Consider the following 1,153,433-nt stretch of genomic DNA (forward strand, 5'->3'; position numbering starts at 1 on the left):
ATAGGAATTGGCTTACAGGATGATTGAAGCCAAAAAATTCCTCTCCATCTGCCAGCTGGATAAGCAAGAAAGCTGATGGTGTAATTCAGTCCAGAGACCTGAGAAATGAGGGGTCAGATATGCGAGAGGCAGTGGTATAAGTTCTATTTTGTGCTCAAAGGCCCAAGAGCCTGGAGTGCTTATGTCTGAGGTCAGGAGAAGATAGATGAGCCTGCTTAAAGAGAGTTGAATTTGCCTGTCCTTCGGATGATGACCATTCGTACTAGTGAGAGCCATCTTCTTTGCTCAGTCTAAGGAATAAGTGTTAATCTCTTCTTGGAAACATCCTCACAGACACAGCCAGATACAATGTTTGACCAAATATCCCGGCATCACCTAGCCCAGTCACGTTGACACGTAAAATTAAACATCATACTCAGCAGAAACCACCCAGCTCATGGATATCCATTAGGAGTCCAGGGTAACTGAGCAGCCACTATCTCAAATGTTACCCTTTTTTTTTTTTCCATTTATTTTTATTAGTTGGAGGCTAATTACTTTACATCATTGCAGTGGTTTTTGTCATACATTTAAATGAATTAGCCATGGATTTTTTTTTAATAAAGAGAATAGAATGCTGCAGAATATTGCTAAATTCTCAGTGCAGAAGTGACATGTCATTTCTATTCATAGTTCTTTGTACAGAAGTGGGCATGTGACTCCACTCAACCATCGGAAGCCATGAGGTGAGATTCAAACATAGAACAGGAGGAAGGGTGAGTTATGTGGTAAGCAGGAATAGTAAGTATAAAACAATAGAAAATATAAAACAAATATAAAAATGTAACTCAGAATTGCCTTCAAGCTTCTTTATTGGCAATGTTAGCTATTTGGAGTTCAAATAATATCTTAATAATGTTAGTAAGTAACAGAAAGACACATGGATGGAGTGAGTCTGCAAGAAAAGTAACATATATGTCTCTTTTGGTCCCTATGATAATGCCTCCAAGACAGCACTAGCACTGTTCTTGGGAACAGACTGGGACAGATGCTTTGATCCATATGCTCAGGAAGGATCTTATGCACACAGAAGGCTAAAAAGAGCAAGAAAAATCAGTAGTAATTGCTCACTTCCCCAAACTCTTCTTTTTCACTCTATCAGCTTTGTATCTATGAAATTTTATTAATCTTTACTTGTGATGTTTTAGGTATACTTGTTATTAATTTTATCTCTATCTTACATACTATTTACTACATAATATATTTATATTATATATTATATACACACAGATCAAGGCCCTTTCCCATCTGTTCTCATTGCTGGACCGAACGCCTAGCAAGTAGCTTGCTGTTTGAAGAAAAAGACCTCTCCAAGAAAAAGTCCAAATACACAGATTATGTGCACTTCTAGCAATGTATTTCCTTACACATTGCAATATTCCTGAACTCAAGACTTATAGTTATATTTTCAACATCCTTTTACAGCCTCCTTTTCAAGATTATGACATAAAATATATTGCTGTTTGTGCCTCTCTTGAAATTAGAAAATACAGTTATGTTGATGCTACTGAGAAATCACTGATGGCAGCTAATCTGAATAATGACATATAGATTCTAAGAAACAACAAAGTTTGAAAATGTTGAAATGTGAATATAGCCTTACAAAAGTTTTATAAGATCAACTCCCATATGTGTTTTTATTTGCTTAATACTTTAAATCCAGCAATAAACATGAAATATTTATGTCATAAGTCCCTTCCTCAACTTGTATGTAAAGAATTGTTTTCATACTCAGAACTCTAAGATTCAGACAGCTGTACTCAAATTCTCATATGCAATACTAACATTGGCCAATAGATGCCCTAAGAGATCTCCTAAACACAGGAACTCTGAAAATTAAGATCAGCTATTTGAGTATTGGTAAGTTCTTATACTTAATTTTCATAGTTCAATTACACCAATGAAGTGGCATAATATTTTTAGATTCCAAAGACTCTTAAGATTACCAAATATCAAATTACGTCCCCAAATACTGATTATTAAAATGACAGAAGAAAGAGAAACTTTTCCAAAATTGACTTTAAACACTACAGTGACATCAGTGATAATCTGTTCCACTTAAGTTTGTTGTTTCTAATTTCAATAAATATGGCCAATATTCTAGTGAGTAAACATAACTCTAAGGTTAATCTAATCATAGAAGAAAAATCAGGTTGGATTCTAAAGCATCTGCTAGTATTACCTCACATGTTTGTATGTTTCTGATTTTCCTAAAATCTCTATCACTTTTGTAACAGTTATTAGCATAGTGTTCATCAAGATCTGCCCATTGGAGTTACTTTAATTATAATTCTCTTCTTTTAAATTTTTCGCATTAAAGTCTCTTTGTAGGAAAAATATTACTCAGATACATTTGTTATATAGAACTGGGAAAATAATACTATGTTGTTTTATCTCCAGTTTATAAAAATTACTCAATTACTTCTAGGTTAAATTTTAGTGGGGTCAAGGACTAAATGATTTTATTCTAAGCTTATATCCTTATGTGTCATGCTCCTAAGGAAGTTAGTGAAAAGCATAGACATGTGGCTACATAAAAATAATTTTCAACTTACTATAAAATTGTTTCCTCAGTCCATTATTTCATTTGATACTCTCCTTTAGAGAGCAGTGCATTTTGACACTGTCTTTGTGTGCCTGAGAATTCTGTTATTGGACATATTGTACTGCTCTTAGTCGCTCAGTCATGTCCGACTCTGCGATCCCATGGACTGTAGCCCCCAGGCTCCCCGGTCCATGGGGATTCTCCAGGCAAGAATACTGGAGTGGGTTGCCGTGCCCTCCTCCAGGGGATCTTCCCAACCCAGCGATCGAACCTAGGTCTCCCACACTGCAGGCGGTTTCTTTACTGACTTGAGCCACCACGGAAGCCCAAGAATACTAGAGTGTATAGTCCATCCCTTCTCCATGGGATCTTCCCGACCCAGGAATCAAACTGTGGTCTCCTGCATTATAGGTGGATTCTTTACCAGCTGAGCTGCCAGAGAAACCCATGGGCATAATGGTCGATGACAATTCTTGTTAAGAACTTATTCTCACTGTTTTAGGGCTAAGTCAGACAAAGGACTGTTTGATCATGCCAAAAACCATAAAGAAAACTATAGATCTGGGAGGAACTCATAGTAATATCCTTTGGGAGTCAGAGGGAGTATGTCTATAAAGGAATTATTAAATGAGGAAGATAAAAATGCATGAAGGCTTGAAAACTAGAGTAGATAACACAAACCTGAGTTTGGCATATCTGTCAATGTTCATTTCCCTTGATATGGCCATGTGAACAACCAGTTTTATTTTCCCTTCAGTTTAGAAGATAAAACTTAAAAAGTCAAGGATCCATGTGTATCGTGAGAGAAATATTAGGTTTACAGGTTTTTCCACACTCAGCATCCCTGGCACATGCCTTTCCTATTGGGCTACAATGATCTTTTCAATATCCATCAGTATTCAGTACTTGAATTTGATCTCAAATTATTGATGATAATTATTGCTAATAAGAACCTTAAATTATTACTGATGGTGAGCAAATCTATTTCTTTAAACAACATAGATTGTTCTGTTAAATACTCTAGATTTTAGTTTTTTAGATTAGAAGCATTTTTTGAACCATGTTCTATCCTTTTCCTGTTTAATATTACCTCAATCTAGATTGATGTCAACCAGTTTACTTAATTTGTAGCTTTTGTGTTATACACTTGCATAAGTTCATGTGGAGTCTGAAAGGCCCATTTACATAGGGAATTAGAGGACTCATAAGTGCATTGTTCTGAGAGTTTAAGGGATAACATGTCATATACAAGTTTTAGTATAATATTTCTGAAAAAGTGATCTCTGATAATTTATGAAATGCATCATTTTGGTGGTAAGTTCATGAATAAAAATTGTAAAAATAGTCTTTCTTAGTGTATCTTCCTGGGTGTTAAAGTTAATACTAGTAAGAAAAAAACTAATTTTCATTTTACTCATGATAAAAGTAAAAATCTTATATTCAAAAACACAATGCTTTCACTATGGTAGAGAATGAAAATAAAAAATTAAACACAATCTCAATTTTTAATATATAATGAGAGAGTTTTATTAACTAAGGTAATATAATCACATGAAAATTACATAGTTGATCAAAAATACCACTTGGGTAGAAAATGTGTACATGTACTCAAGTGTTATTCAGTCTTTAGCTTTATATATTAGCATTAAATTTTGATTCTTACATGCAACCCATTTTATGTCTACATTTTAAATGAAATATATTTGAAAATTCCCTTCAGCACATGCTTTCCCTTCCACATCTTTTATACAAAGTGCATTTAAGTTCACAATCTAAGTTAGATAAGCAATTTAGATATAAATACACCGTATCAATATTTCATTCCAAAGCACAATATTATATTTAAACATAACACAACAGACATATCACTATTAAATGTCTTATTAATGAAATTATAGATACGTTTATACAGAGAAAGGCTCTAAGGGAGCAAGAGTTAGGAAAGAGGAGGGAAGGAAATTGCAGATGTGAAGAAGAAAAACAAAAGAGGAAGTAATATATTCAGGTGTAAAATCTTCAAATAATACTGTAAGACACTGAGTATTTAGCATTTGGGATTCCATTAAAAGACAGACATGTAAGGGTAAATTTCAGAAATTATTTTTTTCTGAAAACTAATTATTAAATGCAGCATCCACTCTTTAAACCTAGACAGCATATTAAAAAGCAGAGACATCATTTTGCTGGCAAAGTCTTTCTGAGTTTTTTAGTAGTCATGTATGGATATGAGAGTTGGACTATAAAGAAGGCTGAGCACTGAAGAACCGATGCTCTTTACTTGTGGTGCTGGAGAAGACTCTTGTGAGTCTCTTGGACTGTAATGAGATCAAACCAGTAAATACTAAAGGAAATTAACCATGAATATTCATTGGAATGACTGTTGCTGAAGCTGAAATTTCAAAACCTTAGCCACCTGATGTGAAGAGCCAACTCATTGGAAAAGACTCTGACGCTGAGAAAGGTTGAAGGCAAAAGGAGACAAGAGCAACAGAAGATGAGATGGTTAGGTGACATCACTGACTAAATGCACATGAATTTGAGCAAACTCTGAGACAGTGAAGGACAGGGGGACTTAGTGCGCTGTCATCCATGGGGTCTCAGAGTCAGACATGATTTAGCAACTGAACAACAACACTATTTACAATATATATCAGGAGAAAGCACAATCATACCCAAGTCCATATTGCAGGAGATTCGAGGTCTCTAAATAGACATATTTTGTGCTTATGTTGTAAGCTCATTGCTCTCTTTAATTAAGGAATGCTTGGTCATTATGACTATGATTATTTTCCTGTCCCTTTTTTTTTTGATATCCCAAAATTAAGAGAGAAAATGATCTATCACAAGGTAGTGAATCTTTGCTCTTCAAAATATGCATGTTCTTAATTCTTAGCTGACCTTCTCATAATTTAGTCAAAATAAAAATTAACAATATCTACACTGCTATTATCTTTAGAGTATTTATAATTTTAATATACTATAAATACATTAAAATAATTATAATTTGAATAGGAGCTTGTAAAATTTGATGACACTACAGGAGTGTAAGAATAGAGAAGTGAGAAGAATTATGATTAAAAGGTAGATCTGTCATAAATACACACAAGATGACACACAAGACAGCACATAAAAACACACAAGACAACATAATGAACTTCATGATGTCTGTTTCCTACATTTAAACGCATGAGTGCTCAGTTGCTGAGTCCTATGTCCGACTCTTTGCAACCCCATGGACTGTAGCCTTCCAGATTCCTTTGTCTGAGAGATTTTCCAGGTGGGTTTCCATTTCCTCCTCCATTTTAATATGTTCACATAAATGTTGGTCATTCAGCCCTAAAGACATTTTCCTTTAGCCTATTTACTTAAGATTTTAGTCATCTTTCCAGTGACGATTACAACTAACAATTCATCTAATGACTTTGTGCATGACTTTCATAGTGTAATATCGCTTATATAAAAGTGACTACTTTAACAGACCCATTCAGTCCTCTCTCAGTTTCATCTTGGATAGGTTAAAATTCATTTTCTGACCTCTTAGTCTCATCATTGGTCCCCTTTCCGCACTTCCCAAACTACCACCCTAAGGTACCATTTCCATAGTTTTAATAAAAGATGTCATTTTTTTCCCATCTAAGGGGAAAGCTCTTTAGATATTGAATTCCAATATGAAAATTTCTGAAGTTTTTGAACCAATGTGGAATCCCATTAATGCAGATATGTAAAGGACTTTAACCTTAACTTAGTAGAATCCCAAAATTCTACAAGTCATAAGTATGATGAAAGGATGACTTGCTATTGATCACATAGCCAATTAAAACAGAAGAAAAGCTAAAATCCTCTGGAAGGGTACAGTCCTCCCCTTCATTTTCTGTATGATGCATTTCTGTGCAAGCATGCAGAAATAGTTGTATTTATTTTGCTTTTTTTTTTTTTTCTGTTTCTTTCTCTCTCTTTTGAAGACAGTGAAAAAAATGGTCTTGTTTTTTCTTTCCACATTTAAAATATAGGTTTGTTTTCCAGTTTTATTCCCTTAGATTTTTGCATAATATTATGCTTGCCTTAATTGAATCCATAGCCCCAAACAATATGATTACTGAAATGATCTGAAAAATAGTGTCTGTTAAACAATATATGACACAGACTTTTGTGGAATTGTGTAGGAATTTTTATAATGTTCTCTATATATTTCCATAGTGAACTTTTAAATCTTCTCTTACATTTTGGCAGGTTGGCAGGAAGCAGACCAAAATATGTCATGTGACATTTCCAAAGAAGAAAAACACATGTGCTTTGATCAGCCTAAAAAGAGGTTATTCAATTGCTCCATGGTAATTACAACTGTAGAATGGCCATCTGCCTCCAAATGTCATCTTTCATGCTCTACTGTGGTGTTAGAAGCCATTATTAAAATCACTTTGTGAATTGAGGGGCTTTCAGAATACGTGTGTTTATGTGAATGTGAGTGTGTTTGTAGTGAGCAGTGCAAAAAGATACAGCACTGGTTATTTATGTATTTACATAAAATCTATAGTGGCTATAAGAAAACAAAATGTTGCAGATTACCTGGAATACAAACATGGTCTAGATGTGTTGGAAGGATATTCCCAAGAACTTCAATATTTGATAAAGAAACTGACAAAATTGGGAATAATGCTGAAAAAACAAGGTTCATATGGATACAAAACAGAAAAAAGAAAAGTCCCTCAGAAACAAAAATAATATGCTTTTTTTCCTCTCAGTGTCACTCCTGTTTAAGTAACAATTAAGAAGGTTTTTGTGTATATATGACCACAAATTAAATATGCTCCTTGAAATAATTTCTTAAAAATTGCAGAAAATCAAAATTATTATTCATTTTCTCTGATAGGAAAATAAACAAGTGAATTCATTCCATCAGAGTCCCTGAAAGCACTCATGAATGAATTCAGTGCAAAATAATTTTAGACTTTAGGAATAAGATGACACATATCAATATGTATGCATTTTTCATGAAAATATGATATATTGAATGCTATGAAATTTCTTGAATAAACAATTTTCTATGAAAAATGTTTTATCCAACTGAGAAAATTTAGGCTTATTTTACTTGCCCATTTCTTTGTACAAGTAAGTCCTGATGACTGTAGGCAGCAGTTGAGGTTAGTATGTGGATACTGACGCTTTGGGATGATTGATCTTTTCTGTTCACTAAAAATGTTTGTCTACAAGGAATCTGACAGGGCAGCCCCCTTTCTCTTGCTGTCAAGGGACTTAGAGCCTCACTGGGACAAGGAACATCACATATACTGAAAGAATTGCTAAAGGCTATGAAATGCTTCCAGCCTACCCCATCTTTCAGAGAACTGATATATTAGACATAATAAATATTGCATAACCTTCAGGATTTTGGCAATGAAAGCTGAACTTGGGAACTCTCACTTTTTTCATTGTTAAATGATGTTTTTTAACCCTGGAACCACCAAATCCACTTAACTTGACAATGTATTTAAATCACAAGAATGAAGCTCCACAGATTTTATAGGAACACACTAAGTCAGAGATATGCTACGCAGTACTCATATAAACAAAATTAAGACAATATTGTTTACAAGTGACAAGTATTGCAAGCTTTCACATTTTCTCCCAGTACTCAAAGCGTTTTTTCTTCTCCAGAACAAGTTTCTGCTGCAGTGAGTCCCTCTAGCAGTTTCGTGAACCTAGGAAAAGGAACGAAGACCAAACACATTCTTTCCAGTAAACAAATGGCAGGGCGAAGCAGGGAAGTTTGAAGGGAAAGATCAAAAGGATTTTTTTAATCTTCTGAGCGGCTGCTTGAATTCCTTCTGTCCCCCGATCCGCGGTCCTTCACCCACCCAGCCACCCTGCCTCCGCTCCCCGAGCATCCCTCTGCTCCGCTGCCCCTCTGCTCCGCTGCCCCTCTGCCCCTTCTGTCAAAGCTGTCAGCTGAGGTTTCCGGGGCGCACAGGAGCCAGGGTCCCCGCGAAGGCAAAGCTCCAGCTGCCCCGAGAGCGTTCGGCTTCTTCAGGGCTGGTTTTGCTGGAGCCTGAAGTCCAATGATGCCCACGTTGATACTCGGGCTGGATTCCGTCGCCTCCACTGCCTCAGCTGACCCCAGCAGAAGCCCAGTCCAGGGGGCGGCCCCGCACCTCGCTAGGAGCTGAAATGCAAAATCGTTACGTCAGATGGCAGGGGCGGGGCGCGCCCGGGATGAGTGGCAGCAGCCCTCGCTCCGGGAGGAGGCGCGAGAATCAGCCTGGTTCCGTGACTGAGACAAACTGGTGGGGAGACGAGCGGGTGCTGTCCACTGCGCTGTCGGTGCTGAACCTGGGACGCCAGCGGACCGGCTGCTCCCGCCGCTCCAGGCAACGCCCTCTCCCACCCGCTGTGCCCGGCCAGACCCTCTTCACTAGCTGGACCCCATCAACTTGATAAAGGAGTGTGCTATCGGACGTGGGAGAGAGTCCTCCGGTTGCCACCTGGGCGCCCATTCAGGCGTGACTTCGGGGATTTCTATAGTTTTAGACCAAACTATTTCCCTCTTTTCCCAACTAAGATCATTTTTTAGTTTTTTTTAAAAATTATTTTTATTTTTGTGATTTACATATCCACACTGTTTAGGAACCTTTCTGGGAGACTTTTTGACTCTGGAAATAAGGTAAGAAAAAGAATATTATTATACATTTTTACAAATGGGGGAGCAATGCCATACAAATATTTAAGAGCAGGTTATGATTATTTTTATAATTTGAAACGGGATAGTTGGTATTAATTGAAACAGCTATTTATTACGAGAATGTCTGTTGGTGATTAGGCACTGAATTCAAGAGAGGAAGTTGAGGGCTTTGTTTTTTATTTTTGTGAACTTAATGTCATTGCGTTACATCTTGCTTTATAAATATAAATTTTGTAGAGAAACACTTCTAGCATAGCTCAAAGGACAGGAAACATTTGATGCAAGTCTTCAAATATGTTAGTAAATTATGTTAAATAAACCATCCAACAAGTTGTTTAAAACAAATACAACCTTAAAAAATATGTGAGTGGACTAATCTCTGATTAATCAATATTGCCTATGGTATCTAAATCATAGACTGCAAAGTGCAGAGCTTTCTTCACATTATTTTGTAGAGGAAGTGGCTAGAAGAGGAGCATTTATACCGTGCTGGGTTCATTTAGATGTGTTGTTATGCAGTAGATCCATATAAAACTTGTGAAACTTGGTTTCAGAATTGTGCACCCCAAGGTCATGTGTATTTCCAATTTGGGGGCTGTTTATTCTCCTATTGACTAGTGAATGTCGTACCCCTCCGCCCTCTCAGGTTAGAGGTGGATGTAAATGGGAAGCTCTGATTTAATAATACAGTATTAGCTTGTATTATAGTCGCTACTGCTGTTGGTAATTTGAATGGAACTGGGAAGCGTGGGCTGGGAAAATGTCTCGCTATTTCAGCAATGTTTAACCTCTTGCATGCTTAACAGAGAGCTTTTCTCTACTTAGGAGATTTTCTTTTGAAGCTACATTCCTTTTGTGAATTGACAGTGTGTTTTGGGTGTTTATGGAGGAAGAATTCAGTGCAGAAAACCACTCAACAGTACTTCTCATAGTGAAGAATTATTAAATGATAGAAGTTAGCTGATGTTCTGTGTGTTTCTATTACTATTCTTGACTTTTTTGCTAAGCATGATGATTTGTCTGATAAGTAATATTATGTCCTTTCATTTATGTCATTAATGACATTAGATCAACTATAAATGATGACTGGCAAAACATGGGAAGAAGGTTTTTTACATTTCAGGAAGAGAGTTCCAGTGGCAACTAGATGTCCTCTATTAATAGGAATGGGTAAAATATGAGTTGTTTCAGATGATAAATTTTGTTCAACTCACTAAGGCTATGTTTTTCAGCAACTAAAAAGTACACTAAGTTAAAAAATTTGTATGGTTTAATTATCATAAAAATTTCTACTCTAGTTGTATTATGTGTCCAAGATAAACTTTAGGTTTAGAGTTTATTATTTAAAGTAATTTCTTTGGGTAGATTTTTCATTTTATTAACAGCACAGTCCTACGTGAGAGTGATTGTTATAAGAAATGGATATTATTTCAAGCACTAGAGGTCAAATGTAAATCCTTTAGCTGTTTTCAGGTTTTACCTAAGCAGATGTTTTTTGTAAGATTCCTATCAGTCATGCTATCGTACATTAAAGTGGTAGAAAATTTTAAGAACTAAGCAGTTAGAAAATCAAACTATGATCTCTGGAACACTGGGCCATGAAGCTTATACCAAACAGCCTCTTTTAATTACATAGAGTATCATTCTTCTCTTCTGTACATTTTGAAATTCTCTTTTTTAAAGCTTGGTATAAATATTCAGACAGTGTAATTTTAAACAGAATAATGGCTTTAACTTTTTTTTAGTTTTACTTATTGCACTGAAGCATAAACATATTTTTTAATTTTATAACAGTTTAAAAGTAGCAACATATACAAACACCATATTCACCCAAGTAAGTATCTCATTGACTTATTTTTCCATAAAGTTTTCCAAGATGTATGTCTTTGTTTGGGTAGAAATAGTAAAGCTTGAACTGCCAGTGTCTAGCATTCTTTTAGATGAAGTTTAGAGTTGTCACAATGAGATGATGAAACACTAAAATCAAAATGTGTTATTGGCAATAATGAGACTACTGGGGTAGGTTCAGTGAGACTGCAAATTTAAAATATGAGAAACATTTTGTACTGATTTTCTTACATTTAGCTTTTATATATTCTGAAGTGAGGTAAAATTAGCTGACCATAATAAGCCCCAAATTAGCGCAAAAGAGATACCATTTGGATACAGAATGCAGTTCTAACTGTAAACAAGTAAAATTGTCAACTTTGAGGACTTCTATTAAAAATAATCACATGTGGTGGTCCTTCAATAAATATTTGCTCCATAAAGAAATGACCATATTTTGGAATTAAAACCTGTCCATATGAAAGTCAAGGGGCTAGTCAATACCATAACAACAGATTCTCTGTTAGTCATTAATTCATTTCATCTCATAGATATTGCAAATGTATAAAGAGCTTTCTACTTCAAGATAATGGCCTTTTACAAATTATAGAAAGTGTGCAAATTATTGAAATAGTTTAATGTCACGTGATATGTTCAAATAGTTGCCTTTCTTGTTTTTCAATTTCTTAAAGCAAATTGATCTAGATAAAAAGTAAACAAATAATATTGCCAGATAGATGTCTTTTTTCCTTGCAAATATGATTAATAACTATGTATGTTTGGGGGAATTCAAGACAATTGTGAAATAATTTGGATTTAATCAAGGCTACATATTATTTTTCTTAAAAAGTTATTGACACGTACAATAGACAAATAAAAAAGTAGTAAATCTGAAGTATGATATAAAGTTTAGATAATTGACTTCTTAAAAGTAACATAAACTATTAAGTAACTTATGAATTTAATTAATTTGGTAGTTTATTGAAAATTTTCTTTCTGTGATGGCCAGATTGCATGTTAAATACTCTTTCATCTATGAAACCAAATACTTTAAGTAATATGCTCCTTTTAATCCTTCATATTTGCCCCAAATTAGCATACTATCTCTAGTATATTTTAACTTACTATGTAATAGACTTTATATACATAATGTAGTATGCTTGATAACATATATATATTATACCCTGTAATAAGTTCATAAGACTCTTAAGAACTAATAAGCTACTAAAGTACTTCCTGTTGTTAACATCATTCTAACAGCCATGTGACCAATTATTTTGTACGAAATGAACTTAATCACCTTCTCCAACACCTCCAAAATCCTTCAGGCTTAGTCTACTTAAGGTGAGCTATAGGGTCCCTTGTGGAAAATCCCAGTTTGCTCGTTAAATTGATCACCACACAACAAAACAATTGGTCTCTTTCTTCCTTAATCACCTTGGTATTGAAGCAGTTGATATTTTCTATTATGAGATAAACTATGAGATAAGATAGTATTTTGATACAATCAGAATTCTAATGAGTTTTAATATGGATTTTCTGAAACAAGAATGAAGCAATCATATAACACTCTTAATGAGTATATGCATGTTATATACATGTGCTATATATTTGTATATATGTGTATATATAAATATGTTATTGATCTATCTGTCTAGGTAAAGTCTGCTGTACCATAAACCAGTGGGACTGATCTGGAACTTGCAAACTCAAGAAATGCTACTTAATATAAAAATAATTTACATACTAAGCTACAATGCAACATATACTTTTTGGTGACAAAACTAGTTTCTAATTATTGTTATTTTAAAAATTTATTTAGGCTAGTAAGCTTGAGCACACACAAGTTTTGTTTTGCTTTGTTTTTGCCATGAACATGTCTTTCGGAAGCTCTCCGAATGACCGATTGGCAAGGGAAAGAACAATTGGAAGCAAAACTTTGCCAAGGATAAGTAGCAGAATGAATGCGTACATAATGAAGATATTATTGTGCTGCACTGATTCTGCACAAAGTATGGTTAATGATAAGTGATTTGCAAATTATAATCTCTAGAAGAGACATATGAGGTTCACTTAGTATACATCTACAGGTAATAAGCCTTGCACTTCTAAGGAACAGAGCCTGAATAGCCCTACAGCTGAAATATTTTTGTTATTTATTTATCAATGTTTTCATACACAGATTTGGTAAAATGTGGGAAGAAGAACACCTTAACTTGAACTTTCTTTCTTTAAAACCAAATAATTAATATTAATTTAATGTGACTTTCGGTATCAAATTATGTAAATCTCTAAAGCAAAGTATTTGCCTAGTGTGTTCATTTGCACAATATAGAGGAATATTATTCCAACTCAAATTGGTTCATAGCACTTTTAACAATTCTAAAACATAATGCAGAAGAGTTGAAAACACTTTTTGTTCATTGAGTTTTATTTAAATATATTCATCATAATTGACAATTAAGAGAAACTTACTTCAGTGATATATTTTTTCTGCTCAAGTAACACCAAGGTACCAATTAAAACACGCAGAGTAGCAATTAAAACATGTCTGAATTGTATTCCCCAAAGATGATGATGAAATGAAAATAATTTTCCTTTCCACTTTCACCAAAAACACTAGACAGTGTTTTAATGACCAGCAAGGCCTTGTTTTTTCTAGTTTCTAAAGTCTTCAAAGTAAAAGTCCTTATACACATAAAGTGACAGATGCCCCCTGCCCTTTGGAATTATGTGCCCCTTTTTCTCAAAGCCACAGGTTTTGTTGTGATCTTGGAGTCAACTGAACTATGGATTACCTCATTTAAGAGTAAGGAAGTGGTCCCATTAATCTTTCTAAAGAAAGAGGGCCAGTGAGCTACTACTAGTAAGCACTTTTTGCTGCTCGTGATAAACAACTTATTGATACCTGAGCATATGGTCTGTGAACCTTGATTTGCCTGTACAAGAAGAGGAATAATATAGAAAAAAGATGCTATTTAAGGTATTAATATGTATAAATACACATTTTATTCATATTAGGTTAATTTATCCATATTAAGTCATTTTCCATTTACATGACTATGAAGATTTTCTATTATCTTCATTTTAGATAAGAGAAAGCAGACACTCAGGTCAAAACTTTCTACTTCTTCAGCCCATAGTCACACAATTAAGAATAGATGGATTAGGCAACTGAGCTTAGCTCACCCATTTTGCATCTACTGTCCACTTTTATCACCTCTGTTTAAGTCAGGTATTCAAATGGGTGTGTCATTTAAACCTAGACTTTTTTTTCTGTTACTTTCTTTACTAAATGTGAATGCTAATTTTCCCTCTTGACCCATCTTTCCCTTAATTATTAAGTTTTGTTGAAATAATTTTATGTCATATATTCTTTGGGTTTCCCAGGTGGCACTAGCAGTAAAGAACCTGTTTGCCAATGCAGGAGATGTAAAAGACATGAGTTCGATCCCTGGGTTGGGAAGATCCCCTGGAGGAGGGCATGGCAACCCACTCCAGTATTCTTGCCTGGAAAAATCCCATGGACAGAGGAGCCCAGTGGGATACAATTCATAGGTCACAAAGAGTTGGACACGACTGAAACTAGTTAGCATAGCATAGCGCATATATTCTTTAGTATACAAACTTTAGAATTTATATCAAAAATCTTAGGAAGCTTTTCCTTTGTATTTAATGTTAGAGGTGCTACATTGTTTAATCGCATAGACCATAATATTAGGAAACAATATTTCCCTTTATATTTCAAATAGAATAAGAAACAGTATAACAGAGTAATTTCCAAAGAATTCATGTTTTTTGCTTTATTTGTTTCATTCTCTAAAAAGTCCTCCTAGATATCAAGTTCAATTCCAAATACATCTTGAGCTAAACTTCAAGCAATGCAACTTGTGTTATAAAACACTGCTCACATTTAAACCTTCAGGTTAGTTAGCTGCTAATATTTCAGTCTATGAGATGAAATAATCAAAATAATATTAGTAGTTTCAAAGCACAATACAAAGAGAGGTAGTTTAAGTGGGCTTTTGAAAACTTAGGAAACAGTCAGTACTTTATTCTATTGTTTCTTCTATTTGAGGATTAATACAAAGGGAAGTGTTGGCTCGTAATTAATGTTCTTTGCTTTCACATGACATTTAGGTTGACTGAGTAGAAGAGGTGAGAGCTGGTGGCGGTAATAATAACACAGCTCCCAGGAGAGCCACACAGTTGCATCAGAGCCCCTGGTGAATCCTCATTATCTGAGTTTTGGGTTGTCCTTATTAAGTGGATCCCAAAGGAGATAGAAAAGTTTGATTTGTGGAAAAGTTTAACTTGAATGTGGAAAAGTTTAACTTGAAAGTGGAAAAATTTGTAGGGCTTTTATTAAATATTTTACATGTTGATTAACAATACTCAGAATTTTACTTTTGAAATGAAGCCTGGTGTAAAAGTTTTTAATCTTGAAATTTCTGCACCATTTTGCATAGTGTTCACTGTTCCTCATTCTTACTAGAGCCCTGCAGGAAGCTCATTCATTATAACAGCTATAGTCATTCTCCCTTCATAGATAACTTCCAAATCCATAACTCTGGCCCACATTTGAACTCCACAAATGTATTTACAAAGTGTCTGCTAGACATTTTAACTCTGATTTTATGGTGACAGGACAAACTCCCCAAACTCATCATCTCATCCGCACCATGGTCCACGAGTCTATTTCTACCTGTCAGTTAGTGACACAGTTTTTCCATTCACCTAGGCCTGGGATTTCGTACACCTTTTAAACTTGCATCATTATTGTTATATTGTGGGTCTCCATGTTTTGACTATTTTTTCCCCCCTTTGGCATGTAACTTTATCTAATTCTCAATTTTCTATTCTTTTTTCACTTTTACCTTGACCCAGCCTGTCCCATGTCAACCAGAATTTTATTTTTACATTTTCTACATTGATCTTACTAATTCCTGGTTCTTCCTGTAGTGATAACAATTCATGATTATAATGGCAAAGTAACATTTTTGATGACTCGTAGCATGCTGTGCATTTGTTAAGTATTTATAAACATCATTCTATTTTATATTCACAACAGCTTATCAGGTAGATATTGAGAGACCAAAGCTTTAGGAGTTATGCAGCCCATGGAGCTGGGACTCAGACCAAGTTCTGTCTGAAGCAGCTGCATGATCATAACCATTATCCTCTGCAGATACAGACTTCTTACCTCTTTGAGATTCCTCTTGATTAAAGTAAGCCCTCAAATGTCGCTGCATTCTGAAATCATCAGTGGATCTCTGATTTTTACTGTACTAAGTTGAAATTCTCTGTTTTTAAGATTCTTCTAATTGACTCTATACTCTGCAAGCAAAACTGATTTTCAGTTTTCTCATACGTGCAATGCATATTTGTAAAACAGAGATAGGTCAACATATAAAGCATGGGCCTTACCTGGACTATTGTATTTTCAAAATTCCAGGTTTCAGAATTCCCACTCCTGTATCCAGCCAAATTTTCTCATGATCTAAGAGTGTATTATGCTCATGTGTACTTTTCAGTCTCTGGTTTTTGTTGTAACAAATGGCTTGTCACTGTCACCCTGGATATCACTAAGATTCTCTCAAAGCCTCCATGTGTCACAAGTCTGGATACAGGCGAGCTGGGTCTTTTGATTAGGATCTCACATCAAGTTTTCATCCAGGGCTGGACTCTTATTTGAGGCTCAGCTTCCTCCTCCAGGCTGTAGGTTGGATTTATTTCTTTGCAGCTCAGAACTCATGGAAGATGGTTTCTTCAAAGCCAGAAAAGAACTCACTGACTTTTTGGTCTGACCTCCAGAATTGCTTTTCTTTAAAAGAAAGCTCATTAGATCAGGTTCAGTGAGAATAATCTGCATTTTTTTAAAAGACTAATCTCCTTTTCGACATACATAAAGTGAACTGATTTAAAACCTTACTTGCTTAAGATCTGTTCTCTTTACCATAGATGTAACAACCAAAAGAGCACTATCACATAACCTTTGTCATATTCTGTTGGTCAAAATCATGATAAAGGTTGTGCTTACACATAAGTTGAGGTGCTTATACACAAATGTGGGTCACTGGGATTCATGTTAGATTTCTGTCTACTGTATTGGGTTAAAGTTTGAATTGAACTTCAGCATCTTTTTTCATCACTATAGTGCCTCTGAGTCGTTCTTTCTCCTCTCCAGCATTTATGACCTAGATTTTATGCAGTGTACAGTTTGGCTTTCTGTCCAATTAACTTCAATCTATTTTTAAAGGAAGAAGCTTAGGAGTTCCTTCCATGTGTATAAAACTTTGTGGTTTACAATTATTTCATATACATATTATTATTTAATGTTCATTGAAATTAATACATTTTTATATTTGCTTCAGTTAGGTAGTGCTTTCATACATGTAAGATTATAATAAATTTGTAGAGTATTTTGTACGTGTAAAACTGTTAAAGAATTATGCTCATGGATTAGTTAATGTTTTTAGATTTTAGATTTTGGTAATCTGCTTTGTATTAATGTTTTTGTATTTGATCCTTGACTACTTGGAAAACCACACAAAGGATTTTTTATTATTATCCTTTTTCATGCAACATCAAACATAGGCCTTCCCATGAAAATAAGGAATTTATATTTAATATTATGCTCTATGGATGATAATGACCTTATGTAAAAGGTGAAAATATGTAAGCTTTCTATTTAGAAAAAAATACAAGAAATATATTTTATCTTCAGTTTGAGAGAGAAATTTCACAATTTAAGAGAATGTCATTTTAAAAGAATGTCACACGTATGATATCATTAATTTTGTTTTTGCTTATTTGGTCTAATTATAGGTAAATAATTGCACAGTTACTTTTACTATCATTAATTATACAGAAACATTTCATTGAATTTATACCTTTTATAGTTTATATACAATTAAGGTAATTTTATTTTGACAAAAGCTAAAAAAAACTTGTGTATAAATTCAGCTTTTAATTTTAATATAATTCTTTTTTAAATAGATCATATATATTATAAAATAAACTATTAATTAAGTATGTTCAAAGTTCCTACTGTGTTTCAGATTTCTTTTCAGCTGCTAGAGGTTAAGCAGAAATGAGAGAGAAAGAGTTCCCAACTCTTTTCTTTCTGTGGGAAGATAGATGATAGCCAAACCAATAAAGACAAAGGCTAATCTCTGGCATTGGTTAGTGTTATGGTAAAAGGGAGACTAGGGAAAGGATTGCTAAGGGGTGAGAGTGCTGCCTAAAACAGGGGTCATCATAGGAGCCGACTCTGCTGTTCTAAGGTATTCATTAAGAAGTTTCTTACAAGTTGACACTGCTTAAGGCTATTGTGAGTAATACTGCAATGAACATGGGTGTACACATATATTTTTCAATTATTTTAGATAAGTGCCCAGAAATAGGATTGTTGTGTCGTGGGATTTTATTTAAAAATTTTTAAGAAGACTCCAGATTGCTTTTCAAAGTGACTGCACCAATTTTAATTTTTCTCAACAGTGCACAAGGGTTAACCATTTCTCCACATCCTCCTTAGAACCCGTTATTTGTACTCTTTTTGATAGTAGCTATGAGAGAAGGTGTGAGGTAATTTCCTTATGGTTTTGATTGCATCTCCCTGGTGATTAGTGATGTTGAGCATCTCATCTATGTATGTACCTCTTGGTCATTTAAGTATCTTCTTTGGAATATCTTTCATTTTTTAAAGTTGAAATATAGTTAATTTACAATGATGTATTAGTTTCAGACATACAATGATTCATATATATGTGTATATACATATATACACACACATATATATGTATATATATTCTTTCTCAGATACTCTCCCCCTACAGGTTTAATACAAAATATTGAGCGTAGTTTCCTGTGCTATATAGTAGGAACGTTCTGTTTATCCATTTTACATATATCAGTGTGAATATGGTAATCCCTAACTCCTAATTTATCTCTCCCCTCTTTTTCCCTTTGTATTTTCTATGTCTGTGTTTTAATGTTTTGTAAGTGATTTCATTTGTATCTTTTTCCTTAGATTACATATAAGTGATATCATATGGTATTTATCTTTGTCTGTCTGACTTACTTCATTTAGTATGACAGTCTCTAGGTTTATGCATGTTGCTACCAGTGGCATGATTTCCCTGTTTTTTTTGTTATGGCTGACTAATATTCCATTTTATACATGTGTCATATCTTCTTTATCCAGTCATCTGTCAATGGATATTTAGGTTGCTACCATTCCTTGGCTATTTGAGATAGTGCTGCCGTGTGCAATGGGGTGCATGTCCTTCCAAATTATACTTTTTTTCTTTTTGGATATGTGCCCAGGAATGCGATTGCAGGACCACATGGTAACTCTTCTTTTAGTTTTTAAGGAACTGCTATACAGTTCTCTATAGCGGCTACATCAGTTTACATTCCCACCAATAACTTAGGTGGGAGGGTTCCTTTCTCATTCTTAATGTCATAGGCAAAAACCCAAAGATTGACATCCTGAAAAAAATTGTATTCTTTTTATTTGTGATTTTCTTATTAATGAAAATTAGTCTCCCCCTATTTCGTACTACCATATATTTAAACTGTCACATAGATTAATTTTTCTTTCCACTTTTAAACATGTTATGCAGAATGTGTTGCATCTAAATTCTAGACTTTAAGTTGATTCAAAACTTGGTTTGTATTCTCTGTGCGTTGTATGGTTTATTTGTTCAAAATTTCACGTGCTTTCATAGGAAACTTAAGTGTTGTGAAATCTGTGTTCCTTTGAAGCAGTGATCCAGTGGGCTGGTATTTCTATCAAATGATCCTTTATCCCAGACACTATGGCATTATTAAAGAAAGAGACATGCTTACAATGCCTTTGGGGTTTGTGCACATGCTTGAGAAACCACAGTATTTATTAGTTATTATGTAATTGTGCTCTTTCTACCAAAAAGTGTGACATCATGGAACCATGTAAGGAAAAAGCAAAAGAAAATAAATGCAATAAAAACACACATATAACTTAATAAAATAAATGCAACAATTAGATGCAGAATATCTCAATTCTATAGCAGAATCGCAAAAAATAGTATATTTACAAAAAAGTAAGGCTTAAGAGAACTTGCACAAACTGCACCAATGCTTTGCTTGACTTATTTTCTTTGGTGAGATTGCTCATGAAGCTGTGATTAATTGAGCTAAACAAAGTAAAGAGGAAAGTTTCTAGAAAATGCTTTGCATTTTAATTTTACATAGTTACAATTCATGGCAACTGCAATTTCAAATAATTATCCTCTACCTGGGTTTATTTTCTTTTGGTAAATGTCCTCTTTCCCAGGTTTCCTGAAGCATGAGTAAGGGAAAAGTCTTTCAGAGCTTGTTTCCCTGTCTTTGCACAAATAGTACAGCTTAATTGGTAATGTCTGGAGTAGAAGTGTGTACCCAGCTGTGAAAATGGCTCCGGATGCTAGCACTCAACTGGACATCTCGTTAATTATATATGTTTTGTTGAACATTTTAGTTAGGTTAACAACTGTCTGAAAATCAGCAGAGGGAGCTCAAGAAGGCGTTAAGGAGATTTTGATATTAATTTTCTAATGTCATTGTGTACACTCAGTCACTCAGCTGTGTCCCACTCTTTGCAACCCCATGGATTGTAGCCCACTGTTTCCACTGTCCATGGAATTTTCCAGACAAGAGGACTGGAGTGGGTTGCCATTTCCTACTCCAGGGAATCTTCTGGACCCTGGATTGAAATCATGTCTCTGGAGGCTTCTGCATTGGCAGGCAGATTCTTTATCACTGTGCCACCTGGGAAGCTATGGTTTTCTTCAAAACAGTCTTCTTCACATTTGGGAAATAAAGACAGTTTTAAGTGCAGAGCAATCGTTTTGAAGTTGGGAAGTTTACAGTTATTTAAATAATTAAATTAAAAAAATTTCTCTCTAAATTTTTTTTGTTACATAAGGTTAATTGGTATGATTTCTAAAATACTGGAACATAGTGAGAACCCTGACTTCATCTCCAGGCTTTTACTGCATCAAGTTGTAGATCTTAGTTCAGGAGTCTTGACCCAGGAACAAGAATATGGACACTAGAGGCCTAGTTTTCAAGGGACTGTTATAAAACACATAGTCTTAAATTAAATCTGTAATAGTCCTATGAATATGGCAGGCATTATCCTACAATTTTACTGGTTTTCTTAAATATACTGGACTTTGTTCCAACCCAGCACTTGTAACATCATCCTCCCGAACGTGTAAAAACTGGCACGAAGTTAAAGGACATGGGTATCCAGAAAAACTTAAAACAGATCTGATATTTTCAGTTAGCAAATTCATACCAAGAGACATGCCCCATATTTATGTATTTTATAAATTTGATAGTAGAAAGTATTTCAGACTGTTTTTGAGTGGGACTACTTTAGATGATATTTCAAAGTTATGCTGAAATATAAAAATGTCTAATTTAAGTTTTTTTTTAATTAGAATTCAATATTTTCTATGCATCAAAGAGTATTAAATATACCCCAAGGCTTAAGTTGGAAACCTACCATGTTGTAAGAATGAGCTATTACATAGAAGCATTCTTAAACAAATAGCAGCATTATATTAAAATTCTACTCTATTAAAGCAACACTCTATTGACCTGGTGTGCTGCAGTCCTTGGGGCTGCAAAGAGGCAGACACGGCTGAGGGACTGAACTGAACTGAACTGAAATAAAATTCCTGATTTAATACTAAATTGATATATTCTTTCATTGTCTTATGACATTTTATTAGCTAATTGCCTTATTCTATAGGATATTTAAATTTACTAGTAGCCTATATAAAATTATTAAATTTGCTATTTACTACTTATAAATTAACAATTTTCTTTTCTTGTCATGCAATTTTTATAGGAACATTAAATAATCTATAAACTCTTGATATGTATGTTTGAAACCCATCAAAATATTTTATTGTTATAAAATTTCCCCTGAGTTTAAATTACTTGATCATTCTTGAGATTAGAGATATCTATGCCATTATATTTTCTAAAATAATTACATCAATACATTTAGGCTAGTAATGTTTGGGATATTTAACCATAGTGGTGTGTGTTATGATTTTCTTAAATTAATAGTGAAAATTGAGTTTTCCAGATTTTTATTTACAGTTGCTTATTAATTCATGTGATTTAATATGTTTCTTAGAAATAATCCTACCATTGTAAATCTTCCTGTATGGTGAAAGTGGAGTGAAAGTCACTCTGTTGTGTCCAACTTTTTGTGACATCATGGACTATACAGTCCATGGAATTCTCTAGGCCAGAATACTGGAGTGGGTAGCCTTTCCCTTCTCCAGGGGATCTTTCCAACCCAGGGATCAAACCCAGGTCTCCCACATTGCAGGTGGATTCTTTACCAGCTGAGCCACAAGGGAAGTCCTGTATGGTAAATGATCATTAATCAAAGATAAACTTGATTTTATAGAATCTGTGAAAATTGGATTCTATGAAAGAATACTACTAATAATTTATTGAGCAATTATTGGTGGGTTTCAGGCACAATTTTAGATACCATATAATTTATTTTACTAAAGCTTTAGAAAAAATTTGTAAGGTAAAATTGAAGCTGAGCCCAAGCATTCTGGGTAGGTTAAAAGTCCAATGTCTCTGTATGAAGAACACTGCAGTTTTATTGTCATATTTTCTATGCAAGCCGAGTTTTGTTGTTCAGTTGCTCAGTTGTGTCTGACCCTTTGTGACCACATGGACTGCAGCATGCCAGGCTTTTCTGTCCTTCAGCATCTCCTGGAGATTGCTCAAACTCATGTCCATTGAGTCAGTGATGCCATCCAGCCATTTCATCCCCTGTGGTTCCTTTCTCCTCCTCCCTTTAATCTTTCCCTGAATCAAGGGTTTTTTCAAAGAGTCAGCTCTTCACATCAGGTGGGCAAAGTATTGGAGGTTCAGCTTCAGGCTTAGTCCTTCAAATGAATATTCAGTGTTGATTTCCTTTTAGGATTGACCGGCTTGATCTCCTTGCTGTCCAAGGGAACTCCCGCGTCTTCTCCAGCACCACAGTTCAAAGGTATCAGTTCTTCGGTGCTCAGCCTTTTTTATTGTCCAGCTCTAACATCCATACATGACTACTGGAGAAACCATAGCTTTGACTAGACGGACCTTTATTGGCAAAGTAATATCTCTGTTTTTTAATACACTGTCTAGGTTTGTCATTGCTTTCCTTCCAAGGAGCAAGCATCTTTTAATTTCATGGCTACAGTCACACTTCACAGTGATTTTGGAGCCCAAGGAAAAAAAAAGTCTCTCACTGTTTCCAATGTTTCCCCATCTATTTGCCATGAAGTGATGGGACTGGATGCCATGATCTTCATATTTTGAATGTTGAGCTTTAAGCCAGCTTTTTTCACTCTGCTCTTTCACTTTCATTGAGAGGCTCTATAATTCCTCTTCACTTTCTGTCATTAGGTGGTATCGTTTGCATATCTGAGGTTATTGATATTTCTCACAGTAATCTTGATTCCAGCTTGTTCTTCAGCCAGTCCAACATTTCACATGATGTACTCTGCATATAAGGTAAATAAGCAGGGTAACAATATGCAGCCTTGTCATACTCCTTTCCCAATTTGGAACCAGCCTGTTGTCCCATGTCTGGTTCTCACTGTTGCTTTTTGACCTGTGTAAAGGTTTCTCAGGAGGCAGGTCAGGTGGTCTAATATTCCCATCTCTTGAAGAATTTTACACAGTTTTTTGTGATCTACACAGTCAAAGACTTTAGTGTAGTCAATGAAACAGAAGTAGATGATTTTCTGAAATTCTCTTGCTTTCTCTGTGTTCCAATGGGTATTGGCAATTTGATATCTGGTTCTTCTGTCTTTTCAGAATCCAGATTGTGCATATGAAAGTTTTCAGTTCACATATTGCTGAGGGCTAGCTTGAAGGATTTTGAGCATTACTTTGCCAGTGTGTGAAATGAGTGCAACTATGTGGTAATTTAAACATTCTTTGGCATTGCCCTTCCTTGAATTGAAATGAAAACTGACTTTTTCCAGTCCTGTGGCCACTGCTGAGTAGTCCATATTTGCTAGCATATTGAGTGCAGCACTTTCACAGCATCATCTTTTAGAATTTGAAATAGCTCAGCTTGAATTCCATCAACTCCACTAGCTTTGTTCATACTGATATTTCCTAAGGCCCACTTGACTTCCCACTCCAAGATATTTGGCTCTAGGTGAGTGATCATACCATCGTGGTTATCTGGGTCATTAAGATCTTTTTGTTCAGCTCTTCTTTGTATTCTTGCCACCTCTTCTTAATATCTTCCACTTCTGTTAGCTCCGTATCATATCTGTCCTTTATTGTGCCCATCATGCATGAAATGTTTCCTTGATGGCTTTCCTTTTCTCCTTTGCCTTGGCTTCTCTTCTTTTATCAGGTATTTGTAAAATATCCTCAGGCAACCGTTTGCCTTTTTGCATTTATTTTTGCTGGGCAAGATTTTGATCACCATCTCCTATGCAATATTATGAATCTCCATCAATAGTTCTTCAGCTTTTATTCGGTGTTATTGTCTTCCTTAAAAATGCACCAGGTTCATAGATGTCCATCAACACATGGATGGATGAAGAGTTGTGGTACATCTATACAATCGAATATTAATTGGCCATTAAAAGGAAAAAATCAAATCAGTTCTAGTAAGGTGAGTGAACATAGAACCTGTTACATAGATTGAAGTATGTCAAAAGGAGTAAAACATATATTATATGTCATCATATATATATGGAATTTAGAAAAGGTAACACTGGTGAACCTATATTCAGGGCAGCAATAGAGACACAGACATAGATAATAGACTTGTGAACACAGTGGGAGAAGGAGAGGGCTGGATGGGTTGAGAGAGTACCATTGAGATATATACACAACCATGTGTAAAAATAGATATAGTCAGTGGGGATTTGCTATATGACACAGGGAACTCAACCCAGTGCTCTGTCAGCCTAGGGGGTGGGATGGGGTGAAGGGTGGGATGAAGATTCAAGAGGGAGGGGACACATGTACACGTACATCTGATTCATGTTGATGTATGGCAGAAACCAAGACAACATTGTAAAGCAGTTATCCTCCAATTAAAAAATAAAGAAATAAATGCACCAGGTTCAGCATGCTTTTCTAGAAAGTGCTTGGATTTCTCAAGTATAGAATGATTTCCATTCCAAGAGTGCATCTGAAGTCCAATTTTTTCTTCAATCCAACAAATTTAGCCTAGGTACTGTACCAACGCAGCTGGCTATGTCGTACTGTACTGTAGTAGGTTTATACTACGTTTCACGCAAACAATACTTAAGAAATGCAGAAAATAAAGCATTTCTAATCTTATAGTACAGCACCTTGAAAAGTACTGTAGTACAGTACAACAGCTGACATACTGGGGCTGGCATCAAATGAACATGCAGGAAGAGCAGGGAAGAAAGTGACTGCAGGAGGGAGAGTAGGAGGAAGGTATAGAACCGAAGGATCCTCAGCAATAGGAGACGGAGGGCAAGCTGCAATTTTATTCATTCCTGACAATAATGGCACAGGTTCTGGTTCCTTGTTGGATTCAGTTCTGTCTATCCTCTTGAAAAAGACAGTCCAGTGATGTCTGGGTAGTAGCTCTTTTTTCTTATCATAGATGACACGGAAGCACCAACTGAACTCTGAACAGCTGTTGCCACCTCTGTTTAACATTCTATATTTAGGTCCTATGCCTCACAAACTAATGGTGTCTCCTCAAGTAAAGAAAATCCTCTTGCCACTTCCTGCATCGTGAATGTCTTCAGTTGTTCAGTTACTACTTCTTCCTCTTGGCTCTGTTCATCCTGTCTCTGGGCCTCCAGTTCCATTAGGTCTTTAGTAGTGAGCTCCTTGGGTTGCACAAGGATTTCAATGAAGTCATCCTCTTGCAACTGTAGCTTGAAATAAAGGCACTGTACTACTTACTGTACTCTTTACAGAGATATACAGTAAGGGGCACAAAAGCACAACCACTTTAGAGGATGCATACACGTGACAATGTACACCAGACGTGCAAACTAACTTACGTGAAGTAACACACATGATATTGAACTCGTGAATGCACATTCTCATCTTTGAAAGTTCACAGCTTGAAGACTGATATGTATGGGACCAACAATACATAAATATTTTTTTCTGGACAAATTGTCTCTTACATGTCTAAAATTCTTCATAAAGATATTTTATTCCAATGCAATCCTGATTATTCCTTATTTTTCATTGAGAAATTCTAAATTGTTAGCAAAAAGCAAAAGCACCATGAATTAAAACTTTCCCTAATTTTCGGGGAAAACAAAACTAATTTTACGAGTACAATTTTATCTCAGTTTTTCAGTCAAGTCTTATCAGTAAATGGTGGAATACACAATTTCTATTTCTTGCACATAGTGTATCTGAGAAACAGATGACAAACTGAGCATGGTATTGAAACTGATTTACAAATTAAGTAAAGTAACAGGGCAGCATTTTCATCAGGGAGCAAAAAATATTTAAAAATTAGTTCTATTTATGATAAAATTAAATCTATTTACATATTAATATAAGTATAAATGTATAGACTTTTGCACTGAATCTACATTGAGTTTTCAGTGACAGAATCTTTATTTTCATCAGATTCAATAATGAGAAAAATAAGATTAAGCCATTTTATTTTAATTGGAATTGGACTCTATTATGTATAGGTCTCATTCATTCACTCCATACATCCAGATTCTTGTGTATAATCCTGGTATACATTCAGACACATTTAGCCACCTAATTTGGGGGGATTGTTATCTTTTGAATGCTACAACTCTATTTATAAGCTTCATAGCTATGATCATATGGTGAAGGATATAAGCAAAAGGATTTGATTCTGAATTTGCAATATTTTTCCTTACACAAAACTTTGATAGTGTAATATCAAACATTGCTTTGTTTGACTGCTTTCCTCTTTTTAGGTAGATTCTTTTCACACTGAACGCTAAATGTGGCACTTCTCATTTACCCCTTTGTAATAATTATAGCACTTAAATTCATTTCAAATTACATAAGCTGCATTCATTTATACAATAGTTTGATGGATCATTCCTTTTGAAATGCAAGTTAATAATGTCTGACTTAGTACACCAAAGTTTATGGTAATAAATCACATGTACTTTAAGAAGTTTGTAATCATCATTTTGAGTTACATTGTTTAATACTTTTTTTTAAATTTAGTACTTTTTATTATTATCAGGTTTGTAGTTGTTATCATTAGTATTGTCTACATTGGATCATAGTGGGGATATTGTTGAAAAGGTGTCGAAGAGGTAAGGAAAGACGAATTTTAGAGGTTATTGCATAGATTTAGGAGTTTTTTGGCACATGAATTTATTTTCATTTATTTTTATTAGTTAGAGGTTAATTACTTTACAATATTGTAGTGGTTTTTGTCATACATTGACATGAATCAGCCATGGGTTTACATGTATTTCCCCATCCCGATCCCCCCTCCCACCTCCCTCTCCACCCGATTCCTCTGGGTATTCCCAGTGCACCAGGCCCGAGCACTTGTCTCATGCATCCAACCTGGGCTGGTGATCTGTTTCACCCTTGATAATATACATGTTTCAATGCTGTTCTTTCGAAACATCCCACCCTCGCCTTCTCCCACAGAGTCCAAAAGTCTGTTCTGTACATCTGTGTCTCTTTTTCTGTTCTGCATATAGGGTTATTGTTACCATCTTTCTAAATTCCATATATATGCGTTAGTATGCTGTATTGGTCTTTATCTTTCTGGCTTACTTCACTCTGTATAATGGGCTCCAGTTTCATCCATCTCATTAGAACTGATTCAAATGAATTCTTTTTAATGGCTGAGTAATATTCCATGGTGTATATGTACCATAGCTTCCTTATCCATTCGTCTGCTGTTGGGCATCTAGGTTGCTTCCATGTCCTGGCTATTATAAACAGTGCTGCGATGAACATTGGGGTGCACGTGTCTCTATCAGATCTGGTTTCCTCAGTGTGTATGCCCAGAAGTGGGATTGCTGGGTCATATGGCAGTTCTATTTCCAGTTTTTAAAGAAATCTCCACACTGTTCTCCATAGCGGCTATACTAGTTTGCATTCCCACCAACAGTGTAAGAGGGTTCCCTTTTCTCCACACCCTCTCCAGCATTTATTGCTTGTAGACTTTTGGATAGCAGCCATCCTGACTGGCGTGTAATGGTACCTGATTGTGGTTTTGATTTGCATTTCTCTGATAATGAGTGATGTTGAGCATCTTTTCATGTGTTTGTTAGCCATCTGTATGTCTTCTTTGGAGAAATGTCTGTTTAGTTCTTTGGCCCATTTTTTGATTGGGTCATTTATTTTTCTGGAGTTGAGCTGCAGGAGTTGCTTGTATATTTTTGAGATTAATCCTTTGTCTGTTGCTTCGTTTGCTATTATCTTCTCCCAATCTGAGGGTTGTCTTCGCACCTTGCTTATAGTTTCCTTTGTTGTGCAAAAGCTTTTAAGTTTCATTAGGTCCCATTTGTTTATTTTTGCTTTTGTTTCTAATATTCTGGGATGTGGGTCATAGAGGATCCTGCTGTGATTTATGTCAGAGAGTGTTTTGCCTATGTTCTCCTCTAGGAGTTTTATAGTTTCTGGTCTTACATTTAGATCTTTAATCCATTTTGAGTTTATTTTTGTGTGTGGTGTTAGAAAGTGTTCTAGTTTCATTCTTTTACAAGTGGTTGACCAGTTTTCCCAGCACCACTTGTTAAAGAGGTTGTCTTTTTTCCATTGTATATTCTTGCCTCCTTTGTCGAAGACAAAGGTGTCCATAGGTTTGTGGATTTATCTCTGGGCTTTCTATTCTGTTCCATTGATCTATATTTCTGTCTTTGTGCCAGTACCATACTGTCTTGATGACTGTGGCTTTGTAGTGTAGTCTGAAGTCAGGCAGGCTGATTCCTCCAGTTCCATTCTTCTTTCTCAAGATTACTTTGGCTATTCGAGGTTTTTTGTATTTCCATACAAATTGTGAAATTATTTGTTCTAGTTCTGTGAAAAATACCATTGGTAGCTTGATAGGGATTGCATTGGATCTATAGATTGCTTTGGGTAGTATAGCCATTTTGACAATATTTATTCTTCCAATCCATGAACATGGTATATTTCTCCATCTGTTTATGTCCTCTTTGATTTCTTTCATCAGTGTTTTATAGTTTTCTATGTATAGGTCTTTTGTTTCTTTAGGTAGATATACTCCTAAGTATTTTATTCTTTTTATTGCAATGGTGAATGGTATTGTTTCCTTAATTTCTCTTTCTGTTTTCTCATTGTTAGTGTATAGGAATGCAAGGGATTTCTGTGTGTTAATTTTATATCCTGCAACTTTACTATATTCGTTGATTAGCTCTAATAATTTTCTCATAGAGTCTTTAGGGTTTTCTATGTAGAGGATCATGTCATCTGCTAACTGCGAGAGTTTCACTTCTTCTTTTCCTATCTGGATTCCTTTTACTTCTTTTTCTGCTCTGATTGCTGTGGCCAAAACTTCCAACACTATGTTGAATAGTAGTGGCGAGAATGGGTACACTTGTCTTGTTCCTGATTTCAGGGGAAATGCTTTCAATTTTTCACCATTGAGGATAATGCTTGCTGTGGGTTTATCACATATAGCTTATACTATGTTGAGGTATGTTCCTTCTATTCCTGCTTTCTGGAGAGTTTTAATCATAAATGGATGTTGAATTTTGTCAAAGGCTTTTTCTGCATCTATTGAGATAACCATATGGTTTTTATCTTTCAATTTGTTAATGGGGTATATTACATTGATTGATTTGTGGATATTAAAGAATCTTTGCATTCCTGGGATAAAGCCCACTTGGTCATGATGTATGATTTTTTTAATATATTGTTGGATTCTATTTGCCAGAATTTTGTTAAGGATTTTTGCATCTATGTTCATCAGTGATATTGGTCTGTAGTTTTCTTTTTTTGTGGCATCTTTGTCTGGTTTTGGAATTAGGGTGATGGTGGCCTCATAGAATGAGTTTGGAAGTTTAACTTCTGCAATTTTCTGGAAGAGTTTGAGTGAGATCGGTGTTAGCTCTTCTCTAAATTTTTGGTAGAATTCAACTGTTTAGTACTTTTTACATGTTTAAGATAAACATGATTGCCTTTTTGGGAGTGAACTGCATGAATGATAGTTTATTACTGACAGTGGATACTCTCATGTTTAATTTGAAATAAGTAATATTCTATTTTTTATAAAATATATATCATCTAAAACTCTCATATCAGTTGGAATTTTATAGCTTATTAAAATGTAGATAGCCACATTTTCTATTAGACTATCATGCTGACATGTTAAAAGTTGAAGATTAGTTAGAATCATTCATATACTAGACAGAATGGTTGAAGTTGCAATGAAATGCCAAATTCCAGACAGAGCAGAATATACACAGAACAATAATTAACACACTTAAAAAAATATCAATAGTGCCTTTGATCTCACATTAATTCAAATTTTGCTGGGGGAATTTTAATGATAGACTAGTTGTGGGTATTAGAGGGAGGAACTGATCACTCAGTAGGGAATAGTATAATTTGTTCACAAACTCATTTAATATGGAAAGGCTCTGATAGGGTCTATTTAGTGGCTTTATATATTATACTTCAGTACATGTTCACAAATAGCATGTTAAGTTCTAGGTAACTCAGATTGTTATTCAGATAATGAAAATAGACCAGTCATTTATGCCTGTCATATACCTAAGCAAGTAGACAAACTCAGAAAATGATACAAACAAAAAATGTTTCTAGAAAGCTTCTTCAGAGAAAGATTAGCGAATCGATCTCAAGTAGAATTTTAACTAAAATAATGTGAAAAAATGGGAATTCAATTTGGATTTATCACTCTATTTTGTATTTTCTCACAATAATAGAATGTCTAATTCTGTATGACAAAGAAACCTTACAGCTTTTATTATAAGACACACTTGGAAATAACAAGCATCAAAGAAGTGTTGTAGATTTAAAATTCCATTTTTACCTGTTGTGAAAACAGCTTCCTGTGAAATGCTTCCTGAAGTTGGACTTGACTGGCCTTATTTAAAAAGCAACATTTCTGTGTTAAGCTAGGGAGAGTGATCTAAAAAGAAATAGATATGTTTAGAAACTAAGTCCTGATAAGAATATTGACAAGATTCTGAAAAGATTCACAACCAAGATCACATTTAAGAGGAATCTGTAGCTTCCCTGGTGGCTCAGATGGTGAAGGATCCGCCTGCGATATGGGAGACCTGGGCTTGATCCCTGTGTTGGGAAAATACCCTGGAGAAGGGAATGGCTACCCACTCCAGTATTCTGGCCTGGAGAATTCCATGGACAGAGGAACCTGGCAGGCTACAGACCATGGGGTCACAAAGAGTTGGACATGACTGAGTGACTTTCACTGTCACTGTAGGTTCTGTAGAATGAGACAACCCAATTAATGGGATATCCTTAATGAAATAATTGGAAAAGAAAAAGGTTATTAGGTAAAACTAAAGAACTCAGACTGCAGCCATGAAATTAAAAGACGCTTACTCCTTGGAAGGAAAGTTATGACCAACCTAGATAGCATATTAAAAAGCAGAAACATTACTTTGCCAACAAAGGTCCGTCTGGTCAAGGCTATGGTTTTTCCAGTGGTCATGTATCGATGTGAGAGTTGGACTATATAGAAAGCTGAGTGCCGAAGAATTGATGTTTTTGAACTGTGGTGTTGGATTGAGAGTCCCTTGGACTGCAAGGAGATCCAACCGGTCCATCCTAGAGGAGATCAGTCCTGGGTGTTCATTGGAAGGACTGATGTTGAAGCTGAAACTCCAATACTTTGGCCACCTCATGCGAAGAGTTGACTCATTGGAAAAGACTCTGATCCTGGGAGGGATCGGGGGCAGGAGGAGAAGGGGCCGACAGAGGATGAGATGGCTGGATGGCATCACCGACTCGATGGGCATGAGTTTGAGTAAACTCCGGGAGTTTGTGATGGACAGGGAGGCCTGGTGTGCTGAGATTCATGGGGTCACAAAGAGTCAGACATGACTGAGTGACTGAACTGAATGGAACTGAACTGAAAGAACTCAGAATAAAGTACAGACTTTAATTACTAATAGCACTTTGGTACTGATTCAATAATTATGACAAATATACAAATCAGAGGTTAACAGTGGGGATACTAGGTGTTAGTTACATGATTATCACTTAGTGCACTATATGCACTATGTTTGCAACTTTTCTGTGAATCTAAAACATAGAAACTATAAAAATCTTTTAAATGAGCTAAAAGAAAGAAAATGTGATAGGAAGCCTAGTAAATCTATAGATTTGGTTATTTATTCTTGAATAATCAGTGATTTTGTACTATATAGAAATCCATAGATTTGATTGTATTTAATTACTCCTCTGGGAGTGTAAAAATTGTGACAGAAAGTCATTATTAAGGAATTTATCCTAGAAAGGAAATTCTATATTTGATCTATTATAATTGATTCACCCCAACATTTCACTGGTATTTCAATTAAAGAAATATTCTTTTTTCTAGAGAGATAGATGATAGATGAATACATAAATAGGTAGATCCATAGAGATAAAGATACATAGATGTTATTAGGTATGTAGACATTCTTGCCTAAGGGTTTGGAAGAAAATAATACTGGGTGCTTATGGGTTAAAGTCTGGGTTCCAAAAATTCACTATCATTCCCTTCCCTATCAAGCTATATGAATAAGAAATTACTATAATTAGACACATTTAATAATAATAAAACATTAAAATTTTAATTTCTAAAGTTCAATTGTGGAATACTTTTAGTCTATTTAATTGCCCTAAAATTAAAATATAGCATAAACTACTCTTCAAGCTATGTTCATATACATTTAGTGCAAAAATGTCCCACTTTAAAAAAAAAAACACTTTAAAAAGTTTGAGAAATTCAATACAATCTTAAAGAATCATAATACACATTTAAATATTATAAGCATTATGATATGAAAGGTCCTAGAGTGTGGTAGAAATGACTGTGTTTGTGCTAGTTGCTGAGTCTTGTCCGCCTCTGTTACCCCATGGACTGTAGACTGCCAGGCTCCTCTGCTCATGGAATGTTCCAGGCAGGAATACTGGAATGGGCTGCCATTTCCTTCTCCAGGAGATCTTCCTGACCCAGGGATAGAAACTGCATCTGAGGTGTCTCCTGCTTTGGTAGGCAGATTCTTTATGACTGTGCCACCTGGGAAGGTTGTGGTAGAAATGATTACTTCTCACCGTTTTGTTGTTCTCTTCACCGTCTGAAGACAAACTGCGTGATCTTATCCCCTTAAAGTGAGGTGTGTTCTTGTGCCTTGAGGGTAGGCACAGCCGGGTCACCTCTCTCCAGAGGCAATGAAAAGCTGGCGCCTCATTCTCTTTGTTTCCTTCCCCTTTATGGCAAAATTATTATTGTTCATGATTTTGTGTGACATGTATTTTTTGTGAATATCTGTTGTCTAGAACAAGCTTCACATACTAAAATATACACCTCTATGAACATTTTATAAGGAAATTCCAAAACAAAAATAAATTTAAAAAATATCCATTAAACATGGTCAGATCAAAATAATATCTGTATTGGAATTTTTAAAGAAATATTTTTATATGAACCATTTTTAAAGTCTTTATTGAATGTGTTACAATATTGCTTTTGTTTTATGTTTTGTTATTTTGGCCCCAAGACATGTTGGATTTTCCCTCGTGGCTGAGCTGGTAAAGAATCCACGTTCTATGCAGGAGACCTGGATTCAATCCCTGGGTTGGGAAGATCTGCTGGAGAAGGGAAAGACTACCCACTCCAGTATTCTGACCTGGAGAATTCCATGGACTGCATAGTCCATGGGATTGCAAAGAGTTGGGCATGACTGAGTGACTTTCACTTTCACTTTCATGTTGGATCTTATCTCCTTGACCAGGGATCCAGTCTGCACCCCTTGCACTCGAAGGAAAAGTCTTTACCACTGGACCACCAGGGAAGTCTGTGTGTGTATCAGGTTTTACTTAACAATTTTTGCTTTTCTGTTACTGGATCCTTAATATAATATAAATTTACTTTTTTTTTCCTTAATGATTATTGTATCTGTTTAATCAAAATTTCAAAACAATCTCGATGTTCTTGATGTTTGCACCCTCATCACAAGAAAATACAACTTTAGATCTTTTGTTATCCTCCACAGCTGACAAAGTTACTTAAAAATTAAGTTGAGTTTGATTCCATACTAATCACACACTCTGAGTGATCATATGCCACATAGCATACCCTGACGTTTGATTATAATGAATGGAATACAGCCCAAATAGTAACCGAGAAAGAGATTTCCACTTGGAATAGCCTTGTGGGAAAAAAAGTTCAAATTAAATCCTCTTAGTGCATTAAAATGCAAATATAAGAAGGCAATCCCATTGAGTTACATCGATAATAGCACATATAACACAAATGGAAATTCCTCCCAAATAATTAAGTTATAGCTATATAAATCACTGATGTGTGCATTTGAATTTTGTTCTTTCCATGCGTGCTTGAAAGTTCATTAACTTTGGATCACATTAGAATACGTTTTGTTTATCTCCTGCAGACCAGTCACTAGACAGGTTTTTTCTTTTCCCTTCTGAAGCCAATGAAGGCCCTTCAATTCTCTTCATTGCATTCAAATATTATAAATAAAGCTTTCAACTTTGCTGGCAGGTTTTGTTTCCAATATAATTATGAAAACTGGGCTGTCACCCTGGGAATGTCAATGTCTTGAATTTCTCATTAAATCATTTTGACTCTGAAACATGCAATATCTTGAGAACAGTAATGTTCACACTCCAATTGTGCAATCTTGAAAGAAAACAAAAAGCTTTTGAGAAAATTCTGCTTATAAACTGTGAAAGCATGCATCTCCTTTTGTGTGTGTGTGTTAAAAGTCAAATATAATGTCGCTGTAGCTGTTGGAATTTTCAAGTGTATGAGATGATGTCGGTACTGAAAAAATGTGCAACTTATCGCAATTGTGAAAGCCAAGAAATATTTGCAGTAAAGAGAAAAATGGGAAGAAAATAATCTGCTTTGGGCTTTTAAATTAGTAATGATCTCAATTATATATCCAGTTAGTAAGGAGCATTAACTATTATATTGACCACTAAAGATAGGCAAGAATGTCTGTGCTCAGATTTAAATTCTATAAGCACATTCATAAGTGATAATGTGAATTCATAATCAGGATTTTAAAGTAAAATACAATTAATTAATTGAATTTTATTTGATTTAAATTTAGCAAGCATATACAGATGCCTTAATACAGATCAAGCTACAGTTAATAAGTTTTGAAATTAATTTTTTTGGACATTATAGTTCAGTATCTATATGAGAAGCAGGATGACCCTATTAAGTATAAATTGTAGTTGTTATTAATGAAAAGAAGTGTAAGTATTGTTTGAGATAATATTTCTAATGCTATCTACCAGTGGATATGAATGGGTTTTTTTCTTAACAGAATATATTCTCTTTTAAGAAATTGTTAAACAACTATAGACATTATATTTGATACTTCAAATGATGATAACAAATAGAACTCTTTCAAGGATTAAGAAGTTGATTTTCTCATTTAAAAATAAGATTACTAATTGCTGTCATTATTTGATAGCCTAATTGTCCTATTTGAAAGCAAATTATTAGGTGTTATACATACATTATGTACATTATCTTAATTCATACAACAGCCTCACAAGAAGGAATGATTGCACAGGTGAATGAATTCAACCTTAAATGAATTGACTAAAATCCCTTTGTTAATAATTGACAGAAATCACAATAAAATCCCTGCAGGTATACATCCTATGTATAGACTATGTAGTTCTGTCATCTTCTACTTAAAGTAAACAAAACAAAAAAAAGATTTTGGATTTTCTCTGACTTACTTTATTCTGTATGATACTCTCTTGGTCCATCCTCATATATTAACACATATATGTAGAATCTCGAAAAATGATGTCAATGATCTTGTTTGCAAAGCAGAAATAGAGACACTAATATAGAGAATAAGTATATGGATACCATGGGGAAATAGTGGGGTGGGACAAAATGGGAGGTTGGGGCTGACGTATATTCACTACTAGTGCTATGTATAAAATATATAACTAGTGAGAACATACTGTGTAGTTCACACTGTGTACACAGTAGAACATACTGTGTAGTTCACACTGTGTACACAGTAGAACATACTGTGTAGTGAGTCCACACACTCAGTACACTGTGGTGACCTAAATAGGATGGAAATCCAATAAAGAGTGGATAAATATATTCACTTTGCTGTAAAACAGAAACTAGCACAACATTGTAAAGCAGCTATACTCCCCCCCCAAAAATTAATTTAAAATGAAAAAACAACAGCAACAAAAAAACCAAACCTTTGGACATCAATTGTGTCTTATCTTCTCTTAACTACTTAAGGGCACTGCCCCAAGTGTTTTCTCCCTTTTCTACCCCACTGATTGGTTCTGCTCTACTGGATTATTTTCATCACCAGAAAGGCTGTCCTTTTCCCATCTTTAAACTCAACAAACAAGCACAGCCCTTTTGACCATAATTATTCTTCATCTATCACTCTATTTCTCTCCTTTATTTTGTTTGAAATTCTTCAAAAAGCAATCTCTATCCACTCTTCCAAATTTCTTTCTTCAAATATATCCTCACCTGCACTGGCCTCAGCAGTCCCTAAATAAGATCTATGCTGAGATCAGCAGCAGTGCATACATTATTCAGCTTTTATTAATAGTTCTCTGTTTGTTTGAACTGTTAGATAATTTGCTATATTCTATCCCTGCAAACATTTTCTTTAGTCCCCAATTTCCCCACCTGGGCCATATCTCATATATCTTAGCTCCTTTTTCTTCCATATGCAATTTAAAATCAACTTACCAGGTTCTATAAAGAACCCATTTAGGATTCAGATTGGAATTGCACTGATTAGATTGCTCATTTGGGAGAATATATTGATAGAAAATTCTTTCCAAAAAACAGTCAGTGTCACCATATATTTAAAATTATGTAATGTTTTCATTAAAATATTTTATTTTATGAAGGGTTTCTATGTATTTTTATTGAAATTCTAAATATTATATAAAAATACATATTCTAACTGAATATTTTGTCCTAAAGAATTATAGTTGTGTTACAGGTCAACTTCTTGTTTTGATTCAGTCACCCTTATTTATTCTAATAACAAAACCACATTTGGAACTTTCTATATAGACAATCTTGTCATAAAAAAATAGTTTTGCTTAACTTTCAAATAATAGATTTTATTTTATTAATTTTATTTTTATTATATTTTTAATTTAATTTAATTTTTTACACTGATTAAGACTTTAGTACAACCCTAAATAGAATTGATAATATCAAACTTTTTTTATTGCTGATCTTATTAAAGGTTATAAGTGTGTTGGTCTTAATATTTTTTTCTTTTAATTTTTTAAATTAGATGTCCTTTTTAAGGTTAAGTGGTTCCTGTCTATTCTTTCTTTGCTAAGAGTTATTAATCATGCATTATCTTAAATGCAATTAAGGGAATTATATCTGCATGTAGCATAATGAGTTCTTGTATTAGTATCCCTGTCCTTTAATCTGAAAATGGAGTAAGTTACAATAAATACTAATCAAATTAATTAATTCAGCTAATTACTTAATTGAAGTTTCTCTAAACCTGAAGTGTTATTCTATACCACTGTGCTTTCTCAAAAAGCTGTTTCATATTTGGATTAGAATTGAATTGTCAAACTACATATATTAGTACATTTTAAAAAGAGAGGTTTATATTTTCTTTATTCATATGTGTATCGACTCCACTGTGCATTTATATGTATATCTAGTCTTCACTCTTTATATAGGAACTTTGGTAGACTGTGACACAGACCATGCCTGATAGAGATTCAGTATTCCTGATAGAGATTCAGTATTCCTGAACAATTAAATATACATATTGAAATTGGGGGGCACATACTGTAATTATTCATTATGTAGGAAATATCCATTAACTTTTCTTTATTTTTGCTGGGGAGAACTATGATGATAACTATTGATTTTTAAGCAATGTAGAAAAGCTAATATACTTTACACATTTATTCATTGTTTATTATACTGCAATTTTTAAAATCATGCTTTACTTAGTACTCAGTATATGCAACTGAGTTGTCTGCAACTATTTTTGTCAGCCTGTTTTAAAGTTTCTTCATAAATCTATTTATTCCTTAATATGTTCTTATTTTAAAAAATAAAAATTGCTGTTAAATATATATATACTTTAATTTTTTTTTATATTGTAGTATTGTATTGTATTGTATTAACAATGCTGCATTAGTTTCAGATGTATAGCAGAATGATTTGGTTATACATGTACAAATATTTTTGTTTATATATTAATTTTTATTTTTAATTGGAAGATAATTGCTTTGCAATGTTGTGTTGGTTTCTGCCATAGAGCACCATGAATCAACCATAGATATACACGTCTCCTCCCTCTTGAAACTCCCTCCCATCTCAAACCCTGTCCCACCTCTCTAGGTTGTCACAGAGCAATTTTTTGTTTATTTTAGCTTGTTTTCATAGAATATATTTATTGTATTTATGATCTATGTGTTAGTATACTGTAATGGTCTTTATCTTTCTGGCTTACTTCGCTCTGTATAATGGGCTCCAGTTTCATCCATCTCATTAGAAGTGATTCAAATGAATTCTTTTTAATGGCTGAGTAATATTCCATGGTGTATATGTACCACAGCTTCCTCATCCATTCGTCTGCTGATGGGCATCTGGGTTGCTTCCATGTCCTGGCTATTATAATCCCACTTCTGGGCATACACACCAAGGAAACCAGATCTGAAAGAGCCACATGCACCCCAATGTTCATCGCAGCACTGTTTATAATAGCCAGTTTTTATTTTAAAATGGAGTATAGTTGATCAACAATGTTCTGATAGTTTCAGGTGCGCAGCAAAGTGATTTATTTGTCCATATCCACGTGTCTATCTTTTTAAAGTTCTTCTCCCATTTAGGTTATTACACAGGATAGGTCAGAATTCCTTGTTCTATATACTAGGTCTTTGTTGGTTGTCTATTTTAAATATAGCAGTGTGTCCATGTTATTTCCAAACCCCCAATCTATCCATCCCCCAACCCTTCCCCTTGATAACTATAAGTTCACTGTGTAAGTCTGTGAATCTGTTTAGCATTGTTTACAATAGCCAAGATGTGGAGTCAACCTAAATGTCTCCTGACAGGAAAATGGAAAAATAAGATGCAGTACATATATACAATGAAATATTACTCAGCCTTTAAAAAGAGTTAAATTATGCCATTTGCAGCAATATAGATGACTTGGAGACTATCATACTAAGTGAAATAAGTCTGAAAGAGAAAGACAAACATCATATGATGTTGCTTATATGTAGAATCTAAAAATATGATAGAAATGAATCAATTTACAATTCAGAAACAGACTCACAGACTTAGAGAATGGACTATGTATGGCTGTTAAGTATATTTAAGAAACCCTGCATACTACAGCTTCTGGTTGGAGTTTCTAATACACATTATCATACTGGAGTGTCTGAAAATTTTTTCACAAAATTATTTTTTATTCCAGCTTTCTAATTATATTTGACCATTCATTCTATGTATACCCAACTAGTATATCACTAGCGTTCTGCAGGATACATTTTGAAGAATATCATTTTAGGTAAGAAATATATAAGTTTGCAATAATATTTTAAATGAAAGACTTTCTTTTGGTATAGAAGTAGCTATAGTCATGGACTCGACTTTCTGTTACAGAGAAAGTCTTTTTCTAACTAGTTTGGCTTCTTAATCTAGTCTACTTCTATGGAGTTCTGTCTAGGTTTCATAGTTAATACTTAACCAAGTCTCTCTGAATTCCAATCCATTTCACAGGAGCCCTTATGTTAACACTTCCCCAACTATGTGATCGAAAACCTAAATTGACCCACTCTAGTAAATGGTTTAGTTTGCTGTTACATTTACCTTAAAAGTAATCATCATGGTCATGTTATTCTTCCAGATTGTCCTCAGTTTCTCTATTTTATCACCTACACCTGGGGTCTCATCATTCCCCACAGTCAAGCCCATTTTAGTAGGACTATTTCTGAAGACCTCACCAAGAAATAAATTTATATTGGAAGAAGTGAAAGAGTAATTATTTTGGCTCAAGACATGTTTCTTCTGAGATATGTATGTATCAAAATAGAAAACAACAGTATACCGTCACATGTAGATAGAATCTGGGAAGAGAAGATCTAAAATGAATTATGATTTAGGAAAGATAACCACTCAGATGGCAGCTGGAAAAACAAGAGTGTCTGGAGAGTCAGGTGGATCAAGAAAGATGAAGATATAGAACAAAAAGTCACTAGCATTAAATGTAGCAAGGGACAAGAGAAAAATAAAAGGGATTTTGAACACCCCTTTTACACAATAGTGGAGAATTGACAAATTTTATTTGCATTAATTAAAATGAGATATTGCTAAAATATAAAGGACATGACCATTTATTCAGCAAAATATCTAAAGAGCCATACCATATGCCAGGCAGTGAGCTAGTACTGCAAAGATAAACAAGACAGTTACCATCCCTGATCTCAGAGAGCCTTAAGTATGTAATATTTAATTACTGATGAAAATCCAAGGCAGATAAGACATTTAGAGACTTTTTATTAAATTTAAAAGCAATGAAGATACAAATGACTCGGTGAGATAACCTTTTGTGGAATAGTGGGAGAAGAAACCACATCGAAATGGGCTGAACTATACTGTGAGATATTTATTTTAGATTGTATGCATAAGAAAAACACTTAAATGCACCAAAATATTAAGCATCATTGACTCTGGATTGAGGAGTTACAAGTAATTTTTATTGTATTTTTCTCATCTGTATTTATAAATGCCTACAAATGAAGATAGATCCTTTTTATTATAAAAATATATTATTAAAAGGGAAAATTAATTACTTTATTCTAATTATTATGAATTTCATTTTAAATATAAGTGAAATGGAAATATAACATTTATCTGAATAATAATGTGATAAACACAAAGAGCTTAATAAAATGATTCAAAGAAATACTAATGGTAGCAAAACCTGAGTATATATATTTTGAATACTTCATTATTTTGATTGGGTCCAGATGATCTGATTATGTAGATAATCGCCAAAACTCAACTTTCTTTATGCTGATAACACTCATCCACCAAAAAACTAGAGCTGCTTGAGGTGCTAGAAAAGTTTTTAAAAAGTAGAAAGCAGAGCATTAATTTATGCAGCTACAAAGTCTGCACATGCTAATGCTCTCAAAATGTAGAATGACTTCAATTCCCACCAGTTTAGCAGCCGACATGATTATGCACATGAATCCTCTAGGAAATTGAGGAAACAGTAATAACAAGCCCAGTTAGCAAGAGAAGAAAAGGACTGCCTAGCTGGCTGGCTAAGTTCCCTATGTTAACACTGATTATAAACATCAGTGGTGGTAAACACAGCCATTCCATGAGATTGAGCTGTGAGCATTTATGGGAAAATGAGATCAGCAGTCATGATTCTGTTCTATTAAAACAACTCCTCTGAGACCTTTGTAGGATAACACAGTTGTTGTTCTGCCTACCCTCTAGCATGTACAAAGGGACTATGGAATCACAATTTCCAGGGGCAAAATCAGAAGGGGTTAAATTCTTAATTTCTTCCAATGTTATTGCATTCTTAAATAATACACCTTGGAAATCAGTGAACAACAAAGTCCATTTTTTTTTTAAATCCTTTCAGTTACCTTTGCAAACAAATGAAAACATTTCCAAAATATTCTCAGGTGGTCTCCCATGCCATTTAACAGAAAATAGTGTGTAATTGCTAGCCTAAAGCCCATCAACCAATTACAGATTAAAATATACCTTGTAAAATGGGAAACTTCAGGGACAGTATAATCACATATTTTAAAATGATTACACTTTTAAGTCACCTGATGAAAATTATTCTCCCCAGCACAATTCCATGAAGCCTCCGTGGCCTGTGATGCCACTGTGCCTAAAATTTCCAGGATTATTTTTATTTATCAACATTTTACAATGCAACAGCCTAGAGGCAGATGTGAAATGAAATGAATTGCATGCAGGGAAGGGAAGAATAATGTAAATTATGAATTATAAATCAGAATTTTGAGCTTTAAAGAACCATGAAGATCAGTCATTCTTTCATTCAAGTTCCCCTGAGCACAAAAAACAAACAAACAAACCCAACCCATACTTATTAACCAACATTACACAAAATTGCAGCCAGACCACAAGTTCCCCAGATCTCAAGATTAGGTGCACTTCTGATGCAAACACAATGAATACATTTCCTTTAGAGAGAGACAAAAAGTCAGAGTCTTGTAGAACCCAGGGTGGCAGTGGTGAAACTTGGTAAAAAGGAGCCCCGACTGACAAGAAGTGGGTACATATGTGTTGTGACATCTGTCCTTTGTGTTTTAAACTTGCTTACTTGATGTTCCTTAAAAGTAGAAAAAGAATAAAGGAAGCATCTCTTTTTATGGCACCAATTAGCACATATTTAGGAAGATTCGTAATTTCAAGGCAACTCTTCTGATAGAGCTTTATGTCTTCGCTTTTCAAACATTAATTGAATCTGCCATGTGCTGTGCACCATCTGAAGTACTGACCTAACTTGAGATGAAGGCTTCATTTTAAAGTATCCAAATGTAGCTAGTACATATAGTAAAATAAGATGTTACAGGGATGGCCTGAAAAAAGGAAAAGATTATGGTAAGAAGATGGAAGAATAAGAGGGGGAAAAAGCACAGGGACTTGAAGACAAAACCATCAGTGAACAGTATAATTGTTTGGTGCAGAAAATATGAGATGACCTTTCAACTTTATCTCCATGTGACCTTGGAAAGGATGCTTACCTGCTCTGCCACAGTTGCTTAATTGTGTGCTGCAGACCAGACTTTCATTCCTTCCTTACTTGCAAGGCTTTTGAGAACCACAAATAATTGTTAAAAGCTCAAATGCATTTGAAAATACTTAGATTAACCTCAACATGCTATGCTTCTGGATGGCTATGAGAATTATATTACTATCTCCTCTTTGCTACATATAGGAGAGGTTTTGATTTATTTCTAGTATTTAAGCAAGAGCCAAATTTTAAAATAATTAGAATAACTTAATAGCATCCAAGAGTTCACAGGTTGACGATCTTTAGGGACCAATTTCCTCCCCTAGAAGATGAGATGGAATTAGTTCTTCCTAGAGAGCAGATAGCAAAATCCCCAAGAGAATATAAATGCCTGCAATTTTCTGGTTTGCAAAGTTTTTCATGCTTCTGAAGATGCCCTTACATATCACATCAATTATAAAGATGCCCTATTGTCAGACTGTGAGGAGCAAATTGTGAGGTAGGTATTTTTAATGCCACTAACACATTCATTGCAGGGTGGAAGGATTCAATTTTTTTAAATTCTAAAATGTGCAATCTATTGCTTCTGATGGTGCACCATATATTTTCTGGCCCTATACTTATAAGTGAGGGTACTTATGATACATAGATGCAATTCTGCTGCTATTAGAAAAGAACAAAACCAGTGTTCAGGCACTGAAATCCCATGCTCATCTTAATCAAAGCAAATAATTCCCCACAGATATTTTGCTAGACCTTGGTATAAAAGTTGGGTTGACGTGCTTTGAGGTTAATCTTTTTCTTATGTGAGTACAGCAGATAGTGCGGGGCTTCCTGAGTCTGGGGTTTGCTGCCCCAGTCCTGGAGCTGATTTCGGGTGGCCTTGGCCACACCGTGGTGAGAAGCAGGATTTCGGTTCCTAGCCGGCGATCAAAGTCAGGCTGCCTCAGTAAGAGTGCCAAATGCCAGTCACCCTATTACTAGGGACAGTGGCCAGTGAGAAGGCCCTGGCCTGTCAGCTTGTAGAAATATATTTCTACCAAGAGATAGAATGTAGTCAAAAAAGTAAAGTGTTTATTAGGAGGAAAAGAATACATGTGCATAGATTTCACTCAGGAAGGCTCAGAGTGAAAATCGTGTTCTCCTGGTAGTGAATCACTTACTTAGGGAATTTCTTTTGGGTTTCCTTCTGGCCAATCACCTTGCTTTGCCTGGCTCAGAGTCCCTGTTTGGTTTAACTCAGGGTCCTTTCCTGTGCGCCCAAGTAGATGGATTCTAGAGGCCTATGGGTAGGTTGACATCATTTACAATGGGTTGGTGCCTTCTCCCTTTAAAAAAATATTTATTTTAAGTGAAGGCTAATTACCTTACAATATTGTAGTGGTTTTTGCCATACGTAGACATGAATCAGCCATGGGAGTTCATGCGTCCCTCATCCTGAACCCCTCTCCCATCTCCCTCCCCATCCCATCCTTCAGGGTTGTCCCAGAGCACTGGCTTTGAGTGCTATGTTTCATGCATCAAACTTGGACTGGTGTATATCACATATCGTAATATACATGTTTCAATGCTATTCTCACAAATCATCGCACCCTCACCTTCTCCCACAAAGTCCAAAAGTCTACTTTATATCTGTGTCTCTCTCTTTTTTTTTTATCTGTGTCTCTTTTGCTATCTTGCATATAGGGTCATCATTACCATCTTTCTAAATTCCATATATATGCGTTAATATACTGTATTGGTGTTTTCCTTTCTGATTTACTTCACTCTGTGTAATAGTCTCCACAAGGAGTCTTTCTGCACATGTGTAGATGGGACGGTCTCCTTGCTCTGGAGAACGAGAAACATGTGGTCTCTTTGTCTTTTATCGGGGCAGGGCTCAACTCCTCTTATTAAATTCCTGCTATTATATTCATCTTGGAGTATCCGTGCACAGGGGACAGACTCCAGCTGCTCAGCCTGGGGCTTCAGAGTTATCTGTGATGCCTGCTTAAAATGCAGATCCTTGGATTTCATCTGAAAGCCCTGAAATCAGAATGTCTTTGGTTGAACCTAGGGAGTTTTAACAGACGCTCTTTTTTGCCTTAGGAACAGTGTCAGGTCTGCCGGCCTCAGTGCAGAGAAAGCAAAGGCAGGAAAGAAGGGAAAGTCAAGGAGGTAAAAGAGGCGCAAAGCAGTGTCACCACTGGGCCCTCTTCTGTGCTGAAGCTTCGCCTTTCATTCCAGTTCAGCTTGCGTCCGTCTAGCCCAGGGAATCTTCTCAGCGAGAAGCCACTGCGTTAGCAGGAAATGTCCAATTCCATGGAATAATTTTATATCATTGTGACATTTGATTACTGTCATCTCTGTAAAGAGAGTTGAATGGCTTAGCCACATCCTCCAGAGAACAGAGTGAATCTTTTGAAACGTGACTTTTCATTAGAAATGAGGCCAGCAGATGGCCAGTTTGAGAGAAGATCAATGAACTTGTTCCTAAGTGACCAAAGAATCCTCACATTCTAAAATTTAGAATTTGATTTTTGATATCAACCATTGTGACCTTGTTATAACCACAATCCATTCTTTTTTTAACTGTGTGAATGCTAACAAATATTGTAGTGGATTCATTTGTTTAGTATAAAATATTAATAGAGCTCTATTAGCCCATAAATACTGAACATTATAAAGTATTTCCAATGAGAAATCATAGCCCATGATCACTCAAATTACCCGAATGATATCTAACTCTATTTTTAATTTAAGAGGTAACTGTGGGGACTTCCCTGGTTGTCCAGTGGTTAAGACTCTGTACTTCCACTGCAGGGAGTGCCAGTTAGATCTCTGGTAGAGAAATTGAATAAGCATAGGAATTGAATAAGCGTGTTCAACTCATAATCACTGTGACTTCATGTCACATCTATATTATGGAAATATTGATAAGGTGAGCTAATATTTTTCTATCACTTGCTGTTTGCATTATATTGTTTTAATTCTGTAGGCCTTGACACATCTAGGAGAGCTGTTTCTATAGTTCTCTTTTAGTTAATGCAGCTTATATAAGTACAAAAAACTGGAAAGGAAAAAGAAACATATTCACTTGGAAATTTTCTTATTTAACATTGCTATCAGTCATTTGAAAAAGTGTGATTGTAGGATAATAAGCTCCTGTTTACATAGTCTGAGATATTTTGCTCATACCCTTTCCTAATCAGTTGCATAGAAAGTGCTTACAATGTTCAGGCTTGATTGAGCTTATTTTAAAAGGCTATAATTTTCAAACCCATGCACCTATTTATTGCACACTTGATGAGGGGTGAATTTATAGTTAAGAATGAACATTTTATACAGGTAATACTGAACTCATGGATCTTGGAATACTCCTCCTTCCTAAGAGTGGATGCATATAGACCGTGAAAACAGAAAACAAATTTACGGTTTTTCAAAAACCAGACACAGATGATTTTTTCCTAAACTCTTTGTCAACCCTTCACGGATAGCAGAATAAAGACATTTTACAAGACCTTCAGTTTGTTGCTTAAAATGGCAGGGTAATTTCAGAAAATGAAAAATGTTCAGTACCTGTGTGGATTTTATGCCTCTAGGTTCTCTAGAATTCTACTGCTTCATATTGGTAATCTCACTGTATTATCTTCGTAAAATATATTTATAGTGCTAGCATGTTGCCTCTTAAAGAATGGAACATTTTAAATCTTGTGATGAACAAATCTAAAAGGATTTGATGGTTTTGTTTGATTAAGCTCTTCCTCTCTTCAATTCATAGCAGATATATTTCTGAGTATTATCTGTAAGGCTATAAAATTTGGGATAATGTGCTTTATTATTTATTTAAACAATAATTGCCTAAAATATTCATCTAAAATAGATTTTTAGCTTGCATTAAATTAATATTTGAGTCATATATAAGAGGGATTTTGTTGTTTTGACTTGTCACTTTATTTTTTCTCCACATGGGGTTGAGATATGCCTGCTCTTATTAATACTTCCATGATACAGCTCAATGCCAATTTTGAAAGTTTTCACAATTATACAGCATTGTGTTAACACTCTTCTTATGAGAAGAATGTAAATAATGTCTTCTTGATATTTTCAATTATTATGTGATTTTTTATTATTATGCTTTAAGAATTTATAAAATCAACTGTACTATCAAATTTTTTTTTCACATATTATTTTTGTAATGAATATCAAAACTTGCAGAGTTAATTTGGGAAAAAAAATTAAATGAATTAAATTCCAACTGTGTTCCCTGGAATAAATTTTAAAATTTAAAATACAATACACTACAATATTCAAAGCATTCTACTTCATGTAAGATGTGGATTTCACCAAACAAATGAATTAATTAAATATAAAAATAAAGTGTCAAGCAGTGAGGTACCCAAGTTAAATTTAACCTGGAGGTAACACACTGCCATGACGTGACCAGTTTTTTGGATATCAAGTCATTTTTTGCAAGGTGAAAAAGATGCTATTTACACACTGTTACAGAAGTATGCATATTAAATAAACAAACACATCATTATATCAGGACAAATAAAATATGAGTAATTTTTGTTATCTTACTCTAATAGCTTTCTTTGACATATTTCATATTAGGATAATCACATGAAGGAATTCCATTAGAATCTTCAGTAAAACTTGAAAAGAATTCTATGTATTAGGAAATTTTATGTCTAGACATATTCTTATACATGTGCCTAGAAGTATTCCAGACATATTACTAGAAATAATTAGCTAAGTATCAGCAGACTCCAGCTCATTATACTGATTCTTATTCTTCATATGTGAGGCTGACTTGGACTACATGAATTTTAAGATGTCTTTTAAGTGTAGAATTATAATTTTTATAAAATTTTATAAAATTCATGTTTAATTCATCTTGGCATTAAGTTAAATTTAGTTATATTAATTACTTGTTCTTGTGATTTTGGAAAATTATTACAAATAGATGAATATTTTTTAAAATGTGTAAAAATCTCCTTAGATCATCCTTTGAATTATTTCCAGGGTTATAGATCTAATAAATTAATAACTTCCAAATGTTACTATTTACTCCACCCAAATATTTCTGTTAATGAATTAAATATTAATATGTCAGTTTTTTATGATTATTAATAAAAGACTCCATGTTCAGGTTGATATTTTGTAGTTTTCTCCAGATTTTTACAGTGGAGGTCCAGATATATCCTAGCAGTATATATTTTAGCATTTGTACCTACATGTGTATTTTTAAAGAGCTTATAACTGAAAACAACATTATCCACTTTTATCATGAAAAAGCTAATGAAAATGCTATTAATTTATCTAAGTAAACTCAGAAAACAATTGTATGCTCATTAAATGACTAGCAAATGGTATTTCCTTGAGGTCCACTATTTTTTGAATTCCTAGCAACACAAATTTGCTTATTTTTTGATCTCAAAAAATAGTTACTATTTGGTCCATCTTTGCAAGTCTGATTGATGTGTGAGCACCCCTCTGCTGATTCATTCCCAAAAGCAAAACTTGTTTCCTTACTTATTCTTTGAGGCTATTCCTAAGCATAAAACAACAGCAACAACAACAACAATAATAATAATAATGCTGCTGCAGCTGCTAAGTCACATCAGTCGTGTTCAATTCTGTGCGACCCCGTAGACGGCAGCCCACCAGGCTCCCCCGTCCCTGGGATTCTCCAGGCAAGAACACTGGAGTGGGTTGCCATTTCCTTCTCCAGTGCATGAAAGTGAGAAGTGAAAGTGAAGTCGCTCAGTCGTGTCCGATTCTTTGCGACTGCATGGACTTCAGCCTACCAGGCTCCTCCGTCCATGGGATTTTCCTGGCAAGAGTACTGGAGTGGGTTGCCATTGCCTTCTCCAATAAATAATAATATAAAACATAAAAGGGAAAATCAAAGAGCATGACTTTGTAGGGAGGCAGGAAGAGTTGGTGGTAAGAGAAAGGACATACAGAGAAGCAGGTAAGGCTGCCTGGAAAATTAGTTACTTGAGGTTAATGAGATGGGGCTTCCCTGGTGGCTCAGAGGTTAAGGCGTCTGCCTGCAATGCGGTAGACCTGGATTCGATCCCAGGGTCTGGAAGATCCCCTGGCGAAGGAAATGGCAACCCACTCCAGTATTCTTGCCTGGAGAATCCCATGGACGGAGGAGCCTGGTGGGCGACAGTCCACAGGGTCGCAAAGAGTCAGACACGACTGAGCGACTTCACTATCACTAATGAGATAGAGAACTTTCCATGCAAATTCATGAGAGTCGCCAGAATCAAACTGAATCCAGTGACTTAAAGAGTATTGATTTGAGATGGAGATAACAGACTGGTCATTGCTGAGACTTAAAGTATTGTGTAGATAGTGATGATTACCTAAAAGAAAAAAATTATTGTGATCAGGTAAAGTTAACTACAAGCTTGATGAGTGAGTCTGCAATGCTTTCAGAAGAGTAACATGGCAGAAGTCCAAAACTGCCAATTTAAGACCTGGAAGGAAAGATGAAACACAAACACCCACCCCAAACCCATCCTGCCTTAAGCACCCATGCACACACACAGCCACTGATACTACAAATACATAAGCAAATACATAATTGATGATGATATGTTCCAGAAGAAATTAAAGAAAAATTCTGGAAAAAATTTAAATTAATATGTTCAGTTCAGTCACTCAGTCGTGTCCGACTCTTTGCAATCCCATGAATCGAAGCATGCCAGGCCTCCCTGTCTATCACCAACTACCAGAGTTTACTCAAACTCATGCCCATTGAGTAGGTGATGCCATCCAGCCATCTCATCCTCTGTCACCCCCTTCTCCTCCTGCCCCCAATCCCTCCCAGCATCAGGGTCTTTTCCAATGAGTCAACTCTTCGCATGAGGTGGCCAAAGTACTGGAGTTTCAGCTTCAGCATTAAGGATCATCAAATCAGTAAAAGAAGGTATAGTGTCCAAAAATAAGACAGTATGAAATGAAGTGGAATAAATTAAATAAAAATAAATTAAATTAAATAAATCAAATAAAAATACTAAGCAGTGAAATTTTGACAAAATACCTGTAGACATTTAAATAAAAGTTAAATGGATAAACAACAAGGTCCTATTGTACGGACAGGGAATTATATTCAATATCTTGAATATACTGAATAAATCATAATAAAAATATGAAAAATTATACATATATATATATGTGTGTGTATGTGTCTGTATGTGTGCATGTGGGTGCTTGCACTCTTTGCCAGTATTCAACTCTTTGCGACCTCATGGGCTGCAGCCCACCAGGCTCCTCTGTCCATGGAATTTTCCAGACAAGAGTACTGGAGTGGTTTGCCATTTTCTACTCTAGGAGATCTTCCTGACCCAGGGATCAAAACCCACATCTTTTGTGTCTCCTGCATTGGCAGGCAGATTCTTTACCAACTACACCACTTGGGAAGCCATATGTGTGTGTGTGTGTTTGTGTAACTGAATCACCAGAAAATAGAATAACGTATGTCAACTATACTTTGAAAAAAAATTCAGAGGACAGATTACACATTAGATTATAGATAAAAATAAAGAAATGATGAATTGTAAAATATTACAGAGAAAGAAAGTTCTAGAAGACAAAAGACAAATTAACAAGGAGAGTTTTAAAAACTACCAAGGAAGAACACATTGCCTACAAAGGCATGACAAATAGATTAACAGATGGCTTCTCATCAAAGTAGCACATGCCATAGACATTTGAAAGTGTTGTATAGGAAACTATAATCTAGAATTAATAGCTTTTTAAAAATGTGATTTGAGTAAAAACAAGGCAAAGACATTTTAAGACACAAAATGAATATGATTTGCTTCTTATTGACTCATACTGAAAAATTATAGAAAGGTTTACTTCAACATAAAAGAAAATCATTAGAAATGTATGACAAAAATTAATAAATTTTAACAAAAATTAAAGATAATTTTTTATTTTAAATATAATAATTGTCTTTCAAAGGCAGAACAAATATTCTCATTAATTTCATGTTAGCTCTTTTTTCAAAAGATAAAAGTTTTCAAAAGTTAAAAGCTCAAACTTTTTTTCTTGTTCAGAAAAAAGGATCATCTATTCAATATTTTAGACAGTAAAACACATCTTAAGTTTCTAATTGAGAAAAAAAAAAGAAAATGTATGGAAAATGCATCTGTCCAACTGTATGTGTGAAAGGAAAGAAAACAATCAAAAGTACACAATGGCCAAAGATCAACAATACACACATGACAAAACTTATTGTAGAAGTATGTTGAAATATATCTTCAGTCTTAATAAATGGTCTTAATAAATGTGGAAAAAAAGGTTATATTCACCTATAAAGGACAGCTTTTCATGGTCTAAAATTTTCATAAGCTGCTTATATAGTAAACATCTAAACTAAATTGCATGGAAGGATTAAAAGTGAATGGAAATTACACATGAACCAAAACAAACTCCAATAAAGAAATTTATGTGCTCAATCTAAAATAAATATGCCAAAGGAAAAGACCAAAGCATTTCCTTACAGAATGTCAAGAATTATTATCAAGCTCTAATGATTACAATCTGTGATATCTGTCAAGGTAGAGATAAGTTAATGGAATAAAATAGAGAATTTAAAAACATAACCACAGATACAGAGAATCCCAACATTTAGCCAAGATAGAACTTGAAATCCGGTATGTACTTCCCGGGTTGACCAGTGTTAGGACTCAGCCCTTTGGCAGTAGGGGGCTGAGAGTTTGGTCACAGGTCAGGCAGCTAAGATCCTGCATGTCACATGGTGCAACCAAAAGGAAAAAAAAAAAAAGAAAAGAAAATCCAATACATTTTCTTAAAAACTGTAGTCAAATAAAATAAAAATGGACTAAAAATAAAATGCAAGTAAAATATAATAAAATCTTTTAAGCATTCAATAGCCTAAACTAAGAACAGATCAAATAAAAATTAACATAAAAAAGCTAAAATGAAAATATTTTTTGTGCAGGGGAGGTGTTCTTTAAAACCTTACAGCTTTATCACAAATTATTAAACAATTCAATGAATCAAATAAAAATTGTATACATTATAATTTAAAAAGTGAAAATAGAATGTAATTAAAAATGTATTTTCAAAAAAGAAGTTCAGAAGCCAAATTTGAGGGCAGACTGGGTCCCCTGTGTTAGCATCCTTGCATGCTTTATAGGCAGCTCTATGGGGTCGCACAGAGTCGGACACGGCAGAAGCAACTTAGCAGCAGCAGCTGCCTTGTAAAGGCTTCTCTGGTGGCCCAGCAACAAATAATCTGTCTGCAATGCAGGAAATGCAAGACAGAAGTTCAATCCTTGGGTCAGGAATATTCCTTGGAGAAGGAAATGGCAACCCACTCCAGTATTCTTCCCAGGAAAATCCCATGGGCAGAGGAGCTGGCGGGCTATAGCCCATAAGATCACAAAGAGTTGGACACAACTAAGCGTGCATGCACCACCCTCTAAGGTTGGACTCACCTAATTTTGTGTTTGCTGTACTGCGCTTAGTTGCTCAGTCCTGTCCGACTCTTTGAGATTCCATCCATGAACTGTAGCTCACCAGGCTCTTCTGTCCATGGGAATTCTCCAGGCAAGAATACTGGAGTGGGTTGCCATGCCCTCCTCCAGGGGATCTTCCCAACCCAGGGATCTAACCCAGGTCTCCCACACTGCAGGCAGATTCTTAACCCTCTGACACCAGGGGCCTGAGAGTACTGGAGTGGGTAGCCTATCCCTTCTCCAGGGGATCTTCCCCACCCTGGAATCAAATGGAAGTCTCCTGCATTGCAGGCAGATTCTTTACCAGCTGAGCTACCAGGGAAACCCAATTTGGTGTTTACTGTAGGACAGTCAGTGGGTTGAGTTGAGCTTGTAGCTTGCTTTTTCAAGAAAAGAAATGAAATAAAAGAAGCATTCAAGTGAGCTTGAGGGAAGTTTGGATAAATATTCCACTTTCACTCTGTATTTCCTTGGCTCTCTGAGTGTTCAAAGATCCATTTTGCAATAGATTCCCTTACTTAAAAACTTGAGAGGCCTTTCTCTCAGCAGCCAGCTGCAAGGAATCATTATGGTCATTTCTGGTTCTAATTCCAGGAGAATAGAGGAAGAGAAATACATTTTACTAGATCTTGAGTCAACCAGTTTTGTTGCAAGTTTTATATCCTTTAGTCAGAAAAGAAGAGAAATTGGAGAAATGAAATCCCTTAAAAAAAGAGGGAGAGAGATTGGTTGTCAGGGTAACTGCAGATTTTGCAGAATTACAAGGGTCCTGAAGCAGGCCATCTGTGGGTTGGATGATGCTACTAAATTTTTGTTAGCTGACTTCAGACTAAGGCAGTATCTTGATGGAGTTGCAAGTTAGCTCCAATTCCATGTAGTTCAATTTCATATATATAGTATTTGTTTCTAAATCTAATTAGAATGACTCATTTCCAAAGACCACAGATGTGAGAGTCTCAGAAAATTTACCAGTACCTGTGTCTTGCCTTTATTTTCCTCTACGAACGAGCATTTGCTTTTCGATTATATATGCTAGTAAATCGCTGTGAATATGTTGACTGGACTCACATATCTGTTCTACCGAAATTAGCATATTTTGTGTTGATCACTATCAAAAATGCAAAAGCACATAGTGTACTTGTGCCTGGACTAAATATCCAAAGAGTACTTTTTATTTTTAAATTATAACTGACTTTCTTTTTCATCATTTTCCAGTTTTCTTTCTTTTCCACTCTGATAAACTATGTTTTTAAAAAATTCAAACTACTTGAAGACATAGAGAACAGACTTGTGGTTGCCAAGGGGCAGGGGTTAGTGGAAGGATGGATTGGAACTTCGAGATTAGCAGTTGTAAACTATTACATATAGGATGAATAAGCAGCAAGATCCTACTGCATAGCATAGGGAATCATTTTCAGTGTTCTGTGATAAACCATAATGAAAGGAATATTAAAAATTAATGTATGCAGATGTAAAACATCCAAGCTTTTATCGATAGTTTATTTGTGAATTTTGAAAAATACTGATATAAAATAAAATGCAAGCTCTCTTGTGTAGCTTGCTGAAAACCAGCTTACCAGCTTGACTTTTTTGCTGCAATTTTGCTAATAACTTTTGTTTTGATAACTGGTTATCATTGGCCACATAACTAGCTACTACAGTTCCTGTTAACTCCTGTAAGGAGTTTCTTGGAAAGTTTCCACTCCCCTTGTCTACTTTGATTCAGATCACTAGGAATGTGCTCATCCTCAACTGACTAAACTGAAGTTGGTCTGTATGTCAGCTTTACTCTGTTTTTCATATCTCCCGTGAAAACATAGATGTTTTGACTTGAGTAATTGTGACAAGCCTCCCGCTGGATCTAGAAGTAATTCAAGTCTTTCCTTTTGGGGCGGCATGAGGTCATCCTGGTAAATGTCTCCCAGTGACTTTTACTACTGACTCTGGGCTCCATCCTTGGACTCTCCCCACAGTTTTCTGCATATGAACTAGAATACCTCTGAGATTCAGCTGACCTGAATGAATGAGTTTTCCCCATAGTATTTCAGCTTTAAATACGGAGGAAATTAAGTTGTTCCCTATGCAGCACTTCATTGCTAACCTGTGACAGCTTTTTTTTTTTTCCTTATACACTAAATGTAGTCCCAGATTTAAAGAATGTAGGCTTCTAGAAAGTTTGGTACAAAATAGTTTGAATTTAGAATGTCTGACATTGACAAAATTGCAAGGATTTTTTTTTAATAGCAAATAAAATCTTAACATAGTACCTTTGGGATTTTAGGCACAGTCAATCCTAAGAGCTGTATTCTTCCTTAATTTACATTTTAAGTGCTCATCAAAGTAGAAGGCAATGAATTCAGAAGACAGAGTTTATAATGATGTTCTCTTCTCTTGAACCAGGACATATTTTCAAGGTCATATAATATATTATTATTTTAAAAAATTAAAACCATTTTTACATATTAGTCAAACTTATTTCAGCTGATATACAAATAAAGAGAATAGGTCTTTCACACCAAACATATATGCAGTTGCTAATCTTTAGGTAATATTTTGCAAAGTTCAAGGTTTTATCTATTGTATTTAGGACAAAAAAAGAGAAAAACCAAGATCATTGTGTTTGATTTGTTTTTGCTTGCTCCCATCCAGTTGGTACTTAGTTTGAAAAGAATGAAAGTGTATTTTTTGATAACTTTTAGTGTATATGTCTATGACATATAAATGCTGTTCCTTAATATTCTAAATATATTATTTAAAATAATGGACAGGTTCACATTGCTATACTTAAAATAGATAACCAACATGGACTTATTGTATAGCACAATCTGCTAAATGTTGTGTGGCAATGTGGATGGGAGGGGAGCAGGAGGATGGATACATGTGTATGTATGACTGAATTCCTTTGCTCTCCACTTGAAATTATCACAGTGTTTGTAATCAGCCATACTCCAATATAAAATAAAAAGTCAAAGGAAAAATGAACTTTATTATTCTGATTATTGTTTTCATTTTGGAACTTCACATAAAGCTGGCCTATCAGCTTTAAGAGATCAGGTGAATGAAGAAAAAGAGATGGGGAAAGAGACTACAAAATCAAGGTTAGAAAGGTGAAATGAAATCATGTGAATGTTGTGTGATGAAAGTGGAAAAGTCAATAAAGAGCTCACTTCTGGAGGCAGTTTCAGTGGACTAGTGGGGAAACACCTTTGGTTGAGAACTGTAAAGAAGTGTTAAGAAAATAGTTTATAAACACAGCTAAAAGTAGAGTCCAGCTCTTTTGACTTTTCAGTTCAGTTCAGTTGCTCAGTCATGTCTGACTCTTTGCAACTTCATGTACTACAGCACACTAGGCTTCCCTGTCCATCACCAGCTCCTGGAGCCTACCCAAACTCACGTCCATTGGGTCAGTGATGCCATCCAACCATTTTATCCTCTGTCATCCCCTTCTCCTCCCACCTTCAATCTTTCCCAGCACTGGGGTCTTTTCCAACGAGTCAGTTCTTCAAATCAGCTGCCAAAGTATTGGAGTTTCAGCTTCAACATCAGTCCTTCCAGTGAATACTCAGGACTGATTTCCTTTAGGATGGACTGATTGGATCTCTTTGCAGTCCAAGGGACTCTCAAGAGTTTTCTCCAACACCACAGTTCAAAAGTATCAATTCTTCGGTGCTCAACTTTTTGACATTTAGCCTCCTGTTATTTCCACTACATAGCATGCTACTGCTCAGCATTGAAAGGACATTTATAAAGTTTGTAGAAATAAATATCCTCAGTTTATTACCCATGAGAAGACAAAAATGCCTGTTTGATGTCAGACTTCTGGGAAAATACTAAATCTTAGCAATTTAACATGTGTAATAAACTGTATACAAAATAGAGATATTTTGTATGCAATTAATTTTTTGCATACATACAATATCATTTGCAATGATATTGCATTGGCTTCTTATTTTGAACTAGTTATACAAAAGGCAGGTGAGATAGAGTAGAGAAAAGCTAAGAGCAACAGATGAGTTGGGTCACATTGCCTTGGCTGTATTAGGACAGGACTGTGACCCGTCATGTTTTGCCACGTAATGGACCATAGCTCTCAGCAAGTTGAACTGATGGTCTATGATATGCACATACTAACATATATAATCCAGGATATTATGAGCATCGTGAAGAATAATCTGACACCACATGATTTAATAACTGAACAAAAGAAGCAAATAAAGATTTTTTAAAAGTATTGTCTACTGAAGTCATTATAAGAATAGACACAGTGAGTAAATTTGGCTTCAGGCTACACGTGATACACCTTTTGACTATTGAATCATTAATGTATTATAAAGTCCGAAGACTTTTTTTGGGAGATTGAAAATGTGTCACTGAAGGTCGTATTGTTTATTTCAGCCTAAATTTGAGGTGCTGGTGCAGACAATTGAAAGTCCAGCCTATTGTAAGGTTGTACAATTTGAAACATTTCCTGGGTTAAGTCAGCTAGACTCAAAGTTCATTCTTTAAAAATATATGTGTCCTGTATTATACATACCATCTATGTATAATGTAAACATCTACATGGTTATATAACTATATATATGTTATATATATTTATAGTTTACACACACACATATGCACATATATGTGTGTGTGTGTGTGTGTGTGTGTGTATGCATGTGTGCTAAATCACTTGTGTCCGACTCTGTGTGACCCCATGGACTGCAGCGCACTAGGCTCCTCTGTCCATGGGATTCTCCAGGCAAGAATCCTGGAGTGGGTTGCTGTGCCCTCCTTCAGGGGGTCGCCAGGGGATCTTCCCGACCTGGGGATCAAACCTGTGTCTCTTAAATCTAACCTGCATTGGCAGGCAGGTTCTTTACTATTAGCGACACCTGGGAAGCCTATATCTGAGGCCACCTGGTGACCTAGGCAATGTATGATGCCTACTTTAGTTGGCATGTTAGCTGCTTTTAAAAGTTGGAGTATAAGCAGGATGTTAGTCATGGGATAGCCTTTAGTAGATAGGAGCCCTTATTCCCTCCAAATGGCAGCATGTGAATGTATGATGTGGAACACATATTTAGGTCAGTGTATATATTTGCTCTCTTGTTAGCTGCGAGGGTAAGGGCTCTAGTTAGTGCAATGAATTCTGCTTCTTAGGAAGAGGTTCTTGATTAGCAAATATATATATACATAAATCTGCTGTGTAATTTCAGTTTATATGAGGACAATTATAAACATCTCTCTATATATTTTAACTGTAACTGCATATAACCATCTTTCCAATGAAGATCATTGTATAGAACAAATGTACAACCAAAAAGTTTTCCTAAAATTCTGCTTAAGCAACTGGATTCTGTAGAGATGGCGACTCATGTCTTGTAAGTTGACTTTTAGAAGGTCTGGCCAATAGCAAATATCAGAATGCTGGGGCTCACATAAATGCAATTTCTAAACAAATTCTCATTTGTTTCCTTCCTTCCATAATGAATGAATTCTAATCAGGTGTGTTGTAGTATTAAAAAACATACCTGTGTACTTGGAATCAGCTGTATTCCAAGTCCACTTCTTTCCTTATAGGCAAACCTTATTCTCACTGGGTCTCTGTTCCTCACAAATAAAGAGTTTACACTAGGTTTCTAATAAGTTTTTCATTTCTGTTATCTGTAATATGTTGTACTTGAATATTTTATTTAAAAGATTGTTTAATGCACTAGGATAGTTAATATAGCTTCAGTATAAATAACTGTGTAAAGCAAAGATGGTTTTGAAAAACAATATTTATGACCTAGCATGCTTTTCATAATGTGGGACTTTCATTTGCTTGAAGATGAGTAATAGACAGTTTTTAATTCAATGGAATTTAGTGTGAATACTTTCTCCTAGTGCAAGTTTAAATTATTATACATTTTATACTGTGATTTTAAAATGGCAAAGAATATATTTTATCTATATTTAGCTTCTTTCAGCAAACTACAAAAGTTTTTGAAAGGTATAATTGATTAGAAACTGGACAATTTTCTTCATCTGAATTAATGACTCAGATGTCATTACAATACAAATTCTACCTTCTTTGAAAGAGTGAAATTAATTTAATGATCATAATTCTCATTATTTAATATGTAATTCTATTCTTATCCCAGATGTTTAGAAAAATGTATTGCACTTGTTAGAATCTTTCAGCATAAAGCATTGCATTTAAAATTTTTAGACGCTTTCACAATATGATTAAGGATTAAGAATACAGAAAGTTCCATGTTTGCTAGTATTTCCATATAGATTTGAATCACACTTACCCACGTAGTCTGGACACAGAAGTCACATATCTACTACTCTCAAATTGTAGCTGCATCTGCTTAAGTCTTCATTTACATTGATCCAAAGCAAATGGAAGTGGAAGATCTCTCTTAACACGACCTCTCTCCACAATTATTCATATGCAGTATGAATAGTCATTTTTTTCCCTCTATGGTTACTTCTTGTAGAGGTTATCTTGTTATATCTGCAATATTATGTCTGTCTTTGTTTTAATTGGAATTCAGTTGCATTACAATGTTGTGCTATTTTCTGTTGTACAGCAAAATGAATCAGCCACATGTATGTATATACCCCCTCTTTGTCATCACAAAGCTCTGAGTAGAGTTCCTTGTAATCTGCAGTAGGTTCTCATTGGTTATCTGTTTTATACATGGTGGTGTGTATATGTCAATCCTAATCTCTCAATTCACCCCACTCCCTTCCCCCTTGGTATCCATAATTTTGCTCTCTACCTCTGTGTCTCTATTTCATCTCTGCAATTAGGTTCACCTATACCATTTTTCTAGATTCCTCATATATGCATTAATGATTTATATAGTAGAACTGATGGTCAAATTTGATGAGTAATTTTTAAACACTAACGTGAGAAATTTCTTTCTATTTCTATATTCATTCAATATAAGCAATGATAACTATCAGAATATATTTTTGGATAGTTGTAAATATATAATAGGTACCATCCCAATGTGTCTAGCTGGAAGTACATGATTTGATTTTCTTTTGCTGCTTTCCTCTGTGTTTATTTAATTCTTAGCTATTTTCTAGTTGGTTTTGTTTGTGTTCAAATGATGCTTATTAGAATGAGTATTTGAACACTGTACATTAATTGGGATCATTGCTCTGATAGAATTCATGGATGGGTGGGGAGAGTCCACTGTCCATATAAAAATGAATTCTTTGGATAACGTTTCCTCCTAAGAGAAATATCAAATTGAAACTCAACCTCAGAATTCATAGTTGTGGGTATCATGGTAAAGTGGATCAAGAAATGAAAACAGTTGCTGCAACAGACAAGCCTGAGAGATGTATACATGAGGTGTAAGAGAATCTGGCTGGTGTTTCCAATTCCAATTAAGTCATAAAATGAAAAGATTGTCTGTTATTGAGAAGTGAGGCTTTTTCAGAGGAACTTCCCATTGAAAGCTAAATTCAAAGGTTTTAATAAAGGGGAAATAGAAAAGTTTTTTTATGCTAAGCTAAATGCAACTCAATCTAGATTTCATAATTTATTTTAGTAACTAGTGTTGACCACATGAAGAATATTAAGACTCATTTATTTATATCCACTATTTCAAATTAATTGTTAGTAGATATTATTTAATTGATTAATTAATAAAAATAATTTGTTGAGTTTGTGATGTGTGCTGTGTACTGCTCTGATTCACGTAAATGATTATTGAAACCCTGTACTTATGTAGCTGGCAATCTGGTTGTATACAGAGAACACACAAGCAAACCAGTGAAACTACAGGCTGTCAGATAATAAGGGCTGTGAGTTCTAGTCATTCCATTCCAATGGAAATTGCTATCTATCATTTTTCTAAAATTGCCATTTCACTTTTTTCAATTTTTCCACCTCATCACAGCATTTAACCCCTCTATTTCAACTAAATCTGCCTGAAGACTTAGTCTTTGAATTTTTTGTCCTCTCTAATCTCTTCTCATCTCATACCTAAGGCAGAAGACGTACAAATGTTCACAATCCCAAACAGTTATCTCTAGCCTCTACCTCTTTGCTGAGTTCCAGATTCAATATCCCAATATCTATTTAATATCTCTAATAAGACTGCAAAAGGCACTTCAAGAAAATAAATCATATTTTTTTCCCTCTCAAACCTATTCTTCCCTATATCCTCTCCTGATTAATAAATCAACTCAGTAGGAATAGTTTGGTATAGGTGCTAGATTTTATATGCTCATAAATTTCCTCTTACATATGGAGTACAAGTTAGACACTTGTTTTTTTTTGCTCAGGTTTTCCAGGACTACAAGGTAGTCTAGAAGCTGTTTTCTCCATCTCACTGAATTATAAAATGTCAAAATGCACAGATACTTGTGTCCAGGTAGTGTTCACCTCCCTGACACTGAATAAAGACAGGTCTGGGGAAGTTAAGAAACGTGTTAAATTGTGACCAGTCAGTTCAATGTACTTCCTTCTATATCTGTACAAGGATGTTTATTGTTGTTGTACAGTCATTCAGTTGTGTCCAACCCTTTGTGACCCCAAGGACTGCAGCACACCAGGCTTCCCCGTCCTTCACTATCACCCATAGTTTATGCGTGTCCGTTGTCAGTGATGCCTTCCAACCATCTCATCCTCTATCGCCTCCTCCTGCCATCAATCTTTCCCAGCATCAAGGTCTTTTCCAATTAGCTGGCTCTTCTCATCAAGTGGCCCAAGTACTGGAGCCTCAGCTTCAGCATCAGTTCTTCCAGTGAGTATTTAGGACTAAGTTCCTTTAGGATTGACTGGTTTGATCTCCTTGCTGTCCAAGGGACTCTCAAGAGTTTTCTCCAGCATCACAACTTGAAAGCATCAGTTTTTCTGCACTCAGCCTTCTTTACAGTGCAATTTTCACATTCATACACGACTACTGGAAAAATCATATGTTTGACTAGCTGGACTTTTATCAGCAAAGTGACATCTTTGCCTTTTTAATATGCTGTCTAGGTTTGTCATAGCTTTACTTCCAAGGAGCAGTCATCTTAATTTCATGGCTGCAGTCACCCACTGCAGTGATTTTGGAGCCCAGGAATACAAAATCTGCCATTGTTTCCTTTTTTCTACCATCTATGTGCCATGAAGTGATGGGACTGGATGCCATGATCTTAATTTTTTTTTAATTTTTATTTTTTTTAAACCAAAAACATTTTGTGTTGGGGTACAGCCGCTTAACAATGTGATAGTTTCAGGTGAATAGCAAAAGGACTCAGCCATACATACACATGTATCCATTCTTTACCAAACTCCCTCCCATACAGGTTGGTACATAATATTGAACAGAGTTCCACGTGCTATACTATAGGTTTTTGCTGGTTATCCATTTTATACATAGCAGTGTGTACAGGACCATCCCAAAGTCTTTAAATATCCCTTCCCCTCACTGGCAACCATGAGCTCTTTTTCTAAGTATGTGTCTCTCTTTCTGTTTTGTAAGTTAGTTCATTTGTATCTTTTCTTTTTAGATTCCACATGTAAGAGATGGCCATGATCTTAGTTTTTTGAACATTGAGTTTTAAGCCAGCTTTTTCACTCTTCTTTTTTACCCTCATCAAGAGGCTCTTTAGTTCCTCTTTGCTTTCTACCATTAGAATACCATCTTCATATCTGAGGTTATTGATAATTCTCCCAAAATTTTGATTCCAGATTGCAATTCATCCAGCCAGCATTTTGCATGATGAACTCTGAATATAAGTTAAACAGGGTGACAGTATATAGCCTTGTATTCCTTTCCCAGTTAAGAACAAGTCTGTTGTCCCAAGTCCAGTTCTAACTGTTGCTTCTTGACCTGCATATAAGTTTCTCAGGAGGTAGGTAAGGTAGACTGGTATTTCCATTTCTCTAGGAATTTTCCACAGTTTGTTGTTATCCACACAGTCAAAGGCTTTAGTGTAGTCAATAAAGCAGAAGTAGATTTTTGTTCTGGAATTCCCTTGCTTTCTCTATGATCAAATCAATTTAGTTCAGTTCAGTTCAGTTGCTCAGTTGTGTCTGACTCTTTGTGACCCAATGGACTGCAGCACACCAGGCTTCCCTGTCCATCACCAGCTTCTGGAGCTTACTCAAACTCGTCCATTGAGCTGGTGATGCCGTCCAACCATCTCATCCTCTGTCATCCCCTTCTTCTCCTGCCTTCAATCTTTCCCAACATCAGGGTCTTTTCCAATAAGTCAGTTCTTCAAATCAGGTGGCCAAAGTATTGGAGTTTCAGCTTCATCAACAGTCCTTCCAATGAGTATCAGGACTGATTTCCTTTAGGATGGACTGATTGGATCTCCTTGCAGTCCAAGGGGCTCTCAAGAGTCTTCTCCAACTCCACAATTCAAAAGCATCAATTCTTCAGCGCTCAGCTTTCTTTCTTTATAGTCCCACTCTTATATCCATACTGGAAAAACCATAGCTTTGACTAGATGGACTTTTGTTGGCAAAATGATGTCTCTGCTTTTTAATATGCCGTCTAGGTTGGTCATAGCTTTTTTTCCAGTGAGCAAGCGTCTTTTAATTTCTTTGCTTCAGTCACCACCTGCGATGATTTTGGAGTCCCCCAAAATAAAGTTTCTCACTGTTTCCATAATTTCCCCATCTATATGCCACGAAGTGATAGAACCGATGCCATGATCTTAGTTTTCTGAATGTTGAGTTTTAAGCCATATTTTTCACTCTCCTCTTTCACTTTCATCAAGAGGCTCTTTAGTTCTTCTTCACTTTCTGCCATAAGGGTGGTGTCACCTGCATATCTGAGGTTATTGATATTTCTTCCGGCAGTCTTGATTCCGATGGATGTCAGCAATTTTATCTCAGTCTCCTCTGCATTTTGTAAATCCAACTTGTAATTCCAGAGCTGAGGGAAACAGACTCTTGGAAGGCACAAACAAAATCTTGCACACACGAGGATCCAGGGAAAGGGAGCAGTGAGCCCATAAGAGACTGAGTCAAACTTACCTCTGAGTGCTTGAAAATCTCTTGTGGAAAGGTGGGTCAACAGCGACATGCTACAGGGGCAGGAGCACTGATAGCAGCAGTCTGGGGAGGTGCATGTTGGCATATGTCTTTTTGTAGTTCACCTTTAGCCCTACCATAGAGCCTGTAGACTCCAGAACTGGGCTGTCTCAGGCCAAAAAACTAAATGGGAGGGAGCATAACCCTACCCATTAACATAAATGGTGGATTAAGTATTTGTTGAATATGCCCCTGTGCACCAGAGAAAAACCGTTTTCCCTATTGCCAGTCCCTCCCATCAGAAAGCTTATGTAAGCCTCTTATTTTCATCCATCAGAAGGCAGACAGAAGAAATAAGAATTACAGTCCCACAGCCTCCAGAATGAAAACTACAGTCACAGAAAGCTAATCAAAATGATCACATGGATCACGGCCTTGTGTAACTCAGTGATGTTATGAGCCATGTGATGTAGGGCCAACCAAGAAAGACAGGTCATCCTGAAGAGTTCTGACAACAAAACGTGGTTCACTTGAGAAGGGAATGGCAAACCACTTCAGTATTCTTGCCTTGAGAATCCCATGATACGATCTTCCAGGGTCATATCTTATGTAAAGGCAAAAAGATATGATCCTGGCAGATTACCCTCCCCGCCCACCCCAGGTGGGTACATGTCCAATGTGATACTGGGGAAGAGCAGAGAAATACCTCCAGAAAGAATGAAGAGGCTGGACCAAAGCATAAATAATGCTCAGTTGTGGATGTGACTGGTGGTGAAAGTAAAGTCTGATGCTGTAAATAACAAGGATGATCACCTTTCTTAAATCAATAACCACAGTAAAAAGTTATGTAAGGCATACACTTAAAGATTGCGGCAGAGAGCAGTCAAATTTATGTGTGACTGGCAGGGATGTTTTCATAAAGGAGGTAGCCTGGAGCTATCTCTTGAAAAACCTTTTGTAGCTTTCTAAGATGGAATGAGATGCAGTGAGGGTACTCCAGGTAAAACTCAGGATACTTGACTGCTCTAAAACACTTGCTAATCATGGGGATTTGCTTCACTCTGACATAGTTTTCATTCATAGGCATGCTAGCAAAGTTGTCTTCTCTATCTCAAATGCTGCATTTTGTTCCTAAGGCAATACTTTATCACTTTTATCTTCCAAATGATTAGACGTTAGATTATAATGTGTGAGCAAATCAGATTCCCTCAGTTTAAATCTACTGAATGATGTAAATCCTATTCTTTAAATCCTACTGCCATAACCAGCATGGCCTGTTATGTCATGTGGTGAAAAAAATTTGTGTTATTCAGAGAAAAATATTACTTTTTGAAGAAGAGAAAGAAACCTCTGTCCATCCCCCTTGTCTTTTTCAAGTACAACTTTGTTAGCTATGATATTATGCAGATACCTTTTGGTGCACATGCATTTTCTCTAACTTAATAGTGAGATTGTTTTCTGATACTTCCATATCAATGCTGAGGTTACAAGGAAAAGTCATAAGATCATTATCACACCATCTGCTCCAGCTGGTTTGTTTTCAACACATGCTTTTCTGTGCTCTTACTGAGCTGTCAACAAACTGCCAATTAATTATGAAAACCTAACAGATTGTCAGAGGTTAGGATACTGAGAAAGTGAGATCATGAGTCAGTATATCATGGAATCAATTATTCTTGATTTACGATTTCAAGAACACCTTCTGTAGACAAGTGAACTTTTAGAAATATAATAATGACATCTTTGGATCCTGTAGGCGAAGAGAGGTAAGAAGCTGATAATTATTTTCTAAGCATCCAATGAGAAGAGCCATCTTTATGTTTAGGTTGCCATTTGATAATATACAATTGAATTCAGGTATTTTTTTTAGTGATATTTCAATGGAGGAGAATATCATGTGGTGTCATTCACAGAAGAGAAGCCCAGACACTAGTTTTTGTCCTTCGTTTAACATTTAGCTGCTGACCTTAAATACCTATCTGGAATAAAAATCAGTTATTCCCCCAAAAAGTTATCTGAATTTTAATACCAGTTCTGTTTTACTCTATCTGTGCATGAGTGCTCAGTTGCTCAGTCATGTCTGATTCTTTGCAACCCCATGGCAAGAATACTGGAGTGGGTTGCCATTTCATCCTCCAGGGGACCTTCCTGACCCAGGGATCGAACCCACATCTCCTGTATCTCCTGCATTGGCAGGAGGATTCTTTACCACTGAGCCACCTGGGAAACCTATTCTATCTGTAATACCAAGTAAATCACTGCAGTTGTATGATAGCTTTTACTGAAACAAAGCATTTTTATTTTTGTATAACATTATTTTTAAGAAATTTTAGACTTGAAAATCATAAAACTTGCAATGGAAAAAATAATCATGGTTAAGAGTATCAAGGAAGTAGATTTAAATAGTATAAATAGGTTGCATGTACTATACTGAAGATTTACATGCTGACATTTTTCTCAAGTTTTAGCAAAATTTCTTAAAGTAGATATTTCTATCCTGTTGCCTGATGGCTGAAAATATGCTTAGCAGATTGTTGATCTAATTATCAATGTGTATAAGTTTACTCACCCAAGATTGATGAGATACTTATTCACCCATTAAAATTAATTAATTGTTCATTGGTTTTATATTTTAGAGTAGATGAACTATTTTCCATGTGCGTGTGTGTGCACAAAAAGTAGAGAAAGAGAGGAAGGTTAGGGTTAAGAGGAAAAAGGCAGAGAAAGACAAACCCTTACGTGAGCACTTTTAGGAAATGTATGACCTCACCTTCACATAGCATTGACTAGTACAGGATTGTTGCCATGCCCCTTTCCTCCCTCTCCTGGTTCACAACAGAAATAACATAGTATTCAGAGCTCGGGAAAAATACTCCTTCACCCTTTTCCCAAACTGTTTGCTTTATTCTCAATCTCTGTCTTGAATTTAAAATATTCTGTCCAGTTGTCTTATAAACAAATATTTACCTCTGGGAGAAGGATTAGACTATACATCAAAATGACAGCAAAACGATGGATTGCAAATGAAAATATTTAGTTTCCCAGGTTAGCTTTCAGATGTTTCATAGAAGTAGTGGAAATAGGAATTGCATTCAGAATTGTCAGAATGCAGGAAAACATGCTCTTTCTTGTTTCCCTCACATGCAAGATGACATTCGTTTATGCGTTCATTTATTGCATGTCCAGCAGGTACCAGACAACTTGGAAGGCCCAGGCGATGTAATGCTGGAGAAAAAGCAAACCAACAAATTCCAGCAGTCATGATGTTTAAAGGAGACAGATAAATATTCTAGTGAGGAAAACCAACGTTTTGAAGTAATCAAATTAATTATGTATAATTACAAGGAGAAGCTCTGAAACAAAGAAAAACTGATCTATCAACAGAGTAAACGAGAAACATAACAGTTTTGGCATTATGGGGAAGGATTCCAAGGGATATTTTTGACGTGAGATGATCTTTGGGTGATAAATGAGAAAAATGCATTTCATTTGGAGGAAATAGTGTGCAAAATCCTTATAGTAGGAATGTTCAAAATTCAAACAACTACACAAAATTAGTCTGGCTAGGGGACAATTATTTAAAGAGAAAGACATGCAGAGCCAAGATGCTGTGGAAACTTGTATGAACCAGTGATTTAGTTTTTATCTCAAGAATAAATGAATAGTGTATATCTGAAAGTTACTAGCAAATGCACTAACATCATGATGTTTGGATTGACCATGATTGCTCAGGTTGTTGTGTGGAGAAGAGATTGAAAGTGCATTAGTGTGAAAGGTAAGGAAGGACAGAGTTGGGGCATTTGAAGGGGAAAGTGGTTGTCTCAGGGTTGTTACAATAGATTTGAAAAGAAACTGATGTTTTAGAGGTATACATGAAGCTAGAACTAATGGAACTTAGGGATGAGTTTAATATGAAGAATAAGGGAGACAAAGATATCAAAAATGTCTCTTTTGTTTTTGACTTGAGTAAAAGGATGAATGAAAAAGTCTCTAAAAGCATGACTTTATGTTAGCATATGTATACTATGAGGAGTTACTTTTGAAACATGTAAGCAGAAGCTGTGAAGGGGGTTAATCATAAAAACCTGAAGATTGAATGAGAAGCATTGCATATTAATACAACCATAGGCTACTTGAATGTTTGGCTGAGTGAATGGGGTAGGATACATGGCTAATGGGATTAAATAATGTTTAATGGAAAGAAAAAGGTGTAGGATGAACTTGTAAAAGGACTAAGAAGGTGTTTTTACAAATTCTACAGAAATAGAAGAGACGGATATTGTAGACTTCAAGGTGACCATTTCTTGTGAAAAAAAAAAGAGAAAGAAATGGTATGTTGATAGAGTGATGAAAACAGAATCATGATTGGTCAGAAAATGGATAGATTGAGACACATAGTTCTTTCTAAAAATTCAGAGAGTAGAGGAGAGAAATTATCTTAAAAATTCATGATTTGAGCATATTGAAAGATGGAAGAAAATCATTGAGAGACAGAGTTTGAATACACTTAATAACAGAATTAATAAATTGACTAAATTTCTCAAGAACTCAGATGGCCAGATTGGATTAGACAGGAGGACAAAAAGCTCCTCAAAATGAGTCAGGAGTGTAGCTCAGTCGGTAAAGAATCTGCCTGCAACGCAGGAGACCCAGGTTTGATTCCTGGGCCGGGAAGATCCCCTGGAGAAGGAAATGGCAACCCATTCCAGTATTCTTGACTGGAGAATCCCATGGACAGAGGAGCCTGGTGGGCTACAGTCCATGCAGTTGCAAAGACTCGGACACAACTGAGCAACTTCACTTCACTACGGTCACAATAAGGACTAAGAAGCGTTCTCAAAGTGGTAAAGAGGAATATAGTGGAGTTCAACACATAGATTTGTTTGTTTGGAAGAGGTTTTAGGGAATTTATATGGTTATAGATTCATTCATTTTTACAATTTCTCTGGTATATTCAAAAACACAGAGTTGTGGAAAGAATCATATGACTTTTAGTTTAAAGCACTTAAAAAAAGCAGCTTTAAAAAAAAGGAAATGTCCTTTTGAGTGCTACTGAAAAAATATACTCATAAGTCAGTATAACCCAATGGCATAATTTCTGTTGTAACCTCAGTTTATTAAGAATTTATCATAGTACAGGGGTCCTCAATCCCTAGGCGTTAGACTGGCACCGGTGCACAGCTTCTTAGGCATGGGCCACATGGCAGGACGTAAGCAGTTGGTGAGCAAGCAAAGCTTCATCTGCTGCTCCCATTGCTCCCCATTGCTTGTATTATTACCTGGACCACCCCGCTGCACCCCCATGGAAATTCTATTCCAGGAAACTGGTCCCTGGTGCCAGAAAGGTTGGGAATTGTCGCCATAGAAGACTATCTCATCAACGTTTCACTGATATTTACCAGTAAATTATAATAGCTATAGTTTTATTAAGCATTTTTCATCAGATATACTCAAAAGAGGACTTTGAGATTTTATACATGTGTCCTGTATGGATAATTAGAAAATTAATCATGGTTTAATGTTTTCTCTCTTTTGAAAAAAATTTCTTTCAGCTTGTGTTTATTTTACCTCAATATTTTTATTGGCCCCTATTCAATGTTACATAAAGCTGTATATGTGAAAAAAAAACAGTATTTCTTATATCAAGAAGATTATAATCTTTATTCGAAGATGCTTACCTATTATGGATTCAGTTGGCAACTGCTGCTGAGTTTTGATTAATTTTATGGAGAATTCTATTTGTTACTGAATATTTTTTATATATTTCTTCAATTTAGAATGTGTTTTCTGATTATTTGCAATGTTAATTTTCACAGGTGAAAAGCAATAAGGATGTTTAAGTGCTGGTCAGCTGTTTTGATTATTGGATTCATTTTTCTGGAGTCTGAAGGAAGGCCAACCAAAGAAGCAGGATATGGCCTTAAATCCTACCAACCTCTAATAAGATTGCGACACAAGGTACCTTATCATTCTGGGCTTGCTCATAATGAACTAAACTGCTGGTTCTCTGGTTTACTACTAACTTATTGCAGAATATACTTAAAGAGTATAATTTATATTTATTTTAAAAAGCCTTTAGAAACAATTTGGGGGATTACTTTTGACAAAGTATAGAGATGGACTATTTAAAAAAAATCATTAAAACTTCACATGAAGAAACAAGATAGGACTTATAAAAGTATGTCAAGACCTAATCACCCAGATAACTTCTATTATTTCCATATTAATTTTAAGTTTATAACTTCAAACTAAACCAAAAGTGTTATGTTCTTGAATTTGCCATTAAGATAAACAAAAAAGGATGCCTATACCATCTAGGGATATATAGTTTGGCAAAGTTTTTGTTCTTTTAAAAATCATTAGACATTTTAATTTCACAAAAATCATAATAATTTCAGGTTGTCTAATAGGAAATCTTTTATTGATGTTAAATATTTTCAAGAATTAAATAAATTGACATTAGGATTTTTATAAATTCCATAGATTATATACTTACAATAAATTAAGCTAGTGCTTTTAGTAACACATCATGATACTGCAAGTAAAATAGTTAAACAACATTTTATTCAATCAAATAAAAGTTTATAATACATTTTGGTTTTCCTAGAGAGTGGAAAAAAGACAAAAATGCTGAATTTGAAAAGAACATATACATTTTAAGATTTTTATGCTACTTGTCTTTTAAAAATCACTTGAAATAAACAAACATAACTATTGACTTTCTCCTTTACAGTCACTACAATGTGATAGTAGCATTTACACTGCATATATTTTTGCTGAAATTCTTTCATAATAGTATAGTATTTTGACAAAATCGCTAACCTTTTCTGGGATTTTTAAGTGCCAGACATTAAGCTAAGCTGTTAAATTTACTGTTTTATTTAATTTTCAAACCAAACTTATGAAAGTGTATCTATTTTCATCCTATAGATGATAAATAAGAAAATTCTTAGCATGTTAAGGAATTTTTTGAACACATGCATTTATTAAATATTTCAATAAACTAAGGTATAGCATGCAGAATAGATATGACAGGTATAAAAGAGAAAATAAGTAGAATAGAAACTATACTTCAAAGTAAAAAAATATTATAGAAGTTTAATTACATTTAAAAGTAAATAAGCTATTAAAATGTTCATTCTAGATAAATGCAATTGGAGAATTGGCCTTATCTCACTATCTTTCTATTATCATTTATTTCCCCTACTTCATGGACTAACAATAAGTTTGTCCCAGCTCCAAACTTAGATATAATAACTCCTTTATAAATGCTCTGAAAACACATTATTAATTCAACATACTGACTCATACTATTACAGACCCAGTGAATATTTATTCCATGCTGTGTGACTGCCCTATGTTATGTGTCTTGAGGTCTAAAACTGTGCCTATCTAATTCTTTTTATTCCTAGTGCCATGAATATAGTAGATACTATGTAATTGAATCGATGGCAGAAAAATAGCAGGTAGAATGCCTGACTAAAAGTTTTGATTGTTCCTCTGTTAAATGTAACATCACAGATTGTAATGTATTATTTATAAATAATTTTGAATTAAATTTGGACATTGCAGATAAATCACTTACCATGCATTGCTGTGTAGTTTAAGAAACCTTTAAAAAATTGAAACAACACAATGAGTTAAACCAGTTTTAGAAACACTAATACTCACCCAAAATGATCAAAGTCACCTCCCAATCCTTTCCTTCTCTGTGAATCCTTACCTCTACATAGTTAGAAATAGTACATGACTGCTGGTATTTAGGAGCAGAGAGGCAGAGAATGTTATGACAATACCTAACTTCCAAATGACTTGAGACAGAGGTGACATTAAGCTATAAAAATAATTCTGTGACTCTGTGTGTGTGTGAAAGTGTGTATCTGACAGGAATTAAGAAGCTCCTTGAGGTGTGTAAGTTCCTGCAAATCCTTGGTAGATACTTTCCACTCATCAACCCCAATCCAGCCACTGGGATGTACTTTTCCTTCTCCAAGACCTTGAAGACTAATTTCATTATAGCATTTATTTATTTTTGAATTAGTCACTATTTGAATCCAAAGAATACCTGATTGTCTTTCTCTCACTTTTTTCCACTCCAGTTAAGCTCACATGCTACTTTATTGGAGAGGTTTTCCCGAACCACAACTGAAAATGGAACAAACATAGACATTCCCTTGATCCCCCTGTTAATGTTCACTCTAGAATACCATTATTTGTCAAAATATGTATTTCACTTATTTATTAGTTTTCTGGATGTTTATTTTCATTATGATGTATGCTACTATTCATCATTGGCTTCCCTGGCGACTCAGCGGTAAACAATCCTCCTGCATTGTAGATATGAGTTTGATCTCTGGGTCTGGTAGATCCCCTGGAGAAGGAAATGGCAACCCACTTCAGTATCTCATGGACAGAGGAGCCTGGCGGGCTACAGTCCATGGGGTCCCAAAATAGTCACAACATAGTGACTAAACACACACACTATTCATCTTGCTATAGCACAGCACCTAGAACAGTAAAAAGAAACAAATATATTTGTAATGAATGATTCCATCACTGATCAGAATAAGGCTTAAATCAAGATAATATATATGTGTATAATTATATCATATTATAATTAATAATACAGTAAAAGTAATTTCCTTTTCTATCATTTTTGTTAGAGTAAAATCAACTGAGCTATACTTAATAAATTTTTTAAAAATACATTATTTAATAGCATTGTATAAATTTATTTCCTCACATTTGTTATTTTTAACTTGCATAATTTTATTTAAATAAAAAAAGACTATAAACATCTATAAATCTGTTAGACTTAGGGAATGCATAAGGAGATTTTCTACTTGGATAGGTCTCATTAGCATAAATATTAGTTGCTAACTACAAAACACTAAAATATATAATAAATACACTAGATTTTGAGTTTTGATTAACCACTTTCCACATATTCCCAAGAGAGGTGTCAGTTCTTTGAGTCTGAACAAATGTATGTATAGAATGGAATTTTCTCAAATATTTGTGTGTCAATTGTATAATGAATCTCCTTTTGGTAGCAAAAACTGAAATGTGCGATTTACTTGTCAGATTACACAGTGAAAGTGAAAGTGAAAAGGTTAGTCACTGAGTCATGTCTGACTCTTTGTGACCCCTCGGAATGTAGCCCGCCAGGCTCCTCTGTCCATGGAATTCTCCAGGAAAGAATATTGGAATGCATTGCCATTCCCTTCTCCAGGGGATCTTCCCACCATTGAATCAACCTGAGTCTCCTGCATTGCAGGCAGATTCTTAACTATCTGAGTAACTAGGGAAGACCATACATAGCGTAGTGTAGTATAGATATAAACATATATGTACATAGTTATATCATTTATAACTCTGTATACACATGTATGTTTGCAAATATATATTCTGTGTCTCAAGATAAAAATGAGTAACATAAATCCATCATGTTAATTATAGAAATCCTAATTATAGTCCATAATATGTATCTAAGGGGGTTAATCCTGTGTTTCATCCAATGTGCTTACCCAAAAAGCATTTATTGAATTTGATGATATGAAATTCATTAGCAATACAAAATTGTAAAACACAATTAAAAAATGCAAATACAAATAGCACTCTTTTATTATTATTTTTAAGTAAATATTGTATACCTATATTTTGCTACATACTTTAGTATACATTAATGGTTGCAATTTAATTCCACAATAATCCTTGGATATAGGGAATATGTTTCCTGCTTATCCAAATGACATTATTAAAACCCGAGAGGAAAAGTAACTTTCTCAAGGGAAAGAGAGAGGATCAGACAGAAAAATGAGATTAGTAAGAAGCCCATAAAAGCATAGGTAGAACACAGATGGAGAAGGATCAGAAAGAATAAAGATGATAATGCTAGTAAAGCAAAGTGACACTGACTTCAAGGAGAAACATCTAATGTCTTTTCATGTTCCTTCTTCCCTTCCATAAGCACAATCCTGGTGTTTCCATGTATGTTTTCTGGGCTAGACTGAAATGAATGTCTTCTCCTAATAAGGTGGCATAAAGTTGAATAAGGCTGAAGTGACTTAGCATACAAATGTTGCTGTAGCTTTAGCTTAGGTCAATCTCCCAATGAAGACTCACTCGGAAGCAATAGTCGCCACCCTAACTGCTGGTCTGTCACTAGGAATTTTGGTTTTGAGCATAGTAGTTATACAGGGGGCTCCCAGGTGGCTCAGAAATAAAGAATTCACCTTCCAGTGAGCAGGAGACACAGGAGAGGAGGGCTCGATCCCTGGGTTGGAAAGATCTCTGAAGTAGGAAATGGTTCATTTCAGTCGTTCAGTTGTGTCTGACTCTTTACAAACCCATGGACTGCAGCACACCAGGCTTCCCTGTCCATCACCTACTCCTGGAGTTTACTCAGACTCATGTGCGTTGAGTTGATGATGCCATCCAACCACCTCATCCCTGCCATCCCCTTCTCCTCCTGCCTTCAATCTTTCCCAGCATCAGGGTGTTTTCAAATGAGTCAGTTCTTCGCGTCAGGTGGCCGAAGAATTGGAGTTTCAGCTTCAGCATCAGTCCTTCCAATGAATATTCAGGGTTAATTTCTTTTATGATGGACTGGTTGTATCTTCTTGCAGTCCAAGGGATTCTCAAGAATCTTCTCCAGTTCCACAATTCAAAAGCATCCATTCTTCAGTGCTCACTTTTCTTTATAGTCCAACTCTCACATCCATTCATGACTACTGGAAAAACCATAACTTTGACTAGGTGGAGTTTTGTTGGCAAAGTAATGCCTCTGCTTTTTAATATGCTGTCTAGGTTGGTCATAACTTTTCTTCCAAGGAGCAAGTGCTTTTTAATTTCATGGCAGCAGTCACCATCTGAAGTGATTTTAGAGCTCAAAAAAATAAAGTCTGTCACTGTTTCCATCATTTCCCCATCTATTTGCCATGAAGTGATGGGACTGGATGCCAAGATCTTAGTTTTCTGAATGTTGAGTTTTAAGCCAGCTTTTTTACTCTCCTCTTTCACTTTCATCAAGAGGCTCTTTAGTTCTTCTTCGCTTTCTGCCATAAGAGTGGTGTCGTCTACATATCTGAGGTTATTGATATTTCTTCTGGCAATCCTGATTCCAGTTTGTGCTTCATCCAGGAAATGGTAACCCATTCCATTTTTCTTGCCTAGAAAAATCACATGGACAAAGGAACCTGATGGGCTACACAGTCCATGGTGTCGCAGAATCAGACATGATTGAGCAGATACTCGCACAGGTCACACACAGTAGCTATTGGTTACTATGAGCATTTGTGAGAAATTCCCTGAATTTGATCCATCTCCAGAATTAATGTATTCAGAGCAGGTAACACAGAACTTAGTATCACAGGGCATTTACTGTATACTAGGTACTCTGTTAGTTTTATTCTGTACATTGGTTTAATTATATGAAGATTCTTGTAAGTGCTTTTATTACTGTGTGATAGAAGAGAAAACCAGGTTTCACAAATGCTTAGTAGTTGTTTAATACAACACACTTAAAATGTTGGGATGCAGGATTGGGATTTAATATAAAGCCTGTGTACTTTAATAATCACTCCACCGTGAGTACTTTTGTGTTAATTTAGCCTGTGTGCCACATATTTCCTATTCTCCCTGCATTCTGATCACATGTTAGTCCCTTTGTGCTTAAAGTGACTATGTGTCTAGTTCTGGCTAGTAAGTTTTAAGAAGTACCATGGAATGCCTCTGGGCTGCACATTTGATCCGAATTGTAAAACCTCCCTGAATTATCTTTTTTCTTCTAACATGTCAAACAGCATCTGCTCAAGGGAGTGCCTGCTTAATCATGCCAAGTGTCTAAATCAACTAGGATGACTAGAACTCCCTGGCAATTAGTGATTATCTTGAAATGAGAAACGAGGGGAAGGTCTTCTGTTTTAAACCACTGAGATTTGGAAGATGTCTGATATTTTGGAATTATCATTCTCTGTCCTAGAGAACTAGAATGTAAATTCTTATCACCTAACCAAAAATTCTGTACACTTTTTCCTATACTACCTTGGTTTCTTTTTTCATTTCTATTCCAAGGCTTTTTGTCTTCTCTTTCATCCAATATTTCTTTCTGTATTCTTCTGGCTCAGAATTTCCTATTAAAAGATGCTTGCTCCTTGGAAGAAAAGCTATGACCAATTTAGACAGCATACTAAAAAGCAGAGACATAACTTTGCCAACAAAGGTCCGTATAGTCAAAGCTATGGTTTTTCCAGTTGTCATGCATGGATGTGAGAGTTGGACTATAAAGAGAGCTGAGCACCGAAGGATTGATGCTTTTGAACTGTGGTGTTGGAGAAGACCTTTGAGAGTCCCTTGAACTGCAAGGAAATACAACCAATCCATCCTCAAGGAGATCATCCTGGATGTTCATTGGAAGGACTGATGCTGAAGCTGAAATGGCAATACTTTGGCCACCTGATTTGAAGAACTGACTCATTTGAAAAGACTTTGATGCTGGGAAAGATATTGAAGGAGAGAGGAGAAGGGGATGATGGAAGATGATGTGGTTGGATGGCATCACTGACTCAATGGACATGAGTTTGAGTAAACTCCAGGAGTTAGTGATGGACAGGGAGGCCTGGCATGCTTCAGTCCATGGGTTCGCAGAGTTGGACATGACTGAGCGACTGAACTGATTATTTCCTATCACAATGAAACCTGTTGTAGTTGTGCATGCATGCTCAATCACTTGGCTGTATCTGACTCTTTTTGACACCATGGACTGTAGCCTGTCTGGCTGCTCTGTCCATCGAATTTTCCAGGCAAGAATACTGGAGTGGATTGCCAGTTCCAACTCTGGGGGATCTTTCTGACCCAGGGATTGAACCCATGCCTCTTGCATCTCCTGCATTGGCAGGTGGATTCTTTACCACTGTGCCACCTGGGAGGTCTGCCCTGTTGTAGTCACAATCATACAATATGAATGTACTATTATTTCAGCATATTGTCCTGTACCCTATCAGTTCACTGTAAAATTCTTTAGATTCGGTGTCTTATCTTACTTCCCTTTTCTTACAGCACTGATCACACTGCTACAGTGTTTGCTGATACTGATTATCAAAGCCAAGCTTGAGGGAAGATTATGAGGACAGTAAGGAGTGCCCTTTGAGTATACCTAGTGGGACCACTGAAAAATCTTAAAATGCTTATAACTTTCTGTGACCAGAGGATGCAATGTTCAGATTTATATACAGAGCAAATCAAAATTGCATCATGATTCCTTTACTTACAAAATCAAAATGTTTGTCTCTGAAACTAGTTACTAGTGCAAATGGGGCAAAGTGTTTGTATAATTTAATAAGTCCAGAGAGCGTTGCTATGCATAGCAGTACAATATAATTCAAAGAAGCCATTTGTAGGAGGTTGTGCTTTACTTTTAGTATTAAAAGAATGATAGATGCGGGTTCGTGAAGAGTGGCAAGAAAGAACTCTAGGGAAGGAGAAAAAAATTAAATAGCACATCAAAACCATGACTGCTGAGAGGATAGAAACCTTCAGGCAAACCCAGGAGCATTATTTCCTGGCTGATGAAAAATTGTGCCATTCCATCTGAAATATCTGACTGCTTCCAGCATGTTCAAGGGAAGACCCTTTAAAATGTTAATGTATTTTTCAGAGGTCAAGAAGCAATCTGGACCATTATCTAATAGGAAAAATAGTTATGAAGAAGGAAGTGAAGACATTATGGCCATTAATTAAGTAAATGTTAAGGAATATATGTGGCTGAATAATGTTAATACATTTCAAATGCATTAAAATGTATTAGTAATACATTTTTAAAGTTTTCATTGAAGTATAATTGATTTAAAAATTTGTGTTAGTTTTAGGTGCACAGCAGTTATTCACACATATAGATACATTTTTTAATATTATTTTCTTATATAAGTTATTATGAAATATTGTGTATAGTTCCCTGTGCTATATAGTAGGCACTTGTTTATATATTTCATATATATATTAGTGCATCTGTGTTAATCCCAAACTCCTCATTTGTCTGTCCTCTTCTTCCCCCACTGGTAACTATAAGTTAGTTTTCTGTGTATGTGTGTCTATTTCATTTTTGCATATACATTTATTTGTCTCATTTGTTTTCTATACTCCACATATAAGCAATATCATATGATATTTATTCCTCTCTGTCTGGCTCACTTCACTTATTATGATAATCTCTAGGTCCATCCATGTTGCTGAGAATGACATTATTTCATTCTTTTTTATGGCTGAGTAATGTTCCCTTGTGTATATGTACCACATCTCATTTATCCATTCATCTGTCAATATACATTTAAGTTACTTCCATGTCTTGGTTATGTAAATAGTGCTACTTGAACATTGGGGTGTATGCATCTTTTCAAATTATGGTTCTCTCTAGATACATGCCCAGGAGTGGGATTGCAGGATCATATGATTTTATTAGGTTTATTAAGGAACTTCCATGCAGTTCTCTGTCGTGGCTGTACTTATTTACTTTCCCACCAACAGTGTAGGAGTGTTCCTATTTTCTCTGCAACCTCTCTAGTGTTTATTATTTATAAAATTTTGATGATGGCCATTCTGACCAATGTGAATGTGATACCTGATTATAGTATTGATCTGCATTTCTTCTCTTTTCTCAGAGTTTGAACAAAAATTTTTAAAATTTGTATAGAAACACAAAGACCTGGAATAGCCAAAGTAATCTTGTGAAAAAGGGAGCCGAGTTGGAGTTGTCATATTTCCTGACTTTAAATTATCCTGCAAAGCCATAGTAATCATAACAGTATGGCACTGGCACAAAAACATAAATATAGATCAGTGGAATAGGACATAATGCCCAGAAAAAAACCCACACACCTATGGTCAATTAATCTACACAAAGGAGGCAAGAATATACAATAGAGAAAAGACAGTCCTTTCAAAAAGTGGTGCTGATAAAACTTGGCAGCTATATGTAAAAGGATGTAGTTAGAACATCTCTAACACCATACACAAAAAAATTAACTCAAAATGTATTAAAGACCTAATGTAAGACCAGATACTATAAAACTCAAGGAAACGTAGATAGGATGCTCTTTGACATTAATCACGGCAATATTTTTATGAATTTGTCTCAGAGAGTAATGGGAATAAAAACAAAAATGAACAAATTGGACCTAATTAAACTTAAAAGCTTTTGCATAGCAAAGCAAACAAATAAAACAAAAAGCCTACAGAATGGGAGAAAATATTCGCAAATAATGTGGCTGACAAGTAATTAATTTCCACAATATAGAAATAGCTCTTACAGATCAATATAAAAAATGAAATAAAAAATGGACAGCAGATCTAAATAGACATTTCTCCAAAGAAGATATACAGATGGCAAAAAGGCTTATGAAAAGATGCTCAGTATTACTAATTGTTACGTAAATGCAAATCTGATTTTTTCATCAAAAAGTAACGTTTGAAAAAGAAGACATTAATTTTTTTTCCCTGAGAAATGAAATTCTACCCTTAATTGAGCTAGTGCCTGAAGTTCGGTTTCCAGAGAGCCAGTTTATACCAGCACACACCATAAGATGTAGAAGATCTGTGAGTTAAGGAAACCACATGGACCATAATCCTTCCTGTTCATTGCACCAAAGGAAGAAATTATCTTTAGGATACTGAACAGTCCGTAGTCCTTCCCTTTGCTCAAATTGTAGATACAATCTCTGTCTTCTAAGGCTTTCCGTACACTTGCTGTTTGCTCTGGAAGGGAACATTATCTTTGTGTTACAGAAGCTCTGTAACTGTTCAAATATTCTTGAATAGATCACAGGCAAATGGCAGTCGGTGTCTTTATTCATAAGATATGCAAAAACATTATGGGTTCTTAGAGGATTGTCTCCCAAAACACATTGGTAGTACTACTGGTGTCAGGAAATCAGTCATCATCAGGAATATCCAAGGCCTAACCTGATGCTGTATGTGCTTCAAAACTGATTTGCAAACCAAGTACATAGTTACAATTTCATTGTACTTGTTGCTGGTTAATTTTGTCCTTTCTAGAACTTTAAGGAAAAAAATGTTTTGTTGACCTTTGAATGTGTTGCTTGCAAGTTTATTTATTTAAGCTGGAATATATTTGCTAATCTGGGGAAGATTTGGCATGTGGTGGACTGGATCATTTTGCTAGGCAAAATTAAGTCAGTAAAGAAATATATCTGACCTCTAAGATTATCAAGATAAGAACGTACTAGTCATTTGATCTTTTTGAGAACAAATTATCAAAGCAGTAACTAACATTACAGATGTGTAGGATGGTGTGCATAAAGTCTGTTCCTTAACATCTCAATGACCCTACCTTATTTTGTAAAGTTTTAAAAGTAGTTGTTATAAACTTGAAAAAATAGAGCTGTTTTCATTTGAAGGTTTTAAGTTGTGAAATATTAAAAATGGGATACATTATCCTTCTACTTACATATATTCAACAATATGTAACAAACTAGTCAAATAAAGTCAAATTCATATAGTATATAAAACCGAGCTTGTCCATATTCCAGAAAACTCCATTTATGCACTAGTCTTGAGCATTTAAGATTTTTTTACTACCCTAGAATGAATTTTCAAGTGACCTAAGCTACAATGCTTCCTCTTACCCAACACACATATATAGATTTAGACATAGATGATAGATATAGATATATAACCTTCTAAGGTGGCACAGTTCTAAAGAGTCCAGTTCAGTTCAGTTCAGTCGCTCAGTCGTGTCAGACTCTTTGGGATCCAGTGGACTGAAGCACACCAGACTTCCCCGTCCATCACCAACTCCCCGAGCTTGCTCAAACATGTCCATCAAGTCGGTGATGCCATCCAACCATCTCATCCTCTGTCATCTCCTTCTTCTCCTGCCTTCAATCTTTCCCAGCATCAGGGTATTTTCCAATGAGTCAGTTCTTCACGTCAGGTGGCCGAAGTATTGGAGTTTCAGTTTCAGCAGCAGCCCTTCCAATGAATATTCAGGACTGATTTCCTTTAGGATGGACTGGTTGGATCTCCTTGCAGTCCAAGAGACTCTCAAGAGTCTTCTCCAACACCACAGTTCAAAAGCATCAATTCTTTGGTGCTCAGCTTTCTTTATGGTCCAACTCTCACATCCATACATGACTACTGGAAAAACCATAGCTTTGACTAGACAGACCTTTGTCAGCAAAGTAATGTCTCTGTTTTTTAATATGCTGTCTAGGTTGTTCATAGCTTTTCTTCCAGGGAGCAGGTACCTTTTAATTTCATGGCTGCAGTCACCATCTGCAGTGATTTTGGAGCCCAAGAAAATAGTCTGTCACTGTTTCCATTGTTTTCCCATCTCCATCTATCTGACATTCTTTACAGTTGTAAAGAATCTGCCTGCAATACAGGAGATGCAAGATACATGGGTTTGATCCCTGGACTGGCAAGATCCCCTGGAGTAGAAAATGGCAATCCACAGCCTGGCAGGCTATAGTCCACAAGGTCACGAAGAGTCAGATACAACTGAACATACACACATGTGCATACCACCCCTATATATATATATATATATATATATAAAGATAGACAGTTGAAAAACTTGACTTACCCTTGTTTCCCTGAACAGTAATTGATCCTTTTACTGATCAAGAAACACCAGCATATTAGGACCTAGGTGCAGTTAAACAGGTTTTTTCATTACTGTTCGTTTCCTTTTGACTGACTTCCAAAACTTTCTTACCTTTACATCTAGTTGTGTTTTTCTCCTCGTTTCTGTCAAGAAAATAATGCTAGTTCACATCAATTTACTAGAACAATCTATTCATACACCCAGATCTACCACTAATTAAGTACATTATACTACCTATTATTCAAAATAATATAGATATCAATGTTTGTAACAGGGTTCATTGTGGTTACTTTAAATTTGTACATGTAGGAAAAAGGGTTATGAGTTAAGAACAGGCAAATGAGATAAATTAATATTAATAAACCACAAGCTAGCATTTATATTCACTTCTTCAATGTGAAAATTAATCATAAATTGATTTGTACATCTTTCATTATTAAAATTCTATTGAGAATTCAATTAGAAAAGCTCTGTATTATAAATGAGAAGAAATATTCTTATTTATGAGCTTGACATTCAACATGTTTAAGAGATAAAATTCTTATAGTATATAGATTTCTATTGAAATGAATAGGATTATTTTAAACTAATATTAATCACTGCTTGTTTCTGGCATCAGATTCCTAGTATATGAGGAAGTGGTTTTAGATCTATAAGACAATAGAAAATATTCAGTCCATCTTTGCACACATATCATACTAATGGGAAAAGTAAGTGCCTGAGAGGCAAAGGTCTTTGCTAAAGATCACATAGCTAGGTGCTGCTCAGTTGAGAACCCATATTTCCTGTTGTCCGTAAGTTCCATTTTCCTTTAACACATGCGTGCATGCTAAGTTGTTTCAGTCATTTCTGACTTTTTGCAACTCTATGGACTGTAGCCCACCAGGCTTTCTGTCCATGGGATTCTCCAGGCAAGAATACTGGAGTGGGTTGCTGTGCCCTCTTCCAGGGGATCTTCCCCACCCAAGGGTGGAACCTGCTCCTATTACATCTCCTGAATAGAAGGTGGGTTCTTTACCACTAACGCCATCTGAGAAGCCCAACTGGTAGACCCATCCAGCAAAAAAAAAGTATTTTTTAAACATCTTTGTCAAAAGGTTGCTTCCATATGTGGTCAACAATGCTGCAATGTGGTTCTACTATTTCCTAAGAAAAGTGCTTCTTTTTGCTTTCTCAATATTTAATAGAATTTATTTTTTCTTGCAGTTTTAGGTTCAGAGCAAAATTGAGTATAGAATGTAAAGCATGCCCATATACCGCCTGGAACCCCACCTTTAAGCCTCCCCCACATCAATATCCTGCACCAGATGGTGCATTTGTTACAATTCATAAACCTACATTGATAAATCGTTACTATCCAAGGGCCATGGTTTACCTTAGGTTCCACTCTCAATGTTCTACACTTTATTTCAACATGTGCAATAAGCTGTGACCACCACTGTAGCATCTATCATACAGAATAATTTTATCATCATAAAAATACTCTGTATTCTGCTTGTTTATCTCACCTTCTATAACCTCTGATAATCACTGATCATTTATTGACTCCACGGTTTCACCTCTTCCAAAATGTCATGTTGTTGGGATGATATACAATGTACCCCATGTAGATTGACTACTTTCACTTAGTACTATGTACTTAAGATTCCTCCATATCTTTTCATGTCTTAATAGCTTGTTTCTTTTTAGTGCTGAATAGTATTCCATTGACTGGATGTGCCACAACTTAACTTACTGAAGGATATATTGGTTATTTGATTTGATAATTAAAAATAAAATTGCTCTAAACATCTATGTGCAGGCTTTTGTGTAAAAATAAGTTTTCAACACATTTGGGGAAATTCCAAGGAGTGTGATTACTCAATTATATGGAAGAGTATGATCAGTTTTAAAAGAAAGTGTTATACTGTCTTCCAAAGTAGCTGCACCGTTTTAGAACCTCACCAGCAATGAGAGCTGTTCCACATTCTTGTTGCTGTTTGGTGTGGTCAACTTTTTTTTAATTTTAACCATTCTGATATACATATAGTTGTATATCAGTGAGGTTTTAAGTTCAGTTCAGTCAGTCAGTTCAGTCAGTCAGTTCAGTCAGTCAGTTCAGTCGCTCAGTCGTGTCCGACTCTTTGCGACCCATGAACCGCAGCATGCCAGGCCTCCCTGTCCATCACCAACTACCAGAGTTTACTCAAACTCATGCTCATTGAGTCAGTGATGCCATCCAGCCATCTCATCCTCTGTTGTCCCCTTCTCTGCCTGCTCCCAATCCCTCCCATCATGAGGGTCTTTTCCAAAGAGTCAACTGTTCACATGAGGTGGCCAAAGTACTGGAGTTTCAACTTCCAATGAACACCCTTTAGGATGGACTGGTTGGATCTCCTTGCAGGCCAAGGGACTCTCAAGTCTTCTTCAACACCACAGTTCAAAAGCATAAATTTTTCAGTGTTCAGCTTTCTTCACAGTCCAACTCTCACATCCATACATGACCACTGGAAAAACCATAGCCTTGACTAGACGGACTTTTGTTGGCAAAGTAATGTCTCTGCTTTTTAATATGCTGTCTAGATTGGTCATAACTTTCCTTCCAAGGAGTAAGCATCTTTTAATTTCATGGCTGCAATCACCATCTGTGGTGATTTTGGAGCCAAGAAAAATAAAGTCAGCCACTGTTTTCACTGTTTTCCCATCTACTTGCCATGAAGTGATGGGACCAGATACTATGATCTCAGTTTTCTGAATGTTGAGGTTTAAGCCAACTTTTTCACTCTCCTCTTTCACTTTGATCAAGAGGCTTTTTAGTTCTTCTTAACTTTCTGCTATAAGGGTGGTGTCATCTGCATATCTGAGGTTATTGATATTTCTCCCGGCAATCTTGATTCCAGGTTGTGCTTCCTTCAGCCCAGCGTTTCTCATGATGTCCTCTGCATGTAAGTTAAATAAGTAGGGTGATAATATACAGATAGTCACTAAAGATATGTATGACTTTTAATATACCTATATATTTATTTGCCATCTGTATATTTTCTCTGGTGTAGGTGTCTGCTCACATTGATTAAATTGGGTTATTAGTTTTCTTATCATTGAATTTTGCTGGTTCATTGTATATTTTGAATAAGAGTCAGTTGTGCTATTTGAAAATATTTTCTTCCTGACTGTAGCTTGGTTTCTTATACCCTTGACATTGTCTTTCACAGAGAAGACATTTTTAATTTTAATGAAGCTCAGCCTACCAATTATTTTTTCATGCATCATGCCTTTATTTTAAAACTCATTTCCATACTCAAGGTCATTTACATTTTCTCCTTTGTTGTCTTTCAGGAGATTTATATTTCTTTAATATTTAAGCCTGTGATTCATTTTGGGTTAATTTTGCCAAGGGCTTAAAGTTTGTGTCTAGATCCATCTTCTTTTTTTCTTTTTTTAATTTGTGGGGTGTTCAGTTTTTCCAGCACCATCTGTTGAAAAGGGTACCTTTGTTTCATTGTGTTGCATTACTCTTTCATCAAAGGTCAGTTGATTAAATTATCCTGGGTCTCCTCTGGACTCTACTCTGTTCCACATTGATCTTTTTGTATTTTTCCACCAATACATTCTTGGTTACTATAGACTTATAGTAAGTCCCAAGTCCATTAGTATCAGTCCTCCCATATTATTCTTTTTTTCAACATTGTATGAATTTTATATGTCTTTTGCCTTTTAAAATAAGCTTTAGAATAGCATTTAAACATATATATTATCAAGTGTGAAACAGATCGCTAGCCCAGGTTGGATGCATGAGACAAGTGCTCAGGGCTGGTGCACTGGGAAGACCCAGAGGGATGGGATGGGGAGGGAGGTGGGAGGGGGGATTGGGATGGGGAACACATGTAAATCCATGGCTGATTCATGCTAATGTATGGCAAAAACCATTAAAATATTGTAAAGTAATTAGCCTCCAACTAATAAAAATAAATGAAAAAAAAAAAAAACCCTTTAGAATCAGTTATCAATATCTAAACAAATAAGCTGTTGAGATTTTGACTAGGATGGCATTGGATCTATGGGTCAAATTGGGAACAGTTGGCAATGTGACAGTATTGAACCTTTTTATCCATTGACATGGACTATCTCTCCACTTATTTAGTTATTTGATTTTGTTCATCTGAGTCTTATAGTTGTCTTTATATAGATCTTATAATTATTGTGTGAAGTTTATATCCAAGTATTTAATATTTCTGGGAAAATTTACCACTGGGTCACCTAGGAAGCCTATATATCATTAGCTAGAGTTAAATATTTATTTAGAATTTTTTTTAAAAAATTGAAATACATTTTCAATACTATAGAAAACCCAGATCTTATGTCTTTATTTTCTGAGTTTGGACAATGTTTACCTTTGTGAAACAGGCATGAAGATTTAGGTGGTGCAAGATTGAAATTTCATCATTTCCCAAGAAAATTTTTTCATGCCTCTACCTAGGCAGTCTCTGCCCTTGTTCCTTCCGATGCAACTAATGTCCTGATATTTTTCACTATAATATAGTTTTACTTGTTCTGAAATTTCATGTTAAAAAGATCTTCTAAATGTGTGGATTTATGTAATTCTTTTATGATATTAATGTTATTGAGACATATCTATGTTATTGTGTCTCAACAAGATATTTAGTTTTATTGTTGAATAGTTTTCCAGAATATGAATATACTACAGTGTTTTGTTTTAAATCCATTTCCTGTTGATGAAAACCTGGTTGGAATTCTTAAAAATAAAGCTTCCTAGGACATTCCTATGCAAATCCTTTTTGGCTGTATGTTTTCATTTCCCTTTGGTCAATAGCCAGCCATGAATTCCTCTTTTGTAAGGTAGGTACATTTCTTTGAATAGGAAACTACTAAACTTTTTCTAACATAGATGTGCAATTTTACATACTCAAGGTTAATGCATAAAATTTTCAGTTACTTCACATTTTGGCAATATTTGCTTTTTTCTGTACCTTAAATTTAATCCATTCTGAGGAGTCTTATTCATTATATAATATAATATATAATTTAAGTTTTCTTGATGAAATTGAGCATCTTTTCATTTTATGTATGGGTCATTCTAGAATTTTATTTTTTAAAATTTGTTCAAATCTTTTTGCTATTGTTTGTGATATATTTTTATATTTGGTTATATCATTCATAAATATTTCAAAGACTACAAATTATGAAAGTATTTATATTATCTTAAAATTTCAAGCTCAGTAAAGCTACTGTTATCTTCTTTAGTGTGATTTCATTGAAAAAAATGGGAGACATTAAAAAGGGTCTACATTTGGGGAGAAGTTTTAAATATTTAGCTAAATAAGAATTAAAAGTTGTAACTATTAACACAAATTAGCTGTAATGAAAATAATGCTATATTTTATTAAAGTGCATGTGAATATATATGTACATATTTATATATGTATATTAATATATATCTATATATTTATAATCATATAATAATACAAAGTACATAAATATTATGAATATATATTTAAAATTATATATAATAATACCCTTTCATGGGTCACAGCCTTGTTGTGGTGAAGGGGCTTGAGTAACTAAATGAAACTATAAGCCATGCCATGCAGGGCCACCCAAGACCAACAGATCATACTGAAGGTTCTGACAAAATGTGGTCCACTGGAGGAGGAAATGGCAACCTGCTCCAGTATTCTTGAGAAGAGAACCTTGAACCATATAAAAAAGGAAAAAGATATGACACCAAAAGATAAGCCTCCCAGCTCGGAAGCTGTCTAGTATACTGAGAAAGAGCAGAGGGCGATGACTAATACCTCCAGAAAGAATGAGGAGGCTAGTCAAAAATGGAAATGATGCTCAGTTGTGGATGTGTCTGGTGGTAAAAGAAAAGTTCAGTGCTGTGAAAAACAATATTGCATAGGAACCTGGATTGTTAGGTTGATGAACAAGGTAAATTGGACATGGTCAAGCAGGAGATGGCAAGAGTAAACATCAACATCTTGGGAATCAGTAGATTAAAATGGATGTGAATGGGCAAATTCACTTCAGATGACTATTATATCTACTACAGTGGGCAAGGATCCCTTAGGAGAAATGGAGTAGTCATCATAGTCAACAAAAGGGTATGAAATGTGGCAATAGGATTTAATCTCATAAATGAGAGAATGATATTGATTCTCTTCCAAGGCAAACCATTCAACATCACAGAAATCCAAGTCTATGCCCTAATCACTGATGCTAAAGATGCTGAAGTTGAGGGGTTCTATGCAGACCTACAAGACCTTCAAGAACTAATACCAAAAAAAAAAAAAAATAAAATAAAATTCCTTTCATCATAGTGGATTGGAATGCAAAAGTAGGAAGTAAAAAAATACCCAGAATAACAGGCAAGTTTGGTCTTGGGGTACAAAATGAAGGCAAGCAAAAGCTAACAGAGTTCTGTCAAGCAAACACTCTGGTCATAGCAAACACCCTCTTCCAACAGCTCAAGAGATGAATTTAGACATGGACATCCCCAGATGCTCAGTATCATAATAAGATTGATTATTTGCATCCAAAGATGAAGAAACTCTATACAGTCAGCAAAAACAAGACCTGTAGCTGACTATGGCTCAAATCATGAGCTCCTTGTTACAAAATGTAGGCTTAAATTGAAGAAAGTAGGGGAAACCCTAGGCCATTCAGGTATAATTAAATCAAATAACTTGATTATACAGTAGAAGTGATGAATAGATGCAAGGGGTAAGATCTGGTAGTCAGAGTGCCTGAAGAACTATGAATTAAGATTCATAACTCTGTGCAGGAGGCAATGACCAAAACAATTGCAAAGAAAAAGTAAAGCAGGAAGGTAAAGAGGATATCTGAGGAAATGTTACAAAATAGCAACAAATAGCTGAGGAAAGAAGGGAAGTTAAAGCAAGGGAAACAGGGAAAGGAATACTCAACTGAATGAAGAGTTCCAGAGAATAGCAAGGACAGCTAAGAAGGTCTTCTTAAATGACCAATGCAAATAAATAGAGGTAAACAATAGAATTGGAAAGACTATGAAGAAAATGGGACCTATCAAGGGAACATTTCATGCAAGGTTGGACACAATTCAGAAATGGTAAGGACTTAACAGACACAGTAGAGACTAAGAAGTGGGAAGAATACACAGAAGAATTATACAGGAAAGGTCTTAATGCACCAAATAACCACAATGGTGTGGTCACTCAACTATAGCTGGATATACTGCAGGGTGAAGTCACATGGGCCTTAGGAAGCATTCTAGTGGCAATGATGGAATTCTACCTGAGCTCTTTGAAATCTGAGAAGATGTTACTGTTAAAGTGCTACACTCAATATGTCAGTAACTGAGGAAATCTCAACAGTGGCCGCAGGACTGGGATGTCAGTTTTCACTCCAATCCCGAAGAAAGACAATGTCAACGCATGTTCAAACTGATGCACAGATTTCACATGCCAGCAAGGTTATGCTCAAAACCCTGCAAGTGAGGCTTCAAAAGCATGTGAATCAAAAACTTCCAGATGTACAAGCTGGGTGCAGAAAAGGCATAGGAACAAGAGACCAAATTGCCAACAGCCAATGCAACATAGAAAAAGCAATGGAATTCCAAAAAATAAACATCCACTTCTGCTTCGTTGACTACACTAAAGCCTTTGACTGTGGGAATCACAACAAACTATGGGAAATTCTTAAAGAGATAGGAATACCAGAGCACCTTACCTGCCCCTTGACAGTCCTGTATGCTGGTCAAGAAGCAACAGTTAGAATCAGATACCCAATGGTGGAGTCGTTCAAATTTGGGAAAGGAGTACATCAAGGCTGTATATTACCCTGCTTATGTAACTTCTATGCAGAGTACATCATGTGAAATGCTGGACAGGATGAAGCACAAGCTGAAATCAAGATTACCAGGATAAATATAAACAACCTCAGATACGCAGAGATGACACCATCCTAATTACAGAAAGCAAAGAGGAACTAAAGAGTCTCTTGGTGAAGGAAAAAGAGTGAGAAAGTTAGCTTAAAACTCAACATGCGAAAAGAATGGAGACCACGGCACCCAGTCCCATCACTTCATGGCAAATGGATGCGGAAAAAAATGGGAACAGTGAAAGTTTTTATTTTCATGGGTTCCAAAATCACTGTGGATGGTGATGACAGACATGAAATTAAAAGACACTTTCTCCTTGGAAAAAAATCTATGATAAACCTAGAAAGCATATTCAAAAGCAGAGACATCACTTTGATGACAAAAGTCCATATAGACAAAGCTATGGTTTTTGCAGTAGTCATGTATGAATGTAAGAGTTGGATCATCAAGAAGGCTGAGCACCAAAGAATTGATACTTTCAAACTGTAGTGCTGGAGAAGACTCTTGAGTGTCCCTTTGGCAGCAAGGAGATCAAACCATCAATCCTGAAGGAAATCAACCCTGAATATTTATTGAAAGGACTGATGCTAAAGCTGAAGCTCTTATACTTTGGCTTCCTGATACAAAGAACTGACTCATTGGAAAATATCCTGATCCTGGCGATGGTTTGAGGGCAGGAGGAGAAGGGGGTGACAGAGGATCAAATGTTTGGATGGCATCTCCAGCAATCTCTGGGAGATAGTGAAGGACAGGGAAGCCTGGTGTGCTGCAGTCCATGGGGTCACAAACAGTCAGACATCACTGAACAACTGAACAACAACAACAAGTCTTCAGTTCAGTTCAGCTCAGTCACTCAGTCATGTCTGACTCTTTGCGACCCCATGGACTGCAGCTTGCCAATCTTCTCTGTCCTTCACTATCTCCTAGAGATTGCTGGAGATGCCATCCAAACATTTGGATCCAACAGCAACTCCTAGAGTTTGCTCAAACTCACGTCCATCCAGTTGGTGATGCCATCCAACCATCTCATCCTCTGTCATCTCTTTCTCCTCCTGCCTTCAATCTTTCCCAGCATCAGGATCTTTTTCAATGAGTCAGCTCTTCACATCGGGAAGACTATTCAGGGTTTATTTCCTTTAGGATTGACTGGTTTGATCTCCTTGCTGTCCAAGGGACTCTCAAGAGCTTTATCCAACTCCACAGTTCAAAATCACCAATTCTTTGGTGCTCAGCTTTCTTTAAGGTCCAACTCTCACATCCACACATGACTACTGGAAAAACCATAGCTTTGACTAGATGCACCTTTGTCGGCAAAGCAGCAATGTCTCTGCTTTAATATTGCGTGTAGGTTGGTCATATGCAGATCTTTTATATAAACTTTTCTTCCAAGGAGCAAGTGTCTTTTGATTTCACGGCTGCAGTCACCATCTGCAGTATTTTGGAGCTCAAGAAAACAAGACTTCAGCAGAATATTAAATGACAATTTTCAGATGCACAAGCTGGAATTAGAAAAGACAGATGAACCAAAGATCTATTGCCAAAATTATTTGGATCATGGATTAAGCAAGGGCTTTCTGCAAAGCATCTACCTCTGCTTCATTGATAATACCAAATCCTTTGACTATGTGGGTTACAGCAACTGTTGAAAATTTTTAAAGAGATGGGAGTACAGACCATCTTACCTGTCTCCTGAGAAACCTGTATGTGGGTCAAGAAGCAATCATTAGAACTGGACATGGAAAAATGGACTGGTTCAAAATTGGGAAAGGAGTACAAAAAGGCAGTATGTTACCACCCTGCTTATTTAACTTCTATGCAGAGTGTATCATGAAAAATGTCTGGCTGGATGACTCACAGTCTGGAATCTAGATTGTCAGGAGAAATAACAACTTAAAATATGCAGATGATACCACTCTAGTGGCAGAAAGTGAAAGGAAACTACAGAGCCTCTTGAGGGTGAAGAGGAGAATGAAAAAGCTGACTTGAAACCCACCATTCAAAAAACTAAGTTCATGGTATTCTGTCCCATCACTTCATAGGATATAGGAGGGGAAAAAGCAGAAGCAGTGACAAGTTTTATTTTCTTGAGTTTCAAAATCACTGTGAATGGTGACTGTGGCCATGAAATTAAAAGATGAAAGTTCATCTGTAGGAAAGCTATAACAAACCTAGACAGTGTGTTAGAAAGCAGAGACATCACGTAGCTGAATAAGGTCTGTATAGTCAAAACTATGGTTTTTCCTGTAGCCATATATGACTGTAAGAACTGGAGCATAAAGAAGGCTGAGAGCAGAAGAACTGATGTGTTTGAATTGTGGTGCTGAAGATAACTCCTGAGAGTTCCTTGGACAGCAAGGAAATTAAACCAGTTAATTCTAAAATAGATCAACCCTGAATATTCTTCAGAAGGAGTGGTGCTGAAGCTGAAGCTCCAATACTTTGGCTACCTGGTGCAAAGAGTCAACTCATTGAAAAGACCCTGATGCTGGGAAAGATTGAAGGCAAAAGGTGAAGGGGGCACAGAGGTTGAGCTAGTTAGATAGCATCACCAACTCAATAGACATGAATTTGAGCAAAATTAGGGAGACAGTGGAGTAGGGAGAAGTGTTGCATGCTGCAGTCCAAGGGGTCACAAAGAGTTGGACAAAATATAGCGACTGAACAACAACAACAATAATAAGATGACTGCATATTTCCTATACTATGTAAGTATATGTAAAATTCTAAAGCATAGATGAAAGTCAAAGTTGCTCAGTTGTGTCTGACTCTTTGCAACTCCATGGACTATACAGTCCATGGAATTCTCCAGGCCAGAATACTGGAGTGGGTAGCTGTTCCCTTCTCCAGGGTATCTTCCCAACCCAAGGATTGAACCCATGTCTCCTGCATTGCAAGTGTATTCTTTTCCAGCTGAGCTACCAGAGAAGTCCAAGAATACTGGAGTGGGTGGCCTATCCCTTCTCCAGCAGATCTTCCTGACCCAGGAATTGAACCAGAGTTCCCTGCATTGAAAATGGATTCTTTATCAACTGAGCTATCCTTCTCAGTCAGTCTCTCCTGTTTGGAAGCTTCCACAAGCCTCTTATCCTTCTCCATCAGAGGCAGACAGACTGAAAACCACAATCACAGAAAACTAATCAGTCTGATCACATGGACCACAGCCTTGTCTAACTAACTCAATGAAACTATGAGTCATGCCATGTAGAGCCACCCAAGATGGATGGGGAGTTCTGACAAAACGTGGTCCACTGGAGAAGGGAATGGCAAACCACTTCAGTATTCTTGCTTTGAGATCCCCATGAAGAGTATGGAAAGGCAAAATGATAGGACACTGAAAGATGAACTCCCCAGGTTGGTAGGTGTCAAATATGCTACTGGAAATAAGTGGAGAACTAACTCCAGAAAGAATGAAGGGACAGAGCCAAAGTAAAAGCAACACCCAGCTGTGGATGTGACTGGTGATGGAAGTAAAGTCCAATGCTGTAAAGAGCAGTGTTGCATAGGGACCTGGAATGTTAGGTCCATGAATCAAGGCAAATTGGAAGTGGTCAACCAGGAGATGGCAAGAGTGAATATTAACATTTTAGGAATCGGCAAACTAAAATGGACTGGAACGGGTGAATTTAACTCAAATGACCATTATATCTACTACTGTGGGCAAGAACCCCTTAGAAGAAATGGAGTAGCCATCATAGTCAACAAAAGAGTCCAAAATGCAGTACTTGGATTCAATCTCAAAAACGACAGAATGATCTCTCTTTGTTTCCAAGGCAAATCATTAAATCAGAGTAATCCAAGTCTGTGCCCTGACCAATCATATTGAAGCAGCTGAAGTTGAATGGTTCTATGAAGACCTACAAAACCTTCTAGAACTAACACCCAGAAAAGATGTCCTTTTTATTATAGGGAACTAGAATGCAAAAGTAGGAAGTCAAGAAACACCTGGAGTAACAGGCAAATTTGGCCTTGGAGTATGGAATGAAGCAGGGCAAAGGCTAATAGAGTTTCATGAAGAGAACACACTGGTCATAGCAAACACCCTCTTCCAACAACGCAAGAGAAGACTTTACACATGGACATCACCAGCTGGTCAACACCAAAATCAGATTGGTTATATTCTTTGCAGCCAAAGATGGAGAAGCTCTATACAGTCAGCAAAAACAAGACTGGGAGCTGACTGTGGCTCAGATCATGAACTCCTTATTGCCAAATTCAGACTTAAATTGAAGAATGTAGGGAAAACCACTAGACCATTCAGGTATGACCTAAATCAAATCCCTGGTGATGATACAATGGAAGTGAGAAATAGATTTAAGGGATTAGATCTGATAGACAGTGTGCCAGGAGGAACTATGGATGGTGGTTTGGGACATTGTACAGGAGGTAGGGATCAAGACCATCCCCAAGAAAAAGAAATTTAAAAAAGGCAAAATGGCTGTCTGTAGAGGGCTTACAAATAGCTGTGAATAGAAGAGAAGCAAAAGGCAAAGGGGAAAAGGAAAGATACACCCATTTGAATGCAGAGTTACAAAGAGTAGCAATGAGAGATAAGAAAGCTTTCCTCAGTGACCAATGCAAAGAAATAGAGGAAAACAATATAAAGAGAAAGGTTAGCGATCTCTGCAAGAAAATTAGAGTTACCAAGGGAACATTTCATGCAAAGATGGGTACAATAAAAGACAGAAATGGTATGGACCTAACAGAAGTTGAAGATATTAAGAAGAGGTAGCAAGAATACACAGAAGAACTATGCAAAAAGATCTTCATGACCCAGATAACCACTATGGTGTGGTCACTCACTATAGCCAGACATCCTGGAGTGCTAAGTCAAGTGAGCCTTAGGAAGCATCACTATGAACAAAGCTAGTGGTGGTGATAGAATTCCAGTTGAGCTATTTCAAATCCTAAAAGATGATGCTGTGAAAATGCTGCACTCAATATGCCAGCAAATTTGGGAAATTCAGCAGTGGCCACAGGACTGGAAAAGGTCAGTTTTCATTCCAATCCCAAAGAAAGGCAATGCCAAAGAATGCTCACACTACCAGACAATTGCACTCATCTCACATGCTAGTAAAGTAATAATCAAAATTTTCTAAGCCAGGCTTTAACAGTACATAAACTGTGAACTTCCAGATGTTCAAGTTGCATTTAGAAAAGGCAGAGGAACCAGAGATCAAATTGTCAACATCCGTTGGATCATTGAAAAAGCAAGAGAGTTCCAGAAAAGCATCTATTTCTGTTTTATTGACTATGCCAAAGCCTTTGACTGTGTGCATCACAAGAAACTGTGGAAAAATCTTAAAGAGATAGGAATACCAGACCACCTTTCCTGTCTCCTGAGAAATCTGTATGCAGGTCAGGAAGCAGCATTTATAACTGGACATAGAACAACAGACTGGTTCCAAATCAGGAAAGGAGTATGTCAAGGCTATATATTGTCACCCTGCTTATTTAACATATATGCAGAGTACATCATGAGAAATGCTGGGCTGGATTAAGCACAAGCTGGAATCAAAATTGCTGGGAGAAATATCAATAACCTCAGAAATGCAGATGAAACCACCCTTATGGCAGAAAGAGAAGATCTAGAAAGCCTTTTGTTGAAAGTGAAAGAGGAGAGTGAAAAAGTTGGCTTAAAGCTCAACATTCAGAACACTAAGATCATGGCATCTGGTCCCATCACTTCATGGCAAATAGATAGGGAAATTATGGAAACAGTGAGGGACTTTTTTTTTTTTTTTTTTTAGCTCCAAAATCACTGCAGACGGTGACTGCAGCCAGGAAATTAAAAGACGCTTGCTCCTTGGAAGGAAATTTATGAGCAACCAAGAGTGCATATTAAAAAGCAGAGACATTGTTTTCCCAACAAAGTTTCATGTAGTCAAAGCTCTGTTTTTTCCAGTAGTCATGTATGGATGTGAGAATTTTACTATAAAGAAATCTGAGTGCTGAAGAATTGATGCTTTTGAACTGTGGTGTTGGAGAAGGCTCTTGAGAGTCCTTTGGACAGCCAGGAGATCCAACCAGTGCATCCTAAAGGAAATCAGTCCTGAATATTCATTGGAAGGACTGATGCTGAAGCTGAAACTCCAATACTTTGGCCACCTGATGAGATGAACTGACTCCTTTGAAAAGACCCTGATGCTGGGAAAGATTGAAGGCTGGAGAAGAAGGGGATGACAGAGGATGAGATAGTTGGGTGGCATCACTGACTCAATGGACATCGGTTTGAGTCAATTCCAGGAGTTGGTGACAGACAGCGAGGCCAGGAATGCTGCAGTCTATGGGGTCGCAAAGATTCAGACATGACTGAGCAACTGAAATATACTGAACTGAGCTATCATTCATTGTTAAAAAAATTTTAGGAATTCATCTGTTGCAGTTAGTTTATGAGTCACTTAAATGAATCAGTCACACCCAATTTAAAGCCTAAAAAGTATTTCCCTAGTATATAATCTCTATAAGTCTCTTCTCTGAGAAGATTAATGATAGGCAAACAAGAAATAGCAGCTATATCATTGATTAAAACTCTAGTTAAGGAAAGAAAGCATAACAGAGCATGTAACTGTTTTAATGAGGAAATGTCTCTTCTTTTATCACATTATACTGAATTTTTGACACATTTTATAAATGAACTATTATTTAATAATTAAAAGGGTATGTAAAAACAAAATAATTAAAAGGATATGTAAGTAAAAGATATTTAGCCCTACTGAGGTCTACCTTTAACCTTTGAGTGTGATAGGCATGTGGCAAGTGTTAATAAAGCTCAACATTATGTCATTCATTGTATCAATTTTATTCCATCTATTGAAAGCTGTTGACTTTCACTTTTTGTATTTATCCTGTAAGTTTTAGATTTATACATATTTGATATATATGTGAATGAACTATATATATATAAATTAAGGACAATTCTGAAAGCTATTTTCCAAGAGAAAAAAAATTAAATTTTTGAAACCTAATTATATTTATTTACACATAAGTTAATATTGCTAAAAGTTGAAATTGAAATGTGTTTTATCTGACTACTATTCTAGTACCTTCGTCTGGTTAATGAAAAATTCAGCCCCTAATTGTTTCATGTACAAGTTGCTAAAATCAATTAATGAAAGATTTGCAAATACAATTATGATCTTCTTCCTTTCTAAATTTGATTTAAATTTTATTTTTGACTGCATTGTGTGGGTTTCTCTTGTAGTTGTGCACCGACTCGTAATTACAGTGAACAGGCTTCTCTCTATGTGTGGCATGTGGATTTTAAATCACTGACCGTGGATCAAATACATGTTTCTTGCAATGGAAGGAGGATTCATAACCACTGGACTACCAGGAAAGTCCAAAATTTCTGACTTTCTAACAAAGAGTAGGTAGAGACACTACACATTTGTGATATCTTTTCTAATGCTTTTTAAAGAAACTCTGTCATAGCACTTACATACATGAAGCCTAGGTGTAGTATTGCTATATAAATATTTCCATCTATAAGGTAATAACATTTCCATCAATTCTATTCAATTTTCAGTTCCCATATAGAAACATTTTCTTCAAAACTTGGGATTCCAATTATGTGTTCTTCCCAAAGAAATGCAATTCCTTTTAATTTTCCCTGTGAAAATCAGTCGTTTAAGTCCATCCTTATAATAAACCCTTTTAAAAGGTAAATATAATTGAGCTATGCATTATAGATTAAAACTTCTTACTGTAAAACCTCTTGCTGTGTTCACTGTCCCCCTCTCTGGAAAATTGTTCCTGAAGATCTTAGGATTTTTCCTTTTGATTGATATAATAAAATTCCTTATTCACCTCCCAGCAGTCTTCATTTATTGCCCTTGAGAACATTATTTCTGTGAAATGTTCTGCTGAAAATGGATTCTAATGACCAAGTCATTTGGAGAAAACGGCATATAATGCTTCTGTGAAAATCCACAATGCACAAGAGCATATTAAAGCCTGAGAAATATTCTAAACTTTGCTTAACCTAGAATTTCCCAACTAAATGAACTATAGAAAGATTTGAATACCTTCTGATTTTCTGGGAAACACAATTTAGGTAACTCCGATCTAGTGGCTTTTAGAACTAATTACTGCTATACACATCAACTGATTTTGCCATCTCTTGAAACTAACAGTGTTCAAGCTTTGGCTTAATATTTTTTGTAGTAACAAAGTAATATTTATACATTGTCTATTTTAGGATATTTTGTCCTAGAAAGAGAATGCCGATGCTGTGCTAAGAATTATCAGACAGGATTTAAATTACAAACTGTTTATGTATGAAGCATTATTTATGAAAACATTGCTATCAGTAACTAGACTGTTGTTGAAAAAATATTGAAATACGCCAACTTTTAATTTGAGGTAGTCAGATACAGCAATGTACATAGGTCATCACTGCACATTTAAATAAATGTTAATATACATATCCACCCACAGAGCTATCACTCAGATTATAATGCAAATATTTCCTGCAGTCCAGAAAGTTCCTCTTGCCACTTTTAATCCATACTGTCTTTTGAAGGTAATAACTATTCCACATTGTTCACTATTTCTGTAATTTGTTTTGCTTTTGAACTTTATATTAATAGAATCCTACTATAGGAACTTTTATGTATTCATTTCTTTCTTGCTAAACACTGTATCAGTAATATTTATCCACATTGTTGAATATGCAAGAATTTCATTGTTCATATTAATTTAAAGTGCCCTGTCACATGAAATTCACATTTTTTATGCATTCTGCTAGTGATGAGTATTTGAATTGTTTCCAGTTTGGGGCTATCAAGGCGTTCTCACATTTGCCTTTTTCTGGACATCTGTACTCATTTCTCTTGGAGTGTAATTGTAAGGTGACAGGGTCAGCATACATTTAGTTTTAATAGATCATTCTGAAGAGTTTTCAAAGTGATTGTACCAACGTATTTATTTTTGTAAAATATTTCAGAATGACTCTTAGGAATTATTTTAATACTAGATCTTTTATTTGTCTACCTAGTTGGGAAAAAATGAGATGTGAACAGATGTTATATTATGGCTGCTGCTGACGAATGTAGAACAAAACAATTATAGAGTGATTAAGAGACTGAATGTTCATCCTTCGAGAAAAAAAAAGTACTAAAATTGAAGCTCCAAAATTTCTTGTTAAGTCTCTTTTTGAAAGTTTAGTATGATGTGAATTAGTATGCAATATCTGACTCAGGAAAAGTCATACTACAACTATGAATTTAACTTAATGATAAACAAATCACAGAACTTTATAATTAAAAATCTTCTTAGGGGTATTTATCTCTTTTGACATTTTAGAAAACTTGGTGATTATGAATTTAAACTTCTTAGAGCTTTTGCACATAGTATAAACATCAGAGTGTTTAACATTATTATTTAATTATTTCATATAAAATATTCTCTAGGTATGGTATTTCATATTACACACTTTAAAAGAAGGGATTTGAAGAAGCTTCCATCTCTCCTTAAACTTTAGTAGGATTGATTGACCTCAACATTTTATTCTTTCAGTGTTCACTAATAACCAGTAAAATCAGGTTTTACCATAGAAAACTATATTCCCCTGAAAGAGTGCTTCCACTGAAAAGCATAAGAATTTTTATATTCATTTTGTGACTATCTTTTTTGGTAATATTATTACTATTAACAGTAGAGACTTGTTGAACATGGAATCTTATTGAAATTGTCTAAGATTATAATATGTAAAATGCTACACCACCAGAAGGCATAAACTCAGCTATTTTTTTGAATTATGTGTCAACTGGTAAAATTACTGAGCTTCTAAATGAAGCTACTATAGTTTATTTCTTTTTTACTTATGAAATTGTTGGAAAATAATTTTCTTAATTGGTTCAGGCTGCTATAATAAAAATACCATAGACTGGGTGGTTTAAAAGACATTTATTTATCACAACTGTGAAGACTTGAAAGTTTAACATCAAGATGACAGCAGGTCTGTTGTTTGCTGAGAGCTCTCTTACTGATTCAGTGACAACAGTTTTCTCATTATATAATCTCACGGAAAAGACTCAGAGAGAGGTTGAGAAAGAGAGAGAGGAAGCCAACTGTCTTACGTTTATTCATGTAAGGGCACTAATCCCGATTATGAGGGCTCCACCTTCAGGACCTAATTGCTTCCCTCAATCTATATCGCCAACTATCAGCATGTTGGATGTTAGACATCAAGATACTAATTTGAGAGAAATAAAAACATTCAACCCATGGCAATAATCTCAAAATTAATTCCATTGTTGTGTTAATGCTGCTATCAGGAGTGTAGGACAAGAGAACTTATTTCTGGCAGGAAAATGATAATCTGTTGGGGATTTTAACCTGTTGCCAATTATGAATAATAACATATATTACTGACTCTCAATAGAAACTTTATATTTGGTATCATCATGGTGAAACATTACACAAACCTGCAAGAAAAAGATTCTATATTTGTCAAAGTTGTTTCCTTTTTAATGGTTTAAGCATATTTTGAGGATTACAGGGGTAGACTGACTCTTAGGGCCTCTAAAGCAGAAGCTGTTAATCTTGATTGCATGTTAGGATCACCTAGGAGCATATAAAAATACAGATGTCTGGTCTGTTCCTTTGAATCAGAGCTTCTGAGATTGGGTGCCAGACGTGAATATTTATAAAGGTTCCTAGATAATTCTGACGGAGAAGGTGATGGCACCCCACTCCAGTACTCTTGCCGGGAAAATCCCATGGACAGAGGAGCCTGGTGGGCTGCAGTCCATGGAGTCGCTAAGAGTCGGACACGACTGAGCGACTTCACTTTCACTTTTCACTTCCATGCATTGGAGAAGGAAATGACAACCCACTCCAGTGTTCTTGCCTGGAGAATCCCAGGGACGGGGGAGCCTTGGTGGGCTGCTATCTGTGGTGTCGCACAGAGTCGACACGACTGAAGCAACTTAGCAACAGCAGCAGCAGATAATTCCGAAGTGCACTCAGGGTAGATAATCATTACAGTAATTTGCTAGAATTCTGTATCAAAGAATTGAATATAAAAAACAATGAGAACATTTTTGTTTAAAAAGCAATATTAAGCTTTTTAAACTTTATGAATAGATCGGGATGGGGAATACATGTAAATCCATGGCTGATTCATGCCAATGTATGACAAAAACCACTACAATATTGTAAAGTAATTAGCCTCCAACTAATAAAAATAAATGAAAACAAAACAAAACAAATACTAACTCTATGGAAAAAAAAAACTTTATGAATAATACATAACAGTTCATTTAATAAAACATAGGGAGAATACACAGAATAAATTCAAATTGGGTATATAATACAGTCTATGTGTGTGTTTTGCCAAAAGTTTCCACTTTTGTCTGAGGTTCAAAGGATTTGTTAACAAAATAAGCCACTCATTATATACAAATAAATAATAGCAATTTTTATTAGACAATGATCTATCTTACTTTCAATATACTAGCATTAAAAGAAAAGAGAAATAGAAACAGTAGAGGATTCATCACCAAATTGGGTTTTGACCAATTTCCAGACTCAAAACAGCACTGGGAAGTCCCATGTCACAGTACAATTGAAGTCCCTATTGGGAAAAGGTCTGGTCCCAGGGAGCAGGTGTCCTCTGTGGGTGAGACTTCAAAAGATTGTAGTTTGGGGGTCCACTCTCCCACCCCCATTTATAATTCCAAGAGGCAAACTGGTATCATCATCAATCTGTGAGCAAATAGCAGCACTGGTTTCATGTTAATGTTGCTTGTTTTGTCTTGTAAAACTTGGAATGTTGTTAGGCCTGGAACTTGGTTGGCCAGACCCCCTCCGGGGGCTCAACAATCTCAGTTCAGTTCAGTTCAGTTCAGTCACTCAGTTGTGTCTGACTCTTTGCGACCCCATGAACCGCAGCACGCCAGGCCTCCCTGTCTATCACCAACTCCCGGAGTCCACCCAAACCCATGTCCACTGAGTCGGTGATATCATCCAACCATCTCATCCTCTGTCGTCCCCTTCTCCTCCTGCCCTCAATCTTTCCCAGCATCAGGGTCTTTCCCAATAAGTCAGCTCTTTGCATCAGGTGGCCAAAGTACTGGAGTTTCAGCTTCAGCATCAGGCCTTCCAATCAAGACTGTCTCATCTATGGTGCAGCAGGTTTTGCACTCACAGCAGGCAGCCACTCCCAGTCACCCACAGTTAGGGCAGAATCCAGGCAGTTTAGAAGCAAGGTCAGAGGCCTGTTCTGTTTTGCCTCTGAAGCCTAAGCAAGACTATTTATTTAATTTCCCTAACAGCCTGCATGCATGCTATTGCTTCAGTGCTGTCTCTCTACTACACTATGGGCTGTAGCACGCTAGGCTCCTCTGTCCATGGGATTCTCCAGGCAAGAATACTGGAGTGGATTGCCATTTCCTTCTCCATATAGTCTATTGCAGTCTATAACATCTATTGCTAGAGTATATGTATTCTAGAAAAATACATTCTAGAAAGAATATATATTCTAGAAAGATTATGTACAGAATTTTTTATATGTATAAATTAAAATATATGAGTAAGTATAAGATATATATGTTTATACATACTATATATAACTTGAATATAAGTAACAAAGACAAATGATTTCCTAAAGAAAGAAACCCACTTTAGTGAAAACAGTGCAGGCGGCAGAAATTGTATTTACTGCTGCAGGTTTTGTAAGAACACAGAATATAATAATACAATTACATTAAACAGAGAGGATGCGAATGTGTATTGCCTAGGGTGGGTGCTTGACATGATATTAGCAGAGGAAAATCAAACCTATAATCTTTCAAGCCATAATCAAGGCCTGGGAGAGTGAACTCCAAACAAATAATAAGGACAGAACTTCCACAGGGAATGTTTGGATCATCTCCTTAATTAGCATCTTTTAATTGCCAAGTTGGCTGGGGAAAGATGCTTGGAAACTTTTAATGACAATTTATGGTGAGAGAAATCCCCAAAGGAGACAACACCTTTGTTCAGGCCAGGGTGACTGTTCATAATTAAGAAAATATCTGTGGTTTAAGCCACAACTGACAGCCGTTGAAAATTATGAAGCAAGATGCCTATAACGCTTAGATATTTAAAATCTTCCAATGTTAACATACTTTAAGCATACACTGTGCAGAAATTTCAACAATATATAGTACTTACACATTTAGAGAGGTAATTTAAAAGCGAAAGCTTGATTTAACTCTGTTCAATGTATGACAAAAACCATTGCAATGATGTAAAGTAATTAGCCTCCAACTAATAAAAATAAATGAAAAAAAAAAAAAACCTCTGGGGAGCTATTGATATGCATTAGGTAGGCATTGAAACTGGTTTTGAGGGGTTTGGGTAAGTGAAGAAACAACATAACTGATATCTGAAAAAGAATGTTAGTGTTACACAGCAAAAAGAAGGGATAAAATTGTTCTAAGCAGCAGGAAAGCTGTTATCTATTCAAACTCTGAGAATTACTTCTTTATTTTCAAGGATTAAAAGTATCCAGTTTATAGGCAAATAGAGTTAGTGACAAAGTTTAGAGAGTTAAGGAGCAGAGAGCTAATAGAGAATACTGCAAACAATAATAAAGTGTTTGGATCTTAGTTTGGGAATGAGAGGGTTTAGCATAAAGGGATAATATAAAGTTAGTGATCTTACATAGCTTAAAAGTTAAAAATAGTTTGATAATTTTTAATGATGCATAATTTTGTGCAGAAGCTAACCATTATCATGCTTCAACATGATAAACATAATTTGGAAAGGCTAGCCATTCTGAACAATAACCTGGAGTTCAGATTGCACTGCTATTTAGGTACTCTTAACTTGCTTGAAAGTTAGTGATAATACTAGAAACCCACTTCCTCAAGGCAGAGGTTCAGAAAAGTGTGGTCCCAGAATCAACCACACCAGCATCCCTTAAGAACTTGTTAGAAATGTTAATTCTCAGATACCACCCAGATTTTGACATCGGATTACCTGGTAATTCTGACTCAGGTTAAAATCTGAGAATGACTGGGAAAAACCTAAGTCAAAATGTTCCAGTTTTCTTAACAAAAGAAAATATCTCCCCTTTTCTCCCAAATAAAATTAAAATTTCTAAGAAGTATATAAGGATTTAAACCATAATTATTCCTTCTCTAACATGAGATAGTTCACTTACAGTATGTTACATATTTTGGAGGTGTTAAAAATCATCATTTATCAGATGATTATTCTTTTATTGATCAAATAATCTCAAAAATACATTTTAAATATTCATTCAGCTTATAGTAAGTTACTCTGAATAACATACAACCCTTTATAAGTGGATGAAACTTCTCATTGTGACTTGAAAATATTTTTAAGTAAAATAAAAATATTTTTTAGTAAAATCATTTTAAGTAAACTTTTTAGTAAATCTTTTTACTCTTCTTAAGTAAAATCTATCTCCTTGTAGCTTTTGATTACTGGTGCTAATTCAGCACTGTGATTTTTTTTCAGAGAATACCTAATATTCTTTCCACAGATAAGCCCTGGAAATATTTGAGCATGGCTGTTGTATTCTCTGTTATGCTCTATTCCTAAAGCAAAATTTTTAGTTCTATTCATTATTATTCATATGAGTCATCATTTAACTTTGCTGAATACACTCAATTTTATCCCTTTCCTGTTAAGTGAGGTGCTTAGAATACAACCCAATTCTCTAGGTATGATTTTCTATCAACTAAACTCAAGCTTCCTTCTGGATGCAACACTTATATCAAAATAATCGTGTGTGTGTGTGTATGTGCTCAGTCACGCCCAACTCTTTGAGACCCATGACCGGCAGCCCACCAGACTCCTCTGTTCATGAATTTTCTAGGCAACAATACTGGAGTGGGTTGCATCCTACTCCAGGAGATCTTCTCAACCTAGGGATTGAACTTGCATTTTTGGCCTCCTCTGCATTGACAGGCAGATTCTTTACCTCTGCGCCACCTGGGAAGCCCATCAAAAGAATTAAATAATTAATAATGAACTAGTTGTTTCTTTTCTTTTATTCCATCTGATAAAAGTCCCTTCCCAGGTGGCACTAGTGGCAAAGAACCCACCTGCCATTGCAGGAGACCAGAGAGACCTGGTCCCTGGGTTGGGAAGATCCCTGGAGGAGGACAACCCACTCCAGTATTCTTGCCGAGAGAATCCCATAAACAGAGGAGTCTGGTGCGCTACAGTCCCTAGGGTTGCAAAGAGCTGGACATGACTGAAGGGACTTAGCTTGCATGCATTAATGATGATACACATTAGTTATTTTAAAATCTACTATATGGAACCTAATTTTATGCTTTTTCTGTATGTGTGTGGGAGAGATTTTTTCTTCCTATCATTGTTAAATCAGACTATTTAGCTGTGAATTTGGAAGACTCTGTAATGAGAGTTAAACTAGTATCTTAGTTTTATTTTTGTCAAAATCAAGAATCTCTGTTTTATTTATTTTTCCACTTAGATTCCTGTTATCCTCAGACCAATATATTATTTTATATATACCTAAGACAGTACCTGCAACTTAGAAAATGTTAGATATAGCTATATAAGTTATAAGTTATAAGCTACATAAGTTATATAGCTATAAAAGTTAGATAAAACTTAGAAAATGTTGATATAGCTGTTGGTATAGAAAATGTGAACAATTATTCAGATAGATGCAAGGGCACTTGATCCAGAATCAATCTATGTAACTAAGTATCCCATAATGTATTCAGTACTTGGCTGAAGTGAAAATATATTCTCTCTCTCTTTGTGATAACTTTCAAAAGAGAACATTAAAAATTTAGTCTATGATGACTTTTACTTAATCATCAGACTCTCAACTTCTAGGTGTACTGAGTGTGATGTTGTTCAGTAATTGCTTTTGAAAACTTGTTTTAAAATTAAAATTCTTCTGTCTATGATTTGGTAAATTTGCTTTTGTTCTTTTTTGTTTTGTTTTTATAAATTTGGGGGAATAAGAAGGAAGAAATTTCATTTAGACCTTGAAATTTGAATCTGATTGAAGCAGAAATATTTAATATTTATAATCCCTTTAATTTTCCTGGGCTTTTATCTTTTACCAATGTTTTTCTAAGGTTTCATTCTCTTGATTGCATTTAAAATGAAGCAAAAACAAACTGAAGGTTTTTCTTTCTTGCATGGCAATCATGAGAAAACAAGAAACCTGCTATTTGCTTGATTTTCCCTCAATACAAGTAAAATTATAAACCAATAAACAGTCACGCAGATTTTTGTTCAACTTAACTTTCATTAATTGGAATAGTCTTTTATAAGCTACTCTGTAGGAAATTATTATTGCCATGTTTCATTTGGGCAGAATTGGAATTGCTTTTTCTCTTTCTCTTATTCAAAGAAAATAAAAGTTTGATTTATTTCCTCTGAGCAGAGATATAGTAGTTATGATGATGAAGAACACAGGAAATCTCAAGAGGGTTCTAAAACTTCCAAATTGCTGTGTTTTATACACTCACACTACTTCATATTCTCATAGATTTCCTCAGATATGGTGCATCAGTAAATTGTCTTTATAGATACAAATAAAATGATTTTCCATCAGAAACAAGTTATCACTATAATATATCCAAATAATAGCTATCTTGAGACAAAGGATAATTTGTAATGTGAATGCATTATTTACACTTGGGTTTAACCAAATATTGAGATACATTTTATTTCATTTTTAAAAATTATAGAACACTGCTAAAATATTAACTTCATCTTTCAAACTCTAAAATTATGTTATTATTTTTCGAAATGAAAGTGTCCACTGAGTACATAGGAATTAACCTTTGACCTCTTTGCTATTGTTGCTGTCTAGCCATTCAGTTGTGATGAACTCTGAAAAAAAATGTTAAAATTCTATAGTTCTCAGATCAATAACCATTTTGAAAAACATAGGGAAACCAAAAGTGGGAAAAATAACACTCCCCATAGGAAAAATACATTTGGAATAAACCACAAACATTGTCATAAATTCACCATTAAATTAATAAAAAGGGAATTACATTTTAGATGGTGTCAATTTTCAAAAGTATCCTACAGCAATATAAGCTGCAATTCCATTGGAATAATAATGGTAATGATAATAATAATAATAGTGTGCCACATACCCATTATGCCAGAACTGAAAGTTATAGGGACTCCCAAATATTGTTCATGTTCACAGTAGAGTACCAGTTCAGGACATAACTGAGAAAACAACATGAATTATCAAGATTGAAGTTTGAGAAAGAATAGCAAAATCGATGGGGAGAGGTCAAGAAGTGGAGGTAAGAGAAAGATTATACAAAAGCAAAGGCAATAATACATGCAGTGGAAATGATGTAAAGGAAAGGAAAAAATGTGAATATATTTCCCCTAATCTGTGTTACGGAAGTTTTGGATTCTGCCTGGTGCATTATGAAATTAGCTGGTGCATTATGAAAATAAAGCATATATTTTGAAAATGATTGAGTTAAGAACACATTAAATCCATCAAATGTTAAGGGAGAGAGCAAAAACAAATAAATATTGCATCTGTTGCCTACATTGACAGCTTCCTGAGTCTAATAACATATTCAGTCTCAGAGACCACCTTCTAACATGCTGTATTTTTGTTTAAATGCTGATTATGTTGACTTTTTTTTTAACCTTGCTTCAAAAGCCCTGCTTAATGTAACTCTAACAGTTTGTTATGTAACTTAAATTGTGAAATGTTGTGAAACAAAACCCCATAGCAGATGAGTTGAGTATCATTGGTATCAATTCCAAAGCCTTGCATTTTAGTATCCAGGTAGAGTGAACCATCATCCAATGACAGAACTATTCAATGGCAGGCCACCATAACTAGACCAGAATTCTGGGCCCCTCCTTGTACACCACACAAGCGCTTTATCTGTCTTTTCTACACCAATCTCTGATAATATTTCTTATTCATGAGCCTGATGTTTCAGTGCCTGACTGGTGATTATATATGACATATTGGATATATACTATATATCAGATATATAGAGTATATGTATACTGTCTAGTATATTGTAAAAACTAAGAAATATCATATATTTGACTTTTTTCCAAAATCATTAAAATCAATATATTTTGCAAATTCCTTTATACTGAAGCTGAAAATCTCATTGCTATTTGTGCTATTATCATTATTTATTTTAAGTAACATTAGAGTTTTTGATATACTTATTGGATACTTGAATTTTCTTTGTTCTTTCTAGCTGTAGGTATTTTAAGTTTATTAGTATATGATTACTTGATGGGCTTCCCAGGTGGTGCTAATGGTAAAGAACCTGCTTGCTGTGCAGGAGACTTGACAGGCACACATGTTTTATCTTTGAGTCAGGAAGATCTCCTGGAGAAGGATATGACAACCCACTCCAGTATTCTTGCCTGGAGAATCCCATGGACAGGAAATCTGACAGGCTATAGTCCATAGGTTTGCAAAGAGTAGGACATGACTGAGTGACTGATCAACGACAACTCTCATATTGTAGTCATCATGACAACTATTATTTGTTATTTTTTTCCAATGCTAACATACATGTAAATCATTAATCTAAAATACTTATTCTAGAATTAATATGGTTACATGGTTTAAATTTTATTTTAAAGTATATATATACATTCCAAAAAGATTAAAATACATTTTGTTATTGTTCTTATTTTGACTTTGGGGTCAGAAATATTTATTCTTCTTCAGATTGTTACCCTGCTTTTTGAATATGATTAATGTGATTAATATTTTCTAACTTCTTAAAATGCTAGTTAGTCAAAAAAGCTAAACTGCAAAATCAACATAAGTCTAGAAGATGATATTCAAATATATAACAATAAGCATGGTGATGGGCATTGATCTGTCAGAAGGACTATTGTAATGCAATCTGTCCCACAAAATTCTGTCTATAGTTTATAATTTATACTATTAATGTATCTGTTCACTCTGGCATAAGTTCAACAGTTTTATTTACTGTAGCTTTATGATATTCTTTAATCCTGAGTGGGCATACATGACCCTTGTTAATATTCATTTTTCAGAACTCTTTCTACTTATTGGCACTTTCTTCCATGAACACTATGGAACAATTTAGTTAAAGTATAGGATTATTTATTAATGCACTGCACTAAACATATTAATTAATTTGTTCTACATCAAAAATTTTTGACTGTCTTGTGAGTCAATTTTACCTTGAGAAGAACCAGCATCTTATAATAATGAGTTTAACTTTTTCCATAGAGGAGAAAAATATATCAATTAACTTTCCCTTGATATCTCTTACTAATGTTTCTTAGTTCTCCTGATATTAGTGTTGCATGTTTTTCATTTATTTCTAAGAGTTTCACATGTCCTGCTATTGTAAATGGATTTGTTTTGATAATATTTTAAGTGTTAAAAGCGCTATACTTTATTCCTTGCAACTCTATGAAAGTGAAAGTGAAGTCGCTCAGTCGTGTCCGACTCTTTGTGACCTCATGGACTGTAGCCTACCAGGCTCCTCCGTCTGTGGGACTTTCCAGGCAAGAGTACTGGAGTGGGTTGCCATTTCCTTCTCCAGGGGATCTTCCCAAACCAGGAATCGAACCCAGGTCTCCTGCATTGCAGGCAGACGTTTTACCCTCTGAGCCACCAGGGACACACTGCAACTGTATAAAGATGATCTAAATTTTTATAATTAATTTTGTTCTTAGAAATTCTATTGGTTCTCATGTATTCTATTAGTTCTTAAGATCTTTCGTTTTCTAGGGAGAAAAACTCTTTCAAAAAGTTGTGATTTTTCTACATTAATTCATTAATTACTTTCAATAAAGCTCTGCTATCTTGCACAAGCTGCTTGAATAAAAATACATGTTTATCTGACACCAAACTGTACTCTTAAAGAGTGGCAATATTTTATAAAGCTGAACTATCTTAGTTTGTATCATACATGGAATGAAGTGGGGTATGTAACATTTATTCCCTGAGGGAATTAAAGCATGCCCTGTAGTAATGACTGCTCACTGCTTTTCATGAATTCAACATTATAAAGACTTTCATTACACTTGCTTAGCCATTACATCTAAAGCAATTATCAAGCTAAGTCTTCTCTCCAAGTAACTGTTCAACTTCTAAACTACCTCACTTGAGAAACCAAATAATGCCAAGGCACTAAAATAATTCCAGTTTTTTCCTTGAGAAATAACTCATTTTATCTTTTTTATTGAAGTATAGTTGATTTACAATTTGTTAGTTTTTGCTGTGCAGGAAAATGGATCAGTTATGCTTATACATACATCCCCTCTTTCTTAGATTCTTTATCCATATAGAGTATTGAGTAAAGTTCCCTGTGCTATACACTAGGTCCTTATTAGTTATGTATTTTATATATAGTAGTGTGTATGTTATATCTATCCTAATCTCCCAACTTATCCCCCTACACCTCATTATTCTTGAAGTACTTAACTCCAGCAAGTTTTAAATGTTGGAAATAATTCAAATTTTATAAAACTTTCTGAGATCAATATAACTTTCCAGAAAATACTGGCATATTGTTTGAAATGTCCTGACACTAGGACCGAGGGCTGCATATTGGTCACTGAACTCAGTTTAGAAATCTATGAAGTGTATTTTCTTGTCAGTTTTTCTCCCTGAGAAAACGTGTGTGTGTGTGTGTGTTTGTGGAGAGAGAGAAATGAGAGGAAGAGGAGAGAGACTTCAGTGATTTTCTTCCTGGTTCTGTTTTCATATTATTCATCTTTTTTTCCTTGTTATCTATGGACAAGATGCTGTACTAGAAGTGAGCCCTTGTTTGCCAAATTCTTAAATTGGCTCCCTGGTGTTGTCAAGCAGTAAATGGGCTATGTTTTCAGTGGCCTCCTCAGAAATAAAAGAGTAATCTAACTTCCCTGAGACAAACCTTAGTTTTGCTTCCCACCTGTACCTGTTTTAAAGCCTTCGGGAGGGCAAAGAGAAAAGATTGAGTTTCATTTTCTGTATCTTGTTTGATTTATCTGGGTTCTGTTCACCGATAAAAAGAATTAGTTTACAAATTGGCCTTTGGCTAAACAAATGCCAGGCCAGCAATAAATGAGTTAAATCATTCTGACTGGACATCTGCCTCTGAGCTGCTTCATTATGGAGGGCCCTCCCCAAGGGGCCCTGTGAACCCCGCTTCATCGATCCATTATATATGTCCTGTCCCTTGTGACCTATGCTGATGGAGACTTGCCCGTTAAGTGTATTTTGGTGCCAGTGACCCAGGAAAACTCATTTTGTGTAAACTCCAATACTGCTAGATCTTGAGATGAGTGATTAAACATTCATTTGTAAAAAGTTAGAATGCTTCCCACAGTGAAGATTATTTACAAGGCAGACATACAAAATTTGCTAAGATTACTTTTTCACCTTAATAAATTTAACAATATATTTCAACCTTGAAATTTCAACTGCTATATTGGAAAAAATAAATACCATGTACATAATTTGTACAGAATAATGTTGTCTAAAACAACAAGGCTTATTTATGCTTAGTTCACATCAATGCTGTTAAATTTAGGCAATTTAAATACCCTAGGGTGCTTTTAGTCAATTTATTTAGGACTCGAGAGTTAAATTATGTTTAGAAGTCCCTATATGTAATCTATTGCACAAAGTTTGTCAAATTTACATTATGAAGTTTAATAACAAAAAAATTAGCAAATTTGGAATCATAGGGGATTTTGGTTTCAATTTCAAATTATTGATACTCAAATTGAAAAGTAGTGATTAGGAGACAAGATAATGAAATGAACCATACCATACAAAGCAAATTAGTAAAACTGAAAAATGGATTATTTTATGATTAATTTAATGGAATATGCTAACATGTGTTACATGTATAGAAAGTATACTTTGTAACACTTTACAAAAATGTTAAGAATGAAGGTTTCCTTCTCTAGAATTTTCCAGATTGGTGTCTTACTTCAGTACCAATGATGCAGTAATGAACAATAGATTCTCCCCCACACCCTCTGCCTTTTAATTTGTCATTACAGTACTGTGCACAGAGGGAAAATTCTTCCTTAAAGCCCTCTAGCAATTTGCTTATGCCCTGCAGCATGAGATTTAATTATTCATGTCAGTTTCTGGACATGCGTTAAATATATTAATTTGGAAAAAAGTCCTTACAAAATTTGTCATAGGAAAGTAAATATAATAAAAATATGAGTAAAATCACCCTTAAAGGTGATTGAAATAAATTCTATCTATGGGGCATGGGGAATACAACACACATAAATGATCCCAGTACTATGTTGTTTCAAGAGGTATTTCTCAGCAAATGATAAACAACACAAATATTTAAAGGTTCATGTGAAACAGCACAAAATGCATTGTTGTAGAGAAGGGCATGTAGCTTTCCCGACTGCAATTTCTATCATTTTACTTTGGGGAAAAGTTGTGGTACCTTCTGGAATGTACACATTGTCTTTTCTATCAACTAATATTTTTGGTCTGCTACAGTCTTTTAAGTATTATCTTCCTGAAGTGTATACTGTACTCTTTCTTTATCTCTTCAACAAATCTAATGTGCTCCTAAAACTGACAGTAAAATTTTTATCTTCATACTGTACACTAACATTGCAACAAACCTAAAGTACATTTTATTATCTTAAAATTTATTCTCATTTTGATTATATTGCACATTCTTCTTGGGCAATTTTTTCTTTTATTCTTTTAATTTCCTTAAATGAAGCAAACCTTCCTAATTCCTGATCCAATTCTCATTTATTTCACTGTCCCTTTGAACTATAGAATGTTTCAAGGTTGTCCTGCTCCTATCCTAAAAAAAAAAAAAAAAAAAGCGAATTAAAGGGTAAATGTCACCATATCCAAATATTTGCACATGCAAGTATGCAAGTTTAGGGAAAAATAAGCATGACTACAATATTATCATATTTTTTGTTTTATTTAATTTTCAAAGCTTTTAAACATATAGCATAGTTCAGAAAAATAGCACAAAAGAAACTGATGTCTTACAGCCATATAAAGAGATATTAACATTTTTCGATGTTGTTTTCCTATTTCTTTTTGTAAAATTAAAGTATATAAGAAAGACACACCAAATGACCTTCTCTTCATTCCTCTCTACTTCTTGTCTCCATCTTCAGAAGTCATTTTCCCTGTACAGTAATGCAATCACCTATCTCAAACACTAGACTATATACCCAGAAGAAGACTATTTGTTGTGGAATACAAATTGGAATTATGTTCATTGCATTAATTCAGTCATAATTTCAATTTGATATGCTCTAAACTGAAAACTAAATTAGAAAGTCAACCACTACCTATATACCATATGTAAAACCACAGGAGAAAGGCAGGTTACTAGAGAATAAAGGGAGAAAACACGGGTGGTTTCTATAATCTGTGAGTAACTGATCCAATATTATAGTTGGTGTTTTTAACATCTTTACTCTACCATCAATTTCATGTTTTCTGGATCCCTAGGCAATTTCTCAGTCATTAGAGTTCTTTCCCTAGTAGGTTGGCCTCAAATTTCTCTCCTGAAGGTCTTGAGTCTTTATGATTGTTTCAGTGTCAGGTTGTTATAACCTCCTATTCTTTTATCAATGTTTACCAATGTATGTGAAAATATCACGAGTTAGTCCAAAGTATTTTCTGATTTCCAGACAGCTGCCTTGTGCCTGAAACTCTGTTCCCTTGATAATCATAATCAGGTTCCCTGTTTTCTTCTTATGTCAACTGCATGAAGTTATATATTCATCATGTAAATTTAGACATAAAATTAAGTGGAAGAACTTTTTGTGCCTTAGTGGGAATATTGCTTTCTGGATTACTAAAGTGACATTCCTCAAAGATGGAGATAGAGTGAACAAAATATTGAGAATAAGCTAGTAAGTTTAATACTAAGAAATACTTCTCCTACTTGTATCCTTGTGTTCCTTGGTCTTCTAGGATATGGAAGAACTGCATCACATGTTGGTTACCCATTTATATTATTGATCTCATCTTGTGCTACTAATTTACCAGCATTTCTTTCCTCCTAGCTAAGAACATAACTGAGTCCTCAAAAAAATAAACCATCATAACTATCTGTAAAGCCAGCTGCTTATGGGTATTGGGATTCATGGGAAAGCTCAGTGAATTTCATAATCATGTTGATCACTTCTCTTACTTGAAAATACCTGTTTGGTCCAGAAGCAATATTGTGTGGGGTAAATAACAGTAAATAAGGGATTTGGTGAGTCTAAAGAAGGTGATGACTTCAGAAATATTGTGCATAGAAAAGGTAAATCTGTATGCAAAACTGTCTATTCCAGTGAGAAAAATATCTACCAACTCCATGACGCAATATGACCAATGTAAACAGCCTGCTCAGGTAATTTGCTGGTCCCTCAGTGTGATAGGGAACATTGTACAGGTGCCACATCAAAGATTTAGCAATGACTTCTGCTGTTGTCATAAACAGTACTTTTCACGGGTGCTGGTGATCAATTCACCTATGCCTATATAAAGATTTCACTCTGTCTTAGGGGACACTGAAGATCCTGAATATGTAGTTTAAGATAAGTCTATTTTAACTTTACGTTCATTTTCAGTGCTTTATTTATTTAATATTTTGAACTGTATCAAAGGAGCTTAGGACTCTCAACTTGTTCAATATAAGGCACTGATGAGTATTGTAGTTTTGGTCAATAAATCAAGCAAATGTCATATTCTGATTCCAGCCTAGGAAGTCCAAAATACTCATAATTACATTCATATTGATAAATATGACAAAAATTTATTTATTTCCTATATAGTTCATTGTTCTTAGAATTTATCACCACATGTTATCCAGACTTTTGCCTATATCTACATCTAGTAAGTATTTGCATTAATTAATTCCTCCTCAGGCAGGTTTTATTTTGTTCCCTCTGGGACACCTGGATCTGAAGCTCAGGGAGAGAAAGGGTCAGAAAAAATATTGGCATGCCATTATAAGGTAAATATTTCAAATGAAGTTGCTATTGATGTATTTATATATATTAAAATGACAGAGAAGCAGTTTGATTAGACATATAGATAGAGTTGACTGTGCAAGCAGTGGTTTTGTAGGTTATATCAGAACAGGTTCATTCTAATTTTCAAAGTCCTACCTCCAAGTTGGTACATTAATGCTTATTTAAGAGACATAGAGAAGCTAAAAAGGCAATTTATGTTGTAAATCAACAATCTATAAGATTAGATTCTATAAGCATCAGCCTTGTTAGGTCTAAAGAGATATAAAATACAATTTTAGGGCAGTTACATGATTTTGTTGGTCCTCTCACGTGAGAGTAGGAAGCCCTTAGCTTATAATTTTCACTATTTATTCCAGGGCAGAAACAGTCAGTGCTCCAACTGCACCTTTGTATTGCCCTTTTCTGCCACCATGTTGTATCCCAATAACCACTTCATCCACAGAAGACTTGTTTTCAAGTGGCACCTAATTCCGTATGATCTCAGGTGATTTAAGTAATCCTTTGTCACTATATGCTTGTGAGTTTGTCTCACAGCTATGGAATGCAAAGGTTAGAGAGTCTGCATGTTTTATAATGAGCTACAACAAACCTACTGAAGCTTAACCTAAAGATAACAAGCTATGTATATATATGTATATATATATATATATATATATATATGTATATATATATATATATATATATATATATGTATATATATATATGTATATATGTATATAGATATATATGAAAGAAAATAATCCTGCCATCTACTCTGAATAGAAATAGTATCCCTAAATCCCAAACCAATGGAATATACAAACATTCTTGACAATATGGTTTGGAAGAAGAAGAGAGATGCTGCTTTACTTTCAAGATGTGCAGAAACACAGCGACCAAGGAAGAACACTGTCTCACGACATTGAGATTTTAGCTACAGCAACATGTTCCTGAACTTAATTATCCAACTGTGTCTTCAGACTCTTCCTCTTTCAGACCTCCCAGTTACTGCATAATCACATAATCATCTAATACCTACCATATATACAATATTTGTACTAGAATAACCAAGAATGTTTTCTGCTTTCTGTCTGCTACAGTATATGTCTTAAGTTCTTTTCTTGGAAACAGAAGCTGGGATGGAGATTTGTGTGCAGATGTTCTATTGTGGAATACTTCGAAGAAAACCACTTTTAAGTAACGAAGGATTGGACAGAGTAATAAATTAAACTGCTAGTGTTGCAGCAGAGACCCCAGCCAGTCCCACAGGGAGCTTAGGAGCTAGGATGGTCTTTCAGGCATGGCCCAATCTGAGACAAGGGTGACCATCTTTGTAACCCTGTTATTAACCAGTCTCCACATGTGGTTGCACCTAAGGAGGGCATGCAGGACATGCACAGATATCTATCTATTCCCCTGTGTGTTCGTGCTGCTGTATTAAGTTGCTTCAGTCATGCCCCACTCTTTGTGATCCCATGAACTGTAGCCCACAAGGCTCCTCTGTCCATGGGATTCTGCAGGTAAAGATACTGGAGTGATTGTTATGCCTGCTTCCAGGGATCTTCTTGAGCCAGGGATGGAACCCAAGTCTCTTAAGTTTCCCGCATTGGCAGGTTCTTTACCACCAGCACCACCTAGGAAGCCCCTATCTGTCCTCCTAGAGGAATGTAAGCAGGAAGAGGACTCAGCATGAATTGGTTTGTGCTTTCTGCTCTGCCATTAGTAATGAAGTAGTTTGCCTATGATGCCCTCATGTCTTCTGACTGCATCAACAAAACTGGGGCATATTAACTGGTTACTGCAAGTCATATAAATTCTCAGATCCTTCACAGTTCTTCACATCAATAAGCCATTGGTGCTGCTGCTATAGCTGACTCTCCTGCTCATAAACCTGACAACCAGATACTAGAAGGTGGCATCTCTTTTTTGTCCCTGCCTCAGACCCTCATGGAGATGATAACTGGAGTCTGGCCACCTCAACTCTGTCTAACACTTAGCATCACCACATTTTTCCTGGAGGCAATGATATCAGGAAGATGGCCTCTGCTTCAGTGATTGTATTCCAAATCTCATGCTGGTACATCTAACAGGGAACACCCAACTTATATCCAAATGCTCATGGAAAAGGATGTTTAGGAAATATAAATTTCATATTTTCTCTCTATCCAGCCAAAAATATGAATACAAGATTGGAAGATGAGGAGACTGACAGATGTAACTTATGGTGCATATCGTAGTTTGTGTCTCTCTGGCAAGCTTTTGCTTTTCATTCGACTTAGCAATATATCCAGCCAGGACCAAATATTATGTTGATAACTTCCAGTATTTTCCTATAGCACAGATATTGCATATGTAAAACCTATCCTGGTGGGATTGTGATTATTATTGTGTTTTCAGAGATTTCGCTGATTCCCCAGAAATAAATCAAAGCTAGTTCCTTCCTTTTCTTCTTGCTCTGGTGGATATATATATATATTTATCTTTTACATAGTTCAGAATTTCATTAAAGGAACAGATCATGGAAGGTGTAGATTTTTTGCAGTCATCACAGATATAAGCCAGTTTTTGGAAGCCCATGTCTTCATCTCCTGCTTAATGTATGTAATATATTTCAAGCCTCAGAATTACTATATCAGCAGTTTATAAAATGTGCAGTTTCCTTTTGACTCTTGAAGCTTGATTTTCATTTTCCTATCTGTTTCTAGTACCTTTCTTTCTTTCTTTCTCAAAAACTCCAGGATGCATTTAAAAGAAAATTTGTTATACTTTTTCCAGAATTTTTAGATGTTCTTGGAGGCTGTGTGTGTGTATGCTTCTAACAGATTTCTGAAGCTAGTAGCCAAATGATTCTTATTATAATCATTTCATACCACTAAAGGTTGCCTGGCATATTTCTTTCTTCTTATTATTTACAGACACCTTTATTAATATAATGAGAATTTGGTAATTCTCCTCTTAGCTCTCTCCTTTAAGTAGTTTTCTTAATTTTGTTACTAGATCATTTGATATTAGCATCCAGAAAAAAAATTCTTAATCAATTTTGGACAATTTTCATAGAGATATGGGCCAAATCAAGGGAAGGCAGTGATCAAACTCTGAAAAATCTTACTGGGAACATGAATCCTTGGAAATGTTGTGTTGAGATAATTTTCCATATACCTAAAGATGAAAATAATTGCTCCTTTTGATTAAATTAATATGAAAGTATTGGATTGGCCAAAAAATCTACTTGAGTTTTTCTGTAACAAAGAAACCAAACTTTTTGGTCAACCCAATACATCTTTGATGCTGGTCATTTTTCCATGAGTAAAAGGATAAAAGAAAAAATATATGGAATTTTCTATAGGAAGTTCACATAGTGGTAAGATACATACTAATTCCAAAGATTGTAAACAGAAGTGCATAGTAGGAGGACCAATTCAGTCTGTCATATTTTGTTTTTAGCATATTAATAATTAAGGTAACATATATGCATTAAATGTCAGTTCAGCAGGTGTTCATTAAGCCTGCAATATGTAGTGCCCTTGGTATTCCATATTGAAGTTTGCAGTCTTATGAAAAAAATGTTCTTTGCTCACAGTTGTAATATCTATATGGATAAACTTAGGAAGGAACCGAAGACTCAAATTAAAGATAAGGAAAATGTAGTAAGCATTAAGAATACTATCAGTTAATAAATATTCAAAAGAAATTGCACAACTCATAATTATAGAAATAATAAATGTAGTTGGCAGAAAAAAGTTTGTAAACCTTCTTAGGAAAAGGGAAATAAGTCTGTAAATTACCAAGTGGTGAGCAAATACTTGTGCCTGGAGAATCACTTAAAGTCACCGAAGGCAATAATTTAGAATCACTTAAAATTGGAAATTAGCTGTGCACAATCCATCTGATTTTGTGAAGGGCTAATTGTGCTGAACTAATCTTATTTCCTTTTTTGGTAAAATAAGAATTTTCAAAGGCATAGAACCACTTGAGAGATGTAGAAATGCAAGTTAAAAAGGTAAATTTTAGTGTATAAGACTCATCACTGACAGGCTAACAAATATAACAGGCATTGTTCAGTATATTTTTAAAACTCATTGGCTTGAGAATCTCAAAATTCTCTAAAGAGAGTGTCTGTATTGCTTTGGCAAAAGTTGCAGACACTAAAAACATTGCCTGATTTATCTTACCTTATTTCTGTAGAAGAGGACTACAGCAGGAATATTCAATTTTACACACAAGGGTATTAGACTAAGTAGTTTTTGTTTATACCCATTAATTCCCTGTAATTTTACCCTGTATTTAATATCCCAGCAAAAATTAATTCACCAAAGGAAACTGTAATACAAACAAATATTCATGTTTTACCCTTGCTATTTTAGTCAAGTGTCATCTATATACTTCTTAATCAGAAGCATATTTTCTAAGTACGGTTGTTTAGGTCTTATGCTTTCTTGCTTCTTGAGATATTTCCTGATGTAGAATATTTCTATTTTTGCAAAGATTAAAGGTATAATACAAACAAATATGCCACAATTTGCCTTAATGTAAAGAGTTTTACTGTTATATATGTAATTTAATCAATCAGATCCTTGGTCTAAAGGAAACAAACAGACAAAAGGATTGAAAAATAAGCTTCCTAAAATTGTCAATATAAAATAAGTTATTATTTTTTAATAAAAATTATCCTTCTATTGAGTTTACATAAAAAAATACACACAGACAAACAGAGTAGTATGGAGATTAACAGCAGTTTATTAATAACAAATATTTTTACATTCTGTATTAGTCAGGCTTCTCCGAAGAAACTGAAGCAATAGGATGTATATGTATTGTTTTGTTTTATTTTGTTTACATTGAACATATTTATTGTATGTGTTAAGTTTTATTTTACAATAGAGCACAGTTGGTTAACAATGTTGTGATGGTTTCAGGCATACAGAGGAGTGATTCAGCTGTACATATATCTGTATCTATTATTTTTTAATTCTTTTCCCATTTAGGTTATTACAGAATATTGAGCAAAGTTCCCTATGCTTTACAGTAGGACCTTACTGGTTATCTATTTCAAATACAGCTGTGTGTATGTGTCAATCTCAAACTCTCCATCTATATACGTATATTTTGAAAGAGAGTTCTTACTAGGAATTGACTTAAATGCTTATGGAGGAGGATAATAATCAAGCTCTGAATGATGGTGAGTCAGCAAACTGGAGACTTGGGAGACTGATGATGTAGTTCCAGCCTGGAGGCTGGCAGGCTTAGGAACCAGGATGAGCCAAAGTTTTAGTTCAAGTCCAGAGGCAGGAAAAAATATAAAACAAAACAACATCTTAGATTTAAGGGACTCAAGCAGGAAGAATTCTGTTTCTTGAAGAGAGTCAGCATTTTGTTCTATTTAGTCCTTTAACTGCTTGGATGAGGACCACCCACATTAGAGAGGGCAATCTGGGTTATTGGCTTTACTTATTTAAAAATTTGGTTTCCCCAAAAACCATCTTCACAGAAACACACAGAATAGTGTTGGACCAAATATCTGGACACTCCCAACACAGTCTAGTTGACTTGTCAACTATGTAGTAATTGAATATATCTTAGATTCCAATTATATTCCACTATACACAGCCAGTGTTTGCTGTTGTATTAGAATGCAGTAATACTGTTAAAATTGTTTCACTATATTTTCTATGTAACTATAAAACTTGATTTTGTTTAAAGAACTAATTTCATACTTAGAAACAAAATCATGTAGTATATTTATTCACTAAGTTAATAGTAAATGAATATATTTACTGTTGAATATGTATATATTCAATAGTAAATGAATATATTTATTCATTAAGTTAATAGTAAATAAGTAATTCAAAGTAAATAAATTTGAATTCATTTGTTAGATAGAAGTGCTATCCCTTTTTGATTTCTTACAGATTTCAGAACAAGGTTATCCTCTTTTATAATTAATTGTATATTCCATTTCAACATTTAAAACAGACTTTATCTCTACATTTTGGAAAATTAACAATAATTAGAATTATTTTAGTAAGATTTTATCCTTATTCTCTGTATATTGTTAATAGAAAAAAAGGATATACTTTAATAAATAAGCACTGACACTTTAACTTTTTAGATGTGAAGTAATACAATGAACTCTGGTTAGGTATCCCTTCCTTTTTAGCTATGCATTGTTTAATCTGTTAACCTAATGTCAATTAAACTGATATTATTAAAAAAAAGTTACAGATACAGGCTATTTAAGATTCCTGCACATTTCTTCCTTCTATTAAGACTCCTTTGTATCAACATATCCCTGATCACTTGATATTGATGTTATGCAATACCAAGAGCATATATAATATCTAAGCATCTATGCCAATTCATCATAACTGAGGCCATTTCTCACCTGGTTTTTGGTGGATGACTATATCAATGGAGAAAACAGCTGAATATCTAACACAAAGAAAATATAGAAAATGTAATTATGGCAAACTCTGGGCAAGAGAAAAGGGAAGAAAATGGATTTCTTAATTTCTCAGTCTATTTTTCATTGAGAATACAGAATGAAAGGTGGTTTAAAAAAGTTTATACAAGTCTCTGGGAAGAAGAGCACATGGCAGAAAAAACACTTTCAAGGAAAGCTTAGTTTTTAAAAATTCACTTCACAAGTAATAAGAATAACTTTGAAGAAAAGTCTCATGAAATGGGAAACTTGGTTAATTCCATTGAGTGAATTAAAGAAGCATAATTGTTCAAATTCAAATGTTTCTGAGTAAGGCATGTATCATTTTAAAAGAGCACCAGCCCAGGTTGGGTGCATGAGACAAGTGCTCGGGCCTGGTGCACTGGGAAGACCCAGAGGGATCGGGTGGAGAGGGAGGTGGGAGGGGGGATCGGGATGGGGAATACACGTAAATCCATGGCTGATTCATGTCAGTGTATGACAAAAACCACTACAATATTGTAAAGTAATTAGCCTCCAACTAATAAAAATAAATGAATAAATAAATAAATAAATAAATAAATAAATAAATAAAAAGCAGAGACATTACTTTGCCAACAAAGGTCAAAAAAGAAAAAAAAAATAAATAAATAAAAAGAGAAAAGAAAAGCACAGAAACTGATATTTTAAAAGTAATAGCAGTTAGTTGTAATAAATATTACAACACTAAGTGTTTAGAAACACAAAGAAATTCAATGACTTAACTGTTCAGATCAAATTTATGATAGCTAATTTTCATATATAATAATACATATCACCTTTCTTTTAGGAATTAGCATCTGATTTCAGCATTTTTACTGTGTAGTATAAGATTTGGAAGGGTGGTTTTACTGTGTTCTTTCATTTCAATACAGGGTTTTACTTGACACAGTACATTGATCAATACAGGCTATCAATAAAACTCAGGAAGCCATTAAAGCAGGACTTTTAAATTTTAAATGCAATCATTGTTTTATATGTGGAAAACATGAATATGAACATTTTCTTATATAAATAAGTTTATAGCAACTGCATGATTTTCTATTTAAGGATAAGCATTTTAAGGATAAAAACAGAAAACAAGGTTTTCAAATAATGGTTTATAATTGCAGATAAGAAAAAGGAGAAGAATGGGGAGAACAAGAGAATAAGAGAACAAGACAACGAAAGCAAATAATAATCACAAGGTAGTTAAAAAAAACTTCAGAAGAGTTAAGGACACATGAGTGATTAAGTAAAGTTGAGAAGTAACAAAGAAATTGGAGGTGTCAATAGGGCCACAAGAGAGGGTGATCAGGAAATATGTAAAAAGAAAAGGAAAAAAATTTTAAATAGTGGCATATAATACAAATTATCAATACATACAAATATAAGACAAGCTATTATCATAAGAAACTGGAGAGAATTGAACAGGGCAAACTTTTGTTTATGGAGGAACTTGGTTTGAGGACCATTTGCAAATTTATAAGAGAATCACATGACTATTATTGCTATTGTTCTATTTATAGAAAACAGAAAATGTTCAGTGTAAGCAAAAAAGCTTCATTATTCAACTAAGCTGTGTAAGTTAAAATATCTTAAAAAATATTCTTTAAGTAAACTTTATTGTAACCTACCTTTAAATTGCAAAGGAGAACATGAGGATGACAAACATATTATTTAATATTTAATTGTAACAATTATTAATCAATGCCCACCTGATTTCTTGCTTAGAAGTTGAATGTCAGTCCATATGAAATGAGTGTCAGGCTCATGCTTAGTTGGTTAGTCATGTCCAACTCTGGACTCCATTGACTGTAGCCCACCAGGCTCCTCTGTCTATAGGATTTTTCCAGGCAGGCAGATTCTATATAGCTGAGCCATTAGGAAGACTGAAGTGGCGATAGGGAATGTCAAATTTGAGAATGTAAATTGTTCCAAGAAGAAGCATAAAAGAGAAAACAATGTAAAAGAGAAAACAAGATAATACATACATGTATTATCTGCACTGAGGCAGGTAAAGCAGGTGCTGAGAAAATTTCAATCTATTTTAGAAAACTGTAGCAGGAATTGAACTAAACAAAAAGCAACATAAATATTCTGACTCTCTGAACAGGCAGGAGTGTTAAGAATTCCTCATTTTGTTTGTAAAACTACCTTGCTAGTATTTATAAATTGACACTTGAAATTAGACTACTCAGCTTCTATTTAGAAATCCACATCAAGGAGAACAGTAAATCCATGGTAAGAGAAAATTTACACTTAATGTGAGTAATTTATAATGAAAATATCACCAATTTTTTATTAATGGTGCTAATCAAAATTGTATATACCATATATAAATGAGGAAGATGTTTTGACTTCATGCACTGTGTTCTAATAGAATTTAGAAACCACTTCTTGATCATTTTAATAAAAAAAAAAACTCTGAAAAGTAAGTTGTCAAACTAGTGAGTTATTTATTTGTTTAAAAGTTTGAAATATATTGTTGAGTTGGATGTGTGCATGTGTTAGTAACTCAGTTGTGTCCAACACTTTGTGACCTCATGGACTGAAGCCCATCAGGCACCTCTGTCCATGGAATTCTCCAGGCAAACATACTGGAGTGGGTTGCCATGCCCTTCTCCAGGAGATCTTCCCAACCCAGGGACTGAACCTGGGTTCAGGTTCAATGCAACCTCTTGCATTGCAGGCAGATTCTTTACCATCTGCACCACTAGGGAAGTCCATTGAGTTGAATACTGTTAGCATAGTCACCATTTTAATTTTTAAGTCTGTTAAACTCAGAAAACTAAAATTTTGAATAGCTATTTAGTAAATTGAGGAATGACAGGAAACCAATTACATATTTAACCATAATCTCATTAGTTTAATAATACTATTTTATGTCAGTTGCTACTCTGTCTGCTTCTGCATGAATTGTATCCAGGTAGGTAAGGTTTTATTGACATGTGACATGTGCAGTTGAGTGAGGCCCCATGCTTAGTAGGATGCATGTTTATGTTGTCATTATATTGAAATCTTTCATAATTTTTGAACAAAGGACCATGTGTTTTCATGTTGTATCAGTTCAGTTCAGTCGCTCAGTCATGTCCGACTCTTTGCAACCCCATGAATCACAGGCCTCCAGACCTCCCTGTTCATCACCAACTCCCGCAGTTTACTCAAACTCATGCCCATCGAGTCGGTGATGCCATCCAGCCATCTCATCCTCTGTCGTCCCCTTCTCCTCCTGCCCCCAATCCCTCCCAGCATCAGGGTCTTTTCCAATGCGTCAATTCTTTGCATGAGGTGGCCAAAGTACTGGAGTTTCAGCTTCAGCATCAGTCCCTCCAATGAACACCCAGGACTGATCTCCTTTAGGGTTAGGAACCCTGCAAATTACGTGGCTGATCCTTTCTCAGAGCCAAAAATGCTTCCTTCATTTTTTTTTTTTTTTTTCAGGGAGTCATAGGGATGTAGCACCTCTTGTGTATGGTCTCTGCTACTTTTGCCTTTCCAGGAAGGTACAAATGGCAGAAGGAAGGATATAATTTATGAAGCTGCTTCCCACATCAGCTTCCAACACTCGGGGTGCCTAAGACTTCTTGTCTGTTGAGTGGAACCTGAAACGAAGAGAATGAGTCCTTGTAATGGTCATGTATGCTCCGAAGCAGAGCCTCAGAAAATCACTCCTCAAAGCTACATCTTTAACTTCATCATTCCCTTTGTTTTTTCCTGGGGGCTGGATAGCCACATGGCTTCACTCACATTTCCTCCATCATCTCAGCCACTTCTTTCTCATTTTATTTTCCTCATTGTGTGTGTTTAATTTTTTTAAATGTTTTTCTTTCTCTTTTGTCATAACATCTTATTGTCTTTTATTTTTTAATATTTTAAAAAAATTATTTATTTTTATTTGAAGGATAATTGCTTTACAAAATTTTGTTGCTTTCTGTCAAATCTCAACATGAATCAGCCATAGATATACTTTTATCCGCTCCCTCTTGAACCTTCCTCCCATCTCCCTCCCCATCCCACCTCTCTAGGTTGATACAGAGCTCTTGTTTGCATTTCCTGAAACATGCAGCAAATTCTGGTTGGCTATCTATTTTACATATGGTAATGTAAATTTCCATGTTACTCTCCATACATCTCACCCTCTCCTCCCGCTCCCTGTGTCCATAATTCTGTTCTCTGTCTGTTTCTCCATTGTCACCCTGCACATAAATTCTTCAGTGCCATCTTTCTAGATTCCATATATATGCATTAGTATATGATATTTATCTTTCTCTTTCTGACTTACTTCACTCTGTATAATAGGTTTTAGGTTCATCCAACTAATTATAACTGACTCAAATGTGTTCCTTTTTACGGCTGAGTAATATGCTATTGGGTATATGTACCACAGCTTCTTTATCCATTCATCTGCTGATGGGTATATAGGTTGCTTCCATGTTCTAGCTATTTTAAATAGTGCTGCAATGAACATTGGGGTACATGTGCCTTTTTCAATTTTGGTTTCCTCAGGCTATATGCCCAGGAGTGGGATCGTTAATTTTTAAAGGAATCTGCATACTGTCTTCCATAGTGGCTTTATCAATTTACATTCCCACCAACAGTGCAAGAGTGTTCCCTTTTCTCCACGCCCTCTGCAGCATTTGTTGCTTGTAGACTTTTTGATGATGGCCATTCTGACCAGTGTGAGGTGATATATCATTTTTAGTTTTGAATAGCATTTCTCTAATAATGAGCAACATTGAGAACCTGTTCATGTTTGTTCAGCTCAGTTCAGTCACTCAGTTGTGTCTGATTCTTGCGACCCCATGAATTACAGCACGCCAGGCCTCCCTGTCCATCACCAACTCCGAAGTTTACTCAAACTCATGTCCATGAGTCGGTGATACCATCCAGCCATCTCATCCTCTGTCATCCCTTCTCCTCTCGCCCTCAATCCCTCCCAGCATCCGGGTCTTTACCAATGAGTCACCTCTTCGCATGAGGTGGCCAAAGTATTGGAGTTTCAGCTTCAGCATCAGTCCTTCCAATGAACACTCAGGACTGATCTCCTTTAGGCGATCTCCTTTAGGAGATCAGTGTGTTTGTTAGTCATCTGTATGTCTTCTTTGGAGAAATGTCTGTTTAGGTCTTTTCCCCACTTTTTGATTGGGTTGTTTGTTTTTCTGGTATTGAGTTGTATGAGCTGCTTGTACATTTTGGAAATTAATCCTTTATCCATTGTCTAATTTGCTATGATTTTCTCCCATTCTGAGGGCTGCCTTTTCACATTGCTTATAGTTTCCTTTGCTGTGCAAAAGCTTTTAGGTTTAATCAGGGCCCATTTGCTTACTTTTGTTTTTATTTCAATTACTCTAGGAGATGGGTCATAGAGGATCTTGATTTGATTTATGTCATCGAGTGTTCTTCCTATGTTTTCCTCTAAGAGTTTTACAGTTTCTTGTCTTGCATTTAGGTCTTTAATCCATTTTGAGTTTATCTTTGTGTTTGGTGTTAGAAAGTGTTCTAATTTCATTCTTCTACATGTAGCTGTCCAGTTTTCCCAGCACCACTTGTTGAAGAGACTGTCTTTGCCCTATTGTATATTCTTGCCTCCTTTGTCACAAATAAGGTACTCATAGGTGCATGGGCTTATTTCTGGGCTTTCTGTCTTGTTCCATTGATCTATATTTCTGTTTTTGTGCCTGTACCATACTGTCTTGATGACTGTAGCTTTGTAGTATAGTCTGAAGTCAGGAAGGTTGATTCCTCCAGCTCCCTTCTTCTTTCTCTACTGCTTTGGCTATTCAGGGCCTTATATGTTTCCATATGAATTCTGAAATTTTTATTCTAGTTCTGTACAAAATGCCATTGGTAATTTGATGGGGATTATTTTGAATCTGTAGATTACAGTTGGTAATATAGTCATTTTCACAGTATTGTTTCTATCCAAGAACATGGAATATCTCTCCATCTGTTTATGTCATCTTTGATTTCTCTCATCAGTGTCTTATACTTTTCTGTATACAGTTCTTTTGTCTCCTTACATAGCTTTATTCCTAGATATTTAATTCTTTTTTTTTTTTGCAATGGTGAATGGGATTGATTCCTTAATTTCTCCTTCTGATTTTTCATTGTTAGTATAAAGAAATACAAGTGATTTCTGTGTATTAATTTTGTGTTCTGTGAATTTGCTAAATTCATTCATTAGCTCTAGTAATTTTCTGATAGTATCTTTAGGGTGTTTTAAATGTATAGTATCATGTCATCTGCAAGCAGTGAGAGCTTAACTTCTTCTTTTCTGACCTGGGTTCTTTTTCTTTTTCTTCTCTGATTGCTGTAGCTAGGACTTACAAAACTATATTGAATAGTAGTGGCTGAACAAGAGTGGATATCCTTGTCTTGTTCCTGATCTTAGGGGGAATGCTTTCAGTTTTTTAGCATTGAGAATAATGTTTGCTGTGGGCTTATCACATATAGCCTTTACTGTGTTGAGGTAGGTTCCTTCTATGCCCATTATTTGAAGAGTTTTAATCATAAATGGGTGCTGAATTTTGTCAAAGTATTTTTCTGCACCTATTGAGATTATCATATGGTTTTTATCTTTCAATTTGTTAATATGGTGTATCACATTGATTTGCATATATTGAAGAATCCTTGCATCCCTAGAATAAACTCAACTTGATCATGGTGTATGAGCTTTTTAAAGTGTTGCTGAATTCTGTTTGCTAGAATTCTGTTGAGGATTTTTGCATCTGTGTTCATCAGTGATATTGGCCTGTAGTTTTCTTTTTCTGTGTTGTCTTTGTCTGGTTTTGGTATTAGGGTGATGGTAGCCTCATAGAATGAGTTCTGAAGTGTTCCTTCCTCTGCAATTTTTTGAAAGAGTTTTAGAAGGATAGGCATTAGCTCTTCTCTACATGTTTGATAGAATTCACCTGTGAAGCCATAGAGAAATCAAAAAAATTCTTATAAACAAGTTACAATGAAAACATGACAGCTCAAAACCTACGGGATGCACCTGAAAGCAATTCTAAGAAGGAAGTTTATAGCAATATGGTCCTACCTCAGGAAACAAAAACATTAACTAGACAACCTAACTTTACACCTAAACCAACTGGAAAAAGAAGAACAAAAAAGGTCCAAAATTAGCAGAAGGAAAGAAGTAATAAAAATCAGTGCAGAAATAACTGAAGAAGAAATGAAATAAACAATAGCAAAGATTAATAAAACTAAAAGCTGGTTCTTTGAAAAGTTAAACAAAATTGACAAACGTTTAGCCAAGAAAGAGAGAAGAATCAAATTAACAAAATTAGAAATGAAAAAGGATAGGTTACAACAAATGATGAAAAAATACAAAGGTTTATAAGAGACTATTATGAACAACTATATGGCAATAAAATGGATAACCTGGGAGAAATGGACAGACTCTTAGAAAAGTTCAATCTTTCAAGACCAAACCAGGGAGAAATAGAAATTATGAACAACGCAATTATAAGCACTCAAATCAAAACTGTTTTTTAATATTTTTATAGAAGGTTACTTTCCATTTATAGTAGTCATTCAAGTCTCTAGGTTGTGTCTGACTGTGAGTCCATGGACTGCAGCATGCCAGACTTCCCTGTCCTTCACTGTCCCCCAGAGTTTGCTCAGATTCATGTGCCTTGAGTTGATGATGTCATCCAATCATCATCCTCTGTCACTCCCTTTTCCTCCTGACTTCAGTCTTTCACAGCATCAGAGTCTTTTCCAATGAGCCAGCTCTTTGCATCAGGTGGCCAAAGTATTGGCGCTTCAGCTTCAACATCAGTCCTTCCAATGAATATTCAGGATTGATTTCCTTTAGGATTGATTGGTTGGATCTCCATGTAGTCCAAGGGACTCTCATGAGTCTGATCCAACACCAGTTGAAAAGCATTAATTCTTCAGCACTCAACCTTCTTTATGGTCCAACCCTCACATCCATACATGTCTTCTGGAAAAACCATAGCTTCAACTATGTGGACCTTTGTTGGCAAGGTGATATCTCTGTTTTTTAATATACTGTCTAGGTTTGTCATAGCTTTTCTTCCAAGGAGCATCTGTCTTTTAGTTTTATGGCTATAGTCACCATCCACAGTGATTTTGGAGCCCCAGAAAAAAAAAAATCTGCCACTGTTTACATTTTTTCCCCATCTATTTGCCATGAAGTGATGGGACCAGATGCCATGATATTCATTTTTTGAATGTTGAGCTTTAATCCAGCCTTTTCACTCTCCTCTTTCACCTTCATCAACAGACTTTTTAGTTCCTCTTCACTTTCTGCCATTAGGATGGTAGTGCACATTATAACATTGTATTTATAGCTGTTACAAAATGTTAACTATATCCCGTATATATCATTGAGCCTATCTTACACCCAGTACTCTGTATTTTCCACTCCACCACCACTGTCTTACAAACCTTATCACAGCCCCCATAACCACTAATGTGTTCACTGTATCTGTGAGTCTGTTTCTTTTTTTTTTATTTGTTAATTTGTTGTAGTTTTTATTTCCACATATAAATGAAGTAGTATATCAGTATTTATCTTTCTCTATCTGACTTACTTCACTTAGCATAATATCCTCCAAGTCCATCCATGTTGCTACAATGGCGATATTCTGTTCTTTTTAGTGGCTGATTAATATTCTATTGTTGATGAACACTTTAGTTGCTTCCATGTATTGTCTGTTATAAAAAGCACTCTTATGAACATTGTGCTTCATGTATTTTTCCAAATTTTTGGATTTTTTAAAATATATATCCAGGTGTGGAATTTGACATCAGGTAAATGCAAATAAAACCACAGTGAAATACCACCTCACACCTGTCAGAATGGCTATCATCAAAAAGTATACAAATAACAAATGTTGATGGGAATGTGGAGAAAAGGGAGCCTTTGTACACTGTCAGTGGGAATGTAAGTTGGTGCAGTCACTGTTGAAAATAGTATAGGGGTTTCTCAAAAAATTAAAATTAAAATTTTCTTTTTAACTTGTATAGGAACCCATCATTTTACTTCCAGCAAATTAAAAAAAAATGGAAGCAAAGTAACAATTCAAAATAACAAAAGTATATAAACTTATGTAAAATAGATGTTTAGAAGCGGAGGCACATTGCTCCAGGCTTCAAAAATTCTCAAGACCAAATTCAATCACTGAAAAGTTACTTTGCTACAGAGTCATAAATGGAACTTTTAAGTGTTTCCCTAGATAAACATAAAACAATACTTAGCTTATGAGTGTTTGAAATAGGAATGTGTCAACTCTCAATAATAAGCCAGAAAGGTTTTGCTTTTTCCTGTAACATTATATTGGTAACACACAATAGATTTCACTCAAATAAACACATATTGCACTTGATAAAAAATTATCATAAGTTATATCAGTATACTAGGACCACCGTAACAAAATACCACAAACTTGGTGGCTTAAAACAACAGAAATGTATTGTCTAACAGTTTTGGAGGCTAGTGGACTAAGATCCACAGGGCTTTTTCTTCTGAGAGCCATGAAAGAAGATCTATTCCATGCCTTTCTTCTTTCTCTGGATCATTTTTCGCAATCTTTTGCATTTCTTATAGATAGCATTTTCTCTGTAGCTTCATAACGTATTTCCTCTGTATATGTCTGTCCATATCCAAATTTCCCCTTTTTATAAGGACACCAATCATATTGCATTAGGGCCCATAATGATCCCATTTAACTTAATTAATAATTATGAATTAAATTGAAATGATTACATTTAACTTTTAACTCTGTCAAGACACTATTTCCAAATGTAACATTCTGAGGTACTGGGGGTTAGGCCTTTGACACATATCACTAGGGGGGATCTAGTTTAGTCTATTACATATGCCCACATAAAGGGAAAAGAGTGAAAGGAAAATAGGAATGAAATAGGGGAACAGACTATATTGTGATGTGATCTGACCCTTATTTTAAAATAAATCATTAATAGAAAAATCATAAGTTTGCAAATATAAAGTGAAATATTTTATTCTTTCTAGCATCTGATGCATAATTTAGATTCTGAGAAATTGGTTATGACTTTCTTGAGGCAAGACTATCTTTCAAATTTCAGTGCATGTAGATAATTCTAATTTCATCAATAAAAGTGCTTATCTCTCATAATGTTAAAGTATGGTCAGATATGTTGAAAAAGGTTGTTAAATAAATCAATAAATCTTTTCAAAGGTATGTCAAAGGTTTTAGACAAGATGCATTATATATCTTGATGAAGCTTTATAAGTGAGAAAAACAGGCAATAATCCATTATTAAAAAGCAAAACTAATAAAAAATCTAATGTCAATCTAGAGAATTTCAATAATAAAATAGGAAGAAAGCCTGTAGATTAAACAAGAACAAAAGTAGCATCCAGAGCTCTCATAGTCTGAGAAGAAAAGCTAGGACAGAAACTGGCTTAAGAAATAATAAGAGAATAATGTGCTAGCTGATAAACTCCAAGATCAGGAAGAATTTCTAATCAGAAGTGAAATTAGCCAAGATTGAATAGAGTGGAAAACTTCTGTAGCACATGGTGACAGGTTTTATTTTTGTTTTGTTTGAGATGTTGAAAACCAGTGGCTCAAAACAATTATTTTATAGCTATCAGTTAGAAATAAAGTCACTTCATACCCAGCAGGAAGAAACATCATAACTAATTATCACATTTCTGATATTGATACTGTAAAAGGAGGATTTCAGTCCAGTATGTTTTAGAAAAAGTGGCCATAAAGGGTATTTTCTCTGCATTGTAGGAATTTTTAGAGTTCCATATCTCAATGTGGCTGAACATGGGATACTAGCCAGTTGGAAATGTGTTTTATGATTGAATATTCCACATGGGCATTCATAGAATCTCTTACAGTCATTTTCTGACTTAAAATGTCATGGTGTTACATATCTTTGCTGACAGTCTGTACCATCTCGTCTTTATGGAGAGAGGACATCTCTGAGCAATAATGTATGTTGAAACCTGACACGATGTCAGATATCATTCAGATCTGTAAGGGACAAATAGCACAGTATAAGAACAGAAGAGGGTTATCTTAAAAAATGGGGTTAGTTAAAAAGATTTAATAATGAATTTAGAAGATTTGTACATAATAAAACTAACTTTATTTTATCAGAAACTAAGCAAAGTGCTCTGAAATTGTATTAGAGAAATCCAATCACCATTCCAAAACTTGAAGATTTCAAGTATAGAGGTCTTCTGTAGTATGATGTTTAGTTTCAGCCATTGATCCACAGATTTGAATATCAATCTAGTATGAGGTGAAGGACTTCCCTGGTGTTTCAGCAGTAAAGAGGAGGAGATGAGATGTAGGAGTTGTGATTTCAATCTCTGAGTTAGGAAGATCCCCTGGAGAAGGGCATGGCAACCCACTCCACTATCCTTCCTGAAGAATCCCATGGACAGAGGAGCCTGGTGGGCTATAGTACATGGAGCCTCAGAGTTAGATGCAACTGAGGACTGAGTGCATACAGCACTAGTGTGAGATCACCGTTCCAAAATTTTACAACAAATTTTTTCAACTACAGTGTTTAAGAAAGCTATAGAATGAAAAATATGTAGGGACAAGTAAGAGATAATAGGACTGAATATAAGGAATTAATTGAATCCCTCAAGAAACACAAACAAACTGAGTGTAATCTTCTATTCTGATGTACTTTTTCTGGCATTTCCAATATAATTTTGGGAGAAATTATAAGAAAATGCCTCCTTAAGGAATTTATTTTAAAGATATGTTAGACAAAGCTTATTGAATCAATTCACCTCTCTTAACGTGGAATCCAAGGAAGTCTTTAAAAAGCTCCCCAGTGATTCTGATGCACACCATGATTTGAGAAATGTGAAACTTTTTGCAGACCTGTGACCTTTATCAAGGATTCAGACATCTGTGTATATGTTTCTGATCTCTTAACCTTGATCTTTTTTGCAGTTCACCTTTTTCTACAGTACACTTAAATTTTGAGCATGATCTTGCCCTGTTTTCCTCACGTTTATAGACATAACCATTTCTCATTTGTCTGAGTTATAGATTATGCTATTTACAGGCTATTATTAGCTTTCCCATTTCACTGTGACTCTTGACTTTTCCTGACCTTTGTGATTGTTTGTGCCCTGACTTGGCAGACAAATATGATATTAACGGACATCTGAGACAGAATGTGGTTTTCACATTATACTGAGAATACTGATATCGGTATACAGACCTAATAAAGAAACAATAACTGGTATTATGTTTATTTCAATTTTATTTTCAAGTTCCAATTGAGGTTAAAATTTAAAGTGTTGAATCAAAAGAGATTATTCCATTATAGCTTATTATTATTTATTTTTGAATTTGAAATTTGAATGTTTTACCTTAACCACAATACTAATACTTAAGAATGTATGACTTCTACTATGAGTGATGTTCTTTGGCTATTTCAGTTCTGAAAAACTGAAACTTTTAAACTATCAATAAGTATGAGAAAGTAACACGTGACTCTTAGGTTTTCCCTTTCTCCCTTTTGTTGTATCTGAAGTATTAGCTACTCAGCACCTGTTGGGGATTATATATTAAATAATTTTAGATTGTTTCAGAGTTTAATGCTGTCTCAGGCTTTCAGAAGTTTTCACTATTAATTAAAATATATGCATATAGTTACAGAACTAATAAATTTAGATGTTTTAAGAACTCTATTTTAAAAAGAGTTTCATATCTTTTTCTCCTTTGCCTTTCACTTCTCTTCTCTTCTCAGCTATTTTTAAGGCCTCCTCAGACACCATTTGGTCTATTTGCATTTCTTTTTCTTGGGGATAGTTTTGATCACCACTTCCTGCACAATGTTATGAACCTTCATCCACAGTTCTTTAGGCACTCTGTCTATCAGATTTAATCTCTTGAATCTATTTGTCACTTCTACTGTATAATCATAAGGAATTTGATCTAGGTCACACCTGAATGGCCTAGTGGTTTTCCCTACTTTCTTCAAGTTAAGTCTGAATTTTTCACTAAGAAGTTCATGATTTGAGGCACAGTCAGCTCCTGGTCTTGTTTTAGCTGACAGGTCTTATTTTAGCTGACCGTATAGAGCTTCTCTGTCTATAGACCTGTATAGACCTCTTTCACAGGACTGGAAAAAGTCAATTTTCATTCCAATCCCAAAGAAGGGCAGTGCCAAAGAATGGGCAAGCTACAGCACAGTTACATTCACTTCACATGCAAGCAAAGTAATGCTCAAAATTCTCAAAGCCAGACTTCAACAGTACATGAACCAAGAAACCCCAGATATTCAAGCTGGATCTAGAAAAGGCAGAGGAACCAGGGATCAACTTGGCAACATCTGTTGGATCATAGACAAAGCAAGAGAATTCCAGAAAAACATCTACCTCTGCTTCTTTGACTATGCTAAAGCCCTTGTGTGGATTACAACAAACTGTGGAAAATTCTTCAAGAGATGGGAACACCAGACTACCTTACTTGTCTCCTGAAAAACCTATATTCAGATCAAGAAGCAATAGCTAGAACTGGACATGGAAAACAGACTAGTTCAAAATTGGGAAAGGAATACATCAAGGCTGTATATTGTCACCCTGCTTATTTAACTTACATGTAGAGTACATGAAAGGTTGGATGAAACTAAGGCTGGAATCAAAGTTGTTGGGAGAAAAATCAATAGCCTCAGATATGCAGATAACACCAATCTTCTGGCACAAAGCAAGGAGAAACTAAAGAACCTGTTGATGAAGGTGAAAGAGGAGAGTGAAAAAACTGGCTTAAAACTCAACATTCACAAAAGATGATGACATCTGGTCCCATCACTTCATGGCAAATAGATGGGGAAATGATGGAAACAGTGACATATTTTATTTTCTTGGGCTCCCAAATCACTGTGGATGGTGACTTGCAGCCATGGAATTAAAAGGTGCTTGCTCTTTTGAAGAAAAGATATGATAAACCTAGAGAGTGTATTAAAAAACAGAGACATTACTTTGCCAACAAAGGTCCATCTAGTCAAAGCTATCACTTTTCTGTAGTGATGTATGGATGTAAGAGTTGGCATAAAGAAAGCTCAACACCAAATAATTGATGCTTTTGAACTGTGGTGTTGGAGAAGACTCTTGAGGTTCCCTTGTACTGCAAGAAGATCAAACCAGTCAGTCCTAAAGGAAATCAATCCTGAATAGTCACTTGAAGGACTGGTGCTGAAGCTAAAGCTCCAGTAGTTTGGCCACCTGATGGGAAGAGCCAACTCATTGTAAAAGACCCTGATGCTGGGAAAGATTGAAGGCAGGAGGAGAAGGGGACGGCAGAGAATGAGATAGTGGGAACTCAGTGGATATGGATTTGAGCAAAGTCCAGGAGATAGTAAGGATAGGGAAGCCTGGAGTGCTACAATCCATGCAGTTGCAAAGAATTGGACATGACTGAGCAACTGAAAAACAACAACTTTATGACTTTCAATGGGCTCAATTAAGAATGCTTGCACATGTGTAATAGGCTAAATGCTAACACTCCTCATATTACACAACTTCAGAATATGTTTGTGGCATACTATCCTATCATTGGCCATACCCTAGCATTATATCTTCCAGATGTAAAAACATATTGAACATAAAATGAAATTAAAACTGACACTTAAAAAGCAATGTTAACAATGTTTAATAAACTCATGGGTGCATTTTTATTATTATTTCTTTAAGCAAAATTGAATCAGTAGTTGTAAATATATTTAACTTTGCACACTGGTCTATGTTACACATAAGGCAAAAATATTAAAAATAATAGAACATTTTTAATTCTTAAATCTTTTAAATTTTAGTTTTTAATAGCATGAATAATTTATAAATTACTCCCTAAATACTTTTTTTCCTTTATGCTTAGCTCTAGGGAGTTTTCTTCCCCTGACAGTCCCTCCACCCCACCGGCCCCAACTCCATTAACACAGTCGCAGAGGCTATGGAGAGTTTATCAGGTTAGTAACCATCTACGAGCAGAGGTCTTGAGGGAAATCCAGATTAAAAAGGAATAAGCAGAGGGAAAGCTTTTTCAGTCCTACTAGAAAGCTATGATTTAGTGAAATGAGGTTCCTGGAATTTAAAGATTAGATAAAAATAGAAACTGCTTGTCAGCTCCTTTCAGCCCCGATGCTAATCGGGCAGGTGGGCCCCACGTTCCAGCTGGGTTGCTCCAGCCCCTCAGGACCTATTTGCAACCTGCTGCACATGTCTTTTTATATTAAGCAGCAGTTTAAATCATATGCCTGTGCAGGCACACGATATCAAATGGCTCCTTGTATCAACACATTTTTCTCTATGATAGTGAAATTAACAGCATATGTTGTAAGTTGTCTATTTTATTTTAGCTTTTGTGAAACTTGACATTTAGATATTTTATTTTCCTATAACTTATTAGAAAACATTTCTGATATATAATTGCATATTAAATAATTTAGTAAACCCTTATGAATCCAACACTAAAGTAAGAAATAAACTATTGAAAACATTATTTAAATCCCTCTGTTTCTCTTTTGAGCCATATTCTTTATTTGACCACCTCTTTTAGAGAAGATATCCTTCTCAAATTTTCTGTTAAACACTCTCATTATAATCTTTTAAAATATACAGATATATATTGTTTGTATATATTCTTTTTTTTTTCATTTATTTTTATTAGTTGGAGGCTAATTACAATATTGTAGTGGTTTTTGTCATACATTGACATGAATATTGTTTGTATATATTCTTTTAATATTTTTGGATACATTGGTAAAATAGTAATGCTACATATTTACAAATGTTAGAAAATTTTATTTATAAATTATAAATATTATACAATTTTGTTTATTCATAATGATTTTGATAGCTTCAATTTACTTATTTCCTCTATATTTAATACTTCACTTGTAAATATGTTTCCCTTGCCATGTGAAGGATGCTGTTTCCAATTTTCATTATTACAAACAGTGCTGCTCAGTATCATTCTTAAATATTTTCCCAAATACACAAATGCATAAATTACTCTAGGATACATTATCAAAAGTGGGTTTACCATCTCATAGTATATCTGCATATCCAAATGTCAAATGTGGCGGATATTCATGAATGACTCTAGAAATTCCCCCAAAGAGTAGTATTTCTGGCCTTCTGGTGATAATAACCTGCACTGATTCCAGGTTCTTTGGCTGACATAATCAGATTTGTCTTCCAGTTCAGTTATTTAGCTTGGTGCTATTCAACTTGTTAACTACTTGGTTAATTTGAACTAACTTAGTTGTGCATTTAAAAGGGTCCCATACCTTACTTATATGTTCATAGTTCTCTGCATCTCTATAAGTATTTTCATCTCCCCATTTCATATTTTTAATTTTATCTTTAATGGAAGGATAATTGCTTTACAATATTGTGGTTTATGCTATACATCAACATGAATCAGCTACAGGTATATAAATGTCCCCTCCCTCTTTAATCTCCCTCTCACTTGCCTCCCCATCTCACCCATTTAGGTTGTCACAGAGCGTCAGCTTTGGGTTCCCTGTGTGAGACAGCAAATTCTCACTGACTATCCACTTTACATATGGTAATTTATGTGTTACAATGCTACTCTCTCCAATCATTCCACCTTCTCTCTCCTCCACTGTGTCTAAAAGTCTGTTCTCTATGTCTGCATCTCCATTGCTGCCCTGTACGTAGGTTTATCAATACCATCTTTTTCGATCCCATGTGTGATTATTTGTCTTTCTCTGACTTACTTCACTTTGTATAATAGGCTCTAGTTTTGTCTATCTCATTAGAACCAGCTCAAATGCTTTCCTTTATGTAGCTGAATAATATTCCATTGGGTATATGTAGCACATCTTCTTTATCCATTCATCTGTCTATGGATAGCTAGATTGCTTCCACATCCTAGCTATTTTAAATAGCTCTGCAATGAACTTTGGGGTACATGTGTCTTTTTCAATTATGGCTTCCTTGGGGAATAGGCCCAGTAGTGAAATTGCTGGGTCATATGGTAGTCTTATTCCTAGTTTTTTAAAAGGAATCTCCATACTGTTCTCCATAATGGCTATATAAATTTCCATTCTCATCAATAGTATCAGAGTGTTTCCTTTTTTCCACACCATCTCCAGCACTTATTGTTTGTAGCCTTTATGATGATCATTCTGATTGGTGGGAGATGGTACCTCACTGTGGTTTTGATTCTCATTTCTCTAATTATGAGTGATGTTGAGCATCTTTTCATGTGTTTATTAGCTGTCTGCATGTCTTTGGAGAAATGTCTGTTTAAGTTTTCTGTTCACTTTTTGATTTGGTTGTTTGTTTTCCTGGTATTGAGTTTCATGAGTTGCTTCAATATTTTGGAGATTAGTTCTTTGTCAGTTATTTCATTTGCTATTATTTTCTCCCATTCTAGAGGTTGTCTATTCACCGTGCTTATAGTTTCCTTTGATGTGCAAAAACTTTTTAGTTTAATTAGGTCCCATTTCTTCATTTTTGTTTTTATTTACATTACTCTATGAGGTGGGTCATAGAGGATCTTGCTATGGTTTATGTCAAAGAGTGTTCTGCCTATGGTTTCCTCTAAGAGTTTTATACTTTCTGGTCTTACATTTAGATCTTTAATCCATTTTGAGTTTATTTTTATGTATAGTGTTAGGAAGCATTCTAATGTCATTCTTTCATATGTAGTTTCCCAATTTTCCGAGTACCGTTATTGAAGAGACTGCCTTTTCTCCATTATGTATTTTTGTCTCCTTGGTCAAAGATAAGGTGGCCATTGGTGTATGAGCTTATCTCCAGGTTTTTTCTTGTTCCACTGGTCTATATTCCATTTTGGTGCTAGTACCATGCTATCTTGATGACTGTACTTTATAGTAAATTCTGAAGTCAGAAAGGTTGATTCCTCCAGATCCACTTTTCTTTCTCAAGATTTCTTTAGCTATTCAGAGGTTTTTGTGTTTCCATATAAATTGTGAAGTTATTTGTTCTAGTTCTGTGAAAAATACCTACTGGTGTTTGATAGGGATTGCGTTGAATCTATATATTGCTTTGGGTAGTATAGTCATTTTCACAATATTGATTCATCCAATCCAAGAACATGGCATCTCTCTCTATTTGTTTACGTTGTCTTTGATTTCTTTCATCAGTGTCTTACTGTTTTCTGCATACTGGTCTTTTGTCTCCTTGGGTAACTTTATTCCTAAGTATTTTATTCATTTTGTTGCAATGGTTAATGGGATTGCTTCCTTAATTTCTCTTTTTGATTTTTCATTGTTTGTGTATTAAAAATGCAAGGGATTTCTGTGTATTAATTTTATATCCTGCAACTTTAATATACTCATTGATTAGATCTAGTAACTTTCTGGTGGAATCTTTATGGTTTTCTATGTAGAGAATCACGTCATCTATAAACAGTGAGAGTTTTTCTTTGCCAATCTGGAATCTTTTAATTTCTTTTTCTTCTCTGATTGATGTGGGTAAGAGTTCCAAAACTATTTTGAATAATAGTGGTGAGAGTGGGCACTCATCTTGTTACTTATCTTAGAAAAATGCTTTCAATTTTTCACCATTGAGAATAATGTTTTCTCTGTGTTTGTCATATATGGCCTTTATTATGTTTAGGTATGTTGCTTCTATACCTACTTTCTGGATAGTTTTTTATTTTTATTCTTTTATCATAAACGGGTGTTGAAATTTGTCAAAAGCTTTCTCTGCATCTTTTGAGATGATCATATGGTTTTCATTTTTCAATTTGTTAATATGGTGTATCACACTGATTGATTTGTGTATATTGAAGAATCTTTGCATCCCTGGGAATAAAGCCCACTTGATCATGATGCATGATCATTTTAATGTGCTATTAGATTTTGTTTGCTAGAATTTTGCTGAGAATTTTTGCATCTACGTTCATCATTACAGATATTGGCTTGTGATTTTCTTTGTGGGTTATCTTTGTCTAGTTTTGGCATCAGGGTGATGGTGGCCTTGTAGAATGAACTTGGGAGTTTTCCTGCTTCTACAGTTTTGGAAGAGATTGAGCAGGATAGGTGTTAGCTCTTCTTTTAACTTTTGGTAGAATTTGCCAGTGAAGTCATCTGGTCCTGAGCTTTTATTTTTGGAAGACTTTTGTTTACACTTTCAATTTCCATGTTTGTGATTGTTCTGTTCATATTTTCTATTTCTTCCTGGTTCAGCTTTGGAAGGTTATACTTTTCTAAGAATTTGTCCATTTCTTCTAGGAGGTCCATTTTTTGGCATAAAATTGCTCATAGTAGTCTCTTATGACCCTTTGTATTTCTTTATTGTCTATTGTAACTTCTTTTTCATTTCTAATTTTATTGATTTGAGTCTTATCTCTTTTTTCTTGATAAGGCTAGTTAACAGATTGTCAATTTTGTTTATCTTCTTAAAGAACCAGCTTTTAGTTTTATTGATGTTTGCATTGTTTCCTTCTATTCTTTTTCATTTATTTCTGTTCTGGTCTTTATGATATCTTTCCTTCTACTAACTTTGGGGTTTTTTTTGCATGTGTTTATTTTTCTAGTCATTTTAGGTATAAGGTGAGATTGCTTATTTGATGTCTCTCTTGTTACTTGAATTAGGCTCAGGTTACTATAAACTTCCCTCTTAGTATTGTCTAACTGCATCTCACAGGTTTTGAGTTGTTGTGTTTCATTGTCATTTGTTTCTAGGCATATTTTGATTTCCTTTTTGATTTATTCAGTGATCTGTTGATTATTCAGAAGTGTGTTGCTTATCCTCCTTGTGTTTGAGTTTTTTTTTAAATTTTTTTCTGTATTTTTTCTATATTTTCTAATCTTACAGCATTGTGGTCAGAGAAGATGCTTGAAAGATTTCAATCTTTTAAAATTGATAAAGGCTTGATTGTGGCCCAAAATGTCATCTATCCTGGGGAATGTTTTATGTGAACTTGATAAAAAAGTGAAAGTTACTGTTTGTAGATAAAATGCCCTATAAATATCAGTTAGGTCCATCTGGTCAAATGTATCATTTAAAGCTTGTTTTTCCTTATTAATTTTCTGTATGGATGATCTGTTCATTGCTGTGAGTGAGGTATAAAAGACCCTCACTACTACTGCATTTCTGTCAAGTTCCCCTTGAATAGAATTGACCCCTTGATCAATATGTAGTGTCCTTCTTTGTCTCTTGTACCAGTCTTCATTTTAAAGTCTATTTTATATGATACGAGTATTGCTACTCTTGCTTTATTTTGACTTCCATTTGTATAGAATATCTTTTTCTAGCCCCTCATTTTCATCCTGCATGCATCCCTATGCCTGAGGTGGTTTTCTTCTAGACAGCATATCTAGGGGTCTTGCTTTTGTATCCATCTAGCCAATCTGTGATTTTTGGTTGGAGCCTCTAGTGGAAGCTATGATTTCTCCAGTAGTCATGTATGGATGTGAGAGTTGGACTATAAAGAAAGCTGAGTGCCAAAGGATTGATGCTTTTGAACTGTGGTGTTGCAGAAGACTCTTGAGAGTCCCTTGGACTGCAAGGAGATCCAACCAGCCCATCCTAAAGCAGATCAATCCTGGGTGTTATTTGGAAGGACTGATGCTGAAGCTGAAACTCCAATACTTTGGCCACTTGATGTGAAGAGTTGACTCATTTGAAAAAACCTGATGCTAGGAAAGATTGAGGGCAGGAGGAAAAGGGGACAACAGGATGAGATGGGTGGATGGCATCGCCGACTCAATGGACATTGATTTGGGTGGACTCCGGGAGTTGGTGATGGACAGAGAGGCCTTGTGTGCTGTGGTTCATGGGGTCATGAAGAGTTGGACACGACTGAGTGACTGAACTGAACTGAACTGATGGTCTATTTACATTTAAGGTAATAGTTTTATGTATGATCCTATTATCATTTAATTCATTGTCTGGGATTTGTTTCTGTTGGCTGATTCTTTTTGTGTTTCCAGCCTAGAAAATTTCCTTTTGCATTTGTTGAAGAGCTGGTTCACTGGTGTTGAACTTTCTTAATTTTTGCTTGTCTGTAAAGTTTTCCTTCAAACTTGAATGAGATTCTTGCTGGATAGAGTCATCTTGGTTGTAAGATTTTTCTCTTTCATCACTTTAAGTATGTCCTGTCCTTCCCTTCTCGACTGTAGGTGTTAGTCTTGTGGGGATCCTCTTGTACATAATTTGTTGCTTTTCCTTTGCTGCTTTTAATATTTGTTTTTTTGTGTGTGTGCTTAATATTTGTTAGTTTGTTTAATATGTGTCTTAGAATGTTTCTCCTTGAGTTTATCCTTCATGGGACTCTCCGAGCTTCCTAGAGTTGAATAGATTTTTCCTTTCCCATTTCAGGAAATTTTTCAACTGTAACTTCCTCAAATATTTACTCATGGCCTTTCCTTTTGTCTTCTTTTTCTGGAACCCCTATGATTAGAATGTTGTACTTTTAATGCTGTCCTAGAGGTCTCTGAGACTGTCCTCATTACTTTTTTATTCTTTTAGCTTTATTATGCTCTGTTTCAGTTATTTCCATTGTTCTGTCTTATAGATCACTTATCTGTTCTTCTGCCTGTTACTCTACTGTTGGTTCTTTACCAGTTGAGCTACCAGGGAAGCGCTGGTTTCCTCCAGTGTGTTTTTAATCTCAGTTATTTTGTTGTTAATTGTTGATTGTTTATTCTTTAATTCTTCAAGGTCCTTGTTAAACATTTGTTGCATCTGACTCTTTGAAACCCCATGGACTGTAGCCCACTAGTCTCCTCTGTTCATGGAATTTTCCAGTCAAGAATACTGGTGTGAGTTGTTATTTCCTACCCCAGGGGAATCTTCCTGGCCCAGGGATTGAACCTACATATTGTGCATCTCTTTCATTGGCAGGCAGATCCTTTGCCACTGTGCCACATGGGTAGCACTTCTAGTCTATTTATCCATGCCTCAATTTTATTTTCAAGACTTTGAATCATCTTTACCATCATTACTCTAAATTGTTTTTTGGGTAGATTGCCTATTTCCTTTTCATTTCTTCATTGTGAGTTTTTACCACATTTCTTCATCTGCCGTGTGTGTCTTTGTCTTTTCATTTTATTTAATTTACTCTGTTTGGGTTTCCTTTCTACAGCCTGGAAGGTTGTAGTTCCTCTTAACTGTAGAGTCTGCCTTCCAGGATGAGGTTGGACCAATTCCTCTTGGAGTTTCCTGGTTGGGTGGGATTTGTGCCAGTGTTCTGGTGGATGGATGTAGATCTTGTCTGTCTGAAGGGTGGTGCCATGTCCAGTATGTGTTTGGAGTGTATATGGGTTTGGTATGGCTCTGGGCATCCTGTTTGCTAATGTTCATGGTGTGGTCCTATTTTGCTGAAGGATTGGCATAGGGCATTCAGCACTGGAGCTTTCTGTTTTTTTGTGGGGCTTGGTTTTAGTGTTGAGATGGAGACCTTTAAGGGGGGCTCTCATTTTAGGGGAGTTCTCTAGTGCTTCAAAGTTCTGGCATTGTGTCTCTTGTCTCTAGGTTCAGGCCTGACCACTTTCTGCTGCATCAAGATTTCACTGTCCATGTAGCATAGAAGACAAAACCCCTAGACTAATGGTGACATAATTCTCAACAACCAATATCACCCAAAGAGATTCACACAATTATATAGAGATGAAAAGAGGGGAAAAGATGAAAAAGATTAGAGAGTAAAAAGAGAAGAGAGTAATTATGCCAATAATCAAGGCCCTAAATGAAAATGGATACTAAAAATTATTAATAGATTGTCAAAAATACAAAACCAAAAACAAAAGAAAACCTCATTAGGATCATATGAGAAGAAAAAATATAAATAAAATGGAGGGAGAAAGAGAGGGCATATATGTAGACTAATGGTGATAGCAATGTCTAAGTAATTTCTCCATTTTCCAGCCCAAGTTGATTTGCCTTCTCAGAAATTCCTCGTATACATCTAGGAAGGTCTGTGCATCTGTTGTGGGCAGTGTGGGGTCTGCGCAGACTCTGGTATTGTCATGCTCCAGCTCGTACTTGTTCTCAAAGTCTACAGTTGCCCCTAAAGCACAGTTTCAGGCTAAATGCTGGAATTTAAACCACCACAGCTATAAATTCTGGGAAAATTTCCTCTTCTTTCCATTGTTCTTGCAACCGCTGGAGTTCCACTTTGGCTTAGGGCCTGCCTTTGCTTTTAAGTCTCTCTGCCACCTCTGTTCACCCCCCAGACAGAAGGTAGTGAAAGTAGCCGCTTCTCTTGGTTTACTTGTTCAGCTGTGCTGGGGAGAGGGTGGGCTTCAGCAGATGGCACTGGGATGTATGGGGAGTGCTCGCCTTGACTGGGCCACAGAGGGGGGTCACCACAGTTAAAGGTGAGCCATGTGTTTCCCCATTCTATAGACAGTAAGCTCATTCTATATACATTTCAGTGTTGGAAATGTGGGGCAGCAAAGGTGGTCTATTGTTGATCCCACTGATGTTCGTGTGTGTTATAACTGACATTTTGGCTTCAAGTTGATTATAGTTTTTAAAATTTCTGCCTTTGAGAACCTTTTAAATCATGAGTTGAGAACACAGATCTCCAGATATGAAAATCTCTTTGCTTTAAATGACCTTAAAGCACTAACAAAGTACAAACATTCAAGTATTTCTTACGTTTTTATGGTCTTCTCTGAGACATAAATCTGCACTCTAAATCCTTATGGGGATATGCTTGTGGTTACAGACAAGGAAGAAATTACCTTCTTTCTAACTAGAACTCAGAAATGGCACATTCTCTTGTTTCTATTTGCCAAAAAATATTATTTTTGAAAAATTATGTATATATATATATGTATATGTATCTCTCTAATTTGAATTCCATATGAGACAGTTGATTAAGGCATGTTAAGTGCCTGTTATCATCATCTGGTGAAATGAGTTATCTATTCTCTCTTTATCAATGTGTATGTGTGTTTATGAATGTATGTATATATATGTGTGTGTGTGTGTATATATATATGTATATATATATATATATAATCTATGCATCTACCCATCATTTATCCACTTATCCATTTATCCATTCCATCAATCTCTCTATATTTTTAACCTCATTCTCCTTCTATTATTTCAACCATTTTAATTTGAAGACTAGGTTTTATGTGCATATATACTTTATTTCCATTTATTTTTATTAGTTGGAGGCTAATTACTTTACAATATTGTAGTGGTTTTTGCCATACGTTGACATGAATCAGCCATGGATTTACATGTATTCCCCATCCCAATCCCCCCTCCCACCACCCTCTCCACCTGATCTCTCTGGTTCTTCCCAGTGAACCAGCCTTGACCACTTGTCTCATGCATCCAACCTGGGCTAGTGATCTGTTTCACCCTTGATAATATACATGTTTTGATGCTGTTCTCTCAAAACATCCCAACCTCGCCTTCTCCCAAGACTGCAAATATCTGTTCCGTACATCTGTATCTCTTTTTCTGTTTTGCATATAAGGTTATCGTTACCATTTTTCTAAATTCCATATATATGTGTTAGTATACTGTATTGGTCTTTAATTTTCTGGCTTACTTCACTCTGTATAATGGGCTCCAGTTTCATACATCTCATTAGAACTGATTCAAAGGAATTCTTTTTAATGGCTGAGTAATATTCCATGGTGTATATGTACCACAGCTTCCTTATTCATTCGTCTGCTGATGGGCATCTAGGTTGCTTCCATGTCCTGGCTACTATAAACAGTGCTGTGATGAACATTGGGGTGCACGTGTCTCTTTCAGATCTGGTTTCCTCAGTGTGTATGCCCAGGAGTGGGATTGCTGGGTCATATGGCAGTTATATTTCCAGTTTTTTAAGGAATCTCCATACTGCTCTCCATAGTGGCTATACTAGTTTGCATTCCCACCAACAGTGTAAGAGGGTTCCCTTTACTCCATACCCTCTCCAGCATTTATTGCTTGTAGACTTTTGGATAGCAGCCATCCTGACTGGCGTGTAATGGTACCTCATTGTGGTTTTGATTTGCATTTCTCTGATAATGAGTGATGTTGAGCATCTTTTCATGTGTTTGTTAGCCACCTGTATGTCTTCTTTGGAGAAATGTCTGTTTAGATCTTTGGCCCATTTTTTTTGATTGGGTCATTTATTTTTCTGGAATTGAGCTGCAGGAGTTACTTGTATATTTTTGAGATTAATCCTTTGTCTGTTGCTTCGTTTGCTATTATTTTCTTCCATTCTGAAGGCTGTCTTTTCACCTTGCTTATAGTCTCCTTTGTTGTGCAAAAGCTTTTAAGTTTCATTAGGTCCCATTTGTTTATTTTTGCTTTTATTTCCAATATTCTGGGAGGTGGGTCATAGAGGATCCTGCTGTGATTTATGTCAGTGTTTTGCCTATGTTCTCCTCTAGGAATTTTATAGTTTCTGGTCTTATATTTAGATCTTTAATCCATTTTGAGTTTATTTTTGTGTATGGTGTTAGAAAGTGTTCTAGTTTCATTCTTTTACAAGTGGTTGACCAGTTTTCCCAGCACCACTTGTTAAAGAGGTTGTCTTTGTTTCATTGTATATCCTTGCCTCCTTTGTCAAAGATAAGGTGTCCATAGGTACGTGGATTTATCTCTGAGATTTCTATTTTGTTCCATTGATCTATATTTCTGTCTTTGTGCCAGTACCATACTGTCTTGATGACTGTGGCTTTTTAGTAGAGCCTGAAGTCAGGCAGGTTGATTCCTCCAGTTCCATTCTTCTTTATCGAGATTGTTTTGGCTATTTGAGGTTTTTTGTATTTCCATACAAATTGTGAAATTAATTTTTCGAGTTCTGTGAAGAATACCGTTGGTAGCTTGATAGGGATTGCATTGATTCTATAGATTGCTTTGGGTAGTATAGCCATTTTGACAATATTGATTCTTCCAATCCATGAACACAGTATATTTCTCCATCTGTTTGTGTCCTCTTTGATTTCTTTCATCAGTGTTTTATAGTTTTCTATGTATAGGTCTTTTGTTTCTTTAGGTAGATATACTCCTAAGTATTTTATTCTTTTTGTTGCAATGGTGAATGGTATTGTTTCCTTATTTTCTCTTTCTGTTTTCTCATTGTTAGTGTATAGGAATGCAAGGGATTTCTGTGTGTTAATTATATATCTTGCAACTTTACTATATTCATTGATTAGCTCTAGTGATTTTCTGGTAGAGTCTTTAAGGTTTTCTATGTAGACGATCATGTCATCTGCAAACAGAGTTTCACCTCTTCTTTTCCTATCTGGATTCCTTTTACTTCTTTTTCTGCTCTGATTGCTGTGGCCAAAACTTCCAAAACTCTGTTGAATAGTAGTGGTGAGAGTGGGCACCCTTGTCTTATTCCTGATTTTAGGGGAAATGCTTTCAATTTTTCACCTTTGTGGGTAATGCTTGCTGTGGGTTTGTCATATATAGCTTTTATTATGTTGAGGTATGTTCCTTCTATTCCTGCTTTCTGGAGAGTTTTAATCATAAATGGGTGTTGAATTTTGTCAAAGGCTTTCTCTGCATCTGTTGAGATAATCATATGGTTTTTATCTTTCAATTTGTTAATGTGGTGTATTACATTGGTTGATTTGTGGATATTAAAGAATCCTTGCATTCCTGGAATAAAGCCCACTTGGTCATGGTGTATGATTTTTTTTAATATGTTGTTGGATTCTTTTTGCTAGAATTTTGTTAAGGATTTTTGCATCTGTGTTCATCAGTGATATTGGCCTGTAGTTTTCTTTTTTTGTGGCATCTTTGGTTTTGGAATTAGGGTGATGGTGGCCTCATAGAACGAGTTTGGAAGTTTACTTTCTGCAATTTTCTGGAAGAGTTTGAGTAAGATAGGTGTTACCTCTTCTCTAAATTTTTGGTAGAATTCAGCTGTGAAACCATGTGGTCCTGGGCTTTTGTTTGCTGGAAGATTTCTGATTACAGTTTCGATTTCCTTGCTTGTGATGGGTCTGTTAAGATCTTCTATTTCTTCCTGGTTCAGTTTTGGAAAGTTATACTTTTCTAAGAATTTGTCCATTTCTTCCAAGTTGTCCATTTTGTTGGCATCGAGCTGCTGGTGGTAGTCTGTTATGATCCTTTGTATTTCAGTGTTGTCTGTTGTGATCTCTCCATTTTCATTTCTAATTTTGTTAATTTAGTTCTTGTCCCTTTGTTTCTTAATGAGTCTTGCTAACAGTTTGTCAATTTTATTTTTTTTTTTAAAACAGCTTTTAGCTTTGTTGATTTTTGCTATAGTCTCTTTAGTTTCTTTTGCATTTATTTCTGCCCTAATTTTTAAGATTTCTTTCCTTCTACTAACCCTGCAGTTCTTCATTTCTTCCTTCTCTAGTTGCTTTAGGTGTAGAGTTAGGTTATTTATTTGACATTTTTCTTGTTTCTTGAGGTAGGCCTGTAATGCTATGAATCTTCCCCTTAGCACTGCTTTTACAGTGTCCCATAGGTTTTGGGTTGTTATGTTTTCATTTTCATTCATTTCTATGCATATTTTGATTTCTTTTTTATTTCTTCTATGATTTGTTGGTTATCCAGAAGCGTGTTGTTTAGCCTCCATATGTTTGAATTTTTAATAATTTTTTTTCCTGTAATTGAGATCTAATCTTACTGCACTGTGGTCAGAAAAGATGACTGGAATAATTTCAATGTTTTTGAATTTCTCAAGGCTAGATTTATGGCCCAGGATGTGATCTATTCTGGAGAAGTTTCCGTGTGCACTTAAGAAAAAGGTGATATTGATTGTTTTGTGGTGAAATGTCCTATAGATATCAATTAGGTCTAGCCGGTCCATTGTGTCATTTAAAGTTTGTGTTTCCTTGTTAATTTTCTGTTTAGTAGATCTATCCATAGTTGTGAGTGGGGTATTAAAGTCTCCCACTATTATTGTATTACTGTCAATTTCCCCTTTCATACTCGTTAGCATTTGCTTTACATTTTGCAGTGCGTCTATGTTGGGTGCATATATATTTATAATTGTTATATCTTCTTCTTGGATTGATCCTTTGATCATTATGTAGTGTCCTTCTTTGTCTCTTTTCACAGCCTTTATTTGAAAGTCTATTTTATCTGATATGAGTATTGTGACTCCTGCTTTCTTTTGGTCTCCATTTGTGTGAAATATTTTTTTCTAGCCCTTCACTTTCAGTCTGTATGTGTCCCTTGTTTTGAGGTGGGTCTCTTGTAGACAGCATATATAGGGATCTTGTTTTTGTATCCATTCAGCCAGTCTTTGTCTTTTGGTTGGAGCATTCAACCCATTAACATTTAAGGTAATTACTGATAGGTATGTTCCCATTGCCATTTACTTTGTTGTTTTGGGTTTGAGTTTATACAACCTTTCTGTGTTTCCTGTCTAGAGAAGATCCTTTAGCATTTGTTGAAGAGCTGGTTTGGTGGTGCTGAATTCTCTCAGCTTTTGCTTGTCTGTTAAGCTTTTGAATTCTCTTTCATATCTTAATGAGATCCTTGCTGGGTAGAGTAATCTAGGTTATAGGTTATTCTCTTTCATTACTTAAAGTATGTCCTGCCATTCCCTTCTGGCCTGAAGGCTTTCTATTGATAGATCAGCTGTTATCCTTATGTAATCCCCTTGTGTGTTATTTGTTGTTTCTCCCTTGCTGCTTTTAATATTTGTTCTTTGTGTTTGATTTTTGTTAATTTGATTAATATGTGTCTTGGGGTGTTTCACTTTGGGTGTATCCTGTTTGGGACTCGCTGGGTTTCTTGGACCTGTGTAACTATTTCCTTCCCCATTTTAGGGAAGTTTTCAGCTATTATCTCCTCGAGTATTTTCTCGTGACCTTTCTTTTTGTCTTCTTCTTCTGAGACTCCTATGATTCAAATGTTGGGGCGTTTCACATTGTCCCAGAGGTCCCTGAGGTTGTCCTCATTTCTTTGGATTCTTTTTTCCTCTCTGCTTCATTTATTTCCACCATTTTATCTTCTGCCTCACTTATCTTATCTTCTGTCTCTGTTATTCTACTCTTGGTTCCCTCCAGAGTGTTTTTTATCTCATTCATTGCATTATTCATTTTTAATTGACTCTTTTTTATTTCTTCTAGATCCTTATGAAACATTTCTTGCATCTTCTCAATCTTTGTCTCCAGGCTATTTATCTGTATCTCCATTTTGTTTTCAAGATTTTGGATAATTTTTATTATCATTATTCTGAATTCTTTTTCAGGTAGATCCCCTATCTCCTCTTTTGTTTGACTTGGTGGGCATTTTTCATGTTCCTTTACCTTCTGGGTATTTCTCTGCCTTTTCATCTTGTTTAGTTTGCTGTGTCTGGAGTGGGCTTTCTGTATTCTGGTGGTCTGTGATTCCTTTTTACTGTGGAGCTTTCTCCCAGTGGGTGGGGTTGGATGATTGGCTTGTCAAGGTTTCCTGGTTAGGGAAGCTTGCATCAGTGTTATGGTGTGTGGAGCTGGATTTCTTCTCTCTGAGTACAATGGAGTGTCCAGTAGTGAGTTTTGAGATGGGTCTATGTGTTAGGTGTGGCTTTGGGCAGCCTGTATGTTGACACTCTGGGCTATGTTCCTGCATTGCTGGAGAATTTGCATGGTATGTCTCACTCTGGAACTTATTGGCTCTTGGGTGGTGGTTGGTTTCAGTGTAGATATGGTGGCTTTTGGATGATCTCTTATTACTTAATGTTCCCTATAGTCAGGAGTTTTCTGATGTTCTCAGGTTTTGGGCTTAAGTCTCTTGCCTCTGGATTTCAGTCTTATTCTTCCAGTAGCCTCAAGACTTCTCCAACTATACAGCACTGATAATAAAACTTCTAGGTTAATGGTGAAAAGATTCTCCCCCGTGAGGGACACCCAGAGAGGTTCACAGAGTTACATGAAGAAGAGGAGAGGGAGGAGGGAGATAGAGATGAGCAGAAGGAGCAAAAGGGGGACTCAAGAGGAGAGAGACAGATCTACGCAGTTCTCTGTTCCCTAAGTGTTCTCCGTAGCCTAGACACCCACAGAGAGTCACAGAATTGGATAGGGAAGAGAAGGGGGAGAGAGGAAATAGAGGTGTTCTGAGGTAGAAAACAGAGAGTCAAAAGTGGGATAGAGTAATCAACACACTCCTGAGTAAAAATGGGTACTGAATACTGGATTCTTAAATGTCCAAAATTGATATCAAATACTGAAAAACAAAGATTAAAAATCTAGAGTAGAGGTTAGACTCTTAAAAATACAATATTAAAAACAAAAACAAAAGCACAAAAAATTTAAGAAATATATATGAGGTGCAGTTTAAAAATAGAGCCTCTTTTTTTTTTCAAGGTTATAGTGAAATGAAAATGAAAATTAAGGAGTAATAGAGGAATAATAGAGGACTTTAAAAGAAAATAAGAGAAAAAAAAGAAAAAAATTTTAATTAAAAAAATAGTAAAACTATATAAAAATGAAAATGAAAGTTAAGGAGTAATAAAGGAGTAATAGGGAATTTTAAAAGAAAATAAAAGAGAAAAAATTTAAAAGAAAAAGAAAGAAAAGTAAAAATATATCTAGGAATTTCTCTGGAGCTGTTGTGGTCAGCGTGGGTTCGCTTCAGTTTCAGACGTCTCCTTGTTCCAGCTTACACTTTTCAATATCTATAGGCCCCTTCTGGTGTAGTCGGTGTCACCTACAGGTATTTTAATCTGTTGCACTGGTCACTGCTGAAGCAGTTCCCTTTGTTTATTTGGCTTTTGTTTGCTGGTCTCTTCAGTGTCTAATTTCTGCCCTGACACAAGCAGGCGGAGGTGGTCTCTTGCTCAGGTTCGCCTGTTCAGTGGTGCTGCGGGGACGGAGGGACACTGCAGACAAATGTCACTGGCGTGTGTGGGGAGGACTCGCAGTGTTCCGGCCACACTGGCTTTGCCCCCACTCCCGGCACGTGTGCTCCACTACTCAGGCTCCAGGCTGCTCTATAGGGAGCGGGCCCTGAGTCGGGTGTGGTTCCAGGTTTCGGGTCCTCCACAAAAGCGCAGACTCGGTTGCGCCTGCGTTTTGTGCCTTCCCCTGGCTGAAGCAGCTCAGGCAGCCAGGAGCTTGACGGGCACACTCTCCCCGGGTGTGACGCGCCTTCTCCCTTCTGCGGCCCCAGCCTCAGTTTCTGCGCGCGCCCGTCTGGTGCGCCTTGTGTCTGTTCTGGGGAACTGGTCTCTAGGTGCGACCCTCCCGGTGGATGTCGACCATCGAGAATCTCAGGAAGTCTTTGGTTAGAAACTGGAGGCCTGTTTACCGTTTGGTAGGGGGTGCCATCCCTGGGGCCGAGTTTGCCCCTTTCCCCTCCCCCCTGCCTCCTGCCTCCGGCGGGGGATGGGCCGGTCTGCAGCCGGCTAGCTCTTCTCTGGAATTGCTCAGTTCTTCCTTTGTTCTGCAAACGGGCCCTGCAGTGTGTTCGGGCCGGTTCATTTTCTCTCTCTCTCTTGCTATCCCACAGTTTAAGTTGCTATCTCACGTTAGCTCCCTCAGGGCATTCAGGCCTGGTCCTTACCCTAAGCAATGTCACCTGCTCCCCTCCGTTCCGCCCCCACTTGCTGGTGGCGGATGCGGGCGTCTAGGGTACTTTTCTGCTGGGAGTTGCTTTTAGGCATGTAATCTCTGGGTTTTATTTATTTTTCCTCCCAGTTAGGTTGCCCTCCGAGATTCAAAAACTTCCCCCAGACCCGCCAGTGAGAGGGTTTCCTGGTGTTTGGAAACTTCCTCTATTACAACTCCCTTCCCGGGATGGGTCTCCATCCCTAGCTCTTTTGTCTCTCTTTTTATCTTTTATATTTTGTCCTACCTCCTTTTGAAGATGATGGGATGCTTTTCTGGGCGCCTGATGTCCTCTGCTAGCGATCAGTTGTTTTGTGAAGTTTGCTCAGTGTTCAAATGTTCTTTCGATGAATTTGTAGGGGAGAAAGTGGTCTCCCCGTTTTATTCCTCTGCCATCTTAGGTCCTCCTCCTAGGTTTTATGTGTATATATACTTATAAATGGAGAAGGCAATGGCACCCCACTCCAGTACTCTTGCATGGATGGAGGAGCCTGGTAGGTTGTGGTCCATGGTGTCGCTAAGAGTCAAACGCGACTGAGCGATTTCACTTTCACTTTTCCCTTTCAGGCATTGGAGAAGGAAATGGCAATCCACTCCAGTGTTCTTGCCTGGAGAATCCCAGGGACAGGGGAGCCTGGTGGGCTGATGTCTATGGGGTTGCACAGAGTTGGACACGACTGAAGTGACTTAGCGGCAGCATGTTGCTAAATCTTATCTTTTGACCCATCAGAGTTTTAAATGGCAAATTTAAACAGTTTACAGCTATTATTACTATTCTTGCATTGGTTTTATTTCCACCATCTCCCATTTATATTTCATATGAGTTTTACTGCATTTTTATGTTCTTGTTTTTTGTTTTACTTGTTTCTTCTTTTCATTGTATATTTTCCTTTAATTGGCTTAAATGTTATGGTTTTATCACGATCACAGAAAATGTATATTTAAAACTGAAACCCAGGTTTACATTCTATTTATTGATTTACTAATTTTCTTAACATTTTTATCTTCTCAAAGGACAACACATATTTCATGTAGATTAAGCTCAGTTCCCTTTGGTTTCTACTGTCTCTCCTCCCAAAACACAAGTTAGTAGGCTACATCTCTCCATTTACCCTAACAGGGAACTAGCTTTTATTTTCTTTTTGTCCTTGTTATTTAGGCAATATACATTAATTTTTTTTTTTTTTTTTTTATCAAATTCTTCTGGCATCCTTGGGGTACTGGACCTAATTCCCTGCAGATACCAATTGATGACTTGAAATTTGCTAAGAGATTTTAAACATTTTCACCACATCCAAAAAGAATCGACCATGTACTGTTATAAATGTATTAATTATCTTGTTTTTGGTAATCATTCCATACTGTGTATGTCTTTGAGAATATTTATAACATCATTAGGATGTATACCTTGCATGTGTATGCACTAAGTCCTTCAGTCATGTCAGACTCTTTGCAACCCCATGGACTGACTATAGCCTGCCAGGCTCCTCTGTCCATGGGGATTCTCCAGGCAAGAATACTGGAGAGGGTTACCATGATCTCTTTCTGGGGATCTTCCTGACCCAGGGATCCAACTTGTGTCTCTTACATCTCCTGCATTTGCAGGTGGGTTCTTTTACCACTAACACCACCTGGGAATCCCTCTATAACTTAAATATATAGAATTATTTTCATCAGTTATTCCTCAATAAAGTTGAAAAAAAAATTGTAAGCATAATGCCATAGGTGTCACTTTTTGCTGAAAATTAAATTGATATTACAACAACTGTTACTACCTATCTGTCTAAGCATTAATGAAAATCATATCAAATATTCTACCTATTCTAGGGAGATCCCAGCTGGGAAGCTTGTTTTTTTATAATGGAAATTTAACTCCTGATCCAGGCTTCAGTCTCATGTAATCACATTTGCTTGAAAATCCTTTTGTACATGTCGTGATCATCACCCCTAGAGAACGTCATGAACCCACTGGTTGAGAATGCAAGTAGGAGAAGCTAGAGATGACTTTTGCTCACTTCAAGTGAGATAAAACATGTCAAGAACTTAAAAATTGCTTGCCACTTAGACTGATATGAGTGCTTTAATCTCTCCTTCTCTTCCTCCTCCCCCTTCTCCTCCTCTCCATATTCTTAAACCTCAGTCTTCTTTCCATTGACACTTAGAACCAATCTCTCTGCCTAATGAGAGGGCAATGAATGTGCTGGTGCTTAGTCTCTAAGCTTCTGACTCCCTTGTGCTTATCTTCCCCATCAAGTTTCTTGGATGCCTGCACCTAGAGTATCTTATCTTAGTTTTGATTTACCTGCATCCTGACTATAAGTGTTTGCAGTTTCTTCATTGCAGAATACAATTTATTGACAATTATGTTCTCAATAATAAATGCTATTTATTGGCAGTCTCTGTAAATTTTATTGCTATATAACTAAAAACACTATATTCCAGATCACTGGAAATGTAAAAATATCAAATTATTAGATTCCTATAACATTTACTGTTATGGGCCTTTTATAGACAATAAATTACTAATCCAAATTCAAATGTCTTCAATTTAAATCAACTTCACTAATTTCTAAGTCAAAATCATTAATTAGTGATTTATATTTCTATTTATTCCAAATCATTTAACTAGTGATTTATGTTAGGAAAATTGTCATTATTGTTCACACTCCAAAAACACACTGTAAAACCTGCTGTAGTGTTATAATAATTGATGTGTTTATTTAATGTAATTCCTATGACTCTTTATCAAATAACTTCAACTATATTAAGAGGGCATAAATTTTCCTCTGAACATAGGGAAAAACTCCCTTGAATATATTTTTATACTTTCCTCATGTTTAAAGAAATATAGAGTTAAGTTATGATTAATTATTCACACTTCTTCCAAAAGAATTAAATAGTTTTCAATTCTGTGTCTTTACACAGCTTTATGATCTTTTTCCTGGCAAATTATTTTGCCATTCTTTAAGTCTCAGCTCAAGCAGCACTTTCACAAAGAACTCTCTCTTTGCATAGAAAACTGAACCCATCCTTTCTTTTTAACACATCATCTTGTAAATGTTTTATGATTGTTTTGTAATAAGAGTTACCATACTCTCCAAAGAGAATGTTAACTTTTGAGATCAGAATTTGATTGTTATCTGTAGTTAATCCCTGTCTGAAAGCATGAGGCTGGTAATATAGATTCAAAATAAGTCTATATTTAAAGAATGAGTAGTTTGGTATGTCAATACCTTATTAAAATGGAATATAAAGAGATGAATATTTTTCAATCACTTCTCAAATTTATTTACACAAAAATAAGATAAATACATAGTTCAGTTCAGTCACTCAGTCATGTCCGACTCTTTGCGACCCCATGAACCGCAGTGCACCAGGCCTCCCTGTCCACCACCAACTCCCGGAATCCATCCAAACCCATGTCCACTGAGTCAATGATACCATCCAACCTTCTCATCCTCTATCATGCCCTTCTCCTCCTGCCCTCAATCTTACCCAGCATCAGGATTTTTTCCAATAAGTCAGCCTCTTGGCATCAGGTGGCCAAAGTATTGGAGTTTCAGCTTCAACATCAGTCCTTCCAATGAACACCCAGGACTGATCTCCCTTAGGATGGACTGGCTGGATCTCCTTGCAGTCCAAGGGACTCTCAAGAGTCTTCTCCAACACCACAGTTCAAAAGCATCAATTCTTTGGTGCTCGACTTTCTTTATAGTCCAACTCTCATATCCATACATGACCACTGGAAAAACCATAGCCTTGACTAGACAGACCTTTGTTGGCAAAGTCATGTCTCTGCTTTTTAATATGCTGTCTAGGTTGGTCATAACTTTCCTTCCAAGGAGTAAGTGTCTTTTAATTTCATGGCTGCAGTCACCATCTGTAGTGATTTTGGAGCCCAGAAAATAAAGTCAGCCACTGTTTCCCCATATTTCCCATGAAGTGATGGGACCGGATGCCATGATCTTAGTTTTCTGAATGTTGAGCTTTAAGCCAACTTTTTCACTCTCCTCGTTCACATTCATCAAGAGGCTCTTTAGTTCTTCTTCACTTTCTGCCATAAGGGTGGTGTCATCTGCATATCTGAGGTTATTGATATTTCTCCTGGCAATCTTGATTCCAGCTTGTGCTTCTTCCAGGCTAGCGTTTCTCATGATGTTCTCTTCATATAAGTTAAATAATGGACCCAAAAACCATTTGAATATGTTTTATCAATTAAAAATTTAATTTCCACTATTTTCTTTTTAGAATAAAATAAATAGTATGTATCTTTAAAATGTTTCCAAATTTGCTGTGGATATGATTCACAATGGGCTGTTGTTTACTGCATATAATTACTATTATCAAAATTAATTTTGGTTTGTTTTCTATTTCAAATGTATATCCTCAAAAAAAGTGACCTACGAACATATATTAATTTTTCCTCCATATCTTAATCAAGTCTAATGGTGTAAAACAATGATGCTCTAATAATGGTCTATAGACTTATCATTTTAGGTTAGATAATAGAATATTTTCTTTCCTCTAGAATTTTCTTAATATCCTCTGATCTTTATTCATTGTAAACTGAATGAATAATCTTGTACTTTAATGTAGAAAGGAAAGTTCATATATGTTTTTAGCATGTATAGTCTTTTTGGTGCATAAAAATTTCCTTTTGATTATTTTAACTGACTGCTGCACTTACGAGTCTTTGTGTTGTTTCCTATCTAAAACATCTCATTACCTAATTCCTAATTTCCACATGCTACTTTTCCTGCCCTGAATACTTGCAATTCACCTAGTTAAATACTTATCTTTGAATATCTAGTTTGCTTATATCTTTTATAAGTCAATCAACCAAAGATGTCCTTTATGACACTTTGGGCAAATTGTTATGGATTATATTTGACATCTATACGTAGTGATTGTTTATTCATACCTTATATACTTAATTTGAGCACACACATACAAGTAATCAAATATAAAGTTTTTCTGATGTTTATAATTACACAATGCAAGAATGTAATTCATTATATTTATCACAATAATCATTGATTTCATTTTAAATATAAATACAAATAAATTTCCATCATGTTAAAAAAATTTCTAAACTTATGGACTTCAGAATATGAAGTAACATTGAAACTATTCATTAATCCATTATACATTAACTTCTCTTTATCTTTTCTTCATTAAAGTGTAGTATGAATCTATAATAAGAAGCAATGACAATTTTGACTTTGGAATTAATGTCACACCAACATATTAAGCCAAAAGAGAAGCACCTGTAGATTGACATTCTATAGCTTTTACAGATTGTATTTTGAATGTTTAAATAGAGCTAGATCTCTATCTCTGTCTACAAGAGATAAATATATATATATAATAGCAAATATTTTAATCAAATTTTATGTATGTTAATCTATGCTAGACTATTAATATAGCTAATATTTCTTTTAAAAATTAAGAAAATTACTTTCACTTGATAAAGAGCTGAAACTTATTAGTTGCCCAACTCTATTTAATGTTTACCATCCCAACTCTACCTTACCACAGTCTGTAGTTTTGCAGTCCTACCACGCAGTCTCATAGATCCTTAACTTTATTTGTGCTGTATCTACTGCGGAAAATCCTCCCTTTCATTTCACTGTAGAGCTCAGCTACTTTTTATTAAAACATCATCTTTTCTGTATATTCCTCAGTTCTCCACATTCACAAAGCTTCCATTCATCAGCCTAAAAGAGAACGCATTACTCCCTTAACCATGCCCTCTAGATTTTATATATAATTCCATTATTGAACGTCACATTTTATTTCACATGCTTTTTGGATTTTGCCTGTCCCTCCACTGGGATGTTAAATTCTAGAATTCAGACACTGTATTAGCAATGGTGCCATTTGTGGATACTATTCTAGACACTGTGTATATTCCAGTTAAGTCATGAGTAACATAGATTCCAGTAAATGGAACACATCATGTGCAAATAAATCCTTTTATTATCACAGAAAGTAATAACTTCTGTGAGTAGTGAACAAAAAGCTAAAAAATCAGATGTTTAGTAATGGAGGTACAGTTTTAGATAGAATGCTCAGGAATTGAAGCTTGTTGAAGAGGCGATATTAAATAGAAACACGATGCAAATTCCAACAGGAGTGATCTCAAATAAAAGAAAGGAAGATTGTGATTAAACTTAGTAAGACTGAAAATTCACCATTATAACTTATTAAAATTACACTGATAAACCTAAGATTTAGGAGACCAGATGCACTGCTTTATGATTGCTGGTATCTCTTATTTTCCAGACATTTTAAAATTAAATTGCCACTGAGAAAATATGTTTAAGGAAAAGTATGTACATATGTTTGTGCATGTGTATGTGTTGTGCATATGTGTGTATTGAAGGCCTCGGGGAGGGAGCTTGTGTGTTCATGGGTATGCATGCATCGTAAGAGCATAGCAGAGATTTGTTACAAAATTGCAGTGGGCTGACTCCACTGAAATGGTCTCCTATTCCCAGTCTCCTTGAATTTACAATCCATATTATTGAATAGCTCTAATGAATGTTTTTGAGAACATTTAATTTTTTATATTTTTACCACTTAGCACATCAAAATGATAAATAAATATGTGTTGAACATCAGTACTCTACTGCAAATTATCAACTCCCAAATTGTGTTTGTTGCATTTGTCTGGGAGGCAATTATTTTTTATATCAAAGAGTAGGCAAGAGTTCTGAGAAAGAATTTAAATTAGCTAGACTTCAACCATTAATAAATCTTTGTATGTGTTTGCCATGAACATTTATATTGACATTTCTTGACTATTTTCACAATTAGGATCTATTGGTATTTGGCCATGATTTTAAATTTGCATACATTTGTCTGAGCTTCTATAGCACTACTGTATATACACATAAAGCCCCCTTTTGTGAATGATGACATTAATTACTTCAAGAATAAGTGTGGATCATAGGAACTGGGAGCTAAATTACTCCACCTAGAATGCATCACTTTTGAGTACTACAGACATTGTTTTATCTTTTGTTACTTTTTAATTTTGAGTTTAGTTGATTCATTATGGACTTTATTTAATACACCAGTAAAACTCTTCTATACATTTGAATTTTCTTAAATTTCATGTCAGATTTTTTTTTCTTTAGCACATGATCAACCTAAGCACAATTTGAGTGTGTCCTTCATTACAAACTATAGGCAAAGAAAAATAAATAAATAAAAATGCATTTGCTTCGTCCTAACTTTATTTTATTACTATTGGGGGGTGGGGTGAGTCCCCTGCAAGTGACATCTTAGTTCTCCAACCAAGGGTGGAAGCTGCACCCTCTCCAGTGGGAGCATGGAGTCTTAACCTTCTCACCTTTAAGAGGTGAAGTTTATCACCTCTCAATCTATGCCATCCATTCAACTTAAGAAGAAAACAATTTTCTAATATTATCATGTTAATGATATAGTTAGCATGGACTTACCATAAGCTTTCTATTTTTAAAAATAGTTATTTAATTAGATTGTACCAGTTCTTAGTTGTGGCATGCAGGGTCTAGTTCCCTGACAAGGGATTGAACCCTTGCATTAGGAGATCAGAGTCATAGACCCTGGACCACCAGGGAAGTCCCACCATAAACTTTCATATAATAGTCAAATGCGAACTGAGTCATGTGGGACTGAGAAAAAACAAAAGCAAATTAGAAAACTTTTCTTTATCATTCTTGAAGTGATGAAAAGAGGAGATGCTTGTCTTTTACACTCTTGCTGAGTCCTACTTCTATCATGTAGTTATACACTGGTTATCATCATGTATATCCAATGAAAGATTTAGTACAGGATCTCAAACTCAGAGAGATAATTGGTATGCTTTCATAAGGAGCCAATTCACTTCTACCTGCACTTGTCTCATTCTTATATCCCTCTATGTGCAGAGAAGCCTGTGGGAGTCCTGATACTGATCAAAGGATGCATAAGTAATCTCATTAATAGAGTATCATACATATACAAATTTTAAAAAAGATTATCCATGGATAAAACCTGTATAGTGTTCACAACTTTTCCTTAAAGTGTTTTAAGCTTTATAATATGGAAGATGAAGACCATTTATTGATAGTCCAATGATTATAACTCAATGCTCTTATGATGAACTTGATGCTTTCACCATTAAATGGTTTCTTCTCTTCCCAGAGGGCATGTGATTCACAACAAAAAGGGAGAAATTGGATAAATTGTGTTGGGAGATGCTGTGGTCAGATATATAGTTTTAGTGTTTGATCATAAGACATTATTTAGGGTATAAGCATCATCAGATATTAGTAAATGTTCATACCAAAATTCAAACACTAGAAAGGAAACATTCTTAATTATACCTTCTAGATATATAGATATATCTTTTAGGTATCTAGATATATATCTATGTAGATATATAGAAGATATATAGATATATATGTTCTAGATATCTTCTAGAGTTATAACATTCTGCTTACTATTGTGTGTTGATGTTATTCGGCTATACTTCAGTTTTAATAGATATTTTAGGACCACCATATCTCATTTGAAAAACTACAGCTTGAAAATTTGTTTCCAGCTTGAAAATTTTACCCTGGCTTAGCTATGATCCACTCATTATGTTGTATTTTGTTTAATATTGAAGAAATTGTATCTTTCAATCATGTATTACTTCTGAATCCTTACTTCCACCCTGATTGTCTTTTCTAATCTTTAACACACTGTCTGCAAGGATCTATTTGCCCATTTCCACCACTGAGCTGAATTTCATGGAGTCTATTTATAAATGAAAGATAGCACTTTGGGTTTCTTCCAAGAAATGATGTGGAACAAAGTAATACATGAATTGTTTGCCATTATTTAGCTTTGATACATGGCCAAATATGTATTTCTTATTTTAAGATAAGATCACATTGGCAGAAAATCTTTTGGAAGAATATTACAATTCAGTTATACTAAGAGAATGGCATTTCTTCTATTATGTATAAGACCTAAATTTTCATAATGTCAGAATGTTTCTCAAATGTATCATGAAGAAAGAATAACAAATCTTTCTGACCTCTCATTGCATAATTAAATGGCTACAGTTTTCTTCTCAACAGTTCCACATTTAAAAATTAGCATTTAAAATCTGAATTAATAGTTTGTGAAATAAAACTGTGAAAAATACATATTGCCAAGTGAACAATGTGATATTTTCATCATAAAAATAAATTGGAACAGTTATTACCTTGAAAATGCTAAAGTATATATATGTATATATATATTTCTGCACACACACACATGCATATATATATATATATATATATATATATATTTAAACTGACAGAGTTCTAATACAAGTTTAAGAATAATCTAGATTATCCTTTTAATCCTCCTACATTACAAGTCTGTTCCTATTATTCCTAGCTCAAATTAATTAGTAATTTATCTTCTATAAATTTAGACTTCTTACAAATTTCCCATTTGTAGACTATTTAAGGATATTTTACTGGTAATTTATCAGTATAATTATATAGAATTGTGCAAAATAGAGAATTGGTATTCATGAAAATAATAAATAAAATGCAATGTCAGTGAGTATTAAGCTTATTTGATTGCAGTTAAAACATTTTAAATCAGTATCACTGTATATTTTTGATGCCAAAAATCAACTAGGGCTTCAGAAACCAAGGCTGTTTTACTCAACTAGTCTCATAAAATAAAATAGTGCATTTAAAATTTAGTCTCTCCTCAAATTTCTGACAAACCATTCTCCTTCACCACTCAGTGGACTTTCCTTCAGCTACATAAAGAAAATAAATCATCATAAATTGAGGATGTTTGCTTTCTATACCAAACCTACACACTTCTTGCGTCTATAACCATGTCTTCCTGTGCCCACTGGTTATATTAGAGGAACTGGTTGTCTTTCTAACTAAAATTTTCCCCCACTTATGTTTTCTATCACATCTACCCTTTTAGTAGCCTTGTAAACTTAGTCTAATCATCTCTCCCTTTTGTCTTAATCTTCTCTGTTTCTACTCTGTACCTCTCATCATTTAAACATTGTCAATTCTCACTGACTGATATAAATAATGTATTATAAATGTACAAAAATAAAACAAAAGACAAAAGAGCAAAAACAAACACAATGCCTCTCTGGATTTCCCTTCATCCTTCAGCTACAGACCATCCTGGACTTTTCTTTCCTGATTACATTTCTCCCATTCTACTTTTACCCCTTCATATACTTGTCAATTATCATCTCCTTCCTTGAATAACTTAAAATGTACCTCCAAGCCAAGAATGTGTTTTTTTTTAAGTCAATGTTTTCACCTATGTCAGTTGATCCGGTGGATATTGTCAAAATAACTGCCTGATTTGACTTTATTTATTTCTTGAATTGTTTACAATATTCAGTTCTATATTATTAAACTCTTTTTTAAAATTCATCTCATATATTCTCTGAATGATGACTTATATATAGACTGGTGATTTATAAATTTATACATCTTACTAAAATATCTCCTCTGAATTCCAGACACTTTGACTATCATCCTACATTGCATCATCAGAGTGATATTCAAAATAAAATCAGAGTTGAATATCAAACCCATAAAATTTCAGGGTTTTTGCTCTTAAGAAACAGCATTATTTTAAGTGTCTAAACAACTAGAAGGATGAAGAGATGAAGAAGATGAGAAAGATAATCGAAGACATAAGGGAACATGAAAAGTTTAATTTTAGACATGATAAGTGGGCTGTTATTAGATATTCATGTAGAGATGTCAAAAATAAAGCTGAATATTTGAATCTGAAATTCAATGCTAAGGATTAGCTGGAGATACAAATTTGAGAGTCTTCAGGAAAAATATGGCACCTAAGACCAGAAGACTAGGTAAGGTGAGCAAAGGAATAAGGTATACAGAAGAAAGATAAGGATTCAATACCTAGGAAACTAGTGGTTAGAAATTGAGGTGACATGAAAGAATCAGTAAAGAAGATAGAAAAGCAGCAGCCAGACAAAGGAAAAATGCAAAGCAGGACAGCACCAGAAGGCAAGCCAGAAAAGGACAAAAGTGCTTCTAACTTGGCCATCTTCCTTATGTTAGAGATACCACCATACTTCCAGTGGCTCAGACCCTTGAGATATTCCTCATCAGTTCTGTGTCTCACATCAGCACTTATTCTATCCACAAACCTTTTTAGTTTTAACTAGTTTTTCAACTCCACTGGTACCACACCGTTCTGAGCCATCACCTCCCATCAGGATTACTGCAATACTGTCTCTATTGGTCACTCTAATTTTGTCCTATCCTTGTTCAAACAATTCTCTATAGGCAAAATGAGTCTGTTTAAATGTAATTCACATGGTGTTACTCCTCTGAGAAGAAACTCTCAATGTGTTTTTCAGCTCTCTCAGTGCAAAAACAAAAGCACTAACCTCAGTGCTAGTCTGTCTACAACTCTTGTTTTCTTGACTGAACTTTGTATTAAATTCCTCTTACTCAGCCTGCCCAGTTACACATGTGTCCCTGGTATCTTTGACAGTGGCAAGACCTGCTGTATCACAGGGAGTTTGCAATTGTTTTTTCTCTCTCAAAACATGTTTTCCCCAGATATATGCTTGGATCATCCTCTCATTCCCCTCAAAATTTTATTCAAAATTATTTATCATTGTAGACCTGTATAAAATTATAGTCACTCCAAACCACACCTTGTATGGTATATCTGTGCTAAATAGAATTTATTGCCATTTATGTAATAATCATTGTTCAGGAGGACATATTTTTGTTTGTTTTGTTCATCATTTATCACTTAGAGCAGTGTCTGGCACATAGAAGTGATCAATACACATTTGCTAAAAGAATGAATGATGAAATGAATGAAAAAGTGTCAAAATAGGAGAGAAATAGAGATTTTTTTTTCATTAGTAACCATTTGGAAAATTTACATCAACTTGTCCTATAATTATGAAATAATAATGTACTTTTAAAGTATGTATTATTTATTTATAAATATATATAATTTGTATTAGAATTTTAGTTTAAATAAGCAACATATACTCTAAGTTAAAAGTACATGATAATTAAAAAACAATTAATTAACAGTACAGTTCAGAATTTAAACACAAAGTCTGGATGAGCTAAGATAAGAGATTTAGAATACAAAACATTAGCTTAATAGAATCATGCATTTGGTTAGCATGTTTCAATGAATATACATCAAGAATGAATTTTTTAAAATTTTACAATTCATTTACACACTAGCAATGGTTATCTTCAAATGTTATCACACTAGCTGTGCTATCATTTCTCAAGGTTGATCAGATACCTAGAGTCACAGACACTTCCCACACAAGATCATCATATGAATCAGACCTGGTTTATCATCAGCATTTACAAAACCAGATCTAGGTAAAGAACTAGGTCTGGGGACACAAGCGTGATCTTACTATAGGCAATGTTTAGCCTGTCAATATGCATTTTTATTCTCAATCTGACTGGGATGAATATTTGCAGCAAAATAACTTTTCATATTTCTACTATGTTTATAAATGCTATCAAAATTTATTGACATTTATATATATCTGCATATCTGTGTGTGACTTTTAGTTAGAAACATATTTCAAAATTATTTTTAGTTTGAGAACCTGAAAGCTTTAAGCAAAGTAAACTGTGCCTTAGTATTAATCGAGAAGTTATAGAGTTCACAATTTCTACTTAAAAACTCAAAAGCAAACAAACTCTTCTGGGGTTGCCTGGTAACTATAAGGAGTATGTCAACCTGAAAGACCTGTCTGACTGAAGCAGCTTTGAATAAATAATAGAACTGTTGTCAAATTTAGCTTCAGAGAAGCAAGATAGGGAACAATTTTAAACTAAACTGAAGGAAAGACATTTGAAATATCTTTTGTGTGTGTGTGTGTGTTTTAGTGAATTCTCCACTGCTTGCCATTAAACTTTTTCCTCACCAAAAACATAGAATTAACATAAAGACACTAAAAGAAAATTATGAAGATATGATTTAATATCTGTTGGGATTAAATAAAATAGACCAGACATTTTAGAGACACAATAATGTACTTATTATTCATTAAGTATTTATTTATAAAGTCATTTGTGCAATGTATTGGTTTCTTAGAAACATTTATGTACACTAAGAATGATTACTGCTCTGATAAGAGATTTGACATGTGTTTTTAAAGTGAGAATTGTGTTACAATGACTCCTGGATATATGTACAGTAAAATATTTTGATAAGACTTTAGTTAAAGTGAAACTTTATATCACACTGTTGATAAAATGCTTACAAACTTTGAACTATGTTTGTTTTATTTCCAGCAGGAAAAAAGTCAAGAACGTTCAAGAATCAAAGGTAAGTCATGACAATTTTAAGATCATAGTTTTATACAAAATTGAGTAAGTATATAAGAAAAAAAATTGATGCTACCTTGAAAATATAATTGAAATGAGAAAAACAATAAAACTTCAAAATTTTCAACATGATTTTAAAGTCATTGTGAATACTTTGGGAACTCTCCAAGGCAATTGAAGTTTGTCAAGATTTCCTTTCTTCATACAGTGTTTTTGGAAAATTCAACACAACTTTCTGTTCATTGCCTGAGATGTTTTCATTTAATTCCTCCACCAACCATTGTCCATAAGAGTAGGTATTCTGTCACATCTATAATTTAGGAGATGACCCGTTTAAAACTATGCTTTTGGAGAACCAACTATTTAGTCACTGCCATCTCACTTTATCTTCTCTGAAAGAGCAAGAAAATATATATTTATATATTAGAAGTTGGTGATAATTTTTTCTATGGCGTAGTATATCTTAGTCTGACATAGGAAGTTTCTTTACTCCATAAAGAGAATCTTATTTGAAATGTATTAATTGAGATAATATTATTATAAGTACCTTGGCATACGTCAACAAAAAGTTTCCATTAGTGTGTGCTTCTACTGATTGTAATGATAGAAATTTCACAGATTTTTCCAGGTTTAATCCTTCTGGCCTGTCCATTCTTATTTTATGTTGTGGTCATCCTTGACCACTTATTCCTTCCCCAAAGTGTAGTAGTCCCAAATCTGATAATGGAGCAAAACACAATTGCTCTGTGTTTATTTATTTATTTATTTTATTGAAGTATAGTTGATTTATAATATTGTGCTAATTTCTGCTGTATAGCACAGTGATTTCACATATATGTGTGTGTGTGTGCATTCTTTATTTTATTCCATATATCACAGTTTATCACAGAATATAGAATATGGTTCCCTGCGCCACACTGTAGGACCCTGTTGTTTATCTATTTTGTTTATAGTTTGGGATAGTCAGCTAATCCCAAACTCCTAATTTATCCCTCCACCCACCCATCTTTGCCTTGGTAGCCACAATTCTGTTTCGGTTTTGTAGATAAGTTAATTTGTGTCATATTTTACATTCCACATATAAGTGATATCCTATGATATTTGTCTTTCTCTATCTTACTTCACCTAGCATGATAATCTCTAGGTCCATCCATGTTGTGGCAAATAATGAAATAGCTTTATTTCATTCATTTTATGGCTGAGTACATATATTTGTTATATATATTCTTTATCCACTCATCTGTCTATGTACATTTATGTTGTTCCCATATCTTGGCAATTGCAAATAGTGCTATTAACATAGGGGTTCATGTATCACTTTGAATTATGATGCTCCATATGCCCAGCAGTAGGATTGCTGGATTATAGAGCAACTATATTTTTATTTTTATTTTTTTGACCTCCATAGTGTTTTCCATAGTGGCTGCACCAATTTACATTCCCACCAACCATATAGGAAGTTTCCCTTTTCTACACACCCTGGAAACATTTGTTATTTGTATACTTTTTAATGTTTGCTCTTCTGATTGGTATAAGATCATTGTAGCTTTGATTTGTGTTTCTTTAATTATTAGCAGTTTTGTGCAACTTTTCATGTGCCTGTTGACAACTGTCATGCTTTATTCCATCCTTTTTGCACAGGAAAATATTTTTTTAGAGCTTTTTTGGAGTTTTACACAAATAAATTAAAAAAAATATAACTGTGGAGAAGTTACAAAGATTACATGTGTTCCTGAAATGATAAAAGGATAGTTACATTTTTGAGGGTGGCTAGATTGATGTTACCAATTTTGCTTACTTAAGTCCAAATATGATCTCCTCTGAGCATTTTCTCACAACTGACTAATTTTCATAATGTTTTTCTTGTTTGATCATCTGTGTGATTATATTACAGAAAAATATGAAAAGACATACTTTTAAAATGTTTGCTATGTTTATTTTGTTCAAATGAATTAGGTAAGACTATCCTTCCAGGGATTCCCAAACTGTGTTCTTTTTCAGCAAACTTAAGTATGTCTTGTTATTTTATACATGAATTCATTATATTTATTTACCCTCAAAACACTCATATTAACTCAAAGTTTTGTACTTTGTGTTGCAAAAGGAAATTTCTATTCCAAGAGGTGCTATGTGATGTTCATTTGAGTGATGCATGCATTTTAATCATATTGACTGCACATCTTTTCTTATAAAGGGGCCTAGTGTTTCAGATTAACCTTAAATCATATTTATAATTCCATTATAGTTGAAATAAATTCAGTATAGTTTTCCTTTTGATGCTTTATTGCCTTGGAGTACATAAATTAAATCATCTGAAGTAGAAGAAATTATGCTTTTTCAACTATTTTCTGGGAACATGTTTTCTTTTATAATGTAATAAAAATTTCAAGATGATGCTTGTCACTTCTGTCATTGTTATTGGCTGACACATGGTTCAGAATCTTCACATAATGTCTGCTAGACTATCAAATTGTAAGTAAAATAAATCAGAGATATATGGTTACATCAAGAATTGCTGTCTAGCTCTACTTAGAGGAACTCTACATTTTTTCTTGAAGAGTTATGGGAATCACCTTACCATATTATTTTACTGGAACTTATGAATGGTCATTTAAAATATTTTAAAATCAATATTAAGAAGAAAAATATTAAGTCACAAAAGCAATGTCTTACCCATTATTAGATAACAAAATTCTGAAAATCAAATATTGTACCTTTCTTGGTCACTAATACTTGAAATGAGGACTATGGCCTCATATGATCTTAGTAAACATTTCTCAACTAGTAATTCTCTGGACTTCCTGATTAATCTTATTTGCTGGAATATGTTTATTACATTGCCAAGAATGTATGCAGTCTTTAATCTTTTAATTCCTTGCATTTGGTGCCTATTAATACTTGAAACACCAGTCCCAACCTGATGATATCAGTGACCTGAAATTACATTAATTCACATAGCAATGAAAATCCAATGAAAAGAAATTCCTATTTCTTCTGTGTATACATATATTGAAATGTTTGGAAACTTGCAATTCTATCTTTAATTGATTATTTGACATTCACATGCTCTTATTCTAATATTATTTTGGAAAGTCATATTAATCCATATTTTCAAACTCTAGAATTATATTTCAATGAAATTCAACTGACAAGATGTGTCTTGGTTCAATAGTGAGTATGGATTCTCAACTAATTTTCCTCTGTATATGGTCTGTTGTTATATGAGACAAAGACTACTCTATTGAGCACACAATTTTGAGGTTTCCAGTTGTTTAAGAGGTCCTTCCTTACAGCTACATTAAAGAATATAGCAGAGAAATAAAGAGTCCCATGGGTTTGAAAGAGTGATCAAAACTTTTCAGGAAACGATTTTTCACACTGTTCTTCAGTGACTTAAAAGCTGAGTTAAAATACAGCACATTATGCGTTAAAACCCAATGAGAATTTTGTAAATATGATCCAGAAGTAATGTTTTCTATAAAGATCACAGCAAATCAATCTGCAGTATTTCTCAGGGGAGTATTTTAATAGTTTTTGAGGAAAATTTAAATCAACCATGCTTTACAAATAGCTTAGAAACTCTGTCAACTTCATTGAGTTTTTACTTTTCCAAAATGGTGAGAAGTTTTGCTACTGTCAGAAGGATATAATCTCTGTGGACAGCTGTGTGCGGTTATGCTGTGGCATGCTCCTCAGTATTGGCTTCAGTCTCTTCTGTCAATAAAAGAATGTTTGTCCATTCCCCAAAGTGATCCAATTGTCTTTATCATAGATCTTCCCTCCTCTCTTCTTATGTGGATATCTTGGCTCTTCCCATTCAGAAGTGTTAAAAATAAAGCATGCTCTCTTTTCATGGCTAGTTATATTTTGTCAAGACTGAACATTTGGGGACAATGAGGACTAAATTAAATTACCTAATAATCATTTATAGGCTGTAGTATTAATATCTCTCTTTTGTTAAGTGTCTAACAGATGTCAGACACTGTGCTGAGCTTTTTACATATATTATCTTATTTTAATCCTCAAACACACATTATTTGTAAGAATTAGCATCCAAATATATCTGCATTTTGAGAAATCACATTTAAAGTAATTCCGATCAATATTATCATTCTTTTTCTATTAAAAGGGATCATAGTTTGTTTAGCCAATCCCCAATTGTACAGTAGGTAAATTTAGCATGCTGTTATTCTCCACTTTTTTTCATGTTCATAAATTTGATATCTATGGATTTTTCTATTCACATATTATTTTCTTTAATGTCATGGTGCATATATTTTTCCTACTGCTAATTTATATAAAAAGTGTTCAGTACTTTGTAAGCTTAAGAAAAAAAATAGAAAATGGCAAATGTAACAGTGCTATTTTGAGGGACATATGTAAGAATTATGCCAACTTGTTCACCAAATACTAGTGACTTAAACCCTCCAGAGGTAATTCCTCTTCTATGGTAAATATTACCATAACATAACATGTGACATAAAAAATCCTTTACATGTCTGAAATGCTAAGACTTATACTTCTATAAGAACATTGAACAATGTCATTGTACTATTAAAAGACATATGCAAAAGTCTGATTCTAAATAGGTTCTGTATGGCAAATATTATGTCATATACATTTGTGTATATCAAAAACGTAAGCTGCACAATGCCTCCTCCTATGGTACATACCTTCTTCACTATTGAGCAATAACAGAAAACATTATGTCTAGACCATACTTGATTTGATTAAAAGAGTGTATTTGGGAAAATAAATGCCATTAAAGAATGATGCCTGCAGTCTTTATGCACATAAATGCACATACAAACTATTTTCTATTTATTTTTAAACACTCATGAGTTCAAATTCTCCTTTATTTCCCACATCACAAAATTAGCAACTGGAAACACTAAAAATTATCTAATATATAATCTGAAATAGACAGGAATATATTTCTCAATGAGCCTAAGGAGCATTGCTATGAGTTTGAAATTCTAAATTCTTAATTTACATTTCCTGAATATCCAAATATCCTTCATTAGAATAATCTCACAGAGGTCCTGAGATCAGCTAACTTCTTCAAGTTCAGGTAGCTTGTCAGGAACAATGAGTATGGAGAGATTGATCTTCAAATCTTTATTCATAAAGGCCACTGAATATATTACATTAACAAATGAAAATGTCATGTAAAATTGTAAGGTGATAACTTATATACATGAGCCCTTTATGAGATTCTTTTGTCTAATTGTTGCATTTCTTTATGTTCAGGAAACAAAATGTAGCCAGCACAATTAGTAATACCTGATATGGAGATTCTTACCATTACCTGAAGTTCAGAGTCACTATATTTCTAATGGATTACAATATCATACATACTGAACACTAGGCTCTTTGATACTCAATTTAGAAAACTATCGCTGATAGAAATAATGATTTGTAGCTATTTATGAAAACTGTGGGTTTGTTTTGTCAATCGTAATCAATAGTTACAATCCTTAGAAAGTCCAAGTACCGAAAGACAGGAAAACTCACCTCTAAAATTGTTAACTGAAAGATGGATAGATTTATTTATTTCTTTGTTTTTGGCAAATAATGCTGTATAAATGCCAGACAGGTGTTCTTCTGACAATAATTCTTAAAAAAAATAATTAAATGTTGTAAAAGAATGTGAAGAAATATAGTTCTTTTACACAATCCACTCCAGCATTCTTGCCTGGAGAATTCCATGGATGTTGGGGTCCTTTAATGGACTGGAACCTGGTGGTACGGAGTCAATGATAAGAAAGTAAAAGAGAGAAAGAGGCTGATATTCCCTGGTTTATGCAGAGGACCAATAAAGCCCTTGACACAGGACTTGCATCACTCACGAAGGCACCAGGCGCCCTCTCAAGGGGGTCTTAGAAGCCCGGGCAGGAAAGTGAGCACGATAGGTCTCCACACTCCAGAGAGTCAGCCAGAAAAAGACAGAGAGAGAGAGAGAAACAAAAAAGACACAGGGACCTAAGCTCTGATGGAGCAAAGGTGCTTTAATGATTTTTCTATGAGTATATATAGGCTGTGGTACAAGAAACTTGTTTCAGGAATGATAGAGATCAGAAAACCAAACATACAGCAACCGTTACCAAGGGAACAAAGGGTAACATTAGTCACAAGGTCAGGGCACAATCCATATCTCAAGAAAGGGGAACGAGACTAAGCAGTTTTGTCCTAAAGAGAATGTTTACTAAAGGAGACCCAAGCCTGGCTCACACAATGACCTCAGTCCCTGGGAGCAGCGTGCTGTTCCGCTTGAAGAGGGACAAAGGACTCATGAGAAACAGCACGTCGGAATCCTCCCGTCAAACATTCCCTGACCATGGACAGAGGAGCCTGGCAAGCTACAGTCCATAGAGTTGCAAAGAGTCAAACGCAACTGAGTGACTGTCACACCCACTATGCTATAAGCTATTGCATTATATCAGATCAATTCTATTTGCACTGTATTTGTTTTCATAAATGCACTTTTGAAATTAATTGGAGGCAAAGTGTATCCTCATGAGTAATTATTGGTTACCTTGAAGCAATATATCAATGTCATATATGCAGAACTTAATAGTATATGACTGACTAGGAACTTTTTAATAGTATAAGCACTTCAAATATTTTAATTCACTTCATTTTAAATATAACTTAACAGTACAAATACAAATTGATTGCTGAATAATGAATCAATAAAATGCAATTTCTAATTATAGTGAACACATTGGGAGAATTTCTGATTTCATTAGCTGAAATTTGCTCTATAGAAATAGATCTTTCACTATTAAAAACAGTGATCACATCTCTTTATGTGGGTGATATTTTGTGAGTTTTCATGTTAAAGTGAATGAGTTTGGAAACAAAAATGATAATACATAGATGCAAATTCTGGAAGTTATTATAAACATAAAATAGTAATTGGTACTTTGACAAACTTTCAAACATATAACAACTTAAGTTCTAATGTGTAACTCTATAGAAGAAAAATAAATTATTGGAAATATACTCCCTACAAGTAATATAAATGATGCCTCAAACCATCTTCTTACATAACTTTTTAGTGGTAAACATTTCAATGTAAGTAGTAACTTTTCCCTCAGAATGAATATTCATCCTGCATTCTTAAAAAAAATTCATTTCAACAACTTGGTCTAATTTTAGATGATCTCTTTTTAAACTTAAAGATGTAATTTATTTTTTAATTGTTGGTACATCTTTCACTTCTCATAATTACAATTTGTTGTAGGTCTTATGGTGAGAATAATTAAGACTTACCCTCTTTGCAACTTTCAATATATGATAGTGTTATTAACTTTAGTCAGTATGTTACACATTAGATTCCAAGGATTTATTCATCATAAAGCTCAAAGTTTAGATTTAGATTACTTCCATATCTTGGCTATTATGAATAATGCTGTGATAAGCATGAGAGTACATATGCTTTTAATATTTTATTTTCATTTCTTTTGGGTAATGCCCAGAAGTAGAATTGCTGGATCATATTGTAATTCCATTTTTAATTTTTTGAGGTACCTTTCCTGTAATGGCTGAACCAATTTGCATTCCCACCAATAGTGCACAAGTGCTCCCTGTTCTTCAACCAATTTTAGATGATCCTGATGCATGCTCTCCTGTCACAACAGCAAGAAGACAAGCATCCTTCTTTACCTATTGATGTTCTCATCAACCAAGAGAAGCTTCAAAATGTATCTGATTGTGTTTCTCATTTATGCCAAAAATCACTCAATTTATATTATGCTAAACACATTATCTTTCCCCTTCCATTTGCATACATTCTCTAGTTTTCTGAAGGATATTTATAAATCATCTCATTCAATGGGTCATTTATTTTGGTTTCAGGATGATTAATTTTGAGGGCATTTTGTCCACCAGGAAGCAATGCTATCTAAAAGAAATCAAGGTGTAATAGGTCTGATGATGGGAAAAATCCCACAATAACTAGATTTATTTACTATAAATAATGATTTAATACTTCATAGGATATCAAATGAATATTGTTTAGGCTTTTCCTTGCATAATCTTTAAATTATTACTTTTCCCTGCAAAGTAACATCCTAGCACTGATCTTCCCTTCAATCACCAATACAAAATATCCTTATTTTATACTTTTAACAAAACAGAAATGCCACATAGTGTTTCTTGAAAGAGTTAAAAGTCATTTTCTGAGAAATGACAATATTAACCAAACTGTGCTTGAAGACTTAATTTATTTAACTTGAAACAGTAACTTTGCTTACTTGTAATGGTTAGTCTTCATGAAAGAGCTGTTAAAAAACAGTCATATGAACATCACTTTTTTTTTTCTGAAAAAGATATCTTCTAGTGAAAAACTATATGGTCTATCAGTTTTTCCTTTTGGTTTTGGGAGACCCTGCTAGGGGAGAAACAAAAGTTTCTTTTATTTAATAAAGCATATTTATTATACTTGGGTTTTAAAATATATATTTCTTCTTTATAGCCCAGGGTCCTAACCTAACATTTAATGTATTAGTATTTAAATATTGGTAAGTTACTTGATCCCCTTCATAGATCCCAGCCTTATCATGGCAAAGGGGCTTGTGTAACTCAATGAGCTATGAGACAAACCTTTCAGGGGCATCCAAGATAGATGGGTCATAGTGAAGTGTTCTTATAGGACATGGTCCACTGGAGAAGGGAATGTCAGCCCACTCCAATATTCTTGTTGTGAGAACCCCATAAATAATACAAAAAGGAAAAAGATATGGCACCGGAAGATGAGCCCTCTCAGGTTGGAAAGTGTCCAATGCTCTATTAGGATGTGTGGAGGGCAATTACTAATAGCGCCGGAAAAATTAAGTAGCTGGTCCAAAGCAGAAAAAATGCTCAGTTGTGGATGTGTCTGGTGGTAAAAATAAAGTTCCATGTTGTAAATAACAATGTTGCATAGGAATCTAGAATGTTAGGTCCATGAATCAAGGTAAATTGGGCATGGTCAAGGCAGAGTGAACATCAGAATCTTAGGAATCAGTGAACTAAAATGGATGGGGACGGCAAATTTAAATCAGGTGAACACTAAATCGCCCACTGTGGGCAAGAATCCCTTATCAAAAATAGAGTAATACTCACAGTCAACTAAAGTTTCTGAAATGCAGTAATTCAGTGCAATCTAAAAAACAACAGAATGATCTCAGTTTGTTTCCAAGGCAAACTGTTCAACATCACAGCAATCCAAATCTACACTGAACAACTAATGCTGAGGAAGCTGAAGTTGAATGGCTCTATGAAGACCTACATGACCTTCTAGACCTAATGCCCCCCCTCCTCAAAAAAAAAATGTTCTATTCATAAAGGAGATTGAAATGATGCAAAAGTAAGAGTCAAGAGATACGTGGAGTAACAGGCAAGTTTGGCCTTGGAGTATAAAATGAAGCAGGTCAAAGACTAGCAGATTTTTATCAAGAGAACTCATTGGTTATAGCAAACACTATTTTCTACAACACAAGAAACAACTCTACACATGTACGTCACCAGATGGTCAATGTTGAAATCAGATTGATTATATCCTTTGCAGCAGAAGATGGAGAAGCTCTATACATTCAGCGAAAACAAGACCTGGAGCTGACTGTGGCTCATATCATGAGTTTTTTATTGAAAAGAAAGAAAGAAAGTGAAGTTGTTCAGTTGTGTCTGACTCTTTTGACCCCATGGACTGTAGCCTACCAGGCTCCTACGTCAATGGGATTCTCCAGGTAGGGAATACTGGAGTCAGTTGCCATTTCCTTTTCCAGGGGATCTTCCCGACCCAGGGATTGAACCCAGGTCTCTTGCATTGCAAGCAGACGCTTTACCCTCTGAGCTACCAGGGAAGCAAATTTCAGGCTTAAATTAAAGAAAGTAGGGAAAACCATTAAGCCATTCATGTATGACTTAAATCATATCTCTTATGATTATACAATGGAGGTGATAAGTAGATTCAAGGAGTTAGATCTGGTAGACAGGATGCATAAAGACTATGGATGGAAGTTCATAACATTGGAAAAGAGGTAGTGACCAGAAGCATCCCAAAGAAAAAGAAATACAAGAAGGCAAAGTGGGTGTCTGAGGAGTCTTTACAAATAGCTGAGAAAACAAGCGAAGTGAAAAGCAAGGGAGAAAGGGAAAGATATCCATTCAGTTGGGTGACTGAATGAAGAGTTCCAGAGAATAGCAAGTAGAAATAAGAAGACCTTCTCAAATGAACAATGCAAAGAAATAGATGAAAACAACAGAATGGGAAAGACTGGATATCTCTTCAAGAAAATTAAAGGTATCAAGGGAATATTTCATGCAGGATGGACATGAAAAAGGGTAGAAATATTTAGGACCTAACAGAAGCAGAAGAGATTTAGAAGAGCTGGCAAGAATACATAGAAGAATTGTACAAAAAAGGTCTCAATGACCCAGATAACCAAAATGGTGTGGTCACTCACCTAGAGACAGACAGCCTGGAATGTGAATTCAAGTGAGCCTTAGGAAGCGTTACTATCAATAAAGCTGGTGGAAGTGATGGAATTCTAGCTGAGTTATTGAAAATTCTAAAAGATGATGATATTAAAGTGTTTCACTCAATATGTCAGTAAATTTGGAAAACTCAGCAGTGGCCAGAGGACTGGAAAGGATCACTTTCATTACAATCCCAGAGAAGAAGAATGTCAAAGAATGCTCAAACCACTGTACATTTGCACTCATTTCACAAGCTAGTAAAGGTTATGTTCAAAATTCTTCAAGCTAGGCTTTAGCAGAACATGAACAGAGAACTTCCAAATGTACAATCTGGTTTTTGAAAAGACAGAGGAATAAGAGATCAAATTGCCAACATTCATTGGATCATAAAGAAAGCAAGGGAATTCCAGAAAATCATGTTTCATTGACTACACTGCAGCGTTTGACTGTGTGGATCACATCAAACTGTGGAAAATTCTTAAAAAGATGGGAATACCAGACCACCTAACCTTTCTCATGAGAAACATGTAAGTAGGCAAAGAAACAACTGTTAAAATCAGTCATGAAACAACTGACTGGTTTCAAACTGAGAAAGGAATATGACAAGGATTTATATAGTCACCCTGTTTATTTAACTTATATGAAGAGCATAGCCTATGAAATGTCAGGCTGGAAGCATCACAAGCTGGAATCACGATTGTCAGAAGAGTATCAAAAACCTCAGATATGTAGATGATAGCACTCTAATAGCAGAAAATTAGTAACCAAAGAGCCTTTTGATGATGGTGAAAGAGGCGAGGAGGGTGAAAGAGGAGAGTGACTTAAAATTCAACATTCAGAAAACTAAGATCATGGCATCTGGTCTGATCACTTCATAGCAAACAGAAGGGGGAAAAGTGGAAGCAAAGACAGATTTAATTTTCTTGGGCTCCTAAATCACTGCAGATGTTGACTGTAGTCATGGAATTAAAAGATCCTCCTTGGAATAAAAACTTTGACAAACCTCGACAATGTATTAAAAAGCAGAGACATCACTTTGCTGACAAAGGTCACTATAGTCAAAGCTAATTTTCTTCAGTAGCCTTGTATGAATGTGAGGGTTGGACCACAAAAAAGGCTGAACATTAAAGAATTGATACTTTTGAATTGTGGTTCTGGAAGAGACTGTTGAGATTTCCTTGGACAGCAAGGAGATCAAACCAGTCAATCTTAAAGGAAATCAACCCTGAATATTCTTTGGAATGACTGATGCTGAAGCTGACACTCCAATACTTTGGCCATCTAATGTCAAAGTAGACTCATTGGAAATGACCCTGATGCTGGGGAAGATGAAAACAAAAGGAGAAATGGGCAGCAGAGGATGGGATAGAGAACATCACTGATTCAATGGAAATTAATTTGGGTGAACTCTGGGAGATTCTGGAGGACAGAGGAGCCTGATGTACTGTAGTCAATTGGATAGTAAAGAGTCAGACATGACTTAGAGACCAAACAACAACAAAGTTACTTGAATTTTTGGATTATGAAAGATATACATATTATTTAAAAATAATATATAACTCTATGATATTATACTCAGTGGCTTCTATGAGACAAATCACACATACATTTTTTTGTCTAACTGTGATGGATTAGTTAATTTGGGGTTGTACATATTATGTCAAGCACCAAATAATATCACTTCTAAATATTTTAAAGCTGTATTTCATAGTTTTAATTCACTTGCTGTTGTTTATTTGATTAGTTCTGTCTGACCATTTTGGGACTGTAGCCCACCAGACTCTTCTATCCATGAAATTTCTGAAGCAAGACTATTGGAGTGGGTTGCCATTTCCTTCTCCAGGGGATCTTCCTGACCCAGGGTTGCCCTTCTGCTTCTGTATTGGCAGGCAAATTCTTTACCACTGAGTCACCAGGGAAGCCCTTTTTATTTATTTATATATTTATATAAGCCCATTATATATTTAATAATAATTGCTTAGATAAAAGATGTAAATGTTTTCTCTGTAAAATAATGCATATCATTCTACTATAATTACTGTTTCTTAAACTGGTGAATGAATTCCTCATCCACTGAACATTGGAAAACAGAAAAAAACTCTTTTCACATATGCCATGTTATATTGTGAAATTTTTACATAATCATTTAGTGATGCTTAGATTGTTTAATTAAGCATTTTCATTGTATTTGATCAAGGATCTCTTTTCCCCCATCAGCCAACTGTCAGTCAGTAATGGCTGTTATCATTCAAAGACTAGAGTTAGGAGAACCACATTCTGAGAAGCATTGATTTATATAGCACATTTTAGGATATATCATGGAGTTTAGACTCAGCATGCTGCTGCTGCTGCTGTCACTTCAGTCGTGTCCGACTCTGTCTGACCCCATAGACGGCAGCCCACCAGGCTCCCCCGTCCCTGGGATTCTCCAGGCAAGAATACAGGAGTGGGTTGCCATTTCCTTCTCCAATGTGTGAAAATGAAGAGTGAAAGGGAAGGTGCTCAGTCGTGTCCAACTCCTAGCAATCCCATGGACTGCAGCCTACCAGGCTACTCCGTCCATGGGATTTTCCAGGCAAGAGTACTGGAGTGGGGTGCCATTGCCTTCTCTGAAAGTGAAGTCGCTCAGTCGTGTCCGACTCTTTGCGACCCTATGGACTGTAGCCCCCCAGGCGTCTCTGTCCATGGGATTCTCCAGGCAAGAATACTGGAGTGGGTGTCCATTTCCTTCTCCATAGATTCAGCATAATTCAGCTCAATTATTTAGCCCCCACTTAAGGACTCCTAATCTTCTTTTCTTACCTGTAATATATGTATAATATACCACATAGTGCTGTTTTAAGGATTAAATAGGGTGAAGTATAGAACCTTTTGAATGGAATGAAAAGCTCTTGATTTATGTGAATTTTTACTTCAATGTTTTGAAACGTCTATAATCATTTTTTAATCCAATAGTGGTAGACACATATATGAAAAAAATAAGCTTCAATTCAATTGCATGAAATGCTAAGATTAGAGGTCAAGACACATTAAATTTACTTCGCTTCATTTTTTTACACCATTTTAAATTATAATCCACAGGTTCTTCATATTTGAGACATATGATCTACTGCTATAAAATAATCTCTAGGTGTCATTTAATCAGGTTCCTATCATGAGGTATTCAGCTCCATGGAAGTGCAGTGCACCCTGCTTTGAACATAAACATATATACAATATAACTTATATAGACAATTATTCTTTAGGAAGTAAAGAATTATTCTCTAAGAGTATTAATTTGATATCTTAATGGGTTATACTAAGTTTGAAGAAATCTATTAGAAATTTAAAAAAAACCCACTGATTTTTAACCCACTGATCTATAAGTTAACTATTGCTTCATTTAGAAAGTGTTTCTTTAGGTCACAAAATTTATGGTAATGTTAACCTGCTTAAAGAATTTAGAAAAGAAGACATAAGTTCAGCCGCATTTGACAATTAATATTATTTCAACAAATATTTATGAATTTAAACATTAGAAACACAGTCAAGTGCCAGGGAAATTAAGGATAAAATTTTGAAGCAAGTGATGCTGGCCTGAGTTTGGGAGATATGACCTAGGGCAGATAAATACAGTCACCATAAAAAAGGCAATGTATTCATTGTAAGAAAAGAACAGAATGCTCACAAGCATGCGTGTAAGGTGCAGTATATTGAGGGGCAGTCTAGGAATGGAGACACATCTTTTCATAGGGAGAAAAGATCTTGTCTAGAAGAGCAGCTGAGGAGAAGAGAGGTGAAGAATGAGGCAGCAGTACTCCAGGTCTTAGTGAATTATGCAGGTTTACATATCAATTGAGGCTGATGAGAAGCAAAGGAGAAATCAGTACAGAGAGGAGTGGATTCATAGAGTAATTTCAAACTAGGACAATATCAGTAGCAAACTGGATGGCAGGAATAATGCTAGTGTGATGAGAGTGCCCAGGATAAACAGAAGGCTGATGTTGATTAATAAGTACAGCATTGAGAAATATTGGATACAGGCTAAGCAGTTTTCTAATTTGACAAGTAGCTAGTTTTGATTCCATTTTATGAAATTATCATTCCAATTTTTCCCTTTCAACAAACAGAACAAAACCCTGAAACCAATAGCGTGATGATTGTAAAATCAGTTTTGCTTGGTGGTTTAGCACTCAGACCCTAGAACCAGAGTAAGTTTCAATCCCGAGTCTACCACTATGAAAAATGACCTGACCTTGGTGGACTAACATCCCCACCTGTAAATGTGAGTAATGATGGTTCCTTCTTGATAGGTTGTTTTGATGATTAAACAAGTTATTATGTATAGAGCACTTATCAAAATCAGTATGAGATGCTACCCTCTTCAAAACCTACAAGTGAGCCTCAAGATTCTGGCCCTTGTCAGAGGCTCTTTCTTTCTCACGGCCACAGCAATAGTCAGAGTGCCAGCCCTTGTGTTGGTTCCCAGGGCAAGAAGAAGGTATGATGCCTGTACACACAATGGTTTGTCTTATAAAAGCAGACCACTCCCTCTGCCCGCCCGACTTAGGAAACTCAAATATTTTATAATGGATAGGAAGCACATTTGACATCGGGCTGTAGAGAGACCTTTTGTTACATTTGATAAGTAAGCATCCTTCTCCTATTCCCAAAGGGAGTTGCTTTTTTTATTTTCTAAAGATACCGACTATACAACATCCCTGAAAAGAAAGGTCTGGAGTAGAATATAGTCAGTATTTCTTCTTTCAAGACATGCAGAAATGCAAGACCAGTAGTGAATTGTCTTTAAGAGCACTTAGAGCAGTAAGGTCACAGGAAACCTACTTCATCAGTCAGTCAGTTCAGTCACTCAGCTGTGTCTGACTCTTTGCGACCCCATGGACTACAGCACACCAGGCTTCCCTGTCCATCACCAACTTCCAGAGATTACTCAAACTCATGTCCATTGAGTAGGTGATGCCATCCAACCATGTCATCCTTTGTCATCCCCTTCTCCTCCCGCCTTCAATCTTTCCCAGCATCAGGGTCTTTTCAAATGAGTCAGTTCTTCTCATCACGTGGCCAAAGTATTGGAGTTTCAGCTTCAGCATCAGTGCTTCCAATGAATATTCTGGATGATTTCCTTTAGGGTGGACTGATTGGATCTCCTTACTGTCTGAGGGACTCTTAAGAGTCTTCTCTAACACCACAGTTCAAATCATCAATTCTTCGACACTCAACTTTCACTATAAATGCCAACACTACCACACCATCATCATTCAGGGAGTAGTTCTTACCATTTTATTTTTTTGGTTACCCTCTGGGGTGCAAGTGAATGTAGATAGATGCATGCATGTCTGTATGTGCTAAGTTGTTTCAGTCATGTCTGACTCTTTGAGACCCCATGAACTGTAGGCTAATCTGTCCTTGGGATTCTCCAGGCAAGAATATTAGAGTGAGTTGTCATGCCCTCCTCCAGAGGATCTTCCCAACCTATGTCTCCTGCATTACATGCTGAATCTTTAGCCATTGAGCCACCTGGGAAGCCCAGATAAATGCATAGAGAAATGCAAATATCATTTTTCTCTCCACAATATTAATGTGTGGTTATTTTAAAAGTCAAATTTAGGATGTGTTTTGCAGAAAGTTTTCACTTTTGTCTCAGATTCAAAGGATTTGATAACAAAATAAGCCACTTATTATATGTAAATAAATAATATCAATATTTATTAGAGGTTTATCTAGCTTTAATTCTCATATACAAATAGCAAAAGAAAAGGGAAATTGAAACAGCAGAAAATACACCACCAAATCAGGTTTTGACCAAGCATCAGACTCAAACAGTGCTGGGAAGTCCCGTGACACAGCACATTGGAGTCCCAATTGGGAAAAGGTCCCAGGCAGAACATCTGCTCCATGTGTGAGGCTTCAAAAATTTCAGTCCAGTTTCCCGCTTATAATCCCAGGATACAAATTGATATAGCCATCAATCTGTGAGCAAATTGCAACTCTGGTTTCACGTTAATGCTACTTATTTTATTGAGTAAAACTTGGAATATTGCTAAACCTGGAGCTTGGTTGGCCAGACTCCCTCTAGGAACTCAACCATTTCGAGATTCCTCCTCTGTCATGGTGCAGCAACGCTTGCGCTCACAACAAGAGGTCACTCACAGTCAGGGTAGTATCCAGGCAGGTAAGAAGCAAGGTCAGAGGCTTGCTCTGCTCTGTCTCTGAAGCCTACACAAGACTTACTTTCCCTAACAGAATGTTAAAAATAATGATTATAGTAATTTACACTTTCTGTGTAATTATTAATAGTGTCAGGCCCTATGTTCCTATGGAATGTACTTCAGTTGCTTTATCTTGATGCATATGTTTATATATATGTTATATATAAACATATGCATATAGGACTAGCTAACATTTATGAGTACATTATTGCCAAGTTTACTGTTCAGTACTTTTCATATATTATCTTATATAATCCTCAGAAGAATATTATATACTAACAGGAGGGTGAATTTTATTGCAATCTATCTATAAAAAAATCACCATCAATCAGCACTTTGGTATATGTGAACTCAGAATTTTTTTATATATGCACATATTTCTGCAAAATCTTAAAGTCCTCTTCTCTTGGAAGTGCTTGTGTATAGCTTTGTTGCTCAAATGTTTGCAACCACTTTGTGAGAATACTGTAAATTGGCTCTCTCAGCACCCAATAGCATGCTTTCTTTCTATAGGTTTTTTTTTTTTTTTTTTTTCTAACAGAGTCTAGTAAATGAAAAGCTACATTTCCCAGATTCCCTTGCAGTTAGCCTTCTGGATACATTTGAGGTTTCTATGATCAGATTCAGGCAAGTATGACATTTTATGGGATTCTTGTTGGAAAATAAACACATTTGGGGGAAAATAAATTTTCCTGTCACAGGTAATGGCAAAGGCAGTATACTTCTGAACCCAGTAGCTAGGGTCCTGGAGAAGACTCATGAGAATCCCTTGACAACAAGGAGATCTAACCAGTCAATCCTATATGAAATCAATCCTGAACATTCATTGGAAGGACTGATGGCTGAGGCTGAAACTCCAATACTTTGGCCACTTGATGCAAAGAATTGACTCACTGGAAAAAAAACCTGATGCTGGGAAAGATTGAGGGCAAGAGGAGAAGGGGATGACAGAGGATGAGATGGTTGGATAGCATCACCAACTTAATGAACATGCATTTGAGAGATATCACTATCTCTGGGAGATAGTGAAGGACACGGAAGCCTGGCATCCTGCAGTCCATGCGATTGTAAAGAGTCAGACATGATTTAGCAACTGAACAGCAACAACAAGCTAGAGTAATATCTTCCCTATATGGTTAGTCTTGATTATGGTAAAGGAAATAATCTTTTGATATTTCAGTTCTATATGGATTCTAGAAAGTTATTTTTAGCAGTTTATTATACAACCTTTTTCTTTAGATCTGTGAGCAATTTTCTATACCCTTTCTTAAATATTTTTAACTTAAATTAGTGTAGGTTCTGTTGCCTGTAACAAAGTGTCTTGACCAAATGTGAAAATCTATTGACTTAAAAAAAAAGATACACCATCTAATAGTTTAGAGTTATGATTTTTGGTCAGGCACTCTGAGGACTAAAGCCTGGGATACAATCTCTCAGACAGCACTGTGAGACTGTTTGAAAGAGGTAAAGGAGGAGTTGAGGCATTTAGAAGCTTTTGCAACAAAGGACAAGGTGGTTGGAACATCAAAAGGTCACTGTTAATTAAAGAAAGCCAGGTATCTCAAGTTAAAGAATTTAGTGCTTTTCCATCTATGGGGAAATGCAAGGGTCTGGGCTCACTGATACCATTCATTTGACGTGCACCTCAGTCATCTGAGGCCAGCATCCTGTGCTTTCTCATCCTGAGTCTCCTAGGCAAGCACCATGGGGAAGGGGGTGGCTGCAAAGGCTGACTGTTTGATACTGGGCACCCCTGTTCCTAGCCTAAGTTCCCTTAGAGCTCACCATCTGGGTAGCTGTAATGAGGTGGTTTAAGGGCTGCAACATCCTTTGTTTACTGATATAGCAGGCAATGTTTTTTCACTGACAAATCTATTCTAGGACTACAACTAGGGATCTGGTATGGAAAAAGTAGCCAAGGGATTATCAGAGGTCTATTTACCAGAACTTCAGAAAAGATTCTAGGTGCCAACCTGACTGTAAAGTGATACAGGCAACGACAGCCAGGAGGCAAAGGCTGTTAAAATCAAATCACAGAGCAAACACATACATTATTCAGGCGAATGTAAAGCCAGGTGGTCATATCTAACTGGCAAACATACCAGTAGAACATTCTTAAGCCAGATAAAATGATGGCTCATACAGTCACTTATTGAAACTTTTTATCTGGTGACACAGTGGTAAAGAATCCACCTGCCAATGCAGGAGGTGCAGGAGACACAGGTTTGATCCTGGGTTGAGAAGATTCCCTGGAGAAGAGAATGGCAACCCACTCCAGTATTCTTGCCTGAAAAATCCCATGGCCAGAGGCGCTTGGTAGGCTACAGTTCGTGGGGTCGCAAAGTCAGATGCCACCTAGAACTCACACACAAATATCAACTACGTACCACATCAGTCCGGCTCTGGAGATACAAAAGTGGACAAAAAAGGACACACATCCTGTCCTCCTGGATCTTAGCCTGCAGCTCCTAGGAAATCAGCCCTGGCCATGGGAAGGATACTTGCTATTTTCACACAAAAAGTCTAAAATCTCATGTAAAGTACAGGCATTCAATGAAAGGATAAACTCCATCCTTGAGCATTTAAACTACTGCTACCTAGAAATTATCTCCCCACCAAAGCTACAAAACTTACATTAGATATTGTTTCTGATTCTGCAAAGCATGTGAATCTTAATCTTGCCCCCAAATCTCTCCCCAGTGGTTCTAAATCATGGGAATTAAATGGTGATTTTCCTCATATAGTTCTCATGAATTCATAAAAGAATAAGACTCTACATCATTTCTTGGCCTTGTTTGGTCTTCATTAATTTATTTTCTCAGGGAAATAAAGTAGTGGTGCTTTGACAAGATGACTTGGAACACACAGGCTTATAGGTCACCCTAGAAATATAAACACATTTCTTGGTCTTCTATGTGCTAATCATTCTGCTTTATTATGCATATACCTCTCATCTCACAATCATTGATCAAACATTAATATCTCATTAATTTTTAATTAAATGTTTTAAGTTTCTCCTTAAAAAGTCTTAGTATGGAGGATATTATATATAATTTTATATATAATATTAATGAATGGCTACCCACTCCAATATTCTTGCCTGGAGAATTCCATGGACAGAGGAGCCTTGCAGGCTATAGTCATCTAGGGCTCACAAAGAGTCAGACAAGACTGTGACTAACCCTTTTGCTTTGGGCTTCCCCTCTGGCTCAGGTGGTAAAGAACCTGCCTGCAATGCAGGAGACACAGGTTCTATCCCTCAGTCGGGAAGATCTCCTGGAGAAGGGAATGGCTCCTCACTCCAGTGTTCTTGCCTGGAGAATTCCATGGGTAGAGCTGCCTTGTGGGCTAAAAGTCCATGGGGTTGCAAAGAGTCAGACACGACAGAGCAACTAACTCCCCACCTCCTAATGCTATTTCATTCCACTAGGGGTTAGGATTTCAGCATATTAATTTGGAAGGGGTCACAAAAATTCAGAACATAATACCAATTTAGCCATTTGTTAAGTTTTAACTCCTTGATCACAACTTTGAAACTTTACAGACATTTAGAATATCTGTTAAAATTTATTATAGGCTCAGGTATTTTTAGATCATGTCTCGCATTCCTAAGGGCCTCCCAGATGGTGCGGTGGTAAAGAATCCATCTACCAAGCAGGAGATGCGGATTTGATCCTGGGTTGGGAAGATCCCCTGGATAAGAAATGGCAACCCACTCCAATAATCTTGCCTGAAGAATTCCATGCATAGAGGAGCCTGGTGGCCTACAGTCTATGGGGTCCCAAAGAGTCAGACACGACTGAACAACTAATACATACACCCAATATAAAATGTTAAGTTTCACATATATAACTAATATGCAACATTATAAATTAGCTGATTTATATTATAGATGATATAACATAAATTTTATTTAAATAATATCATTGATACAATCATATTAATATATAATTCATGTAAATAATATTAATATAAATAATATAGTATTATCATAGATGTCATTTATTTTGCTTGTGTATTTGTTTTGTTGCATTTGTTGTAAAGCTTTAGAAGGAGAGCTAATACATATCAATCTCTTAACCATGTACCACATGTCTATTCATATATTGATTTCTTTAGCTTGTTATATCAAAAGGCCCTGAGAAGTTGACACATGTATATATGTAAGAAAAATGAATCTTGAAAGTTAAATAACTGTTGAAAAATTATACAGCTAATAAGTACTTAAAGATTCATTTAAAGTAAGCCTACTGCTTCAACTGAGAATTTCCTTCTTACAATTATCCTGAAGCATCCTTAACTATTTGCTAACCCACGGACTGGAGCCTGGCAGGCTCCTTTGTCCACAGAATTCTTCAGGCAAGAATATTGTAGTGGATAGCCATTCCCTTCTCCAGGAGATCTTCCCAACCCAAGGATAGAACCTGTGTCTCCTGCATTGCAGGCAGATTCTTTACCATCTGAGCCACCAGGGAAATCCTTAACAATTTCACTGCTTTTACTCAAGATTGTAATGCTTACAATTATCCTGAAGCATCCTTCTAAATGTGTAATAAGTCTAAATCTGAGAATGTGTTCATCATCTGAAACTGCAGAGTAATCAATATAAACTACATTGTGTCCACTGTAAGACAGAAAAACCCCATCCGCTTAAAAACTGAATAGATGGGTTATTTAGACATCAAAATCCAAGTGCTTTATAGCCAATAATAAATGTAAGCAGACTGAACTAATTAGATAGGAGTTTAAATTTTACCACACACTAAAAAAATTGTTCAGTGATTTAAACAAGTGAAAGATTAATTTCATTTACTTAAAATTCAATTAAAAATAAATAAAATGAAAATATTAAATAAAATATTAAATTATCTCTTATGAGAAGTCTGATAAAGCAAATAGTCATTTGGGTCAATCAGGAAACAGCACATGATATACATGTGTTGAAAAAACACAATTTTATTTGAAATGCTTTTTTGTTTGTTCTTTGAGTTGTTTTGGTTTAAATTGAGTGTGAAGTGACTTAATCCTCTTCTGCCTGGTTAAGCAGAATCAGATCATTGTGCTGCGTGATCAAGAGTCAGATGCATGGGTTGGATCCTGGCCTGGGCGTTCATTTGTCATGAGACTGCAGACAAGTCACCTCATCATCCTAAACCTCGACCTTCTTGGCCCTAAATGACAGACAACCAATAGCACACACTTGTTTTGCTGTGAGCATTAGCTATGATTGCTTATAGAAGTTTTTGGAACAGTTTCAGCTTATACTTAATACTCAAGAACTGTTGGCTGAAATACTATTATTATAGTTTATTGAGTGATTTGCCATATGAACTATATTGCAAAGAGTCAGACACAACAGAGCAACTAACTCCATATGAACTAAGTTTTGAAGAATTGTTTAAGAACTAAATATCGTGAGTTACCTTGAGTGGGAGCAGAAAATATCTGTTGTAAGGAGCATCAGTATTGTTCACAACCCTGAACTTAATCATTTATTTTTCTAAACACTGGATTAATTTTGACTAAAAAGATATGCTTTAAATTTGTATTTTCAATAACTTAAGTAATTAGTTTTACTCACAGTTTGAGTTTATCCATAAGACTTGTTTCCCGTGACCCTGGTTAATTAAGAGATCAGTATCCAGTGTTATTTATTCAAGTAAAATAAATCTGTTTAAATTCCACATTTTTTTATTTCTCTTTACATTTTCTCACTTATAATTTGGGATTTTTAAAAAGGCTTTTACTAGTAGGGCTGAATAAGATAATGAATCTAACAATATATGTGAAAAGTCCTTAGCACATTACCTGGGATCTTATAGGTATTCAAATAACAGTTATTAAATATAAATCAAATTACAGTTTATAAGTACAGGTATATATGTACATATACATATGTTCATATTATATATAGTATTAAATATCATATGCAATTCATAGTAATTTCTCTGTTTATTTATAAATAAAATATATTTAAAATAAATTCATATATCTTTATACCTAAATAGATAAATAAAAATAGAAAATTAAATCACTTCTCACCTTTAGAAAAGCTATTATGTATTATTACACACAGACACACACACCCACCCACACACACAGTACTAGTTTCTTTATGTTTAAATTCAGGACTTACCCAGATTTATATCTCTCTTAAAATCTTGACAGTGTGTTCTTCATAAAATTAATTCAGAAAATATCTGTGAATAAGTGATGAATGCATTAGAAGATACATTCAGTTACAAATGTCAGTATACTTTCACATAAATGCATTTAATGCAATCTATGATGAACTATTTAGTCTATTTCTATACAGCCTTTTTCAGATTCTTTTCCATTACAGGTTATTATATAGTTCCCTGTGATATAGAGTAGGTCTTGCTGTTTATCTATTTTATATATAATAGTGTACTTTTGTTAATTCCCAAATTCTAATTTATCCCTTCTCTCTCTTCTTTGGTAACCATACATGTGTTTTCTGTGTCTGTGAATCTGTGTTTGTTTCTATGCTTGTGAACCTATATTTGTTTTTGTAAATAATTTCATATTTTTAGGTAAGTTTGGATAAATGATTTTATGATATTTGTCTTTCTTTGTCTGACTTACTTCACTTAGTACAATGATCTCTAGGGCCATTTGTGTTGCTGCAAATAATGATATCTCATTCTTTTTGTGGCTAACACTCCATTGTATATATGTACCACATCTTTTTTATTCATTCATCTGTTGATGGACACAAGTTATTTTAATGTCTTGGCTGTGGTAAATAGTGCTGTTATGAAAATAGCAGTGGATGTATCTTTCTGAATTAGAGTTTTGGTCTTTCCAAGATTTAAATACATTTTAAGCAGGCTCAATTCTAACATTTTTGGGTCCTGGACCAACAGTGCAAATAGAACACGTCACCCACTACCCACATACTTCTCTTCTCTCACACCTACCTGCTTGACCATTCCACTTGTTTACTTCTTTTGAAAATTAAGAAAAACAAGACAAACAGTCTGCCCTGGGCAGGTTCAGGATGCAAGATCAAGGTCACGGTTAAGGAATCCTAGAGACCAATCACCCTGCAAAAGGTCCAAAAGGTAGCAAGGGACCTTTGTTTGAACTTTTAGCCAAGAGTGCTCTAGAGCATTCTCCAAAGCCAGGGGCTCAAAAGAGGAGCCCAGATGCCTAGCCTCAGTCAATATTGCTTGAGTGAGTGTGATGAGCTGAAAAATACCACTCAAGGAAGCTATAATGAGTAGGCAGATTTGCATTAGGAGGAGCTAAGAAAAGGGACTGTATTTAGAAGAACAATGGTTTTACATGAGATACAATCATGTTTTGTAAAACCTGAATTTCATGAAATTTTCAAATATTTATATATTAAAGTGTCATTCACCATTGTCTCTTCTCTAACATATTCTGCAGTTCTTGCTGACCCTATCTTCTGTTGAGCCAGTGATGCTGACTTAGTAAGTGGCCTGTTTGGAGTCTGAAAATAAACAAACACTTGAAAACTGCAGAAAATCAGGTGCTTTCCAGCAGACTACTGGTACAGATATTATAAGATTTGCCTGTTTCAAGCTGCTCTTCAAAATGACCATGGAAATTATATATTGCATCTCAGTGCCTCCCCTGTATGTTCAACACAACTTTCCCTTTATATGGCTTTGTCTTCAGTAACTGATATTTTTTATAATGATTTTAGTATGATGTAATGGATTTTGAAAATATCAGGAGACTGCTTGTTAGAGAAAAAGTTTCACTTTTGTTTTAGGGCTCTGAACCTTTAGTGAACTGATCTGGGGGAAAAAATAAAGCAAGGACAAGGTCAAATAGAGATTGAAAGATGTCGTAGAGAGTCATGCTACTTTCTGGTCATTCTGGAAAGAACAAGCAGGCAGATAATCTACAAGATGATAGCATTCAACCCATCTGGTGTGTGGTCTGTGCACCACAGGTCCTATGATCAAAATCACAGCGGGAGGAACTCATTCCGGGTAACTATACAGGCACCTGCATAAACTGATTTGAAGTGAGATTTACTAGAGCATAAGAATGGAGAGAATGTCCACCCTCTCCATCTAGGTTTTTTAAAACTGACTTTTAAACCATTTAGGTAAATTACTAAGTCTATGTTCAATCAGTAAGGTGAGTATCATCCTTGGAATTTATTAGCACAGTTATAAGACTTAATGAAGTTGCAAACTCAGCATCTACCAGAGCTATTAATGTTCTGATGGCTAATGTAGATGCTGCCCCAGACGGTGCTGAAATGGATCAGAAAGAATAGTTTCACCTCTAAGACTACTCCCTTCAAATCTGAAAATCTATCCCAATTCTTTTTCACTTCTCAACTTAAGCACAGCCATGTTATGAACTATATTTCATCCAAAATTCCATATTGAGATTATACAACTTTTGAAAGACACTCTAAAAATGCCAAGAAGATAGAAATAACTCAAATACAGTTATGGATATCAAATACAGTTATAGATTCTTATCTGAAGCCTGAGGAAGTCATTAAAGAAATTTAATCAGAAGAATAAATCCCTGTGTCTATTAAAACTCCAAAGACACTAGAGGCCAAAGGGATTAAAACTCAAAATTAATCATGCAGCTCCTTTAAATCTAAAGAAAATAGATTTTCCCCCATTTATTTTCCTGATCAATTTGAGTCTGGCTTGGACACAGCCTCTCGTTGCAGCCAGGTTATCCATAACCATGGGGTTTGGGTGGTTCTCCCCCAAATCAGAATATTCATTAGATCTGTATCAAGTCTGATGTGCTGCTCTTTTAGAGAGTCCTTAGATTACCAACAACTGCATTCTCAGCCAAGAGATTTCATAAAGAAGCTCATTTCTGGAACCCAAAGTTATTCCATTCATAGTGATGTTTTCAGAACCTAGGATTCAGGTTTTGGCAAAGACCAAAACAGAACCTCAGTGTTATCTGAGAAAAGGAAGCAATCGAGTGAAAATGGGCTTTGCTTCAGCCACTCCAGGACATCTGTTACTCCACAAACTTTGAAGGTAATTTCAACCGGAAGACTTTTATCAAGAGGTTAACTATGGTGCAGCATTTACCTGTATTTGGAGAAAAGTAATCTCTTATGAACACTCTGTTTTCTTAGATAATGACTGTTGTAACGTGATCAACTTCTTTTAGAGTCTGGAAATATATAATAAAACAGCTTTGGCAACTGTTAATTTATGCAGTTTTCTTTCTCATCCAGCATATTAAAAATCTTTTCATTTCCTCTCTTAACTGAATTTCCCCTAAAAGCAAACCTTTTGGAAAGTCCTGTGTGTTGATGTTTTATGGTGAGCATATCCCGAGGGATTGAGAGGGAAAGAATAATGTAGAAAGAAAGAGAGCATTGGAGAATCATGGATGCAGTGCTCTTAAAAGCTGCCCTTTATGACAAGCAGGTTAGTTGGTCTCACAGAACGTTTCTGGTGAAACAGTATGAAGCTTCTCCACTTGCAAATGGTCCATCTGTAGGAAAGAAGGGAGAATGATTTCTCTGAATTCATTGATAACCTCCATATCTGTATGTCAAACTTGGCAGACAACCACTGGGGTCATCAGGCACACATGTTGGGCTGCATCTGGGGCCTCCCTTCGCAGTGTGTGAAATGTGTCCGGGAACGTGGGAGGTGAGAGTTGCCGAGTCTAAATGAAGGCAGTGGCAACTGGCTCCATGACTCAGGAAATAGTCAGGTGGTTTGAACCATTTATTCAAGAAACAAATCAAGTAGGCAAATTAGGAGTAATGAATAAAATTGAATCCAGGACTCTGCATTTTTTCTTGAGCCTGGTGTTTGTGGGTGACCAACGCCCCAATGAAGGTGCTTCTTTTCAGTGGACAAGCCTCCATCCTTTCTTGGGCACTAACATTTACAGTGTCCGGCCACATGAAAGGCTCATTGCGGTGCCTGTTACTGCCTCCTGGAGAAAGTGTTGCTCTTCTTCTGGTTCTAACATCCCTCTGAGATTTCTGACTTTCACCTGACATGAATGCTACAGAAAATTTGTACTAAGGACACAGTGCAAGCCAAGAAATTTTCAAATCGCTATACTCTTCAGTTTTGAATGTTTTAGACATCTTTATTATTATAGCTGATTGACAATGTTACATTAGTTTCAGCTGTACACCCTAGTCATTAAATATTTTTATAGATTATACACCATTTAAAGTTATTATAAAATGCCTGTTAACTGTATCCTGTGTGGTGTACATTATATCCTTGTAACTTAGTTGTTTTATACATAGTACTCTGTACCTCTTAATCCTCTATTCCTACTTTGCCCCTCCCCATGCCTTCTCTCTGCAAGTAACCTCTAGCTTATTCTGTGTTTCTCTATGAGCCTGTTTTTCTTCCATTAAATTAATTTGCTTGTTTTATGTTTTAGATTCCACTTATAAGTGAAAACATAGCATATTTGTCTTTCTCTAACTTAACTTATTTCACTTGGCATGATGCTCTCCAGGACCGTCCATGTTGCTGCAAATGGCAAAATTCCATTCTTTTCTATGACTGAGTAGTAATAGACCACATCTTCTTTATGGATCTTGAGTGGTCTTTCTAGCAGACATTTTTCACGCAATAATGAAAGACACCTTCTGTTGTTTTATTTTTCTACTGTTTTTAGAAAAGCCATTGTGACCTATTTTTTAGGTTGGTCTGTTTCCTTCTCCACTGTGTAAAGAGAGAATAGTTTCCTGGATCCAAATACCTTGGTCCTTTTACATTCCTTGCTTTTCCATCCAGAGTATTTTTCTCAAGATCTTAGCTTGTTTGTTCTAAATCTGCCAAATGCATCCACTGTTCAAACAAACCTTGTACACCTTCATTTTCTTGGCTTAGACCATCCCACCCAGGAGATACTGCTATCCAACCACAGCATGGTCTGAATTTATCTTCATCCCATCTGCCTTCCTCTCACATGCCTCTTTTTTGCTATGCTTTCTTTTATTGTCTCAGTTCCACACATTTATCATAAATGTTCTCTCAAAGCAGAGCAAATTCCTGGATAGCTAACTAAATGTCACATCGTTACCTAACATTGTTTATTACTTTTCAAATCTCAGACTTGTGGATTAATTCCATGACTTCATGCTTAGTTCTTCCACAGTTCCTCTTTAGCCTTGAATGAAATATGACATTTGAAGCACCAAACCTCAACCTGAAAATAATAAGTTAAAAACTGAACTTCTTTAGTGCTATGCAGTATGCTTGGAATCCGGCTGCCTTGCTTTACAAAAAGTCATTCCCTGTAGACAGGCTAGAAAACATTGTACAAATGGGAATGATTGCTCTGCTCTGTAAAGTTTAAATGGCAGATGTGTAGAAAGATTCCCTTTTCTGTACAGTTGAGCCCTTGCCTCAGTTAAATCTGATTATCTGCACCTCTTTAGCCCATGAGGGAGAAGGCAATGGGACCCCACTCCAGTTCTCTTGCCTGGGAAATCCCATGGACGGAGAAGCCTTCGTGGGGTCCATGGGGTATGGTCTATGGTGTCCATGGGGTCACGAAGAGTCAGACATGACTGAGCTACTTCACTTTCACTTTTTACTTTCAGGCACTGGAGAAGGAAATGGCAACTTACTCCAGTATTCTTGCCTGGAGAATCCCAGGGATGGGAGCCTAGTGGGCTGCCATCTATGGGGTTGCACAGAGTCAGGCCTGACTGACGTGACTTAGCAGCAGCAGCAGCAGGAGCCCATGACAGCATCTACCAAGGCACTGCTATCTTCATACAGGCGCAAAGGGCATTGCAATCAAGCTGCCATGGACACTTAGAGCCAGGATGCACTTTTATGCCCCACATACAGTACCCTTTGGTTGGTGAAATCTGTAGGGCTTCTATTTTGCTTGAATCCAGGATGCCCAGTGTCTTTATCAAGGACAAGCCTCTTTACTTAAGACATGCTATTTGCACATATGTTATTTTTGTATATTTTTTAATATATTTTACATATATTTTTGTTATTTTTTTGAAGTATAGTTGATTTATGATGGTGTGTTAGTTTCAAGTGTACAGCAAAGTGATTCAGTTACTCTTTGCGACCCATGGACTGTAGCCCACCAGGCTCCTCTGTCCGTGGAATTCTCCAGGCATGAATACTGGAGTGGGTCACCATTCCTTTCTCAGGGGATCTTCGCCACACAGAGATCTAACCCAGGTCCACTACATTGCAGGCAGATCCTTTACTATTTGAGTCACCAGGGAAGCCCTATACATATACGTGTGTGTGGTGTGTATTCTTTTTCAGATTATCTTCCATTATAGGCTATTGCAAGATATTGAGTATCGTTCCCTGTGCTACACAGTAGATCCTTGTTGATGATCTATTCTATACATAGTAGTATATATGTCAATCCCAAACTTCTAATTTGTCTCTCCTGGACCCTGTATGTCCCTGCATTGGGACCTTCTCCTGGTAAGTCTTTATATTTCTTTTCAAAGTTGCCCATGGACATTCTTCATAATCTACAATGACCAGCCCCAGGAGAAATTCACAAATGTCTTATTTAAGGCTGTTGACAACTTAAAATTCACTTATCTAATCTAATCTAAGCCTCTACAAAAATAAACATAAGAAACACAAGACTTTTGTTGACTGATGTAGTGCTCTATTTGCAGGTTACAAGATGAGTCCAACTTGCAAAGCCTAACTTATAGATAGTAAAGAATAACCTTGCCCCCCCAAATAGGATCTAAATAGAACGAGTTCAGCTTTTTCTCAAATTCAACTGTCCCTTAAGTCCTGCTTTCTCTTAAGGGACAGAGGCAAGAAAAGAGAAAGAAACCAGGATTAGTATGTGTTATGTTAATAGGATTCCTCCCAGAGAAAGGGACCTCACGGAAGGTATAACCTCTCACTTCGTCATCTCCATTCTCTGGTCCTCAGCACTGTCTTTCTCCAAATCTCAGAGGAAAAGACTGAATAATGAAGTGGTCCCAGGGAATGTTTGAACTATAATAGACTTTTGTGAAACTCTTCTGAGAGATCGCAATTTTAAGAAAAGCATTTCATAATAATATGTAATTCAAATAGTCTAGTAAAATATAATATCATACAGAGGAAGGGGATGAAAACATGATTCTCCATCCATTCTAAGTTACCAATTTAATATTAGTAACAGCTAAGATATTTGATATTCACTTGAAATATGTTTGATATATTTAAAATTTTCCTATATAATTTAACTAAGAGTTAAACTTTTCAATGAAACTTTCAAATTTTGTCAAAAGGGGGTTTTTCTACCAAAATTTATTAGCAGGGTAGAGATTAAATTTTACATGCTTGGGACTGTTTCCTTTTAATTGGTTTTTTGCCAGATTTTGTTGATTGAAGACATAATTTGAATGTTTTGAGTTTGATTGAAATTAAATTTGGATTATTTAAATTTTTAACTGATTTTCTCTTTTGCTAATAATCCATGATCATTTGAAGAATTTGTAATTCTGTTCAGATATCTCAGATTGAATCAAGGCAGGAGAATTTTGTTTTGATATTTGGAAGTGCTGAGATAATACTTGTTAAAATTCAATATTTTTACCCCTGGCAAATCATTAAGATTTCTGTGCATGTTCTTCAGGATAATATATATTTCCCTATCCTGACTGGAAAGATGATATTGGAAGGCAACAGAGTGAAGTGAGACATAAATTCCAATATCACCTTCTGGTTAGGGTAGGAAAATATATATTCTTTTACTAATAAGAAAGAAATCATACATCTTAAGTCCCAATTTTATTTGTTGCTTTAAGTGGCTAAATAATAAACCAATGCTTTTTTTTGTTATTTTACCATAAACTATTTTTCCAAGTATATTTCCTGCTTTGAAAATTATTCAATTCCTATGGACTCTATTAAGTATCATGGTTTTCTATTTTTGTGGTAAAACTATTAATTGCTCAATCATGTCTGACTCTTTGCTCAACACCATGGATTGTAGCCCACCAGGTTCCTTTGTCCGTGGAATTCTCCAGGCAAGAATACTGGAATGAGTAATCATTTCCTTCTCCAGGGCATCTTCCTGACCCAGGGATCAAACATGAGTCTCCTGCATTGCAGGCAGATTCTTTACTCTCTGGGCCACCAGGAAAATCTATTTTTGTGGTAGAATTTTTCAAATAACACAATGGTAAAAACAGTGAAATAGTCTCATGACTCTGAGAAGGGATTGCTCAATTTTAAACTATAACATCATTAAATGTCATTTTAAAACTAAAAAGAAAAGAAAGAAAGAAAGAGAAAAGAAATAGATATATATGTCATCTGCTAAGATCAAAAGTCAGTCCTTAGTGTATTTTGACACTCTGATAGAAAACCTGCAAGTTGTATATCAACACATGAAAGGCCCTAGGCAATACAATCCTGGCATCACACAGGGATTTAGAATCTATATGTGTATTAAACATCAGAGTATGTGAAAATATTACCCTAGATACATCAATGATGCAAACTCATGAACTATTTCACCTGTCTTCCAGAAGCTTGTCATCTACTAGATAAGTCAAAAAATGCACACACAGGGGGAGAAATATCATAATAGAATAAATAGGACTGTAGAGAGAAATAACAAATAGCAGATTTTAGGAAGGCTTTTGGAAGAGCAAAATTTGATGCAGTGCTTGAAAAATGCTCAAGGCTTGACAAACATTCGTAAAAGGGACCCATTTTTCAAGCAAACAGCACAACTTACAGTAAACATAAGTTAAAAAAGTAGAATGGCAAGCACAAGTTCACTCGAGGGCTATATGGAGAGAAGGGTGGCAATGAAGGAGGAATTATATCTCCAGATTTTTAGGAAACTATGATTTTTTAAAAAATATTCTGTCCTGCTGTTAGCCCATATGTCAACCACATGTTCTGATTTTACTTTGGAAATCTGGTCTCTGGACTAGGAGCCAATTTGTGGGGAGATTACTCCAGAAAAAGTCAAGTCAGATCTTTGGCATGCAACTCAGGTATGTCAGACTGAGGATGGAGATCTTAAATGTTCAATGATTAAAAAAAAAATATCATCAGCAGAAGAGTGGCATTGAATATCTGGCTTGAGAGTTCCTCCAACTCTGAACCCCAGTCTTCCAGGCATCATTGGCCCCTACTTCTCACTGTCATGAATACTTCATAATATGAAAACCAAGAAAGAAGTCAGTGAAACAGATGTGTCCTTTCTTCCTGGGGGGATATATAAACTGCTCTGGTGTTTCTGGCTTTTATTGTACTATATAGAATTGCTTAAAATCTAATTAGCCTAAACAGAGAGTTACCATATGGTCTAACAAAGCAATTGTGGGGTATATATCCAAGAGAAATAAAAACGTACTTCAAATACCCATCAACTGAGGCACAGATGAACAGATTTGGTATACGTTTATGGAATAGTATTCTGTAATAAAAAAGGAATGGATTACTAGTACATACTACAATATGGATGAATGAATCCTAACAATTTTATACTAATCAAAGAAGCTATACACAAAAAGCTTATGTGGTTGCATTTATATGAAATGGCCAGATTGGCAAATTCTAAATATTAGTGGTTGAGAAGACAGGAGAGGTAAGGGGAAAGATGAAGAATGACTGCTAATGAATGTGTGACTTCTTTTTGGGGTGATGAAAATATTCTAAGGTTAGATCATAGTGATTTTTGTACAACCTTGTGACTACAGTAAATTGTGCAATTTAAGTGGGTGAGCTGTATGGTATATGAATTGTTGCTCACATGTTCCTCTTTCATTTTTCTTCCTGACAATGACAAGCATATTGTTATTCAGGCCTATATATCCTATATAATTTGCCTACGACCTTTAGAAATAACACTCCAGGGTGTTTTGACAAATTTATAATTTTATTGGTATACAAGTGCATTAGAAAATGAAAGAAAAAGATTTGAAATATGTTGCATGATTCAACCTTGTTATCTTGAAATAGTGTTGTCTGCTAACTCTTAAGTTCAGTGTGTTGAACTTTATAAAAGGCAAATTAACCCACGAGTAGGAACAAAGCATCAAGAAATGACTCAGAATCTCACTACTTATGCTTATATTCTGTACCAGTAAAAATGATATGAAAATCATCAAAAGATGTAATGGGTTCAATATCTTAAAACAAAATAAAAAAAAAAAACACCAGAAAAACTGTTCAAAGTTTCACATCAAAAACAGAACATCAAAAATAGAATGCTACTTTTCATCTTTATAGGTTGCTACTTCTACACCTAATTCATAGAAAACTGGTCAGAAATATGTTGAGTTGAAGGATTATTTATGTAATATACATAGGAAGAAACACAAAATACTAAATGATATTGAAATTTTTATGCACACACAGAATAATGGAGGAATAAAGTAATAATCCTTATTTTCTGTGTATAGCAGTTTTATGATTTTTATTTTTATGCCACCTATTACCTTCAAGTCTATGAGTTAATGCTTTTAAATGTTATTAATTATATATTAAGATATATTATTTTCTCTTATATTGTCTACTGGTAATTTAAAGGGCAATCAGAGCTCATGTAACCTTGAAATATGAATCCAAAGAGTACTTTTTCATGTGGCATGTTTTATAATGGTAGCCTTTTGCATTATGCAGGTTCTTACTGAAACAATTATATCACTTTGTGCTGTTCCCTTTTCAAGGAACTGCTGCGTTTCATTGACAATTAAGGTCATGTTCCAGTTCACTCCAAGTCCCCTTCTTTGCTGCTATCCTAGATCCAAGCTTGCTATGAGTAGTGCCAGCTCTGGTTAACGTTTCCATCAGACTTGAGAGGAGATATTACAGGGAAGTGCAAATTAAAGCCTGCTAAAATGCTGCTGCTGACAATTACACTGGGGCACAAGTACATTTTTCATTTATTTCAGTGGGTCAGATTAACAAGGCTGCATGCCACATTATCATAAAAGGTGGATCAGGCTGTCAGTTCTGATTACTGTTAAAGCAATGGCATTTTCAAAGAAGACTTTGCCAAAGGAGACACATCTATTGCTAACTAGTAGTTTAAATGTATGTAATTATTGCCCACTTTTTGTAGGATATTAGAAGCTTCTGTCAATCAAAAGTCAATTTTTTTATGTTCCCCCTTTTATTTTGTTCAATTAATTTCTCTACAAAATCAAATTGCTTTATGTAAGGTAAATAAAGGAGAAAAAAATATTGCATTTAATAGCTTCCTGAATAAGTAAGTTTGTTTAGCTTAAAATACTACAATGCAAATGACTATCCTAGAGGAATGTGTAAGTCAAGTCTAAGTTGAGGCAATTTATCCTCAATATTAAATATTAAAAAAAGGAATAGCTTAAAGTCATGCTAAAAAATAGCAAAGCCCAGCATTTTTTTCTACTTATTTCATTGTCTTTAGGGTAATAGTGGCTATCTCCTGGAACACAAATGAAAATCATATTTAATAACTCTTTGTTCATGCCTGTGTAATGTGAGCAAACATCACAGTGATTATGCCATTGTTTCTACAGGACTGGAACATCAAATAAGACATTTCTGCCCCTGTCAGGAGAATAGTGCGTGAGTTACAAGCCATCTCTAGAATTATTAAAAATGTGAAAGGTGACTTTCCTACTGAACCATCCTTAATCAAACAGCCATCCTTTATCAAAGAGTACTCTTTTTACCAAAATTAGGTGAACTTGAATATTCTAAAGCATTAAAAGATGCTAATGGAAAATAAGCCATGGAACTGACTCATTTAACTGTTCTTCAGCCCAGTCCTGGCACTACTGTTCTTTGAGCATTTGATCGTTATCACCACGTAGAACACCTGTATTTGCTAAATTTTTGGGCTTCCAAGGTGACACTACTGGTAAGCCTGTCTGTCAATGCAGGAGACAGACATGGGTTGAGTCCCTGGGTTGGAAAGTGGCCCTAGAGAAAGACATGGGACTCACTCCAGTATTCTTGCCTGGAGAATCCCATGAACAGAGGAGCCTGGTAGGTTACAGTCCATAGGGTCGCAAAGAGTTGGACATGACTGAAATGACTTAGCGCACTTACTAAATATTTTAGCTTTGTAAAATGTGTAGTTTTGTAAAAGTCATAGTGTGGATCAGATGGCAAGATTGTTGTCTCATTCATGGTCACTATATGAACACAGATGATCAGAGTATACATTTCAGAATGCTTAACAATACACTAGTACTATTTCTATTATACATCTTTAAAAATAATGCTTTAGGATACTATAATTCACATAAGTAAATAAACAAATTACAAGCATATGATGTACTCGGTGTATACCATATCACTAAACTGAGTGATACCAAACCCTCTGGAGTTTCTTCCTCTCATGCCAATCATAGCCCAGTCACTAGCAACTTCATAATTTCTCCATGATGGTGACGTCTGAAAATTAGTTTAATTTATCTGATTTAATGATATATAAATGAAAAAATTTAAATCTTTTGTGTTCAATGTTTTAAGACATTTATAACAGGTTTCTTGAAGCTGTTATTTGTTCATTTTTATAATTACATACTATCCCATTGTATGAATATTCTCCAATTCAGTTACCCCTGGGCTGTAAATCAGTGGCTAATACAGGGCATGAAGTCAGTCCCAGTTTGGCCAGTCTTTTAGCCTGTACTATTTCTACTACACTTCATTTTCTACTACACTTCATTTCTACTATACTTTATTTTTCAAAACAACTAGAATAGGGTGAACTATAGTGTTCCTGGCATCACAAAGTTAACATATGGAGATATATAACAACAATACAAAATTTACCCAACCATATAAAATGTTTTAGTCCTTATATTTTTCATAAAAGTAAGTAATCAAAAAGCAAGTGTTTTCTACACATTTTTATTGTACATGCCCTTATAGCACAATTTTTGAATTAATTTTCATTGGAGTATAGATAATTTACAGTTGTATTAGCTTCTGCTGTACCGCAAAGTGAATCACTTACACATATACACATATCCACTCTTTTCTGATCCTTCTCCCATATAGGTCATTACAGAGAATTGAGTAGAGTTGCCTGTGATATAGAGTAGGTTCTTATATGTTATCTACTTTATACATAGTATTATATGTATATGTCACACCATTACATATAGGATATGCAACTAATAAGAACCTAGTCTATACTGCAATTTATATTTGAAAAATGCACTTTCTTGATTTTAAAATATTTCAGTATGTATGCTGTTTCTGGGCTTCTCTGGTGGCTCAGTGGTAAAGAATCCACCAGCCATTGCAGGAGACATGGGTTCAACCCCTGGTTCAGGAAGACCCCCTGGAGAAGGAAATGGCAATTCACTCCAGTATTCTTATCTGGGAAATTCCGCGGACAGAGGAGCCTGGTGGGCTACAGTCTATAGGGTTGCAAAAGATTCAGACACGACTGAGCGAGTAAACAACAATGTTGCCTCTATATACCGTGGGTCTTTATAGTTCTTCATATTAATAACTTCAGAATCTTGAATGTTAAACTTATCTTATTTCCTTTGTTGGAAGGAAACATGGTTATATCAGTGAACTCCATTAGTATGAGATCACTGCCATTATCCTTTGCTGTGAAATGGGTTTCCTGATCAGAAACAACAATTTGTTGAAAACCATGATTCTGTAAGTTCACTGATGGTCGTTGGGTAGATGCATTGCATGGAGAAAAGGCAAATTCTTCTCTGAAGTAAGTGGCTATTCTACTAAGAACAAAATGCTGTCCCTACTGTGATGGAAGTGGTACAATGTAACCAACCTCACCAGGTAGGTGGCTGATCACCCCAGGGAAAGTTACCATACAGGGGTTTAGTGTTGGTCTTTGTGTCGAAGGTTGGGTACTCACTCAGCTGTGGTTACACAAGTCAGACTTGATGATTGGAAGTCCATGTGGCTGAGTTCATGCATCACCTCCAACCCTGCCACCATGACCACCTTAGACTTTGTTCAGAACCCTTTGGACAATGACAGAGATGACTGAGGAAATTAGTATCCACAGCATGGGTCATTTTTTCCACTTAATTATGAAAATCCTCTTCTGAGGATTTTAATCCTCTACCCTTTAGTCAGCAGGGCTTCCCTGGTGGCTCAGAGGTTAAAGGGTCTGCCTGTATGTGGGAGACCCATGTTCGATCCCTGGTTTGGGAAGATCCCCTGGAGAAGGAAATGGCAACCTACTCTAGTATTCTTGCCTGGAGAATCCCATGGAGGGAGGAGCCTGGTGGGCTACAGTTCATGGGATCGCAAAGAGTCAAACACAACTGAGCGACTTCACTTTCACTTTTAGTCAGCATTTACGTGGGACATAAATACATACCTTCACTTTTCTGCCCATTCAGAGAAGTTCATCCACATATTATTCTTGCCATTTTTTGGCCACCAGTTTTTTAATCATAATACTTCTAAGTCTCTAACCATTCAACTAAACAGTTGGCCACAGTCCATGGAGCCGCTCTATGATCAGCTGCCATATAATTATGTACACCTTGCCTTTGGCAGCTGAGTGCTGCCACTTGGCCCATGTCATCCCAGTGATCAATTACTCCTTGTATTTGGTTTCTCAGCCCAATGACTGCAGTTCCCACTGTGAGGTCTATTCTACAAAGAAGACTAATCACAGACCTCTTCAAGGAGACTCCCCTCACAAATGGATTACTCTCAGTATCTGTGAAGAGTTCTGCCTTTCGGACCCTCTCCATTGTAGCATTTCAGTTTCTTTTAGCCTGAATCCCTTCATCTAAATTGAACTAAGGCATGTCCAGCATTTCCAGTTCACTCACTGTGGGCCACATTTTGGTTCATGTTTCAGCCAATCAACCAAACTTAGATCTAAAACCCTTTCCAGTTCTGTTACAGTTGCAGCATTAAATGCCCAGTCTCTTCTTGGTGAGTCCATAGCAATAAATCTAGCCATATCCAAATGTATGTGCATTCCACCACTATCCCACACCCTTAATATTCATTCTTCCATGTATTTCCCAGATATTTTTCTGTATAAATTAGGAGACTGAAGTTTTGATTTTGAAGTGTAGCATCTTTCCTTGTGGGTTATACTTCGTGCCTCACCTTGAAATACCTGCTGGGACATGAGTCTATTTATAGGTCTAGAATCAAGGAGTGTGTTGGGGTGGGTACTAAGGAGAATTAGCATTGTTTTTTGTTTGCAATGTCCTCAGGGGAAGATAGCAGAGTTTTCTAAGGCAATACAGGGTTAATCTCCACATAAGGAGGTGGAAAAGACAATGCCACCAGGGGTGGGTATGCTACTGCCCCTGTGGGCGGAGAAACCTCTTCCACCAGCCAAAATTTTAGGGACTTAATATTCCCAGCTTCATCAAAGTCTCCCCATATGTCCCCATCTTGACTTATGGGATCCTATTCTTTCTCAGTCAATGCCCTCACTTTAGCACTAGATACCAAGGCTGAGAGTTCAACTTGCACTTGAATCCAGTCATTCATAGGATAAGGTTCTGTCATTGATTTTTAACAATTTTAGCCCTGAAGGTATAGGACACAAAGGTTTCCTTCAGTGGTGCCCTTGTGAAAGCCCTTAGATTATTCACATGGTGCTTGATCTCAGAATTCTAAACCCTAAAGTCATCTTTTTCTTTCACCACTGTACTAAGTGACATTAAGAGCAAGCATCAATATCATTATATTCATCAGTTTTTCAAAAGCATCATAGCCAATTTAGCTCCATGTTTCCTATATTGGCTCAGATGGTAAGGCGCCTGCCTGCAGTGTGGGAGACCCGGGTTCGATCCCTGGGTTGAGAAGATCCCCTGGAGGGGTCAATAAAGGACAAAAATGGTATGGACCTAACAGAAGCAGAAGATATTAAGAAGAGGTGGCAAAAATACACAGAAGAATTATATGAAAAAGATCTTCATGACTCAGATAATCATGATGGTGTGGTCACACACCTAGAGCCAGACATCCTGGAATGCGAAGCCTAATACACCTTAATAAGCATCACTATCAACAAAGCTAGTGGAGGTGATGGAATTCCAGTTGAGCTATTTCAAATCCTAAAAGATGATGCCCTGAAAGTGCTTCACTCAATATGCTGGCAAATTTGGAAAACTCAGCAGTGGCCATGGAATTGGAAAAGGTCGGTTTTCATTCCAATCCCAAAGAAAGGCAATGACAAAGAATGCTTAAACCACTGCGCAATTGCACTCATGTCACATGCAAGTGAAGTAATGCTCAAAATTCTCCAAGCCAGGCTTCAGCAATACATGAACCATGAACTTCCAGATGTTCAAGCTGGATTTAGAAAAGGCAGAGGAACAATAGATCAAATTGCCAACATCCATTGGATCATTGAAAAAGTGAGAGAGTTCCAGAAAAACATCTACTTCTGTTTTATTGACTACGCCAAAGCCTTTGACTGTGTGGATCACAATAAACTGTGGAAAATTTTGAAAGAGATGGGAATACCAGACCACCTGACCTGCCTCTTGAGAAATCTGTATGCAGGTCAGGAAGCAACAGTTAGAACTGGACATGGAACAACAGACTGGTTCCAAATCGGGAAAGGAGTACATCAAGGCTGTATATTGTCACCCTGCTTTATTTAACTCATACACAGTGCATATCATGAAAAACACTGGGCTGGATGAAGCACAAGCTGGAATCAAATTGCTAGGAAAAATATCAATAACCTCAGATATGCAGATGACAACACCCTTATGGTAGAAAGCAGAGAAGAACTAAAGAGCCTCTTGATGAAAGTGAAAGAGGAGAGTGAAAATGTTGGCTTAAAACTCAGAATTCAGAAAACTAAGACCATGGCATCTGGTCCCATCACTTCATGGTAAATAGATGGGAAAACAATGCAAACAGTGAGAGATTTTATTTGGTGGTGGGGGGGCTCCAAAATCACTGCAGATGGTGACTGCAGCAATGAAATTAAAAGACACTTGCTTCTTGGAAGAGAAATTATGGCCAACCTAAATAGCATATTAAAAAGCATAGACATTACTTTGCCAACAAAGGTCCATCTAGTCAAACCTTTGGCTTTTCCAGTAGTCATGTATGGATGTGAGAGCGGAACTATAAAGAAAACTGAACACTGAAGAATTGATGCTTTTGAACTGTGCTGCTGGAGAAAACTCTTGAGAGTCCCTTGGACTGCAAGGAGATCCCACCAGTCCATCCTAAAGGAGATCAGTCTTGAATATTCATTGGACAGACTGATGTTGAAGCTAAGCTCCAATACTTTAGCCACCTGATGAGAAGAACTGACTCATTTGAAAAGACCCTGATGCTGGGAAAGATTGAAGGTGGGAGGAAAAGGGGATGACAGGATGAGATGGTTGGATGGCATCACCAACTCAATGGACATGAACTTGAGTAAACTCTGGGAGTTGGTGATGGGTAGGGAAACCAGGTTTGCTGCAGTCCATGGGGTTACAAAGAGTTGGACATGACTGAGCAACTGAACTGAACTGAATTTATTCTGTATCCAAAGGCTTTAGAGTCAGAGGAGATGAGGTGTAAATCCCAGCCCAAGGGCAGGAGATGAAATGAGATGACCTAGCCTAAACAGTGTATTCTATGTCTCTTCAGTCATGTCCTGCTCTTTGCTACCCTAGACGGTAGCCTGCCAGCCTCTACTGTCCATGGGATTCTCCAGGCAAGAATGCTGAAGTGGGTTGCCCTTTCCTTCTCCAGGGATCTTTCTGACCCAGGGATTGAGCCTGGGTCTCCTGAGTCTTCTGTATTGGCAGGTGACTTCTTTACCACTAGCGCCACCTGGGAAAGCCTAAACAGTAAGGTAGTACTCCTTCTGTCTTTTCTCTCTCTTTTCCTCTTTTTTCTACTTAGGTCTTCAACAAATTGGATGATGCCCACTCACCTTGGGGAAGGCAGTCTACTTTATTGAGTCCAACAGATGCAAATTCTAATATCACCCAGAAACATCTCAGGGGCACACTTCAAAATAATGTTTAATTTGATGCCACATGGTTACTCATGCTGACACATAAAATGAGCCATCACAAGTTCACCTCAAATAGTGATATATTCCACAAAAAACAATATAAGCTATGCCATTTAATACAAATTTTGGAAAGAAGAGGCAGATGTGTGATAATTTCAGAAATGTGTTCTGATAATGTGTAATGGACCTGACAGTATTCTCTGGTGGCTCAGAAGTAAAGAATCCACTTGCAGTGCAGGAGACCCCGGTTTGCTCTCTGGTTCAGGAAGAGTCCCTGGAGAAGAAAATGACAGCACATTCTAGTATTTTTGCCTGGGAAAGCCCATAGACAGAGATGTCTGATGGGCTACAGTCCAATCCACAGGGTCTCAAGGAGTCAGACACAACTTAATGACTAAATAACAACAAACAATTGACAAATAGCTAGGGAAAGGCCATGCCATATGGATTGGCAAAATGCTAAAAGCCCTAGGTAGGAATAAACTTAACATGTTAAAAAAAAAAAAAGAAAAAGAGGTAGACACATGTGACTGGGTCATTGTGAGTGAAGTGGAGGTATGTATGAGGTCCAGGGAGTGAGCAGAGATGATTACACTTGAGTTGTGATAGTGGTCACAAAAATAGTTTTCAGTGGCTGATTTGAGAGAATAGTGGAAGAGGAATCATTTGGATTTACTGATGGACAATTATCAATAATGAGAGAAAATAAATTATGAATACTTTTTAGAATTCTGACTAAAGAAACAAATGTCCATTTCTGTGGTGGGCAACTGGGAAAGAGAATTAGATTCAGAAACAAGAATGCAAGTTTTCTTTGGGATGTGTAAAGTTATGCTGTATATATACCAGTGAATAAACTTGTCAAGCAAGTGAGCTTGATCCATGGGTCTCAAGTTTAGAAGAAATAGTAAGGTTCATCCTGTAAGTGGAAGAACACAAAATATGGAGAGGTTACTTACTTTACTGAATAATGCCTCTTAAGTTATATGGAAAGGATAAAACAATATTTACCTGACTTTTTAATTAGATCTACTGCTGTTCTTGATTTTGCTTCCAAGCTGTTTCCAGAAGATTTACTTCATCTATTTGAGAGTATTCTCATCTGAAAAATAATCACAATAATACATTAACTACCTACATCCATAGGATTTATGGGACTAGAGTAAAAAAAAAAATGAAGCAATATGTGAAATGACACTTGATTCATATAAAATTTTAAATGGCTAAAATATTACATATAATTTGGATACATATCATTTAATAAGATATTTTATTAACTTATGCATATTAGTATATATTTGCATATATATTAAATAGGCCATTTCTATGGATTGTAACACTCCATTTATTTTGTTTTTATCACTTAGTTTATTGTACATTAAATATTATTCTTTGCTCCCTATCTTCCTTTCTGACTCATTAATTCCTTTCCTTTCTTCTTTTCTTATTGTCTTTGTTTCTTTGTTTTCCTTCCTGTCTTCTCTAAGTATCATTTACTTGGTACCAAATCTGCTAGGAAAACATTCTAGAATGATAGAGAGTTCAAATCTCAAAGCCAATCATCTGAACATAATTTCTGAATGACTTTGGTCATCATATTAATTTCCAAACTCTGAAGTGGAAATGGCAGTTCCTACGTTAGAGTGTTGTTGGCAAATAGAATCAGTAAAGTGCATAAACTGAACACATCTGGCCCTCAGTAAATGTAAATGTAACATTCTGTTATTCTTTGCCAGATACTGTAATAGATGAGACAAGATGATCAATGAACCCTGCTAATAACCCTTAATAAACCAAGAACTATGGAAGCAAAAGCAGAGTTAGATATGAAAAGAAATAACTGTAATAATAATGTTATATCTGATTACCAATGTAGTAAAATACGGCAGTAAGATAGAAGAAAACTCTGAAAGCTTCACATAAAATAAATATAGTTAAGTCTTTGTGGTAGATTGACAGTATTTTATCTGATTTTATTAAGTCTTTTTGTGTATAGAACTAGAATTTGATCTTCTCCTAGGTGATGACCATAGCCTGCAATAAAACACAATACATTGGATTTTTGCATTTGTAGCCATTGTTTACTCAATAGGATCTTCAACAAAGTACATATCACTTCACAATGAACAAACTGAAAATAACAACTGCAACTGAATAATCAACAGGACAAGACAACATGAAATGGACACCCAAGCAAGAGTCTCTGCCCCACAAAGCCCTGTGCTGTGGTTGGATTCACGGAGGGTTTACTAGTAAAAACAGCCCCTAAACCGATACCTGATATAGGAGCACAAATTAACCACAGGATGTAAGGCTGGATTGGGGGAAATAATTTTGTTGATTTTTAAATTTGATCTTTTCATCTGAAATTGTTTTGACACAGTGTTTCTGTGTTAGCGAGCTAATTAAATCTGTGCAATGAAGCAGATATTTGTTATAAAAGTTGCACATAAAATCACAAACTATCACTGTCTTTGGGTTTCTACTGTAGTTGGTTCAAATGTGAATTTTTATATGTCAGTTTAGGTACAATATTTCTATATGAAATGCTAAATGTCTAATTAAATTGATCAAACCAAACAATAATAACATTTTAAAGAAAACAGTAGTCAATTTCAATTTTATCTTGCAACCTTATAATATTACGATTACCTTTGTAATCTGAAAACATTGCCTATACTTGTTGGAACTGTCACAATGTCTGAAAAAAACCTTTAATTGGGTTGGGAGTTTTAAATAAAAATAACAGTAAAAGAGAATAAATCCTTTTTCTTCATCTCTGTCAAAGCAGCAACCAAAGAAACTTGTGGTTTTGGCACTAATGCAGGGAAAACATGAGTTTTGGTGTGAAAATAACCCTGAGCTTGAATGCTGGTGACAGAAAGAACATTATCATTTCTGAAGTCATAAACAGATATACCCATAATATCTGCATAGTACACAGGCTAATGCATATGTATGAGCTGTACACGGGCACACATACAGGCATGTACCCTTCTCAGAAGGGGCCTCGTGTGTGCTATCCAACAGACAGCTCACAACATGTGAATATGTTTACTACCAGACCCTTCAGGTTTCCCAGGTGGTGCTAGTGGTAAAGAACCTGCCTGCCAATGCAGGAGATATAAGCGATGTGAGTTCGATCCCTGGGTCAGGAAGATCCCCTGGAGGAGGGCATGGCAACCCACTCCAGCATTTTCGCCTGGAGAATCACACGGACAGAGGAGCCTGGTGGGCTACAGTCCATAGCGTCACAGAGTTGACCCAACTGAAGCGACTTTGCACACAGGCATGCACCAGACTCCATGTACAGTGAGGAAAACTAAAACACAGAGAAACAATGCAATGTGTCTATAGTCTAATGGCCAGCAAGTGACTTAGTTGTGATTCAAATTTCTGACCATATGACTCAACTTCTCTTCAATGATGCCTTCTTTTTACAGTTGTTTGTTGTTTTTTAGTTGCTAAGTTGTATATGACTCTTTTGTGACCCCCATGAACTGGACTGTAGCCCATTAGGCTCACCTGTCCACAGGATTTCCCAGGTAAGAATACTGGAGTGATTTGCCATTTCCTTCTCCAGGGGATCTTCCAGAACCAGGGACTGAACCAGCATCTCCTTCAGTGACAGGCAGATTCTTTACTAGTGAGCCATGAGGGAAGAAATTCACAGTCCTTACTAGTTGCTAAATATCTCCTCAGTTCCACCCCATATATATGTATATAGCTCTTCATCTATATGAGAGAGTGATATCAACTGCCTGCCTTATAAACATGTTATTGAAACTAATGTGATAAGCAGACAAACACATTTATAAAATACTGACTTTTTCTCCCTAAAGTGTATGCAACATCTTCAATATCTTACCTGGTTTGCCATCTTGCAATGCATACAATATGCTTAAGGATTTGCTGAGGAGTTTCCCTCTTAAACATCTGAATGTGATAAAGATATAAATATAGTACAGTAGGGGACTCCTTTGGTGGTCCAGTGGTTAAGGATATGCCTTCCAATGTAGGGAATTTGGGTTCAATCCTTACCTGGGGAACTAAGATGGCACATTCCCTGAAGCAGAAGATCCAGCACCATAACAAGGGCATAGCCTGTTTAACAAACTGAGGAGCCTGCTCATCACAGTGAAACATCCTGAGTGCTGCAAACTAAGACCCAAGGCAGCTAAAAATACACGAACAAAGAAATAGTTATTAAAAATATAGTATAGCAGTCGCCCCTTATCTGAGGTTTGCTTTTCATGGTTTCAGTTACTCAGGGTCAACAGGGGTCCAAAAATATTAAACGGAAACTTCCAGAATGCACAATTCATAAGTTTTCAATTCCATGCCATTCTCAGAAATCTCACATCCACTTGCTCTATCCCTCTGAGATCATGAATCATCCCTTTTATTGTACAAGGCATTCACCCTGTACAATTTCTACACCAATGATAATGGGGAAAGGTGCAGTAAATGAAGGGTTCAGTACTATGTGCAGTTTCAGGCATCACTGGGGATCTTGGAACAAATTCTCATGGATGGGGGGAGGAGCTACTTTATTCAGTTCCTGGTCCAAGGCATGTAGAAAATAATTGCTATCTTATAATTCTTATATGTTACTATGGAATTAAATCAAAGTCACAAAATGTCAGGGCTTCTTGTTTCTGTTATTCTCTGGATACTTTTGGAAATCAAATTTAAACTTGTGCTTGTTGATCCACTTATAATTTCTAATAGGTCTGAATTCACAGGTTATGCAGTTTCCTTGTTCATACATAATTGTTTGGTATTTCTAGCACTTAACGGTTCTAATACCTTGCCAAACATTCCTAGTCATACTCTCTCTCTTTCTGTTTATTTTGCTTCTTCCTTATTTTTGTATCAAGAACTGATATTCCTGGGATTCCTATTTCACATCTACTTTCACAGTCCCTGTAAAAGAGTTTCTAATTATGACCTCTTTAGAAAATAATAGCAATAGTGTTATTTTAGTAACACAATTTAGATGGTGAAAAGTTTAGATTAGAAAAGTCATTGAACAGAGGTGATTTTGCCCAGACATCCAAGAATGCTACCTTAGCTTTGCTGTTTTATTACACAGAAGTTTAATTTTTTTTTAAGAAAACAGTGCAAGAAATATAGCATCTTGAGTTCTTGTAAGTCTGTAAGTGGTACAATAGAGGAAAATATTCGTTCCTCAATTTTAAAGCATGAACTGTTCAACCTTATGGATACTTGAGTCTTTTGCCTGGCAGGCATGAGTGTAAGGACAGAGATTTAGGCTGATGCTGCCAGAAGTCAAACCTCTTGACATCTGTTCTCCTGATAGCCCCTAAGCAAAAAAATCTTCAAATTCAATATCTCAGATCAACTCATCAGAACCATTTTAAATCTTCAGTCATTTAGTACAGGCTGACCTTAAGATGTCTGAAGAATTCAGAGAAAATGGTTACTTGTGTTTAAAAATCTACTTATGTTTTACCTGTGAAATCAGAGCTGAATTTTACCTCAAAAACCTTTTCTCACTTTTGACTAGACTTAGAGATGACTTTGATGGTTTTCATGTGAGTTGTCTCAGGAAGAATGACAAAGAATGTGCTTTTTATATCCTTATTTTATGTAGGTTATTAAATTTGTAAGACTTATGGATTATACTTTAATCTTTCATTTCTAAAATTAAGATATAATTGAGGCATAAATGAGATTTGTTGGCTATCATGATGGTAATTCAACCACATTAAAGTGTCTTATCCAAGATCATTTGTACATGCATAACACATTGTCATTTTCCCAGAAGGGGGTGATTCTTTTCTTATTAGATATTTTTAGGCAATCTATTTGCTGATGAGCACACAGATCTTAGAGACACCATGAAGTGTTTAGTATACTTAGTTAATTAGAAAGAGGAGATGGTTTCAGAGGGACCTTGTTTTCTCATAAATATCAACTTATGTTACCAGATTAAAGTTAATATTTCATTTTCAATGTTTAGCTTTACTTTCAGGAGACTGTTGGTTATTTATTTTTTGTCAGTATTTTAAATGGAATAAATATTTTATAACTTATGACCTATGTTGGAGAAGGGAATGGCAATCTACTCCAGTATTCTTGCCTGGAGAATCCATGGATGGAGAAATCTGGTGGGCTACAGTCCATAGTGTTGCAAAGAAGTCGGACACGACTGAACAACTAACACACAAGACCTATGTGGCATAAGTGAAAGTGAAAAGTGAAGCCGCTCAGTAGTGTCCGAATCTTTGCGACCCCGTGGGCTGTAGCCTGGCAGGCTCCTTCGCCCATGGGATTCTCCAGGCAAGAATACTGGAGTGGGTTGCCATTTCCTTCTCCAGGGGATTTTCTTGACCCAGGGATCGAACCCAGGTCTCCTGCATTGCAGGCAGATGCTTTAACCTCTGAGCCAGCAGGGAAGCCCAGTTATGTTATGTGGCATAACATGTGTCCATATAGATATAATAGTCTTTATTAAGGTATATAATCTTTATCTTAAATAGCTAATTTCACATTTCTTTGAATGTAGAAGTAAAATAATGTCTTTGTAAACAATCTTTGTGAAATCTTGAACAGGTCTAAAGACTTGAAATATAATAAAATTTGTTACTGATAGCTTAGAATTCTCATAGTTCATTTTGATCAATATATATCCACTTACTATTTTGCCAGTAATATTAAGATCACATATGCTTCTTGAAATTCTCTTTCGGCACATTTTATATGCATTCTTTTTTTTTAGCTTCTTAATGAATTCAATGATCTTGACTCTTTTCCATCTTTCACATTATACCAGGCATTTCTGAAAACATTATTTTTCTTTTTTTTAAAATTAATTAATTTATTTATTTTACTTTACAACATTGTATTGGTTTTGCCATACATTGACTTGAATCCGCCATGGGTGTACATGTCATTTGAACAATATTTTCAGCCCATGTTAATTTTTTACTCCAAGATCTAGAATAACTTGCTCAGCTAGAAGGACTAATTCCTTTAATGAAGGTAGTATATGGTTACACAGTCGTCACATTCTGCGTCATCCCATATGGTTACCAGTCACGTGCTGGTTTATACCACGTGTAACTTGGGTTATTTCAGATTCTAAAGATTTTTCTCAAACAATCCATATCTGCTTTGCATCAGATATATCAGGTTATATTTTATTCTTATTGCCATGCTTTTGAAAATTTTTAAATTTTTCCCCCCAAATTAAAGTGGTCAGAAGGAACAGCATATTTGAACTTTTTGCATGTAAGTGATTATTTAAACGCCTGTCTTGGAGAGATTATGTGGCCTATTGGAAGTTCCATCTAATTATATAATGTTGTGGTAATACACTTGTACACCAGACTAGAGGTCACAAAATCCTATCACTTATGAGACACTATACTTAAAAATAGATTAATTCACAGAAAAAAATTGACGATGTTTGACAGAACAAAGGGGGGAAAAACAAAGTCAACATTCAAAAACAAAGATCATGGCATCTGGCCCCATCACTTCATGGCAAACAGACAGGGAAAAAATGGAAACAGTGACAGATTTTATTTTCTTGGACTCCAAATCACTGTGGATGGTGACTGCAGCTAAAAATTAAAAGATGCTTGCTCCTTGGAAGAAAAGCTATGACAAAACTAGACAAGTTTTTAAAAAGCAGAGACATCATTTTGCCAACAAATTTCCATATGGTCAAAGCTATATTTTTCCTATAGTCATGTATGAATATGAGTGTTGGACCTTAAAGAAGATTGACCACTGAAAAATTGATGCTTTTGAATTGTGGTGCTGGAGAAGACTCTTGAGAGTCCCATGAACTGCAAGGAGATCAAACCAGTCAATCCTAAAGGAAATCAACCCTGAATATTCGTTGGAAGGATTGTTGCTGAAGCTGAATCTCCAATACTTTGGGAACCTGATGTGAAGAGCTGAGTCATCAGAAAGACCCTGATACTGGGAAACATTGAGGGCAGGAGAAAGGGGTAACACAGAATGAGGTGGCTGGCTGCCATCACTGACTCAATGGACATGAGTTTGAGCAAACTGAGGGAGATGGTGAAGGACAGGAAAGCCTGGATAGAGCGACTGAACAACAACATGAGTAAAGCCAGGATCAAGGTTCAAAATGCCATAGATCATTCACTGTTATCTAAATAATAATTTTATTTGTTTAATTTATTTTCAACAAATATTTTATTTTTAACCATTTTAAAGGTTACCTTTTATTTAGTTATTACAAAATAGTTACTGTATTCTCCATGTTGTGCATTCTTGAGTGTATTTTACACCCATAAGTTTGTCCTTCCCATTTCCCCATCCTGATTTTGCTCCTCCCCCCAGTTGTAACCACTAGCTTGTTCTATCTGTGAGCTGGTCTCTTTTTGTTATATTCATGAGTCTATTGTATTTTTCAGATATCACATGTAAGTGGTATCACACAGTATTTTCTCTTTGACTTATTTCACTTAACATAATACTCTCCAAGTCCATGCATGTATTGAAATAGCAAAATTTGATTCTTTTTTTGGCCTAGTAGTATTCCTTTTTTTTGTGTGTGTGTATCACATCTTCTTTATCAGTTCATTTGCTGATGGACACTTAGGTTCCTTGCATATCTTGGCAATAAATAATGCTGCTATGAACATTGGGGTACATGTGTCTTGTTGAATTAGGATTTTTTGAATGTATACCCAGGACTAGAGATAGGTCATAATATAGTTCTATTATGGTAGATCATAATATAGTTGGTAGGTCATAATATAGTTATATTTTCAGTTTTTAGAGAAACTTTTATACCTTTTTCCACAGTGGCTTATCAGTTTACACCATCTCATAATTTTTAGGTCTTTTGTCTCCTCAACTGGCTTGTTCGTGGGTATTTTATTCTGTTTGATATGATGGTAAATGGTATAGTTTCCTTAATTTCTCTTTCTGATATTTCATTGTTAGTGTACAGAAATGCAACAGATTTCTGTATATTAGTTTTTTTATACTGCAACCTTACCAAATTCATTGCTGTGCTCTAGTAGTTTTCTGGTGGTGTCCTTAGGATTTTCTATATACAGTTTCATGTCATCTACAAGCAATGACAATTTTACTTCTTCCTTGTTCAATGGGGTTCTCATTATTTCTTTTCTTTCCTCTGACTCCTGTGGCTGGAACGTTGATAACTATATTGAATAAAATGGCACAAGTGGGTGTCCTTGTCTTGCTATTGATCTTAAAGGAAATGCTTTCAACTTTCCACCATTGAGTATGAGGTTATCTGTGGTTTTGTCATATATGGCCTTTATTATGTTGATGTTTTTATCATCAATTGGTGTTGAAACTCATCAAATGCTTTTAATGCAACTATTGAGATAACCATATGAATTTTATTCTTTAGTTTGTTAATGTGTTGTTTTAAATCATACACTTGACACTTGGAGTAAGAAATATTTTTAGGTATATATACTTAAAAGTAAATTCACTGTAAAATAAAGCAAGATTTATTTCAAAATTTATCTATAAAATAGGAGCAATATAAATATAAATTTAGAATTTAATATGTTATTATAAACATTTCCCAGTTTTCCCAGTTACATTGTTATGAATTCTTTCCTTTACTAATATACTAAAAAGCACTTATTTCACTTATGTTGGTAAAGTGTCAATCACAAAATATATTCTAGTATATCACTCCTTCAGCATTTACCTTCTAACGTGAAGACCAGTTGCATAATATTTGAAAGTATCTCTTGAGCTTTGAAAGAAATATAATATTGTTCTAGAGCACTTGCTTAGGTTTAGTAACTGGAACAATTGGTAAATAATTTTAAAACAATTTCTTTATTTATGGCTTAGATAGGTATTCGATGCTGAGTGGGCTTGTTAGTTGCAAGCAGTGGCTGCTCTTAGTTGTAGTGCGTGGCCTTCTCATTGCTACGGCTCCTGTTGTTGCAGATCATGGGCTGCAGGCATGCAGGCTTCAGGAGCTGTGGCACATGGGCTCAGCTGTTGCAGTTCCCGGGGCTGTGGAGCGCTGACTCAGTATTCGCTCTGCAGCATGTGGGATCTTCATGGATCAGGGATCGAACCTGTGTCTCCTGTCTCCTGTTTTGACAGGCAGATTCTTCACTAGGGAAGCTCTGATAAATTATTTTTAAATCTTTATATTCCTTTGTAAGAAAACTTTTTAATATATTAATAGCCAGGGATCAAATCCACATCTCTATTGCTCCTGCACTAGCAGGCCAGTTATTTACCACTAGAACCACTTGGAAGCCCATAAACACAATAGTAAATATATTTATTTTTCCAGGACAAGAAATGCATATCTACACATGACTTAACTAGTTTACCCTCTGAAAACAAATTTATTATTAAATCTTTCAATGCAATTCCTTTTGTATAGAGCAGAAAGCCAGTGACCTTACTATTTAAGGTCTCCTTTGTATAAACGAATCTATTGACTGAATTGGCTGCTTATTTTAGCCAAAAGTGATTCAATCAAATTATTTCATCTATATAGCTTGCATATTTACATTAAAGAAAAATTGCAATGGATACTTGTTAAAAAGTGCCAAGCCTCTATTCCAGATTATTTCAATAGTGGCCAAGACTATTGCAATAAATGAGAGAGACTGAAAATTCCACCGATAAGCAAAAGGATTTCAAATGATGGAGTGAGGTAATGGAAAAGTACATGAGGCTGAGAGATGAAGAGACATTTTTGATGACTCCATTTTAAAGAGATGATTCCTAGGTCCTCAGGGAAGACATAAATGGGTTGTAGGTCTACATCTCAAAATGGAAGAGAAGGAATTTATAATTATAATCTTTCTAAAGTAAATACAGTTAGAAAAAGGAATTTGGAGACCTATATGCAGAAAAAAAATCTGTCTAAAATTTTTCATGCTGTCAGGAATGCATCTTGTTCACAAAGATGCATGAAACATTGTGGAAATTCTTACTCAAAAATTAGAATCTCTTCCTTTGAGTAGCTTTAGATGAAGAATTGTTACAGTTATCCAGCTCTGTTTCTTATATAGTTGTAATTAGAGGTCTTTGTGTTCAGTTTAGACTGTTTCGGGGTGATACAGACCCTTAACATGTGTATGCGCACACGTGTTCCCACACATGCATATACATGCATGTTAAATAAAGAGGCTTAAAAAACTTTGTCATTTGTACTAAGGTATATTTGACTTGCCTTCAATTAAAGGATATTTCTATTTTAAGGAGCAGATATATAGTAACTCTATTATCTTTATCTACAGTACTGTTGATTCAGTGGTAAAAGAATCTGCCTGCCAAGCAAGAGACACAGGTTTGATTCCTGAGTCAGGAAGATCCCCAGGAGAAGGAAATGGCTACCCAGTATTCTTGCCCGGGAAATCTAAGGATAGAGAAGCCTGACAGGCTATATTCCATGGGATCATAAAGAGTTGGACATGATCCGGTGACTGAACATGCACATACACATGCATTGCTTTACATGCGGAAGACATTTAATAATTTTACAAAGGCTACATAAATCTTTAGGGATATGTGTTCATCAACCATTCCCTTCTCAATGATTCCTATAAGCTATTCTTTGTCAACTGTATCAATTTACGCTACACATCTTAAGATATATCCTAAAAGTAAGGAAAAAAATCTATTAAAACACAGAACTCTTTTATGAAAATTTTAATTGTGTTTAACTCAACAAAGAAATTCCATGATGAATATTATATTTCTAAATATATTTATTTTTGAATCTCTGAGGACCTTATTAGTTCAAAATAATCCTAAAAAATTAATATAGCTACTTCATTTGCTCCTCACCGAGGTAATAATAAAAAGTTGGAAGACTGTAAAACTGTAAAATAAAAACACAATATACATCTGTCTGACTCATCTCATAAAGGATCTAATTAGCATGTGTTTTGACTGTACTCACATAAATTTTATTGGAGTGGTGATTTCACACTTTAAAAATAAGTGCTTACTAAAATGTGGTACATATTTTTAACTATAAAAATAAGATTCCCCTGTCATAACATCTACCCCAAGAGAGTGATTTTTGCAATGTTAAATATATTTTCTAATTAGCAATAGATATGCTTCTTAAAGTAAAGATGGATTCCTGTTTTATAATCAAACCTTCAAAATTGAGTGATAAAGGGCAATAACTGTAGGAAGAAAATAAAGGTGGCATATTTATCAAACCATAATCTGGGCCAATAGTTCCAAAGTGGAGATAGCACACACCAGGGGGTACAAATAGGATGCATTTGGAGGCAAGGGAAAAGCACAATGCTGAAGGCAAAGGCTATTAAATTATTTTTAATATGACTATTTTTATATGTTAGAATACATCAGTAGCTGTGTAGAGCATGGGCTACACAAACAAGACAAGGAAGGCAGGTGAAAAGGAAGTTGTGTGAAATATGGATGCCTAAATTATGGCAATAGTAATGAAGTTTGAGCAGAGGGAGAGAGTTGAAGATTGATGAAGGAGTTAGAGTCAAAAGTGAATAACTGGATTTGAGAGGACAGAGAGAGCTGCTGTAGATGACTTATAGGTGCCTGGGTATTTGCCATGCTTTGTGACGACGGATGCAGGAAAGCAAGTTCTGGAGGGTAATGTCATTGAGGTGTCACTGGCGAGTAGCCTGAGTTAAAGGCTCCTGCAGGCCGGTCACTGGTGTCAGATAGTTCATGGTTAAAATGCGGCTTGGTCATATGCAGGATCTATTACCTGGGGCAACATATTTAATATCTTTGAGTCTTGTTTTCCTTGACATATAAAGGAGATGGTAATCACCAATTCATACGGTTGTCCTCAGGACTGAATTCAGTAGCAAAAGATACCTTTTCCCAGGCACCAGTCTTTACCTCTCTAGTGTTATGGGGCTTTGATTTGCAAATATTGTTACTGCATTAATTCTCATGTACTTATATCTTGCTAAGAAAGTAGTTTTATATCTTGTGAGGTGACTGTGTAGCAGACAGTCATCTGGGGAGAGCAATAGGCCTTAGAATCTGAGATGATCTGAAGAGTGATATGGGTCTCCAGAGAGTTCTCGTTAGCTCTGAGAAACAGTATGGTTTCAACCACAGAAAAAAAGCAGATGTATAAAAAAAAATGTATATGTTAATATACATTTTGGGAAACTCCAATGTATTTAGAGAACTATTAAGAGAATATTAATTAATAATTCATTAACAGCATAATGGTCTGTATCCTAACATATATTTTTGATGTGATACACTATCTTTTCCACAAAAGTACTGATCAGAGAGCTAATTATTGCATTCTAGGTGCTGACAAGAGAATAACCCTGGTCTGTCTCCTTAGGACTGATAAGAACAATCTTCCCTTTTGGTACTAAGAAAGCATTTGTTCAGGGAAGTTCAGTACATAAAGAGTGTAGGTGATACATAAAGATTTGTCACGTTAATAGCAAGTCAAGTACAGGCTCTAGTGATAGACTGTCTGATTTGGAATACTGATTTCATTGCTTGCTCACACTGCATCTGGGCAAGTCACTTATTTTTTTTTCTTTGCAAAAGGAAATCATTTCAAACTTATCTGGTGCAGTGTTTATAAGCAAAGTGTGCTAAGATTCCTTATCTACTTAGCTATGGTTATTGTCAATAAGGCTGCAATGAACATATGAGTTCACATATCTTTTTAAAATTTGTGTCATTTTTTTCCCTTTGGGGAAATACCCAGAAGTGGAATTGCTGGATAATGTGGAAATTCTAAAAGTGTTAGTTGCTCAGTAGTGTCCAACACTTTTTGATTCTTCATACAGTTTTTCATAGTGGCTGCACAAATTTACATTCCCACCAACAGTGTCCAACTGTTCCCTCTTCTTCACATCATTATCTACCCTTGCTATTTGTTATCTTTTTGATGATAACCATTCTGACAGCTGGGAGATTTTGATTTGCATTTCCCTAATGATTAATGACATTGAGCATCTATCTGTTGACAATCAGTACATTTTTTTTTTAAATGTCCATTCAGGTATTTTGCTCATTTTAAAGTGGGTTGTTTGTTTATTTATTTTTGATGTTGAGTTACCTGAGTTCCTCTTATATTTTAGATATTAATGCTATATTACATATATCATATGCAAATATATTCTCCCAATCACAGGGGTCTTTTTTTTCTTTTTGTTGATTCCTTCATTGTAGAAAATCCTTTCAGTTTAATTAGGTCCCATCTGTTTAATTTTGCTTTTATTTTCCTTTTCTAGGAGACATATCCAAAATAAGATTGGTAAGATCAATGTAAAAATGTGTACTGCCTATGTTTTCTGCCAAGAATGGTGTTTTATGGTTTCAGGTCTTACATTTACTCCTTTAAGCCATTTAGAGTTTACTTTTGTATATGGTATGAGAAAATAGTTTAATTTTATTCTTTTAATTATAGCTGCCCTGGTGTTCCAAGACAATTTACTGAAGAGGCAGTTTTTTTCCTCCATTGTGTCTTCTTGCATCCTTTGTCTTTTTTTTTTTTGCATCCTTTGTCTTAAATTAATTTAGAGTCTAACTAGTTCATTTCTGCGTACATGCTCCATCCCTTCAGTCACGTCTGACTCTTTGCAACTGTATGGACTGGAGCCCTCTAAGCTCCTCTGTCCATGGGATTCTCCAAGCAAGAATAGTGGCCTGGGTTGCCATGCCCTTCTCCAGGGGATCTTCCCCATCCAGGGATCAAACCCTGGCCCCCTGTGTCTTCTGCGTCGCAGGAAGATTATTTTACTGCTGAGCCACCAGGGAAGCCCAGTTCATTTCTAGTCTCATAATTCTGTTCCATTGATCTATGTGTCTATTTTGGAACTAGTACCATACTCTTTTGATTACTGTAACCATGTTGTTTAGCCTGAAGTTAAAGAAATGTGATACCTGAAGTTTTTGTTCTTTCTCAATATTGTTTTCATTACTCAGACTCTTTTTGTCCCCATATGTGTTTTAGAATTCTTTGCTCTAGTTTTGCTAAAATTACTACTGATATTTTGATAGGGCATGCTTTAAATGTGTAGACTGCTTTAGGGATTAAGATCATTTGAACAATATTAATTCTTCCAATCCATGAGTTCAGTATATCTTTCCATTTATGTCATCTTCAGTTTATTTCGCCAATATGGTGATCATTTTCTGAATTCATGTCTGTAACTCCTTGGTTATATTTTTTCCTATGTATTTTATTCTTGTTTGAATTGATTGTAAGTGGAATTATTTTCATAATTTTCCTTTCTGGTAGTTCATGTTGGTGTATAGAAAGGAACAGATTTCTGTATATTAATTTTGCATACTGAAATGTTACTGAATTCAATTATTAATTCTAGCAGCATTTTGGTAGTTCTATGTTTAATGTTGTCCCAGTGGTCTGTTAAGTTATCCCCATTTTTTTTAAGTTATTTTCTTCTCATTCTGTTCAGTTTGGATGATATCCACCACTGTCTTTCTGTGTACTGATCCATTTTTATGCACCATACAGTCTACTGTTGATCCTTCCTACTGTATTTTTTATTTAGGTATTCAGGTCTGTGTTTTTCTTTTTAAAAATTTTTTTGGACTATAGCTGCTTTACAGTGCTGTGCTAGTTTCTGTTGTACATCGAAACAATTCAGTTATATGTATACATAGATCCACTCTTTTTTATATTTCCTTGCCATTTGGGCAGACAAGAGTTCCATGTGCTATAGAGTGGGTTCTCCATAGCTATCTATTTTATAAGATAGTAAGTGTAGTATGTCAATCTTGAGTCTCCCAATTCATCGCATCCACCTGGTTCTTCTTTATATTTCCTAAATCTTTATTAAAATGTTCAATGCATTCATTATTCTGCCAAGTTTGAGCATCTTTATGGCCAACTCCTTGAACTCTTTATCTGGTTGGGTTCTTATGTCTCTTTTGCTTATCTTTTCTGAAGCTTTGCTTGATTCCTTCATTTGGAGCATATTCATCTACCTTCTCATTTTGCCTAATTCTTAGTGTTTGTTTCTATGTGTAGAGTACATTAGTTATGTTTCCCAATCTTGGTGAAGTAACCTTGTTTAAGATGTGTCCTATGGGGCCAGGTAGCACACTCCCCTCTGATCCTGAGAACTATATGCTCAAGAGGCGCCTTTTACATTGACTCTGCAGGCCATTCCATTGTGGTGGGGCTAACTACCATGGGGACACTGGCCTGGTTGAGAGTCGGGCCCTGTCATCTTTGCTGGCTTCCAGCCCATTGGTGAATGGGGCCCTGTCTAGCAGGCTGGCTACATGACCTAGGGAGTCCCAGAGCTGGTGCTGGCCAGCTGGTGGTTACAGGGCCCTTGGGCTCCTTAGGTTGATATAGCTCTTTGTTTGGGCAGATGAGCCCCAGCACTTAGGGGCTAGAGGAAGCACTCTAAAATGGCATTTTCAAATACCAATATCCTAGTGGGAGAACGAGCTCCAAAAATAGTTGCTTCCAGAGTCTGTGTCCATAGGAAGAGTCCCAGTTGTCTCCTGCATCTCTGGTAGGCTCTCCAAGATAAGCCAGTGTGTCTGACATAATTTCCTTTCCAATCACAGCCTCTGCACTCCGACTTGGAGCATATGAAATTTTTCATTCTCCCTTTAACAACAAGGTCTCCATTTCCTACAGGCTCCCCTACCCCTCACTCCAGCTCCCAAGCACCAGCTCCACTGGTCTTCAAAACCAGACATTCTAGGAACGCATTTTCCTGGTACATGTCCTCTAATCTGTGGAGCCTGATATGGGGCTTGGACCCAGAACCTATGTAATTATGAGTATCCTCTTGTTTGTGCATTGCCTACGTGAGGGTGTGATTCTTAGCCATATGTGATCACTTTCAGCCCCACCCATGTCATTATCATTTCTTCCTTATGTCTTCAGTTGTGGAAAGTGTTTTCTGATAGACTTAATGTCACTTTCATTGCTCTGTAATAATTGTAATTTTGCTGTGCCTATGTGGGGAAGGAGCTCAGTTTTCCTATTCCACCATCTAGGCCACATATAATAACCTGTAATCTTACTATGAAGTGAAGTCACTCAGTTGTGTCCGACTATTTGTGACCCCGTAGACTGTAAACTACCAGGCTCCTCTGTCCATGGAATTTTCCAGGCAAGAATACTGGAGTGGGTTGCCATTTCCTTCTCCAGGGGATCTTCCCAATCCTGGGATCGAACCCAGGTCTCTGCATTGCAGGCAGACACTTTACCATCTGAGCCACCAGGGAAGCCATAATTTTACTATACAAGTTGTTAATTTGTTGCTGTTGTTCAGTTGCTAAGTCATGTCTGACTCTTTGCAACCACATGGACTATAGTATGCCAGGCTTCTCTGTCCTCCTGATCTTTGTTTTTTTAATGTTGAGTTTCAAGCCAGCTTTTTCACTCACCTCTTTCACTCTCATCAAGAGGCTCTTTAGGTCCTCTTCACTTTCTGCAATTATGGTGGTGTTACCTGCTTAGTAAGTTATTCATATTTGAATCAATTGTATATTCCAAATAAAACAACTATCTTACACACAAGCATGTTCATGCCATGAATGTGCACACACACACACACATGCTCACAGAAACTGAAAACCAGGTGAAAGTCATTTTAGTGTTGTGTAGTTTTATTTACTATCATTCACCCCTTGTCACAAAAAGGCATTCTACTAAGGTATTGTTTTATTTTTCTTTTTATTATTATTATTATTATTTTTGCCACACTGTGCAGCATGCATTATCTTATTTCTCTGGCCAGAAATTGGACCCGTGCCCCCTGCAGTGGACACATAGACCAACAGGGAAGTCTCCCTTAAGTTAGTCTTAATTCAAAAGCCAGATTCCTTGAAAAGAGTTGTCCTTTGGTAAGCTTATAATAAGGTGTGAGAAAGTCTTATAATCACACAGCTTTGATTTCAGTCTTCAGTCACACAGTCTTGATTTCAATATGCACCAAGAGCAAAAAAAAAAAAAAGGCATACTATTTTTTCCATTTACTTTTAGTAATTTTCATTATGGTTAAAACTTATGCAAAGGTAAATTCATTTTATACTTTTGAAAAAGACACCATTTCCCAGTTATAAATTATATTTCAAGGAAAGCATAAAATGTATGCTATGTCCCATATGCAACCTAAATTGTTTTCTAGTTCTTTCTCAGTTGATCTTGTTGCTATTCAATAATAAAATTAAGTTGTAAATCATTTATTTTTGAAACATAATCTACTAAAGGCTTTTGGAAATTAACTCATTTATGAGTGTCATGATTTTTTCAAGTTTTATACCAACTATATCACATATTATTGAAAAATAATTATTGACAATTTTTTTGAAATCTTGGTTGACATTTGATAGTCAAGCCATGGTGTTACCACTTAGTATCAAATAAAGCTGTTTATTTCTATAAAACAAAAGTAAACACACACACATCCCTCTTATGAGACACATTGAAACAAATCTCTACATGAATGTCTGAAAGCATCTCAAATTTATCCAACCCAGAATACTTTTTCTCGGCATCTCTCCTCTCAATAAGCTACTCCTTCCTTCTATATGCTCAGTCAAATCTTGCATCAACTTGGACTCCTCTCTTTCACTGGGTTGCACTCTCAGGAAAGATAAGACTCTATCCAGAATTCAAAGCTCTAAGATGCCCCATAGTTCTGACTCTACTGCTTTTATCCAAGCCACTATTTTCTCTGCTTAGAAGTTTATCCCAATTACTCACTTTCTGCCTGCACTATCTTCCCTTCAAACTCTTCTCAGTCCAACACCCAGGAGGATTCAGTTAGAATCACTCTGGTTAAGCCACCTTTTTGGCTTTCTAACTGCATGAAGGCCAGGTACCTAAATTAACTCACAAAATCCCGAGAGATGTGTTCCTACTCTCTGAGCTCAGTCAGTAGCACTTCTTTCCATTCATTTTGTTCCCATCTCACTGCTGACTTGCTGCTTCTTGACAAGAACATATCAGGCCGTCTCTTCCTGCGGTCCTCATACTTCCTCCTCCCTCTTTCTGAGATCCTCTTTCCTAGTTGTCCACGTGGTTTATTCTTTTCTATCACTGACGTCTATCTGTGCTTAAAAACCACCTTCTCCATGAGTTCTACTCTGGCTCTTCTTTTAAAAACTGAAGCTTCCCATCTTTTTTCTCCTCTAACTGCTCTGTCCTTGGCTGTGGCCTTACCACCATTCAACAGATTGTATCTTTTATTTGTTTATCCTGTTAATGTCTGCCTCTTTCACTAAAACCTGAATTACCTGAGGACAGGGATTCCTTTGGTGACTGCTCTCTACCCTAACTATAGAATATTAGTATATAATAGATATTTGCTAAATATTTTAAAGAGTTCATCATGTGGGGGCTTGACTTTTACTTCCATCTTAACCTATTTGATAGAATACATGTAATTATTTCTCCAAACAATTACCTTCCTGCACATATCTTGACCTAGTGAGAGATAGGATGCATGGAGTTTAGGGTAGTTTGTGAGGAAGCCACCAAAATAGGTTCACAACTTAGATACTCTAACTTTCCAGGAGCTCTTTTATCTGTTTTCTCAAAGACCAATTATCCTAATTACAAGGTTAGATGCAGATTATGGAATGGCATTGGTTATTCAGTAGGTAATAGAGAAACCAATGCATTATGTGAATTAAATTACATTAAAATAAAGCATAATATGAAATTAAAATGTGATATTTCCAATTTGAATATATTAATAGCTGTATTTTTGTGCCTTGAGTATATTTCCAAATTAATAACAGTGTAAAAATTTTTGTTGGGAAATTAGCTTTGGCAACTGGATCCACATCCAGAGAATTTTTTTTATTACAAAATCTATTTTTATTTATTCACTTTTGGAACTCTATTGCTAAAATCTGCTAGTGGCTTCTATTTTCTGATCTCCAGGTGAGTGGAGACAGCAAGTTTGAGCATGTACATCTAGCACCTAGCTAGAGAGAATAATTATTTGGTAGCCATGATTCCATTTAAAATTTTATGTGTTATGTCTCATATATTTCATTCACTAGAAAGGATTCAGGTGTGAATGTTGATTCAATTCATTTTTAACTTAGGTTATGATGATTCATAGGGAATTAAGCTAAAAATGTTTACTCAGGAAAACAATAAGATTATACTTTAAGATAAAAGCTAAATGGTATTTTAGTGAGGTACTTATCATTCTATGAATTTTCATATCTATTTGTTTTACTTAATAAATTGGAATAAAGGAAATTTACATAGCAGGAATATAACTTACATGTATATAAACTAATGTTAGATTTATGAAAGCTGAATTGACATATTTTAATAACATTTTATTATGCATATGTTCTTAATAATTTGTTACTTAATAATTTATTCATGTGTAAAAGTTTTTAAAATTTAAGCAGCTTTATTGATCATGTTTTGTAGCACCATTTTCTTTGAAAATATCTTGAAAGGCCCTACAAATAGACAAAATTAAGTACCAATAATTTTGTTTCAAAAGTTTTGATAAGGAAGCCATTTTGTATATAGTCCAATATAGCTTTGTAACCAAAACGTCAGCATTTTATAATTTTATTATGATATGAGGGTCAAATAGAAGCTGCTTTAAGGTTGTTTATATAGTCTAAGTTTTTAAAACAGTTGAATAATAAAGACCCAGTATCACTAGTTTGAATAGAATTCACAAGACTGTGGTCTCTTAATTTCATCTTTTTTATTTTGAATATTTAAACTTGAGTTTAATGTAAAATTCTGGAAATAGCTTCTTCAAAGTTATTGCCTGTACATCTAAATTTATTTAATATATATTTTTAAAATGTATGGAAGTATAACTCAATTATAGGTGTTGTATAGAGTTCTTTTTAATGATATATATCCAGCATTAAAGTACCATACAGAGTATTTTCACTACCCTAAAATCCCTTTATGCTCTGCCTCTTCATTCATCATTACCCTCTAACCCTTGACAACACTGATTTTTTTAGTGTGTCTACAGTTTTGACTTTTTCAGGTTTATATAGTCAGACTCATACAGTATGTACCATTTTGAGATTGATTTCCTCTATTTAGTAATATGTATTTAAATTTATTCCATGTTTTTTCATGGCTTGACAGTTCTTTCTAGTGCTGAATAATATTCCATTATCTACATGTACCACATTTTATTCATCCATGAACTTATTGAATGACATATAGATTGCTTCCCAGCCATGGGAATTAAGAATAAAGCTGCAGTAAACATCTGCTTGCAGGTTTTATTCTGTGACTTTGACAACATAGTCACATATACACCATTATCAATGTAATCAAAAGATGTAGGTATAGATACCTATGTATATACGTATATCAATATTCCTACCTATCACTTTATCAACACACATATATGAAATTTATTATCTCCTATTTTCATGCACAGATTTATGAGTTTTAAGACCTTTTTGTGCTCAGTCACTCAGTCATGTCTGATTCTTTGTGGCCCAATGGACTGTAGCCCACCAGGCTCCTCTGCCCGTTTTTCAGGCAAGAGTATTGGAGCGAATCGCCATTTCCTACTCCAGGTTTAAGACCTTTTTGTGCTCAATCAGTCGCTTCAGTCATGTCCAATTTTTTGTGACCCCATGAACTGTAGCCCACCAGGCTCCTCCGTCCATGGGATTTCCCAGGCAAGAATACTGGAGCGGGTTGCCATTTCCTTCTCCAGGGGAATCTTCCCAACCCAGGGATTGAACCCATGTCTCTTATGTCTCCTGCATTGGCAGGCAGGTTCTTTAGCACTAGTGCCACCTAGGAAGCATCTTGTAATTACTGCCAAAATCAAGCTACTGGACAGATCCATCAACCTATAGTACTCTGTAGGGCTTTTCCTCCAGAGTCAAACTTCCCCTATGATTTGATTTTTGTCCCTATATTTCACTTTTCCCAGAGTAACATATGAAGGAAATCATGCAATTTGTAACTTTTTGACAATGGATTGGCATCTGTATCTAATGTATTTAATATTTCAATAAGGAGGTATTTGGTTTAACTTGTTAGAGTACATGTATAAAGGCCAGTGTATAGTTAGCCATATTTTTTAAGCTTTGTTTCTATGGCTATGCTATTACTGGTATTTGGAGCATGTTAAGTCTATGTTCAGGTAATGTAAAACATATAATATTTTTAACAATATTTTGATTGAAAGGTGCTAGAATATTTTCCTCCATGAAACTATAAATACTTCAAGCATATTAAATATTATAGTTCCAGAATATATTGATTATTTAGTATGCAACTGACTGAACTCTTCTAGTCTCTTCCCAGTTGATTCAGAGGGAGAAAGTTTTTCATGTGCTGGTTTGTATTTTTGAGAAGTCAGTTGCAATCTTAGGCTTTCTTGGCTTGGATCTCCTAAGAAACATTATGAGACTCGAGGCCTGTTTATTTCTTCCAAGCCTTTATTGTACTGGCAGAGATTGCCTTTTCCCAGATGTCTATTTTGTTTCTCAAGTTGTGGAAACTGTTTAAAGGTTAGCAGAAACAGAGATTCAAATGGAATACATCCTTGGCATAGGGAGCGTGAAGGTCATTGCCACATTCCACAAAATGATTATAGTTTCCCATCAGACAGTTTTCAATCTGATCCACTTGCTATCAGAAAAGTCAATATTTGCATTCTATTGAATATGCATGACCACTAGTGTTTGAAGAAAGGGCTACTTGATATGTGCACTTCTATGATTATCTTGTTTGCATTCACAAGAAATTATCTGAAAATCCTCTAATGATTCAAAGACTTGCTGGAAGGGGTTATTTCATTATTAGAATTAGTTCTGCTGCAACTTTAAGTTAAACTGACTTAGCATTTTGCATCATTTAATTTAAAATAAATTGCCAGAAAAGGGAAAAAAATTAAAATATCTAAGAAATAGCTTCTTTGTTCATAAAATGTTAGATGTATATGTGAGAACTATTTTTTAATATTTTCATCATAGTCCTGACTTTGTTAATCTCAAAAGTGTATGCATTGAAGGGAGTTTGTTTTCCTGGGTGTTTCTTATATTTTAATAAAGCCAACTATCTTTCATTGAAAATTATAATATGGCAGTTTTTAATTGATAAATAATTTTCAAGCTTTATATTCTATAGAATTGTCTTCTTTTTGAGATTCAGCATCTCTTTGAAAAGGATTGGCTATCCTTTTAAAATCTTATTATAAACAATAATTTATTTACACATTTTCTGGACTTTCTGTCTTTGTTTTACTCAGATTCACCTTTTGTAATGATCCGTCCTCTATTTTCAGTGATTCCACCGCCTTAAATACATTGGGGGCACCTTTGTCTGCTTGGCTATCAGTGATTTCCCTATTTTAAACACAACATTTTGTGGTCTGTAGGCTGTAAAAACAGAGAAATCTTGTTCATTACCTCATGAGACCAAACCACTCTACCTTCTCTAAATTCTGTTTACATTTCCAATTCTGTGAAATCAAAGAAATGCTACTGTTTATCTGATACTGGAAGCATCTTTCAACTCTCATGAGTTTTCTCAGTTGCTCTTTTGTGGTTTTTAATTCAATCAAGTAGTCTCAACAAAATTTATAGTAACTTCTTTGTACCATTAGTTTAAAATTTCATACTGAAATAACTTAGAGTAACTTTCTTTATGTCTCTGAAAATCACTTTTTAGGTCTGTAAAGTGATGAAGTTGAACTAGAAAACCTTAAATTTTATTATGACTAGTAGTCTGGGCCTTATTGATCTCTCAAAGCCCAGCTAAAGGTAGTGCATCTCTTTCACAGGGATCATTTAAATCGAAGGTGTGCTCAGGTATGGAGTCCTTCACTGAGAACTTTTAGAATGCAAATTATAATCTGTTGGACCCATTGCACAGGAATATTCCTCCTGACTTTGCCTTCTTCTATTAGGCTTGGTAAACTCACTGAATTCACATATTATTTAATCTGCTACTTAAGAATTACAAGCTTACCCTTGTATTTAGGGGCTTCCCTGATAAAAATTTTCTCATTTTCCTACCATTTCAAAGTGTCTTTCTCACTACATTGTTGCTTTTTTTCAAAACCCACTAGAAGAGATACATTCATTTGGGTTATAGAAGTGATTTTGTGGAGACAAATAAAATCAATCATCACCACACAAAACCTCTATGTGCAAAAACAGAATTATAGAAATAATTTTAAAAAAGGAGCTGGGATTGTTTTAAGCCAGATTTCCTTTACATGACAGTTAACGGGTTAAGTTTAATAGGGAAAAACTAGGGGTGTGGGAGGGGAGAGGCTGGGTCTGGAGGGACTTAAGTCTCACCTAGAATCACTGCAGGTCTCAGGTCCTCCTTCCTCTGGTCATTAAAGCCAATATCACAACTTAGTTTTCAAATATATTTGTAGTTCTCTGTTAAAGCTTATGATTGATTTGGGGTTACATTCCTCAAATTCCTAGTGCTAACTAAACCTGACTCTTAGAAGTTATCTAAACAGAAACAGCTAAAGACAGATTGAAGCCATGCATGTCATACATGGTACCTGCAAACACCCTGCTTCCTGGGTTCCACATCTCCATTACCTCATGCCTACTTTTCAGAAAGCTTTTGAGGGGAAAAATCTGGCTTCCACTCTCCATTCAATCTTCTCATTCTGAAACTAAGGTCTAAACAAAGATGGTTCCACATTGGAAACAGTTCTGAAATCCCCCAGTTATTGATTTTCAAAATTCATTTAATCTGTACACTTGTTTCTCTAAATTCATTCACCAACCATTCTTTAAACAAATGTTTGTTTAGTGTTTATAATAGCATGATCTTCATTAAATACCAAGATTACAGCTGACAGGGCTTCTAATTGCTACTTGCAGACACCTCATACTCTAGGAGAAAGAGACAAGAAAAATCATAACTTTGAGGTATCTATGTCGTTGTTGTTCAGTCACTGTTATGTCTAGCTCTTTGCAACCCCATGGAATGCAGCATACTAGGCTGTCCTTCACCATCTCCTGGAGTTTGCCCAAACTCATATCCATTGAGTTGGTGATGCCGTCCAACCACCTCATCTTCTGTCTCCCCCTTTTCCTCCTGACTTCAATCTTTCCTATCATCAGGGTCTTTACCATTGAGTTGGCTCTTTGCATCAGGTGGTTAAAGTATTAGAGTTTCAGCTTCAGCATCAGTCCTTCCAACGAATATTCAGGGTTTATTTCCTTTAGGATTGACTGATTTGATCTTGGAGTCCAAGGGACTCACAAGAGTCTTCTGCAGCACTGCAGTTTAAAGGCATCAATTCTTCGAACCTCAGCCTTCTTTATGGTTCAACTCTCACATCAGTACAGGCCTACTGGAAAAACCATAGCTTTGACTAAATGGAGCTCTGTCTGCAAAGTGATGCCTCTGCTTTTTAATATGCTGTCTAGGTTTATCATAGCCTTCTCTAGTGTCTCAGATGGTAAAATATCTGCCTGTAATTCAGGAGACTCAGATTCAATCCTTGGTGGAAGATACTCTGGAGTAGGAAATGACAACCTACCAATATTCCTACTTGGAGATTTTTATGGGCAGAGGAGGCGAACAGGCTACAGTCCACGGGCTGCAAAGAGTCGAACATGACTGAATGACTCTGCAGTCACCATCCCCAGTGATTTTGAAGACCAAGTTAATAAAGACTGTCACTGTTTCCAGTTTTTCTCATCTATTTGCCATAAAGTGATGGAACTGGATGCCATGATCATAGTTTTTTGAATGTTTAATTTTAAGCCAACTTTTCCACTCTCCTCTTTCATCTTCATCAAAAGGCTTTTTAGTTCCTCTTAGCTTTCTGCCATAGGGTGGTGTCATCTGCCTATCTGAGGTTGTTGATATTTCACCCATCAATCTTGATTCCAGCTTGTGAGTCATCCAACCTGGCATTTTGGATGATGTACTCTGCATATAAGTTAAATAAGCAGGGTGAAAATGTACAGCCTTGACATACTTTTTTCAAATTTTGAACTAGACCATCTTTTCACGTCTGGTTCTAACTGTTGGTGATCTGCATACAGGTTTCTCAGGAGGCAAGTAAGGTCATCTGGTATTCCTATCTCTTTATGAATTTCCCACAGTTTGTTGTGATCCACACAGTCAAAGGCTTTACAGCCAATGAGGCAAGCAATGTTTTTTTCTGAAATTTCCTTGCTTTTTCTATGATCCAGGAGATGTTGGCAGTTTGATCTCTGGTTTCTCTACATTTTCTAAATCCAGCTTGTGCATCTGGAAGTTGTTGATTCATGTAATACTGAAGCCTAACTTGAAGAATTTTGTGCATTGATGTGTAGCTAGCATGTGAAATGAGCAGAATTTATAGAGTTTTATATAAATTAATTGTGTTCACAGTATTTTTATAAATATTCAATTTAAATATATAAAAAGCATATTAATTGATAATTTTAATTTCAATACTTAGAATATATGTAAAAATTAAGAATTTAAATTTGTCACACCTTTTCAAGGTAAAGAAAATATCTAAACACTAAAATACCAAGTTGAAGATCAATTCCAAATAACTGAGAAGGAAAATCCAAATCTATATTTACTACTAAGTATTATCAGGATGAACTAGACATGTGCTCTGAGGTGAGACTGTAATTACATATCATTATGGAAATAACAAGAAGTATAATGGCATATGACGAGGATAAAGAGGAAAATATGCAGAAAATATGATGTGTATATATGATGTGACATTTTACAACAGCTACCTATACCTCCTGAATCAAATAAGTAATTCTGAATTAAGCAACTTCCTGAAGATGTGAAAATTTATGTTATTTTGTTTTAGAAAGAACTTTGCTAAGTAATCTGTGTATGTTTTTTGCACCACTCTGATTTCTTATTGGAAAGTTAATATAAAATGCAAGATCATCATTATAACAGTAAAACATTTTCATTATCTTTTAATGGATCTAACTTCCGGTTTAGAGTGTGTGCTGTTCATGATAGCGAATTTCAATCAAGGATGCTAGGATTTTATATCTGTATTTTAGTAAAGAAGTAACACACGTGATTTACCTGGTTCTCTCATCAATTCTTTTTCTACACTGACTTCTCAGAAAATATGTATCTTAAAGCTATGTGCATTATTTTTCTCTTGGCAGAAAAAGGAGCAGACTTTTTATACATGCTAAGTTTTTCAAAAATTACTTGAAGAAAGTAAAACTATGTTGTGCTTATTATTAAATTCCTTTTATGCTTCTTTTGTAAGAGAAGGGATGGGTGTATTGAATAGATAAGTTTAGAGAACAAGTTAAAGTGTAAAAATACTGCTCATATTTCTATAGTTTCCATATGATACAGATGACAAATGAAATACAAAAGATTAAATGGAAGACTATAAGGGAAAAAAGAGAAGGTAGAGAAGATGAAAATGTAGAAAGAGAGTTATAATGAGCAAAGAAAGAAACAAATGGGAGAGGAAAACCTGCCATGCTTAGGAGTAAAGACAACAAAGGAACAGGTGCTTGTGGACATCACTCGTCATTTGTTTTTTGGTCTTAAGCAGCTGCTGCTTCTTTCCCAGTGTTTGCTGTCAAATCTATCTGTCTCACTGTAATTTATTCAGCTCCTTACACTTTCTTCTTTCTTTTCCTTTTTTGGTGGGAAATGATTGAAGTCTATATCTTCAGAAAAAGTCTGGCCTGACATATAAATAATGTGTAATTTTGGATTTGCATTTGAGGTATCTATATGAAATGATGAATTGAAGCCATACATATATATGGCTTCCCTGATAGCTCAGTTGGTAAAGAATCTAACTGCAATGCAGGAGACCCCAGTTTGATTCCTGGGTTGGGAAGATCCACTGGAGAAGGGATAAGGTACCCGCTCCAGTATTCTTGGGCTTCTCTTGTGGCTCAGCTGGCAAAGAATCCACCTGCAATGCAGGGGACCTGGATTCAATCCCTGGGTGGGGAAGATCCCCTGGAGAAGGGAAAAGCTGCCCACTCCAGTATTCTGGCCTGGAGAATTCTATGTACTATATAGTCCATGGGGTCTCAAAGAGTCAGACATGACTGAGCTACTTTCACTTACTCACTTATGTGTGTGTGTGTGTACACATATACACACATATTCCTTAGCTTTGTCCTCCTACAGGACTAGAAGCAATCATAAATAGTAAGACTGAAAATGCATAGCACCCATATTTTGATTTTTAAGTACCATTCCCAACTAACTTGGATCAGAGATCCTTGAGAAGTGGGTGATCCCATGTCTGGGCAGCAGTGAATATGTTCTTACTGCAGAAAGCAAAGAAGTGCTCAGAGACAACAGGGCCATATCCAAATAACATAATAGTTTTAAGGATGCTCCCTTGTAAAGTTTCATATAATTTAAAAGTAATGCTTAAATAAATTACAGCCAATTGAATAAGTAAATGGATTCCACAAAGACTCTTAGGAAAACAAAGAGAAAGGGAGAGGGAGATTTATTTGAGACAAGCTAATAAATGAGGGAAAGAAAAAACAGAGAAATATTATTTTTCAAGACTCAACATTGCTAAATCAAGTAAATATCATCTTTGCATGCTATATTTCACTCATACAAAGTCTTATGTTGTAGCATGTACAAAAAACATTTACTTATTCTTCCTGTGTAGTTACTCCAGGCTGCATATTGGGTTCAGATAAACCCCATGAGATTTTTCTTTCTCCTGGACCAGTGGTTGCTCAAGTCAGATTCTTCTCATGGTGTACAAAGGCAGGAGTACCAAAGAATAAGGTCATGGAGCAAGGACAGTGGGCATGATTTCGTCACTTCCATTGACACCTTTGTGGCCAAAGTATGACCAAGTATGGATCCATAAAGAAGCAATGAATAACTCTCCCATGATTTAATTTATCACAGATTAGGTGGATGCAACTAATTGATGGTCTGAAAGTTTGTTGATCATCATGGTACTCGTACCCAAATATTAACTACAGATTATTTTTTGGTTCAGAGATAAAATAATAAGCCTATTGAATGATAAGATACTGCAGGCACCTTTTAAACTGAAATAAGACAACCAAAATTCACAAACAACTCTTGAAACTTAATATCATCAAAACAAACAACCCAGTCAAAAAATGCGTAGTAGACCTAAATGAACATTTATCCAAAGAAGGCATACAGAAGACCAAAAGAAAAAACACATGAAAAGATGTTAAACATCACTAATTATTACAGAAATGCAAATCAAAACTCCAATGAGATATCAACTCGCATCAATCAAAATGACTATCATCAAAAAATCCACAAACATTAAATGCTAGAGAGCATATAGAGAGAGGGGAACCCTCCTACACTGTTGGTGGAAATGTAATTTGGTGCAGCCACTACGGAAAACATTATGGATGTTCCTTTTAAAAACTAAAAATAGAGCTTCTATATGATCTTGCAGTTTTACTCTGGGGCATGTTGTTGTTCAGTTGAACGGGCATGTCAAACTCTTTGCAGCCCCGTGGGCTGGAGCACTCTAGTTGAGCTACCAGGGAAGCCCACTTTTGTGCATATATCTTAAGAAAACCAGAATTCAAAAGCATACACGCTTACCAGTGTTCACTGAAGTGCTATTTACAATAGTCGGGTCATGGAAACAACCCAAATGTCCATCAATAGATGAATGGATGAAGATGTGGCACATATATACAGCGAAACATTACTCAGTCATTAAAAAAGAATGAAATACTGCTATTTGCAGCAACATGAACAAACCTAGAGAATGTCATTCTGAGTGAAGTCAGACAGAAAAAGACAAACACTGTATGATAACGCTTATAAGTGGAATCTAAAAAGAAATGATAAAAATGAACTTAAAACAAAAACTTTCACAGACTTAGAGAACAAACTTATACTTACCAGGAGGAAGGAATATTTAGGAGAGTTTGGGGCTGTCATATACACACTGCTATATTTAAAATGGATACTCAAGGACCTACTGTATAGCACATGGAATTCTGCTTAATATTATGTTAACAAACTCAGTGGGAAAATAATTTGAAATATAATAGATATATGTATATGCATACCTGGATCACTTTGCTGTACATCTGGAACTATAATAACATTTTTAGTTAACTATATTTCAACATAAAGTAAAGTAGCTAAAAAAGAGATTAAACAAATGATCAGTCATTACAAACAGTATGATGTTGTGTATCTCCTAAAGTGATGCAGTAAGTGCACAATATCACCTGCATAGGAATATTACCCAAAAAATAAATTTAAATTTACCTATGAGAAAATAGGCAAATATGGATATAAAATATTCTAGAAGACAAGTGACATATACTCTACTCTTCAAAACAAATACTGAGTCAGTCATCCTCTTCTACAGAAAAGACAAAGAAACAAAGTTATATGATCACATGCAAGGTATAAAGATTTATTAGATTCTAGTTTAAAAAATGGATAAATTAGAAACAAATAGAGACTATATATTATATAGTAATATTAAATTAATATCAATTAATATCTGTCATTCTTAGGAGTGCCATTTTATATAGAAGTGCCAAAATATTTAGAGGTAAAGCTCATAACATCTGTGGCTTACCTTCAAATGCATAGGTAGAATAGATGGATGGATTTATGGTAGATAAATACATGAACAGAACAAAGAATTGTTGAAGTTTAAATTGTTCTGATATTGAGTATAATAAATATGATGCATTTTTTGCATGAAAATAAAAACAACAATCAGCTTAATGTGATTGAGACAAAAAAAGAATAAATATTTCTGAATAGCTGTAAGTGTTCAAAAAGTTTTGTTTTTTTTTTAAACTGAGGATTATTTTAACACTTTAGAAAATATTAACATTTTATAATCAATAGCTTCACAAGATAGATTATATGCATGTAAATATATAAGTGAATATTTGGTATTCTAATGTATTTTAATGAGGCATGAATAACATAATTTATGTCTAGCAAACTATCAAGATTTGTGTATTGTTAATAAGATCTCATTAACCATTATTTTCAATGGCTGTTATGCAAAATTACATTAAACAGGCACAGCAGGTTGCCTTTGGATGTTTACAATTTAAGTAAAATTGGAAAGGCCACACTATTAGTTTCATTTTGATACTGTTAGCACAATAACATCAGTAATTAATGGATTCTGTATTTTTATGAAAGCATCAAGATAACTGATAGAATTTTATGGTAGTTCTTTGTGAGAACAGATATATAAGCACTATGGGTTCTCAATCCATGATTAAGATATGGATTAATAAAGAATATTATATCAATGCAAACTTCTAGTCTGTCTAGATCTGCTTTGGTGAATCATGGTTCACTACAAAGGAATGATGGGTTCACTTATAATTGAGACAGTATAACTTTAGAACTTTACAATTGACCCTCTTGGAATGAATAGAATAAAGATAGCCATAAGAGTCACCAATGAATACCAAAAAGATGGTGTTTTTTCCCACAGAAAATTCATTATCTTCATTTTAGTAAAGGCTGAATCATGGAAATTTAGTGTTGGGTTAATCTGTAATTTTCATACATCTCAAAGACCTTTTTATTCTGCTCTATGGTCCCTTAAGTTTAACTAAGCTCATGAAAATTTCTTAAACCTACCTACACCTTAAAATTACCTGGTAATCATGAAAAAATCTACTCATACCTTGGTCCTATACCAACAAATTTATTTGTTAGTATTGGGAGAAACAGTTTATCCCTTTTTTTCCTGTCCCAGCATCTATACCTAATTTGAATTAGCCACTCTAGACAAAGGCCATCAAAGAGAGTCCTCCATGATTGGATGTATTTTCTCATGTTTGTTCCAAGATAATCTTTTCATGGCCTGAGGCTTTTCACTTAAAGGGAATGTTCGTGAAGAAGAATTGCTCAGATGTGATCATTAAGTCATTTCGGTTTGGCCCCTGTCTTTCTCGGATTGTTCGTGGTAGAAAGAAAGTGAAAGTGAAGTTGCTTAGTCCTGTCTGACTCTTTGCCACCCCATGGACTGTAGCCTACCAGGCTCCTCCCTCCATGGGACTGTCCAGGCAAGAGTACTGGACTGGGTTGCCATTTTCTTCTCCAAGGGATCTTCTCCAGCCAGGGATCGAACCCGGGTCGCCCATATTGCAGGCAGATGCTTTATCTTCTGAGCCACGAGGGAATACAACACACACAGTTACAACTTTCCCCCACTCTTGTTATCAGAATTGGAGGGAATGTTCCTCCTCGGTGCTCTAAGCACCCTAACCCTGTGGGACTTGGGAGTCCTGTGTGGACGTGCGCGCGCGCGCGCGTGTGTGTGTGTATGTGTGTGTGTGTGTGTGTGTGCATGCTAAGTCTCTTCAGTTGTGTCTGACTCTTTGCAAGTCAGACTGCCAGGCTTCTCTGTCCATGAGACTTTCCAGGAAAAAAAACTGGATTGGGTTTCCACGCCCACCTCCAAGGGATCTTCCTGATCAGCGATCAAACTGCATGTCTTATGTCTTCTGCATTGGTAGGTGGGTTCTTTACCACTAGCACTACTGAGAAGCCCTACGAGTGCTTTGCACTGTACGTTATTGTATTTTTGAACACTTTAAAAGCGTCTTTGAATATTTACTCTGTAGTAAGCATAAAACTAAGTGACTTCCATACACAAACTCGTTTAATCTTGGATATGTTCTTGTTGTCGTTTTGGTCACTAAGCCATGTCTGACTCTTTTGTGACTCCATAGGCTGTAGCCTGCCAGGCAACTCTACAGGATTTCCTAGGCAAGAATACTGGAGTAGGTTGGCATTTGTTTCTTCAGGGGTTCTTCCCAAACCAGGGATTGAACTTGGGTCCCTTGCATTGGAAGGCAGGTTCCTTACCACTGAGCTGCTTGGAAAGCTGCATAACCTTTTGGGTTATAGGTAAATATAACATACAATATTGTTTATATTGTTAATGAAGAATTCCTCCTTGCCAGTGAAGAAACTGAAGCACAAGATATTTAATAGAATTCCCTGTGATGTACAGCAGGCCCTTGTTTATTTGTTAATATTTTATACATCATAAGTATGAGTATGTTAACCTCAATTCCCTTCTCCTTATTTACCCCTCCCCCTGCCACTTACGAACCTTTAGTAACCATTTGTTTTCTATGTCTGAGTCTGTTTCTGCTTTATAAATAAATTGTATCATTTCTTTTAGGTTCCAGGTATGTGATATCACATGATATTTATCTTTGTCTGACTTTATTTAGGATGATAATTTCTAGATCCATTCATGTTGCTGCAAATGGCATTATTTAATTATTTTTATGACTGTGTAATATTCTTTTGCATATATATGTATATATATACAATGTATAACATATAATGCATTTATACATGTTATATATTACATACATCATATCTTCTTTATCCATTCACTTATCAGTGTGCATTTGGTTGCTTTCCAACATTTCTATTCTTAAGAATCAAGTCACAACTTCTTCCTAAACAGGCGGGTGGTGGGGTGGAGGGCAGACAGGAGGAATTATTTGAGTGAGTGAACATCAGCAGGTAGGGATAACTATGGACCACCTTGGGATCTGTACACCAACATAACACAGGAAGATGATTGAGATAATTAGAAAATATAATCAACTTAATAACAGGTTGGATAAGATAAGGGGTGAAAGAATGATTTCAAGAACACTTAACAATCAATTGAAGGAAAGATATTCATATTTTTGAGATATAAATCAATGTTTATTTATATTATTACTTAGGCTTTTTGTCTGAGACATGCACAGCTTATAATAGGATTTTTTGCATCATTTATGTCAAACAACAGACTATGACTGATGCCTTTTGTGTTCTCATATTTAATCTCAGGGGGTCTTCCTTTGTGGTCCAGTGGTTAAGACTCCATTCTTCTACTGCAGAGGGCGCAGGCTGGATCCCTGGTCAGAGAACTAAGATCCTGCATGGCTCTCAAAGTGGGCAAAAAATTAAAAGGAAGATTTAAAAAAAAGTCTCAGGAAATTTATAGTTTTCAAAGAGGAAGTACATATTATTAATTTAAATATTTTCCCCAAGAATGTTGAGACAATTACAATTCTCATTCCATGTTTTTGTCTACCTCTTAATAGTTATTCTATTCTATTCTAATATTCTATTAAAACTATGAGGATAGTTCTCTGGGTTTCTTAGGGAGAAGAGTTGTGAATGTAATTAATAGGTACATCTTAAATCATCCAGAATTCTTAAAAAGTAGTTTAGGAATATTTTTATGGAATTCTAAAAATTAATTTATCATATCTTAAAATAGAACTATATTAATTTTCTGATATTTCATAATTTAGAACCTATTAAAAATAGCAGTTTACATGGTTCAATGTGACACTGCATTATCAGAAGTGACTGACAATCTGTTATCAAATCTGTTATCTGATCTGAGAACACCACTATATTTATCTTGTTAAATCTCGAGTCTGAGTCATTTTATATAAATGAAGATAAACATAAATAAGCATTTAAATATTTGCTATTACTAATACAATATTATGGCAGCAATTGACACATGCATTAGTAGGAAATTATTATTGTTTCCCAGTAAAATAATTCACAGACTCAGATGGAAAAGTCATTTCTTAATAATGAACCAGCTCCCTTTTTATGTGATTACATTGCTTACAGAGAGTACACAATGAAATAGAATCTATACCAGGTATTAACTTGAATTTCTGTATGATTCACTTGAATTTCATTGTACAAATATAACTGATACCATCAGAGTTGCTTAGAATATAAATTAATTTCCAATCATCCATTGCAGTCATATTATTCTATTTGCATTTCAGAGGTTATTTTTGAATATTTTCATGCTTTAACATTGGGACTTTATTTCTAATATTCTGTTTTAATGTCCTCTTTCTTAAACCAGGATTATAATATTGTGCCTTTTAGAAAACTTTCTGCTCAGTGTTCCAGCCTGAAAGATTATTTGTGCAGGATGGAAAAATCTGGTTTTTTGCTGCACAGATGCCTTCCCCATAAGGCAATATTTTGCTTTTTCCTTTTAGTTCAATCTGGGCACCAGATTTCTGAAAAATTAAATAATGTAATTTTGTATGAATTAAGTATTCCTAAAAATTTTTGTCTTGATGTAAATGTAATGTACCCTAGTGAAACTTCATTTGTCATGGAAGTGTTATATTTCAAAATATGATAGCTCATAAAATAGTATTATTCTCATTGCTCTTTCTTCCTAAATCCAAACTCATAAGTATTCAGATTCAATTAAGGTATTTCCATACTGCAAAGGGTTTCTTACAGTCCTGGAAAACACTAATGATATAGCCAAGATCAAACTGCTAAAATACAGAATAGACTGTGAGCGTAAATTCTCAGTGTTATGAAAATCTTCTCTTAACCTTTTTATTCCTATTACCAAGATCTTGCCTCGGGTCCTTGTTGTATCCATCTGGACTATTTTCATAGTGGAAAACAGTCTTTTATTTTACTATTTCCTACTCAAAAATATGTTCCACATTAATGCAACTCTTCCTATTATTTTGATCACATACTTTCCCTGATTACCATCAAATCCAGCTCAGATTTCTTAGCCTAGAAAACAAGAGTCTGGCTCACACTAACCTTTTCAGCTTATAGCCTCTCTCTCTGCATTGAAGTTATATTGAATGAATAATAAACTAATTGCAGTTTTTCAGGCATATACCATCCTCTTCATCTCCTCTAATTTTCCATCGTTTCTTCTGTACATATTAACATCACCCAATTCAGTTTTTAGGGTTTTGTTGTTGTTTGTTTTTGTTTTTGAGCCTGAACTTATGAATCAGTCCCGCAACAAAAAGTCCTTACTCATCCTGAGACTTCTATCTCCCTATAGTATGACAGCCTACATTACATCTATAATAGCAAGTGTTATCTATCTTCATTGCACTGGAAACAAATGTTTTTCATTGTCATATACCTGGTTGCATTTAGATTCAAGGAAATAGAGAAATAAGTTGTCTTAGAGTTTGAGAATGCCTTAGGCTACCTAGTGGCTCAGACAGTTAAGAATCTGCTTGCATTGCGGGAGACCTGGGTTTGTTACTTAGCTTGGGGAGACCCCTGAAGAAGGGACTGGCTACCCACTCCAGTATTCTTGCCTGGAGAATTCCAAGGACAGAGGAGCCTGGCAGACTATAGTCCATGGGGTCACAAAGAGCCAGATACAACTGAGCAACTAATACTTTCACTTTTCACTTTGTATCTTTGTATTTTTCTCCCCTCAGGCCTAATTTCCCACTCAGTGGGAAGTATAATAACTTGGTTTTTCCTGAAATGAAATACTTAAATTGACGTTTTGATCGCTATGTGCTCCCTAACAAATTCTGTGGTTTAACAATTCTTCTACAAACTTAATTCTTTTATGTGATTCTATAGATAGATTTCTGCTCTCACTTATAGAGTCTTCACCTTCATTTTGACCTATCCCTAAAAACTGAAAATAACAAGTATGGTTGGTTGGTCTTTTCTTTTGATTTTTTTATTATTATTATTTTTTTATGGGAGGAAATTGCTTTACAATGTTGTGTTGGTCTCTGTGGTACAATAGAAATCAATCATAATTTTATATATATATATGTATATATATATATCTTCCCTCCTTTTTAGGCTCCCTTCCTGACGATCCCACCCCTCTATGATGACACAGATAGCCAGATTGGGCTCCCTGTGCTATATAACAGCTTCCTGTTAGCTATCTATTTTACACATGAGCACTCATATATGCAATGCTACTTTTTCAATTTGTCCTATCCTCTCCTCCCCTCACTGTATCCACGAGTCCATTCTCTTCATCTGCATCTCTATTTGTTCTCTGTAAGTAAGTTCATCAATACTATATTTTTTAGATTCCATATATATATTTGTGAAAAATATACAATATTTTTCTCTTTCCGACTTACTTGACTCTGTGAAACAGGCTTGAGGCTCATCTACCTCACTTACAACTGACTCAAAGTCTTTTATTGATTGTTCATTTATTTTGGGATGGGAACCTATTGTTTTCACCTTATTCTTTGCCTTTTGAACACACTGCAGTATAGACAGTTAACATAATCTTAATTATTATCAATTTACTCTATCATTGACTCATCACTGCTCTAAGATAAACTTTGTTATTAGAAAGAAGATATTCATAATTCACTGCAGATGGTGACTGCAGCCATGAAATTAAAAGACACTTGCTCCTTGGAAGAAAAGCTATGACCAGCCTAGACAGCACATTAAAAAGCAGAGAGATTACTTTGCCAACAAAGTTCCATTTAGCCAAAGCTGTGGTTCTCCAGTAGTCATGTATGGATGTGAGAGTTGGACTATAAAGAAAGCAGAGCACCAAAGAATGCGTGCTTTTGAACTGTGATGTTGTAGGAGACTCTTGAGAGTCCCCTGGACAGCAAGGAGATCCCACCAGTCCATCCTGAAGGAAATTATTCCTGAATATTCATTGGAAGGACTGATGCTGAAACTGTAACTTTAATACTTTGACCACCTGATGAGAAGAACTGACTCATCTGCACAGACCCTGATGCTGGGAAAGATTGAAGGCAGGAGGAGAAGGGAACGACAGAGAATGTGATGGTTGGATGGCATCACCAACTCTGTGGACATGAGTTTGAGTAAGATCTGGGAGTCAGTGATGGATAGGGAAGCCTACTGTGCTGTAGTCCATGGGGTCACAAAGAGTCGGACATGACTGAGCGACTGAACTGACCTGATTCATAAGGTCATGTGATCATTTTCTCAAACTTTGCTTAGACCAGGTCACCAATGACTCTATCAGCAGTGCCCCTATCCCAGATTTTCCTCTTTATCTCCTTAACCATTTGCTATGGTTATGAAGCATATCCTCTGTGTCAATGTTATTTTTTTGTTTCTGAGGGGCTGAGTGTGAAAGTGAAAGTGTTAGTCATTCAGTTGTGCCCAATACTTTGTAACCCCATGCACTGTAGCCCACCAGGCTCCTCTGTCTTTGAAATTCTCCAGTCAAAAATACTGGAGTGAGTTGCCATTTCTTTCTCCAGGGGATCTTCCCAACCCAGGGATTGAACTGGGGTCTCCCACATTACAGGCAGACTCTTTACCGACTAAGCCACCAGGGAAGTCACCTGAGGTGCTGAGTATCATGAAAGAACTAACTGTGACATTCAATTATTGTTGTTGTTCATGATGCTAAGTTGTGTCTGACTTTTTGTGATCCAATGTACTGCAAGATGCCAGTGTTCCCTGTCCTTCCCTATCTCCTGGAGTTTGCTCAAACTCATATCCATTGAGTACTGTGATGCCATACAACCATCTCATCCTCTGTAGCCCTCTTCTCCTCTTACCCCCATCTTTCCCGGCATCAGGGTTTTTTCCAGTGAGTCAGCTCTTGCACATCAGGTAGGCAGAATATTGGAGCATCAGTTCATTATCAGTCTTTCCAGTGAATATTCAGGTTGATTTCCTTTAGGATTGACTGGTTTGATCTCTTTGCAGTCCAAGGGACTGAAGATTCTTCTCCAGCATTGCAGTTTGAAAGCATATGCAGTCTAGGTTTGTCATAGCTTTTCTTCCAAGGAGCAAGCATCTTTTAATTTTGTGGCTGCAGTCACTGTCCACAGTGATTTTGAGCCAAGAAAATGAAATCTGTCACTATTTCCACTTTTTCCCCATCTATTTACCATGAAGTGATGGGACCAGATTCTGTGATCTTAGTTTTTTGAATGCTGAGTTTTAAGCCAGCTTTATCACTCTCTTCTTTTACCTTCATTAACAGGCTCTTTAGTTCCTCTTCACTTTCTCTCATTAAAGTGGTATCATCTGCATACATATCTGAGGTTGTTGACATTTCTCTAGGCAATCTTGATTCCAGCTTGTGAGTCATCAGCCTGGATTTTCGCATGATATGCCTGCTGCATATAAATTGCATTAACAGGGTGCAATATAAACCTTGACATAATTCTTCCCCATTTTTGAACCAGTCTGCTGTTCCATATCTGGTTCTAATTGTTGCTCCTTGTGCTACATAAAACTTTCTCAGGAGGCAGGTAAGGTGGTAAAGGTTTTAGTATAGTCAATGAAGCAGAAATAGATGTTTGTTTGTTTGTTTGTTTTTGAATTCTCTTTAGTTGATATTCAATTATATAACTTCTATATTTATGACTTTAATCCACCTCTCCCAATGATGAATATGTCCAAAATATATTAAAATAGTATCTTTATTAATTCATTTCTTGCAAATAAAGACAAAATAAAGGGTATTTAGGTGTTTGTGACTCTTATTTTATCTTTTGGATAACAGAAGAAGTGCTTGTCATAAAATTTTGATAGAAACCAAAGTGAATATTTGGTAATCTCAAGCTTCTCCACATCTTGGCAAAGAACTTAGTAAAATGAGCTAAAATATGTTGGTTTCAATATTAGGATAGAAAAAAGAGCTTGAGAAAAATAGGGGAGAGAAATAGAACACTGAAATATCAGAAAAAAATAAGAATTAAATACTTGTTTGTATTAATAGGTCATATGGCAGAATTGATGAATTGATAACTGAATGCTAATCAGAACTCAACATGGAATGTGCTATTTCACATATAAGTGGGACTATACTTCCAAATAATAAAGCCCCTCATCACTGCCCCCACTTTGAAATTTATACAGAGAATGTATAAAAAGTTTCTCAGACAACTAGTAAGTTTATGGCCCTTTAATAATTCTCTGGAAGAAGAGAAAGTCTTATGCCTGTGTGTGTTTGTGCTTTGTGTATTATGGGTATTAGTGGGAAGCATAATAATTGTCTTTGCTTATTTAAAGTCTGTTATGACAGGAGGGATTTTTCCTCTTTTAATGTCCACTAGGATTAATAAGTAGAGGCTAAAATGAATGTGTTTGGCTCTACATAAGCCAAATATTAGCTTTGAATAATGGAGATACTAGCTAAGTCTTGGCAGGCAGTATGTGGTGATGCTTGTCACAACAGGTGTTCAAACATAGATGGAATGACTCCTCAGCTGAAATGCTTTTGAGGAGATTAAAATATCAAATGAAGAATGGTTGCCTTAGAATGTCTCAGAGAACCCTTCTAAACCCCAGATTACCTATTTTTGATATCTTCCTTCTCAAATGACTAGTGCAAATATTCAGTGTGAAATTTCTGTTCTAAATATCTGGTAAGAGAAGAGTCACATATCTTTGTTTATATTTTTCCATATAAAAAATATGTGGTGCTGCATGTATAAAATAATGTTACTATTTGATTTATAAATATCCTGCTTTTCAGCTATGTGTGTTTTATCTCTTTTATAGGCTATCAAACATATTTCAAGGATAAGAATTATACATTTTCAAAAAGATTGCATTTATATTTTACACTTAGATTTCATTTTCTTCACTTAGTTAACTAATAATAAGGGTATATTTTCTCTTAAAACTTCCTTTGTATAACATTTGCCTCAGACACTAAACTTTATTTGCATCATATATTTAACTTTAAAAACAGTACATCTTACAAATAATAAAATTGATATGCAGGGAAAAAAAATAATTTTTCAGTTCAGTTCAGTTCAGTCACTCGGTCCTGTCTCTCTCTTTGCGACTTCATGGAATGGAGCATGCCAGGCCTGCCTGTCCATCATCAACTCCTGGGGTTTACTAAAACTCAAGTCCATTTAGTCGGTGATGCCATCCAACCATCTCATCCTCTGTCATCCCCTTTTCCTCCCGCCTTCAATCTTTCTCATCATTAGGGTCTTTTCAAATAAGACAGTTTTTCGCATCAGGTGGCCAAAGTATTAGAGATTCAGCTTCAGCATCAGTCCTTCTAATGAATATTTGGGACTGATTTCCTTTAGGATGGACTGGTGGGATCTCCTTGCAGTCCAAGGGACTCTCAAGAGTCTTCTCTAACACCACAGTTCAAAAGCATCAGCTCTTCAGTGCTCAGCTTTCTTGATAGTCCAACTCACACATCCATACATGACTGCTGGAAAAACCATAACTTTGACTAGACAGACCTTTGTTGGCAAAGTAATGTCTCTGCATCTTTAATATGCTGTCTAGGTTGGTCATAACTTTTCTTCCAAGGAGCAAGTGTCTTTTAATTTCATGGCTGCAGTCACCATCTGCAGTGATTTTGGAGCCCAAAAAATAATCTGTCACTGTTTCCATTGTTTCCCCATCTATTTTCCATGAAGTGAAGGGACCAGATGCCATGATCTTAGTTTTCTGAATGTTGAGTTTTAGCCAACTTTTTCACTCTCCTCTTTCACATTCATCAAGAGGTTCTTTGGTTTTACTTCACTTTCTGCCATAAGGGTGGTGTCATCTGCATATCTGAGGTTATTGATATTTCTCCCAGCAATCTTGATACCAGCTTGTGTTTCATCCAGCCCAGCATTTCTCATGATGTTCTCTGCATATAAGTTAAATAAGCAGAGTGACAATATACAGTCTTGATATACACCTTTCCATTTAATAGAGAGAAATAAAGTTTTTATTTTTATTAGAAATACATCAAACCCATATCCTCTTCAACTACAATATATTTCAAATAGAGAGCAACAAAAAATGAACTTTTTTTTTTCCCTCCTGAAGCATTCCTAAATATAGACAATTTTAAAGAAAAACTCTTTCTTGGAAAAAATTCCTTGTTTTGAGCATAAACTGGCCTCATTATGAAGAGTTGTCTGGAAGAAGGCATTTCTTTAAATTTAATAATTTTTTTTTCTAAATAGGCATTTAAATCAGGAGTCTTTTTGAAACAACTACTTCCAATGATCAATTTTTTTTAAGTAGATATCACAAGAAGATATGTTCCAAAATATTAGTGTGAGCATGTTTTTTTGTCTGTCATGTCTCATGTTATGTCTGTCTATCTGCAAGTTGTGGTTGTCTCATATCTACACATCATTGAACAAATTAACAAATGCAGTTAGTCTCTGTAATTAAACTTGTTTCCCTTTTCCTTAGATCTAGGACCATCCTGCTTTTTAACTTTCTCTCCTTAACGTTTCTCTTTTTTTCAGTCCTTCCTTAAATTTCTTTCTTTTCCTTTTACTCTTCCTCTCCTTCCTGTCTCTTTCTTGTCTTTTTTTTTTTGGTGGGGGGGAAAGTCCTGACTAAGTTGAGGGGATCTAGAAGCAGGCTATTTGCCTTATTTCTCACTCCATAATCTCAAGATTATTCAAAAGTAAATTTCATAAAGTGACCTTCCAACAGTACATGACAAGTATGTGTCAAATGTTCTTTTACTGCTATGACCATCACCCAGAAAATTTCAAGATGAATGTAATGATTGATTATCTCAGCTATTCTAAACAAAACTAAAATGTTTACTTCAAATCTTATACCATAACCCTGTATACTGAAATGCACATTTTTTTGTGAAATATAAATCCCCAGTCACTAAATAGTCAACTTTGTATGAAAATGCTCTTTATAATAATTAAAAATTGCGAAATGGTTAAGCACTGGCTTTAGTTTAAATATAGCTTATCCATGTCACTTGCAGAGGAGCTAATAGTCTGTTTTGAAGCTTGAAATAAGATGAAAATGTTTGTGTATAAAATAATGTTTTTCTTATTCATTAAAGAATTTAATTTGTTATCAGACATTCAAATAGAAGTCAAAAATGATGTACCAGAACAACTATTTTATTTTGCTTTAATGAGATAATTATTGATCTTTAGAGAGCAGTTTCTAGTTTTTCACCAACAGCATTTTGAACTTGTAAGGCTTAGCTGGTCACCGATTATGCTTACATAGCCAAAACCTATATAGAAAACGAATCCATTTCTATTTCATTATTTTTATATGTAGAGGTTTAGCAGGTTTATTATGGTCAAGGTAGCTTCTGACTAAGTCCATCCAGTATAAATATTTCCACTGCCAAGGGTAAGGTTTCCATAGGTGTGTGGATTTATCTCCAGACTTTCTATTTTGTTTCATTGATCTGTATCTCTGTCTTTGTGCTAGTACCATCGTGGTTTGATGACTATTCAGTTCAGTTCAGTCACTCAGTCATGTCTGACTCTTTGTGACTCCATAGACTGTAGCATGCCATGTTTCCCTGTTGTCACCAGCTCCTGGAACTTGCTCAAAATTGATGATGGTAGCTTTGTAGTATAGTCTGAAGTCAGGAAGATTGATTCTTCCAGTTCCATTCTTCTTTCTCAAGATTGCTTTGGCTATCTGGGTCTTTGGTGTTTCCATATAAATTGTGACTTTTTTGTTCTAGTTCTGATTTTTCATTGTTAGCATATAGGAATGCAAGGGATTGCTAAGTATTGATTTTATATCCTACAACTTTACCATATTCTTTGATTAGCTCTAGTAATTTTCTGGTGTCATCTTTGGGCTTTCTATGTAGGCAAAAACATACAATGGGGAAAAGACAGTGTCTTCAACAAGTGCTGCTGGTCAGTGTAGAAAGCGCTGGAAAACTGGTCAACTATGTGTAAAAGAATGAAACTAAAACACTTTCTAACACCATACACAAAAATAAACTCAAAATGGATTAAAGACCTAAATGTAAGACCAGAAACTATAAAACTCTTAGAGAAAAACACAGGCAGAACACTCTCCAACATACATCACAACAAATTTCTCTATGACCACCTCCTAGAATAATGGAAATAAAATCAAAATTAAAGTGGGACCTAATTAAACTTAAAATCTTTTGCATAAGGAAGGAAACTATAGCCAAGATGAAAAGACAGCCTTCAGAAAGGGACAAAATAATAGCAAATGAAGCAATTGACAAAGATTTAGTTTCCAAAATACACAAGTACCCCATGCAGTTCAATACCAGAAAAATTAATAACTCAATTGAAAAGTGGGTAGAAGACCTAAACAGATACTTCTCCAAAAGAAGACATACAGATGGCTAATAAACACATGGAAAAATGCTCAACATCACTCATTATTAAAAAAAAATACAAATCCAAACCACAATGAGGTATCTTCTCACACCAGGCAGAATGGGCATCATCAAAAAGTCTATAAACAATAAATGCTAGAGGGGTGTGGAGAATAGTGAACCCTCTTATACTGTTGGTGGGAATGCAAACTAGTACAGTGAATATGGAGAACAGTGTGGAGATTCCTTAAAAAAATCTGGGAGTAGAATTGCCATACAACCCAGAAATCCCGCTGCTGGGCATATATCTTGAGGAAATCAGAATTGAAAGAAACACATGTACCCCATTGTTCATTGTAGCATTATTTACAATAGCTAGGACATGGAGGGAACCTAGATGTCCATCAACAGATGAATGGATAAAGAAGCTGTGGTACACATGCACAAAGGAATATTCAGTTCAGTTCAGTCGCTCAGTCGTGTCCGCCTCTTTGCGACCCCATGAATCGCAGCACACCAGGCCTCCCTGTCCATCACCAACTCCTGGAATTTACTCAAACTCATGACCATCGAGTCAGTGATGCCATCCAGCCATCTCATCCTCTGTCATCCCCTTCTCCTCCTGCCCCCAATCCCTCCCAGCATCAGGGTCTTTTCCAATGAGTCAACTCTTCGCATGAGGTGGCCAAAGTATTGGAGTTTCAGCTTCAGCATCAGTCCTTCCAATGAACACCCAGGACTGATCTCCTTTAGGATGGACTGGTTGGATCTCCTTGCAGTCCAAGGAACTCCCAAGAGTCTTCTCCAACACCACAGTTCAAAAGCATAAATTTTTCGGTGCTCAGCTTTCTTCACAGTCCAACTCTCACATCCATATATGACCACTGGAAAAACCATAGCCTTGACCAGACGGACCTTTGTTGGCAAAGTATATTACTCAGCTATAAAAAGGAATGTATTTGAGCCAGTTCTAATGAGGCAGATGAACCTAGAGCCTATTTTACAGAGTGAAGTAGGTCAGAAAGAGAAAGACAAATACAGTATATTAACTCACATATATGAAATTTAGAAAGTTGTACCGATGATCCTACATGCAGGGCAGCAAAGAGACACAGATGTAAAGGACAGACTTTTGTATTCAGTGGGAGGAGGAGAAAGTGGTATGATTTGAGAGAATAGCATTGAAACATATATATTACCATATGTAATACGTAATTACCATATGTATTAGCAGTGTGAGTTCAGTGCCTGAAGCAGGGTACCCAAAGCCAGTGCTTGGGACAGCCTGAAAGGATGGGGTAGGAAGAGGGTGTTAAGACAGTTCAGGATGGGGGGGGGCACATATGTACCTATGTCCGTTTCATGTTGATGTATGGCAGAAACCATCACAAACTGTAAGTAATTATCCTCCAATTAGAATAAATAAAGAAAAAGAAAAACAATTTCCACTGTAAGATCTAAATTTTTGGCATGCCAAGGAAGCAGTTTACCATTCATTTGAATTAACTAAAGCATTATTTTATGAAAATGGAATAGATATACCCAAGTGGGATGATGATGACAAAATAAAAAAGTTCTACATTAATTTGCTGGGGGTCCCATTGCAAAGTACCACAGACTAGGTGAATTGAACACCAAAAATTTATGTTTTTTGTAGTTCTGGAGACTTCCTTCTGAAATCCATGATGGAAAAATCTGTTCTGGGGATCTCTCCTTGACTTACAGATGGCCACTTCCTTATGTTTTCACATAGGTTTCCCTTTGTTCATCATGTGTCCAAATTTCCTTTTCTTAAAAGGACACCAGTCATATTGGATAGGGATGTACCTGATGACCTCATTTTGAATTAATCACCTTTGGAAAGATTCTATTTATAAATAAGATCACATTCTGGATATTAAGGGTCACCTTTGGAAAGATTCTATTTATAAATAAGATCACATTCTGGATATTAAGGGTCAAGATTTCAGCATATTAATTTTGCAGAGAGACAAGATTTAGCTAATAACCACCTCTTTTAGATATTTCCTTAAATGCTTATAAAATTGTCTTTAAAGAAAATTACCTGAATAGCATATTTTTTTTAATATATATATATATATATATATATATATATATATCTAGCTACACAAAGGGACAAATTTAAATGAAACCTAGAATGGACAATTTGAAATCAACAAAATCAGGATAGATGTTTTCAAACTGTAGCATTATAAACCAAAAAGCATAGAAACTGAAATTTAGGTTTCCACAACCTCATTCATTTGCTTAGTTTGAATCAAAGAAAATATATGTGTTTTCCTTTTATAATTTCATATTTCCAACCACAAGATTTTATGGCAACTCACTTATCTCTGTGACAATAAAAATATAGTACATGCATACAAGCTTACATATGAAATAATAAATTTGTACATAAATAAGATGTATAATTTTTATACCAAATTTATTAAATTCTGGCTGTTTTGTATATCAGCTACCTAATCTGGTTATTCAGTAGTCCTTAAATGGGTGGGAATTTTTTAAGCGGTAATATATTATCCATAGATTACTGATAATAATGGAAAAAGAATCATTGTTTTTAAGGCATCCAAGTTGAACTTCTTAATATTCTTACCAACAGAAAATGACGATCCCCATCATCTCCCCCACCCCTCTTAAATGCCCCAGCTCAACACTGTCTAAACAAGGGCCTGAGAAGTGCTTTGTTTCATGTTAAGCAAGCTGTGATGATCATTTTCTGATATATTTAAATAAACCTTCTAAGGAAAATGGGAAGTAAAAGAAAAAAAAGTCATGGCCTCTAAAATAGAAATGTAGTTTGCATCCCTTCCAGATTTATTTCTACTGGGCATAGGAAACTCCTGTTTTAAGACAAATCTGATCTGGTCTTCCTAGAGATTTGCTCACAAAATTATAATTAAATGAGTTATTAAGTATATTAAATGTAAAAGATAAGAAATATAATTCAATATTCACTCCCTCTTTAGTCCAGATAAAAATTCCATTTATTATTTCAGAGTGAAATCACCGAAAGTCTTTGAGTCTTCTTGGGCTCAAAATGAAATTGCTAGAAGTTCTAACTCCCTAAAATATATAAGGGTAGACTCATTCTCTAGTTCAACAAATTGTGGCACTTAAAAAAAGTGTCTAGAGACTGATCATGGGCCTGAGATTCAGAATATACTTTTAAAAGGGACATGCATGTTTCATGAAAGTTATGGTCAAGTAAGAAGGTGAGTGGGTGATTAGATATATGAAGGATTAACATGTAATATAAAATTCAACATTCACATGAATAACATGTCTTTTAGAAAAAAATATTCTAAAAATTAATGGATGTTAACTCAATCAGTTCTCAGCTGTTAATGTTTTAGAAGATATCTTAACAGTTTTATAAATATCAACTCAATAATTTTCTTATTAATTAGATAAATATTATCCTGCTCTAAAATTAAATGAAGCAAGATAATGATAAGCCAACAATTAAAGAGGATCTTATTTGTTACAAAGAAATTATTATGCTTTTATTGGAGCTCAGGAAAAATGATTCTAAAAAATTGTGACCATATGTGTTTATGAAGTGTTTTATTCCAAAATGTAGTAGTTGTAACTAGAAGTAAAAAATCATGTTTCACAAATTTCTAATATTCTCATGCTGTGTCCTAGAAGGCAAACACAGAAAGCTATTAATATTTATAGACTAAAAATGAAGCAAACCTTATAAATTAAATATTACCTGTTTTCATAGAAGAGCACAGTAAATGGACCCAAAATCCAGCAGATGATTTCCTGTGGTAACAGAAAAAGGAAAACCAACAGGGGGTCTTTAAAATAGTTAACCTTTGATGTTATTAAGTCTCCCACTTTATTATATGCAAGAGCCTGAGATTTCTTGAGGTAAATAATAAATAGCCACTCCTTAGCATTTTAGCTGAGACTTTGTGTTCTTTAACTCATCAAAATGTAGGTTGATTGTCCTATGTGGTTTTGAGAGGAAAACCTCTCAAAAAACAATCTAAATATAATTTGCAAATCATGTTTTAGGAGCTGCTGCAAAGCTCTGTAGAATTATTAAGAGAATTTGATAAACTGGTTGTTAATTAAATAATCAAAAACCAATATCAGTGAGCTGAAGTGTGAAGATGTCATTTTCTGCTAGAGGTGAAATCTGACTTGGATTTTCCACCTCAGTCAGATAACTGTTGATCCAGAACACACGCTCAGTGATAGTCTTCAAATGACAAGAACGACCACCTTCCATGCAGTGTCTTTATTCACAGTTATCATATTCCAGGGTCACATTAGAATTCAACAGGGGCCCACATCACTGCAAATGTGAAGAGTTAGTATTTATTATTCATAAAGTTTAGGTGAAAAAATAGAGAAAAAACATATTACTTAAATTATTCTTTCTTATTTTATTGAAATCCTTTGTCCCAGTAATACAAACCTGTATAAAATTCAGAATTCATGGAGATACATTGCTAAATATGAGTACAATTATAAGATCACTACGATGACCAATTACCAAACTGTTTTGGTAGTTTTAAAATTACTTAAATCACTGCTCAGTGTATTTTAAGACTGGACACATGTCAGGTGTGAACAGGAAAAAGACCTTTTGAATTTGTTCAACATAGCATCAGTTCTGTTCAGTTCAGTCGCTCAGTCGTGTCCGACTCTTTGCGACCTCATGAATCGCAGCACACCAGGCCTCCCTGCCCATCACAAACTCCCGGCATAGCATAGTACCATGTTAATATTTAGACAAGGCCATTCATTGCTAATGAAAATTATGTATATTATGTTGAAAACAAGAATAGTTGGAAAAACTATTGTAAAAAAGTAAACCTAAGGAACTCTATCAAGTGACATTAATCTGTCACAAAAAACTAGATGTTAGAAATGGACAAATCATAGAATATGGTTTAAATAAATCCTGTAATTTACTATGATTTCTTTTATGTGCGTGTTTAAGTATTTAACCTAATTGCTACTTTCATATGCTTGAGTCTTTTTAAGTTGGAAATATATTAGAGGGGAATTAAATATATTAGAGGGGAATTAAATTATCTAAGGGGGAACCTGGTCACTGTAGTATATCAGTTTTACAAGCATTATGCCCAATAAATAGCCCTGCAAATGAGGAAACTAGCTGTGAATGCCTTAATTGTTTTGATTTATTTCTTAAAATTTCAGAACCATCTTTTTAAAACTACTCTTCAGGCAAGTATATATAATATGTGGGGGATTAAAATGTATCATTTTAATAACATTTTTGTGTATTTACAGTGACAAATGAATTTGCTAGAATGAAGGGCTACTTTCCACTTTCTAATTACTTAAAATCCATTTCAAGGAAGTTCAAGGAAGAAATAATGAAAGCTGTCATGTATTGTATTCAGGTGTTCTGCATAATATTGCTTAAATAATTTCATTCAGATTCACAGGAGATCTGTGAAACAGTTATTGTATTCCCTCTCTAATAGAAATAAGTTATCACTAAAGAAAACACAGATAGCAAGTGGCATGGCTGGAATTCAAACTTACTTTTAACCCCAAATTCTTTGCTACCCTTTCATAACAAGACCCACCTTTTCAAAATACAGTATACACCAACACAGGCTTTCCAGGTGGCCCTGACAGTATAGGACTTGACAGTATAGGAGGCATAAGAGAGCAAGTTCGATACTTGGGTCAGGAAGATTCCCTGAAGAGGACATGGCAACTCACTCCAGTATTTTTGCCTGGAGAATCCCATGGACAGAGGTGCCTGGTGGGCTACAGTCCATTATGTCACAAAGAATCAGACATGACTGAAGTGACTTAACATGCACGCATACATACACCAACACACACACACACACACACACACACACTAATTTCCTCCCTTAAAATATCCTTGCAAATTGAAATATCCCTTTACTGTGTTCTAAATATTTTGATAGCAAAATTAATTATATGCAAACAGTATTGCAAATAATTGTTTGTAAATATTAATCAATCAATGCTTATTAATTACTATATATATTCACTCATGAAAATACATATTATTGTTATTGCTAAGACTCAGTTGTCAGAGGAATAGCCACTTTATCCCAACTAATTGGGAGACATGATAATGGATTCTGAACTGAAAATCACAAGTCTAGCACATAGATTTTTATATCAATTTTCCCTAACTGAGAAGTGAATATGTTTAAATGATAGTCTGTCAAGTGCCCTGAGAAATAAAAGTTCTTTAGTTCTATGAACATGTCTGAAACTGCACTTAGTGATTATCTAAATTGTGGTTTCAAGAGTAATAAGGGCTCAGTTAATAAGCTGTCTCAGTGACAAAATTAAATTTAATTTATGGTGCATGCCCTAGAGGAACTTAAAGGACAGGGCATCAACTTATGAAAGCTAAATGACAGATAATCAACAGTAAAGGTGATAATAGAAGATGCTATTATACAATGCTCATAATTCCATTTTCAAAGAGCAATATGGACAATTATTCCTCTGAGTTCATAGGAAGGTACAAATTAGTGTTCTGGAGTGTTATGTTAGAGGAAAAGAGATTTATTAGATCCCTAAAAAGGAGCAGTCTTGGCAAGAATAGCAAGCAGAAAATAATTTATATAAAAATACTTACATATTGAGAACAATGCTAGGTTCTGAGGTAAAGTATTTGAAAGAGTAAGTGGAACTTTATTCTCATGGGGCTTACAATCTGAGTTTCTATAAGTGATCAATTTTTTCTTTAAGATTCTTAATATTTTCAATAATATTGTAAAAAGGTTTTACACTTGAGAGTTGGGTGCACACATACCTAAGTACACAGTTTATTAAATTTTACTCTAATATTCAGGTATTAACTGTATTTTACAACTTAAAAAAAAAAACTATGTAACAATTTTGAACTTTAGATATATTCCCATTGTTATGTAATGGAGAAACCTATTGCTAACAATTATTCTGGGAGATGAAAACAGAATTCCCTAGATTAAGAAAATTTTAATTCAAAATGAAATAATGTTAATTGTATATATATTTTTTCTCTCAAGGTAAATTGAAGTATATTATATTATATATTTGCTCATTATCTTTTTGGGTACAAGTATTCCTGTTCCGGGCTTCCCTAGTCACTCAGGTAACCCAGAAAAAAGAAAACAAAAACCCAGCTGCAATGCAAGAGATGCAGGCTCGATCCCTAGGTCTGGAAGATCCCCATGGGAAAGGAAATGACAAGCCATTTTTGCCTGGGAAATCCCATGGAAAGAGGTACAGTCCATGGGGTAATCTTTCTTTGAATTTAAAATTCAAAAATCTATTATAACCAAAGTTAACTCTTTGCTTTTCATTTGAAAATAAAAAGCACAATAGAACAAATTAAAAGACTGCATAATCAAAAAAGGTATACATCAGGTAACTTCACTAAATATATTTAATGAGATATAAATGTATAACAATAATTTCAAATAAAAAGTTTAAATTTCAAATAATTTCAAATAAAAAGTTTAAATTTCAAATAATTTCAAATAAAAAGTTTAAATTTCAAATAAAAAGTTCAAATTCATTCACTTACAAATGAACTCACTGCATCCCCTGATTTATTTTTATTGGGGCTTATGACTCTTTCCTATATTAAATTTTTAACTTAATTTTCCCATTCAGATCAAAATCTTCTAAAATTATTTTTGCCCTGAACTATTTTCTCAGAATCTTCTTACCATTTTAGTGTAATATCAGGCTTGCATTTTGTGGAAAGCCGAAATTTAGCAGGAGGTTCACTTCTGTCATGTAATAAATACATTGATATATACAAGAAGAGCATTATAGTTAAGTAATTTAGAATAAATTATTATAGCTAGTTATATAATGAAGATATTTCTACTTAATGATTAAACACATTAGCAAAAACTATCTTATCACTAAATTTTAGTAGTGAATATGTATATATTCACTATGAAAATATATATACCTATATATATTTAATTACATTGCAGATAATGAATTTTTATTTGCTTTACTTACCTTGATACTGTGTTTCAGTATTTGGCAATATTAGCTTTCTCATGCTGAGCATGTAAGAAGTCAGAACTACTCCTCTGTGTAAACTGTTCCCTGTATATAAATGGAAGGCATTGTTCATTTTTCTAGGCAACCAGAACATCACTTTGTGAATATTTGTGTCAAAGGATAATTCAATAGCACACCTCTGAGTGAATGCCCTCAGACAGTTGATTCTCACCCAATGAATTCTCACCCAACTCTGAAGGGTAGAAACATAACTGAAAAAAAAATAAATAAATAATTAAAATCACCAAAACCATTTCTATTCCAAAAAACATATCTAATCTAAATATATGTTTCTCACACATATATGATACTTTTTGTTAATTTAGCTAGAAATTGTTGATATTATTAAGATACATTAATTTAAATGATAGAATTTCTACTGTTGTTAGTTGAACTTCTGTTATGTAAGAGTTAAATATTTTTAACATGAAAATATATTGTACAATTCATAAGCATTAAGTAAATAAGTATTTACCCAAAGTGTGTATTAAATAGACATCACTTTGCCAACAAAGATCCACCTAGTCAAAGCTATGGTTTTTCCAGTAGTCATGTACGGATGTGTGAGTGGCACCATAAAGAAAGCTGAGCTCTGAAGAATTGATGCTTTTGACCTGTGGTGCTGGAGAAGACTCTTGAGAGTTCCTTGGACCGCAAGGAAACCAGTAATCCTAAAGGAAATCAACCCTGAATATTCATTGGAAGGGCTGATGCTGAAGCCGAAGCTCCAATAGTCTGGCCACCTGATGTAAAGAACTGACTCACTGGAAAAGAACCTGATGCTGGGCAATTGAGGGCAGGGGAGAAGAGGGAAACAAAGGATGAGATGGTTGGATGGCATCACTGATTCAATGGACATGAGTTTGAGCAAACTCAAGGAAATACTGAAGGACAGGGAAGCAAGGCATGCTGCAGCTCATCGAGTCGCAAAGAGTTGGAAATGACTTAGTGAATGAATAATAACAACAAGGTGTGTAAACTATCTGAGGTAACAAATTACATGGAGTTTAGAATACCATTAGTTGTAAGGCTTTATTTTACTACTACAAAGGAAAAATAAAATTCTGTTATTTAAATCATTGCAATGGAATATTACTCAGCCATTAAAAAGAATTCATTTGAATCAGTTCTAATGAGATGGATGAAACTGGAGCCCATTATACAGAGTGAAGTAACTCAGAAAGATAAAGACCATTACAGTATACTAACACATATATATGGAATTTAGCAAGATGGTAATGATAACCCTATATGCAAAACAGAAAAAGAGACACAGATGTACAGAACAGACTTTTGGACTCTGTGGGAGAAGGCGAGGGTGGGATGTTTCAAGAGAACAGCATCAAAAACATGTATATTATCAAGGGTGAAACAGATCACCAGCCCAGGTTGGATGCATGAGACAAGTGCTTGGACCTGGTGCACTGGGAAGACCCAGAGGGATCGGGTGGAGAGGGAGGTGGGAGGGGGGACCGGGATGGGTAATACATGAAAATCTATGGCTGATTCATGTCAATGTATGACAAAAACCACTGCAATGTTGTAAAGTAATTAGCCTCCAACTAATAAAAATAAATGGAAAAAAATTTTAAAAAATCATTGCATATATGCTACAATGTGGAAAAATATGCATCTTAGAACAATGAAATGGATAAATTTATTTAAAAGTTGTAAGTCAGGACATATTAAGAGAGTAGCATTGAAATATATGCATTACCATATGTAAAATAGATACATAATGAGAATTTAAAACATCTACATCTATTTCATTGACTATGCTAAAGCTTTCGACTGTGTGGATCACAACAAACCATGGAAAATTCTTAAAAAGATGAGAATTCCAGACCACCTTACCTGCCTCCTGCGAAACCTGTATTCAGGTCAAGAAGCAACAGTTAGAACCGAACATGAAATAATGGACTGGTTCCAAATTGGGGAAGAACATCAAGGCTCTATATTGTCACCCTGCTTATTTACTTATATACAGAGTACATAAGGAGAAATGCCAGGCTGGATGAAGCACAAGCTGGAATCAAGATTGCTAGGAGAAATATCAATAACCTCAGATATGCAGATGACACCAGCATCTGCCATCATTTATGGCAGAAAGCGAAGAGAAAGTGAAGAGCCTCTTGCTGAAAATGAAAGAGGAGGCTGAAAAAACCATCTTAAAAATTAACATTTGAACAACTAAGATCATGGCATCCAGTCTCATTACTTCATGGCAAATAGATGAGGAAACAATGGAAACAGTGACAGACTTTATTTTCTTGGGCTTCAAAATCACTGCAGATGGTGACTAAAGCCATTAAATTAAAAGATGCTTGCTCCTTGGAAGAAAAGCTATGACCAACCTAGACATATTAAAAAGCTGAGACATTGATGACAATGGTCCAGCTAGTCAAAGCTATGGTTTTTCCAGTAGTCATGTATAGATATGAGAGTTGGACCACAAAGAAGGCTGAGCACTGAAGAATTGATGCTTTTGAACTGTGGTGTTGGAGAAGACTTTTGAGAGTCCCTTGGATTGCAAGATCAAACGAGTCAGTCTTAAAGGAAATCAATCCTGAATATCACTTGACAGACTGATACTGAAGTTGAAGCTCCAATATTTTTTGCCACCTGAAGCAAAGAGCTGGCTCATTAGAAAAGGCCCTGATGCTGGGAAAGATTGAAGGCAGGAGGAGAAGGGGAACAGAGGAGGAGACGGTTGGATGGTATCACTGACTCAGTGGACATGATTTTGAGAAAGTGCTGGGAGATGTTGAAGAACAGAGCAGCTTGGAGTGTTGTAATCCATGGGATCGCAAGGAGTCAGACTTGATTGAGCAGCTGAACAATAATAATGAGACGCTGCTGTATACACAGGGAGCTCAGCCTGGTGCTCTGTGACAACCTAGAGGGTTGGGATGGGGAGGGGGACAGGAAATCAACAGTGTGAGTTACCCCTGCTGGAGGTCATAGGCAGGGGAGTTTCTGCATCAAGGCATGGGAGAGGGTGCTTAGAAAGTAAACTGAGGGAGCAGAGCTTGATTTGGGGGAGGCTGACACAAATAGATTTTAAAGAACAAAGTACTGAAAAAAAGAAAACTGCAGATAGAAACAAATATCTGAACCTCTAGACATCTCTAGAAATTCTGTACTAGGACTATTTCTTAGTCCATCATCCAAGATAGAGTACTTCACAATTCAAAAAGTGAAGCATTGGGTATAGTAGTCAGAGCCTTGACTAAGGCATGAGTCAAGTCTAACACTAGGTTAAATACTGATCTGATCTCTATTATGAAAGCTTAAAAAGAAGTTAAAAAAATGATCAAACTGTTTCTAGGTAATGTAATTTCATCGCAGAAAAAAGCTCAGTAATCTTAATCAGTTCAGTTCAGTTCATTCACTCAGTCATTTCCAACTCTTTGCGACCCCATGAATTACAGCACGCCAGGCCTCCCTGTCCATCACCAACGCCTGGAGTCTACCCAAACCCATTTCCATCAAGTCGGCGATGCCATCCAGCCATCTCATCCTCTGTTGTGCCCTTCTCCTCCTGCCCCCAATCCCTCCCAGCATCAGGGTCTTTTCCAATGAATCAACTCTTCCCATGAGGTGGCCTAAGTATTGGAGTTTCAGCTTCAGCATCAGTCCTTCCAATGAACACCCAGGACTGATCTCCTTTAGGATGGACTGGTTGGATCTCCTTGCAGTCCAAGGGACTCTCAAGAATCTTCTCCAACACCACAGTTCAAAAGCATCAATTTTTCGGTGCTCAGCTTTCTTCACAGTCCAACTCTCACATCCATACATGATCCCTGGAAAAACCGTAGCCTTGACCAGATGGACCTTTGGTGGCAAAGTAATGTCTCTGCTTTTTAATATGCTATCCAGGCTGGTCGTAACTTTCGTTCCAAGGAGTAAGTGTCTTTTAATTTCATGGCTGCAGTCATCATCTGCAGTGATTTTGGAGCAAAAAAAAAAAAAAAATAATAAAGTCTGACACTGTTTCCACTGTCTCCCCATCTATTTCCCATGAGGTGATGGGACCAGATGCCATGATCTTAGTTTTCTGAATGTTAAGCTTTAAGTCAACTTTTTCACTCTCCTCTTTCACTTTCATCAAGAGGCTTTTTAGTTCCTCTTCACTTTCTGCCATAAGGGTGGTGTCATCTGCATATCTGAGGTTATTGATATTTCTCCCAGCAATCTTGATTCCAGTTTGAGCTTCTTCCAGGCCAGCGTTTCTCATGATGTACTCTGCATGTAAGTTAAATAAGCAGGGTGACGTACAGCCTTGACGTACTCCTTTTCCTATTTGGAACCATTCTGTTGTTCCATGTCCAGTTATATCTGTTGCTTCCTGACCTGCATACTTAACAGGAATACAAAAATATCAAACTCTAAGATGATAAACTTCACGATGTCTTCTAGTCAATAAAAGATGTAAAGAATCAAGAGAAAATTATACACAGTGAGAAGAAATACCAATCAATTAAAACCAGCCTATGACAGAGAAGATAAAATTAACAGATAAGGACATTAAAAGAGATGTTATAACTGTATTCCATAAGTTTGGGAAACTAGAGGAAAATTTACTGTATTAATTAGAAATAAGGAAGTTATAACTAAAACTCAAATTAAATTTCCAAAATTGAAAATCACAAAGTCTAATGTGAAAAATGTAGTGGAAAAATTAACATCAAATCAGATACTGCAGAAGAAAAGATTGCTGAAATTGGAAGCATATCAATAAAAATTATCCAAACATAATAAAAAATAGAAATGAGTTAAAATTAAAAGCACATCAGTGAACTCTGTGACAACTTGAAGAAGCCTAATATATGTTTAACTGAACCATATAATTTGGTTGGTTGATTGTTTTTATTGTTATTTTTAATAACTGGACTTTTTGTATTAGTTCTATTTACTTTTGGAGTTGATTTAGTTTTCTTTTACTATTTGTTCCTTACTTTTAGCTTATTCTTTTGGTCACTTGTAACTTAAGTCTTATGCAGATTTAAATGAATAAGAGAGTTTATTTTTATTTCTTTATTGTAGCAATGTAGGTAACTGGTACAACTTTAGTATGGCATCATTTCTTCAAGCATTTTTTTCTTTCTTTCTCTTCTGTCTTCAGAATGTTATTCTCATTCTTATAATTTCAAGGTTTCTACACCTCCAAGAGGCTCTCTGGGTTTTAAGAAAAAATAAGAGTAAAGAACAAGAATCTATTTTACTGGTCAAAATATTTAATCTTCATATATTTCTCTGTCATTATTAATCAAAACTGTGTCACATGACCTCTTAGCTGTGGGGATTACAGATGCTGAATATATTTTGGACTCACACTTATTATTCACTCCAAATGCACTCTCTATTTGCAGAAAGCAGATCAATCCTTCTTAGCTAAAAACCTTCTTAGTTAGAAGATTGTCTGTCTTCTGCTGGTTGGCTGTCTTATGGAGATTCTCTTGTTTTTTTTTTTTTTGTTGTTGTTGTTGTTATTGTTGTTGTTGCTCTGTTTTGATTTCTCATAGTAAGCATTTAAGTTTACTTGTTTCAATGTTTCTGTGTACTATTAGTGCATGTAAGGGTGGATATATTCCTTTTTGTGGTATTTCTGTATCTTCCAAGTGTAGCTATACATTTTGTTGCTTTCCACTAAATTTTAAATTTTTATTTTTGTTTAATACAAAATTTATTTAAAACAAGTTTTTTGAAAATTTATATTATTTATTTGGGAATTATCTTTAATTATTTATTTTGTTATTACTTTGAGGTCATATAATATAGTATGGTAGAGTTTTACCTTCTGGGATTAGTTAGGCTTTCTTCTGTGTTTAGGTACCTAATCAATTTTTTAAACTGTTTCTTGGATATAAAAGAAGTTGCAGAGAGAAAAGTGGAGAGAAAATGTTTAAAAGTCACTGGGAAAATTCCTCTGTATGATAACTACAGGGTTTGAGATACACAAAGTGAAATGCTTTTGTCATTGCTCACTTCGGATTTAAAATACTTTTGCTAAACTTTTGAAAAGATTTATTTGGCATATCTGTAGTGACTTAAAGTTGTGCAATTTTATTAAAATAACAAAATGATTGTTATTTGACTCTATGAAAGCAAAATTAACCTACCTAAGGAAGTATGTTAGTTCCATAATATAAGACCAATTGTGGATTGAATTTACAAGGACAAATACAGCTTAGAAGTTAGCAATGTCTTTTATATACAATCTATTTGTATAAAATAAATGTATTAGCACAAAATGTGTTTTTCTATATTTCATAATGATTTTCAAATTATGCATAACTTGTTGCAAGTTAATGAAATATATTGTCAAAATTCAAAGTTATAAATGTAACAGTTTCAGAATATTTTATATTTTATAGTCATCTAATTATACTAAGGTTTTTAAAATTTGTTTTAACTGGAGGATAATTACTTTACAATATCATGATGGATTTTGCCATACATCAGTATGAATCAGCCATAGGTACATAGGTGTCCCCTCCATCTTGAGCCCACTTCTCCCCTGCCTCCCACCCTATCCCTCCAGACTGTCACAGAGCACCAGCTCCAGGTGCCTGCATCATTCATCAAGCTTGCACTGGTTATCTGTTTGACATACAGTAATGTATATATTTCAATGCTATTCTCTCAAATCCTGCTACCATCTCCTTCTCCAGCTGAGTCCAAAAGTCTTTTCTTTATAAGTTTCCTTTGCTGCCTTGCATGTAGGATCAATGGTAACATCTTTCTAGATTCCATATATATGCATTAATATATGGTATTTGCCTTTCTCATTATGACTTACTTTACTCTATATAATAGGATCTAGGTTCATTCACCTCATTAGAACTGACTCAAATGTGTTCCTTTTAACAGCTGAGTAAATATTCCATTGTGTATATGTACCACTTATTCCTTATCCATTCAACTATCAGTGAGCCTCTAGGTTGCGTCCATGTCCTCGCTGTTATAAATAGTGCTGCAATGATCACTGGGGTATATGTGTCTTTTTTCAGTTCTGGTTTCCTCAGAGTATATGCTCAATATGGGATTGCTGGGTTGTATAATAATTTTATTCATAGTTCTTAAAGAAATCTCCACACTGTTTTGCATAGTGGTTTTACCAGCCTGCATTCCTACCAACAGTGTAAGAGGGTTCCCTTTTCTCCACACCCTCTCCCGCATAGATTCAATGCAATGCTTATCAAACTACCAATGGTATTTTTCAAAGAAATAGGTATTTTTCACAATTTGTATAGGGAAGAAAAAGACCCCAAATAGCCAAAGAAATCTTGAGAAAGAAGAATGGAACTGCTGGAGGAATCAATCTTCTCAACTTCAGACTATACTATAAAGCCACAATCATCAAGACAGTATCATACTGGCACAAAGACAAAAATATAGATCAGTAGAACAAAATAGAAAATCCAAAGATAAATTCACACACCTACAGACAATTTATTCTTGACAAAAGAGGCAAAAATATGCAATGGAGAAAAGACAGTCTCTTCAACAAGTGCCGCTGGGAAAACTAGTCAACTATATGTGAAATAATGAAACCAGAACACTTTCTAACACTATACACAGAAAACAAACTCAAAATGGATTAAACACCTAAATGTAAGACAAGAAACTACAAAACTCATAGAAGAAAACATAGGCAGAACACTTTGTGACATAAATCACTGTAAGTTTCTCTAAGACCCACCTCCCAGAGTAATGGAAATAAAAATAAACAAATGGGACCTAATTAAACTTAAAAATTTTTGCACAAAGAAGGAAACTATAAGCAAGATGAAAAGACAGCCCTCAGAAATGGAAAAAATAAGGGCAAATGAAACAACTGACAAAGAATTAATCTCCAAAATATATAAGCAGCTCACTCAGCTCACTAGAGAAGGCAATCGCAACCCACTCCAGTATTCTTGCCTGGACATGACTGAGCAACTTACATGTGCAGCTCAACAAGAGAAAAACAAATAACCCAATCAAAAAGTGGGCAGACGACCTAAACAGACATTTCTCCTGTCTAAGAAGACACAGATGGCTAATAAACACATGAAAAGATGCTCAACATCACTCATTAATAGAGAAATTCAAATCAAAATCACAAATGATGTATCATCTCACACCCTTCAGAAAGTACTAAGATTTAAATGGGTTAATTGTAAAACTATCAGAATGACTTAGGCTACTATTCTTGAAGTTGTGTATTTGAAATCACAGGCTCACACATTATACTGTAATTTAGAATACAACTCTACTGAATTTAGAGAACAAACAGCTATATTTTTAAAGTATTCTCTGAAGGACCTACTCAGGTTGCCTGTGATAATACATTCTTAAGGAGTGAAAGAGAACTAAAGTAATTCTTTGATCAGCCATCTATCTTCAGGGCCTTCAGGCAGTTAAATGTCTAAATCACTTCTTAGAGTTGTGTCTTGTATTCATAAAGATAAAAAACTTTGCCCTGAGCCAATGTTAAATGGTCATTTAATTTAATGTAGGCTTAGTTCTCTATAAACCCATCACCTTTTTGTACATGGTTATGTTTTTAATAAAATGATAATTTTTAAAGTTATTATCATAATGGGAATTTGAGTTATACAACTATATTTTCAGAAGCAGTTAACATTTGATAGAAACAAAAACATATCTATTTACACCCTGATCATTTTTTTCCTAGCATAGTATCATGTCTAGGTTTCTTATATATTTACCAAATAAATGAATGGATTTATTTTATTAAATTTTAAATTGAACATATAAGACCTTGATAATGTTATCTTCAAAGCCAGATGGGATCCCTTTATTGCATAAGAATATCTAAATCCAAAGATAAGATGACTTCTTATGCTAAGTAGCTATCTGAAATCTAAAACAAAGCTTAGGTAGACATTTCAGATTTTTTTCCAAGGCTTTGGCTAAAAGCTACACACAGTATTTTTTTCCTTCTTATTATATGATGGGTTAAACGATTTTCCAATGACCTCAAATCTCTCTGTAATAATCCCTTGAAAACCATTGCATTATATCTTATCTTGTCTCCTTTGTCTGGATTTTTATCTTCTCTCTCACTTTCCATCTCTAGGTCCCCTGAGGCATATTTTTCAATAAGGTCAAAAGTAGAACTATTGATTGAGTCTGAAAAATGTCAAAATTCTTTTCTACCAAAAAGAAAGATGAGAAAAGTACCTGAGTGTCTTATTAAAGCAAGTGAGATGAACAGTGTCACATTAAAAAAAAAAGATCCATTATTTAGCCAATTTCAACCCTTAAACACCCTTAGTTATTTGTCAAGTTATATTTCTTTAAATCTTTTTTCCCCACAGATTATTTTTAATTTAAAGCTTTGTCGAGGGGCTTATGTTTTCATTAATTCAAAGAGTAAACATATAATACCTTGAGGGCTATATATTTAAACTAAATAAGATATAAGTAAATTTAATTATAGCTACATCTAAATCATTTTCTACTCACATAATTAAGTTTAGAATTATGGTAATTAAGACATATCTATGAAAATGTCTTTATTTCCCACTGCTATTTTTATAAAAACCACACAATTCTCTATTAAAAATAAAACTGCATTCCCATGTAAGGATACAACAGTATATGAAGCTTTATAGGCACAAAATAGATAAATTTAAATATTAAATATTTTTAAATATCTTTCAATAATTTGTAGAAAAAAAGTGCTCTTAGATACTTTAGTCAAAAGTTCTGGAGCTTAATACATTGTGGTATTTGACTTTTAAAATTTATTTATACTGTATTTTCTAATGTACCTAATAAAATTATTTAAATATTATTAGCTAAGTTAAAATTGATGATATACCTTCAGCTCAGGATTAGTTAGTATACATTTCATGTCAAACATTGCAGACTTCTACTTTGAAATAAGATAAAAATAATGCTTTCACTGTAATAATGAGAAAAAGCCAGATACCTGACAAAAATCATAATTTTAAAAGTCCATCAGAGATATGAGGATGTATTCAGAAATCTTAGTAAACTAAAACCCATGAAGTGATAAGTTTCTCATAGAAGAGAAGAGAGCTAACTAAGTCTGCTTCTCTTCTTGGTGGAGTGGATGAAGGAGAAACTGACCTTAAAGAGAACAAAGTCAAGATGAAAATATATTACGTGATATAATAATAGTAATGGCCAAGTGCTATCTACCATGATGGTTTGAATCCTGAAGGGATCCAACCTCCAACGCAGTCTCCACGACCTGCCAGCTCTACCCAAAGCCTTCACTGAGAACAGGAGTTGTAGACAAAAGGCAAAAGAGCAGAACTGTGGCTCGAGAGCTTTCTGAGGCCCGTGGGATCCCACTGAAGTCTGAGGGCAGGATAATTGAGAGAAACCTAACCGAGGCATTCTGTCCCTCCAATGACTAGGAGGGTACAGATGCTGAACTGTGAAGCGGGGACAGAACTGTTCAGACACACTCCTTTTAGGAAAACAATCCAGTCCCTGGATAACACGGCATGGCTGCTACAGGCTGTGTGGCAGATGATCTGAAGATGATGCTACTGAAATCCACTGTGTCTTCTCAGAGTCTGAAGCCTTGCAACTCAGCATAGGAGAGTGGAGAGAAATGTTCCCAAGACTTCTCAGGCTTTCACTGATTGTTGGGCCAAGAGAGACAGGGTGAATTCATAAGGCCAGAAACAGGAGTAGGAAGCAAATAATTTCGTTAACATCCCAAATAGCAGAGTGCCAAATATCCCATGGTTTAATGTGTTGGGACTGTGCTAAAAATCAGAAAGTGATCTTTACAGGGTCCTCAGTACTAAGAGCCCAAGCCTAGTTAAGGAGACTGTGCTCATCTGTACTGAATTCAACCTAACCAAAGCATCAGGCTCACCTAGAACTTCTCAACAATAGATTTATTGACTCAGAGACTTATATTACCATTCTAAGAGAGAAAAGGTGTATCATTTAATAATCCATGGCTAATTCAATGTATGACAAAAACCACTGCAATGCTGTAAAGTAATTAGCCTCCAACTAATAAAAATAAATGGGGAAAAAAAGAAAGAAAAAAAGAAAAAAAAAAAAAAAAGGTAATATTATCTCATGTTTGCATTAATTGCATAAAATTATGAAATATGAGAAGGAGTCATAAATGTAACATCCTTAAGAGATGAAACTGTTAGTAGAGGTTAATGTTGAGATGGACTAGGTATTAGAAATATCAGAGAATTTTTTAAAAATGTGATAAATATGTTAAAAGATACAGCAGAAAAATAAATAACTTGAGTGATCAGATGAAGAATTGAAGCAGAGAACATCAAGTACTAAAATTTAAGTTGAAATGTTTAGGAAAAACTCACCATGGGAACTAGAAAAATGGACATAGGAGAGGAAAGGATCAGTGAACTTGAATATCGATTTAAAAAATTATCCAAACTAAAATATATGTAAAAAATACAGAATAATAATACAGACAAAATATTTGCAATCCATGTGAAAATAGAAGTGTTCTAAGCACATATAAACTGCAGTCTGGTGCAGAATCCACAGTTCTAAAGCAAGGGATCTGGATTGCTGGTTCACTGATCAGGGAACAAGTATCATGCATGCTGTGTGGTATGGCAAGAAGCAAAGCAAACCAAACAAACAGAAAACCAAGTGCAAGAAGGAAAAAGACACTGGAACAGGGGGGAAAAAAAATGGAAGACATAATAGCTGAGATTTTCAAAATGTCATAAAAATACATTAGTCCATAGACTCAACAGTCTTAGCAAACATTATGCAGAGGAAAAAAAATAAATAAATAAAGTCATACCCAGGTATATCGAAGTCAAACTAAAGAAAATCAAATATAAAGGGGGAAAAAAAAAGAAAATAAACTGTATAGACTGGATAGTAGCTCCACAAAAATATCCACATCCTCATCTCCAGGACCTGTCGGTATGGTGCCTTACACGGCAAAATAAACTTTGCTGATGTGATTAATCCTGAGAGGTATGTGGTTATGGAAGACTAGTCTGGATGATGCAGGTGACCTCAATATCATCACAAAGACCCTCAAGAGGGAGAAGAGACATACTGGTAAGAGCCAGAGAAAGACAGCAGAGAGCAAAGAGGAAGTTGGGAACAGAGAGGAGGGACGTTTGAAGATGCTGTGTTGCTGGAATGAAGGTGGAAGAAGGAGCCACAAGCCAAGGAATGCAGACACCTCCAGAGGCTACGAGGGGCAGATTCTCCTCTAGAACCTCTAGAAGGGACACAGTACTGCCAACGGCTTAATTTTAGCCCACCAAGACCATTTTCGCCGTCTAATATCCTCAATTTTAGGAGAATTAGCTTGTCTTTGTTTAAAACACCTAATTTGGGACTTTCCTGGTGGCCCAGTGGCTAAGACTCCGAGCTCCCAATGCAGGGGCTCTGGGTTCGATCCCTGCTCAGGGAACCAGATCCCAGGTGCCACAACTAAGACTTCACACTAAGATCCCACATGCTGCAGCTAAGACCTGGTACAGCCAAATAAATAAATATTAAAAAAAAACAAACAAAAAAAAACCCACCTAATTTGTAGTGATTTGCCACAGCAGTATAAGCTACAAGAGGAAAATATCATGTGAAACACTGAAAAACAGCAAGAAATGTGGCTTCGTTTTGATTGGAAAGAATTATGCATCTTTGAAGGCTAACTTAAAAATAAATGTGTGAAATTTAATAATTAAAATGTCACTTAGAATTCAATTTCTAGAAAAAATGTGCCTCAAAAAAATTGAAGGTGATGAAGTGAAAGTCGCTCAGTCGTGTCTGACACTTCGTGACCCCATGGAACTCTCCAGGCCAGAATACTGGAATGGGTAGCCTTTCCCTTCTCAAGGGATCTTCCCAACCCAGGGAACAAACCCAGGTCTCCTGCATTGCAGGCAGATTCTTTACCAGCTGAGCCACAAGGGAAGCCCCAAAATACTGAAGTGGGTAGCCTATCCCTTCTCCAGTGGATCTTCCCGACCCAGGAATCAAACTGGGGTCTCCTGCATTGCAGGCAGATTCTTTACCAACTGAGCTCTCACAGAAGCCTGAAGGTGATAAAAAGCACTTTGAAAAGGACAACAACCAAAAACATTCTTCCCCAGCAGAAGGACACTTTAGGAATTATTAAAACAGCCAACAACAGCAAAGTTATACAGGCTGAAGGGTAATTATATTATATCAGAAATTTAGATTTTCAGAAACAAAATATCAAAGAGGATTAATCAATATCCTTCTATTTCTTTCTATATTGGAAATAAAGTAAAATAGTATCACTGACTCAATGGACATGAACCTGGGCAAACTTTGGGAGATAGTGAGGGACAGGGAGGCCTGGTGTACTGCAGTTAGAGGAGTCGCAAAGAGTTGGACACAAACTCAGCAACTGAACAACAACAACAAAATAACATTAAATATAGTTTTCACTTCAAATAACTAAACATAAGTCTAACCAATCCAACAAAATCATCTTTATGGAAAGCCTGAATAAAGAAGAGACATATCAAACTGATGGGTTAGAAAACACAATATTGTTATGGTATTCTTCTTCCCAAATTGATCTACAGAGTTATATAAAATTCAATCAAACCTCAGAAGACATGCTTTTGTAGAAATTTCAATATGAATCTGAATCATATAAGGAAACTCATCACACTTAGGCTGAGCAAAGTTATTTGAGGGGAAAAAAAATGGACAGAAAGAAAGGAAGGAAGGCAGATAGATGAAGAAAAGAGATAAAGGAAATGATGTAGACTTCACATCACCCCACAATTTTGGCATAGGTACACAGAAGGTAAAACCCAAAAATAAAATAAGAAAAATAACTAGGACTTTATAAAAAATAAAATGTCAGCTCATTAAAAGTTTCCATTAAAGAAATTAATAGACATCAGTAGGTCATATAATATACACACACAAAATACATAACTGCCAAAGGTGTATATATTGAACTTCTAAAAATTAGTATATAATGATATACATGCATGTGTGCTAGGTCACTTCAATCATGTCCAGCTCTTCCCTAGACTTGTAGCCCACCAGCTCTTTGTAGTCTGCCAGGTTTCTCTGTCCATGGGATTCTTCAGGCAGGAATACTGGAATAGGTTGCCATGGAATCTTCCTGATCTAGGGATCAAACCTGCATCTCCTGCATTGAAGCAAGTTCCTTACCCATGCAGCCACCTTGGGAGCCATAAATGTCTAATAAGTATGTTTAAATATGGTCAATATCATTATTCATCAGGAAAATTAAAATTAAAAAAACAAACAATGAAATACCATCCTACAGGCCCTAGAATGGCTAAAATTAGGAAGTTACAAGAAAATGATCTAACAAAGATGTAGCACATGGAAGTTACATGTGAGAGTGTAAAAAAATGTCACTTCAAATAATAATTTGCCGGTATTTTATAAAATTAAACATACTGTGATTAAGAAATTCCATCACTAAATATCTACCTCAGAAATTAAAACATTTTTCCACAGAAGTATTTGTCTGCAAATGTGCATTGCACCTTTTCTCATAATGGCCTCATAGAGAGTCATCCACTAGTGAACAGGATAGCAAATATCCATATATTCAGATAGTGAAATACTAATCAGCATTAAAAATGGAAAAAAATCTTATACACAGTAAAAGGGGTAATTCTCAGAAAAATTATTTAGAATGAAATGTGATAGACACAAAAGAGTATAGTCTATATGACCGATTCCATTTACATGAGGTTCAAAATGGGCAAAACATTTCTGTGGGGCTAGAAATCAGGGTTATGTTATGACACTGTGGACACTAAGAGCGTCTTCTTTGATGGGCTCCTGCCTTTATGCAAAAAAACAAAAAACATGTGTATGTGTGTGTGTGTGTGTAAAATTCTTTATGACTCTCCTGGAATATTGAATAATAATATAGAACATTCACTTCTACTTGGAATTTACTTTGCCTTTCTCTTTTAAAATAAGTTAAAACATTTCCAGGGGCCCCTGAGAGTTATAAGTCCTAGGTAGTTTGTTCAGACAGAAATCAGAATGAGGCTTCTCTCTAGAGTGGGGAGTTGAGCTTTGAAATTGACAGGAAAACCAGAAGTGAACTTGATGTGGTGGTGGGATATTATACATTCTGATATGGGTAGTGTTCATACTGAGAGTATAAGATTGTCAAAATTGAATGCTTGATATATATACCTTTACTAATATATAGAGTCTATCTCAAAATAAACTAAATATATATGCAAATGTATCACATTCTTAAAGAACAATAAAATACTGAGTGAGATTAGGAATTAATCCTTGCCTTCCTAAAAGATGATTTTATTCCTCATTCTGATTATTCAAGATCATTAAAAGAAAATGTGATACCTTTTTTTTTTTTTTCCTGCCCTGTAATATGTGTTTTTGGAAGTTCCCTTTAGTCCGCTAAAGCTACTTTAGCAACCTGCACATGCTTTACTGTAAAGAATGCATTCACCCTTCCTGACCTGTGAGATTACCTCTCTTTAATCCAGAAATGGGTTTGCAATCCAATTAAGGCCAGTTAGAAAATTTTTTAAGGCTCTGATAGCCCAGAGGGTGTCATCTATCTTCTACTGAGATAAATGCTAATTGAGTAAAGTGTTAGTTGCATCTGACTCAGTTGCATCTGACTCTTTGCAACCCCATGGACTCTAGCCTACCAGACTCCTCTGTCCATGGAATTCTTCAGGCAAAAGTACTGGAGTGGGCAGCTATTCCCTTCTCCAGGGGACCTTTCCAATCCAGGGATTGAACCTGGGTCTCCAACATTGCAAGCAGATTCTTTGTCTGAGCTTTAACATGAGCTCCATGTAAATCCAGAGCACCCTGGGAAAATCACTGCTGGTGAGTGGAAGGATATTGCAGCAGTTGAGGCCACCAAGAAGCAGTTTGAGAGTAAAGGTAATTCATGATGACATTGATGAGTACCTGGAAAGGGCTACTTCTAAAATAAAAATCAAACCTGGGCTTTGAGCCCCAAGGGCCATAACCTCTCTTTAGTGTAGAGCTAGTGGTGAGTGTGGTTTATGTCAGTACCAAGTAAAAGCAGTCTGACTAATTCTAGCTATATTCATAACCCACAGGGACACCTCCCAAAAGCCATTCTATGTATTCTTGAATGTCCTGGCAACTCCCTCCATCTGTGGGGTCCTTTTTATGCCATTGTCTCACACATGTCTTGGCCATCTTCCCTTTCCCCATGCTTTTCTTCTTGTCATTGGTAACTTGAGCATCCCTCCCCCTACATGCATGCCTATAAGCACAAGCTCTGTTCTAAAGGAAGAGAGAAAGGTGAGAAATAGAAAGGGGAGAGCAAGAAAGCCATGAACCTTTCCACAATAATCTTTTTTTTTTATAATTATCAGTATCTATTTATAATAAGTTCAGTGTTAAAATAAGAAGAGCACACAATATAATATGTATTAAAATTTAATTTTGAGAAAAATAAATGTAAGAATACTGATGTTTACATATTTTCTGTATATTTATGTACATTTATGTCAGTATGAATAGATGACATCTAAAGCTAAGATGCATTAACACAGTTGTTATCTATGTATTGCTTAAAAATTAATGTAAACTTTTCTCTGAATAAAAAAAAAGTGCATTTTAAGGTTTCAATATATCCTAAATCATGGCAATGTCTTTTATGAACTCTGCAGGTAATTTTTTTTTTAAACAACATAAGGCAAAGCTGAACAATCACATAGGAATATTGGCAGAAGTTAACATGTTTGGCTGCACATTATACAGCCAAATCACAACAGCATAGACAGAAAGGCTAAAAGGTGATGCATGAATCCTGAGCATCCCTGTGAGTGTACTGCAATTCAAAATCCATTATTTCTGTGCAGGAGTAGGACATGAACCTTTTCTCTTCACTTATACTGCATATCCCTGTGGGTACATTGAACTCAAGAAACGTTTCAAATATCTAAACTGATTATACATGATTGATACCATGTATAAACTAGATAACTAATGAGAACCTACTGTGCAGCTCAGGATATTCAGTCCTCTGTGGTGAACTAAATGGGAAAGAAAACCAAAAAAATGTGGATATATGTATATGAATAGCTGGTTCACTGCTGTAGAGTGGAAACTAACAACATTGTAAACAAATATAGTCCAACAAAAATTAATTATAAAACAAAATCTTTTAAAAAATAAAGTGTATGATCAAAAATTGTACCCTCCAGAGTTGCATTGATATAACTTTTGTTTATTTATCATTGCTTTTATAAGAACAGAATTGTTCTCAAATTGTCTTAAATAGTAATACAGTGAAAGTTAGGTTGCTCAGTCATGTCTGACTCTTTGTGACCCCCAGGACTGTAGCCTACCAGGCTCCTCCATCCATGGAATTTTCCAAGCAAGAATACTGGAGTTAGTTGCCATTTCCTTCTCCAGGGGATCTTCCTGACCCAGGGATCGAACCTCGGTCTCCCATATTGCAGGCAGACTCTTTACCATCTGAACCACTAGGGAAGCCCTAAATAATAATAAGAACAAGAGAATTTAGAATTGAGTTTGTCTCATAAAGTCTGCAAAGGCATGGTTTAGAACTGTGCCTAATCTTCAGGTAGGGGCAGGCACCAGGATCCATAGCCATTGTATAAACAGGTAGCATTTTCTTCCCCATGTCTATTCCCTCAGAAGGAAGCTGACCACACTCTGTACAGAAGCACTAATGGCCCCACATTGTCCAATTCTCCATGTTAGAGTTCTTCAACCACCCACCAAAACCATCTGATAGTCTCTTGCTTCCAATTCCAAATTAGAAGCAGAGAAAAATCTAAATAACTGAGTTTGGGTTAGGCTCTTTTAATCCAAGAAGGCAATGGAACCCACTCCAGTACTCTTGCCTGGAAAATCCCATGGACGGAGGAGCCTGGTAGGCTGCAGTCCATGGGGTCACTAAGAGTCGGACACAACTGAGCAACTTCACTTTCACTTTCATGCATTGTAGAAGGAAATGGCAACCCACTCCAGTGTTCTTGCCTGGAGAATCCCAGGGACGGGGGCAGGGGGGGGCGGGGGGGGGGGGGAGCCTTGTCGGACACAACTGAAGTGACTTAGCAGTAGCAGCTTCTCCTAATCCATTAAATTAGCTATAATTAAGGTGTAAACATTCTTATTTGAAAGACTTGCTAAAACTTTAAGCACCCACTGCTCTTAAAGGACATTCTACTGACTAGATCATATGTACTAAAACAAAACAAAAAACCAACAGCAAAATAATTCTATTTTCTGTTTTGGCTGAGTTCTGAATTTTAGTTCAACTCTAAGGGTTCCTTCAAATGTGGAGTTCAGGACTCAAAGATTATTTACAACTGTATGTAAACAGCATCATCAAAACACTTGTTCTTGTTTGCAGACGTGCGTAGTAAACACTAACAGGCTAGCAGATGAAATGACTCATGGATTTCTACTTTGATGAGGATTTCACAGAACATGATTCATAGTCAACTATGATAATTTTTTAATCATTGGTGTTGAAAATTTTCAATCAGTAGTATTCAGAGTCAGTCAATAGTTTAGAGTCAAAACAGAATCAAAGATCAAAGGATGGATCCTAGTCATTTGAATGACTTGATCTATCATATTCCATTCAAAATTATCAAATTAAAACAAGACATCATTCAGTTATAATTACAATATTTCAAAAAGGCACAACTAATTTGAACTCACAGTCTGATTTCATCATAATAGTTGAATCCAACAAATATCCTGTAACATAATTCACTTTTAAAAAAGCACAGTGTCATTTAGGAGAGTGGCATAAAATCACAGTAGTAGTGCTTTGAAGTGGAGAAAAGAAAACAACTTTTCCTCTACCCTCTTAATTTTCATACCTGGGCCCTACAAATTAAACTGACAAAAGCAAGATTGACAATAGGAAAAGGTTTATATGTATGCATGAATACACTGTGGGGCCAATGAAAGAAGTAGCTGGCTGGTTAAATAATCAAAGTTAGACATCTGAAAATCTAGAGTAGTAGTGAAAAGGGAAGGGAGAAAAAAGACTCTAACAGGAAGGACAGAAAAGTTCTTTTAGAAAGACACATGGGCTTTTAGAATACAGGTGAGATAAAGTTTGCATACTGCTTGTCACAGGGTGAGTGAGCTTCCCATTTTCTTAAGGGGTTAATGGTAGGCTTATTCTTATTCTTCCTCAGGGGAGTAGACTTGCCTTGAAGAGAGGTTTTATGGCAGCCTCATTTCCCAGAAGTTGTGGGATTGAACCCTTGTCTCCTGCATTGCAGGGAGACTCCTTATCATCTGAACCACCAGGGAAATCCATGGAATTAGGAAATGGGAAAGAAATGTGGGTAGAATTCTTCCCCATAAAAATGAACTCTAAAAACTAGCAAGTTTGGTGTTTGACCATGGTAGATTCTAGGAGGAAAATATTCCAAATCTGCATATGTTTGACTTTGGAGCAGAATGTAACTGTTAACATCCTTTGATTAGTCAGAAACCTTCAGTCTTTGCTAGATTATTTTTACAGCAACAACAAATATTTTCATGAAAAATAAACTAAATTTTTCCTAATGAACAAAGGAAAGCATCACCTGAGAGAAACAACATGAAAAGACAGACCTGCTCTTGATTCCACAATTATACTCCTGAGTGTTTGAGAACTTACTGCTGATACCTAGCATGCACAGACATTCTTGTTTCCTTATCTACTTTGATCCCCAAATGGTAAAACTAAGAAACAAATGAGTAAATAAGCAAGGGAAGAGGAGGAAAAATAAATCTCCATCTAAACTTCTTGGTTCCTGGCTGAGACTCCCTTATAATAGAAGACAAATAGGAGAAAACCCTGTATACATGGAGGGGACCCCAGAAAACTGAATAACTCCCTGAAATGACCCAAGTCATTACCTTAATTACCATCTCCAGCTAAAGAGAGAGAAAGATGTTGGGTCAGTTCTGGGGGGTGACCAGGAAAACTCATAAAAGAAGGATAATATCATTTTCCAGATTTAAGTCATTATCTTCACTGATAGTTTCTAGAGATTTAGAGTCATCCTCTTTATACAGAAAGGGACGCATCCTACAAATAGAGATTTACCTTAAAAATGCAAATGTATCTTACAAAGGATAACTCCTACTCAGTTTCCATAGTTATTGTCTCCTGTTGTTTATTTAAGATAACTATCTCAAAATAACCAATATGTCCAAGAGGCATATTTTGAGGTAGTATATTTTGACCTCCAGAAGCAAAGATAAACACTTTCTTTTGTAAAACATAAACTTTTATCTTTTACCTATCCTATAGCACAGATGATAAACATAGGTAATTTAAATTAAAATAATTTAGGAAGAGGGTCTGAGAAAAGACCTCAGTTCAGTTCAGTTCAGTCATCTCTTTGTGACCCAATGGAATGCAGCACACCAGGCTTCCCTGTCCATCACCAACTCCCAGAGCTTACTCATACTCATGTCCATCAAGTCAGTGATGCCATCCAAACATCTCAGGGAATACTAAATATTATATAAAGAAAAATTCATAGATGTATCTATATAACATACATTAAGTATAAAATATAAAATATCATACTCTGTTTTTCATTTGACTGATACAATCTAGATGTAGAAGTTGGCACTTAGAAATGTATTATCTGTCTGATTTCTCATGCTGTTGGCTCATTGGATTATGCTCTTCACACTAAGATCCTTTTTGCCTTTATTGTTTATTCTTTGTCAGAAAAATAAACTTCAAAATTAATTTTTTTCTCACTTTTAATTAGGTAATTTTTCCTCTATTCTAATTCTCCTTCACTGAATTTTGTGTTCTGATCTAGGAAATAGCTGTATAGAAAGTCATTATTATGTATCATGGAGATGAACACCTTATAAGGGAAGGAGAATTCCCCTTTACACTTTTAGGTTCTCTGGCTGAGGCCAAGAGTTAAATTTTTATAAATAGATTGGCAGAATAAAAATCATACAATCTTCCTTAAATTTGTACCTGTATGTAAGGCCTTTCATAAAAAATGAAGATTTGAAGAAGAGACCAGAGCAGAAAATTTCTGCATATTTTAGACAAAGGAACAATATATATTTGAAGAAACATTTTAGGACAAAGATTTTGGGGTTAGAAGCAATAAATAATAGAGATGTGATCAGGAACTCTAAGGGGGACTGTAGTGGCAAATAAGGGCTATTTTAGTTTGTTTCTACAGACCCATTTCGGCATTGACAGAAATTCATTTGACCATTGAATCTCTGGTCAAGAAGATATTCTCTTTCTGCTACAGAAAGTGACTTCCTCATGAGAAATTTTGTGGCCTGTTTTATGTAGAGAATGGTAAGTCAGAGAACTCTTCTGTTTCTCAAGTGCCTTTGGCTCAAAATAATCAACATCCCAAAGTGGCATATTTTGGGGCGGCAGGTCCCAAACTCCTTCAACCTTTGACTACAAATGACTGTCAATGTTTCCAACTTAGAGGCATTATGGTAATATTTATATGGACACATTTAGTGTAAACATACATGCCACCCTGATGGAATGCTCTAGGGAGAATCTACAGCAATCGCTACATGCAGTCCATCCTTACATTAAATACATTTTGATAGAAGTTTTAACTGTTCTAAAATTTAATATAAAACAAATAACATGTTTTCACAAAGCAACTTTCCTATCACTCGATGCATGTGGAAAGATTAACTCACAAATAATTAACCTGATATGAAGTACAAATAGTAAAATTATAGATGGCCTCAACTTACAATGATCTGATGTTTACATTTTTTGAATTTATAATGGTGTGAAAACAATAGTCATTGACTAGAAATCACAGTTTAGATTTTGACCTTTTCCTGAACCACTGACCTGTAAAACACTACTGACCTGTCCCCTGTGGCAACAGCCCCAACTCCAGCCCCGTGATTGCAGGGGTAAACAATTCTCACACTCACGAACTATCCTGGCTCCAGACAGGAATTCTGTTTTATACTTTCAGTACTATATTCAACAAATTGTATGAGCTGTTCCACACATTATTTCAGAGTAGCCTTTGTGTTAGATGATTTCAACCAATTGTAGGCTGATGGAAATATCCTGAGAACATTTAAGGTCAGCTGGGCTAAGTTGTGATGTTCAGTAGGTTAGGTGTGTTAAATGCATTTTTGACTTATGATGTTTTGAATTTACAATGGTTTTATTGGGATGTAACCCCTATCATAAATTTAGGAAAATATGTAGTCTAAAAAGGGCATGAAAAAAGGGCATAGCAGGATATAAAGGGCATAGCAGGATATAAAGAATGTTTTCCCCTTATGTGACTGATGACCAGAGCAAAGAAAGCTAAAATAAGTAATATTGCAGATGCAATATTACTTTTTACTTACTTTTTACCTTTAACCTATTTACTGCAATCTGAGATTATAATATATGTAGTGTATAAATCCTTCAATTAGCACATTATACCTGAGATTACCCAACTCTTAAATTTCTTTAGGTGGGTTTTCTAGAACTGAAAATAAAATATGAACATTGCTTTACATTTAATATAATTAAAGAGAGGATCTTCCTGATTGTAAATAGCCATTTAAATATTTTGTCTTAGTATACATCCATGATTAGTTATAAGCTTTACATATTGATAATTACTTTATATTTGTTAATATAAAACCTAGACACTATTACAAACTAAATACTATCAAACTATAAAGTTGGTATCAAATTTTAATGTAACTTAACAGATATATTTCTAAAACTAAATAATCATGTTCAGTGTATATATGATACATACCACTATGATGATTACAAGTTTAAAATATATAGATGTACTTTGTTATGGAAATGTTTTCACCATTTCTTTATATATATGATGTTATAATGCTTACTATTATAGCATGAAGTGACATCATTTGGACTTGCTTCATTAAAATACATGTATTCTTTGTATCTGTTCCTATCCTGTCCTAATTAGCCAGCATCAATTATTTAATTAACTTAATCTTTGTACTATTTTCATGATGTTTCATTTTTTGAAATAACATAATAAAGTGTAGTTTTCTAAACTCTCTTCCAATATTTAATTTTATGCATAAAAAAGGCACTTGTCTTTTATACTGGCAAAAATATTTTGACTTGAGTCCTGGGGCCAACACATAAAATCACTGGCAGTTGACATTAGGATATATTGGTATAATGATAAGCATCATTAAATGCTAGAATCTTACAAAATAGTAATATTATATTATTATCAAAAGCAACCTCTAGCCATGACTATAGGAATTTCAGATGAAATACGAGTTGATGATGGTCAACCCAACAGTATTTGATAACCAGATAGAAGTTAGAAGTTGAGCATTAGTATTGCAAAGAAATAAGCAATTAATATGCACTTTGAAATGTTGGAAACTGGAAACCATAACATTGCAGACCAGAGACTTAAGTTGCTCTTCTTCTTCTTAAAAGAGAACCAGAAATCTCCAAAATTTCACTCATCAGTTCTCGGAAGTAGAAAAAACAAAGCCAGCTATCTGTCTGAGGAGTTGATGGAAAGGAAGAGAAAGTCCGTTTCCTTTTTTTTTTTTTTTTTTGGTGTTTCTGTGGAAGGATGGACCCTTAGGGTTTCCTGTTCCACTGCTATTGCTGATATTACCTAGCACAAAACTCTAAAATTAGCCTTTCTGATTCACTATTTTCCTCATGTTACAGCTTGTTCCACAATTGTACCACCTTATTTCTTGTCAAATGGAGCCAAACTCTCCAAACCAGCAATAAGAAGAGTTTTACATTTCCCTTTTATAAGTAGCAAAAACCAACTCCTCTTACAGTTATTCTCATTACATGGTCATTTTCATGCCTGAGTTATGAAGTATGTCAACCAGCTTAATGATCCTGCATGCAAACTAGATGAGAATCAGCTACTGGTCATAAAAGAAGAAAAGTTACTGAAACCATTGACTGAATAGCCCTAAAATAGAATTGAATCTTATCTTGATCATTTGGAATCTAAAAATATCATAAAAAATAATATATCTACAGTAAAAATTGCTCCTCTTATTACAATATTTCTCATTTAACTGCAAATTTTAAGTGCACTAATGTTAATAAGAATATGTATTTTAGAAATTCATTATGATTCCTGAACCCTATTTCAATTTAATACACAGCAACATCATTTTCTTATATTTATTATGAGCAAATAAAATAAATTTATTTTCAGATTCATCCTTCTTATTATTAAATATTTCAACAACTTTCTGCCCTAATATAAAAATGGCAGCACTTTGTACAATATAATAATTAAATTATTTCACCAACATCTTTTGCAGCTCTTAGATGACGTGATTAAGGGTCTCAGTTAACACTAGGAAAGTGTTATACAATGTTCACTGTCATTCCTTTTTCCTGTGCCTACAATTTCTTAATATACTCCTATGTTGTGAACTGTTCCCTTTGTTGATAACTGGAATAGCAAATATAAATTCACAAATTATTGATTCAAGTTAAAATTAACTACTGGAAAACTTTTTCTATAACTTACATCACCAGTTAGAGAAACAAGTTTTAGAATAACCTATTCGTAGGACTTCCCTGGTGATCGGGCAGCTAAGACTTCACAATCCCAATGGATGGGGCCTGAGTGTGATCCATGATCAGGGAACTAGATCTCACAGGATGCAACTGAGAGTTCATATGCTGCCAATAAGACCAGCATTGCCAAATAAATAAAGATAAATATGGAAAAAGAATAACGTGTACATTATAGATCAAATATTTTAAGATAACACTAAGAACTATTAAATTATTAAAGGATATTACATCTAAAGTTAAGCCAAATGGAGATCAAGAACTAACATTTTGATATGTACTATACATTGTGATATTTTGTTAGTTATGTCAAATTTCTGTCACCCCTATTTAATCAATTTATTATATTTCAAAATTGGATATTGTACTACTCTAAACTACCAGTGGTACATTTTAATCACTCATGGTACACAAAAGATAAAGATGTGTACTAGTATTTCATATGCCCTATTTTCTCATATAATAATTCCTGGGCTCTATCCCTGGGTCAGGAATAGACCTTGGAGAAGGAAATGGCAACCTACTCCAGTATTCTTGCCTGAAAAATCCCATGAACAGAGGAGCCTGGCATGGGGTTGGAAATAGTCAGACACACCTGGGGTGACTAACACACATACAATTCTCCTAGATAAAATCTGTGCCCAATTTATGGAATTTTAAAAGAATCAGTTTTGCTAAATATCACTTTTTAAAGTGATATTCAGCAGAAATACCTTTTTTTAAATGGTAATGGTATATATGAATGAGTGAGTGAAGTTGCTCAGTTGTGTCCAACTCTTTGCAACCCCATGGACTGTAGCCTACCAGGCTCTTCCATATATATACATATACATGTTCATGTATTCTTGTGTGCATCTTCACAATGTAGTACCATCTGATGGTGCATTTTGACCATTCTATATTCAACAGAGTATCAATAGTGCATTAAGAATTCACATTTACTTAATCAAGATTTACTAGAGAATCTGCCATTCCCCGAGGAGAAGCTGTTGAACTAACACACACCTGTTCTCTCTTGGAACCCAGATTTATTGAGACATAGACATTAAACAAATATTAAAATATATTTATTTGAATATTAAACAAATTCCAAATATTATAATATTCAAATATTTTTCTCTATAACATCTTTTTCTAGGTGTTATAGAGAAATAACACAGTTCTCCAAAAGTGCGTGGACACTTCAGTAGTAAAATGGTGTAAGGAAGGATGAAAGAAGAGGGTGAGTGAAGCCTCTTAAGATGGGAAGACACATCATAGGAGACCTACAATGAGCGGGAGTTAGAGAACAGGAGTGTAGGCGAGGAGGGGAGATCAGACCAGTCACGACACTGGGATGCTTTTAAGACCTGGGAGCTTGTCATCGGTAGGGCACCGGCAGAGCGTAGCAGTGAGCCAGGCGCCAAAGTACAGAGGACCCATGGGCAGAGAGATAGGTCTGAGTATTTTTGGGTCTAAGTTTCACATTCTCTACCTCCAACTCTCAGGAGTCTGCCCAAGCAGAAATACCTCTCCGGAGAGGAAGAAGTGTCCTCGGGAGCAGGACTTGAAGGAGAGCGACAGCACAAACGTTTCCTTTCAGAATTCTGTGCTGCTCTGTGACCTTGGGGCTTTTCCTGTTGCTATTGAGAGGTCAGAAGCGATTCTGATTCCTAATCCATTTTGTGTGCTTGAACATTTTCTTTCTTTCTTTTTTTTTTTTTTGTTCAAAAGCCTGTAGAAAATTCCTTTTCTCAATATTTTAAAGTTTCATGATGTGTCATGGCACGAATCTATTCTAATTTACTTTAGTGAGCTCTGGGATGAGCTCTCTCAATTTGGCAATTCACCCTTCAGTTCTGGGAAATAGTTTAATAGTTTTATTAATTATTTCTTACCATCTGTTTTTCTTCCTTCTCCATCTGGACATTCCAGTATTTGTACTTTGGAATTCTGGAAGTGATATCTATGTTGTTATATATTTTTCTATGTGTTATCATTTTTTTCTATTTATTTTCTGTAAGATTTTTTTAATTTTATTTTTAGACTGTCTCTTGATTTTTTTTTTAATAATCAGGTTTTTAATTCCAATAGCTCTTTTGGTTTTATAAAGTTTATTCTTACTCTCAATTCAGGGATACATTATTATCTGTTATTTCTATGAGGATATAAATTATAGGTTTTGCTTTGTTTTGTGACATTTTTTCCTCTGTAATCTCATTCCATATTGATGAATCTGTTTATTTTGGTCTTATTTTCCATGTTAGACAGTTTACTCAGATGTCCAGTTAATACTGGCTTCCTTCTTTTGATTAAGAGAGGGATATCATAAAGCTGATTTGGAAAAATAAACAAAAGAATTATTTATTTATTTTTTAAACTGATTTTGAATTTCTGAGCACTGGGTAAAATTTTCAACCATAAACTTCACCATGGGTAACCTAGATGGATCAGTTATATGGATCTCCCATTATGAAGTTAAAGATTTTGCAGAATAGTCTCTGAGTCCCTGGTCTGAAGTCTGTGCCCATGAGTGTTGGTATTTGCTCAGGTACTGGAGCAGGGACACTGGGGCAGAGAATAGCCTTCACTGGTCTTCACACTCCCTGTGTTTGTATCCTGCGTGACTTATCCTCCAATTTTCTACCAGGGATGTGAAGTGGAGGGCATTGTAATTTAAAAAACTTCTCAAACAATTTTCAGTAGGTCTTCATATTTTTATATAACTGATACTTTCATTTCCAGAGGTACTTGATATTACCAAGTTTATATACTTTTTTTCAGAGATCTGTGGAATAAATAAGATTTTACCCACTACAAGATTGGGATTCAACTCCCTTAGAACAACTGAGTCCCACTTACTACATGTTTTCAAACTTCCAGTATTTGCCTGTGGTTTTTCTCCAGTTCCCCTTATCCTCATCATTTAAAACAATTTATTTTAAGTGATTTTGAAGGCTTTAAAGAGGAAGCAAAATGATATTTGTGTGTTCAATATGCCATAGTAAATCAGAAATGCACTTAAGAGGAAAATATATGTATGATACTATGTATCTATGTATGCACACACCGACTCAGATTATACATATTGCATGTATGTATATAAAATATAAAATAAATTTCATTGCTTTCTTAATTTCCACAACTCCCTAAAGTAATAATCATCAAGAAACTTTAATTTGTATTTCATTAAAGGAAATTCTATGTTGGTAAAAATAGTTCCAGTTTTTTGTTTGTTTGGTTGCTTGCTTGCCTGTTTGCTTGCTTGATTGTTCAATAAAAGGTTCAGAAGAGCATCTTTAAGTCCATGCATTTCTCATAAGACTATTTGTGAAGGATGTGTAGATTTATTCTATTGGCTGCCATCAGGCCCACAAAGAAACCTAGGAAGAAAATCCACTACTTGGGCCTGATTGGATAAAAGCTGAATATATGGATCTGACATAGGGCCAAAAAGAATGAGAATCAGAGAAAACAGAGATACACACAAAGGAAGAAGTAGAACGTGATACTCTAAAGTTTGGAGAAAAGCCATCTTCTCCAGAAGAGTTCCATGAAGTCTTGCCAAAATCCAACTTCTGGTTTCCTCTTCCTGGTGATTAAGGAAATTGCTCTGTGTAGCCTTAGATGTCAATCAGAATTTTCATAAAAGAGATGCATTCAGTAATACCAACTGCCTTAGGTCTATTAGGACAGTCATTGGTAAGCAGATGAATATGAAGCAGAGTAGGATGGCCTTTTCAGGAAGGCATTGTGGAACAGTTGATCTCATTGAGGAAAGGCAGGGAGTTCTGTACTGTTGATGTTTTGGACCCAAGACCACAGAGTGAACTGAAGACAAAGATTGTCTGGGAATCGAATAAGAAAAATAGCTGGTCTCCATAGTTTTCTCTCCCTACTATCTTAATGTTCTTGTCCTTCTTTTTATGATACCTTACAAATACCAGCCAAACCAAAACTCCTGTGCCAAACAGAATCACTAAGTAGGAACTGGAGTTCTTATTTCCATTACTTGATATGTTGACAATGTGGACAGGAAATTTCCTACAAGAGAAAAAGTATGGTCATGGGATCCAAAGTTGAATTGCTTGCCACATTTGGTTTAAGAACATGTTAAACTTAATATTTTCTATAATATTGTCAAGATGGCCAATACTATTGAATCCTTGATAGTTAAGTTCACGGACTAACCTAGCATCCTATTTTTTTTTTTTTTTTTTGTATTTTTAGTATTTTTTCAATGAGTATTAAAAACCACATAAACACTGGGTTGTAACTTCTTTGAAAATTGCCTACTAATTTGGTTATTTTAGAATGAAATAACATAGCAAGATGATTAGTGTAGTTAGCATCACTGATTCAATGAACATGAGTTTTTAGCAAAATCTAGGAAATGGTAAAAGAGAGGGAAAGGCAAGTCCATGGGGTTGCAAAGACTCAGACATGACTTAGTGACTGACCAGCATCAAGAACATAACAGCGTAATAATGGCAGTGATAATATGAATGTTAATAATAGATAACATTAATCCATTTATTATCTGACAGGTACTAGTTAATGGGCTTTATATTCACAAAATTACAGTAATTTAATAAGATCATTTCCATTACTGATGATAAAACAAAGCAAAAAGAAACTAAAAAAATTTCTAAGATTTTAAGAACCAGTTACTGATGGAGCCAGGTTTCAAACCTAGGCCTAAGATTATGGCCCAAGGCTCCCAACCACTACTGAGAAAGTGAGCCTTTTTAAAGTAACCAGTTCTTTCATGATGGAGTGTGAAGGTATCCCCAGTCCTTTTGAAAAATTTCTGAAGTCCAGGTTCAGATATTTCCAACTGTCCCTTCTCCGCGTGTGCTGATGTGCTCATTTGTGGCTGACTCTTTGTGGGCCCATGGACTGTTACCCGCCAGGTTCCTCTGTCCATGGAATTTTCCAGGCAAAAATACTGGAGTGGGCTGCCATTTCCTTCTCCAATCCCTCTTCATAAACTTTTATTTATTTATTTTTTTACAATATGCTCATTCATAGCTTAACCTATCATTTTTTATAGACAATTGGTTTCCTTTTTGGCATGAGGGACTAGGTTCATGGAAGACAATTCTTCCACAGATTTGGGGGGGTGGGGTGGGCATTTCAGGCAGTAATGTGAGAGATGGGAAGAGGAGCAGATGAAGCTTCCCTGGCTTTCCTACCACTCACCTCCTGTTGGGCAGCCCAGTTCCTAACCAGCCATGGATTGGTACTCCTGATTTCGATGGTTGGTTGTCAGTTCAGATTCCTGTTTTTTGCTAAGATCAAGGTTCCATTTCAAGTGGCCTAACTTATCTCCTATATATTCTACCAGAATCATATAAATCAATAGGAAAAACACCCAGGAAGAATCACATAACTTTTACTAATTCAAATAGACACAAGTTTGAAGCTCGGTGCCTATATTCACAATTGTGTGACCTAGGATATGAAGAGTAATCACTTTGAATTAGTTTCTTCTCTATTTATAAGACAGGAAAAAATAACACATTTCCTAGGATTGTTACAAAGGAAGAAAAAGGCTTACAAAAGCGTTTTAGTTAGTATACAAAATGGTAGTTATTGGAAGGGTAACTTGGTTTAAGAAGTTTTCCTTTGTCTTTGCTACTTCAGAGCTACCATTCAAAGAATTAAATATATAGGAAAAGCTACATTGTTGCTTATTTTTATATAATTTCTAAAAACATATTGGAAATTAATTATTTAAAAATAAACTAGGAAGAGATATAGTAGATTTTGCTAGTTGTGCTTTGTTGGGTCAATAATAAATGATGGGCTTGTCAGTTTAGGAAATTATCGCTCTGAAGTAACAGGTAAGGGTAATATAAAAATGAGAGTAGGATCAAGTTTTGTTGATATAGGATATTGCTTTTTTGTCTTCCTCTGTGCTTCCTTTTCCTACCCATTTCCATCTGTCAAAAGCCTAGCCATTTTTTAAACCCCTGTCAAATCTGAATTTTATGAGTAAGCTATTATTACTTTCCCTCAAAAGAACTGTCTTTCTCCCCTAAAATTTTATATCAGTTTGTATCTCCCATGTAATAAATTTTTTACCTAATAAAATATTTATGTGTTAGTTATAGCATATCCCTAATAAAATATAAGGTACATGTAAGCCTAAGCACGCAGTAGAGATCTTAGTCTACTTCCCAGTATTAGGGCATTACCTTTATGTAGAGAGTTCTATAACAGAGCCTCTATACCCAGGAAGGATAGGATGGGCAGAGGAAAGAAACAGGGATAGTCACCAAGTTATAAACATCATACAATATCAGTTCAGTGGGATCCTGTGAAAGATGAGAGAAACCCCTGGAAAAGAGCATAAGTGCCAAATCTGTTGGCAGAGTCGGGCAAAAGACAAGCCAGGTCATAAAATATCTTCTAAGTTTACACTAAACCTGCCATATCTGTCTGCCAACAATGTGAAACAGAAAAACATTACTATCTAAGCAAATTATACATGATATGAAGATGTGCATGCAGATTTTCAAATTAAAACATTTATAATAAGAAAGCATGTTTCTTTACTGTATTTAGTATAATGTTTTGTTTTGCTGTATAACTTGTAGAGAGTTTATCAATGGAGGCTAAGAAAACAATCCAATTAACTAACAAAATTAATAAAATAATCTTTAAAAGCAACTGAAAAACTTTTGGTTAAATGTTGAATTTTAAAAATATTGTCTTGGCTTTGTGGAAAAGCAAAGGTTACAAATATGCAGAAAGCAGAAACATTTGAAACTTATTCCATATTGAAAACGTGGAATAAGTTTTAAAAACAAGCTGATTTTTTCAGAAAGTGAAAAATAGTAAAGAGTAATATGGGGCAAAATCAAAATATTTACAGTGTTACAGAATAAAGATAAACAAGTAAGACTTAAAGACCTACATATTACAGTAGTACTAACACTAAATGGGATTTTAAATACTAATATATTAACAATCTGATCCCATCACTTCATGGCAAATGCATAGAAAAACAGTGGAAACAGTGTCAGACTTTATTTTTTGGGGCTCCAAAATCACTGCAGATGGTGACTGCAGCCATGAAATTAAAAGACACTTACTCCTTGGGAGGAAAGTTATGACCAACCTAGACAGCATATTAAAAAGCAGAGACATTGCTTTGCCAACAAAGGTCTGTCTAGTCATGCTATGGTATTTCCAGTGGTCATGTATGGATGGGAGAGTTGGACTGTGAAGAAAGCTGAGTGCTGAAGAACTGATGCTCTTGAACTGTGGTGTTGGAGAAGACTCTTGAGAGTCCCTTGGACTGCAAGGAGATCCAACCAGTCCATCCTAAAGGAGATCAGTCCTGGGTGTTCATTGGAAGGACTGATGCTGAAGCTGAAAATCCAGTACTTTGGCCACCTCATGCGAAAAGCTGACTCATTGGAAAAGACCCTGCTGCTGGGAGGGGTTGGGGGCAGGAGGAGAAGGGGATGACAGAGGATGAGATGGCTGGATGGCATCACCGACTTGATGGACATGAGTTTGTGTAAACTCTGGGAGCTGGTGATGGGCAGGGAGGCCTGGTGTGCTGTGATTCATGGGGTCGCAAAGAGTTGGACACGACTGAGTGACTGAACTGAACTGAAATTAACCATTTTATGTAAAATTATTTTTATTGTTAGGGTAATTAGTCTTAATATACTTATGAATAAATCATGTTTTTTACTATGTAGAGCTTAATTTTAGACACATGAGAACAACAGGTAGGTATCAGAGCTTAGGAACACAAAGGTGGTAATAAACAGTATCTTGAAAAAAAAAAAGGTTTAAGATCTTGCCAATTTTACATGTAAAAAGTCTCCTGTTACTAGAGTAGGTGAAAGAAGAATTTCTTGCTTTCATATGTATTAGAGAAACTTCGAGATATTGCCATTTCAGCTGAAAAGATCATGTTGAACCTAATTCTTTGACTATAAGTGATATTAAAGTAGAAAACAATTTACCAAGCAAGAATTTAGGTAACTGCCTTGTTTCCCTTATTTTATCCTGTTCTTTGTAACCTGTATGCAGTATTTTGGGTTCCATCTCGTTCATCAAATCCTTCCACAACATGGAACATGTAAGACCCTGCGCTCAATAATACCATAGTCTTACCTCTCCACTCTTCCATGTGACATGACTGGAGATGGATGAAAAATAACATGACTTTGCAGATTAGTGCAATTAAGTGTATTTGGCCTCCACCTTCAGTTGTGTCATTTTCATCCACAGCTAATTACTGTTCTTGTACTTTCTGTGTTTATTATTATTGAGGAATATTAAAAATATTGCTTAATAATTACTTTGACTGCTGGCAATGTTATTTATTTATTTATTTATTTATTTATTTTCTGATGGAGCAAAGGTGTTCTAATAAACATGGCTTGGGCATATATACTGTAGTTATTCTCAGAAAAGATAAAGATTAAAATTCCAGACTTACAAAACATAAGAGGATCCCTATTAAAGAGAGAGGTGCAAACAATCACCTTTTATGATTGACTCATAAAAAGGAAGAGGATACTTATCACTGTAATGAGAAATGCCTGGATTCCTCAGCCCCGGGAAAGGCCTGCCTCTCCTCTTAATTCCTGAATGTTCAGGAATCAATGAGGGCCAGAGGGTTCCTGACAGATCCAAAACAGCACACAGGAAGCCTCTGGTTAAATGCTTCCTGACAATTCCCCCTATTTTATTATATTTGTAAAAAAAAAAAAAAAGGTCCTGACCAAATGAGTTTGGTTAGTATTAACCAACCTTATAGAAAGGTGATGATAAACAACAAATACAATTATCAAGACAATCACCAGTTACAGTTCTAGACCCGATGCTGTGGGTAATACTTTGAAACCATCCTTGTGGGTCTAGCCCAGATAATTTGTTTAGCTAAAGTTTCTAAATTAGTGGAAGAGGGCAGACGTTTAGAAAAAGTTTCAAAGATTTCCTTTTGCAGTAATTGTACATTCAGAGAGGCATTATCAAGTAAATGAAATTTGATTTGTTCCTAGTAGTAGGTATTATGATTGAATTAAACAGGAGTAACACAAAATTGGAAATTAATACAAGTTACAGATCAAGTTGTAAGTTTCTTATGGCTGTAACAAAAGGAAGTGGGACACAGGCCTGTATAACACATGACTGATTATAGTGAAAGAAATAGTTACTGTGACCACGACTGGTCCCTGTGAAATGTCTGGTCCGAGTCCCAAGTTCTTTGGTGCTGGCAGCAAGATTCCATATGTTTTATATGTCTATAGTTCAGGCCCAATTTTTTTATCGAGGATGATTCAAGGAGGAGGATGAGGGTGTCATTCCACTGTCAAGCCAGCCAAGAAGTCCTTTGTCACAGTAATGTTTCAACATAATGTTAGTAACCTTTTACATAATGTGCTTTGTTCTTTCCCTAACTCTTTCCCTAAAGTTTCAGTAGTAAACATGGTTCACAGACAGAAAAAGGGCAGCAATGTCCGCAAGTCTTCTTTTGGAGGCAGGATGAAAGCCCAAGTTTGTCGGCCGACGTTTATGCATAATTTTGCTGGGTCCATACACAAAGGACTTCATAACCTAAAGAAATGTCAATTAGTTTTCCCTTCTCCCCAGGGTGTGAGTGTTCCAGGGAGGGGGCATGTGGGTGGAGTCATTGGTTGATAGGATCTATAGGTCTTTTCTCCATCTATTTTATGACCCAGAAGAAGTTCAAGGGAAGCTGTGATGCTCACAGCCCTTGAAGGAGTCCACATGGGATGAAGAAGTACTGTGGGAAGTCTATTAGTAACCACCATGTCTTGCGTCCTCCGGACGATCTGCATTGAAGAACATCACTGGTCATCCTCTAGATCATCTAAAAGAAACCGAACTGAAAACCCGCCGTTTTGCACATGGAGCTCTCCCCTCCCACCCCACCCCCACCCCAAGTCCTCTGAGATGGACCTCCTGGCAATGTTATTTAAACAATTATCATTATTTATAACCACCCTTGATTCCTTCCTTTATGTTCAAAGCTACACTTTTTGCTTCCTCTCTTTCTAACTGATTCCATGTTGCTCTAAAAATTGATTTCCTTATAGTTATCTCCTTGTTTTGACACATTGTTTTCACACAAACTAGGGTGGTAGCTTAACTCATACTATTTCTCTTCTATCCTCTATGTATGCTCCTTTTTAAGTCTATTAAATGCTAACTTCCAAAACCTCAGTAACATAGCTGTTAAGGCTACTATTATCATTTCCCTAATTCATTAACCACATCTTCTAAGAATCCTGCCCATAATCTCTATACTTTGGCAACAAGTAATCATTTTGTTCACAAATTCACACCTTTACCCCAAATCTCCTTTCATGATTCTCTTCTCTCCGTGACTAATTCCTATACAGTGCCAACATTTTTTTCCTCTGGAATCTTTTTTCCTTTCAGAACCTCACTAGACTGGATTATGTGTTTTTTCACTATGGTGGGTACTTGCTATGTTTCAAATAGCATTCTATCATCCATGCTTGTGTGCTAAGTCACTTCAGTTGATCTGACTCTTTGCAATCCTATGGACTGTAGTCCACCAGGCTTCTCTGTCTATAGGATTCTCCAGGCAAGAATACTGGAGTGGGTTGCCATGCCCTCCTCCAGGAGATCTTCCTAAACAGGGATCAAACCTACATCACTTATGTCTCCTGCATTGTCAGCAGGTTCTTTACCACTAGCATCACCTGGGAAGCAAGAAAGTATTAATAAGTTCAGTTCAATTCATTCACTCAATTATGTCTGACTTTTTGCAACCCCATGAATTGCAGCACACCAGGCCTCTGTGCCCATCACCAACTCCCAGAGTTTACCCAAACTCATGTCCATCGAGTCGGTGATGCCATCCAGCCATCTCATCCTCTGTCATCCCCTTCTCCTCCTGCCCCCAGTCCCTCCCAGCATGAGGGTCTTTTCCAATGAGTCAACTCTTCGCATGAGATGGCCAAAGTACTGGACTTTCAGCTTAAACATCAATCCTTCCAATAAACATTCAGGACTGATCTCTAAAACCAGTTCATCCTAAACTGGATCATCCTAAACCAGTTCATTTTTAGGATGAACTGGTTGCATCTCCTTGCAGTCCAAGGGACTCTGAAGAGTTCTTCACCACAGTTCAAAAGCATCAATTTCTCAGCTTTATTCACAGTCCAACTCTCACATCCATACATGACCACTGGAAAAACCATAGCCTTGACTAGAAAGTATTGATAGTTGTCTATTATTAGAGTCTCTAAGCACATTCATATATGCATACTTATTCTATAGCTGTAATCATTTTATTTCTGAACAATACTATTTGAGAGTACATCAGTGAGGAATCTAATATGATTCATTCATTTGAAGACATGAGCAAGAGTAGAACTTAACCTTTATCCAGTTCAGTCAGTAGGTTGAATCCGTGTCTGTTACCTCAAGGAAGGTAAACACCTAAAAAGCCAGACACACACACACACACACACACACACAAATAAACAGACAAACAAACAAAAAACAACTGCTTTTTTTCCAGAAACCTAAGCTGGGGGAATTGACAGAATTCAGAAGATGAGTAAATTAAAGTTTTTGGACAAATTAGATATGAAATAGATTTAAACCACAGATGATGGAGAAGAGAAAAAGGAGACTGAAGGAAATGTGTTGATGAATGTAGAGATAGTGTTTTTCATCCTAATTTTCTTTAATGTTCAAAGAACTTGATTGACCATGGGAATAAAAGCTAGAATTGTATCAATAATGAATTGTGTATTCTGAACCTTAGATCAATGTTTCTACCATGCCTTGCTATTTCAGTAAACCCTCTCTAACACTGGCCCAAGCCCTCAAAGAGAGAAAAAAAAAAAGATTAAAGAATGAGATTAAAGATTTATACCTTATTTATAGAAGTATAGTGTTTCAGATACAGATATAATTACATTCTTAGCAAATATATAATGCTCACATTTTTGCAAATAGTAGATGTTCAAGTTGGTTGATGGTGGTGAAAGATATGTGTTTTTAGAAGGAGTAGATACATAGGAACTCTGCACATTGAATTTTTTTCTAATTCTTTCATGGTTAAAAACACACAACATAAAATCTGGTATCTTAACTGTTTTATGTGTATTTCTGCTGCTTAGTTGCTCAGCGGTGTCCAGTTCAATGGTTTTAAGTTATTCATACTGTTGAGCTACCATCACCAACATTCATCTCCAGAACTCTTTTTATCTTGCAAAACTGAAATCCCTATTAGACAGTAATTCCTCATTCCCCTCTCCCCTCATTCCTGTCAGGTTACCATTTTACTCTATGATTTTGATTACTCTAAGAAGCACATATAAGTGAGATCATATGGTACTTGTCTTTTTTGGAACTGATTTAAGAAACTTTCTGTACTTTGCACTCAATTTTGCTGTGAACCTAAAAACACTCTAAAAATTAAGTTCCTTGATTACAAGCACAAAATCAAATAATAAATCATCTTTATTTCTTTATAAATAATGATATTTCAAAATAAGTTTTTGATGTGAGTTTTGAAATGAAACCATTTAAATTCCAAAAGCAAAGTTCTTTTAGAAGGCTTTAATTCCTATAGTTATAATAGAAACTGCTGTGTCTATTTCTCCCTCAATTCTCTATTAGCCATATGGTTGATCATACTCTAAAAATTAGCATTATAATGAATCTAAAGATTATCTACTCAAATATACCCTTTTATTATAAAATTTGATCTTCACTTAGAATTTTTGATTTTACAATTTGATATTTTTCACCACTGTGTGAAAACATGTACATTATTTGAGAATTATCTATCTAATGCCTTAAATCTTCATAAGAAATAATGATGTTTTAAATTTGGGCTTTATTCCAGAGCCTGAAGTAAATTTAGTTTCACAGATGATTTAGCATATATCTTTATTTTCATTGCATAGTCTTATATAAATACTTGTCTGTTATGTTCATGAATTAATTTATTTCCTTGTTTATTATATTAGGCAGCATCATAAAGGAGAATGGCACCTAACGATTTAGCAAAATAAATACATTTCTGTTGTTGTTTAGTTGCTAAGTTATACCCAACTCTTTGCAACTCCATGGACTACAGCATGCCAGGCTCCTCTGTCCTGCACTGTGTCCCAGAGATTGCTCAAATTCATATCTATTGAGTTGGTGATACCATCTAACCATCTCATCCTCTTCCACCCCTTCTCCTCTTGCCTTCGATCTTTCCCAGCATCAAGGTCTTTTCCAATGTGTTGGCTCTTTGTATCAGGTGGCCAAAGTATTGGAGCTTCAGCAACAGTGCTTCAAATGAATATTCAGGGTTGATTTCCTTTAGGATTGATTAGTTTGATCTCCTTACAGTCCAAGGGACTCTTAAGAGTCTTCTCCAGCACCTTATTTATGGTCCAACTCTCACATCCATACATGACTACTGGAAAAATCTTAGCTTTGACCATACAGACATTTGTCAGCAAAGAGATATCTCTGCTTTTCAATATGCTTTCTAGGTTTATCATAGGTTTGTCACTCAAAATCTTTCCTAACATTTGCTTTTAAATATCATAATTATCAAAAAGAAAATATTAAATATCTAATTTTTGCCTCTGATTTATCTGTCTCTCTTTCTTTCACTCTTTATCTGTCAACTATCTATCTGTCATGCCAAAATATTTCTAGCTACCAATCGAAGCTATCATAGCAGATTTCTTTAGCTTCTAACCCATTTTTGTGATCTAAATAAATATCATGATGATGAAAAAATATTTTTATCTGGTCAAGTATTTATCAAAAATACTACTCTAAGTTCTCAATTGACTAGAGATGATATTAAGAGAAAAATACAGGCTCTTAGATGGGACTTGGAAAGGATAAAATTCATGATAAAAACTATTTGGCACTTTGTTATCAAGATCACAAGTTGAAGTCAGAGGTTTGAGAGTGTTGCTTAAACTCTTTCAGTGTTCTGCTGCTATAATCACAGTGCAGACATGAAATAAGAACTCTTGTCATTTTATTTAGTTACCTTAAATCTTCTAACTTCTTGAAATGATACACCAAAACTCATTTGCACTGGCAAAAACTAATTTGTGTTAAACAGGAACTATAATTTGGATGGATGCAATAAAACTGAATCCCCAGCATTTTCTGTATTTACCTTTATTTCTTCAAATGTATTTCTTTTAAAATACATTTGAATGCAGAATTACATGAAGGTGCTTGCAGAAGTCCAATGGATTGTCTGAAATAAGATGGTATTGAAAGTTCCAAATTTGTTGAGCTGTAGAGATGTGACCATTCAAACTGTTTCTTAGTAGTGGTGCCCCAGGCAAACTTATGGTCAAGCAGCCTTGTTTCAAGCAACTTTACAAAATAGTAACAGGAAATAAATATTCCAGTCATTAAGTTCATGAAAAGATCCCACTATGTTCAATCTTCTGTAGGTTTGGAATATTTACTTGAATTATCACTTGCATGAAGTTTGTGAGGATCACATGTGTTTTGTTAGAGTTTACAGTGTGAAACAGAAAATTTTATTTTGGACTTATTGAAGTGATTCACTATTTTTCCATACATGGAAAATTAATGTTACCATTTAAAAAATATATATATTTAAATCAAACTATCTAATGAACAAATGTGAGTTTACTTTTTCTTTACATATGAGGAAACTATTATCTAGTGGATACTGTTGAAAATTTTAGGTGCATTATTTGAAAACACACTTTTAAACCCTCCAATAAATACATTTCCAAGAGCTATAATAATAACTAATGTTGTGAAAGTCTGTTCTTTATCTGTTCCAATGATTCTAAGCCAATATATGTTGCATGCCAAATCCATAGTTAATGATAATTCTTTAAAACTGTATTTATTAAAATATACACTATGCCAGGAACTTTCTGTACCTCATTTCACTTAATCCTCTCAACAACCATATGTTGCTATGATTACTATTATTACCTCCATTTTATATATTCATTTAAATAATGCAGTTTCTTTTATCTTCTAGTTATATGGGGAAATTGAGGTGCAGTGAATTTAACTTGCCTAAAACCACACTTGTACTGAAAGTTGGAATCCAAATAAAGGACTTTGATCTTAGAGTCCATTTTTATAAGTACTAACAGTGCAAGGAAAAAAAAATAATGAGAAAATTTTAGGAAAAAGACAATTTAGCAAGTCTAAGCTAAAAATAATTTTTCATCTTGTACAGTTGATGCTTTCTATCAGTTCAGTTCAGTCGCTCAGTCAGGTCCAACTCTGTGCGTCCCCATAGACTGCAGCACTGGAGAAGGAAATGGCAACCCACTCCAGTATTCTTGCCTGGGGAGTCCTGTGGATGGGGGAGCCTGGTGGGCTCCTGTCCATGCGGCCACACAGAGTTGGACACGACTGAAACGACTTAGCATGCACACATGCATTGGAGAAGGAAATGACAGCCCACTCCAGTGTTCTTGCCTGGAGAGTCCCAGGGACAGAGGAGCCTGGTGGGCTGCTGTCTATGGGGTCACACAGAGTTGGACACGACTGAAGCGACTTAGCAGCAGCAGCAGCAGACTGCAGCACACCAGGCTTTCCTGTCCATCCTGGAGATTTTTCATACTCATGTCCATGGAGTCAGTGTTGCCATCCAACCATCTCATACTCTGTCATCCCCTGTCATCCCCTTCTCCTCCTACCTTCAATCTTTCCCACTATCAGGGTTTTTTCCAGTGAGTCAGTTCTTCACATCAGGGGGCCAAAGTATTGGAGTTTCAGCTTCAACATCAGTCCTTCCAATGAATTTTCAGGACTGATTTCCTCTAGGATTGACTGCTTTGATCCCCTTGCAGTCCAAGGGACTCTCGAGAGTCTTCTCCAACACCACAGTTTAAAAACTTCTGTTCTTCGGCACTCAACTTTCTTCAAGGTCCAACCTGCACATCCATACATAACTATTGGAAAAACCATAGCTTTAACTAGATGGACATTTGTTGGCAAAGTAATGTCTCTGCTTTTTAATATGCTGTCTAGGTTAGTCATAGCTTTTCTTCCAAGGAGCTAGTGTCTTTTAATTTCATGGCTGCCGTCACCATCTGCAGTGATTTTGGAGCCCACGAAAATAAAGTCTGTCACTGTTTCCACTGTTTCCCCATCTATTTGCCATGAAGTGATGGGACTGGATGCCATGATCTTTGTTTTTTGAATGTTGAGTTTTAAGTCAGCCTTTCACTCTCTCTTTCACTTTCATCAAGAGGCTCTTCAGTTCCTCTATGCTTTCTGCCATAAGGGTGGTATTATCTGCATATCTTAGATTATTGACATTTCTAAATATATTTAGAGAAAGATTACTAAATATATTTCTCACATTACCTTTTATTAGAAACTGCTTTGCCAAGGATTGTTAAATGACATAATTTGTTTGATGAGAGTAAATCTAAAAATGTTTGTTTCCTCTTATCTTACCATTTGAATATCTAGCTCAAGAAGATTGCTGCCTGGCTGAGGTCAGATTAATAGCAAAGAAAAGCCCCCAAATCTATTGTTCTTTTTTAACAAATCACAGTTAGCATAATACTTGCATTTTTACTATAACATTATGCACTTTGATGAGGCAATTGATACCTCGAATAACTTGGCGCTCTAAAACAGTTTTGCTTATGGGATAGTTAGCTCACCAAAATTTGTTTCTTTTTTCCTCCTGTTATTACTGCTTTAAGTCTAGCATTAAACTTTATTCATACTCTGTGTATCCCTTCCATCTCTTTTGAGCTCCTAATCCATTCTTCAAATATAACCTCAACTATGCCATGACATAATATATGTGAGCTCTTACCTGATATTACCCATCTCACATACCTTTTTGTCTCTAAATATGCCCCCAAATTGTTACCTCTCTCCTGAGGCCCAAATCCTGTTTTACGTCCTTTGTCAGCAACTAGCAAAAAATATCTATGTCTGCTCTTTTGATCTATTCTGTAGCATCTAATATAGTACCTTTGCACATGAAAATAACATATTTTACTAAAGTTTATTTCAACCTAGACCTGCTTTACTTAAGTACCTATTTGATAAAATGTATATTATGTTAAACAATTGAAGAAAATTGCATCATAATTGAGATCATATTTAGAATTATGTACAATGATTTTGCTTTACATGTGGTATTTTTGTGTTTTGTTTCAGTTCTGTTTATTTCAAAACTGAGAAATTATTGTAATGCCCTGAGGGCATAGAAGATATAAAATAATGTGCTTGCTAAATATACAAGATTTTTTGGGGAACAAATGCTATTCTATTAAGTTGTGAGATGGCAGGATATAAGTACTTGAGTAAAATTCATTTAGTATGCTATCTGACAGAGTATACTTAAAAGAAATCTTTGACATGTTGATCAGATTAAATTGATTTAATCTCAGCTGATACTTAAGTTCAACATTAGTCATGGATAATTACTCTCAGAAAGGATATGTTCTAGCTATTCATTTACATAATGTGAGCTTTCTTTTGAATTGCATATGAATTAATTAAATTTCCTTTAATTGTAGCAGCAATATGCAACACACAGCTTCTAGCTAGTGTAAGACAGTTCATTAACTTCTAGAAAATGGCCTATTGGCCATTCTAATACAAATCTCTGAACTGGAGTATAGGCAAAAAGGAAAAAATTGAAGAGGGAGAATCAAGGAAAGAGACTCATTGACCTAAATATATCATAAATGACCTCATTTATAGCGGAACATTCCTTCTTCTTTGGAAACTGTACTGGTTGGATAGTCACCTCAGTTTGTGACCAAAATGCAAAATATTATCTTGATCCTGTTGACCTTAAACTTATTTTTAGGGTTTTTTTTTTGCAAAGGAAATAAAACATTTTATTGGTAAATTATAAACTATTTCATAGCAAAAAAAAATTGTTAGTAAGATAGTAAATAAATAAAGAAAATATAAGTTATAAAACTATAAAAATACAACTACATAAGTCAAATACCCGTGTTATAATGACAACCCCATTTGGACCCTAAAAGCTTGACAGTAGGCCTAAGTACTGGTAGGAGTATAAGGTAAAAAATTTTCCAAAATGAAATTGCTCATTATTTTACACAATTATAGGTTTTCTTTTTTTTTAATGTGTTACATTGAACAATAAAAAAGCAATTATGTAAAATTAGAAAAATTTGGCCAATATTATACCCAATTACCTAATCCATTGTGTTCATTTTATCATATGATATCTGGTTTTAATCACAACCAAAGACATCCCAAAGAAAAAGAAATCCAAGGCAAAGTGGTTGTCTGAGGAGGCTTTACAAATAGCTGAAGAAAGAAGCAAAGCAAAAGGCAAGAGTGAAAGATATAGCCAAGTGATTGCAGACTTCCAGAGAATAGAAGGGAGAGATAAGATGTTCTTAAATGAACAATGCAAAGAAATAGAGAAAACTAGAATGGAAAAGACTAGAGATATCTTCAAGAAAACTGGAGATATCAAGGCAACATTTCATGCAATAAAAGACAGAAATTGTAAGGACCTAACAGAAGCAGAAGAGATTAAGAAGAGGTGGCAAGAATACACAGAAGATCTATACCAGAAAAGTTTTAATGACCAGGATAACCATGATGGTTTGGTCAGACAGCTAAGCTGGACATCGTGGAGTGTGAAGTCAAGTGGATCTTAGGAAGCATTACTATGAACAAAGCTAGTGAAGCTGATAGAATTCCAGTTGACCTATTTAAAATTTTTAAAACTGATGCTGTTAAAGTATTGCACTCAATCTGTCAGCAATTTTGGAAAACTCAGCAGTGGCCTCAGGACTAAAAAAGAGCAGTTTTCGTTCCAATCCCAAAGAAGAACAATGCCAAAGGATGTTCAGACTACCCTGCAATTGTGCTCATTTCTCATATTAGCAACATTATGATAACAATTCTTCAAGCTAGGGTTTAGCAGTCATGAAGTGAGAAATTCCTGATGCACAAGCTGGGTTTTGAAGAGTTAGAGGAACCAAAGATCAGATTGTCAGTTTTCATTCAATCTTGGAGAACGCAAGGTAATTCCAGAAAAACATCTACTTCTATTTTATTGATTATGTTAAACTCCTTAACTGTGTAGATCACAGCAAACTGTGGAAAATTCTTAGAGATGAGAGTACCAGACTACTGTGTCCTGACAAACCTGTTTGTGGGTCAAGAAGTAACAGAATAGAAAACTAAATGCTTTAAAATTGGGAAAGGAGTAAGACAAGGCTGTATATTGTCAGTCAGTTTATTTAATTTATATCCAGAATGCATCATGCAAAATTCTGGGCTGGAAGAATCATGAGCTGGTATAAAGATTGCTGGGAGAAATATCAGCTACCTCAGATATGTAGATGATACCATTTTAATGGCAGAAAGGAAAGAGGAACTAAAGAGCCTCTTGATGAGGGTCAAAGAGGAGAGTGAAAATTCTGGCTTGAAACTCAACATCCCAAAAACTAAGATCACAAAATCTGGTCCCATCGTGTCTTTGCAAATAGAAGTGGAAAATGTGGGTGCAATGACTGATTTTATTTTCTTTGGCTCCAAAATAATTGTGGACAATAACTGCACCCATGGAATTAAAAAGATACTTACTCCATGGAAGAAAAGCTATGACAAACCTAGAGACGGTATTAAAAAATAGAGACATCACTTTGCCAGCAATGTCCCATATAGTTAAAGCTATAGTTTTTCCAGTAGTCATGTACAGATGTGAAAGTTGGGCCATAAAGAAAGCTGAGTGCTGGAGAACTAATGATGCCAAATTGTGGTGTTGGAGAAGATTCTTGAGAGTCTCTTGGACAGCAAGGAGATCAAACCCATCAATCTTAAAGGAAATCAACCCTGAATATTCATTGGAAGGAATGATGCTGAAGCCAGAGCTCCAATAATTTGGCCACCTGGTGCAAAGAGCTGACTCATTGGAAAAGACCCTGATACTGGAAAAGATTGAAGGCAAAAGAGGAAAGGGGTGTCAGAGGATGAAATGATTAGATAACACCACTGACTCAATGAACATGAATTTGAGCAAACCCCAGGAGAGAGAGGAGGAGAGAGGAGCTTGGCATGCTACAGTCCATGCAGTTGCAAAAAGTGAGACACGACTTAGAGACTGAACATCAACAACGATAATGACATAAACTTCCCATTTTTAAACTTAAGGACATTCCATAAGTGTTTTCTTAGTATTTTTGTTTTCATTTATTTTATCTAGCAAATAGGGTTTCATTAAGTCAAAGACCCAAAAATGTGGTCACAGAAACAAAATTATCATCACCTGAAAATTAGAAATATAAATTTGGGGTTCAATTCCATATCTATTTAGTCAGAAACCCTAAACTCAAGGTTTGGTCTATTCTACAAAACTTCTCTAGGCCATTACAAGATGCCAAACTTCAAGAAGTATGATTTTAAATTTATTTTCCAAAATATACTAAATATTTCAGAGCCATAAATTATTTAAAATAATATTATATTGGAAAGCTTGGTTCAATAAATTCTATTTTTCTTATCTTTTGTTATAAATGTCTTTGAATATTTTCTCAAAAATTTTAGTGTGTTATTAGAATATAATTAATATAAAGTTACTTTCAAGATTTGTTCCAATTTACTCTGGTATCAAAAATATAATTTCTCAAATTATGCTTCTGATAGTGTTGGCCCTTTTTTAATTTTAATTTTTCTAAACTCCATTAACAATTATTTCTATTATGAAAATAAGTATACTTGAAGCTTTTATTTATAAAAACTAATTAATTGATGATTTAAATGCTTATTTGTATATCTCTTCTTGTGAATATTAGTTTTTTAAAAATAGTAAATTATCTAACTTTTAAAAGGAGTTTTACATATGCTGAGACTGTTTTCAAATGAAATACACTTGAGTTGCAATGCTATATTAGTTTCAGGTGCACAGCATTGTGAAATTTATATTTTCATATTTATTTATATCAAGGTATTATCTAATTTACTCTCTGATGGTGCTGTCTTTAAATATAATGTCTATACATATGTATTCCAACTCTTTTAATCTGTCTTACTCCTTGAAAGGAAAGTTATGACCAACCTAGACAGCATATTAAAAACTAGAGATATTACTTTGTCAGCAAAGGTCCCTCTAGTCAAGGCTATGATTTTTCCAGTGGTCATGTATAGATGTGGACTATAAAGAAAGCTGAGCGCTGAAGAATTGATGCTTTTGAACTGTGGTGTTGGAGAAGACTCTTGAGAGTCCCTTGGACTAGAAGGAGATCCAACCAGTCCATCCTAAAGGAGATCAGTCCTGGGTGTTCATTGGAAGGACCGATGTTGAGGCTGAAACTCCCAATACTTTGGCCACCTGATGCAAAGAGCTGACTCATTGGAAAAGACCCTGATGCTGGGAGGGATTGGGGGCAGGAGGAGAAGGGGATGACAGAGGATGAGATGGTTGGATGGCATCACCGACTCGATGGACATGAGTTTGAGTAAACTCCGGGAGTTGGTGATGAACAGGGAGGCCTGGCATGCAATGGTTCATTGTGTCGTAAAAAGACAGACACAGCTGAATGACTGAACTGAATGTCATTGTTTTCTTATTAGTTTTCTGTATGGATGGTCTGTCCATTGATAAAGGGTTGATAAAATATAAAGTCCCCTATAATTATTTTATTGTTGTCAATTTCTTCCTTTATTCCTGTTTATTGCTGCTTTATATATTTAAACACTCTTATATTAGTTGAATTTATATTTTAAAATGCTATAGCTTCTTATTGTATTGATTCCTTTATCCTTATACGTCTTTCTTTGTCTTTTATTATAAACTTTGTTTAAAACCACTTTAAAATAGAAAGCCTATCCAGCATATTTTTATTTCCATTTCCATGGAATATATTTTTCCATACTTCACTTTCAGTTTTTTGTGTGTCTTTAGCTGTAAATTGATTATCTTGTAAGCAGCATAGATGGGTCTTGTTTTTGCTGTTGTTGTCCTTTTTTTAACTCAATCTGCTCTTCTTTATATTTTGATTGGATCATTTAGTCGACATTAAAAGTGATTATTGATATGCATGTAATTACTGTCATTTTGTTATTTATTTTCTGAATTTTGCTTTTGCTTTAGTTCTTTTTTTCCCCTTTGTTTCTTCTCTGTTGTTTGATGTTTTTCCTCTGTGTTACATTAGTGTTCTATTCTGTCTAGTTTTTGTATATTTATTTTTTATGTGTATTTATTTACTGTAGGTTTTTGTTTTGTGATTACCATAAAGCTCATATATGTTGACCTATAACTATATTTACTTGATTTACCCTGATATTCTTTTAAATATAAATATTTTCTTAAATTTGTATACTTTTTATTCCCTACATACAAGTTATACTTTTTGAGTTCATAGTTTACTTCTTAATGTCTATCCCTAACTGTTTATTGTATCTATAGTTGATTTTATAACTTTGGTCTTTTATCTTTTATACTACATTATTTAAATGCTAGATCCACAGTCTTTACTATGTACTTGAATTTTCTACTGGGGATTTTACCACCCTATAATTTCTTATTGCCTTTTCTTTTTCACTTAAAGGAGACTTCAGTACTTCTTGTAAGGTCAGTTTAATATTGATCAATTCTTTTAGCATTTGCGTGTCTAAGAAGTTCTTTACCTCTCCTTCAATTCTGAATGATAACCTTGCTGGGTAGAGCATCTTGGGTTTTTCCTTTCACCACTTTGAATATATGCCATTCCATTCTTGCCTGAAAAGTTTCTGCAGAGATATAAGCTGATAACCTTATGAGGCTCCCCTTCTTTGGGACTCTCTGCATTTCTCTTTGCCATTTATGATATATCTCTGTGGGTATTTTTGGGTTCATCTTGTTTTGGGCCCCCTGTGCTTCCTGATCTGGATAACCTGTCTGTTTCCTCAGGTTCAGAAAGTTTTCAGCCATAAGTACATCAAATAGTGTAGGGCTGAATTTGGTGAGCCCAAACCAGAGGCAGATGCAAGTCAGGGCATCTTCTTTGCTCAATAACTGTTACTGTCCTGATTGGGGCAATGTTACGACCCAACAGGCTGAAGCAGGAGCTCTGAGGGATCTGGTTTCCCTGGGTCCACTTTGATTTGGGATATGATCCGTACCTGAGGGCTTAGGGTTGCACTTCTGTGTCGACGTCACTTTTTCCCAGGATGCACACTTTTTTAGAGGCTGGCTTGGGGTTACAAAGGTGATACCACACCACTGAACTGACCCTGTCCCCTCTCAGGTATGCATAGGCTGGCATGAGACTCATGAACTGGCAATGACTGCTTTCACACTGGTCAGAGGCGGGGCTGGAGTCTGAACTGGATCCTTTCCCTCCAACTGTTTGCACTTTCATTGCTTAGTGGGGAATAGGAACAAGATGGGCTAGAGCAGGAGGCCATGCAGGCTGGGGATGGGCAGGAGAAGCCTTGGCAGGCTGACCAGAACCTCAGGGAGTTTCAATCTGCTGCCTCCATGTAACCAGGAGTAAGTCTGTGTGTATATTCTTTAAGTGGGGAGTCTTAGTTTCTGACAGCCCTCTGGTAAGCCCCACTGATTTTCAAACAAGCTAAGAGAGCTAACCTTCCTGTTGGACCCCTGGGCTGGGGTACCTAATATGTGGCTTGAATCCCTTGATCCCCAGGGAGAATTCCCCAAACCTGTGATATCCATTCTTCTTCTGTATTCTCAGATAGGGATGTGGGTTCATGACTGATCCCTGCTTCTCCCTTCCTATCAGATGCTTTGTGGATCTTTGTTTATAGCCTGGGTGTAGAGGAGATCTTCTGCTAGTCCCAGGTAGATTTCAGCAAAAGCCTTTCTAAAGTATATTTAGTTTGATGTGTTTGTGGTGGATGTGAGCCCAGGTGCCTCCTAATCTGCTATCTTGATCTGTCTGCTATCTTGATCTGTCCCTCACAAGCCCTTTAATCTCGATAACCCTTTGAGGATATACTATAATCCTCATTTTTCAGATGAGGAAACCAAGTTATAGATGTGTTAGGTACCCAACCAAGGTATGGTTCCATGGAGTGTAGACTCCCAGACTCCTCTGTTCACTGGATTTTTCCAGGCAAGAATACTGGAATGGTTTGCAATTTCCTCCTCCAGGGGACGTTCCTGATCCAGGGATTGAAACTACATCTCCTTAATTTCAGGCAGATACTCTACCATTGAGTCACAGGGCTTACAACCTCTCAAAACTTTTTTTTTTTTGCCATATATGTGTCAGCAGTGGTAACTATATCTACACACATTTACACATGTATATATGTGAATATATATTATTCCTTGATATATATATATTTTCCTCTCTTTCTATATATATTTATATAGATAGAACATAGACATATATGTACACTTTACTTTTTTTTTTTCAGTCACATAATGTTCTCAGATTTACCTATAAAAGCCTAAGAATGAAATTGCTTAGTTTGGTTTTACTGCAAGACTGCTAGATTCTCCTGTTTTTTTTTAAATTTTTTTTATTTTTTAAATTTTTTTTGATTCTCCTGTTTTTGAGGCAGATATAGATTGTTAGATTAAACAAGTAACAACATAATAAAATTCTTCATGATTTGTTCATTGAGTCATGAAATGCATCAGTGATTGCCAAGTGGCAAAGGTCAAAACAAGAAAAGATCAGATGTTAGAACCCAAAAAGTTTTCAAGACACTTTTTCTCATTCCTATTCTCTCCTATTTCCTACTTTACATACATATGTTTCCTTTCTCCCACCAGGATTCTGCTAAAGTAAAAGTTGGCATTTGTTAAATATTTCTTATATGTCAGGACTGTGTCCTGTGGATCAGTATATGTACTACTTACAACTCTAGGAGATGGTCTATACTATCAACCTTGTATTATAGATGAGATAATTTAGCACAGGGAAGTAATTTTTCCAAGTGCATAAAGCTAATAATTTGCGGAAAATTTGAGTTCAGCACTTTAAATTTAAAGCCCTGTCCCTAAGGACTGTAATTCTCATTGAGTAAGGAGGTGAGAGCTCAAGGAGAAAAGTGAAACAAGGGGACAATGTCAAGGGTTTTTTTTTTTTTTTTTTTTGGGTCTGATTCTGATAAAAATCCCTTCTCTTAAGAATAACTGAATCCTAATTATATTATATTTCTCTTGGACTTATTTTTTTATAATCCCTTGAAACTTTGATATCAGCATATTATTTGGATACATAAATTTATAAATCCAAGTGATTTTGTCTTTTTATTTATTTTTTGTCTACAGGGATCCTGATTCAGGATGGCTCTTTGGGATCTTGTGAAAACAAATACTGTGGTTTGGGAAGGCACTGTGTTCTCAGCAGAGAGACAGGGCAGGCAGAATGTGTCTGTATGGACCTCTGCAATCGGCACTACAAACCTGTGTGTGGATCTGATGGGGAGTTCTATGAAAACCACTGTGAGGTGCACAGAGCTGCTTGCCTGAAGAAACACAAGATTACCATTGTCCACAATGAAGACTGCTTCTTCAAAGGTAAAGGCAGGGTGAGCCTAAAGTGCCACCTTTCTCTATTTCTTCCTTCTTCTTAACTAGTGCCCTTAAATTTAAATTCTAGCATCACTAACTGAAAGTCTCTAAAAAAGGAGAGAAATATGGGCTTAAAGACACTTGTGATTAGTAAGCAAATAAAAATTTGTATGGATACAATTCTGAATCTGTTATGGGAACAAAGCTGGCCAAAATATGACTCAAAATTTAATATAGCTTATAGCATTGCACCATATGGCTTCCCAATCATGGCAGTTTTCTTAGGGACACAGAGTGGCCAGTTCAGTCAACAAGCCAATTCCACCCAGTGAAATTCACCTGGAGTGAAATTGAGAGAAGAGTGAATGCCAAACCATCCTGTGATAACATCTCATTTCATCCTGATTAAAAATGATGCCTTCAGCATGCACCACCTAATTCAGACTACACAGAACTGGTAAATGCCCACTGAAATAACTATGAAGAACTCATGCTAAACCCAATTAGTAAATCTGAGATGACAATAATTTAAAATTAAAAGTTAGCAGTATTTACTTCCATGGTACTAAAAATCATTGGGAACTATTTATGGAAAAGTACTGCCGAATTAGTAATTTGACAAATTATTTTAACATGCTAGATATTTAATCATTAAATATCTTTAATGCCTTTCATTTATCTATAAATATATTTCTTGTTTATTTATTTATACTAGAAAGAATATTTATTTATTAATAGTCATAACCCAGACTGAAATTTTGAAATGTGAAGTAAATAGAACTTCCATCATTCAAAAAGGTCAGTGATCAGTTTGATTTCTAATCTTAAATGCATTCCACATCCCAAACTCTCAGAGTGCTGCCAAAGTAATTTTACACTTAAAAGCTTGTGTGATATTTTAATTATTAACTTAAATTTATAGTATCACACAATGTTGCTCATGTACCCATGGATAAGTTTTTTTCTTTACAAACTTCAGTGAATAAGTGTTCAAATGCATTAAGATGGAAGGGTCTGTAGTCATTGTGCTACTAGGAGTCCTTTCATATAAATGAGGTAAATTGTAAGAATAGTTTCTTTACCATAGTGAACTCTGTGCATTTTGAATACACAATTGATGACATTAGATTATCTTCTTTTACAGAAAGAATATCTAATCTATTTTATAGAGAGCTAAAATGAATTGTATTAATATTTTGCTTTAATCTTCATAAGAGTTTTTTTCTGTCAGTTTGAATTGAAATGAAAGTGAAAATTTTACGATTCCACAGACACATGATACAGAGCTGTGTAAATAATATGCAATTAACTTAGAATCATTCTAACATTGAAGTTTTGTCTGACAACCAGCAATTGATAATATGGAAACAAATAAAATGAAATATCATGAGGTGAGAAAAAAATCTGCTATTTTAATATTCTGCTTTATTACTGGAAGCTTAGACATAATACTACACAATATGTAAATCAACATATAAATAAATGAACTGGATATAACCAGGAATGTTGCCTTCCTTATGAGTTACTTTGTTAAACAATGGTTTGAAAAGCTTTTGTTCTTCAGACTTATACTAAGCATATTTATTGAATCTATGATTGCTTCAAAATTTATTGTCATCATACTTAGTATTACAGTTTAATTTATATTAACTGGGTGAGTTACCAGGGGTTAATACATTACCTAGGTCTCAGAATTTGTCAGTCTTCTGTTTGTTGATTTGTTTTGGTGTTTTGCCTTTTATATATATATATATATACATACATATATATATATAAAACTCATAATATAACTTTATTTCAACAGAAAAGAAGTAAATAATCTATAATAAAACAATTTGCTTGTGTTATTAGTATGCAATTGACCAAACTTTGGACATAAGAAAGATTCCATGGAGCTGGAGGCCTAATACCATGATGACTAAAATTAATTCTTATAATTGTGGATTATACTTTCTGTGCAATTTCAGCAATTTATATTGTTTCAAATAATGACCTAAAGGAAGGAGCAAGTCAAATATTATATTCAAGGACTGTTAACAATTCATATTTAATTATTTTCAAATAGAAAAATATCAAAACAAAATTTCTCCTTAAAATATTTATTGCTTTTATTTTTTTAATATATTTTTTATTGAAAGATACTTGCTTTACAGAATATTATTGTTTTCTGTCAAACCTCAACATGAATCAGCCATAGGTATACATATATCTCCTCCCTTTTGAGCCTCCTTCCCATCTTCCGCCCCATCCCACCCCTCTGGATTGATACTCAATTGAACTCAAACCCTGTTTGAGTTTCCTGAGCCATATAGCAAATTCCCATTGGCTATCTATTTTACATATGGTAATGTAAGTTTCCATGTTATTTTTTCCATACATCTCACCCTCTCCTCCCCTCTCCCCATTTCCACAAGTCTATTCTCTATGTCTGTTTCTTCATTGCTTCCCTGAAAATAAATAAATTCCTCAGTACAATTTTTCTAGATTCTGTATGTGTACATTAGAATATGATATTTATCTGTCATTTTATGACTCACTTCACTCTGTATAATAGGCTTTAGATTCATTAGAACTGATTCAAATGCATTCCATTCTATGGATGAGTAATATTCCATTGTGTATATGTACCAAAACTTCTTTATCCATTCATCTGTTGATGTGCATCTAGGTTGATTCCATGTTCTAGCTATTGTAAATGGATATCTGTGTTTCCTGTCTAGAGGAAAATTGGTCAACCACTTGTAAAAGAATGAAACTAGAACACTTTCTGACACCATACACAAAAGTAAACTTAAAATGGATTAAAGATCTAAATGTAAGACCAGAAACTATAAAACTCCTAGAGGAAAACATAGGCAAGACCCTCTCCGACATAAACCACAGCAGGATCCTCTATGATCCACCTTGCAGAATATTGGAAATAAAAGCAAAAGTAAACAAATGGGACCTAATTAAAATTAAAAGCTTCTGCACAACAAAGGAAACTATAAGCAAGGTGAAAAGACAGCCTTCAGAATGGGAGAAAATAATATCAAATGAAGCAATGGACAAAGAATTAATCTCAAAAATACACAAGCAACTTCTGCAGCTCAATTCCAGAAAAATAAACGACCCAATCAAAAAGTGGGCCAAAGAACTAAACAGACATTTCTCCAAAGAAGAATGGCTAGCAAAGAAGAATACAGATGGCTAGCAAACACATGAAAAGATGCTCAACATCACTCATTATCAGAGAAATGCAAATCAAAACCACAACGAGGTACCATTACATGCCAGTCAGGATGGCTGCTATCCAAAAGTCTACAAGCAATAAATGCTGGAGAGGGTGTGGAGAAAAGGGAACCCTCTTACACTGTTGGTGGGAATGCAAACTAGTACAGCCACTATGGAAAACAGTGTGGAGATTTCTTAAAAAACTGGTAATAGAACTGCCATATGACACAGCAATGCCACTGCTGGGCATACACACCGAGGAAAGCAGAATTGAAAGAGACACTCGCATCCCACTGTTCATCACAGCACTGTTTATAATAGCCAGGACATGGAAGCAACCTAGATGCCCATCAGCAGATGAATGGATAAGAAAGCTATGGTACATATACACCATGGAATATTACTCAGTCATTAAAAAGAATACATTTGAATCAGTTCTAATGAGGTGGATGAAACTGGAGCCTATTATACAGAGTGAAGTAAGCCAGAAAGAAAAACACCAATACAGTATACTAACGCATATATATGGAATTTAGAAACATGGTAACGATAACGCTGTATGCGCGACAGCAAGAGAGACACAGATGTATTGAACGGTCTTTTGGACTCTGTGGGAGAGGGCGAGGGCAGGGTGATATGGGAGAATGGCATTGAAACATGTAAATTATCATATGTGAAATGAATCGCCAGTGCAGGTTCAATGCATGATACAGGATGCTCAGGGCTGGTGCACTGGGAGGACCCAGAGGGATGGGCTGGGGAGGGAGTTGGGAGGGGGGTTCAGGATGGGGAACACAGGTACACCCGCGGCAGAGTCAAGTCAATGTACGGCAAAACCAATACAATGTTGTAAAGTAAAATAAATCAATAATTAAAATAAATTTTCAAAAAAACTCAAAAAAAAATAAAAAGTACTGAAAAGTAATAGCAAAAACTTTGTAAGAAGTTAAATAAAGGACGGTTTGCATTATTAACAAATTATTTGAACTTTAAGCAAAGTCATTTCACATATTGAATTTATCAAATTCATGTTGGCATTTGCATTTATGCCTGTATATTTATTAAATATTTTAAATCTAAGGTTCAAGTCCATATTAAGAAACATTCATATCTATATTTATATCTCTGGGTCAATACATATAAAAGTGAAAGTGTTAGCTGCTCAGTCATGTCTGACTTTTTGATGCCACATAGACTCTAGCCTGCCAGGCTCCTCTGTTCATGGGATTCTCCATTTAAGAATACTGGAGTGGGTAACCCATTCCCTCCTCCAGGGGATCTTCCCCACGCAGGGATTGAACCCAGTCTCCAGCATTGCAGGCAGATTCTTCACCTTCTGAGCTACCGGAGAAGCACCGTCTAAACTATATCTACATGTATATATTATTCCCATTGTTTGTTTTAAATGTTTAAATGCCTCATTGGTATACTCAGTGTTACTACTGACTGGTAAATATATACATGAACTCACAGAGAATTTTCTTTAGTGCTTTATGATTTTTGAAACTAGATAAAACAGACATCTGTGAATTTTTCTATTTTATTTCTACTCAGTTTTTTGATTATGAAGAAACTATCTATAATAGGATATAGAACATTGTAGTGATATTGAAAGTCGCTCAGTCATGTCTGATTCTTTGCAACCCCATGGACTGCACAGTCCATGGAATTCTCCAAGCCAGAATACTGGAGTGAGTAGCCATTCCTTTCTCCAGAAGACCCCATCCCAGTTCTCCCGGAATTGCAGGCGTTTTCTTTACCATCTGAGCCGCCGGGGAATATTGGCATCAAATTCTTTTATGATGATGCTAACTATAGAACTGAACATGCCATTTTATATAATGCCCACTAATAACTGTCATGAGAGTTTTGCCTTACTTTCCCATCCCCCACCCCCAAATGGTTTTCTAACTGCTGCAATACACATGTCTGCACATAACAAAAACTCCCCTCACTTCAATACCAGATCAGTCTGGCATACTAAGCAGAATTTACACATTCAGAATATAGTGGTAAGTTGGAGTGAGAAACTCAAGATATAACCTATGCTAAGAAGAGTACAGAATTAACCTTTTATGAGAAAATCAATCGAACAGAAACTCTTTTGCCATTTACTCTCCGAGAATAAAACTGCCATAAAGGCAAATGTTCTGTGCACTTAAATGTGCATCACAAACAATAACAACTTGGGAAATATGCTTTTTTATACCTCTGTGTGCGCGATTTGAATGAAATCTGACATGGTGTCTTTTTCTTTGCTATAATCTAGAGAGACATTCACATTTCATTTGGCTAACTGATTAATTGGTCGATTATCGTACCTGATTATTATTATTTTTAAGGCAGAAATTAGAGAACTGAGGCTAGAAAACTAGGCTGCCAGAGATATTTTAAAATATATAAGTAAATGGCCTGTGTTAATATACGTGGGCTTTTAGATTTCCTTTTTTTAGAGGGAGGGATAGGGCATCTGTGTAAAGGTTTAGTTTTAAATTCAAACAGGCTTGTATGCCATTTCTTGAAAAATAATTATGTTGATGAATATATCAACTTTTGGAAAAGAGTACCCAGATGTTGGTTTGTTTGCTCTGTTCTGTTCTTTGCTTTTAGTCAGTATTAGCTAAATGAAATTACAGATTGATGGTGAAATTAATAACTTGGACAAAATACTGACACTCAGAAGCTCCAATTCCTCTGAATGAATCCTGTACCACAACCTCAAAACCAATTTTATTAATCCCCTGAAATTCCGTAGGTGTATATTAAAATTTTCTGATTTGATGACAAAATCAATTGAGCTTCCTATTTTGCATTGAACTTTAATCAATGTTAAGAATATGATTTTGTGTCACTCTCCTCCCTAATTAAACTGTGAACTGCAGAATCCTATGTATAAGCCAATATATAACATATATTAGGAATCATAAGGTGTACACTCATAAATTCACTATTTGTTAATAAAATTATACTTTTTCTCCTCTCATTTTTGAAAGCTCTGTAAAGGATTTTGTAGACATTAAACATTATATGTGTTTATCTTCCACTTATAGATAATAGATATGTGATAGATTTTACATAAACATGAAAACTGCCCCAAAAGAGTGGGATTTAATATTAGGACCATCCATCAAATGTATTAAAATATTATCAGTGAAAAAAAATAAAATAAAATATTATCAGTGAGAAATGAGAAATATCAGGTATTGTGTCAAAACACTTTCACACCTTTTAGATTATTAATTCATTTTAATAACAAACCAGAAGGCACAAACCTAAGATTTTAAAAATGGCTGCTAACACTCAACACGGTAAGTTAAGGCAGGGATCAAGGACTCGGGGCTCTCTTTTAATACACAAATACTTCAAAGATTTCTATTTGAGTCTATAATACTATAATAGCTTACTTCTCTTTGCTTTTTAAAAATTTACTTTCTATAGTAATTTGTATTTGAATATTTTACATTTTGAGAATCAGTAATTCTCACTGTGGTATTTGTAAGGATTAAATAATGCATTTAACACAGTTCCTGGGCAATAGAAGAACTCAATAAGAGATAATTACTGTGTTTAAGACTGAAACTTCAACAACTGTTAACATTTGATTGCAATACATTTTCACACTTGAATCTAGAAAGCCACACATACTTTCTTTTAGGTTTATATTGGGTTATAGTGTTGCATGAAAAACCTCTGGTCAAGTTATCACAGATCCAAATTTGCCAGATCATAATATGATAGACAAATTGATGGTAATGTTTCCCAATTGTAGATAAGACTACTTAAAGAAAAAAAAAATAACTATCTCAAGTTTAGAAACATATTTATTATCAGTTTCTTGATTGTAATTGAAAATTGATCCAGTCATCTTTCTCACTGACTTACTATAAGCTTATTTTGCTTAAAGTACATGATAAATAAAATGTAATTTTACTCTTCTACTCTCCATGAGAACATATTATTAGTTCAAATAGTTTTGCTTCCATCTGTGGCTGTTTAAATATGTTGGTTATTACCTGTCATTGGTACCTTCAGTTATGGTGTTTATTTTCTTAATATACAATTCTCAAATGTTAAATGTGCTGTTTCTGCAAGTTACAAAGTGAAGAACATTTTTGCAGCTTTTATGTTTCAATGTAACTGATTTTTCATTCTTGATATTTCTTTACAAAAACCAGATGGTGAAAAACTTTCCATTGATTACATTCAGCATATGTAATCGGGGATAAAATGTTCTATAAAATGCAGTTGAAATTTTTTCTCCATTAGTCTGATCTATGTTTCACTTTTAAAAATCCTCTCTGAGAGAGTGCTTATGGATAGTTCAGAGAACATTTGAAAGCTTATTAATAATAAAAATTTTAAAACCAATTGGGAAAAGTGAGAAGTTTGAATGTGATTAGCATCTAGATAGTTATGTAAAAACAAATTTGGAGAAAATTACATTGAATAAAAAAGACTTACCTTTTTTCAGAACAATGAAAATGGCATAGAAATTAGCCATATTGTTCTTTTGATATTGATTAAACAAAGTGTAAAGAAATTCTTCAACTCGAATATTAAATACTTAAGTTAATTTGATGCAATAATAAGCAAATCTAATAATTTTGATTTTTACTTAAGATATCACATCATCCAGCTCTAAATTATGTATCAACTTCATGTTTGTTATAAAACTTAGTTTAGCAAGTGCTGTGTGTTCAGGCAGCTATGACAGATTTCATGTGTCCCCTTATGTTTTTCTCATCAATGTATAAATTTCTTTTTGTTTGTATCATGCTTTTCTAAAGGTACATCTTGAAATCAAGACATGAATTGTGATTACATTTTGTTAGTACTTTGTCTTCTTGACATATCTAAAGAATTCACAAATGGATTCCTAAGTTTTTGAATGGATTTAACCAGCAGACCACGCTGAACTGAAGTCCACAATGTGTAGAAAGGCTACTGAACTAAAATTTACTATTATAGATAATATTCAGATAATAAATAAATTATGGATAAACAACAAAGTCACCACATAGCACAGGTAATTATACTCAATATACTATGGTAAACCATAATGGAGAAAATATGAAAAAGAATGTGTATGTATAATTGAATTATTTTGGTGAATAGAAGAAATTAACACAACTATGTAAATCAACTATACATCAACAAAATAGAGTTTAAAATAATAATAAATAAATAAATTTTGTATATGTCTTAGATAAGATATTCATCTCCAGATTTTTTTAGAATTAAAATTAAAAAAAGGAAAAACATAAATAAAAGCCAGCCACAGATTGGCCTAAACATACAACATTGTGGTAATACTAGATTTCTAAATGGAAATTTTCACTTGGCATATTTCTACCATAAATCAGTAGTTATTTTCAAAAATTTATAAGTTTAACACAATGATATAAAAGGCGACAATATATAAATTCAAATGCCCATTGCTGTTTTGACAGTTTCTTTCCAATGATTCAGGATGTTAGGTACTAAATAGTTCTTCCTTTGATGAGCATCATTTATTTTAACAGTATTCCATTGACTCAAATGTACACAGGTGGATGTGTGGAAATATATTTGAGTCACACTTAAGGGTGAAGGTAACACCTTGGTTACTGTTAGGTGACAGGACCAGGAGGAAGATCAAAATTTGGCAGGGAGCCAAATCAAAATTTACAGTTGAGTTCAGAATAATGAATTAAGAATATCGGTGGATTCATATAAAAATAAGTAAAATAGTTTCATTTCTACAACAGTTAAGTAGAAAATATTTTTCAAGATTGGATATAAAATGGTCCAGTGTTTTAGATTAGATTAGAAAGAACCCATCTGCCAGTGTAGGAGCTGTTGGAGGTGTGGGTTCTATCTTTGGGTCGGGAAGATATCTATGAGGATGAGGAACTGGCAACCCACTTCATATTCTTGCCTTGAGAATCCCAGGGGCAGAGGAGCCCAGCAGGCTACAGTCCAGAGGGTCTCACAGAGTAGGATACAACTCAGCATACACCCAGGATTCATTATTGTGGAGAAGCAAGGTGGAAGTTAGGAGGTCAATTAGGACCTTACCACAGTGGTCCAGGAGAGATGATAGTCATTTGAATCAAGATGAGAGAAGTGCCAGTGGTTAAAGGTATCAGACTGTCTGAAATAATTTGTAGTGGATTGGACATAGGATTTACGGAAATTAAAGAAATAAGCTAAGCAAACAATTTGAAAAGTCATTTACTGAAATGTAAAACACTGGGGACTCAAATTTGGAAACGTACGTGAGCAGTGCAAACACACACACACACACACACATGCACACACACACATTTAAAGACAAGTAAATTTGAATTCCTTTTAGACAGCAAGGGAAAATGCCATTTATGCAATTGGTTATAAATCTGCAAACCAAGGAAGATTTTAGATCACTAGCCATACATTTAAGAATCATAAGTGACAAGACCAAACAACTTTATAGTAGGGATAAACTAGACAATGAATGAGCACACACAGGGAAGCAAGAGAACTGAGGTCAGAACCTAGTTGTATTTCAACCTTCAAACAAGTCAGAAAGTAAAGAAAAACAAAGGAGACAAATACACAGCCAGTGGCAATGCAGGAGGAAAACCTAAAGGGTGCAGATACACAGAAGCTAAGTAAGAACAATTTTTGTGGAGGCCAGAATGGTGAGCTGAATTACATGTGGCTGAGATCAAGGCTAATGAGGATTGGTAAATGACCACAGGTTTGGAAAGAATAAAGCCATGGTCGAATTTGGTAAGAATTGATAAGAGAGAAATAGGAGCTGCAAAAGTGATAGTGCAAATACAGAAGCTCACTGAAAAAGTGAGCTTTTCTCTACAGAGGAAAAGAGATATCAGAAATCCATGTAGAAATTCTCTATTTCTCTGTCTCTAACATCTACCGATGATGACTGAGGAGACATGTCAGTGGGGTAGTGAAATGTAGAGGGAAATTTACAGGGCAAGAGGAAGAGGGGTGATTGCCAGAGTAGAGCCCTTGGATCAGTTGGAGAGAATAGGACCCAGAGATACATGAGAGCATGGATTCTTTATCCATTAACCAGAATGAATGGAAGAACAGACCTTTCTGGGGCAGGTAGCTGGACTTATTTCATACTATAGAAGTGTGTGGATCTCATCTGGTTGCTTATAATTTCTTAATGAAATAAGTGAGGCATCAATTAAAATAGACAAGGAAGAAGGTTTTAGAGTTTGAGAACAAAGAAAAACAAAGCTGTGAATAAACAAGGAAAGAGAGAAAAGACCAGGGGATATCAGAGGATATCCAGTAGTGCTAACTCTTGTGATATATTTGCTCATAAATTTAAAGTGAGATTATTCTTTCATGGCTGTGCATTTTTCTGCAGATATAGCTAGCTGTTAGAGTGGGCACTGAGAAGATAAGGAATTGGGTTAAACCATGATTTTAATTTTCCAGGGAAAGAATTATATAGGAGGGAAGAGTCTGAAGCCATATTTCCCCCTCTCTCAGGGGCAATATGATGATATTATCTGTGTTTTATTGTGCATACCCAGCCCAGTATCCAGAGCTCTCCCAGTGAGTGTCTTTTGCCTCCACTTATGTTTGGACCAAAATGGGTTCTCAACTATCTCTACATCCTGGAAAATGCATTTACATATTTTGAGTTAACTTCTTAATGCTAACATTTGGTATACATCTGTGCTTCTTAGTTAAAACTTCCAGTGATTGAATCTGTTTAGACTAGTTAGCCAAGATACACCTTTCCAAAGTATTTGGAAAGCATATAAGTCTACAATAGCCATTTTACTTCAATGGCTATCCATCTTTCTGGTAATTAGCAGCCACCAGGATGGAAACATTACACAAATTTTTTTTTTAGGAAAAAAGAACTATTGACAGATAACTCTTAAAAATAGACAATAGTGGGCAATCATCTTGACATACATTTAAGATAATAACATTTTGTTATTAATTCCATAGGCAAGCTGTGAGTCAATGTTATTGAGAACAGTACATTGTGCCAAGGACGTACTTTGACAAATGAAATTGCTTTATTTGGCTAAGCAAATTATTTGAAACTTTTAGATAACGTGGACATTTTCTATCTATATGCCTTTATTTAAACATTTCCTTTATTCTAGATGTTTTAATCAATCTGTCTCCCAATCATGTTGGAATATAGCTTGACTCAATGTGGATGTTTCCAGGATTTTTGGCATTTAACTCATTTTTTGAAACAATTTTTTTTCCTGAAGAAAGGACTAATAAAAATAGAGAAAGATGCACAAGCATTTGATTAATATAAGTAAACTTTAATTGAATGGCACAATATTACATATGCTTGATTAAATTTATAAATGTTCACAGTGTCAAATGTCAAAAGGCTTCAGATAATAATTAATGAAAATATTTATAGAAATAAGATCCTTGCCTATGTATAGATAGGTTTACATGAGCAAATACCATTTTTGGACCATTTGCTGATGACCATTTATTGTCATCTAATCCTGTGGCTGACCCATTTTAAAGGCACTATGCAAAGATGAAGATGACACAGTTCTTACTTTTGCCAACTGAGCTGAGTGGTTAGGTTATTCAATAAATGCCTAACAATTTTTTTAAAACAATTTTGTTTTTCCCATTGCCAAAAGAAATCTTATCATATTATGTTAGATTAGCATCTGTACTTGATAGTCAGATACATTGAAATCATTCTGTGTCAAAATACACCTATGTAACTTTTAAATTATTCTATTTTTATATATGTGTTACCTTACATCCAAACATTATTTATGGACATATGTATTATTTTCTCTTGGTAGTTTATTGTTACTGGGTATGGGGTCCAAATTAAGAGGACAGGAAGGATACTTAGAACAATGTTCAAAAAGAAATGACAATCACATTCAGAAAACAGTAACAGGGAAATTATACCTCAGAAGATATTTTTTAAGAACGAATTCCACCTTCTCATTCAGCACGTTAAGTCATTCAGCTTTGAAAGTCATTGCCTATTGTTTTAATGAGGATGGAGTGGCCCTTTGTAAGAATTCACCATCTTCAGCCTTATTCTGTTCACTTCTTCATCCTTGGAGATACTGGTTCACCTGACTTTCAGATGAGAACCAATAAAAGTGTAGTGATGTAGCAGGTGTTGAAGCTCATGCATGCATGCACAAACCCAGACAATCTAATGTCCTCTGTGTATTGCATGGCCTGTTTTGACTAAAGGAATATTACAAGGAGGAGAATGATATTTGTATCTACTCATTTGCATTGTATCTATCTGGTCATTGGACATCCATCTACCCAAAACAAGCACAGAACGTTTGCCTTAGAGCTCTATCTTTGAGTGGAGTTTTTATGCCTTATCAAAATTAATAATTCATTTTTGGATCCCCAGATTTACTTATTTTCAAAAATATATATATATATCGGTGTAAGTTAATATAGAGACAATAAAACTTAACAATTGCTTAATTTTCACTTGAGAGATACTAACAGATCCACATCGACTGACTGCACTTTTGGCAATATAAAAATGAACACGTAAGTTGGTGTTAGTTGTGTTTTCCAGTACTCAGAATAATGGCATTTAGCTATGATGACAGTATGTAAAGCTTATGAGTGGGGTGTAAGGTTTAATTAAATTTATGTCAAAATTACTTTCAAATCTCAGAGGAAAATATGCTCAAATAATATAATACATATTTTGGCCTTTAAAAATCTTAGCAAGTAGAAACATTTACATGATACATTGGCACAATCTCCAGGAGCTCAGAAACAGCCCGTACACAACATAGCAACAGCTTTGCTGGTTAATTCCGCAGTAAACCTGCACGCCGACTCCCGTGTTAATTTGTCACTGTTGCATGTTAATTTATCACTGTTGTGTCTACATCTACAGGAAGCAGCAGGTGTGGTGTTTCATTTAAGCATATCTTTAAATATATGAGAGCAGGATGATGCCATGCCCTTCTATGGCATTCCAAATATTTCACCATCAGAATACTATGCAAAATAAATTAATAACTAATCAAAAATCTTATCTGGACATCCAGGCATTAGCTCACAAGCAGTAGAGAGGTAGAGAGCAGAATGTTGGTGTATTTGACTCCAGGGCCATTCTAAACTATTAGGCATTTTACTTGCAGATACAGAAAATGGTTTGCTACTCAGAGGCAAAGTCTCTTTTACCTCACCCCTCTCCCAGCCCTCTGTCCTCTGTCCCCTGCCCCAGCACAGATCAGCGCATTGCTCTCTGAGGCTGGATAGCAATGGCCTTAATAGCAATAAGTCATTACCCTGTGGCTTTCAGAAAAGGCCAAGGCATCACCCCCATTTACAACCCAAAAACCTCTTGATCTTGTTTCTTTCTTTCTTTTTTTTTAATTTATTTTGCTTTTTTTTTTAATTGTAGGAAAATTGCTTTACAATGTTATGTTGGTTTCTGCCATACAACAACGGGAATCAGTCCTAATTATACATATGTTCCTTCCTGCTTTAGCCTCCCTGCCCTTCTCCCACCTTGCCCCTCTAGGTTGTCACAAAGTTTCAGGTTGAGCTCCCTGAATCATATAGCAACTTCCCATTAGCTATCTATTTTTCATATGATAATGTATATGTTTCAGTGCTACTGTCTCAATTCATCCCATCCTCTTCTTCCCCTGCTGTGTCCACAAGCTCATTCTCTATGTCTGATTCTTAAGAAAAGTCCAAGAGGACCAAACTGTCACGTGCATAAAAAGCAGGCTCTGTTTCAACTTATTTCCAATCAAACTAGGTGAATAAATCAACCTGAGCTAGAGCCTTTTACTTCATCAAAAACTCATATTCTTTTCACTAAAGCACTTGACCCAAATGGCTTTGTCTTTGTCTTCTCCTGCTATGCTTTTCCCACTTTTGAAAGCTGGGCAGTCCTCTCATGGAACCACCAGCAACTAGTAATAAAGAAGGAACCCTGATTGTTATGAATGATATCAGTGAGCATTCATAGGATTTTGCTCTGGTTGATTTTGTGCCATTTCTTTGGGTACTTAGATATGCCTAGTAATCAGAACACTTGGATCCCTTTTCCCTTCTTCTATTAAAAAAAATCTTTTATATGAACCTAGAAGTCTGGAAGTTTCGACTCTTCGATCTTACCACAGGTTACACAGGTTGGGCACTGATTTCAGAGTTCATGTGCAAAAATCATAGGTTAAAACGTTGTCCAAAAGTGGGTCTCCCAGAAGGTTCCAGGCTCAGCTGCATTCTGTGTCTGGAGAAACTTGTCCATTCTCCTTCTTTTCTGTTTGGTTGCACTTTGGTTACTCCGTGTTTCCTCTGGTCAGCGAACCTTAGCCAGGACTCTGCTAGCCCACCGCACACTGTTTTCCTCATTTTGAGCACTGGGGCAAAAATTAAAAGCTTCATTTCTACCCACCAGTGCATCCCCAGAGCCTTCACATCAATACAAAAAATAGCATCTTGTCGGTATTTTTTTACTTATCTAAGTCATACATATTCAAGAATTTTCATCATAATCTTCTCTCAAAGTATATGTGTCTTATTTGCTTTATACTCATATTATACAAAGAGGTAATTCAAGGGACTCTTTCCAGGGCATGGAACATCTGGGATGTGGAATAATATTTCTAGGAAAACATGGAGATTTCAGTTATTCCTGACCAAGCACCCCATGAACACAAAGAGATGCATTGTAGGTATATTTTATTGTCCATCAAAATTTCCATATGTATGTCTAATATAAATTCTTAAAAAACTTTATAAAGAACTACTAAGTGAAGGAACATATCCTGTAAATGAAAATCACATAATAAAAGGGTAATTTATTTCACAATTAAAAAAGTGAATTTTTATATATTGAGTTTATTAAGTCACAATACCACTTTACTGCTTGTTCCTGTCATAAGTGTCGTGTCTGACTCTTTGTGACCCCCTGGACTATACATTCCATGGAATTATCCAGGCCAGAATACTGGAGTGGGAACCTTTCCCTTCTTCAGGGAATTTTTTCAACCCAGGGATCAAACCCAGGTCTCCTGGATTGCAGGCAGATTCTTTACCAGCTGAGCCACAAGGGAAATCCAAGAATACTGGAGTGGGTAGCCTACCCCTTCTCCAGGGGAATCTTCCCAACCCAGGAATTGAACCGTGGTCTCCTGCATTGCAGGTGGATTCTTTACCAACTGAACAATCAGGAAAGCCTGTTCCTGTCATAGGCCTATGATAATTTCATAATAGTAGGTAAGAACTAAGTAATTAAGCTGCACATTAGAGATACTAACATATATGTATATATACATACACATGGAAGCATCACTATGAACAAAGCTAGTGGAGGTGATGGAATTCCAGCTAAGCTATTTCAAATCCTAAAAGATGATGCTGTGAAAGTGCTGCACTCAATATGCCAGCAAATTTGAAAAACTCAACAGTGGCCACAGGACTGGAAAAGTTCAGCTTTCATTCCAGTTCCAAAGAAGGGCAATGACAAATAATGTTCAAACTACTGCACAATCGCACTCCTTTCACATGCTAGCAAAGTAATGCACAAAGTTCTTCAAGCTAGGCTTCAATATAATATGAATCAAGAACTTCCAGATATTCAAGCTGGATTTAGCAAAGGCAGAGGATCCAGAGATCAAATTGCCAACATCCATTGGACCATAAAAAAAGCAAGAGAATTCCAGAAAAATATCTACTTCTGCTATGCTAAAGCCTTTGACTGTGTGGATCCCAACAAACTGTGGAAAATTCTTCAAGAGTTGGGAATACCAGACCACCTTACCTGTCGTCTGAGAAACCTGTATAAGAAACAACAGTTAGAATAAGATATGAAACCATGGACTGGTTCAAAAGTGGGAAAGGAGAATGTCAAGGCTGTATATTGTCACCCTGTTTATTTAATTTAAATGCAGAGTACATCATGCAAAATGCCAAGCTGGATGAACAAACTGGAATCAAGATTGCTGGGACAAATATCAATAAATTCAGATATGCAGATTATACCACCCTTATGGCAGAAAGCAAAGAGGAATAAAAAACTTCTTGATGAAGGTGAAAGAAGAGAGTAAATAAACTAGGTTAAAGCCCAACATTAAAAAAACTGAAATCATGGCATCTGGTCCCATCACTTCATTGGAAATAGATTAGCAAACAATGAAAACAGTGGCAGACTTTATCTTTGGGGGGCTCCAAAATCACTGCAGATGGTGACTGCAGCCATGAAATTAAATGGCACTCCTTGGAAGAAAAGCTATGACAAACTTAGACAGCATATTAAAAAACAGAGCCGTTACTTTGCTGACAGAGCTCAGTCTAGTCAAAGCTATGGTTTTTCCAGTTGTCATGTATGGATGTGAGAGTTGAACCATAAAAGAAGTCTGAGCACTGAAGAATTGATGCTTTTGAACTGTGATGTTGGAGAAGACTCTTGAGAGTCCTTTGGATTGCAAGGAGATCAAACCAGTCAATCCTAAAGAAATCAACCTCATTGGAAGGACTGAGGCTGAAGTCAAAGCTCCAATTCTTTTGTCACCTGATGTGAAGAGCCAACTGATTAGAAAAGACCCTGATACTGGGAAAGATTGATGTCAGGAGGAGAAGGAGATGACAGAGGATGAGATGGTTGGATGGCATCACCAACTCAATGGACATGAGTTTGAGCAAGCTCCAGGAGAGGGTGAAGGACCCGGAAGCTTGGCATACTGTAGTCCATGGGTTTGCAAAGAGTTGGACTTGACTGAGCAACTAAAGAATAATACATAAACATGTTAATATACATAACATTTATAGTTATTAACTAATCTATATTTTCCCACATATTTTAATATTAAAACAATGATTTTTTTAAAAAAAGATTGGCATTAGTGTGTATAGATATACCTCAACACTTAACTGAGGATTCATTGATTTTTAACATAAAATAACAAAATATACAGGTATATTAATATTGGTATGAAATCACTATAACTTTTAACATTTTTTGTATTAAGTGAAATTGTGTGTGCTTTGTGGATTTTTTTTTTTTGGGTTTTGGTTTTGGTTTTTCTAAGGATACTATGAAGAGCATCTTTTATGGCCTAGTTTCTGGTGCACACCTAATATATCCTTACTCTTTAAAAAGAAAAACGTACATAAATTGAACGCTATCAGTATTTTTGTATAAATAATTTAGATTAAAACAAAAACTTCAACAAAAAATTTTGTTTTCTGCAAAAAAGTTCAATGGGATATTTAAAATGAGTGGCTCTCATTACTAGTCAAGGATGGATTGGATTTTGAGAAAACAGATTCCAATTTCTAATTATCCAATCTTAAAGCATTTGAATAAACTTGTTATTGCTCTTGATTCCTTAATTTTCTTAAGCCACAGCATTACCACATTCATGTTGTGCACCTCAAGTGCCAAGGTTTGTGAGTTTGGAAGTGACAGAATTCATGGGAATTGTGTTTGCTGTGAGTACCTAAGGAAACAATCTGGAAGTCCTAGTGCCAGTTGAGAAAAATATATATCTTCAAGTTTTAGAATTTGTGATTAAAGAAAAAGGAGAGGATTTTTTTTTCATCATGAGATTATTCTAATGTATTTTAGAATATACAAGGAAATTTTTCTTTGTACTGATTTTTTCCCCCACAAACTTGTTTCATTTTTTCATACTTTAAATATACTTTGGAAAATCCACATACTATATCCCCAAAAGGGAATTATTCTTTATAACTGAGCACTAAAGATGCTCCAGGGACCCTCAGTAAATGTTGATTCTAATTTCTATGAAAATTCTATGTGACTTCAATAATTGAACTATTTGGCTCTAGATAAAAATTATTTTTTAAAATAAGTCTTGAGATATCTAAGGTTTATGTTGTAGGACAGCGATTGTTAAAACATACATTTCACTAAAATTCTAATACAGTTATAACAAGGATGTTTTAATAATTTATACTTTCAAAAGAGTAGTGGTAGAGAAAAAAAATGAAATGACTTTTCAAGTAATTAAAAATGAGAAAATAAATGAAAAAAGTGTTTCTCATTTTTCTTATTTTTATGAGACAAAGGTGTAATGACTTTTGAGGGGTCTAGAAAAGAAAGTTTTTTTGTTTAATTATCTCTTTATGCCTAAGGAAATGAAAATTATATTTGAATAGAACACTTGGGGCTAGTCACAGCAATAGCATTTTTTAAACTTCATTAAAAGTGATGGCACATAGATTGAGAAAAAAACTATAGATAACAATAACCTGATCAAACAAAATGAATGATATTTGTGAAAAAGGAAGTGTTAGATCTTGGGATTTGATCTCTTGTAGGAATAACACCTATTAAAAAATCTAACACCAAAATTCCAAGAAAGGTGTTTAATATAGTCTACTGTCAACTTTTGTAAGGGTGAGGGGCCTGACTTTGATGGTTAATTAGATGTCACCCTTCAAACACCTAAAAGCAGCTATCAAAACCAATATTAATGGGCAAGTTAGCAGAAGATAAGATAGTAGATACTAGAATAACAAGGATTAAATAAATCCACAAAAATATTCTTTTGGAAATTGAAAAAGCTTTGTATCTTAATCCTTTCATCCTCATTTTAACTAATGACATAAACTCACTGAAGATGAAAATAAACAAAAAATACTGCTGTATTCAAATTTAGCCCTATTGCCTTTTTTCTGTTATTTATATATGTATAGGTTCCCTTGCCTGATCATTTACAATATTATGTAATGAAAATGCAAATATTTTCTTTATAACTGTAGTAAAGAGAAAAAAAATGCTCTGGCTAAAGATTATTAGTATATTAAACAGGTCAATGGGTGATTGGTTCAAGATGAGAACAGACTTGTGGACACAGTGGGGGAATAGAGAAAGTAGCATTGAAAATACACATTAACATATGTAAAATAGATAGCTAGTGGGTGTTTACTGTATGATGCAGGGAGCTCAAATTTGGTGCTCTGTGGAAACCTAGAGGATGCATTGGTGAGGGAGATGGGAGAGAGATACAGGAAGAAGGGGACATACATATGCTTATGGATTATTCATGTTAATGTATGGCAGAAACCCACATAATAGTGTAAAACAATTATCCTCCAATTAAAAAAAAAAGAAACAGATACAGAGTAGAAGGATGTGTGCTCATCTTATCCTGCTAGTGCACCAAAGTCACAACTATCTGTTGAACAACCATCCACAGGAGGATACTGGGACTTGCAAAAAGAAAAAAAAAAAAAGATGCCCCACTTCAAAAGACCAAGAAGTAGCTGCCATGAGACAGTAGGAAGGGTACCATCACAATAAAATCTAATCCTGTGCTACTGGGTGGGCTACCTACAAACTGGAGAAGAAAAATACCAAAGAAGTTCTCTCACTGTTGTAAAGGTTCTAAGCTCCACATTAGGCTTCCCAGCCTGGGGGATCTAGCAAAGGGACCAGAAACCCCCAGGGAATCTAACTTTTAAGCTCAGCAGGATTTGATTGCAAGACTTCCACAGGACTGGGGAAAATAGAGACTCCACTGTTGGGGAGCACACAAAAATCTTGTGTGCACCAGGACCCAGGCAAAAGAACCAGTGGCCACACAGGAGACTGAACCAGACCTACCTGTTAGGGTTGGAGGGTCTCTTGCAGAGAGAGGTGTGGGTCAGCAGTGGCTCACCACAGGGACCGGCGCGCTGGCAACAGCAGTCCTGGGAGGTGTCCCTTGATGTGAGCCCTCAGAGAGGTCAGCATTGTGTGTGTGTGTGTGTGTGTGTGTGTGTGTGTGTGTTAGTTGCTCAGTCACGTCCGGCTGTTTGTGAACACATGGACTGTAAGCCACCAGCTTCCACTGTCCATGGAATTCTTAAGGCAAGAATACTGGAGTGGACAGTCATTTCCTTCTCCAGGGGATCTTCCTGACCCAACAATTGAATCTGGGTCTCTTATGACCTCCACTGATAGGCAGGTTCTTTACTACTAACACCACCAGGGACATCCATAACATATGTAATAACCTCATACAATATAATATATATATATATATATATATACATAAAATAAAAACAGTCTAAAGAAATAAGTTATCAAGCCATAAAAAGACATAAAGAAAGCTTAAATGCATGTTAATCAAGAAAGGCAGTCTGAAAACACTCTTATGATTCCAACTATATGATATTCTGGAAAGGTAGAAACTGTTGAGACAATATAAGGATTAGGTTTCTCAGTTTTAGAGATGGAAAGAGGGATGAATGAGTGAACTGTAGAGGATTTTTAGTGCTCTAAAGCTATTCATTCTGTGTGATATTGTCATTTACCAAAACCCATAAAACTGTCTTGATACAAAGAGTAAACCTTAATATAAGTATACACTTCAGTATGTAATAGTGTCATAATAATGTGTCACTGAAAAATGAAAATGAAGTTGCTCAGTCATGTCCGAATCTTTGCAACCCCATGGAATGTAGCCTACCAGGCTTCTCCATCCATGGACTTTTCCAGGCAAGAGTACCAACTGGGTTGCCTTTTCCTTCTCCACGGGATCTTCCAGATCCAGGGATTGAACCCAGGTCTCCCACATTGCAGGCAGACGCTTTACCCTCTGAGCCACCACTATCAGCTTATTAATTGCAAAAACTGCACCATGCTAAGGCAAAGTGTTATTAATAACAGGGAATGTGGGAAATGATGTGTAGATGAACTTCTCTGCACTATGTGCTCACTTTTTCTGTGAACATACATTTCTACATATTAGCTTGGTAATGAAAAAGAAAAAGTTTTTCCCTAAAACAAGTATGGTAGTCTTGCCAGTTAGAAAGCTTAAATATCTGATGGATAGATATAAATAAATGAATTCCTTGCAAATATAGAATGAAAAGTGTAATTTATTCTTTAAGATTTTTATTTCATAAGGAGTATAATGCAGCTGAATGTTTGGGTCTTACTTTAAAAATATAAAATATTAATATGTTTATTATTTTTAAAAATATACATATGCTATTACTATATTTAAAAGTATACATATGCTATTTTTAAATATATATATATAATGTATATATACTTTTTAAAATACATTTCACAGAGTGTATGACTGACTGATTTATGCTTTCCCATGGAAAATAAAAATGTAGAATGTAAGTATACAATATAAAATTCTCTATAGTCCAGAAAATCTTGTGGAATAAAAATAAATTTTTAATTTACATAAAATTCACCTCATGAAATTATGTAAACATCTAATTACCTAATTTGAAAAATAGTTTTTTGGGTTTAAGTTATTAAAAATTTTCATGTTTTATCAGCTTTTTCAGATACAGCATTATTAGATATAAATTTAATTATATATATTATAACCATTAATATGTATTAATGAATTAGAACTAATTACTAATATTTTATAAAACAACATGGAAGACATGAATTTTTGTCTAATATTGTCTAATTTGTGTGTGTGTGTGTGTGTGTGTGTGTATGTGTGTGGTGGAGAGGTAAATATCTCTCCAGCATTTATATTAAAAATTTCACAAAGCATTAATAGATTGGTGGAGGAAAGTTAAAGCAAATATTACTTGATAGCAATGTTTAGCATAAATATTATGGAAAATAAAATATTATCAGTTTGAAACACTAGAAATTTCTAATATTTCATCATTTTACCTACAAAATAGTTTTGTATATTTCAATCATTGAAAATCAAAATAAATTTCCATGTAATTCAATAATTACAAAGCATGTGATATATAAATTTTACCATTAATCAAGGAAAGAAATAGTTCAGGTAGCAAAACAGAGAAGATATCAAAAAAATGCTTATAATTTTATTGGCAGTATTTTTGAGAATTTAGAATCATTATGGAATTCAGAGGTCATGAAAACATATCAAAAAGATTAAGGCTAAACTAATGCTTGGGGAAGTAATTAACTAGACAAATACTATATGTCAACTGTATATTTCCATAACCATATAGGTGGAAGAAGAAACTATTACTCTCTGTGGTCCAGGTGGCATTGGTAAAACCCACTAGTGTCATATATCTTAGGGAAAATAGCATAAAAAGGAAACCAGCAGAAATTCTCCTCTGTATTCTTGTTTGCAATTACTGGAAAGTACAACCTCTGAAAGTCCAGAATAGTTGCCATAAATCCCACCACTGCCACCTAAAAGCCAGTGATTCTCTGGTCAATGACTAGGATGTACGAAAAATACTGACATGTGAAAGTAATCTTAATAGACTTAAGTGAGAATTAAACAACATGATTTGTAAAAACCTTTTCTTTTATCATAGTGACTTTCACAAATATAAGTGTACTCCGAAGTAAATTAAAATAGTTAACTTTAGTATGGTATTTGCTGCTTCTTGCTTCTCTAAACTATTGTATATAACATCACATTTACAACAGCATGGATAGTTGCTCAGGCAAAAAAAAAAAAAATCTGTATAAGTTCAGCATCATATATCTCTAGTTGAAATAGCTCTTGACAAAATCAGAAGATTGGCTTAATTTCTGTCTTTGCTATTCACTAATGTGTGGAAAATCTTCCTATTTAATTGAGCTCCTCAGTTAACTGTGAATCATGTTTCATTTAAAGCTGTTTCCAAATAAAAGGACATGAGGTATAATAGCCTTTTTCTTTAAAGTAATGCTTCTTTGAAAGGTAGAAAGAGCAATAACAATAGATTTTTTCTTATTCATGTAGAAGAAATGGCATTTCTAGTGTAATAATGAGATACAGTGTGGCCAAGTGATTTAAAGAACAGTCATTGGAGTCAAGATTATATCTGCATATTTGCTTCTGCAACTTATTATCTATGAGACCTTGGGAATGTTAGTCAAACTTTCAAGTCTGAATTTTCTTATCTGCAAAAGGGACATAAAAACAATACCTACCCCAGAGGGTTATTGTGCAGATTGAACACTATGACGAGCATAATTGTAACTTTCAAAACATGACGCCTTTCTTATGGAATCCAAGCTTCTATTGCTCCCTGCACTACAGGCCAATATGTCAAGAGACAAGATGTGGGCACAAGGAATAGCAATTTTATTTGCAAAGCCAGTGGACCAAGAAGACGGTGGGTTAGTGTTCCAAAGAAACGTAATCCCCTCGTTAGAATTCAGACTTCTTTTATGTTAAGAGGAGAATCCTAGTTCCAGCCAGACTCTGGAAGGGAGGTGTTAGTTTCTTCCTTCCTGCAGCTATTTACAAGTAGGTCTGGCCAGGATGTTTCCTATGAGTTAAATAACAGTATTTTAGCTTAATGCTCACTATCTAGAAGCAGAGTTCCCAAAGGTGGGTCATTATAGAAGCTTACAGACAACTTCCCTTTAGTGAATAGCTTGTAATAGATCAAATGAGATTGGGTGCATTCAGGGTGATATGGTCATAGACTAACTTGTAATAATATAGAAAGGTTCTTCCCTGTTACACCTTTCACATAGTAAATGCCCTGTGTATTTGAGCTAGTATTATGTATGATTCCTCTAAGCTCTGATTTACTTTTGACAGGCACTGATAGAGCCAAGAGAGCTTTACTAAATAATGAGCACACTCTCGAAAATGAATTTCTGCCTTGTAGAAACTTCACATCCAATATGAGATATAGTATAAATATGCACCATACATGCGTGTCTCAGTTCAGTCGCTCAGTTGTCTGACTCTTTAAAACCCTGTGGATCACAGCACACCAGGCCTCCCTGTCCATCACCAGCTCCCAGAGTTTACTCAAACTCAACTCCATTGAGTTGGTGATACCATCCAACCATCTCGTCCTCTGTCATCCCCTTCTCCTCCTGCCTTCAATCTCTCCCAGCATCAGTTCATTTCAGTTCAGTTGCTCAGTCATGTCCAACTCTTCGCGACCCCATGAACTGCAGCACGCCAGGCCTCCCTGTCCATCACCAACCAACTGCCGGAGTTTACCCAAACCTATCTCCATTGAATTGATGATGCCATCCAATCATCTCATCCCCTGTTGTCCCTTTCTCCTCCTGCCCTCAATCTTTCCCAGCATCAGGGTCTCTTCAAATGAGTCAGCTCTTTGCATCAGGTGGCCAAAGTATTGGAGCTTCTAGTTCAGCATCGGGCCTTCCAATGAATATTCAGGGTACATTTCCTTTAGAATTGACTGTTTTGATCTCCTTGCAGCACAGTGGACTCATAATAGTCTTCGCCACCACCACAGTTCAAAAGCAACAGTTCATTGGTGCTCAGCCTTCTTTGTGGTCCAGCTCTCACATCCATACATGACTACTGGAAAAACCATAGTCTTGACTAGTTGGACCTTTGCTGGCAATGTAATGTCTCTGCTTTTTAATACGCTGTCTAGTTTGGTCATAACTTTCCTTCCAAGGAGTAGGCATTTTTTAATTTCACGGCTGTAGTCACCATCTGCAGTGATTTTGGAGCCCCCAAAAATAAAGTCTGACACTGTTTCCACTGTTCACCCATCTATTTCCCATGAAGTGATGTGACCGGATGCCATGATCTTAGTTTTCTGAATGTTGAGCTTTAAGCCAACTTTTTCACTCTCCTCTTTCACTTTCATCAAGAGGCTCTTCAGTTCTTCTTCACTTTCTGCCATAAGGGTGGTGTCATCTGCATATCTGAGGTTATTGATATTTCTCCTGGCAATCTTGATTCCAGCTTGTGCTTCCTCCAGCCCAGTGTTTCTCATGACATACTCTGCATGTAAGTTAAATAAGCAGGATGACACTATACAGCCTTGACATACTCCTTTTCCTATTTGGAACTAGTCTGTTGTTCCATGTTCAGTTCTAACTGTTGCTTCCTGATCTGCATACAGGTTTCTCAAGAGGCAGGTCAGGTGGTTTGGTATTCCCGTGTCTTTCAGAATTTTCCACAGTTTATTGTGATCCACACACAACTCCATTTGGAAAAATCACATATTTCTTTGTTCACAGGCAGATACATTAAAATTAACAAAACAGTTCTTTGTTTGTATGAATTGATCATATATACATTAAAATGGGTGTAGGTGGTAGTCTGGTAGTTACAAGAATTTGTCAAAGAGACTTGAGTTTTTTCTAAAGCTAGGACTAATAGGTTCATAGTGTAACAGAAAGGAAGTGGGTCTCTAGAGTTAATACAGTAACCTATGTTTCAACTCTTACTGTGCAAATTCATCCAAACACTCATCTCAGACTTACATTTCTTCATATGTGAACACACGGTTGAGTTAAATGAATAGCAATACCCTCTTCATGTAAAATTCTGAAGCTGAAAACTGTATATTAGCCCCTAGCCTGGATGATTTTATAATATAGCCTTGAGATATAAGAGTAAAACACATCTCTATTTTTCTACAACAGATAGAATTTACTCTCTGCAGGCATTCCCTAGCAAAGTCTGGCTAATGTTTAAGTATGCAGAAATGAAAAGCTAATTTTCCCCTCTAATCTGGAACATGATTAAAATATTTTGGCATCAAGACTATAGAGTCTTTAGAGATAAGAAAAAATACCAATTAATAAAAATTGCTGATTTCAATATGAGCTCTGAAAATTCTTAGGGATGATATCTAAGAAATTACTGCTGATACTACAAATCAGTCAAAAGTATATTATGCTCATGTGTTCTACTTTACTAGACCTTATAAAGCTACTTAGGAATTACACTGTTAACAGAATGCATAATAAATATCCAATGTTAGAAATAGTTTCAAATTATGTAAGAAAACAAAAGCATATGTCTGCTCATCCTTTTTGCTAAGCCAAATATATTTAGTGATTTTTTTTTTTACTGTGTATTTAATTGGAAATTGTATGAAAGCATTCTGATAATACAGTGGTTTAACTGTTGAGGATTATGTGATGCCTTTAACTTATATTGATAGCAACATTAGAAGAAGCAAAATCATAATCAAAGAATCATTGTAAGATGAGAAGTTAAAACTGTTAGAATGGGAGACAGAACTTGAAAACAATCTTTCCAATGTTAAAAACCAATTATGACTCAGGAGTTCTATTATCTGTCTTAAATTTAAAACAACTGCTAAATGGTTCATTTCTTTGTTATTTAGCTATTTGAGCTCCTCTTTGATAAAGGGCCTTGCCATCCAAACGGAACATAAAGATTTGATTAGTCTCTAATGATGCCAACCACAGCTGTACAATCATCATTTTAGAGTCCAAGCACTGCCTGCTCTTAGATCTGCTGTTGCTTGATCCCAATTGCAGGAGTATCTTTAAGTGTATTTGCTTAACCAGATGGCAAATGGCTGTATAGGGATTACATCCATCTTTGTTACTGTGTGACTAAGTGTTAAAACAGAAATGTTAGCTAGGGTGAGAAAACATAGACTTGTACAAGATTAAAAATAATTTGTCTTTGTTTATCACAAGAAACAGATAAAAATATATGCAGCATGAGAATACAACATTATGGCAAACAGTTAATAATATGTACTTAAATACATGATTAATACTGATAATTAAAAGTTAAGCAAAGCATAAAATATTGGCATAATATTGTGTGATTCCTGATATATTTTTCAAAAGAAAACTTGAAGAATTTCTATTTGCTATATTCTCCTGTAACTTATTAGTTAAGTGTTAGAAATATAGCTTTAGAAAATCATGATATTTATAAGTATTTTAATTTGCTATATATGATTAACAATATTTCACATGTAAAAAAATAGTAAATGAGTTTATAATGGGATATATTTATTAGAAGTCATCTGAAATATTATGAGTTAATTTTAGGTGAATTTTTCACATTTTAAAAGCTGTGGAGAATATTTACATGTATTCAATAAATATTTGAACCTATAGATTTATATATTCATAGACAGACTTAAAATTTCTGTGGCAAAGAGAAAAACACTTTGGTAAGGTCCCTAGAGTAATGAGTATAAAATGAAAACTATAAAATATTCAACAAACTTGCAAAATTTTGTTCCAGTTTTTTGAAGCCAGAACAAATAAAAATATAGAATACTGGAAAAGAATCAATGTATTTTAAATTATTTTAGTGACTGAAATAATGTGACTAATGATTTTTATTCTTGCACAGCAAAATGAATATTCAGCTTGTTTAGGACTATCACTTGAAAGGGAAGCAAATTAAAGCAGATTTAAGTTGAAAAGTTATTAGAAAATGAGAAAGTTACTGGTCACATAATTGTCTAAGCTGGTAGCTGTTCAAATAATGACATAATTGAAATGAAAATACAGGGATTTTGAAGCACATGTTACTGGAGTATAAGATATTTGAGAACAAGCCTACACAAGGACCACAAAATTCTAGATGCACCCATGAACATGGACAGTTGATTTGACCTAAAAGTAAAACTTTGCAGATATGTGAAGGTCAAAGAAAATTGAAGCTACACTGTCATTTATAGCTGGTCTTTCACATAAGCTTCTCTAAGGCAGAAACTTGTGAGGAAGGCTAAGACTGATAACATAATCCTTCTCCTTGTAGGTAAATAGGAGAAGGTATAATCCCTGTTTCCTTCTTGTTGGACATAAAAAGTTTCGTTATCATTAATGCAAAGGTTCGTTATCATTAATGCACATCTGTATCATTACCAAACATATTGTTTTAAAAGTTGGACATAATTAAATCACAGACTGGATAAGCTGTGCAATATTTGTTGGTGTTTAGTCCATAAGTCATGTCCGACTCTCTGTGACTCTGTGGATTGTAGCTCGCCAGACCCTTCTGTCTGTGATTTCCTGGGTAAAAATTCTGTAGTGGGTTGCCATTTCTTTCTCTAGGGTATCTTCCTGACCCTTGGATCAAACCTGCATCTCTTGCATTGCAGGTGGATTCTTTACTGCTAAGTCACCTAGGAAGCCTCTATCCTGCTATTTCAATCATAACATGAGTAGTATAAGGAAGGCTTTTTTTTTTTTAATTTTTACCCCCAAAACTTAGACACGTCTATAATTTGTTGATTTTTAACTATATGCCATCAAATGTGACTTTGCCTAAAAGTCAAAACATCATCATAAATGGGGATATTTTTACTTACGAAAAGCTATATTCCATTCATAAAAGATCAATTGCTTAGAAAAAGTCACCAGGTAGTAACTAAATAGAGAAATGGACATTTGAAACCAAATTTGTAAATCATCTTTTATTATTATTATTATTGCTCTGGCAGCTTTTTATCTTTGCAACTAAGTTTTTCTCTTCTGATCTTGCCCTGATATTCCTGCAAATAGAATAACATTTTATCTTTAAAGAAAAGAGCAGAACTTTCTGACTGTTCTTAATTCTATTCTGGGTGTGTAAAAGAACAATAGCAAAACTAAGAAAATAAAATTCTTAAGTAAGGAATGAAATGTTCAGCAGTGATGCAAAGAAACAATGAATGAGTTGAAAAGAAAAATTTTTGGCTAAATTAAACAAATGAGGATCAAAAGAGTACAAATAAAAAGTGAATACTAAGTACTTCAGAAGCAGTGAGGAACAGAATTGACCATCAGAAAATGCAAAAACTGATAGATTCATATTTATGAAGATAAGAAATAAATTGATTAGAGTAGTTACAAAGCTATAGTATTCTAGATTGATGCAAATATTAGGTTCTAGGAGAGGAAGCATCAGCTGTTTTATCCATAAACTCAACATTATCTCAGTCCTTAGTTGACACCAATGGATTTGCAGTCATAAATACAACATATGATTTCATTGTTTAACCAAAGGAGAGAGAAAGAAAAGACAGAAGGTCACAGAGAATACTTATTAATGTTTCTTCTAACTTGAGTTAATTTTAATAACTAAGTTATATAAATAATTTTACTGTTTCCAAATATTTCCACAGATAAATTTTTTTTCATTTCACTAAAAATAACATGACATAAAAGAACAGATATGTTATTCTTAAAAGATGATTTATCTCACATTAGTAATCAATAGAGAAATAGGACTTATACCAGGATCCATTCAAGCATGAATCTGTGATATTCAACATCACCTTACATCTATGGCTAAAAAATGGCTGACCGGGCAAATTGTGGCATATGAACTTCCTTAGGTTTATACATTAATTAAATTAATCAGAAGTTATTTTAAATATATTGTGTAAATGAATTTATTTCCATTTACTAACACAGAGAGCAAAGAAGAATGGAAATGGAGAAATATTAATTTTGTAAATCTTACATGATTCAAAAGAGTATCAGACAAATGAAAATTTCCCCTTTCATATCTGTGTCTGTTGGACTGAAAGGAGATCCAATCAGTCCATCCCAAAGGAATTAGTCCTGAATATTCACTGGTAGGACTGATGCTGATGCTGAAATTCCAATATTTTGGCCAGCTGATGCGAAGAACTGACTCATTTGAAAAGACCCTGATGCTGGGAAAGATTGAAGGTGGGAGGAGTAGGGGACGACAGAGGATGAGATGGTTGGATGATGTCACTACTTCAATAGACATGAATTTGAGTAAACTCTGAGAGTTGGTGATGCACAGGGAGGCCTGGCTTTCTGCAGTCTGTGGGGTTGCAAAGAGTCAGACACAACTGAGAGACTGAACTGAACTTACTGATCTGTGTTTTTGGCACTGATTTTTTTATGTGCTAATGTTTTTATTTTTTCAAAATTATGATATTAGATTATAAAATATGAATCTTCTTTATAATGAAGACAACCAATTAAGTTTTTAATTTCCTTTTGTTAAAAAATCTTATGATTATTTGGAGTAGCAGCGTGGAAAGTCTATTAGAGAAAGCAGTAGTAAGCATGGAAAATCATATTTTTTACTGGCTGGACTACAGTGATTCACATCACAAACAGGACCAGGAAAAGTGTATTTACATCTTCAATAAGGTTATCATTATCCTCTTAAATACATGTTTATTTCATGCTTCGCCAGGACATTCCATGATAAGCATATGAAAGAGCATATCATCATCCTGGACTTCTCCAACCAAATAATATCTAAATGAATCTGTTGTATTATAATAAAGTAGAATCTTCTTTTAATGAAACCAAATATTTCTTAGAGAAGAACACTCAGAACATAGTTCATTAATTATGATGTATAATCATAAGTTACTATTTGAGATCTTGCTAATTTTCAGCAACGTGGATGGACCCAGTTATTATGCCAAGCAAAGTAAGTCAGAAATGGAAAGATAAAGACCATATGATATCACTTATTTGTGAAATCTAAAATAAGTCACAAATGAACCTATCAACACAACAGAAAACAGACTCAAAAACATGATATCAGACTTGTGGTTGGCAAGGGGGAGAGAGTGGAAGAGGGATAGAATGGGAGTTTGGAATTAGCACATGTAATCTATTAGGTGTAGAATGGATAAACAACAGGGTCTTACTGTATGGCCCCAGGAACTATATTAAATATCCTGGAAAATAATATGAAAAATAAATGCATATGCATGTATAATTGAATTAATTTTCTGTACAGCAGCAATTAATACAACTTTGAAAATCAACTATATTTCATTAAAATTTAAAAAAATAAAGTTTTGCCAAACATAGATAAAAACATTTAAAAATACAGTTTTATTCTTCTCAGTTATAATATACTCAGACATTTTGTATGTGCATCCATAAATACATTTTTAATTACTAGTGCAACTAATTTTAGAAATCCAAATAACCCTATCAGTTATAACAAGCACATCTCTCCATGAAGGGTTTGTTAAAATATTAAAAAATAAGATAATATGCTGTATACATAGAAGACTCCTAAAATAATCTTGACTTATGTTTAAAGAAAATATGAACCATCAATGATCTAATGTTATAAAATTAGTAATTGTTTCCTAGTATTTATGGCTTGCTAACAATTTATCTTACTGTGTTCCTTCAATAAAGGATATAATGCTTGAAATATATAAAGATAATGTCTACAGAGAAATGTATGTATATTATTCATGTATATTTAGGACTCTACTTTGTCAGAATAAACAAGATAGAAGATAACAAAGTGACATAACATGTCAAGTCAAAAGCATTTACTAGGACTGTCTAGATATTTTGTGCATTGCTGTTTGCTTACAGTCATAAAATGAGTCAGAGAGTAAATGAAATCACTACTATTTCTTAATCACATGTTTAAATTATGAAAATTGATTACCAAAATCCAAATATACATTAAATACAATTTCACATTTCTGTCGCCCATCATCCATTAGAATATTTATTATTTTTGAACAAAGAGAGCATTTGCTTTAACGCAGACTTTGGTAAAATATCTGACAAAATCCTCTTCTAAAAATCAAGGGCAAAACTGAAAAGTTACCCACATGCAATATCAATGCATGTTTATTAGGCAGATATGCTACTTCCTGTAAGAAACAATTCCTAAAGCAGTTGTGATGTAACATGGTGAAATGTGATTTCTTCCACCTGCTATAGGTCAATGTCTGTTTTTAGGTTTGCATAGGTCTGCTCCATGCTGTCATCAGACACTAGCTTCTTCCATCATAGGATTTGCTCTATAGCTAGGTTTCTAGGTTCTCTCCATTCAGCCAGGGAGTGAAGAAAAACACAAGAACCACACCTACAAGATTTTAATTGGCCATGATGAAAGAGAAACATATTCCTCTACCACACTTGCATTGACCAGAACTCAGTCACTTGGCTGTACCTTGCTTCATGGGAGAGTGGGAAAGCAGCGTGGTTGTATGTATAGAAGAAAAAGAAGTGGGTTTGATGAATGTTGGTTAATCTCCACTGGCACAGCTATATAGCATCATCTACTGAATATTTTACTGGAAAATTTACATCTGGATTTTGGTAAAGTCAGTGGGTTAGTGGGGGCAAAACAGAGATAAAGAAAGAATAAACTTGAGTGGATATTGGTACATAGGGGCTACATGAATTTTAATAGCTTGACAAGATAGTATTCTTTCTAGACTTAGGTGTCCTCCTCTGTAAGATGAATAAATTAAACTGTGTATGGTTCCCACCAAACATTTAACTGTGTAAGATCAACTATATGTAATCTGTCTTATGAGTCTAGTCCTAAGGATAAAGTGACTAAATTTGAAGATTTACAGTTGAATATGAGTGAATATTTGATCAAAAATAAAAGTTCTCATCAATTTTGCTCACATGTGTTTTAAAACAGAAAAAAATACTGGAGTAAATCTTAGAAAAAGTTAGAAGAATCTAAAAAATTTATAAAAGATGCTATAGGTATACCAGGATATCATATTACAAGATGAAAAATCTGAAACAACATTTAAATGGGAAAATAGACAGACTCAATAGTATAGGATAGACAGATAGATAAGATGACAGCTAAATAGATGATGACTATGACCAGCTTAACCTTAACTTCACCTGGTAAAATTTAAATTCCAATTTTCATTCATCTTTGCATCTCTCAAGTATAAAAGTAATTTAAAATCAAAAGGGAACATAACACAAATTTTACTTTCAATTTCTACCTGATACTTTAAAAGGCAAAGCACGTGTCTTTATACTTTTATTTTGTAGAATGATTACTTAATGTGTAGTTTTCACATGGTACTATTTCTCTGTCAATAAAAAAGTTGTTAGTAACCTGAAGAGAGATAGGAGGAAGACTTTTGCTAACATTTTAATATTTTCAGAATGCTCTTGTCATAGGTATCATAATTTCCTACTTTTGTACAGTACAGGATATGGAGTTGACTTAAGGTAATTGTGACATAATGAACAGTCTAGAGATTTTTAATTGAAATGGAAAAAAATAGCTTTGGAAAAATGTAGCATTATCTAAATACCAAAATGATACTTTTATTTAAAATGTATTTTATGTATGAATAAAAATCTGATTTCTGAAATATTAGACATTATTTAGATAAAACATGTAAACAAAATACCAGTTTAATTAGGTGGCATTTTATAAGTTTAAGCGAAGCAAGCATATAAATTATATGTCTCATCTCTTCTTACTCTGAATAGAAGGCGAGCTCCACTTTATATTGCATTTCACTGCACTTTACATCCAAATTTCTCAGGAAACATGGGGTAGAGAAAGAAAGAAGACACAGCTTTGAAACTCACAGCAATCATATAACGTGGCTTTCTCACTTGAATATTTCACATTCACTGTCTTATCTCATCCTCCAAATATTCCTACCAATGTATATGGAATGGTTTGAATTCTGGAGGTCAATCCTTGCACTAAGTTCCTCAACTAATAAATATCAAGTTTAAACTAACATCCTTGCCCACAGACAGTTAATCAGGCTTGTTTTCCCTATCTTTCCATTGTAGTTGACACCATACTGTTTCCAGTGGAGAAAGAATTACTCCTAACTGGAGCTGCTTAAATAGAGGTAAACAATCAGAAGTTTAAATGAATTTCTAATATTCTGCACATGTTTTTACAGAAAAATGGAGTGCATTCTGGAAATATGTAAAATTTTCTTCTATAAATATTGAGCAAATCTCTTGGAAAAACATTTAAAAATGTAAGGATAAATTTTATGATAAAGAACAAATAATAAGTCATCTAGGAGTCTCCTGCTTTACTGGCAACCGCATTAGTTAACTTCTGGGAGAATCTTAGGCACATGAAATTCTGTCTCGACTTCATGAGCTTAATAATGCTCTGTGCTCCTAGCAACTGCTTTTGATCTCTCAATTAACTTTATATCACTTTACTCCAATCATTAGTAATTGGTTCCTGGTAAAGTTTGACTTCAACAAAACTCTAACAAAGTTCATGATTTTAAATCTGAGATCACTCATACTGAAATATTTTTAATTTCCCAGAGGACCACCTTTGTTTCCCCTACTCATCACAGTAGAAATCAGGGAAGTTTTAATTCAAATTTTAAATTATTTAGCAAACAGCTGCCCAAGACTAATATAAAACCGATAGCAATGGCAGTTAATATGGCATTGAGAAATTAGATGGATAATTTAAATTAGGCATTTAAGGAATACTTTGTTACTGACTATTAAGTGATTGGGGCTTATTCAACTGATAGTTCTTGATTGTATTCAGATCAATGACAGTTTCCTCAGGAAGATGAATTTATGGACTAGAGTTTAAAGTACTGCTGGTAACTATATTTAATGCTGGTATTTTCTTAACAGTATTTTTCAGAGCATTTTTAGTTTCACAGCAAAATTGAGTCAAGAGTACTGAGAATGTCAGTGTACCTCTTGGCACTACACATGCATAGCCTCTCTAACAATATATTTCACCTGATGGCATATTTCTTACAATCCATGAACCTACACTGACACTTCTCTATCACCCAAAGTCCATTGTTCACCTTAGGGTCTACTCTCTGTGTTTTATAGTTTATGAATTTTGACACATGCATAATAATGTGTATCCATCATTGTATTATCATGTAGAATAGTTTCATTGTCCTAAAAATCCTGTGCTCTGCCCGTTTATTTTTCTCTCTCCCAACCCCTGGCAACCACTGATCTTTTTTCTGTCTCCATAGATTTGACTTTTCCAGGATGCCATATAGTTGGCATCATACAGAATTTTGCCTTTTCAAATTTGCTTCTTTTAGTTGGTAATATACATTTAATATTTCTCCTTTATTTTCATGGCTTAACTATAGCACAATTATTTTTGCACTTCACTTTTTATTTTTATTAGCAGAATTTTTTCCTATTCTATACTGTGACAGGAATGCATCAGGTATCTATTTTTAGCACCAAATAATATTCCCTTGTCTTGATCTATCACAACATATCAATCCATTCACCTATTGAATAATATCTTAGTTGCTTACAAACGTTGACAATTGTAAATAAAGTTGTATAAATATCTATGTGCAAGGTTTTTGTGGACCTAAATTTTGAGCTCCTTTGTGTGGATAACAACAAGTCAAATGACTGGATTGTATGATAGGAATATATTGGAATTTGTAAGAGGAATACTGAACTGTCTTTCAAAGTGTTTACATCATTTAGCTTTCCTTCCAGAGTTGAATGACAGTTCCTGTTGCATCCTCACCAGAGTTGGTGTCAGTGTTTTCAAACAGAGTGTTGAGGTTTCCTGTTGTTTTATTTTGCATCTCCTTAATGACATCTGATATTGAGCATCTTTTCATATGATTATTTGCCATCTGTATATCTTCTTTGGTGATATGGTTGTTAAGGTATTTGACTCATTTTTTTAAAATCAGATTTTTGTGTTCCTCTTGTTAGGTTTTACAAATTCTTTGTATATTTTGGGTAACAGTTTTTAATCAGATATATCTTTTCCAGATATTTTCTTCCAGTTTGTACCTCTTATTCTCTTTACATTGCATTTTCAGAGCAAAAGTCTGTAATTTTAATGAAACAGCTTCTCAATTATTTCTTTCATGGGTCATGCCCTTTGTGTTATAACTAATAATTATTGCTATACCCAAGATCATCTAGGTTTTCTGGTGTTAGAACTAATATATGAATGCAGTAAACTGTCAGGATACAAAATAAGCTGTGCTTCTATATACAAACAGTGAACTATCAGAAAGAAAAATAATCTAATTTGTAGCAGCATTGAAAACAATAAAATGCTTAGCACTAAATTTAGCCAAGGTGGTGAAAGAGCTGTATGCTCAAAAATGTAAAGCATGGATGAGAAAATATGGAAGAGGATACAAGTAAGTGTAAAAATTCCCCATGTTCACATACCAAAGGAAATAATACTGTTAACATATACATACTATCCAATGGCAATTCTAGATTCAGTGCAATCCACATCAAAATTCCAGTATATTTCTCACAGGAATGGAAAAAAAAATCTAAAATTTGCATGGAACTATAAAAGATGTCAAATAGCCAGAAGCAACTTTAAAAATAAGGGACATAGCTGGAGGTATCACACTTCCTGATTTTAAACTATATTGTAAAGTTGTAAGAGTCAGAAGAAGATAGCATTTCCATGAGCACAGAAACTTTGGCTAATGGGACAGATTTAAATAAATCCATGTGCAAACAGTCAAGTAATATTTGCTATGACGTCCAAGGATATTCAATGGGGGAAGGATAGTCTCTTTAATAAATGATGCTGGGAAAACTTGTATCCACACACAGAAGAATGAAATTGGACCCCTGTCTTACACCACTCACAAAAATAAACTCAAACTGAATTAAAGATTTAAATATAAAACATTAAACCATAAAACTGCTAAAAGAAAACATAGGGGAAAAGCTCCTTGACATCATTGTGGCAACAGTTTATAAACAGGATAACAAAAGCAGAAGCAAAAGAAAATAAATAAATAAGAAAGTGGAAATGCATCAAATCAAAAAGCTTCTACACAGTAAACGAAACAAGCAACAAGATGAAGAGGAATCTTAAGGAATGGGGAAAATATTTGCAAATCAAGTATCAGATAATTAATTAATATCCAAAATATAAAAGAAACTGATACAACTTATAAATGAAAAATTAATCATCTAACCTTTAAATGGGCAGAACATTTAAATAGACATTATTCCAAAGAAGACATACAGAAGGCCAACAGATACATGAAAACATGCTCAACATCATTAATCATCAGGGAAATGAAAATCAAAACCACAAGATCTCATCTCACACCTGTTAGAATGTACATCACCAAAAAGATAAGAGATAATAAGTGTTTGCAAGGATATGGATAAAAGAACCCTTGCGCTGTTGGTAGGAATATAAATTGTTACAGTCACTGTGGAGAAGTATATGGAGGTTTCTCAAAAATAATTAAAATAAAATAGAACTACTGTATGATCCAGCAATCCTATTCCTGTGTATAAATCCAAAGAAAATAAAATCACTCACTGTCTTGAAGAGATATCTCCATTCCAAAGCTAATTACAGAGCCATTTAAAATAACCCAAATATAGAAATAAACTAATTGTGCATTAATAGATGAATTAATTATATATATACACATTTTCTTTATTAAACTATGAGAAAGAAAGAAACCCTGCCATTTATGACAACCTGGAAGGACCCTGATGACACTATGCTTAGTGAAATGTCAGAGAAAAAAAAACACTGTGTGACATCACTTATATGTGGAACCTATGTAAAATAAAAGTCTTAGAAAACAGAGCAGATGATGGCTTCCAGGGGCTGGGAACAGGGAAGTGTAAATTGGAAGATGATACTCAAATGTTACATACTTCCATCTATAAAATGGATTAGTTCTGTGGATCTAATTTACAACATGGTGACTGTAGCTAACATCATTTTACATTGCCCCGTAAACTTATACAATGTTATATGTCGAATATATCTCCATAAAGCTGGGAGAGGATCCCTCAAAGCACTTTTTTAATTGCATCCCAAACATTTTGACAAGTTGTGTTTTCACTTTTGTTTAGTGCAAAATATTTGTCAATTTGTTTTGAGATTTCCACTTTTACTCATGTTTGTTACATAGTTAATCTCTCTCTATCTCTCCTAGGAAATATATAGTCAGGTCATGTTTTATGATCTTGTCTAATAATTAGTATCTTTAAATTGGCACATTTGATCCCTTGATATATCAGCTGATTTTGATATATTTGGATTTCATATTCACCATATTTGATATTGTTATCATTTGTTACTCTTGTTCTTTGTTCTTTTGTCTTTCACTTTTTTGTGATTTTAATTAAGCATTGTATGTAATTTCACTCATGCTTATTTTTAATATTTGTTATATTATCCATTTTTTTACTTTTTGTAGTGGTTACACTAGAGTTAGCGATATACAATCTAAGTGTTCATTCAAATAATGTGTATCATTTCACGTAGTTTAAGTTATAATAATAAAATCATCCTAATTCCTCACTCTCATACTTTGCATTATTGCTGTCATTTATTCCCTTATATATCAGCATATATACATTTTATCCATAAGCATATGATATATGTATCTAAACATACCCAATCAAATGCTGTATTGGTATTATTATTTTGAACAAACTGCTATCTGTTAGATAAAACAATAATAAAAAGACTTTCACATTTTGTTTTTTTATTCCTTCTTTGAAACTTTTCTTTCTCTTTGTAGATTCTTTAAACCTGTATTATGTTCCTTGTCTCTAAATAGCTTATTGTAACATTTCTTGCAAAACAGGTCTAATGGTAACAAATTTCTTTAAATTTTGTTTGTATAAGAAAGTCTTTATTTCTCTTTCACTTTTGAAAGATAATTTTGCAAGGTACATAATTCTAGGTTGGTTTATATTTTTTCTCACTTCTTTAAATTTCTCATTTGATCTCTTCTCGCTTGCATGGTTTCTGAGGCACATGACATGTAATTCTTATCTTTGTCTCTCTGTAGGTAAGTTGTTTATTCTCCCTCTGGCTTCTCTCAGGATTTTCCCTTTATCTTTGATTTCCTGTAGTTTGAAAATGATGTCTACATGTGTTTTTTGTTTTGTTTTGTTTTGTTTTGCATGTTTGTTTTGTTTTAGCTTTTGTTTATGAGTTATCTTCCTTGGTGTTCACTGAGTTTCTGTAACTTTGTATCTGTCATTGATTCCGTGAGATTTCGGTTGTTTATTATTTCAAATATTCTATTCATTTCTTTTTCTTCTATATCTGGTATTCCCATTGCATGGACATTACACCTTTTGCAGTTGCCCCAGTCTTGGACTGTCTCTCTAACTTAGAGATTCTTTTCCCAGCCTTGACCAGTATAACAATAAACCCAAAAAAGCCAGTCTTTATTTTTGTTAGTGTTTTTCATCTTCAGAATGTAGTTTAGTTTCTTTCTTATAATTTTCATCTCTCTGTTTACATTACCTATCTGTTCTTTCATGCCATCTACTTTATCCATTAGCATCTTTAGCATATTCACTATACATGTTTGAAATTCCTGCTCTGATAATTCCAATATTCCTGCCATGTGTGATTATAATACTTGCTCTATCTCATAAAATAGTGGGTCTATTTTGTATTTGAGAATCGTGTAATATTTTTTTCTTGATAGCTAGACATGATATACCAGGTGAAAGGAACTGCTGAGATTAGATTTTTAGTAATGCAGTAGTGAGGTCTGGAGGGAAGAAAATATTCTATTGTCCTGTGATTGAGTCTAGGTGTTTTTTTGTTGTTTTTGTTTTTGTTTTTGTTTTTTTTTCATTTATTTTTATTAGTTGGAGGCTAATTACTTTACAATATTGTAGTGGTTTTTGTCATACATTGACATGAATCAGCCATGGATTTACATGCATTCCCCATCCTGATCCCCCCTCCCACCTCCCTCTCTACGCGGTCCCTCTGGGTCTTCCCAGTGCACCAGATGCACTTGTCTCATGCATCCAACCTGGGCTGGTGATCTGTTTCATCCTAGATAATATACATGTTTCGATGCTGTTCTCTTGAAACATCCCACCCTCACCTTCTCCCACAGACTCCAAAAGTCTGTTCTATACATCTGTGTCTCTTTTTCTGTTTTGCATATAGGGTTATCATTACCATCTTTCTAAATTCCATATATATGTCTTAGTATACTGTAATGGTCTTTATCTTTCTGGCTTACTTCACTCTGTATAATGGGCTCCAGTTTCATCCATCTCATGAATCAGTTCTATGATTCAAATGCAATCCCACTTCTGGGCGTACACACCAAGGAAACCAGATCTGAAAGAGACACATGTACCCCAGTGTTCATCACAGCACTGTTTATAATTGCCAGGACATGGAAGCAACCTAGATGCCCATCAGCAGACGAATGGATAAGGAAGCTATGGTACATATACACCATGGAATATTACTCAGCCATTAAAAAGAGTCTAGGTGTTCTAATGCACCTACGTCTCAACTGTAAACTTCACATGTGTTTCTGTATCCTTTCCCCTCCCTTATTTGGAACAGGATGACTATAGCTGACAAGAGTTGGGCATTTCCTTTCCTCCAGGTTAATTAAGCTCTGATAAAATACCAGCAGGTTAGATTCTTCTTAAAAATTGCCCCTGTGGCAGGTCTCCTTAAGGAAAAGTGCTAGTTCACATTTTAAAGTGACTTATTTCCCATTCTCCCAGCTGGAAGTGTGAAGGGAATTTTCTCTGATATTTACTGCAAGAATCTGGTAAAACTCCTGGAAGTAAAACTCATAAAAGTATGGGGGGGGTCCCCCTATTATTGGGTATCTCTGAAGTTTTCAACACTCAGACTTGTCCACACTGAGCCTTGGTAATTCATAGAGTTCAGGTTTTTCTTTCCAGCACCAGTCCCCAGGGTAGTTCCCAGTGGTGGTGAGTTTCTGCTTTGGTAAACCGTATCTCCTAGTCTTTACCTGTCTCTCCCATATGGAGGGAGCAGTGTAGCAGTTTGCTCTGTATCTCTGATGGATTGAAGAGGTTTTTTTTTTTTTTTTAATCCATTCAGCTTTTTACTTGTCATTAAAACAGAGTGGTAACTTCTACATGAGGAACTAGAAGCCAGAAGTCCATATACACTGTTTACAATTTATTTTTTAATTCTTGTTTTCAAACTGCAATACTGTGTTTTAGACAGGAAAGAAATCAACCTCCCCTAAATACTATATACTTTTTTAAACATCTAAAGTATATCTTTAATGAACTTTACTAATAACTAGAGGAGATATATCCCTCAGCAATGATCTCATTGAAAATCAATAATTCACTATTGACCCAAATGGGTATTTTGGTGGAATGTCTTTTGGAGGTTAAAAAGAAACTGAGCCATTTATACATTTCAATGAGCCATTTAGCAATAAGCCTCAGACTTGGATGATCAGAGAATTCTATTGATACTGCTGCCTGTTCTACCAAGTAAAGTGTCTATGACTCTTTCTTCAACTGGAAAGATAATTTGGATTTTGTAAAATGATTATCCCACTCTAAATGGAAATGGAAGTGTGTAGAGGAATTAAATAAAGATAAAGCATATTTTAAAATCATTTTTATTTTCAATTAGCATTTTTTATCTATCTAAAAAAGAAATAGTATCCTTTTTCACCACTATTTAGTTTTTATATTTCCTTAACAAAGAACTATCATGATCACTTTGGATTTATAGATAATATCATTGGGTTGAAATGATTACTCTTATTTTTTAATAATACTGTTAGGGTAAACAAGTATAAAATAGCAAACGGATAAGAAAAGAAATTCTTTAGTTAAAAGAGATGCCAAAAGCTGTATGAATGTTTTTCACTTTCCAAGTAATACAATTTTGCCTTGGTACAATAGATGAGGTTTCCGGATAATCCGATGTCAGGAATTAGTTGAGGATTTATGGTTTTCAAGTAGCAGGTCACTGGTGATTTGAGAAAATTCTGAATTAGAAAGAAGCAATTTAAGATAAGACAGGTGATCAGCTTAAAGTCCTTTACTGTTGGCTTAGGTCTTTTAAGAGGAAAAAGGTATTACTGGTACTCACAGTATCTGGAAAAGGTTGGACAGAGGATGAGGGTAAAGGAAAGCTGTAAAAGAAGGACTTTTATCTAACTTAATACACTTAATCAAATATAAAAAAAATTCAGGTACTATTTTGATCATTTGTAAGGCCATTTTATCAATATATTTTTGTCTTAAAATTTCCTGATCAAATAGGAATTTTAAATGATCAGAAAGGAAAATGTCTGACCTATGTAAGAACTAGCATCAGTTATTAGCTTGAGGACATTTTATAAAGTTCCGTAGGTGCCTGATCAAATGTATAATAAATAATCTTTGAGGGTTAATTAAAGTTAGCATTTAAGAAATTCCTGTATTCAGAATTGAGGAATCATGCACATCATTACTGTAATGAGCCAGATGGCCTGAGATAAGCCTGTGTAAGAGGATATGCTTTTTGTTTCTGTTTTTGTTTTTTATAAAATGAAAGCAACACCCCTCCCCAAAGGTAGTCATCTAAGTCCATTCCTGCTATTAGTAAAATGACAGGACTTGTGCATGTTTTTCCCCCACTAGTGTGTTTAGAGCAATGGGACAGGCTGTCCCAAAAAGCAACTGACAATCAGCAAGAAATATGCCAGAGTTCAAATGTCTGGAGCAGAAAATCTTATCATTAGTTCAAAAAGTGATTTCTAAAATGTAAATATGATTGAGTGGTATAGTTGTTTGTATACCTGTATCTTGAATCTCTGAGTCTTAATGTTTAATAATAATACTTTAGTATGCATATTACCCTACTATGAAAAAATATGAAAACATTATGTGTATGTAGTGAATAGATGACAAAATGTTGATTTGAAATACAGTTATCAAACTGTGGACTGAATAAGTTAAATTGTTAAATCATTTGCTTATAACCAATCAGTTGTTAAAATTAAGTTTAGTCCCTTAGCAATATCACCATTTACTATGTTATGGAACACTGTAAAGTGATAATCTAAAAATTTGTAGAGTTTTAGTTACCTTTATCATCTCTTTGGTGTACAGTGCCATGAGTTTTAACACATGGGCAGACTGTAACACCTTCACAGTCAAGGTAAAGAGAAGTTATCTTACCTCCCTCAAAATTCCCTCTGTTGAATATTTGCAGTAATATACTCTCCCTACTTCTACCAGAGAACAGCCACTTAATTTCATATTTTTCTCTGTAGTTTTGCCTTTTCCAGAATGTTATATTCATGGAATCATACCATATGGGACCATTTGAAACTGGCTTATTTCACTCAGCATAATAACTCTGTGGTTCATTTACATTAGGTAATGGATTGTTTATTTATTTTTATTGCTGAGTAGTATTCTGTCACATGATTACTTCAGTTTGTTTATCCACTCACCTTTTAAAAGAGAGATTGTTTCCAGTTTGGGGCAAATAATAATTATGCAGCTATAAACATCTGTGCTCAGATTGAATGAATATATGACTTTTTATGTCTCCAAGATAAATACCTAGGAATGGATTTGTTAGGTCATATTATGTGTTTAAATTATTAAGAAAAAAGCCAAATTGTTTCCCAGAGTGATTGTGCCATTTTACAATTTAACAATGTATAGATGTTAGCTTAATATGTATTTTTTTTTTAAGACAAGGATTAGACAGTTCTGGGTTTCCCTGATAGCTCAGTTGGTAAAGAGTCTGCCTGCAATGCAGGAGACCCCAGTTCGATTCCTGGGTTGGAAAGATCCGCTGGAGGAGGGAAATGTTACCCACTCCAGTACTCTTGGGCTTCCCTTGTGGCTCAACTGGCAAAGAATCCTCCTGCAATGTGGGAGACCTGGGTTTCATCCCTGGGTTGGGAAGATCCCCTGGAGAAGAGAAAGGCTACCCACTCCAGTATTCTGGCCTGGAGAATTCCATGGACTATATAGTTCATGAGATCGCAGAGTCAGACATGACTGAGCAGCTTTCACTTTCACTATATTTCATATTTATATTTTGTGTTTAATTAATATAGCAGAAAGAATAACGGCCCTCCAAAAGATGTTCAGAACCTAATATAGGAGAAGTTTGACTTTACTATAGACAGAAAAATGGTCTTTGCTGATGTGATTAATGATCTTGAGAAGGGTGTCTGGTGACATGGGTTAATAATCTTTAAGGCTAATGAAAATTAACACTTAAGAAATTGCTGTATTCATAATTAGAGAACCAGGCAGGAGAAACTGTTCCATTGCTTCCATGAGATTAACATTCTAGTTGTAGAGAGCAGAGAATAAGGGAATAAAAAAATTTTAAATATAATAGTGATAAGTGTAAGCAAGAATGACAGATAAGGGAGGATCTCAAGATTGAAGGAAGAATGCAACTTTTAGAAGTTTTTTGGATGTTTCCTCTCATAGGATATTTGAGCAGAGAACTGAATGAAGTGAGGTGTGCTAACCACGTGACCATACAGAAAAAGAAAGTTCAAGGCAAAATGTAAAGCGATTGGAAAGGTACTGGGCCAAAAGCAGACTGCGTGTCTTCAGGAGGTTATTCGCTGAATTACTGAGATGGTGTCGGAGGCAGCCTGAGATGAGTTTTTGCAGGGACTTGTATACTTTGTTAAGAAGTCTGGCATTATCCATAATGGGAGGCACTGCAACACTGCCCAGGGTACTATTATGAACAGATTTACATTTTAAAATAATCACTCTAGCTCCTGTACAGAAAAGAGGGGTCCAGGTAGAAGGCTGTAAGTGGTTAGAAACAAAGTGACAGATGTTGCTGTCTTAAACCACACTGATAGTATTCATTGTAATGTCAACCAAGCTAGAAAGGGAAGGGAAAAAAATAACTCATGTTACTGTTGATTATAGAATTATAAATAGATTGATAAGTCTGTATAAGTATGTATAGAAATGTTTAAATAAAAATATATGTGCACTTAAAAATGACCTTCAGATTAAATTTTTGGTAAGTTACTAAAAAATGCTATTAATACATTTTTTTAAAAAGTAGTGGAGGTATACAACATTTAAATGTTTATATTAAAGAAGATAGAATTATTCTCTCACTAACTGAGTAAATATATATTTATCTAACATTTTAAAAATATATCTAAATATAAAAAGCATCACATTTCTTATTTATAATACATATTACTGCTTTTGCAGTAGCATACAGAAGGAGTGGTGATGGTTTTATTGTAAAATTTAATACAATAAATAACTCTGGTTTTGAAAATATTTAAATTACCAAAAAATGAACATTTGATTACTAGCCATTTAAACAAAAACAATAAATTTTAACTCTGTATTGTGGCATAACATATTTTTGGTTTCTATATGAAGAGAGATAATTATTCATCAAAAATAAAAAAGTGATGGAAAGGCATACACTACTACCCTAATCATCACTTGAAATCTTCTCTTTTTAAATTTTCTTCATTGATCAAGCATACTGTAAGATGTCCTCCTGATGATAACCTAGAAAATGTGTGCAAAAATATTTAAATGAGGTGTATGTATTCTATGAAATATTAAAAACAGAGCCATAAAGCTTGCCTAGAAAAATGTCATTAAGAATGTTTTTGACATCTTATTTAATAATACAAGGCCCAGATTTTACATTTTATATGTCATTCAAGGATCAGCACATTTTTGCTTGAATTTATGTATACAATTTTGTCTTTTTTATTAAAACATTTAATTTGCAACAAATTAATCATAAATTTCATATCTTCACAGTTTTATGAGTAGTGCTATACTAGAAATAAGAAGATATGCATAAACTGAACATTTTCTAAAATAGAAAAAGAATGACTTCCAGTTGTAATTGTACCATGCAATAAATAACATAAACCATAAACCATTATCCAAATGGAAACATAATGCCACCAAATGTCATGTAAAGCTCGAAACACTTTAGTAAATTAATCAGTTAAATGGGGAAAAAATCTTCATAAGTCAAAAGTAAATTAATAGTGGGAATCCAACATTATATAACAACATAAAATGACCTTGAAATTACCAACTGATCAGCAAGAACTGGCCAAACATAATCATATTGAGCTTGAATATTTTCAGCAAAAATTTTATGTAAAAGGAGAACCTGATAGAATAGCCTTATCTAACACTGAGACTTTCAAATGCATAACCTCCATGAAATAGATATATCTACTTCTAGAGGAAAGTGTTAGTAGCTTGGTCATGTCTGACTCTTTGCAACCCCATAGACTGTAGCCCGCTAAGCGCCTCTCTCCATGGAATTCTCCAGGCAAGAACACTAGAGTGAGTTGTCGTGCCCTTCTGCAGGGGATCTTCCTGATTCAGGGGTCAAACCCGGGTCTCTTGCATTGCAGATAGATTCCTTACTATCTCAGCCACCAGGGAAGCCCACTGCTAGAGGAAGCCATAACTATCCATCTCAATCTTGGCAGTAGGAGGGTAGGAAGAAAATACTCTTAAAAATAATAATTGCAAATATCTCTCCTCAGATAGTGGCTTTAGTTCACATGATATTCACAATATGTAAAACCTCACATAGTGATTTTATTTAAAATGGTATTTGTGTGATAGCATGCCACTAGGCACCAGGAAAAAGCAAGCAGCACAAAGGTTAACCTTAAGTCTCTATGTAGTCCCACTGGAAAGAAGAACTTTTTTTTTATCAAATACAACTCCAAATAAAAATATATGTATTTTTACATAATGACAAGAGAAATGAGTGAGAACCAAGAAAACAAGAGCAAATAATCATAACAATAGACATATTAAATAATGTTTTTAATATATATAAATATTCTAATGTATTGCATTTATTAATGATTATATTAATAATTTCTTTTATATATAAAATACATGTTATTAAACATGTGATAAAACACCTATACACTAAACATGCAGTCCTTAAATTTAAATAAAAATTATAGAACTGATACAGAATTTAGAAACATTCATTGCTTATGTCACTGCACTTCACTTTATTGTGCTTCACAGATACTGCATTTTGTATAAATTGAAGGTTTGTGGTAATCCTGCATCAAGAAAATCTATCAACACCATTTTACCAGCAGCATTTACTCACTTTAAGTCTCTGTGTCACTTTTTGGTAATTCTTCCCATATTTACAGCTATTTCATGATTATTATATTTGTTATGGTGACCTGATATCAGTGATTTCTTATGTCACTATTCTGTTTGTTTTAGAGGCATCAACAACTGCACCCATATAAGTTGGAAAATGCAACCAATAAATGTTTTGTGTGTTCTGAATATTCCACCAACCAGCTCTTACTCCATCCCTCCCCTTCAACTCAGGCCTCCCTATTTCCTAAGATAAAGAAATATTGAAATTGACCCTGTTAGTAACTCTAACCTTGCCTCTAAGTGATCAAGTGAAAGAATTGCAAGTTTCTCATTTTACATCAAAAGATAGGAATAATTAAGATTAGCGAAGGAGGCATAACGGAATCCAAGTTAGGCAAAAAGCTAGGCTTCTTGTGCCAAACAGTAAGGAATTTAAAATTGTTACTCCAGTGAACATACAAATGGTAACAAAGCAAAACATTGTTATTACAGATAAGGAGAAAGTTTAGTGGTCTGAATAGAAATTCTCAAAAGTAGCAACATTCCCTTAGTTCAGTCCTTGACTCATGCCCAACTCTTTGCAACCCCATGGACTGCAGCACGCCAGGATTCCATGTCCATCACCAACTCCTGGAGCTTGCTCAAGCTCATGTCCATTGAACTGGTGATGCCATCCAACCATCTCATCCTCTGTCATTCCGTTCTCCTCCTGCCTTCAATGTTTGCCAGCATCAGGGTCTTTACCAATGAGTCAGTTCTCATTAACTTACGCCAGTTCTCATTAACATTCCCTGAAGCCACAGCTTCATTCAGAGCAAAACTCATCAATTCTGTGACAGCTGAGAGTGGTGAGGAAGTTATGCTGAAGAAACTTTTGAAGCTAGCGGAAGTTGGTCCATGAGGTTTAAGCAAAGAAGTCATCTCTATAACCAAAAAGAGAAACGTGAAGCAGCAAGTCCTGATGTAGATGCTGCATCAAGTTATCCAGAGTATCTATGATAATTGATGATGGTGGCTACGTTAAACAACAAATTTTTATTGCAGAAGAAACAGCCTTCTATTGGAATAAGATAGGACTTTCATAGCAAGAGAAGAAGAGTCAATTCCTGGCTTCAAACCTTCAAAGGGTGGGCTTACTCTTGTTAAGAGCTAATGCAGCTGGTGACTTTAATTTGAAGTCAATACTTTTTCCATTCTGAAAATCCTAGGGATCTTAAGATTCATGCTAACTTTACTCTGCCTGTGCTCAATATTTTAAGAGCAAAACCAGCACATCTGTTTACAACAAGGTTCACTGAGGATTTAAAGCCCACTACTGAGACCTGCTGCTCAGCAAAAAAGATTCTTTTCAAAATATTAGTGCTCCTTGACAGTGCACTTAGTCACCCAAGAGCGCTTATGAAAACGTATGACAAGATGAGCATTGTTTTCATGCCTGTTACTAAAGTATCCATTCTGCAGTCTATGACTAAATGAATAACTTCAAAAGTTAAGTTTTATTATTTAAGAAATACATTTAATAAAACTCATGCTGTGTAGGGTGACCCAAGATGGACAGTTAAGTTCATGGTGGAGAGTTTTGATTTAATGTGGTCCACTGAAGATGGCAAACCACTTCAGTACTCTTGCCATGAGAACCCCATGAACAGTATGAAAAGGTAGAAAGATAGGACACTGAAAGATGAATTCCCCAGGTCAGTAGGTGCCCAATATGCTACTGGAGATCAGTGGAGAAATAACTCCAGAAACAATGAAGAGATGGAGCCAAAGAAAGCAACACCCAGTTGTGGATGTGACTGGTGATGGAGATAAAGTCTGATGCTATAAAGAGCAATACTGCATAGGAACCTGGAATGTTAGGTTCATGAATCAAGGCAAATTGGAAGTGGTCAAACAGGAAATGGCAAGAGTGAACATCGACATTTTAGGAATCAGCAAACTAAAATGGACTGGAATGGGTGACTTTAACTCAGATGACCATTATATCTACTACTATGGGCAAGAATCCCTTTGAAGAAATGGAGTAGCCATCATAGTCAACAAAAGAGTCCAAAATGCAGTACTTGGATGCAATCTCAAAAACGACAGACTGATCTCTGTTCGTTTCCAAAGCAAATCATTCAATATTACAGTAATCCAAGTCTAGGCCCTGATCAATAATGCTGAAGAAGCAGAGTTGAACTGTTCTATGAAGACCTAGAAGACATAGAACTGATACCCAAAAAAGATGTCCTTTTCATTATAGGGGACTGGAATGCAAAAGTAGGAAGTCAATAGATACCCTGAGTAACAGGAAAATTTGGCCTTGGAGTACAAAATATAGCAGGTCAAAAGCTAACAGAGATTTGCTAAGAGAATGTACTGGTCATAGCAACCTTCCTCTTCCAACAACACAAGAGAAGACTCTACACGTGGGCATCACCAGATGGTCAATACTGAAATCAGATTGATTATATTATTTGCAGCCAAAGATGGACAAGCTGTATATAATCAGCAGAAACAAGACTGGGAGCTGATTGTGGCTCAAATCATGAACTCCTTTTTGCCAAATTCAGACTTAAATTGAAGAAAGTGGGGAAAACCACTAGACCATTCAGGTATGACCTAAATCAAATCCCTTATGATTATACAGTGGAAGTGACAAATAGACTCAAGGGATTAGATCTGATAGACAGAGTGCCTGAAGAACTATGGGCAGAGGTTCGTGACATTGTACAGGAGGCAAGACCATCCCCAAGAAAAAGAAATGCCAAAAGGCAAAATGGTTGTCTGCAGAGACCTTACAAATAGCTGAGAAAGGAAGAGAAGCAAAAAGCAAAGGAAAAAAGGAAAGATATACCCATTTGAATACAGAGTTCCAAAGAATCGCTAGGTGAGATGAAGCCTTCCTCAGTGATCAAAGAAATAGAGAAAGAGATAGAAGAAAAGAAAACGAGAATGCAAAGAAATAGAGTAAAACAATAGAATGGGAAAGACTAGATACCTCTTCAAGAAAATTAGAGATACCAAGGAAACATTTCATGCAAAAATGGGCACAATAAAGGACAGGAATGGTATGGATCTAACAGAAGCAGACGATATTAAGAACATGTGGCAAGAACACAGAACTGTACAAAAAATATCTTCATGACCTTATCTCCATAATAACCATGATGGTGTGATCACTCAACTAGAGCCAGACATCCTGGACTGCAAACTCAAGTGGGCCTTAGGAAGCATCATGATGAACAAACCTAGTGGAGCTGATGAAATTTTAGTTGAGCTAGTTCAAATCTTGAAAGATGATGCTATTAAAGTGCTTCTCTCAATATGCCTGCAAATTTGGAAAACAGCAGTGGCCACAGGACTGGAAAAGGTCAGTTTTCATTCCAATCCAAAGAAAGGCAATGCCAAAGAATGCTCAAACTACTGCACAATTGCACTCATCTCACATGCTAGCAAATGAATGCTCAAAATTCTCTAAGCCAGGCTTCAACAGTACATGAATCATGAACTTACAGATGTTCAAGCTGGATTTAGAAAAGGCAGAAGAACCAGAGATCAAATTGCCAACATCCGTTGGATCATTGAAAAAGCACGAGAGTTCCAGAAAAAAAACATCTACTTCTGCTTTATTGACTATGCCAAAGCCTTTGACTGTGTGGATCACAACAAAGTGTGGAAAATTCTTCAAGAAGTGGTAATATTAGACCACCTGTCCTGGCTCCTGAGAAATCTGTATGCAGGTAAATGAGAAACAGAACTGGACGTGGAACAGACTGATTCCAAATCAGGAAATGAGTACATCAAAACTGTATATTGCCACTCTGTTTTTTTTTAACTTTTATGCAGAGTACATCATGAGACATGCTGGGCTGGATGAAGCACAAGCTGGAATCAAGATTGCTAAGAGAAATATCAATAACCTCAGATATGCAGATGACATCACTCTTATGGCAGAAAGATAAGAACTAAAGAGCCTCTAGATGAAAGTGAAAGAGAAGAGTGAAAAAGGTGGCTTAAAACTCAACATTCAGAAAACTAAGATCATGACATCTGGTCCCATCACTTCATGGCAAATAGATGGGGAAACAATGGAAAAAGAGACATACTTTATTTTCTTGGGTTCCAAAATCAATGCAGATAGTGACTGCAGCCATGAAATTAAAAGATGCTTGCTCCTGGCAGAAAAGCTATGACCAACCTAGACAGCATATTAAAAACTAAAGACATTACTTTGCCAACAAAGGTACATGTAGTCAAAGCTATGATTTTTCCAGTAGGCATGTATTGATGTGAGAGTTGGACTATGAAGAAAGCTAAGCACTGAATAATTGATGCTTTTGAACTGTGTTGTTAAGGAATACTCCTGAGAGTCCTTTGGACTGCAAGGAGATCCAACTAGTCAATCCTAAAGGCCATCAGTCCTGAATATTCAATGGAAGGATTGATGCTGAAGCTGAAACCCCAATACTTTGGCCACCTGATGTGAAGAACTGACTTATTGGAATAGACCCTGATGCTGGAATGATTGTAGGTGGGAGAAGAAGGGGATGACAGAAGATGAGATGGTTGGATGGCATCATGGGCTCAATGAACATGAGTTTGAGTAAGGTCCAGGAATTGCTGTTGGACAGGGAAGCCTGGCATGCTGCAGTACATGGGGTTGCAAAGTGTCAGACATGACTGAGCGACTGAACTGAACTGAGCTGAATAGCTGCCATATAGTAATTGTTTAGATTGATCTGACCAAAAGAAATTGAGAGCCTTCTGCAAGGAATTAACCATTTTAGATGCCATTAATAACATTTCTGATTCATAGGAAAAGATAAAAATATCAACATTCACTAGAGTGTGGAAGTTGACTCCATCCCTTGTGAATGATTTGAAAGGTTTAAGACTTCAATGGATGAAATAACTGTGGATGCAGTGAAATAGCAAGAGAACTAGAATTAGAAGAGAAGACTAACAATGTGACTGATAAAAATTTAAAAGATAAGGCTTTGTTTTTTATGGAGGAGCAAAGAAAGTAGATTTCATGAGATAGAATCTACTCCTGGTAAAGAAGTTGTGAAGATTATTGAAATGACAACAAAGAATTTATAATATTGTATAAACATTAAAAGTAATAAAGCTATGGCAAAGTTTGGGAATTGACTCTTTTTTTGAAAGACATGCTACTGTGGGTAAAATGCTATCAAACAGTATTCCATGCTACAGAGAACTAGCCTCTGAAAGGAAGAGTCACTCCATGTAGCAAACTTGTTTTTTTTTTTTATTTTAGAAATTTGCCACAGCCACCCCAACCTTCAGCAACCACTAACCTGATCAGCCAGCAGGCACCAGCATCAAGGCAATAGTTTCCACCAGTGAAAAGACTACAAGTCGCCGAAGGCTCAGATAATAGCTAGCTTTTTCTTTCTTGCTCATCATTCAGTCACTAAATCACGTCTGACTCTTTGCAACCCCATGGACTGTAGCACTCCAGGTTTTCCTGTCCTTCACTATCTCCTGGAGTTTGCTGCTATTCAGACAATGCACTAGAGTAACTTTTATATGCGCTGGGAACCCCCAAAATTGGTGTGAGTTACTTTATTTGCAGTATTCACTTTACTGCAAGTGGCTGTCTGGAATCAAACCCACAGTATCTCCAAGGAATGCCTGGTTGAATAGTATGCATACATACATGTATTGAATAGTGCATAGACTTGCTTAGACTTTCTGAATCTTTTCTGATTTTTTGAAAAAGGAGATCAGGTACCTGGAATTTTACAAAGATCTTGAAGGGAAACATTCTTTTTTTTTTCCCTGTGGTCTTTTTTTTTTTTTTCCATTTATTTTTATTAGTTGGAGGCTAATTACTTTACATCATTGCAGTGGTTTTTGTCATACATTGAAATGAATTAGCCATTCTTAAGACATCACATTAGGCTATGAAAGATGTTTCTGGAAATCAATGAACTTTGTTTTTCTGCTAAGCAATATAGTTAGGTGTGAATTAAATAATGTAGTTGTAAAATGTATAAACCATACCAGGTTAGTGGCTAAAATTAATTTTTTATATGAACATTAATGAAATGATCATTATGAGATGATGATTATTGGAGCAGTAATAGTTTTCATGACTGCATAGTTTTGATGTGCCAGATGCTTCTCTTTGTGCTTTCATTGAATCAAAGGACTAGTTTCATGCAAACACTTTGGGTGACAGTATGATTATTCCCATTCTACCACCTGAGAAATGAGGTCAGTGATGTTAGTAACCTGTCCAAACTTGCACTGTTAATAGAACCAAAAACTATGATTCAAACTTGTTGCTTGGTCATAATTTCAATTTTCATATTCATTATATTAACAATAAATTGATTTGGAAAATGAACTCTTGTGCTTAGTGACTCAGTCGTGTCCAACTTGTTGAGACCCAATGGACTGTAGCCCACCAAGGCTCCTGTGTCCATGGGGATTCTCCAGGCAAGAACAGTGGAGTGGGTTGCCGTGCCCTCCTCCCAACCCAGGGATTGAACCCAGGTCTCCTGCATCGCAGGCAGATTCTTTACCATCTGAGCCACCAGGAAAGCCCAAGAATGTTGGAGTGGGCAACCTATCCTTTCTCCAAGGGAACTTCCTGGCCCAGGAATCGAACCTGGTTCTCCTGCATTACAGGCAGATTCTTTACCAGCTGAACTACCTAGGAAGCCCATGAACTCCCTGCATAGGGTCAAATGAGCTTTAAACCACCATTTGTTAAGCAAACATTTGTTATCTGTCTCTTTTCATTTCAACTGTAGAATATTAATTCTTGTGTACGTTGCACTGTGAAATGTCATGACAATTACATTTGGAAATATATGCATGACTGTTTCACACAACATATTAGGCAATTGTCTATTGCTTTTACTGTGCTACATTTTGAAAATTGTGGCAAATTTATAATCTTGATTTCAGTTATTCTTCTAATAGATTTTAAAATTTGTAAGTAAAAAATTTTAAATACCAAATTTTCTAAGAATTTCCTAGTCTGTAAAACAAACAAAACTTTTTCTCGAGTTCTGAAAATTGAAGGTACTTAAGTCTATGGAAAATTAATAACAATGCAAAGATATACAGACTAGTTGTCTAGCACTATGTTATGTTTTATATTCACTATGTAAGGTAAATCTGTATTAATACCTGTAGTATGTGTGAATGAATGTCATTATAAAATTTTATAAGACCAAACAATTATAATTCATTCAAAAAGTATTTGCTTTTATAGATCAGATAGTTGTGCATAGCTTGTTTAAAAGAGTAATCAGATGTTCACATAATAGTCAATTCTAACTTGGAAAAGTAATGTGAAAACAATATTTCTTTACTAAGACTATGGCTTTCAAAAAGTGGCTATATTTTTTAAAATATGTATTAAATTATAATTTATGTTTAAGTGAAACTTCTGATTTAAAACAAATCTCCACATTATTAAGGCATCTTAACAGATCGAGGTTTACTTTCTTCTGTGTCTGTTGTTCTTTTGAGGCTTATTTATATTATGTGACCTTTAATTACTATCCAGCTGTCTGAGATGTTTCTCTACCAGATAACTGTTTCAAAAAGTAGAGACAGAAAGGAAGTAATGTATACTGAGCACCTGTGACCAACATATAACTTATTTTAATTGCATCCTAATAAAACCTATAGATAAGTATTATTTAGCCCTATTTTATAGAAATTATTGTGGCTCAGAAAGATTAGCGATAGTTATTCAGTCACTGAGAATTTATTGAGAGTCAAGTATACGCCAGACATTTTTTTCTTCCAGGCACTTGGAATATACTGCTATATGGCTTAACAGAAGAAAAAAAAATCCTTGATGTTAAACAGACAGAACAAACTTTGGAAGCCAGATATTTGTGTGTGTGTGTGTGTGTGTGTGTGCGCGCGTGTGCATGTGCGCATGTGTATATCTTCTAATCAGATTATATGTATGATTGAGCAAATAATATTTTATATTTATAATGAAAAAATATTCTTCATTGTTTTGTGAAAAGACAAGCATAAAACCAAGGTAATTAAACAGTTAGTTGCCATTCATATGTCAATTAGAACGTGCCAGATGCTGCACTATGCACTGGATGGTGAATGCATTGTATGGCCTCTTCTAGAGACAGAGTAGAAACTGGAGGAAAAGAAATAAGTAGAGGGGGAAGAAAGACTAGTGATGAGTGGAGAGGTTGGACAGGGTGAGATGGAGACTCCACATTTAAACACAACTTTCTACATTTAAGAACAAGTATATCAACTTGAGCCATACACTGTACGTATGTGCTCAGTTGTGTCCAACTCTTTGTGACCCCATGCACTGTAGCCTGACAGGCTTCTCTGTCCATGAGATTTTTCAGGTGAGAATACTGGTTTGGGTTGCCGTTTCCTCCCCCAGGGGATCTTCCAGAGCCAGGGATCAAACTTGCATCTCCTGCTTTGGAAGGCAGATTCTTTACCATTGAGTCTTCTGGGAAGCACATGCTAGACTGATACTTAGCTGTGGGAGAATGCCACAGGCTGATGTCTTAAAATTGGCTTAGTGTCTGGGATATACATGACTGGTTATTAGACCAAAGTTTCTCAATTTGACTCTATTGATTCTTTGAGTCAGATCATTCTTTGTTCTGGAGGGTTTTCAGTGCACTGTATGATGTTTATCCACATTCTTGATTTCTACTTCTTAAACACTAGTAACACTCTCAACCTGTGAAGACCAATGGTCTTAAGACATTGCTGACAATTCCCCAAAAGGTAAAATCACTCAGGACTGAGAGCTGGGAAATTAGGTGGGATGGGAGTCAGCCATAGTCACAACAAGGGTATTGTTCCTATTTTGCTGATAAAAAAAGTTTAATAAAAACTGAGACTCATAGATTAAGAAGCTTGTGATTATCACGCAACAAGTAATCTGTGATCTGCCTGAGTGTTAAGCCAATATTCAAATAACTTCTATATATTAATACTTCTTTTCTGTAATAGTTAATTAATGCACTGAATATCTGTTTTACATTTTAAAATATCTGCACACATTACTACATCCTCCCTCAGAGCTTTTCAGTGAAATCAACACTATTTATTGTCTTTTAGCAATGAAATAGTTTCTGCATTACATGACTCATAATACAAGGGTAGCACTGTCAATATCTGTCCAGGAGATTCAAAGAAGATTGCTAAAGGAGGTGATAGTTTCTGAGAACAGATGAATAAGTATGTCTGGGATAGATACAAAGGCTTGTCCATACAGGGGACACCAAGAAGGGAGTCTAGTGTTTACAAATGAACACACTCATAGAGAGTGCGGCATTGAGAAATTATAGCAATTTGTTTTATTTTAAGTAAGGTATTTGAAGAGGCAGAATATAAACCACTTAATCATGCTAATGGGTTTATATAGTTGCCCAGTTAATGATACAGAGTCATTGAAAAAATATGACCAAAAAAATAATAATCACACCAAGTTATTAGAAAATCACTTTGATAATATCATGGAAATTAAAGTTTTGAAGGAAGTGGAACATACATAAGAATGTTAGATAAGCAGGTTCAGACACAACTGGGTGAAAGCTGATAAGAAGATAAACTAAAACAATATCCATGATTTTGAAGAAAAGATCAAGTTCTAGAGAGATTTACACATTAAATCTACAAGACATATAAACATATGAAATAGTAAAAGAAGGTAAAGGTGGAGCTTGTGTTTTTGGTTTGACCAACTCATTGATATTGATAAATGAATACCAGAAGAGTTAAAAAAAGAGAGAGAGAGAAAGAGAACAAGATGGATTGAAGGTGGGGGTCGAAGGTGGGGGTCAAAGTTGGAGGTCTTTGATGACTAGAATAAGAAAAATGGAAGACTAGCTTCATGATGTTTTCCTCGTTTCATTTCAAGCACTATCTTTTTATAAATATCTCTAACTTGAAGAAAAAAGCCTATTTTAGTTAAAATAGTGCTATTTTAAAAATATATATACTTGATTTAATTTTGGATTGGTTAACTTCAACCTCTTTTGATGCAGTTTTTATTTATATAATGCAGTTGTGAGCACACTATAAACAGAATTTGTACTGTTTCTTTCACTTTGTATTATATTATATGAAAATATCTGTTTTTCAACTTTTAATTTTCTCTAAATTTTGCACTTAAAAATTCCTGGAGTATACATCTTATAGTGTGACTATTTATTTTTTCCTGTATTTTGAATTCATTCCTAAGGTTATGGTTTCATTACTTGCTTTAAACAAGAGTTTGTGGACATCCGATGCTCCTATCACATATAGGTTGTTTTCTTTCGTAAGCAATTTTGCTAAATTATTTTCAAACAGTAATATTTGAGTATGCCATTCACTTTTACATTGTTAAACATTAACTGTTTTAGTTTCATTTTTTATAAAATATCCAAATATTTATACTTAAAACATATACACACATATATGTATAATTTTGAATATATTTGATAACTTTGAAAGTTGAACATAATTTCTAAACATATTTAAAATATTTGCAAACCTTCACTTTTAAATTGCCTGCATAATTTGCTCAAATATGTGAGTCTGTCACATTGAAAGTTCTCATTAAATTAATGATTTGAGATATTGGCAAATTAAGTATATTAATACTTTATATTACTAAGAGTGTTAATTTTAAGTGCATGATCTACATAGGGAAATGTATTATAATTAAAATATAATTTCAAGATTTCAAGTAGCATGCAAATAAATGATACTGAATAGAATGCACAATGCATATATACACAAATATCAAATGTTCATGTATGGAACTGAGGAGCTTCAATAAATGCCCTCAAATGATAAAACAAGGGGTCAGGTTTGAAACTGTAGCCCAGAGTACAATGTTCTATTTCTGTCTCTCTTCTTCTGAATTAAATATAAACTTAAATATTTCCAGAGGCAAGCAAGAGAGAGAAGTCATTTTATTAGCCTCCTATAAATCACATTTGACACCTGCTTTCATGATCTTCTCTTCCAGAAAGACCTTAAAGATAAAGTGCAAAATGTAAAATTCATTATTTCCTTGGACTTCTTTTTGTTCCTTTATTTCCTTATCTGCACTACATTGCAAAATGACTTGATACTGTATTAGTACAAATGGCAGAAAATAACAACTTGATCTTAGAAAGTTAGAGAAAACACTTTCAGGAAAAAAAATGTAAATGTAACTAAAGACATTTTAGATATTAATTTGTTCACTACATTTTAGTATCCAAAATATTATTTCATTAAATCACAACTGACGTTACAGCTATTCTGAATAATGCACTCATTTTTTTAAATAATAAGTGCTGAGTGTCAATATTTTGATCAGGCCCAGTCTCAGTCTTAAGAAACTGATACTACAGAAAGAATATGAGGCAATAGATTTGACAAATGGAAACAAAACACCTTCAAAACAATGTACGTGAACTGGGCTAATAAGTTTGCATTAAAGTTGTAGAAATGGGCAAGGACAAAGCCATTAAGAGTCTGATAGATCAGGGAAATAATTTAAAATATTGTCCTGAGTGTAATCAGCAAAGACTAAAATATTTTCAATGAGAAAATTGATTTTTTCCTTTTTTTAAAGAAAGATCACTCTAATATTAGGTTGCAGAAGAGGTTTGTTAAAATCTATTGAAGACAAAGGAAGAGATTATGGAGATTTGAAGTAGGTATTGACACTGCAGATAGAGATCAGAGATGACAGAACTCTGATTCGAGGTAAAAATAAGAAGGGGAGAAAATAAGTAAAACTCCATAACTTCTCTGATGTGCAAATAAGAATGTGATATCTGTTACTGAAATTGAAATATATCAAGTGTTCAGTTTTAAACACCATGTAACATCCAAATGGAATAGCAGCTATAACATCTAGGTCTGGAGAGAGAAGAGAAAAATCAGAAAAGGCATGTATCACAGATGCCAGAGAAAAATGAGTTTTAAGAAGGCAGGATGTTTTGTGTTTATTATTTTTTTAATGAACTGTTCTGGTAAATTTCCAGAAAGAAAATCCACAAAAATTACCTGACATCCTGGAGAAAATAGTGTTGGGGATGTTGGAGTCATATTACATTTGGAACTTGAAAAGATCCAGGATGTAATTTTTAGAAAGTGAAGTTGCTCAGTTGTGTCCGACTCTTTGTGACCTCATGAACTGTAGCCCACCAGGCTCCTCTGTCCATGGGATCTTCCAGGCAAGAGTACTGGAGTGGGTTGCCATTCCCTTCTTCAGGAGATCTTCCCGAGCCAGGAATCGAACCCAGGTCTCCAGCATGGTAGGCAGACACTTTACCCTCTGAGCCACCAGGGAAGTCCAGGAGCCATCATTCTGGGAATAAACTAATCTTAACTCCATAATCTTTAGGTTCTGTATGAATTAGAAGGACATGTTTATTCCAACAGCCAGCATTTCTGAAAGTATTTAGAATACCCAAAGAAATTTGCCCCAGTGAGCAGCTCATGCTCTTTTTTTTAACTAAATTATTTTCTCTGAATTATACATTGTGGGAGAAAGTCTCTTTCACATGGTGGGCCAGAAGAGAGAGACCCATGCAGTAGTTAAAAGTAAGCCTCCATCAACTCTTCTTGGGAAAATTTTCCTATTCATATTCAATGTGTTTCAGTGAATAGCAGCAAAAGAACTTGAGTTTAAAAACTATTGTTGGGAGATGTTAAGTTTCAATTTAGTATAGCAACTAGAGAGAAAGTGCATTCTTATAGGTCAAAAGACACTTTTTTCCCACTTATTTAAATTAGAACAAAATGGGTTCATAATGCTTGAAAGACTACGGAAATAGCTTCTCAAGAAAACAAATTATGGTATTGCAGCATTGCAATAATTAGGCAATCTTTCATTAATTCTGTGTTTTATCAAGGATCTTGACAACCTGATATATTATCATAAAATATGCTTTAAAGTGATTTATTGAGGTTATCATTAGATTAGTGAATGAAGAAAAAATGTGCTTTTGTACATATCATTGAATGCATGCTTTTATTTACTTTCATACATAATTTACAGTGTTGTTATTGTTTAACCTATGATTTCACCAAATAATTTTGTAGCTCTCTTACAAATTGTCTGATAATCTTTAGAACAACAATTAACTTTAAATTCTACGAAGGATATTAAACCTTCACAGTGCTTACCATGATAGCTCTTGCTAAGATATTTAAAAGCTATTGACCAGTTTTTTTTTTAATTGAAGTATAGTTGATTTATAAATGTTGTGTTAGTTTCAGGTGTACACCAACATGATTTAGTTATTTATCTTATATATATATATATATATATATATATATATTAGACTATTTCCCTTTATAAGTTATTACAAAATAGTAAATGTAGTTCCATGTACTGTACAGTTGGTCATCATAGATTATCTGTTTTATATATAGAAATGTGAATAGTGTATATATACTAATTCTAAACTCCTAATGTATTCCTCTTCCCTAGCTTTCCCCTTTGATAACTATAAATTTGTTTTCTATGTCTACGAATCTGTTTCTGTTTTGTATATAAGTTCATTTGTATCACTGATCACCTTATTGTATCGATACTCATTCATCTTATTTTGCTTGAATATGTTGCTCTGTGGTTCTGTTCTGAGCTGTTTGTTGCTATTGTTTCTGACTTCTCTTTCTTGCTTCTCACACGCTAAGTGCGTCTTCTCCGGGGAGCAATGTTAACTCTTATCTCATTTTGTGCTCTTTTCCTTGGTTCACTTATGTAAAACAATAGATTTTATTCCCATCTTTGTGCATCTCTGGATATCTGTGGTTCCTGTGAAATTACATCATTTACCCTTTGTCTCATTGCTGGAAATCTTTTCTGAGCAATTTCACAAATATTACAAACATAGTACCACTGAAACTGAACTTGCTATTCGCCCTTGCTAAAACTTCTAAAATATTTTCACTCTTATTTATTGCAAATGCTTCCTAAATTTGCTCCAACTTTAAGCATGACACCTTCTACTCATTACTAATCATTCTCTTTAATTTACATGCCTGGACTCTGTGCTGCACTTATGCCATTTAACCCTAACAGTAACCTGTAAGCCAATAGATCCCCATTACATAGATGGGTAAACTGAGCTTCACATGTCTTAGATCAGTGGTCCCCAACTTTGTGGTACCGGGGACAAAATTTCATGGAAGACAATTTTTCCACAGACTGGTGGGGACATGATTTTGGAGTGATTCAAATGCATTACATTTACTGTGCACTTTCTTTCTGTTATTATTACATCAGTTCCACTTCAGATCATCAGCCATTAGATCCCAGAGGTTGGGGATCTAATGGCTGCTTTAAATGGCTTATCTGTAGCCACACTGTTAGTGAGAGTCAGGGATGGGATTTGAAGTCTGGTTCACATGACTCCAAAGCTGGTGAATAACTCTGAATCTTGATTGCCACCACATACTGCTGTCAGAATGAACCTGGAATGCATGTTGCTTCTCTTCATAACATGGTTCAGTGACTTTGAGTGCCCCCAGGATTCCACATCACTTTAAAGGTATTTCAGGATTTAGAGTGAAGTTGTCTATTTCTGAAAGACAGTATGAAGTACTTTGTTCACTATCAAGATGACCTACAGAAATGTAAAAGTTGATATTTCTCTTGGGGTCTTCAGTGGGTCCACCCAAATAGGACTCATTTCCTGACTTGGGTCATAAAAAAATTTCAACAACAACAACAAAAAAAGAGGGTGTTTTTTCCCCACCACTGATAAAATCAAGGTTGAAGGACTTGGCTTTATGTTTGTGAGCCTGGTGGTCTTAAAAATCCTCACCACAGAATGAGCCAGCCCCATGCTGGCAGAATCCGTGCTCCTGCAGGAGAAAGAAGGCAGGCTTTCTCTGTAAAATGAGTGGTGCTGTGAAGAGGCTGTTGAGTTACACTTGATAAATTCACAAACAAGGTAAAGAACTCACACCTCAAGACCAGAGAGGTAAAAGTGAGAGAGGATGAGGAAAATGACTTCTCATTAAAATCAAGGACCAGAGAATGTCCTCTCATCCCATGTATCTGGGCTGAATTTTTCCACACCCTCTTAGTTTTGCTTGTATCACATCCAGTCTGCCCATTCTGCTGCTGCTACCTGCTTCTCGCATCCATCCAGTCTCTCAGCAATTCTGATTTCTGTTTGTAACTATTGTAACATCCTCTAACTTGTTCTCCTGCATCTTCAGTTTATCTGTGTTGACTCCCCCCATCACTTAAAGACAAATGTTCATCCTTCTGTGCAGTTTTGATGGTGCAACTTCTTGATAACGCAAACCTGATCTGGTATCACATGGAGTAAAAATCAGTCTACAATCCAGGGTCTTCTGTCTTCTGACATAAATTGTGTCATGAAGTTGAATAAGTCATTATTCACTGCTTACATCTAACAAGATCATTTATTTATCCCTAAACAGAACCATCCATTTCCAGCTGTCTTTTATTGTTCTCTTATATATGTATAACAATATATGGAATTATATTTCCATTAAAATAGGAATGCTGAAGTGATAATTGACAGAAAAGCAAGAGACTGCTTTGTTACAGATGAGGAATAGGAACTTTCATAAAATAAGCTTTATATGCATTTAGGGATTATGACATTTGAGAACCAGTTGAAAGCAAAAGTGAAATGGCACTCCTTAAAAAAATAATATATTTTATAAATTTACCAAAGACACATTTCTATACATAATCAAGTGAGTTATTCAAAATGTTTTCTACAGTATTTATCAAATGGGAAGTATTTGCATAAAGAATGTATTCCCTTTGAGAGGTAATATGGTTTCTGTATTACAGTTCCTCCTAAAGAAGAAAATTCAATTCCGTTGCATATGCTGTGTCAGTTTTACCAGGTGAGAAAAGACTAATGATGTTAGATTACTTTTCAGTGGGATAGAATGAACTAAATTTGCATCAAGGGAGAAATGATTTCTTAGCCACAGACACATGCATTGATCAGATTGTCTGTGAGTAGTTTATTCTATGTATTTATATATTTTCTTTCCATCTTGCTGTCAACTATTATTATACCACATTTATCATCAGAGAATTAAAGTGAGAAAGCAACTTTCAGAGACTGCTTGAGACGAATTGAAGTTTGTCCACTAAATCCTTCACCCACTTCTTCAATAAGGGTCCAGAAGGAAGAGTCAACCTCTACCCATGAAAAATATAACACTAAATGAATTTTTTTTCCTCTAAAGAAAATTGGGCCTGCTGAATTTTTGGTACCATACTTGAATGAGAATCAATGAGAATAATTCTAACTTGAGCAACGCCATCCAACTATCATTTAGCATTTCTCACCAGAAAAGAGAATACACTCTAGCAGAACCAGTAAAATGGAAGATTTCTTAGCAACACAAATATTTATAAATGTAACACATGATACACTGAACAAAGAAATAATGCTTAAGCATATTTGGTTGTGATATTGACTTAGATGTATTTCTCAGAAATATACTGTGATTTTTGGTAGTAATATGTATAATATCCATCAAGGTCTCTTGGGCTTGAAGTAAGAACTTGTATTCTCGGTGTGTGGCTGAGCATTTATTCATTGCTAAACAATACTCTATCAGCATTTCTTGTAGTGTGAACCACATAAACATAGTGTTATGAGATGTTCTTTGGGAAAAAAATGAAGGCAAATATGTGTAAGAAATGTTTTACACTTTATTCACTTCTTAGAGATTCACCAGGCAGAATATAAATGCACAAAACTAGGGGAATGGTTAAGATAATTTTTATATATCCACAGGGTAGAGTATTTTAGAGGCCCATTGCCTCTACTCTGATTTATGCTGCTATCACTTTTTACATGAATGCCTCTTAATTCAGCTCTCTGCCTGCATTTTACACCTCTGGACTTTCTCTCTTCCCTGAAGTCTGTGTAGAGACTGACTGATATAAAAAGTCAAATCTAACCCTATTATTTCTTAATTCTTCAAATCTCCCCATGCTTTCTTTATAATATATAGGCTTCTTAACATGGCAACAATAAGCTAGTTACTTGTTCAACCTCATTTGTCACCCCAACTCCACCTCTAGATCTGCACTTCACCAAACCAGATTTTACATTCTATACATACTTGTTAACATCTCAAAAAAACATTACCTACATTGTTGCTTCCTCACTGCCATCTCTCTTTTGTTTAAGATATCCTTCTCATCCTATAGCTCTTCATGTAATTGGTATTTCATCTACAAAGCCTTCTTTAGCACCCCATTTAACCCCTCACTCTGGGTACCATTTCCTTCTACATGATCCTTGGCCCTCACAATTGTATATAATAATATTTAATTGATGGTATATAAGTATCTGCTCCTTCAAATGGTCTATGAGTCTAGTAATGGTAAGGAACATGCCACCTCCTTTATTGTTTTATTCCAGACAGTTCATCTATGCCTTTAAAATAGCTAGTGGCTATCTTCCTTGGTTGTTTAGACTGTAAAGAATCAGCTTGCAATGTGGGAGACCCAGTTTCCATCCTTGAGTTGGGAAAATCCTCTAGAGAAGGAAATGGCAAGCCACTCCAGTATTCTTGCCTGGGAAATCCCATGGACAGAGGAATCTGATGGGCTCCAGCCCATGGGCTCGCAAAGAGTCAGACACAACTGAGCAACTAACACTTGCAATTTACTTAACATAGCTGACTTCTTGATTGGAGTTCATTTCCCAAGTTTTCAAAATTGAAGAAGTATAATTTTGCATAAAAAATGCAAAGTATTTGGGAAAAAACAAAAGCCTTATGAATTGGGAGTTTGGCCACCTGATGTGAAGAACTGACTCATTGGAAAAACCCTGATGCTGGGAAAGATTGAAGGTGGGAGGAGAAGGGGATGACAGAGGATGAGATGGTTGGATGACATCACCAGCTCAGTGGACATGAGTTTGAGTAAACTGCGAGAGTTGGTGATGGACAAGGAGGCCTGGAGTGCTGCAGTCCATGGGGTCGCAAAGAGTCGGACAAGACGGAGTGACTGAACTGAACGGAACTGAGGTCTAAAGTTGCAGAAAACAACATTAGATAGTTAATGTGAAGTTAGGTTGAAGTGAAGTGAAAGTAGCTCAGTTGTGTTTGATTCTTTGCAGCCCCATGGACTATACAGTCCATGGAATTCTCCAAGCCGGAATGCTGGAGTGGGTTGCCATTTCCTTCTCCAGGGGATCTTCCCAACCCAGGGATTGAACTCCAGTCTCCTGCATTGCAGGCAGATTCTTTACCAGCTGAAACATCAGGGAAGCCCAAGAATGCTGGAGTGGGTAACCTATCCCTTCGCCAGGGGATCTTCCTGACCAATCAAACCAGGGTCTCCTGCATTGCAAGCAGATTCTTTACCAACTGAGCTACCAGGGATTTAGGTTACAGAGTTTTAAGTAAACAGATGAGAAGATTGAGAAAGTTACTAAAAGCTTGAAGAAATATCTGAAAGCTTTTACACATGGAAGGAACTCAATGACATATATTTTCCTAAGATTAATCTCATAATACAAAGTGTTATGAATCAAGGAGAAATGTTCAACAGCAGAGAAAACATTCCTGAGGTTTGTAAATTAACAATTGTGTGAATCATAAGAATGGTAATAGAATGTGAGAAATTCCCACTCATTCCTGTAGGGTAGAAATGTAGGGGAAGTGACAGTTTGTGGCTCTGGGTAAATGTGCTGGCACCTGAGCAGTAAGTTAAGGCTTTTACTTTTGACAGACCGAATGTTCCAAAAACGCAAAGCAATATCATCTGCCAAGAGACCAGGAAACAATGTTAAGAAAGATTCCTGGAGAGAGTGGAAATGAGAGAAACCTGACAAAGGCCACATAGTGTGTCCATTGAACATTGTTCCCAATGGAGATAGGAAACCACAAGTTTGCAAAGCCACTAATTAAAGCCTTTATGGGATTTTCTCTTTCAAAGTTCATCTGCTGTCATAGAATTGGAGATGGAAAGATACATAAATATATTCCAGATTAAGATTTACCAAGCACGTGTGGCTAAAGCAGAGTTGAAGGAGATAAAACTTAAGGAAACAGAGAAGTCCCAGGGGTTATCAAGTGGAAAACTTGGGAGTAAACCCAGGAGCAAAGCTGTCTTCTAGGGTAAAAGCCAAAACCAAGAGTTAGGTGTCTCAATGTGTTGGCTGAGCAGGACCAGCAGAACAAAAATGGTGGGGGGCTCAGATTTACGGTCTGGGAATCAGGATTGGAAGTACAATTTCAGAAGTGGAGCAGCTCAGGGCAGTGTCTGTGGTAGAGTAGCTAACATGGATTTGAGGTCAGGGAATTTTATGGGATTGTAAATTTTTATGGGATTTATTAGGTAAATTGTTATGGGATTGTGAATTTTATGGGATTCATTAGTATCTGTCTCCTCCTGCAGACCTTAATTTGTCTGACACATTCTCTAAATACAGACACAGGTTTGATCCCTGGGTCAGGAAAATCCCCTGGAGGAGGAAATGGCAACCCTCTTCAATATTCTAGATGGAAAAATCCTATGGAGAGTGGAGCCTGGTGGGCTATAGTCCATGGGGTCACCAAAAGTCAGACATGAGCCTATACATGAGCAACTGAGCAGATACACACACACACACTCTAACCATACCTTTTATGAAAATGATTTATGCAAGTAAGTTAAGAGTATGAATGATTGGCCAGGATTTTGAATTTGATAGTTGACTAAAAGTAGGCTAAAAGCCCCCTGCTCCCAACACTTGACTGATTGGTGGTTGACAGGAAAAAGAAGAAATAAAGGTGATAGAAAAAGACAGCAGGAGCTCCCATACAGAAGACTGGAAAAAATTAGGAGAGACAGGAAAGAGAATTGCTTTTCACTCAATGAATATTTATTGACATTGCACTGTCTGCAAGGTCTTAGGATGGAGAAGAGTCTGTGACTGTAACTGACACATATTCTGCTTTTCTGGAGCTTTCATATTGGGGGTGGAAACCTTAAATTATTAAGCTAAAAATTAAGTAATTAAAATTGAGATAAATATATTAAAAGATATGTAGTCTTGCAGAGACATAATCTCTAAGAAGATATTGAGTAATAAATAACAGGTAGCAGAATGACAGTTAGATTGATGGTGGGCTGGGAGGGCAGCCTTCCAGGCAGATGAGTATAATGCAGCAGTGAAGGTTAACTTCACTTGAATGAATTAACATTATAAGTAATTGCTCCCCAATCATTGTTTTTAAGATTTGTTAGAAAAATAATTCTAAATGGATCAAAATATATTTAATGAGAAAATAGTGTTTATTCCACAAGCCAGTCATTGAATTCTCAATAGTGTTTAGGGTGAATTCCAAACTTCACTAATCTACCAGAATGGTACATCAGGTTTCTCCATCCATCTTGGCCCTCATCTCATCTGTGCCCAAGTCTATTCTGCTTGAGTCCACGTGACCTGTTTTTCCCTTCTATCAGGACACAAAGCTCCTCCTGGCCCCGGGGCCTAGGTTTCTTGATTACCCTGCCTAAGTCCTCTCCCCTTAGGTCTTCCAAACCTCATTTCTGTTCATAGTTCAAGTCTTGAGATGCATTAATGTTTTAAGTCTTTAACTCTTATCCAAACTTTCTATGCATCCACCTGGATTTTATTCTATTTTATTATTTTAATGTTTTGTTTTATACTGGAATATAGCTGATAAACAATGTTGTGATAGTTTCCGGTGGACAGCAAAGGGACTCAGCCATACTTACACATGTATCCGTTCTCCCCCAATTCCTCTCCCCTCTAGGCTGCCACAAAACATTGAGCAGACTTCCCTGTGCTATGTAATAGGGCCTTGTTGGTTATCCATTTAAAATATAGCAGTGTGTACATGTCCACCCCAAACCCTCTAACTAGCCCTTGTTCTCTAAGTCTGTGGGTCAGTTTCTGTTTTGTAGATAAGTTTAGTTATAAAATTTCTTTTCAGATTCTGCATATATGGGATAACATGCAATACTTCTCTTTGTCTGACTTACTTCACTCAATATGTCAATCTCTAGGTCCACCCATGTTGATGCAAATGGAATTATCTCATTATTCTATTGTTGTCAAGCCACTAAATCATATCTGACTGTGGCTTCATGGACTACAGCACGCCAGGCTTCCCTGTCTTCCACTGTCTCCTGGAATTTGCTAAAACTCATGTCCACTGAGTTGGTGATGCTATCTAACCATCTCAGCCTCTGCCGTTTTCTTTTGCTTTTCCCTTCAATCTTTCCCATCAGCAGTGTTTTTCCAATGAGTCAGCTTTTCACATCATTGTATATGTGTATATATTGTATCCATTCTCTGTCAATGGATATACAGGTTGCTTTCATGTCTTGGCTATTGTAAATAGTGCTGGGTTTTATTTTTAAGGATACTTTATTAATGTTTGAATTCACATTGCCTATTTATTTTCTTTCCTGAGTAGGTATAGACGCATGCATAGATCACAGGCAAATAAATAATGGAGGGACTGGTATAATTAGAAATTCTCTTTCTTCCCTGTTAGAATATAAGTTCCATAAAGAGGGACAAAAATCTGGCTGTCTTGTTCACTCTTGTTTCTCTGCCTGCACGAGTGCTAAGGCGCTTCAGCTGTGTCTGTCTCTTTGTGACCCTATGGACTGTATATAGCCTACCAGGCTCCTCTGTCCTTGGGATTCTCCAGGCAGGAATGCTGGAGTGGGTTGACATGCCCTCCTCCAGGGGATCTTCCTGACCCAGGGGAGCTTCTGCCGCTCCTGCGCTGCAAGCAGTTTCTTTTCCTTTGAGCCAGGGGGAAAGCCCCTTCTTTCTCTAAATCAAGAGAAATATCTAATCTGGTACATCCTGTGTAACTGTTTGCTGAATAAGTAAACTAGAGGGTGTTTCAAGATGGCTTTTAAATTTTATTGGTGTGTAGTTGATTTCAATGTTGTGTTAGTTTCAGGGACACAGCCAAGTGATTTAGTTATACACATGCACATATTCAAAATGACTTCTTTTTTAATGACCGCACTTTGATGCTATGTTCAGTTCATTCAGTTCAGTTCAGTCTCTCAGTCGTGTCCAATGGTATGCAGACCTCCCAAATGTTATTATTTAACTTTATAATTAAATATAAAATTAAATATTTCCCTTAAGAATATCTTTGAAAACAGCAAGCTGTTCGGCTGAATATTTAGTAATTTTCTCCATCCTTTCGTATACACATTTGCCTCCCACCAAACCCTTCTTCATTCTGCTTCTGCTCATTTTCAGATCAAGAAATTAGGTCTGAAATATCTTTTAAGGAAAATTTATATTCTTTGTGATATATGAGAATTTTTTCATCTTCCAAATGAAGTAGTTCACTGCTTCCTCAGCATCAAAACATTTTAGCCTGCTTTCACTACTTAGTATTCTGTATTATATATATGTGGTTTGCAATGTATCCCTTTAAGACTATATATTATAGATTTGTGGTTTATATTGTATTTCTATAAGACAACAGACTATTTAATAGCATGATATAGATAAGCATTTAAAAACAAAATAAGGAAACAAAAAAACAGGAAGCAAGTTTGAAAAATTTTGCTTTCATTCTTCTTATTGAGCATTATTACTTGTTCAGACCCACATTCTGCTTTATTAGTGTCTTCTCCTCCCTTGTGTTGAATTATTCTTCCCAATCCAGCTGAAATTATGCATTCTTTAGTATGCACATGTTAAAAATAATACCTATTGAACTGAGATTGCATTTAATTAAGTATCTTAGTAATCTAAGTGAGAAAATTAAATGTTATTAAATTAACTGCAATGTAATATGATTGGTGGCTCTATTAGTGAAATGATAAGTTACTATGTGACCAGTAAACAAGTAAACTAGTAAACAATATTCAGAGTAGATGTATTATCCTTTTTCATAAATTTCAAATATATAGCCCTAGGACCAAATATCATACCTTTCTATATTCTTCCTGTACTTCCTATATCTTTTGGTGTTGACATAATGAATAACTAGGAGCAGTTTTCTCTGAGTTTCTGTGAATTTCCAATATATCTCCTGAAACAAATGTGAGTCAGTATTCTGCAAAACTGCACACTGACATTACGTTGAAAAAAATGAGTCTGCTTATGCTCAAAGGAAAGGTTTGTTTCCTTTCCATGTTATCCTTATAGACTTGAATATATAATTCTCTTCAATTGAGAAATTTCAGGGGAATATAGAATATCTCTGAATATACCAGTTAGAAAGCTCTCCAAAGACACCTTAGGGCAATGTTGCCCGATGTTTACATAGCTCAGGGCATAAAACTTTACTAATCTTAAGCTTTATATTTATTGCAATGTAATTAATTAACTCCAAATAGCACAATTAGGGCTTAATAAGACTCTCTTCTCTTTGATATTATCACCTGGAGTCAGATTCCTGAGAACATTCTCAATCTTTCCTCCCAAGCTGTAAGAACTCAGCAGTAACAGGACTAGAAGGAAAACAATGACAAAAGAGAACCTGTAACTGTATTCCTTAGAAGACAGGCACAGTCACATTGCTATTGACATGCTAATTATTATCAGGCTTGGATTTCAGAAAATGCTTTGGCATGTTTTTGTTTGGAATTAAAAAAAATGGCCTCTGGGTTTCTCTATTAGGTTTTAATGTATTATTGTTGCTGTTCAGTCTCTCAGTCATGTCCGACTATTTGCCACACCATGGACTGCAGCCCACCAGGCTTCCCTGTCCATCACCATCTCCTGGAGCTTACTCAAACTCATGTCCATTGAGTCGGTGTTGCCATCCAACCATCTCATCCTCTGTGGCCCACTTCTCCTGTCCTCAATCTTTCCCAGCACCAAGGTCTTTCCAATGAGTCAGCACTTCATATGGAGAAGGCAATGGCACCCCACTCCAGTACTCTTGCCGGGAAAATCCCCTGGATGGAGGAGCCTGGTAGTCTGCAGTCCATGAGGTCGCATAGAGTCGGACACGACTGAGCGACTTCACTTTCACTTTTCACTTTCATGCCATGGAGAAGGAAATGGCAACCCACTCCAGTGTTCTTACCTGGAGAATCCCAGGGACGGGGGAGCCTGGTGGGCTGCCGTCTATGGGGTCGCACAGAGTCAGACACGACTGAAGTGACTTAGCAGCAGCAGTAGTCTGCAAATAAGTTAAATAAGCAGGGTGAAAATATACAACCTTGATGTACTCCTTTCCCAATTTTGAACGAGTTCATTGTTCCAACTCTGGTTCTAATTGCTGTTTCTTTAAATATATACTGTATGATAAATATGGGTCTATTTTTAAATTATGTTTAATATAAACATTCATACTACATAGTAAATATTGATTTTGCATATTATAGTTTATATAGTTCATTGTTACATGTTTTATAAAATATTTATCATGACTCTTCTATTCTCACCAAAACTGGATTAATTTACACAATAACTTAACCTAACTCATTTATTCCTAGCATTTCTCATTTGAGTCACACTCTCTGACTCAAGAAGTACATGCTTGTCTGTAATCTTGATGTTTTTGTTTACATACATTAGCAATTCCCATGAAGAAATAAAATTGTCACAACACCCTATGGAATTAAATATCTTTTGTTACCATAAGTCATCAAAGAGGCATGTACAGTAAGTCCCTACACAGGAACTAGTTCTATTCTGAGAGAGTGTTTTTAAGTCCAATTTCCTAATAAGTCTAACAGAGTTAGCCTAAGTACCTAACTAACACAATCAGTTATATACCCTTTGCTTTTGGACCTCTGGGCTTACAATAAAGGTACTCTACTACTGTATTCAATACAGAATTGTGTATAGTAAAGTACACAAAAGCACAAAGGTTTGTAGAGGATGCATGCACATGATAATGTACACCACACATATGAACCAGCTTATGTGATTGGACATAGGAACACATGTTTGCATCTTTTGAAAGCTCACAACTTGAAGTTTCATATGTAGGGGACTTACTGTAAGCATGCTCAATGGGCACAAATGATTATAATCAAAACCCTTGTTTAGAGGAATGATCATGTAGGATGGGAACTCCCCACTTGTTCATGGCACTCATCCCACTCATCTGAAGAACTAACACTGTTCCTTTCTCTGTAAGCAGGCTCTGTCCTAAGCTCTGAGATTGTCCATTGGAAGATTTATTCCAGAAAAGAAGCTCCTTCCAAGGAGTGAATGCACTCTTTTGAGCAATGGTTCTTCTCAATTGAGAAGTGAATAGTAATCATTTTTTCTTTGTAATTCAAAGTAAAACTGCCTAACAAATACTGAATTTCTTCTATCACACACCCTTTCTCCATAGAACTCCAGTAAAAGGCTTTCTTCTGTCCTACTAACCAGCCTCATCCTAACTAAATGAGTTCTAGAATAGGTTTGCACCTAACTTTAAAGTTATCACTAAAAAGAAATGTATAAAGTTATGATCTGTATTTATAAATATGTCATTTTACAGTACTTAGTTTTTTATTTATTCTATTGTTAGGTGGACAATTTTATTGAACTCTCATGTTGAGTCTGGAAAGTAGCGATTACTGCTTTTATTGTGTTGATGAGGAAAGTGAGTCTTAACTGTAACTTATCTAAGGCCACACATTGCAAGTGAGTGGATCATCTTATCTATTCCAGAATCCTAATGTCTTCTGGCTGCTCTCTGTCAAACTTGGATAAACTGCCTTGAAATGTGTAAGAATACTTGAAATCAGTTCTGCTATATTTTTCTGACCAATATGATGGTTAGAGAACTAAACAACTACCCAAGAAGAATTGTTGCCCCCTTGAGCATGTCAATAATACAAATTATTTAAAGTGTAAAAATGCTAACAAATATTTGCATATACTCAAGAAAAAGCAACAAAAAAGTAATTAACTTTCAGGAGAGTTAGATACTTTCTTTTTTTAGAAGTGAAATATACATTAAAAAAAGAGTCATTTAACCTTTATGTATCTCTGTGATTAAGTCCTATGGTTTTCATTACAACTTCCTTAAAGATGAATTGTATTCTATTGATATTATAGTTAGGAATGAATGGGTTAGAAAAAGGAGGCACAGTTTGATACAGTTAATCAGGGAAGTTATCAGAAACCAATTTTTTCTCTCTGTCATTTCAATATATAAATATATATATATTATGTAACATATGAGAAAAGAAGAAGAAATTATTTGACCTTTATTTTAAAAAATAGGATGCATGCTAAAGTTTTTTATTTTATTTATTTATTTATTTATTTTGGTTTTGAACTCCATTATCTTCAAATGAATTATTTAAGTATTTTAATATTAGTCAGTCATTTTCCTTTAGGATTTACATGCATAATTTCCCTTTCTTTTTCTTTTTTTTTTCACTTTACAGCATTGTATTGGTTTTGTCATACATTGACATGAATCAACCGTGGGTGTACATGTGTTTCCCATCTTGAACCCCCCTCCCACCTCCCTCCCCATTCCATGCCTCTGGGTCATCCCAGTGCACTAGCCCCAAGTATCTTGTATCATGCATCAAACCTGGACTGGCGATTCATTTCACATATGATAATTTACATGTTTCAACGCCATTCTCCCATATCATCCCTTCCTCGCCCTCTCCCACAGAGTCCAAAAGACTATTCAATACATCTGTGTATCTCTTGCTGTCTCGCATACGGGGTTATCATTACCATCTTTCTAAATTCCATATATATGTGTTAGTATGCTGTATTGGTGTTTTTCTTTCTGGCTTACTTCACTCTGTATAATGGGCTCCAGTTTCATCCACCTCATTAGAACTGATTCAAATGAATTCTTTTTAATGGCTAATATCCCATTGTGTATATGTACCACAGCTTCCTTATCCATTCGTCTGCTGATGGACATCTAGGTTGCTTCCATGTCCTGGCTATTATAAACAGTGCTGCGGTGAACATTGGGGTGCAAGTGTCTCTTTCAGATCTGGTTTCCTCAGTGTGTATGCCCAGGAGTGGGATTGCTGGGTCATATGGCAGTTCTATGTCCAGTTTTTTAAGGAATCTCCACACTGTTCTCCATAGTGGCTGTACTAGTTTGCATTCCCACCAACAGTGTAAGAGGGTTCCCTTTTCTCAACACCTTCTCCAGCATTTATTGCTTGTAAAGTTTTGGATAGCAGCCATTCTGACTGGCGTGAAATGGTACCTCATGGTTTTGATTTGCATTTCTCTGATAATGAGTGATGTTGAGCATCTTTTCATGTGTTTGTTAGCCATTTGTATGTCTTCTTTGGAGATATGTCTGTTTAGTTCTTTGGCCTACTTTTTAATTGGGTCTTTTATTTTTCTGGAATTGAGCTGCAGGAAAGTTGCTTGTGTATTTTTGAGATTAATTCTTTGTCCGTTGCTTCATTTGCTATTATTTTCTCCTATTCTGAAGGCTGTCTTTTCACCTTGCTTATAGTTTCCTTTGTTGTGAAGAAGCTTTTAATTTTAATTAGGTCCCATTTCTTTATTTTTGCTTTTATTTCCAATATTCTGGGAGGTGAGTCATAGAGGATCCTGCTGTCGTTTATGTTAGAGAGTGTTTTGCCTATGTTTTCCTCTAAGAGTTTTATAGTTTCTGGTCTTACATTTAGATCTTTAATCCATTTTGAGTTTATTTTTGTGTATGGTGTTATAAAATGTTCTAGTTTCATTCTTTTACAGGTGGTTGACCAGTTTTCCCAGCACCATTTGTTAAAGAAATTGTCTTTTCTCCATTGTGTATTCTTGCCTCCTTTGTTAAAGATAAGTGTCCATAGATGCATGGATTTATATCTGGGCTTTTTATCTTGTTCCATTGATCTATATTTCTGTCTTTGTGGCAGTACCACACTGTCTTGATGATGGTGGCTTTGTAGTAGAGACATAAGTCGGGCAGGTTGATTCCTCCAGTTCCATTTTTCTTTCTCAAGATTGCTTTGGCTATTTGAAGTTTTTTGTATATGTATAATTTCTAATACATGCATTTATTTTACAATTGCCTTTGTTTAAAAATTGTATTCAGTGAGCACTGAAAGAATGAGCATCAAGTCAATAACCGCATTTAACATAATGAGAAACTACGTTGATTCTTAAAATGTATTTCTTAAATATGCCTGAAAGTTTGTATAAATTAGCCAACTATTATAATTAATTTTCTTATAAGTCATAGCTTAACAAAGTAACCAAATTTTCTTAAAAAGAAAATACTAATAAAACTAAGATACAGTTTAAAATGCTTTAGAGATACAGTTACCTAAATGCTTTGAAAAATCATGTGTTCTGGTGTGAATTTATATGTTGTGTGTGATGAAATGGATTTTCCTTTGTACTATATTTCTAATCATTTAAGATATTTGTAATAAAAGTGAAAGTATTCCAAGCCAACATAACTTTGAGAGAAGCCAAAGTTATAAATGATATAACATGCAAAATGAAATACACTCAATACATGAAATATATATGACTCATATATTTAATTTGTTTTGTGTTACTATAAAATATTTTAGTAGTATTAATACAATCTAATAGCATTTATACTAATGTCTAGAATGAAATTATTTCAGATATGAGGAAAAGTCCTAGAAAATATATAGAAATATTATGAAATACCTATACACATATCATAGGCATATAGTTGTATATATGTATCTGTGTATAAGGGCTTCACCAGTGGCCCAGCAATAAAGAATCTACCTGCAAAGCAGAAGCCACAGGATAGCCTGGTTCACTTCCTGGTTGGGGAAGATCCCCTGGAGGTGGACATGGCTATCCACTCTAGTATTCTTGCCTGGAGAATCCTGTGGATAAAGGAGCCTGGTGGGCTACAGTTCATAAGTCACAAAGAGTTGGACACGACTGAGGTGACTGAGAACACACATGTGTGTATAGACACACATCTTTAGCTTCGTTTTGGCAATTTGTCATTAAGAAAGACATGCTGAAACACTGTTTCTCAAACTGCTTATGATTGTGTGCACCTGTGTTTGTGTGGTTAGGTACTTAACCAATGAAAACTGAAGTTTCTCTACTCCAAACAGATAAATTTAATGGTGTCACTATAATAATTATGCAGATTATGCTAGAAATTCACATATATTTATGTCATAAACATTTTATATAGCTCCTATATTTTCATATATTCGATGTGAAAAAGACCTACGGATCATAATGATCAACTTCCAAGAACTCGAATTTGGAAGTTGATCATTATGATCCGTAGGTCTTTTTCATGTCAAATATATGAAAATATAGGAGGTATATAAAATGTTTATGACATAAATAATGTAAGCAAGGAATCTAATTTTTCTAAGTTTCAACTTTGTTGTATATAATAGAGGGAATCAGCATTCCTACAGTAGACCAGATTGTTGCTTGAATTTTTCTTTTCTCTTGGAGATATGGACGACATTTACTCTTCCCATTGAAATCATTTAACTCACCCCACTGAAATCATATCCTTGCTCCTCTCCAAATTTATACAAATTTCTAGCATTTTATTTGCTTACAATCATGTGTGTCTCCTTTTATATTTACACACAGGTTGAGCTTCTCTTTTTCTGGTGAACCCTTGAGGATCTGTGGGTTCATGGAGAGAGTGGTCACTTTATTTGGTGCATAATCATCCCTCTCCTCAGATCTAGATGCAAATACTTTCTTGTCATCTGGGTGACCATTGCCTCCTGCTTCACAGCCTTCCACATTCTTTGAGTCAGACCCAGGATTCTCTTTCCCTGATAGGCATGTCATGGATTCACCCGCTTTGCCCTCCCCACAGTACACATGCTCACTTCATTATCATGAGACAATTCAATTCTGAGAAAAAGCAATTCTATCTTGCTTTATCACACTGAGTGTTCATCCTGGTAAGTGAATGGGCTAATGTTTTAAAAATCCATGACATTGCACAGTAGTACAATAAATGCACTTTAGTTTTCTTCTCCTCAGAAACTGCAATCTTCATCCCATGGTGCTGATTCTGAAACACATTACTATTAATCTGTAGAAGTAGCAACTTCTAACATTTTCTGGCTAAAATCTCCTGAAACCATATTATCCTTTTTTCTCAGTTATAGTGTACTTTGACATAATACCTGTGGCATTGTTGGACTGTCAAAGAGTTTATATGCTGAAATATACTCATAATTACAGTCCAGTTTTCTACAATATATGTTTTCAACAGTCATTATAAGGTATAAATGCTATAGAAGCTTTCATGTAAAATTAACCTTTCCTTTCTGGTCTTTGTCATATCAAATAACTCAACTTTAATGAAATAAAACTAATACATACTTTTGACAGAGAAATTGAATTTATTAATTTTTGTCATTTAAGACCTAGAGGCTCTGCCTTTGACTAGGGATAATCTGTGATAGTGAGGGTTATAGCGAAGAAAATAGAAATAACAGTTTTTATGGCTATGAAAAGAAAAAAAAATCTTAAAAATTTGCAGGCAATATAAGTTAAATATAAGTAGGTTGACAGTGTCATTAAAGACATTGACCATTAATATTTTATACTATTAAAAGTTGATTTTGCTTTTCTCTCACTTATTCTAGATTTCATGCATTCTATTCCTATAATGTATAGAAAAATATTTCCCCTATTTTTATTAGTATTTTGCATTATATAATAGAGGTTATTCTTGCTTAGCAAAGAAGGAAATAAAGAGAGAAGAGAAGAAAATATCCAGTACAGTTTGAGAATCCTGTGTGTGTGTGTTCGTGGTACAACTTTAAAGGCAGTGATGAATCTTGGAAGTACTTTTGTGTCCATCAAACACAGATACTCATAAACTAGAAAATGTACCCAAGCCTCAGAGGTAACATTTTTTTTTCCCCTATGACTTTAACCAGTAGGATAATTTCAATACTATTCTGTGGGTAACCAAGAAATACTATTTAGTGTGTAGCTAAAGAGTCAAGGAGATCAGAGCATGTGCAAGCTGATAGCCCATCACTGTTGGATGATCCAGGAGACAGATGTAAGCAATGCAGTTCTGCTGCTGGTGGTCATCAGGGCTTCCTCCTCAACTTGACTTGACCAGAGCAAGTTACAGGGCATTATGAGCTCACTAAGGGTGGGATGTACAACTGTTGTGTGGTGAAGGGAAATGGAGAATAAATACAAATATTTTGACTTTCTTTAAACCTTGATATTGATGTTTGCTAAATATTCTACCTTATTTATATTATGTGAAGTGAACACCAGTAAAAGTAATATAACTTCTGATATCATATATTTATTTATTTTACTCAGTTTTAAAGATTATATGATCTTAAATGGATAATTCTATGATGCTGAAAAATGCCTTCTGTCATTTACTTAAAATAATGGCAAAGTCTAATGCAGATCATTATAACACCCAAATATCATGGGACAACTAGGTTTAAACGTTAAATATATGTTCTAAGTGATAGTCAAATGCACACATTAACTTATTTTTATCAAAAAAATATTGTTTTTTTTCTTAATTGGTTATCACAAAATAAAATCACATTAAACACTGAAATCAGTAACACATGACTCTATGGCTATACAGTGAAGTGGTTTGGTTAGTGGTTTTGGATAAAGGACTGCTTAAGTTCTAACTCTCCATTCAACTTTGACAAGGTTGTCCTAGGTGAATACTCAAATTTCCAGCACCTCAGTTTCTTTGTCTGTCCACTGTCAATAACATACAGCAGACAGTGGCACAATATTGTAAGTCAACGATATTCCAACAATAACAACAACAACAAATCTACCTGATGTCATGGTTTTAAGAACAAAAATAAATAGTGAACATAAAGGCTGGGCAGAAAGGATTGTGGATGATTAACCACTATAAATTTTCTTCATTGACATTAAGAAGGACATTAATATTCACATAGTGTTCACTAAGTGGTATGTAGCATAGGAAATAATCATTCCTATTATTTTAGTACTAATGAAAACTTACAAATGTATTACATCCGAACCAGTGAAATAAAATAAATTTAAGTTCAATAATATGAATTTAGGGTATACGGCTTATGATATGATCAATGACAAAACTATGTACCACAAACTTAAACACTAAACCCTTACTTATAAGATTTGTAGAATTCTAATATATGGTAAAATCTCAAAAATTTGAACAAAATAGACACTTTGAAAATACAGACATATGACTATAAATACAAATACTTACATGTTTTTAATTATTGCTTGATTGTAGGAAATAAGTTAAAGGTTATTCCCAAAATAACTCAGTGGACTAAAGTTTGAAAGTGAAAGTGAAAGAGGCATGTCTGGTCTGACTCTTTGCAAACCATGGGCTATACAGTCCATAGAATCCTCCAGGCCAGGACACTGGAGTGGGTAGCCTTTCTCTTCTCCAGGGGGTCTTCCCAACCTAGAAATCAAACCCAGGTCTCCTGCATTGAGGGGTGATTCTTTACCAGCTGAGCCACAAGGGAAGCCCAAGAATACTGGAGTGGGTAGCCTATCCCTTCTCCAGGGGACCTTCCCATCGCAGGAATCTAACCGGGGTCTCCTCCATCGCAGGCAGATTCTTTACCAACGGGGCCATCCTTGTTCTTTTCTCAGTAAACATACACACACACATGCACACAGTACTTCATATCAGATAAAACACTTAAAGATATCTGCAAAGAATAACATTGCAAATTTTTGAAGTAATGAAAAAGGGGACCATATTATGGAATAATATACTTCAATTATCAAATGAAAATCTAAAGATACTGACATTTCTGAAAACATGTCTTGAGTTTCTCTTTTATAATGTATTTGTATTCTAAAGCAAAAGCTTCCAATATATTCAGTGGTGGTAAATATGTTTTCTTTAAAGTAGAACCCTTTCATGCCTGGTGAATAAGAAGAATAATCAACCTTGATAATATAATCTAAAAGCAATTTGCCTATTAAGCACTGAGATTGATTTTCCAGTGTGACTTGTAAACTAGTGTACAAGGCAGCTCCTGAATACTCTGAAACTTAAAAGACACACACAATAGTATGATTTGTTTTAAGGGCATATTACCTTCTTGCATCAGAAAAGAGCATGAATAAAGAAAATCAACAGCCCATTAAAACAAAACTCAAAATTAAAAAAAATGGGCCTTAAAGATATTTAAGAATCCATTATAATTTGAAAAGCATATTAATCCCAGAGCATGTACTACTAAAGTACATTAAATAGTTTCTCAGATGTGCAATTTGAAAATCTGCACATTAAATTCAAGAAATAAATAATGTATGTAGCATGGTTGAACTCCTAAGAACAGTGTTTGCAAGTTGTTTTCTGTTCTGTTTTATTTTTTCTTTTTAATTATATTCTGTAATACAAACCAAGAAACAACTTTCCAGGTTCATTATAATCTAAAACTTAATAACCCAAGGCAAAGAGAATAAACAGCACAATTGTGTACATATATGTAACAAGACAATTATTTAGCCCTTTAAGTGAATATCTACAAAATGAATGGAGATTTCTGAGAAAATGGTATTTCTCAGCAAATAAAGAATTGGGCTCATCAAGCCTAAGAAAAAAAAACAAAACTGGAAGCATCAATCATACTTCCTAATTTAAAATTTTATTACAAAGCTATATTAATCAAAATAGTATGTATTGTAACAGAAACACACAAATAGACCAGTGGAACAGAATTGAGAACCCAGAAATAAACCAACCTATGTATGATCAACTAATATGTGATGAGGGAGCCAAGAATACTCAGTAAAGCAATAAACGGTGATGAGAAGCCTGGCTATTTGCATCAAATGAAATCAGAACTCCATCTTAAACCAGTCACAAGGTAAACAACATAGACTAAAGACTTAAATATAAGATGTGAAAGATATAAAATTGCTAAAAGAAAATATATAAATTTCTTTAACATCGATCTTTGAACATTTTTTTGTATATGACACCAAAAGCACAAGCAAAAAAAAGAAACTAAACAGGGACTGCATCAAAAAAAACAAAAAAAAAAACCCTGCACAACTAAGGGAAGCAATCGACATAATGATCAGCAAAATGAAGTCAATCTATAGAATGAGAGAAAATATTTGCAAACTATCTACTTAATAAGAGATTAATATCCAAAATATATAATAACTCAAACAACTCAACAATTTTTAAAATCTGACTAAAAAATGGGCAAAGGACTTCAATAGACATTTTTCTAAAGAAGACATATAAATGCCCAATAACTACCTGAAAAAATGTCAATATCACTAATAACCATGGAAAGCCAAGCCAAAAGAGAAATGAGATATAACTTCATATTTGTTAGAATGGCTATTACTAAGAAACAAGAGTTAACCAGAGTTGGTGAGAATATAGAAAAAAAGAAATGTTGGACACTGTTAGTGGAAATGTAAATTTGTATAGTCACAATGGAAAACAATTTGGAGATTACTATAAAAATTAAAAATAGAACTGCCATATGATTCAGTTATCCTACTCCTTGTAATTCATATGAAGAAAATGAAATCACCATCTGGAAGAGATATCTGCACCTTCATGTTCATTGCAGAATTATCCATAATAGCCAAGACATGGGACCAACCTGTGTCCAACTATGGATAAATCAATAAAAAAATTTGAGATCTATATCTATAACTATATATCTGTACCTATGCCTATCATCTATTGATATAAATATAAAACAAGTATTATTCGATCATAAATAAAGCAGAAAAGCATGTCTTTTGTAACAACATGAATGGATCTTGAGGACATTATACTAAGTAAAATAAGTCACAACATCAAATACTTTATGTCCTCACTTGTTTATGTAATCTAAAAACAGCCAAAAATCATAGAAATGGAGAATAGAATCATGATTCCTAGGAGAAGGGAGATGGAAGAAAGAGAGCGATGGTGTTCAAAAGGTACAAATTTCCAGTTGTAAAATGAATAAGTTCTGGAGAACTATGTACATCATGGTGACTATAATTAACAGTTCTCTATTAGATACTTTAAAGTTACTAAGATGATGGATATTAAATAATATCACCACATACGTACACACAGACATGCATGCACACACATGGTAATTAAGTGAGGGGGTGAAGGTGTTAACTATTGTGATGACCATTTCTCAGTATACACATGTATCAAATTATTGTACTTTACACCTTAACATGGAATATCACAATAAATCTGGAAAAAATAATTGTTTATATTACAATATTTTAATAATGTAAGAAAGAAATATTCAACCACATGAAATAATAAAAAATGTTAAAATATACAGTAGAACACAATCAAGTTAACAGACATGTATTCAAATCATTCTGCTCTCCTTAGGATCGTAGATAAAGATTAGCAGAGATTCAAAATAAAGATTTTGATTCTGATGAAGAACTCACGATAGATCAAAGTGACTAAGTTCCCAAAAGATCATCATGTATATGACATATAGCTATGTCTCCATAATAATTATATTTGAACTTTAAAGCAGGACAAGTTAGAAGAAACATTAATAGAATGACTATTTGTAATTGCTTAGTGGAAAAACAAATGATATAATAAAACCACTTGGATTTGTCAAAAATCAGCAAAAATTGATTGTTGTTTCTCTTTGATAGGATAACAGAGAAGACATTGAAGAGTTTTTTTAATATCGATAAATATTGTTTATCTTAGTAACTAACTAGGATTCAGTTTGAAATTAGACTTAAAACAGGTGATAAATTTGATATAAACAGATGATAATTATTAAGTGGAATATACTTATACAGCCCATTTATCAATTTGCTTTTAGGTCAGGATATTTGTGTTTTATTTTGAATCATCTGTAATTCCAGAAATAACCTGAAAGAACAATTATACTGATGTTCCATTCAAAATGACCACTATCAGGCTTATAGTTGGTTTTCTATACTGGTAAAAATGAAATTTATAAAAGATCAAGTGTTTGACTCCATATAAGCAAATATGAAATCTGATGTGTTGAAATCATAGATAGGTGTTGGAATAAGCCAATAGCATTTATAATGCAAGTAGCCATCCTGCTTATGCACAGGAAGAGTTACAGACTATATCTTCAGAATACGATAATCACTGTCACGTTTCAGTTCACATTTAGCCATCTGTTTTTGTGACTTGGTACCAGGTGTCTATTTGAAGCTATCTACATTTAAGGACTTCCCTAGTGGCTCACATGGTAAAATGTCTGCCTACAAGGTGGGAGACCCGGGTTCGATCCCTGGGTCGGGAAGATCTCCTGGAGAAGGAGAGGGAAACCCACTCCAGTACTCTTGCCTAGAAAATCCCACGGACGGAGGAGCCTGGTAGGCTGCAGTCCATGGGGTCGCTAAGAGTTGGACACGACTGAGCGACTTCACTTTCACTTTCATATTTATGTCACAAGGTGTCCTAACTCTGAAGGAGTCTTTCAGTCAAGACCCGTGCAAAAGCCCCTTAGTATTTCCCTGAAGCTCAGTGCAAAGAAAACTTCAAATCTGAACCAATATAGACCAGAATCTGAACCAACCTGTCATCTAGCTGGGAGAGGATCGTTTGGTCCATAGAGTGGATGCCAAAGTGTTGTTAGCATCAAAACAGTTATTGAGGAGCCACCTAGAGGAATAAATTTTAAAATATTAAACATTTTCTTACTATGCTTCTACTACACTGGTCACTTTTTTATTCAAAAAGAATAAACTTCAAGAACTAGAAACAGCAGTTAACACTACATATCTCTTTATTTATTTATTGTATGTATCCTCTCACCTAAACATAAACTCTATGAGTGCAACAATTTTATCTCTGCTGTTTAACAATGTATCTCCATCTACCAGAAAGCCTACTGATAAATATCTATTGAGTCAATAAAACACATCTCACATCATATTTTGTATATTAAAATAAAATTGATTTTAAAGGAAATTTTTAATATCATCAGATGAAAATGTATACATTCTACTGTATTCCTGGTTTTTTTTTTAGAATAATTAGAATAATTTTTAGAATAATTAGAATAATTATATAATTAGAATAATAATTTAGAATAATTAGGTGATTTTCTGCTAACTAAAACTTTGAAACTTTTTATTCTTAAAACACTTGAATACATATTCAGATGACATATCCAGCCTTCATAATTTGTTTATGGAAGAAACTGGAATCTGTTAATGCCCACTTCAAATTCCTGAGCCACTTGGACCCTACAAATATACAGTATCAATATGCTTTATACAGAATTTTATAGAAGACACTAGTAAAAATCTAACCATGGTGCTACAATTTCCTTTCCTTTTTTTTTTTTTATTATTTATGAATAAAAGAGGCAAAGCAATCAGGATCCTGGCAGGAAACAAATAATGCATGAACCTTGGATTTTAGAAGTTTGGAAAGACCTAGTTAGAACAAGGTCTCATGCCCAGTTTTAGGACTGAAAATGTAAAGAAAAGGTGGCCGTTACCAGAAAAAGAGATGTTTGTAGAATGCCTCTGAAAAGAGCTGTGATGTTAGGACAAAGGATGTAAATGAATTTCAGTGGTTTTACAAGTGGTGGGGAGGAGAAGGAAATTCTATCTGCATCTGAACCTACATCATATCTACACCTACATCACATCTTATGGGAATACCAGATCACCTGACCTCCCTCCTGAGAAATCTGTATGCAGATCAGGAAGCAACAGTTAGAACTGTACAAGGAACAACAGATTGGTTCCAAATCAGGAAAGGAGTGCATCAAGGCTGTATATTGTCACCCTACTTATTTAACTTATATGCAAAGTACATCATGTGAAACCCTGGGCTGGATGAAGCACAAGCTGGAATCAAGACAGCCAGGAGAAATATCAATAAACTCAGATATGCTGATGACACCACCCTTATAGCAGAAAGTGAAGAAGAACTAAAGAACCTCTTGATGAAAGTGAAAGAAGAGAGTGAAAAAGTTGACTTAAAACTCAACATTCAGAAAACTAAGTTCATGGCATCTGGTCCTATCACTTCATAGATGGGGAAACAGTGGAAACAGTGACAGACTATTTTCTTGGGCTCCAAAATCACTACAGATGGTGACTGCAGCCATGAAATTAAAAGACACTTGCTCCTGGGAAGAAAAGTTATGACCAACTTAGACAGCATATTAAAAAGCAGAAGCATTACTTTGCCAACAAAGGTCCATCTAATCAAAACTACAGTTTTCCCAGTAGTCATGTATGGATGTGAGAGTTGAACTATAAAGAAAGCTGAGCGCTGATGAATTGATGCTTTTGAACTGTGGTGTTAGAGAAGACTCTTGAATGTCCCTTGGCCTGCAAGGAGATCCAACCAGTCCATCCAAAAGGAAATCAATCCTGAATGTTCATTGGAAGGACTGATGCTGAAGCTGAAACTTCAATACTTTGGGTACCTGATTCGAAGAACTGACTCATTTGAAAAGACCCTGATGCTAGGAATGATCGCAGGTGGGAGGAGAAGAGGATAACAGATGATGAGATGGTTGTATGGCATCACAGATTCAATGGACATGAGTTTGAGTAAACTCTGGGTGTTAGTAATGGACAGGGAGGCCTGGCGTGCTGTAGTCCATGGGGTCGCAAAGAGTCGGACACAACTGAGTGACTGAACTGAACTGAACATCTACATCTACACCTACATCAATAGCTGTATCCACATCTACACCTCCATCTAAACCTACATCCACATCTACATCTATAGCTACACCTACATCTATCTATACCTATACATACACCTATATCTGTACTTACACCTACACCTATATCTACAACACATCTGCATTTAACCTATATTTACATCTATATCTATATCCACATCTATATCTGTACCTACACCTACCTCTATCTATACCTATACCTACATCTACATCTATAGTTACATCTACACCTGCATCTACATCCACATCTTACTTGTATCTACATCTATATCTACAGCTATGTCTACATCTACATGTATATCTGCATGTATATCTGCATCCGCATCTACTTCTTTATCTGTATCTAAATCTATTTTCTGGGTGGATAGTTATTTATCTATTTCTAATCTCAATGTTCCTCCTTCTTTGATTTCTTGCCTGTGCTCCTCATTTTGGGAATCCCCTCAGAAACCAAAAGTCAAAGCAGCTTCTTGAAGTCACACATACAAGCCTAGAAAAAATTTGGACAGGAAAATAGAGAATGAGCATGAGACAATCCAAATGGGGAACTAAGAAATGAGTTCCTACTTTGTCTTGCTCAATAACTTTAGCAATGTTTGTGGGGTAATTGATAAAATGTGGTTGGTCAGATAAAACAGATTAGGTAGGAGTGAGATTCCTGTAAGGAAAATAACCATGAGGAAATACAGTAGCTAAAATTGAATTTAAGGATTAACCAGATAGTTCTATTTACTATTGTTTTTTCCTGCAGATATCAACCTGGCTTAAGAATACTAACCAGAGTGAGTGAGTGAGTGTGTGTGTGTGTGTGTGTGTGTGTGTGTTAGTCTTTCAATCATGTCTGACTCTGCAATCCATGGACTGTAGCCTACCAGGAATTCTGTGTCCATGGAATTCTCCAGGCAAGAATACTGGAGTGGGTGGTCATTCCCTTCTCCAGGGGATCTTCCTGATCCAGGGATGGAACCCAGATCTCCTGCCTTGCAGGCAGATTCTTTACCATTTGAGTTGCCAGTGATATTTATGCTGCTCCATTTTCCATTAATAAATTAAAAAGAATCTTTATTACACATTGAAGAAAAGAACATTATCACATTCTGAACAGAATATAACAGCTATCTTATATATGTCAATAGAGGATCCATCACAATACTTTCTGAATGTTTTTAAAAGCCCAGTTATTATTGTTACTTTTAAATTTCTGCCTCCTATCCATGTCATTCAAGCATCTTGAAAAATAAAAACACCCCTTTATGATCCTTAGTCAGCTCAGTCCTTTGGTATCTGGCTGTGTCCCCAAGAATACATGGAACCGCTTTTCCCTAGTTCAGACAATACCTGCTGATACAGTGGGTACCTTTCAGTCATTACCTAAAGATACTTCTACAAACAACACTCCTGAATAATAAAAAAAATAAATAAATATTATCAACAATATTAAAAAGTATGCTACCCCTTAGCTTATGTATCATAATACTGCATTTTTCATATATCTACAATCTAAACTCTAAAAATTTCCAAGTAGCCTACCTGCTTTTCAAAATTACAGCCTTTACCTGTTGCTTTTCTCTCAAAATGTTCCCCTGAGGCAAGCTTTTCAGCCTTATGTTTTCTTTTAAAATGTTTGTTATTGATGTAAAATTTACATACAATAACATACACTAACTTAAGTGGTTAGCTCCTTGACAAACACATACACTGTGTAATCACCATTCCAATCAAAGCTAGTGTATGCCCACCACATCCTTTTCTAGTTAAACTTCCTTTCTGAGACAGTGTTATCTTGCATTCCTAAATATTAGTGACTTCAGTTCTCTCTCTAGTGAATTGTGTTAGGGGTTTAATTATTTTATTAATGTTTCAAAAGAAACAACTTCTGGCTTTTCAACTGAAGTACAATTGGCTAATAACATTAAATTAGTTTCAAGGGTGCACCATAATTTGATCCAATATTTGTATATATTGTGAAATGATCACAATAAGTCTAGTTACCATCTATCACCATACAGGGACAACAATTTTTCTTGTGCTGAGGACTAATGAGATCCACATAGTTAGCAACTTTCACATATATAATGATTAATTATAACTACAGTCACCGTGTTGTACTTTATATCCTATAGATGGTTTATTCTATAACTGGAAGTTTGTACTTTTCATTCCCTCACCCACTTTGCCCATCCACCACCCCCTGCCTCTGGAAAACACCAATTTGCTTTCTGTTTCTGTGAGATTTTATTTATTTTTTATTGCCTTTTAAATTGCATTATATTTTGTTGATATTTACTTTTATCTTTATTAATTTATTCATACTTTGCTATTTTTTCTTCATTTCTACTTTCTTAATACAAGGTATATCATTGCATTTAAACCTGTTATTCTTCCTCATGTAAACATTTAAATTTCCATTTTCTCACTAACTAAGGGTTCATGATCCTCCTGGGTAACTGCTCTTATAGTAGCTAAAACAGTCTTCATAAAGTGAATAAATTGGGAAGATTATCTTACTTGAAATTAACAGTGTGATATTGGTAGGGGGATAGGCACATAGGCCAGTGGAACAGAAAAGGGAATCCATAAATAGAGCCAGAAAAGGGCAAAGGCAATACAGGAGAGACAACCTCTTCAACAAATGCTGCTGGGCACTTAGACAGCCATAGGCAATGGACAAAGAAAGTAAGAAAGAGAACTTCAGTCTAAACCTTATAACTAAATGTAAAATGGCAAACTTCAAACCTTTAAACTAAAATCTTTAGGATTTTGGATTTGATAAAGATTTCTTAGAATCAGAACAAAATCATGATTCATAGAAGGAAAAAGTGATAAACTGAGTATCACCAAAATTATAAATGTTTGTTCTAGAAAATCTTACTGGAGTAGAATGAAAAGACAAAATATGGTGTGGAAGAATATGTTTGCAAATTACATATCCAACAAAGGATTAGCATTTAGAAATATAAAAAAGTTCAAAACTTAACAGTAAAAGTAAGCAATCAAATCAAATTTTAAAGTGGGCAAAGCCAAGAGCATTTTCACAAAAGAGGATATACAATCGTCAAATGCATGAAAAAAATTTTCAACATCATTAATCACCAGGAGAATGTAAACTAAAACAAGGAGATGTCACTCCACATATATCAGAATAACTAAAATTAAAAATAGTGACAACATCAAATTCTGGTTGGAATGTAGGAAAACTGGATCACTTATGCATCACTGGTTGGGATGTAAAATGGTACAGTACAGCCTTTCTAGAAAGCAACTTGTCAGTTTTATGTGAAATAAAATATCCAAATACTATATGTTATGGACTGCAAATTTTTGTAGTTCCCAAAGTCCTTTGTTAAGTCCTAATCCCTACGGTGGCTGTCTTTGGAGATGATGTCTCTAAAGAAGCCAATAATGTTCAATTAAGTCACAGGAATGGAATCACTTTGATTTGATCCAGTAGAATCATTGTCTGTATAAGAAGAGACAGACAGCTGGCTATTTCTACACACACAATTTGTGAGCACATGGTGAGAAGATGACCCTTTGCAACAGAGTGGGGCGCTCTCAACAGACTCCAAATCTTCTTTACTTTGACTTTGGACTTTCAGACTCCAGGCATGTGAGTAGTTATATTTTTGTGTTTAGGCCACAGAATTTGTGGCTTTTTCTTATGACAACCCTTGCCAACAAATTTACCATATAATCCAGTAACTATATTGTTTGTCATTTATTATAGAGAAATGAAAACTTATGCTCACACAAAAAGCTATGCACAAATATTTATTGCAGCTTTATTTATAGTAATTCACAACTGGAATCATTAGTCCTTCAATAAGTGAATGGGGAAACTGAGTGTGGTCTATACATACTATGGAACACAATTCAGCAATAAATACAGAAAAAAGTTTGCATTTAATCTCCAAGTTTAAAAAAATCTAAATGTTACATACTGCATGATTCCATTTATACAACATGCTTAAAAATATGATATTTTAGAAATGGAAGAAAGTTGTGTTCGGTTTCCAGAGGTTAGGTGGGTGCAAGGGGAAGCTGGAGTGAGTGGGATGTAAATATAAAAGTGCAATGTATATTCAAAAGTGAATATAAAATTCCTTGTAGGGCTGGATCTGTTCCTTATCTTGACTGTGATAGTGAATCCAAAACCTACACACGATTATTTACTATTGTTGTGTGTGTGTGTGTGTGTGTGTCTGTCTGTCTGTCTGTCTGTGTGTCTGTTCGTGTGTTAATCTTGGATAGACTTTATTGAATTTACCCTACTTGCCAAAATAAGAAATATCACATATAATATTAAAATCATGTTAAAAAAGACAAACCTTTTAAGCATTTAAAATGGTCATACCAAATGGTTGATTATCTGTGGCTTCCATAATGATATATTAGAATTTATTGTATTGACCCCAAAAGTCAAAAGTAAATGTATTTTATAGATGAAGTGGTATCCATAATTTAAAGTGAGTCAGCATTGCTTATATGGGTAAATAAAAGGATATTAAATGCATAATAGAGAAAATGCATTCACTTCATAAGTCATAGAATATATTTTAGCCTTCCTCAAGACTGTATTAAAAGTTAACTCTTACAAAGTGCTTTTGCTTTTCTTTATGGTATTTTAAATATTAGAATTTGTTTTGTAATTGGGATTTTTTTCTTCATGAATCATAGATATACAGAGATGAATGAGACCTCACAGGTACAATAGTGCAATCTTTTTATTTGACTAATGATATCCAAGTGCTTCATTTAGTTTAAAATATCTTGTCCAATTTCATTATTTCAAATCTTTCTATCTCTTCACCTCAAACGAATACAATGACTTCTGCTCCCCCATCCACTGACTTCTTTGCCTAACTTCAAAGTCATCCTACTTAGTTACTATATGAAACAGGCATTTTCCAGGACTTGTTGGATATAATTTTTCATGTTATTTGAGATTTCTGAGCATATCATATAGCTAGAAATCCTCACTAATATTATTTTCTAAAATTTCCTTAGCACTTCTTAGTCTCTTTAAGGAGCCTCTCTTTCTCCTCTTTTGGTGCAAAGTAAGGGTCTATCTTGAATCTGTTATTTATTGCTCTTTCTTTTCACAATATGCTCTCTTTGGATTATCTCATCATCATTTCTGTTGAATTCCAAAGAATTTTTTGTTTTTACCTGTTTTGCACCCTATTATCAAATTAATAGTATTCTTATCCATGACTTCAAGTACCACCTACATTTGAATTAATTCCTAAGCTGAAAATGTTTCCTGAGCTTCCAGATCCACAGGTTCAACTACACATGTAGCACCTGCTGCTGGTGGTTACACCGATGTGTCTTCAAATCAGAGGATCCAGACTGACTTACCACTGTTTCACTAAAAAACTGCCCCTCATTTTTTTCTATCTCAAAACATGGAATCAACAACTACTCTATTATTCAAATCAAGAAATAGACATTTGAACTTTATTTTTGAAAACCATGATCTTTCCAATAATCTCCACTATATCTCCTTTTCTTATATGTGCATGTGCTTAGTGGCTCAGTGATGGCCGATTCTTTACAACCCCGCGCCCTGTAGCCTGCCAGGCTTCTCCGTGCATGGGATTCTCCAGGCAGGAATACTGGAGTGGCTTGCTATGCCCCTTCTCCATTACATGTTCATACTCATTCTTTATTTTAATATCTGAAAAATAGCTTTTTAAAAATCACAAATTTCACAAAATCCCAAATCACCTCGTTCAATAGTCTATTCCCCAAAATGCTTTAGGGTGCTCTTTCTAAAATACAAGTTTGATTATACAGTAGATTTGCTTAAAATAGGCTCCCTGATATAGTTCAAACTCCTCAGAGGAACATAAAAAAGTCTTCGTGAACAGCTTATTACCTACGAGACATCCTCATGGATATTGCACTAAATGCATGTATAGAAATAGCTCATACTCATTACCAACTCTGTGCATCTCTACTTGTGTTCTGACTCTCTGGAATAATCATCTCTCATCACAAAATTCACCATCACCTTGTCCTATGGTATAGCTCATTTTTTAAGCTCAGTTTTCATACCATCCATGAATTCTTCATTTGTCCTTGTCCTGAGGCAATGATTGGTTAGTCATCCCCTCACATGAAGTCTCCTCAAGGCTTGCAGATGTGTACCATGCATAAAACTGTCAAACACTCCCCAGGTTGTATTACAGTGGTTTGTTGATGTGTAGGAATTCTGCACTAGCTTTACTATCAAGCATCTTTCAATTCTCTATTAACTTTCTGTGCACATACCAAGCTGGACATAGTAAGAATCTGTTGATTGAATAAGTGGTCTTAATTGGGCAATGTCCCTTGCTACTATTCAAATCACATAATAGGTTAATAAAGTCGCAAGTCATTAATTTTATCAGTCTTTTATAATGTTTTTCAGCAAATTGTCTCTAAAGCTCTAGAAATAATCTTTTAATTATTTTTCAGAATTGCATTATTTGTATATAATGTATATATGTTTACACTATGTGTAAGTATACATGATACACTTGTATCTATTCAAAAGTATGCATATTAAAAATAAAATAGAAGTTACTCAGTGAATTTCGATGCTTTAAGAGATTTCTAAACAACTTTTACTTTTCAAATGAAAATCTTGTGGAAATATGCATTAGAATAAAATAGACATTGAATTAGAACATGTAAGAAAGATATTTAATTATATTTGATCATTTTTTAATCTCAAGTATACTATAATGCAAATTTTTGGAATTGGGTATTTAAAATATGCTATTTTTAATGTTTTTATGTGATTCATGTGTACTTCCTAATGGAACAAAGAGTAATGTTGGAAATTTAAACCTGTCCGTTTTATTTCTAAAGTCTGTATTATTTCCTTCACAAAAGAATACAAAGGAAGGCATTGAGGTGATGAATATGTCAGTTTTAAAACTATGTATATGCTACTTGCTTTTCTTATCAGAAGTATGATGTGAGGTATATTTCAAACAGGAAAAATTGAATTTAAATGTCCACGTAAGAATTTAAAAATAAGTTATATAATAATAAGTATTGATTAGATCTTTGGGAATGACACAAAGAAGAAAAATGCTTCATTATGCTAAGTCATGAAAATCTCTATTTGACTTCTGGAGAACATGTATGTATATGTACTGTGATTTTTCAAACAAGTTAAGCATCTTGTAATTTATTGTTGATGGGAATCCATATGTCAGCCTATACCACTTTTCTCCTCAAAATAACAGCTCATTATCCTTAGGGTCAGAGAGATGTTAATATGTGTTCAAATTCTACTACCCTATCCTACTTTATGGAAGTACTCTTGTCATCTTGAGAAAATGCAGACTTATTGTTTATTTATTTATTTAGAATTTTTTCAAGGTTGCTTGAAGTCCTTGATATTCTGAGGTTTGTAAGATCTCTGTATTGAGAGGCTAGAGAATGACTATTTGCCGAACATTTTTTCAAGGATTACTTTTCATTTAATTTTGTGTTTGAAGTCCACAGGATCATCTTGAGTTTGGGAGTGACTAATATCTTCATTTGTTAGACAGAGAATCTCGAGACCAGAGACTTTAAGACCATCTCTAGGTCACAAAACAAGTGAACAGAGAAGACAGAGTATTATTCCCTTATAATCAAATGTTCTGCCTCTACAAAAGTATGACTGTAAACACAATTTCAGTTGTATCAAAACCTTTAATTTAAGAAAGGCAAAGCAATTGTGGTCAAGTTAAATGCTATTAATAAAATCAGTAAGCAATCAAATTGAAAACATTTAATGGATATTTTTATTAAGTCTTACTATTCATTAAGAACTAGTAAGATATATCCTAGCAGGCAACAAAGTCTGTGGAAATAGTTGGCAGCATGTTTACTTACTTTCAAAGAAGAAAACTTGGAGTATCTTAGGTGTGCTCCAAAAGATACTCCAAAAATGCCCAACAAAAGGCACCAAAGGTAGATGCTCTGTAACATCCCAGAGGGACAGGGTGAAGAGGGTGATGCCAGGGGAGTTCAGGATGTGGGGACACATGTATACCTGTAGCCAATTCATGTTGATGTATGGCAAAATCCATCACAATGTTTTAAAGTAATTATCCCCCAATCAAAATAAATAATTTTTTTAAAAAAGAAAAAAATGTGTCTGAAAATGAGTAACCAATTTTTCTTTATCCTATAGCTGCAACCACAAAGAGAATTCTGCTTGCAGTATAGTACAATAGTAAATAGTAGTAAATAGTAAATAGCACATAGTAAGTATTTTTCCTTATGTTAAATCCTTATGAATGTTGTTGCATCAGCCAAAAGGTCCATAGATGTTTGTTGTTATTCAAATTCATTATCTTTATATCATATATATTTTAAAAACATTTAACACAATAAGCTGACTCTAGAATTCTACTGGATCATTGCTCTCTAGTCTTTATTCATCTCAAAAACCATTTTAGATTCTAGTCTCTCACTGTTATAAACTTAATTATTGCTTTCTCCTTGTGAGAAAAATTGCAAAACATGTTTATTCCTTGCCATTGATACATAAAATCATTTAAGGGAAAATTGGCAGGATGCATTTGAGTTTTTGGATGTGTGATTTGAAGACACTATATACGCTTGTGTAAAGGCAGGTGGCAAAGTGTGAATCCAAAACTATATCCATTATGTTCATTTGCTTTACCATTTAGAAAGCACAGATGTTAACTATATAACAACAAGGTGGTTTTTTATTGTAATCACCTGCTGTTAGGGTCCCTCCTGGCACAGTAGCCAAATGGATTCTTGTATCCTTCTCATTTACGTGTTTGTTATTTGATCACTCAAAACAAAACTGGAAATTATTTTCCATTCATAACAAATGTTTATAGTGAAATAATTTTGAAGAAAAATCTGTATCAATTTGGATTACATACTATCATAATTGTAGACATTCATCATAATGTGATTTGTGCTGATTTTCAGCATAAAATATAGTTCTCTCTGGGTTTATCTTTTGATTTGCTATTGTTTAAGCAGAGTGCTTTCTACATACTGACAGTCTTGAAAATGATTATATAATTCTTTTTTTCCTTTAGCTCTCAATCACAAAATGGAAAATTGTAATAATTTCCTGTTTGTTGTTGAGTTAGAATTAATATTTTTAAGAGATTTTGCTTTTAAATACCAGAATTCACATTGAATACACACTTATATGCAAGTATTTGCATATATAATGTATAGTATTATAGGTATGATATATGTATATTATAAAGATTTTTTCATTAAAGCATTAGTCAGAAGTTTTATTGGCAAAGAGATAATCTAAAATTCACAAAGACTATCTTCCTGGAGGTTCAATCCACTTGTCTCCTTCTCGTAATGTCCAAGGTGATTGAAAGTTTTAAACTTCAAATTTTTCCTTTTAAAGATAATCTATTGATATTTCTCAAGCATCCTAAGCTTTCTACCAGTGGCATGTACAACGTGCAGAGTTTCAAAATTCCATTCCCCTCATCACTTAGCTCTTCACCTGAGACCTGGTGGAGAACAGAGCTTCAGCTTAACTTAATCTTTAGTTTACTGAACAGGCCCCTGTCCATAGCTAGACCAGACTAGCTATCTTTGTCTATTGACCTTCCTTTCTGTTTGAATGCACATCACATTTATAAGACACTGTAAAATCTAGCAAACATGTACTGGTGATTCACAATAAATACCATAACTGCTAAAGTAGAATTAGGTATAAAAAATTTCAATTATTCAACAAAGAAAAATTGCAGATGTTCTGTGGCTGCTGCTATATAGTCACTAAGTCGTGTCTGACTCTTTGCAACCCCATGGATTGTAGCCTGCCAGGCTCCTCTGTCCATGAGATTTTTCCAGGCAAGAACACTGAAATGGGTCACCATTTCATTCTCCAGGGGATCTTCCTGAAAAAGGGATCAAACCCACATCTCCTGCTTGGCAATCAGTTGCTAAATATAACTTAACTCTGGTCTTGAAAGATTAAGGATACATGATATCCTCAGAGAAAACACAATCTAACAAAAGAAATTACAGATTCTAAAATTGCCAGATAACTTCTAAAAAATCAATGTCCATTTTTATAGCTAAAAAAATGCATTCCTTCCAAATAAAATATCTCTTTTTAAAACAAACATGAATCTTAACATGCCAATAGAATCTAAGAAATGTTCTTCATATAATTAAACCTGTGTTTAATAAAATATTGAGTTTAAAAATATATGCATTTTTCGCTTGCAAAGCTATTGCTTTTTTGGTATATCACCCTTTGAATTCTAATAAATGAGAGACTTCAGAATACTATTGTATTAATTAAATGATGTTCTAAATATGATAGACATGTTTTTCATGCTTATGTTAAAGCAAAAGCATGTTTTTGAAGGACTACTCACTTACTCATTTTCCTCCCAGTGGCAATTCAAGGACTGGAATTTCTTCCATCTTAATGCTTCATTATCTTCAACAGGACTTCAAAGTGTGCCCTTTTCACCTGCATTCAGTCCATGAAAATAACACACGGTGGGAACCATCCAGGGGGCAACTTTAAGTTATGATCAACCTAGACACCTTATTAAAAAGCAGAGACATTACTTTGCAAAAATGGTCCATCTAGTCAAGGCTATGGTTTTTCCAGTAGCCATGTATGGATGTAAGAATTGGACTATAATGAAAGCTGAGCACCAAAGAATTGATGTTTTTGAACTGTGGTATTGGAGAAGACTCTTGAGAGACCCTTGGACTGCAAGAAGATCCAACCAGTCCATCCTAAGAGATCAGTCCTGAGTGTCCATTGGAAGGACTCATGTTGAAGCTGAAATCCCAATACTTTGGTCACCTGATGTGAAGAACTGACTCATTTTAAAACACCTTGAAGCTGGGAAAGATTGAAGGCGGGAGGAGAAGGGGACAACAGAGGACGAGTTGATTGGATGGCATCACCAACTCGATAGACATGAGTTTGAGTAAACTCTGGGAGTTGGTGATGGACAGGGAGGCCTGGCGTGCTGCAGTCCATGGGGTTGGACACGAATTGGACATGGCTGAGCGACTGAACTGACTGACTGTCTAGAATCACCATAAACACATGTGTTCATTTCCCATCAGCTGTTACACAACCACGACCATTACAGGAAATTTGAAAACTGTACACATTCATGATTTCAGGGAAATTAAATAAAAAAGGAAAATAGGTTAAGGGGTTTGGTGAAGAGCTATTGCCTATTTTTTAAAATTAAAATTAGTATGTATGTGTGTGCATGTATATACATAGTGTTAGATTGTTGTATGTTGGAATTAATCCTTAAAATACATCTATTTGAATCCCAAGAATCCCAAAAAGTTCTTAATGGTAACTTAGATTTTTTTTTTCTTCTCTCACTGTTTCCATTAGTGTTCTGCCTGGAATACAATGGGAAATTATGCAATACATGACTTCTTGTAATCTTTATCTTCCAATAATGCTTTCTACTATTATTTTTTTAAGTTAGAAAATATTTCTGTCAAATGATATTACTTGAAATAGTAGACAATGCAGAGGAAATTCTGGTAAATTTTGTAAATGGTTTGCTCCTTTGTATTACTGAGAGGTTTTGAAAAGCATCAGGAGACAATTCTCCCTGCTTTAAAAATATACCCTGATAGAGTAAAAGATTAACTATCCAGCATATTAATGGAATTAAAGAGTTTTCAATGTCTTTTAGAGAAAATTGCTATGTACATTTTAAAAATTATTTGCCATCACATTTTTGTTACAATACCCTAACATCATTTAATTAATACAGTGATATTTCAAACTCTTAAATATTAGAATTTGAAGGGTGATATACAAAATAAATAAATCAATTGTCCATTATCTCATGAACAAAGAACTCCAAAGTATCATCAATTTTTTATATATTCAAAATATTTTGAAAGAAATAATTGACTCAGAAGATGTGAACTCACACAACACTGCAATCAACTATACTCCAATAAAATACTTTTAAAAAGATGTGAACTAAATTTTCCCCTGAATTAAAACTATTGAGGACTGTGATTTATTTGCATACTTTTCCTGCCAACTTTATTAGAATATGCTAATTTTATATGAATTTCAAAGGACTTTGCCACAATTAAAATGTATTTTTAAATGACCAAAACTAAGTTTAGATTTTTTTCTAGTCCAAAATTTCTTCCTGTTTGATGCAGTGGTTTGAAAATAAATTGTAGTATATCTGATTGATGTAGTTTTGCTATAAAGATCATGCTCTGTGTAGATCTCAAAATGCAATACTGCATTTTAGAATGATGAAAATCCACAGAGAAAGGTAGATGATGAAAACTGGACACTAAAAGATTAAGTTTGAGAAACTGTAATCCCTCTTTATACTAGTTATACAAAACAAAATCTCAGGGAAGTAGTTTGATTATTATTGCATAAAATAAAAGGGACCAACTCAAATTCCTGCTTTTGCTAAGTTATTCAATAGAGAAACTACTGCTTAATTCTAATAGATATTTTTTAGCTCTCTTTGAATATTGAGAAATTTTAGGCTTTCAGTACTTATAATAAAACACAGAGACATGCATTTCATCAAGAACATCATTAAGTTGGTAATTGTTATTAAAGAAATACATTACTTCACATATTAAGATATAAAAAAGTAAGGTTAATAGATTTCATTGTAATAGATGAATGAATGCATCTATATCATAGTATTACTATTTAGATTACATATTAATTTATTATAAATTAATAAATTATAAATTGACTATAAATTTTTTTTATTCAGTTTATGCATCTTTTTTTTTGCATCACTAAATAAAGTTTTTATTAAGCCTTAGAACGTGAGGAACAAAGTAATTATTCAAGGAATTTCCCCTCAAAAGTCAAAATCCCAGCATTTAATGAAGCAACAATTTTATTGAGAAATCAAATATATTCAGGAAAGGTAATAGGTAAAAGGGCTCCATCAATAGATACAACAGTAAAAAGGTTCCCATCAGTAGACACAAAATCATGTAGCAAAGGCTGTTGTGATTACTGAGTAGATGTTATTTAATTTTGGAATAAATGCCATTAGCTCAAAATATGCTGAAGTTTTAGAAAGCTCTGAAAGAAAAGGGTTTTTTCCTCCATTAGAAAAGTCATGTGCTATTCTTGGAATTTCACTGCAAGCTTAATATCCAATTATTTAAGAAAATTGAAATAATTTATAAGTTCTTATGATCCCAGACCCTTTTAGTTGAAAGCACACACACACACACACACACACACACACTGTGTTTCACATTCAGTTTCCACGTGTATTATGTGATCATTGCCATTTAAATGTCTATGAAATTTGAAAATTGTTTTTAAAGTACTACTAAACATTTAAGAAAAACTAAAACTACTAAGAAATGTTGAAGATATTTTGAAAAATGAGGATACAAATAATTTTCCTGTTTAGAAATCTCAGCCAATTGTTTTCATTTCAACACTGTAAAATCCAGTTGAAGCTCAATACCAGGCAATTATGAAGTGACTCCTTCTCCATCTCCATTATTCCGGGCTGGCTTCACCTAGCTGCCAAGTTGTCCTTTTTACTTTATTTTATCCCTTAAAACTTCTTTTCTTAAAAGCACTTTTTACTTTTTTTTTTTAACATAAACAATTTCTCTACATATTTTTTTATCTCAAGCTTAATCTTTAAGTAGGCCTTTTCATTGATTCTGACAAGCCATTAAACTTATTTTCCTGTGTTTTACAACACATCATAACATTTGTATGTCCTCTCCACTGGTATTATATTGAGAACCTTTGAAAGAACAGCTCAAGAAATACCTTCTCAGATTAGATTATGGACTCTAAATTGGTTCCTGGTTTTCAACCTAATCAGCTTTTCCAACTCCAACTTTGGCCCTTAATATATTGTATCTTCTTTGTTATGATGTATACCTTTGATTGAACTCTTCCACGTGTTCCATAAGTTTAACTTTTGAACACTTAGTTATAACAATGACACATGCAATTTTGCTCTAATTACTCCAATGAAAAAATATTATAATTTTGGCTTATATTCTTACATTATTACACAGTGTAGGACATCAATAAAGCTATAATTCTGGATGATTTAGAACCTTTAAAATTAAACATCGCTAATATTGCTAATATAGGTGATATGGCAAGTGACTTACAAGTCTCCTACATATGAACGAGTTCTGTTCCAAGAACTTGAAAGTCCAATTTGCTCGTAAGTCCAACAAAGCTAGCCTAAGTACTCAACTAGCCCAATTGGCTTTATAGTACTGTAATAGGTTTATAATACTTATCACACAAGAAAATACAAAAAGCTGACACAAAAATAAAGAAAATATTTAAACCTTATAGAACAGTACCTTGGAAATTACAGTAGTGCAGTACAACAGCTGATATACGGGGGTTGGCATCAAACAAACAGGAAGAAGAGGAGGGAGAGGAGGTGGGAGATAGTAGAACCGAAGGATCATCAGCAATAAGAGTGGAGGGCAAGTTGCAATGACATTGATAAGACAGTTTCGTGTGTTAGAAAGTTTGCAACTTGAAGGTTCATAAGTAGGAGACTTACAGTATTGTTATATTAAAATATACTTGAAATGTAAAATTAGTTATTTTAACATGAAAAGCCAATCAGTCAGAGCAACACTTAGCACTGTAAAAGTACTGTGACTTGGAGGATGGTGGAAGGCAAGTGGACAGAAGCAACTTAATTGCATGAAATATAAAAGTCCCACGTTAGACCCCATAGCTGTTCCTAACAATCTTTTCTTCTTGTTAGCCTCTAATTAACAATATTTCAAAGAATAATTTAGCCTCCCTCAATGTGTGAAGCCTACTCATTGCCCTTTGAATTTTGCCCCGAGCTTCCTCTGGAGCCCCGTGATAAGGATGGTATGCTCTCCAGCTCCCCTGGTGCCTCAGACGGTAAAGCATCTGCCTACAATGCGGGAGACCCAGGTTCAATCCCTGGGTCCGGAAGATCTCCTGGAGAAGGAAATGGCAACCCACTCCAGTACTCTTGCCTGGAAAATCCCACGGATGGAGGAGCCTCGTGTCCATGGGGTCACAAAGAGTTGGACACGACTGAGTGACTTCAGTTTCAGTTTTTATACTGATGAAGTGAAGTGAAGTGGCTCAGTCGTGTCCGACTCTTTGCGATCCCATGGACTGTAGCCTACAGACTTCTCCGCCCATGGGATTTTCCAGGCAAGAATACTGGAGTGGGTTGCCATTTCCTTCTCCAGGGGATCTTCCTGACTCAGGGATTGAACCCCGGTCTCCCGCATTGCAGGCAGATGCTTTACCGTCTGAGGCACCAGGGAACTTGTACTGATGAAACATGCCCAATCAGAGTGTGGACTTTGGTACCCTGCTCTTCAGAGATGCTCCCAGAAATCAGTGTCTTAGTTTGGGCTGCTGTGACAAAAATAACAAGACTGACTGCTTTAAACAAAAATTGCGTATTTCTCAGTTTTAAGGATGGAAGTCTAAGATCAAAATGTTAGCAGATTCAGTGTCGAGGGTCCTCTTCCTGGTTTGCAGAAACATAACTTCTTACTATAGCTTCACATGGTGGGGGCGAGAGAGATCTTATGTCTGTTTTCTCTTATCAGCATAATTACATGTGTGCCAAACTTGTGTGCTAGTCTCATTAATAAAGGCCCCACCCTTATGACCAAACTAAACTTCCAAGGTCCCACCTCCAAATACCATCACATGGGGAATTAGAGTGTCAACACATGAATTTGGGTGAAGAAGGATAGAAGCATTCAATTGCTAACTCATAGTAACAACAGACGGATGTGAATGGGGGTGTCCTATGTGTCAGGTAATAAAAATCCTCAAAACAACTTTCAGTCTTCATTAGAAACTCGTGAAATGCTCCCATTTGTTTGATTTTTGTGTACTTTTTTCTTAACATTAGATGGGGAAATTTAAAGACAGAGAGGTTAACAAGTCTGCACAGTCTTATACCTTAAAAATGGCAGAGCTGGGTTTTGTGTCAAGTCAGTGTGATCCCAGAGTTCAGCTCCTAGTCAAGCATCACAGTACTGTTATATACCTGTGCACTAGCCCTGTGACCAAGAAAAGTGGTGAAAACTGCATCTATGTGATCGTGTCTTGAAAACTCATGGTGCTTTTTTGAAAGGTCTAAAAAGATCTTTTTGAGGCTGGTTGCTTCAATATTTTCCAAATATTCTGCCCTACAATTGTTTTTTTAATGAAACAGCTATTAATATTTTAGAGAATGCATGTTGCCTAAAACACAGTTTAAGAGCAGATTTCTCTGTAACATCTATTGAGTTTTCAGCTATGTTACTGTAATACATAACATAGTATCAAAACAGAGGTTCTAGGATTCTGAGGGAAGTATTTCTTATTAATATTCAGGTTATACTCAAATATTTCCTGGGACTGTTGTCAAGTATTACTTCAACATGCAATCTGTTAGTTAGAAATAACTCATGGGGAGGGGTGGAGTGGGAGTTTGGGATTAGCAGATGCAAACTATCACATGTAGAATGGATAAACAGGTCCATTCTATAGTATGGAGGTCCTACTGTATAGTACAGTCAACTATATTCAGTATCCTGTGATAACCCAACATGGAAAAGAAAATGAAAAAATGTATATACACAGGTGTGTATGTGGGTGTCTGAATCATTTGACTGTAAAGGAGAAATTAACACAATATTGTAAATCAACTATACTTGAGTAAAATAAAATTTTAAAACAGAAAGAAATACTCATAGAATAAATTTAGCTTGATAAGTAGTAATATTCAGAGCTTTTAATTTGTATTCAGTGAGGCAGATCTGAGAGCCAATTGGGAATAATTATTTATTTTAGATAAATTTGGTGTTTATGTTTAATTTGTAAGCTAAATATTTGATGCTTTGGCACATTGTGTGTAACATTAAGTATTTAAATGAATTAATGTGCAGGAAATCTGCTGATTTACAGTAAGAATAGTGGCATCTTAGTATATATAGTATCCTGCTTTCAGTGGTTTCATAGATTAAACATGATTAATGACATATTTTTATTTTTTCAAGCCTTGCCTTAATTTGAACATAAAGTAAAATTTGAGGTCAATGTTTCATTTGTAATTCCATCTCTATGCTTTCAGACATGTTGTACACTATGCAAAATTCACTTTCCTCTTAGTAGAGTCATTTTAAGATTAATGCTGTGGCTTTTTGCAATGAAAGCTGAGTGAGGAAAATTTAGATTCAACTGTGTATAAAGAAAGTCCATTAAAATGCTGTCACAATGTAAGTCATTCAGTAATTCAAATACTTGGCATCGGCATGAAAGGAAAACATTTTAAGCATCTCATTATAAAATAATGCTATAATTTGATTACCCTGCAAAAATTGTATGGATTATATATTTTTAATTCTTTCCTGCTTTGATTCAGTGCAGTTGCTCTTGTTCAGTATTTCTTTGGGCATTGAAGCTGTTTCTTCAAGTCCACTTGCTTCTCTCATTGTTCCGTTCTATCAACAAAAAGGTGTTATCAAAATACCCTCTGCATTTCTCATTCCCTTTCTACTGAGTCACTTTGTATTACCTGTTCATAAAAAATGATGGTGGGGAGTAAAAACAGGGCCTATAGATTTTTGAAGATTAGAGGAGAAATCTCATGACAAATCTTTAGGACAGGGCTAGCACAATTACACAGTGTTTCACACCTTCAGATGGTGGTGATGTTTTTATTTTGTTGCTTTTTTTTTTAATTGGGTGCTTATTAAGTGCATGTCAGTAGTTGTTATTTTTGTTCTAGCTAAATACCTTCTACATGTTAAGGAGCTTAAATAAATTACTTTTATTATTATGATATATAAATATTATTTTGATTACTATTTTCATAAATAAGTATATAAAATAATTTCATAACAAAGCTATTATATAAATATTGTCTCTTTCACTAAGATTTGAAGCAAATACTCAAAGTCACAATGGTGATAGAGTTAGACATCATGATCTATTTCTTTTTTATTAATATTTATAAACTGTAATGTCATAGGAAATGGTAGCAATTTACCATAACAGCTGCCAAATTATTGTTCTTGGTCAGAAATTTTATCTCACAGTCCGTTCTGAGTTCCCCATTTCCTGTTAAACATCTCTATAGCTTTCTTTTTTGGCTACTTGAAAAAAAAAAAATGCACCAATTTTTGAGCACTGTGTTGTTCAGTCATTCATTTGTGTTGGACTCTTTATGACCCCATGGAATGCAGTGCACCAGGCTTCCTTGTTCTTCACTATCTCTGAGAGTTTGCTCAAATTCATGTCTGTTGAGGTGGTGATGTCATATAACCTTCTCATCCTCTGTCATCCCTTTCTCCTGCCCTCAATTTTTCCAATGGGTCAGCTCTTTGCATCAGGTGGTCAAAGTATTGGAGCTTCAGCTTCAGCATTAGTCATTTCAATGAATATTCAGGGGTGATTTCCTTTAGGATTGACTGGTTTGATCTCCTTGCTGTCCAAGAGACAGACTCTCAGGAGTCTTCTCCAGTGTCACGTTCTTCAATGCTAAGCCTTCTTTATGGTCCAACTCTCACATCTGTATATGACTACTGGAAAAATCATAGCTTTGACTATATGAAATAATAATAACCAAGTATAATTAATTTGTCTTCATATCTTTCCATGTGCCACATGTTGTGCTAATTACTTCAAATGTATTATCTCATCCTATCTCAGAACACTATCATGATTCACATATTAGTGTTATTCTCATTTATAAATGTAATAACTGGGTCTTAGAGAGGTTAATTGATTTGTCGGATTCACCAGTCTTCAAGCACTGATATTTTGATTAAAGCATACATAGCCTAACATTCAGAACATAACATTCATATATGCATAATCTGTTAGTCAATGATCAGAATACTTAATTTCCATAGAATTCTTATTGAGGTAAAATATAGATAAGATACAATTTAATATTTTGACCATTTTTTATGTATAGTTCTGGGGCATAAGTACACTCACATTGCTGTGTAACTATCTTTACCTCCATTTCCAGAATTTTTCACCTTCCCCAATAGGTGCCAATTAGATATCAGTTCCCCATTTCCCTCTTTCCTCAGACCATGAAAATCACCATTTTACTTTCTTTTCCTATGAATATGACCTTTCTAGGTACTGCACTTAAGTGGAATCATGTAATATTTATTTTTTGTGCTGGCTTATTTAACTTAATGTGTCTTCATAGTTCATCCATGTTGTAGCATCTGTCAGAATTTTTCTTTTATATTCTAATATCCCATGTATGTATAGACCACATTAAAATTATATGCGTTCATTTTAATTATTTACCTGCACTGGGTCTTGGTTGTGGCATATGGGATCTTTAGTTGCAGTATGCAGGATCTAGTGCCCTGACCAAGGATTGAACCCAGGGCCCCTGCATTGGGAGTAGAGAGTCTTAACCACTGGACCACCAGGGAAGTCCTGATCACAATTTTAATCTATTGCATTGTCTATGCACACTTGAGCTACTTCCACCTCTGAAATATAAGTGATGCTACAAATATCTCTTTGGAATGCTGATTTCAATTTTCTTGAATATATACCCATAAGTGAATTCCTGGATCATATGGCACTTCTGATGAGGGCATGGCAACCCACTCCAGTATTCTTGACTGGAGAATCCCCATGGACAGAGCCTGGTGGGCTATAGTTCATGGGTTTGCAAAGAGTTGGACATGACTGAGAGACCAAGCACATGGCACTTCTATGTTTTTAATTTTTGGAGGAACCTCCATACTGTTTTTCATAGTGGCTACACCAGTAATCATTCCCACCAATAGTACCTGATTTCTCAAAATCCTGGCCTTAACTTCAGTTGTTGTGTGTGTATGTGTGCATATGTAATAATCATTCCCATGGGAGTGAGAAGACATATTTTATTTTGATTTGCATTTCCCTAGTAGTTAACTTGTTGACCATATTTTCATATGCTTCCAGGCATCTGTTTATTATCTTTGGGAAAATATCTATTCAAGTCCTTTCCCCATTTTTAACTGGGTTATTTTCATTGTTGTTTTGAGTTGCAGGAATTCTTTATCAATTCTGGATGTTAATATCTTATAAGATACATTTTATCTCATTCTGTAGGTTTCCTTTCTGCTCTGTTGATTGTGTTTTTTGATGCACACACATAATTTTGATATAGTCCAATTTGTCTCTATTTTTTGCCTGTGCTTTTGATGTCATATGCAAGAAATTATTGCCAAATCCGAAGTCATGAAACATTTTCTTAATGTTTTCATGTGAAATTTGTAGTTTTAGGTCTTATATTTAGGTGTTTCCTCAATTTGGAGTCAATTTTTTGTATATAGTGTAATAGTTTATTTTGTTGTTTATCTATTTATCTGTTGGTAGATATTTCAGTTCTTTCCATCTTTTGACTGTTGTGAATAATGCTGCTATGAACATGAGAGTACACATATTTGTTCAAGTTTCTACTTTTATTTCTTTTGAGTAAATGCCTAAAAATGGAATTTATATATCACATGGAAATTTGATACTTTACTTTTGGAGAACCATTATGTAATTATTTTACATTGTTATCATACACTTCTATCTATATCCATATCTCTCTTTCATCTACTTGTCACTATTTTTATTTTCTGTCTACATGGTTTTAATTTTCCATCAACTCTTTCTCTGGAAGGTATAATACTTACTTTCTTCTCTACACTGCCAAAAATAATTGTTTCATCATTTACCTAGAGAGAAAATTGAAGTAGCCTGATTTTACTGTATTCTATTTCATCTAGCTATTTTATTTCCCTTTCTTCTACCCAATAATGTACAGGATTCATGTTATTTATCCCTTTTGACTTTGGATTCCTTTACTTTCTCCCTGTATATAAGGTCCCTGATTTATTTACTTCTCATTTCCAGCAGCATTTGATATGGTCAGAACTTTTGGCATGATTTTGCCTATATTCTTACCCCGCACATCTTATTGTCCATCCTGTCCACTGATTGTCACCCTCTACCCAGGTGTAATATAAGTTTCTGCTTCCTAGTCTACACCCATGTGGATATACATTCCTACAGAGGAAAGGTCTCTAAACTATGGTTTATGGGCTAAATCTAGCTAACCACATATTTTTGCAAAGCTTTATGAGAACAGAGTAATGCACATTTATTCCTGTATTTTCTAGTTGCTTTCACATTTAAACAATAATTGAGTAGCTACTAGAGAGATATGATTCAGAAATACTAAAATATTTACTACTTGACCTTGATAGAAAATGTCTGCTGACCCATACCTTTACAGTATCACAAATCTCACTAAATATCAGCATCACAAATTCAGCCACAATTTGAATATTAATTCTGCCCAGCAGCAATGTTCTACATTTTCAAGTCATCCCTGTCTTCATATTTCACAAGAGCTGTTTCAAATTGTCTCCTTTTTCTTCAGACAGTCTTCATAAATGACCTTGATTTATCACTCAGTGTGAACATTATTATCATCAATTGTGTGCCTATAAACCAACTGATTAACCTATATTGAGACTCATTGCTTCTGATTATGTCCTATTATAATAAAGAATAGTCCTCTAACCCAAGTATCCATCTGTCTACCTATGAGCCAACTCACATTCCTTTCTAATATCCCTTCTTAACTTTCTTTTACTCTTCTTCACATTAAAAAAATAAAACCTATTAATGTATCTATCCTGTGTTTAAGTGTTTAATCTGTGGGATACAAAATATGTATGAAGCCATCCTTGAAGACTCACCTCTCGACCACTAACGTTTTTCTTTTTTTCCTTTTCATAGTCATTCTCAACTGTTTTCACTGACTCTAATCAACTCAGGTACTAACCAGCTTCAATTTAGCCTTATTCTCACTATTCTGAGGCATTTATACTGTGACCAATGATTTTACTTTTTGCTATGTCTGACAGCCATTCTCAGGCTTTTTCTTACTTAAACTCATAATATTTGTCTTTTACTGTTGGACGTTTTTCCTCTTCAAGCCCTCTTTACTTAAACTGATACATTCCGTTTTCTCTTCCAACCTCTCTTGGACTTTCTTTGAGTTCTCGATGGACTAAAGTGGCCAACAGTGGTATGGTGGTGGGAGAGATGGACCCAGATACAAACATATACAGAATCATTGTTCATGACTTAATGTTGAATGTTTATCCCAATGCTACCATTATTATCATATAATGTGTGTAAAACTAACTTCCCCTTGGCTTAGCTTTTCATCTGTAAAATGTAGTTTAATAATTGCACCTACCTCCTAGGATTAGATTTTAGAATTGAATGAGTTAATATGCATAAAATGCTAAAATAATGTTGTGCACGTAGTAATATCTATAAACACTGAAGGTTAGGTATGACTTCTGAAAACTCCCTTTGACGACCTCAGTGTCAATGGATCTTAAGATTTCCATATTTTACAAAATGTCAACAATTTTTAAATGTCTTAAGAGTCTCTTCAAAATTGACTTTTATGTTATAGGCTCTTTTGATATTTAACCAAGTAAACAATAAAACTGCCTGTCTATCAAGAAACTGATACAAGCTTTGAAATTTACATTAAGCACACTTTTACAAAAACCTTGTCTGTGCCAGTGAAAATTTCATTTTTCTATTTTTTTTTAATTTAAAGATAATAAAAATCCACCCATGTTTTAAAGAATTGTCTCTTAAATACAGAAAGTATGAGAGCTGTTTTTCACTTTGAAGAAAAATAATAACTGTATAGACATATTTGTCCATAAGAGAGACTGTTCAATATATATTTTGGCACATACTTTCTTTGATAAACTTCAATGAGTAATTGGAATTTGAAAATAAAATATAATTGAATTAATTCAGTTGTAAAAAAATAGGATATGTAAAATAATCCCCAAAATCTGTGGTAGGCAGAAACTACCCCTTATCCCCAAAGATATCCACATCCAACCCATGGAATCAATAAATAAATTATATTAAATAGAAAAATTAATACTGCAGCTATAGTTATAATTAGGGTCCTAAAAGTAATGAGAATACCTTGCATTATCTGAATGGGGTTAACTAGTCATGAGGGCCCTTAAAGCAGAAATCAGAGAGAAACAGCAGAAGGTAACAGCAGAGAGATTTGAAGGATCGATAGGATTTGTAGTGCCATTGCTGGTAATAAGAACAAAGAGGCCTAAGTATAACAACAAGGAAACTTCAGCCCTACAATTTCAAGGACTAAATTTGGCTGACCACCTGATCAGCTTGGAAGTATATTATCCCTCGTGAATTTAGAAAGGACTGCAATCCAGTTGACACCTTGATTTAAGCCTTGAGAAATTCAAAGAGAAGACCCATCTGAACTACACTAGACCTGGACATCTAGCCTGGAGGAACTATGGACTGATGAAATTGAGTTGGTTTAAGCCAGCTAAGTTAGTAATAATTTGTTAGGGCAGCAATTGAAAATTAGCAAACACATTATTATACAGTTTACATTTAAAATATTGATTACTAGCTTTGCATAGGGAAAAGCATCTGCACATGCAAATTTTTGATAAAAGTGATTTTTACCACCATGAGGTTTTTATTTTTTTTAATATTTTGAAACTTACAACTTTGAAATTTGACCATTAGGAAGAGTCAGAGAATATTTGATTATCCATACTTTATAGCATCATAGATATTAAAAGACTATACAGATTGTATATTATCTCTCTTCAAGAAGCTACAATCTATTAAATTCCAATATTTTATTTCTATGGTTCCTTTTTATATGGATTTTAAGCATGACTCTGAAGCTTATTATGCTAAATGATTAATTTTACCCAGTTAATCAATCAAAAAGTAACTGATAAACACTGAACACTGCCATGAACAGAAATAAAATAAAGATGTAAATGACTTTTGGAATGCTTTATACAGAACTCATGTAGCATTCTTTTAAGCACAGTAGCAAAATAATTCACTTTGGGTTTAGTAAACCAACAAGTATAAAATATACTAGATACTGGGATATCAAAGCTCAATATATGTCTTATACCTTAAATGTCTCTGCAGATTGTTAGTGTAAATAATAGGAGAAAATAACTTTTCACAGAAAGTGAATTATTATGTTTCAAAAATTATTTTCAAACTATGGCTACAAAATATATTCTACTCAGCAGTCTTCAAGAATGGAGACAGCCTCTTCAGGAGGCATCCTTCTGCTCAATAATGCCATGAAAATCATTAGCGATGATACAGAATGATTTTTTTTTCATCTTTCCATCCGCATATGAATGGAGTTCCTCTTTTCAACAGCACGTGTTATTTATCTTTTTTTTTTTTTTTTTGCTTTACCAGCAGCAAGACATGAATTAAAGACACTCTTTGAGACAAAGCACCTGCTAGACCTTAAACTTTATTTACTATACAGCAGAGCATCTTACCTGTTAATCTAATAATAAAGATAATTAATGTCATGGAGTTTGGAAGGATGGGACATGCAGGCTTTAGGAAAACTTCTCATATGGTAAAGTTTGCTACCTCTTTTTACCTAACTGGATGGATGGATAGCAGAGTAGAGCAACGTGAGAGCTCCACATCATTTCCCCTCACTCATCACTGCCTCACTTACCATTGGCCAGCATCCTCTGATTTACAAAATTATAAATGGATTCACTGTGTTGGATTCAGAAAATGTTAGAAACACACACATATGCACACACAAAGTGCTACCTGGTTTTAGCAATACTTAGACTAAGATGACTACAGTGAATAGCCTATGACTATTCTTGGGGGCCCAGTTAACCTTCTCCATTTTATGACTAAAACTGACTTATTTTAGCCACATAACAGAAACAACGTGATATTGCATTTTAAGCATATGGCATGGAGAATTCAAAGACTCTTTCATTTTCCTAATGAAGAAAATACTGAAAGTTGACCAAAGAGTCTTCTTTAAATGTAAAGAAGTCTTCTTTAAATGTAAAGAAGTCTTCTTTAAATACATGCTCTCTAAATATTTTGAAAAGTGTACATGGCAATTTTGAGCATATGGGCATGGAGAATTCAAAGAATCCGTCATTTTCCTAGTGAATAAAATACTGAAAGTTGACCAAAGAGTCTTCTTTAAATGTAAAAGAAGTCTTCTTTAAATGCATACTCTCTAAATATTTTGAAAAGTGTACATGGTGAGGCCTTTGGATGACTGAATGATTTTATTCCTGTTATAGGTGGAGTATCACCATCAAATAAAATTCTCTTTTTGCATATTGTTCAAACAAGGAGAAAGAGCTTCAAAAATGCCATATCCTGTGGTTGTATTTGCTAGGGAGAAGGCAGACATTAGCACTAGAGCCACAACAGGAACCTCTTTTTAATCTGCCCTTCAGACATTTCAATCAAAGCCCATCAGGTGTTCAAGAAACTTGATGAAATCCCTGCTATGTAGAGACATTTTTCTCAAAAGGCTTTTTTATTATTGCTGTACATACTGTATTAGGTAGGCAAGATGCTTATAAATATTTATATAACACAGCCATAAAGTGATATATTCACCACAGTTTCACAAGAATGTATCAGTTATACTGAAAATTCTGATTACAGTATGTTTGAAACCGAAAGCTGTGCTAGATGAGAGATTTGAAATCTGAGCCCTAGAAAATCTGGAAGGAGCAGAGGAGTTTGCTTTCTCATCAGGAACACAGAGGGATAAAACAGAAGGATCTCTTGGTATTGCAGAAATGATTTCTTTCTCATATTTCTCTGAGGAGATTTCCTCTAAAGAAAATCTTAAACCCTGGAAGACATAGAGCTAAGAAGGACACTCAAGCCTCATTCATTCCTCCACAAAATAAATGTGCATTGAGTAAACGTGCTGTGCTATGCTTAGTCGCTCAGTCACTCCGACTCTTTGCAACCCCATGGACTGTAGCCGGCCAGACTCGTCTTCTGTGCCTGGGATTTCCCAGACAAGAATACAGCAGTGGGTTGCCATTTCTTCCTCCAGGGGATCTTCCCATCCCAGGAATTGAACTCAGGTCTCCTGTTGCAGGCAGATTCTTTGCCATCTGAGCCACCAGCGAAACTCAAATGGGACCCCTACTATTTGCCAATGATGCTGCAAAATAGCATGAAAAAAGTTAAGAAGGAATAACAGTTCATATGAGGATCATATAATATATGCATCATTTTGGTCCTCCCAGAAACACATCCCCTCCTATAAAAAAATGAATGAATCACATGAATATAAACACTAAGACATTTAGGAAAATGTTTTTTTTTTAAACTGTGACTGCAAAAATGCTGCTTTATTCATTTTCATCTCCATAATGTGACAAGTGTAGCACTTTTCATCACCTAATACCAATCCCTGCAGCTACTTAATGAAACATATCCACTGTCACTTATCATTATTTTCTAATAGTTTTTCAGTATTTCCAAACTCTTATCAAAAGAAACTAAACAATATGTTCACATAAACCATGATAAGCTTATCAACTACCTGAACATATGACCACAATATGTTTCAAAATAGTCACTGATTTTGGTTTTTTTTCAAAGATTGTTTCAAAGATTGATCATATGAAAATTAAATAAAATATTTGTTTATATTCAAGATATCCATTTTACTTGAAGAAAATCCTTTGCAGCCAAGCTTACACAGTTTATTGCCTGCATTTAAAAAAAAAAAAAAAAACTAGTATTTTTCATGGCACTTTCTTATTTAAAATATGATTGAAATGTAATATAAATGAACTTCTTTAAATTTCCAGTTACTATTTCAGTTACTTAAAAGTACTAGTTTATCAAAGTTTTTGGCCAATAAAATGTACATGAAAAGTTAGCATTATATGAGAGAGAAAAAAAATCAGGTCAATTCTGTCCCAGCTGAGGGGGAAAAAAAAAAAAAAAAAAAAAAGATAGTTTTTGTATATTCATTTCCATCTGCCAGCTTGAGAAAGGTTTTCTTTCATATGACTCTTTACAATTTAAATTTAGTAGTCTACATGAAGGCTCTGAAATGTCCTTTGACATAAATATTGGCAGGTGAAACTTGGCCAGACCATGCAGGAAAGCCACTGATGGTAGGTCTGGTACCTACATTATAAAAGAGGAGATAAAATCATATGGAAATGATCCTTTTAGCCCCTTCCTTTAAGAAGTGCTTCTCTCTAGTTGGACTGGTTTTGTGGATTATTTACTATATTCTTCCCATTCAATCAAAGTAACCAATAGAGAAAAGACAAGATTTATAATATAAGCTTTTTCTTGTGCAACATTTACTTAAAAATAATAGGTCAACATTTTTCAGCTCCTCGGGGATTACATCTAAAAATTAAAGCTTAAAAACAAGCAGAATAAAAATGAAAAAAAGATTTTTATTTCAGTGATAAAAACAAAATGTGTAATTAGCTTCTTAAGATGAGACATCACCATTTCAATAATCAGTTAGCCAAGTCTAATCTTAGCCTGTCTCTGGCATTCTGTACTACATCTGTATAATATGGAAATCTAAATTTGAACAGATGTCCTGAATGTTATGTCAATATTTGAATTGCTATTATGGCTATGAATCAATACTACTTTGTAAACATCCTTATTTCAAGTGTCTTGAATCATGGCACAGTGTTTAAATACACAGACTCTGAGGTTTAACTGGCTGATTTTATAACCCAGCTCCACTGTTCACAAACTGTATCTTTTTGGGGAATTTACTCAATGCCTTATTGCCATAGTTTACTCATCCATGAAAAAGACACAGTAGTTATTTCATAACATAGTTTTGTGTGTATGTGTGTGTGCACGCCCGTGCTGTCTTGTCTGACAATGAGATCCCATGGACTCTAGCCCACCAGAATCTTCTGTCCACAGGATTTTCCAGGCAAGAATACTGGAGTGAGTTGCCATTTCCTTTTCCAAGGGATCTTCTTGATTCAGGGATTGAACCCACATTGCATCTTCAGCATTGGCAGGCAGATTCTTTACCATTAGCACTATCTGGGAGGCCCTTACAATATAGCTACAGGGATTAAATGTGCTAATACTAAGCTTTGGACCTTTTAACATGGTGAATATTAAAATATAATTAGATGTTATTCATGTATGCATTAGGTCTTGCTTCTGTATTTCCATTTTGGAATCAAACAAGCCATGTGAATAAAATATAGACCATGTGAACAAGATGTCAAGTGGAGAACAGGGATATGAAGTAAAGTAATTTGAGTCAAATATCTCTTTGCTTTTACTATCAAAATAGTTTGGGAAAAAACTATTTTTTTTTCATATATTTTACCTATGAAAATATCAGAATGTTAGAAAATAATAACTTAAAACTGAGTTAATAACACTAATATCTAACCCTAAACATTTGTAAGTAGACTATCAATATTTTTGGTTTCTCATGCCTCACTCATCACTATGCTGATGAATTCTGCTTACATTATAGGAGAATCCAGTAGAGGGTAAGTTTAGTTATGTGCTATAAACTATGGTGACCTCTTCACATATAACTTAATCTTTTCAAAAATGCACAGGTTAGGTTTTGATATCACTATATTAAATAAGACCACTACCATTGCTTAGTTGGTTAAAGCGCCTATCTTGTAAATAAGACCACTAAGGCATAAAAAGTTACAGTGAGCCACTGACACATTCACAACTGGTATATACTGAAGTTAGTTGAACTGGGTACCTTGGCTTTTGTTAATTAAATGTATGATCTCAAAATCCAAGCTAATTTAGAGTTCATCTTTTAACTTTCATTAGATTTTACTCTAAAGGTAGCAGGGCTGGTAAAGAATCAGCCTGTAAAGCAGGAGACCCAGATTTGAGTCCTGGGATGGGAAGATCCCTGGAGAAGGAATAGGCTACCCACTCTAATATTTTGGGGCTTCCATCATGGCTCAGATGGTAAAGAATCAGCCTGCAATGTAGGAGACCTGGGTTCTATTCCTGGGTTGGGAAGGGCCCCTGGAGAAGGGAATAGCAACCCACTTCAGTATTCTTGCCCGGAGAATTCCATGGAGGGAAGAGCCTGGTGGGCTATACTGTCCATGAGTGGTGTTCAACAAAGAGTCAAATATGACTGAGTGATTTCACTTTCACTTTCATAATGCCTTCACAGCCAATCATCATTTCTTTATATCTCTGGCTTGTTGAAATCCCATCCCACTTCCCAACTCTACAATTTCCACTTTTCTTTTCATTACACACAGGTTAAAAGTTCAAATACTTTCAACTTTTTTCTTCTTTATTAACTCACATATTAAAACAAACACCGTTTCATTTGGTGTGCCAGGTCATGCTAAAAATTAGACTTGGTGCATCTCTAAACTTCTTAAATGCTGTGTTTTTTCTGTTTCCAATGCGCCCCATCACTGGATCATATTATTGTGGATAAAATCCAATGTTTGTCAAAGTTGAGTGTTCATCTGAATGACCTGAAGATCTTGTTAAAACACGAATGATTGGGTCACACACCTGAAGTTTCTGATTCATTAAGTACTGATTGAGGTTGAGAATTTTCAGTTGGGCTGCAGTGTAAGACCACTGGTGCAGAATAACATTGTATGTTTATAAATGCTTTCAATTACTACATTCCCATGAATGCTAAAGTACTTTTTAAATTATTATGACCATTTTTTTAATTGTATTTTTAACCCTTTACAAAGTTCTAACTAGCAAAATATCCCCATTAGATTGAGGTTAATAAAGTTTTAAGACTATGTTTTTTTGTTTACCATTTTTAGATATGTTTCCATATTTCACAGACTAAAAACAATATTTGTGAAAAAGGAGACTATAATCAAGTTTGTTAATTATAACTACCTAAGTTTGATCACTATCACTGGACAAGTTGTAAAGTGGCTTAGACTCAGTCAAACTACCTGAAATTCAAATTCCAGCTCTACCATTTCTTAAATGTCATTCTGACTAAATTATTTAACTTCCATGTGCCACAGTTTCCTGATCTAAAAGGGGAAAATAATAATGGCATCTACCCCATCATGTCCTCTAGAGGAGGGCACGACAACCCACTGAAATATTCTTGCCTAGAGAATCCCATGGACAGAGGAGCCTGGCAGGCTATAGTCCATGGGGTTGCACAGAGTCGGACACAACTGAAGTGACTTAGCACACATGCAGAACGTTATGTAGTTTTATTATTATATCATTTAGAAATATACACAGTGAGGGATATATGAGTTTTAGCTTTTACTTTGAAGATGACATTATGCTTTGCATAATGTAAAATATTTTGCTTAGAGGATTTATTAGATGAAAATATATAGTGTGCACAACCATTAAGGGTCAAAATGAAATTCAAATCTCAGCTTAACATGTTTTATATGGATTTTATGTTTTTAATTCAACTATATTATTCCTGGAAGCTTATAATTGAAATATTTCCAATATAAAAACCTTCAAAAACACCATATTAGTAAAGCAACAAATAGGCTTTGCTACTTATGAGAAAAGCAATTTCCTATTTTTGAGACTACTGTGTTCATTAAATAAATATATTTGAAATTCTTTAATAAACATAGTACTTATGAAACAACATGCAGAATCTGCCTTTTGTTATAAAGTCCAATTTTTCTAATAATGTAACATGTTTATAATTGAAATGTAATCATCTGATTGGAAAAGTTGATTAGCTGAATATATACTTCAATTCCTAATTTTGGAGAAGACTTGTCATTTTTCTACTAGAATAGCTAATAGTGCCAGTGATAAAAAGTAGAATTTTACTTGATTAAAACACAATTAATATAAGCAAACTGTTCTAGGAAAATTCAGTGCTATACTGAATATCATGAAGCAGTTCCCAGAATGTTAGAGTGTTCAGTTTGTAGTAATTTAATATATGTATGGACATTTAAACAATTTGAGGGAAGCATAATGCTTACTGCACATCTGCAATATGCTTTTTGTACCATGACCCTGCTGAATAGACAGTATGGAATACTAAAAGAAAGATAGCAGCCAATGATCATTCAGCTCTCAGAAATTTCAAAGTTTCCAAAGTTAACTGCACTGGAAATGAAGAGTTGGTGGCTTTACTGCAGGAAGTGTACCACATATCTCTGTTTGGACTTCATATAGAGAGAAACGGTGAGTCATTTAAAGCTTTAAAGCAGAAAGACATCTGAAAATATTAATTTACAAATTACTTTAAAGTAATTAGATTGAAGTTGGCAGGGTTGAATGCAAAGAGAATGAAAAGTTAGGCAGAGTTTGGAAATTAAGCAAGAATTAGATGAATGATAAAGGAGCCCTGAGTTAATTTACCAACTATAGGAGGGTTAGAGAAATACAACAGACATCAAGTCAGGATGGATGAAAGCCAGCTGAAATTAAGCATTTATCTCATTACCTTTTAAAGACTTCAACAGAGTGGGAGTAAAATAATAATGTCATAAAAGAGTTGGGCAATTAATGAAAAAACTTTAAATAAATTTCTTAAAGACACATAAAAGGATAAAAAATATTTCTACAGTTTTAAAGATGCGTGATAAAATACCCAGAGCAAGCACTGAAATAAGGGGGGAAAAGCATGCAAATTCTTAGTCTGTAATAGGGAAAGGATGAAATGAAACCAAAACAAATGCAATGTGACCAAAAAGAAAACATACAAAGACAATGGTGAGCACAAGGAAAAGTTATAGAAGCAGGCCCAGATATATAAATCATGCTAATTGTCTTAGTCCATTCAGGCTCTAATAAAATATCACAGACTGAGTGACTTATAAACAACAATCCTTTATTTTGTATAGTTTTAGAAGTTTAATATCATGGCATCAGCAAATTCACATTTTGGTGAAGGCTTCCTGGTCATAAATGGCTTTGTTCTCACTAAGTCCTCACATGGTAGAAAAGGTTAGAGATCTCTGTAGGTTCTCTTTTATAAGAGAACTAATGTCATTTATGTGGGTTCTACTCTCATGACCTAATTACCTCCAAAAGGCTCCACCTCCTAATATAGTTACACTGGGTATTAGAACTTCAACATGATTTTTGAAGTGTCACATTCAGATCATAGCAATTGAGAATATAAATGGATTAATCCAACCAATTAAAGGGAAGATCAGATTTTTTACATCCATTTATATAAGATTAAGAGAACTATTTACATGATAGCAATACCTTTATCATGTTTTTTTTTTTTTACCCACACACGACATCCCCCCAAATTATACACAGTTACATCTTATAAATGATATATATACACAGTGGGAAAATAGGAAAAGCTACAACATTTTTATACTGACATTTGATTTACTTTATGACAACTTATTGAAATTTTACTATGTGTAAAAGTCAGTTCAGGCCTTTCCTGGTAGCTAAGTGGTAAAGAATCCACCCACCAATGCAGGAAACACAGGTTTGATCCCTGATGTGGGAAGATCCCACATGCCATGGTGCAACTAAGCCCATGAGCTGCAACTATTGAGCCTGTGCTCTAGAGCTGAGGAACTGCAACTACTGAGCTCTTGTACCACAGCTATTGAAGCTTATGCACCCTAGGGCCTGTGCCCAGCGAGAGAAGCCACCAAAATAAGAAGCCTGAGGCCACAGCTAGCGTACCTCCTCCTGCTAGCTACAGCTAGAGAAAAGCTCAGGCTTCCCTGGTGGCTCAGCTGGTAAAGAATCTGCCTGCAGTGCAGGAGACCTGGGTTCGATCCCTGGGGTCGGGAAGATCCCCTGGAGGAGGGCATGGCAACCCACTCCAATGTTCTTGCCTGGAGAATTCCATGGACAGAGGAGCCTGGCATGCTGCAGTCTGCGGGGCTGAAAGAGTTGGAAATGACTGAATGACTAAGCACAGCACAGCACAGAGAAAAGCCCATACAGCAATGAAGACCCAGTACAGCACCCCCCCCAAAAAAAAAACAACTCAGTTTAATAACCCATAGACGATAAAGAAATGAATCATAAGTGATCTTTACCATTAGCACATCATAGTCCAAAAGTGGTGGGGGGGGATATGTTTACAGAATAAAAGGTAAAATGAGAGAAAGAGAGAGAAAACAAATGTGATTCAGACAAAACACTATAAAAGTTTAAAGGGAGAAACAAAAATAGGCCCCAGCTAAGGCTTCTATAACTTTGAGCTTGAAAAAATTGAGAATGCTGGCTAGTTTGCCCCTAAATTGAGCATTAGAAATGGATGAGACTTGGAACTCAATTTATCAATAAAAGTGCATTTTCCTTCAGCTCCACTAATTTAACTTAGATTTACAAGTATTGCAATACACACAAATCACACGGAGCCCTAAATGCTCAAGGAATTTTTCTGTTGCATAATCTAGTAGGCCCCTGTGCATTAGGAAGCAACTGAGAGATTATGATCTAGATTCAGCCCCTGAACCAACATCAAAGTTCAGTTTTTCCCCGTGTAGGGACATAATTTTAATTTATTTTATTTAAACTCTCACCACCTTGGTTGCACACGTGGATTACCTGATATATTTTAAAAAACACTGACGCTCACGTCCCATGACTAAAGAATTAAATCAGAACCTCTGTAAATGAAGCTCAGACAGCACTTGTTTTAATACTCCTGATTACTTTAATGTGAAAAAAAGGTGAACAACTACTGCTTCTGAGGTCCTATTTCCTCATTCAAAATAACTGAAAAGGAAGTTTAAGCTGTGCCAACAATACCCTTTGAGGTCTAATTGCGTGTGTGTCTAGCTTTCCTGACCATCCCTGCTAGATAAATCATAGCTCTATCTTATGTTCACCACTCAATATATGACTAAATTCACCTTGATTGTATTTATCAAAATGACCACCTGAAACAACTAAGAGATTACTTCAATAGAAGTATAAGGTCTAGTCCACTCTTTTATGCAAAAGAGAAAAATCAGTGACTTTCCTATGATGTGTATGATAGAGAAGTCTTCCTCCCTTCTGACACTATCCCTTGAATTCACATAAAATGTTAATTTATCACATCTTATTTGAAATGTTAGAAGATGTCTAAAATTCACACAACAAAAATTGCTACTTTTAAATATAGCAATGAATATAGCTATATCCACAGTTTTTACTCTGATTACAAAAGCTCTATACTTAAATCTTTCTCTTTTTTTAAAATTAAACCATAATTGACCTACAATCTTGTGATAATTTCTGATGAAGAGAAAAGTGATGCATATATATATATATATACACACATATATATATATATATGATAGCGACAGGAAAAGTTGGTCAGTCATGTCTGACTGTTTGCGACCCCATGGACCATGCAGTCCATGGAATTCTCTAGACCAGAATATTGGAGTGGGTAGCCTTTCCTTTCTCCAGGGGATCTTCCCAAGCCAGGGACTGAACCCAGGTCTCTCGCATTGCAGGCAGATTCTTCATCAAATGAGCCACAAGGGAAGCCCATGTGCGCTAATTTGCTTCAGTTGTGTTTGACTCTGTGCGACCCTATGGACTACAGCCCTATAAGTTCCTCTGTCCATGGGGTTCTCCAGGCAAGAAATTGGAGCAGTTTACCACACCCTCCTCTAGGGGATGTTCCCAATCCAGGGATCCAACTCTCATCTCTTATGTCTCCTGCATTGGTAGGTGGGTTCTTTACCACTAGTGCTACCTGGGAAGCCTACATAAACACACACACACACACACACACATATAATATATTTATTTTTATATATTTATTATATATATGTATAAATAAAATTTTTATGTTATTTCCCAGTATGTGTTTGTTACAAGATATTGAATATAACTCCCTGTACAGTATAGTAGGACCTGGTTGCTTATCTATTTTATGTGTATTAGTTCATATCTGCCAATCCCCAAATCCTAATTTATCTGTTCCCAATCTAATTTCCCCTTTGGTAACCAAAAGTCTCTTCTCTATGTCTGTTTGTCTACTTCCGTTTTGTAAATAATTTCGCTTGTATCATATTTTAGATTCTACATATAAGCGATATCATAAGTAAGTAAGTAAAATCGCTCAGTCGTGTCCGACTCTTTGCGACCCCATGGACTATAGCCTACCAGGCTCCTCAGTCCATGGGATTCTCCAGGCAACAGTACTGGAGTGGGTTACCATTTCCTTCTCCAGGGGTTCTTCCCAACCCAGGGATCGAACCCGTGTCTCCCACACTCCAGGCAGATGCTTTACCGTGTGAGCGACCAGGGAAACCCATATCTGTCTATACTATACCATTATTATATAGGTCAGTGGCCCACAAAATATGGCTTGCAGACTACTTTTATGAATAAATTTTTATTGGAACAAAACCACAGCTGTTCATTCACAAGTGCTTGTGTCTGCTTTTGGGATACAAGTTGCTGTATAACATGGTAACAGAGATGGGATGGCCAGAAAGAGTAACATAATTACTCTGTGGCCCTTTACAGAAAAAGTTTGTCCAAACCTGCTAAAGATTGGCTTTTAATAATCTGTTATTAAAATAATGTGTGATTACTAATTCTCTCAAATTGATCTTTGACAATTCCTTGCAATAAACAGAGGAAGAAGAAATTATTTGTAAAGTAAGTCCATTCCTCAGTGTGATATAATCTCTCTTTTTTCCCTTCTCACATATTTTCTGTTTGTGTTTTTTTTCTTCTATGTTTTCCAATCTTCCTTGGTCTAGTTAAAAAGCCATACTTCATGGAACTTTTAAATTGATTGTCATCTTTCCACAGTTAACTGTCCAATTTTTCTTTGCTTTCCTAAGACCAAGTCTGGGAAAGATCATTTAAGGATGATTTAAAGGATAATTAGCATACAACAGAAATTCAGATCGTGCCTCACATAACTTTCTATTTAGTTTCTCAACCTGGCAGAATTCCAAAAAGATGGAACTGTATTATAGACTTGGTCCTGACTCAAGTATTGGGTACTAGCCCAAGTCCTGTCTGTTACTTAGGGTGTCAAGGTTAGATAAGAGTAGGCACTCAAAAAAAAAAAAAAAGAGTAGGCATCAGACAGTGGCATGAGAGTAGTGACTCCAGAAAGTTGGTATAAAGTGTATGCAATGAAGGAGGAAAATGCAAAATATGAAAAGCATCCATCCGTTAAATAGAGCTGCTATTGACTAAATAGTGATACCATTTTCTTTGAACTATATTTTTGATTTTCATACAATCAGATAGCTATTAATGGTAATATTTTCATAGTATTTTTATCATTATTTTAGATATTATTGGCTGAGATCTTTACATAAGATATGAAACACTATGATAAATTGATACAACTAATGGTGTAAAAATAGAGATTTTTTTTTTTCATGTAAAAGGTCCTTTTTAAAATTTATAATGAAATGGTTAGCTTATTCAAAGTAAAATAAAAAATGATGCCCAGCCTAAAAGGATACAGGCAAGGTTGCCATCAGCTGTTCATGGCACAAAAGCACTGGATCAAGGCAATGAGTGGGGCTGAATCAAGGTTTCACCTCACTTCTTAAGCCAGACACCCCAGGTGGGGTATTTTCACCAGTAAGAGCTTTCTTCTTTCCATGATAGGTTGTACTCACCAGTGTTCTCCCCTTTCCACAAGGGCAATAGTTGCTTGCTAAGTTTTGTACCAGAGTCATGTCCACTTATGTGAGTGCCTTCTCAATTCACTAGAAGGAGAAGTAAAGTCTAAAGGACCCTGCGAGAAATGCACAACAATTTGAAAATTCTTTTGAATACAAGAAATCTAAGTTTTGTGTCTTCAGAAAATAATAGATCTTCCTCTCTTTTTTTTGGTATTATTTCATTATACCACAATAAAAAAGTGTTATTTTTCTCCTTGGGCTTCCCCGATGGCCCAGTGGTAAAGAATCTGTGTGCCAAAGCAAGGGAAGCAGGTTCCATCCCTGGCTTATGAAAATCCCCTGGAGAAGAAAATGACAACCCACTTCAATATTATTGCCTGGGAAATCCCAAGGACAAATGGCTACAGTCCATCGAGTCACAAAAGAGTCAGACATGACCTAGTGACTAAAACAGTTTTCTTCCTGAAAGGATGTTGCAGTGAATAAAAATAATAAAAGTACTATCTTTTTAAAGTAAACTGGTATAGGAAATATAGGAGTTTTGCTTTAGAAAGGTCAAGAGTTAATTTGGTTAATGAGTTCTATTTTTTAAAGCTTATTTTGTGTAGTAACAGAATGGAAAAATTAAAACTGTGTTCTGTAAGTTTGTTATTTGTAATACTTTCTTGTTACACTCTTTGTTTAAAATGCAGGAAGTATGTTTAAATCTGCTTCTATGTACTCATTCATCACTTATATCTGAAACAATCAAAAGAACTTTGAGTTTGTATTAGGCCATCTTGTTTTCCAAGAAAAAAGAATTGGCTATTTAGACTGTTAAAGGATGTTTTTTCTTGTTAACTCATTTATTTATATTTATTATTTGACTTTACTGGGTTTTAGTTGTGGCATGCGGGATCTTTGATCTACACTTTGACATTAAAATCTTTTTGTGGCAGCATGTGGGATCTAGTTCCCTGACAAGGGTTCAAAATTGGGCCCTCTGCGTTGGAAATGTGGAGTCACAGCCACTGGACCACCAGAGAAGTCCCAAGGATAATTTTTCAAAGCAAAATGATGACTTTCTTGCAAATATAAATTTAATAGGTGTTAAATATCTAATTAGTTCATTGTTTACAAGGGAACTAGGCAGATTTATAATCAGCTCAAAGTTAAAGAGCCATATATTTATATGGGCTAAACAACTGTGTAAATGAACTTACAAATAGACATTAACCTGGCCTTTTCCACGTAAAGTTAGTCACTAAGTCGTGTCTGACTCTGCGAACCCATGCCAGGCTCCTGTCTGCAAGGCTCCTCTGTCCATGGAGTTCTCCAGGTAAGAATACTGGAGTGGGTAGCCATTCCCTTCTCCAGGGGATCTTCCAGACCCAGGGATTGAACTTGAGTCTCTTGCATTGCAGGCAGATTCTTTACCATCTGAGCCACCAAGAAAGTCCCTTTTAGGGGGGATAGAAATCAACTAAATCTCTTCCAGTCAGAATTCATTTGCAAGTTCATAGAGAATTATTTTCCATTGGCATCAGTTGTCTGCAATTTATAAAGTACTAAAATACTTCAAAGGCAATGAAAGTTTAAGTAAAATAATCTAGAAAGTCATTTATAAATTATGAATATTTCCTTTGGAAGCACCTAATAATGCCTTTGTTTATTCCAAACTTATTTACCAAAGTATAGTAGAATTCAGTACGTGGTCTAAATGACATTCAAATTGCAGAAAGTGAAAACCTTTAGACACAAATTATATAAGCTTGAATAAATATTCATCTTTAAAAAAATTATATAAGCTACTCTAATTTTTTAATTATAGAGCCAAGAAGAAATAAATTTAATTGAAGAAAACACTATCTTATTAAAACCATTTTATATTTTGAATTAGTATACACAGGAACATATATAAATATAGATATATGAACATTAATGTGTTATCTTTAAAGAGAGGATGTTTTTCTGTCCACCGCTCATATCAAGTAGTTTAACAAAGAAATTAAATTGGCATGATTTTTAGAATGTATATAAAGGCAATATCTTGACATTTTTTCTTTCTCCAGAAACTAGAAAACTGGACATTATCTTAAAATGTTTATTAAGTAATTTAACAACTCACTGATAAAAATGAATGACTTTAAAATGAGAGGAATTGCAATTCATTTTTAACTTAAAGAATGCATGGAAAGGAGAAATACTTAAGTCATTCTCTTCTGCTATTTATTCATAAGGTGAAAATTAGGAGTTTTATATCTTTCTATTGATTTTAAAAATCTCATACCTTTCAATTAATAATTTTTAGGGAAACATATTAAAGGTTCATGCTTTTGGATTGTAGCAAAATTAGCTTAATAAAAGTCAGTTTGATGAAGAACTTTTCCTTCTGTAACATTATCTTGAACTTTTATGTGCTGTGCTGCGCTGCTCAATTGTGTCCGACTCTTTGAAACCCCATGGACTGTAGCCTTCTGTCCCTGGGATTCTCCAGACAAGAATACTGGATATTCTTTACCATCTGAGTCAACCGGAAAGCCCAGAAACACTGGAGTGGGTAGCCTATCCCTCCTCCAGGGGATCCTCCCAACTCAGGAGCCAAACTGGGGTCTCCTGAATTGCAGGCGGATTCTTTATCAGCTGAGCTAAAGTCATATCAAAGAAATATATCTCTACACACACTGTTCTTATTCATATTAATATAATCACAGACTTTGCTTTACTTACACACATTTACACACACATCCATGCATAGTGCCGGGTTCGATCCCTGGGTTGGGCAGATCCTCTGGAGATGGGAATGGCTACCCACTCTAGTATTCTTGCCTGGGAAATTCCATGACAGAGGAGCGTGGCATGCTACGGTCCATGAGGTTGCAAAGAGTCAGATACTACTGTGAGACTAGCACTTTACTTCATGCATATGGCGAAAATCAAGATGTCAGCTGGATTGCATAGAAAATTTTGCATTTCAGAGAAAGGCAACATCCTCATCTTCGTATTGTTCCAATTAATTTGCAGCAGTTATGAAATATAGCAGGACCATATGGTCCTTGCCTCTCCTGTCTTCAGCCTGTCTTTTGCCTGTAGTAAAACTTTAGCCAAAGAATAAGTTTAATCAAAGAAGTGAGAAAATATAGAAGGAAAGAAAAACAGCAAACAGGAGAAATAATAATAGCTGAGCCATTAAATTAAGTCAAAAACCTTTAGTTCTCCTTTGGGGGCTATAGATAATATTCTGAGCCATAGCTTTTGAGAGGTTTTGTAGATACCAAAACTCCTATCAGATGGAAGAATTTAAATATATGCTTATCAGACTACAGCCATCACATAAGCCACAATTCTGAGAATGGGACTTGAAGAAATGGAAACAAACCAACCCTAGGACTAAAGATTAACTGTACTTAAAACAATCAAGATAACAATATGATGCTGATCAGATCACCACATGACCAATTTCAAGATGACTATCAGAACTGATTACTATTTCCACATGTAGCTCTCTCTCTCCATCTACAAAAGTGCTTGCCTACTGATTGCCAGTGTTTGGAGAGTCAGCCTTTGGACAAGAGTCCAGCAACACCCCACCTTGCCCCATTTGATGACCTCAAAGCAAATTTTCCTTCCCACCAACTTTGCCTCTTTATTGCTTTCGAGCAGTAAGCAGCTGGACCCCCACCTTCAGTTACAGTTAGTCAATATTTTTCCCTTTTTATGAAATTGATTTAGCACATAAAGATGTGTGATAAAAATATCATCTTCTCTTCTTCCACCAAACTAGTCAATGCTTTCAGTCTCTTTTTAACTTGTCTGTGTCTTACTATTCCTAAAAAAAATGCCCACAGTCATGTTTTGACCACAGTCATCTTTACTTTACCCTTTACAAATGCTCTCCTTTATCATTCAGATTTCAGCTTCCATGCATTTGCCAATGACACAAATTCAATTCATCAAATTGTTCCTTTCTTATGAACTATGAGCTTTTGAACTATAACTATGGTTCCTTTACTCTCCTTGCAGCTTCTACCAGAATATGCCACAGTTTTCTCAAACTAATCTCATTTAAAAGTTAATTCCCCCAACCCTTGAAGTCATAGCTGCTTCCTCCAGTTCTTCTGAGTTACAAGTTCTTTTCTTTCACCTTACCAGTTTTAACAACAGTGAAACTAATTGCCTATATTAAATATTCTGTTTCAAATATCTAGTTTGATTTTATTTTTTGACTGGACTCTGATCAAATAAGTCAATCAATTCTTTGAACCCCTTTAGGTTATGTGCTAAAAATCATACAGTGATCCACTGCTGTGAACTATCTTTAAATTGGTGAGTTACTAACAATTTCATTAGATTCTGCCTCGGGTTTTTTTTTTTTTTCCTTTTTAAAGGCAATTATTTATGGAGTGATGTGGAAAAACAGCTTACAAAAGTATTTTTATTCATTCACTAGGACTATTCATTTTCTCAGTTTCTGGGAGGTTATCAAAATATAGGTATCAAGACTGCTAAATGCCTATTAATTATAGCTATAATATAATATAAATATAAATTTTTGAACATGAACAAAATTAGATGGTGAATTTATGGAAAATGTTTGCCATTATCCTAATTAGGAAGTCATCATGTATCTGTGAATCAGATCTGACCTATTTTTGTGTGAAAAACATGAATATTTTCATTTTTGTTGGTGAAAAACTTGCTTCCAAATTTTTTATAATAATAATAACATCATGAAATTCTTGTTTTTTCTAATATTTACAATTTTATAATATTTTCTAATATGAAAAATCTCCAAGGAACTATAATGAAGAAACAATTTTTTTCTATTTTTAAAGTGATTAATTTATTATTTCCTCTAATTTATTTGCCCATGATTTCATAAGCCCAATTTCTACTAATGACACATACAGTCTATACTTCAAGTAGAAATTTTCCAGTATTAATTATTACATGTCCTCCTATTCAATCCTTTATATCATTCATCCTCTGCCTTTTATATTTCTTATAAATCTTTGGTCAAGATATTGATGAGCTATCACTAAAGCATGATGAATACCCACAAGAAAGGGAATGGCTTACTTATTTTGTGTGTCTAATATGTGTAAATGAAAATGTCAAATCACATCATATTTTTATGATACATATAATATTGAGGAATTGAACAGTTAACATTTATAATCTTCCAGAGAACAAAACAATGAGCATTGCAAGTAGGCAGTATATGACCAAATGTTCTCAACATACAGTATTTTTAAGTTGATGAAATTAACAGGCAAAAATAGGAGTCCACTTTGGAAATATTCTGAAGAATACTTACATAATAGAAAATGGCAGATACGTGTCTAGTTAAAGAAGTCTTATGATTGAACTATTTAAGCACTGAGTTATCCTTTTCTAGAGAGACACAAATTGGTAGAATCATTTGTGTTTATGTGATGGCTTGGGGATCAGTGAGTGAGAAGGCAATTAATGCTGGCATCCATGACATGAACAATCAAAATGTGTAACAGCAAAGGATTCTCGTTGGACAATGTCTCCTGAAGCTCACCAATGCTTAGAAAAAGTAATTACAACACATAGTGACTACCCCAGCAACATGGTTTTTTATATGCTGCTGCTGCTGCTAAGTCGCTTCAGTTGTGTCTGACTCTGTGCGACCCCATAGACGGCCGCCTACGACGGTCCCCCTTCCCTAGGATTCTCCAGGCAAGAACACTGGAGTGGGTTGTCATTTCCTTCTCCAATGCATGCATGTGAAAAGTGAAAGTGAAGACGTTCAGTCGTGTCTGACTCTCTGCGACCCCATGGACTGCAGCCTACCAGGCTCCTCCGTCCATGCGATTTTCCAGGCAAGAGTACTGGAGTGGGCTGCCATTGCCTTCTCCGTTTTTATATGTTACATTTAGTCAAATAAAGTATTGTACTGAGATAGAAAAATCCAATAAAGTGATGTTGCCCTACCTACGTAAAGTACAGACAAGAGATCTCCTCCCAAATCCAAGCTATATATATATATATATATATATATATATATATATATATACACACACATATATATAAACTTTTTAATTTTATATCAGTGGATAGTTGGTTGATTAACAGTGTTATAATAGTTTCAGGTGTTCAGCAAAGTGATTCATTTATACATATATCTATTTTTCAAATTATTTTCCCACTTAGATTGTCACAAAATATTGAGTAGAGTTCCCTGTGCTATATAGTAGGTCTTTGTTATTATCCATTTTAAATATAGTAGTGTGTACATGTCCGTCCCAAACCCCCTAACTATCCTTTCCCCACTGGTAACTGTAGTTCACCCTAAGTCTGTGGATCTCTTTCTGTTTCATAAGTTCATTTGTATCATTTATGTTTAGATTCTGTTTGTAAGCAATATCATACAATATTTGTTTTTCTCTGTCTGAGTTACATCACCCAGGTATGATGAACTCTAAGCTGTCCATGCTGCTACAAATGGCACTATTCCTTTCTTTTCAATGACTAAGTAATATTCCATTGTATACATGCACTACATTTTTTTATCCATTCCTCTGTCAGTGGACACATGTACTTTCCATGTCTTGGCTGTTGTAAACAGTGCTTCAAGGAACATCAGAGTGCATATATCCTTTTGGACCACGATTTTTATGGCTATGTTCATCAGTGATATTGGTCTGTAGTTTTCTTTCTGGTTTTATCTTTGTTGAGTTTTGGTATCAGGGTGATGGTGATCTCACAGACTGAACTTGTTTCAGAAGGATAGATGTTAGCTCTTCCCTAAATATATAATAGAATTTGCCTGTGAAGCCATCAGTTCCTGGACTTTTGTTTGTTGAGATTTTTTAATCACAGTGTCACTTTCAGAGCTTGTGATTAGTCTGTTCATATTTTCTATTTCTTCCAGGTGGCCCATTTTATTAGCATACAGTTGCTTGTACTAGTCCCTTATGATTCTTTGTATTTCTGTAGTGTCAGTTGTAACTTATTTTTTCGTTTCTAATTTTATTGATTCGAGTCATCTCCTTTATTTTCTTAATAAGCCTGGCTAAAGATTAATCAATTTTGTTCATCTTTTCAAAGAAACAGCTTTTGGTTTCATTAATTGTTGCTATTATTTTCTTTGTCTCTATTGCATTTATTTCTGTGCTGATCTTTTGATTGATATCCTTCTACTAACTTTAGCTTTTTTTTTTTCCTCTTTCTCTAGTTTCTTAAGTTGTAAAGTTGGGTTGTTTATTTGAGATTTCTTCTGGTTTCCTGAAGTAAGATTGTATCACTACAAACTTCGCTCTTAGAACTGCTTTTGCTGCACCCGATAGTTTTTTGATCATTGTGCTTTCATTTTCATTTTGTCTCTAGGCATTTTTTCATTTCCTCTTTTATTTCTTCACTGATCTGTTGGTTGATTAGTAGAGTATTGTTTAGCCTTCATGTGTTTTTTCCAGTTATTTTTTCTTATAGTTGATTTCTAATCTCATAGTGTTGTGGTCAGAAAAAGATGCTTTACATGATTTTGATTCCATTAGATTTACCAAGGCTCACTTTGTGGCCCAGCATGTAGTCAATCCTAGAGAATCTTAATGTACCATGTGTACTTGAGATGAATGTGTATTCTGATGATTTTGGATTCATTGCTCTTTTAATATCAGTTAAGTCCATCTCCTTTGATGTATCATTTAAGACCTGTGTTTCCTTATTGATTTTCTGTCTGGATGATCTGTCTATTGATGCAAGTGGAATGTTAAAGTCTCCCACTAATATTATGTTACTGTCAATTTCTCGCATTATGGCTATTAATATTTGCCTTATATACTGAAGTGATTCGATGTCAGATTCATATATATATTTACAACTGTTATATCTTTCTCTCAGGTTGATCTTGTGCTATAATTTTGATTTTCATAAATTTACCAAGGCTCACTTTGTGAATGTCCTTCTTTGTCTCTTATGGCAGTCTTTATGCTAAAGTCTATTTCGCCTGATGTTAGCATTGTTACTCCATCTGTCTTCTAACTTCCATCTCGTCACTTTCAGTCTCTATGTGTTCCTAGGTCTGAAGTCTCTTGTAGACAGCATATATTTAGGTCTTATTTTTGTATACATTCAGCCAGTTTATGTCTTGACTGAAGGGTTTAATTCAGCCTACCAGGCTCCTCCATCCATGGGGTCACTAAGAGTCGGACACAACTGAGCGACTTCACTTTCACTTTTCACTTTCATGCATTAGAGAAGGAAATGGCAACCTGCTCCAGTATTCTTGCCTGGAGAATCCTGGGGACAAGGGGGAGCCTGGTGGGCTGCTGTCTATGGGGTCGCATAGAGTCGGCCACGACTGAAGCAACTTAGCAGCAGCAGCAGCAGCAGCAAGGTGACTATTGATATATATAAACATAATATATATATTATATATATTATATATATTGATAATATAATATTGATAATTTCTTAATTGTTTTGGGTTTATTTTTGTAGGTATTTTCTTCTATTCCTTTTTTGTTCTCTTCTCTTATGGCTTGGTAACCATCTGTAGTGTTGTGTTTGGGTTGCTTTGTGTATAGTGTGGTGTGTGTGTATCTATTGTAGCTTTGGGGTTTGTTGTTCCTATAAGGTTTTGATATATCAACCTATATGTGCGCAGTTTTCTCTGGTGGTATTGAATTCTCTTAGCTTTTGCTCATCTGTAAAGCGTTTGATTTCTCCATCAAATCTGAATGGGAGGCTTGCTGGATAGTATACTTGTGGCCATAGGTTCTTCCTTTTATCAGTTTAAATATATAGTGACACTGCCTTCTGGCCTGCAGAATTTCTGCTAAGTAATCAGCTGATAACCTTATAAGAGTTCCCTTGTATGCTACTTGTTATTTTTGCCCTGTTACTTTTAACATTTGTTCTTTCTCTTTAATTTTTTTATCACTTTGATTACTCTGAGTTGCGATGTGTCCCTCCTTGGGTTTATTCTGCCTGGAGCTCTCTGCACTTCCTGAACTTGGTTGACTTTTTTCCTTTCCCAAATTAGGATAGTTTTTAGGTATTATGTATTCAAATATTTTCTCAGGTTCTTTTTCTCTCTTTTATTCTTTTGGTACTGCCTATAATGTGAAAATGAAAGTGAAGTTGCTCAGTCATGTCTGACTCTTTGAGTCCCCATGGACTGTAGCCCACCAGGCTCCTCAGTCCATGGATGTGAAAGCTGGTACAATTAATATTTTCCTAGAAGTCTCTAAGGTTGTCTTCATTTCTTTTTATTCCTTCCCCCTCCACCCCTTTATTTGGTTCTAAGACAGTGATTTCCACCATTCTGTCTACCAGGTCACTTATTCATTCTACCTCAGTTATTCCATTATTGATTACTTCTAATGTATTTTTTCTTTTCAATTATTGTATTGCTTATCTCTGTTTGCTAGTTCTTTAGTTCTTCTAGGTCTTTGTTGAACATTTCTTGCATCTTCCGGATACTTGCCTCCATTCTTTTTCTGAAATCCTGAATCATCTTCATTGTCATTATTCTGGTTTTTCTTTCTTTTTTTCTAGAAGGTTGCCTATTTCTACCTCCCTTAGCTATTTTCCTGGGTTTTTATCTTGTTCCCTCATCTAGGACATAATCCTCTGCCATTTAATTTTGTCTAACTTTCTGTGATTGTGGTTTTCTTTCCACAAGCTACAGGATTATAGCTCTTCTTGCTTCTGCTATCTGTCATCTGGTTGGTGAGGTTATCTAAGTGACTTGGGCAAGATTCCTGATGGAAGCAATTGATGGGGGGGGGGGGAGATTTGGATCTTATCTCCCTGTTAGGAATGGCCATACTCAGTAAAACTTTAATCCACTTGCCTGCTGATGATTAGAACTGTGTTCCCTCCCTGTTGGTTGTTTGGACTGAGGCAACCCAGTATGGGAGGGTATAGGTTGTATGATGCAGCTAATGGTAGTCTTCGGAAGGGCTCACACCAATGAGTTACTTCCCGGAACTGCTGCTGCCAGAGTCTTTGCCCCACATTGAGCCCCAGGCATACCCTCTCCTCAGCAGGATACCCTTGTACACCTGCAGGTAGGGCTGACCCACTTACTTTTGGGGTCAGTGCTCTTTTCCCCTGGGTCTTGGTGTACTCAAGACTTGAGGCTCAGAACCTTCACTGCAGTGGGACAACTTTTGTGGTATAATTGCTTTCCAGGTTGTGGGTTGCCCATTCAGCAGGTATGGAATTTGACTCTATCATCTTTGTGGCCTTTCTACCATCTTATGGCTTCTCCTTCCTGGGGAGTGTAGGGTATCTTTTTTGATAGGTTATAACATTTATCCATCAATGGTTGTTCAACAGTTAGTTGTAATTCTTGTGCTCTCGCAAGAAGGGGTGAGCACATGTCTTTCTACTCTGTCATCTTGAGCTAATCTTGGGCATAAAGTGTTACATACAGCAACTCTCTCCAATATTAATCCTGCATGAAAATATCTATCATAACAACAAATAACAACATCAATACTATAAATGTTACTGTTGTAATGTTTAGTGTATAGTGGCATTTGAATATTTACCATTCATTAGAATTAGATGCATTTTGGAAATATTACCTCTTTATGCTAAATTTAATAAGATAAAGACAGCCAGGGGTTGATGCCCAGTCATGACTATTATCTTTTCTTTCTTTGATGGAAAAAAAATGAATAGGCTACATAGAAAATATAAAAACTAGTGCTCGCTTCGGCAGCACATATACTAAAATTGGAATGATACAGAGAAGATTAGCATGGCCCCTGTGCAAGGATGACATGCAAATTCGTGAAGTGTTCCATATTTTTCACCTATCTTACTCAAACTCTTCCAGAAAAATGCAGAAGAAGGTAAACTTCCAAACTCATTCTATGAGGCCACCATCACCCTAATTCCAAAACCAGACAAAGAAGCCACAAAAAAAGAAAACTATAGGCCAATATCACTGATGAACATAGATGCAAAAATCCTTAACAAAATTCTAGCAAACAGAATCCAACAACATATTAAAAAAATCATACACCATGACCAAGTGGGCTTTATCCCAGAAATGCAAGGATTCTTTAATATCTGCGAATCAATCAATGTAATATACCACATTAACAAATTGAAAGATGAAAACCATATGATTATCTCAATAGATGCAGAAAAAGCCTTTGACAAAATTCAACATCCATTTATGATTAAAACTCTTCAGAAAGCAGGAATAGAAGGAACATACCTCAACATAATAAAAGCTATATATGACAAACCCACAGCAAGCATCACCCTCAATGGTGAAAAATTGAAAGCATTTCCCCTGAAATCAGGAACAAGACAAGGGTGCCCACTCTCACCACTACTATTCAACATAGTTTTGGAAGTTTTGGCCACAGCAATCAGGGTAGAAAAAGAAGTAAAAGGAATCCAGATAGGAAAAGAAGAAGTGAAACTCTCTCTGTTTGCAGATGACATGATCCTCTACATAGAAAACCCTAAAGACTCTACAAGAAAATTACTAGAGCTCATCAACGAATACGGTAAAGTTGTAGGATATAAAATTAACACACAGAAATCTCTTGCATTCCTATACACTAACAATGAGAAAACAGGAAGAGAAATTAAGGAAACAATACCATTCACCATTGCAACAAAAAGAATAAAATACTTAGGAGTATATCTACCTAAAGAAACAAAAGACCTATACATAGAAAACTATAAAACACTGATGAAAGAAATCAAAGAGGATACAAACAGATGGAGAAATATACTGTGTTCATGGATTGGAAGAATCAATATTGTCAAAATGGCTATACTACCCAAAGCAATCTATAGATTCAATGCAATCCCCATCAAACTACCAACGGTATTTTTCACAGAACTAGAACAAATAATTTCACAATCTGTATGGAAATACAAAAAACCTTGAATAGCCAAAGTAACCTTGAGAAAGAAGAATGGAACTGGAGGAATCAACCTGCCTGACTTCAGACTATACTACAAAGCCACAGTCATCAAGACAGTATGGTACTGGCACAAAGACAGAAATATAGATCAATGGAACAGAATAGAAAGCCCAGAGATAAATCCATGAACCTATGGTCACCTTATCTTCGACAAAGGAGGCAAGGATATACAATGGAAAAAAGATAATCTCTTTAACAAGTGGTGCTGGGAAAACTGGTCAACCACCTGTAAAAGAATGAAACTAGAACACTTTCTAACACCGTACACAAAAATAAACTCAAAATGGATTAAAGATCTAAATGTAAGAACAGAAACTATAAAACTCCTAGAGGAGAACATAGGCAAAACACTCTCTGACATAAATCACAGCAGGATCCTCTATGACCCACATCCCAGAATTTTAGAAACAAAAGTAAAAATAAACAAATGGGACCTAATGAAACTTAAACGCTTTTGCACAACAAAGGAAACTATAAGCAAGGTGAAAAGACAGCCCTCAGATTGGGAGAAAATAATAGCAAATGAAGCAACAGACAAAGGATTAAGCTCAAAAATATACAAGCAACTCCTCCAGCTCAACTCCAGAAAAATAAATGACCCAATCAAAAAATGGGCCAAAGAACTATACAGACATTTCTCCAAGGAAGACATACGGATGGCAAAAAAACACATGAAAAGATGCTCAACATCACTCATTATCAGAGAAATGCAAATCAAAACCACAATGAGGTACCATTACACGCCAGTCAGGATGGCTGCTATCCAAAAGTCTACAAGCAATAAATGCTGGAGAGGGTGTGGAGAAAAGGGAACCCTCTTACACTGTTGGTGGGAATGCAAATTAGTACAACCACTATGGGAAAGAGTGTGGAGATTTCTTTAAAAGCTGGAAATAGAACTGCCATATGACCCAGCAATCCCACTTCTGGGCATACACAACGAGGAAACCAGATCTGAAAGAGACACGTGCACCCCAATGTTCATTGCAGCATTGTTTATAATAGCTAGGACATGGAAGCAACCTAGATGCCCATCAGCAGACGAATGGATGAGGAAGCTGTGGTACATATACACCATGGAATATTACTCAGCCATTAAAAAGAATTCATTTGAATCAGTTCTAATGAGATGGATGAAACTGGAGTCCATTATACAGAGCAAAGTGAGCCAGAAAGATAAAGACCATTTCATTATACTAACACATATATATGGAATTTAGAAAGATGGTAATGATAACCCTATATGCAAAACAGAAAAAGAGACTCAGATGTATAGAACAGACTTGTGGACTCTGGGAGAAGGCGAGGGTGGGATGTTTCAAGAGAAAAGCATCGAAACATGTATATGATCTATGGTGAAACAGATCACCAGCCCAGGTTGGATGCATGAGACAAGTGCTCGGACCTTGTGCACTGGGAAGACCCCGAGGGATGGGGTGGAGAGGGAGGTGGGAGGGGGGACCGGAATGGGGAATACATGTAAATCCATGGCTAATTCATTTCAATGTATGACAAAAACCACTGCAATGTTGTAAAGTAATTAGCCTCCAACTAATAAAAATAAATGGAAAAAAAAAAAAGAAAACATAAAAACTAGAAACCACAGGAGAAATTCTATTTTTAATATCACTTTTGAATTTTTCTGTGGTAAATGAGAGAAAGAGTAACATATTTTAGGAGACAAGACATATGAACTCTTGACTAATTAAGATATTCAGTGACCACAAAAAAACATGTGACTATGCTAGTAACTTGGAACATTTAACACCAAACTATGAACTTTATGAAATGAACTCAACTTCAAACTTTAATGTATACAAATTTAGCATTAAACTTGATTCTTTAAGAAGAATATTATTTTCCTATAAGAGTACATTTCTGGATTTGCTCCAGATAAAGGTACTATGCTTGATGACTTCTTGATCTGCATTTTCTATCTAGAAATATTACAGTGTTTCTCTATTATTGTGATTTGCCTGGTAATTATATCACCATTTGATTTACAGTTTTGAAGTTATTTTATTAGGTGCTTATAAGAATAATAATGTTTATACAGGCTTGGGGAGTCATTTCTGTCATTGTTATGTAACATCCCTAAAGATTTTTGGGGAAATTAAAAATCTTACCAACCAATACCTCTCTGTCTCAATATAGAAGAGAGAAAACACATGATTTATTACTGAAATGCATATCAGAATATGTATATAGGCAGTCATCAGAAGACTGTAAATTCTTGACAGAATTTCACATGAATTTGTAGAATAACATAAAAATAATAATAATTAAAACCACTATCTTCTTAAGACACAAATAGATGTGTCTTGTGCATCCTTTGTACCTCATGAGGTATGTCTGAGTTAATTTCTAAATGATGGGCCTACAATTCTAGGGTCAGAAGTTTCTACATCTTTCACGTAAAGTCAAATGTCAAGCCTGTCATTGGGCTTATTATTAATATGTTTCAAGGAGATGTTATAGTCTTTGTACTTACTTCACATGATCATTTTAAAGATTAAATGAGTTATCTGTAAAGTACTTATACAGTGCCATCACATGATAATTCCTGTGTAAATACTGGATTAAAATCATTATATCCTTGTGGCTTCACAGATATGAATAGTTTATCTTCTATAAGATCAATATGAACAATAAAATTTTCATTGAAAACCATGTATTTGAGTGCTATGATTGTTTAGTGTTCAGAAGTACTAGCAGTCTTACTCTTAGTGGAGTTAGATGAGTCTTAATTTTGACTCTGACCCAGTGATAGATTTACTTTTTTTTAATGGTCAAATTTTTAAATAATTTTTATCAAATTCTTTAAAAGTTAAAGAATACATTATATATATATATATTTACTCCTAGAAGTAGTATGAATCTGAGTAATATAAATAAAAATTAAAAACCTCTAGAAAATACAGCATACAACAAGAACTGTAGGAACAATGTGGGGTAATATTTAAGGCAATATACACTACAATTTGGTTCCAAATAGGAAAAGGAGTACGTCAAGGCTGTATATTGTCACCCTGCTTATTTAACTTATATGCAGAGTACATCATGAGAAATGCTGGGCTGGAAGAAGCACAAGCTGGAATCAAGATTGCCGGGAGAAATATCAATAACCTCAGATATGCAGATGACACCACCGTTATGGCAGAAAGTGAAAAGGAACTAAAAAGCCTCTTGATGAAAGTGAAAGAGGAGAGTGAAAAAGTTGGCTTAAAGCTTAACATTCAGAAAACTAAGATCATGGCATCTGGTCCCATCACCTCATGGGAAATAGATGGGGAGACAGTGGAAACAGTGTCAGACTTTATTTTTTTTTGGCTCCAAAATCACTGCAGACGGTGACTGCAGTCATGAAATTAAAAGACGCTTACTCCTCGGAAGGAAAGTTATGACCAACCTAGATAGCATATTAAAAAGTAGACACATTACTTTGCCAACAAAGGTCCGTCTAGTCAAGGCTATGGTTTTTCCAGTGGTCATGTATGAATGTGGGAGTTGGACTGTGAAGAAAGCTGAGCACTGAAACATTGATGCTTTTGAACTATGGTGTTGGAGAAGACTCTTGAGAGTCCCTTGGACTGCAAGGAGATCCAACCAGCTCATTGTGAAAGAGATCAGTCCTGGGTGTTCATTGGAAGGACTGATGCTGAAGCTTAAACTCCAATACTTTGGCCACCTCATGTGAAGAGCTGACTCATTGGAAAAGACCCTGATGCTGGGAGGGATTGGGGGCAGGAGGAGAAGGGGACCACAGAGGATGAGATGGCTGGATGGCATCACCGACTCAATGGACATGAGTTTGAGTAAACTCCGGGGGTTGGTGATGGACAGGGAGGCCTGGCGTGCTGCGGTTCATGGGGTCACAAAGAGTTGGACACGACTGAGCCACTGAACTGAACTGAACGGACACTACAATTTCAACAGAAGTTAGTAAAATGTAACAAAATGAAAGGTCTTATTACATAGTGTGTACAAAATATTTTTCCAGAGGTTTCCAGAAAACATAGCTAATTAGGAAATAATTTCACAAACTATTTGACAGCATTACTTATCATACATTCTATAGGAAATATGACTTTTCATATGAAGCAAGTTATATTTTCTTGGTTTTGACTATAGAGTTAATGGCTTATAAGACTTTTCACTAAACATTAAAATCATATATTTGAACAATTATAATTAATATTATAAATTGTATTTACTTCAGGTAAGATAAATTTACATTTTTCACTTAAGTTCCCAAAATCCCAGATAATCATCACCATTGTGTTACACTCTGCATTGTTTTGTTGTATTTTCTGTCAGCATTCTCTGCATTTTTACTTTATGTGATTGTGTTTGTGAGGATGATGAGAGGAAGTGGGATCAATTCAGTTCAGTTCAGTTGCTCAGTCGTGTCCAACTCTTTGCAACCCCATGAATTGCAGAGTAAGTGGGGATAGTAAGAGCTAAATTGCCTACTTGCTCCAAAGTGTGTCCCATTTAATGAATATAATTGAAAACAGAGTCTAGGATACCTAATCTCATCCCTCAAAGTCATTTTAATTAATATTCTTTCAGGGTAAACAGAGCAAAGTGACTTGGTTACTAGAGCACCGTTACTGAAATTCTAATATATATTAACATTTGCCAAGCTGGAAAATCAAACCCCATTTTAAAACTGCTCTATTAAATGTATTAGATGTAGACAGTTGACAATGACAGCGTGGTGTATAATTGACAAAAGTTACATCATAAAGAAAAATGTGATTGGAGAATGAATATTTAACTCACCATACTTTCCTTTTATTTCTAATAATATTAATTCCCAAAATTAATCAGTAAGAATATCAATTAATTAATTATGTTTCTAATCATTTCTATTTAACAAATCAATGGTATTTAAGGAGATATAAATTAAGTCAAATTATATTATGTCTGTGTAGAGAGCAGGGGAAAGGCAATGGGACTAATGTCTCTTGTAAAATATAGTCTTTCATTCACTCAAGATTCCCTGTGAAACAATGAGATGCCACTATACTCCTATCAGAATGATGAAGTCCAAAACACTGACAGCACCTCCTGTCGGTGAAGGTGTGGAGCAAAAGGAGCTCTCATGCGTTGCTGATGAGAATGCAAAATGGTATAAGCTACTTTGGAAAAAAAATTGTGGCAATTTTCTTTCTTTCTTTTTTTTTTTAAACAAACTAATCAAAATCTTATATACAGTTCAGTAATCATGCTCCTTAGGATGTAACCTACGGATTTGAAAATTTAACTATACCCGGATACTTAGGCAAAGATGTTTACAGCAGTTTTATTCAAATTACCAAAACTTGAAAGTAACAAGATGTCCTTCAGTAGGTACATGAATAAATATACTGTGGTACATCCAGACAGTGTACTGGATGTACACTCTGTACTCTCTGCTCAATTTTTTCCTGAATAGGAAACTGCTCTGAAAGAGAAGGTAGATTGTTTTTAAAAATTCCTTAGCTATGAGAAAATCATGGCCCTTTAAATGTACAAAGTTGTGAAGTGGTATATATATGTGTATTTGCATTAGTAAATTTCCAGAATTATTAGCATTTGAAGCATAGTAGTTTTATGTTAATCTTATATGTAACTGTAAACATTTTAGGTAAGGACATTTCAGTAAAGTGTATGTGATACAAAACAATTTACACCCTTATTTTTTCACATTTTAGTAGAAGCTCCATTTAGGTTAAAGGTTGGTTTTTTTTTTATTACTTTTATTTTTTTTTATTTTGTTCAGACTACTTTTAACCAAGATAATTTTAATTCCATCAAACACAGTTTAACAATTTACAATTCATTTAAGTATATATAGTTTTCCATGTTAAATTTGATTCACAGCTGCATATTAAATCACCATACTAAAGCTTTGGTACCTTCCTTATGTCATAAATGCAAAGTATTTTTCTGAGAAATATTTTATATAAATTTAAATATGTTTGCATATTAAAAAGCTTTAAAAGTTTCTATTAGTGATTATTTAATAGATTGAGGAAACTACATTTCCTGTAGGCAAACTAATACATGAATAGAATTGATACTATAATAGAATATTTAATATCTTCTTCTTTAATTTCTAAGATTTCAACTTTAATTAGAATTAATCAATTTCAAACTAGAAATGCTAAAAGAGGCAAGCAATATTATATACTTAGATTTCAGTATTTCTATGTTAAAAGTAATTAGTATGTTTTACTGGTGGATGGGGAGGAAGGATAAAAGGGTAACTTCAAAGAGTTAAGAACAAATTATAACTTTTGAAAAACTAGCATTAAGCATAATTGGTAGAATCTGTAATTTTGAGCACTTACCATGTACTCAAAACTGATGACTGTACTATCAGATATATAAAATATAACTGTCCTTGGTTCCACAGGTCATGGAGAAGCACTGCCAATACCCAGGTGAACCCATTTGAAAGTGAGAGAGTCAGAGAGAGAAAGACAAATATCATGTAATATAGCTTATATGTGGAATCTAAAATAAATAGTATAAAGGAACATATTTATAAAGCATAGAGTCACAGATGTAGAAAAAAAAAAAAAACAACAACTTATGGCTACCAAGGGGAAAGTAGGGGAAGGGTAAATTGTGAGATTGGGATTGATGTATACACACTATTTATATAATAGATAACCAATTAGGACCTATTGTGTAGCATAGGAAACTCTGCTCAATACTCAGTAATGGCTTACATGGGAAAATAATCTAAGAAAAGAGTGGATTATACATACAAAAAAATTGATTCACTTTGCTTTACAGCAGATGCTATTAATAATACAACATTGTAAGTCAACCACACTCCAATAATTAATTTACAAATTAACTTACAAAAAATCAAAGCATGTGAGAATTTGTGCACATAATGATAATATAGGATTAATATGTATGTTTGGGGCATGTGGTATTATCAATCATGATTTTGTTCACAAAATAATTTAGTTGGAGTAAAATTATGAATCTATTGTTTAAATGAGAAAAGAGGGGGAGAGAAAGTCAGAGATTCCACCTCCTTCTATGCCCCACAAGGCCAGATGGATTTTAAGTGCCCTAGAATGACTCAGTCCAGAGTCAGCACAGCCCTGGCATCACTGCGTTCACAAGAAGGAAGATGGTGGATAGGCACCACCAGCTGGGGACCTCATTCATCTTGTCCTCAGTGTCTAGAACAGGGACAGCAGCAGAGCAGACCTCTTACTGGTCTCCGGGAGCAGAAAGTAACTCCAGAAGAGCATTTCTTTTCCTTCACTATACCAACCTAACCCCACTGGTTGATTAAGTATTGAGAAATGACTCTTACCAAAACAAAGGAATCAATGAGCTGGCTTCCTTCCTGAAGTTATTCTTGAATGAGGCCATGATATATTAATATACATTGATGTTTGTCTCTAAATAGCTTGTGTTTCATTAATAATGCTACTTCTTTTTTTCACATTGATGATCATTTAAAAAGTGGTAAAGATTTAATACCAAAAGTCCCTGATGCTGGGAAAGATTCAGGGCAGAAGGAGAAGAGGGTGTTAGAGGATGACATGGCTGGATAGCATCGCTGATGCAATGGACATGAACTTGGCAAACTTTGGCAGATGGTGAGGGACAGAGGGGTCTGGCTTGCTGCAGTCCATGGGGTCGTAAAGAGTTGGACACGACTGGGTGATTGAAAACAAACATTTGATATTTTCAAATCATTATTTTGCTTTTATTCCTTTTAGCCTATTATAATAGAAAATTTTCACTTATTCATTAAAATGTTCCTTTAAAGTTACAAGCTATCTCCAAGTTAAGTAATCTAATAGGAATGTTTTATTCCTTTTTTTTTTTTTAACTCTGAAATGTTTAGCATTTCATCACATCCTTTCTTGAAAAGCCCTTTTCCCTTTTTCTTCTTCTTCAGGACTTTCTTATAGTTTTCCTGCTATTTCTCAGGTACTCCTTTTTTTTTTTCCTTTCTCTCTCCCTTTGAAAGTTCTTTTTTTCTCTACCTGTAATTTAAGCAGTAATTTTGCCTGAAGCTTATTGTTATATTTGCCTTTCATTTTTCAAATAATCCTTTGACAAATTTGCTGAAACCATGTATAAGTTCATTTTAAAACTCAGTTCTGAAGATGAAAAAAGTAGAGAATAAAGGCTAGAAAAGATATTAGATATTGCCTGAGTGTAAAAGTCACTGAGCTCCTCTCTAGCTTTGTAACTTTGAACAAGTTACTTAATCTCTCTGTGCTTTTAATTCTTCTTTATCTGTAAAATCATGGTAATTATAAGGTCCTTCATGTTGAATTGTTATGAGAGTTAAATAATTACATATATATATAAAGTTCCCGGCACATAGAAAGTCTGCATTACATGTAATTTATTATTCATAATAAATGTTTCTATTACTAACAAAGACCTGTGACAGAGATTACTTAAAATATCTAAATTCTACAAAATTTTCCATAATTTTATGGTTGTTTATTGTACATGCAGAATGCGCGGGTTTGACCCCTGGTTCAGGAAGATCCCGTCAGAAGGGAAATGGCAACCCACTCCAGTATTTTTGCCTGGAGAATCTCATGGACAGAGGAGCCCAGTGGGCTACAGTCCATGGGGTCACAACAAGTCTGACATGACTAAGCGACTGACACTTTCATTTTCCATTGTACATTTCAGTGGAATATGAATGCCTTAATTATAATGCTTTATTTTTGTTAGCTTTGGATTGTCAGCAAACAACTTAAACCCTGGGCTTACTGGGGAATTTACAATTTGGGAAATGAAAGCATTCATGAAGAACATGATGATTGTATTCCTTGATTTGATCAAAATTAGAGTGTAACAACCCCAAATTGTATCTCAATAGCAACTAAACAAAACAACAAAACCCCAAATTTCAAATATTAATTAGAATGTGTTCAGTATTTAAATTCTATTTCCCATGTTCTCATCTGTTTATAACAATGGACCCAGGGGAGCTCCCCCAAATTCCATCCTTCTTCCCATCAGTTAAATGAAATGATAGGAAGGTCCATGGTCAAATACAGAAATCCAGGGAGGGCTTTGGAATGGTTTATTCTTTTTCCCTTCTTTGATCAGTTTCTCCCTCTTCCTGACACACACATGGGCACGTATATTTGAAGGCTTCTCTTAGGCAGCTTTCACAGACACCAAAATTGCTACCTGTCCCTCTGTACTTGATTACTTATCTCTTTTGTCAGAGATTTCTGTGCTTTTATGAAAACTATTCTAATTATTATTCTTTACTGAGACTAGAATGATGCAAAATTGACTTAATCTGTGGCACAAAGTTTACATCTTGCTATAGAAAAGAAGTTATTGACAGGATTGTTAAACACTAAAATTGCTGAACAACAGAAGTCATTTCAATGTCTTTGAAAAATAAGATCTCATCTCTCTGAAAGATTGTTTTCCATCTTGTCTGGGAAGAGAATGAGAATTCAAACATTGCTTTTTAACCCCATGCTTCTCAGATATATATATTTAAATATTTAGAAATCTTTAAAATTGTAGATTCTGCCACAGCCTAATTGTCAAAATGAACCACAATTATAAAGTTAGGTTTTTTCCTTTAAAGATATATTGTAAAAGTTCTTAGCTAATATAACACCTTCTTTTTCATTTATAAATTACATTATATACTGCATTTTGTGTCTATATTTTATATCACGTTTATTATCAACATACATTCATTTCAAGTGTTATTTATGAAGACATCAGCATGCATATTTCTGTAAGAAAAATTCTTGTGAAATAATTATGTCAAGAGAGTAGAGTGTGTGCATAAGTGCTGTCATTTCAGTTGTGTTCAACTCTTTGTGACCCTATGGACCATGGCCTGCCAGGCTCTTCTGACCATAGGATCTTCCCGACTAAGGGATCAAAGCTGTGTCTCTTATGTCTCCAGCATTGGTAGGCAGGTTCTTTACCACTAACATCACCTGGAAAGCTCAAGATAGAGTAATTGCAGTTATTTTTGAAAATATAAGCCAACAAGGACTTTCATTGAATGTGAAGTCCCCAGTATTCGGGCAATTTTTTGGAAGATATTGAATACTGTAATGCATTATTACTTCAATAAACTCATACTTTAGTTGTGGAAATGATAGTTGCAAGGTTAAAACTTCAAGATACAAAATGCAAACATAGATCATATTATTCACCAAGTGCTCTTAAAAGAGAGATAGATAAATATCAGAAAAATAGACTTTCAGAAGAAAGCAAATATGAGTTTAGCATGATTAAAAAAATTGCAAATACATACACACAAAATTCTTCAAAATAAATCTAAATGTAAAAAAGATGCATTTCCAATTAGAAACTTGCTATGCTAGTTTGAAACTAGACATACATGAGTTTAAGTTCAAAATTCAACACAATCTAAGCTTACCCTTGGGTAAGTCATTTCCTCTCCCTAAACCTCAGGTTCAAAATCTCTGAAATTATCACTATAATCATGTGTAATGAGGAGTTAAACGAAGATGATGTATTTAAGCCTTGGAACCAATTGAAGTTATCTTTTTTTCTGTGTCCATTATAGAACTGATGACTTTGGCATTGAGAAAACACATAGTACATGTTGTGTTTTTAGATTTGATAGCAATTAAAATTTTTATCCTCTCATGTTAATAGCCCATTCTTTTCTCCTTATGTAGTATGCAAAGTAGAAGCATAAATATTATATACAAAATATGTTATCTGCTAGATATCAACTTTGAGCATTAATAAAATAAATGATTCCTTTTAATAATATTGCTTTGAAAATAACTTAGTTCTTTTGTTACAGGAGATAACTGCAAGGCCATTGAATACAGCAAGATGAAAAGTATGCTTTTAGATTTACAAAATCAAAAATACATTACACAAGACAATGAAAACCCTAATGGTGATGACGTATTTCGGAAGAAGTTGCTGGTGGATCAAATGTTTAAATATTTTGATGCCGACAGTAATGGACTTGTAGATATTAATGAACTAACTCAGGTATGATTAATGATTAACAAGCTTATTTAAGTATAACATATTCAATATATTTACATTTGTGTGAGTTTTTACTATGTTGATAAAAATATATTTATTCATATTGTTTGACTGTAGGCATAAAAGATTTTAAGAGAAATATTTGACTACTTTATCAGCAGTATGAATTTCAAGTAACAAATGTAATTTGTTAATTTCAAGTAACATCATACAAGATCCTTATATGATGTTACAAAATTTAAAAGAGGCATCTACTTTTGACAGGTTTCTATTCCTTAATTGCCGTAAGGAATTGCCAGTTCTCTATCTTATTGAATTTATAAAATATCACCAGACATGTTCTGGAGCTTTTGTAATTTTCTTAATTTTCTTATGGAAGCTTGCTTGTCTAGTATTCAAGGACATTATTGAAAAGCAATTGAATACATCTATAACATAATGTAAATAAGTGATTTAAGAAAGTACTAAATTGTTGATCTATTTAGTACTTTTTCAATAATCAAAGATCAACTATATTAAATCTAGTTTTAATATTATGTCTATATTATTAAACTTCATGTCTTTGAAAATTGTCACCAAAATGGTTCATACATAAAATTTGTTAAATGAATATTTTAATACACAAAATTTTTTTTTGTGAGCAGTCATATGTGTGAAAAAATGGAAATATTTTTATGTGTGTGTTACTGACACTGATAAACTACTCTGAAAGAAAGTGAAATACCCACATTTAAGAACCTAAACTAGTTGTTGATAGTGGTGGAAATGTAAAATAAGGAACAAAAAAACATATTTGCTGTAAATATACATATAGGTTTTTAGGGATAAAGGGAGAGAAGCCTATCCAGGATGACTAGGAAATTGGTATTAGCTCTGAGGAATGCTGCTGACTGCCTGATAATTCCTGTTGTGGATCTTAGGTAGATTTTGCTTCTGTGCTTAACAGTGAAAATAATTTTAAAAAAATTCAATTGTCTATTTACACAAATATGCCAATCATATTTCATAGTTAATTTAATGGCTTATTTTAAAAAAATCAACAATGTGGAATTCAGTTTTATTTTGCAAGCATTCAAGCTTTGGGATAATGTAACTTAGAGGCATCATTATCAAAGTGACCTTCTGAGCCAACTGACTTGTCTATTTCAGTTAATTAAAATATATATCATTTTCATTGTCTTCTTTAATCCAGCTTGTTTTTATAGAACAGTTATAAGTCCTAAGTACTGGAATTCAAGGAATGAAACTGAAATTTTAGGGTAAAGTTAATAAACTTTTAATTCAGATATCTATTTTGGTATATATAACTCATAATTTGTTTTTCACAAATGAAATTCTTTAGAACTTTAAATTTCTGGTAATAACCAGAGATGACTAGGCAATTCAATTAAATGAATTATAACTAAAGCATGTCACCTTGATCTTTGTGTGCCTGACATAGTCAAATATAGTGTTTTTGGTTTTGCATCTTACTTTTTTATTTTATAATATTTTTACTCCCTATTAACATGCGTGCACTACTGTAACCACTGGTTGGATATGACACATACTTTGACCAAATCTAGCTATTATAAGATCCACATCTGAGTCCAAATGGAAAAACTAATCATCACTGGAAAATGGTATTGAAAGCACTCACTTGTAGTTGTTTTAAGTTTCTACTACATCCAAGTTTATATTAACTTCCTAAAGTAGCAGTAACAAAGTACAGCAAATTTTGTGGCTCAGACAACCTCTCTCTCAGTTCTGGAAGCTCAGCATCTGAGATTGAGGTGTTGACAAGGCCATGTTCCCATAGAAGAGAAGCTTCTTGGAGGAGTCTTTTCTTCTCTTCTTCGGCTTCAGGTAGCACCAGGTATTCCTTGGCTTTTAGCGCATCACTCAAGTCTCTGCCTCTAAAGTCACAAAGCTATTCTCTGTGTACTGTCTTCATGTCATCTTGTCTCTTCTTCAAAGGATACCAGTCAAATTGGATTAAGGGTCCTCCCTGCTCTAGCAGGACTTCATCTAACATCATCTAATTACATGGAAATTACTCTATTTCCAAAAAAAGTTTAAATTCTGGTGTCCTCATGTTAAGGCTTTAACATATCTTTGGAGAGGGCACATACCAATCCATAATAAAGTCATCTGGTACAGAGTTTAGTTTTTTTTTGTTATTATTATTATTATTTTGATCCAGACTTCATTTACATCTGCAAAGTGTCCTCTCAATTCATCTGAAAGTTGTCATGCAGAAATGATCTTTAGAATCCCACTTACACATTGGTCAAACATGAGGTACACACAAAGAAGGATCCGGGAAGGTAATATTTACTGACTCCTCTGCACACATCCCACATAAGTCAGTCTTTCCTTCAGCTTTATAGAGTGGAAATGGTAACATCTCCTCCATCAGCAATCAACTAACAGCCACTGTGGAAAGGATATAACACATTTCTAGCTAGTTATAGTACAAACACTGTTTTTGACTTGTCTCTTTAGGTTACAGTTGCTTTAGAAGAACTTGTATTCCAAATATTATAATATGATAGTCAATGATATATATGACTTTAAAAATCAACTTGGAAACATGTAACATCATCATTTAATATCAAGTTTCAAAAAGATTTAAATTAATGGAATAAAAAGGGAAATAATCTTAATGGTTCTATTAATAATTTACAAACTATGTTTAATAGATATGTAACATATAACTCTAAGACACTGCAAGTAAAATTAAAGAACATGATTTGACTTTGAGGTTTTATAAATGCAGCATTAATGCTTGCTGCACATGTTCTGTTCTTACGCCAAATCATGAATATATATATTTTAAAGCTTCTCTTGGGTTTCCTTGGTAGCTCAGATGGTAAAGAATCTGCTTACAATGCAGGAGGCCCAGGTTCAATCCCTGGGCCGGGAAGATCCCCTGGAGAAGAAAATGGCAACCCACTCCAGTATTGTTGACTGGGAAATCCCATGGACAGAGGCAGCTGGCAGGCTACTGTCCCATGGGGTCTCAAAGAGTCAGGCTTGACTAAGTGACTTCCACCACCACAAAGCTTCTCTTACAGGAAATTAGAAACTAATTTCATTTGAGAGAAGATAAAAAATAATAGCTGAAGGGGGTGAGACCCATAAAATCACAGCAACTTGTAATAATAAGAAAGTACTTGCTAGTGTCAGATGACAAGGTATAAACCTAGATCTCATTTGACCCAACTCTTCACCACTCTAGCTTGACATGAATACTTGTTACCACATACTTAGTATCTGAGTCTGGTTTTTGTATATTGAAAATATCCAACTATAAATTCAAATTTATCAAAACTGAAACTTTATACTTTCAAAAGAATCATGTTTTATGAAGTTGATAAAAATTGATGTGAGAACATGGGTAGATTCGTCCTTAACAATCGAAGGTCTGGAAGAGTTAAAACAGGTAATAACAGAAGTCAGTAAATGTTATGATGGGATATTCATTTAAAAGATCATGGGAGGATATTTTAAGTAGCAAAGGAGTGCATGTCCTGTACTGATGAAGTCCTAGGATTTCTTTAAAAAATTATCATTTTTATGATCATAGTGTAGTGACTAAAAACTTTAATTACAGAATTTGGGATCAAATTTCATCTCCTCTACTTGACACCATGCAGTCTTTGGCAAGTGAGTCAAGCTTTCTGTGTCCCAATTGCCTTGTCTACATATTGGGAAAGATAATAATACAAAATATGCAAATTGAATGTGATATTAATATTATTTTGGAAATGTAGCCTTCTAAGAATCATAACTCATGCAATAGAAGCAACATGATGAAATTATTAGTTATAATTATATTTCAAACCCAGCTTTCCTGTGGATATGGTGGATGATAATGGAAATAAAGAGGGCACACATGCTTGAGTTAGTGGATGAACAACTGATCAATATTTCCATCCAGGTCATTCTGTGCATTTTAAATATTTACAATTTCCTGATAGGTAAGAACAAATCAGCCATCGTAACCCAAAAATCTATATCCACATTATTAAATATACAACATTTTAATGCCAACTTTTACAATGAAAAATGTTTTTTGAAAAGGAATAAAAATAATTTGGTTATTTCAAGAAATTAGGAAAAAATGAATTGCAGTATTTTTTAAAGAAATTTCATTTTATTGTGTCTCATAATTTATTTTGTCTTATTTTATATATTTTATTCTGTTCATCTCATTTGAGGTACTCACATACTTGTCTCATGTAGCTAGCATGAATGCTGTTAAATCCTGTGTGTTAGCCTAGAGACAAGTACATGTCATTATTCTGCAACCACTGTGGTATTGAGCATTTTCCCCAGAGTATATAGTGTCTCATCTTTACAGATATAATGTTAAATTGAACTAAACTTAAAATAAATATCAAGTATATATTTCAAGATGCTGGTATATGTTATAGCAAAATATCTTTACTTGTCAAACTACAAAATATCTATTTTTGTGCAATTTTTTCCTGCCCATAATAGCAAGTTATAAGAAATAATTGACAGCAACATTTTCAGTAAGGCATCCCTAGATATATTATTAAACAAATAATATGCTTTACTTGACTATATTGTGCAATTTAAATATTTTAAAAATATGTAGATCCTCAATTGGTATAGTAACTAATGATAATAGTAGTAGCAATTGTAATAATACTATTAATACTATCACATTACTACAATCCAGATGTCTGTCAGCTCCTTTGCACTTCTCTTTGAGCTAAACACACACACTCACACACATACACAATCCATTTGCAAAAAGCAATGTGTGTTGGCTGAATGACTGAAGATGTGTAAGGGTGGTAGAAGATGAGATTATACCACATATTACAAAAATCGCAGTTTGAAATCCAGTTTAGAAGGATCACTTTGTACACTTTTCCTTTCCTTGTGCTCTGTCCAGAGCATGCCTTGCATTCCCTACACCACAGATGCAGGACCCAAGTCTGTTTCTCGGTTTCAATTTTTTAAGTTTCCCTGGGGCTTCAAATGCCTTATCATGCCAAACAATATGGTCTGTTTTATTTAGATTCTCCCCCTAAATCTGTGTAACCTGAGACATCACAATCAGTAGTTGCCAACATCTATCTGCCTCTTTAAGGGAAAAAAAAACAACTAATGGCAAGTTATAGAAAATAACAATGCCAACATCAAAAACCAATATCTAGCACATTTTTTCCTCTGGGGAAACACATTTCAGTCCCTGAGCCTAGCTACATGAAATCCCCGTGCTCAGTCTTCTGCTGTGTTTTTTTATACCCCTCACAGAGAGGGGAAATCTCATATCACTCTCTTTCCTCAAGTGTGTGTCAGATCTATTTACACCCCATGATGAGGACTTTTGTCTCCCCGAATATGTGGGATTGGATGATGGGGGAGATTGGAGTTTTGATCAAATTTGCTTTTTTAGAGAAATAGAACAGAGTATCACTGTCTTCTCTCCCATATATGTGTCTTAATTACTCTATGACAAAGGTAATATGTCAATCACATTTTAAGTGTTTTTTTGAGAACTTTTGTTTTAATATGTATCACATCCATATATTAACAACAGGTAAATGGGCACTTGGGGATTCTCTAGTGGCTCAGTGGTAAAGAATCTGCCTGCCAATGGAGGGAACATGGGTTCGATTTGAAGTTGGGAAGATCCCTTGGAGAATGTAGTGGCAATCCACTCCGGTATTCTTGCCTGGGAAATTTCATGGACAAGGAATCTGGTGGCTATAATCCTTGAGGTCACAAGAGTTGGACACGATTTAGCAACTAAAAACAAATGGGTGCTTTTAGTTTATTTTGTTCTGAGTGGCCCTAATATCTTTCTTGAATCTGTGCTAAATTGCCTGGATCCTATTCAGAATGAGGTTGTAGAACTGAATGGTCTTGACCCGTAGCCAGTTTTATGTTCAGTTCAGTTCAGTCACTCAGTCATGTATGACTCTTGTGACCCCATGGACTGCAGCACACCAGGCTTCCCTGTCCATCACCAACTCCTGGAGCTTGCTCAAACTCGTGTCCATCCAGTCCTTGATGCCATCCAACCATCTCATTCTCTGTTGTCCCCTCCTTCTCCCACCTCCAATCATTCCCAGCATCAGGGTCTTTTCCAGTGAGTCAGTTCTTTGCATCAGGTAGCCAAAGTATTGGAATTTCACCTTCAGCATCAGTCCTTCCAATGAATATTCAGGATTGATTTCCTTTAGGATGGACTGGTTGGATCTCCTTGCAGTCCAAAGGACTCTCAAGAGTCTTCTCCAACACCACAGTTCAAAAGCATCAATTCTTCGGTGCTCAGCTTTCTTTATATTCCAACTTTCACATCCATACATGACTACTGGGAAAACCATAGATTTGACTAGATGGACTCTTTTTGGCAAAGTAATGGCTCTGCTTTTTATTAAGCTGTCTAGGTTGGTCATAACTTTTCTTCCAAGGAGCAAGCATCTTTTAATTTCATAGCTGCAGTCACCATGTACAGTGATTTTGGAGCCCCCCCTGCAATAAAAAAAAATAGTCTGTCACTGTTTCCATTGTTTCCCTATTTATTTGCCATGAAGTGATGGAACCAGATGCCATGATCTTAATTTTCTGAATATTGAGTTTTAAGCCAACTTCTTCACTTTCCTCTTTCACTTTAGTTCTGTATAATAAAGCAAATCAAATGGTCTGGCTCTTCCTGAAGATCAGGCTGATGAGGTGTGAAACCTCGTTTGTTGTTCTCAGTTCCACTGTGTAAATCTAGACAACTGTCTGAGGTTCATCTCTATCATTTGTATCTCTTCCTTCTCTTAAATTGTCTTCTCCAACAGTAAGAATTCAGTGCTCTCTGAAATCTGATTCTAATTAATGTTTGCTTCAGTAAAAATTTGTAGAAATATGCTCTAAATTTGCATGTGTCATAGGATAATAACTCATTGCAAAAGTTTTAACAAATATAAAGTATCTTTATTTAAAACATAAAGAGAGGGTTTCCCTGGTATTGTGTATGTGACAAGTGTGATCAGGCACTTGGCAACATAGTAATGCATTTATGGGTTTAAGGACATTTGTTATTTCTAAAACAGACCTGTAAGGCTTGAATTAAAGATTCCAGGATGAAGTAACCTAAGATATGATCACATTCCTCTTGGAAGGCTGACATGTAAGAAAAGGTCTTCAGAAGAGAGAAGATTAATAATCAGTAGTTATGAAAAGAATCATAGAAATCTTCCTGGTGGTTTATTCATATGCCTTTTTAAGTTGCTAGGGACATTGATAAAGAGTTTAGGTAGACAGAAACATTGTGAATCAAGAGGTAAATACATTGGTGTAAAATGGGGACAGAGGAGGAAAGAATTACCTAGCTGAATGACCTGACATTCAAAGGAATAGTTTCTATCATCCCTCCATCCACCTTCTATCTATCTATCTACCTATCTATCTACCTACCTACCTATCTATATTTTCTGTTTAATGAAAGAAAACTTATTTGGGAAAAAAATAATCCAGATGTGCCAGTACAGAACCATTTAGCTATTGACGATCTTCCTTCCATTGAGGTAGAACAGATGTAAGAGAAAAATTAACTTTCAATTGTTATGTGTATTGGACAAATGGTTTTATTAAGGAGTAATCAGATTTTCTTAAAGTCAATGTGGTGAAGAACATGTTTTCATAAGAAGCATAAGGCAAAGAAAATTTTCTGATCAGAACAGGATTTCCAGAGGGTACTATGATGCCTTTGAGTTGGAAAGGAAAGGAGATTGCTGCAGATTGGAAAATGAGCAATATGAGAAGATGGATTTCACAGGGTCACAGAGGTAAACCAGGGTGAATAAAGTGTCCCTTAGAGAAAGAACAACTACTTCTTGCATCATAGTCCCAACTATTTGCTCCTCAGGATAAGATGAGGAAATATATAGGCAGACTTCACTCAATAGAATGGCACCCTTGAATTTGTTAGCAATGTTAAAAGAGAAACTGATACTTAATTTTTAATACTTAACATTAAGATATTAAGAGCTTGTTTGAGCAGAAATCCACTCAAATCTGGCAGTGCTAAACCAGAAGTAGCTAGAAGCCCTCTATGGAGGGGAGCTAGGAAAGCTTTTGCAAAGAGAAGATGGAAACAAAGTAAGGAAGGTCCTGATTGCCTACAGATTAAAGCATAGTTGTTTGTGATAGGTTTGTGATAGGTTTTGATTTCATAACCTTGAGGCATTTATAGGCTTAGCTTTTGGCTGGATTACTGGCTGGATTACCTTTGCACCAAGGCATTAGAGCCTCCTTAGCCTAAAATTCTCCAGGTTTAATTGAAGAACAGCCATCACAGTGCTCTTAAAGGCAAATGGTGCTAACAGCTTGGAAAGAATGTCCCCCAGCCTTCTCCTCATTTCATAAAATAACCACCCATGAAATTTAAGTAAGCCAAATTATTCCCTTGTGATTCTGAGTTTAAATAAGCAGCTGTATTGAGTATATTGATTTAGCTTTTTTCTTCATTTAGATTCTGTCATCTTAACAAGCTGATTCACATTAGGAATACCTATTAGAATGAAATATTTCCCTAATGTGCATGCATGCCAACTGTTTATTAAACTAATAAGAAGAGCTACTTGTTCTCAGGATTTAGATTATTATGTTATATGTACATTTGACTTAGAAAGCCATTTGCTCAATGACTACCAAGTGTTAATACATTTCCAAAATTAAATAAAAAAGGAATAAATAACACTAGATATTTTTAGCTAATAGGATAGGCATGATGCTGATGTCTTTACAGACATTGTACATATTCATTTTCTTTAAAACTTATTAGAACTGTTACTTAGGGAATGCTTAGTTAATCTTTATTTTGAGAGTTGTTAAGCCTATTACAAATTTAAATATTTTTTAAAACGTTCTGCTGGCTAGTCAACATATTTATTTACAATGAGATTGGTAGAAATTGTTTTGCCTCATAGATAAAGTGTTATTTTAGTGGGAACAAACTAAATGCAAACAAACAAGCACTTGTGTGGGTAGAGGAGGTGATAAGTGGGAACTCTCTGGGAATGCCATGGTAATTAATCCTATTCAAAAACCCTGCAAACCCATCAGGTATACAAAATAAGGCATCAGAAACTGGGACTCAGAACAGCATTGGCAATGCCAGTATGTAGATCCTAGTAGAACTGGGAATTACCTTTCAAGAGCTAAGGATTTTATAACAATAATAACAACAATGGTTAGCATTTAACAGAGAAAGTTAAGACCTATAATTTTTGGTTTCGGTGCAGCTCATTGCTACAATTAAAAAAGCAATACTTTCAGCTGTATCTGGAAACCATAGTAACTAGTTTCAAATACTATTTTGTTTTTCTTTAAGGCTGTTCCTACAATAACTTGAAAGCTAAAATGTAGTGCTTTAAAAAACACCATGTTTAATTTATATCATAGCATGTTTGATCTTTATGAATGTCCATAGCAATATGTCCTCACCCACAATGAGAATTATTAGTAATTTAAAACATGCTATTTTGCTTGTTTGTTTGAATTTTTATTGGTGTATAGTTGATTTATAATGCTGTGTTATTTCCTGCCATAAAGCAAAGTGATTCAGTTATATATCTATATCTATATCTATACCTATAACTTTTCTCCATTTAGGTTTTACAGAGCATTGAGTAGAGTTCCCTGAGCTGTACAGTAGGCCCTTATTAGTTATCTATTTTATATATAAAATGTGTATGCATATGTGCTAAGTCATTTCAGTCATGTACAACTCAGTGCAACCCCATGGACTGCAGCCTGCCAGGCTCCTCTCTCCATGGGGTTCTCCAAGCAAGAATATTGGAGTGGGTTGCCATGCCCTCCTCTAGGGGATCTTCCCAACCCAGAGATCAAACCCATGTCTTTCTCATCGGCCAGGTAGGTTCTTTACCACTAGTGCCACCTAGGATGCCCTAGTAATGTATATGGTGGTGGTGGTTGCTTAGTTGCTAAGTTATGTCTGACTTTTGTGACCCCATGGACTGTAGCCCACCAGGTTCTTCTGTCCTTGGGATTTCCAGGCAAGAATACTGGAGTGGATTGTCATTTGCTTTTTCAGGGATCTTCCTGAGCCAGGGATTGAACCCAGGTCTCTTGCATTGCAGGCAATTTCATTACTGACTGAGCTAGCAGGGAAGCTCTCGTAATGAGGATATGTTAAACTAAATCTTCCAACGTGTCCCTCTTTCCCCCACACCCCTGGTAAAGTTGTAAGTTTGCTTTCTACATCTGTAACTCTATTTCTGTTTTTCTTTTTTTTTTTCATTTATTTTTATTAGTTGGAGGCTAATTACTTTACATTATTGTAGTGGTTTTTACCATACATTGACATGAATCAGCCATGAATTTACATGTGTTCCCCATCCTGATCCCCCCTTCCACCTCCCTCCCCATCCCATCCCTCTGGATCTTCCCAGTGTACCAGCCCTGAGCACTTGTTTCATACATCCAACCTGGGCTGGTGATCTGTTTCACACTTGATAACATATATGTTTCAATGCTATTCTCTCAGATCATCCTACCCCTGCCTTCTCCCACAGAGTCCAAAAGTCTGTTCTATACATCTGTGTCTCTTTTTCTGTCCTGCATATACGGTTATCATTACCATCTTGCTAAATTCCATATATATGTGTTAGTATACTGTATTGGTCTTTATCTTTCTGGCTTACTTCACTCTGTATAATGGGCTCCAGTTTCATCCATCTCATTAGAACTGATTCAAATGAGTTCTTTTAAATGGCTAATATTCCATGGTATATATGTACCACAGAGTTTTTATCCATTCATCTGCTGATGGGCATCTAGATTGCTTCCATGTCCTGGCTATTATAAACAGTGCTGCGATGAATATTGGGGTGCACGTGTCTCTTTCAATTCTGATTTCCTCTATGTGTATGCCCAGCAGCAGGATTGCTGGGTCACATGGCAGTTCTATTTCCAGTTTTTTAAGGAATCTCCACACTGTTCTCCATAGTGGCTGTACTAATTTGCATTCCCACCAACAGTGTAAGAGGGTTCCCTTTTCTCCACACCCTCTCCAGCATTTATTGCTTGTAGACTTTTGGATAGCAGCCATCCTGACTGGCGTGTAATGGTACCTCATTGTGGTTTTGATTTGCATTTCTCTGATAATGAGTGATGTTGAGCATCTTTTCATGTGTTTGCTAGCCATCTGTATGTCTTCTTTGGGGAAAGTCTGTTTAGTTCTTTGGCCCATTTTTTGATTAGGTCATTTATTTTTCTGGAATTGAGCTGCAGGAGTTGCTTGTATATTTTTGAGATTAATCCTTTGTCTGTTTCTTCATTTGCTATTATTTTCTCCCATTCTGAAGTTTGTCTTTTCACCTTGCTTATAGTTTCCTTTTTTGTGCAAAAGCTTTTAAGTTTCATTAGGTCCCATTTGTTTATTTTTGCTTTTATTTCCAATATTCTGGGAGGTGGGTCATAGAGGATCCTGCTGTGATTTATGTCAGAGAGTGTTTTGTCTATGTTCTCCTCTAGGAGTTTTATAGTTTCTGGTCTTACATTTAGATCTTTAATCCATTTTGAGTTTATTTTTGTGTATGGTGTTAGAAAGTGTTCTAGTTTCATTCTTTTACAAGTGGTTGTTATTTCTGTTTTGTAGATAAATATGTTTGTACCTTTTCTTTTTTTTAAGATTTCACATATAAGTGATATCATATAACATTTGTCTTTCTCTGACTTACTTCTCTCAGTATGGAAATCTTTATATTTATCCATGTTTCTGCAAGTGCTATTATTTGCTTTTATTTACAACTGAGTAATATTCCATTATATGTATGTACCAAAATTTAGTTTTTAAACATATTATTTGTAGCATCTTTCCTTTAGAATATCAAGGTACATTAAAAATGCTGGTACTCATCTTTAGAGAATCCCAGTTAGCCATACAGTATGCCTTGAAAATAAAATAGGTTTCATCCCACCAATGATTTAATATTGTATTTCGCTAGCCTTTAAAAATTAATATTGACCCTAATGATTTTTAAATGTCTTTTAACTAGCTAGACATGCTATAAAACCTAAAAGATAACTTAGAAGATGTTATTATAACCATGTGATTCTTTTCTTTAAATACATTTATCACAGGGTAGCATCAGTTATATATGATTAAGCAGCTATAATGTATAATGTTAATTATTTATCCTCTGTCCTTTTATGTTATTTTTTAAAACATGATTGGCAATCTATAATTATCTTTTTTCCAGAATTTTCTAATAACTTGTCCTCACTCATCCTTTCTAGAATATTAACTCCATAAGGGCAGAGTGTGTTTTTCTTCCTTACTAATTATCTCCAGTCCTTAGCTCTATTTTTGGCATTTGGTGGTTGCAAAGAAAGGAAAGAAATAGGAATGAAGGAAGGGGAAGAGGAAGAAGGAAAGAAAGAAAGCATACAAGAAGCTGTCTGGAGAGCTAAGTAATAAAAGATCCTACCTATATATTATAGTGGGAGAAATTTAAAGGCAATGCATGGAGATGCATATTGTTACCACAGGAGTATATTTATTTTCTGAGCCTTGGGCTTTGATGTAATTTACACATTTGTCAAGTAAAGGAGTGAATATATCTGCCTCTACTCAACTTCATAAATGTGATGGGTTTTCTTTAAAATAGAGGATCACTGAGCTCTAAGTCAGTACTAAGACCTTGTGATTCTGACACGTTCATGATTAGTTTGAGAAAAATAGTTTGCAAAGGATGAAGGAGCGCTCACGTTACTTGAACGTATTATCAAGTGGAAAAAAATATGCACAACCTGAGAGATGTTAGTTAAGTTTTATTTAGGGCAAAATGAAGACTGTAGACTGGGAGACAGCATAGCTCTCAGAAATTGGTCCAAAAAAATAGGGGGAGGGACAGTACATGTGATTTTGGTGAAGGTGGAGGACATGCAATCAAGCACATGTTGTTTTTCAGAAGGTCTCTACTAGTCTCATGAAGATTACTGCGAGTCATGAAGTGGGGATATCACCATGAAGGATTTTAGTGTTTTTCTAGATTGGAGGAGATTCAAGAATTGGGCTAATAAAATCTTCTCCTGAATAATCTCTAACTGAAGACCTGTTCTGCCAGTTTTGCCCAGAGCACAGAGTGCCTCATTCCTGATCTCCACCCTGAATTCCTTTAAAGGGGTGTTAAAGGTCAGCAGCAAGTGCAGAGGCTCAAGTTTTAATCCTAGTAGAGGCAGATGGCAAGTGTGAATTTGTAGTTGGCAATGTGAAGAGTATATTTCTCTTCAGTTCATCATTTCTCCTGTTGTAGCCACGCATTCTGGGAAACAAACTCACTCAGAAGGACAATGCAGATAGTGAAGTGCAGTTTATTACACTGGTGGGCCCAAGGCAGAATCTCCTCTTAGCAAAGGACCCTGACCAGTTTTTGTGAAAACCTTATATACCCTAAGCGTAGGTGCCCAAACCCACACCCCCAATTCCCTGAAACTAGTTTGAACAAGGGAAAAAGAAAGACACACTCAAAGTTAACCCTTGATTCATATGCCTTAAGCCTAGGTAGTTAACAGTGGACAATTATCAATAGGCTTGTGGTCATTCTCCAACAAGCGTAATAGAATTTATTATTCTATTCAGTTGCACAGATAATTAGGGTATTCTTTTAGGTGATGGAGAGACCTGGGGCTCTTCCTTCCAGGGGCCTGGCTTCCCAGTTGGTATGTCGTTTCCATAGATACTGGGCATATAGCTCAAAGTCCACAGTCCGGCCCAAGATGGAGTCTGTTCTGTTTCCTCCTTCACTCCTATTCCACTAAAGAGAGTAAGGAAAAGAAACAAAACTGGAAGATTTCACTCCTCTGTCTTCCTACCTCCTACACAAATAGTCTCATCACCATGATTTGAGACCATCGAAATCACATGCACTGTATCTCTTGCATGAAAGTTAATATAGTAACTTCGGATTTACAAGTCATGCCTTATCCCCAGAAATCTAATACCAATATATCTCACAGCAGGAGACAACCCTCTACATCTGCCTCTGGCATTTTTTTTTTTCTCTTTCCAGTTCTTGTTGATCATCTGAGATACTGTATATTTTATAAGCATTTCTCAGAGTCATTGTGGCTTACCTTGTGGCTCAACTGTTAAAGAATCCGCCTGCAATGAGGGAGACCTGAGTTTCATCCCTGGGTTGGGAAAATCCCCTAGAGAAAGGAGAGGCTTCCCACTCCAGTATTCTGGCCTGGAGAATTCCATGGACTCTAGAGGCCATGTGAATGCAAAGAGTTGGATGTGACTGAGTGATTTTCACTTCCAGACCACTATAGTCAAGTGAATATTATAATAATGCAAGTTACATAATTTTTTATTTCCTAGTGAGTATATAGCTCAGTTGGTAAAAATCTGCCTGCAATGCAGGAGACCCTGATTCAATTCCTGGGTCAGGAATATGCCCTGGAGAAGGGATAGGTTACCCACTCCAGTATTCTTGGACTTCCCTTGTGGCTCAGCTAGTAAAGAATCCACTTGCAATGTGGAAGACCTGGGTTCGATCCCTGGGTTGGAAAGATCCCCTGTAGAAGGGAAAGGCTACCCACTCCAGTATTCTGGCCTGGAGAATTCCATGGACTATACAGTCCATGGGGTCTCAAAGAGTCAGTCACGTCTGAGCGACTTTCACTTTCAGTGAGTATAAAAGTTACATTTACACTACACAATACCCTATTAATTGGGCAATAGCATTATATATAAGAGCTCCCCTGGTGACTCAGATGGTAAAGAATTCACCTGTAATGCAGGAGACCTGGGTTCAATCCCTGGGTGGGAAGATCCCCTGGAGAAGGGAACAGCTACCCACTCCAGGGTTCTTGCCTGGAGAATTCCATGGACAAAGGAGTCTGGCAGGCTAAAGTCAATGGGGTCACAAATAGTCAGACATGACTGAGTGACTTGCACTTAACTTCATTATGTATAAAGAAATAATGTACTTATCCTAATGAAAATGTATTTTTAAATGACAGTATGTTCAGTGAATCTGGCTTTGCCAGTAGTCTCTATGTCATATGTAACACATGCATTTTGAAGAGGTTAGACTGGAAAGGTTTTAGAACCAGAGCCAGACAATAAATGAAATAAGTGTCCTACAAGTTTGGATTCCCAGTGCCAGAGTGCTTAATGTATTACTGCTTCTATCTTGTTTTATATTTTCTTCTCAATAGTCAACCACACAGCTCTTTAAAGCTATCAGAACTCAGAATATCTAAAGCAATTTTCCCATGATGGTTAAAAGGTCACAAGGTAATAATTCCCACATTGAAACACCTCAGACCATGCCAAAGCTCCCATCAAGAAACAAAGGAGAAACATGCTTACCAGGAAGTATGTCTTAAGTAGACTATTTCATTGAACAGAAATGGAATAAATGAGGAAAATGTATATTAAACATGGATGAATGAGGGGATGAATCATGTAACCCCTATATCATAGCACGGCCAAATATCATTGAGCAGAGTTATACATATATATAGCTCACTAGCCAGAACCATGCACTTTTCTAAAGCACATTCCTTAAAACAGCATATCCAGCTTGAGTTGTATCATCATGATCAAATCAAGATCAAATCAAAAGCAAGCTAGTCTTATGCCAAAGCCACTATTAAGGAAAAAGATAGACATCTGTTCTCTTGGTTTATGCACAATTTACCTTGAATAAAATATTAGAACAGAAATTAATATGAGACAATGATGAAAGCTTCTCTCCCAACTTTCTGTTCCATCATTTCACAAAGAAGTATGTGAATTAAAACCAGAAAAAAATAATACTAAAGGATCTGACAGATTCTGTAGTCACTGCATCCTAAAAATTACTGTGGTGCTGGCCTCACGGGTCTTTAGAAAGAGCATAGTGAGGTAAGATCAAAAACACTGCCCCTCTGCCACCCGGGAAAAGCCTTTCCTCATCATCTAACAAACAACAGATGGAGAGTGGCTGAGAGCTCGGTTGCTTTCTAAACAGGAAAGCAGTATTTGTTTTCCCATTAGGCTTATAGGAGAGATAGCTCCAGCCATTAAGTAGTTTCGTTAATCCCTCCAGCTGGACTGTGCTAAAGCCAAGGGCTTTACCACTCACTATCAACCATATCTATTTATATGGAAAGCAGATAAGCCACTTGCATTTTTCCTCCTCTAAGGCAGCAAATGCCAGCTTAGCCAATGAAATTTGAATACAGCAAATAAGAATAGAGAGCACATGATGTTGTGAAAGCTATATTTAGCGGTGCAAACACTGTCATTGCATGTCACCACTCAGGTGACAGCGCAGGAGCTTCTCGTGACGCATAGCCTAAGCTCCATCCTCAGATTTTTCTCTACAGCTCATCCTCACGCAGGCATGGCAACTTCTAAGACAGGGGTGTTCCCATAAAATAGTTAAAAATAGCTCTTGAGACATCATTATCACCAATCTGTTATTGTTATGACAAAGTCTCAATCTTTCAAACTATACGTAACCATAACATCCACAAGCTGGTGTGGAAAACTCCAATGAATTATTATAATAAGAAGCACATTTGTATATATATCATTATTTGTAGCATTAAATGATTATGTCTGAGTGTATACTATATGTCTTGCACTTGACTAAAACTTTGCATATATGTGTATATTTGCATTTATTATCTGCACACCAGCAAGGAGATGTAGAGGTTGCTATCATTAATTTCTTAGTGAGAAAAGGTTGAGTGACTTGCCAGAAATTATAGAGCTATTAAGTGGCCTTGGCATGGTCTAAACCCAAAGCTGGCTGACTTCAGAGCTTGTGTTTCCTTATTGCACCAACTTTAACAAAACTCACACTGTGAAGCAAACCTCCAAGCAATATGAACCACTCCCTCTGTGGACAAATATGAAAGACTGTTGGACACAGCCATGCAGCTACCTGGGGAAAAGGAATGTTTGAAAAATCTTGGGGAGCCCTTTTGCCACACAAGCTATAGTCAAAATCAGTAGAGTCTTAAGAGCTACTGCCACAGTCCATGGAACAGAACACAGAGCAGAAAAGCAGTTTGGCGATTTTTCTCACCCGTGCTTGGGTAGATTTCCATCATCAATTGGTGCATTAATTCTAACTGGCTCCTGGAAACAGTAGTTTGTCTTAATAGCTCCTTTGTGATCCAGGGAGTTAATTCAGAATCCCAAATGGCTTCATTTCCAGCTGGGAAGGATGTTAGACAAAAGAGGGAAAAAAAAATCTAACTTCATTTTTCACAAATAATAGGAAGATGAAGGTTGGAACAAGCTACTGACTATTTTTGTTGGGAAAGAGCTGTTCCATTTTGACATGGGTCACTGAGACTTAGAAGGCAATTTTCGTGTAGAAGTAAAGTATCTCCTTGAGTCAATATAAGTGGAGCAAAGGAAATGAGTAAAATACAAAAATGCCCCTTTAATGTTCAGTTTTCTGGGTCTTACTGGGAGATTTTTGTATTAGAACTTTCAGGCTAAATTGTAAGGATCTATCTGAGTGTCAAAATAAGCTAAGTCAAATTTATAATTTTATGTCATTGAAACACTTGGAAATAAATGTTCAGTAACTGAAAACCCAGGTTTCCTGTAAGTTCAGTTCTTTGCTCAAGTGTAGACTTAAATTACCTATAGAAATGTTAAGACACTGATATAATTGCATGATTTTAATTTTCTTTTCAGGTGATAAAACAGGAAGACCTTGGCAAGGACCTTTCTGATTGTACTTTGTATGATCTACTGAAATATGATGATTTCAACTCAGACAAGCACTTGGCTCTTGAAGAATTTTATAGAACATTCCGTGAGTATAAGATTCATTCTGTAATTCCTCTTTGTTCTTTTTCCTGTTTCATTACCCAATATGATGTGTTTGCTGATCTCAAAGTACAAGCTGCTACTTAAGAGAAGTGATACAACTGAGAAAATTTAAGGGTTTGGCTCTATTAAAAAGAATGTAAGAGGTAAGGGATTTAGTATTCTAAAATAAAGAGCTAGAAATATTCAGTAGCCCTTGCTATCAGTTCTTGTTGATTCTAGTTTAAGATATTAATTCCACAATGCTGTTTCCCAGGTTATTTTAGACTAGGAACAGTACTTCATTGTTTGTCATTGCTTATCAAAAACAATTTAATTATTTACACAGTGACTCTTTTACCTTATAGGTAAACTAAAGTTGTTTAATAGATAGTTTGCATATACGGTAACAAAATACCATAAGAATGACAATTTATATTTATGTTAAGATACTTTGGAATGAATGATATATGTATGAATGCTTTAAGGATTCTTCAAATTAGATGTTTATACTTTGTATTGCAAAATCGTAAAGATGATTTCATTTTAAAAAGCTACATGTCAGGTTATTCATTAAAAATAATTCCAAAGAAAACAGACTAGGAGACAGAAAAACAGAAAGGAGTGTTTTCAGAGCTGTGTGTTAAAAATAAGGAAAACAAATCATTAAATAAACTGGTTGGTGTTTGAAAATCACAAAGTAATCTAAGTTAAAGAGCATTTTAGATAAATAGATTATCTTCACTATTTTTATAGTACTCACATATGTAAGGCTTTCCAAATATATACACATGTGATTTTTTTTTCCAAAAAGACAGGGAATATACTATGTGTTTCGTGTAAAAAGATCATGTGTGTATTATGCCTATCATACACCAGCTGCCTGATATTGGAAAAAATTAAATTAAAATTAAATTTACAAAATTTAACCTCTAAAAATTCATATAAACAATGATAGTAATTATCACATGATCATTTTATATTAATCATTGATCATATTTTATGCAATATTTGATACTAACAAAGTAATAAATATAAAAGACTTGCGGGTTATAAAGCTTTAAGGCAAGATGTTAGTATGCTCTTCAGATTTAATTAAGCTGCATTTCCACTTTAAGTTGCAAGCAGAATACAAGATGGGATATCTCAGTAAACATTTCATCCTTTAAATGCGTGTACAACTTTTCAAAGGTAAGAAGAAAACAGCATTATCACTGGAAGATTATATGAAGAAACTGAAACATGAGAAGTTAAGAATTAAGTGGCTGAATTTATAATTGAATCCATGCCAAACTAGTTAAGAAGTCTATGTGTTTGTCACTGAGCTTTGCTCTGTAGCAAGCATTATTTTGTGTGGTCTGGATAACAGGAATGCTATGGTTTATCAGGAAAAAAAAAATCACATTATATTATGTAAGATAGAAGGAGATAAATGTCGTAGAAAGTCCTACATAAAATATTAAGTGAATTAAGAATATAATCTCCCCTTTGGGGAATCAAGGAGAGGTGGTGAAGGTAGTAATAACTGAGTGAGTCTTCAGGATGAGTGGGTTTGGACTTTGTTGGATGAGAGGTGGAAGATGGACAAACAGAATAGTGTCAGAGAGGAAACAATGTTCCTCTACCCTTCTAGACTTCTCTGACTGGCGTAAGGATCAAGTTGTCACGAAGCATGTTAGCAGGAGAAAATCAAACAAAGTTTAATAATGTGTATAAATGGGAGAGACCCAGGAAAACCGAAACCCTCACCTTAAGTAATAAAACCATCACGTTAAGTACTGTCCTCAATGACTGAAACCCTTACCTTAAATGACTGAAAACCTCACCTTAAGTACCATCCTCAGTAAAGACAGAAGAGGACTTCAGAGGGGAGGAAGGCAATTTTCAGACAGATGAAAAAGCAGATGTTTGGTTAACAAATGTTTGCTGGGCCCTGCAGAGAAAATAGAACATAGAGAAGAATTTTAACACACATGGATTTGCTAAGTTCCTCCCTGTCCACGCCTCGTTCACATTATAGTTAGCCTGTAGCGACAGCTCCCTTCCTGGAACAGGTCTTCTATCTGCTTTCTTTTAGGCAGTTAGGGGGAAAATTGAAGTTACTGTCTCAGTCTTTTGGGCTTTGATTGAGCTTTGATTGTCTCTTTAGTACACAAGTAGTATGTATATTAAAGAGACATTTTAGGGTGTCAATTTTGCCTCCTATATTGGCATAAATAAAATCTCAGCTGCATGACATACCACAGTATTTAGAGAAATTAGTCCAACTGCACATTCTTTTCTAAGTCTGAAAATCTATGAAATAACTATATTACTATTTTACTAACTTACTTTATTAAACAGGCCATCTACTCTACCAACTACTATTCACACTCTCGCAATATGAAGACAGATTTGGCTAAATAAAAGTACTTGAAATTTGTAGCAATAGCAGGAAGCATTTTTAATGGTATATAAACTATCAAGTGTGAATAAGAGAGTTAAATATGTTTCTATAGGATTTTTATTTAAAATGTAGTTATTGTTGATGGTGGGAAAGTGGAGCTAGAAAATGACAAAACAATGAAAATAAAGTGTGAATAACATACTATTTTTGTGATAACATGGCAAAGACTGAATATTGATCCCTGGCAATATCAATACATAAGAATCTTCTCAAAAATACTGCTGTCTGGCCCCTATGAAGGGGAAAATATGATACTGTGTTTGAGAGATGATTTGATGTTGCTAAGGAAGGCAAGGTAGTTCAGTACATTGTAAAGATAAATAAAATTATGCAATTCAGAAATCTGAAGCATCAGTACAAGCATTCAATAAAGACATAGTGAAACATGGTTTATAAAGGAACTATTGGGCACTAGGAACAATCGAATTTGGATAGAAGAAAATCTATATGATTCTGTTGATGGCTGGAATGTAATATGGTATCAAATTACAGAAATTATTTATAGGAAATGCAATGAAATTGAATGCATATCGTTAATGATTCTTCTATTAGGTGAAAATTGTGTCTAACACAAAAGGTATACATTTTTAATATTTTGAACCATAAAAAGATAATGGGTAATGCAAGCACTTGGCAGTCAGTAATCATATTATGAGCTTTTATCTTTTTGAATCATCATAAAACTTTTTCTTAACTGTGATAAAATTATGTTAACAATCAGTTGGAAAAGATAATGTTTTTCTAAGTAATGCTGGAATTATCTAGAGTGTTTTGATATTCCTTGTGGTTTAACCAAGCAGCTTTCCATACAGTTTTACATTTTTAGTGTTTCAACCTTATTAAACAGGGCAACCAGTTCTATAATGACTTCCTGGAGAGAGCAAAACTAACTTGTATGGATTGTCTGTATCAGCAAGGTGTTTACATGTGAGTAGGAAGCATATGCCTATTTGTTTCTCTCCTTCTGTTATAACACAACTAAACCCACCTCAGTTTTGTGACAGAAATTTGTGTAATGACATGATTTAAAAAGTCATTCTATTTAAAATATTAGTATTATGAATAAAAGTGTATAAAAATAGTGAAAAGGCAATCCATTTTAAATTTAGGTACTAAGTACCTATGTGTATAGAGTGCTGTATTATTTAAAGTAACTTGAAAGAGAAGTTTCCTTTCCCTGAGAGATACATCATCTCAGACAGACAATGATAAAAATGACATATGAAGGAAGGGTAAACACTAATCATTTTTCACTCATAGAATTCATTCCCCCAGATAGTTTATAAAAAGAAAGCACAGAAAACTAAAAACTCCCTAAATGAATATCCAAGAGGATAAACTAAGGCCAGAGAAGTTATATTTATCTTTATCCACTCATTATTTACTGCTAGATATAAGGATAGATAGAATTCTTGGATTCCAGTTTATTAATCTTTCTGCTACCATATAAAATGGGAAAAAGTTTGCAAACAGGTAAATGTCAATGTTAGAGAAAAAAAGCCAGCACATCATCGAGTGTTATTACATTATATCAGAGTGTTGTTTTCACACTTATAAGGTTTTTCGTAAAATATTTTTTGCATTTTGAATAAGATGAAGTATTTTATTATTTTCTAATAAGCATTATATGACATTCTTAATTTCTCTCCAGTGTTTTTTACATTAGTAAAAAATCTTTTGAGTTTTACTAAGATACCTAAATCCCTCACTCTCACTGAGAGTACCAAATATCTTAAATTATGCTTTCTTTGGTTAGCAAACTTGGAAATCTGTGTAATGGGATCCAATAAATACTAAGTGAGGTCAGACATAGTTTTGAATACTTAGAGGAAATACTAAACCTTCTTTGCAAATTGTGGACACCCTACACCCATTAATTTTGTTTTCTCAATAGTAAAATGTGTAGATTTGTAGTGTAAAGAGTGCTTAGAATTAAAAATAAATAATATCTTTATTAACTATAAGGACTTGTACTGACATATAGAGACAGTATTTTATTTTCTTCCAACTGAAAATCAAAATACAATGTTTGATTAAGTTTGACTTGGCTTGAAATATATATTTTTGCTTCAAATCTGTAGGTAAGTGCAAGAAATTCACCATCAGACAATATGACCACACACAGAATTTCAGAAGTGATGTTCAAGTAAATGTTTATATATATTTAGTTTTGCACATTCAGTTGGGATGATAAAGTACAATTATATGACTATGAATTTTAGGAAATAATTATTTTCATTTGGACATTCTAGATTGCCAAAAATAGTGCAGCTGTCTATCCACTAAATGTATATTTGTTTTGGAAATGCTTTTCAAGTACTTAATTTCCTAAGTTAAATTATATATTTCTTTGATTAAAAATTGTGTGGAGTGAGGAGTTTGTGTAATTCTGACAGATTCTTGAAATTCTATTAAATAATTATGAGTTGTAGTTCCCTAAGCCATTTACATACACTTTAAGACATGTCTGTGTTCTAGTGATTAAAGGTCTAACATCACCCTTAAGTATATCTTTATTCAGCTCACAAACAGTCTCTTTGTGGAAGGATCCACAGGAAGATATTTTTCTACTATGCTTAAAGTAATTAGGTTTTTGCAAGCCTAATGCATCAATTGTGAGATTTATATTGAAGCTACTTGTACAATATCTGTCTCTCCTTTTTAGAAAAGAATAATTAGGATTCTAAAATATTTTTCAAAATCTTAAGAGTTACTTTAAATCACCTAACTCTCCATAATTATATGTGAAAGTCTTCTTAATGGAGTATAGATTTGATAGTGACATTATAAGGAAAAGAAAATTTATTTTTCTAGGAAATCACATTTGCTGCAATAAAATGTTAATTATCGGAACCATCTAATAACTCAAGCAATGAAATATGAGAATCATATTAACATTCATTGACATTACATCATTAGTATATGAAAGTTCTTTATTTGAGAAAAATAGCTGAATTTAGTGACCAATTAAGAGTGCTGAAGTATGTGAAAGTGATGGGGACAGGACTAGAAGAGCAGTAGCAATAATGTAAGGATGTGTCCATATTTGGAAAATAGCTTACAAGCAGAATTAGCTGGATTAGATGAGTGATTACATAGACATGGGAGGAAGAGGGTATGGTCAAGGATAATGTCAAATTATCTAGTTTGCATGCAAAGGAGAACAATGATGCTACTCATTAAGGTAGGAAGCCCAGGAAGAGAAACAAGTTTGGGGAGTACATTTAGTTAAATTTTAGACATATTGGCATATCCAAATAGAAACTTTTAGTTGGAGAATCAGGTGGCCCAGAGTCAGGTGAGAGCTCTGGGTCACAAGGAGAGACAGAGAGCATGTAGTTAAAATTTGATTCTGTGGCAAGGATGGAGGTATCCAAGGTAAGCATAAGAAGTCCCCTTCATATGAACAAGTTCCGTGCCAAGAGCAGATTCATAAGTCTAATTTGCTCAAAAAATCCAACAAAGTTAGCCTAGCTACCCAACTAACAATCAACTATATAGTACTGTACTATATAATAGGTTTATAATACTTTTCACACAAATAATACATAAAAACAGATTTTTAATCTTACAGTACAGTACCTTGAAAAGTACAGTAGTAGAGTCCAACAGCTGGGAAACAGGGGCCGGCACTGAGTAAGCAGGTAAGAAGAGTTATTGACTGGAGAAGGGAAGTGGAGGTGGCAGATGGCAGAGCTGAAAGATCATCAGCAAGAGGAGATGGAAAGCAATCTGCAATTTCACTTATGCCTGACACTGAGGGAACACGTTAGCATCTTTGCAAGTTCACAACTCCAAGAGTCATATGTAGGAGACTTACTGTTTGTGGAGAGAGAAGAGTAAAACAGCAGTAGGAAGCTAAAACTAAACAATAATAGCACAAAGAGGAAAGTCAACGGAATATACCATCATGAACTTTTAGTAAGGAATTGTTTTCAAGGCTAAGTTCAAAGCAAGGAAGTATACAACAGATAAATGGGCACTGGATTGGCAATAAGGAAGTTATTGGTAACTTTGGTCATGGCACTTTGCACCAGAGATGTAAGTGTAGACAGTTAAGTGCTAGTGGCTGAAAAGTTGGATATAAAAAAATGAAAAAAAATTCTAAGCAAAGAAACAGAGCACATAAATGTACATTAAAGTATATATTTAGTTAAAATCTAAAATAGATAAAACTCACTTGTGGTTGTAGTAGTTAATATGAATGGTCACCTATGGAAACACAGGCAAGAGAATGACTTCTAAGGTGCTGGCAAGCTTGTACTATTTATATAGATTAAAAAACTCCATACTGATTTGGGAAATGATGCATTGGATTGATAGAACTGCTATATTCATAAAAGAATCTATACTGGATCATTGTAGTATAAAACTTTGCAGGAACTTTGGTTGACTGATTCACTGGAGAAATAAATATTCTACTACAAGCTTTGATTACAAAGTTAGTTCACATGTGTGTATGACTGTAATCTTCTGTGTTGGAGTGTGCAGATATGCCCTAATGGTTGGATAAATACAGAATCACTGTCTTACAGATGGTTACATTGTGTGTTATTTTTGCTGTATCTGGATTCCAACCACTATAGAAAAACACTGTTACAAAACATGACTGTTGAAATTTTATGTTTAGACATATATTCTAAAAGGATATTTTCTTGGTCTTAAACCAAAAAAAAAGAAAACCCAAAACTATTATACCCTAACGTTAATAAAAGAACAACTGATAAGGCAATACAGATTTGAACTATAATTTTTAAATATTCATCACTGTAAGATTATATAACTATGATCTTAAATCTTTCCAATTTGGAAATGACTCTGTCCTCATCCTATTTATATTACCTTAATCTGATGTAGCTGGTACACCTTTATGTTTCTCTTTTTACATATAACCACTGATATTCTACATGCTCTGATCTCTCACAGGTAAAGTTTGTTTTTTGATCTGTTTGTTACTTTTAAATGCAGGCTCAATTAGCTATTTCAGCTTATTTTATTTCAAGTGAAACACTTCTATTTATTTCTTGACATTTTGACTCTTCTGTCATATAGATATTGAAAATAAGGACATGTCTGAGACAAAGTGAAATAGAAATAAAAAATAATAAAATGGTAACTGACCAATTCTTATTTTTCACACTGTGACATACCTTGTCAATCATAATTTAGTGCATTTGACTTAAAATTACTTTCCCCTTATTTCAGTATAATATTCTAGGAAGGACTTTGTCTAAGGCTGTTTGTAGGTTTTCACAATCATATCTGTAATTCACTGGTAAGGAATCTGCCTGCAATGTGGGAGACCTGGCTTTGATCCCTGGGTGGGGAAGATCTCCTGAAGAAGGGCATGACTACTCACTCCAGTACTCTAGCCTGGAGAATTCCATATTTAGAGGAGCCTGACAGGCTACAATCCATGGATTCACAAAGAGTAGGACACTGTTGAGTGACTGACTATTTTGCTTTCACATTTAAGCTTTGTTAACCCCCTGTTCCTAATACCAGTTTCTCAGAAACACCTTGAATTGAAGCTTGCATTGTCCTTTTGTGGTATGAAACCGTATCTGGTTGTCATCTCCTTGTAGCGGCTTTACTATGAAGATTCCAGCCATGCTGCTCTCAAAGATTCCATCTATTTGGACATGACACAGTGGCTGCAGATTGGCAACAAAGCCTTTCCTTCATTTCAAAGTAACTCAGATTCCCAAACTGAGTTCCTCCTTATGGGATTTAAGTTTTTAATTGGCCAAAATTGTTCAGCAATTTAAAACTATTGGAATGAAATATGTCACATTCTAATTACTAGCTCTTTTCTGAATTCCTTTCTCTAGGTTAGTTTGAGAGGATGCATTTTATCTAAAGTTTCCAATTGAAAGTTTCCTTATAAAAGTCTGTTCTGTCGAATGATCCTTTCGAGAGGCATTAATTTACCAAGTGAGTGTTATTATGAACTATTAAAAGCAATGCTTAGAAATATATAATAGCAGATAAATCAGATATTTTTTCATTTATACTATTTGGAAGCTAATACTTAAAAATCATAGTTTTGCTAAATTTATTTTTTAATGTATATCTATTAGTTAGGCTCAGAGAAGGCAATGGCACCCCACTCCAGTACTCTTGCCTGGAAAATCCCATGGACGGAGGAGCCTGGTAGGCTGCAGTCCATGGGGTCGCGAAGAGTCGGACTGGACCGAGCGACTTCACTTTCACTCTTCATTTTCATGCATTGGAGAAGGAAATGGCAACCCGCTCCAGTGTTCTTGCCTGGAGAATCCCAGGGATGGGAGAGCTTGGTGGGCTGCCGTCTATGGGTCACACAGAGTCGGCCACAACTGAACTGACTTAGCAGCAGCATTACTTAGGCTTCTCTGGTGGCTCAGATGGTAAATAATCTGTGTGCAATGCGTGAGACCCAGGTTCGATTCCTGGGTCAGGAAGATCCCCTGGAGAAGGGAATGACTACCAACTCCAGTATTCTTGCCTGTAGAATCCCATGGACAGAGGAGCCTGGTGGACTACACTCCATGGGGTCACAAAGAGTCGGACATGACTGAATGGCTAACATTTTTGATTTTACTTCATAGTTATTCCTGTCTCATTTCTTTCTTTCTTTCTTTCTTTCTTTATTTTTTAGCAGCTAGACATCTATCCTGTCATTTATGTGAGTTCTGACACTTTCACAGAGGAGTTGTATGGATATTACCAGATAAAACATGAAGCTTTACATAGATGTTATCAATGTATATAGAAATCATAAGGTTTATCTTCAGTATCAATATTAGTTTGAATCCATTGTATCTTGTTGAAAAAAAGAAATGAATCAAAAACAAAAAATTGAGTTTTGGATTTTCATAAATTTTAACCCAAATCACGTATTAATAAAAGTCTATCAAGGTCTTTATTTTTTGCTTGCATTTACTACCATAATTCTATATACATATTTTTTAAGAAAGGATATTTACTTTTCTTGGGCTTCCATTCCTCAATCGCTGGGTTGGGAAAATCCCCTGGAGAGGAAATGGCAACTGACTCCAGCTTTCTTGCCTGGAAAATCGAATGGGCAGAGGAGCTTGGAGGGCTACACTCCAGGAGATCACAAAGAGTCAGACATGACTTAGCAACTAAAAAACAAAAACAGGATTTATTTTTCTTACTGTAGAAGTTAAAGGAAACAGAAAGGCATTCAAAAGAAAAATAAGAATCTATTTTAATCCCACCATTCAGTTATGATCACTTTGAGAACTATATATGACTACATTATTCTTATATTCAAGATTTATTTTAAATCTACCTTCTTTTATTTTTTTTTTTTTTTTACCCTTTTGCCATTTTTTTTTTTTTTTTAATTTTTATTAGTTGGAGGCTTGGAAACACAGCATCAATAAATATAGTCTAACATCATGTTTTTAATGACCTGCATTTGTGTAAAGATATAATAATTAAAAAATTATAATCATGATACTTTATTACTGTTCTCAAGCTATTATTCCTCTCCTTAGAGATTAATGCTAACCCATTTGAAAAATAATAGAAGAAAAATATTTTATCGATCCTAGTAATTTTAATTTTTGTAGTAGTCACATTAAAAAAAGAAGAGAAAGAAAGAAAATTGATTTTAATGACACTTTACTTGCCCCAATTATTTCAAAATATTATTATCACAGCAATGAAAATTAAGAAAATAATCTGTATACTTTTTCTTATCAAGTTTTGAAGTCTACCATATATTTAATATGCCACCTTCTACCAGTGTTTCCCAAATATTTCTTATCAGTTGACGTTTAAGGCATATATTGCCTACTCACAGTTAACACCTTTAAAATATATTATCTGTTTTTAATAATCTTATTTTAAAATTAATGACTTTTTTCCATTCCAGTCTAAAATAAATGGACCAATTATGTAAGCTTTCCATTGAAAACCTAAGAATAAAAGGGTCACTAGCCTGAGATTTTACAGTCCTTGTACTGAATGAACAGTGAGACACTTTCAAGGAGCCTGTACAACCTTATATATCACAAAGTTTAACATCCAATTTTGGAGAGTATTGAAAATAGCTTCAGACTGTTGTTACCTCTGAGATCCCAGGAGAATAAATGCACTACACTCAAAATAACCTAATAATTCTTTAATGTGTAGACAGTACCAAAATATTTTGCAGTGTCTCGGGATTATCACAATGAAAAGAAATTCATGTACATAAATCAAATCCCTAACAGTTATACAGTGGAAGTGAGAAATAGATTTAAGGGACGAGATCTGATAGAGTGCCTGATGAACTATGGACAGAGGTTCCTGACATGGTACAGGAGACAGGGAGCAAGACCATGCCTAAGAAAGAGAAATACAAAAAGCAAAATAGCTGTCCGAGGAGGTCTTACAAAGAGCTGTGAAGAGCAGAGAAGCAAAAAACAAAGGAGAGAGGGAAAGATATACCCATTTGAATGCAGAGTTCCAAAGAATAGCCAGGAGAGGTAAGAAAGCCTTCCTCAGTGATCAGTGCAAAGAAATAGAGGAAAACAATAGAATGGGAAAGACTAGAGATCTCTCCAAGAAAATTCGAGATACCAAGGGAACATTTCATGCAAAGATGGGCTCAATAAAGATCAGAAATAGTGGGGACCTAACAGAAGCAGAAGATATTAAGAAGAGGTAGCAAGACTACACAAAAGAACTGTACAAAAAAGATCTTCACAACCAAGATAATTACGATGGTGTGATCACTTACCTAGAGCCAGGCATCCTGGAATTAGAAGTCAAGTGGGCCTTAGAAAGCATCACTATGAACAAAGCTAGTGGAAGTGATGGAATTCCAGTTGAGCTATTTCAAATCCTAAAATACGATGCTTTGAAAGTGCTGCACTCAATATGCCAGCAAATTTGGAAAACTCAGCAGTGGCCACAGGATTGGAAAATATCAGTCTTCATTCCAATCCCTAAGAAAGGCAATGCCAAAGACTGCTCAAACTACCACACAATAGCACTCATCTCACACGCTAGCAAAGTAATGTTCCAAATTTCTCTAGGCCAGGCTTACAACAATACCTGAACTGTGAACTTCCAGCTTCAACCTGGTTTTAGAAAAGACAGAGGAACCAGAGATCAAATTGCCAACATCCGATGGATCATGGTAAAAGCAAGAGAGTTGCAGAAAATTATCTATTTCTGCTTTATTGACTATGCCAAAGCCTTGACTGTGTGGATCACAATAAACTGTGGAGATTCTGAAAGAGATGGGAATACCAGACCACCTGACCTGCTTCTTGAGAAATCTTTATGCAGGTCAGTAAGCAACAATTAGAACTGGACATGGAACAACAGATTGTTTCCAAATAGGAAAAGGAGTACGTCAAGGATGTATATTGTCACTCTGCTTATTTAACTTATATGCAGAGTACATCATGAGAAACGCTGGGGTGGATGAAGCACAAGCTGGAATTAAGATTGCTGGGAGAAATATCATAACCTCAAACATGCAGATGACACCACCCTTATGGCAGAAAGTGAAGAAGAACTGAAGAGTCTCTTGATGAAAGTGAAAGAGGAGACTGAAAAAGTTGGCTTACAGCTCAACATTCAGAAAACTAAGATCATGGCATCCAGTCCCATCACTGCAAATAGATAGGGAAAGAGCAGAAACAGTAACAGAGTTTATTTTGGGGGGCTCCAAAATCACTGAAGATGGTGACTGCAGTCATGAAATTAAAAGACGCTTACTCCTTGAAAGAAAAGTTTTGACCAACCTAGTCAGCATATTACAAAGCAGAGATATTACTTTGCCAACAAAGGTCCATCTAGTCAAGGCTATGGTTTTTCCAGTGGTCATGTATGGATATGAGAGTTGGACGGTGAAGAAAGCTGAGCACTGAAGAATTGATGCTTTTGAACTGTGGTGTTGGAGAAGATTCTTGAAAGTCCCTAGGACTGCAAGGAGATCCAACCAGTCCATCCTAAAGGAGATCAGTCCTGGCTCTTCATTGGAAGGACTGATGCTGAAGCTGAAACTCCTATACTTTGGCCACCTGATGTGAAGAGTTGACTTATTGGAAAAGACCCTGATGCTGGGAAAAATTGAGGGCAGGAGGAGAAGGGGATGACAGAGGATGAGATGGTTGGATGGCATGACTGACTCAATGGACATGGGTTTGTGTGGACTCCAGGAGTTGGTGATGGACAAGGAGGCCTGGTTGGCTGTGGTTTATGGGGTCACAAAGAGTCGGATACGACTGAGCGACTGAACTGAACTGAACTGAAGCATGCCTCATCATTATTCAGTACACAGTAATTTCTTGGCAGTTTCCCCTTCAGATATTACAAAACCCATGGCAAAATCTATTAAAGACAAATATTTTTAACAAGCATTTAAGAGTAGCAAAATGGAATGTTAATACACATTTATCTTCACACTTATATACAAATAATTAATTGATGATTACCTATTTAAGATATGTATGTTTGATTATATTTAATAATTTCAATCTTCTTATTTTTTACTCCATTTATTCAACAACAAAGTTTCATCTCTCAAGGAAATTCAGTTCCAATTTCTCCCCCTTAATTTATAATGGACCTCTATCTGCAGTGTTAATTGGCAAGTACATTTTTTAGCATATTCTACCACTGCAATCATCCTTAGTACATTTTGAATGAAAATTTTTCTATAACATAAATATATTTATCTTAAATATTAATGCACATTTGTTATATCCTTATGTGACAACTTTACAATATATTTAAGCTAAATAAATTTCTTAAGAAAAATGGAAAGCAGACATCTATACCAAGTGCTGTTTAGCTGCCTGACAGGATTTCATGGGACATGGAATACTGTCTATCATGTGCAATGTATTCACTGTAAATCATGCTCATCCTGACAGAAACTGTTGTTATAAAAGGGGAGCAAATTGCAGTGAATCTGTTACCAGACATTCAAGTAATATAGATGGACCCTTGTTATTGATGATCAGCTGGGACTAAAGCAAAGCATCTGTGATGTTTAAAGCATTACACAAATTACAGATTACTGATCATCTTGAGAGGTAACACACATTTATAGAGACTGCCTAGGGGAGAGTGAATGATTAGTTTTTTCTTAGTATGGCTCTAACTTGATTAGTAATCATAATTACACTTCAGTAAATACATAAGTATATTAGACATCTTAGTATATGATATAATGTTCTTGTCTATACCAAAAGGATGATCATTTTCAACTAAAGATAAGAATTAGAAAGAAAAGTTGGATGGGAGGAAGAAAGAGACAGAGGGAGTGACAGAGTTAGGGATGGAGGCAGAAAAACAGAGAGAACAGAGATGGGAGATTAAAAAGAAAAAGAAGAAAGGAAGAAGCATGGTATATTTCACATTAAGCATTCTGTACTTTAAATTTTATCAATTGTGCAAAGACTCAATTACATCCTTTTACATATTTAAATTAATATTTCAAGTTATAATTATTAATTTTATCCACAACATACAACATCTGTTATATTCTTATGTGACATTATCAGGGCTTGTCATTACAAATATAGATAAGAAAGAGTTTTTCAACTTGAGGAAATTAAACACTAAAAGGTGTGTTGTATAACTACACAAGACAGCAAAAAAGAGTGCAGTCTCAGTGATGGATTCTGAGCAGAGATAACTTCTGAATTAAGTATATCCCCAAGTATGTGTTCTTAAGAAGACAGCCAGAGACCAGGTGCTTTCCACTAAGGAGATCATATCAGGAAAGATCTAGGTGTGGGAAATCGCGAGCAGTTTGGGAGTCAGAAAATTGAAATACAAGCTGGAAATCAGTGAGAAAACAGGCTGAGGAAAGAGGTAGAGAATAGATCTTGAAATGCTACAGATATTGAGAAACAGAGCTGGTTCATGTAGTAACAGGCAAAGCACTTGGCAGTGATATGGAATTATCAGATCTAAATTTAGAAGAATCATTTAAGCTGAGTGCAAGATGTAGTTAAAGAACAAGATCAGAATCGGAAATAACAGCAGATTTCTCCTGTTCAATGATGTATTGAAGGCAGCGATTACATTTTCAGGAAATTTACTATCAAGTTGATGTCATATTGGAAACTGGAAATTGGCCCATGGCATGTTTTTAAAGATGCACCAGAACACGGCTGACTACCAGCTGCAATTTTCTAGGTGAGAAGTTTTGAGGGACTGAACAAGGGTAACAGAGTAAGTAACAGAGTATGGCCTGAGGGATATTTAAGACAAAATACCCAAGACATTCGCTGAAGGATACAGCTGATGATTTATTTCTAGAAAAGATTCTAAGAAAATACACACTTTTCAATTCAAGATTAATATGGGTTAGAATTATATCAACCAGTTTGCTGTGACTAACAAAAAAATACATTGAAATAAATTAATTGGTTACATGTCTTGCTTTGACAAACTTCAAATTCAAAAGTATTCCCATTATTCCTAGAGATCTTAAAGTATTGTTTCATTATAGTAGAAAGAATTTACATATGGAAAACAACAGATTTTCAAAAATGAAGTTCTGAGAAATTTGTCACACACCTTTTCAGTCACTGAAGTAACAACAAATTAACTTTTTTTTTTTACTGATGTAAAATGAAGAATGAAATGATATCAAACCTAATTAGTTGAGCAAACTAAAAATCTGAACCAGCGATTGTGCTTAATGGTATATGATCAGTTCAGTTGCTCAGTCATGTCCAACTCTGTGACCACATGGACTGCAGCATGCCAGGCCTCCCTGTCCATCCCAACTCCTGGAGTTGACTCAAACTCATGTCCATTGAGTCGGTGATGCCATCAACCACCTCAACCTCTGTTGTCCACTTCTTCTCCTGCTTTCATTCTTTCCCAGCATCAGGGTCTTTTTAAATGAGTCAGTTCTTCACATCAGGTAGCCAAAGTATTGGGGTTTCAGCTTCAGCATCAGTCCTTCCAATGAACAGCCAGGACTGATTTCCTTTAGGATGGACTGGTTGGATCTCCTTCTAGTCCAAGGGACTCTCAAGAGTCTTCTCCAACACCACAGTTCAGAAGCATCAATTCTTCGGTGCTCAGCTTTCTTTATAGTCCAACTCTCACATCCATACATGACCACTGGAAGAACCATAGCCTCGACTAGACGGACCTTTGTTGACAAAGTAATGTCTCTGCTTTTGAATATGCTGTCTAGGTTGGTTATAACTGTCCCTCCAAGGAGTGAGCGTCTTCTAATCTCATGGCTACAGTCACCAACTGCAGTGATTTTGGAGCCCTTAAAATAAAGTCTGTCACTGTTTCCACTCTTTCCCCATCTATTTCCCATGAAATGATGGGACTGGATGCCATGATCTTAGTTTTCTGAACGTTAAGCTTTAAGCCAAACTTTTCAGTCTCCTCTTTCACTTTCATCAAGAGACTCTTCAGTTCCTCTTCACTTTCTGCCATAAGGGTGGTGTCATCTGCATATCTGAGGTTATTGATATTTCTCCCAGCAATCTTGATTCCACCTTGTGCTTCCTGCAGCCCAGCATTTCTCATGATGTACTCTGCATATAATTTAAAAAGCAGGGTAACAATATACAGCCTTGCTAGTCATATTTCTATTGACACAATTAAATTTGGTAGAATCTTCTTTTATAAAAACTTTCCATATTAACATTCTGAAAACTACATAGGTGATGGCTCAATATCTTTTTATTTAGTAACTGCATTTGTCCTAGAATATATGAAGTGGTAATATTTTATTTTGCAATCGGGAGTTTATGTTACTGCTACAGTGAGTGAGATTTTTTTATTTTATAGATTGACACAATTCTTATGTAATGGATATTATTTTTATGAAGTCTTATTAAAAATGCAGATTCTTTTCCAGTCCTTTGTACACATTCAACACTCTACTAACAATGCATAATTAAATATTTTAACACCCTGCAACTATGTTTAAACAACAGATGAAAGTGCCATATATGCCATTGCTTATAAAATATTCACATTACCACACCAAAATGTAACAAAGAAATTTTATTTTAATACATTATTTGAAAAAGCTTTTGTAATATAAAAGCAGTATTTATAGGCTTTTTAACTTAAAAAGTAGAACATTTTCATGTACAGTGATAAATATACATAATAAAATATTTCCTGCATTTTTCAGTCCTTTAGGATTTATTAACTTTTTAAATTTTGATTTCAAACTTGGCTCCACAAGCTATCACTTGTGAAAAATATTAGGATTTCCAGACATAACTGTTTATGGAGAGATTAGGATTCACCAATTTAATTGGGATCATTCTTCAAAGTCCAGGCTGTATTGGTTTACTTATTTTTGCCCTTTTAGCAAAGAATTGCATTCTTTTCCCTAGAAACTATTCACTCTGTTGCTACTTGATCTAATAAAGTAGACTAAATTACAATTGATATGTTCTATCCCTAAAATTCATTTTATAATTTGTGTTATTCGCCTTTTGCCATTTTTTGAAGCATGGATAGCCATTCAAAAAATGATAATAACCCAAAGCATGAAAATTTGATCCTAGTTTAGTTCAGAAGTTCAGTTCTGTTGCTCAGTTATGTCCAACTCTTTGGGAACCCATAAATGCAGCATGTCAGGCTTCCCTGTCCATCACCAATTCCTGAAGCTTGCTCAAATTCATGTCCATCCAGTCCATGATGGCATCCAACTGTCTCATCCTCTGTTGTCCTCTTCTCCTCCTGCCTTCAATCTTTCCCAGCATCAGGATCTTTTCCAGTGAGTTAGTACTTCACATCAGGTGGCCAGAATATTGGAGTTTTGGTTTCAGCATCAGCCCTTAAAGTATATATTTAGGACCTGATTTCCTTTAGGATGGACTGGTTTGATCTCCTTGCTTTCCAAGGGACTCTCAAGAGTCTTCTCCAACACCACAGTTCAAAAGCATCAAGTCTTCAGTGCTTAGCTTTCATTATGGTCCAACTATCACATGCATACATGACTACTGGAAAAACCATAGCATTGACTAGGTGGACCTTCGTCGACAAAGTCACATCTCTGCTTTTAAATATGCTGTCTAGGTTTGTCACAGCTTTTCTTCCAAGGAGCAAGCGCTCTTTCATTCTGTGGTTGCAGTCACTGTCTGCAGTGATTTTGGAGCCCCAGAAAATAAAGTCTCTCACTGTTTCCATTGTTTCCCCTTTTATTTGCCATGAAGTAATGGGACTGGACACCATGATCTTGTGTTTTCTAATGGTGAGTTTTAACCCACCTTTTTCACTCTCCTTTTCACCTTCATCAGGAGGCTCTTTAGTTCCTCTTCACTTTCTGCAATAACGGTGGTGCCATCTGCATATCTGAGGTTATTGATAATTCTCTCAGCAATCTTGACTCCAGCTGTGCTTCATCCAGCCCGGCATTTTGCATGATAAATTCTGCATATAGTTAAATAAGCAGGGTAACAATATACAGCCTTAACATAATCCTTTCCCTATTTGGAACCAGTCTGTTGTTCCCTGTCCAGTACTAACTGTTTCTTCTTGACCTACATACAGGTTTCTCACGAGGCAGGTAAGGCAGATGGTATCCCATCTCTTGAAGAATTTTCCACAGTTTATTGTGATCCACACAGTCAAGGCTTTGACATAATAAATAAAGCAGAAATAGATGCTTTTCTGTAATCCTCTTGCTTTTTGTATGATCCAACAGATGTTGGCAATTTGATCTCTGGTTCCTCTGCCTTTTCTAATTCCAGATTGAACATCTGAAAGTTCTCAGTTCACCTACAGTTGAAGCCTAGCCTTTCCTCCCTTGCCCTTAGCCTCTCTTCTTTTCTCAGCTACTTGCGAGGTCTCCTCTGACAAACATGTTGCCTTTTTGCATTCTTTTTCTTGGAGACAGTCTTAATCACTGCCTGCCATTAACCTCTGTATGTCTATCAAAGCTACTCCCTTCAATCTATTTGTTACTTCCACTGTATAATCATAAAGGATTTTATTTAGGTCATACCTGAATGGTCAAGTGGTTTTCCCTATTTTCTTCAATTTAAGTCTAAATTTAGAAATAAAGAGTTCATGATTTGAGCCACAGTCAGCTCCAGGTCTAGTTTTTGCTGACTGTATAGAGCTTCTCCATCTTCAGCTGCCAAGAATATATCAATCTAATTTCAGTATTGACCATCTGGTGATGTCCATGTGTAAAGTCATCTCTTGTGTTGTTGGAAGAGGGTGTTTGCTATGATCAGTGCGTTCTCTTGGCAAAACTCTGTTTGCTTTTGTCCTGCTTCATTTTGTACTCCAAGGCCAAACTATTACCACAGAAGCAGCGTCAATTGAGAGAGTGTCCTTACATGTAGAAGATTTATAGTTCTAAAAGAGCTAATGACTTTAAACTGAATGAGTTTTATGAATAACTTTATCATATTTTTCTGCTGATTTCAGTGGAGACAGGATTTCAATGTACTGGATTATAGGAAGCTACTGGGATACTTGTTATGACTATCAGAGACCTCAAAGCATTACAGATGGATGAATGCATACTTCATTCAGAAACTCTGCAGTAACAGAAATGGCTTCATTTGCAGTCATTTTGTACTTAAGAATGTATGTATGTATGTATGGTAGAATTTGGTGTGAGAGTTGTTTTCATCTTTCATCACACTTTCATAAATAGATGGAGATATAATTCCAGTTAGAACAATAGCATAATTGTTACTAAGATATTTTATAATTAACTATAGACAATATTATCCAACTCTATAAAACCAAGGAATGTATCGTGTCAACTTTGACTCTACCAGTTCTTAAGTACCAATGGATACTTAAATCTATCTACAGATTTGGATGTACAATTAAGTCATAGTCAGAAATTTGTGGTGTTAATATGAATCAGTTCAGTTCAGTTGCTCAGTCATGTCTGACTCTTTGTCACCCCATGAACTGCAGGCACGCCAGGCTTCCCCATCCATCATCATTTCTCGGAGCTTGCTCAAACTCATGTTCATCAAGTCATGTGATGCCATCCAACCATCTCATCCCCTGTTGTCCCCTTCTCCTCCTGCATTCAATCTTTCCCAGCATCAGGGTCTTTTCCAATGTGTCAGTTCTTTACCTCAGGTGGCCAAACTAAATATAAATATATTTCTTAATTAGGTTGGTAATTTGCTCAAAAAGTATTACTGTTAAAAAAAGAAAGTCTTCACAGTGATGAACTTGATCCTTATGCATCCCCGATCATATGCTTTTAATACACTGTTTGTAATTTAAACAAAACATTTGTTAGTGAAAATACAGAATTATTAAAACAAAAAAATACTTGCATTAGTCATGTCTTGTAGTACTGGTAGAATTTGCACCTGGTTGAGCATAACAGATTAAATAGTTCTGAACTTGCCAGCACTGTAAGTAAATTTCCATATTAGATTCTATTTGAAGGGAGAAAAGAAGTATGTGTGACTTTAAAAAGTCTCCTTCTGTAAAAAACATATAGCTTCCAGCTAAAACATTTCAGATGCAACTGCATAATTCTTCATCTTGAAAAACTTGTTAGTGTTATACTCATCTCTCAGTTTAAAAAAATCTGTGAATCTATAATTTGAAAACCAAATTATATTTATATTGATTTTTAAATTAGCATACATATTTGAGATTGTAGAGAAAGAAGTTATAAATGTAGTAGATTTAAAATGTACATGCAAGGCATTCCATGTTCTTGGATTAGTTAAAATGTCAATACTAACCAAAGTGATCTACACATGCTGTGGAATCCCTATTAACATTCCTGTGGCATTTTTGGCAGAAACAGAAAATATCTTCCAAACTTCATATGGACCCTGGATAGCCAAAATAAACTTGATAAAGAAGAACAATTGAAGGTCTCACTGGTACTTATTTTAAAACTATAAAGCCATAGTTAAACCAATGTGATTCTGGTATATAGACAGACATATAGAAAAAAATGGACTATACAGAAATCAAATGATTTAAAAAAAAATTCCACAACTATTCAAGTGGTAAAGGATAGTCTTTTTGAACAATTGGTGTTAGGAAAACTGGCTGTCTACATAAACAAAAATGAAGTTGGATTCATATGGTACATCATTTACAAAGTTAACTCAAAATGGATCAATGGCTTAAAGTATATATATATATATATGTGTGTGTGTGTGTGTGTGTGTGTGTGTGTGTATGTGTGTGTGTATGACTTAAATATGACTTAAATAAATGACTTAATATATATATATGTCTTATTTATATATATATATTTATATATATATATTTATATGTATGTAATATATATGTCATATATGTATGACTTAAATATGACTTAAATAACTGACTTTATATATATATACAGTCACTCCCCATCTCCCAATTAATAGAATGAGAACCTTACTCTATGGCAGAGGGAACGTTACTCAGTGCACGGTGGTAACCTAAATGGGAAAGAAATCTCAAAGGAGGGGAGATATGTAAACATATAGCTGATTCACTTTGCTGTACATCAGAAACTAATGCAACGTTGTAAGCAACTATGCTCTGATAATTAAAAGAAAAAAAGAGCTATATATATAAGACTATTTGAACAAAACATAGGGGAAAAGCTTATGACATTAGATATGGCAATGTTTTCTTGGATATAATGCTAAAAATATGAGCAACAAAAGAAAAAGAAGCTATATAAACTGGACTTAAAATGAAAAATAAACTTTTGTGCTTCGTAAAATGCTATCAGGAGAGTGAAAATGAGCTCAGGAAATGGTATAACATACTTGCAGATCTTATAAGGGGTTAGCATCCAAAATATATAAAGAACCCATGCAACTCAATATGAACATAAAAAACAAGTCAATTATGGGCAAAAATGGGCAAAGGACTTTACATAGATATTTCTCCAAAGAAGATACGCATAAGTCCAATAGACACATAAAAGGATGCTCAACTTCATTAATCATCAAGGAAATGCAAATAAAACCCACAAATAAATACTACTCCACACACATCAGGATGTGTATTATCAACAAATTAGGGTTTCCCTGGTGGCTCCTGCAGTGCAGGAGACCTGGGTTTGATCCCTGGGTTGGGAAGATCCCCTGGAGGAGGGCATGACAACTCACTCCAGTAATCTTGCCTGGAGAATCCCATGGGCAGAGGAACCTGCCAGGTTACAGTCCACGGGGTCACACAGAGTCAGACATGACTGAGCAACTAAGCATCTGAAATTTTAAGTGCTGATGAGTACATGAAAAAATAAAAATCCTATATATTTGCTGGTGGGAATGCAAAATGGTGCAGCTGCTGTGGAAAATGGTAGATGATTCTTCAGAAAATTAAATGTAAAATTACCCCATGATCCAGTTATTCCACTTCTGTGCATGCACTCGAAAGAGTCTAAAGCAGGGACTGTAGAGATATTTATGCACTCATATTCATAGCAGCATTATTCACAATATCAAAACTGGAAGCAACACAGGAGTTCATAAACAGATGAAACAGATAAACAAAATGTGGTGTGTGTATTCAATGCGCTATTATTCAACATTTAAAAGCAAGGAAACTCTGATCCATCCTTCAAAATGGATGGATCTTGAAGACATTGTGCTGAGTAAAATAAGCCCATCACCAAAGAACAAATATTATAAGCTTCCAGTTATTTGAAGCTCATCAAATTCAGATATGAAAAGGAGATGGTTGTCAGGGACTAGAGGAGGGGAGACAGGTAGTTTATGTTCAATTCATAGAGAGTCTGGGAAAGGTGAAAAGATTCTGGACAAAGGTGATGGTGGTAGTGTCACAATAATGTTCTCTCCTTAATGCCAATAAGTGTAGACTTAAAAATGGTTAGTTTTACATTATGTATATTTAATTACAATTTTAAACAGAAATAAATGTATCTGCAAATACTTTGTAAAATTGTGCAAACGATCAAAGTGTTTATTTATTTTTATTACCAATATTATTTACTGAGTAGAGTGAATATCTATTATTGCCCTATGCGACCATAAATAATTGGCTATTCATTATGAGTCAGTTTTGTTTATTGTAGGAGATTGACATCAATTAATGCGCTGCTAAAATTCTCCACAGAACGAATAGGGGTAGGTTATACATTCCAGACAAATTTGCCCCCTTATCTGCATCCATACTCATCTTTTCTTCATTATTTCTAGCTATAATAAAAGGAAACACTTCTACTATCAATTCCTTGTAATGTTTTATATTCATTCTCTGTATCCATTTGTTTTACATCCTCTAAGATGTGAGTCTAAAAATAATTCCTTTTCTATGGGTTAGCTTCTATCTTTCACATTATGATGGCTACCTTGCATTAATAATTTTAAGGACTTCAAGTCTTTCTCCCCGAGATTACACACTTTCTTCAAACTGCCATTCTACTTGAATTCCTTTCTTATATAAACCTTAAAATTTCTCTTTTTTCTTATTTATTTTTAAATTGGAGCATAATTGCTTTACAATGTCGTATTGGTTTCTGTCATACAACACGAATCAGTCATAAGTGTGTGTACATATTTATCCTGTCTCTTGCTTCCCTCCCTTATCCCCCATCCCACCCCTCTAGGTCACCTCCGAGCTGCGGTCCTCTACTTATTTCACAATTGGATTCCCATGCTACAACTGCAAAGAAGGTGCTGTTGCCAGTGGCAACATTATCATGCTTGTTACTAGGTCCAATGAAACGTTTTTACATCAAGAGTCTCCTCAAGTGTGTGAACTTGCTTTTTATTCTCTCCACTTAAACATTTGTTTTCTTGGTTTTGCACTCAACATATTTCCTCAAAAGCTATCTATTTCTTGTCACTCCTCAGTTGCTTTTATTGAGTTCCTTTACTCATCATATGAAGGTTGAAATTCTTCAAGATTCTGCCTCTGAGTTTTGCTTTGTTTTGTTTTGTTTCCTTCTTGTCTAATTCACTCTCCTTTGTTGATTGTGAGCTATATGCTGTAGTAATCCAATCAACACCTCCAACTAGATTTCTTACCATTTCTTACCATAACACATACTTGACCCACTGGAACTTGTCTCTTGGATTCTCATAACCAATCGTTCAAATCTAAACTCACTGTTTATCTCCTGTTAGTCTATTCTTCTTTCTGTGTTTCTATTTCAGATCATGACATCACCATGTACTCAGTGACTAAAGCAATCAAAATATATTCTTCCATCTTTCTCTTGCTCCTCAAGGAATTAAAAAAGAAAATTAAGTTGACCCTTTTGTCTAAAAAGTCTAAAATCTTATTCATTCTGTCTTCCTCCCTACAAGTCTCTTAGTTCAAGCCACGATTGTTTTTCTGTGTGTGGAGCTCTTTAAAATGTTTTTCTGATGTAGACTATTTTTCTTCTTTAAAAAAAAAAAAAAAAAAAAAACTTTTAATCTTGTACTGGGGTATAGCCAGTTAACAACACTGTGATAATTTGAGGTGAACAGCAAAGGGACTCAGCTATACATATACGTGTATCCATTCTCCCCCCCAAACTCCCAGTCCTATCCAGACTGAACATTGAGTGGCGGTCCATGTGCTACAGAACAGGTCTTTGATGATTATCCATTTTAAATATAGCAGTGTGTACACATCCATCTGAAACTCCCTAACTATTCCTTCTCCTCATTCTTCCCCCTGGCAACCATAGGTTTGTTCTCAGAGTCTACGAGTCTCTTAATGTTTTAATAAGGAAGCCCATTTTTATCATTTTTTAAATTTCAGATATTAAGTGTTGTCATATGATATTTCTCCTGAGTTACTTCACACAGTATGACACTCGCTAGGTCCATCCATGTTGCTGCAAATGGCATTATTTCATTCTTTTTAATGGCTGGGTAGTCCATTGTATATATGTAAGAAGTGGGCCATTTATAAATTCTTCATTGTTTCTGTTTTATATTTTGTTTTTTGGCCATGAGACACGTGGGATCTCAGCTCCCTGACCAAGGGCCAAATCCACATCCCCTGCATTGAAAGGTGAAATCTTAATTACTGGATCATCTGGGAAGGCCCCATCACCATTTTTAAGTAGATAAAGCAACAGCTTTCTACATGGTCTCCCTGCACCCATTGCTGCCCTCTCTTACTCTGTTTTATCAGAATATTCTTCCTCAAATACAAAACTTCCAGAGATCATTTTAATTACCATTCAATCCCCTCAAGATAGCAAATGCATTCTCCTTAATATATTTATCTCTCAAATATATAGTCCTTTTATAACCTGACAGTACTTGGAGTTTTTGTGAGTTTGCTTGTCTCATTTTGTTTTTGCTTTCTGCTTTGTTTTTTTGCTCATAAGCTATATGTCTGCCATGCTAAAATACTACCCAAAATGTTGCATTCCTCCTTGCTTCTTGGTCTTTATACCTTCTATTCTCTCACCTTAGGTCATAATACTAACCCAAACATTTCCTAATGAAAACTCATTCTTTCTTTGTGTCCCAGTTCCTCAGAGGCTTCAGTGATCTTGCCTAAATATTCCTACACTAACTCATATTTCTTTAGCACACACTCACCTTACACACATTGCAATTCCCTGTTTATTTTTCTTTTTTTAGGAATTTTCTGTTTGGTTGTGGGATGCCTTAGATCAGGAATATTATCTGTATTCACTTTCTACAGCCTCTGTAACAAATTGCCAAAAATGTGTAGCCTTAAACAATACAAATATATTATCTTTGAGCACTGTAGGTCAGAAATTTGACACAAGTATCCCTGGCTAAAATCAAGGTATTAGTTCCAAGGTTTCATTTCCTCTGAAGGTCTTAGAGAAGAATTTGTTTCCTTGTCTTTTTCAGCTTCTAGAGGCCACCACAGTACTTCATTCACGGCTCTCATCTTCCATCTTCAAAGCCAGAAATATTGGGTCAGGCTTCTGCAAGCTGCCATCCTCTGGTTCTCTCACTTCTGTGTCCCTTTCCCACTTATAAGAACCCTTGTGATTACACTGCCCTCCTCAGAATATCATAGAATAATCTCCCCATTTCAAGGTTAATTGATGAGAAATTGTAATTTCAACTGTAAATCTTATTTGAATATATGCAGCCTAACATATTCATGAATTCTGAGGATTAATATGTGGACATTTGGGGGGATGTATCACACTCTCTAAGAAGATAAGTGTTATGAATATCTATTTTATGAATGAAACAACTGTCAATGAATGAATTTTAAGAGATATCAAATTCAATATGATAATTTTGGCGTAAACTTAATGTTATTGCAATTTCTATGAAAAGCACTGCACAGACATAGCACTACTATGTGAGTCAGTACAATATGGTGTAGTGTAAATTAGATGGAAATCAAAAGCAAGAGACTGGAATTTTGTTCAGTCCTGCTTTATCCTGTTCGTGATTTGAAAAAAAGTTAATCTATCTTTCTAGTAATCAGGTTTTTTGGTGTTTTGTTTGCTTTCTCCTTGAAGCATGAAGGTTGATATAGGGTCTGCTATTCTTATCCTATAATTTTTTTTAATCAAACCTTTTCTTAAACTCTCTACACAATTAGAGTATTGTCAATCAAAGTATAAAGGAGTCTATCTTTTTTGAGATACCTGAATTACCATCTGGGATCATTTGTCCTTGATTTGTCATTGAACCTGTATTTAAGGATGCTTCAAGTTTTAGTATAGTCTTCAAGAGATACAAGGAAACACTTGCCTTGCTTCTATGGAGCCCAATTACCCTTTCAAAAATAAAAGTATATTAGGCTACTGAAGTTTTATTTTATTTTTTCAGGATTTAAAATTATTGGAATATAGTTGATTTACAATGTGTTAGTTTCAGGTGTGCAGTAAAACTATACATATATGTATATACACTCTTTTTTTAGATTATTTTCCCATGTAGGGTCATTACAGAATACTGAGTATAGCAGCTGTTGTGCAATACAGCGGATTCTTATTAGTTTTCTGTTTTACATAGAGTAGTGTGTATATGTCAATCCCGATTTTTAAATGCACATTTAAATTTTAATCAGATGACAGAGGTGTTTTTCACCACCTCAAACTACTCCCATCCCCAGCCTGCCCTAATTTTACACTTGAACACCTTATTTCTGCCCAGGTTTAGAATGTTGGTCTCTGAGTCGGCGTGTTGGTCCTAGGTTGTGCATGTCATCACTTGGGGTCCTGAGGAGACTCTTGTTCTTGCCCTTCTCTATTTATAATTGTTCCACAGTTAAGTCAACTTGTAGATATCTTTGACTCATTGTGTAAACAATTTGGTAGTTAAATCAGTAATGAACCATTTAGGGATAAAATGATATTAAACAAGTTGTACTACCTTGCTAGATTTACCATAACAAAATATCACAAACCTAGTGCCTTAGATAACAGAAAGTTATTGTCTCACATCTGTGGACACTAGAAGTCCAAATACAAGTTTGGTTTGGTTCCTCTGTGGGCTGAATGAAGAATCTGGGCTTGGCCTCTCTCCTCAGTTTGTAGATGGTCATAGTCATGTTTACATGGCATTTTTCCTATACGCATGTCTCTGTGTCCCAATTTCCCTTTTTATCTAAATAAAAACATCACTCATACTGGGTTATGGATTACTCCAATAACCTCATCTTAAGAAGTAATTGCATTTGCAATTACCCTGTTTTCAAATAAGGTCACATTCTTAGGTACTGAGGGTCAAAGTTTCAGCAAATGAAGTTTGGCCAGGGGACAGAAACCCATGATACAGTGGTCACTTTGGACACATTTTTAATAACTTGAGTGTAAAAATCATGTATATGTAAATAATGTGAAGCATAGTTGTTGGCATTTTCCTTTACAAATATGCCTTAAATGAAATTTGGACAAGAATGTTTTTCTTGGTAAATTTAAAAAATAAAAGCGCACTTATAAGAGAGCTTGATTACAACTTGTATGATTAAGGAAATTGTGTGAGTAATTTAACCAAAATATGCAAATAAATGAGAATAGTTAGAAAAACAAGTCAAGTGTTTTAAGTATTCTTAAAAATATGCAAATCATCAGGCTTATTTTCTAGTTTAGTATTTTGTTAATGCAAATAGTTTTGATTTTGCATGTAAGTTTTCAAGTAGGTAAACCATTATTATTTGAATTTGATCAACACCAGTTAATTTGGTTAACTTTCTAATAGGTGTTCCCATTATATTTTTGTTTATTTTTGTAAGCTTTAGTATAATGCAAGTTACGCTTTGATCATGGTGTATTATATTAATTACCATATCTCTGAATCAGCTTCAGTGACAGCTTTTCTAAGATTTATTTTATTCTTATTCATATAATACTTGTTTTCAATGTGCTATCTCCCCATGTTCATTCTTTACCCTTCTCATTTTGTCATTGAGAAAAATCATCCCTAAATATATTGTGAACTATTACTTCACAATTATTGAGCCAATCGTATGTATTATAAAGTTTTTGTTTGTTTTAAAAAGCCAGTAGCATAAATTGCTGCACTGACAGCATTATTTATGGGTTAATGGCTACTTCTGAACATAAGGATGCTTTTCAATAGACCATCATCTCCTATTTTCTTAGGTAAAATCAACACTCAAAAGAAAATGAAGTATTGTCCTGAAAACATAGTTTGTTATGTCATAAAACAGTAAATATTTTTGTTTGGTATAATAAGAGGATATATGTAGCACAATTATCAGGTAAATACTGGCCTTTCTCTTTAAAATATTATATCCACTATAATTTATAAAATCAGTAAAAATTTAGTTTTCTCATTTTTTATAGTCTTTATCAATATGATCATCTGCTCATCCTATCGTCAAAAGCTGGACAGTACTGATATTCTATAAAGTATTGGTTCTAAATATTTGATCTTTAAAATTAGTCATAGTGGTTATATTTAAATACATCCTATTCAGATATGCTTTAAATTTAAAGTTGTAAGGCATATATAAAGTAGTTGCTTCAGAAAAATCTGAACCCCCTTCCATTTTCTTCTTTTTCCTTTAAAATTTTTCAGTAATTGGAGGTCAGCAGTTGATGTTATGAAACATAAACACAATAAATAAAAGTTGATGGTGTATTTTAATTTGGGAATAAATATACAGAACTCAAGTAACTTAAAGTTCAGCTGTCTTCAACTCTTAGTTTTCCTTCCATCCTTTGAATTTATCATGAAAAAATATGGCAAAAATAAAGTTTGAGAGCTACTTCATACTTGTGCCCAAATGGTGATAAAAAGACTCTGAAAGGTAGTGAGAGCATTAGTGTCTCCAATTACTGTTGCAGAATGAATTTATAAAGTCTGAGAATTGTCCCATATTCAGTGACCCTTCCTGTCTTTCCTGCTGCCCTGCAAGACCAAATTCTCTTTCAGCTCACCTTCACGTCCGCAAGCATGTGCCTCAGTGTAAGCCAGCAGAGGGTCCCTGATGGGCACACTTTATTTTCCTTTCCTTCAGTTTCCATAAAGTTAGGACATAGTGCTTTATGGACATCCCAGGCATTAATAGTTAGATTTACTAAAGGGGATTACTGAAGTGTAGAAAAACAGTAGAAGAGTTACTAAATGTAGAAGAAGAAAAGAGTTACTAAGTATAGAAGAAGAGTTGACTAAAGGGGATGACTGAAATGTAGTGTACTGGAGAGTTAGATTTACTAAATGGGATTACAGAATACTAGAGTGGGTATCTTTTCCTTCTCCAGGGGATCTTCCCAACCCAGGGATCAAACCGGGGTCTCCTGCATTACAGGCAGATTCTTTACCAACTGAGGTATCAGGGAAGCCAAAAGGGGATTATAATCAGATTACAAAAAACAAAGACCCGAACTTTCAATTGGGCATTTTCCATAAACCAAAGCTGAAGCTTGTACAAAGTTAACTCACAAGGTTAATTCCTTTGTGAGTTTCCCTGGTAAGGAAAGCTGTCTGCTTTGCAGCTCTCCAGTAATTATTCAAGAAATTTACTTCTTCTTCCAAAGTCCATTTTGTCAATATTCACTCAGTTTTTGGCAATCTAAATTTCAAAGGATTTTCCAGGCTAATATTGGTTCTTTAAAGTAGTACTCATTACCTTGAAGTGCAGATATGACTTTATTCTTTAAATTTTCCAGGACTCACAGTTTAATCTAACACACACACACCACCCCACAGCCACAGACAATTCTGACGAGCTCCAATCTGCAAGACAGAGCCTCTCATAACCTTGCTCAGATTATGCACGCCCTCTACTGTGTAGAAATAGGGGAAAAAAAGAAATCTTGTTAATTACTGGTTTTTTGGCTACACATTAAGGGAAAATGGGAATTTCCTTGGCATGATCATTATTCTTTACTTTACTTGTTTCCTGGGAGGGATGCATGAGGTCACTATTTTCGTTACATTCCATTATCATCAATAAGGTCTAGGATGGAAATGAAATAGATGTAATTTATGTACTACAAAATATATTGGTTAGTGTTAATAAAGCCAAAACTGCTCATTAAGTGGTAGGTTCCCTCCATTAAGTAGATAACTATCTGGGGAGTTTCATTTTATCTTCACAGGAAATTTATGTCATAATGTTGCTTTTTCTTAGGCGAAATTTTTTAATAATGTTTGTTTTTACTAAAACAAAATGTTAGCAAAACAATGAGCTAAATGATACAAGTAATCTATTCCCTGAAGATTATTACAGCATTAAACAGTTCATTTTGGTGATTGTAAGCAAATAATATGCAGTAATCAAATGTACTGCTATAGAAAATTAATATGATTCCTTTTTGAGAGTTCAAATATGTTAAATTTGATTTTTAAAAGTCACATATACTCAAATACTAAGCATACTGAGAGAATACTCCCATAATTGTGGAAATCTAGCTTTTACATTTCCTGAATGTGGAAGTAGACAAACTGATAAATACTTTCTTCCTCAGATAATGCTGTTTTCTTACATTTTGCATTGAATCAAAGCCTCTATTAAACTATTCTATTAGAAAGTAAAGTTTTAGGAAAACAGAAGATTTTTTTGGCACACACTGTTTATAAGAATGAACATACAATAGAAATTCTTACTTTGTTACAGATTACACTGGGAACTCTGTATATTTAATTAAATGCATTTTTGTTAAGCAAAAATATTTTATTTTCTGATAAAATCAAAGGGAATTTCATTAGTAAATATTGAAACAACCCCTTTAGTTTGAGATACACATGTTTATTTTATTTTTCGGTAAAGCACATTTCAAAAAGTTAATTAATGTGTATTCATCACCTATCAGGCTAATCAGAAGTCACAAAAAATTTTGAATCAAAGTATCATTTACTTTAATATTTATATTTAAACTTAAATAACAATCAAGGTCTGGAGATAAGAAATAAGTTGCCCAAGGTTTCAAAGGTCATTAGTTCACTGAAACTTCATCATAGCTCTCTGGATGCTAAGGTTAAGTTTTACTGTGACACTAATATGTTGTTTCTAGATAACTTGTCTTTTACCTATCTCTAAACTAAATAATAAAAAATACAACTGCTTAGAAATATTTTACTGTCATTGTAAAAAAAACTTTAAATAATATCATTTATATTATTGGCATGTACATTTTACTTCTTTTATTGACTGAAAAGTTTATTAATACTTATAAAATAAACCTTTATGAAAGTGCTCATGTATTGTGTGATGTTAAAAAAATGTTTCTCACTTATTAAAATCATTCTAAAATAGCATTGTTAAATAAGCAAAGATCTGTTCCTATTTTCCTACTGAATACACAATGCATATTAGAAAAGAGAAAATGAAAAAGGAAATCTTATATATATATATATATATATATATATATATATATACACATACACTTTGTATTGTTGTGTAACCATGAAACGGTCATTTAAACAAATGGGAAATTATAATCATTAGCTTCAAATATAAAGTTTAGATGATAACTCCCACAACTACCTATATTTGTAAATGAAGTACCAACTTTCATATATATAAGAATTTATGGTGATGATTTAGTAGCTAAGTTGTGTGCAACTCTTGAGAAGCCATGTTCTGTAGCCGGCCAGGCATCTCTATCCATGGAATTTCCCACACAAGAGTACTGGAGTGGCTTGCCATGTCCTTCTTCAGGGGAGCTTCCCAACCCAGGGACTGAATTTGCATCTCCTGCATTACAGGTGGATTCTTTGTTGACTGAGACACCAGGGAAGCCCCATTTTAACAAATTTTAATTACAAATTAAGTAGACAAGTGACACAAACTTTGGTAATTTTCATAAAGTAAGAAATATAAAACTAATTAAAATATCCCAACATTTATTACTCATAAAATCTTCACAAACTTTAAATAGGAGAAGACTTTATCAACTGATAAAATACATTTACAAAAGCCCTCCAACAATCATACATGAAGTTGAAAGATTGAATTTTGGGGGAAGAAAGTTTGTCTGCTCCTTCTGCATTGTATTTAACACTGTTTTAAAGGTTCTCTCAGTGCAAAAAGGCAATAAAAGGACCTGAAATATATATACAGATTAGAACTGAAGCCCAAGTATCTATTTGAAAACATTATTGTCCAAAAAAATAGTTGTAGATGAAATAAATGAGTTTTATAAAGACACAAAATACCATACCAATATATAAAGCTCAACTGCTTACAATGAACTGGCTATGAAAATTTAGAAATAATCTTTAAGCACAATAGCAACAGAATTAAATCTATTAAAGATACATCTCACAAAAATTTGCAAATTAGTACACTGAAAATTACAATATTCATGAAGAAATTGAAGAAGACGTAAATGAATAGAAAAGTACTTATGCAGGAAACAGAACATGTTAATCGATCAAAATCAGTCTCTGGAGAGACAAAATTGAAAAGAAAACCCCAGATGACTTTGAACTAAAATCAATTTTACTTATACAAATTTTAGAAAATGAAAACTTTTATACAGTAGCAAAAAGATTCCATAGTTTTTCCGGGGATGTTGCAGGGTTGGAATTGGAGCAGTACAAGTAAAAAATTACAAAGGGATACAGAAAAACTTTTGGGGTGAAGGAGGTTTTCATCTGGAGTGTAGTAATGATGTTATGGCTGTTTATATATATTAAAAATCATCAAATCACATGTTTAAATATATACAGTTTTCAAACATCAATTTTATCTCAGTGAAGGGGTAAATTATCATATTAATTAAAATATTAGTAATAGAAAAGCCACTTCATTAAAGAGTGACTGGTAACTATGTTAAATTAATCATACAAAAAATAAATTCTCTCAAGCCCATAGCGTGTTCACCACCTTATGAACCCAAATGTCAGCTATGGACATTAGGTATTATGATATGTCAATGGAGGTTCATCAATTGTATCAGATGTAACATCTGGTGCAGAATGTTGGTAGTGAAGAAGGCTGTACATGTGAAGGCCAGGCATAATTAATGTTAAGTCTCTCTACATTCTTCTTAATCTTACTGTGAATCTAAAACATATCCAGAGGAATCGGGTGGAGAGGGAGGTGGGAGGGGGGATCGGGATGGGGAATACATGTAACTCCATGGGTGATTCATGTTAATGTATGACAAAACCCACTGCAATGTTGTGAAGTAATTAGCCTCCAACTAATAAAAATAAATGAAAAAAAAAATAAAACATATCTAAAAAATAAATCTCATAGAAATAATAGATGATCTTAAAAGTTAATATACATACATTTATATCTTCATAATTTTCCTTTCACATGAGCACTAGCGACATGTTTGTTTGCTTGCTTGTTTGATTTGCAAGAAATATTTTCATGTGTGCATGCTAAGTCACTTCAGTCATGTCCAACTCTGCAACCCTGTGGACTGTAGCTCAACAGGTCTCTCTCTCCATGCGATTCTCCAGGCAGGATACTGGAGTGGGTTGCCATTTCCTTCTCCAAGGGGTCTTCCTGACACAGGAATTGAGCCTACATCTTTTATGTTTCCTGCATTGGCGGGTGAATTATTTACCACTAGCACTACCTGGAAATTATGTCCCCCCAAATTCCATTTCTTCTAATTTGATATGAAATTATATTGTTTTCATTTACATTTTGAACTTACCTAGCATACAATTCCAATTCAATGTTCACCTGGAAATCTTAAATATTCTAAATCTCTTTGGCTTCTGCAGTCAAGTGTAACTAAGTAAATGTAAATCAGTGTTAAATCAAAATTTATGGACAGTAGGCTCAGTATTCTAATGATCTAGTGCTTCATTTCAGAGAAAGGGTTAGATTTGTGAGAATCTGGCTGAAAGGGTAAGTGAAAGGTCAATAACTGAAGATAGATTCTAACAGCAGCAAACACTCTGTACTTGCTTTTCCTATGAAGAGTCAATTGAGGCCATTTATTAAGGACATCAATATAAGAAAATCTTGATTTGTTCAATACATTCTTTATGAAGTATTTAAAATGTATTTAAGTAAATACAATAAAAATTAATTCTAACTTTTAAATATTATATATTAAATAAAATACACATAAACTGGAAAACAACTCTTCTATAAGAAATTGTTTTAGACTTAGATACTTTATAGTTCCTATTTCTTATTTGTTGTAAATGAATCCAGAAAAACATGATACCTGAAAAACATCTCAAAATAACTCATTTATAATTTCTCTGGCACTCTATTCCAGAAACAAAACTTCCAATATAGCATGGAACTTTTATAATTCTTGAAGGAATATTAGTTTCTTGCGGAGTTCTCCTGTCATGCAATTCAACACAGGCAAACACATACACACATGCAAAGAATTGAAGCCACAGAACACAAGATCTGAATAAGAGTGGCATGAATCTTATTCACAGACATGAATAAGATTGATATAAAATAACAAAAGCATTCATCTTGGATAACCACATCCCCCCCCCACCCCGCCAACACATACAATTCCAACAAGTGCTGATTTAGAACATTCTAGGCTGAAGATACCCCCAAATTCTCATGAAAAATAAATATGTTGCTGTTTAGTTGATAAGTCTTGTCTGACTCTCTGCGACCCCATGGAGTGAACCCTATCAGGCTCCTATGTCCATGGGATTTTTCAGGCAAGAATAATAGGATGTGTTGCCATTTCATACTCTGGAAAAATATACATATGTGGAAATAAAATACTGCAGTGTTCCACCCATGTATAGGTGAGGTAAAGCCCAATGTTATTGGCCGATGATACACTCTGGGACCCCTTCACCACTTTCTCTCCTAAAGCCTCTGTGTAGAAGAATATCTGCGGCCCCCTCCATCACTGCTATATCCTGTACCTGAAGCTCTGTGGGAGGCAGCTTTAATCATTGGCCTACTACTATCCCCCAGCTTCAGCATAAATACCCTTGGAAATAAATGGCTACACCCAGAAGAGTAAGATTTTGTTTGTGTCTCTTTCAAATCAGAAAGGAACAGTTCCTCCATACTTTTAAATAGACATTTATAAATCAGAATTGCCTTTGCTTAAAATATCTATTTTTGTTCCTCTTTTCAAATGTTTAAATCACTGACAAGAATAAAAAGGAGACAAATCACATATCACTGAACATGATGAAGTGGTAATTGCCATCTTTTTTAAGACTACTGGGCTAGAAAGAGCAGGTCTGAGGGCAGAGTTATTCAGAAGTGTGTGTTTAAAACCCATGAAGCTGAAAATCTGACATGCTCAGCATCATAAAATACTCTCCTCTCTCTCTGCCTCTTGGCCCCACAATTCTCAACTTCCACTTAGAGGAAAGTGATGGATAGGGGAGGATAAAGCATTCATTTTATGAAAGTTACTTGGGGAGTTATGAAATGGAGAGGGTGGGCAAGAATGCACACTAAAATTTTCTTAAACCTACATTCTATAAATGCATTTTGGTGTTACGGCCACACTCCCCCAATTGTATGTTGACTTAAAAGGAGGCAGCAGAAGCTTGGGGTTATCTAAACAACAGGAAGGCACATGTGGCATATATATGCCACTCTTGGAATTGAACACTGAGATGGAGAAGCAGACTCTGCTGGCCTCCTAACACGCTGGCTTCTTATGTGTCATTTCCTAAAAGTGATGGGAGATGGGCCATGCACTGTGACATGTTTCTGGAATTTTCAAGGCCATTCTTAAATGGATAATTAGGAGGCTGCACAAAGCAATTATGAATGAGCTGGAGTAGCAATAAAGACAACTGAAGGGAGCAGCACTTAAACTTATAATTTGGGGGAAGATTTCTTAAATAATTTCTGTTATTTTAAGTGTTGTTAGGAGATCTGAAAAGGCATCATGTACTATCACAGATTAACTCTATCTGCCCACTTATTTGGAGAAGGCAATGGCAACCCACTCCAGTACTCTTACCTGGAAAATCCCATGGACGGAGGGGCCTGGTAGGCTGCAGTCCATGGGGTCGCTAAGAGTCGGACTGACTGAGCGACTTCACTTTCACGCATTGGAGAAGGAACTGGCAACCCACTCCAGTGTTCTTGCCTGGAGAATCCCAGGGATGGGGGAGCCTGGTGGGCTGTCATCTATGGGGTCGCACAGAGTCGGACACGACTGAAGCGACTTAGCAGCAGCAGCAGAAGCAGCAGCAGCCCACTTATTCATATTTCAGATCTTGCTTGTGTGCATGCTAAGTCACTTCAGTTGTGTCTGACTCTGTGACCCCATGGACTATAGCACACCAGGCTCTTCTGTCCATAGGATTCTCCTGGAAAAAATACTGAAGTGGGTTGACATTTCCTCCTCTAGGGTCAGATTTTAATCACACCTAATCTTTTTTTAAAAAAATTATTCTATATTTTTATACAGTAAGTTGCTTACCTGATGTACATCACTGAATCACATGTGTAAAGTGGTTTAAAATTTGTTGACTTTGTCAAATTTTTTCATCATTTTGTTCACTTTTTTTTTTAGAGGAGGATGTACAGATGAAATAAAATACACATCAGAGTGCCTTTTGTGAGTACATGAGAATTTTCTATTGTACTATCTTGACATCATCATTTTATTAATGCAATTTAAATTCTTAGCAATATCACATGTTAACACCTGCAAAATAGGTTTCTGTTGCTGCCACAACAGATTACTTTAAATTAAACAGCTCAAAACAGTTTATATATTGTCTCACAGTTGTGTAGGTCAGAAGTCATGGTACAAAAACACTGAGTCTCATACAGTCAAGATCAAGGGGTAAGGGAGGTTGTGGTTTTTCTGGCTGTTCCAAGGATAAATCTGCTTCCTAGTTAATTCTTGTTGCTGGCTGACCACTTTCTTTCAGTTGTAGGACAGAGAACTCCATTTCCTTCCTGGCTGTCAGCGTGTGTCTATCTTTTCTCCTAGAGCTCCCCACCTTCATTTTCTTATTTTCCAGATTGTCCTAATTTCAGCAATGGCTTGTGGAGTCCCTCTCATGGTTCAAATCCCACTGACTTCTCTTTCTGCTAAATCTCTGACACCAGCTAAAGAGAGTTCACTGCTTTTAAGGAATTATGTGAAAAGATAAGACCCACCTGGATCCAAGATTATATGCTTGTTTTAAGCACAGGACTTTAATTATCTCCATACTCTCCTTTGCTACACACCCTATTCAGAGGTTCTGGGGATTTAGGCACAACATATTTGAAAAGTCACTATTGTGCCTAATACATACAATATGAGAGAACATTCTAATACAAGTCCTTTCATGTATCTCCTTCATCTACTGTGCAAGCAGTAGATCCCACTCCTCTAGCCTGGACTGTACCTACAGTTGGATTTCTGTTTGCATATCCTGTCTGCTGCAGTGATGCCTGTGCTTAGCTTTTCAAAGTGAGTGCTTCATAATCCTTACAAGCTTATCAACTGATTTCTCCCCCATTGCTAGCGTGCCTATATCCAGAAGAGCTTTCAAATTTAAACATCTTGGTAGCAGATATACATGTTTTCCTAAAATCCCAGGCTTTTATGAGCCTAGGCCATCAGTACAGAAAACGCACCCTTCTCTTGGACTGTTTAGTGACAGCATACCACAGTAGCAGGCACATCCCTTGGAAGCTGCAATAACCTTGACTTCCAAATAGGAAGTGTCTGATGTATGGATTGTTTTCTTGTCAGTTACTTCCTGTGCTTATTTACCCACACTTCTTGGTGACTTACTACATCTCCATTGAGGAAGAAGAGGATCTGGAAGAACAGTAACTTTCACTGCTAGTCAACTCATTTTTTTGGTTGTTTTTTGGTTGTTATTTGTTTTTTTAATACCTCCCTGGGTATTATTACAACTAGGCACACTTCTCATTTCTGTGTGACATGCTATATAGATTAATATGGACTATGCAATGGTGGAAATCTAAGCATTAAAATAGCTAAATCATAGAAGCACATGTAAGATACTGGCAATTAGAAAGCATGTGAAAAATCTTCTTTTCTAGTGGTGGAAGTCTTTCAGTATCTTGAAGCTTTCTGACCAATTCTTCTCTCTCCACAATTATTAACTGGAAAGTGGAGAAAGAGAGGAGGACAGAGAGGCAGAGTATCATATATATTTTATTTAGTTATCATATATATGCTTTATATATTACATATATGAACATAAGTAATAGCTATGATTGTCATTTCCAATAAATTCTTTGAATCAGTAGAGAAGAAATTACATAGATAAAATTACATGAGTTCTTCCCAGCTCAATCATGTACCTCCCTTTCTCTGCCAAAGCTTGTTACTTTTTCTTACCAATATGTATTTCCTATGTGATATATGCTTTCAGTTATATTGAGTATGTCCTAATCCTTATCCCTCTCTCACCTCTAAGCTCAAATCCAGACACACACACACACACACACACACACACACACACAGAATCTGATAAATTACCAAACATAGTCCTGTGAATTCCATCTTAAATTCAAAATAAGCCAAAATCACCACTATCCCCTCTGAACTTATTATTCATTTATTTCCTCTGTGAGTAAGCACCAATTTTCCAGGCCCAAATGTTTTCACTTAGTGTATTTTTCCTAGTGCCTTAAGCAGACAGCTTGTTATCAAGAGTAGAATGCTATTTAATTATCTCTCAAAAATGCCTCCATTTTATCCACATCTGTACTAGTGGATTAGTCTGTATTAGTCTTTCAGGATTGGTTGGCTAGATTATTGCAAGTCTCCTAATTAATATTTGTTTCAAAAGTTCTCAACTTAATGTCTGATTTTCAAGAAAATTAAGGATAACAAGGGAATTTTCACTCAAAATGGGTACAATAAGTATGGAAACAGTACGGGCCTAATAGAAGCAGAAGATATTAAGAAGAGGTTGGGCAAGAATACATATGAGAACTATAAAAACAAGATCTTGATGACCCAGATAACCATGATAGTGTGATTACTCACCTAGAGCCAGACATCCTGAAATGTGAAGTCAAGTGGGCCTTAGGAAGCATCACTATGAGCAAAGCTAGTGGAGGTGATGGAATTCTAGTTGAGCTATTTCAAATCCTGACAGATGATGCTGTTAAAGTGCTTCACTCAATATGCCAGCAAATTTGGAAAACTCAGCAGTGGCCACAGGACTGGAAAATGTCAGTTTTCATTCCAATCCCAAGGAAAGGCAATGCCATAGAATGTTCAATCTATTGTACAATTGCACTCATCTCACATGCTAGCAAAGTAATGCTCAAAATTCTCCAAGCTAGACCTCAGCATTATGTGAACTGAAAACTTCCAGATGTCCAAGCTGGATTAGAAAAGGCAGAGGAACCAGAGATCAAATCACCAACATCCAGTGGATCATAGAAAAAAGCAAGAGACTCTAGAAAAACATCTACTTCTGTTTCATTGACCACGCTAAAGCTTTTGAATGTGGATCACAACAAATTGTGGAAAATTCTTCAAGAGACAGGAATATCAGAGTACCTTACCTGTGTCCTGAGTAACGTGTACGCTGGTCAAGAAGGAACAGTTAGTACCAGACATGGAACAACAAACTGGTTCAAAATTGGGAAAGGAGTATATCAAAGTTGTATACTGTCACCCTGATTATTTAATTTATATGCAGAGTACATCATGAAAAATGCCAGGCTGGATGAAGCACAAGCTGGGATCAAGATTGTCAGGATAAATATCAATAACCTCAGATATGCATATGACACCACCCATAAGGCAGAAAGTAAAGAGGAAATAAAGAACCTCTTAATGAAGGTGAAAGAGGAGAATGAAAAAGTTGGCTGAAAACTCAACATTCAAAGAACTAAGATCATGGCATCCAGTCCCATCACTTCATGGCAAATAGATGGGGAAACAATGGAAACAGTGACAGACTTCATTTTCTTGGGCTCCAAAATCCCTGCAGGTGGTGACTGCAGCTATGAAATAAAAAGAAACTTGCTCCTTGGAAGAAAAGTTATGACTAACCTAGACAGCTTGTTAAAAAGCAGAGACATTACTTTGCCGACAAAGGTCTGTCAAGTCAAAACTATGATTTATGCAGTACTCATGGATGGATAAAAGAGTTGGAGAGAGAGCTGAGTGCCAAAGAATTGATGCTTTTGAACTGGAATGTTGAAGAAGACTCTAGACAGTCCCTTGGACTACAAGGAGATCAAACTAGTCAATCCTAAAGGAAATCAATCCTGAATATTCCCTGGAAGGACTGATGCTGAAGCCGAAGCTCCAATACTTTGGCCACTTGATGTGAAGAACTGACATTTTGGTAAAGACCCTGATGCTGGGAAAGATTGAAGGCAGGAGGAGGAGTGTATGACAGGACGAGAGGCTGGATGGCATCACTGACTCAATGGACATGAATTTGAGCAAGCTCTGGGAGTTGGTGAAGGACAAGAAATCTGGTGTGCTACAGTCCATGGGGTCACAGAGTTGAGCACAACCAAGCAACTGAAAAACAACAGTAAGAATGTCCGAGCAACTGAAAAACAACAATAAGAATGTTGTCAACAAGGTGATATTTCTAAATTTTAAAACTGTTGCTATTCTGCTATAAGTCTCTCAAAGTGTCTCTCTGTCTTGGAGGATCAAGCTGGACTTTATAGATTCTGCTCTCTGCTTTCATTTTAGGCATCATTGTAGCTATCTCTCTCTTTTTCCTGTTCATATAACTTACAGGTTTTGTTTCAACATATTTGGGACATGTCTTGCTTTGTTATAAACCATGGTTTTTAAAAGGCTACTCTCTTTTCCTTGAACACATTTTGCTATCTTTCCTCTATTTCAAGTTTTGCAAAACTAAGCCATCACCTGTTTCAGAAAGCCTGGTCTTGCATTGACAATTATCATTTGTTGCTACTTTAATGACAAACAGAAGCCAATGCTATGGTAGGTAATGGGAAGGGCATAAGTACATAAAGTCATGTGCTTTCAACACACAACAGATTAAATACAGGATTAGAGAAAAATGCCACCCAATTCCACATAAAAAATCAGGGAACAAATGATAACTTTCAGACCACTGTTCAGCAATTTGGCAGTTTGGCCATTCAATAAAAAAATAAAGTGAAATGATATTTGGCCCATCCGCCAGCCTTTCTTTGTTCAATAATTTTTTTTTATCTCCTTCACAAAACTACTGAAGCAAAATTATATGTGCCTACCTGGGGCTGGAGCTATATCTGAATCTGGTTGAATTTCAATCAGGAATAACACACAGTCTCTACTTAATTTTGGCTCCATACTTGTGAAGAATTAATAAGTCAAGTTATTTAAAAATATATTGAAACAAAAATAATTAAAGGCAACTATTATCTCAAAATATAGTATTATGAGATGAATAAAGAAGTCAGTTTTCAAAATGCTGTTTATAAATTCAGCAACACCAGGATCCCTCACCTGGGTACATCCTCAGCCACTATAACTTTCAGTACAGAAGCTTTATATCTGCCTCCTAGTTCAGGTTCATATTATTCAGGCAATATCTCTGACAATCATTATCTCTGTAAAATAGCTCATTTCTCTTTAAGTTTTAAATTAAAACTTGTGTATATAATACACAAGATAAAATATGCTTTTGTTGTACTTTAATGCTTTTGTTCATCCAGATACAGAAGCAATACAAATTACATGAAAATGTTTTTCTCTTTGTTGATTTCTTGTGAGAGCACTGATTGCCTCTTTGAATGTTAGGATTTCTTAATTGATAATAACTTCTTTAATCTTTAGTATTTTGAGAATATCAGCTCCCAGATGAACTGTTTTATCTATATACTCACTTATTTAATTATTTAACTATTTATGTGCACATAATATACTTTTAATATTTAAGATAGTGAAAGGGATGATTGTACATTTTAGTTCTTATAAAATATGGTGCTTTTAATAATAATCATAGGTGATGCCAGTACCGTTAAAACCTCTATTAATATTTCCTTACAGTTTATTTTTCTGTGTATAGTATATATTTAGTTATCTTTTAGAATTATATTCATATTATTTATTAGAGTGCATTCAAATTCTTTTCAATTATCATCACAGAAAAATTGTCCACATGGCTAAATAGTCTTTTTAGTTTGAATCCATCGTAGAAGCAGAATTGCCCAGTGTGCTATGGAGCCAGATGGCCTATGTTTACATCCTGACTCTGCTGCTCTCATTTTTACCTTAAGTAGATTACTTAATCAACTCTTTCCTCAGCTATGATATAGGAATTACAATGCAACCTATCTAATAGGGTGGTAATGAGAACTAAAAGACAATATGTATATATAGTCTCTTAAAGTCTTTAGAACACAGCCAGAACACTCACTCTAATCGTTGCTCTTATAATTTAGGTAATCTTTCTCCTTGAATATGTAGATGACTCCAAGGATTGAAGTATACTATGGCGTTTGTCTTTTCACAGAGGCACTGAATTGCATTACCAAAAATGCTTGCTATCACTAAATCCTTTAAACAATTTTTTCCAAAATTAGGTATAATATATTGATTATGCATTATGCAATATTTTCATATACTTTATATACATTCAATTTTATCTGACAAGTTATTATTATATGCATATGATATGAAATGAATAATATTAAAGAATTTATAGACTCAATGATGCATAATTGTTTGGCTCTTTCTTTTTTTCCCAAATAATTCACCTTCCTGGTGAATTTCACCATTTCACAAATCACTTAAGTGAATTTCCAGAATCATCCTAAACATGCACAAGCAATTATGAATTATTAGAATATGATGTTCATGAATCTACATATTGTTTCCATTCATTGTATTATGCATGCATTCACTTCAGTTGTGTCCAACTCTTTGTGACCCTATGGACTGTAGCCCGTCAGACTCCTCTGTCCATGGGATTCTCTAGGCAAGAATAAATGGAATGGGTTGCCATGCCCTCCTCCAAGGGTTCTTCCCCACCCAGGGTTCAAACCCATATCTCCTCCATCTCCTGCATAGCAGGTGGATTCTTTACCACTGAGTCACTGGGAAAGCCCTGACTGTATTATATTTCATATTAAAGTTTGTATTTCTAATTTTCAGTTTTAAAAGTTCGCATGTCTTTCCCCAAATGCTTAGCATTTAATTTGGATTCATGTCATTCACCTAGGATATAACCCTCAAAAAGTTTTTACAGATAAGACATGTAATTAATAACTTTTCAAATAAAGTTGTATATGTGATTGTCTCTTTATTGTTTCCAGACTAAAACAATCCAACAAATATTAACACACAAAAAAATTTTTCATTAAAGGCCATATCTGTACACTGTACAATGTCTTTTAATATTTTATATTCTAAAGGCAATCTATGTGTGTTCAGCTGCTAAGGCATGTGCTACTGTTTTGTGACTCCATGGACTGCAGCCTGCTGGGCTCCTCTGCCCATGGACTTGCCCAGGCAAGAATACTGGAGTGGGTTGCCAAAATTTCTTTCTCCAGGGGATCTTTCCAACTCAGGGTTTGAACCTAGGAAATCTGTAAAATGGTTAATAATGTTATTCTTTCTTATATGGGTGTGTGTTTACACCCATATATATGTGTACGTACATGTTTTGTCTAAAATGTATATGGATATCTTTTCACTAACATTTCCATTTATTTTGTTTGGAATATGAATTTTCTTCATTTTTTTCAGTTCAAAAAAGGCAGGATTTCTTCGTTTAAAATTGCATTATACTGTGTATAGAAAATCTTAGGTATACCTATAGAAAATAACTAGTTCATCAATGAATTCAGTAAAGTTGGAGGATACAAAATTAATAATATATATCAAAATCTCTTCTATTTCTCTACAGTAACAATGAAGTTCCAGAAAGAGAAGTTAAGGAAGCGATTCCATTTATCATTTGACATCACATAAAAAATAATAAAATAAACCTATCTAAGGAGGTAGAACACCAGTGCTTAAAAAACTATAAGACACTAATGCGAGAAGTTGTTGATGACACACACAGTTGGAAAGTTATTCTATGTTCTTAGACTGGAATAATCAATATTGTTAATTGACCATACTACACAAGGCATCTACATATTTGATGAAAATGTCATACCTATTTTGATGAAATATGTAGATGTGTGTGTGTGTGACCTGCCAGACTCCTCAGTCGATAGAGTTCTCCAGGAAATAATGAAGTGGGTAGCCATTACCATCTCCAGGTGATTTTCTCAACCCAGGGATTGAACCAGATCTCCTGGACTGCAGGCAAGTTCTTTACCATCCAAGCCACCAGGGAAGCTATATACCTATCACAATACCAATGGCATTTTTCACAAGACTACAAAAGTAATTTTAAAATTTATATGAAATGCAAAACCTCTCAAATAGCTAAAATAATCTTGAGAAAGAGGAACAGAGTAGGACAAATCATGCTCCCTGACTTCAGACTGCTGTAATGCAGTCAAAATGATATGGCTCTGGCACAAAAAAAGGCACATGAAAGTATGGTGGGAGGGGGGGGGATGGGAAACAAAAAAGACTACAGACAAAGAAATTATATATAACTATTGTATTTTTGTGGATAAACTTGTTTCTCATGGGAGTATGCATTAATAGTTCAGAAACCACTGAATATGTATATTATAATTGAACAACTAAATAAATGAAAATGAAAAAAAAAAAAGAGGGTAGAGTCCAGAGATAAAACCATGCACTTATGGTAAATTAATTAATGACAAAGGAAACAAGAATACACAATAGAGAAAATACAGTTTATTCACTAAGTAGTGCTGGGAAAACTGGACAGCTAAATGAAAAGGAATGAAATTGCATCATTGTCTAATATGACCCAGATAATCAGGATGGTGTGATCACTTACCTAGAGTCAGACATCCTGGAATGTGAAGTCAAGTGGGCCTTAGAAAGCATCACTACGAACAAAGCTAGTGGAAGTGACGGAATTCCAGTTGAGCTATTTCAAATCTTGAAAGATGATGCTGTGAAAGTGCTGCACTCAATATGCCAGCAAATTTGGAAAACTCAGCAGTGGCCACAGGACTGGAAAAGGTCAGTTTTCATTCCAATCCCAAAGAAAGACAATGCCAAAGAATACTCAAACTACCGCACAATTGCACTCATCTCACACGCTAGTAAAGTAATGCTCAAAATTCTCCAAGTCAGGCTTCAGCAATACGTGAACAGTGAACTTCCAGATATTCAAGCTGGTTTTAGAAAAGGCAGAGGAACAAGAGATCAAATTGCCAACATCCTCTGGATCATCATAAAAGCAAGAGAGTTCCAGAAAAACATCTATTTCTGCTTCATTGACTATGCCAGCCTTTGACTGTGTGGATCACAATAAACTGTGGAAAATTCTGAAAGAGATGGGAATACCAGACCACCTGACCTGACTCTTGAGAAACCTATAGGCAGGTCAGAAAACAACAGTTAGAACTGGACATGGAATGTAACCATTCTTCATTACAAAAAAATCTCACTATTTATTGACACTTCTCATTTGACCATTCTTGCATCTACTCAAGAACATGAATATATTTGTGTGGCCCACTCCCATCCTTATTTATCATCTTATTACTATATCCTTACAAAAATTTTCTCAACATCACTCATTCAGTTCAGTTTAGTCACTCAGTTGTGTTTCATATCCTTTGTGACCCCAGGTACTGCAGCAAGCCAGGAATCCCCATCCATCACCAACTCCTGAGGTTTGCTCAAACTCATGTCCAGCAATTTTGTGATGCCATCCAACCATCTCATTCTCTGTTGTCCCCTTCTCCTCCTATCTTCAATCTTTCCCAGCATCAGGGTCTTTCCAATGAGTTAGTTCCTCTCATCTGGTGGCCAAAATATTGGAGCTTTAGCTTCAGCATCAGTCCTTCCAATGAATATTCAGGATGATTTCCTAAGGAAAGAAATTGGTTTAATCTTTTTACAGTCCAAGGGACACTCAAAACTCTTTTCCAACACCACAGTTCAAAAGCATCAATTGTTCAGCGCTCAGCTTTCTTTATGGTCCAACTCTCACATCCATACACAACTACTGGAAAAACCATAGCTTTGACTAGACGGACCTTTGTCAGCAAAGTAATGTCTCTGCTTTTTAATATGCTTTCTAGATTTATCTTAGCTTTTCTTCCAAGGAGTAAGTGTCTTTAAATTTCGTGGCTTCAGTCACCATCTGCAGTGATTTTGGAGCCCAAGAAAATAAAGTCTGCCACTGTTTCCACCGTTTCCCAATCTATTTGCCATGAAGTGATGGGACCTGATGCCATGATCTTATTTTTCTGAATGTGGAGTATAAGCCAGCTTAAAACATCACTCATTAGATTTTGCATTACTTCGTCTGCTCAAACCTGGATTGTTCAAGATTCAGCTGTAGTTTTCTTTCTGCTAATGCAATTTTGCTATCTTTATGATCTTTCTTTCAAGAGCCTCATTCTTTGAATTCAATTCAGCTTTACTTTTATTTCCCCTTTATATCATTTCAAAAATATTTTATTCTTCTCACACCCTTTCATTCTCCTTCATAGACAATATTATTTCAAACTTCATTGACCACCTAAGAAGTAACTTTTTTTTCTGTAGATATATTTTCCAATATATGTTTCTTCTCCTTGGATATCTTTTCCCTTCTGATTAAGAACCATTTTCAAAATCAAATGTTGATTTGTTTTGTTCTTCAACATACTCTTCTGTCTAGATGCTAGTGTTTAAGTTCAGCTTTCAGAAAATAAGTATATATATATATATATATATATGTTTTCACTTTTAAGCTCATCTGAGTTTGCTAGGCATCATCTAGCTTTTTTAAACCATTCCATTTCGGAGGATCCAGTGTACCTTTTGCTTCCCTGGTAGCTCAGTTGATGAAGAAACCATCTGCAGTGCAGGAGACCCTGGTTCAATTCCTGAGCCAGGAAGATCCCCTGGAGAAGGGATAGGCTATCCAGTCCAGTATTCTTGGGCTTCCCTGGTGGATCAGCTGGTAAAGAATCTGCCTGCAATGCAGGAGAGTTGGGTTCAACCTCAGTGTTGGGAAGATCCCCTGGAGAAGAGAACAGCTACCAAAGAGTCAGACATGATGGTGCGACTTTCAACTTTCAGTGTACCGTTAATATTCCTTTCCCTTTATTACCATTTATTGTCTTTTAAATGTACATTTTGTAAATAACATTCAGAGGGCATCTTTTCCTGAGGACACTTCTGTAAAATAGGCAGAAATCTGTTGAGGTGAGAGGTATCCCACTCTATGGAAAATTTTGGGCATTTGGGAATTGCAGTGAGGGAAGAACTTTTTATTTGGAATCCACTGTAAAAGCCAGCCCAGTGATGCTCCATCCCCTGGGGCCCTGCATGTAGGAGCTCAACTGTGTCTGGCTTTTTGCAATCACATGGACTATAGCCCACCAGGCTCCTCTGTCCATGGAGTTTCCCAGACAAGAATACTGGAGTGAATTGCTGTGCCCTTCTCCATGGGATCTTTCCAACCCAGGTACCAAACCCGGGTCTCCTGCATTGACAAGCAGAATTTCTTTTTAATTTATTTATTCATTTTAATTGGAGGCTAATTACTATACAATATTTTGGTGGTTTTTGCCATGAGTGAGTGAGTGAGTGAAGTCGCTCAGTCGTGTCCAACTCTTCGCAACCCCATGGACAGTAACATACCAGCTCCTCTGTCCATGGGATTCTCCAGGCAAGAATACTGGAGTGGGTTGCCATTTCCTTCTCCAGGAGGTCTTCCCAACCCAGGCACCAAATCTGGGTCACCCGCATTGCAGGCAGACGCTTTACCATCTGAGCCGCGAGGGAAACCTCAATGACATAAGTCAGTCACAGGTGTACATGTGTTCCCCATCCAGAATCCCCTTCCCACATCCCCCCCTCTTCCCCATCCCACCCCTCTGTGTTGTCCTGGTACACAGGCTTTGAATGCCCTGTTTCATGCATCAAACTTGGATTGGTGATCTATTTCAAATATGGTAATATATTTGTTTCAATGTTATTCTCTCAAATCTTCCCACCCTCACCTTCTCCCACAGAGTCCAAAAGTCTATTGCTTATATCTGTGTCTCTTTTGCTTTCTCACATATAGGGTCATTGTTACCATCTTTCTAAAGTCCATATATATGTGTTAATATACTGTATCAGTGCTTTTCTTTCTGACTTACTTCACTCTGATAATAGGCTCCAGTTTCATCCATCTCATTAGAACTGATTCAAATGCATTCTTTTAATAGCTGAGTAATATTCCATTGTGTGTATGTACCACAAATGTCTTATCCATTCATCTGCTGATGGACTTTATGTTGCATCCATATCCTGGTTATTGTAAACAGTGTTGTGGTGAACACTGGGGTACATGTGTCTCTTTCAAGTCTGGTTTCCTTGGTGTGTATGCCCAGCAGTGGGATTGCTGGGTTGTATGACAGTTCTTTTCCAATGAGTCAACTCTTCGCATAAGCTGATGTGAAGACCCTGATGCTGGGAAGGATTGGGGGCAGGAGGAGAAGGGGACAACAGAGGATGAGATGGTTGGATAGCATCACCGACTCGATGGACATGAGTTTGGGTAAACTCCAGGAGTTGGTGATGGACAGGGAGACCTAGCGTGCTGCGATTCATGGGGTTGCAAAGAATCAGACACGACTGGGTGACTGAAGTGAACTGAACTGAACTGAAGACAGTCCTATTTCCAGTTTTTTAAGGAATTTTCACACTGTTCTCCATAGTGGCTGAACTAGTTTAGCAGGTAGACGCTTTACCACTGAGGCTAGGAGCCACCTTTTTAGAAGTCTCTAAAGCTTTAGAAGTTCAGAGACTTCTAAAACAAGATTCTTGATGATCCAGGGTGATGTATAATATAGCTCTTCTTGAAACATGGTGATGGGTTGAAAAAACCATTTTTCATTGCATTAGCAATGAATTATTTCCAGAAGAATTTGCCAGTCACATGATAATGATTTCATTGATAATAAAGTCCCAGGTGGCACTAGTGGTAAAGAATCCTCCTGCCAGTGAGGAGATACAAGAGACCCAGTTTCGATCCCTGGGTCAGGAAGGTCCTCTGCAGGAGGAAATGGCAACCCACTCCAGTATTCTAGCCTGGATATTTCCATGGACAGAGGAACCTAGAGGGCTACAGTCCATGGGTCGCAAAGAGTCTGACATACTGCGCTACTGAGCACATAGAAAGATGAGTAGAGAGCAAATGGAAGAAAAGTTTCAGCATTTAGGGTGCCCTAAAAACATTGCACGCTGCCTAATATTCTGTCTGGGACAGATTCTTGATCTCCTATTTAGAGAGCAAAGAGAAGGACGGGAATCAATTGCTTAATTTACAAAGAAGCACAAACTGCCCACTGATCTTTCTTTCTTTGTCAAGCTCAATCAGTGTTACAGTAAGTAGATAATCTCTCTATAGTCTACCAATAAATTGCTTATCAGTGTGTTTTTTTTTATATTGTTATCTTCATATATTTTAGTAGATGAAGGAAACTGCTAATCAAATATGTTTCTAGCTATAAACCTCTATATTTCTTCATTTCTTTACAAATAGCATTTCTGCATGAGAAAATATGTCTTAGTTGTGCACATTAATTATAAAGATGCATTCTTATTACAGAAATGCACTTCCTGGCGGCCTCTTGGATGACTTGGCCTTGCAGATGTCTATTCTTATAAAATGAGGCATTCTCTAGAAAGCAAAATAGTTGGTCTTCTATAAATGTGAGGGTTACCCTTAGAAAAAGTCATATATATCTCTTACTGAGTATTTTTAATAAAGACATGCTTTAACAACAGTTATTCAGGGCCCAGAAGCCTCTGTGGCATTCTAGTGTCCCAAAAGGATTAACATGCTTTCATGATCCCCTTCTAGTGACATTTAGTATATTTAGCCTGAAAAGCTAATCAGTCATGTCTTACGAGATATGCCATTTAAAAGTAGTTTGGCTAAGAATATAATTCAATAAATTTAGGTGAATAAAAGCTGTGAGAATGATTCAAATGGAAATTGTCTAGAAGGAGAGAGTAGCTGGTTAAGTGCCATGGGCTTAGTTCTGCATATAGATTGATCAACAGTGCCATTATAGAGAAATACATTATTGCAATTTACATACATCAGAATATTTAAAGGAACTGGAAATACCAGGAGGGGAAATCACCCAAAATAAATGAACTAAAAGGAGAAATATGGAATGTGAGTTGAACATCAAATGAGATTCATCTGTAGGATAGGAGAGAAAATTATTTGAAATTCAATAGTTTTATAGCCAGAAAGAGACTGGAAAGGAATACTCCAAAAAGACTTAGATGACCTGACTATTATTTTTGAATCAAATCCATGTTGCTAATTAATAATGACAAATGGCTGATAGGGTTTGTCATTAAAACAAACAGATACCAGTGATTTTTAAGAGTACAAAGAATTTTGCTAAGGAAATATTTGCATTTGCATTTAATTTCCCAGCTGTGCTTTCAAATCAGTGAGAGAATAAAAATAAAGTAATATTAACATTTCTGGTAACTAGTCCCAGACACCCACATAATCTTTAAGACAAGGTAGTAGAAGTTAGGCATGTTATTCCAGAGAAATAAAAGAAAAAAACTAAAGTATTTTTCCATTTATATTTGCATTCACATTATGTATCAGATGTTATCACACTCTAATTATAATTTAATTCACCAGATATCCTTTGTGCCTCTTTACAAATTCAATTACTTTGACCTCTAGTTCACCAGTATAATGATACGTGATTATGCTCTTTGAGACTAACTCTGTGGACTGTTTTAAAATTCACTCCGTACTTTTTGTATAATCTTTACCAAAGGGAGCGCTTGAAATTTTCTATTAAGGAGCTTCATTTCAAAGATAAGCTCATCTACATGGGATGGTGTTTACAGTTTTCAAAATGTGAAAGATTCTAGGAGTCTGCCTACAAGAAAAGCTCAGAGGTTGTTTATAGGAAGTGAGGGAAAATCTGGGGGTGGGACTTGGATTTCCACTTTCTGACTCACCTAAGCAGCTCAGTTTTTAACCAGTAAATCTTCACAGTTGACTTTGTTGTTGTTTTGTTTTGATGTCATTATAGTTGAAGGTTTATATAAGAATTGTTGGTATCAATATTTCCCAGATGCAACCTGTGGATATCTAGTGGCTTCCAAAGGAATATCTAAGTCTTGATTTTATTACTCCTTCCTTTTAAAGCAAAAATTTAGTAACTAATTTAAATAGCACATAAACATCTGTGTCAGTGGAAATAAAATAAACATATAAGGATGCAGATCTTCCTTCAAACTATTACTTGGTAGAGTATAGCCACTGTGGTGTTATTGCTTTAATATGTTTTTATTTATTGATGTGTATTGCATAATTTATACCATAAGTACCATAATTTAGAGATGGGGAATATAAGAAATACTAATTTTGAGAGAAAACCATTTAATGAGGAACATAAAAATGATAATAATTCTGTCAAATTGCCCCAAGATGCTGCTCAAATATTAGTCAAATATAGTAATCTAAGTGCATTCCTTACTTAGTATATAAAGATATCTCTGGCTTCAAATATCATTGATAATAAAAAATGAAAATATGATAAAGATCAAGTTCAATTTCTCTTTTCAGTTATGGAATTATAGGTCAGTATAATCCATTATAGTTAAAGAAAAGCATTTTAAAACAACAGCCAGAATCTTCCAAAGTTTGTATCACTGATTATAAATAAGATACAGCAATTGTTTTAAAAGCACACCAGTTGATTTTTTAAAAACACAATATGCAATGATTTCAAATATCAGGCAATAAATGTAGATTTTTTTCTCCTAGATGGCATAATACATAATAAAGTTCTATAATATTTGGAATTAATATTTCTGAGACTAAATTGATTTAATACATACTGTGTATTACATCTGTCAAGAAAATTATTTTTAAAATTATTTAGGTAACTATTAACATATTCAATGGTAAAATAGATATGTCTTTATATATGTAAATACATAATTCATTAAATACTTTCACCTAAACAGAAATGAAATATGATGAACATTTTTATTTTAATTACATCCTTATCAGAAAGTAGACTAATTCAACAATATTAAAAAAACTGAATAAATATATGTTGGTTTACAATTTTTTAAAAATTAAATATCATATTAAATTAATAAAAATTAGTTACATGGTTTTATGCAAAAACTCTGGTCACTCAGAGGTAAAGAATCTGCCTACTAATGCAGGAGATGCAGGTTTGATCACTGGGACGGGAACATCCCCTGGAGAAGGAAATGGCAACTCACTTCAGTATTCTTGCCTGGGAAATCCTTCCACGGACAGAGTGGCGTGGTGAGCTAAGTACACGGGGTTACAAAAGAGTCAGACACAAATTAATGACCAAACAACAACCTATAAAAATCATGTTTAACAACACACAGCTGACCACAAGAAATGTATTCTTTCCCTTAACCAGACTTCCTTTGCACAAATCTAAGGATCTGAGAACAGGATTCTCTGAAAAGGTCGATTTGTTTACTTGACAGTATGGGGGTCAATAACCTCACATATGCAGATGACACTATCCTTATGGCAAAAAGCGAAGAAGAACTAAAGAGCCTCTTGATAAAAGTGAAGCAGAAGAGTGAAAAAGTTGGCTTAAAACTCAACATTCAGAAAGCTAAGATCATGGCATCTTGTCCCATTACTTCATGGAAAATAGATGGGGAAACAGTGACAGACTTTATTTTTGGGGGCTCCAAAGTCACTGCAGATGCTGACTGCAGCCATGAAATTAAAAGATATTTGCTCCTTGGAAGAAAAGTTATGACCAACTTAGCTTATTAAAAAGCAGAGACATTGCTTTGCCAACAAAGGTCTGCTTAGTCAAAGCTATGATTTTTCCAGTAGTCATGTATGAATGTGAGAGTTGGACTATAAAGAAAGCTGAGCATTGAAAAATTGGGTGCTTTTGAACTGTGGTGTTGGAGAAAACTCCTAAGTGTTGGACTGCAAGGAGATCCAACCAGTTCATCCTAAAGGAAATTAGTCCTGATAATTATTGGAAGGACTGATGCTGAAGCTGAAACTCCAATACTTTGGCCACCTGATGAGAAGAACTGACTAATTTGACGAGACCCTGATGCTGGGAAAGATTGAAGGCGGAAGGAGAAGGGGATGACAGAAGATGAGATGGTTTGATGGCATTTCTGACTCAATGGACATGAGTTTGAGTAAACTCTGGGAGTTGTGATGGACAGGGAGGCCTGGCATTCTGCAGTCCATGGGGTAGCAAAGGGCGGAACATGACTGAGTGACTGAACTGAATAGAACTGATGGGGATTTTGAGGTGGATATGATAGTAAATGCATTCATTTACACATTTACACAAGAGGTATGCTTTTGAAGTTATATCTGTGTACTTTGAGTCTCTGTCCACTTGGGCAGTGGGTAAGGTCTGCTGTCATGCTAAGCTCTGCAAAAAGAATGACTGCTGTGAAATCAGTAATAATATCTCATAATGAAGAGGAAGACATAGTCTTTTCTATTAATACACTCAGTTGTATGAGCTCTAAGACCCAACACAGTCTAAATATTTGTTTAGAAATGAAATCTCTAAAGAAAACATGATCTTCATCAATGTAAATCTGTCAATTTCCATTAATAAAAAGAGCATTTAATTTCTCAGTGCAAAAAATGGGCATTCAGGTAATGTCACTACATTCATGTCTTAACCAAGAATCAAAAAGCCTACTAAAGGCAATTTTCCAAAACAAAGGGAAAGTCTGTTCCAAAAAAGTGAATTTCAAGCTCACATAAAAATAAAACCAGTATTTTTAGTTTTAACCAAATAGTTTTTCTCCATGCTAGCCATGAAAATATTCAAACCATTTTGAAGTTTGTATTGAAACTACTACACAGATTATTTCCCCTAACTCCTTCAGTCTATCTTCAATGCCATGACCTGAATAAAATCAGAACAGTCTCTTTTGTTATTGTTGCTATTGTTTAGTCACTCACTCATGTCCAACTCTTTGTGACCCCATGAACTGAAGCATGCCAGCCTTCCCTGTCCTTCATTATTCCCTGGAGTTTGCTCAAACTCATGTCCATTGAGTCGGTAATGCCATCCAACCATCTCATCCTTTGTCATCCTCTTCTCCTCCTGCCCTCAATCTTTCCCAGCCTCAGGGTCTTTTCCAATGAGCCAGCTCTTCACATCAGGTAGCCAAAATATTGGAGCTTCAGCTATAGCTTCAGCATCAGTCCTTCCAATGAATATTTATGGTTGATTTCTTTTAGGATTGACTGGCTTGATCTCCTTGCTGTCCAAGGGAACTCTCAAAAAGGATTCTCTTTTCTTGATTGAACCAATAAACTCATTCTTTCCTTCAGTTAACAAAAATTGTATGTCATTCACTTGCCACTATGGATAAAAAGGTAAATAAAATACATAGTCTCAAAGAGCTTCCATTATTTTTGGAGGGGGTGAAAAGAGGTCATTAGGAGATGAACAGTCACTGGGTTATGTAGATACTTGATAAGAATTTTGATCTTAATTCTGAATCTGATAGAAGATCAATCATCACCTTTTTAATGGAATTTTTCTGATGGCTGCAAAGAGAATAGTCTATGGAATAAGAGAGGGCATGATTGGAAGTAATTGATTGGAAGGTGGGTTTTGGTCTATTCCAGGCTGGAGATTACTCATATACTTATTCAAATATTTTATCTTTCATAGAGCATAAGTTTTGATCAAGTATAGAGTGGGTGAGAAAGGAAAATCAATGATAACTCAGAATTTTGCTCAGAACACTTCAACAAATGAGTTGTTGCTTCCCTTGATGGGGGAAGATAATGAGAGCAAATATGTTTAGGTAACTATGAACATCCAAGTGGAAATGTTCAGTTGGCGCTTAGAAGAGAGATTGACATTGTATGTACAAATAGGTAGCACTTTAAACCATGGGTAGTGAGGAACTCCCGTGAATATTCTGAGTTGTGAGCGAGGCTGCACTCTACCCTCTGAAAATCAGGAAGGTGAAACCTCCAGCAAAAAGGTGAAAACGAGTAGACAGTAAAACTGGAATCAACAACAAAATCACAGCTGCACAGTGTATCATTCGAGAAGCCAAATGAAGAAACTATTTCAATAGGGAGAGAAGGATCGATTATTATCAAATACTTGTGGTAGCTCTTCAGTATCCAAATTGTGTCTGACTTTGCAACCCCATGGACTGCAGCATGCCAGGCTTACCAGCGGATCACGGTTTGTCAAAACTCTCCACAAGGACCCATCCATCTTGGGTGGTCCTGCATAGCATGGCTCACAGCTTCATTAAATTATGCTAGCCCCTTTACCATGACAAGGCCGTGAACCATTAATGGGGATCAAATACTTGGTCACCAGACAAAAGAATTTTGACAGACAAAATCATCAGTTTGGCATAGTTCATCCTAATGCCCTTTCTGCCCTTTGGTTTCTTTTTTCAGAAGGAAGGAGAAACCTACATATATATATTAAATGACTCACAAGCAGTAGATTCACAGTGCATTTTTCTCTTTTCCCTGCCATCCTTCTTAAGATATTTCTTTCTCATTGCAGCGATTCTGGCTCTATTCATAATATAGCTACATTAATTATTTTATTTTTATTGGAATATAACTGCTTTAGAATTGTGTGTTATTTTCTTCTTTACAGTGAAATGAATTAGCTATAAATATACATGTATTCCTTCCCTTTTGAGTCTCCCTCCTACCTTCCTCTCCCATCTCACCCCCTCTAAGTCTTCGCAAAACACAGGACCATGCTCCCTATAGAGCAGCTTCCCACTAGCTACCTATTTTACACATGGTAGTGTATATATGTTAACCTTAATTTCCCAGTTTCTCACACCTTTCCCTTCTGTGTCCACATGTCTGTTTTCTATATCTGCATCTCTATTTTTCTTTGGAAATATGTTCAGCAGTATCATTTTGCTAGATTCCACATATATGTGTTAATACACCATTTTTATTTTCCTCTTTCTGACTTACTTCACTCCATGTGGCAGATTTTGGGTCCATCTACATCTCTACAAATGACCCTATTTTGTTTCTTTTAGTGACTGAGCAATATTCCATTCTATATCATACATTATTTTAAATAGTCAAATTTCTTCATTGTTTAAACATTTTATCTAGTCTTTCTGTGAAATATTGTTGCTTTAAAACTGGTAAAACCATTAAATTTATTATATTTCTTCAAGTCTAAAATGTAAACAATATTTTTAAACTGACATTGTAACTGTTAGTCTTATATTTACTACATATTGAAAGATTCCCTGGAGAAGGGAATGACTACTCATTTCAGTATTCTTGTGTGGAGAATCCCATGGACAGAGGAGCCTGGCAGGCTATAGTCCATGGTGGTCACAAAAAGTCAGACACAACTGAATGATGAAGCATGCACTATACAGAGAAAGTAACCTCAAGACTTTTTGTCAAAAAAAAAACCCAATAAAACCAACTCTTCTACTGAAATGAAGCTGCACTTGTTTGGTTCTGTAATCAACAAAGCACAAATCAAAGTTTATTTCTCCCTGTATAGGAACTGTGGCTTGTCTCTAAAACAAATATTTTTAATTAGAGCTGATACTTTTCTGTTTCCTTGCTTCTAGAAGAGACTGGTTAGTGTGTAAAGGTGACATTGAAATAACTACAAAGCTAAGCAGATGAGAGGGAGATGGAGGACAGGAAGCTGGAATCTGGTCAGCAGCACAGCAAATCCTGCTCACAGAGCCAGTGTTCATCACAGGAGGCAGGTGACTGGATTAGGAGATTTGTTAAAGGATTAGGAGATTTGAATCCCATTTTTTTTTCTCTTTGTATTCCACACAATGGCCTCATTGTGTATATTGTTTATGAAATGTTTTATGTCTGAACATTAAGTAGAGAATGAATGTAGAATTAAGTAAGATGGAATTCACTTTAACTGAAAAGAAAAAAAAACAACAACAAAAAACACAGGACTCAGAATACAATGTTCTTATGTTGCATTCTGGTTCTGAGTAACCTGAATGAGAATTTCAGGTGTGATTTACATTTTCTTTGTGTGAGAAAGGGTGTCCTGAGATGACATTAGACCATTTCACACATTTTAATGAATGTCTGCCTGCCCCCTGGGTTTTCCCTTTGGAAGAGAAGCTCCTGAAGCAGTTTTTCCCAAAGAAAAGTTTGGGGAAAGAAGCAGTTTTAAAAAGTAGTAATGCAAGTGCCCAACCAATAGGAAACATTTGTCAGCTCCATAGTCAATAGAAAAAGAAAATCTGACACAATGAGATTGTTTTAAATATTTGCAAATATAATAGGTTGAAAAAAGTGGCAATGCAATTTCCACAAGGTTATGGATAAGGTATTCCCTAGGAGTATAAAAGAGCACAATCTGGCATTAAAGTCAAAAAGCATATCCATTAATAAACATTCCAAGTCTAAGTAGAGAAAATGCAAAACAATCCAAACCTATCAAGAGTGATCTAGTTAACACAGAGCATCAGATTTGAGTTCCCTGTGTCATCAGGAAAATTTCCACCGACTCTAATTTTACACATGCTAATGCATACATTTCAGTGCTACTCACTAAATTCTTCTGGGAGGTGGGAGGGGGTTTCTAGAGGCAGTGAACAGGTATAACTTATGGCTGATTTATGTTGATATATGGCAGAAACCAGGACAATATTGTAAAGCAATTATCCTATAATTAAAAATAAAGAAGAGTAAACTAAAGTGTACAAAAAAGAAAGGCTTTATAAATGAAAAGATATTTGCATAAAAATATGACTATTTTTGTCATGTTAGGGTAAAAAGTGAATTATGAAACATGATGGAAAGAATAATACAATTAAGGAAAACTTTAAACATCTCTAGAGCTAGATGTAGTGAAGTGTGTGTGTGTATGTGCATGTGTGTGTGTTTATGTATGTGTTGTGATATTCAATGGATAGGCAAATGTCTTCACCTTGTTTAGTGAGATTTCAGGTATTAATCATTTTTTCATTCTTTTTATAAGGAAGGCATTATTTTACACTCTGATAGAATTTATGAGATATTTTCTAATATAATTGAAGGGTATTAAGAAAATGTTGAAAGTTATGGTGAATATTAGCTTTTCAAAGTAATGCATAGAGCAAGGAAACACACTTGACCTTGTATTGCCCAACTTTGTCCTTAAAGTACTCACCCAGGAAACCCCACTTGACAGAACAAGTGATACTGCTTGTGGCCTGAGAAACTTTCTTTGAAACATTCACACCTCAACTGCTTGTGCGAGGACAACAGCAGACACCCAGGCAAAACTAATAATAACATGCATGTGGGTAAAATACATTTTGGTGCAGTTTTTTCTTGTCACTTTATTATTATTATTCATAATTTACCTTTCAATTCTTTGTTATTTACAGTAAGCTGACCAAGAAAGTACTCCTTTAAGTCAAACAGTTGCTGGGGGCAAGTTAGGACTTATTCACCAGGTTCATTAACTATGCATTATACTACTGAACACTTGTTCATTTGAATCTGGCAGCTGTGTATTATTGGCAAATGACTGTATTTTCCAAGTGTTTTTTTTTTTTTTCTTGTCAGGTAACCACTTTACAGATCAATGTTTTCAAAGCCTTTTAGTCTCAATCTAATTCTGCGGTGAGGCCTTCATTGTATTCATTGTGAGCATGTAATGGGTCTTTCAGTCACTACTAGAAAGGTTGACCTGAAGATCAAATGATTTAACATAATGGTCAAAAGAATTTAAGAATGCTTACCAGTACTTTTTTTCCTCCTACATAACAGCAAATCTTGGCCCTATGCTTATTACTTTTAAAAAATAACTTTATCAAAGGATAAATTCATATACTTACAATTCTATTCACATATTTCATATGTACAGTTCAGTAGTTCCTTAGTATATACAGAGAACTGTGTGACCTTCACCACAATCAATTTTAGAACATTTCTAAAATCCTCCAAAGAAATTCCGTACTCCACATTCACCTCAACTTTCTCTATAATATCAAATAGTATAGAAAGCTATTGTTTCTTTTCTCTGATCTTAGGAGGAAAAGCTTAAGTCTTTCAAATTAAACATGATGCTAACTGTGGTATTTCCACAGATATTCTTTATCAGGCTTAGGAATTTCCCCTCTAACTTCTAAATATTGAGTGTTTTCATCACTAAAATTTGGAGGATATGTCAAATACTTTTCCCACATCTATTCAGATGATTGTGTATTTTTTTCTTTATTCTACTGATATGGTATATGACATTAATGGATCTTCAGGTGTTGAACCAATCTTAGATTTATAAGATAAATCTCACTTGGTCATAAATCTAGTTTGATAACATAGTTTGGAACCTTTGAACAATCAATGTCTAAAGCCAGACCAGATGTAGTTCTTAACTGCCTTGTAGAAAGCATGCCTCCCTAATTTTGTCCAAGCTATTTTGAGCTTGGTTTTCTATTTAACTATCTGGTATGCAGACGTTCTTAAAATGAGCAAATAATTGTCATTTATTCATATATTCTAAACATATATCTTAGAATATTAAATGGCTTTGAAATAAATAATAATAAAATGATCTGTACTGTATCACTATTATTACCATTAAATACTGTTTTTAATTTCCTGTTCCACTCTAAAAGCTCAAGAAAAAAAATAGAATAAAAATAAAAGCTCAAGAATAAACTAATAAATTTTAATCAATTTCTTACTTTCTGATCATTATTATAATTTATGGCATATATATTATAGAACTTATTGTATCTCTTATTGATTTCTTATTTTTAATTTTTTAATTTTCAATTTTTTAAAAAAATTTTGACCACACCACCTGGCTTGTGGGATTATAATTCCCCAATCAGGGATTTAACCCAGGCCCTCAGCAGTGAGAGCATAGAATCATAATCACTAGACTGTAAGGGAATTCCTGAGAAGACTTTAAATAATTCTTTTGATGATGCAATTAGATTATATGAAAAATAGGATGAAGTCTTCAAATATATACTAATTAGCCAAAGTTTTTGTAATTGTGCATCAAAAATAGATTTTTTTAGGTTTTGCTGGAATATTTTCAAAATTAAAGGAGTATATGTAAAATGATAAAAGTGTTATACATTTTTATTTATAAAAGTTGCTTCAGGTCCCTGAAATTTTTCAAGCCATGTTGTGAAACATAGCAACAGATAACTTGAAGGCAAAACAGTGGCTAATTTTTGTGTCACTTTAGATGATAAATAACCAATACATAGTGGATTTTTTTAGACTTACATGATACTACAATAGTTATGATAAACTGCACTAAAAAAAAAAAACAAATTAGCAAATTAACATTAGGTTACATTTGACATTTCATAAATATTCTGTGTAATGTTGTAAAAAATTTTTATATAAATGCAACATTTGAAAGAAATATTGAGAAGTATTCCTGATATATATTTTCGTAGATCTACAATCAGCATCATATTTGGGCCTGATAGGCAAATAATAAGATGAAACACTTTTTCTATTGTACAATTCATATCCCTTTCTCCAGCTTTTAAAAATATACATAATCATTAAAAATGAGGGGAAATTTAGAAAAAAAATCACAGCCACAAAAGAAAATACAGATACAATGACAGTATTTTCTAATTTGAAAAAAATTTAAAGCAATTTATATAATGCCTTTTTTTGATATTAAGTAGACCCTAGAAAATCTTAGTGTTAGATGATTCATATGGTATAAGATAGCTTTAAGAAAACATCAACAAGAATATAGTTTTGTTTTTGATTCCAAACTCAGCATTTTTTCAATTTTCTATGGATTTCATATTTTTATTATTTTGTTGGTTAATATTTTTAAAATACAACTATGCATTAAGGATGGAGCAATATTATTTTAGAAAATATATAGTGCAAATGTAAACTATCAAACAAGTACCTCTTATCTTTGATAAATTTAAAGTAAAATAAGAGATGCAGTGCAGAGGATTAGTACATTTTGCATAAACTTAAGCTTTGAAGACTCTCCAGTTTTCGGAAGTAGACAAAGGTGAAAAAAAAAAAAGTAGACAAGGGATCTACATGGGTTACAATGAAGACAAGATTTACAGTCTTTTCTTTGCCTCTGAATTTGGGACAGGACCATGGGTAATTTATATGCTGAATTTTCATGGAGATCAGTGAACAGTTCAGTCGCTCAGTTGTGTCTCACTCTTTGTGACCCCATGAACTTCAGAAGGCCAGGCTTCCCCGTCCATCACCAACTCCTGGAGCTTACTCAAACTCATGTCCATTAATTGGTGATGCCATCCAACCATCTCATCCTCTGTTGTCCCCTTCTCATCCCGCCTACAGTCTTTCCCAGCACCAGGGTTTTTTCAAATGAGTCAGTTCTTCGTATCAGGTTGCCACAGTATTGGAGTTTCAGCTTCAGCACCAGTCCTTCCAACGAATATTCAGGATTGATTTCCTTTAGGATTGACTGGTTGGATCTCCTTGCAGTCCAAGGGGCTCTGAAGTGTCTTCTCCAACACCACAGTTGAAAAGCATCTATTCTTTGGCACTCTGCTTTCTTTATAGTCCAACTCTCACATCTATACATGACTACTGGAAAAACCATAGCTTTGACTAGATGACTTTTGTTGGCAAAGTAATGTCTGCTTTTTAATATGCTTTCTAGGTTGATCATAGCTTTTCTTCTAAGGAGCAAGCATCTTTTAATTTCATGGCTGTAGTCACCACCTGCAGTGATTTTGGAACCCCCCAAAATAGTCTGTCACTGTTTCCATTGTTTCTCCTTCTATTCACCATGAAGTGATGGGACCAGATGCCATGATCTCAGTTTTCTGAATGTTGAGTTTTAAGCCAGCTCTTTCACTTTCATCAAGAGGCTCTTTAGTTCTTCTTCACTTTCTGCCATAAGGGTGGTGTCATCTGCATATCTGAGGTTATTGATATTTCTCCTGGCAATCTTGATTCCAGCTTGTGCTTCATCCAGCCTGGCATTTCACCTGATATGCTCTGCATATAAGTTAAATAAACATGGTAGTACAGCCGCTATGGAAAACAGTGTGGAGATTTCTTAAAAAACTGGAAATAGAACTGCCATATGACCCAGCAATCCCACTTCTGGGCATACACACCGAGGAAACCAGATCTGAAAGAGACACGTGCACCCCAATGTTCATCACAGCACTGTTTATAATAGCCAGGACATGGAAGCAACCTAGATGCCCATCAGCAGACGAATGGATAAGGAAACTGTGGTACATATACACCATGGAATATTACTCAGCCATTAAAAAGAATTCATTTGAATCAGTTCTAATGAGATGGATGAAACTGGAGCCCATTATACAGAGTGAAGTAAGCCAGAAAGATAAAGACCATTACAGTATACTAACACATATATATGGAATTTAGAAAGATGCTAATGATAACCCTATATGCAAAACAGAAAAAGAGACACAGATGTACAGAACAGACTTTTGGACTCTGTGGGAGAAGGCGAGGGTGGGATGTTTTGAGAGAACAGCATTGAAACATGTATATTATCTATGGTGAAACAGATCACCAGCCCAGGTTGGATGCATGAGACAAGTGCTTGGACCTGGTGCACTGGGAAGACCCAGAGGGATCGGGGGGAGAGGGAGGTGGGAGGGGGGGATCGGGATGGGGAATACATGTAAATCCATGGCTGATTCATGACAATGTATGGCAAAAACCACTACAATATTGTAAAGTAATTAGCCTCCAACTAATAAAAATAAATGAAAAAAAATAAGCATGGTGACAATATACAGCATTGATGTACTCTTTTCATCATTTGAAACCAGTCTGTTTTTCCAAGTTCAGTTCTAATTGTTGCTTCTTGACCTGCATAGAGAGTTTTCAGCAGACAGGTCAGGTAGTTTAGTATTCCCATCTCTTTAAGAATTTTCCAATTTGTTGTGATCCACAGAGTTAAAGGTTTTGGTGTAGTCAATAAAGCAGAAGTAGATGGTTTTCTGGAACTCCCTTGCTTTTTTCATGATCCAAGGAGTGTTGGCAATTTGATCTCTGGTTCCTCTGCCTTTTCTAAATCTAGCTTGAACATCTGGAAGTTCACATTTCATGTACTATTAAAGCCTGGCTTGGAGAATTTTGAGCATTATTTTACTAATGTGTGAGATGAGTGCAATTTGTGCATTTTGAGTGTAACTTGAAAATTCTTTGGCATTGTCTTTCTTTGGTGTTGGAATGAAAACTGATATTTTCCAGTCTTGTGACCCTGCTGAGTTTGTACAGATAGGAAACATCTAGTCTACCTTCCACATGGCACTAAGATGTACTCGCTTCAACTTTTCACCATCTGGAATTTTGTGAGCCAGGCTTTAAAGTTCTACAACTGATAAACTACACCTTTACAAAACTTGGAAGATGTTTTTTGGGGGAAATAAATATCTATTTGTTCCTGACATTTTTGTTTCTCTTTTTATATTTATCTGCCTCAGTATAGCCAGGTTTAGATCAAGTATTAATGAAACAAAGACACTGTCCAGAGACCAAATTCTGTAGAGATGTTTTTATCTACTCCACTGATGCTGTGGAATATATTCTTTTATTTTATTTCACTATTAAAGAATGATAAGTAATGGTTGTTTTCCATTATGCTATAAAATTAAATTTACAAACCCTGAACAAAATGTGTTAGCATACAAAATATTTTCATGTCACTATATTTGGCAGAATGATATTGAAATAACAATATTTTGTGAGGAAACTTTGAAGTAACTTTGGAATAGACAAATAATATGGTTTCATTTTCATCAGTAAGCTGTCAATTTATTATAGAAAGTACACACTTCAATTTTAATTCTTTAAACCTTCTTATGCCACTGAGACATTTGTAGCATAATGAATGACATGCAATTTCAAATTTTTATTATTTTCTCTCCTTCCAAATCTACCCTCTAATAAATGTATCATCATGATTTTTGCTTGTTGACAAAATAAATTAGTCATTAACCATGTAAGCATGTTTTCAAAATGCATGTCATGTTTCCATAATAGTGATTTGGCCAAAAGTAGATTTAAAATTCATTTCAGTACTATGTTTTTATGAATTGGGAAATTAAATTTCTTGTTTGATAAGTGGAAAAACAGGTAACTATTATTATTTCATTTTAATCAATTTGCTTTCCTTATTATTTACTTTTATTAGTAACTATAATTATTTTTTCTAGAAAGACATTTCTCTGAACAAGCTAATTTATAGAAAGAAATATTAGTTAATTTTTTGCTTAGATGAATCTTTGGTGAAATAATTGCATTAGAACTGGTATACTATAAAATAGTTTATATTATAGCACAGACTATAATCTATGTAAAAGTAATGTTAATTTAAGAATTGATAGTCAGTAACTGTGCATATATTTTTTACTATTACCTTATGTCCCTTTTCAGTGGAGCACTGTCCCAATAGCTGGGTGATGCTGACAATGAGGTGATTTCAATCTGCAAAGGCTAATTTCAAGAACCTAGTTGAGAATCTGGAATTTGTTCTGCTCTGGATAAAATTAGTTTATTAATTTAAATAAACCAGTTCATCCAGATTTATCTGTTTTGGGTAGTTTTAATGATTTTCACGTTCCAAAAATTTATTAAGTATACATTTTCTCATTTTAAATTCAAAAATTACTTTTGTCAAAAAATATTTACAAATCATGCTTAACCTATGAAAATATTATTTAAAGTGATTAACACATTTAGAAGAATAAAAGCAAAAGAGACACATCAGTATTAGCAAACATCCTGTAACATCTCCTACTAATTTTCCTCTCTTTTTTGCACTAAGAGGTATTTAGTGGATAAAGCATTATACTGACAACTGGACATTTAGCCAATTTTTTTCTAATACAATTATGTGTGCAAACTTGGATAAATCAGTGATATTTATTTACAGTACATTATATTGTTACAATAAAACTGTTCTAAAGTAATGAGATTTTTCTGCTAATTAATTAAAATGATTTTACTATATAATTGGAGGAAGAAATGATAACCCACTCCAGTATTCTTGCCTGGAGAATTCCATGGACAGGGGAGCCTGGCAGGCTGCAGTCCACGGGGTCGAAAAGGTCAAACACGACTAAATGACTTTCACTTATTATACAATAAATGATAAAATAATAAGGATCACATATTTTCTGTGTATAAAATTAAATAATTATCACCTACTTCCACATAGCTGCTTATTGTCAATTCTTTATACTTAGGATAAGCTAATACATATTCTGTTCTTAAACTACTGTATTTAAGAAATGTTTTTTATAGATACTGGCAGTTAAGTCTACACAGGTGCCATGAAATAAGGCTTTTGACTTCAAGCAGTGTTACCTGAGCTTAGAGATAGTTTTGAACCTCAGAAAATGGATGACAAAGCCCATCAGATAAAGACCACCTGGAACAAACCTGGAGTCAAAGAAATTTAGGTCCATTCACTTGCTGCAACACAGAATCCTTGGGAAGCTCAGAATACTATGACAAAATATCATAGCTTTGGGGGCCAAACAATAGAAATGTATCTTTTCCCAGTTCCAGAGGCTGGAAAGCCAAGATCATATGCCCAAGGTGCTGCAGGTATGGTTTCTCCTGGGTGTTCTCTGGTCTGCAAGTGGTTCCTCACTCAGCTGTCAGTCTGTATCCATTCATCAATGATGCTTCTTTTTGTGTAAGGACACCAGTCATGCTGGATCAGGGGCCCACACTAATGGCCCCAATTCAATGCATTTACACCTTCAAAAGCCCTACTTCCAAGTAAACTTACATTCTGAGGTCCTGGGATTTAATGCATTTGCACCTTTAAAAGCCCTACCTCCAAATAAACTTACATTCTGAGGTCCTGGGATTTAGGACTTCTACACATGAAGTGAGGATGCAATTCAGTCCCTAACAACTGTGTAGCTGCCATTTTTCTGAGGAAGGAATAGAGGAGGCAGAATTCAACTTTGTATTGTTTTTTTTCATCAAGAAAGGGAGGCTGAGCAATTAAGCTGTGTCAATAATCATTTTAGTAGAAGGCAGAGCAGTAAAGTTGCTCTAGAGACCTCAGTGATATGACAGGACAAATCACTCAATAGAAGGTGACTGTGTCCACATTCAACAGGGTTGTCTGGGGAAATGTGCTTATTTATTACCTTTGAAGTTTGTCACATCTATGGTTGTTATCTAGTTTGATAATTAGCATGGTTGATTTTATTCTCTCATTGTAGAATGTCACAAGAAATAAAGCACAAAATGTAGAAAATCCTAATTTCTCTCTGAATTGCCATGGAGTTGGTGCTTCTTTTAGGGGGATAACTATGTGTCTGCTTGTACATAAATGGACATTAATATGCTCCATTCCCTTGGAGCCTCTCAGAGGTGCCCATGAAGAAGATCTATCACATGTAATGTTTCTCTGGTCCTTCCCGTCAACTGTAGGAACACTAATCTTTCATTTGACCCAAAAAGATTTTTAAATTTTAATGTGGTTTCACTTGTACCTTGAGTGTCATTAAAGAATTAATTTCAGTGCCATACTGTAGCTTATATTTCATTTTGGAAATCAACAAAAATCATTAATAGCTTTAAGTAGGAGAATACCATAGTCCATTATTCAAGACACCATAAGTACCATCAATGTGGTACCACAATGTGTTCACTTGGAAACATATTTAAATGAAGCACATTATAGAATATACTATTGTATGTGTGTGTTAGTCACTAAGTCATGTCTGACTCTTCACAACCACATGGACCCTAGCCCGCCAGGCTTCTCTGCCCATGGAATTCTCCAGGCAAGAATACTGAAATAGGTTGCCATTCCATTCTCCAGGGTATTTTCCCAATCCAGGGACTGAACATGTGTCTCCCACATTGCAGGCAGATTCCTTACCATCTGAACCACCAGGGAAGCCTAGCAACATAACATATTTTAAATACTACATCATTGTAATTAAGTGTATTAATATACATATATATAAGTGATGAGTTTATAGTATCAATATAATCACATTCCTTTATAATTATTTCTTATACCAATATCAAAACATAAATAAAGCCAGTTTTGAACTGTTTCATAATAGATGGTTATTCCATACACAGGATATTCAAACATAGTTTGAGTAACATGTTTGAATGAATCACTTAACAACTATTTATGTGAAATCAGTTGCCCCTTAACTACATGTATTTATGATAAAATCCTTATATTTTGAATAAGAAAGAAAATATGGAGAATTCTTAGAATATTACCATGTGTGAGTATGAATGATCATTATGAAAACATAGTGATATTGTTTGTAAAAGTCACACCATGTTTTGCCTAAAACTTATTCCAATTTCACAGTAGATATTAAAATGGTAATTTGCTGGTTTCTTCTCAATTCTTTTAACCAGATATTAATATATTTATCTGTTTTCTTGGAGGAAAAATATTAACTTCAGTTTTGCTTGTGAAAGTTACTTTGGAGAAAAGTTTTTAATGCATACTAATATTTTTTTCTAAGCGAGAAAGACAGTTATATTAACATTTAAGAAAATGCAAAATATTAATTTCAATGAACTTTAAGTATCTTGGAGACTTTACCACCCATATGAAGAGAAACTAAAATCATTGATAACCAATAGTATTTTAATAAAGTACATATTATTTTTTCTCCACCCATCAAAAGAAAAGTGGATTAATGATTTACTGAGCATGGCCTCCCCCATCAGAACAAGACCCAGGGACCCAGGTTCCCCCTCAGTCAGTCTCTCCCACCAGGAAGCTTCCATAAGCCTGTTATCTTTCTCCACCAGAGGGCAGACAGAATGAAAACCACAATCACAGGAAACTAATCAATCTAATCACATGGACCATAGCCTTGTCTAACTCATTGAAGCTATGAGCCATGCAATGTAGGGCCACCAGAGACAGACGGGTCATAGTGAAGAGTTTTGACATAATGTGGTCCACTAGAGAAGGAACGGCAAACCATTTCAGTATTCTTGCCTTGAGAATCCCACGAAGAATATGAAAAGGCGAAAAGATAGGACACTGAAGGATGAACTCCCCAAGTCAGTAGGTTCCCAATATGCTGCTGGAGATCAGTAGAGAAATAACTGCAGAAAGAAAGACGAGACGAAGCCAAAGCACAAACACCACATCGTTGTGGATGTGACTGGTGATGGAAGCAAGGTCTGATGCTGTAAAGAGCAGTGTTGCATAGGTACCTGGAATGTTAGGTGCGTGAATCAAGGCAAATTGGATGTGGTCAAACAGCAGATGACAAGAATGAATGTCTACATTTTAAGAATCCGCGAACTTAAGTGGACTGGAATGGGTGAATTTAACTCAGATGACCATTATATCTACTACAGTGGGCAAGAATCCCTTAGAAGAAATGGAGTAGCCATCATAGTCAAAAAGAGTCCAAAATGCAGTTTGGATGCAATCTCAAAAATGACAGAATGATCTCTATTCATTTCCAAGGCAAACCATTCTATATCACGGTAATCCAAATCTATGCCCTGAACAATAATACTGAAGAAGCTGAAGTTGAATGGTTCTATCCAGACCTACAAGACCGTCTAGAACTAACACCCAAAAAAGATGTCCTTTTCATTATAGGGGACTGGAATGCAAAAGAAGGAACTCAAGAAACACTTGGAGTAACAGGCAAATTTGATCTTGGAATACAGAATGAAGAGGGAAAAGGCTAATAGAGTTTTGCCAAGAGAACTCACTGATGATAGCAAAAACCCTCTTCCAACAACACAAGAGAAGACTCTATACATGGACATCACCATGTGGCCAACACCGAAATCAGATTGATTATATTCTTTGCACCCAAAGATGGAGAAGCTCTATGCAGTTAGCAAAAACAAGACCAGGAGCTGACTGTGGCTCAGATCATGAACTCCTTATTGCCAAATTTAGACTTAAACTGAAGAAAGTAGGGAAAACCACTAGACCATTCAGGTATGACCTAAATCAAATCCTTATGACTATATAGTGGAAGTGAGAAATAGATTTAAGGGACTAGATCTGATAGACAGAATGCCTAAGGAACTATGGATGGAGATTCCTGACATTGTACAGGAGACAGGAATCAAGACCATCCAGAAAAAAGAAATGCAAAAAAGCAAAATGGCTGCCTGAAGAGGCCTGTGAAAAGAAGAGAAGGAAAAAGCAAAAGAGAAAAGGAAAGATATATCCATCTAAGTGCAGAGTTTCAAAGAATAGCAAGGAGAGATAAGAAAGCCTTTCTCAGTGATCAATGCAAATAGAGGAAAACAATAGAAAGGGAAAGACTAGAGATCTCTTCAAGAAAATTAGAGATACCAAGAGAATATTTCCTGAAAAGATGGGCTCAGTGAAGGACAGAAATGGCATGGACCTATCAGAAGCAGAAGATATTAAGAAGAGGTGGCAAGAATACACAGAAGAACTATACAAAAAAGATCTTCACAACTCAGATAATCACGATTGGGTGATCATTCACCTAGAGCCAGACATTCTGGAATGTGAAGTCAAGTGGTCCTTAGGAAGCATCACTATGATCAAAGCTAGTGGACATGATGGAATTCTAGTTGAACTATTTCAAATCATGAAAGATGATGCTGTGAAAGTGCTGCACTCAATATGCCAGCAAAATTGGAAAACTCAGCAGTGGCCACAGAACTGGAAAAGGTCAGCTTTCATTTCAATCCCAAAGAAAGGCAATGCAAAGAACATTCAAACCAGTGCAAAACTGCACTCATCTCACACCCTAGCAAAGTAATGCTCAAAATTCTCCAAGCCAGGCTTCAGAAGTACATGAACCATGAACTTCCAGATATTCAAACTGAGTTCAGAAAAGGCAGAGGAACCAGAGATAAAATGGCCAACATCTGTTGAATCATAGAAAAAGCAAGAGACTTCCAGAAAAATATCTACTTCTGCTTTATTGACTCCTCCAAAGACTTTGTTCCAGGAAAAAACTTGGTAAATTCTGAAAGAGATGGGAATACCTGCCCCTTGAGACCTGCCCCTTGAGAAGTCAGAAGTATGTGGGTCAGGAAGCAACAATTAGAACTGGACATGGGACAACAGACTGGTTCCAAATAGGAAAAGGAGCACAGAGTACATCAAGGCTGTATGTCGTCACCCTGCCTATTTAACTTATACACAGAGGACATCATAAGAAATGCTGGGCTGGATGAAGCACAAGCTGGAATCAACATTGCCAGGAAAAATATCCATAACCTCAGATATGCAGATGATACCACCCTTATGACAGAAAGAAAAGAAGAACTAAAGAGCCTCTTGATGAAAGTGAAAGAAGAGAGTGAAAAAGTTGGCTTAAAGCTCAACATTCAGAAAACAAAAATCATGGCATCTAGTCCCATCACTTCATGGCAAATAGATGGAGAAACAGTGGAAACAGTGACAGACTTTATTTTTTGGGCTCCAAAATCACTGCAGATGATGACTGCAGCCATGGAATTAAAAGATGCCTGCTCCTTGGAAATATAGTTATGACCAACCTAGATAGCATATTAAAAAGCAGAGACATGTCATTACTTTGCTAACAAAGGTCCATATGATCAAAGCTCTGGTTTTTCCAGTAGTCATGTATGGATGTAAGAGTTGGACTATAAAGGAAGCTGAGCACAGAAGAATTGACGCTTTTGAACTATGGTGTTGGACAACACTCTTGGGAGTCCCTTGGACAGCAAGGAGATCCAACCAGTCCATCCTAGCGGAAATCAATCCTGAATATTCACTGGTAGGACTGATGTTGAAGCTGAAACTCCAATACTTTGGCCACCTGATGAGAATAACTGACTGATTTGAAAAGACCCTGATACTGGGAAAGATTGAAGGCAGGAGGAGAAGGGGACGACAGAGGATGAGTTTGTTGGATGGCATCACTGACTCAAGGACATGACTTTGTGAAAACTGCGGGAGTTAGTGATGGACAGGGAGGCCTGGCGTTCTGCAGTCCATGGGATCTCAAAGAGTTGGACACAACTGAGCCACTGAACTGAACTGATTTTTTCTTACTTGATTCTCTGCTGCATCTAAATGTGCATATATGCCTATGATGAGACTCATTAAACTTGAAGCACAGTCTATAGACTAAAGGATGTTTTTTGTGGTTTTAAAATGTGATTACTTTCATATTGCATTCAAAAGAGATAAACCAAATGAACACAAGATTAATTCAGTCTCAATTTCAGATGGCAAATATATGCCTCCATAAGGTTTATTAGTTTAGAATTTTAGCATTATTTTGAGGAAACAATGAATCAGAACTTAAAGAAATGAGAAACTCCAAATAATAGCATTGTTAATAGAATTTGTAATTGAATATGTAACTGAAACATACATATTAAAAAGAAATCTTTCTGTTCATCATGTCATAATTAGTAGCATATTATATACATTATAAAAAAACAAGCATATAAATGTACAAATTAACATAAATTTATATAATTGTATTCTACAGAAATTCAGCATTTTATGCACCACAAAATAAATGGCCAAAATTATGTTTTTTTTTCTATATTTTAAATATAAGTTTGCTAATGTATTTCCTGTTGATTATCTATCACATAATGCAAATCTTTGCCTCAAAATATCCTATAACTTACAAAGCAGATTTCAAGTTAACACAAACCTGGCTTACTTGGGAAAGAAGGTACTTCTGGAAAACATAGGATTGAATGTTAGGGGAGGAAGAAAGCAGAATGCTTTTGTCTAGTTTTTGAGCTGGAAAGATTTACCATTTCTTGCAATCCATACTAAATATTGCATATTAAATGTTCAATATATGTTCAATATTGTTTGAGTGAAAAATCTTTCTATAATAATCTAATCACATAGAATACCTTCCTTTTATTTATATCATAAGCATTATTTTAAGTAAAGTATTTAATATTTTTGGTTTTTACACATTTAATTTTCAAAGTTATGTGGGTGAAAGGAAAAATAGAAAAAAATCATAGTTCTATTTTCAAAAATGAAAAAGCAAGAGTTTCAGATAGTAAATGATGTGTTGAAATCAGTCAGTTATTTAAAGATAAACAGAGAACTTAAAATTAAGTTTCCTATTTATTTTGCTGCTCCTCACACTTTCTATGTTTCTTTCCTGCTCTGATTGGAGCTTTGATTGTTGCATCAAATTACTTCTACTGCTCAGTTCACTCTCTCTTACTCCTTGCTGTCCTCCAAATGCTTATTGCAGCTGTGAACTTCAATATTTAGATCTTTTTATGGGCCATTGTTTTCCAATACTGATTCCCAATCTCCTTTCAGAATGTCATAGAAGATAGTAGAGCAGGAAGCTCTAAGAAATAGTCCCTTCATTGAAATCACTATTGCGCTAATAGCTCAACAAGAATTGTCAAAATCAACTATCAGGACTCTCGATTCTAGTAAAACAATTGTAGTACCCAGGAGAGTGATTGAGGAATAAAGGGGTTGGTAAATTTTGAGGAATTTCTATTCAACAACTTCACAGAAGTCAACTGTGCACACACATTCAAAGTGTGGCTTGCTGGGATCTGGTTGGACAATATGGACTTTATCCTATAGAGATAAGAGTTTCATGTTGATTTGCGTATTGGTTTGCTGGGTGCCTGGTGCAGAGGTTGGCTCAAATGGATTCCTTGTTAGCATCTGTAAAAATAATTTAAAAACCATCTTTTTTCTTACTTTTATATCAGGCTCAGGAATTTAAGAAAATCAGTGTAAAGTCATTAGATGACTGAAGAGATAACAAAACAAAGATGTCAGTGATTATGCATGACAAGGAATGAAGTATTTGCAAACATAAAAATAAAAAAGCCTATGAAAGTCACCAAGCAAATAAACAACTTGCATCAGTAATAACTAGCATCAGTAATTTCTAGGAAGGGAGGATAATTTGATTTCCAGAGACAACCCATTACAATATTAAAGATGTTCAATACTCAACAAAAAGGAAAAAGTATCTAAACAAACCAGAAAATATCAATTTCACATAGGAAAAAATAAAAATGTCAGAAAACATCTCTGAGGAAGCCCAGATAGTAGATTCATTCAGTTCACTTCAGTCCAGTGGCTCAGTCATGTCTGACTCTTTGTGGTCCAATGGACTGCAGAACAGCAGACTTCACTGTCCATCACCAACTCTGGGAGTTACTCAAACTCATGTCCATTGAGTTGGCGATGCCATCCAATCATCTCATCCTCTGTCATCCTCTTCTCCTTATGCCTCCAAACTTTCCCAGCATCAGGGTCTTTTCAAATGATTCAGTTATTCACATCAGGTGGCCAAAGTATTGGAGTTTCAGCTTCAGCATCAGTCCTTCCAATGAATATTCAGAACTGATTTCCTTTAGGATAGACTGGTTGGATCTCCTTGCAGTCCAAGGGACTCTCAAGAGTCTTCTCCAACACCACAGTTCAAAAGCATCAATTCTTCGGTGCTCAGCTTTCTATAGAGTCCAACTCGCATCCATACAGGACTACTGGAAAAACCACAGCCTTGACTAGTTGGACCTTTGTTGGCAAAGTAATGTCTCTGCTTTTTAATATGCTGTCTAGGTTTGTCATAACTTTTCTTCCAAGAAGCAATCATCTTTTAATTTCATGGCTGCAGTCACCATCTGCAATGATTTTGGAGCCAAAAAAAAAAAAAAAAAAATATCTGTTACTGTTTCCACTGTTTCTCCATCTATTTTTCATGAAGTGATGGGACTGGATGCCTTGATCTTAGTTTTCTGAATGTTGCATTCTAAGCCAACTTTCCATGCTCCTCTTTCACTTTCATGAAAAGGTTCTTTAGTTCTTTGCTTTCTGCCACAACGGTGATGTAATCTGCATATCTTTGGTTATGGATATTTCTCCCAGCAATCTTGATTCCAGGCTGTGCTTCATACAGTCCAGTGTATCTCATGATGTACTCTGAATATAAGCAGGGTGACAATATACAGCCTTGACACACTCATTTTCTGATTTGGCACCAGTCCATCGTTCCATGTCCAGTTCTAATTGTTGCTTCTTGACCTGTATTCAGATTTCTCAGGAGGTAGGTCAGTTAGTTTGGTTTTCTTAACTCTTGAAGAATTTTCCAACGTTTGTTTTGATCCACACAGTAAAGGCTTTGGCATAGTCAATAAAGCAGAAGTAGATGTTTTTCTGGAAGTCTCTTGCTTTTTTGATGATCCAGCAGATGTTGGCAATTTGATCTCTGGTTCCTCTGCCTTTTCTAAATCCAGCTTGAACATCTGAAAGTTCACAGTTCACGTCTGTTGAAGCCTGGTTTAGAGAATATTGAGCATTGCTTTGTTAGCATGTGAGATGCATGCAATTGTGTGATTGCTTGAACATTCTTTGGCATTGCCTTTCTTTGGGATTAGAATGAAATTGACCTTTTCCAGTCCTGCAGCCACAGCTGCGTTTTCCAAATTTGTTGACATATTGAGCGCAGCTCTTTCACAGCATTATCTTTTAGGGTTGAAATAGCTCAGCTAGAATTCCATCACATCCAATAGCTTTGTTCACAGTGATCCTTACTAAGGCCCATTTGACTTCACCCTCCACAGTGTCTTACTCTAGATGAATGATCACACCATCATCATTATCTGGGTCATGAAGATCTTTTTTGTATAGTTCTGTGTATTCTTGCCACTTCTTCTTAATATCTACTGCTTCTGATAGATCCATACCATTTCTGTCCTTTATTGTGCCCATCTTTGCATGAAATGTTCCCTTGGTATCTCTAATTTTGTTGAAGAGATCTCTAGTCTTTCCCATTCTTTTGTTTTCCTCTATTTCTTTGCATTTGTCACTGAGAAAGTCTTCTTATCTCTCCTTGCTATTCTTTGGAACTCTGCATTCAGATGGATATATATTTCCTTTTCTCCTTTACTTTTGGCTTCTCTTCTTTTAACAGCTCTTTGTAATGCCTTCTTGGACAACAATTTTGCCTTTATGCATTTCATTTTCTTGGGAATGGTCTTGATCACTACCTCCTGTACAATGGCATGAACCTCCATCTATAGTTGCTCGAGCACTCTCTGTATCAGATCTAATCCCTTGAATCTATTTATCACTTCTACTGTATAATCCTAAGGGATTTGATTTAGGTCATGCCTAGATGGTCTAGTTGTTTTCCTTAAGTTCTTCAGTTTAAGTCTGAATTTGGCAATAAGGAGGTCATAATCTGAGCCACAGTCAGCTCTTGGTCTTGTTTTTGCTGACTGTATAGAGCTTCTTCATCTTTGGCTGCAAAGGATATAATCAGTCTGATTTTGGTGTTGACCACATGGTGAGGTCCTTGTTTAGAGTCTTCTCTTGTGTTTTTGGAAGAGGTTTTTTCTATAACCAGTGCGTTCTCATGGCAAAACTCTATTAGCCTTTCCCCTGCTTCATTCTCTATTTCAAGGACAAATTTGCCTCTTTCCACATATCTTTTGACTTCCTACTTTTGCATTCCAGTCCCCTATAATTAAAAAAAAATATCCTTTTTTGGATGTTAGTTCTCAAAGGTCTTGTAGGTCTGCATAGAACCGTTCAACTTCAGCTTTCTCAGCATTACTGGTTGGAGTATAGACTTGGATTACTGTGATATTGAATGGTTTGCCTTGGAAGAACGGCATGACAGAGGATGAGCTGGTTGGATGGCTTCACCGACTCCAGGGACATGAGTTTGAGCAAGCTCCAGGAGTTGGTGATGGACAGAGAAGCCTGTCATGTGGCAGTCCATGACACTGCAACAAGTCAGAGACAACTGAGGGACTGAACTGAACTGAATTAAAGGTCTCTTTTTAATTAAATTACCTCTTTAAAGGCTCTATCTTCAAATACAGTCCCATTCTGAAATAGTGGAGGTTAAGTCTTCTAGATATAAACTTAGAAGAGATGTAATTCAATTCCAAACAGCTGATTCAGCATAAGAAAATTAATCAATGTAATAGCACACATTAATATAATGAAAGGAAATTAAAAACAACCTCCACATCTCAACATATGTGGACAAAACATTTAACAAAGCTCAATATTCTTTCATGATTAAAAAGCACTCACGAAATTAGGAACTGATGGAATTTCCTTTGCATAATAAAAAGCATTTAAGAAAATCACAAAGACAAAATCATATTCAATTGTGAAAATTGGAAGCTTTCCTCCTAAGTTCAGAAACAATACAAACATGTTCATTTTCACCACTGGTATTTGAAGATACTGTGATCTTATCTATAAAAAGTTTCAAGGAATCATAAAAAAAAAAATTGGTAGAAATAATTTACAAATTCAGCAAAATTGCAAGATAAAAGCTCAATACCAAGAAACAGAAACAGAAACTGTGTTTCTGTCTAAAATCAGTGAACAATGCAAGTTGTAACTTAGGAAAATATTCTTTTATGATTTCATTTAAAATAGTAAAATATCTAAGAAATAATTTTAATCACTATCTTAAAGACTTGTGTATTGAAAACTATGACACATTGTCAAAAGAATTTGAAGAAAATGTTTGTAAATGGAAAGACATCACTTATTTGAATTGAAAGACTTTAATGCTGTTAACATGTAAATAATACCCAACTCTTGTGAAAATTCAGTGTAATTCCTATCAAAATTCCAGTGCTCTTTTTTGTACTTTTCAGAAATAGAACTGTCAAAGTTCCCCCATAGCTAAAACAACGGTGAGAAAGGAAAACATTGTGAGTCTTGAGGAAATAAAAAGTCACAGTTCTCAGTTTCCAAAGCTTAACCAATCAAAATGGTGTGTTATTGGCATAAGAATAGACATATGATCCAATGCAGTAAAATTAAAAGTCCTCAAATAAATTAGATCTCTAACCGATTTATTTTGGTCAAGTGTTTCTAGATCATCCAATTGGGTAAAGAATCATGTCAACAAGTGGTGCTGAGAAAACTGGATAGTTACATGTGAAAGATAAAGTTGGACCCCCAACTTCATTCCATATATAACATTGACTCAAACTGGGTCAATGGGCTAAACAAAGACTTAGAGCTACACAACAATTAGAAGAAAACATAGAGGTTAATCTTCAAGACATTGAATTTCACAGTGCATTCATTCATTTGACACAAACACACATACCATGAGAAACACAAAACAACAAGAGTAGATAATAGATCTTTAAAAGCTTTATTCTGCAAACAACATTATTAACAAAGTGAAAAGATAACCTATCAGAAGGGAGAAAAATTTTCAAATGATGGATCTGAATACTAGTTTTGCACTAGAATACAAGAATAACTCTTATGACTCAACAACAGAAAGATAAAAAATCTGTTAAAATGGGCAAAGCATTTGAATACACAGTTCCTCAAAGAACACATGCAAATGGATAAAGGAATTGCAGATCCACACATTAGAATATTTTTCACCTTAAAAATAAATGACATGCTGATACATTTATATAAGCTGGATGAATCTTGAATTTCAGTGACAATTGAAATTGTCAAAAGATCAAAAAGGTTTGCAAAAAGATCACATAGCGAAAGACTCTTTTTATATGAAACACCCAAGTTTATAGACACAGAAAACAGATTAGTGGTTGCCAGGGGATGGGGGAAAGATGTATAAGACACGGGGTATTCTGAGAAAATAAAACATTTTTGGAACAGAGGCATGTTGGTTGCACAGCACTGTGAATGCACTAAATGCATTGAATTGTACACTTTAAGATGTTTAATTTTATGCTGCATGAATATCATCTAGTTAAAAAAAAAACCCTCTAGAACTGTGCTATTGAATTGAATTCTAATTCCACACACATGTGTAATTTTAGATTTCCTAGTAGCTACATGAAAAATATAAAAGCAAACTTATGAGACTTAATTTAAAATATACTTATTAATTCAATATATCAAAAATTAATGTTGATTACTATAAATGTTGTTAAGATCTTTTGCTTTTCTGTATTGCTTGTAATAGAGTTTATATTTGATGTACTTCATCACAACTCAAACTGGTCATGTTTCAAGTTCTTAGTGATCCCACGTACCTGCTGCCTTTGTTCTGGGGTATGCTGCTTTAGAAACCGAAATATCTTTCCATGAATATGAGCAAAATATTTTATAGCAATATAGAAAATAGTTTATGTATAGAATTTACTATGGTTGGAAAAACAAAAGTCTCCCCTACCCCAAGAAATTAAAGAGGACTTTCTCAAGCAAACAATTTTCATTTTACTCAAAAGAGTTTCTCCCTAGTTCCATAGTTTCAAATTATAAAATACTTAAAAGGATATAGTATATAGAGAAGATATATATAAATATGTATACATAGCTTTGCATAGTGGCATAAATGATTCCAATAGAAGTGCTGCATGAAATTAAATCATTCATAACTTCAAGTGATCTGTTTTGAAATTAACTAACCGTCGGACACAACTGAGCGACTTCACTTTCACTTTCACAACCATAATAGTACTAATAAAGTCAATAATATACAAGAATAGAAAAAGTCAATTATGATTTGCAAATGATATAATTGCATATCTAGAAAATATAAAGATCTCAATTAAAAAGAACTATAATTGAGAAATATTTTGAATTCAAGAGGAATATGCAAGCAGGGCTACTTCTGATTCCATCAATAAACGTTTAGAAAATACAATGAAAGATTGCATTCACTGTATCAACAGTATCTTAAATATCCTTATTAGCTTACCCATAAAAATGTACCATCTGTAAGAGGAAAAACACTTTAGAACTGTAAGTACATAAGAACACATCTGTAAATGGGAAATTATAGCATTTTTTGAAAGATATGATGAAATAAAAATGCAAGCTGTGTGACACGTAAGAAGTCCAAATGCTCAGCGATTACTGCGCTGTAGTGGCTTAGTTGAGAAAGAATCTGCCTGTAATGCAGGAGCCCTGGGTTTGATCTCTGGATAGGAAAGATCCCCTGGAGAAGGAAATGGCAACCCACTCCAGTACTCTTGCCTGGAGAATCCCATGCACGGAGGAGCCGGCCAGGCTACACAGTCCATGGGATAGCAAAGAGTCAGACAGGACTGAGAGACTTTCACTTTCACTCTCAAGGAAACTCAAGGCCAAGGTGAAGAGAGAATGGCCTTGTGAAAGAGCACTGATGCACATGCCCTATTGACATGTGAACAAAGACTCCTAGAACTTTAGGTCCAGTGCACTGAGCCATAGAATGCAACAAAGCAAATGGCATGGAAAAGAATGACTAATTAATTGAGTTGAAGCTGAAATACTGACCTCCAGATTCATAAGTAAATATGTTTTTCTCTTTCAAGTCTTTAAATTTTAAAGAGTTTGTTATGCAAAAAAAATTTTTAAATGTAAGGAAGGGCTTAATTAATGAACTTAATGTATTCTACTCTATTTAAATATGATTACTTTTTAAAAACAAGATTAAGACTGAGGTCAGAATTTTCAGAAAGGCTTATTCCTCTCATTCTACTTTCTTCCTTTCAGTTTGTGTAGCATGTTAAGACTGTACAATAGTTATTTTGACAAAGAGTTAGCTTGGAGAATGAAAAGCAGGAGTGAAGGAGAGAGAAAATCCTAGCTTTCTACAGATATTGTCAAGCCACCAATTATAGACTTCTTCCCAGTGCCTGAAGGAGAATAAAATCTTTTGTGTTTACACTATTCAAAGTGATACTAAAGAGTCAGTGATTAACTATTTGAAAATATCTTGCATTCTAATTATAACTCATATCTTAGTGACAATTTAGTGTAAAATCATTCCAAAGATAAAAAGAAATAGTTCAACTAATATAAAATAATAAAGACATTTAATCACAGGATAGAACATTTTGTGTAGGAAAAACACTAATGGAATAAACACTGAAGTATATTTGGTAAACTGAACTGCATATAATTAAATATGACTCCTTAACATAAACTGCCATAAAACATAGTTGTGATGTGCTTGACAGATAAGTGATAAACATTTTACTAAAGCATGATAAATGTAATATATATTTAACATTAGCATGTCATTGTACATTTACTTTGCTTCAACTCTTTCCATTATAAATAACTATGAAAATGTTAATTAAGTTAAGAAAATTTTCATTTTTTTAATTGCCAAATGTGTATGTGTGTGTGTTGTTTAGTGATAGTACACAATGTAGGCAGGGGCCAGAGCAAGACATTCTTAGTAAAATTTATTAGATTGAAAATTAGTATTCACTTTGACATCTCAAATAGGAATGAAAATTTTAAACTTGTCACAAAATTTGTTTCATATATTCTACTTTTAAGGATTTACCCTAAAAATAATCAATTTGCTTTAAAAAAAGTATCTAATGTACATAAGATATTTAGAATAAGTTGTAATAGAGATGGAAATGACTGTAATACTAAAAGCATGAGATTGGTTACATAAATTATAAATATTGTGTATCTACTTAATGCTGGTGGCTCAATGGTAAAGAATCTGCCTGAAATGCAGGAGACCTGGGTTCAATCCCTGGGTTGGGAAGATCCCCTGGAGAAGGCAACGGCTACCCACTTCATATTCTTGCCTAGAGAATACCGCGGACAGAGAGTCTAGATGGGCTATAGTCCATGGAGTCACAAAGAGTCAGACATGACTGACTAACACTTTTGCTTTCATGTAAAATAGTGTAATTACTAAAAAGAATAAAGAAATATTGGTAATAGTATAAAAATATGCCCACATATTATCTAGAAAAATGATATAAACCTACAAATAGAACATTACTCTTCTATGTTTTATGTTACCATGTATGTACATGTTTATGTAATAATGTTATATACTATACATACACACATACATACACACATTTTGAGCAAAATTCAGATCTCACTGTATACACACATAAAAGTAATTCAGTGTAGGAGAATTATGAGTGACCTTTAATATATGTAGGGGATATTTTCATTTTTCCCCAAATATAAAATTAGATACTAAATATATTTAATACACAGCATTATTAAAACATGGAAGCAGTAACAGATTTATATATATGTTTTCACATACATGAGACTTCCCTGGTGCTCAGATGGTAAAGAATCTGCCTGCAATGGGGGAGACCCTGATCACAAATATTCCCTGGAGAAGGCAATGGCTGCCCACCCCAGTACTCTTGCCTGGGTAATCCCATGGAGAGAGGAGTCTGGCATGCTACAGTTCATGGGGTCATGAAGAGTTGGAGATGACTGAGTGACTTTCACTATACACATATATGTAAGCTTTAGATAATTCATTTTTTGGTAAGACAATTTCACAATATGTACCAAGAATTTTTAGAAATATTTTTTTGATTTTTACTTTTAGATTCCTCTTTTGAAATTAGGGCAAGATAATATAAAATAAGAGGAATATCTATAATCATGAAAATGCACATTGTTGTGTTTTGTTTATTACACAAATGCACATTGTTGTTTTGTTTATTACACTAAAGAATAATTAAATTATACCTACTCCAGACTATATTTAGTTATTTGTTAAAACATATTTTTGAATAAGGTTTCAATGCTCATGCAAATTCTGCTCATCACCCAGGCTAATATTCATCTGGCATGGACAGTTCTAGTAGTAGCTCCTCTATAGCCTCTTTTGATTGGTCAGTACCAATGTGATGCTGTTTATGAGAATTGTTTAATATATTTCAGGTACAAGAATGGAAAATAAATATTAAGGTCTTGAAACCCACAAATATCCATCCATTAATTGAAAAACAGCTTGAAAAAGGTACCAAAATGCTTCTGATGTGTGCCAGCGTGCACGCATGCTAAGTCGCTTCGTTTGTGTCTGACTCTTTGCAACCCTATGGACTGAACCTCCGGGTTTGTTTTGTCCATGAGGATTTTCCAGGCAAGAATACTGGAGTGGGTTGCTATGTTCTCCTCCAGGAGATCTTCCCAGTCCAATGCCTCCTGTATTGACAGGCAGGTTCTTTACCACTAGTGGCCATCTGGGAAGCCTGATGTATGCTAGATTATTTTCTAATTCAGTTTTGTATTTCTTGTGTTTTCTGTGATATAGGTTCTTGTTATTGCAGATTTTACTTTTATAAAAGAGAAAAACAATAGTATCAAAATGCTTGTTTGCAATACCAGTATTTAAACATTTTTAGTGGAATTATTTCTATTCACATGAATTTTCAAGTCACATGCACACACACACACAGACACACACACACATGGAGGCTGTTTTTATTTGATTGACATGACCAATGGCTGGATTTAGCTGCTTCATTAATTGATTTCCATAGTTACTCTCTCATCTAATGAAACTTTTGCTTTAACTCTATAATTTAGTTTGACTTCTGGATGGCATCTACATACTGTTATTAATACCATTTGCAGTGCTACACTTCACTGAACTGAATGATTTAGAGTTTTTTCTCTAATGCTGAGGGACTTACAAACAGGATAGATTAGAAAACATGGATTCTTTTGAATCTTGCTATATTCAATCTTTCAGTTTCTCATATTTTTCAAATCTTCCTAATACCACTGCTAGTGTGGTCCCTCAAATTTTTGCTTCATCTTTTGTAAATTTCTTGTTTGACAAGATACTTCCTTTTCCAGACATTTTCTTCAAGGGGAATGTAGAAATATATTTGAAAATGTACATTTCATTATTGTTCTTTCTCTACTATTTTATTTAATTAAAAAAAAACAATAAGTTTGAAATAGAAACAGACTCTGATCTCTAAGAAAGACTGCATATGTCACACCACTTGGGATATGAGTTTCTGTACCACATCCTTTCTTTCCCAAATGAAAATGACAGAGAAAGATGAAAACAAAACAAACAAAAATTGAAAAAATTAAAACTTTAAGGTAGCTCTTCATCAAGAAGATTAAATAATAAGTTTTCATGTAAACTTTGGCATATATAAGCTCAAAAGGAGATGGGAGGGTTGAGGAATGGAAAAGCATGTCTTGAAGGGACAAAGAACAGCTTAGAATTAGGACATGCACACAAGATGGGTAGGCGGTTCAAACTGATCTAATTAAGTATATTCAGAGCTCAGAATATGATTTGACAAGAATAATATCTAACATTGCATCTAACTTCATCATGTTCACAATTAACTTGTGTCTCAAAGCTCTTGTTCCTAACTGAACTTTGGATTGCATTAATTTTTAATGCAATATTTCTTCTTACATAAACATATATTTATGTAAAGAAAAGTTTTAAGTTAAAATCAGTTTAGTTATCCTTGATATACTAGTGGATTTAATTTTATATCATGAATAATGTTTTGATTCAAAACTAAGTGGAAGAATATGATTAGGAATAAAAATGTAAATATTTGGGCTTTGATATAATATTATTTCATACTTTCTGGGGAGGACAGAACTGTATCTCTCCATTTCAGAAATGAACTTACAGCACATCATATGTGAACAATAAATATTTTCTATATGGAAGTCAAGAGATCAAAGTTTATTTTTATTTTCTTAATGACCTATTCTTTATTACAAACTTCCTTAACTCATTTAGGTAATTCTATGTATTTAATACATGATTATGGATAATTACCCTATGTGCTAGACACAATACTTTTTTAAGTAAGCCCCATATTTTGCATTTAAATATCTCTACACTTATATTCTACTGTGTATGTGCTCCCCAACCCCAACACTGGCACTAGTGCAGCTTGATAACTAGCCCACAGTCCTGGAGCTGGGAGCGGAGAGTGCTGTATTCCAAACCTAGATCTGCCACTTCATAGTCAAAAGTCCTTAAGAAAGTTACACAATGCTTCCCTGTTCCAGTGTTCCTAACATTAAAATGCAATAATAATCCTAACTCATATATTTTTGGAAGATTAAATATAACCTAACAAAGTATGAGAAACAGTGCATAGCACAGAGTAAGTTCATAATGTATATTAGAAATTGCTGTGAAAAGCATGTTTTGCTAAACTTTTGTTTCTGTATATTGTTAGTATTTTTTTCTGCATCCTTTAATTTTGTCTTGTTTTATGCTATGCTTTCAACATTTACATTACCCTTGCTCCACTGCTTATAACAGTTGAATAATTATTTAACTTAAGATCTAATACCCATCTGTAAAATGAAGATAATAACATCATTTGCTTCAATATTTGAATGTTCAATACTGAGAAAAGAATTTAGTACAACTAGTACAATGTCTGGCACATAGTGTTCAAGGATGTTTAGTTATGAAAAGTATTATTGCTGTTTTAAAAGTTTTATTGTTTACTAAAAAAAAGACTCTGTGTATGGATCAAAAGGTAGTTAATACCCTTTATATACCACAGCTCATTTTTATTTAGCTTTTAATTCACTGTCATGCAACAAAATTCTCTCCCATGCAGTATGTAGTTAATCCACAGTGTTCTCTAAACAGTACACTTCAACTTGTTTCTTTCTTTCAGCATTCCTGCTGTGTATTACCTAATATTTATCTAAATGAAATCTCATCCTCTATTGTTGCTTTCCCATTTCTCACTTTTCATCACTCTTGAAACATTTCTCCACCTTCCACTGGTTTGCAGTTTATTTTGAAAATCTCTCTGTTGCTCTGATAAATGCATTCTCGTCTTTCTGTTGATCAAATGCAATGATAGACCCCTCTCTGGATTCAACTTGACTCATATAATTATAACATTTTTTTTCTACACTTTCAAAATGATTTATTTCTGTAATTTATGTTATCAGTAGTAGTGGTAATAATGATGAAAATAAAACTTGAAAGAGCTTGGACCTTAGGATCTACAAAGTTGGTTCATTGTTCTTTTGTTGCATTTCTCTGAGCCCAAATGTCTAACAAATTGAACCAAAGATTGTTGGAAATATTCTCTTTTCCTTAATAACTGTAAAACAAAAACAACACATTTTAAATTACTCCCTCCAATCCCCCTCAATATTCCTTTCCATGAAGAATGAACTTCATGAGAGTAGTTTGTGTAATGATTGGTCACTAGGATTTATACCCAATTTTGCAGGATATATCTGCATATATAAATAATGTATTTATTCACCTTGTAAATATTATTATACATATCTGCTACATATTACATATAATAACCATCACACATACATAATACATTCACATCCATAACAGATATTGACTGGTTTATAAAAATCCGTGTTGTCTTTTTTTTTTCTCCATGTTGTCTTTATTATTTATCTGACATTAAACTGCTGTCTTCTTAGTCTTAAGAAACAATAGTAAGCACTCCAGATTGTTAGTGCAAGTGCGCATCCCATCAGTTCTCACTTGGAAACTATAGGGTCCAGAATTTGTAGCTTTTCCTCTTCAGGCTCCCCAATAATACTAATAGCTTTAAGAAGGGAACTGATGAACTTTCCAAATGTAAGCTGTTAAGAGGCATGCATTACATACTTACTAACTTATGAATAATAACTTTGAAATAAAGTATAACAGTATATTGTAAAGTAGTAGTTATTATTCTCATTTTAAATTATTTATTTTCCCTAAAATACTTTGTAAATACTTTTTGCTTTCTTTAACTCTTCACTCCCTTTCTCTCTCTTCATCTCTAATTGTCTCCTTTTTGTTTGGCTCTCCATAATTCTCTGTCATTGGCTGACTGTCTCTGTCTGTCTCTTTCTAATCTTTTCTTATTAATTGGCAGTACATGATGATTATTGGTATAAATGACTAAATATTTTTCAAATAACTATATTCTATAGTTTGAAATTAACATTTTTCAATCTTTTATGATTTCATTTCATCAAAATATAAATGATTTACAATATTATATTAGTTTAAGAGGTACAATATAGTGATATGATATTATTATATATTATAAAATGATTGTCATGATAAGTCTAGTTATTATATAGCTATGATCAAAATTAGATGTTAGGTATATACAAATTCCCGAATTTGAGATTGATTCTTTAATATTTGAATTCAAAAATAATCCTGATATTTATAAAAAGAATAAAAAGGAATGAATAAAAGGGAATTATGCTTATAGATTCATTCAGGAGGAAAAACATTGCTATCTCAATCAACATATTTTAAAACAAAATATTTTTAAATGCTTAATGTTGAAATCAGTTAATGTGTGAAATAAACAATAAGCAATTAATGTATGGAAATGGATATTCTCAGAAAATATGAAAATTAACTTAGAAACTTATATCTATCCCAGGGAAAGCAAGTGTTTTCCTTGTATACTGCTTTCTGTATGTATGTGTTCGTGCAAGTGTGTGTGTGTGTTGTATGAATGATTTTGTATATTTATTATTTATTTTTAAATATGAATGTGCTGGTCATAGCAAACATCTTCTTCCAACAACACAGGAGACAACTTTACACATGGACATCACCAAATGATCAATACCAAAATCAGAATGATTATATTCTTTGAAGTGGAAGAAGGAGAAGCTCTATATGGTCAGCAAAAACAAGACCGGGAACTGACTGTGGCTCAGATCATGAGCTACAACTCCTTATTGCTAAATTCAGACTTAAATAAAAGAAAGTAGAGAAAACCACTAGACCATTCAGGTATGACCTAATATAAATCCCTTATGATTATACAGTGGAACTGACAAATAGATTCAAAAGATTAGATCTGATAGACAGTGCCTGAAGAACTGTGGATAGAGGTTCATGACACTGTACAGGAGGTGGTGACAAAGATCACCTCCAAGAAAAAGAAATGCATAAAAGCAAAATGGTTGACTGAGGAGGCCTTACAAATAGCTGTGAAAAGAAGAGAAGCAAAAGGCAAAGGAGAAAGGGGATGATATACCCATTTGAATGCAGAGTTCCAAAGAATAGGAAGGAGAGAGAAGAAAGCCTTTCTCAGTGATCAGTGCAAAGAAATCAATAGAATGGGAGAGACTAGAGATCTCTTCAAGAAAATTAGAGATACCAAGGGAGCATTTCATGCAAAGATGGGCTCAATAAAGGACAGAAATGGTATGGGGCTAACAGAAGCAGAAAATATTAAGAAGAGGTGGCAAGAGTACACAGAAGAATTATACAAAAATGATCTTAATGACCCAGAAAACCGCAATGCTGTGATCACTCACCTAGAGCCAGACATCCTGGAAAGTGAAGTCAAGTGGGCCTTAGGAAGCATCACTATGAACAAGGTTAGTGGAGGTGATGGAATTGCAGTTGAGCTATTTCAAATCCTAAAGATGGTGCTGTGAAAGAGCAGCTGTCAATATGCCAGCAAATTTGGAAAACTCAGCAGTAGAGACAGGAAAGGATAAGGTCATTTTTCATTCCAATCCCAAAGAAATGCAATGCCAAAGAATGTTCAAACTACCACAGAATTGCACTCATCTCACACCCTAGCAAAATAATGCTCAAAATTCTCCAAGCCAGTCTTCAACAGTATGTGAACTGAGAATTTCCAGATGTTCAGGCTGGATTTAGAAAAGGCAGAGGAACCAGAGATCAAATTGCTGACATCCAATGAATCATAGAAAAAGCAAAAGAATTCAGAAAAACATCTACTTCTGCTTTATTGACTATGCCAAAGCCTTTGACTGTGTGGATCACAATAAACTGTGGAAAATTCTGAAAGAGATGGGAATACCAGACCACCTGACCTGCCTCCTGAAAAATCTGTATGTAGGTCAAGAAACAACAGTTAGAACTGGATATGGAACAATGGACTGGTTCCAAATCGGGAAAGGAGTATGCCAAGGCTGTATTTTGTCATCTTGCTTATTTAACTTATATGCAGAGTAAATCACGTTAAATGCCAGGCTATATGAAGCACAAGCTAGAATCAAAATTGCCAGGAGAAATATCATTAACCTCACGTATGAAGATGACACCACCCTTATGGCAGAAAGTAAAGAAGAATAAATAACTTCTTGATGAAAGCAAAAGAGGAGAGTGAAAAAACTGTTGTAAAGCTCAACATTCAAAAAACAAAAATCAGGGCATCTGGTCCCATCACTTCATGGCAAATAGATGGTGAAACATTGTAAACAGTGACAGACTTAATTTTCTTAGGCCTGAAAATCACTGCAGGTGGTGACTGCAGTCATGAAATTAAAAGACACTAGTTCCCTAGAAGAAAAGTTATGACCAAACTAGAGAACATATTAAAAAGCAGAGACATTACTTTGTCAAAAAAGGTCTGTCTGGTCAAAGGTATGATTTTTCCAGCAGTCTTGAATGGATGTGAAAGTTGGACCAATAAAAAAGCTGATCACTGAAGAACTGATGCTTTTGAACTGTGGTGTTGGAGAAGACTCTTGAGAGTCCTTGGATTGCAAGATCAAACCAGTCAATCCTCAAGGAAATCAGTCCTGAATATTCATTGAAAGTTTTGATGTTGAAGCTGAACCTCCTATGCTTTGGCCACGTGGTGCAAAGAACTGACTCACTGGAATAGACCCTGATGCTGGGGAAGATAGAATTCAGGAGAAGAAGGGGACTGCAGAGTATGAGAAGGTTGGATGGCATCACTGACTCAATGGACATAAGTTTGAGCAAGCTCTGGGAGTTGGTGATGACAGGGAAGCCCAGCATGCTACAATCTATGGGGTTGCAAAGAGAGGGACACAACTGAGTGACTGAACTGAACTGAACTGTATATATGGCATTGTTTGTAATAAGCAGCATGCTTTAAGTGATAGCAACTGAAATTCTATCACAGCGAAGCCTGAGGTGCTGCAGTCCAAGGGGTAACAAAGAGTTGGACACTACTGAATGACTAAACTGAACTGAAATTCATACACTTTCCCAAAGATAAATATTTTTATCACTCCTCCCTTGTTTTATACTTTGATGACACATTTTACATCTTTTTATTTCATGCATCCCCTTACTAATTATTGTGATTTCTGTTATTTTTATTCTTTTGTGTTTTAACCATCATTCTTGCTTCACAAGTAATTGATTCACTACCTTTATTATACATTTACCCTTTTTCCAGAGAAAGTTTTACTTTCATATATTTTCTTATGCAATTAGTTCCATTTCTTTTCAGATTAAAGAAGGCTTCTTTAATTTTTCTTGTAGAGACATTTTCCTGGTGATGAACTCCTTTAACTTGTGCTTACCTGGAAAACTCTGACCTCTCCTTCAGTTCTGAACGATAACCTTATCAGTTAGAGGATCCTTGGTTGGAAGATTTTCCTTTCAGCAATTTGTCACATCATTCCCTTAGGCCAGGAAAGTTAGCACTAAAAACCTGCTGATAGGTTTATGAGGTTTTTCCTTCTACAGAACTAGTTATTTTTCTCTGGCAGCTTTTAGGATTCTCTTTATCCTTAACTTCTACCATTTTAATTACAATGTGTCTGGATGTGTATCATTTGGGATTCATCTCATTAGGAGCTCTCAAGCTTCCTGGGTCTAAATATCTGTATCCTTCCCCAGACGGCACAACTTCTAGGCTACTATTTCTTCAAATAACCTTTCTGACCATTTCTTTCTTCTCCTTTTGGGACTTCTATCATACAAATGCTATTTTACTTTATGTTGTCTCAAAAGTCAATTATCTTCCTTCTTTAAATTCATTTTCCATTTTGCTTCTCTGTATGGGTGAGGTTCACTGTTTTTTCTTCCAGATCACTAATTCATTTTTCTACTTCATTCACTCTGATGTTGAACCCCTTGGGTTTATTTTTCATTATGCTTTAACTTTTGTTTGGTAGTTTCTTATATTTTCTGCGTTTTTGTTAGAGCTTTTTTTGTATTGATCCATTCTTCTTCCAAGTTTGATTAGCATGTTTATGACCATTACTTTGAACTCCATATCAGATTGAGTGCTTTTCTCTGCTCATTTAGCACTCCCCCACTTCAATAAGCTCTTTTAATTGGAACTTGTTCCTCTGTCTCCTCATTTTGCTTAATTCCCTTTATTTCTTTCTATGTATTAGCAGCATCAGTCTTGAAGGAGTGGCCTTGTTCAGGAGGTATCTTGTGTAGCTCAGAAGGGCAAAGTCACCTGTCCACCCTGGCCAAGCATTCCACCTGAGGCTGCTGTGTGGAAATGGTGGGTATGGGTATCATTAGCAGACTGTGAGGCCTGGCCAATTTTCAGGGGCTCTCACCCAAGCCAGGAATGCCCTCTAGTACTAGTAGGATAAATGGAGAATTCTAATATTGCACTGGCTAACCCTGGTGTTAGCAAGGTAGCCTGAGTTGAAATAAATGGTTCCTGCCAGTTACTACTCCATTGGGAACATTCTGACTCTTTTGCATCTCTCTGTAAGACACTTCAATATTAATAAGTGGGTTCCCTACACCCATGGTCTGTGCTCTTTTTATTCTGATATGTTTGTGCTGACTTTCAGTTTGAACTGTAACAGTCTTTAGGAGTGTTTTTTGTTTGTTTGTTTTTAATTCCCTACCATAATATGCTTTTCCAGGGTGTGTTCCTCTTTGCTTTTTTAAATCTGGGGCTCACCTCTTTTGAGCAAGACCTATAAGTTAGGGTGTCTGATGTGGAGCTTAAATCCTTTGATCCTCAGATTGAAAAAGTCCATATGTTTGTGACCCTCTCCAAATTGTGGATTGCTGTAGCTTGGGTGTGGGTTTTTTTTTCCCCCTGTGGCTAGCATGTATCTCTGTCTTCATTTTACATTTCAATGCTTTCCTTTTATTCTTTGTTGTAGAGGTTCTGTTCATCCAGTTTTCAAGTCTCTTTTAAGTGTTCCATTGTACTTGAAGACTTGTGTTCCTGGGAGGAAGTAAATTTAGGATCTCTCCATAGCCCATTTTGAGACGTCTCTTTTGACTTAAAAAAAGAAAACAAACAAACAAACTTTTCTTAGAAGCACATTTGTATAAGTATTTCTTAGCAACATATTAAAATCTGATTATGCAATATGTTTTGGTGGAGAATTACATTATTGCTATTTTTTTTTCCTCTCTCTGAATTTTATTTGTACTTCTGAGGAAATTACTACATGGAAGTTTATGCTTTCATGATAATATAGCAAATTCTTGCTTTTTAAAACTACAAAACTAGAATTTTGATGAATAAAAATGTGGATTATATAAAAGCACTCTGCTTTTAACTGTGCTAATTATAAAACTTTGTTTTTATGAGCATAAGAGGAATTAGTTATGGGTCTTAGTGTGTTCCTGGGTTGTTATTTTAATAAAATGGTGAGTTTAATATCTGAGTTGTTTAATATTAAATTGATAATTAAGAAGTACTTGGGAAACATTGTGCCCTGTGTTTTCATTTGTATTGCTATTTTCTGAAGTAAATAAAATACTAGCAAATATGCACTTAGAGAATTTGATCTGACATGCTTTATAGATTAAATTCAAAAATAAAATAAAACCTGTATGGGTTTATTAAATTTTCATGAAAAGAGTATTACTAATAAAATATCTGCACATAATTTAAAAATATTTCTGCTATTCTTTTCTGATAATAAGCAATTAAATAAGTATATATCAGTTGATATATTTTTAACTTTTTAACAAAGTGACTAGAAACATGTCTATTTAGTTATATCTCTCTAGTAAACTGAAATGCTCATGCAGTATCCCCCATTATCTATAAACTTGTTTTGTTAACTTTAAATCTATTCATACGAAATTGAAACAGATATCTCAACTGAGTCAAAACAGAGGTTATAAAGCAGAAATCTGATACTGAGGCATGAGATGCAGTATGGGAGAGAGGCCTCTAAGTTATATGAACATCCAGAATCACAAAGATGACACTGGATGCTTGGGTCCAGAAGGATGCTCCCAGGGACAAGAGCTGACACACTCCTCTGTTAAACAGAATGGGACCGTGTCTTGACTGAAATGTTTCTTTGTCAATGTTAATAGTCCCTCTTTGTGCCTTTATACATAATGACTTCCCTTATTACCTTTTTCCAGATAAACTGCTAGGTTGCAGACCTGAGATTCTAAGTTAAGTCATTAGCTATTTCTTACATTTCCACAATCTAATATGCCTACCACGGAGCTCTTGGGAATGATGACAAACGCACATGACCACAGGGCCATGCCATCACTGAGCCTTGAACCAGTCCCAAAGATGCTGCTGGACCATGCAGCATTGGTTGCCAAGTCTTAAAACTTTTTAAAAGCAGAGACACACATATAAAAGGATAAGAATTACTTTTTATTTTGAGTATTATTTGCATCAAAGGCTAGGGTAGCAATAGAAATGGAGAAGGCAATGGCACCCCACTCCAGTACTCTTTTGCCTGGAAAATCCCATGGACGGAGGAGCCTGGCAGGCTTCAGTCCATGGGGTCGCTAAGAGTCAGACACGACTGAGCGACTTCACTTTCACTTTTCACTTTCATGCATTGGAGGAGGAAATGGCAACCCACTCCAGTGTTCTTGCCTGGAGAATCCCAGGGACGGTGGCGCCTGGTGGGCTGCCGTCTATGGGGTCGCACAGAGTCGGGCACGACTGAAGTGACTTAGCAGCAGCAGCAATAGAAAAAAACAAGCCAATGGATTTGTAAGGTTCCTCTCAAGATATTTTCACTACTGCATTTTTTTGGAGAATTTTTTTAAAAATTAAATTTACTTAAGCTAAAAAGAAACACAAAGCAAGTATTCCCATTTCTCCCACACTTACCCAGCCACTAGCGACCACCAATCTGTTCTTTGTATGTTTATATATACATATATATTTAAACATACTCGGGCTTCCCTGGTAGCTCAGCTGGTAAAAAAAAAAAAAAAAAATCCACCTGTAATGTAGGAGACCCCAATTCAATTCCTGGATTGGGAAAATCCCCTGGAGAAGGGATTAACTACCCACTCCAGTATTCTGGAGTTTCCCTGGTAGCTCAGATGGTAAAGAATCTGCCTGCAATGCAGAAAGACCTAGGTTCAGTCCCTGGGTTGGGAAGATCCCCTGGAGGAGGGCATGACAATCCACTACAGTATTCTCGCCTGGAGAATCCCCATAGAGAGAGGAGCCTGGCGAGCTACAGTCCATAGGGTCACAAAGAGTCTGACAGGAGTGAGCTGAGCGACTAAGTACAGCCCAGCACATGTATATATACCATTTGTTTACACATATAAATATATGTATATGTTTATATACATATATATGCCTTTTTAATTTAATTTAATTTTTTAAAAAAATTTTTGTTTTTTACAATAACCATTCTAACAGGTATGCACTGGTATCTCATTGTGCTTGAATTGCTCTGAATTGCTTGAATCTCTCTGATGCTTAATGATAAAGAGCACCTTTCCTCGTACCTTTGACCATCAATAAGTATTCTTCAGAAAAATGTCTATTCAGATTTTATGACCATTTTTAAAAAAATCATCTCATTTGCTATTGAGTTGTATGAGTAATTTTATATTTTGATATCAGATATATGATTTCATATATCTAATAATCCCTTATCAGATTTATGATTTATGGATATTTTTCCCTTTTGGTATATACCTTGCAGTTTGTTGCTGGCTTCTTTTGTTGTCCAGAGGCTTTTTAGCTTGATACAGACCGATATTTTTCTCTTGCTCTTGGTGTCAGATTTAAAAAAAAAATCATTTCAAAGACCTATGTTAAGGAGGGGGTAATTACCTATGTTTTCTTCTATGCATTTTTATGGTTTCAAGTCTCACATTCAAGTCTTTAACCCATTTTGAGTTAATTTTCCTTATGATGGGAGGTAGTGATCTAAATTAATTCTTTTGCATGTGGCTGTCCAATTTTCTGACACAATTTATTGAAGGGAATGCATTTTATCCATCACATAATCTTGGTTCTTGTGTTGAAATAATTGGCAATAAAGCCAATGGTTTATTTCTGAGCTCTCTCTTCTGTGTAATTGAGTTATATGTCTGTTTTTATATCAACGCTGTATTGTCGTGATTACTATAGCTTTGTAGTTTAGTTTCAAATCAGGGAGTGAGATGTCTCTAGATATGTTCCTCTTCCTGAAGATTACATTAGCTATTTGGAATCTTTGTGGTTATATACAAATTTTCAGATTACTTTTTCTGTTTTGGGGAAAAATTCCTTTGGTGTTTTAATAGTGGCCTCATTGAATCTGTAGATTTCTTAGGCAGTGTGGACATTTTATAAATATTATTTCTTCCAATCCATGAGAATGGGATATCTTCCCACTTATTTGTGTCTTCTTAAATATATTTCATTAATGTCATAATTTTCAGTGGGCAGGTCTTTCATTTCTTTGGCTAATTACAGTTCTGTTTTGTGTTATTTTGGGTTCAGTTGTAATTCAGATTTCTTTACTTTTGCTAGTTTATTATAAGTGCATAGAAATGCGACACACTTTTGCATATTGATTTTGTATTCTGCAACTTTGCTGAATTTGTTTATTAGTTCTAATAATTTTTTAGTGGAGTTATCAGCATTTTCTCCATATAATATTAGTGAAAAGTGAAAGTGAACGTAGCTCAGTCATGCCCGACTATTTGTGACTCCATGGCCTATACAGTCCATAGAATTCTTCAGGCCAGAATACTGGAGTGGGTTCCCTTCTCCAGGAGATCTTCCCAGCCTATGGATTGAACCCAGGTCTCCCACATTGCAGGTGGATTCTTTACCAACTGAGCCAGCAGAGAAGCCCAAGAATACGGGAGTGGGTAGTCTATCCCTTCTCCAGCAGATCTTCCCAACCCAGGAATTGAACCAGGGTCTCCTATATTGCAGGTGGATTCATTATCAGCTGAACTATCAAGGAAGCCCACATATAATATTATGTCATATACAAATAGTGACATTTTTTCATACTTATTTCTAATTTGTATAACTTCTGTTTATTTTCTTTCCTGATTGCTCTGCCTAGGACTTCCACTACTATGTTGAAAGAAAGTGGCAGTAGTGGACATGCTTGTCTTGTTCCTGATCTTTAAGGAAAATCTTTCAGCTTTTTACCATTGAGTATGATATTAAGTGTAGGCTTTTCATATATGATTTTTATTATGTTAAGGTATGTGCCCTCTACATCCATTTTGTTGAGAGTAAGCTTGAATTTTTGTCAAATACTTTTCCTGTATCTATTGGGGTACAGGAAATCTATTATATGATTTTTATTCTTTATTTTGTTATTTTACTTAACAGTTTGTTAATAACACTGTTGAACCATTCTTGAATTGACTGTTGATCCATTCTTGAATGTTTGGAATTAAGCTCTCTTGATCATGGCGTCTGAGCCTTCCTTTTAATGTATTTTGGTATCAGATTCTCTATATTTTTTTGAGGGCTCTCATATCTATTTTCAGCAGGGTTGAACATGAAAGTGTTATTCACTTAGTAGTGTCCAACTCTTTACAAACCCTTGGACTGTAGCCCACCAGGCTCCTCTGTGCATGGAATTTTCCAAGCAAGAATATTGGAGTGGGCAGCTATATACCTCTCCAGAGAATCTTCCCAACCCAGGAATCAAATCTGGGTCTCCTGCATTGCAGGCAAATTCTTTACCATCTCAGCAACAAGGGAAGCCCATGCTATAATTGTGTGTGTCTGTGTGTATATTGTCTAGTGTTAGTATCTTTTATTTGGTGTTGTTTATTCTGTACATTTCTTCCACTGAATCAGCTATACCAACTCTTTTCTTTTTATTTTCTTCATTTATATTTTTTCCCACCTGTTAATATATAAGCAAAACCTGTTATAAATTGTTTCTTCATGAATTTAAAACAAGCAAAAATATATTCTCAAAATAATAATGTAGACATATAAACAAATGTCATCTGATAAAAATGTGTATTTTAATACAGAATAATAACACTTAACAATATAAAATTAATAATACAAAGCTCAGACTATAAAAATAAGAATATTTGACACTTTATTATAAAATATATATATTTCAGATGCTGGAATTGATTAGTATATGGGTTTGATTCACTTTTTTATTTACTTAACCAGGAAATATCTGTTTTACTTGTATTTCATACAATGCTATAGTTTAGACTGTTATTATTTAAGGGTTACTAAAAACCCTTTCAGGTTTGCTTCAAAGTTTCTTTCAAGAACAATCATCTAAAGATTCAATGCAATCCCTATCAAGATACCAATAGTATTTTTCACAGAACTAGAACAAATAATTTCACAATTTGTATGGAAATACAAAAAACTTCGAATAGCCAAAGTAATCTTGAGAAAGAAGAATGGAACTGGAGGAATCAACCTGCCTGACTTCAGACTATACTACAAAGCCACAGTCATCAAGACAGTATGGTACTGGCACAAAGACAGAAATATAGATCAATGGAACAGAATAGAAAGCCCAGAGATAAATCCACGAACCTATGGTCACCTTATCTTCAACAAAGGAGGCAAGGATATACAATGGAAAAAAGACAACCTTTTTAACAAGTGGTGCTGGGAAAACTGGTCAACCACCTGTAAAAGAATGAAGCTAGAACACTTTCTAACACCATACACAAAACTAAACTCAAAATGGATTAAAGATCTAAATGTAAGACCAGAAACTATAAAACTCCTAGAGGAGAACATAGGCAAAACACTCTGCAACATAAATCACAGCAGGATCCTCTATGACCCACATCCCAGAATATTAGAAACAATAGCAAAAATAAACAAATGGGACCTAATGAAACTTAAAAGCTTTTGCACAACAAAGGAAACTATAAGCAAGGTGAAAAGACAGCCCTCAGATTGGGAGAAAATAATAGCAAATGAAGCAACAGACAAAGGATTAATCTCAAAAATATACAAGCACCTCCTCCAGCTCAACTCCAGAAAAATAAATGACCCAATCCAAAAATGGGCCAAATAACTAAACAGACATTTCTCCAAGGAAGACGTACAGATGGCAAAAAAAACACATGAAAAGATCCTCAACATCACTCATTATCAGAGAAATGCAAATCAAAACCACAATGAGGTACCATTACACACCAGTCAGGATGGCTGCTATCCAAAAGTCTACAAGCAATAAATGCTGGAGAGGGTGTGGAGTAAAGGGAACCCTCTTATACTGTTGGTGGGAATGCAAACTAGTACAGCTGCTATGGAGAACAGTGTGGAGATTTCTTAAAAAACTGGACATAGAACTGCCATATGACCCAGCAATCCCACTTCTGGGCATACGCACTGAGGAAACCAGATCTGAAAGAGACAGATGCACCCCAATGTTCATCACAGCACTGTTTATAATAGCCAGGACATGGAAGCAACCTAGATGCCCATCAGCAGACGAATGGATAAGGAAGCTGTGGTACATATACACCGTAGAATATTACTCAGCCATTAAAAAGAATTCATTTGAATCAGTTCTAATGAGATGGATGAAACTGGAGCCCATTATACAGAGTGAAGTAAGCCAGAAATATAAAGACCATTACAGTATACTAACACATATATATGGAATTTAGAAAGATGGTAATGATAACCCTATATGCAAGACAGAGAAAGAGACACAGATGTACAGAACAGACTTTTGGACTCTGTGGGAGAAGGCGAGGGTGGGATGTTTCAAGAGAACAGCATCGAAACATGTATATTATCTAGGGTGAAATGAATCACCAGCCCAGGTTGGATGCATGAGACAAGTGCTCGGGCCTGGTGCACTGGGAAGACCCAGAGGGATCAGGTAGAGAGGGAGGTGGGAGGGGGGATCGTGATGGGGAATACATGTAAATCCATGGCTAATTCATGTCAGTGTATGACAAAAACCACTACAATATTGTAAAGTAATTAGCCTCCAACTAATAAAAATAAATGAAAAAAAAAAACAATGGTATTTAATATTTGTAGTCAGTACTATTTTAAATTTTTTTCAAAAGAGCAGGATAAAGATATAGTAGCCAGTAAAATTTTCACAAAATTAAGAAACATTGTTAAATTGACACAAAAACTGAAATTTTTGCATGAGAAAAGCTTCAAAATGTAGATTCTGACGTTTATTGCACAGTACTTCTTTTCTCAAATAATCAAGTGTGCCTTGGCAGTTCTGAGATCTACACATTTAGAATTTCAATTAAAGTATACAAGTTCTAATTTGTATAAATGCATTTTCAAATTGTATAATTTAAATCTAGTACACTAATTTTAGCAATCAATATACAGAACATTCATGCACAGTTCTTGTTCATCGTAAAATTGCTCACATCTCTTCTTTGTTTTGATGATGAAGATAAGTGACCCAGATGTGAGTTCTTAGGTGTTTAATTTACCAAAGAGCTTCCACTTGTACTGCATTTACATGGGATTTGTAATTTCAAGGTAGTAATATTATTTTAAATTATGTGGTGCACTGGGAAGACCCAGAGGGATCGGGTGGAGAGGGAGGTGGGAGGGGGGACTGGGATGGGGAATACATGTAAATCCATGGCTAATTCATTTCAATGTATGACAAAAACCACTGCCATGTTGTAAAGTAATTAGCCTCCAACTAATAAAAATAAATGGAAAAAAAATAAATTATGGCTGGAAAATCCTGAAACATACATATTTAAAGTAATTAAAACAACATTCATATACAGAGAAAAGCCATTCCAAGCTTTGCAAGTGATAAGGAACTATTATTGTATGGCAACAATCATAGGTTTATAAAGATTTTTAAGTTATGAATTTTTATTTTGTGAGAGGTACAAATAAACCAAGAAAATCTCTGTTTTTTCTTCAGTCTAGTCCTCTCTAGAATTATATCAATGTTACCCATCTGTTCATTAATATTTTGTAAACTCAAACATGAATGAGACTGAGCAAAAGTGAGCAAATATTGGCAATTTTTAGATGAAAGAATCTGATTTTCAATTGTTAATGAAAAACTACACCAGACAAGTTACAAAGAAAAGGAAGACTTTATGATGACTGTGGCAAGAGCAGGAGAAACTGAGCTTAACTCCACTGAACTGGATTCAGACATGGTGTGTCTGTTAACTGGCACATACTGGATTTAAACTGTTACACTCTCACAGATACTGAGATCAGGGTGCTATCTTCCTTGATTACCAAAGGGAACCTCCTAGGACCAAAGGGAACTTCCTAGGACCTTGAGAAAGACATTCATAGGTTATAAAACCCAGAACAAGCTTGGAGAAGGTTTACGTCTCAAAGGGGCAGAGAAAGCAGTTATAATTGCAGTTTTTCTAAGAGAGGGAGATGGGAGGCTTATAATCCAGATAGGTTTTTGTTGTTGTTTAATGGTTTAGTCAAACTGAGAAAAGCATGAGGCAGTCCTAAACAGATCTAGGTTCCTCTGATTTCTTAGAAAGTAAGTGGTAGCAGAGTTGACAATCTTTCCTTCTCAAAGCATTTCTATTAAGCATCTTTTTGGTTAAAGACACATTGGAATTAAAATGTTTTCTATTAAAATGCAAATATTCTCTTGGTAATCAAGCTTGTTCACAGACTAGTACTGTGAATGACTTACATGCCAAAATCAGATGGCATTTCTTCTGGCTAAGAAATATGCCCAGAGAATCAGTATTTTGTTTGGAAGAATAGGGGAGAAATGATCACTGTCCTATATGATAAACTTGGAGAATATAGACCCAGTAGGATGCCACCATCAGGGATTAAGAAATTGCATTTGGATAAGACAAATTTAACTCACATTTACATTTTGCACTGATTCCTCAAAGTCACAACTGTTGTAGTTTTAATAAAAATCCATTTGCTATTTACAGAGGACACAAAGATAAAAAATACACTGGAGGTTTACAAACTCACCTATGTATAAATGGGCAGAATTTTCACATATTGTTTGTGTAATTAATTTATGCTTAGTGTTGACTGAACAAAAAAATGCACAACTTAGAAGTTGAGAGTTATACCTTATTCAGTGGACATTTTAAGACTTCAAGCCCAGGAGACACACCATCTCAAAAAATTCTCAAAGACTGCTCCAAAAAGGCAAGAGGAAGGAGCCAGGATATATAGAAGCATTTGCAATAAAAAAAACAGGTAGTCTCCCTTGTAATGCTCAGGGGTTACAAAAGATTGCTATTAATAAAGAATAAAAATTGAATAAAAGGATAAATAAAGTAATAAAAATAGAAGAAAAACAGTCAAAAAAGCAAGAGAGTTCCAGAAAAATATCTACTTCAGCTTTATTCACTATGCCAAAGCCTTTGACTGTGTAGTCCACAACAAACTCTGGAAAATTCTTAAAGAGATGGGAATACCAGACCGCCTGACCTGCCTCTTGAGAAATCTGTATGCAGGTCAGGAACTGGACATGGAACAACAGACTGGTTCCAAATAGGGAAAGGAGTACATCAAGGCTATATATTGTTACCCTGCTTATTTAACTTAGATGCAGAGTGCATCATGAGAAATGCTGGGCTGGATGAAGCACAGGCTGGGATCAAGATTGCAGGGAGAAATATTAATAACCTCAATATGCAGATAACACCATCTTTAGGACAGAAAGTGAAGAAGAACTAAAGAACCTCTTGATGAAAGTGAAAGAGGAGAGTGAAAAAGTTAGCTTAAAACTCAACATTCAGAAAACTAAGATCATGGCATCTGGTCCAATCACTTCATCGCAAATAGATGGGGAAGCATTGGAAACAGTAACAGACTTTATTATCTTGGGCTCCAAAATCACTGCTGATGGTGACTGCAGCCATGAAATTAAAAGACGCTTGCTCCTTGGAAGAAAAATTATAACCAACATAAACCACATATTAAAAAGCAGAGACATTATTTTGTCAACAAAGGTCCATCTAGTCAAAGCTATGGTTTTTCTAGTAGTCATGTGTGGATGTGAGAGTTGGACTGTATAGAAAGCTGAGTGCCAAAGAATTGATGCTTTTAAACTGTGGTGTTGAAGACTGTAGAGTCCCTTGGACTGCAAGGAGATTCAGCCAGTCCATCCTAAAGGAAATCAGTCCTGAATATTCATTGGAAGGACTGATGCCGAGGCTGAAGCTCCAATACTTTGGCCACCTGATGTGAAGAACTGATTCATTAGAAAAGACCCTGATGCTGGGAAAGATTGAAAGCAGGAGGAGAAGTGGACGACAGAGGATGAGATGGCTGGATGGCAACACCGACTCAATGGACATGAGTTTGAGTAGACTCTGGGAGTTGGCGATGGACAGGGAGGCCTGGCGTGCTACAGTCCATGGGCTCACAAAGAGTCGGACATGACTGAGCGATTGATCACAACTGACTAAAAGAAAACCAGATATCTGAAGTTAAGGAATTCAGTGCTTTTCTCTGTATGGGAAGATGTAAGTGTCTAGGCTCATTGAAAGCATTCCTTTGATACGCACCTCAGCGCTCTGGGGCCAGTATTCTGTGTTTTCATCCTGCGTTTCCTCAGGGTGCATCCTTGGTGATGGCTACAGCAACTGACTGCTAGGCAGTCTTGGCAGTGGGCAGCCTGTTTTTCTCCATTTTGAGCTTTCTCAGGGCTTACTGTCAGGGCAGCCCTGATGTAATGCCTTCATGGCTGCAAACACTCTTTGTTTACTAATACGACAGGCAATATTTTAGTTCTCATTAGTGTTCTGACCTAGAGAATGAGCAGAATCCAAGGGATGACACTGAAATAACTAAAGCATGTTGAAGGAAAGTAAACTAGCAAAGCAGTGTTTCAGTGTACTAGGTAACTTTCTATGAAGGGGCAGTGTAAATATTTTAGAATTTGCATACCATAAGTTTTCTAGAGCAACTGCTCAACTCTGCCTATATAGCTAAAATCAGCCTTAGATGATAATAGCACAGACAGTAGTAATGAATGGATATGATTGTGTTTTAATACAACTTTATAAAAGCAGGTGGTGGGTCAGATTTGGTCTATGTGTGTAGTTGCTAAGTCCACAAATAATGGGAATATTTGCTGATATGAAGATGGCTCTAATAGTTTAATTCTTTCATAGCCTATCTGAGTTAATGCTCTAGTTGCAAACACATGGTGATGTCCATGATGTTAAAAAAAAAAAAGGACAAGAACTAAGACTTTGCCAATAAACTTGAAAGTGACAAGAAAAAGAGGCTCTCTAGACAGAAATGTCTTTGGAGTTGAAAAGGGCAATTCATTAGCTGATTAGTGCTTGAGTGGATTGAGAATAGCCAGCTCCCTTTTTTGTAATTTTCTATTCATCAGTCTTGAGACTCTTTTGACCTGTGCATTACAAGGGAGATTCCCAGGCTCACAGCTGACACTACTTACTAAACCTGATGCTTTCCCAATTGTAAATGAATAAATTGGTATTTCAGGATAAACAAAAGTATCCTGTGGTTTTGATTAGCTCAGTCAATCCCCAATGGCCTAATTAATTCTGGATGAATTGTTTAAATTTGTTTCTGGATTTGCATAGCTGAAGCCCAGTCTTCTGATGCTGTGAAGAACTGCCAAAATGAACAGCTAGTGTTCAATGCCCCATTCCTCACATCCATTTGCTCTAATATCTTAGAGAGACTCTAGCTCGGCAAAATTTCATAGTGAAGGCAAATGCTCCAGACCCCAGTTTCAGTTTTATCCATAATAGCAGTGCATTATGACTAATAGCAATCTCTCTTACCTGAATTGTTTTAATTAGGCAAACAATACTAAAGTCCTTTTCAGTGGGAAAAGTTCAAATTCTCTTTCACTTTGTGGAATGAATATTTCATTCATTTAGCTCTGTCCGTCTGATTGTATCTTTAAAATGGTGAATTTTTTTCAATTTATTAAAGACAGAGCAATGTCTCTTGTGTTAACATCCTAGGGTTTCCCAGAGATAAACTGAAGGAATAAACACAGGTTAACTTTCTTTCCTTATGTCTGTAACAGCTTTTAACAGGCCACTGAGCACACAGTTAACATACAGGAAATGGGTGTTGATTAGCTGATTGCTTTACCTTGACTGACGAATGAGTGCTCACAGCAAACTCCTCATGTGGGATTGTCTTTCTCGTACTTCTATGCACTTTCTCACCCCAGATTACTACACTGAGTTCCATCTATAAGTGATCATATACTTTAAATAAATTACTAGAGCTAGCAAGATGATTCAGTATTTTATGCATTTAGGTCTTTAGATCATAATATAACATTTTCTCAAATCACGTATGATGTTTATACCAATAAATTATGCAGGGGAAAAGATACTTGATTACTTCAACATTTCATTGATATTTTAAACAACTTTTTAGAGATAGAAAAGTGATTATGTTCCAAGCCTTTTTTTAAACTTTTTATTTTATCTTGGAGTGATTAACAATGTTGTGGTAATTTCAGTTGTAAAACAGTGTGACTCAGTCATACATGTACATGTGTGCCTGCTAAGTCACTTCATTCATGTCTGACTCTTTGCATCCACATGGACTGTAGACTGCCAGGTTGCTCTGTCCATCCTCCAGGCAAAAATATTGGAGTGGTTTGCTATTTCTGCCCAACCCAGGAATCAAACCCACATCTCTTGTGTCTCCTGTATTGGTAGGCAAGTTCTTTACCTTTAGCACCAATGGTAACCCACTCCAGTACTCTTGCCTGGAAAATCCCATGGACGGAGGAGTCTGGTAGGCTGCAGTCCATGGGGTCGCTAGGAGTCAGATACGACTGAGCGACTTCACTTTCACTTTTCACTTTCATGCATTGGAGAAGGAAATGGCAATCCACTCCAGTGTTCTTGCCTGGAGAATCCCCGGGATGGGGGAGCCCGGTGGGCTGCCGTCTATGGGGTCGCACAGAGTTGGACACGACTGAAGCGACTTAGCAGCAGCAGCACCACCTGGGAAGCCATGTACATGTGTGTATTATTTTCTAAATTATTTTCCCATTTAGGCTGTTATATAACATTGAGCAGAGTTCCATGTGCCGTATTGTAGGTCCTTGTTGGCAATCCATTTTAAACAAGCAACGTGTGCATGTGTGGGCAGAGAGCAAATTAGCCAAGATGGCATTATCAGGCTGTCTTGCCCCACTCTTTGTAAATGATGATTACGTAACAGCTGAGATCACTTATAGCACTGTGCATGCACACCAAGCGGTACTTGCTTGGTCACAAGCTACTTTGCGCTGCAGGGAAACATTCGCTCCACCTAAAAAGCAGCGGCATTACTGCTGCGTCATGGCTGTGTCCACTGGGTCAGCCATGAGGAGAGAATGCAGCATGTCTCCTGCTACCGCTGCTTCATCAGCCAAGAGAGAATACTGTGACGGCTTCTGTGTCAGCTAGGGGAAAGGCTGCGTTGTGTTCGGTTATGCTAGGGCTGCTGCTACAGCTGTTGCATCAGCCAGGAGAGAAGAAACATGTCTGCAGTCACTATGACTCCTTAAGTCTCCTTCCAAACTCTTAGCTTGCATCTTGCTACCCCGGGTTCAGTGAACAGTGTGGACAGTGTGAACAGCAAGACAGTTGGTGCTGTGAGAAGGATCAGCTAGACAACATGTACATCTCAAACTCCTGGTAACAATAAATTCATTCTGTAAGTCTGTCTGTGTTTTGCAGATAAGTTCATTTGTATCAAGTTTTTTAGATTTCACATGGAAGTGATACCATGTGATGTCTTTCTCTGTCCGACTTCACTCAGTGTGACAGTCCTTCGGTCCACCCATGTGCTGCAAATGGCATCTTTTCATTCTTTTTAATGGCTGAGTAGTCCATTATATGTTTGTTTAACATCTTTTTCTATTCATATGTTGGTGGGCATTTAGTTTATTTCCTTGTCTTGGCTATCTTAAACAATGCATTGTCCCAACGCAACAAACATTGGGATACATGTATCCTTTTGACCATTTTGTTTTCTCCAGATATATGCCCAAGGGTGGGATTGCAGTCATATGATAGCTGCATTTTTTGTTTTTTAAGGAATCTTTATACTGCTTTCCAAAGTCATAGCCTTTTTTTTTTTTTTTAACATACATATATTTAAGTTCAACCTCAAGGGCACTTAGTTTGTAGGTGAATGTAAAACTAGAGCGTAAGTAGCCTGATGGGTCATGAGACATTTTTTATCCTTTCATGTTTGAATAATATCGATGAAAATTAAACCCATGGGATTTTATATAAGCAATACCTTTCTCAAAGTAATCATAATGTATATTTATAAACTGGGTGAAATGGTGCCTATCTTAACATACAAGCACTTCAACATCTCTTCACTAGTAATAATATCTGCAGCTTATGGAGAATTTACTAAAGGCCAGGTGTAGTCATATGTATTTTAAAACATCATATCTTATCTTCACAATATTTCTAAGAGTTAGGTATCATCTTTTCATAAAAATGGGGAAAAAATGAGAGTTTAAATCACTTGTGAAGAATCTTCTCAATAGTGTGCATTCGAAATCAAACCAGGTAAAGCAGCAAGCCATGTCTCAGACCTGAGTCTTGCTGGTAATATAGTCCATGCCTTCATTCCCCATGCTATGAAGGCTCCTTTGTCAGCATGTATCTTTTTAAGACAATTGCTTTACAGAATGTCCAAAGATAGGGTGTTTTCTTTCTTCTCACCATTTGTGTTTATGAAAATAAACTCCTCTTTTTGTGTCCTTATTGCATTTGGGAAAGTTCCTGTCTGATCGCAAGATGTCTAGTGAAACTTCAATTATTTAATTCTTCCTTATCTGAGGGTACCATAATTAGAAAAAAATGTTAGGATCATTAAACGTCTACTCACAGATGTGAAGATTAAATAGATCAACTATTTAGAAGAATGCCTTGGCAAATGTTAGGTAATGAGTGAGTGAAAGTTGCTCAGTCGTGTCCAACTCTTTGCAACTCCATGGGCTATGCAGTCCATGGAATTCTGTAGGTCAGAATACTGGAGTGGCTAGCCTTTCCAGCTGAGCCACAAGGGAAGCCCAAGAATACAGGAGTGCATAGCCTATCCCTTCTTCAGCAGATCTTCCTGACCCAGGAAGTGAACCCAAGTCTCCTGCATTGCAGGCAGATTCTTTACCAAGCTATCAGGAAAGCCTTGTTGACAATTATTTCCTTTTATTTTAGTCCTACAAGGAATGACTCACTTGTTAGGAAACACTAAACTTAGTATAATATACCTTGAAATATCAGTACCCTATTAACCCAGACTATATACTTATCATGATAAAATTGTCCAGTTGTATGCACTCCAATTTTGCCAAATCATGAAGTTGAAATTAACTTGACTACTTTGGGTGGCTAACCAAATTCTCTGTTGGATACAATTTTTGTTAGATCAGGTTTCAAACAAAAACTATTCTTCATAAAGAATTATTTTTCAAGCTGTTAATGTCATATATATCATCTAATGAATGGTCTTATTCTTCAGTTTAAAATTGAACTATAGATAATTTATTTGAAAGAAAGAAATTAACTAGAATGGAACAGAAAAGTTGAATGGTAATTGTATTATATTTGTAAGACCACAGAAGGAATATCAAAATCATGAATAAATAAAAAGGAAAATGAGACTGCCTATTGTGAACATGTAAAACTGCTTGAAGTATTATGAAAATGCAGTCATGTCTATAATAATATATTTTCCTTATTACTAGTTATAAAGTGAATAAAAATGAAATTCTAATTTTAAACAAGAACATTTTTTGCTTCATTGTTTTATAGAAAAATATTTTATGGAAAAGTCTTTTATAAAATATTTCCCCATAGCTTTTAAATCCCACCAATGAAATAGAAAAAAATGAACTCTGGTTTTAACCACAAAATACTTTTATTTATGCTTGTGATTATAAGTGCTTCTTTCTTTCAGAATTGTGGAAGAAATAATTCTATTCTCTCTTAAATTCTCAGAAGTTTCTTCACTAGTAGCTTATTTTCCTGAGGATAAACTTGGGATTTATTTTTCCTATTCCTTATCAGATTCATTTTTCCACATTTAGATCTCTCTTCTTTTTCCCTCTGTTCAGTATATTATAGATATCTTGAATACATATCTATTGCTTCCTCTGCATTGCCTTTGTAACACTTGAATATTCTGCCATATCTGTGTCATACTATAGGCCTCCACAAGGCATATAGATAACTGAGTCCTCGGAAACATGAGTTGGCAGGAAAAGCTGAGCTTCATTTACCAATGCAGAAAGAAAGTTTGTATGTGAAATTATTCTTCAAGTTATGTAACAATTCATGCTGTTTCAAATTCTTCTTGACAGTAGACTTAGTGATCCATGCCAATCTGAAAGATTTGGCTTAAATTTATATCTCATTAATTATTTGTATATTTTGAACACTTTTTCAGATTTTTCTTAGCCATGGATTAACTCATTCATAAAGCATTTCTTTGAGTCTCTTGTTGGTAGTTCTTTGGAGCTTTTTCTTATCAATATTCAGAGTCTATTAATTCTTTGTGTAACTTTGCTAGCTTTCTGGATGGAAAGTACCTTTTCCTGCTTTCTGGCTTGCATTTTTGGTCCCTTAAGACTGTCTTTAGAAATCTGTGTGAGGGTCAGGAAGCAACAGTTAGAACTGGACATGGAACAATAGACTGGCTCCAAATAGGGAAAGGAGTACGTCAAGGCTGTATATTGTCACTCTGCTTATTTAACTTATATGAGAAAGGCTGGGCTGGGTGAAGCACAAACTGGAATCAAGATTGCCGGGAGAAATATCAGTAACTTCAGATATGCAGATGACACTACCCTTATGGCAGAAAGAGAAGAAGAACTAAAGAGCTTCTTGGTGAAAGTGAAAGAGGAGAGTGAAAAAGTTGGCTGAAAGCTCAACATTCAGAAAACTAAGAACATGGCACTGAAAATAGTGACAGACTTTATTTTGTTGGGCTCCAAAACCACTGCAGATGCTGTCTGGAGTCAGGAAATTAAAAGACGCTTCCTCCTTGGAAGAAAAGCTATGACCAAACTAGAGAGCATACTAAAAAGTGGAGACATTACTTTGTCAACGAAGGTCCGTCTAGTCAAGGCTATGGCTTTTCCAGTGGTCATGTATGGATGTGAGTGTTGGACTATAAAGAAAGCTTAGCGTCGAAGAATTGATGTTTTTGAACTGTGGTGTTGGAGAAGACTATTGAGAGCCCCTTGGACTGCAAGGAGATCCAACCAGTTCATCCTAAAGGAAATCAGTCCTGAATATTCATTGGAAGGACTGAAGCTGAAAGTCCAATTCTTGGCCACCTGATGCAAATAACTGACTCATTAGAAGAGACCCTGATGCTGGGAAAGATTGAAGGCAGAAGGAGAAGGGGACAACAGAGGATGAGATGGTTGGATGGCATCACCAACTCAATAAACATGAGTTTGAGTAAACTCCGGGAGTTGTGATGGACAGGGAGGCCTGGCGTGCTGCAGTTCATGGCGTCGCAAAGAGTTGGACACGGCTGAACTGAACTGAATAGTATCTTTTGAGGAGCAGATGATCTGAATAATGATGTATCAAACATATAAATCATTTCCGTAAAGGTAACTTTTGTTCCTTGTTTAAGAATAATTCTCTACCATAAGATTATGAAGATATTTTATTTCCATTATATATTATTATAAATATATTTATTATTATTATAAATGTGTATAATTATATTATCATGCACTCTTGAAGTATCAAAGTTTTAAAATCTAATACATATTTAAGCACTTTCTTTTCTCTCTTTTCCTCTTTGTATCTTTAAACTTCCTTCTAAAATCATTTTCCTTTGCCTGAAGAAATGCCTTCAGAACTGACCTTAAGACAAGTTATTAGACATGTATTTTCTTACTATTTTTTGAAAGTATATTTATTTTAATTTGTATGTATGTGTATAAAATTCTAAGATTGATTTTACTTTGTTTCATCACTTATAAAATATAATCCTAGTAGCTTATTGTTCCTGTTTGCACTCATGGTATCAGTTACCTAACTCTCCTTACTGCAAAGTCAATCGTATTTTTTCATCTACATAATTTTTAGGTTTGTCTTTTATTTTCTTCAATTTCACTACTATCTATGTGTGGATTATTCTAGTGTGCCATTTGCTTTTCTTGACATTTGATGATCATAAACCTATAGATTAGTCTCAATATTTAGAGAACTCTCTTAGCTACTATTTCTTCAAATACTGCTTCTGCCCAATTATCTTTGTTTCTTCCTTCTGGGTTCCACATAAACCTTTTTGTGTTAATCTCAAATTTTTATTTTCTGCTTTTAATTCTGTAATGTTTCTTTCAGGCTCTTTCTCAGTTTATGCCTTATTTTTTATAATGGGTATAATCTGTTCTTAATGACATCAATTTAATTCTTAATTTCAGTTTTTTTTTTTTTTTTTATGAGGTTGGCCAAAAACTTCATTTTGTTTTTTCCATAAGTCTGCTCTAGTAGCACTTTGTTGTCTTTTAACTTCCTTCAAAGCAAATTTGTTTGACTGTATTGTGACAATTTCATATAAATGTACATTCAGTTCAGTTCAGTCGTGTCTGGCTATTTACAACCCCATGGACTGCAGCACGTCAGGCCTCTCTGTCCATCACCAACTCCAAGAGTTTGCTCAAACTCATGTCCATTGAGTCAGTGATACCATCCAACTATCTCATCCTCTGTCGTCCCCTCTCCTCTCACCTTCAATATTTCCCATTATCACTGTCTTTTCTAAAGAGTCAGTTCTTCACATCAGGTGGCCAAAGTTTTGGAATTTCAGCTTCAGCATCAGTCCTTTCAGTGAATATTCAGGACTGATCTCCTTTAGGATGGATGGACTGGTTGGATCTCCTTGCAGTCCAAGGGACTCTCAAGAGTCTTCTCCAACACCACAGTTCAAAAGCATCATTTCTTTGTTGCTCAGCTTTCTTTATAATCCAACTCTCACATCCATACATGACTACTGGAAAAACCATACCTTTGACTAGATGCACATTTGTTGCAAAGTAATGTCTCTGCTTTTTAATATGCTGTCTAGGTTGGTCATAACTTTTTTCTCATGGAGCAAGAGTCTTTTAATTTCATGGCTGCAGTCACCATCTGCAGTGATTTTGGAGCCCCTAAAAATAAAGTCTGTAACTGTACATTAAAGTTTATCAAAAGTGGTAAATTTTTGTTTAGCCATTTTAATATTGAAGATGAAAGAATAAAATCGAACATTGTCAGCATATTATGCTTTATTATTTCAAGAAAGGTAAAAATGCAATTGAAATGCTAAAAGAAAAATTATGCAGTGTATGAGAAGGTGCTGTGACTGATCTGATATGTCAAAAGTGGTTTGAGAAGTTTCATGCTGGAGATTTATCACTGGAGGATGTTCCAAGGTTGGGTAGGTCAGAGGAAGTTAATAGTGATCAAATCAAGACATTAATTGAGAACAAACATTACACCATGTGGGAGATAGCTGACATACTCAAAATATCCACATCAAGTGCTGAAGATAATTTGTACCAGCTTGGTTATGTTTATCATTTTGATGTTTAGGTTCCACATATGTTAAGCAAAAAAGCCTTCTTGACCACATTTCTGCAGGTGATTCTCCACTTAAATGTAACAAAAACCTCCAGTCTTTGAAACAAATTGTAATGGGTGATGAAAAGTGGATGCTGTATCATAATGTGGAATGGAAGTTATCATTCCAAGCAAGCAAAATGAACCACCAACAAGTACACCAAAGGCCAGCTTCACTCAAATAAACTGATTCTATGTATATGGTGGGATTAAAATGGAGCCTTCTATTATAATCGCTTTCTGAAAAACCAAGTGATTAGTCCCAACAAGTACTATTCTGTTAGGCCAACTAAAATCAGCACTCAATGAAAATTATAAATAGTCAACAGAAAACATAATCTGCCATCAGGATAATGCAAGACCACATATTTCTTTGTTGACCAGTCAAAATCTGTTACAGCTTCTCTGGAAAGTTCTGATTCATCCACCATATTCACAAGACTGCACCTTTGGATTTCCATTTATTTTGGTCTTTACAAAATTCTCTCAGAAAAAAGTATTCAATTCCCTGGAATTCAATTCCTTTGTGGCCAATGCAATATTTTCTACTTATACAATTTATATTTGGCTCTTTAATCAACTTATAATGTGTGTAGATTATACATTTAAGTTCATTTTTAGAATTTCTAAGCTGGTTTTGCTTTCATAAATTTTACAAACTAAATTTTACAAACTTGATGTGTTTGTTACTGTTGTTATTTTATTTCTCCTTATTCTCCTAACTTATTGTTCAGTTACTAAGTCATGTCTGACTCTTTGTGACCCCACTAACTGCAGCTTGCCAGGCTTCCCTGTTCTTCACTATCTCCCAGAGTTTGCTCTGACTCATGTCCATTGAGTCAGTGATGCCATCCAACCATCTCATCCTCTGTCATCCCCTTCTCCTCTTTCCCTCAATCTTTCCCAGCATCAGGGTCTTTTCCAATGAATCAGCTCTTCACATCAGGTGGCCAAAGTACTGGAGTTTCAGCTTCAGCATCAGTCCTTCCAATGAATATTCAGGATTGATTTCCTTTACGATTGACTGGTTTGATCTTGCTATTCATTTTCATAATTATTCTCATAATGCTGTAGTCTTTTTCTGTGTGTGCCATATGATCCTTCATTGTTTACTGGATATTTTATTTAAAAATTTTGTAGCAATAGTTAGATAAACTAGAATGATGTTATCTTAATATGGAGAGGAAGACTGTTTTATGAGAAACCTAGACAAAAGTAGCCTGCAATTCATATGTTCATTAGTAGAGTGAGGCACTTTAAACTCCTGTCACAGAGGGAGGTGGTACCTATCCCATCTATTCCATGCCTCTAGCTATGAGAAACCACATAGGGCATTTAGGCTGCTCTGTTGTCTTCTTATGGTGGAAAAATTCCCAAAGCAATGTGACACCATTCAGGACATAAGCTGGGAAATTTCTCAATGTCTTATTTCTTTCCTAGATAAGAATGAGAAAAAAAAAATTATCTCATGTATTCTTTAAAACATACGATGTGTGTATAATTCAGGGTTATTTATTTGTTTGTTGCTGTTTTATTTCTTTAGTGGAAGAGTTTGTCCAAATATTCTAATACATTGCTGTTGAAGAATTTTCTAGTTCTTTTCTTAAATTCATTTTGTTTTGCTTTTATAATATACTTTGTGATATAAGCATATAATAGCTTATAGATAATCAGTTAGCAAAAAAATGCTAGACATTTTATCATAATAAGTTAATGTATATATTGGAATGTCTAACTTAGATCAGACTTAACATTTATTTGGAAATCACTTATTTCTTAATAGACAATGCCACAATAATTTCCCAGTTAAAGAGCTTGTCACTGACTATGTTTTTCTTACTATGAAAATAATTAATTCATTCCTTCTATACTTTTTTTTTTCATTCCTTCTATACTTTCTAAATGCCTTTTATTGTGATTTTTAAAGTTTTAATTATTATCTGCTTTTAATTAATTAATAATTTCTGTTAGTGGAACAGAGAAGGGAAAATACATGTTATTTGAAAATATCACTGATAAAATATCTTCTAGGTATCATTCCTACAGCAGAAATTATAAGCATGATCATCTCAACAAATTATGAGACTAATATTTAAGTAAAGTAAATAAGATATTCAACATAAGTATATACTTAAGAACTTGAAAAGATGTAGGTGTTAAGAAGAACAGAATTCTGTTTATGATAAATTATGATACACAGAATTGATTTTCAGTTACTAAAATGATCTTCTTTTATAAACTGGTGTTTCACAAATATTAAAAATATTTTATTCCCTTTCTGTACTACTTTAAGTTTACATAATATTTTTACCATAGTTCTTACTGCTATTCCTATCAACTAGTTGCTATTGGAATAAAGTGTTTAAAGTTGTATTCAACTGCTCTTGTCTGTCCAACTTCAGGTTCTGCTAGAGGAGAATTCAATTTTTCATTCCTTTGAAAACAAACACTTTATACTCCTCTATTTGTGAAAGTATAAAAAGAGACCCATAGAAAAACTATTTTATTGCCTGTTAACCTTTCCAAGGAAGAAAACAAAAGAAACTGATCTGGAAATGGCATCGATAGTCTTCAAAATACAAGATCAGAGGAAACACCACAACTAGAGCTCTGGTTTCTTGTTTGAATTCTTGAGACAGTTTCCAATAAGAGGCCCAGCTTATAGGTCAAAAAAAAAGTACTGACATGTTTCAAAAAGCTCAGTAACATCTGTTATATCTAACCTATGTGCTTTTACCTTTGGTCAGGGCATTGAATGACTTCTTGTCATGTGATGCATGATTTTAAACACGACCTTCAAGTGTGAATTATCATTGGAGCTAAAGATGCTATCCACTGCACGTAACAGTTACTTGCCTATACATAATTTGCATAAGATACTTCTGGACAGAATGCAAAAAAAAAAAGTTATCATTGATGTATATCTACAAAGTTGTATATTAATTATAACTGATATAGAATTAAATTTTAAACATTTTTTCTTTGAAATTCTTATTTCTAAACTAACAACTCTCATCACTAACATACACACAAACACTCAGATACAATCTTAAATTGGCTCACATAATTGGTTTCATAACTATTGTTTCAGGTTGTTAGTGTATTTCTAGGTATAAGCAACATTTCTCTATGAAATATATGAATGTGACATATTTTATAAACATTTTACTTACGTAAAAGCATGTTGAAAGACATTAGAATACAAGAATAACAATATTAAACATTTGTGATTTTTTAAGACTAAATCTTAGTCTGGTAATAGCTAAGAGAAAGATGATTAATGATGAGCATGTCAATTTTGTAAATAAAAGAAAGCTAGCAGCTAAATTTTCTTAAGGAAAGCACCACTTGATTTTGAAGAATAACTTGTAAACATAATTATATTTGTGAATGTAGCTCAATATAATTATTAAGGAAAAGGTGAAATATGTAGCATGAAACCTGTAGCAAAAAAGGTCTAAAGACTTTTTAAAATGCATATTAATTAATAGCATATATTACTGAGATAATTTTCAAAATCATTTAAAAACATAATCTCCAAATTAACATAAAAGTTTTTTTGCTGTTCATGTTAATATTCCCTGGGTGAATAGTAATTCTTAATTCTAATTAGGCAACCTCTCAAAAAAATTACATTTTAAAAGGATGTCCTACATAATGTTATGCCAAATCTCAGCATTTATTTTAAGATATTCATGTCATCTAATTAGCATTGTAATATATAACTACCGAAAGCACAACTATTTGAATGGCCTAAGACCTAATACCAGATGCAAAAGTTTAGTGAAGATATTTCAAGGTGACTCAGTACCAACTCTATTATTAAATGTCAGAATAACCAATGTTAACATGCTGTTTTTAGAATCAGATGTCTCATTATCTTGTACATGATTTTATGAGGAACCAGAAACTGAAATTCAGGAATGCTAATGAAAATTACTAATAATTCTTATGTGGTATCCTACATTATGTTATTACTTTTATAGTTTTCTGTCTTCCCTTTAAGTTTGTAATATAAATAAAAAGACATAAAGATACCCTGTCTGCAAATATAAAAAATGTCATGTGTCTAATTAGTGAAATATATTTTCTTTTAGAGATTTTATATAATTATGTATCTATAGAGAAGTACAACAGAGTGAATATTAGAGAAAAGATGATTGAACATATTCCCTATGGTCTTATTACTCAGGGAACATTGAAATAAAATGTGAACATGGATAAATGTCATTAAGAAACATTAAATTGTCAATACAAATGACTGGCCAAGACACTTTTTCCCCATTTGTTTCAGTGATGTAACGAACAGAAGAATAAACTTGACTGAGTCTCTTCTCATAGGGTTTTTCAATTTCCATAGATTGCCTACTCCATTCTTTGACAACACAAAATAATGAGGGCTTAAATAACTATGACTTTTAGGTTTAAAGACAAGATCCTATATAGCAACACTTAACAAGTGTAAGTAGGGGATAATATGTTTAATTCTGGCCTTCTGTGACAAAGATATATGCTATTTTTGATGTTATAATTTTTAATAGTTCCAAAAATTCAAAGGACTGTTTGTTGAATGCACTGTGTGCTAAGTCGCCTCTGTCCTGTCTGCCTCTTTGTGACCCCATGGGCTGTAGCCCTCAAGACTTCTCTGTCCATAGGATTCCCCAGGCAAGACTACTGGAATGGGTTGCCATTTCCTCCTCCAGGGAATCTTCCTGACCCAGGGATAAAACCCACATCTCTTGTGTCTCCTGCATTGGCCTGCAAGCAGGCTCTTTCTATAAAAATCATTTGATTAGCATTTACCTTCCTCTTTAAGAGGAAGACAGGATTCAGAAAGAAAGAAAAAGTTCAAGTGGTGAAAAGAAAGGGAGGAGACAGCACTGATTGTACCTGATAATATTGATTGCAAATTAAAAGCCACCACTTTTGACGGCCAACTCCCCCATCATAAAAAAATATCATCAACAGAAACAAAAGAACAAAAGACAATTATAGTCTCTCCACTTCCACAGAAATTTCAGTGAGAATAGTGATTTTGCTCTTTCTCTCCTGAAAGAGACTGGGCAGAATCAAAATGCAAGACTCCATCATAGCATAGAAACGATAGCGTGCCCATGAATGTCATTTGAAAACTAAAGGGCAATCGTTATATGGATGAAGACAGGTGGGATTATCCCAGGCATCTCTCCTGATAATAGATGATACTGGAAATGACACAGTTCATTCCCAACATTGGTAAAGATTGTCCAGAATCAGGACAGGAAAGCATATCCAGATTAAAATTCTATTTCCTGCTATAGCATTATAATTAGAAATGTGTGCATTGGTTATTTAAATATATGTAAATTTTATGAATAAGGAAATGGCTTTACTGTACTCACACTGTGTGATAGAGGCAGCTAACAGAATTTTAGGAAATTGTTGTTTGGGTGGTGAACTTCAGTTTTTCCTCCTTCAACTTCCCAAATAAATCTTACTCCTTTAGAGTCAATTTATGTTTCCCAGCATAATGATGCATTTTACCCATTCAGCTATGCTAGCAATGGCTCTGAAGCCAGCCAGCAATGATCTCACCTCACCCACAATATAAATCTATCAGTGAATAAACAACATCATTTTTATTTCAATGCTGGTGACACACTACATGTCGATTTGGCAGTTAAATAATTTATCTCTCTTCTGGGTGCAATCTGCCAGGCTTATTATAACTCCGCTTCTGATATTCATTTCATGTTTAATAGTTCTGTGCCTCATGAGGATGCCTGTCAATCAATGAAACTGAAATGTCATTCTGACCTTTTATTGGAAACAATTTACTCTTTTTCTCATTTCATCACAAGCTTTTCTCCGTTTTATACAGTTTAAAAGCTTTAATTAGTTGTACTTAGAAACTTTATACTAATTAACTTTACAAAACTACGTGCTCCTCAACATTGCTGACACTTTGTCTTTTCAGAGGTTATCCAGTTGAGTCTGCCTGAAGATCAGAAACTAAGCGTCACAGCGGCAACAGTGGGGCAGAGTACCGTTCTGAGCTGCGCCATTCAGGGAGCGCTGAGACCCCCCATCATTTGGAAGAGGAACAATATTATTCTGAACAACTTAGATTTGGAAGACATCAATGTGAGTACATAAACAGAGGTTGTGTATAATTTGTGTATCTCATGTGATATAGTCTAGACCTTGTGAAGTCTGAGGAGCTTAATGAAATCAGATATTACAATTGAATAGAATTATTACACTACCATATCCATTCTACTGTCTCGAAGGCATTTATGGATTATTTAAAACTATCAAAATCACTTGTTTAAGCTTGGTAAGCATGTTCTATACCACTGTGTTGGTGAAACTGCATCAACTGAAATCATAAAGTTCTGGCTCTAAGAATTTCTATAATTACCAACAACTAATCAAATGGCAACCCACTCCAGTACTCTTGCCTGGAAAATCCCATGGATGGAGGAGCCTGGTGGGCTGCAGTCCATGGGGTGGCAAGGAGTGGGACATGACTGAGCGACTTCACTTTCACTTTTCTTTTAATCTCGATATACTAGCTAATAGAGTTGCAACAGCCGGTAGCTTACGAAGTGTTAAAGTGGGTAAAGGCAGTTTTAGCTTCAAATACTTCATAATGTATTAGAACAACACATATTGTAAAATAAATAAATGGTATATTTCCTGGAATTGAGGGATACATTTCATCACTGTTTATACAGCTTTCATCACTTTTTATACACTGTTTATAGAGATTCAGAATCTAAATTCAATAGGGTACAGTCCCAGTTGTGAGACAAAACCTGAACAACTGCAGGAAAGTAATTTCTTCCTTCCCTGTTGTCTATTGAAAACAAGCATGAAGAAGTGACCATCATCTTAGATGATGGAAAGAAGTGAAAACTGTATGTTATGGGATGTCTGCAGAAATGAGTTGGGCCAATCCTTTTCCTTAGTGATGTATTTGTGCATAAATTTTAGATATTTTTTTACTCTCGCTTAAGAGAGCCATCACCTATCCACGTATTCTTTGCTACTTCATAAAGAATCCCTAAGTCACAGGTGCAAGATATTCACTCATATTTGTTACATTTTACTAATATTCCTGTTTAATGTCTTTGAATGCTTCAAAAGAGAAATGCCTCCAATTTTGTAAATTTTTATTTTGATAAAATTTTTCTAACTTTGCTTATATCTGGGAAATTTCCTCAGGTTATATGGAGAATAATGCTTAATTCGCCAAGATGCTAAGACACTTTGTTCCATGATCTCAGGGCCATTCAAAATCTTTTAAGAGGCAAGGCCTTAGACAAAATCATCTCAGGTTTGTGTTATGGGTTATTGTGTGTGTTTATTTTTTAACTGAGGTAAAATGGTATATAATATTTTATTTGTTTCACATGTAAACCAGAAAGAAATCAGTCTTTGTACACATTACAAAGCAATTACCATAATAAGTCTAGTTACCATCCATCATCATACAAGTGACCCCCTTCACTCGTTTCCCCAACTCTTGTACCCTTTCCGATCTGATAACTGCCCATCTGTCCTCTGTGTTGTATGTGTTGTATGTTTGTATGTTGTATGTTGTATGTGTTGTATGTTTGCTTTGTTTTTTATACTCCATATATAAGTGAAATTGTCTGATTTATTTCATTTAGCATAACACCCTTTGGTCTGCTATAGAAAATGATATTTTCTTCTTTATATTTGACTGAATAGTATTCTCTGTGTGTCTATTTGTGTGTGTATGTGAGAAGGAGAGAAAGAGAGAGAGAGCTCTCCTCAGTTGCATCCAACTCTTTGTGACCCCGTGGACCACAGCCCACCAGGCTCCTCTGACCATGGGATTTTCTGGCAAGAATATTGGAGTTGGTTTTCATACCAGTGGATCGTACTGACTCAGGGATTGAACTCGTGTTCCCTGCTTCTCAGGTGGACTTTTAAACTGCTGAGCCATTGGAAGGAAGCACTCAGCAGGTAAAGAATCTGCCTGCAACGCAGGAGACAGGAGATATGCATTCAGTCCCTGGGTCAGGAAGATTGCCTAGTGGAGGAAATGGCAACTCATTCATGCATCCTTGCCTAAAAGATCCCATGGAGAAAAGCCTGTAGGGCTACAGTCCATCAAGTCACAAATAGTTGGACATAACTGAGCAACTGAGCACACACACACAAATATATATGCATCACATCATTATCCGTTCACCCACAGATAGGCAGTAATTAGTTTCCATATCTTAATTATTGTAAATAATGGTGTATTAAACATAGAAACACATATATCTTTTTGAATTACTGTGTTCATTTTCTTAGGTTAAGTACACGGAAGTGGAATACCTGGGTTATATGGTAGTTTTATTTTTAATTTTATGAGTAATCTCCATACTGGCTGCACCAATTGACATTTCTACCAACAGTGTACAAGGTTTCCCTTTCCTCCACATCTTCTCTAGTACTTATTGTTTCATGTAGCTTTGGTAACTGTCATTCTGACAGGTGTGAGGTGATGTCTTACTGTGGTTTTGATTTGCATTTCTCTGGTAGTGATGTTGAACATCTTTTTATGTGGCTGTTGTCAGTCTGGATGTCTTCTTAGGAAAAACATCTATTTGGATTCTCTACCTATGTTTTGGATTGGATTGTTGGCTGTTTTGCTATTGAGGTGTTTGAGGGATTGATATGTTTTTGGATATTAACTCCTTACCAAGCACATGGTTTGCAAATATTTTCTGCCATTCAGTAGGTTGTTTTGTTTTGTTTTGTTTTTTATTTTGCAGATGGTATCCTTTGCTGTCCAGAGCATTCTATTTAATGCACTCTACTTGCTTGTTTTTGCTTTGGTGGCCTTTGATTTTGGCTGAGCCCAAAAGTCCACACAAAGTGTGACATCAAGGAGTTTTGCTGTTGTTCAGTCACTTGGTTGTGTCTGTGACCTCATGGACTGCAGCAGGCCAGGCTTCCCTTTAATTCACTATCTCCAGGAGTTTGCTCAAACTTAAGCAGCTTACCACCTATGTTTTCTTCTAGAAGATTTTATGGTTTCAGGCATTACATACAAGTCTTAAATCCATTTTGTCTTTATTTTTATGTGTGGTGTAAGATAGTGGTCCAATTTCAATCTTTTGTATATGGCTGGCTGATCTTCCCAACACAATTTATTTAAGGGATGGTTCTTCCCCATTGGGTATTCTTGGCTCCTTTATTATTAATGTTATTATCTGTGAGTTTATTTCTGGGTTCTTTATTCTTTTCCATTGATATATGTATCTGTTTCCATGGAAGACCATATTCTTTTTATTACTATAGGTGTGTAGTAGTGTCTGTAATCAGGAAGCATGATACCTCCAGCTTTGTTTTGCTCTCTTGAGAGTGATTACTCTATTCAAGGTCTTTATGATCCAAAGAAATTTTATAATAATTTGTTCTATTTTTTCAAAGAATTTATCCACTTCTTTTAGGTTGTCAATTTGTTAGTGTATAATTATATATAGTAGTATTTTATGATCCTATGCATTTCTCTCGTATCAGTTGTAACAATCTCTCCTTTCATCCTTTAAATTTATTTTTTAATTGAAGGATAATTGTTTTACATAATTTTGTTGTTTTCTATCAGACCTCAACATGAATCAGCCATAGGTATACATATATCTCCTCCCTCTTGAATCTCCCTCCTGTCTCACTCCCCATCCCACCATGCTAGATTGATACAGAGCCTCTGTTTGAGTTTCCTGCAACATACAGCAAATTACAGTTGGCAATCTATTTTACATACGGTAATTCAGGTATAACCTAGATCAAAGACCTTATGATTATACAGTGGAAGTGACAAATAGATTCAAGGGATTAGAACTGATACAGTGCCTGAAGAACTATGGATGGAGGTTCCTAACATTGTACAGGACAAAGTGATCAAGACCATCCCCAAGAAAAAGACATGCAAAAAAGCCAAATGGTTGTCTGAGGAGGCCTTACAAATAGCTAAGAAAAGAAGAGAAATGAAAGGCAAAGGAGAAAAGGAAAGATATTCCCATTTGAATGCAGAGTTCCAAAGAAGAGCTTGAGAGAGATAAGAAAGCATTCCCCAGCGATCAATGCAAAAAAAAAAAAAAAAAAGAGGAAAATAGAATGGGAAAGACTAGAGATCTCTTCAAGAAAATTAGAGATACCAAAGGAACATTTCATGCAGACATGGGCTTAAGGACAGAAATGGTAGGGACCTAACAGAAGCAAAAGACATTAAGAAGAGGTGGAAAGAATAAACAGAAGAACTATAAAAAATGATGTTAATGACCGAGATAACCACAATGGTGTGATCATTCACCTAGAGCCAGACATCCTGGAAAGTGAAGTTAAATGGGCCTTAAGAAGCTCTCTACAAACAAAGCTAGAGGAGGTGATAGAATTTCAGTGGAGCTATTTCAAATCCTGAAAGATGATGCTATGAAAATGCTGTACTCAACATGCCAGCAAATTTGGAAAACTCAGCAGTGGCCACAGGACTGGAAAAGGTCAGGTTTCATTACAATTCCAAAGAAGGGCAATGACAAAAAATGTTCAGACTACCACAGAAGTGCACTGATCTCACACTAGCAAAGTAACACTCACAATTCTGCAAGCCAGGCTTCAACAGTATGTGAATTGTGAACTTCCAGGTGTTCAGGTAGGATTTAGAAAAGGCAGAGGAACCAGAGATCAAATTGCCAACATCCGTTGGATCATAGAACAAGCAAGAGAATTCCAGAAAAACATCTACTGCTTTCCTCATTATGCCAAAGCCTTTGACTGTGTGGATCACAACAAACTGTGGAAAATTCTTTGAGAGATGGGAATACCGGACCACCTTAACTGCCTCCTGAGAAATCTGTATGCAGGTCGAGAATCAACAGTTAGTAACAGACATGCATTGACAGACTGGTCCCAAATTTGGAAAGGAATACGTCAAGGCTGTATATTGTCACCCTGCTTATTTAACTTATATGCAGAGTACATCATGTGAAATGCCAAGCAGGATGAAGCACAAGCTGGAATCAAGATTGCTGGGAAAAAAATATCAATAACCTCAGATACCCAGATGACACCACCCTTATGGTAGAAAGTGAAGAGGAACTTAAAGACTCTTGATGGAAGTGAAAGAGGAGGGTGAAAAAGCTGGCTTAAAACTCAACATTCAAAAAACTAAGATCTTGGCATCCAGTCCCATTACTTCATGGCAAATAGATGGGGAAACAATGGAAACCATGACAGGCTTTATTTTCTTGGGCTCCAAAATCACTGCAGATGGTGATTGCAGCCATGAAATTAAAAGATGCTTGCTCCTTGGAAGAAAAGCTGTGACCAACCTAGACAGCATATTAAATAGCAGAGACATAACTTTGCCAACAAAGGTCCATCTAGTTAAAGCTATGTTTTTTCCAGTAGTCATGTATGGATGTGAGAGTTGGACTATATGAACAATGAGCACTGAAGAATTGATGCTTTTCAACTCTGGTGTTGGAGAAGACTCGAGAGTTCCTTGGACTACAAGAAGATCAAACCAGTCAATTCTAAAGGAAATCAGTCCTGAATATTCATTGGAAGGACTGATGGTGAAGCTGAAACTCCAATACAGAAATGTATGTTTAGGTCTTTTCCCCACTTTTTGATTAGGTTTTTTTTGTTTTTTTTTTTTTGGTATTGAATTTTTTAAACTGTTTGTATGTCTTGGAAATTAATCCTTTGTCAGCTGTTTCATTTACTATGATTTTCTCCCATTCTGAGGGTTGTCTTTTCACCTTGCTTATAGTTTCCTCTGCTGTGTAAACATTTTTTAAGTTTAAGCAGATCCTACTTGTTTATTTTTGCTTTTATTTCCATTACTCTAGGAAGTGGGCCATAGAGGGTCTTGCTTTGATCATGTCATCAAGTTTTCTCCCTAAGTTTTCCTCTGAGTTTTATAGTTTCTGGTCTTACATTTAGGTCTTTAATCCATTTTGAGTTTACCTTTGTGTATGGTGTTAGGAAGTGTTCTAATTTCATCCTTTTGCATGTAGCTATCCAGGTTTCCCAGCACCACTTACTGAAGAGGTTGTCTTTGCCCCACTGTATATTCTTGCATTCTTGGTCAAAATTAAGGTACCCACAGGTGCATGAGTTTATTTCTGGGCTTTCTGTCTTGTTCCATTGGTCAATATTTCTGTTTTTGTGCCAGTACCATACTGTCTTGATGACTGTAGCTTTGTAGTATAATCTGGAGTAAGGAAGGTGGATTCCTCTGGCTCCATTCTTCTTTCTCAAGCCTGCTTTGGCTATTCTGGGTCTTTTGTGTTTCTATATGAATTGTGATTCTTTTTTTCATTTCTTACTTTATTTATTTGAGATTTTTTTTCTTTTTGTTTTCCTTAGGTGAAAATGTCTGTGGATTTTATCTTCTCCCCCCCAAAAAAGAAAAACAGTCTTTAGTTTAGTTTCTATTGTTTTATTTGTAGTGTCTATGTTATTTATTTCTGCTCTGGTATTTATTATTTCTTTCCTTCTAATAACTTTGGATTTGTTTTTCATGTTTTTCTCAATTCCTTTATTTTAAGAATGGATTGTTGATTTCCAGTTGTTCTTAGTCTTGAGGTAGGCCTATATTACTATGAATTTCTCTCTTAGAACTGATTTTCCTACATTTCATAAATTTTGGAGCACTGTTTTTCTATTTTAATTTGTCTCTGGGAATTCCTGATTTCTCTTTGATTTCTCTCAGTATTATATTGTTTAATGTTATATTGCTGACTTTTTTAGTTTTCTTCTTGTAATTGATTTCTACTTTTAGAGTATTGTGGTCAGAAAAAAAATGCTCAATGTAATTTCAATCTATTTCAGTTTCTTGAGGCTTTTTTTTTTCTGGCTAAATATGTGATCTAACCTAGACAAAATTCCATGTGCACTTAAAAATATGTATTCTGCTGATATTGAATTGATCGTTTCAAATATATATATATATATATATATATATATATATATATATATATATATATATATATAAAGGTCAGCAACTATATTTTTAAGTCCAAGTTTTAAAATTGATTTGCCTGGATAGTTTGTCCATTGATGTTAATGAGGTATTAAAGCTCCCTACTATTATTTTGGTGCTGTCAATTTCTCCCTTTAGGTCTTTTAATATTTACTTTATATATTTAGGTGCTTATTTGTTGAGTGACTGTACATTTCCAAGTTGGATTATATATTTATGTCATTCCTATCAGCTTGACCCCTTTATCATAATGTGTTATCTTTCTTTTATAGTTTTTGTTTTAAAGTCTGTTTTGTCTGATATGAGTATAGCTATACCAGCTTTCCTTTTGTTTTCATTTGCACAGGATGTTTTTTTCTGTTCTTTCACTTTCAGCCTGTATGTATCTTTAGATCAGAAATGAATCTCATAACCTAACTTTGCTAAATAGAGCATTCTTGGTTAGATATTTTTGTTTGTTTTTTGCATCTTCAGCACTTGAATGAATATATCATTCTCCTTGCTTCTGACCTGCAAAGTTTCTGTTAAGAAGTCAGCTGAAAGGCTTAAGGGAATTTACTGTGGGATTTACTTGTATGTAAAATGTAGTTTTTTGTTTCTTTTTGTTTGTTCATTTTGCATTTTTCAAATTTATTTATTTATTTGTTTATTTTGCTACTTTTAAAGTTCTCTCCTTTCTTTATCTTTTGACATTTTACTTAAAATGTGCTTGGTGTGGATCTTTTTGAGTTCATCTTTTTTACAGCTGTTTTGTGCTGCCTGGATCTGAATGTCTGTTTTCTTCTCCAGGTTAAGGAATATTTCAGCCACTATTTCTTGAAATGTATTCTCCTTCTGGGACCCATCTAACTTGAATGATACCCTCTAATCCATAGATCTCTTAAGCTATTTTTATTTTTGTAGTTATTATTATTATTATTTTAGCTTCTCTCTTTTGGTGAGTTCCACTGGTCTGGCTTTTAGGTTGCTGATTAGTTCTTTGCTTCATCAAGACTGCTTTTGAACTTTTCTAGTGTATTTTTAGTTCAGTTCTTATATTCTTCAGCTCTGTGACTTCTTTTTTATACTTCCCTATATTTTTTTATGTCTCTTTTGAACTTCTCACTGTGTTCACCCACTGTTATGCATGTTCAGAGACAATTACTTTAACTCTTTATCAGGTAAATTAAATAAATATTTTTAAGTTTGTTCCCCCCCCCTCCCTTAGGGTTTTACCTTATTCTTCTGTTTGTAACATTTTCCTTTTTTCCTTATTTTCTTGTTTCTCTATGTTTCTATGCTTCTATGTTTCTCTATGTTTTCCTTGTTTCTCTATGTTCTCTGAGTTTCTTTTTCCATGTATTAGGTGAAACATCTATTTCTCATAGTCTTAAAGGTATAGCCTTGCGTAGGCATTGTTATTTTTCAACCTTGTCTTAGTTCTGGTTGTTTCTAGAATCTTTCTGATTGTCTAAGCAGTCCACTTTATTTTTAATAGCTTCCAGCTGTTGCTGCTACTGCTAAGTCACTTCAGTCGTGTCCAACTCTGTGTGACCCCACAGACGGCAGCCCACCGTCTATCCCTATCCCTGGGATTCTCCAGGCAAGAACACTGGAGTGGGTTGCCATTTCCTTCTCCAATGCGTGAAAGTGAAAAGTGAAAGTGAAGCCGCTCAGTTGTGTCCGACTCTTAGTGACCCCATGGACCGCAGCCTACCAGGCTCCTCCGTCCATGGGATTTTCCAGGCAAGAGTACTGGAGTGCGGTGCCATGCCAAACCTTGTCAGTGTTACTGATAAAGAGATTTTTGTCAACATCAAGGTTTAGGCTAATTGGAAGCCAGATCCACAAGTAGGAGCTTTTAAATGCAAATAAATACATTATTGTGGAACTGCCTTCATTACCCTTGCTAGCCTCAGATCAGGTGATTTGAAAATGTATCCTTGGATACAGTTGCAAAAACCAGGGTTCCAGATGAGTGTATAATGTCCTTTCTGAGAAGTACCAGTGAGCTGTAGCAAGGCCAAAAGAGAACATAAAGATGGTATCCCCAACCTACTACAGTTGCTGAGAACTCTTTGCAGCTTCTAGGCATATTGTAAATCTGAAGCTGACCTTCAGGCTGATTATCCAGGACAAATAAAGAAGGCTTTGTCACAAAAAGTTTGAGGGTGTCTGTGTTGTATCTTGGGAGTGGTAGCTTGCCAAGAACTTTCTTTCCAATTATTTCAAACCTATGGGGTCCAGAAATACAGACTCCCTTGGCCACCTGAACCCAGGGCTCAAGGAGTGTCCCTTCTATGGACCATGTATGCTTGCCAACTGATGTGGGGCCACAGAGCTGGGGCAATCCTGCCAGCTTCAGCAGGTTCATGGGAGGGCTTGTGGATGGAGCAAAGTCATCAACTTCAACAGAACTCTGAAATCAGGGAGGAGCAGAGCTGGGGCAGCCTACTGCCTGCAGCAGGGCCACATGAGGCTCATGGGAGAGGTGAGATCATCGCTTTCAGTGAGGCTTTGGGAGAGTATGTGGATAGGGTAAGCCAGCTAGCACTAACAATGTAGAATCTGGTGCTCCCCAGTGCTGGCTCGTCCAAGGTGGAGTGTGAGAGCAAAAATGGTTCCCACCAGTGCCTCCATCCCCAGATAAAGCCTCAAGTGACTCCTAAGATTAGCTAGTAAATCTCCTTCATTGGGGCCGAGGCATTTTTCAAATTGGTGTTTTTGCAGTGGGTCTTGGTGTCAATGAGTCTGCACATAAGCCCTTTGAAAGCAGACTCTCCTTTCCTCACAGGCTTTTGGGTATTCGGAATGTAAGACCCATTGATATTCAAAGCCTGATTTTTGGAAATTCATATTTCCAGTGCAAGTTCTCAGGTTAGGGTTGCTTGAGGTGGGGCTGGAACTCCTAGCTACTCAGAGTGAAGTCTGTAATTGTGGACTTCCTCCTGCTAGGGTCTGCTGCACTCGTTATAAAGTTTATTGGGAGTCTGTGTCTCTGCCTCTTCTACTATATCAATGTGGTCCCTTCTTGCAGAGAAGCTGTTAGCTAGCTCACAGCTTTTTCTCTGAGGGAGTTGATCAATCCATAGCTGTAGAATTGGTATGTAGGTGGGATGAGGTAAGTTGTATGCCACAATCTTAAACTACTCACTGCATTTTTTGTTTTATTTTCTATCTTGATCCTTACTATCAAGCTTACCACAGTTATTTTAAAGAAGCTAATAAAATACTCAATGTACTTCAGTTTGGATACCTCAAAATAAGATCATTTGAATTGTTTCAAGAATAAGGGGAAGTATACAATGAGTGATATTCATGCAGTTATAATATGTGGACAACATGCAGAAGAAGATACATTCTTGTGCATGGACCTTATAAATTACTTTGCTTTCTTATTCTTGACTATTATAGAATCTAGAAATTTCCAGAGAAAAAATGATGATAGGTAAGTTAGAGCTCTCAAATAATGTAAATATTAGATGTTTCTGACATCAATAAATTGAGTTTATTAGATGAAAATTTTTTGGACATATTTCACACAGTAGAAAATTATTGAGAACTTAAAAAATTCCAGTATTTAGAAAGTTTCAATTTCATATCAAGCCATATTTAATTAAGTTGAACAAACATTCATAATCTATAGTGCACACAAAACTACCAATTTTTCAAGTAAAGATCTGGGGAATATCCAAAGATGCCTTTGAAAAAAGGGATCAACTACCTGATATGCTCCTGGCAATTTCATACAGTGCCATGACATCATCTGCCAAATTATCAAAATTCATTTAAATACATTTACTAATAAAACCAAAATATGAAATTAAACAGTTAAAAACTATCATTTGTGATATTCTTTATATTTATTTCTGCTTAATTAAAATCCACTAATATAAAGACTTCACCATATAAATATACATATTTTTAGTACTGTCTATGATGGACATCTGTTGTGATTTTTGGTTACTGAACACGCTTTGAATACCCTTTAAATATTTTGGAAATGCTTTGATTTTTGTCAGCCCCAAAGTGGAAACCAAAATTCTTACCTAATCTGCCTTCTTGAGGGAGCAGATATGTGAATTAGATTCTAATAAAGAGAATGTCGAACAAGACTTCCTTTTATAAGAGAGAACAGGCAAATGCAGGTGCTTCAGAGAATCTACCCTCCCCATCCATTCTTCCTAGTGAGTGCTGTGGCAGCAGGATCCCACTTTCAAGGATATTAGTAACAAAAGCTCAGGAGTTGGTCAGCATTCAGCTTCAGTGGGGTCTCCAGGTGGCCACTTTCAGTATGTGGATTATGCATCTTTCCTGCCCTCTTATTCCCTAAGCTGACATGCTGATATCTTGGTTGTTCTACAACCTTCCTAGTACCTTTATTAAATCTTTGTCCTATTTAAAACTAGAAAAATATATTCTATCATTTACCACTACAAATGTTGTCTACTTATTTTTTTCATTTAATATGTTAAGAAATATTGGTAATTATATCTCCTAAATGCGTTTTCAGTGTTCTATGTGGATTTCTGATGTGTTGAAAGATCAAGATAGTCTTACTATAGTCAAATACATTTTACTTTGTTTATAAGCAAAGAAGACATTCAAAAATTCAGATATGAGTCAGTTTTTATACCCTGTTAGTGTATTGTCTGTTTTCTCAGGGTGGGTCTAAATTCCATTAAACTGTGTAAGTTAAATTTATCAGTGCTTTTTAAGTCACAGGGAATCAGTAACAATTTGTAATATTTTCTGGTTACTTAATATATATAAGATTTAGTATTTATTTACCTGCTCAATACATGAATACCTTCTGACTGCAAAAGATTAAAATAATATAGACTTTTTTAAAGCATACTTACTCTTCACTGTTATATCCACTTACTGCTATTCTCAGGTGCAGAATTCCTGTGAATACACTTTGAATCCTCTTCCCATGAATTGCAGATCTAATTTTGTTTATTTAATGATATATTTCTATTACATCTCATTACCTCATTACCTCACTATCTCATTAACCTTAAAAACAATTACATGAAGCAAGAAATAAGTTCCTATTTATACACATGAGGATTTTTTTTCATTTATTTTTATTAGTTGGAGGCTAATTACTTTACAATATTGTAGTGGTTTTTGTCATACATTGACATGAATCAGCCATGGATTTACATGTATTCCCCATCCCAATTTATGCTAAGAGAGTTGTTCACCCCAAGTTGGTAAGATCTTAAGTGGTATACCTGGGATGTTTACCTGGTCTAATTTACTCTAGATCACGAGCATACCATTGCATGGAAGTAAGAAGCTCTGTAGTGTTCTGCTGCCCTTTGTGAAATGGATCCCTAATAACTCTGGCTCCCATATATTACAAATGGGTGTGTTATACTCTGCTATTGTGTGCAGGATTGATTGATGATCAATTGATGTTTGAAGATGTTCACTTTGCCTGTTTTGTAGGCAAATGATTAAAAAGGAGACTGCTAAATTACTGGAGGAAAGATGATACAGAGGTTTGCAACATAGGCTGGGGATTCAGACTGTCTAGATTCCAGTTAATAAAAGTCTCTTGGGAGTGATATGTCCTCTATCAAGTTATGTAACCTTCTTGTGCCTCAGCTTCCTTTTCTGTGAATTAAATATACCAATAGAATGAATTCATATTTTTTGTGAGATATTTTCAGCTGGTAACTCTCAGTAAGTCGTACTGTAAATGTTCAATCAAACTAGCTACTTTGTATTTTTTTCTCTCTCATTTCTTCCTCCTACTCACTTTTCCTTTTTCTTCTCTTTTTCCTAATATTTGTTTCAAGGAGCACTGACATTTACCTGAAATAATGTGAATACAACGTAGGATACATATAGTAATAAGGGAGTTGGAAGCTTGCAGAAAATGCCAGAACCAAATTGTATCCAGCCATAGCCACTGAAATGGGAAAATTTGTTTATATTCATGCAGCTTTAAAATCATGCTGTTGTATCTCCCTATTAGTTATCTTATATTAATCCTTGCTCTAAAGATATGCCATTACATTCAGATAGCTATTATGTATTCATCTGTCTTTTTCAGTATGTCCTCAATCCTCTTTCTGCCCAAAATCCCAGAAGAGATAATTGGCTTATTTTGATCATCCAGTTTTGGATGAAGTGTGGCACCCAAGCTTCAAATATGGTATTGTTGTGATTGAGCCTGAGTCCTAACTCTGATCTGATGGTGATAAGGAGATGAAGATGAGGATGACAAGGTATAGAGTAAAAGTCTTCTATTCAACTTACTTCTCTCCAGCCGCTTCCTGGTTTGCAATTTTCTCTTATTAAGGGATGCTTCCTTAGTGGCTCAGATGGTACAGTGTCTGTCTGCAATGCAGGAGACCTGGGTTCGACCCCTGGGCTGGGAAGATCCCTTGAAGAAGGAAATGGCAGCCCACTCCAGTACTCTTGCCTGGAAAATCCCATGGACGGAGGAGCCTGGTAGGCTACTGTCCATGGGGTCACAAAGATTTGGACACGACTGAGCGACTTCCCTTTCACTTTACTAAGGAGGCTGATTAAGGAAGGCAAGGTGAGTATAGAGACAAAGATATAGAATTGGGAGGAATGTGGATAGAAAACAATTCACTGACAGGATAGGTGGTCAGAAGTGAAGAAAAGAGAAGGGTTGAAATATAGCATTTTTGGGGTGTTGACTTTACCAAGAAAAGTTTCAGTATATCTCTGTAAAGAAAATATTTTTTTCTTGATTTTGGCTGAGAAAAATATAGGCTCAAACATCCTGTCTGTATTTTATTTTTAATATCTGTATCTTTTGCCATTCATTAAGTTATATTATAATCTGGCATATACTTAACATTGAAATGAAATTATATAATACCAACCTAGATTCCAATCCTAGTTTTGCTATTTTTTAGCTGTGTGACCACAACAAATTGACTGAAGATTAAGCTTCTATATCTTTATCTACTAAGAAAATATTATTGTAAAATTCAATGACATAAGTGCTCAATAAAAAACATGTTATTTTATCATTATTGGTAGATTAATTTTATATGGCATTGTAGATCATGGTGAATAGCAGAGCCCCATGAAAATATTATTTTGAAAATTACCTAAGTAATAAGCACAGCTATGACTTTCAACAACTTTGTAGGTAGACCTGTTAGATAAAATGCAGAATTTCCAGGTTAATTTCAATTTCATATACATGATAAATCAATTTTTACCATAGGTATGTACCTACCAAATGCTGCATGTGATATGCTTATATAAAATATTTCTTATCTATCTGAAATTCAACTTTAACTAGATGCCATATATTATTTGTTAAGTCTGACACACAATTTACATGAAACTGAAATTCATTTGAATACTGCATTATGCTACTCTTCTAAAAATGTCACTGAGGCTTATATCACTGATATGAAATGTTTGAAATGCTAAAAGTTCATCTGAAGGAAAATCCTGGGTTTTGTAAATTCTTTTCATTTTCTCATTCTCAACATTTAATCTGTGATTTTTGTTTTTTACATCTATCTAACCTGTGCTAGTAATTGTGTCCAACACCAAGTAGATGACTGAAAAAAAAATAGTGGATTGAATGGATAGAAGGTTACTGTTTCATGGAATAGACTGCCCACAGCTGACATAGTTGTTCGATGAGGCATCTGGAACTCAATTTCCCATCTTTTCTGGCATTCCAGGAGCATGGCTTTCATCTCCAAGATCATCTCAGGGTTCAAGAGGGCTATAGGACCTCCAGTCACCAATCTATATTCCGTCAAGCTATAATTAAGGCTCACAGTAGTACAAAGCAGGTGAAAGATTAACGGCACTTGTTTCTGGAAGTCCCACACTGCTTATAGGTCACTGATGTGCTGTTATTGCAATAACTATACCAGGAAGACCTGTAAATACAGTTGTTTAGCTGGGGATAGCTGCCCAGATTTCAGTTACAAAGGAGGACCAGGAGAACAATCTCAAACTCTCTATACAAGGCCACCTAAGAGGATATAGGATGTTTCAATTATGCTTTGTCTTTCTGCATTGATTAAATATGATTATCCCTCTGAATTCAAATTTGAACAGCTCTACATACCATTTACGTTCTGTCTGTAGTTCTATTTCTTTCAGCTTATTTCTTTGATTGTTTTGCCTTTGCAGTCCTTTGGTGGCTCAGATGGTGAAGCATCTGCCCTCAGTGTGGGAGACCTGGGTTCAATCCCTGGGTCGGGAAGATCCCCTGGAGAAGGAAATGGCAACCCACTCCAGTACTCTTGCCTGGAAAATTCCATGGCCAGAGGAGCCTCTTAGGCTAACAATCCATGGGGTCACATAGAGTCAGAAGGACTGACAGCCTTCACTTTCACTTTTCAGTTTCCCTAATATTTTACTAACCACTTTTTCATTCAGTCTGATGATTTTTCCTTCTGATTATTCTCAAAATTATTCTATCTCTGCAGCTTATTTGATGTAACTCTCACCATGTATAGTTGATCTCCATTTAAAACAAAGCATTCCGTTGGAAAAAACCACAGATAAATAGAACAATTAAAATAAACATTTTGTTTCAAATTAGGATCCAATTCCTGGTATGGCAACTTGTCATATTACTAGATTATTTTATTTATGCTAAATTTTCTAGTATATAGCTGGAAAAACTAGCACTGGATGATAGCATATAAAAGCATAATAAATATAATGTTTTTATATGTCTGGATTATTAGAGCCATTAAATGCTTAATCAGCTCAGTTCAGTTCTGTTCAGTAGCTCAGTTGTGTCAGACTCTTTGTGACCCCATGAATCACAGCACGCTAGGCCTCCCTGTCCATCACCAACTCCTGGAGTTGACACAAACTCATGTCCGTTGAGTTGGGGATGCCATCCAGCCATCTCATCCTCTGTCCTCCGCCTCTCCTCCTGACCCCAATCCCTCCCAGCATCAGGGTCTTTTCCAACTGTTCACATGAGGTGGCCAAAGTATTGGAGTTTCAGCTTCAGCATCAATCCTTCCAATGAACACCCAGGACTGATCTCCTTGAGGATGGGCTGGTTGGATCTTGCAGTCCAAGGAACTCTCAAGAGTCTTCTCCAACATCACAGTTCAAAAGCATCAAATTTTTGGCACTCAGCATTCTTCACAGTCCAACTCTCACATCCTCACATGACCACTGGAAAAATCATAGCCTTGACTAGACGGACCTTTGTGGGCAAAGTAATGTCTCTGCTTTTTAATATGCTATCTACGTTGGTCATAACTTTCCTTTCAAGGAGTAAGGATCTTTTAATTTCATGGTTGCAATCACCATCTCCAGTGATTTTGGAGCCCCCCAAAATAAAGTCTGACACTGTTTCCACTGTCTCCCCATCTATTTCCCATGAGGTGATGGGACCAGATGCCATGATCTTAGTTTTCTGAATGTTGAGCTTTAAGCCAACTTTTTCCACTCTCCTCTTTCACTTTCATCAAGAGGTTTTTTAGTTCCTCTTCACTTTCTGCCATAAGGGTGGTTTCGTCTGCATATCTGAGGTTATTGATATTTTTCCTGGCAATCTTGATTCCTGCTTGTGCTTCTTCCAGCCCAGCATTTCTCATGATGTACTCTGCATATAAGTTAAATAAGCAGGGTGACAATATACAGCCTTGATGTACTCCTTTTCCTATTTGGAACCAGTCTGTTGTCCATGTCCAGTTCCTGACCTCCACACAGGTTTCTCAAGAGTCAGGTCAGGTGGTCTGGTATGCCCATCTCTTTCAGAATTTTCCACAGTTTCTTGTGATCCACACAGTCAAAGGCTTTGGCATAGTCAATAAAGCAGAAATAGATGTTTTTCTGGAACTCTCTTGCTTTTTTGATGATCCAGCAGATGTTGGCAATTTGATCTCTGGTTCGTCTGCCTTTTCTAAAACCAGCTTGAACATCTGGATGTTCTCAGTTCACATATTGCTGAGGCCTGGCTTGGAGAATTTTGAGCATTGCTTTACTAGCATATGAGATGAGTACAACTGTGCAGTAGTCTGAGCATTCTTTGGCATTGCCTTTCTTTGGGACTGGAATGAAAGTTGATATTTTCCAGTCCTGTGGCCACTGCTGAATTTTCAAAATTTGCTGGCATATTGAGTGCAGCACTTTCACAGCATCATCTTTCAGGATTTGAAATAGCTCAACTGGAATTCCATCACCTCCACTAGCTTTGTTCTTAGTGATGCTTTCTAAGGCCCACCTGACTTCACATTCCAGGATGTCTGGCTCTAGGTGAGTGATCACACCATCATGATTATCTGGGTCATGAAGGTCTTTTTTGTACAGCTATTCTGTGTATTCTTGCCACCTCTTCTTAATATTTTCTGCTTCTCTTAGGTCCATACCATTTCTGTCCTTTATGGAACCCATATTTGCATGAAATATCCCCTTTGTACCTCAAATTTTCTTGAAGAGATCTCTAGTCTTTCACATTCTGTTGTTTTCCTCTATTTCTTTGCATTGATCGCTCAGGAAGACTTTCTTATCTCTCCTTGCTAGTCTTTGGAACTCTGCATTCAAATGGGAATATCTTTCCTTTTCTGCTTTGCTTTTTGCTTCTCTTCATTTCATAGCTATTTGTAAGGCCTCCTCAGACAACCAATTTGCCTTTTTGCATTTCTTTTCCGTGGGGATGTTCTTGATTCCTGTCTCCTGTACAATGTCACGAACCTCCATCCAGAGTGCTTCAGGCTCTCTGTCTATCAGATCTGGTCCCTTAAATCTATTTCTCACTTCCACTGTGTAGTCATAAGGGATTTGATTTAGGTCATACCTGAGTGGTCTAGTGGTTTCCCCTACTTTCTTCAATTTAAGTCTGAATTTGGCAATAAGGAGTTCATGATTTGAACCGGTCATGAGCTGAACAAGTCAGCTCCAGGTCTTGTTTTTGCTGACTGTATAGAGTTTCTCCATCTTTGGCTGCAAAGAATATAATCAATCTGATTTTGGTGTTGACAATCTGGTGATGTCCATGTCTTGTGTTTTTGGAAGAGAGTTGCTATGACCAGTGTGTTCTCTTGGCAAAACTCTATTAGCCTTTGCCCTGCTTCATTCCGTACTCCAAGGCCAAATTTGTCTGTTACTCCAGGTGTTTCTTGACTTCCTACTTTTGCATTCCAGTGCCCTATAATGAAAAGGGCATCTTTTTTGGGTGTTAGTTCTGTATGGTCTTGTAGGTCTTCATAGCACCGTTCAACTTCAGCTTCTTCAGCATTACTGGTTTGGACATAGGCTTGGATTATTGTGATATTGAATGGTTTGCCTTGGAAATGAACAGAGATCATTCTGTTGTTTTTGAGATTGCATCAAAGTACTGCATTTCAGACTCTTTTGTTGACATAATGGCTACTCCATTTCTTCTAAGGGATTCCTTCCCACGGTAGTGGATATAATGGTCATCTGAGTTAAATTCACCCATTCCAGTCCCTTTTAGTTCACTCATCCCTAGAATGTCGACATTCACTCTTGCCATCTCCTGTTTGACCACTTCCAATTTGCCCTGAGTAATGGACCTAACATTCCAGGTTCCTATGCAATATTGCTCTTTACAGCATTGGACCTTTTCAGAGTATATATTGTTCCTCAAATTTGGAAGTAATTTTACTTCCTAAGCCATATTTAGTTCCTAAAAACAGAAGATATTCTGTTACTTAATTTTAGCATTTAAAATAGTGTATAAATATAACTTTTCCTTTAAATGTGTGGTTTTTAAAGTTACTTTCAGCTGAGCCACAGTGCTTCCTTTGTGGGGCACATTCATAATCATATATTTCATATATGTATGAAAGGGACAGTTTTACTCTTTAGTCTATTTATTGGTAATGGCCCAAAGTACATAAAACCAGGTGGTGTTAGTAGTGAAGAACCTGCCTGCCAAGGCAGGAAATGGGACAGACATGGATTCTATCCCTGGGTGGGGTCGATCCCCTGGAGGAGTGCGTGGCAACCACTCAGTATTCTTGCCTGGAGAATCCCATGGACAGAGGAGCCTGGCGGGCCACAGTCCATGGGATTTTACAGAGTCAGACACGACTGAAGTGACTTAGCACAAACAAGTAAAATTATTATGTTTTCTTTTTAACTTTTTTAGAACCCTGAAGTGTTATGTTTTAATATGGGACATATTGGAGCACACAATCAAAACTAGTTATTTTGAAAAGAAAGCTATTGTCTTTTTTCTTCTCTAGACTATAAACAAGCCATTTCTTTTTCCCCTTCAACAAAAATGTAGACAATTAATGTTTATAACACATCATTCATCATGTAATTTTTTATCACTGACTCATTTTTAATATAAGACTGAGGCCACTGTGGCTTTTAAAACTCAAGTGAAACCAGAGAATATTTATGATTTAAAATCTTCCAAGACAAATCAAACAGGGAGCTTTGGCAGGGCTGAGGAAGTTGAATTTCCTCCACAAATATACAACATGCAGTAAGTATTAATCTTTCTACTGAATATATGTTACACAGCTTCATAACATTTGATAACTTGGTGAAATTGCATCTAATCATAAATATTGCCTAAGAATATTTAATTTGCATTAAAATTAATGTTATTCCTAAATTGCCTTTTTCTTCTGCTGATATTGTAGAACACTGCATTTTATAATTCAGTTCTTAAAGAATCTTAAAATCAATCATTAAAAATGATATTTTTAAATGTCTTGCCTAGATTCCTTGGGAACTTACTCTTGCAAAGTTTATCTAACCATAGGTAAAGATTAAAATATCCATGTCTGAATGAGTGGAATAAATATTCACATATCAGTGTGTTGAGTACCTGGTATTTTTTTTAATTTTTAATTTATGTTCCATTTTCAAACTTATGGAAGATCATGCCATTTAAATATATTTATGTGAAATAGTAGTACGGAAATAGGGCATCACTGTGATGTTTCTTTTTTCTTTCAGCAAGGATCAAGGCCAAATATCTACACAAGTTCTTGAAGTGATCAGGCTTGTTTTCTCTTTTTTTTTTTTCATTTTCGTGGTTCTGAACGTAGGGCTCTAATTACTGTTTTTAAGCTGATATATTCCAAATCATAGTTCTACTTGAAATTTTTCTTCTGAGTACTGGTTTATCCATTTAAATGTGCAAAATTCAAGGCAATAATTTTACCCTTTAACCTATAATATTTGTGTCTTTCCCAGTTCATGTAAATGTAACCACAAACTGAGTATAGCTAGAATTCTTTCTCAGTTTTGTCCTCAAATCTAATATGCCATAAAATCTTGTAAATTTAACTTTTTAATTTATCTTAAATCTATTCTGTCATCTCATTGCCACTGCCACTGCCTTAGTTTAACCTTTTATCAATTCTTACCTTCAAACTCTATCCTTGCCTACTGAGACTACCCTTTTATTCATAATACAGTCAGACATAGCTCCGTCCATGAGATTCTTCAGGCAAGATTAGTAGAGTATTCTTGGGAATCTTTCCAACCCAGGGATCTCTTACATTTCTTGCATTGGCGGGCAGGTTCTTTACCACTAGCACCACCTGGTATGTTATTACTATTACTTTGGTCAAAAACATTCTTCTCTCATTTGGAAAACCTTCCCTTGCCCCTTCCATCAACCTAAATCCAGTTCTCCTTTAAAAATAGAAAAATACTTGCTATGCCTAAACTTGACTTGTTTTTAAGTTCTTTGCCTAGTAACTGCATTATGTACTGTATCACAACAAAGCTATGAATACTCTTATTTCTTCTCTGGGCTAGAAACTCTGAACACAAGGACCTGTGTCTGTTCAACTTCATGTTATGATGTTAGCACTATATGGACAAAGAAAGCAGTCAAAAAATTTTAATGCTCAAAGAAAAAATGACATAGTGACATGTCTTATATTTTCAAATCTGCATTACTTAGTCTGTTCCTGGGCTTGTTTATAGTTAAAACCTTGCTAGGGATTTTATTTAGTTATTTCACCACATCAAGGATTATCAATCAACTGATGTTTAATGGCAGTCAATCATTTAAGCCAAGCACAGCTCAACAATTTTTGAATTCAATTTCTTTAATAACATTTCTGATTAAACATATTGATTTTTTTACTACACTTTCAATTTAATCTTCTACCATATGCAATAACGTGGATAAAAAAAGATGAGGAGAACCACACGTTTGATCACCGTTTAATCTTTACGATACCCAAATGTTGATTCAACTGCTACACTATTCCAGGCATTCAGCTAGATGGTAAGAATACACCTACAAGAAATATCATTTCAGGCCTCAATATTTCACAGGTTTAAGAAATCAGGAAAGAAAATGACTCTATTACATTCAATAATACAGTATAAAACAAGTTGAGATATATATATATATATATATATATATATATATATATATACATTTGTATACTTCATATATGAATATATAAATAGAAAAGAGAAGTTAACTTTAAGTTTTTGGAGACATAAAAGACATTTATGATTATATTGGTTTTGCAGTTGAGAGGATACCTAGATGAAGGATAAGTAGTTTTGGGAAAGGTATATTAGCTTCAAATGGTATGGTGCCTTAACAGACATGATAGTCCCTGTTATGTCTTAGGGTAAGTGAAGGCAATATATTAATAAAAGACTTGAGTATATCAAATAAATCAGGGTGTTCCACTTGATTTTAGATCATACTTACATTTATAGCATAAAAAGCAAGGTAACATCTGATGAAAGCTAAATATTTACCAACCATTCTAAATTATCATTTTTAAAAAGTGTATCAACTCATTTACTTCTCAACACATGACATATGTAAATGAGCAGCATACCTATGCCCATACAAGAAGAGGGTTATGTTGATTTTTAATGGTATAATTTCAATTATTGTTTTGGAGTTAACTTTTGTCCTTTCATTTTTGGTTCATATATGCAGGCAGAACTATAATTGAAGGAATAATACATCTACACAATTTTAAGCCATTTTTAAGTTCCTTAGCAAAGGAAACTAGAAAGTCCCATTCAAAGATGTATATAGTTCATGCCAGTTGATCTACAAACTCTCTAAAATACATATCATTAATTTTACAGGAGACTTTTCATTGCTGTTCAATTGCAGATAAGTTTCTTCCAGACCTTTTAAATAATGCCCAGTTTGTGAGAGATAGTACTGCTACAAAATTTATGTTGAACAGAAAGAAAACAACCCCCGCCCAAAAGGGAAAATTATAGCAGGATAATTGCTTCACAAGCACCAAAAAAATCATAGGGTTTAAAATCAAAACTGCATTGCATAGTTAAAGGCAAAATGGAGAATTTTTTTACCCCCAATCACTTTACCAGTAACTGTTGATTCTAATTTTTCTTTTCTTTGTCCTTTTCCTCAAGATGCAAAATTTACAAGTTGATTTAAAATAGGCAGTATGATAGATATTCCTGTTATATGGATATAACAGTATCCATATAAGCTATCACAGTTACGTTTCTGAGTAGTCAGTGTTTTAGACAGAGAAATTTAAGAAGACTGTTAGAGATGATTAAAGAGAAAAGCTGTAAAAAGTCATCTTATTTTGTTATTCCTTCAAGAATTTGTTTTTTATTTCTGTTCAATTTAGCAGAGTTTTGACAAAGGTTGGAAACAGATACTTTCTTCCTTAGAGTACACACTATTAAATATCAGACAAGGGAATAAAAACATAAACAGTTATTTCTTGTTCATTGGAGGAACTTCATGCAGAGATGCGGGAAATTCAAGTTATGTTTGAGGAGCATGTATATTGGCAATTGCTTATAAATTACTGCTTTTCTTCCTGAAAATGATTTATGACAGATAACTTAGCAAACATTATTAAATTTATATAACTGATGTTCAAACATATTTATATTATAGTGATTCATAAACCCTTCTTTCAATGGGAAAAGTGAATTGTAATTTTACAACTATTGTCTAAAATAATGAATCAACTATTGTTCAGCAGGAAGATATTAATTCCTTTTCCATGAATCAAGGTAAATTGAAAGTGGTCAAACAGGAGATGGCAAGAGTGAACATCAACATTGTAATAATCAGCGAACTAAAATGGACTGGAATGAGTAAATTTAACTCAAATGACCATTATATCTATTACTGTTGGCAAGAATCCCTTAGAAGAAATGAAGTAGCCCTCATAGTCACCAAAAAGAATCTGAAAAGCAGTACTTGGATGCAGTATCAAAAATGACAGAATGATCTCTAATCGTTTTCAAGGCAAACCATTCAATATCAGAGTACTCCAAGTCTATGCATCAACCACTAAAGCTGAAGAAGTTGAAGTTTAATGGTCCTCTGAAGACCTACAAGACCTTGAAGAAATAAGCCCCCATCCCCAAAATATGTCCTTTTCATCATAAGGGACTAGAATCCGAAAGTAAGATGTCAAGAGACATCTAGAATAACAGGCAAGTTTGGTTTTGGAGTACAAAACGAAGCAGGGCAAAGGCTAACACAGTTTTGCCAAGAGAATGCACTCGTATAGCAAACACCTTTTTCCAACAACACAAGAGATGACCCTATATATGGACATAACCAGATGATCAATACTGAAATCTGATTGATTATATTCTTTGCAGCTGAAAATGGAGAAACTCTATACAGTCAGCAAAAACAAGACCAGGAGCTCTCTGTGGCTAAGATCATGAACTCTTTTGCCAAATTCATATTTAAACTGAAGAAAGTAGGGAAAACCACTAGACCAATTAGGTATGTCCTAAATCAAATCCCTAATGATTATATGGTGAAAGTGACAAATAGATTTAAGGGATAGAATTGATAGAGAGACTGCCTGAAGAACTATGGATGGAGGTTTGTGATGTTGTACAGGAAGCAGTGATCAAAAATATCAAGAAAAAGAAATGCATAAAGGCAAAATGGTTGTCAGAGGAGGTCTTACAAATAGCTGAGAAAAGAAGTGAAAGGCAAAGGAGCAAAGGGAAGATATAAACATCTGAATGCAGAGTTCCAAAGAATACCAAGGAGAGATAAGACAGCCTTCCTAAGTGATCAGTGAAAAGAAATAGAGGAAAACAATAAAATGGAAAAGACTAGAGATCACTTCAAAGAAATTAGAGATACCAGGGAGCATTTAATGGATAGATGGTTACAATAAAGACAGAAATGGTATGGACCTAACAGAAGATATTAAGAAGAGGTAGCAAGAATACACAGAAGAACCATACAAAAATGATCTTAATGATCCAGATAACCACAATGGTGTGATCATTCTCCTAGAGCCAGACATCTCGAAAAGTGAAGTTAAGTGGGTCTTAGGAAGCATCACTACAAACAAAGCTAGTTGAGTTGATGGAATTCCAGCTGAACTGTTTCAAATCCTAAAAGATGATACTGTGAAAGTGCTGCACTCGATATGCCAGCAAATTTGGAAAATTCAGCAGTGGCCACAGGACTGACTGGAAAAGATTAGTATTCATTTCAATCTCAAGAAAGGCAATGCCAAAGAATGTTCAAACTCATCTCACACGCTAGCAAAGTAATGCTCAAAACTCTCCAGTCTCAGCTTAAAAAGTATGTGAACCATGAACTTCCAGATATTCAATCTGGACTTTAAAAGGCAGAGGAACCAGAGATCAAATTGCCAATGTCTGTTGGATCATAGAAAAGGCAAGAGAACTCCAGAAAAACATCTACATTTTCTTTGCTCATTATGCCAAAGATTTTGACTGGGTGGATCACAACAAACTGTGGACAATTCTGCAAGAGAGAGGAATATCAACCACCTTACTGGCCTTCTGAGAAATCTGTGTGCAGGTCAAGAAGCAACAGTTAGAACCGAGCATGGAACAATGGACTGGTTCAAATTGGGAAAGGATTATGGCAAGGCTGTATATTTTCACTCTGCTTATTTAACTTATGCAGAGTACATCATGAGAAACGCTGGGCTGGATGAAGCACAAGCTGGAATCAAGATTGCCAGGAGAAATATCAATAACCTCAGATATGCGGGTGACACAACCCTTATGGCAAAAAGTGATGAGGAACTAAAGATCCTCTTCATGAAAGTGAAAGAGGATTGAAAAAGCTGGCTTTAAACTCAACATTCAAAAAACAAAAATCATGGCATCTGGTCCCATCATTTCATGGCAAATAGATGGGGAAATGATGATAACAGTGACAGACTTTATTTTCTTGTGCTCCAAAATCACTGCAGATGCTGAACACAGCCAGGAAATTAAAAGACTCTGGCTCTTTGGAGGAAAAGCTATGACAAATGTAGACAGCATATTAAAAAGCAAAGACATTATTTTGCCTTCAAATGTCCATCTAGTCAAAGCTATGGTTTTTCCAGTAGTCATGTATGGATGTGAGAGCTGGAACATAAAAAAGGTTGAATACCAAAAGTTTTAAGCTTTTGAACTGTGGTGTTGGAGAAGACTCTTGAGAGTCCCTTTGACTTTGAGGAGATCAAACAAGACAATACTAATGGAAATCAGTCCTGAATATTCATTGGAAGGACTGATGCTGAACCTGAAGTATTTGGCCACCTGATGCAAAGATGTGACTCCTTATAAAAGACCCTGATGCTGGGAAAGATTGAAGCCAGGAGGAGAAGGGGATGACAGAGGATGAGATGGTTGGATGGCATCACTGATTCAGATGGACATGAATTTGAGCAAGCTCTGGGAGTTGGTGATGGACAGGGAGAAGCCTAGCATGCTGCAGTCCATGCGGTTGCAGAGTCGGACATGACAGAGTGACTGAACTGAACTGAACTGAAGGACAATAAACAGTTTTGTGTTTAAAAAACCTTTTTCAGCACACTTGAACCACATGGCATCTGGTCCTTCTATCCCTGCCTTTAGTCTTTCCCAGCATCAGGGTCTTTTTCAAGGAGTTGGCTCTTTACATCTCATGGCCAAAGTATTGGACCTTCAGCCTTAGCACCTGTCCTTTCAATGAATACTCAAGGTTGATTTCCTTTAGGATTGACTCGTTTGATCTTGCTCTTCAAGGGACTCTCAATTCTCCTCCAACACCACAGTTCAAAATCATCAATTCTTCAGTGCTCAACCTTCTATATGGTCCAATTCTCACATTCATATATGACTACTGGAAAAAATCATAGGCTTGACAACATGGACATTTGTTGGCAAAATGGTTCTCTGCTTCTTAATAGGCTGTCTAGGTTTCCTATAGCTTTTCTTCTAAGGAGCAACTGTCTTTTAACCTCATGGCTTCAGTCGCCATTGCAGTGATTTTGGAGCCTAAGAAATTAATATCTGTCACGGTTTCCATTGTTTTGCCATCTATTTACTATGAAGTGATGGGATCAGATGCTATGATATTCATTTTTTTTTTTTGAATGTTGAGTTTTAAGCCAGCTTTTCATTCTCCTTTTTCACCTTCATCAACAATCTCTTTAGTTCCTCTTTGCTTTCTGACATTAGGATGGTGTTATTTGCATATATGTGGTTATTGATATTTCTCTTGGCAATCTTGACTCCAGCTTTCACTTTATCCCACCCAGCATTTCACATGATGTACTCTGCATGTAAGTTAAATAAACAGGGTCACAATATACAGCCTTGATGCACTCCTCTCCCAATTGGGAATCTCTCATTAACGAGATAAATAAAATTTACCTCATGTTTTCCTTACATTTGCCTGAGAATTGTGTTTTAGCACTCTTAAAATTATGCCTCAACAGCATTTTAAGCTCCATACACTTAAAAAGTTTCTTAATATGCTAGTTTGATATTTGAGAAGATGTTCCTTTTACTTTCTATAACTGAATAAAAGAGGAAGTTATTACTTATAAAATGTAGTGATAAAATTAGATAGTAGGGATAGCACTTTTTGTGGAATAAAGGTGGAAGCATCTTAAGTAATTTTTTAAACTATTTTTAGACATGTAGAGACTTTAACACAATCCCTGGCCTCATAGATTTGCACCCCTGAAACACTGCAGTCATCACTCTATTATTTCCCATGTAATAGGATGCTGGCAAAACAAAGGGATAGCTCTAATTAAAAGCATTCTCATTGAGACTTTCCTGGTGGTCCAGTGGTAAAAATTCTCCTTGTCATGTAGGGGACACCAGTTCAATCCCTGGTCAGAGAATTAAGATCCCACATGCAACCTGGGCAATCAAGCCCAAGTGCTAGAATTGCTGAGCCTGTACATGCCACCACCCATGTGCTACAACTAGAAAGAAGCCAGTGTGGAGCAACAAAGGTCCTGAGTGCCTCAACTAAGACCCCCTGCGGCCAAATGAGTAAATAAATATGTGAATTTTTTTTAATTAGCTTTCTTTTTTTACAAGAAAAATAAAAGACATTTTAGCAACTTGCCGATTGGCTTTGTAGAAAAAATTATCATTAAAAGGACCATACATCTTTAGGTTAACAGCTGGTAAATAGTAACAAGTTAATAAGATTTAGTGTTACTTCCTTCTCAGGAACTTTCTTTTTTATCTTTGTTTATTTATAAACTTTTTATTTTGTATTGGTTTATAGCTGAATAACAATGGTTTGATAATTTCAGGTCAATGGTAATCTCTTCCTTTTGACCTCACTCAAATTACTTTGTTCATTTGCTAAGATTGTATCTTATTACATTTGAATATTTCATTAATCAACAGACTGAACAAATTAACTTTTCAATAAATTAGCAAAAAGTATATATAACTCCACTGACTATGTCACAGGAATATGTGATATTCACCTTAAAACTAAAAACAAAATATTATTGATAGGAAAATGTTTTTGTGTATCTCAGACTCTTAATATCACATAAAATATATTTTTCCTGACACAAATTCATGGTAGAATATACAACCTGCAATATGTAGAAGAATAGTCAAAATAATATAATTACGTTTACCACAAAAGGTATACATGATCATGTAGTTTACTGAGAAAAATTATTAGTCTTTAAATGATACAAATTTTCAAAACTTTGAAAATGTAACACAAAAGTCTAAATATACCATTGCCACCATATTTACTTGAGTTTATTTTTCTCATTTTTTTTTTTTTTTAATTTTTATTAGTTGGAGGCTAATTACTTTACATCATTACAGTAGTTTTTATCAAAATGAATAACCATGATTTTACATGTATTATTCTAAATGGAAGTTCTCTAACTGATGTCTCCAGTAGGACAGGCAGTAGCAATTGCTCATGTAACCTATGCTGGGTAACTCCACCTGAATAATATACATGAATGTTTCAATTGATTTAATTATCAAAATTCGCACCATTCAATTTAGAGTACAAGTCTTTAATAACATCGGATATGCTTTGGTTTTTTTATTATTAAGTTTCTTACCTTGTCAAAATCTGTATAATGTGTTAGTAACGTATATGGCCTTTATCTTCTGCTATATCTATTATAAAGCTCAGCATCCACATTAGACTGATTCAAATTAATTTTGATAGAAGATAGAATTGCCTAGGGGAAAGTATATGGTTTTCATCCAATAGTCATGTATGGAATGGTGAATGTTGGCTATTAATAAAGCTGGCGAGAATGACATTTGACTGTGGTTGATAAACTGTTTCCTTGGTGGTACTGTCCACCTAAAGGATTGCTGGGTCATATGCAGATCTGATTTAGCGTTGGGAGTACATACAAATCACTCTCCGACATGATGCAACAGCAGGATCCTCTTTGAACACACCCTGATTTCAGAAAATCAAAGCAATGAAGCAAATGGGATGACCATGAAATTAAAAGCTTGCACAACAAAGAACATAGCAGTGAAAAGACAGCCCTAGATTGGTGAGAAAATAATAGTGACAACGGAAGCCAAACGGATCAAGAGGTGATGAATCTCAAAATATTACAGAGAACGTTAGGCTCAACCAGAAAAAAATGACAATCTAAAAAATCAAATGAATCAACAACTTTCCTGAAGAAGACATACAGATGGCTAATTAAAAATGAAAATGGACCAAATCAGTCATTCAGAGCACAGAATCAAAACCACATGCTATTTCCCACTATAACGCCATCGGAATGGGCTATTCCTAGTCTAAAGCAATAAATGCTGAAGAAGGGTGTGGCATATGGACAATTATTAATTTGTCTGAAAGCAATTGTACAGTCTTTTTGTTGTGGATTTTTATTTGATACAAATAATGTGAATATAATGTGAGAATAAAGAGGAGTGGTTTTCCTGATTTATGAGGTACTGTATGGCAAGTAGAGTTTATATATTGCTTTTTTTGATATATGTTAATTGGAGCATTAATCTTACAATGAGAAAGAGATAGGATAAATATAGACTCAAAATCTTATCTAGAAAAATGCACATTGAAAAAAACTGAAAGTCTTGTAGTTGATCTTTCGAATTACAAATGTTTTCATGCAATATGTATTTGAAAGCATTCATAATAATCAAGAAATAAATGTAGTTTTGAATGAACAAGATTTATTATCTTATAAAAATGTAGTCATGTCATGTAAAAGTGACTTATATGATTTAAATATGATTCATAAATAAAAGATAGCTAATTTACTGTTTGGGTCACTTAATTTTATAGTTATAAATAGAATTTTGCAGTTTCAAAATTTATGTTTTTCTCACATATAGTCCATGTTATGATGGAGGTATTGGACCTTTAGTAAAGAAAGGGCTCAAGAATTGAAATTTCAATGGGTGTGAGCAGACTTAGAGTGCGTTGACAAAAAGCCAACCATGAAGTAACGTACAAGAGTTAGTCCCTAGTGAAAATTAACAGACGTGTAATTAGGAACCAATACCTTTGGCCATCTCATGCGTAAGAGGGAAAAGACCCTGATGCTGGGAAAGATCAAAGGCAGGAGCAGAAGGGGATGACCGAGGTTGAGATGGTTGGATGACGTCACCAACTCGATCGACATGAGTTTGAGTAAGCTCCAGGAGTTGGTGATGGACAGGGAAGCCTTGCATGCTGTAGTCCACGGAGTCGCAAAGACTCGGATACAACTGAGTGACTGAACTGTAAAATATTTATGAGGAAGGTTTAGGCTTGAAGCATGAGAAGAAACAAGATAATTTTAAAGAAATATATGGAAACTTTCATTGTAGAGATATTATTATGAAGGTAGAAATGGACAAATAGTATTCAGGAGGCACAGAATCAACCACTCCATTGCTATTCTGCCTCTTACTATAAACTGCTCCCGGAGAATGAGGTTTTCCTGGCTAAAGCAATACTGAAAAAGGCCGGTGTGCATATGATCAATTATTAATTTGTCCTGAAAGCAATGTATTTGTTTTGTTTGTTGGTTTGTTATTGAACAAATGTATTATGAAAATGTTGGGAACAAAGACAGATGGCATTTTGCCTCAGATTCCTATTGAGAGAACAGGTAGCTGGCAAGTGAGAGTCTGTTTTGCTTGTTTTTTGTAAGTGTATATGGAGCAACTCTATCAAGCAAATGAGGGAAAGAGCAGGAATGAAATATGACTCAAAATCTTAAGTCTTAGTGGCTTAAAAATAAGAGCACTATTGGTAAAAACGAAAGAATCTTGTGAGTTGGATTCCTGTTCGAATTAGAATGTTGCTTACACATGAATATGTTTACTTTGAAGCATTCAAATGACATCCTATAGAAAATAAATGTGGTTTGAAGACACAAGATTTATTATCCGTCTATAAAAATGTATCCATTCCAAGTGTAAAATGACTTATACTGAGTGTAAAATGATTCATAAATCACTGTTATTTACTGTTTTGGAGATCCTTCAACTTTATAGTTATAATTATGATTTTGAGATTGCAAATTCTATCAGTTTTATCCTAAGAAACCCACTTATATCATCTCATGCTTATGATGGGAGGCGTATTGGTATTCCCATTTGTCAGACAAGAAAGGCTCAAAGAAGTTAGATAATTTCAAGGGGTGAGCTGAGCCGTACTGTCAGAGTAGCTGATTGACAAAAAAGCCAAAATGAGAGTAACGTACAAGCCGTTAGTCCCTCAGTGCAAAAGTGTAAGCAAGCAGCTGAATTAGGGAAAAGGCTACCTTCTCTCAATGCTCCATTTCTCCCCGGTGAGGGTACCAGTTAAGGACTGGGTGATCACTCACTACTAAGAGACATTGGAAAAAAAGCGTCCTGAAGCTTTATGGACCTGGAGGAGGAGAGGAGGGAAGGGTAAAGTCTAGGAGGCCAAAGAACTAAATACTGAGAAGAGTAGGAAAAACTGTATCCACCATCCCCTCCTTTTATCCCCGCAAAAGCGTCTCAGGTAAGAAAGCCTTTGCTGTAGATGGTTGCTGGTGAAGACGCCCCCCAGTGGACATGGGGGGGGTCTGAATACTGATGACCCAAGTGCACAGCTGGCTTGGGCAGGCCTTGACTGCTACTCCCTTCAGAGTAGGGGATGCATTGGCCGTTCAGCCTGGCTGGTGTGAGGAAGGCAGCTTTTCCTAAGAGTCCTGCCCAGTAAAGCCTTTGTAACTGCCTGTGGTCAGGCCTCAAAGATCACACATAGGTTTCTGACCAGGAGGCCAGACCCAACAATTTTGGCACAAACTGATTTGAACAAATGTATCTGTAAGACTTGAAAAAAATCAATATTTTCTTTGATTCAAAAGTTCTGGTGTCACTAAAAAAACATTTTTAGTAAATTACCTACGACTTTAATGATATTTATATAATCTCTTGTAATTTGACTATTCCTTCCCAATAAAATGTATGTTTGGAAATGTTTATCGTAATGTGGGATAGAGAACAGAAGAGTTCTCTATTCTCTATCCTCTAGAGAATATTTCTATCCTCTAGAGGTTCAGACCATGAGGCCCTTTAAAAGAGAAAGGAGGGAGAAACTACGTGCTGGCATTTCTGCTGGGTAGTCAGGGAGTTCTTCTTGCCTAGATGTTCCATACAATTCACCAATATTCGGAAATGAAACAAATATAATGTCTCATTGATACATTAGTATCAATTTTTTTCTACTTTGTCTTCATACACACAAGCTTTGTTCACTGACAGTGTTTCTTAATTCTTATTTTACAACCATGTAACAAATAACAAAATTATATCTGGATAGGAAGCATCTAGTGAATATTATTGAATTGAGTATGGTAAGCAGTCAATAAAGCATAGAGCTTTGTTGTTCCTGGAGATCAGGGTCTTTTTTCTTGTAGATTCAGGCTACAGGAGAGTACAGATGTCAATCAGTAGTCTGAATCTTGATATTAGAAATGACAAATTGTGATCTCAGGCTTACTGGGAAAACCAACTTGATAGGAAGTTAAATGGAATAAATTACTAATTAGAAAAGGAGGTTTCAGACTGAGATGCATTATAAAATTCAAATTCAAATTTCATTGGGGTTTAATGTTACAATTAATGGAGACAGTGCTTTCAAATGTCCTTCTTGGCATCACTCTGTACATTAAAACTAATATGGCTGTCATTCATCTTTGGTGAATCTGAGGAAGTAAAATAATGATACTCTGATACTATGTTATATATATTAACTTTTATTTTAGTATAATCTTAAACATAGAATTTCCGGTCTTATGTTTCCTTTAAGCAGTTTAGCACTGTGGTCATTTTTCTGCTTCCATTATGACATTTCCTTCATAAGAAAATCTTTAGATTCATCAGGACTCATTGATATATTAAGTTCAATTTTGGGGTGTTTTGTTACAATTTCCCATAACTACAGTGTTGACAATTGGAGAAGACGTACAAGGTCAAGCTGGTTTCCCCCATCTCCAAGGGCAGCTGCCTTGGTTCTGACCAGAGGCCCCATGCAATTTGCATACTATTCACAACAATACCTGATTGTCTGCTTTTTTCTAATCTCCACTGCATCTCACTTCTGCATAAGGTTGACACTAAAGTTTTGCAAACTGCAAATATATCCAAAGTCAACAATAGCTAAAAGAGAAGAACTGATACAGATATTTGTTTTTAATTGAACAATTGCTTTACAGTGTTGTGTTCATTTCTGCTATACATCAAAAGGAATCAGCTGTAGGTATACATATGTGTCTCCTTCCTTTCAAAACTCTCTTCCACCTCCCACCATGTCCCACCTTTTTTCGGTTTTCACAGAGTGTTGGGTTTGAACACCCTGTGTAACAAAGATAATTCCCATTGACCCTCTGTTTCACATATGGTAATGTATGTGTTTCAATGCCACTCTGTCAATTCATCCTATCTTTTCCTTCCTCCATTGTATCCACAAATATACTGTCCATGTCTGCATCTCTGTTGTTGTTGTTCATCACTAAGATGTGTCTGACTCTGCAACTCCGTGAACTGCAGCATGCCAGCTTCCCTATAGTTCACCATCTCCCTGAGTTTGCTCAAACTCATGTTCATTAAGTCAATAATGTCATCCAACCATCTCATCCTCTGTTGTCCCCTTTTCCTCTTGCCTTCAAACTTTCCCAGCAAGAGGGTTTTTTCCCAGTGAGTTAGTACTTTGCATCAGGTAGCCAAAGTATTGGAGCTTCAGATTCAGCATCAGTCCTTCCAGTGCATATTCAGGGTTGATTTCCTTTAGGATTGACTGGTTTGATCTCCTTGCTGTACAAGGGACTCTCAAGAGTCTTCTCCAGGACCACAATTCAAAAGCTTCAATTCATTGATACTCAGCAGTCTTTATGGTCCAACTCTAACATCCATATATGACTACTGGAAAAAACATAGCTTTGTCCATATGTATCTTTGTCAGCAAAATAATATCTCTGCTTTTTAATATGCTGTCCAGGTTTGTCATAATTTTTCTCCCAAGGAGCAAACATCTTTTAATTTAATGGCTACAGTTGCAGTCTTCAGTGATTTTAGAGCCCAAGAAAGTGAAATCTGTCACTGTTTTCACTTTTTCCCAATCTATTTGCCATGAAGTGATGTGATCAGATGCCATGATCCTATGTTTTTGAGTGTTGAGTTTTAAGCCAGCTTTTTCAGTCTTCCTCTTTCACCCTCATCAAGAGGCTCTTTAGTTCCTCTTCACCTTTTGTGATTACAGTGGGATCATCTGCATATCTGAGGTTATTGATATTTCTCCCAGTAATCTTTATTCCAGCTTGAGATTCATCCAGCCCAGCATTTTGCATGATGTAATCTGCATATAAATTAAATAAGCAGTATGTTGATATATAGCCTTGATGTATATTTCTTATTTTTGAACCAGTCCATTTTTCCATGTCTGATTATCACTGTTGCTTCTTGTCTTGCATACAGGTTTTCAAAGGGCAGGTAAGGTGGCCTGGTTGTATTCCCATTTCTTTAAGAATTTTCCACAGTTTGTTGTGATCCACACAGTCAGTGATTTTTGTGTAGTCAGTGAAGCAGAACTTTTTCAGTCCTGTGGCCACAGGACTAGAAAAGGTCAGTTTTCATTTCAGTCCCAAAGAAAGGCAATGCCAAAGACTATTCACACTACTGCACAATCACATTCATCTCACATGTTAGCAAAGTAATGCTCAAAATTCTCCCAGTCAGGCTTCAAGAGTACATGAACTGTGACCTTCCAGATGTTCAAGCTGGGTTTAAAAGAGGCAGAGGAACCAGAGATCAAATTGCCAACATCCACTGGATCATCAAAAAAGCAAGAGAGTTCCAGAAAAATATCTACTTCTGCTTTATTGATTACACCAAAGTCTTTGACTGTGTGGATAAAAATAAACTGTGGGAAATTCTTCAAGAGATGGGAATACAGACCATCTGACCTGCCTCCAGATAAATCTGTATGCAGGCCAGGAAGCAACAGTTAGAACTGGGCATGGAACAACAAAATGATTCCAAAATGGGAAAGGGGTATGTCAAGGCTGTCTACTGTCAGCCTGCTTACTTAATTTATATGCAGAGTACATCATGTGAAATGCCGGGCTGGATGAAGCACAAGCTGGAATCAAGATTACCAGGAAAAATATCAATAACCTCGGATATGCAGACAACACCACCTTTATGGCAGAAAGAGAAGAAGAACTAAAGAATCTCTTGATGAAAGTGAAACAAGAGAGTAAAAAAGTTAGCTTAAAACTCAACATTCAGAATACTAAGATCATGGCATCTGGTCCCATCACTTCATGGCAAATAAATGGGGAAACAATGGAAACAGTGAACAGTGAGAGACTTTATTTTCTTGGGCTCCAAAATCACTGCAGATGGTGACTGCAGCCATGAAATTAAAAGATGCTTGCTCCTTGGAAGAAAAGTTATGACCAACCTAAACTGCCTATTAAAAAGCAGAGACATTACTTTGTCAACAAACATCTGTCTAGTCAAAGCTATGGTTTTTCCAGTGGTCATGTACAGATGTGAGTTTTGGACTATAAAGAAAGCTTAGTGCCAAAGAATTGATGCTTTTGAACTGTGGTGTTGGAGAAGACTCTTGAGAGTCTCGGACTGTAAGGAGATCCAATCAGTCCATCCTAAAGGAAACCAATCCTGAATATTCATTGGAAGAACTGATGCTGAAGCTGAAACGCCAATACTTTGGCCACCTGACGCAAAGAACTGACTCGTTTGAAAAGACCGTGATGCTGGGAAAGATTGAAGGCAGGAGGAGAAGAGGATGACAGAGAATGAGATGGTTGGATGGTATCATCTACACAATGGACATGAGTTTGAGCAAAAGTTGGGAGTTGTGATGGACAGGGAGCCTGGCGTGCTGCAGTTCATGGGTGGCAAAGAGTAGGACATGACCGAGAGACTGAAATGAACTGACCTGATAAAGCAGAAATAGGTGTTTTTCTGGAATTCCCTTGCTTTTTCTATGATCCAATGGATCTTGGATCTAATTTAATCTCTGGTTCCTCTACCTTTTCTAAATCCAGCTTGTACATCTGAAAGTTCTTAGTTCATGTACTGCTGAAGCCTAGCTTGAAGGATTTTGAGCATTACCTTACTAGCATGTGAAATAAGAGCAGTTGTACAGTAATTTGAACATTCTTTGGCATTGCAATTTATTTGAAATTGGAATGAAACTGAGCTTTTCCAGTCCTGAGGCCACTGCTGAGTTTTCCAAATTTGCTGGCATGATGAGTATAGAGTTTAACAGTATCATCTTTCAGGATTTGAAATAGTTCAGATGGAATTCCATCACCTCCACTAGCTTTGTTTGTAGTGATGCTTCCTAGGCCCACTTGACTTCACACTCCAGAATGACTGGCTCTAGATAATTGACCACACCATCATGGCTGTTGGGTTCATTAAGACCTTTTCTGAACAGTTCTTCTTTTATTCTCGCCACTTCTTTTTAATCTCTTCTCTTCTGTTAGATCTGTGCCACTTCTGTCCTTTATTGTGCTCATTTTTGCATGAAATATTCCCGTGGTATCTCCAATTTTCTTGAAGAGATCTCAAGTCTTTCCCATTCTATTGTTTTCCTTTATTTCTTTGCATTGTTCACTTAAAAATCAACACCTATTTTTCTAGATTCTGTCTATATGCTTTAATAAATGGTATTTGTTCTTTCCCTTTCTGACTTACTTCACTCTGCATAACAGGTTCTAGATTCATCCAGCTTACTAGAACTGCCTCAAATCCATTTATTTTTTTGGCTGAGTACTGCCCCATTGTGTGTATGTACCACAACTTCTTTACCCATTCATCTGTTGATGGAAATTTAGGCTGCTTCTATATCGTGGCTATTGTAAATGGCCTTGCAATGGCCATAGTGGTGCCTGTGTATTTTAAAACTGGAGCTTTTTTCAGGGCATATGCCCACACCTAAAAGTTATTCCACAGCAAAGAAAACCATAAACAAAATAAAAAGACAGCTCTCAGAATGAGAGAAAATGATCACAAATGAGGCAACTGAAAAAGGATTAATGTCCAAAATATACAAGCAACTTATGCAGTTTGATATTAGGAAAACAAACAACCCAATCAAAAAACAAACAAACAAACATGATCAGAAGACCTACACAGACTTTTCTCCAAAGAAGACATACAGATGGCTAATAAACACATGAAAAAATGTTGTGTTACTTATTATTAGAGAATTGCAAGTTGAAACTACAATCAGGTGTCACCTCACACTAGTCAGAATGGCCATTATCAAAAATCTACAAACAATAAATGCTGGAGAGTATGTGGAGGTAAGGGAACCCTTTTACACAGCTGGTGGGAATGTAAATTTATAAAACCACTATGGCGAATAGGTTGCACATTTCTGATACAGATTTTAGAAGATATGCACTAAGTTGTGACAACATATTAGAGGAGAGAACAATTATTTTGCTTATTTTCACTTTTGATTGAAGTGTAGTTGATTTATGTTGTGCTACTTTTAGGTTTAATGTTCAGTGATTCAGTTATAGTCATAAATACATATATATATATTATATAATTAAATATAAATGCACAATATATTTATATAATTACATAAAATAAATATATAATATATGCTGTTTTTCAGATTCTTTTTCCTTGTAGGTTATTAAAAGATACAAAATAGTTAACTCTGCCATGCAGGAGGTCCTTGTCATTTATCTACTTTATGTATAATAGTATGGATGTATTATTCCCAGACTCCTAATTTATCTTCTGCCCTCCCTTTGCTCTTTGGTAACCATGAGTTATTTTCTATGTCTGTGAGTCTATTTCTGTTTGTAAATAAGTCCATTTGTATCAGTTTTTTAGATTCCACATGTATTTTTAAATTTTAAGAGCAACATTGTTCTGGACACGCAAGATATTTCAGAGTAACAGGTGATGTTTCATTTCCTCAAGAAGTACAAAATTCCTATTTTGAAATAGAGCTCTGCAAGTATTTTAAGAGAACACAAAAAGTAATGAACTTACATTGAAGGATAAAATTTTAATGTGTTATGGTTAAAAAATTAGAGACCTATTTTCATAAACCTCTGCCTCTATTTATACTATCCATACTGTTCATGGAGTTCTCAAGACAAGAATACTGAAGTGTTTTGCCATTCCCTTCTCCAGTGGACCACATTCTGTCAGAACTCTCCACCATGACCCGTCCATCTTGGGTGGCCCTACACGGTGTGGCTCATAGTTTCATTGAGTTAGACAAGGCTGTGGTCTATATGATCAGATTGACTGATTGTGGTTTTCAGTCTGTCTGCCCTCTGATGGAGAAGGATAACAGGCTTATGGAAGTTTCCTGATGGGAGAGACTGACTGAGGGGGAAACTGGGTCTTGTTCTGATGGGCAGGTCATATGCTCAGTCAACAGCCAATTCAGTTTTCTGTTGATGGGTGGGGCTGTGTTCCCTTCCTGCTCTTTACCTGGGGCCAAACTATGGTGGAGGTAATGAAGATAATGGTGAGCTCCCTCAGAAGATCCCATGAACTGCTTCACTCACTGCCCCCAACCCTGCAGCCGGCCACCACCAAACCACTCCTCCACCGGAGACTCCTGGACACACACAGGCAAGTCCGTGGCAGTGTCCTCTGGGTCACTGCTCCTTTCTCTTGGGTCCTGGTGCACAAGATTCTGTTGTGCCCTCCAAGGTCTATTTGCCAGTCCTGTGTAAGTTCTGGCAGCTCTATGGTGGGGTTAATGGTGACCTCCTCCAAGAAGGTTTATGCTATACCCGAGTCTTTTGCACCCAGAGCCTCTGTCCCTTCAGCAGTCCACTGCTGACCTGTACCTCCACAGGAGATGCTCAAATACAATTCTGTCTCAATTTCTGTGGGGTCCCTGGGTCCTGGTGTGGACAAGCTTTGTTTGAGCCCTCTAAGCATCCTGGCAGGAATAGGGTTTTATTCTAAATGCAAATTCACCCCTCCTACCATTTTGCTGGGGCTTCTCTTTTGTCCTTGTACATGGGGGATCTCCATACAGCTGCTCCAGCACCTACCATCTTACTGGGGTTTCTCTGACCTTAGAGTGGGGTATCTCCACATGGCCAGTACAGCAAAGCATAGCTGCAGCTCCAGACCTTGGATGTGGGGTATTTCCTCTCAGCTGTCAGCCACTCCCAGCACCTTGCAGCCACACTCACCACTCCTAAAAGATGATGCTATGAAAGTGCTGCGCTTAATGTGTCAGCAAATTTGGAAAACTCAGCAGTGGCCACAGGACTGAAAAAGGTCCGTTTTCATTCTCATCCCAAAGAAAGGCAATTCCAAAGAATGCTCAAACTACCACACAATTGCATTCATCTCACACGCTAGTAAAATAATGCTTAAAATTCTCCAAGCCAGGCTGCAGCAATACATGAACTGTGAACGTCCAGATGTTCAAGCTGGTTTTAGAAAAGGCAGAGGAACCAGAGATCAAATTGCCAACATCCAATGGATCATCGAAAAAGCAAGAGAGTTCCAAAAAAAGCATCTATTTCTGCTTTATTGACTGTGCCAAAGGCTTTGACTGTGGGAATCACAATAAACTGTGGAAAATTCTTCGAGAAATGGGAATACCAGACCACCTGACCTGCCTCTTGAGAAACCTGTATGCAGGTCAGTAAGCAAGAGTTAGAACTGGACATGGAACAACAGACTGGTTCCAAATAGGAAAAGGAGTACACCAAGGCTGTATGTTGTTTCCTGCTTATTTAACTTACATGCAGGGTACATCATGAGAAATGCTGGGCTGGAAGAAGCACAAGCTAGAATCAAGATTTCTGGGAGAAATATCAACAACCTCAGATATGCAGATAACACTATCCTTATGGCAGAAAGTGAAGAAGAACTAAAGAGCTTCTTGATAAAAGTGAAAGAGGAGAGTGAAAAAGTTGGCTTAAAGCTCAACATTCAGAAAACAAAGATCATGGCATCCAGTCCTGTCACTTCATGGCAAATAGATGGAGAAACACTGGAAACAGTGGCAGACTTTTTTTTGGACTCCCAAATCACTGCAGATGGTGATTGTAGCCAAGAAATTAAAAGACACTTACTCCTTGGGAAAAAGACTCATGACCAAACTAGATAGCATATTAAAAAACAGAGACATTACTTTGCCAACAAAGTCTGTCTAGTCAAGGCTATGGTTTTTATAGTAGTCATGTATGGAAGTGAGAGTTGGACTATAAAAGAAAGCTGAGCACTGAAGAATTGATGCTTTTGAACTATGGTGTTGGAGAAGACTCTTGAGGGTCTCTTGGATTGCAAGGAGATCCAACCAGTCCATCCTAAAGGAGATCAGTCCTGGGTGTTCATTGGAAGGACTGGTGTTGAAGCTGAAACTCCAAAAGTTTGGCCACTTGATGCAATCAGCTGACTCATTTAAAAAGACCCTGATGCTGGGAAAGATTGAAGGTGGGAGGAGATGGGGATGACAGAGGATGAGATGGTTGGATAGCATCACTGACTCAATGGACTTGGATTTGGGTAGACTCCGGGAGTTGGTGATGGACAGGGAGGCCTGGCATGCTGTGATTCATGGTGTCACCAAGAGTCGGACATGACTGAGTGACTGAACTGAACTGAGGCTTTCAAAAATTAGCATGTGGTCCTACTAATATAAAAAATGAAAAAATAGAGCAAATTTAGTGTATTAATTATGCAGTAGAGATCCACAGTTCAATTTGTCAGGCATGAGAAATTCAAAACTGTAATAGAGTGACTGCCTTTATTCTTTAGTGATTACTTCAAATGAATTTCTTAATTGATAACAGCTAACTTATCTCTTATAAGAAAGTATTTATATACCCTCATTGTCTTTGTTTTATGTACAATATGATGAAACCAATATTGAAAATTTTAGCTTTTGTCCATCCATCCGTAAAATCTTTCTTATCACTTAAAAATTTTTCTTGAATAATTAAGTGCCTAAGACCTTATATGAATTCAATTAAATAGAAATAATAAATTTGAAATATATAAACACGTCCTAGGGAATTTTACTATTTCCAATACCTCAAGTGCATTAATTTAAAGCCTGCTAAGCAGAGACTGCAAGCTATTCTGTACAATTCTGCTTTTAATTAGAGATTCCAGTTAAAGAGGAGAAGGGGTAGCCTTCTTAATAGAAATGAACAGATATTTGCCACTGACTTGAATTATATCATGCCAGAAATCAGTCATTTTAGGTGGAAAATTCAAAACCATGATTTTCTTTTTCTTTTTCTTTTGTAAATAATGTGTCACAGAAAAAAAAAGGAGTGTATCTGTAAAAGCTGAACCTAAGACTAAAGTAAAATATTATCAAAAGTTAAATACAGAGTGGTTTCATTGATAATGTAACATTTCATTGTAAAATTCTGACAATCAGTGACCCTATTCAATAAACATGAAAAAGGTGAATAATCTTTACAAACAACAATAATCATAATTAATCATCGCCAAGGTTTAATCCCTAGTTGGGAAACTGAGCTCCTGCAAGCCACCCAGAATGACCAAAATATATATGCATGTGTGTGTGTGTGTATTTGATGTTTATATATTTAATATATAAATGTACTTCTATTCATTATAATGTTTCAAATTAAAATTTTTAAATACATATTATTTGGAAGTCATTTATTTACTCTAATGTCACATAAATATTAAAATGATTAGAGTGAATGTATTTTTACAAATAGTGTTAATTAAAAAATTAAAAATACTAAACCAAAATTTACTTTATAGTCATAATTTGTACTTTTGTTAGTGCACCTGAGAAACAAATAATAGTGCTATATTGATATCATAGTCTCTAATTGTATTTAATATATTGTACAATAAAATTTGAGCCAAAAAGTTTAGAAAAATCCCATTGTGAAGAATCAGTACCAAATATAACCTAAAGCACAATAATGCGTGTTTAGTTAAATACAGCTTTAACCATGCTTCCTTGTGATGCTTTATATTTCTGTTGAAATTATCAGATAACTCTAGATATAAAATAAGGAACAAAACATTTTCTGCACTACTATACAACCCAGCAGTCCCACTGCTGGGCATACACACCAAGGAAACTAGAACTGAAAGAGAAATGTGGACCCCAGTTTTCATCACAGCACTGTTTACAATAGCTAGGACATGGAAGCAGCTTATATTTCCATTAGTAGACAAATGGATAAGAAAGCTGTGGTACATATACACAATGGAATATTACTCAGATATTAAAAAGAATTCAGTTAAATCAGTTCTAATGAGATGGATGAAACTGGAGGCTATAATACAGAGTGAAGTAAGTCAGAAAGAAAATATATTACAATATATTACAAAATATAATACAATATATTAATGCATATATATGGAATTTACAAAGATGGTAACGATGACCCTATATGCAAAACAGCAAAAGAGACACAGATATAAAGAACAGCCTTTTGGACTCTGTGGGAGAAGGTGAGGGTGGGATGATTTGAGAGAACAGCATTGAAGCTTGTATATTATCATATGTGAAACAGATCGCCAGTCCAGGTTCTATCCATGAGGCAGGGTGCTCAAAGCAGGTGCACTGGGATGACCTGAGGGATGGGATGGGGAGGGAGGGGGGACGGGGGTTCAGAATGGGGGACACATGTATACCCGTGGCTGATTCATGTGGATGTATGGCAGAAACCACTACAACATTGTAAAGTAATTAGCCTCCAATTAAAATAAATAAATTAATTAAAAAAATTTTTCTGCTTCAAAAATCTATTGAAGTTGGAAAAATAAACCTTTAGGTACTGACACAAACATTTCCCATATTGAAGAGAAGCATGTTAGATAGATGTATTCTTGACACTCTGTTGAAGTTTCTGCATTTTGTTCCTGTTGAATACTGAAATGGTTCTTAGTGTTCTGTCACTATGCTTTCATTTTCCTTGACTTATTGAACCTCCTTGAAACTCCAAAGCAATCTTGAATGAAAATGTTGAAAATGGGACCTTTTTCTTCTTACAGCTCTCAAAATGAAGCTTTCCAGTGTTGCCCTTAAATATGGTGCTTATTCTGGGAGTTATGAATATGTGTTGGCAGATAAAGGATGCTCATTTTATTCTGAGTGTGTCAAAAAATATTACCAATAATGATTCTTTTTATTAAATTTTTTTTTTCAGATTTTGGAATGATATTAAGAATTTTCACTCAGTCTTTTACTGTAGTTAATTTATTTTTATAATATACATCAGCTTTGTTTTCCTGGATAAAGCAAATTGGGCCATGATGTATTCTCATGGCCAAGATATTCATTAGACTGTGGTAGTTACCTTCTACTTTAATGTGCCATAAATTTTATCAATAATTAGAGTTGAAAAGCATCCAGTGTTTTGTTTTTAATATATTAAGGTGATCATAACAGTCTGATAATTTGGTAGATAATAGTGTCTAGTTTTCAAGAATTAAACTATCTTATCATTCCTGAGACAACATTACTTGCTCAAATATATATTATTGTTTATTTATGATCACTTACATATATTGTTTCTTTTAATTCCTAATATATTGTTAAATCTTTTACTGATATTCATAAAAGGCTACAATTTTCTATTCTAGTCAGATTTCTGTCACGTTTTGGTAATAGATTTTCCTGAACTCAAGCTGTGCGTTGAGATGTTGTCCTTTTTATCTACTTTGTGATAGAATTTGTACAGAATTCACCAATAAAGACACTGAAAGTCTGAATATTTTTTTTGGGGGGGGAGAGGGATTTTGGCAATAAATACAGTTATTGAGAGATATAGGGCTAGTCAGATATCTTATTTCATCTCATGTTTGTTGGGTTAATATGTGTGTTTTCAATCATTAGTACATAATTCTGAATTCCAATCATAAAATGTATTGACATAGAGTATTAGCTAGAGCATGCTTTATTGCCACTTTTAATGCCTTTAGGACCTGTAATAATAGCAAATACTTCAATTTGGATATAATTCAGGTCATTTTTTCTTTTACTTTAAGAAACTTGTAAGAGGTTAATCAATTTTATTCATCTTCTCAAATAACTAAATTTTGCTTTGCTATTATTTCTGTGTTTATTGTGTTTTACTGGTTTCTGTTATGCTCTTTGTTATTTTCCTTCTTTTTAATATGTATTAAATTTGCCTATTTCCTTAGCTAATTGAGCTTGAACTTTTCCTATAAGCTACGTGTGTACTCAGTCACTTCAGATGTGTCCGACTCCTTGTGATCCTATAGACTGTAGCCTGTCAGGCTCTTCTGTCCATGGATTCTCCAGGCAAGAATATTGGAGTGGGTTGTCCAGCCCTCTCCTAGGGGATTTTCCCAACTCAGAGATGGAACCAGTGTCTCATGTATCTCTTATATTGCAGGCAGATTCTTTACCGCTGAGCCATCTATATATGCAACTTGTTAACGTCAACCAACACATTTTGAAATGTTATATTTTAACCATTATTTAGTGTGATTGATAACTACATTATGATTTCTTCTATGACTTATAAATTAAATATATATTAAATATATGTGTGTGTGTGTGTGTGTGTGTGTGTGTGTTATATACTACCTACATCCTAAAGAACCCCATTTAACACTTCTTGTAGAGCAAGCCAGCTGGAAGTAAATTGTCTATTTTGTTGATCTGAGCATTTCTCTGTTTCTCTATCTATAAAATTTATTTTCACTAGATACACACTCCCTCAGTCAAAATTTTATTTTTATTTTCATTCATGATTTAAAAATGTCATTCTATTGTTTTCTTGCCTTTTTTCCCTAATGAGAATGAAGTCTTCAATCCCATATTTTTTCTCTCAGGCTTATTGAATTATAATTGACATATAGCACTGTATAAGTTTAAACTGTACAACATAATGGTTTGAATTACATACATGATGAAATGCTTATCACAAGTTTAGTGAACATCCATCATCTCATATAGATACAAAATAAAGGAAAATATTTTTCCTTGTGATGCCAACTTTTATGATTCACTCATTAACAATTTTCATATGCAGTTGTAGAATATAATTTAATATCTATGTTCATCAGTAATACTGACTTATAAATTTATTTAGCATGTTGTCTTCCTCTTGTTTTAGTATCAAGGGGATGTTGAGCTTATAGAATGAGCTTAGAAGCATTCTTTCCTCTGCAATTTTCTACAATAATTTAAGGAGAATAGATATGAACTCTTCTTCAGATGTTTGGCAGAATTCACCTGTGAAACTGTCTGGTCCTAAACTTTATTCATTGGGAGGCTTTTGGCTTTTGTTTTTGCTTTTTTTTTTCCTAATTAAAGTTCTTTACTGGTAACTAGTCTGTTTCTAATTTTATTTCTTCTTGAATCAGTTTTGGAAGACTGGCTTTCTAGAAATTTGTCCCTTCATTCTAGGTTTTCCATTTTATTGGTGCATAGTTGTTCATGATCCTTTGTATTTCTATGACTTGAGTTGTAACTTCTTTGTTTTCATTCATGAATTTGTTGATTTTGGCCTCTCCTTTTTTTTTTTTTTTTTCCGTTAATGCGTCTGGCTAAAGGTTTCTAAATTTTGTTTATCTTTTTGAAGAACCGGCTCTTATTTTCATTGATTTTTTATTTCTTTATCTATTAAGTTATTTTACATCTCTAGTTCGTTTATTTCTGCTCTGATCTTCATGACTTCTTTTCTTCTACTAACTTTGGGTTCTGTTTGTTTTTCTTTATTTAGTACCTTTAGGTGTAAGATTAGGTTATTTATTTGAGATTTTTCTTGTTTCCTAAGATGTTATTTCTAAAAACTTGCCTTCTAAAACTGCTTTTACTTTGTTCCATAGATTTTGGATCATTGTGTCTTCATTCTCATTTGTCTCCATTTTGTTTAAATTTCCTCTTTGATTTCTTTGACCTATTGGATATTGAGTAGCATATTTTTAGCCTCCACATGTTTGTGGTTTTGACAATTTTTTCTTGCAGTTGATTTATAATTTCATAATGTAGTGATTGGATAAGATTACTTAAAGTGATCATCTTCTAGTTATGTAATGTGCTCTTTTGTCTCTTGTTAGAGTCTTTGCTTTGAAAACTATATTGTCTGATATAAATATTGCTACCTCAAAAGAGATATAAAGGCAGAGAACATATTTGAACACATAACATTTGAAAATATCTCTAACTTGGAAAAGGAAATAGAAATCCAGGTCCAGGAATAAAAAAGAGAGTCCCAAACAGACAAACCCAGAAGATTATGCCAAAATGTATTATAATAACTGAAATGGCAAAAGATAAAAGAGATTATTAAAAACAAAGCAAAGGTAATTATTTATTTATAAAGGAAATAGCAGAAGACTGTCAGCTGACCTTTCAATAAAACTGCAGGCTGGAAGGAAATTACCTACAACCAAGAACACTATATCCAGCAAATTAATCAGATGTGAATGAGAGATAAAGAGTTTTACTGACAAGCAAAGCTAAGAGTTCAGCCTCACTAAAGAGGATTTATAAAAAAATGCTAAAGGGACTTCTCTAAGTGAAAAAGAAAAGTCACAATTAGAAATATGAAAATTATGAAAGGAATAATCTCATTGGTAAAGACAAATATGCAGTCAAGGTGGTAGACCAACCACTTATGAAGTAAGTAAGAAGGTTAAAAGACAAACGTAGTAAAAATATTTTGTATCCACAATAAGTAGTGAAGGAATGCAAAAAAAAAAAAAAGATGTAAAATATGATGTTAAAAAGATTAAGAGTGCTCATGGCTTGTGAAAATGCAGGGCTGTTGGAATGCATTAATATCAATGTTGATATGCATTGCTATATCTAACTACAAACCAAGAACCTGTAAGAGATACACACACACAAACAATGAAAGATGCTCAAATGTAAAACTAAATATAAATATAAAATAGCAAGGGAAAATAGCAAAAGAACAAAAAAGAAATGTAAAACAACCAGAGAACAATTTAAAACATGGAAATAAGCATACGCCTACCAATAATTACTTCACATGTAAATGGATTAAATCTTCCAATCCAAAGATACAGAGTAGTTGAATGGAAAAGCAAAGCAAAAAAAGCAGAAGCCTAGAGCCAGGCTTCTTTTCTCTCATTCTGGGTCTTCCTTTGTCATGGTTGCTGTACTTAAGTCATCATGGAAGCATTTTAGGCAGAGAAAGAAAGTGGTAAAAGCAAGTCTGGCTAAATTCCCAATATTCCACTTGCATTATTGAGTCTTTTGGATACTTTTTTTTTTAATTGTGATTTGAGAGCTTTATTCCTAATGAAATCCTATATTAAGGTGCCATTTTTCTAACAGAAACCTAAAGAGCCATTGTCACCAAAAGTTATTCTTCCAAGGTCCTGAGTGTCTTGGAAGTATGTTACAAATCCTGGCAAAGTGGAAGGAGAGAGATCTTTTAGCCAGCAAGGGTTCAGGAGCTAAACTGACCTAGGCAGCCAGCATCAACAAAGAAATCCAAATAATTTCAGAGTCTTAACCCCTAGCTTACAGCTGCTTCTATAAAACAGTCATAAAAGGCCGAGGGACAGTGGGAGATGCTCTTCCAAAAACATTTCCCATTGCCCACTGTGTGGGGCGTGTTCACAAGCTGGAGCTCAGGAGAGATGTATAAAGTTTAATGGAGTCAGTATCATGTCAGCCTGAAAATCCCATCCAGTCAGTAGGTCATCGGTGAGTATCTTCTCATCCCATGCAGCCTGTGAGGAGTCAAGAATTTCTTGGTGTATTGCCACCCATTAAAACAAGTATCATATATTAATGCATATACATGGAATCTATAAAAATGGCAGTGATGATCCTCTTTGTAGGGCAGCAATAGAAACACAAGCATGGAGAACAGAATTGTGGAAACAGAGGAGGACAGAGAGGGTAGAACAAATTGAGAAATAGCACTGAAACATATTCACTACCATGTGTAAAATAGATAGCTACTGGGAGGTTGCTGTTTAATATCAGGAGATCAGTCTTGTGCTCTGTCAAAACCTAGAGGGTTGGGATGGGGTGGGGATTGGGAGGGAGTTTCAAGAAGGAGGGGACATATGTATACTTATGACTGATTCATGTTGATGTATAGCAGAAACCAGCACAACATTATAAAGAAATTATCCTCCAATTAAAAAAAAAAAAAAAGGTACAGCAGTGGTAGGGATGGTTCCTTTGATCTCACTTCCTGGTAAAAATCCCTTCTCCTTGCAAAGGGGATGGACCAAGTGACTCATTTTTGTATAATCAGATGTCAAAGATTATTCTCACCAGCTAAAATCAAGGTATTGGCAAAGGGGAAGTAAGGGGAAATGCATTTCCTTAGCATCCCCAGCTGCTGGTGGCTGTCAGCATCCTTTGGCTCGTGGTTCCTTTCTTCCATCTTAAAAATCAGCAGTAAAACATCTCAAATTTTTCTGGCTAATTTTTGACTTATTCTTCTAGAGCAAATGTGTCATAAGGATGTGTGTGACATGAACATTGTGTAAGCCAATAAATTGTTTTTCTGCAATCAGCATCATTGTCTCATCTTCTACCATTATGTACTGGTTGCCAAGCTAAAGACATGGTATTCCTGTGGCTCAAATATCTGTTTATAAGTGTTGTAATAGCTACTACAATCATGTGCATATGCCCTACACAGTTTTAGATTCCAAGATTACTGTCAGTAAGGTCAGCTCTTAAAGTCTGAAATTGGACCTTATCCAAGAAAGACAGGATAATATCAATGTGAACTACATAGATGAACAAATGATTAGCTGTATATAATAGAAAATGGTATAAGTATAAAATTTTATTTCAGGAAGTTTGTTTATGGCAAAAATTAGCTATATTGGAGTTGATATATCAAGCAGTATAGCTGGATCAAGCTAGTTTTTATTAGTGGAAATCAGAATATGTTATTAGACAAAAGGAGAAGTGTTACTAGCTTTTAATATTTCTAGAGATAAAGGAGGATGTTTTGCAAGAATGAAAAAAGAAAAATGTGAGATAATATGAGGTAATGTGGTTAAGAAAACTAAATATTTCACTATTGAAATTAAGAGAGCTTTATTTTTTCACTGTTAAAGGCAAAATGGCAGGTGCATGTGTAGTGGGTCTCAAATATTAATATATGTTAAAAATCATCTTGGAAATAGTTTAATTATGCATTGTTTCATTCCCTTTCATGATCTAATAAATAGATTGGCTATAAGAAGTAATCTATATTTTAAAACAAGCATCCATTGAGATTCTAATACAAGTGGTATGCAGATTACATTTGAAAAGATACATTTTAAATAAAAGAGAAGATACCATATTCACACATTTTCTCTATAAATTGCATTTAAAAATTCTGTCAGTATCATGAAAGTTTAATGAGTGAGACTTTGTGTGAGACTTGAAAAACAGTTTCAAAATTCTGTGAACATTGTGTCAGCCAATCCACAAGATGAATATAAGCTTTGGTTGAATTTATGATGTATGAGACACACCAGGTCCATTTCTACATCTGTACTCTTCAGTCTGGGCCTTCCCTGGTGGCTCAGATGGCCAAGAATCTGCCTGCAACACAGGAAACCCAGGTTTGATCTCTGGGTCAGATAGATTCCCTGAAGGAAATGACAACCCACTCCAGTATTCTTGCCTGGAGAATTCCATGGACAGAGGAGTCTGGCAGGCTACAGTCCATGGGGTCACAAATAGTTGGACACAACTGAACGACTTTCACTTAAAAACTTTCAAAGTATTCTTTGCCCTGCAAACTATGCAAATTGTAATTAGTAACTGACCTGAAAATTATATAAATTGTAAATGGCAATGACTATGTAGTGATCTTGATAAGACTTCAGAAATGATAGCCTTGGGGTTTATTTCCTCAGGATTAGAAAAAAAAATTTGAAAAGTAAATTATGGGAAATATTGGGAAACACAATTCCATATTTATAATATTTATAAAATGATAAGTGAGAAATCCCAAAAAAAAAAAAGCCGTTTTGGTAAAGTAGTGTTAATTATGATTTACATATTGAGCTAGGCAATACAGGTCCATTGAGTCAATGATGATACCTAACTACCTCATGCTCTGCCAGCCTCTTCTCTTTTTGTCTTCAATCATTGCCAGTATCAGAGTCTTTTCCAATGATTCAACTATGCATCAGGTGGCCAAAGTATTGGAGCTTCAGTTTCAGCAATAATCCTTCCAATGAATATTCAGGGTTGATTTCCTTTAGGGTTAACTCCTTTGATCTCCTTGCAGTCCAAAAGATTCTCAAGAGTCTTCTCCAGCACCAAAATTTGAATGCATTAGTTCTTCAGCTCTCAGCCTTCTTTATGATCCAAATCTCACATCTGTACATAACTACTGGAACAACCAAAATGATGTCTCTGCTTTTGCTTTTTAATATACAGTCTAGATTTGTCAAAACTTTGCTTCCAAGGAGTGTCTTTAATTTCAAGGTTCAGTCACCATCCACTTTAATTTTGAAGCTTAGGAAAATAAAATCTATCACAGCTTCTGCTTTTTCCCCTTCTATTGGCCATGAAAAAAATTGGACCAAATGCCATGACCTTAGTTTTTTTTTTTTTTTAATGTTTATTTTCAAGCCAGTATTTTCACTCTCCTCTTTCACCCTTATCAAGAGCATCTTTAGTTCCTCTACAATTTCTGCCATTAGAATGGTATCATCTGCACATTTGAGGTGGTTGATATTTGTCCCAGCAATCTTGATTCCTGTTTGTGATTCATCCAGCCTGGAATTTCACTTGATGCACTCTGCATATAAGTTAAATAAGCATGGTGGCAATATATAGTTCAGCTCAGTTCGGTAGCTCAGTTGTGTCCAACTCTTTGTGACCCCATGAATTGCAGCACCGCCAGGCCTCCCTGTCCATCACCAACTCCCAGAGTTTACTCAAACTCATGCCCATTGAGTCAGTGATGCCATCCAGCCATTTCATTCTCTGTCGTTCCCTTCACCTCCTGCCCCCAATCCCTCCCAGCATCAGGGTCTTTTCCAATGAGTCAGCTCTTCGCATCAGGTGGCCAAAGTAGGAGTTTCAGCTTCAGCATCAGTCCTTCCAATGAACACCCAGGACTGATCTCCTTCAGGATGGACTGGTTGGATCTCCTTGCAGTCCAAGGGACTCTCAAGAGTCTTCTCCAACACCACAGTTCAAAAGCATCAATTTTTTGGTGCTCAACTTTCTTCACAGTCCAGCTCTCACATCCATACATGACCACTGGAAAAACCATAGCCTTGACCAGATGGATCTTTGTTGGCAAAATAATGTCTCTGCTTTTTAATATGCTATCTACGTTGGTCATAACTTTCCTTCCAAGGAGTAAGGATCTTTTAATTTCATGGCTGCAGTCACCATCTGCAGTGATTTTGGAGCCCCCCAAAATAAAGTCTGACACTGTTTCCACTGTCTCCCCATCTATTTCCTATGAGGTGATGGGACCAGATGCCATGATCTTAGTTTTCTGAATGTTGAGCTTTAAGCCAACATTTTCGCTCTCCTCTTTCACTTTCATCAAGAGGCTTTTTAGTTCCTCTTCACTTTCTGCCATAAGGGTGGTGTCATCTGCATATCTGAGTTTATTGATATTTCTCCCAGCAATCTTGATTCCAGCTTGTGCTTCTTTCAGCCCAGCATTTCTCATGATGTACTCCACATGTAAGTTAAATAAGCAGGGTGACACTATATAGCCTTGAAGTACTCCTTTTCCTATTTGGAACCAGTCTGTTGTTCCATGTCCAGTTCTAACTGTTGCTTGCTGACCTGCATACAGGTTTCTCAAGAGGCAGGTCAGGCAGTCTGGTATTCCCGTCTCCTTCTGAATTTTCCACAGTTTATTGTGATCCACACAGTCAAAGGCTTTGGTATAGTCAATAAAGTAGAAATAGATGTTTTTCTGGAACTCTCTTGCTTTTTCAATGATCCAGCAGAGGCTGGCAACTTGATCTCTGGTTCCTCTGCCTTTTCGAAAACCAGCTTGAACATCTAGAAGTTCTCGGTTCATGTATTGCTGAAGTCTGGCTTGGAGAATTTTGAGCATTACTTTACTAGCATGTGAGATGAGTGCAATTGTGTGGTAGATTGAGCATTCTTTGGGATTGTCTTTCTTAGGAAATGGAGTGAAAACGAACCTTTTCTAGTCCTGTGGCCACTGCTGAGTTTTCCAAATTTGCTGGCATATTGAGTGCAGCACTTTCACAGCATCATCTTTCAGGATTGAAATAGCTCAACTGGAATTCCATCACCTCCACTAGCTTTGTTCTTAGTGATGCTTTCTAAGGCTCACCTGACTTCACATTCCAGGGTGCCTGGCTCTATGAGTGATCACACCATCGTGATTGTCTGGGTCATGAAGATCTTTTTTGTACAGTTATTCTGTGTATTCTTGCCACCTCTTCTTAATATCTTCTACTTTGTTAGGTCCATACTATTTATGTCCTTTATTGAGCCCATTTTTGCATGAAATGTCCCCTTGGTATCTCTAATTTTCTTGAAGAGATCACTAGTCTTTCACATTCTGTTGTTTTCCTCTATTTCTTTGCATTGATCGCTGAGGAAGTCTCTCTTATCTCTCCTGGTTGTTCTTTGGAAATCTGTATTCAAATGTGAATATCTTCCCTTTTCTCCTTTGCTTTTTGCTTCTCTTCTTTTCACAGCTATTTGTAAGGCCTCCTCAGACAACCATTTTGCCTTTTTGCATTTCTTTTCCATGGGGATGGTCTTGATCCCTGTCTCCTATACAATGTCAAGAACCTCCATCCATAGTTCATCAGGCTCTCTGTCTATCAGATCTAGTCCCTTAAATCTATTCCTCACTTCCACTGTATAGTCATAAGGGATTTGATTTATGTCATACCTGAATCGTCTAGTGGTTTTCCCTACTCTCTTCAGTTTAAGTCTGATTTTGGCAATAAGGAGTTCATGATCTGAGCCACAGTCAACTCCCGGTCTTGTTTTTGCTGACTGTATAGAGCTTCTCCATCTTTGGCTGCAAAGAATATAATCAATCTGGTTTCAGTGTTGGCCATCTGGTGATGTCCATGTGTAGAGTCTTCTCTTGTGTTGTTGGAAGAGGGTGTTTGCTATGACCAGTACGTTCTCTTGGCACAACTCTATTAGCCTTTGCCCTGTTTCATTCTGTACTCCAAGGCCAAATTTGTCTGTTACTCCAGGTGTTTCTTGACTTCCTACTTTTGCATTCCAGTCCCCTATAATGAAAAGGACATCTTTTTTGGGAGTTAGTTCTGTATGGTCTTGTAGGTCTTCATAGAACCGTTCAACTTCGGCTTCTTCAGCATTACTGGTTGGGGCATAGGCTTGGATTACCGTGATATTGAATGGTTTGCCTTTGAAAAGAACAGAGATCATTCTGTCATTTTTGAGATTGCATCCAAGTACTGCATTTCAGACTCTTTTGTTGACTTTGATGGCTACTCCATTTCTTCTAAGGGATTCCTGCCCACTGTAGTAGATATAATGGTTATCTGAGTTAAAGTCACCCATTCCAGTCCATCTTAGTTCGCTGATTCCTAGAATGTCAACATTCACTCTTGCTATCTCCTGTTAGACCACTTCCAATTTGCCTTGATTCATGGACCTAACATTCCAGGTTCCTATTCGATATTGCTGTTTACAACATCGGACCTTGCTTCTATCACCAGTCACATCCACAACTGGGTATTGTTTTTGCTTTGGCTCTATCCCCTCATTCTTTCTGGAGTTATTTCTCCACTGAGCTCCAGTAGGATATTGGGCACCTACCAACCTCGGGAGTTTCTCTTTCAGTATCCTATCATTTTGCCTTCTCATACTGTTCATGGGGTTCTCAAGGCAAGAATACTGAAGTGGTTGCCATTTTCTTATCCAGTGGACCACATCCTGTGATCAGACCTCTCCACCATGACCCGGCCATCTTGGGTGGCCCCACACGGCATGGCTTAGTTTCATTGAATTAGACATGACTGTGGTCCTGTGATCAAGTCGGTTAGTTTTCTGTGATTACGGTTTTAGTGTGTCTGCCCTCTGATGCCCTCTCGCAACACCTATCATCTTACTTGGGTTTCTCTTACCTTGGACATCGGGTATCACTTCACGGCTGCTCCAGCAAAGCACAGCCGCTGCTCCTTACCTTGGACGAGGGGTATCTTCTCGCGGCCGCGACTGGCCGTGCAGAAGCGTGGCCGTGAGGAGCTACCGCTGGCCCAAGGTCGGGGTAGCAACGGAGAGCGCCAGGCTGCGACAGCGCGGGAGCGGCTGCAGAGAGGAGCTTCCCCACCTCCAAGGAGCAGCTGCTGCGAGGGCGCAGGAGGGCCGAGAGGAGCTACTCCACGTTCAAGGCAAAATATAGTCTTGTCTCACTCCTTTCTCCAGTCCATTGTTACAGATCTGATTCTAACTGTGGCTTCTTGACCTGCATACAGGTTTTTTAGGAAACAAATAAGGTCGTCTGGTAATCCCATTTCTTTAAGAATTTTCCAGTGTGTTGTGTTCCACACAGTCAAAGAGTTTAGCATAGTCAATGAAGCAGAATTTTTCTGGAACTCAACCTTGCTTTCTCCATGATCCAATGAATGTTAGCAATTCGACCTCTGGTTTCTCTACCTCTTCAAAACCCAATCTGTACATATGGAAGTTCTCAATTCACATACTTCTGAAGCCTAGTTTGAAGGATTTTGAGCATAACCTTCATAGCATGGGAAATGAGTGCAATTGTACAGTAATATGAATATTTTTTGTCATTGCCTTTCTTTGGGACTGGAATAAAAACTGACCTTTTCCAGTCCTGTGGCTACTGCTGAGTTTTCCAAATTTGCTGACATATTGCATGCAGCATTATCTCCCATCAATGATGAAGAGGAATTGATGAATTTTTAATGATTGTGATTACTTACTCCCTGAGAATAAAATTATTTTAAATATAATACATTCTATAATGGATGACACATAGGAATAATTTTCTGTCAGAATTTAAGAAGATTTATTAATGAGAATAGATAGTTGCAATATAACCATAAATGAAAATGGTAGTTATTACATGCATTTACCAAATTCTTCATGTACATGTATCATACAACACAAGCATTTTTATTCTTAGTAATCTATGAGGTCAGTTAACTTGTCAATATATACAATGAATAGAGAATGGAATCTGAATCGTTTCCAAGGTTCTGATTTCAAAACTTCCTTTTGCTACTCTGATATATTACTTATAAATTATTTCTGATTTAATGAATGTTAATTTTTTATGGGTAGTATACTAGAACATTAACTAACTGACCCAAATTTAATTTAATCAAATAAAATGTTTTATTAGCCTATTTTAAAGATGAGGAAACTGAAGTCAAGCAGTTCATCTTACTTTCTCAGAATTACATAATTGTTAAATATCAGATCTTTGGGTTCATACAGAAAACCAGTGAGAACTTTAACAGAATACCTAAACAGCAATTCAGCTTTAATAGTCATGCCATTTTTATTAAATTTATTTTTTTATAATTCTGAGATATATTAACTATTAAAGGAGTGTCAAATATGATGGAAGATACTGGTAATATTTTATTTAAAACCACTTGGTGATGTTCCCTTTTCAGGAATTCAAGTAAATTAGAAGCTCAAGTATTTTAAATAGCAATAATCCATTAGAAGTACATATCATTTTTAAAATTTAAATGCTCAGATATTTTGTTTCCTTAAACATGAAAATAATTTGGGAATACTTTATATATATTGCTAAAGGTATAAAAACATAAAACACAAACTTTTCTTAATTAAATAGTCAATGACATATGAAATATAATTGAACTGCATTAGAAATTCATGTTTTGCATACTTAATGTTTGTTTCAATCAAAGTCTTCCCAGATCATAAATATTTTAAACATGACCTTCAGACTTAATTATATTTTCTGAACTCTGTATACTTACATTGTTAGTTCACAGACCAGATACATTCTAGAAAAGGGACATGATAAACAAAACTTGTAATTTTTAATTTTATTTTTTAAAATTTTTTTCATTTATTTGTATTAATTGGAGGCTAATTACTTTACAATATTGTAGTGGTTTTTGCCATACATTGATGTGAATCAGCCATGGATTTACATGTGTTCCCCATCTTTAAAGATTCTAAGAGAATGTTCTCTTTAAAGGAAGTTTCAGGTGAATATTTCTGAAATATAAATAGAATTTCTGCCTATGAAGTTGTCTGAATGTTTTCTTAAAGTGGGTAATATTTGAAGAAGTGATCAGAGACTTTGTCTTCTGATCTACATGTGACCTTCCCCCCTCACTCCCACTCTATTCTCTTTTATTTTCACATCATCAGCATCACCCCTCTTAAGTACTCACATGGTTAGGCCAGCATGATAAGTATTGGGATCATTATATCAGATACTAATTCCCAAGAAATTCTGTGATTATATTTTAGGTTCAATAGATATTGTTAGCCTCAGGCTTGGTTAAAAGTTTTACTACCTTAACTAACTCCAAACTTGTTTAAATTTCAGAATTTAATCTTAAACTATAATTGTTAAGATATTTAAAATTATTATAACAAAACAGCAATATTAAGGTTTTATATTATGAGTGTCACATTGCCAACACATTTCTAAGTATTTTTATCACTCATATCACCATTTTATAGATGATAATTTCAGAACAGAAGTTTATGGGACTTGCCTTTATCATTTAAATTTTGTTTCTGTTACAGATTCCATTTCAACATCTTTTCATACATCCTCCAATTCCTAACTTCCATCTTGGACTGTGTATCAATCCATGAGCAAAAATTCCCTCTGAAGCTTCATAACCCTTTATGCCTAATTAAAATAATTCTCTCAAAAAGGCACTGTGTCTCCCATACTTCTCATCTCCACCCTTTTATCTTTGTTAGAAGAATCTAAAGAATTTTGTACAAGCCTGTGAAAATATGCCCATGAGAGTAAATGAATATCACAATGTTTGAATGCCATAGTGTGGATTCAGCAGCAAGTTAATCTACCAGAATCATAGAAATATGATTATGATTCTGGTAGATTAATTTGGGCTTCCCAGGTGGCACTAGTGGTAAAGAACCCATCTGCCAATGCAGGAGATTTAATAGGGGTGGCTTCAATCCCTGGGTGGGGAAGACCCCCTGGAGGAGGAAATGGCCACCCGTTCCAGTACTCTTGCTTGGAGAATCCCATGGACAGATGATCCTGTGTCCATAGGGCCACAAAGAGTTGGACACAACTGAAGTGACTTAACAGACAACATAATCATAGAATAAATCTGGAGAAGGGGAAACTAGAGAAATCTGACATTTCTAACCCTCTAATCTAGCACTAATTATATTTTCCTTTACTGAGGAAACACACTTTGAAATCTTTGACATAAACCCTTGTTCATTTATCACTTTGTTACTGGACTATGTACTGTTATCCTAAAAATGAGTAGGGATAGGACATTTTCATTCATAAGTTAATATGAATACACCATTTCCATTTAAGTCAAAATAATTTTACCTATAGACTTCCCAGGTGGCTCAATAGTAAAGAATCTGCCTGCCAATGCAGGAGATACAAAAGACCAAGTTCCATTCCTGGGTTTGGAAGAGCCTCTGGAGTAGAAAATGGCTACCCACTCCAGCATTCTTACCTGGGGAATCCCAAGGACAGAGGAGACTGGTAGGCTGCAATCCATGGGGTCTCATAGATTCAGACATGACTTGGCCAGTGAACATGCATGCATTTTTACATATATATTATTTGATTGCTTTTCCTTCATCTGAAAGTAAGGCTAAGGTTCAACTTTGTCCTTTGAATTCAAGTTTGTTAATTATTAGAAGGAGTACAGTGTGAAACATCTCTTTTTCTCTCCTGGCTTCCCACGTGTTGCTGACTTTATTTTTGCTCGTGTGGCTGATCCTCAGCCTTCTTGTTTGCCAATATGCCCACTCACTACCTCAAATTTTGGCAACATCTTGGATTTTACCCTCTCTCTTTCCCTTGATGACCCCACCCAGCCCTGGAGCCTGTGATGATGACACCACAAGGCCATCTCCAGCAGTTCAGAACTTTGCAGCTTCATCTGTAGCTCTTTCTGGATCCTCTCATGGCTGCTTCTTTCCAACACTCAACTTCCCATTAGAAAGACATCCCCTGGTAGAGAAGACTTTCATGGCTGATAGCTTATGGTGAATGGTGTTGGATTTGTGATCTCTGAAAGAGAAAAGTTTGCTTTGGGGCTAAAGACACGGCTTCAGTCACTTACAGCTTTGTGTGGCAAAAGTTTTATTAAAGTGAAAAGGGATAGGGAAAGCTTCTGACATAGACATCAGAAGAGGCCAGAAAGAGTGCCCCCCTCGCTAGTTTTAGCAAGGCATTATATGCTTTTTCAACTGGTTACTAACAATAGACAAAAAGAATATCTCAAGTTATAAAGGAATTACCAGACCAGCTCCCAAAACATACATCTTGTGATAACATCAGTAGAAGATTAGCCAGAAAGGATGAGTTTCTCTTAAGAAGGAGAGATGTGTCCTCAAGCAAGATGCCTTGTTGTTATGTAATCATTAGAACAGAGTTTAAAGAAAAACATATCTTTGAGCAAGATGTATTGTTTTGTTGTGTAATCATTAGCTCTGGGCTTAAAGAAAGTTACTCTTAATTGAAAAAGATTGTTGCCATAGCAAATCAGAACTTAAGAAAAAAAGTATTACATGACTAAGGCAAAGGAATGTAGAATAAAAATGTTTGTCCCTTCCTCCTCCTCGAGGGTCTGGGACTTCCTATCAACCTACCTAAGAATCAATTCTCTCAATGGTCATTCCATCTAAAGCCATTTTCCTGGAGAGGGGACCGGGATGGGGAATACATGTAAATCCATGGCTAATTCATTTCAATGTATGACAAAAACCACTGCAATGATGTAAAGTAATTAGCCTCCAACTAATAAAAATAAAGGAAAAAAAAAATAAAGCCATTTTCCCACCTTAATTTTCCCCTAACATAATTTTACAATGGAGATGAGCTTCCTTGTGTTTACAGTCTGATTCTCCTCATTATAATTATGCCTCTTGATGCCAAAATTTGTTCAATTGACTCACTATTCTGTTCTATACACTGTACTTGAATAGTATTTATTCCATAGCAGGTTTTTCATAACATTTAAAATGAAAATATAAAAACTCATGAGTAAATGATAATATATAACATTGCTAGCTTTTAGTTAATGAGGACTAGAACCTATAGTAACTATAGTAGTGCATATGTGTGCATAGGTGTCAAGTCACTTCCTTCATGCTTGATTCTTTGCAAATAATCAAACCTAGCCTACCAGGCTCCTCTGTCCATTGGATTCCCCAGGCAAGAATACTGGAATGGGCTGCCATGCCCTCCCCCAGGGGCTCTTCCCAACTCAGGAATTGAACTCCAGTCTCTTATGTCTCCTGCAATGGCAGGTGGGTTCTTTACCACCAGTGCCACCTGGGAAGCCCAGTGTATATACTGAGCTATAAATAAATATTTGTTAGCTAAATGAATGAGAGACTAAAGAAGAAATTTAAAGAAAATATAAATACCACTTGCTTTTGTGGGTAATATACCAGAATATTTCCAACTCTGAATGGGTGGGCAGAGGATACTGTTCTGACAGCATCACAAACCACCCTCTCCTTTTGCTTAGTCTTGCTTCTCACAGAGAAATTTCTCCTCAGTAGTATCCCAAGGAATTTCAGGGAAAATCTAATCTAAGACCGTAGCTTAAAAAAAACAAAACAAAACAAACAAAAACCATCCTTGTGCCCTGGAGTTCACATTAAAATGGAAAGACACATGGTGCACATAAGTGAGATAGTACCGTGGTCTCCCAGTTCCCATGCTGGGTTGTCACCTGTGTGCAGGACCCACTGTGTGCTCTCCAGCATTCCACACCTGGCTACAGCCACAATCTGTGACCCTCAGAACCCTACATTTTGCATTGCAGTAAGGATGGTAGGTGATCACAGCACTGCAGGCTCAAGTGCGATGCTTAGGTGAGGCAACCTGTCTCCAGTACTAAAGGAAAGATGTCTTTTATTCTCTCACCCTTTCCCCTTCATTCTACTGATCAACCACCTAATGTTTCATCAGTGATGGGAAGAAACGGAAACTCACTTCCTTCCTGCATCATGGACAAGTAGGAGATCCAGCTCCCATAGGGCAGGTCAGACAAAGATTCCCTCAGGTGACCCTCTTCTTGATCCATGTCCCCCCTCAGCTGAGAGATCAGCATCCCTCTCAGCACACCCTACATTTGTGCCCACTTTTTCTGGGGCATCAAAAAACCACCTTCAAATCCTCACTCAAATCCACCACAGTGTCCCTTCTGTCAGGTCCTCCTTTGAAATTGTATCTAGGACTTTCCATGAGCAGGTACCAGGTTATAGCTGAGTGCTTTCTGGAAAACAACCAAGACAACCAGGCTAGGAACTCTCTTCTCTGAACTTCAGCTTTCTCATCTGTAAAATGAGACCATCCTGCCCACTACCCAGGACCTTGTGAGGATGCAGTCAGGTGATTCACACCTAACACCCAGTTCACAGCATTGCCTTGCACACCATGCCTTTCATATCTACTCAAATCTGCCTCACCTGTACTTGGTTTAGATGCAATGTCTACTTTTCATGAGACATTCCATTTCATGAACCAGAGAGAGAGAGCTAGGAAGATGTTGACCTCTTGGCATTTAAATACCATTTTCCTTACCGTATGGTCACAGGCATCTTGGGCTTGGCATGTTACTGCTAAGACTCCTGAACACCCCTCTGCCATTCTCTCTGTCCCCTCTGTAGACTCTGCTCTCATGATGTGGATTAGGGGTGTTTCTCTTGCTGCTTCCCCTTCAGTTAAAAACTCACCATACCTGGCATCATGGCTTTTCTGATCCAAAGCACTGTTCTCAGTACCTGACCCTCACTTGGGGCCCATTATCCCATCTGATATGGCAGAGTAGGCAGTTTTTCTATAACTTCTAGTCCAAAAACATGATCCTCAGTAAGATCAATCAGAATGACTATTCCATGTCAGTCAGGAGTCTTAAAAAAAGGTGAAGAAAATACAAATATCTCAATTTTCTTGATAGAGTATTCATGTTTAAATTACAAAGACCATAATATGATGAATTAAATATAATCAGCTTGTTTAGGAAATTTTATATATATATAAATATATAAATATAAAATTGATATCATCTGTTCTAAGGCCTTGTGCAAGTTATTCAGGTCGTCTGTTTCAGCTGACTGCTTCTTAGAACAAATATGCTGAATTATCTTAGATGTAATTCTAAATTTTCCTTTTATAACATTAAATGTAAATAGGTTGCCTATTTTGTCTTATGAATGAGAAAATAGGTTACAGAAAATAAAAATTAGGCAAATCCATTTCTTACTATATCTGCACCGAAAATTAGCAGATAAAAATTATGGCATAAACAATTTCTACAGAAAAACAAAATTTACAACCAAAATATAAATAAAACATGTTAGAGAGGAAATAAATGCAATGTTAATTGTTGCATATCAATGTGTAAGCAACTATATAATTATTTCAAGGAGATTTGTGCAGAATCTTGGTTTTCCAGCTCTTTCTGTGACATCCAGATTAGGTTTCCATGGGAGGAGCAAGGTTGTCCCTAAGGAAATGGTCCTCCCTTCCCTCATGTTTAGAGCAGTACCTCACCAGATTTCAGAAACCTGAATTCTACTTATTGATCTCAGTCATGCATTCATCTCAGATTTCTCAATTTTAAAGCAAAGTTGGTTATAACACGACTAGAATCAGGTTTCTCCTGAAACCAACAGCACATGTTGGGAATGATGAAAGGATATAACTTTGATTTGGGATGTTATATGTGATGTACATCTAGGTGATGCCAGTGGTAAAGAATTCACCTGCCAAAGCAAAATACATGGGTTCGATCCCTGGGCTGGGAAGATCCCCTGGAGGAGTGGCTACCCACTTCAGTATTACTGCCTGGAAATTCCATGGACAGAAGAGCCTGACAGGCTACCGTCCATGTGGTTGCAAAGAATCTGAGATGAATGAGCTTGCACACACACACACACACACACACACACACACCTCTGAGTAAGTCATCTTTATTACTATGGCTAGCTTAAGGATTCTATAATAAAGTGTTATTTTTCTGATTGGAGCACATGTAACTCCGACATATCCAAAGAATCACTTTCAAAATGTCCAATATGACTGAACTTAGAAATGCAACCAAAAAGAGGGGAAGCCACACATTTAATATTTCTAAAACCTCAGATTTTTATCCATTTTGTTGTTAGCAAGAAGAGTTTCAATAAACCAGCATATTTTTAATCGGCATACTTTGAAGTTTTCTGACACATACATGCACTGTTCTGACAAAATAAATAAAATGTTTATTTCAAAATGTAATCTTCAATATTCTCATTAATATGAGAATACATTAAGACAAAATGGCCCACAAGTGTCACAGTTTTGCATGTCTTGTGAGCAGAGGCATTTCCAGTTTGTGTTCTGAGCTCTATGTGTAAGGATACACAGTCTTTGAAGATAGAAATATGGCTTCTCACAAAGCAGAGTACGGGTTTGTTTACTGTCTACAGCGTTCACAGGGCTCCCATGGGAATAGGGGACAGGGGGAGCTGATGCAAGTTTGAAACTCATGCAGCTTGCTGTGCCATCAGAAAGAAAGCCCTTTGTCTCTGATCCAGGAACCTCTTGTCTTCTGCCAGCATTCACAAAGCTGAGGCAGGTTTACTTATCTGCTTGTAAGTATGAAAAAATATCAGACCATTCTCAGTTCTTGACAGCTTGAACTGATTTCATCCAGCAAAGTAACCACATGAAGTATCAAGATTGAATTTAATTGTGATAAGCTTACGGGGGAGCGTTGAACTGACCGATCTTGGATGGTTTCAGCTGGGTTTATGCATTTGATAACAAGGCTGTTGAGAAGACCTGTCTTCTGAAACAGGGAATGATCCTCCCTTGAAAGGTGAAGACAGTTCAATTTTCACTTTGGAGACAGGAGTTGGGTCTCCAACTAGATGTCAATGAAGGGTTTGGTTTCAGGTATATGTGGATTTGAAAAAAATAAAGGAACAACTATAACAAAGCAGTAGCAGACTCACAGATACAAACTGGTGGTTTCCGGAGTAGAGAAAGGTTGGGGGAAGGGGCAAAATGGGTGAAGAGGACTAAAGGGCACAAGCTACTATGTATAAAATAAGTAAGTTACAAATATCTAATGTACAGCATAAGGGATATAGTCAATATTTTATAATTACTTTGTGTAAATTGTAACCTATAAAAATATTGGGTTTCTATGCCACACACCTGAAACTAATACATTGTAAGTCAAATAATGTCATTTTATGTAAAAAAAGAACATAGTGAATGAGATGTGAGTCATTTGATTTTTACCATAAAATAATTAATACTGTTGGAAGCGGTTTCCTGATAGTATTTATAATGGCAATTATCTTCTTTTGGAGATAAACTAGGAAGATGTAAGAACTCATAAAAGAAAACATATTTTGAATGATTGGCAAGTCTTTACTCCCAAAACAAGATAATTCTTCTATTATTTTTTGAACAAACCTTGATTTAGAATCTGGAAATAGTTATTTTCAATTTAGAGTTCTTGAAATTAAATAGGCAATTATAATATAGAAAAGTAAAATGTGTCAATAAGGTTAAGTATGTGGGTTCTATGGAGTGCTCTGTACAGGTGACATCATCAGAAACTAAACTTTGCAACATGTGTTGCTTATTTTAAGGTTTTTACTGAAATACGAAAATGATGAAGACAGCTACATAAGCCTTAAGTGTACAGCTTGGTGAGGTTTCACAAATTGAAAATCCTGATGTAACCAGCTCTGAGATGCTTTTGAATTTACTCTCTGTGCATTAACTTCTTCTTTTCCCTTATTATTGGCAAATGATTAGAATAGAAAGTGTGTGTGATGCAAAATGTGTGACTTGCAGTCAACCATATAACTTATCATTTATTTTCCAAACTGGCATTTTTCTTGAGAGACATTAAAATTTGATGTACTGCTTATTGATGCATTGACTCTTTTCTGCAAATCACCCTTAAATGATGGCTCTGGAATAATATATCTAGACCTCGTCAATTTTTCTCTGGCAGCAGATGGCATGCGTTGTTAGCAGAGGGTAACTAGAGTAAGGAAGGGGTTTCTTTCTCAAGCTTGGTGTGTTTTTCTAGACAGGCTAAGTACAAATTTCTCAGTGTGTAGGCTTCAGAGGAACACACAGCTCCTCCAGCTCTGGGCTCCAAAATTGCCTGATTTGTGGCAGCTCAGGGTAACCCCCACAGGCAGATTTCTCTAGCAATGCCGTAGTGGTTTTTCAGTGGCGTGTTCCCAAATGGGGAACCCTGGGAGATTTTGCAGTCTCAGTGAATTTCTCTACTCTCTAATGAGGCACCCCCTACAAAAAAAGAGTGTCTCCCTGCGGCTCCCAATCTCATCTCTAGGGGCTCTGGAATATCCTTTATTTATTAATAGACAATTACTTGTTATAGTTTATTGGTTTGAGTAAAATTTCCATGTTCAAATCACCCTATGCTTCCTGAACCTTGATTATTTCTTGAATGATTTGCTTGCTTTCTTCAAGGTTCCAGAGTTCTTCTGATTCAAAACTGATAATTCATGGTAGTAATTCTGAATAGATATTGCATAATATTATTTGCCAATTTAATTCATGATGTGTAAAATATCTATCAATGAGTATTAAACTCAACTTAATGGAACATTAAAATCAACCTGGAAAGATAATGATCAAAACCACATTGAAAGTAAGAAACAAATGTTATTGAAAGAAAACCATCAGAAATGTATATTATGTGAGTACAAATACCAATAAATGGATAGTTTTATCATTTGAATATATATTAGCACCAGAATCTGGTCATTTTTTAAAAACTGTATTTATATTTTATTTATATGGAGATGCAAGAGATGTGGGTTCAATCCCTGGGTCAGGAAGATCCCCTGGAGAAGGAAAGGGCAACCCACTCCAGTATTCTTGCCTGGAAAATCCCATGGACAGAGGAGCCTGGCAGGCTACAGCCTTTGGGGTCACAAAGAGTCGGAAATGATTGAGTGACTGACCAGCAAAGCAAACGTATGTGCCCATATGATCAACTTATTGACTGCCTGATTTTTATAATAAAGCTATGGATTACTGGGTGATCCAAATTTTCCTAGCCAGGAAAAGTAAGTTTTGTGATGGAAAACTGACATTGTTACCTCTCTTCACTGATTTTTCTTAATCTCCTTCTTTCATCCCTCACCTCTCTCAGTGAAAGATACATTTTTTCAGGCATGTGATATCTTTACTCTGGTTACCACCTGGTCTCAAAAACCTAGGAGACTCCGTCTCCTGAAGATGATTATGTACATTTCTCTGACAGATTTTAATACTTCTCTTTACCTTTGGCCTTCAGCAGTATGAATATATTGGATTGGACAAAAGCTTCATTCGGGCTTACCTATAATATCTTATAGAAAAACTTGAATGAAAATTTCAACCTACCCAATATTTATAGGTTATGTTTTAATTCATTATCTGTGGAAAATTCTTAACCATTCATTTTTCAAATGTTTTCCTCTCCATTCTCTCTCTCTTTTACTTCTGAAGCTTCAATTAAACATATTTTACACTGATATGGGCCAGTATCTCTTGGGTACTCTGTTCTTTTAAAAATGTTTTCAATAATTTCCTCTTTTGTTGCCATCTGAGTAATGTGTATTGACCTATATTCAAGTTCACCGAGGCTTTCCTTGGATGTGTCAGCTTTACTGATGAGCCTGTCAGAGATATTCTTCATTTGTTACTGTGTGTGGGGGGTAAATTTATTTCCAGCATGCCCTCTGACATTTTCTTATTGTGGCCATTTCTCTGCTGAAATTACCCATCTATTCAGGAATGTCTTCAAGTTTTTCCTACTGGCGCTTGTAACATATTAATCACAGTCATTTTAAATCCCCTGTCGGATTTTTAGTTCTTGTTGTTTGTTTCGTCTCTCAACAGCAGATTATTTTGCCTTTCCATTGTATATATCTCATAACTTTTAGTTTAAATCTACATACTCTGTGTAGGGTGCCAGAGATCAAGGTAAATAGTATTTGTGTCCGGACATAGACATGTCTGTTTTCCTGCTTGGCATTTATTGAGGAGCTCTCAGCTTTGTCGCTTGTGATGATTACCTTCTACGCACTGTCAGCCTCAGACTCCTTCAGTGTTACCTTGTGGTTAGGGAGGGAGCAGATTGATGGAATACTTGACATCTTCTGGTCATGTCTGGTCCACGCTCAGTTGTAGGTGTTCCCTGCGAGGCCACACCTTCATCTCTCTACGCTCTTGTCCCTCCATTAGTCTCCTGTTGCTGGTTTCTTGGAGCTCCTTAACCTGAGTGGTGAGGAGCAGAGTTTTCTACAGCGTCCTCATTCAGCATCAGATTTAGGCATTCTTGTGTCTCTGAGTCGTTTGAGCCAAGTTTTCTCGGTGGTATTGTCTTCCTCCAGTGGTAGTAAAAGTCGCTTAGTCATGTCCAACTCTTTGCAACCCCATTGTCTATGCAATTCATAGAATTCTCCAGGCCAGAATACTGGAGTGGGTGGCCGGTCCCTTCTCCAGGGGGTCTTCCCAGCCCAGGGATCGAACCCAGGTCTCCCGCATTGCAGGCAGATTCTTTACCAGCTGAACCACCAGGGAAGCCCCAGTAGTAAAGGGTCTTTAAATATCTGAAACGAGGAGGCTTTCTTGCCCCTCTCCTTTTCCCAAGCCCTGTGAGTTTTCACCCACTGAAAGTGACAGGATCTGCTGCCCTTTTTCAGCAGCTGAAGAATTTATTCTACTGGGGAGGAGGATCCAGGTAAGAATTGTTTTTTTGCTCAGCAGGGCTGTGATGGGAGGGATGCTTCCTCTGCTGTCTCCTGCCCCCAGTCTTTCCAGGAGCAAACTGCTGGTCCATGGAGAAGGGGCTGTAGGAGTCTGTGCCCCCAGGACTCTCTACTTCCACAGCTGTGGCCGCTCAACTTTTAGCGGTTCCTTAAAAAGTTAGCTGATACCTTTAGTACCTGTGCAGATGCCTGCCTTGTGTCATTGTAATGCTCTGGGCAAGGTGAATGATTGCCTGTATCTTGTCTGTCTGGAAGTTCACTCCACCTCTCCCCAGATTTTCACTCATTATTGCTTTTCAAAGAAATCAGCACTCTGATAGGTTTAAGAAGAATATGATTTTGCAGGTGGCCCACCTTCTTCTTGTTGGATTAGTACACTTTTCATATATCTATCATAAGATGGAACCATAATACATATCATTAATTCACTAATTAAAAGTTATCAGCTTCCAGGTACCTTTGGTTATTATGTTGTTAATATTTTTGAGGAAACCAAAATAAGGATTTATTTATTCTCTTTGAAATACCCCAAAATATAGCTTAAAATCAAAATGGTTTTAGTTCACTAAATTAAGAAGTGCAATTCCTCTCTATTTAAAGTAATAAGATATTTTGAGAATTTCTACATATACTTAGGGGAAGCTATGTACTTGAAGAATGTTGATTTACTGTTTAATAGATATTTTAAATTTTTTATTTGTTATTTTTTGGTTGGACTGAGGCTTTGTCGCTGCATGCAAGTTTCCTCTAGTTGTGGTGAGCATCAGCTGCTCTTCCTTGTGGCGCATGGGCTCCTCATTGCATTGGCCGCTCTCGTTGCAGAGCACAGGCTCTAGGCCATGGGCTCAGTAGTTGTGATGCATGGGCTTAGTTGCTCTATGGCACGTGGAATCTTCCTGGACCAGGATCAAGCCTGTGTCCCCTATATTGGTAGGAGGACACTTATCTGCCTAGAGACTTCCTAGTTTGTTTTTTTTTTTTTTAATTTTACTTTTAAAATATTTCAATATTACAGTTAAATAAGGATAAGCCTGAGATGTGTACAATTTAAAGTGAAATAATACATTGGTAACTAGACTCGATACTCATGTAAAAATATAGTATGGCAAACACACCTGAAGCCCTTGTATACTGCTCCTCATTATATTTTTCTTTTCCTCAGTTATGATTTCTACTGTGAGCCATATGTTAACCAGCTCTTTGCTGTTCTTTTTATCCTTACCACAAAGATATTTATTTCTAAAAGGCACAGTTTATTTTTGCCTGTTTTGGATTTTATGTAAATTGAGCAGTACTGCATCCTAAATATATATGACACTGAGATTGGGGATCCATCCATGAAGACACTTCGGCCAGTAAGTGTGGACCTTAGAAGCAGATTCAGGTGGCCTAGTTATGAATATTGTATTATTAACTTAATAACCTTCTTTCATAGAGAAGTTACTCAACCTTCCTGACTGCTGTTTCTTTGTGTGTAAAACATATTGTCAAATGTAGCTAATTAATATGGTTAACTGATATATTACAGTTCAAAGTTATATGGATCTTCATGTTTTAGAGCACCTACATTTTGAAGATGCTCTGTATAAGAAATAGGACAAAAATTATAATTGACAATTAGCTATAACATAGGATATTAATTCCAATAAAAAAAGAAGTCACAGAAAATTATAAATGCATTTTTTTTCATTTATTTTTATTAGTTGGAGGCTAATTACTTTACAATATTGTAGTGGTTTTTGCCATACATTGACATGAATCAGCCATATAAATGTATTTCTAAATTTTACAAAAATGTATGTCCTATATAAACACATTCTATGGCTACTTTCAGGCCCTTGGGAAGGGCTTGTATAAATGAAATGCTCTGAAATGTAAACTCTTATCAGTTTCAATGCAAAATACCTTGAAGAGTGATTCTATAAAAGTGATTGATATTTTTGCTTATTTTTATTACTTACTATTATATTGATGGAAACTTTTTGTGAGTAATTTTCTTAAGTGAAATTAAATATAATTTTTATAGTTATTTCCATATATCTCAAATAATATTGTTATTCACAGTTTTATCATTTTGATTTTTCCCCCAATAATCAAAATTTTGTTTTATGTTTGTTTTTCAAAGTATTTCTCACTCATATTAGTTTACTGTTCTATTCTATTTCTTTAAATTGAGACATTAAATTCTTTGTTTTAAGAAAAAAGCTATTAAAAGAAGTGTATTGACCAAATTGAATTCTTATTATTTGATTTTATCATTCACTGTGCTTTTAATTGGTGATAGATTAAACATCTAAGAAAAAAGACTGGTAAGAAAATTCCATAATTTTTAGAAAAACCATATAAATTATGAGATTATAGAACTTTCATCAATTTCATTATATAGATGCTGTCTTAAATTACTTTTATTGCTATTTTATGAAAATATGTTTTGTACACATAAAAATCCAGTAAAATAACTTTCACAACATTACAAAGTAAAAGCATGGTAGCATAACTGAAATTAGAAAGGAAATTAATGTCTGTGTATATCAAAACAGTGTGTATTACATGGAAAACCTCATTTAAAGTCTAGAATACTGGGACCGTGCAATTTGAAACTATCAGTAAAAGCATAATATGAAATAGGAAAGCAAACTTAAATTCAAAATATACCATTTTCTAATGAATGGAATTTATCTTTTAATGGTAACAAATGTCTGTAGATAAATGCAGGCCTTAAATTCTGCTGTTTTATTGTGGTATAATCTGACCTTATGTTTATTGCCATGTACATTCTGAATGATCACTGCCTGTCATCTACAGGTGATTAAACATTGCCATTACTACCCTTAAACCATTCATTATAGTCAATAAATAGTAGCTATAAACTTTGAATTTTAGAAATGTGCTGCAGATTTTCCTTTTTTCTAGTTTCCTTTTGTGCTGCCTTAAATAATATAAGCAATCAACTCAACAAAATAAATGATTTTAGATGTTTTCTTTTTCTTTATTGACTTTCCAGACATTAGTGCCTTGAGGCAACTTTCTAATGGTATGGAGGTTCATAAAGATTTAATCACTGAAGAAATATTTATGGAGAATCTATTTGCAGCAAGATTATAAAGGTGTGATGGGGATTTAGAATAAGTGCAAGATTTTGTCTCTGAATTCAAGTAGCATCTGTTCTAAAGCCATAACTCTCAACTGTGGCCGAGCATCCAAATCACACAGTTGTTTTAATCTATTTAAGATTGTAAAAAATGCTGAGAAAATAAAATACAAAGAGTAGAAATGATGAATCAGGACGGAGGTAAAGCATAGGGCTGATGTAACCATATGAAAAAATCTCCACAAGTAATTTTGAAGTTTCACTAAAATAATGAATAATTGGGACAGAGGAATATGGTTTAAGAATCGTGTGGGACTTCCCTGGAGGTCTGGGGGGCTTGCCTGGTGGCTCAGATGGTGAAGTGTCTGCTTGCAGTGTGGAAGACTAGAGTTCAATCCCTTGGTTGGGAAGATCCCCTGGGAAGGAAATGGCAACCCACTCCAGTATTTTGCCTGGAAAATCCCATGGACAGAGGAGCCTGCTAGGATACATTCCATGGGGTTGCAAAGAGTCAGACACGACTGAGTGACATCACTTTCATTTTCCCTGGGGGTCCACTGGTTAAGGTTTTGCCTTCTGATGCAGGAAGTGTGGGTTTGATCCCTGATTGGGGAGCTAAGATGCCTGGTAGCAAAAACAACAACAACAACAAAAATCTAAGCATAAAACATAAGCAATATTGTAACAAAGAAACATTGAACAATTGCATAATAACAAGAGTTCTGTTCTGTTATCTGACCATTTGGATGCTAATCTTAGACCCTTTTCTTTGGTTGATGTCTTATTCTGGTGGGCTTCTGTTTACAAAAGACTACAGACTCAATGGGATAAACAACAAAAAAGTATTTCTCACAGTTCTGAGGCTAAGTTCAAGATCAAGTCATCAGCATATTAGTATTCTGGGTAAGATACTCTTTTCCCAGTTCAGCACCAGAGCTTCCTGTGTCATCAAAGCATGGAATGGCTAAGGCATCTCTGTGCAGTCTCTTTTACAAGGATATGAATTCCCTTCTTAAGGGCCCCACCCTCACAATTTAATCAACCTCCAAAGGCCTACTGTCACATTAAGCTTTAGGATTTCAGCAGATGAAATGTGTGGTGAGGCAAACATTCAGACCATAGCAGTTGGTGATCTCAGATCATCCCCAAATTATCAGCATATTTCAATTTTCTTCTATATAAAAGGAAGCTAACAGTAGTACATTTTTAAAAAGTTGTTTAAGGATAAAATTTGATAATTTATTTAAATTATTTATCACAGTGTGTGACATAGTTAAGTGCTCAATAAATATTTATTGAGTTGTATTATAAATGTAGTGAGGCAATCCATGTTTCATTTGAAGGGGTGAGACACTTGTTTATTTAGAAATGGTGTTTGAGAAGGTGATTATAAAATGATATATTGAAACAAATTGAGTCTGGAAGATTTTGCTTCTACTTGAAAGAAACAGGAAAAAATATGAAAATATATAGAAATTAAAAGGGGTCACACAGCATGCTAATTTAGAAAATATCTAAGTTAAAGTGCCTTCACATTGCAGAATAATACCTAGAAAAATAAAATAATAAACATTCTAAAGGTTATATTCTTGGAAAATTTTCACATCATTGGGTGAAAGAATCTTGATTATAGTAATCTGGAAAGGACAGTGCTTTCTAGGTAGTTATGTAGAAAAACATCTGGAAAAATTGTTTATTTCAGGTTTTGTGGATATTTAAAACTATGAGGACCTGCTTTATGGCACATGGAACACTGTTCAGTGTTATATGCAGCATGGATGGGAGGGGAGTTTTGGTGATAATGGATATAAGTATGTGTATGGTTTGAGTCCCTGCTCTACTCACCTGAAATGATTACATTGTATCTTAATCAACTATGTACATGCCTGCTAAGTCACTTCCAACGCATCCAACTGTTTGCAACCCCATGGATTGTAGTCCGCCAGGCTCTTCTGTTGACAGAATTCTCCAGACAAGAACACAGGAGTGGGTTGCCATGCCCGCCTCCAGGGGATCCTCCCAACCCAGTAATTGAACCCACATTTCTTACATTTCCTGCATTGGCAGTTGGGTTCTTTACCAATAACACCATCTGGGAATCAGCTATACTCCAATACAGAATAAAAAGTTTTTTAAAAAGTATTATTTGGAAATTGACTTTAAGAGACCTGTGTACAGTTTGGCATAAATAAATATAAATATAATGACACATATGAGACATACTTTGGGTTTTTATGATGATTTCCATTTATTCTTGTCCAGTGAGGGATTTCACCTTTGTTCTGACTTGGTCTCCCTTGTCTGTTCTGCTGTGAGGAGTCTTTCCTGTATCTGCATGTTCTATGTGCTTGCTTGCGTTATGCTAACTGAGAATCTTACTATTATGTTTCAGGTTATTAAGAATTATTTTTGGCTTATAATGTTTCTCAAAATATTTTAATTCTATCATCCTTAATTGATCTCTACAGATGTTTGGCTTTCCCCCATATTATACCCAGCTGTATGCCACCTACCTGCTTTAGTATTAACCTGATGGTTAAGTCTGACCTTTCTGTTTGGCATTTCTGTTCTGTAGCCTAAGTGGTGGTGTGGAATCCCTGTTTTTAGGTAACCCATGGTCATGTAGGGGATGCTATGACACATTGGTGTCACACACTGACATCCTTGTTAGGGTTAAATCTCTAAGTCCTCTCCTATCAGGCAAGATATGAGGCTTTTCCTGCAAGTCCGTGAGGCCCCCCTGGGAAGTGCCAAAACATGATATGACTAATATCTTATATTGGGTTGGCCAAAATATTCGTTCATTTTTTTCCCACAAAATGGCTCTAGTAAGACTTAGTTTTCTTGAACTTCATTTGAAGCATTTTTGTAAGATTGTATTATGAGCTTCCGTATCAGTGTGCATTAAAAAAAAAAATCAAAATTTGTGAATTTTTGTGTAGCCATTTTAATATTGAATATGGAAGCAAAGACATTTTTGGCATATTATGCTTTATTATCTCAAGAAAAATAAAGTGTAACTGAAACATGCACACACACAAAATGAATTGTACAGTGTATGGAGAAGGTACTATGATGAATCGACTGTATCAAAAGTGGTTTGTGAAGTTTTGCCCTGGAGATTTCTTGCTGGATGATGCTCCACAATTTGGGAGACCAGTTGAAGTTGATGGAGATCAAATTGAGACATTCATTGAGAACAATCAACATAATCAACATTATTTTATGTGAGAGATAACCAGTACTCAAATCAAGCATTGGAAATCATTTGTATCAGTTTGATTATGCTAATTGCTTTGATGTTTGGGTTCCACATAAGCCAAAAATAGCCACTTGACTGTATTTCCATACATGATTCTCTAAACATAAGAATATTCCATTTTTAAAGCACATTGTGACAGGCAAGGACAAGTGCATACTGTGCAATAATGTGGAAGAAAAGAGATTGTAAGGCAAGAGAACTGAACCATCACCCACCAAACCAAAGACCAGTCTTTATGCAAAGGTGATGTGTATATTCTGGGATTGGAAGGGAATCCTCTATTATGAGCTCCTTCTGGGAAACCAAGCAATTGTTTTTCAACAAGTACTGCTCCCAGTTAGACCAAATAAAAGTAGCACTTGATGAAAAGTGTCCAAAAGTATTTGACAGAAAATGCATAATCTTCTATTAAGATAATGCAAAACCACATGTTTATTTGATGACCAGGCAAAAACTTTTACAGCTGGGCTAGGAAGTTCTGATTCATCTGCCTTATTAACCAGACATTGGACCTTCAGATTTCCATTTATTTAGTCATTACAAAATTCTCTGAATGGAAAAAATTCCAATTCCCTGGAAGACTGTAAAAGGCACCTAGAAGAGTTCTTTGCTCAAAAAGATACAAAGTTTGGGGAAGATGGAATTATAAAGTCACCTGAAAAATGGCAGAAGATCGTGGAACAAAGTGGTGAAGATGTTCAATAAATTTTTTGGTGAGAATGAAAAATGTGTCTTTTATTTTTAGTTAAGAACCAAAAGAACTTTTTGGCCAACCCAATAGTTACAGTTGAGAAAAAGGAAAATGACTAGTCATTTCATTAGAAGAAATTGAAAGGAAATTAAAATGCTTAGATATAATTGTTATAACAGTAAGAACATGGGAATAAATGCTGCCTTAAAAGGAGGTATAACAAATTACACTTTAAGAGGAGGGAGTGAATCAGCACCTTCTTATTTGTCTTTATTTTCTGTTGTTGAGAAAGCAGGGAGACTGTTGACTCATTTTGAACGCTGTTGTTTTGTGACCTCAGGAGATCTGTCCAGGTTCCCTCCTTCCATTTTCATCATACACTTCCAGTGTATTTCTAGCTTCTTTTCTTCAAACCTACCAGGATATTTGATCTCTGTTTTGGACATTTTTGTTTTCACTTTCTTCTTTATTCTTTAAATCACTAGGTCAATCCATGATTGACAAGGTAGGTACCATGTATAGGGGTTTAAAGTCCACATTCTGGACTAAGCCTACCCAGCTTTTCAAGCCTGGATCTATTTACTAATTAAGGGCCAAGTGAAATTTAGGAGATGACTTAATTTCTTAGTATCTTCTGCCCAAATGGCAGGATTTTAGAAGTCTCTTCTCATAGATTTGGTTTACAGGTTGAATATGTCAATATTTATGAATTAGAGCAATTTTTGACACAATAACTGCTTTGCAACTAAGGATTACAATGCATTTATGCTTTGTTATTTTTATTTTGCATAGATATCCTGTGGTTTATTATCTTTTAATGCTTACAATATTTTGTAGTTCAGAGTGTTTCTTCTTTATATAAACATATTGATTATTCCTTCTTTCTAGATTTATAAATTGTTCCATACTCATAAAGATTTCATTAGACAAGATGATACACAGTTTTATTTTAGTATATTTCATTTTTCATATTTATGTATTCCATGCATAATTTATTTTTAATAGCAGTTTTATTGAAATGTAATCTTCATATGATAAAACTAACCCCTTTAAAATTTGCAATTTAGTGTTTCCTGGTATATTCACAAAAGTTTTCAGTCATCATTATGATTACAGTTTAGAATAGTATCACTCCATATATATTAGAAGTCGTATCCCATCATTCCATCCCCTCAGCTCCTGATAACCATTAATCTGTACCTGTATAGATCTGGCTATTCTGAATATTTCATATAAATAGACTCATACAATTTGAGACTTTTTTTTTCATTTAGTGTGTTTTCAATATTCATTTATGTTGTAGTATATATCTGTATCTTTTCCTTTTAAGTAGAAAATTGTTCTACTATGTATAGACGTATGATTTTGTGTTTGTCCATTCAACACTTCATAGGTATTAGAGTTATTTTCACTTTTAGGTTACTTTGAATATTCATGTTCAGTTTATGTATAGTCATATGTTTTTATTCTTTTAAGTATATGCCTAGCAGTGAATTTTTTATACATATAATTACTCTTTGTTTAACTTTTTAAGGAACTGCCAAACAGTGATCCAAAGTAGATGCACAATTTAATATTCTCATCAGCAAAGTCTGAAGCTTCCTGTTTTTCCACACCCTTCCAACATTGTTATTATCCATCTTTTTAATTTTAGCCATTCTAACAAGTTTGAAGTTGTATCACATTGAGATTTTTATTTGCATTTCCCTGATGGAGAAGGCAATGGCACCCCACTCCAGTACTCTTGCCTGGAAAATCCCATGGATGGAGGAGCCTGGTAGGCTGCGGTCCATGGGGTCGCTAAGAGTCGCTAAGAGTCAGACACGACTGAACGATTTCACTTTCACGCATTGAAAAAGGAAATGGCAACCCACTCCTGTGTTCTTGCCTGGAGAATCTCAGCGACGGAGAAGCCTGGTGGGCTGCCGTCTATGGGGTCACACAGAGTCGGACGCGACTGAAGTGACTTAGCAGTAGCAGTAGCAGTAACTAATGATACTAGATTTTTTTAATTATGTGCTTAGTGCTCATTTGTAAATCTTTCTTGAGATGTACTATTCAAATTCTTTATCCATTGTTTTGATTTGATTAGGTGTCTTTTTAGTGTTTAGTTATATAGTTTTCTTTACATATTCTGGATACAAGATTCTTATGAAACAAATAATTCAGAAATATTTTCTCCTTCTCTGAAAGATATTTTTTTTTAACATTTTGAATAGTATCCTTGGGGGAACAGAAGTATTTTTTTTAATTAATTTTGTTAAAGTTTAATGTATCTATTTTTCTTTACTTTGCTTATGTGGTTACTGCAATCTTTCCTCAGGTACCTAGTGGTGAGCAATTAAAAGCATTGAATCAATATGTGTTCCAGACTTTGGCATGATGCTCTTCCTTTTATTTTTGATTGGAGGTAAATTGCTTTACTTTGTTCTGTTGGTTTCTGTCATACAGAAACACAAATAAGCCATAATTATGCTGTGATTCATGGGGTCACAAAGAGTTGGACACGACTGAGCTACTGAACTGACTGACTGACTGAACTGACTGATGCATATATCAGCCCCCTCTTGAGCCTCCCTCTTCCCCCATCCCATCACTCTGGATCATCACAGGGTATCAGGCTGGGCTCACTGTATTATATAGCATTTCTCATCAGCTATCTATTTTATACTGTATATATGTCAATCCTATTTTCTCTATTCGTCCAATTCGCTTCCTCTTCCCCACTATGTCCACAAGCCCATTCTCTATATCTACATCTCCATTCCTTCCTTACAAGTAGGTTCATCAATACCAGTTTTCTAGATTTACTATATATACATTAATATATGATATTTGTTTTTCTCTTTCTGGCTTACTCCATTCTATATAACAACTCTAGTTTCATCCACCTCACTAAAACTGAATCAAATTCATCCTTTTTTATGGCTGAGTAGTATTTCATTGTATATGTGTAACACATCTTCTCTATCCATTCATCTATCAATGGATATATAGGTTTTCATGTCCTGGCTGTTGTAAATAGTGTTGCTATGAACACTGGAGTGCATGTATCAGTTTCAATTATGGTGTTCTCAGGGTCTGTGCCCAGTGGTAGAAACAGGATTTCTTATGGTACTTAAGGAATCTCCATACTGTTCTCTATAGTGACTGAATCAATTTACATCCCTACCAACAGTGCAAGAGGGTTCCCTTTTCTCCTCATTGTCTTTAGCATTTATTGTTTGTAGATTTTTTGATGATGGCCATTCACACTGGTGTGAAGTGATACCTCATTGGGTTTTGATTTGCATTACTCTAATAATTAGGGATGTTGAACCTCTTTCCCTGTGTTTATTAGCCATTTGAAAGTCTTCTTTGGAGAAGTGTCTGTTTAGGCCTTCTGCCCACTTTTTGATCAGGCTATTTCTTTTTGATATTGAGCTATAAGATCTGCATATATACTTTGGAGATTACTTCTTTGTCAGTTGTGTGGTTTGCAATTTTTTTCTCCCAAATTCTGAGGGTTGTCTTTTCATCTTGTTTACTGTTTCCTTTGCTGTGCAAAAGGTTTTAAGTTTATTAGGTCCTTTTTTTCCCCCCATTACTCTAGGAGGGGGTTCAAAGAGGATCTTGCTGTCATTACGTCAAAGAGTGCACTGCCTATGCTTTTTTCTAACAATAGTTTCTGGCTTTAAGTCTTTATATCCAGTTTGAGTTTATTTTGTTTATGGAATTGGCAATTGTTCTAGTTTCATTCTTTCGCATTTAGCTGTCTAGTTTCCCCAGCACCACTTATTGAAGATTCTGTCTTTTCTCTAAAGATAAGGTGTTCATAAGTGTGCAGGGTTATCTCTGGGCTTTTTAATCTTGTTCCATTAGTCATTATTTCTGTCTTTGTGCCAGGACTGTACTGTCTTGATGACTGTAGTTTTGTAGTATTGTCTGAGGTTAGGAAGGCTGATTCCTCCAGCTCCACTTTTCTTTGTCAGATTGCTTTGACTATTCAGGGTCTTTTGTGTTTCCACACAAATTGTGCACATGCTTGTTCTAGTTCTGTGAAAAATATGAGTGGTAGTTTGATAAGGATTTCGTTGAATCTGTAGATTGTTTTGAGTAATACAGTCATTTCACAATATTGATTCTTCCAATACAAAAAGCATGGTATACCTCTCCGTATGCTTGTGTCACCTTTGATTTGTTTCATCAGTCTTAAAGTTTTCTACAAACAAGCCTTTGTCTCTCTAGGTAGGTTAATTCCTGTATATTATTCTTTTTGTTGCAATAGTTAATAGGATTGTTTCCTTAATTTCTCTTTCTGATTTTCATTGTAGTGTATAGGAGTGCAAGAGATATCTGTATATTAATTTTATATCCTGACACTTTACTATATTCATTGATTAGTTCTAATAATTTCCTAGTGTCATCTTTAATGTTTTCTATGTATAGTATCATGTCATCTGCAAATCCAGGAGAAAAGAAGGGCTACCCACTCCAGTATTCTGGCCTAGAGAGTTCCATGGGGTCTCAAAGAGTAGGATATGATTGAATGACTTTCACTCATCAGCAAACAGTGAGAGTTTTACTTCTTTTTCAATCTGGATTCCTTTTATTTCTTTTTTTCCTCTGATTTCTGTGTTTAGGAATACAATGTTAAATAATAATGACAAAAGTAGCACCCTGGTCTTGTTCCTGATCTTAGAGGAAATGCTTTTGGGTTTTCAACATTGAGGATAATGTTTGCTGTGGATCTGTGGTATATGGCCTTTATTATGTAAATGTATGTTGCTAGGAGAAATATCAATAACCTCAAAGATGTAGATGACACCACCCTATAGCAGAAGGCTCTTAAAGTGAAAGAGGAAAGTGAAAAAGTTGGCTTAAAACTCAACATTCAGAAAACTAAGATCATGGCATCCGGTCCCATCACTTCATGACAAATAGATGGGGAAACAATGGAAACAGTGAATGACTATTTTTTTGGAGCTCCGAAATCACTGCAGATGGCGATTGCAGCCATAAAATTAAAAGATGCTGACTCCTTGGAAGAAAAGTTATGATCAACCTAGACAGCATATTAAAAAGCAGATATATCACTTTGCCAACAAATGTTCATCTAGTCAAGACTGTGGTTTTTCCAGTAGTCATGTATGGATGTGAGAGTTGGACTATAAAGAAAGCCGAGCACCAAAGAATCAATGCTTTTAAACTGTGGTGTTGGAGAAGACTCTTGAGAGTCCCTTGGATTGTAAGGAGATCCAACGAGTACATCCTAAAGGAGATCAGTCCTGGGTGTTCATTGCAAGGACCGATGTCAAAGCTGAAACTCCAATACTTTGGCTACCTCATGCAAAGAACTGACTCATTGGAAAAGACCCTGATGCTGGGAAAGATTGAAGGAAGAAGAAGAAGTGAACAGAAGATGAGATGGATGGATGGCATCACCAATTCAATGGACATGAGTTTGAGTAGGCTCTGGGAGTTGGTGATGGACAAGGAAGCCTGGTGTGCTGTAGTCTATGGGGTCACAAAGAATCAGACATGACTGATGGACTAAACTGAACTGATGTTACTTGTACACCTACTTTCTGGAGTTTTGGTGTGTTTTTTTTTGTTTGTTTGTTTGTTTTATTTTGTTTATCATAAATGTGTGTTGAATATTGTCAAAAAGCTTTCTCTGCATCTTTTGGGATAATCATATGTTTTTATATTTCAATTTGTTAATATGGTGTCTCACATTGATTAGTTTGTGTATATTGAGGAATCCTTGCATCCCTGGGTTAAAGCCTGCTTGATCATGATATATGATCCTTTTATTGCTGCATTCTATTTAATAATATTTTTTCAATTCTATTTACTAATATTTCACTAATATATTCATCAGTGATATTGACCTGTAATATTCTTTTTTTGTAATATCTTTGACTGGTTTTGTTTTCATGGTGATAGAGGTTTTTTTAGAATGAGTTTGGGAGTGTTCCTCCTGCAATTTTTTAGAAGAGTTTGAGGATAGGTTTTAGTTCTTTGCTAAATATTTGATAGAATTAATCTGTGAAGACATCTGGCCCTTGGCTTTTTTTTTTTGTCAGAAGTTTTTTGATTATAGTTTCTGTTTCTATACTTGTGATTAGTCTGTTCATATTTTCTATTTCTTTCCATTTTAGTTTTGAAAAGTTGTGCTTTTTAAGAAAAAAAAAATAAGGCCTCAAGCTTTTTAAGCATAAGATAAGAATTTGCCCACTTCTTCCAGATTGTCTATTTTACTGGCACATAGTTGCTCCTAGTAGTCTCATGATTCTTTGATATTGCATTTTCTGTTATAACTTCTTTTTCATTTCTAATTTTACTGATTTGAGTCTTCTCCCTTTTGTTATTGATTAGTCTGGCTAATGGTAGGTCAATTTGTTTGTCTTCTTAAAGAACCAGCTTTTTGTTGTTGCCGTTGTTTTTTTTCTTCTTTTTTTAGTTGGTTTATGTGTAAGATTAGGTTATTTGTTTTCTCTTGTTTCTTGAAATAGACTTGCATTGCTATAAATCCCTCTTAACACTGCTTTTAGTGTATCCCATAGGTTTTGAGTTGTGTTTTCATTGTCCTTTGTTTCTAGGTATTTTTGGATTTCTTTGATTTCTTCAGTGACCTGTTGGTTATTCAGAAATGTATTCTTTAGCCTCCATGTGTTTGTATTTTCTACATTTTTTTTCCTGTAGTTGATATTTAATTTTATAGTGTTGTGGTCAGAAAAGTTACTTGAAGTGATTTCAATTTTTTAAAACTAACCAAGGCATAATTCTACTCTTTTTGGATAAAATATCTTATAGATATCAATTAGGTCCAACTGATTGAATGTGTCCTTACTGATTTTCTCTCAATGATCTACCCATTTGTATGAGTGGAGTGATAAAGTCCCCACCATTATTGTGGTACTGTCAGTTCCCCCTTTAATAGTTGTTAGCATTTGCCTGATGTATTGAGTCGTTCCTATGTTGGGTGTGTATATATTTGTACTTTTTATATCTTCTTGGGTTAATCCCTTGATCATTATGTAGTGTCCAGGGCTCTATTTCTGTTTTGCATTATGCAGTGAATACTTCTGCAAGTGTTAAAAATCTGTCTAAGCCTTCGCTGTGCCTGTGCAGGGCCTCAAACTCAGAGATGAGAAATTATCTATTCTCTCTTACTCCTAAAATGTAAAGAAAGTCTACATTTTCTAGTTGTACACATAGTCTTGCACCTTTCTGTGGGCTTCTAGATTCCTGGAATATGCAGATATTTTCAAACTCCTTTGTGGACACCTTCCTGTTTCTAAGAGTTTTGATGTTATCAAAACTTGTTATCTCCATTGCATATCTCTGCCATAGGAAGTTGTAATGTTATACAAATGTTGATATTTCTCTTCAAAAACTAGCCTTAGGGGCAGGACTGTTTACAAGGAGAGACTCAGCTCCAAGTCTTGCTCACAGAAAATGTCATTAAAATGGAAATATTCAGGGACCTGCAACATAGGTTAGATTGTGATGATTTTCTGAGGATGGGATCCTGGAGGAGTTTTAAATAAGTTCTTTCCCACTCTGAGGTCTGAGGGATGATGATTTTCACTGCTAGTCAAATCACAAAGTTGGTGATCCAAGGCTTCTATGCAGCTGTGAAGAAAGGGAAACTATCAGCCTCACTGTTCTTTCTGAGAGGCAGCCACTTTTTCCAGTAAATGCTCTGTGGGCTGGTGCAAGCCTTTGTCTATTTCCAAAGTTCTGAAAATTTTGATTGAGATAATTTTTGCCAGTATATTCATTGCCTTTATGGAAGCAAAGTTTTTTTTTTTCATCTTTATTGTTTCAGAGGTGTTTCTTGAATTTGATTTTTACAAGAAATGCAAGATTATTTGTTCTTTTTTAATGGTTATGCATGTTTCCTCATAAATTTGAAAGGCCACAGTCATTTTTGTCTGATGTACTGCTTGTTTCCAGGAGGCTTGAAAAAGTCATGATCTATTCATATGGCTATAAATTCCATCTCTGAGACACACTGCTTTAATATTTTTTCCTGGGTAAATATATAATTAAAGGGTATAAAAATTGCAAATGTGAAAAATGTGGTTAAGAGCTGTTTGTTTTAGTTATAAATAAGAAAAAGTATATGCCTTTATTAATTAAAATGTAAGCTGAATTAGAATAAATATGTAAAAATTCAGTTATTTTATATAAGCTCATATATTTCCAAAAAATATTAAGAAGTTATACTTTAAAAAAAAAAAAAAACTTAACTTGAGACAAGTAATTATAGCCCATAAAGTCTTCCAAGTTTATTGAACTAACTAACCATCAACAGTGGTCATTTTGATCATTTAAATATATTAATTTAGTTTTTCTTGAGTATGCATTCTTAAAATGTGAGCTGATAAAAAAATATTTTAAAGATAAATGGCTAATTCTATTTAATTTTGCCTTTTTTCTATAGGACTTTGGAGATGATGGGTCCTTGTATATAACCAAAGTTACCACAACTCACATGGGGAATTACACCTGCTATGCAGAGGGCTATGAAAACATCTATCAGACTCACATCTTCCAAGTGAATGGTAAGAAATGTGGGGTTGTTTTAATTGTTTTTTCTTTAGTAGATATTCAAAGACCAGCCCAAATGACTAAGAAAGGCCAATACTTTGGCCACTTGATGGGAAGAACTGACTCATTGGAAAAGACCCTGATGCTGGGAAAGATTGAAGGCAGGAGGAGAAGAGGACAACAGAGGATGAGATGGTTGGATGGCATCACCGACTCAATGGACATGGGTTTGGGTGGACTCCGATAGTTGGTGATAGACAGGGAGGCCTGGTATGCTACAGTCCATGGGGTTGCAAAGAGTTGGACACGACTGAGTGACTGAACTGAGTTTTATTAATTTCAATAATCAATTTAATTGCTATAAGCATTGGCCAAGCAGCCTGATAGCAACTTTATAATCAGTGCTTTATTTTATTTATGACTTAATTCAAATTTTAGTTAGTGGAATTGATGATATAGAATTGTATATATGATTCATTAATACACACTAATTAATTCCCATAGATATATATATATATATGTTAATTTACTCTATAGTTTACAATAAGGAGGCAGAAATTTACTAGGCTTTCTGTAGGAACAGCAAGGTGGCTGGTGTGATTGGTATGAATTAAGAAGAAACTAACAGGAATGACATTGGAGAGACAGATCACATGAATCCCTGTAAATAATTAAGAAATTGGATTCCTATCCTTATTTTAGCCAGAATATCATTATATTATAACATATTATTATATTAAATATTTATTATTTGAAATGGCATGTTCTGATTTGTTTTAAAATGATTGAAAGCACTGAGATCTGCTTTTTTTTTTTTTTTTAAATTAGTAGTCTAGAGGAGAGATAAACATGACTTAAGATTGAGTGTTAATGATGAAGAGGTAAAAAGTGGTCAGATTGGGGATATATTTTGAAAGTAGATTTGAAGAATGGCTTGTCAATATAAGAAGGGACCTTTAAAAAGAATTAACCCAAGGAATTTAAAGGAAGCATTTAGATCTATGGTCATAATGTCAACTGCAAGGGAGAAGAAACATATTTGGAGACTGAGTAAGATTAATGTTTTTGGTTTTTGCTTGTTTGTTTATTTGTTTTGTCAAGCTTACTTCTGTACAATTATCCAGATGGAAGTCAAATATGCAGTTTAGTATGTAAGTCTGAAGATCAGAATGACAGCACAAAGTTGAATATTTTGATATTATCAGTGTGCATAGACTGGATTTAAAGTCATAAATTGGAGCTTGACGAAGTCATTTTAGGATAAGTATAGTTGGATTTGAAGTCAGAGAACTGAGCCTTGGAGCTGATGTTAACAATTGGAGAAATGAAGACTTAGAATGAGCACCCTGTGTAAGAAAAATATGTCCTTGAAATCAAGAAAATATTGGGAAAAAAAAGTTTGAAAATGCTAGGGAGCTGCTTATGGTTTCGTTACCAGATTAAGTCTTATAGACCTCACTCCTGCTGCCTTGGTTGCTGAGTGTTCATTTTCTGGACTGTTAAAGTAGAAAATAATGAAACCAAGCCTGAGATTGACAGAGCACAGGCTTTATTCAGTGGCCAAAGAATGGAAGAGTGGGAACTAAGGTCACAGATCAATTTTCCTGCCCACCTGATGAAAGGAATTTAATTTTAAAGAGTAAAGACAAAGGAAGGAGGGCTGAGGTGAATGATGAGAAAGCATTTGCATTAGTCTACCAGGGAAGGAAGAGTAGGATGCCACCCTCTTTTATACTTTTTGACCCTTAGTGTTGTGTCATGGCCACTGATAGATGTGTCATTTAATATGCTAATAAAATAAAATCAGTGTATGATAAGACTCAGTCTGTTGGAGGTCTGATTTGTTGCTATCTTTGTCCAAACTTTTTCCATTTGCTTTTCATTTGTTTGTTTGTAACATCCTTTCTTATCTCCTTTAACTTAAAGATTTACGTTAAATAAATCTTTCTAAAGCTGGAGGTTGGTGGATTTTGATCAAACACTTGGAATGACTGTGGCAATAGTTTAACTACTGTTGGCACTTCACGGAAGTAGATTTAGACCTTGGTTTCTGGTGAAAACCCGGTTGCCAACTAGACATGGCTTAAGGCTTAGAAATGGACTTTTGACGAAAGCAGTGAAGAAAGCAGACAGAATATGAAGGAAGTGAAGCATGTTTGTTCTCAGTGGTCTCAGATGTTTAGAGTAGGACATTCAGAGACAGCAACTATCCTGGAGGACACACAGTCTTGGGAAGATAAGTGTGTGGGGGGGATGTTTGCTATGTGGGTGCTGCATCCATGGTGAAGTGGTTGTTATAGCAAGTTTGGCTGTTGCCTCCCTCTTCGTTGTAATTTTTACTGGCTAGTAGATGAATTGTCAAGACTAACACATTGTGCTTTTTTGTTTTGAGCATATATACATACATATGTGTGTGTATATACATATATATATATACATATGTGTGTGTATATACATATATATATATAATATATACATATATATATATTAGGGAGAAACATTCTCCAATTTTGTTCTTGGCTAACCATTCATTCCCTGATGGTTCAGTGGTAAGGAATCCACCTGCCAATGCAGGAGACATGGGTTCCATCCCTATGTTGGGAAGATCCCCTGGAGGAGGAAATGGCAAACCAGGCCAGTATGCTTGCCTGGAAAATCCCATGGAGAAAGGAGCCTGGCAGGATAGTCCATGGGTTTGCCAAAGAGTCAGACAAATTTTAGCAACTAAACAACAACACTAAATAATCTCTTTGGTCTCTCATCCTCACTTTCAGCCCTTGTTTGTCCCGTCTAAGTAGCAGCTGTGTAAGAACTCTTGCTAATTTGTTGAGCAGTGCATGGTGCATGTTCTAAGTGCATCAGGATAACAGGAAAAAGTATCAAAAATATAGAACTGGAGTTTCACCAGCACCCTCTAGAAGTGTGATTTAAAATCTTCATTTTGATAAGCTTCTCAAGTAATTGTGATGTAAAGCATGAGAATTCTTCTGAATGGCTGCTCTTTCAAGTGTCTGGCCCCCATTCACATCTGATGTAGGTTTCTTACATAAATCACTCATTTGCCATACTCCAACTGGGAAGCCCAGGAAGAAGGTTTTGAGCCAAACTGCAGGCATTTGTGTCATAAGCTGTGCCCCGAGAGGTTCTGGGGAAATGAAGTGTTCTGATTTTATCCCTCCTGTGGATGAACTATTTACTCTGATCTCAGATTTTTTTCTGAAGATGGAATACAAGAATAAAGGAATAATGAGGTCTCAGAAACACTTTGAATTTTCTACCATTATCAGGCTTAGCATTACAAATTCAATATTAGCAGTGATTACCTTGATTGAGCACTAAGGTTTTCCTTTTTCAGGGAACAAAGATTCCTAAACTTGGGACTAAAACTAGTCTTTTCCTATTTTCTCCTATTACATTTAATCTGCTTTGAAATTCTTGGTGTAAATGTTTTCATGAAAGGATGGGGTTTGCAAAGAGAAGCAATGATATTATATGGATTAATAGGGAACAGAGAGAACTATGCTTTAACTGGAGAGTGATGTTGGATTAGGAGAAGGAATTTTATAAAAAATTGCAGATGTGATTATCTTTTATGTTGATGGGAGTAATCCAATAAAAATTAAAAGTAGCTCATATCAGAGAAAAGGAGGAAAATTGTAGTAATAAAATCTTTTATTTTTATTTTTTTCTTTTTATTTTTTTCAAATCTTTTAAAAGTTGATATAATCCAGTACACAAATGGAAGAGTTGTTCTTTGAAAGATTGGCAGTTAATCTCTTTAAGCCAGGAGGAAGACACTGGGAAAGATGCTCAGAGAGGGAGCATGAGAAAATCTTCTTTGCATTACTTGGATTATTTCATGACATGAGGAATACCAACTATTGAGGATGCAGAGTTGAGAGCTTTAGTGCTTTGAGGAAAAGAGAGTTATGGTATGTAGGAAGGATGATGAAAATAGCAGTATGTAGTTGGAATGTTGTTCAGATCTTTGGATATCCTTGAGATGATAAATATTGATATGTTTTTCTTCTGTTGTGGCTGGTTGTGCATTTGCAATCATAGAGAGAAGAGATTTGGATTTAACCAGCATTTTATTTTGTCAGGTGAGTAGGTGGGAGAGAGACAGTTACTAGAAATGTAAGTAAGTTGTTAAAGAATGATTATAGTGATGGACCACAGAATAAATGATAAGGTAAGGAAGTGATAGGTTAGAAAATAGGTGAGAACATGAGAAATAAATTGAAAAATTAACTGCGATATTCACCTTGGTCAAATACTACTAGTACAGAGTAAGAGAGAAAGAAGTGTAAAACCTTCACTCAGAACGTCTTTTTAAGGCATCTGGCAATTTCTGTCTATTAAAAATACACTTCTGTAGGTCAAGTATATACAAAGGAGTATATGGACCTTTAAAATTTGATAAATGTTTAGACAACCCAGATGTTTAGATCTAACTTTCCAGTTCTGGCTTTATCTGAGAGGGGAAAAAATGAAGAGTAGACTACCATTAATTCATCAAATTCAACCACAACTGACTAAGAAAAAGAAAAACACCTTGTTCTACTGCATTTTTATCAACTATGGAAGCCAATAAGTGTATTTCAAGGATCAATTTTTCATATTTAAGCTTATTTGAATAAGTAAAAAAGCTGGGTAGAGAATGTCTTTTGCATGTATTGGTAATAGCTTATCTTCAGCAGCTGTAACAGACACACCAAATAACAGAGATTTGAAGGAGATACCAATGTGGTTTTCTTATGGGTAAAAGAAGTCCAGATGAGGGGGTTCAGGAGGTCAATTCCACAACGTCATCACCATGCTATGCTTCCCCTACCTGTACTTAGCATTCTGCTTCCTTTCTCAATGTTTCCAAGTGGAGGTGAACATTCTAGTCATCAATTTCACATTTCAAGAAGGAAAAAGGAAGCAAGAGGAAGGAAAATAGTGCCTGACACTGAGAGCCCACTTTGGCTGGTGCACTGGGAAGACCCAGAGGGATGGGATGAAGAGGGAGGTGGGAGGGGGGTTTGGGATGGGGAACACATGTAAATCCATGGCTGATTCATGTTAATGTATGGCAAAAACCACTACAATATTGTAAAGTAATTAGCCTCCAACTAATAAAAATAAATGAAAAAAAAAATAAATAGAGTGCAAAAAAAAAAAAAAAGAGAGTGCCAACAATAACTGCATTGGCTCTCTAAATACAGAGATTAAAAATGATGTTTCTTTGACATTGGGGTTTTGTCATTCACAACAATGAAGTGTTCAATTATTTAAAAGGGAGGAAGAAAGGTGAGAATAAATACTGAGTAAGTAACTAGTCCTGTTATCACAAAGTATTCTGATAGGTCAAAATATTATGCAAAAAATAATAGAATAATAATGCTTCATAACAAAATATTTAGAAATGATAAGACTAGTTAAAAATAATAGCCTGCAAGTGATTTGCTAAAATGTGATTTGTCTCTTTTCAATGTTTCCCTTTTCTTTATCTTATATTTATATTTGGCATAATAACTTTAAATGCATGATTTGTGTATAAGTAAATATAGTAAAATTGAGGTCACTCAGAACAGTTATAAGCCAATAACAGAGGAACAGTTGAGAAGGAACTGTGACACTGAAAAATACAATGAACCTGCAAGAAAATGCAAATTAGTTAGACAAATAGCACTTTTATGGACCCAATAATCTCTGAAACTAGTTTAACTCATTTTGCATTCTCCATCCACCTTTTAGAAAAGGTTAAAAACAACTTTAGAAAATCAAGTTTCCATAGGAAATTTAACATATCTTAACAGTTTGTCAATTAGTAATAAAAATAAAATATATTATTGATCACCATAAAAACCTCTGCAAATACCACAAGTCATTGGAATTTGTTAAAGAGTGTTTTTGAAGTGCAAAGTCTATTTAAATATCCCAGGGTGCAGGCTAAATAAAAGTCTATCAATAGCCCTTTTTCTTTTCAAACAATACAAAATTAGATTATTGAAATATGAGAGTGCTTCTGTGTCCTTGCCAGAAGAAACATTATGTATAAATCAAAGGAGCTTGACTCTACCAGTGGAATTCATTTCATGCTTTTCTTTTTCTTTTTACATAAAGCAAATTGTCTTTAGATCTTCAGCTTAGGATACAGAATGTATGAAATTTTAAATGTCATTTGGTGTTTACACTACCCTCTGGGCAGAAAGCTCGTCCATATTCAAAATAGACCCACATGCATGCAGTTATTTCTTTCTCGTTTATTGTTGAAGACCTTACACATAATAGCAAGTGGATATTTTTCTATTCATGTCAAAAACTTCTGCAAAAAACTGCTGGCTTTATAGAATGTTTATGTAGAACGCCCCTATTTTTCTCCTTCAGAGTTTGGAAACAACACTTGGAGTTAGTTATATAGATATCAAAGCATCACCTTCATTACTGATAAACTTTGTAGATAAAGCAGCTTTAGTCTGGAGCAACAGTGGCCTACTTTTTCTTGTATCATGAAATTGAATTTCCTCACCCTGTCTCAGGGAGCCTTCCCAGCTAAGATTTTAGCAAGGACATAGCAAAGATGGGAATAAAACCTTCCTGGGAGTAGTAAGGTTCAGAAAGCAGGGAGCAAAAGGACAAGTTCTTCCTCTCTCTTCCTCCCACTGTGAGTTATCAGAGGATGATGAGAGAGAGGTTTTGAGAGTTACACTGGCTCAGTTATTCTCTAACTATGGTTCCTGGGCAAGCAGCACCAACAACTTATTTTATTTTTAATATTAAAAAAAAACCACATTTTACTTAAATGTAGTTGATTTACATTTTTGTGTTTGTTTCAGGCGTATAGCAAAATGATTTAGTTATACATAATTCATGTGAAAGTGAAACTGAAAAAGTCTCTCAGCCGTGTCTGACTCTGTGACCCCATGGACTATACATTCCATGGAATTCTCTAGGCCGGAATACTGGAGTGGGTAGCCTTTCCCTTCTCCAGCGGATCTTCCCAACCCAAGGATAAAACCCAGGCCTCCCGCATTACAGGCAGATTCTTTACCAGCTGAGCCACAAGGGAGGCCCATGTGTGTGTGTGTGTGTGTGTGTGTGTGTGTGTGTACATATATATATGTATATATTCTTTTAAAAAATTTTCCCATTACAGGTTATTACCAGATATTAAATGTAGTTCCACATGCTATACAATAGGACATTGATATTTATCTATTTTATACAAAGTAGTGTACATCAATCCATGGGGCTCAAAGAGTTGGACACAACTGAGCAACTTAACTTTCACTTCACTTTCATGCATTGGAGAAGGGAATGGCAACCCACTCCAGTGTTCTTGCCTGGAGGATCCCAGGGACAGAGGAGCCTGGTGGGCTGCTGTCTATGGGGTCCCACAGAGTCAAACACGACTGAAGCAACTTAGTGGCAGCAGCAGTGTGCATCTGTTAGGGTTTGCTGGTGGTTCAGATGGTAAAGAATCTGCCTGCAATGCAGGAGACCATGGTTCCATCCCTGGGTTGGGAAGATCCCCTGGAGAAGGGAATGACTACCCACTCCGGTATTCTTGCCTGGAGAATTCCAAAGACAGAGGAGCCTGGAAGTTTCCAACCCATGGAGCTGCAGAGTGGGACATGACTGAGCAACTAACACTTAACACTAGTGTGCATCTGTTAATCCCAAACTCCTAATTTATCTCTCTCCCCACTTTCCCCTTTGGTACCCATAGGTGTGTTTTTGATGTCTGTGAGTGTATTTTTCTTTTATAAATAAGTTTGTTAATACAATTTTTTAAAATGCACATTCTCAGGGTGCACTCATACTACTGAATGCCCTGGTCATGAGGTAGGAGGTCCTGTGTCAAACAAACCCTCCTGATGCCAGTTGGAGAACTACTGCTGCAACAATTTGATTCCCCAGAGACATGTGCTGCAGGGGTGTGTATCCTTCATCAGTTTCCAGCTTTGTTCTCCTAATTTTGACTTGAAAATTGTCAGGAAGCATTTTATAGGAGGCTTCCTGTGTGCTGTTTTGGATCTGTCAGGAATCCTTTGGTCCTTATTAATTCCTGAATATTCAGGAATGAAGAGGAGAGGCATGCCTTTCTCAGGGCTGAGGAATCCAGGCATTTCCTTTGTTAGTTTATCATTATGGTGATAAGTACCCTCTTCTCTCTTTAATAGGGATCACCTTGTGTTTTGTAAGTCTGGAATTTTAATCTTTATCTTTACTGAGAATAACTACCTTGTAAGACAGTATATATATGCCCACACCATGTTGATTAAAACACCTTTGCTCCATCAGACCTTTGGTCCCCGTGTCTTTCTTTTCTTTCTTTCTTTCTTTCTTTCTTTCTCTTCCTCTCTTTCTCTTTATCTCTCTATTTCTGGCTGATTCCCTGGAACGCAAAAGCCAGCTGTGTAACCCAGGGAATATTAGCCTCCTTCCTTCTTTCACTTTCTCATCGTTGACTCCGGACCACCAGGTTCCGGTCCATTAAAGGACCAACAGAAAATAAACATATAGGGAGTGGCTGTTCCTTCAAGGTTTGAGATCAGACATATATCAAGTCAGTCTCCCCCTTCATTTTGATGATTGGCTCCAAACCTCACTACCCCTCCTCAAGTGTGGTGGAGGACATCCCCTGACAGCTGGTCGTGTAGGAATCTGTCTTTCTTCCACTCTCTTTAGTTCGGTCTTTACTTGACACAAGAAGCTTTATCAACTGCACTCGGTGCATCCCAGGCATACCAGGCGTTGAATGTCCCCAGGTACAGTTCTTAACCAGTGGGGGACAAGAGTTGACGTGTAGGAAGCCCAGCTTCCAGTCCTTAGTGCGAAGATTCTCAGGTGCCTTCTACATGATTCCTCAATTCCTACGGCACTGGAATTGAGCCTTTTTTGATGCTGTTCTTCTTTCCTCTACCTTATTTTTCCTAATCTTTAACTTGTGCTTTCTGGGGTCATTTCCCAGATCAACTATCTGAGCTAAGTTCTATTCTCAGAGTGGCTCTTGGGGACACTCATACCTACGGATGTCCTTCAGTGTTCTTGCCTGGAGAATTCTATTGACAGAGGAACCTGGCAGGCTACTGTCTATGGGGTTGCAAAGAGTCAGACATAACTGAGCAACTGTCACTCACTCACTAGCCTAATGACCATTGCTGCCTTTTTGTAGCATCCCTGAGAACTACTGGTCGTTGCTATATGTTTTCTTCCAGAAGTCTTTGAAATATAGTAGGACTGTACATTGGGCTTCCCCCAGGTAGCTCAGTGGTAAAGAATTTGCCTGCAATGTGGGAGATGTAGGAGAGCCAACTTAGATCAGGGAGATCCCCTGGAGGAGGGCATGGCAACCTACTCCTGTATTCTTGTCTGAAAAACGCCACAGACAGAGGAGCCTAGTGGGCTAAAGTCCATGGAGTCACAAAGAGTCAGACATGATTAAAGTAGCTGAACATGACAGGACAGTACATTAAACCATTAATTCCAAAGCCTGAAGATTTTTTTCTATTTCCCATGCTACATTATGTCTAGTTATACTGTTCAATAGGGCTCTTCAGAGCTTCTGCAATTAGATTAAATCATGATATCAAGATACTCCAATTATGCAACAGTGAGAGCATAGAGATGTTCAAATTTTAATATATAATCTAATTATTAAATTCCCAGAGAGAAGTAATACTTCAAAGATTAAAGTTTCAAAGAAATTAGTCCAAAGTAATTAATATCCAAAATTGAATTCTTCTACCCTTGTGACATAAAGTCTAAAGAAGTCTGAAAACTTTAAGAACATGTAATATTTGAAGAATCAGGTCCTTCCCTAAATTCTCATTTTGTTTCCTTTCAGTGAAAGATTTTTTAAAGTTTATAGTTGGGAGAACGTCAACATCTCTATCCTGGGATAATTCTCACTGGGTTTAACTGTTCTCTCATGCTATCTGTTTTCAAATGGTTGCATCACTTCTTTTTTTTTTTTTTTTTTTTTTTGTTATTCTCTTATATTCTGCCTCGTTGGAGTACATATCTTTTAGATTTTTGTTGTTTATCTAAAAATTATTTATTAACTTGTTCTGGATTTTCCTGGTGACTCAGGGGTAAAGAATCTGCCTGTAATTCAAGAGCTACAGGAGTTGAGGTTTGAACCTTCAGTTGGGAAGATCTCCTGGAGAAGGAAATGGCAACCCAATTCAGTATTCTTGCCTGGGAAATCCTATAGAGAGAGGATGCTGGTGGGCTACAGTCCATGGGATTGTGGAGTCAGACATGATTAGTGACTAAACAACAACCACCAAAAAAAAAAAAAAAACCCTGACATTAACTTATCAACTGTAGCTCTTTTTTGATTTTTAAGGTGTAACTGAAATGTCTGTTCTCAACATACAGCTTTAATATATTACTATGTATCTTCACATATTTTACCATTTTACATAAAATATAAGAACTTTAAAACAGTATACATTGATCTCTCTCCTTTCCATTCATTGTGGTAACATTGTCAAACATTTTACTTCTACATATGTAATAAACCTCACAATACATTTATTATTTTTGCTCTAGATAGTCAAATGTCCTTCAAAAATTAAAAGAAAAACAGACTTTTACATTTATCCTTCCTAATTCCCCTCATTCTTTCACTTAAATCTAAATTTCTGAATTTTCCTTTAGCCTACTAAACATCATTTAGCAATGTGAAATTCAAGTCTGTTCCTGATACTTTTTCTCAGCCATTTTGTTTAAAGATATTTTCATTTTTTCTTCATTAGAGAATGATTTCTACTGGATATTGAATTTGGAGCAGTGTTTCCTTTTCTTTTCTTTCAACATTTTTCACATGTTATTCTACTGCTTTCAGACTTGCATGATATCTAGTAAGACTTTTAGCTCTAGTCCTTCTTTTCCATTTCTCTGGCTGTGTTTATTCCCATTGTGTTCATGTTTTTCTTTAAATCTTTCAGTATTTCCATACCAGATTGTTTTACCTTTTTTGCTAGTTTCATCATATATGAAATTGTGTCTGTTGACTAATACTTTTCTTGCATATGAGTCAAATTTTCTCTCTTCTCATGTCTGTTGAAATATTTTTAATTGGTTGATAAAAACCATTGAGAGAGATTTGCTAGATACTTTTGAGAAGTATTGAATTTTGTTTTGACACTAATTTAATGTAAATCAGTTTTGTGTTTTAGAGGTTTTTTTTTTTAACTTTATTTGAGTATTTACAGGTTAGAATTTATTTCATTATCTTTCTAAGATATATTGTTTCTGGAGTCTATTTAAGGTCTCCAATCTGGTTTTTCAGTTAGGTCTCTCCAGTCCACAAAACTACTTTGTGTAGCTTTATTCTATGCATTGGCCCAAAGCCCCCAAATACCCCATTCAGATTACTATACCTCTTTCTCAAGACCTTTCTCCACTTTTTGGTACTCTCTCCTACAAATTCCAACTGCCAAGCTTTCTTGAATTTCACAATCTTTATCTTTAATTCATTGTGACCTTTCAATTTCCCTTCTCATCATCAATATCAACCAAATGCCCGATGACTGAGGCATTACATGTATGCTAAGTCACTTCAGTCATATCTGACTCTATGTGACTCTGTGGACTGTAGCCTCCAAGGCTCTACTGTCCATGTGATTCTCCAGGCAATAATACTGGAGTGGGTTGCCATGCCCTTCTCCAGGATACTTCCCAACCCAGAGATTGAACCCACATCTCTTATGTCTCCTGCATTGGTAGGTGAGTTCTTCATCACTAACATCACCTGGGAAACCCAAGGCATTATATAGCTCGTCCCTTTTTTTTTTTTCTTTTTGTCTTATTTCAGGGATCACAGTCTTCTGCTGCTGATTTTCAGTATTGATAACTGTTGTGTTATTTATTCTATTTATCTAAGGCAGAGGGCTTAGTTCTTAAGTTCCATCAGGATCTTCTATCTTATAAAAATCATTTTAAAGCATGAGAGATTGTATTAGTTAAAGGCAAGTTTGCCATGATCCTCATTTGTAACAGTTCTGAAAGTTAGTGGATATGATTAATGTGGGCACCATCAAGAAAATATCAAATAATTTTAGAAATTACAAGTAATTGCAAGGAATTTCATCTTTATTCTCAGAATTCAGTACTTCATTCTGCTAAAAACCATGGCAGGTACTCAGTAGTGTATGAAGGAGAATGACCCCCCCAAAATGGTTTTGCTTGGTATAATATGTCTCTTTCTATATAAACTACTCAAGGTTAAAAATTTTATATTTAATTGCTCAAAAACATAGATAAACATATCAATTTTGTCACTATATGTGAGTTTTTATCTACCAAATAACTCTCTTTAGTTTTCTTTAATAATAAAAGATCACTTTTAGCAGGCCCAAGGCAACCTATCAAAACTTATCTTTCCACTTCCCTTTGAAGCTACATGTTTCCCTGTAACAAAGTTTTGGCCAATAGAGTGTGAGGGTAACTAATGCATTTAATACCTGAATTGTGACCATAAGAGAAAAGATATGTGCCTTCCCTTCCTTTTTTCCTGTTTCTTTTTTTTTTGGAATATGGGTCTGATGGTGGTAGCTGGAGGATCTATTTTTAATTCTGAGAAAGAAAGTTATGCTTTGAAGTTAGCAGAATAATAAAAATAGAAGGTGCCTGAGTATGGAGGGCTGAAAGTGTCCTCACAGAAGCTATGCACATCCTAATCCTTGGAATATGTGAATGCTACTTTATATGGCAAAGGCAATCTGCATAGGTGATTAAGGTTCTCAAGATAAGGATATGATTCTGGTAGGCTCCAAGTGTAATTATCTGGGTCCACATACAGGAGAAGCAAGAAACTCAAAGAAGAAATTAGGAGATGTGATGACAGAAGCAAGAAGTTGGAGTGATTTGAAGAATTAGTAGTAGACTAAGGATTGTAGGTAACCTAAGAAGCTAGACTCAATGCACATGGTTTTGAGTAGACTCTGGGAGCTGGTGATGGACGGGGAGGCCTGGCGTGCTGCGATTCATGGGGTCACAAAGAGTCGGACATGACTGAGAGACTGAACTGAACTGAACTGAAGAAGCTAGAAATTGCAAGGATGTGGAGTTTCCCCTAGAGTCTCCAAAATGAACCAACCCTGTTGGCACCTTAGTAAAACTTATTTTTATTTCTGGCCTTCATAAATGTAAGAAAATAAATTTAGGTTGCTTAATATGTTACAGCAGGAATAAGAAACAAATGTGTTGGATATGCAATGAGAACAAGTTCCCCAATCATTATCTGGCTGCCTACAAGTCTAATATCTTGTTTTAGCCAAAGTATTTGGTTCTGTGTTAAAATAGCTTAATCCATAGCCACACTATGAAGCCACCATACCACTTTATGATCACATATCAGGATTTATATCTTACTTAAGCCACTGACTATGTGGTTTCTATGTTATTCTAGTCATTTAACCAATATCTAACTTTATTTATCATGCTGATTTATGATTTCTACTGCAGTCCGGTTCAGTTGGGGGTCCACAGGGGGCTCTGTTTCTGCAATCATCTGGTGATCCAGGATCACTCTGAAGCCATGGTCTCTCTGAAGCCCATAATGTCATATAAGACAATGCAACTGAATATCCTTGATCTAGTCAGTGACCTGTTTGTTACCTGGGCCTGGTCATGAGATAAAATACAGCAATTATGAGTAAGCTTCAACATTTGTATAGTTAATTCATATTGCACCATCACCTATGAAAGGGATCTTATCTTCTGGTAACTGTAGACAGCATATTAAAAAGCAGAGACATTACTTTGCCAACAAAGGTCCATCTAGTCAAGGCTATGGTTTTTCCAGTGGTCATATATGGATGTGAGAGTTGGACTATAAAGAAAGCTGAGTGCCAAAGAATTGATGCTTTTGAACTGTGGTGTTGGAGAAGACTCTTAAGAGTCCCTTGGACTGCAAGGAGATCCAACCAGTCCATCCTAAAGGAGATCAGTCCTGGGTGTTCATTGGAAGGACCGATGTTGAAGCTGAAACTCCAATACTTTGGCCACCTGATGTGAAGAGCTCACTCATTTGAAAAGACCCTGATGCTGGGAAAGATTGAGGGCAGGAGGAGAAGGGGATGACAGAGGATGAGATGGTTGGATGGCATCACCTACTCAATGGACATGGGTTTGGGTAAACTCCAAGAGTTGGTGATAGACAGGGAGGCCTGGCATGCTGTGGTTCATGGGGTCGCAAAGAGTAGGACACGACTGAGTGACTGAACTAAACTGAACTGTAGAAATTGAAGGGGAGGGGGTGGATATCTCCACACTGCATATAGTCTTAGAATAATTTTCCTCAAGCATTGGAGAGACCACATGTGGAGGACTGTGTAGGGGATTTTTTTAAGAGTAGGACTTGTGGTATCAGATAGTGTTTTTGCCTGTTTAGCAAAACACATAATTAGTGTGTTTGACATAAAGAAGTCTGAGAAAAGTAAGGTAGCTCTGTGCTCAAAAGGAACATGGAATACATTTCGTGTACATTGAGCCTGATTTTACCACAGGAGCCCAGTGTTCATAAACTTTCTGGGAGAAAGATCAATCCATGCAGACTGATAGTGCTCTCAGAAAACAGTTAAGGCAATCATATTTTCCTGGGGAAATTTGGACCCAGTGCCATGATGGAATTACTTGCATTTATGAAACTAGGTCCCTAGAGATTACACCAAACACCCATGCTGTTTTACCAGGCGTATATCTTCTACCTGATTCTGAAACAGAAAATGAGATTAATGTTTCTAGAGACTGTGCTTTGAGGGCTGCTGCAAAGCTAAACTTCCCATGAACCCCACAATATTTCATACCCTCAGTTTCTAGAGCCTGTGCTGTATTAATTTCTGCTACACTTCCTCCTGTTTCTAATACTCTCTTGCTCTTAATTGTTCGATTGTTTCTTTCAGGAAGAATAAGCCACTTCATTTGGCTTTTTCCTTTATTCGTTTTGCAAAGCAGTGTGACGGAAACAAGGGTCTTCCTTCTTTTTTACTGCTCTCTGCTTTCTGGTCCACACAAATTTGTTCTCATGGATTTCTCTGTATGTAGTCCTATGGGATTTGTCACAGTGAGAGATTTGAAAATATTACATCTAGATCTGCCAAAAGCATTTACAGATCAAGCAAAAGTTCTCCACATTTTCCTTACTGATTTGAGTAATCCCACCCGGGGCAATTCTTCCATTAGAATGATATCTAACCTATGCCCAGACAAGATCTATCATTATCTTGCCTAGAGTCCTTTAAGTATTTCATCTTGGCTGTGTTTTCCCCCAGAGTCCTAATTCCAAACACTGCCAGATCATGAGTCCTAAGGTACAGAGGACAACTTCATGACCACCTGCAATAGCTGTCACTTTGGAACACATCCCGGGATGCCAGGAGAAATTTTTACTGTTCATCTGTCTTTCTAACATATTTTACACAATTTGTACAAACAAATTTATGATAGAAATTTATGGCCTGTTATTCTTACCCTTGAGTAACCATAACTAAAATTATTATTCCTATTTTTGTGTATATCCAACTTCACACTTATGAGTTAAGTCACACCCTTCCTTTGCGTAAAATTCTACTTTGACTCCTAATGTCACTCAGATTAAAAGCCAGTCTTTTGAAAGCCCATCAAAACCATAAGTTTTCTGATTTTGTAGTATCTTCCAGTCCTGCTCGCCTCTCCCTTGCAAACTCTTCTAGCTGCTCTCAGTGTCCACTGCTTTTCTTTTCTTTAATATAACCAGTTTTCAGGCATCTATTCCCTAAACCTGAAGATATTTAGCCAAATGCCAACAAGGCTTAGTTTCCACCACGTTAAGCTCTTTAGTTAAATGTACTTTTCTCAACGAAGACTTATTCAAACTACACAGTTTAAGATTAGGATTAATCCCCATCTTTCCACACTCTTGGTCCCTCTTGATTTTATTTATGGATAGTACTATTACTTTCTAACAAGATGTATATATCCTAGAAAAGTATTAACACTGTTTATTTCTTCATGTCAACATCTTTGAAATAGTGATACATTCTATAATATATGGGTATAAAAACAAAATGTCTATCAACTAGTAACTTTACCTTCTATGTTAATGATACATAAATAGTAGCATCTTAAATTTAATTAAATAAGGTCAATATTTACCTAATAAGTTTATAGTTCAGTTTTGGCCTTCCCTCACTAGAGGAGATTTGCTCTCTTTCTCTTGTTATCACTCCCTTTTTCTGCTTTCACATTCCTTGCACAGTACCTTGAACATAGTTATGACTCAATAAATATTTCCTGAATAAATACACATTGATAAATGAATAAATGTTTCTGATTAGTTCTTGACTGTAGATTCCTTTGAAGGGTCAGCCTAGCTTGCTCTCTCAGATCTTTCCAGTCTCCTCTGGTGTCAGATTGCTGGAGACTACCAATCATTTTATTAGATAGACAACTAAAAAATTTCTTCATTTTATAATTAAATCTATTTTAAGATAATTTAGTCCTCAGAGTCACCTCTCCATGATGTGTGTGTACATGTATGTGCATGTTTGTGTGTACATGCCTGTTTGTGTTTGTATGCATGTGTGTTTGTGTGCATGTATTGAATTTAAGATCTAATTTTCCTTTTCGTATCTGGTGGCTTCTCTGTCCTCTAAGATGTTCTCCTAAGTAAATCTCTCTCTCCAGGTTAATCAATTTCTCCCTTTATTTTGCTCTCAATTTCTACTAATCTTGCCCTGATGAATCATTAAAGTAAGTATTTTAAACCATGTCAGGTCCTCCTTGACAAACTCAGCAAACTTAATTCTTAAAGACATTAGAGATATGGAAATTTAACTGCTATTTAGTGTTTTAGTTTTTAAAGTTTTGAGTTTTGTTTTGTTTTTCTTATCCAGCTTTGAGATTTATTTCCTTAAAATAGGGTACTTATTCCTTTGTATTTGTTTTTTAATATATTATTTTTCTTTGGGTGAAGACAGATTGTAGACCTCTGCAATCTGAAGTCATGAAGAGCATTTACATAAATAAGGAAACCAGAGGACTTGTTAGGTTTTGAACAAGCCCTTCCTTACAGAAGCTCTCATTTGTAAATAAAGGCAGTTAACGGAGTTGGGGCAGTTTAGTACTGCCAACATAGGGCTCCTTCTAATAGCATAAAGCAATACCTTACACTTAGTACTTCGTAACACTAATGGAAATTAACTGCCTAATCACTAAGGAAAAAGTTCCATTAAAATGCTGCCTACCAACTTGGTTGAGAAACATAGTAAAAGTCACTTGCTGATTCTTAAAAAGCACCTACCTTCAATTGTGATAGAAATTTCAGAGAAAGTGCACCTCTGTCATTCAAAGCTTAACCATGACAGCCCTTACATGGGGCAACCTGACTCCCAAGACCTGTGTTTGTGTGACTGGGCTCTCCTGTGTAAACAGAGCTAATCACTAAAGGACAAAAGTCGTTCAAAGGAATCCAATCCAATGAGTTTGTATATTGAAAGCTTAAGACCTAAGGCTACCTGCTGAGGCTATAGCATATAGAAACTATCTTTTGTACCAATATTTATTTATTTATTTATTTTTTCTAAATCAGCTCCAAGGCATATACTATGAGAGCTAAGTTATCCACTGGAGCCATTTCAAATCTGTGACCTTCCTCATGTGATTTTGTCAATCACAGGAACTCTGTAAATTTCTCAAGGTTTCCCAGATCATCCAATTTTGGACATTTAGAAGATCCATAAATAGCACCACTCTAGATCTCAGCAGAGAAACGATGCTGAGGCCACTGATGATCTCCTATAGACAAAAAACCAAAACTAATCCAGGATATGAGAAAGGATGGGCTGACGGTGCCTAGTAATTCTCAAAACACCAAACAGATGCTTTGTCCTCTTCCAGCCTGATGGCTTAGTAAGGGCAGAGGATAGATACAGTCATCTCTACATGAATCAGAGATGTGTGCAGTCTTCTGTTAATTGGAGCAAATCTCTTGGGTAGATGACTCATTCTCAGGTACCATTGTTTTGCATTCACCTATGATTGACTCACAGTGTTCTTGCCTGGAGAATCCCAGGGATGGGGGAGCCTGGTGGGCTGCCGTCTATGGGATCACACAGACTCGGACACGACTGAAGTGACTTAGCAGCAGCAGCATGATTGACTCAGATCTAAATTCATTCCACCAGAATTCCTTTATAGCATAAGTCAGCATGCTTATATACCTTTAGGTATAAATGAATGTACTATCTTGTTTTTCATATTGCAAAATTATTTTCCTCATAAAACTTCAATCTGATTATATCTACATGCATATTTAAATTTGTCTGACAAAGTTTACTGGACAAGTTTTCAGGGGTTGATAGAAATGCTATTTCATAGACTACATTTGTGTCTATAAGAACTGGGTAATGTTACAAAACATTCCTGAGGTGGCCAGCTCTTAAAGAACTGCATAATGACTAATTAATGTAATGACACTTGTATAACAAGTGTGTAGAAAGAAGGTTAATGTGATAATGAGGCTTATTTGATCTTAAAGATTTAGCATGAGGGCACTCTCAAGATAGTTTAATTAGGTTTTAAGCACCTTTTGCAATTTGCATGTGTACTTGCTAATCCATATATTCTAAAAATAAAATTTACTTCATTTAAATTAAGGAATGTGTCTAATTTTTCCTCTGTGTTGTTTTACTCTCACTGGTGATGGTGTTTTCTTGAGTTTTTCACTTAATGTATATTATATATAATTTTTTCTTCTGTATTATCCTTAAATTGTGCTCACTGCAAAATAGTACAACATTTTAAAATTGCAAAACAACAGCTTAGTGTAATTCTTGACAAGTCATGACCTGATTCCTAATTAATCCTAAACTTATTTAGCATACTTTATTGTATCACCCAATATATCAGTTAATTTGATTTCACCATCTGGTACTGTATCATTTATTTTTAAACTTGATCAAATGGAAAGAATATTTTAGAAATTAATTTAACAATAAAATATAATATAATTTCATTCATTCATTCATTCATAGCAATAATTTAGTCAAGATTATTCTGTTTTCTGGTGCCCTGGAAAGTATAGAATCATATATTTGCATTCTGTATATAGGCTTTCATGAGTTCTCCAAATTAATACACTTTTCTGTTTTGCTCATGTTTATGAGTGATTATTATAATTTATTTACAGGATTTTTACTGCTCATTCCTTTTTAAATACAGTTTCCTCTGTAGTGTATTATTAGTCTTAAAGCCATCAATGAGTTCCAGTGTGAGTGAGTCTCCTGTTTTCTCTGGCTGATATGTCAGATCCTTTTCAAAGGTTCAGATCATGTTCCATGTTTTACATGAAGGTAGGAAATGGCAACCCACTCCAGTATTCTTGCCTGGAAAATCCCATGGACAGAGGAGCCTGACCAGTTCATGGGGTGGCAGAGCCGCATACGACTAGGCAACTGAACAACAATGATTAGTGAACACTGAAGTGCACAATAATCAATTCCACCTCAGGCATCCTGTAGTTCTAGATATTGTTTTCACTAGAAATAACTAATTAGACCTTCACACCACCTTTCCTTTAGATTTTTAATGTATATGAGGTGTAATGAGATGGCCAAAGAAAAATGGACATATTTCATAACTCATTGCTTTCTCCCTAAGCTTAATTTTGTATTTTGCAGAGTAAATAGTAAACACATATTTATTGTTCTATTCTGTTTATTGAACTGGAAAGCTTTTTGCTATGCTAAAGTAAATAATGAACTAAATGTTTCATGGACTGGTGAATCGGCCACTCTGCATTGTAATAATGGGATTTGTGCCTCAATTTATGCCAGCCTCACAATGATGGAATCAGCAACTGTACTAATCTCACAGCAGGTTAGGTCACTAATGAAACACTCTGGTGGCATAAGCAAGGACATAGCTCCTACCCATACAGCCTTTTTCAGATGTGAGGTGTTAGGCAAATCCAAAAAGTTGTATGTAAAGAAAAAAGAAAAATTTGCATGCAAAGTAAGGACTGTTTCAAAGCAGGCCAAGGAGACATCTGGTTTGCTTAAATTTTCTTTTAATAATAGGATTGCCACTCATATAGATGAATAATGATAAATGAGAGGGAGAAAGTTGTGGCCCTGCAAATAGTATTTGTTTTCTCAAAAACCTGCATATCTATTTTAAGATGTATTTATTGACATTATATTAAGTATAAGGAAATTTCAATTTGGTGAGATTACTAGGCAAGTATACATGTAAAATTTTAATGCTACTAAAGACTACATATTGATAAAGTGCTAAAATATGCTGTTAATTATAATTTATATGATAAGAATGACAGAAAAGAAATGCCAAAAGAAAATGAGAAATTAGTATGGACTGGGAGGCTCTGATTATTTTATTGTTAATGAGACAGTCTGAGAAGCTCTTCTGGCTTCTATTTCCACATTTCCAGTTAACAAAAATTAGTTTAGATAAGCTTTGCCTGAAGGTAAATAGAAACTTTGCTCTACAGTATACTGGCAACCACAACAGTTACATGTAAGTATCTGTTCAGTTCAATCGCTCATTCGTGTCTGACTGTTTTCGAACCCATGGACTGCTGCACATCAGGCCTCCCTGTCCATCACCAATGCCTTGAGTTTACTCAAACTCATGTCCATTGAGTCGGTGATGCCATCCAACCATCTCATCCTCTGTCATCCTCTTCTCCTCCCACCTTGAATCTTTCCCAGCATCAGGGGCTTTTCCAATGAGTCAGTCCTTCACATCAGGTGGCCAAAATATTGGAGTCTCAGCTTCAGCGTCAGTCCTTCCAATGAATATTCAAACTGATTTCCTTTAGGATGGACTGGTTAGATTTCCTTGCAGTCTAAGAGATTCTCAAGAGACGTATGCTTCATGATAAAATAGAGATAATTTTGTGTGTCATATAGTTACATAATAGATTAATAATAGAAAATATTCATTTTGGGACTATCAGTGCTACTTGATAACTATTAATAGATAATTAATGCTATTAAATTTTAAGAGTTTCCTCCAATTCACATTTTGACTTAAGATTTTTGACTATTTGAAAATAAAAACAAGTAATAAATAAGCAAAACATACAATAGCCCCACTCCCCACAACTACAACAGACATTTCCTCCATAAGCACTACCATGAGTCAGAATGTCTTAAAATTAATAACAAAAAAAGAGTTTATAGAAAATATCTGGAATATTTTGTGGATGATAACAATGCATTTGACAGTAATTATCATGTATTAAATTGCATTATCAAAGATTTTTAAAAGAGGATACATGTATATGTATAACTTATTCACTTTGTTATATAGCAGAAATGAACACAACATTGTAAATCAATTATACTCCAATGAAATATAATTTAATAAAATAAAACAAAGCTGTAAGTATCACTTTTGAAAGTGAATACTTTAAAATAATGACAATTATGTCAAGGAAATTTTTTTTTATTAAAAACAAGCTTTTCAGAAGAAAGAAATATTTATTCAGCTGATGTATTTTAGCAAATGTTATGTTAGTGTCACCAAAATACAGCAAATAGTAGTGCCATCTATTGATTAAATTGAAAACTACAGTTTCTTCTTAAAGAATGAAGATTTTTACATTAATAGGAATATATCTCCAAAAATTATATGTGCTTGTGCTATGTTGCTCAGTAGTGTCTGACTCTTTGCGACACTATGGACTGTAACCCGCCAGGCTCCTCTGTCCAGGGGGATTTTCCGGGCAAGAATTCTGGAGTGGGTTGCCATACCCTCCTCCGGGGGATCTTCCAAATCCAGGGATCAAACTCAGGTCTCCCACATTCCAGGTGGATTCTTTACCTGTGAGCCACCAGGGAAGCCCAATTCTATGTTATCAATAATAAATGTTATTTTAAATTACTATTGTTTCACACAGAATACTGGAAATGTGTTAATATGTGTATATGTGGTTGTATGTACATGTATGTATATGTGTGTGCATAGTAGCTCAGAAGGTAAGGCACCTGCAATGCAAGAGACCCAGGTTCGACCCCTGAGTTGGGAAGATCCCTTGAAGAAGGGAAAAGCTACCCACGCCAGTATTCTGGCCTGGAGAATTCCATAGACTGTATAGTCCATGGGGTCACAAAGAGTCGGACAGGACTAAGTGACTAACACAGATGTATATAAGATTAATAATGTGATACTTCTGATAATAAATATTGGTTATGGGTTTAGTGTAATTGGGTTGACTTTTATCCATCTAATCACTGAAGAAAATTAAATTCAATATTAACTATTTTCTGCTAAAAAATTTACAGCAAGAAATATGGTGAAAGAGGAATCATTGTTTTAATGTATTCATTTAATATGCACAAAAATATCTTTGACATGTAAAAATTTGCATGCATACTTATTAGGATCCACTGTGACACAGGAGAACCAGGTTCAATCCCTGAGTTGGGAAGATCCCCTGGAGAAGGACATGGAAACCCACTCCAGTATTCTTGCCTGGAGAATTCCATGGACAGTGGAGCCTGGTGGGCTACAGTCCATAGAGTCACAAAAAAGTCAGACATGACTGAAGCGACTGAGCATGCATGCATGTGACCATTTCAATATTTCTTTTTCTTTATGATTTTGATTTTATTATATACAATAATAGACTACTATTTAGAAAACTTAAATTAGATTAGCTATTCTCACTACAGTACATCTGACTAAGATTATGCATGTGCTCTCTGGCTAAATTATCAGGATGAAATCAAACACTTTAGGAGAGTTAGGTTAAAATGTATATCTACTAATTAAAGGATGGGATTACAGAGAACAAAAGAGCAGAAAGCAGTGGGGGTATCCATTAAACTCTTAAGTTCTGCAGATAACATGCTGCAGATACCAGAATGTTCATTGCAGCAGAGGAAACAATGTGATTCACAAGAGCAGAAACAATAAAACGAACACAGCCTGAATAGGGAGGAACCAACTGAAGGCTGAGATGACATCAGCCTCCGTACCCTCCCAGCATGTTATTATGGGGACTCTTATAATATAAAGCTGATATCAAGCTCTCATTCATTCATTGACTTACACACTTGTAATTTGTCTACATTATATCTGCAGGTTGAGATCTATTATATAATCTGCTGGATGCTGAGGACTCAGTAGTGAACAAATAATAGCTTCTAGAAGGGTTTACTGCCATTCCTGAGGCTAGTCCAACCTCCCATATGTTGACTAAGAGATGCCGTTCCCTCAAAACACTTTACTGCATTGACTGGATATTGTCATAAAGAGAGCAAAATATAAATTCGGTATGAAGCTACAATAATCAAGATAATGTGATACAGGCATAGTATAGATATAAAGATAGAAGGAAACTGAAAGAGTTTGGAAGGACACAAATGGATATAAAATGTGGGAAAAAAGGAAAATGCACAAATGTGAACATGAAGAGGAACTTGGTACCAACATCAATGCTCACTGTTTCAACCTTGATGAGTTGAGTGTCCCCAGATTCATTTCATTTCAGTGCAGTCGCTCAGTTCTGTCCAGCTCTTTGTGACCCCATTGATTGCAGCCTGCCAGGCTACCCTGTCCATCACCAACTCCCAGAGCTTGCTCCAACTCATGTCCATCAGTTTGATAATGCCATCCAACCATCTCATCCTCTGTCACCCCCTTCTTTTCTCACCTTCCATCTTTTCCAGCATCAGAGTCTTTTCCAGTGAGTCAGCTCTTCACATCAGGTGGCCAAAGTATTGGAGATTCAGCTTCAGCATCAGTCTGTCAATGAATATTCAGGGTTGATTTCCTTTAGGATTGACTGGTTTGATCTCCTGGAAGTCCAAGGGACTCTTAAGAATAGTCCCCAACACCACACTTCAAAAGCATCAATTCTTCAGTGCTCAGCTTTCTCTATGGTCCAACTCTCACATCCATGCATGACTGCTGGAAAATCATAGCTTTGACTAGATGGATCTTTGTTGGCAAAATAATATCTCTGTTTATTAACATGCTGTCTAGGTTGGTCATAGCTTTCCTTCCAAGGAACAAATGTCTTTAATTCCATGGCTGCAGTCACCTTCTGCAGTGATTATGGAGTCCAGGAAAATAAAGTCTCTCACTGTTTCCACTGTTTCCCCATCTCTTTGCCATGAAGTGATGGGACTGGATGCCATGATCTTAGTTTTATCTTGAATTTTAAGCCAACTTTTTCACTCTCCTCTTTCACCTTCATCAGGAGGCTCTTTAGTTCTTCACTTTCTGCCATAAGGGTGGTGTCATCTGCATATCTGAGGTTATTGATATTTCTCACAGAAATCTTGATTTCAACTTGTGCTTCATCCAGCCCAGCGCTTCTCATGATGTACTCTGCATATACGTTAAGTAAGCAGGGTGACAATATGCAGCCTTGATGTACACCTTTCCCAATTTGGATCCAGTCCATTGTTTCCATGTCCATTTCTAACTGGTGCTTCTTGACCTGCATACAGATATCTCAGGAGGCAGGTAATGTGGTCTGATATTCCCATCGCTTTAGGAATTTTCCACAGTTTGTTATGATCCACACAGTCAAAGGCTTTAGTGTCCTGAGATTGTATGTAATCAAATGTACAGCATGCCCAGCAACCACTAAACCCGAGGGGTATATATATATATATATATATATATATATATATACTGGTGTGTAAGCACTGTAGCATTGGTGGTGTTCTTTTACCTTCCTTTAAAATCATTTATTTGATGACAAGATTGGCTTTTTACAAACTCTTATAATAGTATATGCTGAAAGTACCTGATAAAGTTAAGATACCATCCTTAAAAATTCTGAATTTGTTGTCATAGGAATCCAGCTACACTTTATAATGCTTATTTTTAAATGATAGCTAACATCAAAAAGTCATTCTTTTGACAGTTGAGTGGCTTTTTTAACATTAAAACAAGACAAGGCTATAATTTATCATTTCTCTCCCCTGCTATTTAAAATGTTTTGGAGTTGAAAACCATATACATTATAAAATAGACATTTTTAGTATATAATTGCAGGCGATGTGATGGTTTCCCTCTAAAACCCAGAGACCAAAATCTAAAAGTACTTCAAAGAAAATAAAACTGGGACTCAGTCACTTAATTGTAAATATATATAAAACACATTTCCATTTAGCAGCTAAAAAAGAAATGTTCAGTAAAAAAAAAAAAAAAAATGTCCAGGGAAATTTCAGATTCTAACTTAAAATCATAAACTGTCATTGAAGGTCTTAAAAATAATGTAAATAAATGAAATAATATACCATGGTCCTAGAGTGGGAGATCATATATTAAAATAATTAACCTTCTTTATTTATAACTTTAAGGCCATTTCAGCCAGAATTCCAAAGAGTTTGTCTCTCCTCCCTTTCCTCTTTATTTCCTTTCTGTCTTCACTTTGTTTACTTCTCCTTTCTTTCTCTTTCTGCTCCTACCCTTTCTTCCAATAAAAGAATAACTATGGGAAAATCACTGCAAAAGAACTTAAAACAAATACTAGTTTGAATGAACTTGTTACAAGAAATATTAAAGTTTTTTTAAAGCTATGTTTACCAAAAAATATGGTATAGATTCAAAGGGTGGATGAAATACCAGAAAGATATAAAATTGGTCTATGTGTAAAATCATTTAAAGTAGGAATATATACTTATATATGTGCATAAATGTGAAATATCAAATAAAAACATTAAATGATGAAAATATATATCATGTTGAAGCATCACATATAAGTATATGATAAAGAAAGAATATCAAATTCAGGAGAATATATTGTTTATTCTTGGGTAGTGTGTAAAAAATAAGATTACTGAAAGAAAATTGTTCATTTTCAAATGAGTCAGCTCTTCGTATCAGGTGGCCAAAGTATTGGAGTTTCAGCTTCAGCATCAGTCCTTCCAATGACTATTCAGGACTGGTTTCCTTTAGGATGGACTGGTTGGATCTCCTTGCTGTCCAAGGGACTATCAAAAGTCTTCTCCAACTCCACAGTTCAAAAGCATCAATTCTTCAGCACTCAGCTTTCTTTATAGTCCAACTCTCATATCCATACACAACTACTGGAAAAACCATAGCCTTGATTAGACGGACCATTGTTGGCAAAGTAATGTCTCTGCTTTTCAATATGCTGTCTAGGTTGGCCATAACTTTTCTTCCAAGGAGTAAGTGCCCTTTAATTTCATGGGTGCAGTCACCATTTGCAGTGATTTTGGAGCCCAAGAAAATAAAGTCTATCACTGTTTCCATTGTTTTCCCATCTATTTGCCATGAAGTGATGGGACTAGGTACCATGATCTTAGTTTTCTGAATGTTGAGCTTTAAGCCAACATTTTTACTCTCCTGTTTCACTTTTATCCAGAGGCTCTTTAGTTCTTCTTCACTTTCTGCCATAAAGGTGGTGTTATCTGCATATCTGAGGTTATTGATATTTCTCCTGGCAATCTTGATTCCAGCTTGTGCTTCATCCAGCCCAGCATTTCTCTTGATGTACCCTGCATATAAGTTCATATAGTGAATTCCAGTTTCATATAATTATGTATGTGTGTGTATATATATATCTATATATATAGTGGACTCCAGTTTTATATAAAAAACAAATATATTTTATATATTATGAAAATATTTATATACATAAATTAGTTTATAATAAAATGCCTGAGTAAAGTTATTTAACATTTTTAATTTTCACCACTTCTATTGAAAAGGTTTACATCAACTCTTGCACTAACAATGTTATCATGAATCCATTTCTCCATCTTCAAAGGCATTTTATATTTTAAAGTAACATCACACACTATTTGGTTATAATATTCACTTTTGAAATGAAGAAATAGGCACCAAATAGCTGGAGTACCTCTCTCAAAATCACAAATCTAGTTAGGTCCAGATTGTGATCTAATCTGCCTCCTAAGTAATCCTGTTTGGTGCAAGATGTTTTATTTTTTAATAGTTTTACCATATTCTTCAAATGTTTAAATTTCTTACACAAATGATGGAAGAATATAAGGCTAGCTGGAATAATATCTGTCAGAAAAGGTATGAACAAAACCTTCAAAGATCATTTATATACATTTTTGCCATGCATTTTAATTATATTGAATGACATGCATTTTCCTTATCTTTCTAAGCTCTAATGCAATCTTTTTTTTTTTTTTTTTTCCTTTTGCTTTCCGGCCATACACACACACACACACACACACACACACACACAAAGTGCTTTTTTTGCCAGGAATGCATGTACTTAATGGTTTTGTGACTAATGGGGTATAAATGTGATTGGGGAAATGCTTAGAAGATGTAACTTGGTCCGCTTAGAATTTTTTATATTTTTAGAGACAGCTTTGAAAAAATCTTTCAGTATATTATATCATGTAGAAGCTTGTTTTTCATCTTGAACATTAAGCAAGTTGACAAAATATGTGTCTCGCTTTCATTTCCCTTTCTCTAGTTTTGGCAGATATAGATCAAATATAGTTTTCACTCCTATTGAACCCATACATGGATTTAGGCTACTTTTAAATTAGATCTCCAAGCAGTACAATCAATTTGTGTTGATATTGACTAGTGAAATTATAGACTTCCCAGGCAGTGCTAGTGGTAAAGACTCCACCTGCCAATGCAGGAGATGTAAGAGGCATGGGTTGGCTCCCTGGGTCAGGAAGATCTCCTGGAGGAAGAGGAAATGGTACCCTAGAATCCCATGGACAGAGTGGCCTAGAGGGCTACAGTCCATGGAGTCATAAAGAGTCAGACACCACTGAACGTCTGAGCCACAGCAAAATTATATGCCTTTGCCATTTATCCTAAAATGCCTCAGTGATTCTATTTGTAAGAGACAAAAAAAAAAAAAAAAAAAGATTTCTGGAGAGGAGAGTTGTGATTTAAGACACAACATTTTCCGGCTGACCTGAGTCTAGCAAGGGGTTGGAAACTCACCATACATTGTTTCCTTTAATCCATTTAATCCTAGAAGGGGTTTCAAATTTTATAAATGGGGAAGGTGAGACATAGAGAAACTGAATATATTGTTCCTTAGAACACAGAGTGCTAGAAATGCATTCAAATTTTAGGTTGGATGGGGTTATAATAATATATTCATTGTACAGTCAAGTATTTAATTTGAGATCTCTTGACAAACTTTAAATTGTGTATGTATTATATAAAAGTAAATAACATTTAAGAAAGAAAGAAACAGCATCTATCATGTGTCATCATTAAATTCGTTCTTTCATTAATTCCTATTTTATTTTTTCATAGATTTAGAAAAATAGCATCTTACATATTATCTTGAATACTTCAGTTTTCTTTTGTGCTTCAGAAGACATTTCTGAAAATGGTGGCTTTTGAGACTTTGAAATTGGGGATTAAAAGGGCCACTACTAATTTTAAGGATTAATAGATTAGATCTGAGTTAATTAAACTAGGACAGACTGCTGTCCTTTTCAAAATGGCTTAAATAGTTGTGATTTGTTACAATATTATGGGAAAATGGGAAGGTCTAACAATTTTTTTAAAAAATCAGAAAAACTTATGACCACAAGTGTGTTACTGTTAATTTATATTTTGCCTCTAACGTTTGTTGCATACTCTACACTTTTATGAAGGCTGTAATAATGTGATCAGAGAGTTTTGTAATATTGACAAGAGGCAGTGTGAAAGTCATGAATATAAAAAGATTGCTTTGGGACAAAGTTAAAGAGAAATTGATGGCTTTAATAATGTCAGAGACAAAAGGCATTGGACAAGCTCAGTAGCATTTAAAATATTTATTAAACCTGGTCTGTAATTTTTCATAGGAAAGTTGCTTTAATGACAAAGGAAGTCATAATACAAACAGAACAATCCAGATGCCACTGTGAGTCTGTACTGCTTCAGAGACATTTATATTCTTACCCTTAAGCTTTCTTACAAGCCTTTCTACCAGTGCAGCTGTATGAATAATTTGTGGAAGAGCAGTGATAGAATCCTTCTAAAGAATAGAGGATAATAGCATCAAGAAAAGGAAAAAAGATATCCAACGTTTATTTGTTTACATCCCTGTGACCTGACAATTCACCTTAAATTCACTTTTTTTCTCAGTTAGAATGCAGTCAGGGTATTGGGTCAGTGATTTTCCCCTCATTATAAAATCTGACTTCCAAAATACCTGGGATGTGCCATAATTTTTGGCAATAGTGCTAAAAGAAGATCACAGAATGAAAAGTTAAGGATGACAGGAAGGTAGCGCACAGTGTTACAAAGGTATATAAGTTTCCCATTAGGTCATTTCTACTATTAGATTAGGGCTTCCTTGGTGGCTCAGTGGTAAAGAATCTGCCCACCAATGCAAAAGATGCGTGTTTGATCCCTGGGTGGGAAGAATCCCTGGAGCCGGAAATCACAATCCACTCCAGTATTCTTGCCTGGAGAATTCCATGGACAGAAGAGCCTGGCAGGCCCCAGGTCCATGGGGTTGCAAAAATTTGGACGACTAAGCAACTGAGCACATGTTCACTATTAGATTAGAAAGATTATTAGATTAAAAGGATTCTATTAGATATTTCCAAATATTGAGAAAAATACTGATTTATTCTCATTCAATAAAGTTATATGAGTTTTTGAGAAATATATTCATAGGTCTTTATTACCCAGTTTTAAATCTGTTATTATTATCATTAAATACTTCATGGTTTTGAGCATATATCTGTTTATAACTGATTCTAGAAGTTTCCAGAAATGTAACTGTACTAATCATACTTTATTATCTTTAACTCATTGCTTTTTACTTTTAATTTAATACTTTCTAGTGTCAGAGGCCCATTTCCATTTCTAATTTCTATAACTCACTAAAATATAGCCTTATCTATGTATTGTTTGAGTTAGTAATCTTCCATATATATAAGGCATCCGATTTTTTTTTTACCATTTATGCCCTAATAATTGTTAGATAAATATTAGTTCAGTTTAGTCACAAGATGATACTATTTATTTTAACTGTGTGATAAAAGAAATGGTTCACTTTCCTTGAGAGGTTATGTCTATTTGAAGTGAATTAGTAATACCTCTCTGAAAATACTATACATGAACTGATGATTTATTTGCCTTTGGCATTTTAAAATACAATATTTTAGGGATCTCAAATTTACCTTATGTATGACTATATGTTGTCTAATTCAGAATTTCTATTTAGATTCCCAGTACTCACATTTCAGTAGTTACTTCTCTGGGGCCACTTATTTTGTGATCACTACCAGATAAGACAATTTAGACCAATTATTTCCCCTGGTCCCTTAGGCTAATTTCCAAATGTGGTCTCAGCAGTCACTCAGTATGTTTATATGTAAAACTGAACATGTGAGAATGACACCTAGAACTACATGCTACACTAAAAAGTTGTTAATAAATATTTCTCAATTATAATCTTAAGATAATAAAATCAGATTTTATACTTAACATTTTTTCATAAACAAAATTCAAATATTTAGGTCTTCTTATATACCTTCCATTTTAAATGACAGAAACTCAGTTGTATTTATAGAATAAAGCTGAATAATATATAATCATTTAATGTGTTTATATGTACATATTAATTAATTTAATATTAATATTATTTGATAATTCTATATTGATATTACTTGGTAAGACAAATATTGATATTATTTGATAGTACTAAAGTCAACCATTTAAATTGCTGAGCTATTTTTGTGAGACATCCAATATTAGGAAATTTTCAGTGAATAGACAACTTTAAAATTACCCTTTGTTTAAACTATGAGGAAGTTGATTTAAGGATTTTCATGATAATATAGCATTGGATTCTCAATCCAATGTAGGAACCCTTTGGTCCCCTAGGTTTCTTTTTACATGCATTGCCCAGAGAGAGGAAAAACAAGTTCATAGCGTGCACTTCCTATGTAAAAATGACTGTAACAAATGGCTTGAAATGTTCTCTGGAGGATTATTGACTTTTTAATTCAGGCTGAAATCAATCCTCATTTATATTTCATAATGTGTATCCTGAGAAAAATGACCTACTATTACTGTGTAGCTTGTCACTGAGGTTAAATAGTTGTTATGCCAATCACTAATCCTTCAAGTTTATGTGAGACATTTTTCAGACCATCACTTGATCAGTTCAGTTCAGTTCAGTTCATTTCAGTTGCTCAGTTGTGTCCAACTCTGTGACCCCATGGACTGCAGCAGGCCAGGCCTCCCTGTCCATTACCAACTCCCAGAGCTTGCTCAAACTCATGTCCATCAGGTCGGTGATACCATCCAACCATCTCATTCTCTGTTTTCCCCTTCTCCTCCCACCTTCAATCTTTTCCAGCATCAGGGTCTTTTCCAATGAATCAGTTCTTTGCATCAGGTGGCCAAAGCATTGGAGTTTCAGCTTCAGCATCAGGCCTTCCAATGAGTATTCAGGACTCATTTCCTTTAGGATTGACTGGTTGGATCTCCATGCAGTCCAAGGGACTCTCAAGAGTCTTCCCCAACACCATAGTTTAAAAGCATCAATTCTTCAGTGCTCAGCTTTCTTTATAGTCCAACTCTCACATCCATACATGACTACTGGAAAAACCATAGCTTTGACTAGACAGACTTTTGTTGGCAAAATAATGTCTCTGCTTTTTAACATGCTGTCTAGATTGGTCATAGCTTTTCTTCCAAGGAGCAGGCATCTTTTAATTTCATGGCTGCAGTCACCATCTGAAGTGATTTTGGAGCCCCCCAAAATAAAACCTCTCAGTGTTTCCATTGTTTCCCCATCTATTTGCTATGAAGTGATGGGGGATGCCATGATCTTAGTTTTCTGAATGTTGAATTTTAAGCCAACTTTTTCACTCTCCTCTTTCACTTTCATCAGGAAGCTCTTTAATTCTTCTTCATTTTCTTCCAAAAGGGTGGTGTCAGCTGCATATCTGAGGTTATTGATATTTCTCCTGGCAATCTTGATTCTAGCTTGTGCTTCATCTAGCCTGACATTTTGCATGATGTACTCTGCATATAAGTTAAATAAGCAGGGTGTCAATATACAATTGGATGTACTCCTTTCCCAATTTGGAACCAGTCTGTTGTTCCATGTGTAGTTGTAACTGTGCTTCTTGACCTGCATACAGATTTCTCAGGAGGCAGGTCAGGTGGCCTGGTATTCTCATCTCTTTAAGAATCTTCCACAGGAGAAGGAGGACTGGAGTGGTTGCTTTATACTGAGGAGCATCATTAGTAATGGCAGCAGGACCAGGTTCCAAGGATTAATGGAGTAAAGGGAAGTGAAGAAATGAAGATTGAGAGAAGTAAAGGACCTGTGTCAAAGTCACAGTGCTAATTCTACATATAGGGAATATCATATATCTCCTTCTCTGTCTGACTTATTTCACTCAGAATGAAAACATCAATATTTACATTTTGACAGTATAGCACAATAGATAAAACAGAATTCTATCGTCACACTGTCTGAGTGCTTTTGCTGATTCCACTAATTACTATTTAAGTAAACTTAGGCGAATGAGCCATTTTGATCAATGTAAGATGGCAGAGTAGAAGAAATGTGAGCTCATCTTCTCCTGCAAAAACTCCAAAATATAATATAATATATAATGTCTGTATATTTTAACATGAATGATGTTGTATCTGTTGTTATCATTGCTTCCTTTCAAACTAATTTTCAAATATGTTTAGATTGTTTCAAGCTTTTACTATTCCAAAGAATGTTGCAAAAAATGTTGTCTTGACTTGACTATATTGTGACAAGATATACTTTCTCTTATTAAATAGTAATTGAAAGTAGTTATCCATTTTGACTTTCTATATGCATCTTTTTAAAAAATAGTTCATTTCCTAACACCCCTGTTGTTAAATGATTAGAGATTATGTCTGAGTTTTGAAAGTGTCTTTTTACTCCACATCTTATGGTGATATAGGTTTGCTGGCAGTATATTAAAATATCTCATTAAAAACTTATTTGTTTTAAGCTCCAGTAAAATAAAATGCTACAAAAGCTACTCAGTGCTACCTATTTCAAGAGTCTAAACATATGTTGTGTGTCACCAGAAAAGCAAGTATAGAAGCATTATGAGACTTGTTTTTGAAATTGCATTTGCTATTTAATTCTCAACTTATTTTTATATTATTGAAGTATAGTTTATTTAGAGCATTTCAGGTGTACAGTAAAATGATTAAATTAAGAAAAGTATATATATTATATATATATAAGGGTGTGTGTGGGTATACATATTCTTTTTCAGATTCTTTTCAGTATAGGTTATTGTAAGATATTGAATATAGATCCCTGTGCTATACAGAAGGTCTTTGTTTGTTATATATTTTATATATAGTAGAGTATATATGCTAATCCAAAATTCACAATTTATCCCTTTCCTCCCTTCCCCTGTTTGTGGTTACCAATGTATTTGCTAATTTAAAGTTAGTTATTTAAATTAACAAGTTATTAGTTATTAATTAGTTATCATCAAGGGGAAAATATCAGAATTGTTTTACTTCCTATCATTTTCCATGCCTTTTTGTGTGTGTGTGTTGTGAAATGTGTAGAAGAATTCTGGTGCTCACAGCTTTGTTGTTGTTCAATCACTAAGTTGTGTCTGACTCTTTGCAAACCCATGGGTTGCAGCATGCCAGGCTTCGCTGTCTTTCACTATCTCCCTGAGTTTGCTCAAACTCATGTCTATTAAGTCAGTGATGTCATCCAACCATCTCATCCTCTGTCATCCTCTTCTCCTTCTGCCAGCATCAGGGTCTTTTCCAGTGAGTCAGCTCTTCACATCAGGTGGCCAAAAGTATTGAAGCTTCAGCTTCAGCATCAGTTCTTCTAGTGAATATTCAGGATTGATTTCCTTTAGGATTGACTGGTTTTGATCTCCTTGCAGTCCAAGGGACTCTCAAGAGTCTTCTCCAGCACCATAGTTCTAAGGCATCCATTCTTCAGCACTCAGCCTTTCTTATGGTCCACCTCTCACATTCATACATGACTACTGGAAAAACCATAGCTTTGACTTGATGGACCTTTGTTCACAAAGTGATGTCTCTACTTTTTAATACACTGTTTAGGTTTCTCATAACTTTTCTTCCAAGGATAAAACATCTTTTAATTTCATGGCTGCAGTCACTGTCCACAATGATTTTGGAGCTCAGGAAAATGAAATCTGTCACTTTTCCCACTTCTTCCCCATCTACTTGCCATGAAGTGATGGGACCAGATGCCATGATCTTAGTTTTCTGACTGTTGAGTTTTAAGCCAGCTTTTACACTCTCCTCTTTCACCTTCATCAAGAGGTTATTTTTCCACTATTATTCTATTATTATTTTTCCACATCTGAGACTATGAAAGACAATACACAAAGTCAAATCTTAGATGATCATTGAGTCTTTGAGGAGGATTCTTTAGCCCCCTTTATTTGTCTCTGCATTACATTTGACATGAGTATGGTTTATGATGTTTAGAGTATCTATAACCAAGAATGGGAACTAAGGGATGGTAGGGAGATAGGCATGTCTATAGTTCTGATCTGGTGACTTCAACTAGTCTTCTGGTTTGCATTGCTTTTATAATTCCAGTAGATCTGAAAGGTTTACATCTGTTCATTAGTCAGTCAGATTGTACAATGGCTCCTCCAGGCATTTTCTGTCCATGGTCCTTCGCTAAGACAGATCCTGCAAGAGTCTTTGAGAGTTAGACTCTTTTCTTGTTTGCCAAACCATGTTCTTACTAAGGTAAATCCAGGGTACATGTACTCTCATGGTCATTCTAAACAGAAAATGTCAATCTGAGTGAGAAAAAGGGACAGGTATGATAAAACTATACTGCACACCCTGTGGACCACTTTTCCATACTCTATGGTTCTTTCATCACTCAGCTATGTATGAGGATATCATAATTAAATAAGGCAAAACCCTCCTGCCAAATGGTTATATATTTGTATATATATAATCATATATATGTAGTACAAATGGCATGATATATTATATATAGCATAAACAATGTAATATATATATCATTTGTAATATATAAAACTTTTAATTTTTGTTATTCCATTTGGTTTTCAAAACCTGTACAGTATGATACAATATCCATTTTCAATATAGGAAAACAAAGGCTTAAAAAGGTTTAAAAATGTGCTCAAGATCACATAACTATTGAACAACAAAGTAAGGGTTCACACTCATTTGTCACAGTCTAAATGTCATTGAATGTCACCAAATAAAGCAATGCTTCCATTATCATAGAAGTTTCTAAATATGAAATCTGTATTTCACTTGAGACTTTCATAAAAAATAAATGTTTATCTTAAATATTAAGTATTATAAAAGATTTCGCCTCCAAGATTTAGAAAATCCACCTATCTAGAACAGCTTGTTTTTAGTGTTAATACTTTTAATATTTATATTAGAGATAATATATGTTTGTTTTTCTTGAAAAGAACAAATGCTTTTGGATATTGGAATTAAAGTGCCTAAATCATGTGCCCTAATGTACTCACATTCTCATCTAACTCTCAAAATATGTTACATGATCATTTGAGATTTGTATAATTAATAATTAATCATTACATAATTCCTGAACCCCTCCACAAAGTGTAATCTATATACATATGTTTATTGAATGAATGCAGAATTTCTCTCACAGAATCATTGGTGGCAAATTGAGTAACTGACTCTCAGAACAAATGTGTATGACATACATCTAACTACCCATAATATAACTCAAGTTGAAGAAGCACTCACTGAAATAATACATAAGATTCCTGTCTTATGTTTCTGTTATAAATACCTCCCTCACAAATACATTCACTTGTCCTCTTGTCATACTCCTAAAAAACACTTCGAAATCCAATTCAAACACTCTCTTAATGTTTGCTGTGTCCATCACTCCTTTCATTATGTATCCATCACATCCTCATCAGCTCAGCTGCAGGACAAAAACATTGTCTTAAAGTTATTTTTTCCGTGGCTTCTATTATTGAATGGTATACACAGGAGAGTAGGAGACTTGTCTTCCCATATCAATATATCACTTTACAGTTTGTTACAGAGATTGGGTAAAATATCTATTATGACCAGTTAATAGAAGAAATAAAAGAATTCAGGTAAGAGGCACGGTATTTAAAGATTCCTATACAAATGGGTTTACCTTACTGAGGCATGGGGAGGCAAAGGAGCAAAGAACTTCTGATGACTGAAATTGGCATAATGAAGGCTAGAGGACAGCAAATAGGTTTTATTTCTCCATTAATTAGTTCTTATCTCATTTTTCTTAACATTTTTCCAAATAACATTTTAAAATTTTCTTGCAAGGGGCATGGACATCATTTATTCATTAATTATGTTCATATATATATATATATATATATATAAAACATTTGTTGGTTTATGAAAGTAAAAGTCACTCAGTTATGTCCGATTCTTTGCAACCCCATGGACTGTAGCCTGCCAGGTTCCTCTGTCCATGGAATTCTCCAGGCCGGAATACTAGAGTGGATAGCCGTTTCTTTCTCCAGGGGATCTTCCCAACCCAGGGGTTGAACCCAAGTCTCCCGCATTGCAGGTGGTTTCTTTACCATCTAAGCCACCAGGGAAGCTAAGGAATACTGGAGTGGGTAGCTTATCCTTTCTCCAGCGGATCTTCCTGACCCAGGAGTCAAACTGGGTCTCCTGCCTTGCAGGCGGATTCTTTACCAGCTGAGCTTCCAGGGAATATCAAGTATTCTAAAAAAAGGAAATCCCTTGCTGCTTTATGACACTGCAATATTCAAGGTACTTTGAATGTTTGTTGCTCATATTTACAAATATAAATAACTTGTGTCATACAAACTTAATGCTGCTGCTGCTGCTAGTTGCTTCAGTTGTGTCTGACTCTGTGCGACCCCACAGATGGCAGCCCACCAGGCTCCCTCATCCCTGGGATTCTCCAGGCAAGAACACTGGAGTGGATTACCATTTCCTTCTCCAATGCATGAAGGTGAAACGTGAAAGTGAAAATGTACTTATTCTGACAATTCATTCATGGATTATTTTGTATTTTATTTTACTAAATCATATCATCTATCAAGGTTAGCTGTATATTTTAAGACATTATTTATTTTAATATGTAAAATACATGCTCATTTCTGTGTGCTAGAAGTAAATGACTTTTCTGTAACTAATGAGATATACAGTTTTTCTCCTTTAAACTAAATATGTTTTAAAGTATATTGAATGATTTTTGAATATCTATAGCAAAACAAATATTTTATGGTCTAATATCATTTTGGCAACCCAATACAGTATTGATTGAGAAATACTATGGGCAGAGGATCCTGGCAGGCTACTGTCCATTGGTTACAAAGTGTTGGACAACTGAACAGCTAACACTTTCAATATCATTTTATATTCTGCTAGATTTTGTTTGTTAATATATTTGAAAACTTTTAAAGTCTATTTTCATGAACAAAATTGACCAGCAGTTATTCTTTTTTTTTAGTAATGTCCTTGCTCAGTTTTGGTATTAAGTTAATATTGCTCTCAACTTTTGGAAATTTTATCTATTTATCTGCGAGCAAGAAAAGATATACCCAATTGAAAGCAGAGTTTCAAAGAATAGCAAGGAGAGATAAGAAAGCCTTCCACAGCAATCAATGCAAAGAAATAGAGAAAAACAGTAGAAGAGGAAAGACTAAAGTTCTCTTCAAGAAAATGAGAGATACCAAGGGAACATTTCATGCAAAGATGGGCTTGATAAAGGACAGAAATGGTAGGGACCTAACAGAAGCAGAAGATATTAAGAAGAGGTGGCAAGAATACACAGGAGAACTGTACAAAAAAGATCTTCACAACCCAGATAATCATGATGGTGTGATCAGTCACCTAGAGCCAGACTTCCTGGAATGTGAAGTCAAGTGGGCCTTAGGAAGCATCACTATGAATAAAGCTAGTGGAGGTGATGGAATTCCAGTTGAACTATTTCAAATCCTGAAAGATGATGCTGTGAAAGTGCTGCACTCAATATGCCAACAAATTTGGAAAACTCAGCAGTGGCCACAGGACTGGAAAAGGTCAGTTTTCATTCCAATCCCAAAGAAAGGCAATGCCAAAGAACGCTCAAACTACTGCACGATTGCACTCATTTCACATGTTAGTAAAATAATGCTTAAAATTCTCCAAGCCAAGCTTCAGCCGTACATAAACCATGAACTTCCAGATGTTCAAGCTGGTTTCAGGAAAGGCAGAGGAACCAGAGATCAAATTGCCAACATCTACTGGATCATCGAAAAAGCAAGAGAGTTCCAGAAAAGCATGCACTTCTGCTTTATTGACTATGCCAAAACCTTTGACTGTGTGGATCACAATAAACTGTGGAAAATTCTGAAAGAGATGGGAATACCAGACCACCTGACCTGCCTCTTGAGAAATCTGTATGCAGGTCAGGAAGCAACAGTTAGAACTGGACATGGAACAACAGACTGGTTCCAAATAGGCAAAGGAGTACATCAAGGCTATATATTGTCACCCTGCTTATTTAACTTACATGCGGAGTACATCATGAGAAATGCTGGGCTGAAAGAAGCACAAGCTGGGATCAAGATTGCTGGGAGAAATATCAATAACCTCAGATATGCAGATGAAACCACCCTTATGGCAGAAAGTGAAGAAGAACTAAAGAGCTTGATGAAAGTGAAAGAGGAGAGTGGAAAAGTTGGCTTAAAGCTCAACTTTCAGAAAAGTAAAATCATGGCATCGGTCCCATAACTTCATGGCAAATAGATGGGGAAACAGTGGCTGACTTTATTTTTGGGGGGACTCCAAAATCACTTCAGATGGATATTGCAGCCATGAAATTAAAAGACACTTATTCCTTGGAAGGAAAGTTATGACCAACATAGACAGCATATTAAAAAGCAGAGACATCATTTAGTTAACAAAGGTCTGTCTAGTCAAGGCTATGGTTTTTCCAGTAGTCATGTATGATGTGAGAGTTGGACTATAAAGAAAGCTGATAGCTGAAGAATTGATGCTTTTGAACTGTGGTGTTGGAGAAGACTCTTGAGAGTCCCTTGGACTGCAAGGAGATCCAACCAGTCCATCCTAAAGGAGATCAGTCCAGGGTGTTCATTGGTAGGATGGATGTTGAATTGAAACTCCAAAACTTTGGCCACCTGATGTGAAGAGCTGACTCATTTGAAAAGACCCTGATGCTAGGAAAGATTGAAGGCAGGAGGAGAGAGGGATGACAGAGGATGAGATGCTTGGATGGCATCACCGACTCAGTGGACATGGGTTTGGGTAAACTCCAGGAGTTGGTGATGGACAGGGAGGCCTGGCGTGCTGCAATCCATGGGGTCGCAAAGAGTCAGACGTGACTGAGCAACTGAACTGAACTGAACTGAACATACTAAATTGCCTAATGCTTAGTGGCTTTAAACAACAAACCTTTATCATCTTCTCAATATAATGATAATTTTAAGCTATAATAAAGAGATGAAAGATAATAAGTAGAGAAACAAAGTTAAAAAATATGGAGAAAAGCTTAGCTAGGTGGCCCTGGTATGAAGTATTTCTGAGGTGCAGTCAACATTTTGGCTGGGGCTGCAGTGATCTAAGGAGAAGGCAATGGCACTCCACTCCAGTACTTTTGCCTGGAAAATCCCGTGGATGAAGGGGCCTGGTAGGCTGCTGTCCATGGGGTCGCTAAGAGTCGGACACAACTAAGCGACTTCACTTTAACTGGAGAAGGAAATGGCAACCCATTCCAGTGTTCTTGCCTGGAGAATCCCAGAGACGGGGAGCCTGGTGGGCGGCCATCTATGGGGTCGCACAGAGTCGGACACGACTGAAGTGACTTAGCAGCAGCAGCAGTGATCTAAAAGCTTGCTAGAGAATTTACTTTCAGTATGGCTCCCTCACGTGAATATTGTTTTCTTGCAGCTATTGACATTGGAAATTTCTCTGTCATTTGACCTATACGCACTTCTATAAGGCTTCCTTTCTGATCAAAGTAAATTTCACATAACATTGAATCATTTTAAAGTGAACAATTCTGTGGTTTACAGTACATTTAAAATGTTGTGCAACCGTCTCACTATCTACTCCCCAGACATTTTCATCAACCCTCAGATAATCCTCATATCCACCAAGCAGTCATTTTACATTTCTCCCTCCCCTCAATCCCTATAAACCACTAATCTGCTTTTAATCTTGATGGATTTACCCATTCTGGATATTTCATACAATATGTGGACTTATGAGTTACACTTCTCTCACTTAGGGTAATATCTTAGCATGTTAAAATAGTAGCATACATCAGTACCTCTTTCTTTTCATCATCAAATAATATTTTATTATTTGGATAAACCAAATTTTATTTTCTATTTATCAGTTGATACTTGTATCATTTCCACCTTTTGGTTGGTAAAGCATCTGCCTGTAGTGCGGGAGACCTGGGTTTGATCCCTGGGTTGTGAAGATCCCCTGGAGAAGGAAATGGAAACCCACTCCAGTACTCTTGCCTGGAAAATTCCATGGACTGTGGAGCCTGGTGGGCAACAGTCCATGGGGTCGCAATGAGTCAGACATGACTGAGAGACTTCACTTTCTTTTCACTTTCATTATATATGTATGTATATATATATATATATATATATATTTTTTTTTTCTTTACTATATCTGTTGAAGAACACTTAGATTCTTTCCATAGTTAAGCTACTGTGAATAATGGTGCTATGAACATGGGAAAGATGTTCATATGTACAACTATCTCTTTTAGATAATAAATTTTCCTTTTCCTTTGAGTATATATCCTGAAGTGGGACTACCAGATCATTATAGATATATGTATATGTTTCCCAGGTAGTACTAGTGGTAAAGAACCCACTTTCCAATAAAGGAGACTTAAGAGATGTGGGTTTGATCTCTGGATTGGGAATGGGAAGATCCCCTAGAGGGGGGCATGGTAACCCCCTCCAGTAATCTTGCCTGGAAAATCCCATGGACAGAGGAGGAAGGTGGGCTACAGTCCACAGGGTTGCAAAGAGTCGAACACAACTGAAGCAGATTAGCACAGTATATATTTATATATATATATACACACAAATTGTTTAAAAAGCTTTACCTTAGGGAATTCTGACCACTCAAAATTTGGAACATACTTGTTTTTAATACTCATCAGATTTTCTTTCTTTCTTTCTTATTGGCTAAATTCAGGGGCTATTATAGACCATGTTCAGCCAGGTTGGTTAAGGGCAACATGAAATGTGGAGAGGGTTGGATCAAGAATTGGAGCTCCCTGACTTTTATCTCAAACTCTGGGCTACAGTAAGCTGTGTGACCTGGAGATGCCATTAACCTCTCAGTGAATCATCTTCCCAGCAACATGACTATGGAGTGTTCAGCATTCTTTATAGAGTCGATGAATATGTTATAATTTTCACTCTTAAGGTATGCTGTGAATGCTGCACCAGAGGAATTAATACATATAACAGGAGAGACATTATTAAATCTCATTTTTCCTGGTGAGAATATCAAGGTTAAAGTTCAGAAGGAATCTGTATCAATTAAGACTTATTTAAGCAGAAAGGGGGGATTTTTTTATTTCATTACAGATATATTTGTAATTTCTTGAGAAATTTTCATACTAGTTTCCCAGTGGCATCACCAGTTTGCTTTCCCACCAACAATGTACATGAGATCCCTTTTCTCCACGTCCTTAACAGCATGTTATCTGTTCAGTTCAGTACAGTTGCTCAGTCATGTCTGATTCTTTGTGACCCCATGGACTGCAGTATGCCAGGCTTCCCTGTTCATCAGCAGCTCCCAGAACTTGCTTAAACTCATGTCTAATGAGTTGGTAAAGCCATCCAACCATCTCATTCTCTGCCATCCCTTTCTCCTCCTGCCTTCCATCTTTCCCAGCAGCAGAGTCTTTTCCAATGAGTCGGTTCTTCCCATCAATATTGGAGCTTCAGCTTCAGTATCAGACATTCCAGTGAATATTCAGGACTGATTTCCTTTAGGATGGATTGGTTGGGTCTCCTTGCAGGCCAAAGGACTCTCAAGAGTCTTCTCCAACACCACAGTTCAAAAGCATCCACTCTTGGGTGCTCAGCTTTCTTTATAGTCCAACTCTCACATCCGTACATGACTACTGGAAAAACCATAGCCTTGACTAGATGGACCTTTGCTGGCAAAGTAATGTCTCTGCTTTTTAACGTGCTGTCTAGGTTGGTTATAACTTTTCTTCCAAGGAGCAAGCATCTTTTAATTTCATGGCTGCAGTCACCATCTGCAGTGATTTTCAGTCCAGTTCAGTTCTCTAGCTCAGTCGTGTCTGATTCTTTGCGACCCCATGGATTGCAGCATGCCAGGCCTCCCTGTCCATCACCAACTTCCGGAGTCTACTCAAACTCATGTCTATTGAGTCGGTGATGCCATCCAACCATCTCATCCTCTGTTGTCCCCTTCTTCTCCCATCTTCAATCTTTCCCAGCATCAGGGTCTTTTCCAATGAGTCAGTTCTTTGCATCAGGTGCCAAAGTATTGGAGTTTCAGTTTCAGCATCAGTCCTTCCAATGAATATTCAGGACTTATTTCCTTTAGGATGGACTGATTGGATCTCCTTGCTGTGTAAAGGACTCTCAAGAGTCTTCTCCAACACCACAGTTCAAAAGCATCAATTCTTCAGCCCTCAGCTTTCTTTATAGTCCAACTGGCACATCCATACATGACTGCTGGAAAAACCATAGCAGTGATTTTAGAACCTAAGTAAATAAAAGTCTGTCACTGTTTGTGTTGTTTTCCCATCTATTTGCCAAGAAGTGTTGACTAGAAGCCATGATCATAGCTTTGTGAATGTTGAGTTTCAAGATAGCTTTTTCACTCTCTTTCAGTTTTATCAAGAGGCTGTTTATTTCCTCTTCACTGTCCACCATAAGGGTGGTGTCATCTACATATCTGAGGTTATTGATATTTCTCCTGGCAACCTTGATTATAGCTTGTGCTTCACCCAGCCAGCATTTCACATGATGTACTCTGTGTATAAGATAAATAAGCAGGTGACAATATACAGCCTTGATATGCTCCTTTCCCAATTTGGAACCAGTCTGTTGTTCCATGTCCAATTCTCACTGCCTCTTCATGACCTGCATACAGATTTCTCAGGAGGCAGGTAAGGTGGTCTGGAATTCCCATCTCTTTAAGAATTTTCTTCAGTTTGTTGTGATCCACACATTCAAATGCTTTAGCACAGACGATGAAGCAGAAGTAGGTTTTTTTTTTTTTCTGGAACTCTCTTGCATTTTCTAGGATCCAATGGATGTTGGCAATTTTATCTTTGGTTCCTCTGCCTTTTCTAAATCCAGCTTGAACATTTGGAGGTTCTTAGTTATCTCTTAGATAACAGACATCCTACCAAATGTAAAATTTTATCTCATTGTGGCTTTGCTTTGCATTTCCCTGATAATCAGTGACATTGAGCATCTTGTTATGAACATGTCTGTATATCTTCTTTGGAAAAATGCTTATTTAGATGACTTGTCTCTTTTTTCTATTAAGTTGTATGAGTTTTCTGAATATTTTGGCTTAACTCTTATCTAATAGGGGTTTACAGATGTTTTCTCCCATTCTGTATGTTGACTTTCTGTTTGATGATTTTGGTATCTGTACAGAAAAGGTTCTTTGCTTTTTAGTTGCTGAATTGTAAATATTCATTATATGATCCAGATACTAGTCACATATCAGGTATCAATCACATTTTTTCTTCTTTTGTCAGTTTTACTTATACTTTCTTGATAGTGTCCTGTGAAGATTCAAAAATTTTTGTTTTCATGAAGTTCAATTTGTCTATTTTGTTGTTGTTGTTTCTAATATTTTGGGGTCATATCTAAGAAACCATGGTCAAATACAAAGTCATAAAGGTTTACTCCTATGTTTTCTTATGACAGTTGTATTGTTCTAGCTGTTGCATTTAGGTCTTTGATTCACTTTGAGTTATTTTTATTCAGGTGTGACATAAGGATCCACATTCATTGTCTTGCATGTGGATATCCATGTATTCTAGCATCAATTTTTAAAAGACTGTTTCTTAGTATCCTTGTAAAAAGTGAGTTGACTGTAGATATATGAACTATCTCTGTGTTCCTTATCTAATTTCGTAGATGTGTATTTTTATCTTATTTCCAGTATCACATTTTTTGACTACTGTACCTTTGTAATATGGTTGGAAATTGGGGGATATGAGAGTTCCAGTTTCATTCTTCTTTTTAAGGTTTGCTTTGTCTCTTTGGGGAGACTTGTACTTCCCTATTATTCTGAGGATTAGTTCTGCCATCTTTAAAACAACCAATTATGAATTTTGATAGTGATTACATTGTGTTCACGGGTCAATTCTGGAGTATTGTCATCTTGCCAGTTATTATTATCTCACCAATTAATTATTTGAGTCCTCAAACACATGATATCTTTCCATTTATTTAGTTTTCTTTAAATTCTTTTAGTATGTTTTGTAGTCTTCAGTGTAAAAGTCTTGTACCCTCTTTGTGAAATTTATTTCTAAATATTTTAATTTTTGTTTGTACCATAAGTAGAATTATCCCTTTTCTTTAACTTTTGTATTAATTTATTTTTAATAGGAGGATAATTGTCTTTCAACATTGTGTTGGTTTCTGCCATACAGCAACATGATTCGGCCATAGGTATACATATGTCCACTCCTTCTGGAACCCTCCTTCAATCTTCCACCACATCCCATCCTTCTATGTTTTCACAGAGCACCAGGTTTGACTTCACTGCATAACAGATAATTTCCACTGGCTATCTGTTTTATATGTGGTAGTTTATGTGTTTCAATGCAACTCTCTCAATTTGTCCCACCCTCTCTTTTCTCCACTGTGTCCACAAGTCAGTTCTCTATATCTCCATCTCCACTGCTACCATGTAAAGAGAGTCATTGGTATTATCTTTCTAGATCACATATATATGCATTAATATGTGATACTTGTTTTTGCTGTTTCTGACTTACTTCCCTCTGTATATCAGGCTCTAGGTTTATCCACTTCATTAGAACTGACTTAAATGTTTTCCTTTTTATGGCTGAGTAATATTCCATTGTATATGTGTACCAGAACTTCTTTATCCATTCATCTGATGATGGACATCTAGGTGGCTTCCATGTCCTGGCTATTGTAAATAGTGCTGCTCTGAATATTGGGGTACCTGTGTCTTTTCCAGTTATGTTTTCCTCAGAGTAAATGCCCAGTAGTGAGATTGTTGGGTGATATAGTAGTATTACTCCTAGTGTTTTAAGGAATCCTCATACTGTTGTCCATAGTGGCTGTATCAATTTACATTCCCACTAACAGTATGATTGTGTTCCCTTTTCTCCACACTCTCTCCAGCACTTATTGTTTGTAGATTCTTTGATAATGGCCATTCTGACTAGTGTGAGGTGATCCCTTACTGTAGTTATGATTTGCATTTCTTTAATAATGAATGCTATTGAGCATCTTTTTATGTGTTTGTTGGGCATCTCTATGTTTTCTTTGAGAAATATCTGTTTAGATCTTCTGCCCACTTTTTGATTGGTTTGCTTTTTTTTTTTTTTTTTTTTGGTATTGAGCTGCGTGAACTACTTGTATATCTTGAAGATTAATCTTTGTCATTTGTTTCATTCATTTTTATTTTCTCTCATTCTGAGACTTGTCTTTTCAACCTGTTTATAGTTTTCTTTGCTGTGCAAAGGCTTTTAAGTTTAATTAGGCCATATTTGTTTATTTTTGGTTATATTCCCATTATTCTAGGAGGTGAATCATAAAGAATCTTCCAGTGGTTTATGTCAAAGAGAGTTCAACATATCTTTTCCTCTAAAAGTTTTGTAGCTTCTGGTCTTACATTTAGGTCTTCAGTCCATTCTGAGTTCATCTTTGTGTATGGTGTTAGAAAGTATTCTATTTTCATTTTTTGCATGTATTCATAACTGTCTATTTTTCCCAGTACCACTTACTGACGAGGCTGTCTTTTCTCCACTGTATGTTGCCTCCTTTGTCAAATATAAAGTTCTCAAAGGTGCTTGGGTTTATCTCTGGGCTTCCTATCTTGTTCCATTGATCTATATTTCAGTTTTTGTGCCAGTACCATACTGTCTTGATGACTATAACTTTGTAGTATAGTCTGAAGTCAGGACGCTTGTTTCCTCCAGTTCCACTCTTCTTTCTCAAGATGTTTTTGCTATTTGGAGTCTTATGTACCATAAGTGGAATTGTTATTGTAATTTTTTTAAAGATGCTATAGCAAGGAAAAGCTTTTCCTTCTCTCCCATTTAAGTATTTATTCATATATTTATATAATTGAATTCTTAGAGTCTTATTTTTATACTCCTTCATAACTGGTAATTATCTCAATGCTCAAATTATTTTGTGTCTGGTAAATTAGAGCCCCTTTTGTGTTTTTTTATATGTTTTTCTCATTCCTTAAGGATCTCTTTAGTTATTGAAACAAGATATCCTGGGCTCACCTTGTATTTTACCTGGTACAGTCTCAGAGCAGCTTTTGTCCAGGGACCACTGGCACATTTTCAGTTCAGTTCAGTTCAGTTCAGTTGCTCAGTCGTGTCCAACTCTTTGCGACCCCATGAATCACAGCACGCCAGGCCTCCCTGTCCATCACAAACTCCCGGAATTTACTCAAATTCATGCCCATCGAGTCGGTGATGCCATCCAGCCATCTCATCCTCTGTTGTCCCCTTCTCCTCCTGCCCCCAGTCCCTCCCAGCATCAGGGTCTTTTCCAATGAGTCAAATCTTCGCATGAGGTGGCCAAAGTATTGGAGTTTCAGCTTCAGCATCAATCCTTCCAATGAACACCCAGGACTGATCTCCTTTAGGAAGGACTGGTTGGATCTCCTTGCAGTCCAAGGGCCTCTCAAGAGTCTTCTCCAACACCACAGTTCAAAAGCATCAATTTTCAGTGCTCAGCTTTCTTCACAGTCCAACTCTCACATCCATACATGACCACTGGAAAAACCATAGCCTTGACCAGACGGACCTTTGTTGGCAAAGTAATGTCTCTGCTTTTTAATATGCTAACTGGGTTGGTCATAGCTTTCCTTCCAAGGAGTAAGCACATTTTAGTGGATACTAAATTACTTAGATTTGCAAACTGACACCTTATATATATGCATAACATCATTAACATATCCAATTGCTTTTTTTCTTTGTTTCAGAAAATCAAGTGGCATATATGATACTAATCATTTTCTTTTCCATTTTTAATTTTAGTCCCTCCAGTAATCCGGGTGTATCCAGAGAGTCAGGCCCGAGAACCTGGAGTTACTGCAAGTCTTAGGTGCCATGCAGAAGGCATACCAAATCCTCAGCTTGGCTGGTTGAAGAATGGAATTGATATTACACCAAAGCTGTCCAAGCAACTCACACTTCAAGGTGCTTTTTACTTGCATTTTTTCTCTTAGATAACAATGCAGAAATTTCATACTAAAATTTATAACACATTTTACATTCTTTGGAAAAAAGAGATAGTGATACTTCGTGGAAATGTGTGCCATGAATATGAAAAAAGTTATGTTAGTACCTAAGACATTATATTTGAAACAATCTTTTAATACTTTTAATGTTTTAAATAATAGTCTTGTCATGATGATTAGTTATGTCATTATTTTTATAAGTAAAATATTAATTGTTTTTCTTCTAAAGCGTATCCTCTAAATTATAGCAGATACGCTGGACAGAATAATTGAATTCCTTCTTTAAATACATTTCTGAAGAGACAATTTAAATGTTTAAATCATACATTAAAATGTGTATTACAGAATATGTCAATAATATAGAAATACTTTAGGAAATCTTTTACAGCACATTTTGCAAATGAACAAAGAGAAAAATCAAAATGTTGCTAAATATGTTTCATGTTTGTGTTGTTTTAAAGTGATGAAGTTCTTACATTCTAATATATAAAATAGTCTACATGTTCTAATAATCTAATATGCAGTTGTGATTAGTCATTATACAGATTACAATAACCACACATGTGTGGTATATAAAAAACAGATAATCTTTATCATATCAAATAATCAAAATAATGCAAAATTAATTGCATATAGTTTGATAATCTTAGTAAGTAAAAAAATTTACAGATCTTATTTCCATTGTCAAGAGTAACCCAGGGGTAGTCATTTTACTGAAATATCTGTTATGTGGCATTACATTCCTTATTCCATGCCTTTAAATTCCTTCTATTCATACTGTTAGAAGTGAATATATTTTCCTTATTTCTACATGAATATACTGCTACTACCATTCAATTTAGAGACTGAATGCAATTTATTAGCATACATTTTTAAATAAATCTTTTAAAAACTTTTACTTATCTATTTTTGAAAATCAAGAATGACATAATGAGAGTATTTTTGATCTTTCGAAGCTGAATCCTAACAATTTCATGTTAATATAAATAGGCAAAATAAATTTACATATTTACTTCTCTGATTGTATCTTGGTGTCTATTATGTGAGAAGAACATTGATCTGATTAACAGAAATCAAATTGAGTGAAAGTCTAATTAGTTTTTGATTTTGCAATCTCTTGCCCACTTGATAGCAGCAAACCATATTCTATAAATATAATATAGCCTTGTTTTAGAAATGTGTGCATGCTGTGTGTGCTGAGTCACTTCAGTTTTCTCTGACTCTCTATGACCCTATGGACTATAGTCCACCAGTCACCTCTGTCCATGGGATTCTCCAGGCAAGAATATTGGAATGGGTTGCCATTTCCTCCTCCAGGGGATCTGCACTGGCAAGCAGGTTCTTTAACACTAGGACCACCTGGGATACCCTTTATATGAGAAGAAATATTTGGGGAGTTAGTTACAATCTTTACTCAACTTTGAAAGAATGAGGTGCACAGGAGTTTGAATTTCCATGTGACTTTGTCTATGTTAACATGTTAACAAATTCTACGGTTATTTAATTATCTGTTTATTCATAAGATACTTATTTGTCACTTTTATGTGAAGTCTAAGTCTAGGCACTAACTGAAAAACTATGTAAATAGACGGGATGTTATGAGAAGTAAAATTCTAGAAAAGAAATATTTTATTGGCAGCCAAATCAAGAGAATATCTGAAGGAGACTAATAATTAGCAAAGAGATGAGAACAAATGATATTACAGAAGAAAAGAAAAGAAAGCCAAAACTGGGAAAGAGTTCATCAACACTCTATGCACAGCCAAGGGAGATCATTAAAATACATTCATTGGTTAGTGATTAGTTTGTCACTGTGACATTTAAAGAATCAGTTTGCTATGTCCTTAGAAATGAAAGATAGGAATAAAAATATCTTTCAAAATTTTGAAAGCTGGAAAAAGAAAAAGTAGTAGCTTCTGGTGAAAAGGTTAGGACTGGTGAAGTTATTTCTTGCTTCTTGGACAGTTTATTTTGGTTTGAAAAGATATAGGTAAAGAGAAAGACATGTTGACGATGGAGCAGGGGAAAGATGGACAAATTGTTGTGGAAATCAACAAGAAAAAAGGAGGGGATGATCTCGGAATAAAGCAGAGAAAGTTTACTTTGAGAAGTAAACAGAAATGAAGATGTTGATGAAAACAGGAAGTCTGGATTAATTTCTTTATTTTTTAGCTTTTACTGAAATAAAGTTGACCTAAAAATTTGTGTAAATTTAAGGTGTACAGCATGTTGAGCTTTTTAAACTTATGTGCTGTAAAATTATTTGAGTTTACATTCTAATTATGTCTATGTATTTAATGATTTAAAGAAGACCAGCTGCTTAAATTAAGAAGTTATTATTTGCTGGGAAACATTAAACAAAGAAAAAAAGATTTGAAACAAAAGTGAAGTAGGATATGAAATGAATCTAACTATAAAGGTCAAGTAACAGTCTGTAAACTGAATACTGTGAATTTGAAATTTTGAAAATTTCCTTATGTAATAGTCTAATAATATATTCAAAAAGTAGGTGCAGGGAGCATCATCTTGTTCTAGTTCTGAAACCAGATGTGTCAGGATGATAAATGAACCAGGAAATTGGTAGCTCTGGCTATGGAATAGAAAATATCTAGAAATGCTAGCTAATGTAGGAAAAGAGGAAAAGACAATCATGTAAGTTAGAAAAACATATAAGAATTTTGGGAAGAGATAATTTGAAGAATAAATTAACTTTAGGGTTTCAAAAGTTCTAGAGAATTCACGTCATTAAATGTGTGGTCTTTGGAGAGGGTCATGTTTCAGTTAAAACAAGAAACTGATCTGGGCTTAAATACTGATATTTTGTTTCCTCCCCACCTTCTAGAGTGTGGGTTTACAAATGAAGGACCCCAGACCAAATCTGGAAAGCTGCCTACTTTTGTAAATAAAACAATATTTTTGCTTGTTTTCTGTTTTTGTTTTTAGTTCAGAGCCACACACATTTTTTAAAAATATTGTTTTTGGCTGCTGTCATGCTGCTATGGCAGAGGTGAGTAGTTGGCACAGAGACTGTAGCCCACAAAGTTTAAAATATTTACCATCTGGCCTTTTTGAGAAAAGCAAAAACAAACACAAAAGCCTGCCAACTGCTTTGGAGAAGTTATTCTCAACAAATGATGGAATGGAAGTGTGCAGTGGCATTTGTAAGAGAAAGAAGTTTGAGTGATTTCTATGATTAGCCTTCCCCAAACACTCACTGCCTCACCATATCCCCAGAGGGATGATATTCAAGCTCTTTTCCCATTGGTTTTTTACCTTCTTTCCCCAAGTAGCCACTCTGATGATTCAATCCCCATCTCTATCAGGAAGAGTCATGCTCCTTTTTGCTGCACACAGAGCATGGTGTCCCCGTGACTGGATAACACAGAATACACACATAAGCATGCACACACACACACACACACACACACACACACACATGCACAGAAAAAAAGAAAGTAAAAGAAAAGATGCAAACCTAAGCAAATGAGCTCTAAAAACATTGAAACTTAGGCCATGATAGAACAGAAGTTCAACCGTTATTTTTGAGGGGAGTAAACTGCATAACATCATTCTAGGAGTTTTAGATTCCTCATCTGATGATTAGTTATTATCTGGGACTATTAAGGGATAATGTATGCAAAAACTTCCCAGATGGCTCAGTGGTAAAGAATCCACCTGCCAACACAGGAGATGAGGGTCCAATCCCTGGGTAGATTCTGTAGAGGAGGACATGGAAACCCACTCCAGTATTCTTGCCTGGATAATCCCATGGACAGAACAGCCTGCAGACTGAAGTCCATGAGGTTGCAAACAGTTGGACAAAATGAGCAAATGAGCATGCACGCATATGTAAAAGTACTTCATGTTCTGTCTATGTATAGTAAATGGGTAATTATACCCTTGTTTACACTTTGAGAAATGCAACTCATTATTCAGAGATTAGCTTCAAATATTCCTTTACCAAGATTTAAAAGTTGGGTTAATCAATCCCTTAACCCTTTGGTTGATAATGATGATATCAATTTCCATATGATAATATTGCTTAGATTAGGTATATTTCTTGAAAACAACTGAGAATCTTGCAAAGGAATTATGTATATTTTCTTTCTGTCCCCCCTACCTAATCACTCCTAAGGTATAATGCAGACACAATACTATGCTTGCTCAATGGAATGGCATTATACTTATATGATGTAGCTCACTTAATTCCTTTATGACATGTACTTTCACATGTATTCTCTAAATGAACCATATTGATATTAATTAAAACTGTTGTAAAAGCTGAGGACAAAGTGGATCCTGAATATTAAAAATGAATACAGAAATGAAATTATAGCTATCAACATGTAGCACTTCTTATGCAAGGTAGGGAGTATGAAGTGAATATAAAATATACTGTGTGTGCTTTTGATAAGTAGTATTGGGATCTCTGTAATAGAATGACAGCACAATTTATGAAATACTTGAATGCATTAGAAATAACTTAGCATGTCTCCAAAGCATGGAAGTAGGAAGGAAAACAGTTTAATTAGGACAAGCTAAGGGAACTATTCGACTGTGTAATCTGAAATGACTATACCAAAGCTGAAATTGTAGCTAACAAGTTGCATTTGCCTTCTGTTTTCAGCAAATGGTAGTGAGGTTCATATCAGCAACGTGCGCTATGAAGATACAGGAGCATACACTTGTATCGCAAAAAATGAAGCAGGAGTGGATGAAGACATCTCTTCTCTTTTTGTGGAAGATTCTGCTAGAAAAACCCGTATGTATTGAATACACACACACACACACACACACACACACACACACACGGTAAAAATTCTGCTTGCAGTGCAAGAGACCCAGCTGGGAAGATGCACTGGAGAAGGGAATGGCAAGCCATTCCAGTATTCTTGCCTGGAGAATCCCATGGGCAGAGGAGCCTGGTGAGTTACAGTCCATGGGGTCACAAAGAGTCAGACACAACTGAGTGATTAACACACACACACACACACACACACACATCATACTCAACTTTAAGCATTTTTCAGAAACGGCAGCATCAGAAAATGCTAAGAAATGATTAATTAATTAAAAAATAAACAAATAAAAGCAGTTTTCATATATAGCAAGAATTCTTGAAATATTAAAAGTAGATTGAAAGATTAACTACAAGATTGTGAAATGTTCAATATGACATGAAAATGATTTTCTTTGTCAGATGTATATAAGCTATTTTGGGTCCTGTCTTCCCATTTGCTTATATAAGAAATTAAATCATTTGCAAATTCCCTCTCTTCAATGCTTTGGGATTCTTGGTCCCACATTACAGCCAAGGGGTATCCTATAAGCTTAATATCATAATATCATTCTTTTTCTGTCTTCTGCATTGTAGTCAGTGGTTCAGTAGCAGTACATCAACCTTTCTCTGCAGCAGATAGAGAAGTAAGCCACACGAAACATCCACTGCCCTGGCACCAACAACACATCATGGGCTATTCTCCACTTACTGCTTGAAATTCTTTGTCATCACTGTACATATCTCCTAATTCTCTCATGAAGTTTTAAGAAAAATGTTGTGTCCTCCTTAAACATTTTTACTTGGTGAAAGGAATATGATAGGAAGGAGATACTAAAGATGAATTTTTGGTTATAGCTGAACTGTAATATTTAGAACACAAAGTACTCCTGTAGCATTGATCAAGTGAGCTACCTACAGGCAAAGACTCAGACACTTTCTTCCTCTGGTACACAGGCCACACATGGCCATTTTGGGATTCTTTCTCAATTTGCTAGGACTATTCATTCTCTTTGCTCCAAGGTCAATCTGTTATGCCTGTCTACATCTCATATTAGTCTAAGCTTTTCAGGGACTCTGATACTTTGAGAATCCTTTATATGCTAATTTCTCTGAGCCCAGACTTTGGACAAGGTTAAAGCATTGTCCCTTGGATGTGGGGTATAATTTTTGGTGGGATCCAACATTCTCCTGTAAATGGTTGTTCAGTAGCTTGTTGAAATTTTGGGGTTCTGGCCTTAGAAGATGAGCTCACATCCTTCTACTCTGCCATCTTAATAATACAGTACTTGAGTTCAGTATCAAAAATAACAGAATGATCTCTCTTCATTTCCGAGGCAAGCCATTCTGTATCAGTAATCCAAGTCTATCTCCTGGCCAAAAATAGCAAAGAAGCTGAAAGTGAATGGTTTTATGAAGATTTAAAAGACCTTTCAGAATTAACACCAAAAAAAAAAAAAAAAAAAAAAGAGAGAGAGAGAGCTGTCCTTTTCATCATAGGGGACTGGAATGCAAAAGTAGAAAGTCAACAGATACCTGGAGTAACAAGCAAGTTTGGCCTTGGAGTACAAAATGAAGCAGGGTTAAAAAGGTTTTGCCAAGAGAATGCACTTGTCATAGCAAACACCCTCTTCCAACAGCACAGGCGACAACTCTACACATGGACATCACCAGATGGTCAATACTGAAATCAGATTGATTATGTTCTTTGCAGCTGAAGATGGAGAAACTCTATTCAATCAGCAAAACAAGACCAAGATTGCCTGTGGCTCAGATCATGAACTCCTTATTGCCAAGTTCAGATTTAAATTAAAGAAAGAAGGGAAAACCACTAGGCCATTCAGGTATGACCTAAATCAAATCCCTTACAATTATACAGTGGAAGGGACAAATAGATTCAAGGGGTTAGATCTAATAGAAAGAGTGCCTGAAGAACTGTGGATGGAGGTTCATAACATTGTACAGGAGACAATAATCAAAATCATCTCCAAGAAAAAGAAATGCAAAAATGCAAAATGATTGTCTGAGGAAGCTTTACAAATAGCTGAAAAAGGAATAGAAGCAAAAAGCAAATGAGAAAAGGAAAGGTATATCCATCTGAATGCAGAGTTACAAAGAAGAGCAAGGATAGATAACAAAACCTCCCTCAGGGATCAATGGAAAGAAATAGAGGAAAACGATAGAATGGGAAAGACTAGAAATCTCTTCAAGAAAATTAGAGATACCAAAGGAACATTCCATGCAAAAGTGGGCTCAATAAAGGACAGAAAGTGTATGGGCCTAACAGAAGCAGAAGGTATTAAGAAGAGATGGCAGGAATACACAGAAGAACTATCCAAAAAAATATTTAATGACCCAGATAACCATGATGATGTGATCACTCGCCTAGAGCCAGACATTCCAGAATGTGAAGTTAAGTGGGCCTTATGCAGCATCACTATGAACAAAGCTAGTAGAGGAGATGGAATCCCAGCTGAGCTATTTCAAATATGGAAAGATGATGCTGCTAAAGTGCTGCACTCAATATGGCAACACATATGGAAAACTCAGCAGTGGCTACAGACCTGGAAAAGTTCAGTTTTCATTCCAATCCCAAAGAAAGGCAATACCAAAGAATGTTCAAACTACCACACAATTGCACTCATTTCACACACTAGCACAATGATGCTCAAAATTCTCCAAACTCAGCTTCAACAGAAAAGTAACTGAGAACTTACAGATGTTCAAGTTGTGTTCAGCAAAGGCAGAGAAACCAGAGATCAAATTGCTAACATCCATTGGATCATATAAAAAGCAAGAAAATTAAAAAAAAAAATCCATTTCTGCTTCATTGACTGTGATAAAGCCTTTGATTGTGGATCACAACAAATTGTGGAAAATTCTTAAAGAAATGGGAATACCAGACCACCTTACCTGCCTCCTAAAAAGTCTGTATGCAGGTCAGGAGGCAACAGTTAGAATCGAACATGGAAAAATGGACTGGTTCCAAATTGAGAAAGGAATACATCAAGGCTGTATATTGTCACCCTGCTTATTTTTCTTTTATGCAGAGTACATCATGTGAAATGCTGGCTGGGTGAAGCTCAAGCTGGAATCAAGTTTGTTGGAAGTAATATCAATACCCTCATATATGCAGATGACACCACACTTATGACAGAAAGTGAAAGGAACTACAGTGCCTCTTGATGACATTGAAAGAGGAGCGTGAAAAAGCTGGCTTAAAATTCAGCATTCAAAAAACAAAGATCATGGCATCTGGCTCCATCACTTCATGGCTAATAGATAGGGAAACAATGGGAACAGTGAGAGACTTTATTCTTTTGGACTCCAAAATCACTGCAGATATTGATTGCAGCCATAAAATTAAAAGATGCTTGCTCATTGGAAGAAAAGCTATGACCAACCTAGACAGTATATTAAAAAGCAGGGACATTACTTCACCGACAAAGGTCCATTAAGTCAAGGCAATGGTTTTTCCAGCAGTCATGTATAGATGTGATAGTTGGAACATAAAGAAGTCTGAACACCCAAGAATTGGTGCTTTTGAACTGTGATGTTGGCAAAGACTCTTGAGAGTCCCTTGTACAACAAGGACATCAAACCAGTCAATCCTAAAGGAAATCAATCCTGAATATTCATTGGAAGGACCGATGCTGAAGCTGAAGCTCCAATCCTTGGGCCACCTGATTCAAAGAACTGGCTCATCAGAAAAGACTCTGATTCTGGGAAGGATTGAAGGCATGATAAGATGGAGATGACAGGATGAGATTATTGGATGGCACTGTTGTCTCAATGAACTGCTGCTCAATGAGTTTGAGCAAGCTCTGGGAGATGGTGATGGACAAGGAAGCCTGGCATGCTGCAGTCCATGGGTTTGCAAAGAGTCAGACATGACTGATGGACTGAAGAGCAACAAAATATTGTCCTAGTAAGCCTTTTATTCCTCTTTCAAGCAGTGTGTACATGAGGATATGAATGGATCCAGTGAGGAAGGAGATCCTTATCTAGGTCATGGCTACCAGAGTATTTGTACTATATTGTGTCTGGCTAGGACAACTACTTTTATAAGCAAATATTTTAAGATAAAAGTCTAAGGTAGAAAATGAAAAAAGGAAACTCAGTTTAATGACCTAGATAAGGTTCATCAAAATTTGTTTTTTCCTTTTATATATTTATGCTAAATACCAATTTTCTATTAACTTCCTATTAGAAATTAATTTTAGGACAAGTAGTTGAAAACTTTACTTGTCCTTGTCCTTTATAATGCCTATGAAGCAGACTTTAATTTCGACTCTGTATGTTAATTTTCTTTTAATATTTGTCACATATTTTTCTACATAAATCTCTGTTACAAAATTGAAACATCTAGCCATAGTTTCTTTAATCAATGAATCACACTATCTACCATCATGGAAATTTGTGAAAATTTTTTCTGGAAGATTTAATAAAATTTGGTCATATTGTTCATTTAATTATCAACAGTTCATGAAATCATGTTTTCACTTTATTTTACTTATCCCTTCAAACTCTTGCAGGTCAAAATAAATACGTTTAAATAATTTTAAGATTATGTTAGCAATATGATGTTAAAATCAGAAACATTATTTTGATAAGATATAGCAGTGTAGCCTTACTACATTAGTTTATGGAATTTTCAAAGCCATCTTATAAGAAACAGTACAGGAGAGATTTAGAGACTTTTGTTTTTATGTCTGGAAGTAAAACTTTTATAGATATTACTTATGTACATAAGTTATGTGAGATTTTAAAGGAAAAAGCATGAAAACTAGAAGTGAAGTGCAGTCGCTCAGGCATGTCCAACTCTTTGCGACCCCATGGACTATAGCCTACCAGGATCCTCAGTCCATGGGATTTTTCAAGCAAGAATACTGGAGTGGGTTGCCATTTGCTTCTCCAGGGGATCTTCCCAACCCAGGGATCAAACCCAGGTCTCCTGCATTTCAGGCATAGGCTTTACCATCTAACCCACCAGGGAAGCCCCCAAAACTAGAAGATTTTATTTTTAATTAATTAGTGAATTTTAGTAAGAATTTTTAACATAGAGTCTACCTTCTCAATGTATTTTAAGGGCACAACACCACATTGTTAAGTACAGGGTCTAAGTTGCACAGTAGAGCTCCAAAGTTTGTTCATGTTGCATAACTACATCTTTAAAACCATTGAACAGCTCTTGGTTTCTCCTTTCTCCTCTTCCCTTGACAATCACCTTGCATTTTTGGCTTTTATGATTTTTATTTTTTTAGATATCTCATGTAAGTACAATTACACAGTAATTGTCCTTCTGTGACAGGCTTATTTTAATCAACACAATGTCTTACAGGTCCATCCATGTGGTTCCTTCTTTTTAAGAGTGGATAATATTAGGTTATATGTATATACAATATTTTCTTTATCCATTGATTTGTCAGTAGATACTTGGGTTAGTTCCATAATTTGCATGGTGTGAATAACGCTGTGTACAGCTGTATCCTTGATTCTGATTTCAATTTTTTACAATACACATAGTGTATTTTCCATAGTGGCTAAATCATTTCACATACCCACAAATGAGTCTACACCTTCCAATTTCTCCACATCCTTTCTAATACTTTTATCTTTTGCTATTTTGATAAAGCATTTCTAACAGGTATGAAAATTATATCTCATTTTGTTTTTTTTTTTTGCCTCCCTGATGATTAGTGACATAGAACACTTTTTTATATGGTCCGTTGGCCATTTGTATGCCTTTGGAGAAATGTCTATTTATGTCCTTTCCTTATTTTTAAGATGGGCTATTATTATTATTTTTTTTTTACTATTGAGTTATTGGAGTCCCTTTTTAGGAAAATTAAATGCTTATCAGATATAAAGCTTGAATATATTTTCTCCCATTACATAGGTAGTTTTTTCACTCTGTTGATTTTTTATTTTGCTGTGCAGAAGCTTTTAAATTTGACATATTCCAACTTGGCTATTTTTGCTTTTGCTACATGTGCTTTTGAGAAAGCCAATATACCTGATGAATATAGTTACAAAATTCTTCTATAAAATATCAGTGAACTGAATCCAGTGACACATTAAAAAGAATATACACCATTATCAAATGGGATTTATCCCTGGGATGCAAGGATGGTTTAACATAAGAAGATTAGTTAATGTGATTTGCACATTAACAAACTATATTATAAAAATCATTTGATCATCCAATAGATGCAAACACAACATTTAAACATCTTTTTATGATAAAAGTTCTTTTTACAACACTCTTTTACAATAAAAATGTTCAGCAAAGTAGATTGGAAAGAATTTACCTAAACATAGTTAAGCCCATAAATTTTTAAGCTTACCACTAACACTGTTCAGTTCAGTTAAGTTCAGTCGCTCAGTAGTGTCCGACTCTTTGCGACCCCATGGACTACAGCACACCAGGCCTCCCTGTCCATCACCAACTCCCGGAGTTTACTCAAACTCGTGCCCATTGAGTTGGTGATGCCATCCAGCCATCTCATCCTCTGTCATCCCCTTCTCCTGCCCCCAAACACTCCCAGCATCAGGGTTTTTCCAACGAGTCAAATCTTTGCATGAGGTGGCCAAAGTATTGGAGTTTCAGCTTCAGCATCAGTCCTTTCAATGAACACCCAGGACTTATCTTCTTTAGGATGGACTGGTTGGATCTTCTTGTAGTCCAAGGGACTCTCAAGAGTCTTCTCCAACACCGCAGTTCAAAAACATCAGTTTTTCAGTGCTCAGCTTTCTTCACAGTCCAACTCTCACATCCATACATGACCACTGGATAAACCATAGACTTGACCAGACAGACCTTTGTTGGCGAAGTAATGTCTCTGCTTTTTAGTATGCCATCTAGGTTGGTCATAACTTTCCTTCCAAGGAGTAAGCATCTTTTAATTTCATGGCTGCAGTCACCATCTGCAGTGATTTTGGAGCCCCCCCAAAAATAAAGTTTGACACTGTTTCCACTGTCTCCCCATCTATTTCCCATGAGGTGATGGGACCAGGTGCCATGATCTTAGTTTTCTGAATGTTGAGCTTTAAGTCAACTTTTTACTCTCTTCTTTCACTTTCATCAAGAGGCTTTTTAGTTCCTTTTCACTTTCTTCCATAAGGGTGGTGTCATCTGTATATCTGAGTTTATTGATATTTTTTCTGGCAATCTTGATTCTAGCTTGTGCTTCATCCAGCCCAGCATTTCTCATGATGTACTCTGCATATAAGTTAAATAAGCAGGGTGACAATATATAGCCTTGACATATTCCTTTTCCTATTTGGAACCAGTCTGTTGCTCCATGTCCAGTTCTAACTGTTGCTTCCTGACCTGCACACAGGTTTCTCAAGAGGCAGATCAGGTGGTCTGGTATTCCCATCTCCTTCAAAATTTTCCACAGTTTATTGTGATACACACAGTTGAAGGCTTTGGCGTAGTCAATAAAGCAGAAATAGATGTTTTTCTGGAACTCTCTTGCTTTTTCGATGACCCAGCGGAGGCTGGCAACTTGATCTCTGGTTCCTCTGCCTTTCATAAAACCAGCTTAAACATCTGGAAGCTCTCGGTTCATGTATTGCTGAAGCCTGGCTTGGAGAATTTTTTCAGCATTACCTTACTAGTGTGTGAGATGAGGGAAATTGTGTGGTAGTTTGAACATTCTTTGGGATTGCCTTTCTTTGGGATTGGAATGAACTCTGACTTTTTCCAGTCCTGTGACCACTGCTGAGTTTTCCAAATTTGCTGGCATATTGAGTGCAGCACTTTCACAGCATCATCCTTCAGGATTTGAAAATGCTCAACTGGAATTCCATCACATCCACTAGGTTTATTCATAGTGATGCTTTCTAAGACCCCCTTGATTTCACATTCCAGGATGTCTGGCTCTAGGTGAGTGATCACACCATTGTGATTATCTGGGTCATCAAAACAAAAAAAAATTTCCCCTCTAAGATCAGGAACAAAGCATGAGTACCCACTCTCATGCTTCTATTCAACATAATATTAGAATACCTAGCCTTAGCAATTAGGCAAGGAAAATAAATAAAAGTCATCCAAATCCAAGGAAGAAGAAAAATTGTCTAAGTTTGCAGATGATATGACCTCAAATATGTAGAACCCCAAAGACTCTAGACCCACACGCACGCACACACACACACACACACACACACAAACCTGTAGAATTAGTAAACATATTCAGTTAAATTACAGGATGAAAAGTCAACATACACAATCAGTTGTCTTTCTATATGTTAACAGGTATATTTGAAAGGCAATTTTGTCCAAGGAGGTGAAAGCCCACATATTGAAAACTATAAGAAACTGATGAAATAAATTGAAAAAATGCAAATAAATGGAGAGATATCATGATATTCTGTGCTCATACATTCAAAGAATGAATTTTTCTAAAATATCCATCCTAACCAAAGGAATCTCTGATCCAATGCTACTTCCATCAAAATCTCAGTGGCATTTTACAGAAATATATTAAAATATCCTAAAATTTATATGGAACAACAAAAAATCTAGGATAACTGTAACAAACTTGAAAGGAAGAAAAATTTGAGAGTTATGTCAAAATGCATTACAAAGCCATAGTAATTAAAACAGTTTGTTATTGATATAAACAGAGACATGTAGACAAATGGAACAGAAAATAGAGCCTAGAATTAAATCCACATGTATGAGGTCAACTGACTTTGACAAGGGTTCCAGAATGCTCATTGACTAAAGGGTAGTCTTTTCAAAAATTGGTGCTGGGAAACAGTATCCACATGTAGGATAATGAAACTGGACCCCCATCTACACCATATACAAAAATTGGCTCAAAATAGTTAAAGACTTAGGTATAATACCTGAAAATGTAAACCTCTTATAAGAAGACATAAAGGAGAAGCTTCCTGACTTTTGTTTTGTTAATAAAACCAATGGATTTTAGCTGTAACACAGATATCCAGAACATCACTAATTCATGCCTATATTCTACTATTTTGTAAGCATTCAAACAGTTTCTTTGTAATAACAGATTTCTCTCTCATTTAAATAAAGACTTTTAATTTTTGTTAAATTTGTTTTCCATAAATGTGCTGTACCATTATCATATATACAGTTGTTAATGTGAGAGTAGCAATTTTTAGAAAGTAGTACACATAATTAAAACCAGGATAGAGTTAAATAAGTAAGCTTACTGAGTATAATATTATCAATGATAAAAGAGAATAAGCTGAAACTGTGAGACTGTGTGGTACAAGGCAGTTTTCCTTGGGATGTTTCTTAGTACTCAATAAACTGTCAGAATTCTGTACAACACCAAAATCAGGGAGAGGACACATCAGGGAAAACTGCATCCTTTTGTAAATCTCTAACTTAAGAATTGCTCTGGGTTCTCTTCTAGTAGTTCCGTGGACAAAGGCTAATAATATTAACTACACAAGTCACATTTGTATGTTGACAGATAAATATTCTCAAAAAGCTAGAGGAAACTTTCACAGACCAATCAATGATGACTCCACTCTTTTTATTTGCTCATATTAAAAATTATTGACTTGTTGACCTTCAGCAAAGATAATTTTGGAGGTCTTTTTTCCTTTGAGCAATGATGAAATACAAAGTACAGTTGACCCTTGAAGAATGCAGGACTTAGGAGCCCCAACTGCACTTGCAGTCAAAATAATAAGGGTAACTTTATAGTCAGCTTTGGTATCTGCAGTTCCATATCCATGGATTCAACCAACTGCAGAATGTATAGTATTGTAGTAGATAATTATTGGGGAAAAAGAAAAAGCAAAAACCCTGTATAAGTGGACCCACACAATTCAAACACACGTTGCTTATGTATCAACTGTGTATCTAAAAACCAGATTTCTCTAATTAAGGGCATGGATTTTGCAGTAAGACATGAGTTAGAATTATTTTTCTACCATATAATAATCCTATGACTTGGAGCTACGACTTAGCCTTTCTGAGCTTTAATAATCTTATCTGTAATAAGGCATAGATACTAATCCACTAAGAGAATTCTGTGCAGATGTAAAAAAGCCCACACTGTAATGCTGGACATTTTACCAACTCCTACCAAGTTTCTGAAAATAATTATTTACTTTTTGCTAGAAACATTGATAACAATCATTTTAGTAAGACTGGAAAATCTACTAATTGCTTAGAAATCAGAGAGTTACCAAAATAAATGAAATACATACATAGATTTATGGGTAGGGATAGATGTAGAGATAGATGTAGATAGAGATATGAGTGTATATTAACACCTATAGTATTACATATCCAAATATAAAATATTATTATTGTTGTCATACTGGAAATTGACCATGCTGAGAAGAGTATATTTTTTCCTTTAATGTAAATATTAAGATATTGTGAGTAAAAATACATATTTTTCCAGGGTCCAGTTTTGCTAGATTTAAGGCAAAAGCTTTACTTTATTTCCCCTTTACATTGGTCAATTTACATTTCTATTATACTAAAACAATATGTAGTAAGATGCTTTTCTTCTGTTTTCCTTTTGAAAGGGGCAGAGAAGAGATATTGAATATCATGTAGAGAGTAATAAAAAGCAGAGAAAGATTTACAAGTTTGGGGCTAAATGACACAACAGACATTAACCATGGCTTCAGAATAGTCATCCAGTTATTTTCTGTATAACTGAATTCTCATAGTAGTATCAATCTCATTTTTTTCTTATATTTCCCAGCAATATGGTGCTGTTGAGAGAAATTCATGCAAAACATCACAGTCCATGGGGTTGATATTTGTTGTGTCTGGATCTTTGAATTGGTGTTAAGTTTGTCACGTGACAAAACTTGAACTACAAGAAAATGCTGTAAGGTAATATAATCTCCAGTTATATTAGGGTTAGGGCTTGATAATTAAGATTTAATGGAATGGTATAGAGGGAGGATTTAAATGCAGAGAACGGTAGAAATGGGCCTTAGACAGTTGTATGGTGCTTTTATCAGGGAGGAGAAGATGATTTGAAATATGTGCGGGGGGTTTAGGTAGAGGTAGAAGGTTATTTATTTGGAAACATTTTGCACAGAGCACAGGCACTTAAAGCACTTCCATTCCCCCTGGAAGGCAATCCCCAGAGGATAAAAATTCATCTTCAGAATTATGGTAAATGAAAAGCAGTGTGAATGTAGGCTACTCTGGAAAGCTTTCAGGCTTCTGCATGTGTTAAATACTAGGCACTGATTGCATGACATCTTTCTGGGATTTAAATGAAAAGCAATGTGAATGTAGGCTACTCTGGAAAGCTTTCAGGCTTCTACATGTGTTAAATACTAGGCACTGATTGCATGACATCTTTCTGGGATTTTAGTAAAGGATATGATTAATCTAACTTCTCACAAATATTGGAAGATAATATCTAAATATGTTACACTAGTATATACACACACACATTTTTTTCTTTTTTCTTTGTCACAAGCAATATTGCATTGGAAATATTGGCTTTTTACTACATTACTTACATTAGAATTACCTTTAATAGATTAATATTTGTTGGCTATTATGAACTAAAATTAATTATTGTTCTTTAAATGAATGTTTTAAATGAGTTAAATACTACAACAAGGTTTCAAAATTGAACAAATTACATGAATATATAATGTTCATATAAGTTAATAATTATTATAAAATGTGATAACTATTAGTCACAATATACAGATTTAAAAATATGGTGAAACATAGCCACTTGTACCTAAATATTCCAAAAGCTATATGAATGTTTAAGAAATACTTATCTAGTTTAGAAGTAGAGGAAAGGGTCTTAAAATAGGTTAAATATGATATTTTTACATTTATAGGCAGTTTAAGTATGGTGTCACAAACTCTGGAAATAGAGCATATTTTGGTAACATGAACAAGTTGATTAACCTTTTTAATTTTCATTTACTTTCTATTTTTAAAGAATACAGAAAATACTTCTAAAGAGCAGTTGTACAGATTTAATGAGATCATTTATGCATGGAATTATCAATGTCTACAGAGGCTAGGATAGTATAAATGAAGAAGAGTATAGTCTATCTGGTATGAAGTAAAACTGAAAGTGTTAGTCGTTCACTTGTGTCTGACTCTTTGCAACGCCATGAACTGTAGCCTGCCAGGTTCCTCTCTGTCCATGGAATTCTCCAGGCGAGCATACTGGAGTGGGTTGCCATTATAGATGGACCCAAATGCACCAGTTATCAATTAATAATCATTTTTATATTCAACCAACATGAGTTAGGTAGAAAATTAGGAATTTGGAAAATCTGTAATTAGAGATATGGTGTGGACATCATAGCCAGGGTGATATTTTAATCCTGATAGTTATGAGCTAAGTGCTGGAGTCAAAAAGAATCAACTAAAGAAAAATATTTGAGAAAAATTAAATAAATCAATAAATGATAATTATTTTTAACTTTATTTAGCATTCACTGAATACTACTCAATAAAAGTACTATACTCAAAACATTTTAAAGTAGAGTGAACAATTCATATTTCTTTAGGAAAAACCAAAACTCTTAAATATTTCTCACAGACCTTTATATATGAGTAAACTTTTTATGAAACATGTCGAGGTTAACCATGCATGATAAGCATTTATTATTTTTATTATTTTTCGTTACTTATCTTAAATTCTAATATTTATGCTCTCAAATTGGTCAATGATGTTGTCACATCCTGTGAAGTAATATGTTTCATAAATTATGTCATCTGTTGACCCAAAACATGCTGAAATGATCTGCTTCATGACTTCCATATCTGAATCCTATTTTTTCAAATAGCACCCTCTTCAATGTCATTAAATAGACCTACCTGTTCCTAACTCATTGCCATTTTTTGCACAATGGTAGTGGCTTGTCATCTAACAAGAGGCTATGTGATCTGAATGTCATCAAACTGGCAGGTTTACAACAATCATCAGTAATCAGGCATCACTTGCCTACAAAACAAAATACTACTCTAAGTTTTTTTTTTTTTTTTTTTTTTATTACCTCCATTTTGTCTGCAGGGCATTATATATCTTCAGTGGAATATTGCTAGCTCATCTCATATTACATGACAATTTGCCTAATTTATTTTATGATAAAATTAGGCAAGTAATGATGACATTTTATTTATATTTCCTCATGCATGCACACTAAATAAGCTTACATACAGTCATAGTACTGAGTATAAAATCTCTGTGAAACATTTCTAAAATCTGTGTACTAATATTTTGTTATTGATGTTCAGGAAAAAATTTTAGGACTCACTTCAATTCCAGAGTTATTATACTTGGTGAATCTTATGCAGAGTAGCTGATGCAGGTGGTCTCCAATTTTCATAAATTCAGTTTAGGCCACTTTGCTTTTATGAAAGACTTACATGTATCAGCATTCCCTAACCAAAAGAAACCCTAAAAGGATTTTCATTTTATGAAACATGGTAAAAAGTTAAAATCACATTCAGTCTGTTATGCTGCAGCCTTTAAAGAGTCTTAGAAAAGTGTGTCCCTTAGCAGTGTGCCCTAAGGTAATTCTTCATTTTATGACATTTTGGCTTATGAAAGATTTCACAGGAACACTCTACTTTTGGATCGAGTAGAGTGGAAACCTGTTTTTGGAAACCTGTACTTAGGTTCAAAACGAGGTTAGAATTATCACTCCATGTTTCTCTTAGAATTCTCAGATATAAGAAGAACTCTGTCAGAAAATGGTATTGATGTTTGAAGTTAATAAAAAAAACACAAAAAACAAAATATGCCCTTCAAATTCCCAGCTTCCCAGGTGAGGGGCTGAAGGTGTTTTCTTAATGTTTTCTGCAATCTACTTGATGTCATAAATTTTTATCAGCTGTGTACAAAGAGCCCAGATTATACATCCCTGTGCTCTTTAACCTCTGTTTGCCCAAATATCTGGATTCTTATAAGAACTGGTTGTTACATGAATATGCCAGAAAGAGTAATGAGTCAGACAGTTTGATTATTGTTCATCCTCCTTATTTGCTTTACTTTCCAACTTTGTGTATATTTCCATATTTTTGATGGAAATATTGTGAAATATTATTAAATATGAAAATTTTTAAAATTCAGTTTTCTGACTCATGCATTAACATCATGAGTCAATTTAAATATCTTTCACCTAAATTTATCTACTTTCTAATGAATATATTTATTCTAGACTCTGCATAATTAATAAAAATTTTAGAACTATTCCAACAATTTTAGCAAATTTTTAATAAAACATAAATTCAGTTCAGTTCAGTTGCTCAGCCATGTCGGACTCTTTGCGACCCCATGAATCGCAGCATGCCAGGCCTCACTGTCCATCACCAACATAAAATGTTTCTGTTTGTATCTGAAATATATGCCTAAAGAAAGTCAAAATGTGTTTTTAGGTAATGTTTGGATTCAGAAGAATGAGATTATACCATACATTGAGTAAAAAAGATGTGTTTTTTTCTAATGTAATTATTATAATGATACTTAAGTAAAGACTATATAGATACATATATGTATATATTACATCCAAAATTGTGCTAATTATGGTTGTGCTGTGCTTCGTTTCTCAGTCATGTCGAACTCTTTGTGACCCCATGGACTGTAGCACACCAGGCTTCTCTGTTCATGAGAATTCTCCAGACAAGAATTCTGGAGTGGGTCGCCATGCCCTTCTCCAGGGGATCTTCCCAACCCAGGGATTGAACCCAGATCTCCCACATTGCTGGCCCAGGGAAGCAGCTAATTGTGGTCATGATAATATTATATCATAATATAATTTTAGGGATATGGTTCAAAGACAGAAAAAATAATGTTATTTTTTTAATCTTACATAAAAACAGTAAGATTAGATTAAACTTAAGAAGTTCTAATCATAAGAATTTGCCCTCAAGATATTGCCAACTTAAAAAAACTAATAAGAACTTAGTATCATAGATATATTCATTAATGCAATGATAGATAGGGAGATAGGCAGGTAAATATAAGGGAAACAACTGATGAAAGAAATCTTAAAAATTAGGGCAGAAATAAATGCAATAGAAACAAAAGAGACTGTAGCAAAAATCAACAAAGCTAAAAGCTGGTTTTTTTTAAAAGATAAACAAAATTGACAAACCGTTAGCTAGACTCATCAAGAAACAAAGGGAGAAGAACCAAATCAACAAAATTAGAAATGAAAATGGAGAGATCACAACAGACAACTCTGAAATACAAAGGATCATAAGAGATTACTACCAGCAGCTCTATGCCAATAAAATGGACAACTTGGAAGAAATGGAAAAATTCCTAGAAAACTATAACTTTCCAAAACTGAACCAGGAAGAAATAGAAGATCTTAATAGATCCATCACAAGCACAGAAATCAAAACTGTAATCAGAAATCTTCCAGCAAACAAAAGCCCAGGACCAGATGGATTCACAGCTGAATTCTACCAAAAATTTAGAGAAGAGCTAACACCTATCTTACTCCAACTCTTCCAGAAAATTGCAGAAGAAGATAAACTTACAAACTCATTCTATGAGGCCACCATCACCCTAATACCAAAACCAGACAAAGATGCCACAAAAAAGAAAACTACAGGCCAATATCACTGATGAACATAGATGCAAAAATCCTTAACAAAATTCTGGCAAACAGAATCCAACAACATATTAAAAAAAATCATACATCATGACCACATGGACTTTATCCCAGGAATGCAAGGATTCTTTAATATCCACAAATTGATGTAATACACCACATTAACAAATTGAAAAATAAAAACCATATGATTACCTCACTAGATGCAGAAAAAGCCTTCGACAAAATTCAACATCCATTTATGATAAAAACTCTCCAGAACAGAGGAATAGAATGAATATACCTCAACATAATAAAAGCTATATATGACAAACCCACAGCAAACATTATCCTCAATGGTGAAAAACTGAAAGCATTTCCCCTAAAATCAGGAACAAGACAAGGCTGCCCACTCTCACCACTACTATTAAACATAGTTTTGGAAGTGTTGGCCACAGCAATCAGAGCAGAAAAAGAAATAAAAGGAATCCAGATAGGAAAAGAAGAAGTGAAACTCCCGCTGTTTGCAGATGACATGATCCTCTACATAGAAAACCCTAAAGACTCTACCAGAAAATTACTAGAGCTAATCAACGAATATAGTAAAGTTGCAGGATATAAAATTAACACACAGAAATCCCTTGCATTCCTATACACTAACAATGAGGAGACAGAAGAGAAATTAAGGAAACAATACCATTTACCATTGCAACAAAAAGAATAAAATACTTAGGAGTATATCTACCTAAAGAAACAAAAGACCTATACATAGAAAACTATAACACACTGATGAAAGAAATCAAAGAGGACACAAATAGATGGAGAAATATACCTTGTTCATGAATTGGAAGAATCAATATTGTGAAAATGAGTATACTACCCAAAGCAATCTATAGATTCAATGCAATCCCTATCAAGCTACCAACAGTATTCTTCACAGAACTAGAACAAATAATTTCACAATTTGTATGGAAATACAAAAAACCTTGAATAGCCAAAGCAATCTTGAGAAAGAAGAATGGAACTGGAGGAATCAACCTGCCTGACTTCAGACTATACTACAAAGTCACAGTCATCAAGACAGTGTGGTACTGGCAGAAAGACAGAAATATAGATCAATGGAACAAACTAGAAAGCCCAGAGATAAATTCACGAACCTATGGAAACCCTATCTTCAACAAAGGAGGCAAGAATATACAATGGAGAAAAGACAACCTCTTTAACAAGTGGTGCTGGGAAAACTGGTCAACCACTTGTAAAAGAATGAAACTAGAACACTTGCTAACACCATACACAAAAAGAAACTCAAAATGGATTAAATATCTAAATGTAATAAAAGAAACTATAAAACTCCTAGAGGGAACATAGGCAAAACTCTCTCCAACATAAATCACAGCAAGATCCTCTAGACCCACTTCCCAGAATATTGGAAATAAAAGCAAAAATAAACAAATGGGACCTAATTAAATTTAAAAGCTTTTGCACAACAAAGGAAACTATAAGCAAGGTGAAAAGACAGTCTTCAGATTGGGAGAAAATAATAACAAATGAAGAAACAGACAAAGGACTAATCTCAAAAATATACAAGCAACTCCTGCAGCTCAATTCCAGAAAAATAAATGACCTAATCAAAAAATGGGCCAAAGATCTAAACAGACATTTCTCCAAAGAAGACATACAGATGGCTAACAAACACATGAAAATATGCTCAACATCACTCATTATCAGAGAAATGCAAATCAAAACCTCAATGAGGTACCATTACACGCCAATCAGAATGGCTGCTATCCAAAAGTCTACAAGCAATAAATGCTGGAGAGGGTGTGGAGAAAAGGGAACCCTTTTACACTGTTGGTTGGAATGCAAACTAGTACAGCCACTATGGAGAACAGTGTGGAGATTTCTTAAAAAACTGGAAATAGATCTGCCATATGACCCAGCAATACCATTTCTGGGCATACACACAGAGGAAACCAGATCTGAAAGAGACATGTGTACCCCGATGTTCATCGCAGCACTGTTTATAATAGCCAGGACATGGAAGCAACCTAGATGCCCATCAGCAGAAATGGATAAGGAAGCTGTGGCACATATACACCATGGAATATTACTCAGCCATTAAAAAGAATTCATTTGAATCAGTTCTAATGAGATGGATGAAACTGGAGCCCATTATACAGAGTGAAGTAAGCCAGAAAGATAAACACCAATACAGTATACTAACACATATATATGGAATTTAAAAAGATGGTAACGATAACCCTATATGCAAAACAGAAAAAGAGACACAGATGTACAGAACAGATTTTTAGACTCTGTGGGAGAAGGTGAGGGTGGGATGTTCAGAGAGAACAGCATTGAAACAAGTATACTATCAAGGGTGAAAAGATCACCAGCCCAGGTTGGATGCATGAGATGGGTGCTCAGGGCTGGTGCACTGGGAAGACCCAGAGGGATGGAATGGAGAGGGAGGCGGGATGGGGGACCAGGATGGGGAACACATGTAAATCCATGGCTGATTCATGTCAATGTATGGCAAAAAACCACTACAATATTGTAAAGTCATTAGCCTCCAATGAATAAAAATAAATGGGAAAAAAATAAAAACAAACAAACTAGGCAGTACTTTTAAAAAGACTTTTCAGACAAAAGGCATGATGATGTACCAATATATATTAAGAAAATATGTGAATCCTTATTATTTTTCAAGGAAAGCACACTTTATAATCACAGAGAAACACCATTTTACATCCTCTAGAATACCAAAAATTAAAAAGCTGAATAACACCAAGACTTGATGAGATTTGCAAAATTAGGACTCATTATCCATCAGTTTTAGCCCCCTTTGGAAAGCATTTTGACATTATCTATTTGATTTGGTTTTGCATATGCCTTGGAAAGCAGCAATTACACATATTAGAAAAACATTGAATGGCCATATATTCAGAAGTTTTTTAGGAAGAACCTACCATATACTTAATATTTTGAAATAATACAGTTTCACTTTATGTGCCTTTTAATTACATCTGTATTTCCATGGTAGCTGAATCAATTTAATTTAAATACTTTTTACAATGGCTGTAATTTTATTTACATAATTTAAATATGTGTGAAGCTGTTACTTTCCCAAGTATGTGAATACTATTTCAGCATTACTCCAAATTTATTTGTTGTCTAATATCTGTTTGAAAAGGGATATTTACAAAGTTTATAAAGTTAACAGGTTTTATTGTAAGGCAAACAAAAAACATACAGAGAACAATAGATTTGCTGGTTTGTGTATTCACCTAGGAAATATTCACTGAGGAAAGAACACACACACAAAGAAATATGCTGCTGGAATAGAGCTAACACTGAATAAGATAGCTCTGAACTTTCTGAAAGGCTGTAGTCTGGTGGAGTTAGTGGTAAAGGACAGTTACAATACATGGTAGAATAACATAATTGCTGTAATAAACACACAAGCCAAATGTGATAGGATTGCAGCTCCAGAAGTATCAAATTCTAACTGAGTTGCATTGCATAATCTTTATTGAGGTGATGACATTTGAGTTACTCTTTGATGGCTATAGTAATAATTGTACAGCTGGAGACTTAAAGGTGTGTCAACTCAGGGAAGAGTCATGAAGTACATGGTGGGTTTTATCAACTTTGCATAATATAATCATAAAAAAATTGTTGAGAATTTGCAGTACATGGTGAGAATGTATTATTAGGTAGAAGCAGATTAAGGGAGGCATTGAACTTTGAGAACAGAAAAAGTCAAATTAGGGTTTATTTACATGCTATATTTCAGCAAAGGAAAAAAAGTTATTTGGGCTTCCTAGTGGTGCTGGTGGTAAAGAACCTGCTTGCCAATGCAGGCAACTTTAGAGACACAGGTTTGATCCTGGGGTCAGGAAGATCCCCTGAAAGAGGGCATGGCAACCCACGCCAGTATTCTTGCCAGGATCCCATTGAGAGAGGAGCTGGTATGCTACAGTCCAAAGGGGTGCAAAGAGTAAGACACAACTGAAGCAACTTAGCGCAGCATAGTACAGTCATTATTTAGCAATTACCTTAGAGATATACCCCCCATTTTTTTTTTTTTGCTAGAGTTCATTGTTAATATGTAGTAAACATGTGAGTAATTTTTTTCTTAGCTGGGTAGGATTAACTGAATTAAAATTGACAACATAGTTTATAAAACCAATAGTCTTGTGTATTGATTGTTTACTCTCAATATGGAATACATATTGTGAAACTTTGTTTCCGTGTGCTGCCAGAACATAGCTAACATAACCATTCAGTATAAGGTTGAATCATCTTCCTTTTCTCATCTTTGATAAGTATTTGGCATAATGGCATTTCTCAAAAGATTAGTGTTACTTGATTTATCAGTCTATTTGAACCTCTAAGAAGAAAACATTCAGAAAATATTATTTTTGTAATAAATAATTATATTAAAATAGTCAAAAACTAAATTATGCCTTAGGCTGTTTATGCCTATTAATTTGTAACCAACAAATTAGAGTAAAACTGACAGTGAAAAGACGCTATTACAATAACAGTTAAAAGATGATCTACTGCCAGTTTTATGTTTTGTGGCCTTTGAGCAACTTTCACTTCATACCAGTTGGCGCAGTGTTGGCCAGTGCACAATTCTGGCTACAGAGACTAAGCTGAGTATAGTTTGTTTGATACTTAAATAAGTGGGGACTCTGCTCATCAATTTATTTTTAGAATAAATTATTTTACTCCAGATTATTTGGTTAGTTTCATATTTTTAGCACATGGTTACTCTATTTTGCTTTTTAAAAATTATTAGAGGAATTAGCTCAATTAGAGATGTTGATATAAATGAAATTTTAATGAATCCAATATTCAAAGATACTTGGCACAGTGTCTAGCACATAACAAGGACTCAATAAATGTGTTCTGGTCACTGATATTGTTATTATTCTGGGTCATTAATTTTTAGCTTTAAATATTTAAATTTAATATTTCCTTAAATATATTGAAAAAATGGCTAAAATTATGTAATGGTAAAAATGGGTAAAAGTGAAAAATCCTAGGAATAGGACTATTCAAGAAAGAGTTACAGATTATTTTATACTCTGTTTAACAGAAAACTATTTTGAGGTTCAGGTTTATTTAGGGATTGCTTATACTTTTATCAGCATATATAACAACTGACAATTTGTTTACTCTTGTATCTTATACAGTCTGTAGCTCTTGTGAGGCTTAATTCCCTTTTTGAATCTCACAGTCACAAGAAATATTTTATGCTTATGTTTGAAAAAATGCTCTTGGAACATAAGATTTCAGAGTTGTATTCAAATCATATCATTTTCCTTTACCACACCATCTTGTAAGGAGTGGGAAAGACAAGTTTCATAGTGAATGTTAGTTTAAAAATACATACTCATATATGGGAGGGAAACCATTTTTATATCACATTCACAAGTCATGCATCTTATTTTCAAGAGTGAGCAATAATTAGAGGTTACGTGAGTGGGGTCCTTGTCATATCAGAAGGCTTCGGCTGAAAATGCCTCATGTTTCGGTGCCAAGTTCACTGTTCACGTAGCATGGTTGGCTGCACTGCTGCTACTTGGCCTAGTTTATTCCTCTTCCTGTCACTTCCCTCTCAGCACTTTTGACCCCGTTCTTCTCTTCTCTGTGCCAGTCACTGTAGCAGCTCGAGTACTACGACTGTCTGTTGTTTGTTCTGCCCTTTTCTCAGTGCTGACAATGGAATGAAGAAAGGCAGCTGGCATTGTTCTCTCTTATAAATACATAATCTGTATTAGTTGGGATGAGGACAGGAAAGGAGAAGAGAGGAAAGATAGACTCAGAGAACAGAGATATTTCTTTCTTGCATAATTTTCCAGCATTTATTTCTCCAGTGACAATTTGAGGTAGTGATTCAGCTGGCAGGAATAACAACGATGTTTCAAATGAAAAAGACAGTGGATTTAAAGTAATATGGGCAGTAACTCCAAATTTCTAATCTTAATGTGTAACGGGGATTTCTTTACCTGATTTTAGAAACTGATATCACTTCTTCAGGCTTTAATTTTCCCTTCTAACATGATGAGGAAGAATTTTGTTTCTCAATCTCATCTTCAGGCATTTAAAACTAGTGAGGACAATAACTCGATGGGCAAAACGTTAGGCTCCTAAAAGGGTAGAGATTTAAAATCAGGTAGCATTATGACCAGGAGTCTTAATAAGACAAGGTCCCATCACTTCATGGCAAATAGATGGAGAAACAGTGGAAACAGTGGCAGACTTTATTTTTGGGACTCCAAAATCACTGCAGATGGTGACTGCAGCCATGAAATAAAAAGACACTTACTCCTTAGAAGAAAAGTTATGACCAACCTAGACAGCATATTAAAAAGCAGAGATATTACTTTGCCAACAAAGGTCCATCTAGTTATGGCTGTGGTTTTTCCAGTAGTCATGTATGGATGTGAGATTTGGACTATAAAGCTGAGTGCTGAGAATTGATGCTTTTGAACTGTGGTGTTGGAGAAGACTCTTGAGAGCCCCTTGGACTGCAAGGAGATCCCACCAGTCCATCCTCAAGTAAATCAGTCCTGAATATTCATTGGAAGGACTGAAACTCCAATACTTTGGCCACCTGATGTGCAGAGCTGACTCATTCGAAAAGACCCTGATGCTGGGAAAGATTGAAGACAGGAGAAGGGGACGACAGAGGGTGAGATGGTTAGATGGCATCACCGACTCAATGGACATGAGTTTGAGTAAACTCCGGGAGTTGGTGATGGACAGGGAGGCCTGGCGTGCTGCAGTCCATGGAGTTGCAGGGTCGGACGCAACTGAGCGACGGAACTGTAACTGTAACTGTAAGAAGCATAGATTAAAAAAAGAAAGAAGGAAAGAAAATAGAAAAGCAAAACCTGTGGATAACTTGAGACAGTTTTCTGATTTCATTATATCGTCCTCTCTCTTTAAATATACTACTGAATCTTTTTTTAACTTTTAATTTAAATGTATGTGTGTGATCCGTGATTAAGTTGTGTCGGACCCTTTTGCAACCCCATGGACTGTAGCCCTCTAGACTCCTCTGTCTATGGAATTCTCCAAGGCAAGAATACTGGAGGGGTTTGCCACTTCCTACTCCAGGGTACCTTCCTGACTCACGGATTGAACCCATGTCTCTTGCATCTCCTGCATTGATAGGAAGATTTTTTTTATACCACTGGGGAAGCCCATATGTGTGTGTGTGTGTTTGTGTGTGTGTGTCTATGTATATGTATATGTATATATATATATATATGCACAATTTTTAAGGTTATTTTTCCATTTATACTTATTGCAAATATATTACAATATACAATATTACAAATATTGGCTATATTCCCTATGTTATACAAATATATTCTTGAACCTATTTTATGTGCAATGTTTTGTGTCTCCCACTCCCTAATCCCTATATTGCCCCTCCCCTCCACTGGTAACCACTAGTTTGTGCTCTGTATCACATAAATCAGCTTCTTCTTTGAAATATTCACTACTATTTTGTATTTTTCAGTTTCCACATATAAGTGATATCACACGGTTTTTATCTTTTTCTCTCTGACTTACTTCACTTAGCATAATGCCCAGTAAGTCCATCCATGTTGCTGCAGATGGCAAAATTTCACTCTTTAATGCCTGAGTATATTCCATTGTATGTGTATATGTACTACATCTTCTTTATCTGTTCAGCTTTTCATGGACATTTAGATAGCTTCCATATCATGGTCATTGTAAATAATGCTATTATAAATAGTGGGGTGCATATATCTTTTCAAATTAGAATTTTTGTTTTTTGGATATATATCCTGGAGTGAAATTGCTAAGTCATGTGGTAGTCCCATATTTAATTTTGCAAGAAACCATCATACTGTTTTCTATAGTGATTTGCATCAATTACATACCCACCAACAGTGAATGAGAGTTCTCTTTTCTCCAAATCCTCCCAACTTGTGTTATTTGTGGTTTTTTTGATGGCAGCCTTTCTGAGCTATGAGGTGATATCTCATTGTTTTGATTTGCATTTCCCTGATGATTAGCAATATTGAGCATTTTTTCATATTTGCATTTCTCCTTTGGAAAATTATCTAGTCAGTTTTTCTGCCCATTTTTAAAAAATATGACTGTTTTTTGTTTGTTTGTGTTTGATTTTTCAGGTTGTTTTTTGATATCAAGTTATATGTTGGATACTAATCCCTTATCAGTTATATCATTTACAAACTAAACCACCCCAAATTTCACTTTGTTCATCTGAATAATATTTTTAAAACAGGTAGATAAATTCTAATAATCAGGAAAACATAGACTAGTAAGTGAAAATGCTGTGAAAAGTTGAGAACAAAACATCTTGCGGTGTCATCTTAGGTAGGACCTGCCATTCCCTCCCCACTAATATGAGCGAAACAAAGAAACTTGTGCTTTTAAAAAAAAAAATAAATACTACTTTTAGAATTACATCAGAAAGAAGGAAAATTATTCTATACCACAAAAATGCTAGGAAAGATGTCAGGTTAACATTGAAATGGTCAGTGCAAATAATCCTATTCAACAAATGACTCAATGAACAAGCTGGACATGCCATGTATAGTTAACTCATCTTGGGACCACCAGGATATTTTGTAATTTGATAACAGATTCTTCCATGATTAAGCTGAAATTCCTTTATAAAAATTCATTGTTAGTTTATAATCCTCCAATTAATATTTTTACATTGAATTTCTTACTGTATAACACATATTTGGGTTCTCTATCATAAATCTGTATGAGAACTAAGATGTATTTAAAGTACTTTCAGAAAGAAAATTTCAGATCCAGGATTAGTCATCCTTTTAACCAAGTACTTGTGGTTTTAGGGCTATAAGGTGGGGACTTAACATATTGAGGATGTTAGGTTTTACATTATTGTTTAACGGTGGCAAGCCTGGAACTGCTGTGCTTAAAAGTAAATAAAAAGCAATATGGAATTTGCTTTATTCAATACAAAGCAAACACTTGAACCAAATTTAAAAAAAGACAAATTGAATTTACTCTGAAACTTGCCATTGGCTTGCTAATAAGACTTTTCATATTTGACAAAGACTTTCTGAAAAGACATGTAAATCTCTCTTCACAGTGTGTATACTCAAATAATAAACTATTTCTCTTCATTAAAAAAGCAATATATATGAACCATATTACTGCTGCAAGGTGCTTCATTTTGAGTAATAACATAAGGTTATTCCCCTTCTGGATCACAGCCTTGTCATATTGCATGGGCTTGCATAACACAATGAAGCTACAAGCCATGTTGTACAGGGCCACACAAGATGGTTGGGTCATAGTGAAAATTTTTGATAAAATATGGTCCACTGGAAAAGGAAATGGCAACTCACTACAGTATTCATGCCTCAAGAACCCCATGGGCAGTATGAAAAGACAACAAATATGACAACAGAAGATGAGTGTCCAGGTCTGAAGTTGTCTGATATGCTATCAGGGAAGAGCAGAGGGCAATTACTACTAGTTCCAGAAAAATGAAGTGGCTGGGTTAAAGCAGAAAGATGCTCAACTATGGATGTGTCTGGTAGTGAAAGTAAAGTTTAGTGCTATAAAGAGCAATATTGTATAAGAACCTGGAATGTTAGGTCCATGAATCAAGGCAAATTAGATGTGTTCAAGGAGGAAATGGCAAGATTGAACATAGGGCATCTTAGAAATCAATGAACTAAAAATGGACAGTTACGGACGAATTTAATTCAGATGATCACTATAACTACTATTGTGGGCAAGAATCCCTTCAAAGAAAGGGAGTAGCCCTCATTATCAACACAGGAGTCTGAAATGCAATACTTGGGTGCAACCTCAAAATGACAGAAAGATCTGTTTGTTTCCATGGCAAATCATTCAATATCACAGTAATTCAAGTCCATGCCCCAACCACTGATTCCAAAGAAGCTGAAGTTGATCAGTTCTATGAAAAACTACAGCAGCTTCTAGAACTAGCAACAAAAAAGATGCCCTTTTCATCAGAGGATTAGAAGGCAAAAGTAGAGAGTCAAGGGATATTTGCAGTAATAGCAAGTTTGGCCTTGGATTACAAAATGAACCAAGATGAAGACTAGCAGTGCTTTGTAAACAGAAGACACTGATCACAGCAAACACCCTTTTCCAACAACCCAAGAGACAATTCTCCACATGGCCATCACCAAATGGTTAATGCAGAAATCAGAATGATTATATTCTTCGCAGCCAAAAATGAAGAAGCTCTATGCAGTCAGTCAACAAAACCAAGACCTGGAGATGACTATGGCTCATATCATGAGCTTCTTATTGCAAAATGTAAGCTTAAATTGAAGAAAGCAGACAAACTACTAGGTCACTGAGGTTACACCTAAATGAAATCCCTTATGATTATACAATGGAAATGATGAAAAGATTCCAGAGATTAGATCTGGTAGGCAGAGTGCCTGAAGAACTATGGGTGGAGATTTGTAACATTGTACAGGAGACAGTGGCCAAAACAATCCCAAAGAAAAAGAAATGCAAGAAGGCAAAGTGATTGCCTGAGAAGGCTTTACAAATAGCTGAGGAAAAAAGGAGTGAAAGGCAAGGGAGAAAGGGAAAAACATACCCAACTGAATGCAGAGTTCCAGAGAAGAGCAAGGAGAGATAAAAAGGCCTTATTAAATGAACAAAGCAAAAAATAGAGGGAAACAATTGAATGGGAAAAGCTAGAGATGTCTTCAAAACAGTTGGAGTTAGCAAGGGAATACTTGATGCAAGCATGGGCATGATAAAGGACAGAAGCAGTAAGGACCTAATGGAAGCAGAAAATATTAAGAAGTGGTGGCAAAAAACACAGAACTACACAAGAAAGGTATTAATGACCTGATAACTATGATGGTATGGTAACTACCCTAGAGTCAGACATCCTGGAATGTGAAGTCAAGTTTGACTTAGAAATCATTACCAAGAACAAAGCTAGTGGAGGTGATGGAATTCCAGTTGAGCTATTTAAAATCCTAAAAGATGATGCTGTTCAAGTACTACACTCAATATGGCAGCAAATTTGGAAAACTCATCAGTGGCCACAGGACTGGAAAAGGTCAGTTTTTACTCCAATCCCAAAGAAGGGCAATGATAAAGAATGTTCAAACTACTGTACATTTGCACTCATTTCACATGTTAGCAAAATGATGCTTAAAGTCATTCAAGCTGGACTTCAGTAGTACATAAACTGAGAACTTCCAGAGATATAAGTTGGGTTATAAACAGAGGAACCAGAGATCAAACTGCCAACATTCATTGGGTCATGGAGAAAGCAAAGGATTTTCAGTAAAACATCTACTTCTGCTTCATTGACTACACTAAAGCCTTTAATTGTGTGGATCTCAACAAACTGGAAAATTCTTAAAGAGATGGAAGTATCAGACCACATTATCTGTAGCTTGTGAAACCTGTATACAGGTCAAGAAACAACAGCTAGAATCATACATGGAACAACAAACTAGTTCAAAATTGGGAAAGGATTATGACAAGGCTGCATGTTTTCATCCTGTTTATTTAACGTATATGCAGAGTACATTATGCAAAATGCCAGGTTGGATGAATCATAAGTTGGATTCAAGTTTGCCAGGAGAAATGTCAACAACTTCAGATATACAGATGATACCACTATAATCGCCAGAAACAGAAGAGGAACTTAAAAGCCTTTGATGAAGGTGAAAGAGGAGAATGAAAAAACTGGCTTGAAACTCAATATTAAAAAAAAAAAAAAAACCCAAAACTAAGATTATGGCATTTGGTCCCATCACTTCATGGAAAACAGAAGGGGAAAAAGTGGAGGGGTGAAAGGTTTTATTTTCTTGGGTTCTGAAATCAGTGTGGACTGCGACTGAGCCATGAAATCAAGACACTTGCTCCTTGAAAGGAAAGCTATGACAAACCTGAAGTCAAGTGAAGTGAAGTCTCTCAGTTGGGTCCAACTCTTCATGGCCCCATGGACTGTAGTCTACCAGGCTCCTCCATCCATGGGATTTTCCAGGCAAGAGTACTAGAGTGGGTTGCCATTTCCTTCTGCAGCAGATCTTCCTGACCCAGGGATCGAACCTGGGTCTCCCTCATTGTAGGTAGACACTTTTATCATCTGAGCCACCTGGAAGTCTGACAAACTAGGTAGTGTATTAAAAAGCAGAGATGTCACTTTGCCAGCAAAGGTCCATATAGTTAAATCTATGGTTTTTCCAATAGTTCTGTACAAATGTGAGAGTTGGTTCATAAAAAAGGCTGCGTGTCAAAGAATAGATGCTTTTGAATTGTGTTGCTGGAGAAGACTCTTGAACGCCCCATGGATGCAAGGAGATCAAACAGTGAATCCTAAAGGAAATCAACCCTGAATATTTATTGGAAGGACTTTTTTTAGAGCTGAAGTTCCAATACTTTGGCCACTTGATATAAAGAGCAGACCCTGATGCTGGGAAAGATTGAAGGCAAAAGGTGAATGGGGTGGCAGAGGATGAGATGCCTAGATAGCATCAGCAACTTAATAGGCGTGAATTTGAGCAAACTCTGTGAATTAGTGGAGGACAGGGAAGCAGGGAGTGCTACAGTCCATGACGTCTCAAAGAGTTGGGTATGACTTAGCGACTGACAGCAACAACATAAAGTTCTTATCTTTGAAGTTATATTTCTCTGTATGTTTAACTAAAAATGTGTGTACATATGTATATAAACATATATGTTTTCCATACACATACATGTGTGTGTGCATGTCCTAGACATTATTCTAAGCAATTGAAATTATTTCACTCAATACATGCTCCTAACATCCTCATGCTGTCTTATTTTCTGCTATATTTCATGCATTTCTTTAGAAAGCTTTTCCAGAAGAAGTTAACACCTACTAATTTATAACCAGCTTATTTTATGAGACATCATGCATTTTCTACATGAACACTTTCTCAGACAGTGTGAAGTCCAACATAATCTTTTTAATCTTGTGACGGATAGTAATTTTTGATGTTAAGTTTATGACCTACTGTGATTATCCTGTTTAGCTGTCTGCTGCCTCTTATTGCCCTGCCACTAACATATTTTATAATGTCTTTAAAGATAAACAAATGTAATTGAAGTATAAACTTATATATTCAACCAGAATGCTTTAAATATCATGGTATTTAATGCATTTGTGGTATGTAGTTGTACTGTGTAACTTCTCTCACAAAATATTTATCTAAAAATCTTATCTGAATGATAAGTAACTTTTTAAAATAGTCAATTTCCTTCAAAGAATATATATATTTTATTTATACCATATTTAAATATAATTAGGTCTAGATTTTAGTATTTAAAATATATTGTGTGTGCTCAGTCACGTCAATCGTGTTCAACTGTTTGCGACCCCATGGACTATAGCCCACCAGGCTCCTTTGTCCATGGGATTATCCAGGCAAGAATACTGGAGTGGGTTGCCATTTCCTTTTCCAAAAATACACTATAAAATATAAAATGTATTATAAAATATATTAAATATGCATATTTGAAGACCTATTCCATAGTAGGGAGTTCAGAATATGAGAGGAGTAGTAGAAATTGCTAGAAATAATACTCTTTTATAAAAACTGAGATTCATTGCTAGAGCTTTAAAGTCTACTATCTTTAGCTTTTTCTTTGCACATATGCTGTTAATACACAAGTCTATTTTCCTAAAAATTTGTCCTCACTTATGATGATACAGAGAGTCCTCGGGTAGCCCTAATGATAGGTTAGAATATGCTTTTCTGCAATGGTTTGTTTTGGCAACAGTTTTATTAACTTAATTTCTATAAGTATGCTGATCTTGCATTCTACTTAAGAGATAGATATAGATATATACATATATAACATCATGTGCCTTGTGCTACTTAAAATGTGCTATAATCATTTTATTTTTAAAATTATCTAGTTCATCCTGTTGTCTATAGTCTAGATGATGAAGTTAAAGCAAAAGTAAAAGTAAATTTGCTACCTACTTAAAATAGTAGGGTGTGTAAATGAATTAATTAGAAGGCAATATTTTTCTCTTGTATATCTGTAGCTAATTACCCACTATTTTTAATGATGTCACTGTTATTGTTTGTTGTGTAAAGAGCACAGCCAGTCATTTCTGTGAAGAATTCTCAAAAATCAAGTCACTTCCTGACTTTAGTAGGCTTAGATATTCTATATTAAGTGAAGCTTAAGTATTGGCAGTCGACAAGAAGATGTTAGAAAGATTTTCTTGAAGTTTGCTTAGAAAGCAATCTGTTACACTCACACTGTGTGATGTACAACACGATCCTAATGATCCCCTTCTGTTTCATTTACTCTTGTAGTTTCTTGCTTCATTCATCCATCATCTATGTAACCTCTTATACTGCCTAATCCCAAATTCCTGATGCTTCCCTCCTGCATCCCCTCACCCCCTTGGCAAACACAAGTCTGCTTTATATATCTGTATGTCTTTTTTTTTTTTTTTTTGGAGAAGACGATGGCACCCCAGTCCAGTACTCTTGCCTGGAAAATCCCGTGGATGGAGTAGCCTGGTAGGCTGCAGTCCATGGGGTCGCCAAGAGTCGGACGGGACCGAGCGACTTCGCGTTCATTTTTCACTTTCCTGCGTTGGAGAAGGAAATGGCAACCCACTCCAGTGTTCTTGCCTGGAGAATCCCGGGGACGGAGGAGCCTGGTGGGCTGCCGTCTATGGGGTTGCACAGAGTCAGACACGACTGAAGCGACTCAGCAGTAGCAACAGAAGCAGCAGCATGTCACTTTTTGTTTGAAAGATTTGCTCATTTGTGTCATGTTTTAGATTCTACGTATAAGTCACAATATATTTTTGTCTTTGTGTTTCTGATTTACTTCATTTACTATGGTAATCTTTAGTTCATCCATGTTGCTACAAATAGCATTTTTTCATTCTTTCCATGGCTTTTTTTCCCATTCTTTTTAATGGCTGAGTAATATTACAGTGTGTATACACACCCACATACACACACACACACACACACACACACACATATATATATATATATATATATATATATATATATATATACATATTTTCTTTCTCCATTCATCTGTTGATGGAAATTCAGATTGCTTCCATGTCCCGGGCTATTGAACGAAGGGCTGCTTCTATTAATATAGGGATGCATGTGTGTTTTAACATTATACTTTTGCCTGGGCGTATGCCCAGGAGTGGGATTGCTGAATCATATGGTAACTTTATTTTTAGTTTTTGAGGAAGCTTTACATGTTTTCCACGGTGGTTGCACCAGTTTACAAAACCATCAACAGTGTGGGATTTTGCACAACCTCTGCAGCATTTATTATTTGTAGACTTTGTAATGATGACCATTTTGACTCACATAGGTGATATCTTGTAGTTTTGATTTGGGTTTCTCTAATAATTAGCTATAGAGCATCTTTTCATGTACTATTGGCCATGGGTATTTCCTCTCTGGAGAAATGTCGATTTAGGTCTTCTGTCAAGTTTTTGATTGGGTTGTTGTTGTTGTTGTGTTGAATTGTGGGAGCTGTTTGTATATTTTGAAAATTAAGCCCTTGTTTGGTCACATCATTTGCAAATATTTTCTCTCAGCCTGGATGTTGTCTTTTTGTGTTTGTTTATGTTTTCCACTGCTGTGCAAATGGTTTTAAGCTTAATTATGTCCCATTTGCTTATTTTTGCTTTTATTTCTATTGCCTTGGGTGGCTGACCTAAGGAAACTTTGGTACAATTCATGTCAGAGGATATTTTGCCTGTGTTCTCTTCTAGGAGTTTTATACTGTCTTATCTTATATTTAAGTTTTATCTTATATTTAAGTCACTTTGAGTTCATTTTTTTGTGTGGTGCGAGGGTGTGTTCTAACTTCATTGATTGACATGAAGCTATCAAATTTTCCCAAAACCACTTGCTGAAGAGACTGCTTTTCCTCACTGTACATTCTTGCCTCCTTTGTCAAAGATTAAGTGTCCATAGGCATGTAGGCTTATTCCAGGCTCTCTATTCTGTTCCATTGATCCATTTGTCTGTTTTCTGCCATACCATTTTAATTACTATAGCTCTGTAGTATTGTCTGAAGTCTCAGTTGCTTATGCCTCTTGCTTTGTTTTATACCTCAAGATCACTTTGACAATTCTGAGCCTTTTGTGGTTCCATATAAAGTTTATTTGTTCTAATACTGTGGAAAATGCCATGGGTATTTTGATAGGTATTGCATTATCTGTAAATTTCTCTTAGTTTGGCCATTTTAGCAATATTAAGTCTTCCAATCCAAGAGCATGGGATACCATTCCATTTCTTTGACTCATCTTCAGTTAGCATTATTGTTTTGTAGTTCTTATCATTTAAGTCTTTTACGTCCTTGGCAAAGTTTATTCCTAAATATTTTATTTTTGATGCAATTTTAATAGGGGTTGTCTGTTAGCATTCTCTCTGATATTTCATTGCTGGTTTAAATAATGCAACATATTTCTGTTAATCTTATATCCTATGTTTCTGAACTCATTTATCAGTTCTAGAGGTTTTTGTGTGGAGTCTTTAGGGTTTTCTGTATTTTGTGTGACATCACCTTCATATAATGACAATTTCTCCTCAACGTGGGAATAATTCTGACATTGTCTTGGTTTCAATCCAACTCACTTGGTTGTCAAGAGCATACTCTATCTGTTGAAGTTCAAGGATGTTTAAAAATATACATGAGCATTAAACTGGCAACATGAAACAGTCAGAGATGTATCTCCCTTCAGAACCCAGGAACCAACTTTACGTAATCAGACAATGATTGACTCTTGCTTCTCCCATGGGTTGCATAGGTCTTCCTCCTTTTGTTATTTTCTTGAATCCTGATCTGCATTATCACAAATTGTCACAGTCCTAATTCTATGTCATGGTGTCTTTTGCTATGCATTCTTACAATTCCTCTGTATTTCTCTTGATTTTGTAGTGTTTCTTGTGTTCACAATGTCTTGAATCAGAAACATATCTTCTGATTTAAATTATCCTCCCCTAAAAGAATATTATTATCCTACCTCATTAGTTCATTGAGATTAAAACCATGGAGTCGTGGCTACTTTCTGGATTGTATGCCTTAATGTAATCTTGGCACTATTGCCTAATCAACTAATGCTAGACACTGGATTGGAAATCTGTAGTCCTTGGATTATTGTCTTCAATCAGTGCTAAAAGAGTGACAGTTTCACTTAAAATTGGCTTTGAAATTGGCATATGGAAGGCAGTGTATTTGGCATATCTTATATAGCTTTCCACCCCTAAAATAGTATATTTTAAATGTCTCATTTCCTTCACCATATGTACATTCCAAGACATTTTGACTAACCACACAGTTTTTCAGATACATTAAATTTTTATCTATATTTTCTTTTGACTTTGCCCTTTTCATTTGCCTTCTGAAGTTGTCAATTTTTTAAGTTCAAATGGAAAAACAGTCAATAAGACAGCTAGCTAAAACATTACCTTCACATAAATGTAGCTTATCAAAAAGTGTTTTGCACTAGCGCAAACCTTATACTTTCAAAAGAGAAGACTAAGCAAAAACTTACTTAGTTGAAAGGCCAAGCAATTTACACATGAGTAGCCAAGGAAAATAGTTGTTCAGTACTACAGCATGCTGCTCCATACTAGATGACAATAGTGCTGTTGTTTATGTAATATTCACCCTCCACATTTATTTTCTCATAGAAATGGCACATACAATGTGACATCCATCATTTGAACATAACTGAAAGTCCCTAATTTACATAATAAGGCAATTTACTAAAAGGGCATTAATAAAAGTCCCTAGTGTCTAGGCATCTGTTCCATTGAACCACATTTTCATTATAAGATATACATTATCTTCAAAAAGAATTTTCCATTTCAGTTAAGTCATGAGTGGGCATTGAATAATGGAGGTCTATAACTCTGAAGTTTTCATTGTCTAATTATAAAGAAAGGATTTTGAGAGAGATTATGTATGATAAATTATGGAATGCCACAGATGTTTCACAGGATTCCAAATATAGAGAAATAGTGTCATTTAACCCAACTCTTGGTTCCAGGAAGGCTACCTATAGATAAAAAGCTAAGCTGGAACTTAAAGGCCAACCAAGAGTAAATTAGGTGAAGAATTTTATTGAGGGTATTCCTGCAGGTATAACATGTATAACAATGAAGAGATTCAAAATGACTTGATGTTTGTAATGTGACTTTAGGATGACACAGACATATTGTGGAAGCCCATGTGTGCTATGCTAAGGATTTTGAGCTTACACAAACACACACATACATACAAGTATATGCATTATGTTTCTAAGCAAATGAGTGGCATTGTCAAACCTGTGTTTATTATAGATAGTTGTTTACACTGTATGAAGGATAAATTGATGTGACAAAATAAAAGCATTCCAATATATAAGCAGCTGTCAGAAGTGTAAAAATTATGAAATGGCATTCCAATAGAAACAATGGATAAGGATATAAATAGAAGAAAGTTTTATTTATATATTTGCTAACATAGTCAATATAATTTATAAGCAAACCTAGTATATATGTGAGATAATATTTATTCACATTTGGTAAGCATGCATATATGTGTGTACACATACACACACATGCAGAAACAATTCACCCTGAGTATGGTGGGATGAACTTTCATGGACAACTGGTAGTCATGACAGCAACCTTTCAGAAGACAACTTTGGTAACACATGTCAATGGCTCTAAACATTCTCATACCTCTTATAGGACAGTATGCTAATGTAAATAAGTAGATGAAAAGTGGGTCATCACAGTGTGCATGCATGCACGCATGTGTGCACACACACAAAAACACACACATATATGTATAAATGTTTGTGTACGTGCATACATTTACATGACTGATCAACAAACAATATTTGAGTCCTGATCAGTTATACTAGTCTTTGCTGTAGGTATCAGGTTTAAGTTCACAAACAGTGAGCAGCTCTATTTTTAAAAAGTAGAAATCTATCTGATGGAATAGTTTACTCTGAGTTACACTAGACAGGTTATGATATATTCTTATTTGCTACATTTTATATATTGTATCAGAAACACTCCATTCATGTGTGTATTTATATAAAAATCATAAAAATAATGAAAAGTCATATAAGGAAAATAGACAGGGTTATTTTATCTGTGTAATTGAATTCAAAGTATTTTTTAAATGTAACAAACACTCTAACTTTGTACAATCAATAGAACATGTTCTAAATAGACAATAACAATAAATGAAAATTTTAAATTAAGTAATTTCAGAATAAATTTTATTTTTTATTATTTATCTTCTTTATATAGGAATAGAGTAGGGTCCTATCTAGTATAATTTTAATGAATGTTATAGTTGATTTACTATACAATTTATTTTAGTAAGTTATTGATATATTACACTTTGGGGATATTATAAATAAAATCTTTTATTGTATCTTCTAATTCTTACATAAGAAAGTGAAATTTGGAGTATTTATCTTGTGTCTTGTCACCTAACTGAACTCTCTTGTTATTTTTATGTGTAATTTTAAGTTAATCTTTGTGACATTTTATCTTCAAATTTTGATCACTTTGTTTTACATCAATTTTACAGTACTTATAAATTTATATTTGTTTATATTTAATTTATTTAATAAATTTAATTTAATAAATTGTTCAGTTCATCAAAAGTCATTTCTAGTACCAATCACAATCCCTTATTTGATTATTAATTTATTATCCTTCTTTTGTTAAATGTTAAAAATTTAACACACATTTATATTAACATGTGGGGGTTAATAGTAATGTTAATTCTAACATTAGAATGTGCCTCTATTCATAGGTTGCTTGGTCACTAACAGTATATTGCACTTAATAATATGTGATGCATTTTGTGAGATTCTGTTTTCAGATTTAAGCTGTATTTATCATTCTCATTTTATAGTCTAATATATCAAGTGAATTGATTTCTTAGTTAAATTCCTACCAAACCCTTCTACATTCCAAGAGGATTCCTGTCTATGATCAAAATTTTAATATCCTTATGAATTTCACTTGTGTTTTATTTGTAATTTCTGTCATTAGTGAACATGTCTTGTAATTCATTTTACTTTGCTACTATTATCAATTAATTGGCATCTCTTCTGATTTTACAAAATGAATAGACATGTTTCCATCTTGATCTACATTCTAGCAATGTTGAATATAACAGAAATTATATAATTCTTGGGACGTAGTAAATACACTTTATAGAAATGTCATACCCTAAGGTAATCTTGAGAAGAAATTATTTTTGGAAATGATTTTATTATCACCATGATTATTTTTATTCAGATTTACTTTTGTGTTCAGTTTGGATGTTTATAGTTCCTTGGAATTTATAAAATATGTCTATAAAATATAAAACTATAAAAACTTATAAATAAATTCAATAGAGCTTATTGGATTTGCTACCAGAAAAAAATCTACACTAACTTAAAATTAACATAATAACAATCATTTCTTCTTTCTTCCCTCTCTTCTGCCTTCTCCTCCTTGGATTTTTTTTTTCTCTCTCTCTTTCTCTTTCATCTATTTTGTTCAGCAATGCATTAGTTAACTATATGCATTATTTTTTGGCCAAAACTCTTTGGGTCCACATGTTGAATTTTAGTTTTGTATTTTTGTTGTTTAATATGAGTTATAATTAAATTTGATTTTAAAATATTTAGTTTGTTAAATAATTTTATATTAATAGTTTTAAATATTTGTAACACATTTTTATATTTGCTTTATTGTTTTCTGAAGATGCCTAAGCTCTTTATGGTTATTGGTATCTACCTCCAGAATACAGCAAGTCTTTCTATTTTCCAGTTACTTTGTAACTGCTCTTGAATATCTCTCAAGAAAACTTGAAAACACCTCCTGTTTTTATCACAGAACATTTATTACAAAAACACTAATTCAGCAATAATTATTGTGCCATTGTAACTTTGTATTTTTCCTCTTCATTTATCAAATACTGAAGGTGACTGAGTCAAAGCAGATTATGATTGTAGATTTATGAATGTTGTATCTAATCCTAATAGTTTATCTCATATTTTAATACTGTGCTTTAAATTTATATAATTTTAAACTCATTACATAGTGCTTTGAATTTTACTTTATCTGATGTTAATATTACAAATCATGTATTTTTTTTGTAGTTTCTCACATGTTATTGCCTATCTTAAAAATGTCTGCCCTTAGACATTTAATATAGCAGTGTTTCAATGTACCACTGGGGCTTATGCATGCTTTTCCTATGTCTGAAAGTCAAATTCCTCCCACTCTCCCTCTGTACACTGTTTTTCATATTTTAAACTTCCCCTTCAGCATCATCATTAAGGAGAGATATTTCCCCTAGATTCACTGATCATACATATACCATTCATTAAAAGCATGCAGGGTACTGTGTTCCTTTCTTTCATAACACATTAAAGTTTTAATTGTGAAATTATATAATTTGAATCTTGTTTTTTCTTTTTCTTTGCCCTCACCTTAGCGACTGAACAACTACCATATAAACTCTGTTAGCACAGAAGCTTGGCCTATTCTATCCTATATAATGTAGTACCACAGTGCCTGGCACATGATATGCACACTTCAGACCCCTTGGATGAAGATATGAGGAAACAGAAGTCTACTTCCCTTTGTTTACAAGAGAGAATCTAAAAAAAAAAAAAAAAAATGCTTACTGTATGAACATTAATTTTAAAAAATCTAATAGGTGCTAAAACATACATGACTTGGTCCTCCAACCTCCAGCAAGAAGCACTGGACTCCAAACTGGGCTCTGTGACACTGATGATCAGGGTTTAGTTTCCCAAAAGCGATTATGTTTAATATCATTAAAATGTGCAGGAAGTCATCAGATGTGTATGAGCTTTGCCTTTAGTCTCATTTCCTTTTAACTAATATTGTTTTGCTTTGAAAGTGTATGTGTATGCCCCAAACTTTTATAATTCTAAATCAAGTATATTTCAAAAAAAGAAATTATATGCAATTGGATAAATTTGAATTAGTAAGGGAGGCAGGCATTTTGCTGAGAATATTTTTAGTTGGTATTTTCTTTCATATCTGCCTTAAAATTTTAACTTTCCATCTATTTAGCAAGTTCCTACACAATAGTTAATACACCTATTGTACAGGAATACTTCTATGAGAGTTGTTTATTATGCATTGAAATTAGCAAGATATATTTAGGTTTATTGCATTTTCAGTTCACTTCAGTCACTCAGTCCTGTCCAACTCTTTGTGACCTCATGGACTGAAGAACGACAGATTTCCTCATCCATCTCTAAATCTTGGAGCTTGCACAAACACATGTCCATAAAGTCGGGGATGCCATCCAGCCATCTCACCTTCTGTCATCCCCTTCTCCTCCTGCCTTCAATCTTTCCCAGCATCAATGTCTTTTCTTCTCATGAGTCAGTTCTCATCAGGTGGCCAAAGTATTGGAGTTTCAGCCTCAGTTCTTCCAATGAATATTCAGGAATGATTTCCTTTAGGATGGACTGGTTGGATCTTCTTGCTGTTCAAGGGACTCTCAAGTCTTCTCCAACACCACAGTTCACAAGCATCAATTCTTCGGTGCTCAGCTTTCATTAAGGTCCAACACTCACATCCATACATGACTACTGGAAAAATCATAGCTTCGACTAGACAGACCTTCATTGGCAAAGTAATGTATCTGCTTTTTAATTTGCTTTCTAGGTTGGTCATAGCTTTTCTTCTAAGGAGGAAGCACCTTTTAATTTCATGGCCGCAGTCACCATCTGCAATGATTTTGGAGAAAAATAAAGTAAAGGAATATTTATTGTGCCCCCCAAAATAAAGTCTCACAATTTCCACTGTTTCACCATCTATTTGCCATGAAGTGATGGGACCAGATGCCATAATTTAGTTTTCTGAATGTTGAGTTTTATGCCAACTTTTCCACTCTCCTCTTTCACTTTCACCAAGAGGCTCTTTAGTTCTTCTTTTCTTTATGCCATAAGGGTGGTGTCTTCTGCATATTTGAAGTTATTGCTATTTCTCCCAGAAATCTTGATTCCAGGTTATGCTTCATCCAGCCTGACATTTCACATGATGCACTCTGCATATAAAATAAATAAACAGGGTGACAATATACAGCCTTGATGTACTTCTTTCCTTATTTGGAAGCAGTCTGCTGTTCCATGTCCAGTTCTAACTGTTGTTTTTCGACCCGCTGACATATTTCTCAGGAGGCAGATCAGGTGGTGTGGTATTCCTATCTCTTGAAGAATTTTTCACATTTTATTGTGATCCACAGCGTGAAAGTCTTTGGAATAGTCAATATAACTGAAATAGATATTTTTCTGCAACTCTCATGCTTTTTCAATGATCCAATGGATGTTAGAAGTTTGATCTCTGGCCCCTCTGCCTTATCCATATCTTACTTATACATCTGGAAGTTCATGGTTCACGTACTGTTGAAGCCTGGCTTGGAAAATTTTGAACATTAATTTGTTAGCATGTGAGTACAATTGTGCAGTATTTTGAACTTTCTTTGAGGTTGCCTTTCTTTGGGATTGGAACAAAAACTGACCCTTTCTAGTCCTGTGGCCACTGCTGAATTTTCCAAATTTGCTGGCATATTGATACAGCATTTTCACCTCATCATCTGTTAGGATTTGAAATAGCTCAACTGGAATTCCATCACCTCCACTCTCTTTGTTTGTAGTGATGCTTCCTAAGGAACACTTGACTTTGCATTCCAGGATGTCTGGCTCCACATGAGTGACCACACCACTGTGGTTATCTGGGTCATGAAGATCTTTTTGTATAGTTCTTCTGTGTTTTCTTACACCTCTTCTTAATGTCTCCTGTTTTTGGTAGGCACATCCCAATTCTGTTCTTTATTGTGCCCATATTTGCATGAAATGTTCCCTTGGTATCTCTGATTTTATTGAAGAGATCTCTAGTCTTTCCCATTCTGTTGTTTTCCTCTATTTCTTTGCATTGAATGATGAGGAGGTCTCTCTTATCTCTCCTTGCTATTCTTCTCTGCATTCAAATGGGTATATCTTTCCTTTTCTCCTTTGCTTTTCAGTTGTCTTCTTTCCTCAGGTGTTTGTAAGGCTTCTTTTTTGGGTGTTAGTTATTGAAATTTGTATGTCTTCAGAGAACTGTTTAACTTCAGCCTCCTCAGTATTACTGGTCAGGGCATAGACTTGGATTTCTGTGATATTCAATGGTTTGCTTTGGAAATGAACAGAGATCATTCTGTCATTTTTGAGATTGCATCCAAGTACTGCATTTCAGACTCTTGTTGACCATGATGGCTACTCCATTTCTTCTGAGGGATTCTTACCCACAGTAGTAGATAAAATTGTCATCTGAGTTAGATTCATCCATTCCAGTCCTTTTAGTTCACTGATTCCTAGAATGTCGATGTTCACTCTTGCATCTCCTCTTTGATCATTTATAATTTGCTTGATTCATGGACCTAACATTCCAGGTTCCTATTCAATATTTCTTTTTATAGCATCAGACTTTACTTCCATCATCAGTCACATCCACAGCTGGGTGCTGTTTTTACTTTAGCTCCATCTCTTCATTCTTTCTGGAGTTATTTCTCCACTGATCTCCAGTAGCATATTGGGCACCTACAGGCGTGGGGAATTCATCTTTCAATGTCCTATCTTTTTGCCTTTTCATACTGTTCTGGGGGGTTCTCAAGGAAAGAATACTGAAGTGATTTGCCTTTCCCTTCTCCAGCGGGCCACGTTTGGTCAGAACACTCCACTGTGACCCGTCCGTCTTAGGTGGCCCTACATAGCATGGCTCATAGTTTCATTGCATTAGACAAGGTTGTGGTCCATGTGATCAGTTTGGTTAGTTTTCTGTGATTGTGTTTTTCATTTTATCATTCATTGCATACTATGTTGAAGTATTACTTATGATTATTAAGGATTTTAACATTATAACTGCTTTGATTATTCACTTTTAATTATTACCTCAAATAAACAAATAGTTTTAACTACTATGCATATTTCAAAGATATATTTTAACAAAATTAGTTTAAATATCCCAATGTTTTCAGTGATGTATAATTTTTTTTGTTTATTAACATAATCTCTATTCTAAAGAAGAATTGACTATCAAGACATGAGCAGAACATTGTCATGCTCCCAGCATTTTAATGTTTTATTAGAGTAGATTGTTGAATTCACCCTCACAATTCTTAAATGCATGTTCTATCTTAGAGATTGTGACCTCTTTAATAGTTATTTTTATTACTATGTAATTGAATCTCACTTTACTCATTTTTCTTTTTCTCCTTTTTCTTTCAAACATGCTGCAGTAGCTAACATATTATGGAGAGAAGAAGGTACTAAATTCCATTATTTTGCATATTATTGTGATTATTTTGCTTATTTGATATATTGTTGACTATAAGTTCTAATAATTGCCTTATTCATTTCTACTTTGATTAAAATTATATTTGAGTGTAAACCAGTATTATTCCGTAAATGGCTACTATTAAAAATATTTATAGATCTTCATCAGCTTGATTTATTATTGATATATAATCAGGAGGTTATGTTACAATATATGGAAATACTTTTTAATAGTATAGAATTAAAATTAGTCAAATAAATGAAAGCAAACTTAGTTAAACATAATTTATACATTAATACCTGATTTAGACTAGAAAAGGAAAAATTATAAAGCTATTACCTTGTGAATGAAATATAATAAATAAGGAAAACAGATTATTGTGACTTCCCTGATGGTCTAGTAGATAAGAATTCACCTTCCAATGCAGGTGTTGCAGCTTCAATCCCTGGGTAGGGGGATGTGATCCCACAAACCCTGTGGCCAGAAACCCAAGGAAAAGCAAAAATATGCAATATTGTAAAAAAACAAACAAACAAAATCAATAAAGACCTGAAACAATCTACATCAAAAATGATCTTAAAAAAAAAAGGAAAAAAAAATGGGTTATAAACTTGAAGTTCAGTTCAGTTCAGTAGCTCAGTCATGTCCTGACTTTTTGTGACCCCATGAACCGCAGCCCGCCAGGCTTCCCTGTCCATCACCAACTCCCAGAGTCCACCCAAACCCATGTCCATTTAGTCGGTGATGCCATCCAACCATCTCATCCTCTGTCGTCCCCTTCTCCTCCTGCCCTCAATCTTTCCCAGCATCAGGGTCTTTTCAAGTGAATCATCTCTTCTCATCAGGTGGCCAAAGTATTGGAGTTTCAGCTTCAACTTGAAGTAACTGGATTCAAATCCAGTCTATATCAGTATGTAACCTAGGGTCTGTTTATCTCACAAATTCATCATCTCAAAAGTAAGGATAGTTAGTTCTCAACAAGGTTGTTTTATCAACTTTTAAAATTATAGTCTACACTCAATTGTGCTAGTCTTTCTTAGTTAGCCACAAAAGCCAAGTGGAAGTGTTTGCCCAGAATTCAAATATCCCAAGCGCTTTAGTTAAATTCTTAGGAGAAAAGTGTGGATAAGTCATTGTTACACTCTTAGTAGGCAATGATCAAAGTAATTGCCTACACAAACCATTGTAGAAAAACTTCTTTGTTTCCTGTTGTAGACTCTTATATGAATTGGAGTCACAGCCACCTGGAGAACCATGCTCAGAAGGCTTAATGAATTCTGAAATTTAGCCATCTCAATTTTATTATCAAATATGAGCATAACACTTTTTTTTTCTCCCTTGGTATTTCTTTCTCCTCAAATCTTTTGTAAAGGCCCTAAACTCCAGATTACTAAAGAGCTATTGGAGTAATTTTACCTCCTCATTTTATTCCACTTGGATATTTAACATTTGAACATACGAATTCAATCATTACTGAAACAGATATTATTATGACATGATTAGCATATGTGTTAGATGTTTCTTTAGACTCTCTTATTTCTTGAGATCAAACAAATATTTCTATGGGTATTATAAAAATGGATTTTATTTAATCATTATAAAGGGAAGGAATAAAACCTAAATATTCAGAGATCACGTACCACAGGTCTAGCTTGATCACTAATTGCTAGGAAAATCTGAATGAGTCACTTTACCTCTCTGAGCCAGAATTTTTTAAAACAATGCTTGAAATATAGTTTGGCACTCTCCTTGCAAATTCATGATATGCAAATCTCTTCAAAATATCTAAAACAACTCTTCTTTATAACTTGAATTGATGAATTAACATTAGTACTTTATAATAATCATTAATATGTAATATTAGTGTAATATTATTCAGGTGACCTTTAAAAATATAAGAGATCTCCAGATTAATTAAAATCATCCTGAGATTCATTATATGAAAATATTTTTATCTATTTAAGTTTTTCTTCTGTTCATCTTTGAAACTGTATGCTTTCAATAAGTACATCAATGAGTGACGTGCTTACTCTTTATGATGTTGTTTGACCCAGAATATGTGCTTGAGTGCATTTTTCAGATAATTTTAAAGCATATACAAGAAATGTTTTAAAAATTTTTAAATACTTTTTAATATGTACAGTTATCATCAGAGTACTTTTCTGTTTTCTTAAATAATTTTAAATTAATATATTTGAGAAAATAATATATTTGACTCAGATTCCACAAATCTGTAAATTATATTTATAATGCCACAGTTATCAGTAAGGCATTACAACTGAAAATGATTGCAAGTAATAATAGTAATGGTGGCCAGGCATAATAGACCAAGTTGAGGAATCATTAAACCACAAACATGTGTACAATTATTTCATAAAAATAATAAAAATAACAAAAGAAATATCCAAAGTAAAGTTTTACTTGTATTTTTAAAAGATAGAATAATAACAAAAACTACATATTTCTGAGATCCATTATTATTTTCACTCTAGCAGTGCTTCCTGTTTGTATGCTCATATTTTCACTATTACCATGAACAAATTTTCTCAGAAAGAACATTGAAGAATTCCAAGCATTTTAAGATAAATAATAAGTGAAAGAGGTTTCAAAATGTCAGTTCCTCAATAATGTCATGACTTAAAAGCAAGCTTTTTTTTTTTGTGGGAGTGTAGAAAAACATTTTAAAAGGGAGAAAATATATCACTCATTTATTTACAAATATTTTAAAGAGACAACTAAATGTAGAGCACTTTGAAAGCACTTGTAAAGATAGTATCTGCTCTAATGAAATTTTAAATCTTGTGAAATGAAAGATTAACTCATTGTCAACTAATTTTACTGCATAGATGATCTCAAAGTATACATTAAAAGATTCAGTATGACTAGGTCTCTTTTACAGTATTTTTATGGTCTTATAACCTAATAAAGTATTTCCTAATATTTATTTAGTAGACAACAGTTTGATATATGTTTTATGGTGTAATGATAATAAGGGTTTTTATAAGCACTGAGTTAAAGGAATTTAAACCATTTTATTCACTGCAAGATTAAGTTGAACTTTTAGATATACTAATTTCAAACTCCAAGGAGAGCTGTCAGATGGTTTGTTATATAATATAGCATTTTCTAAATTTATTATAAATAAGATCATTTTGCTTAATATCTACAGGATCAATATGGAACTGAAATTACTTTGGAAAATACTGGCTTAATGTAACATCTAGAGATCTGAAAGAAAATGTGTATATATATATTTTTTTTATTTTAAAATTATCTTTGTAAATATTTATGAATCTCTTCATACATATATATATTATAGAAATTATTCAAATAAATTACTATATTAGTTGGGTAGTTAACACTAACCTGCACAAGGTACAAATAGAAAATTACAGTGAAATCTTGCAAAAAAGTTTATGTGTTACATTATTATCTGACTACCTTTGTGACCTATAATGTCACCAAAGTGGGGAAAAAAGGAATAATAGGCATCAGGTCATCTCTTAACTCCTTCGACCTCAGATTTGTCACATTTCACTGTCCAGACTGTTCTATGCTATAGGGGAGTAGCTCAGAAGACTTAAGAGTATCATATTAGTGGATGAGGGAGAGATCGCACCTTCTACTGTCTGTTCATGATGCCAATTCCAGAGTGATGAAGCTGTCAATATTTTCATTTACAAGTTCCATATCTTCTCTGTTAAAAGCAAATGCTATGTTTTAGCATTTTATCTCATAAAACTGTTTTCAAATCAAAAAAGGAATCTGACAAGATAACCATTTGCAGATATATGTGCATATACACATCCACATATACACATCCACATATACATGTATTCATACTTGTATACCCCCTTCATAGATCACAACCTTGTCATGGAGAAGGAGCTTGTGTAACTCAAAGAAGCTATGAACCACGCCACACAGGGCAACTCAAGATGGATGGGTCATAGTGAAAACTTCTGACAAAATGTGGTTCACAGGAGAAGGAATGGCAATCCACCCCAGGATTCTTGCCTGGAGAACCCTATGAACAGCATATAAAGGCAAAAAGATATGATGCCAGAAGATGAGCTCCCAGGTTGGAAGGTGTCCCACATGCTACTGGGGAAGAGCAGAGGGCAATTACTAATAGCTCCAGTAAGAATGAGCAGCTAGGCCAAAGCAGCAATGATGCTCAGCTGTGGACATGTCTGGTGGTAAAAATCAGTGTAAGTCGCTCTGTTGTGTCTGACTCTTTGCGACTCCATGAACCATACAGTCCATGGACTTCTCCAGACCAGAATACTGGAGTTGGTAGCCATTCTCTTCTCCAGGGAATCTTCCCAACCCAGGAATTGAACTGGGGTCTTCTGCATTGCAGGTGGGTTCTTTACCAACTGAACTATTAGGAAAGCCTGGTGAAAATAAAATTTGATGCTATAAAGATAGTGGAGGACAGAGAAACCTGGTATACTACAGTCCATCAGGTCTCAGAGTCAGACACGACTTAGTGAATGAGCAACAACAAATATATGTATATACACAAACACGTGTACATATTAACTACATAGCAAACAAATGCTCTATTATGATATAGCCTTTGCTATGTTAATAATTGAATGTGAATTCAATCATGCAGGTTTGCATTCAACTTTTTCAGCTTATCTTTGAAAGTTTAGGGAATTGAATTCTGACTTAAGACTAGCTTTGGATAATATCATTCTGACCAATAATATATAATGTTTGGATAGTGTCCACTTCCTGAATTAATAGTGCCTAATAAGGTTAACACAATCACTCTCCAAAAATCTAGAAGATTGAAAGAGGAAGTCACTCTTATTTCAATTGAACAAAACATAAATATCTCACTGAGGTGTGATGGTTTGGTGTTGCTATATGTTTGAAAAGGATTTTAGCTCCAGAGACTGAGTGCCAAAAATGGGAACATTCATAAACTGACAATCCATCCCTGTTGGGTTATTCAAGGTGAGAAATACAATACAGACCATCTATTTTTGCCTATATTCTTCATTAAAAAATAACTTTAGAATTAGTTGAAAGGGAAAAGAATAATATGATATCAGTAAATGAAGGACATTCTTTAACACAAAATTTACTAAATGACCTTTGATTGGTTACCAAATCACTGTATGGTAGCATTATAATTTGCTATTGACCATAAACTAAATGCTAAAGTAATGGCAATTTACTCCAGAGGAAGGCAAACACCACAAAATATTTTTATTATTGGCTTAAATATTCATCCAATAATCACAAATAATGATTATTTTGATATAATTTATGGAATATAGTGTTATATATAACACATAATGTAAGTATATTATCATAATGCACTGTTATTCTTGTGTAGCAGTCCTCAAAGGATTGATACAAGGATGTAAATTACATCCATTTTTTTTTCTCAGTCCATCTCATATATTTAAAAGTACAGTATTGATCAAAAGATCCTCTGGGAAATACTTTTCTTGTGTATGTCTTTTCTGTATAGAAAGAAAAACAAAGCAGAGAAAAAGCTCACAAGGAAAAAACAAATTATAGATCACTTTTTTGAGCTAGTATACCTTGTTAGATTAACTATCGACCTGAAAAAGACAAAGTACTTATGTCTGTCTTCACCAAGTGATGAAAAAAGATAAAACAGCACATATTCCTAAACTTTGCAATGACTACAGTTGTAAAGCTTTTACTTACATCAAGAACTTTTGTAATAAACTGCAATACATCAATGAGGAAAGAATTGTAATTGAAACTAACAGTCAGATTTTTGGGACTCAGAAATCTTTTACACTCTTCACAGTCATTGACAACCCAAAGAGCTTTTGTTTATGTAGGTTATTTCTATCCACTTTAATTACCATATTAGAAATTACAGCAGAATTCAAATATATATTTAAATTTATTAAAAATAATTGCAGTAAACCCATTACATATAGCCATAAATACCATATTATTTGTAAAGTGATATTTAAAAATTGAAAAGGCTTACTGTTGAACACTGCATTTTTAAAAATATCTGACTGAATAAAAAATGTAGAATCCCTATGTCTGCTTCTGCATTGAACTGTTGTGATATCATCATAACCCCACATGTCATGTAAACTGTCAAGAGCTACCCTCTACATTTGAATGAAAGAGAAAAATGGAAATGACATCTTAGCATTATTATGAAAATAGTTTGAATTTGCAGAGCCCCCCGCCCCCCGAAAAGATCAACCACTCTACTAGAAAATCAGTTGTTCTTTCAGGATGCTCATGTATTCAAAGAATTCAACCTCATAAAAATCTGAAATGTACTAGTAGTATATCTCACAGTGTAGATTTGAAAATATGAGGACAGGAAGTACATTTGGTTATATACCATTTCACCATTCCCCCCCCCCCCCCAATGATGTTTCAAAGAGATAATGTCAATCACAAAAATAGGGACAATTCAACATTTCTTGAATTCATAGTAAGAGTTTAAGTCACTTGGCTACATGTTTTCCTTTCTCCATCTTATTTATTTCTTACAATTACAACACAGAAGTTACATAGTAAATAACTTCCCCATGATATAACAGGAAGTTCTATAGCTATGGTTTACCTCTGAGCTATCTGAATCCAGAATGGGATTTATCTCTGTTAACAGTCTCTCATACCATTTTTTTTTTAAACAGTTAGAACATGGAAATATGTTATAATGACATAGTTATACTGAACATACACAGGTATGTTGCAGGAAGGGCGACCCCTTCCAGGGCCCCAAACTGGGCTCTTGTTTAACATTCAGAAATGAATTGTCTGAGGAAACACATGTGCTGACAAAGCAAGAGATTTTATTGGGAAAGGGCACCCGGTGGAGAGCAGTAGGTTAAGGGGAACAGCGCTGCCACGTGGCTCACAGTCTCGGTTTCATGGTGACGGGATTCGTTTCCGGGTTGTCTTTAGCCAGTCATTCTGACTCAGAGTCCTTCCTGGTGGCGCACGCCTTGTTCAGCCAAGCTGGATGCCAGAGAGAAGGATTCTGGGAGGTGGCTGGACACATGGTGTCTTCTTTAGACCTTTCCCAAACTCTTCCAGTTGGTGGTGGCTTATTAGCTCTGCGTTCCTTAGCAGGAGCTTCTGTTGTAAAACAACTCATGTAAATAGTTACTATGGTGCCTGGCCAGGTTGGGTGGTTTCAATCAGTGTGCTTCCCCTAAAAGGTATATTATTGCTTCTTATGCAAATAAAGCTAATGAATGCCCCTAATGTAAAAATCAGCATGTGTCTTCAATTACCAAGATCCCCAGCATCAGGTAATTTGTATTATTCTGTGCAGCATATTCAAAATAAATTATAATATTATAGTAGCAAATTTAGAATGATACATCTTCATCATATATTCAGATTATAAACTCCTCTGCTAAAATCTAAAGGATAATTGATGAATAAGATATGTCTAGCAAGAAAATGAATGGCAAAATAAACCTTGTTTAGGTGGGGAAGAGAGGAATTCATCAATAGTGCTGAGGATTAAGTTTTATTTCCTAGCAGAGTGGCGGATACCTAGTTCATTTATATTATCATTTTAGCATATTTGTACATAATATTTTGTTGGCACTACTATTTCATAAGCACTAAGGAGTTATATTCCCACCAAAAAAAGTAAAATGCACCTTGCTTAAAGTTTTCTGTATTTCTCAATAACTTCTAACTTGGAAAGTAGTTTATACTCTGTAAAAATGCTGATGTGTAACTCATATTTTAAAAAGCAAGAAAATACACTTTCAGTGTTGAAAGCAATTTGGATGGATTAAGCAGGTTTTCAGAGGAAAATAACTCTTAGAAACTTAATCTGTGCAAAAGTAAAGTGGAATCTCACTGACTGCACTATGCACAGGATATAGTTTACATATATGTGTGTGTGTGTCTGTCTGTGTGTGTGTGTGTGTGTGCGTGTAATATTGATAGCATCCATAGGAGAAAGGACAGAAGATGCTTCAAGAAACTTTGCAAACAGTCTGGACTTGGAGTAGTTGTCAAACACATTCAAATCGCTGACTGTGGAGCAGAATTGTGCAGCAGCTGAAGGAGGGTAGCGTCACATTCATTAAAAAATGTTATGTGCTTTGTAATCATCATCAAACAAAGAAACTAACACAAGTGAAAATCAGACACCACATCACAGCTTGCTTGTGCTCATAAGTTTCAACACCCAGTCATGTTAATTTGCAACTCACTAATAGGTAGCGTACATCATCCATCTATCCATGTTTATACAAGAGCTTATTGATACAAATTATTTTTTTGCATGAAAACTGAGTTTTGTATACCTTTGGGTATAGAATTGATGCTTCTGTATGCAGAGCTGTAATTATGAATAACAGCTGACAAGTCTTAAATTTTATTTCATGAAAAACAACTTGAATTTAGTCCTTGCCACTTCTGCTACTATTTAGGAACATCTCATTGTGATGTTGTGCATTCTGGAACTAAAATGCACAATTAACTGATAAAAATAGCATGTATTAAACTGTAAGAATGGTAAATATTTCTAAAGCAATATGATTTGTCAAAATAATATTAAAATAGATATGCATTATTAGACATAATTTCATTATGTATAAACACCAATAAAGTTACAATTCTGGTCAAATACATTTTCCTCATGATCATAGGAATAGATGGACACAGATCAAATAGGCAGAACTGGTGACATTTTAAATTAACTAGAAACATATTTAATAAAAGAAAATACAGCTTAAGTTAAATAATTTTATTTTTTTGCAAATCAAATACTTGGGATCCTCAGTCTTGATTTCATAGACTGCAAGTATTGTCAATTGAAATGAAAATAAAAAAAGGTTTTCAGATGTTAAACATTTTAAGCAATTTGGGTTTTCAAACTACCAAGATTTCAATATAATTGCTTAACTATTAAAGGGCATATGCTCTCACTGGATTATGTGTGTAGAATTAAACTGAATAAATATGGTTTGCAAACTGGTATACCTGGATGAGATAATCAGGAAAGGATCAGGAAAGGAAGGACTACATGCTCTTAGTCTGGACAAGTTGGAACAAGACAGAAGCAGAGGAAACAAAGAGAAGAGCTGTGTAATCAGAGGTGACAAGTCCCCAGGTGCAGACCTCCATTATTTCTCACAGGCATTTCAGGTGTCTAATCTGTAGCATCCTGCACCCATGAGGAGTGGGTTTATAATGTAAGTGAGATGGATTTCTAAGATTTCACAAACCCAAACCTGCAGTGTGAAAAAAATTAATAGTATGATTTAAGTGAGATTTTTGCAAAACCTTATATTAATTCAAGGTTTTTTTTTTGTTTTTTTTTTTTTGTTTTAAAGTGGAGAAACTAACTCCCAAATTTATCATTATGAAAAATAACATGTAAGACCTCTAGTGGGATTACATTTACAAATGTTATTTTTGGAAAATATTCAATACATATTCTCCAAAATCTAGAGGAATTGGTCTTTCTGTTTCTAGAACAATAAGAATTTGTTTCTAAATTCCTACAAAGAAGGACAGTTTATTTTCCCTAGGGAACTTGAATAAGAAATAGGATAAACATGATTATTCAGAAAGTATTTGTATATCTTAAATCAACACCTAAATTAAGTGGGAAGGTAGCAGACATAATCTGTGTATCAGAGGGTTCATAATTTACATTTATAATTAGTTTAAAATATCTGAAACATTTGTTGACTTACAAAGAAAGTACTGATGTACACATTAGGCAGAAGAAGCAGAATTTCTGCATAATATCACAGATTTACTTGGACGTTTGGTAAAGGTCTCACATGGTTTGCTTTATTAACATTACACAACTTCACAAAATTGATCTCCCACCAGCAATATGACAGGCACTGAGTTTTCGTCGTAAAGGTTTCTGATAATTTTATTTTGAACTTTTGAATGTGTTTTTATTCCTAAGGTCTGGGAATTGGGAACATGTTCTATGTTTTTTATGAAGATGGAATCAAAGTGATACAACCCATAGAATGTGAATTTCAGAGGCACATTAAGCCGAGTGAAAAGCTCCTTGGATTTCAGGCAAGTATTTAAAAAATTCCTTTATAGTTTTATTCAGCAATTTTACATAGAATTGTATTTTGGAAACACAATGAAATCTATACATATGTGAGACATTTTGGGGGGACCATATTAAAGCTATGATATTATCTCTTACTCTCTTCAGGTTTTATATTTGAAGAGGAAAATAATATATCATGTATTCTTAATTACTTGTTTGTGATTAAAATAAAAGCACTAGAATTGAATACCAAAAATGAACATGACAGAACTTTACTGGCTCTTTAATTTACAATGTCTCTCATTTTGGTGGGCAATGGTTACACAGCAAAAGAAAATAAACTGTAAATAATCTGATGAAATTTGGGGTATATTAGCTGCTTTATAAATGTGAATTCCCTTTTGTTTTTCATCTTATTTTTTCATGAGCTCACAATGGAATGAATGACTTAGATTTAGATGGAAAAACATCAATTCCTTTATTTATTGATATCTATCTGTACCTTACCTTTTGCAGAAAAAACTGTTTTGTGTAAAATTTTGATACAGCATTCAGAAAATAAAAGAATATCTGACTAAATGGGTATTGATTTTACATATTAGGGAGTATACTTTTGTGCAAGGTAATAATAGATTATGTTTCTACTGCCATGGTTATATATTCTGTTGTTATTGTTTAGTTGCTAAGTCAAATCCAACTCTTTTGCTACCCCATGGACTGTAGCCCCCCAGGCTCCTCTGTCCATGGAATTTTCCAGGCAAGAATACTGGACTGGTTGCCATTTCCTTCTCGAGGGGATCTTTCTGACCCTGGGATCAAACCTGCAACTCCTGCTTGGCAGGCAGATTCTTTACCACTGAAGGCCCACAGCTATATATATATATATATATATATATATATACACACACACATACATATATATATACATATACACATAAATATGTGTTTGTACATCAAAAGATGTAATACTGAAGGTACCTGAATTACCTATGTGTTCCCACACAAGTGCAGTCATCCAAAAATAAAAATATTGGTGGACCTCAGAATACAACCCTCTCTTGATACTTATTTTAAGGTTGGCATGGTCTCAAGATGTGAGCAAAAATATATATTAATGCCTTGGTTTAGATCCTTTATTTTCAACTCCTGTTTCCAGTCTACTAGCATCCAGTGTTGCCATATGTTAATTTATGGAAACAATGGTTTACACGTTAAAGCCATATCCTAGGATGAAAAGGAAAAAAATTTTGAGAGTGAGATAAGTTAGGTCAGCATGTCTTCAGACACTATAGGACAAAATGACCTAATGTGTCCTATTTTGAAGAAAGGAAATAATTTAACTCAATACTTGTATGAATACTTAAAACAAATAAACTATTTTTTATTTAAAACTATTTCATTTGTAGGCTAAATTAATAAATAGAATCACTGTTTTTGTTAATCAATACTTTAACAAGTATTAAAACATTTGAAATTGTACATGTACTTTAGTTTTATAATCATGCCAAATCAATACTGACTAAATGTATTTTGAATAAGTTGTGCATGTATGTAAATAAATAAACACATGTAAAAATACTGATATTTGTTTCTGAGAAAGCAATTCACTCAATTTTATAGCAGATTTATATTTTTATAAAAACATTATGTAAGAAGAACCTACTGTATAGCCCAGGGAGCTCAATTCTCTGTAATGATCTATACGGGAAAAGAATCTAAAACAGAGTGTATGCATGTTTGTGTATATACATATATGTATATATTTTCATATATACAACTGTACAGCAGAAACAAACATAGCATTATAGATCAACTATACTCCAATAAAAGCTATTTTAAAAATAGTATAAATGATAAATCTGGTCTAACAGACAGATATCAGAAATGTGGCATCCAAATTATAATATAACTCCAAACAAAATCATTTTAAAAGGAGTTTTCTCTCAGATTCCTACAGAATTAGCAGTTGTAGCTAACTATTTGGAATCTAAAGCTGAAAAAAGCAAAAATTGTTTTGTTAGTTTTGTGACATATCTGGACAGTAGGGATGTGAAGTTTATTTAACTGAATGTCTCTTTTTTAAGCCTTTCTGGATACTTAGACTTCCTCCTGAACAACTGAAGTAGAAAGCATATAGAATTATGTATCTCTCTCTCTGTATGTATATTAGTGTGTGAATGAAATAGTGAAAGTGAAATGTTAATTGCTCAGTCATGTCCTACTCTTTGCATCCCCATGGACTATAGCCCACCAGGCTCTTCTGTCTGTGGAATTTGTCAGGCAAGAATATTGCAGTGGGTTGCCATTTCCTTCTCCAGGGTATCTTCCCAACTCAGGGATCAAACCTGGGTCACCTGCATTGCAGGTAGATTCTTTACCTTCTGAGGCACCTATAAATAACACACACACACACAAAGTATATTTTTCTATAAAAATTGAAGAGATGATGAAAACCAGACATCAGTGATGACAGCCTTAACTCACATCCATTGTATACATCCATTGTATACATCAGCCTGAGAATCCACATCCATTGTATACATCACCAATGACAAATCAGGGATAATTGATTATATGAACTGATGGCTTCAGAATTTTCAAATCATAGTCCCTGGAAACCTTAAAGTCATTGTACATGTGGGATTAATGCTGGAAATGCCTATTGTGAAAGAAAAAGTTATAAGGACAGAAAGTTAGTGTTCTTATCTTATATAAAACAAACATTTACAAAATTTCTATATGCTAATGAAAAAGCAAGCAAAAAGAGTAGGGAAAGTTAGATTTGTATTTTTCAGCAGAAACTATCAAATAGTATGTGTTTAAACTGATGACATTCCTGAAATTTGAATATTGAAATTAAAATACAAATACATTTTTAATTGATCAATATATTTTGTAAAGCACTAAAAATAATATGGAGAATGGAGAATTGGCTAAAATTACATCTTATTTATAATTGTCAAATACAGAATATAGAGATTTTGCTTATATAAAAAAAGAAATTTCTTATGAAATTATTATAATCAATATATGTGAAATAAAGGCTACAGTAGATAAACTTTTATTTCACACTGCTTTATTTTGTTGTTCCTTAATGTGCAGCTGCTAAGTTGCTTCAGTCGTGTCTGACTGTGTGATGCCATAGACAGCAGCCCACCAGGCTTCTCTGTCCCTGGGATTCTCCAGGCAAGAATACTGGAGTGGGTTGCTATTTCCTTCTCCTTAATGTGAGATAAGCTTAAATAATTGGAACATGTATACAGACACATTTTCATGATACACAAGCATACAGAAGTAGAAAAAAGAAAAATTGATGGTGTTATGCTCTGAGAATAAATGCTAAATTAAATAATTGCTTCATATGTGAATCTATTTTGTTTTCTGCTTAAATACAAGAAGATGTTAATTTCAGAGGATGAAAGCTATCTGGTGCCACTTTCTACTAGATTTACATGTCTAACTATAAACTAATTTCATGAGAAAATTTCTGGGTCTTATGCCAAAAGAATATTTTTCTCCAGAGGAAAACAGAACCAGTAGAATTAATTTTTGTATCTAGATCTGGATTTATATATCTCCATCACTAACTTTGGCTCCATATTCTAATTTTAAGCAACTGGCTCTGGTAATGGTTGGTGGAGTGGTATGTGTGTCAAATTTTTAGGGCCAACCAGGCAGCAGGAAATTCAAATATGAGTTGATATTCATCATGGAATCCAAAAACCGTAGACTAAGTCAGCAGACTGTGGATACAAGTCAATATTGGAGTTTTGAGTCTGACATCTGTAGCCAGACTAGAAACTCAAGCATATTTCTATGTGGAAGCCCTAAGGCAGGATTTCTTCTTCTGTGGGAAACTTCAATCTTAAATATGAAGGCGATCAACTGATTGGGTGAATCCCACCCATATCATAGGGGGAATGATCTATCTTAGGTCTATATTAGAGCCAGTTAATTTTAAATGTTAATCACATCCATAACGCTTTCATAGAGACACCAGACTAATTTTTTTTATTTTGTTATAAGTATTTATTTAGTTGCTTAATATCCACCAGCACCTCTAGTATGTAGAATTTTTTTTTCATTTATTTTTATTAGTTGGAGCCTAATTACTTCACAACATTGCAGTGGGTTTTGTCATACATTGACATGAATCAGCCATGGATATACATGTATTCCCCATCCCTTCCCCCCTCCCACCTCCCTCTCCACCCGATTCCTCTGGGTCTTCCCAGTGCACCAGGCCCGAGCACTTGTCTCATGCATCCCACCTGGGCTGGTGATCTGTTTCACTATAGATAATATACATGCTGTTCTCTCAAAACATCCCACCCTCGCCTTCTCCCACAGAGTCCAAAAGTCTGTTCTGTACATCTGTGTCTCTTTTTCTGTTTTGCATATAGGGTTATCATTACCATCTTTCTAAATTCCATATATATGTGTTAGTATACTGTAATGTTCTTTATCTTTCTGGCTTACTTCACTCTATAATGGGCTCCAGTTTCATCCATCTCATTAGAACTGATTCAAATGAATTCTTTTTAACGGCTGAGTAATATTCCATGGTGTATATGTACCAGACTAGCTTTTTATTATTTTATTCAAATATAATTGATCTATAATATTATATCAGTTCTGTTGGACAGCAAAGTGATTCACTTATATATATATATATATATATATATGTATTCTTTTTCATATTCTTTTCCATTATGGTCTATTACAGGATACTGATATAGTTCCCTGTGTCATACAGTAAGACTCTGTTGTTTGCCCATTCTCTATCAGATTAGCTGTTGACATAAAAACTGGGCAACATAGCTTAGCCATAGCCTAGCTGACAGAGAATGCAATCCACCACATCTTACTATCTCCATTAGTCAAGGCTTTGACAAGGAAGTAAAATTTTTACTTCCAATGTACTTGGGAATACAAGTACTTTAGTACCTGCCTTATACATTGCAGGTAATCAAATAACATTTATGAAGTGCATTTATTGAAAACTCCATTGCTCCACTGTGTACAGCCTTAGACTCTTCATTCTTTATGAGTTGTCTGAGTTTAAAGTTGTACACATCTAATTCTCTCCTCAACCTACTGCTACTGCTAAGTCACTTCAGTCGTGTCCGACTCTGTGCGACCCCATCCCTGGGATTCTCCAGGCGAGAACACTCGAGTGGGTTGCCATTTCCTTCTCCAATGCATAAAAGTGAAAAGTGAAAAGTGAAAGTGAAATCGCTCAGTCATGTCTGAGTCTTCACGACCCCATGGACTGCAGCCTACCAGGCTCCTCCATCCATGGGATTTTCCAGGCAAGAGTACTGGAGTGGGGTGCCTTTGCCTTCTCCACCTCAACCTACTATTTCTCCTTAATTTACAATTCCCACAAAACAGCATTCCTCTTTTAATGTGTTTGTGAAAAATATTTCATAAAATTAATGATCATTGAATTGTTTCAGGGTAAACATAATCTCTGGGCTTCCCAGATGGCACGAGCTGTAAAGAACCTACCTGCCAATGGAGGAGATGTAAGAGATGTGGGTTCAACCTCTGGGTCAGGAAGATTCCCTGGAGGAGAGCATGCAACTCACTCCAGTTTTCTTTACTGGAGAATCCCACAGACAGAGGAGCCAGGCAGGTTCATGGGCTCACAAAGAGTCTGGGCATGAATAAAGTAACTTAGCACCCACACATGCAATCAGTCTCATGGGTCTATTAATTCAGAATCACACAGTCAAATTATACTGTGCAGATGCTCAGTCCAAGATAGGTTAGACTGCTAATATAGAAAAAAATCTAGTTCTTCTGGATTTTAGGAGATTAATTTATTGAGTGTGAATAGAGAAAATGAGGCTTTTGTAATCATTTATCCCACACATGCACGAAAGATTAAACATAGATATAATATTTTTCAAAGTCACTGTTGATATTAAGAGAAGAACAGTGCAATCTCCAATATAACTCATTGACCAGTAACATTTAGATTAAAACTGAAATATTTAGAGTATAGAATTCTTGATGAAATCTCTTAGAAGATGCTGTTTCCTTGCTCTAAATAAAAATTCAATTTTGGTGCAATGTCAGATTGCATCAGATTTCAGCTTTTGACAGTGAGTTGGTTGAAGATTCATAGAATATTCTTTTATTTATACTTTCATCTCTCTTTTTTCCTTTTTTTTTTTTTTTTTTTTTTGGTGATGTAGCCTAACTAGCTAGGATTTTGGCTATATTTATCCTAGTTGTATATGTAGTTTCATCTTGTCACCAGCAATAAGTGTGAACTTCAAGCAAATAGAATTCTATCCCAGACTTGTAACTTCAGAACTCAAACTGAAATGGGTTTGGAAAAATGTTTCAATTACAGGCTCAGGGAAGACAAGCTTTTCCAAGGTTACCAACTTTTTAACTCTTCTGGTTTTCAAGTATTTTGTCAACATATCTAAATGTCTACAACTCTTAATCTTCAACACTTTTTTTTTTTTTTTTACTTCAGTTCACTCAGCAGCTGTTCTCTATATATGCCATGGTATTATTTATTCTTTTCTGAATAAAATAGACTAGAAGAGCTTGAAAGAAAATCACATATATCTTATCATGCATGTGTGTGTGTGTGTGTGTGTGTGTGTGTGAGTTGCTTAGTCTTGTTCAGCTCTTTGTGGCCCCGTGAACTGTAGCCTGCCAGGCTTGTCTGGTTTCCAGGCAAGAAGACTGGAGTGGGTTGCCATTTCCTTCTCCAGGGGATCTTCCCAACCCAGGGTTGGAACCTGGGTTTTCTGTATTGCAGGCAAATTCCTTACCATCTGAGCCTCCAGGGAAGCCTCTGGTGGCTCAGGCCCTCATCATGCATGGGTCTTGTATTTTGGAATGTGAAGATTCTAGTCCTGGTTTTGATGCAACTTTAAGTCTAGGGGGACATATTTTCTGCAGAAAGTCTGATGTAAAATGTCTATTGTTTAGGCTTAGAATTTCCACATAAGAAAATTTCTTTGTCTTTATAAATGATATTATTAGTACCTTATTAAAATGGAGCTTCTACATAGGGACAGTTTGTCCATAGTGTGCAGAATATTTAGGAATCAAGAAATTGAAACTGAGATTAGAAATGGGAAAACACACCTCTCTTTGCTATGTCCATATTTCTCTCTCTGCTGGTGTTCCCCTCTCCAAGAGCAGCTCAGACTTTAGGGCATTTCTCAATTCCCTTCCCAGCATCTCCTTCTGTTTCTAATCCAATTATTACCTCTTCTAATTCTATCCACAAAAACAATTGTTAAAACATCAGCCCCTTTATACAATGCAGACAATTCATTTCCCCATGAAGCCACTGAGCAAACTTTTGAATTCAATACCACTTGTATATTTCAGAAAGGTAATCGAAATGTTTCCCCACTTATTCTGTTCTCAGTGGGTTTCTATTCAAACATGGCTTAATTTACAGGGAGTAATAAAATGATAAAAATTTAAGCTTTCATCCCTTTGTGATTACAATAGTATCCTGAAAAGGCTACCTAAAGAGAGTAATGTAAACTACCTCTAACTATTTCTTAGAAGATTATGCGGTAGATTTTAAAAGAACTAAATTTATGAAATTGGTCTTTGAAGCCCTGGATTTAAAGAGGCCTTCTACTGTTGCATTAAAAAATCACACTCACGAAATTCTCACATTGTGCTTCTAATGCACTCAAAGTATGCAAGCCTAACATTAGGGGACAGTCGTGGGAGGCATGTAAATTGTGCAACAGTATTTCAATGGAGTTCTATAGCATATTAATTGGGTCAAGTAATTTTATCTAAAATAACATATTAAGTCTTTGAGAGATTATTAATAAGAACCAGACAAGTTATTTGGATGTGATCAGAATCATGTATGTGTCTCAGACAATGTATTGCCATCATATTTTTTATATGAGGAATAAGGATTCACTGTATACACCTAAGAGCACGTTTTTTGTACTTGAGAAAGAAATGTACTTATAGGAATTTGGGTTTTTCAATAGAAACTTCTTGAGGCTAAAATTGAAGATCTCAGTATAAAATTCATTCATACAAATGTCTTTAAACATGAAACATTTTTACTTGAGAATTACAAAATTACATAAATCAGTCTACGGCTCTTCAATTACTGTTTCTGGTCTAAGATTTAGCTTTATTCACACAAAAAAGTACCAGTTGACTTATTCAAAGTAACAGATTGGCATGGTAAAAAAATAATAATACAAAATGTTTAGAGTAAAAAGTAGTAGATAGCAACGTATCTTTATTGTGTATACATTTATAACAGAAGTAGTAATTTCCAAAATTGACAGAGCAATGAAATGAATTAGAGCAGATCCCTATGGCAGACTACAGTGCAACCAGTAAAAATGATAATTTCTCAGAAAATGTAATGACATAAAATAATTATGATATTAAAATAAGTGAAAAAGTGGAGTGGAAATTGTTTATAGGTATGGTTTTAAGATTATAAAATGAGTTTGCATATGTATACATGTAAAATACTAGAAGAAGCAACTAAGAGTTTGCATGCCACAAATAAGAACCAGCACAACCAAATAAATAAATATTTTTCAAAAATACTAGAAGAAAAAAAAAAGTAGTAGTTTTTTACTCTGTGCATCACTTTAACTAATGCTCTCAGAAATATTTCTTGAATCATCAGTATTAGATGTTTTCTTGTGATGCTTCTCTCTGAAGGATAATATTGCTTACAAAATCCCTAACTTTCATCTTTTCTTAATACATTGAAAATGACATATTTTTTGTAATGTTTTGAGGATGAGATTTATGATCTTCATGATTTATTCTAATTTTAGTCCTTATTTTTTCTTGACATTTCTTAAACTTGATATTTAACTTTAATCTCTTGTTTGATTTACCATTGCTAACATTTTCTGTTTCAACAGTAGTTGTCAAAATATTAACTTAACACTGAAAGCTTGTCATTTCATTAATATCTTTTTCATATTTAGATGGGTCATTAGTCTCAGTTTGAATAATGACAAGGAAGGAAAACAATATAGTAAATTAATGTCTCTATTTTATTAAATGACTAAATCACAAATTTTTAACATATTGCTTAAAGTTTACAATGATGATTCAATATTTCTCCATAGACTTTATCATATAATGGTTTTATATTTTCTAAATTTCTTAAAATGTGTAACTTTCAGTGTACAGATATAGTGAACATAATTGTGCAAAAATTATCTTATGTTCTATAGTTAACTTCTGAAATTATTTGGAAAGCTTAAATATGCAAAAAAAAGGATTATATAATCTACTTACATAAATGATTTGCATTGAACTAAATCACAGACACAGTTTGGATGAATTCTTATTCCATATTGTCTTCATTTTATTACTTGAGAATATTCCTGAGCTGGATAGTGCAGTAGAACATTTTCAGATTTGTCAGTAAAAGGGGACAAGACCAAATGCAATTCTGCAGGCAATATAATGAAGATATAGTTTTAAAGAGAAAATACACACACAAAAATGTGCTTTTGATCTGTCCTCCTACCCATAAAGAGGGTAGGTGCAGGGGTAAATTATTTTTTAATATAACATTTATTTTTTTACAACATTTGATTTTAAAATGGGTGTAATTTTGTATTTTTACATTAATTAGTACAAACATAGCAAAATATTTTAGATGTGTATCAATTTTTGGCCAGTATCCACTCCCTTCGTACCTATAAGAAATAGAATATAAGTTTTTTGCAATAATAGTCATTAACTAGTTAAAAACATGAATCCTGCTAAATGACTTTTAAAGAATGTTGACCAGAAAAGTAAGGTGCAATGATACTCAGTATAGGTGTTCCTATGTGGAGCAAATTAATGTGTGAATTATAATACAGTTCAGAACTACGCATGTGTATAATTATCCTCTAACCAGCCTTATAATTTTTGAGGATAAATCAACCATACTTCAGAATAATATTTTTAAGTCAATGACTTTTTGAAAAATATGATTAAGCCTGCCTTCCACATAAAGTGCCCTCTGCCAGTTAATATGGGGAGACAGTGAACTCCATCAAGATGACCCTGTGCTATTTGCTTTGTGAGATTATTTTCTTCCAAAAACAAATTCTTAAATGATATTACACTGTACTGAACAAATGTAGAGAACACAACAATCATAAAATTACCTCAATTTACACTTCAACATTTTTTAAATGGTTGCAAGACAGAGTAAGCTATTCAGAGGGAGAGATGACATAGATATTCTCAGGAAAGTAATCAGTAAAACATGTCTTGCTCATCAACTAATGTCCCCCAAAAGAGAAATCTTTAAATTAGCATTAAAATAAAAAAAACTCGTGCATTTAAAGAAAGGGAAGGGAACTTACTTCTGTATACAATCTCGTTCAAATTTCTTGACTTTTTCCATTAGAAGTGTAGCTTTGTTTCCTTTTTATCCTATGGATTTATACCAATAATAATTAATTTAATTTAATCCATTTAATAAAATAACTAGAAAGCATCAAGGAATAGAATCTATATGAAAGTCCCTTAAATGGCTAAAGATAGTTTGTGAATATGGCTTATGATCTCCCAAAGTAAACTTCAAGCTTTTTGCCTCAATCCTGTTTTGTAGAAGTCATTCCTTCAACTACCTGATAATCTATTTCACAGGTATTATTTATTTAAAATCTACATATGCTTTAGTAATATAATAAGAACACAGAAATGAAATCTATAAAAATAAAATTGCTTTAGTTTATAAGCCCATTTTGGGCTTCCCAGGTGGCTTAATGATAAAAATCCCCCTTCCAATGCGGGAGACCCAGGAGATGTAGGTTTGATCCCTGGGTCAGGAAGATTCCCTGAAGGAGGAAATGACAACCCATTCCGGTATTCTTTCCTAGACAATCCCATGAACAGAAGAGCTTGGCAGGCTACAGTCCATGGGGTCCCAAAGAGTCAGACATGACTAAGACCATACGCACAAAATATATTTTAAATGAATCTATTTGGATTAATTTATCTTGATGCTTCAAATGAAATGTCAAGGTACATTAATCTAAACAGAGTCTTATTATGGTCCTTCTAATCTTTACTAATAATCCATAGTTGGAAATGACCATTTAAACAAATATTCTCTATTGTTACTTAAAAAATTAGAATCCAGAATATCTCAATTACAGGAAAAAAAATTATTAAAAATTCAAACATATGGAGGCTAAATAACATGCTTCTGAATAACCAACAAATCATAGAAGAAATCAAAAAAGAAATCAAAATATGCATAGAAATGAATGAAAATGAAAACACAACAACCAAAAACCTATGGGACACTGTAAAAGCAGTGCTAAGGGGAAGATTCATAGCATTACAGGCCTACCTCAAGAAACAAGAAAAAAGAAGTAACTTTCATCTTTCTATATTTTTTATTTTTTGTGTGAACTTAAGTTCATGTGTTATCAGGTGACAAAAAGAATTTTTAAGTGATGTATATTCACCCTATCTAACCAACTTACCAATTGTGCTTTGCTAAATAAAGTTAGAAAAGAGCACATTTGCTCTTTCATGACCTTTGTAAAAATCATCTTTGTAAAAATCAGATCTTCATCACTTTGGACAACGAAATGAAACACAACTAATTTTTTAATTCCAACTATCTACACTACATTTAATTGAGTTGATCCATCATGAACCTTGTGCATCTATATAATTTACATGTCCTGATATCCCCCATATTTGTCTAATTCCTTTAGTTCAAAGGACATTTTATTGAACTCTATTGGTTCTTGTATCTAAAGGGAAACCTATGGTCTTGACATTTAATTTGATTTCCCCATTATTCAAATTTATGCCTTTCCAAATAGACATTAAGTCCCTGCCCTTGGATTCTCAGTGTTCACTGAAACTGGGATCAACCCAAGCCAGGAGAACCAATAAACAAATTATTTAGCCTTGCATTCACAAAATGTCTAAGCTTCTCTCGTCTCTTATGTTCTATGGACATTTGAAATTTAATACTCTACAAATTTATTTCTTTTTGAATTGGTTATTCACCTCTCTCCTCTGAAGATGGCCATCATTAAAACTTGACAAATGACAAATACTGGTGAGGATATGGAGGAAAGGGAACCTTCCTACACTGTTGGTGTGAATGTAAATTGCTACAGTCACTGTGGAAATCAGTACAGAGGATCCTCATAAAACTAAAAAGGGAACTACCATATGGTCCATCAACTCCACTGCTGATATATATCCAGAGAACATAAAAACACTGATTTGAAAAGATTCATGCACCCTTATATTCATTGTAGTATTATTTGCAATAGTCAAGATATGGAAGCAACCCAAATGCCCACCAACAGATGGATGGTTAAAGATGTGATTTACACACACACACACACACACACACACACACAAACACACACACAGTAAAATATTAGTCATGGAAAAGAATGAGATTTTGGGAATTCCCTGGTGATCCAGTGGTTAGGACTCTGAGTTTTCACTGCCAAGGGTCCAGGTTCAATCTTTGATTGGGGAACTAAAATCTTGCTAATTGCATGGGATGGCCAAAACAAAACAAAAAAGAAATTCTGCCGTTGGCAACAACATGGGTGGACCTAATATAATACTACTAATACTTTCTAAAAACTAATAAAATATTTTCTGCTTACACAGAGTAGAAGTATTTCAAATAGCTCTTTTTTTCTTTTATTAGAACAATGGACAAATTCTAATTAACCCTCTCAATTTCTAGACAAAGAGATTGAGAAAAGATAATTAGCTCAATATCATAGAACTGCAAAAATAATAAAGGGAAACTTTTTCTTCTTAATATGTATGCAACTAATATTTAAACCATCTATCTGAAATTTTAAATATACACAACTTCCCTCCAAAGCATTTTGGAAACTGAAAAAGAAAAATGATGAAAAATTCACAGACTGTTATAATTTTCATGAAATTTAGCCCATGGTGAATTTTCTATTTGAAAATAACAGGTAACATTTATTGCTCATTTGACCATTTCAAATATAACCTCATTTAACCCACATATTAGTCCTATATGATTGATAATATTATACAGGTGACATAAAGCTTAAGAGGAGTATTCATACAGCTTATGTGAGTATAAAACTGGATTACATCTATGTCTGGTTGACCTCAAAGTCTATTTTTTAATCTTTCTAATATATTGTTTCTAAAAAGAAACCAGTCCTCAGTTTATGATACTGTAGTGTTATCTGCTCCATTTTTATTATATCACTGAAAGACATGCATGCATTAACTTTATATTAAAAGAAAGGATGAAAATTTCTATTTCTATGTGGTCTGAGCAACTTTGATATCATAGAATCAAAATAATGCTATCTGGCAATTTTCTTTGATAAGCCAATTAAGGCAAATCAGCCCTAAACTGCTCTGATTACCTATACTTTAATTAATATGAACTAGACTGTTTATGACATTTTCATAAATAAAATGGCAACAAGAATTAGATATATTCAATTTATCTAATTGTAGAAAATAGCAGTTGTAAAACTTGTGTTATAAGCAGTGATCTTGATTAAAAATTGATGAAAGTACTTTAACTTCATTGCCTTAAAAAATCCAATAAGGGAGATAACCATTGATATTAAATTGTTTAATTTGTTATTGTAAGATCTAGGTTTTTTTTAATACATTTACTTATATTTAGCAAAGCAAGATTAAAAGGAATATATTATATCTAGTACTCATAAATAGCTCAAATTTAAATACAAATATTTACATATATAAAGATTCTAAGTGATTATTTTACATTTCTATACTATTCTCAACTTGGTAACAAATGATATGCCAACTGGGAGCCATCCAGAGACCATAATTTGAAGATGCTCTAAAATTTGGTTTCTCAATGATTCTGGATAACATGGCGTAGGGTTTAACATCATGTTTGAGAAATACACACCTTTTGGTTCCACTCCCTTTATTTTTGCTACAATAAGTGATATTGTAACATGTGTTTGCTAAAGTAATATTGTATCTTCCCCAGTATGTTTGGAAAATGTAGAAGTACTGGAATAGCAAAGGCTAGCATTTTAGGTGGGAATGATAATACATGATTAAAGGCCAAATCATGTTACACCAAATGTAAATACTATGAAGATCCAGACAAGAAGAAATTAGTAAGACCCATAGTAATTAGGGATGAGTTATATAGGTTTTGGAAATGTGGCTACTAAATGTAGATTAAAAGGAATTTGATTAATAAAATGTGTGATACACTCTAGTCACTGTGGGAAATTATTTGTTTTTATGAAATTTTGATGAGAACAATCTAACTGGAGAACAGATCATTTGTTGGAAAATAATAAAGATTACCATTACATATTTTCAGTAAGATTTAATTTTTTTCTTTTTGCAAAACCTTTTTTTCTCCCTAATTCTCAGCTACCTCCAAGGGAGCAGACCCTCCTGCCAGTCTTAGGAATCTGACTGATAGAGAAGCAGTAACGATAAGCCAGGAGAACTGCTGAAATCTTATTTTCTTTAAAAAAAAAAAAAAAAAGGAGTATTGTTGCTTTACAATATTGTGTCAGTTTTTCTGTACACCAAAGTGAATCAGCTATACATATGTCCCCTCTGTTTTGGATTCCCTTCCCATTTAGTCACCACAGAGCACCGAGTAAAATTCCCTGTGCTGCACGGTAGGTTTTCATTAATTTTTTTTTCTACATAGTAGTCTATATATGAAACCAATTTATTTTCATAGTTAATGATCTGATCAGTGAGAGAATCAGGTCGACAATATGACCAGGGGCTTTCAAATTTAATGCTTATATGTTTATCAAACATCAAAGCCTCTCTCTTTACCTTTGACTCAGAATTTGTTCCCAGTAGTTCACTCTGTATCTAGAAGCATCTCTCTACTACTCTTGGGTGAACCCACACTGTGGTACTCAAGTTGAGTGTATACAGCTTAGGTCTCCTTATTTGTTGCATATGTATTTCTGCCTTCTTTATAATACTATTGCCAATGTGTTTTCATTCACAGCCATGCAAATGAGAATGCATTTGTAATCTAAATTATGCAGAAGTTCATATATTTGCCTTTCTTTATATATTAGAGAACCCTAGCCTATAAAGTATTCAATCAGTCCGCCTTTTCAATGTTTTTCTTTTTTTTCCTATGTTCCTAGGCCTGGCATTCCAAAGACTGTTAAATCTACTTTTAAACTTGTTTAAACAAGCTATTTTACATGTTGAGTATACTAATGTTCTATATGTAGGTTTATGCATAATTATTATTGTCAATTACTTTCTTATTTTACTACCCTATAGTTTATTTATTACTTTGTAGAATTGCTTAGTTTTTTAAACTTCCAGAATATAAGTCAAGGATTTCCTAGGTGACTCAGTTGTAAAGAATCTGCCCAAGTTGGTGGAATTGTACATAGATGCAGTTACTATGGAAAATAATATGAAGTTTCCTAAGAAAATTAAAAATAGGATATACAATCAAGGAATCCCACTTCTGAGTATTTTTCTGAAGAAAAAAAAAATATGTTCACTGCAGCATTATTTACAATAGTCAAGATATGGATGCAACCTAGGTGCCCATCAACAGATGAATGGATAAAAAGATGAGTTATGTATACCATGGAATATTACTCATCCATAAAGATGAGTGAAACTTTGCTATTTTTGACAATGTAGATGAACCTAAAGGGTATTGTGATAACTAAAATAAATCAGAGGAAGAGGAATACAGTATGATTTCACTTATATATGTAATCTAAAAAAAAAAATAAGTGAACAAACATAGCAAGACAGAAACAAAGTCATAGATAAAGAGAACAAAAAGGTGAGTCTTTGAGGGGAGGGGTGAGGAAATGAATGAAATAGGTGAGGGAGATTAAGAGGCACAAGCTTCCAGTTACAAAATACATGAGTTACAGGGACAAAGCGTATAGTATGGGGGAATATAGCCAATAATAATGCAGTATCTATGTATGGTGACAGGTAGTAATTTGATTTATTGTGGGGTGATCATTTGGCAATATATAGAAAGATTGTATCACTATATTATGCACTGCAACCTAACATAGTGTCAATTATACTTTAAAAACAAACAAGTAAACAAACTCATAGAAAAGAGATCAGATTTGAGGTTACCTAAGGCAGAGACTGGGGAAAGACAGAATTACCTGAATGTGATACAAACTTCTAGTTATAAGATAAATAAATGCTAGGGATGTAATGGATGACATGATGAGTTTAATGACCACTGCCTCATGTTACATATGAATATTGTTAAGAGAGTAAACAATAAGAGTTCTCATCACAAGGGAAAATAATTTTGTCTATTATTTTGCATTTATGTGAGATGATAGATGTTCACTAAACTTAGTGTGATAATCATTCCATGATGGAAGTTAAATTATTATGTTGTACACTTTAAATGTACATAGTGCTGTATGTCAATTATATCTCAATAAATCTGTAAGAAAAATATATGTTGTATGTGCTTTCATGCAGATGAAGGTAATATGAATGGCAAAGCCTAAGCTATTTACTATATGGACCATGCAGAGTAAAAGTTTGCTGATATGGGCTTCAGGCTACAACTTACCCTGGTTGTCACTTAATCCTGTTAGTTAAATTCCACCTTAGTAGCTTCTTTATCTTCTGTTCCCTCCTGGTGACTTCAGGAAAGTCAAATCTCAGACTTTTCTTTTCTGCTCCATTTATTTTACATTCAATCCCTTTAAGAGTTTATTCATTCTTTTTACCTTATTATTATCATGGTTGGATGACAACCAGGAATTAATATTTGGCCTTGCCGTTCACCAGGTCTTCTTCCCTCCCTGTCTTTTCAAAAAAAACTATTGAATAGGCAATTTGAAATAGAAACATAATAGAGAGAAAGAAAGTGTACTGTATTAAATTGATTCCAAAATTAAATAGAAAATAAATTTTAAAAGGAGAATACATACACACACACGAACACACAAACAGATATATGAATGACAGCTATTTAGACATAGATACACAGATAATACAGATAGATACATGGTACCTATCTATATAATCTAGCTAAGATTAGGCTTATATTGCATGTGTGTTCAGTCATGTTAGAGTCTTTGCGACCCCATGGACTGTAGCCTGGCAGGCTCCTTTGTCCATGAGATTGTCCAGGCAAGAATACTGGAGTGTGTTGCCATCTCCTCCTCCATGGAATCTTCTCAACCTAGGAACTGAACCCACATCTCCGGTGTCTCCGGCATTGGCAGGCAGGTTCTTTATTTGTTGTCATTTGATGACAGCCATTCTGGCAGATGTGATGTGATGTCCCACTGTCCTTTTAATTTGCATTTCCCTGATGATTAGTGTCTGTTTTCACATGCCTGTGGTCCATCTGTATGTCTCTGGGAAAAATACCTGTTCAGATCCTCTGTCCATTTCTTAATTGAGTTGTTTGCTTTTTAAATAGTGAGATGTGTATCACTGATCCTGTCCGTGATGCAATTGTTTTGCTGTTCACACTGTCCTCACTTCGCTGTGAGGTACCCTGTTTGCTGGGTACCCTACTACCCAGGGTAGTTAAGATGTGAGCTTGGAGGCTGGAAGGAGATTTGAGGAGCCGTAGGATCTGCAGACATACTTATTCTCTTCTGACTGGCCAGGCAGCCACAACACAGCCTCTCTCCTAGCTGAGAAAGCAGCCGTGGCAGCAGCCACAACATAACCATAAAGTAGCCATAATGGAGCCATATCATAACCTCATATAATAATCATGGTGTCACACCAATGTAGCCCCGATGCAGCAGCAGCCCGGGCTTTCCTGGTGAATCTTGTACAGATATACTGCAGAAGTAGCCTGTGACCAAGCAAGCGCCTCATGATGCACATGCGCAGTGCGACAAATGATCTCCGCTATTACACAAACCTCGCGACATGCGTGTGCAGTACTACAAGTGATCTCAGCTGTTGCATAGTTTTTATTTACAAAACGTGGGGCGAGGGAGCCTGAACATGCCATCTCGGCTAATTTGCTCTCTTCCCACATGATAAAGCCTAGTTAAATGAGTGGGTGTAGATATGTTCCAATAAATATTTATTTCTGTGAATTTGAATATCATTTGATGTTTACCTGTCACCACATAGTATTCTTATTTTGACTCTTATTCAACCATTAAAAAATGCCAAAAAAAAAAAAAAATCTTAGTTCCTAAGCCACATACCAAAATAGGCAGTGGCCTGAATTTGATCTGGAGCCATTGATTGCTAATTCTATCTTAAAACAATGAAAAAAAAAAACTCCAGGAAAAATCAAATGTCTGAAACAGCTGAATATGAGAGAAATGATAAGCAACTTGAGAGTAGGCTTTCGTTAATATTCATGTTTTTCTTTCCAAACATAGCTTTGCCTGATATCTTTCAGATAGAACGTGTCCAATAAATTCTCCCCAACAACAAGTGAAGACCAATGATTTTAAATTCTGAGGTCATTGATGAGTTTTCAAGACTTCTCTTTTGGAAGAGACGGGATCTCTCAAATGCTGGTTTGAAGTATGGACAATTTAGAATGAAAGTTCAAGAAATGGAATTAAGTTTCTCGAAAGATTGTTCAAAATATAGAGAGAATTAAATTGGTTATTGGAAGGGAAAGTAGATGAATCCAATTAATGCTTGCTTAAATTACTAAGGCATGTGCATGTTCCAATGCAGCTGGAGGTATAACTAAAGTTGTAGATTAAAAATGTGCTTCCCAGGTGGTGCTAGTGGTAAAGAACCCGCCTGGCGATGCAGGGAACATAAGAGACATGAGTCTGATCCCTGAATCGGGAAGATCCCATGGAGGAGGGCATGGCAACCTACTCCAGGATTCTTGCCTGTAAAATCCCACAGACAGAGGAGCCTGCCAGGCTACAGTCCATGGGATCACAAAGAGTCGGACGTGACTAAAGCAACTTGGCACATTGATTAAATGTAGGCAGATTGTTTCTGCAGGCAAAGGATAGTGGACAAACCATGATAAGAGAGAGGATGGGAGGAAAGAATAATGCCAGAATCCTGTTGAGCTGGATTAAAGGGAAACAGAGGTGCTTGTAACAAATCCATTCATCCTCACTATGAATGGCACGGGAGTGACTGTGAAGAAAAGGAGGAAAGATACAAGACTGGAGATTTAAGAGCAAAGTATTTTTAATAGGTAATCAATACAATAAAGGAAAATGACTGAGTCCTATAGAAAATGAATATATATATATTCAAACTATATTTTGAATATTCAAAATATATTCAACTATTCAAATTATAAGTTTGGTTTAGCAGATCAGGAAGCATCAACACTACTTTAATTGCTATGTTAAAATTTCCATCATCACTAATGGTATATTCTTCTAAAATTTTGGAAGAAGATAATTCATACACAGGAAATATATAATGAAATAAGTAAGTGACTCACAGGGAAATAGATAAGTATTAATTATGAGCTAGAATTGTCTTTTTATTATTGACTCAGTCTCATTAGCTCTAAAATCTTATTAATCCTTTTACTCTCAATGGCAGTATATGTTTCTATAAAGATGATTGAATGATACTCTTTAATATAATTCCTGACAGTTTTCCTCATCAGTACATATTATCTTAATATTTTTTTGCATCTCTGGTACTGTTTTAGCTTTTCTTTTATCCCACTGAATGGTTAATGCATGTGAAATATATTCCCCTACTATTCCTGTCCTCAAAAATAAGTATTCATCTATGTAATCTGGAAAAAGAGGACTGTTACTGTAAAAAGGGACCTAATAGACTATAATCAGAAATAATGGCATAAAGCGCAGCAAGAAAATTTAGGGTGACTGTCAGGAAAGTTTTAATGGCTTTGTAAAAATGATTGTGAGTCTGGTCAGGGACATCTTGTAGTGACAGCATACAAAGTAGGAGATAATTCCCAGCAGAGCAGTTTATTTTACTGTTGAATAGTTTTGTAGCAAAGAGGTGGAAATTGCTCCTGGTTCAGCAGTTGTTTGGCTGACAGTTTCACGTCAGGTCACTCATGCTTTCTGTTATTTTGGCAGGTTTCAGTGTGAGATTTTACATAACAGCAAAGAATTTGTAAACAACTTCCCTATATTCAGAAACTTTCATCAACCTTAGGTCCCACTTTTCCCCACCTTTTCATGCTTCTCAAGTACATATTTTATATAGTGTTTGGTTCTCATGAAATAGGTCCTTGTCAAAGATGTTCAAGATTCTTCTGAAGAAAAATGTTTGGTGTAGAAATAATGTTTCATTGAAAATTGATGAATGAAGGTAAAATCCTGTGCTGTGTTCTGGACACGTGCTGAGAACAGATTTCTGCCTTTTGGCTTGCGCTGCCTGCCGATGGGTGCCATAGACACTCACTGCTGATGATCATCTTAATATTATTGTGGTACATTCTATAAAATGCGTTCATTCCAACCCTCCATAACTACCAGAAGCATACATTGGATATTTAGTTTTCTTTTTTGTTTGTTTATATCCTGGAAGCCTGGAACAACTGCACTGTTCAGAAAACACTACTGTTATATGTCCCTGGTATTTTGGTGAAATTGGTACTTCTGGACTGGATTCTAAATATGAGCGGGCCCTCCAGGTTCTTCGGAATTAGGTCTAAGGGTGGAGAAAAAAACCAGCAGAGCACATACTGAACTTCTCATTCCAAAGTGCCCTGGTTTTTACATTACTTTCCAAATTTTATGCAAGAAAGAGAAGCCCCTTCTGGGGTTGTGCTGCCTGAGAAGAATTATTGTGATATTCATTTTAATTACTAAATGCAAGATATGGTTTATCTACTGTTAGTATTATCTTTTCATTGAAAGAAATGTCTAGGTGGTGTTGATAATGAACATTTTATTGATTTTGTTTCATGATTATTAAATACAAATGGTGGATGGGCTCTCTGATGAAAAAATAATTGTTTTTGTTCAAAGTAGAGAAGAAGGAGAGTATTTTAATTGAGCTTTGGAGTTACTACCTAGAGTATACAAATCAATGTTAGACATGGTACTCAGAGATCAGGCCTAAATCATAAAAAAGTGACACGCTAGAATCAGTGTTTATCATTATATTGTCATTAGATAAATATATGTTTATACATATATTTTGTGTAGAGCTCTCTTTCTAGTGGTTTTTCTGACTATAAATGAATTGAGAGAATTATAAACCCCAAAACCAATGTGTGTGTGTTTCACTCAGTCATGTCCAACTCTTTGTGACCACATTGTCTATAGCCTGCCAGGCTCCTCTCTCCATGGAGTCCTCTAGGCAAGAATACTAGAGTGGATAGCCATTCACTCCTCCAGGGGATCTTTCTGACCCAGGAATTGAACCTGGGTGTGCCGCCTTGCAGGAAGATTCTTTACCACCCAAGACACCAGAAAAGCAAACCCAGGACACCAGTGAATAAAAGAAAACCTGGAGCAAAAATAAAGACCTAAATGACATTCTTCTACTTTAAGTATCTGCAGATGCAAATCAGAAGGACATAAGTATACCTTCAGCATTTATTTAATGTTGAAGGATGAACTAGAAGATCTAGCACAAACAATATAATATTCAGCCAGAAGGCAGTTCTAGGGTAACGGAGCAAAAAGAAAAAAAAAAAAAGTTCAGACACATGAAAGGATTTTGTAAAATTTGACCTTGATACCAGATCAAAGATAAATATTATGAAAAAAAGCCTTATCATTTTTTCCAACTTCTTAATTCTCCACAAATTAGGACTCTTCTTTTTCAGTGGGTTTGGTAGCTTTTGAAAGGACTATGAATGGACCATGGGTTTGGAGAGGCTCTAGATGTACTTGGTGTGGTTTCTGATGTCTGGGAAAGAAGTTTGAGACTGGGGGATGTGGGAGGAAAATTGGACTTATTATGTATTTAAGCAGTTACTGAGTTATGAACAGGTAAGAGACAGATGAAAGGACTAATGAATATAGTAATATTCATATATTACTATAAATGAGCAATTAAAATGAGAAAATATATTCTAAAGGATTATTCATACTAGTTTCTATACACATTTAATGAATTTAACTATGTACTATATACTGTTTTGTTTAACTCTATATATTTGATATAAATATAAATATAGAGCATATAAATATATATTACCATGTATTTATATATATACATATATATAAATATATATAACTTTCTATGGCAAAAGTAGTAACATGTCCAACATGAATGTTGCTCATCGTATGTCCATGTCCATGTTATAATTTAAGATATTCATTTAATTTTATATTTTCTAAATTTTAGGATGAAGTCTGTCCCAAAGCTGAAGGTGATGAAATCCAGAGGTGTGTGTGGGCCTCAGCTGTCAATGTCAAGGACAGGTTCCTCTATGTTGCGCAGCCAACTTTGGACAGAGTCCTTGTTGTTGACGTGCAGTCTCAAAAAGTTGTTCAGGTATGAATGACTCCTCTTTTTTAAAAGTGAAAGTAGTTTTAAAGAAAATTTAATTTAATGTAATAGTCATTACGAGGTAACCTGTCAGTTAATTGTCATTGATAACTTGTTTCATTACTTGGGTAACTAGAAACTTCATGAGTTTTCTGCAAACTTTCCTCTCACTCTACTACTTGAGCCTAAACAATTAAAGAAGTAATTGAAAGAACTTTTGTTTTCAACAATTAGATTCCAAGAATACTTTATAATCCCAACATGACCATTTATGCAGAAATCATCTTCAGAGTTGCTTTTTATATAGAGAGCAAAGAGAGTCCTGGTCCATGGTCAATTAAGGTATCCTAGTTACCATCACAGAAACAGTATTGTAGCTTTCTCATTTGAATTCATAACAAAGGCTGAGACAATAATAGATTTACTGGATAATAATAATTTAGTAGGTTTTACCACAATAGTAAAACAAATAATATGTGCATAAGTCTATAACAGAGAAAAAATCTCCAATCTTGCCATGTAATTTTTTCCATGTTGTCAGGATTATGGCTATGGAGATTATTCTGGTTTGTGTCATCAACAACTATTTTATCTCCTGCTCTTTCCAAGACTATCCAACTTGGACCATCTACTAGAATTCAGTCATACAACAAGCAAGGGGAAGGATAGGATTTGCCTCCTGGCAGCCTGGTTCCAGCCTCCAAGCCTTTGACTGTTAGGATCTATGGCTTCTCAGCTCAGAGGAAACAAACTTAAAATAGCCTCCTGAGATATGTATCAATATAATTTGTTAAATCAAAATAATAACTACACATTTTGTGTGTGTGCTCAGTTGTGTTTGACTCTTTGCAATCCCATGGACTGTAGCCAGCCAGGCTCCTCTGACCATGAGATTTCCCAGGCAAGAATATTTAAGTAGGCTGCCATTTCCTACTTCAGAGAATCCTTCCAACCCAGGGATCGAACCCACGTCTCTTGTGTCTCCTGCAGTGGCAGGCAGATTATTTACCACTGCAGCACTTTGGAAGTGTACATGCCCCATAACATTATATTAAGGATTATATCAATTAATGCATAAAAGCATTTAAGCATTTATCACAGGGCCTGGTGTATGCATGATATACTGATTTACTATCAAAATTCTGACAGACACTGAAATCTAATCATTTCTTACTTTTATATTTTTTTTCTTGCATCAATATTGGTTTGAAATAGATGTTAGTACCTCTAATATTGATTCCTGAGTAGAACAAAAGATATTCTAAGAAGTTCAAAATCACAGCTTCTCACTGTAATAGCTTTTAACAGCTTCATATGAATTCATCCAATCATCTATCCATTTTTGTATGCATTTGCTAATTGTCTTTTGTAAGATGTGCTTGGTATCACAGATAAACAAATAAAAAGTGTCTCTGTTTGAAAGCTCTGGTGTCTACAGAGTTATAAATTTGTGGTTCAGTTTCAAATATGACAATGAACAGTAGGGTCATGAAAGGATAAATAACTGTCTGCTCCAAAATTCTAGTGCCTCCAGGGTTACATACTTGTGTACACCCTATCTAATGGGTGTATATTTAATGGTCCAGTGTCTACTGAGAGAACATATTTTTCTGTTTATTTCACATCCTATGTGTCTGTCTTTGAGACTGCTTGATTTTTTACCAGGTTTATTTTACTTTGATTTCAGTGGCAACATAGGCTAGCGAATTACAGCCAGTAGTCAAGGATTATCAAGAGTCTTTAGCTGGCATGTTAAAATTAGATATTCTTTCAGGAATAATCAGGCTGGTCTTTAAATTCAGTGTTCAAACCAAAAATCTACACCAACTGAATATGTATTACCTACTAGATATTTGAAAATGAGAAAAGTTAGCATCATTTATTATTCATATAACTTCTATCTTCAGACAATGATGTAAATTTTAAAATTAATAGAAAATATCAATAATGAAAATTCAGGCAATGGTAAAAAAAATCACATAAATGATATCATTTTCAAAGTGACTATAATGACTATAAAATACCAGAAGAATGAAAAAGACATATGAGGATAAAATATTAAAATATAATATAATTATGATTGTGGATATTTTTCAGACAAGAATCTAAAACTTACACTTTTATAAGTTAGAAAATTCAGACTCAGTCTAAATGGATTCTCCTGTGATCTTGCTATTAAAACAATAATAATTATGCTTTATTACTCTTTCTAGTCATTACCTATCTAAAGGTAATCATTATGCAGATTTCTGTTACCACAAATCAGTATTGCCTGATTTTTATTGTTACAGAGATGGAAATATATACAATATTTGTGTCTGGATACATTGGCTGCACAAGATAATTGTAAGGTCATTTCATTTACCTTGAGCAAGTGTTATTCTTTCATTTTGCTGCAGAGAAATCAATTACAGTTGATTCTCATTGTTTGCCGATTCTGTATTTAAAACTCACCTGCGCTCTTGAATTTATTTAGAACCACAAAACCAGTACTTATGCTATTTTGACTCATTCAGGGACTTGCACCAAGTGGTGAGAAATGTGTGACCAGATGGACATAAATGTTTCCAGCTCCGGTTGGACAAGGAGACACTTGGTACATATATTTAATGGAATATTTCCCAGCCATAAAAAAGTAAAACATTAGGTCATTTGTGCAGACATAAATGGACTTAGAGACTGCCATACAGAGTGAAGTCAGTCAGAAAGAGGAAAAAATGTCATATATTAATACGTATGTGTGGGAAGTAGAAAAGTCATATAGATGATCTTATTTGCAAATCAGAAATAAAGGCACAGACATAAAGAAAAAAACATATGGACACCAAGGGGGAAGAGAGGGGTGAGATGAATTGGGAAATTGGGATTGATATATAGACACAATTGATACTATGTATAAAATAGGTAACGAATGAGAACCTACGTATAGTGCAGGTGACTCTACTCAGGGCTCTGTGGTGACATAATGGGAGGGGAATAGAGGAAAAGAGGGGATATATATATTTTATAGTTGATACACTTTGTTATACAGTAGAAACTAGCTCGACATTGTAAAGCAGCTATGTGGTCGTTTAGTCCCTAGTCGTGTCCTATTCTTGCAACCCCATGGATTGTAGCCTCCCAGGTTCTGTCCATGGGATTTTCCAGGCAAGAGCACTGGAGTGTTTCCTTCTCCAGGGGAAAAGCAAAGCAGCTATACTCTAATAAAAATTATATATATAATAAAAATTATATATATATATATATCAGATTTTATTTATACACTAAAAGTAGAAAGGATAAATTCTACAAGGAGATAACAAAAAGAAAGTGGAAAATCTGATAATATACCAAATAGAAAGAAAAGGATAAAGTTGATAATATACCATATATTACTATATTACCATATATCATTATATTACCATATATCATAATATACATATACCTTGTATTATTCTTTATTGTACAATTTATTTAAAAATACTCTAAACTCTCAGATTTAGAAAGGGCAATGAAACTTAAATAGAGAAAAATCAATACCTAAATATATTGACATGATACAATTAAACATAAAATTAAAGAAAGGAAGAAAAAGTGAAGTAGCTTAGCTGTGTCCGACTGTTCGCAACCCCATGGACTATAGCGTACCAGGATCCTCTGTCCATGAAATTTTCCAGGCAAGAGTACTGGAGTGGGTTTCCATTTCCTTCTCCAGTGTATATTCCCGACCTAGGGATTGAACCCAAGTCTCCCGCATTGCAGGCAGACGCCTTACCATCTGAGCCACCAGGGAAGCCATGATACAATTAAACATAAAATCAAAGAAAGCTCTAAACATGGTAGATGAATTACTATGAGAATAGTAGCAGTTTTCTCAATAGCTATAATGAACACTGATAGAAAGTAAAAAATATTATTAAAGGACTAAGTGAAAATAGAATATACACTGATATTATATGGTCAGTAGAAAAATTTTGTCAACAAAAAAAATTATATAAAGTTGAAACTATTCACTGTAGGAATAAGGAAAATAAACCAAGCTATTAAATATGATATATAGTGAGCAAGTAAATTGGTAAACATAGGATCTATTAAAGTATTAACTGTCAGTAATAATTGTATTCACTGAATTTAAGGTCAACATTTTTAAGAGTGAAAACACAGGACTAAAATAGCAAAAAAAAAAAAAAAAAAAGAGGTTTAAATAGTGCACAATAACATGGAAGTGGGGGAAGGGTTGATATTATTTATATTAAGATTTCTTGTATTATATAAGACTGGAAATAATTACTGATTATTATGCATATGTTAAATATGTTTTTAATATTTCAAGAAAGTATATCTTAAATATTGTATCTGTCTATGAAAAAATTAAAATAAAGGCACAACCTATTCATAAATACAATAAGAAAAGAAGAAATAAGGAAGAGAAAATATAAAACAAAAATTAAGACAAAATTTAAACAAAATTATACAAACAAAAGGGGGGGCACAATTCCAAAAAATAAAACAAAAGACATATAGAAATTACTGTATATAAAATAGATAATTAACAAGAACCTGGTATTAACAAGAACTTCTCTGGTATTAACAAGAACTTCTCTGGTAAGCACAGAGAAGTCTGCTTGATACTCTATAATGACCTATATGGAAATAGAAATTAAAAAAAGTGGAGATGTATATATATATATATACACACACACATATATATATATAACTGATTTATGGTGCTGTATGGCAGAAACTAACACAACATTGTAAATCAACTATACTCCAACGAAAATTAATTAAATACCAAAACAAAAAAATATAGAATAAAATCAAATGTTTATAATTATAATAACAGAGGATGGAATAAAGTAGCTAGCTTATAATAAAAACTAATAAACTGAATAATGAATATCTAATCATATGCATATTATAATAGATACACTTCCAAAATGGAAAAAAAAAAAGAGTCCTAGGTGATGCAGGCATAAATTAACAGCAAAACATGAAAGCTGATGTAACAACATTAACATCAGATTTCAAAAAGGGACTATAACACAAAAAGTGTCTAGTTAAAACAAGTTGCTTAATGAGTTAAAAAGTTGACTAAAAAATTAAAAATAGGGAAACATATGATTGCTTACAATTTTGTAAAGTGATTACTACCATATTATTAGAAAAATTGACATATGATCAAAGTAAGAAATATTTGATGAGTGAAGTAAGCCAGAAAGATAAACACCAATACAGAATATTAATGCAAATATATGGAATTTAAAAAGATGGTAACAATAACCCTATATGCAAAACAGAAAAAGAGACACAGATGTACAGAACAGACTTTTGGACTCTGTGGGAGAAGGCGAGGGTGGGATGTTCTGAGAGAATAGCATTGAAACAAGGATACTATCAAGGGTGAAACAGATCACCAGCCCAGGTTGGAGGCATGAGACAAGTGCTCAGGGCTGGTGCACTGGAAGACCCAGAGGGATGGGGTGGGGAGGGAGGTGGGAGGGGGGATCGGGATGGGGAACACATGTAAATCCATGGCTGATTCATGTCAATGCATGGCAAAAACCACTACAATATTGTAAAGTAATTAGCCTCCAACTAATAAAAATAAATGGAAAAATAAAACACACAAACAAAAGTAGTAGTATATGCAAATTGAACATAATGACTCTTCTTGAACTAATGGATATATTATTAACTTTTGCATACAATAGTGATTAAATATGCCTTATTACTAAATATTTCACTTTCTACGCATTTTCACTATCTTTTCATATCGCCATTCAGGCTGCTATAATTTAAATAAATAAAAAACAAGCAAAAATACAGCAAACTGCATTGGTTATAAACAACAGAAATTTATTTCTCAAGTTTCTGAGTGTGGAAAGTCCAAGATCAAGGTGCAAGAATGATAGCAATCTGGTGAGGACCCTGTTCCTGATTCAAAGCTGGTTCAAAGCCCTGGAATGCTGCAGCCCATGGGTTGTAGACAGTTGAACACGACTTAGTGGCTTAGTGGCTAAACAACAGGCAACATTCTTTTACAAACGGTGCAGAGCCAGCATGACTAACCACAGTGAAAGGAACAGACTTAATATGGAGTCTGATCTGTTCCTCACTATTACAAATTCCTTCCTGGAAAGAGGAAGTGTGAAACAGTGGCTACAATGATTTGGGATATTCTGCAAAGATCTAGTCTATAAAAAGGTAGAGGCTACCTTAATTTAGGAAATGAATATTTCCATACTGAGTACATGCAATCTATCCTTATTTCTAATAAGACACTACTTTTGAGGCATATTGTTGACTAAAACATCAACCTAAAATTTTAGATATATATCCCATAAAATTATCTTTTAAATAAATTCAAATTTTCTATCTCTGAGATTGTTCAAATTCTCCTGTTTTCAACCATTTACAATTTCAGTCTGTGAACCTCTTTAGAAGGTGAATTCCGTAAGTCTTCTGACTGCTTGGTGAAATAACACATCCTTATATTTGCTTAACATGACCTTAGAGTATGTGAATTTTAGTCCTCAAAAGAACATGTTTAAAGATGAATTAGGAATATCCTAATGCCTCTACTTTTATACTGGAAAATGTATCATCTCTTAGAATTCTGAACTCTCTCAAGGTTTTTCCCAATTTAATAAACAATAAGTAAATAATAGATTTAATAGACATAGACCTTGATATGTCTGTTTTATAGATTAATAATCCAAGCAATTCAAGTTTTAAAACCAGTAAAAGAAAAAGTATTTCTAGTTACTTCAAAAACTGAAAGTGAATAGCTTCATTTGTGATTTAAATCTTTATTTATATCCAAGGGCAGAGTGCGCTCAAAGTCAACTACAAATTGTGAAGTTAATCTTGTAAAAAGGAAAGCACCTTTGTCAATTTGACCCCTTTTGTCTCCTAATGAAGCTATCCTTCCTGATTCTAGTGTTGTACTTCTGTTGATTTCTTTTGTTCTAACCTGAGTATATTATACAGTGGCAACTAAGAATAATAATTATAATCAAATTTTAGTTAATCACCTCCCAAACATGATAGAAATTACTATAGAATTTTTTATAGAGTGGACAGAGTGATGTGAGCATGAAGTCAAAGTCAAATTGTCTTACTTTTGAAAAGGAAAGTAAGAAAATAAAAGAGAAAAAATAACACTACACTTATTTAAATTTAATATTTCAAGCTTTGTTTTTCAGTTCTAGTGTTTTATATGGACTTTCTCTAAGAAATCATAATTTCTGAATTTTTATTTTTTTCTTTTGCATGTGTTTAAGTTTGTAAGTTGGTATTAAATATGTAGTCTTAGGATGAAATGTTTACAAAACTTGAACCACATTGGTACATTTTATTGTTAAAATGACAAATATTTTCTTGACAACATATGTTTTTAGAAACTTCATGATAAATTCGTACCCTGCAGGTGTATTAATTTTCAGTGTTTACAGTAATATCATTTCTACCTGCAGCTTAAAAATGAAACCTCACAGATTCTTAAAGGAATCTATAACCTTAGTATTGCTTTAAACATCAAATGTTTATTGCTTGTCTTATTAATAATTTTTGTACGAATGGCATGCAGGTGTTTTCTTGCATAAAAGATTAACTGACCTCAATTTGTGTTCTGTGGAACAAAATCAGGTTCTGCTTGGATGCAGAAGTGGCTTATTGTAACACCTCGGGTATTCTTAAGTGTCATCAGCAGTCTTCTCTAACTGTTAGCACATTATCCTGAGAATCTACATCATTAGTTTAAATTAGGTTCACTTAATTAGCCAGCTGGTACTCTCCTTGTCAGACTGATAAACAAGCTGTGCTTCACTGTTCTTCATGTCAAGGCTAAACTCCAAGTTCTGTGTATCTTTGTTGCTATTCTCAGAACTTCACTCTGACTAAACATGCCATCTTTATAGAAGTTAATACAACTGGAGCATAACCAATAGAGCATCAATTTTAAATTGTCTGTAATTGGTGCACCCCTTCAAGAAGTTCTGATGAATGTGTATCTCACTAGGTATGTTGGAATTATGAGGGAGTTAAAGTTTATAGATCTACAAAGGAGAAAACCTTCATACTTTAAGTAAATTGCACCCTATTTGATGTTTTAAACAATGTTTTAAAATATTAAAGAAAAATATTGCAAATATGTTTATAAAACTAAAAGTAAAGCTGTTTGTTATTGTGTTATGTAGTGTATTCTACACATTTTTTTACAAAGGAATAGGATAAGAAGTTACTTCATCATGATAACAGTCTGAAAAGGTGCTTACATGGGAAATTATGAAGTATGGATTTTAGGATCTGTATATGTAGATAGCTACTATTAATTAATTGCAATAATGAAATATTGTGATTTGAAAGATGTTTCTGAATATGTCTAATAAATCAATAAATCTTTGGAAGAAGGATTTTGGTGGCTTAATTATCTGAATGTCACCAAGACAAGCAAAGGCTTCTGTATACACAAAAGAATGGTATTTATGGGATGAGAGAGAAATTTCCAACATATAGTGTTAGAAAATTTTATTTAAACAAAGTCCCACAGAACCATTCAGCAGATCAAAAGTGATCCCCTTTGTTCTATAAAGGTGGTGGGTGTTGAGTCACCTGCTGCAAATCAATTTCATTTCTAAGCTTCTAAAGACAAAGTTCGAAAACAACTACTCTAGCAAAATAATATTGGTAGGCAAATGCAAACTGTAATAAGTAATACCTGAGCATTCTATGTGCATAAGTTAATCTTGAAGTGAAAGATAAGCATATGTGCAATCCTTTTTCCCAATCTTATATTTCTGAACATTATATTCTGACTTTTATTTTTTCTGAGATATGCTTGGTGGCTGCAGAAACAAAAATATATATACATCAATGGTCTCCAAATGGTGTGTATATGACAAAAAAGCACTGAGAGATGAATAGCAGTGAGAAGGGAATCCCAGGACATCTTTTATATTTTTTAATCTAGAAAAAGAATCATATTAGTTTTTACAAATATTTAATAAATAGAACAATATTGGAGACCTGCATTCGTTTGTATTTTGGATGGTGAGTATGAGGGTACTTGGCAGGAAGGTGGGAGTTTTACAGTTCAAAGAGTGGACATTGGTTGTTGTTTTAGTCTCTAGGTCATAACTGACCCTATTTGCAACTCCTTGAAGTTGCAAGGATCTTTGGAGCCTGCCAGGCTCCTCTCTCCATGGGAATTCCCCAGTAAGAATACTGGACTGGGTTGCCATTTCCTTCTCTAGGGGATCGTCCCAACCCAGATAGAACTCATGTCTCTTGCATTGGCAGTCAGCTTCTTTACCACTAAGCCACCTGGATGATGGGCATGAGAGCATTTGAGAGGAAAGTGGGAATTTTATAGTTTGGAGGGATGGACATTGGTACAATGAGTCTTTGGTTTATTTTTATCTATACAAATGAGATAGTAACAGTGCATATATCAACAGACAGACTGTCATGAAGTTTAAAAAAAATTGCATTTGTAATATATTTAGAGAAAAGCTTCGTTCATAACAAGTCTTGTTGAGTGTATGTGTTTTAAAACAATAAAATGATTAAATTATAATGCTATTGGGCATGATGTTCAATTTTGCAAATTACTTTTCCCAGTGAAGCAGATGCTGTTGTTGTGCAGTCGCTCAGTCATGTTCAACTCTTTGTGACCCTATGGACTGCAGCACACCAGGCTTCCCCGTTCTTCACCATCTCCTGGAGCTTGCTCAAACTCATGTCCATTGTGTTGATGATGCCATTCTCTCGTCTCATCTTCTGTTGTCCCCTTCTCCTCCTGCCATCAATCTTTCTCAGCATCAGGGTCTTTTCTAATGAGTTGGCTCTTTGCATTAGGTGGCCAAAGTATTAGAGCTTCATCTTCAGCAATAGTCCTTCCAATGAATATTCAGGACTGATTTCCTTTAGAATTGATTGGTTGGATCTACTTGCAGACTAAGGGACTCTCAAGAGTCTTCTCCAACACCACAGTTCAAAAGAATCAGTTCTTCAGTGCTCAACCTACTTTATGGTCCAATTCTCACATCCATACATGATTACTAGAAAAAACATAGCTTTGACTACATGGACATTGGTTGGCAAGTTAATGTCTCTGCTTTTAATATGCAGCCTATGTTTGTCATAGCTTTTCTTCCAAGAACCAAGCATTTTTTATTTTCATGGCTGCAGTCACCATCTGCAGTGAGTCTGAAGCCCAAGAAGATAGTCTGTCACTGTTTCCATTGTTTCCCCATCTATTTGCCGTGAAGTGATGGAACCAGATGCCATGATCTTCATTTTTTGAATGTTGAGTTTTAAGCCAGCTTTTTTACTCTCCTCTTTCATCTTCATCAAGAGTCTCTTTTGTTACTCTTTGCTTTCTGCCATAAGGGTGGTATCATCTGAATGTCTGAGATTATTGATATTTCTTCCAGCTATCTTGATTCCAGCTTGTGCTTCATCCAGTTGGCATTTTGCATGATATATTCTGCATATAATCTAAATAAGCAGGGTGACAATATGCAGTGTTGACGTACTTCTTTATCAATTTTGAACCAGTTCGTTGTTCCATGTCTGCTTCTAACTGTTGCTTCTTGACCCGCATATAGGTTTCTCATGGGGCAGGTAAGGTGGTGTAAGAAGACCGACAAGACCTTCTAGAACTGACACAGGGGGAAAAAAAAGCCCTTTTCATCATAGGGGACTGGAATTCAAAAGTAGGAAGTCAAGAGATACCTGGAATAACAGGCTAGTTTGGCCGTGGAGTACAAAATGAAATAGGGCAGAGGCCAAAAGAGTTTTGCCAAGAGAATGCACTGGTCATAGCAAACACTCCCTTCCAACAACACGGGAGCTGACTCTACACATGGACATCACCAGATGGTCAATACCAAAATCAGATTGATTATATTCTTTGCAGCCAAAGATGGAGATGCTCTATGCAGTCAATAAAAGCAAGACTGGGAGCTGACTGTGGCTCAGATCATGAACTCCTTATTGCCAAATTCAGACTTAAATTGAAGAATATAGGGAAAACCACTAGATCATTCAGGTGTGACCTAAATCAAATCCCTTACTATTATACAGTGGAACTGACAAGTAGATTCAAGGGATTAGATCTGATAGAGAAAAACTATGGGGGTAGGTTCCTAACATTGTACAAGAGGAGGCGCTTAAAACTAACCCCAAGAAAAAGAAATGCAAAATCGTTGTCTGAGGAGGCCTTACAAATATCTGAGAAAAGAAGAGAAGTGAAAGGCAAATGAGAAAAGGAAAGATATACCCATCTGAATGCAGATTTCCAAAGAACAGCAAGGAGAGATATGAAAAACTTCCTAAGTGATCAATAGAATGGGAAAGGCTAGCGATCTCTTGAGGAAAATTAGAGACACCAAGGAAATATTTCATGCAGGGATGGGGGCAATACAGGACAGAAACAGTATGGACCTAACAAAAGCAGAAGATATTAAGAAGAGGTAGCAAGAATACACAGAAGAACTATACAAAATAGATCTTAATGATCCAGATAACCATGAAGTTTTGATCACTCACCTAGAGCCAGACATTCTGGATCATGAAGTCAAGTGGGGCTTAGGAAGCATCACTATGAACAAAGCTAGTGGAAGTGATACAATTCCAGGTGAACTATTTTTAAATCCTAAAAGATGATGCTGTGAAAGTGCTGCCCTCGACATGCCAGCAAATATGGAAAGCTCAGCAGTGGGCACAGAACGGGAAAAGGTCAGCTTTCATTCCAATCCCAGAGAAAGGCAATACCAAAGAATTTTTAACTACTGCTCAATTGCACTCATTACACATGCTAGCAAAGTAATGCTCAAAATTCTCCAAGCTAGGTTCAAAGGTATGTGAACTGAGAAATTCCAGACATTCAAGCTAGATAAAAAAGGCAGAGGAGTCAGAGGTCAAATTTCCAACACCCATTGGATGATAGAAAAAGCAAAAGAATTCCAGAAAAACATCTGCTTCATTGACTATACTAAAGCCTCTGTGTGGATCACAACAGATTGTGGAAAATTCTTCAAGAGATAGCAATACCAGACCACCTTACCTGCCTCTTGAAAAGTAGAATAGAGGTACATTAATTATATATTGAGTACTACTATTTATAAGGCATTATTCTAAGTGCATGAGGTGATATCACATAGCTAAACAAACCCAAAAGGCCTGATTTCCTGGAGCCTAGACCCCAGTGGATGGAAACAGACCAAAGAAGTATTATATGTAAGTTCTACAGTATGGGAAGTGGTCAGTGTTATCAGAAAAGGTAAAGCAGCAGAACAAGGCAGGTGGGATTGGGAGAGTTAAGGACAGAGGGGAGGATGGTCATGGGTGGCCTCATCCACAAGGTGAGTTCTCAACCAAGGTGTACAGGAAACTGACCCTTGTTTATCTGGGAAAGACTGGTTCTGGGGGAAAACCTCCAAATGGGAGTAGTATGACTGATTGACATGTTGGATGAACAGCAAGCAGGCCGGGGCCGAGACATGGGCAGGAATAAGGGGTAGTGTGGGAAGTGAGTGGTCTGAGAAAGAAGACCGGGAGTGACAAGGCATTATAAGGACTTCTGGCTTTTACTCTGAGGGGAATGTGATGACATTGCAGTGTTTTGGCCAAATTGGTGCCATGATCCATCTAATACTCATGAAAAATGAACAAACAAAAAGCAGCAGCAAAAAACCCAGTTCACTCTGATAAATCTATCCAGACTGTCACAAGTAGAAAATTAAAATCTGAAGTGGAAATTCTGAGCTGAGGATGGAGACGCTAGAGGCTCCCTGTACAGTCAGAGCAGGGCAGGAGCTGCAAAGTTTCAGCCTTTGGAAGGCAGATCCAGCCAGGTCCTGGTGATAGGAAGTCGAGGAGAATGAGGACAGTCAAGTATAATACAATCTGTACAATTTTCTTTAAAACTGTGAAGAAAGGAACTGCTTTATAACACGGAGGCTTAATTGTGGCAAGAATTTTTAAGTGTCAAATATAGAGCTGTTCTTTTACAAAAACTGATGGTCTAAACTGACTGATGGTTTAAGTAATTTCCAAAGAAGACTAGCAAATAATTTATAAAATCCAACACCTGTAATTTATCCTGTCAAAGGTTGGCCATATAAGTAGGAAAATATCAGTTTTTGGCTGAAAATTGGGTTAAGATGAGATTATCCTCAATACAATTGTTTGGAAATATTTTTGTCATGGTTGTATGATTTCATTGCTGAAAACCATGTCAATGTCGCTTCTGTAAAATGGGTTATATCACCACACTTGAAAATTGTAAATAGATTTTTCCTAGGAGTTAAACACCTTCCAAATAAAGTACGTCAAAAGTACTTTTCTTCATTTTTATATGAATGTCTTTTTCAGTTCTGGTGAGCTTTTATAAACAAAATGCAAAATAAACTGAATTCAATACCAAACCTGTGAAATGCTGGAAAAGAAAGTTGTTCACACATTTTGGAGGGCATTGAATAAACATCTTTCAAATTCTGAAGTTGCTTTGAAAATTTATATTTTCTTCCTTCAAAAACATATATCTTAAATTATTTGGAGGAGATTAATCATGAACAACTTCTGACACCTCCTGGAACATATTCTCATAAGTTAACTTTTAAAAATAGTCTGTGCTGGCCATTTATAAAAGAAAATGTTCATAGTTTAAGGCTCAGTGAAATCATCACCTCCTCTCCTCCCTCATCCTGTTCTTACATCTTCCTTTGGTCTTCCATGGCAACTGCCCTGTATTTTTGTTAACCAGACATGCATCTAGTTATTTTAAGTTATTTCACCCTGTCACCTATAAACACTTCCAGGACTAAGACTGTGATTATTAAAGACTATGGTTATTAATTATTAAATTATTAAAGAATTATTAAAGTCATTTGCTAAATAAAGGCACTACATCTCTAAAGCACTATGACACTGCCATATACTTTAGTACAGTTAATTTTTTCTAATAGTAGTAGCAGTGGTATTTTTATAGTGTTTAGCACTCACCAGACTTACCTGGGCACTTTATATTTACCACCTTACCTAATATTTACAGGAACCCTTTGAAGTAGGTGTTATTATTGTCTCCATTTTATTATAGACGACACTGAGTCACAGTAAGTTTAGTGACTTCCCAAAGTGTTATTTTCATTATTGTTATTTCAGTTTAAATGAAGACACTAAAATTTGAAGTCAGTTTCAGAATACATGTTCATAACCATGGTGTGTGGGGCTTCCCAGGTGGGACTAATGGCAAAGTATCTGCCTATCAATGCAAGAGACATAAAAGACGTGGATCCGATCCCTGGGTTGGGAAGATCCTCTGGAGGAGGGCATGGCAACTCACTCTAGTATTCTTGCCTGGAGAGTCCCAGACAGAGGAGCCTGGTGGGCTAGAGTCCCTAGGGTCTCAAAGAGTAGGATACGGCTGAAGAGACTCGGCATGCAGGCAAACATGGTATATACTGCCTTTTGATGCTTTTCCCCTGGGATTATACTACTTATATAAATGCTACTGCATATATTTGGGCCCCGTGGGTTTTTCCTCATCTTCCAAAAAAAGAAAAAACAAAAAAGAATATTTCCTGTCCATGAAGCATAAATAGGAAGGCAACCTATTCAATCCAGACATTGCCAGGAATGAAACTTGCCAACAAGAGGGGCTGCTCTTTCATAGGTAGGGAGGTCCCCACTTTGGGAAAGAACACAGACCCTAATACTAGTCTGCTGATCACTTGCTGGATGGCTATGTGCAAAACAAATGTTTCAGTTTTCTTATCCATTTCATGGGGATATTAACAGAACTATGTTAACTATGGACTGTATGTTAACTATGGATATTAACTATGGACTGTGCTATTATACACTTTGTTATTGTTTAGTCTCCAAGTCATGTCCAACTCTTTGAGTCCCTATGAAATGTAGCCCGCCATGCTCCTCTGTCCAGGGGATCTTCCTGAATCAGGGATTGAACCCACATCTCCTGCATTGGCAGACATACCAGGGGAAGCCCAGTATATCCTTTAAAAGATAATATTTATGAATGGCCAGGTGAAAAGAAAGAAACTTATATGAGCTGGCAAACTAAAAATTTTTATTCAGATTGTTTCCTGCTACATAAAAGCTACCTAATGATCTTTTCTATTTTTATAACTGCATCTTAACAATTGAGTAACAATGAGGTCTTTGTTATTGTGGTATTGTTGCCTGTTGAACTATTTCAGGCTTCCATCACAGCTCAGTTGGTAAAAGCCTAAATATTATTCCAATTTAAGTTACTTGAAAAGTAGGCTGATTATTAATCATACATTCAGTTCAGTTCAATCGCCCAGTCCTGTCCAACTCCTTGCGACCCCATGAATCACAGCGTGCAGGGTGACAATATACAGCCTTGATGTACTCTTTTTCCTATTTGGAACCAGTCTGTTGTTCCATGTCCAGTTCTATCTGTTGCTTCCTCACCTGCATTTAGGTTTCTCAAGAGGCAGGTCAGATAGTCTGGTATTCCCATCTCTTTCAGAATTTTCCACAGTTTATTGTGATCCACACAGTCAAAGGCTTTGGCATAGTCAATAAAGGAGAAATAGGTGTTTTTTTTTAAATCTCTTTTGTTTTTTTGATGATCCAGCAGATGTTGGCAATTTGATTTCTGGTTCCTCTGCCTTTTCTAAAACCAGCTTGAACATCTGAAGTTCACGGTTCACATATTGCTGAAGCCTGGCTTGGAGAATTTTGAGCATTACTTTACTAGTGTGTGAGACGAGTGCAATTGTGCAGTAGTTTGAGCGTTCTTTGGCGTTGCCTTTCTTTGGGATTGGAATGAAAACTGACCTTTTCCAGTCCTGTGGCCACTGCTGAGTTTCCAAATTTGCTGACATATTGAGTGTACCACTTCCACAGCATCATCTTTTAGGATTTGAAATAGCTCAACTGGAATTCCATCACATCCACTAGCTTTGTTTGTAGTGATGCTTTCTAAGGCCAACTTGGCTTCACATTCCAGAATGTCTGACTCGAGGTGAGTGATCACACCATCGTGATAATCTGGATCGTGAAGATGTTTTTAGTACAGTTCTTCTGTGTATTCTTGCCACCTCTTCTTAATATCTTCTGCTTCTGTTAGGTCCATAGCATTTCTATCCTTTATCGAACCCATTTTTGCATGAAATGTTCCCTTGGTATCTCTAATTTTTTTGAAGAGATCTCTAGTCTTTCCCATTCTGTTCTTTTCCTCTATTTCTTTGCATTGATCTCTGAGGATGGCTTTCTTATCTCTCCTTGCTATTCTTTGGAACTCTGCATTCAAATGGGAATATGTTTCCTTTTCTCCTTTGCTTTTTGCTTCTCTTCTTTTCACAGCTATTTGTAAGGCCTCCTCAGACAGCCATTTTGCTTTTTTGCATTTCTTTTCCATGGGGATGGTCTTGATCCCTGTCTCCTGTACAATGTTACAGACCTCCGTCCATAGTTCATCATAATCATACATAGATCAAGTTTAACATAAAAGGGAAAATATGAAAAATCAAAGGCATCTTGCTTTGTGCTTAGTTGCTCAGTCATGTCCAACTCTTTGTGACCTCATGGACTGTAACCCTCCTCTGTCTATGTAATTTCCCCGGCAAGAATACTGGAGTAGGTTGCCATTTCCTCCCTAAAGGATCTTCCCAACCCAGGGATCAATACTCTCCTGTCTGTGTCTCCTGCATTGCAGGTGGATTCTTTACCTGCGGAGCTACACTAGCATAAAATGGAGTGTGAAGTCTTTAGAAGTTGAGGATTAATATCCTCAAATGATAACATTCCAAGCAGGAAGAAAGTATGATGCGTGGAAGTCTCCTGCTATTATCTCTTTCCATGGAAATGCTTTATTTTCAAAAATCATTCATCATCTTAACTAGGATATGCCAAGTGACTCCCCTAATCTCTACGAAGGCTGGGAAATTTCACACTTGTCAAAGGGAAATAAGCTTAGTCATTGACTTGAATCTCTGCTGCTCTCCAAGTGGACTACAATCCCCAACAACATCGCTGCCCACCTGAAACCAAAGTATTTTAATGGCTCTGTTAGCTAGAAAAAAAGGGCTGAAGACACCAACCCAGAAATGTTTAAACAGGTCTTTTCAGAAATCTAATAATTACTTCAAATGTTATATATTGAGAATTTTAAATAGCTAAAATACAGGCCAACATTTTAGAAAAGAAATACTTCAGTAAAACCAAGGTGCTGTTGTGATAATTAAAATATGAATCTCTATATACTCAACAATTATTGTTTACTTTTAGCCCTTTGAGAAGAGGATTACATTATGAACTAACTTGGGAAATTCTCTAAGGTCATTCAATAGAGTTCTGGAGGGAAAAAAAATGCTTTCAATATTGGATAAAGGTTGTTTTATTGAATACAATTTGTTTTATGTATTATATTAGAAAATATGTAACTATTATAGGAAATTACTGTAATGGGGTGTTAGCTTATAATATCAATAGCTTGGAATTAAGGTGAGTGAAATAACTTCCAGGCAGCAATTTATGTTTTGGAAGTTTTGTTTTCCGTAAATGCTAGGTATAAATATTAGCAGAAAAATGCATTTATCGTATCAAGTATAGTACAAGAAGCCACTTCTCTTTTTTCTGTACTTTTAGATTTTTCATTAAAGAAACTAAATTAGGTAATTTGTCATTATAGTTGCAACTATATATTAGATTGTTAGTTTTTTAGCATTATTAATGGTCAAATCCCATAACTAGCATTAGGATAGAAAAATCTAATAGTATAAATATAGTTCTTACCTGTACTCAACAACTGATTAAAATGCACATATTAATCATTTAAACCTTGAGTTCCTAAATAGCTTCTCTGTTAAACACAATTTGCATAGGTAATGAATCAATATAAGACTATATAAAATCATGTAAAACCATATTTGAGTAAGGTATCATATTTACAAATTAATCAAAATAGGATTTAGAAAATTAATTGGCAGCATACATTCTTAAACTTTTAATTTTATATTGGAGTATAGCCAATTAAGTACTGTAATAGCTTCAGATGGACAGCAAAGGGACTCAGTCTCATATATATACATCTATCCCTCCCATCAAAACTGCCACATAACTTTGAGCAGTTTCCTGGACTGTATTGTAGGACTTTGTTTTTCATCCATTTAAAATACAGCTGTGTGTAAATTTGATCCTAAACTCCCTAACTCTCCCTACAGCCCATGCAACCATAAATTCATTCTCTAAGTCTGTGAGTCTGTTTCTGTTTTGTAAATAAATTCATTTGTACCATTTCTTTTTAGAGTCTGCATGTAAGGGATGTCATGTGATATTTCTCCTTCTCTGTCTGACTTAACTTCACTCAGTATGACAATCTCTAGGTGCATCTATGAGCAACATACATTTATTAATCCTACATCTAAGCTCTTGAATTTTTACATAATTTCTGGCCAAGTTTTAAACTCATATTATGGTCTGAAAACTTTTTCAACCCCTATCTGTTACAGGCAGTAAGCACAGACCCTGTCCCAGTTAAATTGCACTATGACAAATCTCATGACCAGGTCTGGGTGCTCAGCTGGGGTACAATGGAAAAGACTTCTCCAACACTGCAGGTAAGTCCCTTTCAGTTTGTCTGAGAAAGTGATGATCTTTAAAACTTTCAGTATTTAATTGGGCATTTAACCATTTATCAATGATGTTCTTTCATCTAGATCTTCACAGAAAAGGGGAAAAAATGTTGATACACAAATACATTTTTGGTTAGGAAATATTTTAATTTATATGTTCCAAACATTAGATTTATATGCCAAAGGAATAATCTATAATGACAAAGCTGAAGCCACTGTGGGGTGGTGGTGGGGGGGGGGGGGTGGTGGTGATTATGATGAATTGTTTGGCAGTTTCCAACTTCCCTTGAATTTTCTTGTTTTCATCTCTTTAGAAAGGGATCTGGGGAGTGTAGCTTGTGAAGTAGAGCCTGGCAGAGTTAGACTCTGTCTAGCAGGTCTTCAGTTTTCTCCAAACACACAGGATTTTACTATCTGAGTGGTGGTTCATTTCTAACTGGGGAATACTTACTGTCATCTTTGTGGAATTTGCTTATGATTTGAAATTGATATATATATATACACACACATATATATATATATATATATATATATGTATGTATACATACATATATATACACATTTTGGCAATGACTTTGTAGAGGTGTTAAGAATCATCCCACACACTATCTAGCCATCTAAAAATGGGTTATTTTCCCCTGAATGTCTAGTAAAAATATGCTAATAAGATTTAGTAAATTTTTAAAATATTTGCTGGGTAGAATTGAAAGGTTAGTCTCACATCTAAAAATATAAAACACAGTATTTGAGAATTACTCTTAAAATATGGCATACAATAAAATTTATTTACATGAAGAGTGTGTGTGTGTATTTATGTATGTATAAGACAGATAGATGATATATAAATAGGTAATAGATAAGTTGGTGATAGGTAGATAAACAGATATATAGATACACTGACAGGAAAGATAGGGTCTCTGAATCAGAGAACAAACTGTCTCTTACCCATGGAACCTGTTAGCATTTATTCTGCAGCCCCTACCCCCATGGGGTGATGTGGTGAGAGTTTAGAGTTACCCTGAATAACCAGCACAGTCCTACTGACTCAAATCATGAGTCTCTAAGTTATTTTAGGTGGCTAGCACCTCAGTCCACCATCTCGTGTGAGAAATAGAGATGGTTACTCTGAAATATATACAAATCTTCTCCTGGAGTGGAGGAGTATGTCAGTATCCTGGCAATGTAGTAATCGGCTCAGAGGAATTAAGTCCCTAAATCTTTCAGGAGCAATACTCCATCTCCAGCTTCCAAAGGCATTTTTGCTATGCCATCATCTTTAACCAAACTTTTTTGCTCAGAAAGACCTGACTCAGCAGAAATGTCAAAATATGTATGTATAATTGTCTCCCAATAAGATTATCAGGAAATGTCTTTCAAAATAATGAAATTTAAGATTTATTTGAAAAAGAGAACTGATTTTCCTTTGGAAAAATTGAATCGAAACCTGAAAACCATGGTCAAGCTCTCAGTTTTGCTAACACCCCTGTGCCATGATGGTGAAAGACTCACATCTAGAGACTGCTAGAGTATGAGGCTAGGAAGTACTGCTTTGCTCAAATGTTTTATATCTTATAATGTTACCCTCTTAAACTTAAACATGCACAACATTTTATGAAGGATCTGAAAGCCCTTCTCTGTGTTTTCATGTTGAAAATATAATTAAATCTGTATGTCTTTGTCTGGTCTGAAAGCAACATTTATTATGTATTATTTTATGTGATATTTATAATTAATTAATATAAACCCATAAACTGTCTTAATTTTAAGTATTTTAGACAATAATTTTCCACCTACTGTTCTAAAGATAAAGTCTCAAAGATTTATCATAATTATCTTTTTTTCTTTTCAATGGGCATTTATATTTTATGAAAACAAGAAATTCCATAAAATTCTAAAACTCATGTGTCAGTCATCTGCAGTTTTACGACATAAATGCAGTGTCTGTTACAAATACACAACAATTGGACAAGAAAATATCTCCAGTGAACAACTTGGAATAAAGTCCTTGCCTTCTTCTACTGGCCAGGACATAGGCCCAGTCAGATGAGGCGACAGTGGGAAGGGGCATCTGTTTATTGCACCATGACACACAGAGAGACAGGCAACCAGGACACTCTAATGAGCCAGGAATTTTGCAAGATTGTACCTATTGATCAAAGCGCATCCCAGATCAGCCTGTGTCCTTGCAGTCAGTAGACTCAGTCACAAACCTGGCAATTCACCACTTCCTGCTCAATTCCAGGAGTGAGAAGGGCCTTGACCCATCAGGGGAAAAATTCCAGACTGAAGGGAACTGGGGGTGTGGCTTTGCATATTTTACAATATAAGACAATGACAAGTGCAGAAGAGAGGTTCAGTTAATCGGCCTTCAGGAGGGTGAATGATGTGGGATGCAATGCACACATTATAGGGTTGTTTCAGTATTAATTTCCATGGTGCCTCTAAACTACTTAAAACACATATTAACACATAACAAGCTCTCAGTATTATTATTGCTGTCGTCAGTCAGTACTATTATTAATTTCAAATACACGTACATGCATACTGAGAAATATATACCTCTGTACAACCTAATGGGAAAAATTTTGAAGAGTTCCTTTGTTATAACCCTGTTGAGTTTTATTATAGTCTTGTAGACATTATTAAAAGTGGCTGAAAGCCAGTGAGGACTTTCTCACTGATACTCATTAATAAGATAATCATGAATAAAATAGGTACAATGTCTTTAAAGTTTAATCACGTACGTTGGTTCTCTCTTCCTGGGCACATGGCAGGGGAGAGGCATATTTATGGTTGAGTGGAGCCATATGATTAGTTCTGGCAAAATAAGTCTTCCATGAGTGGAAATATTCAAGGTAGTTGGCTATTCTTTCTTCATAGAAAACTGAATAAAAATACTAAAAGCAATAGATATCCGGACAAAGACCTCTGGGAAAGTAACAGGTACAGGCATAAAACAAAATGCTTATTTTTAAAAAATAAAGAAGTAAGGATTTGTTTCTGCTCTGTTTTTGTTTTTGATTGTAACATGACTGAACCTATCTTGACTGTTTTAATAATCTATTTTCTTGACCTTGGCAATTTCCCATGGAACTCAATGAAAACATACTCATTGAAATGAAGAAAAATTAACCTTTCAGGGGAAAAAAACTAAAAATAAAAATGCTATTTACTTCTGTCTTAAAAACCAAAGGAAGACACTCAGTTTTGAGGGAGGAAAGTCTATCAGGCAGTCAGTAGTTTAGGATGTTTAATTTGGTAACCACACATAGAAAGGGTTTAAAAGAAGTAAAATAAAGGCAAGCAAGTACATCAAAAGGCTCATACGGAACAATGGTTGTGAAGCAGAGACAATAGGACAAATGTAGAGGTATGAGAAATCAGAAGGAAAAACAAAGAATATGGTGCAAAATGGGATAAAAGAGCTTAAATGTAGTGATCTTTTCTTTAAAGAACTATGAAAGTTTTAAAATCAATTAATGGTGAGTATTTGAAAAAAATCTTTGATTAAACTTGCTTAAATCTATTATTTTCAATTTATTAAAGAAAAAAAATATAATGCAACCTAAGATTTCTAACAGCAAAAATATTTCCAATGATATATTTTGGAGTTTTCTGTCCTGTGTTTCCAGCTCTGTTCTATAGGAGGGGAATTTTTTTTTTTATTTTATTAGTTGGAGGCTAATTACTTTACAATATGGTAGTGGTTTTTGCCATACATTGACATGAATCAGCCATGGATATACATGTATTCCCCATCCCGATGCCCCCTCCCACCTCCCTCTCCACTGGATCCCTCTGGGTCTTCCCAGTGCACCAGGCCTGAGCACTTGTCTCATGCATCCAACCTGGGCTGGTGATCTGTTTCACCCTAGATAATATACATGTTTCGATGCTGTTCTCTTGAAACATCCCACCCTCGCCTTATCTCACAGAAGGGGAATTTTTTACATATCATTTACTCCTCAATGAAGCTATGAAGGAAGGAAGGAAAAGGGAGGAACAAAGAAAAATAAACAAATTTGATAATTTGCATTATATGTATGATTGTTTTTATATTTCTTATTAAAGCAGTAACATTTTTATAATCTGTTATCAATATGCAACAAATTTATATTTTAAGCAGAAGTTGCTCAAGAAAAAATGTTTTCCATTTTTTCCTTTTTAGAAACAGAAGTTTCTACATTGAAATAAGCAAACAGAATTCCAATTTGCTTAATAATACACTAATATTAAGGTTTTAAATAAAGAGTCTATGCAAACAAATGCCAAGGATTTATTTCATCTCTGATCCTATTAAGGACATGCTTAGCCGAGATCTGAACACAATGTTCTGTTTAGGTGATAACCCTGGCCAGTGGGAATGTACCACACCACACCATCCACACCCAGCCTGTGGGGAAGCAGTTTGACAGGGTGGACGATTTCTTCATTCCCACCACCACACTCCTCATCACCCACATAAGGTGAGTGATCCGATGAGCATCAACTTTTAGATTTCTCTCTAATTTTGATAGAAAGTCATGGGGAAGCACCAAAAGAAAAATTATGTTATACAACAAATACACACATAATTGCACTTTGATTAACTTTGTTTCATCCGCTTGATGAACTTTTACTTATCAACATTAGTGATGAATTTTCTGTCTTCTAGTCCCTCTTATGTATAATGGAGAAGTGAATTTATAAAGGTATGGTTGCATTTTTAAATCAGTCTTACATTTAATACTTTTGCAAATTGTCTTTAAGTTCTTCTGATTAGGTTTCTGCAAGATGCTAAAATGTGAACTTGGTTGAGTTCATCTCAAAGAGAACCACTCTCAGCAAAATCCATTCAACTTATTATAGTAACATTCTTGTATCATTTTGCCCACAAAGAAACAAATATAACATTGTATCAGGATGTATAGTAAGTTGAAATGAAATATTTAAGGTCTGCACTTTGAGAAAACATGTTTACTCATTCCGTCTCTCCGTGTATTCACAAGAAGTAAAAAAGTAAATATTTCTAATGACATCACTCTAGAGTTTCACAGAAATGGTTTAAATGTTTAAAGTGGGAGACTTTGGATATTTACAATTTCTAAAAATATATATTTTATTGATTTATTGAAAAAATGCAAAGTATTGCTTAGCAATATTAATGAATACAAACTAATATTGTATTATCTTTTTCAAGGGAATTTGGTTGAGGGGAGACTGCATAACATATTTTATATGGGCCATTATTGACCTTTATGTATATTTGCTCCCTTTGAATTAAAGTGAAAATTATCTTGTCTAAAAGTTAGAGTTTAAGAATTCTGAAACAGTAAAAAATTCAACTCGCAAAAATAAAAAGGGAAATTCATAAATAACAGTTGTGGCTCACAGTCAAGGTTTTATGTAGAAACTGTTCTTTGGGCAGCCAAGTGTATGTTTAAAAGAGTTTAATATATTGGTCAAGCAATTGTTTGTTATTTTCAGAATGCCTATTGTGTGCTCAGCAATAAAGTGATTATAATGTGCTTCACATTTATTAACTGTTTTCATGGGAGATAAGTAGAACTCAATGAAAATTCAGCATATTTGAAAAGTATTTGCATAAAGAAATAATCTTTAGGTCTGACTGCAAGCACTAGGAGAGTTCAGAGACTGAAGAAATCAGCATAGAAACTGAAAATGGTCCCACCTGCTGAGATACCTAAAAACATGTAATGGTTTCATCCTTATTTGATGAGGACAAAATTTTATTTAATTGACGTTGAGTGTTATGTTTAATAAATATCCTTTTGCTATCTTCAAGTTGCTGATAAATTTTTACTAGTAAATCTTTTAACATGTAGCATTTACTTTTATTTATCTCATTATCCTATTCCCTATTGTGTTTAATATACTGTTATCAACTTTTCTAATTTTTCTGAAGTGCACTATTAATACAATTATTTGAGTCAAAATTCCTATCTATAACACTACTATGGTTAATAGTATATCATTTGGGGTATTTTTTCCCTTATAGCAAGTAAGTTATAAGATAGCTACCAGAGTTAGGAGGTTAACTTTGTCTGGATGCAGTAAATACCGTATGTGATTCTGTGTTTGTATGTATAATTGATATGCTGTCAGAACATATCTTTTTAGGGTCAGAATGATGACTACATAGCTGAAGTCAGAGCTAATAATTACTGAAGATTATGCAAATAAGGTTAACACATGTAAAGCAAAATTTTTTGGTTATTTCTATATTTTATAAGAAACACTGAAAAGTATGCTTGAGGATATTTCTAAGTTCCTTTATTTCTTTTATTCATATATAGTCAAATACATAGATGTTTTGTCAATATTTGTAAGAATTCTAAATTAAATTATAGCAATTCTACCAGCATATGCATGCATACTTAGTCGTTCAGTTGTGTATGACTCTTTGTGACCTCATGGACTGTAGCCCACCAGGCTCCTCTGTCCATGGGATTCTCCAGGCAAGAATGCCAGAGTGGGTAGCCATTCCCTTCTTCAGGGGATCTTCCCAACCCAGGTCTCCTGCATTGCAGGAGCCACCAGCTCCTGAGTCACCAGGAAGCTCCACCAGTATATAGAGTCCCAATTTAAGGAATGTGAATGATCGTCATTCCTACTACATTTCACAGTAATTATCACTATTACTAAAGTGAAGAGGAAGAGTAAAAATTAGCATGTGTTTCCAAAAATAAACTGTTAAATATGTAAAGAATTTTTAACATAATGAGGATTTATTCCATATGAGGACAACCTGAGGGATAAAGTCTTTTCTCCTAGCAATTCATGAAACATTTTATCCTACCCAAATGTGGCTTGTGTTATGAGATTGCTCTTTTTATGAATTGTATTTTTAGAATTTTAGACTATTTTCTGACTATTGTATTTGGTGTAAATCCTAGGCCAGACAGAAGGTCTGACACATAATAAGTATTTAGTTAATATTAGTTTTCTTCCTCTGACCCTTCATTGTTACCGAACCCAGGTCTGGTTGTTCAGTACTCAAAATCCATTAAAGAAGCCAGATTGGTGGAAAGGAAAGTGTGCTTTATTTTGGATGCTAGCAGGCAACCAGGGGAGAGGGTGGATGCCTGTCCAAAGACCAATTCCCTTGCCCAAACTTGACAATCAGGGTGTCAAGTTACAGACAGAGGGAGGGGAGTACAAGCAGAAACTGCACCATCAGCTCTGATAGTCGTCTCGATATTGGTCATTGGTAGTTGAACCAGGGTCACCTTGATTGTTTTAAGCACAGTTAGTCTTTAGTTCCAGGGTCAGTTTGTTCCCATTTCTTTGAGGTCACTTCTCGGGAATCGTGGCAGCTCATGTCACAGCTACTACGGTCTGGTCATTATGGTGTTAACTTCTTCCATCTGGTGGAGGTTTCAGTATCTATAAGACAGCTCACAAATATGGCTCCAAATATTGTCGATAGCCTTTGAGGAGGGCTTCCCGCATAGCTCAGTTGGTAAAGAATCTGCCTGCAATGCTGGAGACCTGGGTTCATTTCCTGGGTTGGGAAGATCCCCTGGAGAAGGAAATGGCAAACCACTCCAGTATTCTTGCCTGGAGAATCCCATGGACAGAGGAGCCTGGTGGGCTACAGTCCATAGCGTCACAATAGTTGGATATGATTTAGCGCTATCTGAGGAGGCACTAGAGGTCCTTGACTATGCTTAATGGCTAAACTATTATTTTTCATTCTCCTTTGATGGTTTTCTTTGTTTCTGCTTTTTTCTCACTTCTCCGATTAAACTTATTCTTTGACTAAAGCTTTTCCACAGACAAAAGGCAGGCTGAGGACATGGGGGCAAGGACCATAGGGTCCTGATCTGTTTCATCATCACACTAATTCACTTTTCTCTCTGATAGTTACTCTCTGATTTCAAATTATTTATATTCTCCATGTCTGAAAAGCTTCTGGACAAGTGTCAGGATGTTATATCTGTTATCGAAACCTGAACTCTGTTCACCAGTGTTAAATAGAAATGTGGAAACAAAGATTTGGGTGAAGTAAAAAAGGGTAGCTTTTATTGATTTGTCAGGCAAAGGAGGCCACAGTAGGCTAATGTCCTCAAGACTGTGACCTTCCCTGCAGTGGGTAGTGAGGAGTTTTATAGTGTTCATGGACCAGGATGTGATCAGCTTGTGAATAAGTCCCATATTAGTTGGTATCAATGTGAAGTTTTAAGCATTGTCAACCTTCTGTTTTCAACCAAGGGTCTATGTTCAGAGAACGCAATGGCACACCACTCCAGTAGTCTTGCTTGACAAATCCCATGGACGGAGGAGCCTGGTAGGCTGCAGTCCATGGGGTCACTTTGAGTCGGACACGACTGAGCGACTTCACTTTCACTTTTCACTTTCATGCATTGGAGAAGGAAATGGCAACCCACTCAAGTGTTCTTGCCTGGAGAATCCCAGGGACAGGGGAGCCTGGTGGGCTGCTGTCTGTGGGGTCGCACAGAGTTGGACATGACTGAAGCGACTTAGCAGCAGCAGCAGCAGCAGCAAGGTCTATGTTCTTGTGATCAGCAGTTTTCATCTGCTGGAGTCCACTTCCAATAAAACCAACTTAGGAATGTGTGTCAGGACTTTATCTGTATCTTTCAAGAAACTGGGAGTTTGGTGATTCTGCCATGTGGCTAATTTATAGTCTAAATTGTTATGTTTCCTGGCCCAACAGCTATTCTTTGTTTGTCCATCTTCATATTTCCCCTTCCCTGCTGGTTCAGATGGTAAACAATCTGCCTGCAATGCAGGAGACCTGGTTTGGGAAGATCTCCAGGAGAAGGGACTGGCTACCCACTCTATTTTTGCTTGGAGAATTCCATGGACAAAGGAGCCTAGTCGACCCATCAATAGGGTCACAAAGAGTCTGACATGACTGAGCAAGTAACACTAACTCTTGAGTCAGTGTTTAAGAGACACACGGACTTGTGCAAGATTTTTTGTCCTTAGTCCTTAAAAACTGGAAGGCACTTCATTTATGTTTCTCATAAGAATAGAAATAAAGAAGTAAGTGTTACACTTGTTCCTAAATCTGACCACATAGTACTGAGGGAGGATGGTATTTCTTACGCATCTGATTTCTCAGCAGTTAACACAATATCTGACAGGTGATGGGCACAGCATCAAACACACAGAAATGGTTATGTGTGAGGAAGCAGTAAGTAGCAGTAAGAAGAACTTATGTCTCCCGACAGATCCCAGCCTGATTGTCCCAGCAACACCATTTCCCACTGGCTAGTGTGAATTTAGCTTAATCCCTTTCTGTCTAGGAGCTAGGACAACATAATGTGTGAATATTAAGTTGCCCATGATAGAAATGTCAGAACTACTCATCATCTATACTGTAGCAGGGCCTGCCCTGTGACTAGCTACAGTTTTGCTAAAAGTTTTTGTTGTTGTTTTCTCTCTGCTTGTTTTCTTATTTTCACTTTTTTTTTTTTAGATCTATAATTCTCAGGCTTCTTTCATCTGTAAAGTAAATAAAAATCAAAGAACTTGAGCGAAAACTACTTCCTAAATCTATATTAAAAGATTGATACTTATAATCATGCAGTTTTAAAAAAAGCTAATCAGTCTTCAAAAAATTTGGAAAGTCATTCATTTTTTAAGACAATTTGAAGTTCTCAGCGCTTTAAAAATTCTTCAGAGCCTGAAATAGGTCTATTTCCTAGTAGCCTGAGGAATTTTAATTTCAGGAGATTAATTTCCATTTTTATAAATGCCTGAGAATGAAATCTGGTACCACTCACTCATCCAATTCCCTAGCTGAATTCCACCCCATTCTGAGTGACATTGCCCAGGCCACATACTATTACTTCTATTCATATACTACTCTATAGTAGGAGAGTTTAGAAGAGGTTATTATTGAAAATACCTTCTTTGGGTTTCATTTATCCATTCTTTCTCTATAAAAATCAAAAGATGAACCTGTGCCTGGACTAAACCAAACATACCAATACTACATACAGTTGATTGAAATCAAAATGGTCTGTAAGGTGTTGTGTCGCTAATGAAACAAGCTTGCATTCTTGTCTCTTCCTTGAATGTGAGTGCTTATTCAGGAGATGGTGCAAAAAACTGTAGAGAAGCATGCCGCCATTCTATATGCCTTGTATCTATTAGCTCTATTTGTGAATATAGTTTTGTTGAACTAAAATTCCTGAAAGATGAGAGAGGGCATGTTACACTTTTGCCTCCCCCAGTAAAGTAATTACTAAACTTCTGAAAGGGACTGATGAACACTTGTTGACTATAAGTTTTACTTTTTAAAGGTTATTAAAACTCCATAATAGATATTTGGTTAATCCATCGCCCAGATATTTAGAAAAAATATAAATTACTCGAAATTTAATTAATAAAACATGATTTTTTGATGTTTATTAAAATATATTGATTTCAATTATTTCACAATTATAAGCCTTTTTGCTTTCAAATAAGAATAAAATGGGTTTCCCTTGTAGCTCAGCTAAAGAACCTTCCTCCAAGGTGGGAGACCAGGGTTCGATCCCTGGGTTGGGATGATCCCCTGGAGAAAGGAAAGACTACCCACTCCAGTAATCTGGCCTGGAGAATTCAGGCCATGGGATCTCAGAGACAGACACGACTGAGCGACTTTCACATACGAATAAAACATTTCATGTCTCATATTCTGTTACTTTTTGCAAAAATAGGTCCACTGAATATTCAACAAATGACATATTTTTCACATTAATAATTCATTGTGCATTTCAGTGAACTGGAAATATATATTAAATAGACATTAATTTTTTTAGACTGGCAGTTAATAGAAAATTTTCCATTGAAAACCTTAAATTTCAACAAGTCATTAACAAACCATGAATCATAGTTCTAAAGTTGAAAAGATTATGTAGTTCTAAGAAGTGTATTTTGTAATGACCTTAAAAATATAAATTTCTTATATGAAGAATTTCAGTTTGAACTCAATACAAATGTACAGATAGATAAAAAATTAAAAGAGACTATTACATATGAAAATCTGTGTGTAATTCTCAGAAGATTCAATTATGTCTATTTAATGTCATAAAAATTGAAATTATAATTCATTATCTTTTTAATCAAAAGTGCTCTACAAATGTAAAGCAAATGTTTTATTATTTTACTCATAATTTGTATCTAAAGGACTAAGTTTTATATATATACATATATATATATATTTGAATTGTATAGCTTACTACTCTTAATTTTTTATGGTATGGTCAATGCATGGGAATTTAATAACTTTTGTTATCAATTTTTTAATTAGCCAGAAATTAAAAAGTAAATTTAAAAATAAATGTATTTTTTTTTTAAAAGAGTGGTTGTGTTATAATGGCTGGGTTACACATCAAATCTCAGAGAGAATGGATATTTACATAATTGAATGTGTTTTATTTGGAGGGCCATTCTGGAGACAGAAAAGTTTAAATGTCAGTTTCTTGTTGTAGTATATGTAATTATTGCAGCTTTTTGTGCAAGTACTACTAGAATTTGTCTACAAGGAATAAAAACAGTAAGTTTGACAGTAATTTATCACGTATAATATTTTTAAAAATCTCTGAATGAAAACAGAGGGTAAAGAGAATGGACATTATAAAGGTAAAACTAATGAAGTGACAGAGTCAGGCAATGAGTGAAAGAATATTTCCACTGGATCTCCTATGAAAAATCTTAGAAAATTCTTCCAAAACTGATTATTTTTGGTAGTAGATGGGTGGTGAAAGTGAGAACTACAAGGGGCCAGTGTAGTTCAGAGCAGAGGACTTTGATAAAGCTTATTGCAAGACTCTGAGAAGACCAGAAAGCAAAGCTACAACAGATACAGAAATTAGCAGAATTCTTTCTTAGAAGATTGAGTTGTCATGTATTAAAAAAAGTATAAAGATAACTGCCAAAATATTTTTACTTAGATAAAAGGGCACAGCTAACATTTAGGCTACTTAGAGCTCTAAGTAGAAATTCTTAATATTTTCACTGATTAAAATAGCAACTTTGATACAATTGAAAATAGGTTTCAATTGATGAAAAAAGATGTATTTACAGTCTGACCCTCATAACATCCGCAAATCATACCTCTCCCATCTCTTGTCCTCTCTCAAACTGGAGGGCAGCTAGAGTTTAATCCCAACTGGTTCAAATAGGGCAATGTCAATAGGCACAGAGGATTCTTAGAGTAATACAAAAAATAAATCATTTCTGATTTATGTATCTACCTCAGGACTTGTTCTGTAAAAGTCAGAAGGGAAGATAGTAACTTAAGTAACACTTTCTATTTATGATGTTTTTAAAGTCTTGAAATCATCCCTCAATACCGCCATTTCAACTTACTGCCTAGAAACTCAAACTACTTATCCTGTTTGCTTGGATTGCATTTCTCTAGAGATCTGCCTATAAATACTCCTATTTCTTGAGAGGAAATTGGAGCAGTTTAAGGGTGACTGGGTTAGGGTTAGTCTTAGAATTAATGGATATGGTTGGAAGGTGTCTGTGAGTGTGTGTGTATTTCAATGAAGGATTACATGACAAACAATAAGATGAACAGAGTGTATCTGTGCATCACAGTGAGAGGTAGACCTTGAAAGTAACAGGCACTTACATAAAAATCTGAAAATGACAGTACCCAGAGTTTTGTCTTCCTCTAGACTTGACCTTCTAATGAAAGCAGACAAATAAACAAATAATATTCCCTAAATGTCCTTGATACTCCTCACTTTCCCCAGGGGTAAAACAGATTCCAGTGAATGTCTCAGCTTGGATAGAGAGTTCAGGAATCATGAAAGTGGACCACAGGGAAGGTCCACTTTGTGTGGGCTAGAAATGACAAAGGTGGCAACTGGAGATGCTCTTATAGGTGAATGAAAAGTTGAATGAGTGCTTGCAAAAATATGGTGGTAAGACTCTAAGGACTTACCCAGAGTCAGATCTGACATAATCTCTGCACAGCCAATGGCTGTGGCTCCACTCAAGGGATGAAGAAACATTAAATACAAGGAGCAGGCACTATTCTGTAGTCTGAAGAGCGGTCTATAGCACTCTTTTTCCTTGTAAATTATAGCAAGAAAATGATTAAGAAAGGGTCGATTTCGATATATGTTTCCTTAAAGTTTCTCCAAGGGAAAAAAAAACACTCTGTGAAAGTTAAAGTATATCATTCTCCCTCATAGTTTATCAAATCTGTTAAAGCAACATTTTATGTATATATATATATATTTGGCTGGCCATATATCAAGAGAACTCTATACTTGTGACTTGATTCATGGACAGGCCAGGTGTATGGAGACAGTTTTAGCACTAAAATTGTCTGGTTACATCTAAAGCCAAGCACATCAGAAACTGAAAATATCAGTTGTTTCATACCTTTTTAGGAAAAAATATACCATCAGGATGAAGAGCAGCATCTAAAATTGTTTCCAACAAATGGTTCCTAGATAAAGATCTTGCAAAATCACAATTCAGTGAGGTTCAATTTTTCTATTGCTCCCTTCCTTCTTATATGCTAATTCCTCCCACAAAAAGAAATAAACTAACAGGAAGTATTATAGATTTTCAGGAGCTGGAACTTTTTCTATCTAGCACTGCTTTTAGTGAATACCTGAAGCACTTAGAAATCCTGCAATCATGACCTTTGCTTTCTCAGCTTCTCTGAGCTTCTTCCTCCTTCCCTGTCTGCTTTCAAGAGAAAGAAGAGTTACTCAGTCGTGTCTGATTCTTTGCGACCCCACGGACAGTAGCCTGCACCATGCTCCTCCTGTCCATGGGATTTTCTAGGCAAGAGCACTGAGGTGGGTTGCCATTTCCTTCTCCAGGGAATCTTCCCAACCCAGGATCGAACCCAGGTCTCCCGCATTGTAGACAGATGCTTTCCCGTCTGAGCCACCAGGGAAGTCCCTGTCTACTCTACAAAAACACAAACTAAATCATCAGGACTTCTTGAATTCTTAGATTCCCGGGGCCTAGTGCACTATCTTTACCAAATTAAAAAAAATACAGACATAAATTGTTTATTAAACAAATATGTACTTTCAATACTACATATCCCAGGTGATTCAGTGGTAACTAATCCACCTGCCAATTTAGGAGATGTGGGTTCAATCCCTGGGTTGGGGAGATCCCCTGGAGGAGGAAATAGCAGCCCACTTCCATATTCTCACCTGGAAAGTCCCTTGGACAGAGGAGCGTAATGGGCTGCAGTTCTGGGATCACGAGTCAGACACAACTGAATGCACATACACACATACATGCAATTCATTGTTGGCATACACTCCAGGATTCTTACTAGGGTTCAAAGTTTCTTCTACTCAAACATGTGATAACTTTCTTCATCTTATTTCTAAAGGAGTAAACACACTACTGGTTCACTGGATTTGGTTTTATTTTAAACAGTACTTCCCACCTTCTTGGGCATATTGGTAAACCCACACATGGAATATAAAATGCCTAAGACAGAAAATTACTAGGTGCTTCAGCCAAGTGTTGAGTGTGTTTTGTGTGTATATGTGTGTTCAGTTAGCTATCCTCATTATTTCTTGAGTGAGATAATGTTGTCTGATCGCCTACTTGGTCTCTGCTGCTGCTGCTAAGTCACTTCAGTCGTGTCCGACTCTGTGCGACCCCATCCCTGGGATTCTCCAGGCAAGAACACTGGAGTGGGTTGCCATTTCCTTCTCCAATGCATGAAAGTGAAAAGTGAAAATGAAGTTGCTCAGTCGTGTCCGACTCTTCGCGACCCCATGGACTGCAGCCTACCAGGCTCCTCCGTCCATGGGATTTTCCAGGCAAGAGTACTGGAGTGGGGTGCCATTGTCTTCTCCAACTTGGTCTCTACCCCTTATTAACAGGCTCCATCTGAGTCTTGTAAGGAAAGAGCCCAAGCTAGATGAACCAAATAGGCCAGCCCCTGTTTGACAGAATATTCACTTAGGTTACTACCCTTTATTAGTATGTAATGTTATATTTATCCCTTATTAGTATAGGTAATATTTTCGTCACATGGGAAACAGGTGAAAGTCTCTCAATGATGTCCAGCTATTTGCAATACATGAACTCTACACTCCATGGAATTCTCCAGGCCAGAATACTAGAGTGGGTAGCTTTTCCCTTCTCCAGGGGATCTTCCCAACCCAGGGATCGAACTCAGGTCTCACACATTGCAGACGAATTCTTTACCAGCTGAGCCACAAGGGAACCCCAGGTTGGATTTAAAAGCAAGATATATTGAAATATTTCTTGGAGCCCCTGTTTTTTAAGGGGCATGGGCAAGAATACCGGAGTAGGTTGTCATTCCCTTCTCCAGGAGATCTTCCCGACCCAGGGATCGAACCCAGGTGCCCAGCACTGTAGGCAGACGCTTTACCGTCTGAGCCACCAGGAAAGTCTATAAGTATTTCATTATTTTTAAAAAGGAAAAGTTTTGTACAAGTATGATTAGCAGACTCCAAGCTCTAGATTTTAATAAAGCCTCTGACTAGATTCATTCTATAGCATTTTTTACTGAAGAAATCAATGGAGCACTAATAACATGCAATTTAGAAACACTCCACATCACAGATCTGTCTTTCAAGTTTTATTATGCAAAGTAAAATAGCTCTTGCTTCTTCCCTCAGAGGTCCTTATGCTAACTCATCAAAGTGATCCGTAAAACACTGTCCAGCTGCGGTGTATACATAGCACAATTCCACGTACTTTTCCCCTCTGTCCCAAATGATTTGAGGTTTAGATGGAAATGGTAAAACAAACTTACTTTACCCTAAACAAGTAAACAATAGGCTGTCTAGATTTCTTGGGTTTCTTTGACAGTTAAAACAGACTCAGATAACAGTTAAGATGCATGAAGAGATACATCACAAGTTATGATACAATGCAATACTTCACAAGATGGGGACAGAGCTCACCCTGAGAACTTAAGAAATTTCTTATGTAAATCTAATGTGCACATCTCCAGGGCTTATTTCATATGTAAATGCAATAGATTAGAATACAATATTTTGAATGAAGCAAATAAAGCATTAAGTAGTTCTTATAAAATGTGTATAGAAAACAATATTGAGGTTTTTAATTCTATTTTTAAAGGATTTATTATTTTTCTGTTGAAGCAAAATGATATATTTTCCCATGACATCTAATTTTATGAATTCATGAAATTTTACTTGAAGAAATATCTTTTTTAGATGTTAAAACTTTAAATACAAATATCATATTTAAAAAAATTCAAAAAACTGTCTTTTGAATGAAAGACCCCAACTGTGGCTCAAAAAGCAATGCTATTAAATAAATAATTTTATCTTTAAGAGCACATGCATAAATTAATGATAGCAGTCAGTAGAACATCTTAGAAAGCTTCTGGGAATATTGCTGAAATGTTTATCTCATATATATATCACATTTTTTCTCTCTTTTTTTTTTTTTGCCATATAAGCAAAGTTATTTTAAATGTAAAATTAATGGTAGTGGTAGGGGTTCTGGAGAGGGGCAACACTGGGTGCACTGATATTATCTTTACAATAATTTGAGGCTGTAAAAACTATTTACAAGAGTTGTTAACTATGTAAAAACTATTCCCTGTGAATTCACTTTAACATTTTGTACCCATTTAATTTTGTTTTAAATCTGTAACTGTAGCCTCTCTATGGTTACCTGTGTAGGAAGGAGAAATTGACTAGTGAGTCAATCAAAGAATATGTAGACAAATAGATTCATTCCTTTTTTCCTTCAAATTAAAGATGCTCACTTGTTAACATTAACTTATGATGTTATAGTGTTCTATTTCTGGAAAAAAAAAATCACTCAGCAAGATGTCAGGTTTTAAAGTTCTTTGAGATGTGATTCAAATAAGAACTGAAGGACGTGAAAAGGATGTCAGAAAGTCCTAAAATTTAACTATAACAAAAGAACCTACCAAATTAGTTGATTGAATAATCTTCTATTAAATCTAATCTATCAGCCATGATAGACATATTCACATAACCATGTGATTACATGAAGAATGGTAGATCACAAACATCAAACAGCAAGGGTTTTATTCTTCAATGTTTACACCAGCATGGTGTAGGGTATACAGGGCTCACAAGATGAATAAAAACAGCATCAAGGGAAATAAAAATAATAATTGCCTTAAGTGACTCTTAAAGCTGTTGAGTTTAGCATGCCTAATATTTCTTCTGTATTTAGTTGAACTTTTTTCTATGCTGTGAAAACATACCGTTTTGCCTTTTTTATTTTGAGAGGGGAACAGGTAATAAAATATGTAGATTTTTATTCTATATTGACATATGATTTTCAAGAAAACCAATATAAAATTTTAGTAATTTAACTTTTTGCCATGATGTAGAAGCTTATTTTATATTTATGTAAATTTTCAAATGTAAATATAGTTGTTAGTGTCATTGTAACAAAAGGGAATCAGTTTGTGTATGCCTTGAAAGTAGTTGCTGATTTATGTAACTAAGCCAAAAAAATGCTAAAAAATCTAGACTTTTTCCTTATTAATATAAATCAAGATTATTAATCAATTTGAGTAAAAGGAAACATTGCTTTTGTTTAATTAAAGTATATGTTGTTTAAATCTTGCTGTAAAACTTTGTTGAATTTATATCAAAAAATCAGAATGTTTTGAACTCAATAATTTTTAATTAAAAAAAAAGACAAAACTCATTTAATTGATACCTGAAAACAACTTGAACATAAATGATTCATTTATATAAAAATGCTTTTGAGAAATGTTTCAATAGATCATAGATACATGTATCTTAACTGCTGTTGTTCAGTTGCTAGGTGTTTGACACTTTGTGACCCCATGGACTGCAGCACATGGATCTTAATACTGACTAAATATGCCTTCCTGATTTTGGGTAAACTTAATTTGCTTGTCATTTTTTAACATTAAAACATCTCTACTTCCATCCAAATTTTTATTTACAATGAGAAGTAAAGAGATCTAATTCAAAAACATTTGTTTGGACACAAATGACTTTTTAATAAACAGAAGTAACATGGAATATAAACCGTTTGGCAACAGTTATTTGAGATATACATTGTTTCCATAACTTAACATTTTATGTTTTTTTGAATTAATAAATAGCTTCATTGATATCATCATTATCAGCAACCTCATGAAAATAGTTACATTAACCTATTTAATACATTTTTTATTTCCTGAATCCAATCTGTACCTTACCAACATGAAATTAAGATATGCTGATAATCCTTTTGGTACCTCTTCTATCCCTTGTCTAATTTCAAAGTGATCCATTTTTACCATCTTCTAAAATTTGAAAACACTTTTGGAACCACTATAACATTTGGATTTATAGGAAGGAGATAAATTGTATTTATTCTTCTCATTCATAAAGCCATTATTAAAATTGTAAATTCATCAGAGAAACAGTTTTTGTTACTGTATTTATACAAGTGAAATACAAAATGTCTTAATTTTTTTATTTAAGTCTTTGAAGTGAATAACATAGATATTCAGACTTTATATTATAATAAACTCCAGATTTCCTTAGGCATGCACAGAAATGAATTCATATTTTACCAAGAAATAAAGGAGCAACAATGTTAAGGAAAAGTAGACCAGACATTTGAGAAATTTTCTGGAAATGCAGGAAATCCACTACCATTTATTCATGTTGTTTAACAGTTTCATCAGTAATGTCTAACTTTCCTATTGTCCTATGCACAAGAATCATTTAAAGTGGTTCCTTATAATCTATTTTTATTTTAATATAGAAGTTACAGTATAATTTTCTGGATTTGCCTGAGTTGCTGTATCATGTACACCTTCTCAGATTGTATGGCATAGGCGTAGTTTTGTTCTTATTACTATAGTTATTGTCTAATATCTTAATAGTAATTAACAAACACTGAGCACTTACTATAAACCAGACAATGAAGTAAGAATTTTTATGCACTCCCTCATTTAAAACTAGCAGCTCCATAAACTTTTATCCCTATTCTACACATGGTGAATCACTTAACTAATAAGTGTTGGAACCAGCTATAAACTCTGTTCTGTCTAAATTCAGTGCCTTAGCACTCAATACATTATAGAACTCAAGTCCTTTATTCACTTTCCGAGTAAAATCTAGCTAACGTGCTCTGCAAATTATCCTAATGTCACTTATAAAACATCCCCATCTCTTGCTTCTGTGTACCTCAGCTACAACAAAACTCAGTTCCGCAGACCCTGCATTTGTTTTTTGTTCTTTGCTCTTGTCTAACATTGTGATATCTGTTGATTAACATGTGCTTCTTTCTCTAGACCCAGCCCTAAGTTGATCCCTCTCACTTTGCTAACGAAATTACTACTCCTTTACTATTTCTCCATATTTATTTTCTCCATACTTCAATTCACCAGAGAACCATTAGACTCTTCTTACTAACTTCAGAGCTTTGGTGATACAACTTTGCATTGGAAGGAATGCAACCTTAACATATTTTCTATCTCATATAGTTTAAGTTCAAAGCATACTGAAGCCAGACTTCCCTGGTGTTTCAGTATTTAAGACTTGATGTTTCCTCTGCAGAGGGCACTATCTTAGAATGTAAGACATTATAGTACTCTGGGTTTTCTCCCAGGTCAGGGAAGTTCTATGTGCCACAAGGTGTAGCCAATAATAATAATAACAACAATAATGAACAATGTTGAATCTATTGCCTTCAGCAGGCTTAACTCCTAAGACTGGTCTGCACAAATACTATGGTCCACTCAAGGGAACCTGAGTAGCCCCTATCCAGACTGACTAACAATTTTTCAATATTAGATGGAGTGAAAGTGAGAAAAATTCAGTAGAAAACATAATTCAAGTGTTTCTCTTTTCCCAGGATCGTGATACATGGTGGAATCCCCTCTCATGATACTGTAGCTCCCAGTCAGCCCCACCATCATTGCGGGTAAACAACTCACACACTCATAACCATTCTGCAACCATTCTCTCTTCACATCCAGTATAATATTTAATTAATTACATATGATATTCAATACTTTATTATAAAATAGGCTTTGTGTTAGATGATTTTGCCCAACTGTGGTTAAACTTAAGTGTTCTGAACCTTTTTTTTTTTTTTATTAGTTGGAGGCTAATTACTTTACATCATTACAGTAGTTTTTGTTATACATTGAAATGAATTAGCCATGGATTTACATGTATTCCCCATCCCAGTCCCCCCTCCCACCTCCCTCTCCACCCAATCCCTCTGGGTCTTCCCAGTGCACTAGGCCCGAGCACTTGTCTCATGTATCCAACCTGGGCTGGTGATCTGTTTCACCCTAGATAATATACATGTTTCAATGCTGTTCTCTTGAAACATCCCACCCTCGCCTTCTCCCAGAGTCCACAAGTCTGTTCTTTACATTATTATAAAATAGGCTTTGTGTTAGATGATTTTGCCCAACTGTGGTTAAACTTAAGTGTTCTGAACCTTTTTAAGTTCAGCTGGCTCAGACGGTAAAGAATCTGTCTGCAATGCAGAAGACCTGGGTTCAATCTCTTGGTCAAGAAGATCCCCAGGAGAAGGGAATGGCTACCCACTCCAATATTCTTGTCTGGGGAAATTTGCCTGGATGACCCTGAACAATGGAGCCTTGAAGGCCACAGTCCATGAGATTGTAAAGAGTAGGACATGACTAAGCAACTAACACTTTCCTTCTCACAGATTAAGCTATACTCTTTGGAGGTTAGGGCTATTCAGTTCATTTTGACTTGTGGTATTTATTTCCATAACCACATTGTAAGTTAAAAGAATCTGTACTTTATAGTTTCCATGTAACTATTCATGTTGTCTAAAATGCTCTTTCTGATCCTGATTTGGATCCTCTTAATTTATATCAATCTCCTGGCCAAACTCAAACACTCTCAAATTCATGCAACTTTTTCTATTCCTTTGTCATTTATGATAGCATTTTCCTTCGAATTTACTTCTTGGTTTTTTTTTTTTTTTTTTTGTTACCCCCACCCCATGGTGGCATTTGTTTTTATTAGAATACCCCACATGGTAACAGTTTTCCTAAGCCAGCACAGAGACTGGGTAGCCTCCTAGGATCCCACAGCTTTCATCTTATCTTCCCCTCTCTTCTGAGCCTGGAGGGCAGGGGATGGGGGTGGTATCAGGCAGTCTCCAAAGTGCCTGCTCCTGGACCCCTGAGAGAGTTCACATTGCTAGCAACATACCCCAGAACACATCAGCGGTACACCATAGGGCCTAAGGATCAAGGTAGTTTTTGAAGGCATTCTTGTTTGTATGGCTTCATGATGGAACCACGGAGGCTCTCACAGACTCCCACAGGATCCTTCCCTCTGGTTGAGAGCAGGCAGGACCCAGGAGAACGTGGCCAAGGGTTAAGGGAGAAGAGATGACATTGAGATACCCTTGCGAGTCTAGAAAGCACCTGGATTTCTGGGGAAGGGAGGGCCACAGAAGCACCACTCAGTTCTTTTCTGGTTTTGGGGGGTGTCTTATTTCCTCTTGCTGGGGTATCATGACTGCAGGGTCATACCCATTTGGAGAGTCATGACCCGGAAACCTATCCAGTCCAGGAAATGGGGGAAAAAATCTCCAATTCAACTCATGCTGAGCCAGGATTCCTCCCCATTCAGGAGCACTGGTAAAGTCCATCACTATGGGCCTGTCCTCTTGGGTCAGGTAAGGGATAGTTGCTGAGGTGAAGCTGAAATAACCAGCCTTGAGAGGATGCAGGGCCACGGCGTGAGAGACATTGTTAGCAGGAGTAACCCGGTCTCATTTAATGTTGATTATTCCCAAGACAATGCTGAAGTCTTCTGGAAGGAAGGAATCATCAGGCAAGTCCACATCTCACGTAGCACTTGAGCCAACACTGTAGATGTTGTATTGAAAGCTCAGGTCTCCCCTTCCACAGCACATCTGCTCAACGGTGATATCGAGGCCAAAGCCTGGCTACTTTGTCTGCTTGTGTGACGGCAAATAGAACCAACACCACAAACTCCAGCAGCCTCAGCATGCACACTCTACCCCCAACCACCCCAGACTTTTGGGAGCTGCCAAAATCACAAGCGGAATGTACTTCTTGTTAAAGGCATTCAGCCTCATAGCAAGTTTATTTGTTTATTTCATGTGGTTGTATTAAGCTTCAATTATTCACATGACAGACACGATGTTATGTTCCAATAGGAAACTGAGGCTAGATTTTGTTTCATTTATACATATGTATGGAACTAGAGTTAATAAAAGTTAAATTGTCCTAAAAATTTTATTGGAATGTAGTTGATTTATGATGCATTGTTAGTTTCAGGTATAATGAAAGTGATCTGATTATACGTATACATGTATCTATTCATTTTCAGACTCTTTATATATATAAGGTATTGCCAAATATTGAGTAGATTTCCCCTTGCTATAGAGTAGATCCTTGTTAATTATCTATTTTTATATAGTAGTGTGTGTATGTTCATTCCAAGCTCCTAGTTTATCCCTCCATCCCCCATGTTTCCCCTTTGGTAACCATATATTTTTGTTTTCAAATCTGTGATTCCATTTCTGTTTTGTAAATATGCTTATGCATTATTTTTTTTAAATTGCTTTTAAAAAGAACCCGTAAGAACATAGATTTAAATTTAGTGAATCACACTTACTGCAGAGGGATTCTAAGCACTTTCGTTTGCTAGAGGCTCTTCCTGCCCTAGTATTAGGTCTCAATTTTGCATAAGTTTCTTCACTTACTAACTGGTGAGGTGAAGCAACTGACAGAGGCTTAGACCAATAGATCTCCGAATTCTCTCTGGCCACAATAATTAATTCAAACACGGGCAGGTAGCCCTCTCAGAACCCATCCATTTTGCTGAGGTCTTTGAGAAAGAGACTTTTGATTTTTGTGTGCATTTGTCTAGAGGATTTAGAGCTACAATAGCTATTATTACACCACATGAAGCTTAGACCTGAAACCAAGAGAGAAGATGCAAAACCAATAGATCAACGGGAAAAAAAATGAGTGATGATTACATTACTGTAGAGCAAATTTCAGCTATATTTGAGCTCATTCCAGAATTTCCTCTATGAGATCTCTCTCTCTTTTTTTTTTTTCATTTAAGATATTTGTATTGGATATACTATTATTTAAAATGAAAGTCTAATATTGTGTTTCCTTATGTCTAAAATACACATATTACCTGCTTCACACTATTTGTTGATTGTAGGATTTTACGTAGTTCCTGGCACATAGTAAGTGATAAACAAATGCTGTTTCTTTTTCCCTTGGGATGATGAAAAAAAAATTTGGGGGGAGTCATATTGTCTCTAAAGTAGTTACATTAATGAACACTCAGTAAATATTTGTTAAAAAAAATGCTGCACTTAGTAACGTTTCTCTGAGTGTCTATCTGGCATGGTGAGTCCTCATAAAAGAAAAAACTGCCCAGTTTGTAGCTTGCTGAAAACTTCCCCATGGCCTTCTGTGCTGTGCAGGAAGAGAGTCAACATGTGTCAGTTACTTGTGTAACATTGTATGGAGGCAGCTCAGTTGAAGATTTTTTGATTACTTGAGTCAGCTCAAGGGTAACACCAAACCTGTAAGATTGCCATCTAAGAATTTTTCTCAGACTTCCTTAGATTATGGCAGTTATAAATGGGGTGATTCACTTATTCAGTCTGGGCATCCATCTCTACAGCTTGCACTAATCCTCATCTTCTCTAAATGCTGAGAGGAGAAAATTTACTAGGACCTGTTCTTAAAGGGAAGCCTTTATGTCATTTAGGATTTAACTAAAATACGTGATTGAAGAAACCTTGAAGGCGGGACACATTGTCATTCTTCTAAAGTCTAAAGAATCTTTTTTTTGTTTTCTTCTCTCTCAGGTAGATTTCATTATAAATCTCCTAGATTATTTGTTTGAGATTTATGTCTTTCATGCCATTCTGAAAATGCTCTAGAGACATTTTCTCAATACATTTTTTGGTTCAAAGCATGCATATTGGAGTTGATATTTCATTAGAGATATCATTAATTAGAAGTATTTCATTGATGTTTCATTAGACTCCTCAGTTTGAATTTAGCATCAATGTAGTGTACAACAATGTTGAATAACTGATAAAATTTATAAGTAAACTAGAATGCTACCTACTCCACGACTAATATTTTTCAAAAAAGAGTAATTCGTTTTTTTTTAAGATGGAATTTATCAAATTGTAACACAATTAAGAGCAAAGTCATCTGCAGTTGATGTTTAGTATATTTAGTAATTGACTTATAAAACTCAGGAAGGCTTGTTTATTTATTTTAATATTGGTGCTGTAGAGAGAGTAAATCATACTTTTTAGCAAACAGGAAATAGAGGCTCAAAACCAAGAATAGTTCGTTGTTTTTTGTTTTTGTGGGTTTTTTTCTTTTTTTGTTTGTTTTTTTGTCAGTCATGAGCAATGATGCTTTACACAACTGCTGTGAGCTCTGTTGAGAGTCTTATCTTTGGCCAAAAAAAATTTAGAGGAAAAACATTCTGTAACAAAGATCACATGGAAGAATTCTATATAAATACTTGTCAAATGGATTACTGGGGAATTTTTGAAATGTTACTATCAAAGTAGTCAAGATAAATCTGCATGCTTATTATGTATTGACTACCAAGCAGGAAAAGGCTTGAACATTCTCAAAATGTATTACTCAGTTGACTAGGAATATCAGTTAAAAAAATAAGCTATCACAGTTATTTCTGTTATGATCAATATGCACCACTGTAAATGTCAATCCTATAGTGTAAGACATCTCAGACCCTTTAAAATAAAATACTATTAATGGTTGAAATCACAGCCATGATAGAGACCTTCATTTCCTCAAGGCTGAAAGGAAAATGTGGTAAAGGTAAGAATCTACAAAATAAGAAGACATCAAAAGGTGACATCTGGCAGGTTCTGAAGGAGGTCAGTTATTTTGAACAGAATGAACAAATCACCAGCATAGAAGGGTGTTCATTAGAAAACTCAGAACAGCTTGAGGAAAACAAGACAGAACCCATTCTGTTCGTAAATGAGATTGTCAGAGACTTTCTGTGGGTGGAGTGAGAAAGAAAACAAATACATTGTCAAGAAGCCCAGATATGCAATCATTCTTGCTGTGTTCTCTGCAGAACAATGGAAGGAACAAAGATCTGTATGTTGGTGAATTCCTTGCAGAGTCAGTAATGACATGCTCATTTGCAGTGTGTTCTCTGAAATATTTAGCTGTTCTTTTTGCTACTTAAAAAAGGAAAAAATAAAATAAAAAGTAGCCTTGTCATTGTGAGATGACATGTTGAGCCACCTTATTCTTTGCCAAGACAAATAATACAAGCAGATATTGTACTGTTTGGCATTATCTGTATCTGTCAGGACCTGCAGCTTCTGAAAATGACAATAATCCATCTTTAATCACTTGTTGACATATGTCAGAATCAACTCATTTTAGCCATTCCTTTGAGAACTTTCCTGGCACAATTCTTAGATGCACAAAAGGGCGGCTCTACAACTCAGTGCATATCTAAATTAATTTTTGGTTAATACAAACTTGAAAGTGTCAATCAGTTTCAATTACCCTGTGTGTACATATGTTTTACATAGCTCGGCTGTATGTGTATTAAATAATCAAGGCTTCTGTTAAGCAGATGTACATAGGTTGTCATGTGTTCTAACGGACTGGTGCCTCTGTGCTACCAGTTGTCATATAGTTTTTAAATCACTTCACAAATGTTTGATCTTTATTAAACATTTAATTTTGCAAGGCAATATTTCATCCTTTGTAAGCTTTCTCAATGTTATGCTGCTATTAAATTTCAACTGGGTTGTATACGGACACAGTATTGTTTGAATGCTGAGTCTGAGTCTTTCTGAACATTTGGTTCTGCTGGCTGATGACACTCCATGCCCCCTACCCACCCACTCCCCCAACACACATATACACACACTGACCTCTATTTACGATTTGCCTTTGCTTACTGCGAATCTCTTTTTGTTCTGTTTTGTGGAAAGATGTTGAACTATTATTTGTATTTTAGATACATTTCTGATGTTTCTTGTTTCATGAGACATTTTTGGAGACATGTTCTTTGTTAATCTATAAAAAAAAATAGCATATTATAGTATAGGGAGAAAAGAAACAAATACATTATTAAGATATCCAGATATGTAATCAGTCTCACTGTGTTCTCTGCAAAAAAAAAAAAAAAAGAGGGGATTTTGAATCAATTGATTGAGTTATACTTAATCAACTAAATTATATTGATTATAATGTGTGTTTAATGCTTAAATCACTTCCAGTAGAAAACAAGCTTGCTCATTCCCGATTTTCATCATCATTTGAGAGATTCCTTCATAGCTGCCAGTGAGTTAAATACTCTGTGATCAATAATATTTGTCCTCACTATGAAATGTTACTGGCATAAGTCTTAGAAAGGATATATTTCAAGTATGAGAGAAAGGAATGACTACAAAACAGATTTTTGTTTCTAATCTATTGTACCAGAATAGACTGCTTATCTCTTTTCAAAGTGTTGCTTTCTATATGATAATTAACTATTCTGTAAAAAATTCAAGCATCTGGAGTATGGTAGTTAATTCATAATGTAGATCCATCAATATAATTTTACTTTTGAAACTTAGTCCAGTAATGATATATTTTAATTCAATTCAATTATCTTTTGTTCATTTACATTTATGAATTGCAGAACTGAAAAATAACCCCTGGTGTTAGTTAGACATTTATGAATTTTTTTCATAGGACTTTGAAAAGTATCATTCTATAGCTATATACAATGATAACTGGACAGCCTATTTTCTTTATCATCAACAAGAAATAAAAGGGCAATCAGAAGCCTCCATATGAAAGATTTTAAAGTATTTTGTTGAATGGTGTATTCATTTTCACCACCAATGCAAATCAGTGCAATGAGCTGCTCACTTATTTCAAAGTTGTGGTTTTTATTTTCTCTCTGGTACACTATGAACATAAGATATAAAAAAAAAATAAGTAGAGACTTTGGCCCACTTAAAGACAAATGTGAAAAATCTCAGATGGACTTCTAGGCAGGAAATTACCTCAGATGTCTTAACATTATCCCACTTTTACAAACAGCTATTTGAGGTAAATTCCCTTACATCCATAGACCTCTACCAACATTTTCTGCACCTTCCTTGCCTCTGATGAAACTCAATTCTCCTTATTGAGGCAACTTTTGCACATGTGCCTGGTATTCTCTTTCTGAGCAGCCCTGATGTACTAGGGCCTTGGAGGGAGCGATTTGCCTTCACTATCATTGGTCCTAAATCAACATGAGAAAAAAAGAAAAAAAAGCCCCCATTTAGCAATGTATAATCCTCCATCTCAGGAGAAGGCAATGGCACCGCACTCCAGTACTCTTGCCTGGAAAATCCCATGGACAGAGGAGCCTGGTGGGCTGCAGTCCATGAGGTCGCTAAGAGTCGGACAGGACTGAGCGACTTCACTTTCACTTTTCATTTTCACGCACTGGAGAAGGTAATGGCAACCCACTCCAGTGTTCTTGCCTGGAGAATCCCAGGGACGGGGGAGCCTGGTGGACTGTCCTCTATGGGGTCGCACAGAGTCTGACACGACTGAAGTGACTTAGCAGCAGCAGCGGCAATCCTCCATCTCAATCTCATCCCGTTAAGCTTGTCTTATTTGTTGTTGTCTCACAACATCTAAGCTCAGCCTGAGCAACAACTCCTCTGGAGGCCGAATCTTGCAGAGTGATTTCTGCTTCCGTGTGGACGGCTCACCCTCCACGTCACTCCCCAACTTCACAAGATCAAGACAAGCTCTAAATTCTGCTGACAAAAATGTATATTCTTATTTGTCTAACTGTCTCAATTACTATATTGCATTTAGAACCAAGGCAATGCTTCCAAGATAGTAATAATCCTCATTAACTTTAAATGAAATTGTCATTGGATTATGCCCATTTATGATCTAGTTCTTTTCCATTTTTTTCTTTTCATGCTTGCTAGCTGCTACTTCCTAATATTCATCTTGTGCTTTAGACACTGCTTACTAGGCTTCTACTATGCTAGACTCTCTTATGTGTCACTGTCTCTACACGTGATCTCCTCTGTTAAGTTTATTCCAGCCCATCAAAATCATACTTTCATAGAATTCCATGAACATTTTATGATAGCAGAAGTGATTTTTCAAAAATTATTTGTTCACATATTTGCCTTCACCATCAGAGTCAGGTGCTGAGTAACAGAATCATTGTCTGTTATTGTATTCCTACTCCAACACTTAGCACATTGCCTGGTACATGGTGCCAATTTAGAATGCTCAGTAAGGGAAGGATTGAATTTAATTAATAGAAGTTATTTGAAACTATTTCAGGAACTTTCTGCTGCAAGACTGAAATTACTCAGGGAAAGCTTTTACTTTCTTTCTGTCTCAAGTAAGAGTTAATCCTTCTAATTATTAAGAAAGAGTAAAATGTCCCAATTCTTTGACAGGTTCAATCTGATCATCTGTAGGCAAATATAGGCTGAGATGGACAGAGCTGATAGAGAAAACTTTAACACATATGTTTTAATGAGGACTGACCCTCAAGTCTTCCAAATCTAGTAAAATAGTTTAATATATAAACATAGTCTGATGCATTATGGTAAGTGCTATAATAGATGTAGCATCAAGACATTTCTAAGAGAAAGATAGAATGCAACCATTTTGGAGAAGTCAGGGAAGAAGTAGCAGTAGCAGTAAGTGTACAGTGGATTTTGAAGAAATACCAGAATGTAAAGCTTGTGACATGAAAATGCTGGTGGATAGTTTTTCCAGAAAATTGAAAATGAGCTCACCCCTTCTCTAGGAACCATTAAAAATGCTTAGTTTCTGACACCAGGCAAGCAGGCAATAGCCAAAATTGTTTAAACACTTGGAAGAACATGGGAAAGAATGCAGATCCCTTGAGAATGAAAAGCAGAAACAGAAGGATTTTTCTAGATCTTTACCAGATTTGAAGGGGTATCACCAGCAGTTGCATGTTCTTATGGGGACCTGAGGACTGGTAGAACTGCCCTTCCAACTAGAGCATTCTGCTGTGTGTCCTCTGTATCAAGTTTTGACTCCATACAGATGTGTTCTTAAGCCTTTGCCTTCCTTTGACAAGTAAACATCTTTTCGCTTGCATTTGTTGTAGAATTTCTCTTAATCATGATTACCTTGAGACCATAACAAAAAGTTAAATCTTAATAAGTTATCAGCCAAACAAGGGGAGATTCATGACAGAGGTTGTTTTAGATAGATGAAAGAGCATGTGCAGAAGCACATGTACATAATAAAACATGGAAGGCCTATTTTACATTCAGAAAATGAAACAAACTTTAAAAAGCTTTTCTGACTCCTTTGAGGAAGTCCAGTTTTTTCTGTATGGTACAAGTATAAAGCATTGTATTCATTGACCAATTTGAATAGCATTTCTGACAGTTGCCAGGGAATGGGCTAGTTTTGATTGTTTACTATGAAAACTGAACTTCTTAAATAATAATAATTCATTGCTTTTGTTGAAAATTTGTCATAGTCATGATATGACTTATTATAATCAGAGGTTATCTTTATGTACAGTTTATATGCATGTGTCTTATTCTGGGTCTTTTGAAAAGTAGATATGAAGCATTGTGCAAGAAATTTATGAGAAACACTTGTAAAAACAAATGGGGAGACAGCCAGGCAGGGCTGAGAGATCTGTCTGCCCGTGATATATCTGCCCATGATCATGATATCTCTGTCTATCCATAGTGCCTATGGGGTCTATGTCTATCCATTGCGTCTATGTCTATCCATTGTGTCTATGTCTATCCTTTGTGTCTGTTTGTCCATGGTGCATATCTGTTCATGGTGTCTATTTGTCCATGGTGCATTTCTGATTAGGGTGCATGTCTACCCATGGTGCATCTGTAAGCCTGAGTGAAGAATAACGGTCAGAAAGAAAATAGTTTGAGTGAAGCATCTTAGACTACCATGGAGCCTAAGGAAGATTTAACAATGCCATCAGAAGTCCTGGAGCCAAAACCCCCACGTAGAGATGGCTCACGTCAGTAGAAATGAGCCTGACTTACTACTGTAAGGACTAGACTCAGCCATTGGCTCAGAGAAGCCTGTGGGCCACACGATCATTTCACAAAGGCAGCTGTAGAGTTCAAAGCACAGCAGTTGAGACTTTAGTCAGTTAAACTCCCCCCATTATGAGAACTGATGATCTTATTCTCATGTCTGAGGTAACAGGTGCAAGATATTAAAGTCAGCTTCTACTATTAAACATTTAGCATTTAACTTAGGAGTTTTCTTATTTCTAGCTAAACTATAATGCATATTTATAAAGTTTACCTAGTAGTGAAGCTTGGTTTTCTATAGTAATACATCATTTGTACCTTAATCTCAATAATACATATATACCATTTAATCACATTAAAAGTTAATTTCAGAATCTTGACATAGTTTATTCTTAACATGATTTTTGGTAGAGAATGTAAGTCCTTTCAAAAACCACATTTTGCCAAATTCTCTGAGACAGTTGGCAACCATTTTAACTGAGACACAGGTTTGATTCCTGGGTCGGGAAGATCCCCTGGAGAAGGAAATCCCAATCTTCTCCAGTTTTCTTGCCTGGAGAATCTATTGGACAGAGGAGCTGGCAGGCTAGTGTCTATGGGGTCGCAAGAATCAGACACTGCTTAGCGACTAAACTACTACTAGAGACCATTAGGTAACTGAAAATATTATAAAAAATTATGTTCAAGTCACTCATAGCTAGAGATCAAAGAAAGTATGACTGCTTAATTCTATTCAACGACTTGTGTCCTCAAGCTTGAAGAGCAAAGGGGAATGTCATAGAAATGAACTTGGAGTAATTTCTGTGCTAAAAATATCCACCTTCACATTGACTACAAGGTTATGCCTTTCCTTGAAGACCCACATTGAATTGTGCCTGTTAGTTCTAAGGAATTTTTCCAGCCTGGACTAGCCCCTAACTGTATCTATAATTCTCTGCACATGCTCTAAATTCTCAAAACTGATTACAATTACAGCCATTAAAGCTACATTACATTTTTTTATATCAGAGGATTGTGCTTATCCTTACACTCTCTCTAGACAGTAAGCTTCTTGAGGTAAGCTAGTAGAATTTGTAAAACCATTCACTTTATGCAATACCTAACAGACAATGGTTATTAAATAAATGTTATGTGAACAGAATTGCTATATATAGTTAACTCATTTTAGTAAGTTGAATCCCTGCATATAGTGAAGAATATGAAGATATACAAATGTCTATAAGTTATACAAGAAAGTAATAGTAAGCAAATATAAATTGAGATACTAGCTAGAAAATAGTGTATTTTTTTTTCTTTAAGTACTTTTTCTGGCACCTTCTGATGGTCTATAATCTTAGACACTCCAAAATACTTATTTTTTTTCTTTTTCATCTATGTGCCAATACATAGAGGGTAAAAAATGACAGGGACAGGGAAGGACAGGGAAGCCTGGTATGCTGCAGTCCATGGGGTTGCAAAGAGTTGTACATGACTGAGCAACTAGATAACAATTAATTAAATTTTTTTTTTAAATTATTTCTCCACATACAGGTCCAAGAGTGGTATTGTAAGGTAGGTGTATTTTTACTTTTTTTTTTTTTTTTTTTTTTTTTTTAAAGGAGCCTCCATACTGTTCTCCATGGTGGCTTTACCAATATACATTCCCACAAACATTATAGGAAGGTTCTCTTTTCTCCACACCATCTCCAGCATTTGTTATTTATAGACTTTTTAATGATGGCCATTCTGACTTGTGTGGGGTGATAACTCGTCGTAGTTTTGATTTGTATTTCTCTAATAATTAGTGATATTAATTAATATTAATATATTAATTGAGATTAATATTATTGAGCATATTTTCAAAACAGAAATAAATCCGCAGACATAGATAACAAACTTTTGGATACCAAAGAGGAAAGGAGGGTGACAGAGTAAATTACAATTTGTGGATTAACAGATATTTACTGCTATGTATAAAATAGGTAATCAACAAAGACTTATTGTATAGTACAGAAAATTATACTCAACACTTAGTGATAACCTGTAAAAGAAAAGAATCTGAAGGAGAATAGATATATATATTGGATCACTTGGCTATACACCTGTAACTAATACAACATCATAGATGAGCTACACTTCAAGAAATAAAAATAAAGTGCAGCCAATCTTCTAAAAAATATCTCCCACAGTAGTTTTAAACTTTGCCTGTTACATCCCTTTCCTGAGAGAGGAGCAGAATAGAAGTTAAGAACACAGGCTCCAGTCCAAGCTCTTCAATAAGTGAACTGTGTGACTTCAGGTATATCCTTTAATCTCACTGGGTTTCAAGATTTTCATCTGTAAAATGAAGGAATTGAGCCAGATATCTCCAGAGCCCCTCCAGCTTCAAAGCAAACTCTCAGGTCTTAAGACTGACTTAAACCAGAGCCTCATGCTCTGTGCTCTTCTCTCTAACGCCTCGTGGTCACCATGCAGTCCTATATAGATAAAAGGACTACCAAGTGCTAATCATTCTCTCAAAGGGGACAAATGTTCTTTGAAATAAAGACTTCCTCAGCAATGAATAGCTATTAAAATGTAATACATAATCATCCAAATGTATGTGGTATCGGTAATACAGCTCAATTCACCACGTTACCAAATGCAGTTTTAAAGACAAATCAACCCTAAACTTATCCTGTTTGAGTGGCATTAGGCCAGAAGCTGACACACCTCATAATCATTGGATTTGATATTTTTCAAATTGTAGCATAGTTAGTGTCTAAATATGGAAAACTTAAACATTAGTCAAGATAGGAACATTTTATGGTATAAAAATATTTTCTTTCCTAGATACAGTTTCTCTCTAATTTCAGTGTCTACTTTTAAAAACTCTACCAACACCATACAAATTTTGTTTGTAATTTTAAACTGCTCAATGTTGAAGCTCATTTGTAGAGTATGTATTTGCAAAAATCTGAAGTAGTGTTTTTGCCCTTTTCTGACTTAACTTCCAATCTCTACCTTTAGAGACTGGATATTTACAAAATCTTATCAGCGTACTGAGTGCTAGGGGAAAAAAAAAATGGGGAAAAAACAAGATTCCCTTTCTATAAGAAAATAAATAAAGAGTTAAAATGGGAAAAGAGCAAAATGAAAGCATTTTTTTTTTTTTAATTTAAAAGAAGTAGAGAAAAAGAGGTATAAACTTATCTTTATATAAAGGACAATTCAGGCCTCCTACAGACCCTATTCAATAATTTTTCTCACTGCTTCTCAAAAATAAAACCTTAAGAAGGGTAGACTATTTCCCTTCAGGACTTTATATTATTCATTTTGTGCTATATGACTCCAGTAAAGAGTAAGTAAATGTTTTGAATAAATGAACAATCTATTTCCAATGTGAAAATAATTATGTTAAAACTACTTTAAGAATTAGTCTTACTACGTGAATAATCTGGACCATCTTTGGACCTTGGCAAAAGTGTTGTTCCCTCTCCTGAACAACACCTGCATCTGATGATAAACCCTATAAAATACTAGAAAAGGTGACATCTTGCTTCCTGCCTTGGGTACCTTCAAGTTGACTTTGGTTCAGCTGCCATGCATCTATGCACAGGAATAAGACACTATATCTGGAGAAGAGGACATTTTCATCATGGCCTGTAACTGGTTAATGATCCCAATCATAGAATGCTCCTTTTACCAATGTCTTAGTTTTGGAAATGCAAGATAATGATGAATAAAAAAACATGAGACAGAGAATCATTTCACTTCAACAATAGTAGTTTGGAAATCCAAAAAGACAGAGCCAATGAAAGCAACTGAGAGGGTTATTCATGTGATGAAAAGTCTCAGTTAATTATTTCTTTAGATAGACAGCATTTCTGAGATAAAGCATGATCTATTTGACTAGAAACTATTCTTCACCTGGTTTTTCACAGAATTTTTTCAGGAAGTCCTTAAAAAGGGATATAATACTTTATGTCATACTGAACTCAAAGCTAAACTTTTTATTTATTTTGTACCAGCCATAGTGTGATCTTAGAAGGAAATTTCCATATAAAGGATGTGGTGATTACCCCATAGGCCTTTGAAATTTGTTTCCTGTAAAGAAATGGAGTTTTGAGCCTCATCAATTTTTAAACACAAAGGAAGTACTTGACATACTGTAGTGAAAAAAAGTTATAGTCCCTTATTATTAATTCACAGATCAGCTGTTCAAGCAAAATTGTTTCTGAATTTATAGCAAACTAAAAGGAGCATAAAAATTATTTCTTCCTTGTGGTCTCCATAAACAGCTTTAACAGGTACTAGGTAATAAGTGCAATATAAATGCCTTTCCAACAGATAAGTGAAGCTGCGATTGGATTGTAATATGCTGCAATGCATTTCAGGCAACAGGTCCTTTCCAAGGCGGCACCTGGCTAAGAAGCCATGTGTTTGAAAGCTTATACTCTCCTCTCCAAGAGATAAATGTGTTGCATTAAGGTGTGATGTGGTTTTGAAAAGTAAACTCCTTAAGATGTGTTGAAGAATAGCATTTAGGCCTCCTGCAGGAAATGTTCAAATTGCCCGCTTTTTCTTTTTGTTCCTTTTTTTGGTTACACGATCAGCTAAACGAAATTGAGAGCAGGCAATAGAGGCAACCCTAAGGTCCAATGTAGAAACTCAGATTCCCTGAGCTATGCTGAGACCTGCATACATTTGCCTAGCCCCCTTGGATGCCTACCTTCAATTTCTCTGGCATAACTCCAAACCTAGCTGGTATCTGGAATAATCTGGCAATATAAATAAGAAAATTGGTTCTGGGGCCTTAAGAAAATTCTCATTAGTATAGGAGGAAAATCTAGATTTCCTATTCAGAAATCTCGTGACCCTTTCCTAGTAGTCCAGTGGTTGAGAATCTACCATGCAATGCAGGAGAAGTGGGTTCAATCCCTGGTTAGGGATCTAAGATCCCTCATGCCACAAGGACAGCTAAGCCCACATGATGCGACTACTGAGCCTGCGTGCTCCAGAGCCCATGTGCCTCAACTAGAGAATGCATGTACTGCAACGAAGAGCCGCATGCTGAAACTGAGGCATGATACCGACAAATAAACATTTTTATTTAAAAAAAAACAGCAATAACTCTATCAGTAAATATCCTTTATGTTTTATGCCACACAGTCTATTGGGTATTTTATGTACAATATTACAGTGCTCTCAATAGTCCTTCAAAGAAGGAATTTATATACATTGATAGAGAATGAAAAATGGGAACTATATACTGCTGACTGAAGGACAGCCTGCTGTAACCGAGCAGAACTTCCCCAACTAGTTCTTGGATGAGATTCCAGAATTCAGGACCAGGTTTCTAATTGCAAAGATTGGAGACTAATATCTACAAGTACCCAGTGATGATCAGAATCCAAGCAACTACTCAGGTGCACTAAAGTGCATCAAAAATTGGGGAAAATAGTAGAATGTGAAGTTATTGACAACAATAATGTAGCAGGTGTTTGTGAAAAGATACTAATTGGAAAAAATTGAGAGAACAATAAAGCCAAATATCTTATCACAGGTAACTGTGAGCGCAAACTTATTGAACAGAGATCCTTCTGACAGGTGTGCCATGCAGCCCACAGGCCACTGTGGCTGGAGAGAGGAGATGGGTTTGGAGAAGGAGAGCAGGTTACATTGTATTCTGAGTACAACAGAATCCATTAAAAAGAGAGGGGATCAGATGAAACCCTGATTTTCATTAGGGTGATGCCACTGCAGTTGGTGTAGAGGTTATAGTCCCAGAGGACAGGAGTGGAGAACAGTTAGGAAACTAACATAGGAGTTTGATCCAAGGACAGGTCCTTCAGGGCAACGAGTCCTCAAGGACATAGTACTAAGAACTGGTCAATATTCAGGAACGTAATCTCTTCCCTTTATGAGCATATTCTTTCTGTTTTCTGGTGTTTTCCCCACTTTTCCCACTGCATTATTTTTTAGCCTCTAGAATTAAATACTGCAATACAAAATTATATTTGTTATAGTTAGAAAAATTTTTCATGTGTATAGGCAAATATATATGATTTAGATGGAAGAACAGAGGGGCTGAATAGAGAAGGTATGAAAAATGGAGCCAGTGCTGGAACAGTAATGTGTCTTCAGGGCCATCTGTAACAGGCAGACACTGAAGTTCTCTTGTCTGCTCTTCTTTTGAGGGATTATGTGTGTGCCGTGGGTTATCCTGGAAGCTCTGCATGAAGGAGATTGAAATGTGATTGAGAGAAGTGTTTGAGAGAAGTTTAGGAAGCTATCTCAAGAATAATGCATGAAATGACAAGTGCCTCTTACATGTAAAGCTCTGTGTTATAGATACAAAGACTGCAGATATGCTGCCCAATGCGCGCCTCTCAAGGAGCTCAAAGCAGAATGAAATAAATATCTCCACTTTATGCATGTTGCTTTTGTAGTTCAAGGCAGCTTGTATTCAGTGTCACCGACTACATTGCTTATTTTTTCCCTATGTTTGAAATGGGGCTCCCCTTGTAGCTCAGTTGGTAAAGAGTCTGCCTGCAATGCAGGAGACCTAGATTTGATCCCTGGGTCAGGGAGATCCCCTGGAGAAGGAAATGGCAACCCACTCCAGTATTCTTGCCTGGAGAATCCCATGGACAGAGGATCCTGGCAGGTCACGGTCCATGGGGTTGCAGGAGCTGGGCACGACTTAGCAACTAAACCACCACCATTTTTGAAATGGGTTTTCCCTGTTCTGCATCTGACCACTGTCTTCCAACACTTGCTTTATCTCCCTCTGGAAAACTTTCATAATTTCTGTCTCTCTGTGAACTGTCCGTTTTCCAATGGAAAGCCATGTCTAATTATAGCACTTAATACCTTACCCTAAAGTAAATAATTTAGGCTTACCTGGTAGCTCAGATGGTAAAGAGTCTGCCTGCAATGCAGGAGACCCAAGTTTGATCCCTGTGTCAGGAAGATCCTCTGGAGAAGGAAATGGCAACCTCACTCCACTATTCTTGCCTGGAAAATCACATGGACAGAGTATACTGGTGGCCTACAGCTAATGGGGTCACAAAGAGTCAGACACAGCTGAGCAACTAATGCACATGAAGTAATTCATGTATTCATTACTAAGCATTTAAATATTTATGAAACAAACATATGGCAGTGAGTATGTGCAAGACGTCTTTTTGTTTGTGTTACACGAATTAATCCAATCTTTGCAAAAGTCCTATGAGCAGATGTTATTGCTAGTCTCATTTTATTTATTTATTTATTTATTTATTTTTAACATCAATGACAGAGACTTTATTTACTTACTTATGTATTTATTACTTACTTACTTATTTTGCCCATACCATACGGTATGCTAGATCTTAGTTCCCTGACCAGGGATGGAAACCATGATCACTGCATTTGGAACACAGAGTCTTAACCACTGACCACCAGGGAAGTCTCACTATATTCATTTTACAGATGAAGAAAATAGATCACTGATGGGCACACAAATAGTACATGGTAGAATCTGTACATGGTAGGTTGCTTGGCATCAAGGCCCACATTATTCGTCCAAGATTATACATGCTTTTGGGCTTACCTGGTGCCTCAGATGGTAAAGAATCTGCCTGCAATGCAGGAGACCCAGATTCAATTCCTGGGTCAGAAAAGATCCCTTGAAGAAGGGAATGGTTACCCTGTCCAGTACTCTTGCCTCAAGAATCCCACGCTTTGATGCTGAAGACACTGAAAATCTCATAAATAAATCAAGATGTAGAATCAGGCTTAAAGTAAACATAGGCCCAGATACTTGGATGTACTAGGCAGACATATTCTCCATATGGCATTTCTGAATATCTGAGTGCTCAGTTCTCTGAATAAAGAAATGGTCTTGCAGCCCATCCCTCACTCAGTCAACCCTGTAGACCTAAAATTAAAGAACAATGTCAAAACAAATTAACTACTTCCAGATATTTAATCCTTTTTATGCAACATGCATCTTATTGAATAGATAAAAGACAAGGAATTTAATATAAGGCCAAAATTGTTAAGTCAACCTCAGAAAAGATGAATGAACTAGACAAAACTGCTCAGGGGAAAAATCATATTTGTTAAAAGTATTTATCTTCCTTTCTCAGGGAAATTATCTAAATAATTGAAATAAACAAACTGCTGATTGATATTTGCATTATTTTAATTTTAATATATTCTTTTGACATCTTCCAATTACTGTTAATGAGAACAACTGTAATTTACTTAGCACCTAGGATATACTAGGCTTCCCTGGTGGCTCAGCTGGTAAAGAATCTGTGATACAACAGACCTGGGTTTCATTCCTGGGTTGGGAAGATCCACTAAAGAAGGTAACAGCTACCCACTTCTGTACTCTGGCTTGGAGAATTCCGTGGACTGTATAGTCCATGGGGTCACAAAGAGTTGGACATGACTGAGCACACAGCAATGAAAAAAAGAAAAAAAAATAGAATATACCAGACTTCATACATGTATTTCTCAAATCTTCACTGATTATGTGTTATTAGAATATGCAACAAAGAAAACAACCAAAACTGAGATAAAGTAACTTGTTCAAGATCTCACAAACTTAGTTGTTATTCCTCAGTGACTAAGTCATGTCTGACTCTTTGTGACCCCATGGATTGCAGCACATCGGGCTCCTCTGTCTTCCGCTATCTACCAGAGTTTTCTCAAATTCATGTCCACTGAGTCACTGATGATATCTAACCATCTCATCTTCTGCTGCCTCCTTCCCCTTTAGTCTTCAGTCTTTCCTAGCATCAGAGTCATTTCCAATGAGTCAGTTCTTCTCTTCAGGTGGCCAAAGTATTGGGGCTTCAGCTTCAGCATCAGTGCTTCCAATGAATATTCAGGGTTGATATCCATTGGAATTGAGTGGTTTGATCTCTCTGCAGCCCAAGGGACTCTTAAGAGTCTTCTCTAGCACCACAATTCAAAAGCATAAATTCTATGGCACTCAGGTTCCTTATGGTCCAACTCTCATATCTGTACATAACTACTGGAAAAACCACAGCTTTGATTATAGGGACCTTTGTCAGCAAGTGATATCTGCTTTTTTATATGCTGTCTAGGTTAGTCATAGCTTTTCTTTCCAAGGATCAAATGTCTTTTGTTCACAGCTGCAGTCACCATTCACAGTGATTTTGAAGCCCAAGAAAATAAAATCTGTCACTGTTCCCAATTTTTCCCCTTATATTTTTGCTATAAAGTGATGAGACCAGATGCCACGATCTTGGTTTGTTTTTGTTTTTTGTATTATTTGATGTTGAGTTTCAAGTCAGCTTTTTAACTCTCCTCTTTCACCCTCATCAAGAGGCTTTTCTGTTCCTCTTCACTTTCTGCAACAAGTAGTTATCATGTGCATCTCTGAGGATGTTGATCTTTCTCCTGGCAATCTTGATTCAGTTTGTGCTTCATCCAGCCTGGCATTTTGTATAGTGTACTCTGCATATAAGTTAAATAAACAGGGTGACAACACAGCCTTGAGCTCCTTTCCCAATTTGGAACCAGTCCATTGTTCCACGTCCAGTTCGAACTGTTGCTTCTTGACCTGCATACAGGTTTCTCAGGAGTCAAGTAAGGTGGTCTGGTACTCCCATCTCTTTAAGAATTTGCACAGTTTGTTGCAGTTCACAAAGTCAAGAACTCAAGACCACTTGATTCCAAAAACACACATTTTTCTGTATAAGCAACATTAGGAGCAAGAGTTGGAATATTCTTGTTCTATAGTAGAATTCATAGCAATATTGAAAGGAAAGAAATAATAGATCCATTAATTCTTTTAATATGCCAAAAAAAAAAAAAAAAAGGAAATGTGAGTCAATATCTTCTGGGTTTGCTGCTGTGTAATTATGATTCTCCACTTGTATTTGTTTTTGAAATTGTTTCCTTGGTTTTGTTGCTTCCCTACTTATAACATTCTTCCTCCTTTTTTGATGAGTTTTACTAATGAATATTATACAAGACCTAGGTTGTTTTCATATATAAAATATAAAAGATAAAAAGATTTTAAGACACCTGACTTATACTCCCATGATAAATAAATAATCCCTTTGAGTAAAATTTTACAATTACACCAAGGCATGTAGAAGCAGAGTCCTTAGATTATAATAGATTCTAAACATCTGTATAAAAAATGTGTTGTTTTTACACACTACTACATATAAAATATACAACTAACAAGAACCTGTTATCTAGCACAGGAAACTTTACTCAGTACCCTGTAATGACCTATATGACAAAAGAGTGTAAAAAAGAGTAGATAGATCTGTCAGTAGCCAGTATTCCAGACTAACCACTATTCCACTATCCTGGAAAATGCCATGGACAGTATGAAAAGGCATGAAGATGTGACATTGGAAGATGACCTTCCCAGGTTGGAAGGTTACCAATATGCTACTGGGAAAGAGCAGAGGCCAATTACTAATAGATCCAGAAACAATGAAGTGACTGGACCAAAGCAGAAATGACATTCAGATGTGATTGTGTCTGGAAGTAAAGGTAAAGTCTGATACTATAAAGAAAATATTGGAATCTGGAATGTTAAGTTCATGAATCAAGGTAAATTGGATGTGGTCAAACAGGAGCTGGCAAGAGTGAACGTTGACGTCTTAAGAATCAGTGAACTAAAATGGACTGGAATGGGCAAATTTAATACAGATGACCCCTGTATCTACTACTGTGAGCAAGAATCCCTTAGAAGAGGTGGAGTAGCCCTCACAGTCAACAAAAGAGTCTGCAGTGCAGTACTTCGGTGCAGCCTCAAATATGGCAGAAGGATCTCATCTTGTTTTCAAGGTAAACTATTCAATATCAAAGTAATCCAAGTTTATGCCTCAACCACTAATACTGAAGCTGACCTGTTCTATGAAGACCTATGAGACCTCATATAAGTAACACCAAAGAAGATTTTCATGTCATCATAGGGGACTAGAATGCAAATGTAGGAAGGCAAGAGATGCTAGAAATACTAGGCAAGTTTGGGCTTGGAGTATGGAATGAAGCAGGGCAACAGCTAACAGAGTTTTGCCAAGAGAACACACTAGTTATAGCAAACACCCTTTTCCAACAGCTCAAGTAATGACTCTATGTATGGACATCACCAAATGGTCAATGCTGAAATCAGATTGATTATATTTTTTGTAACGAAAGATAATCTTTACACAGCCATCAAAAACAAGACCAGGAGATGACTATGGCACCGATAATGTACTCCTTATTGCAAAATTTAGATGTAAACTGATGAAAGTAAGAAAAACCACTTGACCATTCAGGTGTGACCTAAATCAAATTCCTTATGATTATAGGGTGGAGGTGACAAATAGATTCAAGGCATTAAATCTGGTAGACAAAGTACCTGAAGAACTATGGACAGAGGTTCATAACATTGTAAAGGAGGTGGTGTAAAATGGGAAACCATCCCACAGGAAAAAAAAAATGCAAGAGGACAAGCTGATTGTCTGAAGAGGCTTCACAAATAGCTGAGGAAAGAAGAGAATTGAAAGGCAAGGGAGAAACGGAAAGATATACCCAACTGAATACAGAGTTCCAGAGCATAGAAAAAAGAGATAAGAAAGCCTTCTTAATGAACAGAGCAAAGAAATAGATGAAACCAACAGAATGGGAAAGATTTAAGATCTTTATAAGAAAATTGGAGATATCAAGGAAAGAGTTTATGCAAGCATGGGCACCATAAATGACATAAATGGTAAGGACCTAAAAGAAACAGAAGGGATTAAGAAGTGGTGGCAAGAATACACAGAAAAAATTATACAAAAAATAATCTTAATATTGCAGATAACCATGATGGTGTGGTCATGTACCTAGAGCTGAACATTCTGGAGTGTGAAGTCAAGTGGGCTGTAGGGAGAAGTACTACCAACAAAACTGATGGGTATGATGGAATTCCAGCTGAGCTACTTAAAATCCTAAAAGATGATGCTCTTAAAGTGCTGCACTTAATATGTCAGAAAAGACTCCGCAATGGCCACAGGCCTGGAAAAAGTCAGTTTTCATTCCAACACAAAAAAGAGAAATGCCAAAAAATGTTCAAAGTACCATATAATTGGGCTCATTTCATATGCTGGTAAGGTTATGCTCAAAACACTTCAAACTAAGCTTCAGGAGTTCATGAATCAAGAACCTCCAAATGTATAAGCTGGGCTTAAAAGAGACAGAGGAACCAAAGATCAAATTGCCAATATTCACTGGATCATAGGGAAAACAAGAGAATTCCAGAAAAGCATCTACTTCTACTTCGTTGACTACACTAAAACCTTTGACTGTGGGCAAGAATCCCTTAGAAGAAATGGAGTAGTCCTCAGAGTCAACAAAAGTCCCAAAAGCACTTCTTGGGTATAATCTCAAAAACAACAGAATGAGCTCAGTTTGTTTCTAAGGTAAACCTTTCAGCATAGCAGCATCACAAGTCTATGTGCCAGAGATTAATGCCAAATAATAAGCTGAATTCAAATGGTTCTGTAAATGACTACAAGACCTTTTATAACTAACACCAGAAAAGATATCCTTTTCATCAGAGGGGATAGGATTGCAAAAGAAGGAAGTCAAGAGATACCTGGAGTAACAGGCAAATTTGGCCTTGGAGTACAAAATGAAGCAGGGCAAAGAATAACAGAATTCTGCCAAGAAAATACACTGGTCATAGCAAATACCCTCTTCCAACAACCTAAGTGATGACTTTACACATGTACGTCACCAGATGGTCAATACTGAAATCAGATTGACTGTATTCTTTTCAGCTGAAGATGGAGAAGCTCTATATCAGTAAAAACAAGACCTGAAGTGACTATGTCTTAGCTCCTTACTGCAAAATTCAGATGTAAGTTTGAAAGAAAGTAGGGAAAGCCACTAAGCCATTTGGGTATGACCTAAATCAAATCTCTTATGATTACACAGTGGAGGTGACAAATGGATTCAAAGGATTAGATCTGAGTACGGGAAGAACTATACACAGACCTTCATAACATTGTACAGGAGGAGGTGACCAAAACCATCCCAAAGAAAAAGAAATGCAAGAAGGCAAAATGGTTGGCTGAGGAGTCCTTACAAATAGCTGAGAAAAGAGAAACAAAAAGCAAAGGAGAAAGGGCAAGATATACTCAATTGAATGCAGAGTTCCAAAGAATAGCAAGGAGAGATAAGAAAGTGTTCTTAAGTGAATGATGCAAAGAAAGAGGAAAACACTAGAATGAGAAAGATTAGAGATTGAGATCACTTCAAGAAAATTGGAGATACTAAGGGAACATTTCAAACAAAGAGGGACACAATTGAAGAAATGGCAAGGAGCTAACAGAGGCAGAAGATGTTAAGAAGAAGTGGCAAGAATGCACAGAAAAACTGTGCTAAAAAGGTTGTGATGACCATGAGCTTGTGGTCGCCCTCGCAGAGCCGGACATTCTGGAGTGCAAAGTCAAGTGGGCCATAAGAAGAATTACTACAAACGAAGCTGGTGGAGGTGTTGAAACTCCAGGAGAGGTGTTGAAACTCCAGGAGAGGTGTTGAAACTCCAGGTGAGGTGTTGAAACTCCAGGAGAGGTGTTGAAACTCCAGGAGAGGTGTTGAAACTCCAGGTGAGGTGTTGAAACTCCAGGTGAGGTGTTGAAACTCCAGGAGAGGTGTTGAAACTCCAGGAGAGGTGTTGAAACTCCAGGTGAGGTGTTGAAACTCCATGTGAGCTACTGAGACCCTAAAGGATCATGCTGTGAAAGTGCTGCATTCAAAATGCCACCAAATTTGGAAAACTTAGCAGTGGCCGCAGGACTGGAAAAGGTCAGTTTTCATTTCAATACCAAAGAAGGGCAACGCCAAAAATGTTCAGACTACCATAATGTTTTTCTCATTTCACATGTTACCAAGGTAACACTCAAAATCCTTCAAGCTAGGCTTAAACAGTGCATGAACTTAGAACTTCCAGATGTACAAGCTGGATTTAGTAAAGACAGAGGAACCAGAGATGAAATTGCCAAAATCCTTTGAATCATAGAAAAAGCAAGAGAATCCCAGGAAAGCATCTGTTTTTGCTCCAATAACTACTAAATCCTTTGCTGCATGGATCACAACAAACTATGGAAAATTCTTAAAGAGATGGGCATACCAAACCACCTAACCTGCCTCTTGAGAAACTGTATACAGGTCAAGAAGCAACAGTTAGTATCAGACATGAAACAATGCACTGATTAAAAAATGGGAGAATACATCAAAGCTGTATATTGTCACCCGGCTTATTTAATTTATATGCAGAATACATTATGTGAAATGTCAGGTTGAAAGAATCACAAGCTGGAATCAAGATTTCCAGGAGAAATATCAACAATATCAGATATGCAGATGATACCACCCTAATGGTAGAACTGGAGAAGGAACTAAAGATCCTCTTGAAAAAGATGAAAGAGGAGAGTGAAAAAGCTGGCTTACACTTAACATTGAAAAAACTAAGATCATGGCATCTGTTCCCATCACTTCATGGCAAATAGAAAAAATAGAAACTGGGACAAGTTTAATTTTATGGGCTCCAAAATCACTTTGGACAATGACTGCAGCCCTGAAATTAAAAGACACTTGTTCCTTTGAAGAATAGCTATGACAACCCTAAACAGCATATTAAAAGGCAGTGACATCACTTTGCCAACAAAGGTTATAGTCAAAGCTATGATTTTTCCGATAATCATGTACAGACGTGAGAAATGAACCATAAAGAAGGCTGAGTGCCGAAGGATTTATGCTTTCGAACTGTGGTGCTGGAGAAGATTCTTTCTCTAAAATCTTTCTGCCCTCCCTTGGACAGCAAGGAGATCAAACCAGACAATCCTAGAGGAAATGAACCCTGAATATTTATTGGAAGGACTGATTCTGAAGCTGAAGCTCCAATACTTTGGCCACCTGATGCGAAGAGCCAATTGGAGAAGACCTTGATGCTGGGAAGATTCAGTGCAGGAGGAGAAGTGGGTGACAGAGGATGAAATGGTTGGATCAACTTAGTGGATGTGAATTTGAGCAAACTTTGTGAGACTGCAAAGGACAGGGAAACCTGAGGCATTGCAGTCTTTGGGGTCTCAAAGAGCCAGACACAACCTAGCCACTGAACAACAAAGGAGTGCTTATGTCTTTATTATGCTTTTTTTATCCATTAGTTATAGCTACAGATGTGATAAAGACTGATGACATGGTGAAACTAATATTCGAATATGCCACAAAGCAGGGACAGAGTTCTTGATTCATCAGTGTTAAACTGAGTTAAATTTGTCAGCAACTGCCACTCTTTTTTGCTATTAATTAGTTTTAGTTTGAGCTTGCCAGGTGGCTCAGTTGTGAAGAAACCACCTGCCAATGCACAAGACTCAGGTTTGATTCCTGGTTTGGGAATATCCATTAGAGAAGGAAGTGGCAACTCACTCCAGTATTCTTGCCTGGGAAATCCTATGGCCAGGGGAGCCTGGCAGACCACAGTCCATGGGGTTGCAAAAGAATCTGACATGACTTAAAGACCAACAATAGCACTTTTAGTTTAGTCTTCAATAGCATTCAGATTTAAGTTGCTCTTTAAAATATTTTAAGGTGAATGTTCACATAATACAAAATTAATCATTTCAAAGTGTACAGTGCCTTATGTTAGTATATTCAGAGTGTTATTTAAGCATTACCTCTAGTTTCAAAATATTCCAAAATGTTTTCCTCACCTCCTAAAGCGAACCTACCTGTGCGCACTAAGGAGTCACTTCCCATCTCCCCTGGCCTCAGCCCCTGGAAACCACTAATTTGTTTTTAATCTGTGTACATAATAATTTAAGGTATTTCAAATAAATTGAATGATGCAATATGTAATATTTTGTATCTGGTTCCTTCAACATAGCTTAACATTTTGCAAGTTCATCTACATTGCAACATGTGTCAGTACTTCATTCATTTTGGGTTTAATGCTCTGTTATATGGATATACCACATTTTTTACCCATTTATTTATTAATAAACAAGTAGGTCATTTCTACTTTGAATACTCTGAATAGTACTTCTACTAATATTTGTGTACAACTGTTTGCTTGAATACCTGTTTATAAGTTTGGAGGGATTATGTCTTGTATCATATGACATTTCATGTTTGGATTTTTTTTTTTTTTTTTTTTTGAGAAGACACCAAGTTGTCCAAAATGTATATAACTACTAATTTTTTCACACCCTTGCCAATATCTGTCATCTTTTTGATGATAGCTATCCTGATGTATATTATATGCTATTTGTTGGGTTTTTCTTACATTACTTAGTGACTAATGATGTTAAATGTCTTTTTAGTGTTTTTTGATCATTTGTATATCACCACTGGAGAAACTTCTATTCAAGTCAGTTGTCCATTTTTCACTTTGGACTATCTTTTTGATCTTGCATTGTATGTGTTCTTTCTTTATTCTGAATACTAGACAATATCAGATATATGATTTGCAAATATTTTCTCTCATTCTGTGGGGTGTATTTTTACTTCCCTCTAATGACCTCTGATTCACAAAGTTTTTTAAATTGATAAAGTCCAAATTATTTTTATTTTCCTACTTTTACTTCTGGGGTCATATCTAACAAACCATTGCTAAATCAAAGATCATGAAGATTTATACCTGTTTCCTTATAAGTGTTTTATAGTAATAGATCTTTGATCTATTTTGAGTTAAATTTTATATATAGTAAGAGGAAGGGGATGAACTTCATTCTCTTCATGTGAGTCTCTATCTGTCACAGCACCATTTGCTGAAGAGACTATCCTGTCCAATTGAATAGTCTTAGTACCCATGATAAAAATAATCTGGCCATACATACATTGGTTTATTTCTTGGCTCTCAATACTATTCCTTGGCCTATAATTTTATTCCTATGCTAGAAACACATCATTGTGAATAAAGTAGACTGCTATTAACATTTAAAATCAGGAAATGAGAGACCTGCATCCTTTTTTCTTCTCTGACAAGACTGATGACCTATTTTGGTTACCTTCAATTCCACATGAATATAAGGTCCGATTTCTCCATTCCTACAAAAATAAAAAAAGGCCATTGGGATTTTGATAAGGATTGCATTGAATCTATGGAACACCTTGAGGAGTATTGCCATTTTAGTAATAAGATATATTTCAGTCCATAAACAAGGAATGCCTTTTCATTTTTAAACCTTCTTTAATGTCTTTCAGTGATGCTTTGTAGTTTTCTGTGCGAAAGTCTTACAGTCCATTAATTTATTCTTAAGAACTTTATTTGTTTCTGTAAATGGAAAAATTTCTTAATTTCATTTTCAGCTTGGTTATTGCTGGATGTAGAAACAACGTAGAGTTTTGACTACTGTTCTTTTATCTGCAGTTTCCCTGAATTTGTTTATTAGCCCTAATAAAGATGTGTGTATATGTGTGTGTGTTCTTTAGAATTTCTTATGTATGATATCAAGTCATTTTTGAATGACTTTTATTCATTTCTTTTATTTATTTCTTCCTTTTCATTAAGAATAATTTTCATTTTTTTTTCTTAGTCTGTAATTGCTCTGGCTAGAAATTCCAGTTCAATCTTGAATAAAAGTGATAAAAGTAAGCATTCTTGTCTTGTACCTGGTCTTAGAAGGAAAGAGTTTCAGTGACAAAGAGCATGATGTTAGCGATGAGTTTTTTCACAAATGTCCTTTACCATATTAAGGAGATTCCTTCTTTTTCCTAGTTGACTGAGAGTTTCTATCATGAAAGGGTTTTGGATATTCTGAAATGATTTTCTGCATCAATTTTGATGACCATGAACTCCTCTATTCTATTAATATAAACTGCTATTTCCTAGTATCCCTTTTAATTTCTTCTTTCACTTGTTAGTTCTTTAGAGTTAATTTCCACATATTTGTGATCTTTCAGTTTTTTTGTTATTGATTTTTAGTTTAACTTCACTGTTGTTGGAGAAGACACTTTGTATTATTTCAGTTTTTTAAAAAAATTGATAGGATTTGTTTTGTGGTTGAAACATGGACTATCATAGAAAAGTCTCATATATTCTTAAAAAGAGTATGAATTCTACTATTTTGTGGGTGGGATTGTTCCATAGTGTTGTTCAAGTCCTCTATTTTCTTTTTGAAAAATCTGTATGCTTAATCTGTTACTGAAAGTATGATATTTGTCTCCAACTCTTATTGTAGAATTTTCTCCCCAGTTCTGTCAGTATTTGCTTCACATGTTTTGGAACACTTTCATCAATATATAATGTCCTTCCTTGTCTCTTGTAACAGTTTTAATTAAAAGCTTGTTTTTTAAATCTGATATTGTTAGTATAGCTATCCCAGATCTTTTTGTTACTCTCTTCATGGAAAATCATTTTCCATTCTACATGTTTCAACATAGTTTTGTCTGTGGATCTAAGACGACTCTCTTGTAGACAGCATAGAGTAGATCATGTTTATTTTCTTTTTAAAAATCCATTTTGCCCTTATATAACTTTAATTGGAATATTTAACCATTTACATTTAAATAAATTACTACTATGACTCTTCCATATTTTCTATTTGTCTTCTGTATATTTTGTATTATTATTGTTCCTCATTTCTTCCATTAATATTTTCTTTTGTGCTGATTTTTTATAGTGAAAAATTTTGATATCTTATATTCATTTCTTTTTTCATATACTCTTTAGTCATTTTATTAGTGGTAGTCCTGGGGATTATAATTAACATCTTAAGACAAGTTAGTTTCCTTCAACATTTCTTTCATTTTATTTGTATACAAAACCCTGACTCTACACTACTCTGCCCCTCCTTCTTTATGTTGTTGTTTTCAAGAGTTATGTCTTTATACAATGTGTTCCCAGAAACACAGATTTATAATTATTGCTTATATAGTTGTCTAGGAACTAAAAAGAAACCCAAAATACAATAATACTTGCTTTTATATTTACCTAATAGCTTCTTTTACATGGGTTTTTTAGGTATTCATATGGGTTCTACAAATTATGTAAGTTTTGAGAGTTTTCTCGTTTTTTTAGGATTTTGTCCAAATTCTATCTAGTATCCTTTTATTACAGGCTGAAGTATACCTTTTAGAATTTCTTAAGTGGCAGATATAATAGCACAAACTTCCTCAGCTTTTAAAATCTCGGAATGTCTCAGTTTTGCTTTATTTTTGAAAGGTCTTTTCATGGGATAAAAAATTCTTGGTTGATATGTATCTTCTCTCAGCACTTTGAATAGGTCATCCCATTGTCTTCTAGGCTTCATGGTTTCTGATGAGAAATGTGTTGTTAGTCTTACTGAGGCTCTTTTATGCAGCTCTTCTGATTTCTCTGTATTTTGGCTTCTGACAGTTTGACTATTATATGTCCAGATGTGGATCTCTTTATTTGTCCTTGGAGTCTGTTGAGGTCTTTGGATACATCGAATCATGGGTTTCAGTGTTCCTTTAATTACATTCCCTGTCCCATTTCCCTCTTTTCTTTCTGTTGGTGACATCCATAGTATGTATGGTGATACACCTGATGGTGTCTCACAGGTCTCTTAGGCTCTGATTAGTTTACTTAATTATCTTTTTTCTTTCTTCAGATTAGATCATTTCATTCACTTTTCTTCAAATTTGCTTATTCTTTCTTTGGCTTGCTCAAATCTGCTGTTGAAATCCTGTAGCAAACATTTTATTCTAATTATTGTAATTTTGGCTCTAGAATTTTTTGTTTCCTTTTAACTATTTATATCTATTTATTGATATTCTATACTGATATTGATATTCTATATTTGTTCATATCTCATTCTCTGGTTTCCTCTAGTTCTTACCTATGTTTTTCTTAGAACTGAACAAAGTAACATAGTTGAATAAAAGTCACTATCTAGTACTAGCCAAATGCTTTGTGTACCTTACAGATCACAACATGTCCTGTTGGTCCTCTAATATTCAGTTACTATATATTTCCTATTTGTGCTTTGAGTTTAATCTTCCATCATCTCCTCTCTTGATTCAATATAAGGATGCTTTGTATTACAAAAATTTTTCCTTTAATTTGATATCCAAACATATTCTGGTATCTTGATTTTTTTTTCAGTATAGTTTTCAGAAGATGACTCTTTATATGTGCCTTTTTATTGAAACACTAATCACAGTCCATACATTTATCTACTCACTTATTAAATGCATATTTAAGACTAAAATGATGGTCAGTAATTATAATGAGATCTACCTGAGCTTTCAATCTAGAGTTCCCACATTTTGTTTTACTATTAAACAAATATATATTTGTTGTTTCTGTTCAGTCACTCAGTCATGTCTGACTCATTGCAACACCAAGAATGGCAGCATGCCAGGCTTCCATGCCCTTCACTATCTCCCAGAGTTGTTCAAACTCATGTCCATTGAGTTGGTGATCCCATCCAACCATCTCATCTCTGTTGCCCCTTCTCCTCCTGTCCTCAGTCTTTCCCAGGATCAGGATATTTTTCCAATGAGTTGACTCTTCAAACCAGGAGGCCAAAGTATTGGAGCTCTAGCTTTAGCATCAGTTATTACAATGAATATTCAGGTTTGATTTCCTTTAGGATTGACTGGTTTGATCTTCTAGCTGTCCAAGGGACTCTCAAGAATCTTTTCCAACACCACAGATCAAAAGCATTAATATTTTTGTGCTCAGCCTTCTTTATGATCCAACTCTCACATCCATACATGACTATTGGAAAAACCATGGTATTGACCATATAGACCTTTATTGGTAAAGTGATGCCTATATTTTTTAATATGCTGTCTAGGTTAGTAATAGTTTTTCTTCCAAGAAGCAAGCATCTTTTAATTTCATAGCTGCAGCCACCATCCACAGTGATTTTGGAGCCCAACAAAATAAAGTCTCTCACTGTTTCCATTTTTCTGGAATTTTTGTTTCCCCATCTATTTACCATGATGTGGTGGGACCGGATGCCATGATCTTCATTTTTTAAATGTTGAGTTTTAAGCCAGCTTTTTCACTCTCCTCTTTCAACTTCAAAAGACTCTTTAGTTCCTCTTCACTTTATGCCATTAGGGTGGTATCATCTGCATATCTGAGGTATTGATATTTCTCTGAGCAATCTTGAATCCAGCTTACTCTTCATCCAGCCTGGCATTTCACGTGATGTACTCTGCTGCTGCTGCTGCCGTCACTTCAGTCATGTCCAACTCTGTGTGACCCCACAGATGGCAGCCCACCAGACTCTGCCATCTCTGGGATTCTCCAGGCAAGAACGCTGGAGTGGGTTGCCATAAGTTAAATAAGCAGGGTGACAATATATAGCCTTGATGTACTCCTTTCCCAATTTTGAACCACTCTGTTCTATGTCCGGTTCTAACTGGTACATCTTGACCTGCATACAGGTTTCTCAGGTAAGGTGATCTGGCATTCCCATTTCCTTAAGAATTTTGCACAGTTTGCTATAATCCACACATTCAAACTCTTTAACATAGTCAACAAAGAAGAAGTAGATTTTCTTCTTTTTTTGGTGGGAGATGGGAGGGAGGGAGAATTCCTTTTCTTTTTCTGTGATCCAGCAGATGTTGGCAATTTCATCTCTGGTTCCTCTGCCTTTTTAAACCCAGCTTGTGCATCTGAAAGTTTTCAGTTCACATACTATTGAAGTCTTCCTTGAAGGATTTTGAGCATAATCATGCTGACATGTGAAATGAGTACAGTTTTATGGTAGCTTGAATATTCTTTGGCATTGCCTTTCTTTGGAATTTGAATGAAAACTGATCTTTTCCAGTCCTCTGGCCACTGCTAAGTTTTTCAAATTTGCTGACATGTTGAGTGCAGCACTTTAACAGCATCATCTTTTAGGATTTGAAATAGCTCAGTTTGAATTCCATCACCTCCACTGGCTTTGTTCATAGTAAAGCTTCCTAAGTTCCGCTTGACTTCACACTCCAGGGTGTCTGTCTCTAGGTGAGTGATCATACCATCATGGTTATCCGGATCATTAAGACCTTTATTTATCCCTCTTCTTAATATCTTCTGCTTCTATTAGGCCCATACCGCTTCTGTCCTTCATTGTGCCCATCTTTATAAAATGCATATAGTACATATATAGTATATATGCATAGTTTACAATTAATACTATATATTTATTAAACATTATTACAAAAATTATACTCATTGAATGGAAAAAATTTACAAAATTTAAAACAAAACAAAGTAAAAATTAATTTAATCCAATCTCTAAGCTTGACCAAAGTTACCTTTGGGCATATTTATCTTTGTGAATATTTATCAGTGCAGATAGGGGCTTTGCTTATTTTATGGTTAATGATTTAATTATACTATTCACATAATATTGTGCTTTTTTATATAACTTTATTGTATATACATTAATCTTAAATCAGTGCTTTATAATATATTTTCATCATGTGTATTCTGTTGCATTAGGTGGCTATATCATCATTTATACAAATACAAATTCCCGGTAAATTTTCACTACTATATATAAAATGTTATACATACATTTCTAAATTAAGTTTTATGTATATTTATTATTGTTTTCTTAGGTTAGTCAACTTGTATATGAATTACTATTAAAGAGGACATACATGTGTGAAAGATATTTAATGCTAATTACTAATTATTTTCTACATGCAATTTACAAGGCTTTTAGCAATATAAGAAAGTGCCAATTTCATTGAATATTTTTAACATTATGTATTCCTAATTTGTAAAATGAATGTGGCATCTCACTGCTTTAATTTTAGTTAAAAATAATAAACCACACAGAAATATATATAATAATAAGAAAAGGACTCATAGTGCTTCCTCTTTAAAAGAAAAGATAGACTGGTGAATAATCTTTCACTTCATTTATTGAAGCAATTACAAACAAGTACTTTAAAAAATATATATCCTTTTTAAACGGTTGTATGCCTGTGTGCTTCTGTGCTAAGTGGCTTCAGTTGTGTCCAACTCTGTTTGACACTATGGACTGTAGCCTGCCAAGCTCCTCTATTCATGGGATTTTCCAGGCAAGGATACTAGAGTGGGTTGCCATGCCTTCCTCCAGGGAATCTTCCTGGATCAGGGATCGAACCCACGTCTCATGTTTTCTGCATTTGCAGACAGGTTCTTAACCACTATTACCACCTGTGAAATGAAAACTGGTATATACTTGTTTAAAAATTAACATTTTTAAAGATTCTTCTGTCATTACTAATATGCTGTCATTTTTATAACTGCAGAATGAGACTTCAATTGGTAGATGGTTTACTGTTTATTTTTACTTTCCTCTATTGTTCCTCTATTGATGAAGTTTAGATTATTTCTAACTTTCATAACTACAGCCAGTGTTCCAATGAAAATACTTCCAGTTGACTACCTTGCAGTCATTTATGGGCACTTATTAAGGGAAGATACTGAGACATTATCACTTCATTAAAGGAGAGTCATATTTTAGTTTGGGAAAATAAAACCAAAATAGTTTTCAAAAAGTGTAAAACAATTATGCTTCTACCAATAGTGTGGAAGAGAACATACTTAATAACATCCTTAATAAGTGTTAGATTTAAATACACTTTATTATTGTTATCAATAGATTGATAAAATAAATATCTTGCTTTTGCTTGTTTTCTTAATATTCACCTAATTAAGAAGCTTTGAATCATTTGACATTTGTAAGCTATTATCGTTTCCCTTCATGTGAGGAATAACCTTTATTTCTTTGTTAATTTTTTTCTTTTTGTTTCATTCTTTTTTCTAACTTTAGTAATTCATTATATAATCAGGATTTTAATAGGTTACATTAGACATTTTTTTTCAAAATACAGTCATTTCTATCAAGCCCCACCTTTTGACTTATCAAATGTGGAGTCTTGCTTAAAAAGGCCTCATCTTCTCCAGTTTAAACATTTGATATTTTTAACAGTAATACTGTTACCATACTCATCTTTTAATATTGTTCTTTTAAAATTATTATAATTAGTTATTTTTCATTATTATAATTTTCTTTTCTTCTATCTATATATTATTTTGTATCAGACATGAGATATATATATATATATATATATATATATATATATATATTCTTGTTAAATAGCTGACTCAGCACTATATATTATGCATATTTATTATACCTTTAATTCCCCATGTGACATAAGTCTGTTCCTGAAATCTTTATTCCATTCCACCAATACTTTTCTGTATTGCTAAAACACCACTTGGTCAAAACAGTTATATTTGAAAAATAAAAAAAAGTACTAGTCACTATAATGATAAAGATTAAGACTTAAGTGGATTAAAAATTGCAAAGGGAAAGTAAGAAGTTATACATCTTTACAGATGATATTGTTAAAAATAGGTAACGCCAGAAAATCACCTGTAAAGTGACTAAAAAATAAAATAATTTAGAATGTTAAGAGTCCTAAGAATAATAGTCAGAAATTAGCAAATTTATATATACACCAACAAAAATCAATCAGTAGAAGTAATGGAAAAAATAATCTATTAACATTAGCAACAAAGAGCATAAAATACTTATGCATATATCTAAGAAAAGATGACTTTTTCTTGATATTGAAGATAAAAATAAATTAAATAAATAGAAATACATATCATATTGCTTTTAAAAATGCTAAAATTCCATTAGTTAATGGATAGATTTGACAAATCCCTTCAAAATATCCACATTTTTTAATTAGATAAGCTGATTACCAAGCATAAGATAAAAATACTCATCATGTTATAACTTGATAAAGTATAAAGTTTATGGAACATTATGCATACAAAATAGCCAATAAATTCTGAGGAAAAAAGGATTTATTTTCCTGGATATTTATACATATTTATAGGCTCTATAAATAAAATAGTGCAAAACTTATGCTTAAGAAGAAAGGCTGATGAAATAAATAGAACATTCAGACAGAGACTAAAGGCATGTGGCCAACAAGCAGCATTCTGAATTAGTGGGAAATGATGGAGTATTCAGTACAACACTATTCAAAATATTACCTTGTATAAAGTGAAGTTGCTCAATAGTGTCCGACTCCTTTTGACCCCATGGACTGTAGCCTACCAGACTCCTCCATCCAGTGGATTATCCAGGCAAGAATACTGGAGAGGGTTGCCATTTCCTTCTTCAGGGGATCTTCCTGACCCAGGGATTGAACCCAGGTCTCCCACATTGTAGGCAGATGCTTTACCCTCTGAGCCACTAGGGTATAAGTATAATGGATGGTTATAATAAAGGTCTCAGTGAATCAGTCTCCTAGTATCAATACTTTTGGATGGCCCCCTTCCATGTTGACCCTAGGCTTGACCCTTAATATCAAGGGATGAGAGCAAACATGAGGCAAACAGAGACTTGACTATTTAGAGATTCCCCTGTTAGAAAGCCACAGTCATCTTATGAGAAAGTCTTATGTTGAATCCTTGAGGATAGAAAACCACACTGAAAGAGGGAGACCCAGCCACCCCAGGCTTCCTTACTGTGCTCAGCCACCAACCAACCCAGCAGTTGAATGAAGCCACATGAGCACACACATCATGGTATAGAGTAAGTGAAATATGGTGACTCATAAGGCAGATGCCTGTGAACAACTTTAAAGCAATAGAATAAATATACATACTACACAGTGCTACTGGAACATATCTGCAAAATGTAGTGTTGAAAGAGAAAAACTAAGACACAACATGAGATACCTGGCCTATGATTGTTAATATAAATAAAACATGCCAACCAAAGAAAACAGAACAAAGCTCTATCCTTTACCTTACCCTTGCATACCCAAGAACACACACACAGGATAATACAGTGTTTAAATACTAAATCCAAATAAATTTCAGAATTTATGTTATAACTCCTTAGTCTGTTAAAAAATATTCATGCAGCTTTAGTCTTGTCTGAAGAAAACACAAAAAGTAATGTGAAAATAATTAAACTACTAACATTAATCATATGTGTGTAACTTTTACTCCATGATTTCTTTCTTAGTTCCATTAATTTAACAACATACTATGGACCAAGTGGCTTAAACAAAAGTTTATTCCTCATTCTTAAGAGGCTGGAAAGTCAGAGACCAGGGTGTCAGCATGCTCGGCTTATCCCTTGTTTGCAGACCAGCATCTCCTTGCAGTGTCCTTCCATGGCAAAGAGAGAGAGAGAGAAACTTTCATGTCTCTTCTTATAATGGCACTATTCCCATGACCTCATTTCCTCCTAAAGTCTTCACATCCAAATAGAAGCACATTGGGAATTAAGGCTTCAACAGGTGAATTTTGAGGGGCAACACAAAATACAGTGGTGGAGCAGGCACAGAACACATGCTCCATTCCAAAAGGGAGAAATAAGAGAGAAGGAAATAATGATGAGTCTCATGCAAGTCTGATACACAGCATGGCAAACTCCATGAAATTTTGGTCTCAAGATATACTCTTTAGCTTGATAGCGTGCCTTCCAGACCCACTGGAATGGCCGTTCTGCCTCTGCAGCTCTGAGAGTGAAGGATTGTACGCCCAGGGCTTTGGATGGTCCTCCCCAGTTTCCAATGATATTTCCTCACTACCATCTGAGACCTCATCAGAATGACCTCTACTATCCATATTTCCACATTCTCTCATGGTTTCTGTTGTATTCTCTAAGAAGACAGAGGCTTTCTCTCCTTTTTTTATTCCTGGGCTTTCATGAGAGTTACCTTTAACAACCCTTTCATAGCAATATTGACTTTTTCTCACATGAACTCAAAACTCCCCCCACCTCTCGCCATGACTCAGCTTTAAAGTTGCTGTCACACTTTTATAATAGCATCCCCACTTCTGGTACCAATGTCTGTCTTAGTCAGCTAAAGTGCTTTTAGAAAATACCAGAACCTGGATAGCTTTAACAACAGAAATTTATTTGTCACCATTCTGAGGCTGGAAAGTCAGAGGCCATGTATCAGCCTAGCTCGGTTTTTCCTGGTTTGCAGACCACTATCATCTTGCTGCATCCTCACACAGCAGAGAGAAAGAGGGAGATCATCTCTCTTATGTCTCTCATAAGGGCATTGTCTCATTCATCTGTGCTCCACCCTCACAATATAATTCTTTCCAAAAGTCCCTTCTCCAAATGCCATCACATGAAAAACTAGAGCTTCAATATGTGAATTTGGAGGGAAGTGAGTGTATAGGACACATACATTCAGTACATGGCAGTTATTAAAAATATTTTAATAGTAACTAAAAGTTAGAGACATTTTCCCCACCTTTACCAGAAGAAAATGTTATGCAAACAAGCGTTCATTTCAGGCAAAAAGTCAAGAATATTCCTTTTCCCAACTTGCAAATGTACATATTTATTTCATATTAATTGTCAAAAGATCTCAATTAGAGATCTATATATGTTACAATCCTCACTCCAGGCAGTTCTATTCATTCACTTGATGGGTTTTTTCAGTCTCTTTGGCCAAGATAATCTGTGCTGCTGTTTTGTAAAAACTCTACCTTTCACCTCCTTTCTCTGTCCCAGGGGTCTGGGTAATGTGACTGCTGGTTTTTCTGGCCAGTAAGAAGCCAGGATGGAGGTTGCATGCAGAAGATAGGGAAAGAGCGTGTTATGTCTCCCCATACACCCTGCCCTTAGCACCTTGTCTGCTGATTTCTTGAAGAACATCTGTTTCTTACGATGGAAAGTTCCAGCTCCTCACAAAACACACCTCTCCACATAGCTCCTTCCTTCCAGGACACAGCAGTGACAATAACTTAACTGTTGCTCTCCACACCTCTTGCACTAACCCGTGTAGTCAATTTGCATTGCTTTGTAAACCCCTTTGATTTATTCTAATTAGAGTTTGTTCTTTTCCTTTTGGGATCCAGACTGATATACACTCTCTCTTTAAGTGAAAGGCAAGCATAACAAAAATGCAAGCTAATAACTGTTACAGGGATGTAGCTACACCCATCTTTTCTTTGCAGCATTTCCCTGAATATAGTTTGCAAGTTAAAGCACACAATTAAAAGCATCCCACTGCTTGAGCTTAAGGATAATTACCTTAAGGAGAGAAACCATTTATTTCCTCTCCCTTTTCTTCCTAAGGTTTTATAAAGTGTGCTGTACATAGTAGGTTGTGAATAATTACTGTTTGTGATCACAGTCTTCAGATCCCAGAACATGCCAAACATGGTTCCTCATGGAACTTTTTTTTTTTTCACTTCCTTTTCTGTCTTACAGGTATACAGTAGACATTTTGGCAATATTTTTAGTTGATTAGAAAGATTTTAATTTGTTTTTTGCCTTTGTTTCATCTACTTTTTCTCATATCCACTCTATGCTTAAAAATTATTTCTCACTCTGCTAATTACTAATTCTACTTCTGGTATAACACCTCTGATCCATTTACTAACTTTTGCATGAAACACATTCTAATCAGAAGAACAGGCAAAGTCAGGGAGGTTGCTTTTATCAGATTTTCATGTTGTTTTCCAAAATCAAATTGAGGAGAGTAACCAGTCTTTAAAAATGCCATATTAAGGCATAGTTGTCATGTTTTCCCCTAAGCTCTTAAACTCTTCAAAATATGGTGGATAATTTCGATATTCGAACTATGGTCAGTAGTCCATGTGGTGTGAACAGAATTCTTAATAAATCTGATTTTTTTTTTTTTCTGTATGCCCTGGTTACTCACTAGAAGTTATGGGCCTTCAGATGCTGTGTTAATTCTGTCAAGAAATTAGACATTCTCAATATAGTGAAATTAAATTATATATTTACATGTCAGTTTTTTCTAGAAGAATCAAATTCTTGACACCACAGAAAAATAAGATATGAGAGAAGGAAGACAATATTAGATTTCATATTCATAAACACATTTTACTTCTTTTTAAGGGAAAAAAAATGAAAGTAAAGGAGAGATGATATACCTAAAATCTTTAATACAGAATTTCTAAAATATACTTATAAAAGTCAGGCAGGAAGGCATCCTGGTGTTCATCTTACAGCTTTTCAACCTGTGTGTTGAAAACAGAAAACATCAAAGTATTATCATTTGTCAAACACATCTAAGCTTTAGGATAATTCAGAGACTGTCTTGCTCTTGTTATAAATCTCTACTAAATGTGTCAATTCTATTTCTCTATGCTTCCCCTCTTCCCAATGCAACTACGACCACTGTTTATGAACAGGTATAGTTTATTGAGCTATTTATGTGAAGTTCAGATAAAAACTAAATCCTCTGGTACTTGAGTAGCAACAACATTCAATCTTTTCTTACAAAGGTCAGTCTAGGATAATAGAAAACAACTAAATATAAAAGAATTCATAAACTAGTGAATGATGGTTCATGTCAGATTTATAGTGTGTGTCCATGAAAACTCTGTGCTAACTCTAACACAATGGAGGATGCTATTTCAACAGCACATTGTGTATGTGGAGCTATATATTAATTACAAGGAGTGTGTATGTTAGTCATTTAGTCATGTTGGGCTCTTTGTGACCCTGTGGACTCTAGCCCTCCAGGCTCCTCCATCCATTGGATTCTTCAGGCAAGAATATGAAGTGAGTCGCCTTCCCCTTCTCCAGGGTATCTTCCCAACCCAGGGACTGAACCTGGATCTCCCACATTGCAGGCAGATTCTTTGCCATCTGAACCACCAGGGTAAGCCCATTACAAGGGGAGGAACTTTTAGTTCCTTATCTGTTCAACACTTCTTACCTTCCAGTTGGAAAAGCAAGATACATTATCATCCAATTAGAAAAACAAAATATTACTAATCCTGCATTTTATGAAGTACTCATTATTTACTTGATCATACATTTTCTATACAGTTCAAACAATATAGTTTCTAAAATTGAGACATCAGAAAAGATTGGGGAAATGATTTTATTTATATGTGGATTGCAGCATTAAAAAAAAACAAAAACTAATAGGGTATAGTATCTGGCTAAATAAAGCCTCAAATACACTCAATCTCCACTTACTGCTCCCCATTTACATCCACTGATATACATAGAAAGATTGTTTTAAAATATGTGGAGGTGCAGATGACAAGGTTTGAGGAAGGAGATCATATAGCAAAGGGGAGGGTAAATCAGAAAGATTTCCCACAGGAAAAAAATAATGGTTCAAAAAGGTATTAATATGTACACCCCAAAGCCGTTGCAGCACTATTTATAATAGCCTTGATATGGAGGTAACCTAAATGTCCATCAACAAAAGTGAAAGTGAAGTCGCTCAGCCATGTCCGACTCTCTGTGACCCCATGGACTGTAGCCTGCCAGGCTGCTCCATCCATGGGATTTTTCCAGGCAAGGATTCGGGAGTGGGTTGCCATTTCCTCCTCCAGGGGATCTTCCTGACCCAGGGATCAAACTTGGGTCTCCCACATTGCGGGCAGACTCTTTACCATCTGAGTCACCAAGGAATCCCTGTCCGTCAACAAAGGAGTGGGTAAAGAAGATGTGCTATAATATATACAATAAAATATTAGTCATAACAAGGAACAAACTTTTGGACCTAAAGATTAGCCTACGGAATGAAGTAAGTTGGACACATAAAGATACATATGACATTGCTTATATGTGTAATCTAAAATAAATAAATAAAGATGTACAAGTGAAATTATTTACAAAACAAATAGAGACAGATGTAAAAGGCAAACCAATGGTTACCAGGGAGGAGAAGGGGAGGAGGGATAAATTTGGAGATTGGGGCTGACATGTACATACTACTATATATGAAGTAAATAACTCATAAGAACCTGGTGTATAGCACAGAGAGCTCTACCCAAAACTCTGTGATGATCTACATGGGAAAACCAACTCTTAAAAAAGTGGCTATGTGTATAATTGATTCATTTTGCTCTACAGTAGAAACTAGCACAACATTGGAGATCAACTATACTCCAATAATTTTTTTTTTAATAAAGAAACACTTCCCAGCTTCTAAGATGGGGACTGGTCCTTAGTGACCAGAAGTCAGCTTTAATATTATAAGTCAGCTTTAAACAGAATTATCCAGGTGGGAATCTGTATGGACTCTGGTAAGAGGCAACCCTAAATTAAAACTCAGGAGGTAAAATAATTGTTTTTCTGCAAATCTTTGGAGTAACTTTTACTCTAAGCTTTGGAGTATCATTGCTCTTGGGACTGACCATATGGCAAATTAATACAAGTCATTAGCTGCAATTATGAGATCCTTTCAGGAGCATCGGAGGTGATGGATTTGAAAGCAGAACAGGAACAGAATAACATTGTAGATGCTGTAGAATGAGTGGCTTAAAAACTGCTTTGTGAGATTCTATGTGATCAGACTCATTTGGGGACTATCTAGTGAAAGATGTGGCAAAATCATTCATTATTCAAATACAAGACCTATATCTTGGTCTTGTGGGATCTGGAGGTCTTTGTGCAGTTGCTCTTTATTAGGGTTCTTGATGTTTCAATCATGTTTCTCTCTAAGTATCTGTTCTTTTCCTCTCTCTGCCAAATCACTTCCTCTGCAAGGCTCCTGAATTGTCATGACATAAACTAAGACTGCAACTCTCCATCTTCTTAGAGATCCAGGTCCTAAAGTCAGCCACAAAATTTTCTGATATTTTTAGTGAAAGTCCTTGAGTAAGACAGGTATCAATTTCAAACCCCATCATCTGTGCAGAGTTCAAAGTCACCTGTATTCCATGGCCACCTGCTCCACCCCCTCCCTAAGAACTGAAACAGAAACTCTAAAAGATGGTGGAGTGAGCTAGGCTGCCCTTGTTCCTGATCAAGTGAACTATTTGGTGACTGGGTGAGGTGTGGACTGGGCATAAATCCTGTTGATACAAGCAAGGGCAAGAAGAAAAATATGAATTTCTATTATTAAAGTGATCTCTGTTGAATTCACAAATGGAGAAATCTCATCATATTTTGATAACAGTGCATGCTTATTTTTAACATTGTGGGAATACTGGCTATATAGAAAAAACTGATATTTGTTCTTGTTTTTCCACCTATGGAAAATCTATTATAAAAACCTATTATACCATAAGAAATATTATATTTGATACCAAAGGGAAAATTATGCTACTGAAAGGTTGCGGTTGCAAGTCGTGTGCTACACCAGGATTCGTGAGCTCAAGAAGAGGGGATTTTCATCTCGGGCCAGAGACAAGTCTTGACTACCCAGAGCGTTGGTGTAGCCAAGTTGTATTAAAGTATAATACAGGTACAGAAAGCTTTTGACACAGACATCAAAGGGGACAGAGAGAGGGCCTGCTTGTTAGTTTTTAGCAAGGTGTTTTAAGCCTGTTAGCGAGCTGCTGATCAGATAAGAGAGACACCTCCAGGCTGAGGGGTTTCACCAGGCCCCGCCCCCACAGTATGCATTTCTGAGAGAATGGCACAAGGTGTAGCTTCCCAGGCCATAAAGCAATTGACACTGGTTTCTTCAGCCATTGTCTTTTAGAGCCTCTTGATTAAAGTGAAAGAGGAGAGTGAAAAAGTTGGCTTAAAATTCAACATTCAGAAAACTAAGATCATGGCATCCGGTCCCATCACTTCATGGCAAATAGATGGGGAAACAGCAGAAACCGTGGCTGACTTTATTTTCCTGGGCTCCAAAAACACTGCAGATGGTGATTGCAGCCATGAAATTAAAAGACAATTGCTCCTTGAAAGAAAAGCTATGGCCAATCTAGACAGCATATTAAAAAACAGAGACATTACTTTGCCAACAACAGTCCATCTAGTCAAAATTATGGTTTTTCCAGTAGTTATGTATGGATGTGAGAGTTGGACTGTAAAGAAAACTGAACACCAAAGAATTGATGCTTTTGAACTGTGGTGTTAGAGAAGACTGAGAGTCCCTTGGACTGCAAGGAGATCCAACCAGTTCATCCTAAAGGAGATCAGTCCTGGATATTCATTGGAAGGACTGATGCTGAAACTGAAATTCCAATACTTTGGCCACCTGATGGGAAGAACTGACTCATTTGAAAAGACCCTGATGCTGGGAAAGATTGAAGGTGGGAGGAGAAGGGGATGACAGAGGATGAAATGGTTGGATGGCATCACCGACTTGATGGACATGAGTTTGAGTAAGCTCCGAGAATTGGTGATGGACAGGGAGGCCTGGCATGCTGCAGTCCATAGGGTAGCAAAGAGTCTGACATGACTGAGTGACTGGACTAAACTGAACTGAGCCATTGTCAGCCCAAGGTTTGAGAAAAGAAAAATATGTTAGGTGGTACTGATTTGAAGAAAGGCAACTTCGAAAGCAAATACATAGTTTCATTAACATAGCTTAAGAAAAACATTTCCATAAGAAAAATATGCATCAGTTAGTTCAAGGTTTGAGAAAAGTTAAGCTGGGGGGGGGGGGGGGAACCAGGTGTTCTCAACAGAGAAGGGAAAAAAAATCTACCCCTTGAGGTTTATTTCCTCCTGTCTATTGGGGACCTCCGGCCTCCCTACTGAGACTGTTAACATGCTTATTACTTAAGATATAAAACATGGACAAATCCTATTTCTTGAAAATGTGCTATTTTCCTGGTAATAAACATACATTTATTCTCATTCTCAAACCAAGTTACTTTTATTATCTTTCTGCTGATGAGAAAATTGAAACTTGTGGAAGTCAAGGGCTTTATGTAAGGTCACATATCTATTATGTTGAAAAACTGGGTCATGAAACTAAATCAGCCCCGATTGAAAATCTTTATTTCATCCAAAACAACAAGTTCTCTGAACATGAATCACCTCAAAACCTAACTTTAAAGCATAAAAGCAGTAATTAAAGTTGAATCTTTTTATAAACTTTATAATGAACTAAACTGATTAAACACTCAGAAAAATAAAATAATTTGGGAAAGAAGAACAAGCTCTCACTCTCTTCAACAAATCTGACATCAAATCCACACAACGCCATGCTGAGAGGTCCAACTTTACTAGTTGCTGTATGTCCCTAATAAGCAAAGTGATCACAAGAATAAGTTTTAACTCTCTCATTTCTCATAGTCTGCAACTTCCTATAGACATTCTGACAAATATTAGACAAACTATTAGGTTTAGTACTATGCAAAATTTTATGATACTAAGCAGACGTGACAATTGAGAGCCTTGTAAATAATAATAAAGACTAATGAACAGTGGGAGACTTCAGAATATCAATCTGAAGTAGGAGGAAATTTTGAATTAGAGTCACTACTTCCTGCCCAATAAATCAGTAGTGAAAAGTTGAAGGCTTTCTCAATGCATCTGCTTATGCAGCTAGATCCGTACTCCTGAAGGATGTGGATGCCAAAAGGAATGTGATTTCATCACCCTACAAGGGGCTTTCACATTTTCAACTGAACCATTTTTTAAAATTTTAATTACCTCCAAAAGAGGCTGGACTGTATCACAGAAAACTTGAGTTCATCCTTCAGCATCAGAGTGAAACTAGTTCAAGGTAGTTAGAGCTTGTCTCCTCCTTCCTCTTTAGCATTCAAATAACATTGCCCAAAGGGAACAGAAGACACAAGGTTAAGAGAACTGAAATGCCAAGTCTTGATTGGTTTATGGCTTTTATTAAATGTGCAAATTACTGCTTTTGCCTCTGAGCACATGCATCATATATAACAGAAAAGAGAGAATATCTTCCATAATAATTAACAAATTCATAAATGATGCCAGACACAGGTATACATCTTCATACTTACATACCCTTTATCATTGTTAATGAATAGAAACACACTTCTTTTCAGTAACCCAAGTCCATTATTTATTAAAACAAGTATAAGCCAGCCAAATTATTTATATTTAAAATTTTATGGTATTTTTGAGGCTGATAACACAAAAATAATTGGACTTGGTTTTTATTTTGAGAGCTTTTAAATTATTTAACGCTCAGGTAGTATTTAGGTAGCAGAGACACCACTTGCCCACAAATTCTGTATATTCAAAGCCATGGTTTTTCCAGTAGTCATGTACAGATCCGAGAGTTGTCCATAAAGAAGGCTGAGCACTGAAGAATTGCTTCTTTCAAACTGGTGCTGGAGAAGACTCTTGAGAGTCCTTTGCACTACAAGTTTAAACCAATCAATCCTAAATGAAATAAATATTCCCTGAATATTCATTTGAAGGATTGATGCTGAAGCTCAAATACTTTGGTCACCTGAGGCAAAGAGCTAACTCACTGAAAAAAACCTGATGCTGGGAAAGATTGCAGGCAAAAGGAGAAGTGGGTGATAGAGGATACGATGATTAGATAGCAACACAAGTTCAAAGGACATGAGTTTGAGCAAACTCCTGGAGATAGTGGGGGACAGAGGAGACTAGTGAACTCCTGCATGGGGTTGTAAAGAGTTGGACTGAACAACAACAAAGTACTTAAAACCTACACCAGTGATTCATTTTTTGATGGGAACATTTGGAAGTGATTGCTAACATCATAAAGGTGTCTTCATACCATTGTAATCAAAACTGAAATTGTATCCTGACTAGGTGTAGTATAAACTTTGCTTACTGAAAGAACACTGACCCAGTTATTACTGACACAAGACAAGATAAAGATCCAGGAAATTAATAAGAAATTGTGCATGTCATTCTGGAACATTCTACAAATATTATTTTCAAAATGATTACTTTATTCCATTTCAAGTATATATAGAAAAAGTAATAGTTACTATGTAATAATACTTCAGAATATTATAATTAAACTTAATCACTTAATTTCAGTTGTTTAATCTGTTAAAATTTCTAGACTCCTTGGAAGTAGGGTGAGTTATGTTCACCTCCGGTGTATTCCCAATGCTTTCTATTTAGTAATCAGTTAATAAATGTTTAAAAAATCTTTTTAAAGGAGTAGTTATACATGGTATCTCTTCTTTTGTATAGAAAAAGTCATGCTCTCTCTAAAGGCAACAAATAGTCTCTCACAAATCTTCAAATATATCTAAAATTATTGCATAGTTTCCTAACTCCATGAAATGTAGTAACATAGCAGTAATGTCGGGAAAGAGCAAATTAGCCAAGATGGCATGGTCAGGCTCTCTCACCCTTGCTTGTGTCCCACGTTTTATAAATAATGATTATGTAACAGCTGATATCACTTACAGCCCTGCACATGCACCTCACCAGGTACTCAGGTGGACACGGACTACTTGCGATATGAGCTCCACCTAAAAAGCAGCGGCATACTGCCACATCATGGCTGTATCCCTTGGGTCAATAACAGAGGAGAGAATACAATGTTTCTGCTGCTATGGCTGCTGCGCCAGCCAGGAGAGAATGAGTCTGCAGTTCCTATGGTTCCTCGCATTTTCTTCCAAGCCTCTTAGCTCGCCCCTTTCCTACCATGGGTTCAGCAAACACTGAGTGCAGTGAAAAGCAAGATAACTGGCCTCATTCATGAACAGGATCAGCGATACTAGTAATTACAGTCTTATGTCTATTTTAGTAAAATACTTGTGCTTATGCACTCCATGACTTCCATCATGATGACTGATTTTTTAAAGAACATTTATCTTGTTTTATTCTATGATGTTAAAGGCCTGTGTTTATTCAAATTTCGAGCTTGTCACATGCTTATGTTTGAAATTTTAAGGTGCTATTATCTTGAATGTACCATATTTCTATACTATGTATGTGGGTGGCAATTTTTTTTGGAAAAATTAAGAATTTGCTAAATTAAGAATTAGCAAATGGAAAATGAATTTCCTAGGTGACAAGAATAAAGTGGGCCATTCTTAGAGTTTGTTTTGTTTTAATTGTTGCTATTGCTTTGTCTCTAAGTAGTGTCTAGCTCTTTTCGCAACCCATGAACTGTAGCCTACCAGGCTCCTCTGTCCACGGGATTTCTCAGGCAAGAATACTAGAGTGGAGTTGCCATTCCCTTCTCCAGGGGATCTTCCTGACCCAGGGATTGAACCTGCATCTCCTGCTTTACCACTGAACCACATGAGAAGCCTTTTGTTTTAATACTCACAGTAAAGTTATCTTAATCTTATTTTTTCATTTAGGAGCAAAGTCAGTTAATAATACATCTCTCATCTTTATTTTTAAGGAAATTTTGGAAATATTAGAAGGTGCTTTAATCAATATTATTAAAAATAAAATAAAAGTCCCTTATAATTCTGTTGGTCTATATGCATTTTGGGTGTAACTTTGTAGTTTCTATCTCAATTTATCTTCTTTTTGCTAGAAGTCACCCATGTTATAGGTAAGGGTTTCCAAATATATTTACCCCCAACAAGCAAAACCCCACAAAACTGACTTCTCCATTTCACAGGGACTTCTGATCATCTACAGCTAGCATTCAGGACAAAAATCATTGAAGTAATCAAAGAGATCACCAGAACATATTTTAAAATATATTTATTTTTAAATTAAATTTAATAGAAAAATACCATAAATATCCAAAGTTTATCATTATTCAACATAAAATGATCAATACAACACAGGTGTATCATTAATAAGTATAACAGTATTAGCATGACAAGAATGAAACTTTAACTTGGATTTAGAACATAATAAAATGTTAAAATCATAAAGGTAGTTAAGGTGATCCTAAAATGCAATAAATAGAAGTCTAATCATTCCATAATCCCCAAATCTGCATTTATTAAGGTGAGACAGCTTAAAATGAGAAAAATATGAATACTTATCTAAACAGTGACGAGTATCAAATTTATTTGATGATCACAAGCAATATAAGAAGTCAATGAAGTGAGTGGAAAAGATGTATATTCAAGGTTTTCATTCTTTCTGCTTTTCCTAGACATTAACTAAGTTGATTCAATATCAGTGGGTTTTGAAGCATGCAAAATGTGTTTACTTTTTGGCCCTTGATGATAAAAGTAAAATGTGTTGCTCCAGTTAACTAGATACATCACTTTAAATTATTTTGCTTTCTATAGCATGAATTATAATTGTTTGGCTGTAACAAAACGACAACCTAAGGAAGAAGGAGGACAGTGGGATTTAAAGTGGACTCTAACAAGATTCAGCCACCAGTTCCTGCCCAGCCCAACAACTAATGCCCAGGCTCTGAGCCCCCTTTCCACCTTCCCATAGTGCATTTCCTTCACCCCTTTGGAGTTTCCTGTCTAACTTTGATTTTCATTTTTGCAGGTTTGGATTTATTCTTCATAAAGATGAAGCCGCACTACAAAAGATTGATCTTGAAACCATGTCATACATCAAAACTATTAATCTGAAGGACTATCAGTGCATCCCGCAGTCACTAGCATACACACACTTGGGAGGATACTACTTTGTTGGCTGCAAACCCAACAGCACTGGGGCGGCTCCCCCACAGCTCTTGGTGGACGGTGTCACTGACTCGGTCATTGGGTTCAACAGTGACGTGACGGGCACTCCATATGTCTCTCCAGATGGACACTATCTTGTCACCATCAGTGACGTGAAAGGTCTTGTGAGGGTCCAGTACATCACCATCAGAGGAGAGATACAGGAGGCTTTTGATATTCACACTAATCTGCACATATCTGACCTGGCCTTTCAGCCATCCTTTACGGAAGCCCATCAGTACAACATTTATGGCAGTTCAAGCACACAGACAGATGTGCTCTTTGTGGAACTTGCCTCTGGGAAGGTTAAGATGATCAAAAGCCTTAAGGAACCACTCAAGGCAGAAGAATGGCCTTGGAACCTGAAGAACAGGCAAATCCAGGACAGTGGGTTGTTTGGTCAATACCTGATGACTGCTTCCAAGGACTCTCTCTTTATACTCGATGGAAGACTCAATAAGTTAAACTGTGAGATTACTGAAGTTGAGAAGGGAAACACAGTCATCTGGGTTGGAGAAGCCTAGGAGCCCTGTTAAATAATTATTAAATCAAGAGTTTTCCAATACACTACACTAATCCATTATTTAAATTTACCAGTTTAACTTTCTAAGTTTGTATCCTAGCATCAGTTAATTCGGTGGCCCAAATAAAATAGTTTTTTTTTTTTTTTTAAACAGACATAAGCAATTAGTAACATTGGTTGATTAGAAATAGTTAACACAATATTTGATGAGAAACTACTTCAATTATAAGAACCAAATCTACTGTTATGTTTTTTACCAATAGAATAGGAATTTAAATAATTAAAAATAACTCAACTGCAGGGAATTTCCAATGATTCTAAACACCATTTCATCTTGAGGGTAATTGATCTATTTTTTTTCTGTCCTTTTGGTATGCTTAAACCAGAAATAAAAGATGTTGTGGAATCTTAAAATTCTTAATTCAAAATATTCTGTCCCATCCATTGTTTATAATCTTTCGTGCCTTGAAGGGAATGTCACAAGAGGAAAAGGAAGGCTAAAAGCTGCATACTGACCACTCTCATCACTATAAATTTCTTGTCATTTAAAGAGAAAAGTTGAACATCTTTTGCACCAAACTCAGCCTTCAGTCATTTGTCTAACCCTCAATGAAATGTCATTTGAAGACATAAATTGGCCTTAGGCTGTACACAGGTGACAAACTCTATTTGACACTCACTGTATAATCTGCAGCATGCTATGGAAAATGGGGAGGAAGGGAGGAAAATAATTATGGTAATATGTTTGCAGTGTATTCTTAACTCATTTGCTTTCAATCACAAGAGTGCATTATATTTTTAATGCAAGTTTATCTGGGATGTCAACTGCTTACAAATATCTCTTATTAGTGGAATAGAACTTTTTTTTTTTTAATGTAGTCCAGTCTTGCATTAGCAGGAACTTTTATTTCCAAAATAGAAGCATTATTTGTGTCTGCTTAGAGTAAACCACATTTAGGGAAATTAACAACACAGAGAAAAAAAACTGGCTAGAGAACTGATGAGCATTAGCGGTTTAGGACAATTAGTAACAGAAATTGGGAATTAGGGGGTAGCACCACAGTGGTGAGAAAAGATGTACTTCTCCATCGCCTTTGCTATTTAAATATAATCCATCAAAGGACTTCATTCCTTAATAGCTTTCCCAAATGACTTCTGCTTAACTCCTATATAATCCTTAAACAACTCTCTCACTGTGTGTCAAAGTTCGAAACCTAACTAATCCTCTTATTTGAGACACTGCGTAGAAGTGAAAATCATTGCTTTCATGTTTCAGGGCAAAGAAAGGCCAGTAGAAGTGTATTAAAACTAGTGTCTTGGTTTATTGAAATAAGCAGATTATTACCCAGACTTAAAGTAAAAGCTTACATTGTTTGGAGAATCTTTTTACTTATTATATTTTTGTTTTATTGTCGCTAAAAATGCTAATGTACTGTTGAAATGACCTCCATTTCCTGAAGGTAATCCAATAAGGTCTTTTTTAAATACAAATTTTACTCAAGATTAATTGTGTAAAACTGCTTAGAAACCTGAAATTTTATAGTGCGTATTATCTTATGTATATATAGCATCCTGAGCTATGTGATGACAGTAGATTTCTTCTTAGCTTAAGGAAACATTATGGGAGTCAGATTTAATGAACAACAGAACTTAGCTTATGTTTCTATTTACCTGCTTTCCTTTTTAGCAATTTTCTTCTTTGTGAACATGAACCACATACAGTGGCTGTGACCTAATAATTTAATCCAAATCTGTCTCATACATCCTTCTTTGGTAGCTTACACCATGTGGCTGCTTTGTCTGTAGACACTGCTTGATAAAAGAGAATAAACTTCTTACATTTTAACCCTTGAGAGTTCAGTCAGTGTTTTAATGTGAATACCTGTGTCTGTTTTGTTTTTCCTCCCAGTGCTTCAAACACAGGCTGGTGATATCCCCATTGTTTTGAAAGTGATGGGATGGGGTAGAGGGCAGGTAAAGGGAGACCAATCAAGGAAAGACAATTTAGCTTCATTATATCAATTCTAAGTTGCTCTGTCCCTTCATATTCATACGTAAAGCAAGATGTTTATCCTTTTAAGATGTCTATTTCTTTAGAATACTCTCTTGTATATTAAAGGAATGAATGAATATCAGAGTGGAACATAAACATAGATTAAAATCCCTTTTCCCCCACATTCTTACACTATTAAGCAAACAAACACTGAGCCCCCATTTTTAACAGTGTAATGTTTAAAATATTGACATTTGTGATACTTTAAAAAACTAAGAAAATGCAATATTATATTTTCTAAGATAGATATTTCTTTCTTCAGTGGTGGAGAGAAAAAGTAAGAGCTGGCATACAGGGCATCAGCAATGCTCTACACACATCTTGATAAAAGTGTATTGAAAATAATGATCTCATCAATAACTGGGTATGCGTGAAAACTGAACATTAAGAAAAACTAGAATAAAATGATGTCACTGTTCTCTAAAAAGATTAGATTTTTAACAAACAGGATAAAACAGCAACAAGGTAGCAAAAAAATGACATAATTTTGCTGCAACTTATCTGGTAATAATTGTGTGATAACCATAAAAGGCAAGAAATAAGAAAAGGTATGAAACCAAGAATGGAAGTAGAACATGGGGAGGTCTTTGAACAAAATTGACTAGAAAAAGTTAATATTTATGTAAAGAAGGTGGTAATTCATGAAAAATGGATTATGATCAGATTTTGGAGGGAGGGAAATGAAGAATAGGGCTTCCCAGGTGGCTCTGAAAGTATAGAATCTGCCTGCAGCGCAGAAGATAGAGGAACCCACAGTTTCAATTTCTGGGTTGGGAAGATCCCCTGTGGAAGCTCATGGCAACTTATTCCAGTATTCTTGCCTGGAGAATCCCATGGACAGAGGTTGCAGGGTCAGACAGGACTGAAGCAACTGAGCATGAAGTGAAGAATGAAAAAAATGGAGAGTTTAGACTTAATCGAGAGAGTAGGGACTCAAGACTAATTTTTAAAAAGAGAAAGAACAGCGAAAACAATTTCAACCTTTAATTATACATTATCTTTTACATTTATTACATTGTATTTTACATTATATTAGAATAATGTATATAATATAATAATAAAATAATTTAATGAAGATTTGAATGGAAATTAGACAAACTGGTATCAGTTGGGAGGCTACTGCAAAAAATGAAGGTTTATGATCTATAATGTACGAAAAGTTGAAACTCAATATTCAAAAAACTAAGATCTTGGCATCTGGTCCCATCACTTTATGGCAAATAGACTGGGAAACAATGGAAACAGTGACAGACTTTATTTTCTTGGGCTCCAAAATCACTGCAGATGGCGACTGCAGCCATGAAAATAAAAGACGCGTGCTCCTTGGAAGAAAAGCTGTGACAAACCTAGACAGCTTATTAAAAAGCAGAGACATTACTTTGCCAACAGAAGTCAATCTAAGGAAAGCTATGGTTTTTCCAGTAGTTACGTATGGATGTGAGAGTTGGACCATAAAGAAAGCTGAGTGCTGAAGAATTGATGCTTTTGAACTGTGGTGTTGGAGAAGACTGTAGAGTCCCTTGGATTGCAAGGAGATCCAACCAGTCCATCCTAAAGGAGATCAGTCCAGAATATTCATTGGAAGGACTGATACTGAAGCTGAAGCTACAATACTTTGGCCACCTGATGCGAAGAACTGACTCATTGGAAAAGACCCTGATGCTGGGAAAGATTGAAGGCAGAAGGAGAAGGGGACAACAGAGGATGAGATGGTTAGATGGCATCGCTGACTTGATGGACATGAGTTTGATCAAGCTCTGGGAGTTGATGGTGGGCAGGGAAGCCTGGCATGCTACAGTCCATGAAGTCGAAAAGAGTTGAACATGACTGTGCAACTGAACTGAAGATAAGGCATGCTAAGGAAACATACTTGAGATGGCAACTGAATAAATATGGATGATAAAATGAGAACTCAGTTTCCCACATGGCACTAATGGTAAGAAACTTGCCTGCCAATGCAGAAGTTGCAGGTTCGATCCTTGGGTCTAGAAGATCCCCTGGAGGAGAGCATGGCAAACCACTCCAGTATTCTTGCTGGGAAAATTCCATGGACAGAGGAGCATGGCAGTCTATAGTCCATAAGGTCGCAGCGTTACACATGACTGAAGTTACTTAGCACACAAGCATGCATATAAGACAGGGTGTGTAAAGGAAACATACTTGAGATGGTAACTGAATAAATATGGATGATAAAAAGTGACAAATCAGCAGGTCTCAATTAGGACATCAGTGGTAAAAATATGAGAGCCATGAAAGAAAAGCAGATTGAGAGAGAGAAGGAAGGCTTAGAAAAAAGACAAATAAGAATGATGGACATGGAATATATTTCCAGAGTAGTGTCATCATGTATTATAGCAAACTAATACAATTTTCAGGCATTATTCCATTGTCTGTCTAATAATATAAAAGTAAAATAGAAGTGTTTTTTAAAAAGTATAATATTAGAATCTTATCACCTTTAAGACTCCCACTCAAAAGGCCTTCAGAGTGTTTTCTTTTAAAAAATAAGTGAACTTGACTGGATTTTACATTAAGTATTTCAGATTTTACAGGATGAAACAATATGTTTAATCATATCTGACAGCTTATCATATTATGCAAATTTTAAAAGTGAGAAAAAATTCAAGAACAATATGGCTATCATGTAAATTAACATGACTAAAATAACATGAAATGTACACCCCAAATGTCACAACCCTAAGAACTCATAAGAGGTCACTTCTAATGTCACTTGTCCATGCATCTACCATTTAGCCGTTCTTCCTGTGTGAACAGGTAAGAGAAAAAAGAGCAACATCTTATCAAAAGCCTATTTTCACTTTTCTTCCAATCATACTCTAATATCATTTACCTCTCCTTGGAATCTTCAAGCACAGAAATATGTTCTGAAAATCATTCTATATAAATTCATGATTATAGACTCGAATCACATTAACCTTTTCCCATCCTCCTAGAAAGCTAAATCTTAGTGTAGGAATATGATTTTGTTTGTTTGTATTTAATAAGTTATATAGTCCTATTAGTAAATAGAAAAGCACAGTTTCTCAAAAATATTCATCAACAAAATGTCCCTGCCTGTGTGGAATGTAAAGAGTGCTACGTAGCTATTTCACAGTAATGTGCAGCTAACAGTTGGTGAATTAGAACAGTTTTCACCATTTTTCTTTTATACTAGAGTTCAGTGATGATAAAATTGTCAATGTTTTGGGACTTGTGTTCAAGTTCATAATTAAATCTTGCACATAGAATAATTTGGCTGAAACTGAGAAAGAACAGACTGAAAAACCAAATATGTTGTTCTAATAAATGTCTTGAAAACTGTCTCTACATGTTCATTTTGCCACTTTTAAAAGAAGATTCAGAACTGTCTCAATGTCGAAAGAGTATACTCCTACTTCAATTTGAAATCTGTTCCTCTTGTTCGCATGTATAAATTCTTTTTTGCATTTCCATGAAAAGTTAGACTGTTATTTTACACCTCAGTCTATATACTTCAGTGTTACAAAGTCCAAGTGAAAAGTCCCATGATAATCAAGAAAGGGACTCTCCATATATGAAAATATATAGCTATTACAAATGGGTAGTCATTGAATTATTCTTCCATACTTCTGCTTATCTACCTATTTTACTTTCTTTAATTTTTTAAACATTTCTTTAATGTGGACCATTTTTAAAGTCTTAATTGAATTTATTACAATATTGCTTCAGTTTTATAGTTTGGTTATTCGGCCAGGAGGCACACGGGATCTTAGCTGGCTGACAGTGATTAACTCCACACTCCAGTATTTCAAGGCAAAATCAAGCTCTGGAACACCAGGGAAATCCTACACACCTATTTTCAAGCAAGTTTTGCTTCTAATTCAAAGTTCTATATTTTGTTCAGAATTATTACCAAAGTATAACAAATGTGCCACATCTGAAGTTGAGAATAAAGTATTATTCATCATTTTCTTTTGACCAATACACATCTTGAAATATTAATTGTCTTTTAGGGAAATTATTATTATAGGTTGAGAAAAATAAGTAAATCAATTAGATTAAGGATATTAACATATAGTATGCTAGTTTTGTATCGTTTAAAAAATTTGATTGTTGCTGCTGCTGCTAAGTCGTTTCAGTCGTGTCCGACTCTGTGTGACCCCATAAATGTAAGCCCACCAGGCTCCGCCATCCCTGGGATTCTCCAGGCAAGAACACTGAAGTGGGTTGCCATTTCCTTCTCCATTGATTGTTGACAGAAATATTAAATGATTTTGTTTTATCGATACTGATGGAGATATGCCACACATCATGCAGGTTCACATAATGTGGTAGTTGAAAACCACACTAGTGTGTGAGTGCATGCGTCTCAGTTTGGACATATGAAAAAATGGAAGCATATCTGACAATATTGAAGAACTAAATTTTAACATTCAAACATATCTTGTTGGTACTTTTAAGTTTCCCTTAAATCTAGGATAAGATTTATTTAAATATGATTTATTATATATAGGATTCTAGCATAAGTTTGTGGAATGATTGTAGTTCACAGAATCTTCATCTTCTACACACCCAAATATATATATATATATATATATAATAATCAACTAAAATGAGGATATAACTAACTTCAAAGTATTTGTGCAATACCTACTAACTATAGCATCCATGTACATGTAAAATATAAACTGCAGAGAAGTAAAAAAAATCAAAGAAGCAGAAGACTAGTGAGTCTTGACTCTGAAGACTCTATTAAATCAGCTAAAGTAAGGCTTTGCAAGTGTGAATAGCAATAATGTGTGTTGTTACTAGCTCAGTCATGTCTGACTCTTTGCAACCCCTGGGACTTCCAGGCAAGAATACTAGAGTGGGTTGCTAGTTCCTTCTCCAAGGGATGATCTTCCTGACCCAGGGATTGAAACTGTGCCTCCAGTGTCTCCTGCATTGGCAAGTGGATTCTTGCCAATGGTGGCTGGTGGCTCAGACAGAAAGAATAATAATTACTGCTTAATAATGTAATGCTAAAATCTATTTCGGGGGGCTCCAAAATCACTGCAGATGGTGGCTGCAGCCATGAAATTAAAAGACACTTACTCTTTGGAAGAAAAGTTATGACCAACCTAGATGGCATATTGAAAAGGAGAGACATTACTTTGCCAACAAAGGTCTGTCTAGTCAAAGCTTTGGTTTTTCCAGTAGTCATGTATGGATGTGAGAGTTGGACCATAAAGAAAGCTGAGCACCAAAGAATTGCTGCTTTTGAACTGTGGTGTTGGAGAAGACTCTTGAGAGTCTCTTGGACAGCAAGGAGATCCAACAAGTCCATCCTAAAGGAAATCAGTCTGAATATTCATTGGAAGGACTGATACTGAAGCTGAAACTCTAATACTTTGGCCACTTGATGCAAAGAACTGACTCATTTGAAAAGACCCTGATGCTGGGAATGATTGAAGGTGGGAGGAGAAGGGGATGACAGAGGATGAGATGGTTGGATGGCATCACCAACTTAATGGACATGAGTTTGAATAAGCTCTGGGAGTTGGTGATGGACAGGGAAGCCTGGCGTACTGCAGTCCATGGGGTCACAAATAATTGGACACTGAACTGAACTGAACATCTAATGAATACATATGCATGTACACATGCATATAAATACATATTTATAAACATACAAAAAGTTATTTTATACATATATATAATGGCTTCCCTGGTAGCTCAGAGGGTAAAGAATCTGCCTACAATGCAGGAGACCTAGGTTCAATTCCTGGGTCAGGAAAATCCCCTGGCGAAGGAAATGGCAGCCCACTCCAGTATTCTTGCTTGCGAAGTCCCATGGACAGGGGGGTCTGGCAGGGTACCGTCCATGGGTTGCAAAGCGTCAGACATGACTGAGCAGCTAACATTTTCATTTTTCACTTTCACACTTATATATCTCCAAAAATCACTTCTTTGATATTTCTTAACAATTAGTAGTACTTTTTAAAACCAATTACAGACTCAAATTTAATAAAGAAAAGTTATAGAGAAAACATTCTCAATTCATTGGAAATAAATTGAGAAATAACATTTTCAAATACATCAGCTATAAATATGTAAATAAGAGTTAAAATAAACATATATTATACATGTATTCACAAACAACACTTTAAAACAGGAATCAAATTGAAAGGTACAGAATCTATGGATTCTGTCTATAAGATGAAAATGAAACAAGATAATTCAAAAATAATGAAGCTTCTGGCATTTGTTAGAAAGAAGAAATTTTCAAAGAAAACCACTCCCGCTCCCACTCTAATAAAGAGAAAAAGTTGGAAAATTGTCAAAATCATAATTTTGCCCAAGCATAGTGTAGAGTTAGGTTTGCAAGTTCAATAGGTAAACTCATTTCTAATGAGGAACAAGGGATTATTTAACTCTGATAGTCTACATAAAAGCAAGCAGTAGTAAATCAGCAAAAAGTTTAACAACTTTTTAAAGGCTTGTGGGGGCTACTTTAAGAGTTTGGAATGGCTGGGGCTGGGGGCGCAAGCACAGAAGGAGTTCATACACTCAGTATCCTTTCAGATGCATATAAGGTCAGAGGCAGGAAGGAGACTGGAGGCAGCTTCCCTGGAGGTGCTGTGAGTCAGGTGACCAGCTGCTGTGGGGAGATATCCTTGTGCCTTTGCTGAGACTCTTCTCGCCTAGGAAGCCAAATGTTAATCCCCTAAGGAAGGGGCAGCCATCTTCTCACCCCCAGGAACAGGCAAGAACTCATTGTTTCCAAGAGGAGTGAAAGCAGACCCTCTGACTCTGATGTAGGATAGCAAGCACTCAGCCTCAAGACACAGGTACATAAATGACAGAGAAAGAATGCTCTGGTGTTGGGGGAGAGGCCAGAAATCTGGTAAACCTGGTCAGGAAACCATGTAAAGAAGAACTGAATCCCACTGACAGGGATATTGTAGGAAGTTTTATCTTCTCTTTCTTTTTTTTTTACTCAATTCTCATTTGTCTGATACTAGTAAACTCTCATTTGTCTCCAGCTGCCTTCTTAATGCTTTTGCATATATTTTCCACCCTTTTATTTTATATTTGTATGTTTCAATTTGAAATATATTTCCTTTTAAAAATGTGTATTTGGATCTTTTCCCTTCCTGTCTGAATATATCTGCACTATGATTGGATATTTGATCCATTCACATTGAATGCATTATTATTATCCTCAGAATTATATCTCCCTCCTTATTTGTTCATTTATTTTTAAATAGGTCTCAGGTCTTTACTATTCCCTTCTTTTACTTTACTGCTTATTTTTGAATTGGGTGACTATTTTCTAAGGTTACATTTGAATTCCTTTCATGATCTTTTCACTCCGTGAAAAAATATTTTTGCTTTTGTTGCTTTAGGGCAACATGATTTTTAATTAAATCATTTAATAATAATTTAATATTTTTTCCTTTGTTGCTTTTGAGTCCTGTCTTAGGGTCTTTTATGATCTGGTTTTCCTTAGTGTCAGTTTTCCAGGTTATCTCTGAATAATTAGCTGACCTGTGATTTAGTTCCCTATCCATGTGGAACCACCTGCTTCCTCTTATTTAGTTACCTCTAAAATCTATTGTTTTAAAAAGAGCTTTCAGGTTTAAGTACCTTTATACTCTGCTGTGGAAAAGTCAGAATTTAAGAGAATAGGTCTGTTGCTCTCTGTTTTTATGATCTGCCTTTCCCCTACCCTAATGATTTGCAAAATAATCTGAGTCATACATCTGAAACTGGTATTGGAAATAGTCACTCCCTACTCTCAGAGTGACTCTCCGGTTTTGTAAGCAGGGCAGTGGGTAGGAAATGATAGTTCTCTGTTCTTTTAGACCCTAGGATTTTCTAAAATTGTCTACATTAAACTACACGATGTAGCATACCATTAACTTTCTGATCCTGTGATCATCACATGAGCACTTCCATTCCATTCATCTCCAGTCATATCTGCTTTTCTTTTCCTTTAAAATATCATCCCTAGTCTTGAATCTTTACACTTGCTGGTCCTTTTACCTGAAGCACTTTTCCCCAGACATTCTGACAAATTATCTCTTTACTTTCTTCACATATCTGCTTACTAGTGAGATTTTTCTGACCACCTTATTTAAAATTTGAGATTATCTTCCAGAATATGCCTATCACTTTTGCTGATATTATTGCCATAATTGAATCAATATCTAACATGCTACATAATTTATTTTCTTTTTATTATCTATATAACCTTATCCAAAACATATATACTATGCAATCAAATGAGAACAGGAATATTCGTTTGTCTTATCTATACTGCAAACAATAAAGAGTTTGTATGTAGCAAGCACATATTAGGCAGTAAATAAACATATGGGAGATGATTGGTACTATTTTAATTGGACTCAAAGTAGTTTTCAGAGCATATGTTGAACTTTCTGAGAATCTAAAATCATTATGGCAAAAATGTATGCCTTGAATGCTATTAAACTGTGATAATTGAAAGTAGCATTATCCAGGCAGGTGTCTTCTATTTAATATTCTCTAACTCTTTAAAGTATTAGAGTTAATAGGCATAATGAACATTTGGACAGATGATGCTGTTTTAAACATTTTCCATCTCAAATTAAATGTAAATGCTTATGTAAACATGATGTTTGCTATGTTAAAGAATGATCCCTTTCATATATAATTAAAATCCAAATTATTATACATTATATTTATTTAGTTATAGAGGCAGTTGGTCCTTTATATTACCCATGACACAAAGAGCATGTTTATATAAAATAAATAAAAGATGTTGCATCTATTGTATTCCAGAAAAACATCAGTGTATCTGGTGATATTTATATTTAAGTTTTAAGATTAACTCATCAAATAAAAATATACCATTTGTCACTGAAAGTATCTACAACTTTATTAAAATTTCTGTTAACAGTGTGGTAAATTCATCCTTACTCCAACATCCAACATGAAATAACTTGTGTTTGATTTATCTTACATGTATGTATTGTGCATAAAAATTTTCACTATGTTATTCAACTGTATTCATTTTCTCCTTTTATTTTTACCTCAGTTTTGAATTTTGCTGATGTCAGTTATAATTATTTGAACTGAAAATTACCATCCAAAAAAGTTGTAATCTTTGAAGAAAATTATAATACAGGAATAAATACATGTACTAGTTATACTGGAAATACTTAAGTATGTTACTTAGAAATTCCATTTTTGAATTCTTTCAGAAAATATCTAAGCTCAAGTTTTGTTCTTTAAATTATTTACTCATTTAAACTTTCCTGGGATTTCCCCCCCATAAGATCTATCATTATTATGTCAAAAAGCAACAGTTGGAACAAAACATGGAATAACAGACTGTTTGAAAATTGGGAAAGGAGTGTGTCAAGGCTGTATATTGTTACCCTGTTTATTTAACTTATATGCAGGGTACATCATGTGAAATGCTGGGCTGGATGAAGCACAAGCTGGAATCAAGATGCCAGGAGAAATGTCAATAATGACAGATATGCAGATGACACCACCCTCGTGGCAGAAAGCGAAGAGGAACTAAAGAGCCTCTTGATGAAGGTGAAAGAGAAGAGTGAAAAAGCTTAAAACTCAACGTTCAAAAAATGAATATCATGCCATCTCGTTCCATCACTTCATGACATATAGATGAGGAAACAATGGAAACAGTGACAGACTTTATTTTCTTGGGCTCCAAAATCACTGCGGACGGTGACTGTAGCCATGAAATTAAAAGATGCTTGCTCCTTGGAAGAAAAGCTATAACCAACCTAGACAGAGTGTTAAAAACCAGAGACACTACTTTGCTTACAAAGTCTTTGTAGGCAAAGCGATGGTTTTTCCAGTAAGCACACATGGATGTGTGAGTTGGACCATAAAGAAGGCTGAGTACCAAAGAATTGATGCTTTTGAACTGTGGAGTTGGAGAAGATTCTTGAGAGTCCGTTGCACTGCAGGGAGACCAAACCAGTTAATCCTAATGGAAATCAGCCCTGAATATTCATTGCAGGGACTGATGCTGAAGCTGAAGTTCTAATACTTTGGCCACTTGATATGTAGAGCTGACTCACTGGAAAAGACCCTGATGCTGGGAAAAACAGAAGGCAGGAGGAGAAGGGGATGACAGAGGATGAGATGGTGGGATGGCACTACAAACTCAATGGACATGAGTTTGAGCAAGCCCTGGGAAATGATGAAGGACAGGGAAGCCTGGCATGTGTCCATGGGTTCACAAAGAATTGGATACTAATTAGCAGCTGGACAACAACAAAATCTTTTAACTTGTAAAAAATAAGACACTTTCAATAGTTTAAATCTAGGAAAAATGCACATAGCACAGAGAACTGTGGGAAAAATTATATTATGCAAAATGTATAGAATATATCTAGGTATGAGGGACAGTCATCTATAGAACTTATGGTAAACATATTTAAATTTCAGAGTTTAGTATTATTGTAGAAGTGTCTAAATAAGCAATATTGATAATGGGATAGATATTTATTTGACTCACAAAATGTCTGGGCTGCAGTATAAGGTGCCCTATCACTGTGTTTGTCAGGCCTGTTATTTCAGTGGTATTAGAACCTCCATTAAATCCCACTGGACTTAGAAGTATATGCATGTCATATTTGGCAAGAAAAACATTCTTTAAATGAAAAGTAGGTTTGTTTACTACCTGCAGAGACTAAACTCTTGACCACACTGGGTAAAATTACTATACAACTTAAGTAGTGCATTATAAAATGTTTATTCACTGATATAGTGAATAAAACAACTGAATTCCAAAGGAACCCACTTATAGAACAGAGAAGCAACCCTAGTCTAACAAGCTGAAAATACTGGGGCCTTGTTCAGCATTGGCCCAATTTACTTGTAAGTTAAACTTTCAGGAAAGGTGCAAAAAAAAAATTCAAGAACACTAGAGCAGGGGTCCCCAACCTCCAGGCCATGGGCCAGTACCTCCTGTCAGATCATCAGTGACATTAGATTAGAAATAAAGTGCACAATAAATGTCTTGCACTTAGTCATCCCCAAATTATCCTCCCACCCCTGATACAGAAAAATTATCTTCCATTAAATCAATCCCTAGTGCCAAAAAAAGGTTGGGACCTCTGCACTGGAGACTGTATCATCAGCTTAGTGTCTCCCCAAGAAAGGTGAGTTATTGCCCCTATTCCCAGTTCCAGAAAGTAACCTGATGTTTGTCACAAGAGGAAAAGGAGGCCATAAGGATATATATAGCTCCAAAATTACCCACAGAAAAATCTGACTTTATTTGAAACAGAATGTGAGGAAATTATGGTTAAAGAGCACTCTTAAAAATGGTAAAGATGTGAATTGTAAGCAATTGGTAACACTACTTACAATTTAAAAAGTGAAGCTGGAGTCTGTGCCTTCTGTTAAACTTTAGAGGGGAGATCTTAGGTTTCAACACCACATGTTGGCAAAATGTTGATGTTCCACCCACCTTACTCAGAGCTGCCAGAAAGGCACTGGAAACTGTCAACCTCAGAAAAGTCAACAAAGACTAGTGAACCACTCAAACAGAAACACAACCTTCTCTACCAAAAACATGACTGAGAAGGTCATTAAAGCAAAAAGCTCAGTTCCTACCAGTTAACACTTATCCAGAAATAGAAAAATCCTTCCCTTTCAATCCACTAGATTTTGAGTTTCATCCAGCCTCAAGAGCACCAGATAGCACACTTTTCCTGGAATGGAGTGCTGTTGATGATCCTCTGTGATGAGAGAGAACTTGAAAAGCTGTTACACCTGCACCCACTTCACCTCTGAAAATGTGTCCTCCACCATAGGAGTCTAATCTGTTGTAGTCCCCCCAAGTATTCTATTGACCTTGGATGTTGAATTGCCACCTGTTTACTATGACTTAGGTATTAACTTTTCTTAGCACTTTATAGTTTGTATTAACCATGCACATTAACAAGGCAACTCTTTGTTTAACAGACTCTTCCAAAAAAAGTTTAAAAAAAATGCTATATACACACATATAATGGAATGTTATAACAAAAAAAGAAAGAAAAAAAAAAAGAAAGAAAGAAAACTGCGGTCACTATTGCTGTGAAATAAAACAGAGAAAGACAAATAATATATGATTTCATGTATATGTAGAATCCATAAAGGCAGAGATTATATAGTGTTTACCAGGGACTGCATCTGGGAAATTGGGGATAATAAGGATATATTCTTCAAAAGTTATAAACTTCTAGTGATAAGAAAATTCAAGGATTGAGTGTATAGAATGGTGACTATAGTTCACAGTCCTATATTGTACATTTGAATATTCTTATGAAACTAGATTGCAAAGGTTCTCACTACACCAACAATAAAGAAAAAAAATCATAATTTTTGAGATGTAAGATGTATTAACTGACCTTATTGTGGCAAATAATAAGCAATATATACATGCATTAGATCATTACAATGTACACCTTAAATTCACATAATGTAATATGTCAATTATACTCAATTAAGTTTTATAAAAAATAAAAAATGTGTACAATAAAATGTCAATTGTACCTCAACTGACTTGTAAAAACAATAAAAAAGACCATATAAAAATGGCCAGTCTACCCAGAAGACCGAGTACCTGTCTGGGTAGCTTCTGTACCCAAAAGCTATAGAAGATAATTATCTATGAAGGAAATGCTAATAAATTCCACAATGAGATTCTACTTCACACCAACTAATACAATCAAAATGAAAAAATGGTCTGTAAACTTCATAAAATATTGATACAGAATTATCAAATGACTCAAGGATCCCACTTCTAGGTATACATACAAGACTTAAAATATAGGCATACACAAAACCATGTATACAGTTGTCCATAGCAGCATTATTTGTAATAGCCAAAATGTGGATATATTCAGATGTTTAACATCCAGTGAAGGAATAATTACAACATAGGATAACCATGTAATTATCAATCATTAAAGAATGAATAGTTATTTTGTCATGGTCGAACCTTGAAACATTATGCTAATTAAATGAGGTCAGTCATAAAAGACCATATCTTGAACAATTCCATTCATATAAAATTTCTAAAATACAAAGCTAGGGAGATATAAAAGTATATTAGAGGTTCAGGGAGGATTGGATGGCATGATCTCTAATAAGAACTGATTTTCTTTTAGGGTGATGAATGTCTTCTATGATTGATTATGACTGTATTTGCACAACTAAGATATATTAAAATTATTCAATTGTACACAAGCAGCTGAGTTTTGTGGCATTGTATTTTATCTCAGTAATACTGTTATATGATAAAGTGAAAACTGATGGAGATGAAAGAAGAAATATTCAGATGACATAATTTATATGTTGAAAATTCCAAGGAATCTGCAAGAAAGGTTCTAGAACTGACAAGTGAATTCAGTGTGGTCATAAGATACAAGATCAATACACACAAATCAATTGCATTTCTATATATTTACAATGAACCAGTGAAGACTGAAATTAAGAATTCAAAAACATTTAAAATTGTTCCAGAGATAGTGAAATATGAGGGATAAATCAAACAACACTTGTATATAATTCATATATAGAAAATAACAAGATATTGAAGGGAAAAATCAAAGGAGTCATAAATACTAGAAAAGGAATATTATCTCCATTGATTTAAACACACAGCTGGGTAAAGACATCAGTTTTTAAATTGATCTATAGGGATTTTTTTCTCTGTTGCTGCAGAGGTTGTTTTTTTTTTCCAATTGAAGTGCCTTCATTACCTCGAGGAGAGAATGGCATTGAAAGATGTCCAATATGCTACTGCAGAAGAGCAGAGGGCAATTACTAACATCCCCAGAAAGAATGAAGCAACTGTGATAACGTGGAAACAAAGCTCAGTTGTGGATGTGTCTGGTGATGAGAGTAAAGTCCAATGCTATAAGAACAATATTGCAAGCCTGGAATGTTAGGTCCATGAATCAGAGTAAATTGGAAGTGGTGACGCAGGAGATGGCAAGAGTGAATGTCAATATCTCAGGAATCAGTGACCTAAAATGGAAGGGAATGGGAAAATTTAATTCAAATGATCACTATATATACTCGTGTGGGCAAGAATCCCTTAAAGAAATGGAATAGCCCTCATAGTGAATAAAACAGTATGAAATTTAGTACATGGGGGCAAGCTCAAAAACAGGAGAATGAACTTGGTTCATAGTCAAGGCAAACCATTCAACATCACAGATATCCAAGTCTGAGCCCCAGCAACTGATATGGAAAAAGTTGACGCTGACTGGTTCTATGAAGACCTGCAAGACTTTCTAGAACTAACACCAAAACAAGATATCCTTTTCGTCATAGGAGATTGGAATACAAAAATAGGAAGACAAGAGATACCTGGAGTAACAGGTAAGTTTAGTTATGAAGGAGAGTAAAGGCTAACACAGTTTTGTCAGAAAACACTGGTTATAGCACACAATCTTTTACAACAACACAGAGACTACACATAAGTTCAGTTCAGTTCAGTTCAGTCACTCAGTCGTGTCTGACTGTTTGCGACCCCAAGAATCGCAGCACGCCAGGCCACCCTGTCCATCACGAACTGCTGGAGTTTACTCAAACTCATGTCCATTGAGTTGGTGATGCCATCCAGCCATCTGTTGTCCCCTTCTCCTACAGCAGCCCCCATCCCTCCCATCATCAGGGTCTTTTCTAATGAGTCAACTGTTCACATGAGGTGGCAAAAGTACTGGAGTTTCAGCATCAGTCCTTCCAATGAACACCCAGGACTGATCTCCTTGAGGATAGACTGGTTGGATCTCCTTGCAGTCCAGGGACTCTCAGAGTCTTCTCCAACACCATAGTTCAAAAGCATCAATTTTTCAGTGCTCAGCTTTCTTCACAGTCCAACTCTCACATCCATACATGACCACTGGAAAAACCATAGCCTTGACTAGACGGACCTTTGTTGGCAAAATAATGTCTCTGTTTTTTAATATGCTATCTAGGTTGGTAACTTTCCTTCCAAGGAGTAAGGGTCTTTTAATTTCATGGCTGCAATCACCATCTGCAATGATTTTGAAGCCCCCCAAAATAAAGTCTGACACTGTTTCCACTGTTTCCCCATCTATTTCTCATGAAGTGATGGGACCAGATGCCATGATCTTAGTTTTCTTTTTTTTTTCATTTATTTTTATTAGTTGGAGGCTAAATACTTCACAACATTTCAGTGGCTTTTGTCATACATTGACATGAACCAGCCATGGAGTTACATGTATTCCCCATCCCGATCCCCCCTCCCACCTCCCTCTCCACCAGATCCCTCTGGGTCTTCCCAGTGCACCAGGCCTGAGCACTTGTCTCATGTACCCAACCTGGGCTGGTGATCTGTTTCACCCTAGATAATATACATGTTTCAATGCTGTTCTCTTGAAACATCCCACCCTCGCCTTCTCCCAGAGTCCACAAGTCTGTTCTATACATCTGAGTCTCTTTTTCTGTTTTGCATATCATTTTTCTAAATTCCATATATATGTGTTAGTATGCTGTAATGTTCTTTATGTTTCTGGTTTACTTCACTCTGTATAATGGGCTCCAGTTTCATCCATCTCATTAGAACTGATTCAAACGAATTCTTTTTAACGGCTGAGTAATATTCCATGGTGTATATGTACCACAGCTTCCTTATCCATTCGTCTGCTGATGGGCATCTAGGTTGCTTCCATGTCCTGGCTATTATAAACAGTGCTGTGATGAACATTGGGGTGCAAGTGTCTCTTTCAGATCTGGTTTCCTCAGTGTGTATGCCCAGAAGTGGTATTGCTAGGTCATATGGCATGATCTTAGTTTTCTGAATGTTGAGTTTTAAGCCAAATTTTTGACTCTCCTCTTTCACTTTCATCAAGAGGTTTTTTTGTTCCTCTTCACTTTCTGCCATAAGGGTGGTGTCATCTGCATATCTGAGATTCTTGATATTTCTACCAGCAATCTTGATTCCAGCTTGTGCTTCTTCCAGCCCAGCATTTCTCATGATGTACTCTGCATATAACTAAAATAAGCAGGGTGACAATATACAGCTGTGACATACTCCTTTTCTTATTTGGAACCAGTCTTTTGTTCCATATCCAGTTCTAACTTTTACTTCCTGACCTGCATTTAGGTTTCTCAAGAGGCAGTCAGGTGGTCTGGATGCCCATCTCTCTCAGAATTTTCCACATTTATTGTGATCCACACAGTCAAAGGCTTTGGCATAGTCAATAAAGCAGAAATAGATGTTTTTCTGGAATTCCCTTGCTTTTTTCATGATCCAGTGGATGTAGGCAATCTGATCTCTGGTTCCTCTGCCTTTTCTAAAACCAGCTTGAACATCTGAAGTTCATGGTTCACATATTGCTGAAGCCTGGCTTGGAGAATTTAAGCATTACTTTACTAGCATGTGAGATTAGTGCAGTTGTGCGGTAGTTTGAACATTCTGTGGCATTGTCTTTCTTTGGGATTGGAATGAAAACTGACCTTTTCCAGTCCTGTGGCCACTGCTGAGTTTTCCAAATTTGCTGGCATATTGCATGCAGCATTTTCACAGCATCATCTTTCAAGATTTGAAAGAGCTTAACAGGAATTCCATCACCTCCACTAGCTTTGTTCATAGTGATGCTTTCTAAGGCCCACTTGACTTCACATTCCAGGATGTCTGGCTCTAGGAGAGTGGTCACACCTTCATGATTATCCGGGTTGTGAAGATCTTTTTTGTACAGTGTTCCTGTTGTATTCTTGCCACTTCTTCTTAATATCTTCTGCTTCTGTTAGGTCCATGTCATTTCTCCTTTACCGAACCCATCTTTGTATGAAATGTTCCCTTGGTACCTCTAATTTTCTTGAAGAGATCTCTAGTCTTTCCCATTCTGTTGTTTTCCTCTATTTCTTTGCTTTGATTGCTGAGGAAGGCTTTCTTATCTCTCCTTGGTATTCTTTGGAATGATGCATTCAAATGGGAATATCTTCCCTTTTCTCCTTTGCTTTTTGCTTCTCTTCTTTTCACAGCTATTTGTAAGGCCTCCTCAGACAACCATTTTGCCTTTTTGCATTTCTTTTCCTTGCAGATGGTCTTGATCCCTGTCCCCTGTGCAATGTCATGAACCTCCATCCATAGTTCATCAGGCACTCGGTCTATCAGATCTAGTCCCTTAAATATATTTCTCACTTCTACTGTATAGTCATAAAGGATTTGATTTAGGTCATACCTGAATGGTCTAGTTGTTTTCCCTACTTTCTTCAGTTTAAGTCTGAATTTGGTGGTCCACTGAATGTGGTCCACTGGAGAAGGGAATGGCAAACCACTTCAGTTTTCTTTCTTTGAGAGCCCCATGAACAGTATGAAAAGGCAAAATGATAGGATACTGAAAGAGGAACTCCCCAGGTTGGTAGGTGCCCAATATGCTAGTGGAGATCAGTGGAGAAATAACTCCAGAAAGAATGAAGGGATGGAGCCAAAGCAAAAACAATACCTAGTTGTGTATTGGACTGGTGATAGAAGCAAGGTCCGATTCCATAAAGAGCAATATTGCATAGGAACCTCGAATGTTAGGTCCATGAAGTAAGGCAAATTGAAAGTGGTCAAACAGGAGATGGCAAGAGTGAATGCCGACATTCTAGGAATCAGCAAATGAAAATGGACTGGAATGGGTGAATTTAACTCAGATGACCATTATATCTGTGGGCAGGAATCCCTTAGAAGAAATGGAGTAGCCATCATGGTCAACAAATGAGTCCAAAATGCAGTACCTGAATGCAGTCTCAAAAATGACAGAATGATATCTATTCATTTCCAAGACAAACCATTCAATATCACGGTAATACAAGCCTATGCCCCAACCAGTAACGCTGAAGAAGCTGATGTTAAATGGTTCTATGAAGACCTACAAGACCTTTTAGAACTAATACCCAAAAAAGATGTCCTTTTCATTATAGGGGACTGAAATGCAAAAGTAGGAAGTCAAGAAACAACTGGAATAACAGGCAAAATTTGGCCTTGGAGTATGGAATGAAGCAAGGCAAAGGCTAATAGAGTTTTGCCAAGAGAACGTACTGGTCATAGAAAACACCCACTTCCAACAACATAAGAGAAGACTCTACACATGGACATCACCAGTTGGTCAACACCAAAATCAGATTGATTATATTCTTTGCAGCCAAAGATGGAGGAGCTCTATACAGTCAGCAAAAACAAGACCAGGAGCTGACTGTGGCTCAAATCATGAACTCTACACATGGACATCATCAAATGGTCAATACCAGAATCAGATTGATTATATTCTTTGCAGATGATGATGGAAAGTTCTACATAGTCAGAAAAATAACACCTGGAACTGACTATAGCTCAGATCATGAGCTCCTTATTGCAAAATTCAGCTTTAAATTGAAGAAAACAGGGAAAACCACTAGGTCATTCATGTATGATCTAAATCAAGTCCCCTATGATTATTCAGTGGAGGTGACAAATAGATTCAAGGAACTTTATCTGATATACAGAGTACCCGAGGAATTATGGATGGAATTAGCAACACTGTACAGAAGGCCATGATCAAAACCATCCCAAAGCAAAATAAATGTAAGAAGGCAAAGTGGTTGTCTGAGGCGGCTTTCAAATAGCTGAGGAAAGAAGAGAACTGAAAAGTAAGGAAAAGGGAAAGAAAAAATATGCAAAGTTTCAGAAAATAGCTTCAAAAGATGAGAAGCTCTACTTAAATGAATAGGCCAAAGAAATAGAGAGAAACAATAGAACGGAAAAGACTAGAGATCTCTTCAAGAAGATTGGAGAGATTAAGAGAACATTTCATGGAAGATTGTGAATAATAAAGGAGAAAATTTTAAGGACCTAATAGAAGCAGAAGAGATTAAGAAATGTTGGCAAGAATACACAGAGGAACTATACAAAAAAGTTCTTAATGACTCAAGTACGATGGTGTAGTCACTCCCCTAGAGCCAGAAAACCTGGATATAAAGTCAAGTGGGCCTTAGGAAGCATTACTACAAAGAAAGGAATTGGTGGTGATGGAATTAGAGCTGAGCTACTTAAAATACTAAAATATAATGCTGTCATTAGTGATGTGCTCAATACGTCAGCATTTGGAAAACTCAGTAAGGGCCATGAGATAGGAAAGGGTCAGTTTTCATTCCAGTCCCAAAGAAGGGCAATGCCAAAGAATGTTCAAACTACTGTACAATTGTGCTCATTTCACATTTTAGAAAGGTTACGCTCAAAATTCTTCAAGTTAGGCTTCAACAGTGTATGAATTGGAAACTTCCAGAGGTAAAAGCAGGATTTAGAAATGGTAGAATAACCAGAGATCATTGCCAACATAGATAACATAGATTGTATCATAAACAAAGCAATGGAATTCCAGAAAAAACATCTACCGCTTCATTGACTATGGGAAAGTCTTTGACTGTGTGGATCACAAAAAAAAAAAAAAAAAGAAAAGAAAAATTATTAAGAAAAGTGAGTACCAGACCACCTACATGTCTCCTGAGAAACCTGTATACAGGTCAAGAAACAACATTTAGAAGTGGATATGGAACAGACTTGTTCAAAATTAGGAAAGGAGTATCGCAAGGCTGTATATTCTCACTCCATTCTCACTCACATGCAGAGTACATCAGGCAAAATGCCAGGTTTAATGAAGCTTAAGCTGGAATCAAAATTGCCAGGAGAAATACCAACAGCCTCATATTTGCAGATGATACCACTCTAATGGCAGAAAGAGATGAGGAACTAAAGAGCCTCTTGGTGAAAGAGGAGAGTGAAAAAGCTGGCTTAGAACACAACATTCAAAAAACAAAGATCATGGCATCCAGGCCTATCACTTCACAGCAAATAGAAGGGGAAACAGTGACAGATTTTATTTTCTTGGGCTCCATAATCTCTGAGGAAGGAGACGGCAGCCATGGGATTAAAAGATGCTACCTCTTTGGAAGGAAAACAATGATAAATCTAGACAGCATATTAAAAAGCAGAGACATCAGTTTGCCAATGCAGGCTTGTCTAGTCGAAGCTGTAGCTTTTCCAGTATTCATGTATGGATGTGAGAGTTGGACCATAATGAATGCTGAACACTGATGAACTGATGTTTTTGAACTGTGGTGCTGGAGAAGACTCTTGAGAGTCCCTTGGACAGCAAGCAGATCAAACCGGTCAATCTTAAAGGAAATCAACCTTGAATATTTATTGAAAGGACTGATGCTGAAGCCAAAGCTCTAATACTTTTGCCATCTATAGGAAAAGACAACTCATTGGAAATGATCCTGATGCTAGGAAAGATTAAAGGCAAAAGGAAAAGGGTGTAGCAGAAGATAAGGTGGTTAGATAGCATCATGACTCAATTAACATGAATTTGAGCAAACTCCAGTAGATAGTGCTAGGCAGAGAAGGCTGGCATGCTGCAATCTATGGGGTCACAAAAAGTTAAATAGGATTTAGTGACTGAACAACAGCAATCTTTGTTTATAACTTTGTATGTTTTATTTGTATGGCATTATATTTTGACTTTATACATTATAGTGTGTTGTTGTTGTTGTTCAGTTGCTCAGCTATTTGCACCGCAGTTCAAAAGCATATATTCTTGGGTGCTCAGCCTCCTTTATTGTCCAGCTCTCACATCCATACATGAATACTAGCAAAACTATAGCTTTGACTAGACAGATCTTTGTTGGCAAAGTAATATTTCTGCTTTTTAATATGCTGTCTGTGTTTGTCATAGCTTTTCTTCCAAAGAGCAAGCATCTTTTGATTTCATGGCTGCAGTCACCATCCACTGTGATTTTAGAGCCCAAGAAAATAAAATCTATCACTGTTTCCATTTTTTCTCCATCTATTTGCCATGACATAATGGGACCAGATGCCATGATCTTCGTCTTTTGAATGCTGAGTATTAAAGCCAGATTTTTCAGTTTCCTCTTTCACCTCCATCTAAAGGTTCTTTAGTTCCTCTTCCCTTTTCTGCCATTAGAGTGGTGTCATCTGCATATCTGAGGTTATTCATATTTCTCCTGGCATCTTGATTCCAGCTTGAGCTTCATTCAGCTTGGTATTTTGCATGATGCACTCTGCATATAAGTTAAATAAGCAGGGTGACAATATACAGCCTTGACATACTCCTTTCCCAATTTTTGTCAGTTGTTTCATGACTGGTTCTAACTTTTGCTCCTTTATCTGCATGCAGGTTTCTCAGAGGACAGGTAAGATGGTCTGGTATTTCCATATCTTTAAGAATTTTCCATAGTTTATTGTAATGTATATAGTCAAATAATTTAGCATAGTCAATGAAGCAGAAATAGATGTTTTTCTGGAATTCCTTTATTTTTTTCTATGATCCAACAGATTTTGGCAATTTGATCTCTGGTTCCTCTTCCTTTTCTAGATCCAGTTTGTACATCTGGAAGTTCTCAATACATATACTGTTAAAACCTAGTTTGGAGGATTTTAAGCATTACCTTGTTAGCATACAAAATAAGAGCAACTGTGCAGTAGTTTATCCATTCTTTGGCATTGACCTTTCTTTGGACTGAAATGAAACCTGACCTTTTCCAGTCCTGTGGCCACTGCTGAGTTTTCCATATTTGCTGGCATATTGAGAGCAGCACTTTAACAACATCATCTTTTAAGATTTGAAATAGCTCAGCTGGAATTCCATCACTTCCACTAGCTTTGTTCATAGTAATGCTTCCTAAGGCCAACTTGACTTCACACTCCAGAATGTCTGGCTCTAAATGGGTGATTACACCATCGTGGTTATCCATGTCATTAAGACTTTTTTTGTACAGTTCTTCTCTGTATTTTTGCCACCTCTTCTTAATGTCTTCTGCTTCTGTTAGAGCCATATCATTTCTGCCCTTTATTATGACCATCTTTGCATGAAATATTCCCTTGGTATCTCTAATTCCTTTGAAGAGATCTTTAATCTTTCCCATTCTATTGCTTTTCTCTATTTCTTTGCCTTGTTCACTTAAGAAAGCTTTCTTATCTCTTCTTGATATACTATCCTCCTGCACTATAGTGTGCTCACCACCAAAAGTTCCAATCAGAAAATCAACAAGCTTTTATTGTAAATGTAGACAAATTTATTTTTTTAATTTTGTGGAATTTCCTTAAGATAGATTTTTTAAAAGAAGACAGTAAAAGAAAATGAAGTGAGAAGAAACATTCTTCCAAACATGAAGGCTTATTCTATGTCTAGAGGAATCAAGGCAGTATGGTTCTGCTAAAGAGAAAGATTTAGATCAGTGTAACAGAATAGATACACTAAAATTATTTCAAGAAGTGGTTCTGGTGCAATTGGACAACTCAACGCAAAAATTAACCTAAACATTGATCTGACACTTTATACAAAAATACATAATGGAAAATGGATTAAATATAAAACATAATACTAAAAACATAAGGTTTTTAAAAAAAGTATAAGAGAAAACGTGTATGGCAAAATGTCTTACACTTGACATCAAAAGCATGATCCATCAAAGGAAAAATAGATAAATTGAAAGCATCAAACTTAAAGCTTTGCTTTGTAACAAACCCTGAGATTAAAAAAAAAAAAGTTACAGATTAGGAGGAAACATTTACAAATCCCATATCTAACACAGGATTCATATGGATAATGTATAAAGAATGCATAAACTCAGTATCAATAAAACAAATAATACAGTTAGAAAGCAAGCAAAAGATATGCACAGATATTTCACTGAAGAGAATATGTGGATGACAGATAGAAAAAATTTCACTATTATTAGCCTTTAGAATAATGAAAATTAAAAATATAATGATATCATTATACAAACATCAGAATGGCTAAAAATAGTGATAAAGCCAAAAAGCTGGTAAGGATTTATCAAAATTGAATGATTCATACATTGCTTAATTGAATGTAAAATTGTACATTAAGTTAAGAAAAGAATTTGACAGTAATAAAACTAAATGATAATAAAACTAAAAATGATCTCAATTACCCAGGATTTGTACTCTTGGCCTTTTATTCCAAAGAACTGAAAGCTTTTAACATTTAGAAACCTGTACGTGAAATTTCATAAAAGTTTTATTTTTAATTGGCAAAAACAGAAAACTTCTTTAATATTCTCCAGTGAATGAATGATTCAGTGAACTGTAGAACATTCATATCATGGAATATTCCTCAGCAATAATAAGAATTTAACTACTGATACACACAACTTAGATGAGCTTCAAGAAAATTAATATCAGTGTAAAAAGTCTATGATGAACAGAAGTTGCATGGTTTCATTTCTATAACATTTGTTAAATCACATGATTGTATGGATCATGATGGATTTTGATGGCCATGGTATAATAGGGAAGAGCAAATCTCACTCAATGCCAGATCCATTTATTTTACTTTAACATTTGTATCCCTTTGCTTTTGCTACAAGAATGTTGGCTATAACCTGAAATATACTTGATAGTCCATTCTCAAGGCTCTGACCTTTAAAGGTGTAACACATTTCCATTCATATAGAGATAAAAAGTGCAAAACAGAAAATATTTCTTGTTTGAGGTTTACAGGAACATTGTGACCTAACCTATGTGGACAGCTGTAAGAACAAAGGATTCCAACACCAAGAAGCTTGCAATAACCAACCACACCCCCTCTCCTTTTCGGATAAAAGGAGATTTAATTCTAACCCAGGTAAGGTGGTTGGTGGAGACACAGGTCCACCATCTACTCAGTATGCAGGCTTTCTAAATAAAGCCCCTGTTCCTTGTCCCAACAACTTGTCTCTTGATTTACATGTTTATCCTGGACTTGGTAATAATGGTAGAGGGTAGGGTGAAGTAGGTGTGGCTATAACACAAGAGAGTCTTGCTGTGGTACAGTTAAACATCCTTATGATGGTGGCTACACTAAGCTACAGATGTGTAAAATCATATAGAACTACACACACACACACACACACATCCAAGTCTAACTGCTAAATTCTGACGAAATTCTACATTTTGAATTATGGTAATTTCCTGGTTTCAATATTGTACTGTAGCATTCTAGAAAATAAATCTTGTGGAGTCTAGATGAAGAGTATGCAGGGCCTTCTTGAATATATATTTGTGACTTCTTGTGAACCTATAATTATTTCAAAATGGATGTCTTGAAATCTTATTTTTTTTTATTAGTTGGAGGTAAATTACTTTACAATATTGTAGTGTTTTTTTTTCATACATTGACATGAATCAGCCATGGATATACATGTATTCCCCATCCCGATCCCCCCTCCCACCTCCCTCTCCACCCGATCCCTCTGGGTCTTCCCAGTGCACCAGGTCCGAGCACTTGTTTCATGCATCCAACCTGGGCTGGTGATCTGTTTCACCCTAAATAATATACAGGTTTCGATGCTATTCTCTTGAAACATCCCACCCTCGCCTTCTCCCACAGAGTCCAAAAGTCTGTTCTATACATCTGTGTCTCTTTTTCTGTTTTGCATATAGGGTTATCGTTACCATCTTTCTAAATTTCATATATATGTGTTAGTATACTGTAATGGTCTTTATCTTTCTGGCTTACTTCGCTCTGTATAATGGGCTCCAGTTTCATCCATCTCATTAGAACTGATTCAAATGAATTCTTTTTAATGGCTGAGTAATATTCCATGGTGTATATGTACCACAGCTTCCTTATCCATTCGTCTGCTGATGGGCATCTAGGTTGCTTCCATTCCTGGCTATTATAAACAGTGCTGCGATGAACATTGGGGTGCACGTGTCTCTTTCAGATCTGGTTTCCTCGGTGTGTATGCCCAGAAGTGGGATTGCTGGGTCATATGGCAGTTCTATTTCCAGTTTTTTAAGAAATCTCCACACTGTTTTCCATAGCAGCTGTACTAGTTTGCATTCCCACCAACAGTGTAAGAGGGTTCCCTTTTCTCCACACCCTCTCCACCATTTATTGCTTGTAGACTTTTGGATAGCAGCCATCCTGACTGGTGTGTAATGGTACCTCCTTGTGGTTTTGATTTGCATTTCTCTGATAATGAGTGATGTTGAGCATCTTTTCATGTGTTTGTTAGCCATCTGTATGTCTTCTTTGGAGAAATGTCTGTTTAGTTCTTTGGCCCATTCTTTGATTGGGTCATTTATTTTTCTGGAGTTGAGCTGCAGGAGTTGCTTGTATGTTTTTGAGATAAATTCTTTGTCTGTGGCTTCATTTGCTATTATTTTCTCCCAATCTGAGGGCTGTCTTTTCACCTTGCTTATAGTTTCCTTTGTTGTGCAAAAGCTTTTAAGTTTCATTAGGTCCCATTTGTTCATTTTTGCTTTTATTTCCAATATTCTGGGATGTGGGTCATAGAGGATTCTGCTGTGATTTATGTTGGAGAGTGTTTTGCCTATGTTCTCCTCTAGGAGTTTTATAGTTTCTGGTCTTACATTTAGATCTTTAATCCATTTTGAGTTTATTTTTGTGTATGGTGTTAGAACGTGTTCTAGTTTCATTCTTTTACAAGTGGTTGACCAGTTTTCCCAGCACCACTTGTTAAAAAGGTAGTCTTTTTTCCATTGGATATCCTTGCCTCCTTTGTCGAAGAGGTGGCCATAGGTTCGTGGATTCATTTCTGGGCTTTCTATTCTGTTCCATTGATCTATATTTCTGTCTTTGTGCCAGTACCATACTGTCTTGATGACTGTGGCTTTGTAGTATAGTCTGAAGTCAGGCAGGTTGATTCCTCCAGTTCCGTTCTTCTTTCTCAAGATTACTTTGGCTATTCGAGATTTTTTTGTATTTCCATACAAATTGTGAAATTATTTGTTCTAGTTCTGTGAAAAATACCGTTGGTAGCTTGATAGGGATTACATTGAATTGATAGATTGCTTTGGGTAGTATAGCCATTTTGACAATATTGATTCTTCCAATCCATGAATATGGTATATTTCTCCATCTGTTTGTGTCCTCTTTGATTTCTTTCATCAGTGATTTATAGTTTTCTATGTATAAGTCTTTTGTTTCTTTAGGTAGATATACTCCTAAGTATTTTATCCTTTTTGTTGCAATGGTGAATGGTATTGTTTCCTTAATTTCTCTTTCTGTTTTCTCATTGTTAGTGTATAGGAATGCAAGAGATTTCTGTGTGTTAATTTTATATCCTGCAACTTTACTGTATTCATTGATTAGCTCTAGTAATTTTCTGGTAGAGTCTTTAGGGTTTTCTATGTAGAGGATCATGTCATCTGCAAAGAGAGAGAGTTTCACTTCTTCTTTTCCTATCTGGATTCCTTTTACTTCTTTTTCTGCCCTGATTGCTGTGGCCAACACTTCCAAAACTATGTTGAATAGTAGTGGTGAGAGTGGGCACCCTTGTCTTGTTCCTGATTTTAGGGGAAATGCTTTCAATTTTTCACCTTTGAGGGTAATGCTTGCTGTGGGTTTGTCACACATAGCTTTTATTATGTTGAGGTATGTTCCTTCTATTCCTGCTTTCTGGAGAGTTTTAATCATAAATGGATGTTGAATTTTGTCAAAGACTTTTTCTGCATCTATTGAGATAATCATATGGTTTTTATCTTTCAATTTGTTAATGTGGTGTATTACATTGATTGATTTGCGGATATTAAAGAATCTTTGCATTCCTGGGATTAAAAAAAATTATACACCATGACCAAAATGGAAGTCTTGAAATTTTTATTGAAATTTTATGTGTGCATGCTAAGTCACTTCAGTCATGCCCAACTCATTATGACCTTATGGTTGGTAACCCATCTGGCTTCTATGTCCATGTCCAGGCAGGAATATTGGAGTGGGATGCCATATCCTCCTTCAGGGGATCTTCCCAGGGATTGAACCCACATCTCGTATGTCTCCTGCATTGGCAGGCAGGTTCTAAAGTACTACTAATGCCCATTTTTATGGATGTGGTGAATAAGAACTATGTATTTGTCAGTTATGGAAAATATAGTTAATAATCCATCCAGCTCCAGGGATTCATATTTTGTGATGTCACCTTGGTGAGTCACTATGTTGCTAGAGAAGCAGAAGCAAAGGCAAGGAGTTGTGTGAATATTTACATTATGTTTTAAAGCATATTTTAAAATAAAATACCAAAGTCTAATACATTAAGTTGAAGAAACTTTCAGAAATACTTAATTTGATATGAGCACACAACCATCAGCAAAGAGGATCTTCAGTCCTTTAATGTCCTAAAGAACATTCTGCATTGATGGAAAGTTCTACATCTTCATTGCCCAATAAATAACCATGAGCCACCTGTGGTTAGTAGATGTCTGAAATGTGGCTACTATGACTGAGGACCAGAATTGGTAATTTAGTTTAGTTAATTTAAATCTCAGTTTCAGCTACATGTGTTTAGTGTCTACATATTTGACAGAATTAGTCCTTCAAAGTTCTAGTTTGAAAACCATTAACAAATATATTGGAAACAATACTTTTATTGCAATGCATGGGATATATGTTTTCTCATTTGTAATTTTACTCTTACCACTTTTTATCTATGTGATCCTTATTAGCCCATAATCTTTTTAGAAAGGTTTACTTATCTTTAAAAGGAAAGAATTAGAGCACTTTAAGGTCCCATGTTTCTATATATTATCTCAGTTCCCACTGTTACTGTTTTATTTAAAATATTTATGTCTGATTGTATCTCCTGGTGTACCATTTTCCCTGTCTCAGTTTGTTCATACAGATAATACTATTCAACACAAATCAGATTGAAGCCCAAGGGACTAGAGAATGAAGTTTCCCCATGGTTCAGAAGCTGTGCTGTGTTAGAAGTGGCACTTTTCTAAACCAATTCAGGGAATCACAGAGATGTGAATGCACTTTCTCTCATCCTCTGAGACAGACTGGCAGGCAGTGGGTGGCAGAAACCTGAAAAACAACATGGGTTTGCAGTGCATGCCTCAAATGATGGGATTATAGAATGGTAAACATTAAAAAAATCAAATAAATTTCATGATATTCTTTTGGAGGAGTTTATTAAGATATGGAGTCAGTTAGAGCCCAGGACTAGGGAATCAGAAGATTGGAATTCTAGTCTAAGCCATATTATAGTGAGTTACCTGGCCTTGGAAAATCATTCCATTCAGTTGTAGGAATTAGTTTCTCTGAATTCCTGTCTTCACATCTGTAAAATGAAAAGACTAGGCCAAATAATTTTTAATACTTTTTAAATTCTAAGTTTTGAAGCTCCTTTAGCCCAAGCTCTGAAGAAAAAAAAAAGCATGCAAATAAAGAATTTATCATGAGAAATACAGGATATGAATATCAAAGCACACTTTACAAATTTATAGATATTGAGGATTGGATAATTTACCATCTGTAATAATTAGAGGATGTATTTACATTTAATATATATTCAGAAGACTATTATGTCTTATTTCTTTTTCTTTAAACTTTTTGGACGTTAAATCTTCCCAACCCAGGGATCGAACGCAGGTCTCCCACATTTCTGGCAGAATCTTTACCAGCTGAGCCCCAAGGGAAGCCTGAAAATACTGGAGTGGGTAGTCTATCCATTCTCCAGGGGATCTTCCTGACCCAGGAATTGAACCAGGGTCTCCTGCATAGTAAGGGAGATTCTTCACCAACCAAGCTATCAGAAAAGCCCAAATGTAAGGCCAGAAACTATAAAGTTCCTAGATGATAACATAGGAATAAATCACAGCATGATCCTCTGTGACACACCTCCTAGAATAATGAAAATAAAAAGAAAAATAACCAAGTGGGACATAAATTTTAAAACTTTTGCATTGCAAAGGAAATTATAAATAAGGTGAAAAGACAGCTCTCAGAATGAGAGAAAAATAATAGCAAATTAATCAACTAAGGATTAGCCTCCAAAATATAAAAGCACCTTAGACAGCTCAACACCAGAAAAACAAACAACCCAATCAGAAAGTGGGCAGAAGACGTAAACAGACATTTGTCCAAAGAAGCCATACAGATGGCTGACAAATACATGAAAAGATGCTCGACATTGCTCCTTATTAGAGAAATGCAAATCAAAATTATAGTGAGATACAACTTCACACTAGTCAGAATGGCCATCATCAAAAAGTCTACAAACAATAAATGCTGGAGAGGGTTTGGAGAAAAGGGAACCCTCTTGCATTGCAGGTGGGAATGTAAATTGATATAGCCACTATGGAAGACAGTATGGAGATTCCTTAAAAAAGAAAGAAAGAAAAAAAGAAAGTGAAGTTCACTCAGTTGTATTTGACTCTTTGCAACCCCATGGACTGTAGCTTACCAGTCTCCTCCATCCATGGGATTTTCCAAGCAAGAATACTGGAGTAGGTTGCCATTTCCTTCTCCAGGGGATCTTCCTGACCCAGGAACAGAACCCAGGTCTCCCGCATTGCTGGCAGATCTTTACCGTCTGAGCCACCAGGGATGTGTATTCCTTAAAAAACTGGGAATAAGACCACCATATGACCCAGCAATCCCACTACTGGGCGTATGCCCTGAGGAAACCATAAATGAAAAAGACACATGTATCCCAATGTTCATTTCAGCACTATTTACACTATCTAGGACATGGACGCAACCTAGGTATCTATCAACAGATGAACGGATAAAGAAATCATGATACATATATTAAATGGACTGTTACTCAGCCATAAAAAGGAACACATTTGAGTCAGTTCTAATGAGGTAGATGAACCTAGAGCCTGCTATATGGAGTGAAGGAAGCCAGAAAGAAAGAAATACATATTGTATTTTAATGCATATGTGTGTAATCTAGAAAGGTATCATGGAAGAATCTATTTACAGGGCAGCACTGGAGATGCAGACATAGAAAATAGACTTGTAGACACAGTGGAGGAAGGAGAGGGAGGGACGAATTGAAAGAGTAACATTGAAACACATATATTACCATATGTTAAATAGCTACATAGTGGGGATTTGCTATATGATGCAGGGAGCTGAAACCCAGTGCTCTGTGACAACTCAGAGGGGTGGGATGATGTGAAAGGTGGGAGGGAGTATGTATTGCCCTTCATTCTGTTCCTTGGTCAGTTGTCTTGCTGTTGACTCTGTCGGCGCTGTTCCCAGGAGCTAAGAGGCTGTAGCACGATGTGAAGGGCCATATTTGTCACAGACACGTTTATTCTCTTCTAGCTGGCACAGCAGCCGTAGCAGCAAACATAACACAACATAACCACACATAAACTCTCTCCTGGCTGACGCAGCAGCTATAGTAGTATCCACGCTATTTTCTCTCCTCTCCTGTCTGACCCAACAATCACAATCATGACACAGCTTTAATTCCCGCTGCTTTATGGGTGGGGCCAGGCTTGCCTCACACAGTAACCTGTGACCAAGTGAGGACCTTGTGATGCACATGTGCAGTGCAACAAATGATCTCAGCTGTTTCATAGTCATCATTTACAAAACATGGGGCAAGAGACCCTCAGTGTGCCATCTTGGCTAATTTACTCGCTCCCCACTGAGGTTCCAGAGGGAAAGCACATAAGTATGATCTATGGCTGTTGGTGTATGGCAGAAACGAATGCAATATTGCAAAGCAATTATCATCCAGTTTAAAAAAAAAAGTGGAAAAAAATATATGGGCATTAAATAATCAACTCAGTTTCAGTACAATGGTTCTTTCCCACTAGATGAGGAATTGCCAAGAGTTACCTGTTTTGAGGAGCTTTAAAGAAATAACAACAGTGCATCATTTACTTGCAGAGATTAGGACAAGCTTTATTTGATCTGGCATGATATCTGCTTTACTGAGAAAGTTTCTCAGGATTTAGTTCAATTACATTAATAAATGTGTGCTCTCTGAATCAGATACTGTGCAGGAAACAAAGACAGATGATATACAACTGCTGTCCATAAGAAGTTTTCAATCCAGTGAGGACTAAACCATCAGATAAAATGGATATTTTGAAGTTGTTGTTTGGCAACTTCTTGTCTTTTGTCAATTTGATTGTTTGCATCTGTGTTTTGCCATACTGCTAGTTTGGGAACTAGTCAGGAAGGTGTTATATGAGTGTGATGTTACTGTTACATAGCAACATAGTTTTTCCCAAATTGGTAAATATTTACTTTGGGAATAAATGGGCATTGCATATGTTAGCAACCTGATATTTTTAGCAGACTTCTCTGTTTCCAAAGCTAAACTGATATTCTAATCTTCAAATTCTACTTTTTCTATGCTACTTTTACTTTTTGATTCATTTATCTATGAAATATTAACTAAGCACCAGCTATTGCTAGCCTCTGCTCTAGGTATTGGTTTTATAAGAAGCAAGCAAGCAAAGACTCTTCTTGAAAGGAAGCTTACTTTCTAATGAGGGGGAGGCAGGGAGCCAGGAGAACAAAATCCTTCTCTCCTAAATCTTTAAATCTTGGTCTTATGTCTACTGTTATTCTTAGTGATTTCAAAAGTTGTGTTTTAGCCAATTCCCATTTCTATTTTCTGTGCTTTGTTATTTATTCCTCTCCAGGTGATTCTATCATCCCTCCCTTTTAATATCTGCAGTTCTCAATCATAGTGTACAGGATTTTCTGGGGAAAAAGAAATGTCACCTGTACACAAACATACTGAGTTAAGTTAAAACTAGTTAGAAGACATGAAGTTTCACAGAGCTAGCCTAGGGACTTTTACCCAGAGTTGTCAGTGATGAAGCTGAATCTCCCCAAAGGAGTTCCTCTCCTGAGTTTATGATTAACTTCTCTATCAAAAACTTTACTTACTTTCTTTCCCTGGATGTGTTCTTGAGGAGTATGACAGAAAAGAGGGGATAGAAACCATGTACAAGCTGATGTGTCCCTGTCTTTTGAAGAAGAAGTAAAAAGGATTTGCTTTTAGTCTCTAGGGCTTCTGCTGAGTACTTAATGCTGCTCCAGAGCTGAAGATTAGAAATGGGAAAATATAGAAAAAAAGAATAGCTGTTGGGCTGGGGAACTGGTAACAATTTAGAATAAATTGACCACATGGCAGAATCACCAAACTCCCAGGTCCCTGAAAGATACATAAAGACCTAACACATATTCCTAAACTGTTTTTACAAGAAGCAAGCTCCATCCAGGTGAAAACTGCTGACCACAAGATCATAAACACTAGAGCAGTTGAAACCAGAAGACTGACATTACTTGAAAATTCACCTTGATGCCAACCAATCCAAGAATTGTGTATGAAATGATCATACCATCTGCAGTCCCCTCCCTCACACTGTTTTCAAAACCATTGGAAAGTTGGGGACTTTTTGATTATGAGTTCCCTTTCTCTTTACCGGGCAGCAGCAATAAATAGTATACATTCCTTTACCACAGCCTGGTGTCAGTAGATTGGCTTTACTGCATGTGGGCAAGTGGATCCAAGTTTGATTTGGTAACAGTGCCATCTTTTTTATCAAGCTTGGCATGCTGCCTTCAAAGCACTCAGAGTCACTGAGCATCTTCTAAGAAGAAATTTTATTTCCTAGTTTATTAAAATCATTAGAGAATAATGCAACTTCTCACTCTATACTTAATTTTTACAAATCACAGTACAAATGAGTCAATACAAATAATTTGATCACATATGACAGGTTTGACAATTTTATGTTTAACAAGTTTATTTTAAAATTTTGAGTACTAAGCATAGGCTATGTGATTACCTAAGGGGCTGAGATCCAGATGCCCAGAAACTTGTATGTGACTCTTGTAACTGCAATTCTGAGTTCAAGAACACACTTGTGCTGTAATAGGGAAGAATATTTATATTCTATTGCAAGTTAATCATTAAAAGGTTTTGCCTATAAGTTTAGATTAGACATAATGGCCCATCTCTAGGAACCCTGTTTCCCAGGTAAGATTAAGGAGGATTAAGCTAAAATATGTTTATTTAGCTCACAGAAAACATCCTGACTTGGCCCACCTGTGAGTGACTACAGGGAAGAAGAAATTAACACATCCCATCCTGAGGCTGATGGGGACCAGGAAGTGTTTGATTTTACTCTCTCCTCCTTTAGTATAATAAAAGTTTGAATTATAATGCAGGTCAGATGGGTCTTTGGGACATTAGTCCACCATCTTCTTGGCCTGCTGGTTTTCCAAATAAACTCACTACTCCTTGCCTCAACAGCTCATCTCTTTATGTTTTCATGCGAGCAGTATGGGCTTGGACTCAGTAACAATGCTCGGCTTTTTTAGTCTGGGAGGCTTCAGCTGACACATGAGGATGGATTGTGTTCCTGTCTCTGTTCTGTGGATTCCCTCACTTTGTAGGCATTTGGTATATAACACTACCCAAGACTGAGACTAATGAGAGAGGCACAGACTACTTCAGATCTCAATAGGTATTATAGCAAAAAGTTTGTTTGTGTTTTGTGTAAGATCTTATGGAAAAACCTGAACAAACATTTTGGCCAACCTGATACAATGACTGTTATATCTAAATAGCCTTTTAGATATAAGATGAATTTCAATGGCTCATTTGAACATACTAGGGATTTGATATGACCTTCTCTCTCATATTATTGTTTCCTGGAGCACATGAGGATTTTTAAGTTCAAGAACTTTATATCACTATCTCTTAGGAAGAAAGTAGCTTCTCTCTGTCATATATTCTGACTGCACACACTTGTATATGAGCAGTTGAAATACATTTCTATGGAAATCATAGGCAATTTGGGGCAAACCTTGGTGGAAAGATACCAGGGTGATAAAGAGAGTAGAGGTAGGGAGAACATTGTAATGCTTGGTTGAGCTGATACTATTTGGTGACTCAGACATTAGGATATGTGATGACAATTAGAATTTCTGGTAGAGTATAAAGAACTTATCTCTTAGGGGCCTGGATCCTTAGATTATATCAGACTTTGAAAAGAAAAAGAAAATGCTGCATTTCCCTGGTGATTGCTCTGGAGAAAACTGAGTCAACAGAAGTTGCAGTAACACTATGGAAGAGGATTCTGGGTTCTGTGGATTAATATTAGTTCAAAACATAGACAAGAGCTTTGTTGTAATGCTGAACTGATGTGGGTTGGTAGTGGTGAACAGTCAAATATAAAGGAGAAGCTAAAAACATTTAACATGAGCTCTGTTCTATGACATGTTAAGATTACAATGTGGGGATGTGGGAACTATAACCAAAAGCTAAGACCTGGCTGACATGCTGAGTGCCTGATCTCCTTTCAGGTTTAAGAGGACATGCTTAGTAGAAATCTCCAATCTCATTAAAGCTAAAACCAGTGGGGAATCTGAAACAGTAATGGCTCTCAGGAAGACCTCAGGAAGTATAGTTTCTACTTAAAAAATGGTATGTACAAAGGATTTAGGTATAAAAGTAGTAATAAACACTGATATTGTGCTTGGTATTTATAGGCACTCCTTCATGTGCTTGAAGTATTTTAACTGTTTTAATGTTCATGGAAACACTATGAAGTAGATACTGTTGAAACTCACTTTCTTGATTGGGGAAAATGAAGTACAAGGAATTTAAGTAACTTGGTCAAAGTCATACAGCTCCTAGGAAGTGGAGCTAGAATAAGAATCCTGGATGTCTGGCTCTAGAATCCATATACTTTTAATCTCTGAGAAGTGGAAGCTCAGTTGGCTAGAAGAGAATGGTGTGCTGGTACTGACCTTGTTCCCACTAATTTTTCCCACTCTGTTACAAAGGACAGTTGGAAGAGTTTGCATTTACTTGGGGAAAAGATCCAGTATATGTATATGCTAGCATGTTGTCCTAGAAAAAGGTGGATTCAATTTTCATTATATTAATATTGTAGGAGAAAATGTAATCTGTCATGGCAGGTCATGACAGTCACCACCTGTACTCTGATAAATGGTGTTGACATCACATCCAAACCAGTAGAGAAATGATTTCTCAATTTGAGAAGACACATGAGATATTAAGATGGGCTGCTAAAGAAGAAAGAAAGTAGCATCATGATTGCTTCTAAGTCTGTCCTAGGGTGACATATCAAAGGGTAAAATTATTTGGGTTATGGTGGAACTATATTCTTAAACTAGAAGGAATTTGGAAATACATATGTCAAATCACTTATAAAAGGAGTGTTTCTGAACTAGTTTATAAAGCTTCCTAATTGCTCTGTGATATTTAGTGTCAGCTACAGAGACTTACACAGAGACTGCAGCACCCACAGTTTGTAGACACTTTGACCCTTAATCCAGATATTATCTTCTACTCTCTGTCAAAGATGGTTACTAGCCTGGTGGTTGATGCAGGTCAAGACTAGTTCCATTAAGAGAGACTAGGGCCTGGAACCCTTGGTATAGTGCTTTTTCACTTGGACAAATACCTCTTGAGCAACAAAATACAAACTATCAGGGACTAAAAATAACTGCATATGTGTACAGTTGGGGCAAACTATGGACACCAAGATAAAAACACCCAAAAGAGCCCAATAGCTACTTGAAACAAACATGCTCCCTGCACTCAACACCACCTAAGGGGTGGACAAACCAACTAAGCTACTCCTGTGGCTTGAATCTTGTTCCTACCATGACCCTCATCCTGTAAAAAGAACAAACTTGTCCCACTCTCACTGAGAAAACTAGCAAGGAAAACTGTTACTTGTTCTCACTTCCGCCTGCTCCACCAGGGGCCCTGATAAAGCCTTATCTGAATTTCTTGTGTGATCTCTTGTCAATTTCTATTGATTAAGGAGACCGAGAACCCTGTCTGGTAACACCATTACTGAAGACTACTCAAATAGCTCTATGAAAAGAGGTCCTAATGCTATTCTAGGTCATATCAAAGATACATTTCAAACAGGAAGGACTCTGCTCAACAAAACTGGTTGTTTACACTGAAAGAATACACACTATAATATAATTTAAGAAAGAGAAGCAGATAAGGAATGTAAAATTTCTAAGAAAGTGTGGGTGGATACTCCTGAGGCCCCATCACTCCTTATCCTCCTACACCCAGGGCAGATAACCCACGTGGACTGCATCAGCTACTCCTCAGTCCTCTGCTATTCCCCTGTGAGCACCAGAATACCATATAGAGGATAACACTGGGCAAGAATGACAGAAGCAGGCCCAAGGACAGCCTCCTCATACATAGGCATTAGGCAGAAGGCAAAGACACCTCCTTGTTTTAGACTCAATGAAACCATGAGGCACAGAGAAATGGCGTTTAAAACAAACTTTGTAGCGTCTGAACAAGAGACTGACCATGAAAACCATGGAGCATGGGCAATACAAATGTACTGGTTTCTGATGACCCTGTACAATCTTCCACTTGTGGTATTCAACTAGAGAAGTCCAATTTAAGGGAAAATAGCTCTTAGAGTGCATGTACAGTGACTTCCGGAGACAAATGTGCAGGATCAGCGGCTAATGCAACCTGATACTTCCAGGCTGCACCTCAACCATCTTCTTGATGATATTCCTGGTCAAAAAGACCTCACCCATTCAAAGGGCTAAAAACAAAAGGGAGATCAAAAAAAGAAAAAAAAACACCCACAGGTATCCCTCACTCCTGATGACACCCTTTGAGTGTGTTTTTTCCTTTTGTCTCAATAAACTGCTTCTTTGTTCTCTTTGCCCTTGAACTTTGGTGCTTTTTTACACTGCTTTTTGTTTGTTTTGTTGTTTATTTTTTGCTCTGTGTTCCTTGTACGGATTCTTTTCACTTTAAAATATATACATATATTTTACATATATTTATATATATTATTTATATATATAGCATATATTATTTATATTTATATATTTATCTGTTTATTTATTGATTGGTTTATTTTTGGCTGTGCCGGATCTTCATTTCTTTGTGGGCTTTTCTCTAGTTGCAGTGAGTGGGAGCTTTTCCCTAGTTGCAGTCTGTGGGCTTCTTTCCGCAGTGGCTTCTCTTATACAGAGCACAGGCTCTAAGATGCACAGGCTTCAGTAGTTGTGGCACACGGCTCCGTAGTTGCAGCTCCTGGGCCCTAGAGCACAGACTCAATAGCTGTAGTTCACAGGTCTAGCTGCTTTGTGGCACGTGGGATCCTCCTGGACCATGGAGTGAACCTGTGTTCCCTGCATTAGCAGGTGGGCTCTCCACCTCTGAGCCACCAGGGAGGCCCCCAGATTCTTTTTAGATGAGGTGAACAAGACCCTGGACTTTTGTGTATCTCTTCTGGTATCCATATGAGCAGTTAGGTTCCTTTGTTTCCTGAGTCTTTCTGTATCACCACGGGGGCTGCATTTCACAGTCAGAGAACACAATGTGAGCCAGGACTGTTCTTCATTCAGCTCTCCCTCCACTCCCATCCAGGAAAACCCACATCCACACTCAGGCCCCATGACAGGCTCCCTAGTTTGAAGGACCACTGTAGCCCTTCCTGCTATTTCTAAACCCTTCTGGTATTTCTAAACCTTTTCCAATAGCACAAGCTTTCCTCCAATTACACTGTTTCCTATCAGGTTTTGACTAATATTTCAAGGGGCCTTAGGAAAGTAGAAACTCAATATGAGATTCCGGCTTGGCTTTCATCATTGGAACATGACTAAGAGGACTCTTGGATACTACTGGCAACTCCTTAAACCTGAGTTGATTTCATTATCAGTAAGTGCTTTCTATTTACCCTACCAAATGTGTTTCAAGAAGATAAATCATTCATCTCAAAGTGCTTCATGACTTAGTTATATTACTTGAAGTACTGATATATTGATTAGTGGGTCAGGATTTACATAGACCTACTTAGTATTTTTGTTTTATTGTTTGCAGAGTGCAGAGATTTTTCTTATTGTTTAACTTAAAATATGTTCTTCCTCATCAAGAATTGGTGCCCTTCTCCTCCCCAAGCCTATCCTATTGGTTCAATATCTTTTCCTCCTTTTGTGCCTGGGGCTTAATACCTCACAGAAACTATTCTGACAAGTAACTCTGATAAACTTTGTCATAAAATAGGGGCATCCAGCAGCCCAGAAATGATAAAACATACAAAATTCTGTTGTTTTTTTTTTAATAAAAAAATATTAATAAAACACTGCAAATATTTTACAAATAGGTTTAAATATATTTATAAAATGCCATAAAGTTACCCACTAAAAATATACAAAGAAGAATATTGTACACGTTTTGACTTTGTGACAATCAATATAACATCAGATTGAATAAAAATGTTGTGAATGGTCAAATAGTAAACTAGTCATCCCTGCATGAATGAACCATCCTTTCCTTTGTGTTTCCTTTCTTTTCCTCCGCATTAGCTTTCTTCCAGCCAACACATAAATTTCAAAAGAATTAGACAAATATGCAATTCAGAACACAAAACTCCTCAGCATATTGGCTTTGTTATTTTTTCTTTTTGGTAGGATAGAAAAGAAAGAGAGAAAAAAAACCCCAGCATATTTAAGTATAAAAAGGGGAGAAACAGAAAACTATTCTTAGTGTCTTTTTCTTATATTTTCTTAATAATGTCATTAATTGCTGTATCTTCTTTAAAAATTGTAATGTAGATTCACTAAATGAAAGGCAAATTACTCTGAATTAAATATTTTGAAACCCTATGCTCTGAGTTCACCAAAATTCTAAGCATTTTATTTCAAGTGAAAAAATTCACTTCTTTAGAAGCAGACTGTGCTTTACGCTTCTTCACAGGTTTCTTCCCTTATTAAGTATCATGATTTTTAATCATCTGAATATTCTCATATTTATGCTTTTTGATCATAAATTCTTATTTTATTAAATTAAAGTAATATTACATAAATATTAATACTTCTCTCAGGTATGGTGAGATTATCAGTGTTTATTCAAATATTTTAAGTGAGTCTTGGTGTTTTTATATTCCTTTTAGCTACACCAGACTCTATACTATGGCTGTTGCTGATTTTGTTGCTACTAATTTCTTAAATTACCATTGATTCTGATCTCTGGGAGACAGCAATGAGCAGTCCTAAAGAGATATAATTCCCTGCCTAGAAATTGAACCTGGGTAGACAGATTGAAAACCACAAATCCTAGCCAGTAGACCATCAGGAACTAGAAACTAGAAGCAAAGTGGTCCTGGCTCTTTCTTTCCTCCATTTGAAAGCAAAAATTTTCAAGAAGGCAAAAACTATAAAAACAAGCACAAAGTTTATTATCAGAGACACAGCACAACAAGTGGTAGATCATATAGACAAACTATTTAGTTAAGACAGAGCAAGAGAGAAATACATACCCAGAAAGAGTCTGAGTGTTCTCTGTAATGAGGAGGCATACAGTAAAAAGATGACTTAAATCTCATATATAGGACTCCTTCTGAATCTTCTTTACCTTTGGTCAATTATTTCATTCATCTTCCCACACCTGGCCAGTCCTAGAACCCTGTTCAACATGCATGCAAAACTTTTTGCTAAGATGGATCCCACTGCAGAAGCCTATGGGTGCAAGAGTGTGTGTGCTCAGTGGTTTTCAATTCTTTGATCCACCAGGCTGCTCTGCCCATGGAAAATTTCAGGCCAGAATACTGGAGTGGGTTGCCATTTCCTACTCCAAGGGATCTTCCTAACCCAGGGATTGAACTTGCATTTCTTGTATCTCCTGCATCAGCAGGTAGATTCTTTACCTCTGCACCACCTGGGAAGCCATGGATGCATGCCCAAACTTATTATGGGGTCATGCCTTTACTTTTAGATGCCCAAAGAGCCTTCTGCACATGTGCAGACAGGGAAGTTTTTCTTCACCTCAGCAATGGTCATTTTATCTCTGTACTCTAGCAGAGCTCATATTCTACCACTAACTTTGTACTTGTAGTGTCAGGGTGAGAAAACAGCTTTAATTTTACTCCATTTGACAAAAACCAGTTGAACAATCCAGGTGCCCAATTCAAACAATGTATGGAGCAGGCTTAATTAAAGCTTTGAAACAAGGATATAAGAATTCAAGGGTTTTCTGTGCATTAATTTTATATCCTACAAATTTACTATATTTGTAGATTCTGTGATTTTACTATATATATTGATTAGCTCTAATAATTTTCTGGTGGCATATTTAAGGATTTCTATGAATAACAACAGAATGGGAAACACTAGAGATCTCTTCCAGAAAATTAGAGATACCAAGGGAACATTCATGCAAAAATGGGTTCAATAAAGGACAGAAATGGTATGGACCTAACAGAAGCATAAGATATTAAGAAGAGGTGGCAAGAATACACAGAAGAACTGTACAAAAAAGATCTTCATGACCCAGATAATCACGATGGTGTGATCACTCACCTAGAGTCAGACATCCTGGAATGTGAAGTCAAGTGGGCCTTAGAAAGCATCACTACGAACAAAGCTAGTGGAGGTGATGGAATTCCAGTTGAACTATTTCAAATCCTGAAAGATGATGCTGTGAAAGTGCTGCACTCAATATGCCAGCAAATTTGGAAAACTCAGCAGTGGCCACAGGACTGGAAAAGGTCAGTTTTCATTCCAGTCCCTAAGAAAAGCAATCGCAAAGAATGCTCAAACTACCACAGAATTACACTCATCTCACACACTAGTAAGGTAATGCTCAAAATTCTCCAAGCCAGGCTTCAGCAATATGTGAACTGAGAACTTCCAGATGTTCAAGCTGGTTTTAGAAAAGGCAGAGGAACTAGAGATCAAATTGCCAATGTCTGCTGGATCATTGGAAAAGCATGAGTTCCAGAAAAACAACTATTTCTGCTTTATTGACAGCCTTCCACTGTGTGGATCACAATAAACTGTGGAAAATTCTGAAGGAGATGGGAATACCAGACCACCAGACCTGCCTCCTGAGAAACCTGTATGCAGGTCAAGAAGCAACAGTTAGAACTGGACATAGAACAACAGACTGGTTCCAAATAGGAAAAGGAGTATGTCAAGGCTGTATATTGTCACTCTACATTTTAACCTATATGCAGAGTACATCATGAGAAATGCTGGGCTGAAAGAAGCACAAGCTGGAATCAAGATTGCCAGGAGAAATATCAGTAACCTCAGATATGCAGATGACACCACCCTTATGGCAGAAAGTGAAGAGGAACTGAAAAGCCTCTTGATGAAAGTGAAAGAAGAAAGTGAAAAAGTTGGCTTAAAGCTCAACATTCAGAAAACTAAGATCATGGCATCTGGTCCCATCACCTCATGGGAAATAGATGGGGAGACAGTGGAAACAGTGTCAGACTTTATTTTTTTGGATCACTGCAGATGGTGATTGCAGCCATGAAATTAAAAGACGCTTTACTCCTTGGAAGGAAAGTTATGACCAACCTAGATAGCATATTAAAAAGTAGACATTACTTTGCCAACAAAGGTCCGTCTGGTCAAGGCTATGGTTTTTCCAGTGGTCAAGTGTGGATGTGAGAGATGGAAAGTGAAGAAAACTGAGCCCCAAAGAATTGATGCTTTTGAACTATGGTGTTGGAGAAGACTCTTGAGAGTCCCTTGGACTGCAAGGAGATCCAACCAGTCCATCCTAAAGGAGGTCAGTCCTGGGTGCTCATTGGAAGGACTGATGATGAAGCTGAAACTCCAATACTTTGGCCACCTGATGTGAAGAGTTAACTCATTTGAAAAGACCCTGATGCTGGGAGGGATTGGGAACAGGAAAAGAAGGGGACAATAGAGGATGAGATGGCTGGATGGCATCACTGACTCGATGGGCATGGGTTTTAGTAAACTCCGGGAGTTTGTGATGGATAGGGAGGCCTGGTGTGCTGTGATTCATGGGGTCGCAAGGAGTCAGACATGATTGAATGACTGAACTGATGAATAGTATCATTGTCATTTGCAAACAGTGGGGAGTTTTACTTCTTCTTTTCCAATCTGGATTCCTTTTATTTATTTTTCTTCCCTGATTGCTGTAGCCAGGATTTCTAAAACTATGTTGAATAACAGTGGTGAGAGTGGATACCTGTGTCTTGTGCATGATTTTAGAGGAAAAGCTTTCAGCTTTGCACCATTGTGAATTATGTTTACTGTGGGTTTCTCAAATATGGCCTTTATTATGTTGATGTATGTTTCTTCCATGATTATTTTCTAGAGCGTTTTTTTTTTTTAAATCACAAATGGGTGTTGAATTTTGTCAAAAGCTTTCTCTGCATCTATTGAGATAGATTGAGATGTTTATAAAGCAAGCAATATTTCATAATACTTTACATTTAAGTAGTAGACATCCTTGTCTTTTACAAACCATTAAAGTCCAACTTCCCAAGACCACAGAGCTAGAATATGGCCCATCTAGTAATTGGACTCTGATGTCCATTACTCTTTAGAGTAAAGTTCAGTGGACCTCGGCAGCATCAGACATAAACACCATAGTAATACAGACTTCTTTGTTGGAATATATTATTCCCTTCCAATAGCTTCAGAGCATGAACATTCTCTTCAAAATCTGCATAGGCAAAATTTGGAGTATAGATTTACATCACATGGGACTTTTTTTCCCCATCAAAATCTGGAAATATATAGCTTGAACTATTTCCATTATGCCTTGGTTTTCTGTTTCCAACTTAGTCTAGTAACTTATATTAGTATTGCAAATAATCAGTAATGAAACCTATATATTTCATTTGCTTGTTCATTCCACATGTATTTATTGGTTATTACATTATGGCCCTGAACTTTTTTGCATTCAGGGAACATGCCAGTAAGTTGGCTGCTTTCTGGTAGTTGATCACCTTAGGGCTGGGAATCAGAACAGAATTGAATACAAAGAAATAACATCCTGAGTGCTACAATAGCCATATAAACAAAATTCTGCCAGAGACATAGAAGTGATAAAGATTAAAAGCTTAATAATTGAGAAACACCCTGTAGTTTTCTAGGCACTATGACATGCATTAGCTTATTTAATCCTTAAACAATTCAATAAGGTAGTTAATGTAAATGTTACTATAAACACTTAACAAGGGGAGATGTGTTCAAGGTAGCCAGGCTCCAATGGCAGAAGTAGATTGAATCTCTGCTGAACTCTTAATAAACATATCTGTTTCTGCTGTTGTGTTATAGTAAGTCCCCTACATGTGAACCTTCACGCTGTGAACTTTCAAAGATGTGAATGCATGTTCACATGTCCAATCATGTGCGTTAGTTCGTGTGACTGATGTACATTGTCGTGCATGCATCCTCTACAAATGGTTGTGCTTCTGTGTACTTCACTGTCTGCACACATTTGTGCCGCAAAGTACACAGTAGTCCAGTATCTTCATTGTAACCCCAGGAGGTGAGTAAGGAAAATTTCAGCTTGCCCTCTGTCTTCTGTTGCTGACAATCTTTCAGTTCTACCATCTCCCATCTCCACTTCCTCCTCTAGCCAGTAACTCTTAGTGTCTGTTCACTAGATGCCAGCCCCTGTATGCTAGCTGTTTTAGTGCACTACAGTATTGTAAGAGTAAACTGTTTTCTTTATTTTTTGTATCTATTTTTATGTATCTTTTTTGTTAAAAGTATTATAAACCTATTATAGTACAGCTCTATATAGCCAATCGTGTTATTTGAGTAGCCAGGCTGACTTTGTTGGACTTACAAACAACACGCTCTCCGAACAGAACTCATTCATAAGTAGGGAAGTTATTGTGCTTAGTTTATCTTTGATATCTAAATTTAAACCAGCAGAATAATTTTATTTTCAATTTAAAAGCATGGATAATGAAATGTATTAGCCTTTGCTAGGTGGATACTTACAAATAACAACAACAAAAAAGGTCCAGGGTAACCATTCAATGCAGGAAGTATTAGAAAGCACTAGCTGAATGGCGCTGCAGCATCCGCTTTGTGTCCTTTTAAAGAGAATGAAATTACACAGAAGTGTAATGATTCAGAACAATAATTAGAAAATGATCTGTCCTGAATCATTTCAAAATAAGCCTGCCTGAACACCAAAGCTGGATCAGTTAGTCTACCGGGATCCTTTTATCCCTTCCTCTTGGGGACTGAGACCAAGTTCTGTAAATATCTTTGACACCAGATAAATAAATTTTCGAGGCACTTGGGTGCTGTTTTGAGTATTACACACGCACAGCAGGTGCTAATGGTCTCTCCAAGTGCCTCTTTCACTCTCAGGCAGAGAATTGAGTCCACAGAAGAACAAACTTACTCAGTGTAGCTGAAACCTTTTAGACCCAGTCTCACTAATGGAGTAGTAATATGTGAAAAAAATAAATAAATAAACCTAAAAGGAATCTGCTTATAATAATGAAATGAAAGGACTAGGTTGTATTTACAAAAAAGCTTTTTTTTTTTTTTTTTTTGTCTAGAATTTTAAAAAGTTCTGATGAAACAGAGTAAAAGTACATGTCTGAAGTGAAAAAGTGGAGATGAATATTAAAAATCTGCATTTACCTTCAAAGTTATATTACAGATATCAGCTCATTTGAGAGGGAGAGACTGATAATTCATGAAAAAAAATACAGAAAAGCCTTAAATAAACCATATGGAAGTTTCAGAGAAACTTCTTTTTTTCATTTATTTTTATTAGTTGGAGGCTAATTACTTTACAATATTGTAGTGGTTTTTGCCATACATTGACATGAATCAGCCATGGATTTACATGTGTTCCCCATCCTGATCTCCCCTCCCACCTCCCTCCCCCATCCCATCCCTCTGGGTCTTCCCACTGCCCCAGCCCTGAGCACTTGTCTCATGCATCCAACCTGGGCTGGTGATCTGTTTCACCCTTGATAGTATACTTGTTTCAATGCTGTTCTCTCAGAACATCCCACCCTCGCCTTCTCCCACAGAGTCCCAAAGTCTGTTCTATACATCTGTGTCTCTTTTACTGTTTTGCATATAGGGTTATCAATACCATCTTTTAAAATTCCATATATATGTGCATTAGTATACTGTATTGGTCTTTATCTTTCTGGCTTACTTCACTCTGTATAATGGGCTCCAGTTTCATCCATCTCATTAGAACTGATTCAAATGAATTCTTTTTAATGGCTGAGTAATATTCCATGGTGTATATGTATCATAGCTTCCTTATCCATTCGTCTGCTGATGGGCATCTGGGTTGCTTCCATTCCTGGCTATTATAAACAGTGCTGTGATGAACATTGGGGTGCACGTGTTTCTTTCAGATCTGTTTTCTTCAGTGTGTATGCCCAGAAGTGGGATTGCTGGGTCATATGGCAGTTCTATTTCCAGTTTTTTAAGGAATCTCCACACTGTTCTCCACAGTGGCTGTACTAGTTTGCATTCCCACCAACAGTGTAAGAGGGTTCCCTTTTCTCCACACCCTCTCCAGCATTTCTTGCTTGTAGACTTTTGGATAGCAGCCATCCTGACTGGCATGTAATGGTACCTCATTGTGGTTTTGATTTGCATTTCTCTGATAATGAGTGATGTTGAGCATCTTTTCATGTGTTTGTTAGCCATCTGTATGTCTTCTTTGGAGAAATATCCGTTTAGTTCTTTGGCCCATTTTTTGATTGGGTCATTTATTTTTCTGGAATTGAGCTGCAGGAGTTGCTTTTATGTTTTTGAGATTAACCCTTGGTCTGTTGCTTCGTTTGCTATTATTTTCTCCCAATCTGAGGGCTGTCTTTTCACCTTGCTTATAGTTTCCTTTGTTGTGCAAAAGCTTTTAAGTTTAATTAGGTCCCATTTGTTTATTTTTGCTTTTATTTCCAATATTCTGGGAGGTGGGTCATAGAGGATCCTGCTGTGATTTATGTCGGAGAGTGTTTTGCCTATGTTCTCCTCTAGGAGTTTTATAGTTTCTGGTCTTACATTTAGATCTTTAATCTATTTTGTGTTTATTATTTTTGTGTATGGTGTTAGAAGATGTTCTAGTCTCATTCTTTCACAAGTGGTTGACCAGTTTTCCCAGCACGACTTGTTAGACATCTTGACATTTGTTGTTGTTGAGTCACTAAACTGTGTTCAGTCTTTTGTGACTCCATGAACTGCAGCATGCAAGTCTTCCCTGTCCTTCACTATCTCAGAGTTTGCTCAAATTCATGCCCGTTGAGTCAGCGATGCCATCTAACCATCTCATCCTCTGTCTCCCCCTTTTCCTCCTGCCCTCAATTTTTGCCAGCATCAGGGTCTTTTCCAATGAGTCAGTTCTTCGCATCAGGTGGCCAGAGTATTGGAGCTTTAGTTTCAGCATCAGTCCTTCCAAAGAACATTCAGGGTTGGTTTCCTTTAGGATTGACTGGTTTGATCTCCTTGCAGTCCAAGGGACTCTCAAGAGTCTTCTCAAGCACCACAATTTGAAAGCATCTTTACTTAAAGGATTAAAATTAAAGATCAAATGTCATAATTTTGGAAGGACATGATGGGTACTGTGGGAATGGTTTTAGCAGAATTTTTGAGAAAAGGTTTTATAAAAATCCTGTGAAGTGAAATGGACTTTTACATTGAGTGCCAAAAGAAAACAATAGTGTTTAAAACTCACACAGCTGGATTTGTATTCATAGCATATCAAAATATGATCACTGGAATATAAGATTGAAAATAGTCGTGTTTTCTTCTTGATCACAGATACATGCTAAGTGCCTCAGATTATGGTTACAATGAGGTTTGTGATTCAAATTCTTTACAAAATAAATATTTTTGTGAGCAAGACACATCAGGAAACATCAGATTCAGAGCTTAAAATAAAAATAGCCTAATGTGATTATGCTTCATTCCTTAACAAAAGAAACATTAAGAAAAAAAGAAGCTAATTCCATACAAAATTTTATTAATAGAATGAGAATGAAAAGTAAATAAAGCACTTATTAAAATATATATCAGGAGGAAAAGAGAATATGAAGTCTGCATAATAATTCATAATTATCATATGGATAAATGTTCAAATACTCAGAAAAAAATACTTGAGATAGTATAACACACATGAACATTTACTCATTAAGGGAAAATATAGATTATTTTAATAAACATTTGGGATTCATGAAAAAAAAGTAAAGGAAAATAATCCCTGTCTTTGTGAAGCTTACAGTTTAATAAGCAGAGAATGACATTTTATAATAAACAGTATCAGTAAATGGTGCATTATGACTAGAAGATAATATGTTCCATTGAAAAAATTAGAGCGGGAAATTTGGGATTAACAGATATACACTTCTGTATAAAAAATACATAACTAGCAAGGAACTGCTGTACTACAAAAGAAACTATATTCCATATTTTTAATGACCCATATCAGAAAATAATCTGAAAAAGAACAGGTAAATGTATATGTATAACTACATCACTTTGTTGGACACCTGGAACTAGCACAGCATTGTAAATCAACTATACTTCAATATGAAATAAACAAATTAATTTTTAAAAAACCACTGCATGAAAATAACAAATAAACAACAAAAACCACCCCAAATGTCATAAACCAGATAGATCCATCCATTATGTCTTTTGGGGCCTTTTTTCTCTCAAGCTTTTATATTCCTCCAGGCAATGAGAAATGTGTATTTTATGCTTGATTGGGATCAAATATATATACAGTTTTGTATATTCTTTTCATGTAACATTTTTATAACATAGGTATTTTCCTATTAAACATTTAAAAAATAAGTGAATGAGTAAATAAATTTTAAAAGTAGAGCAGAATAAAGAGGTAGAACCATGGGGCAGGTGTACTTGTAGTTAATTGTAGTTTGAAATAGGATAGGTGGAGCAGATTACTGAGAAAGTGTGATCTTAGCAGTGACTTGAAAGGTAAAATCTTTGGCAAATGAATGTCTCCCAAAAGACCATTTCAGGCATAAGGTATATGTAGAACAAGATTCCAATGCATGACTATTCTTGGCAGTTTCAGAAAGAAAAAGGAGACTCTTCCTGGAGTAAAAGAGATAAAAGAAAGATGACTTAGAAAGCTAACAGACATCTGTAGAGTTTGGGCTGCCAGAAAAAAACAAAAACAAAAAACACACAGACTGGGTGGCTTAAACAACAAAAATTAGTTTTTTCACAGTTTTGGAGGCTGAAAGTCTGAGATCAGGGTGCCAGTATTGTTGAGTTCTGGTAAGGGCTGTCTTCATGGCTTCTAAATGGCTGCTTTCTTCCTGTGTCTTCTCATGGCAGAGAGCAAAAATACAAGTTTGCTGGTGTCTTTTCTTATAAGGAAACAAATCCCATCAAAAAGATCCCACCTTCATGACTTCATCTAAACCCAAATATCTCCCACAGGCCTCATCTCCAAATATCATCACTTTGTGTAGGATTTCAACACTTAAATTTTTTTTTTTTAATTTTTGTTGTTGGGTATGGGAAGATCGAGAATATAATTCAACTCATAGTGGAGTGAGATCTTGCCAGGCATTCTAAATTATGGCAAGTTCTTTGGTTTTTACTCTGAGAGAAACGAAGAGTCATTGCTTGGTTTTGGCCAAATAACTGCCTCACATTTTGCAGGACCTCAACAGTTAAGAATAGACTGTAGAGAGTACCAGTAGAAATTGAGATCTAGTAGTTATGGTAGCAATCTGAATGTGAAATGAGAGCAGTTTGTTTTTATTTAGTCACTAAGTTGTGTCCGACTCTTTGAAACCCAAGGGACTGTAGCCCACTAGGCTCCTCTGTCTATGGGATTTCCCAGGCAAGAATACTGGAATGAATTGTCATTTCCTTCTCAAGGATAGCAGTTTAGACCATGTTTAAAAGACATGAAGATATGAAAAGACTTAAAGAGAAGATGATAAGATTTCTTTTTTTATTAAATGAAGTCTAGTTGATGTATGAAATGTTGGTTTTAGGCATACAGTACTATGATATACATATATGTGTGTATATACATACACATACATACATATATATTCTTTTTCAGATTCTTTTACCTTATAAGTTATTACAAAATATTGAGTATAGTTCCCTGTGCTATACAGTGTTGTTTAGTATTTTATATATAGTAGTATGTATATGTTATATCAGCTTTCTAATTTATCCCACCATTTCCCTTGGTTAATTGAAAGTTTGTCTTCTATGTCTGCAGGTCTATTCCTGTTTTGCAAATCAGTTCATTTGTATTTATTTTCAGATTCCACATATAAGTGATATCGTATTTTAAGTGATGAAAGGGAATAACCTAAAACCATGAACCGAACCATCAGTTCAGTTCAGTTCAGTCGCTCAGTCAACTGACTCTTTGCGACCCCATGAACCGCAGCACACCAGGCCTCCCTGTCCATCACAAACTCCCGGAGTCCAACCAAACCCTTGTCCATTGAGTTGGTGATGGCATACAACCATCTCATCCTCTGTCACCCCCTTCTCCTGCTCTCAATCTTTCTGAGCATCAGGGTCTTTTCAAATGAGTCAGCTCTTCTCATCAGGTGGCCAAAGTATTGGAGTTTCAGCTTCAACATCAGTCCTTCCAATGAACACCCAGGACTGATCTCCTTTAGGATAGACTGGTTGGATCTCCTTGAAGCCTAAGGGACTCTCAAGAGTCTTCTCCAACACCATAGTTCAAAAGCATCAATTCTTCAGTGCTCAGCTTTCTTTATAGTCCAACTCTCACATCCATACATGACCACTGGAAAAACCATAGCCTTGACTAGACAGACCTTTGTTGTCAAAGTGATGTCTCTGCTTTTTAATATGCTGTCTAGGTTGGTCATGAATTACCTTCCAAGGAGTAAGTGTCTTTTAATTTCATGGCTGCAATCATCATCTGCAGTGATTTTGGAGCCCAGAAAAATAAAGTCAGCCATTGTTTCCACTGTTTCCCCATCTATTTGCCATGAAATGATGGGACCAGATGCCATGATCTTAGTTTTCTGAATGTTGAGCTTTAAGCCAACTTTTTGACACTCCTCTTTCACTTTCCTCAAGAGGCTTTTTAGTTCTTCTTCACTTTCTGCTATAAGGGTGGTGTCATTTGCATATTTGAGGTTATTGATGTTTCTCCCAGTAATCTTGATTCCAATTTGTGCTTCCTCCAGCCCAGCATTTCTCATGATGCATATAAGTTAAATAAGTAGGGTGACAATATACAGCCTTGACATACTCCTTTTCCTATTTGGAACCGGTCTGTTGTTCCATGTCCATGGTGTTAGCCTTCGATTACTATGATATTGAATGGTCTACTTTTGAAATGGACCAAGATCATTCTGTCATTTTTGAGAAGCACCAAAATACTGCATTTCATAGTGTTTTATTGACTATGAGGGATATTCTGTTTCTTCTAAGGGATTCTTGACCACAATATTAGGTAAAATGGTCATCTGAATTAAATTCGCTCATTCCTGTCTTTTTAGTTCACTGATTCCTAAAATGTCAATATTCACTCTTTCCATCTCCTGCTTGACCATATCTCATTTACCTTGATTCATGGACCTAACATTCCAGGTCTTATGCTATACTGTTTGATATATACTTTATCCTTTCATAGATTATGAAATTTCTTGGTGGAATTGGTAGGTGAAAAAAAGATGACTGTAGAATTTTTATAAAAGAGTAACTGAGAGGATTTATTATCAACAGAAATTAGGAACACTATACTAGAGCAAGCCTAGGAGAAAAAAAACTGGAAGTTAAACATTAGATTTGTTGAATTTGACATGTTTGATATACAAGTTAGAGTTGTATATTATTAAATTGTTAACTTTTGGAAAATTTAAAGTGATAAAACCCAATGAGATCAAGATATTAGTTATAAATAAGGAAAGAAAAGACTAAGAATTAACACCAAGCAATTTTGACAAAAAGAGGGAACCAGAAAAAAGGGAAGTGAATTAGTTTAAAAAATAATGTAATATAACATTCTGTAAACTATGTCGACAATGCTATCGATGGTGTTAAATATGTCCAACTTGGCTAAGATGTTATGTAAGATATTTTACTGAGAACTTATAATAGGATTAATCAATGTGGATGATATTGATCATCTTGAGAACAATTTTGGTGCAGAGATGACTTTCAAATCTGATTAAATTGGAATTACGAAAGAATGAGCTCAATATTATGAAAGTAAACAACTCAATCAAAAATGGGCAGAAGACCTAAATGAACACTTCTCCAAAGAAGACATGTGCATGCATGTTCAGTTGTATTTGATTCTTTCTGACACTATGGACTGTAGCCTTCGAGGCTCTAATGTCCATGGGAGTTCCCCGGCAAGAATCCTGGAGTGGATTGCCATTTCCTCCACCAGGGCTCAGGGATACATATGGCCAATAAATACATGAAAATATGCTCAACATCTCTCATTATTAGAGAAAGGTGAGTCAAAACCACAACTGGGTACCACCTCATACAAGTCAGAATGGCCATCATAAAAATCTACAATTATTAAATGTTGGAGAGGATATGGAGAAAAGGGAACTCTCTTGCAGTGTTGATGGGAATGTAAATTGATACAGCCATGATGGAGAATAGTGTGGAGATTTCTCAAAAAGTTACCATAGGAATAAAACTACCATATGACAGAGCAATCCCACTATGGGTCATGTACCCTGACAAAACCACAATTCGAAAAGACAAATGTACCCCAATATTCACTGCCACACTATTGACAATGGCCAGGACATGGAAGCAATCTAGATATTCATATATAGATGACTGAATAAAGAAGATGTGGTACATACATATAATAAAATGGGATATTACTCAGCCATAAAAAAGAAAGATATTTGAGTCTGATATAGTGAGGTGAATGAATTTAAGCCTATTATACAGAGTGAAGTAAATCAGAAAGGGAAAAATAAATATAGTATATTAAAGCATATATATGGAAACTAGAAAAAAGGTGCTGTTGAACTTATTTGCAAAGCAAGAATGAAAACGCAGATGTAGAGAATGGACTAGTGGACATGCAGTGGGAGGAGAGGGTGGGATGAATCGAGACGGTAGCATTGATACATGCATACACTTTGTTGTTGCTTAGTCCTTAAGTCCTGTATGTCTGTTTGTGACCACATGGTCTGTAGCCTGCCAGGCTTTTCTGTCCATGGGATTTCCCAGGCAAGAGTACTGGAGTAAGTTATTTCCTTCTCTAGGGGATCTACCTGACCCAGGGATCAAATCCACGTTTCCTACGTTGGGAGGCAGATTCTTTACCCCTGAGCCACCAGGAAACGTGTAAAATAGATAACTAGTGGGAAGCTACCATATAACACAGGGAGCCCAGCCTGGCAGTCTGCAATGACCTGAAGGGGAAGGATGGGGGAGGGGGCAGGGAGGAGGCTCAAGAAGGGGGGGTATATATATGACTGGTTCATGATGTTGTAATGCAGAAACCAAGACAGCACTGTAAAGCAATTGTCTTGCAACTGAAAAAAAAAATTAAAAATAAAGAATGAGATGGAAAATTGGAGTCTGTAAGTCTTTCAAAAATATCCATGCAATGAGATGAAGGTAGTGGCTAGTATAGGCAAATGGTTTTCATTTTTTTAAAATAAGGATAAATTGCATCATTATGGTAGCTTATTTATTGTTGTCCAGCCACTCAGTCATATCTGCCTCTTTGAGACCCCATGGACTGCAGCACACCAGGCTTTGATGTCCTTCACTATATTCCAGAGCTTGCTCATACTCATGTTTATTGAGTTGATGATGATCCAGCCATCTCCTCCTCTGTCATCCTCTTCTCCTCCTGCCTTCAATCTTTCCCAGCATCAGGGTCTTTTCTAATGAGTCAGTTCTTCATATCAGTTGGCCAAAGTATTGTAATTTCCGCTTCGGCATCAGTGCTTCCAATGAGTATTCAGGATTGATTTCCTTTAGGATTGACTGGTTTGAACTCCTTGCAGTCCAACGGACTCTCAAGAATCATCTCCAACACCACAGTTCAAAAGCATCAGTTGGTAGCTGATTAGAAATATCTAATACTAATATATATTTTTTAGTGTGATTAGAAAAAGACAGAATAAAATTGTTTGAGAGATATACTTGAGATGATGAGAAGAGATAGAATTTAGAATGCACTGGAACTAGATATGAGAGGAAAGTGAAAATCTGGAAGTTTTCTTCTTAATGCTTCCATTTTAATGGTAAAGTAGCTATTGAAATCATTCCTTGAATATCAGAATCAGAAAGAGGATTCTGATGGTTTCACCCATAAAAATAACTTAAGCATGGAAAATGTATGTTAATCAAGATTTCAATTTGTTATTCAGTTGCTAAGTCATGTCCAACTGTTTGTGACCCCTTGGACTATAGCACTCCAGGTTCCCCCGTCTTTCACTATCTCTGAAAGCTTGCTCAAGCTCATGTCTGTTGAGTCAATGATGCTATCCAGATGCCATAAGATTTCAATAATGTTTCATATAATTATGAAATAAAAGTTAATTTTTCTAATGTGTTACATATAAAAGATGTTAATTTCCTTAAAGAAGAAGTAAAACCTAGAGGGTAAAGTTGGACATCAAAACATGAAAGAATGTTTGAAAAATGATGACTGAGTGCAATATACACATGGAGGCTTGAGACATCTCTGCTATCCAAGTAAGAGTCATTGGTTACAAGCTATAGAAAGGATCTTTTGAATCTGGGTATATAGATAGAAACATCTTCAAAGTTCTTAAGCTATTGGAAGAATGGAGAGGCAAACTAATAAAGAGAGAATATTGATAATTCTTGTTCCTGTTATTTTCCTCTAGCCACCAATAGTTATGGAAGTATCTTTCATAAAATTGAATTTTCCTTTTCTATTATAAAGTTTCTATTCTTGATTGGAGAATTTTTTTCCACATCCTAACTTCTCAACTTTTATAATAATATTAACTTATATTTTATCTTTCCAGGTGGCTCAAGTGGTTAAAGAATCTGCCTGCAATGCAGGAGACCTGGATTTGATTCATTGGTCGGAAAGATCTGGAGAAGGGAATGGCTACCCATTCTAGTAGTCTTGCCTGGAGAATTGCATGCAACTTTTTTGCCCTTCTTCAAAAATTTAGCATAAGGTACTCAGCAATAGCAGCAAGGGTGTTTTTTCTGAGACTGCGTTGCTGCACCACTGCCTCAGGTCTCTAAGTCGCAGAGATGACTAAGACAGTCCTCTTCAGATGACCCACACTGTAGCCCATAAAGGACACTGTCAAAGAGAGCTCAGGTACCTCAGGATACCAAGAGAAGGAGACAGAGACAGAACTGAGCAAAGGAGTACATTGTCACATCTTCAGATAGACGGCAACTCTTGAGCAAAGCTTTGAAATTAGCAATTAGGATGAAAATGGGAAGAATCCCAGGCACAGTGAAATGAGAAGAATGACAAAACTGATGAGAAAGATCAGGTTACATTTCTAAAATGGCAAAAAATTTGAGTTGAATCCATTGGAAAGCACTGCGAGGATAGCAACAAAAGAGTTGGATAAAACACAGGTAATGAGTTTGAACTGCATTTTAAGTGAAATGTTAGAACTGCTGTGGAAATATATTTGGGATAAAAATAATTCCTAAGAGCTAGAAAAAGATAATGCTGTTTATTAATTAACAAATATTCACTAAGAAAAAATAACCTAACAAATGCTTATGATTAATTAATTATATGCAGGAACTTCCTTAGCATCCATAAGATATTCTGTTTTATGACTTCATCACTCTGAGCACATAAAAACAGAAAGATAAGTCACAGGGTGGAAAAATGAGAAGAGTAGCAGGCAGAGAGGTCAGGGTTTGAAACTTAACCCCATTTTCCAACATTTTCTGCTCTAGATATACCTAAGGAAATTGTGACTATTCTTTTCATATTTCAAGGTAGTATTAATTTCTGAAACAACATTAGCTACAGTAGCAAAATTACTGTAGGAAATCTTTCATTGATCTATATTGTATTTTTGCCAAATAATATTCCAGAATTTAAGCTAAAACCAGATTAATATTATCTTGAAAAATTTAGGTTCATATCAAATAAATACTATCATTTGTTTGCATATGAGCAATTTATGAAGAGAAAAGTTAACTGAATTTGATAAAACGCTCTTCTAGTTATAATGCAATAAGAGCCTGTTAATCATTAAAACACTTTAATTGAATCAATATGTGTGTATATGTATCTGTTTATATTCAAGAGAAAACACACTTTTCTCTTTTGTATTATTTTAATTGAAAATTATTAGCAAAGAACCCCTTCCTGCTCTTCATATTAATTAGAATGGAATTGTGTGGAGAAGAATTAGGAAAAACATTGAAGTGAAAATCTCTTAGAGTAGGATGCTATATTCCAAACACTTTTTAAAGGATAAAAATGGAAGTTTTAAAGTAGATTAAATCATGCTTACTTTTATTAACCCATCACTTCTATCTAATATATTTATTAATGGAAGAACCTGTCTAAGAAACAGTGTGCTTTTTTTGTTATTTAATCACACAGAATTGGCTTTGAGAATAGCAAAGACATATTCTATTCAGGGCATTTTGAAAAATGTGAGCAAGTAATATATCATAGATATCCTAAAGCAGCACATTTTCCATTTGAAGGAGCAACAGAAACAGGAGCTGACAGTCTAGGAGGCAAACATTTGTATAATTTATTAATTGAGATCTCTAAGAAAGCACAGTCTCAGGACAGTGGAAGACATGAATCTGGACCCTGATGACAGGATTTGAATAGAGGGAGCAGTTCCAGAAAGCTGAGAGCCTCAGATCAAGAAAGTGGATCACAGGAAACTAGCCTGATTATCTGCTGGGAAAGGTGAGTTGCTGAAACAAACTTTGGTACATCTGCCTGTGTAAAGTAAAGTCAGTCTACTGACACCAAGTTCCTGTGAAGAAAAGTGCAGCATTATTGCAGGTGCCAAGGAGACAGATCATGCTCAAAAGACCTGAACTCCTCGATGGCTCTCAGGGAAGAGGTTTTAAAGACAGTGTGAGGGAGGGGGCTTCAGGGTCTGTGATCAGCTCATGCACAATTCCCAGATTGGTTAGCAGCAAGGTGAAGCTTCATGCATCATCAACCTTGTTTTGACCGGACTAGAGTCTCTATTCTTGCGGCCATTAATTTACCTCTGGTGGGGACACCCTTTTCCTATCAAAACAATTTAGGAATGTTTTCCAGATGTTTATCTGTATCCCTTAGGGGACTGGGAGTTAGATGATTCTGCTATATGGTGGATTTACAGTCTAAACTGTTACCTGTTCCCCAGTCCAACAGCTATTGTTTGCTTCTACATCCTCACATTCCTAATCATTAGCTCTGAAGCGGCTTCAGAGGAGACCTGGTAAGCTAAAGGAAAAGCCTTTTACTTCAAAGGCCAGGGACATGGGGGAGCTTGTAATGGGTTCAGGGGAACGCTTTCAATAATGACCAACTCCTGAACAGCAATGCCTTCAATTGGGAAAAGTGAAGTTAGCATTCAGAGAGCTGCAGAGATCCACTGAATTCTGAATTTTCTCATCAGCTGGCCACATTATCTTTCACTCTTTGAAATGAGTACAGATTCCTCTACGTGAAGATACCTAGTGAAAACCTGTTAGTTGTGACAAATCCCAATTCTCCTAAAAAAAAGTGCTTCAGTGAAAGTAGATTCACATTCTAGCAGTCAGCCTCAAGCAAAGAATAAGATCCAGGGAGGCCATTGCGTCCCTAGGTGGCTCCAGAACAGAAAGTCGCCAGTGCTGTTTACTGAGTTGCTTCTTTTCAGGGTATTGACAGCCCCAGGAGATTGCATCATCAAGACCCCCGAAACCAGAGAGGGAGGGTCAAAGAGGACCCTTCCTCCTGGGCCTCAGTCCTTGGTAAGGACACAAAGAAGATCTGAGGTCTCACCCATTGCAAAAATAACTTTACTGAAGAAAGAACAGAAAGAACATCTCAAGGGAAAGGTGAGGCAAACCACGAGAGTCACTGGTGCCAGAATGATGAGCTATGGGGTTTTCAAGACTGAGCTTTTATATATTCATCTAGGTGGGCATGAACTGACAGTTTTGATTGATAGTTGCAACTTTTATAACAACATGCTCTATTGCACATGTCTTTCCAATAATTCAGTCTGTTAAAATCAAATGTATGTAGGTATAGAATATTTCTGAATCCTTAATAGGCTCCCAGTTACCCAAAGTAAGTTGAGGACACTTTTGTGCATCAAGGGCACATGCACCAGAATTGGATATGTCCCTGTGGTTAGTCTGTATCCACTGTGTGCCTAGAGCCCCCGCACCAGAGTTGGAAAGATCTCTGTGGTTATTTTGTAGCATATCAACAAGCTCTCCTGGGCCCGACTGGGGCATGTCTGTGATGGAGTTTAGAAATCAGCTTGAATCTTTTCTGTCTAGGCCACTCCTCACGGCTCATGCTTAACTTCCCATCTAACAACTGGCTTGAGCCTTGAGCTCGACCATAAGACTGGAGTTTGCTCAGACAGACCTAAGTGTTCCAGTCACCTTTGCTTCATTTCCATGCCAAAATCTCTTCCCCAGGTGAAGCTTAAGCACCATTCACATAACATGCGATGTATGAAGAAGCATGTTCTCAAGCTCCATGTGGAGGATTGTGTCTGTCTTTATAGGTACTGACAGAATCTTCCTGCTTGAGCATTCAACCCCTACCCTAATAGAAGAACTAACCCTTCCTTGCTGAGGAGCCAGGCTTTGGGAAATGATTCCTGGTGGCCTCCTTGTTCGCTACAAATAGAAACTTCACTTTGTGTAACCGTTAAACGAAAAAAAAAAAAAAAAAAAAAAAGGAAAGAATGCTGAGTTCACTTAATAGAGACCTTTAAAAGACTGATTGATAGGTTTAGATTAAATGTGACATGTGAAAGAAAAAAAGAAAAAGGAAGTCAGATTGTGTGTGAAGGAATCCTTTTAGAAACTTTTGTGTTTTCCTGCAATTCTCTGAAGTATGGATTGAGGCAGTAACCAGACTCCAAACAAGAAGTATCTTTATAAATCCATTAAAAAGCAGAAACAAAAACCTAAACTGGCTATAACAGGGGCAAACTTGCAGCATGCAACCTGAGAAATTGGCAGTTCTTAAATAAAGACAGGTATTTGTCTATACTTCCTAGTTCACAGTGTATTATTTTCCCTCTTACTGCCTTACTTCTAACATTGTTTATCTCCACTTTGCTACAGTTTCCCTTTTTTGACTCTACATGTGTCTTGTTTCTATTCTCAGATTGTAAGATTTACAGCAAAGACTACCAACTTTTCATTTTCCACAATGTTCTGTGCTCTGTACCTCAGTGAGAAAGAAGAAATTGGAGAAATAAATGAGAAATGAATTTCACCTTTCTAGGCATCATAATTTTACATGTAGCAAAGTAAAAAAAAATTTTTTAATTCATGAATTTATAAATAATTATATTTTATTTGACACCTTCAATAAAGTAGAATTTTTTATTGGAAAATCTAAAACATACTTTCTAAAGAAAAGTAGAAACACAGTGTGAGAAGATTCTTGAGAGAGAGATTTTCTAACTGCATGTGGAGAATGTGTGAAACCAAAACAGATGGATGAAAAGAAAATAAAGATAGTCTTACAAAATGACTAGATCTATGTAGGTTTGTAATTTGTCATTCTTCCTTTCCTTAATATAGTGTGTATAACCATTAGCAGCACGATTCAGTAGGACAGATTTAAACACAGTATGTTTTGCCACACAGAATGTGTTGCCACTTTTATGATTCCAAAACGTACTGTGCCCCTGGAACTGCAAATGTTGTCATATTAAAGCTCTTGTCATTTGGATTTGCTGAAACAATAGGTTTTGCCAGAATTCGCTCTTTCTGAAAATGATTGCCTTTTAGGAGTTATCACAGATAGATTTATTAGCTTTCACGCTGAATAAACAACCAAGAACTTGCTATGCAGATCGGCCCCAGAAGCTGTTATAGAGGATATATTTCCAACTTTTATGGCAACATTCTTTACATTTATGTTCTACCCTCTCTCGAATTGATAAATTGAGTTTTGTTTAAAAAAACACACACACAAGAAAATGCAACAGAATAAAGTAGAACCATTTCTTCTGTTTTTTAAAATAAATCTAACTTTTGGAGTTTCCTTAGTTTTAAAATCTACATGAGCAGAAGTTTTTCATGGTAAAGTTGCTAGAAGTGAAGATTCAACAGTCATGGACTGAGGCAAATTTAGGAATTAGTAAACAATAAGAATATAAGTATCATTTAGGAGATGTAGCATCCCTAGAACTTCCTCGTCCCACTGGGCTGTTTATTTGCTTTCCTTTTGAGGGTATTGGTTGCTGTTCTTAAGTAACAAGTGCAATAAATTTCTGTCTTGAGAGCCTGCTGTTTTCTCAATGAAAATATTATTAAATTTTGTGAAGCAAAAATGTTTTAAATGACAGAGAAATGTTAGATATGTGGAGAGAGGGAGAGAAGAGGTAATAAGAAAAATAGGAGATAAAGGAGAGAGATTGATGTATATCTATCTTTAGTGTTGTATTTTGGGTCCTTTCTATTTTATGTGTGTGTATCTATTATAGAATTTTGGCTTCTTGTTAACATGACATTTATATATAGCAATCTCCTACCTATCTAATTATTTTAAGTTTCTGATCCCTTACATCTGAATGCATTTTAGCAACCCTGCATGTTTACCTTCCCACATATTTACTGTTTTGACATCACATTTTACATAGTTTCATTTTGAGTGTTTCTTCACTATCTATTGTGGATGTAATTAATTTTATTAATTTTGATTTTTCACCTTCCCAGTAACTTTATACATGGTTGATTTACTACCTTTACAGTATATTGCCTTTACTAGTATGTTTTTTATTTTGTAATTTTCATATATCTGTTTGTGGCCTTTTCTGCTTAAAGAGTTCTCTGTCACACTTCTAATAAAGCTGGATTCATGGTGCTGAACTCTTACCTTTCACTTGTCTAAGACTTTCTGATCTTTCCAAATATAAACAAGACCTTGCTGGGCAGAGTATTCTTTCTGGTAGTGTGTTTTTTTTTTTTTTTTCCCCCTCCCATTACTTTAAATATATTATGCCACTCCCTTCTGGGCTGCAGAGTTTCTGCTGAAAGTCAACTCATGGCAACGGGGAGTTGTAATTTGTTGCTTTTCTCTTGATGATTTTAATACTCTATCTTTCTTTGTTGCTCCTGTTAGGTTGCTCAGTCATGTCAAACCCTTTGTGACCCCATGGACTACAACACACCAGTTTTTCCTATCCTTCACTATCCCCTGGAGTTTGCTCAAGCTCAAGTCCATTGAGTCGATGATGCCATCCAACCATCTCATCCTCTGTCATCCTCTTCTTCTCCTGCCCACAATCTTTCCCAGCATCAAAGTCGTCCAAAGAGTTACCCGTTTCCATCTGGTGGCCAGATTATTGGAGCTTGATCTTCTTGAAGTCCAAGGGACTCTTTAAGAGTCTTCACAAGCACCACAGTTCAAAAGTATCTATTCTTCAGTGCTCAGCCTTCTTTATGGTCCAAGTCTCACATCTGAACATGACTAGTGGAACAATCATAGATCTGACTATACCAACCTTTGTCGGCAAAATGATGTCTCAGCTTTTTAATATGTTGTCCAGGTTTGTCATTGCTTTTCTTCTAAGAAGCAAGTATCTTTTAATTTCATGGCTATCTTTAATTCTTCCATTTTAAATACAGTGTATCTTGATGTGTCCCTCTTTGGTTTTATCCTGTTTGGCAATCCCAGTGGTTCCTGGGCATGGAAGTCTATTTCCTCTCCCAGGTTTTGGAAATTTTCAGCTATTATGTCTTCAGATATGCTCTCTTCCCCTTTCCGTTTCTCTTCTCTTTATGGAACCTCTATAATGTGAATATTAGTGCACTTGATGTTGTACCAGAAGCTTCTTAAAATGTTCTCAGTTTTTAAAATTCTTTTTCTGTTTTTCTGTTGTTTCAGTGATTTCTACTAATTTTCTATAATAATAATGATAGCTCTCTGAATCAACTGCATTCTAACAAGCCTTTAAAAAACAAAAGAAAAACTTCTAACTGCTCATTGCTCATCCATTATTCTGAGTTGTTTGAACATATTTATGATCATTACCTTAAGCTCTTTATATGGTAGATTACTTGTCCCCACTTATTTTATTTCTTCTTTGGTACTTTCAGTTCAGTTCAATGCAGTCATCCAGTCATATCTGACTCTTTGCTATAGGCTTCCCTGTCCATCACCAATTCCCAGAGCTTGCTCAAACTCGTGTCCATCGAGTTGGTGATGCCATTCAATCATCTCATCCTCTGTTGTCCCCTTCTGCCTTTGATCTTTCCCAGCATCAGGGTCTTTTCCAATGAGTCAGTTCTTTGCATAAGGTGACCAAACTATTGGAGCCTCAGCTTCAGCATCTGTCATTCCAATGAATATTTAGGACTTATTTCTTTTACAATTGACTGGTTTGATCTTTTTGCAGTCCAATACCACATTTCAAAAGGATCAATTCTTTGGCAGTCAGCTTTTTTAATGGTCCAACTCTTACATCCATACTTGACTACCGGAGAAACCATAGCTTTGACTAGATGGGCTTTTGACGGCAAAGTAATGTGTCTGTTTTTAATATGCTGTCTAGGTTGGTCATAGCTTTTCTTACAAGACCAAGCGTCTTTTATTTTCATGGCTGTAGTCACAATCTACAGAGATTTTGAAGTCCAAGAAATAAAGTCTCTCACTATTTCTATTGTTTCCCCACTTATTTGCATGAATTGATGGGACCCAATGCCATGATCTTAGTTTTCTGAATGTTAAGCTTTAAGCCAACCTTTTCACTCTCCTCTTTCACTTTCATCAAGAGGCTCTTTAGTTCTTCTTTGCTTTCTGCCATAAGGGTGATGTTGTCTGAATATCTGAGGTTATTGATATTTCTCCCAGCACTCTTGATTTCAGCTTGTGCTTCATCCAGCCTGGCATTTAGCATGATGAGCTCTGCATATAAGTTAAATAAGCAAGGTGACGATATACAGCCTTGATGTATTCCTTTCCCAATTTGGAACCAGTCCATTGTTCCATATCTGATTCTAATTGTTGCTTTCTTGACCTGCATACAGATTTCTCAGGAAGCAGATATGGTGGTCTGGTATTCCCATTTCTTGATGAATTTTCCATTGTGACCCACACAGTCAAAGACTTTGGCATAGTAAATAAAACAGAAGTAGATGCTTTTCTGGAACTCTCTTGCTTTTTCTATAATCCAACAGATGTTGAAAATTTGATCTCTGGTTCCTCTGCCTTTTCTTCTTCTCTTTTTTTTAAATTAATTTATTAATTTAATTGGAGGCTAATTATTTTACAACATTGTAGTGGCTTTCACCATACATCAATATGAATCAGCCACAGATGTACATGTGTCCCCCATCCTGAACCCCCCTCCTACCTCCTTCCCTATCCCATCCCTCAGGGTCATCCTAGTGCATCAGCCCTGAGCACCCTGTCTCATGCATCAAACCTGGACTGGAAATCTATTTCACATATGGTAATAAACATGTTCACAATAAACTGTGGAAAATTCTGAAGGAGATGGGCATACCAGACCACCTGACCTGCCTCTTGAGAAACCTGTATGCAGGTCAGGAAGCAACAGTTAGAACTGGACATGGAACAACAGACTGGTTCCAAACAGGAAAAGGAGTGCATCAAGGCTGTATATTGTCACCCTGCTTATTTAACTTATATGCAGAGTACATCATGAGAAACGTTGGGCTGGAAGAAGCACAAGCTGGAATCAAGATTGCCAGGAGAAATATCAATAACCTCAGATATGCAGATGACACCACCCTTATGGCAGAAAGTGAAGAGGAAGTAAAAAGCCTCTTGATGAAAGTGAAAGAGGAGAGTGAAAAAGTTGGCTTAAAGCTCAACATTCAGAAAACTAAGATCATGGCATCTGGTCCCATCACCTCATGGCAAATAGATGGGGAAACAGTGGAAACAGTGTCAGACTTTATTTTTTTGGGCTCCAAAATCACTACAGATGGTGATTGCAGCCATGAAATTAAAAGGCGCTTACTCCTTGGAAGGTAATTTATGACCAAGCTAGATAACATATTAAAAAGCAGAGACATTACTTTGCCAACAAAGATCTGTCTGGTCAAGGCTATGGTTTTTCCAGTGGTCATGTATGGATGTGAGAGTTGCACTGTGAAGAAATCTGAGTGCCAAAAATTGATGCTTTTGAACTGTGGTGTTGGAGAAGACTCTTGAGAGTCCCTTGGACTGCAAGGAGATCCAACCAGTCCATCCTAAAGAAGATCAGTCCTGGGTGTTCATTGGAAGGACTGATGCTGAGGCTGAAACTCCAATACTTTGGCCACCTCATGCGAAGAGTTGACTCATTGGAAAAGACCCTGATGCTGGGAGGGATTGGGGGCAGGAGAAGGGGACGACAGAGGATGAGATGGCTGGATGGCATCACCGACTCGATGGACATGAGTTTTAATAAACTCTGGGAGTTTGAGATGGACAGGGAGGCCTGGCGTGCTGCGTTTCATGGGGTTGCAAAGAGTTATATACGACTGAGCGACTGAATTGAACTGAAAGAATAAATATGTTTTGATGCTATTGTTTCAGATCATCCCACCCTCACCTTCTCCCACAGAGCCCAAAAGTCTGTTCTCTATATCTGTGTCTCTTACTGTCTCACATATAGGGTCATTGTTACCATCTTTCTAAATTCCATATATAAGTGTTAATATAGTGTATTGGTGTTTTTCTTTCTGACTTAATTCAGTCTATATGATAGGCTCCAGTTTCAACCACCTCATTAGAACTGATTCACATGCTTTCTTTTTAATAGCTGAGTGATAGTCCATTGTGTCTATGTACCACAACTTTCTTACCTATTTGTCTGCCAGTGGACATCTAGGTTGCTTCCTTTTCCTGGCTATTGTAAACAGTGATGCAATGAACATTGGGGTGCACGTGTCTCTTTCAATTCTTGTTTGCTCAGTGTGTATGCCCAGCAATGGGATTGCTGGGTCATATGGCAGTTCTAGTTCCAGTTTTTTTAAGGAATCTCCACACTGTTCTCCATAGACTCTGTACTAGTTTGCATTCCCACCAACAGAGTAAGTGAGTTCCCTTTTCTCCACACCCTCTCCAGAATTTATTTTTTGTAGACTTTTTGATAGCAGCTATTCTGACCAGTGTAAGATGATACCTTATTGTGGTTTTGATTTGCATTTCTCTGATAATCAATGATGTTGAGCATCTTTTCATGTGTTTGTTAGCCACCTGTATGTCTTCTGTGCAGAAATGTCTGTTTAGTTCTTTGTCCCATTTTTTGATTGGGTCATTTATTTTTCTGGAATTGAGCTGCATGAGCCGCTTGTATATTTTTGAGATTAATTCTTTGTCAGTTGCTTAATTTGCTATTTTCTCCCATTCTGAAGGCTGTCTTTTCACCTTGCTTATAGTTTCCTTTGATGTGCAAAAGCTTTTAAGTTTACTTAAGTCCAATTTGTTTATTTTTGCTTTTATTTCCATTACTCTGGGAGATGGGTCATAGAGGATCCTGCTGTGATTTATGTCAGAGAGTGTTTTGCCTATGTTTTCCTCTAATAGTTTTGTAGTTTCTGGTCTTACATTTAGATATTTAATCAATTTTGAGTTAATTTTTGTGTATGGCTTTAGAAAGTGTTCTATGTTCATTCTTTTACAAGTGGTTGACCAGTTTTCCCAGCACCACTTGTTGAAGAGATTGTCTTTTCTCCATTGTATATTCTTGCCTCCTTTGTCAAAGATAAGGTGTACATAGCTACGTGTACATAGCTCTGGGCTTTCTATTCTGTTTCATTGATCTATATTTCTGTCTTTGTGCCAGTACCATACTGTCTTGATGACTGTGGCTTTGTAGTAGAGTCTAAAGTCAGGCTGGTTGATTCCTCCAGTTCCATTCTTCTTTCTCAAGATTGCTTTGGCTATTTGAAGTTTTTTGTATTTCCATACAAATTGTGAAATTATTTGTTCTAGTTCTGTGAAAAATACCTTTGGTAGATTGATAGGGATTGCATTGGTTTTATAGATTGCTTTAGGTACTATACTCATTTTCACTGCACTGATTCTTCTGATCCATGAACATGGTATATTTCTCTGTCTATTTGTGTCCTCTTTGATTTCTTTCATCAGTGTTTTATAGTTTTCTATGTACAGGTCTTTTGTTTCTTTAGCTAGATTTATTCCTAAGTATTTTATTCTTTTTGCTGCAACGGTGAATGGAATTGTTTCCTAAATTTCTCTTTTTGGTTTTCATTGTTAGTGTATAGGAATTCAAGGGATTTTGTGTGTTAATTTTATATCCTGCAACTTTACTATATTCATTGATTAGCTCTAGCAATTTCTGGTGGTGTCTTTAGGGTTTTCTATGTAGAGGATCATGTCATTTGCAAAAAGTGAGAGTTTTACTTATTTCCCAATCTGGATTTCATTTCTTTTTCTTCTCTGATTGCTGTGGCTAAAATTTCCAAAACTCTGTTGGATTTCTCTGCCTTTTCTAAATCAAGCCTGAATATCTGGAAGTTCTTGGTTCACATACTTTTGAAACCTCACTTGGAGAATTTCAAGCATTATTTTGCTTTTGTGTTAGATTAGTGCAGTTGCGTAGTAGTTTGAATATTCTTTGACATTATCTTTTTTTGAGGTTAGGGTAAAAACTGACCTTTTACAGTTCTGTGGCCACTGCTGAGTTTTCTGAATTTGCTGACATACTGAGTGCAGCACTTTCAAAGCATTATCTCTTAGGATTTGAAATAGCTCAACTGGAGTTCCATCACCACTACTAGCTTGTTTGTAGTGATGCTTCATAAGGCCCACTTGACTACCCATTCCAGGATATCTGGCTCTATGTTAGTGATATCACCACCATGGTTATCTGGGTCATGAAGATCTTTTTTGTATAGTTCATTTGTGTATTCTTGCCACCTCTTCTTAGTATCTCCTGCTTCTATTAGATCCAAACTCTTTCTGTCCTTTATTGTGCCCAGTTTTGCATGAACTGTTCCCCTGATATCTCTAATTTTATTGAAAAGAATTCTAGTCTTTCCCATTCTATTGTTTTCCTCTATTTTTTGCACTGATCACTGAGGAAGTCTTTCTCATCTCTCCTTGCTATTCTTTGGAGCTCTGCATTTAGATGGGTAAATCTTTCCTTTCCCTTCTTTGCCTTTAGCTTCTCTTCTTGTCTCAACTCTCTGTGAGGCCTCCTCAGACAATCATTTTGCCTTTTTTTTGCCTTTTTGCATTTCTTTTTCTTGGGGATGGTCTTGATCACCGCCTCCTGTACAATGTCACAAACTTCAATCCATAGTTCTTAAACCACTCTGTCTATCAAATCCAATCCCTTGAATCTATTTGTTACTTCCATTGTATAATCATAAGTGATTTGATTTAAGTCATACCTGAATGATCTAGTGTTTTTTTCTACTTTCTTCAAATGAAGTCTGAATTTTGAAAAAACAGGTTCATGATCTGAGCCACAGTCAGCTCCCAATCTTTTTTTTTTTTTTTTTTTCTGACTCTATAGAGCATCTGCATCTTTGCTACAAATATAATCAATCGGATTTCGGTATTGATCATTTGTTGATGTCCATGTGTAGAGTCAGCTCTTGGATTGTTGGAAGAGGGTGTTTGCTATGACCAGTGCATCCTCTTGGCAAAACTGTTAGGCTTTGCCCTGCTTCATTTTGTACTCAAAGGCGAAGTTCGCCTGTTACTGCTGGTATCTTTTGATTTCCTACTTTTTCATTGTAGTACCCTATGATGAAAATGACTTTTTTTTTTTAGATGTTAGTTTTAGAAGGTCTTTTAGATCATCATAGAACCTTTCAACTTCAGCTTCCTCAACCATAGTGGTTGGGGCATAGACTTGGATTACTCTGATATTGAATGGTTTGCTTTGGAAATGAACAGAGATCATTCTCTCATTCTTGAAATTTCACCAAAGCACTGCATTTCAGACTCTTTTATTGACCGTGAGGGCTACTCCATTTTTTTCTAAAGGATTTTTGCCCACAGTAGTAGATATAATGATCCTCTGAATTAAATTCACTCATTACAGTCCATTTGAGTTCACTGATTCCTAAAATGTCAATGTTCACTCTTGCCATCGCCTGTTTGACCACTTCTGTTTTGCCTTGATTCATAGACCTAACATTTCAGGTTTCTATGCATTATTATTCTTTACAGGATCAGACATTAAACCTATCACCAGTCACATCCACAACTGAGCATTATTTTTGCTTTGGCTCCATCTCTTCATTCTTTCTGGAGTTATTTCTCCACTCTTCTCCAGTAGCATATTGGGCACCTACTGACCTGGTGAGTTCATCTTTCAGAGTTATATCTTTTTGCCTTTTCATACTGTTCATGGGGTTCTTAAGGCAAGAATAGTGAAGTGGTGCCATTCTCTTTTCCAGTGGACCATGTATTATCAGAAATCTCTACCATGACCCATCTGTCTTGGGTGGCCCTCTGTGGCATAGCTCATATTTTCACTGAGTTAGGCAAGTCTGAGATCCACGTGATCAGTTTTGTTAGTTTTCTGTGATTGTGCTTTTCATTCTGTCTGCCCTCTGATGGATAAATATAAGAGACTTTTGGAAGCTTCCTGAGGAGATAGACTGACTCTGGAGGAATCTGTGTCTTGTTCTGATAAGCAGGGCCATGCTCAGCAAATCTTTAATCCAATTTTCTCCTGATAAGTGGGTCTGTGTTCCCTCCCTGTTGTTGGCATGAGGCCAAAGGATGGTTGGCATAATGATGTTAATGGCAACCTCTTTCAAAAGGACTTATATCACACTGTTGTATTCGGTGCCCCTCACCCCACAGCAGGCTACTGTTGACCTGTGCCTCTGTTGGAGACTCCTGGACAGTCACAGGCAAGTCTAGCTTAGTCTCTTGTGGTGAAACTCCTTCTTTCTCATTGGTCCTGGTGCACATGAGGTTTTGTTTGTGCCCTCCAAGATTCTGTTTCCCCAGTCCTGTGGAAATCCTGTAATCAAATACCACTGGTCTCCAAAGTCAAATTTCCTAGGGGTTCTCAATCTCTTTGCCAGATCCCTAGGTTGGAAAATCTGTTGTGTATCCTAAAATTTTCTTAACAGTGTGAGAATTTTGGTATTTATTCATATTCTTTCATTTGTAACTATTTTCCTCTGTCATTTCAACTTGCTTAATTCACTGTTATAGTTGTTGTTGTTGTTTTCTATGTATTTGTTAAGTTACTCTACTGATCTTGAAGAAGTGGTCTTTTTCATGAGGTTCCCTGTGTGACCCAGTAGTGCATTCCTCTCTGGGACTAGAGCTGTATGGTCTAGAGATGTCCCCATATGGGCTTCATGGGCCTTTCTGTGGTAGTGGGCTGACTACTCTGTGTGGTCTGGTAGGCACAGCTGGTCCCCACTTCAGTTACTTTCCAGGCACTGCTTTGTGCAGAGGCCAGCATCTGTGTCCCCAGGATGAGCTCAATTTTCCCCCTGCCTCTTTTGGCATTCCTCCAGGATTAACAGGTATGTCTGAACCGGGCTCCTTTAAATTACTCCTTCTATCCTGTGTCCCAGATCATGTGAGACTTTGTTAGCTTATTTTATGTGTGGAGGCTCTGTCTCCTATAGCCATTAGTTTCTCCTGATAGTAAGACTCACTAGCCTTCAGAATAAACTATTCTGGGAGCTCATCTTCCTTGCTCTGGAATCCTAGGTTTCAAAGCTTAGTGTGGAGCTAGAATCCTTCCCTCTCCTCTTTGGGAAGAAACTTTGCATTTATGATTATACTCATGTTTGTACATCATCCACATGCAGGTATGGGTCTTTACCACATCTCTTCCCATTCTGCTTCTCTTATTGTGGTCCCTTCTTTATATACTTAAGAATAGAAGGTCATTTATGCTAGTCTTCAGCTCTTTTTTGTTAACAGTTCCTCTCTAAATAGTTGCAATTTTGTGTGTCCATTGGATGAGGTGAGCTCAGGGTCTTCCTACTCTGCCCTATTGGTCGCTCCTTCTATACAAGTTTTAGGTCATGTCTTCTATGTGCTTGTTGTACTCATTTATTGTGCTTAGTTATTTTCAGTCAAGATCAATTTCTGAGTTCCAGAGCAGCTATAAAATAATTTTACTTAAAATTTCCAATGTTAACACATAATTACACATAGTACACTCAAATCTTGTTGTCTGTACCCCAAGACAATTCAGTTTCCTATTTTCTCTGAGTAATACCATGACAGAAACCTGAAGACCTTGATTAATTACTTTCCAGACTAAGCATATTTATCCATCAATCATGCACCTCACTTGTCCTATTGATACTTCATACTTCTAACTCTAGAATATTGCCACTTCTCTTTTTACCCATTTTTCTTATTCCAGTTAAGACTGACATTCTTCTGCATGGAATTTTTAACATTTTCTTGTATCCTGAATTTAGTTTTAGCATGTTTGAATCCAATATGTTAAATTGCCTAACAATTTATATTGTTTAAATTTAAATTTGGTTCTTTCTAAGGTACTATTTCAAGAGTGTAATTTCTGATTTAAACTTATAAATGGCATCTATTTGTTCTTAGAAAATATCACAAAAGTTTAATATGGCACAAAATGATGTTGTAATCTAATTTTCTGTTTTGTTTACAGTTTTTTCATATCACTAGCTCTTTCCTCTTCCTAGCTAACCTTGCCTGAATAGCTCCTATTCATCCTCAATGCCTTCATTCAGTCATTTATCCCTGAAGTCCTCCTACAATCTACCATTTATACAGGTGTGCCTCTCTAGAGCTTATATGACCAGCCCTCCATGGTGGGTTGGGCCCACCCACCATAGTTGAATCCGGGGCTGCAGAACATGGGAATACAGTGGGCCAGCTCTACTATGCCATTTCATATAAGGAACTTGAGAATCATAGATCTTGGTGTCCACAGGGGAGGGTAGTGTTCCATGAACCAACCTTTCATGAATACTGAGGGGTAGCTATATTTTCTTCTCAAGTAGCATCTTTCGCACTCTCTCATTATTATTATTATTATTTTTTAATTTACCTGAATTACATTAGGGTCTAAGCTTTTTGAAGACACGATTTTGGCCTTATTTCCTTGTTCTCCAATGCTAGCACAGAATCACACATAAAGAGCAGCTCAGAACCACTTGTGTAATTGAGTGGTTTAATTTGAAAATATCTGTGGAATAGCAAATTGGATTAAACCTGCAAATATACCATAAAAAGTAGTTTTGACATAACTAAAAATTATATAGCTTTAAAGTTCATGTGTCTGGAAGTGACATATGTAAACCAGTTAAGGTAAAGCTGGAATATTATTAAATAAACATATCTAAGAATACAAAACACATAAGAAATACAGAGAAGTATATTTTATTAATTTTGTTATTTTATTAGCTATGTGTTTCACTTATATTATCATTTATCAATATTTTTAATCATGTAAAATCTAAAATGGGTGTTTTTTAAGATGACACTCTAAGCAACAAGGCAGTTTCAAACTTTAGGCCCATCATTTTCAATGTGCAATATTCAAAGTTCCATATTGTGAAATTCAAAGTGCCATATTTTCTGGAAAAAAAAAAAAACTGACAAGATAAAAATTATGGAAAATGCACATGGGAGGTTTTTAAAGGCCAATTCACATTGATTTTTTTTTCTATGATATTGCCCATAATTTAATTAGACCTGAATATAAAGGAGGTCAGCATGTATCTTGTAACTGGCTATCTAAACGAAGAGGAAATGGGTCTAGTAAATACATAGCCTGTCTCTGAAAATTAACCCATCTGGTCACAAAATACAAGTTCTCTTATTCCCAAATATGGGACAGAACTTAATCCCTTTTCAACGAAGATAAACAAAGACACCTAATTATTGCACCCAATCCAAAACTCAAGATCTCTAGGCCATCTCTTTGGTCTCAGTGAATTCCTGATTGTCTGACAACCTATAAACAAAAACACATCTTACATGATTTTTACATGTCTCAGTTTACATGCCTGAGAGTGGGAGCTGTATGACCATAGTAAAAATTCTCATCTGGAACAAAGAAGAATGATAGACATACTGAAATCACTTTTCTAGAGCAATAGTAAATTTTTTTGAGATTAATCCTTTGTCTGTTGCTTCATTTGCTATTATTTCCTCCCTGCAATGCAAGTGTTGTAGAAATTTTTGCTTTCACTGTTGGAGAATTGCCTTAATGAAATCAGGTGGATCAGTGGCGAAGAACCTGCCTGCCAATGCTAAGATGCAAATTTTATCCCTGGGTCAGGAAATCTCCTGGAAGAAGAAATAGCCACTCCAGTATTCTTGCCTGGAGAATCACATGGACAGAGAAGGCTGGTGGGCTACAGACCATGGGGTTGCAAAAGCGTCAGACATGACTTAGCAACTAAAAACAGCAGAAACTAATTCTCCTAATATATTGTTCTTCATTATTTTTTACTGTTTCTTTTTCTGCTTTCTGACAGATTTTTCCTTCTTTGTTACTCTCCAGAGCTCTATATGAAGTGGGTGTAATTTGGAGTAATTACTTATTTGGTAGAGTATGGTTTTTACAGATTTCTTCCTACTTGTGCAACTCTTAGCACCAAAGATTGAAGTAAAAATTTCAAAGCATTCTTTGCTGGTTTAGTTTTTCCTTTACTAAAACAATTCTTTTAAAATGTAGATTTCTGATCTGTTTGTTTGCAGACGTTTCAAATGTGCATGTAAAATTACACAAAGTTCTCTGGGCACATAATTCTCAGGTCTGCTTTGTTTATTTGATTTATCAATCTTATTTTCCTCTTCCCCTTAATTTTGGCTAGTTTGAGATAAACTGAAGGAAAAGATTCAGGTAAGTCAGTATTAACTTGAGTAGGCTTTTTCTCAGGGCTAATATGTTTGTTCAAATAAAGAGTCTTTTTGGGTTTTTATTTCCAAACTTTTTCCAATCTCCTATTTTTGACTTGGATCCAGAAGTGGTTGGTGGCTTTTCCAACTTCATAACTTTCTTTATATCTTCAACTTGCATCCATATTTGAAAACCGGCCAATTCTTGCTTATCTCATATCATATAATACTTTGCTAAAGCTTTCAATCACAGCCAGTACACAGTTCATTTTTAACTCCATTTCCCTCAACTTAGGCTCAGTAGACACATAGTCTATTTTGAAAGTTGTCAACATTTTTATGGCCAATACAATAATTTTACTGAACATTCTGCCATTATAGAACAAAGATCTTCAGCTTTACAATTTGCAATATCTCTTTTCTTACCATCTGTCATCCAAGCATGAATCCAATGACACACACTTTAGGTGCCTGTAAAGTCAGCAAGCCATTTCCAGTTAAATTTTGGTATAAGCTTTTGCTTTAACTTCATGTGGTGTTACTGTTTTGATGTTTAGTCACTAAGTCATGTCTGACTCTTTTGTGACCCCTTGGACTGTAGCGTGTCAGGATCCTCTGTCTGTGAGATTTCCCAGGCAAGAATACTGTAGTGGGTTGCCATTTCTTTCTCCAGGGGATCTTCCCAACCAAGAGATTGAACTCACATCTCCTGCATTGGTAGGTGGATTCTTTACCACTGAGCCACCTGGGAAGCCCTGTGTAATGCTAAGTAATAAATGTACAAAGGCTCAAAAACACTAGTGAGTTTTATCAGTCAAGTAAATTCCAAGCTGCGTTCCTGACTAGCTTGTGTCTTTCTTCATAGTAGTAATTTGCAAATCAGGGTTTCTTTTACCTTGAAGCTCTGTGTTCTTCAACCTTTAGGCTTTCATGCACATTGGGTCACATCCAAAGAAAAGAGAAAATGGAAGATAGTGTACAGAAAGTTTCATGGGTCAATCTTAGACATAGTACACAATACTCCCACTCATATTCTGTTGCTTAATCAGAATGTATGACCAATGCTAGCAAGAATGTAATCTAGCTGTAGGTGCAGAAGGAAGAATAAACAGTTTTGAATCCATTTTCACATCAGTATGTGATTTGGTCATATAGCTTCAAATTTCCTGCAGAGAGGGATTTCTGCTTTTGTAGCATACTATTTGTATAATATTGGGAGAGAAAGACTGTGATTTTGGAAAGGTGTTTTGGGTCAGAAGAATTGAGGCCATTGTAAACAACTGCATCTTGAGGAAACTAGCAAGTAGGAATTTTTAAAATTTATTTTTTAATTGAAGGATAATTGCTTTACAGAATTTTGTTGTTTTCTGCCAAGTATCAATGTGAATGAGCCATAGGTATACATATATTCCCTCCCAGGTGGCGCTGTGGTAACAAATCCATCTGCGAATGCAGTAGGAAATTTTGATATACAAATTATATCCTTAGTCAAGAAAGTGTGTCAGGAGAATCAACATACTTCTTTCCCTAATGAAACTGGATATTTAGGGAAACAATACACAAAAATCCTTCAGATATGGTTTTATCTAAGATGTGTCAATTGGTCTGCTTTCATTCTTTTTATTTTTTTAGAAAAAATTAAAGAATTAACTCAGTAATAAGAGACATATTTTTGAACCAAGTGAAATCAATTCTATTTAGATTTTAGATTTACCTTTGCTTTACACAAGCCCATGCATTGGTTCTGGCCTTGAAATAAGTAAATGGTGGAAAGAGTGTCTGAATGTTATTATATAAATCATGCAAAACCTTAAACTTTACCCTTTACATATTTAAAAAAAAAACAAGGTGGCAGGCATGGAAGGTATTATTTGAAGGATAGTTTCTTGGCAAGACACTTCATTACCTTTTGTTAAAATACATCCTTCCTCCAACTGTACATGTGATACTGTCATGATTGTGCACATTTAAAGTTTTCAGAAATATGTATGTGTGTGCTCTGGGGCCGTTCATTTACTGTTATTGTCATTACTATTTTCAAATGATATCTATTAACAAAACATTTTCAACTAAAAAAAAAAAAATCAATGGCAAGAATTGTATTTTCTGATTCACAAGATAATGTGTTTGGAGAGTTATTTTGGCCATAATTAACTCCAGGTTTCCCAAGAGAGTAAAAGCAACATAGTTTGTGTTGTGACTATTAATTTTCATATATACTATATTTGCATTCTGTTCTTCTAAACTCTTCTCATTAAAATAAATATGATTGGTTGTTAGCCATTTTTTTCAAAGTTAAAAATTTCCCTCAGATACATTTAGAATTAAAATATCTTTTCAATTTTATTGGGATATAGCATGAGCAACTTGCCTTTAGAACTATTTCTCTTTCTTATTATTTTCATGGTCCAAAAGTGAGCAATTATCACTAACTCCTTTATTTCTATTTCAGATAGACCAATTAAAGTAACATAGCCAACCATTTCCTGCTTTTGCGTTTTTAAAGCTAGTTTTTATTGGCATTTGAAAAGAACATGACACTGAAAATTAAAGCCATAAATGTAAGTCCTATAGAGTTTAGAACAGTGAAAATAGCAGGCTAGATCTGAACTAGCTGAGAACAAAGGAAAAAAGCTCTCCCTTAGAGGATCTTAAAATCGTAGAGAAACAAATGAATAAACAAGATAATGATAAATTCAAAGTTGCTTAAATGATTATAGCATTTTATTTTTAAGAACAATTTGAGGAACTATGATATTTTTAAAAATGGGCCTGTCATTTTGAAACCTGAAGACCAATGATTTTATAGTTGAATTTTGTCTGTTAGCCATCTTCCTTATAATTTATTCTTTCCCTCTAAAAAGAAGTAAGTGGAGTGACCTTAAGGAGAGAAATCTGCAATAATAGTCCCAATGTTGCCAGCCTAGGCACTTTAAAACCTGTTCACTTCAAAGGAACTCTGTTCTACCCTTAGTCATTTTAGCATTCTTTTATATCATGTATTTTTTTGCAACTTGCAGCGGTCCAGGCTGTTAGAGCTCATGTTTTGTGGCTTTCGGAATCCACAGATACCTATCTTTGTCTTTTATCTCAGAGGTGACATGGCTGACACTGTAAATTTTCTTTAGCTAAGTCCCTCTAACAACAACATCTGCCAGCTGAATTTATCCCAGCATTGTTTGCAATGGTCACACCAATAAACAATTTTTAGTCAACTATGCACTCAGCATATCAGCAGTAAATGACACTGTAACTGTCATATTAAAACTAATAGTCTTGTGACATATTGCAAAATATCTAAATCAAGATAAGAAAGAAGGATTTTGAACAACAAAATTTCCCTGTTAAGTGATGCCCAGCACTCAAAAGCCTAATAGTGATTGTCATAGTAATTGATCCCTCCAAGTTTCAACAACTTTATTTTCCCTTTAAAATAGTCTTAAAAAGAAGAGTAAAAGATCAAAAGAAAATTATGTCTTAAAGTAAGATTTTTTCCCCCTTGATTCTTTGCATATTGTTGTTGTTTTCTTCCTAAATTGTATCTTACTCTTTTGCGACCCCATGGATTATAGCCCGCCAATCCCAAGGATTTCCCAGGCAAGAATAATGGAGTGAATTTACATGGGGAATACATGTAAATCCATGGCTAATTCATTTCAATGTATGACAAAAACTACTGCAATGATGTAAAGTAATTAGCATCCAACTAATAAAAATAAATGGAAAAAAAAAAAGAGAGGCTTGGTGAAACTCCTTCAGCCTTGAGGTGTCTCTCTGATTAACAGCTTGCTAACAGACATAAAACGCCTTGTTAAAATATTAGCAAGCAGGCCCTTTTTCTGTCACCTTCTGATGTCTATGTCAGAAGCTTTCCCTATGTCTCTTATACTTTAATATTATTTTGCTACACAAAAACCTCTGAGTGGTCCATCCTTGTCTCTGGTCCCTGATCGAAATCCTCTCCTCCCAAGTTCCTGAATCCCAGCATAGCACAGAGAGCTTCAGAACCACAATCTTTCAGGATGATCATGCCTTCTTACATAGCTCTCTCATATCAACTCTCCATTTCCACTTTTGGTATATCACCTTGCTGTTTCACTCTGCAGTCAGTTCAGGGTTCTTTATAATGTTTCATTTTACTCATAAAGGAAAGAGTTGGAGCTTTGAAAATACCTATTTTGAGAGTATCCTCAGTCAAGTCTCAAAGGAATATAAAAGCTCAAATGTATTTTATCAAGCTAGGCTCCACAAAAATTAGGTAGGGACAATTAATCTTTTTCATTATACAGTTCCAGTGGGCCCAAAGAAGTATGGCTTTTTAGGATAGTTCATTTATAATATTGTGGTAGTTTCAGATGTACAGCAAAGTGATTCTGTTATTTTATTTATATATATATATATATATATATTTCAGATTCTTTTTCCTTATATATTATTACAAAATACTGGATAAATTTCCCTGTGCTATACAGTAGGTCCTTGTTTGTTATCTACCTTGTATATAGTATACTGTATTAGCTAATTCCAAACTCATAATTTATCCTCTCTAGCTCTTCCCTTTGGTAACCCTAGCTTTGCTTTCTGTGGGCCTAGTGTTATTTTGCATATAAGTTTATTTGTACCTTTTTTTTTAGATTCCACATATAAGCAATATCATCCCTCTTGTTTACGGTTCTTTTCAGTCTCCTAAGTGAAAGTTGAGAAGAGGTAAAAATATGTGTATTTACATTCAATTTCTTTATTTACTGAAATTTATAAATTTTATTATTTTATAATTAGTTATTTTAAATAATTTACATTTATAAGTGCTATTTTGGAATACAACACAGCATAGCAAAAGTTTTTGAAAATAACATTATTGATACTAAAAACCAAATTTTAACCTGACAATTTGAAACTTATACTATTCCTGTATGCCATCTCTAACCATAAAAAGGTGAAAGATTAAAAGTATATCCATGGATATGTTTAGAGAATTTTTCTAAGTTATGTGTCAAAAATTGATTTTTTTCTTATTTCTAATCTTATTTCAACATTTCAAACATTTACATTAATTTATATATAAATTTTGTTATAAAATGTTTTTAAAAACTTAAATGTAGTCAGCTCAGATTGGGAGCAGTTCTATTTAAATTTGTTATTTAATTTTCTGGCCTTCTAAAATACCAATTTATTTATTCATTAGGATTTACCCCTTTTCTTAAGTTGATACACCTCAGTAGAAAATATATTTCCAACTCTGTTTGAATGTCTATTGTATCATAGCATGTCCAAGTATGACCCAAACTAGAAAAGTAAAACATCCTTTTAATGGTAGATAACTAAGAAGCAGAATTAGAAAGTTACAATTCTCAATGAGAAATAAAAATTCAACTGGAAGCTGAAATGTTTTCTAATACACATTTTTTTAAAGCAATTGCTAATAAATAGAACAACATGTTTCCAAGAGAACATATTATAGTAATTAATTTTATTAAACAATAAATACTTTCATTCCCACATGTTTCTCTCTGAGACAGGTATGATAGCAACTAAATTAAATGTGTTCATATCTGTGATTTAAATATTCACTTATATTTATATATAGTGTCCTGCCAAGTGTGCAGGTATAGAAGATCCAGGAAAGCATGTGGATGTTCATTGTGCTGTCTTAAACTGCACATTCAGCACAAAGGCCATCTATATTTTACATAATTCACACTCTTACACAGAGAGTGATATGAAATTTGACTTACCATAGATGCAGAAATGAAGTGTTTCTGACATTTAGGCCCTGAGCAAAACTAAAGACCCCTTAGGAAAGCATTCAGTACCACAGTTCAAGAGCTTGGCTTCTTGTTTATTTTGAAAACTACCTGGGAGATTTTCTTTCTACTCATACTTAACTCTTATCAGTACTGTGATAGACATTCTTAAATACTCAATGGAGCAAGCTGTTTAACTTTACTTCATCACAGTAATCCTTTTCTAGACCCTAGAACTATGATAGGCAGAGCTCTTTTTGTTTCATATGAAGACTCTTAGAAATACTTGTGTTTGCTGATTCACTGTTTTGTGAAAACAGAATGCTACCATTTACAAATTGTAATAGAAAAGATAAGTAGGGCTATACTATAGTCATACTGATTTTATCTACACATTATCTTTCCACCTAAATTTTAATGTTTATTTCATCAAAGCACTGGTGCTTATAATAATAAAAACTTACATATCTCACAGATGTGAACATAATGGTGACAAGTGTGGGAATAGTGAAAAATAATATGTTAGAGAGGTAATCTTCGAAAATCTGATACATGTGACCAATAATATTTATTGTATTAAGTTTATTAATAAAATAAAGTTCCCATAAATAAGATTAAAAGTACAAAAGGTCAGCATAATCTGGAAATATAGGTATACTAACATATATATGCTTATACACATATACATTATATATATACTATTACTATAGAATATAGTGATGCCAGTCTCATTACTAACAGCATTGTATAGTACCACATAAATAACATTTTGAAGCTGACCTTATTATTATTATTATTTAAACCAATGAAATTGAAACATGGTGAGAAGAGGTTAAGAAAGGTTATCCTATCAAAAGGTCAAAGTTTATCAGTGTTGCATATGCTCTTAAACTAAGGTTATATGTGCTATTTAAACATTATCTGCTACAGAATGTTCCCTCTGACTAAAAGAGAGCCCAAAACTAGCATTTCAATAATCTTTGCATGCTCAGTCACTCCAGTTGTGTCCGACTCTTTGCCAGCCATGGACTGAAGACGGCCAAGCTCCTCTGCCCGTGGGATTATTGCAGCAAGAATACTGGAGTGGGTTGCCATGCCCTCCTCCAGGGTCCAGTAATCTTTATTCATGTCCAATATTTTTCAATATTACCATTTTAAAGAAAAGCAGACACCAAGCTATGTGTGCAGTTTTAATAATTTTTCAGACTAAAGATTTTACAACAGTTTACCATTTTATAAGTATGTTAAGGCAAGAAATGGAACCATTTCTATTTTTATTCCTAGAGTGGCGGGCTCTATAAGTAAAATTGATGAATCCATCAAATATTCTACTATTAGATTGTATTATAGTTGTACAGAGGCTAAGTTCACAAACTCTATTGTTATATAAATAATAAAATTGTTTTTTTAGGCCACCTATTTTTATTTTTTTTAAATATGAGTTTTTAAAGAAACTTGTCATTTGTAACATTTAGCATCATAGTATAACCCTTAAATGTATCTATACACACCTAACCCATACATAAAAGTGGAAATATATGCAGTTTCTTATAAATAATGTGATATGATCAAAAGATAAGTATGCTCCATTGCTGTCATCCGCAAGCAGACTTTCTTTATGGTAAAAATAATGATTTGTATATAATCAGTGAAAATGAAAAATCCAGTGACCTTAGTTTTTATTTCATTTTATTTTTAGATAGTTCAAGATACTTGTAATTGCTATGTAGCTATTAAAATGTGCTATAGTCAGTTTAAATAATTAACCTTATAATTTAATTAAATTAATTAATTTATTTTTGGCTGTGATGGGTCTTTGTTGCTGCATGCAGGCTTTCTCTAGTTGTGGCAAGTGGTCTTCTCTTTTTGCGGTGCACAGGCTTCAGTACATGTGGGTTCAGTCATTGTGGTGCCCAGGCTCTAGAGCCCAGGCTCAATACCTGTGGTGCCCCGGCTTAGTTGCTATGCCTATATGAGATCTTCCAGGACAGGGATCAAACCAGTATCTCCTGCATTGGTGGTCGGATCCTTTATCCTTAAGCCTCCAGGGAAGCCCTTAAATAATTTTAAATGTGATGATTCATCTGACTAGCTCTCATCACTAGATGAGTGATAATGATTTGCCAGTGATTGATGTGGCTCCCCACTAAGTGTCCTGCTGTTAAAGTTTCTTGAAGAACACCATTTGAAATTGTGAACAAAATTAGACAATCACTGCATGTGGAAGATTTCTTATATTGATTGTTGGAACTCTGAGGAATTTGATTCATCACATCGTTTTTGTCCTTTAAACATTGATTTGCTATAGAAGAGTTTTAGTAAGAATCTATGAAGTGTGTCTCAAAAAAACTAATACAACAAGCAACAGACTGAACAGATCGATGAGTAGCTTTATTTTTGTTGAAGGCGAAAGCTGCTCTGTTGTGTCCAACTCTTTGTGACCCCATGGCCGATACAGTCCATGGAATTCTCTAGGTCAGAATACTGGAGTGGGTAGCCTTTCCCTTCTCCAGAGGATCTTCCTGACCCAGGAATCCAACCGGGGTCTTCTGCATTGCAGGTGGATTCTTTACCAACTCCGCTATCAGAGAAGCCCTTATTTTTATTGAATTCTTTACTTTGAAAGTGGTTATGTATTTTATTTGCTTACTTTTTGGTGTGATATATTAAAGTTAGTTTCAGTTCTATACCTCACCTATTTATATTTAACCTCCTTGTTAAATGATGTTTCCTTTTGATGCAAGATGTTATCAATAATTGAAGGTACTTCTTTACGCTTGCAATCCAAATTTTGTAAGGACAACACTGATTTGGCAAATGCAGTTTAGTTTCCCTGAGAATAAAGTGAAGGAAGATGAGAAAATATGGGAAGCAGGAACTGTAAATAATGTAAAATGCATTAACTTATAATTACTTCCCATTTCTCATCCCAATTTTGTATCATCAAGCCAGACCTGACTTCTTTAAGGAGGTTTCAACTTCCAGTTTTATAATAAGAACACAGATCCATGGTTTATTTTTAAGTGTATGAACCTTATTTCAAAATCACTAGCCATGTTAAAAATAGATCATCATATAAAATTATTTTCGTCTTCTGTGGCGGTTCAGATGGTAAAGCATCTGCCTGCAGTGTGGGAGACCTAGGTTTGATTCCTGGGTTGGGTAGATCCCCTGGAGAAGGAAATGGCAACCCACTCCAGTACCCTTGCCTGGAAAATATAGATGGAGGAGCCCGGTAGGCTACAGTCCATGGGGTGGCAAAGAGTCGGACACGACTGAGTGGCTTCACTTTCACTACGATTATTTTAGAAATGTACACTTTGTGTTTAATAACTGTATCTCAAAAGATTTATTTTATGAGTTTTCTTTTCCTGGATTAATATCTGTTGCTGTTCAGACTGTAAGTTGTGTCTGACTCTTTGTGACTCCATGGACTACATCATGCCAGGCTCCTCTGTCCTTCACCATCTCCTGGCCTCTTTAGGTTTTGCAAAAAGTTTTAGTATTGTTATATCAAGCAATGTCCCTATGTAAACAATATTATAGTTGAGGTAGCGTGCCACTCCTCAAGCTGTATTGGGCCAATTATTCTTATCTGTCTGAATGACTCTCCATTAACAATAGAGAACAATTATCATACATTTTACCTGAAATCAATACTTTGATGCTTTATGAAAGCAGACTGATGAAGCTTCTATTCTATAGAGGCATTCTGCTAACATGATCACTGCTGTATTTGGCAGCATATTTTGTCAAATAAAAAGTCTTTGAAAATTGAAAACAAAATACCATGACTTGCATGTGAGTTATGTAACTGAAGGAAAAATAATCAGGCAATTTATGGAATTGAACTATAAAGCATTAGCTAAATACCTAATGATACTCAGAAGCAGGCGATATTAAATTATCCCCTTGTTCTGTCATACATTCATCCATTTATTTCATGAATAGATATGGAGTGACAACTCTGTACTAGATGAATTTCTTGGTGTTGAGGGCATAGTAGTTAATAAGCTGGAAGAGCTCCTGCCTCTGTAAAACTTAGATAACTGTGTGTTGGGAGGAAAGAGACACCATGCAAGTAATCCCGTGAATTTCTGTGAATCATCAAATAACTGAATAATCCTATGATAAATCAAAGTCACACAGATTGACTTTTTGGTTAGGGATGTTGTGCCATCTACCTCAGGAGGGGATGCTGTCTAGAAGTAATCTGTGGGGGTGAACCAAAGATATAAAGAGCTAAATGGAGAGAATTCTATACAGATGAAACAGCACATGTAAAGGCAAAGGAGCTGTGTGTCAAAAACTAACAGGAGGCCATGTCTTTATTTTGAAGAGTTTGGAGAGTTTGACAGGAACCAGAGCACTGGCATATGTGTGTGTGTAAAGATTATTTTTTGTATTAAATAGTGTTTTAAAAATTGATAAATGGGGGTTAAGAAGAATTTGGAGACTGGCATTGACACTTGTGTGTGCTCACTCAGTCATGTCCAACTCTTTGTGACCCTATGGACTGTCGCCCCCCCAGGCTCCTCTCTCCATGAAATCCTACTCTAGGAGATCTTCCCAGCCCAGGGATTGAAGCCCCATCTTTTGTGTCTCCTGGATTGGCAGGTGACTTTTTCACTATGCTACCTGGGAAGCCCTATATAATATATATATATATATATATATATATATATATATATATATATATACTATTGAAGGGACTTCCATACTAGCTCAGATAGTAAAGCATCCACCTGCAATGCAGGAGACTCGGGTTTATTCCTTGGCTTAGGAATATCCTCTGGAAAAGGAAATAGCAACTCACTCCAGTATTCTTTCCTAGAGGAGCCTGGCGGGCTACAGTGCATGGGGTTGCAAAGAGTCAGACATGACTGATTGATTAACATATACACTATTGATAATATGTATAATATAGATAATTAATGAGGAAGCAGCAGTTAGAAATGAACAGGGAACAGACTGGTTCCAAATAGGAAAAGGGGTATGTCAAGGCTGTATATTGTCACTCTGTTTATTTAACTTATATGTAGAGTATCTCATGATAAATTCTGGGCTGGATGAAACACAAGTTGGAATGAAGATTGCCAGGAGAAATATCAATAACCTCAGATGTGCAGATGACACCACCCTTATGGAAGAAAGTGAAGAAGAATAAAGAGCCTCTTGATGAAAGTGAAAGAGGAGAGTGAAAAAGTCGGCTTAAATCTCAACATTCAGAAAAATAAGATCACGGCTTTCAGTCTCATCACTTCATGGCAAATAAATGAGGTAACAGTGGAAACAGTGACAGACTTTATTTTGGGGGGTTCAAAATCACTGCAGATGTTGATTTCAACCTTGAAATTAAAAGACACTTACTCCTTGGAAGAAAAGCTATGACCAACCTAGACAACATATTAAAAAGCAGAGACATTACTTTGCCAACAAAGGTCTGTGTAGTCAAGGCTGTGGTTTTTCCAGTAGTCGTGTATGGATGTGAGAGTTGGACTATAAAGAAAGTTGAGCACTGAAGAACTGATGCTTTTGAACTGTGGTGTTGGAGAAGACTCTTGAGAGTCCCTTGGACTGCAAGGAGATCCAACCAGTCCATCCTAAAGGAGATTAGTCCTAGGTGCTCATTGGAAGGACTGATGCTGAAGCTGAAACTCCAATTCTTTGGCCACTTGATGCGAAGAGCTGACTCTTTTGAAAAAACCCTGAAGCTGGGAGAGATTGAAGATGGGAGGAGAAGAACAACAGAGGATGAGATGGTTGGATGGCATGATTGACTCAATGGATATGAATTTGAGTAAGCTCACCTTGCTGTACAGCTGAAATGAACAAAACATTATAGGACAATTATACTCCAGTAATTTTTTTTAAACCGGTAACTATTTATTGATTTTATGTTCCTGTTATGTTCAAGTTACTGTTTCTCCAATAAATGATAAAATATTTACAGTTGAGGTTTTGTTCCTCCAGAATTAAATATGAAAACTTACTTTTGTTTGGTATATACTACCTGCTAAATACTATTCCAAATTGTTTTATTTATATATTTTAATGTATTTATTCTTTATGAAAACTGTGAGAAAAGCAGTTGTTATGACTCTTTTACACATAAGAAGTAATACACAGGAGAGTTCAATAACTTGCCCAGAGATAAGAGTACATGTGTCAAAGGCAGAACTTGAACCCAGCTCAACTGGCTTCATTTCCTTCTCTTTCTCCCTCATCCTTTTTTTGTGTATATAGGTTAAAAATGCAAATGAAAAAAATTCCTGTAATATTTTAAGGTTTAATAATTAAATGAATAATTTTATTCATCACCAAATTTAATACATATAATATTACCATTGAAATCAAATTTAATAGTATTCATTGTGTTTTAAATGTTTTCCTCCTGCCCAAAAAAGTCACTATCCAGAATTTTATTATTGGTTGTCTTATATTATATCATACTCTTATGGCATATGCATGTATCTTTACTTACTAAAAAATGTTGCATCATTGAGCTTTATTTCAATGTAATATGCTTTTGTGACTTCTGTGACTAGATTTTTTTTTATTAACTATCTTTTTAAGGTTCATATATATGTTGGCCAATATAAAGGATATTTATTACTTTTCACTGTTGAAAGCATTTTATCTTACAAACCTACAAAATCTCATTTATGCATTCAATGCTAATAGACTTTTTGGTTCTTTGTAGTGTTTGTCTTAGAAATAATGCTGAAATGTGCATTCCTGTACATATCTGCTAACACAGATATATAACTTTACCCTGATTTCCAATTGTTTTCAAAATTATTTTATTAATTTATACTTTTTCTACACACTATTGCTTTATCCTTTATTAACAACTTTATTTTTCCTTTTTTTTCAATTATTTTAGTGTGCATTGTTTTATTTGTCAATTTTGTAGAAATGAAATTCTATTATATTCAATGGTATTTAATTTGTACTACCCACATTAAAAATTAGGTTGAAAAAATCATCTTTATTTTCTAGCTATTTTTTCTACTATGAAATATTTGAGCTTGACTTTAATATTTTGTTGTGATGCTTGTGTGCAGATGTGTATATATTTTACCAATAGATAGGAATACAATATAATCTGAATATTAAAATTTTTAATTGTATGTGAGCCAAATATTTTCTTCAACTCATATTTACTTTATTTCTTATTTTTTTATAAAAAAAAGATGCTTGACTTCAATGCAGTCAGTTGTATCAGTATTTATTTTTCTGCTTTATACAGTAAATCTAAGAAATTCTTCCCTAGGTCCCTAATCATTTAAAGATATACTCATTTGGAAGAGATTTTAAAATTTATCACTTTTTACTTAAATTCTTGGTCTAGTTGTAATGTATTGATTTAATATCATGTGTGAAATCACATTAAATTAGGAAAAATTTAAACATAATAAAATGATATATAAAGAAAGAATAATATCCAGAAACAGTGGAAGGGTTGTATGGACAAATTTAAGGAGTTTTTGTTGTTGCTGCTTTTGTTTTATTTATTTTTTCCTGGAGGCATAAAAAATGCCCCAGTGAGATATATATGAACAGAAAAAATTGGTGCTTAATATGAAATTAGAAGATATAATGTTTTACAGTAAGCAGTATGGTATTTTTGAAAGATTTGAATAGCCTGTATTATAATGAAAATAGCCCTCTAAGAATAATAATTGAATCATTACTTCAACTTGAATAAAATAAAATTAAAATAGACATAAAGAATCCATCTGCAATGCAGGAGACCTGGATTCCATCCCTCAGTTGGGAAGATCCCCTGGAGAACAGAACAGCTACCCACGACAGTATTCTGGCCGGGAGAATTCCATGGACTATATGGTTCATGGGGGTCTCAAAGAGTTGGACATGGCTGAGTGAATTTCGCTGGAGATACTTCTAAGGACTGCTCTAAAATTCAGAAAAAAGAATCAGCAGTGAAATTGAAAGGGCTTCCCTGGTGGCTCTGTCTGTAAAGAATCCACCAGCAAAGTAGGAGACCTGGATCCTATCCCTGGGTTGGAAAGATCCCGGGGAGAAGGGCATGGCAACCCACTCCAGTATTCTTGCCTGGAGAATCCTGAAAATGAGCAAAAGATTAATTTTAAAGAATTATATCCAAAGGAATTCACAAATTGCTGGAGATTCAGAGAGAGCTTCCCCTGTGGCTCAGCTGGTAAATAATTCACCTGCAATGTGGAGGGCCTGGGTTCAACCCCTAGGTTGGAAATATCCTCTGGAGAAGGAACCAGCTACACACTCCAGTATTCTGGTCTGGAGAATTCCATGGACTGTATAGTCCATGGGGTCACCAACAGACATGATTGAGTGACTTTCACTTATATTTGTGATAAAAAGAAATAAAATGTTTGCTATACTAACATTGTGAATAGGAGACTAGATGCTCAATCCAAGCATCTAGAGTAAAATCCAAGGTTATTTTCCTGGAGTAGTTTGTGACTAATATTAAGAGAGAAAAGGAGTGTGGAGAAAGTATGGCAGGGAGTTAACTGGAGATAAATAACCTAAGTGTTGATAGCACCTAATACCCAGCAGTCATAATCTTGATAAAACTTTCAAATATCCATGTAACGATTATGTTTATTTTCTTAGAAAAATTCAGAAGCAGAAATTCTCAACTATTTAAAAACAGTTGAAAAGATGCAATAATAGTTAAGGTCAATATTCTTAAGGTAGTGGAATTCAAGCAGGTGTTTCTACTGTAGATAGCATCTCTTATACACAACTTAGATAAGGTAATAGAATGCACTGTTTCTCAAATTTTTGTGAACTACTTGTTACAGAGCTATCAATAAGAAATTCTAAATATTAATTTCTAGGAATATGGTTTTATTGTATCAATATATAGGAAAAAGCAATTTTCAAAAACTAAACAGGAACTTCCACCTTTCAGTTCCATATGTAAGATGCTTGAAAGTTGCCACTCTATTTCAACAAGAAGTATAAAGTTGAATAAACTGAAAAATCAATAATACTTCTTGGATCTGTAATGGAGGTGAGGAACAGGGCAAACTACTGTTCCCAAGATTGGAGAGACAGACGGGGAATTGTGTATCATCACAGCAGAGCTCACAAGTGAGAACCCTCTGAGAAATCCCTGCTGGGATAAGATAAATTGAACTGGAATTTACAAGTTGCTGGAGATTTAGAGAGGACAAGTCTAAGAGCTAAAACCTCCAGGGAGACCAAGTCTTAGAGGGTCCCATATTTTTGTGAGTTTTACTTCAAAATGTCTGACCAATACTCACAGTAAATTTTGGACGTGCTTTCAGCAGGGGGTGGGGAAAAGGAAACTGTGAGATATGTCAGAGCATTCAGTTTTTCTTAAAAAGCCTGCTCTCAGGACAAAATCATTAACCAGAGTCTAATATACTGGGGCTATTATCAGAGCATAACTTCCTGGAAGAAGGATAGTACACAACACTGGCCCTTTCAGTTCCATCTAAGAGAGTGGGAATCAGGGAGACTGAGAGGCACTCATGAAATTCAGTCTAGAGGCAAATACTCACTTAAAGACTGAGAGATAATTACAGGACTATAGAACAGTGGTCTCCAACTGTTTTGGCACCAGAGACCTGCTTCAGGGAAGACAAATTTTCTTAAGAGTTGGGGTGGGAGGAGAGGGGTGGTTTCAGGATGATTCAAGCATATTACACTTATTGTGCACTATTACATTCTGATATATAATGAGAAATTATACAGCTCACCATAATAATGTAGAATCAGACCATCAGGCATTCAATTCTCATAAGGAGCACCCAATCTAGATCCTCGCATATGCAGTTCACAGTAGGGTTTATGCTCCTATGAGAATTTAATGCTCCACTGATCTAACAGGAGGTGGAACTCAAGTGGTAATGTGAGCAAGGGGATGGGCTGTTTATACAGATGAAGCTTTGTTTCATTGCCAGACACTCACCTCCTGGTGTGCAATCTGGTTCCTAACAGACCATGGACAAGTATTGGTCTGTGGCTCAGAAGTTGAGGACACCTGACATAGAACCATTTCACCTCCTTCCATGACCCACCATCACATTATTAAAGGTCTAATTGTAGTAGCTGGTTTTCCTCAGTATATAATTACCCACTATAAGGAAAAAAGTCTAAGGAATATAAGTGGTAAAATATAAAACAATTTGAAGAGGCAGAGCAAGCCTAAGAACCAGATATGGCAGAAATGTTGGAATTATTAGACCAAAATTTTAAATAATTATGCTTAATATGCTAGGATTTTAATTACACAACATGCAAGAAAAAAAATAAACCATATAAGCAGAAAGATTAAGGTCCTAATAAAGCACAAAAAAGAAATGCTGGGGAAAACAAGATAAAGCACTGTAACAAAAATGAAGATTGCTTTTGATGGGATAGCTGGTGGATTAGGAGTGGCTGCAAAAAGAATTTCTAAGCTTGGGGAGATATCAATAGAAAATGCTGAAACTAAAGAGTAAAAAGAACAGACTGAAAAACCAGAGCAAAATACTCAAGAACCACTGGACAATTGTAAACCATGTAGCATACATATAAAGGGACTACTAGGAAAAGGAAGATGATGAAACAGAAAAAAAAAAAAAAGAAAGAAATAATAGTGACCTAGAATTTCCCTAAATTAACATCAAGTACTAAACAATTGATACTCTTGGGAAAACTCCTGAAAGAAGCAGAGGGTTGGGAGGGGGACATCTATATATTGAAGAGAAAAGGCAAGACATATATGACTTCTCCTCAGGAACTATGCAACATGAGAATTGAAGAGTGAAAAATATTTAGTGTTGAAAGAAAAAAAGTGCCACCAACTTAGAATTCTCTACCCAGAAAAACTGTCCTTCAAAAGTAAAGAAGAAATAGACATTCTCTGGTGATCAAAATTGAGAAGATTTATTGCCAGTAGACCTTACTTGCAAGAATTTTCTTTTAATGTTCTTTAGAGAGAAGGAAAATAAAGCAGAAACTTGAATCTATATAAAGAGGAGAAGGGAACTAAAGATGGAATAACTGAAGCTAATGAACTTTTTCTTATTCTAAATTGATTTGAGAGATTAGTTTGTTCAAAATTATAATAGTAACAATGTATTAGATTATTCATGCTTATGTACATATACATGGATATGTGTACACACATATATACATGCATATGTATATGCATATCTGTATCCATATGTGAAATATATGTTTACTTATAAGTGAAATAAGTAACAACAAAGATACAAGGAATGGGAAGGAGAAACTGTAATAATTTTGTTATTATAAGGTACTCATATTATCAATAAAGTAGAATAGTGTTATTTAAGAGTGAATTTGGATTAGCTAGAAATGTATATTGCAAATTCCAGAGCTATAACTAAAAATGTTTTTAAAGTATAGCTAATACGCTAGGAAAGAAGAGAAAATGGAATTATACAAAATGCCTAATTAAAATTAAAGTGACAAAAAGGGAGAAGGGAAGACAAAAATGAGAATAAAGAACAAAGATAGAAAATAGTAGCAAATATGGTCAATAGCAATACAACTACATCAATCACCACTTTGAATATCAATGGCCTAAATGTACTCATTGAAAGAGAAAGTTTATAATAATGACAAAAAACAGCAACAACAACAACAACAAAACAAGACCAAGCTACATATTGTTTTGAAAAAAAAAAAAAAAAAAAGGAAAACACTTTAAAAAGGAAGACATTGAGTTGCATGAGCTGCTTATATAGTTTTGAAATTAATCCTCTGTCAGTTGTTTCATTTGCTATTATTTTCTCCCATTCAGAGGGTTGTCTTTTCGCCTTGCTTATACTTTGCTTTGCTGTGCAAAGGCTTTTAAGTTTAATTAGATCCCACTTGTTTACTTTTGTTTATATTTCCATTACTCTAGGAGGTGGGTCATAGAGGATCTTGCTTTGACTTATGTCATTGAGTGTTCTGCCTTGTTTTCCTCTAAGAGTTTTAGAGTGTCTGGTCTTACATTTAGGTCTTTAATCCATTTTGAGTTTATCTTTGTGTATGGTGTTAGGAAGTGTTCTATTTTCATTCTTATACATGTAGCTGTCCAGTTTTACCAGCACCAATTTTTGAAGATGTTGTCTTTGTCCCATTGTATATTTTTACCTTGGTTGTCTAAAATTAGGTGTGTGGGTTTATTTCTGGGCTTCCTATTTTGTTCCATTGGTCTACATTTCTGATTTTGTGCCAGTACCATAATGTCTTAATGATTGCTCATGCAACTGAATAGCAGAAAAACAAACAATCCAATCAAAAAGTGGGAAAAAGACCAAAAACGGTTCTTCAAAGAAGACATACACATAGTTAACAAACACATGAAAAGATGTTCAACATTGCTCATTATTAGAGAAAGGCAAATCAAAACTACAATGAGACATCAACTCACACCAGTCAGAATGGCCATCATCAAAAAGTCTACAAACAATAAATGATGGAAAGTGTGGGGAGAAAGGGAACCCTCTTGCACTGTTGATGGGAATGTTAATTGATACAGCCACTATGAAAGATGACATGGAGATTCCTTAAAAAGCTAGGAATAAAACCACCATATGACCCAGCAATCCCACTCCTAGGCATATACCCTGAGGAAACCAAAATTAAAAAAAGACACATGTACCTCAATATTCACTGGAGCACTATTTACAATAGTTAGAACATGAAAGCAACCTAGATGTCCATTGACAGATGAATGGATAAAGAAATTGTGGTACATATACTCAATGGAGTATTACTCAGACATAAAAAGGAATGAATTTGAATCAGTTCTAATGAGGTGGGTGAACTTAGAGCCTATTTTACAAAGTGAAGTAACTCAGAAAGAGAAAGATAAATATCATATACTAATGTATATATATGGAATCTAGAAAGATGGTACTGATGAATATATGTGCAGGGTAGAATGGAGAGACATAGAGAGCAGACTTTTGGACACAGGGAGAGGGGAGGAGAGGTGAGATGTATAGAGAGAGTAACATAGAAGCTTATATTATCATATGTAAAGTAGATAGCCAACAGGAATTTGCTCTATGTTTCAGGGAACTCAAACATACATATCAATTCTATATCAACCTGGAGAAGTGGGATGGGGAGGGAGATGGGAGAGAGGGGACATATGTATACCTATGGCTGATTCATGTTGCTGTTTGGCAGAAAACAACAAAATTCTGTAAAGCAATTATCCTTCAATTAAAAATAAACAAATTTTTAAAAATTGAAAACAAATACAGATTAAAAGTAAATGGAAGACAGAACAGATACCATGCTAGCATTTATCGAAATAAAACAGGAGTAGCTAAATTAATTTCATATTGAGACTTCAAAGCAAGGAAAGTTATGAGGAATAAAGAAAGGCATGACATAATGACAAAGGAGTCAGCCCACCAAGAAAACATAACAATTCCTATTAGGTATTTACCTAACAAAAGAATATTAAAATATGTGGGGCAAAATTGCAAATAGAAGTAGATGAACTCACTATTATATTTGGAGATATCAACACTCTATCAACCCACTGTTATATTTGGAGATATCAATAAACTATCAGAAATGAACAAATCCAGGAAGCAGAAAATCTACTAGGATATAGTTGAATTCAATACCACCCATCAACTGGATACAATCAACATCTATAGACTCCTTCATCCAACCACAGGAATATAAACCATCTTCTTGAACTCACTTGGACTGCTCAGCAGAATAAGTGACATTCTGGACAATAAAACACAACAAGTTTAAGTTAAAAAATTATACAATGTCTGCCCTTCATTCACAGTGAACTTAAGACAGAAATCGGAAGAAAAACTGGAGAATCTTAAAAATATGGATTAAACAATACATTTCTAAATAACAAATAGATCAAAGGAGAAATCTCAAGAGAAATTAGAAGCTATTTTTAACTAAATGAAAATAAAAACATAGCTTACAAATTTGTGGTTTTAGTGAAATTGTGTTTATGAATAAATTCATGGAATTGAATGGATGTGTTAGAAAAGAAGAGAGATATAAAAATCCCATGGCCTCCAGAACAAAACCACACTTTCAGAAAGCTAACCAAGATGGTTACATGGATCACAGCCTTGAGTAACTCAATGAAGCACTGAACAATACCCTTAGCAGGGCCACACAAGATGGACAGGTCATGGAGGAGAGTTCTGGCAAAATGTGGTTCACTAGAGGAAGGAATGGCAAACCACTCCAGTATTCTTGCCTCAAGAACCCAATGAACAGTATGACAAGATAAAAAAAAAAAAAAAAAAAAAAAAAAAAAAACAGAAGACGAACCCCTAGGTCAGTAGGCATCCAATATGCTACTCAGGAAAAACAGAGAAATGACTCCACAAAGAATGAAGAGGCTGGGACAAAGCAGAAATGACCCTCAGCTGTGGATGTGTCTGGTGAAGAAAGTAAAGCCTGTTGCCATAAAGAACAATAATACATAGGAATCTGGATAGGTTTATGAATCAAGGTAAATTGGGTATCATCAAGCAGAAATGGCAAGAGTGAACATTAATATTTTAGAAATCAGTGAACTAAAATGGATGGGAATGGGCGAATTTAATTCAGATGGTCATTATAACTACTAGAGGGGGCAATAATCACTTAGAATAAATGGATTAGCCCTCATAGTCAACAAGAGTCTGAAATGTAGTAATTGGTTGTGATCTCAGAAACAACAGAATGATCATGTTTTGTTTCCAAAGTAAACCATTCAACATCACAATAATCCAAGTCTATGCTCCAAATACTAATGCTGAGGAGCTGAAATCCAACGGGTCTATGAAGAACTACAAGACTTTCTAGACTAACAGCAAAAAAAAAAAAAAAAAAAAAGTTCTTTTCATCATAGGAAACTGGAATGCAAAAGTAGGAAGTCAAGGGATACCTGAAATAACAGGCAAGTTCATCCTTAGAGTACCAAATGAAGCAGGGCAAAGGCTAACAGAGTTTTGCCAAGAGAACACTGTCGCAGTCTTTGTAGACTGGGACCTGGGGACTGGAGTCGAAGAGAAGAGGGACACAGGGGACCCAAGTCTCAAGTAGAACAAGGGTGCTTTATTTGCAGAAACTCATGTTTGTATGTCTTCATACAAGGCAGCTTTAGGCAGTAAAAAAATGAGCAAAAACAAAGCCAAGCAAATAACAAACTTCAAAGGGTCAGAAAGCATTCCATATCCTGAGTAAGAGGGGCATAACTGAATAGATTACCTTTAAGTAAAAGATCACTGAAGGGAGTCACTGAAAGGAATCCAAGCAGGTGCCATTTCTCATGATCTCAATTCTGAGAACTGCATGCAGCTCTGTTCGTTCCTGTATCCCAGGAACTGATAAAGAGTAGAGAGTCCTTTAGAAACAGCACACAAAAGAAGAAAATAACATATTGGATCCCTTAAAGTTGAATGTCCCCTGACAGAACACACTGGCCATAGCAAACACCCTCTTCCAAAACCACAAGATACAACTCTACACACGGACATCACCAGATGGTCAATACTGAAATCAGGTTGATTATACTCCTTGCAGTCAAAGATGGAGAAGCTCTCCACACTCAGCAAAAACAAGACCTGGAGCTAACTGTTTCTCAGATTATCAGATTCTCAATGCAAAATTCAAACTTAAATTGAAAAAAGTAGGGGAAATCCATGAGATCATTCAAGTATGACTAAAATCAAATCCCTCATGATTATGTAGTGAAGAATAAATTCAAGAGATTAGACCTGATAGAGTGTCAGAAGAGCTATGAAAAGAGGTTTGTAACATTGTACAGGAGGTGGTGACCAAAACCATCCCCAAGGAAAATAAATGCAAGAAAGCAAAGTGGTTTCCTGAGGAGGCTTTACAGATAGTTGAGAAAAAAAAAAAAAAGAAAAGAAAAGTGAAAGGCAAAGGAAAAGATAAACTCAGCTGAATGCAGAGTTCCAGAGAATAGCAAGGAGAGATAAGAAAGCCCTCTTAAGTGAACAATGCAAAGAAGAGGAGGAAAAAATAACATGGGAAAAATTAGAGATCTCTTTAAGAAAATTGGAAATATTAAGGGAATATTTCATGCAAAGGTGGGCAAAATAAAGGACAGAAATGACAAGGAACTAACAGAAACAGAAGAGATCAAGAAGAGTTTGCAAGAATACACTGAAGATCTATACAAAAAAGATCTTAATGGCCTGGATAACCACGATGGTGTGGTCACTCACCTAGAGCCAACATCATGGAGTGCGAAGTCAAGTGGGTCTTAGGAACAATAATGAGGAACAAAGCTAGTGGAGGTGATAGAATTCCAGCTGAGTTACTCCAATTCTAAAAGATGATGCACTTTTATGCACTTTTATTAGGCACTCAATATGTCAACAAATTTAGGCAAATCAGCAAAGGCACAGGACAAAAAAGTTTTAGTTTTCATTTCAAACCCAAAGAAAGGCAATGCCAAAAAATGTTCAAATTACTGTAAAATTGTGCTAATTTCATATGCTAGCAAGGTAATGGTTAAAGTCCTTCAAGCTAGGCATCAACAGTATGTGAATTGAGAACTTACAGATGTTCAAGCTGGATTTAGAAAAAAAAGAGGAATCAGTGATCAAATTGCCAATAAGCATTGGATCATATCAAATGCTATGGAACTCCAGAAAAACATCTACTTCTGCTTCATTGACTGCTATATCCTTTGTGGATCACAATAAACTGTGGAAAATTCTTCAAGAGATGGGAATACCAGACCATCTTACCTGTCTCCCGAGAAATCTGTATGCAGGTCAAGAAGCAACAGTGAGAACTGGACATGGACAATGGTCTGGTTCAAAATTGTGAAAAGAATGCATCAAGGCTGTATATTGTCACCCTGTTTATTTAACTTACATTGCAGAATACATCATATGAAATGACGGCCTGGATGAAGCACAAGCTGGAATCAAGATGGTTGGGAGATATATCAATAACCTCACATATGCAAATGACACCACCCTTATAGCAGAAAGAGACTTGGAACTGAAGAACCTCTTGATGAAAGTGAAAGAGGAGAGTGAAAAAGCTGGCTTAAAACTCAACATTCATAAAACAAACATCATGGCATCCTGTCCCATCATTTCATGGCAAATAGATGGTGAAACAACGGAAACAGTGACAGACTTAATTTTCTTGGGCTCCAAAATCACTGCAGATGGTGACTGCAGCCATGAAATTAAAAGACACTTGCTCCTTAGAAGGAAGGATGTGGCCAGCCCAGACAACATATTAAAAAGCAGAGACATTACTTTGTTGACAAATGTCTGTCTAGTCAAAACTATAGCTTTTCCAGTGGTCATGTATGGATATGAGAGTTGGACCATAAAGATGACTGAGTACTGAATAGTTGATGCTTTTGAACAGTGGTGTTGTAGAAGACTCATGAGAGTCCCTTGGGCTGCAAGAAGATCAACTCAGTCAATCGCTAAAGAAAATCAGTCCTATATATTCATTGGAAGGACTGATGCTGAAACTGAAACTCCAATACTTTGGCCACCTGATAAGGAAGAACTGACTCACTGGAGAAGACCCTGATGCTGGAAAAGTTTGAAGGCAGGAGGAGAAGGGGATGGCAGAGGATGAGATGGTTGGGATGGCATCACCAGCTTGATGGACATGAGTTTGAGCAAGCTCTGGGAGTTGGTGATTGACAGGGAAGCCTGGCATGCTGCTGTCCATGGGGGTCACAAAGAGTTGGACAAGACTGAGCAACTGAACTTAACTGAACTGATGTATGCATAATTAAGGCTTGCAGGGATTTTGTGAGGGAACAGGGCAAGTAGAGTAGATGTGCAAGTGGTGAATCAGAATTCACATTCTAGAAATGTTTCTAGGTGAAGTTAACTGATTCTCACATTGAGTTGGTGAGGAGATACATTCTACATCTAGTGCTGTAGTACTTGCTCAAACTAGGGGGGAAGCCAAAGCTTCATGGTTAAGTTTAGGGCAGTTATAAGCACTTGGCTGGTAGGTGATAAAGAAAGGTATCATTCATTTGTATATAGAGATAATATTTACCCAATATGCGACATCTAATATGGAAAAAAAAAATGAGATCTTTGCAGGGATATCCTTGAAATGAGACAGTCTAAAAGCCTTTGTTTCCTAGGATAAGATTCCAGAATTTAAGATTGTCATTTATAGAATTTCTGATAGTGTCCTTGTAGGTATTTTATTGACTTAACTACTAAATTCTTTAGATTTTTTTCATCTTGAATTGACTGAGGAAATTTCATAGATCCAGAGATCTTTCAGTCATACTTTAAATAAATTAATATAATTATAATAAAATTATTGCAAATGCAAATATGTTATATATATAGGCAGATAAGAGATATGAATTAACTCAAGGAAATACAAAACAGTTTCTACAGAATTTGGAAAGAAATGATTTACAAACATAAAGAGATTATCCCTAAATTTTTAGTTCAAGAATGATTTTTAAATATCATTTGAATTGTCAGTTAAAGTGATACTGCTTAAAACCTTCAGAATGGAAAGCTTCCACAAATATACAAATCACAAGCATTCTTTATAGTATTAGAACCTAGCTTCAGTTGTCATGTGAATTTAGTTTGAATGGAATTATTTCATGTTCTCTCTGTGGATGTGTATATAGATATTTTATCTCTTGAAATTGTAAAACTGGAATACTTGAAATATTACAGAGTACATGATGAACAAAAATGTAGTATGTAACCTCACTGTGGTATTTGCATGTCAAATTTCCTTCTCTGTTCATCACTTTTAACTTCATTTACATTTAAAATGCAATGAAGATTCCATTTATATTATAAAAACCTTCAATTCAGTCAAAATTCAATTCAAACTGGAGCATCAATGGTTGTTCTAGTAATACGATTTGACTTTAATCTCTGTTGTAATGCATTAGTTTAATATCACCAATGTCTAGTGATACAAGATTTGTTATTTACACACCTGTAAAAATTTTACACAATAATGTATTTAGATGATCCTGGAAAACTCAGTTCATACAAATACAGAGAGTCAAATAAGGTAAAGAAATAAATTCTAAAGGGTTAAATTCTCTCAAAGGGAGTAAATCATAGATGATTTACTAAAAAAGTCATAGACGATCTAATAGGAAGAAAACAGTTGTTTATTTCAACAGAAAGTATCATAATGTGTCGACTAAAAAAAAAAAAGTGCAACTTAAAAGTTGAGAGTTTTGTTTTATTTGGTGTGAATGCTAGGACTCCACGGGAGACAGAATCTTAGATAATCCTAACGGAGCTGACAGGGAAGAAGTAGGGGAGGAGACAGGCTACATAAAGAGGCAGGTAATCCGAATACTAAAAGATTACTCACATGAAGAGATTTAGTGATCTTCTATATATGGAAAAATGAAAGCATCTGGACTTGCTGAAATAATTTCTTTCATATGCATTTAGCTATCTGTGGCCATTTTTGCTTTCTTTATTGTTCAAATACTAATTCCTTGTTTACTGTAACACATGGCAGATATGGTAGGTGACTGCCTCTCACACACCCCCAGCTTCTCAACTCTTTCCTGGGAAGAATTAGCTGATGACTTCCAAATGGCTGGCTTTGTTTTACTGGGGCTCGGGAATTTGCATTTGGAAAAGGCTTGCTCATTGGTAATGAATAGAACAAAAAACATTTCATTCCACAAATGGGATTACTTTATTCAAAATTAGTAGTATAGAATGTGCCACAATGTCATTTTTGCTCATGGTGTAATAAGTAGTGTCAGGGGAGTTTGTAATTTCCTCTGTTCTGTCTCACTGCAGCAAAAATTTGAAGTGATGGACAAATCGGTGTTACAGCTCAGTTTAATTTAGAAAGCAAAGGAAAATACATTCTCAAGACATGAGGGCAGGGCAACCCAAAAGACAAGGAGAAGAGAGGCTCCCAGCTCAATTTTGGCTCCTCTTTTTTATGTTTTTTCTCCCCCTGAGCCTGCCCCATATAAATTGGGCTAGCCAGGAAGGCTTTTTGTTTTACCTGAGGTCCCCACTCCGGTCCTCGAACCTTCCTTTGTTCTATCTTCCTGTGCTTTTACCTTCTTTGTGTTTAAGCCACAGCCATTTGGGACTCCTTTTTCCTATTCTAACTACCTCTCAAGAGATGAGAGGCCCAATTCTTTGGTAATAGGGGCATCATGGTCTCTCTGGCTACTTCCTGAACTGGGATGTCAAGGGTCATTGGGCCTCCCCCTCTTGCTAGTCTCTAGACTCAGAATCATTATAGTGGTGTCCATCTAAGGGTGAGTGATATTTTCTGTGGTCTTCTGTAGTTTTACTATTGTTGAACTGGCGCTGCATGTTGTAGCTTGTTGACAGGTGTATGGAGTGTCCTCTTCTGTTTTCTTCTGTCACACGAGGGTATGCTCCTCGGTTCTTTGTCTCGTCACAACAAAAATTTGGAGTGACGGACATTAAAGCCCCTTGGCGGGTCACAGCTCCCGGAGGACAGACCGTGTTATAGCTCTCAGGTCTCGAACGGACCGTGTTATAGCTCTTAAATAAATCAGTGTTACAGCTCAGTGTTACAGCTCTATTTATTTAGATAATAGCAGGAAAATCTATCTTTGAGGCATGAGGACACATTGATCCAAAGACCCGAAGAGACGATCGCCCCACCACGTGGGGGAGAGGGAGGGAGCAAAAAGAGGGGGGAAGAGGGCTTTGGCTCCTCTTTTTATATGTTTCTCTGTCCCTGGGCCTGCCTTATGTAAATTGGGCTTAGGCAGGAGCATTGTTTGTTTTACCTGAGGTTCTCACTCCGGTCCTCGGACCTTCCTTTGTTCTCTTTTCGCGGGCTTTCCCTTCCAGGTCTTTTAGCCACCGCCATTTTGGACTCTTTTTCCCTATTCTAACTACCTAACACTTCCATGGCTTGACTTGTGAGTAGTGAATCCAGGAGTCATGTCCTGGTCCCTTGACTGCTGTGGGAGTAGAAAGTATTACAGGGTAGGGGCCCTTCCTTGTGGGCTGCAGTTGAGCCTTTGGAGACCCATCTTCTGAGACTTTAATTAGGACTTAAGTCCCTGAAACACACAGTGGTGTCTCTTTAGAATGTTTTGGGTCCTGGTTGACACTCCACAAGCATATATCCTGTTGGAACTGCCCAAAGGCCATGGTATAAGACTGGAAGTACTGAGCCTTTGGATCAAAGAGGAGGTCATTGACATAAACAAAAGGCCTCCCAGATAGCATTTCATTCCGACTAAGACTAACCTGTTCCTTCGGGGCAATACAGGTGTGGAGGAGAGCTATTGGTAAAGTCTCCTTCCATCCCAGGGAGGTCTCCTGGGTTATCATTTTTATCGCTGATTTTAAGAATTTCTACTTTTCCTGAAAACTGAGGCCTCCAGGCACAATGGAGATAATAAGAAATGTCCAATGCTTTAGAGACTCCTTGGGTGACCTTAGAAGTAAATCGTGTCCCATTGTCACTTTGTAATGACCCGGGCAGACCAAACCTTGGAATGATTTCATGGGGCAGTCTTTTTACTACCTCCTCAGCCTTCTCAGTCGGGGTGGGAAAACCTTCAATCCATCCTGTGAAAGTATCTATCATGATTAATAGGTATTTATACCCTTGAGAAACTGGCATCTGGGTGAAATCCATCTGCCAGTCATCTCCTGGGTGGGTCCTATGTTGTTGGATGGGCTGGGCCAACTGGGGTCTTTGAGCTCCTTGGGGTTGTTTAATTGGCAAGTGGGACAAGAGGAGACCACTTGTCTTACAGTTGTTTGGAGGCCTGTCCCTCTGAAGGATCTTTCTAGTAATCTCTGGAGGGCCTTTTCCCCTAAAAGAGAAGTGGCATGTAAGGAGTTAACCAACTTCTATTGGAGGTTCCCAGGCAGAAAAAGGAGTCCCTCCTTGTGGAGCCACCTTATATGATCTTCTTGAAAGCCCTCATTCTTAACTTTAAGAGTCTCATCTTCAGTATATGAAGGAGTTTTTGGCAAATTAGTCTGTGGAACTAGGTGGCAACCCCTATTAGGTCATTGTTCTTTATGCTGCTCTCTTAGCTGCCTGATCAGCTGCTTGATTCCCTCGTGCCATTTCTGTGCTCCCTTTTTGGTGTCCTTTAGAGTGGGAGACTGAAACCTCAGTGGGCAGGTGGATGCCTCTAAGAGCCTAAGGATTTGATCACCATATTTGGTTTGGGAACCTTGGATGGTCAAGTGGACTCTTTCTTTCCAAATAGCAGCACATGCATGTGGCACCAGAAAGGCATACTTGGAGTCAATGTAAATGGCTACTTTTTTCCTTTTCCCAGCTTTAAAACTTGAGTCAGGGCTATGAACTTAGCTAATTGGGCTGAAGTACCTGGTGCAAAGGTTTAGCCTCTATGGTCTCAAAACTGGAGACTATTACATATCCGGCTCTTCTTTTTCCATCCAAGACAAAGCTGCTTCTGTCAGTGTACCAGATTTCCTCAGGATTGGTCAGAGTATCTTCTGACAATCCCTCTCGGGGTTTTATTCAGTGGTCCAAGGTTTCTAGACAAGAGTGAAAGGGGAGAGAGCCCTTGGGGGTAGGCAGGAGGGTGGCTGGATTATGAATCTCACAAGGGGATATAGTCAGGCCTGGATTTTCCATCAGCATTACTTGATATCTGAGGATTCTTTGATCAGACATTCATAAGTGGACTCTTCCATTCAGGAGTTGTTTCACTTGGTGGCTGGTAAAATAGTTTGCCCCCCCCCCCCCCCCCCGCAAAGAATTTTAAAGCATCTTCCATCAGGACTGCAATAGCTGTAAGATTTTGAAGGCAGGGAAAGATTCCTTCCCAATAAAGGAGTAGGACACTCAGGGACCACCAGAAACTGGTGGGAAAATATTTGTCCATCCCAGCAACAAAGAAGTGCTTGGGTGAATATTTTTGTTTTTGGTTTTCCTGTAGCACCCAAAATGGTACAGGTTTGGGGGGAGAAGGCTCTGAAGCTGGAGGTCAGGACAAAGTAGGTAACACCTGTGTCAACCAAGAAATTCTCAGACCTACTTGCCACATCCAGTTGCATTCTTGGCTCCAGCCCCATGATGGCTATCTGTGACATGCAGGCTGGCTGTAACAGGCTGCTTCAGTCCATTGAACCACCCTGAAGGAAGGCTTGTTACTTGACCCTGAGGCTCTTGGTTTCCAAGGGCAGAGTGCTGCCCAGTGTCACAATTGATGGCATTTGTAGAAAGCCATTTTAGGAGACTTGTCACTGTTTTGACACTCTTTGGCCTAATGTCCCACCTGTCTAGGCATTTGTCTCGTGCTTTTTCCCTTCAAAGACTCAGGGTTTGCCATAGGGCTTCCTAGATCGGGAGTTCAGCATCTGGTCATGCCTTGTCTCTTTTCTTTACTCCCTTTCCGGGGCCTTGGCCTCTCTCTCCTGTTCCCTGTTATAAAGGTATTGATGGCTGTCTGGATCATCTATATCTAAAGAGGCAGCAGGGTTCTGCTGCCGTAGCTGTTATAATTTTACCCTGATGTCTGATACACATTGGGACAGGAATTTGTCCTTTAAAATCACCTGTCCTTCATATGAGTCTAAGTACAGATTGGTAAACTTATGGAGGGCCTCTTTTGGACTTTCCAGAAAGGCAATTGGGTTCTCATTGGACTCTTGAGTTAATGCTGAGACTGGGCACAGTCCCACAGCTAATAGGCTTCCTTCTGTTTCCACAAGTGGACTTCCTTGGGGGCAAGTCTTTCTGAAGCTTATTCTACCCAGTACTGTTGCAACCTGAGAGATGGGAGTCCCCGGGTTAGGGTGTAGATCCCCAGGCAGGCTGAAGTATGACAGCCTCCTGCAAATCCCAGGGCAGGTCAAGGAAGGTCAGCCTCCCAAGAATTGGGTCCCTGGGCAGGACGAGGCAGGTCGACCTCCTGGGACCTCCGAACTGGAGTTGGGCATCCCCAGGGTCTCCATTGTGACCAGTGCTGGGTAGGATTAATGGGTTGTAATCAACTCATTGTTGGTTTGTTCACCAGGATGGGAATAGATATCATGATGTAAAGCAATTCAAGCCTGTGCCCTGAGACTGGGAACCTGGTGAAACAGCCATCAGTCTTATCCTCTTATCGCTCTGAGGGAATACAAATCACTGATTTCCTCCCCTAGTCCTCCATAAGAACAGCTTAGGGTGTTTCCAATGGTAAACATCTCATTGTCATAGACCCACTTTAGGTAATAAGTAATGACAAAGGAGTGGGTTAGCTGATCCTGTTAGGGATGAGTATTTTAATAATAATAAGTGAGGTGGAACAATGTTGTCTACAAGAGGGCAGGGTCCTGGTTGTAGGAGTTAGTAAATGGCTTAAGAACAAATTGATAAGAGGCAACAGACCAGATGTTCCATAAAAGTGGGGTGGAGATTTGATCTAGGGGTATGTTTGTAACTTTTGGAGAAGGGTGGTAAGGATTTGGTCCCAAACAGCCTGCAGGTCTAACTCCCAAAGTGGTAAACACTATCCCTGGAAGCCCAATTGCTCTTGAAGGGATGCCACCAACAGAGGAACTTCTAGCAGGCATTGCATGTCTGCCACCCACCCTAGAGGGTTCACTGAGAGATGGTATTGTTGCACATGGTGTAGGAAACATGGAAGATGAAGGCCTGACTATCTAGAGAGATTGGATATTATACAGTATTTATCTCCCAAAGGCCAGCTATTTTCTGGTTGTCCCTCCAGAAGATTGTAGAGGCAACATTGTGGGCCCAGATGGGGTCAGGAAAAGAGCATTGAAACAGGAGGGAAGGGGGTAGGGCACAAATTTTGAAAGGATGTCATAGCCCAAGGGAATAACATAAACCAATTAAAATCAAATGGGTCCAAGATGCCAAGTCAAATTCTTCTAAACCTTGATCCAAAATCTGCAAGCTAAATGACACACCCAGAGGTGCCAGGACAGTTTCAAGTCCCTGTCTAAAGACCAAGGAGTGGACAGTTCCCCAATTGTTGTGATGATCCTCCCACTCACTAGTATATAGAATCACCCAGCTTACCAAAACTAACCACAACACATTCCATGACCACCACTTTCTGAAATGGCCCATGCCCTGTGGACTGTGCTTCTCTCTAAATCTGAACAAATCCACCTCTTTCACTGAATTTTGGCAATGAGACATCAAGAGCCTGAGTTTCATTAGGTCCTGAAACCAGGCACTGTGGGTTTTGGCCGGGCTCAAATCCCAGGAGAGAGGAGATGAAGGACAGGAGGAAAAAGCAGTCAGAAAAAATGTGCTGAGGAATCCCCTTGATAATCTGCTGGAAGATCTGCTAAATACTTGACCTGTGCTCACAGTTTTCATTGGCCTGATCCTTGGCACAAAGAAGATTAAGGACAGAAGAACCCCCACCAGTTTTGGGAGCAGCTATTTGGGCACCACAGATAGTGGAGCCTTTGGTACACACTGGGGCACCCACTGCTGCTCACCTGTTAGCAGGGGGTTTGCGGAAACAAGAAACGAGAGATTGTAAAGGAATTAAGATTTTATTAGCCATATGTCCTTCCAGCTATGGGGTGAGGACTTCCTACCCCAACTGGGGGTCTTTTGGAATCTGAGACTGAGCTGCTTGAGCTTTTTGCCAAGTTTATTTTTACTGCCCTTGTTTCCAGCATGCTGGGCTTCTTGTCATTTCCACTGCGCTGGGTTTTCTTCACGTTCAGCTTCCACCACGGGAGCATTCGCTGAGTTGGGCTTCTGCTGTGCCTGGCTTCCACCTTGCAGGGGCTAAGCCAAGGTTGTTTCAGGCAGGTTAATCAAAGAAACAGCACCATAGATGTCAGGGGGTCTATAATTTCCTCAGTTCTGTCTCGCCGCAGCAGAACTTTGGAGCGACCAGTGTTAGAGCCCCATGTAAATTTCCTTGGTCACAGCAAAAATTTGAAGTAACGGATGGACCACTGTTACAGCTCTGTGTTACAGCTCCGTGTTACAGCCAGTTTTATTTGGCAAGCAAATGAAAATACATCCTTGACGTGTGAGGGCTGGCTGACCCAAAAGATGTGAAAAGAAGAGAAGCCCCCAGCTCATTTTTGGTTCCTCTTTTATGTGCTTTTTTCTCCTCGCCCTGAGCCTTACCCTATGTAAGCTGGGCTATCCAGGAGGGCTGCTTGTATTGCCTGAGGCCCTCACTCTGGCCCTTGGACCTTCCTTTGTTCTATTTTCCTGGGGCTTCACTTTCTTTGTCTTTTAGCCATTTTGGACTCCTTTTTCCTATTCTAACTACCTAACAGTAGGAATTGCAATGTACAGATCTAAATGTAATAAACCATGTTCTTACTCTTTGTTTTTTGACCTCAACACACAACATGCAGGATCTTAGTTTCCTGACAAGAGAATGAACCTGTACCCCCTGCTGTGGTCATATGAAGTCTTAACCACTAGTCCCCCAGGGAAGTCCCAATCCTTCTTAAACTTTTTTTTTTTTTTTGTATTGGTATATAGCCAGTAAACAATATTGTGATAGTTTCAGGTGGACAATGAAGGGACTCCGTCATGGGACTGAGACCTGCAGTCCCTGTCCCAATTCTAGTCACTATTACTAAACTGATCAATAGAGGAATGAATAGAATTGCCCATCTGGGTAGGTTATGAGTTAGTGGGATAGGAAGGGTCTGATTGTTAGGATCAATAGAAATGTCTGGGACCAGATATACCAGGGTGCAGTTTCCTGTCCAGTTAGTGGGAATACATAAATAGGTAGTGGGACCACATAAGAAAAATATTCCAGGAGTAAGAAGAAAACAAGTGAAATGGAAAGACTTTCTGGGAACTTGTTAGTAATCTCTGAAACTGACAGTGAACTCGCCAGTGTAATGCCTACAAGAGGAGTATTTACACCATATGCAGAAGGGGGTATCCCTGAGAAAGTAAGAGAATGTTCTGCAGTTTCTGAGACGTGGTAGACAGGTCAGCCTGAAGGGAAGGAGAGATGTGAAGTGTGATTACAGAGGTGCGGTGTATAATTCCTAGTTGGGGGTAAGAACTTTTTAAAGGGTTTTGTTGCAAAAACAGAAAGGAGCCTGTTGTTGTAGACAAACGTCAGAGGTGATGGGTCCTCTTATCAGTTCTGTCGCTCAGTCGTGTCCAACTCTTTGTGAACCCATGAACCACAGCACACCAGGTCTCCCTGTCTATCACCAACTCCTGGAGTTAACCTAAACTCATGTCCATTGAGTCGCTGATACCATCCAACCATCTCATCCTCTGTTGTCCCCTTCTCCTCCTGCCCTCAATCTTTCCCAGCATCAGGGGCTTTGAATGAGTCAGCTCTTCACATAGGGTGGCCAAAGTATTGGAGTTTCAGCTTCAGCCTCAGTCCTTCCAATGAACACATAGGACTGAAATCCTTTAGGATGGACTGATTGGATCTCCCTGCAGTCCAAAGGATTCTCAAGAGTCTTATCCAACACCACAGTTCAAAAGCATCAATTCTTTGATGCTCAGCTTTCTTTATAGTCCAACTCTCACATCTGGACCACTGGAAAAACCGTAGCTTTGACCAAATGGATCTTTGTTGACAAAGTAATGTCTCTGCTTTTTAATATGCTGTCTAGGTTGGTCATAACTTTCTTTGCAAGGAGTAAGCATATTTTAATTTCATAGTTGGAACTCTCTTGCTTTTCTGATGATCCAGTGAATGTTGGCAATTTGATCTCTGGTTCCTCTGCCTTTTCTAAAACCAGCTTGAACATCTGGAAGTTCATGGTTCATGTATTGCTGAAGCCTGGCTTGGAGAATTTTGAGCATTACTTTACTACCATGTGAGGTGAGTGCAATTGTGCAGTAGTTTGAGCATTCTTTGGCATTGCCTTTCTTTGGGACTGGAATGAAGACTGACCTTTTCCAGTCCTGTGACCACTTCTGAGTTTTCCAAATGTGCTGACATATTGAGTGCAGCACTTTCACAGCATCATCTTTTAGGATTTGAAATAGCTCAACTGGAATTGGGCTCAACTTCTTTTTCATTTCTAATTCATTGATTTTACTCTCCTACTTTTTTTTTTTATGAGACTAGTTAGCATTTAACCAATTTTGTTTATCTTTCCAAAGAACTAGCTTTTAGCTTCATTGATCTTCTTGTCTGTGATTTCTTTCCTTCTAGTAACTTTGTGCTTTGTTTGTTTTACTTCCTCTAACTGTTTAAGTGTAAGCTTAGGTTGTTTATTTGAGATTTTTCTCATTTCTTGAGGTAAGATTATGTTGCTCAAAACATTCCTCTTAGAACTGTTTTTGTTGCATCCCATAGGTTTTATACTGTCATGCTTTCACTTTCATTTGTTTCTATGTATTTTTTGAGTTCCACTTTGATTTGTTCAGTGATTCATAGATTGTTTAGTAGCATATTGTTTATGTAGTTTATTTCTAATCTCATAGTACTTTGATCAGAGAAGATGCTTGTTATAATTTCAATTTTCTTAAATTTATCAAGACTCACATTGTGGCCCAGTATGTGATAAATCCTGGAGAATGTTCCATGTGCAGTTGAGAAAAAAGTGTAATCTGCTGTTTTTAGATGGAATGCTTTGTAAATAGCAATTAAATGTAACTGGTCTAAAGTGTCATTTAAGGCCTGTGTTTCCATATTAACTTTCTGTCTTGATGATTGTCCACTGATGAAAGTGAGGTTTAAAGTCCCCCACTGTTACTGTGTCACTATTGATTTTTTTCCTTGTATAATTGTTCATATTTGTCTTACATATTGTGTTGCTGCTATGTTGGATGTGTATATATTTTAATTGTTATTTTTTTTCTGTATTGAACTTTTGATCATTATGTAGCTTTCTCCTTTGTCTCTTGTAACAGTCTTCAAGTCTATTTTGTCTGATACACATGTTGCTACTCCAGGTTTCTTTTGATTTCCATTTGTAAGGAATATTTTCTCTTATCTCCTTATTTTCAGTCTGTAAGTGTCCCTCGGTCTGTGGTAGGTCTCTTGTCAAAGTTAAAGTCATTCAGTCATATCCAACTCTTTGTCATCCTGTAACTATACAGTGCATGGAATTCTCCAGGCCAGAATACTGGAGTGGATAGACTTTCCCTTCTCCAGGGGATCTTCCCAACCCAGGGTTTGAACCCATGTCTCCCACATTTTAGGCAGATTATTTACCAGCTGAGCCACCAGGGAAGCCCAAGAATACTGGGATCTAGAAGATTCTAGTCAGATCTAGAAGATTCTAGTCAGATCTTCCTGACCCAGTCATCAAACTGGGATCTCCTGCATTACAGGCAGATTCTTTACCAACTGGTCTACCAGGGAAGTCCCAGGATCTCTTGTAGACAGTATATATGGGTCTTGTAGGCAGCATTTATGCATCATATAGACCTAGTCAGTCTATGTCTTCTGGCTATTGCATTTAATCCATTACTTTTAAGCTAATTTTCAATATATGTAACACTATTACCATTTTCTTACTTGTTGTGGGTTTATTTTTTGTAGGTCTTTTCCTTTTCTTGTGTTTCCTACCTAGAGAAGTTTCTTCAGCATTCTTATAAAGCTGGCTTAGTGATGCCAAATTCTCTTAACCTTTGCTTGTCTGTAAAGCTTTTGATTTCTCCATCAAATATGAATGATAGTCTCACTGCATAGAGTATTATTGGTTGTAGGCGTTTTTATTTCATAATTTTTAATATATTGTACCCTGGTTTTCTGGCCTATAGAGTTTCAGTTGTAAAATTAGCTAATAACCTTATGGGAGTCCCCTTGTATGTTATTTGTCTTTTTTCCCTCTTTGTTCTTAATATTTTATCTTTGTCTTTAATTTTTGTCATTTTGGTTATTATTTGTTTTGATGTGTTCCTCCTTGGGTTTATCCTGACTGGACTGTCTTGGCTGATTATTTCCTTTCCCAAGGAGTTCAAACTAGTCAATCCTAAAGGAAGTCAACCCTGAATATTTATTGGAAGAACTGATGCTGAAGCTGAAGCTCCAATACTTTGGCCACCTGATGGCAAATAGCCAACTCACTGGAGAAGAGCCTGATGCTGTAAAAGAGAAAGCAGGAGGAGAAGGGGACAGCAGAGGGTGAGATGGTTTGTTGGCAACACTGGCTCAATGGACTTGAGTTTGAGCAAGCTCTGGGAGATGGTTAAGGACAGGGGGGCCTGGTGAGTTGCAGTCCATGAAGTCACAAACAGTAGGACACAATTTAACAACTGAAAAACAAAAACATGTTAAGGAAGTGTCCAGCTATTAACTCTTCAGATATTTTCTCTGGTCCTTTCTCTCTTCTCCTTCTTGGACCCCCATAATGTGACTTTGGTGTGTTTAATCTTGTCCCTGAGGTCTCTAAAGTTGTCTTAATTTTTTTTTTTCCTTCAATCTATTTTCCATACTCTGTTTTGTGGCAGTGATTGCTACCATTGTCTTCCAGGCCATTTATCTGTTCCTCTGCTTCAGCTTTTTTTTTTTTTTCCTGCTATTGATTTTTTTCTTTTTCTTTCTTTCTTTCTTTCTTTTTTTTTTTTGAGTTGTTCATATCTGTTGTTTGTTCTCTAGTTTTTCTAGGTCTTTTGTTAGTATTTATTTTGTATCTTCTTCATTCTTTTTCTGAGATCCTGGATCATCTTCATTGTCATTATTCTGAATTATTTTTCTGGAAGGTTGCTTATCTTTATTTCATTTAGTTGGTTTTCTGGGGTTTTGTCTTGTTCCTTCATCTTGGAGATAATCCTCTGCCCTTTCATTTTTATTAACTTTCTGTGATTATGGTTTTCCTTTTGGATGCTGCAGGATGATAGTTCTTCTTGATTCTTCTGTCTGTTCTCTGGTGGATGAGGCTGAGAGGCTTCTGCAGGATTCCTGATGGGGGGAGGGGGGAATCCAAGGACTGCTGCTACCAGTGTCTCCATCCCCAAGGCAATCCAGTGCAGACCCACACATTCTCAGGAGACCCTCCAACTCTAGCAGGTAGACTTGGTTTCATTTAACATGAGGTCACTGCTCCTTTTCCCTTGGTCCTGGTGCACACAATATTTTATTTTTGCCTTCCAAGAGTGGAATCTCTGTTTCCTCAGTCCTGTGGAAGTCCTGAAATCAAATCCTGCTGTCATTCAAGATCAGATTTCCTGGGGATTCCAGATTTTCTGGGGAAACCTGACATGGGACTCAGAACTTTCACAGCAGTAGAAGAACATTTTTGGTATTATTGTTCTTCAGTTCATGAGTTGCCCACCAGGTTAATATGAGATTTTATTTTACAGTGATTGTGCCCTTCCTACTGTCTTGGTGCAGCTTCTTCTTTGCCTTTGGATATGAAGTATGTTTTATTTGATGGGTTGTAGCAACTTTCTGTTGATGATTCTTCAATACCTTGTTACAATTTCAGTGCTCTCACAGGAATAGATGAATGCATGTCCTTCTACTCTGCCGTCTTGAGCCAATCTCCTGGGATCTTTAGTTGTGGAAGACAAACTCAGTTGCAGCATGTGGGATCTAGTTCCCCAACCAGGGATTGAACTCCAGTCCCCTGCATTGAGAACAAAGAGTCCTGGCCACTGGACCAGCAGGAAAGTCCTGAATATTATTAATTATAGCAACCATACTCCACATTGACTTATTCATTATTTAACTGAAAATGTGTATCTTTTGACTCTCTTCACCCATGTTGCTCATCCCTTGCTTCAGGCAACTATCACTGTGACCTCTATATCAATGAGATTTTCTTGTTGTTATTACTGCTTGTTTGTTTGTTCATAGTTTGTTTTTAGATTCCACAGTTAAAGGGAGATATTTTGATATTTATCCTTTCCTTCTGACGTTTCACTTAGCAAAATGCCTCCAGGTCCACCCCATATTTTTTTTAATCCATTCAGGGACAAAGGTGGACATTTAAATTATTTCAATATCTTGGCTATTTAAAATAATGCTGAAATGAACACTTTTATTTTCACATTAGTATTTCATTTTCTTCAGATAGAAAACCAGAAGTGGAATTGCTGGAATATATGGTAGATATATGTTTAATTTTGGGGGAAGCCTTCATGCTAATTTTCATAGTGGTTGCACTAATTCAAAGCAGTTGACAAGGGGTCTCTCTGCTCTACATCTTTGCCAACACTTGCTATTTATCGTGTCTTATGTATTAATATTAGTAATTTAACAGGTATAAAATGATATCTCATTGTGGCTTTGGTTTGCTTTTCTCTGATGACTAGTGATAATGAGTATCTTTTAATGTACTTAGCTATCTGTATGTATATTTTCTTTGGGAAAATGTCTATTCAGATACTATGAACATTTTTTAATCAAACTGTGGATTTTTGCTTTTGAGTCATATGAGTGTTGTACGTATGTTGGATATTAGCCCTTTAACAGGTATATGATTTGCAAATTTCTTGTCTTACCTGCTTTTGTTTCTTAAAACTAACTTATCTCCAGATTGCTGCTGAATCCAAGTTATAGATACTTATATTATCTGTGCATTTTCTTATTTGACATTTAGGAATGGATTGAAGAGGAATAAAGTATTTGGGTGGCCTAGTCATAATAGTAGAAATAATAAATGTGCTTTCTGAATTTTGACTTCAGGTTAACAGTAATAAAATTTAGTTTTAAAGATTCCCATTTCAGAGTATCTAATTTTCATTACACACCATTGTACAGATCTATCATTTTTTGGAAGTTTTCCATTTTTTAAAAAACACATTCAAAGTGTTCCCAGACTTTTGGAAAATTGTTTAGCTTTTAGGCTTATTATGTTTAAAGATACTTTGATTTTTTTTCTTTTTTTATTTTATGAGAGTTTCATATTATGTTTACTTTCAAGACAAAACAGTAGTACAGTTGAATGGGATAATGAGAACAAATGATTATTTTACATGGCATTATCTTTCAAGGTATACTTAGATGAATTAAGAGTATGAGATCTAGGCTATCATGGACTCATTGAATTACACATTTTCAGGGTGGGAAAATGGGGCTTCCCTGGGGGCTTAGTGGTAAAGACTCTGCCTGCAATTCAGGAGACATAGGAGACTAGGGTTCTCTCCCTGGGTCGGGAAGATCTCCTGGAGGAAGGCATCACAACTCACTCCAGTATTCTTGCCTAGAGAATCCTGAGGACAGGGGAGCCTGGCTGGCTATAGTTCATGGGGTCTCAATGAGATGGACATGACTGATGCAACTTAGCATACACACATGCATGTACAACTATATAAATTATCCTCTGAATTTATTGGCTTTTCTAAAATTACAGAAGGGATTCTGAGAAAGTAAAATTTACACAGGATTATTTTTAAATACATAAATATTTATGTTGTACTGGATATTCATATACAATTAGCAATCTTTCATCTATTTTGAATGTTTTTTTCTTAAATATTGTCGTTTTATTTATTTATTTATTTTTTACTCATAATTATGTCAGCAATATTAATTCCCAATATTTAAAATATACCTTAAACACAATTAGTATTCAGTGTACCTAAGGGGACTTTTCCTTTCCAGAAGAAAAAATTTTGAAGCAAGTGGGTGTTACAGATAAAAGGACACCTAATAATATACTTTTTTATCCCATGTTTTTGATCCATGTAAAACTTCTGAATAGGTTGTTTTCATTGAAATAGCAGGACAGAAATATTTGTTGAGAAGTTAACAACTATAAAGAGTTTGTGTGTTATAGAACAGCTTGGAAGTCCTTTTAATCAATATTTCCTTTAATTCTAGCATTTGAAATAGTTTGATACTATCTGCTGATAATTATTTCACTTTGTATAAACTTTAGAATAAAAGCAGTACATCAAAAACTATGCTTAAATTAATTTTTTTATGCTTGAAAGCCAGTCATCTTATTCTCAAAGTGTATAAGATTTATGAGATCTGTGGAGTGTGACAGAAAGAGAAAACTAAAATGCTTTCATCATGTCCAGCAGAGAAAAGCTTGGCTTTCAGATTGCAATGTTAGCAGAAGGGGAAAAAGAGGATCGAAGCAGATGGGATTTAATAGCAAAAAGACAAATGATGGGAACTTGACTAAGGAGGCCCATCCTGGCAGAACAATATGGCATTTCAGAGCAGTGCTATTTTGAAGTGATCATGCTTAACTCTGGCTTGGTTCAAGCAGTCCTGGAGACCTAAAGAGACCCATTAAGATGGGTGAGAAATGGTACGGGGAGAAAGTAGGTGGCAAGCAAATGTTGGAATCAGAGAGGAGATTGTGGATCTGACTGCTTAGAACAGTGTGGCTTCCTAAGAAAAACATTTTGGGGAGACTGGGAAAAGTGAGACTGTGTGTCAGGACTCCAGTCAGCTTGCCTTTGCTTGGTACAGTGGCAGAATTTAAGCATATAAGTGCTGACCAAGGATATTAAGGTGGATGAAGTCCAGTCATACTGACATGGCAACATGGCAGTAGAAGGGGCAGTGACAAAAGAGAGGAGGAGAAGACAGTGCACTTATGTGTAACCAGATCACCCACAAGATGAGTTTCAGGGCTTGTCAGCTGCTGTGATGAGATCGCCAATGTATTGACTACCCTGCTCAGGCTATGGGTAGACTGAGCCTTTAGGTGATAAACATTATTTATTTAAACTGAACAAAGCCAGGGAATAAGGCAGGTTTGGATACATAATCTTCATTAAATAAGCCTATAACAACATAAAATGAGTGAGTCATTAATATTAAACATAAATAAAACATTATAGGAATAAGAAAAAATCACAGATAATAGAGCAGTTTTTCACACTAGCTGATTCATGTTAAATACTTTTCCTTATGCATCTTCTTTTGTGAAAAGATCCATAATCAAACTGGGAGACTGGGATAGACATACTTCCCTGGTGGCTCAATGGTAAAGAATCCTGGAGACACAGGGGATACATATTTGATCCCTGGGTCAGGAAGATCCCCTGGAGGAGGAAATGGCAACCCACTTCAGTATTCTTGCCTGGAGAACCCCGTGGACAAAGGAGCCTGCTGGACTACAGTCCATAGGGTTGCGCAGAGTTGGACATGACTAAAGCAACTTAGAACACACATACACACGATGTACTTTAATGAATGAGTTCCCTACCATTAATACTTTAAGCACAATATAAAGCATAAATCTAGTAAAGTTGAACCATTTTTTCAATACTAATAGTGAAACTTTGCTTAAATTGTTTTACATTGAAATGACAACACATATCTTAGACAATTAAAAAAAATCAGTCAAAATTCCTGTAATTTTAGGGAGTGAGAATTACCTATAACATGACCTTTATATAACTTTACACATAATTACAAGTAACTCAACTGCTGATTAGGACTGCTCCAATATCTTTGCACATACTTAATCTTATTTCTTAAGTGAAGACTATTGGGAGCACGTAAGACAACAATCACACAAAGGTTTAAAACAAACCCTAGCATTGATCATCTCAGGTTCCTTTGGCTTTTGAAATATATTATTGTATAGTGAAATCTCACAATCCAACAAGGCATGTTTTATTTTCCTAATCAAATGATTATATTAAAAAAAATTATAATTCATTGTCTCCTGTGGTGTTTTATTAGATTCTAGTATAGATCTGATCATTCAATGATTCTAAAGAGGCACCTGTATACTGTCAGAGCACAATACAAGAAATAGTGTAAGAATTCACTTTAGGTATTTCAACCAGGAAGAATTTAACACAAGGAATTTTGTGGTTATAATACTGTTTTAAAGGTCAGATATATAGAACATAAGGAATCATCAGATATAAATCCTTTGTTTCACATCTAAGAAACTTACAGCTAAATACAAAAATATGAAATAAGTTACAAATACTCACATATCTCAGGTCTTTCTTGCTACTCATCAATTATAGAAGAAAATGGCCTAAGCTAAACTTTCACATCCCACAAGAATGCTATTTCTAAAATGTAAATAAATGCTGAATCTTGTTTTAAGGGAAGTTTAAAAATGTAGCTTTTAGCTTTCTAACCACTGTTATAAAAGAGGGAAGGGAGTTGAAGAGTTGAAAATGTGCAAAAATTTCCAGCTGGCTATTCAGTAGCACAAATAGGATTTTTCTAGGAGAAACACCAGTTACTTCCAATTTATGTTTAAGAATCAGCTCAAGAGACTTTCTTGGCTGTCCAGTGCTTAAGACTCTGTACTTCCACTGCAGAAGTTCAATCCCTGGTTGAGAAACCAAGGTCCCACTTGCCGTGGAGTGTGACCAAAAGCAAACAAACAAAAAGTGTTCAATTAACTGTAGATGTGCCAGTTGTTTAGTAATCACCAATAAGTATGCCAAGATTATTTACAAATAGTTGATTCCCCTGGATGAAAGGATTTCTATTTTAACAACAAATAGATTATTTCAAATTGTGCTTAGCAATTAAGTGCATAATAATCTGTATATTTATTTCATGATCTATTAATAATCTTCTTATTGAGTTGCTCATTCATCTTTATTAAGAACTGTTAAAATATTTTAGCAAAAAGTAGCTAAAAGCAATGTCTTGCTCTGTTCTGGTTTTCTGTTTTGTTGTTGTGACCTGGAATCTGTATTGTCCTTGAAAGTTAGTAATTTTCTCCTGAGGCAGTGATATAGTGATATTTAAAATTTTATTGATCTCAGGGCCTCTTGGATTCCCTATGCACTAATTTCCTTAAATTGTAATGACTGTATTTTCCTTAGTTCCTGCTGCTATTGCTACTGGTCTTAACTTTCATCTGTCTTTGTCTCCTTGTTTTTATCCATTCATTCTTTATGTTTCATTGCTAAGTGCAAGAGCTTCTCTCTGTCTTGTTAGGAAAACTTCTACTCTATAATCATTTATAATCTGCTTGTCATGTTACACACTGTTGTATTAATATATTTGGGTCAGTTTTTATGAGCCATCTTTTAATAGTCACAATCAAAAGCTGTGCTTATGTAAACACTAAGCTTCTGGTAAAAATTTGTTGATTTCAATCACATTAAAATATCGCATATCTCTTCTACATACTATGTGTCATTCTGTAAACATTTCTCAAGTGTGTATGCTTTCTTTGATTTCCTGCTCTAAAGGCTGTGTTTTAGCCAACTTCATATTCTAAGGGGCCAGAATTTATTTTGCAATCTGCTGATCTGGTTAAGATAGAAGTATGTTTTTCAGAACACCCTTCCTTGTTTGGTTCTAAGTGAGAGGTGGCCAAAAGAGACATGTGCGTGAAATTTGGAGTACATGAGTGAAGCAAGAGCCATTCCTGAAGACTCCCACATACCCATGGGTTTCAGCCTCTTCATAATCTCATCAGCTCTTCCTTCTGACTGCTGGATTTGCTGACAAACTGATGCCCCCAGTCCACAGTCATATGCTTAGCTGCAGACACATAGAGATAAAGCTACTCAAAGGCAGCAGCTTCCTATTGATCTTAGCACAAGTTTCTGTGTCTCAGGCCCACATTTGGGTATAGAACTCGAATCACACAGACTGGTTAGAATCTTCTTTGTTCCCCTACCTCCCCCTCTAGGTTTGTGCTATCCAAGCTCCATCCAATATAAGAGGTCAAATTAGCATAGTAAATCTTTTATCCCATAGCACTCATCGTGATTTTGCATCCTTGACTGAATTATGGTTGAAAAAACTGGGTCATGATAACATAGTATTAATGCCATAATAGATCTCATTTTCTCTCTAAACCATACATGTGAACTGTCCTTACCAGTTTATATTCATGAATATTATAAGCCTCACTCTAATGACTTCACATCTTCATTGATATAAGGCTTCTTGTATACACAGATGATTAAATCCCAGTGACTTATTTCATTTTTACGCTCAACATTTTCAGAAAGTCACTTCACTTTGATTCTTCAATAAAGCATGGTAAGGAAACTTTCAGTAAGACTGACTGCTCTAGAAATATCTACAATTTCTTTTTTCTCTCTTTATGTGCTTTCTTACATTAAAAAAAATCATTTTAATCAATTCTCCTTTCTAAGAATTGCATAAAATAATAATTATATACAAAAGCACCTAGTATATTCATTTATCATTTTATAATTCCAAATATATATAGCTTGATTTCTCATTCCTGTTGACACAGTTTTGTCTAGTCAAAGCTATGGTTTTTCCAGAAGTCATGTATGGATGTGAGAATTGGACCAGAAAGAAAGCTGAGCACTGAAAAATTGGTGCCTTTGAAAAATGGTGTTGGAAAAGGCTCTGAGAGTCCCTTGGATTGCAAGGAGATCAAAATAGTCAATCCTAAAGGAAATCAGTCCTGAATATTCATTGGAAAGACAAGTTGAAGCTGAGGCTCCAATACTTTGGCCACCGGATATGAAGAACTGACTCATTTGAAAAGACCCTGATGCTGGGAAAGATGGAAGGCAGGAGAAGGGGATGACAGAGGATGAAATGGTTGGATGGCATCACTGACTCGACAGACATGAGTTTGAGCAAGCTACAGGAGTTGATGATGGACAGGGAAGTATGGAGTGCTGTAGTCCATGGGGTCATAAAGAGTTGGACACAACTGAGCAACTGAACTGAAGTGAATGTTTTAGGCATAAAAAACCCACTTAACTCTTGCCAATTTTTTTGCCTAGTTTTTCTACACAGATATGCTTAAGATGCAATGAGAAATTATTATGCCTATGTTTATTTTACCTTTGTTTCTAGCACTATACAAGGGCTTGCATTTGCCAGTTTAAATTAACAAGTATTCTAAGAATTCCCTGGAGAAGGAAATAGCATCCCATTCCAGTATTCTTGACTGGAGAACCATGGACTCTGGAGCCTGGTGGGGTACATTCCATAGTGTTGCAAAACATATCTGAAGTGACTTTGTATCCACAATTAAGAATACATTTGATTCAGATATTATGCACCCTTGAAGGAGAGCAGCAACAGTATAAATAGGATGAGCTCTGCTCAAATGAAACACAGAGATATCTAAGTTCAGTAGCAAAGTATATAGCCAAGCTCATACTGTTCAGTTCAGTTCAGTTCAGTCGCTCAGTCATGTCCAACTCTCTGCGAACCCATGAATCGCAGCATGCCAGGCCCCCGTGTCCATCACCAACTCCAGGAGTTTACTCAAACTCATGTCCATCGAGTCAGTGATGCCATCCAGCCACCTCTTCCTCTGTCGTCCGCTTCTCCTCCTGCCCTCGATCCTTCCCAGCATCAGGGTCCTTTCAAATGAGTCAGCTCTTCGCATGAGGTGGCTGAAGTATTGGAGTTTCAGCTTCAGTATCAGTCCTTCCAATGAACACCGAGGACTGATCTCCTTTAGGATGGATTGGTTGGATCTCCTTGCAGGCCAAGGGACTCTCAAGAGTCTTCTCCAACACCACAGTTCAAAAGCATCAATTTTTCAGCACTCAGCTTCCTTCACAGTGCAACTCTCACATCCATACATGACCACTGAGAAAACCATAGCCTTGACTAGATGGGCATTTGTTGGCAATGTAATGTCTCTGCTTTTTAATATGTTATCTAGGTTGGTCATAACTTTCCTTCCAAGGAGTAAACACCTTTTAATTTCATGGCTGCAATCACCATCTGCAGTGATTTTGGAGCCCAAAAAAATAAAGTCTGACACTGTTTCCACTGTTTCCCCATCTATTTCCCATGATGTGATGGGACCAGATGCCATGATCTTAGTTTTCTGAATGTTGAGCTTTAAGTCAACTTTGTCACTCTTCTCTTTCACTTTCATCAAGAGGCTTTTTAGTTCCTCTTCGCTTTCTGCCATAGGGTGGTGTCATTTGCATATCTGAGGTTATTGATATTTCTCCTGGCAATCTTGATTCCAGCTTGTGCTTCTTCCTGCTCAGCATTTCTCATGATGTACTCTGCATAGAAGTTGAATAAGCAGGGTGACAATATACAGTCTTGACGTACTCCTTTTCCTATTTGGAACCAGTCTGTTGTTCCATGTCCAGTTCTGACTGTTGCTTCCTGACCTGCATAGAGGTTTCTCAAGAGGCAGGTCAGGTTGTCTGGTACTCCCTTCTCTTTCAGAATTTTCCACAGTTAATTGTGATCCACACAGTCAAAGGCTTTGGCATAGTCAATAAAGCAGAACTGAGTGAATATTAAACAATCAATCAGGGGGCCTGTGTTATTTTTTTATAACAAACTACCCCAATCCCATAGAGATGAAATGTCTGATGGTCATTTACACTCATTTACTGATGCACTATAAATTTGCCATATTTCATTATGTCTTGGCAAAGTAACTGACAGGAAGTTAAACAAGATATGTGCTCACCATCTACCTTTATCACCATCTGAGAAAAGTGGCTTGTAAGATTCTTGATTAGAGGAATTAGATATATACACAACTGGTCTTCTGTGTGCTATTTCTTAAAAAGTTGCTTTTGTACAAAAGCCAAGATGTGCAAGGACAGGTATGATCTCTTTGAGCCAAATTTCATGCTTTTCTCTCTAAAAATAAAGTTGTTCTTACCAAAATATGTAAGGTACAATGATATTCTCTGTTTGAAAATATAGACAATGCTTAATAGAAGTGATAATTTGATAATAACTTTTTAAATAAAAAATGCAAGTTTCAAAAATTTTCATCTGACATAGAGATTACTTCACTTAGATGGTTTAGAATGGAGACACACACATTTAAAAAAAAAAAAAAACACAAACAAAGAAAGTTACCTTTCCAACTTCTCAGCTGTTGGTTTCAGAATTTCACATTTATCTTCTCTTTTTATATAATGACTTAAGTAAACTGAAAATCCAGTTTTCTGGTTTTAAGTACAGCAGAATTTTGGTCAAAATATTGGCAACGGTTCTAGATTTCTCTTTTTGTTTATATCTTTGATCAAAAAGAGAGAATCTCTTACACAAAGTAGTCAAGGAACAAATAAATATTTTGGGTTTTGACCCAATTCATTTAATCCACGAAAAATTGCTGTGACCAAGAGTATATTTTTGAACACGTGCCTACATCTGATATAAGGGAAATAATTATATCACTGGAATAACATGAAGAATCTAGGCTTAAACTTTATATTGTTGGACAAATTAGAACACAATTTCTTTTAAAATATTTTGCTATTACTGTGAGCAAAGCAGTGTTAAAATATGTAAAGTACAAGTGTGTCAAGGATGAAATAAAAATAAAAAATTATATATTATAAAAAGAGTAAAAAGATTATTATATAATAGCAATTTAATGTATAATTAGATATCAAATTGTTTCTGAGAAATATAGAGATCAAAGTTTTAGATTTTGAAAGACTACATTTTTCTCCTTTTAACTTTCCTAAAGAACTAATTTCTCTACTTCCTTAATAATTGCTATGGAGACAATTTTACAACATTATTTTCAAATTTCCTCAAAATTGCTTAAATATCACTTGACCTCACTTATATATTTTTAAAAATTTCCTAACAAATCTAGATGTCCTAATTCTCCACTGCTAAGAAAAGACTAGAGATCTCTTCAAGACAGTTGGAGATATCAAGGGAATGTTTCATACAACAATGGGCACAATAAAGGACAGAAATGGCATGGACCTAACAGAAGCAGATGATATTAAGAAGAGGTGGCATGAATACAAAGAAAAAAAAAAAACTGTACAAAAAAGATCTTAATGACCCAGATAACCATGATGGTATAATCACTCACCTAGAGCCAGACATCCTAGAGTTTGATATCAAGTGGGCCTTAGGAAACATCACTATGAACAAAGCTAGCAAAGGTAATGAAATTCCAACTGATCTATTTCAATTCCTAAAAGATAATGCTGTTAAAGTGCTGCACTCAATATGCCAACAAATTTGGAAGCCTCAGCAATGGCCACAGGACTGGAAGCAGTAAATTTTCATCCCAATCTCAAAGAATGGCAATGCCAAACAACATTCAAACTATTGCACAATTGCATTCAATTCACATGCTAGCAAGGTAATGCTCAAAATCCTTCAAGTCGAACACTACATGGGTTCAACACTACATGATTCAAGAACTTCCAGATGTATAAGCTGGGTTTAGAAAAGGCAGAGGAACCAGAGATCAAACTTCGAACATCCAACGGATCATAGAAAATGCAAGGGAATTAAAAAAAAAACATCTACCTCTGTTTCTTTGAGTATACTTTTAAAGCTTTTCTTTGATTGTGTGGATCAAACAAACAAACAAACAAACAAAACTCTGGAAAATTTTTAAAAAGATGGGAATACCAGTCCACATTACCTGCCTCCTGTATGCAGGTCAGGAAGCAACTGTTAGAACAGGATATGGAACAACAGATTGGTTGTAAATTGTGCAAGGAGTATGTCAAGGCTGTATATCACCACCGTGTTTATTTAACTTATATGTAGAGTATAAACACTGCCAGGCTGGATGAAGCTCAAGTCAGAATCAAGTTTCCAAGGAGAAATATCAGTAACCTCAGATACACAGATGACACCACCCTATAGCAGAAAGTGAAGAGGAATTAAAGAGCCTCTTGATGAAGGTGAAAGAGAGTATACAAGTTGGCTTAAAACTCAGCATTAAAAAAATGAAGATCATGGCATCTGGCCCCATCACTTCATGGCAAATAGATGGGGAAACAATGGAAACAGTGACTGACTTTATTTTCTTGGGCTCCAAAATCACTGTAGATGGTGACTGCAGTCATGAAATTAAAAGACACTTGCTCCCTGGAAGAAAAGCTATGACCAAATTAGACAGCATATTAAAAAGCAAAGACATAATATCCTGAAAAAGACCCATCTAGTCAAAGCTATGTTTTTTCCAGTAGTCATTATGGATGTGAGATTTGAATCATAAAGAAGACTGAGTGGTGAAGAACTAATGCTTTCAAACTATATTGCTAGAAAAGACTCTTGAGATTTCCTATGACAGCAAGATCAAACAAGTCCATCCTAAAGGAAATCAACCCTGAATATTCATTGGAAGGACTGATGCTGAAGCTGAAACTCCAATACTTTGGCCATCTGATGTGAAGAGCTGATTATTTGGAAAAGATCCTGATGATGGGAAAGATTGACGGCAGGGAGAGGTGATGACAGGGTGAGATGGTTGGATTGCATCATTGATTAATGGCCATGAGTTTAAGAAACTCCAGGAGAGATGAAGTACAGGGAAGCCTGGCATGCTGGAGTCCATGGGGTTTCAAAGATTTGGACATAACTGAATGACTGAGCAACAACAACAAATCATTAGTGATCTTACTATAACAACCATAATATTTCAGTGCAAAGATAAAAAATATTAACTTTTAGAATCAATCATTCAACAGTTTTTTCAGCATATTAGATGAATGAGACAACCCTAGGAGACTTTTTTTTTAATATTTTCTCATTAAAAGAAGATATAGGAACATATAGAATTGGAATCATATAGCAACACTTTAAACATTTGGTTCCACTTTGACCTTGCATTCTTAATGTGAGAGAACATAACTTCCTGATTTTTTTTTAAATATGCTTATTTTCTGGATGCTCACTAATTTTTTAGCAAGGTGTTTGAAGAAATCTTTCCTTTATCTCTACTCTGTATATGTGCAGTAAAAAATATATTTGTATGTTAATATTTCATAAAGCTTCTATGAGTCTGAAGTTAGCTAGGAAGTAATTCACTGTCTGCAGATTACAGATTCTGAATCTTTGTTTTTCATTAATGGAATTGATAAGAAAAATGGGTCTCTCCTGGGTTTTCTTCCTTTTCTATTTCCTTCCTACTTCACCTTGTCAGAGATTTATCTGTAGGCACATAGAGGAGTCATGTATATGAACTGCAGTAGGGTTTATCTCCTTCTGAGGTCACTGTAGTATATGCCTTTCTTTCTGAAACAAGAAAAGGACAGATTTATCATAGATACATGATAGTGAAGCAGTGTTATTGGGGAAGCTACTGTTTTTCACAAAATACAACAAGCAGGTATTGGAAAGTGATTCTGATTTCTGTTAGATACTACAAATCAAAGTGGCTTAATTTCTAATTGCAAAGTTAAGCTGAAAAATTAAATTATAACATGTGTTATTAATTCAAATATCCCAAATTACCTTTGAACCAGCTTGGTAAAATAGCATAAGTTTTAAAACAAAATGCCATCTTCAAATATACTGATAAATGTAATTTGCCTTAAAAATATTTATTGCAAATAAGAACAAAAAAGACCCAGTTAATACAGGAAAGGAAATAATAAAGAACAAAAAGGGAGCTCAGTTCAGTTCAGTTCAGTCACTCAGTCATGTCTGACTCTTTGTGACTCCGTGAACCGCAGCACGACAGGCCTCTCTGTCTATCACCAAATGCCAGAGATTACCCAAACCCATGTCTATTGAGTCGGTGATGCCATCCAACCATCTCATTCTCTGTCATCCCCTTCTCCTCCTGCCCTCAATCTTTCCCAGCATCAGGGTCTTTTCCAATGAGTCAACCCTTCGCATCAGGTGGCCAAAGTATTGGAGTTTCAGCTTCAACATCAGTCCTTCCAATGAACACCCAGGACTGATCTCCTTTAGGATGGACTGGTTGGATCTCCTTGTAGTCCAAGGGACTCTCAAAAGTCTTCTCCAACACCACAGTTCAAAAGCATCAGTTCTTTGGGGTTCATGAAGACTAAAAAATATAAAAGATAAGTTAAACTAAGATACAGTTCTTTGAAAAGATAAACTGGATTGATAAACCTCGAAGCAGTCTCATAAAGATAGAAGGGGGATCCAAATAAATAATGTCATAAATAAAAAGAAGACTTATAAGAAATATCACGGATATATACATTTATAAAAGATTACTACAAAAATTATTCCCTAACAAATTGAACAACCTAGAGGAAATGTATAAACTTCTGATAATTTACAATGCCCCCATATTTAATTAGGAAGTAACAGAAACTCTGGAAAGAATGATTACTAGTAGTGAAATTGAATCAGTAATCAAAAAGCTTCCAATAAAGAAGTCCAGAACCACGAGTCTTCACAGGTGAATTCCACCAAACATTTAGAGAAAATTCAACATCCATGCTTCTTAAACTATTCCAAAATTTTGAAGAGGAAAGAACACTTCCAAACTTATTAAATAAGACCAGCATTATTCTGATACCAAAATCAAACAGATATCCCCAAAATGGAAAATTGCAGGCCAATATCACTGATAACATTGAAATAAATTATAGATGCAAAAATCTTCAACAAAATATTAATAATTTGAATTCAATAATACATCAAAAGTATGAGATACCATGATCAAATGAGATATACCCCAGGAATCCCAGGGTGATTCAATATCTACATCAATCAATGTTATACACTACTGTAATAAAATGAAGAATATGATCATCTCAATATGTACAGAAAAACCTTTTGACAAAATCCAACATGCATTTATGATAAAAATTCTCAGCAAAATGAGTATAGAGGAAACATACCTCCAAATAATAAAAGCCATTTAAGACAAGCCAGCAGATACATCATACTACATAGTTAAAAGCTGAAGCCATTTCTTCTGTGATCAGAAATAAAACAAGGATGCTCATTCTCACTTTTATTCAATACAGTATTAGAAGTCCTAAACTCAACAGATAAGAAAAAAAGGAAGTTTAAGTTGAAAAGGAAGAAATAAAACTGTCACTGTTTTCAGATAACATGATACTATTCAGAGAAAATTCTAGATACCACACACATACACAAAAAAAAACCTTGTTAGACCTTATAAGTACTTTCAGCAAAATTGCAGGATACAAATTTAATACACAGAAATCTATTACACTTCTATACACTATAAACAAACTATCAGAAAGAGAAATTAAGAAAATAATTCAGTTTACAATTACATCAAAAAACATACCTAGGTATAAATCTAAACAACAAGCTGAGAAGCTACACTAATATATAGAAAGATAGAATGCTCACAGGTGGAAACAAATACTGTTAAATTAAACATACTATTCCAGGCAATCTACAGATTTAATGGAATCCCTATCAAAATACTCATGGCATTTTTCACATAAATAGAATATATCATTCTAAAATTTGTATAAAACTACAAACGACCTGGAATATCCAAAACAATCTTGAGAATTAAGAAGAAAGATGGGCTTGAGTTTGAGCAAGCTCTGGGAGCTGGTGAAGGACAGGGAAGACTGTCATCCTGAAATCCACGGGGTTGCAAAGAGTCAGACATGACTGAGCCACTGAACTGAACCGGTAATAAACTTAGAAATAGTGTCAAAATAGTGTTTTAAAACAGATGCTCTCAATGGTTATTTGAACCTCAGAGGAATACATCCTGCTGAAAACATGATTTTATCAGTATTTCCATAGTGAGTCTGAGTATTCATCCAGTGGCTAAGAAGGGACTGTAAAGGAATCAATTCAGTCACTCAGTAGTGTCCGACTCTTTGAGATCCCATGAATCACAGCACGCCAGGCCTCCCTGTCAATCACCAACTCCCGGAGTCTAACCAAATCCATGTCCATCAAGTCGGCGATGCCATCCAGCTATCTCATCCTCTGTCATCCCCTTCTCCTCCTGCCCCCAACCCCTCCCAGCAACAGGATCTTTTCCAATGAGTCAACTCTTCATGTGAGGTGGCCAAAGTACTGGAGTTTCAGCTTCAGCATCAGTCCTTCCAATGAACACCCAGGATTGATCTCCTTTAGGTTGGACAGGTGGATCTCCTTGCAGTCCAAGGGACTCTCAAGAGTCTTCTCCAACACCACAGTTCAAAAGCATCAATTCTTCGGCACTCAGCTTTCTTCACTGTCCAACTCTCACATCCATACATGACTACTGGAAAAACCATAGCCTTGACTAGACAGACCTTTTTTGGCAAAGTAATGTCTCTGCTTTTAAATATGCTATCCACGTTGGTCATAACTTTCCTTCCAAGGAGTAAGCGTCTTTTAATTCCATGGCTGCAATCACCACCTGCAGTGACTTTGAAGCCCCCCAAAATAAAGTCTGACACTGTTTCCACTGTTTCCCCATCTATTTCCCATGATGTGATGGGACCAGATGCCATGGTCTTAGTTTTCTGAATGTTCAGCTTTAAGCTAACTTATTCACTCTCCTCCTTCAGTGTTATCAAGAGGCTTTCTAGTTCCTCTTCACTTTATGCCATAAGGGTGGTGTCGTCTGCCTACCTGAGGTTATTGATATTTCTCCTGGCAATCTTGATTACAGTTTGTGCTTGTTCTAACATAGCATTTCTCATGATGTACTCTGCATATAAGTTTAATAAGCAGGGTGACAATATATAGCCTTGACGTACTCCTTTCCCTATTTGGAACCAGTCTGTTGTTCCATGTCCAGTTCTGACTGTTGCTTCTTGACCTGCATACAGGTTTTTCAAGAGCCAGGTCAGATGGTCTGGTATTCCAATCTCTTTAAGGATGAAAAGCAAGACATCCTTCTAAAAACATAATTTTATCAGTATTTTCATAGTGAGACTGAGTATTCATTCAGTGGCTAAGTAGGGACAGTTTCTAAAACTCTCAGGTTAAGCCAGGGGGGTTAAGAGGGTGTGTGGTCCTGGTTTAGAAGTGATGTTTTAATTTCAAAAGAAGAAAATACAAATTCCATTTAAAAGAAAGCAACAGATAAGTATCTCACATAACACAACTAAGACTTGGGGCAGGCGTGCTAAGTCATTTCAGTCATATCTGGCTCTTTGTGACCCTATGGACCATAGCCTGCCAGGCTCCTCTCTCCATACGATTCCCCAGGCAAGAATTCTCAAGTGGGTTGCCATGTCCTCCTCCAGAAGATCTTCCTGGCCAAGGGATCTTCATCTCCTGCATTGGCAGGGGAGTTCTTTACCACTAGCACCACCTGGGAAGCCCAGACCTGGTACAGCCAAAAATAAAATTAAAAAAAGAAAGTGTCAAAGAGTCAAGATGAAACCACTGAGTGTACATCAAGTAGTCTCCAGGCTGAATGGATGTTCTTGCATCTTTAAATTAGTACATATACTGCTGCATGTTTTCTGTATTAATTAAATAAAGCATTTAATATTGTAGTTATTAAAATAAAATTTATTTAAGCACACCTTTGAAATAAACCATTGTTAGGTGTGAGACTTGCCTGTTCTTTGATGTTAAAACATGTTTGTTTTTTTTTTTCATTTATTTTTATTAGTTGGAGGCTAATTACTTTACAATATTGTAGTGGTTTTTGTCATACATTGACATGAATCAGCCATGGATTTACATGTATTCCCCATCCTGATCCCCCTTCCCAGGTCCCTCTCCACCCCAAAAAAAAAAAAAAAATGTTGTTTTTTTAAATTTGAATCTGATTTTATATACACATTTAATTTTACTAGCTTTTCCTTAGTTTGAATTATTAGAAAGCAGAGACTTTAGGCATAGTCTGTGTTTGACACTGATGTAAATTCCTGTTAGCCTCCCCTCCTAGCAACTCTGTTTACACACTTTATCTCTATTAGAATCAATTAGAGCTAATTAAAAAAAAAAGACTTAGTTTTCCTTTCAACCTTTGATCAGTAGAAGCTCCAGGTGTTCTTATATAGAATATCTTTTCTTATTTAACAATAAAGAGTAAAAATAGTTTTATAACCAACATCTCTAGATTTCAATATATGAAATATTTGTGATTAAATTTTACCAATTGGAATAATGTTATGTGAACCTCTTTGTTAAAGAGAAATGAAACACCCTGATCATCTTTACTTCTTTGTTAAGATTTTTAAAATGATAGATGTGGCTTATAAATTTGCCACAAGTTATGGAAATCTGTCTTTAGCATCAAATGATTTTAAGGGATTTGCTGTTTTTATCATGGATCATTTCTTTTTGAGTGACACTTTAAAATAGATAATAAAAGGACTTTTCAAGCAGTGATTTTAAATTGTTTTCATCACAGAGGCAAACTAAATTTGCTGCATGTGGATGAATAGCTTTATGATGATTCTGAGTATCTACTATAAATTTAAGACTATACTAGCAAAATCAGTGTGAATATAAAGGAAACTGAACTTCTATTCCTAGATATCAGATTTGAGGACTGGGATGCTGTCACAAAATCATCGGTAAAAATACAGCAATATTTTTCTAATGACAAACACAAAATCTCGAAATTCACCTAACAAACAGTGTTAAGAAAGAGGCATCAAAATCTTCCAGAAGATGCTTTCATCCTAAACTTTATTATCATCATTAATTATTGTCATCATTATCTAAGAAAGATCACATTGAATTTGTAGATCTATTTAGGAAATTTTGCCATAATAACAATATCTAGTCTTTTTATTCATAAACATGTGATAGCTTTCCTTATGTTGACATTTTAAAAAATTATTTTTAATCAGAAATTTTAATATTTCAGTCAAGTGTGTTTAGTAGTTGTCAATAAAAATATTTTTTTCTTTTGCTAAACTTATTCCCAAATATTATATTAATTTGATTCTATTGTGAATGGGACTTTTAGGACTTTGCTGCTATATAATAATTTTTTATACTGAATTTATATTCTGTAATCTTACTGACCTTAGTCTTAACTATGTTTTTATGGTTTCCTTGGGATTTTCTATATGCATGATTCTATGCATCACATTACAGATACAAAGTTTTACTTCTTTCTACCTAATCTGGCTGTCTTTTCAAATATTTTCCTGCCTCATTCCCTATATAGAATTTCCAATACAATATTAAATGAAAGACTAGAGAGTGCAGATATTTGTCTTGTTCTCTACCTACAAAAAAAAAAAAGGGAAAACATTCAGTCTTTAACAATAAAATACAGTGTAGCTGTAGCTTATCTCTCGATCATCTTTATTAGGTAAAGGAAGTCAGTTTCTATTCCTAGATTCTTGAATGTTTGACAGTAAAATGTATATTTTATCAGGTTTTTTTTTTCTACATCTCTATGGATAATCATGAATTTTGTCCTTTATTCCATAATATGATTCTAGTTCAGTTCAGTTCAGTCACTCAGTCGTGTCCTACTCTTTGTGACCCCGTGAACCACAGCATGCCAGGCCTCCCTGTCCATCACCAACTCCTGGAGTTCACCCAAACCCATGTCCATCGAGTCAGTGATGCCATCCAGCCATCTCATCCTCTGTTGTCCCCTTTTACTCCTGCCCTCAATCCCTCCCAGCATCAGGGTCTTTTCAAATGAGTTGGATCTTCCCATAAGGTGGCCAAAGTATTGGAGTTTCAGCTTCAGCATCAGTCCTTTCAATGAACACCCAGGATTGATCTCCTTTAGGATGGACTGGTTGGATCTCCTTGCAGTCCAAGGGACTCTCAAGAGTCTTTTCCAACACCACCGTTCAAAAGCATCAATTCTTCGTCACTCAAACTTTCTTCACAGTTCAACTCTCACATCCATACATAACCACTGGAAAAACCATAGCCTTGACTAGATGGACTTTTGTTGGCCAAGTAAAGTCTCTGCTTTTTAATACACTGCCTAGGTTGATCATAACTTTCCTTCCAAGGAGTAAGCATCTTTTAATTTCATGGCTGCAGTCACCATCTGCAGTGATTTTGGAGCCCCCCAAAATAAAGTCAGCCACTGTTTCCATTGTTTCCCCATCTACCTGCCATGAAGTGATGCAACCGGATGCCGTGATCTTTGTTTTCTGAATGTTGAACTTTAAGCCAACTTTTTCACTCTCCTCTTTCTCTTTCATCAAGAGGTTCTTTTGTTCTTCTTCACTTTCTGCCATAAGGGTGGTGTCATCTGCATATCTGAGGTTATTGATATTTCTCCCCGCAATCTTGATTCCAGTTTGTGCTTCCTCCAGCCCAGCATTGTTTTTATTTTCTTGTAACAGTATTTCTGAATTGTCCTTGTGGTTTATTAACAGATCCATTAGTTGTTTAAGTTTTTTAAAATAATATTTCCATATTCTCCAACTGTTACTGTTAAATTTTCTATCTTTTCTTTCAACTCTCTCAGTTTTTGCTTTACACATTTTAGAACTTTGTTATTAAGTGCATACCTGTTTATACTTCTGTGTCTTCCTATTTGATCCTTTTATCATTTAAAATGTTTCTTTGATTTTAGTGACTTTTAAAAAAAATTCTATTTTGCCTTATATTAGTAGATCCAATCTTGTTCCTTTGTTTATTATTTTCAGGGGATAATTTTTCCTTCCCTTTAAATTTCTATTTTTGACTTTAATCAAAAACATTTACCTGGGCATAATACATAGTTGAATAACATCCCTTCTCCCTCTACCAATATGTGACTTTTCATTGGAATAATTAATATGTTTAAGGTTAATGAAAATACTGATAAACAAAAATGGTGCTTGATATTGTGCCATTTGTTCCATATGTGTCTTGAATTTCATACACTCCTCTATCCCTACATTTCAGTTTTCTTTCATGCAAAGTAAACATTTTTTTTTGTCCTCCATTTTAATTCTCTTTCTTTTTTTCTTTTACTATGTATTTTTGATATATGCTTTTAGTGGTTGCCTTGGCATTATAATTACATCTTTTTACATAAAATTTTATAGCTTAGACTAATGCTAACTTAATTTCAGAATTGTATACAATGTTTTCTCAAAGTAGATTAATCCTCTGTCTTCTTTATGTTACTTTTGTCACACAAATCATGTCTTTATACACTATAAGCCATCTATATAACTTTATGGTTATTGCTTTCATCAGTTGTCTTTTAAGCTAGATGATGACAGGTTTGAAATCAAAATCTTTAAAATTATACTATTTCTCTTGCTTGTTTATGTGTAGTACATATTGCTTTATTGCTCTCCACTTTACCAAATTTTACAGATTTTGTGCTTTTTGCAAATTGAAAATTTCTGTTAACTTCTCATTGAGCAAGTCTATCTATAGCATATTTTCCACAGCCTTTGCTCACTTCATGTCTCTGTATAATACTTTCACAATGTTTCAAACTCTTTTATTGTTTATTATATTTGTTATGGTGATCTGTGATCAGTGATCTTTGAATATTACTATTGCAAAATGATTGTGACTCACTGAATGCTCAGATGATGTTTGGCAATTTTTAGCAATAAAGTATTTTCTAGTGAAGGTATGCTGCCATTGTTCAGTCATTAAGAGATACACATTGTTTTTTATACACAGGGTACTACACACATAATAGAGTATATTAAGGTGTAAACATAACTTTGTTTTGTTTCATTTTTTTAAATAATTAATTTTAATTGGAGAATAATTACTTTACAATATTGTGATGGTTTTTGTCATACATGAATCAGTCACAGGTATACATATGCCCCCTCCATCTTGAACCCTCCTCTTATCTCCCTTCCTATCCTATCTCTCAGGATTGTTCCAGAGAACCAGCTTTGGCTTTGGGTGCTTTGCTTCATGCCTCAAACTTGCACTGGTCAACTATTTTACATATAGCAATGTACATGTATTAATGCTATTCTCTCAAATCAACCCACCCTCGTTTCCTCCCACTGAGTCCAGGAGTCTGTTCTTTGCATCTGTGTCTCCTTTGCTTCCCTGCATGTAGGATCATCAGTAACTTTTATATGCACTGAGAAATCAATTTCATCTGACTGACTTTATTGCAATATTTGCTTTATTGATATATGTTCTTTTGTTGTTGTTGTTGACGTGTTCTTAAGTAAACCCACAGTATCTCTTAAATAAGCCTATCATTTTATCAATGATCTTTATTTACTTGGATTGATTGAACTCATTTCTAAGTATTCTTTCATTTAAGCCTGAAAGACTCCTTTCAGAATTTCTTACAGTCCAGGTCTCCTGAAATAAATTCTTCATTGATTTTTAAAAATTCATCTTAATTTCATCTTCATTTTTTGAAGGATTGCTTCCTGGGTATAAAATTGTGATGATTTTTTTCTTTCAACAATTTGAATATATTAGCCTACTGTTTTTTGACTTCCATGATTCTTATAGAAGTCTTCTGTTATTCTTATTGAGGATCCTTTGTAAGCGATGAGTCTTTTATTTCATGCTGCTTTTAAGGGTCTGTTTTTCAGCTCTTGACAGCTTCCTTATAATATGTTTAGGTGTGAATATCTTTAAATTCCTACCTCTTGAAGTTCTGAATTTCTTGAATATATAAATCATGCTTTAATCCAATATAGATGTTTTTTGACTAGATTAAGCCCCTCACATACAAATGACTTCTGTTCCAAGAACTTTTCCATAAGTCCAGTTTGTAAGTCCAACAAAATTTGTAAGTCCACCAAAAATAGCCTAGGTACCCAACTAGGTATTCAATCAGCTATACAATACTGAACTGCAAATAGGTTTATAATATTTTTCAAACAAATAATACATTAACACAAATCATAAAGAAAATATTTTTAATCATATGTAGAGTATCTTGAAAAGTACAGTGGTACAATACAATAGCTGGCATACAGAAGCCGCCATTGAGTGAACAGGCAAGAAGAGTTTCTCACCAGAGGCAGGAGAAAAGGTGGGAGACCGTAGAGCTGAAGGATCAATGATAGGAGACAGAGGGCAAGCTGCAATTTCACTCACACCTAACACTGATTGCACAGTTTCTGGTTCCTTGCTGGATTCAGTTCTATCTACCCTCTTGAAAAAATGATCCAGTGATGTATTTGTTGTAGCTCTTTTTTTTTTTTTTTTTCCTTATCATAAATAACATGGTAGCACTGGATTGCATTCTGAATGACTGCTGAAACATTTGTATACCATTCTACATTCAGGTCCTATTCCTTAAAAACTAACTGTGCCTCCTCAAATAAAGAAAATCCACTTGCCATTCCTGCATTGTGAATCTCTTCAGTTCTATTACTTCTTTCTTGTCTTGGCACTTCTTGGCAATATCAGCTATGTTGTCACTGCTTTTATGCTTACTTCCATACATCCTGGGCTTGAAATAAAGATATCATACTACTGTACTCTATAGTACTTTACAGTAAAGTACACAAAAGCACAACTGTTTTTAGAAGGTACACACATGTGACAATGTATGCCAGACACATGAAGTAACCTATATGATTGGACATGAGAACACATATTCACATCTTTGAAAGCTCACAGGTTGAAGGTGTGTATATAGGGGAATTATACTCTGTTGTTTCATCAAATATACTTTCTGCCTTTTCCTCTCTACTGTGCTTCTGTCACTATCATTGTCTGCACATTGGTAAACCATGTGGTGTCCCCCAGACATCTGGGGCTATCTCCACTTTTTCTTTATTCTTTTTTTCTCTCTGCTTCTAAGACTGGATAATCTCTATTGACCTATTTTCAAGTATGCTTATTTTTTCTTAAGTCAACTCAAATCTCCTCTTGTGTTAGAGATTTGAACTCCTCTTGTGCTTATTTAAAATATCAGTTACTATATGTTTTAGTCTGGGCTATGATACCAGATTTATCATGAACTGCATAACTTACAACCAACAAACACTCATTTCTCACAATTGTAGAGGCTTGGAAGTCCAGGCTCGAAGTGCTGGTGACTTTATTTCTGGTGAGAACATGTTACCTGGTTCATAGATAGACGTCATCATCTCATGTTTTCACCTGGTGGAAGGAATGAAAGAGTTCTCTGGAGGCTCTTTTATAAGGTGTAAACAATTCTGTTCATGAGGGCTCCATTCTCCTGCCATAGCCACTTTTCAAAGGCCCCACTACTGGATACCTTCACAATGTGGGAATAAATTTCAAAGAATTTTGTAAGGACTTCTAACAATATACTTCTCAACCCCAGAATTTCCTTTTGTTTCCTTTTTTGTTTTTTGTTTTTTTTTTCCTTTTTTGTTAGTCTGTATTTCATGAGAAATCAATCCATACTTTAATCCTCTAAATATGATTCCTGTTTTTTCTTTGAATAAAATTTAAAAATTAATTTAAAATATTTGTCTAGTAAGGCTAACATCTGTTCTTCCTTGCATGCATGGAAAGTCACTTCAGTTGTGTCCAACTCTTTGCAAACCTCTGCCAGGCTCCTCTGTCCATGGAATTCTCCAAGCAGGAATACTGGAGTGCCTTGCATACCCTGCTCCAGGCGATCTTCCTGACCCAACGATTGAGCCTGCATTTATTAAATCTCCAACATTGACAAGTGGGTTCTTTACCAATAGCACCACCTGGGAAGCCTCCCCCATCCCTGTTCTTTCTTAGGAAGTTTCTATTGACTGTTTTGTTTACTTGATACAGAGTGTAGTGTAATGATTTAATAATTTACTGAAAAAAAGTTTTTTTTTTTTGTTGAAAACTGAATGTCTTAGATAAAGTAAATGGAAAATGTGGATATCAGACTCTCCTGCTTATATTTTGTTGATGGTACTAACTGTGGGGGATTTTTTTTTGCTATTTAGTAATTTTCCTGAACTAGTTTCATAAAGTCTCTTTTCCCTGACATGTTTGACTACTGAAGTGTCTGCTCATTTAGCTTAGAGATTAGGTAGTGATTTGACAGAGATTCACTTATGCCTGGAATCAATGTCTTTCAGGTTTGGTCAAGATGCAACATTTCTGTTCTGAGATCATGGTGGAAATTTGCAACTCTGCTTTATCTTTACCTTCTGCCGACATAGAGTTTCAGTCAGCCACAAGTGAAGCAACAATGTTTCTTTGAGATTTTCTTGTCATACACACAGCCCTGCACAAGCACATGGCCTTTTAGATCCCTAGGATAATGAGAAGCTTTTCAAAACTACTATGGAGATCTTTTTTCTCATATCTTCCTCACAATGTTTTACTTTCCTCTTGTTTGTCCCAATTAGTATCAGGCTTTAGCCTGCTGTGATGTTAAGTAATTATCAAAGTTTTTCAACAACTGCTTGAGGGAGAGAACTTTTTTTCATTGATCCAGCTCAGAACCAATCAGGCCTGGGAATGGGATTTTTATAGGAACTTTCCATCAATGTCAAAAGTGGCAATTCTCCAGGGATAGGGCTTTTGAATCAACTATGTACAAGGCCTGCCCCCTCCAATGGCTGTAAGACTGCCAGTTTTCACAGCTTCCATGATTGTGAGGCTGTCATTAGAAAGGCTACTATGGACTTGGGGAGAGGAGATGGGAAGATGACAAGTTGAAATATCAAAAAATCAGCTATTCCTATAAAGATTTAGCTGTCATTACTGAATAACCACTTCTTAGGCTGTTGCAAGACTTTGGTTAAATCCAGACCCTGAGAAGTTTATTTTTATGCAAAATCTTTGTTTGTTTTATTTTTTAATTAATGTATTTATTTTAATTGGAGGCTAATTACTTTACAGTATGCAGTGGTTTTTGCCATATATTGACATGAATGTGTCATGGGTGTACATGTGTCCCCCATCCTGGACCCCCCTCCCACCTCCCTCCCCATCCCATCCCTCAGGGTTGTCCCAGTGTACTGGCTTTGAGTTCCCTGTTTCAAGCATCGAACTTGGACTGGTGATCTATTTCACATATGGTAATAAACATGTTTCAATGCTATTCTCTCAAAATCATCCTACCCTTACCTTCTCCCACAGAGTCCAAAAGTTTGTTCTTCATATCTGTGTCTCTTTTGCTGTCTCACATACAGGGTCATCATTACCATCTTTCTCAATCCATATATATGCATTAATATAGAGTATTGGTGTTTTTCTTTCTGACTTACTTCACTTTGTATAATAGGCTCCAGTTTCATTACCTCATTAGAACTGATTCAAATGCATTCTTTTAAATGAATAATATTCCATTCTATATATGTACCATAGCTTTCTTATCCATTCATCTGCTGATGGGCATCTAGGTTGCTTCCATGTCCTAGCTATTGTAAACAGTGCTGCGATGAACATTGGGGTACAAGTGTCTCTTTCAGTTCTGGTTTCCTCAGTGTGTATGCCCAACAGTGGGCTTGCTGGGTCGTATGACAATCCTATTTCTAGCTTTTTAAGGAATCTCCACACTGTTCTCCATAGTGGCTGTACTAGTTTTCACTCCCATCAACAGTGTAAGAGGGCTCCCTTTTCTCTGCACCCTCTCCAGGGTTTATTGTTTGTAGGCTTTTTGATGGCAGCCATTTTGGCCGGTGTGAGATTGATACCTCATTGTCGTCTTGAGTTGCATTTTTCTGATGATGAGTGATGATGAGCATCTTTTCATGTGTTTGTTAGCCATCTGTATGTCTTCTTTGGAGATATGTCTGTTTAGATCTTTGGCCCATTTTTTGATTGGCTGACCCAAAATCTTTCATGACTTTTATAGAGATGTAACCTTTTGGAGGGCTGTCCTCTGCCATTCTGGAATCCTTGTCTTTCTCCTAAATTTTTTATAAGGGTATTCAAATTGCTAAATTCTGTTTGTTCAAAAGTATGCAATCAAATGCTTTAAAGATTTTTCTCTATAAAATTTAGGCAGATTTTTTTCAAGAAATTAATGTCTTAATTTTAAGACAAATTGCTCATATATCCTCTCAAATTGCTCATCATCAAAATGTACATTTTATGCAAGCAAAACAATACATTTATATTCAATAAGAAACAATACATTAGTTACTTATGTATATATTCATCTATATATTTCAAGCATATATATAGTGAGAAACCATAATATTCTGGATTAGCATAATCATAATCAATAAACTAGGCTGTTTATTACAACAGCTGCTGGATCATCGAAAAAGCAAGAGAGTTCCAGAAAAACATCTATTTCTGCTTTATTGACTATGCCAAAGGTTTTGACTGTGTGGATCACAATAAACTGTGGAAAATCCTTAAAGAGTTGGGAATACCATACCACCTGACCTGCCTCTTGAGAAATCTGTATGCAGGTCAGGAAGCAACAGTTAGAACTGGACATGGAACAACAGACTGGTTCCAAACAGGAAAAGGAGTACGTCAAGGCTATATAGAGTCACCTTGCTTATTTAACTTATATGCAGAGTACATCATGAGAAATGCTGGGCTGGAGGAAGCACAAGCTGGAATCAAGATTGCTGGGAGAAATATCAATAACCTCAGATATGCAGATGATACCACCTTTATGGCAGAAAGTGAAGAAGAACTAAAGAGCCTGTTGATGAAAGTGAAAGAGGAGAGTGAAAAAGTTGGCTTAAAACTCAACATTCAGAAAACTAAGATCATGGCATCCGGTCCCATTACTTCATGGGAAATAGATGGGGAAATAGTGGAAACAGTGTCAGACTATTTTTCTGGGCTCCAAAATCACTGCAGATGGTGACTGCAGCCGTGAAATTAAAAGACACTTACTCCTTGGAAGGAAAGTTATGACCAACCTAGATAGCATATTAAAAAGCAGCGACATTACTTTGCCAGCAAAGGTCCATCTGATCAAGGCTATGGTTTTTCCAGTGGTCATGTATGGATGTGAGCGTTGGACGCTGAGGAAAGCTGAGCACCAAAAAATTGATGCTTTTGAACTGTGGTGTTGGAGAAGACTCTTGAGAGTCCCTTGGAACGCAAAGAGATCCAACCAGTCTATCCTAAAGGAGATCAGTCCTGGGTGTTCATTGGAAGGACTGATAATGAAACTGAAACTCCAATACTTTGGCCACCTCATGCGAAGAGTTGATTCATTGGAAAAGACCCTGATGCTGGGAATGATTGAGGGCAGGAGGAGAAGGGGACAACAGAGGATGAGACGGCTGGATGGCATCACCGACTCAGTGGGCATGAATTTGAGTAAACTCCGGGAGTTTGTGATGGACAGGGAGGCCTGGCATGCTGGGATTCATGGGGTCACAAAGAGTCGGACACGACTGAGCAACTGAACCGAACTGAACTCCTTGGAAGGAAATTTATGACCAACCTAGACAGAATATTAAAAAACAGAGACATGACTTTGTCAACTAAGGCCCGTCTAGTCAAGGCTTTGGTTTTTCCAGTGGTCATGTATGGATGTGAGAGTTGGAGTATAAAGAAAACTGAGCACAGAAGAATTGATGCTTTTGAACTGTGGTGTTGGAGAAGACTCTTCAGAGTCCCTTAGGCTACAAGGAGATCCAATTGGTCCATCCTAAAGGAGATCAGTCCTGAATATTCATTTGAAGGACTGATGCTGAAGCTGAAACTCCAATTCTTTGGCCACCTGATGTGAAGACCTGACTCACTGGAAAAGACCCTGATGCTGGGAATGATTGAGGGCAGGAGGAGAAATGGAAGACAGAGGGTGAGATGGTTGGATGGCATCACTGCCTCAATGGACATGGGTTTGAGTGGTCTCCGGGAGCTAGTGATGGGCATGGAGGGCTGGTGTGCTGTGGTTCATGGGGTCGCAAAGAGTCACACACAACTGAGCGACTGAACTAAACTGAAACTATGCTGTCATAGTTGTAAAATTCCTAATAAATTTTTTATTCTCTATTTTCAAGTGGATCATCAGTGACAGTGGAAAATTCTTCCTCTGTTTAACTCTTTTAGTTTCTGTTTCATTGAATAGACCAGCTATGCCTTCATTTTTACTTTTGACATTCAATATGTTTAAAATACAGCATATTCTTCAAAATAAAATGTTCAGGAAACAACAAGTAGATATCACATAATATGTGTTGAGGCTGTTTTCCATGTCAATGTCTTTTAAAGTTGAATAAGGTACGGCCTGCTAAAGAAATAGTCAAATCATCGTGAACTACTCATCTTACAAAGAATTTTATTAAAACATTAAATATTATAGTATTTTATGTATAATCTATAATAGCACTTATGCATATAGAAAACCAAAATGTATTTGCAAGTTAATTACTATATGTATGTGGTGTAGCATGTGTGCTCAGTTACATGTCCTACTCTCTGTGATTCCATGGACTGTAACCTGCCAGGCTCCTCTGTCCATGGAATTTTCCAGGTAAAAATACTGGAGGAAGAAAATACATTTCCTTCTCCAGGGGATCTTCCCAACCCAGGATTTGAATCTACATTCCAAACATCTCCTGCATTGGCTGGTGTATTCTTTGCCACTGGGCCACCTGGCAAGCTATAGTAATTACTAATATAACTATAATTTAATCAATTAGACTTTAATTGTTTCATCAGTTCAACATTATAAATGATGTGCTGAAACCAAATTTCCAATAGAAGTTTATCTATGATATTGACACTGTGCCAGTGTTTTTTTCAAGTTTGTCATATTTGAATTTACAAGGGGCATGAGGTGTGTAAATTTTCCTGTCTTTTAAATTTTTTTTTGAATTTTTATGGAAGCTGCATTTGTACACCATGATTATCACTGAGACTTCCCTTGACATGAAAACATCATTTTTATGGCACATCTCCACTTATCATTTTTCATCCACAGTGTTAGGTAAAATAAGACTACCAAAACAGTTAATAGCACACCAAACATAGACTCAAATTTTATGTGGCAATGTTCAGTCACAGGGTGAATAACCAGTGATTCCGAGTATTATAGCCAATCTCAAAAGGAAATAAAGTCCTGCTCCATGAAGCTTTAAAAAAGAGTAAGATAGATTTTCACACATAGACATGAAAAGAGACACAGGAAATATTACTAAAAGGAAACTTCTTATTGAACAATATTGCTTTATTTAATATATTACATAACATAATAAAGTGTGTTATAGTAAACATGTATATATATATATGTACACATATATATATATTATATAAATAAATATATACATACCCACATACACATAAAATACCTGGAAACATAAGCTCCAAACTGTTAACTCTTTTTACTAGTTTACTGTTAGTGAATGGGTGTGAGTGTAGGAGCCGAAAAATTGGTTTATCTTGTTTGGCTATACACTTTTATATAATAAAATTATTATCTTTACATAATAAATTATCTGTGCCACACAGAGAAAATATATATATTTTAATTCCATGGTATTTGGAAATTTAGGACAATTTTTAGATGAAATTTTTCTAAATGTAAATTCATAAATAAAATTAACACTAAGGTGGGTGGTTAGGGAGGAGGTAATAGTAATGAAGTTTTGTGTCAAACAAACTGAAGAGGAAATGTACAAAATATCTGAATCTTAATATAATGAAAAGTAATATTTTCTATTTGTTAAAAATTGAATCTATAAGCAAAAACAATTGAAATTCACTTTAGAATTTGAGTCCAGTACTACGGAAAGTAACTTTGCATGGTTTAGAAATCTAAGTATTTATTGAATTTCATGCAAGATAAAAGTATTCTACACAAATAGATGTATTATGAACTCCTAGCATCAAACTACATCTTTTTATATCTCACATAATAGAAATAACCAACTGGTTTACAGCTAGCAGGTGAAGTCATCTCTCTAGTATTATCTTCTTAAATTATTGATTCATTTTGCTCCTATTGGCACAGCAAGAAGTCATCACCGAACTCAACAACTCTTTTTACCTGATGTACATACAAGCATAGGATATCTTAGTACAATACAAGTATGGATACCTGTCCTCTTAGCCTCTTCTTTCAGCAAAATTTACTCCTGAATGCCTTTTCTCTGTATTTTACCCTGTCTTTTATTTCAAAAATGTATTTTATAATGTTAATTATCCATATATATGTATATATATATATAAGCATACATAAGATAAATTACTTATGTACTTTTTATACCTAAAAGTTGATATTTAAACCTTCTCATCCTCACGTGGCATCTGGTCTCATCACTTCATGGGAAGTAGATGGGGAAACGATAGAAACAGTGACTTTATTTGCTTGGGCTCCATAATCACTGCAGATGGTGACTGCAGCCATGAAATTAAAAGATGCTTACTCCTTGGAAGAAAAGCTATAACCAACTTAGACAGTATATTAAAAAGCAGAAACATTACTTTGCCAACAAAGGTCCATTTAGTCAAAGCTATGATTTTCCCAATAGTCATGTATGGATGTGAGAGTTGGACTATAAAAAAAGCTGAGTGCCGAAGAATTGATGTTTTAGAACTGTGGTGTTAGAGAAGACTCTTGAGAGTCCCTTGGATTGCAAGGAGATCCAACCAGTCCATCCTAAAGGAAATCAGTCCTGAATATTCATTGGAAGGACTGATGCTGAAGCTGAAACTCCAATACTTTGGCCACCTGATGCAAAGAACTGACTCATTGGAAAAGACCGTGATGCTGGGAAAGATAGAAGGTGGAAGGAGAAGGGGAGAAGAGAGGATGAGATGGTTGGATGGCTAACCACTAACTCAATGGACATGAGTTTGAGTAAACTCTGGGAGTTGGTAATGGACAGGAAAGTCTGGCGTGCTGCAGCCCGTGGGTTCACAAAGAGCCAGACACGACTGAGCGATTGAACTGAACTGAACTGATCCTCACATTTATGACCTTTGAAAAAGACTCCTCTATTTTCTTTAGTCCTTTAACCACACAAGAAAATCTTAAATTATTTTAATGGTATAAATTCTCAACACCAAAGAGAAAGGTGTATAACCCTGGAAACGTTCTCTGTTCCTATATAACTTTTATATCCAGTCCTTTAAAAGGGCAATGATTTGAATACACAGAGCTTATATTAACATGTTTTTTACTTCTCTTAATCTAAGTTAACATTCTCCAGCTTCTCTATGCAGAGTATATAGTGTACAAGGTTTTTGCAAATAAATAAAATATTTGCATGATTTAAAGCATCTCCAATGGTAATTTAGATGAAATGTTCAACTTTAGTTTTATATTATCTTCTAATTATTTACCCAGTGCTTTGTTATGAAAATTTTCTTAAGTAGAAAAAATTCGAGGAATAATAGCAAAAATATTACTACACTATACTAATTTACTATACTAATTTCCTAATTTCTGTTATATTTAATCACATTGCATATTTTGATATATCACTTTCTTATCATTGTATAAATACAGCAGAGGTATTTGGCTGTTACTGCACCACTTGAAAGTAAATTGAAACATAACAATATTTCATCACCAATTCTTCAACCTGTATTTTTTAAGATTACTTATATCTTCTCCCCAGGATTCTACCATTCATACCAGCTTCCCAGTCTACGAGGGTATCACCATGAACTGGCTTCTTTCAGACAATGTTAAAAGACAGTGTTCTCAGAATTTTTTAGTCCAGAAATAGACCTCATGAAAACAGACTACATAATTCAATACTGGAAGAACAAGAATCAATTACCTATGTCTAAACAGACTAAATAACTTGTCAAACTTTTATTAATAGTGTATATAAAAAATTTGTGTTTTTTTCTATAACTCACTGTTGGATTATGATAGAAACAGAAATAGACAAGTTATTTGCATATCTATTTCCAAAACCCCTTAGAATTAAAGAAAATTATCTTGTTAAAATGATTATTTGTGTTTATAAGCTAATGAATTTTCAGGAAAATGTTTAATAGAATTTATGTAAGAATGATACATATTAATTGACTTTACAAAATAGTTCAAAATGATAAGAGCAATATCTAAATATTTTCCAAATTATCTGTTTTTTGTTTCTTTACTTTCAATTACCATGTAATTATTTGTTTAGGATTCATAATATACCCCTTCCATAAAAAGACTTAATTGGATATATGAAATGTACAACCAAACTAAGCCAGATATATCATTAATTAGGTATGATAAATGCAATATTTTCCTATTCTTTTAAAAATAATACCTACAAATATTTTCAGGAATATGGCCTATTGTCTACTCTTTAATTAATGAAGCCAGAAGCTTAAGTTAGTAAATGTTGTCATTTTCTAGAAGGACAATGCTATTGACAGCTTTGAAATATCAGGAAGGGAAAGAAAAGACTTTTATAGGTATTGCAGGTGAAATATAGAAGAATTGAGCTCAGTGATTCTTGGATTCTTATCTTTTAGTGAAATCTGATGCAAAATTATATAAACAACAGTAATGTTTGAGCATTGTCACTTTCATGAAAAATTACTATAGTTCATTGCTAAGAGTTATTATAACTTCTATTCAAACAGAATTTTACTTTATTATCATAGAGTAATGTAGAGTCCTGATATCACATTTTAGATATAGTCCCTTCTGCCCTATGTACAAATGCTGCTTTCATTAACCATTATTGTTCTTATTTGTCAACTAGAGGAAGGAAAGCTTTGAGAATACAGGCATGACTTTAAATGAAAATCATTGAAGTCAGAAAAGAGATAATCAATGTAACAGAGATTAAAAGAGCTTATGTTAGGCATGATGCTGACTAATAACTCAATTCTCCTAGGACTTTGTAAAGTAATCTCAAATCAAATTTGCAGCTTTCTTTCAGTGTTACAGACATAAAAATCTTGCTGAGTGATGAATATCATGGCTCTTTAGGCTTTTGCACCTGCTTTGAAAGGATAGTACAGGATCAAACAAAATTATTGTGGGCAGTTGAAGTTTCTCACCTGTGAAAGACAAAATGATGCAGAAAGGAAGAGTCCTTGGAGACCACTATAAAATATTCATTTGCAAATAAGCTCAAGTGCCTAAGAGAGAACTTTTAAAGTACAGGAAAATTTTTTTATATTAGAATTCTCTTTTATTACCATAGCCGATGTGAGAACAAATTTTTTTTTTCTTTAGGTATTTCTTTGGGAAATCACAATTTTGTGAGATAATTAACATATGTTAAAAATTGTATATCTCAAGAAAAGCTATGAATCAATTAAAAATGAAGGTTAAAAAATGAATTAGGGCTTCCGAGGTGTTGCTAGTGTTAAAGAACCTGCCTGCCAATGCAGGAGACATAAGAGAGATGTTGGTTCAACCCCTGGGTTTTGAAGATCCCCTGCAGGAGGTCATGGCAATTTACTTCAGTATTCTTGCCTGAGGAATCCCATGGACAGAAAAGCCTCATAGGGTACAGTCCATAGTGTTGCACAGAGTTGCAACTGAAGGGACTTAGCACAGATGCACCCATGCAAGACAGAGGCTTATGGGTTGAGGCCATTATTTCGAGTGCTTAATAGAGTTCAGAACTTCCCAACAATTTATCTTCTATTTCTCCTAACTGTCAAGCATCTTGTTTTCATTGCTTATAGTGTGTTTCATTGTTACCTTCATCATTTCATATTTGCTATTTTTTCATCATTTCAATCTTACCTTTACTTTCTTTTCTAGACTAATTTCTTCAATTCTCACACTGACTCTAATTTTCCCATTTTTTTTTAAATCAGGTAAGTGAAATTTTTATTTAACTTTTTACCCATCTACAGTATTTGATACTATAAAGATCAAGCAGAAACTGGGAAATGTTTTAACATATTTTTGCCCCATTTTCCAATTTCATTTTTAAATTGTACATTATTGTTTCAAAGAAATAATGCTGTGGGGAAAATTCCATTTTTCTTAATGTGCTATCATTCTGACTAGAAGTGTCTCATGAATTGAAAGCCGTAGGAGAAAGCACAGGGTTTATCTTGTCTTAATGAGAACTTGAGCTTAGATTAAACTGATGTTGGCAATGCTTGGGTTCAGGAGCCAGACACCCTCTTTTTAGTGCTGGATTCCAGTATGCTGTGTGCTAACTCATCTCAGTGGTGTCTGACTATTTGCGACCCTATGGACTGTAGCCTGCCAGCCTCCTCTGTCCATGGGTTTCTCCAGGCAAGGATACTGGAGTGGGTTGCCATTTCCTTCTCCAGGGGATCTCCCTGACCTAGGGGTTGAACCGGCATCTCTTAAGTCTCCTGCTTTGGCAGGCAGGTTCTTTACAACTATCGCCACCTGGGAAGCCCAGAGAGGATCCCAGTGAGGTAGCTCCAATTCCTTTTACCAGGTGCAAAGTGCTTCATTGAATTCTAGGCAGGGTTCAATCACTTGCTATGTTTTTGGCTTCACCCAAGTTTCACTAGAGAGGATGTTTCAGAAATTACAAGCTGCTCAAAACTTCTGAATCTCAGGTTCTTGACAAGTAAACTGAGTTATAATGCCATACTCTTTGTTGAATGGTTTAGGGATCATATATCTAAAGAACTTGGCCCATGATAGTTGCAGAATTGTAGGTATTATTATTATTATTCAATTTGATTTTAAAATGTTGTGTTAGTTTCAGATATACAGCAAAATGAATCTGTTATACATATATCCACCTATTTAAGATTCTTTTCTCATATAGGCCATTATGCACAGCAAAAGAAACCACAAACTAAATGAAAAGAAAACCCTCAGAATGGGAGAAAATATTTGCAAATGAAGCAACTGTCAAGGGGTTAATCTCCAAAATCTACAAACTGCTTTTGAAGATCAATAACACACATACACACAAATAACCCAATCAAAAAATGGGCTGAAGATCATTTTGACATTTTTCCAAAGAAGATATACAGATGGCTATAAAGCACATGAAAAGATGTGCAACTCACTAATTTTGGGATAAATGCAAATCAATACTACAGTGAGGTATCACCTTACATGGGTCAGAATGACAATCATAAAAAAAAAATCTGTAAACAACAAATGCTGAAGAGGATGTGGAGAAAAGGAAACGTCTATCACTGTTAGTGGGGATGTAAATTGGGGTAGCCATTATGGAGAACAGTATGGAGGTTTTTTTAAAAACTAGAAATAGAACTACTATATGACCCAGAAATTCCACTCCCAGCCACATACCCAGAGAAAATCATAATTTGAAAAAATATATGCACTCCAATGTTCATTGCAGCTTTATTTACAATTGCCAGGATATGGAAGCAACCTAAATGTCCATCAGAAGAGGAAAGGATAAAGAAGATGTGGTAAATATATTCTATGGGGTATTATTAAGCCACAAAAAAGAATTAAATAATGCCATTTGCAGTGACATGGATGGATCTAGAGACTGTCATACTGAGTGAAGTCATACAGAGAAAGACAAATATCACAGGATATTGCTTATATGTGGAATCTTAAAAATGGTCAAATGAACTTATTTACAAAAGAGAAAAAATTCACTGATTTAGAAAACAAACATGGTTACTGGGAGGTAAGGGTGGGTGTGGGATGAATTAGGTTGAAATTGCCATATACACACTACCATAAAGATCATAGGGCTTTCCAAGTGGGACTGTGGTAAAGAATTCAGCTGCCAATGCAGGAGACATGGGTTCAAATACCGGGTTGGGAAGATCCCCTGAAGAAGGAAACAGCAACTCCAGTATTCTTGCCTGGAAAATTCCTTGGACAGAAATCTGGGATTGCAAAGAGTAGGACACGACTGAGCACACACGCTGCATGCTGCTGCTGCTGCTGCTGTCACCTCTGTCATGTCCAGTTCTGTGCGACCCCATGGACAGCAGCTCACCAGGCTCCTCTGCTCAGGGGATTCTCCAGACAAGAACACCGGAGTGGGTTGCCGTTTCCCTCTCCCACACTTGCTACCTAGAACATATATATAACATATATATGACCTACTGTATAGCACAGAGAACTCTGCTCAATACTCTTAATTCCCATTTATATGCTTTTAAGCATCCCTTATTTATTTATTTATTTGTAAGACTTATTAACATTAAATTAAATAATTATTTAATGCCTGGTTATGTGCTTAAAAATCTGTTAGTATCTCAGGAACACAGGTATTGTGATGTTATGGGCCTTTCTGCTACTTTCTTCAAAGAAACAGCTTCATTTTTTTTATGTATAAGAAATTCCCAACAAATCTTATGTTAAAGATACTTCATTGTATCATCATACCTGGATTATACTCATAAAACAGATGCAGGATAAGTCAGTAGATAGAAAGTAATAATACCCTAAAGACTTCATCTACTTTTACAGTAATAGTTGATGACCAGATTTTTGCCAGTTTGATTAAAATATCTTGGCTATCTTTGTGCTTTCAACATGTTTCTGGCATATATATGCACGTAACATAGGAAGTACTTAATCATTTTATTAAAATCAATGAAAAAAAGAGACTTGTTTCAGCCATCTTCCTTATCTAGTCCACAGAAATGCCCACAGTTTAGGGCAGGATCAACCACACATAGATCCCATACTGATACCACACATAGATACCATATCACACATAGATACACACATAGATAACACACATAGATACCATACTGATGTATTGATTTTTGAAGAAAAAGTACAATACTCATGGAATGAGCTTTGACCCCTCTTTACATTGGTATTCTTTTAACTTTATAATGTATACTTGCAAATGGTATTTCCTAAAATTTATATTTGTTACTGAACAAAAATTATACTCCTTATTGGAAATGTATTATTCATTTATTTTACTATTTTTATTGAAGTATATTTACTTTGCAATATTGTCTTAGTTTTTGGGTTAAAAGCAAAATGATTCAGATACATATATATACATATATATATATATATTCTTTTTCATGTTCTTTTCCATATGGTTTATTATAGGACATTGAATATAGTTACTTATGCTGTACAGTAGGACCTTCTTATTTATTTTATATATAATAGCTTGTATATTAATGCAAAACTTTCTTCCCTTTTTCTCTTTGGTATCCACAAGTCTGTTCTCCACGTCTAAGCTCATTTGTGCCTTATTTTAGATTCTACTTATAAATGATATCATATATTTATCTTCTCTAACTTATTTCATTTATTATTATAATCTCTAGGTCTGCCCATGTTTATGCAAATGGAATTATTTCATCTTTTTATGGCTGAGTAATATTATATATATATATATATGCATATATATATATATATATATATATATATGCCACATCTTCTTCATCCATTCATTTGTTCATGGACACTCAGCTTTTTTCCATGTCTTGGCTATTGTAAACAGAGCTGCAGTGAATATTGGGGTGCATGTGTCTTTTTAAATTGTAGCTTTTTCAGAATATATGCACAGGAGCAGAATTGCAAGATCATATCATACTTTTGTTGCTTGTTTTCCAGTCAGCATAATTGCAGAAGCTGACTTGCTTGCATAAACCAATAAGTTACCTTTGCTATGAAAAGTTAGGTTGTTATCTTTACAGAAAAAGAAATTTTGGAAAATAATGAATGTTTAAACTTTTTTAAGTTCAAGTGCAATCAGAGTTCAAAGACATGACACGAAGGGAACATGTCAGTCTAGTTGGCCTTTTGTAGGGTGACATAGTTGAGTTAAAACATAACTAATAAGGTTTGATTATTAACTATTTAAGTCCAGTACTCCTCTCTGGACTGTGGACTAAGAATTCATTAGAGCCAAGGGTATCAAATCATACTAAGCTAATTCTCAGGGAATAATGCATAGGATATAATCATGTAGAACCTGAAAACTTTTACACTGTTTTATGTGTTATACTCTGTAATTAAAAACCTACAATGGCATTTATATTAATATGAGTTGTACTCGATAAGAATAAATACTAGCAAACTATTCAGGGACATTACCAATGCCAACAGTGATCACTTGATAAGGCTATCCTCTAGGGAAATGTGACTAGACCACCTTAAGCAATTGACAAGAAAATATATCACCTAAAGAGGAGGGGACATCTATTGATCAAGTTATTTTTTTCCTCAGCAATTTTAAGTTTAGGTCTTGTAAATACTTTTCATTCATACAAACAATTGTTTTTTTTTTCTGATCATGCCTCGTGGCATGTGAAATTTTAGTTCCCTGACAAGGGAAAGTTTTTTTTTGTTGTTGTTATTGTTTTCTTTTTTTAGTGTATTCATCAAGAAGTGAATGACACTTTGCACTTTGAGCATAATTTAATAAAGGAAAATTTTTTTTAAATGGTGCAGATGTGGATAAGAGAAAGCCAATAATGAATAGTCAAGGAGTTTAAGCTTGCAATAATGGAATCCACTCCTATGCCTAAAGTTATCAGAATCTGGGAAGATTAGTTATACCCTTCACCTAAACAACAACAAAAATTCAAAACAGCCACTCTGCAGCAAATTCGCAAGGATGATGGAGTTAGAGGAAATATCCCAAGAATAACTCCACTCTCTTTGCTGACTTCTCATTTATACCTCTTATTAATTGTATCAGATGCCAGGAGCAGAGAGTTCTGCCTTTTTTTGATGCATTCCTTAAAATCAGTCTCTCTCAGCACAAAGTATGGGAGGGAGGCATGGAGAGTGAGTTTGATGAAGCAGACAGGAAATACATAGCACATACAGGTAAAATATACTTGACTAAGTTACTAAAATGATCCTGATAAGAACTACACTCTAGGAACCTTGATTAGAATAAGGCTATCAAAATCTATTTTAGTCAGTAATTTATAGATAATCATTTAGTTTTAGTTACTTTACTGGAGAGATTTACTAATCTCATTTACTCAGTGCCCACTTGTGCAAATTTCATTATTAGAAGGCAACCTTTATTCCAAATTATGAATTTCTTCATGCCATCCACTGTGTACTGATTAAATTTTCCAGGGCTTTATGTTAGGAAACATTACTACCCACACACACATACATACCCTGTACTGACCTACTGAGTCTGCATGCATTTCCCCTAACATTTTGATTGGACACAAGCTCATTTAATGTAGCTTGTTTTCCATTATGTGTGAGAACTATTAAATTAATGTCAGTCATCAGCTACACACTTGTTAACACATGTTCTCATAGTGACCACATTTCAAACATTTCGAGCATAGCAGAATTTTGCTTTTCTTCACAATGCTTTTCATTGTGCATTTACAATTGGCTCTGCTGTAGTATTATTTCTCCAGCAGACAAGAGCTTGTTGTGAATATAAAGAGAATTTTCACTTCCACTATTCCAAAGGATCAGAACCAAGCTTGCATTTAGTAGGGTATGAAAGAATTGCCTTGCACTTTGTTTCCTGAAAGGGTTATCTACTAAGCTCAGCAAATGCTGTCAGTATTGACATAGTAGGTATTACCTACATCAGATGTTCTCTCTTATTCAGTTGTATTTTCCCAAATGAGGATATATATCTAAAATGTCTGAACATGGTTATAATTAGGTGCTTGATCCATAAAACCTAAATATTTCTTTGTTGTTGTTCAGTTAGTCTTTGCAACCCCATGGACGGCAGCATGCCAGGCTTCTCTGTCCTTCACTCTCTCCCAGAGTTTGCTCAAACTCATGTCCATTGAGTTGATGATGTTATCCCCTTCTCCTCCTGCCCTCAATGTTTCCCAACATCAGGGTCTTTTACAATGAGTTGGTTTTTCATATCTGGTGGCCAGAGTATTGGAGCTTTAGCTTCAGCATCAGTCCTTCCAATGAATATTCAGGACTGATTTCCTTAAATCAACCCAGTCAAAAGTCTTCTCCAGCACCACAGTTCTAAAGTATCAATTCCTTATTAAAAAAAAAAAAAAAGTCTAAACAGTTCTAACTCACCTCTGCTAATGAAAGTACAAAAATGCAAAAAAAAATCTATAAATTGTTACATTTTGTTTCAAAATGGGGCAAGTGGTGAACAAAAGTCAGCTAGCAATCTAAAACAATTTAAAATCAAGCATAATGAGTTAAATATTTTAGCTTGGGTCATTTGAATAAAGTAAGTGGCTTACTTAATTTTTCAATTTACCTAATGACTGTTCCCTCATAACTCAATCATAGTCTAAGACAGATAGGTTTCCTAATTCCTGCCACATACAAATCTGAGGTTTATTTTAAATGCTTCTGATTTTATAATTTAAGGAAATATATTTACTGATTAAACTTATTTAGTATTTATATTAATAACTGGACTTATATTGGCATAATACTACTATTTCTACTAGCAATAATGATAACAGAAATATTAAAATTTTCTTAGAAAGATTGAGTAGTAAACATTTACAATAATTATTTAACTTAATTTAATTTTCACAAAAATATTTAATAGTAGTGGAGTGATGGTGTTTAAATGTCAGAAGGACCACTTAAAAGGTAAACCAAAATACTAGTGGTCATGTCACTAACTGCTGGAAAACAACCACACAGGAAACAAGATAAAAGTACCTGATACAGAGTTATAACAGGCCATTTATTTTTTTAATTCAATAATTCCATGCTAGTAAAGTTTATTAAATGATTTTCTAAGAATAAGAGAAATTTCCTTTAGTTCTCAGTGAAGTTATTTATGATCCAAGCTGTATGTGTGAGTTCGTGCTAGCTTTATCACTCACTGCCTTCAGATATCCTCTGACATAGGGCTACTCATAACTCATTCTTTCATCATACTCAGCAACAGACAGCTTCCTACAAATATGGTATATCCAAGGGATTTCTCTTTCATCCTAACTTTTTCAGCACCTTTGTCATGGTAAATTTGTCTAGGAAAGCCCACATCAACTCTCAGACCATAGTCCCATTTCTCCAAACAAGATGGTTATTTTTCTTTCCAAGTGTGCTGCCTCTTTGGATAACTTTTTGTCAGCTATCTCTGAGATCTAACTCTGTAGGAGTTCTCTTTAGCCTGCTTGCAACTCCCCTAATTCTATTAATGATAGACTTTGTATATCATTCTCTCACATTCGTTTGGTACTTAATGATTTATGAGATAAGGGAACATTCCATTTATACTGTGCAAGGTAACTACTATAAATAAGGGTTCTTTATCTTGGTATTTTGTACTGACTCAAAAAAAAAAAAAAAACTAGGTCACTATATTGAGGCTAAACATAAAATAAAGGAAAATAAATGTGCACAGTGCAGACAATACTGTTCATTATGTGTGCTTTTCTCATAACAAGATAATCTTTAAATATGTAAACTAAGACATCTGACTAGAGAAATAGGAGAAAAGTGAGAAGATTCTGTGGGATCTAGAGCAAAGGTAGCCCATAGATGATACACAAAGGGTCAAAGTTAGTCCTTTTTCTTAATAACAGTGTGATTTTTGTGGGTCCACAAAATAAAATGTTTTTAATAACATCATTTTTGTTAAGGCACATAGTGTAATTTTGTCTGTTGTGGACCAAATAATTATGTAGATGTAAAAATAAAAATATGTAGTCTTTTATCTTTATGAGTTTGCAACTAATAGGAAAGATGAAATTCTTGTGAAAGGCATAAACTCCTTGCCATTAAAAAAAAAATTCATTATATCACATGAATCTTGAGGATGGATAGAATGATTTACTGAAGTGTGGGTTCTTGAGGGTAGGAGTTATTCACAGGGTAGAGTAAAATACTCCAGAAAGAAAAAAAGAACATAGATGATGGCAAATACACGGTACACATATTTACTGGTACACATAAGTTTACACAGTACACATAAATCTGGCTGAAGTATAAAAATATATAAAAGGCATTAGTTGAATAGAAGTTTGAGTGCTTAGGAGAAATCTTGGTTTCTAGGCAAAGTTACTTTATCCTTTTTCCTTGGTTTGGTTTAGTTGCTAAGTTGTGTCTGACCCTTGCAACCCCATGGACTGTAGCCCACCAGTCTCTTCTGTCCATGGGATTTTCCAGGCAAGAGTACTGGAGTGGGTTGCCATTTCCTTCTCCAGGGGATCTTCCTGACCCAGGAATCACACCAGGGTCTCCTGCACTGCAGGCAGAGTCTTTACCAACTGAGCCACTTAGCCAATGCCAAAAAAAAAAAAAAAAAAAGTTAAAAAATTTAAAGATAGTGTTAATTAATGAGTTTTTTGGGGTACAATTTCAAGTTCCCAAATCATTTGTTTCCTCTTCAAAATGATTGAAATACAAATAGACTTGAAAATACTGTAAATTTAGTTTTACTATTCACAGATTAATAATTTCCAAACAGATGCAATTTTAAGAATTCTAATTTGTTTGTTTTCCATAGATCAATGAGGAAAAATGTATGTTTTGACTCTGCTAAGTCCCTGGACTCTACTTCAAGATATGTATAAAAGTGCTGGACTTTTATTCTACTGATATCTTCATTAGGGATTTCAACTAGTAATTCTCAAATTTCTGACCATGCTACATAAACAATATGTAACAGTGAATTTTCAATGAAGCTAATAAAACTCAAATTTTGGGTCTTTCACTTGCATGGACTTCTTTCAGACCTCAGAAAGATCACTGGGTATTTGCAAATAAACTATATGTTTTTGTAAAATTTGCCAAAGCAGTATTTTAAATGCAAATGTTAAAGACTGCTACACCTTAATGTTTTACCTTACCATCTGTGTTTTTTTCTCTCATATTATCTAATATTGGGTTAAGTATGGACACTTTTGGGGTCTCACTGAGGAAGCACTGAGGCAGGGAATCTTTCACTTTTGGTTCAGTAGGACCTTTTTCTGGAATTTGCAATATATGGCTAGCCATCTCCATTTGGGGAACTGTCCTCCAAGGTGCTGACTTACCCAGCATTGTGATAAGAGGCCAAAGAAATACAGATTATGCAAACAAAATTTACATTATGCAAATGTTATCTTTGAGACTCTCTAGATAGTTCAGTTGGTAAAGAATCTGCTTGAAATGCAGGAGACAGGAGATGTGGATTCCAACCCCAGTTCAGAAAGATCTCCTGGAGGAGGAAATAGCAATCTACTCCAGTATTCTTGCCTAAAAAAATCTCATGGATAGAGTAATCTGACAGGATACAGACCAAAGGGTCATAAAAATTTGGATACTACTGAGCAACTAAACAAATGTAATCTATAGGACCAGGAGCTGGAACTATACAGGTTGAGTAGGAGGAAAGAAAATTAAATACATGGATCTAGAAATGATTTTGTGGAAAATTGCTCTAATCACAAGCTGTGTAAATTGTAAGTGTGCTATTCACTTCATTGATCCTCACGATGGGTATTCTCTCCTTGTAACTGTATAAGATGTACAGGTAGGATAGATAGATAGATAGATAGATAGATAGATAGATAATATTGAGAGTGGTCAAGAATTGTGTGAAACAGAGATCATAAAAATTCACGGGTTTGTTTCATAGACTGCATACAAAACTCCAAACAATGAACTTGTTTGTTTGTGAAGTTGAATGCTATATGCATCTCAATGTCTCAGATTGTATTTTAATGTGCTTCCTGTGTTTTCCTAATGAAAGTTGGCAGTCCCTAAAGAAATGGCAGGCAAAATTGCCTCCGGTGCAGCAAAATAGCCCAAAGAAACAAAATATTAACACTATAGTGACAAAACTTCTGAGTATATAAATACATCAGTGTAAGAAATATTCATTTGAATTTACATTTTTGTAGTTTAATACATGGTGGCAAATTAGAAAATGCTTTAACAATTCTTGTGTATGTATTGATTTCAGAATAATGTTATGTATTTTTTCACAATAATTTATCCTTCAAAACTTAAAATATGACCAAAAGGTAGCATCCTAATTGAAGCCAAAAATATTAAAAGACAGGTTGTCAGTAGCATTAAAATATCAAACATCTGTTGATTTTTTTTTTTATTTTTAAGCAAACCATTACTTGATTTGAGTCAAACAAGAAGACATTTTATAGGGAGGCTCAAATCTAAGTCCAGTTCTCCAATCTTTAGCTGCTCCATTTCTGTCCCGTGTCTATATGGCTCAAGGGTGATCCAGATATTTACACACTGTTGAGACACAGATTGGAGGTTTGCCTTTGTTTCTAACCTTTCTGGGATTTCTCTCATTGTTCAGCCCTGCAGTTGTCTCAAGCAGTGCTTTCTTCTTCATGCCAGAAATACTTCACATTTTCTTTAGAAGATTTAGCCATCTAAACAGCACTGTCAGCAGGCTGCCTGAGGCTGAAAGTCATAAAAATTGGAAGTTCATGCCAACCATAGCCTGCTTGCTTTTGGTCATTCATAGGTTCTTCTGGTTCGTGATTTTAGCTCTTAATCTAAAGTGGATTTATTATATGCAAGTGTTGCTTCTGTGGGAGATTACTGGGTTCACATTTAAGGGTAGGTTCCTCTTAGTCTTTTGATTAACTCCACAGTGGGTATCTGATTCTTCAGAGCTAACAGGTTATGGAAGACTCTATTCCATCCCTCACAGATTTTGAGTTTAAGTCTTTAGCTTCATCCTACACACTTTCACAGCCTGATTTATGTCTTAAAGGAGAGACCCACTGTGCCTCCGTGGCCAGCACTTCCTGAATCCACCACTCCCTGGATCAGAGATGTCTATGGTAAATGTTGTGATACTGTGGGTGATTTCACTCTTTCTTCCTGGTCCAGACACCTCATGGGCCATCCTAGAAGTCATAAAGTGTGACAGTGTAAATTCAGGCTGTTTTATGGATTGACTAATTTCCAAGCTGTCAAGATAATCCCAAGTAACTTTGAAGTTTTTGACTTCTTTTTTCCACTTAATAGAGAGTTTCCTCCTAGATAAATCTGATTTCCCTGCCACTCATGAATTTACCAAATCCCTACTTGGGAGAAAATGTCTCCTGATGATCAAGTTTGTTATGAAGACTTCCTCCCTCTCTGCTATTTTAATTACATTTTAGTTAATTTAATTTTATCTATTCTAGTACTCATTATTCTAGTCTTTTAATGCTCTTTAAAATTAGTTGTGCCAACACTCATTTATGAAAAAAACTCTCAGCAAACTAAAGGTGGAGAGAAAATGTATAAACCTGATAAAAAGCATCTATAAAAAAATCCTAAAGCTAAGAAAAGTAACATCACTTTTAAAGGTGAGAAATAGATATTGTTCCCAAGATCAGAAATAAGGTAAGAATGCTGCCATCTTCTACTCTTATTCAAGACAATACCGAAAGCCTTCACTAACGCATTAAGACAAGACAAATAAAAGTATAGATCTGAGAAAGGAAAATAAAACTCTCCTCGTTCACAGATAGCATGATGGCCAAGATAGAAAGTCTTAATAAATAAACAAAAATACCTGAAACTAAAAATCACTTATAGCAAGGTGGCAAAACACAAGGAATTAAACAGTCAGCTACTTTCCTATGTATAGATATGAGCAATCAAAACTTGAAATTAAATATGCAATCTATTTACATTAGCACCATAAAAATGAAAAACGTGTATAACTCTAGCACAATATGTATAAGATACATATAAGGAAAACTACAAAGCTCTAATGAAATGAATTAAGGAGGATATAAATAAATGTAGATTTATTTCATGTTCATGAATAGAAATACATATTGTTATGTATTTCATAACATAAGGATGTCAAATTTATTTATAAAACCAACACAATCCGAACATCCCATCAAGTTTATGTATATTGACAGACAGATTCTAAAGTTTGTATGGAAATCCAAAGACCTAGAATAGTTATCAGGATATTTAAAAAGAGGAACAAAATCAAAGAACTGATACCACCCAACTTCAAGGTTTACTATAAAGCGATAGTAATTAAGATTGTCTATTCTTAGGGAAAGAACAGACAGATCAATGGAACAGAAAAGAGAGCCAAGAAAGAGAACCATGTCATTATAGGTGGCTAATTTTTGAGAAAAGAGCAGAAACAACCAAATGGAAAAAGTATAATTTTTTTCAATAATGGTACTAGAACATCTGGAGATTGCATGACAAAAAAAAAATTCTAGATACAGGTCTTTCATCTTTTATAGAAATTAATTCAAAATGAATTGTAGACTCAATTTAAAATGCAAACTATAAAACTTCTGGAAGGTAACAGAGGGGAAAATCAAAATAATCTTGGGTGAGCAATGAGTTTACGGGCAGATGGGAGAGCATATAAGACTTTCTCTATTTTTGTCCAGTTTCTCTGCAAACTTAAAACTACTCTTAGAAATAAAATCTATAAATTAAAGAAAAAAATGGATGCATGTAATTTATCAAGTTTTTTTTTTTCCAGTTTCATCAGGAGAGTTTGTCTCAGCCAACTACATCATACTCTTGAGTAGAAGTCTAAAATAAGGAAATTTAAAAGGAATACTTTGGTAAGTCTCCTACAAGAGGCTTTCAGAACTTACTATCTGCAAGTTAAATGGCTCATAGACAAGCACTGTGTAAATATCCTTCAGAAAATGAGAATAGACATTTGAAGCAACTCGTGTCACTGTTAGGATTGTTACTGCATGACAGAATCTATAAAATGACTTCTGTTAACCCCACTCTGTGAATGGAGCATTGGGCCATGAGTTGTGTCTTGAACATATGAATCTAAAGTTGTGGTTACACAACTTGTGATTTGAAGCATAGGGACAATATTTAGCAATAGTTATACTTTGTATTTTTAATATATGTTAGTTTTTGCAACAGTTTTAGATTTACAGGAAAAAAAAGAGAAGATTGTGTGGTGTCCTCTTATAACCTGTACAAAATCTTCATTGATATTAGTATTTTACATTAGTATATTACATTTGTTAATATTTAACCAATAGTGACATATGATCATCAACTAAAGTCCATAGTTTATTCAGAGAGCCTTTGTTCTTACCTAGTTTTCTTTTACTGCCCCAGGATATCATTCAGGATTCCTACTATTTGGTTCTCAAGTCTTCTCAAGCTCATCTTATTTGTGACAGTGTTCTCATATTTTCTTTTTTTCTTTGTCCTTGCCAGTTTTGAAAAGTGATGATCAGACACTTAGTAGGAGTCACCTCTATTCCAGTTTGTATGATCTTTTTTTGTTTCATGACAATATAGAGACTATGGAGTTTGGATCACAGACATAAAAATGCCATTTTCACCATATCATATCAGGTAAGCATATTATTATCCTGCCTTATAATATTGATATTGACTTCGATCACTTACCTGACATAATGTGTGTTAGATTGTTCCACTGTAATGTTACCTGCCCTCCCCCCCCCCCCCGCCCTCCCCGCATCTTTTCCATACTGTCTCTTTGGAAAGAAGTGTCTATGCACAACCTGCAATAGAGTAGAGTTACACTTCACCTCCTTGAGGTTGAACTATTTGCTTGAACTCTTCTTAATTCTCTGCATAAGAGATTTGTCTTTTCTCACTCATTTATTTTTCAATCATTTATTTCCATCAGCTTGAAGTCATGGATATTTATTTTATAATTTGTGTTATCATCCAGTGCTGCTTTATTTAATTTTTGATCAAATTTGTACAACCTGATGACTATGAGCTCTTTCACTTGGCTTTTTGCCCCTTTGACACACTCTCATCAATATGCTTTGTTTTTGGTTCTCAATACTTCCTCCTCTTTTGGAACTAGAACATACTCCATACTCATATTTCACATTTCCATCCCTGAACCTAGATGCAGCCATTTCTCTAAGAAACTATTGTACCATGTATTGGAGAATGATATTATGAACCAAGACCTAGGGGTTGTTAGATATGCTTTTACTACTAGGTGTCACTTTTAGGTTATCTCTAGTTTTGTTTTGTTTTTTAATATGAGTAATTAAAAACATGCTGCATCATGTTACTGTCAAAATGATGTACTATAGAGGCAAGAACCAAGATTTAAGCTTAACAGTAAAGCAAATTGAGGAAGTATGGATTAGGTAGTAGACACATAGTTTGTAAAGAAAGCTCTTTGTCTAGTGAATGGGCAGCTGGGGAGTAGTTTGATTTCATTAGTTATTTGGCTAATTCGTTTTGGTTTTGCTAGAAGCAGAAGACTGAGGGACATCTTAGTACAGTGACATTAAATAACATTCACCTCAAATTAGAGAATTGCTTTCTGTGTTTATGACATCTCTAAGATGACCCATTTTACCAATAATTCTGTCTCAAGATTCCTTAATAATATAACTACATGCAACTTGAAGAATATACCATGATACCCTAATCCTGGTAATTCCAGTGCTGATTTTTTTTTTTTAATTTTTATTAGTTGGAGGCTAATTACTTTACATCATTACAGTAGTTTTTGTTATACATTGATATGAATTAGCCCTGGATTTACATGTATTCCCCATCCCAGTCCCCCCTCCCACCTCCCTCTCCACCCAATCCCTCTGGGTCTTCCCAGTGCACCAGGCCCGAGCACTTGTCTCATGTTTGATCTACCACATCTGCTTTGAAACAAGAGTGCTTATGTTTCCATTTATCTAGGAAGTAAACTGTGAGGAAAAAGCAAATTAGCCAAGATGGTGTGGTCAGGCTCTCTCACCCCACGACCTCTCACTCTTGCCCTACATTTTGTGAATAATGATTATATAACAGCTGAGCTCATTTATAGCACTGCGCATGCACGTCACAAGGTACTCACTGGGTCATGAGCTACTTTGTGCTGTATGTAGGGATTTACGCTGCTGCTGCTAAGTCACTTCAGTTGTGTCAGACCCTGGGATTTATGAGCTCCACCTAAAAAGCAGCGGCATTACGGCTGCATCATGCCTATGTCCACTGGGTCAGCCATGAGAGGAGAAAATAGAACCTGTCTACTGTTACAGCTTCTGTGCCAACCAGGAGAGAATAGATGTGTCTGCAGTTCCCATGGCTCCTCAAGTTTTCTTCCAGCCTCTTAGCTCAAGCCTTGCCTACCCTGGGTTCAGCGAAAGGTGCAAACAGTGTGAAGAGCAAGAGGACTGGCATCATGAACAGGATCAGTGATACATAAACCAATACTAGTTGACCTCTTAAATCATTTACTACATAAGGGTTATTTGTCATTTTGAAAGATAATGTTAGAAAGAAATGAGATGGGTTTCTTTTACAACAGTTTTCAATAAAATTTGTTATAAATGAGAAAATGACTGGGATATAAATACTTATAAATCTGAAAATCACAAGAATTGACTAATAAAAATTTAAAAAGTAAAATTTAAGGAAAAATAAACAGAAAATTGAAGACGTTTAAAATTACATACTTTAAAATTAATACTAGCTTAACACAAGAATGAATGTTTTGGATGAAATTTATACCTGTCAAATGTGACACAGAAATAATACAAACTACAATTCAAAATTAGCATGAAGCAAAATTGTTTGTTGAATATTTATTTGAATGTTAACACAGCAGATAGGTATCCCAAATACTTTTTGAGTAAACTTAGAAGAATATGCTTAATTTTAAGAAAAATATAACTTGATTTAATAGGTTTAGGTGAAAAATAAATTTTCCTCCAATATTCAAAATGCTTGTATTATTTTGATAAAATATTAGTTTTTGTATGTTTCAATTAAACAATTTTGGGGGAAGAAAAGCAGTAAACACAAAACACTAAACCCAAAACTAGTACATTTTGAAACATTCTGTATTCAGAGGTTGTTGCCTGTAGATCAACAAAAATAAAGTCCACTACAGTTTGGATCACCTGAACTTTTTGTTTCTAGATTATCAGCATCCAAAATAAAAGTGTCAAAGTAGAAAGAAAATTAAGTTAAAGCCCCCTTAAATAATCTAATATGATGAATCTAGGAGTCAATTTTTGAATGTAAGTAAATGAGGATTAGTGTGAACTTATCTGTTTTGCATGATCTAAGGAATAAAATGAAACCATGGAGGGTTTTGAAACAAATACTTACATAAAAATTGAGTGGTTTCAGATATCGGGAATTGAAATCAGCTTTATCAGTTAAACTTGAAATAGAGCCTAGCTTCATCCAGCAATATGATATGGCATTTTATATTCTTTTCCTAGAAATCATGAGATTGTTATATGTTTTACTATACAGATGTTTAGAAGCAAATTTGGAACCATGTATGTGTTGAGAAATGAAATAATATGTTTACATATATTTTAATGATTTGTTTCCTCTTAAACAGTAGAAGGTCAGCAAAAGTAATTTCCCAAGAAATTTACACTATAACATAAATTTTTCTAAGGGATATTCAAGCCATCATTTGCAAATAACACTGACTCATTATTTCATTTAACTATATCCTTTATTAATTTCTGTGAACATCATACTCCCTCTATTAGTTAGGAATTTCACAAGAACATTTTATTTTTAACATTTGAAAACATGTGTACATAATATGTTAAAAGACCATGTCTTTTCTACTTTTGCAAAAATATATGAGCTTATTGGTAAATATTTATTAGTTCTTGCAGTCTTGAGTTTATTAGATATGCTTATTCCTCATCTTCAAATGCTAGCACATATAATATTTAAGGCCTATGAGTATGGGCTTGATATTCAGTCAGATAGAAATAAGTATTTTTCTTTTTCTTTTCTTTATTTATTTTTAATTTTTAAAAATTTTGTATTGAGGTATAGTTGATTACTATACTCTGGAGAGTGCCTTCAGCTGCAAGGAGACCCAACCAGTCAATCCTAAAGGAAATCAGTCCTGAATATTCATTGAAAGGACTGATGCTGAAGCTAAAAGTCCAATACTTTGACCACCTGACGTGAAGAACTGACTCATTGGAAAATACTCTGGTGTGGGAAAGATTGAAAGCAGGAGTAGAAAGGGACAACAGAGGATGAGATGGTTGGATGGTGTCACCGACTCAATGGACATGAGTTTGAGCAACCTCTGGGAGTTGGTGATGGACTGGGAAGCCTGGTGTGCTGCAGTCCATGGGGTCACAGAGAGTCAGACATGACTGAGCAACTGAACTGAACTGATAGTTGGTTAATAATGTGATAGTTTCAGGCGAACAGCAAAGAGACTCAGCCAGACATGTACATGGATCCATTCTCTCCAAACTCCCTTCCCATCCAAACTGCCATATAACATTGAGCAGATTTCCATGTGCTATACAGTAGGTCCTTGATGGTCATTCATATTAAATATAGCAGTGTGTACATGTCCATCCCAAATGCCTAACTGTCCCTTCCACCCTGGCAGTCATGTTTGCTCTCTAAGCCTGTGAGTCTAAGACAAGTATTTTTTAAAAAACTATTTCCAGATAAAGAATCATTTTCAGAGTACTTAGAATAATAATCAACTCCTATAATAAAGACAATTACATTTTCTGGGAATTTCATTTTTGGCAATGGCTTCATAAAGTCATATGGCTAGCTTTCTTTTTTCCTGGCTTCAACTACAGTTGTTTCCTTTTTCCATTTAAGGATGACTTCAATGTCTTGTTTATAATATTTCAAGCAGTTTCAGATTCAATGAGCTATTGAAACACTATGGCATTGGCAATATATAAAATTTTTCTCACCTGGAAATGGCAGGTAAGTGTGAATATATATTCAGGATCTAATCAATCTACAATCATGTTTATGTACCAGCTGTTTGCTTTTCCTTAGCTGCTGTGATATACCTGGCTCTGAATTTTCTCTTGCTTTTTATTAACTCTCTTGAAAAAAGAAAAGGAATAAAAAAATCCACAGGATATGAAAAAAGTCTTTTGATAAATGAAAGTTCTGACATTATAACTTTTCAAATATATATGCACTATGATGAAACAATATCCCATGTATTGAAAATGCATCAACCACACTTGTTTTAATATTCCAACTTACTTTTAGTAAAATGGAGATGGAGATGTCTGGTAAAAAATGCAATATGTGACTACAGATAAATATAACTGATTAACATAAGGTACATTTAATATCTTATTTTCCATCACATTTCACAATCAAAGCCTCCCCAGGTTAAACAGGCTCTATATTTTCTTTGTGACATTTTCCACTGAGTCTATCTTCATTTTCTGATTTCAACATAATACAGAGTTTCATAAAGCTGCTAATACCTTAAACGAATGTGAACAAAACAATAAATGCATCCAGAACACTTAGAATTTAAGTGAAAAAGAAAATAAAATGAATACCTGAATTTATTAGCACTATTCTAAAAATTAGGAAAGTTTCTGTCACCTTTTAACTAAAACCAACCTAAGACACATGATGATTATTCACAACTTGTAGATATAAGTGTAATTTTCTCACATCCCCACCTAGCCCATGGATTGTAGAAGTGTCAACTAAAAACCTCAGATTTCATTAAATTCTTGGAGTCTCACATTTCATGGCTTCCTTAGCATCTAAAACATTAATGACTAAAGAAATCCAGCCACTCAAAGAATAGTGTAGGTACTTTAGGTATCCATAATGATTTGGCAGCTGTGGTAAAGTGTACATTGAATGATCATATCCTTGTTTCCCTTGCAGGGTAAAACACTCTTCTCAATGTGAAAGGGGACATAAGAAATATTTTAAAGTGATTCCTTAATTAATTCATTGATTTAACAAGTCTTTAATGAATACTTGCCAAGGAAAACATTTAACTGGATCCTGAGAATTCAGCAGAGAGAACAGAATAACTAACTCTCTTTCCTCATGAGATTATATTCTGCTACATACTTAAAAAGAGTAGGTTAATAACTACTTGCTATGGCTTAGGCACATTCTGGAAACACACCATCTACCCAAATAATTTTCTTGAAATCAAGAAGCATAGTGAAAAAAAAGAAAAAGAGAAAGTGAATTAAGAATCATATGAGGTTTTATTTATTTTGTTATAAATATGAAGAGAGAAGAGTTGATAAAACTGATATTTGACAAATTATTGAGTTGGCTTTTCTCATTTAAAATTAACTTATTATATTTCAATTTCCAAATGTGTAATCTGAATTTCTTGACTCCAAGGTGGACATTTATATTTCCAAATTTTGAAATCAAGGCATAAAGTTTAAAATTGAAGGTATATTAAAATAAAAATTCAATTAATATTTGTTTTTTAATTTACTTTGTCTTTACATTTTTGATTATTTACTTTGAATAAATTTTTAAACAGAAATCACTTAAAAATATTCTATATTTGATACTAACATTTTATGGAAGTGGTTATTTGAGGTATTTCCACTATATTGTATGAGGATGGTCATTTTATCACTTCCAGACTCTTATTCATATTTTTTTGTTAATTTAGAAAACATATGAAAATGAGTCCCACTGTAATTTTAAACGTTTAATAATTATTTGATTTCTGGTATGGATACATATATTTTCATGTTGTATTAATTTATTTTTTAATTGTTAGCATATTTTCAGTTTTATTACCTTTTGATATAGCATAGAGTCACATTGAAATAAGCAAAACAGCTTTAATGAGACACAGCCATGTTCTGCTACTATTGCTGTCCAGCTCCAACTGTTCCCCCTCCCCCCCAACTTCTTTTGACTCTTTTAGGTCACTCTTCCGTTAGTTACCACTGCATATAAAAGTAATATGCTTTCTCATAAATGCTTGATTTATCAGTTTGAGATAGTAGCTATTACTTTACTGGTAAGTTCTCACCTGTTAAGTTCTCTTCTCATGTATTTTCTCTTTTACCTTTCTTCCTGCCACTGTCTTGATGTCTATTCCTATTTATATCTCTATTTTAATTTACTTATTGGATGCTTCAAATTTTTTAATAATTTGTTACACTTATAATTTAACTTCAATCAACTATCATTTGACTCCCTGTTTTGGAAGATGAGGGTGCTATGAATACAATCCTTTTTTGAGCTTTGTTCTCCAGCTCCCAACTCTAAATTTCTTCAATCTATATGGTAATGTCATGTTTTCTAATTTGGTTTCTTATATCATGCCTTTTAAACACAGCAGAACAATATTTTTATCTTCACTTTTAGTGTAAAGGTAAACATTTTTCATTATGGGTCTAGATAATATATTTAAGAAATGTCCTCCCTATATTCGTTTTAAAGTTAGTAATTTACATTCCATTTCTCATGAAATACATATCTACATATTAGCCAGTTATTTTCCCAAATTTTTCAACGAAAGAACTCCTACTGAGTGTTTTTTATTGGTTGAATCCACACTCCCATTACCTTCCATTTTTCTGCTTCAATATGGTATTTATTTTATCAGCGATTCACCTGCCACACGAGGATGCTTTTCTCGTTGAATTCTACACTCTTCTGGATCCTAGTCTCCCTTTTTCTTCTTTTCTTTTCTTTTTTTTTTTTGAATCCATCCCTTCATTTGCTGTATCATCTCTTTACTACCTCCTGTAATAAATTTATGGGATTTTATGTTTTGAGTCCTTTTAAATCTTAAAAAGTCACTTATTTTACCCATCCAATTGATGGGTACAGTAGCAATCTGTTGCATTTAAAAATCAATAATGATACTACTTCACCTTACTGGGTACTTAAACTATCTTCCACACATCCTTCTAATTGCTTACATGTGTTAACTCATTTAATCTTTAAAACAATCTTATGAAGTTTGTACAATTTTACCATAGTTTTCAAAGGTATAAGGAAAAAGTTTCACTAATTCAATGAAGTTCACAAATGCAATAAATAGTGTGGGAGGTGTAATTCTAGAAACATATTTCTTAAATGTAATACATCCAGACTCTACTTTGGGGGAGGGGAGTGGTCTTAGTTGCCTCCTGATGTTCCATCTCCTCAGACAGAGATGGATAAGCTAAAGCTAGAAACAGCAAGCATCTCATTGGAAGAGGCACTTCCCTATTGACAGCCATACAAATGTGTTCACATAGGCAGTTTTTACTCCAAAAAGTAAAATAATTATTAAAATGTATTTAACACCAACATGCCTTTCTATTCTACTAATCTTATATATGATGTTTTGACCTTTATTTCAAATTTAACAACAACAAAATGTGCATTCTAAATAAAAATCACAGTGAGGAAATTCAGTTCTCTAGGGAAATGAATTAGTTCCAAAATGGGAGAAATTAAATTTTGCATATCAGTAAATGATCTAAACAAAAGAGAAATGCCCAAACATGCTACAGATTTTCATTCTATTTTGTAGAAAACTATGAGAGATTTTATGCTGATGAATTCAATGGTTAAAATTTTAATTCAGAAAACTTGCCCTGAAAGCAAAATAAAGATTAAATGTGCGTGGAAAGTAAATTGAATTGTGGAGAGATATATATGAATAATTCAAAGAGACGAAAACCTTGACCAACTCATCTGTCCATGGGGATTCTCCAGGCAAGAATATTGGAGTTGGTTGCCATGGCCTCATTCAGGAGATCTTCCCAACCCAGGGATCCAACCCAGGTCTCCCACATTGCAGGAAGATTATTTCCTGTCTGAGCTGCCAGGGAAGTCCATATATGGGGTAGTTGAAAGAGTCTAGAACCTCAACTAAAGCAGTATACTATATGTGGAATGAAGAGGGGGAGAAGAACAATTTAGAGACCTATTATACTAGTAGGGCAGTAATTGATAAGATTTACCAAGAGCAAGTGAAAGGTCAGAACCGGTTTGTGAATGATGTAAACTTCTATCTTGATCGGCTAAATGAATGGTAGTCTTGATTGGTAAAATACAGAAAGAAAAGCAAATTTGAGAGAAAGTAAAGCAGGTTTGTTTTTGGCCTGGGTTATCTGTCTGTCCTGGATGAACTGTTTCACCTCCTGCCCCTACAGTCTACATCACTCCACTTGCTTATTTAATAGAGAGACTCAGCCGGTTTGTTTGTGCAAGATATACCCAACTTATGTTCTAGCAACACAGTAGTCAAACATAGGAAGCTAGTTTTAAATAATTCCTTAAATTTGTTTTAATACTATTCTCCATTTCTGTACATCAGAACAGTAAGAGTTTGTCTTTAAGATCAAATTTCTCCATGGAAGTTATAAAGAATACAAAGGCTATGGTTTTTAATCCCTATTATTTATGTGTTTATATGCTATAAATAAATATATATTAATAAAATTCATGCACACATATGTATTGGTGTAACTTCATAAAATATAAATATGTAATGCAATGTGATAATATATCACTGAAGGGAATACATTGATTAAATGAATACAAAACTTTGACATAATTTTCAAACTTACATAGTGAATGTAAAAACTGCAAAAGGAATTGTATGAACTAAATGTATTATGTGAAGCAACAAGTATTTTCAAAAATGTAAATTTATATCCAAATTCTCTGGTCTTGTCACATCACATCAGACCTTGATTTACAATGGTACTTTTTAAAACTATACCACACAGCTTGTCAGAGCAAATTTGATTTGAGAGGAAAAAAAGTTTCTTTGAATATATTTAGCTTTCTCATCTCTGTATTTTTCTTTTTTGTTAATAGTACCATACCCAAAATATCCTTTCTCAAGATTTAGAATCTGTGTTATAGAAGTGTGATAAAAGACAAGATACTCATTATTGCTGCTGAGATGGTTCTGTTAATAATTTCTGTAGTACTTCTCCTATTTTTTTAAATTGAAACGCTATCTCTCTTTTCTGTATTGATGTTTTTAAGATCTTCTGCTAGATTTTAGAACTCTATGTATTTTGCAATATGTGTGAGTATACTTGGATGTACTTTTCCTGAAGCTCTTTCAAATTATCATGACATTAATCAGGGAACTTGAAGAAGTTGGATGAAGTTTGAAAAATAAGTGATATTTAAGAAACAAAAGAGAAAATAAAGTGGAAAAGAAATTAATATTTCATATTGCTGCCAGTCACTTTCAAATGATCTAATATGCATGCTACTGAAATTTCAGAAAGAATAGAAAAATAATGAGGCAGAAGAATAAAAGAAAATTATTGATATTCTTACAAAAATTGTAAAAGATAGCTATTTCCAAGAAGCTCAGAGAACATCAATCAGACCACTTTTTAAAAAAAGAAAAAAAAATTCTAGAGACATCATTTTCAACACCAGAGAGAGATATATTAGAAACAACTTTATCTTTTTTAAATAGGACACAATGTATATGGAAGGACAGGGGTAAGAAATGAAAAAATATTATAGATAAAAACTATATGAGAAAAGAATGGACTGAACCATTTTGCTCTGAAAGAAAAATAAAATCTATCAACCTATACTGCTCATTCAAATTTTAATTTTTCACATTCTTCCTACCTTTCAAAATTGAAGGAGAAAAATAGCCTTTTTCTGATGAAGTAGAACAGAGAGAATTCATTACCAGCAGATATGCACTGCACTACAAAAAAATTAATTGAAGTTCTTCAGGCTGAAGGAATTTTATAAGCTCATTTCATATTAATATAATATGATAGACAGTAACTACACAAGCAATGTAAAGTGCTGGGGATGGCAAATCAATGTAGGAATAAATTTATTTTAAAAAAATTTAATATTTCTGAAAGTTAATTGACTGTTAAGCTCAAAACAGTAGTAATATATTCATGTTTACTGCATACGTAAAAAAGTGAAATGTATATCAATTACACCAAAAAGGATGAGGCAACAATTGTGAGTCACATGATTTGAGTAATGATATCTCCTTAGATCTCTGCTAGATTTAGCAAAGAGATCAAAGGGATTAAGGAATACATTTTTGAAAAGGTAAATGTTCCATGGCCATATTAACTCATTAAAGTATCCTCAAAATGTTTTGCTTTTTTTAATGAGAAAGAAACAAAGTTTAAGTGTACCCAGTGTGTACATATGTTGTAGCCACACTTCCGAGAAACAAACTCACTCAGAAGGACGATGCAGATGGTGGAATGCAGTTTAATACACTGGCGGGCCCAAGGCAGAGTCTCCTCTTAGCCAAGAACCCCAACCAGCATTTGTGAAAATCTTTTTTACCCCATATGTACATGTCGGAACCCACCACCCCAAATTCCTTGAGACTTACATAAACAAGGGAATGGTAAATACAATCCCAATAACCCCATCATTCATGTGTTATGTGCTCAAACAGTTAAGCAACTGACCAATAATCAATAAGCCTAAAGTTACACTCCGATAGGTACAGAAAAGTTTCTGGCCTGTCTGGAGACAGGGGTGATTAGTGTGTTTTCTCTCAGGTGATGAGTAACCTGGGTACGATCTTCAAGGTTCCCCTGTCCAGAGGGGTTCTTATCCTTCTGTTGTCATTTCCATTGGCACCAGGCACAGAGTTCAGAGTCTATTGGAGAGGTAGCCAAACATGATCAGCATGGACAGGCCTAAGATGCAGTCTAGGCCCTATGAATTCCCTCTTCACATACAGTACTTGGTTTTGGTTTAGGCATCCTATAGCACACACCAATGCTATCTTTAATCTCTCTGGTCACCTTCTTCAGCATATTTTCCTTGGCACAGACATGATAAATTGCTATCATCACTCCTTTTGTTATTTATAAATGGAATTAGATTGAACTATTTGTCCCAGTGGAAAGTCTAATTGCAATGCAGTTTTCTGTTCTCCCAGAAATGACCTAAAGGATGTTTTTCCCCTTATTTGAAGACTTTAGGCAACCTGCCTTTATCATGCAGTTATTGAAGCTGTGCACTTAGATGTCTATGGCTATTAGATCATAGCACACACACAAAACAATCATTTGCTGCTTATCCTGCAGGAATCTTCATTCAGTACACATAAAATGCACTTACAGAATAATACCATTTTCTTTTGGCAAAAGGAGTGAAAATTCATCTCTGTACGTTATAATATCTGGGAAATATTTTTATTATTTTGATTAAAAAAAAAGCCAAATTGAAGCTAAGCATAGACTATTAAGGTCTATTTATGGCATATCTTTTATCTTCTGCAAAATAAAATCAGATCTGGTCTGATATTTGCTCTGATTGTTCTGATCAATTGAATGTTTGTAATTTATGTATTGTAAAGACATCTGAAATAGGTGAAATGGAATGAAAAAAGGGAGAATTCCATTTAAAGTATGACATGTCAAAGAAGTTTTAAGGCTTGGATAATAAAGATAGAGCAAACCTATTACTAACTAAATAAATGAAATGATAAGTTTGAATAATTTATCCAAATACAATTTTTATTTGCTTTTAAATTAATATTTCCTTCATTTCATTATAAGATTAAGCATTTAAAGTGTTGACACTGTTTTAAAAATTTTTATGATCATTACAGGCACTTTTTTGAGTAATGCTATATTCATGTCCTGTACCAATGTAGAGATTGTAAATATATAATATAACATATATGTAATAAACACACATACACACATGTGTATATGTTCACACATATCATTTATATATTATAAATAAGTGTATTATATATTAATATAATCTATGTATATTTTTATATGCCAATTACACATAGGCCCAATTATGGGTATTTTAGCCTTAGCTATGATATAAACCATTTCTTTAAATTGTTCTTACAAAGTAACTTTTTATTTTTTCTGCTTGCCTCATATTCACCTTTGGTACCCTGAGCTCTGCTTTCTCTATATGTTCACCCTGCATGACCTCTGTTGGACAATTTTTTGATTAATTCATATAAACCAAAACTCCCAACAACTCAAATTGATGTCAGACTCTGTCTTTTCAGCCAAAGTCCATCTGGCAACTCCACAGAGATGTCTCATTAAAAGCTAAAACAAATATGTTTAAATCTGAAGACAGATGAGCTTTCTCCTAAAATGTCCACTCTCCCTGCATTTGTCATGCTTGCGAATTGCTTTTTTCCACAGTCAGCTGAGCGAAACATTCGGGAAGCTCCGACCTTCCTCCTGTCACCCGCCTGATCATGCACCAGAGCCTGAGAGCTCTCTGCTTTATTCAGTTCAGCTTTCCTCATCTGCTCTCCTTTTCCATTGTCCCTACATTTGTTATTCTCCTCATGATTTCAGCCTAAATATCTAGATGTGACTCTCAACTGCACTTCCCAATTTTATTTTCACACTCTTTCAAACAACCTCCAACTCGACCAAAATTTCTGTAAAATGCAAACACGCTTTCATGTTTTAACAGCAGTGTTTTGTCATAATTGTTGAGTGTTTAATTAGAAGGTAAAGCCTCTTATAATTTGGTCGGTGCCTTCAACCCACACCTTATTTCCCACCATCAGTCCTTACCTCTCCTCCTTTTGTCTCTACTTATTCCAGAAATAAGACTCATGTAATTGTGTACCTTCTGGACATTACCTAACTGAAATACGCTTCTCACCTTCATCCCACTGCTTCAGTCTGTCTTTCAAAGCACCTTCACCATGACTCACCTTGCGTCTGTTGGCAGATCTTCACTTTCTCCCTAAACACAGTATGCGGTGTTGTTATCCACAAACACACGTCACATTGTCTTTCAGTCATTGTTTCTCTCTGGATATAGCATCCGATTAAGTTAGAACGGGTCTTTAATCTTGTGCTTCTTTAACATCTAACAGAGTATCTGGCAGAGAAAAAGGGTTTTGAAATAAATGCTGCAGTTAGAGATTGTTCTGCCTACATTTTACAGAAACAGCAGCAGCAATTACAAAAACCGTTTCACAAAAGCTAGCAACGTGGCTGAGGTTATGCAAATGAACCCAAGAGACTAGTTTAAATTTAATTTCCTCTGTGACTCAAAATCCTTACCTGTGTAAGGTTATAAACAAAATATTAAAGTAACATGTCTACTTATAACAAACATTCTTTCTACACTTACTAGAAAGTAGCTATTTAAAATGTCATCATATTTAGCTATTATTGATTTTGTACTAAAAGAATTTACTCTCCTCTTTAATAAAGTTGCCTGGGTCATGCCAGCTTTGGTCTTTCACTACCAAACTCACATAATACGATGTCAATAACATTCAGATATCATACAAGCCATCTTTTGGCATTTTACTTGTTTCTCTTACCGTCTTTAATACTGAAAGCAAAATAAGAAATATTTATGTGTGGTTGATTATGACACATAATGATTTAATTGACACCGATATTCCAGGCATATGCTACTTATTTACAACTATTGTGTTAATTACAGGAAATTATAGGGAATTAAACTATCTTTGTAAAATACTATGGTTGTGTGCACGCTTGCAAGTGTGTGTGCTGTCACTTCAGCTGTATCTGACTCCATGCAACCCCATGGACTGTAACCTGCCAGGCTCCTCTGTCCAAGAGATTGTCCAGCCAAGAATATTTGAGTGGGTTGCCATGCCCTACTTCATATGATCTTCCCAACCCATGGGTCAAACCTGTGGATCCTGTGACTGCATTGCAGAGGAAGTTTTACCTACTGAGCCACCTGGGAAGCCCCCAAAATATTATGATTACTGAGGGTAAAGCTTTCTTGAAGTCACTGTATCAGTGACTACTGATTTCTTTCTTCTAATAGTTTATTTCAGCTATAAACAAAAGTGTCTTGAGGGATAAAAATATATATATTTTTTAATTTATTAAGTTCTGCACTTAAAATGTGTATACCAAATCCTGCTGTCAGGTAGACTTCTTGGTCAATTTTTCTGTAACTAAAAACTTGGCCTTACAAACCATCTTTTTACAGGCCCTTTCGAGTCTTTTGAGACTGCATAGGCTATTTTCCAAACACTGTTCCTATTCCTTATTTAGGCATTTGAGAGTTCTATCTTTACCTATTTAGAAATATTCTAAAACTGCACTCTGGCTGATTTATTTTGTGGTGCTACTGGCTTAAGTATATTCATTTGTCTACCATTTCTCTTTCTGTAAAGATTTAGCATTGATGTGTTTGTAGTACAATTTTTCTAATTTCTTTAATTAAAAAGAAAAACACCATCACCATTGCTTTGATTAACAGATATAAAAACAGATAAATCACTTTCTGAGGTATTTTAGAAGATTTTATGGAATACAATAGGTGTATTTTTGTCATTTGACTACATTTAGAAACAGAAAATATTTTAAATAAAAATATTAATTATGTATAACATAGTAACTGAAAAATATTGTTTAAAAGAATAGAGCAAAGAAATATTTTTATATGCCAACTTCAAAGCTAAGTCTAAATCTGTTCAAACAGATTCAAGAAATATGTGAATTGCATTTTGTTCTGTTAGCTTGGACTGATTAAAAATTTAATGCATGGTGAGAATACAAAACAATATTGGTAGAGAAATTAGAGGAAAGAGGGAGTGAATATGTTAAAAAAGATAAAGAGGGAGCTTAACCTTAGAGTGAGTGTGTTGTAATTTTTGGATAGCGGTTACCTCTAAAGTATGCAAAAAGCACCAGGAATCCCTTGATAATATATCCCAAAGTACTTTTTTCCTCCCCAGCTTGGTTAAGATATAATGGGCATGTAACACTGTGTAAGTTTAAAATGTACACATAACAATTTGATAAATGTCATGGCATCTGGTCCCATCACTTCATGGCAAAAAGATGGGGAAACAATAGGAACAGTGACAGACTTTATTTTTTTGGGCTCCAAAATCACTGCAGATGGTGACCGCAGCCATGAAATTAAAAGATGCTTGCTCCTTGGAAAAAAAGAAACTATTATCAATCTATACAGCATATTAAAAAGCAGAGACATTACTTGGCTGACAAAGGTCCTTCTAGTCAAAGCTATGGTTTTTCCAGTAGTCATGTATGGATGTGAGAGTTGGACTATAAAGAAAGCTGAGCACCAAAGAATTGATGCTTTTGAACTGTGGGTGTTGGAGAAAACTCTTGAGAGTCCCTTGAGCTACAAGGAGATCCAAACAGTCAATCCTAAAGGAAATCAATCCTGAATATTCATTGGAAGGTTTGATGCTGAAGCCGAAACTCCAGTACTTTGACCACCTGATGAGAAGAACTGACTCATTGAAAAAGACCCTGATGCTGGGAAAGATTGAATGCAGGAGCAGAAGGGGACAACAGAGGATGAGATGGTTGGATGGCATCACTGACTCAATGGACATGAATTTGAGCAAGCTCCAGGAGTTGGTGATAGACAGAGAAGCCTGTCGTGCTGCAGTCCATGGGTTCCGAAAGAGTTGGACATGACTAAGAGACTGAACTGAACTGATACATTGCAAAATGATTTCCACAATAATGCTAAGTCATCCATCACTTCACATAGTTACACATTTTTTGTTGGTTTGGAGAGAACTTATAAAATGTACTCTTTTAGCAACTTTCATATATACAATGAAATATTGTTAGCTAGTCACCATGCTGTACATTAAATCACCAGGACTTGCTCATCTTATAAATTGAAAGTTTGTACCCTTTGACCACCTTCACTCATACATTTCAAATATTGATAGAAATGCCTAGGCTGAGTTTTAGTTCAAAGCCCAAGTGCATGTTTGTGTTCTGCCATCTTAATTATATTGTTTGGCTTTCTGTTCTGGGTCTCAGTCTGTGGAAGTGAGGAGAGGAAGCATATAGTAAGCACACGTCCATCCCCCTTATTTCCCTGGTCTCACATTGGGCACAATGCCACATCTACCCCCAGGAACTGTAATTTCTGCTTTGGCATTCATATTACCAACTACCACTCAAGGGCTTTATAAATATAAAAATGAATTAAAAATATAAGATTAGATACTAGGTGATAGATGAAAAATAAAGATATTATATATATATGCATATAATGCAATTATATGCATATATATAATGGAATACTACTCAGCTGTAAACAAACAATAAAATAATGTTATTTCCAGTTACATGGGATGAACTAGAGACGATCATACTAAGCAAAGTAAGTCATACAGAGAAAGACAGATATCATACAATATCACTTATACGTGAAATCTAAAATATGACACAGTCAAACTTATCTATGAAACAGATACAGATACATAGACATAGAAAACAGACTTGACTTGTGGTTGCCAAGCAGGGTGATGGGGAAGGATTGGTTAGGAGTTTGGGGTTAACAGATGCAAACCGTTACATAGAGAATGGATAAAAAAACAAGGTCATACTGGATAGATAGCACAGGAAATACATACAATATTCTGTAATGAATCATAATGGAAAAGAATATGAAAAATATATATTAAGTATAACTGAATCACTTTGTTGTACATCAGAAACTAACACATAATAAGCTAACTACAATTTAATAAAAAGAGGTTCTATACATAAATAAAATAATTGATAAATGACCAAAAAATGTTCAGACACTATGATATAGGTAAAAATCAGTCATTTGATTAGCCCAGTATTCATGCACTCCATTTTTTTCCCACAAGTAGAGCTATTTTACCACCTATTTCATATACCCTCTGCACTGTACTCAGCTCAATTTCTAGGATCTCTTTGTGATGTTAAGTAGATACCACCAGGTCATGTATGTCTAATTTTCAATGATAACTTTAAAGTATAAAAATATCTGCCCAATGTACATGGTAGAGTAAAAATATAATAAGCCTATTAAAAATCAACATTTGGAATAAAAAATAATGTAAGAGTTGCAAAGGTATTTCATAAAATGTCCCCAAATATATAAGGGCTGTATTAATGTTTTGTCTTCATGAATACCATGGCAGAGGGTCTGAATTCTCAGGTTCTCATGTGCTCTAACTTCTGTTAACATGTGTTCCTGCAAGATCAGTCTGAGATTAACCATGTCACAAAGCTAAAAGGTGGAAAGAGCGTGGAGGAATTTTGGGAATGTCATGTGCCAAGCTGAGACATTGTCCTCATCACTTCTACTTACATTTCAGAGAGAAAATAACATTAAACAAAGAAATATGACTTTAAAACAAGAACTGAAACATATTTTTCTGCCCCAAATGAGAATAGATAATGAGAGTTCATACTAAGCTCTGTATTTTCCTGGTTTCTCTCAAATTGACTTGAGTTCCCAAGTTGTAAATTTTGGTCTTGTGAAGAGGACTGATCAGCATCTTGGGGATGATTCCTCCATTTCTCCTTTTCTGTCAGCTACTACTAAATTTCTCTTGTTTTTGACAGATCTGAGTAATAAAATCTTGGGGGTGTCTGTATAATTTTCTGTGTGTAATATTAGTGGTGTGATAATATATGTGGTACTAACTCTGTACAGACCTTTTTAAAAATGTGCAAAGTCAAAGGTTTGAATTCTAAACTTTAAATTTAAATTAAATTCAAACTTTAAATTCTAAAGGAAGTAACCTAGATATCCATTGATAGATGAATAGATATAGAAGTCATGATACATATATACAATGGAATATAGCTCAGCTATAAAAGGAATAAATTTGAGTCAGTTGAACTGAAGAGTCTGTTATACAGAGTGAAATAAATCAGTAAGAGAAAGCAAATAGCATATATTAATACATGTGTGTATATATAAATATATATATGTATGTAATCTAGAAAAGTAGTACTGATAAACCTATTTACAGGTAAGATATGGACACACAGATGTAGAAAATGGACTTCTGGACAGCATGGGAAGGAGAGGGTAGGGCAAATTGAGAAAGTACCATTGACATATATACACTACCATGTTAAAATATAGTTGGTGGCAGCATGCTATGAAACACAAGGAGCCTGCACTGGCTCTCTGTGACCACCTATAGGGATGGGATGGGAGAGGGGAGAGAGGCTCCAGAGAAAAGGGATCTATCTATCTATCTATCTATCTATCTATCTATCTATCTATCATCTATCTATCTATCTATAAATTTATCTATGTATATATAAAGGAATGTGTATATAACTATGGCTGATTCATATTGTATGGAGAAACCAACACAAACTGTAAAGCAATTATCTTCCAATTAAAAATAAACACATTAAGGAATCACATCCCCTCTGTGAGAGAGAGTGCAGCTGAAGTGTGACCTAGGCATCAGGGTCTCTCCTTTTCACACCCTAGCCTGGAGGGAATCAAACTAAAGCTTATTTTTCCCATTTTTCAGTTTAACTTAATTGAAAATTTATAATAGAAATAAGACCATGATAAAGCAAACACAAATATTATAAATATTAACAATAAGAGAGAAATTAGGTAATGATCCCTGGGAAAAGTTATCAAGCTCATCCTTTGAATAACATCTGTGAGCTCCATCAGTTTATCAAAAGAGAATTGACTGCAAGTGAGAGTGCATAGGATGCAACCCTTAAAACAGTAGAAAGTAATTTACTGTGTGATTTATCTATAATGAATGATCATGTGAATGCTTTCTCTATAATTTAGATATCAGATTAAATGTGAAAATACATATAAAATTAACTGAGTATATTTGAATAAATTTAAGGTTTTAAACTATAAGCGACACAACATGACTCAAGCACTCAAGCACACACATACACACACACAATTTGAAAAAACAGAAAGACCTGAAGAGATAATTTTCCAAGAAAGACATACAAATGGTCAACTAGTATACAAAAAAGTTGCTCAAGATATCACTTCACACCTGCTACAGTAGCTAGTATCAAAAAGACAATAAATATCATGCATTGGTGAGGATGTGGATAAAAGAGAACCCCGCACACTTTGGGCCAGAATGTAAGATGGAATTGCCACTATGGAAAATGGTAGGGAGTTTCCTTGAAAAACAAACAAACAAACCTCCATATGACCAGAAATTTTACTTCTGGGTACACATCCAAAGGAAATGAGATCAGTACCTTGAGGAGATATCATGTTCATTTCAGCATTATCCATGATAGTCAAGATGTGGAAACAATCCCCCACCCACTTCTCTCGCTCTGTATCTATCTATCTACCTATCTATCTTATTCAGTTTCAAAGTAGAAATGTAATTTTCAGCAACATGGATAAATCTGAATAACTAATAAGCCAGACATGGAAAGAAAATATCGAATGTTCTCACTTATATACAGAATCTAAAAATTATATAGAAGCAGAGAGTGGAATGAAGGTTATGAGGGGAGGGGAGATGTTGCTCTAAGAGTCCAAAGTTGCTGTTGCATAGGATGGAGTAGCCTAGAGATTTAATATATAGCATGATACTTACAGCTAATAATATTGTATTGATTTCTGCCAAACATCAACATGAACCAGCCATAGGTAAACGTATATCCCCTCCCTCTTGAGCCTTTCTCCCATCTCCCTCCCCATCCCACCCCTCTAGGTTGTTACAGAGCCTCAGTTCAAGTTCCCTGCGTCACACAGCAAATTTCCATAGGCTATCTATTTTGCATGTGGGAAACCAACAACATTCTGTAAAGCAATTATCCTTCAATTAAAAATAAATAAATTAAAAAAAATAATGCTGTGTTCAATACTGGAAATTTGTGAATAGTCTTTAGGTGCTCTCATGGGAAAAAAAATTAAGTTAACTGTGAGATGATATGTTAATAGATTGACTGTAGCGGCTATTTCACTACATATATGTAAATTAATTATGCATTATGTCAAATTTTATTCCTTGGTAATGGTTGAATATATTATATTCATGGTAATGGTGTATGACATTTTCATACACCTTAAATGTATCCAAATTTTATTTAAAATAACATTTAAAAGAAAGCAATAACATCTTTGAAATCAACCATTACCAAGGAATATAATTCTTTTACACAACTTTAAAAATAAAAATAAAAAAATATAAGGAAACAAAAGGAGAATGCTCAGAAAGAAAGAAAGAAGTTGATCTGATCTTTTTTTTAAACTCTCAGCAGAAAATATTTATTATCTATTTAAGTAGAAATTGTTCAGGCATTAATTTAGAGCAAATGACATTGGATGTGTGTTGCATATTCAGATCAGTGCAAATTAGCATGCAAGTTTCGGTACATCATCTGTTCAGACTTATCCCCTGTCTGTGACCATGTGTTCCAAATGCCACGTTCAGTGCATGTGCATGTGCGCCTGTTCAGTTGACTCAGCTGTGTCCAGCTCTTTGTGACCCCATAGGCTGTAGCCCACCAGGCTCCTCTGTCCACGGGATTCTCCAGGCAAGAACACTGAAATGGTTACCATGCCCTCTTCCAGGGTATCTCCCCCACCTAGGTGTTGAATCCACATCTCCTTCATCTCCTGCATTGCAGGAGGACTCTTTACCCACTGAGCCACCTAGGAAGCCCTTGCAGTTCATACTTTACTCCTAGTTTAGTGCACATGGGTTTCTCTTGCTCTTTCAGAACAATGACATTTATCTGTAAATCTATCGAAGTATTGAGTTTTGTTTGTATTATTCATATAAACAACACTTGTATGTTGTGATCTGTGTGCAAATTGGAAAAGAATTTCCAGACATGAAGCAGCATGAGAGGAGAATAGAGCTTATTAGAGTGGACATCAGCAGGCTGGCTCAAGGGAGAGCCAATCCCTTCTGTGGGTTAGTAGCCAAATTTTATAGCCTCAAGACAAAGAAAATTCCTGCTGGAAGGGTGGTGTTTGGTGACTGGTTAGCATCGGTATCTTTTCCTAAGATGGGGTTAGGGAGCTGGCCAGTTTAGATCAGGAGAGTTCATGGCAATGGTTGCTGTGAGGCTCAGTCATTTCTGGAGATGACCTTGATGCTGGGCTCCACATTTGTGGCTTTTGCACAAGGCCGTGCACCTGCAACTTTGGTATAGGGCTCCACACCATAGTCTTCTTATACACAAAGTTATGCTCTCCATACCATAAGGATAGCACTTATGAAAAATGTCAGATGATATACTTGCAGATTATATTAAACAATGATCCATAAATTCTGTTAAAAATACATTTAGCACCACTGTTTACAAATCTCAACCAGGTTTCTTTCTTGTACATAACTTACTTAAGAAGGCACTTGTAATATAAACCAATTTATTAGAAAAGTATACAAACATCCATTAATTTTTAATTACTGACTTAGGTACAGAATAGAACTATTTTAAAACAATGCAGTTACCTAATCTGTATTACTGAATGCTTAATGGTAGTAAGACTTTGAATAGACTGCATGAAGCTCAAGCAATAAAGTATTTTTCTCTAGAAAAATACTCTACTAGAAATTTTCAAAAGGTCACAGTTACATCTTTTGAATATTTGTGTCAATGATACTTTCAATTTCCACAAATGAGAAAAACAAAATAATATAAAAATAACACCTTCTGAGGTACTATGTAGAGATTGTTAGCATTTATTTCTTTAAATAAAAGTAACATTATCTGTAAAGGAAAAGATGATAACAATTACACTTCTAAGATTTTGAAACATTTTGCTACATAAGAGATATGTGTGAAGTATATGAATTTAAATTAATATAAATATATGAATATTTTTTAGTTTGCAAAACATTAGCCTTTACTAAGAATATCTAAAGGAACTACCATAAAGAAGTTACATTTAAATATAAGCCACTGCTTATATTTTATTAAATATATTCAAAATTATATTTAATATACATAAAATTAAAAGATGCTTGCCCTTTGGAAAGAAAGATAAGACAAATCTAGACAGCACATTAAAAAACAGAGACATCACTTTGCTGAGAGTGTGTTTTCACCTGGGAAACCCATATGTATGTATGTGTGCATATATATAAATACATATATGGCTTCCTTGGTGGCTCAGACGGTAAAGCATCTGCCTACAATGTGGAAGACCCGAGTTCGATACCTGGGTCAGGAAGAGCCTCTGGAGAAGGAAATGGCAATCCACTCTAGTATTCTTGCCTGGAAAATCCCGTGGATGGAGGAGCCTGGTAGGCTACAGTCCATGGGGTCGCAAAGAGTCAGACACGACTGAGAGAATAAACTTTCACTTTCATATATAAATATAAGTATAAATATATATATATTTATAGAGAGAGAGAGGGAGAGAGAGAAAGAAACTCCATTCTTTTGTCTTTACTCATCAAGAACCTCATTTATATAGGGGCTAATCTTTTTTACTATTATGTGTTTGTTTTCTTTTTAACAAACTGCTGTTTCACTTTCCAGAGAATGTGTCTAATGCTCATGCCCCAGCCTTCACAATGTTTTTATGTCTTCTACTTTTTAGTACTTCACTTAGATTTTTATTCAAAGTCTTTGTTTCATGTACTGTTATACATGATTTGCTACAAGTTAGTATCATAGGGTGAAAAGCCTTCTGGTTTGTCTGCCCGTGTTTTAGCATTAAAAGTGCAGCATCTTGGAACAAATCTCTTTCAGAATTTTAAAAGTTCTGTTCTTTTTTTTTTTTTATAATTAGCTTGGTAGTTTGGGGAAAATGTATAGAAAACTTATAATGGTCCCCAAAATAGAAGCTAAAAGAAATATTCCTTTTGGTGTAAAATGGATATGGCAGAGATTATCTGCCTTCTATAGTCTCTGTTACTTTTTTCCCTGACCTCTGATCTTGGAAATCATGATCTGTTTTCCCAACAATTGATCATGATAATCTTTGCTCACTCCAAAATAGAAAACTATGTGTATAATTAAAGTGTGTTGAAATTTTGAGTATTAATATTTCATCTTTGACTTTGTTTATGAATTAACTGTGGGGCTTCCCTGGTGGCTCAGATGAAAAAGAATCTGCCTCAGATGGTAAAGAATGCAAGAGACTTGGGTTCGATCCCTGGGTTGGGAAGATCCCTTGAAGAAGGTAATGGCTACCCACTCCAGTATTCCTGACTGGAGAATTCCATGGACAGAGGAGCCTGGAGGGCTACAGTCCATGGAGTTGCAAAGAACTGGACAGGACTAACCAACAAACACTTTTACTTTTTTCATGGATTAATTGTAATACTTTGCATCATGGCAATGCTAGAGAATTCCATGGACAGAGGAGCCTGGCAGGCTACAGTCCATTGGGTCACAAAGAGTCAGACACTACTGAGTGACTATACAACACAGTGCTAGATTAAATGTTAACCATGTACATATTGTGACTATTTTTTCTAACAATTAAGGTGATGGAAATGAATGATTGCAATGCTAACAGTGGAATGATTCAGACGTCATCAAAAAGAGAAGTAAACAACAGAGTGATACTAATGGCAGATGGAAGGACATATACCACTAAATTAGGGAGGATAGTAACCACAGCGCAGAATATTGGACAATCTGCAGAGCAGAACTTGTCATGATGACTGGTGAAGCATAGCATATGAGAGCACATATGGAGGTGGAAACTCGCAAATCCAGGATGAGACACAAAAGCACTTCTGAATCAATCAAGAGATATTTTATCTTTCCTAAAGATACCAATTGCTTGTCAAAAATAGAGGCTGCTGAATTAGTTTGGGAGTGCCACAGGAACCAATATTTATCATAATGTTCTCTGGACTGATCTGAGAAATTTAGTAAAGAACCATTTCCTAATTAAGAAGTTGCAACCAAATGGTCTGTGTTGCAACAAAATACAGGAGACATTTTTATACTGATGTTTTGGCCCTTTACCATTTAGTGCTAATTTTGAGGATCTTACCCATAGCTATATTCTCTAGAGTCTATTAGTCTATTATTTGTTAGGTTTGTTGCTGAATCATGGCCAAAACAATATAGGAATAAATTTAAATATATTTAAATTGCTTTAATTTATATTGCTATATATATTGCTATAATTTAATTGCTTTAAATATTTATTTAAATTGATTAAATTTAAATCTTGCTTTCAGCTTGTTTGATTTGAAATGTGATGTTTCAAGTAATATTCCTAATTTCTATGAGGATTGTAACAAAACTGCAGAAAACACAAGACACAAGATTGTTAATATCTTATCCAAATACAAACTAGGCTTTGCCTGTCCATCTGCATGTTTGGCAGACAGACAATGCAAATTTCATTTTGTCTACAAACTTCTTACCAAATAAACTGAAGAAGCCTTATCTGCTAAATATTCTGCATAGCTTGTACATAGTTCTGTCAAAAGGAGTAAGGTTTGGTTTATTGAGTCTTTCTTAATAAAGATTTTCTTCATTATCTTGCTTTTCAGTTTTCTTAAAGCAATGTAGAAGCACTTAATGAAGTTTTACCTTAATATAAACGCAAAGGGATAACCTCATTAAACATGTGTTTAGAAGATGATTATCATTTTTGCTGGTTGTAGAGAATATTTAAAAAATGTTGGTCATTCATCAAGTCATATCTTCAAAGTATGGGGAATAGGATGTCCTGCTTTAATTTGGAAATTCACTGAGGATGGGAATATGGAAATTGAAACATATAACAATAAAAGAGAAATCTGTGTGTAGTTTTGCCAAAATGGTTTGATGATCTCTGAGGAGGACTTTAGGTGACTAGAAAAAAATGAAAGAAATGAACTTAAATTATTCACTGTTACACATAGGTTGTGACAGAATTGCCCAAGGTGAAAAAATAGCTAAGTGTTTGGAAATAAGGCAGCTTCAAGACTGGGAAAAATTATCAGAAAAGATAGCCAAGTTAAACAAGACATTTACATGTATGTACTAAATTAATTATTTGAAATTTAACTTCAGTTTCCAAATCCAAATGATCTCTGTGCATTAAAACCATTTTCTCTGAGAATGGGACATTTGTCTTCTTCTTGATGTTCTTGAAGCTTAGAGTGATTGAAAACAATGGGAATTTAGAAATAGAAGGCCTATATAATACAATTGTAGGTATGAGGAACCTCATTGGTAAACAACTGGTCTACCTGAAATAGTTGGCTTTAGAAACGAGTGGACATTTTTGAAGAGCTGGGTTCTAATTTCTACACATTTGAAAACTTATTGTTTCTGGTAAGTAAGGCCCTAATTATCTCATGCGTGAATGTTTTGTTGAGAGGGTATTTAGTGTATTGTCATCACTTAGAACAGGAAACAATGTAAAATAGGCTTGAGAAGAGCAGAACACCAAGGAAGGGTGGATTTTACATTGTACTATGACAGTAGTCATGTATGGATGTGAGAGTTGGACTGTGAAGAAAGCTGAGCACCCAAAAATTGATGCTTTGGAACTGTGGTGTTGGAGAAGACTCTTGAAAGTCCCTTGGACTGCAAGGAGATCCAACCAGTCCATTCTAAAGGAGATCAGTCCTGGGTGTTCATTGGAAGGACTGATGCTAAAACTGAAACTCCGATACTGTGGCCACCTAATGCAAAGAGCTGACTCATCTGAAAAGACCCTGATGCTGGAAGGGATTGGGGGAAGGAGGAGAAAGGGACGTCTGAGGATGAGATGGCTGGAAGGCATCACCGACATGTTTTTGAGTAAACTCTGGGAGTTGGTGATGGACAGGGAGGCTTGGCGTGCTGCTGTTCATGGGGTCACAAAGAGTCAGACATGACTGAGCAACTGAACTGAACTGAACTGATGAACATGAAACAAAAGAAAGCAAAACAAAAGCAGACAAAGCAAAAACAAGATCTCCTAGTGGCTGCAGGTAGTTCAGAGAAGTATTAGAAAAAAACAGAGTGAACTTAATCTACTCTATAATGGGCAAATAAATGTGTCATTAATATTTTGTATTGAGGCATAGTTAATATTATGTTAGTTTTAGGTATACAGCAAAGAGATTAATTTTTATATATATGAATTAATATATACATATATTCATATTATTTTCCATTACAGGCTATTATAAGATACTGAATATTATTCCCTGTGTTATACAGTAAATTCTTGTTACTTATCTGTTGTATGCATAGTGGTTTTTATCTTTTAATCCCAAACTCCTTATTTATCTCTTGCCCTGTCGTCCCCTCTGGGAACCAGAAGTTTGTTTTCTGTATCTGTAGGTCTTTTTTCTGTTTCATATATAGATTCACTTGTATTATTTTTAGTTTCCATATACTATAAGTGATATCATACAGTACTTGCCTTTTGCTGTCTGATTTAGTATAATATTCTCTAGGTTCATCCATGGTGATAGCTATTTAAAAAGTCTTATTACATTTTTCTCCTTTAAAAAAAGCTTTCATTATGTAACAAATCAATACATAATAACAGTGTCCATAAAAGTTAAATATTCCATTATACATTTCTTACTGTCATTTTGACATGTCTTTAATATATATGCTATATTATTTCAATTATTCTTTTAGTTACTTACATTTCTGATTTTCTATATTACATTTTTATAGAAATATATGTTGTCTCAAGTATGTTAAGGTCAATATTTACTGGCATCACTTGTCTTTCCACTTTATTAGGTGAGTCTTTCACTGATATACAAGTCCCTATATTCCACAACCCTGATTGTACATCTCACCTTTCCTCACCTGCATTTTTACTTGCAACCCCATGTTAGAATTCCTCTCTTCTTTCTCTGTAAATTGTCTATATTTTAAAATAAATAGATCTTCCCAGGTGGCTCAGTGGTAAAGGAGCCACCTCTCAGTGCAGAAGACATGACTTTGATTCCAAGGTTGGGAAGATCCCGTGGAGATGGAAATGGCAAATTCCTCCAATATTCTTGCCTGGAAACTTCCATGGACAGAGGAGCCTGGTTAGCTGCAGTCCATAGATTCACAAGGAGTCAGACACAACTAAATGATTGCACATACATCTTTAAGTAACAAAGAAATTTATGCTATTATGGTCATATTTAATTTGTTTGATAGTCCATTCATAGATTGTCTTGATGACAATAGCATTAGTAATTGGGTAATAGTGTTACTGAATTTTGCCAATCTTATAAAATCTTCTTTTGGGACTATTTTTATCATATCTTCATTGTATGTTCTGATCTCTCAGTGAAACTTTTCTCATTTACTGAGCTTGTTTGTTGTCCCTCTGAGACACTCATTTCTCAATTTCCATTCTTTGACTAAAATTTTTTCTCTAACCTGTCCTCACGCTCTCACCTTGGGACTTATGGTAAGATCCACTGTTACCTTGTTTCTGAGATTTATCTTTCCTGTTTACAGTCTCAATATGCAGAATGTATTGTCAACTAGTTTCTTAACAAAAACAGCTAGCTGCAGGTAAATTTTCTAAATGATTATACAATTTTTGTCTTTTAAAATTAATATATTTATTTTAATTGGAGGATAATTACAATATTGTGATTTTTTTTGCCACTCATCAACATGAATTGGACATGGATATGCAGGTGTCCCCCCCACTCCTGAGCCCTCCTCCCATGTCCCTCCCCACCCCATACCTTTGCGTTGTCCCAGAGAACCTGCTCTGGGTACCCTGGTTCATGCATCAAACTTGCACTGGTCATCAATTTTACTTCTGGTAAAGTACATTTTTCAGTGCTGTTCTCTCAAATTATCCCACTTTCATCTTCTCCCACTGAGTCCAGAAGTCTGTTCTTTACATCTGTGTCTCCTTTGCTACCCTGCATGTAGGATTGTTGGTACCATCTTTCTAAATTCCACATATAAATGGTAACATATGGGGCTTCTCTTGTAGCTCGGTCAGTAAAGAATCTGCTAGCAATGCAGGAGACCCAGGTTCAATTTCTGGGTTGGGAAGATCCCCCAAAGAAGGAAATGGCAACCCACTCCAGTATTCATGCCTGGAGAATACTATGGACAGAGAAATCTGTCAGGCTACAGCCCATGGGGTCGCAAAAGTCAGACATGACTTGGTGACTAAACCACCACCACCACCATGGTAATATACAGTATTTGTCTTTCTCTTTCTGACTTACTTCATTGTATGTAATAGGTTCCAGGTTCATCCACTTCATTACAACTGACTCAAATGTGTTCTGTTTTATAGCTGAGTAATATTCCATTGTGTATATGTACCACAACTTCCTTATCCATTTGTCTGCCAATGGACATCTAGGTTGCTTCCATGTCCTAGCTATTGTAAACAGTGCTTCAATGAACATTGGAGTTCATGTGTGTCTCTTTCAATTCTGCTATACTTGGTGTGTATGCCAAGCAGTGGGATTGCTGCATCATGTGGCAGTTCTATTTCCAGTTTTTTTTATGGAATCTCCACACTATTCTCCATAGTGGCTGTACCAATTTGCATTCCCACCAATGGTGTAAGAGGAGTCCCTTTCCTCCACACCCTCTCCAGTATTTATTGTTTGTAGACTTTTTGATGACAATCATTCTGACAGGTGTTATAGTTGACCAGTTTTCCCAGCATTGCTTTGTGTAGAGACTATCTTTTCTCCATTGTGTATTTTTGCCTCCTTTGTCAAAGATAAGATATCCATAGGCATGCGAATTTATCTCTGGACTTACTATTTTGTTCGATTGATTTATAGTTCTGTCTTTATGCCAGTATCATTCTGTCATGATGACTACCTTTGTAGTATAGTCTGAAGTCAGGAAGTTTGATTCCTCTAGTTCCATTCTTCTCTCTCAAGATGCTTTGGCTATTTGGGATCTTTTGTGTTTCCATATAAATTGTGAGATTATATGGTCTTGCTCTGTGAAAAATTACCGTTGGCAGTTTGATTGGGGTTGCATTGAATCTATAGATTGCTTTGTGGAGTATATCCTTTTTCACTACATTGATTCTTCCAGTCCACAAACATGACACATTTCTCCATCTATTTGTGTCATCTTTGATTTGTTTCATCAGTATTTTATATTTTTCTGCATACAGATCTTTTGTTTCTTTAGGTAAATTTATTCCTAAGTATTTTATTCTTTTCGTTGCAGTGGTGAATGGGATTGTTTCCTTAATTGATTTCTGAATTTTCATTATTATTTTATAGGAATGTAAGGGATTTATGTATATTAATTTTATTTCCTGAAACTTTACTGTATTCATTGATTTAGTTTTAGTATTTTAGTAATTTTCTGATGACATCTTTAGGGTTTTCTATGTAGAGGGTCATGCCATCTGCAAACTGTGAGAGTTTTACTTCTTCTTTTCCAATCTGGATTCCTTTTGTTTCATTTTTCTTTTCTAATTGCTGTGGCTAGGACTTCCAAACCTAGCTTGAATAGTAGTGGTAAGAGAGTGGGCACCCTTGTTTTGTTCTTGATTTTAAAGGAAATGCTTTCAGTATCTTTGCCATTGAGGATAATGTTTGTTATGAGTTTGTAGTATGTGGCTTTTATTATGGTGAGGTATGTTCCTTCTATGCCTACTTTTTGGAGAGAGTTTTTATCACATATAGGTATTGAATTTTGTCAAAGGCTTTCTCTGAATCTGTTTAAATAATTATATCATTTCTATTTTGCAATGTGTTAATATAGTGTATCATATTGATTGATTTGCTAATATTGCATCTTTGGAATAAAGCTCACTTGGTCATGATGTATGATTTTTTTACTATGTTGCTGAATTCTGTTTGCTAAAGTTTTGTTGAGGATTTTTTCATCTATGTTTATCAATGCTATTGGCCTGTAGTTTTCTTTTTTTGTGTCATCTTTGCCTGGTTTTGGGATCAGAATTGGCTGTGTAGAATGAGTTTGGCAGTTTTTCATTGTAGAATGAGTTTGGGAGTTTTCCTTCCTCTCCAGTTTTCTAGAGGATAGGTGTTAGCTCTTCTCTAAATTTTTGGTAGAATTCCTGTGAAGCCATTCTTATTTAAACTTCTCCTACATGACTGGTAGTTTGGTTTTTTCCTGGTAGAAAAGTTTTACCTATAAAGTTCAAATCACTATTGTTAGGTCTTCTAGCCCCCATGTTACAGTTAAGAAATCCATTGCTAATCTAGCCTGTACATTTTCCCAGAATATTTCTTTTCCATGCTCTTTTTTTCTGATCTAATTTTATCCATTTGAATCATCTGTAAGTACTTGATGATAAAGTTTAATCTGAATACTTGGACATTTCTCAGTTCTGGGCACAAGAAAGTAAAGGAAAAATCAACTTAAATTTGTCATAACATTTAATTAACATGTTTGTAATTAAAGAGTTATAAAAGATTAATTAGGATTTTGAAGGTTAATTTTAACACAAAGGAACTCAAATTTTAGAGACACTAAGACTTAGTGAGTAACAAAGAAAAGAAAGACAATAATAGACAAAAGAAGTTTATGTCAAAAACAGCAAGAGTGCACAGCATCTTAAGAGCAAGAAAGAGAAATTTATAAGTAATGGTTGAACTGTGGCACCAAAAGCTTCGAGGAATCAATGATAAATATAATATTTAAAAAATGGAGAGTATTTTTTTAAGTTTCAGGCCACTTGTGTATAGAGAAGTGCAAGGATGGAAGCCAAATGGAAGTTTATGAAAACAAGAGCACAAGAAGGTTCTGAGCAAATTTCATTTCAAGGAGTTTTAATATGAGATCAACTATTTAATAAAAAACATTTGTTAATAAACTTAAAAATATGAGCAGTTTGAGAATATTTAAAGACATAGAAAAGGAACATTTTGAATGTAGATACTATCATGCTAGGTCTTCCCCATGGACAGAGGAACTTGGCAGGCTACAGTCCATAGAGTCACATAGAGCCAGGCATGAGCAAAGCAACTTAGCATGCATGCAATATCATACTAATTGAAGTAAGTCAGACAAAGAAATATAAATAGCTTATGATATTGCTTATATGTAGAATCTAAAAAAAAATGATGCAAACTTATTTATAAAATGGAAACAGACTCAGAGACATAAGAAACAGGCTTAAAGTTAGCAAAGGGAGAGAGAGGGATAAATTAAGAATTTGGGATTAATAGATACACACAATTATATATAAAAAAGATAACCATAATGATCAACTATATAGTACAAGGAATATTCAGTATCTGATGATAAATCATAATTGAAAATAATATAGCAAAGAATATAGATATATACACATACACATGCACACACATATAAATATATGAAATTAAAATTGTTAGTTGTTCAGTCATGTCTGACTCTTTGTAACCCCATGGACTGTAGCCTGACAGGTTCCTCTGCCCATGGGATTCTCCACACAATAATACTGGAGTGGGTTGCCATTTCCTCCTCCAGGAGATATTCCCAACCTAGGGATCGAACCTGGGTCTCTTGCATTGTAGGTAGATTCTTTACCTTCTGAGCCACCAGGGATAGTTGTATATGTATATACATATGCATGAATATATATATATATATATATATATATATATATATATATACACACACACACACACACACACATGCACACACACACATATATATGTATACATATATATGTATACATATATATACATATACATATATATATGAATCATTTTACTGGATATCAGAAAGTAATATAGCATGGTACATCAACTGCACTTGAATTAAAAATAAAGAATGCTTTACAAGGGCTTGAACTTATTAGAAACAAAGGTCATACTAATTCAACCAAAACTCCAGATCAGAGACCAGATGTGATTTCAAGTTAATTTTACAAATGGTACATGCATGTTTATTACAATACTAAGGAGATCAGGATATCTTAAAAAACTCAGGCTTTTCTATTGTGTGAAATGAGTTGTATTATTAAGTGTGGGGAGGGTTGGAAACTTAAATCCTTATGAGGTATCTGTGGATCACACACTAAGGAATCTATTAAAGATAAGCAAAGGGTTTGAATAGCTATTTGAGTTCAGGAGAGATTGTTATTAAAAATATATGCATACAGACTCAATCAGTTTTTCATTCAAGCTAGTTTGAATAACTGAAAGTTGTAATTGTTCTATAATTGTCAATATGTAAACTTACATATTTAATTAATTGTAATTTTAAATGTTTAATTGCAAAAATTTCTTCATCCTTTCTTTTATTAGTATTACTTCTAGTCTGGGGAAATTGGAGTAATCTATAACAGAATATTGAGCTATAAATTCTAAACCAAATTAACCTTTGGGAAATTATATCATGGTTTCTGTAATTAAAATAATGAGAATTCTAAGAATAATAGCATTTAGGTCTTTCCTATTTAAGCAGAAACATTTTTGTATTTAAATAGCTAGTCAAAGGACAAACTATAATTGCATGTTCAGAAATTCCACCATTGTGCCTCTATGCTAAATCACTTTCCTTTAAAAAAATTTTTTTTTTTAACACAAGAGTAAATCTGACATTTACCAAAAAGTCTGGGGTCCATAAAATGTCAATGTGAAACTCTCTTGACTTCACTTCATATATAAATGCAGGAGATTTTCTATTGTTTGCAATCTTAGAATTTTTTTTTTTACCAATAATCTTTAATAGTCTTCTGATCAAAATTGTTAAAATTTTGGAATGTTTAAATTTTCCTTTTTTTTTTTTTTTTTTTTGAGGGGGGACCCCCTTTTTCTTATTTACTGAAAAAGCATGCAAGAACTGGAAGGGGGATAAAAACACCACAACACTCTTCAGTGACTGGATATAATGTTTATGGCAATGTGGCATTTAGATAATATGCTCAAAGGTCTTAGGCAAACTGTGGTTGTAATACTATCCAAAGAGTGACATGGACGAATGTGATAACATAGCAGGATGACATGGATGAATGTGATGGCATAGCAAGATGACAAACATCTCGGTTTCAGTAAATGTTGATCAGAAAGCACAGGGAAGGAGTTAAGAAATGTATATAATGAAGCTTCACCTGTCTCAAATCATTTTGTAAGATGAGTTAAAGACAATAAGTAGATGATATGAATGGTATGTATGCATGTTTATTCTTACAGAAATCACTTAAACAGGTGACAGCATTATTTCTTTTTTACACTTGAGAGAATAAAGCCTGTAGAGAAGTAAGAAACTTCCAAAGGTCACTAAACAAGTTAGTTCTAATTTAAATTATATCTGACTCCAAAGCCTGTGGATTTAAGCCCTCCACATCATTTCTGGCACTATACTTGATATTTGATAAGCAGCTGGCATTTGGTAAGCACTCAATTATTTTCATTAGCTTTCCCCTCTCCCTAATTAACTTCAGGGCCAGGAAAAAGGAAATAAGTCTCCTGGGATTGTTACAACAAAATTGATCTCTCATTACTTTGAAAAATGAACAACATAAAAGATCTCTGTGGCTGAATAAACATTATTTTAATTACTCACTTTGTATACACACAGAAAGATGTATGAATTAATTGAGTGCTTCAAGCATCAACTATTTCTTATGCATGGAGATGAACACTTGGTTTAAGCTTACTTTCCACCTTTAACTGACCAGAGGATGGTCACACCTAAACTGAAAGGACTCTTCTCCCAGTAGTAGTCATGGAGAGAACCCTACAAAAGTCTCTGAGGGTCAAGAAAGCATCATTATGCAACAGTGATAGAAATGACTATTTTACTATCACAAATGACATCAAATATTGCCCAGTGTTTTAAATTAAACTTCCTTATTTTCAATACTCCATATATTAATAAACCAAAATAAAACAGAAAATGAAGGTGAATGAGAGGGACTTGAAATTTATTCACAGATAAATGTGTTTCTATTTCTTTAATATATTTCCGGAAGTTGACATAGACAAGTTTCCACAATCTTTACTAACACATGGCATCTTTTTGGGGTAATATAGTATAACTAACTTAGTTTTATATATTTAGTGGCACATAACCAAATGCAGCCAAAGAACAGACGGTATTGAAAAACAGGCAATTAGGAAATATTTGACTCCAGTCCTTCATTTAGATTTTACAGCTGCTCTGTGTTTGACCAGAGAAAGTGGATGGATGTAACTTTCAAAAATAAGGCAAGGGCTTTTTTTTTTCCCCTTGGCTTTTTATTTTTGTCTTATTTTAACACCAGAAGTGGCTCCCTCAGTGAAAAGTGTAAAATTGCTCATCTCTCTAAGGATTCAAAGGAAATTACCTGTGGCAGGAAATGAGGTGTAAAGCACTCTTGCTTTTTATCAAGATGTAATCCAAAAAGTCAGCTGGGATATGTATGCTTTCAGAATTGCTATTAAAACATAAACCAAAATATCATAGTACCAACTATTTCTACGCAACTCTAAAAAAAAGACCAGAGAGAATGAACTTTCCTGAGATCTTTATGGTTCCAAATTGCTTTAGAAATATAACCATGTTATGTAGTGTTTTATATATATATATATACATATATACCTCCTATGATATCTCAGTATTTTAAAACCCTGATAAAAACACATATTTAGCAAATCTTAGCTCAAGTATAGCTTGACATTTATGATATCCTACTTTTGAACACTGTAATTTTGATTGAAATCAACTGTGCCCTGCTACAAACCAAGACTTTATGTTTTATATCTGTAGTCTCATAGCTTTTAAAACACACAGAACTTTTGTCTATGTATAGCTTGATAACTTTTCCAAACCTGGAATATTTAGGGGATACTGCATCATAATCTTTATGTTATTCAAAAATAAACTCCAAAGAAATAACAAGTTTGAACAAAGGTCTGTTCAGTATGATTGCTCTTTAGAAGTGTGATTTCAATTTCATATCTTTCTGAGGCTTTTATTTTTCTAGTTTCTGACTACTAGTGCAAAGATGAAGGCGAAAATAACAATAATTCTGGGAGTAGAAATATCTGAGTTGAACTCTTTTTATAAGAACCCCAAAATAACAACTAACTGCTGAACAACCATCAACAAAAAGAGCTGGAATCAGCAATATATATATACTCTACATCTAAACATCCAAAGACAAAGAAGAAGCCACAATAAGATGATGTCTGTGCATGCACACTTAGTTGTGTCAGACTCTTTGCAACTTCATGGACTGTAGCCTGCTAGGCTCCTCTTCCCATGGAATTTTCCAGGCAAGGATACTGGAGTGGATTGTCATTTCCTCTTCCAAGAGATCTTCCTAACCAGGGATCAAACCAGCATCTCCTGTGTCTCTTGCATTGAAGACAGATTCTTTACCACTCAGCCACCTGGAAGGCTGACAATAAGATAGTAGGAGGGATGCAATTGCAATAAAATAAAATCCAATATCCAACAGGTGGATGATGTACAAGTTGGAAAATGATTATACTACAGAAGTTTTCAAACAGAAGTGAAATTTCTAAGCCCTATTTCCAGCTTAGGGATCTAGCAACAGGAGGGGAAACTCCCAGAGAATCTGGCTTTGAAAGCCAGTAGGGTTTGATTACAGAAATTACACATAACTGGAGGAAACAGAGAGTCCAGTTTTGGAGGGTGCATTCAAGGACCTGTGCTCACCAGGACCCAGGGGAAAGAGCAGGGATCTGATAAGAGATTAGGCCATAACTCCAGCTAGTATTGGATGGTCTCCTGTGGAGGTAGAGGTGTATGTGGCTCACTGTGGGAACAAAAACATTGGAAGCAGCATATCTGGAGGAGTACTCATTGGTGCGAGCCCTTCTGGAAGCCACCATTAGCCCCATCTTATAGCATCTGCCTTCCAATGCTGGGATGCCTCAGGCTAACCAACAGGGTAGGAACACAGCCCCAACCTTCAGCAGAAAAGTAGCTTAAAGTTTTCCCAAGGATAGCCCTACGCATCAGAGGAACAAGACACAGCCCCTATAGGATTCAGCAAAAGCATTTCTAAGAGGGAAATGTATAGCGATACAATCCTACCTTAAGAAATAAGAAGAACATCAAATAAACAACCTAACTTTTCACTTAAAGAAATTAGAAAAAGAAAAAAAAAAAAAAAAACCCTCAAAGATAGTAGAAGGGAAAAAAAAAAGATTAGAGCAGAAATAAATGAAAAAAAAAAGATATAGAAAAGAGAAATAAAACTAAAAGCTGGTTCCTGGAGAAGATAAATCAATAAACCTTTAGACAGACTCATCAAGAAAAAAAGGCAGAAGACTAAAATCAGTAGGATTAGAAATGAAAAAGAAGTTACAACAAATGAGCAGACATACAAAGAACAAGAGATTATGAATGGCTTCAAAGGCAAATTCTATCAAATATTTAGAGAAGAGTTAACTTGTATTCTTCTGAAATGATTAAAAAATTCTCAGAAGCAAGAATATTCTAAAACTCATTCTTTAAGGTTACATCAATTTGGTTAGACAATCAATGATACTACAAAAAATGAAAATTACTGGCCAATATGAACATAGACACAAAAGTCTTCAACAAAATACTAGCAATTAAAATCCAATGGTACATTAAAAAGATCATACACCATGATCAAGTGGGATTTTTCCCAGGGATGCAAGGATTTTTCAATATCCAATAACCAATCACTATGCAACATGACATTGACACCTTGAAGAATAAAAACCATATGATCATACCAATAGATGCAGAAAAAAAAATTGACAAAAACAGGTAAAAGCTGACTAGTTCAAAATTGGGAAAGAATTATGATGTCTGTATATTATTATGCTGCATATTTAATTTCTATGTAGAGTACATCATGTGAAATACTGGGGTGGATGAATCACAACCTGGAATCAAACTTGCAGGGAGAAATAACAACCTCAGATATGCAGATGATACCACTCTAATGGGAAAAAACAAAGAGGGACTAAAAAGCCTCTTGATGAAGGTGAAAAAGGAGACTGAAAAAGCTGCCTTGAAGCTCAATATAGGGGAAAAAAACAAAAACAAAAACAAACTGAGATTGTGGCATCTTGTCTTAGCACTTCATGGCAAATAAAGGAGGAAAAAGTGGCAGCAGTGATACATTTTATTCTCCTGGGCTCCAAAACCATTGCAGGATGGAGGCTGCAGCAATGAAATTCGAAGACACTTGTTCCTTGAAAGGAAAGTCATGAGAAATTTATGAAAAGTAGAGACATCACTTTGCCAACCAGGGTCTTCATAGTCAAAGCTAGAGTTTTTCCAGTAGTCATGTACAGATATGAGAGCTGGACCATAAAGAACGCTGAATGCCGAAGTTATGATGCTTTCTAATTGTGGTGTTGGAGAAGACTCTTGAGAGTCCTTTGAGCTGCAAGGAGATCAAACCAGTCAATCCTAAAGGAAATCAACTCTGAATATTCACTGGAAGGACTGTTGTTGAAGCTTCAATACTTTTGCCATTTGATGTAAAGAGCTGACACACTGAAAAAGACCCTGATGCTGGGAAAGACTGAAGGCAAAAGGAGAAAGGGAGTGGCCAAGGATGAGATGATTACATAGTTTCACCAACTCAATATATATGAATTTGAGCAAACTCCATGTGATGGTGGACAGAGGAGCCTGGTGTCTTACAGTCCACGGTATAACAAAGAGCTGGACATGACTTAGTGACTGAAAAACAACACCAACAAATCACCCACTTATGACAAAAATGCTCCAAAATATCATTATGATACTGGTACAAAAACAAAACTATGGATCAACAGAACTGGCTAGAAAGCCCAGAAATAATTGGTCATCTCAGTTCAGTTCAGTTGCTCAGTTGTTTCCGACTGGTTGCGACCCATGGACTGCAGCATGCCACGCTTCGCTGTCCATCACCAACTCCTGGAGCTTACTCAAACTTATGTCCATTGAGTCAGTGATGCCATCCAACCATCTCATCCTCTGTCCTTCCCTTCTCCTTCCACCTTCAATCTTTCCCAGCATCAGGGTCTTTTCAAATGAGTCAGTTTTTCGCATCAGGCTGCCAAAGTATTGGAGTTTCAGCTTCAGCATCAGTCCTTCCAGTGAACATCCAGAACTGATTTCCTTTAGGATGGACTGGTTAGATTTCCTTGAGGTCCAAGGGACTCTGAAGAGTCTTCACCAACTCCACAGTTCAAAAGCACCAATTCTTCGGTGCTCAGCTTTCTTTATAGTCTAACTCTCACATCCATACATGACTACTGGAAAAACCAAAGCTTTGACTAGATGGACCTTTGTTTGCAAAGTAATATCTCTGCTTTTTAATACTCTGTCTAGGTTACTCACAACTTTTCTTCCAAGGAGCAAGCATCTTTTAATTTCATGGCTGCAGTTACCATCTGTAGTTTTTGGAGCCCCCCAAAATAAAGCCTGCCACTGTTTCCATTGTTCCCCCATCTATTTGTCATGAAGTGATGGAACCAGATGCCATGATCTTAGTTTTCTGAATGTTGAGTTTTAAGCCAACTTTTTCACTCTCCTCTTTCACTTTCATCAAGAAGCTCTTTAGTTCTTTGCTTTCTGCCATAAGGGTGCTGTCATCTGCGTATCTTAGTTTATTGATATTTCTCCCAGCAATGTAGATTCCAGCTTTTGCTTCATCCAGTCCAGCATTTCTCATAATATACTCTTCATAGAAGTTAATTAAGCAGGGTGACAAAATACAGCCTTGAAATACTCCTTTCCCAATTTGGAACCAGCCTGCTCTTCTAAGTCCAGTTCTAACTATTGCTTCTTGACCTGCATATGGATTTCTCAGGAGGCAGGTCAGGTGGTCTGGTATTTCCATCTCTTTAGGAATTTCCCACAATTTGTTGTGATCCACACAATCAAAGGCTTTGGCACACTCAGTAAAGCAGAAGTAGGTATTTTTCTGGGACTCTCTCACATTTTCCAATGATCCAATATCACCTGATCTGTGACAGAGGAGGCAAAATTTTCCGATGGAAGAAAGACAGTGTTTTCAATAAATGATGCTAGAGAAATAGGACAGTTGCATGTAAAACAATAAAATTACAACACTGTTACAACATACATAAAAATGAACTCAAAATGGATTAAGGAGCTAAATGTAAAATGGATACTATAAAACACAAAGGAAAATAAGGCAGGCTACTCTCTGAAGGAATTGCAGGAATAGGCTTGTTTGATACATCTCCTAGAGTAATGGAACTAAAAACAAAAATAAACAAGTGATACCTAATTAAACTAAAAATCTTTTGCACAGCAAAAGAAACCATAAACAAAATAAGAAGACAATCTTGAGATTGACAGAAAATATGATGCAACTGACAATGGATTAGTCTCCAAAATTTATAGATAGATCACATGGCTCAATATTATAAAAAACAGTCCAATCAAAAAAATGAGCAGAGGTTCATGACATTGTACAGGAGGCAGGAATCAAGACCATCCCCAAGAAAAAGAAATGAAGAAACGCAAAATGGCTGTCTGAGGAGACCTAACAAATAGCTGTGAAAAGAAGGGAAGCAAAAAGCAAAGAAGAAAAGGAAAAAAATGAGCAGAAGATCTAAATAGATATTTCTCCAAATAAGACATGCAGATGGCCAACAGGCAGAAGAAAATATGTTCAACCTAGCTAAAAGTTACAAAAAATCAAGTGAAAACTACAATGAGATATTACCTCACACCAGTCAGAACAGCATCATCAAAAATTTACAAACAATAAATTCTTCAGTGGTTGTGGAGAAAAAAAGAACCCTTCCAAACTGTTGCTGGGAATGTAAATTGGTACAGTCACTAAAATGAACAGAATGAAAGTTCCTTAAAAAGCTAAAGATAGAGCTCCCCTACGATCCATCAATCACACTCCTGGACATGTATCTGGAGAAAAACATGGTTCAAAATGGTACATGCCCTGCAATATTCACTGCAGCACTATGTACAATAGCCAAGACATGAGAGCAACCTAAATATCCATCAATAGATGGATAGATAAAGAAGATGTGGTACATACATAGAAATATATTGCTCAGATATCAAAAATAATGAAATGGTGCCATTTGCAGCAACATGGATGAAACCAGAGACTGTCATGTTAAGTGAAGTAAGCCATTCAGAGAAAGATAAATGTCATATGATATCATTTGTCTGCAGAACTAAAAAAAAAAAATGATACAAATGAACATATTTGCAAAACAAAAACTGATTCACAGACTTAGAAAACAAACTTATGGTTACCAGGGAGAAAGTGGGTGGGAGAGGAATAGCTTGGGAGATCAGGGTGGACATGTACACACTGCTATATATAAAATAGATGAGCTGCAGATACCTATTGCATAGCACAGAGAATGCTGCTAAAAATTCTGTAATAATCTAAATGGGAGAATAATTTGAAAAAGAAAACTATATGCATACATATAGCCAAATCACTTTGCTGTACACTGGAAACTATCATGACATTGTTAATCAACTACAATGCAATATAAAATAATGGAAATAATAATTCTAAATAACCATAAAATTTTGGAGTTCTCAATTCTCATTAATGAAACATTATTGTATTGACAGACACCATTTAAAATACTCTTTATTTTACCTTATTTTCTATTACGACAAACAGCATTATAATCCACATTTTTAAAATAAAAAAAGGACCAATATTTTAAATAAATAAATTGCCCAACACACTGCTGTACCCAGCATTCAGGCTGCACAGTATCTGTTTTCTCCACTTCATTGCCTCCCTGAAGATGGTGTACGTAGCCATTGTTCTGATATAATCAGTGACCTATCATCTATTCTCCTGGTTGTTGGAAAACTATGCCACATGATTTATGTGATGATAATCATAGCTACTTTACATACCATGGGCCAGGATGTCTAGTTTTTGATGCACATTTTGACACCTGTCTTGTGGGAAATAATCTTCCTTCCCTTAAAATGAATGCTTGTGTATAAATGGATTGTCACACATTTCCCTGGTCTTATGAAGGAATTGGAAATAAAGGGTAAGGAAAAGCAGAGTTGATAGATGGATGAAAGAAAATATGAGCCAGAATTCCACATTTTTAGTCTCTAGGAACAGATGTACCTAAATTGAGAAAAAGTTCTATGTTTTTATTTAATGGATGAAAAATTCTCCCACTTAACTTAAGCTAGAGTGCTTACTGAAGTTCAAACCCTTCTGTAGATATGGAGACAAACTAAGAAATGCCAACATTAGCTCCCATTTTTACCTCCTCAGAGTTTATATACTGTTCAACTTCAATGTATTTGCCATAAAGATACACAAATGTTTGTAGAGTGAAGAAGGAAGGTTGGTTTCAAGGCCAGTAATTGTCAATATTATAACAGCAAAGCTGGGCCACCTCAAGCTCTGACCTCCACAGCAGTCACTGATGATTTGGCTATTATGATACATTCATTCTATGCTATACTGGATTTATGTTGAACTTTTTTTTTATCATTTTATGTTTTAAACATAAATTATCATTTACATATATTGAAATTACAAGATATAAGACAAACTTTGACGACTTTTGACAAATGCATTCTTCCATGTAACAGCGACCCCATCATGATACATAGAGAACATCCCCTTACTCCAGAAACACATTGTCTTTCCTGGTCAAAACCCAATTGCTAGAATTATTTGCACTGAATTCTATCACAGGAGAGTTTGACTGCTCTAAAATTTCATATAATTTGAATAATAAAATCTCAACTCTTTGGCGTCTGGTTTCTTTCTAGACACCACTAGTATCTCTCACAGAATAGGAATGTGAAATAGAGACAATAAATAATTAGTAACTAATTACTAAGCCAATGGTCTTCCAGAGAGTAGATGTCAGAGTTCAGGTTCAAACTTAGCAACTTGACCCCAGAGTTCATGTCGTTAGCAGTATTCCAGTGGTTACTTGCTTAAATTTCCATGTATTTACTTTTAATGACTAAATGTACTAGCAAAAGCTTAGGATTTGAATTTTATTGTAAATTTCTTTAAGGGGAATTTTTAAATTGTTTTTTATTATTAAATATTATTTTAAAAATCGCATCATTTTTAAAGGTGCATAACTAATACTGAATCATGTTTTTTCTCTATTATCTTACCATATTTTGTACATACAAATATAGAACCAAGATGATCATCTAAAAATTTAAATAATAAAAAAATTTGCTGTGACTGTTACCTTACTGGTTCATGGATTTTTTTTTTAAACAAAACTGTTTAAAATCAGTTTCTAAATATTTCATTTCACTTGTAGACCAAACTTTATTACTGGCAAAGTACTGCTAATAAAATAGTGTTAAATTATATGTTAAAAAATAAATTTAATTTATCATTAGTTTAATTTGTTCCGACAAGCATTGTGGTAATGAAATTATTAAAAACAATATTGTGGATTTGACAACATTATAGTTGTTTGATTTTAAAAAAAAGACTACTTAATAAACTGACACTATAAGGATCAAGAAAACTATTTACAGAAATATTTTCTTATTGAATTATTTGAGTAAAATTACTTAGTGAAATTTCTGGCATAATGATCCCATAAAACATTGTCTGGAATGAATTGCTGCAAACTCTTCATGAGCTCCCAAATGAAAGCACATTCTTTATTGAAATTTAAAGACTCTCATTAAGAACTCAGAAGAATATTATTGACATGCTGTGGAACTTTGCAGGGTGAATAGAAAGCTGTCTGTTCTTCTTCAACATTATATAAAAAGGCATATATAATAAAACAGATGTGAATGAGGGTGATAATGAATGCACAAAGTTGTTTTTTAGATATTAATTATTTCTTGAGGCCCTTTTACTGCTTTTATTATGGTCATTGTCAATTATATGCAGGCTCCTTTTGAGAATAATTTCTAGGCATAAACATACAAAGCTATGTCCTATCCAAGGGTGATCTGAAGCTCTGTCATCTCCCCAACAACCAGCCCTTCTGCCTAACCCTAGTACACTAAGATGGCATATTTAATTGTTGAAAGTAATGAGGTGTATAAATACACATTTAAGTTAATTGACAGAGAGAGGTTTTGTTTTTGTATTAGCAGTGTTATGGAGAACTGTGTGATTTGCCCCCTATCCAAAAGAATTATTGAGACCATACATTCTCAAAGAGAGTCTTTTCACATTCAAGGAAATGAAAATGAATTCTTTGGGTGGCTTTCCTCATAGTTCAGTTGGTAAAGAATCTGCCTGCAATGCAGGAGACCTGGATTCAATTCCTGGGTCAGGAAGATCCCCTGGAGAAAGAAAGGGCAACCCACTCCAGTATTCTTGCCTGGGGAATCCCATGGAAAGAGGAGCCTGGCAGGCCACAGTCCATGGGGTCACAAGAGTAGGACACAGTGACTAAAGAGAGCGGGAGAAAAAGCAGATCTTGGATATCACAATGGCTTTAGTCTTCTAAAGGATCAGAATCCACAAGCAGATATGGGGGGCATGGTATTACAATTTCACAGTTGAAGCTAGGCGATTAAGGGGAAGGATGTCTAAGAAAGCTCTGTAGCATAGTGGTAATGAATAAAAGGATGCAAAACACTGAACACTGATATTATGTCAGATACAGCAGTGTTGATTCAATAATTGAGAATATATTTAGCTTTTTTGTGCATGAATATAGTCAAAGATATAATGAAACTTGACCACTTTGTGCTTTTGCCTTGAATGTTAGTGTTTCCTTTCCCCTAAATTTGTATGTTGAAATCTAATCCCCAGTGTGATGGTATCTGGAGATAGGACTTTGGGGGAGGTTATTAGGTCATAAGCGTGGAACCCTCATGAAAAAGACCCCCAAAACCTCCCTTGCACCTTCTGTCATGTGAAGACAGAGCAAGATATGGCCATCTGTAAGGCAGGAGGAGGCCTATCACCAGATATAGAATTCAGGAATTGAACAGTGCCAAGATTGTGATCTTCCCAGCCTTCAGAGTGTGAGAAATAAATTTCTATTTTTTATAAGCCACCCAGTCTGTGGCATTTCTCTTATAGTCACCCAGATGGACTACAGCAGCTGGTATAGAGGTAAAGAAATAATTGAAGTCTAGTTGTTTAAGTCATTGGTCATTGGATAAAGGTAAATATACATATTTGCAAATGCCTCCTTGTTTTTCAGTAACACACCTTTCAATTAATGTACATCAAATTTTTTTTTACTAAAATATTCTTATGAGCTAATTAAGATAGCAAGCAGCAAAAGGAAAAACCTATTTCTTTACCTATATCATTGGCTTGATTCTAAGTAAGCGTGAAGAGTGCTGCTGGATGAATAAGATAAGAGAAGGGCTGTAAAAACTCCTACACTAAAGGCAGGTGCTTTTGTCTTTTTGGTTGCTTCATTGGTTTTACTGCATTTCTTTTCCTGTTTCTTTTTAAATTATCAAAGGGAAGTTTGGTTTTACGGATACTTATTGGTGATTCCTGACTTTAGAAAAAGGTCACTTTGCACCACACTCCTCTCAACTCCCAAGGAGAAAGTGTCAAAGAAAAATTGTTGAATTAAACAGGCAAGGGAGACTGCTCAAGACTATTGAAACAGGGGAGAAAGAATGAACTCAGTTCTTCTGCAACCAAAGGGAGGAGAGATTCTAAGCACCAGAGTGAGGAAGTGGAAAAATACAAAAAGACATCAGCAGGGAGTCTGGTCAATGTGATTAGCCATTTGTGTTTGCTAATTGGCAGTTAGTTACTAAAGTTAGGGTTCTACGGTGCTACAGAGATAGGGAGAGATGAGCCCTATTTTCTTGGTCATTACATTCAAAGATATGACTGCCAATTTCTTGAGAAAGACATTTCTGGTTTGTAAAGCCAACCCAACTAGCAGTAAACTGGAAGATTTGCATCTCACAGAGGCATTAAAAATTACAAATTAAAAACTTTTTTTCAGAATAAAACCTCTAACGAAATGGAAGTCAGGGGCCTACAATCAGGAGCAAAGCTGTCTAAGCTGTTCCCTTCAGTTTGACTAAACTGAAACAGTAAAGCCTTCTTGGTCAGAAGACGATTAATGATCAAGATCTATGATGTGATGAGAATATGCTATTTCACTCAGTGGAGAAGGCAATGGCACCCACTCCAGTACTCTTGCCTGGAAAATCCCCTGGACGGAGGAGCCTGGTAGGCTGCAGTCCATGGGGTCGCATAGAGTCGGACACGACTGAGCGACTTCACTTCCACTGTTCACTTTCATGCACTGGAGAAGGAAATGGCAGCCCACTCCAGCGTTCTTGCCTGGAGAATCCCGGGGACGGGGGAGCCTGGTGGGCTGCAGTCTATGGGGTCTCACAGAGGCGGACACGACTGAAGCGACTTAGCAGCAGCAGCAGCAACAGCATTTCACTCAGGGATGGAATTATTATCAGGAGAAGAAAGGTGTTTGTGGTTTTCACTCTCTTTTTGGGACTATGTTTGTTGATTAAAATGTTTCAGTCTCCTAGGAAGGTAAACAAACTGTAAAGATTTTTCTGCTTTCATTTTTTGTCCTGTGTTTTATTTGCTCTTTTCATGTCTATGCTTTTCCTAGGTGACTTACAAACTGGTGCTTTAGGGTTTCATAATAAATATTTTTCCATCTGCTGATACACTTTTAGATTATGTATGTATTAATGTATTTATTTTTATTTTGTTCTCTCTTTTAGATAAGTTCTATAAGTCTAGGATTTGTTGAGAATTTAGTGAAGGAGTATCCAAGGGCCATTTGGTTGGATTTTTACTCAGACTTCAGCATAACAGGAAAAAGCAACCACTATTGTGTGTTGCCTTGACCCAGGTAACAAAGAGATTACAGGAAGTGGGGCTTGAAGTAGGTGATTACCAGAAAGACATCTGGGTGTTTGTGGTTTCCTTTGGTTACTTTCATCTCTACATTATAGATATCATAGTATTCTACACTTCCACTAAGAAACTTTGAAGAAAATATTCTGTTCCTTTGTTGTTGTTGTCGTTTGTTGGTTTTAAGTAATGGCAGTGAAAACTAAATATTCTTTCTTTTGCAAAGCATTATCACATGGGACTTTTGAAAGTGAAGCCAAACTCCAAAGTATAAACTCATTTATAAACAAATTATATGGTTTTATGTGATCTAAATTTTCAGTAATTTTAATCAAGTGGGGTGAGTCTTGTTCTAGAACAAACAAATATAAGAAAATCCCATATTCAGGAAGGATGACTAGACAGTAAAGTGACTAGAGATGAATTGTGTGTGCATGCCCAGTCACTTCAGTCGTGTCTGACTCTTCATGATCCTGTGGACTGTAGCCCACAATACTCCTCTGTCCATGAGGTTTTCCAGGCAAGAATACTGGAGTGGGTTGCCATTTCCTTCTCCAGAAAATCTTCCCTACCCAGGGGTTGAACCTGCATCTCTTATGCCTCCTGCATTGGCAGGTGGGTTCTTTACCACAGAGCTACCTGAGAAGCCCAGAGATGAACTGAATGAATACTGATCGAGTGAAATTAAAATATTCATGTTTTTGCTTACATGTATTTCTGATTTACAAGTAATATTATTTAGCTTTGAAGTTATCCTGACTTTAATCTTATTTTGATTAAAAAGTGATGTTGGGACATTGTGTTTGTTTGTGTAGCAGTTCAGTCTCAACTGAAGGTTAATGACAAGGAGAATCCAGACACAATAATTCTGGGCTTTCCTGGTGGCTCAGTGGTAAAGAATCAGCCTGCAATGCAGGACACTCAAGTTCCATCCCTGGGTCAGATAGACCTCCTAGAGAAGGAAATGGCAAACCACTCCAGTATTCTTGCTTGGAGAATTACATGGATGGTGGGCTACAGTTCATGGGGACTTAAAGAGTTGGTCAAGACTGAGCAACTAACACTTTCACTTTCAGGCATAGTAATTACCCTTATATGGAGAGTGGGAGGATTTAGATGAGGGCAGGTACAGTTGTCTCTCGGGAAGAGCTTCCCTGTTAACTGGCAAACCTAACAAAAGTTGTAGGATGGAATGTCTATCACATCCAATCCTCCTCTAACTCCACAAGTAGGCAATCTGATTCATGTTGTAATATGTGTGTGCACACTCAGATACTCAGTCAAATCTGACTCTTTGTTACACTATGGACCGTACCCCATCAGATCCTTCTGTCCATAGAATTTCCCAGGCAAAAATTATGGAGTAGATTGCCCTTTCCTCCTCCAGGGGATCTTCCCAACCCAGGGATTGAATATGAGTCTCCTACATTTCCTCCATCTCCTGTATCATTGTCAGGCATATTCTTTACCAAAGTGATGTCTAATTTTTCACTCATTGTGAGTCCTCCCCAAATGATAATACATCAGAGTTAAACTTTAAACTTATCATACAGAGATTTTCAAAAGTGGGTTTCAACAGTAAAAACTGAAAAAATAACTGGGAAGGGAAACTTTGAATTCCACATATTTACTGTTACCTTTGACCTGCTTCGTTTTGTACTTCAAGGCCAAATTTGCATATTACTACAGGTATTTTTTGACTTCCTACTTTTGCATTCCAGTCCCCTATAATGAAAAGGACATCTTTTTTGGGTGTTAGTTTTAGAAGATCTTGTAGGTCTTCATAGAACTGTTCAACTTCAGCTTCTTCAGCATTACTGATGAGGGCACAGACTTGGATTATTGTGATATTGAATGGTTTGCCTTGTAAATGAACAGAGATCATTCTGTCGTTTTTGAGATTGCATCCAAGTACTGCATTTTGGACTCTTTTGTTGACTATGATGGATACTCCATTTCTTCTAAGGGATTCTGCCCACAGTAGTAGATATAATGGTCATCTGAGTTAAATTCACCCATTCCAGTCCATTTTAGATCACTGATTCCTAAAATGTCAGTGTTCATGCTTGCCATCTCCTGTTTGACCACTTCCAATTTACTTTGATTCATGGACCTAACATTCTAGGTTACTATGCAATATTTCTCTTTACAGCATTGGACTTTACCTCCATCCCCAATCATTAGCACAACTGGGTGTGGTTTTTGCTTTGGTTCCATCTCTTCATTCTTTTTGGAGTTATTTCTCCCCTGATCTCTGGTAGCATATTGGGTGCCTGCTGACCTGGGAGTTCATCTTTCAGTGTTCTATCTTTTGCCTTTTCAAGTTGTTCATGTTCAAAATTTTCAAAGCCAGGCTTGAAGTACGTGATCTGTGAACTTCCAGATGTTCAAGCTGGATTTAGAAAAGGAAGAGAAACCAGAGATCAAATTACCAACATCTGCTGGATCATAGAAAAAGCAAGAGAGTTCAAGAAAAACATCTAATTCTGCTTTACTGACTGTGCCAAAGTCTTTGACTGTGTGGATCAAAACAAACTGTGGAAAATTCTGAAAGAGATGAGAATACCAGACCACCTGGCCTGCCTTCTGAGAAATCTGTATGCAGGTCAAGAAGCAACAGTTTGAACTGGAAGTGGAACAACAGACTGGTTCCAAATTGGGGAAGGAGTATATCAAGACTCTATATTGTCACCCTGATTATTTAACGTATATGCATTCATCATTAGAAATGATGAGCTAGATGAGGCACAAGCTAGAATTAAGATTTCTGGGAGAAATATCAATAACCTCAGATATGCAGATGGTACCACCCTTATGGCAGAAAGCAAAGGAGAACTAAATAGCCTCTTGATGAAAGTGAAAGAGGAGAGTGAAAAAGTTGGCTTAAAACTCAACTTTCAGAAAACTACAATCATGACATCTGGTCCCATCACTTCAAGGCAAATCAATGGGGAAACAATGGAAACAGTGACAGACTTTATTTTTGGGGGGGTCCAAAATCACTGCAGATGGTGACTGCCGCCATGAAATTAAAAGACACTTGCTCCTTGAAAGAAAAGCTATGACCAACCTAGACAGCATGGTTCATTTAGTCAAAGCTATGGTTTTTCTGGTAATTATGTATGGATGTGAGAGTTGGACTATAATGAAAGCTGAGTGCCGAAGAATTGATGCTTTTATGCATCTTCATGGTGGTATTCTGACATAATGTGTTTCTCTAACTTAATTTGACTGTTTTTTTTTTTTTTTCATGAAACAACTTCATGTATTATACTATTGAAATCATATGCTCCAATGAGTCAACTCTTCACATGAGGTGGCCAAAGTGTTGCAGTTTCAGCTTCAGCATCAGTCCTTCCAATGAACACCCAAGACTGATCTCCTTTAGGATGGACTGGTTGGATCTCCTTGCAGTCCAAGGGACTCTCAAGGGGCTTCTCCAACACCAGTCTCATTACTTCGTGGTAAATAGATATTAAAACAACGGAACCAGTGAGAGACTGACTCATCTGAAAAGACCCTAATGCTGGGAAAGATTGAAGGCGAGAGGAGAAGGGGACGACAGAGGACGAGATGGTTGGATGACATCACCGACTGAATGGACATGAGTTTGAGTAAGTTCCAGGAGTTGGTGGTGGACACGTAAGCCTGGCGTGCTGCAGTCCATCGGGTCGCAAACAGTCAGACATGACTGAGCAACTGAACTGGCTGGCTGACTGATATAATTACCTTTTCTTTTTAAGAAAATTACTTTTTCTTCTGGCACATTTTATACAGCTAGGTGCATTGTGCATCTTCATGGTGGTATTCTGACATAGTGTGTTTCTCTAACTTAATTTGACTTATTTATGTATTTTTTTTTTCGTGAAACAACTTTAGTTATTATACTATTGAAGTCATATGCTCCATGTTTCTTAGTCGCTCAGTCATGTCTGATGCTTTTGTGACCCCCAAGGACTGTAGCCCGCCAGGTTCCCCTGTCCACGGAATTCTCCAGAGAAGAATACTGGAGTGGGTAAGCATTCCTGTCTCCAAGGGCTCTTCCAGACCCAGGGATTGAACCCAGGTCTTTCACAGGGTAGGCGGATTCTTTACCATCTGAGCCAGCAGGGAAGCCCCATATGCTGCATATTGCTGTTTAATTTGGATCTCATTAATCATATTTACACTTTTACATTCTAAATGAGCAGAGATTGTGCTTCCATATTTTGTGGGGATTATATATGTTAAAGTAAAAACAAAAGAAGCTACATATTCTTAGATCTTTATGAGTCCTCACAAAAGCCACATCTGCCTACTTTTTGTCATGCAGCTTACCTTAGCACTTTTCAAATATCCTGTTGACACTTAAATTCAATTTACTGGACCACTGGGAAAGTGTAATGCAAATTTATTAATATAACCTGATCATTCTTCTGGGTTTTTAAATTTTACCTTTCTCTTGATTATGAGGTACAAAGAGTAAATACCTTAAAAACATGTAATCCAACTCATTTTCTCTATTGAAAATCATTTTGTTTAGTCAGTTTTGCACTTAGCAAAACTGAATAAAATAATATCTTGCAAATTAATTCACTTTTGATGTAGTTCTTGATTGCGAATGCTATGATCATTGTGATGATAAAAATGGCAGAAAATGAACCAGTTGGAGACTAGAGTACTCCTAGAAATATTATAATTTAGTTTCAAATGTCATTATAGTCTTCACAATGTGATCAATACCTTTCAAGAGAATTAAATTTTGCGTTTACCCAGTTGATCATTTCAAATAAATCCTAGGAATATTACATAACAAAATAAGCAAATGCAGATACCTGCCATTAATTACCTCTCCCTAAACCAATCTTTTTTACTACTAGTTTAATCATTTTACAATTTTTAAATAAAATTACAGAAGGTTAACACTTTACATTAAGAATAAGGATCACCACACTTAAAATACTCTGAACCCTGATGTTGGGAGCTTCCATTCTGTTTAAAATAATGTTTTATTTTGAATCACAGAATTGTAGAAACTATTTTGTAGAAATCTATATTTAATTTAGTCCTTCTTCAAAATTAACAAGACTCTATTTTGGTCATGATATTTATTTATTATTTAAAAGTAGATATAATAAAATTGTTCTGAAATAATTTGTGTCAAAACAGCAAATTATTGTTTATTGAGGTGTACTTAATGTGAAATATCTTGTGTTTCATAATTTCAAGAAAGTGATTCACAATTTTAAAGTTTATACTCCAGTTATAGTTATTATAAAATCAGCTGCATGCCCTGTGCTGTACAATATAATCTTGTAGCTTATTTATTTTACACCTAGTTCTTTGCAACCCTTAAATCTCTATTCCTCTTCTGTTCCTCCCTTTTTGCCCACTCATAACTATTAGCTTGTTCTCTATATCTCTGAATCTGATTCTTTTTTGTTACATTCACTAATATGCTGTATTTTTTAGATTCCACATTTAAGTGATATGCTGTAAGTCTCCTTCTCTGCCTGACATTTCACTTAGGATAATACCCTTCTAGTTCATCCATGTTTTTGCAAATGGAAATACACACACACACACACACACACACACACACACACACATATATATAATGACTGAATAGTATTTTGTTGTGTATATATACCATATCTTCCTTTTTTAAAACTATATTTTGTATTAGGTATAGCTGATTAACACATCTTCTTTATATATTTATCTGTTGGGCATTTAGGTTGATTTCATGTCTTGGCTATTGAAAATAATGCTGGATTATTTACAGTATTATTATTTAAAGCTACATGAACCACTTTTAGCTTTCAGAATTAGTATTTTTAGGTGATTTTTTTAAAACATATTCCCGTGATTGGAATTGCTGAGTCATGTGGTAGTTCTATTTTTCATTTTTTTTGAGAAATGTCCATACTGTGTTCTGTATTGACTGCACCAATTCACACTCCCATAACAGTGCACAAGGACTCCCTTTTCTCCACATTCTCACCAACATTTGCTACTTGTTCATTTTGATGAGCTCCGTACTGATAGTTGTGAGGTGATATCTCATCGTGGTTTTACTTTGCATTTCTCTGATGATTAAAGATGTTAAGCATCTTTGTATGTGCCTTTGGTTATCTGTATGGCATCTTTGGAAAACTGTCTATTTAGATCTTCTGCCCATTTAATTGTTCTTTTTTTATGTTGAGTTGCATAAGCTGTTTATGTATTTGGGATATTAGTCTCTTCTTGGTCATATAATTTGTGAATATTTTCTCTCATTCAGTAGGATGCCTTTTTGTTTTGTCAGTGGATTCCTTTGCTGTGTGAACTCTTTTAAGTGCAATTATGTCTCATTTGTTAATTTTTGCTTTTATTTCCTTTGCTTTAGGAACTAGATTTCTTAAAATATTGCTATGATTTTTGTCAAAGCATGCCTTATTTTTTTTCTAGGAGTTTTAGTTTCTGGTCTTATATTTAGGTCTTTAATCCTTTTTGAGTTTATTTTTGTATATGGTGTTAGATTTTCTAATATCATTGTTTTATGTGTAGTTGTCCAGTTTTCCCAGAACCATTTAGTGAAAATTATGTCCTTACTCCAATATATGTTTTCCTCCTGTGTCAAAAATTAATTTCCCATAAGTGTGTGGGTAACAAGATTTGTAAGGGAGATCCAGGGTTTTTTTTTTTTTTTTTCCTCAATACAACTTAGTTGAATAAAGACCCTTACTCTAGACAGCTTTCAACTTCCTAGGGCTCAGTCTCATTTTATATTTGCTAATATGAAGAATTTCTATATCTTTACCCTGAATTTGTGACTATTATTTAGAAATTTGAATGTATCTTGAATATTAGAAAGATAATCCATTTATTTATGCACAACCTTGGGTGTACCCATAATTTTTTGGAAGCAAAATGTCACCTACATATTGGCACCTGCCAGGTAAAGAATCTGCTTGTAAAGTAGGAGGCCCTACTTTACAAGTGTTCATTTCCTGGGTCATGAAGATTCCCTGGAGGAGGAATGACAACCAAATCCATTATTCTCACCTGGAAAATCCCTTGGACAGAGGAGCCTAGTGAGCTACAGTCCAAGGGGTCACAAAGAGTCGGGCATGACTGAGGAACAAGCACGTATACATACCTACCTCTACATGGGATGAATTTTGAGTCTCTGCAACAGCTGACCTTCATCACCCCTTGAGGGGAGTTTAGGGTGGAGATCAGTAATGAGATACTCTATGCTCCAGGAAAGATGGGCAGAACATTTCTTCAGACATATATTTTCAAGAGAAAATTTTATGAGTTCAATCTTGCATCTCCTCATGACTAGAAAAGCTCTAAAATCCTTCATGGTTATATCAACTCCTTGTAACTAAGAGTAACCTTCTTGAGACTAGCAGCAAACTTTTGCAAAGAAAAAAAAATGTGCTGAAATGGAAGTACTTTCCCTTCACCAAAATCGCATATATACTGACATCCCCCCTACTCTTTGCAGCAATTTCCCAGAGGTATCTGGAATGCTTTCTCCCAGGCTATAGTACTCATTTTGCCCCAAATAAAACTTAACTCACAACTCTTACATTGTGTGTGTGTGTGTGTGTGTGTGTGTGTGTGTGTGTGTGTGAATTCTGCATGTATAAAAGAAATCTTATTGCTGGATGTAATATATACATAACCAAGTTCAGAGCACATTGCAAAACTTTTCTTTAAAATATCCCCTCTGAGTAAGCTATCAACCCATACAACATCCACCTCTGCTAGGCATCAGGGGATCCTTTGTCATTTTTTCATGTCTAAGGTCTTCTTGCAATTTTATACAAATGTCCTCCCTCATCTACCTGATCCTGGTTCTCCAACAGTGGACCATAAGTAGAAATGATGGGAATGTTTGGGTTTTTTCTCAGGTCCCTCAAAATGATAGCAATAATTGCTTTTACATAGTGAATTATCATTTCTCCTGTTATTTTTGAACATCTCTTTCATCTGAACTGTTTGCACGATTTCAGCAACAGAGGGCTTGTCTCTTCCCTTGTTACCAAGGACAATTTAGACCATGTTTCCTTTCCTAGCATGGATCATGTGGATGTTTGGCAGAAAACAACAAAATTCTGTAAAGCAATTATCCTTCAGTTAAAAAAATAATAAATTCCTTTAAAAAGGCACTGAGGTTAGGAGGAAATGAGGAAAGTGGTTTCTAAATTCCCTGAATGGAGGGAGGGGTCATTCTGGCCTTTAAATCACTCTTAGAGGAATGCTTTAAACAGATTTAAAATGAGGCTACCCTTCCCCCATGGCTTGCTGAGTAAAGAGGGCTAGAGTGTGCCTCTCCAGGTAACTTCTATCACTTGTGGTAGTGGCAGTGATGGGAGGAGGTCTCTTCCTAGGATCCACACCACATTTCAGGTCAGAAAATTCACCAGTGGATTTTGTGTGTATGTGTGTGTGTGTGTGTGATTTCTTCATGGAGATGTTGCTTGTTTCTTATCTTTGGAAGCCAAGAATCACATACCCTCATTTCTCTGACCACTTTTTGTATTTACATTACAACTCACAACACATCTTGTCATGTCTTTACCCTACATATACTGAGTTATGGATTTATTAGCCTACTGCTTCAGATGTTTCCACTAAAACACTTCAGGGGTTTTCCCACTTGATCCATTGTTAAATTGAAAGGGATGAGGTTGGGGGGAGAGCCAGACCTTTCATCCACATTGGAGCATGAAAGGGGGATTTGAGTATGGTTATTAGGGTCAGAATTTTGAGGTAGGTAGGGTGGATCCACACTACAACCCTCCATTACCTTATTCTTTTAGATAGACTGCTCATCTTGTTAAGTCTGTAGTCTCTCTAGGAGGGTTCACTTTAAGAATATGGATGATTCTTGCTAACTGTAATACTTTTGGAAAATGCAAATGCAAAAAATCACCTCTTTAGCAGATTAGGTTCAAACCAGGGAACTATAAAGAGAAAATGTATTTCTCTTTCACCTTAAATTCATCAAAGTGTTTATGTTCTATCTTGGATGAATGTTGTGAAGTTCTGATGTCTCTTTAAAGAAACAGAGGGAAAAGAGTGCTAGTGCATTCTAAATCTAGTAACTTTTTTGTTTGAAAATATTTTAAATAGCCTATCTTAACGTGAAAGACTTTCCTCTGAAAACACAACGTTGAAATGTTGTCTGAATATCTGCAGTCATGTGGGATCAGAAGAGCCACCCTCTTATTAACTCTACTTTCTGTTCTTTCCAAAAGTGTTCAAGGTCACCTGAACAATTCCTAGGATCATAGGATAATTTTTCTTGAAACAACACACATATCTTTCTCTGCTCATTTGTAGAACATAGTATAAATCTACAAAATATTTCATTAATTACTAATAATTCTTTTGGTTCCTTCAGCATATCTCTTATGTTCCTATATTTATGGGGGCTATTTTCACATTTAAAATAATACATTTTATATCATATGACATCCCTTATATGTATAATCTAAAAAGAAATGATACAAATGATCTTACTTACAAAACAGAGACTCTTACAGACTTAAGGAATGAACTAGTGGTTCTCCATATACACTTCTATATTTAAAATGGATAGTTAATGAAGAGCTACTGTATAGTACAGGAAACTCTTCAATGTTATATGGCAGCCTGGATGGGAGGGGAGTTTAGGGGAGAAAGGATACATGTATATGTATGGTCAAGTCGTTTTGCTGTTCACCTGAAACTATCACAACATTGTTAATTGGCTATGCCCCAATACAAAATAAAACAAACAACAACAAAAAAAAATATGCTCTTCAAAATTCTTGGCAGGAGCTGCATTATGCAGTGCATACATCCATTACTCTCTTCAGCTCTATCTTTCCCCACTGATCTCTGTACCAAACTGTAACTTCTATCTAGGGAAACCTTCACTCCCATCTACAGTACTTTAGGGTTACATAACTTATATCAGTTGTGGCTACAAACCCAGATTGTCAGCTGGGTTCTTTGAATATTTGAGTTGGTTCCTCTCCTGCTCAGTCCCCAGGCCACTCATGCAGTGAGATAGAATACTTTTCCTTGTGGTGTTATATTCAATTATTTGAAGATCAAAAATGACTCTGTTGAAAGTATTAAGGCTTTCTCTTGTCCTGAGCATAAACAGAAAACAGGAACACAACTGGGTATTGTTTCCTCACCACTGTTACAATAGGAGGTCATCAAATTGTGCCTTAGTGATAGATAAGCTTAAAGAAGTAAATCATTTTGCCACTCTACAATTTAATGGGAACAGATTAGAGTCAGTAGGGGAATTTACTCCTAACACTGTTTAGGGTTCTTTTGTTCCAGCTGATATACGAAGGCATTTGCCAGACAATTCCATATTTTTCCCAGTAGTAATGATAGAGATAAAGGGACAAAGTAGGTGATTAAATATTAATAGTTAATCCCACTGAGTAGAAAAATACAAGTAGAAAAATTATGAGAAACTCCAGTAAATTAATGATCACCTAAGAAAACAGGTGTGATTAATCACAAAACCAAACCAGACTTTCTCAGCAACACACCATGCAGCACAAGCATGTGAGATGCCCACAACACCAAAACAATGGTCACATGAGACCCACATCCTGCCCAGTGAACTTAGTAAGTCAATGACCCTTAAGACATGCTCTATGCACACATAAAAAACAGCAATTTATGGAAAAGTGACATTTCGAAGTAGTGTCCTGAGACATGAAATACTATTTCCATGTGCTATGATAGTTCTGGCTTGATCACACAGGTACAAGAAAACTCCCTTGCCCAATCTAAACGAGGATCTGATGATGGAAACATGACATCTACTCAAGAATGAGGAAGGGAGTGGTCTTTTTCTTGTCTCCACTTTTCCTTTGATTATATAATTGTAGCCCAGTAAGTTATTGAGCCTCTCGCTCACCCAATTGTAAGCCTCACAATCATTTTATTCTAACAAACTGTGGGCAATTCTTAAAGAGTTGGGAAGACCAGACCACCTGACCTGCCTCCTGAGAAATCTGAATGCAGTTCAAGAAGCAACAGACAGAACTGGACATGGGACAACAGACTGGTTCCAAATCGGGAAAGGAGTATATCAAGGCTGTGTATTGTCACCCTGCTATTTAACTTATATGCAGAGCACATCATGAGAAACACTGGACTGAATGAAGTGCAAGCTGGAATCAAGATTGCTGAGAGAAATATCAATAACCTCAGATATGCAGATGACACCACCCTTATGGTGGAAAGTGAAGATGAACTAAAGAGCCTCTTGATGAAAGTGATAGAGAAGAGTGAGAAAGTTGGCTTAAAGCTCAACATTCAGAAAACTAAGATGATGTCATCTGGTCCCATCACTTCATGACAAATGGATTGGGAAACAGTGGAAACAGTGAGAGACTTTCTTTGTTTATTTTGGGGGGAGAAGTCTCCAAAATCATTGCAAATGGTGACTGCAGCCATAAAATTAAAAGATTCTTGCTCCTTGGAAGATAAGTTATGACCAACCTAGAGAGCATATTAAAAAGCCAAGATATTACTTTCCCAACATAAGTCTGTCTAATCAAAGTTATGGTTTTTCCAGTAGTCATGTATGGGTGTGAGAGTTGGACTACAAAGAAAGGTGAACACTGAAGAATTGATGCTTTTGAACTGTGGTGTTGGAGAAAACTCTTGAGAGTCCCTTGGGCAGCAAGGAGATCTAACCAGTCCATCCTAAAGGAGATCAGTCCTGAATATTCATTGGAAGGACTGATGTTGAAGCTGAAACTCCAATACTTTGGCCACCTAATGAGAATAACTGACTCATATGAAAAGAACCTAATGCTGGGAAAGATTGAAGGCAGGAGGAGAAGGGGACAACAGAGGATGAGATGCTTGGATGGCATTACAGACTCAATGGGCATGAGTTTATGTAAACCTTGGAAGTTGGTGATGGACTCGGAGGCCTGCCGTGCTGTAGTCCATGGGGTTGCAAAAAGTCAGACATGACTGAGCAACTGAACTGAAATGAACTGTCCTCTTGCTGAATTCTTTCTGTGATGAGACATAAAGAACTCTGGTAGTGGAGCTCTTTGCAGCCTCCCAGAATGACAACTAATGGTTCCAGTAAAGAGGGGTCCTTCAGTGGGTGTCATTCAGTGGCATGTGAAGTTTTAGGTGAAGGGAGATATATTTCCTGGGTTCAGGCAGCAAGATATTGCATATCTTGCAGATAATTCATGAACAAAAAAGCTAACTGAATATTGGTCATCTTTATTTTGTCATATACACTTGTGATTTAAATAAAGTCACTGATAAAAAAAATGTTGTTTGAAGATGCATATATATATATATATATATATATATATATATATATACACACACACACACATATGTGTGCATACACATAAACATGTGCATGTGTTTTCAAATAACACATTTATTTTGGTACACATGCTTTAACAAACATTCTCTTTTATATGTAATCTTCAAAGAAGTTAACTTGGAAAATTCTCAGTTATGCAGTTAATGCTTGAATCACACAAATCTTGTTTTCAAAAATTAAACATATTTTTAAAGACTAAATTCATCAAGATTTGTATTTGTTTCCGTTCACTTAAGGCCCAATTTTGCCTCCAACTACTGTGATGCTATGCTTTCTTGTATTTAACCAGTGGATTGCAGTAAACAACAATAGCACAGTGATTATAAAAACAAAGGAAAAGGACGACGTATTTCAATTTTGTCTAATTGGTCGGTTGAAGTTGTGTTTAAACTTTTTGATGACGGCCATTGTTATCAGCCTGAGATGATACCTCACTGTGGTTTTGGTTGCATTTCTCTATTAATGAATGATGTTGAGCATCTTTTCATGTGTTTATTAGCCATCTGTATGTTTTCTTTGGAGAAATGTCTGTTTAGTTATTTGGGCTATTGTTTGGGTTTTTCATTTTTCTGGTACAAAGCTGCATGAACTGCTTGCATATTTTGGAGATTAATTCTTTGTCAGTTGTTTCATTTGCTATTATTTTCTCTTATTCTGAAGGCTGCCTTTTCATCTTATAGTTTCCTTGTTTGTGCAAAAGCTTTTAAGTTTAATAAAGTCCCATTTGTTTATATTTGTTATTGATTGATTGATTGAGTGATTACTCTAGGAGGTGGGTCATAAAGGATCTTGCCATGACTTATGTTGTAGAGTGTTCTGCCTAGGTTTTTTTCTAAGAGTTTTACAGTTTCTGGTCTTACATTTACATCTTTAATTCATTTTGAGTAAGTTAGAAAGTATTCTAGTGTGATTCTTTTAAATGTGGTTGACTAGTTTTCCCAGTGCCACTTGTTAAACAGATTGTCTTTTCTCCATTGTATATTTTTGCCTCCTTTGTCAAAGATAAGGTGTCCATGGGTGTTTGCTTTTTCCTCTGGTATTTCTATTTTGTTCCATTGATCTATATTTCTGTCTGTGTGCCAGTACAATACTGTCTTGATGACTGTAACTTTGTAGTATAGTCTGAAGTCAAGAAAGTTGATTCCTCCAGTTCCATTCTTCTTTCTCAAGATTGCTTTGGCTATTCAAGGTTTTTTTGTGTGTTTGTTTCCACACAAATTGTGAAATTATTTGTTCTAGTTCTCTGAAAAATACCATTAGATTGATAAGGATTGTGTGGAAACTATAAATTGCTTTGAGTAGTATATTCATTTATCACTGTATTGATTCTTCCAATCCAAGAACATGGTACATTTCTCTGTCTATATGTGTCATCAATAAATGCTGGAGAAGGTGTGGAGAAAAGGGAACCCTCTTACACTGTTGGTGGGAATGCAAACTGGTACAGCCACTATGGAGAACAGTGTGGAGATTCCATAGAAAAAAACAAAACAACTGGAAATAGAACTGCCGCATGATCCAGCAATCCTATGCTGGGCATACACACCAAGGATAGCAGAATTGAAAGAGACACATGGACTCCAATGTTCATTGCAGCATTGCACAATAGCTAGGACATGAAAGCAACCTAGATGTCCATTGGCAGACGAATGGATAAAGAAATTGTGGGACATATACACAATGGAATATTGCTCAACTATAAAAATGATGCATATGAATCAATTCTAATGAGGTGAATGAAACTGGAGTCTATTATACAGAATGAGGTAAGTCAGAAAGAGAACACTGATGTAGAATATCAACACATATATATGGAATTTAGTAAGATGGTAATGACGATCCTATATGCAAATCTCAAAAGAGATGCAGATGTAAAGAAAAGACTTTTGGACTCTGTGAGAGAAGGTGAGGGCAAGATGATTTGAGAGAAAAGCGTTGAAACATGTATATTACCATATATAAAATAGATGACCATTGTGAGTTCGATGCATGAAGCAGGAAATTCTGACTATGTTGTAAACTGCTAGGTGCTCCAAGGAATTAGCTGTGGACTTAAAACAAAAAGTATGCTGGGAAATACTAACATCCCTTGACTTTTGGTTTGGTTATTCACTTCTTTTCTATATCAATAAAAAATCAAAGAAATAAACAAATGAAAAAGAACTAGGGGAGGAAAAATTCTGATTGCAGAGGAATTCTGAACTTACAAGTATTTGAATAGAGAATTTCCTGAGTGATGAATTTTACTGCTATGTGTATTCAAAATAAGCAGCACAAGCACATTTGCGCCATTCATTTCCATACAATTTCTAAAGTTATTACCTATTTGGAATATTACCCACTTTTCATGTACAACATAAAAATTTATGATGGATACCCTTTAAATGTGTATCTAAAAGTGTGCATTACAATAAAGTAAGATTTGTGATGGGAATAAGCATTGCATCTTTATTTTTAATTACCTTTATTTTAGAGATGAACTCAGGGAAATATCAAAGTAAGATATAACTTATCACAGATGAGTACCTCAGTATGACTGTATATTATATTAAGCATTCCCTATATTAATAATCATAGTTATTCCTCTACCTAATAACCACACAGATCTGAATTCAGGTTTTCTTTTTATGGAAATGATCATTGAATTATACATCCATATTCTTTTGCTTATTATCCCATGATATAGTATTCTTCAGAATAGGAATATTTGTAGTGTTTCAAATATGTCCATTGAGTTATAAGAGATTCTTTTATGTATTTTGTATCATCTTATGTGACAATTACATTTGTATACTCTAGACACTAAATGATTCATAACTGTGCTATCCTAAGATTTTTTTTTTGTCATAAAATGTGAGGTAGTGTAAAATGAAACTATGCAGGATAGTCATCATATAAAAATGAAGCTTTCCATTTAAATTTGGGAGCTACAACTTTATAATAGTATGCAATGTCAGCAAGTTTGCAAGGAAATAAAGTTAAAAAGTACATTGAAAGCACAATAAATAGAAAAGAGCAGAATGTTAAGTATCCGTGTTCACTTTATTTTGTGCTTTGTTTACAACCTATGGTAGAACTCTGTGTGTAAAGATAACCATACTCTCTGGTAGAAGTGTGATCAAATAATTGCTAATGCACAAAACTCTGAAGCATGACTCAGCATGCCATTTTCCAGATGGTATCACAAGTCATCTTCACAGAGAATGCTCTCTTTACTGCCTTTTTCAGATGCAAAAATTATCCCCAAACTAATGAGGGTTTACAGTATCCTCAGTTACTAAAATATTGTGCCATAGTTCTTGAATGTGTCAAATTTAATCCTTAGTGGTAAAGAAGATGGAAATAAAATTCATAGCACTCCCTGAGATGCAATGACCAGCCAGCCACCAGGCATCACATTTACAAGAATATCCAGAATCAAGGTAGGTAAAGTAGGTTTAGGGGCTCAAACAAGTTATCTCTGTATAGAAGTTGGATGCCATGCCAAGGAAGAAAATTTCATTTCACTGGCAATACACAGAATATTTTAATCTTCAGTAAAAACCGACAAACATGATTATATATTTGACTGTATGATATCCCTGGTCATCCAGTGGCTAAGACTCTGAGGTCCCAACGAAGGAGACTCAGGTTTGATCCCTGATCTGGGTACTGGATCGCACATGCCACAACCAAGAATTTGCATGCTGCAACTAAAGACTCTGCATGTTGCAACAAGATCAAAGATCAAACGAGCTACGACTAAGACACAGCACAGTCAAATAAAATTTTTTAAGTATTTTTAAAAATTTGGTTAATTAAAAATTTGGCTGAATTATTTAGTGTAAAGTTGCTCCGTCCAAAAAAAAGTGAAAGTGAAAAAAGTGAAAAGTGAAAGTTGCTCAGTTGTGTCCAACTCTGCGACCCTATCAGTTCATGAAATTCTCCAGGCCAGAATAGTGGAGTGGGTAGCCTTTCCCTTCTCCAGGGGATCTTCCCAATCCAGGGATCAAACCCAGGTCTCCCGCATTGTGGGCAGATTCTTTACCAGCTGAGCCACCAGGAAAGCCCAAGAATACTGGAGTGGGTAGCCTATCCCTTCTAGAGGGCATCTTACCGACCCAGGAATCGAACTGGGGTCTCCTGCACTGCAGGTGTTTCCTTTAAATTGAGCTACTGGGCAAGGCTTTGAATTGCTGAGAGATTAGTTTAATGTCCTTAGATAGTTTGAGGTCAGTGACTTACAAGGAAGCCTGGGTCATTGAGGAAAATTTGGGCCGAACTGTATTTGCATATATGCTTTTAAAGAAACAACAAACACAAGTAGTAAGTATGTAAGTGTTAGTCACTCAGTTGTGCCCGACTCTGTGATGCCATGGACTGCAGCCCACAAGGCTCCTCTGTTCATGAGATTATCCAGGCAAGGATATGGGAGTGGGTTGCCATTTCCTTCTCCAGGGGATCTTCCCAACCCAGGGATTGAACCCTGGTCTCCTGCACTGCAGGCGGATTCTTTACTGACTGCGCTAGAAGGGAAGCCCAACAAACACAAAGTGAGACCCAGAAGTCCAAACCAGAGCACCTGATTTGAGCTCCCTGCATCATACAGCAAATTCCCACTGGCTAAATTTTGCATATGGAAATATGTAAGTTTCTCTGCTACTCTCTCAGTTCATCCCACCCTCTCCTGCCTTCCCCCAGTTTCCAGAAGTCTGTTCTCTATGAATGCATCTCCACTGCTGTCTTGCAATTAGGTTCATCAGTCTAATTAAATTTTTTTTTTAAAGTCCAAGCCAAACATTGTGCTTACTATTTGCATGACTGTGTGTTTTCTGAACATAAAAATAACATATTCATCTAAAGAGTTTCACATCAAAAAAATAAAATAGGAAATAAAAACAGGATCTTTACATCATATAAGCCAGTGGTAACTAATTATTATGTGGCAAATGGGTGTCAAAATGGATATGCTTATTCAATATGCAGTTTTATAAGCTTTTAACACACATATGATTTCAAGTCACTAGAAGGAAGAGAAAAATGTCCTCTTTACTTTTTCTCTCTTCTTCCACTAATATTCTAGACTAGCAATGTATGAAGAATATTTCTCATGGTTACATCTATGAGAAAGAATTTCAGAGTTCTAGTTCCTGGTCAATTTTATGTGGGAACTATTGACTTATTATGACAACAAATGACAATTTACCTTATTAAATTCAATCTGTATACCCTGTTTTTGTTCCACTCATACAGAATTGTTATTTTCAAAACTCAGTTGACTTTTAATTGAGTTATTGATTTTAGATAACTGTAAACATCATGCTTTGACATCTTCCTGTAAGATGAAGATACAAGCACTTGTGCTTTTCTATCCTGAACTTATGTGAGACATAATTTGACTTTTATTTTGAGAGGGTTGAAAAGAATTTTTTATTTTAGAGCTGCAAGTAAGTCTTATGTATTTTTTTTCTGTTTGTTCATGCCAAACATTACATATCAACACAGGATTTTCGCTTGCAAGTATGATAGTGTGGTTTTGTAAGCACATAGGTTAAGGGGTTCTCAGAGAAAGAGAAGCAAGAATGGTCTTTCTTGACATAAGAGGAGCCATTTTAGCCTAAGCCATTTTGTGATCTAAGCCCAACCTCAAAACTTGCCTTTCAACAGGTCTCAGTAATCTATGATTTTAAGGGGAAGTGAAGGAAGGCAGGAACGAAGGAAAAGCAGTCAAAGCAAACAAACAAACAAAAAATGTGCGCACATACACACACACACACACACACACACACACACACACAATAGTTCAGCTATCAAACAGAGTCCAGGTTCCTCCTCACAGAATGTACTAACCAACCTGATACATGTTTCCTTTGATCTCTGAATAAACTAAACACTGTTCTATGTGCACATGTGCACACACACACACACACACACACACACACACACCACATGCCCAAGTGGAAAATAGAATGATAACATTGACCCTTCTGACTTCGATCAACTGAAGTTTGGATTCTGTCAACCTTTGCCCCAATTCTATACTGAATTCTCCTTTATTCAACTCCTTCATGATTATGCATGGACCCTTAGCTTAAAACTTCCCTAATCGCATTGTTCAGAAACACACTGCTTTGGAAAAGACACCCAGTGCTCTCCTTACTTGCAAGTTGAGTGAAACCAGTTTTAGGGTAATATTATTAGATTACATCCTCCACTGCAAACAAATAATTAGACAATGTACATAAGGCAATAGTTATTATAAACTAGACAGGAAGGGCACACAACCCCAAATTTTGGAAACATGGACATTCAGATTTGCTCCACAATCATCCCTCTACCAGAAGACAGTTCCTTAATCATGGCTCAGCAAGCTGGTCTCCAATAGGAATCCCAATGGTTGAGTTGAAATCTCGAGGGAGAGGTCAAATCCATGGATGCTCAAGCATGTGGGCTCTGTAGATAAAATCACTGAAGAAGAAGGAGCCTGGAAAATAGCTTCCCACAAACATGCTTGAGTTTTCCTAACAAGTTCTGTGCCAAGGACCAAGTCTCATGTACACAGTGAAAGATTCTAAAGGATTTACCCAATAGTGTTGACTGCAGGATGGAGAATGAAATGAGTGGAGGTAACTGCACTGGGCAATGTTGGTACCCAGTCAAGTGAAAGTGGCAAAATGTCATTGCTACTTCCTTCACATTTTAGACATCCAGCTGAGACACCAGAAAGACCACTGCTCTGCTTATGAGTAAGTCTGAGGACCTAGTGGGACCCTCGCTGTATCTTCTCTAACACACTAAAATCAAGCCCTGACGAGTCCTACAGGAGAGGAGGGCATGGAGACCAAGTCTTGCAAGTGAGAGGACTTAAGAGACACCTAGGACTCTGCACAAGTAGTTTGCAGCTAAGTGTTAACAGAGCCTACCTAAGGACAAGTGACCAGTTAGTAACTGAATTCCCTACGAGAAGAAAATAAATATGCTTCAGGGAAAGTTAACAGAATCTAGAATCTCTATAATTTATCATAAAATATTTTTAGTACAAAATGATAATTTTAAAAACTAGATAAGCAAGGAAACCAGCATATGAGACTAGTAGTCAATGAAACATTCAATAGAAGTCAAACTAACAAGGTCTTGGGTATTAGATTTTGCAGACAAGTTTAAAGCAAATATGACATATTGTTCAAATAAGTACAACTGTTTTCAAAAGATTAAAAAAAAAAAAAGATGATAATGATTGCACTTTCATGTAATCTCATCAGAGAAATGGAATCCATAAAAACAGGGGAATTCTAAAAATTTAAATTAAAATAACTGAGGCAAAATTTTTTCCTGTGCTTAACAGTAGATTGGAGGTGAGAATGGAGCCAGTGACCCTGATCACTGATCAATAAAAATATATACGATAAAAATTATCTGAATAGTAGACAGAGATAGCATTTGAGAGAAATATGCTCAGGATAGTTAGCAACTGTTGGGCAAAATAAAACTGACATATAATAATTGTGTCAGGAAGAGAAGCACATGAGAATAAGGCAGAACATTTTAAAATAAACATCGTAAAGTAATTTCCCCCAAAATGAGAGAAATGAAGGACTTGTAGGTCTGATAAATTCAGTAAAAAGTCAAAGGTAATCTGAAAACATTGAGGGGGAAAAAAAAAGAACTACTACATACAGAAAAACAGTAATAGTAATCTTACTTATTCCTCATCAGAAATAATGGAGACCTGAAGAAAATGGAATGATATTTTGTGTGTGTGTGTTTGTGTTGTTTCTTTTTTATTAAAGTCTGGTTGATGTACAATATTATACAAGTTACAGGTATAAAATATAGTGCTTCAAAATGTTTAAAAGATATTCCCCACTTTCAGTTGTTATAAAATATTGGCTACATTCCCTGTGTTGTATATCTTATAGTTTATTTTATAGATATAAAAAAAGATGCCAGAAATGTAAATACATGGGTAACTATAAAGAAATGTGCATTTTTTTCTTTTCATAATATTCTTTGGGAAGAACTAATAAAAATAAAATTAATAAAATATAAAATTTATTTGTGATACACACATAAATACAATGCATGACAGTACCTGGAATTACATATCCATATAGATATGATGGTAGATAAAGGATTATACTCTTGGGACATTATCCCATTTGAGAAATTAAAAATGGAAGGTTGGAAATAAAAATTGACAAGTATGAAGTATGAATTAAGAGCAAAGGATGAAGTTGAAGTAATATAATTTTGACCCTAAATACCTTTTTGCATATTAATAATGCACATTTTTGACTTTAAAACAACCACTGAGTTTAAAAAAAAATATTGACTTAATACATAAATAATGAAAATATATAGCATACTAAAGTATATTAGAATATGTGCTTGTCATCCCTGATGAAGTAATTGGTACTCATCTTCTCCCCTCACCCCAGCCTAAAATTAAGAAATTAGATGAAATTAAAAGTAGGCTTTTAACCTGGGGTCTTATTCTTTTTAGATATTACTTTCTTATAAGTAAAATGAAATACTTATTCTTGAACAGCCATCCTCAAATAGCACAGCCTGGCTATGTCAGACTTATCTTAAGAAATTTTGTCTTCATTTTGAAATAAAGGCTTCTGGCTTCAAGAAGAGTCTGACTGAATAATAACTTCTAGGTACCAACATAGTTTGATGTGCAGTTAGGTATGAAAATTGCAAAATTCAATGTCTCAGTCTCCCTTGAAACTCTTACATCCTAATTTATTGAACAAAATAGTTAATTTTAGATAAATATTTCCTGCAACTTCTAGTAATAATATGCATGTAAGGATTTTCCTGGTACACATAAAGATGTCATTATAGCATCATTTAAATAGACTTTCTTATGAATTTAGATGTTTCACGACCTTTTCAATGAAATGTTTCATATTAATACCCCTTCACTATCAATGTCTCATTAAAGGGAAAATACTCCCAGGAGTGTGTAGAAATATTAAATTTATAGGGTCAGAACCACAAATGATAAATGGTAGTAATAAGATAGAAACTACAAAATAAATCTTCAGAAACCTTGTAATTAGTGACACAGTTTTCAAAATCAAATAATATATTTGCCAACATACACACAAATAATTACAGGCCTGAGAATAATTTGAAATTACAGAACTGGTACCTATGAATGATGGCCAAGAATGCTACGTATTTATCATTACTTTCCTTTTATTTTCTAAAGCATTTAAGCTTATCTGCCAATGGGATACTACCTAAGAGCCCATTACCAGTTCAAAGAATTGAATTTAAATTAATCTGCATCTCTACTTTTCACCTTAACCAATACGCCTCCAGGAAACACTGCTCACTGAAAACATTAATTCATGAAATTTGATTAGATGACACTTAATGGGCTTAAACTGACACTGCACCTCCTTGAGACATGTTAATTACACATTTGGTTTCTATAAATAAATATAGCTAAATACAACTCTTGGGAGTTTCTCACACATCACTGGAAACCAGGTCAAAACTATTGATGAAGAGAAATGAAACACCTAACTGTATCTGCTAGGGACATGATCAGAATAATATTAGTTATTTCTTTCTCCCAGCTAATGATTTTTGAAAATTATTTTAGTGGTATATTTTTGAAAATAAATTTTGTAGCCTATAAACTGGACATGGAACAGCAGACTTGCTCTAAATCAGGAAAAGGGTACGTCAAGGCTGTATATTGTCACCCTGCTTATTTAACTTATATGCAGAGTACATCATGAAAAATGCCAGGCTGGATGAAGCACAAGCTGGAATCAAGATTCCTGGGAGAAATATCAATAATCTCAGATAGGCAGATGACACCACACTTTTGGCAGAAAGTGAAGAAGAAATAAAGAGCCTCTTGATGAAAGTGAAAGAGGAGAATGAAAAAGTTGGCTTAAAACTCAACATTCAGAAAACTAAGATCATGGCATCCAGTCCCATCACTTCATGACAAATAGATGGAGAAACAGTGAAAACAGTGAGAGACTTTATTTTCTTGGGCTCCAAAATCACTGCAGATGGTGACTGCAGCCATGAAATTAAAAGATGTTTGCTCCTTGGAAGAAAAGCTATGATCAACGTACGCAGCATATTAAAATCAGAGACATTACTTTGCCAACAGAGGTCTGTCTAGTTAAAGCTAAGGTTTTTCTAGGAGTCATGTATGGATGTGAGAGTTGGACTATAAAGAAAACTGAGTGCCAAAGAATTGATGCTTTTGAACTGTGGTGTTGGAGGAGACTCTTGAGAGTCCCTTGGACTGCAAGGAGATCCAACCAGTCAATCCTAAAGAAAAGCAATCCTGAATTCCATTGGAAGGACTGATGTTGAAGCTGAAACTCCAATAATTTGGCCACCTGATGTGAAGAACTGACTCATTGAAAAAGACCTTGATGCTGGAAAAGATTGAAGGCAGGAGGAGAAGGGGACAACAGAGGACAAGATGTTTGGATGGCATCACTGACTGGATGGACATGAGTTTGAGTAAGCTCTGGGAATTGGTGATGGACAGGGAAGCCTGGCATGCTGCAATCCATGGAGTTGCAAAAAGTCAGGCATGACTGAATAACTGAGCTGAACTGACTCCCTGAACCTATAAACAATAAAATCTGTTCTAATGAAATAGCTACAAGGAGAAAGGAGAAAAATTACATATGTCAAGCTACTCTGTATTCACCTTTTTATTACTATAGTTGTATGTAACACAAATGAGTCAACATCATAAACACACAAACACAGATACTCACAACTGGGACACAAAATGAATCCGGGTACATGTTAAGATATCTGATGCAAAGTTTATATGTAGAATGGATAAACAACAAGATCCTTCTATATAGCACAAGAAACTACACTTTATATCCTGTATAAATCATAATAGGGCTTCTCTGGTATCTCAGTGGTAAAGAACTCACCTGCTAATGCAAGAGATGTGGGTTCCATCCCTGGGTCAGAAAGATGCCCTGAAGGAGGAAATGGCAACTCACTCAACTAGTCTTACCTAAGAAATCCCATGGACAGAGGAGCCTGGTGTGCTGCAAAGAGTCGGACATGGCATAGCAATTAAAGAACAACAGGAAACCATAATGGAAAGAGAAAAAGATATAAGCTCCATATTTTCATTGTCACACTATGTAACGACACAGTATGTTGCTGTGACTAATCTATGACACTTTACAGCAACTGCCTCTTTTCATATCTGTTGATGATTTTGAATGGCATTTAATAAGAAACAATGAATCTAAAAGAATGCAAGCAAATTTTTTGTTTGTTATTTATGCAATATATCCTAAAAACTATTATTGGCCCCAGAAAACATTCCAGTTGCAATAAATAAAAAAACAAACTAGTATTGTTTGCTGGTCAGAGATGCTAGTTATTCTCCACAGCTGGTATTTCCTTTCAAGTATGTGCTTGAATTTTCCATTAATGAGGTATAGACAAAGGTGATAAAATCCAATTCCAAGCCAAATCCCTCCCAGAACCTCTTGCTTAATTCTTTCCTTTCTCTTCTTCCTTTTCATCAATTTGGTAGCTGTTTTTAAGGTATATCAAGGTAGCTTTTAAAATTTTTATCTAAATCAGACATTGAAGAACTAATAGCCAACATCAGTCTGGGTTCCTAAATAGCTCCTTTGAACAGAATTTCCCACACAATGAATTTTTTGTGTGACAGGCTTTAGCCACACTACTCACCCACTTAAGATACTGAGTGTCCATATTTATTGTAACAGTATTCAGCTTACTTGAATGGATTCCTTAACCCACACAAGGTCAATTTTTCTCAGTTGCACGCATGCTAAGTCACTTCAGTCATGTCTGACTCTTTATAACCCTATGGATTGTAGCTCTCCAGGCCCTTCCATGGGATTCTCCAGGCAAGAATACTGCAATGGGTTGTGGTGCCCTCCTCCAGGGGATCTTCCCGATCCAGTTAAGTTGAGGCAAACACAGGACAAGTTTCTCTCTGAACAAAAATATGTGTTGCACAAATGAAGTAAAGAAGCCCAAAAGTTAAAAGTGTTTCAACTAATCATTTAAAATGGTTTAATCAAACTGATATTTGAAAACAAATAGATATTTTTTGTGGGATCATTTTTTATACATCTCAGGGCAAGTAAGCTTCATATGACTTCTTTGTTCTCAACACAACATTCATGACATTCTTTATGCTTGTACCTTTGTCTTAGGACTCTTTTTTTTTTTTTTTTAAGAAATCTAGTCCTGCGTATTCTTCAGGACTTTACTTCAAAGCTATGTGACCAGAAGTTGGACCCCATCATTTTATTATTTAATTTAGTCATTTGACTGTTTTCTGTTAGTATTTGTCACATGCGTACAAAATTTACTTGTTTCTTTAAATTTATTTCTGAATTTTAAGTAGAAAATTAACTACCACAGGGAAAACATCACATCTTGATTTATTAATAGAGCCTAAGTGCCTAGTTTTAGAAAATAATCCTGCAAGATCACTTTGAATTAGAAAATAGACTGTTCAGGAGCACAGCGTGAAGGGGCATGCAGGAGGTAGGGGGTGGGAGATGCAGAAAAGAGGTTATTGCAGATGAAAAATAAATGAATGGTTTGTACTGCCATATCAGCATGACCAAACCAGGTATATTTAAATAACCCTGAAATGGAATAAGAGTAAAAGGAATGGGTGTCCATGTGTTAATCTGTGAGTAATCAAAGAGAAAAAGATGGCATCTAATAATCAGAGAAAGAATAGAAATATGTTACTTCTTTTTCTTTCCCTCTATTATATTAGTCCTCCTAGGGCAGAAATAGGTCCTTTTATCGATGCTCTTTGTTAAGCATAGAGTCCTGAAGCTACAGCAAGGCAGGATGCAGTTTTTGGTGGTGTTCCCAGAAAAAGCAGTGAAGTGATCAGAGGAGGAAGATTGTGTGCTAGATTAAGAAAGTGATTTATAGTGGCAGCTTTAAGAGCAACAAAATTAGCCTGAATGCAAGATATATGTGTCTTCTTAGAGTAGTTCAGTTTTGAAGTAGAAACTGCAGGATGGCCTGAGCAAGAATCACAAGACAGAAGGAAATGCGCAGGAAAATACAGTGAGATGAAGGAAACCAATGAGCTCAGTAAACAAGGGCCTTTACCAGTGATTTAAAAATTAATACAATTGCAAGGCCAACATGGACATAATATGTAGATTCTGAATACATTTAAAATGTGTTCTTATGCCCCTTAGGCGTTCCCTGGTGGCTCAGATAGTAAAGAATCTGCTTGCAATGCAGGAGACCTGGGTTCAGTCTCTGGAGAAGGCAGGCCCCTGGAGAAGGTGATAGTTACTCACTCCAATATTCTTGCCTGGAGAAGTCCATGGACAGAGTCATCTGGATCCATGAGGTCTCAAAGAGTTGCAGATGACTGAGTGATTAACACTATTCTTTGCTATTCTCTGCCCTTTACCACTCTAAGAAAGATGAATAACATTGTGATCTACTGCTACAATTCCAGGCATCCATGTAGCTACCTTTTATTTTATTTTACTTTAATTTCATTTCATCTCATCCCCTCACCTCTTTCATTTTATTTTATTTTTTCAAATTAATGGATTAACCCATTTTCTGATTAAAAATTAATAGGAAAATTAATATATTTTTCTCCTGAAGTTTTATTTTCTTCTATTCTCATTTACCTATGCAAAAATTTTTCAAAGGACTTATTTACTCCAGAAGGCTTAAGTATATTTTCAACAAGTAGAGCAGAGAAAACCCTGGAGCAATAAGTCAATAGCTTTACTAAAATTCTGTATTACCTGCTGCCATCTCATAATGTCCAAAGTGTATCACTTTTGTATGCTAGCTGCCTCTGACAGGACATTCATTCCACTGTCGTTGTCCTACAATTATTCTTCCAAGTCGCTCCATAAATCAGGAGAATGGCCAAGCTTGGTCTTTCAAGTTAAAACATCTGCATTTGCATTTATATTAGGAATAACAGCTGCTAAACTGTTAACAAGTGAAAAATCTCACATTTAAAGTAAAAGATTCTAGCAGCAGTAGTGGAAAGTTTCTAGCCTCAGTCCCACTCTCAGAGACTCAGCCAGGACTGCACACCTCATTGAGGCAGACCTGTTTCAGGAAGCTTACTGGCTAATTTTAAAAGATATTGTTCTTCAACAAGATTTGCATAACTTAACAAAATTAGTTATGTTGTAGAAGTGAAAATAAATAGAAAACTAAAATTTGAAAAGAGAAAGAAACAAAGAAAAAAAAGAGAGAGAGAGAGAGGATCACTTATCAACCAGCAGAAAGAGTAAAACTAAACTGCCCTAATAACTAAAAGACTGAAAAATTTATTTTTTTGACCAAGTCCGGTGGCATGCAGGATATTAGTTCCCTGACCAGGCATGGAACCCTTGCCAGCTAGGTTGGGAGCATAAAGTCTTAACCAGTGGACCACTGAAGAAATTCCAAACCTTTCTACATATAAGGTGATTTGTAGGTTAAATTATGCTTTACTTATAAAAATGTACACTTTCTTTTTGGTGGCATTGTCATTATCAAGAATCACTTTTTTGGCATGTGTTACCATCAAACAAATTTAACCAACCATAACTTATGTGACAAACATTTATAATATGGCAGATACTGTTAATCATGATCACTCAAGCCCATGCTAAAGAAAGGAAGAATCCCAGAGTGAACTAGGCATATATAATTCTGCCTGGGCATTTAAAATATTAGATGGCATTCTAATGTTGTTTTGATGATCAGATATTAGTGAAAAAAAGCTACATAAAAAGAATACTTTTAAAATTAACAAGGTAGTTAGATTTAGGTATCAGATTTCTGCAAAGTTATAATTTGTACTTCATTTTCTTAGCTGTTTCTTGAGAATTTCAGTCTTTTCTAATACAAGAATTTACCATTGATAGGTGAGTTTTCATTTCAATCCATTTAAATATCTCGTAATTTTGCTTAATTTTTTTAAATTTAAACTCATGTCATTACAAGTATGTTGTTTAATCTTGATATGTGGGGCTATTCCAATAATATTCCACATTATTCCAAATATGTCATTAATTTCTGACTTAATTATTTTATAGTCAGAGGAAAAAAATTGTATGTATGGTTTTCACACTCTTAAATTCATTTATACTTATTTTATAGCCAGCATGCAGTCTATTTTGGTGAATATTCCATTGAATATGCATTGAACAAAATGTTTTCTCTGTGAGTACTGAATGTAGTGTTTTATAAAGAGCAATCAGATCATTTAGGTGATGGCATTGTTCCTAGCCTTCATATACTTGGTAATATTCTGCTTGTTTTGTAAGTTACTAAAAGAGAAGGATGAAATCTCCAACTGTGACTGTGTATATTTATATTTATCCTTTCTATTATGAAATTTTTTGCTTGGTATATTTTGAAGCAACATTATTAATTGCATGTGTGTGTATGTATGCATGTTCAGCTGTGTCCAACTTTTTGCATCACTACAGACTATAGCCCAAAAGGTTCCTCTCTCCAAGGAATTTTCCAGGCAAGAATATTGTATTGGGTTGCCATTGCCTACTCCAGGGGATCTTCCAATCAATCCAGGAATTGAATCCCTCTCCTGCATTGGCAGGTGGATTCTTTACCACTAACCCTACCTGGGAAGCCTGTTAAGTTTCATGAGCACTGAATGTTAGTGTTTTCTTTATAAAATAACTCTCTTACTGTTGCTAAATTAATACTTTATTTCTGGTAATAGTCCTTGTTCTGAAATCTAGTTTTTATGAAATTCATGTAGCCATTCCAGCTTTTTATGATTAATTTTTATATAGCATATTTTAACTTAAACTTTCAATGTCCATTTTAACTCTGCACTTGTTGTCTTAATATAGTTAGGTCTCAGATTTTTATCCATTTAGATAGCACCTATCTTATATTTGTAAAGCTTAAGCCACTTTTATGTAATGCAGTAACAAAATTACTGAAACTAAGCTTATTATATGCTTTCTATCTGTCACATATTTTTCTTTATTTTCCTCTGTTTTTTTTTTTCCTTTGGATTAATTGTATATTTTATTTTTATGTTTAATCTAAATGATTGGATTGATATTCACATCTTTAGTTCCTTCCTCACAGTAGGGAGTGGTGGATGGCTGCATTCTGGGCTTTCTCACATCCCCGGAGCTCTTTAGCACTCACTGTGAGGAGTGGCTGATAGCTGCTGGATAGTTCACATTCTTCTTCCTTTTGGGCACTCTCCAAGCTCAGAAATTCACATTTGGAGGCCCAAAATAGCTGATGGCTGTACCATACTTATTTACTGATATGGCAGTAAATACTCTGTTTCACAAGTGTCTGTATTCTGGTCAGTGTCTCCAGTGATTATTTTTTTTTAATTACAATTAGTTAAAACTTTTTTTCCTCCAATATTTTCACTTAGTTTTTAAAGATTTCTTTCTCTTTTTTCTTAGTATGCCCATATTTTCCCTCATATTCTTGAGCACATATATGATAGCCATTTTAAATCTGTCTATTAATTATATAATTCATATAATTTATGTGTATATATATATTCACTCTTTTTTTGGTTCAAGTAATGAGTCACATTTTCCTCTTTTCAATATTAATGAATATCAAGCTGTTGAATGTTTGGATTTGAAATTTACCACTTTTTCATCTCAGTTTTCCTGAGAAATAATTAACATACATCACTGTATGAATTTAAAGTTTACAAAATGATGATTTTATTTACATATATTATGAAATGATTGCACAATAGATTTAGTTAGCATCCATCATCTCATATAGATACAATAAAAAGAGAAAAAAAGTACTTTCTTCTTCTAAAGAGGGCTCTTAGGATCTACTCTCTTAACAATTTTCCTGTATATCATACAGCAGTGTCAAGAAGCCAACATATTATATATCTTGATTTAAAGAAGGTTGAAGTGTGTGTTTAGAATCAATTAAATTGCCTATCAGTCAGTCAGTTCAGTTGCTCAATCATGTCTGACTCTTTGTGACCCCATGAATCGCAGCATACCAGGCATTCCTGTCCATCATCAGCTCCTGGAGTTTACCCAAACTTGTGTCCATTGAGTCGGTGATGCTATTCAAACCGCTCATCCTCTCTCATCCCCTGCTCCTCCTGCCCTCAATCCTTCCCAGCATCAGGGTCTTTTCAAATGAGTCAGCTCTTCACATCAGATGGTCAAAGTATTGGAGTTTCAGCTTCAGCATCAGTCCTTCCAATGAACACCCAGGACTGATCTCCTTTAGGATGGACTGGTTGGATCTCCTTGCAGTCCAAGGGACTCTCAAGAGTCTTCTCCAACACCACAGTTCAGAAGCATCAATTTTTTGGTGCTCAACTTTCTTTATAGTCCAACTCTCACATCCATACATGACCATTGGAAAAACCATAGCCTTGACTAGATGGACCTTTGTTGACAAAGTAATGTCTTTGCTTTTTAATATGCTATCTAGGTTGGTCATAACTTTCCTTCCAAGGAGTAAGCGTCTTTTAATTTCACAGCTGCAGTCACCATCTGTGCTGACTTTGGAGCTCCCTAAAATAGTCAGCCACTGTTTCCACTGTTTCTCCATCTGCCATGAAGTGATGAGACTGGATGCCATAATCTTAGTTTTCTGAATGTTGAACTTTCAGCCAACTTTTTCACTCTCCTCTTTCACTTTCATCAAGAGGCTCTTTAGTTCTTCTTCACTTTCTGCCATAAGGATGGTGTCATCTGAATATCTGATGACAGATATTATTGACAGTGACAATAACAGTTATTGATATTTCTCCTAGCAATCTTGACTATAGATTATCTTGATTATATTCAGCTATGTTTTTAAGATTTACTAGTGAGGTTTTAGGTTTTTCTTTATTCTGATGCTAATTTAGCTCTATTACTACTATTACTATGGTGTTACCCTTTGACATCACCATAAAATTCCCTGGTATTTCAATAAGGTCTCTTTACTCTCTTATGAAACAAATGGTAAAATGTGAAGGGAATTAATGGCATGATAAATTGATAAAAATATGGAATTTTAATAAAAATTAATTATTTGAAAATATCAATGAAGTAAAAGAAAAAAGAAAATATCAATGAAGTAGATATGACTGATAATTACACAAAAGTAGAGTACATAAATTTGACCATTTAGATGAAATTCTACAAATGGAAGATAAATATTTAGTTACAGAAAGTAAAATATTGTTTGCTCCATTTGGATTAAGAAATTATTTCAAAGACATACAAGGGAATTTTCTAGGGTGATGAGCATGCTCTGTAGCTTGATTTTGTTGTGGCTACAAGGGTATATACATTTGTACGAAGTCATCATTTAGATTGGGACTTTGGGTGTATAATTTATACCTATGTAATATTTATTTACTTAAAGAAGCAATATAAACACATTTGAAATCATTTATGTATTCATGATTTGAAAGAACATGGCACTTGGAAAAATTGTATGTTTGTTCAAATAAGAAAAATGACATATTTGAATGCTTTATGTCTATGATCACATCCAACTTTTTTACAGTCCATGGGATTCTTCAGGTCAGAATACTGGAGCAGGTAGCCTTTTCCTTCTCCAGGGGATCTTCTCAACTCAGGGATTGAAGCCAGGTTTCCCACATTGCAGGCAGATTCTTTACCAAGTGAGCCACAAGGGAAGCCCTCCAACTTAAATTGTGCATCTCTATTGTTACAAAACTCAGATCCAGTGGCTCTCTGCTCAAAAGTCAATACTTGAGAGGCAAATGTTAGTAGAAAGGAAAGACTGCTTTAATCAGAAGGCTGGCAACCTATGAAGAAGGCAGACTAGTGTCCCCAAAACCAATTCTGTTGGTTACTGTTCAGCAATGACATTTCTTAGAGGAAAAAAGAAGGAAAGAATCTGAGTGAATGATCAAGACAGGAGGTCAAAGTCTGGGTCCTTTTCCATTGGGTTCAGGCTGGCTGGCTCCTCAGGACTGCTTCAGATGTTGTCTTTCCCACATGGTATACCTGCAGGATTGTTAAAGGGCTGCTGGGGGCAAAGAGCTAGTCATTCTTTAACTGCTCAATTCTTTATTCCTACTTCTTTTAATCTAGGAAAATAATCAATGGATTAGGCAAGATATCATGTGCATTCTGTGGATAATAGGTCAGGAGTTAGTTTAAATTTCCTGGTGATCTCATTCCTAGATTAGGTCCTTTTAAGGTTACAAGAGAACAGGAATAGGAAAATAGGAAAGGGGCGAAAAAGCTTCTTTCACCATTACTTCTTCAAATTAGGATTTTTATGTTACTCTTCAATTGATAGCAGCAGTTATATTAATGATTAATTTGATCTTTATTATTTAAATAATTAGATGTTATGGAATGTTATATAACATATTTCATGGTTAAAACTTTCTATTTCAGTCTTTGTATTAAAGTATATCTGGGAAAGTCACATCTCCCTTATGTCTATTTTGTTGTTGTTTAGTCACTAAGTTGTGTCCATCTGTTTTTATAACCCTATGCACTGTAGTCCACCTGACTCCTCTGTCCATGGGATTTCCCAGGCAAGAATACTGAATTGGGTTGCCATTTCCTTCTCCAGGGGATCTTCCTGACCCAGGGATCAAACCTGAGGATCTTGCATTCATAGGCGGATTCTTTACCACTGAGCCACCAGGGAAGCCCCCAAAATTGCATTCCCCCACCACTGGAAAGCTTGCAAAGGATAGGATTTGAACCCACACATGAAGAGCACAGTGGGTTAGTAGTCCATAGCCTTAACCACTTGGGCATATCATCCCACTACGTCTACTAGAAAATGTTCATTCTACACACACACACACACACACACACACACACACACACGAAGATAAATCACTCCTTTTCTAAATGTATCAATACATACTTTGTCTGTTTCTTCTACTTTCATTCCCAACTTTCATTTATACCTGAAGATTTTCTTGTACAATACCACAGAATCTTTGAGGCTGTGTATTTAATGGGTTAGAAATCTTAAGTATTTTCTTTAAAAAAAAAAAAAATTCTCCCTCTGTAGGAGTTTAATGTTTTTCTTTTTTTTTTCCATTTTAGTCATGGTGTATCTGGCATACAAGTGGCATCCTTTGTGTATAACCAGTAGCAGAAGTTTGAAGACTACTGCCCACTGCATCTTGTTTTAGAGTCCTTGAGGAATACACACCACAGTCAAGAACAGGATGGACAAAGAAATGGAGCAAGATCAACTTCAGTAGAGGGTATTGGCCCCTCCATGGCCATGGGATCTCCTCCAGGGGCAGCAGACAAGAATACACAGCTTATGTGCAGCAGAATGAAGGACCCTGCCCCCTTCCTCTAGGGGACAGAGTAGGATGTGGGTGGACTAGTTACCATTTGACATGCACACTTAAGCAGAGCAAAGGAGCACACATTGATTGTGAAACAGGGAAAGATAATCTCAGACAAGGTGATAAGCCCACACAGGTTATAAGGTTTCTTTATCTCTTGGTGAGAAAGTGAACCCCCAGGTACAACTTCATTCTTATGCTGCCCAGTGGGGTGATCAATAAATTGCATGTTTAGAGGTGATGGTCATTATACTGCAACATCTAGATGTATCAGATCAGCACATTATACACCTTAAATTCACAATGTTATGGTAATTGCAAACCAATAAAATAAATTTTAAAAGAAGATTTAAAGAAAGAATGCATCTATGAGAGACTGCCTTTGCCCACAGTGTCACTATATGCTTGATTTGGCTTCCCTGGTGGCTCAGATGGTAAAAAATCTGCCACAATGTGGGAGACCCAAGTTCGATCCTTGCGTAAGGAACATCCCCTTTGGAAGGAAATGGCAATCCACTCCAGTATTCTTGCCTGGAAAATTCCACAGATAGAGGAGCTTGATGGGCTTCAGTCCATTGGGTCACAAAAAGTCAAAAACAACTGAAGGACTAACACTTTCAGATAGAAAGAATGTTTGTCAAATCAAACAACAAAATATAAATTTGGTTCAAGTTAAAAAATGAGAATTACATTTTAAAATATATTTACATTATTTTTATTATATATTCTTTATATCAGTTCTTTGATAGAATATTTCCTCCCAATACTTGGCTTACCTTCATATTTTCTTAATAGTGTCTTCCTATTGATTTTTATTTATTTCATAATGTTGTAGAATCCCCCTTATTTTTCTCACAGCCTGCATTTCTCTTCAGTTTTCAAATGACATGTCTACCTAAAAGTATTTACCCTTTTGTAAATTCTTCTAAGTCAACACAACAAACAGCTTTAACAAAAAGACAGTCAGACCTATAAAGTCCAAGTTACAGTTAGTTTCTCTGGACTGAATTTTACTTACTGCTCTTCTATTTTTGGTTAAATATCCTCAAATCAATGTTTTCAAAAGTAGAAGCAGTCATTTTGTTCCAAGTACCTCTATAATATTCAGCCCTGCATAGTAACTCTCCCTATGTGTTATATAAAATTACTAATACATATGATTAATCACTAATTTCCCCACATCTTAGATTCTTAGACTTATTCAGAATCCCAAATTTTCACAATTTCACCATGCTGATTTTAATTTCATGGTGTCATTCTCTCCTAAGATTGTTTCAAGCAAGGTATAACCCAAATTCTTCAAACTGTCCAAAACTTGAAGATAAAAATGAAATTATGCTACCAGTAAGAAATAGTAATCCTCTCACAGTGAGCTTTATCTCTGAAATTGATGAAAGGTTAATTCATATCCAAAACTACCTTCCCAAATATTTATGAGTTCAGGAGTTGGGACAATAGTTTGGAATAGATTTCAATGTATTATTTAGAATCTATTTGTGTTCTGCTTTAAAATTCCTTTCTTTATATGTCCACCATTGCAGAGATATCCAGTGAGATTCAATTTTGTGGATCTGTCTTCATTATTAAATATGTTTTGTCTTCTGTTCAAAACAACAGTCTTAAGACTGTGAACACTGATCCTTATTGCTTCTTAAGTCCTTAGGGCCATTTCTTTATGCTTGCTGTCACCTTCAACTGAAGGTGCTGATGCTATGTGCCAGAAATACCAGATATTCCCTTCTTCTTTATAAAACATATTTTTCCCCAGTGCAGTGTCAGTCTCCTCATTCTTTGTATTTGGATTATTTGTTTGTTTATGTCAGTATTTTAAAACTTCATATACAGATTCCTGTCTATAGTAATCAAATTACCATCAATGAGCAAAGCTTACACTTAATTCAGATATTCTGCTTAATTTATCTTAGTGGAATAGGTTTATTTTGAAAATCTTTCCCATCTCTTCTTGGTACATCTACCAAAGGCTGTTTCCAAATATTATTACTAAAATTATTTCCATGACTTTCTTTTCACTCTACAGGTTTGCTTTTCTTCTCTCGGATTTAATTATAAAAGTACCAGCCTCAATCAAATATCTCTCTCAAACAAGAAGAAATTTCTTCCTTAGTCAACTGGAAACTTGTTTTAGAAGAAATAATTTGTTATGTTAACAGAGACAAGGACTAGTATAAGTCTCCTAATATCAGTTCATCTGTCTGCCATGCCCACAGTTAAAGTAATGTGCTCTCAATAAATGTGTCTGGACAAAGAATGTCTGGAGATTTTATTCTGATGATGCTGCAACAGTAATTCCAATTACTGCTTTGTAAAAAGTCTATCAAATGGAAAGATTGTCACTCAAAAAGAAAATAATATGAAATCATTGATAAATCAAAGCAGTTGGCACTTTGTCTCTTTTATCTGAAATTAAGCAATTGAGTGTGGAGAGTGAAGGGTAGTTCACTTTTTGATTAACGCTGAACCAAATATCTATACAGGTTTAGAAGACAGGTAGCTAAGATTTTAAATGTTAACATTTTAAGGGAGCTACATGATCCTATTCTTTAGTTTGGCTGACATATTTTTCCATCTTTCTCTGAATTGAATGCCATACTCTTCTCAATGACAGTGATGTGATGCCCTGTGAGGTTATACACTTGAATGTTAAACTTGTGAGTGTTGATGTGTGCATATTTTTCAAGTGGTTTGAAAACAGTTTTTCAAGTGGCTTGATATCTTTATATCATCATAGATAGATTGGTAGCCAGCTAGTTCACAGATCACCTTTGAGTTGCACTGGTCCATGTCAAATGATGAATATATCTGAAGACCAAGAGCCAAAAGGGAAAAAAAAGCTTTTTTGAGCATTTGGAAGAGTTTACTGCAGCTGCAGCATATTATATATACATGTATACATGTTATGTGTATACATATATATAGTGTACATATATAAATAATGTGTATACATATATATTATGTATACAATATACATAATATATACTAAATATATAGTATATGTTTGGTGATGTATATACACACAAATATATACATCTACCTAGCTATGAGAGAAACTTTCTCAATGAAAGATGTCTTGAATTATTGCATTGATTTATATTATAATGGAAATGCTTTATCTCTTTACCTCCTGTTTGATCTAGAATATTCTTTACACTATTTTTCATCTGAATAATTGCTGGTTAAATTGATAGCATCAGTTAAAAGTTGAAAACTTCCAAATCTGACTTTTATATCTTCTTAAGGGTACTGTATCTGCACAGATAATTTTTTAATTATCACTTTACATATATTACTCCAGTATAAATACTTTTTTTTTTTTAGCATTCTTATAAGTTGATCTTTAAAAATAACAATTGAAATGACATCAATGATCAATCACCTGTGCTTCTTCCACTGCTGAGGGAAAAAAAGGAAAACAAAAAACCCTTCTATGTAGTTGAGCTCCAAAGGAAAATCAAGACATTGTTACCAGACATCCAATAGCCAGAAAAATGCTCTGTGGTTAAGTGGTATAGACACTGACATGTTCAATGTACCAGGGCAATTAAAATATATACATTTATAATTATCCTGTCAAAAGAAAAGCACTTAAGTAAAATAACTGTGTATTAAACCAACTATTCACTCATCCATTCACTCTATTTGCATCACTATGGTCACAAGAACAAATGAATAAAAGAACTTCTAGTTACAAAGAAAAAAATCCAAATCTCATCCCCACTTTGTGAGTTACTATGTGCTAAAATGACCACAATAAAAGGGTCATGAGCTACCTGAAATGCAAAGATAAAATGACAACTGAAGCATTTCATTAAAAATAAACAAACAAAAAAAACCCCTCAAACTTGTGAGAAAAAAACCTGCAACACTATGAGGTTGGTAGTATATGTACAGTCTTACAGACACAAATAAATAGCATTTTAGAATTGTTGTTGGTTTAACCACTAGAAATTATGTCTGAGAAATTTCTTTCTGAACTCTACATCTTGAAGACTTCTAAATAAAACCAAAGAATAAAAATTCCTCATTGTTTTTAGTAATCTATTATCTGAAGCACTTACTACTACTGCTAAGTCACTTCAGTCGTGTCTGACTCTGTGCGACCCCATCCCTGGGATTCTCCAGGCAAAAACACTGGAGTGGGTTGCCATTTCCTTCTCCAATGGATAAAAGTGAAAAGCGAAAGTGAAGTCACTCAGTCATGTCCGACTCTTCTCGACCCCATGGACTGCAGCCTACCAGGCTCCTCGGTCCATGGGCTTACCAAATAAAGTTAATACCAAAGGGTCAGCCCCTCCTGACATCTGGAAGCCAGGACAGATAAGTCGACTCAAGCGAGTAGGGAGATACTTCACTTCCTGCTTTCTCTGCATAGCTCTGTACCTCTATTTTGCACCATTATAATGATTTCCTTTTGTGATGTTCTCCTTGGTGAGTTTAATTTCTTTTCCCTCTTTACATAGCTAGAGTGATATCAAAGGAAGAGCCAATCTCTAGTCTTGGTATTTAAATCAAAACCAAATGTTCTTTGAAAGAATTACAGTCTTACTTCTGTTTCTAAGAAAATAGCAACTCTTCTGAAATCACCTGAGTTGTTCCAGGGTTCCACATCTAGAAAAGAAACAGATTACTGAGGTGCAACCCACTCTGGAGGCTTTGGCCCTGTTCCTGACCCTGCAGGAATCTCTATCTCCAGTCTGCACTTTACTCCAAGAACATGGATGCAATATGAAAGCCTTTCTGCATAGGACCAATGGAGAAAAGGGGAAACCAACAGAAACTGGTACCAAAGAATCAACTGCCATGGGAAGAATGAGAATGTTCACTCTCTGGGGCCACCACAAAGCGCAGCAGGAGTGAAGCCAGCATCAACCTCACACTCTAGCAGGCAACCGGGATTAGGTCCCGGCTAGCTTGACTAAACTGTGCTTTCTAGAAATTGTCAAGGATCAAATCTCAGACTTTTCCCTTTCCACGCTTGTTAAAATTTCTAGTATAAATGTAACTTTTTCTCTTCATTATAATGATCCATCCCAGGCATCCATCCACTGGCAAATCATGCTATATGACATCACAAGGGCATATACACTACACTTTGTCCTTCTGGGCTGAAACATACATGAACCTTTCTATTCCTCAAATACTGTCACAAAGCCTATGATTGAAAATCTCTAATTTCGCTTTGTTTTGGAGTTATTAAACATATCCTCAGTACTTCAGCACAGAAGTTGTATAATTTTGTTCTCTACCAAGGTAAGGCAGTTTCATGGTCCAGTACCCTCTAAATCATCTTAAAAGTAGCCACAGCAAGAACTATGGTCCATATGACCTGTTACCAGACAGAAAAGTAAACCACACCTTGTGAAAGCTAAGAGATCCAACAATTTATGTTTTTAGTGTTTGAATCTTTTATCACTCTATCCCCAGAGTTAGCTTTTTCTTGGCTGGAGTCCAAAAATCCCAACCTATCATCTGGGTAGAAGAGATTCTTATTATTATCACAGATTAGATGAATGTATCTCAGAGAATTTATTGTTTCCATATCATGAGATGGAGCTGCCTTGCCTGGAAACTATTTCTGAATACAAACTGCCCATCAGTCAGCCTGAGATCTCCTGTTAGAGGGATAGACGCTGTTCAGAATCTGTGGGAAGTAATGGGTTGCAGCTTCCCCAATTGCAGTTTAGGTTGAGAAGGTTGTTCTCCTCTGCTCAGAAGGCTGGCTGACATCACAGTCAACACAAGTGCTATGCATGGTACTGATGGGCTTGCATGAGTCCCTTGCATCATCCCAATTCACGAAATGTCAATGTCACCAACAGTCTGAGATAAGCCCTGACTGAAAGGGTGAGACAAAGGCTTGCAATTTCAGTTTGCCAGACATCCCTGTAATTATAATACTGAGCCACTTATTAAAAACAAGTGGTTTCTGTCCTGTAGAAAAGGGCAGAATGTGATTGTCAGTGTCCCATCAGAAGAGTTGATCAGCATCCTTGGCACAGTGGGAAGCAGTGCGAGGAATATGACCTTGATCAGCTCTATTACATGGCCTGGGGTTAGCACACTTGGATAATCTGTGTCACAGCCTCTTCATCTACTTGACTTGGATCCTGCATACTGGGACTATTTTTTCCTTTGGAGAGAAAAATCATCTGCCTTCATCATGCTTCTATGCCATGGCATGACAGTGCTGAGACTCAGGCAAGTATTTCCATCTTTCCTTTGGAATTTTCCCTTCTGCCTCTAATTTAGCCTGAGCTTGCCTCCTCTTAAGTATAAGGTGGTACTATTTGGCATTGACATAGAGAGGCTCTTCTCCAAGCATCTTCGGACCACGGAGAGGGGTTCTCTGGATTGCAGGCACAGAACCAGCACCAGGTACCATCATGACCGTCCCTCCTGAATTAACCACATTGCCTGCCACTGGAAGTGTCACAGGGACAGTCCCTTGCCCACTGCTGGTTGTGTTGGTGTTGGCTTCTGTATGAACAATCTGTGCTCTTGCCTGTTGGCTGTGGGGATGGTGGTCATGCCTTGCTGGAGAATGGTGCCATCTGCATTAACTGGCTGTTAGACAATGGTCTGCCCTTCAGCAGTCTGTGCCACTTGCTGCCCCTGGAGAGCAATCTGCTGCTGTGTCTGCGATTGGCCAGCAGTGACGGCCGTCCAGGGCTGCTGGATGATGATCTGCTGGGTCAGGCCCTACTGGCCCTGCACTTGCACAACCTGTCCACCCTGGATCTGGATCTGTCCTGGTGGGACAACTGTGTCTGCTGCAAACCCCATGTCCCAGAACAGGTACCTGCATGATGGTTTGACCTTGTCCACCAGGAAAAGCCTGGACCATGATGGGTTGGCTGGTTGTGACTAACCAGCCTTCACTGACCTATACCATTAATGGCTGCCCTTGGACCTGCTGCTGCATCTGTCCAGCCTCTACAATAATCTGCTCTGTCAAACTATTGCTGTTTGCTGCATACTGTTCCATGGTCCCTCCAAGTCAGAGTCCTGTCCACAATCAGTTTCATGCTGGAGATCCTAGAAGACTGCTAGACGCACTCCATGCTTCACTCCCCCGGTTCGCTGCCCATACTGATTGGTTTCAGTACCAGACCCCAAAACTCAGTAAGAGGCTCCAGCCACTGTTGCCGACACCATACCACTGCCTCAAAAATGGCAGTCTTTCCTCCCAAAATCATGTGGGTATGGACAAAATTACATGACATATTACATATAAGATTATGTTTAAACAATATAATGTCTAACCCTTATTAGACATTAAACCACAGAAGGACAGTATCTGTATCTTGTTTATGTATAATTTTTTAACATCTGTTGCTCAACATATAATAATGGTTATTAAATACTGAATCAATATAGGTTGACTGAATCTGCATTATAATTGTATATCTGAGAAAATGTTCTTCCATAAGAACATTAGAGACATTTAACAAAATCACATACAAAAGTGGTGGTAGTAAAACAACTCTATGGACTTTTTTCAAAAAACCTAATTTTTTAGTGCTTTTTAACTTCTTGGGTGTAAATCCTCCCACTATGGTCAAAGTAAAGTTGCTAATAGATGTCACTGAACTTAGAGTTGAAAATTCACTTTTAAATCATTTACATAAATGCATTTTTCTGATGCATTAAAATATACCTATCTACTTAGCATTTGTATCTCAAAGATAAACATATGCAAGAAGGCAAAGTGGTTGTCTGAGGAGGCTTTACAAATAGCTGTGAAAAGAAGGAAAGTGAAAGACAAGGGAGAAAGGAAAAGATATACCCAACTGAATGCAAAGTTCCAGAGAATAGCTAGGAGAAATAAGAATACCTTGTTAAATGAACAATTCAAAGAAGTAAAGGAAAACAACAGAATGGGAAAGATTAGAGTTCTCTTCAAGAAACTTGGAGATATCAAGGAACATTTCATGTAAGAATGGGCATGATAGAGGACAGAAATGTAAAGACTTAAGAGAAACAGAAGAGATTAAGAAGAGGTAGCAAGAATACAAAGAACTATACAAAAAAGGGCATATTGACCTGGATAACCACAATGGTGTGGTCACTCATTTAGAGCCAGACATCCTAGAGTATGAAGTCAAGTGGGCCTTAGGGAGCATTACTACAAACAAAGCTAGTAGAGGTGATGGAATTCCAACTGAGCTATTCCAATCCTAACAGATGATGCTGTTGAAGTGCTGCACTCAATATGTCAGCAAACTTGGAAAACTTAGCAGTGGTCACAGGACTGGAAAAGGCCAGTTTCCATTCCAATCCCCCAAAAGGGCAATGACAGAGAATGTTCCAGCTGCCATACAATTGCACCCATTTCACATACTAGCAAAGTTATGCTCAAAATTCTTCAAGATAGGCCTCTGCAGTGTGTGAATTGAAAACTTCCAGATGTACAAGTTTAGTTTAGAAAAGGCAGAGGAACCAGAAAACAAATTGCCAACATTTGTTGGATCATGGAGAAAACAAGGGAATTCCAGGAAAAAAAAAAAAAGCAAACTTCTCTTTCTGCTTTCCTTGGTTATGCTAAAGCCTTTGCCTGTGTGGATCACAAAGAACTGTGGAACATTCTTAAATACGTAGGAGTACCATACCACCTTACCTATCTCCTGAGAAACTTGTATGCAGGTCAAGAAATAACAATTAGAACTGGACATGGGACTACTGACAGGTTCAAAATTGGGAAAGGAGTACAGTAAGGCTGCATATCGTCACCCTATTTATTTAACTTATATGCAGAGTACATCATGTGACAAGTTGGGTTGGATGAATCACAAGCTGGAATCAAATTTGTCAGGAGAAATATTGACAACCTCAGATATGCAGATGATACCACTCTAATGGCAGAAAGTGAATAGCAACTAAAGAGTTTCTTGATAAGGGTGAAAGAAGAGAGTGAAAAAGCTGGTTTGAAATTCAACTTTAGAGAAACTTAGATCATGGCATCTGGACCCATCACTTCAGGCAGATAGAAGGGGAAACAAAGAAAAAAGTGACAGATTTTGTTTTCTTGGGCTTCAAAATCACTGTGAACAGTGACTACAACCACAAATTAAAAAAAAAATAAAATACTTGCTCCTTGGACAGAAAGCTATGACAAACCTAGACAGTGTATGAAAAAGCAAGGACATCACTTTGCTGACAAAGTTCCATATTGTCAAGGCTATGGTTTTCCTGTAGTCATGTATGGATGTGAGAGTTGGACCATAAAGAAGACTGAGTGGTGAAGAATTGATGCTCTTGGACTGTGGCACCAGAAAAGACTCTTGGGAGTCCCTTGGACTGCAAGGAGATCAATTCAGTCAATCCTAAAGCAAATCAACCCCTGAATATTCCTTGAAAGAACTGATGCTGAAACTGAATCTCCAGTTCTTTGGCCACATGATGTGAAGAGCTTACTCATTGGAAAATACCCTAGTCTTTGGAAAGACTGAAGGCAAAAGGAAAAGGGATCAGCAGAGGATGGGAATGTTGGATGGCATTACTGACTCAATGGACACAAAGTTGAGCAAACTCTAGGAGACAGTGGAGGACAGAGGAAGCTGGCATGCTTCAGTCCATGGACTCGTAGAGTCAAACCCAACGTAGTGATTGAAAAACAGCAACATCAAATCTACTTGGCATTTATATCTATCTCAGATAAGCTGAAAATTGTTTGAAAGCAAATTGTAATCAAATGTTTATTTTTTTAAATGTCTTATACTGTTTCATGGCATATTTTGAGTGAATGCTTTAAGTGGAAATAAAAAAAAAAACTGATTACAGGGGAGGAGGTTTAGCTGTTCATTTTAAACTCAGCTATCCACTGATACAATCAATGAAATACTGAGGGTTTTTTTTTTTTTTTTTTTTCAATTCAATGTCTCACTTTGGTAATTTACCTAAGAGCCTCCCATGAGACAGCAAAATGATTCTTCAATTAAAATGAGTGCTTCTTTATGGGTATCATTATCATGTTCAATACCACACTGGCTGTGACAATAGATATTCCAGTTCCTGTTTGTGTAAACTTAAGGACTCATTTAGCTTATCTAAGACTCACCTTCTTCACTTGTGAAATGAAATCATAAGGATCTAGCTTAGAAAGTTGCTATAACTGTGAAATGAAATTCTGTATGTCAGTGGCTTAGAATAGGTTGACACATACCATGGACTTAATAAACGATAGCCATCATTACTTTCATGAAGAGCTTCTAAAAGAATAATGTATAACTATTATAAAAATGCCTACAGATCCTAAATAAAGTAAATGAGCACTGTTCTTAATTGTAAAGCAGTAAGCAAATTACAGAATACTTTGAGGAATAGAATTGTTTTCAGGGAGTGATACACAGGACACTTCTACAGTGTTGGTAACAATCTGTTTCTTCTGCTGGGACTCTCCTGGAGTTTACTCAAACTCATATTCATTGAGTTGGTGATGCTATCCAACCACCTCATCCTCTGTTACCTCCTTTTCCTCCTGCCTTCACTCTTTCCCAGCATCAGGGTCTTTTCCAATGGGTCAGTTCTTCACATCAGGTGGCCAAAGTATTGGAGCTTCAAGATCAGCCAGTACTTCGAATGAATATTAAGGGATGATTTCCTTTATTATTATTTTTTTTATTTTTTTTTTCCATTTATTTTTATTAGTTGGAGGCTAATCACTTTACATCATTACAGTAGTTTTTGTCATACATTGAAATGAATTAGCCATGGATTTACATGTATTCCCCATCCCGGTCCCCCCTCCCACCTCCCTCTCCACCCGATCTCTCTGGGTCTTCCCAGTGCACCAGGCCCGAGCACTTGTCTCATGTACCAACCTGGGCTGGTGATCTGTTTCACCCTAGATAATATACATGTTTCAATGCTGTTCTCTTGAAACATCCCACCCTCTCCTTCTCCCAGAGTCCACAAGTCTGTTCTATACATCTGAGTCTCTTTTTCTGTTTTGCATATAGGGTTATCGTTACCATCTTCCTAAATTCCATATATATGTGTTAGTATAATATACACCATGGAATATTACTCAGCCATTAAAAAGAATTCATTTGAATCAGTTCTAATGAGATGGATGAAACTGGAGCCCATTATACAGAGCGAAGTAAGCCAGAAGGATGATTTCCTTTAGGATTGACCAAATTGATTGGTCTGACCTCCTTGCAGTCCAAGGGACTTTCAAGAGTCTTCTCCAACACCACAGTGCCAAAACATCAATTCTTCATCACTCAGTTTTTTTTATGGTTCAGTTCTCACATCCATACATGACTATAGGAAAAACCATAGCTTTGACTATACTTATATTGTTTTATATATGTATATACATAGTCCTCTTAATGATTGCATTCTGCATATACATATAAACTGCTTTCAGAAATAATACTGTGAAAGAATTTTAATCTAGAATGCAACTGGAGAATATGAAATGCAAAATCTCATGCATGTACTCTCAGAAGAACTGAACTTAAGAAATGAGACAGTGATTTCCATTAAATGCTCAGTATACAGAAAACAAAGCACTATCTCCCAAACCATGGACATCCACCAAGAATTTATTTCCATCTTCAAGCTAATTATTACTGCTTAGACTCTGGCTGAGCTTCCCACTCTTTGCACTCCTTGCCTATAAATATAGCCCAATTCAAACCTTCACGGGACTTCCACTTAGCTTACTGCAGCATGTGTTTCCCAAATTTCAATTCCTATGGTAATTACAAATAATATCAGGTAAATTGCATTTGTTTCAGTTTACCTCTTTATCGAGACTGGCATTCAATGTTTTTAGAATGTGGGATTCAAAGGAGACAACTGCCAGATCCTGCTTCAGAATCAAAATTCAGTGAGGTACCCACACTGAGATGCTTGCACTCAATGCTCTTTGTGTCTCCTTCTTCTGATTTGGTGAGTACTCTCTCAAATTTTGAGCCCCTTCCTTTTGATCAAGCTCTCCAATTTTATTCAGAATTTAGACAAAAGATTGTCCTTCTGGTGGCTACCTTTTTGGTTTCTCAATTAGGATGTGCTTGGCTTAGATTAAAACTTGTAGATTTTACTAAAAACAAAGCTAAAACTAAAATGCAACCTAGAATCACAATACTATTATAAGGTATGTTCCAACTAGAGAAGATTGTTTAAGATATTCACTTGAAAACAAGTGTTTCCAAATCAACAAAATAAGATACTGTTTCCAGTGAATTTGACATTCTTGCTTTACTGCAAAAGAATTCAAAGATGGAGTGGTAAGTAAGAAGTGGATTTATTTAGAGAGAAACACAGTCCACAGAGTGTGGGTCACCTCAGAAAGCAAGAGAGAAGGCAAGAGAGCTTTGAAATATGACACAGTTAGTTTTTATGGGACCAGTAATTTCATAGGCTAGTGAATGGGAAGATTTTACCCATTACATTTTGAGGAAGGGACAGAAATTTCCAGAAATTGGGCCACCACCCACTTTTGGGGGCCTTTTATGTTTGGTCTCAGAACTGTCATGGTGCTGATGTGTGTGTTATTAAGATGCTAATATATTACAATGATTGTTTGTTGAGTCTACTGAGAGGTTGACTCTTTGGCCCAATTGGAACGGTAAAGTAAAAAGATCATGAACCAGGTTTTTTCATATCCTACAGCTATGTCAATTTTTAAGGTTGTGCCCTACTCCCTTCTCTCCTGTTTTGGTACCCGTTTTAATTGGCAGGCAGAAGTATCTAGAGGCTCCAAAATTCCAAAATAGCTTCACTGCAAAAGGCTAATGAAAAATCAAATATTAAATATGTACCTACAATAAAAAACTGTAAGACTAGGTAGCTCTTATTATCCCATCTCTATCTTCCTCTTTTTGAGTATGTTTCTCTAATCTTGGGTCTAAATTTGTTACTGAGTCCAAGCTGCCTCTGCTTACCACACTACAAGCCAATAATTAGGAGACAGGTGTTGAGGCAAGGAATAGCAAACTTATTCAGAAAGCTGCGTGTCCAAGAAGATGGTGGGCTAAAGTTGTAGAGTACCCTCTTGTCACTGTCTGGATCCCAGTTTTTTTTTTTTTTTTAATTGAAAAGAGAAGTAGAGGAGGTAAGGAAGTAAAGTAAAACAACCATGAATCTTGCAAAATGTCTTCTGGTTTGGCCAACCTTGGGTGAGGGGATGTATTAATTTATTCTTCCTTGCAGTCATTCACAGGTGGAGAGGGTCAGAATGTCTCCCTGTGAGCTGAACAGAGACATTTTGGTTTAACAATCCGGCAAAGGAGCAGGGTTCTCAGAAGCAGGCAATTGTGTATGCTTAGAGCTATAAACAGTATCACTTTAGTGATTATAAAACAAAAGCAACAGAAAGCAAGGGTTAAATTAAAACAAACTGATCCAACATGGTGTCAAACTTTGTTTCCTTGCTACAAATTGCCCTTCCACTTTGTTTTTTTTTTTTTAATTTTTATTAGTTGGAGGCTAGTTACTTTACATCATTACAGTAGTTTTTGTTATACATTGATATGAATTAGCCATGGATTTACATGTATTCCCCATCCCACTCCCCCCTCCCACCTCCCTCTCCACCCGATCCCTCTGGGTCTTCCCAGTGCACCAGGCCCGAGCACTTGTCTCATGTACCCAACCTGAGCTGGTTATCCGTTTCACCCTAGATAATATACATGTTTCAATGCTGTTCTCCTGAAACATCCCACCCTTGCCTTCTCCCAGAGTCCACAAGTCTGTTCCATACATCTGAGTCTCTTTTTCTGTTTTGCATATAGGGTTATCGTTACCATCTTTCTAAAGTCCATATATATGTGTTAGTATACTGTAATGGTCTTTATCTTTCTGGCTTACTTCGCTCTGTATAATGGGCTCCAGTTTCATCCATCTCATTAGAAGTGATTCAAATGAATTCTTTTTAATGGCTGAGTAATATTCCATGGTGTATATGTACCACAGCTTCCTCATCCATTCGTCTGCTGATGGGCATCTGGGTTGCTTCCATGTCCTGGCTATTATAAACAGTGCTGCGATGAACATTGGGGTGCATGTGGCTCTTTCAGATCTGGTTTCCTTGGTGTGTATGCCCAGAAGTGGGATTGCTGGGTCATATGGCAGTTCTATTTCCAGCTTTTTAAGAAATCTCCACACTGTTTTCCATAGTGGCTGTACTAATTTGCATTCCCACCAACAGTGTAAGAGGGTTCCCTTTTCTCCACACCCTCTCCAGCATTTATTGCTTGTAGACTTTTGGATAGCAGCCATCCTGACTGGCGTATAATGGTACCTCATTGTGGTTTTGATTTGCATTTCTCTGATAATGAGTGATGTTGAGCATCTTTTCATGTGTTTGTTAGCCATCTGTATGTCTTCCTTGGAGAAATGTCTGTTGAGTTCTTTGGCCCATTTTTTGATTGGGTCATTTATTTTTCTGGAGTTGAGCTGGAGGAGTTGCTTGTATATTTTTGAGATTAATCCTTTGTCTGTTGCTTCATTTGCTATTATTTTCTCCCAATCTGAGGGCTGTCTTTTCACCTTGCTTATAGTTTCCTTTGTTGTGCAAAAGCTTTTAAGTTTCATTAGGTCCCATTTGTTTATTTTTGCTTTTATTTCTGAAATTCTGGGATGTGGGTCATAGAGGATCCTGCTGTGATTTATGTCGGAGAGTGTTTTGCCTATGTTCTCCTCTAGGAGTTTGCTAGTTTCTGGTCTTACATTTAGATCTTTAATCCATTTTGAGTTTATTTTTGTGTATGGTGTTAGAAAGTGTTCTAGTTTCATTCTTTTACAGCACCACTTGTTAAAGAGGTTATCTTTTTTCCATTGTATATCCTTGCCTCCTTTGTCGAAGATAAGGTGACCATAGGTTCGTGGACTTATCTCTGGGCTTTCTATTCTGTTCCATTGATCTATATTTCTGTCTTTGTGCCAGTACCATACTGTCTTGATGACTGTGGCTTTGTAGTAGAGTCTGAAGTCAGGCAGATTGATTCCTCCAGTTCCATTCTTCTTTCTCAGGATTACTTTGGCTATTCGAGGTTTTTTGTATTTCCATACAAATTGTGAAATTATTTGTTCTAGTTCTGTGAAAAATACTGTTGGTAGTTTGATAGGGATTGCATTGAATCTATAGATTACTTTGGGTAGTATAGCCATTTTGACAATATTGATTCTTCCAATCCATGAACATGGTATATTTCTCCATCTATTTGTGTCCTCTTTGATTTCTTTCATCAGTGTTTTATAGTTTTCTATGTATAGGTCTTTTGTTTCTTTAGGTAGATATACTCCTAAGTATTTTATTCTTTTTGTTGCAATGGTGAATGGTATTGTTTCCTTAATTTCTCTTTCTGTTTTCTCATTGTTAGTGTATAGGAATGCAAGAGATTTCTGTGTGTTAATTTTATATCCTGCAACTTGACTGTATTCGTTGATTAGCTCTAGTAATTTTCTGGTAGAGTCTTTAGGGTTTTCTATGTAGAGGATCATGTCATCTGCAAACAGCGAGAGTTTCACTTCTTCTTTTCCTATCTGGATTCCTTTTACTTCTTTTTCTGCCCTGATTGCTGTGGCCAAAACTTCCAAAACTATGTTGAATAGTAGTGGTGAGAGTGGGCACCCTTGTCTTGTTCCTGATTTCAGGGGAAATGCTTTCAATTTTTCACCATTGAGGGTGATGCTTGCTGTGGGTTTGTCATATAGAGCTTTTATTATGTTGAGGTATGTTCCTTCTATTCCTGCTTTCTGGAGAGTTTTAATCATAAATGGATGTTGAATTTTGTCAAAGGCTTTTTCTGCATCAATTGAGATAATCATATGGTTTTTATCTTTCAATTTGTTAATGTGGTGTATTACATTGATTGATTTGCAGATATTAAAGAATCCTTGCATTCCTGGGATAAAGCCCACTTGGTCATGATGAATGATTTTTTTAATATGTTGTTGGATTCTGTTTGCTAGAATTTTGTTAAGGATTTTTGCATCTATGTTCATCAGCGATATTGGCCTGTAGTTTTCTTTTTTTGTGGCATCTTTGTCTGGTTTTGGAATTACGGTGATGGTGGCCTCATAGAATGAGTTTGGAAGTCTACCTTCTTCTGCAAACCTCCACAATAAAAAAGAACCTCAGACCACAAGAATACAGAAAGCCCACTCCAGACACAGCAATCTAAACATGATGAAAAGGCAGAGAAATACCCAACACCTAAAGGAACATGAAAAAAGCCCACCAAGTCAAACAAAAGAGGAGGAAATAGGGAATCTACCTGAAAAAGAATTTAGAATAATGATAATAAAAATGATCCAAAATCTTGAAAACAAAATGGAGTTACAAATAAATAGCCTGGAGACAAAGATTGAGAAGATGCAAGAAATGTTTAACAAGGGCCTAGAAGAAATAAAAAAAAATCAATTAAAAATTAATAATGAAATAAATGAGATCAAAAACACTCTGGAGGGAACCATGAGTAGAATAACAGAGGCAGAAGATAGGATAAGTGACTTAGAAGATAAAACGGTGGAAATAAATGAAGCAGAGAGGAAAAAAGAAAAAAGAATAAAAAAAAATGAGGACAACCTCAGGGACCTCTGGGACTATGTGAAACGCCCCAACATTCGAATCATAGGAGTCCCAGAAGAAGAAGACAAAAAGAAAGGCCATGAGAAGATACTCGAGGAGATAATTGCTGAAAACTTCCCTAAAATGGGGAAGGAAATAGCCAACCAAGTTCAAGAAACCCAGAGAGTCCCAAACAGGATAAACCCAAGGCGAAACACCCCAAGACACATATTAATCAAATTAACAAAGATCAAACACAAAGAACAAATATTAAAAGCAGCAAGGGAGAAACAACAAATAACACACAAAGGGATTCCCATAAGGATAACAGCTGATCTATCAATAGAAACCCTTCAGGCCAGAAGGGAATGGCAGGACATACTTAAAGTAATGAAAGAGAATAACCTACAACCTAGATTACTCTACCCAGCAAGGATCTCATTCAGATATGAAGGAGAACTCAAAAGCTTTACAGACAAGCAAAAGCTGAGAGAATTCAGCACCACCAAACCAGCTCTTCAACAAATACTAAAGGATCTTCTCTAGACAGGAAACGCAGAAAGGTGGTATAAAAGTGAACCCCAAACAACAAAATAAATGGCAACGGGACCATACCTATCAATAATTACCTTAAATGTAAATGGGTTGAATGCCCCAACCAAAAGACAAAGGCTGGCTGAATGGATACAAAAGCAAGACCCCTATATATGCTGTCTACAAGAGACCCACCTCAAAGCAAGGGACACATACAGACTAAAAGTGAAGGGCTGGAAAAAAATATTCCACGCAAACGGAGACCAAAAGAAAGCAGGAGTCGCAATACTCATATCAGATAAAATAGACTTTCAAATTAAGTCTGTGAAAAGAGACAAAGATGGACACTACATAATGATCAAAGGATCAATCCAAGAAGAAGATATAACAATTATAAATATATATGCACCCAACATAGGAGCACCGCAATATGTAAGGCAAACGCTAACGAGTATGAAAGAGGAAATTAATAGTAACACAATAATAGTAGGAGACTTTAATACCCCACTCACAACTATGGATAGATCAACTAAACAGAAAATGAACAAGGAAACACAAACTTTAACGGACACAATGGACCAGCTAGACCTAATTGACATCTATAGGACGTTTCACCCCAAAACAATCAACTTCACCTTTTTCTCAAGTGCACACGGAACCTTCTCCAGAATAGATCACATCCTGGGCCATAAATCTAGTCTTGGTAAATTCAAAAAGACTGAAATCATTCCAGTCATCTTTTCTGACCACAGTGCAGTAAGATTAGATCTCAATTACAGGAAAAAAATTATTAAAAATTCAAACATATGGAGGCTAAACAACACGCTTCTGAATAACCAAAAAATCATAGAAGAAATCAAAAAAGAAATCAAAATATGCATAGAAATGAATGAAAATGATAACACAACAACCCAAAACCTATGGGACACTGTAAAAGCAGTGCTAAGGGGAAGATTCATAGCATTACAGGCCTACCTCAAGAAACAAGAAAAAAGTCAAATAAATAACCTAACTCTACACCTAAAGCAACTAGAGGAAGAAGAAATGAAGAACCCCAGGGTTAGTAGAAGGAAAGAAATCTTAAAAATTAGGGCAGAAATAAATGCAAAAGAAACTAAAGAGACCATAGCAAAAATTAACAAAGCTAAAAGCTGGTTTTTTGAAAAAATTAACAAAATTGACAAACCATTAGCAAGACTCATTAAGAAACAAAGGGAGAAGAACCAAATTAACAAAATTAGAAATGAAAATGGAGAGATCACAACAGACAACACTGAAATACAAAGGATCATAAGAGACTACTACCAGCAGCTCTATGCCAATAAAATGTACAACTTGGAAGAAATGGACAAATTCTTAGAAAAGTATAACTTTCCAAAACTGAACCAGGAAGAAATAGAAGATCTTAACAAAATGCCATCACAAGCAAGGAAATCGAAACTGTAATCAGAAATCTTCCAGCAAACAAAAGCCCAGGACCAGATGGCTTCACAGCTGAATTCTACCAAAAATTTAGAGAAGACCTAACACCTATCTTGCCCTTCCACTTTGAAATGACTATATGACCATAAAAAAAATTCATCAAGCTAGTGGCCTCCCATATATTCTCAAAGTAAGTCCAGCACATGGGCCCCTCTCAAGTTTAATTCTCTGTTAAACTGCTACAGGCTATTCTCTTAAACAGATAAAGGGAAACCAGAACTAAAATTAATAAAAAATCTTGCCAAATTCTTGAGCATAGCGAAAAATATACTCTCTACTTTAACTCCGACTTATTCTAGTGCCTACAGATAGGATCCTGGGAAAAATGGCAGAAGGCAACTCAGGGTGAGAATTCTCATTGGGTCAGTTGTCCCAAACCTCTCTCTGTAGGCCCCAGTCAAGAGAAGAAGATAAAATTTCACATCAGCTCTTTTCTATATTGAGACTTATTTTTTTATTGGTCCTTTCTCACCTGCTAATCTAGGAGGGAGAGCAGTGAGGGATCCTAAAGAAAGATCTTAGTTCCCTGCCCAGGACTTGGGTAATATAGATGAAAACTAGGAACCCTAGCCCCCAGACCAGCAGGGGCTAGATGATAGAAGCAAAGTAGCCCTGGCTCTTGCCCTATTTGAAAGTGAAAATGTTTCAAGGAGATAATAGCTATAAAAACAGGTATGAAGTTTATTATTAGAGAGATAGCATAGTGTGTGGAAGAGCACACACTGCTTATCCAGCTCAAAATCAAGGCAGAGATACACACCCAGGGAGAAAGGGTGTGGGCACCCTCTTTAATGAGAAGGAACACAGTAAGTCAGAAACGGGGCAGAGACGCACCTGGAGAGGAGTGTAGGCAATCTGAGTAAGGAGGAAGCACAGAAAAGAGATGATGTAAATCACTTATGCAGGACAGTCCTTCCAGGAATTTGTTTACCTTTGGCCAATTACCTTGTTTCTTTCTTTTCACCTGACTAATTAATCCTTGGAACCTCTCCAAGATGCATGTGCAGCATTTTTCTAAGGTGGATCCCACGACTGAGTTCTATGAGTGCATGTCCACACTTACGGGGTGGGGCCTCCTGCCATTCTGACCCCCAAGAAGCCTTCCTGCACTTATGCAGACAGGGAAGTCTTCCCTGGCCTCAGGAGTGGGCACTGTATCTCCCTATTTTAGTGGAGTACAACTTTTACTACTAACTTTGTCCTTGGAGTGTCTGGGTGAGAACAAAGCTTGGATTTTACTTCAGTTGTAAAACCCCAGGTGTCTAGCCCAGAGTCCCATTATGTCCTACCTCACTGGGAACAGCTGCCACTTTCTTGTTGGTTTTATCTCCTGCTCTGAGACCCTTTCTTGGCAACAGTCAGCCTAGAGGAATCAAAATATAGCCAGATGGAAATGTGAGTTGTACTCCATTTGCAACTAGATTTGGCTATACAGAAATGTGGGTTGAACTCCATTTGCAGCTGGAGTCCTACCAATTACTCCCAGCCCTCAGAGCAATCCCTGAGGATTCCTAAGATTTTCTATCTTTTGGTCATCTTTGAGAGTAGCTCTGGATCTTGGGAGGATAGTGTCCTTTCCACTCTCTTTAGAGATGTCTCTTGAGGCAGAAGGAGAAGGGGATAGCAGAGGATGAGATGGTTTGATGACATCACTGACTCAATAGCATGAGTTTGAGCAAGCTCTGGAACTTGGTAATGGATAGGGAAGTCTGGCATGTACAGTCCATGGGGCTGCAAAGAATCAGACAAAACTGAGCAACTGAATTGAACTGAACTGAACTTGGGTCCAGTAGATCACACATAACTGCTAGAAATATTTAGTATTTGCTTCAGCTAAATCCTAACAAGATAATTGAAAGGATTTTTGCTGTTGTTGTTGTTTTAAGTAGCTGTATGGTCAGAAGTTAACAAAGTTGGAAGTTAATTTTCACAGCCTGAGAGAATTCTTCTGTTTAGATATCCTCACCTAAGATAAATGAACCCCTGTACCTAAATGGAAAGAAAAACATCATGAGGTCTTTGCAGACTCCAAAGTCAAAGCTCTAATTCCAAAACATAGTGTTAGGTAGTTAGAATAGGAAAAAGGAGTCCAGAATGGTGGTAGCTAAAAAACCAAGAAGGAAAAAGCCCATGAAAATAGAACAAAGGAAGGTCTGAGGACCAGAGTGAGGACCTCAGGTAAAACAAATAGCCCTCCTGGCTAGCCCGATTTACTTAGGGCAGGCTCAGAAGGGAGGAGACAAATATTTAAAAGGAAGCCTAGAAGGATTGGGGCTTATCCTCTTTTAGTTCTACCCACCCTCACGCCTCGAGGATGTATTTTCCTTTGCTTGTCAATAAAACTGAGCTACAACACTGGCCTATCCATTGCTTCAAATTTTTGCTGAGACGAGACAGAACCAAGGAAATTACACACTCCCCTGACAATATAATATAAACAGAGTACTTTCATAAAACTGAAACTTAATTTTCTTTCATTGGCTGAATGGATGATAGTTTTATGACTGTTAGTCTGCTTTTAATTAGCAATTGTAAAAGGTTTTTCTGTACCTTTTACGTAATCTGCCTAGAAAGAAAAAATTGTGAGTTTTATCAAAATAATTTCCTGAACTTTATTTTGCCTTTATCAAATATTTGATTACTTACAAAAACCCAGTTTTTTCAATATTTTAAAAAGTAAGCTTTGTTCACAAACTGTGTAATCTCTTGTATTTGCTTTAACATCTTCTATTGTCACTCTGGTTAAACAGATAGTTAAGATCATTATTTCATCTGTGATATTATTTATTCAAATGTTCAAGCATTTTGGTATTTTGACAACTTAAGAATCCACCTGCCAGTGCAGGCTTAATCCCTGGGTCAGGAAGATCCCCTGGAAGAGAAAGTGGCAATCCACTGCAGTATTCTTGCCTGGAAAACCCCATGGACAAAGGATCCTTGCAGGCTACAGTCCATGGGGTCACAGAGTTGGACAGGACTGAGTTTGTATGCATATGCATACCAAAATCTAATTCTAAATGGAGTTTTAGTTATTTGTTTGTTTACATCAAATTAAGGCTTCCTGGGTAACTCAAACGGTAAAAAAAAAAAAAAAAAAATCTGCCTGCAATGTGGGAGACCTGTGTTTGATCCCTGGGTTGGGAATATCCCCTGTAGAAGGGCATGGCAACCCACTCCAGTATTCTTGCTGGGAGAATTTCATGGACAGAGGAGCCTGGCAGGCTCTGCAGTCCATGGGGTCACAAAGAGATGGATACGACCGAGTGACTAGCTTTCAAATTTTTTCAGTAAATTAGCTTTGAGATTTCCCAGAGAGTCCCTGTAAAAATCTCAAAGTATTTGTCTCTCATCTCAAAATGTGAAACTAATCAGGTCTATTTAATATATTAAATTACATGTGGAACATTATCAAATTAGAGGTGATACTAAACTTTAGCTTATATATTTATGGATTCATGTTATTATTTATAACTGTTGTAGAAATTGTATAAATTTCCTAAAAAATCTAATGAGTTCCTGTGTCAGTCACAATTCTCAGTTCAGTCACTCAGTCATGTGTGACTCTAGGACCCCATGGACTGCAGCATGGCAGGCTTCCCTGTCCATCAACAACTGCCAGAGCTTACTCAAACTCATGTCCACCAAGTTGGTGATGTCATCCAACCATCTCATTCTCTGTCATCTCCTTCTTCTCGCGAGTTCAATCTTTCCCAGCATCAGGGGCTTTTTCGAGTCAGTTCTTCATATCAGGTGGCCAAAGTATTGGAACTTCAGCATCAGTCCTTCCAGTGCTTATTCAGGACTGAGTTCCTTTTGGATGGACTGATTGGATCTCCTTGAAGTCCAAGGGACTCTCAAGAGTCTTCTCCAACTCCACAGTTCAAAAGCATCAATTTTTCGGTGCACAGCTTTCTTTATAGTCCAACTCTCACATCCATACATGACTACTGGAAAAAGCCATAGCTTTAACTAGATGTATTTTTGTTGGTAAAGTAATGTCTCTGCTTTTTAATATGCTCTTTAGGTTGGTCATAGCTTTTCTTCTGAGGAGCAAGCATCTTTTAATTTCATGGCTGCAGTCACCATCTGCAGTGATTTTGGAGCCCACAAAGTAAAGTTTCCACTGTTTCCATTGTTTCTCCATCTATTTGCCATGAAGTGATGGGGCTGGATGCCATGATCTTAGTTTTCTGAATATTGATTTTTAAGCCAACTTTTTCACTCTCCTCTTTCACTTTCATCAAGAAGCTCTTTAGTTCTCCTTCACTTTCTGTCATAAGGGTGGTATCATCTGCATATCTGAAGTTATTGATATTTCTTCCTTCAATCTTAATTCCAGCTTCTGATTCATCCAGCCCGGCATTTCACATAATATATTCTGCATATATGGAGAAGGCAATGGCAACTCACTCCAGTACTCTTGCCTGGATAATCCCATGGAAAGAGGAGCCTGGTAGGCTGCAGTCCGTGGAGTCGCGAAGAGTCAGACACAACTGATCGACTTCACTTTCACTTTTCACTTTCATTCATTGGAGAAGGAAATGGCAGCCCACTCCAGTGTTCTTGCCTGGAGAATCCCAGGGACAGCAGAGCCTGGTGGGCTGCCATCTATGGGGTTGCACAGAGTTGGACACAAATGAAGCGACTTAGCAGCAGCAGCATTCTGCATATAAGTTAAATAAGCAGGGTAACAATATACTGCCTTGACATACTTCTTTCCCAATTTGAAACCAGTCTGTGGTCCCATGTCCAGGTGTTCATGTTGCTTCTTGACCTGCATACAGATTTCTCAGGAAGCAGGTAAGGTGGTCTGGTATTCCCATCTGTTTAAGAATTTTCCACAGTTTGTTGTGATCCACACAGTCAAAGGCTTTGGCATAGTCAATAAAGCAGAAATATATGTTTTCCTGAAACTCTCTTACTTTTTCAGATGATCCAAGGATGTTGGCAATTTGATCTCTGGTTTCTCTGCCTTTTTAAAATTCACCTTAAACATCAGGAAGTTCATGTCTCATGTACTGTTGAAGCCTGGCTTAGAGAATTTTCAGCATTACTTTGCTAGTGTGTAAGATGAGAGCAATTGTGTGGTAGTTTGAACATTCTTTGGCATTGCCTTCCTTTGGTATTGGAGTGAAAACTGACCTTTTCCAGTCCTGTGGACATTGCAGAGTTTTCCAAGTTTGCTGGAATATTGAGTGCAGCACTTTCACAGCATCATCTTTTAGAATTTGAAATAGCTCAACTGGAATTCCATCACCTCCACTAGCTTTGTTTGTAGTGATGATTCCTAAGGCCCACTTGAATTCACATTCCAGGATGTCTGGCTCTGGGTGAGTGATTACACCATTTTGGTTATCTGGGTCATGAATATTTTTTTGTGTAGTTCTTCTGTGTGTTCTTGCCACCTCTTCTTAATATCTTCTGCTTCTGTTAGGTCCATACCATTTCTGTCCTTTATTGAGCCCATCTTTGCATAACATATCCCCTTTGTATCTCTGATTTTCTTGAAGAGGTCTCTAGTCTTTCCCATTCTATTGTTATCCTCTATTTCTTTGCATTGATCACTGAGGAAGGCTTTATTATTTCTCCTTGATATTCTTTGGAACTCTACATTCAAATGGGTATATCTTTCCTTTTCTCCTTTGCTTTTTGCTTCTCTTGTTTGCTCAGCTATTTGTAAGCCCTCCTCAGACAACCATATTTCCTTTTTGGATTTCTTTTTCTTGGGGATGGTCTTGATCACTGCCTCCTGTACAATGTCATTAAACTGTCTATAATTCTTCAGGCAATCTATCAGATGTAATCCTTTGAATTTATTTGTCACTTCTACTTTATAATCATAAGGGATTTGATTTAGATCCTATCTAAATGGTCTAGTGGTTTTCCCTACTTTCTTCAATTTAAGTCTGAACTTGGCAATAAGGAGTTCATCATCTGATGCACAGTCAGCTCCTAGTCTTGTTTTTGCTGACTGTACAGAGCTTTTCCATCTTTGGCTGCAAAGAATATAATCAACCTGATTTGGGTATTGACCCTCTGATGATGTCCATGTGTAGAGTCTTCTCTTGTGTTGTTGGAAGAAGGTGTTTGCTATGACCAGTGCATTCTCTTGGAAAAACTCTGTTAGGCTTGGCCCTACTTCATTTTGCACTCCAAGGCAAAGTTTTCCTGTGACTCCAGGTATCTCTTGACTTTCTACTTTTGCATTCCAGTCCCCTTAATGAAAAGGACAACATTTTTGGGTGTGAGTTCTAGAAGGTCTTATAGGTCTTCATAGAGCTGTTTAACTTCATTTTCTTTAGCTTTACTGGTTGGGACATAAATTTGGATTACTGTGATATTGAATGTTTTGCCTTGGAAGTGAATAGAGATCATTCTGTCATTAGGGAGATTGCACCCAGGTACTGCATTTCAGACTCTTTTGCCGACTATGAGGGCCACTCCATTTCTTCTAAGGGATTCTTGCCCACAGTACTAGATATCATGGTCATCTGAGTTAAATTCACTCATTCCAGTCTATTTTAGTTCACTGATTCCTAAAATGTCAATGTTCACTCTTGCCATCTCCTGTTTGACCACTTCCAATTTGCCTTGATTCATTGACCTTACTTACATTCCAGGTTCCTAAGCATTGTCGTTCAGCACCAGTCACATCCACAAATGGGTGTTGTTTTTGCTTTGGCTCCGCCTCTTCATTCTTTCTGGAGTTATTTCTCCACTGTTCTCCAGTAGCATATTGGGCACTTACCGACATGGGGAGCTCATCTTTCAGTGTCCTATCTTTTTTTTTTTCCTTTTCCTACTGTTCATGGGGTCAGTAAGAGACTGACCCAGACTTGCCCATGAGTGTTCAGGAATCTCTAGTGGAGGCCTGGTTGCCTGCTGCAGGGTCAGGGCACTGAGTGTGGCAGTGGACTCTTTTGGGACCTTTAGAAGGAGATCACCATTATCTTCTTTACTTCCACCATAGTTTGGCCTCAGGTCAAACAACAGGGGAGGAACACAGTCCCGCCCATCAACAGAAAATTGGATTAAAGGTTACTGAGAATGGCCCCGCCCATCAAAAAGACCCAGTTTTCCCCTTGGTCAGTCTCTCCCATCAGGAAGCTTCCGTAAGCCTCTTATCCTTCTCCATTAGAGGGCAGACAGAAGGGAAATCACAATCACAGAAAACCAATGAAATTGATCACATTTCACAGCCTTGTCTAACTCAGTGAAACTGTGAGCTATGCTGTGTAGGGCGACCCGAGACTGATGGTCATAATAGAGAGCTCTAACAAAACCCGGTACACTGGAGAAGGGAATGGCAAGCCATTTCAGTATTTTTGCCTTGAGAACCCCATGAACAGTCACAGTTCTAGTTATTATCTTAAAATGTTGTGCATCACAGAAATAACCAAATTTCTTTGTCAACTCCATAATACTGAATTCTTATCATATCTTTAACCATGACATTTTACCTCCTTTTGTCATTTACACACCATTATTGTTTTACTTTTGCTTTTGCAAAATTGAGGTTCATAGAAAGGACCCTACCAAGTACTCTTGATCTCTGCCCCCACTGCCAAATCACAAGGTGAAAAATCTTTGGTGTCTATTTTACAACTGGAACAAGACTCCACCCAACATTTGATCCCAGGCAAACACTGGAGTCTCAAAATCAAATGGACTAAAAAGAGGAAACTGAAGGAGATAGTGAAGGACAGGGAAGCATAACAGGCTACAATCCATGAGGTTGCAAAGAGCTGGACACGACTTAGTGACTGAAAAACAGGAAGAGAAGTAACTGATATGGAGGTAAACTACTTCCTCCCAACATGTGGAAGCAAGAAAGTTTCTTTCCATTTCTCCTTTCCTCCCTGATATTATTTTCTAAACTCGAATATCATGAAGGCCTTTTCATGATTCATCTGTCCACTTTTTGCTTTTCTTTGGCCTGGAAATGTGATGCCACTTTCCAGATATCTAGGCCATTGGAGAGAAAATTCAAATGATCATTGAGTTTTCCATGAAGCTGCAGATTCTATAGCTTCAAGTTCTCTGGAAAAATCTCAGTCCCCTTGATATCATGTCAACCTCTGACTCTGGAGATCTACTTTCCTGTTTTTGGTTAACAATCCCATACCTGGGAAATATTGTATTGAGACTGCACAAAGCTGCTCAAAGAAAATGTAACTAAAATACATCCAGCTGAGTGGCCTAAAGACCCTTACAATTCAATGACCTCTACTAGTCTCATATTTCCAGTCCTGAGTCACAGTCTTTAGGAGAAACTGCTGGAGGAATATCTGATTCAAATTTGATTCCTTTGCCAGATTTCCTATTCCTCTGGCTGTGACGTCTTTTTTGGATCTTAGTTCTAAAAGGTCTTGTAGGTCTTCATAAAACCATTCAACTTCAGCTTCTTCAGAGTTACTGGTTGGGGCATAGGCTTAGGTTACTGTGATACTGAATGGTTTGCCTTGGAAACGAACAGAGATCATTCTGTCCCTTTTGAGATTGCATCCAAGTACTGCATTTTGGACTCTTTTGTTGATGATGATGGCTACTCTATTTCTTCTAAGGGATTCCTGCCCACAGTAGTAGATATAATGGTCATCTGAGTTAAAGTCACCCATTCCAGTACATTTTAGTTTGTTGATTTCTAGAGTGTTGATATTCACTCTTGCCATCTGTTTGACCATTTCCAATTTGCCTTGATTCATGGACCTAACATTCCAGGTTCCAATGCAATATTGCTCTTTACAGCCTCGGACCTTGCTTCTATCAACAGTTACATCCACAACTGGGTATTGTTTTTGCTTTGACTCCATCCCTTCATTCTTTCTGGAGTTATTTCTCCACTGATCTTCAGTGGCATATTGGGCACCTACCGAGCTGGGGAGTTCCTCTTTCAGTAACCTATTATTTTACCTTTTCATACTATTCATGTGGTTCTCAAGGCAAGAATACTGAAGTGGTTTGCCATTCCCTTCTCCAGTGGACTACATCTTGTCAGAAAAAGACATCCTTTTCATTATAGGGGACTGGAATGCAAAAGTAGGAAGTCAAGAAACACCTGGAGTCATAGGAAATTTGGCCTTGGAGTACGGAATGAAGCAGGGCAAAAGCTAATAGAGTTTTGCCAAGAGAACACACTGGTCATAGCAAAAACCCTCTTCCAACAACACAAGTGAAGACTCTACACATGAACATCACCAGATGGTCAACACTGAAATCAGATTGATTATATTCTTTGCAGCCAAAGATGGAGAAGCTCTATACAGTCAGCAAAAACAAGACTTGGAGCTGACTGTGGCCCAGATCATGAACTCTTTATTGCCAAATTTAGATCTAAATTGAAGGAAGTAGGGAAAACCACTAGACCATTCAGGTATGACCTAAATCAAATCCCTTATGACTATACAGTGGAAGTGAGAAATAGATTTAAGGGACTAGATCTAATAGACAGAGTGCCTGATGAACTATGGGTGGAGGTTCATGACATTGTACAGGAGACAGGGATCAAGACCATCCCCATGGAAAAGAAATGCAAAAAGGCAAAATGGTTATCTGAGGAGGCCTTACAAATAGCTGAGCAAAGAAGAGAAGAGAAAAGCAATGGAGAAAAGGAAAGATATTCCCATTTGAACGTAGAGTTCCAAAGAATAGCCAGGAGAGATAAAAAAGCCTTCCTCATGATCAGTGCAAAGAAATAGAGGAAAACAACAGAATGGGAAATACTAGAGATCTCTTCAAGAAAATTTGAGAAACCAAGGGAACATTTCATGCAAAGATAGGTTCAATAAAGGAAAGAAATGATATGGACCTAACAGAAGCAGAAGATATTAAGAAGAAGTGGCAAGAATACACAGAAGAACTGTACAGAAAAGATCTTCATGACCCAGATAATCACAATGGTGTGAATACTCACCTAGAGCCAGACATCCTGGAATGTGAAGTCAGGCAGGCCTTAGAAAGCATCACTACAAACAAAGCTAGTGGATGTGATGGAATTCCAGTTGAGCTATTTCAAATCCTGGAAGATGATGCTGTGAAAGTGCTGCACTCAATATGCCAGCAAATTTGGAAAACTCAGCAGGGGCCACAGGACTGGAAAAGGTCCATTTTCATTCCAATCCCAAAGAATGCTCAAACTACCGCACAATTGCACTCAACTCACACACTAGTTAAGTAATGCTTAAAATTATCCAAGCCAGGCTTCAGCAATACGTGAACCATGAACTTATAGATGCTTAAGCTGGTTTTAGAAAAGAAAAAGGAACCAGACATCAAATTGCCAACATCCACTGGCTCATCAAAAAAGCAAGAGAGTTCTAGAAAAACATCTATTTCTGCTTTATTGACTATGCCAAAGCCTTTGACTGTGTGGATCACAATAAACTGTGGAAAATTCTGAAAGATGGGAATACCAGACCGCCTGGCCTGCCTCTTGAAAATCTGTGTGCAGGTCAGGAAGCAACAGTTAGAACTGGACATGGACCAGTAGACTGGCTCCAAATAGGAAAAGGAGTACTGCAAGGCTGTATATTGTCACCCTGCTTATTTAACTTATATGCAGAGTACATCATGAGAAATTCTGGGCTGCATGAACCACAAGCTGGAGTCAAGATTGCTCGGAGAAATATCAATAACCTTTGATATGCAGATGACACCACCCTTATGGCAGAAAGTGAAGAGGAACTAAAAGGTCTCTTGATGAAAGTGAAAGAGGAGAGTGAAAAAGTTGGCTTAAAGCTCAACATTCAGAAAACTAAGATCATGGCATCTGGTCCCATCACTTCATGGCAAATAGATGGGAAAACAGTGGAAACAGTGGCAGACTTTATTTTTCTGGGCTCCAAAATTACTGCTGATGGTGACTGCAGCCATGAAATTAAGACACTTACTCCTTGGAAGGAAAGTTATGACCAACCTAGATAGCATATTAAAAAGCAGAGACATTACTTTGCCAACAAAATTCTGTCTAGTCAAGGCTATGATTTTTTCAGTGGTCATGTATGGATGTGAGAGTTGGACTGTGAAGAAAGCTGAGCACTGAAGAATTGATGATTTTGAACTGTGGTGTTGGAGAAGACTCTTGAGAGTTCCTTGGACTGCAAGGAGATCCAACCAGTCCATCCTAAAGGAGATCAGTCCTGGGTGTTCATTGGAAGGAATGATGTTGGAGCTGAAACGCCAATACTTTGGCCACCACATGCGGAGAGCTGACTCATTGGAAAAGACCCTGATGCTGGGAGGGATTGGGGGCAGGAGGAGAAGGGGAAGACAGAAGATGAGATGGCTGGATGGCATCACTGACTCGATGGTCATGAGTTTGAGTAAACTCCGGGAGTTGGTCATGGACAGGGAGGCCTGGTGTGCTGATTCATGGGGTCACAAACAGTCAAACACGATTGAGTGATTGAACTGAAATGAACTGAACTGGCTGTAAGTAATTGCAAATGAGCCTATTTAAGAATCTCTTAACTCTTGACAAATTTCCATAGAGCCTCTGGCCAAAGTTGTCCTTGAAAATAGGATAGTCCTTGATTTTCTTTCTTTCTTTCTCTCTTTTATTTATTTATTTATTTTTTGTTTTTGCCGGATTATCTTTTGACTAAACAAGGAGGTATCTGTTCTATAGTCAGCATCACTTATTGTACTTGAATTAATACTTTTGTGAAGTCGTTTCAAATACATAACCTTTAAGATGAAGTCCATTAGCTACAACCAATGCAATCTTTTTCATCTTGGAATTTTGATTTATTCAGCTGGCTACCTACAGAACTGGGCTCAGGGTTTAAATCTATACTTCAATTTGCTCCCTCTATCCTATTTGTCTTTTTTTTTAGTTTGTTTTGTGACTTTTAACATATTCAGTTTTTCTTTATCCAGTCTTTGTAAAAATAAGTCTGATACACTGATGTTTGCACACGTGCTTTGAAATGATATCTAAAACTTGCATCTTTGACTAAGTCTTCCTGGTTTGACCCTCCACTTTGACTCAATACAAGAAGTTGCTCAAATTGGCCTTTTGGTTGTACTAACTACAAAAGCTTCTCTCACCCTGAAGAAAGATGTCCAATTGTGGCATGGTGTAGAATAATAAACAACAAAGATGATCAGTCAAATAATGAAGGCTATGCAGAAGAAACACTTAGCAATATGTTGGATTATCAACCCCCCTAATGGAGACAAGCTCAAAAAGGGACATATAAAAACAAACTAAAGTGAAGTGATGTATGGCAGGGAAAAAATGAAGATGGTAAAGGCAAGCTCATTAAGGAGACTTAACCTAATCTTACAGGAATTTACAGCTCTTCTCAGAAATTATAAAAGGACAACAGCCAGTCCCCAACTGCTAGGTCTGTTCATATCATCTCTGGACTTCCTTGTTTCTCTGATTCAGCTATCCTGATTAAAACTGATTATTAAATTTCTTGCCCAAAGAAGGTCAATAAAATTCAGTTGTCATTTCTCTTCTTGGTGGCACACAAGCCACTTGAAAGTGGTCGTCTTCATCCTCAAGGGACATGGACTCCATATAACAATGTCTTTGATAAAAAACAAACAAATAAAGAAGGAATGAAAATAATGTATAAACTATATAGTTTATCAGCAATGCTTTCTGTGAAAGATCTTGATCCAATGGGGAAAATGCAGGATTTCAACTCAGAATGAAATGAGGATATGAAATGGAGAGCCTCACATATGTGTCCTCAGAAGAAGGCTGATCTCTCTTAAATACCTGATTTATATGATCAAGCATTATTTCCTGATACATGAACATCCAATAAGTATCTCTCTCCATCTTCAAGACAAAAAACTTACTGATTTGAACTCTGGTCAAACTCTCCACTCTTTGCACTCCCTTCCTGTAAATACAGCTCAATTCAAACCCTGAGAAGATTTGTTTGTAGGTTACTATACCATTTTTTCCCTCAAATTTCAATACTTCTGCTATTCCCAAATGACTTCAATTTCAAGTAATTAAAATTTGCCTCAGTTTACCACTTTATGTCCCCAATGATACTGATATGTGTTAGTTTGAAATATATTTTATTGAAAATATTTGCAGTATGTTTGAAAATCAAGGAATAAAAATACATTTTTTAACCAATTTGCAGAAATTTCAAGCATCCGTACTAAGTAGTCTCTATAATTGTCCCTTGAAGCAAATAACCTAAATGCATCAGGTAAAGATAAAGTTTTGGTGGTAAAATAAAATAGATTTTTGCCAATATAAAACTAAAAGAATGAGTTTATTAAAATTAAAGTCAATGTGGAATTTAAATAAATGGTTATTTTGCAAATGTCAGACAATGGAAGACAGCAAAAGAAAAAAATAAAAATAAAAAAGGTTTTAACTTTATGGGACATTGTCCCAGTAATATTTACTACTTGACAAAGCTATTGCATACCCTTTTAAGCTTTAGTGATTTCAGATTGTTAGTGTGGAGTTCAAGTGGCTATCTAATTGCCTAACCTAGTTAGCAAATTGTTTTCACTGTAGGTCTGTATTTGCCAAAATAACTTGTGTAATTTTTTTAGCTTATATGCTGTATTCCACCATTTTGTTCTCTCCAGGTAATTAAACTCAATTTTCAATGGCATTAGAGCTAAATTATGTTGTAATTATAGTATAACGATAAAACCCCAGGCTATTGATCCAAGAGTATTTGTAGTTTCTTTTATTCAGTTTACTGTTTGAAACATGATTTATTACTGCCTTAGGCCAGTATCAGTAAAATGAAAGATCTGAACTTAGGATATCCATTAAGACCCTTTGAGGACCTGAAAAGCTGTCTTCAATCTTTGTCCTAAGGTCATAGCTAAGCACACTAATGAAGATAATGAATTCTCTTTTCATATTAAGTTAAGCCTGAGGGTTTTTTCAAGTAAATAACCAGAGGTGAAATGAAGAACAAAGAAAATAAGATAAAATGATAATCAAGAGAAGGAAGAGGAAGAAAATGGGGAATAAAAAAGAGAAAGGAGAGGAGGAAGAGCTGAGAAAGAGGAAGAGGAGCATATGTGGATGGAATAGATGAAGAGGAAGTAGAAACATTAAGAGAAAGAGCAGGACCCTGAAAGGGAGAAGAGGGAAAGAGGGACAAGAGGGAGAGTGGGAGAAGAGGAGGAGCAATGGAAAAGGAACCAAACAAAAAGGAGAAAACTGTACTTTTTTGTTTCTTGTGAAAGAACACTCAATTTAAAAGCATTTGGGGATTTCTTAAGGTGAACTAAAGTACCAGTGTGATTTTTCTAGATAATTAATGCATATTAAAGACTGCTTACTTATAGTAGTTCAAAACACCTATTTTCAAGTGACTTGCCCATTTGCAAATAAAGATAGAATCTCAAAAATTCTATTTCAGATAAATGGCTAATTGATATAACAGCCAAATTAATCTCTTTATTTTGCTTGTTTTTATTTGCCTTCTCTTATTGGCTGGTTGCAACACATAGTTCAAAATGTATCAAAACTTTTACTTTTGTAAAAATATTCACAAGCCCCTAGATTACTATCATTTTAGTTTATAAACTTCCACGGACAGTCAGTCATGAGAATGCAAGTTTATCCTACAATGTAAGCTCAGGAAGAACACGACCTTAAACACTCAGATACTTGAACAATGCCTGAGATGTAATAGTCACTCAGTTAATAGTTGTTGAATGAATGAGATAAGTGATTGAGTAAGCAAATTAAAGCAAGGAAGGAAGAAAAGGAGGAAGGAATAAAGCTCTATGTCCTTTTACCTATGGAGTATGGTATATTTAGCATGTATTGTTTTGGTGGATTTAGTATCAACTATATGATGTTACTGTGATTTTTGTACATATCGATTATAGGAACTTTACTAGATGAGCTTCAATATCTCAAAAATGAAGGAAGAGAAAATTAGAATTATAGAAACTAATGTCTTCTAACTCCAGTAATTTTCTAAGGTCAAATGACTTAGAACTTGTGATTTCACAGTTCTCATCACTGTTCATTAATTTCACATAATGAATAAGCAATTCCTAAAGGAAACCAACTCTGACTATTCATTGGAACGACTGATAGAAAAGCTGAAGCTCCAATACTTTGGCCACCTTATGCGAAGAGCTGCTGCTGCTGCTAAGTCACTTCAATCGTGTCCGATGCTCTGCGACCCCATAGACAGCAGTCCACCAGGCTCCCGTACTTGGGATTCTCCAGGCAAGAATATTGGAGTGGGTTGCCATCTCCTTCTCCGTGCAAAGAGCTGACTCATTGGAAAAGACCCTGATGCTGGGATAGGTTGAAGGCAAAAGGAGAAGGGAGTGACAGAAGATAAGATGGTTAGAAGGCATCACCAAACTCATGAAACACAAGTTTGAGCAACCTCCAGGGGATAGTGAAGGACAAGGAAGCCTGGCGGGCTGCAGTTCGTGGGACTGCAAAGGGTTGGACATGACTTAGCAACTGAATAGCAACACTGAATAAATAAAAAGAATGTAAAAATTAAAATATGTTCAATTGGTAAATCAAATGCTGGGCATTCTGAACAAATTCACAAAATAGGTGGGTTGTGAAAAGAATTCGAATCATTATGTAAATTGCTGCCACTGACACAACAGTTCTCCTGAAAGGGTAAGTCTTGTAAAGTGTCAAATTATGTTTTAGATCATCAGTATTTTTTAAGAAAGAACTTTTTTTTTCCCCCACAACAGACTATTTAACTGAAGTCATCAGTGGATAATATTTATTCAGGTCACTGTCTTTGCAAACCATTAAGTGTAACCCTAGTAGCCTTTTCTCCTCATTAGAAATTTTTGAGTTCATTAAATGTCATATTTAATCAATGACATTCCTAACCACTGATATTTGTAGCTACAACATGACCCAGGGACCACAGATGACTATTACCATGATCAATTTTGAGTTTCTCTCATTAACATCATTTTAAGCTTCAAGCTTTAGTTTTAAAAATTGCCTGGAGTAATTATGAAAATAGTTATTGTCATCTAATTCTTTTTTCATTCTTTGTTGCAAGATAAAAAGTCACACAAATTACCCTTGTTTTCTGTTCTGCCAGATGATGGGCAATAGTATCTATCATTCAAATAAATAGCTGCTAAGGCCCTTTTGATTTAATTGGGGATTGATGACTGGGACTTTTTCCTTTTCTAATGCTCACCTGTTTTTGATAATATTGTCTATCATAATGTGAAAAAGTAACAAACAAAAGTCTGCCTCTGGTGATATGAGGAAGGCAGAGGCTCCAGAGGGATTTTTGACCTCATGACCCTGATTTCATTGTTCTGGGCTCCCTTGCATAGATTCACATTGATTGCAGCATTGAGTTTCTGGGTTTTCTACATTTTTCACCTTAATTACTTTTCATGTAGAGCAGTAAAGGAGGAGGGATGCATTTCCACAGTTTTTTCTTAAATAATCCTAAGATAATAACTAGATGATAAATTTAAAATATGCACCAAACTTATAGTCTGAATTCTCATGTAAAATAGAAATTCAGGGTAACTGCAGTTAATTTTGCTTTTTTGTCTTTTTTTTTTTTTTTCCTTTGATAAGAAAAATAGCCAAAACCAAGAGAACTAAGCTTGCTTTCAAAAGTTCTACCTTCAGAATAATATTTTTGTCTTTGGTACCCAGTTTTACAGTGTCTTAGCTTACTACAATTTCCCAGCCTGAAACTCATGGATAAGTTACCAAGTGCAAGCTCATGTTCCTGACTTATAGTGAAGTCAAGCTAACCAAAATGTTAGCAAGCTGGTAGCAGAGAAAATTTTACTGTAGAACTATGCAAGAGGACTCATGTCCCCAAAACCCTGAACTGCTGGGAAGGTTTCAGCAAAGTACTTTTAAAGGCCAGGTGGTGGGGGGGGGGGGGGTCACAAGATATATGATCAGCTTCATCACAATTCTCTGACTGGTTGATGTGGAGGAAACAGGGCATTATTGACCCTCAGGTAACAGTATATCTGGGAGCTATGTGCTCATAATCATTAAGTAGTTAATTTCTTCCATTTGGTGGTGGTTTTAGCATCTGTGAAACAACTCAGGAAGTGTACATCAGACGTGATTATCCAGGCCCTTCAGAAAAGAGGGACAGCGGGGAATATGAAGGAGGGGGTCTGTCCAGGGAAGGTCCCATAAAACCCTGCTCAGTTACAAATATATTACCTCAGATTGTACAATATTTTGTGATAGGTGATAGCATGGAAGAAATATAAAGGGAAGAAGGACACTCTGCCACTGTTGTCCTGTTTACCAAACTATATAACTCAATGCATGAGCACATGCACATACCCACTTTTATTTAGCAAGGAAGATTATAACATATATGAGGAGATAAAGACATACAAGTCCTCCTTGGACATGTTTCTGTCCCAGTTCATACACTGGCTCCCTCTCCATGTTCCTTTTTTTTGCTGGATTCTTCATCCAAATGTCTTCATGTGAATCATCAGGCACCTTTGCTAAAATCTGTCCAGTGAACATGGACGCAAGTTGTTTGAAAACCACACTTCTCTCAGCACACCTACCATCAAAGATCTGAATCTTTTACTCTGGAGTAATATTCATGGGATTAGAAGTTGAGCAGGATAATCAATCTCTCAGAAAGGTCCAGATGAGCAGCTTTTACCTTCAATATATAATCATGATTTGTTTTCCACCTCATGGATGTGAGCATTGAGTTTGTTTGTTTGTTTTAATCTACTCTCTTTGTGGCTAATTAGTGAGTTCTTTTGTGAAGGGAAAAATATTTTTTTTTTTTTTTGTGGGTTCGAGCCCTTTTTTTTTTTTCCATTTATTTTTATTAGTTGGAGGCTAATTACTTTACATCATTACAGTAGTTTTTGTCATACATTGAAATGAATTAGCCATGGATTTACATGTATTCCCCATCCCGGTCCCCCCTCCCACCTCCCTCTCCACCCGATCCCTCTGGGTCTTCCCAGTGCACCAGGCCCGAGCACTTGTCTCATGCACCCAATCTGGGCTGGTGATCTGTTTCACCCTAGGGAAAAATATTAAGTTTAC

General features: G+C 35.6%; 1 protein-coding gene, 2 non-coding genes and 3 pseudogenes across 4 annotated transcripts; 3 read left to right on the forward strand and 3 right to left on the reverse strand.

The window, feature by feature from the left end:
* The first annotated feature begins 8,529 nt into the window (after nt 1–8,529).
* FSTL5 (follistatin like 5) lies at nt 8,530–882,800 on the forward strand. Of its 2 annotated transcripts, none has more exons than XM_070474907.1 (16): nt 8,530–9,242; nt 69,361–69,502; nt 165,202–165,235; nt 307,474–307,722; nt 451,953–452,149; nt 469,839–469,959; nt 585,786–585,952; nt 667,898–668,018; nt 715,235–715,396; nt 720,065–720,199; nt 761,123–761,149; nt 771,080–771,198; nt 793,442–793,591; nt 812,077–812,184; nt 816,541–816,665; nt 880,248–882,800. In XM_070474907.1, exons 2-16 carry the CDS (start codon nt 69,377–69,379, stop codon nt 880,948–880,950), a joined length of 2,544 nt encoding a protein of 847 aa, XP_070331008.1. In that variant the 5' UTR covers nt 8,530–9,242; nt 69,361–69,376; the 3' UTR covers nt 880,951–882,800. The 2 variants fall into 2 exon arrangements, with proteins under 2 accessions (XP_070331008.1, XP_070331009.1); XM_070474908.1 differs by having other exon boundaries at nt 165,205–165,235.
* LOC139037896 (small nucleolar RNA SNORA72) lies at nt 164,242–164,379 on the reverse strand. Its single transcript, XR_011490845.1, has one exon. It is a non-coding gene; the product is annotated as a small nucleolar RNA SNORA72 (small nucleolar RNA).
* On the forward strand, nt 439,902–440,008 carry LOC139037935 (U6 spliceosomal RNA). The gene has a single exon (XR_011490873.1). It is a non-coding gene; the product is annotated as a U6 spliceosomal RNA (small nuclear RNA).
* Nucleotides 833,577–834,178, reverse strand: LOC110148120 (translocon-associated protein subunit beta pseudogene; annotated as a pseudogene).
* A 10,703-nt stretch (nt 882,801–893,503) lies between the features above and the next one.
* On the forward strand, nt 893,504–894,898 carry LOC139037671 (securin-like; annotated as a pseudogene).
* A 228,037-nt stretch (nt 894,899–1,122,935) lies between these two features.
* LOC110140818 (nuclear transcription factor Y subunit alpha pseudogene) lies at nt 1,122,936–1,123,867 on the reverse strand (annotated as a pseudogene).
* Nucleotides 1,123,868–1,153,433: the final 29,566 nt, after the last annotated feature.

Source organism: Odocoileus virginianus, chromosome 12 (genome assembly GCF_023699985.2).
Source record: "Odocoileus virginianus isolate 20LAN1187 ecotype Illinois chromosome 12, Ovbor_1.2, whole genome shotgun sequence".
Taxonomy (NCBI): Eukaryota; Metazoa; Chordata; class Mammalia; order Artiodactyla; family Cervidae; genus Odocoileus; species Odocoileus virginianus.

What these genes read in the sequence shown, in the direction of transcription:
- FSTL5 (XM_070474907.1), top strand. Translation starts at nt 69,377, where the DNA reads ATGTTTAAGTGCTGGTCAGCTGTTTTGATTATTGGATTCATTTTTCTG. An exon ending in TGAAGACTGCTTCTTCAAAG is followed by an intron (nt 307,723 to 451,952) that starts GTAAAGGCAGGG and finishes CTTTTGTTACAG; the next exon opens with GAGATAACTGCAAGGCCATT. An exon ending in ATATTAATGAACTAACTCAG is followed by an intron (nt 452,150 to 469,838) that starts GTATGATTAATG and finishes TTTTCTTTTCAG; the next exon opens with GTGATAAAACAGGAAGACCT.